The sequence below is a fragment of the Typopeltis vanoorti genome, chromosome 2 (genome assembly GCF_054136105.1).
Source record: "Typopeltis vanoorti isolate ZY-2024b chromosome 2, IOZ_Tvanoo_1.0, whole genome shotgun sequence".
Lineage (NCBI taxonomy): Eukaryota > Metazoa > Arthropoda > Arachnida > Uropygi > Thelyphonidae > Typopeltis > Typopeltis vanoorti.
In genome coordinates this window covers 137,202,537-138,355,969 of record NC_143550.1, presented here as the reverse complement: position 1 = coordinate 138,355,969, position 1,153,433 = coordinate 137,202,537, and the positions used below count along the sequence as shown (strand labels likewise).

At 35.5% G+C, this 1,153,433-nt stretch overlaps 6 protein-coding genes across 8 annotated transcripts; 3 read left to right on the top strand and 3 right to left on the bottom strand.

Annotated features, from left to right (window-relative positions):
• Positions 1-17,956: 17,956 nt before the first annotated feature.
• On the bottom strand, positions 17,957-357,790 carry Mp (collagen XV/XVIII-type protein multiplexin). The gene is made up of 27 exons (XM_090402408.1): positions 357,114-357,790; positions 278,764-278,814; positions 262,743-262,848; positions 255,642-255,698; positions 243,848-243,900; positions 222,957-223,076; positions 203,943-204,077; positions 190,395-190,457; positions 178,985-179,137; positions 178,544-178,744; positions 174,490-174,597; positions 170,728-170,883; positions 153,392-153,463; positions 134,930-135,058; positions 132,709-132,834; positions 117,249-117,359; positions 109,334-109,358; positions 92,224-92,339; positions 82,695-82,802; positions 71,612-71,747; positions 57,142-57,254; positions 50,061-50,189; positions 47,343-47,381; positions 30,946-31,014; positions 22,697-22,891; positions 22,458-22,573; positions 17,957-19,314 (listed from the first exon to the last, which is right to left on the bottom strand). Exons 1-27 carry the CDS (start codon positions 357,270-357,272, stop codon positions 18,987-18,989), a joined length of 3,174 nt encoding a protein of 1,057 aa, XP_090258534.1. The 5' UTR covers positions 357,273-357,790; the 3' UTR covers positions 17,957-18,986.
• A 39,516-nt stretch (positions 357,791-397,306) lies between these two features.
• LOC150109459 (collagen alpha-1(XV) chain-like) lies at positions 397,307-419,872 on the bottom strand. The gene is made up of 5 exons (XM_090402396.1): positions 419,836-419,872; positions 406,237-406,480; positions 405,854-406,039; positions 403,161-403,320; positions 397,307-397,333 (listed from the first exon to the last, which is right to left on the bottom strand). Exons 1-5 carry the CDS (start codon positions 419,870-419,872, stop codon positions 397,307-397,309), a joined length of 654 nt encoding a protein of 217 aa, XP_090258522.1.
• Positions 419,873-500,503: 80,631 nt separating this feature from the next.
• LOC150109456 (trafficking kinesin-binding protein 1-like) lies at positions 500,504-1,075,414 on the bottom strand. Of its 3 annotated transcripts, XM_090413241.1 has the most exons (18): positions 1,075,096-1,075,414; positions 936,974-937,068; positions 888,389-888,647; positions 878,324-878,428; positions 811,276-811,377; positions 720,311-720,387; positions 696,166-696,282; positions 688,349-688,443; positions 664,093-664,180; positions 657,990-658,068; positions 630,109-630,239; positions 608,860-609,146; positions 585,652-585,888; positions 570,318-570,562; positions 561,796-561,945; positions 549,884-549,986; positions 528,779-528,962; positions 500,504-507,206 (listed from the first exon to the last, which is right to left on the bottom strand). In XM_090413241.1, exons 1-18 carry the CDS (start codon positions 1,075,154-1,075,156, stop codon positions 506,466-506,468), a joined length of 3,156 nt encoding a protein of 1,051 aa, XP_090269367.1. In that variant the 5' UTR covers positions 1,075,157-1,075,414; the 3' UTR covers positions 500,504-506,465. The 3 variants fall into 3 exon arrangements, with proteins under 3 accessions (XP_090269367.1, XP_090269374.1, XP_090269380.1); XM_090413254.1 differs by lacking the exons at positions 500,504-507,206; positions 528,779-528,962 and adding an exon at positions 537,206-537,688; XM_090413248.1 differs by lacking the exons at positions 811,276-811,377; positions 878,324-878,428; positions 888,389-888,647; positions 936,974-937,068; positions 1,075,096-1,075,414 and adding an exon at positions 737,149-737,519.
• On the top strand, positions 978,738-999,823 carry LOC150109458 (uncharacterized). Its single transcript, XM_090414183.1, has 3 exons — positions 978,738-978,819; positions 985,718-986,114; positions 997,702-999,823. The coding sequence occupies exons 1-3, from the start codon at positions 978,738-978,740 to the stop codon at positions 999,242-999,244; spliced, it is 2,022 nt and encodes a 673-aa protein (XP_090270309.1). The 3' UTR covers positions 999,245-999,823.
• Positions 1,032,213-1,065,397, top strand: LOC150109457 (mitochondrial ribonuclease P protein 1 homolog). Its single transcript, XM_090408417.1, has 4 exons — positions 1,032,213-1,033,091; positions 1,042,600-1,042,699; positions 1,048,121-1,048,293; positions 1,065,195-1,065,397. Coding segments are annotated over exons 1-4 (1,107 nt in total). The 5' UTR covers positions 1,032,213-1,032,259; the 3' UTR covers positions 1,065,197-1,065,397.
• Positions 1,075,415-1,096,171: 20,757 nt separating the features above from the next.
• Positions 1,096,172-1,142,868, top strand: cold (coiled). Its single transcript, XM_090408404.1, has 4 exons — positions 1,096,172-1,096,410; positions 1,113,445-1,113,564; positions 1,123,477-1,123,655; positions 1,142,093-1,142,868. Exons 1-4 carry the CDS (start codon positions 1,096,362-1,096,364, stop codon positions 1,142,189-1,142,191), a joined length of 447 nt encoding a protein of 148 aa, XP_090264530.1. The 5' UTR covers positions 1,096,172-1,096,361; the 3' UTR covers positions 1,142,192-1,142,868.
• Positions 1,142,869-1,153,433: the final 10,565 nt, after the last annotated feature.

The following is a 1,153,433-nucleotide window of genomic DNA, read 5'->3' as shown; positions in this document are numbered from 1 at the left end:
TAAAGTATATATGCTGAATGCACTGTGTAGCTCAGTGGAAATGGTACTTGCATCCTCTGAGCTAGCTGCCCAAAGATAGACTTATAGTTCAAGTCTAGACGCCGACTGGAGGAACTTTTTTCTAAGCCTGTCTTCGACCGGTTCCCAAGTTAGTCGATCTCTGGCATGGGCAAGTGGGTTTTCTTCCAGAAACTCAGGAGAAAATCTACCCCTGAACCCACATTATTTCAGCTAGTAACATATCATGTTAGGGTTAGGTGCCAAGAAGTGGCAGCAGTTGTTTGCCTGACTCTTCATCAGTGGCTGCTATAATTAGTGATAGTCATAGACCAGCTATTTCTGATTGGCTACCAGTGGAGACTGAATAGCCCACTCACTCTCCGAAACTAGATAGGGTTAAAAGGCCTCACCTAATCCCTATAAGGGAATAAAAAGACGTTAGCTTATTTATTATTGTTTATTAATTATTATTATTATCAGACCTATCGAACATTATTATTATTATCAGACCTATCGAACATTATTATTTTTATTATATGCTGAACGCATACATATTTCTGTCTTCCTTTGTAGAAATAGCACTTCAAATGGGAGGGGGGTTAAATGGATTACTTGGGATTAGGTTAAGGAATTTAATTAATTTTTGACTGCAACATTCGAACCAGCCTTAAGGATGTTATATTTAAATTTGCATAACAGTAAACGGTCTTCAGATACGTGATTAAGTATGTACTTACTTAGATACAAGCTTAAGTCTTCGCTTATTAGTCTTCATAAAGCAATTTAAAAACATTAGCTAACATCGTTTATTTCTCTATAGGGAATAGGCGAGGCCGTTTTAACCCTATCTAACTTTTAGAGACTGAGTGGGCAGTTCGTTCTGCATGGTTGCCAGAGATAGTCGGCTGAAGATTATCATTTATTTTAATCGGCAACTGATGAAGAGTCTTGAAAACAAGTGCTGCCATCTCCTGGTCTCAAACCCTAACAGGATATGTTATTGTCTGAAATCGCGTTAGTTATACAGTTGATTTTCTTGAGTTTCCGGGAGAAAAACCCCAAATCCCGCTAAGTTATAATTTATGAATTTTATTTTATTTTGTTATTTATTTATTTATTTTGACTTTGGTTGAAACAAAACTGTATTATGGACTTTTTTTCCTTTCAAATCTCATGTGTACATAATATTGCAATTTCCGATAATATTTTCTGGTTCATTGTTAATAACGAAAATCCTTTTCTAAAGACAAACCACTTCAGACCTCCAGCAAACAGTGCGATTGGCTACACCGGACAATGAAATTTATCTTCTATGTAAAGGCTTTCCCAAAATGATGGAATTCAACCCCATCAGTCTTTTGGTTGGAGAGAAGGTACACTAACACTCTAGCTAAGCAATCTTGAATGTGGCTCAGTGACTGTGTTTGTTGTTTGACACTTTTGATTTCTTCAAACATCGGTAATTCGTTCATATCGTTGGCGTATTTCACAGCTAAAACTGCAGCTACATTTTGCAACTCAGGTGAATTCATATTAGTAACTACACAACCTGCTCAAATCTTGTTGCAATATCTTTTAGTTTTTCAGTAAATTAATTAAAACAATTTTTTTTTTTCAGGTTCACTTTTCCCAAGGTAAGTATCATTCTATTCTGCATTTATGTAGTTTTATCGTATAGTCTGCGAATTTCTATTGCAAGATTTTCTAATCTTGGAATTGCAAAAATCTCATGTTTTTAATAACCACAGTTAAAGAGAAAATGGAAGAATGTAGGATTCACAAATGAAACATTGTAGTCTCTTAACAACTTAAAATTATATCATTAATGCGTAGAAATATAAAACAGACCAAAATACTCAAGTTGTTGCTGGAAGGGGATAAACCTAGAAGAGTTTAGAACTTCGATAATAAACTAATCAAAACAAATGGGGAAACTCCTCAAACGATCGTGTTTCAGCTGACCTTTAAAGGGCAGGAAATCAAGCACGCCATTTTGGACACACACACACACACACACACATACTTACTTTTCGCTCCACCATTTTGGACACACACATACTTACTTGTCGCTCCAAAACCAACAAGCCATCAATCGTATTTGACAGACTCGCTTCCTGTAACGCTTGCAGTCATGCAGGAGGCCTGTGATATTACACAGTAGTGGATAATACTTTATTGTTAGCCTGCATATCTTCTCCCTGCTTTGTTAACAAGTGAAATTATTACAAACATATTTTTATTAGCGATCTCCTAAAATGGAAATTGCCCAATCGATTACTGTTTAATATGAGCATAATTGTCAAATAAATATCAGGAAGTTCCCTAATTTTTATTTATTTATTTGCATCAAGACACACAACAGTACTGATGTTGAAGTCGAGAAAGCAGGAACCTACTAATGTCTTCCTGGATGTTAAACAGCAAATGTTCATATTTTTACACGCTTATTGGAAAGTGTGCGTGCGTGTGTTTGTTGGGAGAGGATGATGGCGGCTAACTTGGCAGAACATTATCCATGAAAATATCATCAGATGCATAAGGCAGAAACAGAACGTCTAAGCACTAATAGTTGGTTAAAGAATCATTTATGTAAAGAAGGAGGTGGGTGAAGCACAAAGTACAGAGCCCTGAGGGGTAATTTTGAAATTCGTTGGATAATCTAAGGAGAGAAAACCATCCACTGTAACAAGCAGTAGGAAGTCAGAAATGGAAACTGGTGATCGTTTACAAAAGATAGATAGATCATAAGATAACAGTTTGGTAAGTAGCACCCCTTGGATGAAACCCTTTTTATTAACAAGTGGATGGTGATGGGGACATCAGTTTTTTATCGACAATGGTGGCAGAATTCATACTGTTGGTAACTTATTAGCTGGTGGACCTCGAAGTGATGAATGACCTTTAATGACTTTTTTTTTTTTTTACAAGGGAATCGCGATGATGAACACAGAACCATAATTTGATGGATGATTTTCACTCTCTTTATTTGGCAAATGGCTAATTATAGGCTTGCTTCTTGCTTTTAGGTCGTAATATAAATGCCACAAAACATTGCAAATGAGATGTAGAATGGATGTTAAATCTGGAGCATAAATTCTGAGCACATCTGAGGGGATATCCTCAGGACCAGATGACTTGTTGATATTCAAACTATTCAAGATGATTTATTTTTAGCAAAAGACTGGAGGAATGAAGTGAGCCGTTTTTCGCATGTTGGCAAATAATTTTCCATAGTATGTATAGAAAAGAGGAAATATAATACCTTGTATGAGATCACACGGTTCTGTTCGCTTGCTTGAGCTAAATAATAGCTTTAAAAAAAACCGAACTGTTTTGTAAAACAACGAAGCATGGTTAGTTTTTAGGAAAAATGTAATCTTTGCTCTCATGTGAGCATGTTAATAATACTGTAAATGTGTGAAGGGTGATATTAGTTTATTGCGAATAATTAAACTTTATGGATGTAATAAGTAGTGAAAATAAAGTGGTGTCTTTGTAGTGTATCTTGAATAGATTTGACTTATGGACATATCAGATGAATGGGAATACTGGATCAATGTTACCACAGATATGTTGCCTATTGGATTATAAAAAACGGATGGTGGAAAGAAATTTTATGGATAATAGTAGATAAAGATTTGAATTTTGTGGCCTGTGTAGCTCAGTGGATGTGGCGTTTGCCAACCACGGCGCTTGGCCGCACGAAGGAAGACTTGGTTTCGAGTCTAGTCGGCGACTAGAGGAAATTTTTCTAAGCCTTTTTTCGACCGGTTCCCGAGTTAGTCGATCTCTGGCACGGACAAGCAGGTTTTTCCTCCCGGAAACTCGGGTTTTTCGTCCTGTAAACTCAAGAAAATCGACCGTAGAACCCACATTATTTCAGACATTAAATATATTGTGTTAGGGTTAGGGACCACGAGATGGCGGCACATTTGAGCCGTCTCTCTTCACTGCGTACCGCTTAATTAGTGATAGCCTTGGGCCATCTATCTCTGCTTGGTACCAGTGGAGATTGAACTGCCCACTCAGTCTCCAAAAGTTAGATAGGGCTAAATGGCCTCGCCTACTCCCCGTATACGGGAATAAAAAGGCGTTAGCTGATTTTTTTTTTTTTTTTTTTTTTTAAGATTTGAATTTTCTTTTAAAGGATGCAGAGGACTGTAAGCATGATGTGAACTAATCAGAAAAAGGAAGTGGTTATTTCATTTTATATTGACAATGTCTTTTGGTTGAAAACACCTTTTCACGGGTATTTTCATCTTCAGTTAGCCAGTCTCGTGGCTAGGTTTTCTCTCCCGAAATTCGGGTTTTTCATCTCCAGAGGCAAACTGGCAGAACACACTAACATAATAAATATGCAGCTATGAGGCCAAACGACAACCTGCTTTGTATAATGCGTTGATCAGATCACATCTGGACTACCACGCAGACCTGTTACCTAGATTTCAAGAGCGATGAGCGAACTCTAGAAAATGTCCATGGTTTAACGTAAATAGATCTAAATTAATATCAGGACTGTAGAATATTAGCAGGAGGAATTACAGAAATGTGACGTACAAAGTTCGGTGGATGAGAGGAGAAATGATAAGATTGAGACATACAAGTTGTTGAGAAGAATTGCTTGCAAGGAAAGTATTTGCTAAATGGAACAGGGAAAGAAGCAAGTTCATGGGATCGCCACTGGAAACTGTTCAAAGGTGTGGCGGAAAAGATAATTAAGAGCAGAATTATTATTATTATTATTATTATTTGCTTGGAGGGATAGTCTGGAATATTTGGGCAAACGAAAATGGCTGTCAGTTTAATGTTAGTAAGTGTAAAGTTATGCACTTTGGCGTGATTAGAGCTCAAGTGCCATATTACATTAGCGGGGTTATACTACAAGAAACTGAGGAGGCAAGGGATCTCGGCAAATTGGTGGATAGGAATTTCAAGTTCGAAGGTCACATAACAAAAGCTGCAAATACAACTCAGAGAATAATTGCGATGTCGAAGCGAACCTTGACATGTAAGGATAAGGAAGTCATTTTGCCTCTTTATAAGGCTTTGATAAGATCACACCTGGATTATTGTGCGCAGGTTTGATCTCCCGGATTCCAAGGGAATAAAGAAAGATTACTGTATGTAGTATGGGGGATATAACTGAATAGCTAGTGGTAGTGACGGTATCCGAAGTGGGGAGTATTTTTCTCATCTAAATTTATTTTTTATTATTGGTACCAGAAATTTGTTAATACATTTCTCCTAATTCTGGCTGTCTACTGTTGATTTCTGTATACCCATATGTGTAGCTTTTTGAGAGATGTTTTATTTCAACATCGGATAAATTTATTCAGCTTAACTTACCCTTTCTTGCTGTTTGTTTACATTTTCTATAGTCTTATAAAATAAAACCGTGATCGAGAAAAAGAAAGCTAATAGCTGAGGCATGCGGAGAAGAAGAAAACATGACTTAAAAATCATGAAAATACACGGTTAGTTTTTTAATCCTCTGGTTTATTATGTAGTTTGACTACTGGATGGCTTACGAACAGTATATTTTTATTAGAGATCCAATGACCTTAGAAAAATGAGTTAAGACTCTGGTCAAAAGCTAATCGTTCTCCTTAGAAATAAATTGATTTTTATTTCCCACAGACAACCGAAAAATACCTTCCCACCCTCCACACAACTATGACTATTACAGCTTTTTTAAAATTTTGTAGATCTTCTCTCGGAGATTCTATTTCTGTTCGTCTTTATTTTGAACACGATCTCTAGTCGGGGGTGAAATTCTCCCAAAATTATATAACTCCCAGAAGTTGTAGAACGGTCGCGCATTTCAGTACAGACTATTTCTCCCCCAACGAGCCAATTCGATCAAGTCAAATCCCAAAGATCCACCAAAGCAATATCATCGCTTTATGCTTCAAATGAAAAGTAACGCGGAGAAGATTCCCAGCAAACTACAAAAGTACCCAAACGCTTCCAGCTCGGATCACAGAGACCTCTTGCAGTTCAATTTCATATTGTATAATGTGGAAATTGTAAAGAAAAACGTAAATGAAAGGTTAGAATCCTTTTTATGTTAGTCCATCAATTTTTGTATTTAGAACATTATGTAACCTTTAGGTACGAGATGAACTGTTCCAATTTATTATTAACTATTAGGACGTTCATGTCAGCCAAATAGTACTTTGGCCCACATTTTTTTATTTATTTATTATTATTTTAAATATGAGCTTACTTATTTTTTGGATGAAATAGCTAAAACAATCGACGAATGCCTGAACAAAATTGGTTGAATTATGTAACTTGTAGTTGTTTTACACCTTTTATTTTCTTCTCCTTAGGCCTTTTAAATCTTCACCCTCAACCACATTTTGGTCCGATTGTACGAAAATTCTGAGAGGACCTTAGCCCAAAGAAAACCACACTTTAGGATTTTATTTTTTCTCGCTATTTTCAAAGTGTTTTCTGTTCTTTCAACAACTGGATTTAATATTTCTATTTTCGAAGGCTTTGCACGATGAATATCATTGTCTAATAAAAGTGTTGAATCAATACTATTCAACTCCAAATCGGAGTGACAGCGGATCGACTTTTGACCCCAATAATTCTTGTAATAAGAGTAGTCAGTGACTCGCTACGAGCTCCTACCGGAACCCGATATTATGTTGCATGATAATATATTATATTATAATACTTGTGCACACGAGTACTTCACAGTTGTAGGTTATTAATGTTCTCTAAATACAAATCGTTAACTGATTCCTTAGATTTTCATTTATTTAATTTTTTAGGGGGAAAAGTGCTAATTTATTTACTTTTTTTCGCTCAAGGGCTGTGAGGATTTGTTCCAGCAATGAATCTGCTGATCCAGTGGTTGTTTTGTTAACGTGGCAGCTTTAAATTTAGTTGTGGAAGGCCTCGAAGAGTGTATGAGAAATAACTGAGGGCGTCACGTGCTTGTAATTGTCCCAAGAAAGTTATTTAACTCTATAGTAGAAAAAAAAAAAAAAAACTACGTATATCAATCACTATTCTTGATTATAATACATGAATATTATCAAAACCATGAAGTCAATATACAGGGTGGTTCAAAATTGCACGTACAAACTTTTAGGGGGAGGTAGAGAACATCAAAATCAACCATATTCACATAGGAAAGCATGACCGGAAACGTCACCCGAAAGTGATAGGTGGCGCTGTTCGTCAGCGCTCCAGGTGAGTAATTTAGGCTTTCTCATTCAAGTTTTCGACGTCGTACGAAGAACATGCGTTGTTTTACGAATGCTGAGATAGTAGACATGCACCTCGTTTACCATATGTATCCAACTGCTATTGAAGTGTTCAGTTACGCCTAATAAAGTTTTTTTTACACTACTTACTACCTTGTGTTATTTCTGCATCTTTGTGTTAGTACCTTCCGGTGGCGTATCCGGTCATGCTTTCCTATGCGAATATGGTTGATTTTGATGTTCTCTACCTCCCCCCAAAGTTTGTACGTGGAAGTTTGAACCACCCGGTATGCAACTATGCTGCATGCCAATATCGACTGCGTAAGAATTAGATTAGATTCATATTTTCTTGCTGTATTCGGTTCACCGTTAGTTTAAAACAATTTACTATCACAAGCCTCTGCATTCAATTGAAACCTAGAAGGTGAACTCAAGTACGGATGCTGAGACTTAATACAATGAATAAAACAATGTCTAGATTGAATTAATCGACAGTACATTGAAAGAACCGATTAAGATCCATCACGATGCTTTGTTATCCTATTTTTACTGATGGATCTATACTTTGAGAGAGCTTTGTGGCTGAGTCGGTTGGTTTGGATATAGTCCATGTTAGAAAGGGCCTGGGTTTTAGTAAGTGAAGAACCTTCATTCGAGTTTTCAAGTGACGGTTAGTTATCCAGTCTCGCGTGAAGGTGGAAAGGCTTTTCAACCCCCAATCAGACAAACCAGCCAGGAAAATACATGCAATTTATACAAAAATATTTATTTAGGCATGTCTGACGCCTATTCTAAAATCATGGTTACGAAAGCCAAGGTTACTTCACAGGTCATTATCTCCTCCAAGGAGTCCAAGACTCATCCTTGGAAGGTACTCCGACAAACAACCTTCTCCACTGCTTAATCCTCCGTCCACAAGGCCATAACCGCCATCAATTTATTTATAAAAATTGGGCTTGTTACTGAGATGCAATAGTCTCCTTTACCTTAAGGGAAAGTTGACGTGTTACTGCGTGAGAGTGATTTTTAACGGCACAGTATTATGAACTATAATACTCGAGTGAAAACTCCTCAGGTAGCCTACTAAGAAAATATCTTGGGTTTCGTATCCTCAAAACTCACAACTGTTTAGAATTATGCCAATTTTGAAGATTTTTTGGGTTACCAGAATACAGAATAAATTTCGAGAATTTAGTTTTCTGGAAATCCCACTTATGAGTTGACCTATCGCTCATTAGCATCAGCATGGGTGCTCAAGAGTTATACATGCTGGAAATTGCTCTAGAGATGTCTTTTCATTCTACCTCAGACTTTTGGTAAGCAACGTGGTTTCATCAACTATCTAAAGACATTCGCAAACATCCATGACAAAGAGGATAGAGTACATACTCGACCACTTGGCCAGGCATTCCCCACCCTACTGCGGTTAGAATTACTTCTCTGAACCACTAAGACTAGGAGGGCAGTGCATTATGTCTGAAAGGTTTTTCATTCCAGCTTTCTGTAAGGAAAAACCCTTTCCCTCCATATGAGTTAACTCACCTTTAATGATCAACGAATGAAGTAGGGGAAAAAAATAAATAAAACATTGAGTAACCACTCACCAAAAACAAGTAGAAGAAAAATGCTTAATTTACAATTTTTTTTTGTTTAAAATAGCAACAATAAAAACCCTACAACAACCGTTTGATTAGCAGAAAAGATCTGAAGCTCTTTTTCTGCAAATAAGCCTCTCATTTTTTTTTTTTTTTTTTCAAATAGCGTTCTTTTATGCGAAGCCTCCTTAGCTCAGTCAGTATAGACGAAGCCCTTTGGTCGGAAGGAAAAGGGAAGGCCTGGGTTCGATTCCCGTCAGTGACGTGAGGAACCTTTATCTGTTCGCTTTCGACGAAACGTGAGTTTGCCGCTCTCATACGGAGGTAGAGGGTTTATGGCCTGTGTAGCTCAGTGAAAGTGGTGCTTGTATCCTCTGCACTCGGCCGCACGAAGATAGATTCATAAGTTCCAGTTCTAGTCGCTGACTGGAGAAACATTATCTAAGCCTTTCTTCGACCGGTTCCCGAGTTAGTCGATCACTGTCACTTTCAAGCAGGTTTTTATTTCTCCCAGAAACTCGGGTTTTTCATCCCGTAAAATCAAGAAAATCGACCGTAGAACCCACATTATTTCAGACAGCAACATATTCTGTTAGGGTTAGGTACCAAGAGATGATAACACTTATTTGCCGGTTTCTTCATCGGTGACCGCCTATAATTAGTGATAGACATGGGCCAGCTATTTTTGATTGGCTACTGGTGGATATTGAACTGGCCACTCAGTCTCCAAAAGCTAGATAGAGTTTAAAGGCCTTGCCTACTCCCGATAAGGGAATAAAAGGTGTTAGATTATTTTATTTTTATATTATACATTAACTAAAGAAATATTATTTAGTTGATGCAGAAAAACAGCATACGGCGATTTCAAATTTAAAGAGGTAAACAAAAAAAGAAAAGGTCTGTGTAGCTCAGTGGAAGTGACGCTTGCATCTTCTGTGCTAGGACGCCCAAAGATAGAACTTCAGTTTCCAGTCTAGTCATCTTTTGAAAGAACTTTTTCTGACTTTCTTCGACCGGTTCCCTAGATTGATGATCTCTAGCACAGGCAAATGGGCTTTTTTATTCCTGGAAACTCCAGTTTTTCGTCCGTAAACTCAAGAAAATCGATAGTAGAACCCATATGATTTCAGACAGTAACGTATCCTGTTAGGGTTAGCTACTAAGGGATGGCAGCACTTGTCTGTCCGTCTCTTCATCGGTTGCCATAAAATTACTGATAGTCTTGGACCAGCTATCTGATCAGATACTGGTAAAGAGTGAACCGCCTAGTCAATCTCCAAAAGCTAGATAAGGTTAAAAGTCCTAGCCTACACCCTTTAAAGGAATAAAATGCGTTAGCTGATTATTATTATTATAAACTATCACTTTTGGAGTAATTTATTGAAGGAAAAATTATCAAAAGACTGAAATCAGAATTTCACATGATTGAACTCTGTGCTTTTTATTTACTTTTTTTAAAGCCTTATAAGTCTTCGTAGCTCAGTCGGTATAAACGAAGTCCTTTGGTCGGTAAACCGGGTTCGATTCCAGTCATTAAAAACCCCCATATGGAAGTAGGGGGGGGTTTCACCCGAAACTCGTGTTTTGTCCCTCAGAACAGGCTAAACGGCTCCGTAAACACACGAATCTCCAGCCATGATTACTTGCCATGGGGATGCAGCAAGGAGTGACGAACCGGCTGCATTAAAAATTCGTCGCGAACCCCCTCATTAGGGGACTCTACTTATCTTAAAGAGATGGATGAGATGAATCAATTAAAGCCTTATGAAAACGTTCAGTATAGATTTCAAGCGAATATTACATCGTGAAAAGCGGTTTTCTATTCTAGTTGTGAACCACCGTTGTTGATAAATTATGCTGAAACAACTAAGGCTATGAGATGAGTTTATTATTTGATGACTGTGAGTGTTCTCAGGCTGATTTTTTTTTTTTTTCTATGGAGAAAAAAAATCCTCTCGCATCTATATGAGACCAGTTAATTCACATTACAGGTGAAACCTAATTAGAAATAATGTTAAGTCGCGGAATGATACACTAACATTTTTAACCCTGTGTGAGAACCGAAGATGCGAATATTTCCACATAACAAATAGGTCATTTATTATTGGTTGAAATTTTAGCGAACTGCCTTAGCTCAGTCGGTATGGACGATGCCACTGATTTAGAAAGTTCTGAGTTCAAATACCGTCCAAGTTTTATTATTAATACTAGGGGCAGTGCCGGATTTACGTATAAGTTAAAAAAGCTACAACTTAGGGCCTCGCAATCTGTCGGGATCTCAAATAAAAAAAACAAAAAAAATATTAAAAATATAAAAAAAAAATATTCGTAGAAAAATCACTCAAATGAAGTCAGACATATCACGATGATAATTTCTAAATAATTTTAAATATACAAAATATAACAAAAGAAGTTTTCTCCCTCTCAAAAACGTATTAATTAAAATTTTTATCTTTAATACCTAAATAATTTTTAATTAATTTTTAAAATCATTATTTAGAAAATAAACGCATACTTTATTTTTTTAATAAAAATTAATAAAAGACAATATATTTTCATATATTAAAAAGGTGTATATATTTAAAATTTTTCTGAGACCAGCTGATGTAATTTAAAACAGTAGGGGGCCTCTGGGTTTTGTATAGCTAAGGGCCTCAGCAAGTCTAAATCCGGCCCTGACTAGGGGGATCCTCCCCCTGACGCCTACGGCGCCCAACCCTCCGTGTTCCGGACTGGTAGGCCGGTTCTCCTTGAATTCCGATGACTCGACACTCAGGGTAGCCCCTGAGTTTCAAAACGTTTCAAATAACTTGACAAAACCGTTACAAAAAACGTTACAGTCTACATCCGTTTCAAACCGACGTCACATCCGTTGCCAATTTCAGCTTATCATTTTATAGTATAGAGTAGATACAACTGAAGGTGAGTTAGTCGGTCTTATCTGGTGGTAGAGAACTTCAAGCCTGATAATTACATTTTGCAAAATAGGGCAAACTAACTAAAAAAAAACACGTGCAAGCAGTTAACAGATATAAGATAACAGTTATTTTTTATACTGACCTCTTAGCCAGGATCACTTCGGTTGCAAATCAAATTTAAAATTCTACAGAGAGTAATTTGCTGTGCATCATGGTTTGAGTTTTACTGGTGACTACGACGCAAGTGTATTATGTTTGACGTGTTTGTTTTTCAGGATGACCTCAATTTCTGGCAGAATAAAAATCTGTCCATAATCGCTGAAGGAAGCTAAATCAGCTTCGGTGGAAAGCTTCGAGTTCTTAACAGAATATGAACTTGTATACAAATATTTTAAGGACATTCTTCTTCAAGTGTGATCATTCTCTATTGCATATATCACGTCGTGAAATTTAGATACATCCATGGTTGTTTGTCATGAAGTCCATTATAGGATTTAATCTACCTTTGCAACGAAGGTCGCAAGAACACAAAAGAGATCTCCATGGCATCTATCCAACAAGACAAAAAGCATCTAAAATGGAAGAGATGCATTACATGAAATAGGATTTTATATGAAAATATTGTCTGTGTATATAAAAAAATTAAAAATATAATGGGTATAGCATAATGCTGGAAACTAATCTTGAGATGAATATAAACAAATCATTAATAAAGGTTCAAATTTAATTAAAGGAAATTAATCTTGTAACATTTTCATAATTCCTTTTTGAGAATTACAAACTCCAAATTAGGGTATCTGTATGGTAACTTCATGATGATAAAAAGGCAAGGACAACGGTTTTTCTTGCAATACAAAAGGCAATGTTTCATTTTGTTTGTATGTTCATATAATTTTAAAACGGGAGATTCAGAGACTTCATTTCTTCTGAAATGACTAATGGTTAATTTAATCTCAGTGTCAAATGAATCTTCGTAATATTTTTAATGGGTAGTTTGATATTCTGAAGATTTTAACAAAGGAGAAGATTCAGTTACGTAACACAGTTTATTGCTTGTAGATAAGCTCAGCATTCAGGGTTATATTACAGGTGGGAATCTACATTACAAGTATCTTAAGCCATCACAACTCTTAGCACCATTACTTATATATAAAAACAGAAAGAAAGAAAAAAGTTATCTCCAAAGAAACAGAACACACTGCAATACATCAAGTCTCACTAATCAATTTTTATTAAAATAAAATGAATGCAACATTTTAATCATGGCTAGCCAGGAACAGACAGATGAACTTATTATACCTTGCTGCGATCGGTGATTAAGATTCTTTAACAATTTACATTACGGTAGACAAGTAAGTATCACACAACACATAATTTAACGATTCACAACACGTTATTACAAGGTAACCAGAAGGAGAATTGAGTCCTTCTAGTAGCACACTTTACTGATTGTTTTAACACATACCATGATTTAGTACAAATTCTTACAAATCCTCATCAGGTAGAAACAGTGTATACTTTCCAAAACTTCGAAGAACAAATCTTAAACATTTCACATTGAATCTTGGCACAGTGCATAGCTGCCCACAAATCCACCGAACATTAAATACTGTAACAATGTTTTTATTATTTAATTCTAAGAGTGGAACGTGTATGCTAAAGCCCTACCAAATTTGTGTTCTGCTGTCGAAGTTCCTTCATCAATCAAGTATTGGTTTAGAATAATCAATTCATGCTTAACTTCCCTCCCGCACTCTAGACAATCAAGATTATAAGCTTTCAACAAAGTCTGTTAATGAGAATTTTTAGATGTAGGTTACAAGGCCAGATCCATTGATAATTCGGGGGATTTTAATTAAATCGAATCTCATGAAAATTCATTTCATAAATAAGGCGATAATAATAATAGGAATTTGAAGCATCACTGAGAATACTAGCTGGATGTATTCATGGCGCCATCTATTAGAAACGACAGAAAATACTTTTCAAATATTTTAGACGTTGATTATCTAAGTGACAGGATAACAGATTTAAACAGCCGCTTCGTGAAAATTATTTACAAACTGCATATTGCCGCGCTTGATATTTCTCAATTTATGACTTTTAAAGTCGATAACCTACTTAGAACTTAAGGCGTACATATTTCAATAGCGGTAAAAAATTAAAGCATAAATGGAGTAAAAAAAAAAATTTTTTTTTACATTTTCTTTTTCGATGTTAAGCCATGCTATATGTAACTTAGATAGTTACCTTTTCATGAAAATATACTTTTTAATCCTATCTTTAAAAACACTAATTCAGTACTGTAATTTATGTCTCAGAATTTGAGTGTATAAATTATATTTTAGCATTCTACAAATATCTGTGCATTCAAAAAATTGTTTTAAGATAATAATAATCTACGCAGCAATTTTCTATGGTATAGGTATGTATGCAAGAAAGAGATGCTATACAGGGATACTAACAGTCAGGGCCATACTTATGCATAGACACACGAGGCTCTAGCTGAGGCTCCAAAAAATTAGTGCCAATTTAAGAGGCCCAAACAATGAGGGAGGGCTTCGGAGCATTCTAGCGCCTCGTATACTCTGCCTACCTCAGGAAAGGTGCAAGTATGGCCTTGCCAACAGTCCCAGAATGCAACTCTGTTCTCCTTTGGTTGTCTTTTTCTCCTCTAAATAAATAAATGTTTTTTTTTTTGTTTATTTAATTGAAAATCTTAATATAAAATATACTTATGCTACTGAAATTAACAATGTTACCACAGATTTTGACATAATGTCAGATTAGGAGGAGCCTCTATAGTTCAATCAAATTCGAAAATGCTCTTCAGCTGGAAAAACTTGGTTTGAATCCCATTTAGGACACAAAAAACCTTTATGAGGGCTTTTCAACTGAAGGTGAGTTAGCTGGTCTCACAAAGAGGTGGCAAAATTTTTCCTACAGAAAACTTGGTTTAGCAAAACAGGCAAACAAACCAGAAGAATTGCAATTGAAAGCTATAAAACGCTATTGCTCTTATTATGATGAGAATGAAATCTAAGTCTTTTCTGATGGAGAATATATGCACTGTCATTTTAACAGCTATGCTATATATATATATATATTTCAGGCATTTTTTATACCCTTTTGTCATTTACTTATTAGATTATTGGAAGATCTCTGTTATCACGATTGGAGGACACCCCCCCCCCTCAAGAACACAGAACATTGTATTTGCTACCACAGTTTTTTGTCAAACCAGTTATCATGGGTTAAGTTTAATACAAGCATTTTGAATGAAATCACCAGAAATGTGAAACAGATTCATCTGTCTTTACTGCTTTTTAGATAGATTAATCAAGAACCACATGAAATGTTAAATTATCAGTCGTTCACAAATCTGCAGAAGGAAGATAAACTTGTGATGCTCCTATGGGAGGGTGACAAGTTTATCTTCTTATCACAGATCATACCTTTTTTTTTTTTTTTAGTGTGTACATATATACACTGATCCTATAACCTCACACCTAATAGGTCACAAGCCCTATTACACAACAATGCCATAATGGCCCCATTTGAGAGGCTTGAATTCAACGTACTTGAATTCTACTAACTTGTTTAATGGTTTGACAAGGATTATGGTTTAAAAACACAATGTTCTGTGTATTAAAAGAGAAAATGATCTTTGGTAATAATAATAATAAGAGAGGATTTGCTGAATAATCTAACAAATATTGAATATAATAAAATATTAATATAAATAAAATATATTTAAACAAGCTTTTTTATGTACTGTTTCTATCACTAACAGGATATTATTCCACTTCAGTCTGTATGACTTATGGTTATACTGTAAATGAAGTTGATCAAGACATTGATTCATTTTATTTAAAAGAGAAAGGGAAGAAGATTTTTCTTAAATGGTTTTTGATTAATACTGCAGATTTTGTGATTTGCATTCTGTATATGAACAGATAATAATTTTTAATATTTTTCTTTTTGTTTATTTTTATTCTTGCCTCTTTTTTCCCTATCATTTTATTGTGATGTATTTATTTATTTTTAATAATTGCAATGTTATTATTTTTGTGCCTTTTTTTTTCTCTGTTTCTCTTTGATCCCAACAAATTTATGAAACAGAAAAAAATATAAATTTTTTTTTTTTTTTTTTGAAAAATAGAGATATTGCTTTACGGTATATTTCTATGAGATACAAATCAAACATATATGTTGCACTTATTTGTAAAAACCAATAAACAGGAATAATATTTGTCCTATGCACATTTAATCTTGCACTCCTAGCTATTATGTTACCTGCTTACAATTATTACATGTATTAAATTATTAATTTGTTCAGTTATTTTAAAGTTATTCATTTATTATATATTAAATGTTCATCACCTGTATTATTTCTAAATTTCAAATTTTTGATATTCACTGTTTTCTTTTCATAGCTGTGTAAAATGAATAAATCATTCTGAAAATTCTTGGAGGAGTCATATCAATAAAACAAAATCCCCCTTTTTTAAAATTAAAACAAATCTCTTATGTAAGTTTGCTTGAAAACAAGCTGCTACATCACTCCTATAATCTGGTCAAAACAAATCAGATTCAAATGAATGCCAAGTCTAAGCGATATCAGTCCTGTCCCCTACATGACACTGAAGTGCTATAATTGTTATTCAGAATTCATGAGAAGTAAAAATGGCACCAACCTAAAATTCTAACAACATTGAAGGAATGAACTGCTCTTAGTTCTGCTAAATGTTCAGACCACAACATGCCACTGGAAGCATGACCCATAATAACGTGTCACTTCACATTAAAATTATACTTTTGTAAAGGCATTTTTATCATAGTCAAGTGTACAGAATGATAAGAAACTAAAAATACAACTTAATATTAAGTAGATATACTATTCAGGGACTTATGATTGTAAAATGCAATGTATAATGCTTATATCTGCATAACAGATGCAAGTATTATACTCATTTGGCAGTAAACTTTAAGTTTCCCAGTTATTAATAGATCCTCAAAGTCTAGGAGTGAATTAACAGAAGGAAAAATTATAATTTCCATTAAGAAGTGATGGGGGATCTAATGCCAAGAGGAATACAAACATAGTGTCTATTAAGGACAGGAGTAAAACCAATTTGTTACTTATTCTTGCTTTTCTCTATTATCACATTATTATGTAAATTTTTCTGTTTATTGCATCCATGTGTTGTCACTACTCTTCATTTTCCAATGACATCTTCAATATTTTGCATAGAAATTGTACAAAACAATAGAAATGCATAATCAACAGTTCTTAGTAGTTAAGGAAACAGGAGAATGCTTACGACTCAACAGGCCTGCAGTTCTCTGACGCCTCGATTCTTTGCATTTTTATGAAATAGAGAGAAATCAGATAGCTCATTTGATATGCTATTTCTCATCACATAAAATGAATATGCAAATCCTAGCATAATCTTTAAATTAAAAGACTATATCACAAGCCATTAGCTTGAATGTGTCAGTTTCTCATTTTGGTGATTTGTTTTATTTTATTATAAACAGCAGAACATGCACTCTAAACAACATGTAAACATGTGCTAATTCCAGAAGTTTAAACTGAATAGTTTTGATTATCCTGTATCAATTTTTTTTTTTTTAACTTAAGATTTTCTTTTCTAGTGGAGTATAACAGATTATTCTAAAGTTAATATTCTAAAAATTTAAAATTTTTGACATTCACTGTTTTCTTTTCATAGCCATGTAAAATGAATAAATCATTTTAATAAATAATAATAATAATAATAAAATAAAAATTCCTATTAGATTGTTTGTGTTATATAATACATTTTCATTTCACATTTAAAACTCATCATTTTTGAAAGTTTAAAATTTTAAGTAGATTTATTACATTATTATACAGGAGTACTATAAATTTTCATGAAAAGGACTGTTCAGTCTGCTTATTATCTAAAGAATTTTGCTAACTTGGATATTTATTATTAATTTATAAACATAAATTCTTTTGTCATTGAGAACATAAATTATTGTTAATATTTTTCATTAATGTAATATCTAAAAAGAAAGGTTCATGTTTCATCAAATTTAGAATCTTATGTAAGTAGGACTCAAAACAAACATGTTCCACTGAATTAAATATAAACTATTTTAACATCTCAATAGAGAAACAGTGTAGGAAGACAAGGACCCTAGCTTACACCCACCCACCCATCTACCACACACACACACACACACACACGTTCTAACAAACAAACAAAACGAGTGATAGTTAACAGCAGTTCTCACTTGCTATAAATGCCCTAGAACAGCTGTTTAATTCAGGAACTATGGAGATATGAAAGAAATTTTTATTGCTTTCAGAGAAAGCTCGTTGTCTGTGATTATTTTATTATTTTTTCCCGTCTCTGTGATGAAATGTTTAGAAAACATCAGGCAGACTAGAGACTTGGAAAAAAAAAATAGAAAATCAGGGGAGTAAAAAGAGATAGTAAGTTAAATAATTTATAATTATTGTTAATCTTATATGAGGGGAAAAAAGCTAAAAAAAAGAAGAAAAAAAAAAGAGATTCTCATGATTCTATTTGCAATTTTATTTCTTATATGGTATTTCCCATTTTCAAAAGAAGCATTTAAGAGGAATGAATGTAAGTTTAATTGAATATTCTGTTCAAATGGACTTATTTCAATTGATCCAGGCAGTATCACTCCTAATGTGTTTTGGAACCTGCCACATTACCAGTTTAACATGCCATGAATGATAGTTAGTCCTGTTTTGACAAAATTTCATGTGATGACTGTTGACGAATTTCACAGGAACTGTGATCGTTTATTTACCACCAGGCTAGGTGACTGGTACCACACACACACACACAAACTGCAAGAAGGAAAAGAGAAACTGAACTGTGGTTATGATGTACAGAACAGATAACATGCTCAGAAGTGGTCTTCCGTCCCTGACTAGATTATGACAAAGCAGATCCTAAGCGTTCATAAATGCAGTTAATATAACAGATCACAATCTAAGCTGTATAAAAAAAAAAAAAAAAAAAAAATGGAAGATTCAGGCAGTGTAAACCTCTCTTGGAGAGTGTAGTGGTGGACAAAAGACCACTTCTTTTTCCTTCAAACTATCTTCGTTGTCCATGTCACACTACAACACATTAAACTTTTTCATATCATCAGTTTGCTGGTAATTGCTTTTAATTCTGCTGAGTTCCTCACTTTGGTGTTCCTTGTCTAACATTGTAACATCCATTTCATAAGTTAATGTCCTCTGCAACATCATTCACATCGTCTAAACTTTTCAGCAGCTGCTCGTATTCTTTTTTAGTTAATTCTCGTTTATCATCCATCGAAAGAGCTCTTTTACGTCTTCTTCTGAAGTCATCTTGACTTGTAGCTTCAATGCACAACACAATGAAGGAATTGTTACAGGAATATTTTTCTTGATCCAGAAGTTTGCTGCGTAGCAGAGAGCTTGCCAATCCCACTTTACTCAAGCTGCCAGAATGCCAGGCATCACAATATGCATCCATATCTCGTACACCTAGCTTGTCAGAGCCATGCCACACCAGTTTCTGTGGCCTAAAAGCAAAAAAAAAAAAAAAAGATAAAACATGAGAAGTCAGTAACTGTTTGACAATATAAATGATAAAAAAAAAATTTCTACTCATAAATAGTTTTTAAGCATTTAAGTACAGTGAAGTATGATTACAAGTAATTTTTACTACCTAATAGAACTATTTCTGCCAAACAGCATAGTCTGGCTGAAAAAAATTATGCAATGGAATGTTTGTATTACATTAATAAAAGAAAGAAGCTACAGTTTTAAACACACATGCACACGTGCGCGCGCGCACACACAATGTGTGTGTGTGTGATATGTGCATGCCCTCCCTATGCATGTTGCTTTTGCAATATGCATAGGGAGGGTACACACATATCACTTTTGCAAGTAATGTGGGTCGCCACACAAATAATAAAATAAAGTTTCATACCAATCACTGTCAAATTTATTGTGCAAAAAAAAAACAATATGTATGGGGGGGGGTCACATATCACTTCTGCAAGTTATTGTGTGTCTCCACACACAATATTATCAAAACGTTGTCTGTATATATCCAACTTCATTATTAGAATCACTGGTACTAGTGGTTGCAAGATGTATAAGGAGTTGCCTGGGTCTGTAATCTAAGAGTTTGGAACCTTCCTCTTGAGGCACAGATGTTCATTTTGCAGAAACAAAACACAAATCTGTAGGTTGAGTATAATATACCATAATACCTTCCAACAGCATCTTCCAAATTTACACAGCTAGTGTTTACAGTGTACCAATAGAATACTGGATGTATGTTTTCATCTCAAACTAAAACTGGTTTAAGCAGTTTATTGGGGAGGGAAAAAAAAAAAAAAAAATATATATATATATATATATATATATATATATATATGGGGAAGTATCTATATGTCACATTATATATCACATCTGTAGCTTCCTCAACTCTACAAAGCTTTTGTGTCAATTAGTATTAATTTCTTTTGTGTCAATTAGTATTAGTATTAGTATTATTAGTCAATTAGTCAATTATTAGTCAATCTTATAGAATCCCTTTAGTAACTTATAAGTTTCTATCATATCCCCTCTCCTATGCCTGTTAGCTAAACTCTACAACCCACACACCCTCAATCTATTCTCACAGGGAAACATTCTACAGACCTGTCACCAACTTCGTTACTCATCTCTGAATTACATTACATCCACAGTAGTCAACATGTGGCCAAATCATAGCCTTGTAAAGAGGGATAATAACCCCCCTATCTTTACTTGTCAATGTGTTATTCAAGTAATCCTCTGAGCTATTTTGCCAACTCTTGCAATATGTTCTTTGAATTTTAAATCTCTATTCACAATCACCTCCAGATCTAGCCATGATATGCATTATGCAGTGTTAACATGGGCTGCCCATAATGAGTGTTTTAACTCCATAACGTGATGATAATAATAATGAGATATATTATGCCCTGTGGCATTTTTATGTTGGGCAGATGGGTTGCTCAAGAAACATTAGAAGAAATAATTTTTTATTAGAAAAATATTGAAAAATCTGATTAGAAAAAAACAACAAAAAGACCATAACTCAGAACTGACTTTTCAGTCCATAAGGGAAAAACATAATGCTATCTAGCAAGAGACTTACATATCTTACGATGGCTTTGTAAGGAACTTAAAAAAAAAAAAAACCCAGCTGAAATGATTCATATTCCCACTACAGCAGTGCTTCCCAAACTTCTGGATATCAGGGCCCCCCTTTGGAAAAATTAAAATATTTCACGGCCCCCCCTTGAAAAAAATCGTAATAGAGAGATATATTATTATAATATTTATTGTATTTATATTCAATACAAAACATACACAGCGAATATTGCAAAAATCAAATGCATATATTACATTTTTTTCCTCTTACCGTTTGGTTCTGAAGACGATGTGGGCTGTTCTGGTAAAATATGAAATACTGTCCTTTTTTTGAGTCTGTTTCTGCTTCTTCTGATTGTTTGCGGAATTTTTTTTTTAATTTTTTATCAGCCACTTATCCATCTCAGGGTTAAATTTTTTAACGTAGAATAGATCAAATAATATCACCACTTACCGATACTGGCACACCACAGACTGATAACATGAAATTAGTGAATATTACCTGAATAAGGGAATCCCCAGACCAGGAACATTTTTCTCTTTTGTGACTTTTCTCCCTTTACGGTAATTAAGCCTAACGCGAAACAGACAGCAAAGGCAGGTTATTAAAACGTCCATATGATTGGTGCGGTATTAACAAAAGATCGCGCAACTGAAAGATAAAAGCATAGCTGACAATTGAGTTGAAATGCTAACTCTCTTCAACCAAATTCCATATGTGAAACTGCCATAACATTCATTATATATATATATATATATATATATATATATATATATATATATATATATATATATATATATATATATATATATATAATGAATATATATAAAGTGTTAAAACTAAGTAATATATATATATATATATATATATATATATATATATATATATATATATATATATATATATATATATATATATTACTTAGTTTTAACACTTTTACGAATTTTAACACGTTCGGTTGAATTTTATTGCTGCCTTGGGAAATCGAACTCACACACATCTAATTAATAACAATAGTTTTTAGTTAGATACTGTGTTTGCCCATGCAACGTATGGTTTTGTTTCAGTCTATACAGCATAGTTTCTGTATGAGGGGACATGTGATTCATTAATTAGTGTGTTTTTATCCCAGTTGTCTCTAATTGCACTATTTGTTGAGAAATATATTACACAGACTTTTTGTTGAACTGCTGAAAGTAAAATACCATGCTTATAATAATAATGTGCATGTATTAAGCTGAAACAATTATTCTTTACTATGGAAGTAAGGAATAATGTTTTCTCATCTTTACTCTGCATCCTCAATAGTGAATTTCAGCCTTGGTAGTTCATTTTACAGAAGTAAGTTTCATTTTATATACACTACATTCTTTTATGACATACATACATCATCTATCCAAATATCAGAGATTAATATAAAAAATCAGAATAGAGGTATTGTCCAATGGCCGTTCTAATTGATAAGGGGAAAGGGTTAAAATTTCTTTCTAGATATATAGCTTAAGAAAGATAGAATAATTTGGATATTCTTACCAAGTGTTATCACTTAACACATTACGGCCATCAAAGGAATAAATGCGAGGTGGATATGGAAAGAGACCACCTGCACCATTGAAAACATCTTTCCAGGAGTTGAACAGCACTTCGCCCTATAAAGAATTGTGAAAAGTAGGGGAGTTATTTTTTTGCTGCATTCAGGTTATTAAAATAAACTTTCAGGTAAATTATTAAATCCTTAAAATGCATATGGAGTCATTTTTAAAGTTACCAACCTTAATGTTTACAACAGGCAGTCCTGCATCTTTATACCTCACTATACTGTCGAGGTTTTGTACCCTTGAAGCTAAAAATGCACGGAATGTACCCCTTAAATTTGCTCTTCGTGATTGTCTGTAGCACTCATAGTCTGCTCCACGGACACCATGCATATCTCCTGTCTTTGGTTGGTTCAGTGCAGCCATTCGGAGCTAATGTCAGTACAAATATGAAGACCAAATATTTAAATTTTCTGCTTTCATAGGACATAGATAGATATATGTATGTTTTAAATATTTAAATTTTCAGATGTATTTTGAAACATTTATAGGTACAAACCAGAAATCTCAATAGCATTAAAATTACCAGACTTATGTATATCGCATGAATAAAATGTTTAATATGTTAATGATGCAAGCATGCAAAGAAACAAAAAATAAATGAAAATGAACATTTCACTTGAGTTTTCAGTTAACTAAAATAAATCATAAATAGCTAAACTGGTTACATCCTTTTCACAAATGCATTATTACAAAACTTTAAATATGGTGGGGCTGATCAAAAAAATTTCTAGCAAGTTTTTCCTTTTATTTAGTGTGCTTTTTTTTTATTTTTCTCTTTTATCTCTGTATTTCATAAAAACGTTTTATGAAATACATTTTGCAGTGATATTCCAAAGCTCTACAAAATCCATTTCAGTTGGAAAAATAAATGCTGATAATAAATTTTTTTTGATCATCTATACAATTGGATATAATATTTATTAGTAGAGAATACTAACCTTTCTCCACATCTTTTTGGAAAGCATAATTAAAATAAAGAATAAAGAGAAAAAAACATTAATATCTTTTATTTCAAATTTCTATACATGATGTTTAGGATTTTTCAGTAAGTTGGGGAAAAAAATATGTGCGTGCACACACACACACACACACACACACACACACAGTTGCTATTGTTAAAAGCTAGATTTTAAGCTGTTAAAACATTAAACAGTAAGGTTTATTTTTTATATTTTATATGACTGATTGATCAACAATCTATGCTGTTGTCTTCAGTGACATAGTGAGGCTTTGTAGGCATGGACAGAGACCTAAAATTATGTCCAATCTTCTATACATGCATAACAAATTCATATATATATAGTATTTGGTCATATCGGGCAGATCCTTTTGCCCACCTCTGTGTTGGTCCACATGCAGTCTTGCTGTTTTTCAGCAAGACTGCATGTGGACCAACACAGGATCAACTATTACAGAGCTCTCTTTCAAAAAAGAGATCTCTGTTCACTACTCTTAACCCCACAGATAGGCAAATCTTGCTCTTTGGACTGACAGTTCCCTCTCTCTCTCTCTCTCTCTCTCCTGACATAAGCATATCACAGCTTCCTGGGCCTCACTGTGGAATACCCCAGGAGTAAGCAAAAGATCTTTTGGGGATATGAGACACTTTTTTTTCTTTTAAAAAAGTTTCGATTAATTTTTTTACTGCTATTTTCGTTACCAAATTGTTACAAATAAGTGTAGGTCCATTTTATAATTAATATTTCAATAACTAAAAAAATTTAAAGGAAGTTTAGAACAAAATGTGTCTCTTGGCATGTATCTACTGATTTCCATTTAGGTTGCATCCAGCTGATGGCATGATTGCATTCAAAACTGTAGTTTGGAAATTTAATTTCAAATGGTTCAAACCATGTGATGTTGGAACTCTGTTAAATTTCATTCTCTCATTAAACTTTTTTTTTATTATCAAAATTTAAAATTTGTAATTTTTGTTTCTACTGTATGTATATTGGATTTGTATCAGGTAACCAAAAAAGTTCATGCGGTTTTCGGTAGAGTTCGCTGCAATGACTTTGTATTTATTTTGTAGTAGTTTGCAAAGTGCAATTTTTATGTGCATCATAAGGCACAGATATGCAATCAGTCAACTGGTGTGCTCTAACTTGGTGTGTACTCTTTTTCTGTGACTTTGAACCCTTTTAAAGTGTCAGTTGAACTTGGTGTAATTCGGGCTTACTTTATGAATTTAAACCAAACTTGAAGGCTTTAGAAGCATCCCATAAGATATGTGTGGCATTTGGAAAAGATGTGGTAGTAGAACGTACTATGCAGAAATGGTTTAAAAAAATTTGTTTCTGGTGATGAATCACTTGAAGATGCACCACCTTCAGGAAGACCCTCCATTATTGATAATGAAGAATTACATGCCATGCCACTGTTGAAATAATTTAAGATTAACATGTCAAGAACTTTCACAAATGTTTAGCACAAGTAGTGAAACAATTTATTTACACTTGCATCAACTGGGAAAATCATGGAAGCTAAGCAAATGGCTCTTACGGGCATTATCAGATGACAATAAACTTCAAAGGCTCTCAATTTGTTCTCCACTTCTTTCACATCATAAAAACAAGCCGTTGTTGGATTACTTGTTCACTTCTGATGAAAAATGGATCTTGTACTCTTAACATGAAGCAAACTTTTCATTGATTGTCACCAAACGATCCAGTAACACACACTTCAAAGGCACCACTTCATCCCCAGAAGACTATGCTTTGTGTGTGGTGGACTGGAGTCAGTATTGTCCACTATGAGTTTCTCATTGCAGTCCAAACAATTCCGGCCAAGATCTACTCGATGTAACTCGAGCATGTGCAGGATGCGTTACTTCAGAAATAGCCAGGACTACTTAATCAGAAGAAAGTGCTATCAGGACAACGCAAAACTTCATATTGCAAAACTTACCCATGAGAAGATTTGACCTTTTTTTTTTTGGCACTAAACAATCACATGCAAAATAGACAGTTCCACAATAAAAAGAGATTGAAGCAGAGGTTGCAAGGTTTATTACTTCTAAAGACAAAGCGTTTTATAAAATTGGAATTTACAAACTTGTATCTTGTTAGGAAAGAGTTGTAGATTGTGAAGGTGCTTACTTTCATGAATAAAACATTTTATGAAATTTCTACAGTTGTTTAATTTTTATTATGAAAAACTGCATGAACATTTTTGATTACCTGATATAACTAAAATATATATTTAAAAATTAAAATTATTTCATATGCTTAATTTATTATAATGCAAACATTAAAAAAAAAATTTATAATTATTCATGTTTGGATGAAATATTATAAGTTCTCCCAAATTGGTTTTCCTGAGAGAGAGGGAGGGTGAGAGGGATACTCCTGTGTTACTAAAATTTTAAAAGGTGTACAGAAAGGTATATGTTAGTACTGAAAGTTTGGGAAACACTGCCCTAAAGTGATTCACTTCATGCTTGCTAATACTAGTGGGCACTCATTTTCTAAATCATTTTTTAATTTTTCAAGTATTATTATTATTATTATTATTACGGGTATCTCCATGGAGTCAGTAGACTCATCACGGGAGACCCAAACTAGCAAAACAATATCTGTCATATCTCTTCTTGAATTCATTTACAGACGAAGAGCTCACAACTAAGTCAGGCAATGAATTCCACTCATTCACCACCCTCCAGGCAAAAAACCTTGTTCTGACACCTTTGTTAACCACACTCTTCTTTAATTTCCAGAGATGATCTCTTGTTCTTCCATCACTATCACACAGCTGAAACATTTCCCCTGCATCAATCCTATAAAAACCTTTTAGTAATTTGAATGTTTCTATCATATCCCCTCTTCTTTGCCTATCAACCAATCTCTGCAATCCACAAGCTCTCAATCTATCAATGTAGGGAGCATTTTTTATATCACTCACCAACTTGGTCACTCTTCTCTGAACCCTCTCCACTATAATGCAAGATTTTGTGGTGTGCTTTGCCTGTTGCATGTATGCTTCCTGGCATTTAAAAATATGGCAGTTAAGATATGGATGGAGAGGAGTGTATATTTGCATGAAATGTTGACAATGGGCAGAGGTGGGTGAGCTGGATATCAGTATCTCAATTTTCAGTGGTGACAATAAGTGCTAAGGAAATTAGTATTTGTTGAGAGAGAGAGAGATAAGTAGCCAAGGTGAGGGAAAGAAAGGCAAGCATTGTGTAGTGAGTGACTTGATATTAGGTAGTATGATTGATTGCAAGTGGGATGCTTGGAGAGGGGGTTGAAAGTATTGAGAGAGAAAAGCAGAAGGTATGAAAAATGATTGTGTTAACAGAGATAGTAAAAGACTTGAAAGGCTGACTGATGTGAGAGAAACAAGAAGAATAAGGAAAAGTTATAGGAATGAGAGGAGAGAGAGAGAGAGAGAGAGAGAATGGGAAAAACCAGGGAAAGAGAGAAAAACTGAGAGAGAGAGAGAGAGAGAAAGAATGGGAACAAGGGAAAGAAAGAGAATGAGAAGAAAGCAGCAAGGAGGGAGAATGTGGGAGGAGAATGAATGATCTGTGAAAGGAGTGAAGTATGGAGATTCAATGATTCTCAGTGTGCAGAATACAATGTTAGAGGAGTAACTGCTTGAAGGAATGACAGAGAGAGTATCTACAGCCATAAAGCTAGGTGAGAATGTAGATGATATGATAGCAACAGTTTGTACAAATGATCAGAGAGAGAGAGGTAAAGCAAATTGGGTAGCAAGATGCTTGATGTTATTGTTAGGAACTGTGCAGCAAAAAAAAATGTGTGGGAGGGAAGATAGTGAGTGTTTTATCCAGATGCAAGAGCAGCAATAATGGATGGCATGATAACTAGAATGTGTTGAAAGAGAGGTTTGGAATATGTGGATGCTTGGAGTGCATAGCTCACTCATGTGGTAATACTTTACATATGACAGTTCATAACCTTTCATGAGTGGGAATGACACACACACACACACACACACATACAATGTGTAGTTCAGCTTATCTGCTATACAGTCCAACAGCCTGGGTAGCCAAGTCAACAGCATTTTGGCTTTTCTACTAACCTGCTGTGTTTGAATGTCAGTGTAGCATGAATGTTTTAAAAAAGTCTTCAGGTGGCAGATGACTTTTGTTGTGCAGTATAACATCATCATCATCTTGCTTACAAATACACAAAGCATTATACAGGTATCCCTCGATTAACGCAGTTAATTAATCCCTCGATGTTACCACGTATATCAAAATCGTGTTAATCAAATCTAATAATCAATGGTAAAAATTACAATTCGTCCATGATCACAAAATTACAAATAAACAAAACATTATACAGGTATCCCTCGATGTTACTGCGTATATCAAAACTGTATTAATCAAATCTAATAATCAATGGTAAAAATTACAATTTGTCCATGATCGATTACCGTATTAATAATTCGTTTTATAATGTACTCTTTTAAGAAAGATAAAAAATGAATGCAAAGTAAATTTGAACAGTTTTAGTTTTATTCTTATCAGCAGAAATTCTACAATAACAAGCAAAATGATTCTCCAGACCTCGGCAAACAAGCAATAAATCATAAAGAAAAAACACTGCAAATATAATACATGATGATACAAATTAAGTGGATATTGAATCCAACATTATTTCATAGCCGAATATAGAAACTACATGAGTTTCGTGCTGAATATATAGAAATTAAAAGTTTCGGCAGATGCAAGCATAAGCAAACTTTTATTATTATTATTATTATTACGGGTATCTCCATGGAGTCAGTAGACTCATCGCGGGAGACCCAAACTAGCAAAACAATATCTGTCATATCTCTTCTTGAATTCATTTACAGACGAAGAGCTCACAACTAAGTCAGGCAATGAATTCCACTCATTCACCACCCTCCAGGCAAAAAACCTTGTTCTGACACCTTTGTTAACCACACTCTTCTTTAATTTCCAGAGATGACCTCTTGTTCTTCCATCACTATCACACAGCTGAAACATTTCCCCTGCATCAATCCTATAAAAACCTTTTAGTAATTTGAATGTTTCTATCATATCCCCTCTTCTTCGCCTATCAACCAATCTCTGCAATCCACAAGCTCTCAATCTATCAATGTAGGGAGCATTTTTTATATCACTCACCAACTTGGTCACTCTTCTCTGAACCCTCTCCACAGCCTCCTCATCTCCAAGGAATCCAGGTGACCAAACCTGAGCACAGTAATCCAAATGTGGAAGTATCAATGCTTTATAAAGGGGAATAATAACCTCTTTATCTCTGGATGTCAGTGTGTTCCTCTACAACCAAGTAATCCTATGTGCAATCTTGGACACCTTAGCAATGTGTTGTCCTCTGAACTTCATCTCCCTATCTACCAATACCCCTAAGTCCCTAGCCTCATCAATCTCTTGGAGTACCTTTCCATCGATGTAGTACACAGCTGGTAATCTTTTAATCCCAAAATGCATGACTTTACACTTTTCCACATTGAACTGACATCCATTTTCTTTTGCCCATTTTACCAGCTTATTTAAATCCTCCTGCAAACTTTCAACAGCAGCTTGATTTTTTATTGCACTACACAACTTTGCATCATCAGCAAACAACTGAATATCTCCCTTTAAGCCGTTTCCTATATCATTTATATACAAATTAAACAACATTGGCCCAAGCACAGAGCCCTGAGGCACACCACTGGTCACCTGCCTCATTCTGAACTCGGCTCCTCCATACACCACCTTATGGTATCTCTCCCTGAGCCATTCTCCTATCCATATCACCAATTTAATATCCATTCCCATCTGCTCCAATTTGCATAACAGTGTTCTATGGGGTATCCTGTCAAAAGCATTAGCAAAATCCAGAAGTACCACTGTGTAGCCAGTTCCTTTGTCCAACTCAGATGTTATTCTATTATGAATAGTTAATAGATTGCTAAGGCAGGATCTACCTTTAACAAAACCATGTTGGCCTCTATAGAGTATCATATCCTGATCCACCCATTCTTGAATTTTGTCTTTAACCAACTTTTCCAATACTTTTACCACTACTCCTGAGATGGTGATTGGTCTGTAATTCAATACTGCAGTTTTAGAGCCACCCTTATGCAAAGGAACCACTTTGCCTAACTTCCACTCCCTAGGGACCATACCAGAGTTCAAACTTAAGTTAAATATCCAGGTGAGAGGGGTTGACAATTCATTTGCACATTCACGCAACACCCGAGCTGATATTCCATCTAAGCCTACCGCAGTGTATGGGCAACTCGTAGTAAAGGTGGAGTAAGCTCCAGATCACTTTGCTTAGTATTTTCCATAATGTAAAGCACATCTCCTAGATGAGATGTACAACAAATAAGCCTTTGGCTCTCTATTTCAGTAATACATGATGGTTTATTTATTTTCAGTTACAAACTAGAAATTATCGAACAAAGAATAAAAAAACAAACAACTAAACCATACTATACTGACATCAGAGGTCGCAGTATCTCTCAGATACAATTTACTGTCAAATATCACAAACCTTTACATAACATGTGTTAAACCAAACTGACAGTAAAAAACAGTGCGGAATATCACTCATAACATATGAATGCACAGCTACTCATGACCTCCCAGCTATACACTGAATTGTGTAAGAATATTTACATTAAACACTTTTCATGTATCTGTCAGATCAGCTGCAAGATCTGCAGGGTTAAAGGCGCATTAATCAAAACTCTTGCTGCATGTATCAAGGGATTGCAGCAATTAATTTTGCCGCATTAATCAAATCCCGCGTTAAGCAAGGGATACCTGTATTTAGTCAGGAGAACAGATGCTTTCACAGTGCAGTCCAGAAGAACAACCATGATTTTTAGTTGGAAAGACCTAGGATTCAGTTCAGTTAAGATGTGAAGATTTATAAAGGATTTTTCAAATGAAGGTGGTCAAAAGTTAGCTGGTCTTGTATATAGGTAGTTGGCTAGGATTTTTTTCCTCCCAGAAACTTGGGTTTTGCCTCACCCATCATTTTCAGTTTCAAATGTTCTATAACCAACTGTTAGGCAGTTCTACTTTCTCCTATTTTAACAAATACCAATAGCAGTATACGAAAATATGAAAGACAGTTACTGAAGTTGTAAGCAACTCTTCAATGTTAAGGTATTGTACACCGCTACCTATACAGTACTGCAACATATTTCCAATCTATGTCAAGAAGAAAAGGAAATTTAAGAGTCACACAGCGATTAATTGGCACTGGTTTGAATTACATCAAGGAAATTGAGAGTATCAAGTGAGTAAGTCTAGTCAGCTTTTTAGAGGGGCCTAAAAATGAGGTTGTGAATATTTTAGTGCAAACAATAATTTTTTATATTTGTTAAAAACTTATCTACTTAACTGACAATAAAGAAATATTTTATTGCTAGAAAATAAATGAAGATAATTCTGTTTAGGTACTTACTCTTGGTGCCTTATCTAGACGTAGACTTCCAACTGGGGGACCAAATGGTGCTTTTGTTGTACTAGTTGTCTATAATGAGATAGTTACAAAAATAAATAAATAAAAAATAAACCTTGCATGCTGAATTTTTGTGAATATATGACCTTCAACTTATACTAATTAATGCCTACTTTTTCATATTATGTTCATAATTTTCTGATGTTATATCTTCATGGAGTATACCATATATTATGACAGACTAACACAATATTTTATTAACTGGAGATTTTGATCAAATATCTGATCCCAACCTTTCTGTAGTGCACCCTATTACCAGGTATCCAAGAAGCTGGTGAATGAGGATGGGCTAGCAATTTAGGACTTTGCTGACCAACATGTGCCTCCGTAGCGCAATTGGAAATATGACAGTACATTGCGCCCTTTGATTGGTATAGGCCTAAGTTCGATTCTCATCATGACGGGAAGAATCTTTATATGAATTTTTTCAATCGAAGGTGAGTTAGTTGATCTCATACAGAGGTAGCAGGGTTTTTTCTCCCGGAAACTCAGGTTTTTCATCCTGCATACAGACAAATCGGCCCTTCAGAACACATGCAATTTACAGACAAAAAATACTAGTTGTTGTGGTGGTGGGTGGTAGATGGCGTTGATGGAGATGAGTGGTAGTAGAGGCTCGGTGTAGTGATGGAGACAACTGTAGAGTAGGTGTCCTCCTGCGATGAGTCTTCGGACTCCTTGGAGGCATTATGAATAATAATAATAAGTATATGTGCATGTATATATGTGCACACACACCTATACCAGACTGCTGCAGAGTCCAACATAATTGGATTTTTCACTTGGCATATATACTTCTTGTTTTACGAAATAAATATAAATAAAAATATGAACATAAGCAACACTATGCAGCAATCCCTCAATTAATGTGCCTAATGCATTCTTTAAAATGAGCGTATTAATCGAAATGCACTAATGAAATATAATAACCTATGGGAAAAAGTATAATTCGTTCCTCAGATTTCTTTTTTGACCCTTAATTTTTTTTATAAAAGAATTAGGGTATGTCTCGGGACCCAGTTAAAGGAAACCCAACTGGGGGATCAAAATGCTGGATGAATGAAGATGGGCTGACAATTTAGGACTTTGCTGATCAAAGTATATGTGCATGTATATATATATATACTAGGGGGACTCGCCCCCTGACGCCTACGGTTCCCCCCTGAGTTCCGGACTGGTAGGCCGGTTCAACTTGAATTCTGATGATTCGAAAGGGGGGTTCTATCTCCCTGCCCCCCCCCCCCCCCCCCCCCGAGTTCCAGACTGGTAGGTCGGCTCTCCTTGAATTGTGATGACTCGAATTTTGAAGACTCGAAAAGGGGTTTCTTCCCCCACCCCGGAGCCCAACCCCCTGAGTTCCAGACTCGTAGGCCGGTTCTCCTTGAATTCTGATGACCTGAATTTTGAAGACGCGAAAGGGGTTCTCCCCCCCCTGGCGCCTACTCCCCCCCTGAGTTCCGGACTGGTAAGTCGGCTCTCCTTGAATTGTGATGACTCGAAAGGGGGGTTCTGCCCTCCTGGCACCCAATCCCCCCGAGTTCCAGACTCGTAGGCCAGTTCTCCTTGAATTTTGATGACTCGAAAGGGGGTTTTCTCCCCCTCGAGTTCCGGACTGGTAAGTCAGCTCTCCTTGAATTGTGGTGACTGGAATTTTGAAGACTCGAAAGGGGATTCCGCCCCCTGGCACCCAACCCCCTGAGTTCCAGACTCGTAGGCCAGTTCTCCTTGAATTTTGATGACTCGAAAGGGGGTTTTCTCCCCCTCGAGTTCCGGACTGGTAAGTCAGCTCTCCTTGAATTGTGGTGACTGGAATTTTGAAGACTCGAAAGGGGATTCCGCCCCCTGGCGCCCAACCCCCTGAGTTCCAGACTCGTAGGCCGGTTCTCCTTGAATTTTGATGACTCGAAAGGGGGTTTTCTCCCCCTCGAGTTCCGGACTGGTAAGTCGGCTCTCCTTGAATTGTGGTGACTGGAATTTTGAAGACTCGAAAGGGGGTTCCGCTCCCTGGCGCCCAACCCCTTGAGTTCTGGACTCGTAGGTCAGTTCTTGAATTCTGATGACTCGAAAGAGGGTCCACCCCCCCTGGCGCCTACCCCCCCCCCCCCGAATTCCAGACTGGTAGGTCGGCTCTCCTTAAATTGTGATGACTCGAATTTTGAAGACGCAAAAGGGGGGTTCCACCTAACCCCCTGAGTTCGGACTCGTAGACTGGTTCTCCTTGAATTCTGATGACTCGAATTTTGAAGACTTGAAAGGGGGGATCATCCCCCCCAGGGCTCCCCTATCTCCCCGAGTTGCAGACTGGTAGATCTGTTCTTGAATTCTGATGACTCGAATTTTGAAGACTTGACACTCAGGGTAGCCCTGAGTTTCAAAAAACGTGACACAAAAATGTTACAAAAAAAGGCTTATCATTTTATATTATAGAGTAGATATATATACACACACACTTATACCAGACTGCTGCAGAGTCCAACATAATTGGATATTTCACTTTGCATATATATTTCTTGTTTTACGACATAAATATAAATAAAATATGAACATAAGCAACATTATGCAGCAATCCCTCAATTAATGTGCCTAATGCATTCTTTAAAATGAGTGTATTAATATCGAAATGCACTAATGAAATATAATAACCTATTTGATAAAATATAATTCGTTCCTCAAATTTCTTTTTTGACCTTTAATTTTTTTTATAAAATAATTAGGGTATGTCTCAGGGCCTAGTTAAAGGGAAACCATGAAGCTGAAATACAATAAAAAACATATTCATAATATAAATTTATTATTCTACTTCTTAACAAAGAATTGACCTAACATAGTTTGGCAGGCATTTTGTTTCTTTTTTTTCCCATACAACTGGTGGTATGGCCCTGTTGCCTTTTCTACTCTTCTGCAAATTTTATTGCATCTCTCTTCATCAGGGTCAGCCTCTAAGCATTGCTGCTTAAAAACTTCAATTGTATGAAAAATATTTTCAAATTGTTTCTATGAATACTCTTTTGGCTGACTGTCAGTAGTTAAATGTTTTTCATAACTTCAGGATCTTCCTGCCATGCATCTAATTTTAACAGGTTGAAATCACTTTGTTGGTCACAATAGTCCCTTTTTCCACAATTTTCTTCAAAATCTCTGGATAATTTGTGGCCACCTCCTTATCTGCACTTGCAGCTTTGCCTGTGATTCAAACATTATGTAGGCTATTTCTCTCTTTTTGAAATGCTCAAACCACCCAGCACTAGCATGGAATTCTTCTTTACCATTATTGATAGCCCTTTCTTTCAAGGTTGCAAAGAGACTTAATGCTTTTGATTTAATAAGGTCAGTGCTTAGCGGGATCTGTTTCTGGTTACAATCTCCAATCCATGTAGAAAGAAGTCTCTCTAATTCAATCATTATAATACTTTGATTTTGAGTGGTCTGCATGCATGATAAACTTGAAGCAGCCTTACCTTTCTCTTTGTATTCAGCAGTTTTACTTAAAATTGCTCTTATAGTTGATTTACTCATTTTGTGTTCTTGTCCTATCTTTTCTCTGGGCTCGCCTTGTTCATTTTTCTTTATTATTTCAAGATTTTCTTCCAATGAGATTACTTTTCAAATCTTTTTCACACTTCCACTTTTTGCTCACTAACTCTTTTACTCATGATTAAAGGTTGAGAAAATACTTTAAAATAAAAAAAAGTAAGGAAAATAATTGCAAAGGAGGAACGAGATATGATCAGCAAAATGCTATGTAATTAGCAGACAACATAAATTTTGGAACATAGTGTAGTACCGTATGCAATTAAAAAATAACTTTGTAAAATGTTTTAAATCGATAACTAAATTATTTTATCCTGGCGAGTGATTTTTTTAAAATCATTAGCCATAAAAAATGTAGATAGAAAATTTTTAAAATCTGTAACATTTATTTTTAAGATGTATACAGGTGCACTAATCGAATTTTAGAGGTGCATTAATTGCATTTGAGTATAGAAAAAAATGACAAACTAATTGAAAACACCCCATTCGAAAACACATTAATTGAGGGATTATTGTATATAATAATTAAAACATTTAGTTAGTATCAGGAATCACATCATGCCATTTTTCAGCAAAAATTTCTAGATTTATATTTCAGATTAGAGTTGGAGAAGGGAATAGCTAATGAAAGATATAGCAAGATATATATGAATGAACTCTATCTAAAAAAATTGGGTATTCCTATTTCCCAATAACTTTAAATGAGTTGAATGATTAGTTAGTTAGAATGAACCTCCCCATGACATACCTGTTGGCCACCATGGAGGTTTAGTAATAATGATAATTACAAAACAGAAAATGGAGATAAATTATCGGCTTAAACAGACAATTTACTCTCCAAAAGATATAATAATGCTGCTCCCCCCCCCATTCCCATAGCAATTAGCTGAATATGGAATATGGAGGAGCAGTGCACAATTACTATTTTAACTTATTTGAAAATAATATAAATGGTTTGAGGAATTTGCATATGAATAAAAATGATGATATGATTCCATTTTTCAAAGTGCAAAGTTTTATATTTTTGAACACAGATTATGCATGTGTTTGTTCTATCTTTGCGTAATGTAAAATAATTTTCTCCATGTAAATATGCTGCAAAACTTCATTTGCCTAACATCACATTTCTTTATGACATTAATAATTAAACAATAGTTTGCTGACAGCTGCTTTTATTGATATAAGCTTACTTCTAAAGACTAACTACACAACTGTGAAATGCTGACTTTAAATGACATCTCATTCTTTCGAAGAATTTTTCTGATTGAAACTGAATTACATAACTTTGGCCATTCTCTATAGAGAATTCCCAGAGTTGCTCAGCTCCTCAGGTTTCAGTTAATCCTACATATCATCCTTCTCCACTTTTTTAAAGCTGATGGTCATGATTGACGATGACACATCTTGTGTTGCTGACATCAAGCAACAGACTCCATCACTTCCATCAGATTCCATTCATTCACTCTTATGGGATTTCTTCCCAAGCCTTTCTAGTGATGTCAGCTGTCATTTCAACATCAAAGCTTATCAGGATGTTTTGATAACCAGCTTAACTTCTCTGTTTGTTTCTTTGATAAGTCCGAGAAAGGAAATAATGACTTTTAAACGTAGCAATTGTGTCTTGTTCCATATATAATAAAGTTACAAGAATAATAAAGTTACTTTTATAATAAAGTTACAAGAACATTAGATGAGGGAAAGGCATATACTGCAATTTTCTTAGACTTAGCAAAGGCATTTGATAGGGTGCCACATGATAAGCTGATATTTAAGTTGCAGCACATGGGTCTGGATGTCAGATTGGTCAACTGGATTCAGGATTGGCTGTCTGATAGGTATCAGAGAGTTGTGTATGGTGGAGCAGTTTCAAGGAGGCAGAGGGTTACGAGTGGAGTCCCACAGGGCTCAGTACTAGGACCTATATTATTTAACCTTTATATCAATGACATTGCCAGTGGATTGCAAGGGGATATTCAGTTGTTTGCGGGTGATGCAAAGCTAGGAAGGATTATTAGTAATAGTTCAGATGTGGTAGCCCTGTAAGAGGATTTGAATGAGCTAGATAGATGGGCAAATGAATGGGGATGCCAGTTTAATGCAGCAAAATGTAAGGTCTTGAGGTTTGGGAAACATCGATGGGATGCAGCAAACTCTATGGGAGGAGTTATGCTGGAGGAAGTAGAGGAGACAAGAGATCTGGGGTTAATGGTTGATAGAAACCTGAAGTTTAGGGGACATATTGCAAAGGTGGTGAAGGTAACACAGAGGATTGCTGCAATTATGAGAAGGACACTGACCTGCAGAGATAAGAGGGTTATCATTCCATTGTATAAGTCTCTGATCAGACCACACTTGGACTATTGTTCTCAGATTTGGTCTTCTTCTTGCAATATGTTCTCAATTCTGAGCAGAGATGTTTGGTGTTCAAGATTATATATTGCATTATTCATATATATTTTTAATAAGAAGATAAAACATACGAGTGTGGTTTGAAAAGTTTTCGGGAAGAGATAGAAGTCAGAAGGAGCCAAATCGGGGGAATAGGGTGGATGTTCCAACAATTCATAGTGCAGATCCCTTAATTTTTCCATTGCCAAAACACCTTTGTGGGCAGATGCATTGTCCTGATGAAAGACGAGTTTTTCTTCGGCAAACCGGGTCTTTTCTCACGAATTTTTTCTGGTTAAGTTTACCAGACGTCCAGTCTGGTTAAATTTACCCTTTTCAAGATAATTAATGAATAAAGTGTCTTTAGCATCCAAAAACACTGACGTCATGACCTTTCCTGCTGATGGAATTGACTTTGTCTTTTTTGGAGCTGAATGACCGGTTTCTGTCCACTGTTTTGACTGCTGTTTGGATTCTGGTGTGTAATGGTGAATCCAAGTCTCATCCATAGTAATAAATCGATGCATGAAATCAGTTTTATTCTTGTTAAAATGCCCAAGCACTGTTCAGAGATTTTCATGCGAGTGCGTTTTTTGATCTGCTGTGAGCAAGTGCAGCACACATTTTGCACAAAGCTTTTTCATTTGCAATTCTTCATGAGAAATATATCCTACACGTTCTTTTGAAATGCCTATAGTCTCAGTAATTTCATGCACTTTGACTTGGCAGTCATCCAATACCAATACTTAATCAATGATTTCTGGTGTTGTTACGCTTTTTGGATGTCCTTCACAGGGCTGCCGCCAGATCAGATTGCGCCCTGAGGCAAACAGTTAAATATCACCCCTGATGGATTATAAGACAAAAATATAAGAAAATCTCCAATTGCTATTTTGTTTTTATTACAAGAGAAACATTAATTCAAAACAATTACATAATAATATTAATTAAATGTTTGCTTTACGGGGATATTGCACAATAAAACTGTTTTTAAGCTCTTCTAAATTTAAATTATAAGCTATGTCCACCTGTATCGATATAGTTGCTAGACCAACCAATCTTTCTTGGGTCATTGCTGTTTGCAAATAAGTTTTAATCAGTTTAAGCTTGGAAAATTTTTTTTCCACACTTGCTATGCTAACAGGAATTGTTAACACTATCCTTAGGGTGGTGGTTACTTTGGGATAAATTTCTACAAGATTTTGGTTATATATATATATATATATATATATATATGATAAAATTTGGTGAGGACCACTTTTCTCTTGTATTATTTTTGAGAGAATTTTTAATTCTTCAAATAAATCTATTGCATCTACATCAGATGTAAAATATCTTGTTGCTGTAATACAGCGCCTACCGCAATATGGCTGAACAAGCGCCCTTATTAAGCAGTGCCGTGAGGCAGGCTGTCCTCTATGCTACACCCTGTCGATGGTTCTAGTCCTTCACGCAGATCATCTTCAAGGTTGGTATGGCCACGTTTAAACTTGGCAGCCCATTTCTTAATTGTCAAAAACAAAGGAGAAGAGTGCCCATAAACTTTTATGAACTTCAAATAAATTATTTTTTGGTGTTAAACCTTCTTTTTACAAAGAATTTTATAACCGCATGATACTCAATTTTATCCATTTCAAGGGGTACAGATAACAAACTAGAGCAGATGGGGTTGGATATTAGATTAGTGCATTGGATTGGAGACTGGCTATCTGATAGGTATCAACAAGTTGTGTATAGGGGTGCAATATCCAGGTAAAGGAAAGTCACTAGTGGAGTGCCTCAGGGATCTGTTTTAGGGCCATTACTATTTAACTTGTATATTAATGATATTGGCGAAGATTTGGATGGAGATATTCAGTTGTTTACAGATGATGCAAAGTTGGAACGAACCATAAAGAGTAGTGAAGATGTTGTGGCCTTGCAAGAAGACTTGAATAAATTGAGTGATTGGGCAAGCAAATGGGGATGTGAGTTCAACGTTGCAAAATGTAAGGTTTTAAAATTTGGAAAACAAAGATGAGATGCAGAATTTATGCTTGATGAGAATATATTGTTGGAAGTAGAGGAAATAAGAGATCTGGGAGTGATAGTGGATAAGGATCTAAAATTTAGGGGACACATCGCCAAAATTGTGAAGACAACACAAAGACTTCTGGGAATGATGAGGAGGACACTGACGTGTAGAAGTAGGGAGATTCTTGTTCCATTGTATAAGGCTTTGATTAGGCCACACATGGACTATTGTGCCCAGATTTGGTCACCTGGTTTTCAGAAGGATGAAGAGATGTTGGAAAGGGTCCAAAGGCGACTGACTAAGGTAGTTTCTGACCTCTGGAATGTCGAGTATGAGGAAAGATTGAAAAGATGTAATTTGCAGAGTCTAGTGGAGAGAAGGAAGAGGGGAGATATGATAGAGACTTACAAGTTGGTAAGGGGTTGTTATAGGATCAATGGTGGAGAAGTTCTACAGAGAATAGTGGGAGATCAGGGGAGAACCAGAGGTCATCCCTGGAAACTGTATAAAGAGGGTGTGAGTAGGGGAGTGAGAGGCAGGTTTTTTTCGTGCAGAGTTGTGAGTGATTGGAATGCCTTGCCTGAGAGTGTGGTGTCTGCAAGGAGTTTGAATGTGTTTAAGACCCGGTATGATGAGATGTGTGTGAGATAAAAGGACTTCCTAGATGAGTCTTTGACTCCATGAGGTCTTGTTTAATAATAATAATAATAATAACACTTTTGTTTGCTTCAGACAGCTGTATAAAACAAGCTACTTGATAGAATGACTTGCAATTTCACATGGATGCTTATGAGAGATGTACCAACTTAGAAAAAAAAATCTTGCCGATAGTGTTGCCATCTATGGTTGAGGCTGAGAACTTTTCAGACCACCCTCATATATGATACTCATCTACATAAAGTAAACAGCTGAGATTAATATATTTTGATATCAGGTCTAATGCTACTTCCCTTCATAATGCTATCCATACAGATGATGAAAAGGAGTAGAAATAGTATGCTCATCTGATTTTACATCCAACCATCTTTCTATTCCTTCAATTCTAACTGCTGACTTATAACTCAAATATAGACTAGGTATTGCTCAATATAATGTCCCATTTACACCATGTAATTGTGACATTTCTTTTCTTTCGGCACCTTGTCATATGTCTTTTCTGGACAGAAATTCTTGGATAGAGATCCTTGTTCTTATGATTTCTCAACTATTTGTCTTAAAAGTGACAATTTGGTCTAGACAACCAACCCCTATTTAGCTTGAATCCAGCTGTAGTATTTCAAGTTTCTCTTCCACAGTTTTTCCTAGCCTTTTTTCCAGTGTGAGAATACTCAGTAGGAAAAGTCCTCTGCAATGTTGACATTTGGTTCATTTTTCTTTTTATAGATATCAGGCCTCCTGGTTTATACGGTGTAGGCACAGTAAAACCTTATCTCCATATTTGAGCATTTCTATTTCAAGTATTGATATGTACTCCTGAGTGTATCCCTCTTGGATAGTGCACAAAATATGAATGACAGTTTGAAGGAAGTGGTTGAAAGTAATGTGGATGTTGAGATGCTAGCACAGAAAGAAATTGCACGCTTACATGGACTCCTTCACAGGAAAAAAAAAACATGAGCTAGAGCAACTGGAGAAATGATTGTCATGTGGAAAAGGACAGAGAATGAAAGAAAGAGTGAATGGAAAAAGCATAAAAGTGCAAGAGACTGGGAGAAAAGAGATAATATTGTATGGGGATTCGATGATAGGAGGTGTGGTTGATGAGAGTGACGGAAGCATGTTTTCCAGGTGTGAAGATAAAGAAGGTTAGTGATGCTGTAAGTATGAAGAAGAATGGAGTGAACAAGTTAATTGTATTAGCTGGTGCAAATGATTTGAAAGGGGGGAAAAATGAGAAAAGAAAAAAAAAATGAGAAAAGATATGAAAGAGTTGTTAGTGGAAGAAAAAAAGAAGAGCAAGAAAGTAAAGATTGTGAGTCTGCTGCCTTGGTATGATATGAGAAAACTGAGAAGGGTCATGATTGCCAATGAGTCAATGAGAAGGTTGTGCAGGTGGGAATGGTGTGCAGTTTATTGATGTATGGAGTGAATTTGATGGATGAAAGGATATATGTATGTCCAACGGACTACATTGAAATGGTTCTGGAGTAAGATGTTTGGAGAAAGTGTTGTTTAGTGAGAGTGTGGTACTAAAAAACCAGGGAAACTAGAAATATTAAGGAGTATGAAATCAAGCATGTGTCTGGCCATCCCTGTGATAAATTAGGATGAGTACAGTAATGATTATGCAATGCTGAACAGGATTTCACAAGCCTCCAATTTAAATGGGTTAGTAATGATATTACACAAGGATAACCATGGGTACAAAGGGATGTTGAAATGCATGTACATGAATGCAAGAAGTATCAGGAATAAGGGCAAGGAGTTTTTGGCATTGTAAGCTTGACTTGGCCAAAAATTATAGGCATCAGTGAGACCTGTTGACTGAAAATCATATAGTTGCAGGGATAGAATGTAAAGGGTATTGCTGATGGTAACTGCAGAATTACAGTCAACAAAATTAGGTTAAAGAGGATATTGGGTCTGAGGGAAATGGTTCATTTGAGACTATCTAGTGTGAATTAGAGTCAAATAGGACAACATACACTGTTGGGTAGTGCTATAGATGAGGGGGGGGGGTTCACAGGAAGATGTAGATGCCATCCATGTATTGGCAAATTAGTATTAATGAGTGCCAAAGAATTATTATGGGAGACTTAATAATCATCGGCTGGAGGGAGGAAAGGGGGGGCATGGTAAGATGGAAGTGGGATTTATACAGTTGCTAAAGGTTAATTTAATTACATGAAACAACATGCTATAGAGGGGACGAGGGGTTTGAGGATATTGGATCTGATAATAGCATCAGAAAATGTATCCAAAACCAAGGTAGACATTCTGCCTCCAATTGGGGAGAGTGACCATGTGGTCTTGTTCTGGGAAGTTACCAAACATGTGGCGTTCTCTGTCAAGAAGGGGTTTATGTTCAGCTTTAAGGCTGATGATTATGAGAGACTCAGGAGTCATCTTGGAAGAGTGCCATGGCTTGAGAAGCTGCAAGGAAAGAATGTCAGTAGTGCACTGCAAGTGGTCAGAGATTGCTCGGGAGCACCAGTATCAGACTTCGTACCCAAGATCAGGAGAATAAACGAAGTTAGAATTGAGTGGATGAGTAGGGATATAAAGCAAGAACTGCAAAAAAAAAAAAAAAAAAAAAAAAAACATTGTGGAGGAAATATAAAGAAAAAAGTGATCAGCATACACACAAGCAGTACAAAGTGCAAGCAAGTAGGGGGGGGGTGACTAGTATAGTAAGGGAGGCCAAATCAGACTATGAGAGAGAATTAGCCAAACAGGCCAAAGTAAACCAAAAAGAATTTTTTCATTATGTAGCAAGTAAGAAGAAAAACGACTATGGTAGAATGACTTTAAACAATGCTCATGGTAGGAAGGTGACTGAACCAAAAGAAATAGTTGAGTTGCTGAGAGATCATTTTGCAAAAGTGTATCATCCAAGTGGTGATTTTATAGTTGCTGATGTTACAGAAATGCATATCAACATTGAGGTAGGTCAACAGGAGATGTTCAGTATATTAAAAAATATGAATTTGAACACAGCAGTGGGACTGGATGGCACATCAACCCATGTACCACATGAATGTACAAAAGAATTGGCATTATCTCTGATGAAGTTTTTCAATCTAAGTCTCAGCTCTGGCAGAAATCCAAGGGAGTAGAAAGAGGGTAAGATACTACCACTGTATAAAGGTGACTCCAAGACAGAGGGAGAAAACTATAGAGTAATTAATATATCAGAGTGGTTGTTAAGGTATTGGAAAAATTGGTGAAAGGTAAAATACAACAGTGGGCAGATAGGGATGCGATACTCTGTAATGGGCATCATGGCTCTGTAAAGGGTAGGTCCTGTCTTAGTAACTTATTCACATTTTAAAATAAAGTGACAGCAGAATTAGATAAAGGTAATAGCTACGCCATGATACTGCTTGATTTTGCCAAGATATGTGACAGAATACCATATGGAAAACTATTACAAAACTGGAGAGGAGGATGGGAATGGATATGAGGCTAGTAACTTGGATGGAGGGAGGGGGGGGCTGACAGACAGACACCAGAACGTAGTATGTGGTGGAGTGGAGTCTAGGAGAATGATGGTGACTAATAGAGTATCTCAGGATTTGGTACTAGGGCCACTATTCTTTAATTTGTATAAAGATTTAAGAGGGATATTCAGTTGTTTGCTGATGATACAAAACTGGGGAGAGCAATAGTTGATAAAGGTGTGGAGATATCTTGCAGGATGATTTAAATAAATTGGCATTGTGAACAAAGGTAATGATTGTCAATTTAATGTTGCAAAATATAGGGTTATGCACTTTCGAGTTGAAAAGGTTACATATGGTGTATCATATTCATGGTATTGGTTTGCACGAAATTGATGACGCTATGAACTTAGGGATAATGGTGGACAAAGAGTTGAAGTTCAGAGGTCATATTGCAAAAGTTGGTAAAATAGCTCAATGAATAATTACTTGGATGTTGAAAAACACAATAACAAGTAAAGATAAGGAGTTATTATCCTTCTTTATAAGGCTATGATTCAGCCAAACCCAGGTGACCAAATCTGTGCACAGATTTGGTCACATGGGTTTCTTTGGGAACCAGAAAGTGGTCGAAAGGATTCAGAGACGAATGACCAATATGGTGACAGATCTGTGGAATACTCCCTATGAGATAGGTTGAAGGTTTGTGGGTTACAAAGTTTAGTTGATAGGTGGAAAAGAGGAGACATGATAGAAACTTTTAAGATATTAAAGGGATTTTATAAAATTGATGCAAGTGAAAATTTTCAATATATGACAAATAGTCAGAACTAAGGGCCATCCGTGGAAGTTGTGTAAGAGTGTGTTTAGTAGGGGTGTGCAGACCAGATTTTTTGCATGGAGAGTGGTGAGCGAGTGGAATGGATTGCCAGAATTCGTTGCGAGTTCCCTGATGGTGAATGGATTCAAGGAGAGGTATGATAGGATTTGTGTGTATGATGATTGATTTGGGTCTCCTGCAATGAGTCTTCGGACTCCATGGAAATGCTGTAAAATAATAATAATAATATTTTCTATCACTGTGCTCTGAGTGCTTGTTTCATTTAGCATTCTTTCAAAGTAATTACTCCAGACATCTAGAATATCTTTATCTTCAGTTTTCATGTCAACTTTATTATCTCTGAGTCCTTTTACAATACTCTTTCCTCCTCCAGAATATTTTGCCACCTTCATGATATTTATTTTCTATGTTCTTACCAAAATCTTTTGTTTAGCTATTTTTACATATTGCTTCACATTTTTCTCTGTATTCTTTCAGAGCATATGCCGATTTTGCCTGCCAAGAACTTTTGATTATGCTTTCTTCTTTTTCCATGGCCATCCCCTTCTTTAACTTCTTGAGTCCATAACAGAGTCCTGAGTATAATTGTAAACTTAATATTTTACTCAGCAGAGACCTACTTCTAGCATAATCAGCAGAGATCCAATTAAATAAATTACTGGACCACATTCTTGGGATACATCCACTACTATTAAATTTATAATTAATTTATACTTATAGTTATCTTGGTGTTTAGTAAATTTATAATTTACCAAATTTATAACATGTATAAAATCATCATCATAAATTTCCTGATGTATACCCTCAAGGGTATATATCAGGAAATTTATACCCTTGTATACCCTCAAGGGTATACAAGGGTATTGACAGAACTACATGATGAAGTTTACATTATTATTAATCTCCTGTCAACAATTTTCCTCCAAATAAATCTATTACTTGTGAGCACTCCAATATTGTCATATCTAACATTTCATGCTTCTAAGGCACTTCTGACTGAACCAATCCACCTAGACCTTGGTCTTCCTCTGGGTCTCTTTCCTGCCATCTTGACATCAAACACATATTTTCCTAACCTTTCTTCACCCATTCTATTTAAGGGGTCAATACCATCTTAGGTTAGCTCTGCTGGTACATTCTTGAATGCTAATAATGTCAAGTTCCTTTCTAATATCTTCATTTTTAATATGAGTGTGCCATTAATGCCATCGGTTCACTCCCCCTAATTTTTCTCAGAACCCTCGTATCTGTGGTCTCTAGTCTTTGATCAAGTGATTTATTTCTAACCCAACTCTCAGATCCATAACTTAAAACTAGTTTGAGCACTGCCTTGTATACTGCTGGTTTGGTGTTTTGGCTAATTTCTTTCTTATTCTATATAAATGTATTCAGCTGGCTACCCCCCCCCCCCATACTAGCTTTGCTTATTCTATTTGTGAAAATAACTATAAGTGAAAATCTGACCCTGACAACCTCTATATGACCTAAATCCAGTTTGTTCTTCACCAAGCTTTCCTTCCACAATTTTTCTTAGCCGTTTCTCAAGTATACTTGCATAAATCTTACCAGGAACACTTAGTAGGGAAATACTTTATAATTCTCACATTCAGTTTTATTCCCTTTTTTATAGTTGGTTACTGTGAGCTCTATTCCAATCATTGAGAATTCAACCTTCTGAACAGGCCCCTCTGAATTATGCAGTGTAGCCATTGTAAAACTTTTATGCCTCCATATTTTAGCATTTCTGGTCAAATATCATCTACTCCAGCTACCTTTCCACATTTGTGACAGCTTTTTCTACTTCAAGTACAGATATGTATTCCAGATAGCATTCCTGTTGAGTGTTTTTAACCACCATGCTGTCACTGCTTGTTTCATTTAGCAATCTTTCAAAGTAATTATTCCATATATCAAGAATATCTTTATCCTCAGTTTTCAAGTCCCCTTTATTATATTTAATTCCTTTTACAGAGTTTTTTCAATAGCCTCCAGAATATTTTGCCATTTTCCTGATAGTTATTTTCCATACTCTTACTGAAGTCTTCCCAAGACTTTTGTTTAACTACTTTTACACATAGCTGTCTTATATTTTTCTCTGTGTTCTTTTAGGGCATCTGCTGACGTATTTGTTAAGAACTTTTGGTATGCTTTCTTCTTTGCCAGGACTGTTTCTTTAACTTCTTGTGTCCATCATGAGGTTCTTATTTTTCTATCCTTGCAGACAACTTCACCACATACATCCCTACCTTAATCAATGAATGTTTTTTTCAGAGTTTGCCACTGAGATTCCAAGGTTTGGTTCTTGTTTTCAATATGTTTAATTTTTTCTTCAATAATGTTGTTGAGTCTATAATTTACTTGTAAAAGCTGCTCAACTTTAATTCTTTTTTAAAACTTTCTTACATACTGTTCTTTTCAATGTGATATCCATTTTTATCCTGCCTAGTACTAAGTATGGTCACTTCCAATTTGAAATCCTCTGTACAGTATTCTGAACCAGCATGATCACTATCAACAATGACTTAGTCAATGAGGCTTTTCCTATTTTTTGTCTTCTCTCCATATGAACTTGTGTGCATCTTTATGTTGAAACATGGTGTTAGTAATGACTAGTCTGTGTCCTGAGCAGAAGTCCAGTAAATACTTACCATTTATCCTTTCCTCCCAATTTTCCCAAAATGTTCCTATATGCCTGGTGGGATTCATTTCCTACTTTGCTATTCAGATCTCCAACAAGGACCACTTTTTCCATTTTCTTCATGTCAACTGCCTGTTCTAATGATGTAGAAAAAATTTATAATAATAATAAACAATAAATAAATAAATACCAAAAAATCCTTATTCCACTTATTGTACTAATGTAGTAAGTTGGTAACCTTTTGTTAGCAGAGTCACATAAAAAATAATGAAATAAAATAAATTAGTGAGCAATTAGAACATTATATATATAAATTTAGGCAAATTCATAAATTTTAATAATGTACAATTTAAATTATAATTTATACTTATAACTGTCCTGAAAATAAAAGAAAAATATCAATGTACACTAAGGTGTCATCATGTTCATACTATTGTTTGTTTTTTGAAATGCAAAATATAGTTTACTGTCACTATTATAAGGACCACTGGAATAGTCTATTATGTTGAATAGTTTACTACAGTGAATTTCCTTTAGAACAGCATCAAACCTATGAAATTTGACTTTGGTCAGAACACTCAGTGGTTTGTTATATTTAGTGAATATGTTATAGTGGTATTTACTACATGCTTCTTTAAAGGATCCTATCCTGGATATTTCCTGTCTCTAAATTAAATGATTTCACATTACTTGCACAGATGGTGAGCAAGAGAATGAAAAATCTTTTTTATCAAAGAAAAAGCTTGTTTAATAAAATATGCTAAAATGCTTAAGTTTTAGATATATTTAGAAAAGAAAATTTTTAAAATTATATGAAACTGAACTTACTGTTGTAGTAATTGTTGGTTGTGCTACAAGAGATCCAAGCTATAAAATAAGTAAACATATAGATAAGTATGTCATTTTACTGTATCACAAAATTCTATAATCATTATCTGGTTATGATAATGATTATATAATATTTCTTATTTCTCTTAACAAATTACATAATCAAGTTATGTAATTTGTTACAAGAAAACTAATTATGCTAATCAATAAAGCATTTAAATGGATATTTAAAAATGTTTCTCATGACAAAGATCTCACTTTACTTCCCCTTGCTGTTGGTAATACCCAAATCTCTAGGATTATGACCAGATTTCTCTTCTTAGGAACTCTTAGACTTTGACTCAAACATGACACCTGCTGCTTAATCTGCTAAAAAAGCTTGGTATCCTTTATTGCTGAATTCAGTATTTCTCCCTTGTACAACTGCTATTGCTATATAACTTCAATTACACTCAGTCGAATACTATTCTTAGATTTGGGATGTATATCAGAAGTTCTTGTTACACTACCAAATACTTAATATTAACCAGAAGAGGACAATCCCCTTTTATAGTACTCTTTATGGGCTAGTGTTCTGTTTCAGCCTTGCCTTTTCTATTATTTTCATAGACACTATCATTATTTCCTGTTTCCTGTAAGGATGTAAAACACATGACCAATTAACATCCATTCATCATTTAGCTTCAGACTTATCAAATCATTCAATTCTCTTTTTCATTCTGTCTAACCTTTGTTCTTTTGAAGAGAAAGCTCTTTAAGAAACACATAACCATGAACAGGTTGATTCTTTCTCAGTCACTTGCCCACATACGACAATATGTTGTATGTGGGCAAGTGCTATAGGTTTTATAATCTTTTATGTGTGGAGTTGATATTAAAAAAACATTATAATAAGACATACAGACAAATCGGCCCTTTAGAACGCACGCAATTTACAGACAAAAATACTAGCTGTGGTGGTGGTGGGTAGTAGATGGTGTTGATGTAGGTGATTAGTAGTAGGGGTTCGGTGTAGTGGTGGATACGGAGTGTTGTATAGTAGGTATCCTCCCGTGATGAGTCTTCGGACTCCTTGGAGGTGTCATGAATAATAATAATAATAATAATAATTTTGCAAACAACAAATTGTCCATGAGATTTTACATGGACAATTTCTGAGTCTTATGATAACTAGTTCCTAGATCTATCTACACTGCATTAATATAGACTTCAGTTTCATTCTTTGCTAACCAAGCTATATTTGAAGATGTAATAATCTTATTTTGTTTTCTCTGATATCAATTTATATCACTCATCACACACAAAAAACTTACTGGAATTTTTCATATTATTGGTTTCATTTAAAATTCTTGGGCCATTTATTATTTTTAAAATTAATTTAATGTATTTCATTATTTAGAAAATGGGTGACATTGTCAACATGCCACTTTATGCAACTAAATAATGCATAAGCTGAGTTTCACTCTCAGTCTCTAGTCACTAATCACCAGTGCTATTTCACATTACTGAAGGAGCACTTTGCACATACACAACTCTCCATAATTTCAAAAATATGTTAGTGTGTTATTTAAAATATATAAAAAATATGTTATTTAGGCTAATGCATTAGGACAAACTACTGTGATGTCAATTTTCACTAGATTCCAAAAGTTGCAATTTATATGAAATATTGCTACTATGCACTATTTCATGCCTGTGGAAGGAACCACTTCAACACTTAACACATGTGACAACAGTTCTGTAGCAGCTGTTGTCATATGTGTTGAGTATTGAAGTGGTTTCCTTTTATATAAAAGGAACTTTTATAAAAAAAAGAAAAAGAAAAAATATAAATGTTATCAGTATTTGTAGGAAAATATATACTGACATCCTTATAAATGCTTTGTTACTTACTTCCTGGCATATGCAAAGTAACAGAATTTTTTTATTCTGATTATGAATAATTCTGTTCTTCATTTTTTGTTCACAGCATTGGCCCTTGGTTTTCATAGTGATGAGGCTATATTCGAAAGGGTCCAGAGAAGACTGACTGGATATGAAGACAGATTGAAGGAATGTAGTTTGCAAAGCCTTGTGAACAAAAGGAAGAGGGGGGGGGGATATGATTAAGAATTTAAATTGGTAAAGGGTTGTCACCAGGTTAATGTGAAAGAAACAGAGAATGGTAGAAAGGCAGAACAAGGATACACCCCCTGGAAGCTGTATAAGGAGGGTGTGAGCAGGGGCATAAGGAGCAAGTTCTTTGCATGGAGAGTGGTTGGTGAGTGGCATGCATCGCCTGACATTTTGGTGAATGCAGATGAATGGTTTTGATGGCTTTGTGTGTAACAGTGTGTACCTCCCACGATGAGGTTTTTGATCCATGGAAGTCTGGTGTTAATAATAATAATTTTTGCTAGTTCTAGTTCCACCTTTTGATAGTTTTTTATCCCCTTTTTCTTTTACTTTTTTCCCCCATTCTAGCATTTGATTATTTCAATCTTTCAACCTAGATTAGTTTGGAAGTGGTCAGACGTCATATACTCAATGTAGTTGTAAAACACATCACCAATATTCCCATGCCTGTGGAAGTAAATGTTTTACTAACATGTGCAGATGTCATATAGCCCATGTAGCACCCTTTCACATAGACAGCTGTGAAAATTATAAAAAAATTAAGTAAAAAAATCTAAACATGATCAAGTACCAATAACTTATTATATAACAGATAATACTTACTGCTACATATTGCCAACCACCACTGACTCTCACTAGCAAGGCTTCTTCATCCATGACAAATGCTAGGGTTCCTAAGGGACTTATATCAGACATACGAAGAAGTGTATCCATATTTTTGAAGGTTACAGCCTAAAAATTAAAACAAACATGTACATAATGTTTATATAAATTTATGTACAGTGTACACAGATTTTTCAAACTTGTGAAATTACTATGTTAAAGAATACTTTTTCTTGTCAGTGTGATAAATTTTTGATATCCCAAAATCTGTTTCCCTTTATGATCTGCATTACAAAAAATACATTATCCCCCCCCCCCAACACCTATTCAGCATTAACTTTTAAATGAGAATAGACCAAGTTATGTGCTATTTAACTGTAATAGCTTGAATTTGAATACCATTACAGACATTATTATTAGTTTTACTAATATTAAATCTGCATGGAGTGAAAAGACTCGTTACAGAAAGACACTCACTGTTATGCAAAAAATCATTGAACCATGCCAAAAACTTTCACTGACTAAACTTTCAGGCAATGCATTTTGCCAGCCAACCATTCTTCCACTAAAAGAGCTTGTTTCTCACTCCCATGCATTTTTTATTATTTAGTATTCAAAATTTCTATTATTGTTCTTCAGATCATGTGATTTTGTTTTGTGATATGTAAAACGAAATATCTGTGATTAATGAATGTTAATTTTTTATTGTGGCATGCATGATTTTTGTTTTAAAAAATAGCAGCAGTACTTTCTACAACATTTGGCAGAGGTTTTTTAAGGAGAGAGTATGTTTTAACAATTTACTTAGATGTTACAACAGTGATAGATGTGTTGGATAAGGGAATGCATTTAGTGTTTAGTATGATTTCTGAGTATCTCCTTTTAGTTGGTAGATGTTGCTTTTGCAGGAGGCCAAGCCCTCTATAAACAATGATACTTATTTTGCCTTGAAAACATTCACCATTGCAGCATTTGCTATCAATGCTGGAATGCATTCTGCTAATTTTTCCACTACCTATTATGCAATATTTTCTTTATATCTATCTGAAAGGCTTCTCTCACCAATTTACATATCTCAATTACATCATCTTCTCTTATCTGTAAAGTTCTGTAGATCACTTTTCCAGTATTTGTTCTTGTACTAAACATTCCAGAGACAGGTCTTAGTCAGTCACCTCTGCACTCTCTCTGATGTTTCCTTATTATCCAGATATCCAACAGGTGACCAGATTTGTATACAGAAATCCAGATACAGATCTTGCTTGATCATTACTTTATACAGTAAATTTATCATCCACTTATCTATGCTTGTCAATGACTTTCACATTATAACAACAATTATCTGGATAACCTTTACAACTTTTGACATGTGTCCTCTGAACTCCAGCTTCCTATCCACTAACACTTCAAGATTTCTTGCCTACTCTTCTTTTTGGAGTAAAGCCATACACTGTGCAACAATGATTGTTATTATATGGATGTTTCCATGGAGTCAAAAGACTCACTGAAAGAGAGTCTTCTGATCCTATACTAATCCTTAAACTCATTCGCTGTCAGGGCATTCAACTAATTCTGGCAATCCATTCCACTTATTCACCACTCATCAAGCAAAAATCTAGTCTGCATGTCCTTACTTACCACATTCTACAAAACTTCCAGGGATGACTCCCAGTTCTCTCTCTCTCTCTCTCTATTTGTCATGTATTCAAAAATTCCTTTATGTCAAGCTTATAGAACCTCTTTAATAACTTATAAGTTTCTATCATATCCCGTCTCCTATGCCTGTTAGCTAATCTGCAACTCACACACACCCTCAATCTATCCTCACAGGGAACATTCTACAGACCTGTCACCAACTTGGTATTCATTTCCGAATCATCTCCACCACCTCCTCCTGATCCCAAAGAAAGCCAGATGATCAAATCTGTGCACAGCATTCAAGATATGGCCAAATCATAGCCTTATAAAAAGAGGTAATAACCTCTCTATTTTTACTTGTTGGTGTGTTTTTCAACATCCAAGTAATCCTTTGAGTTATTTTATCAACTTCTGCAATATATCCTCTGGAGTTCAACTTTCTGTCCACCATTATACCCCCCCCCCCAAAAAAAAAGAAGTTTCTAGTCTCATCAATCAGTGTGATATACAGTAAGTAACCTTCTCATGGTGCATAACCTTACATTTTGCGACAGTAAATTGATAACCATTATACTTTGTTCACAATGCTATAGGGCTGATAAGTGAATGAGTAGGAAATATATGAGAAATTAAGTAAACGATGTTAATCAGGCAGTAGGATTTGACAGTATATCACCACGTGTCTTGAGGGAATGCCCTATAGAATTAATGGTACCTTTAGCGCAGCTATTTAACATGAGTCTTGCAATAGGGCAAGTCCCAAAGCAATGGAAATGGGAAAAATTATTTCACATCACAAAGGGATCGTTATGACTAAGGCTAAGGATTATAGACCAATCTGTGTGTCTGAGGTTGTTAAGGTATTATAAAAGTTGGTGAGGACTAGGATTCAGAAGTGAGTTGATAATAGCAGTATTCTTTATGATGGTCACTATGGGTTTGTTAGAGGGAGGTCATGTTTCAGCAATCTGCTTATGTATTACAACAAGGTGACAAACTCACTTGATAAAGGAGATGCATATGTGGTGGTGTAATTGGATTTTTCAAAACTTTTGATAAACAGCTACATTTACAAGCTGTTTAGTTGAACTGAAACAGATGAGATTAGATAACAGACTAGTAAGTTGGATAACTGATTGGTTATCCAACTTAGATAAGATTGGTTATCCAACTTAAATTAGATAACAGGTATCAGCAAGTTGCATATGGAGAAGTGGTAACCCAGGAAGGCCATTAGTGGGGTGCCCCAGAGATCTGTTTTGGAATCATTATTGTTTAACTTGTATGTTAATGACATTGGGATTGGCTTAACTAGGGATGTGCAGCTGTTTGCTGATGATGCAAAGTTGGGAAGGGCTATGAGAAGTAGAGTAGAACTTTGTGGCCTTGTAGGAGGATCTGAATAGACTATGTGATTGGGCAAATGATTTGAGATATCAGTTTAATATTGCAAAGTGCAAGGTCTTGAAATTTGATAGGCAAGGTTGCAATTAATGGAAAATTTTGAAGAATGTAGAGGAGATGAGAGATCTGGGAGTGATGGTGAACAGAGACTTGAAATTTAGGGGTCACGTTGTTAAATTGTAAGAACATTCCAACAAATTATGGCAATAATAAGGACATTGACATGTAGAGAGAAAAAGGTTATGGTTCCCCTATATAAGGTTTTGATCAGACTGTACACATACAGACTACTTTGCAGAGATTTGGTTGCCAGGTTTTCAGAGAAGATGAGGATGTATTGGAGAAGATCCAGAGAAGATATACTAAGATAGTGTCAAGTCTATGGAATGTCAAATATGAGGAGAGAATGCAACTTACAGAGCCTTGTGAATAGAAGAAGAGGAAGTATGATTGAGACATAAGTTGGTGAGGGGTTGTTACCAGATTAATGTGGAGAAGATATTTCATAATGTGGAGAAGATATTTCATAGAGTAGACAGTAGCAAGGGTAGAACTAGAGACCATCCATGGAAACTGTATAGCTGTATAGGGAGTGTGTGAGCAGGGGGGGGAAGAGGTGAGAAGCAGGTTTTTGTGTGGAGAAGGAATGATAAGTGGAATGTATTGCCTGAAAGCATGGCGAGTATGGAAACTGTAAATGTGTTCAAGGCACAGTTCGATGATCTTTTGGCATGAGAGAGAGAGAGAGAGAGAGAGTATAGACTTCCCATGATGAATCCTTTGACTCCATGGAGGTGAGATAATAATGATAAGTAATTATGCATTTATTTTTGAATTAAGTGAAAGATATTGGCTTTTAGAACTGAACTTAACTAACAGATATAAAGGGTAATTCCAACTCCCTGTCCTAAACTTTAATGCCATCTTCTATACCTCAAAACTAATGAACAGGTCACAATAAACATGGGTCTTGCATTTCTGAGACACAGTCCTCCTTTGTAGTTAAAATACAAACATTATAACCTAGTAGAGTACACCAATGGCTTCAAATGGGTAACCTGATGTAAATTCTATGGATTTTTATTTGTGGATCATCAAAAATTCTCCACTGCAGATGTGTAAACAACTCAAATCACACGTACATGAACCAATTACATTGGTCCACCTTACCAATCCAGAAACTTTTGATCACATTACCCTTGGGCCTCATAACTGAACTGTGACAGAACTCCATCATGCATGAACCATGTTTCTCTTCTAGGCCAAGAAGACATCAATAAGCACATCATGGAAGATGTTTTCTTCCAAGTTTTGCAAGTTATGGTATAAAAGTCCAGTATGCCTGTTTGGAAAAATATATGGCCCTATTAATCTGTTTCCAAAAAAATACCTGCCCATGAATGTTCCCTCTAAGCTGGCACATATGTGCATACATACTAATAAAAAATAAATAAAAAAAAAAAAAAGGGAACACACAGTAACTGCAAACACAAAATTTTTGTTTTCAGAATTTCTAATTTCTAACTTTAACTTGTGCAAATGATGGATTTTTGTTGCTATTCAGATTTGAGCAAATTAGTTTATTGCTTACAGTTTTACAGGTTATAGATAGAAAAAAAAGAAGGTAACATTAGTGTGAAAAATATTACATTAGCAGTTTTAGTGTGTTAAACTCTCAAAATGTCACTATCAAAATTAAATTGGAAAAGAACTGCAAATGCATTTAAATTTGAGTGACTTGATAAATGTGACATAATTTATTTATAAATTGCATTAAGCAGCTGAAGGAGTGAGTATTTAGTGTTTTTTTATGTTGAGCCCATACACGAGAGGTTGGTTGATCAACCTATAGTATGTATGTTAGTACTGTATATGGGTAGTGGGTTGAGAAAGGAGAAACTTGTTTACATTTGTTTTAAAAGCCCGTATATTGTATTGCTTGGGAAATATATCAGAAGGAAGACTGTTCCACAGTCCAGCAGTACCAAGGATGAAAAAGGAGAAAAAGAAACTTGTTCTGTGGATTTCAAGGTGTACTGTGAAAGGGTGTTGGGCAGCAGCTGTACATGTTCCAATGGGCTTAGTACTGAGTGGGGGAATTATTGATGCTATTTCAGATGAACATTTGCCATGGCAATATTTATAGAATACACAAGTTGCAGAGACCAAACATCTGTGTGAAAGTTGGGGGGAATGAGTTGGTAAGAGATGGGTCATTTATCAATCTAAGCAAATAATGGGAGTTTGCTTAGCAAGCCTTTGTGCCTGAACTGGTCAAAAGCTTTGGAGCCATCAAGTGCAACTACTTGAGATTCACTATATTTCTCCATGGCATTTGTTCAGAGATGGGTGATATATGACAGTAGATTTCCTATTGACCAGCAGCAACAGAATCCATACTGGTGGTTGCTTAACAGCTGGGTGCCTTCAAGATAGTGTAGGAGTTGTTGGTGATAGATAAGCACTGAGGTCAGTGAGATAGGGCAGTAGCTAGATGGCAGTGATTTGTCACCCTTCTTGGGAATGGGTTGAATATAGGCCAATTTACAGGCTGTGCGATAGATACTAGTGGAGTATGAGAGTGTTTGTACATGCAGCATAGGGTAGGAGCCAGTTATGGTGCACAAACCTTCAGGACAATTGGGGGAATGCCAATGAGTCCAGGAAACTTTTTTTGTGTGTCTAATTTAGACAATAGGTTTCTGATCTCTTTCTGGCAAAAGGATATAGGGGGCATTGTATGTTGGGCAGCTGGAATGGTTGGAGGGACACTTACCATTGTCAGTTATGTGTGTATTGGAGGCAAAGTGTGAAGCCAGAAGATTGGCTTTTTCTGTGGGTGATGATGCAATAGAGCCATCTGGGTATGATGAGGGTAGGAATAGTGTTGGGCAAAAGTTAAGACCAACTGCTTTGGCAAGAGACTAAAAGGCAAGACTGCAAGTTTCCTACTTTTTGACCATTCAAATTCTGTTTTGGAAGCATGGACAATCTTCTTACATCTATTTTGGGCTTGGGTATAAGCACTGAAGGAGGATGGCAACATAAGAGATCTTTTGAAAAAGATGCTATCAATAATTTTAGGCACATTAGATTAAGAGCTTGTGGTGATTTTCACTATTATAAGCACACAGGCTACTGCACACATTCAGTCTGAGAACTGGGAACTTGTGTGCAAAATGTTTTTCATACACACATGCAGCAGTAAAAATTAGAAGGAATATTGCTGCCTATAGCACACAAAGAGAGAGAGAGAGAGAGAGAGAGAAATCATTGATCCCCTCATACACTGTTGTAGAAACCGCTGACAAAAATGACAAGTACTTGTATGGAGAGTCCTACTTAGTTTTACTTTTGCATACATCTGCTAGAGAGACATCCTCTTTTATTGAAACTCTTGTGTGCTAGTGCATGGATTTCATTCCACCAGATATAGTGTTTTCCACAGTTTCTGCTATTTAACCTATCCTCATAATTCTTCATTTTCTCCTTCATTTGATTGTGCAGAAACTATGCATGCTGACAAAGGCTACGATGAAGATGAGTGGACATTCAAGAGCATGACATTCATCAACCAGAGAAAACCTCTTGATACAACTAATCTGCTTCAAGTGCATTTCTGTTGGTGCATCATCCACAATAAAAAGTGCATATCGGCTAATTCAGCAAACACGGACCATATTCCATTGCAAAACATCAATAAATGCCACTCACTTAGAGAAAACTGACCTCATTTCTAGGCAAGTCCTGCATGTGATTTTGGCTGTTTACCACCACAGTTTACTAATTTGTGCCTATCTGTTTTGCACATTACAGGCATTTGTGTTGCAACAACAAAGGGCTGTATCTTGGAAGTGTGAGATTTCCAGACTGATGTTTATAGGCACCTGTTTTGTTGGTTTTGAAGAATAGAATATACCTTTGAAGTTTATGACGGGGGTATGGAACACCCTGAATAACAAATAAATTTATAAGAAACAATGAATGAATAGTATTTAAAAGTAGGTATAAAAAATGCTAATTCTGATCTGTCACTTACACCAGGTACAACAGTTGGTCTTCTTATTTCTTCAGAAGTAGTTGCAGATCCAGGAGGTCCGGGTAGGCCAGGTGGGCCAGGCAGGCCTGGAGGCCCTGGAGTTAGTTGTAGACCTATATGAATATAGATAATATGTATATATAAAGAACTACAAACATATTTTAATTAAACTATATGTAGCCTGTCATTTTATGTGAATATACATTTATATACCACTCACATCACACGCACACAGATATGTGTATAGAACAAGGGATCAAATCATAATGTACTATAACCCTAGTGATGCTTTCAAGAGAATGAAAACTGTACATTGAGCACAAATAAATAACAAAAGTTACCTGTGGCCAGCATATTAATGATAATGATATGAAAATAGGATAAACCATCCAGCTGTGAGTACAATATTTCTTTTCCATGAGATCATGGCTTATTTATAAACCATTTTCATTCTGTTCTCCACACATTATTGTTTTAAGACATTTTCTTTTGACTTGAAAACTACATACTATAAAGTTAGTTTGATGCCCATTTTAAGTGACTTCTGTATATGCGGCTCGGGAACATTCTCTTTTGCAACTCATTTCTCCAAAGTGAACTGCTGCATATTAGTAATGCTGGGATCCAAGATAGTCATTATAATAGATTACCTATTATAGCAAATTCTAAGAGCCCCACTTTCTGAAGAATATATATATATGGTTCAAGATTATTCTCATGTAGTGTGGGACATACCATGCTTGCAACATGATTAGATAACTGCCTGATCAATACACCTTTCTTAAAATAGTATATGTCAGTTAAATAATCAGTTGAAATTGCTATCTATATCATAATATATAAAGTTAGTCAATCCTCAATGTAATGAGTGTTATTTATGCACCAAAAATCACTTACTATGACTAAATAATTTAGTTTTCCGAAACCTAATTTTTCTAGATGAGTGGTTAATCCTATCTCCAATCTGCATTTTTCTGTCAATTACATGTATTTTCTGGTTGATTTATCTGCTTTTGCATGGGAAGGGATGAAAGGGAATTAATTCCCAAGAGAAATAATTCTGCCAACTACACATATAAAACCCACTTTCAATTGAAAAGTCCTTAAAAAAAAATAATTCCTCATGTCTCAGACAGAATTCAAACTTGGCCCTTCCAATCAAAGGAAGGACCAAGTCTACTTGTTTGACAGAGATATTGTGTGCTCATCAAGGGAAAACAAAAAATGTTAAAATGTTTGGCATAATTCCTAAGCAGAGTAATGCAGTCAGAGGGTCATGTAAAGAATCTCAGGTGTAACAAGTAACTAATAACATTAATAACTTCAATCCAAAAATCCCTTTTTATTCATCCTTTCTTTATACTGGTGAGTAATGCCTAATTCTACAAATTTTCCATGTTGATTCTGCAGTAATCTTGATCAGGATGCTTTAGAAACTCATATAATCCAGATGTAACAATGGATAAAGAATACTTTATATCAGCATGCTCAACTGAAAAAGTTCCCCACCCCTTTGGAGCTGGCTCATTAAAACCTCTGCAAAGTTTTTTTTTTTTTCATAAATTTCTAAAAAAAAAAAAAAAATAATAATAATAAAAAGCTGGAATCTTCTTTCTTCTGAGAAATAAAAAAAAAAACAACAACATTAAAGAATGTGCAGGTTTATTGCAAAAGAATCCTTCTATTTGCTCTGTAGATGATGAATCCAAAATCACACTGTTGAGGTTTCAATAAGTAAATAATCACTCTCAATTGTTAATGGTAAGATTTTCTCTGATCTTCTCAAAACAGTACAAAACATACTGTCTTTTAAAATGTATTATTGCATATTATGTGAAGAGTTAATAAGTAAAATGGTTCTACTTGGATTTCAGTTACTTTGTGTCCACTGAATCTATACATCAGTTACTTTTCATATTCTTTAATCACTGGAATTATCCCCCCCCCCCAAATATCACTGGGGTAATCTTTTAATTACATAAAATATATTTTGCATATTTTTTCATTTCTCCTTTTTCTGTGCCTCTCTTATTATTTCAGCAATTTTTTTCCCCTAGATTTATTCTTATTCCATTATATTCATGAAATAAGAATAAATCTAGGGGAATACTTATTTAATGTTATTACTGTACTGGTTAAGTAAGTGAGCAATTCCAAAACTTACTTTGGTCAGCACTCACTGTACTAATTATTATTATTGCACCCTCCATGGAGTCAGCAGACTCATGGTGGGAGGTTCATTCAACTGACAACATATTTATTATTATTATTACATGACACCTTCAGGGAGTCGAAAGACTCATAGAGAGAGGGCACCTGCTCTACATCTCCGTCTCCACCACTCAATCTACCAACTACAACGAACCGCAACTACATCAATGGCATCTAAAGCCCACCAGTATTTATTATTATTATTATTATTATTATGTGACACCTCCAGAGGGTCCAAAGATTCATCGAGGGAGAGTCTGCCAACAGTATCGAACAATTTAACCCCTTCCAACTACTAACCACACTCAAACTTGCTTAACTTTTTGCATCAGCCATTAGTAGCAGAGGCTCTACCAATTGACCAACCTTTGCTGGCATCATACCAAATCTTAGAATCCTCAACACTCCTTGCATTAACAATGTATTCTGGTAATGCATTCCATTCACTGACAATTTTCTATGTAAAAAATCTACTCCTCACACCCCTCTTCACTACATTCTTATAACTTCCAGGGATAGTCTCTGGATTTTCCCCTTTCTCCTTCTACTCTTTTTATAATTTGACCTGGATTAATCTGATAAAATCCTCTCACTAACTTAATGTCTCTATCATATCACCTCTTTTCCTCCTATCCACCAAACTGCAATCCACAAATACCTCCCCCCCCCCCTCCCTCTCTCTCCATAGCTAGCATTCCAAAGTCCTGATATTGTCTTAATCACTCATCTCTGGACCCTCTCCAATGTTTCCAAATCACACTGAAAACCAGGTGACCAAGTGTGAGCACAACAGTCCAAGTGTGGTCTAACCAGTGCTTTATACAGTGGCACAACCACTTCCTTACCCCTACATGTTAGAGTACTTCTTATCATAGCAGCACTACAATGTGCAGTCTTTGCAACACTTGCAATATGTCCTATAAACACCAACTACACACTGTATTTAAACTGTATGTGAAATTGGCAACTCTCATCCATTCACCCAAGGACAGAATCTTTCCTTTATCACTCCCAGTAGTCTATGAAGTGTCCTGTTCGTGTCATTCAGCCTACTATGGACAGACAAGAAGGACTGTGAACATCTGCCTCAGTGAACATAAAAAATATATCCAGCAATATTGCTATGACAAGTCAGGTCTAGAGGACCATACTTTAGATATCCTTGCACACAGGATCAATTGAAAAAAAACAAAAGTGCTGCACAGAAGCATTTACAAGTCAGAGAGGTTGTTCCTGGAATCAACAGAAGCCTTGAAAACATACTCCAAACCTCAACAAGTGGCTGTATAAATTTGCCAAAGATTTGGGAAATGATCATCTTAAGAACAAATTAATACCTGCTTTCTCTCTCTGTTTTTTTTTTTCAACATAGATGGCACATAATTAGGACTTTAGTCTTTGTGTTGCACCTGACAATTGTTCAAACTAGGCCCATTGTTATACCGGATTGTGGTTGTCTCGCGTACTGTGACAAACTCTTTTTGTGCTCTGAAGATGCTGGAGAGAATATCAGCGAAATATCAGCAATAAGTTAATAAATAGTTATTTTCTTATCAGTTTGTGTTCTCATCTATACTGTTGAAATTAATCAACTTAACATTAGTAATGCTACTTATAATTCTCCCCAACTTTGAATCATCATCATCAGCAAACAACTGAAGATCCCCAGTCAGTCTACATGATATATTGTTTACAAACAAGTTAAACATCAGGGGCCCACCCTGGGGCATGCAACTAGTTACCATTCTTTTTTTGAGATACTGCTCCATCATACACAACTTTCTGATATCATTCAGAGAGCCAATCTCTAACCCATCTAACTAATATACTATCTATTCCCATCCTCTGCAGCTTGTACACCAACTTATCATGTTGTGATCTATCAAACATTTTTGCAAAGTCCAAGAATATCATTATATATGATTTTCCCTTATCAGACACACCTGTTACCTTATTATAACTGCAAGTAAACTGCTAAAACAAGGCCTATTCTTTACAAATCCATGCTAACCATCATAAAGGATGCTATGTCCATCAATCAACCCAATCCTGTATTCTATTCCTAACCAATCTTTCCAACACCTTAACTACAACTGCAGTTATACAGACTGGTCTATAATTGGAAACTTCTATCTTAGAACTATGTTTGTGGTTCGGTACTATTTTTGCCTTCTGTCCACTCCTTTGAAACTCTACCCACTGCAAGACTCATTAAATAACCAAGTCAAGGGCATAGCTAACTGTAGTGCACAATCCTTAAGAATACGTGGTGATATATTTTTTTCCTTTCCATGGTGATATATTATGATTTCCTTTCCCACAGCCTTATTAACATCTAACTCACCCAACACCTGATACACTTCTGATTCTTTCACTTCCAATTTTCCTAACACTTGCCCCCCTTCTATATATTGCACTGCATCATTTACACCAGTATGATATACATTGATAAAGTGCTTGTTCAATAATTCCACTATATCCAACTTGCAACTGTTATTCTGCTGCCATGACTATCCACCAGTATCAAGCTGCCATAATTATTCTTTCTCTTGCTTGCCATATAGCATAAAAATAACCTTGGCCTGACGAGCCAATCTCCTCTCATAATGCATCTTTTCTTTCTTTACCATGCTCATTACTTTCCTAGCCTGCCCTTTATACTCTTCATGGATCTGATCACCACCAACTGTCTTATACAAAGATTTCCTCCATAGAATTTTCTTTTCCAACACAGCTTTCATGATTTCACTCTTACTCTATTTACTCTCTTAATCCTTTTGTATGCAATTATACATTGCTTATGTCAGAAACTGTCTTGTAAATTTCCATACACTGTCAGTATCTTTTCTAATCAGCCTCATCTACCCAACATACTGCTGCTAACTGACTACAGAGCTTCCTATAATCACCTGCTTTATACTTCCACATACATTCATTTTTGGCAGTAACCTTTTCTTGTTTCACCACTTCCTAAACAAGTACCTCATGATCACTGTCACCAAATGGAAGCAGTGTCATTAACAACTACATCTTGTGACGTTATCACCAAATCCAAAATATTAAAGCCTTTAGTTGCTTCAGTAACATGCTGCCAAAGATATATCTCAGAAACTCAACAAACTCACTCTCCTTGTTTGCATACACTATCTCCTGCTTCCATTCTATATTCCTGTAATTAAAGTCTTTTGTCAGGATCATTTTATTTACATGTGAATGAAATTTGCTTAAACATTTCACAATCAATATTCTCTACATTCCCTGGCCTATATTAACATCTTATCAGATATACCAGCCTGTTAATTTCAACTTCACACCACATAGATTCAAAATCTGTGCATGCACTATTAACTTCCACACTTTGTGGACACAATTCCTCTGCAATCATTAACGGCACTCCTCCTCCTCCTCCACTTTTCACATTCCTATCCTTCCATTTCTATTCCTGACATCACATCCTCCTCACACAACCAAGTTTCACTTATTCTAATTATCTTATTCCAATTAGTTATGATAATGAACAAAACTGACTGACCGCTGACCAATATAAATTTCCTTATTTCCTTTGATGCCAACCAATCCCCCATTCTAATCCATGTTTTCATTACTGCTTGTTCCACTCTACACAGTCCTAATTTTTCTCTAGTAAGAGGAATATATAATTCATTCAATACGGTAATAGCATTAGTTATACATAGTCGAAACTGAGGAATATTAGAATGATACTAGAATGTTAATAAGTTTATTAGACACACATATTCACAAGAATGAATGATATATATATATATATATATATATATATATTTTATTTATTTATTTATTTATTTTAATAATAAAAATACATAATTAGCTAATGCCTTTTATTCCTTTATAGGGAGTAGGTGAAGCCTTTTTAACCCTATCTAGCTTTTGGAGACTGAATGAGCAGGTCAATCTCCACCAGTAACCAATCAGAGATAGCTGGCTCATGGCTATCACTAATTATAAAGACAGGCAAACAAGTGCTGCCATCTCTTGGTACATAACCCTAACAGGATATGTTACTATATGAAATAATGTGGATTCTATGGTCGAGTTTATGGGATAAAAACCAACTTGTCCATGCCAGAGATCGACTAACTCGGGAACTGGTCGAAGAAAGGCTTAGAAAAAGTTCCTCCAGCCAGTGGCTAGACTTGAACTTAAGTCTATCTTTGGGCAACCTACAACAGAGGATGCAAGTGCCACTTCCACTGAGATACACAGGAATTTTATTTATTTTATTGTTGTTAATAAGTTATGTTGTTGTCTCTCCTTTTTGTGGATGACCAAATAATAATTACAAATTCTGAAGATAACTTACAGAAAGTATTTTAAATTTCTTTATGATTATGGAATGATAATATCAACAAAAAATAAAAAATGATGGCTTTTAAAGGAAAAGATCCAGTAAGAACTAAAATAGTAATAGATAACAAGATTTTAGAACAGGTGAATTCATTTAACTACCTAGGATGTATGATTACACATGAAAATGAAAAAGATATAAACCTAAGAATTGCAAAATATTTAAAAATAACAGGTGCAATTAACTCTATATTTAAACCAAACCTAGTTCAACAACAAACTAGACTAAAAGTAGACAAACGACCTCCCAGATGAGTCTTTGACTCCATGGGGTCTTGGGTAATAATAATAATAATAATAATAATAATAATAATAATAATAATAATAATAATCACAAAAGTACAATACATTAGCCTTACCAGTCCTATTGTATGGGAATGAAATCTGGACAATAAAACAAAAAGACAAATTAAAAATAATGCAAAAAAGATTAATAATAGCTAAAATGAAGTTTATGAGAAAAACTGCAAAGTATACTCTATTCGATCACAAAAGAAACGAAGCAATTATGAAGAATTAAACCAGGATAGAAAAAATTAAAAAATATATAAACATAAATGGATGGAACACATTGAAAGAATGAAAACAGAAAGATTACCAAAACAAGCCTTAAATTACAAACCACTAGGAAAAAGAAAAGCAGGACATCCTCTTAAGAGATTCAACGATGACTTCTAAGGCCGGAACAAGCCACTCTAGGCCTAAATCCTTAACAAGCATGATAATGATGATTTTGTTGTTGTCTATGTGGATATCAGAGTGGTTTATTCACTTTTCAGTTAATATCACAGATTTGGATCTGGGATACTATTATAAAAAATAAATCAACTTAAGAGATTGTTAATAACTTCATTGAATGTGCAGGGCTAGAAAACCTGATAATCCATTTCAGTTCGATAACTTAAACTAAACAACTAACAGTATTATGTATTCTTATATATATTTCTGAGCAAACTATGCTAAGTGTACACATGTAATAATTTGCATCTTCAAAAACTGAATACTTACCTTTGGCTCTCAATAATGCTCGTATTCCTTTTATTCCACGGAAAGCTTGTAAAAGAATTTAAAACTAATGTTTTATGTAGCAATAATTATGCCAGTAGATGGAATAAGGCTCACAGAATGAAGCAATTTTCAAACCAAAGAACCACTAGTAAATAAAATTTCTAATTTACAAAATTTTAAATTATATTGATTATTGACTTATTTGTGCAAAAATTAGTAGCACAACTGAATACTCAATCATCCATGGAAAGGAGGACAAACACTGGTGACAAAAAATAGATAATACAAAAAATAAGGTACATGTAAAAATGACAACAAAAATGGATTAAGAAATGGATTTCTACTTATGCAGTACATTGGACTTCATTAAAAATAATTTAAATATCTTGATTTTTTTTGTTTGGTATGTTTTTTAAAGTGCATATTAAAGTAGTTTATAACCGGCAGTGTTTTAATCTGTATTAAACTGAATAATTCAACCATACTATCAGAGGTAACATACAAAAGAAATCACAGTACTACCTGGTATAAAAAAAAATCTAATTTCCTTTTCATTTTATATCAAAACATTACTTATTAGTATCATATGTTTTACTCGACAAATATGAGGGTAGTCTGAAAAGTTCTCGGCCTTGACAATAGATGGCAACACTACAGGCAAGATTTTTTTTTTTTTCTAGGTTGGTACATCTGTCATAAGCATCCATGTGAAATTGCAAGTCATTCTATCAAGTAGTTTGTTTTATACAGCTGTCTGAAGCAAAAGTGTTTCTGTATCCCTTGAAATGGATAAAATTGAGTATCGTGTGGCTATAAAATTCTTTGTAAAAGAAGGTTTAACACCAAAAGAAATTCATTCAAAGTTCATAAAAGTTTATGGGCACTTTTCTCCTTTGTTCTCAATAATTAAGAAATGGGCTGCTGAGTTTAAACGTGGCCATACCAGCCTTGAAGATAATCTGCGAAGGACGTCCAAAAAGTGTAACAACACCAGAAATCATTGATCAAGTGCAAGATATGGTATTGGATGACCAGTGAGTAAAAGTGCATGAAAATGCTAAGACTACAGGCATTTCAAAAGAACGTGTAGGATATATTTTACATGAAGAATTGCAAATGAAAAAGCTTTGCGCAAGATGGGTGCTGTGCTTGCTCACAGCAGATCAAAAATGCACCTGCATGAAAATCTCTGAACAGTGCTTGGAGCGTTTTAACAAGAATAAAACTGAATTGTGCATCGATTTATTACTATGAATGAGTCTTGGATTCACCATTACACACCAGAATCCAAACAGCAGTCAAAACAGTGGACAGAAGCCGACTGTTCAGCACTAGAGAAGACAAAGTTGGTTCCATCAGTAGGAAAGGTCATGGCATTGGTGTTTTGGGATGCTAAAGGCATTTTTTTATTAATTATCTTGAAAAAGGTAAAACAATAACCAGGGAATATTATTCGAATCTTTTAACCAGACTAGATGAAAAAATTCGTTAGAAAAGACCCAGTTTGCATAAGAAAAAAATCACCTTTCATCAGAACAATGCACCTGCCCACAAAGGTGTTTTGGCAATGGGAAAATTAAGGGATCTGCACTATGAATTGTTGAAACATCCACCCTATTCCCCAGATTTGGCTCCCTCTGACTTCTATCTCTTCTCAAAACTAAAACTCTTCCTCGCTGGTCAGCATTTTTCTTCGAATCAAGAGGTGATTGCAGATGTAGACAGCTATTTTGCAGATCTTACTGAGAACCACTACAGGGATGGGATAATGGTGCAGGAGCATTGCTGGAATAAATGTATTAGTGTTAAGGAAAATTATGTTGAAAAATAAAAATGATTTTGAAATTATAAATTCGTCTTTTCATTGTTAGGCGAGAACCTTTCAGACTAAATGTAATTTTATAAAATTTTATAAAAAAATAAAATGTGTTTGGTGAAACTGCTTTTCGAGCTATTAGTTATTGTAGACAATAGTTATGAGTAAAATTTGACTGCAAATTTTAGAATAATGAATTATAGACAGATAATTTGGTTTATGTCGCATAATCACCAATCTAAATAAATAATTATAATTTATTTATCTATAAAAAGATGTCTCTGAGAGCACTAGTCTAAGAGCTCTCAACAGTTCTTTAAACACACTGATTTAAAATAAACATTCATTTTAATCATTCTTACACATAATATATTGTTTTATGAAATTCAGATGCAACATCTGAATTTCTGGATCTGAATCTGTTTTAGGGCCATTACTATTTAACTTGTATGTTAATGATATAGGTGAAGATTTGGATGGAGATATTCGGTTGTTTGCAGATGATGCAAAGTTGGGACGAATCATGAAGAGTAGTGAGGATGTTGTGACCTTACAGGAAGACTTGAATAAATTGAGTGATTGGGCATGGAAATGGGGATGTGAGTTCAATGTTGCAAAATGTAAGATTTTAAAATTTGGAAAACAAAGATGGGATGCAGAATTTATGCTTGGTGAGGATACATTGTTGGAGGTGGAAGAAATAAGAGATCTGAGGGTGATAGTGGATAAGGATCTGAAATTTAGGGGACACATAGCCAAAATTGTGAAGACAACACAAAGGTTTCTGGGAATTGTTGTGTCGGAAAAAAAAATGATGAGTCACTTTTTTTCCCACCCAACATTAAGTTATCTCAGAAGGAGTGGATAAGGACATGCTTATGCCTCCGGATGGGAAATGTACCGACTAATGTCCCAAGAACATGTAAATATCCAAGTGTGTAAGCTCTGAACAATGTTAAAATAGCCCATGAGTTTAATAGAGAATAGTTGTAAATAAATTAGAATATAAAATCATGTGTAAATTACCAAGTAAATATGTATAAGCTAGAGCATGTTTTAAGCCATGTAAAAACAGTCCGTGACCACGGCGTCCAATCGGCAGTCGCTGTATGCGTGACGACACTGCCGAGCGAGGGAGCTGTTTTGAGGTATAAAGGTTTCGGCGGGGATTCGAATCGCTCTCTTGTTTCTTGTCTCCGGGTTTCGTCGGCACCTAGTTTCCTGTCGGAGAGCTGTGTAGAGCTTGACACCACGTGTAGCAAGAATCCTCCCTTGCTATGTATGCTACGTGGGCCAAGGCTGCAACTACAATGTATTCAGATCCATAAGAAGAAAGAGCCACTGATGAGATCAATGTCAGTGTTCAAATCTGTGTATGAGTGTTTTCGGTTCGTATGGAAACAAAGGAATAGCAAGGCTGCCATCAGTGAAGATACTGTAAGCAGACCAGAATATCCAGTTCAAGGCAAGAACGGTAAGCGTAAGATTTTCTTATGTTAAATGTTGGATTAAAGTAACCGTGGAGTAAGGAAGCAGAAGTTAAGGAAACATGCTATTTCCATGTAGTGCTATAAGAACAGGCTGCGATTTGGACACTTTTGTCTGCGGTTGAGAGGAAAGCATATTAGGCTCCAGGCGAAACAGGAGGTCGAGGTCCGAACTGTTTGTGTAGTTTAGGAACAGTAATGTTATATGGTCAGAACGTAATTAAATATTAGCTAAAATTTTGGAGGGAGGATTAAGTAAGAATAAGAAGTATTACCCTAGAGAAGTTCATGTCAGAATTCTTGAGTTGTCTTGTGTATCTATGCAATATTACATGTGTGATAATATTAGGTAACTTAGTTATAAGAGTCTGAGAATAGATGTATGTATAGAAGTGAGAAATTTATGTCAAGTAAGGGACTATAATATAGAAGTTTTGGATGTGATTAATTAAGTAAAGGGAACCCAGACTCTTTTAAGATTAAGGATTTAATCAACATGTGTACTTGTCTGTACCATAATAAATGTGTTTCTTTATATACAATCAAATGAGTTTGTCATGCTTTCTGCGGATTGAGCTACCGTTTGAAAACTTACATACCGAGCATTAAGGGGGAAACCAATAGTGATATAAGAATCGGGACCACGACTGCATGCCTCATGATCCCTACATTTTCTTTAAGTACTCTTGGATATTGTATCAGAGTTTAGTTGCCGGCTGGCGCAGTCTTTAATCAATACAAATTTGTCGGCAAACGAATATCTGATGTTAAGTGATAAAAAAAAATGAATGTTAACTGTAAAGTTAAAGTAAAGACAGTTAGAGATATAACAATAAGGCAGTCATATAGTCACACAGACCACAGACCACATAAAAGCCAAGACATAACAGAATGATGCGAAGGACACTACGTGTAGAACTAGGGAGATTCTTGTTCCGTTGTATAAGGCTTTGATTAGGCCACACATTGAGTATTGTGCCCAGATTTGGTCACCTGGTTTTCAGAAGGATTGAAGAGATGTTGAAAAGGTTCCAAAGGCGACTGACTAAGGTAGTTTCTGACCTCCGGAATGTTGAGTATGAGGAAAGATTGAGGGGATACAATTTGCAGAGTCTGGTGGACAGGAGGAAGAGGGAAGATATGATAGAGACCTACAAGTTGGTAAGGGGTTGTTATAGGATCAATGCTGGAGAAGTTCTACAGAAAATAGTGGGAGATCGGGGGAGAACCAGAGGTCATCCCTGGAAACTGTATAAAGAAGGTGTGAGTAAGGGAGTGAGAGGCAGGTTTTTTTCGTGCAGAGTTGTAAATGATTGGAATGCTTTGCCTGAGAGGGTGGTGTCTGCAGGGAGTTTGAATGTGTTCAAAGCACGGTATGATGAGCTGTGTGTGTGATAAAAGGATCTCCCAAATGAGTCTTTGACTCCATGAGAGCTTGGATAATAATAATAATAATAATAATAACATTCTCTTTTCCCCGTTGTTACAAAGAATATTATACTTGACAGGAAATGATATTCTTGTTTTAATCCTTGACTAAAGTGTATGCAAACAGTTTGTGCATGAAGTATCTTCAACATTAGTTTACTTGCAACAGTCTCTGACTGATGCTTATAGAGATTGTAGTCATTATGGTATTATGTGGAAGAAAATCCAGTAGCTGTTCATTAATATAAAAACAGCAGAGCAATGGAGGCCGAGAACCTTTCAGATTACTCCATATTTCCGACCAGAGGCTAAGTTAAAAGACTAATATAACATTTTCATTAATACCTAAGAGGAATTTAAAAAACATACCTGGTTGTATATTTTTGGAAGGCAAGAATCACAAAAATATTTGGAGCAAAACTTGATTGTGCTAAGAACATGCAGTAAAAGAATGGTGTTGATAATGATGCATAAAATAAGACCAGCAAACAAGAAAAGGATGAATAGCCCATTTTATTTATCATAAATAGACTGATAATTTTTAACCTGGTGATCTTACAACTACACATGAAAAGATATCATTCTCCAAGAGCTAAGATTATTATTTTTGAATTTTCTGTATTCATGCATTCACAGTGATGATTTATGAGACATAAACCAAATTATTTGTATATAATTCATACTTTTAATTAGACTTCTTTACTATGAATATGGATTTTTCATAGTTATCACTCAATTAAATAACTCGTAGTGCTTGTGTGCATTCCGAGTGAATGCCTTAAACTCCCATTCTCCTTCCTCCAGTATAACTCCACCAAGTGAATATGAATCATCCCATTTGTGGATCACAAATTTTAAAATCTTACCTTTATGAACTACATTAAACTGACATCACTTTTCCAGCTCATTCAAATCTTCTTAAAGAGACAGAACATCAGCCCTATTACTAATAATCCTCCCAAGCTTCACATCATCTGAAAACAACTGAATATCTCCACATAGTTCTGTGACAATATTATTGACAATAAAGATTGAACTGTAATGGTCCTGGTACCGAAATCCTATGGAACCACTTGGAACCTTCCTACCCCCCCCCCCCCTTGATATTGCTCTCTCATATACAACGCTTTGATATCTATAATTCCAACCCATTCTTAACCTTATATCCAAACCCATATGTTGCAACCTAAAAACCAACCTGACATGTGGCACCATGACATATCATAATGTCAGATCATATCTTTGAAAAATCCAAAAAAAATGACAGATGATAGTGTATGCCTTACCCTCACTACTGCTCTTGTTGCTCTATTGTGAAAGGTAACCAGATAACTAAAGCAAGATTACCCTTTAAGAGATTCATGCTGGCCTGCATAAATAATATTGCTTCATCTGTCCAATTCTGTATATGAATTCTTTCTCAAAAATCTTAACAACTACAGAAGAAATACAGACAGGCATACATTTACTTAGAAGACGTGGAGATTTCCACTTTTTTTTATGTGCATAAATAAACCTCATCATTTTCATCTTTTGCTGATGCATTGTGGGATGAAAAGCAAATGCTGTATGTTGGATTTTCATGGAGAAAAATACCTGTCATAACTATCTTATACCCGCTTGAAAAAGGTCATAATAAGACTTGGAGATTTCCACTTTTTTTTATATGCATAAATAAACCTCATCATTTTCATCTTCTACTGAAGCATTGTGGGATGAAAAGCACATGTGCATGTTGGCTTTTCATGGAGAAAATACCTGTCATTTCTCTCTAAAACTGACTAACTTATCCCCACCTGAAAAACGTCCTAATACAGTTCATTTCAATTATAAATAAAACATGAACCTGGTCTTTTTCCAAGTTTGTAAAAAACTTAAGATTTTTTTAAAAGAGTATATTCTTTTATGCCACATACCTAGTTTTTAAAAATAATTATGTATTTAAGTCTATCTTATGTCCTATGCCTTATGTCTTATATCTTATGTCCTCGAAGCACTATTAACTGTTCTTCATAAACCCTATATAAGAATTATTACTTTTTTTTGTAGCTAGAAAAAGTACTTACTGTGATTTTTGTTTTGTCTTATGGAAGCAAATCACACAAATATTTTATTGTTTCTAAACACAAACTCATACCTCTATTACCTCCAACAGAATTGCTTTCTAGCCAAGAGGGTCCAGGTGGTCCGGGTGGCCCAGGGGGACCAGGTAATCCAACTCCTGGTGGACCGGGATGTCCGGGTAGCCCCTCTACCACTTCTCCTGGTGGACCCTACAATTTAGAATAGTAACATTTTTGACAATGTTAAATAACATAAAAAATGAAATGACTAATTAACAAAAATTTTTTTTTTCCAAGTATGTAAAGTAAAGACAAAATATGTAACTCAACCCTTTTTTTCTGTTTACCATTCAATAAAAATTTAATATACATTTCAATTAATAACTTGTTTCTAAATGCTTTGCTAACATCATGAAAAACATATTCTTTTTTATACTTAGATTAAAAAAAAAAAAGAAGTCATGAGGGAGAGAGAGAGAGAGGGGACAAATTTGAAACATGGGTCATACAGGCTACAAGAGGAGAGTATACAAAAAAGCATGGAGACAACTTATTGTGTTTATACACAATAAGTTGTCTCCAATACATAAATACCACAAGTATAAGAAACAAAGGGGTTGAGTTTGTTGTCTTAGCAAGATCTGGCTCTCAGAGATAGATACACTAACTGGTATAAGAGGATGACCTGATTGACGATATCAAGAAATGGTGTAGGGGAATATGAGTCTGCAAGATTTAAGTACACCACTAGTCACCTTAAATCTTGCAGACTCATATTTCCCATATACCATTTTATATATATATATATATATATATATATATATATACATACAGGTAACCCTCATATAACGTGGTACTTATACAATGCGGTTTCAATATAACACAGAATACAAATTGTAGTAACTCTTGTTCAACGCTGTACTTATACAACGTGGTTTCGATAAAAACACAGTCTACAAATTATAGTAATCCTTTATATATTTTTCATATATTTCATATATTCATATACTTTTCATATATTTTTCACCACGACTTAAAAATCAAATTTTATCTTCGTTAAATTTGGTCCGCCCATATCATGCATATCATGCATGTAGTTATAAGTACTGAATTCATATTAGGGGAAATATCTTTTAGCACGCATGTTCATCAATTGTTTACAGAATAAAGGGTTACTGCAATTTTTATAGTAATGACCACATAGGGGACTTTTGTGACATCGTTGAAAACGAAATTAGTGAATTAAATGATGGGGAAATAGATTTAAATTAGGAGGAAGTAGTACAGTTAATAGATGACGTCGAATCAAATGGCGGGGAAAGTTCTGCCGAAGATTCTGATTGTGATGAATCCATTAAAGAATTTACTTGAAAGAAATTAGCAGAAGGATTGAACTTGGCAAGAAAGTTAGGAAGTTATTTTACAGATAATGATCCCTCAATGGAGTGCTCTGGGAAATTGACGAGGCAATTGGATATTTGTTTAGCTCCATATTATGAACTTAATAAAAAATTGCAGCATGTGGTAAGCAAGGTCTTATTACTGACTTCTTGATAACTAAACCAGCCAAAGTATGCAATGAGAATTATACAAATGACGTCCAAGAGATTTCAAGTGATGACAACGCCCGGCCACTCATAAATAAAGACCATCTAAGAAATATTTGTTTTGAAGACAGTGATTATGATTAAATGATGCACTTTATTTTATTTTGCCTAAAACATTTATGCATTATATGGGCAATAAAGTTTACATACAATTTGTATTTTTATAAATTTATACTATGTATTTTGTTTCATAGTTTATGTTTTCTTAACTTACATGAATTACCTGAATTAAATAAAAATATTTTTGTTTGGATATGTCATTGTTGTTTATATAATTAAAAAAAAAAACGATTTCGGAACATAACCCTACTTTTCTATGTGATCTGAGTCTCACATAATGTGATTTATATAACGTGGCATTTCTGTGGAACCTAACATCCACATTATATGAGGGCTATCTGCATATATATATATATATATATACATACAAACACAGATACAGGTCGTTCCTGATCTGCAAAAGAGATAGTTGATGGAAGTTTTTTCACTTAGCTATATTACCAATTATATATTTGGTTTAATCCTTTATCAAGTGTAAGCAGTTTGCTTACTTCCATCAACTATCTCTAATCCAGAGAATTTTAATAATAAGGTGTTGACAACTGGTATATGGTGATATGACTGCTGCATTACTTCCACCTTAGTATCAGCACCTCTGGATCTGGTTCCCACTGACGAGACCCCCAATAAAGGTGGAAACTGGTGTGGGTAGTGACCCTTTCCATAATGCATAGCATTATACATACCCATAAGGATATGTGCCTTGCATTATGGGATACTAAGGCAAGTGATCAGAACTTATACCACCTTTACCACGAGTTGCTCCAGTCCTGAAAATACTTCAGGCACAAACTCTGTTTGCTTACACTTGAATAAAGGATTACACCAAATATATAATTGGTAATATAATACAGAATAAATAACATAAAAAATAGAAAAAAATGTTTAATTTGACTATTCAATCTTCCTTACGAAATTATCAAGAGATGACTAAAAACAGCTTTTTCTGTTCATTAAAGCTCTTGAAAACAAGCTAAGGATGTTATAAAGTGTCTGTCAGGACTTTTTAAGAACTGTGAGGATTAGGATCCATGCAAATACTCAAAATATATACCATGCAAACACTAAAAAAATAATGCAGCACTAAAACACTAAAAATAAAGCACTTTCAGGTTGAAATCAAGAGTGAAGAAAGCACATACATGTGCCACATGGACTGTCTGTCTTATTCTGTTAGATGGTGTGTAAATAATGTAAGGGGGAAGTAAATTTTTTATAACTGAATATTTTCTAGAACTTTCATGATAATTTACACAAGTCTGGAACTGCCTGTATTTATTTATGATGCAATGATAGGCAGGGAATTAGGAATGTAACTGACGTGCAGTACTTGCAGAATGTTGAATAAGCTGGAATCGTGTGCATGTGAAAATGCCTCTCAGTTCAATGTTAATAAATGGAAAGTTATGTACATTGTCGTAATGAGATATCCAATGGTGTATCATATTGGTGGTAGGATTATGCTAAAAGAAACTGATCAGGCTAGGAATTTTGGAATTTTTGGAAATTGAAGTTCAGCAAAGATTCTGAATAAGATTCAGAGGATAACTGGAATGATGAAACAAAAAATGATATGTAAGAGTAAGAAAGTCATTTTGCCTCTTTACAAGGCAAAATTTTATATGACCTCTTTATATGACCTCATCTAGACCACTGTGCACAGATCTTGTCTCCTGGTTTCTGAGATAATGCAGATATATAGTAAAAAGGGTGCAAAGGAGAGTGTGTTAACAATAATATCGGGACTGTGGAATGTAGATTATAAGGAAACACAAATTGAGAATTTGTGGACAGTAGATACTAGCAGACAGGAAAAAGAGGAATGACCTCAGGGTTCTGTTCTTGGGTCCCTGCTGTTTAACTTGTTTGTTACTGATATAGTTTGTGGATTGACTGGGGGATCTTCAAATGTTTGCTGATGATGCAAAGTTAGTAGAATTATCAGGAGTAGTGTTGATGCTAATTCTCTACAGGAATATTTGAATTAGCTTTTACCTTGGACAAATGAGTGGGGTGACAGTTTGTTAATAAATGCAAGGTGTTACACTTTGGGATACAGAGATATAAAGATACGTGCTGTATTGGTGGAGCTGTACTTTAGGAAGTAGATGAGATTTGGGATCTTGGAGTGATGGTGGAGTGAAGTTCCGAGGGCATGTTGCATGTGTTGCAAAGAATGCACATCATATTGCTGCTATGATAAAAAGTACACTGACATGTAGGGATAAGGAGGTGGTGGTGGTGCATCTATATAAGGCATTGGTCAGACCACATATGGACTATTGTGCTCAGATTTGGTCACCTAGTTTTCATTGTGATGTAAATACACTAGAGGGTCCAAAGACAAATAACCAAAGTGATATCAGGACGCTGGAGTGTTGGTTATGAGGCGTGTTTGAGAGAATGTTGGATTACAGAGGTTGGTGGATAGGAGGAAAAGAGGAGATATGATAGAGACCTTCAAGTTAGTTAAGGGACTTTATCAGATTAATACAGAAGAAATTATAAAAAGAATGGATGTTAAGATGGGAAGAATGAGGGGCCATCCCTGGAAGTTGTGTAGGGATGTGGTGAAGAAGGGAGTGAGGAGTAGATTTTTTACGTGGAGAGTTGTTAGTGAGTGGAATGCATTGCCTAGTGCGTTGTGAATGCAGGAATACAATGAGTCTGTTGACTCCATGGAGGTTACCAAATAATAATAATAATAATAATAATAATATGATAGACTTACAAACTTTTGAAAGGGGTTGTGCAGGATACCAATAGATGGAATTTTTCATTTTATGAAAGAGAGAGAGAGAGAGAGGATGAGATGATGCTAATCCTCTACAGGAAGATTTGAATTGTCTTTTACCTTGGACAAATGAGTGGGGTGACTGTTTGTTAATCAATGCAAAGCATTACACTTTGGGATACAGAGACATTCATGGAGGGTGAGAATAAATGCAGTCAGGAGAGAGAATGGGATTTTTCACTCATGGAGCAGTGTGTAACTGGAATGGTTTGCTTTTGGAAGTTGTGATTGCAGACAGTGTAAATGAATTCAAGAGAAGGTATGATATGAGTGATATGTGGCCCCTTGATGAGTCCCTGGATATCTCTTGTAATAATAATAATAATAAAAGATCTGTATCAAATATCACAGATGCAAGGTCATGTAGAGGAGCATGTTGTGATTCAGATCATTATCAGATCAAAATTAACTACTGGTGTAGAATCTCAGTGAAAAAACAAGAACGAAATGAAGGAGCACTAAAGTTTAACTCGCGGTATAGAACAAGACAGAAAGAAGCTGGACATACATTAAAAAATGGATTCTACATAATATAGAAGAAACTCTAGGATATGAAAATAAGCAAATTTAAGAGATTGTTCTGATTGAGAATGTGCTCAAGCAATAATAAAAATAAATAAAGCACTATACAAAGAATTTACTGCAAGATCAACTAAGATTAAAGAAGGAAAATATAAAAAATGAAGAGAAGAGGCAAATAAAATTTGTCAAGCAAAGAAAAGACTACCCCTTAATGAAATGATATGCACAAGAGAACAAGATATGAAAGGCAAAGGTAATCTCAGACAAGCATATAACATAATTAAGTAAATTAAGGATACAAACCTGTGCTAGATATATGCAGATATATACAAGGAAACATATTAACAAACAAAGGGAAATAAAAAAAAAGATGGAGAGAATATTTCCATGAATTACTGAATAGGAACAATACTTCTGTAATTCAAAATTACATACCAACTACTTGTACTACTGTAGAAGAATCTGTAGAGCAAATATCAAGGCAAGAGTATAGTGATATTGTATACTGATTAAGGTATCGATCTCTCCAGGAATAGATAAAATTCCTGTGGAGTTATTGAAAACAGGAGGAAAGAAACTAAAAGACAAAATATACACATTTATTTTAACTATATTATTATTATTATTCAGGCCTCCATGGAGTCAAAAGACTCATCGTGGGAGGTCCTTTCTAAGAAACACAAGTCTATCAAGACTCATCGAGGGAGGTGCCTCCTAGGAAACACAAAGTCTATCATACCACTCCTTAAATGCATTGACCATTCTTGCTCTCACCACTCCATCAGGCAATGCATTCCATGGTTCAACCATCCTCCATGCAAAAAAACCACTCCCTCACCCTCTTTCTCACAGTTTCCTTTCATAACTTTCAGGGATGGCCCCTTGTCATGACTCCTTCCTGCTGTTCAAACAGGCGAAAGAACCACCTCTCAATAGTTTACAAGTCTCAATCATATCATCCACTCCGCAGTCCACAGTCCCTCAGCCGATCCTCATAACTAACATTGTACAGTCCCGACACCATCTTTGTTATAGTCAGGGGCATGCCAGTAGTGTCCGGCGCCTGTGTGCAAAACTTTAGTTGGCACCCCTATACCCAGTAGCATGCCTGTAGTGTCTGGCGCCTGTGTGCAAAACTTTAGTTGGCACCCCTATACCCAGTAGCATGCCTGTAGTGTCTGGCGCCTGTGTGCAAAACTTTAGTTGGCGCCCCCCCTCCAATAAAAATATCACTTTAAAAAAACGTTTTTTTTTTAAGTATTTCCTCCTCTTTGGCGCCTTTACTATCCTGGCGCCTGTGTGCGGCACACACATTGCACATATGGCCGGCGTGCCCCTGGTTATAGTCCCACCTTTGTACCCTTTCCACAGTTAATTTATCCCCTTCAAATCCTGGGGACCAGATCTGAGAACAATAGTCTAAGTGTGGTCTGATCAGAGTCTTGCACAGAGGATTGCTGCAATAATGAGAAGGACACTGACCTGCAGAGATAAAATGGTTATCATTTCATTGTATATGTCCCCTAATTTCAGGTTTCCATCAATCATCAAACCCAGATCTCTTGTCTCTCCTACTTACTCCAGTTTAACTCCTCCCATAGAGTATGCAGCATCCTATCGATGTGTCCAACCTCAAGACCTTACATTTTGCTGCATTAAACTGATACCCGCATTCATTTGCCCATCTATCTAGCTTATTCAAATCCTCTTGCAGGGCTACCACATCTGCACTATTACTAATAACCCTTCCCAGCTTTGCATCACCTGTTGCAATCCACGGACAATGTCATTGATATAAAGGTTAAACAATATAGGTCCCAGTACTGAGCAATGTAGAACCCCACTTGTAACCTTCTGCTTCTTTGATATTGCTCCACCATACACAACTCTCTGATACCTATCAGACAGTCAATTCTGAATCCAGTTAATCAATCTGACATCCAGACCCATGTGCTGCAACTTAATATCAGCTTATCATGTGGCACCCTGTCAAATGCCTTTGCTAAGTCTAGGAAAATGGCAGTATATGCCTTTCCCTCATCTAATGCTCTTGTAACTTTATCATAAAAGGTTATCATTTGTTAAAACACGAGCGCTCCTTCACAAATCCATGTTGACTCTCACAGATAACATTACCCTCATCTGCGCAATGCTGTATATGGTCCCTCACTACTTTCTCCAAGATCCTACTAACTACTGATGACACACAAACTGGCCTATAATTAGACACTTCCAGTCTGCTACCGCCCTTATGCAATGGCACTATCTTACCTTCCTTCCATTCCATGGGCACCTTTCCTGCAGCCAGACTTTCATTGAAAAGTGAGGTCAAAGGCACTGTCAGTTCCTTAGCACATTCTCTCAAAACTCGTGGTGAAATACCATCCAGTCCCACAGTTTTACTAACATTCAGAGTACTCAGTATGTGGAACACACTCTCTCTCCTCCTGCACCTCTAAACCTCGAACCTGCTCTATCCCTCTAGTATTCAAATTGAAAGAGCAAATGCTAGAAGAATGGAGAAAGGGTCCAATCTGTCCAGAATGACAAAATGGTTTGTGAAAATTATAGAGGTATTTCTCTGTTAAGTACAACATACAAAGTATTTACTTCAATTTTGAAGAACAAATTAAAGTTATTGGTGTCTACCAAACAGGTTTCAGGAAAGGGAAATCTACAACTGATCAGATACATATTATTAAATGAGTACTGTAGAACGTTTGAGAATTGGATATAAATATTAATCAGATTTTTGTCGATTTTTAACAAGCATATGACAGCATTAAAAGAGAAAAATTATATGAGATCCATCCACCCATTTCTCATCTGTCTGAGACTCATAATTAGGGGGTTTAACCAATTTAATGCAGCTGGCTTGCCATTTCTCTACTGCATCCCTCAAAGAGTAAGTATTTATGTCTGTAGATATGTATGTTCATGGGGAAAGTTTACCTGATGCAAAAACTGAGTTTCTGGGAGGAAAACCCTGCCACCTCCATATGAAACTGGCTAAATCACTTCATCTTAAAAGTCCTGATAACAATTCTTCACATCCTAGATTGGAATCGAATTCAGGTCTTTCCAATCAAAAGGCTTCATCTATATATACCGACTGAGTTATGGAGGCACTGAGATTATGATACACTTTTGAATACCAGATTAAGACAGATAAGAAAATTCAGAAACAAGGTTAAAATATAAAATGATTTAAGATTCTTTTTCAATAACTGATGGATTAAAACAAGGAGATAGTCTAGCTGAAGTACTTTCAACTTAACTATGAAATACATTATCTGATCACTGCCATACTGAAAGCACTTCAATAAATAAATCAGTAAAGACTGTATTATATGCAGATGACATTAACATCATGTGAAGAACCAAACAGAAAGCAGAAGAAATATATTTGGAAACAGATAAATTAGCACATGAGATTGGGGCTAAAATTAATCAACAAAAAACCTAAATAATTACCAGGCTTTTAACTGATACAAGTGCGAAAATTGGGAACCTTGAAATAGAAAGAGTGGAACAATTTAAATATTTAAGAGTAATTATTACAAGCAACCTAATGTACAGGTAGAGCACAGAATCAAATAAGGATGGGTAATCAGGCTTTTTATTCTCTTTTATATGTATTCAGGTCAAAAGATATTCATTGGGAGATTAAAGTACAAATATATATATCAGTCATTTTTTCAATTGTTATCTATGTATGCAAAACCTGGATATTTGTGGTGAGAATAGAGGATTTGATTTCATCTTCTGAAAAGAAAATCCTTAGAAAAATATTTGGTTCAGTGAATGCTAATAGACTCTGGAGGATCATATACAACCATGAGTTATACCAACTGTATAAAGAACTTACAGTATTTAGTTTAATTAAATTAAAGTTAAATAAGGATCCAGAGTTGGGTTGACAACAATGGTATAATCTTTGATGGACAGCATAGATTTGCTAAAGGAGGTCATGTTTTAGTAATCTACTTACTTATTACAATAAAGTGACTGCTTCCTTGGACAGAGGAGAAGGACACATAATAATATACTTGGATTTCGCAAAAGCTTTTGATAGAGTACCTCATGATAAGTTGACAGTCAAACTAGAGCAGTTGGAGTTGGATATTAGATTAATGCATTGGATTGGAGACTGGCTATCTGATAGGTATCAACAAGTTGTGTATGGGGGGTGCAATATCCAGGAAAAGGAAAGTCACTAGTGGAGTGCCTCAGGGGTCTGTTTTAGGGCCATTACTATTTAACTTGTATATTAATGCTATTGGTGAAGATTTGGATGGAGATATTCAGTTGTTTGCAGATGATGCAAAGTTGGGACGAACCATAAAGAGTAGTGAAGATGTTGTGGCCTTGCAAGAAGACTTGAATAAATTGAGTGATTGGGCAAGCAAATGGGGATGTGAGTTCAACGTTGCAAAATGTAAGGTTTTAAAATTTGGAAAACAAAGATGGGATGCAGAATTTATGCTTGGTGAGAATATATTGTTGAAGTAGAGGAAATAAGAGATCTGGGGGTGATAGTGGATAAGGATCTAAAATTTAGGGGACACATCGCCAAAATTGTGAAGACAACACAAAGACTTCTGGGAATGATGTGGAGGACACTGACGTGTAGAAGTAGGGAGATTCTTGTTCCATTGTATAAGGCTTTGATTAGGCCACACATGGACTATTGTGCCCAGATTTGGTCACCTGGTTTTCAGAAGGATGAAGAGATGTTGGAAAGGGTCCAAAGGCGACTGACTAAGGTAGTTTCTGACCTCTGGAATGTCGAGTATGAGGAAAGATTGAAAAGATGTAATTTGCAGAGTCTAGTGGAGAGAGGAAGAGGGGAGATATGATAGAGACCTACAAGTTGGTAAGGGGTTATTATAGGATCAATGGTGGAGAAGTTCTACAGAGAATAGTGGGAGATCAGGGGAGAACCAGAGGTCATCCCTGGAAACTGTATAAAGAGGGTGTGAGTAGGGGAGTGAAAGGCAGGTTTTTTTCAAGCAGAGTTGTGAGTGATTGGAATGCCTTGCCTGAGAGTGTGGTGTCTGCAAAGAGTTTGAATGTGTTTAAGACATGGTATGATGAGATGTGTGTGAGATAAAAGGACCTCCTAGATGAGTCTTTGACTCCATGAGGTCTTGTTTAATAATAATAATAATAATAATAATAAAACATGCAAACCATGCAGTAGACAAGACATATTATGTCATGTCATACTGCATTTTTGAATTGAAAATGACTGTATTCTCCTAAGAAAACTATAAATAGTAAATTTTTTTGGTAAAAGATCAGAAAGAAAACCAGGCACAACTGGAGAGAATATCATTAATCAAGATAGCTGCATCATAGTGCAGTGTCCAAACTGGAAAGGTCAGGATTGGAGGTGACAAAGACCAAGAGCCATAGGAAGAAGAAGAAAAAATAGGCCTACCCTTTAAAAAAAAAAAAAAAAAAAAATTAAAAGCGGAGGAGGGTGAAAGGAAGGATCTGGAAAATTTAAAAAGAATAGAATTAGGCTTTTGGACTGCAGTGTTTGGGTTCGCTCCTAATAATTTATTCCCCCCCCCTCCACATACCCATCCACCCACCCAGCTGCCCAGTTTTCTCAATAATTGTTCAGAATTCAGAGTTCTCCATAAGCCAGTATTGTTTTCCAAATCTTTTTTTATCTTTCTTTTTTTCCTTTTCTTATAACTGGCTTTTCCTCTTACATTTAAATGATTAATATCTGTGAACATATTTTAATCTTTCATTCTATATTTTAATAAATTAATTTCAATTTTATTTGGTTTCGGTTCTCTTATGTCTTTATCTCTTCAGCCACAAGACTTGAGGATTGATTCATAAAAACTGGATATCAAATGTGTAATTGTGTGCTTGTAATAATTCTCTGCATCAGACTATGAATTTAACAGTAGGCTCATATCCTGAAAAACAATTTATGCTTACATCTCATTCCAGTTAAATGTCATCTCACTCTTTCCTCCAACTACTATTTATATTATTGTTAGTTTTTTAGTCTGTTAAATATTTTAAAACAGAAGAGGGTTTTCACTATAGAGGACTGTTTGGGGGCTACATTATTGAATATCTAAACACAAATCTATAGAGTAAACTGCCATTAGAAAAATTATTTTATTCATTTAAATAAATAATTATTACCCTTGGTCCTGGAGGTCCTGGTGGACCTGGTACTGGGAGAAAGCCTCCATCTTCACGATAATGAAATTCAGGAAAAGAGCCGGGAGGACCTGGTGGTCCTCTTTCACCCTGAAAATTTAATTTGAGAGAGAGTAATTAAATGGAATTATAAATATATATATATACTTATGAACACTTATCTAAACATTATGCCCGCTTACCTAGTAGTAAGTGTTTAGCCTCCTTTGACTGAGATAACTGCTTGCACTTATCTTGACATTGACTTCACTAGATCAGAGGTATCCTCAGGTATTCTTAACTAACTAGATAGAATATATAATACTGCACTAAACAGGCTACACACCATTTAGGCATACTGAAGGTGCCAATAGGCAACAAGGAAACCAGACGATGGAAGGAAAAGAATGCAAAAGACAAGCTTCACAATAAGATCGCATTGCATATTAGGCAGCAAAGAAGGATGCAAGAAGTACTATAGCACAAGCAAAAGCTAGTAGTGCAAATAATTTTTATGCATGACTTGAAATGCCCAAAAATGATCTTGTGATCTTGAAGATAAGGAAAGCTTCAAAATCGCAAAAGAAGACATTGTAGTTCAAAAGACATCAACGTAGTCAAATACATAAAGAATGAAAGGGGGGGGTTTAAAAGAATGAGGACATAAAACAGAGAGAGGGGGAAGGGGTATTACCATCACTCAAGAAGGGTTGACAACTTCAAGTACTAAGGCTCAATCCTCACAAAGGATGGCACTATTGATACAGACATGGAACACTGCATGAACACCAGCTGGATGAAATGGAGAGCGCTGCCTGGAATATTATGTAACAGAAGGATGCCAGTACAAGTAAAGGGGAAGATATAGAAAACAGCAGTATGACTGATCATTATATATGGTGTGGAATATTGGCCTCTTAAGAAATGACAAGAACAAAAGCTACTTGCCACTGAGATGAAGCTGAAGTAGCCAGAAGTGTTGCCATGCTGGATAAAGTGTATAATGAACACATCTGTAAGAGCTTCAAAGTTAGATTTTTGTTGATAAAATAACTGAGCACTGGCTTATATGGTTTGGACACATCATGAAATGTCCTGTAGATCACATGATGTAGAAGCAGGGTTGGCTCGTGCATAGGCACTGTGGAACTGCAGCATCCCCAATTTTTCTCAATAGATAAATATATTTATTAATTTCTATATATTTGTTGTTGCCGATATTTAATTTTATCATCAACAATCCTATACAATTCTCTTATTTTGTATAAAAAATAATAAAAATCTATCTTGTAGCACTTTGGAGAGTGAAGGACACTAGCAGCACTGCATTTACCACAGTGTGATATTGCTATGTGCGCAAGCATATGCACGTCATAGTGAGATGTGCACTATTAGCATGATGCAGCACTGTCCGTCGCACAGTTCCACTGTTGTTTATATGCAGTTTGCGCCAGTAGTAGAGTGTTCATAGTGCTTATCGTGTTTACTCCATCTCTTTAAATATTTGGATATTACAATTAAAGGATTTAATTGTAATGTCAGGGTGCTTAAGGATCAAAACTATATAACTGAGAGGAGACCTCCACATAGCCTTCAAAGGAATGCAGAGAACCGACCAGAGCTTCTGACCTAATGTCCAATCCTCACCTTCTTGTGGTCACCCTGTCAGGTATCTACCTGGATACTGAATGGACGAGGATGGGCTAGTAATTTGGGATTTTGCCGAACAAATTGTATTCTTATTGGCTTAAACCAAAATTTCAAATGATTGTACAACATGACAAAATTTCATGCCGGCTGGGGTGCACCTGGTTAAACAAAGCCCCCGTTGTTTTCACCAGGGGAACCACAGCAAACAGAGAAAAGTCAGCTACTGGAACAAATCATAAAACTTACCCCAACTCAACATTACCAGAGTTCAAGATCAGTATTATCAACATAAGAAGCCGAATGGCAAAGAAGTGTAGCTAGCTGAGGAATTGGATAAGTACCAGATCGACATGATACAGATGACTGAAACAAAAACTGGTGAGATTTATCTGAGTAATAAATACAAAATGTTATATCAGGCAATGACAATCAAGGAAAAGAAGGAGTAGCCACAGTATTCAACAATAAATATGAGGCTAATCTTCTTGAATGGCAGGCAGTCTCAAGTAGAGTGATGTCAGCAAATACGAGAATGGGAAACTAGACAATGAGACTTATTTGTGCCTATGGCCACACAGAAGGTTCTACGAAGGTAGTAGATGAATTTTTTGAGGTTTTAGAGAAAGCAACTGACACAAAAGAAAGGAAAAGTAAGTCCTGGTCGGGGATATAAATTGCAGAGTAGGAAATGATTGTCAGATATACAAAAATATTTTGGGAAAATTTGGAGAAAAGAGCAAAGCTAATAATAATGCCATATACCTGTTGGATTTCTGATCAGGACATGGACTGGTTATTACTAACACCATGTTCCAACATAAAAATGTGCATAAATTCACATGAAGAGAAGAGGCAACGAATAAGAAAAGTCTCAAAAAACGAAAGAGTAGAGAGCAGGAACCAAACCTTGGAGATTCAGTGGCAAGACCTGAAGAAAACACTGATTGATTCAGCCAGAGAAGCATGTGGTGAGGTTGTGTTCAAGGATAGAATAATCAGAACTCCATCATGGACACAGGAAGTTAAAGAGACAGTGAAGGAAAAGAAGAAAGCATATCAAAAGTTCCTGGCAAATAAGTCACCTTGTGCTCTTAGAGAATACAGAGACAAATGTAAGAAAGCTAAACACTGTGTAAAACTGGCTAAACAAAAGTCACAGGAGTACTTTGGCAAGAACATAGAAAATAAATATCAAGAAGATGGCAAGATATTCTGGAGGTTGTTAAAGAATCTCAGAAATAGAGGAAAGAGTGCTGTAAAAGGAATTAGAGATGATAAAGGTGACATGAAAACAGGAGAAAAAGATATCCTTGAGGTATGGAGTAATTAGTTCAAAAAATTGCTAAATGAAACAAGCAGTGATGACAGCACAGTGCTAAAAACATTCAGCAGGCATGCAGTCAGGAATACATATACATACTTGAAGTAGAAAAAGCCATCAATAGCCTGAAATGTGGAAAGGCAGCAGGAGTAGATGATATTTGGCCAGAAATGCACAGGTATGGAGGTATAAAAATAAAAGTCTTACAGTGGCTGAATTGCATACTTCAGAATGCCTGGACAGAGGGACGAATTCCAGATGATTGGATAGAGCTCTCATAGTAACAATATATAAAAAGGGAAAAAAACTGAATGTGAGAATTACACAGGCATTTCATTTCTGAGTGTTACTGGTAAGATATATGCAAGAATACTTGAGAAATGGTTGAGAAGGATTGTGGAAGAGAAGCTTGGTGATGAACAAGCTGGATTCAGGCCAAACAGAGCTGTCAGGATCAGATTTTCACTTTATGACAGATAGTGGAGAAATCATGGGAATATAACAAAGATCTCATATTTATGAATTTAGGTACACAAAACACACACGTGTTGAAAAGATTATTTTACTGATTAATAATAAAATAATAACTTGACGTTTCGATCTCTGTATTGAGGTCATCATTGGAAGGATACATGTGTATAAGAACCAAACTACATGCTGTTGCACTCTATACAGGTAAATTACATCTACGTTGTTAACTAATCTTTTTTCTTAGCCTGCCCTCTAGTGATTTAAAAAAAATTACCAATAAAAACTACAACAAACTCTGCTAAAGTCCTCAAGTACTAGGATTCTTCTGGAATTATAGTTTATATTGTTATATTACGATTATCTTCTGGATTTGTACAGTACAGGTTGCTATTGATTGTACAGGAAAAAAAATAAAAAAAACTTTGCCAAGTCTTCTTGTATTGAAATTTTTCTTTGTGGTTGCTATGAAGGTTGCAGATGGGTCCTTCACATTCTTGGAATGGTTAGACCATCATTTTTATTCAGATTCGGATCATGTTTGAGCATTTCACATGCTTCCTTGAATTTCCTCTCGAAACAAGGTTTTGGTGCGGTGTAGGGACTTGGTACCTTTCCAATCAATTCTGTGGTATGTTTGGAGTGCATGGTCAGAAAGGCCGGTTTTTTCAAAATGGAGGTATTTTATGTGTCGTTTGTGTTCATCCTTTCTGATTGGGATGGTTCGCCCTGTTTCCCCTATGCATGGTATGTTACATGTGCAAACTATTTTGTAAACTCCTGGGTGGGCTAGGTGTGGTAGGGGATCCTTGGAAGAACTGGAATTATAAAAGGATTTGTATTGTAAAAGGAATTAGAGATGATAAAGGTGAATGAAAACAGGAGAAAAAGATATCCTTGAGGCATGGAGTAATTAGTTCAAAAAATTGCTAAATGAAACAAGCAGTGATGACAGCGCAGTGGTAAAAACATTCAACAGGCATGCAGTCAGGAATACATATCCATACTTGAAGTAGAAAAAGCCATCAAAAGCCTAAAATGTGGAAAGGCAACAGGAGTAGATGATATGCGATCAGAAATGCAGAAGTATGGAGGTATAAAAATAAAAGTCTTACAGTGGCTGCACTGCACAGTTAAGAAGGCCTGGACAGAGGGACGAATTCCCGATGACTGGAGTAGAGCTCTCATAGTACTCATATATAAAAAGGGAAATAAAACTGAATGTGAGAATTACAGATGCATTTCATTACTGAGTGTTCCTGGTAAGATATATGCAAGTATACTTGAGAAATGGTTGAGAAGGATTGTGGAAGAGAAGCTTGGTGAAGAACAAGCTGGATTCAGGCCAAATAGAGGCTGTCAGGATCAGATTTTCACTTTATGCCAGATAGTTGAGAAATGATGGGGAATATAACAAAGATCTATATTTAAGTTTCTTATATCTGGAAAAGGTATATGACAAGATGCCAAGAAAGTAGTTATTCAAAACGCTACAGTTATATGGTGTCAGTGGGGCATTATATCAAGCAATACTTAGTCTTTATTAGTCTTTATTTGAGTTGTATTACAATTTAAACAAAGACTAAGTATTTTTTGATATAATTCCCCACTGACACCATATAACTGTAGCATTTTGAATAGCTACATAATGCCCCACTGACACCATATAACTGTAGCATTTTGAATAAGTCAGCAGTTAGAATTGAAGGAAGTACAGGAAGATGGTTTAATGTTAAATCTGGTGTCAGACAAGGATGCACATTATCCGCTCTGTTATTCATTATCTATATGGATCATATTATGAAGGAAAGTGGTATTGAACCTAATATCAAAATTGGAGGTGTTAATCTCAGCTCTTTGCTTTATGCAGGCGATGTTATTATTATTATTATTATTATTCAGGCCTCCATGGAGTCAAAAGACTCATCGTGGGAGGTCTTTCCTAAGAACATAAAGTCTGTCAAGACTCATCAAGGTGAGGTCCCTTCTAAGAAACACAAAGTCTATCATACCACTCCTTAAACTCATTGACTATTCTCGCTCTCAGCACTCCATCAGGCAATGCATTCCACGGTTCAACCACCCTCCATGCAAAGAAACCACTCCTCACCCTCTTTCTCACAGTTTCCTTTCGTAACTTCCAGGGATGGCCTCTTATCATCACTCCTTCCCGCTGTTCAACCAAGCGAAAGAACCCCCAGTGTCAACCCTGTAACCACCTCTCAACAGTTTAAAAGTCTCAATCATATCACCTCTCCTTCTTCTATCCATAAACTCTGCAGTCCACATTCCCTCAGCCGATCCTCATAACCAAAATTGTACAGTCCTGAAACCATCTTTGTCATCCATCTTTGTACCCTTTACACAGTTAATTTATCCTCTTCAAATCCTGGGGACCAGATCTGAGAACAATAGTCTAAGTGTGGTCTGATCAGAGACTTATACAATGGAATGATAACCCTTTTATCTCTGCAGGTCAGTGTCCTTCTCAAAATTGCAGCAATCCTCTGTGTTACCTTCACCACCTTTGCAATATGTCCCCTAAATTTCAGGTTTCTATCAATCATCAACCCCAGATCTCTTGTCTCCCCTACTTCCTCCATTATAACTCCTCCCATAGAGTATGCAGCATCCCATCGATGTTTCTCAAACCTCAAGACCTTACATTTTGCTGCATTAAACTGACCCCGCCCCCATTCATTTGCCAATCTATCTAGCTTATTCAAATTGTCTGCTAGAAGTCTGCAAGATCCCCTAACTAAATTGAATAACTGTTGTAATAGATATGATATGAAGGTCAGCATTAAAAAGACAAAGACAATGAAAATGAAGTTGTTTATAAAAATAAGATAACATTGATTTTTTTTAGGATTGTGGTCGTTTTTTTTTTTGCCAAGATTTTTCCTCTTCAGTGAAATTTTTTGGATCTTGCACAAATTTTCCTTGTCTTAATCGCATGGTCTCTCAGTTGATATTTAATTCCTCACTGTCATTTTTCAGAATTAAATATTTATTGTTTCATAGCAAACAACTCATGTTTTCAACATTTCTTCACAGTGTGATGTTGAATATTAAGATATCACTTGACATCATAAACATAACATAGCTATGATATGGTAAAAGCATCATTTATTCAAAAACATGAGAAAGTGCTTCTTTTGGCCACAGATGGAATGATATATTTTTTTTTCTAGACAGGGTTTTTCCCTCTAATTGGGAAAAACCCTGTCTAGAATGCAAAAACCATGTATAAGGACTTTTCAACTGGAAATCAGTCAGCAAATATCATACCTTAGAACACACTAGTGGCAGGCATAGCAAATTAAGAAAACAGGATCCATCCTATGATATCTATTATTATTATTATTATTAAGAGACTTCCAGGAAGCCAGGAATTCAGTGAGAGAGAGGCCACATATACCTTCACCAGCTGTCTGTTATACATGTTCTTGAATTCATTCACACTACCTGAACTCACCCTCCAAAGACAGTCCATTCCAATCACGCACCGTTCTACGAGAGAAAAATCTAATACTCACCATCACATTTCTCATGTTATCCATTTATGTATTAAGCTGAAGAGCCTGTGACAGCCCAAGTGGTTTCATTAGATTTACTAGAATAGGATGATTCTGCTTCTATGTAAAAAATCTACTCTTCACACTCCTACACAACTTCCAGGGATGGCCTTGTACTCTTTTTATAATCCCCTCTGGATTAATCTGCTAAAATCCCTTCATATCACATCTTTTCCTCCTATCCACCAAACTCTGCCATCCACTTTTCTTCAACCTCTCTCTCCATATCCAGCATTCCAGAGTAGTCTTAATTGCTCATCTCTGCTTCCACATCATATTGCAAACCAGGTGAACAAATCTGAGCACAATAGTCCATGACCAGTGCTTTATATAGTGGCACAATCAAATCCTTATCCCTACATGTTAGAGTACTTCTTATCATAGCAGCACTGCAATGTGCTGTCTTCACAACACTTGCAATATGCCCTCTAAACTTCAGCCTATTGTTAACCATCACTCCCAAATCTTGAATCTCATCCCCTTCCTGCAATATAGTATACAGCCTTATATTTCTGCACTCCAAAATGCAACACCTTGTACTTATTAATATTAAAACTACAACTCCACTCCTTTGTCCAAGTCAAATAGACTTTTGACTTGGACAAAGGAGTGGAGTTGTAGTTCTATTCCATTTAAGTCTTCCTGAACGGAATTAACATCAGCAGTGCTACTTATAATCCTCCCCAACTTTGCATTATCATCAGCAAACAACTGAAAATCCCCAGTCAGTCCACATGAAAAAAAAAATCTAGTCCTAACACTCTTGCTAACTACACTTTTACACAGTTTCCATGGGTAACCTTGTTCTCTTCCTTCCTACCATGTACTGAAAAAATTCATCAGTCTCAATCAAACAAAACCCCTTTAATAACATATGCTTCTATCATGTCTCTTCTGTTACTGCATGTCAGTTAAGTTTTGAAGCCCACAGACCTTCGATCTATTCTTAAAAGGAGCATTCTACTGACCTGTCACAATCTTTGTCACTCACCTCTGAATGCTCTCCATAACTTCTTCATTTCTCACAGAATCCAAGGAATCAGATCCATGCACTAGTAGTCCAAATGTGGCCTTATTAAAGGGAAAGATAACCTTCCTATCCTGCTCAGTATGTTGTTCAAAGTCCCTGGCCTCTTCAGGAAACTGAGGAGATCAGGAATTTTGATCTGATATGCTGTTTTGGTTAATTTTGAAATAGGCCTTCTAAACTTCAACCCCCTGTCCATAATCACTCTAAAGCTCCTGGCCTCCTCAGTTTCCTGAGGTTCAGTTCCATTAATATGATACACAGCTTATAATGTCCTCTTCTCAAAGTGCCACCTTACATTTGGCTACATTAAACTGGCAGTCATTTACTTTTGCCCATACTACCAATCTATTTAAGTCATCCTGCAAGATTGCTATATTACCTTCATTTACTATTGCTCTTTCCAGTTTTGCATCTATGGGCAACAACTGAATGTTTCTCCTCAATTCATTTCCTACAACAGTGATATACAAATTAAACAGAAAAGGACCAAGTACTGAGTCCTGTGGTACACCATTAGTCACTTGCCTTCTCCTAAGCTCAACTCCTCCATAAATCAGACTTTGATATCTGTCCAAATAACCAAATTCATATCCATTCCCATTTGCTGCAATTTACGCAACAAAGTTTTGTTAAATCTCTTTGCAAAGTCCAGCAGTATCACTGAGTAGCCATTTTCTTTATCCAACTCCATAGTTATGTTATTATGAACAGTAAGAAAATTACTAAGGCAAGACCTTAGTAATTTTCCTCTTATAAGGTATCATATTTTTATCCACCCAGTCTTGAATTCTGTCCTTTATCTATTTCTCCAATACTTTAACCACCACTCCTGAGATAGTGATTGGCCTATAATTTACTACTTCTGTCTTGGAGCCTCCTTTATGGAGGAGGACTATTATTCCCTCTTTCCATTACACTGACACCTTCCAAGTACTGAGGCTTATATTAAACAACTTGGTCGGAGGAGATGATAATTCCCTTGCATATTTTCTTAATACACAGGCCAATATGCCATCAATATGCATCCCTTGGCTGTGTTCTGCAATATCCTAAGCACCTCCAAATTGCCAAAGAAGTCCTAGTCATAGTCCATAGGTACAATTGCCACTATAAAGAAAATTCACTATAGCAATTTATTATTTTTGTCCATATTTATTTTTTTAAAATACATTTATTGAAGGGCACAACTGGGTTAATCTACTAGCAAAGTTCTTGCATAATTAGTTTAATGGTCTAATGTGTAGACCAGTAAACAATTGTTTAATGGTCTACACAATAGATTCAATTGTTTCAAGCAATAATATACTATAGTGATAATGTACCATATTATCACTACAGCATGTTAGGCCTTATGGGCTAATAATTCAAGGTATTCATATTCTTAATATATAATGCAACCTTTTTAATACAACATTGCCGTTATTTTATACTACAAACATAGTAAGGCAGTTATATTTTTTAATATGTTTGGAATGTGAGTTTCACCTTTTCTCCTGGTGATCCTGGATAACCAGCATGTCCTCTCTCTCCAAGAATACCAGGAATTCCTGGAATGCCTTGTGGACCAATCTGTCCAGATTCTCCTTTTTCTCCTTTGGGACCTAAATGAAAATCAAAGAAAAGATTTTCAACTAATTTATCTTTGTGATTCTCTGCAAGGCACTGAAGTTTAAATTGTGAAATTTTATAGCAAAAAATTTTATCATATAAGAATTAACTAAAAAAGAGTGATCATTATGGGTGATTTTAATTATGGCAATATAGACTGGAATGATGAGATAGCAACTGGAAGTAAAGAAAATGAGTTTCTTGAGTTTTTGAGGGTTACATACTGTTACATACTACCTCAGGCAGTATGTAACAGAAGGCACACGAGGATTGAGGGTCTTGGATTTGGTCATCGCATCGGAGTATGTAATTATAAATGAGGTGTCAAATCATCCACCAATTGGTCAGAGTGACCATCAGGTCATTACCTGGGTGATTGCCAGCAGTGTGAGGACCTCTGTGAGAAAAGGGTATATATGGAACTACAAGGGGGGGGGGTGATTATGAAGAGCTCAGGAGACAGCTTGCAGGTGTAGTATGGAATAAGGAGTTAGCTGGAAAAGAGATCAATGCAGTTTGGGGGATTTTCAAAAATTGTTTAGTAGATGCAATGTCTAAATGTATTCCAAGGGTGAGAAGGTTAAATAAGATGGGTGTGAGATGGATGAATAAAGAGATTAAGCATGCGATACAGAGAAAAAGGGCATTGTGGAGGCAGCATAAGAGAAGTGGAAATAACCAATTCCATGACGTCTACAAAGACCAGGCAAGGAGAGTGACTTGGTTGGTTAGAGTAGCTAAAGAGAGGTATGAACAGCAGTTAGCTAATGAAGCCAAAAAGAATCCTAGGGAGTTCTTTCGATATGTAGCCAGCAAAAGAAAGAATGATTATGGAAGGATGACATTGATTGGAGAAAATGGTATAAAGACAGCTGTTGCAGAATGTGTCGTGAAGATACTTAATGAGCAGTTCATAACGGTCTTTGAATCTTGTGAATGTGATTCATGGAGAGATTGAGAGCAGTTGATGATGGGGAGGAGAGACTGACTGTAAGTGAGCAAGAGGTGTATGGAGAGAGTTGAGTAAACTAGATGTTAATAAGGCTGTGGGACTAGATAATATATCACCATGTATTCTGAAGGAATGTGTCAGGGAGTCGACACCTGCCTTGACATTTTTTTTAATACGAGTCTTTCACTCGGTCAAGTTCCTAAGGAGTGGAAAGAGGGCAAGATTGTGCCATTTCATAAAGGAGGTCATCGAACTCAAGCATCAAACTATAGGCCTATCTGTTTGTCAGGTTTTTTGGTTAAGTTGTTGGAGAAGCTTGTGAGAACTATGATCCAGAGTTGGGTTGACAACAATGGTATTATCTTTGATTGACAGCATGGATTTGCTAAAGGGAGGTCATGTTTTAGTAATCTACTTACTTATTACAATAAAGTGACTGCTTCCTTGGACAGAGAAGAAGGATACACAGTAATATACTAGGATGTCACAAAGGCTTTTGATAGAGTACCTCATGATAAGTTGACAGTCAGACTAGAGCAGATGGGGTTGGATATTAGATTAGTGCATTGGATTGGAGGCTGGCTATCTGATATGTATCAACAAGTTGTGTATGGGGTGCGATATCCAGGAAAAGGAAAGTCACTAGTAGAGTGCCTCAGGGATATATTTTAGGGCCATTACTGTTTAACTTGTATATTAATGATATTGGCGAAGATGTGGATGGAGATATTCAGTTGTTTGTGGATGATGCAAAGTTGGGATAAACCATGAAGAGCAGTAAAGATGTCGTGGCTTTACAAGAAGACTTGAATAATTTGAGTGATTGGGCATGGAAATGGGGATGTGAGTACAATGTTGCAAAATGTAAGGTTTTAAAATTTGGAAAACAAAGATGGCATGCAGAATTTATGCTTGGTGAGGATATATTGTTGGAGGTCTGGGGGGTGACAGTGAATAAGGATCTAAAATTCAGGGGACACATAGCCAAACTTGCAAAGACAACACAAAGGCTTCTGGGAACGATGTGGAGGACACTGATGTGTAGAAGTAGGGATATTCTTGTTCCATTCTATAAGGCTTTGATTATACCACACATGGACTACTGTGCCCAGATTTGGTCACTGGGTTTTCAGAAGGATGAAGAGATGTTGGAAAGGGTCCAAAGGCGACTGAGGTAGTTTCTGATCTCTGGAATGTCGAGTATGAGGAAAGATTGAGAAGATGTAATTTGCAAAGTCTGGTGGATAGGAGGAAGAGGGGAGATATGACAGAGACCTACAAGTTGGTAAGGGGTTGTTACAGGATCAATGCTGGAGAAGTTCTACAGAAAATAGTGAGATATCAGGGGAGAACCAGACATAATCCCTAGAAACTGTATAAAGAGTGTGTGAGTAGGGGGAGTGAAGGCAGGTTTTTTTTTGTGCAGAGTTGTGAATGATTGGAATGTCTTGCCTGAGAGTGTGGTGTCTGCAAGGAGTTTGAGTGTGTTTAAGACAGAGTATGATGAGCTGTGTATGTGTGTGATAAAAGGACCTCCCAGATGAGTCTTTGACTCCATGAGGTCTTGAGGTAGTAATAATAATAATAATAAAAAAATCTGTCTCAACTCCATGAGGAATTCTAAGGTAGACAAGTAAATTATATTCCTGTTTAATCCTTTAACAAAGTGAAAGCAAACAAAGTTTGCATGTGAAGTAACTTCACGACTGGGCTACTTGTATATAGAGACTGGTGATATTACACCAACTGCCTTCGTATCCCATAATCCAAAGCACACTTTCTTTTGGACATGCATAATCCTATTCATTATGGAAAGGTTAAGACCCAGATTGGTTTAAACTTTTATTGAGGTCTCATCAGTGATAACCAGACCCAGGAAGATAGAAAGATTGAATTAATGCAGGAGTCACATAATTTCCATATACAAGTAGATAATTCTGATCTCATCATCATCAAATTCCTGCCATGGACTCTCAATGGGTATACAGGATATGATAGTACTACATGAAAAATTTACATCATTACTAACTTCCGATCTACAATTTATCTCCAAATCAGTCTGTTACCTGTCAAAACTCCAACATTATCAGATCTATCTTCTAAGGCACTTTTTTACCATATCAATCCACCTATATCTTGGTCTTCCTCTGGGTCTTTTTCCTGCCAACCTGAAAGAGAACATATCTTTTGCTAAGTCTATTCTCTCCCATTCTGCTTAAGTGACCATACCACCTGAGATTAGCTCTGCTAATGCATTCCTAACATCATGTTCCAACATAAAAATGCACACAAATTCACATGGAGAGAAGAGGCTAGGAATAAGAAAAGTCTCATTGACTATGTTATTGTTGATAGTGATGTTTTCTCCCTGATGCAGGACACCAGAGTGCACAGAGGATTTGAAATTGGAAGTGATCACTATTTAGTCTTGAGCAGGATGAAATTGAATTTCATATTGAAAAGAATAACATGTAAGAAAGTTTTAAAGCGAATAAAAGTTGAGTAGCTCTCAAATGTGAACTGTAGACTAAAATACAAAAAGATTATTGAAGAAAAAATGAAAGAATTTGAGAACAGGAATCAAACCTTGGAGATTCAGTGGCAAACTCTGAAGAAAACATTGATTGATTCTGCCAGAGAGGCATGTGGTGAGGTTGTCTGCAAGGATAAAAAAATCAGAACTCCCTGGTGGACACAGGAAGTTAAAGAGGCAGTGATGGAAAAGAAGAAAGCATATCAAAAGTTCCTGTCAAATAAGCTGACTTATTTGACAGGAACTTTTGATATTTTTTGCATTTGTCTCTATATTCTCTAAGAGCACAAGCTGACTTGTGCTCTTAGAGAATATAGAGATAAATGCAAGAATGCTAAACACTGTGTAAAACTAGCTAAACAAAAGTCATGGGAGGACTTTGACAAGAATATAGAAAATAAATATCAAGAAGGTGGCAAAATATTCTGGAGGTTGTTAAAGAAGCTTCGGAATGGAGGAAAGAGTGCTGTAAAAGGAGTTAGAGATGATAAAGGTGACATGAAAACAGGAGAAAAAGATATCCTTGAGGTATGGAGTAATTACTTTGAAAAACTGCTAAATGAAACAAGCAGTGATGACAGCACAGTGGTAAAAAACACTGACCAGGCATGCAGTCAGGAATACATATCCATACTTGAAGTAGAAAAAGCCATCAAAGGCTTGAAATGTGGAAAGGCAGCAGGAGTAGATGATATTCGACCAGAAATGCTGAGTGTATGGTGGTATAAGAGTCTTACAGTGGCTGCACTGCATAGTTCAGAAAGCCAGGACAGAGGGACGAATTCCTGATGATTGGAGTAGAGCTCTAATAGTACCCATATATAAAAAGGGAAATAAAACTGAATGTGAGAATTACAGAGGTATTTCCCTACTGAGTGTTCCTGGCAAGATCTATGCAAGTATACTTGAGAAACGGTTGAGAAGAATTTTGGAAGGAAAGCTTGGTGAAGAACAAGCTGGATTCAGGCCAAATAGAGGCTGTCAGGATCAGATCTTCACTTTTAGACAAATAGTCGAGAAAGCATGGGAATATAACAAAGATCTGTATTTAAGTTTTGTCGATTTGGAAAAGGCATATGACAAGGTGCCAAGAGAGAAACTATTCAATACGCTGCAGTTATATGGTGTCAATGGGTCATTATATCAAGCAATACTTAGTCTTTATTTCAGGTGTAAGTCAGCAGTTATTGAAGGAAGTACAGGAAGATGGTTTAATGTTAAATCTGGTGTGAGACAAGGATGTACATTATCTCCTCTGTTATTCATTATCTATATGGATCACATTATGAAGGAAAGTGGTATTAAACATGCTATCAAAATTGGAGATGTTAATGTCAGCTCTTTGCTTTATGTGGATGATGTTATACTTCTAAATAAATCCGCTACAAGTCTGCAAGATTCTCTGACTAAATCAAATAGCTGTTGTAATAGATATGGTATGAAGGTCAGCAATAAAAAGACAAAGACAATGAAAATAGGCAGAATCATTGAAAATGTCAACTGTGTTGTGAATGGAGAACCTGTGGAACAAGTAAAACATTTCAGCTACTTAGGCACGATTTCTAGTGAAGATGGTAAATTAAATATAGAAATAGACAACAGAATCAGTAAAGCTGGTATGGTGGGAAGACAATTGAATAAATTCATATGGAATAAGAGAGAAATTAGTATGAACACTAAATTAGCTGTATACAAGACAGTGTTCAAACCAGTTTTAACTTATGGATCTGAGAGCTCTGTCAGTAATAAAACACTTGACCAAAGACTAGAGACTGCAGATATGAGAGTCCTGAGAAAGATTATAGGCATGAACAGATGGCATCAATGGCAATATCATATTATAAACGAGGATATTAGGAAAGAACTTGACATTGTCAGCATCCAAGAATGCGTTAGCAGAGCTAATCTCAGGTGGTATGGTCACCTAAACAGAATGAGTGAAGAAAGATTAGCAAAACAAGTGTTCTCTGTCAGGTTGGCAGCAAAACGACCCAGAGGTAGACCAAGATATAAGTGGATTGATACGGTACAAAGTGCCTTAGATGATAGAAATATAAGATCTGATAATGTTGAAGTCTTGACAAGTAACAGACTGATTTGGAGGAAAATTGTAGATAGGAAGTTAGTAATGATGTAATTTTTTTCATGTAGTACTATCATATCCTGTACACCCCCTTGAGGGTACATGGCAGGAATTTGATGATGATGATGATAATGCATTCCTGAATGCTGACAATGTCAAGTTCTTTCCTAATACCCTCGTTTTTAATATGATATTGCCATTGATGCCATCTGCTCATGCCCCTAATCTTTCTCAGGACTCTCATATCTGCAGTCTCTAGTCTTTGGTTAAGTGGTTTACTTCTGACCCAGCTCTCAGATCCATAAGTTAAAATTGGTTTGAACACTGTCTTGTATACAGCTAATTTAGTGTTTTGGCTAATTTCTCTCTTATTCCATATAAATTTATTCAGTTGACTTCCTACCATACCAGCTTTGTTGATTCTGTTGTCTATTTCCAAATTTCATTTTCCATCTTCACTAAAAATCGTGCCTAAGTAGCTGAAATGTTTTACTTTTTCTATATATTCAACTGCATTGTGAATGGAGTTGAAACTATGCTTATACCTATTTTCATTGTCTTTGTCTTGTTATTGCTGCCCTTCATGCCATATCGATTACAACAGTTATTCAATTTAGTCAGGGAATCTTGCAGACTTGCAGCGGATTTATTTAGACGTATAACACCGGTCTGCATAAAGCAAAGAGCTGACATTAACATCTCCAATTTTGATATCAGATTTAATACCACTTTCCTTCATAATGTGATCCATATAGATAATAAATAACAGAGGGAATAATGTGCATCCTTGTCTGACGCCAGATTTAACATTAAACTATCTTCCTGTACTTCCTTCAATTCTAACTGCTGACTTACAATTCAAATTAAGACTAAGCATTGCTTGATATAATGCCACACTGACACCATATACCTGTAGCGTTTTGAATAGCGTCTCTCTTGGCACCTTGTCATATGCCTTTTCCAGATCTACAAAACTTAAATACAGATCTTTGTTATCTCTTTCATTTAAGGTTACATGGTGATCAGCACTCATATTTATGAATTTAGGGACACAAAACACACATGTTGAAAAGATTATTTTACTGATTAATAATAAAATAGTAACTTGACATTTCGACCCCTGTATTGAGGTCATCATCAGAAGGATACATGTGTATAAGAACAAAGCTACATGCTGTTGCACTCTATACAGATAAATTACATCTACGTTGTTAACTAATCTTTTTTCCTAGCCTGCCCTCTAGTGATATAAAAAAAAAAATTACCAATAAAAACTACAATAAACTCTGCTAAAGTCCTCATATTAGGATTCTTCTGGAATTATACAGTTTATATTGTTATATTTATATTGTGAATGGTTTTTATACTGTATCCATTTTTTATAAAGGTATGTTTGATGGGCTCATATTCATGGTTAAGAGCTTGTTCATTTGAACAAATGGTTTGAGCTCTGTGTTTAAGGGTGCATATGACTCCTAGTTTTTGTGTTGGGTAGTGATAAGAAGTTTTGTGTATGTACTGGCCTGTGTGTGTAGGTTTGCAGTAAACTGAGAAGGAGAGACAGCCTGAAGGAAGACGTGTGACGAGTGTGTCTAGGAACGGAAGAGAGTTATAATTAAAAGAAACACATGTATTAACCACATTGAAAATTATTTAATTGTAAATATTTCATCCTAAGTATCTTAGGACATCATCAGTACAGTAGTTTTAAACAATAATAGGAATAACAAACAGTTAGGGTACATGATTACAATAGAATCTCATTAAACGTGCATAACGTGCTGAAGTAGTACAAAAAAATAAAAAATAAAATAAATAAATAAAAAATAATAATAATAATAATTATTTAATACAATTTTGTATGACAATTTCTCATACTTTAGGAATAGTAAGAATGTCGTTGCGGTTTAAGTGTGGTCTGTGTAGTAGGGGTTCAGAACTTTCTTTGTATAAACATTCATGTTTATATAAAGATCTATGTAAAAGTTTAGACTTTTCCCAATGGATCCTATGGTTTGGATTTTCAATTCTGTGTTGAGAGAGGCCAGATTTCTGCGGTTTAAAAAGATGAATGTGATCTTGATGTTCCGAGATGCGTTTCTGAACAGACCTACCTGTCTGTCCAAAGTAAGATAATTTGCATGAGCATGGAATCTCATAAACGCCAGGTAACATCAAAGGTGAGAGTTTGTCCTTAGGAGAAGGTAACAAGTTGTAAATTTGGTTGATAGGTTTGTAAGTAGTGGCAAAATTGTATTTCTTCATAATTTTAGAAATACGTTCTGAGATGCCTTTAACGTAAGGTATGGGAATCCTATGGACTTCTTCCTGTCTGGTTTGATGTGTGGAGAAGTGACTACTGATGATTTTTTGAGTTGTTTTAGGATTATATCCATTTAGGATGGCTGTATTATTGATTACTTTTAATTCCTGAGAATGTAGGCTTGCGAAAGACAGACGTGGCAATGGAACCGTCTTCGTTTCTTTGGATGTGTAAATCCAAAAAGGAGATACCCTGTGGAGATTCTTTTTCTAACGTAAAGTTGATGCAATGATGAAGAAGGTTAATTTTATCTAGAAACAGTTGTAATTCATGTTCGGGATGATCCCAGACTGCAAATACGTCGTCAACATATCTTAACCAAATTTTTGGTTTGGGTTCAAAAGTGAATATTTTTTCCTCAAGGTGTTCTAGAAACAAGTTTGCTAGGTTTGGTGATAAAGGAGATCCCATTGCTGTTCCTTCTTCTTGCTTGTAAATTTGACCTTTGTAAATTTGACCTTTCCAGATGAAGTAACCTGATGCAATAACAAACTTGAACAATTGAACTATATCAGATGGAAATTTGTGAGTTAGTAATTCTATTGTTTCTTTATGGGGAATGTTTGTGAAGAGGGAGACAATGTCGAAGCTGATTAACAAGTTAGTTTTTGATAGTTGAATGTCTTTAATTTTTGTGTGAAACTCAGTAGAATTTTTGATTGAAGAAACTGAGTGGCGGAGAAGGTTAGATAAGAATCTTGATAACTTGCATGTTGGACAGCTGATACAGTCTACGACGGGTCTAAGTGGAACAATAGTTTTGTGTAGCTTAGGTAAGCCATAAATTCTAGGAGGTCTTAAGTTTTTTGATTGTTTCTTCATCTAAGAAGGAAGTTTCATTAAGTAGCTTATTTAATTTTCTGAGTTGACGTTTCGTGGATCATAATCCAATTTGGCGTAAGTATTACGATCTCGAAGAAGTAAATTCATTTTTCGGTCATATGAATTGGTATCAAGAACCACAATGGTATTTCCTTTATCAGCTCTAGTAATGATTATATTTTTGTTATGTTTTAAGGAAATAATAGCTTTCAATTCTGATGGTGGGATATTTAATTCTGAAGGTTTGGCATTGTAGATCACTTTAGCTACTTCGAATCGAAGTCTGTTGGCTTCAATACTGGAGAGATGTTTGATGTTTCTTTCTATATTATGTATGAAGTCTAAATATGGGAAACACTTTAGTGAAATCGCAAATTTATGGCCTCTTGCTAGAACATTTAATTCATCTTTTGTTAGTGGACGGTTATATAAATTGACTACCCATTTTTCCGTTGGTAATTTGTTAGTGATCTTTTTTGATCGATTTAATAGATTAAGGTATTTAATATGCAGAGCACTATTGCTTTTATCAAAAGCTTTTTTTCCCGAATTCTTTGAGACAATTATAATTAATTGTAGCAATTCTTGATTTAACGTATTTGACAAGTCTGTTTCTAGTTCTGTAATATTTAAATTGTTTGTTGCTAGTTCATACTTAGGCACTTGTAACTGATTGAGTAGTAAGGAATGACTTGCTTTTTGATAGATTTTATGGGCACCTGGAGATTTGATGGCTTCCATCAGTTTTGCAAAGGCTGGAATAAGATTATCGCGTCTGCACTTTTTATAAAAAAGATATTCTAGCTCGTAGCTTACCCTGTTTTAATTGCAGTTTTCCTAGTAAGTTTGTCTTCTGCGCTGTCATTTCCCCGTGAAGGAATAAAATTATTTTAAATAACGAAACCTGTGGTGCGATCATCATTAAAAGAAACACACGTATTAACCACAGTGATTTCTTTTAATTATGATCACACCACAGGTTTCATTATTACAAAGGTGAGAGTTTGTCCTTAGGACAAACTCTCACCTTTGATGTTACCTGGCGTTTATGAGATTCCATGCTCATGCAAATTATCTTACTTTGGACAGACAGGTAGGTCTGTTCAGAAACGTATCTCGGAACATCAAGATCACATTCGTCTTTTTAAACCGCAGAAATCTGGCCTCTCTCAACACAGAATTGAAAATCCAAACTATAGGATCCATTGGGAAAAGTCTATACTTTTACATAGATCTTTATATAAACATGAACGTTTATACAAAGAAAGTTCTTTGTATAAACTACACAGACCAAACTACACAGACCAAACTTAAACCACAACGACATTCTTACTATTCCTAAAGTATGAGAAATTGTCATACAAAATTGTGTTAAATAATTATTATTTTTATTTATTTATTTATTTTTTTTTTTTGTACTACTTTAGCACGTTATGCACGTTTAATGAGATTCTATTGTAATCATGCGCCCTAACTGTATGTTATTCCTATTATTGTTTAAAACTACTGTACTGATGATGTCCTAAGATACATGAAATATTTACAATTAAATAATTTTCACTGTGGTTAATACATGTGTTTCTTTTAATTATGATCGCACCACAGGTTTCGTTATTTTAAAAAGGAAGAGAGTTGTTTTTTTGTATTTCAATGGTGAATTGGATGCGTTTGAGTTGTTTGTTCAGGTAGCTAAGGAATGTATCTAGTGTTTCGCCGCCGTGGGGCCAAATGGCGAAAATAATGTCGACGTATCTGGACCAAGTTTTGGGCTTTAGGCATGCCGATTCTAGAGCTTGTTGCTCAAAGTCTTCCCAGAATTTATGGCCTGCCAAAAGTACACAAAACAGACATGCCATTAGGTTCAATTGTGGAAGGAATCGACAGTCCGAATTACTACTTAGTCAAAAAATTAGCGGCCACAATCAAGGAATTGGTTGGTCATTCCCCTTCCTACATAAAAAATACACAACAATTCATAAACAAAATTAAAAATATTACACTCAATGACCAAGATCTATTAGTCAGCTTTGACATAACTTCCCTTTTCACCAATGTCCCAATCACTGATACTATCTTACTCTTACAGAACATATTTCCACATGACATCACGGCCCTCTTTGTCCACATACTTCACTCCGGATATTTTGTGTGGCAAAATAATTTTTACCTTCAAAAAGAGGGTATACAGCCATGGGCTCACCACTTTCCCCCCCAATAGCAAACTTTTATATGGAAGACTTTAAGCAACGAGCTCTAGAATCGGCGTGCCTAAAGCCCAAAATTTGACCAAGATACGTCAACGATATTTTCGCCATTTGGCCCCACGGCCGCGAGGCACTAGATATATTCCTTAGCCACCTGAACAAAACAACACAAACGCATCCAATTCAACATTGAAATAGAAAAAAACAACTCTCTTCCGTTCCCTTCAGGCTGTCTCTCCTTCTGAGTTTACTGCAAACACACACAGGCCAGTACATACACAAAATTTCTTATCACCACCCAACACAAAAACTAGGGTTCATAAGCACTCTTAAACACAGAGCTCAAACCATTTGTTCAAATGAACAAGCTCTTAACCATGAATATGAGACCATCAAACATACCTTTATAAAAAATGGACAGTATAAAAACCATTCACAAGATCCTCCACAAAGATACCACTAATAACAAAAAAGATTTCAAGAATGCTATTGGTATACCATATGTTAGAGGCATTTCAGCAAAAATAGACAGAACACTACACAAATACAACATCAAAACCACCTTTAAACCCCCGACAAAATTAAGACACCTTAGTTCTTCCAAGGATCCCTGCCACACCTAGCCCACCCAGGGGTTTACAAAATAGTTTGCACATGTAACATACCATACATAGGGGAAACAGGGTGAACCATCCCAATCAGAAAGGATGAACACAAACGACACATAAAATACCTCCATTTAGGAAAAACCGGCCTTTCTGACCATGCACTCCAAACATACCACAGAACTGATTGGAAAGGTACCAAGTCCCTACACAGCACCAAAACCTGGTTCGAGCGGAAATTCAAGGAAGCATGTGAAATGCTCAAACATGATCCGAATCTGAATAAAAATGATGGTCTAACCATTCCAAGAATGTGGAGGATCCATCTGCAACCTTCATAGCAACCACGAAGAAAAATCTCAATACAAGAAGATTTGGTAAAGTTTTTTTTTTTTTTTTTTTCTGAATAATCAATAGCAACCTGTACTGTACAAATCCAGAAGATAATCGTAATATAACAATATAAACTGTATAATTCTAGAAGAATCCTAGTATGTGAGGACTTTAGAAGAGTTTATTGTAGTTTTTATTGGTAATTTTTTTAATCACTAGAGGGCAGGCTAAGAAAAAAAGATTAGTTAACAATGTAGATGTAATTTACCTGTATAGAGTGCAACAGCATGTAGTTTGGTTCTTATACACAAGTATCCTTCTGATGATGACCTCAATACAGGGGTCGAAACGTCAAGTTATTATTTTATTATTAATCAGTAAAATAATCTTTTCAACACGTGTTTTGTGTCCCTAAATTCATAAATATGAGATCTTTGTTATGTTCCCATGATTTCTCAACTATCTGTCATAAAGTGAAAATCTGATCCTGTCAGCTCTATTTGGCCTGAATCCAGCTTGTTCATCACCAAGCTTCTCTTCCACAATCCTTCTCAAGTATACTTGCATATATCTTACCAGTAACACTCAGTAATGCCTCTGTAATTCTCACATTCAGTATTATTTCCCTTTTTTATATATTGTTACTATGAGAGAGCTCTATCCAATCATCTGGAATTCATCCCTCTGTCCAGGCCTTCTGAACTATGCAATGCAGCCACTTTAAGACTTTTATTTTTATACCTCCATACCTGTGCATTTCTGGTCGAATATCATCTACTCCTGCCTTTCCACACTTCAGGCTTTTGATGACTTTTTCTACTTCAAGTATGTATATGTATTCCTGACTGCATGCCTGCTGAATGTTTTTAGCACTGTGCTGTCATCACTGCTCGTTTCATTTAGCAATTTTTCGAACTAATTACTCCATACCTCAAGGATATCTTTTTTCTCCTGTTTTCATTTCACCTTTATCATCTCTAATTCCTTTTACAGCACTCTTTCCTCCATTTCTGACATTCTTTAACAACCTCCAGAATATCCAGCCATCTTCTTAATATTTATTTTCTATGTTCTTACTAAAGTCCTCCCATGACTTCTGTTTAGCTAGTTTTACACAGTGTTTAGCATTCTTACATTTGTCTCTGTATTCTCTAAAAGCACAAGCTGACTTATTTGCCAGGAACTTTTGATATGCTTTTGATATTCTTTTCCTTCACTGCCTCCTCTTCCTGTGTCCACCATGGAGTTCTGATTTTTCTATCCTTGCAGACATCCTCACCACATGCCTCTTTGGCTGAATCAATCAGTGTTTTCTTCAGGGCTTGCCACTGAATCTCCAAGGTTTGGTTTCTGTTCTCAAACTCTTTCATTTTTTCTTCAACAATATTTGTGTATTTTAGTCTACAGTTCACATCTGAGAGCTGCCCAACTTTTATTCACTTTAAAACTTTCTTACATGTTCTTCTCTTCAATATGAAATTCAATTTAATTCTGCTCAAGACTAAATGGTAATAACTTCCAATTTCAAATCCTCTGTACACTCTGGTGTCCTGCACCATAGAGAAAACATCACTATCAACAATAACATAGTCAACGAGACTTTTCTTATTCCTTGCCTCTTCTCTCCATGTGAATTTATGCACATTTTATGTTGGAACATGGTGTTAGTAATAACCAGTCCATGTCCTGATCAGAAATCCAAAAGGTATTTGCCATTATTATTAGCTTTGCTCTTTTCTCCAAATTTTCCCAAAATATTTCTGTATGTCTCACAATCATTTCCTACTCTGCTATTTAGATCCCCAACAAGGACTAACTTTTCCTTTCTTTTTCATTGTGTCAGTTGCTTTCTCTATAGCCTCAAAAAATTCCTCCACTTCTACCTTCGTAGAACCTTCTGTGTGACCATAGGCACAAATAAATCACATTGTCCAGTTTCCCATTCTCGTATTTGCCCACATCACTCTACTCGAGACTGCCTGCCATTCAAGAATATTAGCTTTGTATTTAGTGTTGAATACTATGGCTACTCCTTCTTTTCCTTGATTATCATTGCCTGATTATAACATTTTGTATTTATTACTCAGATAAATCTCACCAGTTTTTGTTTCAGTCATCCGTATCATGTCGATCTGGTACTTATCCAATTCCTCAGCTAGCTACATTTCTTTGCCATTCGGCTTCTTATGTTGATGATACTGATCTTGAACTCTGGTAATGTTGAGTTGGGGTAAGTTTTATGATTTGTTCCAGTGGCTGATTTTTCGCTGTTTGTTTGCCCTGGTTCCCTGGCAAAAACAATGGGGGTTTTGTTTAACCAGGCGACATCCCAGCCGGACTGAAATTCTGTCATGTTGTACAATCATTTGAAATTTTGGTTTAAGCCAATAAGAATACAATTTGGTGGGCTAAATCCCAAATTGCCAGCCCAACCTCGTTCGTTCAGTATCCAGGTAGATACCTAACAGAATGCACCACGAGAAGGTGAGGATTAAACATTAGATCAGAAGCCTTGATTGGTTCTTCACATTCCTTTAAAGGCCATGTGGAGATTTCCTCTCAGTTATACAGCTTTGATCCTTAAGCACCCCCTAATTCTGATCTAGAGTATTTTAAAATAAGATGATATACTTTTTTACTACTTGTATATGGGAATTATGACTTCTCTTTTAATCCAATCTTGGCATTTTCCTGCATCTAGTTTCCACTGATGACACCTCAATAAAAGATAATGTGCTTTTGCATTAACTGATGTGAAGTCATCAGCTTCTATATACAAGTAGCCTAATTGTGAAGATACTTTGCTTGCAAATTTTGTTTGCTTAAACAGAAACATAATTTATTGGCAAGTATAATTTACTGAGAAATTTTTAAATGTTTTATGTTAGAGAGAGTGAGAAAGAGAATCAATTTTCTATATTAAGAGCCAGAAATGTAAAAGTTGCTTAAAGCAAGCATCTGTTTCAAAAATTAAAAAAATAATAATAATAAAATAAAAAAAAAAGTTATGCTTTGCTTGTAAAATTGAAATACTAAGATCTGTTATCAAGAAACAAACTTGGCCATTTACTATATACTGATATCTAAATATCGGCAGGAATTTGATGATGATGATGATATCTAAATATAGCATACCAGTTCAAAACTAATGTCTTCTCTTTTATTATGTTTCTCAAAAAGAAAGATCAGATCAGGTCAAATTTAACAACTATGGTAAATCTGGCTTTTCTGATCATGCCCTAAATACTCTACATAGAACTGACTGGAAAGGCACCTGTTGTTTACATCGCACCAAAACATGGTTATGAGCATAATTTTAAGGAGGCTTGTGAAATTGTTATCAACCACCCTAATCTTAACAATAATGGTCATCTAAAAATCCCAAGAATGTGAATGACACATATTCATGTTCTCATGGCCAATCCTTCTCTCCTCATGAAGTTGAAGCCCCATTTTGCCTTTCCTGTGAAATCAACAATGTTCATTTCTCTTGCAAACCTTTCTGCCTAATACTGAATAAACTTGGTTGACACAGATATCTCACTCTGGTGCTGCTCCATAATCCAAGCCTCTGCTCCAAGTATGGCCATTTTGCTGGTTTTCCTCTTATGGCCCTCTTCCTTTTTGGCATCTTGAGTAGTTGTTCTTCCTATTTTCTCTATTGTGTAATCATACACTCAGTGGGAGGAGGTACAAACTGTCTCTCTGAAGCACTTTATTTCCATGTTCTTTTGCATAATTGATGACTTTTAACTTGAATTTTGAAGAATATGACAATTATTTTTTATTTTCAGACATTTTTATGCTAGTGCTCAAAATATTGTTAATGCATTAACTTACCCCGCCAACCAGTTGCAGACGTATGAATGCTTTCAGAGTTCTGATTGTTTTATTCAGAATCAGCCATTAATGACATCAATTGACAGCGTTAACAAAGGCTAGTGATTGGCAGAAGCCTATTCACGGAGACAAGGTACTGGCAGTTTCGCCACGGAAACCAGGGGTCTCTCAACCGTTTACCCCACCCCCCCCGTGTATAAACACGGGGGTAACCGTTTGAGAGACCCCCAATTTTTGGTCTAAAAATTTTAGAAAAAAGTATCATCTTATACACAGAAAAAAACGGTATATACATTACCAAACAGCACATTCTAATATAGTGGAGCCTATAGAATTAATTATTTGTTTTATTCAAACCACTTATGTAAATCAAACGAATTCCAGAATTGGATATCAGGACAGGGTCAGAGAGACAGAGAGGAATGATTAATGAAGAATCACTACTGTTATTCTGATCAAAAATAGGGCCATTTGATATTAATTTTCTTATTAAAAATCAATTTTTTCTATACTGTGTTCATATACTTCTAAGAATACAATGAACAAAAATTTCTTTAACACGTTCATTGCCAACTACGAGTATACCTGTAGTTGGTATATGAGCCTCCCAAGCCAACTATGAATATACTCGTATGTCGACAATTTGGTATATACTTGTGTGGTAACAAACTATGCCCGAGGAGCGTGGCAGCGAACTATGAGCCTTACAAGCCAACTATGAATATACTCGTGTGTTGACTCATACTGACCTCGAAGAAGTTAAATTGCTTGGTGTGCGGTACAAAACTATGCCCGAGGAGCGTGGCAGCGAACGTGTTAAAGAACAAGAAAAGTCTTATAAAGTGTAAACATCAAAATTTATAACACACATGAAGATTTCTTTTTTTGCTTCTTGAATAAGGAGAGACTCTCCCTCTCTCTCTCTCATATTGAAAAGGCAAAAGAAATCAAGATTTCTGACAGCATCAACAGATATGGTACAGTTAAACTAAACTGAATTTGGTATATACTCATATTCTAAAAATTTTAGAACCAAGATAATACACAACCCAAACATTTCAGCACAAACTTGTTCTGCTCCTATTTCACCAAATTCTGAATTACATATACTACTAAAATCAATTTATTTTCACAACTAATATTCTGGAAGCCAGATAAACCTTTGATTATTCTTCATATTTAAACCTTGATTGAATACGAATAATACAAGCCACAGAAGTCTTTGTTACATGTAATAAAATTATTTCTCCTACTATTAAAAAAATTAAAATATAATTTCAAAGCTATCTTACCTATATGGACAGTGTTTATTCCATCCTACAATAAAAAAAAAGTACTGTTATAGCTTTCTTTTAACTTTACATATACATAAAGATATGTGTGAAACAAATATTTAATACTTATTTTAATAATAATTTTTATGCTTAAATTCAGTTTTCTGAATTTATACTCTGTCATCATCATCATCAAATTTCTGATATGTACCCCAAGGAGATACTGTGATGGTACTATGTGATAAAATTACATTATTATTGCTAACTTCCTATCAACAATTTCCCTCTAAATTAGTCTATTATCTGTCAGAACTCTGGTATTATCAGATATTATATTTCAGTCTTTTAATGCTTGAACTGCATCAAATGGTCTACATCTCAGTCTTCCTCCTTTCTAACATATCCTTGTCACCATGAAAACCCAGTGACCAAATCTGCATACAATAATCCATATGAAGCCTGATCAAGGCTTTATACAATGGCATCATAATCTCTTTATTTCTGCATGTCAGGGTCCTTGGCATAATTGCTATTAATCAATGTGACATTTTCACAACTTGTGCAATGTGGCCTCTGAAGTTCAGGTCCTTATCCACCACTGCTTCCAGATCTCTCATCTCCTCTACCTCCTTTAAAGTGAGTGAGATTATTGCCAATCAATAATCATATATTTTATGTGTGGTTCCCATCTACAAAAGGTTATCATAAACCTATAGTACATTTTGTACGATGCCATTTTTTTTGCCCATTTTTATCAATTTCATATATTTTTTTGTAATTGTTTTATTTATTTTATACAGTCTGAAAACCATGCTCTAGAGGCCGAACATGGAACTTTTTCAAGCCAATTCAGGACCCCAATAAGTCAATATATAGGCAGTCAAAATAATAATAATAATAATAATATTATGACATGACACCTCCACAGAAACCTAGAACTCAATGAAGGAGCCACTCTATACTACACAATATGTCTGTATCACACAATCTACCACCAACTACACAGCATTTTTGCCTGTTAATTGCATGTCTTATGGGCAGGATGTCTGTTTTGCAAGAAGAAAACACAACTCATTAAAAATTATTATTAAGAAAGACAAAGGTTTATTTTTCATTTGTTTGCCGATTATTATTATTATTATTATTATTATTATTTGAGACCTTCAGAGAAAAAGGACTCATCGAGGGAGGTTATAAATCAATCAAACCAGCCGTCATACTTTCCCTTAAATTCATTCACACTAGATGCACTCACTACCCCCTAAAGGCAAATTATTCCACTCACTCACTGCTCTCTGGGAGAAAAACCAAGCTCTTACCACTTTCTTGACTGTGAACAAACTCAACTTCCATGGATCCTCTATGTTCTCTCCCCACCTTCTATATAATGAGAAATTTCATCAGTTGATATCCTATAACACCCATTCAAAAGTTTACAGACCTCTATCATTATCACTATCTTAACCAGAGTCTGCAGTCCACATACTCGCAATATGTCCTCATAATCTAAATCCCATAATCCAGATATTATCTTTGTAACTCATACAACGATTGAACTCAAGCATCAAACTATATGCCTATCTGTGTGTCAGGTGTTGTGGTTAAGTTGTTGGAGAAGCTTGTGAGAACTAGGATCCAGAGTTGGGTTGACAACAATGGTATTATCTTTGATGGACAGCATGGATTTGCTAAAGAGAGGTTATGTTTTAGTAACCTACTTACTTATTACAATAAAGTGACTGTTTCCTTGGACAGAGGAGACGGATACACAGTAATATACTTGGATTTTGCAAAGGCTTCTGATAGAGTACCTCATGATAAGTTGACAGTCAAACTAGAGCAGATGGGGTTGGATATTTTATTACTGCATTGGATATAGCACCCCCATACACAACTTCTTGATACGGGGGGGGGGGATATCCAGGAAAAGGAAAGTCACTAGTGGAGTGCTCAGAGGTCTGTTTTAGGGCCATTACTGTTTAACTTGTATATTAATGATATTGGCAAAGATTTGGATGGAGATATTCAGTTGTTTGCAGATGATGCAAAGTTGGGACGAACCATAAAGAGTAGTGAAGATGTTGTGGCCTTACAAGAAGACTTGAATAAATTGAGTGATTGGGCACGGAAATGGGGATGTGAGTCCAACGTTGCAAAATGTAAAGTTTTAAAATTTGGAAAACAAAAATGGGATGCATAATTTATGCTTGGTGAGAATATATTGTTGGAGGTAGAGGAAATAAGAGGTCTGGGGGTGATAGTGGATAAGGATCTAAAATTTAGGGGATACATCAATAAAATTGTGAAGACAACACAAAGTCTTCTGGGAATGATGTGGCGGATACTGACATGTAGAAGTAGGGAGATGCTTGTTCCATTGTATAAGGCTTTGATTAGGCCACACATGGATGATTGTGCCCAGATTTGGTCACCAGGTTTTCAGAAGGATGTTGGAAAGGGTCCAAAGGTGACTGACTAAGGTAGTTTCTGACCTCTGGAATGTCGAGTATGAGGAAAGATTGAGAAGATGTAATTTGCAGAGTCTGGTGGACTGGAGGAAGAGGGGGAGATATGACAGAGACCTCCAAGTTGGTAAGGGGTTGTTATAGGATCAATGGTGGAGACGTTCTACAGAGAATAGTAGGAGATCAGGGGAGAACCAGAGGTCATTCCTGGAAACTGTATAATGAGGGTGTGAGTAGGGGAGTGAGCGGCAGGTTTTTTTCGTGCAGAGTTGTGAATGATTGGAATGCCTTGCCTGAGAGGGTGTTGTCTGCAAGCAGTTTGAGTGTGTTTAAGACACGGTATGATGAGATGTGTGTGTGTGATAAAAGGACCTCCCAGATGAGTCTTTGACTCCATGAGGTCTTGGGGTAATAATAATAATAATAACTCTTCTTTGCATCTTTTCCACAGCTTCTTTATCCCCTTGAAACTCGGGAGACCAAATCTGTGCACAGTACTGGGGTCTGTATTGTTTAACTTTTATATCAATGATATTGTCAGTGGATTGCAGGGGGATATTCAGATGATGTGAAGCTGGGAAGGGTTATTAGTAATAGTGCAGATGTGGCAGCCCTGCAAGAAGATTTGAATAAACTAGACAGATGGGCAAATGAATTGGGGTCTCAGTTTAATGCAGCAAAATGTAAGGTCTTGAGGTTTGGGTCACAACGATGGGACACTACATACTCTATAGGAGGAGTTATACTGGAGGAAGCAGGGGAAACAACAGATCTGGGGTTAACGATTGATAGAAACCTGAAATTCCGGAGACATATTGCGAAGGTGGTAAAGGTAACACAGAGGACTGCTGCAATGAGAAGGATGCTGACCTGCGGAGCTAAAAGAGTTATTGTTCCATTGTATAAGACCCTGATTAGACTACTGCTCTCAAATTTGGTCCCCAGGATTTGATGAAGATAAATTAATTGTGGAAAGGGTACAGAGACAGATAACAAAGACAGTTTCAGGAATGTGCAATGTTAATAATGACGATCGGCTGAGGGAATGTGGACTGCAGAGTTTGGTGGATAGAAGAAGGAGAGGTGATATGATCAAGACTTTTAAACTGTTGAGAGGCAGTTACATGGTGGACATTGGGGAGTTCTTTCACTTGGTGGAACAACAGGTAGGAGCAATGAAAGGGGGGAGCATCCCTGGAAGTTACGAAAGGAAGCTGTGAGCAAGAGGTTGAGGAGTGGTTTCTTTGCGTGGAGGGTGGTTGAACCATGGAATGCATTGCCTGAGAGAGAGTGGTGAGAGCAAGAGTGGTCAATGAGTTGAAGGAGTGGTATGATAGACTTTGTGTTTTCTAGGATGTACCTCCCACGATGAATCTTTTGACTCCATGGAGGCCTGAATAATAATAATAATAATAAGTGATGACTTATGTCCTCTAAGAGTGGAGGCTTTAGAATGCAGTGACACTAATGATTTTGAAAGCATATGGTGTGAGGTAGAGGTGGGCAAGATAGGATATTTAGTGGGGGTGTTGCTACAAACCAAGGAGCACAGAGGGTGGTGACAGGAGATGTTTAGACAGTTGAGCTTGGCAAGTGCAAGAAGAATGATTATTATGGGAGATTTTAACTACAGCAGAATAAATTGGAGAGGAAGATGCATGTAGCAATAAAGGAATCGAATTTCTAGAATTCTTGAGGGACAAATGTCTTAAGCAACATGTAATAGAGGGAACAAGAGGTTCAAGAGTTTTGGATTTGGTCATAGCATCAAAAGTGTTGATAATAACTGAGATGACATCTCTCCCACCAGCTGGAGAGAGTGACCATGTGGTTTTGACTTGGAAGATGAACAGACATGCAGGAGTATCAAAGAGATGGAAACGTATGTGGAATTATAAGGCAGGTGATTATAATAGTCCTAGTATCAACTTGGGGAAGTTTCATGGAGGTAGGAATTGGAAGGCCAGGATATCATTAGTGCTTGCGAAATTGTGAAGGAATATTTGTTAGCAGCAATAGTAAGCTGTATTCCACAAGCGAAGAGGACACAAATTGGTGTCAAGTGGATGATAAACAATATTAAACAGTAAATGCATGTGAAAAAGAGGCTATGGAAGAGATATAAGAAGACAGATGAAGAGAAGATGCATGAAGAATATAAGACACAGGCCAGAAGAGTTGCTAGTATGGTAAGGAAGGCGAAACTGGAATATGAGAGGAGATTGGCCCTAAGATCTAAAGAAAATCCTAGGGAATTTTTTAGCTATGTGGCCAGTAGGAGGAGAAATGATTATGGAAGAAATGTGGGATAGAAATGGAAATAGAGTGAGTGATGCAGAGGACATAGTGGAATTGTGCAATGAACACTTTATTGGAGTATTTCATCCCGGAGAAGTAAATTTTAATACTAGAGGGATAGGGCAGGTTTGAGGTTTAGAGATGCAGGAGGAGAGTGTGTTTCAAATACTGAGTACTCTGGATGTTAGTAAAGCTATGCGACTGGATGGCATTTCACCATGAGTTTTGAGAGAATGTGCTAAAGAACTGACAGTTCCTTTGACCTGGCTTTTCAATGAAAGTCTGGCAAAGGGAAAGGTGCCCAGGGAATGGTAGGAAGGTAAGATACTGCCATTGCATAAGTGTGGTAGCAGACTGGAAGTGTCTAATTCTAGGCCAGTTTGTGTTTCATCGGTAGTTGTTAAGATCTTGGAGAAATTAGTGACAGGCCATATACAGCATTGGGCAGATGAGGGTAATGTTATCTGTGAGAGTCAACATGGATTTGTTAAGGGACATTCTTGTTTTAGCAATATGCTAGCCTTTTATGATAAAGTTACAAGAGCATTAGATGAGGGAAAGGCATATACTGCCATTTTTCTAGACTTAGCAAAGACATTTGACAGGGTGCCACATGATAAACTGATATTTAAGTTGCAGCACATGGGTCTGGATGTCAGATTGGTCAACTGGATTCAGGATTGGCTGTCCAATAGGTATCAGAGGGTTGTGTATAGTGGGGCTGTTTCAAGGAGGCAGAAGGTTACAAGTGGGGTCCCATAGGGCTCAGTACTGGGACCTATATTCTTTAACCTTTATATCAATGACATTGTCAGTGGATTGCAGCTGGATATTCAGTTGTTTGTGGATGATGTGAATCTGGGAAGGGTTATTAGTAATAGTGCAGATGTGGTAGCCCTGCAAGAGGATTTGAATAAACTAGACAGATGGGCAAATGAATGGGGATATCAGTTTAATGCAGAAAATGTAAGGTCTTGAGGTTTGGGAAACATTGATGGAATGCTGTATACTCTATTGGAGGAGATATATACTGGAGGAAGTAGGGGAGACAAGAGATCAGGGGTTGATAGAAACCTGAAATTCAGAGAACATATTGCGAAGGTGGTGAAGTTAACGCAGAGGTTTGTTGCAATACTGAGAAGGACACTGACCTGCAGAGATAAAAGAGTTATCATTCCGTTGTATAAGACCCTGATCAGACCACACTTAGACTCTTGGTCTGAGATTTGATACCCAGGATTTGAAGGGGATAAATTAATTGTGGAAAGGATACAGAGGTGGATAACAAAGATTGTTTCAGGATTGTACAATGTTAGTTATGAGGATCGGCTGAATGTGCACTGATATGATTGAGACTTTTAAACTGTTGAATGGTGGAGTTCTTTGGCTTGTTGAACAGCATGAAGGAGTGATGACAAGGGGCCATCCCTGAAAGTTATGAAAGGAAGCTGTGAGCAAGAGGATGAGGAGTGGTTTCTTTGCATGGAGGGTGGTTGAACCATGGAATTCATTGCCTGATAGAGAGGTGAGAGAGAGAGAGAACGGTCAGTGAGTTTAAGGAGTGGTATGATAGAGTTTGTGTTTCCTAGGAGGAACCTCCCGCAATGAGTCTTGATAGACTTTGTGTTTCCTAGGAAGGACCTCCCATGATGAGTCCTTTGACTCTATGGAGGCTTGAGTAATAATGATAATAATAATAATAATAACAATAATAATCCAGGTGTGGTCTTATCAAAGCCTTATAAAGAGGCAAAATGACTTCCTTATCCTTACGTGTCAAGATTCGCTTCAACATTGCAATTATCCTCTGATTTGTATTTGCAACTTTTGGTATGTGACCTTTGAACTTTAAATTCTTATCAACCAATACACCAAGATTCCTTGCCTCTTCAGTTTCTTGTAGCATAACCCCGCTAATATAATATGCCGCTGGAATTCTAATCATGCCAAAGTGCATAACTTTACACTTACTAACATTAAATTGACCGCCATTTTCGTTTGCCGAGATATCCAGTCTATTCAAATCATTTTGTAATTGCTGAATATCAGTAGCATTCTGGATTGTCCTGCCTATCTTCACATCATCAGCAAATAATTGCACATCTGATGATAGACCCTGCTTGATGTTATTAATGTATAGATTGAACAATAATGGCCCAAGGAATGGATCCTGAAGTACACCACTGGTCATCTTAAATTTGTCAGATTCACACCCACTGTATACCACTTTTTGATATCTGTCTGTCCACCATCCCCTGATTCAAGTCAAGAGTTTATATTCCAATCCCATATTCTCCAGTTTATGCAACAGCCTTTTGTGTTGGTATCCTATCAAATGCCTTAGAAAAATCCAATGTTATCATAGTGTATCTATTCCTTTTATCCAACTAGGCCATAACATTGTTATAAAATATGAGCAATTGCTAAAGCATGACCTTCCTTTAGTAAACCCCATGCTGTTCCTTGCAGAGTATAATATGATTGTCTACCCATTTCTGTATGTGAGTTCTTATCAACTTCTCTAAAATCTTCACTACCACACCAGAGATACTGATAGGTCAGTAGTTAGACACATCAGTTTTTTGCACCATCCTTGTACAACGAAACTATTATACATTCCTTCCATTCCTGTGGTATCATTCCTGAGCTCAGACTCATGTGAAAGGCGTAGCCAATGTGAAAAGGCGTAGCCAATTCGGCTGAACATTCCAATAGTAAATGGGCTGACATTCCATCTGTCCCTATAGACAAATTCTTATCCAGGTTATGCAATAGCTCTTCAACCTCATTCTCATTTTTGCTTTGTTTGCTTAAACATGGGTAAAGAATTAAAACAAATAATTTCTTGTCTAGTATAATTTATTTTGTAAACCAAGCAAAAACACTTTCTACAACCATATTTTTTCAAGTTTTTTTTTTGTTAAAAAAGTAACTTTTTTTTGTAATTAAGAAAAATTTATTATTTAAAATTAACATGATTGACATAGTATGTAAGTTATATATTGTGAACATTCTTGAGAATATCTTAATATAAGAAATCTGTTATCACAGATTTAGCCCACCCATGACATGAATATACTATAAGTTTACAAATAAACCTTTCATGGGTAGGAGCCAAATAACAAATAAATAAATAAAATAAGAAATAAAATAACTAGTCTTCTACTTACAGGTCCTACATAAGCACCAATTCCTGGGGATCCTGGCTCTCCTTTCTGTCCTTTAATGCCAATTCCTGGTTCTCCTTTTTGAGCTGCAGTTCCTGGAGTTCCAGGCCTTCCCTGAAAACAATACATAAGAAATAATCACATCTAACAGCAATGAGAACAATTGCAACAGAGTGCATATATATTTTCAAGGGTATGGTGCAATAAAAGGCTTTAAAAAAAGCCTTTACTAACTTGACTTTATATAGCTGTAATGAAAATATTTGTGAAATTAACTACTTATGAAATTAACATAAACATATCATGATTTTCCAATATGGACCATCAAGAAGTATACAGGATACTATGATAAAAATAACATTATCACCAACTTCCTGTTAACAATTTCCATCCAAATTAATCAGTATCAATAAATCAAATTTATTGATACTGATTAAGTGAGCTGTATGGGAGCAATGGACTGCATTTAAGTGGTTATGGTGTGAGTCGCTTGGAGAGACTGCTGCTAAAGGTAGAGAAGTGAATAGAGAGAATGAATCTGATCGAGAGGGAAGTGATGTGGAAGAGAAGGAGAGTAAGACAGGAGAGATTGAAGAAGTGGATATGAATGGGGAAGTGAATGGTATGAGTATAGAAAATGAGAGAATGAGTGTGCAAGAGGAGCAGGGAAACGGAGAGGTTCAGGGTGGACAGGGGTACACAGCATGAGAAAAGTGAATGCTCTAAGAGGAGGTGAGAGCATGTGTAGGCAGGAAAGAAATGGGATGACCAAGGATCAAGAGGAAACAGTTGGAATTGAAAAGGGTTCTAAAATGAAGAAGCAGAAAGGGAAATGGCCCCAGTCTAGCATGGAGAGATCACATCGAGTGAGTGGTATCAGTGGAACTAGCTGTAGATCCAGAAATGAGCTGTTGTGTTTGTATACAAATGCTAGAAGTATAAGAAACAAGGCAGATGAAATGGTTGCACTGATTGCATCTGTTCACCCAAAGATTGTTGTGATAAGTGAGACATGGTTGGAAGAGGATGACATCCTGACAGGAATAGAGATGGAAGGGTATGATGTGTTTTGTGAGGATAGAAGGGGTAAAAAGGAAGAGGGGAATGCTATTGATGATAGATGGACATACAAAGTAGAGATGCAAGATGGGAATAGTGCCAGTGGTTTTGAGGCAGTATGGTGTGAGATAGAGGTGAATGGAATCAAATAATTGGTGGGATGTTGTTATAGACAAGGTAATGTGGATGGTGGTGATAGTGAAATGTATAGTCAAATTAGCCAAGTAAATAAGAAAAGGGTGATCATCATTATGGGTTATTTTAATTTAAGTGGAAATAACCAATTTCATGAGGTCTACAAAGACCAGGCAAGGAGGGTGACTTGGTTGGTGAGAGTAGCTAAAGAGAGGTATGAACAGCAGTTAGCTAATGAAGCCAAAAAGAATCCTAGGGAGTTCTTTCGATATGTAGCCAGCAAAAGAAAGAATGATTATGGAAGGATGACATTGATTGGAGAAAATGGTATAAAGACAGCTGTTGCAGAATGTGTGGTGGAGATACATAATGAGCAGTTCATAAAGGTCTTTCGATCTTGTGAATGTGACTTCATGGGGAGATTGAGAGCAGTTGATGATGGGGAGGAGAGACTGACTGTAAGTGAGCAAGCGGTATTTGGGGAGTTGAGTAAACTAGATGTTAATAATGCTGTGGGACTTGATAATATATCACCGCGTATTCTGAAGGAATGTGCCAGAGAGTTGACACCTGCCTTGACATTTTTTTTAATACGAGTCTTACACTTTGTCAAGTTCCTAAGGAGTGGAAAGAGGGCAAGATTGTTCCATTTCACAAAGGAGGTGATCGAACTCAAGCATCAAACTATAGGCTTATCTGTGTGTCAGGTGTTGTGATTAAGTTGTTGGAGAAGCTTGTGAGAACTACGATCCAGAGTTGGGTTGACAACAATGGTATTATCTTTGATGTACAGCATGGATTTGCTAAAGGGAGGTCATGTTTTAGTAATCTACTTACTTATTAATTCTACTACTTACTTGTTGATACCTATCAGGCTATCTGATAGGTATCAAGAAGTTGTGTATCAGGGTGCGATATCGAGGAAAAGGAAAGTCACTAGTAGAGTGCCTCAGGGGTCTGTTTTAGGGCCATTGCTGTTTAACTTGTATATTAATGATATTGGCGAAGATTTGGATGGAGATATTCAGTTGTTTGCAGATGATGCAAAGTTGGGACGAACCATAAAGAGTAGTGAAGATATTGTGGCCTTGCAAGAAGACTTGAATAAATTGAGTGACTGGGCAAGCAAATGGGGATTGTGTTCAATGTTGCAAAATGTAAGGTTTTAAAATTTGGAAAACAAAGATGGGATGCAGAATTTATGCTTGGCGAGAATATATTGTTGGAGGTAGAGGAAATAAGAGATCTGTGGGTGATAGTGGATTAATTTAGGGGACATTTTGGGGACACATCGCCAAAATTGTGAAGACAACACAAAGGCTTCTGGGAATGATGCAGAGAACACTGACATGTAGAAGTAGGGAGATTCTTGTTCCGTTTTATGTCTTTGATTAAGCCATTTGCCCAGATTTGGTCACCGGGTTTTCAGAAGGATGAAGAGATGTTGGAAAGAGTCCAAAGGCAACTGACTAAGGTAGTTTCTGACCTCTGGAATGTCGAGTATGAGGAAAGATTGAGAAGATGTAATTTGCAGAGTCTGGTGGACAGGAGGAAGAGGGGAGATATGATAGAGACCTACAAGTTGGTAAGGGGTTGTTACAGGATCAATGCTGGAGAAGTTCTACAGAGAATAATGAGAGATCAGGGGAGAACCAGACATCATCCCTAGAAACTGTATAAAGAGCATGTGAGTAGGGGGAGTGAAGGCAGGTTTTTTTGTGCCGAGTTGTGAATGATTGGAATGCCTTGCCTGAGAGTGTGGTGTCTAACAAGGAGTTTGAGTGTGTTTAAGACACGGTATGATGAGATGTGTGTGTGATAAAAGGACCTCCCAGATGAGCCTGACTCCATGAGGTCTTCGGGTAATAATAATAATAATAATAATAATAATAATAATAATAATACCCTTTGGTTAGAAGATTTGAATTCTGTCTAGAATGTGAACAACCTTTATAAAGGTTTTTTTTTTTTTTTTGACTGAAACTGAGTTAGTACAAAAGATTTTCCTCCTGAAAACCTGGATCATCCATTTTGCAAAACAAACAAATTTACCAGAAGAATACAAGCACAAACATAGGTCACAGGTCTCATAGCCTTTTTAGATGCTTTAGAAATAATTCCAAAAGAATGAAAAAAATTTCCTAATTAACTGCTTATTTGTCAAGACTCAAAGACTGAAATGTAGGATTTGATAGTATTGGATCTATCTACATCTCAGGATACCTCTGAGCCTTTTTTCTATCAACCAGTTATCAAACATCTGTTTTTTAATCTTTTTTCTCCATACTGCTTAAGTGACCATACTATCTTAGATTAATCATGCTCACATCTACTTGCATACTAACAGTATCAATTCCTTTCTAATACCTTCATTTTTAATATGATTCTCCCTTGAATTCATCTAATTTTTCTCAGAACTCTCATATTTATGATCTTTGTTTATGATTCCCGTAACTGTTTTATTTCTAACCCAACTCTCAGGTCTATAAGATTGGTTTGAAATTGGTTTGAAGATCATCTTGTATACTGCTAGTTTAATGTTTTGGCTAATTTCTCTCTTATTCCATATAAATTTATTTCTGCTTGCTTCCCACAAATAACAGTGTTGCTTATTCTATTGTCCATTTCCATGTTAAATTTGCTGTCTTCACAAATAATTGTGCCCTAAACAGCTGAGATATTTTTCCATTTGAGAATGCAATTGATGTTTTACATGTGCCTCTATTTATTTTTATAATTTTTTTATAAATCCATTGAGAGACTTAATGGATTTATTTAGAAGCATAACATCCTCTTCATAAAGTAGAGAAAATATTTCCAATTTTTGATATCAGGTTTACTGCTACTTTCCTTCAACATCTATACAGATGCTGAATACGAGGGGAATAAGGAAGCAACTTTCTTTGTCTTACATCTGAGTTTACAAAAGATCTTCCTCTACTTCCATTAATTTCAAATATTCAATTATAACTGAAGTGCAGCTATATATTTCTCTGTATAATGTCCCATTTACAGAAATTTCTGATATGCATTTCAACATATGATGTACAGGATACTATGATAATACTACATGAAATGTTTACTTGAATTTACTTAAAAAATACTACATGAAATTCTTCTTCATTACCATGACTGCTACAATGAGTCCACAACTGTGGACTTCCTGAGTCCTCAAATGTGGAGAATCAGAAGAATCAGAACTTCATTGTCCACATTTGTGGACAATGGAGTTCTGATTCTTCTGTCCAAGTGAACAACTAAACTTAGTTCCTTGACAAGATTGTCTAATTTCAGTCTTAGCTCAGAAAAGATTATTATTATTATTACCCCAAGACCTCATGGAATCAAAGACTCATCTGGGAGTTCCCTTTATCACACACACACATCTTATCATACCGTGCCTTAAACGCACTCAAACTAATTGCAGACACCACTTTCTCAGGGAAGGCATTCCAATCATTCACAACTCGGCACAAAAAAAACCTGCCTTCACTCCCCCTACTCACCTGCTCTTTATACAGTTTCTAGGGATGATGTCTGGTTCTCCCCTGATCTCTCATTATTCTCTGTAGAACTTCTCCAGCATTGATCCTGTAACAACCCCTTACCAACTTGTAGGTCTCTATCATATCTCCCCTCTTCCTCCTGTCCACCAGACTCTGCAAATTACATCTTCTCAATCTCTCCTCATACTCAACATTCCAGAGGTCAGAAACTACCTTAGTCAGTCAAATTTGGACCCTTTCCAACATCTCTTCATCCTTCTGAAAACCTGGTGACCAAATCTGGGCACAATAGTCCATGTATGGCCTAATCAAAGCCTTATACAATGGAATAAGAATCTCCCTACTTCTACATGTCAGTGTCCTCTGCATCATTCCCAGAAGTCTTTGTGTTTTCTTCACAATTTTGGCAATGTGTCCCCTAAATTATAGATCCTTATCCACTATCACCCCCAGATCTCTTATTTCCTCCACTTCCAACAATATATTCTCACCAAGCATAAATTCTGCATCCATCTTTGTTTTCCAAATTTTAAAACCTTACATTCTGCAACATTGAACACAATCCCCATTTGCTTGCCCAATCACTCAATTTATTCAAGTCTTCTTGCAAGGCCACAACATCTTCATTACTCTTTATGGTTCGTCCCAACTTTGCATCATCTGCAAAAACTGAATATCTCCATCCAAATCTTTGCCAATATCATTAATATACAAGTTAAACAGTAATGGCCCTAAAACAGACCCCTGAGGCACTCTACTAGTGACTTTCCTTTTCCTCGATATCGCACCCTGATACACAACTTGTTGATACCTATCAGATAGCCTGTCTCCAATCCAATGCACTAATCTAATATCCAACCTCATCTGCTCTAGTCTGACTGTCAACTTATCATGAGGTACTCTATCAAAAGCCTTTGCGAAATCCAAGTATATTACTGTGTATCATTCTCCTCTGTCCAAGGAAGCAGTCACTTTATTGTAATAAGTAAGTAGATTACTAAAACATGACCTCCCTTTAGCAAATCCATGCTGTCCATCAAAGATAATACCATTGTTATCAACCCAACTCTAGATCCTAGTTCTCACAAGCTTCTCCAACAACTTAACCACAACACCTGACACACAGATAAGCCTATAGTTTGATGCTTGAGTTCGATAACCTCCTTTGTGAAGTGGAACAATCTTGCCCTCCTTCCACTCCTTAGGAACTTGACAAAGTGTAAGACTCGTATTAAAAAAATATGTCAAGGCAGGTGTTAACTCTCTGGCACATTCCTTCAGAATGCGCGGTGATATATTATCAAGTCCCACAGCCTTATTAACATCTAGTTTACTCAACTCCCCAAACACTGCTTGCTCACTTACAGTCAGTCTCTCCTCCCCATCATCAACTGCTCTCAATCTCTCCATGAAGTCACATTCACAAGATCGAAAGACCTTTATGAACTGCTCATTATGTATCTCCACCACACATTCTGCAACAGCTGTCTTTATACCATTTTCTCCAATCAGTGTCATCCTTCCATAATCATTCTTTCTTTTGCTGGCTACATATTGAAAGAACTCCCTAGGATTCTTTTTGGCTTCATTAGCTAACTGCTGTTCATACCTCTCTTTAGCTACTCTCACCAACCATGTCACCCTCCTTGCCTGGTCTTTGTAGACCTCATGAAATTGATTATTTCCACTTCTCTTATGCTGCCTCCACAATGCCCTTTTTCTCTGTATTGCATGCTTAATCTCTTTATTCATCCATCTCACACCTACCTTATTTTACCTTCTCACCCTTGGAATACATTTAGACATTGCATCTACTAGATAGTTTTTGAAAATTCCACAAGCTGCATTGATCTCTTTTCCAGCTAACTCCTCATTCCACACTACACCCGCAAGCTGTCTCTTGAGCTCTTCATAATCACCCCCCCGCCCCCCCCTTGTAGTTCCACATATAACCTTTTCTCATTGATTGTACATCAGAGGATTTTCTCATACATCCTCTGATGAGATGACCAAATCCAAGACCCTTAATTCTCGTGTGCCTTCTGTTACATACTGTCTGAGGTAGTTATCCCTCAAAAACTTGAGAAACTCATTTTCTTTACTTCCAGTTGCTATCTCATCATTCCAGTCTATATTGCCATAATTAAAATAACCCATAATGATCACCCTTTTCTTATTTGCTTGGCTAATTTGACTAAACATTTCACTATCACCACCATCCACATTGCCTGTCTATAATAATATAATATATTATTATATATAATATAGCGCCTCCGTAGCGCAATTGGAAGAACGACGGTACATTGCGCCCTTTGATTGGAATAGGCCTAAGTTCGATTCTCGTCGCGACGGGAAGAATCTATATCTGGTCGATTTCAATCGAAGGTGAGTTAGTCGATCTCATACGGAGGTAGCAGGGTTTTTTCTCCCGGAAAACTCGGGTTTTTCATCCCGCATACATACAAATCGGCCCTTCAGAACACACGCAATTTACAGACAAAAATTACTAGTTGTGGTGGTGTTGGAGGTGGGCGATAGATGGCGTTGATGGAGATGATTCGTAGTAGAGGTTAGGTGTAGAGACAGTTGTAGGTGTCCTCCCGCGATGAGTCTTCGGACTCCTTGGAGGTATCAGGAATAATAATAATAATAATAATAATAATAACATCCCACCAACTATTTGATTTCATTCACCTCTATCTCACACCATACTGCCTCAAAACCACTGGCACTATTCCCGTCTTGCATCTCTACTTTGTATGTCCATCTATCATCAATAGCACTCCCCTCTCCCTTTTTACCCATTCTATCCTCACAAAACACATCATACCCTTCCATCTCTATTCCCGTCAGGATGTCATCCTCTTCCAACCATGTCTCAGTTATTCCAACAATCTTTGGGTGAACAGATGCAATCAGTGCAACCATTTCATCTGCCTTGTTTCTTATACTTCTAGCATTTGTATACAAACACAACAGTTCATTTCTGGATCTACAGCTAGTTCCACTGATACCACTCACTCGATGTGATCTCTCCATGCTAGACTGGGGCCATTTCCCTTTCTGCTTCTTCATTTTAGAACCCTTTTCAATTCCAACTGTTTCCTCTTGATCCTGGTCATCCCATTCCTTTCCTGCCTACACATGCTCTCACCTCCTCTTGGAGCATCCCCCTTTCTCACGCTGTGAGAAATCTCAAGGTGGACAGGTGAGAAAGCTTTCTCACCTGTCCACCCTGAGCCTCCCTGTTTCCCTGCTCCTCTTGCACATCCATTCTCTCATTTTCTATACTCATACCACTCACTTCCCCATTCATATCTACTTCTTCAATCTCTCCTGTCTTACTCTCCTTCTATTCCACATCACTCCCCTCTCGATCTGATTCATTCTCTCTATTCACTTCTCTACCTTCCAGCAGCAGTCTCTCCAAGCGACTCACACCATTACCACTCAAATGCAGTCCATCGCTCCCATACAGCTCACTTTGTCCCTCAAACTTATTCCACACATTAACAAACTGTACTCCCATCTCCTCACACATTTCAGCCAGCATATCATTCATAATCCTTGCTCTCCGCCTCATTTCACCACAGTCATACCTAGGCGACACACTGACTATCCTTCCTGTCACACTATTCTCTTTTATCCTTCCAAGCAGCCTCCTGATATCCATTCTGACACGCTTTTTGCCCTCTCTCGAATCATTTGTACCAATTAATATCATTAACTCTTTTGCTCGTTCCCGCCTCATATCCAATGCATTAATCACTCTACTCATTTTACCACCTGGAAAACATACCTTGTGCATTCTATCCTCTAGCACACCTTTAATAATGGAGTCGCCATAGAACACCACTCGCTCATCTTTCATCAACTCTTTCATGCCATCATGATTTATTTTAATAGTTTTGACCTGAATTCTCTTAATTTCATTCCGCATCCATTTCATTTCTTGCTTCATCCAATCCAATTCAACTTCCGAATCTTGCGACACATTCTCTCTATCATTCAATCTTTCTAACTCTCGACCCCCCTCTTCTCACTTTCACTCTCATTCATCCTTCTTTGTTTCCATGCTTTCAGTCCAACATATCTTTATCCCACAAAAATGGAAAGAATGCATGATAATTCCACTGAAAAGAGTGGTGCAAAAACTGATGTGTGTAACTATCAACCTATTAGTATCTCTGGAGTGACTGTGAAAATTTTAAAGAAGTTAGCAAGAATTCACATGCAGAAATGGATGGACAAACAAGCTAAAGGGAGGTCATATTTTAGCAATTTGCTCATATTTTGTAATAATGGTATGGCTGAGTTAGACAAAGGGAACGAATATGCTATAATACTATTGGACTTTGCTAAGGCATCTGATAGGATACCACATGAAAGGCTGTTGCATTAACTGGAGAATATGGGATGGGAATATAAACTATTGGCTTGGATAAGTGGATGACTGATGAAAAGGTATCAGAAAGTGGTATATAGGGAGGGGTTAATCTGCCAGATTAAGGTGACCAGTGGTGTACCATAGGGATCATACCTTGGGCCATTATTCTTTAATTTAATAAAGGACAGTCAGAGATACTACTGATGTCAGCATTTACATGGTGATTTGAATTGGCTGGAAGTATGGACAAATGATAATGGCTAACAATTCAATGTTTGCAGGTGTCAAGTTATGCACTTTGGTATGATGAGATGTTTAATAGCATATTGATGGAATTATGCTTGGAGTAAATGATAGGGCTAAAGATTTTGGAGTTAAGGTGGATAGAAATTTGAAGTTCAAGGGTCACATAGCAAAAATTGTAAACACAACTCAGAGGATAATTGCATTATTGAAACAAACATTGACATTTAAGGATATGGAAGTTCATTTTGGCTCTTTACAAGGTCTTGATATGACTGTACCTGGACTACTGGATTTGGTCTTCTGGGTTCTAAAGGGATAAAGAAGCTGTGGAAAGGTTGCAAAAAAGAGTTACAAAGATAATATTGGGATTATGGAATATAGATCACAAGGATAGATTTAGAGGATGTGGACTGCAGATACTGCAGATATGATAGTGGTCTATGAACTTCTGAGAGGGAATTATAGGATATCAGTTGATAAAACTTTTCATTATATGAAAGACGGAGATGGGACAAGGGGCATCTCCAGAAATTAAGTTCACGTGCAGTTAAGAAAGGGGTAAGAGCTAGATTTTTCTCTCACAGAACTGTTAGTGAGTGAAATAGTTTATCAGTTGAAGCAGTGAGTACATCTAGTATGAATGAGTTTAACAGAAGGTATATGACAGTTGGTGTGGGTGATGTATAGCTGCCTTTGATAAGTCCTTGATTCCTTGGAGGTATAATAATAATAATAATAATAATATGTCTATCTGGCTGAATCAATTCAATCAGTTTTCTTCTTTATTAAGTAGTTTTCAAATTCTTGTCTTTTTTTTTTTTTTTCTTGAGTAATATTTATAAAATTTAGCTTACTGACTTTAATTCATTTTTTTAAACTTTTGTACATAATTTTCTTTTCAGATGGTGGGGTATGCAAAGAGTAATAACAGCAATATGAATGCTGGCAATGCACACTTTTTCTGTATACAAATGCCAGGAGCATTAAGAATAAAAAAGAATGAGATTGTGGAATTGATTGACTTAATCTCTTTAAAGATTACTGATATCAGTGAAACCTGGTTAACTGAGGAGGATGTTCCAACAGGGACAGAAGTTGAAAGGTATAGCATATTTCAGCAGGAGATAGGGAAGCTAAGGGTTGGTAGTGGAATGTTACTCATGATAAGAGATGAATTGTGCCCTCTCAGAGTAGAAAATCAGAGTAGAAATAACAATAATGGCTTTGAGAGCATATTGTATGAAGCAGAAGTTTATAAGACATAATATTTAGTGGGATGTTGCTATAGATCAGGAAATATAGACGATGAGCAGGAAATGTTTAGGCAAATTAGCTTGGTAAGTACAAAGTGAGTGATCGTTATGGGGGGACTACAACTATAGCAGTAGAAACTGGGAAGAAGAGACAGCATACTATACTAAGGGAACAGAATTTTTGGACTTCTTGAGGGACAACTGTCTTAAGCACCATGTGATGGAGGGAACATGGGGATCAAGAGTTTTGAAATTAGTCATCACATCAGAGGATCTGATTGTGACTGAGATGTCATACTTTCTCCTAGTTGATAAGCGTTACCATGTTATCCTGACTTAGAGGATGAATACACTTCCAGGAAGTATCAAGGTGGAAATTTATGTGGAATTATAAGGCAGACAACTATAACAGAATGATTTTTCATATGGTAGAATGAGGGGTAGGAACAAGGACAAGGGACCATCCCTGGAAGTGACAAAAGGTAGTAGTGAGTAAAAGGGGAGTAAAAAGGTAAGAAATCAATTTTTTGCATTGAGATTGGTAGCAGCATGGAATGCATTGCCTGACAGGGTGGTGAACGTGAAAATGATGGGTGAGTTTAAGGAGTGGTACAATAGATTCTGTGTTGATTAGCACTGACCTCCCACAATGAGTCTTGCGACTCTGTGGAGGTCAGGAAAATAATAATAATAATAAAATGGAATTCATTTTTTATCCTGCTCAAAAGTAAATGGTGATCACTTCCTATTTCAAATCTCCTGTGTATTTTTGTATCTTGAACCAATATGAATGGCAAGTTATATTGTTGTCAACAATAACAGTCAATGAAACTTTTCTTATTTCTTGTGTCTTCTCTCCATGTGAATTTGTACACATCTTTATAATAGAATATGGTACTAGTAATAGCTAGTCCATGTACCGAAGAGTAATCCAGTAGACACTATTATTATTTTTAACTTCACTGTTTTAACCAAATTTTCTCAAAATATTTCTATTTGTCTGGTATGCATTCTTTCTTTTTATTTATTTATTTTTTATTATCTTCAACAAGAAGAGTTCCTTGTCGAGTTTCAACTTTTCATTCTGATGTTTGCCCACAGCAGTCTACTGAAACTGCTTGCCATTCACTAAGATTACATTCATGTTTAGTGTTAAATATTACTTATTATTATTATTATGTAACACCTCCAGGGAGCCCAAAGACTCATCGAGGGAGGACATCTACTCTACAACTCTCCGTCTCCATCACTTGCAACTACTTTCATCATCTACACCAATGCCATCTACTGCTGACCACCACCACCACTAGTATTTTCACAGACAATCACAAACATCCATGCCCATGGAGGGATTTGAACCTGCAGCGTTTTGACTGGAGAGTGGATTGCTAACCATTCGACCAACCAGGGAATTATCTATTCCTTCCTTTTCCGAATCATTGTTGCTCGAATATAACATCTTTTAGTAGTTGTTGTTGTTTAGAAGAATATCACCTGTTTTTGTCCTTCTATGTACTTATCTAATTCTTTGTCAGTTACACTTCTTTTGCATGGATGCTTCTTAAGCTGATGGTGCCTATCCTGAATTTTGATGATGATGAGTTGAATTTCTTACAGCTGACTTTTCTTTGTTTTGTTTTTATTTGTTTTTAGCTGGGTGATTCCTATTGGCATGACATGTCATCTTGTTGTACCATAATTTTCTTTTGGTTTAAGTGAATACAGAATACAATTCTGTCAACTAAATCCCAAATTGCCAACATATCTTCATTTGTTCAGTATTCAGGTGGATACTTACTAATGGGGGGCGTGTTATGAGAAGGTGAGGATTGGACATTAGGTCAGAAGCCCTGGTCAGTTCTCTGCATTACTTAAAAGCAGTATGGTGAAGTACTATCCTAGTTACCTAGCTTTGACTATTTGTTTGTTAAAGATACCAAGTTATTTTAATTATGTTGGAGGTTTAATGGATTTTTTACAACACTCAAAAAGAATTAAAATAGAATTTAATACTTCCTATATTTCGCCCTAGTAGATGCCACCAATGCACCTTGTTACAGACTGTCTAAACAGCTGGCCAACTCTCTGTCCCCCCCTCACCGGAAATTCCGCTTCCTATATAAAAAACTCGACCCACTTTAAAGCCCTCACAGAAAATTTAACCTTGAATAATACAGACATATTAGTAAGCTTTGATATCTCCTCTTTGTTTACCAATATTCCCTTAACTGACACTTTATCTCTCTTAGAAAACGTTTTTCCCTCTGACATCTTAGATCTCTTTTCCTTTGCCATCAACTCTGGGTATTTCTCTTGGGAGAACAAAATCTACAAGCAGATAGAGGGAACCGCCATGGGTTCCCCCCTCTCACCCCCCCCCTTGCCAATTTCTATATGGAAGATTTCAAAAAACGAGCCATAGACTCAGCCCCACTCAAACCTTCTATCTGGCTAAGATATGTAGATGATGTGTTCTCTATTTGGCCTCATGGCCCAGACACGTTAGACTCCTTCCTCAGTCATCTCAATAGCCTACATCCAAGAATCCAGTTTACTATGGAAAAGGAAAAGAACAACTGTTTACCCTTCGTAGACACCTTAGTCACACGCCTGCCTAATGATACACTTGCCTTCACTGTATACAGAAAACCCACACACACACAGGCAGATACATTCACAAACTCTCCCACCACCACCACCCCTCACAACAATATGGCATCATTAAAACTCTTACAAAGAGAGCCCACAATCTTTGTTCCAGTGGAACTGCCCTCACTACTAAGCTTAACCACATACACAGAACTTTCCTCTCCAATGGCTACAGCGAACACAGTATCAAAAAAATAATCTATTCCTCCCCCATTCCCTGTCCCTCTCGTCAACAAGATTTTAAAAATGCCATCACCATACCCTACATCTGTGGCACTTCGGAAAAAATAGCCAAGATACTAAAAAAGTATAACCTACACACAGCATATAAGGCCTACCGCAAACTTGCTACCCATATCCGTTCTACGAAAGATCAGCTCCCTTCTCTCTCTCTCTGCCTGGAGTTTACAAAGTGCCCTGTTCCTGTAAGCTTGCGTACTTTGGACAGACAGGCAGATCAGCATCCATCCGCATGGAGGAACACAAGTCGTACATCGTTAAACACAACTATGGCCATTCAGGCTTGGCTGACCATGTTTTGGACACCACCCACAGAGTATCATGGAAGAAAACTACCATGCTCCACCACAGCAAATTCAAGAAAGAGACTTTTCTTAGAAGCAGCAGCAGCAGCTCTCAGAAACCAACCAAATCTTAATAAATACGGTTGAGTTAAGCTTCCGAAGATTTGGGAAACACTCATCAGAGGTCCCACCTTACATTCCAGGCCACCTACTACTGCCCTTAGAGGGCGCTCCACCTAGATAGGACTTTAGTGTCACCCATGTGGTTGGGCTTAGTATTGTAAGTTTTTGTGTGCATGTTACATTAATTGTTTTGTAATCCCCATAGATGTCCTAGTGACTAGGACGAAATATAGGAAGTATTAAATTCTATTTTAATTCTTTTTAGAGTGTTGTAAAAAATCCATTAATCCTCCAACATAAAGTCCTCACAGCACTTACGCCTCTACACAAGAACAAGTTATTTTAAACCTGGTTTTTACCCAATTTCCCAAGTAAGCAACCAGACAAATAAGTCAAGTTTGCACCTGCATGTAATGCAAGTCTAACTGACCCATAAAGTAGCACAAGTCCAGGCTTAAAAACAAGGTTTAAAATAACTTGGTATCTTTAGCATATATTATACCCAAAGTAAAAAACTTTCTTTGACTATTTGTCTTAATATAAAAATCTGATCCTGCCAATTTCTATTTGGCCTGAACCCAGTTTTATCTTTCCCAAATTTTTTTCCATGAAGTTATGGTAAGCATTCATATTTTTAACATTGTCACTGCTTAACTCATTGAACAATTTCCTAAAGGAATTATTTCAAACATCCAAATATATATTTACCCTCAGTTTTTGTAATGTTTGTTATCTCTTACAGTACTCTTTTACCTTTTACAGTACTCTTTTCTCCATTTGTAATCTTTCCTAAATAGCCATCAAAACATTTTTCAATTTTTCTCTCTCTCTTCTTTTCTCACTCTTTTTTTTTTTTTTTCAATGCAAATAAATAACAGAGATCACTATAGCTGTATTTCCATCTAGTAAAGGAACTATATGACATCATCAAAGGATTATCCTGCATATGCAATTCATATGTTTTTCTGTTATGGGTGATATGATTGAGACTTTTAAACTATTGAGAGGTGGTTACAGGGTTGACACTGGGGAGTTCTTTTGCTTGGTTGAACAGCAGGAAGGAGTCATGACAAGTGGCCATCCCTGGAAGTAATGAAAGGAAACTGTGAGAAAGAGGGTGAGGAGTGGTTTCTTTGCATGGAGGGTGGTTGAACCATGAAATGCATTGCCTGATGGAGTGGTGAGAGCGAGAACGGTCAATGCATTTAAGGAGTGGTATGATAGACTTTGTGTTTCCTAGGAGGGACCTCCCTTGATGAGTCTTGATAGACTTGTGTTTCTTAGAAAGGACCTCCCACAATGAATCTTTTGACTCCATGGAGGCCTGAATAATAATAATAATAATAATAATATATTTTAAAACTATTGAATAAAGCATTAATTAGAAACACCATTATTCTTTAACTTACAATGTGTGTGTGTGTGGGGGGGAGAGTTTATTCTAATTTAATATATCTTTTTTTGTTTTTTTTTGAACTGTTATGTGTTATCCACAATCAGTTTAAACTGTAAGTATTTCTGAGTCATTGTAACATAGTAATAAAAAAACAAATGAAATTAAGTATGAAATAAACTACGTACAGGAAATCCAGGAAATCCAATTTCTCCAATAGGTCCAGGTTTTCCAGGAGGACCGGGTGGACCAGGTGGCCCATTTCTTCCTCTTTTACCTCTTTTACCCCTGTCTCCTTTCTCTCCTTTGACAGACTATTGGAAAGAAATCATCAAATGGTTAATAATATGCATTCATGATGTACAGTATTACAAATTATAGGAAGATGATGTAGTGCCATTATAAATGTCAATAAATCTGGAAGTTACAGAATTAAGTAAAATCATCAGACCAACCACTGAGTGACTGGAGTAGGTATGTGGTCTGTATTTAATTGAATGGCATTTGGCTACTCCAGACATTTATTTGAAAAGAATGCTATGTTTGCAAACACTACTTAAGTTTGAGCCAAGAATCCAAGTACATAAATGAGGAAGTGAGGCTGGCTGCAATTTAGAAAAAAAAAGCTACTAATAATGTTAGCAATGATATTATTTTTAAAAAGTAGTGTTACTGTTTCTGCTATTATGATGATGCTTCCATTTCAGAAAGAATACCCTAGAGTATGGAATACTCTAAAAAAACCCTAAAGAGTTTTTTAGATATGTGGCAAGTAGAAGAAAGAATGAGTATGGTAAGATAACATTAATGGATGAAAATAGAATGGTAACTGCTGCAGAAGACATTGTTGAGGTATTCAGTGATCAGTTAACAAGGATGTTTCATCATCACAAGGGTGGAATCATGAAGAACTTAAATGTAGAGGACATAGGAGAGGATGGCTTAATTGTAAGCCGGAAGCAGAGGAAAGGTCAGAAAAATTTTATAGGATAGAGATTGATGAAATCTTTCAGTATATGGAAGAAAAGGAAAACAAGATGTCAATCTTGGCAAGAGCAGGAGTGGGAATTAGGAAGAATGTGAGGACTAGATTTTTCTCTTGAAGAGTGGTGGACAAGTAGAATGGCCTCCTGATGAAACTCATTAACTACCATATTGACCTTGACATGTATACACACATCCATAATTACATGGATGCAAAGTGTCCATTGAAGTCAATATAATCTTTGGATATTATAGAAATAATATGAATATGAAGTGTATATTTTTGATATATTTTATCCATGGGGCTGTTGGGTGGTTACCAAAGCTTCTCCATCATCTACAAACGAATTTAAGGAGGGTTATGATGGGAATATTAATGAGCTTCCTTAAACTCGCTTGAAGTTCTTATAGCCACAGCCCTATATATTTTTAAGAATGTTGAAAGTTTATTTTTCACTTGGTTAGAATATAATAAATTTAGTTTAATCCTTTATCCAAGTGGGAGCAAACAAAGTTTGCGCCTGAAAGTATCTTCAGGACTGGGGTAAGATAGTGCAACACCAGGGCAACTCCTTGCAAAGGTGGAGCAAGATACTATCACTCCTATCTCAGTATCTCCCATAATGCAAAACACATCTTCTTGCGGATATGTCTAATGTTATGCATTAAGGGAGGCCACTACCCAGACTAGTTTTGACCTTTATTGAGGTCTCTTCAGTGGGAGCCAGGCCCAAGTGGAGATACCAGCCAGAAGCATTAGCAAGGTCATCTCTACCTATAGGAGTTGCCAAATGGTGTGCCACCTTTTTAATAAATTACTCTGGATTTAGAGAAAGATGTTGAAAGTTTATTTTTCACTTGGTTAGAATATAATAAATTTAGTTTAATCCTTTATCCAAGTGTGAGCAAAACTTTGCTCACACTTAATTTAACAATTCACATTTGTCATGTGAATTTCATACTTTACTCACTTATTTACCACTTCTTGCAACTATATCACCATTCAAAGCTTCATTGTATCAATGGAATTTAAATGACAAATATATGTAATTAAAAATCAGTCCAAAAATTTTATACCAATGGTTTTATTTAGTATTATTGTCATTTGTGGGAATGATCATCATAACTTCCACATTCACTCTACTTAACAATGTTAGATTTACCTCAGACAAGTTAATTGGTTTTCAAAATCTAATTTTCACATGATAAAGTGTTATTATGATTACAATGTAATGAAGACAGAATGCCCTAATGTCAGATAATTAACAGTGCTTTAATATACTGTATTTTAAAAAAAATATATATTAACAATTATTAGATGCTGAGAGATCCAAAATATACTAGTAAGATACAGAAATGCATGCACTTTTATGTAAATGACTTACAAATTTAGAAATATTTACAAAATCTACAGAAATTATTTACCAAAGCTTCTCCATCTGGTGTTACAACTGTAGCAGGGCCAGGCGGTCCAGGTGGTCCTTCTGAACCAGCAGGCCCTTCGGGTCCAGGGGGACCAATTTCACCAGGTTCTCCTTTTTCACCAGGTTCTCCCTAAATATTAAACAATTCATTCATTTGACTATAAATGGAATAACAGGACAGACATATTAAAACTCAAGTATTCTGAGTTAAATAATTCAAAAATATTCATTTAATTTAGTCAAGTGAATTCATCATAAGGTAAAAGAAAAGGGGAAGACTAAGAAACAATTTCAGTATTATGGTGATGCAACTACAGCAACGAACCCTGTGTGTGTGTGTGTGTGTGTGTGTGTGTGTGTGTGTGTGTGTGTGTGTGTGTGTGTGTGTGTGCGTGTGTGTGTGTGTGTTCTTTTATTGCTTTTTTTCTCTTTTGTAGAGGAACAAACCAGGAGGAGAATGCTGTTACCTCACATGAAATTGTCTCATTCACCTCTACTCCCCCCCACCCCCAGCTTTCTAGCTTAATTTATTATTATTATTTTCCTGACCTCCATGGAGTCACAAAGACTCATAATGGAAGGTTAGCACTAATCAACACAAAGTTTATTGTACCACTCCTTAAAATCATCCACAGTTGCACATGCACCACCCTCTCAGGCAATGCATCCCATGCATTGCTTGAGACAGTGGTGAACTACTTCTTACCCCTTCACTCACCACCTTCTTTTGCAACTTCCATTGATTCCCCCCCTTGACCTTGCTCCTTTCCCCTTCAACAGCTTAAATATCTCTATCATACCCCCCCCCTTTGCCTACTACCCACCAAACTCTGCAGTCCGGATGCCCTCAGTCCATCTTTATAATCAATGTCATATACTCCACATTTTTGTTATCCATCTCTACACCCTCTCAAAGATTACTTCATCCCCTTCAAATCCCTGTGACCAGATCTGAGCACAGAAATCCAGATGTGGTCTGATCAAATCTTTATACAATGGGAGGAGCACACTTTTATCTCTCATGGTCAATGTTCTCCTCAACATTGCTTCAATTCTCTGAGATGTCTTTACAACCTTTGCAATATGTCCTTGGAACTTCAATTCTCTATCCACAATCACCCCAAGATCCCTTGCTTCCTCTACTTCTTCTAGTATAATGCAAATGAGTGAGTATGAAGCACCCCATCTGTGGATCCCAAATTTTAAAACCTTACATTTAGTTGCATTAAACTGAACATCCACATTCATTTGCCAACTTTTCCAGCTTATTCAAATCCTCTTGAAGAGCCAAACCATCAGCAATATTACTAATAACCCTACCAAGCTTCACATCATCTGCAAACAACTGAACATCTCTCTCTCTCTCTCTCTGTATCCTGTGACAATATCATTGACATAAAGATTGCTCCCAGGACTGAACCTAGTGGAACTCCAATTGTAACACCTTCCTACTCCCTGATACTGTCCCCGACATACAACTCTCTGATATCTATCAGAGAGCCAATCACAAATCCAATCCACTAACCTGATATCCAAACCCATATGATGCAACTCAACTTGTCATGTGACACCCTGTCAAATGCCTTGGAAAAATCCAAAAAAAAATGAAGCATATGCCTTACCCTCCTCCACTGCTCTTGTTACTCTATTGTAAAAGGTAACCAGATTCCACCTAGGTCCCCCTTCCCCCGCATCTTATTGAAATTTAGTGTACTCAGAACTGGAATAAATCTTCTTCATTCACTTCTAACACATCACCACTAATTATTCTTCTAGGAATAAAGCCTTTAGTACCAAGATGGAACACTAATAAACTGATCATTAAATAGCTCAACTATGATCACCCGATTCCTATCTCCACCCAGCAAGATACTCCATTCACTATCATTTTTTCTCCTATTCACCACATAGTGAAAAACTCCTTGGGATTTTCCTTGGATTGCAGTGCCAGTCTTTTCTCATATTCTAATTTTTCTCTCCTTACAATATTAGTCACTTTCCTAGCCTGAGCCTTATATTTCTCATGCAACTGCTCTCCACCTCTCTCTCTCTTTATATATGCCTTCCATAATCTCTTTTCTTCTGCAATTTCCCTTTTATTCCTTCTGTCATCCATTTGGCTCCAAACTGCTTTATCTTCTTCTTCTTCACTCGAGGTATACAATCTGTCATTGCTGTCAATAATTTTTTCTTAAGTATCTCCCATGCATTAATGACACCTCTTCTTTCAAATGCTTTCATCCATTGTACCGCTGCAAGCTTGTTTCTAAGTCTATGATAGTCGCCTGCCCTTATAATTCCACATAATTTTGTTCTTTTTTCATATCCCCAGATGCCTATTTATCCTCCAAGTCAGAACTACATAGTCACTCTCACCAACGGGGGAGGGGCAAGTATGTCATCTCAGTCACAATCAGATACTCTGGTGCTATGACCAAATTCAAAACCCTGATGCTTGTGTTCCCACCACCACATGCTGACTAAGACAGTTGTCCCTCAAGAAATCCAAAAATTCAGGTCTCTTATTACTGCATGCTGTCTCCTCTGCCCAGTTTATATCAATATAGTTGAAGTCCCCTATAATGATTGCTTGCTTTGCACTTGCCAAGCTAATTTGCCTAAATATTTCCTGCTTATTACCGTCTATATTCCCTGGTCTGTTGCAACATCCCACTAAATATCTTGTCTTTAAACATCTATCTTACACCATATACTCTCAAAGCCAATAGTGTTATTTCCACTGAGATTCCCTGACCTGAGAGCACAGGGCCAGCTCTACCGACGGTGCAAAATATGCATTTGCACGGGGCGGCAAGTTTTTTGGGGGTGGCAAAGTTGGCATAAACTATATGAAAAATAAGGCAGAAGGGGCAGCAAAATATGCTACTTCACGGGCTGGCAAAATTCCTAGGGGCAGCCCTGTGAGAGCATACAATTCATCTCTTATCATGAGTAACAATTTTCAACTACATTTATTTTCCTCACTCTGCAGAAATATGTTATACCTTTCAATTTCTATCACTGTTAGAATATTCTCCTTAGTTAACCAAGTTTCAGTGATACCAACATCCGCTGAAAAGACTGAGTCAATCAATGCCACAAACTCATTCCGTTTATTCCTAATGTTCCTAGCATTTGAATACAGAAAAACCAGTGTATTGCCGGTATTCTTACATCAATTATTACTCTCCTCATACTGCATCTGGCTCTGTAATGTAGTACACACACTCCCTCATTTCTCAAGCCATTATTCCCATGAGGCCATTCCTGCAACATTCCACCTGTGCAATTCTAGTTTCTTTGTCCTAACACACTCACTTGCCAAGAAAATAACAGTCTCTCCAACTATCTGCATTCAAATCCAATCCATCCCTTGTATACAGCTCTCTTCTCTCCTCAAACATACTCCATGCATCCACATATTCCAGACCTCTTTTCCTGGATATTCTTGCTATCATTTCATTCGTCATCACTACTCTTCTCCTCCACTCTGCATTATCATACCAGGGCAATATGCTCACTATTTTTTCTCAGATATATTTCTGCTTCCCTATGTCTAACATCAACCTGAAATCTCATGCATGATTCACACTTCCTCTCAGGGCATTTGTCCCAACCATTACTATCATCTACACACTTTCACTCCTTTTTTCCACCATTCCCACACTCTGCACACCCTGAATCATTGAATCTCCATACAGGACACTCCGATGAACAGATTCATTCATCCTTCTCTTGCTGGCATACCTCACTCTTACGGCTTCCAATCTCTCTCTCTCCCTCCTCCCTCTCACTCTTCTCTATCCTTTGTTTCTACATTCTCATGACTTTCTGCAATTTCCTCTCTTCTCCTGTCTCCTCCATTCTCTTGCCTTCCTCTCTCCCTTGCACTGTGATGCCATTCTCTTATACCTACTCTAATTCCTCTCACACTAGCCAACCTCTCTATCCTTTCAAGATCTTCATTCACCCTCCTCAACTCAGTCTTCATTCCTTACATCTCTTTTCTCAGGAGTTCCATTTCTTTCTCCATACATTCTGCTTTCAATTGACATTCATAAACACAATCATGGCTGTCAGACAAACTATTTTGTTGCCAGCCTGGTTCACCGAGTGGTTTACATATTAGCTCTCCAACCAAAAGGCTGCAGTTTGACCCCCCCCCCCATGGGCATGGATGTTTGTGATTGTCTGTGAAAATATTAGTGGTGGTAGTGGGCAGAAGATGGCATTGGTATAGATGATATGGTTCGCTGTAGTTGGTGGAGTGAGTAGTGGAGACGGAGAGTTGTAGAGTAGGTGCTCTCCCTCGATAAGTCTTTGGACTCCTTGGAGGTGTCATGTAATAATAATAATAATTTCTGTCCTAAACTGCCTCCATCCTCCAACACACTACTGGCATCTACAAACTGAAAAGCATCCCTTTCCGAAGCACTATTTCCGCTGCTACTAAATCCTGAGATCAAGATAATTGTGTCTCGGGATTTGCATTATATAGGGGTGGGACAAAGAGATGTAAAAGATGTGTTTCTCCACTTGGTTATTATTATTAATATTATTATTCAGGCCTCCAAGGAGTCAAAAGACTCATCAAGGGAGATCCTTCCTAAGACATAAAGTCTGTCAAGACTCATCGAGGGGAAGGCCCCCCCCCGACAAACACAAAGTCTATCATACCACTCTTTAAACTCACTGACCATTCTCGCTCCCACCACTCCATCAGGCAATGCATTCCACGGCTCAACCACCCTCCACACAAAGAAACCACTCCTTACCCTCTTGCTCACAGTTTCCTTTCATAACTTCCAGGTGGTATAACTTCTCATCACTTGCCTCAGTATCCCATAATGCAAAGCACATCTCATTACGGACATGTATAATGCTATGCATTAAGGAGAAGGGTCACTGCCCAGGCCGGTTTCGAACTTTATCGAGGTCTCATCAGTGGAAGCCAGACCCAAAAGTGATGATACTAAGGTGGAAGTAATGGAGAACTCATTCATTTTAGAAATTATAGACTTTACAACCGTGTGTTATAAATTATTATTATTATTATTATTATTCAGGCCTCCAAGGAGTCAAAAGACTCATCGAGGGAGGTCCTTCCTAAGACATAAAGTCTGTCAAGACTCATCGAGGGGAGGTTCCCCCCCCCCCCCGAGAAACACAAAGTCTATCATACCACTCTTTAAACTCACTGACCGTTCTCGCTCCCACCACTCCATCAGGCAATGCATTCCACACAAAGAACCCACTCCTTACCCTCTTGCTCACAGTTTCCTTTCATAACTGCCAGGGATGGCCTCTTGTCATCACTCCTTCCCGCTGTTCAACCAAGTGAAAGAACTCCCCAGTGTCAACCCTGTAACCACCTCTCAACAGTTTAAAAGTCTCAATCATATCACCTCTCCTTCTTCTATCCACCAAACTCTGCAGTCCACATTCTCTTAGCTGATCCTCATAACTATCCTTGTATAGTCCTGAAACCATCTTTGTCATCCATCTTTGTATCCTTTCCACAGTTAATTTATCCCCTTCAAATCCTGGGGACCAAATCTGAGAACAATAGTCCAAGTGTGGTCTGATCAGAGACTTATACAACGGAATGATAACCCTCTTATCTCTGCAGGTCAGTGTCCTTCTCATAATAGCAGCAATCCTCTGTGTTACCTTCACCACCTTTGCAATATGTCTCCTAAACTTCAGGTTTCTATCAATCATCAACCCCAGATCTCTTGTCTCCCCTACTTCCTCCAGTATGACTCCTCCCATAGAGTATGCAGCATCCCATCGATGTTTCCCAAACCTCAAGACCTTACATTTTGCTGCATTAAACTGACACCCCCATTAATTTGCCCATCTATCTAGCTTATTCAAATCCTCTTGCAGGGCTACCACACCTGCGCTATTACTAATAATCCTTCCCAGCTTCACATCATCTGTAAACAACTGAATATCCCCCTGCAATACACTGACAATGTCATTGATATAAAGGTTAAACAATATAGGTCCTAGTACTGAGCCCTGTGGGACCCCACTTGTAACCTTCTGTCTCCTTGAAACTGCTCCGCCATACACAACTCTCTGATACCTATCAGACAGCCAATCCTGAATCCAGGATTGACCAATCTGACATCCAGACCCATGTGCTGCAACTTAAATATCAGTTTATCATGTGGCACCCTGTCAAATGCCTTCGCCAAGCCTAAGAAAATTGCAGTATATGCCTTTTCCTCATCTAATGTTCTTGTAACTTTATTATAAAAGGCTAGCATATTGCTAAAACAAGAGCGTTTTCACAAATCCATGTTGATTCTCACAGATAACATTACCCTCATCTGCCCAATGCTGTATATGGTCCCTCACTACTTTCTCCAAGATCTTAACAACTACTGATGACACACAGACTGGCCTATAATTAGACACGTTCAGTCTGTTACCACCCTTATGCAATGGCACTATCTTACCTTCCTTCCATTCCCTGGGCACCTTTGCCAAAGCCAGACTTTCATTGAAAAGCCACGTTAACTTAATTAATCCTTTATCCAAGTGTAAGCAAACAAAGTTTGTTTGCTCGGATGTACCTGGCCTGAAGTATTACCAGGACAGGGGCAACTCATGGCAAAGGTGGTATAACTTCTCATCACTTGCCTTAGTATCCCATAATGCAAAACACATCTCCTTGCGGATATGTATAATGTTATGCATTATAGGAAGGGTCATTACCCAGACTGGTTTCAACTTTTATTGAGATCTCTTCAGTGGGAACTAGATCCAGAGGTGATACCAAGGTCGAAGTAATGCAGAAGTCATAATTTCTTATATGAGTTGCCAAAAGGTGTCCCACCTTATTATTAAAATCCTCCGGATTAGAGAAAGATGTTGGAAGTTTTTATGTTTTTTCCACTTGGTTATACAAGAAATTATATATGTAGTTAATCCTTTATCCAAGTGTAAGCAAACTTTGTTTGCTTACACTTGGATAAAGTGTACATGTCGGCAAGGATGAGCTTTGCATTATCCTTGCCGACATGCATAAGTGAATTATTTGGAATTATGAGGAATTATTTGTAGGAAATGAGATCGCTAGGTTGCGCGCAGTGATACAAAATGCGGAGTGGCAATTAGAGCACCTGCAAAACTCTTTCCAGAGTGATTCGGCTAACATAAATAAACAGTGTAAGAGTGGGAGAGTTTCTGAAATGAAGGAAAGAGTGTTGTATGGCGACTTGTTATTAAGAGGAGTGAAAGATGGGAATGTAACTAAATCGTACTTACTGGGTGCAAAATTTAAGGATGTAAGTGAGAGTATTAGAGTGCAAAAACAGAGGGTGAAAGAATTAATATTTGTTGCAGGTACAAATGAATTGAAAGGTGATAAATTTTTTATGAGAGAGCACTTGAAATTATTGTTAAAGGTAGCGAAAGAAAAGAGTGACAGAGTTAGAATGGTGAGTCTGTTGCCCCGGTAAGACAGGGAGGAGTTTAGAAGGAGGGCCATAATCGCAAATGACATGCGCAGGTTATGCAGACGGTGTGGTGTGGAATTCGTGGACATGTGGAATGAGTTTGATGGGCGAAAGGACTAATACAAAATGGATTGCCTGCATTTGAATGGACTTGGTGTGCTACTACCAAGGAGGGGGGGGGGAGTGGATATGCGGACATCAGTGAGACAGTTGAGTGTAAGAATGTATATAATGTACCCGAACCAGCACTAAGGACAAAAAATGGGAATGGGACATTTAGAATAACGCATTAAGATAGGGGTGGGACAAAGGGATCACTGCATTTCATGTATACTAATGCCAGGAGTATTAGGAACAAGAAGGAAGAATTTTTGGCCTTGATTGGCTCTTCCTGGACACAGGTTATTGGCATTAGTGAAACATTGCTGACGGAAGATGATATAGTTAGTGGGATAGAATGTGTAGGTTATAGTGTGTTTAAGAGGGACAGAGAGAATAAAATGGGGGGGGGTGTTATTGATGATAGCTGATGAACTGCAGCCAAGGAGAATTGAAGTTGTATCGCAGGATAGTGAAAAGAGCTCATTTGAGGCTATTTGGTGTGAGATTGAGACAGGCAGAACAAAATATACAGTTGGGTGCTGCTATAAACCAGGTGATGGAATAGATGGTGGAGATAGTATGCATAAACAAATTGATGAAATGAGTGGAAGGAGGGTAATTATTATGGGGGGGAGATATCAACTGGTAACATTGATTGGAAGGAGGAGAGGACACATGTGAGGAAGGAAATGGATTTTATTCAATTATTAAGGGATAACTATCTGAGACAGCATGTAATTGAAAATACTAGGGGTGTCAGAGTGCTTGACCTGGTAATAGCATCTCAGAATTTGTAATGAATATGACCATGTTGCCACCTATTGGTGAGAGTGATCATAAGGTCCTGACCTGGGAGGTGGCTAAAGGTGTGGAATTATCGATTAAGACAGGGTATATGTGGAATTACTGTGCTGGCAAGTATGACAAGCTTAGGAGATTGCTTGAATCAGTGCCATGGCATGTACAACTGCATGGGCTGGACGTCGATAGAGCATGGGAAGTGGTCAAGGAGCATTTACAGGAGGTTATGGCTGATTGTATACCTAGGGTCCGAATAGTAAAACAAGTAGGGGTTAAATGGATGAATAAACCATTAAGTTTGAGCTGCAAAAAAAGAAACAACTGTGGAGGGAATTTAAAGAAAGGGGTGACCTGCAGGCACACGAACGGTATAAAGTGCAGGCCAGAAGGATAACGAGTGTGGTAAAAAAAGCAAAAGCGGATTATGAAAGGAAACTAGCTATGCAAGCAAAAGAGAATCCCAAACAGTTCTTTCAATATGCTGCAAGCAAGAAAAAAACTGTACACGGCAAAATGATTTTAAGGAATGACGATGGTAAGGAGGTCACTGAATCAGTCAATATAGTGGAGTTACTGAGCGCGCACTTTGCAAAAGTATATCATCCTGGTGGTGACATTGAAGAAATGAAGGAACTATTAGTTTATACAAGAATTGTGATGAATGAAGTGGAGGTGAATAGTCTATTACAGAACCTTAATGTGAATACATCTGTGGGATTGGATGGTATACCGGCACTGGTCTTGCTTGAAGCGGCTAAGGAATTATCAGTGCCCTTGACCATGTTGTTTAATCTGAGTCTCGGGTCTGGTTTAGTCCCAAAGGTGTGCAAAGAGGGGAAAATAGTTTCACTGCATAAAGGAGGATCCAAGACTACGGTTGCAAATTGCCGACCGATCAGCATATCAGGAGTCGTTGTCAAGGTCTTGGAGAAAGTAGTCAAGGGAAAAATACAGGAATGTATTGATGAAAATGAGATACTGTACAGGGGACAGCATTGGCTTTGTGAAGGGTAGATCATGCCTTAGTAACTTGCTCAAGTTTTATAACAAGGTGACGGCTGAACTGGATAAGGGTAATGGGTTTACAGTGATACTGCTGGACCTGGCAAAGGCGTCTGACAGGATACCACACGGAATTCTAATCCGTAAACTACAACATATGGGAATGGATATAGGGTTGGTGAGATGGATAGGTGGGTGGTTGATGGAGATATCAAAGAGTAGTTTATTCAGGAGTAGAGTCCAAAAGACGGCATGTGACTAGTGGTGTGCCGCAGGGTTCTGTTCTTGGACCACTGCTGTTTAATCTGTTCATTAACGATATAGGGAAGGATCTAAGAGGAACAGTTCATTTGTTCGCTGATGATGCAAAGTTGGGTAGGGCGATAGTGAATGCAGAAGATGTCAAAATCTTGCAGGATGACTTGGATAGATTGGAGTTCCGGGCTAAGGAGAATGGATGTCAATTTAATGTGACAAAATGTAAGGTTATGCATTTTGGGGTGAAAAGATTAGCAGCAGTATACCACATTGGTGGAACTGTACTCCAGGAGATTGATGAGGCCAGGGACTTGGGAGTGTTGGTGGATAGGGAGATGAAGTTTAGGGGGCACATTGCAAAAGTAGATAAATCAGCTCATCCATAAATCAACATTGGTTGCTGAAAAATACCTTGACGAGCCGAGACAAGCAAGTTATTGTACCTCTGTACATAGCCTTGATAAGACCTCATCTCAACTGCTGTGCCCAGATTTGGTTACCTTGGTTCCTTCTTGATGGGGAGGAGGTGGAGAGGATCCAGAGGTGAGTGACTAAGATGATAGCAGGTCTATGGAATGAACCATATGAGAACAGGTTGAAGATTTGTGGGTTGCAGAAACTAGTTGATAGGCGGAAAAGGGGAGATATGATTGAGACATTCAAATTGCTAAAGGGATTCTATAGGATTAATTCAGAGGATATTTTTGAGATCAGGACTGGTGGTGGGAGAACTAGAGGACACCTATGGAAGCTGGGCAAGAGTGTGGTTAGCAAGGGTGTTAGAGCTGGGTTCTTTACTTTTAGAGTGGTAAATGAGTGGAATAAGCTGCCAGAGTCTGTTGTGGGTGCTATGACGGTGAGTGAGTTCAAGGCAAGGTTATGATAGATACTGTGAGAATGCCGTATGTTTGTGTGGACATGATGTTTAGGGCCTCCCCTCGATGAATCTAAGGACTCCCTGGAGTCGCCCGAAATAATAATAATAATAATAATTATAGGATACTATGGTAAGTGATGAAAAGTTATACCACCTTTGCCATAAGTTACCCTTGTCCTGATAATACTTCAGGTGCAAACTTTGTTTGCTTACACTTGGATAAAGGATTAACTAAGTATATAATTTCTTGTATAACCAAAGTATCACCTCTGGGTCTAGTTCCCACTGAAGAGATCCCAATAAGGGTTGAAAACGGGTAGTGACTTGATTCTGGGAAAGCAGAGTTCCTACTCAGGGTAATGGATGGCAATGCTGTAGCCAATGAAGTTTTAACTGAGGCTCGGCTGTTTCTGTTAACCTTGGGTTGAGGGGTAATGAATGGCAATGCTGTAGCCAATGAAGTTTTAAATGAGGCTCGGATGTTGCTGTTACCCCTCAGATGAGATATGAGCAGCTCTGCTCAGTGGTGGGGTAGGCCTGCTACTGGGTAGAGCAAACGCTGAGAGTTCTCAATGACAGGTGAGCCTGTTACTGAGTGGAACAACGCTGAGTTAAAAGATCCTTCGAGTCACTCATTGTTGGGTGATCTGGGGGGGAGGTTCACAAGTTTTTGGAGAGGTAACCCCACATATAATACAGGGAAACCGGTCTGGGTAGTGACCCTTCCCATAATGCATCCGCAAGAAGATGTGCTTTGCATTATGCAGTACCATCGATAGGATGTAGCATAGAGGCAGCTTGTCTCATGGCACGGCTTAATAAGGGTGCTCATTCAGCCATATTGTGCTAGGCGCCGTCGCTATGCTAACAATTCCTGTTAGCGTAGCAAGTGTGGAAAGAAGTTTTTCCAAGCTTAAACTGATTAAAAATTATTTGCGAACAGCAATGACCCAAGAAAGATTGGTTGGTCTAGCAACTATATTGATAGAGGCGGACATAGCTTATAATTTAAATTTAGAAGAGCTTATAAATGGTTTTATTGTGCAATATCCCCGTAGAGCACACATTTAATTAAAATAAAATGTAATCGTTTTGCATTAATGTTTCTCTTATAATAAAAACAAAATAGCGATGGGAGATGTTCTTATATTTTTGTCTTATAATCTATCGGGGGCGATATTTAATTGTTTGCCTCAGGGTGCGATCTAATCTGGCGATAGCCCTCTCCACGCTAACAACATTAGTTATTACTAATATGTGCTTCCTCAACTATCATTAAGGAAGCACATGTTCTATACTTGGACATTAAGCATCAATAGATCAAAACAGCTGATTGATTACATTCTGACATTGCACTGGTGGAAGATGAGCATCTTTGATGTGTGTGTGTGTGTGTACACTTATTCATGGGAAGACTGCGATACAGTAAGAGCTAGTAAGAAACTAGTAAGAGCCAAAAGCAAGAATAATGCTTAAAAACCTCCGAAGGTAGTCCCATCCTGCTAGACTAAATATCCTCTTTCATATTTCACCAGAGATGCTCTTTTGGAGACTGATGAGGAGAATACTCCTGAAATGCTCTATGAGGGAGCCATAAACATAATTTAATTTAATTTAAGCCATAGACATAAGCTTATAATTTAAATTTAGAATAGCTTATAAAAAGTTTTATTATGCGATATCCCCGTAGAGCACACATTTAATTAATATTATTATTATGTAATCGTTTTGCATTAATGTTTCTCTTGTAATAAAAAAATAGCAATCGGAGATGTTCTTATATTTTTGTCTTATAATCTATCAGGGCGATATTTAATTGTTTGCCTCAGGGCGTGATCTAATCTGGCAACAGCCTGGCATTATGGGATACTAAGGCAAGTGATGAGAAGTTATACTACCTTTGCCACGATTGCCCCTGTCTCGATAATACTTCAGGTGCAAACTTTGTTTGCTTACACTTGGATAAAGGATTAACTAAGTATATAATTTCTTACAATTGTGTCTCCTAGAGCCTCCCACCGCCACATTTCATGCACACACACACATACACATTCCCATCTCGCACCTGCCAAATTTTTAAACAATGGGATGTGTACATTCCATTGTTTAAAAATGGAATGTACACATGTGTACATTCCATTTTTAAATGTGTAGCAAGTGTAGCAAGCTACAAAATCATGAACTAGGTTATGAATAACATAGTCTTTAAATGGGGAGGGCTACGTGTAATAGTAAAACTGGCAGCCGCCATGTTGAATATAATCGATACATGTGGAAACAATACTGAGACAATAACATCCTAAGAAAATATCACATAATTATACAAATCATCAATTTGAATAGTGCAAACTTAAAAAGTAGTGTTGCCATGAAATAAATGAAATAATTTTTACCTTATTACTAATACTTAACTTTTTTAACAGCTCACGTCACGTACTGTTAAAAACAATACTGAGGATGATTCTGTGAAATTGTTAGTGAGGTTGATATCAAATCATTGAACCATCTGCCATCGAAGATCATATGATCCTCAATGGTAGATGGTCCAATAAGGTGATTGCCTAGAATGCACTAAATATTCATTAAAAAAACTAAGGATGAAAGTTCATTTCCATAGTATATGAAATTCAGATTGCTGGTTATTAATAGCAGCAATCTGAATTTCATTTGATTTTCACCCTAGTATTACTTTTTCATATTGATTATCCACACTTCATCTCAATTTCAGCATTTTTTTTTCCAAGTTCTTGTAATAATTGCGTACCTTGTTCCTGCTGCACATAGGTAGAAGGGTAGATCACGCCTCAGTAACTTGCTCATGTTTTATAACACAGTGATGGCTGAACTGGACCTTGCCAAGGCCTTTGATAGGATACCACATGGAACCCTAATCAGTAAACTGGAGCAGATGGGGATGGATATAGGTTTAGTGAGATGGATAGGAGGGTGGTTGAAGGAGAGATACCAGAGAGTGGTTTATTCAGGAGTGGAGTCAAAAAGACGTCTTGTGACTAGTGGAGTGCCGCAGGGCTCTGTTCTTGGACCACTGCTTTACAATTTGTTCATCAATGATATTGGAAAGGATTTGAGAGGAAGTGTTCACTTGTTTGCTGATGATGCAAAGTTGGGTAGAGCAATTGTGAGTGCACAGGATGTCCAAATTTTACAGGATGATTTGGATAGTTTGGAGGACTGGACTAGGAAAAATGGATGCCAGTTTAATGTGGCAAAATGTAAGGTTATGCACTTTGGAGTGAAAAGAATAGCAGCAGTATATTGCATTGGTGGAACCGTACTCCAGGAGATTGATGAGGCCAGGGATTTGGGAGTGTTGGTGGATAGGGAGTTGAAGTTTAGGGGGCACATTGCAAATGTGACTAAAACAGCTCACCAAATCACTTGGCTTCTGAAAAATACTTTAACATGAAGAGACAAACAAGTTGTTGTTCCTCTGTATCGAGCCTTGATAAGACCCCATCTGGACTTCTGTGCACAGTTATGGGCACCAGGGTTTCTTCGTGATGGGGAGGAAGTGGAGAGGGTCCAGAGACGAGTGACCAAGATGATAGCAGGTCTGTGGAATGAACCTTATGAGAATAGGTTGAAGATTTGTGGGTTGCAGAAATTGGACGATAGGCGAAGGAGGGGTGATATGATTGAGACATTCAAATTACTGAAGGGTTTTTATAAGATTGATCCAGAATATATTTTTGAAAATATGACTGGTGGTGGGAGGACTAGGGGCCATGCATGGTAGCTGGGCAAGAGTGTGGTTGACAAGGGTGTTAGAGCTAGGTTTTTTACTTGGAGAGTGGTGAATGAGTGGAATAAGCTTCCAGAGTCTGTTGTGGGTGCTACGACCGTGAATGAGTTCAAGGCAAGATATGATAGATACTGTGTGAATGTTGAATAGTTGTTCCAGACATGATGTTAGGGCCTCCCTCGATGAGTCTGTCGACTCCTTGGAGTTTCCCGGAACAATAATAATAATAATAATAATAGGTAACTGGGGTTGTATACACGACAGCAGGACAAAATGCCTTTGGACTCTTTATGAATGTGGATCTACTCGTTCGCATATTGTAGATCACGTTTACCAATTGTGAGAGGTTTGTTCAGACCCACTTTGCATTTTTGAAAATTATGGAGACAACTACCGTGTTTGAATAAAAACTTTAGTTTAATGTAACTAAAATCTACATTCGACATTTCAACCTTTATGTCAAGGTCATCTTCTGGAGATAACAAATATACACAGGAAACAAGCTATACTACAATCAAACTGGTTCGTTAAAGACACTGACCAACCGCTACCACAATTGTTGGCTTGACCTCTGATGAAAATAAAAAAATAAAAAAAATAAATTAAAAAAATATATAAATAAAATAAAAATAAAAAATAAAAATAAATAAAAAAAATAAAAAATAAAATAAAATAAAAATAAAAAATTATACATCAACGCTAGAGTCCTATTATTAGTGTTGCCTAATATATATATATATATATATATATATATATTAACAATATATATATATATATATATATATATATATATATATATATATATATATATATATATATATATATATATATATATATATATATTAACATCATTCCAGCCAGTTGGTATGGAATGGTTTCTAATACTAGTTACGGATTGGCTTGAGTTCTGACCTTATGCTGGATCTTTCATATTAGACAGGCTAAATGTGTGCCATCCAGATCCTTGGAATTTTCATGCCATCTTTGTTATTGATATTTGGGTGGTTTATCAGGATTTCAAAGGATTCCTTAAATTTCCTTTCATACCAGGTTTTTGTGCAGTGTAAGGAGCAGGTGCTTTTCCAGTTGATTTAGTGTAAGGTGTTGAGTGCATGGTCTGAGAGGCCTGCTTCACCATAATGGTTATATTTAATGTGTCTAATGTGTTCTTTCTTGCGTATAGGGATTGTCCATCCTGTTTCACCAATGTACGGTAAGTTACAGGTGCAGCAGATGCAATAGACTCCAGGATGTGCTAATGGGAGGAGAGGATCCTTAGAGGAGCTGAATATGGTTTTAAGTTTAGTGGATGGTTTAAAGGTGGCATTGAGGTTATAATGTTGTAGGATTCTGTTAATTTTTTCTGATAACCGTTTAATGTATGGGATGGCTATGGTTTTACTGTAATCTAGATTTGTTTTTGTTGTAGTTTTATAGAGTATTTTATTAACAGTATTTTTGTTATAGCCATTATTTATGAATGTGTCACTAATGATTTTTAGTTCTTGTTTCAGGGCTTGCTGGTTAGAGCAAATAGTTGTGGCTCTGTTTTTAAGGGTGTTAATGACTCCATATTTTTGTGATGGGTGGTGGTATGAATTCGCATGTATGTATTGGCCAGCATGTGTCGGTTTTCCTTTAGGCAGTCTATTCTTCACGGTCTACCGAAAACTGACACACTCCCATTAGCACATCCTGGAGTCTATTGCATCTGCTGCACCTGTAACTTACCGTACATTGATGAAACAGGACGGACAATCCCTATACGCAAGAAAGAACACATTACACACATTAAATATAACCATTATGGTGAAGCAGGCCTCTCAGACCACGCACTCAACACCTTACACCAAATCGACTGGAAAAGCACCTCCTCCTTACACCGCACAAAAACCTGATACGAAAGGAAATTTAAGGAATCCTTTGAAATCCTGATAAACCACCAAATATCAATAACAAAGATGGCATGAAAATTCCAAGGATCTGGATGGCACACATTCAGCCTACCTAATATGAAAGCTCCAGCATAAGGTCAGGACTCTAGACAATCCGTAACTAGTATTAGAAATCATTCCATACCAACTGGCTGGAATGATGTTAATATATATATATATATATATATATATATTAGACAACACTAATAATAGGACTCTAGCGTTGATGTATAATTTTTTATTTTTATTTTATTTTATTTTATTTTTTATTTTTTTTATTTATTTTTATTTTTTTATTTATTTTTATTTATATATTTTTATTTTTTTAAATTTTTATTTATTTATTATTTTTTTTCACCAGAGGTCAGGCCAACAATTGTGGTAGCGGTTGGTCAATGTCTTTAACGAACCAGTTTGATTGTAGTATAGCTTGTTTCCTGTGTATATTTGTACGCTCCAGAAGATGACCTTGACATAAAGGTCGAAACGTCGAATGTAGATTTTAGTTATATTAAACTAAAGTTTTTATTCAAACACAATAATTGTCTCCATAATTTTCAAAAATGCATTCGGATCACCGTGTAAGCCTAAAAGAAAGGATTCAGACCCACTTTGTTCAGAGGTTTGTTGACCCACCTTGTATTCATAGGTACAAAGCAGTGACACTTGACAATTTTCCTGAGGTAGAAAGCTACACTTATGGTGAGATGGTAGATGATGTTCTTCAGCATCATGTCTGTTGAGTGAATGCTTATGATGATGGCATTATTATTTTGTTGACACTGATGTCAGCAAGTTGGAGGCATATTTGTTTAGGGTGTGCAGACAGTACAGTCACTCGAATTCATGCAAATAGTGATGAATTTTTGTAGCTATGCAGATTTAAGTGAATTAATTTAAGGCATGCAATTCTACAGGTTACAGCTAGACAGAAAAAAAAAGAGCAATATTAAATTGAGAAACAGCTATTATATAGCTGTATATATAATATAGCTAATCTCAGGTAGTATGGTCACTTAAATAGAATAGGAGAGGAAAGATTAGCAAAACAAGTGTTCAAGTGAGCAAAACAAGAGGAAGAACAAGATATAGGTGGATTGATACGGTAAAAGGTGCCTTAAAAGTCAGAAATATAAGATCTGCTAATGTCAGAGTCTTAACAGATAACAGATTAATTTGGAAGAAAAATTGTTGATTGGAAAAGTTAGTAATGGTGTAAATTTTTCATGTAATACTATAATAATTATCCTGTACACCCCCTTTCAGGAGGTGTACAGGATAATTATGGAATATATGAGGAATTTGATGATGACAATGATAACTAGCACCTTAGGATTTATATGTCTTGGACTCCTACCATAAGATATGATGGAAAAAGGCTACTTCACTCCTCCACAGGAGTAAATTTAAATATGAAAGAATTTCCCTATAATCTACTTCAACCTTAATGAACTAACAAAAATCCTCAAAAGATACAACCTTGTAACCACTTATAGACCATATAAAAAATTAGTATCCCTTATCCACTCTCCCAAAGACTAGCCATGGTCCCTAGATCTGCCAGGTGTCTACTAGATACCATGCAGCCAAACAGCTAACATAAAGACTACACCTGATTCCACCACTACAGCAATCAGGCTAGCTGATCATGCCTTGAACATCCTCACAAGATATGATGGAAAGAGGCTACCTTACTCCAAGGAGTAAATTTAAATATGAAAGACTTTTCCTAGAATCTGCTTCAGCCTTGAGGAACTACCCAAACCTAAACAAATTTGGTTGCATGAAACCACCTCAAATCTGGGAAGCATTCAGCCTTAAATATTTAGCCTAAGAGGAAGAATTAATTCATTGAACATAGCAATGTTCAATGATTAATTCCCCCCCCCCCTACACACACACAGGTTTCAAAATGCACATTTTTAGTTATGTTATGAAATTGTAATAATGGAACACTGTTTAGGACTTGAGACTTGCCTTCGTCATTCTGCTTCAGTCATACTTACCTTATGTAGTGCCTCTGCACATATCAATTTGTTCATTATTCTCTGATGATGGCAGTTTGACTCTGAATAATGGAAATGTTAATTAAAAGTTATTCTAATAAACATATAGTGTACATTGTAACTTCCTTAAATAATATCATTATGAATAACCAATGTATAAGCCTTGTTACCAGAATCACATGCTTCAGAATGATAATAAAAACAATTTACTATAATACCTCACTCTTATAGGTAAGAAAATAATGCATTACATTTTGTCCATCTAGGCCAGGAGCTCCATCTAATGCAGGGACTCCAGGATCACCATTGTCTCCTTTATCTCCCTAAAATGCAGAGCCAAAAAAATGAAAATATTTTTCAGTGAATAATTTTTATCTATATAAATTATTTGTAAAACAAAATAGCAAGTATATTTTGTTTATTTAACAATTTACTTACACCATACTTTTTCCTGGCATCTTTTTTGGAGAGGCTAATAATTAAAAGTTAGATTCAACATTTAACCATTTAAATGGTTAAATGCTAAATTTTTATAGCAATGTTCAATGATTAATTTCCCCCCCCCCCAGGTTTCAAAATGCACATTTTTGGTTATGTTATGAAATTGTAATAATGGAACTATGTACCGTATTTGCCAGTGTATAAGACGCACCTTTTTTTTTTTTAAATAGGTCTATAAAACAGGGTGTGTCTTTACGCCAATGCTCAGTTTTTTATTACTTTCATTTCTGGAAATTTTCTCTGTTTCGAGTTAGGCAATTTCTTTCTTGCTTCTTTGCGGTGTGTGAGAGCATTCCAGTCATGTAGAGTTCAGTGGATGTGCATGCGCTGTCATTGACAATCACAACTGTGTTCCTATTTGTTTAAACTTTCCAATTGTTGTGAATGGTGATAAATTTCTGCCGTTAAATTTTCTCTAAATTTCTTGGCAAATTATGACTAAAAAATGTGAGCACTGCTACAATATTGCATACAAGCTACATGTGATTGCGTATGCTAAAGAACATGGAAACAGGGCTGCAGAGAGGCATTTTAGCCCATCCTAACTGAGAAAATGATAAGAACTTGGATAAAGTTTTTTTCCTAAAAAATGTGTACAAAAAAGGAGGGTGCATCTTATATGCCAGCAAATATGGTACTTAACTTTTTCCTGCAACAAGTTTCTGTGAGCTTATGAGCACTTTCACTGGTACCCATAACAAGATGCTATTACCCCTCTTTCCCCACTTTTTCAGCAGCTCTACTACTAGTGCAAAAACAGTGGTAGGTACAGTATTTGCAATCACTATATTTACACAGAAAAATCTGAAACAATTTCATTCTTTTTTCCATCTTATTTCTATTATTTCACTTGCAGAATCACCTCAACTTTCTGGGCTGACCACCACTTTTCTTAAAGAAATAATGAAAGAAGCAGGTTCCTGGTCTCTAGTCTTCTTTTTTTAAGATAATTTATTTTTTAGTTTTGCAAATTTACTGCCATCTAGCTAAAGAAAAAAACATTCTAGTAACATTTTAGTTACAAAGAATAACATTAATTACAGTTTCTACTTCTGGTGTTGTTTATACCATGAAGCACAATTATGAATAACCACCAACACCTAAGCCTTCATATATGTATATTATCCAGGAATTTATTAGTTCAATTCCAGATCAAACATTTCATACAAACTGAAACCAACAATGTGTGTGTGTGTGGGGGGGGGAATATTATAAGTGTTCAGCTTAACAGTATGATTAGATAGATTGTATTACATACAAATGAGCTAAATTTCATAAAATAGGACTCGCTATTGCAGTTTCCTATATTTGTTACTTAACTTGTTAAGTAGTTGAAAGTTTATTTTTCACTTGGTTAGACTATAATAAATTTAGTTTAATCCTTTATACAAGTGTGAGCAAACAAAGTTTGTGCCTGAAAATATCTTCAGGACTGGGGTAAGGCAGTACAACACCGGGCAACTCACAGCAAAGGTGGACCAAGCTAACATCACTCCTATCTCGGTATCTCCCATAATGCAAAACACATCTCCTTGCAGATATGTATAATGTTATGCATCAAGGGAAGGGCCACTATCCAGACTAGTTTCGACCTTTATTGAGGTCTCTTCAGTGGGAGCCAGACCCAGAAGTGGAGATACCAGGCAGAAGCAATGGCAAGGTCATCTTTACCTATAGGAGTTGCCAAAAAGTGTGCCACCTTTTTATTAAATTACTCTGGATTTAGAGAAAGATGTTGAAAGTTTATTTTTCACTTGGTTAGACTATAATAAATTTAGTTTAAGTATGAGCAAATAAAGTTTGCGCCTGAAAATATCTTCAGGACTGGGGTAAGGCAGTACAACACCGGGCAACTCGCAGCAAAGGTGGACCAAGCTAACATCACTCCTATCTCAGTATCTCCCATAATGCAAAACACATCTCCTTGTGGATATGTATAATGTTATGCATCAAGGGAAGGGACACTACCCAGACTGCCTGTTGTACAGCCTTACCTCAGTCCTGAAGATATTTTCAGGTGCAAACTTTGTTTGCTCACACTTGGATAAAGGATTAAACTAAATTTATTATAGTCTAACCAAGTAAAAAATAAACTTTTAACATCTTTCTCTAAATCCAGAGTAATTTAATAAAAAGGTGGCACACCTTTTGGCAACTCCTATAGGTAAAGATGACCTCGCCATTGCTTCTGCCTGGTATCTCCACTTCTGGGCCTGGCTTCCACTGAAGAGACCTCAATAAAGGTCGAAACTAGTCTGGGTAGTGGCCCTGCCCTTGATATATAACATTATACATATCTGCAAGGAGATGTGTTTTGCATTATGGGAGATACTGAGATAGGAGTGATGTTAGCTTGGTTCACCTTTGCTGCGAGTTGCCTGGAGTTGTACTGCCTTAACCCAGTCCTGAAGATATTTTCAGACACAAACTTTGTTTGCTCACACTTGGATAAAGGATTAAACTAAATTTATTATAATTTTTAAGTAATAAAATAGGAAACTGCAATATAGTTAACTTGTTACTTATTGGTATTTTTTTCTCTTAAGTATAGGGGGAAAAAAAAATTAGTAAAATATTTAAATTAAGGGGATATTAAATCCCACATTATTTCAAAGCCGAATAAGAAACTCAAAGATAGAAATCTAATCTAGGAGTTTCATGCTGAATATAGAAATATAAAGTTCGGCGAGTCCAAGAGCAACTGAACGAGTTCACTTTACTTAGATTATATTTCTATCTTTGAGTTTCTTATTCGGCTTTGAAATAATGTGGGATTTAATATCCCCTTAATTTAAATCATTTTTACATCGCTGAATTGAAGCCTCTTGGCTCTTTATTTTAAATAATTTATTAGTAAAATAGCTTACAAGAATCATGAAACTGGAGAAATGGATAATAGGCAGAAATCTGTTTTAAAATTTTGAACATCTTGTAATAGGAATATTAGTAAATACTTAGGTAACATCAGATCATATCCAATTTCATTATTTGTAGATGCAGATCTTAATTTGGCTATGTCTTATGTGAGATGAACCTCTAACACCTCTAACCTGATGGAAAGGAACTTTGATACGTGATAAATAGTGACACTGATGCAACAAATGTTCTAATTTATGTGTTTGGTAGCTGCCCATGAAAAGAACAAAGTACTTTCTGGTATCAAAAAGGGAGAGAAATTGGTGGCACTGATAGCATCAGCCTGGCCAAAGATTATTGGGATCACCAAGACGTAGTTGACAGAAGAGGATATTATTGCAGGAATAGAAGTTGTCGGGTACAGCATTTTTTGGCAGGATAGGAAGGGAAAGCGTGGTGGTGGAGTACTGCTTATGATAAGTGACAACATATGTCCTCTAAGAGTGGAGGCTTTGGAAGGCTGTGACACTAATGATTTTGAAAGCATATGGCATGAGGTGGAGGTGGGGAAGACAGGATATTTAGTGGGCTGTTGCTACAGACAAGGAGCGCAGAGGGTGGGGACCAGGAGATGTTGAGACAGTTGAAAGTGGCAAGTGCAAGAAGAATGATTATTATGGGAGATTTTAACTACAGCAGTATAAATTGGGGAGAGGAAGATGCACATAGCAATAAGGGAATGGAATTTCTAGAATTCTTGAAGGAAAAATGTCTTAGGCAACATGTAACAGAGGGAACAAGAGGTTCACAAGTTTTGGATTTGGTTATAGCATCAGAAGAGTTGATAATAACTGAGATGACATCTCTCCCACCAGTTGGAGAGAGTGACCATATGGTTTTGACTTGGAAAATGAATAGACATGCAGGAGTATCAAAGAGACGGGAATGTATGTGGAATTATAAAGCAGGTGATTATAATAGTCTTAGATGTCAACTCAGGGAAGTTTCGTGGAGGGAGAAATTGGAAGGACGGGATATCATTAGTGCTTGGGAAATTGTGAAGGAATATTTGTTAGCAGCAATGGTAAGCTGTATTCCACGAGTGAAGAAGAGGACACAATTTGGAGTAAAGTGGATGACAAACAATATTAAACAGGAACTGCATGCGAAAAAGAGGCTATGGAAGAGATATTAGGAGACAGGTGAAGAGAAGATGCATGAAGAATATAAGACACAGGCCAGGAGAGTGACTAGTATGGTAAGGAAGGCAAAACTGGAATATCAGAAAAATTTGGCCCTTAGATCCAAGGAAAATCCTAGAGAATTTTTTAGCTATGTGGCCAGTAGGAGGAGAAATGACTGTGGAAGAATGACATTGTGGGATAAAAATGGGAATAGAGTGACTGATGACAGGACATAGTGGAATTGTTCAATGAACACTTTATTTAAGTATTTCATCTGGAGGAGTCAATTTGAATACTAGAGGGATAGGGCAGGTTCGAGGCTTAGAGGTGCAGGAGGAGAATGTGTTCCACATACTGAGTACTCTGGATGTTAGTAAAGCTGTGGGACTGGATGGTATTTTGCCATGAGTTTTGAGATAATGTGCTAAGGAACTGACAGGGACTTTGATCTGACTTTTCAATGAAAGTCTGGCTGCGGGAAAGGTGCCCTTGGAATGGAAGGAAGGTAAGATAGTGCCATTGCATAAAGGCTGGAAGTGTCTAATTATAGGCCAGTTTATATGTCATGAGTAGTTAATAAGATCTTGGAGAAAGTAGTGAGGGACTGTATACAGCATTGGGCAGATGAGGGTAATGTTATCTGTGAGAGTCAACATGGATTTGGATAGGGGTGCTCTTGTTTTAGCAATATGCTAGCCTTTTATGATAAAGTTACAAGAGCATTAGATGAGGGAAAGGCATATACTGCCATTTTTCTAGACTTAGCAAAGACATTTGACAGGGTGCCACATGATAAACTGATATTTAAGTTGCAGCACATGGGTCTAGATGTCAGATTGGTCAACTGGATTCAGGATTGGCTGTCCAATAGGTATCAGAGAGTTGTGTATGGTGGAGCAATATCAAAGAGGCAGAAGGTTCAAGTGGGATTCCACAGGGCTCAGTACTGGGAACTATATTGTTTAACCTTTATATCAATGACATTGTCCGTGGGTTGCAAGGGTATATTCAGTTGTTTGCAGATGATGCGAAGCTGGGAAGGGTTATTAGTAATAGTGCAGATGTGGTAGCCCTACAAGAGGATTTGAATAATCTGGATAGATGATGGGCAAATGAATGGGGGATCGGTTTAATGCAGCTAAATGTAAGGTCTTCAGATTTGGGACACATCGATGGGACGCTGCATTCTCTATGGGAGGAGTTAAACTGGAGTAAGTAGGAGAGACAAGAGATTAGGGGTTGATGATTGATAGAAACCTGAAATTTAGGGGACATATTGCAAATTAGTGAAGGTAATGCGGAGGATTGCTGCAATAATGAGAAGGATACTGATCTGCAGAGATAAAATGGTTATCATTCCGTTGTACAAGACTCTGATCAGACCACACTTAGACTATTGTTCTCAGATCTATTCCCCATGATTTGAAGGGGATAAATTAATTGTGTAAAGGGTACAAAGGCGGATAACAAAGATTGTGTCAGGACTGTACAATGTTAGTTATGAGGATCGGCTGAATGAGTGTGGACTGCAGAGTTTGGTGGATAGAAGAAGAAGGAGAGGTGATATGATTGAGACTTTTAAAGTGTTGAGAGGTGGTTACAGGGTTGATACTGGGGAGTCCTTTCATTTAGTTGAACAGCGGGAAGGAGTCATGACAAGGGGCCATCCCTGAAAGTTACGAAAGGAAACTGTGAGAAATAGGGTGAGGAGTGGTTTCTTTGCATGGAGGGTAATTGAACCATGGAATGCATTGCCTGATGGAGTGGTGAGAGCAAGAACGGTCAATGCATTTAAGGAGTGGTATGATAGACATTGTGTTTCCTAGGAGGGACCTCCCTCGATGAGTCTTGATAGACTTGTGTTTCTTAGAAAGGACCTCCCACGATGAGTCTTTTGACTCCACCACCTGAATAATAATACTGATACTAATACTAAAAAAAATAAAAATAAAAATAAAAATAAATAAATTGGCTGATTGAGTGAATGTAAACTCTCTACAAACAATCTTTATGGCTAAAGAATTTGAATACATTATGCAGAACTTCGTTTAATGGTTACAATATGTCCATAATCAACAGGGTGTTAATTTTATATTCCCAGACAAACTGCATTAGAGAAGGTCTCATATTATCTCTCATTTGAAAGACGTCTCAGAAAATACTGGATATATTTTAAAAGAGTTTAATTATTCTACTTGCTTCTTTTTTTTCAAAAGTTAGCTTCTTTCTTTCCTTACAAAGGCCATGATTCACTCATGGTGTCTTCTAGAAATTTACAGAATTTCCTTTTCATACAATTTAAATTATTATTAACAGACGGCCATTCAATTTTGCTAATATGGAAAGAAGACTTGTGAGCCATGCCTGACTAATGACCACATGATAAAGTACACAACACAAGACCCTATTATGCCACAGCTCCTTCAAATGTTTATGTCACTTCAAAGAATCTTGTGAGGGATGCTTTCCTATATCATCATCCTAGCCTAAAAGTATGATTTAATATACATCTTAAGGATATGGGAAGTTGCCATCTGCAACAAACATATTTTTTTTCCACAGCATTTACTGTATTTTTTATATCTATAAGTCCTCACATTTTCCAGTTATAGCCATAAAATTGTTTTAAACATGCCTGAAGCAATTTTGTGCTGTTTTTTAGCTTGCATAAGTCAATATCAGTTCTGCTTTGATTAAAATTACTAACAAAACATGAGTAACATAATTAAACTCATATCTTCTGCAAAAGAATCAAATCACACCAAAGATATGAGACAGCCTTAAAACTACTTCATCTTGAGACATCCTATCATTAGCAACTGCAATACTTTTCATACCCCATCTTAAACACATTCACAATCAGTGAGGCAGAAACACAAGGATCGAGAGTTTTAGATCTGATCATTTCATCAGAGAATATGATTGTGAGTCGGGTTTCATACTTCCCTCCAGTTGGTGAGAGTATCATGAAGTGATCATCTGGATTATGATTAGTCATATGAAGACGTCTGTGAGGAAAGGATATATGTGGAATTACAAGGCTGTTGATTACGAAAATCTTAGGAAACAGCTTGGAGCTATAGCATGGGATGAGATATTAAGTGGGTAGAAGATAAATGCTGCATGTGAACTGACCAAAAGATGTTTAACAACATCGATGCACAAATTTGTTCCAAGGGTTAAAAGACTGAATAAAGTAGGTGTCAAATGAATGAATAAAGGGATTAAGCATGAAATTTGGAAGAAAAGGATAATGTAGAGTTATCCTCTACATTATCTAATTATTGCTACAGTATGAGCAGAAATTAGCAAATCAGGCCAATAAAAACATTGGAGAGTGTTTCAGATATGTGGCAAGTAGAAGGAAAAATGATTATGTTAAGATGATGTTAATAGATAAAAATGGTAGAATGGTAATTGCTGGAAATCATGAAAACTCAAGTGTAGAGGACAAAGGAGAGAATGGCTTAATTGTTGGTGAGCAGGAAGTATATGAAGAAATAAATAAGCTTGATGTCAATAAGGCAATAGGATTTGATGACACACCACCAAGAGTCTTAAGGGAATGTTCTACAGAATTATTGTCATTATTATTATTATTATGGGCAACTCCAAGGAGTCCTTATACTCATCGAGGGAGGCCCTAAACATCATGTCAAGAACTATTTCGCATTTGCACAGTATCTATCATACTTTGCTTTGAATTCGTTCACAGTAATGGCACCCACAACAGACTCTGGCAGCTTATTCCACTCATTCACCACTCTCTCCAAGTAAAAAAACCTAGTTCTAACACTCTTGCTAACTATACTCTTGCTCAGTTTCCATAGATGGCCCCTAGTTCTTCCACCACCACTTCCACCACACCTGTTCTGAAAAATTTCCTTTGAATTAATCTTGTAAAAACCCCTCAGTAATTTGAATGTCTCAATCATATCATCCCTATCAACCAGTTTCTGTAACACACAAATCTTTAACCTGCTCTTGTAAGGTTCATTCCATAGACTAGCTACCATCTTGGTCACTTGCTTCTGGATCCTCTCTGCCTCCTCCTCCCCATCACCAAGAAACCCTGGCACCAAGATCTGCGCACAGTAGTCAAGAAGGGGTCTTATCAAGACTCGATACAGAGGAACAGTAACCTGCTTGTCTCTGCTCGTTAAAGTATTCTTCAGTAATCAAGTGATCTGATGAGCTGATTTAGCCACTTTTGCTATGTGCCCTCCCTAAACTTCAACTCCCTATCCACCAACACTCCCAAATCTCTGGCTGCATCAATTTCCTGGAGTATACAGTTCCACCAATGTGGTATACTGCTGCTAATTTTTTCACCCCAAAATGCATTATCTTATACTTTGCTACATTAAACTGACATCCATTCTCCTTAGTCCAGTCTGCCAATCTATCCAAATCAACCTGCAAAATTTGACATCATGTGTATTAACTATTGCTCTACCCAAATTTGCATCATTGGCAAATAACTGAACAGTTCATCTCAGATCCTTTCCTATATCACTAATGAATGAACAAATTAAATAGCAGTGTTCCAAGAACACACCACTAGTCACAGGCCTTCTTTTGGACACTACTCCTGAATAAACTACTCTCTGATATCTCTCCATCAACCACTCTCCTATCCATATCACTAACCCTATATCCATCCCCATGTGCTGCAGTTTACTGATTAGAATTCCATGTGGTGTCCTGTCAAAGGCCTTTGCAAAGTCCAGCAGTATCACAGTAAACCCATTGCCCTTATCCAATTCAGCCATCACTGTATTATAAAACGCGAGCAAATTACCTAGGCATGATCTACCCCTTCACAAAACCATGCTACCCCCACACAGTATCCCATTTCCATCTATCCATTCCTGTATTTGGCTCTTGACCAACTTCTCCAATACTTTGACAGCAACTCCTGATATGCTGATCAGTTGGCAATTTGCAACAGCAGTCTTCAAGCCGCCTCCTTTATGCAATGGAACCATTTGTCCCTCTTTCAAACCCCCTTGGGACTAACTCAGAGCTGAGACTTAGATTAAATAATATGGTCAAGGGCACTGACAATTCCTTTGCAGCTTCACATAAGACTTGAGCTGGTATACCATCCAATCTCACAGATGTATTCACATTAAGGTTCTGTAATATGCTATTCACCTCCATTTCATTCACCTCAGTTCCTGTAAGCCATCGGTTCTCTCATTCCTGCAATATCCTGGATGATATACTCTTGCAAAGTGTTCACTTAGCAATTCTATAGCAATGCCATATACATTTTTTCTTTTACTTGCAGCATATCGAAAGAACTCTTTGAAATTCTCTTTAGCCTGCATTGCTAACTTCCTTTCATAATCTGATTTTGCTTTTCTTACTACACTAGTTACCCCTTCTGGTCCTTGCCTTGTACTGTTCGTGTGCTGCAGGTCACCTTTCTCCTTAAATTCCTTCCACAATTGTTTCTTTTTTTGCAGCTCCAGCTTAATGGTGTTATTCATCCATTTAACTCCAACCTGATTTACTCTCCTGACTCTAGGTATGCAGTCAGCTATTACTTCCCTCAAACACTCCTTTACCACTTCCCATGCATTATCAATATCCAGCCCTTGCAGTTTTACATGCCATGGCACTGATCCAAGCAATCTCCTAAGCTTGTCATACTTACCAGTCTGGTAATTCCACATATACCCTATCTTAACTGAAAATTCCACATTTCGCCACCTCCCAGGTCAAGACCATATGATCACTCTCACCAATTGGTGACAATGTGGTCTTATTCTTTATAGACAAATTCTCAGATGCAATTACTAGATTGAGCACTCTCGAACCCATAATACATTCCATTAGATGCTATCTCAGGTAATTATCCCTTAGTAACTTCATAAAATCTATTTCCTTCTTCCCATGTGTCCTTTCCTGCTTCCAATCAATGTTACCATAGTTGAAATCCTCCATAATAATTATCTGTCCTCTGCTCATTGAGTCTATAGCAGCACCCAACTATATATTTTGTTCTGCTGGCCTCAATCTCAGACCAGAGAGCCTCAAATGTGTTATTTTCACTGTCCTACAGTTGAACTTCTATTCTCTTTGGCTGCAGTTCATTGGCTATCATCAATAATACCCCCCCCCCATTATTTTATCTCTATCCTTCCTGAACACACTATACCCTTCACATTCTATCCCACTAATTATATCATCTTCTGTTAGCCATGTCTCTAATGCCAATAACTTTTGGCTGGGATGAGCCAACCAAGGCCAAAAATTTCTCCTGCTTGTCCCTTATGTTCCTGGCATTAGTGTACATAAAGTGCAAAAGCCCCCTAGTCCCACCCTTATCTTGACACCTTATACTAACTATCCCATTCTGGTTTGTTACAATTGGTACCAAGTCAGACATATTATACACATTCTTACACCCAACTGTCTCACTGATGTCTACATATCTACTCAACAGCCCCCCCCCCCCCCCACACACACAAAGCTCTAGTTTCCCTGATTCTGCACATCCACTTTCACTTCATTCAACAACAATTTTTCCAGTCTCCGAACACCAAATTCATTCAGATGCAAACCATTCTTCTTGTATAAGTCCTTCTTTCGCCCATCAAACTCACTCACTGCACACATCCACAAACTCCACACCACTCCTCCTCCTGCATAACCTACACATCGAGTCATTTGATATGATGGCCCTCCTTCTCAATTCTACTCTGTCATACCACAGTAACAGACTCACTATCTTAACTCTCTCATTATTTTCTTTTGCTGCTTCCAGTAATTTTTTCAAGTCCTCTCTCAATTCTTTATGCAGTGGAAAATTTTTCCACTGCATAAAGGTGTTAATAAGGCTGTGGCTACAAATTATAGGCCAATCTGTATCTCTGGAGTTGTGGTTAAGGCATGGAGAGACTAAGATACAGAAATGGAATGATAACAGCAGTATTCTTTGTGGTTGTCATGGGTTTGTTAAAGGAAGTCATGTTTTACTAATGTACTACTACTACAAAATGATAAATGTCTTGGACAAGGAAGATGCATATACAGTGGTATACTTAGATTTTGCAAAAGCTTTTGATAGACTGCCACATGACAAGCTGTTAAATAAACTGAAAGAAATGAGACTGAATTACAGACTAGTGAATTGGATAGGTGACTGGCTGTCAGATAGGTATCAGAAAATTGTATATGGGATGCAGTATCCTGAAAGAGGAGGGTCACTAGTGGTGTACCACAGGGGTCTGTATTGGGGCCATTGTTGTTCAATTTGTATATTATTATTGCGATGGGTTTAACTCGTGATATGTAGCTGTTTAAGATGATGCAAAATGGGGAAGAGCAATGCAAAGTCAAGCAGATGTTATGGCCTTACAGGAGGACTTGAATAGATTGCAGGAATGGGCAGATATGTGGAACTATCAGTTCAATGTTGCAAAGTATAAGGTTTTGAAATTTGGTATCAGTGGCAGCCAGTGAAAATTTAAGTGAGGGTGCTGCATATACAAAAAAAAAAAAAAAAAAAAAAAAAAAAAAAAAAAAAAAAAAAACCACTTTTTTTTCCTAATCAGTAACGAATTTATTAATAAATAAATTTACATATTAAAAATTGCTTTATTAAAAATATTTCATCCTCACCATGAACAAACACCAATAATAAAAGTTTCATATTGATAGCAATGACAAGTGCAAACGAATATCGTCATTAGATCACAGTGCATTTGTTTCATGTAACAATAATTGAAAAAATATAATTCTTTTCATATTTTCAACAGTGACACTCGTCATAATTGAACCTTTATCTATAATAAATAAATAATCATATGTTATTTTAACAAAATAAAATAAGATTTACAAAAAAATAATTCACCACGAAACACGTGCCAATAATAAATGTTTCATATCTCACAGAAATAAGGCGTGTAAGCATTCTAAAAAGACACTGCCGTTTGAGCAGTTACAGTTGGGAATGACATAACGTGCAATGACAAGAGCAAACAAATATCGGCGTTAGATCGCAGCACATTTGTTTCGTAATCTAAAGCATTAATCGAACAATTCCAATTATTAACTATTCAATCAATGTCAAAACATAAACTGTAACCTTTAACATGTTGTACTGCATTTATATCATGTTGAAAGCATTGTTATTATTTATAAACATAAACAAAATTTAATTTGTTCATTTTTTCATTAGGGGTGCTGCAGTGTCGCAGTGCTTATGTATGGGCCGCCACTGTTTGGTATGCGACAATGAGATGCAAAGTATACACTTGGTGGGGAGACTTTAAAGGAGGTAGAAAAGATAAGCGATCTGGGAGGTGGTGGTTGGCAAGGACCTGAAATTCAGGGCCACATTGCACAAGTTGTGAAATCATCACATTGGATAGTGACAATTATGCAAAAGATCCCGATATGCAGAAATAAAGAGGAGGTGCTTAAGGGTCAAAGCTGTATAACTGAGAGGAGACTTCCACATAGCCTTTAAAGGAATGCTGAGAACAGACCAGGGCTTCTGACCTAATGTACAATCCTCACCTTCTCGTGGTGCACCCTGTTGGGTATCTACTTGGATACTGAAGGAAGGAGAATGGGCTGTCAATTTGGGATTTAGCTGACCAAATCGTATTCTTATCGGTTAAACCAAAACAAAAAAATGATGGTACAACATGACAAAATTTCATGCCGGTTGGGAAGTCGCCCGGTTAAACAAGGCCCCCATTGTTTTCGCCAGGGAACCAGGGCAAACAGCAAAAAGTCAGCTACTGGAACAAATCTGAAAACACCCCCAAACTCAACATCACAGAGTTAAAGATTGGTACTATCAACATAAGAAGCCTGAATGGTAAAGAAATGGAGCTAGCTAGGAATTAGATAAGTACCAGATCGACATAATAGGGGTGACTGAAACAAAAAAAAAAGACAACAACTGGTGAGATCTTTCTGAGCAATAAATACAAAATGTTATATTCAGGCAATGACAATCAAGAAAAAGAAGGGGTAGCCATAGTATTCAACACAAAATACGAGGCTAATCTTCTTGAATGGCAGTCAGTCTCAAGTAGAGTAATATGGGCAAATATGAGAATGGGGAACTGGACAATGAGACTTATTTGTGCCTATGGTCCCACAGAAGGTTCTACTAAGGTAGAAGTGGAGGAATTTTTTGAAGCTTTAAAAAAAAGCAACTGACACAATGAAAAAGGAAAAGTTGGTCCTTGTTAGGGATCTAAATTGCAGAGTAGGAAATGATTGTGAGACATACAGAAATATTTTGGGAAAATTTGGAGAAAAGCGCAAAGCTAATAATAATGGCAAATATCTGTTGGATTTCTGCTCAGGACATGGACTGGTTATTACTAACACCATGTTCCAACATAAAAATGTGCACAAATTCACATGGAGAGAAGAGGAAAGGAATAAGAAAAGTCTCATTGACTATGTTATTGTTGATAGTGATGTTTTCTCTCTGGTGCAGGACACCAGAGTGTACAGAGGATTTGAAATTGGAAGTGATCACTATTTAGTTTGGAGCAGGATAAAATTGAATTTCATATTGAAAAGCATAAGATGTAAGAAAGTTTTACAGCGAATAAAAGTTCAGCAGCTCTCAGATGTGAACTGTTGACTAAAATATACAAAGATTATTGAAGAAAAAATGAAAGAGTTTGAGAACAGAAACCAAACCTTGGAGATTCAGTGGCAAGCCTTGAAGAAAGCCCTGATTGATTCAGCTAGAGAGGTATGTGGTGAAGTTGTCTGCAAGGATAGAAAAATTAGAACTGTGGTGGACACAGGAAGTTAAAGAGGCAGTGAAGGAAAAGAAGAAAGCATATCAAAAGTTCCTGGCAAATAAGTCAGCTTGTGCTCTTAGAGAATACAGAGACAAATAAGAAAGCTGAACACTGTGTAAAACTAGCTAAACAAAAGTCATGGGAGGACTTTGGCAAGAATATAGAAAATAAATATCAAGAAGGTGGCAAAATATTCTGGAGGTTGTTAAAGAAGCTTAAGAATGGAGGAAAGAGTGCTGTAAAAGGAGTTAGAGATGATAAAGGTGACATGAAAACTGGAGAAAAATATATCCTTGAAGTATGGAGTAATTACTTTCAAAAACTGCTAAATGAAACAAGCAGTGATGACAGCACAGTGGTAAAAAACACTGACCAGGCATGCAGTCAGGAATACATATCCATACTTGAAGTAGAAAAAGCCATCAAAGGCTTGAAATGTAGAAAGGCAGCAGGAGTAGATGATATTCGACCAGAAATGCTGAAGTATGGTGGTATAAGAGTCTTGCAGTGGCTGCACTACATAGTTCAGAAAGCCTGGACAGAGGGACGAATTCCCGATGATTGGATTAGAGCTCTCATAGTACCCATATATAAAAAAGGGAAATAAAAATGAATGTGAGAATTACAGAGGTATTTCCCTACTGAGTGTTCCTGGCAAGATCTATGCAAGTATACTTGAGAAACGGATGAGAAGAATTGTGGAAGAAAAGCTTGGTGAAGAACAAGCTGGATTCAGGCCAAATAGAGGCTGTCAGGATCAGATCTTCACTTTACGACAAATAGTCGAGAAAGCATGGGAATATAACAAAGATCTGTATTTAAGTTTTGTCGATTTGGAAAAGGCATATGACAAGGTGCCAAGAGAGAAGCTATTCAATACCTTACAGTTATATGGTGTCAATGGGGCATTATATCGAGCAATACTTAGTCGTTATTTGAGTTGTAAGTCAGCAGTTAGAATTGAAGGAAGTACAGGAAGATGGTTTAATGTTAAATCTGGTGTCAGACAAGAATGTACATTATCCTCTCTGTTATTCATTATCTATATGGATCACATTATGAAGGAAAGTGGTATTAAACATGATATCAAAATTGGAGATGTTAATGTCAGCTCTTTGCTTTATGCAGATGATGTTATACTTCTAAATAAATCTGCTTCAAGTCTGCAAGATTCTCTGATTAAATTGAATAACTGTTGTAATAGATATAGTATGAAGGTCAGCATTAAAAAGACAAAGACAATGAAAATAGGCAGAATCATTGAAAATGTCAACTGTGTTGTGAATGGAGAACCTGTGGAACAAGTAAAACATTTCAGCTACTTAGGCACGATTTTTAGTGAAGATGGTAAATTAAATATAGAAATAGACAACAGAATCAGCAAAGCTGGTATGGTGGGAAGTCAATTGAATAAATTCATATGGAATAAGAGAGAAATTAGTCAGAACACTAAAGTTAGTTGTATACAAGACAGTGTTCAAACCAGTTTTAACTTATGGATCTGAGAGTTGGGTCAGAAGTAAAACACTTGACCAAAGACTAGAGACCGCAGATATGAGAGTCCTGAGAAAGATTATAGGCGTGAACAGATGGCATCAATGGCAATATCATATTAAAAACGAGGATATTAGGAAAGAACTTGACATTGTCAGCATTCAGGAATGCATTAACAGAGCTAATCTCAGGTGGTATGGTCACTTAAACAGAATGGGCGAAGAAAGATTAGCAAAACAAGTGTTCTCTGCCAGGTTGGCAGCAAAACGACCCAGAGGAAGACCAAGATATAGGTGGATTGATACGGTACAATGTGCCTTAGACAATAGAAATATAAGGTCGTCTGATAATGTTGGAGTCTTGACAAGTAACAGACTGATTTGGAGGAAAATTGTAGATAGGAAGTTAGTAATGATGTAATTTTTTTCATGTAGTACCATCATATCCTGTACACCCCTTGAGGGTACATGGCAGGAATTTGATGATGATGATGATGATGAGAAATAAAGAGGTTGATTCCATAAGGCCTTGATCAGGCCTCTTATGGATTATTATGCACAGATTTGTTCACCAGGTTTTCACGATAACGAGGATATGTTAGAAAGGGTGTAGAGAAGATTCACAAAGGTAGTCAGTGTGTGGAATATGGAGTATGAAGACGTTGAAAAAATGTAAATTGAATCCTTGTGAATAAAAGAAGGGATATAAATCAGACATATTAGTTAGTCAGGGGTTATTATCAGGTTAACATGGAAGACATTTTTCATAGAATGGAAGAGGGAGTGGAATAAGAGGCCATCCATGGAAACTGTATTAGGAGGGTGTGAGCAGACGAGTGAGGAGAAGATTATGAGAAGATTCGTTGCCTGAGTGTGTGTGGTGAATGTAGACACATTGAATCAGTTTAAGAAATGGTTGGATGAGCTTTGTGTGTGATAGTGTGTACTTCCCACAATGAGTCTATGACTCCATGGAGGTTAGATGTCAATAATAATAAATCATCTCCCCAACCACCACCACTATACATATGAGAGGGAGCTGAAAAGTTCTGATAAACACCTAGAATATGGTTCTACCTCAATTCCCTCATGGTGATTATCACAACTTTTCAGCAAACCCTCATATATGAACCAGGCAGTGTGCATTCAACTCCCCACCATTTAATTTTTCCAACTGGAGACTGTACTGCAATAGTAAATAACACTTATTAGTGCTTTCTCTTATGGGTGAGCAAATTTTGATTATACGGTACTTGCAGTCATTAACTAAAGTTTATTTTATCAACATAATATGAGTTTGGATTGAACTGGACCAAATTTGTACAGATTAAATATTAAAACTCCATTATACAAAATTAAAAAATTAATAAATGCTATTAGAAACGCTTGAGATTGTGCATTTTTATAATAATTAGTTACTACTATGTACTAGTCTGAGTATAATGAGGGGGTATGAAATGTAGCAGTGTATGTAAAAAAAGATGGTAACAAATCAAATCCTCTGGCGTATTATACTCCTTTTTAGAAAACTGAATGCTGTATTAGGTTTACTAAGCAGATGCATAATATAAAAGCACAATCCTCTAAAAAAATGTTATACACTTGTGTGACAAGTATATAATACTTTAGATGGCTTCCACTATCCAAACAAAATTAAACATACAGCTACTACAATGAACCATAAGGTGGGGCTTCCTTTAATAGTGCCAGAAGCAATGATTCAAAACAGACTTATTCTTAAAAACAAATAATAGTTTAAAATTACTTTTGGTCCAGGAAATCCTACACCAGCTAGTCCACTGCCATATTCCAAGTCTGAAAATAAGTCACTATTTGATCCATATGGTTTGACTGAAAAGCCAGGAGGACCTGGTGGACCAGGGGGGCCTGGAATTCCAATACCTGAAGCTCCTGGTTCTCCCTAAAAATTATATATTATAAATATAAATAACAATAATTAAATTTAAGAATTTTAGAATTACTATTATTGGAACTTTATTACTTTTCATTTTTGAATTACCTCAAGTATGACTTGAGGTAATTCAAATAATTAATAATTACCTCATTCCACTTTTGAATTAAACCAAGTATATAATTTCTTGTTATCTCTAATTTATTGAATTACCTCACTTTCCAGAATGATAAAATATAATCCAAGAATTAATATATTTTTAATCTAAATAAGCACTACTGTTGAAACTCTCCTGACAAAGTCTAATTTGATTTGAATTTGCATTTAACACATAATAATTATCATCATGATTCTAAGGGACAGTCCATTGATAGTCCAATACTTTGACCATTACTCCAGAGATGCTAATTGGTCTGTAATTTGCTACTTCTGTCTTGGACCACTTTTATGTAATGGAACCATCTTACTTTCTTTCCAATCCCTTGGAGCCTTGTCAGGGCTGACACTTAGATTAAACAACTTCATCAGAAGCACTACCAGTTACTTGCACATTCTCATAGCATGAGCTGGCATACTGTCCAGACCCATTGCTGTATTCATTTTGATATTTTTCAATATACTAAGTACCTTCAATTCATCTACTTCAATTCTCACATCAGTCTCTGTCACATCAGTAACTGCAAAGTCATCACTTAGTAACCCAACTATTTCTTCTGCTTCTGTCACTTTCCTACCATCAGCACTATGCAGCAAAAAAACTCTCTTGGATTTAATTTTTTCCTGCTTAGTTAATTTTCTCTCAAAATATGATTTAGCCTTCCTTACCATACTTGTTACCCTTCTTGCTTGCGCTTTATATTGCTTATGAGCATGCTGATCACTCTTTATTTATATTCCTTCAACAATGCTTTCTTTTTTTGCAGCTCCTTCTTTATATTGCTACTCATTCACTTTTATGCCTATTTGGTTTATCCTTGATCCTGGGTATGCAGTCTGATACTGCCTCACTCCAACAATCCCTGACCGTTTCCCATGCACTAATGACATTCATTCCACGTAGCTTCTTATGCCATGACACTGCTCCAAGTTGCCTCCTAAATTTGTCATAATTGCCAATTTTGTAGTTGTTTTGAGTAGTTTTTTTTGACTAAAAATTCTATATGTTGAGCAACCTCCCAGGACCAAGACTGCATTGTAACTTTCCCTGATTGGAGGAAGCATTACTACTGTAGTTATAGATAGATCTTCTGATGCTATTACCAGATCTAACACTCTCAAACCCCTGGTCCCCTCAGTACATGCTGTTTCAGATAATTATCCTTAAGTGACTGTATAAATTCCATTTCCATTTTGCTATGTGCAATGTCATCCATATCTTCTTCTGAACCCACACACCACACAGCCTCAAATGAAATTTCCCTCTCAATACAATCTTCCTTAACTTCTATTTTTGCTGGTTGAAGTTCTTGAGTTATCATTAATAATACCCATCCTTTTTGTCCTATTTCCTTTATCTTCCATGAACTACATACAATATCCATTTACATTCTATCCCTGTAACATCATTTTCTGACAACCAGGTCTCACTGATGCCAATGCTTCCATATTGTAGGATAAATGCCTGTTGAATAGGAGATAGATTGAAGAGGCAATACAGGATGGGTGTTGGTTCTGGGACACAATTTTTTAACACAACAGGTGGGATACCATCAGGACCAGATGCCTTGTTTGTGTTCAAGTTATTATTATTATTATTATTTGACACCTCCAGGGAGTCCAAAGACTCATCGAGGGAGGGCACCTGCTCTACAAACTCTGTTTCAACCACTCAACCAATTGATCACAACTACACCAACGCAATCTATCGCCAACCACCACCACCACTGGTATTTCCACAGACAAGCACAAACATCCATGCTCACAGTGGGATTCGAACCCACAGCCTTTTGGCTGGAGAGCGGATACGCTAACCATCGGCCAACCAGGCTAGCAAACTTATTGAGGATTCTTCAGATTTTGTTTGTTTGTCAGAAGAACCATGGATGACATGAAGGGAGCCATTTTTGGTAGTGTGGAGGAAACGTTGTCCAGGTCGTCAATGCAGGAATTTGAAGAGAAAAGTGATGCCAGTAAGTTGGCTTTAGGTGAGGTAACTACAGTACCATCCGGATGTGAGAGTGGCGGAAATCTGGGTGGACAGAAGTGTGTCCAATGGACTTAGCAAGGGACCAGAAGGAGCATCTGCCATTTGGGCAGGAGGCAAGTTTGCAGCATTTGGCCCTTTCAAAGTCTGACTTGGGCTTGGTGATGATTCTTTTACAATGGTTGCGAGTTGCAGGATAGGCAGAGTGGGCAGCTGGAATTTTGATCTTGAGCCATTTGTGGTAAGCAGAGGTTTTTCTTTTACAGCATTGGCACACTTTTTTAAGAACCAAGGATTAGATGGTGGTTGAGAATTTTGAGTGGAATAAGGGATGAAAGCCTCCATTCCTGTGAGGATGATTTCTGTTATTCAGTCTGAGCAGGTGTTTGGATCAGAAGAACTGAAACAGTAGTTGGACCAAAGTATTTGATCCTGTTAGATTCCACCTGACATCAGATGTCTTCAAACTTACTGCCACATGAAAAACTGTTACTAGTATTACAATCATGGGTCACAACACTAACTGGATTCAAGTCATCTGATATCATTAGCAGTACTCCTCCTCCTCCTCTCCTATCCTGTATATCCTTCCTTAAAATACTGTACCCTTTACACTCAATACCAGTTAGTATGTCTGATTTTGATAATCAAGTCTCACTAATGCCTACAATCTGAGGTCCCAACATATTGACTAATGCAACGAACTCTACCCCTTTTTTCTGATGTGTACAGACATAATAAACTACTTGCATGTTCTTTTGTATATTTTTGTCTGTAGTCTTCATGATACAGTTGAACAACTTGCAGATCTCTGTTCTTCTCTAGTTCCTTATATATTCAGACATCTTTGCACACATTTGATAGGTACAAAACCTTGTAATCATTTCCATGATGAGGCTCATTCCTGTCATTAACACAGTTACATAAATTGTCGCTCTTACACACATATTCTCACCATTCCTCCCATTATAATTTAGTTTCGCTGACTCTCTATGTTAGGTCTCATACCAGTTATTACTTTTTCAAGACTCCTGATACCAAATCCATCCAAGTGTAGGCCATCTCTTTTATACAAGTCTAATATTCCTCAAACTCACTCCATACACCCAAAATATAATAGGCCATTTAGATTAATATTTTAATATAAGATGATATCATCAGTTTTAATTTTATAAGACAGTATAAACTATTTATTTATCCCTGGATCTACTTAGCTATCATATCACTACATCATGAATGTCATATTAGCAAACAGTATAAGAAAAGAAGAACACAGGTTAAAATTCAAACACTTTAAAAAATTTTTTTTTTCTCTGAAAGAAAGAATAGGAACTTATTGATTACATGTATTCACTGTTCATTGCAACTTACTCCCCAATCTAAAAAAAAAGTATTAATTCAAGTACTCCATGGAGATCTGGTGTTAATAATAATAATAATAATAATTAGTGGATGATGCAAAATTAACTTACCTGGTCACCTTTATCACCCTTTTCTCCATTCTCACCAGGAATACCTGGCATACCATCCATTCCTGGAATTCCTTGCTCACCTTTAAATCCTTGAAGTCCCTGGAGACCCTGCACAAGTTAATTACAAAGTTTTAGATTATGAAATGCATAATCATCTTTGGCTAATGAAATTACTACATGCTATAAAAAGAATGAAGCTTGTCTAAAGTACCCATTACAAGATCCTTCAAAAGTGCTATTCTTAAAAAGTAGATATCAAATACATTTTCTCATATTAATATTTCATGAAATACATAAACAAAATAGAATTCAATTCATAAAATCTATCATCATAGTTCAGCAAATAAAATACCTGAGCAATCAGATTTGATGTTATGTTTAGCTTATTTGAAGTATCCCATCGTATATATAGTGATAAAAATCTCTAAACTGGATTTGTTATTGTTGGCTACCCACTACAAGAATAGAAAAACTCAATATCTACTACAGCCTCACAGATTCCATAATTTCATACGATGTAATTATATGATGAAATACTGCCAAAATCAGTCCAGATAAAGTTCTCAGACCACAAAAAAATGATATATGAGATACCTTGGTGTGAAACTAAATGATGTTAGCAACAGATTTACAAATCTATCGATACTTTAATCCATGAAATCCATAAATACATTTCATGCCTAGCTTAACATTTAAAAAAAAAAACTTATATGCTGGCTGCTTGAATAAATTATCAACAGTTCAAAATTTTGTTTCAAACTATAATACTAGGAACAGTAACTTGTAAAAATAACAAAATGAAATATGATTCTTAACAATGGGACATTAACAACATTTAAAGTTACAAATAATTTCTGTACATTCACAAATTAAAAGTCATACTATCATTATGAGATAGTACTTTTTAGTAGAAAATAGAAGTAAAATGTTCATTAACAGAAAGAAGGACATTAACTAGATTCAAGTCTTGGTGAAAGCTTATACATTTATTATCACTCCTGCAGATATTTCTGGAAGCAGATGACAACATATTTGACATTATTATTATTCTCATTATTTGGCTTTGGCATTTGAATAACCATTATATGGAGCCCAAATTAACCAATATTCATACAATGCCTTTCATTGATAGCAGAAGAACTGCAACACGCACACGCATGCACACACACACACACACACACACACACACACACACACACACACACACACACACACACACACACACACACACACACACAGACGCATGCACACACACAAAGTAGGAGTTAACAAGGAGGTCAAAGAATTGGAGGGCACTGCATGTCAGGTCTGGTATGAAATACAGGCCAACAAGACAAAATATATTGTTGGTAGCTCAAATGATGATGTGGCTAGTATACACTGGCAAATAAGCTCAATAAGCAGAGGACATTATTATGGGGAACTTCAACTACAGGGTCATAGATCTGATTACCCCATTCTATTTCTTTTTCATCCATGTGCACAAAAGCAATAGAATTTATGCAGCTACTAAGAAATAATTACTGCAGGCAGCATGTGAGGGAAGGTATCAGGAGTTTGCAAGTGCTGGATTTAGTGACTGCATCAGTGAAATTGTCTATAACCAAGGTGACAACATTACTGCCAACTAGAAAGAGCAATTATGTCATCTTGACCTGAGAGGTGGTTAAAAGAATAGAATTTTCATTTAAGAAAGGGTACTTGTGAAATTACTGAGTTGGCAGTTATGAAAAACTCAGGGAAACTGCTTGGAGTAGTACCACAGAATAAGAAACTGTAATGAAAGGATCTTAGTTGTTCATGGGAAATGGTCAAGGATTGTTTGAAGGAAGCAGTAGAAGACTGCATATCTTAGAATTAGGAGGATAAGTCAGGTGGGGATTAAATGGTACGAAGCTGGTGGAATGGATACAGGGTGGCTGACACTGACAGATACCAGAGAGTGGTATATGGTGGAGTGGAATCTAGAAGAATGAGGGTGAATAAATAGTGGAGTACCTCAGGGTTCTGTACTAGAGCCACTACTCTATAATTTGTATATTAATAATATAGGAGATTTAAGGATCAATATTCGGCTGTTTGCTGAATGCACTATAACTGATAAAGATGGTGTAGATATCCTGCCAGATAATTTAAATTAATTGACATTGTGTGCAAAGTATAATGATTATCAATTTAATGTTGCAAAATGTAAGGTTCTGCACTTCAAGTTTAAAAGGTCATATACTGTGTATCACATTGCTGATACTGGATTGCAGGAGACTGATGAAGTTAGGGACCTGGAAGTATTGGTGGACAGTGAGTTGAAGTTCATAGGGCATACAGCAAAAGTTGGCAAAAAAAGTTCAAAGGATTACTTGTATTTTGAAATACACACTAAATAGTAAAGAAAAGGATTTTATTGTTCCTCTTTATAAGGCTATGATTCAGCTGCATCTTAACTACTATGCACAGATTTGGTCACCTGGGCTTCTTGGGGATCAGAAGGTAGTGGAGAGGATTCAGAGACAAGTGACTAGGGTGATAATAGATCTGTGGAATGCTCCCTATGAGGATAGTTGAATGTGTGTGGGGGGGGGGGGGTTGCAAAGTTTAGTTGATGTGGAAAAGAGAAGACTAGATAGAAACTTATAAGTTATTAAAGGAGTTCTATAAAACTGACACAAATTTTTCAATATATATATGGCGAATAGAGAGAGAGAGAAAGAGAACTCAAGGTCATCCCTGGAAGTTGTGTAAGTGCATGGTTAGTAAGAGTGTGTGTGTGTGTGTGTGTGTGTGTGTGGATTAGATTTTTTGGTTGGAGAGTGGTGAATGAGTGGAATAGATTGCCAGAATCAGATGTGAGTGCCCTGATAGGGAACGAGTTTAAGGAGAGGTATTGTGTGCATAAAGGATAGTGTGGGTCTCTCAAAATGAGTCTTCTGACTGAATGGAGACACTTGTATAATAATAATAACAATAAAGTATCTGATCTTGTTAGAGTCCATCTCACACAGATAGCTTCCAATTCATTGCTGTATAGAAAATTGTTATTAATATTACACTCATAGCTTTTTACTCTAATTGAGCTGAAATCATCTGATATCATTGGCAGTACACCCCTTTCTCTCCTATCTTATCTATCCTCCCTAAAAATGGCATATCCTTTACACTCTATTACAGTTAGCATATCTTTCTTCTTCTGAGTGTCAGTTCTCACTAATGCTTATAATCTGGAACCATGGCTAACTCTACCCATTTTTTCATGATATTTCTAACATTTGTGCAGTCTGCATGACTCAGTTGGACAACTTGTAGATCTCTACTCATATCTATTGCCTCAATCAGGCAGGCAAATATTTAATGACTCTGAGACAGATTTTCACACAATCATCCTCTTCATAATCATCTCCATGATTATGCACATTTGCATCATTAACACAAGTGTATAACTTAGTTACTCTTATGAACAGAGTCTCACCATGCTACCATAAGGAGAAAAAGGATAAAATACAGCATAGCCTTGCCATGAAACATTCCCAAGTCAGGTTTAGGGCAATGCAAATCTGAATGTCTTTGCAGAAGTTATTAAAGCTGTTGCCAACCAACAAATGCTTAATAAAAATTACTACCATAACTTTCAAAATTTTGGATGGACCTGCACTGAAACTGAAGGATCATATCATCAAGCACCATAATTAGACAAGCATGAAATTCAATACAAGTATAGTAGCAACCGGAACAATATGCAATTTTCTTTTTTTTTAATTCTGTACTGAAGGTGTCATTGTGACAAAGATGAAATGTAGAATAACTATAATTAAAAATGCTTATTTTAGTTATAACTTGAGTTATTTGGTTATTTATTTACATGATCAATGATACCCAAAGAATAAATTGTTATAATGGATTACAAATTTTGCTTTGAAAGCTTGGTACAAATTAATGCACCGTCACCTAATAAGAAAATAAAAAAAATTATTATTCCTATTTTATTACAATTTTATTTAATAATCAAGAAATTTTTATGTTTCTAAAAGCATATTATAAAGATAAGAAACAGAATACTAACCATATCTCCCCTTTCTCCTTTAGGTCCTGGTTCTCCCATTTCTCCTTTATCTCCCTGATAACCTCTTTCTCCTCGTGAACCTGGTGAACCAGCTATGCCATTAGGACCAGGAGCTCCAGGGGGCCCACGGCGGGTCAGATAAGAGCCAAATGGACCATCCCCTGACGTGCCATAAAGTCCAGAACCATAGCCACCATCTGGCTGAAATCATACAAAGAAACAGAATCACTAATAAGTTCATCACACTGCAAACACATCGTCTAAATTATTTATTCTTAATTTTCTTAAAATTCTTAATTTAAAGATGTTCTTGCAAAGTTCTTCTGCATAATTGCAGCAATCTGAATATAATCTTGTAAATTTATGGATATATTTTGATGCACTATATTAAAATTTATAAGAATTTCTATTGCTTTTTTTTGTTTCTTACAATATACTTACATCAAAGAAACTTCCTCTATGATTAGAAGGTGGACCAGGGGGCCCTGGTGGTCCAGGTAGCCCTCGAGGACCTGGTGGTCCACCTATTCCATCAGCTCCAGGTTCACCTTTTGGTCCAGGAGATCCTGAAGTACCTGGAAATCCAGTATCACCCTATTATAAAAAATAATAATCCATTAATAAATGGCTTTTTTTTTTCAATAAGGAAATACTCATTTCTTTAATGCCTATTAAATGGTTGTAAATTAGGTGTATACTGTTTATTTAGTTCAGGAGATACTCAGTATTCATAAAGACCAAAGCTTAGAAGGTGACCTTCAAATATCTTATAGGACATATGGAGAATTGACTGTGAATTTGGACTTGATGTGCACCCTTCACTCATTTAGTAAGGATTAACTTGAATATGAACAAATGAAAATTACCTGGCACTTGAGATTTTAATAAATTTAGTTAAATCCTTTACCCAAGTGTAGGCAAACAAAGTTTGCACCTGAAGTATCTTAAGGACTGAGGCAACTCGTAGTAAAGCTGGACCAAGCTCTCATCACTCCTTGTCTCAGTATCTCCCATAATGCAAAGTACATCTCCTTGCGGACATGTATAATGCTATGCATTAAGTGAAGGGCCACTACCCAGACCAGTTTCGACCTTTATTGAGGTCTTGTCAGTGGGAGGCAAACCCAGAAGTGGTGATACTAAGGCAGAAGCAATGGAGAGGTCATATTTGCTTATACGAGTTGCCAAAAGGTGTACCACTTTATTATTAATTTACTCTGGATTTAGAGAAAGATGTTGGAAGTTTATTTTCCACTTGGTTAGACTATAATAAATTTAGTTTAATCCTTTACCCAAGTGTAGGCAAACAAAGTTTGCACCTGAAGTATCTTCAGGACTGAAGCAACTCATAGTAAAGGTGGACCAAGCTCTCATCACTCCTTGTCTCAGTATCTCCCATAATGCAAAGCACATCTCCTTACGGACATGTATAATGCTATGCATTAAGGGAAGGGTCACTACCCAGACCGGTTTCAACCTTTATTGAGGTCTCGTCAGTGGGAGGCAGACCCAGACCCAGTCCTGAAGATACTTCAGGCGCAAACTTTGTTTGCCTACACTTGGGAAAAGGATTAAACTAAATTTATTATAGTCTAACCAAGTGGAAAATAAACTTCCAACATCTTGAGATTTTGTCAACTACACTGTATTCTACAGTGATTGAAACTGTACATGTAATATGATAGAAATATTACAATATTTCATAATCAAAAATCATACCTGTCTGGAGTATTAAATAAAGATTTCTTGGTGAGAAGTCAGTTTCTAGGTCAACCTCAACAGAACTAAAAGTTCTGTAGAGGTTGTCCTAGTTGGCATGCAGACAAATGATGAATTGGACAATGAAACATATTTGTGCCTATGGTAACACAGAAAATTCTACTAAGAAGAACTTTCTTAAATCATTAGCTAAAGCAGCTCACATAATGAAAATGGAAAAGCTGGTTTTTGTGAGAAATCTAAACAGCGGGATAGGAAATGAATCCCATGGATATAGCAATGTTCTGGGAAAATTTGGAGAAAAGGACAAAAGTAACAGTAAGTGACTGCTGGATTTCTCTTCAATACATGGACTAATCATCATTAACACCATGTTTCAACATAAAGATGTGCCCAAATTCAAATGGAGGGAAGACACAAGAAAAAGAAAAGTGTTATAGACAATGTTCTTGTCAATAGTGATATCTTCATGCTAGTTCATGATAGAAAAGTATCTAGAGGATTGGAAAGTAGAAGTGATCATCACTTACTTTTAAGCAGGATAAAAATAAATATCATACTGAAAAGAAAACTATGTAATAGAATTTTAAAAAGAATTAAGATTGTGCAGGTTTTAGAAGTGAACTGTAGACCGAACTATACAAATCTTATTCAAGCAAAAAATGAAAAAAGGGCTCAAAACCTAGAACTAGACCTTGGAGTCTCAGTGACAAACTCTGAAGAAAACATTGAATTCACCTGGAGGTATGTGGTAAGGATAGAAAAATCAGAACTCCATGGTAGGCACAAGAAGGTAAAGCATAAGTTGCAGAAAAGAAGAAAGCACATTAAAAGTTCTTAACAAGTGAGTTGGCTGATGCCATGAAAGAATACAGACAGACAGACAGAAAGAAAGAGAGAGAGAGAGAGAGAGAGAGAGAGAGAGTTAAGCTTTGTGTTAAAGCAGCTAAACAAAAGTCATAGGAAGACTTCAATAAGAATATGGAAGGTAACATCATAAAGGTGGAAAAATATTCTGGACACTATTTAAGAATGTTTGAAATAGAGGAAAGAGTATTAAAGCAGTGAAAAGAAATCAATAGATGATAAAGGTCATGTAACAACTGAAGATGAAGACATTCTGGATACCTGGAGTAATTACTTTGAAAGACTGCAGAATAATGGTAGAAGATATTCAAGTGGGATGCAATCAAAGGTATACATACAAATACTTTAGGTGGAAAAGGCCCTCGGAAAACCTGAAAAGGTAGAAATAATTGACCAGAAATGTTTAGGTGTGAAGATTTTACAGTGGCTATACTGCATAATTCAAAATGCCTGACCAAGAGGCCTAATTCCAGGTGATTAGAGTAGAGTTCTGATAATTCTCACATGTAAAAAGGGAATTAAAATGAATGGAGGGGAAAATGTGAAAATCACAGAGGAATTTCTCTACTGAGTGTTTCAGTTAAAATTTCTGCAAGCATACTTGAAAAGAAGCCAAGAAATATTCTGGAAGAGAAACTTGGTGAAGAACAAGCATTAATGTCAAATAGGGGTTGTCAAGATCAGATTTTCACTTTCTGACAAATAATTGAGAAATTATAGGAATATAACTAGGATCATAATACTAAGATCAGAAAACAGAATACAGAAAAATGCAATATAAATACAACTTGAAGAAAGTATGGGAAGATGATTTGATGTAATATGTGGTGTAAGAGAAGAGTGAACACTGTCTTCATTCATATTCATCATCTGAATGGATTGCATTATGAAAGATAGTAGTGTTAACCCTGATATCAGAATTGCTGATATCAAACTTAACTTTTTACTTTATGCAGATAATGTTGTACTCCAACACAAATCCATTGTAAGTCTACTGGATTCTTTAACTAAATTGATATCAGTTATAACCAGTGCTTTTTTTCTGGAAAAAAAGGTGCTGGTACTCACTATGAAGATGTTATTACAGCAACTTCCACACTTTTAACATATCCTCCAATATACTCTTGTCAACTCTAGATCGCTTCTTGCTTTTGGTATCAACTGCAGAATGATGACCTCAAAGCAGCCATCAGTCCATGTATTTGCTATGATTGAACTGAGTGAGAGGAGTTCATCAGTACAGCTTCTGTACTGATGAACATCAGTACAGAAGCTGTACAAGCAGAGATGACCTAGTTGAAGTTACTATAAGATTCATCTGAGAGAAACCCCTTTCACATTCACTGGAAGATATTGCAATTGTGCCCAAAGTGTGCTTTAGAGGAAGTACTATGTCTGGGACTTTATTTTCTTGAAGATATTCACAGAAGCCATGAACTGCTACTCTTTCGTTAAGCGAAATTTGCATGCTAACCTTTTAATTTCAGCTTCGCCAAATGTCAGATGCTTCCCATGATTTTCTGGCCAATACTTGGAATCTAAAATCTTAGCACATTCAGGCAAATCAGCAGCTTCTTTCTGATTTTTATAGAAAGCAGATGAACTTATTGCAGGACTGTGTCTTTCATTTTTGTGGAGCTCAATCCCTTTGAACTTCATGTTCTTCTGACTTTGAAGAGAAATACGTATGGACCAGGATTTTCAATTCTTTCTTCAAAGAATTGAACTGTATTCTTTATCTTCCTGTCTGCTTTGTACAAGTCAATATTTCTCTCTTGTAAATCTAGACTTCGTTAACTAAGTTCTTGGAGAGCATCACACATAAGGCCTAAATCAAGAACAAACTCATATGACTTTATTTTTCATAAAAGGCACTCATAAAGAAAGCAATTTGTTATGCCTCTTCTGCTGTCTTCTTTTGCCTCCAGAAAATGATGGACGAGGGCTTCAAAGTCTTGCCACACTGCAGAAACAGTGCAAAAGCTACATGCAACCCAGCGAGTGCTTAAAATTCTGCCAATTTTAAGAAGGTTGAAGTTCTTGAGTCACTGCACATTCCTGTAGTTCCCTAGCATTCTTAGGTGAAGCATGATAAGTCACATAAAGTTTGTCCATGAAACTCTTAAAGGATTTCACTCCTGGCACATTGTTCAACTGTGTCACTAACAGACAATTCAAAGAGATGGCTAGCACAATGCCAGAAAATAACACTAGGAAACTTCTCTTGCATTAGCCTCCTTACACCATTACGTACATCAAACAACATGGCTGCACCATCACAAGTTACAGACAATAAATACTCCTTTAAGTAATCTTCAGATAATCCTAAACACTCAAGATGACTAATTAAAGAGTTTAGAATTCCTCTAGCAGTTATTATATCCAATAATTTGATCAAATCTAGGAAAAGACTCACAGGAGCTGAAAGTTCAGGAAGAACTACATGAACAATAACAATCAATGTTGTTGTGTTAATCACAGTTGTCGATTCATCGATAAGTAATGATATTTTGTTCTTGGAGTTCACTATATTGTTTATTAATGTTTTTCTCATTTCATTTGCGATATGGCTCACAATGTTAAGGCAAGCATTTGCAGAATAAAGAATATATACCATGTCTAGGCCATTACGTTCCTGTAAATTTATTTTGTCTTCAAAGTTATTAAATGATTGATTTCTCTTTGCAACATTCTAAGTGGTTTGAAGCACTTTTCCTGTTACATCTCTATTATGAGACAAAGTATTTAGGAAAACTTTCTCTAATGTTTCGTTTTTTGCTTCAGATTTTATTTTTTTTGGCACGCTTTGTTCGCTGCACTCTCCTTATGATCGTAAATCATTTTTCTTAATGACTTAACTATTGTTTGCGAGATTCTCCAAAATGACTGATTTTACCATTTGTCCACTCCGCTAAAATTTTCGTTGCCATGTGTTTATCGACGGCAAAACTTCCGACATCACAACACACTTTACAGCCCAACATTTTATTATTGACATACAGCCACTTGTTTCTCTCGCAGAAGTCATTTTTCTTCAAAAGTGTCCGACATTCGGGCCAGTCATTATCGGAATCTGTTTTCTTTTGACCACGTGGATCATCAGTCTTGGTTTTATGATCCTCTTCACCAAGTGCATTTTCAATGCTAGTTTTCTGTTTTATAGGATCACAAATAGATTCAACAATTTCTGCTTCTTCAGCCTTCCTTTTTTTTTTTTACTCATTGGACAATTTTGAACAATGATTGCACTGATTTAACTTAGATTAATTCAAAACTGAAGTGAACCTGCCTGTTGCACAGTGAATATAGAACTGATAAACTGATATTGGAAGCAATCGGAAGTGAACACAACTTCCTGTTTCCAGTTATGTACCAACCTATGAAACAGGAAAGCAGAGTACTAACTTATGAGTAATCAAAACTGAAAATTCAATTCGTGAACACAGTACCATCTACCGGAATAGTTATAATACATTTTGCTGTCAATACATTGCAAATTTTTAAAAACTTGCAATGTATTGTTTCAAATTCAATGTCAAGGAACTTATAAAGCCCATATAAAAGGTGCCGGTGCTGCGTACCGCTAGAAAAAAAGCACTGGTTATAACAAATTTGGTATGAAAAAAAAAAGACCAAAACTATCAAAATTGCAGGAATATAGAAAACTTTGGTCATAAGAACACCCACAATTTACAGGCTGCATTCTCGTGTCTATAAAAAGCATATGTTGAACCCACAGAATGAATAAAAATTTCCAACTATTCAGACACAATTTTTTGGAAGATTATTATTATTATACTACCTCGACTCCTTGGAGGTGTCATGTAAAATTGTTTATGTGATGCTTCCAAGAGGTCCAAGGACTCATTGAGGGGAGGGCCCTCCACAACTCCCCATCTCCACCACTTAATCCCCCAACTACAAAGAATGCCACTACCATCATCTATACATGACAGCATCTATTGCCCACCACCACCACTAGTATTTTTTGTCTATAAATTGCATGTGTTCTCATGTACAGTTTGTCTGTACAAGTTGAAAAACCAGTTTCCAGGAAAAAAAAAAATCCCCCTACCCTATACGAACTGGCTAATTCATCTTCAACTTATAAAGCCCATATAAAGATTTTTCTTGTCATGATGAGAATTAATTTCAGGCCTTTTCCAATTGAAGGGTATGATGTACTGCTGTTCTTCCAATTGTGCTATAGAGGCACAATTTGATATTGTTAGCATTTAGCAATGTGTGAGGAGCTAACCTAAGTAAAGAGCCAGAGGAAGGCCAATATCTAGGTGGATTAATGCAGTCAAAATTGCCCTAGACAACAGAAATATATGACAATATTGGATTGCTGACATTTAGAGGAAAACTGTTGACAGGAGATTAACAATAACGTCAACTTAATCATGTAGTACTGTCATAGTATCCTGTACACTCCCTTAAGGATACATATCAAGTTCCTGATAAAGATGATAATGATGATCAAAAAATAAAAAAAGCATAAATTCTGATGCAGAAGTAAAGATTAAGTAACATAAGATGTATTACAAACAACTATGGCAAATAGTTTTGCGTTAAAATGCCATTGAAAAAATAAACAACATTATTTTAAGATGCATTTTCACACCAGATATTTTTATTTGTTTAAAAATTCTGATTGAACAGTAGTAACATAGATGCTACTTGCATATATCTATTACTGTTACTGAACACATGCATGTGGCTAATATTTTAGCTGGGAAGGGGGGGAGAACAGGTTGATGAAGATACAGGATTAGACAGATTAGATCATGATTTTATGTAAATATAATTTTGAAATTTGAGAAGTTTTGTTTTTATATATTTGATAATAAACATTTACAATATTATGTTAAAAAACAAATATTCTATGGAATATTCATTTTTTAACACATTGGTATACTCTAGCTTGATTACTGTGCACAGATTTAGTCACCTGGGCTTCATAGGGATCAGAAGGTGGTGATGGAGAAGATTCAGAGACCAGTGACTAAAGTGGTGACAGGTAAGGTTGAATGCGAGTGGAAAGTTTAGTTGATAGGTGGAAAAGAGGAGACTAGTTAGAAACATAAGTTATTAAAGGGGTTCTATAAGATTGACAATACACGACAAATAGAGAGAGAGAGAGAGAACTCAAGATCACTCCAAGAAGTTCTGTAAGAGAGTGGTTAGTAAGGGTATGCAGACTATATTGTTTGCTTGGAGAGTGGTCAGTAAGTGGAATGGATTGCCAGAATTATTTGTGAGTGTCTTGATAGTGAACTGAGAGGTATGAGGTGCTACCCAAAGTTTGGGGAATTTGAATAATGTGCACAAACCAGCCTTATACTGTTATAAGGCTGGTTTGTACACATAGCCTTCTATTGTTATAAAAGGTGAACAGTACCCTTTGTGAATCAATATGCCAACAGCTAGCAAGCTGAGTCACTGCATTCTTGGGTTATGTGCTTTTTTTGTAATGTCATGTTTTAATGGTTTTCTTCTCAAACTGAAATGGTGGATTTTAAGATGGAAAGAATCTGTGTCAAATTTTGCTTCAACCTCAAAACAACTTCAGAAGCCCACCGATTACTTAAGGAAACATTTGGCAATAATGTTATGATCCAAAGCAAAACTTTTTTGATGCACAAATGTTTCAAAGATGGATGAACATCTGTCGACAACAGTGGGCATTGCATTCTAGACAACCATCAACTAGCACAACATTGAAAAAAACATTGCAAAACTGCATGAGGAGGTTCCTTAGCACTGCAAAAGAGCAAAAACTCTCGTTCAGTGCTAAGGAACTTGAAATGTCAGAGAAATGAAGAAAACCAACTAGTTTGAAATAGCTGTCAGGTCAGTGAAACCTTATCAAAATGGACTAATAAAAGGCAAATATATAGATGCTTGGGTGGTGCCTATGTCTTTTAAGTTGTCTGCACTAAGGCAATTTGTGAATGCCGGGAAGTGTATTCCCGTAAGCTCTCTCTCTGGTCAACTTACCTTATGAAACTTTCATAGTTTCTACATTCGGCTTTGAAATAATGCTCGATCTAATATCCACTTTGCTTATATAATTTTGCATTGCTGAACCGAAGTCTTTGGCTCTTTATTTTAATAATTCAGGCACAAACTTTCTTTGCTTACACTTGGATACTGGATTAAACCAAGTATATAAATGTTGATAGCTGACATTTCTATTGTTTTCAAGAGTGTATTTTGACACTGTTATATAAAAACTGGCTATTGTTATATACAACTAAATATTGAAACAGTTATTTCAATATTGTAATAGAAATCCAATTCATGGATTTCATGTTTGTACCAGAATGCATCTAGTGTGTGTTGTACATCAACACACATGAGACCCAGCCTGGCATGAACATGTAAAATTCCATTCAGTTGGTGCAGAAATAGTAATATCAGCTCAAATCATTTTGTCAATAAAATTAATTTAAAATTCAATTATACGGACACTTCCTGGGCACATCTTGAATCCTGAAATTTAATGAAATTCCACCCAGAGAGGAGTTATTGCAATATATAATTTTTATGTATTCAGGCTGCAAATAATCCAATTTTGACAAAAACTAGGATAATGTCAAAATTTTTAGAAGGCATCCCCCAAATACCAAATTTTATTAAAATGCCCAGCCATAGTCATCACAGAATAACTTGTGTTGGATGGATAGACAAAATGAATCTACTGTAACAGGTGATTACACATTTGTCAAAATGTACCTAATAAGAATCACTTAAACAACATGCATATGCATAAGTATAAAGTAATAAATAAAGAAAAAATTTCAACTTATCCCCTAGAAATAAAACCTAGAAAAAATTTCATTGATATATTTTTTAAATTGATATAGATGATAAAGCTTCTTTTAAAATTATCTATACTATTTTTATGCTGTTTTTCCAATGAACAGAGAAATGTAATTTTCTGCAACTACTTGGAGCTACCAAGACTGAGACTAAGGCTTTTAGTAATATATTATTATTATTACCCCAAAACCTCATGGAGTCAAAGACTCATCTGGGAGGTCCCTTTATCACACACACACACATCTCATCATACCATGTCTTAAACACACTCAAACTCTTTATAGACACCACACTCTCAGGGAAGGCATTCCAATCATTCACAACTCTGCACGAAAAAAACCTGCCTCTCACTCCCCTACTCACACCCTCTTTATACAGTTTCTTGGGATGACCTCTGGTTCTCCCCTGATCTCCCACTATTCTCTGTAGAACTTCTCCACCATTGATCCTATAACAACCCCTTACCAATTTGTAGGTCTCTATCATATCTCCCCTCTACCTCCTGTCCACCAGACTCTGCAAATTACATCTTCTCAACCTTTCCTTATACTCGACATTCCAGAAGTCAGAAACTACCTTAGTCAGCCGCCTTTGGATCCTTTCCAACATCTCTTCATCCTTCTGAAAACCCGGTGACCAAATCTGGGCACAATAGTCTATGTGTGGCCTAATCAAAGCCTTATACAATGGAACAAGAATCTCCCTACTTCTACACATCAGTGTCCTTCGCATTATTCCCAGGAGCCTTTGTGTTGTCTCCACAATTTTGGCGATGTGTCCCCTAAATTTTAGATCCTTATCCACTATCACCCCCAAATCTATTATTTCCTCTACCTCCAACAATATATTCTCACCAAGCATAAATTCTGCATCCCATCTTTATTTTCCAAATTTTAAAACCTTACATTTTGCAACATTGAACACACACATCCCCATTTCCATGCCCAATCACTCAATTTATTCAAGGGCACAATATTCAAGGGCCACAACATCTTCACTACTCTTTATGGTTCGTCCCAACTTTGCATCATCTGCAAACAACTGAATATCTCCATCCACATCTTTGCCAATATCATTAATATACAAGTTAAACAGTAATGGCCCTAAAACAGACCCCTGAGGCACTCCACTAGTGACTTTCCTTTTCCTGGATATCGCGGCCCCATACACAACTTGTTGATACATATCAGATAGCCAGTTTCCAATCCAATGCACTAATCTAATATCCAACCCCATCTGCTCTAGTTTGACTGTCAACTTATCATGAGGTACTCTATCAAAAGCCTTTGCGAAATCCAAGTATATTACTGTGTATCCTTCTCCTCTGTCCAAGGAAGCAGTCACTTTATTGTAATAAGTAAGTAGATTACTAAAACATGACCTCCCTTTAGCAAATCCATGCTGTCAATCAAAGATAATACCATTGTTGTCAACCCAACTCTGGATCATAGTTCTCACAAGCTTCTCCAACAACTTAACCAAAAAACCTGACAAACAGATAGGCCTATAGTTTGATGCTTGAGTTCGATCACCTCCTTTATGAAGTGGCACAATCTTGCCCTCCCACTCCTTAGGAACTTGACCAAGTGCAAGACTCGTATTAAAAAAATATGTCAAAGCAGGTGTCAACTCCCTGGCACATTCCTTCAGAATACGCGGTGATATATTATCAAGTCCCACAGCCTTATTAACATCTAGTTTACTCAACTCCCCAAATACCGCTTGCTCACTTACAGTCAGTCTCTCCTCCCCATCATCAACTGCTCTCAATCTCTCCATGAAGTCACATTCACAAGATCGAAAGACCTTTATGAACTGCTCATTATGTATCTCCACCACACATTCTGCAACAGCTGTCTTTATACCATTTTCTCCAATCAATGTCATCCTTCCATAACCATTCTTTCTTTTGCTGGCTACATATTGAAAGAACTCCCTAGGATTCTTTTTGGCTTCATTAGCTAACTGCTGTTCATACTGCTCTTTAGCTACTCTCACCAACCAAGTCATCCTCCTTGCCTGGTCTTTGTAGAAATGAAATTGGTTATTTCCACTTCTCTTATGTTGCCTCCACAATGCCCTTTTTTAGTGCACACTGCACTAATATGGTAATCACCATATTAGTGCAATAATAATTTTAAATGGGAATTTTAACAGCATTTTAATAATGACTGTATAAGATAACAGGAATACAATTACTCTTATTAGAAATGCATGCATTCCTGTTGTAATTATGATGAATGTGACTGTTAAAATAATTTTTTATTCCAGATGAAAATGAGTGTATCCTTGTTACCTTACATGATGTTATTTCCTTTTAATCAAATTAAATTAATTTAAAATTAGTTTTAACCAAATTAAAACTTTAATTGAAAGAAAATCATATTTTTTTAATCAATGATTTAAGACTCCCTTTATTTTATAACAAATATCTCACTTTTTCTCCTTTTAAACCTGAAGGCCCATAATCTCCTCTTTCTCCAGGAGCACCTGGAATGCCCTAGAGAAACAAAATGAAATTTTACATTCAATTCATTTCAATCATTCATAAAAAAATTTTTTTTTTGACATAAAAAAAGGAGAAAAAACAAATATGTTATAATGCTTCAGATCTCTCTCAAATACTTTTTGTAATAAAGAATATTTAAATGGCATAATTTTTTATTTACATTGCAAATATAAAATATGACTACTTCTTTTATATTTATTCTGAATACATTTAGTCAGAACTCTGTGTTTAGGATGAAAAAAGGAAAAATATTTATTTTTATTATTCTAATATTAGGGCTCCATAAAGTTAAATGATTCATTGCAGGAGAACCCTAGTGTCATATAGATATACACAAAGCTAACTGAACCATGGCTTTAAGTGCTGAAATGGTGAATGAGTTAGCCATGGTTCAGTTAGCTTTGTGTATATCTATATGACACTAGGGTCCTCCTGCAATGAATAAGAGACCATCCTCACTCCCTTGCTCCAGTCATCTATATACAGTTCCAGGATGGCCTCTTATTCTTCTCCCATCTCTCATTATTCTATGAAAAATCTCTACCACATTTAACCATTAACAACTTTTTACTAACTTTCATGTCTCAATCAATCATATCACACGTCCTTCTCCTATTGACAAAGCTCTACAAATGGCAATTTTTCCATCTGTCTTTACCTAACGTTCCAGAAAAAGACTAAGATGGTATCTGGTCTTTCTCCACTATGTTCTCATCCCCTTGAAAACTGGGTGATCAAATCTATGTATAGTAATCTATATGTGGCCTGATAAAGACACAATGGATCAATAACATAATCTGTTGTGATGTCTTTAACATTTTACAAATGTCAGCCCTAAACTTCAGGTCCCTATCTGCCATCAGTCCCAAATCTCTCATCTTTCAAAATTTTCTCACCCTTGTATCTCATCCTTGGCTACCAAATTTCAAATCTCATGCCCTTGCAACACAGATCCACTCACTCTGTCTATTCAGATCCTTCTGTAAGATCATATCTGCTCTACTATTATAGTTCTTTCCAACTTAAAAAATATATTGATATTAATGATGCTGTAGATGTTCATTACAAATTTATTTATTTAGCATATTATTATTATTATTCAGACCTCCATGGAGTCAAAAGACTCATCGTGGGAGGTCCTTCCTAAGAAACAAAGTCTATCAAGACTCATCGAGGGGAGGTCCCCCTAAGAAACACAAAGTCTATCATACCACTCCTTAAACTCATTGACCGTTCTTGCTCTCACCATTCCATCAGGCAATGCATTCCATGGTTCAACCACCCTCCATGCAAAGAAATCACTCCTCACCCTTTTGCTCACAGTTTCCTTTCGTAACTTCCAGGGATGACCTCTTGTCATCACTCCTTCCCGCTGTTCAACCAAGTGAAAGAACTCCCCAGTGTCAACCCTGTAACCACCTCTCAACAGTTTAAAAGTCTCAATCATATCACCTTTCCTTCTTCTATCCACCAAACTCTGCAGTCCACATTCCCTCAGCCGATCCTCATAACTATCATTGTACAGTCCTGAAACCATCTTTGTTATCCACCTTTGTACCCTTTCCACAGTTAATTTATACCCTTCACATCCTAGGGACCAAATCTGAGAACAATAGTCCAAGTGTGGTCTGATCATGGTCTTATACAATGGAATGGCTCACATATGAAAAGTTACATTACAATAATCTTTAATACATATAATCATTTAGTGTAAAATAGACAAAATACTTAAACAAGATATAAAACAATCATAAAAGAGACACTCAACTGTATGTCTAGGTTGATTATCCAATCAACTGCACTTGGTGTAGCATGGATGAAGTCCGACAGGTTTCCATTGTATGCACATTAGGCACATTCTACTGTGATCTAATTGTCTGGTGGGATGATCCACAGTCACACCTGGGTGAGGAAATCATGCCCCATTTGAAAAGGTGGTTGCACATCTGCCATGATGGATATGGATTCTGTTAAGGGTAGACCAAGTTTTCCAAGGTAGTCAAAACCCAAAGGCATCTGTGTTGAGTCCACTAATTCATGGAAGTTCCCTGTTGGAGTATTATGCCAGGTCTCTTTCCACTTCTCCTTCGTGTTAAAACTTGTCTCCACAAGATTTTTTGCTGTTAGGATTGGAGGGTGCCTTGACTTTAGCCTATTTATTTCTAGGGGGCAGGATGTCTTCGTGGGTTGGGAAATCTTGGATTTCTGTGATTTTGTTGTATTTGTGTAGAAAAAAGTTGAATCTGCAGTGGTGTGGAGGTGGGATGTTACTTAGCACTGGGATCCAGTAGGATGGAGTTGATTTCACAGTTCCAGAAATGAGCGCTACACATGGGTGCTATTCAGCCATACAGGTGAGCAGTATTTGGCTGCAGAGTAAACCAGACCAAGAGCAGTGCAGTGAAGCATTGCTGCTGAGGCACCCCAAATTGTTCCACAAAGTTTTTGCAGTATATTGTTTCGTGTTTTTAGTTTGGATGCTGTGTTAATGAGATGCGGTTTAAAAGATAGAGTTCTATTCAAAGTGACGTCCAGATATTTTCGAAATCTGTTGTAGTGTAGCAGTTTGTGGTTGAAGTAGACAATCAGTTCTTTTTTAGCCTGGTTATTGTTCATGCGGGAGCATGAAACTTTTGTTTTGCTATGATTTGGACATAATCTCCATTTGCAGAAGTATGCATCTAGGACTGCAAGGTCATTTGTTAGTATATCTTCCATTTTGGTATAGATGGTGTGTCTGGTGGCTAGAGCAATGCCATCAGCATAACAAAACTTCTTGGAGGCTGTAGTAGGCAAATCTGCGATGTATAAGTTAAAAAGGAGAGGAGCCAGAACTGACTTTTGTGATAATCCATTATCCAGTGTTCTTTGTTTATTTTTGTTCTCGTTCATAAACACTTGGAACAGGCAGTTACTTAGCATGTTTTCAATTAGTTTAGCTATTGTTCTGCATGGGACTGCACAGAGTAGCTTACAGATTGCACCTTGCCTCCAGACTGTATTATAAGCTGCAGTAAGGTCTACAAAAGCTACAGCTGTTTTCAGACATTGTTGGTAGTCTGCCTCTATGTTTATGTGTGGTGAGTGACAGAACCTGATCACAGCCTGATAAATGATCAGAACCTGATCATTTATGTCTGAATCTGACCTGTTCCACTGGGACTTGTTCTATTATCTTAGGGGAAATTATACTGAGCATGAGCCTTTCTAGCTTATAACAGGCACTAAGTAGGGTGATTGGTTGGTAATTTTCTGGTTTGTTGTTGGTTTACCCTGGTTTTAAGATGGGGATAATTTCTGTCCTCTTAAACTCTTTCAGTCTACCAGTCTTCAAGATGTCACAGAAGAAGCAAGCCAACCACTGTCAAGCTTTCTTGTATGACTTCAACAGGAAATCAGGATGAATTAATCTTATAGAAACCCTTCAGTAATTTGAATGCGTCAATCATATCACCCCTTTTCTGTCTATCAACCAATTTCTGCAACCCACAAATCTTCAACCTGTTCTCATCTTCGTCACTCGTCTCTGGATCCTCTCCACCTCTTCCCCATCAAGAAGAAACTCAGATGCCCAAATCTGGGCATAGTAGTCTAGGTGAGGTCTTATCAAGGCTCAATACAGAGGAACCTGTTTGTCTCTGCTCGTCAAAGTATTTTTCAGCAACCAAGTGATTTGATGAGCTGATTTAGCCACTTTTGGGATGATGTGCCCCCTAAACTTCAACTCCCTATCCACCAACACTCCCAAATCCCTGGCCTCGTCAATCTCCTGATGTACAGTTCCACCAATGTGGTATACTGCTGCTAATCTTTTCACCCCAGAATGCATAACCTTACATTTTGCCACATTAAATTGACATCCATTCTCCTTAGCCCAGCCCTCCAACCTATCCAAATCATCCTGCAAAATTTCGACATCCTGTGCATTCACTATTGCTCTACCCAACTTTGTGTCATCAGCAAATAAATGAACAGTTCCTCTCAGATCCTTTCCTATATCGTTAATGAACAAATTAAACAGTAGTGGTCCAAGAACAGAACCCTGCAGCACACCACTAGTCATAGGCCGTCTTTTGGACTCTACTCCTGAATAAACCACTCTCTGATATCTCTCCATCAACCACCCTTCTATCCATCTCACCAATCCTATATCCATACCCATATGCTGCAGTTTACTGATTAGAATTCCATGTGGTATCCTGTCAAAGGCCTTAGCAAGGTCCAGTAGGATCACTGTAAACCCATTACCCTTATCCAGTTCAGCCATCAGTGTTATAAAACGCGAGCAAGTTACTGAGGCATGATCTACCTTTCACAAAACCATGCTGTCCCCCATACAATATCCCATTTTCATCTATCCATCTTCCCGTATTCTCCTTTTGACTATTTTCTCCAAGACCTTGACAACGATTCCTGATATGCTGATTGGTCGGTAATTTACAACAGCAGTCTTGGCACCTCCTTTATGCAGTGGAACTATTTTCCTCTCTTTCCACCCCCTCGAGACTAACCCAGATCCAAGACTCAAATTAAACAAAATGGTCAAGGGCACTGACAATTCTTTAGCCACTTCACGTGTGATACGAGCTGGTATACCATCCAATCCCACAGATATATTGACATTGAGGTTTTGTAATAGACTATTCACCTCCACTTCATTCACCACCATTCCCATATAAGCTGTTGGTTCCTTCATTCCTGCAATGTCACCATCTGGATGATATACTCTTGCAAAGTGCTCACTCAGTAATTCCACTATATCAACTGATTCGGTTACCTCCCTACTATCGGTATTCTTTAAAATCATTCTGCCGTATACATTTTTTCTTTTACTCGCAACATATCAAAAAAACTGTTTGGGATTCTCTTTAGCCTGCATAGCTAATTTTCTTTCATAATTCGCTTTTCTTACCACACTCGTTACCCTTCTGGCCTGCGCTTTATACCGTTCATGTGCCTGCAGGTCACCTTTCTCCTTAAATTCCCTCCACAGTTGTTTCATTTTTTGCAATTCAAGTTTAATGGTGTTATTCATCCATTTAACTCCTACTTGATTTACTATTCGGACTTTAGGTATACAGTCAGCCATTGCCTCCTGCAAACACTCCTTAACCACCTCCCATGCACTATCAACATCCAGCCCTTGCAGTTTTACATGCCATGGCACTGAACCAAGCAAACTCCTAAGCTTGTCATACTTACAAGCCCAGTAATTCCACATATACCCTGTCTTAATTGAAAATTCCACACATTTAGCCACCTCCCAAGTCAAGATCCTATGATCACCCTCCCAATTGGTGGTAACGTGGTGATATTCGTCACAGCCAAATTCTCAGATGCAATTACTAGGTCAAGCACTCTCTGACCCCTAGTATTTTCCATTACATGCTGTCGCAGATAGTTATCCCTTAATAATTGCATAAAATCTAATTCCTTCCTCCCATGTGTCCTCTCCTCCTTCCAATCAATGTTACCATAGTTGAAATCCCCCATAATAATTACCCTCCTTCCACTCATTGCTTCTATTTGCTTATGCATACTATCTCCACCATCTATTCCTGGTTTATAGCAGCACCCAATTGTATATTTTGTTCTGCTAGCCTCAATCTCACACCAAATAGCCTCAAATGTGCTCTTTTCTCTATCCAGCAGTTCAACTTATATTCTCCTTGGCTGCAGTTCATCAGTTATCATCAATAACACTCCTCTCCCCATTTTATTCTCCCTGTCCCTCCTGAACACACTATATTTCTCACATTCAATCCCACTAGCTATATCATCTTCTGTCAGCCATGTTTCACTAATGCCAATAACCTGTGGCCTGGAAGAGCCAACCAAGGCCAAAAATTCTTCCTTCTTGTTCCTAATACTCCTGGCATTAGTATACATGAAATGCAGAAACCCGTTAGTCCCACCCCTATTTTGATCTCTTATACTAATTATCCCATTCTGATTTGTTGTCCTTCGTACTTGCTCGGGCATATTATACACATTCATACACTCAACTGCCTCCCTAAAGTCTGCATATCTACCCCCCCCTTAATAACTCTAGTTTCCCTGATTCTGCACTTTCACTTCCACTTCATTCAAACAACACTTTTTCAAGTCTCCACACACCAACTCCATTCAAATGCAAACCATCCATCTTATATAAATCCTTTTGCCCATCAAACTCACTCCACATGTCCACAAACTCCACACCACTCCTCCTGCATAACCTGCGCATAGATTCATTTGCAATTTTGGCCCTCCTCATCTCTTCTCTGTCATATCGTGGTAACAGACTCACTATCCTAACTCTCTCACTCTTTTCTTTTGCTACCTCTAGTAATTCCTTCAAGTCCTCTCTCATAGCCATTTTATCTCCATTTAAGTCATTCATTCCTGCCACTACTATCATTTCTTTCACCCTCTGCCTTTGCGCTCTGATACTTACATCCTTAATTTTCACACCTGGTAAATATGATTTTAAAACACTCTCATCTATTACACCTCTTACTAAAGAATCTCCATACAACACTCGCTCCTTCATTTTTCTTACACTGATGATCATACTCTTATTTTTCTTATCATACTTTTGCCTTTTATTAGCTGATGCGCTTGGTAAACAATTTTGCAAACGCTCCACCTGCCGCTTCCCCTATGTATCACTCCACGCAACCGTGCAATCTCACTCATTGCAACTAACTCATCATTTTTTTTTTTCTCATCACCTACTAAGAGATAATTACTGGAAATAGTGTGTGATAGAGGGTACTTGGAGATTGAGAGTGCTGGATCTTGTAATAGGATCAGAAGAAATGTCCATAACCAAGGTAGTTACATTACTTCCAATGGGAGAAGTGGTCATGCAGTCTTGACTTGGGAGACTGTCAAAGGTAGAATTTCAGCTAAGAAAGAGAATGTGTGGAATTACATGGCATAAAAATTTGCCAGTAAAGGATGTTAGCAGTGGATGGGAGCTGGTCAGGGAGTGTCCAAAGAAAGCAATATAAGACTGTATAACCAAGGTCAAGAGGGTAAAGTGAGAATTACATGGATGAATTTTATTGAGTAGGAGCTGCAAAATAAAAAATAAAAAATAAATAAAATGTTGTGTAGGAGAAGGGTGATCAGCAAGCTCACAAGCAATACAAGCCAGAGGCAGAAATATAAAAGATGACTAGTACGGTAAGTAAGGAAAAATCAAACTATGAGAAGAAATTAGCTATGTAGCAAGTAAAAGGAAGAATGATTATGGAAGGATAATTTATAATTTATTTAATATGAATCATCAATGACACCCAAGCCTTTCTATACATATGGAAGGATAACTTTAATCTTTAATGAGTGCTAATGGCAGCAAGGCAATGGAAGCAGAACAAAACTGTTGAGTTAATAAGTGACTACTTTGCAAAGGTCTATCATCCAAGTGAAGACACTGCTCTGACAGGAACTGATGTAGGAATACAGGTTGATGAAATGGAAGCACTCAGGATACTGTAGAATCTCAATGCAATACAGCCATTGGATTAGAAGGCATCATCTCATGTATTATGAGAATGACAATCCTTTGCACACTGTAGGCTGTTTAATTTAACTGTCAGTTCTGGTAAAGTTCCAAGGGAGTGTAAGGAGGAAAAAATGGTTCCATTGCATAAATTAGCATTGTGTTGTTTAAGGAAATTAACAACGTAAACAAGATAATAACTAAAATATTTAATTATATTTAATTATAACTTCCTATATTTCACTGAAGTTAAATCAGCATCTCCAGGGATTAATGCATTTGGTTTAAACATGTGCATGTAGGCACACTTCAGTAACAAAGATGGAACAGGAGAGTTACAGAGACACTTTTGCAAAATCCAGCAGTATCCTTATAGCATTTCATTTATCCAATTCAATGGTTGGATAAATGAAATTCAATAGAGAGCAGCATGGTTCAGGTGAGTAAATTACTGAAGCATGGTCTACCCTTCAACCATGCTGCTCTCTATTGAATATCAGATTCTTATTCATCCATTTATGTACTATATCTTTGACCAATTTTTCTAATACTTTTACCACCACCACTCCTGAGATACTCATTGGGTATAATGTACTGCCATAGTACTATTCAATCCTTTCAGGCTTATATTCTCCAGCATCTTGTTTTTTAAGAAAATTAACAACATAGAATAGATAATAAACTAAAAGTATTTAATTATTAATTCCTATATTTTTCCAAAGTTAAATCGACATCTTCAGGGATTAATACACTGGTATTAAACATGTGCATGTAGACACACTTCAGTAACAAAAAATGGAACAGGAGAGATACAGGGAATACAGTCAGCCTGGTATTGGGCTTACTGTCTGCTGATAAGGGCTTCCCATTTGAGAGGCAATTTGATACAATCATATTTGTTTAGGTTGAGATAGTTGGTAAGCACTGCAGCAGATTTGAGGAAAAGCCTCTCGAATTTAAATTTGCTTCAGTGAAGTAAGTGGCTTTTTTTTCCAACTGATCCTGTGCCAAGTATGCAGGGCATGGTCTGCTAATCCTGAGCAGCTGTAGTGGTGGAAACAGATGTAATCCTGGTTTATCTGATATGCGGATGTTGGCTGTTCTACCTGTCTGTCCATAGTATGAATGGTTGTAGCTGCAGGGTACCTTATACACTCAGTAAATCCAGAGGTTGTAGCTGGTCTTTGGAGAAGCAAAGAGTTACTAGCTTTTTGAGCAGCTTATAAGTGGTCACAAGATTGTGCTTTTTAAGAGCTTCACCAACTTTTTCTGAGATGCCAGGAATATAGGGGATGGTGATGGATTTGCTGTAATTTATGTTTGAATGGGGGGGGGGATATGTGATGTTGGCAATTTAGCCATATGACCAGAACACCTTACACACTTTCCTATCCCATTTGAACAGTCAACATCCAAGAATCCAATTCATAACAGAAATAGAAAGTAACAACAGTCTCCACTTACTAGACACCCTAGTCACAAGATAACCAAATGGATCTGTGACCTTCACAGCATACAGAACCCCCCCCACACACACACAGGTAAATATGTCCATCAACAGTCACATCACTCCCCCCCCCCATCCACAGAGCAAAATTAATTTGCTCAGATGACATTGCATTGAACACACAATAGGATAGCACATGGAACTCTGTTGGACAAACTCGAACAAATGGGGATGGATATGATGATGGCTGATGGACAGATACCAAAGAGCAAAGGATACCAATATGGAGAAGTAGCAGGAGAAAGCAGGTGACTAGTAATGTATCTCAAGGCTCTGTGCTTGGACGATTGCTGTTTAATTTTGGCATAAATGATGTAGGAAATGATTTACAGGGAAATATTCACTTATTTTTGATGATGCAAAATTAGGTAGGGTATTAGTTAATTAAAGTGAAATGGAGACTCTTGGAGGATGATTTAAATAAGCTGACAGTATATGACAAGCATGAGGGTGTGCTGAAAAGTTGTGATAATTACCATGAAGGAATTATTATTGTTACAATTACAAATTACAAAGTATTACAACTTGATGAAACATGGAGGTTAAAGGTTTTTAAAATATGTTCTTTCTTGTTATTATATCAATTGCTTTAATATCATTTTTGTTCTAGGTGTTTATCAGAACTTTTCAGTCCTCCCTCATATGTGGTAAATTTGATGTGGAAAAGTGTAAAGTTATGCATTTATTATTATTATTATTATTATTATTATTCAGGCCTCCATGGAGTCAAAAGACTCATCGTGGGAGGTCCTTCCTAAGAACATAAAGTCTGTCAAGACTCATCGAGGGGAGGTTCCCCCCTAAGAAACACAAAGTCTATCATACCACTCCTTAAACTCACTGACAGTTCTCGCCCTCACCACTCTATCAGGTAATGCATTCCACGGCTCAATCACCCTCCATGCAAAGAAACCACTCCTCACCCTCTTGCTCACAGTTTCCTTTCGTAACTTCCAGGGATGGCCTCTTGTCATCACTCCTTCCCGCTGTTCAACCAAGTGAAAGAACTCCCCAGTGTCGACCCTGTAACCACCTCTCAACAGTTTAAAAGTCTCAATCATATCACCTCTCCTTCTTCTATCTGCCAAACTCTGCAGTCCACATTCCCTCAGCCGATTCTCATAACTATCCTTGTACAGTTCTGAGACCATCTTTGTCATCCGTCTTTGTATTTTTTCCACAGTTAATTTATACCCTTCAAATCCTGGGGACCAAATCTGAGAACAATAATCCAAGTGTGGTCTGATCAGAGACTTATACAATGGAATGATAACCCTCTTATCTCTGCAGGTCAGTGTTCTTCTCATAATTGCAGCAATCCTCTGTGTTACCTTCACCACCTTTGCAATATGTCCCCTAAACTTCAGGTTTCTATCAATCATCAACCCCAGATCTCTTGTCTCCCCAACTTCTTCCAGTATAACTCCTCCCATAGAGTATGCAGCATCCCATCGATGTTTCAAAAACCTCAAGACCTTACATTTTGCTGCATTAAACTGACACCCCCATTAATTTGCCCATCTATCTAGCTTATTCAAATCCTCTTACAGGGCTACCACATCTGCATTATTACTAATAATCCTTCCCAGCTTTGCATCATCTGTAAACAACTGAATATCCCCTTGCAATCCACTGGCAATGTCATTGATATAAAGGTTAAACAATATAGTTCCCAGTACTGAGCCCTGTGGAATCCCACTTGTAACCTTCTGCCTCTTTGATATTGCTCCACCATACACAACTCTCTGATACCTATTGGACAGCCAATCCTGAATCCAGTTGACCAATCTGACATCCAGACCCATGTGCTGCAACTTAAATATCAGTTTATCATGTGGCACCCTGTCAAATGTCTTTGCTAAGTCTAAGAAAATTGCAGTATATGCCTTTCCCCCATCTAATGTTCTTGTAACTTTATTATAATAGTAGCATATTGCTAAAACAAGAGCGCCCTTTCACAAATCCATGTTGACTCTCACAGATAACATTACCCTCATCTGCCGAAGGTTGTATACAGTCCCTCACTACTTTCTCCAAGATCTTAACAACTACTGATGACACACAGACTGGTCTATAATTAGACACTTCCAGTCTGTTACCACCCTTATGCAATGGCACTATCTTACCTTCCTTCCATTCCCTGGGCACTTGCCGAAGCCAGACTTTCATTGAAAAGCCAGGTTAAAGGCACTGTCAGTTCCCTAGCACATTCTCTCAAAACTCATGGTGAAATGCCATCCAGTCCAAAAGCTTTATTGACATCCAGAGTTCTCAGTATCTGAAACACACTCTCCTCCTGCACCTCTAAACCTCGAACCTGCCCTATCCCTCTAGTATTCAAATTGACTCCTCCAGATGAAATACTTAAATAAAGTGTTCATTGAACAATTCCACTATGTCCTGTCATCAGTCACTCTATTCCCATTTTTATCCCACAATGTCATTCTTCCACAGTCATTTCTCCTCCTACTGGCCACATAGCTAAAAAATTCCCTAGGATTTTCTTTGGATCTTAGGCCAATCTCCTCTCATATTCCAGTTTCGCTTTCCTTACCACACTAGTCACTCTTCTGGCCTGTGTCTTATATTCTTCACGCATCCTCTCTTCACCTGTCTCCTTATATCTCTTCGATAGCCTCTTTTTCACATGCAATTCCTATTTAATATTGTTTGTCATCCACTAATTTTGGGATGAAAAGATGATAAGTTGTGTACTGTACACATTGATGGACCTATACTCTAGGATCTAGGACAGTATTTCTCAAACTTTTCTGGCTTTAGCCTATTTGAACAAAATATATAACTCAGTAGCTCATTGGTCACCATATCCACTCACCCTTCAACAATAGGATCCGCACTATTGTTGAAGGGTTGATCACTGGAAATGAGATTTCAACCACCCTTAAGTACAAAATTGTGAGTTAGTTGGCACAACATACAGAACTTTAATATTTTTTACAGGTAAAATTAAGTTGGAGGAAAATTAGGATAGGATTTCTTGGCAGATTTCTCAGCCACTGTGTCTATCTTGGTGACACAGTGGCTGATTTTATGTATACTCACATGGTGAGTATATACAGTATGTGTCAAAATACATATTATGCATATTATTATATTGAGGTTAAATGAATTATGTAATAGAATTTTTAATATATCATATTCTAAGCTATCTGAAACTGTGCTAAGATAAAAAAAAATTATTTACTAATAAAATTCTCTTACACCCCACAAGAAAAATCACATCCCACTATTAAGATTAGAATTTCATAAGGCAAAAATTAAATAAAGTGTTTGTGGAGAGAAATATCAAAACATAGTTAAATTATACAAATTTCAGAGTAGTCCCAGAAGAAATTGCTATAGAGCATCTCTTACTGAAATTATACTGTAACACTAGCTACTTATTTGAAAATGGAACTATAAGGACAGCAGATTAAACAAACTATATTTATGGGCTCTTACTCATAGATTTATTATGGTAAGAAAGAAAACATTGATATGTTTTACTGTAATTAACTAACAGCTTCATAGGGAAGATAAACATAATAGAAAATATACAAAAAAAAAATAATAATAATAAAATATATATATATATATATAGTCGGCATTTTATTAATATGATACATTTCAATAACCACAATATTCTTTTGGGGATGTATCAAAATGCTAATCAGTCACACGGATCATTTAACAGATGATCCATTCATTGTTGTATAAAGTCTTTAGATGGTTATTGGCAGAACTGAGATCTGGGTTACAAAGACATATGATAGACTTCTAAATGTCAGAAGAACAAGGCCCTGGTTCCTCTTCAAGGTACAATGCAATCTTATAACAGATTCCTTAAAATATCCTTGAAAAAAGATTGTCATCTAGATAAGGTGGAAGACCAATGCATTTCACAATGCCATGAGATAACATGTGTAGTGAGGTTACTTTTGTATGTTTACTAATATGTTTATCTTCCAGATGAAGCTATTAGTTAATTACACCAAAACATGTAGAGGTTTTGTTTCTGACCATACCATAATAGATCCATGAATAAAATCCTGCAAAAACAGTTTATAGCTCATCTATTTATAATCAAACTTTTAATTTATAAACAAATTATTTTTAATCTAGAATTTTAAAAACTTTGGAAAGTAATGAAAACTCTAGAACACACAACAAGCTTTTTAACCAACTTACACAGTTAGTATTTAGAGAGCAATATTTCTCAAAACAGTTCAATAATATATTTTATTAAATAAGTTAAGCTTCTGAAAAATGAGTGGAATTCATTGCCTGACTTAGTTGTGAGCTCTTCGTCTGTAAATGAATTCAAGAAGAGATATGACAGATATTATTTTGCTAGTTTGGGTCTCCCGCGATGAGTCTACTGACTCCATGGAGATACCCATAATAATAATAATAAAACTTTATAATTTCCAAGAATTTATTAGTAGTTAATAAAAAAAAAAGAATAATGAGTAATACATACAGGCAAACCAGCTGTTCCTGGTTTACCATCTTTTCCGTTATGTCCGTTAAGACCTTGAACAGCTGACATATTACACAAGCAACTTCCAGGGGGTCCAGGAGGTCCTTGTGGCCCTGGTGGCCCAAAAAGAGTTGGCTGCAAAAGAAATAAGATTTCACATTGAAGATAATTATGTTAACAATAATGTATTATTTAACAATTTTAAACTGCTATTAAAATAATAACAGTATATAATGATCATGATAATAATGATAATATAATAATGATATATAAGGATACTAACAGTATATAAATATATAATTGTTTTAGTAATTTTAGACAGGATGCAACATGATAAGCTGATATTTAAGTTGCAGCACATGGGGTTTGGATATTAGGTTAATGAATTGGATTGGGGATTGGCTGTCTGATAGTTATCAGAGAGTTGAGTATGAGAGAGAGTGGTATCAAAGAAGCAAAAGGTTAGAAGTGGAGTCCCACAAGACTCAGTATTGGGATCCGTATTGCTTAACCAAGCCAAGACTGCATGATCACATTCCCCAATTGGAGGCAATGTAGTTGACTTGAATCCAGTTAGAGACTGCAATATTAGTAATAATTTTTTATGCAGTAGTGAGTTTGAAGCCATATGGTGTAAGGCGGAGTCCAACAAGATCAAATACATGGTGGGTATTGTTACAGACCTAGTGATTTGGTTGCAAGTGATGAAGAAATGCATTACCAAATAAAGATGATGAGTGAGAAATGAGTAATCATAATGAGGGACTTTAATTATCTGAACCGATTGGGTACAAAAGAAATAAGATTTCACATGGAAGATAATTATGTTAATTATTATTATTATTATTACATGACACCTGCAGGGAGTCCAAAGATTCATTGAGGGAGGGCACCCAGTCTACAACTCTCCATCTCCACCACTCAATCCAACTAAAACGAACTGCTCTACTTTCATCATCTACACCAAAGCCATTTACCGTTGACCACCACAACTTGTATTTTCACACACAACCACAAACATCTCAAGCCAAAAGGCTGCGGGTTCAAATCCTGCCCATGGCGGGATTTGAACCCGCAGCCATTTGGCTTGAGAGCAGATACGCCAACCGCTCGGCCAACCAGCCCGGAAAATGTTAACAATAATGTAGTTTAACAATTTTAAACTTCTATTAAAATAATAACAGTATATAATGATCATGATAATATAATAACAATACTGATATATATAAGGATAATAATAGTATATAAATATATAATGGTTTTAGTAATTTTAGACAGGATGCAACATGACAAGCTGCTATTTAAGTTGCAGCAAATGGAGTTTGGATATCAGGTTAGTGAATTGGATTGGCTATCTGATAGGCATCAGAGAGTTGTGTATGAAATCTCATGAGAAGAATGAAACTCAATTTACTGGGCTGTTGTGAGATAATTTCCGTAAATAATATGTAACAGAAGGAACTCGAAGCCAAAGAGTGTTAGATCTCATTATAGTGTCAGAGGGTATTTTAGTTAAAGATGTAAGTATTCTGCCTCCAGTTGGTGATGGTGATCATGTAGTACTCACTTGGGAAGTGGCTAAGTTTATGAATGTTCCATTCAGAAAAGGTTTCATGCTGAACTACAAAATAGGAAATTACGATCAACTGAGGAGTATGCTGGATTCTGCAGCATAGTATCAGTTGTTGGATTGGAAAGATATCGACAGTGCATGGGAAGTATTTCGAAATACTTAAATAATGTAATATCAGAATGTGTCCCTAGAGTTAAGTTTGAAGGATAAATGGGGTAGGAGTGAAATGGATATGTAATTTAATTAAGCAAGCTTTTCATAAGAAAAAGATGATGTGGAAGGAATACTGTGTACATAAGGATGATCAGTTATGAAAATTATAAGCAGCAAGCCAAGAAACTGTCTACAAGTTAAAGACAACACAAAAGAATTCTATCATTATGCTGCAAGTAAAAAAAAAAATGAACAGACAGAATAATTATACTGAATACAGATGGTGTGAGGGTGACAGATGTAGAAGAGAATATTCAACTAATGAATGCCCACTTTGCTAAAAACTATCTTCCTGGTGTAAGCAACATTGCACTCAGTTATCTCTTTGGTGGATGAAGCATATGAGAAGGATATACTAGAGCTGTTGCACAAATTGAATAAGAATTTGGCAATAGGGACTGATTGGATATTAACATGGATGCTAAAAGGGTGTTCAGCTGAACAGGGTATTCCTTTGACCAGGCTATATAATTTAAGTCAGACAACAGGGAAGATTATGCAGAAGTGGAAAGATTGTATAGTAATCCCATTGCACAAGGATGGTGTCAAGACTAAATGTATTCAATTATCGACTTATCAGTATCTCTGGAGTGGTGAGGAAGATTTTGGAAAAGCTGGTTATGGCTTGGATTCAGAAATGGCTTGACAGAGAATCTCTACCTTGCAGTGAGCAGCATAGGTTTACTAAGGGAAGGTCATGTTTGAGCAACTTTCTCATATTCTATAATAATACGCGTGGATAGGCTTATATGTTCGTCAGACATTTTTGTAATAGATTTCACGGTTTGATATGAACGCAGATGGATAAGAAAATAACTATTTATTAACTTAAAAGATAATATTTCGCTGGTATTATATCCAGCATCTTCAGAGCACACAACACAAAGTTTGTTACAAATGCAAAACAACCACAATCCGGTGTAACAGTGGGGGGTAGTAAAAGTAATTGCAGCATGCAACACAAGATATGGTGCCATCTAGGTTTTAAAAAAAAAAAAAAAATTCAAAGTTTTGAAATAGTAGTCCAAATGATAGTCTTAGGAAGCTTGAAAAAATGAAATAAAACAAACGTAATAAATATTAATTTGGTCTTAAGATGACTGTATAAATCTACCAAAGATTTTGTTAAGGTTTGGAGTATGTTTTAAGGCTTCTGTTGATTCCAGGAACAACCTCTCTGACTTGTAGAAGCTTCTGTGCATTACTTTTGTTTCTTTCCAATTGATCCTGTGTGCAGGGGTATCCAAAGCATGGTCTGCCAGACCCGACTTGCCATAGCGAAAGTGTCGGATATATTTTTTGTGTTCACTAAGACGGATATCCACAGTTCTTCCTGTCTGTCCATAGTAGGCTTGATGGCAAGAACAGGGCACTTCATAGACTCCTGGATGTGATAAAGGAGTGCATTTGTCCTTAGGTGAACGGATGAGAGTTGCTTATTTTACATAAGGTTTAAATACAGTGTGTAGTTGGTGTTTGTTAAGCACCCTAGATATCTTTTCAGATGTGCCTTGAATGTATGGAAATTGTGAATGAGATGGTGATAGTTTTGTTGTAGTCTTCTGTGGTAGATAGAGGGGATTTCTGGGTAGCATTTAGTATGTTATCTATTTTATGGGGATTATAACCGTTGGTTAAAAAGGTGTGTTGTAGGTGAGAAAGTTCAGCAGTGAGAGCAATGTCATTGGAACAGATTGCTCTAGCTCTATGGGTTAGTGTTTTTAAGATACCATATTGTTGAGAAGGGTGATTGTTTGTGTAAGTATCTCCCTGTATGTGTGGGTTTTCTATAAACCGAAAATGATAAGGAACCTTCTGGAAGATGTGTGATCAGTGTGTCCAGGAAGGGTAGGCAGTCATTGGCTTCTAGTTCCATTGTAAAGTGGATTTTAGGGTGCTGGCTATTTAGATGCACAAAAAATGTATTCAATGTGTCTGGGTCATGTGGCCAAATAGCAAACACATCATCAACATAGCATAGCCAGAGACTAGGTTTGAGAGTGGCTATGTTGATAGCTAATTTTTCCAGATGTTCTATGTAGAAATTGGCTAAGGGGGGGAGAAAGGGGCGAACTCATAGCTGTCCCATCTAATTGTTTGTATATTTCCCTTTCCAAGTAAAATAACCTGCCTGTACTGTGAATTTAAATAGCTGAAATATATCTGGGGAAATTGTGAATTTAGTAAGTTAAGTGTTTCAATCAGTGGTACATTAGTGAATAATGAGGTGATATCAAAACTCACCATTAGGTTTGAACTATTTAAGGTGTGGTTTTCTAAAATACTTTTTAGGTGGGTAGAATTTTTCACAAAAGAGGGAGAATTGTTTGTGCAAGTGGCTAGTAGTTTGGTTAAATGTTTAGCTAGTTTTTATGTAGGACTGTTTATACTATCTACAACAGGACATAAAGGTGTACCTTGTTTGTGAATTTTTGGAGCACCATATATTCTGGGTGTTTTAACGTGCAAGGGTTTGAGTTTTTTGACAATTTCTTTTGGCCAGGAAGTGACTTTGTTCAACAACTTGCACACCATATTCTTTTGTGAGTTGGTGGGATCTCAATTTATGATTTGATATGTAGACTGGTCTTGGAGCAGTGTATGCATTTTGCTTTCATATTCTGTTGTATCCATTACTATAGTGGCGTTACCTTTGTCTGATTTTTTTATTGTGATGTGGTTATTATTGCATAGTTGTTTTAGAGCTATTATTTCTTTATGTGGGATATTATTTTTGGGAGGCTTAGAATGGATAAGGATATTGGCCACATCTAACCTAATATTATTGGGTATAGCTGGAGGCAAGTGGTAAATCCTGCATTCAACGGAAGCCATTATTTTGGTTTTTAGGCACAATTTTAGGAGTAATGGCAAAATTCTGTCCAAGACTTAATCTTGTGGCCTCTTCAGATAAGGTTGTCGATGATAGGTTCACAACACCGCCATCTTGATGAAATCTTGAATATCTTGGATAGAATCTCCGACTCGACAGCCAATAAAGAATTCGCTGAAGTTAAAAACCGACACCAGAAAAAATTTGAAATCCTCCAAAATGTAGTGCTACGCAGCGGCCACAATTTCATCAAGATGGCGGTGTTGTGAACCTATCATCAACAACCTTATCCAAAGAGGCCACGAGTGCATTAAGTCTTGGACACAATTTTGCCGTTACTCTAAAAATTGTACCTAAAACCAAAAAAATAATGGCTTCCGTTGAATGCGGGATTTACCACTTGCCTCCAGCTATACCCAATAATATTAGGTTAGACGTGGCCAATATCCTTATCCATTCTAAGCCTCCCAAAAATAATATCCCACATAAAGAAATAATAGCTCTAAAAGAACTACGCAATTATAACCACATTACAATAAAATCAGACAAAGGTAATGCCACTGTAGTAATGGATACAACAGAATATGAAAGCAAAATGCATACACTGCTCCAAGACCGGTCTATATATCAAATCATAAATCGAGATCCCACCAACTCACAAAAGAATAAGGTGTACAAGTTATTGAACAAAGTTACTTCCTGGCCAAAAGAAATTGTCAAAAAACTAAAACCCTTGCACGTTAAAACACCCAGAATACATGGTAATCCTAAAATACACAAACAAGATACACTTTTGCATATTATTGTAGATAGTATAAATAGTCCTACATATAAACTAGCTAAACATTTAGCCAAATTACTAACCACTTACACAAACAATTCTTCCTCTTTTGTTAAAAATTCTACCTACCTAAAAAGTATTTTAGAAAACCACACCTTAAATAGTTCAGACCTAATGGTGAGTTTTGATATCACCTCATTATTCACTAATGTACCACTGATTGAAACACTTAACTTACTAAATTCACAATTTCCCACTGATATATTTCAGCTATTTAAATTCACAGTACAGGCAGGTAATTTTACATGGAAAGGGAAAATATACAAACAATTAGATGGGACAGCTATAGGTTCTCCCCTTTCTCCCCTCCTTAGCAAACTTCTACATAGAACATCTGGAAAAGCTAGCTATCAACACAGCCATCAAGCCTAGTATCTGTCTATGCTATGTTGATGATGTGTTTGCTATTTGGCCACATGACCCAGACACGTTGAATACATTTTTAGTGCAGCTAAATACCAGCATCCTAAAATCCACTTTACAATGGAACTAGAAGCCAATGACCACCTACCCTTCCTGGACACACTGATCACACGTCTTCCAGAAGGTTCCTTATCATTTTCGGTTTATAGAAAACCCACACATACAGGGAGATACTTACACAAACAATCACCCTTCTCAACAATATGGTATCTTAAAAACACTAACCCATAGAGCTAGAGCAATCTGTTCCAATGACATTGCTCTCACTGCTGAACTATCTCACCTACGACACACCTTCTTAACCAACGGTTATAATCCCCATAAAATAGATAACGTACTAAATGCTACCCAGAAATCCCCTCTATCTACCACAGAAGACTACAACAAAACTATCACCATCTCATTCACAATTTCCATACATTCAAGGCACATCTGAAAAGATATCTAGGGTGCTTAACAAACACCAACTACACACTGTATTTAAACCTTATGTAAAATAAGCAACTCTCATCCGTTCACCCAAGGACAAATGCACTCCTTTATCACATCCAGGAGTCTATGAAGTGCCCTGTTCTTGCCATCAAGCCTACTATGGACAGACAGGAAGAACTGTGGATATCCGTCTTAGTGAACACAAAAAATATATCCGACACTTTCGCTATGGCAAGTCGGGTCTGGCAGCCCATGCTTTGGATACCCCTGCACACAGGATCAATTGGAAAGAAACAAAAGTAATGCACAGAAGCTTCTACAAGTCAGAGAGGTTGTTCTGGAATCAACAGAAGCCTTAAAACATACTCCAAGCCTTAACAAGTATGGCTGTATAAATCTACCAAAGATTTGGGAGACAGTCATCTTAAGACCAAATTAATATTTATTACTTTTATTTTATTTCATTTTTCAAACTTTCTAAGACTATCATTTGGACTACTATTTCAAAATTTTGAATTTTTTTTTTTTTTTTTTTTTAAACCTAGATGGCACCCATATCTTGTGTTGCACGCTGCAGTTACTTTTACTAGCCCCACTGTTACACCGGATTGTGGTCGTTTTGCATTTGTAATAAACTTTGTGTTGTGTGCTCTGAAGATGCTGGATATAATACCAACGAAATATTAGCTTTTAAGTTAATAAATAGTTATTTTCTTATCCATCTGTGTTCATATCAAATCGTGAAATCTATTACAAAAATTCTATAATAATGTTATTATTGAGTTAGACAAGCGAAATGGATACACCATGATACTTCTGGATTTTCTGAGGCTTTTGACAGAATACAGCATGGAAATTTGCTGGATTAATTGGAGAATATGGACTGGATTATAAAATACTGGCTTGGATAAGAGGATGGCTGACTCACATATATCAAAAAGTGGTATATGAGGGATGTGAGCCTTCATGATTTAAGATTATCTGTGGTTTATAATAAATTTAGTTTAATCCTTTATCCAAGTGTAAGCAAACAAATAATAAATTTAGTTTAATACTTTCAATGTAAGCAAACCAAGTTTGCACCTGAAGTATCCTTGGGACTGAGGCAACTCGTGGTAATGGTGGACCAAGCTCTCATCACTCCTTGTTTCAGTATCTCCCATAATGCAAAGCACATCTCCTTGCAGACATGTATAATGCTATGAATTAAGGGAAGGGTCACTACCCAGACTGGTTTCAACCTTTATTGAGGTCTCGTCAGTGGGAGGCAGACCCAGAAGTGGTGATACTAAGGCAGAAGCAATGGAGAGGTCATATTTACTTATACGAGTTGCCAAAAGGTGTACCACCTTATTATTTATTTACTCTGGATTTAGAGAAAGATGTTTGTAACCAAATTTCCACTTGGTTAGACTATAATAAATTTAGTTTAATCCTTACCCAAGTGTAGGCAAACAAAGTTTGCACCTGAAGTATCTTCAGGACTGAAGCAACTCGTAGTAAAGGTGGACCAAGCTCTCATCACTCCTTGTCTCAGTATCTCCCATAATGCAAAGCACATCTCCTTGCAGACATGTATAATGCTATGAATTAAGGGAAGGGTCACTACCCAGACTGGTTTCAACCTTTATTGAGGTCTCGTCAGTGGGAGGTAGACCCAGAAGTGGTGATACTAAGAGAGAAGCAATGGAGAAGTCATATTTACCTATACGAGTTGCCAAAAGGTGTACCACCTTATTATTAAATTACTCTGGATTTAGAGAAAGATGTTAGGTTTTTTTTTTCCCCACTTGGTTAGTCTGTAATAAATTTAGTTTAATCCTTTATGAGATGCACTTTGCATTATGGGAGAAACTGAAACAAGGAGTGATGAGAGCTTGGTCCACCTTTATTACAAGTTGCCTCAGTCCTGAAGATACTTCAGGTGCAAACTTTGTTTGCCTACACTTGGATAAAGGATTAAACTAAATTTATTATAGTCTAACCAAGTGAAAAAAAAAAAAAAAAAAAAAAATTCCAACCTGTGGTTTACCACAGGGATCAGTCAATTGTTATTTAATCTGTACATTAATGACAATGAGAAGAATTTGACATGCAACATACAGTTATTTGCTGATGATTCAAAAATAAGCTGCTGATATGTAGTACTTGCAGAATGATTTGAACAGGATAGAATTGTGAGCATGTGAAAATGGCTATCAGCTCAATGTTAGTAAGTATAAAGTCATGCACTTTTGCACTTTGGTGTGATTAGATATCCAATGTTGTATTATATTGGTGGAATTATGCTAGAAGGATTTCAGTAGATGGAATTTTTCATTTTATGGAGGGTGGAGAAATAACCTGAGAGCATCCTTGGAAGTTGAGAATGAATGCTGTCAAGAAGAGGTGAGGGCTAGATTTTTCTCTCATAGAAGATGCGTGATTGGAATGGTGTCTACAAGGAGTGTAAATGAGTTCAAGAACAGGCATGATAACTGGTGTGGATAGTATGGCCTACTGCAATGAGTCCCTGAACACCCTGGAAGTCTACCTTACTACTACTAATAATAATAATATTGAGGATGAAATTGACCATAAGAGATAAAATGGTGGTGGTGATGGTGGTGGTCCCATTGTATAAAATTTTGATCGGATTACATTTGGGGGAATGAAGGGAATTAAGTCAGCCTGGAGAGGGTGTAGAGACAGATAATAAAACTGATATCATGACTGTGCAATGTTCATAATGAGAGAGACTGAGGATATACAGACTGGAGAGTTTGGTGTGACAAATGAGAGGAGGAGGAGGTAATATTAAGTCATTTAAGCTGTTGAAAGTTTATTATCAGATTAACACTGGCGAGATTTTTCATATGATAGAATGAATGAGGGGGGGGGGAGGAACAAGGATAAGCAGCCATCCCTGGAAGTTGCAAAACGTAGTAGTGAGTAAAAGAATAAGAGTGGTAGAAGTCTTTGACAGATTACCACATGAAAGCGATAACTAAAAACTGGAAGAAATGGGATTAGATGATGCATTAATACACTGCATTGAAGACTGGCTGTCTGATAGGTATCATCAAGTTGCATATAGAGAGCAGTATTCTGGAAAAGTAAAGTCACTTGTGATGTTTCTCAGGGATCTGTTTTGGGACTACTAGTGGTTGAATTGTATGTACAGTAAATGATAATGGGAGAAGTTTAAATTAGAATATATCATTATTTGTGGACTACAAAGGTTGTCTAACTTAGTTTATTTGCAATTTTTGTCTAATGTAATTTATTTGGCAATCAAGTGACAAAACCTTCTATGACTATCTCTGATTTAGAATATTTTAATAATATGGTGTTACACCATTTTACTATTTGTAAATGGAAAATATCATTTAAATTTTTATTACTATTATTATTATTATTATTATTCTTATTCAGGCCTCCATGGAGTCAAAAGACTCATCGTGGGAGGTCCTTCCTAAGAACATAAAGTCTGTCAAGACTCATCGAGGGGAGGTTCCCCCTAAGAAACACAAAGTCTATCATACCACTCCTTAAACTCATTGACCGTTCTCGCCCTCACCACTCTATCAGGCAATGCATTCCACGGCTCAACCACCCTCCATGCAAAGAAACCACTCCTCACCCTCTTGCTCACAGTTTCCTTTCGTAACTTCCAGGGATGGCCTCTTGTCATTTCACTCCTTCCCGCTGTTCAACCGAGTGAAAGAACTCCCCAGTATTGACCCTGTAACCACCTCTCAACAGTTTAAAAGTCTCAATCATATCACCTCTCCTTCTTCTATCCGCCAAACTCTGCAGTCCACATTCCCTCAGCCAATTCTCATAACTATCCTTGTACAGTCCTGAGACCATCTTTGTCATCTGTCTTTGTATCCTTTCCACAGTTAATTTATCCCCTTCAAATCCTGGGGACCAAATCTGAGAATAACAGTCCAAGTGTGGTCTGATCAGGGTCTTATACAATGGAATGATAACTGTTTTATCTCTGCAGGTCAGCGTCCTTCTCGTTATTGCAGCAATCCTCTGTGTCACCTTCGCCACCTTTGCAATATGTCCCCTAAATTTCAGGTTTCTATCAATCATCAACCCCAGATCTCGTCTCCCCAACTTCTTCCAGTATAACTCCTCCCACAGAGTATGCAGCATCCCATCGATGTTTTCCAAACCTCAAGACCTTACATTTTGCTGCATTAAACTGACATCCCATTAATTTGCCCATCTATCTAGCTTATTCAAATCCTCTTGCAGGGCTACCACACCTGTGCTATTACTAATAATCCTTCCCAGCTTCACATCATCTGTAAACAACTGAATATCCCCTTGCAATCCACTGACAATGTCATTGATATAAAGGTCAAAACAATATAGGTCCTAGTACTGAGCCCTGTGGGACCCCACTTGTAACCTTCTGTCTCCTTGAAACTGCTCTGCCATACACAACTCTCTGATACCTATCAGACAGCTAATCCTGAATCCAGTTGACCAATCTGACATCCAGACCCATGTGTTGCAACTTAAATATCAGCTTATCATGTTGCACCCTGTCAAATGCTTTTGCTAAGTCTAAGAAAATTGCAGTATATGCCTTTCTCTCATCTAATATATGTGAGCTTTTCCTCCCTTTGAGCTTCTGTATTATTATGGTTTATATCAATTAGCTTAAATCTAGTTTTCCTTTTAAGTCTCTTAGAATATCTCCCTTTGATTCAGTAAGGGATTTTTATTTGTTTGTTTGTGACTTGTGAAGTGTGTTGGATCACAAATTGAGTTCCTCTGGGTTTGACTAAAACACATCTTGCTCTCGAGGTTGTCTGATCCTTTCACATTGACTTATACTTGAATTATTATTATTATTATTCACTTCTCTTTACTTTCCATGCAGAGGGAAGGGTTGGGGGGAAACCATTTTCTCTTAGTGTAAAAAAAATCTGCTAACACCATTTATTCCCCAAAGGGATAGGCCATTTATCTCTGTCTAACTTTTGGTGACTGAGGGGCAGTCATTCTTTGCCTGTAGATAGATATAGCTGGTCCAAACTATCAATGATCTTAAATGACATCTGGTGATGAGAGTATGACAAACAGCTGCTGCCATCTCATAGTCTCTGGTGAAATATATTATTGTCTGAAACAGTTTGGGTTCTACAGTTGATTTTCTTGAGTGATAGGATTAAAAACCCATGTTTCCATGAGAAAAAAACTATTTTCCAGTGCTAGAGATCAACTAACTCGGAAACTGGTCAAAGACAGGATTAAAAAAACAGTTTCTCCACTCAGCAACTAGAATGAACTTAGAATGGTCTTTCTTTGGGCAGCCTAAAGCTATGGATGCAAATGACATTTCCACACGACTGCTATGTCTTTCTCTCAGTGTTACTTTTTTATTCTCTAACTTGTGGGGTCATTATTTGAGTGGAATTTTTCTCCTTCTGCAGCACTACTACTACAGTGCAGAATTTTCTCTCTTCTTTGTGGGCAAGCAGTGAGGGGAATTTTTCTTCTTTCCAAGTGCTTAGCACAAAACTTGAAAGGTTCTTCATGCTTTTAAATGCTAGAACATTTAAGAGAACATTTACCACAGGATTTCTTAACAACACCAGCAGGTCATTTTTTTAACAGAGAGCAAAATGAATACGTTCCCCCAATCCCTACCCTCAAATTAAAACCTTGGGTTCAATGTCAGCAAATTAAATGAAATTAGAGATGCCATTTGAATCTTAAAAGAAATAACTATGGCAGCAAATATATATGCCTCCACTCCTTTTCAGTGGTGGTCAATACCAAGTCATGAAAGACTTTGTTACATGAATAAACTATTATCTTATTTCCATGTGTGAGATCAACTAGTAATTCAAATAATGACAGGAAGTTGGGGAATGTGCAAAAAAAAAAAAGATTCCCAAAATATATATAGAAACAGGATATATACTGTATATAGAAACTTGTTATACTATAAGTCAAAGATGCCAAGAAATTATATTCTTGGTTTCATCCTTTATCCAAGTGTAAACAAAGTTTGTGTGTTCCTATCAAGAATTTTGCTCTAAATTAGCCTGTTATCTGTCAAAGCTCCAATATTATTAGATCTTATATTTTTGTCTTCTAAGGCATGTTTTACTGTATCCACATACATCTTGGTCTTCCTCTGCATCTCCTTCCTGCCATGCTGGCAAAGAAAACTTGTTTAACTAATCTTTCCTCTCCCTAGAAGTTCAAGTGGCCATATCACCTGAGACCACCTTCCTGTATGGCAACAATGTCAAACTCCTTCCTAAGAGCCTTGTTTTTAATATGATACTGCCATTAATGCTTTTTTTAATATATATTTCGTGACACCTTCAAGGAGTCCGAAGACTCATTAAGGGAGTACACCTACTCCACAGCTTTCTGTCTCTACCTCCATTCTATCAACTACATCGAACCTCTACTACCATCATCATCTACATCAACACCATCTACTGCCCACCACCACTAATATTTTTCATCTGTAAACTGCGTGTATTCTGAAAGGCCAATTTGTCTGTATGCAGGATGAAGGGATGAAAAACCAGAGTTTCCAGCAGAAAAAATTCCTGCTACCTCTGTATGAGATCGGTTAACTCATTTGTTCAGTCCCTTAATCTTTCTCAGGACTCTCATATCTGTGGTCTCCAGTCCTTGATCAAGAGTTTTATTTCTAACCCAGCTCTCAGATTCATAAGTTAAAATTAGTCTGAACACTGTCTTGTATAGCTGGTTTAGCATTTTGACTAATCTTTCTCGAATTCCATATACATTTATTCAGTTGACTTCCTACTATACCAGTTTTGCTAATTCTGCTGTCTATTTCCAAGATTAGTTTGCCATTCTCACTAAAAATTGTGCCTAAATAGCTGAAATATTTTACTTGTTCTAGAGGTTACATTGTTGATTTTTCTCTGCTTCTGCCTGTTTTCATTCATTGTTTTTGTCGTTTTATTGCTGATTTTCATAGCAAATTTAATACAACAGCTATTCAATTTGGTCTGGGAATCCTGCAAACTTGTCCTGCATTTATTTAGGAGTATAACATCATCTGCATAAAGTAAAAAGCTGAGACCAACATCTCCAATCCTGATATCACGTTTAATACTGCTTTCGTTCAAAATATGATCCATATAGATAATGAATGACAGTGGAGATAATGTATGCTCTTGTCACATACTTGACTTAACATTAAACTAACTTCCTGTACCTCCTTCAATTCTAACTGCTGATTTACAACTCAAATAGAGACCATGTATTGCTTGATCTAATGTCCCATTTACACCATAAAAAATGGATCATTTTGAACAGCTTTTCTCTTGGCACCTTGTCATATGCCTTTTCCAGATCTACAAAACTTAAATACATATCCTTTTTATATTCCCATGATTTCTCAACTATTTGTCTTAAAGTGAAAATCTGATCCTGACAACCTCTGTTTGATTTCATCCCAGCATGTTGTTCTCCTCCACAATTTTTCTTAGCCATTTCTCAAGAATACATGCATAAATCTTACCAGGAACACTCAACAGAGAAATTCCTCTATAATTCTCACATTCAGTTTTATTCCAGTTTTTATAGATGGGTACTATGAATGCTCTACTCCAATCATTTGGAATTCGATCCTCTAACCAGGCCTTCTGAATTATGTAGTGTAGCCACTGTAAAACTTTTATACCTCCATATTTTAGCTTTCCATGACTTTTGTTTAACTAATTTTAGAAATGCTTTGCTTTCTTATATTTGTCTCTGTATTTTCTAAGAGCATAAAGTGACTTACTTGCCAGGAACTTTCTACATGCTTTCTTCTTTTTCTTGACTGCCTCTTTGACTTCCTAAGTCCACCATGGAGTTCTGATTTTTCTATCCCTGCAGACTACCTTACCACATGCTTCTCTGGCTGAATCAATCAAAGTTTTCTTTAGGGCCTGCCACTGAATCTTCAAGGTTTTTTTGTTTTTTCTTTCAGGTTTTATTAAATCATGTTTGTGTATTTGAGTCTGCAGTTCACATCTGTAGACTCAAATACTTAATTTAAAAACTTTCTTACACATCTTTCTTTTCAATATGAAGTTAATTTTATCCTGCTCAACACTAAACGTTGATCATTTACTGCTTCAAATCCTCTGTATACTCTTGTGTCCTGAGCCAGTGAGAAAACATCACTGTCAACAGTAACATGAGAAAACATCACTGTCAACAATAACATAGTCAATGAGACTTTTCTTATTTCTAGCATCTTCTCTCCATGTGAATTTGTGAAAAGATTACAAGCTGTGTAATTGTTGTTTCAAGGATACTTGCGACATAAGACTGAATGATATAATCACTGACGATGGTCTGCTATTTCCAGACCGAAATATTTGGTTAAATAAATATCTTTCTTGTGATTACGTGATTATATCATTCAAGCTGTGTAATTGACAGCACTAGTTTGGAAGAGGTTAATGAGACTGGAGATTTTGGAAGTGATAACAGACAGGGAATTGAAGTTCATGGGACATATTGCAAAAACGAGCAATGTATTACAAAGAATTACTTGGATGTTTCTCAGATTTGGTTACTTGGGTTTAATGAAGGTAATGAAGTGATAGAGCATTCAGAGATAGGTGACCAAGATCATGAGAAGTCTGGGGAATCCTCCCTCTGATGCTTGTCATATGTTTGTTTAGAGACAGGGAATTCACATTCTGAAATCTACAACAATAATAATAATTATTATTATTATTATCATTATTATTATTATTATTATTATTATCCATGCCTCCATGAGTCAAAAGACTCATTGAGGGGAGGTTCCCCCCCCCAAGAAACACAAAGTCTATCATACCACTCCTTAAACTCATTGACCGTTCCCACTCTCAATACTCCATCAGGCAATGCATTCCATGGTTCAACTACCCTCCATGCAAAGAAACCACTCCTCACCCTCTTTCTCACAGTTTCCTTTCGTAACTTCCAGGGATGACCTCTAGTCATCACTTCTTCCTGCGTTCAACCAAGTGAAAGAACTCCCCCAGTGTCAACCCTGTAACCACCTCTCAACAGTTTAAAAGTCTCAATCATATCTCACCTCTCCTTCTTCTATCCACCAAACTCTGCAGCCCACACTCCCTCAGTCGATCCTCATAACTAACATTGTACAGTCCTGACATCATCTTTGTTATCTGCCTTTGTACCCTTTCCACAGTTAATTTATCCCCTTCAAATGCTGGAGACCAGATCAGACCACACTTAGACTATTGTCTAAGTGTGGTCTGATCTGGTCTGGTCTGATCCTTCATTACCTTAGCAATATGTCCCCTAAATTTCAGGTTTCTATCAATCATCAACCCCAGATCTCTTGTCTCCCCTACTTCCTCCTGTTTAAATCCTCCCATAGAGTATGCAGCATCCCATCGATGTTTCCCAAACCTCAAGACCTTACATTTGCTGCATTAAACTGACACCCCCATTCATTTTCCCATCTATCTCATCATCATCATCATCATCAAATTCCTGCCATGTACCCTCAAGGGGTGTACAGGATATGACAGTACTACATGAAAAAAATTACATCATTACTAACTTCCTATCTACAATTTTCCTCCAAATCAGTCTGTTACTTGTCAAGACTCCAACATTATCAGATCTTATATTTCTATCGTCTAAGGCACTTTGTACCGTATCAATCCACCTATATCTTAGTCTTCCTCTGGGTCGTTTTCCTGCCAACCTGGCAGAGAACACTTGTTTTGCTAATCTTTCCTCTCCCATTCTATTTAAGTGACCATACCATCTGAGATTAGCTCTGCTAACGCATTCCTGGATGCTGACAATGTCAAGTTCTTTCCTAATATCCTCATTTTTAATATGATATTGCCATTGATGCCATCTGTTCACGCCTCTAATCTTTCTCAGGACTCTCATATCTGCGGTCTCTAGTCTTTGGTCAAGTGTTTTACTTCTGACCCAGCTCTCAGATCCATAAGTTAAAATTGGTTTGAACACAGTCTTGTATACAACTAATTTAGTGTTCCGACTAATTTCTTTCTTATTCCATATGAATTTATTCAATTGACTTCCCACGATACCAGCTTTGCTGATTCTGTTGTCTATTTCTATATTTAGTTTACCATCTTCAGTAAAAATTGTGCCTAAGTAGCTGAAATGTTTTACTTGTTCAACAGGTTCTCCATTCACAACACAGTTGACATTTTCAATGATTCTGCCTATTTTCATTGTCTTTGTCTTTTTATTGCTGACCTTCATACCATATCTATTACAACAGCTATTCAATTTAGTCAGAGAATCTTGCAGACTTGTAGCGGATTTATTTAGAAGTATAACATCATCCGCATAAAGCAAAGAGCTGACATTAACATCTCCAATTTTGATATCAGGTTTAATACCACATTCCTTCATAATGTGATCCATATAGATAATGAATAACAGAGGGGATAATGTACATCCTTGTCTCACACCAGATTTAACATTAAACCATCTTCCTGTACTTCCTTCAATTCTAACTGCTGACTCACAACTCAAATAAAGACTAAGTATTGCTTGATATAATGCCCCATTGACACCATATAACTGCAGCGTATTGAATAGCTTCTCTCTTGGCACCTTGTCATATGCCTTTTCCAAATCGACAAAACTTAAATACAGATCTTTGTTATATTCCCATGCTTTCTCGACTATTTGTCTAAAAGTGAAGATCTGATCCTGACAGCCTCTATTTGGCCTGAATCCAGCTTGTTCTTCACCAAGCTTTTCTTCCACAATTCTTCCCATCTATCTAGCTTATTTTAATCCTCTTGCAGGGCTACCACATCTGCACCATTACTAATAATCCTTCCCAGCTTCGCATCATCTGCAAACAACTGAATATCCCCTTGCAATCCATTGACAATGTCACTGATATAAAGGTTAAATAATATAGGTCCCAGTACTGAGCCCTGTGGGACCCCACATAACCCTCTTCCTCCTGGAAACTGCCCCACCATACACAACTCTCTGATACCTATCGGACAGCCAATCCTGAATCCAGTTGACCAATCTGACATCCAGACCCATGTGATGGAACTTAAATATCAGTTTATCATGTGGCACCCTGTCAAATGCCTTCGCTAAGTCTAAGAAAATGGCAGTATATGCCTCTCCCTCATCTAATGCTCTTGTAACTTTATTATAAAAGGCTAGCATATTGCTAAAACAAGAGTGCCCCTTCACAAATCCATGTTGACTCTCACAAATAACATTACCCTCATCTGCCGAAGGTTGTATACATTCCCTCACTACTTTCTCCAAGATCTTAACAACTACTGATGACACACAAACTGGCCTATAATAGACACTTCCAGTCTGCTATCGCCCTTATGCAATGGCACTATCTTACCTTCCCCATTCCATGGGCACCTTTCCCGCAGCTAGACTTTCATTGAAAAGCCAGGTCAAAACACTGCCAGTTCCCTAGCACATTCTCTCAAAACTCGCAGTGAAATACCATCCAGTCCCACAGCTTTTCTGACATCCAGAGTACTCAGTATTTGAAACACACTCTCCTCCTGTACCTCTAAGCCTCGAACCTGCCCTGTCCATCTAGTATTAAAACTGACTCCTCCAGGATGAAATACTTCAATAAAATGTTCATTGAACAATTCCACTATGTCCTCTGCATCAGTCACACTATTCCCATTTTTATCCCACAATATCATTCTTTCACAGTCATTTCTCCTCCTACTGGCCACATAGCTAAAAAATTCCCTAGGATTTTCTTTGGATCTTAGGCCAATCTCCTCTCATATTCCAGTTTCGCCTTCCTTACCATACTAGTAACTCTCCTGGCCTGTGTCTTATATTCTTCATGCATCTTCTCTTCACCTGTCTCCTTATTTCTCTTCCATAGCCTCTTTTTCATATGCAATTCCTGTTTAATATTGTTGTCATCCACTTTACTCCAAATTGTGCCTTCTTCTTCACTCGTGGTATACAACTTATTATTGCTGCTAACAAATATTCTTTCAGAATTTCCCAAGGACTAATGATATCTCAACCTTCCAATTCCTCCCTCCATGAAACTTCCACAAGTTGACATCTTAGACTATTATAACCACCTGCCTTATAATTCCACATACATTCCCGTCTCTTTGATACTCCTGCATGTCTATTCATTTTCCAAGTCAAAACCATATGGTCACTCTCTCCAACTGGTGGGAGAGATGTCATCTCAGTTATTATCAACTCTTCTGATGCTATAACCAAATCCAAAAGTCTTGAACCTCTTGTTCCCTCTGTTACATGTTGCCTAAGACATTTGTCTCTCAAGAATTCTAGAAATTCCATTCCCTTATTGCTACATGCATTTTCCTCTCTGCAATTTATACTACTGTAGTTAAAATCTCCCATAATAATCATTCTTCTTGCACTTGCCAAGCTCAACTGTCTAAACATCTCCTGGTCCCCATCCTCTGTGCTCCTGGGTCTGTAGCAACACCACACTAAATATCCCGTCTTGCTCACCTCTACCTCACACCATATGCTTTCAAAATCATTAGTGTTACTGCTTTCTAAAGCCTCCACTCTTAGAGGACATAGCTCACCACTTATCATAAGCAGTACTACACCACCACGCTTTTGTTTTTATTGTAAAATTTATTGTAAAAAGAAAATTATAAATTAAATAACTGTGAAAATAACACCATTTATTTTTACCATTCCATCATGCTCTCCTGAACCAAAATCAAAAGGACTCCATCCTCCAGAACCTGCTCCTGATCCTCCAAATAGAGACTTGGAAGGTCCTGGTGGTCCAGATGTAACAATGCATTCTCCCTGTATAAAATAAATAAGTAAACAATAAGTAAACAAAAAATTCCTAAAATTCAACAAACTTTAATTAAATGGCAAAACATTCTCCAAAACTTTGAGAATTTACATTTTATATGCAATATAAGAGTGTAATTATTGAAGTTTCAATGAGAGCATAAAGATAAATTATAAAATACCGCAACAACTTAGAATGTATGCTTCTGTGGCCTGGAGTATCATGGAAGTAAATTTGCAAACTAAACTATCAAGTTTGTGGCAATGAACCAGATCAAATTTCATAAGTGAAATAAATTTAATATAGTACCTAAAGTTTTATTAGTTATCTATTACTAGCATTTTCAAAAGTTAGAGTAACATATTATGGATGAACATTTACACTTAAAGCATGTGCAGCAAGTATGTTCAGTGACTACTGCATGCAGAAAAATTGAAGCCATACTTTCAAATCATCTCCTAAAGTGCCAACTCCATATATCCACAGTCAACTTGTTCTTATCACTATCCCTATTGACTGATGAGATTTTAAGTTCAAAAGTGTGTATTTTTTCCTTGTGTCTTTCATTACTGTTATCTCAGACATTTGTCATGTACCTACAGTGATCTCTCAATTATCTGATCATCAAATAACCAAACCGTTAATTAAATGATCCTTGTAGTGGTTAGTGTATTAATGTATTTGACAAATTGAAATTATTAAAATTACATTATAAGGTCCTCAGGTTCAGTTTATACCCAAAAAATTTAAATGCTCAATAATAATCAACTAGTGCATATTGGTCTATTTTAATTCCTTTGTGTTGGCAGCAATAATAAAATCCACTAAATATCATATCAAACTCAATTATCACACACCAAAAACATTAAAAATTGATAGCAGGCATCTATTTATATCTGTTTAATTGGGACCAAAACAATATCACAATATGAGAATTCCATGAGTGGCAAGTAAAGAGGGCAAAGTTGTTGTTTTTAATAAAATTATCTAAATGTTGCTATTTTAATGATGAAGTATATAGATAGTACTCTAATAAAAAATATGTAAAAAAAATTTCATGATTTTTCCAAGAGAACTTCATGATTAGCAAGTAAAGGGGTCCAGTTTTTTGGGCTTTTTATTATTATTATTATTATTTGACACCTCGATGGAGTCCAAGGACTCATTGAGGGAGGGCACCTGCTCTACAACTCTGTCTCCACCATTCAATCACCAACTCACTGCAACTACACCAATGCCATCTACTGCCGACTGCCACTGGTATTTCCACAGACAATCACAAACATCCATGTCCACGGCGGGATTCGAACCCGCAGCCTTTTGGCTGGAGAGTGGATATGCTATCCACTTGCCAACCAGGCTGGCTTTTTTAAAAAAAAATTAATAACAAACATAAAAAGTTTTTATGACTTTCCTTTTTTTAAGACAATATGTATATTTAAAAAAAACTTTAAAACTGTAACAAAAAAATTTAAACGACAGATATCTTTTTTTGGAAACCTGTCCAAAATGAAATATAATTAATACATAAACACAATACATTAAAATTACATTATAAGGTCCTCTTATCTAGTTAACACCCATAAACTTTTCTGTACCGGTACCCCTGATGATGTAAGTCTTACAACTCATGAAACTTGTCAGGTTTTAATTGCTTATCTTTATTAAAACTCTTTATTTACATCATAATGTGGTCTCAATGTGGTGCTTAAGGGTCAAAGCTATATAACTGAGACGTCTACATAGCCTTTAAAGGAATGTGGAGAACAGACCAGGGCTTCTGACCTGATGTCCAATCCTCACCTTCTCGTGGTGCATCCTGTTAGGCATCATCATCGTCGTCATCATCAAATTCCTGATGATGATGATGATGATCCTTATCATTTTTGGTTTTCTATAAACCGAAAATAATAAGGAACCTTCTGGAAGATGTGTGATTGGTGTGTCCAGGAAGGGCAAGCAGTCATTGACTTCTAGTTTCATTGTAAAGTGAATTTTAGGGTGCTGGCTATTTAGATGCACTAAAAATGTATTCAATGTGTCTGGGCCATGTGGCCAAATAGCAAACACATCATCAACATAGCATAGCCAGAGACTAGGTTTGAGAGTGGCTGTGTTGATAACTAGCTTTTCCAGATGTTCTATGTATTTATTTTTGAAAGTTCTCGGTGAGTAGCATATACCTGTTCCCATAATAGTGCTAAACTCATCCGTTTATAAATACGGTGGGCTTTGGCCGAGTGAAACTTGTTCTTAATTTTTATAAAGTTTGCTATCAAATTGGTATTTCAACACCTTTTTAAGAAGGCTAACCTGTTCAAAAATAAATTCTTCCATCAGTGCACTACGTGATTTACTATCTGACATTTAGAACCTGGAGCTATGGGATATTCTGGATAGAATCTCCATCTCTACAGCCAACAAAGAATTTGCTAAAGTTAAAAACCGGCACCAGAAGAAATTTGAAATCCTCCAGTAAAGCAGTGCTACACAGCGGCCGCAATTACATCAAGATGGCATCGTTGTGAACTTATCATCGGTAACCTTAACCAAAGAAGCCATGAGTGAATTAAGTCATGGACACAATTTTGCCGTTACTCCTAAAGAAGTTCCAAAAACCAAAATAATGGCTTCCGTTGAACGGGGATATGCGACCTACCCCAGCAATAGCCAATAATATTAGGTTAGACATGGCCAATATCCTAATCCATTCTAAGCCTCCCAAAAATAATATCCCACATAAGGAAATAATGGCTCTAAAAGAGCTACACAGTAATAACCACATTACAAAAGAAATGCAACTGTAGTAATGGATACAACAGAACATGAAAGCAAAATGCACCTACTTCTCCAAGACCAGTCAACATATCAAATTAGATCGGGATCCCACCAACTCACAAAAGAATAAGGTGTGCAAGTTATTGAACAAAGTTACTTCCTGGCCAAAAGAAACAGTCAACAAACTCAAACCCTTGCACGTTAAAACACCCAGATTATATGGTGCTCCAAAAATTCATAAATAAGGTACACCTTTATGCTCTATTGTAGATAGTATAAACAGTCCTACATACAAACTAGTTAAACATTTAACCAAACTACTAGCCACTTGCACAAACAATTCTCCCTCTTTTGTGAAAAATTCTACCCACCTAAAAAGTATTTTAGAAAACCACACCTTAAATAGTTCAGACCTAATGGTGAGTTTTGATATCACCTCATTATTCACTAATGTACCATTGACTGAAACACTTAACTTACTAAATTCACAATTTCCCACTGATATATTTCAGCTATTTAAATTCACAGTACAGGCAGGTAATTTTACATGGAAAGGGAAAATATACAAACAATTAGATGGGACAGCTATAGGTTCTCCCCTTTCTCCCCTCCTTAGCAAACTTCTACATAGAACATCTGGAAAAGCTAGCTATCAACACAGCCATCAAGCCTAGTATCTGTCTATGCTATGTTGATGATGTGTTTGCTATTTGGCCACATGACCCAGACACGTTGAATACATTTTTAGTGCAGCTAAATACCAGCATCCTAAAATCCACTTTACAATGGAACTAGAAGCCAATGACTGCCTGCCCTTCCTGGACACACTGATCACACGTGTTCCAGAAGGTTCCTTATCATTTTTGGTTTATAGAAAACCAACACATACAGGGAGATATTTACACAAACAATCACACCACCACCACCACCCTTCTCAACAATATGGTATCTTAAAAACACTAACCCATAGAGCTAGAGCAATCTGTTCCAATGACATTGCTCTCACTACTGAACTTTCTCATCTGCGTCACACCTTCCCTAACCAATTGCTATAGTCCCCATAAGATAGATAAAATACTAAATGCTACAGAAATCCCCCCACTATCTACCACAGAAGACTACAACAAAACTATCACCATCCCATACATTAAAGGCACATCTGAAAAGATATCTAGGGTGCTTAACAAACACCAACTGCGCACTGCATTTAAACCTTATGTGAAATTGGCAACTCGCATCCATTCACCTAAGGACAGATTCACTCCTTTATCACATCCAGGAGTCTATGGAGTGCCCTGTTCATGTCATCGAGCCTACTACGGACAGACAGGAAGATCATCTGCCTCGGTGAACACAAAAAATATATCTGGCACTTTCGCTATAGCAAGTTGGGTCTAGCAGACCATGCTTTGGATACTCCGGCACACAGGATCAATTGAAAAAAAACAAACAAAAGTACTGTACAGAAGCTTCTGCAAGTCAGAGAGGTTGTTCCTGAAATCAACAGAAGCCTTAAAACATACTCCGAACCTTAACAAGTATGGCTGTATAAATCTACCAAAGATTTGGGAGACAGTCATCCAAAGACCAAATTAATATTTATTTATTTATATTTTTATTTTATTTATTTTATTTTTTTTCAAAACTTTGGACTACTATTTTTCAAAACTTTCAAAGACTACTATTTGGACTACTATTTTTTGAAAACTTTGGGCTACTGTTTTTTAAATTTTTTTTTAAACTAAGATGGCGCCTTATTAGGACTTTAGTCTTGTGTTGCATGCTGCAATTACTTATAGTAGCCCCCACTGTTATGCCGGATTGTGGTTGTCTTGCATTTGTAACAAACTTTGTTTGTGTGCTCTGAAGATGCTGGATATTGCCAGCATCTTCAGAATAATACCAGCGAAATATTAGCTTTTAAGTTAATAAATGGTTATTTTCTTATCAATCTGTGTTTGCATCAATACCGTTTAAATCCAATTCAACAAGATATTAGGCTTAATACCACTTTCTTTCATAATGTGATCCATGTAGATAATGAATAACAGAGGGGATAATGTACATCCTTGTCTGACACGAGATTTAACATTAAACCACTTTCCTGTACTTCCTTCAATTCTAACTACTGACTTACAACCCAAATAAAGACTACGTATTGCTTGATATAATGCCCCATTGACATCATATAACTGTAGTGTTTCAAATAGCTTCTCTCTCTTGCCACCTTGTCATATGCCTTCTACAGATATACAAATTTAAATACATATCTTTGTTATTATTATTATTATTATTACAGGCAACTCTAAGAAGTTGACACACTCATCGAGGGAGGCCCTAACATCATGTCAAGAACACTATTCGACATTCACACAGTATCTATCATACCTCGCCTTGAACTCATTCACAGTCATGGCACCCACAACAGACTCTGGCAGCTTATTCCACACATTCACCAGTCTCCAAGTAAAAACCTAGCTCTAACACAGTTGCTAACCACATTCTTGCCCAGCTTCCATGTATAGCCCCCTAGTCCTCCCACCACCAGTGCTATTCTCAAAAATATCTTCTGAATTAATCTTATAGAAACCCTTCAGTAATTTGAATGTCTCAATCATATCACCCCTTTTCCACCTATCAACCAATTTCTGCAACCCACAAATCTTCAACCTGTTCTCATAAGGTTCATTCCATAGACCTGCTATCATTCCCATCATTTCTCAACTATCTCTCGTAAAGTGAAAATATGATCCTGACAGCCTCTATTTGGCCTGAATCCAGCTTTTCTTCACCAAGCTTCTCTTCCACAATCGTTCTCAACCATTTCTCAAGTATACTTGCATATATCTTACCAGGAACACTCAGTAGAGAAATACTTCGGTAATTTTCACATTCAGTTTTATTTCCCGTTTTATATATGGGTACTATGAGAGCTCTACTCCAATCATCCGGAATTCGTCCCTTCTGGTTGAATATCATCTACATCTGATGCCTTTCCACATCTCAGGCTTTTGATGGCTTTTTCTACTTCAAGTATGGATATGTATTCGTGACTGCATGCCTGGTCAGTATTTTTTGCCACTGTACTGTCATCACTGCTTGTTTCAATTAGCAGTTTTTCAAAGTAATTACTCCCTACTTCAAGGATATCTTTTTCACTAGTTTCATTGTCACCGTTTATCATCTCTAATTCCTTTTACAGCACTCTTTCCTCCATTTCTGAGCTTCTTCAACAACTTCCAGAATATCTTGCCACCTTCTTGATATTTATTTTCTATGTTCTTACTAAAGTCCTCCCATGACTTCTGTTTAGCTAGTTTTACACAGTATTTAGCTTTCTTATATTTATTTAAGTTGCAGCACATGGGTCTGGATGTCAGATTGGTCAAATGGATTCAAGATTGGCTGTCTGATAGATATCAGAGAGTTGTGTATGGTGGAGCAGTTTAAAAAGCAGAGGGTTACAAGTGGGGTCCCACAGGGCTCAGTACTGGGACCAATATATTGTTTAACCTTTATATCAATGACATTGTCAGTGGATTGCAAGGGGATATTCAGTTGTTTGCAGATGATGCAAAGCTGGAAGGATTATTAGTAATAGTGCAGATGTGGCAGCCCTGCAAGAGGATTTGAATAAGCTAGATAGATGGGCAAATGCATGGGGGTCGGTTTAATGCAGCAAAATGTAAGGTCTTCAGATTTGGGACACATTGATGGGACGCTGCATACTCTATGGGAGGAGTTAAACTGGAGGAAGTAGGGGAGACAAGAGATCAGAGGTTGATGATTGATAGAAACCTGAAATTTAGGGGACATATTGCAAAGGTAGTGAAGGTAACGCAGAGGATTGCTGCAATAATGAGAAGGACACTGACCTGCAGAGATAAAACAGTTATCATTCTGTTGTATAAGACCCTGATCAGACCACACTTGGACTATTGTTCTCAGATTTCGTCCCCAGCATTTGAAGGGGATAAATTAACTGTGGAAAGGGGATAACAAAGATGGTTTCGGGACTGTACAATGATAGTTATGAGGATTGGCTGAGGAAATGTGGATTGCAGAGTTTGGTGGATAGAAGAAGGAGAGGTGATATGATTGAGACTTTTAAACTGTTGAGAGGTGGTTACAGGGTTGACACTGGGGAGTTCTTTCACTTGGTTGAACAGCGGGAAGGAGTGATGACAAGAGGTCATCCCTGGAAGTTACGAAAGGAAACTGTGAGCAAGAGGGTGAGGAGTGGTTTCTTTGCATGGTGGGTGGTTGAACCATGAAATGCAATGCTTGTTGGAGTGGTGAGAGCGAGAACGGTCAATGAGTTCAAGGAGTGGTATGATAGACTTTGTGTTTCTTAGGGGGGGGGACCTCCCCTCGATGAGTCTTGATAGACTTTGTGTTTTTCAGGAAGGACCTCCCACGAATAGTCTTTTGACTCCATTGAAACCTGAATAATAATAAAAAAAATAATAATTTGTCTCCGTATTCTCGAAGAGCACAAGCCGACTTATTTGCCAGGAACTTTTGATATGTTTTCTTCTTTTCTTTCACTGCCTCTTTAACTTCCTGTGTCCACCATGTAGTTCTGATTTTTCTATCCTTACAGACAACCTCACCACATGTTTCTCTAGCTGAATCACGCAGTGTTTTCTTCACAGCTTGCCATTGAAGCTCCAAGGTTTGATTCCCGTTCTCAAACTCTCATTTTTTCTTCAATCATGTTTGTATATTTTAGTCTACAGTTCACATCTGAGAACTGCTCCACTTTTATTCGCTTTAAAACTTTTATATATGTTCTTCTTTTAAAATGAAATTCAATTTTATCCTGGTCAAGACTAAATGGTGATCACTTCGAATTTCAAATTCTCTGTACACTCTGGTGTCCTGCACCAGGGAGAAAACATCACTATCAACAATAACATAGTCAATGAGACTTTTCTTGTTCCATGCCTCTTCTTTCCATGTGAATTTGTGCGCATTTTTATGCTGGAACATTCATGTCCTGAGCAGAAATCCAACAGGTATTTTCCATTATTATTAGCTTTGCTCTTTTCTCCAAATTTTCCCAATATATTTTTGTATGTCTGATCATTTCCTACTCTGCTATTTAGATCGCCAACAAGGACCAACTTTTCTTTTTCACTGTGTCAGTTGCTTTCTCTAAACCCTCAAAAAATTCCTTCACTTCTACTTTACTAGAGCCTTCTGTGGGACTATAGGCACAAATAAGTCTCATTGTCCAGTTCCCCTTTCTCATTTTTGCCCAAATCATCACTCTATTTGAGACCGCATGCCATTCAAGAAGAGTAGCCTCGTATTTAGTGTTGAATACTATGGCTATTCCTTCTTTTCCTTGATTGTCATTGCCTGAATATAACATTTTGTATTTATTGCTCAGAAAGATCTCACCAGTTTTTGCCTTTTTTGTTTCAGTCATCACTATTATGTCAATGTGGTACTTTTCCAGTTCTTCAGCTAGCTTCATTTCTTTACCATTCAGGCTTCTTACGTTGATGGTTCTGATCTTGAACTCTAGTGATGTTGAGTTGGGGTGGGTTTTAGGATTTGTTCCAGTAGCTGACTTTTCGCTGTTTGCCCTGGTTCCCTGGCGAAAACAATGGGGGCCTTGTTTAACTTGGTGACACCCCAACCGGCATGAATTTCTGTCATGTTGTACCATCATTTTTAATTTTGGTTTAATAGAATAAGAATACAATTTGGGCGGCTACATCCAAAATTTCCAGCCCATCCTCATTCGTTCAGTATCCAGGTAGATACCTAACAGGGTGCACCACGAGAAGGTGAGGATTGAGCATTAGGTCAGAAGCCCTGATCGGTTCTCTGCATTCCTTTAAAGGCTATGTGGAGTTCTCTTCTCAGATATATAGTGTTGACCCTTAAGCACCCCCCACCCTTTTAGATATCTACCTGGATACTGAACAAACAAGGAAGGCTGGCAATTTGGGATTTAGCCGACCAAATTGTATTCTTATTGGCTTAAACCAAAAATAAAAATGATGGTACAACATGACAGAAATTCATGCCGGTTGGTGTGTCACCCAGTTAAAAAGGCCCACTGTTTTTGCCAGGGAACCAGGGCAAACAGTGAAAAGTCAGCTACTGGAACAAATCCTAAAACTCACCCCAACTCAACATCACCAGAGTTCAAGATCGGAACCATCAAAGTAAAAAGCCTGAATGGTAAAGAAATGGAGCTAGCTGAGGAACTGGAAAAGTACCACATTGACATAATAGTGATGACTGAAACAAAAAAGGCAAAAACTGGTAAGATATTTCTGAGTAATAAATACAAAATGTTATATTCAGGCAATGAAAATCAAGGAAAAGAAGGAGTAGCCATAGTATTCAACACTAAATACGAGGCTAATCTTCTTGAATGGCATGCAGTCTCAAGTAGAGTGATGTGGGCAAAAATAAGAATGGAGAACTGGACAATGAGACTTATTTGTGCCTATGGTCCCACAGAAGGTTCTACTAAGGTAGAAATGAAGGAATTTTTTGAGGCTTTAGAGAAAGCAACTGACACAATGAAAAAGAAAAGTTGGTCCTTGTTGGGGATCTAAATAGCAGATTAGGAAATGATCAGACATACAAAAATATATTGGGAAAATTTGGAGAAAAGAGCAAAGCTAATAATAATGGAAAATACTTGTTGGATTTCTGCTCAGGACATGAATGTTCCAGCATAAAAATGTGCACAAATTCACATGGAGAGAAGAGGCATGGAACAAGAAAAGTCTCATTGATTATGTCATTGTTGATAGTGATGCTCTCTCCCTTGTGCAGGATACCAGAGTGTACAGAGAATTTGATATTCGAAGTGATCGCCATTTACTCTTGACCAGGATAAAATTGAATTTCATTTTAAAAGAAGATCAAATATACAAACATGAATGTTTGTATATAAAATATACAAACATGATTGAAGAAAAAATGAAAGAGTTTGAGAACAGGAATCAAACCTTGGAGCTTCAATGGCAAGCTGTGAAGAAAACACTGCGTGATTCAGCTAGAGAAACATGTGGTGAGGTTGTTTGTAAGGATAGAAAAACCAGAAATCCATGGTGGACACAGGAAGTTAAAGAGGCAGTGAAAGAAAAGAAGAAAGCATATCAAAAGTTCCTGGCAAATAAGTCAGCTTGTGCTCTTAGAGAATACAGAGACAAATATAAGAAAGCTAAACACTGTGTAAAACACTAGCTAAACAGAAGTCACGGGAGGACTTTAGTAAGAACATAGAAAATAAATATCAAGAAGGTGGCAAGATATTCTGGAGATTGTTGAAGAAGCTCATAAATGGAGGATAGAGTGCTGTAAAAGGAATTAGAGATGATAAAAGTGACAACGAAACTGGTGAAAAAGATATCCTTGAAGTAGGGAGTAATTACTTATTATAGATGTTAAAGATACCAAGCTATTTTAAACCTGGTTTTACTCCATTTCCCAAGTAAGCAAACAGACAAACATGTCAAGTTTGCACCTGCAAGTGTTGCAAGTCTAACTGACCCTGCACGTAGTGCAAGACCAAGGCACACCGTAAAAGTAGAATAAGCTCTGATCACTAATCTTAATATTTACCCTTAATGCAAAGCACATCTCCTGGAGGAGATGTATGATGCTTTGTATTAAAATCAAGGGGCCACTACCCAGACCAGTTTCGGTTATCTTTAACATTTATTATACCCAAGGTAAAATACTTTCTACATTTATATCTCCTCCTGAGATTTTTATTTAATAAGGTTAAAACACCTTATGGTAACTTGTTCTGGTAAAATACTCATGAGCTCAGTATTACTAAAATCTTGGTATTTCTAGCCTGGCTCCTACTGATGAGACCTCAATAAAGGTCGAAACCGGTCTGGGCAGTGGCCCCTTGCCTTTAATACAAAGCATCATACATCTCCTCTAGGAGATGTGCTTTGCATTAAGGGTAAATATTAAGATTAGTAATCAGAGCTTATTCTACTTTTACCATGAGTTGCCTTGATCTTGCACTACGTGCAGGGCCAGCTAGACTTGCAACACTTGCAGGCGCAAACTTGACTTGTTTGTCTGTTTGCTTACTTGGGAAATGGAGTAAAACCAGGTTTAAAATAGCTTGGTATCTTTAACATTTATTATACCCAAGGTAAAATACTTTCTATACTTATAGATTTGTGGAAAGGTACCAAGTCCCTACACCGCACCAAAACCTGGTTCGAGCGGAAATTCAAGGAAGCATGTGAAATGCTCAAACATGATCCAAATCTGAATAAAAATGATGGTCTAACCATTCCAAGAATGTGGAGGACCCATCTGCAATCTTCATAGAAAACCACGAAGATAAATCTCAATACAAGAAGACTTGGTGAAGTGTCCCCCCCCCCCCGAACATTCAATAGCAACCTGTACTGTATAAATCCAAAAGACAATCGTAATATAACAATATAAACCGTATAATTCCAGAAGAATCCTAGTACGTGAGGACTTTAGTATTGTTTATAGTAGTTTTTATTGGTATTTTTTTTTTTAATCACTAGAGGGCAGGATAAGAAAAAAAGATTAGTTAACAACATAGATGTAATTTACCTGTATAGAGTGCAACAGCATGTAGCTTGGTTCTTATACACATGTATCCTTTTGATGATGACCTCAATACAGGGGTTGAAACATCAAGTTATTATTTAATTATTAATCAGTAAAATAATCTTTTCAACACGTGTGTTTTGTGTCCCTAAATTCATAAATATGAATGCTGATCACCGTGTAACCTTAAAAGAAAGAATACTTAGTGTTTATTTGAGTTGTAAGTCAGCAGTTAGAATTAGAATTAGAAAGGAAGTACAGGAAGGTGTTTTATGTTAAATCTGGTGTCAGACAAGGATGTACATTATCTCATGTGTTATTCATTATCTACATGGATCACATTATGAAGGAAAGTGGTATTAAACCTAATATCAAAATTGAAGATGTTAATCTCAGCTCTTTGCTTTATGCAGATGATGTTATACTTCAAAATAAATCCGTTACAAGCTGCAAGATTCCTTGACTAAATTGAATAACTGTTGTAATAGAGATGGTATGAAGATCAGCAATAACAAGACAAAGACAATGAAAACAGGCAGAAACATTGTAAATGGAGAATCTATAGAACAAATAAAATATTTCAGCTACTTAGGCATGATTTTTAGTAAAGATAGTAAATTAAATATGGAAATAGACAACAGAATGAACAAAGCTGGTATGGTAGGAAGTCAAGTGAATAAATTTATATGGAATAAGAGAGAAATTAGTCAAAACACTAAATTAGCTGCATACAAGACAGTGTTCAAACCAATTTTAACTTATCGATCTGAGAGCTGGGTCAGAAGCAAAAAAACTGACCGAAGACCAGAGACTCATATCTGCAGTCCTGAAAAAGATTAGGGGCATGAACAGATGGCATCAATCGCAATATCATATTAAAAACGATGATATTAGGAAAGAACCTGACATTGCCAGCATCCAGGAATGTGTTAGCAGAGCTAATCTCAGGTCACTTAAACAGAATGGGAGAGGAAAGATTAGCAAAACAAATGTTCTTTGCCAGGTTGGCAGGAAAAAGACCCAGAGGAAGACTAAGATATAGATGGATTGATACAGTAAAAAGTGCCTTAGAAGACAGAAATATAAGATCTGATAATATTGGAGTCTTGACAGGTAACAGACTGATTTGGAGGAAAATTGTAGATAGAAAGTTAGTAATGATGTATATTTTTCATGTAGTACTATCATATCCTGTACACCCCTTGAGGGTATATACCAGGAATTTGATGATGATGATGATGTGGTCTCAATACTGAAAACTACCCAGAAAACTGCTAAACCACAGAAACTTACAATTGCAACACAATGTTTATTTATTTTAATAATAAACAAACTTGAAAATAATAAAAAAAATTAATGAAATAATGTCTCCTTGGGCAACCTATTCTAAAACACATCTATAGGATCATTGTTCATTAACTCAATAAACTGTGCTCGCCTTTGGTGAGACAGGTGGGAATGTTCTCTATTAGAGAAAGTCAATTTTTTTACTGAATAAAGTTCAGTTATTTTCATGATTGCTTGGGGATCAGAGTTGCTCTGCTTATTTTTGGAGGGAGAAAGTCAGGGAACTTTTCCACTCTACTTGATGTTGTTGCTGGTGTGTGACCAATAATAAAAAATTGTTGATTGCCTGATGTGGAGGAGTAAATTCTTAACATTCTTCCGAACATGGAGAGGCATGAAAGATATTCTTCTTTAAAGGATCAACCTTTACTAATTTCAATTTTGATATCTCATTCAGGATAAAACCATATGGCTCAATTCTCTAACACAATTTCTTCATTGATGTTGAGAATTGCTTCTTCAAAGAGGTATATGGAATGAAAGTGATCAAGCTACTTCACACTGTCCAATGTCACCCTAAGGCTGAGATTTGCTCCAAGCTGGGCCACATCTTCAGTTTATTTTTGTTGTGGTTCATGGATTTGAACCTTTCAAAGTTGGGTACAATTCAGTGCTACAATTTTTTCCATGCTGCCAGTAACAATTTCTGGTGCACACATATATTCTTGTGTGCCAAATCAAGTATCTGAGTCACCAATGATCTAGCGCAAATTGTTCACATGTCTCTACCAGAGTATCAGATAACTCTAACCACTCTCCAAAATTTGAGATATCTTTCTTACTAGTGATCCTTCTACACTGTGGATGTTAGTTGTCCTCAACGTACATGTATATTAAAATACCAAATAACCCTAACCACTCTCCAACAACTCGTATTATTCTCGCTAGTGAACCTTCTAAGTATACTGTGGATCTGTCTGTCTTCTAAGCAATTCAGATCGCAATTTAGTGCTAGTTTTTTTTCCTATGACGCAGCATTCACAAAGGACAGTCTTCATGATTTCTATGCCCCATTTTATTGGTTTCTGATTATTATTTTCAGTTTTTTTATCCAAACATTTGTACAATACTGAACATATCAATGAAATAGTTTTTAACAACTGTAAACTGTAGTTTTACAGTTTTAAGGAAATTACAACATAGACTAATATTAACTAAAATAAATTTAATTAATACTTCCAATATTTCAGCAAAGTCAAATTACCATCATCAGGGAACAAAATATAAGTTCTAATCACCATTTTCTGGTAGCTCACAAAGAACTCAAGAAGAAATTATGTTTTAATATGACTAGTTTTGTAAAAAAACTTTGTTTCACTTCGTCAGGAAATAGCACAAATCAATGAAAAAACTACAAGCAAAATAATAACAGTTAACATTTCTAGTGAAAAATTTGTCTAAAAATTGAGACATAAGCAGAAGAATTCATCATAAAATATTAATACCAGAATCACTTACATTTAATATTTTTCTTTGTAAAATTATTGGCTAAGTTAGCCATTGTCAATACAGTTATAGGAAAACTCTAAAAAGAACAACAATTTAATTGAAAGCACATGATATTACGTGAACAATAGCTGCAGGAGAATGGGGGGGGGTGGGGGGGGGGGGGGGTGGGGGGGGGGGGGGGTGGGGGGGGGGGGGGGTGGGGGGGGGGGGGGGTGGGGGGGGGGGGGGGTGGGGGGGGGGGGGGGTGGGGGGGGGGGGGGGTGGGGGGGGGGGGGGGTGGGGGGGGGGGGGGGTGGGGGGGGGGGGGGGTGGGGGGGGGGGGGGGTGGGGGGGGGGGGGGGTGGGGGGGGGGGGGGGTGGGGGGGGGGGGGGGTGGGGGGGGGGGGGGGTGGGGGGGGGGGGGGGTGGGGGGGGGGGGGGGTGGGGGGGGGGGGGGGTGGGGGGGGGGGGGGGTGGGGGGGGGGGGGGGTGGGGGGGGGGGGGGGTGGGGGGGGGGGGGGGTGGGGGGGGGGGGGGGTGGGGGGGGGGGGGGGTGGGGGGGGGGGGGGGTGGGGGGGGGGGGGGGTGGGGGGGGGGGGGGGTGGGGGGGGGGGGGGGTGGGGGGGGGGGGGGGTGGGGGGGGGGGGGGGTGGGGGGGGGATGTTTTGGCAATTGGAAAATTAAGGGATCTGCACTATGAATTGTTGGAACATCCACCCTATTCCCCAGATTTGGCTCCCTCTAACTTCTATCTCTTTCCAAAACTAAAACTCTTTCTTGCTGGTCAGCATTTTTCTTCGAATCAAGAGGTGATTGCAGCTGTAGAGGGGATATTTTGCATATCTTACTGAGAACCACTACAGGGATGGGATAATGGTGCTGTAGTATTGCTGGAATAAATGTATTAGTCTTAAGGGAGATTATGTTGAAAAATAAAAATAATTTTGAAATTATAAATTCGTTTTTTCATTGTTAGGCCGAGAACTTTTCAGACCACCCTCGTATATATATTATTATTATTAATATCTGACCTCCATGGAGTCAAAGGACTCATCAGGAGATCTATGCTCTCTCATACAAAAACAACAACAAATCATCAAATCGTTCCTTAAACTCATTCACAGTTTCTGCACTTTCAGGCAATGCATTCCACTCACCAATCCCTATTCCACTCACCAATCCCTCTATGCAAAGACCATACTTCTCATTCTCCCTACTCAAATCCTCTTTATACAGTTTCCAAGTGGCCCCTAGTTCTACCCTCTACACTATGAAAAATTTACTCTACGTTAATTTGGTAACAATCTTTCACCAACTTATGTCTCAATTATATCCCCTCTTCTTCTATTCACAAGACTGTAAGTTGCATCCCCTTAATCTCTTCTCGTATCTGACATTCTATACTCTTCCCGACATCAACTTAGTAAACCGCCTCTGGACCCTCTCCAATATATCCTCATCTCATCCTCCCCTCCCCCCCCCCCCCAAGAAACCAGGCAACCAAATCTGTGCACAGTAGTCCATATGTAGTCTGATCAAAGCCTTATATAAGGTAACCATAACCTCTTAGCTTTTGCTTTTCAATGTCCTCCACATTATTGCCATAATTTGTTGGGCTGTTCTTAGAAATGTGATCCCTAAACTTGAAGTCTCTGTCCACTATCACTCCCAGATCTCTCATCTCCACCACCTTCAAAATTTCTCCATTTATTGTATACTCTGAATCCCAATCTTGCCTGCGAAATTTCAAGACCTCGCAAAGAGCGACATTAAACTAATATCTCCATTCTTTTGCCCGCTCACATGGTCTATTCAGATCCTCCTGCAAGGTCGCAACATTGGCTCTACTTCTCATACCTCTCTACTTTGCATCAACAACAAACAGCTGCACATCTCCATTTAAACCAGGTCCCAATGTCAAATTTACTGATTTTATTTTTCAAATTTGATCAAATTTACTGTTTGTATTTCTGTATGTATATACATACAGAAATACAAACAGAAAGCAGAAGTATGCATAACAATAATATGCAGCAGCATAACAACATAAGTTGCAGCATGCTATAGCATTACTATTCTTGTCTGTTTGATCCTGGGGTGATCTGGGGTGAGAAGCAGAGGGAAAAAATAAAAATTTTAAAATTAAAAAAAAATTAAATAAAACTGAAATACATTTGTAAATAAATATAAACTATATATAGTATGCAGAGCTACATCAATAACTATTGTTTTTTGTCTCAAGAACAGACCAAACACAAAAAACAAAATATCCTTTCTCAGTGCTGTTTCACTCCATTAAAAAAAATCTCAAAGGACTCAACCCAATAGCTATTGTTATAGGTCTATGTATATATAACGCTATACATATCCTTGTGGATATGTATAGCGTTATGCGCCTTAATGCATAACATTATACATATCAGCAAGGAGATGTGTTTTGCATTATGGGAGAGACTGAGATAGGAGTGTTGCGAGCTTGCTCCACCTTTGCAACGAGTGCCTGGTGTTGTACACCTTACCTCAGTCCTGAAGATACTTTCAGGTGCAAACTTTGTTTGCTGACACTTGGTTAAAGGATTAAACTAAATTTATTATAGTCTAACCAAGTGAAAAATAAACTTTGAACATCAATCGTTATATAGTTCTATTGCATTTACGTTTTTATTGTCGCAGTCCTTCAAGAGAATCTGTAAATCGTCACAAATTTTTCGTAAATCTTCGTTATTAATTTGTAGTAATTTATACAAGAAATTGAAATTATCATATCTTTTAGTTGTTCAAAACGTTCTATTAACGAACACATTGCAACGTCTAGAAGTGTATAAAACACATTCACTCTAAATTTATCTTCTGGCGATTGTGACGTTTCGTCATGATGCTCGTAGTCAAATTGTCGTGTCTTCTTTCGTCGTCAAACTTCCGTACCAGTTTTAAATTCTTGTTCTCCATCCACCTCTTCACTCAGTTATTTTGCCGTTTTTAGAACTTCTTTAAAATTTGTATCTGATCGATACTCTTGTAAGAATATTTTTAAGTTTTCGATAGATTCTAAAGGAAGTGTAATGTTCATATTTTTGTCTTGAATCACTTTACTCACAGGGTTTATTCTGTTAAGTAAATCATACCAAGTTATAAGAGAGCAAATACATTTGTAGTCCTTTATTTTAGCACATAATGTTTGTGCTTCATGCTGAGTTTCTTTATTAAAATTTTCATTATTTAAAATTTCAAAAAGTGCATCATAAATTTCTCCTAACTGATATCGTAGAGGGCGGATTGCATTAATTTTACTATCCCATCGCGTTTCTGATGGCTGTTTCAATGTTAATTTTTTTTACGAACTTTAAAAGGATTGCCCAACGTCTGTAAGAGAATGAAAAGAATTGTATATTTCTTGAATAATTGCAAAGAAACTAATTGCATCTGCATTCACTTTGGCTGCATCGTTAATGATTAAATTTACAGTATGAGCAGCACATAACACGTAAAAAGTTAGAGGATTTTTGTTCAAAAGCAAATTTTAGAGCCCATATTTGCCCCATTGTCATACCCTTGACCTCGCATATCTTCAATGGGAATGTTCCATTTTTCCAGTTGTTCCATTATTGTTGCACATAAACCACGTCCTGTGGAATCTGATATATCTGCAAAACCTAAAACGTTTTCCCTGATCTTGACAATTCCATTGTCACAGGAAACAAAGCGAATAATAATGGTCATTTGTTCTGTTTTACTTGCATCAGGTGTGCAGTCTAAAAATATGGAATAATATTTAGATTTTAGAATTGATAATAAAATTGTATCCCTGATTGCGTTACTTAAAGTTTCCAATATTTCATTTTGACTCTCTTTACTCAAATAGTGTACTCTATTGTTTCGTGGTAGGGCCCTTTCGACATGATTTTCCATAACAGGATCAAATTTCCCAAACAGTTCGACTAATTTTAAAAAATTGCCGTTATTTCTTTCATATAATTTATCAGATGATCCGCGAAAAGCTAAATTTCGGCTACCAAGGAATTTTATAATTTCAATCAAGCGTTCTAAAACCTCATCCAATGTTTCTTTTCCATTTCATACATGCTTTGAGTCTGGAAATCAACAGTAATTTTGTTTTTTTTAATTTTTATCAAGTTCCTTCCATTTTAAGAAATTTTTCATGTGAGTTAAACTAGTCTCATGTCTATGTAAAGTTGTACTTACATTTCTCCAATCGTTATAACCATCTACAAGATTCAGTTGATTCAGTAGGTGTGAAGTTTGCAACAAAAGCAAAAAACAGAATTTAAAGTTTTGGAATAAATGAGCCATGTTCTTGGCACGAGCTCCAGTTTTCCATTTTTCTATTATAATACGTCGCCAAATTTACGACCATACGTATTTCTGGGATATATTATATTTTTATTTTGAACAGGACCCATTTCAATTAAAACAACTCGTAATTTTTCATCGTTCACCTGGATCTTCTAAATTCACAGAGACTAACAATGTGTTAGTTTCGTGGTCAACTACAACTAAATCTTGTTGTAGTTGACTAAATCCTAACTATTTTTCACTTAAATCATGTTCAATTATCTTGTTCAATAGTTGCAATAGTACTTCATGCAAACTGGATGATGTGTACGGTTCTTCGACTCTGATTTCTGATGTATCGAGTTGGTTACAATCTGCATCAGAATATTTTAACAAATTAATTAAAAGCCCCAGTTTGTTTGCTTCTTTCACAGCGTGATGCTTATGATTTTGTGCACTGGATAACTTTTTTTTAAATTTCTGATTCCATTTCTATTTTATACCCACAAGAAATTATTACACAACACGACACAGAGACGAAATAATAGTCTGCACTGCGCTACTGTCAGTAGCCTCTGAGATGCATATCATATGACTAATACGTTTCCTCACCATTTCACTTTAGATAGACTGCAGTAGACACAACATTCTGCAGGCAAGCATTTAGCCTACTCTAGCTGCAAAATTGTAAACAGCTGCTTGATCAAAGAGGCGGCAATATACATTGTTTTAAAAATTTTTATTCAGTGTATACGGCCTCATTTATTTTAATATTGATCATTCTAAGAATTTTTTTGTTTTTATGATAAAAATTCTGTTTCTTAAAAATTAAGTTATGAACCGTTCCCTGGCGCCGGTGCCCTCATCGTAACGGCGCCTGCATGCCCGCTTCTGCCGGCCCTGCTGATCACCATGTAACAATGAAAAAAGAAAGGATTCTCATGTGTTTGGACTGATACGAGTTTTTTTTTTTTTTTTTTTTTGGGGGGGGGGGGGCTGAAAAGTTCTGATAAATAACTAGAACAAAAATTAATTAATTTTATGTTTTCTTATATATCCTAAAAGAAAAGATATTTTTTTCTGAAAAAACCTTTTTTGTTCTAGGTGTTTATCAGACCCCCCCCCCCATATATATGATGATGATGAACAGCCTATTTTTCTATCCACAGGTGAAGGCCTCTCCCATTGTAGGAAGTTTTGGGTCTACTGCTCCCATGGTGACCCAATCCATATTGGGAGAGTGTATCTATACTTGGGTGAATGAATGTATGAAGGTAGAAGATAATCACAAACATCCATGCCTACGTCGGATTCGAACACACAGCCTCTTGGCTGGAGAGTGGATACGCTAACCACTTGGCCAAGCAGGCAGGCTTAAATAATCAGAGGTTGTACTTACCAGGGATTGAACCTGGGACCTACTGCGCATCAGGTGGATGTGATAACCACTACACCACGAGTGGAGTGGAGTGGACTAGAGTGGTGTGGTGTGGTGTGTGTGTGTGTGTGTTGCAAAGTGTTAAACACTATATTATTAGATGCTCATTTTCTGCTCTGCACCTCATCTATAGATTATTTTGTCATTGTTTCGCTGATATGACATCTGTAATTCTACCACCAAACCTATTTGAAATAAAAGCAGCAGCTGTTACCATCTTTCAAAGTTCAACTTTTAACTTTGATTCAAAAATTAGCTGTTCCAAAAATTATAATCATATATTATATTATCTCATTATAATTATATATTATAATGAGAAAGTTTTCTCTTTCAACTTAACCTTTAGTCTGCTTACATTAATTACATAAAATTATGCTGTTGTTAGTTTAAACCTATCTCCTCAAGTGGGAGGAAAAGGAATTTTATTGACTTTTAGGAGAAAGTAAGGAATTTTTTTTAATGTGTCCTTTTTTAGTGAATATTTACCAAAAATAAAACTGGAGAACACTTTTTCCCATATTATTATATAATGGCTAGAAAATGTTTTTGCAGATACTAAAACAGATGATACTAAAGATTCAAATGAATGTTTTAAAAGACTATATTCATCATAGTAGTAGTCAATAACACTAGTAATTTCCTTGGGGGGGGGGGGGGGGGGGGGAACAGGACATCATCATCACTTTTCTTTCAAAAGTGGCCATGTTCTGTTTCCCCCAACACACACACACACACCTTAATCATGATAATAATATATCATAAAAACCATCTAACAAACAACCACCGAATGAATAGTAAGTTTATGGATTCAGTTTTACTATTGTTAATAAAAACAGGGAAAAACTAAAAATTTCACAATAAATTTTACAAATTTTAAACAAAGTTTGGATTCAGAGACAATTTTTTTTTTACCTTCATTCCAGGCTCTCCCCTTTCACCTTTTGGTCCAGGAGGGCCAGTTGTTCCTATAAGATATGTATATGAATTTAGTGTGTCTGCAATATTTTAAGCAAATAATTTCGCAAAAAGCAATTTTACAGAAGAATAATTAAACAACAAATTTTTTTTTCCTTAACTAAATTTCATCGTACATTATCATACCTTTAAATTTCACTAAAGATTAAATATTTCATCTCAGTCAGATAAGAATGCAAACATAATTCATAAGTGACTACATATTACATTTCTGAAGGGACACTGGAAATTTGTCCCGTGTCCCTTCAATTTGTACAATATTCACTTTCTTATTTTTCTACTTCAATTTCAGGGAATTCAAAACTTTTCCCATGGACCTAATGAAAGTACTATATAATTGAAAAAGGAATTCTTACTGTGAGAGGAAGATGCACAATGATATAAGTATAGTTATATATAAATAGTATAGTTACCCCACCAAAGTTGAAATGCAAATATTATAGGGATTTCTGTGTTTATTTCTGGTGGTTTGTGGTCGAGAAGCATAGTATGGGTATATCTTGTTAAATATGGTTCTAATTTTTTTTTAATCCTTTCTCATTACAGTTTTTTAGTTTACTAACCATGAGGATAATATGCTTTTATTTTATGCCCATTGAAAATAGAATTAATTTCATGTTTTCTCATGTTTTCATATAATTTCGTATAATGGCAAAATGATTACAGACATTTTGCCATTTTCCTTTGAGCATGCAACTACCTAGTATTGTTGTACCTAGTAGTAAGTTGCTCCTGTGGCTAATGAATAAGGCGTTGGCCTCCAGAGCCAAAGACTGTAGGTTCAAGATCCACCAGGGGTGAAGCAAATTTTTGCCATCCTAGCTGGCCAAGTGGTTAGCGTATCCGCTCTCCAGCCAAAAGGCTGCGGGTTCGAATCCTGCCGTGGGCATGGATGTTTGTGAAAATACTAGTAGTGGTAGATGCCGTTGGTGTAGTTCTGGTTTGTTGTAGTTGGTGGATTGAATGTAGTGACAGAGAGTTGTGGAGTAAGTCCTCCCTCAATGAGTCTTTGGACTCCCTGGAGGTGTCACATAATACTATTTGCTGTTCTATTGGAAGGGCTTAGGTATGAATCCAGTTTACAAACAAGAAATGTTTATAAGAGCTTTTCAATTGAGAACGACTTAATCTAGCTGATACAGGGACAATAGAATGTTTGCTCTAGCAAAACAGTGTTGGAAATCATTTGGGATTAATAGACACATTCATTCAGATGAGGGAGAGTTTAAAGATGAAGCAACTATGGTTCAAAGGCAGTGTATTATGAATGTTGTGTTCTTTTGACTACTTCGCCTGTTTTTCAGGATGAAAAATCCTTCCACCTCCAGATTAAACACCTTCAGATGAAATATCCTTATAAAGGTGGCAGTGAAGGGAAAGGGGATTATACTGATTTTCAGTATAACTGAAAATGTACTGACAATTTTTTTAAAATTGTCAGTATAAGTCTTGGTATATGTGCTGAATTATGAAATTTTTTTTCAGAGAAGAACATAGCCCCCACATAAATAATATTTCTGTATAACAACATAGTTACATGAGAAGAGTTAGTTTTTGTTATACCATATATTCCTAATTGTATGGAGATGTTAAACCCAGGTAACAACTTCAGTCATACTATTACATAAAAGATGTTGAAAATTTATTTATCACTAGGTTAGACTATAATAGATTTAGTTTAATCCTTTATCCCAGTGAGAGCAAACAAAGTTTGCGCCTGAAAATATCTTCAGGACTAAATATAGTGTTGTACTATCTTATCCAGTAAGTAGTGCAACACCAAGGCAACTCATGGCAAAGGTGGAGCAAGCTACCAGGCACTTCTAACTTCTAACTACCAGGCACTTCTAGCTTGCTCCACCTTTGCCACGAGTTGCCTTGGTGTTGCACTACTTACTGGATAAGATAGTACAACACTATATTTAGTCCTGAAGATATTTTCAGGCGCAAACTTTGTTTGCTCTCACTGGGATAAAGGATTAAACTAAATCTATTATAGTCTAACCTAGTGATAAATAAATTTTCAACATCTTTCTCTAAATCCAGAGTAATTTTTAAAAAAAGGTGATAAACCTTTTGGCAACTCCCATAGGCACAGATGACTTGCTACTGCTTCTGCCTGGTATCTCCAGCTCTGGGCCTGGCTCCCACTGAAGAGACCTCAATAAAGGTCGAAACTAGTCTGGGTAGATGGCCAATCCCTTTAATGCATAACAGTATACATATCCACATAGGAAATGTGTTTTGCATTTTGGGAGATACTGGGTTAGAAGTGCCTGGTAGCTTGCTCCACCTTTGCCACGAGTTGCCTTGGTGTTGCACTACTTACTGGATAAGATAGTACAACACTATATTTAGTCCTGAAGATATTTTCAGGCGCAAACTTTGTTTGCTCTCACTGGGATAAAGGATTAAACTAAATCTATTATATTATATTACATAAAAGGTAAAAATTGCAAACTTCTTCTTTATGTTTCTATTACAAATATGTCTGACTAATTACATAAAGCTTATTGGCATACCCAAGATGAAACGAATTTCACATCTGATAACATTTGTAGCAGTTAAACAGTTTTTATTAAAAAACAAAACTTTTTTTTTTTATTATTTTACTTACACAAACATTACATTCAGTATAACATTCATGGCACATGTTTTCAGTGGAATACACAAGCTAGAGCTAAAATGCCAGCCTGGTTAGCGTATCCGCTCCCCAGACAAAAGGCTGCGGGTTTGGGTTCGAATCCCGCCATGGGCATGGATGTTTGTGATTGTTTGTGGAAATACTAGTACTGGCAGTCGGCGATAAATGGCGTTGGTGTAGTTGCGGTCAGTTGGTGGAGACAGAGTTGTAGAGTGGATGCCCTCCCTGATGAGTCTTTGGATTCAAAGATTCCCTGGAGGTGATAAATAATAATAATAAAACAAAAGATCTAGATACAACTTAGATTAGAACTCGCACCTAAGAATTCACTAGCGCTTTTGAAAAACAGCATACCAGCAGCAATATGCAAAACCATTATTTATTTTTTTTTTTTTCAAAGTACATAAAAGCGACTTTCAATAGTATAAATGTTCGTTATTATGAAATAGATGTTAGTTTAAACACTTATTTCCATGTAATTTCGCCACTTTGTAGGCAATGCATTAACGTTCATTTTACTAATTATTTTGATGGGTTGACTTATAATTACTGTAAAGCATTTGATTTTCTCTGTGTTGATTATTACATAAAACCAAAATATATGGAAAATTTATTTAAGCTCTAAATTTATTTTTATTAACACAGCATTATATAAACCAATTACAATATACATGTACAGTATATGGAAGTTATTAATACTGCCAACACGTGGTGCTGCTTTGACGCCATGGTAACCGTCGCTAGTGGTTCTGTAAGTTGTTCCAATAATCGTATATTTTACTGTGAAAAAAAAAAAAAAAATCAATGTGATTAAATATTACTGTCTTGTATCTGTAAATATAAACGATATGCACTGCTTGGAAAGAAGTCAACGGACACCCCCATAGGCAAGATACATTGTGCCATTGTAATGACTCACGTCTTTGTAGCCAGTATAAAAATTAGAATAAGAATATGATGCTCCCAAGTCAGTGCAACCGTACCTGGGTGAAATGGCTGCTAGAAGGGAACTGACGAAGTTGGAAAGAGGCGTTGTGATACGATGCCATGTTACAGGCGTATCTATTCGGCAAATTTTTGACGAATTGGGCCATCTCAGGTCAACAATCAGTGATACATACTGGGATGAAGGCACAGAGAATCGACTGCAAGAGCTACCCGCTGTGGACAACCCACCACTCTCACCGAACGTGACCGTAGGGGTACTACGAACAATGTCAGTAACAATGACACCAACCGTAATAAGATGTAGGACCTTCTTTCACTGTGATGACTACAGCATTCCTAAAGGACATACTTTCCACAAATGTACCGTAGCGATCAGTGGGAATTATGGACATTTCTTCCTATACGATGCAATTAGGTCCTAGACCTAATTGCATCCTATTAGAAGTCTCTTCAAATTCTTCTCGTAGCCATTTCACCCTGAACTTCTATATGTACTGCACTGACTTGGGAGCATCGTATTCCTCCAATTATACCAGTTACAAACACGTGACTCGTTACATAGGACGATGGTCCTTTTCTGTGGGGTATCCGTTAACTTTTTCAGCGCATGTGTGTGTGTGTGTGTGAGTTTGCGACCATGGATGCAGGAAGGGCACAGGCTCAGCCAATTCCATGAAAATGTTCGTGGAACATACTGCCCACTGAATTAGAAATTTTTATTTAATACTGTATTGGACTTCCTTTAACCCAAATTACAGCTTCACACAGAGGGTGGCAGTGTTTTTCTTCCCAGAAACTCGGGTTTTTCATCCCACAAAGCCGACCACCTGGCTATTAGAAGATAAGCACAACAGTGACTAATAGTAACTCAGACTATGAGACACTGCTTCAGACTATGAGACACTGCTTCAGACTATGAGACACTGCTTTGGCCATAAATCTTATAAACCTAACCTGTATTACAGTACCTATGCGGTTTGGCATACATTCCACAAGGTGCTGGATTGCATCTACATCTATAACAGGCATTCACAAGACAGTCTTTTAACTGGTTCATACTTGATGGAAGAGGACTTTGCTCCCAGATCTGTTTTTCTAATATGTCCCATATATTCTCACCGAGGTTCGGTGAGAATATATGGGACATATATTCTCACCAGCAGGTGACTTTGTGGTGACCAGGGAAGATGGTGGAAGTAGCTATGATGATCGCTGAACCACTGCTGCAGTTGTTGCCTAATGAACAGTAGCTGTGCTGTTCACGAAACAAAAGTCACCTGCTGGATAAGAACGAAAGTTACCTGCTGGATGGACTTGGTTGGCAACGATATTCAGATATTCCTTGGAGGACACCCGACTTTCCAGCAATATCAGGAGACCTGTTCTTGACCAACAGAATATGCTCCACACCATGACACTGTCTCCAGAACTTGAGTTATGTTTACAAGGCAAGCTGGGTTCATTGCTTCAAAGGGCTCCCACCAAACTCTCTGCCTACTGCGGTGCAGAACACGAAGTACCGTGGCTATTCCGGCCAAATGACTTCCCCCCCCCAATCTCCAGTGACAGTGTTCCTGATACCACAGTAGATGAACTTTTCAGTTCTTTGCATGAACAATGGTTTCTGTATAGGCATGCGACTGGCAATATCGATTCTCTTCAATTCTCTTCATCCTTTAGTTTTTCATACCCTGCACATAGTTCCATAAGATGTGAGTTGGAAACAGCCTTCATTAAATGCTTTAGTCAATTGCTGCACACAGGAAGTTCTGTTTGTCCATACAAGCTTTCTCACACGATGGCGATCTCTTTCCTGACAGACTGTCTTAGGAACACAGTTACGCCTCTTAGACTGGCAATGTAGGTTATTTTTCCACTCATTAAACTCAGGATATCTCCCCTCTTGAGAAACCAGTCTGCTCTGTTGTTTCCAAAATCGTGGCTCCAACCAGACGGGCACCCACAATAAGTCCTTTTTCGAACTCCAAAAGGTTCTTTGTTTTTTACATTTTCTCATTACTGACTAGCAGCATTCACGTATTGCCTAGAACACATGGTGATGCACATTACCAAGCATTTTGCATATACACTGCATAAGGGACGTTTACTTATATCTGCATAAAGCTTTCTAATTCATCCGCTGGTATGTGTATGCTGTAAAAGGATTTTATCAAAGGGTTTGCTAATAGCATTTTTTACGAGGATGGAGAATGGTAACTATGTTAATTTACATGGTAAGAAAACCAGATATAAGATACTGTTGTTGGGTTTGAAAAATCAACAGGCTATAAACTATATGCACCTATTTTTTATATGCTACTTGCTTCAGTGGCCGGGTAACTCTCCTGCCATTAATTAATCTAATAGAAATTTTGGACGATAGTGAAAAAGAGACTTGGAAAATTAAATTGTGATATACAATCCATTATAAAAGCATGATTTCGAGTTGCAGAAATAAGAAAAATAAGTTCTATGTTGGTTGAGTCCATGCCTAAGCGAATTAACGAACGTGTTAACAACAGAGGAGCATATATAAATTATTATGTTAAATTAAAGTTTAATTTTTGTACTTATTTTCTTGCGAAATTAAAATTTTTCTTTAAAATGTGAGTGTTCGGATCATTTTGTTTACTACTCTATAACTAATTTTAAACGGCATCCAGTAAAGCATACTCTTTTCAGACATGTACGCCGTTATGACTTTAACCAACATCCATTTGCCATCTAGTTTCGTCTTCTTAGAATACTTCATCGTATGTATAATATGAAAAGAAAAATTCAAAACATATACATTACAAGAGAATAATAGTAACAAGTTAAGTTGCAATGGATTGCTGACATTACTGACATTTGAAGGCTTTCTAGGTGCCATGGTATTGTTCAGCATGTTCACGCAGGCATGATCTTGATAAAACACCAAAGTTGGATAGCTGAGGGGTAACAGTCAAAGAGTTTATATCTTAGGTACGTATTAAGGTGGACAGGATTGAGGATATTTTCTGTCGTTTCAATAATTCTTCTCTCAAGCTCACCATAGAATCTGAAAATGTCTTCTGATTTTTCAGATCACTGGTTGAGTGATAAAATCTTTAACGTCAGGGTTAAGAATTAATCTCTTAAATGCTCCTCCATGTGCAGCTCAATGGATTTCTTCGTCTGATCAAAATAGGGTACATCGTGGTTACGCCAAAGACGGTTAAACTCCTGGAATATACTCGACAATATTATGGCATCCAGAACGTTTTCAAATGTCAGTGGTTCGTTTGCAACTTAATTTACAGCTGTTGTTCTTTTGGAATGCATATTTTTTTTTTTTTTTTTTTGTATTTCTCTTTTCATGTTATGCATCCGATGAAGTCTTCTAATAAGACGAAACCAAACGAAATCATATAATAAATAGTTTTATTGTTTTTTCTCGGCTTTTAGTGTAAGTTTTTTTTTTTCTATTTCGTCATGTAGTCTAGTAAATTCATTGCTTCAAATATATATATATAATCCTCTCAAAAGTCAGGAAACACTCTTCCGATTACAAAATGAAAATGGATGCACCTGTGCATAATTTGTGACCGATCCAAGAGTTCATCTGGTTGGTTGAGTGGATAGAGTATAATGTGGGCATGGATGTTTGTGATTGCCTGTGGAAATACCAGTGGTGATCGGCGGTAGATGGCAATGGTGTAGTTGCGGTCGGTTGGCGATTGAATGGTGGAGATGGAGTTGTAGAGCAGGTGCCCTTTCTCGATGAGTCCTTGGACTCCCTGGAGGTGTCAAATAATAATAATAATAATAATAATAATAATAATAATAATAATAATAATAATAATAATAATAATAAAAGTATTGTTACTGATCATTCAGTAACACAGCATCTTAGATTTTAAAAAATGTTCGATACCATTTCAGGTAGAAATGTGTTTTGACATTGCAAGGCACTAGAAGACCTTCTCATAATGTGTCTTTAAACTACTTGGATGTGTCCTGTAACAACAGTAGCAATAATAAGATAATAGTAATAACTTAATTCATACACAACCGGATGATTATAAAAAGGATGTGGAAAGTTTGAGGATCGAAGGGTTGTTCTAATTTGGTTTATATGTTTGAATAACACTTTCATTTGAATTTGAATAGCATTTTCATTGTGATGTGGAGTGCTTGCAGGACGATTTAAATAGGCTGTCAGTATGGGCAAAAGTTAATGGTATCAGTTTAATGTCGAGATATGCAAAGTTATAAATTTTGGGACAATTAGGTTACAAGCATGTATCACATTAATAGCACTGTACTCCAGGAAATAGATGAAGTTAGAGATTTAGGAGTGGTGGTAGACAGAAAGTTAAAGTTTAGAAGACATATTCCTAAGGTTTGTAAGGTAATCCATAAGATTACTTGGCTATTAAAAAACACATTCACAAGTAGAGATAAGGAAGTTGTCATTCCTCTTTATAAGGCTTTGATACTCCCACATCTGGATTACTCAAGTCTGGTCTCCTGGGTTTCTTGGGGATGAGGAAGTAGTGGAGAGGTGCATAGGCGAGTGACCAAGATGGATAGTGGTCTGTGGAATGTTCCCTATGAGGATAGATTGAGGGTATGCGGTTTGCAGAAGTTGGTTGATGGAGAAAAAGAGGGGATATGATTGAAACATTTAAGTTGCTTAAATCGTTTAGTAGAACAGATGCAGGGGAAATATTTCAGCAGTTGGCTAGAGGGACCAGAACAAGGCGTCATCCCTGGAAGTTGAATAAAGGTGTGGTCAATAGGGGTGTGAGAACTCGATTTTTTGCTTGGAGAGTTATGAATGAGTGGAATGAGTTGCCAGATTCAGTTATGAGTGCTTTGTCTGTTAATGGGTTCAAGGAGAGATATGATAGATTATGTAGATAGATTGGGTCTCCCGTGGTGAGTCTTTAGACTTCATGAGATGTCCGTATAATAATAATAATAATAATAATAATAATAATAATAATAATAATAATAATAATAATAATAATAATAATAATAATAATAATAATAATTATTATTATTATTATTATTATTATTATTATTATTATTATTATTATTATTATTATTATGTGACACCTCTAGGGAGTTCAATGACTCATTGAGGGAGAGTGTGCCAACAGCATCGAACGATTGATTTCCTTCTAGCTACTAACCGCGCTCAAACTTGCTTAACTTTTTGCTGAGCCATTAGTAGTAAAGGTTCTACCAATCGACCAACCTAAAAAAAAAAAAAAATCAGCTAACGCCTTTTTATTCTCGTATACGGGAGTAGGCGAGGCCATTTAGCCCTATCTAACTTTTGGAGACTGAGTGGGCAGTTCAATCTCCACTGGTACCAATCAGAGATAGATGGCCCAAGGCTATCACTAATTAAGCGGTGCACAGTGAAGAGAGACAGCTCAAATGTGCCGCCATCTCGACCAACCTTTGCTAGCTAAATAATAATAATATCATAACTCTTTATCTGTGTGTTGCACCAAAGTGTAAGTACAATCTTTAGTTCTGTTAAGCCTAGATATGGTCAATTAAAACACCCTAAAGTCTGTAGCCTATGGTATGACTGTAATACATCTTATACCTTGAATGGCCTGAAAAGTTTATTGAATGACGTTAGTATAAGAGACGTTCCAGAGACTCCAAGCTTAAGCTAACTCACTTGGATAATGACGTTTATATATAAAATTTCCGTCTATTTTGTTTCCATCTTTAGTACAAAAATTGAACAACAATTATATTAAACAATAACAGAATATTCTAAAAAGCTCTACCTTTGTAGCTAGTAAAAAACTAAAAACTAAAAATCCTCTATTGCATTTTATTTCCCCGTAGGTGCGGCAGTGTTTGCTCTATCTAAAACGTAGCTAATCAGAGATATCTGGCTAAAAATTACACTAATTATACACAGTATCTGGGGAAAAAAGCGGCTGACAAGTGTCATCATCTGTTGGTTCACTATCATCATGACTATGTCTACTGTCTGAAATAGCGTGGGTTCTATGGCCGAATTTCTTGAGTTTACAGAATGAAATACCCGAGTTTCAGGGAGAAAAAAACTGTTGCCCGTGCCAGAGATAGACTAACTTGAGGACAGGTCGAAAAAAAAAAAAAAACTTAGAAAAAGTTCCAGTCGGCGACCAGAATCGAACTTAGGATGCTCTTTCTTCGGATGGCCTAACCCGTTTCCACTGAACTACACAAGCTCTTGTATATAATTACAAGTCAGAAAAGAGTTTATTTGAAAGTAGCATCTCCCACAAAGGATATAAATGTAGCTAAACATAGGATCTGTTTAGGTTAGAATAATGCAGCAAAATTTCACAACTTTCTTTAAATAAGACGTTCTATGAGAGATCTACTTTTATGAAGGATTCTTCTCTTATTCCAGTGAACTTTATGCTTGGTGGAAATGGCCTGTTCAGCAAGTCTCGACTTGCTGAACAGACGAGACTGTTCAGCTTCATGATATTCGATATGACTCATGTTGTTCGAGAGGAATGAGAGTTTATCCATAATATGATAAGCCACAAGAACAAGGAAATTGGTAATCACCCGGGAAATCAGAGAAGGAAACTTGTTCTTAGGAGAAGATGTGAAAAAAGTTGAGATTTTTCTCACAGGACGAAAGGCAACAAAAATGTTCAATGGTTTTAAAATTTTCGCTATACGTTCGGAAATTTCTTGTACTTAAGGGAGAGGAATACAAGTTATTTTCTCTTGAGCAGAAGAGTCAGTGATTCTATAACTACTAAACACTTTTTCTACAGAAAGAATTACAATGCATTAAGTAAACTTTCTTATCAAATGGTTTTAGCGACGGTTTCATCAGAAAATGTTGCAAATAAACATGAAGTTTTTCCATGTGAGTTTTCCGTTTTTTGTATTTTATTCTTAGTATGCCTACACTCATGATATTTCAATCTTGAAACAAACTTAAGCAAGACTAAATGGTGGCCAAGTTGAAAGACATTATGAGACAGAAATAAAATTCTCATAATCTTTAAATATCTTGTAAAATCTTGAGCATTTAAACATAAATCCAACTGTTAATCTTTCGGATTAATAAGCAGCGAAAATTGAACTACTTTGTAAGCTGAGACACGAACCATTTTACAAAAATAGGAATGAGTAGTGCATGCATAGACCTATTGTAAACCTATTAGTTAACACCAGCGACATTTATCTACTGTCTCCTTATATACAGTATATATAACATCGATAAATACAAGGTATAGACTATCAGCGACCCTTTACTTAACAGTTCTAAATAACTGTAGTCTTTCCTCTGAAATTATTCCAAAACTCGTAAGCCTATACTGTGCCTTTCGTTTACTGAATATAAAGTTTCAATGAGAAATTTGAAATTTTATCCAAATATTAAAGAATATTTTAAATATTGAAAAAATAACGTCATGAACTTATTATACAGCAAGCACGAAAAGAGTCAGTTTTCCTTCAGTTTAATAACCAGAAGTGGTCAAATTACTTGTGGAACTAGACTACACAGATTAGTTGGTAACTAGAGCAAAGTGTAGCATAAACGTTCTTGATACAGAATTACCTCGTTTTCGTCAACACAGAAAAACCACTAGACCGTCGTTACTTTTCTGTACTAAACTATTGCGAAATTAAAATATCATTCGTTCTGATATATGTTGAAGGAAAATTATCCTTAATATCATCGTCTAAAGTAACACATTAAGACCAAAATATTAAAACGATTATCATAATCATGTCGGCCTCAGAGTTTTGATCGATTTAGGACCATTAAACAGACGATCTTTAGTCGACAGACGATATTTACTACGAAGAATTTAATCGCTTGGGTTTTTGCATGTTAATATCATAAAATCACAAAAAAATCTCAAGAGGAAAAAAAAAACAGATAGAAACGTAAATGTATATATATATATATATATATAGTGCAGTATTATAACTAAAATTTAATTTTATTAGCTGATAAGAAAATTAGAATTAGTGTGTGTGTGTGTGTGTGTGTGTGTGTGTGTGTGTGTGTGTGTGTGTGTGTGTGTGTGTGTGTGTGTGTGTGTGTGTGTGTGTGTGTGTGTGTGTGTGTGAAGAGAGAGATAGCGTCCCTCGAAGGTAAACACTAGCTGAAGCAAGACAAAACCTTACCTGCTGATCCTAATGACCCTGGCCCTGGAGGTGGTGGAGTGATCAGGGGCGGAGGACCTGAAATTAAATAACAATGTAATCAATCAACCATTGTTGTGGTAAAAGAACTGGCACGTTCCTAGGAAATCCCCCCACCTTTTCCCATCCAACCCTGGTTCTAGCTTCTATCTGATTAGACGGCTGACGAGATAATACACTTTCAGAGACGTGACCTTAACGTCGTAAAGCAAGCTGACGTATGTATGCACGATAAAAAACGAAACAAAGCAAAAAAAAAAAAAAAAAGGTTTAACGGTGTGTATGGCAGTTTAGAAATGAAGAAGATGCCATTACTTTCACAGTTGGAGGCCAAATTGTTAACAGGAAGGTTATAGACATTTACGAAACAATTACAAGGCTATGCTACACCCACCTTTCCCTTCCAAAAATAAAACTTTTATTTAATTTCAAAATAAAATAATATGGAATTTTAGCTTTAGGACTTCAACAATAAACTAGGTAGTGTTCTATTGTTTTCTGTAACGAATGAAATATTTATTCTAAATAGGCAATTTGGACTTGGTGTGCAGAACCAAATCCTAATTTTGAAGATACTGCATGAAAATTTTCTGGTGAGTATAGAAACTGTCCCATCACTTCTCCAGGAGGCATTCCTTTAATTTGAACAGTCACAAATCAATAAAAGAAAACATTGTAAGCTATGTACAACAAGCAAGCTTTCCACAAATGCTTCTGCTTATCTTATCTTTGATCTTGCTGTTTTTTTTTTTTTAATAATATTTTCTTTTGTATACTGGACCGCTGTTTAATTACCAAAACATCCATAGATGAAAATATCTCAATCTTCTTAAACTTCGTATCTATATTATTTCAACGGAATATCAATGGTTTTAATCGGCTCCTCGCATCTATGCCGACCTTCACGTGCATACACGTGGAGGCCGTTTGGATGGCACTGCAGGTCAAACACGGATGGGGGAAAATCATTCATAAATTTAATCATTTATATATTATAATCATATATAAACATTTTGAATCAAACAATTATTTTTCTGTGTTTTTTTTTTAAATAGAGAAAGATAGGAAATGTACGTACATTGTAAATATTACGATATGTTAATAAACAAAAAGGTTCGAATTCGACAATTGCCTTTATAATAGTTGCAGCAAATATTATAATCGCAACGTTTATAATATGTGTTGCATTATGATAGTTGTATAAAACGAATAAATGAATAAAATAAATGACTTAAATATCGACAAATGGAATGGTGGCATCAACAAACTGATGCATAATTCAGTAATGTAACAAGTTTTAATAGGCAACAAGAAGAACGGCCAATCAATACCGTCTAGGTATACCCCCCCCCCCTTTAGGAGTCAGTTCGAATAGTTTCCAGAGATAATTTCAATTAGCACTTTGCATATCTTCAAAGCTTTGCCAACAAAGAGCATCAAGATAGAACGAACATTAGAAAATGGTATGCTATAGCGTGTACTCGATTTAAAGGATATAGAAATTCCCGTACGGAAATTCTATAAATAAATAAATAAAAAAAAAAAAACATTTCATACTTCATGCGAAAAATTTTGGATCTTAATAGATATAAGAAACAGATGGAGAATATACTTTGCAGGGCTTTTGAATGAAGAAAATGCAAGGACTCACAGAAAAGATGGGGAGTCTAATGAGGGGATGGTGCAGAACATTAGTAGAGTGGAAGTGAAGGAAGCCATAAAGAGGACGAAGAATGGAAAATCGATAGGCCCTAATAGAATCCCAGTGGAGACATGGAAGACACTGGGGGAAGAAGGAATTGACCTGCTGTGGGACCTGTTAATAAAAGTTTGTCAACAAGAAAATATACCCGAGGAATGGAGGAAAAGTACTCTTGTCCCCATCTACAAGAGTAAAGGGGATGCCTAAGACTGTAAGAATTACAGAGGAATTAAGTTGATGTCCCACACAATGAAGATCCTAGAGAGGGTTCTTGATGGAAGACTGAGGAAGGAGGTGGAGGTTGCAAAGGAACAATTTAGCTTCACGCCTGGTCAATCGACGACAGATGCTATCTTTGGGTTACGACAGATGATGGAAAAGTTTCGAGAGAAGCAACAGGAGCTACACTTGGTTTTTATTGATCTGGAGAAAGCGCATGATAGAGTGCCAAGGCCAGAAGTCTGGATGTGTTTGAGGGAGAAGAAGGTACCGGAGAAATATGTCAGGTTGGTGCAGGGGATGTACAGAAATGTGAAGACAAGAGTTCGAACCTGCCTGGGAGAGACAGAAAGTTTTCCAGTGACAGTTGGCTTGCATCATGGGTCAGCATTAAGTCCGTTCCTGTTTAATATTGTGATGGAGGTGGTGACGGAGGAGGTGAGAGAAGACGCACCTTGGATTATGTTGTATGCAGATGACATCGTGCTCTGTGCAGAATCAAGAGAAGAAGTGGCAGCTAAACTGGAAAGTTGGAGGAAAGTACTGGAAGAGAGAAGAGGTATGAGACTGAGCAGAAGTAAGACAGAGTATATGTGTTGCAATGTGATGTAATGGCAACCAGGAGACAGATCTAGAGCTGGAAGGAGATGTCATCAGGAAGGTTAGTGACTTTAGATACTTAGGTTCAACAATCAAAGAGGATGGTGAGGCTGAGAAAGAAGTGGGATGCAGGATACAAGCAGGATGGAAGAACTGGAGAGAGATGGCTGGAGTGCTATGCGATAAGAGGGTGCCGATCAATCTAAAAGACATAATCTACAGGACACTAGTGAGACCAGCTATGACATATACTATGGATACTGTGGCCCTGAGGAAATATAACATCAGCAGGATCGAGGTAGCGGAGATGAGAATGCTTACGTGGATGTGCGGTGTGACCAGAAAGGATCATCTGAGAAATGACTATGTAAGGGGAACGGTGAAAGTTACGAACTTAGGAGCAAAGATACAGGAGGAGTGATTGAGATGGTTTGGTCATGTGATGAGGAGGGAGGAAAAGTATGTGAGAAGAAAGATCATGCAGATGAATGTGCAGGGGAGGAGGAAACGCGGACGGCCAAAGAAGAGATGGAGGGAGATGGTGGAGGAGGACTTGCGGATGAAGAACTTGGATGTGGCTACAGCCCAGCCCAAGACAGGAGGTTGTGGAGGAGACTCACCACAAACAGCGACCCTACTTAAGTGGGAAAAGCTGCAGAAGAAGAAGACTTCATGCGAAAAATATGGTGGCGATAGATGGCGTGTGTATAGTTGGTAGATGGTGCTGTTATTAATAATAATAATAACAATCATAATTTTCATAAATTGGCGCTATGTTATTAAATATATTATTTTGTTTTAGTAATAAAAGTATTAGTTAACAGTTATTAATATTATTAAATTATTATTGTAAGAAATTATACTTATTACAATCACTATTCCGGTATTAAACTACTCACAAAGAAGTCAAAAAGAAATTAAGTTTTAATTTGAATACTTTCGTGAAAAAAACTTTGTTTCACTTCATCAAGAAATAACACGAAAAGACTAAAAAAAAAAAAAACTACAGTTAACATTTCTAATAAAGAATATTTGAAAAAGTTTAAACGATGGAAGTCGTGCATTCGCTGTTACGCTGGCTGCTAGTTCATGGGTTGGTGTATACTGCTGGTAGATACATGAGTGTCCTGATGGGTTAAAGAAAACCAGATTGGATGTATTCTGATTCTTTGAATGCTCTTGAGTAAAAGCGGTAATCAACGTAGAGCATTTCAGTTTATTGCCATTCTACTAAATGTTTTGTATCTGTTGTATGTGCCGCCAGCTTTGTATTTTTTTTTTTCCCATTCTCGACGTCCTTGATGTGTTCTGATTGTCTTATCTCACCCGATCTGCCAGTTTGTTCTGTGTAGTAGCCTACAACTGCAACTGGTTTAAGTGGTTCAGGGGGTTTCAGATGTTCATAGATTTTGTTGGTTGGGGAAGAAAGCGCCTTTTCGATTTTTTGGGCGAAGCAATCTTGCTATTTTATCCGTGATTGGCTGTATATACGAGAGAATCACTGCTCCTTTGTATTCTTGATTTATTTGTCATTCTGTTTGGTCTGGAGGGTTAGGATAGAATTTTTTTTTGACTAAATATCAAACACACTTTCCGCTGCTTGCATCTTTTATAAATACTTCTACAGCCATTGTTCATCAGAAATGACACTAATAATACCCACTTTCGTCAAATCCATTTAAACGCATACAGCAGTTAATCAACACTTCCTCACATGCATCTTGACACTCACAGAACAAAGTTCTCCTCATCATTCATCCCTTCCACTACTGCACTCCAGAGCACTCTGTCATCTTATATGTTTCCCAAGGAATACAATTGATATTTCTTCAAGCTAAATGCGAACAAGTTACTTTTTGTAAATCACGGTACAAGTGTCCTATAGGATAACTAACCTTTCGTGGATGGGTTTCCCATAAAAAATGAATAAAATTCTATCGAACCTAACTATGACATAGATTATTATTATTATTTGAGACTTCCAGAGAGTCAAAGACTCATTGAGAAAGGCCATAGATCACCCACACTAGCTGCCATACTTCATCTTAAACTCGTTCACACCAGATGCACTCCCATCTTCAAAATTTCGAAATGTGGATATCGATATGTCTTTAGATGGAAAGGAAGAATTTCATCGCCTATTGTGAATCACTACTCGCTTACTGAAGACCTGAAGTTGCTTGAAAAACATATTCATTTTTTGGTTTCCAGAAAAGGATTCTGAATTATATACCGGTAATTTTTAGAGTGTATAGCGTTTCGTATGTAACAGGCTAAAAATAAATAAAATAAAATAAAAAATAGCGGTTCGTTATTACGGATGAAGAACGCTTTTTAATTAATTCATATTTTAAAATATAACTATAAGAATATAATGGTCAGAAAGACTTTTGTTTAATGATAATATTTCTTCCACATGAATTACCCGTTTAATTGCAGATATTTATAAATATCAGTGATCTGAATCTCCAAAACCTCTCTTTCTCTCATTCAATAACCACCAGGGGCGACTCGTGCATCGACACTGCGGAACTGCAGCATCCCCAATTTTTCTTGATATATAAATATGTTTATTAATTTATTTATATTTGCTTGCAATATTTAATTTTATCATCAACAATCCTATACAATTCTCTTATTTTGTATAAAAAATAATAAAAATCCATCTTGTAGCACTTAGGAGGGCGAAGGACGCTAACAGCACTGTGTTTACCACAGTGTCATATTGCTACGCGCGCAAGCATATGCACGTCATAGTGAGATGCGAGCTATTAGCGTAATGCGGCACTGTCCGTCGCGCAGTTCCACTGTTGTTTATAAGCAGTTTGCGCCAGTAGTAGAGTGTTCGTAGTGCTTATCGTGTTTACTCGGTCTCTTTAAATATTCGGACATTACAATTAAAGACATAACATTTGTTATAGTTTTTATTTTAGAACATTATTGGGGTTATGATAATGGATTTTATATTTAAGTAATTTTGAATTATACCAATAATTTTATAATCTTCAAACTATAATTTCATCGATAATAAACAATATTTGTTCATGTTTAATTTTTTTTTTTAATTTTTACCATAATTTTGATATTTTATCCAAACACGTATACACTGTACTTACAGTGTGTATGTATATTTCGAAAATTGCAGCACTCCCACGATTTCAATCCACGAGCCACCACTGATAACCACAGTAAAGAAAACATCTTGTTATACACCTGCACAAGAAGACTGGATAGCAATCGTATTCATTCAAATGAAGTATATCACAAGATTTTTTTTTGTTTGTTTGTTCTTGTGAAGTTGGAGGTTGATCTCAAGTACATCTTTTTTTGGTGATTGTACTCTCTAAGCTGGCACGCAGAGAGAGAGAGAGAGAGAGAGAGAGAGAGAGAGAGAGAGAGCTTGACTAAAGAAAAACGAAGAATAAGGAAAATGCCACAAAATACCAGTCAGAATAAAAAAAAAAATTATATAGCCATAAATCGCTGAATTTAATTACGCGCTTCCTTTGTGTGATATTCATGCGAACCATGTATGCAGTCGAAAGAGAACATATCGTAACTAGTTTATAACATCGTAAACACCACCCTATGTGTTGTCGCATCGAGGGTAGTCTTTGGCTTTATTCCCTACTATAAAATAGACCACCGCCTGTTTAAAACTGCACATGTGTATTCAAGGCCTGTAGTTTAAAATAATTTAAAGTTTCCTCTCGGAATACAATGGCCCTGTTTATATCTCAAGGTTAGAACTGTTCATTTGCTTTTTTTTTTTTTTTTTTTGGTTTAATTAGAAAAATTCTTTCGTTTCAGAAAAAGAACCCGCGGAATACTCGAAGAAAAGATGTCCTTAATAAAATCAATACAAAAAAAGAAGAAGAAAAAAAAGAAAGAAAGAAGGAAAAGAAAAAGAAAGAGAGAGAAGAAATAATAGAAAATGAATGTTCATAATTTAAAATTACTGAATACAAATCATAACCAATATTGATTATTAAAGAAATCCTGTAATATCATAGCAACCAATAATGTTTTTCTCCTGTTAAATTTTCTTTAACGGTGAGATTAGCATAGACGAGTAAAGGAAGAGATGACTAAGCACTTCACTAGAAGATGCGTTTTTTTCCCCTCCCCATCTACACATCAGTGTTTGTTCTTTGGTTGTTGATATTTGATCCCAGTGGACAGTCATCGTCATGATATTTTTAGCATTCTTTCACTGGCATTCATTTCAGCTAGATGACTCACCCACTCTGTTTATATTTACTTAGGCTACGAAAGTACACAACGGGACGTTCCCTGATGGATAGATATACATGGAGTTCCTCCAAAGTTGCAAGCTAGGTGAAGACTTATGAGGAAAGGGTGCGAGTGATAAGAATATACCACCCAGCTAGTCGCACCTTTCTGTGTATTTGTAGACACTTGGCTTAGTAATCCTGACGTAGTTGGAAATCGGATCTATAGAAGAAGAATTACTATCTTACAACGTTGACAAAAAAAAAAAAAAATAATAAAATAAAAAAAATAGCGATTTGCAATTAAGAAAAAAAGAAAAAGAAACTTACCTTGATGATCTGGTCTGTGTTGACCACTGCCATCTGGTCCACTTCCTTCTCCAGGCGCCCATCCAGGTGAAAGAGGAAAAAGATCTAAGTCATCATATTCTGACCCCTGGAGAAAAAAAAATACAATTATAAATATTTAACTTTTTTTTTTCATTTAAGAGGGAAACTTCCTTGAAATAATAAAAGAAGTGCAGTTATGACGCATATAAGTTTCATAACCTAGCCTAGTAGGAAGGAACGAGACACACTCCCTTTGGTTAGAAAAATCTAGACTCGAATCTCATCATGATGTGAAGAATATAAGGAGAACAAGAAATTAGCGAACAAAGCTACATTTGTTAGTGCAACTGAGAGGATTGTGAAGTGGACTCCGCGATGAGCCCTAGAATTAATTATTATTATTATATTCAGGTCAGCGCGGTTAACCTAGTGGCTATGCGCTTCGCAACCATACTCGTATGCCTGGGAAAGGAGTCTCCTGGGTTCAAATTCCGTAGCCGACGTGAGGAACTTAAGGATTTTTCTTAGCCACAGCCAAGTTAGCTGGTCTTGGGGGTAGACAGCAGGGTTTTCCTCCCCAGTTTATCTGGGGTTTTTCTGGGGCTGTAGCTGCTTGTGTTCACGCAGTATTTTTTATGACTGTAGCCTGTGTGTTCACGGGTCCGGTTTGCCTGCTTGCGAGATAAAAAAACCCAGATAAACTGGCGGAAAAAGCCCTGCTGTTCACGCCCAAGACCGGCTAACTTGGCTATGGCTGAGGAAGATCCTTAAGCTCCTCACGTTGTCGGGAATCGAACCCAGGACACTCCTTACAATCAAGTACAATCAAGTACAATATATATATACATATATATATATATATATAGTTTTATGAAGAATTAAACGACTAGAACCGAGATTTAAGTAAAAAGGTTTTAATATAAACACATTACTAGTTTCGGCCTGTAACAGCCTTCTTCAGGTGACATTATAAAAGAAAAAACACTAAACATTGAGGGTTAAAAGACTATGAACAACACAGACAGTCTTTATACATAATTAGCATGAAAACGTTGTAGTTGTATTTGAAGCTGTTCTTTCGTTTGTTGCATTGTTGGGAGAGTGCGTGTTTGCTGCATCACGTGAACGCCAGTACTTGATTACAGCTGAATGACTATCTGGGAGGTTGTAGCTTAAGTTGTTATTTAGATGAACAGGATTGAAGATGATTTCTCTAGATTCCACAATTTTTCTCTCTATTTCGTCACTGCAACGGAAGATGTTAGTAGATTTTTTCCAGCAGACTTTGTGAGTTTGGTTATCATCATTAGGATTAGCCGAGAAAAGGATATTACTTGATAATGCACTCTCTCGCTGTCTCTTGTAAGTAATGTCTCTCATGTGTTCTTCCATACGCATTTCGACAGATTTGTCTGTCTGCCCGAAATAAGGAATATCGCAGTCACATAATATTTTATATACACCAGGGTATTTGAGTTGATGATGACAAGGTTTTGGGTGGCTAATTAAGGAACGGATCTTTGGAAGTGGAGTGAACAAGGTTCTGATATTGTATTTTCTTAGAACTTTTGCTAATTTGTGTGAAACAGTACTTATGTAAGGAATAGATATATTGCCTTTGAATCTATTTGTTTCTTCTGAGTGATGTCTAGGAGGATTAAGAAGGAATTTGTTAATGGTTTTCTTGGAATATCCATTAACTTCGAAAGAAGTTTTCAGATGGTTTATTTCTGTAATTAGTTCATTTGGGTCATCAAGAAGAGAACGGGCTCTATGTCCCAAGGTGGAAATTATTCCAAACTTATGAGGAGGGAAATGATGAGACTGACTGTGCAGATATCTGTTGGTATGTGTGGGCTTTCTATATATCGATATTTTTAGTTTACCAGAAGAGCGAGTCAGTTTGACATCAAGAATTCCAATTTTCTTGGAATATCAAGGATATTCCAAGAAAATCAGTGACAAATTCCTTCTTAATCCTCCTAGACATCACTCAGAAGAAACAAATAGATTCAAAGGCAATATATCTATTCCTTACATAAGTACTGTTTCACACAAATTAGCAAAAGTTCTAAGAAAATACAATATCAGAACCTTGTTCACTCCACTTCCAAAGATCCGTTCCTTAATTAGCCACCCAAAACCTTGTCATCATCAACTCAAATACCCTGGTGTATATAAAATATTATGTGACTGCGATATTCCTTATTTCGGGCAGACAGACAAATCTGTCGAAATGCGTATGGAAGAACACATGAGAGACATTACTTATAAGAGACAGCGAGAGAGTGCATTATCAAGTAATATCCTTTTCTCGGCTAATCCTAATGATGATAACCAAAGTCACAAAGTCTGCTGGGAAAAATCTACTAACATCTTCCGTTGTAGTGATGAAATAGAGAGAAAAATTGTGGAATCTAGAGAAATCATCTTCAATCCTGTTCATCTAAATAACAACTTAAGCTACAACCTCCCAGATAGTCATTCAGCTGTAATCATGTACTGGCGTTCACGTGATGGAGCAAACACGCACTCTCCCAACAATGCAACAAACGAAAGAACAGCTTCAAATACAACTACAACGTTTTCATGCTAATTATGTATAAAGACTGTCTGTGTTGTTCATAGTCTTTTAACCCTCAATGTTTAGTGTTTTTTCTTTTATAATGTCACCTGAAGAAGGCTGTTACAGGCCGAAACTAGTAATGTGTTTATATTAAAACCTTTTTACTTAAATCTCGGTTCTAGTCATTTAATTCTTCATAAAACTATGTATGTTAACCGAGTGTATTGCATTTATAATGCCCAGATTATTTTCAGAAGTAAATATGATAGTGACACCTCCAAGAAGTCCAAGGACTCATCGAGGAAGGATATTCTCTACAACTGTCCGTCTTCACTACTTAATCTACCAACTACACGAAACACCATTGCCACCACCACCATCATCATCAACATACAACGCCATCTGCTGCCTACCATTAAAATTTTGAAACGCCTTTTCCAAACGAATGGTGCAATGTACCGTCATTCGTCCAGTTGCGCTAAGGGGGCGTTAATTTTCACAATTAATTACATAATCCATATATTAAGTTCAACATCTCTCCTTAATTAAAAAAAGAGATCAAAACATGTACATTTTAAGAAAAGTTTATTTCTCTTTAATGATGTTTGAATCAAGTACAATTGAGAGAATTGAATGTAATATAAATTATAATTTTAAATAAAATTATTTCACATTAAATAAAATAAAATACATAAATAAATCCGCTAATGCTTTTATTTATTTATAGAATTCATATTATTTAGTTATTATTACACAATATTGTAAAATCCATTGGATATTGTGCATTCCACTGTTATTAGGTATTTTCTCTTAGGCCGAGAGAGGGCGCAAGCTATAGCTTTAGTGTAGTTTGCTTGAAGTTCATTACACTTTCTGATTCGGGTGGTTGTAAGAAGTGTACAACGGGATGGTAGAACATGTGTAAAGTTGTCTGGTTTAGCGGCGAAGATTAATGACAAGATAGTTCGAGCATAACAAAAGAAATAATAATAGCAGTCTGTTATTTCAATGATAGTGATAAGATAATTAACAAAACAACAACAATAATATAAAACAGTGGTATGTAACGATGTTGCCGGCAGCAATTTTGAGTAGCAAAAATAGTAATTAAATAAAAGGAAGTTTATTAAATGTTAATATGGTTTGACGCGCAAAGGCTGTCGCCTTTTCCATATAAGAAACTCAGAAGTTGGTAACTATACTATAATATGCTAATATTATTATGGTAAAAAGAAAACAATGCAAAGAATAAATGCTTAGAAAAATCATTACATAAATACAGCAGCAGGTTGAAATATTTAATAAATTTCCCTAATGGTAGGGGCGAATAGTAAATTTCCTCCATACATTCGATTACTGATTGCTGTGTTTAACCGGAATAAGAAATACAGCACGTACTGTTTTTTTTATTATTATTTATTTTTAAAAAACGTGTTTTCACCATAGTAGCGTGTTAAAAATTACAAGGATAGTTACCTCACGCTATCAGGCCTGATTACGTAGTTAATGCAACTGCAGCTGTTAAGGAAGCACTCACTGTTGTCAACATTAATGATTTTTAAATGATCAGCAATTAGTCAAGAAGTATACAGTGAACGCACACACACATACTGGTCTGTATTTCAGAGAGTTAGCCTTCAACTGTATTTAGTAGCACACTCAAATAAACAACTAAAATTTAAAACACTCCTCAAAATAGTTCTGTAAACAGGGTTATGGTGGCTCATGTTTTCGGCTCGACTTGGCACATATCCAGCTAAGTGTCTGAAATGGACACTTTGGTGCCAGGCTATAGGCTTATTACAAATGACGATACCAGTGATTTGAGAATACTCAGATAACTTAATTTGGGTCAATGTTGGGTAGATAAGCTAGTAAAGGATAAAGAAATTGTATACTTTCTAAATCGGTATAATTTGAAGTTTGAAGTTACTTGGATTACTAAACGATAAATATAGATAAAAATGAAATAATAATAAAAAATTATGTAATTTTAAGTTATAGGTAATTAAAATCCCATTTTTAATTTGTAGGAGCATTTTTTTTTCACTTGCAAAAGTGCAAAAAAGACTCTTTTCCGGCTTTTTTTAGGCATTTATTTCCTTTTCGGTATTAAAAAAAAAGTCTAAAATCCTGTTTTCTAAATATTATTCTATCTTTTTAAGATAATTATTAAACCATCTAGCTTAAACAGTGATATTACGTGTTTTGGAAGTGACTATTAATTACCATTTATTTATTTAATCTCTAAAATATTTACCGATACCACTGCTTATAACTCTCGGGTGCCAAAGTAAAGAGCTGTGCCAAATAAACCTCTTCGACTGCCAAAATCAACCATTATATATATAATTAACCATGAGCCTCCATACAGTTAGTAACTACTTGGTTTCTCGCATCCCATTTAGGATGCGAAAACCGTTATAAGGGATTTTCACCTGAGGGCGACTAGACCAGTTTAATACCGAGACGAGCAATGTTTTCCTTCCAGGAAATGCTAGTTTGCATTCCCTCCCCCATGAAAAAAAAAAAAAAAAAGCAAGCACAAACAACACGGAAATGCATACACTTGCCCACACACGGGCTTTGATTTGCTACAGGCATTACAGCCTCTCGCGTGTGGGAGTAATTTATATAATTAACATAGCAGACTGGATAAACCTTCGCATGATAATATTAATTAGGCTTCTACGAAGCCAAATTATTTGGCCACAGTAAGATACATTTTTCATTGTCCCAGTGATGCACGCAAGTGCGGTTGTTCATGGGTGTTGGTGATTTTTAACGGTCCATATCTTTAATATCGTTAATGACTGTGTGATGTTAATCATACGTAAATTTCTTAACTTATTACCATATATAAAAACTACGAAACAAAATACAAGTTCAATTAAAATATCCGCATGTTTCAATCTGTAACTGAATGGTTTTGCAACCATTGACACCAAATGCAATCAAAGACCAAAGTTAGTTGGTCGATTATTGGTTGGTTGGTGTAGATTACTCCAAAGCAATCAAGGTTATGTATGAGGCAAGCGTAGTACGACTTTAAATTGAACATATTCTTTGGCAGGTTGCATATATTGCTGGATAAATAAAAAAATAAATAAAAACTCCAGAAATTTTAGAATAAAAATCTAGCTATCTCCATATGATACAATCAAAAACGTTTTGCTTATCAAGTAATATTTTTGGATTTTTATTTTTTTTTCTTAAATAGAAGAAGAAAACAAACCGGTCACAAATGAATTGTTCATAGCATACCATGCTGTTAGTACATCGCAAATCATTTAGTACGAACAAACTGTATCAACAGATATATCTAAATTTATTATTATTATTATTATTATTATTATAGGGACGCCTCCATAAAATCCGAAGACTCATTGCGGGAGATTCAAACTATCCACACAATCTATCATACCTCTCCTTAAACCCATTAACAGACAACGCACTCACAACTGACTCTGGCGCCCCATTCCACTCATTCACAACTCTCGAACAAAAAATCTAGTCCCCACACACCTACGAACACCTTTATTCAACTTCCAGGGATGATCCCTTGTTCTGGCTCCTCTAGCCCAGTACTAAAACATTTCCCCTGCATCAATCCTATAAAACCTTTTAAGCAACTTAAATGTTTCTATGATATCCCCTCTTTTTTTCCACCAACCAACTTCAGCAAACCACACACACACACCCTCAATATATCCTCATAGGGACCATTCCACTGACCATTCACCATCTTGGTCGCTCGCCTTTGAAGCTTTTCCACCGTTTCCTCATCTCCAAGAAACTTAAGAGACCAGGCCTGAGCACAGTAATCCAAAATGTTGACGTATCACGGCTTTATGAAAAGGAATGACAACTTCCTTATCTCTATTTGTTAGTGTGTTCTTCAACAGCCAAGTAATCTTATGAGCAACAGTGCCATCAATGTGATACACGGATTGTAATCTATTTATCCCAAAATACATAACTTTACATTTCTCCACATTAAACTGAAGCCTATCATCTTTTGCCCATGGTCCATTTAAATGATCCTGCAAGCTCTCCACATCGCCTTGATTAACTATTACTCTACTTATTTTCACATCATCAGTAAACAACTGAATATTTGCTTTCAGGTTATTTCCTATATCACTTATGTACAAATTAAACAGCAATAGCCCCAGCACTGAACCTTGCAGCACACCATTAGTTACCTGTTTTTGCCTCGATTTTGCCCCTCCATATACCACTTTTTCAGATTTATCCAGCAGCCACTCTCTTATTCACTTAACCGGTGTCATATCCATCCCCATTTTGTTCTAATTTGCGTAACAGAGTTCCATGTGGTATTCTCTCAAATGCTTTTACAAAATCCATCACCATATAGCCATTTCCTTTATTCAACTCCAGAGGCGACTCGTGCATTGACACTGCGGAACTGCAGCATCCCCAATTTTTCTCGATATATAAATATGTTTATTAATTTATTTATATTTGCTCGTAATATTTAATTTTATTATCAACAATCCTATACAATTCTCTTATTTTGTATAAAAAATAATAAAAATCCATCTTGTAGCACTTATTAGGGCGAAGGACGCTAGCAGCACTGTGTTTACCACAGTATCATATTGCTACGCGCGCAAGCATATGCACGTTTTAGTGAGATGCGAGCTATTAGCGTAATGCAGCACTGTCCATCGCGCAGTTCCACTGTTGTTTATATGCAGTTTGCGCCAGTAGTAGAGTGTTCGTAGTGCTTATCGTGTTTACTCGGTCTCTTTAAATATTCGGACATTACAATTAAAGACATAACATTTGTTATAGTTTTTATTTTAGAACATTATTGGGGTTATGATAATGGATTAAGTACTTTTTAATTATACCAAACTGTATAATTTTATCGATAATAAACAATATTTTTTCATGTTTAATTTTTACCATGATTTTGATATTTTATCCAAACACGTATCACTGTACTTACAGTGTGTATGTATATTTCGAAAGTTGCAGCACCCCCACGATTTCAAGCCAATTTTTCCAGTACTTTTACCATCATGACTGAGATTCTGATTGGTCTATAATTTGCTACTGCAGTCTTAGAACCTCCCTTATGCAAGGGAATTATTTTGCCCTCTTTCCAATCCCTTGGAACTCTACTAGAGCTGAGACTTAAAGAGTCTAGTCAGAGTATTTCCTTTGAGGTTGTGAATGTAAATTATTCAAAATTAACATAGAAATTGCATCAATCAGAAGGAGCACCACTATATTTAGGTAAAGTTCTTCACATCATCTAAAAAAAATTTCTTGCTATGCCAGTGAAAGTTACTTTTCCTGGTGATGATGTCATGTCTTGCGCCATATATGACGTCACGATTTCGAGATATCTAGTTTGTTCTACAGTATCTGGAAAAGGAACGAATGAGATTCTAATATAAAAATTTGGTATTATGAAGTGGTAAAGATCTCACTCGATGTATTCTACCTTATTTATAACTTATTAATACAACCTTTCGCACTAAGCGATTTTTTTTTTATCATTGAAACTATTAATAGCAGTTAAATAAAGAGTTTAGAGAAAGTTCCTTGTGTATTGTTGCGAGGAACAAAGATTGGTTGACACTTGAATTTACGGCCCAAGCAACTCAGTCTATGAGACCAGTATATTATGGCTCTTAACTGCGCGTTTCTTATGGTGTGTTTGCTTTGTTGTACGAGAGTTTCCAGAAGTGAAAAACCATCCACCTCAGTATGAGACCGGCTAACTCACTTGCAGTTGAAATGTCCTGATAAAAGCTCTTTGCATCCTAGACGAGATTCGAATCCACGTCTTTCCAATCAAAGGGCGTCATCGAAACAGATTGAATGAGGAACAAAGGTCTTTACAACTATGAAATATCCTTAGATCATGTTACAGAGATTTTAATAATACAATGTGCATTGAAGGTGGACTAGGACGAGTGAAAGTAATGCCATTTGATTCTGATTTTTGTAACTCCGATTTTTGAGATGATCCTGAGTATTATTGACAAAACTTGTCAATTCAAATCGATAACACAAATTCAAACAAAAGACTGCTGCCATGGTTTTACCTCAACAAAGTTTTGTTAGGTCCATCCAAAGCATTCGTTGGTGCTTTGAACTCGTGTGAACTACACATTACATTCCACAAGAATAATCATTGACATCCTAGCAGTTTCGGAGTAAAACACGATCATTATCCTCATTTTCACGAACAAGTCGATAACTAGAATCCACTATCATCAGGATAGGCAAATTAACAACTGCAACCCAAGAACAGCCTCTATAGGGAAACAAGAATGTCAAGAGGTAACAGTTTCAGATATGTAGTTTAAGTTATAGGCGAATATTATTTGCGAAGACAAGGGAGCCTTTGCAGACCCAGCATGGATGGCTCAGCAATATCTCTGTTCTCCAATGAATTCCGCTATGGAATGGGTGTTCGTAAATGCCTTTTGTCAGGTGATTTCATTGTCCCTTGTGAAGTCTATGCTTATCTTAGGTCTCAAGTGCTTTATAAACATATCGTGCATGAACAGGGCTCCGGAATTATCTATTCCTTACTCCATCCACAGTGCTAATGTGCTATGATTTACAACTTTTAGTGAATAGGTTTTTAAAAAAAAAAAAAAAAAAAAAAAATCCTTATCATGTAGCGAATTTTTATTATCCGCTGGAAGATTTAATGTTGGTATTTCTAATATGAGTGTGCATAATATCATGCTGTAAATATTATGCTTTAACATTCACTTAGAGCATCTGTGGCTCATTAAGTTTCGACGAAGTCTTATGAGTGAAAAGCCCTAGGTTCGAATCTCGTCTATGATACAAAGAATCTTTATATCATAGACGTCAGCCTCATACGGAGGTGGAAGGTTATCCCTCCCGGAAACTCGGGTTTACCCTTAGAGGGATGCAGAAGAGGAATGGCAAACCATTCCCCTTCTTTCTTTAAATCGCTTAAAAAAACCTAATTAGGAATTAAATCCTTTTAAGAATGAACGAGAACTGAATGGATTAATGGATGATATAAATCTTTCAATGAAATTTATCTACCATTAGGTGGTAGATAAATTTCATTGATTGCTAGTACCCTAGGTTATTTATCCGTAACGCCATCTATGGTGGTGCTGATGATGTAACAGTTTACAACTTAGGTTTGCAACTATTCATGGCTCGAACTGTTTTCACGACTGCACTTTTCATCAGCAGAGCATTAATTAGTAGTTTGGTTTCTTCTTCTTCTCGACAATGGCATATGAAAAAAAATATATATACAGTATAGTGGATATTTTTTCATTCGAGAACTCTATGATAAAATAGTAACGAAACTGACTTGGTCGAAGGCTGTGTGAATTAAGCACACGATTTATAACGAAGCAAGTTTTTCTGTTTGAAATAACTTTTTATAATTAAGAAATTATTATTCCGATATCACAAAGTAAACTATAATTGAATTCAGTTTTTAATGACTTCCTTTTTTTCTTAATTCTTTTTCTGTACGTTTTTTTTTTTTTCAGGTTTATTCAGGCAATTACTATTTAAGGTGTTATGTCGCATTTTTTAAAAATTATTTAGCTTAAAAAGCCTAAGACATAACATCCAATTTCAAGTCTACACACAATATTTTCCTGGTATAAACCTAGAAAATACAATGGTACAACATCACTTTAGTTTTCAGTCAACCATGTTAGAAGAATCAAGTTTTCTTTCAATGTTTTTTGTAATGATCTAAATATCTTTTTTTTTTTCGCGTTGCTTGTATCATTCAGAAATAGTTCAAAGAACGCAAGACATATTTTTTGCCCATCAGTTTAAATAAACTAGTAACAACGTAACGTGTCACTTGATCTCAATCTTAATGAGAATGCTTCCTGGAGCTAAGTCGCTCTGTATCCAACGCCAATTTTAAACATTGGTTTAAAGTTAGTTATAACTTGCCGGGAAAGTATTATTTGCAAAAGATACTAATGACGTAGAAGTTCTTTCGTTGTTTTGTTTTATCCTCTAATTATTCAGTGATAAATGTACTATTGTTAATGATGTAGTGATGAGATAATGTTACCTATCATACGTACGAGGAGGGATTACCAATAAATATTTATTTTAATCCTTATAATAGCTACAATCAACAAAACGCTAAAGATCATCATACGCAATTCATTAAGGATAACTTGGAAATAGCGAGCTTCCTAGGATAGCTTTAGGCATTTGATGAATTGGCGGACATTCACCTTGATGTCAATTAATGAAGAGCGACCAGACAAAAGACATTCCTGCTGTCACTTCATGGATTGCAAGACAGAGCAGGACATTGAATTCCCCCGTCTGACCGGTCTTAAGCGATGTGTTCTGCACATCAACAACTCGTCCTTACACTTTTGTCGAAGGATTACAGGTTTTTCAACTTCTATAACCATTCAATTTTTGAATGTACTTACCAAAAAAACTGCGATACCAAGCGACAACTAGTTGGTGTTATAGCGAATTTCCGTATGATGATATTAATATTAGAGTACTCTCCGAGCAGTCTACTGAGAAAGGTTTGGCAGTTGATTATGCCCATGGCCAATTTCGCGATAGTAAACTCAGATCGGACGGCTTCTTTCATGCAGTCATTCATATGCAAACCTTGTGTTCGGCATGTTGCTTTTCAAAACTATTCCACTGATAACAAACAGAAAACAAAAGTTAGACTGGTTTGCAGAAGAAGTACTCTAATTGAGATAATGATGAGCTCCCCAAACCATAATAAATACGTGAGCACTTGCCTCCTCCTCTTTAGTAGAAATGATGACAGTCACGATATACAAAAAACAAACCATTCTTACAGTAACAGTTAGTTCGTAACAATCCCATTTTCTATGGGTGTGAGAATCACAGAGGAAACGTATATTTATCTCAGATTAAACAGAAGGGACTTTATATATATATATATATATGTGTGTCAGATGTTCATTTTACCACTTTCCGTAACTTAATGCAAAAAAAATGTGTTTATTATGCTAAATGATTGCCTAAATTAACAAAGACAGTAAATTGTGGCTATATTATCATCCGACACTTTTAGCAAAGTTGATTGGGAGTGTTGCCTTTTCCGATACGTTTATTCTCGGCTACTCGAATTCAGATCGAACTCGAATTCATTAATGATATTCGGATACTCGAATATCATTAAATTTCAGTTTTCTCGCTATGCAAAAGCAATCGAGCCGATTTTCAGTTTTCAGAATGTTTTAAATATAGATACATTATTACCTCGAATGCCTTTGCACTAATCGGAAACAACTCAAGCGAAAATGACCTCACAGGAATTTTTCTGAAAAGCCAAAATGACTACAGAACAATTGTCAACACAGAGAAAACATATAGCAGAAAATAAAGGTTGATAAAAAAAGACAGTAGACAATTGGACTTTAGAAAGATTCTAAAGTCTAACCGTCAAATGGAAGCTATGCCATTTAGTTGATGGAGTGAAAACATTACGATAATCGAAAACCAATGTGGAATCAAGCCAATGACAATTCCTTTTGGCAGAATCCAAAGCAAAATTGAAAAACCATACAAAGCAACAGGCCATCATAGTTGGTATAAGCAACTGAAAATGGAAACGGATTCGGCATGTTTTTCTGACACCCACCCACTTTGTCCTTTTGAGCAAATTGAAAAGCAGCGATGTCCAAAATACGAAGTCATTTTTGGTTGAAGATGATCAGGACTTTAGACATCTGTCATAGTCTGTTCAACTGTCGATTACGTAGAATAAACTAGGAATATTCGTTAATAACTTTATCTACTAACATTTCTACTTGATTTTTGAACTTTGGTATTAATCACATATTTGCATAACTCCTTAACACCTTTTTTTTTTAGAAATCTTATAAACTGTACGTCGCTTCTTCTTTAGTCGCATAACAATAATTAGAACCAAAGACAGACAGACATTTTTATGGGAATGCCACCCACGAAAAGCTTTAGTAAACAGAACATTCGTATCAGTGCCATGGGAGAGGGAGAGACCAAACATGGAACTTTTCAAGGTACTTCGAGACTCCTGTAAGTAAGGTGGTGATCTCCCACCTTTGAACAGCATTCACCTGAAAACATGCTGCAGACAGTTTGTTGGAGAGAGAATCATGTAGTTCATGATCTTAATAAAATAGCATTGGTTTGGTTTGAATTACCGTAGAAGCAACTAGAGCTATGAGGCCAAAGTATTACGCCTATTAGTTGCGTGCAAATTGTTTGTCTTGAAAGATGAAAAATTCAGGAAAGAACTTATAAAGGTTCTTTATAATCTTTAATTAAATATGTAGATATCAATTTCTTTAATATTTAGGTCACGTCCTAGATAGGATTCGAACCCAGTCTTTCTAAGTCAAGGGCAAACGCCACGATATCTTCGCAGCTGCTCCAGTTAAAATGGCCATTCAACGTTTATACAAATATGTATAATAAGATACAATTTTTCACTTTCATGCACATTTGCTGTAAACATTACACAAAATGAAAAAACAACAACAACTTAATAAACACATAATTAAGATAAAATGTTTGGTTTATAAAATAAAAATAAACCTTATTTACAAAAATTAAAAATTTAGGTCGTGGTAAAAATGAAAAGCTATCCACTCGTCATTTCCCTGAAGAACAATTAACATATGAACTATTTGTCAAGATATGTTTTAAAATATTTCATGAAATAAAAGGTAGCTTTATAGAGAATGTCATTAAGGTTAGTGCTGTGTGTAGTATTAATTTAATTTATTAGGCTCAGAGGAGTTCTTGACCGAATTTTCACTTTAAAAGCTACATTTACAACACCGGATGTCGGCCAAGTGCCTTTTCTTCCAATTAAACGAGTTAATCAGTACATTTGTACGTTCCTCTTGCATTAGGTAGTTGGAATTAAGGTCATGTTCTTTCTGTGGCATGCGGGACATTGAAGCCCCTGTAATAGAGCCACGTCTGTCAATCTACCGTCTTGCTGATATGTCAGCAACTCTGCCATCTTCTTACAACGCCTGGTTTAGTTATAAGGGATTAATACCACAAGGCGACAAGGCAGACTATAAAATTGTCATTATGGTGACAGAGATAAAGCACCAGGATTTAGTCCCCTATTCCTGGTAAAGTTTACGGTTTATGCTGTCGCTCGTTTACTACCCTCGTAACAATTAAATTCGCATCTTAAGCGACAAATAAAAAAAATAAAATAAAATAAAAAACAGAATAAAGCAGAGCCAATGCATTTGCAGAATCCTGCGAGACTGCATACGTGCACTGACCCTAACCCATGGTGGCTGGATGAGTTATGGGTAGAGAGGAAGCTGTTGTTGAAATACCAGCCTTCTTATCTTATCGGTCGGTCTCGTGGCAATAACTCTCTAAACGAGTTTGATTCTTTGTTTAGTCCACTTGGAGATCAACACGGACTTACTTTCGGAACAACTGAGCGCCCGGGTATGCTTCAGCATTAGCGAGGAGCATTACGCAGCTGATGAAATCGGCTATAAGTTATAACCTCTAGCGAGCCGGATGCAGACAGGACCACATGCTCTCTACGCAAATGCGAATGTCTATTTTGTAAAACTGATTGCTATCATATTTTTCAAAGGCATTTTGTTGGTTTTATTTGCATGATTAGAGAATGCAAAACAGCAAAGAAAAGTCCTTTAATAATTTAATGTTTTGAATAAATTATTCACAAATATTTGTAAAATTTACTGAATTAATGTAAAATAGTTTTATATTAATTAATTTCTTGTTTGATTAATCGCTTTCAAAACTAATTTTGCTCAAGTTACCATGGCAACCACAAAACCCGGATGACGATTTCACATGCGTTGAATTTTCGTCTGCTTTAATTTTTTTTATATAAAATTTACGATACTCTTATTTTGCCAGCATTAGTAATTTGTTGTTGTGTTTTCCATGGGTTATGTCTGAAGTAAGTAACTTTTTTTTTCATAAAATACATTTTTAGTAAAGTCTTTATTTAAGATTAATTAAATATGGAAAAACATACAACTTGCTATAATATAAATTTTACGCAAATGATTTGACACAATACGAATAACAGCGTTATGGCAAGTCGTAAGGTCTTATTCAGGTTTTATCAAAGTTATTGCAATAATTTAACAGCCATTAAGTTAATATAATACGACAAATGAGAGGTTTAAAACGTTGAAAGTGAGGTAAGCATAATATATATATATATATATATATATATCTTTAACATTATATATATAATGTTAAAGATACCAAGCTATTTTAAACCTGGTTTTACTCCATTTCCCAAGTAAGCAAACGGACAAATAAGTCAAGTTTGCGCTTGTACGTATTGCAAGTCTAGGTTACCCGCAAAGTAGTGCAAGCAAGTCTAGGCAACTCCTGGTAAAGGTGGAATAAGCTCTGATCACTATTCTTAATATTTACCCTTAAGCCCATCTCCTTGAGGAGATATATGATGCTATGCATTAAAGGCAAGGGGCCACTACCCAGACCGGTTTCGACCTTTATTGAGGTCTCATCAGTGGGAGCCAGTCTTAGAAATACCAAGGTTAAGTAATACAGAGCTTATAAGTATTTTACCAAAACAAGTTACCAAAAGGTGCTTTGACCTTATTAAATAAAAATCTCAGGATGAGAGACAGATGTAGAAAGTTTTTTACCTTCGGTATAATATATGTTAAAGATGCCAAGCTATTTTAACATATATTATACCCAAGGTATAAATACTATTCTATACCCGTTTATTAATAAATAATGAAACAAAAATACTCTTGGTGGTATGTTATATTTAAATAAAAATTACAAAATAAAGATAAGATTTTTTAATGGGATTTTGTTTTCTTGAAATGTAAAGAAAATTTTCTTTACACGATATTATAAACAAATATCGTGTAAAGTTTGGAATTAATGAGTGAGCTTTTTTCCTTCTTCTTGTATAAAAAAATACTCGTATTTTGATCAAATGACTGCCTTATCTTGAGTTATACACTCCGATGAGTTATACACTCCGATTTGAACAGTATGAAGGCTTCCAGCTCTCTTATAAATAGCTGTTGTAGAAATGGTTCGAGTAATTTCTTCGCATTAGTAGGCAATACTGAATTCATATTCCTTGAAGGAAACAAGCCGAAGAATTCATGAGTTCACATAACCATGAAAGGAAAACTTAGAACAATTCTTAAGCCATTTTATTTTTTAGAGGAGGAAAAAACTACATCAGTATCAGTCGACTTATATATTTGCAAAAGTCTTTATAGTGTTTGCAAATATATTTATTTAAACTATTTTTTCCCAGTTCAAAGGAATTCGTAGACTTATTCCCATAAGTATTTATAAGTATTCATAAACCACTTATAGGTGATGGACTTGTGTATATAGGTAGGAGGGAGGGAGGGGAAATGTGTTTACATACTAGCAAAATATGCTTACCTCACTTTCATCTAGTCGCATATCACCTCTTCCATCTCCACTTCCAGGTGCCTACAAACAGAGAGGGAACAAAATGAAATTATATATATATATATATATATATATATATATATATATATATGATTTTTGTAGTCACTCTCATATAAAAATATTTTAACCCATATTCTGTTATATACTAAAAATAATTCGGTATATTACTTCTTTTTTATTTATTACTCTTTATAGCCTGTCAAAATGCGTGATATACATAAATATAATTTTTTTTTCTGTTTTGATTTCAAAGGCGTTTTGACCCTTTTTTTTTTTCTTGGAAATTAATAAGTAGCAAGTTTCCACTTCCTGTCGAAGTTGAGTATTTTCCCCATGGACCTAGATTAGAGGGAGATATCTTATAATGTACTGGTATTTATTTGTATGTACTCGTGTGTAACGTGCGGTCAATTTTGTTGAATTGCTGAATTCAGAACTCTTGTTTTTTCCCCCCTCTCTTTCCCTTGGAGGATGGAACCTTCTTTGTTTGCACCAAATATCTACTAACTCTAGAATCGGCTATAAAATCGTATCAAAAATTCCTCTAGATGATAAATAGAATCAAATCTTATAAGTGTGTTTTCTTCTTCAGACCTAATCTATCGTAGAACATGTTAGCATAGTGCGTCGCTATGAATTTTAGAGGCCCACGAGAAGAAAACTATTTTTCTATACCCGTTTATTAATAAATAATGAAACAAAAATACTCTTGGTGGTATGTTATATTTAAATAAAAATTACAAAATAAAGATAAAAATTTTTAATGGGATTTTGTTTTCTTGAAATGTAAAGAAAATGTTCTTCAGTGATTTATTTAAAAATTAGAAACTTCGGAATGATAAAGTTTGAGAAACGTCCCACTAATGTATCGGGTTGAAACTTAACAAATTCTTTTGGAAAGACAGGAAGAAAATAAATAGAACCAATTATGGCAGCCGGATGGTGTGAAATATCAATTAGGTTCTTCTGTCATCCAAATCGCAAACCATCATATATTCCACATTCGTGTGAAGAGGCCACATAGTAGATTTATTGACTTCTAATCTTAAGAAGAACCAATCGATCTCTTTCAAGACTTAAAGTCTTATCGTCATTGACTATGGGTACTATTAATACTAGTCCCGCCAGTGCAGTAAAGAAAATTTGATACTGCTGTTGACAGTTTTGTTTGCTGCATTATCAGTTAAGGCCAGAGTTATTAAAAGCCCGTCCTCCGAAACTGGCCATCAATAAGCTGAATATGATGAGAACAGATTGTGGCAATTAGACGAACGTTACCTCCACTGTAATTAACAGTCCTGTTCTATCTGAATTACTATCTAAGTTATTCGGCTGGGATTACCAGTTGGAATTCCGAACGATTGAACAACTGCAGTACACTCGTTTCTACCTTCACACTGATCGGTTATCTGCTTGTGCACCCATCCCTAGGCTCTTTATCTCTGTCTTGTCGTAGTTCATCAATCTCCGACTCCCGTCTCCCTACGCTATATTTCAAACCCCAGTTCACTCACAACTAACTATAAATCCATCCCTTCCAACACTAGGGAGTATTTTGTGTACGTTCAGGGTGGTCCACCAGGAGTGTATGAGGCACCAAATGACAACAAGAGGTGGGCGGTTCACACAGATACGCACACACAAATACACAGACAGACAGAGAATGGATGAGGAAGTTGGTTCATCTCAAATTATCAAGTAACCGGAGACCTATGACCTTGGGTGTTACCTTAGAGATGCGAAGCATTTCGTATACCTATGAAGAGCAAGGCATTCCACAGCGGGCAGCAAGCGTTGACGATTTTGTGAGATGAGACCCTACACATATTGAAGATGCAGCCTCCGCAGAAAAAAAAAAAAAAAAAAGGATAACAGGTTTATCTTGATAAAATCAACTTCAATGATGACAACCAGGAAGAAGTCTTCAGATTGTTTTTGATTTTTTTTTTTTTTTTTTAGTTCTATCGGCTTTGTGAGTCCTATTGTGGCTTAAGACATCCCAGTGATGGATCTGTTACTATCTTTTACTATGCCCTTTTAATTAACCAGAATGCTGTAGGTTTTACGACACGAGCAGGTTTTCTAATAGCTTTCCTTGTATAACTGTTGACTAACGACTTTCAAAAGGAATTTGTTATATAGTGAACTGAATAAAAAGTTTTAAGAAGATAAAAATTATATAACAAACTCACATTTATTAATAATTCATCGGACAGTTTTAAATGCATTTGGTAGTTGATTCTTTAACAGATATAATGTAGAATGCTCAAGATATAAGAGCTCTACAAAGTGTTTTTTTAAAACTTAATTATGAAGAAAGAAAGTTTAAGGAATGAACAAGCTTTAATTGAAATAATGGAAATACCTCCAAGAGGCAACAAAAAATGTTAGATGCGATGGAAATGAGGTAATTTCAAGTAAAAGTTTCTACTAATTTAAATGTTTTCTACTAATTAAATTAACGAATTTAAACAACACTTCAAGTTTCTGACAAAATGACTCTTATGAAGGATATTTATATATATATACAGATGAAAAAAGAAAGAAAGATACACGTACACATAACTCAATAATAAAATAGTTTAGTCTGATGTCCTGGTAATATCACATGAAAACTTAGTAAGAGTAAGGCCAATAAATTTGGAGTATCTTGGTATTGAAATCTACTTAGAAGCAAGCTTTACATTTTTCAAGGAAAAATTAAATATATGTGAAGTATATTTAATGTAAATGTCGCGCATTTTTACATACTGCGATAGTAGATAAAGTGGATTTCCCATTTAATAAACACGCCGAGAGTGAAATTAATTAACTACAGTAGAGCACAGAATTTTAATTGAATAATCTTCCGAAGAAAGAGCTGTTGACACATGAACCTCATTTGACCATTAGGAAAAAAAAAGATTCGACAAAATTAATGAGGAGGTTCCGTAGTGATTTAACATTCAAGCTACTTTCATGTTGACAAATTCAGTCCATAATAAGGAATGGAACGGAGGAATGAGAAATATTCACATCATTTGTTCTCTTTATATAATTTAAACATTACCGAATTCTGGGCGATGAAATTCATCTCCACCTAAAGGAAATCACAAACATCCATTCCATAACCACAGTGGGATTCAAATCTGAATCCTGTTAGTTGGAGAGCTGCGATTGCCTGTAATTGTTAACAGTGCTGTTTCACTCTTGGGCGATTTTCTTTCGATTTTTATGCTGATATTAAAAGTTAAAGGATGTTTTCGTTTTAAACCCTCGATGAGCCCAAATTCTTAGCTGTGAATCACATCCCACATCCCAAATAAACGTTGAGATGTGTTATTTTTAAACTTATTTTTTTATTTATTTTTATTTTTTTTAACAATAGACTCTACGATGTTCAAAGTTTGGACATTTTCTGAAGTGACACCAAAAACTTGATCATTTGCTATTCGGTTTCATTTTAATATCTTACGTTCGTTAAAGAAGAAATGTAAGACGTTCTCAATTTAGAGACAACATGAATACTGAGCACTTCTTGTGAAATCTGATAGTAAACAGATTTCTCACTTATAAATAAAATTTAGTATGAAAAAAGTCGAAAGAATTCGAGCTAGGAAGGAACTCTTATTTCCTAATTCTCGGAAATAAGGCATACCATACTTTTTATTTTTAAGACTTGATGAATAAAATTTAGTGTCAGACTTTGGTTGTTTATATTTAACACTATAAATTCAGCCAAAATACTCCGTCAAATGTTTAATTAAAAATTCGCTGAAATGCCATTTTTTTTTATTTCATTGGGATCGTTATCGTTTATATCTTAAGATTGTTATTATGTGTAAACAGTTATTTTAGGAAATATTATAAGCAAAAAAATGTTAAGAATTCAAAATTCACAGAGAACACTTTAAAACAAAGACAAAATGTTTTCAGTCAGTAGAATGATTTAAAGCGATAATTTCATAAAATCTGCAGTGGTAACTGTGCTGAGGTTATGAATTAAGTTAGGTTCATAACCTACCCAGCTCTCATTATAATTTCTTACTTTTTTTTTCTTTTCCCTTTTTTGCGCTTTATAGCTTTACAAAAATATCATCATTTAAAAGAAATATTTCTTAATTACATTTTTACTTAAGAGACTGTCCAGAACCCATCACGTATTCTGAAGCTAATAAAATTCTTAGTATAAATAAATTCTTGAAGTATTTCATCACATGATATTTCTTACTATCAGAATGCAGTAGAATAAGTTATGCTCCCATTACTGCTGTCTTAGGTTCTCTTTCAACATCACGATTTCAGTGATCTGTGCTATTTTACAGCCTCTCATGTAGTATAACGTCTGGTCTGCGACCTCTCACCTCCAGATGTTTAGTTTCTTCCATGACTGTATGTAGCTTTACTATGCAATCTCCAGAACTAACTACTCCCAGCAACCAAGTCCAATGTCACATTTAGCCTAATTTTGTTGTAATTATATCTTCCATTTGACTCTTCACCTCTGATCGTGACTGCCCTATTACGATACTATAGTTTCGAAAAGCTTACGAGAGAGACCCAGTAGGAAACTGTAATTGAAGGTTATTAACCGGATTCGACTGGGATGGAGATTACGTACAGGTATCCTTTCTCAAGGACATTTTCTTAAATATATCTACCTGGCTTGCATAGGATAATGTTGTTTTGGCTTCCGTGAAACGGCTATCGACAATAGCAACACGGAAAATACTCGCTGTTGTTGGGTTGTGGTTAAATGAGACAGTTGTTTTATATTAGGATATAAATACCAATTTATCAAGCGGCCTTGGTTCTATCATATAGTTGGTTTCCTGTATTTCTCAGCATCCTGCCTTTGAAGTATTTAAGATAACAATGAGTTCTCTACAGATGAATTATAGAGAAACCCTTTTGTCCTATGAAGATAAATCAATGATGCTTAGGTAAAAAAAAAAAAAACATTGGTAGAAATAGGTGGTAGACTCGTTGGTTATTGAAAATCACAAAGAATTCAAAGTACCTGATAGCTAAGTACTTAAGAATTCTCTCGCTTGTTAAAAGTCAAAGAAAATCTGGGAAGGATTTATTCTCTGAACTTCCTCTTTGAAATTGAGTTAAGTGTACACGTTCATAAATTTAATTTTATAGTAGGAGACTAAGCCTAAACCGAGGCTGTTGTTCAGCTCTTCCATTACACATCAAGGGATAGCAAGTTATTTCATTATTTAGCGCACTATTTAATCCGTTATTAATCAGTTTGTCATTAAATCTAAACTACCGTGGAACTTAAGTTTTTTTTTGGGGGGGGGGGGACCCTTTTTGAATATTTTTAACTTTTGAAGCAGAATTCGGTAATGTTTAAATTATATAAAGAGAATAAACGATGTGAATATTTCTCATTCCTCCGTTCCATTCCTTATTATGGACTGAATTTGTCAACATGAGAGTAGCTTGAATGTTAAATCACTAGGGAACCTCCTCATTAATTTTGTCGAATCTTTTTTTTTTCCTAATGGTCAAATGAGGTGCATGTGTCAACAGCTCTTTCTTCGGAAGATTATTCAATTAAAATTCTGTGCTCTACTGTAGTTAATTAATTTCACTCTAGGCGTGTTTATTAAATGGGAAATCCACTTTATCTACTATCGCAGTATGTAAAAATGCTCGACATTTACATACTGCGACATGAAACGGCTTGTAAAGTTCTCTAATCTCTAGAAAAGGGACTATGTAAAAATCATATATATATATATATATATATATATATATATATATATATATATATATATATATAATTAATGAAAATAAAAAAATGCAATCCTCAGCCCATCTATGGTATGAATGTACTATAAGTTGACAATGCCATTAGCTCTCACTTATAAGTCTATAGGTGAGAACCACAGGGGAAAAAATACAACTGGCTAAAAGATCTGACAGAGAAACAAAAGATTGCATTTCTGCTTTCTGTATTAGTACAAGTAATCTGCAAAATGGTAAAAAAATTAATTATCCAAGACAAAATCAACCTAACAGCATTTTAATTCAAATAGTTATTAAAAGTCACCAGTATCACATACTGGAGCAATAGGTATAAAAATAGCCAAAGAATGCTTGAAAAAATGACTCACACTTTGACTTTCTTTTTGATATAATGAACATGTCGGATGCTTTAGAAGTAGTAATGTAGCCTTCACAAAATTAGGAAATGAAGGCAGATGAGCTGATTCTTTATTGCATTGTATTCAGCTTTTTTTTCATACTTTTAGAAAGCGTGGCAGTGCAGTCGGATTCTTCTGATAAACGTTCTGCAATAATATGGAATTATAAACCATGTACTCAGAAAAGGCAACCATTAAGGCGTATATTAATAGATTCACATCAGTCGTCTTGGTAGGTTCGAGAGATAACTTGCAATATCGATTTTATTCTGAATTCCTGTTTCAAGAAAGCAGCTTTTGGGAATGGACACAAATGAGTTCTCGATGAACACTTGTGGAATATCATCTTGAACGTTCTTGAAGTGAACCTATCACGTTTTCTCTTGGAAAGACCCAAGTTTGAACTATGTCAAGGACACCAGAAACCTCTATGTATGTTTTTTTTTTTTTCAGCTGAAGATAATTTAGCTGACCCATATTGAAATTGAAAAGATTTTGTACTCAAAAGAGACTCGCCGCAGAACTCAATTTATTGGCAATGTATTTATCTATAACTTTAGTTGCTTGGTCGTATTATCAATCAACCAAACTCAGCATGTATCTTTAGGAGAGCTTCGACAATAAACTAGCCAAAGTAAAATCTGTCGTTCCTCCGAGTACCACGGGTTTTTTAATAATAATAATAATAATAATAATAATAATAATAATAATAATAATAATAATAATAATAATAATAATACTTAGAAGTGCATATCAAGTCTGTTATATTGAGAGATTGAAATTCGCTTTCCAGGCATCATCTGATTATTTAGGTTTCAAATATTTTTAGCCTCAACATCCAGGTTCAACTTCGGTTAGCTTTATAGATAAATTCCCAACCGCCTGTCCCTCACACCACAAACATAATTAGTTGCCGACATTCACTTGTACTTTTCGAAACTGTGAATGTTTATATTCTATGCTCTCAGAGCATTTATCTATTTTTGGGATTACATACCACGGTTTCTGGGAGGAAGAAAGTCCTTCCACCAGCATAATATGACTGGTTAATTCATTTTGAAAAGTAGAAGAGAAAAGTTTTATTTTATTTTATAGAACGGACAGATCGAACAGATCGAATATATTTTTTGTCAAAAATCTACAATTGGATTTAATTCAAAAGAAATTAATGAAAAATCTAGAAAATATATCAAGTGAATTTGGAACAATTCACTTTTTCCTTCTCTCCTCCCCCATTTTTTTGTGAATTTGATCATTGCCATCACTACTCCTGAGACTTGCTTCCTGCCTACTTTAGTAGTCAAATATGAATTTGTTCACAAAAATTTGAGGTAAATTTGGCAAATGATAGAATGAAGGAAAGAAAGGGCGTCAGATACAAATTTTACACGTAAGTGTGAACTTGATAATAGCATGCTTAGCGCGTGCAATCAACGAAATGCACGTGGGTATCGTCGCTGGAATGGCAGACGTGGGTAGTGAACGCCCACTTGGTTCATTGCTCTGTTTTCCCCTTAGTATGAACCCTGAAACAGGCAATTCAACTATTTCTTTCTTTCTTTCTTTCTTTTTTTTATATCTATTCTTTTTCGGTAGTTCAAGACATCCTGATACCTTTCAGGCATTGTATGTTGGAATTCGTCTGAAATCTATTCCCGTTTCTTTTATTTGGGGAGCAGTTTTGAAATATATTTCATGATAGCATTAAGAAAAATATTTATAAAACCTTAAGCAATGTCATTTGGAAACATAGAAATATGTTTAAACTCAACTGCCACTTAGTCTTTCCTGTCATCGTATTTCCTGAGCTCATTCATCATTTCCTTTTTTTTCTCCCTGCTTCGATGAAGACTACAAGTCTCCTAAGAGGAAAAGTAATATCAGACCACAAATAAACAGCAGATATGCAATAATCACGTGACCCGTCTTCATCTTCTAGGAAGATTGTCGCGTCTATAAAACGGTATAAAAACAAAACAGCCTATTAGCTTCTTAAAATCCCTTATCAAAGACGATGAAATAAAGGACACACGACATAAAAGAAGTTAATCAATTGGGTGGCACAAGGCAGCATTGATGAGGAGATTTTTCCAAGATACGGAGTGGGGAAACTTTTATCTACCATCTCCACATATATTCACAGATAGCTTGAAACCTTCGGGGCTTTTTAAATGGCATTTTCCTCATAGAATGATGGGTAACTTCGCTATCCCGATGTGCTTGGAAGAATTCTGACCCTAAATGCTTTCATTTAATGATTGATATGATATGGAATGGGGATTTAGAAGCTTAAAACAATACTGATAAATAAGTAGGTAAACAGTTGTTTCCGAGAACAACTGTGTACCCAAGAAATGTATAATTTAATGTCTCGGGAACGACCTTCAAAAGAAAGACATAATTAAGATTTAAGAGAAAGCATTTAACCGGTTTGTGGCATACGATAAGTCTAGCGAACTTACAATTCGGCCTCGTGAAATGTTTTCAACATGACACAGCAAGAATATTCTTATGGAAATGTTAGTGCTACCAAGAATTTCATCTCAAAATTTTCTATTTATAACCTTAAAATTAAAAATTTGCTAAGGGTAGTGGATTCAGTTTAGTTAAGGATATCCTTAAAATTTTGTTTGTTTATCATAACTGTTATTAACAGGTGAGCTACTTGTAAAATGATCTCACGGCATTCTCTTACAATGAACTTGTTGCACATGGCGATAGAACATTTAAAATGTTCTTACTTGAAATGCATACCATGGCACAGAATAATAAAATGAGATGAAATAAAGCGACTTGACAATTTAGTGACGTCACTTTTTTCTCAAGTGGATTATGAAATTCAGGAAGTGTTTTGCTTCCTGAATTTCATAATCCACTTGAAAGAGAGAGAGAAAGAGAGAGAGAGAATGTGGCAGACAACTGTCGCCATCTTGTGATCCTGAACCATAATTTGTACTGCAATAGTGTGTATACGGTCAATTTTTCGGAATATCTAGTTAAAAACTCGAATTTCCGGAAAATGCCTAGGAAAAGTTCATCAAGTGACGTCCATTTAGAAACTTTCTTTTTTAAAAAAAAAAACAAACAAGCAAATTTATGTATTAATATTTAAATACATATTTATCTAAATCTGTATGCATTCTAATATACTTCAAGAAACATGGGTTTTTCATTCTGCAAAACAGGCAAACTGGTCAGAACAACACACTTGTCTCAAAGGCTCAGATACTTCGATTGAAATTTCAAATAACCAAAGCTAACTTTTTAATATGTAATCGGTTATTTTATTTCAGCAAGTTCAGCGTGAAATAAACTGAGGATGATTTAAAGAATATCAATAAATTATATGCTTTTTTTTTTTTTTACTATCAATATAACGTCGCGTTGCAATGGGATTTCTTATTGTAAATTTGACACCTTTCGGATTTCTATTATCTATATCTACCATCTATCCCCCCCCACCCCCAGAGAATTTTTAAATACATTAATGTGTATCGAAAAATGATTTCTGAGTTCGATAACCTTAAAATCCCCACCTTAACAACTATGTAAAAACGTGACACTGATGAATATTCAGAAGAGAAAGGTCATGCTAGCGAACATATCATGGATGATTGATAACATCTCATTCTTTGTCTGTAATTAAATAATCTCCCATTAAAATAAAATAGCTTCTAATTACTGCTAAATATGTACTATGAAGGAACATTGAATAAATCGGATAGTATTTATTTTCTGCTATGTCAGTATTTGACGACATCCAGCACACATAAACGATCGCTGTTTTGTGTTAACACCTATCGGTGTAGGAAAGTGATTACCAACATAGGTTCAAGTAAGGGGGGTCAATACTTTAAGGGAAAAAAAAAACGAGTTTTTTCTCAACCAACGCAACAATCTTCAAAAGCTTAAAAGCATGTAACAGGTCAAGAATATACTTAAGATAAAAACTCATTAAGTTTATAAATTTCGTAGCCAAATTAATTTTGACACTCCTCTTCTGTTATTTATGACTACTAATTTCATGTCGGAGAAGTAATTTTAAATCAGTTTCAGATTAATGCTTCCCCATAAATATTCTTTCTCAGTCCGAGTCATTCATCACAAATTAAAGCAAGCAACTTCTGGGATCCGAACTACCTTTCAAAGAAAGAAAGAAAGAAAGAAGTACGGCGGTATTAGAAGGGAGGGGTGACGTTAGACATAGGGTACTAAATGCTGCTAATTATGATTTATGTAAAGATAATTATTGCTTTTGCAAGAAATGGAACTTCAACATGTCTGTTAGCAAAATTCCAGGTTCGTATTTAAGAAATACATCAAAAGTTGTTCTATTCTCAGTATATTTCAAGTTTGTTGTCTAATAAGATTGAATACAAAGGTTAAATATTCAGAATTCTATATATTTATACTGAAAGTAATTTTTAAGCTTCTCAGTTTTAACATTACACGCATTGATGTAGGCGTAAGGAGTCTCTCTTTCAATGAAAAAGGTTCGTATTTAGTCTCTTAAGTAGGGTTTTCGGATTACGTAAAAAATAAAATAAAATTCAAAAAATATATATACATTTAACGAAAATATAAAAAAATCTTTGATTACCCACACTGGTGCTATAGATTGAAACAACTGAAATTTTGTACAACTGTTCGTGGATAATATCACATAAAAAAAAGTCATGTCATGCAAATATTCAGTATTGATAAAGATAATAAAGAGACGTGGCACCTGTTATCAGTCTTTGTTGTATTTAAAATAAGTTCACAATACATGTTGCGTTACGATTGTTTGATTTGTTCAATACGGTTGTTTGAAATATATGCCAAGTATGTTTTACAAATAGTTCTTTTTAACGAGGACATTTGAAAGAGTAAGCTAGCAAGAGCACGTTTTGGAAATAAGATATTCTTTCTTGAAACGTAGTCTCCACCCCCCCCCTCCCTTTGAATAGGAGACATTTAATATGGTGAAATGAAATTAAAATATTTCTGTTTAATTTCAAAATCCACGCTGTCCTTCAGGATGTGTTTTGTAACCGCCCCGAATCAAGATTTTTCTGTTCAACGTATGGAGTTAGCAAAGCATCGGTACAAATTATGACCTCCAGGTTCTTGGGGGTTGGATACTAGTTCGCTATTCTCTTTGACCGTAATTTGTGCGGATGTACCCGTCGCCACTTTTCATCAGATAAGGTCAGTAGAGCTAGCTTCGCCAAGTGGTTCAAACGCTTCGTATATCATCCGTGCGTGTTAAAACTGCTAGCTTCTAGGGATGACTTGCCCCTTCACGTGGAGAGGTCAAAACCTCACCAGGACTTCGTCCTATCGCTGATGAAATGGCGGATAAAATAGAATTTTTTTTTTTCCTTTCGGGAAGGTTATGAGGCGTTTGAAGTCTGAAAAGGTGCGGGAGGAGATAAGAAACCTTCAATCACATCTTAAGAACTGCAGTTTTGGATGACACTTGATTTGGTATTGTCTGAAACGTGCATACTTGTTAAAAGCGAAACAGGTGGCGTGTTCCCACATTGGGCAGTTTACCATACATTCTGATGCCTTTGATAAGTTTACTACACATGTCTGTCCCGAAGATTAGAAGTGGAAAAAAGTTTTAGGCATGATGAATTCTGTATGTGAAGGCCAAATTATGTACTTGAATTCTTTAATAGTAGCAGGCAATGTTGAAATTAGAGTTGAAATTAGATTCTCCCTTCTCTGTATTATTCCTGTTTCAGAAACTTCCTCAGATTAGTGTCTGCCTATACATACCCCTATATTATCTTTTCGTGTGGCGTATAATACTAGGGTAGATTAGACAGAACGTTTCTCTACAGTATATAGTTTTCGGAGGTCTATTTTTTTCCATTCAAGCAGAAGGCACTGAGGTGCAATCAGGATTTCTTAAGAAACTGCATTTTGCAGATATAAAAAAAGACCAACATTCGAACTATAAAATATTCACAGCATGATGACAATGATGAAGGATATAAATAGATATTCCGTAGATCTCGCACAGAAAAAACTTTTACTCAGAGACGAGAATGCAACAATTGTTGGCTCAAGCTCGATTACAATGAAAGGGAAGAACGTAGTCTACATTTTCAGCCAAGGGGCGTATGACAAGCAGCGGATGGGACAACTGCATTTTCTTCTTTCATTTTTCGGGTGCATTTTTTCCTCGGCCGTTTGATTACACATAGAAATATATCTTTCCTGTTGGATGGATTTGAATGAAGTTTCGCCTTTCATTCAAATCTCTACTGATCGAGGCATTTCAGCGTTTTGGCTCGAACATCAAACCAATCCGTGTTAGAGCCAAAAATCGAAAACCAAACATGTCTTAGTATCTAAATTATTCTAATCGATATGAAAATTATACGCTAAAACAAAGTTTTAATCAATCAGTTCAATTAATCAGTATTAAGTTAATTAATCATATTAATTAATCATATGAATCAATTTAATCGGTAAAAATCGAAAATAGAAGTTTATTGCGTTTGCAGCCGATTATAAATATGTTAGCTCTATCTGTGTGTGTGTGTGTGTGTGTGTGTGTGTGTGTGTGTGTGTGTGTGTGTTTTGTGCGGGCGCAACAGTTGCTCACGATATATCTGTCATGCATATCTATATTTTAATGTTTTCAATGCTGAAGGATAGAAGTACTGATTGTAAATATCTTTTTAAACAAAATTACTGAAAGAATTTTGTGTGTATGCTCACCCCCTTTTAATCAGTAAGTGATCTTAACACTAATAAATGAAGAGCGACTATTCGACAAGAAGATCGGCGTATTATACTATACTCAAATTTGAGTAAGTGATTAGTGTTTAACAATAATTTCGCTTAATCTGTCAGACTAATCTGTTATTTGGAGTTACCATCCAAGCAACTAAGGTTATGAGGTCAGTTTGTTATCTGTTAATTATGCGTGTTGCATTATTCGGTTTTGCTTCATGAAAAATCTAAGTTTACTGGAGGGAAAACTCTGCTACCTTTGCAAGAGACCAGATAACTATCTTCATTTGAAAAGTCCGTAGTTTTTCATCTAAAGAGCATCGGTCATACTTCTTGAGATCCACGAGGTTCGTCAGGCTAGTGAATTTAAGCAATGGAATAAATGTATCGAGCTAGTATAATAAATTTGAATAAACACGGGTGAGTTTGAGAAATGTAGGTGTGGCAGAACACTTGAGAACTTGCCACGAAGTCATCAGTTGCATTCGAGACTCATTTTTCAGAAGACCAAAAAGGTTTGGAGTTGGGCATTCCTCAGCCACTGTTCTCAAGATGCTTCAAAAACATTGCTCAAAACAAAAACGTCCTAAAAAAACATAGCTCAGTCGGTATCGACGATGCTTTTTGTTAGAAAGATCCGGGTTCGACTCATGTCTAGGATGCTAAAGGCGTTTGAAATGAAAGTAAGTAAGCTGGTGTCATATGTTGTTCCCCTCCTGGAAACGTTGATAGTTTCATCTCGAAGAATATATACAATTAATAGACACGACCCACTGATCTTATAGCTTTAGTTAATTCATCCCTAATTGTAAACAATTCAACTCATATGACGAGGTAATATTCCTCATTCCATTAAATGTAAACAGGCACAACTGTTGAACATGTAGAAATACTGTATATTTGCTTAAACATTTACAAATTTAAGTGCTGGGTTCGTTTTTTTATTTGCATTTATAAACATTCTTTTTATCGATATGTCAGAAAATTGGTCTCTTGAACTTTGTTTTGAGGGTGTCCTAATGTTAATCCTAATGAAGGTCTCCTGGGCACCTCGTAGTGCCAACGTTATATCGTTTGATTTTTTTCTATGGATTATAAAAGCGTTTACGCACCAAAAGCGATTTCACTACAAGAGTTCTAAAAAGACAAAATTAGAGAGCTTAAGTTACAGTAACTCCTAATATACTGGAGCGTACATGACAGGAGCTCAGTTACAGATTGGATGTATGCCAAGCTACACATGGACTTCACATTGAACTTTCTCACCTTAAATAAAAAAAACTTTATGCTCCAAACTGCTGCTCACAATATTTGTTACTGCTGTATCTCAAGTGTTTTGTTTTTCAGTAAATATTTGCAGTTACATATACTGGCAATCTTTTTGGGGAAAATAATGTATATGTGAACGAAGGTTGTTTCAAATAATAACAATAGAAGGGATGAATGAAGAAGCAGAAAAGTTAACCCAGTAGGTGTGTGTGTGTGTGTGTGTGTGTGTGTGTGTGTGTGTGTGTGTGTGTGTGTGTGTGTGTGTGTGTGTGTGTGTGTGTGTGTGTGTGTGTGTGGAAGAAAGTGAAGGAACTATAGGTGCCATTCAGGATGAATACAAGCCATGGAAATAGCAGTAGAAAATGCGAGCATCAGAAAGAAAAAAGTCCCTATGATGAGTGAGTGGAATCTATTAGAGAAGGGTTATCTGTTGTTCTGAAGATTGTTTGTAGTTATTTTCAACTTAGTTAAGACAGTGGTATTATATATGTCAATAGTGTGCATTCTCTGGTTAGCTGTCAGTTTTAAGGGAAGTTAAACCACATTTGTTGAAAGTTTCCTCCCTAGCTTGCCTGAAAAAAAAAAAAGTCTAGAATATTAAAATCCTAACACCAAGGCTCTGTTCTGAATTTCAAGAATTTTATTTCGACGTCCCAATCTCTAGCTATGTTGAAATCTGTAATGTCGAATGATAAACCAGTTTGATTGTTTTAGTCAGACAGACAGCATGGGGTGTGGGGGGAGTGGAGTGAGGGGGAGATATTACGAAGATCTGTTGTTTGCGGATATTCAGCCCTTCCTATGAAATGCATCAGCAATACGGAAACTAGTTTCATCCATACTACATTTGTATTAAGAACACCTAAAACGATACATTACGATATTTCTCTTTACTGCGAAGACTACAGCAATCTTTCAAGGATGATATATATATATATTGTGCACTTGTTAATTATCCCGTTTTTTATATTAGTGGAAAAATTGTTAACTCATACGACAGCAAAATCAGATAGACTTCTTAAGATATCTGTGAAATACGTGTACTTTGTAACAGTAGTATTTCCTTAAGTGTTTTACTACTGGTAAAGTTAACGTTGAAATAAACAGGTCAAGTGACTCACGCCTCACAGAATGGCGAATTTCTAAGAAGCTGCTAAAAATGAAGGATTTTATGAGTGTTGATGACAGGCTGAGGTAGCTGTTTACTTCGAAGATGTCAGCAAGTCCTTGAACCGCACTTAACCATCAATGACCAAGGATGGGGAAGGGTTTGTCAGTATAGGTGACTGGGGACGTGTAAAAGGAGAGTGGACTGTGATAGCAATGTCAAAATATTCAAAGAATAAACGTAGATATGAAGTGCAGATCCTGTTTTGTATATTTTGTGGGCTTGGGTTCGCATCTCTTGACTTTTTTTTAATGTAAAGTGTATGCGAATCAAATTCCCTCATCGCTGTATTTCGCTTTAAAAGCGACAAGTTTCTTCTCTGCTTTCTATATCTTGAAATGTTGAGTAAATGAAGATCCAATAAAAGAAAGAATTTTAATATTTGCTAGTAGATGCGGTTTGCGTACACAAGGTATCCAAGAATTTCGGTTGCACAAACAGCCACACAGGAAAGGGTGGGTAAGTGCAAACATGCTTTCTTGTCTTTCTTGTTCGGTAATAGATTAAAAAAAAAAAGCATGAGAAAGACAACTACCAATTACAACAGCATCGTATTAGGAATTCGAGGAACTTAATTACTAATTCAAATATTTGCTTAATTTTGATTTTTTTTTTTATTTCGCAATCCTTTTGAAGACCGCGGTACTGTTTCTGTGTCTTTGCCGTTGTGTCAAATTAAATACATAATCTTCCCAAACTGGAATAACACATCTTTATTAGTACGTTTTTGTTTCACTACAGCGGTAACCAATCTTATCTCTATTTTACACTTTCTTATATAAACTAGAAATAATGCGATAAGTTTCAATTTTTCTTTATTCTGCCATTCATTTTAATGTTTTTACGAAAGAAGAAGCACCAAAACATATTTTGATGAAATACATAATTAACACACAACTAATCTTAATTATAAAATTAATTCTACTTGTATCCTACTTAATTAATCCTACTTAATTACAATACAATAATAATAATAATCCGTGTTACTTACACGGCCTCAAGGTCTACGATCTGTCCAGGTTGGCTTTTTAACCATAATTTTAGGATAAAAAGTGGTGGTAGTTACCCTTATGTCTAATATTCTTGTGTGTAAACTGCGCGTGTTCTTCTGGCCGATGTGCCGATTGCGAGATGAAAAACCCAAGATTTCGTGAAGAAAAACTGTCACTTCCATGTGAGACTAGCTAATACCCTCAGTTCCAAAAGCCCTGATAGATGACATTATAATACATTTTCGAAACAATTATATTATGAAGAATTCCGATATCACATGATTCATATAATTTAAAAAATAATAATAACGGGCCACTAGAACTACCCATACTGGATGGTTATAGATGCTAAGCTTTGCGAATATTTAGGCACCATTTAATCGTTCGGAAAGAGTTACTTTCCGAATACCGATTTCAAAAATCTAAATAATTTAAAAAAATTAAATGTTTTTTTAATTAAACACATAATGTGTTAAATTATGTGTTTTTAACCATAATTTTGTTTTGCAGCTTGAGGAAATGCTCACATACTGTTCTGAAGAATTCCACGATGCCCTGAAAGGTGAGTGTGGTTTGTTTATGTTATGAAATTAATTAGATTAGCTAATATTCTCAATTGAAAAAGAAAAACCTTTATCTTCTAATTAAGAAATTAATTAATTGAAAATGTTACAATCATTCTACGATTATATTTTTTCGTCTTTCTATTTTATTCTGAGCGTAGCGGAGAGTTGAGGAATAATATTTCAATTTTTCCAAATGTTCAGTTAGGTAGTACAGAATTAGTTGTATTCTAAACTGAGACCAATTATTATTCAGGGAATTGTTAGCAGTAACAGCTTTCATGATCTATCGTATTTTATTATAGGTCAGTAACTAGTTTATGTTCTTTAGAACGATGTCCCTTAACGTCTTCGTAAAATTTTGCATTTCTGTTTAAAAGTGCAGTCAGCTCAATTAATAACTTCTCTAAATTATTCGATTCACTCAATCTCAGCGCTTTCTGCAGAAACACGGAGATGAATTTCATCTCTCAAAGTGTGAGCCCATCGCCCTACTTAGTAGAGTGGCTTAAGATTCCATGTTTAGTCTCTCTCTCTCTCTCTCTCTCTAGAGCAGGTTTTTTGAATTATCTGTTATCCCTATTCACAGTACAATTTAAAAAAAAATTGTACATTGATAATCAGAATTGACATTTTTAGCTTCTGCGCTTTCAAAAACCTATGAAAACTCAAACCACACTTCTTTCCCCATTCCAACTTTTCATATTATTTTTTTCTTTATTCACTCCATTTACAGCCATTCTTTAAAGCAATCTATTCTTCATATGTATTTTTTGAAAATTACAGTCCACATATTCGAATTTAAGTTTATTTCCCCCCGGAATCGTCTCTTCGGGTGGCCCAGAAGAAGAAAAAGGACAGAGAATAATACGTAACTTTTGTGAAGACGATCATAGCGAAATACCTCTTGAGTCATCATGATTGCAGCTTTTTTATGGCATGAAGATTTCTAAATTAATTCATTATTAATTCGGAAATAAAATTAATTTCTTGCAATTTTAAGTAAAAGAATAGCTTCTGAAATGAAGAATATTTGCGAGGAGCTCCAATTATATGAATATTGATTGGATGTTCCAAGTAATTATTGAAACCGCAAAAATTCGTAAAAAATTAGACTAGCAGCAAACAATGAATCATAGCACATTCATATAATCAGTGACGAATATTTTTTTTTTTTTTAAATTCAGAGATCGAATGCTTCCTCGCTTTGTACAGGAGTCACATTCATGCACGATGCATGCATTCAAATAATTTGTAGTAATTTCCCATGTGTGATTCAACACAGCAGACATGATGAAGTCTTGTATGAAGTCTTGAGGTCTATATTATATTATAATCTATTATAATATATTGTAATTTTTGTATTATGTATTTTTGTTTATAAATTACATGTACGCCGGTCTGGTTTGCCGAGCGGATAGCGCATCCACTCTCCAACCAACAGGATGTGTTCGAATCCTATTATTGGCACGGATGTTAGTGATTGTCTTTCTAATTTTGTGGGTAAAGAAAAAGACAAAGAAAAGAAAAAGACAAAGAAAAGGTAGGATCTGCGATCCTACCTTTTCTTTGTCTTCTAGCAGATACACTTTTTTGCAGTTTCTTCTAGTAGAGACCGGATGCCGTATGACCATTCCTGTACCACATTAAGGTTTTTGAATTGAACCTCATAAGGTACCGGAGTAGCCATACGGCGTTAAGTAAGAGACGTCAAATGTGAAAAACTAACTGATTGCATGTAATTTCTAGATTTTTTTTTATACCTTTCATGGGATGAAAAACCTGTTTTAAACAGGAACATCACTTTTACCTCCGTATGAAACCAACTAACTCATTTACAGTTGAAAAGCTCTTATAAAGATTCTTCTCGTCCCAGGTCAGTCCAAAAGGACATCATTCATGCTGTGGAGGCACCGTATCTCTTCTCATATAGTGTTTACTTGAAGATCCTTTTATACCTCAACAGGTCCGTTAATGCATTTCCTACAAAAATAAAATCTACCGGAGTTCGAAAGAAATTGAGTCATCCGATATTCTTACAAGCTATTGTTATATTTTTCCAAAATGACTGGGCAGAGTGTTTTGTTCACACTTTCGCTAATGTGAAATATCACCGAAAGCTTTCATTCATTAAAACTGAATATTTATTTTCAATATTTATTAAAATCGACAATATGCATTATAATTACGGAATGATGAATTCTAGTAAAAAAATGTTTGGATATGTATGATTGAAACATTAAAATATAATGCGTTTTATTTATAGTATGCCAAGTGACATCGAAGAGAAAAACAAAATGCAACGTTAAAAGCAAAATGAAAGAAACTGGAAAAGTGAAGGAAAACTTTTCTTAGAAATCAAATGAAAATCTCAAATTCCGCGGCTCAACGACATCTTTTATTTCTTCGCTACTATAAAATTTTATGGACCTTACTGCCGTCTTTTGAGGAGAGAAAAGCAAAGCGAGAGAGAGAGAGAGAGAGAGAGGGAAACTTACAGTCGTTGCAAATAACCTCAAATTTGGTGTTCCTTTTGATTAGTAATTTTTTTGGTGGGGGTGTGGTGGGGCAGCATAGTTTCAACTAAGATAAAGGTACACGGATTATATTGGTCTGGTTATTTGTACTTCAAAATTGACTGCGGAACCTGTAGATTAGCAGGTTAATGTGACTGCAGTTGGCTTAAAATGCGAACTATGCCTGCAGTCCAACATTACACCCTTTATTATTGTTATTTGTACTTTTTTTTTGCAACGTTTAACTAGCAGAGGTGCCACTGAGTTCCTTCAGGAAAATATTTTAATGAGGGTCTTAACAAAATATATATATAAAAAAGGATCCCCGCCGTAATAAAAATGCTAATTCCATTTTACTTAGCGTTCGTTAACAGGGCGTCTATGCTAATGTGTGGAAGAAGCCGTGAGTTGAGGGTTTCTGGGAGTAACTCACTCACTTCGCACTATAATTATGCCCCACTTCATTAATCACGGGGTGTAAGGTGGGAATAGCCTTACCTGTTCGCTAAATCTTTTCTTAATGTCTGTCTGCCATAGTTTTTTGCCCGATAAAGAAGGAAAAAAACCACATAAGCTTATTCACTTCTATAGTCTACTGATGGGAATATGTAGTCAGAATTCAAAACAGGTGAATTTACCTGATCTTTTTTTTATTAAATTAAGATCAGTGTTAGCAAAATGTACATTAGTTCAATAATGTTGCATAACGTGGAAGTGGCAACCAACTTTTTTCTTTATTATTTTTTTTTTTAAGCTTGAAGTTGTGTGGAATGTTTCTTACGATAGCTCTAAATTCTTGAAGGGTCATAAGAACATCAAATGTCTTTCGGAATGCTTTTTGTAGCAGTTTTTTTTTTTTTTTTTTGAGCGTGTAGTTGGGTTTTAATGTGCACTCTCCTCCACACAGAGAGGGTGCCGACGTAAGCTGACAAAGCTACAATTACGGAAGACCACCCTCCAAGGAGATAACTTTATACCCGCAACCACTAGAAACAGGCCTGTCCGGTAATAACAAAAATAAATAAATAAAATAAAAAATAAAATAATGCTTCGCGCCATTAAGATTCGTACTAAGCATTTTTGTTACGTTAGCATTTACGAAAGGTCACTTAAATAGCTAACCCCATTAATAGTATCGTGCACAAATTTTGTTAATTTTTCAGGTCACATTCTTTGGAAAGTAACATAAATCTGAAAGAAAAAATCGTCTGCTTTTCTTTGATGTCATGTACATTTACGGATTATGTGACTGGTATGTACTAGTAAAGAGGCTGCTGTTAGTTTTGACCCCCCCCCATTCCTCTACACACCCACAGTAAAAATGGGTTATATCCTCCAATGGAAACGATGATATGCAATCCGAGCACATCAAAGGCGCGCTACTCAAAGTTATTCCAAGTCTTGTGCTGATAAGCCACCCAGATGCCTGTCACATGAGATGGATGGGTAACTTCCATCATTCTTCGTGACCGCGTTGTGGTGATGAGAACGTTGGGAAGGGATCAGGTTAATGACGTCATCATAAGATGCGACATCTGAGGTATGTCTGCCCGGTCAGTTACCTGGGTGGATAGGGATCTACACGTCAGTTTTATTTTACGGAGTCATAAAAATCCCGATACTGCTTGAACGAAAATGACATCATGATTTAGGTATTCAAAGTTCAAAGAAAAGTCAAGTTCTATCTTAGAGGCTTACGTTTATTGTGATTGTTGTTGTTGTTGTTTTGGAGTTATAACTGATGCAGCTAAGGCTATGAGGCTACTACATTTTGTCTGTGAATTGGTATATTGTTGTGGCTGGTTTACGGAGGTGGCAAAGAACTCAAGTTCTTTGCCACCTCCGCATGAGACGAGCTAGCTGTGATTTGAATGAAGATTTTCTTTTGTGTGTTCTTGTTTTATATATAGAGCCCAACTGATCTTAAGAGATTTAATCAGGAATACAGCTGGTGAGCTCACTGGTCAGTATGATTCAGGCGCCAAGCAAGAAGGGGAGAGGAGGAAGCATGTCTTAACCGGGGATACAATGATGATAAACAATGTCCGAATCACCTTCGGACATTGACACTCCCAATGACGAGGTTTCAACATCACCTTTCGGTGATGTTGAAACCTCGTCTAATATCAGATTCCCTCCTACAATGCTGAGAGGTAAAAAAAAAAAAAGAAGTTAAGAATGGAATATAAATCGAAGAGGATATCAGATATTAATTACGAACTGTACTGCATAACGGAATCTGCAGGAAAGAGCCAGGCCATTCAATTAATTCTTCTCAGAGTCCAAACTACACAGAAACAGCTGAAAGTTGGTAAGAAAATATATTATAATAATAATTTGTAAGAAAGAAGAAGAATTTATCACAAAAACAACAAAAAAGTAGATCTTTAGAAAAAATCTGGAGACTGAAGGTAATGCATAGTGTTCATGTTGTTGTTCTTGTTTTTCCCTTATAACAAATAATAAGAAATGTCTTGCAAGTAATTCGTTCCATTCATAAGAAATGGTAAAGCTTTATTGGAAATAAAATGCAGCGCTTCACAATCTTATCCACAACAATTAACTCTTCTCAACACGGAGCATCATACTCTGGAAAGGAAATATATCACAGCCATATTTATTTTCACATCCACATCTTCACATTTATAAAGTGCTCGTTTTACAGCAACAGACAAACAGCGATGATGAAGCACTTGTCTAGAAGAAGAAGAAATCAATGAGAATTACCAGCGGCAAAGACAGAAAAGATTTTTTTTTTTTTTTTGTAGAAAGACGGGTCGTTCATTCCTCATGTTCTTTGTCAAGTGTGTCGACGACCTAATAAGATACAATGGAGAACGTTTTTCAGCATCGTATCCTGTCTGGTATTTTTCATTCATCCTCGGGGCGGACTGTATTATCATGTAAAGCTAAACACAAGCGAGATCACTATCTTTACCTTAACCGGGAACCAAAGGGGTAAGTCTGACACAGTGCACGTAAATTACAGTGCGCTGATGGAAGGCAGTGCACTGTAGACTTAAATGTTCGGCTTCAACCTACTATTACGTTGTTGAGGGCCATCCGTCTAGGCTCTGTTCCTGTTGACGGGGTGAGAGCTTTTCATACATTCTGTCACCTCTGTGGGAGGGGCATAGAAACAATGAGACGGCTCTCGTCAATAGTCTCGTCGGAAGACGATTAACAACAATAAAAAAATGTAATGCAGACTAAAGAATCATCCTTAAAATGATGCTGATATGTTTTTTTTTTTTTTTTGGAGGAAGAGGGAATATTTATGATGTGCAACCAGAGAACTTAGTACTTCCCCTTGTCTCCCTCTTCCCATCTTACACACACAAAGAAAAAGAAAATTACGGAAATAAATAATATTGTCTCTAAAATTTCCTTTTTTTAACGCCAAGTTATATCCATAATCCAGGGATCCCCATTATAGCTCAACTGTAAGACACTCCTGCCGAAGCGTAATGAGATCATGTGTGCAGTGATGTCTAGAGCTAATTACAGATCTTAGTTTAATTTTTACGTCTAAAATATTATTCTTATATATATATATACTAAGGGGCTCCTCCCCCGTGACGCCTACAGCTCCCCCTCTCCGAGTTCCGGACTGGTAGGCCAGTTCTCCTTGAATTCTGATGACTCGAATTTTGAAGACTCGAACGGGGATTCCACCCCCCTGTTGCCTAAGGCGCCCAACCCCCCGAGTTCCGGACTGGTAGGCTGGTTCTCCTTGAATTCTGATGACTCGAATTTTGAAGACTCGACACTCAGGGTAGCCCCTGAGTTTCAAAACGTTTCAAATAACTTCACAAAAAACGTGACACAAAAATTTCATAAAAACGTTTCATAAAAAGGCTTATTATTTTATATCTATAGGGTAGATATATATAATATTCATCCAAGCTTGATTTGCTTCCTCAGCCTTAAGTAAAAGGCTCGTTATATTCCACTAATTCGAGCCCCTACCAAGGGCGTATGAGTTGTGGAAACACCTTCTAAATGTGAATGCTGTGACGAACAAAACGTTCTTTTGCAGCTGCCCGGGTTTTTAATCCTAACTCGAGTGCTTCTAGATGTTTTTTCAATGTTTTGGTGATGGCGCCTAAAGTACTTATTATTATGGGAACAACTTTCGTTTTCTTTTGCCAAATTCGTTCAACTTCGACTTACAACTCACGATACTTTGTAAATTTTTTCAGTTTCTTTTTCGTCAATTCTGCTATCTCCTGGTACTGATATTTCGATAAACTGAATACCCTCGTTTTCACTTTTTTCAACCACTGTTATATCGGTGTACTACATTCCAAGCTTTTGTCAGTCTGGATTTTGCAATCCCAGAGCATTTTAGCTTTTTTATTCTCAATCACTTTTGTCAACTTTATGATTTCAATAGTCTTTAGATACTTTAAACCTGTACTTTTTACATGAATGCCAGTGAATTATCTTAGCTACATTATCGTGCCTTTTACGGTACTCAATTTGTGTGATTTTGCTGCATCCACTTATAATGTGGCCTACCGTTTCTTCGTTCTCTTTGCACAATCTGCATTTACTGTCTTCTTGAATTTTTTTGTATTTTTGCCTTCATAACGTTGGTTTTAATAGCCTGTTCTTGCGCTGCAAAAACTACCGACTCTGTTTCTTTCTTTAGTGCTCCATTTCTCAACCATTGTCAGGTCAAGTTGCTGTTAGCGCTGTCCTCTATGCTGTGAAGGTATTTTCCATGCCTTATTTTTCCATCTTTCAGTTCTCACTTTTACTTGGTTGGTCTTGTACTCTAATTTTGTCTCCATGCGTTTAAATAAACCCTCTTTCCTTACCTCAATTAGAAATTTTTTTGTTGTTTGCTGCAGATAATCATTCAGATTTCGTTTTTCTATTTAAACAACTTGCTTTACTTCTAATAATCCTCTGCCTCCTTTTTTGAGTGATAGGTCGAGCGTATCAATGTCACTGCGACGATTGAGGGCATGGTGCATTATCATTGATTTTCGAGTTTTTCGGTCTAAATTCTCCACCCCCAGCTGGGTCCAATTTAACAATGCCTGCTGAATATCTCAGAACAGGGGTATGGCCCAGGTGTTAATTGCTTTTATCAAATTCCCAACGTTAAGCATTGACTTAAGGAGTTTTCTTAGTCGCCTTATGTATTCTGCTATAGTTTTTTCTAGAAATTTTGCACAATCTTATTGTGCATAATTTCTGATGCTTCTAAAATTCCCAAATATTTGTAGCTATCTTCGAATTTTATTGTCTTGATTTTTTCGCCACTGAGCAGCTCGATTTCGTTCAGGTCTTCAAACTTTCCTCTTGTTATTCCAGCAATTGCGCATTTGTCTAAGTCAAAATCCATTGATATCCTCTTGACTGAATATGTGCACAGTATTAAGCAATGATGCAAGTTCATTCTCTGATTTTGCGCACAGCTTCAGATCATCCATGTATAAAAGGTGATATGTCTTTGCACTTTTTTGCGCGGTTTGCTGCCCACGAGCAGTTTTATTTAAAATTCTAGTTAAGGGAATCAATGACAAGATAAACAATAAAGGAGATAATAAGTTTCCTTGAACGATACCCCTTTTTATGTTTACCTCCTCAATTTCTTCTCAACGTTGTTTTTCAATTTTTCATGCTGGTTTGCAAGAATTTTTGTACGTTTTCGCTAATACCGAATAGTTCTGTGCATTTTAAAATTCAAGTATGAGGCACTGAATCAAACGCTTTATTATAATCTATCCAAGCCATACGAAAGCTGGTTTTTCTACGTTTGCAATTTTTTAGAATCATTTTGTCAATCAGCAATTAGTCTTTTTGTGCCTCTTGAATTTTTGCTGCTACCTTTTTGTTCGATTGGAAAAATATAATTTGCTTTAAGATAGCTGTATATTTTGTCAGCTAGTATACCTGTGAGTAGCTTAAAAGTTGTCGGCAGGCAGGTTATTGGTCAGAAGTTTTCTGGCTTTGGACCTGTTCTTCTTTATCTTTTATGATCAAAAACGTTTTGTCTGCTGTGAGCCACTCTTTTTTGCTTTATCCCACTAAAACATTGTTAAATTGGTTAGCAAGTCTTTCGTGTAAGCCTGTCAGATATTTCAACCAATACCCATGTAATTCATCGTTCCGTATTGACCAATCAATTTTTATCCTTTTAGCTTGCTTTTGAACCATTTTGGTTGTTATTTTCAGTTTGTCCATTTTTCGTTGAGATTCGTTCAATTCACTTTGCCTTATTATTGTGCCTCTTAGGTTTGTCTCATAGGTTTTGCCAAAATTGAAGTGCGTTTTCTTTGTCTGTAGTATTTATATTTATATTTTCTTTAAGATTATCATTCCTGCAGCAATAAATTTTCTTGTAAAATTGGTGCTGATTCGCGCGAAACATCGAATTTTGCTTGTACTGTTCCATGAGTGCACTGCATCTCGGGTTTTCGGGTTTTAAAGCTTTTTTTCTTTAAAGTTTTTCAAATTGCTCACGTTTGCTCTAAGTATAAGAATTTTATTCTCCAGTATATATATATCAGTGGCGTCGTGTGATCATTTCGGTTGGATGTACTGTCATGTTTTCCAGGAGGGGGGGGGGGAAGCTTGGAGACAAATAATTACATCAATAAATTTTTATAATTATTGATTTAATTAAATAATTACATCAATAAACGTCTTTCAGCTTTTTTATGTAATTATATTTGTCGATGTAAACTATAAATACATTATTTTCATTTTGCATCGATTTTAATGATCTTTAATTCTTGGGGGAAAAAAAGGTATTCAGAATTAACAGTTTTGAGCACAATTTCATATATTGAAAAATTGACCGGCATATTTTGTTAAAAATCAACTAATTAATTAATCCTAAATTAAATTATTTCAGTTTAAAAGCAAAAAAATCATAAAACTAACAAGTAAAATAATATTAAATTACATACACTTACCTTTTAAAAATGTATTTTTTTTGTTTAAATTTGTTTCACTCTAAATTTACAATTCACACTTCACTCTATAACTTACTACACAGAGGGCAAACTAACTGGTCACTATTCACAAATCAGAAAAAGAGGAACCAAAAGCAGGAACATGTGTTTTATTACTCCAACAAAACACGAGTTCTATGGCTATCCCGCAATAGAACACGTGTTTATTGTAATCTTACACCTTCTGTAGGGTGTAAGATTACATATCTCAATCAATTTTACGATTATAATTTGTGATTTACATATCTCAATCAATTTTACGATTATAATTTGTGTAATTTTTTAATCGATCCCGGGGAAATGCCCCCCCCCCGCGGACGCCCATGACCGTGGGATTTTATCGATGTATGAAAGTTTCGAGAGGGCATAGCGTATCAGCACTCATCTTAATTGGTCCAATGGAATTAATTGCAGGATAACTTTGAATACTTGTGCGTAGAATGGGGGAACAATCTGTTTTATGATTGATTAGAAAACAAGAATGAAGGAGAATGCTATATTTGGTTGGTATATTTGAAATACTCAAAGATGAAAATATCAGAACCATCATTTATAAGACATGTGAGAATAGGAAGGAATAAGTGTGAGTAGAAACACTTTCATTAATGGTAAACAAATAATTAATAATTATTATTTGTGATATGTGTGTCCTATAAATTTCTAGGTAGAGCGAATAGCACGATCCTATAAATTCTAAACATGAATAAGTGAATTTATGATGGCATAATTTAAAAAAAAAAAACTTATGAGAGAGAGAGAAAGTATTGCAGGAATAAATATGGTTTGATGGAGCAGAAAATCACATCGTAAAATTTGTTGCGCATATTATGTGTATTTCTCTGGTTTGTGTATATTTCGCTCCATTTTTCAAGAATTTTATTTGTTTACTGAGACTCAGTATACATAACATCCGATTATTATCGGAATTATCCACACTTTTGGGCATCCTAAATTCATTCGTTTTTTTTTTTTGTTTTGTTTTGTTTTTTGTATCAGCGGTTTGTCTGTCTTATCAATCTCACATGCTGGTATTTTGTTGTAGTACAACAACGTTTATAATACACAGAATATTAATTTTTATTCAGGAAGAGATATTTTTTACTGTCTGTTGTTTACGAAGACTAGAATAAAAATGTCTCTATACCGTTTTGTAAAAACTTTGCGACCTCAACAGAACTGCACAAGCAAAAGAAAAAACAATTAGCATTTTCTCCTAACATCCACTTTCAAATTTTCAGTTCCAGAAAACATTTGTAACAGCTGTTTGTAATAAAGCTATCGGATATATTAATCTCTAAACTCATGAAAACATTCAATTGGATTGGTTGACACAATAACCAATCACAGCCGCTAGGTGCTGAGTGAGCTCAAAATTTAAGCTCACGCCTTCTCAAAAATAAATATAATACAACATTAGGAATTTGACACGCTGCGCCCTCTTTACATCTTTTCGAATGGCTCAAAGGTATATGCATTTTGAAAGCACACCCAAGCTATTAACGCGAATGTGACGCAATAGTTACGCGGCGAAAAGCGCATTCATGAAGTACTAATACTTTATTATCCTCGTGAAGAGGACAATGAAGCATTAGTACAGTATATTGTGTTCAATTTTAGGAATCGCGCGCGAAGTCTGCAAACAATTGAGTGAGTCTCTAACGGGAATAAATGCAAAAATATAATATCGGTGATACTGATATATATATATATATATATATATATATATATACGTAGGCTAAGCATTTTTTTTCATTTTTTTTAAATTCGGAAACCCTACTCTAGAAATTTTTTCAAGTCACTTCAAGCCTTCACTAACCGGAGGCGTTGGTTTCACACTGGGCAATAAAATTCATCTGCCACTTGAAGACAATCACACATCCATACTCACAGCGAGAGTCGAACCCGCAACTATTGGAGGAAACAGACACTCTAACCCGTCGATCAAACAGGCCAGCAATATTAATATTATATTAATATTATATAAATTATCATATTAATATTATATTATATAAAATTAATAATCAGAATATTTCTCGAAAAAATATTATGCGTATTAATTAAAAAGACGAACATGAATAATTTTTTAATTTTATAATTTTTATTATGCCTAAAGTTTTTTCAGTGTAAAATATAAAATGCAATTTAATATAGCTTTTTTATTTTGTAAATAAAAATAAATGAATATGGAAATTAAGTTCAGCTCAAGAGACCGACAAAATGTTTTGCGATCACATTTGTATCTTTGATCCAAATGTGATTAAAGATACAAATGTGCGCCAATGCTTCTTTATGCATAGAATTTCTAGAGAAAAAAGGTCACTGAAATCAAAGGATGATTCAGTTCTCGCGTAATCTATTTTGGGAAAATGTAAACGATTAATATGCTATAAAATATAGTCTATATTTACTCCTTATTGTCTGAATCAAATTTTTTTCTGTGACGTAGATGTTGAAACCGGACATTCCTATCATTTCGAATGATTTATATGGTTGTATTTCTCTTTCATATTAGTTATATATTTAATATTTAAAAAAAATAAGTAATAAAATTACAAGCAGTAAACAATTATTAAAAGGCAGCTACTTACAACTGAACGGTAAGCAATTCCGTTTTCTGTAACTGCCGTACATTATCATAGTGCTATCTATTCTGTTTAGATGCAGCCACATTATATATACTTTTGATGGTATTCTTTCAAACGAACGGAGTACTAACTTTAAGGATAAACAGAAACTGAGTATTCGTCTTATTATATATTACTCTAATATATTATTTCTTCTGTTTGGGTTATTTTAATTAGCGCCACCAACTTATTTACAGACTACAACCCGGCATCTAACCCCAGAAGAATTCATTGCCACTGAGCTTCCATTAACCTCGAATTGTTGCATTCCGATGTTTAAGTCGATAGCGTGGGTGCACTGCTATTCAGCCTGTGCTATGTGAATGCTTAACTTTAACGAAGCTTATACATCAAAACACAAACCACTGTGATAAAAGAGAACTCTCATGGGAGAATTCATGTCTCTCTCTCTCTCTCTCTCTTTTCTCCCCCACCTTTCAAGGGGAAGGCAACAACGTGACCTGCATATATGGGGGAATGACTCATGGAAGGATTTACGATAGAGAAGATGAGGCATCTTTTAATCTATAAACAGATGATGAATATGGCTTGGCACTCCTCAACTCTTTTCACCGATACTTTTAGTATGCAACGCTTGAGATTTCAGAGGAGATGCTATTTATCACTTTTTAATGGAAAACTGTAATCGAGAGAAGTTCAATAACCCGATAGGGTTGAAATGCTTTTAAGCATTCTTGATATCGACTCTAGTGATAATTGTTTTTTTTTTCTTATAAAAGTTTTTCTCTCTTTTTCTGTCATCATGTTACTGGTGTGTCATAGCATGTTTAAACACATTTAATTTTGCAAATTACTGTTTGTTAGAAAACATAAATACAGTAAAACTTGTCCAAGGCGGAACGTGAATAAGGCGAAAACTTTCTCAGTGTGAACAAATTATATAGTCCCGGCCAGAAGAATGGGTATTAGAGTGTTATTTATTTTGTATAATGCGGAATCTGCCCAAGGCAGAAACGGAAAACAATATTTGAAGCATTTATTAAAAATTACTTGTATAAAGCGGAAAGTGTTTTAAAAATACACGTATATTTATTAAATTTTGGCAATTGTGTTGCTTTTACTGTTTCGTTTGAGAATTAATGTTGGTCAGTTTCTGGTAAGTTCAAACATTTCAGTAACCCGAATTTCAACAAACCGATCGTTTTTTGTTTTTTTTTTTGCATCACGGCTAAATCGTACGTGGCGTTATCGCTAAACGAAAAAGTCAAAGTCATTGAAGCTAAAGAAAAGGATAAACTCTCGGTACGGGAAATAATGATGCGGTTTAAGTGGGGCAAAACGCAAGTATACAACACACTTAAACAAAAGGATAAAATAATGAACGAGTGGCTGCAAGGAAACGGTAGAATGAAGAAGGAGGCAAAGGTAACCGCCAACGATGAAATCAATGTGGTAGTGGTTCACGAATGCAAGATCAAAAAACATTCACATATCCGGTCTAATGTTCCAAAGTGAAGCTTTCGCAGTAGCCAAATCTCCCGGGAATGATCAGTTTAAGGCGTTTACAGGATGGTTGGATAGTTTTAAGAAGAGGCACAATATTGTGTGTGCAACGAAGTCTGTGGGGAATCTAAAGATGTGGATGAAAGTTTAGTTGTATAGTATAGCATCGTAGTGAGTGGAAACCAAAACTGCTAGAATTGATTTTACCACATGAACCTAAAAACATTTACAATGCAGATGAAACAGGATTACTTTTTTGGACATTACCAACAAAATCACTCGCGGTTAAGGGAGAAAAGTGTACCGGAGCAAAATGTCCAAAGAAAGACTTACAGTTATAACTAAGATGAAAAGCCAAACGGTTTTTTCTGGCGAAGTTGATAAATTAAGGGGATAAAAATCCCTTAAAAGGTTGAAACCGGTTTGGGTAGTGACCTCTCTCCTCATAATGTAAAGCAGTATTACATCTCTTAGGAGCTGTGTGTTTTTACATTATGAGAAAATATCAAGATTAGTGAGGGATCTTGCTCCACCTTTGCATCGAGTTGCCTTGGTGTGGCACTACCAAGTGGTCACTTACGCTTGGATTTGTCGATAGTTCGTCGGCATGAAACGCTTAGATCGTAGTTTTCGATCTTAGAGTTTCGCATACTGGCTGAAAAACAATAAGGGATTTTTATCCCCTTAATTTAAAGACTTACAGTGTTATTGTGTGGGAATATGGTGGGAGAAATGGAAAAGCAGCAACACCAAGATGTTTCAAGAACCTGAAAATTAATAATTTACCAGTGATTTGGAGAAACAATGAAAAGCTTTGATGACTGCAGCTACAATGGAAGAGTGGTTAAACATGTTTAATGCAAAAATGAAGAAGGAAAATAGAAATGTCATCCTTTTTCTTGACAATGCTACCTGCCACCCAAAGGTAACACTTTCAAATGTGAAAATCGCCTGGTTCCCAGAAAATGCAGCAAGTGTATTATATTACAGCCCATGGATATGGGTGTTATTTACACATTCAAATCGCACTACAGACGATTTTGCAATCTTTGATTTCGAATGTGGAAGAAGCATATAGCTCTTACGCATTAGTAAGATCTGTATCGGTTCTGGATGCTTGAATTGGATTGGGTTGGCAGTGAAGAAAATTAAAGCAGGGACAGTAAAAGAGTGTTTTCCTAAAGCTGGGTTTGGGGAAAGTGATGTGGCATATAATTTGGAGAAGGCGAGTGAAAACATTGCTGCAATATCCAATCTCTGCCGAGGAAAAGAACTTTCCTGTGATACAGAGAACTTTGTTCGGAGTGATGACCACCTAGCCACACATTACAGCTTTGAATCTGCTACAGCTCTACTAGCGGTAAGAAATACACAAAACGATGTGGAGGGTGAGGAGGAGGAAGAGGAAGAAGGAGGAGAAGAAACATCCGGAGAACAGGATATTTCAACGAAAATTCGTACACATGAACAGGCCCTTCATTGCATCAGTGAAGTAATGGGGTTTGCAATTGGTTCAAACTCTTCCAGCCTTCTTGAACTATATTGTATACAGTTAAGGACTGCATTCAAAAAGACATGATCACAAATAAGTGGAAACAAGTTTCTTTGTTGGATCTGTGGAAGAAATCTCAATGAGTTGTATATGGAAACGTGTAATGTGCAGTGTAATAGAGCATTAATACTTTAATAATGTGTTGTTATTATTATTATTACTATTATTTTAATAACATAGGTCTACAAGTATCACCTACTTACAAGAGCCAGCGCCGCCGATTTTCACTCATAAACAGGTATGTACCATATAATATGATTTTAATGGATTTTAAAATTTTTTACTATTTTGTATAATGCGGAAACTTGGCCAATGTGGAAAATATATTCGGTCCCTTGCGATTTCGCTTTGAACAAGCTTTTACTGTATTACTCCTGGAATATAAATATAGTCTATGATGTTCCTCGATTTACTCATTGTTTAATCACTGTAACAAAATATTAATAACTACCACACAAGGACAGTTTTATTTGCACAGATCGTTAGCTTATCTGGGAATTGTTTTCAGATCCTCAGTAAATCATGTCTAGAAATCTTTCTCTCTCCAAACAGTGTATTACAAAATTTGAATAATCTAGTATTTTAAGTGCAAACTCAAACAGCGAAGAAAAACATCCATAAGAAAGGAATCCGTTGTCTGTTTTCCTGAATAAATAAAAGCATTCGTTAGCTGAATTTATTTTTGTCATAAAATAGAAACATATCAAGTTCATGCATTAACAAATAAGGATAAAGTCGAGTCGTATTTAACAAATCTAATGGAGATATTCGTGTACTGCTCATAAACTCGCACACGACAAACAATGAGCTGTAAGGCTATTTTATATCGTGGATAAATTCATAACTATCTTAGTATTCAATAATAATCTGTGAAAGTGAATTAACATTCTCAGAGGAACAAAATATTGATAACTAACACACAAGGACAGTTTTATTTGCACAGATCGTGTTAGGATTATAAATAATCGCGTTTTTATAATAAGAGTATAACCATTAAAGACGTATTTTTTATTTTTTTTATGTGACTTCTGTAACAAAAAAGGTTGTCAACCTTTAATATATCATAATCAATGGATTAAGGGATATGTTTGTATTTTTTTCATCTATTTTTACATAATCCAGGCGTTTTTTCAATCCATTTCAGGACTCCAATAAGCAGGTCGGTGGTCTCACACAGGATGATGAAATTCATTCCCCCCACTTAAAGACATTCACAAATATCCATTGTGTATGGAAGGGATTAGAATCTGTAGCTTGGAGAGCGAGTAAGTTACTTAAGCGGATAACCAAACTGACAATTATTATTATAAATAATAATTATAAATAATTATTTATTATTATAAATTATTATTTATTATTATAAATAATAATTGACCCCTCCTCGCTTCTTATCAACGATTAGGCATTTGCCTGTTCTAGCTTCAGTGATCTTTCCATTTTGAAAGGTGTTCTTCTTCTCTCTCTCTCTCTCTCTCTCTCTCTCTCTCTCTCTCTCTCTCCCTCCCCCTTTAGCTTATATTTCTATATTTATCCAATTGTTTTCGTAGCCATATCTTTCCATCCAATATAAATGCTATCTCCATTTCTCTATATATTCCTTGAACGCTTCATTTAAACATGTGGTGATAGTTTTTCCCCTTCAGTCGTTTCCGACCCAGGTGACTTCGTAGGCATTGCCCACAAAGTGTTCCTGGTGAGATTTTTACAGGACAGTTCACCATTGCTCCCCCCCCCCATTTTATCCTGGCTCGGAACCGGCATATGACTGGGACGTATTCATGATTGCAACCCATGTGTGTTCACGGGGGACGAAAAGCCCGAGTTTCCAGGTGAAAAAAAAAAAACCTACCTCTGTATGAGAGACCAGATAAAGGTTCTTCGCATCATTGACTGGAATTAAACCCAGTCTTTCCAACCAAAGAGCTTTGTCTATACTGACTGAGCTACGGAGGCTCTCATTCAAACATACCTAACTCTTTTCTAATGTCTTCATCTTTGTATGATTTAATGTTGTGCATCCTTCAATTGATATTAAAAATATCTGATTTCTGCATCCTGTAATTCTATTTTGATATTTCTTTTTAACAGTCTATATTTCTGAACAAAATGTCTTTTCAGTTGTTTTAAGATTATATTACATAATCCGAGTACATGATACTATATATATTTCATGAAAAACTATATAAATTCATGAAAAGAAGGAACAAGTAAAATTGCGCAGGCAATACCAGTAATAAGTTTCACTGGTATATTAATTATATTATTATGTATTATAATAAGGGGAGCCCCCGTAGCTCAGTCACTAGACGAAGCCCTTTGGTCGGAAAGACCTGGGTTCGATTTCCGTCAGTGAGTTGAGGAACCTTTATTTGGTCTCTTTCGACTAAAGGTGATTTAACTGGTCTCATACGGAGGTGGAGGTTTTTTTCCTGGTAACTTGGGTTTTTGATCCCTCGAAACAGGAAAACTGGTCCCGTAAACACATAAAGCTACAGTCATAAAATATACTACGGCACGGAAGGCAACGGGAAACCACATTGCTCATAATCATCTCCGTAGTATGGTAGCATAGAGCTACTACTCCCACCAGCCGTGTGACTGAGGGAATAGGATGGGATAAACATATTATAATAAGTATTTATCTCTATTACAGTGCGTCTGCTCTAATGTTGGTTCGTAGGTTTTGCCATAGAAAAACTAGATTTTTCACGGCAAAAATTCTATCGCCTTGTCCGAAACTGGTTATCTCAAAGACAGCTGATAAAGTATCTCGCATCTTTTATGGGAGGTTGAACCGTGGTCTTTTCCACCCGTGAGCCTCTATCGTTTCTCGAACTTTATATTGTTGATGAACTCAATGCTGCATTATTACTTTATCATTTGAATAGAATTTCGAATTATTTTCTCCTTACTTATCGTTCTATCACTTTGCCCTTCGATCTTATTCGTCTCTTTCTACAACTATTTAATGATTTTTGTCACGTCTTAGAGCAGATGATTATCGTCTTTATCATTTCAAAAGTAGCACCTACTAGATGCATGCCTATTCGAAAATGTTTACTCTACGAGCTTTAAATGAACTGCCTGCAATGTTTAATAATCTTTTGATGATGATGCTATAAAACATGGCATAAGTAGGAACATTCATCTACCCAGATGTCTATATATGTGGGTGGAAGTGAGGGGGACATATGATACGAAGGTATTTCAAGAAATAAAATAAAGGATCATCACACACTTGGAAACTCAGTTTTGAATGGTTTTGAATATGGAAAGAGTATCTGTATAGTTTCTTTCCACATGCGATCACAAGATGGCGCAAGATGAATATCATAGGGCTACCATTATTGGCAAAATGGCAAGCCGATTGCAAATTTAGTCATACTCAAAGTGTAAAGTGATAATTTATGCATGTTAAGAGTACCGGACCAGCAAAACTCCATCGATATTAACGTTAATATCATTTTCCATATAAATAAAAAATATGAAAATAATCTGAGAAATCTCCCGCCATTTCTAAATTCAGGATAAGGTGTTGTTGTCAACATTAAACTTTCGTAAATATTCAATAATGGAGATCTTACACCAAATGGTACTTACAAGAGAGAGAAAGAGAGAGAGAAGAATGTCATTCCCCTTATGTCTCTCAAGATTCTTTAACCTCCTATTTTTTTTTTCCTAACCACATTTTTAGGTCAATAATAATCGTCAGTTAGTAGTTGGAGATGCTCTTAAATTATGAACCTAGCATCATAAACCTGGCACTCCAATTACTCAAAAGATTCCCTGGTCACTTGACCCTAAGATCCACACTACTCAACAGAATGGCATTTTGGCATTTCATATTTATATTTTGATTTAACTGAAAACAGAACTGTACTAATAATTTTTAGTAATAATCCGAAATACATAATTTTCATCAAAATTGTTGCAGAGAGAGAGCAGCTCTCTTATATGCATAAGTACTTCTTTTGTTGAAGAAAAAAATGAATTACTAGGTATTACACCAAGTAATTACATTTTTATTATTTTTTATTATATATATATATATATATATATATATATATAATATTATTATATTATATTATATTTTTATTATATATATATATATATATATATATATATATATATTTATTTATTTTTATTTTTTTGACAACACACTTACTTCTCTCATTCCAGCAAAAACTTTCAGTTGTAATGTTTGTGATAAAAGCGTACTCTACTTTAGATTGTTGCGTAAAAGTTTTTATAGTTCACAATTCCTCGTAGCTAGTTTGTCGTTTATCATTACGCAAGCGAATTAAGGCATAGAAGGAAACGGAAAAAGATCGAATTTTAGTTCTGAAAATGGTGCTACTTTTGCATCACGTTGCAATTTATATTTTTAAATGTCACCTCAAACTGCCAAAAAAAATATTGAATGTTTTATTATGTTATATCGCATGTCATAATTGGTAATAGTATCGAAAACGGAAATTTAAATTAATTTCTGTGTAAAATGATATGCTTTCAACATATCATAATTTGAAATTTGACAATTTGAAACAATTCGATTTGCACAGTCGTACGTAACGATTACTATAAGCGACGTATAGTGTTTAGATGAAGGAACTATTCACTGGTTTAAAATATGCCCATAAAACTAGAAGAGCACGCTATAATCAAGACAGGCTTATGCATACAATACATGGATATTTCCACATGGAACTTGATGCATTTTTTGCCTTTCGAAGCGATTGCGTCAGTTTGAGTGATGCCTCTCCGGTGTCGCTTCCTTCGTTATTAAGAAATATAAGGTACAGACAACATATAAAGACCGACAGACACAGGAAACGATAATAAGAGGGTAATGATTCATATCTCACCGATTCCTTCCACTCGCTATCCCTCATATGTTCAGTTTGTACTTTTAAGTATTTTCTGACGCTATTTCGTAGGCCATTGTTATGATAAGTGACATGTGTATTTCGCTTACATATCAGCAGGTGCAACAACAACAGCTACCACCATACATTCATGACGAATTCAAAATTTTATTTTGAAAATTATAAATAAAAAATAAAATAAATCCTACAAAGTTTTTTTTTCATTCCCCAAACAGAGTTAGCAGATTAGTTCTAACGGTAGGAAATTGGTAAGGAGGAGCTAGTCTACATTCTTTTCATCATCCAGGATCATTTTTATAGACGATTTATCGACTTATGGGTGATAGTACGGCGGACATGTGCAGCCATTTCATATTTCTAAATCTAATTACAATTAGTTTGTAAAATAGTGAACTATGCGTTCGATTTTTGTGAGATGCAGAGTTATCCGTGGTTTCTGTGTTTAAAATTATTCATCGTATTATTCATGGAAATATCAAAAAAAATAAATTATTAAAATACTAAAATATTTAATACCTTCTTACTTTGCACTGAAATATCTCCAGAATTCATATAGGTTAATTCGATTTAATTATAGAGTAATTAAATCTACAAAATACAATTCTTTGTTTGCGTTTGTCTAATTACTAGCTTCCATGTTTATATAACTAGCTTGGGGGAACACTTGCCATTATTTTATTTGTCTATCGCCCTGGGCAAATGGCCTATTTTCTATCTTTCCAGTATTGTCAGCAGTTCTTTCAAATGGATAAAATAAAGATTTTCGTTTCATTTCAGTTAGAATTTTTCGCATTTTATTTTATTTTTGATGGGAGATTCAGAGACCTGGATGAAAATGAAATATGTAACTATTTTTGTTATCTTTAGGACGGACAAAAGCTTACGTTGCTCCTAGGTATACGGTCCTTAATTCATCTAATTTCTTCTATTGAAATGCAAAAGAAATACTGAAGCTTTTAATATATCTTTCAGAAAAGACAGTACATGTTTTCCTTTTCAATGTAAAAATTTACTTATAAAACAGCGTTATTTGTAAAACACTATAACTAAAAATCGAAAAGAAAGGGATTGACATCAACAAATGATTGAATTTTAATTATCTTTATTTGTTTTGTTGTTGCTATTTGAATTCTTATTGCAGTTATATTACAGACTAAGCACCCAACAATTACAGTTAAACTGAAAAGATTGGTAGCGTGACTCTCTGCAATATAACGATCACTCTAAGGCCACCGTTTTCGAAATAGAAAGACAACGGAAGTAGCTTTGTCACTAACTTTATTTTTCTTTCTCTCCATCATCTCTCCTTCCTCCCCCTTCCCCTCTACTCTTCATTACTAGAGTTGAAGTTACAGTGGTACAGAGCGTAGATTTTTCGAATGAAGCAGCAGTGGCGACTTCTGGAAACGTGTCCTGCATCGAACATACACTACACGGTTGGTTAGGCTTAGAGTTTGGTCTTTCGGACGGTAAGTTCATTTTCTGCAGTCTAACTCTCCGCCCCTTAGATAAATACGTGTAAACAGGATTGACTCGCGTTGCGGAATACAGAATCGCTAATCAGTCCTCGCTCTTGGTTTTGTTCCCCACCTTCTCCCCCTTTTTTCTGTGGTATCTGCACGTGTCTCGCAAAGCGGCCTCCCATCAAAATTTGATGAATACTCTGAGATGACCTCTAAACAAGGTCTTGGGGAGATTTTCGAATTGGGGGGAGGGCAATTGGTGAAGACGATTAACCGTTTGTCAGGGTACATGTTTCACTTGCTTCATCAATCTCTCTCTCTCTGTGTGTGTGTGTGTGTGTGTGTGTGTGTGTGTGTGTGTGTGTGTGTGTGTGTGTGTGTGTGTGTGTGTGTGTGTGTGTGTGTGTGTGTGCGTGCGTGCGAGAGAGAGAGAGAGAGAGTTTAAAGGCTCAAAAGAGCGATTTTGCGATCGACGATTACTTAAAGCTGTGACAAGCTATAGTAGATCTCTTAAACTTGAATGATTTAGAGTGTTAAGACAAATACATGCAATGTGAAGAAAAGCGGCTATTTGTATCTTAGATAATTCGCACGGAAAAAGTAGTCATTTGTTTACATATTACTTTCGATATTAGCGCAGACTTATCTCTTGCCATATCAGTGATAACCATGCTTGCTCGACAAACCAAACTCATTACGTGAAAACGAGGACAGGCGACCAACTGACGCTATCTACTGTACACTCATATCCGGAAAAGATTCACTTTTTCTGCTCACTGAAAAAATTCTTAACTACCACAGAATAAAATGAACAAGTTACTGAATTTAAATCGTGGTATTGAATATTTAATCATACGTAGAAATCAAGTCAAAAATTTTAAAGAAAAAAAAATAATTTTTCTTAACATTTATGCTTGAAGTTTAATGTCATGAGCCAGAAAAAAAAAAAAAAGACATGAACTTGTTTGTTAGGCCTTTAATCGAAAAATAAATGTTACTTATTATAGACAATTAACTGGCTCATCGACCTGAAATTATTTCCTCAGATAATCTTATGTATTAAATGATTCAGGTAAATCACGTGCTAAGAGATTTTTTAATATTTTAAATTTTATTTATTGTTCGTTTTTTATTTATTTTTTACACAATCCGGATATCCTATCTAGAGACCAAACGTTCAACTTTTCATACCGTGCGATGACATTTATTTCCAAATGATATTCATCTCTTACTTTGGCCATGGTCAGCTGTTTTGCCTGACATAAAAGAAGGATGAAGTCTTACCATTAAGTTGAATTTTTTTTGTCAATCTACCCACGAAAGGTTCTAAACATACTGTTTGCTATATAATAAGGGTGAACTAAGAATTAGATAATTACAATACTTTTTTGTCAAGCCACTTTCAGGCCTCCAATAAGGAGGGTGGTGGTCTAACTCTAAATAATGATAGTCGTCTACTGCCTAAACATATTCACAAACAACCCACGCCGTGATGCGATCGAACCCACAGTCTATTTCGTTAGAAAGTGGGGATCTACCTCTTAGCCACTCAGTCTTTTGTTGTTGTTCACGAATTTGCTTGTAATCAAACCTATTCTTTCGCTTGTTCTCTTTTTTCTATGTATCATCATTTCAAATTGTTTTGCCAATATAAACGGAATTATAAAGGGGGGGAGGACCAACCAATTTTGAACCAGGACTGGTTCAAGACAAACTGCTAAAAGTTTGTTTTTTTTTCGAATATTACTATAACGTGGGCTATTGTTAGGTGGATGTAACATTTGAAGATACCAAGAAAGCCCAATTCCAAGTGTTATCTATTTATCTTGAGAAACTCTGAGTTATTGTTATTCAAAAAATTAATTATTTTTTAATTAATTAATTAATCACGTTATACATGAAATTCTATACTCGAACTATACTCATTTATCCTATTATAGACATTAGGCTAAAGGTTACTCTAATTTTAGATGTGGTATGGTCTCAAACTGCTCAGAATTGACTTTGCGATTACCCATATTTTAGTTTCAATTCATTTTTAGACATATAAGTTTGTTTTGCCTAATTTTGCCGCAACAAATGATTCTATTAAGACAAAAATCGAAATGTTTCGATACCTTTTCACGTGAAATCCTATCTACCCAGTGCGCAGTTATTAATGTTGCTTCGAATTATTTCGCTAAATATTGTCGAATTCTGCTAATACATATGTGGCAGCTTAAACTAATAATGGGCCACATTGGACATCTGTTGCATCCTTATTCCCGAATGTTATTAAATTCCATTTAGCATTTAGACAGAGCGAAGTTATTGTAATATAAAATTTCGATACGTTTTCCTCCTTATGTGTCAGTGCAAGTGGTAGGATAGACCAATTTTTCTTTAATGATTCCAAATACTAGCTTTCAAATTTTAATAAATCTATCCAGCAAGAATAATTACATATAGACAAAACGAATGAATAGGTTCTTATGTATTTTACAAAATGCCCCTAAATAATTCTTCTACGCTTGATTTTATTATATTTGATGCAATCTAGATTATCACTTAAAAGTCTTAATTTTTTGGAATAACAATAACTCAGAGTTTCTCAAGATAAACAGATAACACATAGAGCTTGGCTTTCTCATCATCTTCAAATGTTACTTCCACCTAACAACAGCCCACTCTCTACAAATCCCAGACCTGGCTAATACAGAATACTGCTCGCACATTTAAGATGGATACTCAACATCTTTTTAGAGAAGTCTAAATTAATTTGCTTATTATTAATTCGTTCTACTTCCTATTTCTGTTCTATGTCTCGTTTGGAAATGATTCCATGAGCAATGTTCAGCTGAGCTCTCATCTGCAATTCTGCCGCTTTCCAAGTAACTTGTTTAAACTCATAGAGCAGTTCATCTCCACTACACCTCTCCTATTGAATAAGCCTCGTCCATCCGTACTTTCCAAATATTAAATTCCACGGTTGTTCAAAAAGAATATAAAGAACTTTCTCCTTGTTTGTCAAGCCCTTCTCTCGCCCATGATTTTAATGTGATAGAATGACTTAGTTCAACCTATTATGGATGAGATTTCCTATATTATATAAAAAGATGTTGAATTTTATTTCATAATAAGTTATGTGAATTTATATTTGTGATGTCACTCTCAAGAATTTTCATATGATCACATTGGGCACTAATAAAAACAGTCTGCTAAAGGAACTATGGGACTTGACATGTTGTTAAACATTGTTAAAAACTCCTATAAATTCAGTCCAACATATAGGGCATTAGAAGAAGTAAGAAAGATGCTATCAGCTAGCAGGTGGGCAACGTCGGTCGCTTTTGGTGTGTCAGCGGCGAGTCACAGGTACAAGAAGAGAGAGGAGGAAAAAAAGACATTTTGAAACCTGAAAGTCATAAAATAGCTACGACAACTTGATGATCATTTGTTCAGAATGTCACCGTAAATCACATTAGGGTTGGCCAATGAATGTAGCAGTCCACAGCTAAATGTACGGTGAGAGAATGCAAGTAAAAAACAAAAGTGAGAGGCGTAGTCTTGCTTTACGATTCAAGGATAATTATCGTCATAGGTGGTGCTTTTTATCTGTTTTGTTATTAACCCTCTTTCTCTCTCTTGCTGTTTTTTTCTTTCTCCCTTTTTTAAACATGTATGCAGACATGATGGAAAAGAAACATTGAGAAAATGACACAGAAAACTGTTCTAGTGATTATTTAGAGTAGCAATTGCAGCGCCACCTGTGGTCACGCTACATTATCTCCAACAGATAGAAACACAAAAAATAAGGAAATGAAAGCACACATACAGACACCCTTGTGCTTCGTGGGAATATAAGAAAAACCATTACACCTACTGAGTACTTGTTATACTCCTATTCCCCGGTCGTTATTATATCATTATAATTTACTAAGGTCAATGTTTTTGTCATCAATACAGTACTGCTACAACTGCACGTCTAGTTCCGGTACTTCATGGTTCGCATGTTGAACCAGACGCCTACAAAGACTTCGGCGTGGCAATGAATGAATGAATAATTCTCAGTCTCTTCCGCTCCACCTCTGTACTTTACTATGTTCCTTCTACGTAGTTTACGTTCATGAGCTAACAGGGTGGTGATATCTGCAGCAAGTTAAGACTTTTCCCATTTCAGTACGTAGTATCATTATGCTAATCACCCTTCTTGCGAAAGTAGGTACTCAAAGTATGGTGGGTTTTAAAGCCACATCGCACACCCTTTTCTTCTTATTGACAAGTACCGTAAAACTTTACAATTCTTTTTGGAACGGAAAAGGAAATGCAGGATTGTATTTTTAGTGATGTCAGAAGAAATGAGCTCAGTTATTGTCATTTTCCAAGATGAAAAATAATCAAGTTTTTCAGAATAAAATCGAAGCGAGAAATAAATAACAATACGAGTAATCTAAGTTAAGAAACCGAATCAAAGATCATAGCATCTTAGTTTGCTAACGAATATGATTTTGTTTGTATGTGCGCACGCTAGAGAGAGATTATGGGGAAGGGTGGAAGATTGGAAATGTGGAAAAGAACTGGGCTGGAGTGATCATGAAATATGTAGTGTTCCAAATCAGGAAAATAAAACTGTTTTTCAGATAAATTACGATAATCGGATGAGAAGAAAAAAAAAAACCAAGAGACTTCTATAATTCTCGTAACGTTAATAAAGGCTTTACACTAAAATAAGTTTCACTAAGGTCAGGGTTAGCTGAATTTATAAATTTATCTTGGTAGAAAGATAGCATCTTGAATTTAAGACATGATGACAAATGAATAGGAAACGTCTAGAGTGTTCAACGCATCCATCAACGTCAGAACATATTAATGAAATTCACTTGCTTTGTTTTGAGATGGAATTGTGGGATAGGAGAATTTGGCAAGCCTAATTTCGAATCTTAATACTGAGAGAGGAAACAGGGGAAAAAAGAGAGAGAGAAAAAAAAGGTCGTAATCTTCACATTTCTTTCTCCCCCCCCTTTTTTTTTGTTCTAAATTGCTAATCTTTGTGGTCATCTGTTGTGTCATGGCCCAGTCGGCTTTTGAGTTGATTTAACAAAGAGACGACTGACAAGTTCATTCGCGGTGTTATTTTTGAAGTAGCAGCACTCAAACGGGAAAAAAGTATATTTTTGTGAAGAGGCAAGGAAAGCAGCCAAAATATTTGTTAACGGCTTTCCCTTCATGTGTACGTTGCGCACGGGTAACATTCAGGATTGCGAGCAGGACGAAAGCCTGAAAACAGCTTACAGCTTTTTTTTTCAGGCTTTTTACAGCTTAGGGAAAAAAAAAAAAAAGGCTACAAATATACCAGGAAATAGCTAAGAAGAAGAAGAGTAAAAGGGTGTATAAAGGAACTCGTGTGTTTCTGCCTGCTTTATACAGTTCTTTTTTTATTCCTTTATTACACGCACGTAGACATACTAGTTCCTCATCCTGTTATAAAGAGCAAAGAATTTTTTTTTTTCATTTCTTTTCTGTCTGGATCTTCTAACTGAGAAGATCATCTTGTCACCTTAGCAATCACTGTGACGTCCGTCTTGGGTTTGTTAGTGGGAGTGTGTCGCGAGGGAGAGGTGGTGGTAACGAACTTGAAAGTGTCAGGGGATGGGAAGTGATTCCCCCCCACAGTTCAATAGCATGAACTGATTTTCCCAGATAAGAAAGGAAGAAAGTACCTCTCTCTCTGTCTACTAATAGTTATCAGCTTATTTGAACAACTCCGTCTATTCTGGCTGTGACTCAACCTCTGGAAGGGTGAAGAGATGTCTACAACTTGCCGAAGGGGAGGGTAATGAAGAGCGGCTGGATGCTCCCTCACTAACTGATTACATACATATTTTACTTGATGTCCCTACTCTATTATTAAGACTTCAAGCGATCGAACGATTTTATCGGTTGATCATTTTAAAGACTTGTTTTTTTAGATACTTTAATTTGCTGAGGTGTGAAAAGATTTCAGAGCGCATCTAATCTCAAAACCCCCAATTTCTATGAGGACCACGTGTACGAACATTATCAATTCAAAACCTTCATTGCAAGCATGACAGATGAATTGGGTATATTCGTAATTGGCAGCGTGCTATAAATTGCTTAAAATCTATGGGAATTGACAATGAAAGAGCTTAATAGAGATTTATTACTCGTACGTGGAAGTCATGAGGACCCACTGCAAGACAGACCACCCATCTACACTTGGAAGGAAAGTTTTAGTTATTAGATAATCTGACATTAAATGTAAAACATTTATTTTAGATGAAACCAATAATTTTCAGAAATATGATTCCGAAAATCTTTAAGTGATATAACTAAATTTAATAATTTTAGTAATAAAATTAATTACAATAAAATAAACTTACAATTAATTGCATGCAATATAAAGCACTGTGCTAAGCTAAACGATGACTTATTAATAAACAATAATCATGATTCTGTGAGAGTTTAAAATGTACAAAAGAAATTCTCAGATGTAGACCAAGGCCAAATTTCCCTTAAGATTAGAATGCGTATCTAAGAATAGCAGTAAATTATGCATATTCATATAATTGTCGCATATTGCAGTTGCCAAATTAATTTATAACAAAAAAATAGATATACTTAGGACCATCAGTGCTAAAATATTACAATTCTGTTAGTGAAAAATAATAAAATATCGCTGTTAAAGCTTGTAGAAATTAGAGATGTAACATTAAAGAAATGGTAAGACATTTTTTTATAACAAAAATGTCTGTTTTCATAGTAATTACGAAAATTAGTGGACAAAGAAGAGATCTGTAGATCTTTAGAAGTAAAGTGTGTAAATCTGGCCATGATGTAAGACAAAAGAGGAATGCATACTACTTCTAAACCTCCGAATCATTTTAATTCTTTCTTGCTATGAAACAAAATGTTGTTCAAACAGAATTCCTAAGCAGGAATTCTGTTTTTCAGCTAATGATAAAAATTCGCACAGACTGTGTGTGTGTGTGTGGAAAAGCGATGATACAGAAAATTTGGTATCAGTTTTTATCGGGCTTACATGAAACCATCAAACATGACTGGCATGAGTGCTGGATATACATGAATTTAGATTTAGTTAGAATTTAGTTTGGAATCCCAAATACACGAGTCAAGGAAGCCAGAAACTTTTTTTTTTCAAGCCTAGTATTGGTTGAATTGCCGATTTCGAGGGAGGTTAGCAGAATTATTTCCTCCCTCAAACAGATAAAACTTGATGCATACGACTTTCTTAATACGCTGTGCAAACAAATCTAATTCTAGATACGGGATTTGAGATAATCGAAGGCTGCAGACTCCTTAAAATTTAATATAATAAAAGTTCATTTTTTTTAATTTTAAAAATTTTATTTATTTATTTATTTTTATCTCATGTTGGAACTCGAAATCCTTAAGAATCGCAGGTAAGAAAGAATATTGGAAATCTACGATTGAACGTCTGATGTTAAATATTCAGTTTTCGACTGAACTTTGCCACTGTGATTTTGCAATCCTCCAGCAAGCAAACTTCGGGTCACTGTTCATATAACAGAAAAATATCTTTACACACGATCATTGGAGAATATCGTTATAGCCATGACTTATTAAGCGTCAGTCTAATTCGCCGTACAGCGACATTGTCTGGAATTCGTTATGTCGAAAGAAATAATTATGTTTTCCAGTGAAGATAAATATTACACTAACAAAACAAAGGCATGCTGGTAGAACAGTCTATCAGCTCGAAAATACCTTTAGAGGCGAATGTTGTCTGGGTAAATGCTCAATCATGGTACTCTCGAACCAGCAACATCACACTCACACACGGCTACAGTGCAGTAGTTTCGCACGCCTGCATCATTTTTACAAAAATCTACTGGTCTAACCAGTCTTATAACATGACCTGCAATGTTAATTGTACACGCAACAAGCGGATTACATCAAGTTGTTTCTTTTTATAGAGCGAAAAAAAAAACTAACTCATAAATTGTGTAGTTTATTGGTCTGCTTTAGTGCTGACAACTGTAGCAAGTGTTATCTTCAATACGAGATGTTTTCTATGTAAACACACCACTTTTAATGGTTTTTAATCCTGTATGCAGTTATTAACGGACTCGTAAAAAAAAAGCCCCATCATTTTTGGTCCCTTCAGCCACGAATGTTTCTTAAACAAAGAAGAAAAAAAAATTCCCCAGCATGGAGCAAATACCAAACGACAAGTGTCGACCGAAGGCACCTGATAAAGACCAGCACACCTGTAATTATTTATACGTATTACATTCTTTCCCCCACTCTGTTCCCTGTAGCTGTTGAAAGTACTTCAAAACCAATTAAGATACAGCAACGCCTGTTATGTTTGATGTGTCCATTGCGTAGCCCTAGGGACGTCAATGGAGTTTTGTTGTTGCCTCTCAGAAAAGTGTCAGACCCCTTGGCTCCATACCAGCATTTACCATGGCATTTTCATGGCAGATTAATACCCAAAAGATATGAAAGCTCTGTCTATAAACGAAAAACAAACTTGGGGTTATTTTATTTATTTTTAGTTTCTGTGTGCTCCTTACTATATTTCTATCTTAAAAAATATTACTGTTGGATATCAGTTAATGAAAACTCAACGTTAATTTAATAGTTATGATTATTATGTAGTACTGTATTTATGTATATATATAATTAACGTACAAATATTATATATAATGATGTTTTATAAATATAAATTAATTACTTTTATGTAATTAATATACAGTAATATAATTAATTATATGAAATAACTAATATACTATCATAATATAATAACATAAATTTAATGTAAGTGATTATTAAATTTATTAAATGTGACATATTTAAATATTTTATCAGCTGTTAAGAAAGCAAAGATAAAATAGAAATCATGCAGTTATTAATAGTTTTTTTTTTTTTTAACCCACAAATCAAATAGTACGTTTTGTAAAATGGGAGAACGCGCCTATTAAGAGTTATTTTACACGTCCAAAACGCATGTTTATTCCGGAAATCTGGCTTGACGGATTTTACTCAAATATTGCAATTGGAATTGTTATAAAATGCTGTCCAGCTACTCCACTTTTTGTTCTGATCAAACTATTTGCACGGGCAAAAACATGACGAAATTATATAGTACAATTATACAGATGGATATTAATAAACTTCTGTGATTGATACATAAAGTTTTATAAAGATATATATATATAAAATTAATACATGTCATACAATTCTCTCCGGCCAAAGGCTAATTCAGCCTTTGGCTGGAGTGAATTTAATGAAATTCAATATTTAGAATCTCCATTCAAAATTGTGGAATCCTTTCAATTTTTTGGTTTCAACTGAACCATTTGTTGCGACAATATTAGACTGTGTACTCTACTGTGAACTAAAAACGCATTGGAAGCAGAACATGTTATAAACTTTTTAAGTTCTAGATTCAGTTATTTGGCTACGAAATAAATATGGATAATATAAATAGTGATTTCATATAACTTTGCAACGCGTTCAAACTTTTGAAGTAATATAGAAATATCTATAACCCCCTCCACTGTGTTCTTTGAGTAACTTGACTGTGACATGATTGTTCTCACGAAAACAACAGACATCTCAACAATCTCAAATTCAACTATGATCAACATCAAAATTATATATTTAAAAATTATAAAAGACGTTAATCCTCATGTCAATGCGATTGATTGTATTACGCCAGTCAGTTCGTGATATTTTTCATTGTTAAATCAGACATTAGGTTCAAAACTACTTTAGGATCCTTTTTTTATTCGATGTAATTTCTTTTTTAAAAATAAAATAATTTAAAATTATAATAATATATTTTTTAAATATTTTTCTTTGACTAGAATTGGACCATTTTAATCGCAAAATTAGGAAAAAACGAAATTATCTTCAGTACATTATGAATGTCATTACACATGAAAACGATTATGAAACATTTTTTATGATCGTTTCCGACTTCCTTACTCGTCATTATTATTTTAAAACGACAATTTTTCATTCAGTTAAAATTTTGCACCAGTTGTATGTCATATACTATACATACAGTTGCTGACTACTTAACCTATTAGATAGTTCTTTCAACAGATTATATGGATAGTCGTTTACAATGGCCACTTCCGAAACTGATGAACTGAAATTTTATTATTATTTATTTTGATTATCAAAAAAAAAAAAAATCAAATTAATATTAGACCAGTCTAGCCTTGCAAATTGTTTGCTATTACAGTACTTGCTATTTGATTTCTTTTGTTCTGTAGGTTAAAAACTGGAATGTTAACTAAAACAAACTTTCTATGGCGCTTAGTAATAAAAATTATTATTATTATTATTATTATTATTATTATTATTAATCTGAGACCTTCAGGGAGTAAAGGACTCATCGAGGGGAGGCTATAAATCACCCAAACCAGCTATCATACCTTCCCTTAAATTCATTTACACTAGATGCACTCACTGGGTTCAAATTATTCTACTCAGTCACTGCTCTCTTCTGGGAGAAATAGCTCTTACCCATTTCTTGACTCTGAACAACCTTTACTTCCATGGATGCCCCCGTGCTCTCTCCCCGCCTTCCATATAATGAAACCTTTCATCAGTTGAAATGCTATAACACCCATTCAAAAGTTTATAGACCTCTATTATATCACCCCCCATCTTTCTCCTGTTAACCAGAGTCTGCAATCCACATACTAGCAATCTGTTCTCATAATCTAAATTCCATAATCCAGATATAATCTTTGTAACCCTTCTTTGCGCCCTTTTCACAGCTTCTTTATCCCATTGGAATCCAGCAGACCAAATCTGCGGTGTTGTCTTATTAAAGCCTTATAAAAAGGCAAAATGGCTTCCTTATCCTTACATGTCAAGGTTCGCTTCAACATAGCAATTAGCCTCTGAGTTGTATTTGCAACTTTTGCTATGTGACCTTTGAACTTTAAATTCTTATCCACTAATACACCAAGATCCCTTGCCTCTTCAGTTTCTTGTAGTATAACCCCGCTAATATAATAAACCGCTGGAACACTTACTAACATTAAACTGATAGCCATTTTCGTTTGCCCAGATTTCCAGTCTATCCAAATCATTTTGTAATTGCTGAATATCAGTAGCAGCCCTGATTGCCCTGCCTATCTTCGTATCATCTGCAAATAATTGCACATCTGATGACAGACCCTACTTGATGTCGTTAATGTATAGATTGAACAATAATGGCCCAAGGACTGAACCCTGAGGTACACCACTGGTTACCTTAAATCTAGCAGATTCACACCCATTGTATACCACTTTTTGATATCTGTCTGTCAACCATCCCCTTATCCAAGTCAACAGATTATATTCCAATCCCATATTCTTCAGTTTACGCAACAGCCTTTCGTGTAGTATCCTATCAGACCACTTGAGTGACAGATCAATTTCTATTGGATAATGAATTTGTACGCCAGGAAGTCTATTATATCAATTATTCACATTCAGCTAAACTGTTAAAACTAAAATATTCACGAAATTTGTCGAAAAGTGCATTTGCCTGTAGAAGGAAGTTTCCAGTTATAATGGTCACGAGTGTTTCAAGAAAATGAGAAAGTGTTGTTGTTCCTAGTTTCAAGGATGACATGGATATCACAGTGTTCACGGTTGAGAAATGTGGAAAGTCTTTGAACCATGACGCCAAAATGACAAAGCAGTCATCTATAAAATAGTGCTGGATTTGATACTCTAGATTGATAGGGTTTAAGCATTCTGCTAGAAATCTGACACGAAATTTCTCTAGTTGCAATTGCAGCATCGCCATTATTCTCTAGATGAAAACATTTTGCGTTTGAAGTTGTCAGGTTGCATAACGTAGGTAAATAGAGCAACGATATATGACGGAAGAAGAATTTGTTATATAGATGAAGAAATGATGAACTGAAATTGGATGGCGATATTCGTGAATAGAGCAGTTATGTGAAAATTCATTAAAAGATATTCTGTAGAGGGGTGTGTCTAATTTTTTACGGAGACTTTATATTAAGATGAAGCATCATCTGTGAAGTCTTTTTTTTTCTAGCAGATAAGTGAGGCTAGCTCTTCCATGTTTGAATTGAATGGAATTGAAATCCGTCAATTTCAATAGGGCAATAGGACAAAAAATCGAGTTCAAATCATTTTTGGAACATGCTGACAATTTGAGGAGGATGTTGTAAAGGTGGAAGAAGAAAGAAAATGTTGCAAACGCGCTTATAGATAGCATTCTTCAAGAGATTTCTTACAGTTATTACCAGACTGTTTACCTCTTCACAAGCGATAACTCGTAAAAGACATGTCATATGTAAAAAACAAAACAAAACTGAGTCAGGTACTGAAAAAAACAAACAAACATGAAGTTAGCTGCAATTTAGAAGCAGCTACACAGCTGACATTAATTAATTGATGAATATTTAAATTCGTTGCTCTTTTCCATCTTTATTTGTAATTTCATATATTTAATGTGGAACTGATTAGACGCGAAGGAGAAGCTGATACACACTTTTTTTTTTTAATTAGATGTGTACTTCCGGTGTTATAGCAAATTCACATGACCGTTTTGGCTAGTAATAGGAAATACATATACGAGATCATCCACGAATGCCTGCATTACAAGAAGATGGCGGGGCGATGAATGCCGATAACAAAACAAAACAAAATAAAACAAAATCTCAGTGAAGAACAATGGCTATGCGTAGTGCATTCACTCTGAAGCATCTAACAAATTCCTGAATTTCATATGGGAACACAGTTATAGGTATAACGGTATCACCTTTATAGACATACGGCATCACCGTTACACCCCGGAGAGGAAGATGCAGAGTATAATGTGAAAGAATTCCTCCTCGGCGCGAATATGTCAACATGAAAAGTAATGTTGACTACTTTGGGGACAGCACAGAAATAATTTTGGTCGATTTTCTGCCTTCTTATTTTCTTATTCTTAATTTTTAATCACGGAAAAATCCCATAGCATTTTTTTACATTCAAACAGCCATAGTTCCTCGTTCAGACCCGTGTTCGTAATGAGTTTTTTTCTCACTTAAAATAACTTTGCAATAAGCGCACCAAGATATAGCTTTTTTCCTGCTACCCTGTATAGTGATATTTCTTAAGAATTTGAACGCCTAGACAAATACTTTTTTGTAAGATATTTATTACTGGATGCTACAGCTTTTCTCCAGAAGTTAGTATAACGCATGACATTTATGAATATCTCATATTGCTAACAATCAATGACTCATCACTGTTAATAAATTTATTAATTTATTAACAGTGATGATTTTGATATGCAAGCCGAGATGAACAAAATCACCTATTTGAAGTTACTACGAACGGAGCTAAATCTTCATGGTCGCATACACCTGCATAGCTTTCTAATGGAAGACTTGCCTTGAGCTAAGCAATTGTGACACACTTCCCCCTTGTTAAAGTAATAGCAGTTCCTTCTATGCTTGAAATAATATAGGAAACGGGAAGGCTGTTGAAGGGCACTGTTGCTCATTACAAGACATATAAGACATATTAATCGCCTGGGCGAGTTAAAATGCAGCGTATTTACGTTTAACGACCTCTTTGATATGAAAGTCCCCCCCCCCAACTGTATCCATCCCCCCCAGATGACTACTTGCACGTGCTACAAAGAAACACACATACACACGCACGCACGCGCCTGATTTTACGTGAGCATCAAGACACTTAAGAGTATCTGCGGAGAGATCAGATGTTATCTTGTTCATCGATCAGGGTCAGGAGCGCAAAGAAGTTCCGACCAAATACCATCATCTCTAATCTTCAACCACCCCTGCGTGCTTTGCATTTCCAAGTCGTTTTGGATCCAGTTCCTGCTCTATCGTGGTCAACAGAGGAATTAAAAAAAGAAAGAAGAGATCATTATGACTGAGTCCAGCGTATTTGATCAGCTCGTCTGTTTATCCTCAGAACAATGAGCAATGTGTAATTAGGTGACTTCGCTCCCGGAGACGTTTATTTATCCTCATAATAGCAGGGAGAGTGGCTATTAACTACCTTGCCGTTCTAATGTTCATAGATTAGAGGCAGCAGGTACCTCTCAAGTTATGGTACGTGTTGCAGCAGACTGTGGTCTGGACAAATGCTGTACAACCAAGTCAGCCGAGTGCACAAACCTTCATGCTAATTAAAAGGCTGAGCTCAACAGATTAGGACTTTGTTTTGGAATGCATCTACACAAGTAAAAGATAAAGAACAATATTTTATCTGTTGAATCTAAATACGAGATTCGAAGAAATTTTTGAACTTTTTTTTTTTTTTTTTTAAATATTAAGTTCATCAACGAATGGAAAATACTTCGTTGTCCGTGTATATATCAATGTGAGCGAGAGAGAGGGTCTGATTACTCTATTTTTCTATCTGTAGTTTTTCCATATTTTAATTCAAATTTAAGAGAGTAACAATTTATTGCATAGCAGGTCTATTCCGTTTTTTTTCTTTAGAACTTGTATTGCAACTAGTTTTAAAAATACACAACAAATCTAATTAGCAGCAGGCCCACAAAATTAAATTCAAAGAAACAATCTTCCAACTTGTCATGTCAGAAAAGTTTTAAGATTTCCGATCAAGACCATAATAAAGTATCCTAGTGTTTTAATAATTTCTAGAAATTGCCAAGACGATTTTGTGGGTTACAAAATATGAAAAAAAAAATCTTCTTGCTTCTGTATGATTTTGCACAGAAATAAGCAGAACTACAATGAAGCAACGTAACTATACATGAGAATGACTGAATTTCGAATAATAGACCTTGACCTACACTTGAAGGATTTTGGTCTGTCGACACGTCCGAAATTTTATGTTCAGTAAATTATATAAAAATGACAGGATAGATCAAGATAATCCCATTTGAGAAAATGTGGAACTTCAAAATACCAACCAACAGTACTGTTTTCACTATCTGAAACAACAATGTATGTCTTTAAGAAAAATTGAGGAATCTCTCGCTTATCAAATAGAGATAACTGGTTAAGAGTGTAATTCAGTAGAAAGATGCTTTTTTATTTTTTATGAAGATTTTTGAAATTTTTAATAAAAGAAATGAAATTCCTAATTTTTCTAGTAGTAAATAGTGCATTATATGATATTTAATGCAGTATTTACGGAAGTAACACATCTCTCTAGTGTTCGTTACATCGCTGAAACTGCAATTGCCTATAAACGTTGTTTATTAGTGACATTTTTATGGACGTTCTTAATTATCAGTGAAATCGCATATTTAATTATAGCCAAGAACGAGAATGATTATTTGTTGTTTTTCTGTCCACCATATTTCAGTATCCGGGAAGCTTTCTACGCTTGTTTTCCTTTCTCTTTCACGCCAAGTGGAAGAGACTGATGTGTGTGTGTGTGGGGGGGGGGGATAGTGCCCTGTGGGAGACATTTGGAACCTCTGCAGTATTGTAGGAGAAATAACCCAGTTAGTAAGATAATTAATGATGTGTGCTGGTAGATGGAAGGCTGTAGGAGTTAGAAAATTAGTAACGAGGTTCCACCAATTTCTGAAACTTCCCTCTAGGGCATCCATCCAAAAAAGATGACCAGTCTCTTGATTAGAGCTTCCCACTACGGACTTATCCAATCAAGGGTATAGTTGAGTGAATGTACTGTCGTCCACGAACTGGGCAGCGTGAAACAAAACAGAGTAACCAATCGCGTCCAACGGATTGGTTCCTCTGTTATAAACCTTGCCGTAGGAAGATAAACGTCCCACATAACACGATCACAGTTAATAGTGGTGTAAACGGTCAGGCGAGAAATATTTCACTCCGAGGCACCGAAAACTTCTTTTTTATGGTGGTGCAGACTATTGTATCCGAACCTGCTATAACAAGACATGGATTGCATTCTTCCATTATATGTTGTTCACAATACTACTCATGGATTCCCTCAAGTAGTACTGACTTTTTCCCCCTTTACGATATCATTTTTCAAATTTAAAAAGTTAAAAACTTGATTAATGGATTCAAAAGGTAAATTACTGGTGGCGATTTGCCAGAAGAAATGGGGTTATTATATAGAGTTAACGCCAGGGTAAGACCGTGATGTAAGTAATAATACATTAATAAAACATCAGTCAGCCAAATGCATGTGTTCTGGGACTGTTTTTTTTTTTTTTTTCTTTCGGAAGGGATCGTGAACTAATTTTCTGGAGTGAAAAATATCCACCAATGAGACCACCTAAAAATGCCAAAACTTTCTTATAACGTAATGTATTAGTTTATTGAACTTCAAGTTGATTAAATATTAATATGGCCAGTACAGCTAATTTTTACGAAAACTTTAAGCCAAAATTTCACAAGAATATAAATGCTTCAGTGAATTATGAAAAGGAATTTATTTAAAATTAGCAGTTAAGTTGAGTTAGGAATTTTTTCTTCTATAAATTGTTTTTGCGATGAATTGTCTACCAACGAATTGTTTTTCAAGTAATCGTTGTTCTACGAATTGTTATTCATGACTTGTTTTTCGATTAACTGTCATTCGAAGAAGTGCCATTCGGTAAACTGTCTTGCAATGAACCGTTTGCCATTAATTCCATGGAACTTTCCCAGATGGATTTCAAATTTAATCAACTGGAAGTTCAGTATTGGGCTCTGTCAAAAACATAATGACAGAGCACACTTCAAAATGGTCAAGGATAAAATAAACTTCGAGTCTTCTCCCCACCAAACTAATAGAGTTGGGTTCAGATATTATGGAAAACTAACCTACTCAAAAAAAAAAAAAAAGTTTCAACCTGTAAAATGAATTTGGTTTGCATTTACATTCCCTGAAACTCATATCAACATTTATCCACAGCTAACGGTATCCCAGTTTTTTCTCTTTGTTTTTTAATTTCTTTTTTGTTCGAACTTCCATGAACTAATGTTTTCGTTATGCGGTCGATAGCCATGTGGTTTCGAATTCTATTGTGATGTGGATATTTAAAAAAGTCTTTCCAGATTTCAGTTTTTTAAGATATGAAACGACAACAAAAACTACGAATTGCACGGATTTTGTCTCCTGGTGCGAAGAGATCACTACCTTCTAAACGAAAGCTTGAAGTATAAATCCCACCAACTAACATTTGTTCCAATCCACTTCAAGAAAGATAAAGCAGAGTACTCAAAAAAAAAAAAAAAAAACGAAATTTATCTTCCTCTTTGGCTCAGACTTACCTATTTCATTAGATTTATTGAGGAAGACCTTTGATAAGATAACCAGCGTGCTGAAGTTTATAAAAGTCGTTTAATATTGGTTGGTATAGTATCCTTGCTATTAATTTAAATTAATATCGGTTTAATTATTTAATATTAATTATATTGATGATAATTCTATCAACTATATTAATCGTAATGCGATATCACTACAATTAATACTACTATTAATGTTAATTAATAATAAAACATAAGATTTAATGTGCCTTTTAAGCAGTGCAGTACTATTACATTATTAAATTTCTCTTCTTCTTCTTATTATTATTTTAAAACAGATGAAAACCGTTATGTATTCCATTTCCTGAAACAGTGATTCAAACAATGCGTAGACACATCAGCAGTTTGTCGGGAAGGGGGCGCCTCCATACGCACGCAAAACTGCACTGTTCTTTTAACCTGACACTGATCCATATAGAGAGTGGCACACAAACGACAACAACACAAAAAAAAAAGGAAAGAAAGAAAAAAAGAAACAGAAAAGAGATAATATTACTTCGCAGAATGAGGAATGCATATACAACAAAACTGAGCGGCAGCGGTTGCCTAAAGGATAATTTATACGTAGGCAAAGCGTTTATCTGGGGCAGGGGGTGGAAGAAAGAAAGAAAACGAAACTCGGTAAGTTATCGAAAGCATGCTAGTGGGAAAAAAAAATCTGAAACAGAGGAGTACAGCTCTTTTGATTCTTCTCCACGAGTTAGCTTTTTTTTTAAATGGAGTGAAGCATAAAAAAGAATGGTTGTCTCCATTAGACAACAGATACTTTGTTTATCTAATGCAACCAAATATGTCCGTTAACAACGCAAAAAAAAAGAAAAGAAAAAACGTCACGTGGATGATTTGGCTTGTAATAAATCTCTCTCTCTCTCTCTCTCTCTCTGTCTCTCGACGTATATTAACGATTCAAAACCAATCAGTGAGTGCAATTTTATTTTTTTCCAAACTTAAGTTTGGAAAACAACCTAATTTAGCAAATTTGCACGCAGAAAATTAGCTTAAATTTTAAAACACTCAATGCATTAAAATATCATTTAAGGAACATGATGGGCGTGTGTGTTGTCCCTGTGGCGCCACATAGATTTAATAGTGTGTTAATCTCGGATTAACGGTTGTGGATAGCAGCCTTCTGAATGTCATGCGTTTTGGAGCTACCATTTGTGTTTAAATTAAAACTGAATTTGACCAATCAACTGATACCGTTCAAAAGACTGTCATAACAGTTATCCCGATGCATGTAGAATGATTTCCGATGTCTCTCAGTGAGTAATAGTCTTTAATTTTTGTGACATGTTCGCTCAATTTATGTTCGTCCATCTTTTTTTGCTCTTCATCACTCGAATGTTCTCTTCTTCAAATTCCAAAAGCACAACCTACCTGGGGTGTTTATAAATTCTACCATATATAGTAGAGTCCTGGTGCGTAAACCCGTTTATGAATACTCAGATTCTAACAGGTGATGCAACTTAAATAACCTGTAATAACCGTTTTTATGAAGCGACATTTTATTATTGTGTTTCTTATGGGCTCATAACTATGTACTTATATTCATGCGATACTGTAATAAGGGAATTAATGTCTTCTTGATTGAATTCATGATCAGTAGGATAAATATATAAAAATAAAATAAATAAATAAAATAAAAATAAATAAAAAGAAGGAAAAGAGGCAGACCCAAACTCAGATAGAGGTATAAGGTGGCAGAGGATCTTAGGGAGAAAGGATGGAGTCGGGAAGATACCCTGGACCGGAGAATCTGGAAGAAGAAGATTAAAGAGGGGAATGCCGACCTCGTTTAATACGGGATAAGGCATAGCGAAAGAAGAAGAAGAAGGATAAATAGATGTTTGTTTGTTCTACTTTTCAATCTTCTCTTGGTCTTTAGGAAAGAAATAATGATTAAAGCTCTTAGACTCGCGACCTGCCAAGTATCTTTTTTAGCTTTCATAACTATGATTATAGGATAGGGGGGGGGGAGGGTTAGCCCTATACCTAAATAAATATTTTTCAATATTTTTGAGTATATATATTACGTATGTTCTCATGATCGGTTTGCCTGAATGAAAAATCCTTGTTTTCGGAGGAAAAACTCTGATTTTTTTCTCCGTATGAGCTGTGGAACAACAAAATTGTTTATCATATCGCGATACTTCTTGCCACTAACTGAGCAGGTCACAGGACCCGACTGGCGAATGTTCCCAAAGAAGAAGACTGGTCCAAGGTACTTTACCTTCATTTGAAAAGCCTGGATAAAGGTTTCTTCACTTCCTAGATGGGATTCGAACCGGCCTTAATTCCAAACGACCCAACAGTTATGAGATTTTCTAAGAAAGTCGCTGAAGCTATCAAGTCCTCTTGTTTTTATTTAAACAAGAGTTGTAGACTGAAAATGCATGATATCTGGAAGTAATTATTAACTTTAATGTATCGAATCCTTGCAGTGTCAAACTATATGTGAGGTTTGTATACCAATCTACAGTCCAACGAGCATAACACTTACAAATCACATGGGTATTGTAAGCATATTACTGGAAAATTAACTTATTCCATAAAATCCTTAAATGAAAATTTTATATATAGTATTATTTAAAGATCTTCTATGACGCTAAGTTGCAGAAAAAAAAAAAAAAAAAAAACCAACCTAGGTTCGATTCTGATCACCGACTAGAATATTTTTTCTAGCCCCCCCCCCTCCGGCTTATTCTCGTGATGTCGCTCTTTGGCTCAGGCGAGTAGGTAATTAGTCATTGAGATCCAGGGGGAAAAAAAATCCGCATTTTAATCCCTTAACTCGGTAAAATGTTCCGTAATGCATTTGATTAATAGCCTCCATAGCTCAGTGTGTAGACGAAGCTCTTGTTGGAAAGATCTGAGTTCGAATCCCGTCTAGGACACAAAGAACCGTTATCAGGGCTTTTCAACTGAAGGTGAGTTAGCCAGATTCACACGGTGGCAAAGGGTGTTTTCTCTCGGAAACTCGGGATTTTCGTTCCTCAGAACAGGTAAACCGGTCATTAGAACACACGAAATGAAAACACTGTCTGTAGGTAACAACAGTTGACCCCCTGCCGAGTGGCCGTAAAACCAGGCATGAAACCAATGAACAAATAGTCCAGCTGTACCCACAGCAGTATACTGGTTAAGGGGCCAGCCACATCCAAGCACCAGCTAAGGGATAAAAAAATGCATTTGATTCGTAATACATTCCTAATTCAGACAGAATTTAGAGAAATGTTAGATTACTGAAATATAATTACGATTAAATATAAAAGAATTGCGGAAGGCACATATGACATTGACCAAATTCTTCTTCGAGAAGGCATCTCTTGGACTTTTTAAATCATAATTGTTGTAACAAATACCTTCCTTCCTTTCCTTTCCTTGACAGTGCCAGTACTAAGCAAATGATGTTTATTTATTTATTACATTTGGGAAGAGGATCGTCATCCTAAATTTCTCATGAATTAAGATTTCAAATGTATATACAGGGTGATCAAAATTAAAGTATCCCTGTTTAGGGCCTTGTGGACGCCTCCCGATGATCCAAATTCTGCAAAACTTCTTAGGAATACATCGTGTGTCATGCGGAAGTGATATCTGAGAAAAAATAAGGAGTTCCAAAATTTACCATCAGGAGAGCTGTATGATTACCGAATTTAGATGTAATTTTTCGGTGTGTGTAAGGAGAAGAGCGACACAAGCATAAATAACAGATTTTAATTCCCTTCTATTATGTATTCACGGTCTGTACTGTTCAGTGTACTGTCCTTCTCGGTAAGCTACAAACTTCATCCCTTGCAAAGTGCGTTCAACAGTAGAACTCAGCTAGTCAGGACTGCTGTTGCGCACATGCTGCGGTATGCTGTCTTTCAGCGCCGACAAGTTATCAGGATGATCCCAATAAACCCAGTCTTTGAGAAATCCCCAGAGCCAGAAGTCACAGGGATCAGATCAGGTGAACGAGGCGGCTATGAAGTTGAAAATTCACAGCTGATCACTCTGGCTTCCGTGAAATGTTCTCGAAGAACCTCCTGTACGGATCGACCGATGTGTGTGTGTGTGTGTGGGGTCCTATCCTGCATAAAAATAACTGAATCCATGCACAGGCGCTGCTGTAGCTGTGGAACAACAAAATTGTTTATCATATCGCGATACTTCTCGCCAGTAACTGAGCAGGTCACAGGACCCGACTGCCGAATGTCCCAAAAGAAGAAGAATGGCCCAATGATAAACGAAGTTGTAAACCAACACCAGACAGTAACTTTGGGTGAATGCAAAGGAATTTGTTGGATTGCATGCCAGTTCTGCGTAGACCACACCCGGCAGCTGTGGATATTCAGAGCTCCGTTCAGGTGAAAGTGAGTCTCATTTCCCCACAAAATCATCTACGGCCACTCAGCATCCATCTTCACTTCAGCAAGGATGTTAAAGCGAATGTCAGTCGATTTTCAAAGTTCTGCGGATGCATCTCCTGTGTCAGGGTTATCTTGAATGAGTAGAAATGCAGAATCTTCCTTAGAATTTTCCAGACGGTTGTGTAAGGCACATCTGTGCACTGCAGGACAAACCAATGCTGCTATTCATGGTCTGCTCCACAACGGCAGTAGCAACTTCATTCAGTAATTGGTTTGCGACCTCTGCCAAGTCTAACTACCAATGATCTCATTTCTTCAAAAAGGTCATATCATTCGCAGAGCAAATAAAGACAGTGGACTCGTCGACATTTGTTCAGGCAATGAAATTCGCGGAGTGCAGCAACAGCATTGCAATCCTTTAGGTAGTACAGCTTCACGAGTAAAGTACGTTGGGGCAAGGTACTCACTGTAGAAGGTATTAACAACCAGAATGAAGGGAAAAATCCCATGTGCATCTTTTTAAAACTTTCTGGCACCTGCCGAGTTGCATGATATGCAAATTCCATGTATTTTGGTGGTTACAACGCCCTTTGTGGTGAATGATGGAACTACTTTTTTTTTTTCTTTTTTCCTCGGGTATCGCTTCCGCATGCCGCACTTATTCCTGAAATTTTGCAGCATTTGGATCACTGGATACGCTCAACAATGCCTTAAACAGGGATACTTTAATTTTGATCACCCTGTACATTACTAAGAAGCGGAAACTTCTTAAACTGTTTAAAAAAAAAAAATTTTTTTTTAATTTTCCGATTGCTGAAAAAAATGTGACCTAAATAAAGTGAAGCGAGTGACTTTTTAAAAACTAAACTCAAGAACGGAAACACTTTCTATTTATATAAAAAAAAGAGAAAAAAAACTAAAGTGAATCAGAGTTCGACTCATCGTATCGCTCTCGACAGCCGATCATATCATTTTCATGTTAACGGCTGAAGTTTTTTATCCTTCGAGAGTTCTAACCAATTAATGAACTGTTGATTCTATTTTTGTTTTATGGACTCATTTGAAAAAACTTCATTAGCCACTATCTGGTAGGCTGCCAAACTTGGGTGACCCCCCCCCCCCCCCCCCAGCAAGCGAGCTGCTTAAATAATCACACAAAGTTGATGTTTGGGATCAAGAAGTATATACCGTAAGACTTAACACATTGCTCAAAAAATTCTCGTATGAGAATTTCTGGAGCACATTTGATGAATGACCTCCTTATAAAAGTATAGTTGAACAACCCTTAAACCGTGAGGAATCGAGCCAAATTCTCCAAGTTCTTTGCTATTTGGCTGCTGTGCGACATTTAGCTGACGTCTGAGTAACAAAGTATATAAATACACGTTCAAAGAGTATATTTATGTATGTATTTAAGTCAACGTGCACGTGTGTGAAAAAGATTTACGGATGAAAATCTGTTTAACTCCACCCAGTTCGTTTTTCTTCTAAAGCATTACTATCTATACAATGTATCCCACGGTAAAATACTTCATCTTTTAAAAACTAAGGTTAGCCACCTAAATATATCAATATATAATCATCTTTACCAGCAAAACGATAAAAAAATGCGTTATGGATATATCTCGTCTATTTCGTGTTTCTCCAACTCTTGAACCTTTTGTAGGAATTTGATTAAATTTACATGAGATGGTCATTAAAATTCATACATCGAACGAGTTTGGACTGTATGAATAAAATCAGAACTAAGGGCTGCACTACATCTTATATAATACATTGTGTAACGTATTTGCCTGCTCTATATCAGTTTGAGTTATCCCTGGGGGGATAATTCAAACTCCAGTTTTTATTGTGGTATTCGATATAATTGCGCTTTTTTTTTTTTTTTAAAACAGATATATGTATTCCTAAAGTATATATTTATTTATGGAATAGGTTTTATTGTCTGCGTCATTCTGCGTGGTGAGATAAACTTAAAAAATATTGCTATAAAGTTAAACATATTTCAAGTAACATGAATATTGTAAATCAGAAGTAATTTTTATGACGATTCTCCCTACAAAAGATTGTTGGAAACTTCTATAATATGCTTGGAGATTAAGGATGAGATAATGCAATTACCCTGTTCTAGAGACTAAATACAGTATTTTTTTCGTCTCTTCCCCTACCCCCCCACCCCAAGTCATTCAAGTTTCCAATCAACTTAATTTGAATGACCGAGTGGTGCTTTCACACCGGAAAAGACATTCACAAATATCATGCTATTGGAATGCATGTTTTGCTATTGCAAAACAGGAACAATGCCCACTAAACCATCCAGAATTATATTCCCAGCTTGTTTTATACTATCACATAATCCTAACTTTACAATTTTCAGCTGGTTGACCTTATTTGGTATCTGCTGACTAAGACACAGTTTGCTAGTTTTAGTAATTTGTTCATTATTTGTGTAGTGCTCCATAACTATCAAATATGTAATTTATTGACCCAAATGTCAATATATCTTTAATCTATTTTATGCTATTAAACTATGTAATATTCTTTATTAATCCTGCATTTCTTAAGTTCCACTTATGAAAGCCTAATTGTGTGCATTTACCATATCTAATCTTTCCCTTAATCTTTCCCCACGTCTTCAACTGTAAAGATCATTGGAAGGTTGTTCCTTGAATCCTAGACGGATTCGAACGTATTCGTATTTCCCACCAGAGGGTTGGAAATACACAGGTTCGAATATATTTGCTTTAACACTGATCTTTATTTCTATAGTGAATCTAAAATAAAAATCTGATGATTAATTTTTAAGGAAACTGATTTTCTTGTCATTTTAGTTGTCTGTAAAATTAGTATGATGCTTACCAAATAAAAATAAAAAAGACTTTGATTGCCGTTTTAAATATCCATGCATGGTTTACTGAATGTAATCGAAATATAATTTTGTTTAGTAGTATCATACTCATCAACAAATTAGTTCTTTCATGGCATGCTGAATCCCTTCTCCATTTCAATATATAAATACCTCTATGTATTTTAGTATGGAGTACATTTACCCTTGCTCGCGATATTGTAATATATAAAATTGAATAGGATTATTTACTATACATAAAATTGAATAGGATTATTTACTATACATAAAAACAAGTCCATTATATTCTAATGAGCACCTACCATTTGCAGCAAATGGTAGATGTTCGTTAAAAATAAAAATACATAAATAAATAAAAAACAGAGAAGCTAATACAGAACAAACTTCACAATCTATTTTATAACGTCTTTTCAACTGAAGGTGAGTTAGCGCTAGTTTCATAGGATGATGGCACAGATTTTCCTTGCGGAAACTTCAGTTTTTGATCCTACTAAAGAGGTAAATCGCCAGGAAAACAAGAACACACCTAATTAACTGACATAATACAGCAATAAAAACATATTATATGCAATTACAGGCATAACGAATGCCCCATTCGTTCTTCCGGCTGTAAACAATAGCACTATTATCTTTTTGCAATTTGATTAAAATTTTTATGGATTTTCTCCCTCAAACTGGTTGATGGATTTGAATAAACTTGGATAAATTTTATATAAACTCATGATTCAGTTTCTATCTGAACTAGTCAATTTGACCATACCATACCATACCATACCATACCATACCATACCATACCATACCATTTTTTCACATATTATTTACATATAATGGTTACTATTATATTTATTGGGTGATTATATTTACATTCATTAGAAAGCACACTCATTTCTGCGACGCAAATTCACATAAGCTATTGTCAAATCGATGTTACGTTTGGAGCGTTGAGGAGGTTACACGATTAGCTTCTTCTTCTTCATTTTCACCCCCGACAATTTCCATCCTCAAAAGTCACAAAAGTTCAAACCGCTCTTTTTCAAGAAACACATTTGAGAAATTGAAATGCCATATCGTGTATTACTGAATTCCACATATACGAGTAGGGTTTTTGTTAAATTCTGTTTCAAGAATTTAACAAAAATTTAAGAGTGAGCAAGAATCGGCATAAAAAACTATCCTAGAGTAAATTGAAGATCAAATTTCATTCTCTAAATTAGCCTTAAAATTGAATTTAAGTATAAGTTTAAAGGGAGATGGTAAATCCCGTTTTATTTTATAGCCGGGTACGAAACTCGGATCGAAATCCATCGAATCCATAAAGTTTCATGCCGAAAAAACTATCGGCGAGCCCAAGTGTAAGTGATCACTTGGGTAGTACAACACCAGGGCAACTCCAAGCAAAGGTGGATCAAGATCCGTCACTAACCTTAATATTTTCTCATAATGTAAAACACAGCTCCTAAGAGATGTATATATACTGTTTTACATTATGAGAAGAGGTCACTACCCAAACCGGTTTCAACCTTATGAATAAGTAAAGCCGTCTCTAAAAATTCGGACGATCCCTAGGCCACTCAATTGTGGGCGAAAGCCCGTCCATCTCAGCGGTGGCTCCACTCAGTGATGGCCTTCCACCCTCCACCACCACCGAGCAGAACCGCTCATATTCCGACAAAGCCCCTCACCGGGCCGTTCCGGAAAACACTTTCCCCGGAGACTCAAATTGCTCCCTTAAGGCAAAAACCTTATGAGAGCGAACTCATATTAGCAATCTCACCGGTTTCAACCTTATGTATAGGTGAAGCGGGCTCTAAAAATAAGACGATCCCGAAACATCGCCCAACTCAGCGTTGTTCCACTCGATGACAGGCTCACCCCGTCACCGAGAAGAACTTCTCAGCATTGGCTCTACCCAGTGGCAGGCTCACCCCACCACCAAGCAGAGCCATAATCTCAGCGGTGGCCCCACTCAGAGACAGGCAAAAACCTACCGCCAAGTGGAGCCTCTCAAAGCCAGATCCGCCCCGCACCGGTTTCCACCCTCATTGGGGTCTCATCAGTGAGTAGGTAGACCTGCAATATTAAGGTATTAAGTGAACCGAACTTACATATACCTCTACTACAGAATTGCTGAACTGGTGTACTCATATATTGTTATTACTACTATAATAAGCTAAAAGGCTATTTTACCGGCGACATAAGTTAAGTTTAAAGGGAGATGGTAAATCCCGTTTTATTTTATAGCCGGGTACGAAACTCGGATCGAAATCCATCGAATCCATAAAGTTTCATGCCGAAAAAACTATCGGCGAGCCAAAGTGTAAGTGATCACTTGGGTAGCCAAGTGATTTTTTCGGCATGAAACTCTATGGATTCGATGGATTTCGATCCGAGTTTCGTACCCGGCTATAAAATAAAACGGGATTTACCATCTCCCTTTAAACTTAACTTATGTTGCCGGTAAAATAGCCTTTTGGCTTATTATAGTAGTGAATTTAAGTATATTGAAGTAAGGAATAAATTCATTTTGGAAAACTTTCAACTGAAAAAAAAAGAAGAAGAAGCCAACCATTAAGAAGAATTTGGTAAATTGGGCCAAGAGAAAGACAAATTTTTGAAAGACTAATTTAAAAATGGCAGATCTGGAATTTTCATAAAGTACACTTAGTAGTAGCAAAGGCAATTGTTTTTTTGAAGCTGTGGTAAGCTGATAGATGCTCCTTATCGTTCCAACACTAAAGCTTCTTGTTGTCTTAGTGCTCTGAAAAAGATACATTTTTAGGTTTACTTTGAAATACTTAGATCGTGCAATCATCCGAGAGCACTTACATTAACAGGAGAGGAGAAGGAAGGCAAAAAGAGAATCTCTACCTGTGCGGCAATACAGGCATGGGTGGGGTTGCAAAATAAAAGTTTGTGTTGCATTATGTAAGACGGCTAAATAAAATAAATTCCTTCAACACGCACTTGTTCGACGCCAGTAAAACTGTTTCCAGTAGACTATCAACACCACTAAAGATAATTCACCACTAAATCATTGCTACTTCCATCTGTCTTGTTGGAAGAGTATGAATAATGAGTCATTGAAACTTAATAAACGATTCACTCCATGACAGTTTTTATTTTTATCCAAGTCCAGTTTTCACTTAAAGAGAAATAGAATAGCGCTGAAAGCTATTTTCCTTCGCATAACTCAAATATTCCCTCGATAGTGTTTGGAAAGACAGGTACCCTCAAGAAATCTGCTGTCCCAAAGTACTCTCTTCTTTCGTAAAAGTTGCAACTCTCATTTCACCATATTTTTGATATTCTTCCACCACTTGGTATTTTATATCTCAGAGCGAGGTATAATTCCGAGGGCAGAAATTCGTCATCATGTGATTCACCAAGAGAGTTTTGAAACACGTATATATTTATGTCCTTATCACCTCCAAGTGTCGAATTTTCTCACGTTGCTGAGAGCTTGTACACCCTGCGAGATGTTGTGTATTGCTAGTCTCAGATGATCTATACGTCTGGGTCAGCGTCTGGTTACTGACCGACCTCTGCAACTCACGTGCTTCGTTGACGTGTACCATAAATGTTGGAGTGCCATTCTTATTCAGATTCTATTCTGCTTGCCCTCCTGTAAATTAATATTCCTGCTGCATTAACTCCAGGCGCTCACGCGTGCAAGGTCTTTGGGGGGTAAAGCGGTTGAAGGACATCTTGTTTCCATGAATACAGCATACTTGAGAAGAGTTAGCTGTCACAGTATAACGAGATTTGAAAACCGAATGCAAATCACCAGAACAGCAATAAAAAATTTCCCCATCCATTATTACCAGTAATCCACGGCTTGGTTATATAAACGTGTTTTTTGTTTGTTTGTTTTCTTCTATGATCGGCTAGCTTAGCATAAAAACAGATTGAATTGAATATGAACCCAAATCTCTTTCAACCAATAATGAGTAGAGAAACCACCAAGCTAGGAAGGTGTCAGTTATCTTGCGTAATGCTTTCCAGCTCAGTATACTTATCAAAAACACATCTGTCATTGCAAGATCAGCTACGCAGTTGATTATTTTCGTTATAAACTGATGGTTTAAAGCAAATAAACAGTTTTCCATATCTTGTTTATCTTTATAGTTGCGAAGAAAGAAGCACTGAAATTAACCCCAAAATTACTGAACAGCTAGCAACAACATCGACTTATTTTTCTTTCTTACTTTTATGTTGGAGATGAGTTTCTAACTTGAAGAATAAGGAAGTCTTTTCATTATGATAGCACACTATGTTCTGTGAAAAATTCTGTGGTTAATTATGTCATTCAAAATTATACAGGAACTAAATTTCTCCAACCCAAAGCGGCTCGTTTATCAGAAACAGCTACATTTTGTATATGCATATTTCTTTCCTATACCTAATGGCCTTGATCCACTGAGAAAAGCTCTTTGACGTCATCGAAAATAACAACTGTATGACATATTTTATTTCTGTTTCCTTTTCATGGAAGGAATGCACGTCATCCGACTGCATAACTTTTCTTGTAATTATTTTGTTTAACATATATTCTGCCATGGTCAAGAGCTACGAAAATGAGTAAATTTAGAAGATAAAACAGACTTCGCCACTGGTGCCCGGAATTAATTAAATCATAAATCAATTCGGGTTTCTAAATTCCATAAGAAACAAAATTCAACTCGCTCATCAGATTTTTGTTATAAATACTGGAAGCTTTCTAGTCCCGTTCATTTCTCCAACTATTTCCAGATAACAGTTGCTTTCTCAACCAAGGACTTGTCGCTAGACGAAAGATCTCAATTTGTTTCACACTTATCCCTCATAAACATTGCTGTTGTTCTATATGTATGTTTGGGGCTGAGTTTCTAGCCTCCCTCCTTCAAACACACCAACCTCCTTTCATCTGCCATATGATGTGACAGATGACCATCAGTAGCCTAAGCAAGTGATAGATGCTTTCGGGTGGTGAGGGGTATGTTGAACTTGACAAATCACTGGTGGAGTTTGGGAATTCCATTCTGTAAACCGCTGTGTCTAAACGAACGCATCCTGCATTAAGACACCGAAAAAAAAAAAAAAAAAAAAAAACCTAAGAAAAGGTCGCCTTCCAACAGTTTTATTTGTTTTTCTGACTTCAAGGGCACATTTGTCTCTGGAAAATAGTGAAGAAATTTTCAGCAATATTTCTATCATTGAATATTAGATAATAACGCAAGGACAAAGAGACTGTCAGATAAAGGATGTCTGCATTTGTCACTAAGAAAGCATACAATTAATTATCCATTCGAACTGTGTACGAATTTAAGATTCATTCTATATATATATATATATATATATATATATATAGAGAGAGAGAGAGAGAGAGAGATGGTGTTATATGATGGTGTGATATATATATATATATATATATATATATATATAAACCGAATGCCAATTACATATTAAAATAATATAATTATGCAAATAATTTTTGCCTATTGCTACTATTCTCTTGTGTGTGTGTGTGTGAGCGCTCGTAATGAAATATTAAGGAAGTTTAACATCCGGTCTTCATAAAAAATTAACTGGATACTTTTTCTCTGAACAAAAAAGCTACAGTGAACTAGCAGGGAATTCAGTGCATGTGCCAGAAGGCATTCAAGTAGCCGAGACATTTCTACCTACAACTAAAAAGTGGAAAACGATTTGTAAACAGATTACGTTTCATAATGTCATTTGCGGTGAACCTCCTACACATGACAGAGAGAGAGAGAGTATGAAACAGTCATAACTTCCTGTCAATGTGTCTTCCGTTTAAAAGTACCAAGATGCTGTCAAGGCATTTTTAATGGTCTGTCCTACATTAAGAACGAAACTAGTCTAGAAGCAAGTCTTGTTCGTTTCAGGCGAAAAGGCGGTGCGTTCAAAGTCAAGGCATAACTTAAAGTGTGTTAGGGGTACATTCATTTCAGATTTCTGAAAATTAATCATGTCTGATTTTCTCAGCAAAAAAAAAAAAAAAAGCGACCCTCTTTTGATTAGAAAATAACTGCTTATCAGGGTCACTGGGTTACACTCTCAACTGGCGACTGTCTCAACTTTGGCACGAGATTCGGTACCGTGAAAGAATCTTGAAGATACGCCAGAGAAGAAGAGGTCGCGTTTCGATTTTTTTATATTATTATTACTGACTTTAAGAAGCGGCATATTCCTTGTTTATTATATGACATATAGATATAAAATATTTTTCTTTTAAATTACCGGATAATGCTGCTTCCTAACTTATGCATAATATAGCTTCTTAAGGATACGAAAGAAATTCACGAAAACTGAAGAGACTTTTAAAATGATTCTATGAAAAACTAACAAATATTAAATAGCTATAAATATAAAAGTTTTATGGAAAAAGGGAGGGAAGTCAGGTTAAGCAAATTATCTATGAAGCTTGAGGCCAATGCGATGATATTCTTATAGTTTAAAGTTAGCTTTCTATTTCTAATGTTTTGCGGTTGTCAAAAGGTAAAAGTATATATTTTCCAAAATAATTTGCAAAATCAACAGTTTAAATATGTAAAGGATATTATATATCATTTCAATTTCATTGAGTCTTCATTTGATATAATATGCACTACTTCGTTTGCACTGCGGCTGTCAGGCCAGTGAAATCTAAACGCACTAATAAGAGATGGATATGTGGACTCGTGGGATGAGTTCAGGTCTTTTAAGTAGTGCACGACAAGGCAACGCTTGTGCCGAAGGTTATATTCTCCTAAGCTCTCACGAAAGTTTTAATCTCGCTATCAAATCTAAACGGATATATGATATCCTTTACACATTTACTTAGTTTTGCCGGAATGAAACCTTTGGCTCTTTATTTAAGTAATTAACATATTTATATACCAGATAATGGTACAACTATGACTAAAACTATTGCATTTAGATGATTAATTATTATTATTATTATCGTGTTAAACGGTTGTGAAGTCATATTTATCTCATTTATATTATTATTATTATTATTATTATTATTATTATTATTATTATTATTATTATTATTATTATTATTACTCCCTCTTTTAATTTCAATCTGAAAATATCGCCAGTTTGACAAGGATTAGCAAAAGTACACTTTCACTTATTTTCGTGTAACTTCTTACAACCGAACATTATTTAAATGACTTTCCGAAAGCCAGTCCAGCATTCACCACTCCTCCCGGATAATCCAGCCTACTAACAATAGATTCCTCTTAGTGAGCGCTCATGGAATATCCTTGTTATTAATGCCGTCAAAAACACTAATGATGGTATTCAGGGAACGAATCTCCGTACTGAAACCCCACTGAGGGGTTAAAGGTCACCAACGGTTTGTTTACTTTACGGTACGCACACATGCGATGATACTGCCCTCAGCTATAGTCTGCCACTATTTGTCAGTTACATCAGACTGGGTCTTTGTTAACTCTATTGAACAAAACTGTAGACCGAATAGCCATTAAGTCTCCTCATGTGATATGTTGTATATATTGTATGGAAGAAAATTCTTGGATTTTAGAAACAGTGCGAATAAACAATTCCTAGTTAATTAGCAAAGGCATAGCAAGCTGTTTCTTTCTGAAAAAGAGAAATATGGATTTCCCCAATTTTCTCTAATTCATCTTCTGTATTTAACAGAAAGTCATGTTTTCATTGTCGTGGATAATAATATGATCTACAATTACCAATTAATGCAAGCCCATTTTCAATGTACTAATCTTAAAATATTTAATAACATACCCCGACAAGTTTATCGTCTGCCAAAGCTGTTTTTTCACCTTAGGCAATGAACTAGAATCTGGTAGATGGTTAATCAATCTTGTGAGTTTCGTATGTTCCCAAGCTTGATCTCCTTCTTCCCCATAGGTTAAGCAGCCAATAATTAGTACGTCATTTATCACGTTAGATTAGCTCAATCCTAATCAGGGGAAGACAGATCTATGTGTTGAAGAAACTCGCTAAAGAGAGAGAGAGAGAGAGAGAGAGAGAGAGAGTTTGTCACACAATAAATGTTGAGGGGGGGTGTGATATGTATTAGGATAACTGATAATCTAGGGTGATATTTATTTCAAAGGGATTTTTATTAGCGTAGTTACAGTAACAGGACAGTAGCGTTCAGTAAGACTAATTTGTATTCTATGAAGAGAACAGTGAACACACAGTTTGGGAATCATAAAGCTTGTTTATTGACTCGCGCTAACTTCCTCGTGCCATCAAAGTTCCTTTGTCCCTCCAACCATTAGAACAGGATGGTATCCATTTTCCACTTTTTTATCACACGTTAATGGTATATCGAGTTACTTTAATTGGAACACGTTAACGAACATTCTTGTTCGGATTAAGCTAATTTTGTGGTCCTAAAAACTTTGCGAAGGTCAACTTTTTTTTCCGACTCGTACACTGGATGGGGACTGTAGACTAGCCTTCTTTAAATAATAATTATAAAAAAAAACAAAAAACTTGCACACTGTTCTTCTTGTTAAAGCCTTAGCTTCTAGATCCTTGTGCTTCTATTATTTCAATTTATAATTCTAGGTGATGTTTTCTTCATTCATCTTAATTTCATCTACTTTTGTCAATAGGGTTAGTGTGTGTTCCCGCATGATATTCTATATGTTTCCACTATCGCCTGTGACATAATCACTTCGCTTACATTTCAGGAATCAAACTAGCAATAATGTAGTCTGACCTTGACGTGCATACAAATGAACCTGAACAGATAGATATAAAAATAGCGCTCCTGGAGTGTTCTATTTGCAAAGAACAACCAGAGAACACCCAAAAGGTCCATAACATGAACACTTAGTTGAATAGTTGTCTTCTAACTTCCGTATGCTTATCATAAGGTCGGTGCCGTTAGGTTTCTGCCTACGTTAACGTGTATATCAACATGACAATTTGCAGCGCTGGAAAGAGGCCCACCCACGTTCTAAATACGTGTCGATAATACCGGGCGGCTCTTCATATATCATTTCACTAATTGTGTGATAAGATGTGTGCTATAGGTTTCCTGCGTAATTCGCCTCTACATCAATGTGCTTGACCTTGGGATGATCACAAATAACTTTTTTTTCCACCATATGGGTTTTTTTAAGGCAGTTTTGGTCTCATTGTTGACATAGTAACCGAGCTCTTTCCGATGCAATTGACTTGCGGCTAATGACTCTCGCTTCAAACTAGGTCAGTCACATTATCCACTAAATATGCTTCCCACAGCAATGCAGAAAATTCAGCAGTTTCCCCTTCTTTTAATAGAAAAAATGCACTTCAACGCTTCTGAGCAATAACTAATTACATTGTCTTATTTTATGCTCACGGTGAATCAACCATTATTCATAGTAGCAAATAAACTGCTGTTAAGAAGAGCTGTAACTGATCTTCTGGAAGGATGACATTAGACAGATTCGGAAACGTAGGAATTCTCCACATTCAGGGGTCTGATATAGACAGGCAAAGATGCGATGTTTTTCTTTTTTTTTCCCTCTTTCTTTTGAAGATTTCTACCGTAACTAGCCTGCAGTATAAAGGCAAGAAGGCGTGTCGGTAGTGCTCGCATGATTATACTTCAGTCTTATTTCGCTGCCATGCCTGACAACGTACTCTGTGACTTCTAGGGTGGTCTTCCTCTTTGGTGCTTGCAGGATGATTGAAACGGGGCAGAAATGGGTAAAAAAAAGTGGACTACACAAGATTTTTTTTCGGACACAGTCGATCATTCTAAATACACCGAGACAAAAAAAAAAAAAAAAAAAAAAAACCTGCCATGTATTTCATAGAAAGTATATCCTAACAGAATGGATTATTTCAATATCCATAGAATGGCTTACTTAGTCATTCTATGGAGATGCTATTCTAACCAGCAATGCGTTTTTAAATCCTCAGTATTGGAAAAAAGAAACAGTAATTATTAACTAGATGGATTCGTGTCCATATGATCTTTTATTCTCTGTATCCAGATTTTTCTGATTTACCGACAGAGAGAGATATTTGCAGATATACAGTATTTTAGTCAACATATAAAAAAACTTAAAAAACAAGCATCGGTCACTTTTTTTTCAGTAATGTCAGCCACCAATGAAAAGCAGTTAACTTAAGTTGCATCTAATACCATTGGTGTGCTAAAGATTAGACAAACTGAAACCCCACTCCAGAGATCAAAGATGATATTTTTTATGCCACTTTAGGTCTTCAGTAAGCAGGATAGTGGTTTCAAACTAGACAAAGAAACTCATGCATTACCAAAAGACTTTCATAGATATTGCTACATGCAGTGAGATTCGAACCCGTAAAGATCGGAGACGGTATTCATTCGGCCAACCAGGATGACTGAAGTTTGATTAGAAGGAGAAGGAAAACCGAAAAGTAGAATTTTTTCCACGTTTGGCTTGAACAACGTAGATTATAATTTCTGGGAGAGACACACATGGAGGAAGACGTTCTAAAGGAAGACGAGTTTATATTGACTTCTCAGGTTATGCACCCTTCTCAAGTTTTCAGACGGGTTCATAACCACAGATGCTAATAATTGGCATAACCTTATAGAGCCGGAACAGATTAAAATATGAATGCCTTGCGACAAGACCATAGGTAGGTCAGTAAAATAGCATTGCGATGATTTCTCTCTAAAGATTTAGGAGTTATGATCTTCAAATGCAATGTTAACAATGTTGTTCAAGCAATGTTGTTCAAGCCAAGTTTATTTCTTCTTTCTCCTCAGCTTTCTGTCATGTACGTACTAATGCACTATACATTGAACCTGTCTATGGAATTACTATAAAAATTTAAGATACTGATTTCTTTTTCGAAAGAAATAATTTGAAATGAGTTTTAGGGAGATTAAACTCGACTAGGTTATCTTTCTCTATTAGGGAACGATATGGGCATTTGCTTTAATTAGCTGGTTAATTATTTTTGAGGCTTTGTTTATCTGTACATTGTAAGATTTCAGAGACAATAAAATGGACTGCAGAGTGTTGTAATCTCAAAAGAATGGGATTTACAATTACTTATGAAGAGCATCGCTGATGTTTAGGCGAAAGAGAACCCTGTTTGTGTTTCAATTACGAACAGAGCTTTCAGTTACTTCATCATTTTTATACTTTGCTACTTTTTTCGCAATTGGATTTTCACCTGATAATGATGAGTGTTTTCTCGAAAGGTCTTTGTTCTATTTCCGATCAAAAGCCTTGGAAATCATGAGCGTGGCAGCATGAGCTTTCCCTGCTTCTGCCAGGCAAGTCTGTTAGATTTACTGAATCTAACAGACTTGCCTGGGATAGTAGGATAGCTGAAGAAGAATCCATACCAGTGATTTGCTGATAAAGTTTCCAGGTAGTGCAAAAGTTAGTTGTTAATGAATTTATTATTATCATTATGATTATTTGAAAAAAAATTTCGAATCATATTCCTTTAAACTTGTTTCAAATGCCTATTTTCATATTAAGATTCTTTCGAAGTAAAAAAAAAAAAAAAGACATTTATCTTATAAACAACTCCGAAAGTTATATATCAAACAAGAAAATATAAATAACCATCTGAAAAATTAAAGGTTCTTACATAAAACAAGGATAATCCAATTGTTCCAATCGCCTTTACCTTTTAGTGCAGCAAAAATGCATTTTGAATACTCACCAACACCTTTTTATATCAGTGAAAATATTTGGACTACTTTTCAATTACTCACATTAACAATGATTGTTCACAGGACTGTTTAGATGACTCCAAATTACGCAGGCTATAGTAACGTAGCTCATATAATGCGTAATGGACTAATTGTGTCTGTAAATTGTACGTGTGTGTGTGTGTGTGTGTGTGTGTGTGTGTGTGTGTGTGTGTGTGTGTGTGTGTGTGTGTGTGTGTGTGTGTGTGTGTGTGTGTGTGTGTGCGTGTGCGTGTGTGCGTGCGTGCGCGCGCGCGATCGACTTGCACGTTATGAGAAATGTAAAACCTCTCCACTTCTGTATGAGTCCAGCTAACGTACCATGAAAAAACATGTAATGAAAACCGAAATAAAGTTTTTTCAACGAAAGGATTAGGTCGTTATCATATGTACTAAGGAGCTACTATTCAGCAGTAAAGAAACCTTGATTATACACTTACCTTGGAAGCTCAAAATTTATATTATTATTATTCTCTAAATAATAAGAGGAAGCATTCAAAACAAAATAACTTCAGAAAAATTCCTTATATGTTGTGTTAATTTCTTTCTCTCTCTCTCTCTCCACGTTATTAACAGAAGGATGGTTTTGTTTCACCAAATCGCAATAACTCTCATAATATGGTTACTTATATTTTCATAATTTCTACTGTTTTTATTCTAAATTTCTTTTTATAATAATCCAAACACAAAGTTGTGTCTATGAAGATGCTAGAGCCATCTATTTGTCAAATGTCTAGATGTAATTTATTTTCCTACTTATATATATAAATACGGAAATATATTAATAAAATGAGAATAAAGCCATCATGTATCAGGTAAGCGGAAAAAAACAAAAACACATAAAATGACTGGGGATAGGCAAAAGTGGGAGTACTCCTCGGTGGCTGAACAAAGTTCCTTCAAGCAACATTTGGAAACTAGCACACATACGAAACCTAAGAAACATCGGCATCATATTTGGAGATATTATTAAGTAATTACGAATTTACGTTTTTAATTTAACTTATTTCTTACAAGGTATTACAATTTTAAACAATTCTCAGACCAAGAAACTTTTGCTTTCTTTCGAGTTTATCCAATCAAATATTGCCATTCATAAGGACCACACTACTTCAACACACGGGGTTTAGTGCGGTTGTTCTGACGATAATAAGGGCACCACAGGATGTGTGAGGGGGTTGATTTCGCTCGTGATTCACTGTTCCCACGGATGGAGAAGTCGGTCGATAGATATGTTCAATTTTCGGGTGACACCACACAACGTGTAGTCGAGCGACAATACTCGGGGGGCCAGATATGGGCTTGAGCATGTTGCGTCTCACTCGCACGTGGGCAATCGCAACAGTTATCGGTGAATAAAGAAAAGAAAATAATAAAGGAGGAAAAAAGTGAAAGGTCTTTAAACGTAAACATTAGAAATTTTCGCGTTAGTATCAATACATGAATATGATATCTCTCGCCATCTCTGAAGATTATTCTGAATTACCATCTTAAAGATATTGCGGTGCCTCATACACTTATTTCAGTATTTTTTTCTTCTTTTTCTACTCCCTCTTCGGTTAAAGGGTCGGCTACATATTATAATCAGTGTCGTATTTAAACAACTGTTACAGCGAAATGAATGAAATATTATTAATAGTATATTTTAAATGTTTAATACATGGTCTAGTCTAGTCTAATGAATTTTGATAACTATTATGTCCAAATAACATTTAATTAATTGAGTAAGAGTATCCTGAAAAGACTTCTTATTGATGCCACAATTTTAAACCCGACCCTGTCTGCAATTGTTATTAGGTTATATCAGTGTTACAATTTAATTTTTGATAGTCACAATTACTATTTCCAATCACTACGTAAAGTTATTCCAAATGAAATTTAATTTATTAATGAAATCGGATATCTGCATTAAGCAGTCCTACGCAAGAGTCAGTAGCCAAGTTTTAATCCAAAAACAGCCATCCACAGTCCCAAATAAAAGTGGGCGTGAACTTGTAAAGATACAACAGAACAGACTTTTTTTTTCTGTAATTTATCTGTCTTTGTTAGGACGTCTTGCATACTTCTTAATGAATGTTTATATTGATTGCACCAAATAGCTTTAGTTGTTTAAAATAGTTCCCAAAGTTAAAGAATTCGATATTTACAAACCTTAACACCGGAATCCAACACTTCATCAGATTAAAGTCAGCTCAGTAACATAAATGCATCCATTTTCCCATTATTAAACTACAAAAACGATTATATGCACACACTATTTCTCTCTCTATCATTAAATCGACTTTAATGATATACAGCATGCGACTATTAGCTTCTAATATTAGTCACATGCTCAGCTTCTTTTCTTGAAAGAAAGTCACCTGTTTTGTCAAACCAGTTTCTTACCTCCTTTTTCTAATCATCCACAACTAACTGATTCATTTTTAGCAATAAATTCTATATGACACCGTCAAAGGCTTTAGTGAAATAAGAAATTAGAATAAGCATCACCAGAACCATTCAACTGCTTCATTTTATGAAGTCGTTACATTGGTAATGCGACTTAATATTTGTACTGGTATCACAATCCGATGTTCAAGTATGTGAGAGAAAATGATCTACGTACACTACGCTAAGCCTTTACTATAAATTAAAACTTATGTAGAAAACAACAAAAATATACATCCACATTTGTTTTCATATATTATCCCACTAAAACTTATGTTCCAGACTCGGCATGCCATCAGATATTTAAATACTAAATGGCTGACTCAGTGTTATTTTATATATCCATCCTTGTACTTTCCTAATTATTTTACGCTATTTGACCCTTTCTCGGAGAAATTATTAGCAATTTTACTATTTTTAAATAACTGACAAACTATTATTGACGTAACAGTTAAAAAAACAAACAAACTAGAAACTAATTTTGCGAGGAAACATCAAATCATCACGTTCATAACGACAAGAATTAAGGTTTGTACCTATAGCGTGATAACATCTGTAAACAAAGAAGTAAAAGGTGCTATTTCTTGTGGAGTGATCAAAATGATTTCACAATATTATAGGTTAATATTTAGAAACGTAAGGCTTGTTACAGAACTAGTTAAATAAACTTGATTTAAGTCATCCACAATGGCGAAGATCCAGAGAGAGACAGCGAAAGAGAAATTTAATGGCACAGTTAAAAACACTTTAGGTGCTATGTTGACTACCCTGGCGCCTTCCGTATGCTTTAAGACACAAAAAGAGTTAAAGACGATACCATGCCGCCTATGTTTGGAACCTGTGTGTTCAGTCTTTGCAAAAATACATCAGCTGACTACAATGATTTTTTTTTTCCCGGTTGTAGGTGAAGGATAAATGAAGGTTTGAAAATTGTCGCATGTGATAGGCGCATTCAAGAGAGAAAAAAAGTGAGAACTTGTTTACGATTTTATTCAGAATAAAATTTCTGGGTGCTTCAGTAATGATTTACATTTTGGTCTTAAAATCTTAGAATACAAAATATAATAATACAATTATTATTCTTTCATTTTATGGTTGGAAACTATTGTCTGGGCCCTACATTGCTGTTTTGTATGTTTGTTTGTTTAGCGTAGAGGTAATATATTCTTTCTTTCTTTCTCTCACCCCCCCTCCACTATATATACGTCTACTTCCTTCAAAGTCTTTGAATAATCCACAGAAATTATAGTTTATCATTTAAAAAAAATAACAAAGAACAAAATTTTATTTCATTGAATGATAGGTTAATTCGAAATATAGATAATAAAGAAATTTCCACATCTTTTATATTTCATTTCTTATATTTATTTATATTAATTATTCAATATTTCTTATATAATAATTATCCAAATTAAACTTACTTGATAATTGTCCTCGCAGTAGACTTGTGCCAGACTGGGATTCCTTAAAATCTTCAGATCTTGGAGAGCACCCTTGAAAATGAACAGAAATAAAAGTGAGTACAAGAATCGAACAAGCATTCCATTGCACATGGTGCCAGGTGTGTGTGAGCACTGCATTGAACTAGCGTCAAGTGTCACTGCACTTCCTTACGGGATGTATTTGCCCACATGTTGTGATGTATGTATCTGAGCACGAGTAAGAGAAAACTGGGTTATCCGAGTTGTTTCTGGCTACTATTATGCACACCAAGAAAACAGAATGTGACTTCTTCAGTAGCGTTTCGTTTTTTTTTTTTTTTTTGTTTTGTTTTGCAACTAGCTAAGCACCCTTTCCTCCGGTTTCAAACTTCCCGAAATATCCCAAATGCAAAGGACAGCGTTCTCTCGCGAGATGTTGTCACCAAACGTCTTTCATTCAACACGAGAAGGAAGCCTTCAGATGGCCAGACATTGGCGGGTGATGAAAAACTTCACGAGGGCACAAACTAGGCGTGAAAAACAGTCAGTCGACTGCTTACTATCACCGCCAAATCTGAACGGAGAACGGTGCTCGCAAGCGGTTGGCCCGTCACTAGTGTAGCGGGCTAAAGAGTTGGTATATCTGCGCTGGCACGTGGGGATACACCCCCATTAGCTAACCAATACCAGGATCCGATGTTTAGACAGTAGCAAGACGAACTGCTATTTCCCCCTTCTATCTGTGTAGCAGAAGGCCACAAGGGGGCGCTGTCCTTCAGGACTATGAGCACGCGATAGGATATATTTATTCAGCAACAGATGGTCCCGTAGGCAATACTAATAGGCCACTTTTCAGAAATCATCCCGCTTCCTGATCAGATTACTCGAGTGGCCGATGTCAGAGATGGAGCAGGTAAGCCGTTGTCCCGAGTCTAGGCACTTAAGACTTCTGTGCAGTCTCTGATCACAATGGAAACTATGGGTCCTTTACACTGTCTAGGAAGCAGTAAACAGAATTTCGTGCTTGTACTTCAGAATGCAAAGGATTGTAAGAACAATTGTCAATAACCTGTCTTACTATGCAACTAGTTTGGCATCTTCGCATGATACAGCACCTTTTTTAAACAAATAAGGCCACGTTGCCAGGCAACTACTGACTTACCGAAACATATCCTTCATCCCTTTTTCCCTCCCCCAGTCCTCGCTGTCAGGGGTCTTGTAATGATGTGAGCCAGAATATACTCTACTAACGACACATGGAGGGATGGGAGGAAAACCGGCACACTTGACAAGATGTTTCGCTAGAAATTCGTAGAGTTCAACAGTAGACGGGAAGGCAGAGGGTTTTCTCCCCCTTGGATGCATACAATCGAAGCCAGTGACGAACAGCTGCTCGATTTCAACTTCGGGGAGTCAGTATAGGTGCACCAGTGCCGCACAACACAATCAGTCCCGTAGCTGGTGAAGGGGAAAATTCAAGTACGAGCAGGTTCGCCAATAGGCGATAGATGTGTAGTCAACTTACGGCGGCGGGCTAAGTAAATGGACTCTTAACTCCGCTCTTGCGTTAGTCTGGTTTTAAAGGATGACGGGAAGAGCCACTTGAGAATGGACCAGACCCCTGACACTCGAGATGTAAGGAGCTACTATGAGCTAAAGTAAGCAAACGTCCCGCGCTAGTAAGATGCGTTGTTTGTGTAAATGGGGGCTTTAGGCTTAAAGCGTCTCTGTCGATGGTCGGGTCTTATGTTGGTTTATATATGTAGTGTTTGAAATTTGGTATATGGAGAGAGAGAGAGAGAGAGAAGTGTGAAATACAGAGTAGGATAGTGTAAATAAAGAAAGAAAAGGATGAGGAGACAGACAGACAAAGTGTTTGGACTAGAAAATAAAAGGGGATAGAGAAAGAAAGTGGATTCGTATGTAAAAGATAGAATGGTCCGTAATAAATGCTCTTTTCTATAAGTGGTGAAGTTCACTATTTTTAATTTGCCGAAATTGGGTAGTTCACAGATTTAATACCTAATACCGTCTCTTGAACTTTATATAGTAGCTATACAGTTTATTTTTGCTGTTAGTCTTAGCACTCTGGATTTCATCGCGTTTATAAGAGCGATAGCACCTAGCTGGTGTCATTGTAACCAATTGCAAGTACCAAAACCGGTCTGACCACTCTCACTGGCGGACTAATGCGACATTCGCTGGATTTAGTACTATTGGGTGCAGTGGATAGATCATTATAATACATCGATGCCATGGGCATCTTCTTATTTAATCTCAATATGGACATTTAACCACAAAAAAAATAAATAAAAAATAGAACATATAGGCGACTATTCAATCTAGGAAGAGCTTGAAATACACTGTCAACAGAATTTCTAATGTTGATCAATTTTCTTTGCAAGAAAGAAAATTCAGTAGTGAAAGAGCAGCATAAAGGATGTGATTTCTTGCTTTCATTCTCCCTTTTGTGACAATCGATGCACTTACGTTAAATCGAGTTAATAAACCACGGATATTGTAATGAAACAGAAGAGACATGCACATTAAAAATGTTTTCCAAAATTCACAGCCTGAAGAGCTGTGTGTTAATCCTCTTGGTATAAATGGCTCATATCACTCCTCATCTATTGCAGGCTTCTAACGCTAAAGGAAACCCACAAACTTTCTCTATCCCCTCCACCCCACCCCAAGCCAAATCTAATTGCTTCTCGAGTGTACAGAGAGAAAACTGACGCACTCAGATAAGGACAGAATTCTACGGGATGCACGAAATCTTCGTGGCAAAGTCGTAGGTTTTCCTGGGTGTGGCGTCGCCCAGATAAGAATATCTCGAGACAGCTGTCAGATATAGCAATCTTAGTGTAAGGTCAGGGAGGGATCCCCAAAAGGTCACCCACTTAACGAGTAGAAGGAAGCACACATTTTAATGACAATCGTAGTAGATAGTTGATATATGAAACACTTTTTGTAACTACTATCGTTTGTAATTTTTTTTCTAAGAGTGTTCACCCATTCCTTTTTTAAGAAAAACAAAAAGAGAGAAAGCAATTAGGTTATTAAAAATTCTGATTGGGCTTCAAGCACAACTTTTAAAAAATTATCGTATTTTAATCTTTCTGTTATTTACTATTTTTTTTTGTTCCCAACATCTTTCTTCTTATTATTTTTATTTTTTTTTATTTTTTTTTAAATTTAATTTAATTTTTGTTTTGTTCTCTGCATTGACTATGTGTCCAGAAAAATAGAAAATTAAAAGATCGCCCGGAATGGTTGTGTTACTCTTCAAGTCTTAAATAAAATCTGTTTAGGAAGGAGTTTCATCCTCTATACTTATTATACGAAACCGAGATCAAATCTTTAGCAATTTTCTTAAGCAAAAACCGATACTGTACTTCAATGTTGGCAAAGTTTTCAAAGTCTAAACTGTTGGTGCATGACACGCATGCGTGTGAATGGGACTGTGACATCACTACAGAAATCATCAGATTATCAAAACTTACCTTCAGAGAAACGTTTAAAAAAGTATTACAAAATGCGACCTACTATCTATACAAGTGATTATTGAATAAGATGAAAAGAGAGTAATAAAACAGTAGGAAATACGAAAATAGTATTTCCTACTATTTTATTAGGAAATAGGAAATACTAAAATACTTCCGGCATTCTTTTCCCTATAATTAACAGTCGTTTTCAGACAGACATTGGAAACAATGAATTTAGCAACGCCGACATGGCTAAACTACTGAAGCCTGAAAAAAATAAAATAAAAAGAAAAAGAAAAGAAAAGAAAAGAATCCAAATTCGTAGGTTTTCGAAATTTCTATCCTTTTCTCCTTGGGGAGATGTTCGGATATTTCGATAATCATATGAGGTGGATCTTTCGTATTATTAGTTATAGGCGAAACTGGCAGCTCTGAAGGGATAAAATTTTATCATGCATGTTTACCTTGTATTTCGTATCACGTACATGTTATGACCTTTTTAGCTGCAGAATTAATAACTGTTTTCAAGATGACAATGAACCTATCCATCATGCCACAGTTTCTATTGATATGAGGAATGTGATGGCTAAAAGCAATACTTTTTCAGGGAGTCATCCATCTGATTTCATCTCAAGTAAGAATTTGTGGGTGTATAGGCTATCTATGAAAGAATTTCTGATTTCCAGTCAAGATTTATTGTGTTGACTTGCGTTTTTCTTTTTTAAATTCACCAGGGAATTTCTCTAAGTATTAATGCTATTAAAGGGAATCACATTCAATAAGATATAAAAAGAGGGAAATCTTCAAAAAGCTGGGATAGAGCTCTAGTGATCCAAATTTCCACAAAAGGACAAAAAACAGATTGCAATAACTATCGTGGCATCAGCCTCCTCAATACAGGATACAAAATCTATGCAAAAATGCTGACAAACAAATTAATATTCTATATAGAATCATAGTTAGGAGAAGAACAGAACGGATTCCGTAAGGGAATATCATGTATAGACTCAGCTTTTATTTTAAAAATAATTATAGAAAAAACATAGAGAATACAATATTGAAACACACATAGCTTTCATTGATTATATAAACGCGTTTGACAAAATTCTAAGAATAAACTATGGGAAACTCTAATGGAATATCACATTCCAAACCAACTATACAATGCTCTATTGAACATATACCATAATAATGAAATCGCAATAAAGCAAAATGATACCAAATCTACTTGGAAACCAATAAATAGAGGAGTCCGTCAAGGCTATCCTTTATTACCCATATTATTTAACATATATATCGACAATATTATCAAAAAATGGAGAGAAGTAAATACATGTGGCTTCCAAATTGATCGACATACAAAAATAGACACGCTACTCTTTGCTGATGATCAGATCATCTTTGGAAAGACTGAAGACGAACTTCAGAAATCGATCTATGATTTGAATTATATAGAATAATATGGCCTGGAAATATCAACGGAGAAAACTAAAGTCATGCTTTTCACGGAGATAACCCTGTCAGAAGTAAAATAGTAATAAATAATAAAATAATTGAGCAAGTTAATAATTTCAAATACCTAGGCTGTAAACTATCTTACATAAATGAAATAGATATTGATTTTAAGATGACAAACTTTATAAAAACTACTGAAGTAATTAACAGAACCTTTAAACCCAACTACGTACAGAAACACACAAGACTCAGTCTATAGCCAAACCTACACTATTATATGGAAGTGAGATCTGGATCTTTGGATAAAGAGATACACAGAGAATTCAGACAGCAGAAATGAAATTCCTCAGGAAAACAGAAAAACTCACCCTATTAGATGAAAAAAGAAAAACAGCGAAATAATTAAAAACCTTAAAATCAATTCCATAACAGACTCAATGATTAAATATATGAAAAAGTGGCTAGAACATATAGCAAGAATGCAGAGAGAAAGATTACCAAAAAAGATTTCAACATATAAGTCTAGAAGAACAAGGAATAGGGGACGACCAAGAAGAAGATGGACTGAGTCCGGAACGAGCCACTTGGCCTAGAACCTGGATAGGAGGACGACATTCAATAACAGTTTTGCATATATCAAAACGACATTCCAGTTCAACCCATACCCGGAAGAGTATATCTAGAGATATCAAAATATTCATGTAATCCTTTCACTATAACAGTATACACATTTTTATCTTCAAAAGAAAAAAATCCATTGGCATTAAGTTAGGAGTTTTCTCAGGTGATGCAGTCAGCACTGCCCTTACAATCCACAGGGCACCATCCTCTTGGAAAACGAGGTCACCAGATTGGTTCATTTAATAGGATAAAGAGCTCTCTAGAATTTTCCGGAAAATTGCGTTGGTTATGATGATCGTAGCTTGCATGAAAAAAAAAAAACGGACCGATAGACAAGATAGCATATCCAACATTTGCCATGGGAATGCCTCAAAAATTATGATCATCGCAACGGAATTTTTACTGCCCCACATTCTACACTTGTTGTGTTCATTACCTCACTTTAATGAAAATAGCAGCATGGTCTTTCAGTGAATATCGTAATTTCTATATACTATATATTTGTTTACTTTTTATTTACAATGCTGACTTATTTATACCTCTTCATCGCTCTCTCTTTCAAACAAACAAAAGGATTTATGTTCTCACTTCCTCCATTTTCTGCAGTACAGTTCTTCGTATTTTTCTTGTGAGTAACGAGGATAAACATCTTAGTTATTCCTATAAAATCCGGGGCGTCCATGAATTGTGTTGTCTGAGAAATGGGAGTCTTTTCATGCTCATTTTCGGTGCATTCACCAGCTTCTAAGGAAATAGCATCTCGTCCCCCCTTCTCCTCCCCACCCTCAAACAACAACTTCTCCATTTCATTCATCTGGGAGGTCAGCGACACATTGCAAACCGCAGACTGGGTGCCAACGTCAAAATATAGGAATGCTCCACCTAACTTGTCTGCTAGCATCTAAACGCATGTGCTTACCGTAACTCTTGTAGTTTGACAGAAGAGAAAGTAGGTTCAAAGGTCATAAGAAGCATGAACTAATGCAAAAGTATCGTTAGCAAAGGTATAGTTAGCGTTCTGGTGGGGGGGGGGGGAGAAGAACGAGAGCGCAAAGGATTTTTTTTTCCTTTTTTTTTCTTCTTCGTATAATGCGGTCGTTTAAAATTAGCACTGTGTTCTAAAACTGCACGAAAAAAAAGGGAGCTAAGTGATACGCTTTGGCGTAGTGTTCATCAACATCTGCCCTACTGGCCTAACTCTTTTTCAGACTATTTTTTGACAGCCTTTGAATTTAAGGATATAACTTTACTGTTTTACTTTTATTTTTTAAGCAAAAAATAATAAAACTGTAAAGTTATATCCGTCAATTTAAAGGCTGTCAAAAATAGTCTGAAAAAGAGTTAGGCCAGTAGGGCAGATGTTGACGAACACTACGTCAATGCGTATCACTTAGCTCCCTTTTTTTTCGTGCAGTTTTAGAACATAGTGCTAATTTTAACCATTAGCAATTAGCAGTGTTCAGTGGCGCACCCAGAAGGGGGGGGAAGGGCCCTGTCCCACCCAAAGAAAAAGGGAAAAAAGCACTAGAAAATTTTCCAAAAAAACTTTTCCTAATTAAAATTCTTTTTTTTTTAAATTTATGTTGTGTTGTGTCTTCTATTTCTATACTACTTGTGAATTAGCGATCATTGCAGATGCTCGGTCATAGGTCGTATGCGATGCGTAGTGTGTATTCTCAAATCGTCTACTCAACTAGCTCCCCCCCCCCCCACCAAGATTAAATCCTGAGTGCGCTAATGGCAGCGTTAGTCTAATTGTATTAATTAAACGGTGTCATTCAGTTTGAGTCCTCTTTAGTTACAATAAAATTGTTGTCTCCAAGGCAAGAAAGAAACTTGATACTGTAGCTTAAAACTTGCAGTAAGTCTTAAGGAATAAATAGTAATAAGCAACCGATGCATCATAGTGCCATCTAGGAGAAAACAAGTAAATTAAAAGAAAGAATTAGGCTTTACTATCCGTTATCCTACTTCAACTCCTCTACGATCTAAATTCCCTCCCCAGCCAACAGGGATAGCATGCTCACAGGAGGAGAAAATCGTTTTCAATCATTCCTCCTTGAGGTTTATAATCGTCGGGCGGAAGGTCTGGGTTGAACACTGCTCGCCATTGCGTAGGTATAATTTAGTGCTTTTGCCAACAGGATAAGAAACCTTGAACGACTTCTGGGTACACCTAGTTTACATCATTGCTCACAACGAATCTCATAACTCATTCGGATAGAACACGGAAATGGAAAAATCCGCTGTATGTGCCATAAACTAGCGGCATTTGATTCCGATAATTTCAATTCCAATAAAACACTTTTGTAACATTACAAGGAGGGAAAAATACAATTAAAGGCCCAGTAAAGAGACAAATGAAAATTGTGTTGTGTTGTGGTCTATCGTTGATGGATCAATGTGTACAAGATTCGTGGCTTTTGTAACAGAGGGTACTTCATTTTTACTTATTCGATTTCCATCTTGAAAGGTTTTTTTCCCTTTAACATTTTGTCTCGTCAGTAAATTTAATTATTAGAAATTAAAGCACAGTCAAAAAGAAAAAGCTGTTAAATGTTTTAAAAAGAGCTGAGACCAATTATGATTTTTAAACAATAAATTGTCGTCAATATTTTGAAATTCTTTAAATCTTTTGAACAGCAAACTGCAGTTCTAAAATGAAGAAAGGTATGAATATTTATAAAAAATGTATAATTATTTATTAATTTTTTTTTAAATTATCGATCAAAAAATTTGCTCTTCGGTTTATCGTTAAAATGTAAAAATACCAGTGATTGCCAATTTAAGAAATTAATTATAGTAAATTAAATAATTAATTAATTACAATTAATCAATTATTAATTTATGGTATATGATTAATTATTAAATGAATTAAGAGTTAGTTACTATTTAATTAATAAGAAATTATATGATATCTATTTTTATTAATTCATCTCTGGCTGTATAGCAGATATGAATTATTATGTATTAATATGTATTAATGAATTAGTATAGCAGAAATTTAAATTACTCAATACAAGATTTAAATTTTTGGCGCCTTTTCTCATACAGTAATTCTGTTACTTAGACATTATATCCAATAAAATTTATTCATTATCATCATCATCATTTATTAAATGATTTACGACGGCTTTATTCAATGATTTTCCTAATCACTCGAATGCTATTTGAATAGTTGAGATATATTCCTTTTCTATTAGCTCGAAAGAAATATGAAATAATACGTTTTGTTGGTAAAATGTTAAATAAAATAAAAACTTATTTTTAAATGTAAATATTTAAATAATTAAAATGTCTGCACTCGCTAACCGAATTATAGCGTCATTTCTTTATTTTTTAAAAAATCAACATTTAAATCCGAAGTGCACAGACTGAAGCAACAAGCTAAAAGCTGTTTGTGCCAATGTTTAGCTTAGCATTGTTACTGAAACCGTATCGACATGGTTTCTTAGCAATCAAAATAAAATAAAATAAAATAAAATAAAGCGGCGTTGTATGGAATGTGAAATCAATTTGTTTCTGTAGATTTTATTCGGCATCACTACCACATCAAACAATAAAAAAAAAAGAAGACTTTTCACAGTCCAAAAAATGGTTCTAATACATTACATGCATTATCAGTTGTTGTTGTTGTTCTAATTAATACTGCTGATCAATAAAAAAAAAGTGTACATCTCATAAAATGTACATTTTTTATTAAGACAATTCGTGGTACATCCATAACATGACATATTTTGAAGGCACACTCAAACAATGTAAAACGAGGACATATCTCATGTTTCTATATAACTTCATTTCAGAATATTGTAATTTAGAACAACGTAAATCATGGAATTCCTACTTTTTTTCACTTTTTTTTATCACAATATACTACGTTTTATTTTCTTAAGCGTAACATCCCACTCAAAACGAATTAGGACTCTGGAATTCTAATCTTACTCGTCGATACCCAGTTAAAAACAACAACAGCAAAAGATCTTGGGAGCTTTTCATATTCTGGTCTTTAGTATTTACCTATGCGCAAAGTTGGCATTGGGGAATTATTCGGAGCGCATTCAGAAGCTGGATGCGACATTTTCCCTTCGGTTGGAAAGATCAAGGTTTTTGAATCCTTTCTAGGAAGCAAAGAACCATTATAAGAGCTTTTCAACTAAATGAACTGGTCTTTTTACAGAGGTGAAAGATTTTCCTTTTCCACTGGAAACACCTGTCTTTAACTCTCATAAAACAGACGTAATATACTGTCTTCATGCCCTGTTTTTCTCTTTTGTAATGATAACCGATGTCAACCCCAACTAGGTAATTCTATATATCTTCTAATGCAATGAGTATATTGACCACCGAAACATTGTTGATAGAGAAGATTTCCCAACCTACAACTCGTGCTATAGATTGCAATTAATTTAATTGTTCGGCGTAATGGAACAGTATTTTTGCACCAGTTGGAGTTCCTGTGTAGGTGCCATTAGAGGAACATTTATTTAGGAAAATAAATAAATACTTAAATGGATCATCCATACTACATGACCTTATTTATATATTTAAGTATTTATTTATTTTCATTTGATACTGTATCATAACATAATAACTAAAATATTTCGACTACATCATATTGTGATGCTTTCTCCTCGTCCATCCTCCCACTCTCTGAGTGGAGAGAGAGAGAGAGAGAAACAGAGAGAGAGAGCCAGACAGAGTCATTCAGACAGGCACGCACAGTTATAACATTAATAAAGACTGCTATAAACTGAATACTGTAAAATATACTCATAGGAATCAAAGAAGTTTCTGCGAAGTTCTTTACGCCACAATAAAGATATCATATTCACTGGCTCGCCCTTGGCTCTAATTGGAAGTTGCAACTTGCCGCTTTCCCATCTTGTGAAGAGGGAGGACTGATCGTCGTTCCTCCCGTGATGAGTCACCGTGTTGTTTAAGGTACCATCTGGGGTTAAGTCACCAGTCTGGGGTGACTGGCGAAAGTTAGTAGTCCAGCTAGAACATTACGTTAAGCAATATTCTTGCTAGTTTCTTTTAGTTTCTGAAATACATTAAGGCGCGTGCCGAAGCAGTGGCGCACCCAGAGGGGGGGGGGACAAGGGGCCTTCCCCCCAAAGAAAAAGGGAAAAAAGAAAACACTAGAAAATTTTCAAAATATCTTTTCCTAATTAAAATTATATATTTTTTAAATTTATGTTGTGTCGTGTCTTCTATTTCTATACTACTTATGAATTAGCGATCATTGCAGATGCTCGGTCATAGGTCGTATGCGTTGCACAGTGTGTATTCTCAAATCGTCTACTCAACTCAGCCTCCCCTCCAAGATTTAATCCTGAGTGCACTACTGTGCGTGCGTATGTATGTACGTACCTATGAGTACGATTGCGGCGTCACTTTAAGATAGAAATTTGTTAGTAAGTGTTATGTAATATGATTCGACACCTTCCCATTCAGTTTTATATGTCAGAATGCGATGGTGCAATCCTTACTCCGTTAACAGAGCAATTGCAATGCAGTTATGTAAATCATTCGGATATTGCATTTAATGAAAAAATTTGCCAATGGTTTATAGCACACAGCTATAAACCATTGGCAAATCAAATGAGACTACGACTATCATAGTTTTCATATGAAAAAAAAAAAAAGAAAACACTAGCTTTTGCAAAACAACGACTGTACTCGCCAGCATATCGAAGTACAAATAATTACGATCACTTGTAATATTGCTATAGAAAAATTGATTAAAAAAGTAATGGACTCTCTCTCTCTCTCTCTCTCTCTCTCTCTCTCTCTATTCATTTTAACGTGTTTTATTTCATTACAAGTAGATTGCATATTTTCACTATATTCGCCGGCCATCTGGATAACTTTACCCACCCACTCCTTACCAAGAAATTCTATCTGCAGACAGGAGGTGGTTCTGAATATCTGCAAAAAGTTCAGTTTACTTTACGAGCCCATAAGAATCTTCTTTGTACTGAAAATGCCTTCTCCAGAATGGTTCTTCATTGTTTTGAAAACTAACGAAAATCAGAGGGTATCATTTTATGTGATAAAATATTGACACTTTAGGATATAAATAAAGTGGATGATCAGGTGTACTACTGGTTCTCCTGGGTCATAAGTTAGTAATCTTCCATTATTCATAAGTCACTTTACGTGGTCCTCTACAATCATCATGAAGCAGGGCTGAATGCTATAGCTCAGCAAGTAAGGCTATAAGACCAGAGTAATTGTATCTGTTGCCCGTGTTCTTCTGCAAGTTTGCCTATTTTGAGGGATGAAAAACGAGAGTTTCTGTGTGTGTGTGGGGGGGGGGGCCTTGCACTTCAGTATGAGACCGCCTAACTTGCCTTTGGCTGAAATGTTGTCTTTAGAAAGAGACTGTTCGCACCTTTCCAGATCTTTCCAACCAAAGGGCATCGTCAATGCCAGTTGAGGTACGGAGGCTCGAATGTTAAGCAAATGGCTCCCTTTACTGCAAGGTTTGGGTTGTCTATGGCAGCGCTTCCCAAACTGTGAGCTGCGGCCCCCTTGGGGGTCGTTAGTTTTGTTGAGGAGGGACGTGAAATAATGAAAACAAATTTAAAATGTTTTAAGACTACGTGTGCCATGTCAAATGTGCTTGTGTAAGATGCTAAAAATGTAATATTTACATTCTATTTTTGCAATATTCGCTGTGTATGTTTTGTATTGAATATAAATACAACAAATATTATAATAATATATGTCTGGATTACGATTTTTTTTTTTTTTTTTTTTTTGGATGGGGGCAGTGAAATATTTTAATTTTTTCAAGGGAGCCTTTACGTCCAAAAGTTTGGGAAGCACTGGTCTATGGTATCGTGGAATACCTAAAAAAAAACTTCTTACGGTCATGGAAAAAGCTGCGGTATCCGTTTTGGTTTTTTATTTATTCGTGTGGGGTTCCCCCGTTCCTCCACCGTCCCTTAGGACTGGTTGAACCCTCCTAGTAAGGGATTGTATTTTATGATTGTATATCGGTGTGTGTTCACGGGACCGGTTTTCCTGTTCTGAGGGACGAAAAAACCCTCTACCTCCATATGAGACAGGCTAACTCACCTTTAATCGAAAGAGACCAGATGAAGGTTCCTCACGTCATGGACGGGAATCGAACCCAGGTCTTTCCGACCGAAGAGCTTCGTCTGTACCGACTGAGTTACGGAGGTTCTATCCGTTTTGATCTTATAGTTTTCTGAACATGATTCTCATTATGTTAGTAGTAGTAGCTACTTTCTGACTTAAACTAAATGCTACGCCTGTCATACTCACAAATGTCGAGATGTGCACTTCGTTGCTGCCACCTTGCTTTTTCACCTATCAAGCATGATTAAAACTCCAAAGCATCTCTTTGTTCTAGATATTACTATGATTATTGTTATGTGACACCTCCAAAAAGTCCAAGAACTCATGGAGGGCACGCTACACTACTAAACACCGGCCGGATTGGGCGAGTGAGGCTAGGGGTTCTAATTCCGTTTGCGATTGTTTTTAGATGAAAGTTCAATTTTATTGCCCAGTTTAAGACCACTGCCCCACTTATTGGCTGCTCGAAGTAGCATCCAATAGCCCACCCGCGGTAAAAATGTAAGTACTATAAGTTTATAAAAATCTTTCGTGGGTGGGAGCCACATTATTAAGTATAAAAAAAACAAAAAAACTCATCTCCACTACTTAATTCTCCAATTACACTGAACGCGTCGTTCAGTGTCAACGCAAACGCCATCTGCCGCCCACCACCACAGACGATAGTAGTATTTTTTTGTTTGTAAATTGTGTGTGTTTTCTTGACCTATTTGATGTTTGATTTTTGCTCTTTACCAAAAGTATTGAAAAAGGTTGAGAATAATTTTAAAGAATATCTGTAGATTGTATATTTTGAATTTATAGCATATTTCAAAGAACTTCTTCCTATCAAGGTGATTTTTTAAGCATGGAACACACTTGACTGATGATCAATAAAAGGTATATACGCAATGTACAGCATGTACACCTTTTTATATCAATATTTTACTAATCAAAACAGGATTACGATACATTTGAAGTAATTGCAGTAGAAATACCAAGGTAAGGCTAAAGGACTTCGTAAACTTAAACGTGGATTAAAAAAAAAAAAACTCCCTTGCTTTTTCACTTGCTCGCATGGGAAACTAATGTTTCTTCTAATGAGAGAATTGTAATTTTAAAATCTGTATATAACGGATAACAAATAAAGCTGCTTTCCATTTGCAAGGAAAACAAAGGATGCAAATTATTCCTAAGGAAATTTTAATGTGATAGAAATAAAAGCAAACAAAAATGGAGTTTAAAGTTAGCTTGGATGGAATATAGAATTTCCACTTCATTTTCAAATACAAAATGCATTTCGAGGCTTGCTTAATATTTAAAAGTTTTAATTTTTTTTTTTTATCTGTCTCCTCTACTCTACTCTGTTAAATATGCAAAGCCTGACCAAAAATTCTCGAGCTTGTTAGTTTGATATGCTGGAGTGTTATCTATTCACTGAATATTCACTTTGTACAGTTTCTGACGAACTATATCTCGAAGGCATTTCCAAACTCAAGGATGGTAAAATTCCTATTATTTCTCATTAAACAAGTATTTCACCACAAAATTATAGCCGCTGAAGAAAATTTAAAACATTCCTTACTTTTTGAGGGATCCTGAAACGAATAAAGAAACCTGATGGAAGAGGGGACACAGTAGTTTATCCTGTTTTATTGTTAAGCTTGACTGTTGCTCTCTGTTCCTGTTGGGTTGAACACTGGGGCAACTAAGTCCATGAGATGAGAGTATTGTCTGTCAATTGCACATGTTCACCACTCTCCACCCCCCCCCCCCCCCCACACACACTATTTGGGACTGACTAAGTCAGCTTTGGTTGAAAAAGACTAGAAAGTATTTACTGACAGGATTTGAACCTAAGTCGTTTTGTTTCAGACTGTATGTTGCAATGCTGCAAAAGTTCCAATAAAACAGCAGGCAGTTATGTAACCATCTGTAACTGGAGGAAATGAAATTCATCTTTACAGTGGATCAAATTCTTGAAAATCATTAAGCCAGCCCTGTTGTCCACTGTAAAGTCTAGATGCTCCTCTGGCTATCTTCACACCTGAGTTCTTTCTATTCTTGATAGAGTCATCACTCCATAGAATAACTTCCAACATTACATTTCAAGATTTTCAGTTTATTAGATCCTTATGGCACGTATCGATGTTAGTTCCGATATCCTGTATCCCATTGATATTCTCTTTTTAAGGTAGTATTAAAGTCTTGAGATTTACTTCCCATGGTTATGTTAAAGACGACAATCAATCATTTTGATATTCCACATTTCTTTTACTGTCATTTCGAATGAAGGCAACACCGAATTAAATTCTACAAAGATAAAGCACGTAAAGAGAAGAAAACAAGAAATGTTACATAAGAAAAAATAACGACTAGACGATAAGAAAGAAATTAAGAACTAAAATATAAAAAATGAATTGAAGAAATATGAACAAACTTCTTGGAAATTTTGCTTAGAGAAAAATCAGCAAATAGATCTAAAAAAAATAGTTGAAAATGGTAAATAATACTTCCGATCGTAACATGATGTATACAGAAATCAATAGTGACAATAGTTTTACGATATGATGAATCAGAGATATTAAATAGAGCCTGTACAATGAGAGATCGCATTATATGGGCTACTTAGTGAAACCATGGCATGTATGATATGAACGGAACGAAAATATGTAGATGAGAGAAGAAGCAGAAGGAAATAAGATTGAATCTTCATAGTAGAATTTTAATTAATTTTAATATCGCTTCTGTTTTTTTTTTTCACCTAAATTATTTTTTTTTCTACAGTAAGAGAACAACAAAGCCACTAATTGAAAATAAACGTATGTTTATTTTCAATTAGTGGCAATAACTAATGTCATTAGTATTACTCTCAACAGAACGATAAAGAGTAATACTAATGACATTAGTTATTGAAACAAAAACAACAAAAGATTTTGCTTGATATCAAAATTTCACCAAATATGACTGAAGAGTATTTTGCTTTTGCCCTTAATTCTTTGGCATTTAGTTCCTTTCTCAAGAGTCTCGTTCTTTCACTTGCAGATAAAAATAATTTTTCCTAAGACGAGAGGTTACTCCATAACTTACTCACCATGTGATGAGCATCTTTGCACTTAGTGTGTGTGTGTGTGTTGACTCAGACACGCATGGTACACAGATGTGCATTTTCACGCTTAGGCCATAAAAGGTAAGTTCCGAAAACTAACAGTTGACTTGAGAAAATGTGGGTCCAACCTCCCATATCAGATAAAATGAAGTTTTACTCTCAGAAAATGGTGAATGCCACAGAAGGTGGTCACTGTTTTACATACTTCAATCACGTTTATTTTAAATCCTTACATAGAACCGATCTAATTACTTGGCAAAACTAACCGATCAGTTCCGCTGTGATATCATACGAGGACCTTGGCGTATTTTAGGGCCTGGGAACAAGTTAATGAAACCGCCTCGAACATTTGAAATAATGTAGCCGTAAAGTGCTCTTGTGGAAAGCTTAGACCTTGATGGGTTTTCGTGTGGTCAGTTGATGCATGGTGTGCGTGTCAAGTAACTATCCAGTGTCTATTAAGCCTTTTCTGGGACACACCCAGTCACTTGTAGCCCGCCGAGAAAGTTTGTGTCTTCGTTTTTTGACTGACGACCGTAAAAAAGTACTCGAGAATAAAGAGTAACCAGAAACCTAAGTTTACTACCTATTTAATCGTGACTGGGAAACAAAGGGTTGCTAGGGGAGATCCTGGCAGTGTGTAAATGAGGGAAAAGCGTGTGGAGGGAAGGAGAAAAATAAGATTGATGCGTGATAGTTAATAGAAGTTTTTATATCGGCTTCTTTCATAGTGTAAATCTGAGAAGTTGTTCGCAAGATTGCGTTCAGATTAGATTCTTATCTCTCTCTGTTTTGTTCGAGGAGTATAAAAACTTTCGTAGAAAGGAAAATAAAAGGCCTGTTATTGGATAAGTTTACGAACAATTTGTCCCAATGATATCAAATGTTTGTTTTGCATTTTAAAGCATTTATTTATTTTTTTTTTCTGAATTAGTTCTTTTTTTAAAGAAGTACTAGAAAGGAAAAGGCATACTCAAGAAACACAGTTATAGATTTGTATCATTGAAAAGTTGCGTTACGGGTCCCAGAACTATTTAAATGTATTTTATTTATTGCACAGTCCTATATACAGTCCTTAAGAACTTGTCGAATTGCCTTTGCATTCCAATCATATGATATACCTAACTTTGTCATGATGATTTGAAAAATGATCCATTATTATTTGGGGGGGGGGGCATAACAGTTTTTTTCTAGAAAATATACGTACTCTTCATGACTGAAATTTAAAGTTATGGCATAATTGAAAATTAAACAATAAATAAAACAAAAGTCTAACATTCCAATACAAAAACGGTAATCAGACCCATATCCCAGCAATACTCTGCTATCATATGCTCACCATTTATCATATATCTCAGTTCTAGAAGGTTCTTCTATCGCGAAATATGTTATGGAAGTATTGAATGCCTCCATAACATATTTTAAGATATCTGCATATATATGTATCTTATTTCATAATATATATTTTAGTATATATTATGGGCAACTAACCCTTTTTAGATTACAACTATATAGGTCTACGTTACTAGAATATCAAAAGTTTTACCGCTGTAGCCATTTTTCAGACCAAACCACACTGGTGTACTACAAACATTGTTCTTAATGACCTCCGAGCACAAGTGACATTTATGTGCTTTCATATACGCCAGCAGAAATCGTTCTAGGGCAACTTATTTAGAAGATGAGCCAAACCTGTAATCTGTCCTTTACAAATGTAAATATATAGGAGTGCCCACCTGGTCTGAGATATTGCCCTCTCCTAATTGTAGGTTTCTCGATGTTTCTTGTAAATAAAACCAGAGAATAATGTCAGAAACATTTAATCATGGGTTGAGGTGGACAAAGGATTTTTTAAATCGTCACGAGAACAACAGCTGACTTCAAGGTGAAACACAACGATGTTTAAGTGCAGCCAATCACGCCATGTACAATGGGTTGATGGCATATTCATCTGCTCTTTTGCTTCTAGCTTTGTGAATTCACCGAAGTAAACTAGAAAACACGAAAATTGCATTAATCACCTAACAGCAATGGAAGAATGAATGAATGAACTAAGATATAATCAAAAATAAAATCTTAAAATGCACGTTAATATAATGTGATAACTATGACCCCCAAACGATGTTTTTTATCGTTTGGGAGTCTGAAACGTGGTCCCGGACTCCTCCTCACAGCCCGTTCATCGGGAATTGCTAGTGCTTTGAGAAGATTTCAAGATTTTAAGTTTCTTCAACTGATTTTTATTTAATTAATACACGGTTTTTACACTTAATTAAATAAAATACAGTTTCAAAAAAAAAAAAAAGAAAGAAAGAAAAAAATCCGCTTACGCCTTTTATTACTCAATGAGAAATAAAAAGAAATAAAAGGGAGTCTTTAATAGCTTGTGCTTAAAAGGAAGACTGCACAAATTTAAATTACACGTCGCCACCTAGCGTTGCATTTGGTTACTAAATGCTCACCAAATGCTCTTGCATCATCTAAATGCCACTGCACTCATTCAATCGTTATGGTTAGTACCTTACATTTTTACAAAGTGGATGTGCACAAGTGTTCCTGATTCTCAGACACCAGCAAGTGACACGGTACCACCACTCTGACTTTTAATGTTGAACACAAATGACGGAATGAATACAAAGAGATGTGACCTTGTTTGCAAAAGCAGTAATTTGTCCAAGCATGTCGCACGCACGATGCCGCCGGGCAGAGAGATTTATAGGAAAAAATGAAGTAACGCTCTGGTCATATGTATGAGACCTCGTAAAATATCAGCAGTTATACAAAACACAGATTAGTCTGAAGGATTTTATAATCGGAGATATACAATGGTGTACCTAATGGATGCACTTAGATTTTGGATATCTACAGATAATTCTGCTGCCGCAATGACCGGACACTAAACTATGCTCACAGCTCCATTAAATCTCAACATAAAATGGCAAAACTGTATGACTCATAAACAGGCTTTGTTTACAAAAACAGACGAATCCTCGATTACACGAAACATTGAATGCAGTAAATGTTAACAGTCATGTGCATTGATCTAATACTCAGGAAATTAGTTTTATCTCATACAGAATTACAATTAGATTATGGCTATCAGTGAGGGGATCGTAATTCAAAGACGTATTCAGGAAAGAAGTTAATAACCAAAGCTGCATGTTACATGTTTGCGTATTAAAATATTTGTGATGTATTTATTAATACTTCATTAATTATTTATTAATACTTTATAATAAAGTCCTTATGTTAAAATATAACAACAGCAAAAAAGAAAATTCCTATTTGAGTGAACGTGCAACGATAAAGACGATATTCCAATCTTCCACATAGTGCTGATGTTATTACATATTTAAAACAAGTGATAAAAGCCATTTTGATCATTCTCACGTCGTTTTTTTTATTTTTTATTTTGTTGGACTAATCAGAGGCGTAGTGAGGCTATGGCCAATGTGGCCCCGGCCATAGGCGCTAATTTTACATAGGCGCAAAAATTTAGATTTTTAAAGTTTTTTTTTTAGAACGGCGCAATTTTCTTTCCAGCCCATAGGTGCCAAAATTCCTCACGACGTCTCTGCTGGACTTTTTTTACAAATGAAAGAGTGCACATCGTGATAGGTTCGATAAGAAATACTCTGACGTATACTAACGATATCTGAAATGTATCTTCATATTTAAATGAAATATTTCAAACTAGGGCTTAAAGCTAGAGTGCTTGAATGTTCTAACGACTGGGGCAGAAATAATGGAGATTAATCAGTCCCTCAAATCGGAATGGCCTTTCCAATATAAATATTGGAAGAAAAGAGAAGGGGGGGGGTTGGAATATGGCTTGTGTAAAGTTATAATCAGATAAGTTATTTACTGTAAAAACAAAATTCGCCTGTGGTGTATCGCTAAGACAGGGTGTTTAAAAACAATAGCATTAATATTCTAGCAATTATTTCACTAGTATTTATTTCAGCGATTTGACCATTCTTTCACAGGGAAAATAAATCAAACAGTGCTAAAGTAATAACTCAATTTCCATTAATAGTCTTGAAAATGTACTTGTATCAGATGAGGAAAGGAATAACCAAGCTTTCAAAAAATTATCAGAGGGATTCTATACGATAGACAGACCGCTTAGATTTTTTACAAGCTTTAAGACTTAGTAGACATCTGTCAGAAGTGCCACTTGGTGGTATATATACGCAAACATAAGTTATATAATGTACTAACTAAGGGGAAAAGGTCATGCTTGTAATAATGCATCTCTGGCCTTCTATTGCAGGTCTACTTTGTCTGTCTGGAGTTTACCCCCTGCCTTTCCCTAATTCTGACAGGTTTAAAAATGGTTTGCTCCTTTTAGCATTTCAGAACGCTAACTGTGACAGAATCCAGTCTGTCATTTCGGTCCCCGAAGGAGAGTACAAACACATACCTTCACCTGTAATGGCATATACGCCCTGCACCGGCCTCTCACAACATTGTTTCCCCCCCCCCTCCCCGGTTCTCTTCTCTCATATACTCGCACTACTGAACCTGCTGAGGTAGGTGGCGAGGGTGGCTCTTATGGGCGTGACTGCACATTACAATTGTAGGCTGTTACTTGCCAATCTACCCACTCGATGCCCTTGTCTGCGCTTAGACATATTGTTACCGGGTCAACCCACTGTGGTCTTCAGACATTCGCAGCACGTGCTGAGAAAAGCAATTTCCATATAAGTTATTATTACAATTCTGCTTAAAATTATCAAAAAGCGACTTCAGAAAACGAAGTCTACGCATAAATAATCCTGCATTGTTTAGGAATGTTCGTTGAATATTTATACATAGATTTATATGAATAAGTTGCTAATGATTATTTGAAATTTTGAATATAACAGCGCTTTTTTTCACACAAAGAATTTTGTATTCCTTTCACATAAATATGTAACGGTCAAACAGCGTATACCTTGCCAAGTATTCTACATCAGCAGATAGAGTTGATTCGATTCAATCAAGTGATTGGATTCCACACAGCACTATGATATCAATGGCTGCACGAATGACCATAATAATCATGCAATCAAGTTAGGAAAGATTACACATCTCCAGTTTGCACCGACAATCATATTTTAAATCGCCACACAGCTCTTAAGTGGATGCATTTAATATAATCTCTACTAATATAATCTCATCTAATAATAATAATAATAATAATAATAATAATAATAATAATAATAATAATAATAATAAACACTCTTTGGACAAAATCTAGCGCCATCTCCGGGTCCAGTAGTGAATTACCATATTCATATATAAAAAACTGTAAATCGTTCCAACAAAAGTATCATTAAAAATACCACCTTCAAGATAATGAGTATCGATATGAATTTAAAAAGTAAGTACAAAAAATATAAATTGCGACAAATACTTGTTTCATATTTTAAACATATTGTTAATTCATAAAACAATCATTAAAATATATTAGTTGTTGCAACAAGTAGAGGAGTACGCTAGTTCCGTACTTGTGTATATGACAATCAAAACAAAACGGATGCAAAACATATTTGAATAAGAAATGAATTTCTTTATGGTGCATTGCCCTAAAGGACATGTTGATCTGAATGATCAGAAGACCACATTAGGCTGGATGTTGAAGCCTTTGTTAGAGAGGATCATCATCCTATAATTCGACATTTACGGACTGAACATTTCGACAAGTCATGAGGTCATCAATATCAAACGTTTTACCGCTGTAGCCATTTTTCAGACCAAACCACACTGGTGTACTACAAGATATAATATGTCAACACATGGGTTCCAAATCCCAATGTGACACCTTACAGACTGTGTTTAGACCACCTGATTTAAACAAGACAATCAGTAGAGCGTTTCTGGTTACATTACCCAGAATAAGGTCTTGCTTCAAATCCAAAGTTTTTTAAAACAGTTTGAAAAATTATGCCAGCGGTCTTCTTCTAGGATGTACAAGATATTCTGTTCATGGGAATTTCTTCCAACAAGAGTATTCAATGCTGAATATATATTGGATAAACTGAGTATCAAAAGGGACTGGGAATAAGAGTGTGGAAGCGTTTATAATATCACCGCTCCACAACAATGCAACACGAACATACCTCAGGAAACTCAGCAGCAGTTCTAGCAATATGGAAAATGAAATGAATTAGAAGAGGGAATGAGAGTTTCCCTCCTAAAAACTCGAGATTCATACCCCTCCCCTCAAAAAAAAAGAAGATATAATAATAAATGATAGAGAGAGAGAGATAGGACGCAAGAATTACATGCACTTGACATAACACGTAACACAGGATGAAGTTTGCTGAGAGCATTATTGCTGTCGACTAGAACAGGTTAACTCCAGATGTTCGAAATGATGATCAGTGGCTAATGTATCTTGTAGTAATCAAGTTTTCCTTGATCGTTCTCTGTCCCCCCCCCCCTCCCATTCATCGGATGTACTAGACGTTTCCCCATTTTGAAGTGATTGTCTCAACATCGGAAACGACTCTTTGAGCACAAGATGCGCACATATGCCCGGATAAAGAAAACACACTCATAATTTGTTGCGATATTTGTCTCATAAACACAAACAATAGCATTATTGTTATTGTATTGCTGAAACATTACTGTTCTGAAATATCTTTGAGAGAAGTACATAATCCACATATTCCACTGATCCTCAATTTATAAATTTTAGTTAAGGTGCGCCATATCGAATGTAAGCAAATTCTGTTCATTCAAAGAGGCACTGAGATATGTGTGCGAACAGACACAGAAAAGAGCTTGCTGTGAATGCTTCTTACGAACCACGAACACCAACATTTCTCTTGTTATCAAAGGGAAGTTAAATATCGTGGGCAAGTCGCAATAATAATGAATAGTAAAGTTGTGATAATATAATATGTTTTCATTATGAATAAGTCTGTAAGCTACTGTTGCTATGATCAGTTTGGCCAAGTAGTATGTAAATACAATTTTTCCGAAATCATTAATGCTAATCTATGAAATACAGCATTTGACAAACATCTTAAAAACGCCCTTCTATTTCCAGATTCTTTCGAGCATGTAATGTTTACATTTCGAAGAAGATGGTGTTATTTCGGGGTACATCAAATGACACAAATAGCAGGTCTGCAAGAGTTCCACCCGAAATGAAGGCGCACGTGTGGGACTGTTATTGGGAATTTCGCTGCTTTCGGAACAGGTACAGAGGAGGAGAGTCTCCTAGTCTGCATCAGATTCTCTATCTCTCTCTCTTTTTTCGAGGAACTCCAATGAATTTGGAAGAAAAAGAAAGGGTGTCTACAATGCGCGAAAACGTAGACAACGCCTATAACTTTTCATAAACGTGTACAGTGGGAACAATAGCGGGACAAACGCAATATAGAGAATCTAACAGTATCGCAAAAACAGAAACCTCTAACGCTCACTCCTGGAGAGAGCGATGCAGTTTAAATATATGAAAAGTCCCCTTCATTGACTAAAATAAAAAATGCGATTTTTTCCTCTTTGATATTATTCATTTCATTGACAAATATCAGATCATAGCTGTTGTAAGCCAGTAGTGCGTTCTAAAATCATGAATTCCTAATAAAATAAAAATAAATAAAATTCGGATGTCAACTAGCAAATTTCCGTTGATATAATTATGTAGGATGATGTTTGTAAAAATATATTTCTTGCTAGGTGTCACTAGTATATAATTTCACTGGTAAATTGTGTTTCATAATTAAGTAGATAGTGAATATCTAAACGTGCAAAGTGTATATAATTTAAACACAAAACAATACAAACTTTAATCCTATTTTGCTGGCTTTGTTCCATTTTCTTTTTTATCTCATTTTTTATCTATGCATTCTTTGTTTCATTTTCTCATTATCCCCCCCCCGCCTCCATTTCCTCTGGTGTTTCTCTCCCTCTGACCATTTTTTTCCTAACTCTCTCACCCTCATCAACATTCGTATCACGGGTGAGGAACGGGTGCAGACAAGGAAGAGACGATACCCTTCTATGGTCATCTTAATTACCCTTCTAGCGACCTCCAACGCGGCTGGTGGCAACTGATTATCTTGCTGATCCCACATAATAACAGTTGACTCCCCTCGGAGTTTGAAGGGACCCCAATAGAGAAAAGCAACTCTTGTGCTGTACCGAATGAGTGGAGAGACACAAATAAAAGATCTTTGTTCTTCACAATCAATTCGGCCATCTTCTACAAATTAGAGAAGAATAGAAGATGAAAAGGAAGGAATGTCCGTTACTAAAACTTTACATATTTTCAGTATTGCGCAAAGATTGCTGTAAAAAAAGGTATGAAATTATATAAGGATTCATTTTTAATATAATTCAGTAACCTAAATAACCGCAGCTACATTTCTTCTTTTTCCAGCTATTACTAAATGTCCAAATAAATAACTAAGGATGCTGTAATCCTAACCTGTTGTCAAGGTTACACATTTCTTCCCGTCTCTCTCTCTTTCTCTCTCTCAGAATACCTTATAAAGTGTGCAAAAAGCGAGCTGACATTTGTTTTGAAAGTAGATGTTATGTAGCCGAAGTTTATGAGGTCAGGGTCGTAAATCAAGGGCATCTACGTGAGAAAATGACTGCGACTCAATAATGATCTCCACTGTGTTATGATGCTGTGGTCATTTAAGAAACAGCAATAAATTCAAACAAGTTAAATCCGCAATTGCTCAATGAACTCTGACCTCCAAAATTTCCATTGTCCTTCGTAATCCTGACAGTATCATTACGCCATCCTTCCAACATCCTCTGACACTAGAAGCGATAATAAATGACATCATGTTTTAAACTATTAAGCCACACACAAAGAATTTTATGGTGATGAATTAGTTATTAAGATTTCTGGAACTTTTCACGTAATTATAATTACACTGCAACTACTCAAAAGTAAGCACAAATAATCATCTCAACCCCCATCCCCACCCCCATCCATCTCTTACGAGTTATAATATAATTTGGGTCTCTGAGTGTTTTTCCCAAAGCATAAGGAACTTCGCACGAAAAACAACAGACCTCTTAATTATTCGCTGGATGTTTACAGGTGGTCTGAAGAAACAAATTCAACAACTGCTAATTATCCTAATCACTTTCATATCTGCAATTCTCTATGGAATGTAACAAAGAACAAAATTACCACCACCGCTCACACTACGTTCTGATTACAAATGGCACATCATAAACGTTCCCTTCATTTGATTTCCGACTATCACGCATGTCCTGTTTAAAATGATTTGTGGTACCTACTGTTGGCAACTATGCATCATCGTATAATTGAGGATAAAGCAGAGTAATGAATGGTTCTTAGGACTACTTAACAAGAAGATTAGAGAGACGTTAAGACTTTAGTAAGATTCATTGGAATTTTGCTATTAGCGACATCTGGTGAACTGAGCACGAAATATAGCTGAAGAGGTAGGGTATGACCTTAATGCAGGCAAAAGTGCGCACGATATGTTATGATAAAGACAAGTACGTATAGATAGGAGAGCTTTAAATAGAAGTACAAGATGAGAAAGTACAGGAAAGGTCTTGCTATCGGACCTCAGAGAAGGGTTAGGTATAATCCTGGGTTGCAAGTTCCATTTTTTTTTATCTTACAAAGTCGCAGACAGGAGGTTAAGAGGATAATCCTATTAATTATAGTTATTGACAATCACCAAGAAAAGACCTTATCAGACAGATAAAAAGGCACGTTTTTTTGTAAACCATTAGCATGATGACCAGCTGTGGTTATTCAGAGTGAGTCATTTATAAATATTTACCGAAAAGGTTGAAATGTGTGAAGTTCTTTCACTGCTGTATTACAGTTATTAAACCAGCCATCATCTCTAAAACACCTGCTTTTTTCTTTGAAACTGGCAGACGATTTAATTTTGAGTGTCTTAGATGAACAACTTCTTTCCCTCTCTCATCCCCCCTCCCTTTGTTCTTTCGTTCTTCCTGAACTTCAGATTTGATGAATCGAGGTGAAGCCGCGATCTGTGGCTACAGTTATTAAAATATTAACTCCAACAGTAATATTTAACTTTGAGGTAATTGTTCAAATATCGACCACACAACTGTGTTTCAATAACTACTTAGCAGAGTTATTTTCAGCGTTTATTCGCTGTAGATCAAATCGTAGGATGTTTCGTGCACTTTTTAAGGTTCGATGATTAATTTTCTGCTCGTAAAAATATCATCAATCATGTGCATGCAACTAAAACAGTTTATTGTTACTCCACGCACAATCTGACGTGCTTTGCCTGAGATACGTTCATGCAAAGAAAAAAAAAAGTTGCAGCGCCACCTGCTATTTAAAAATTGGTTACGGACATTTTAAATTTCAGGATTAAAACAATGATAGATTTTGATTTGTTTTTAATTTTGTGCGTTTGTTTTTTCTATCTGACAGGATGAAATTTCTTCAGATATCACTTTTCCCTCACAAATTATACCGATTCTCATAGTTATAATTTGTGACCAAGATGCTGGCTAGTCTGGAAGAGCAGATAAGAACCACTTAGCTTGGTGCACGCTCTCTTCACCCGATTGTCCCTGATACATTGACCTTAATTACACTCTATTTACTCGTCTTCGTCATATCCAGAATCAGAGGCCTTACTTGTAGTGTTAAAGGCTTATTTATGTTGTCTACGATGACATGAAAAATACCGTGTGTCCAAGAAGGATGGTGTTGAAGGTCACTCTAATATTTAATAATACAATTTGGAAGTAGCATTATATCGTCAAGAGTGGGGATGTTTTATCCTATATCCTTTAACTTTCACCTTGCTATCAGTAGAGTATGACCTACTGATTGCAAGGTTAAATTTGACTATTTAACTATGAACATTTAACTATTATTCTAGGGGAGCCACCGATATCAGTGATTAAAAATAGAAGACTTTCTTTTTTTATTCTACGGTGTTCTTTTCAGTGACTTTTTAAAGAGCGTGTGATTTAATGTCAAGATTACACCATTCGAGTACGTTCAAAACTTACATGAGAATGGGATGTTTTGAATTATGGCATAAGAAACTCGGGCTGGTGTATGCTTGTTAAATACGTATAGCCTAAAGGCTGGTTTTCCTGTTTTGCAGGGGAAAAAAACTCGATTTTCCTTCAGAAAAAAATCCTGGTAACTTCAGCTTCAAGTAAAAAACTTTTGTGAAGGTTCCTTTCATTGACTCTTAGACCCGACTCGAACCCATTTGTTGTTGAGCTATAGTTTCTTTATACGAAGTCTGTTTAGAAGTATCGATGGAAACCGTGACGCTCATGATTACGAAAATGCTCAACACGTCAAACTAGGATTCGAATACCTTATTTCATAGATTTTGGATGCTGGGCGATGTATAGCATTGTCCGGTATGGTGAGTCAATAAAATTAAACGTGTTTTTCATGTTGTTTCTCTGAAAGCATCTTGTTTCCATTGGCAAAAGAGAAATGGATCAGTTATCAGAGGACGTTATTAAAATACTTTTCATATTTTGCTTAAATTCCTAAACCGTGATGTTGAGGAGTAGCAGTGGAATGAAAATTAAAGGAAGAAGCATATAGAGATGCTAGTTTTGAATATACATAAGTCGTTTTGAACATATCACAAATATATAGTATACTAAACGAAGATCGAAGACTGATTTCTAGATGATCACAAGTATCACAACATTAACTTCATCACCAACTACTATATTAGAGCATGCATACTAATTTCTGAGATATATTTGTATAATTTTGTTTTGTCTTCATGTTTCGCTACCCTTTAGGAATCCACGGGTTACAGAACTAAATATTAATAGTAATATTACTTATCAAAAATATTAATTAAAATGGCCTTTTTTTATATAAAAATCGTCTATTTCAGATAAGCAACTAATTTTTTATTATTGTTTATTTTATATTTTTATTATTGTTATTATTTATTAAATCAGAATACCAGGATTCGAAATCCTGGTATTCTTAAACTTTAACTCCCTTTAAGACTGAATTCAAAGTTTATTAAACTTCCTATCCCTGTCTGGCCATGCATTAACTGAACCATTTTATTTATGAAGTTCTTAATAAATAAAACTGTCAGGAACACAAGCTTTGAGTTCTTCTACTGATGGGGCGTCAACACTAAACGCAAGGTACGGGTAGATCAGTTATCAAGGGAGATGATTAAAACATCTTTCGTATTCTGATTAAAATTCTAAACCTTGACGTTAGGGAGCAACAGTGGAATGAAAAGCAACCGAAGACATTTTTACCTCCTCGGGCTCGACTCCTCCAGGATTTCCTGACTTTATGAATATTAATCGAGTCGACTAAAAAACTTGTTACCAAGACAACGTACACGTTGACACACCCAGTTTCACCCCGAGGGACATGACGTTTCTGTCATTGTCAACCGGGATAAAACATCACACAGGATGACTAACAAACCACGTTCCAATAGCTGACAGCGAAGGACAACTAGATATTTTTTTGGCAACGTCCTTGCCAGGATTTATAAGGATCTATGTGAGCGTGTGTGTGGACGAAAAAATACAGAAAATAATTGAATTCATTGTTCGCGTGTTTCTGGGACGCGTTCCACAAGAGGAGCTTCTCTGATTGAAAGTCCTTCATCGTAATCAGACGGCTTCATCACTCTGCTGTTCCTTCCACTTGTCGACCTCCTTTGTAATGAAGCACAAGGACAGGGTGTGAAAGGACAAAACAGTCAACAGCCGCCTAAGTGTTCACCCTACTGTTTGAGGCTCGTTTCAAAAGCCCACTCTGTTGAAGACAAGTAGTGCATATGCTGTTTTATTTAATCTAAAATGTTATGTTGATTTGTTCCTGCTTCAGATTGTTGCGAATTCAATCAGTGAGCTTCCGGAAACATCTTCGTTCTTCTTGTCTAGACTTCTGGCGTGATCACGTAGCCATTCCACAATGGGTTGATATGAGAACTGCCTTTCATTGATATGGTAAACGATGGGATCAGTACCTGGGAAATATTCTCCTCCCCAGTCGGTAGAATACTACGCACTACCTTGAATAGAGTGTAAATTAGGATGGTTTTTCCACTATAAGCAAAGCCATCCTATTTGTAAATCATTATAAATTGACACTTCTTAATTTCAAATCAAGTGCTTTTCTCTCATGGAAAGTTGAGAATTCAAACTTTCCATGAGAGAAAACGCGTATCAAACACGTACACATCGATAGTGCAATGTATCCCCCCCTTATTTAAAAACCTGTAGGTACATTCTTGCAGTGCATTCATTTCTAATATAGTGATCTGACACGCATTTCCATCTCTCTTTTCCTTTGACTCCTTGATTCCTCTAATCACACGAAAACATCGATTGTTTGCATGGGATATCAGATGGACAGTTTTTATGACTTTATGGAGATTAGTATTAAAAACTGTCCATCTGATATCCCATGCAAACAATCAATGTTTTCGTGTGATTAGAGGAATCAAGGAGTCAAAGGAAAAGAGAGATGGAAATGCGTGTCAGATCACTATATTAGAAATGAATGCACTGCAAGAATCTACCTACAGGATTTTAAATAAGGGAGGGGGATACATTGCACTATCGATGTGTACGTGTAAACTGGAAACAGGTTTAGATAATTGCTAAACAACCCAAAATATTTTCTGGTATGAATGGTATTTACGTACTTTGTGGATTAAAAGAAGTCCAATACTGCATTGGGAATGCTGGGGAATGTGAAAGACGCCACTTGTATGACAGGACGAATAATGATTTAAAGATTGTTAATTCTTTCCTAGGTTTCTCTATCTTTCTTTTAAATTTTCGTTATTCGATACAAAAATCAGAAGTATTTATACTGTATGCAGATCTTTGTCAGCGTACTCTGTCTGGTATCATCTCTTTTCATTAATTTTGTCTTTATAGGTTAGTTTTGCTGAAATTATTACCCATTTGATATAAATGGGTAATAGTGCTCTCTCATCTTTTGTCTCTAATTAGAAATATACTGGTTCCATTGATATGATATTTATTGCAGAACATTAAAAATGCATTGTGTACACGGCCATTCATCTAAGAAATCGCATGGTTTACAGTTTTTATTTTTCTTTCTTTCTTTTTTTTTTTTTTTTTGATAGCTCATGTTTCTCTTTCATAAAGTAGAATTCGTTATTATTATTATTACTCAACACCTCCACGGAGTCCAAAGACTCATCCGTTTGGATATGTGTGTTTCTTAAATGTATTTATTTATTCGTATGGAGTTTCCTCCCTATTTTTCCCCCGTCCCTACTGGGGAGAGTTGAACCCCCTCATGGGGGTTAAGTATTTATGACTGTAGAAGAGTGTGTGTTCACGGGGCCGGTTTGCCTGCTTGCGGGATGAAAAACCCAGATAAACTGGTCTACGCCCAAGACCGGCTAATTTGGCTATGGTTGAGGGAGATCCTTTAGCTCCTCACGTCGTCGACGAGAATCGAACCTAGGACACTCCTTCCCAGCCATATGGTTGCGAAGCGCATAGCCACTAGGCTAATCGCGGACGTTTCTTAAATAAGAAAATATAATTGTTTTTAAGACATGATCTTCTTCACAAGCACAAATCGCAATTGTCAGATTGATTTTAGTCTCGAAGATGTGGATTCGATTTCCATCTAGGACTTGAGGAACTTTTACAATAAGATTTTCAACTGAAGATAAATTAGCCGGTCTTATGCGAATATTAAAGTTTTTCCTCCCGATAAACCTGCCAGAGAATATACACCATGATAGTGGACCATGAAAAAATACTTACCAAGTCTACAATCAATCATGGCATTAATTACATTTATATCAAGCCATCCTAATTACTTTGCAGGGACAATGGTAGTCCATTGAGCCTAACATAAGGTGAAAATATTCAAGTGTCTAAGGAAATTTCGGAACGGATGGCTGTGTTTACATATTTATTAGACATACTGTACTATCTGTTTATATTATCAGAGAGAGAGAGAGAGATGTCGTTATGAATATTTACATTTCATTAGATAAAGCTGGTGAATGAGTATTTTAATTTGTATTTTAAACAAGATACGCACGCTATTTTATATTTTATTTATTTATTTATGTTTTGTTGCTAAAGATGGCCGCCCGTCACACGCTAAAGATGTTTTGATGTACTTTGAAATTCGTTTCTAAGACATCATAAAGGAACGAAGGAAGAAAGTTGGGTTCTGAATTTATAGATCGCATCCGCTCTATCTTTGTTTTCCCCCCCTCGCTGTCTTTAGAAAACATTTAATCCTATCTGCCTTTCGACGAGGTATAATTAGAAGACATTTATCCAGAGATGTTCATCTCTTGTTACTTCACAGCCATCATTCAAGTTTTTATCGCCAGTAAAACATGTCACTGTTGACCTAATAATTTCTCTATCGGTAAATTTGGCCAGTGGGGATTTTCCACGATATGCCATCACTGCTAATTGTGAAGGGCCTCATGTCTTCCCTTCCTCCTTGACTTTTATAATCAGCAATGATGGAAGCAATTTCTTCGGAAATGCGACTTCTCCATTTTGCTATTTTGCTTCCGTAAACCTGTCTGTCATCGGCTGTTCACAGACAACCCTTCAGAAACCTGTTCGCGACACTTAATTTTAGAGGAAGAAGCTAGCATTTATTCCCTGTGCAATTTCCCACCAGCTGTCAAGTATGTTTATCGTAGCAAGGCATTCGATTTGTCTATCACGTCTAATATAGGTGTGATGGGATTTTAAGAACACCCTGTCTTGCGCAGTCTGATGGGTAAGATTATATGAGAATTAAAAGGATTAGGTGCTTGTGTTTGAAACTCCTTTTTAAATATTAGCTGAAGTGTTCAGTATTTTGTATTTATTTTCGCTTAGCTTCCCTAGGAAAACTTGCATTACATGTCGAGCAATTACTGGTCCCTTGAATTGGGCCAGACAAAACTTTGCTTATCATTAAGTAAAGAAAATATAACACTAAATAGCAATATTCTTAATATAGATATAGCTATTTAGTATTATATTTTATAATTTTCATTTTTGGAGATAAATTATGGAAATTTTGGATATATAGTAATCTCCAAAATTACCAAAATATGGATAATGGTATTTAATGCTAAGTAAAACTGGTAATCGAAATCAATCTAGTGACATGAATCAAACATATATAAACCGACGTTCGCTATCTTCAATGCGCATTGTTTAAATACATACTTAAAAACAAAGGGCCTCCATACCGATGGCTCCCTTTGTTGAAAGACCTCAGTCGAATCCTGTCTAGGATGCAAAGAACCATTATAAGGTTATTATTATTATTATTATTATTATTATTATTATTATTATTATTATTATATTGTATAACCGAAGGCCATTTAGCCTATCTCATACGGAGGTGGTAGGGTTGCCCATTTCCGAAAACTCGGGTTTTTCATACCGCAAAACACCGGTTAGAACAACATACTCAATTAACAAACATGGCCTGCTTCGGACATAATTCCAAAAATAAAACGTGGTACCGTGCCTAGATACATAGATATAATTTTCTTATGGCGATATCCTACAGTTAGTCTCGTGGAGCCGAAGGAAAAGTTAAGACATTGCACCAAAATGTGTTTACTTTCGCGATTTGAAGGGGTTTGTTGAACATGTTTGAATCACTTCCATAAACGGTATTTGAAATCTTCACTTTGATTATTAAAGTAACTGATGTTTTTTTTTATTGTTTGGCATGATCATATTCTGAATCGTATACACGCTTTTGAATAGTTCACGTTTTTTATACTTCTGGTTTTTGTTTCTTCCAAGCAAGGTAGTCTGATCTAATAATTTGACCCTGTCCGCAATTTTAGGCTAGACAGGAAATGTTACAAAGATTCAAGAAGGAGGGGAGGGGGAAGTGTCTTTAATAGTTCAACATAAAGAGGCAGAACGTCATATACACTGCTTGGATAGAAGTCAACGGATACCATAGTGTGAGGAATAAACAATGATGGTTCCCAACTTAATAAGATGTAGGACCTCCTTTCAATGCGATAACTGCAGCAATTCTACGGGCATATTTTCCACAAGCGTACGATAGCGATCAATGATCATTTTGGACCATTCTTCCAGTAAGCATGTAATGAGGGTCTGAACTATTGAAGGGGACGACTCCCCTTGATCTCACCCGACATTCCAGCTCATCCAACAGATGTTCAATAGAGTTGAGACCAGGGCTTTGTGGAGGACAGTCAAGTGTGATGAGGTTCATGTCCACAAATCACGCAGTTACAGCAGCAGCTTTATGATAACGGTGAATTGTCTTGATGAAAGAGACAATTGTCAGTTCTGCAAAAAAACCACAAAGTACGAAGCCCGTTGCATTGTCTGGAATGTTTAGATATCTCTTGGAGTTCAATGCTTGTGGCACCACAAACAGAGGTCCGAGATCAAATCAGGAAAAATAGGACCATGTTATCACACTGCCACCTCCGAATCTATAGTTGGGGTTATATACTCTGGTAAGAAATATACACCGAGCATCCGACACACCCACATCCTTCAATCTGCTCGGTAGAGGGTGTAGCGTGATTCCGTGACAGGAAAATTCACCATAAACAATTTCACCGTAAACATTTACGCCGTAAAATATTTTGCATTTTTTTTTGTAAATAATCAATGGATGATAAAGATATTATAAATTCATTAAAAAGGCAAATTTTTATTAAGGTGAATGTCAGTGATACATAACATAATGAAATCATTTAAAAATTGTGTGCAAATTAAAAGAGATGCTGCGTAAATAATTAACTTTTTCCTGCTATTCGTCAATTCAACAAATCCATCAGTAACATCGCTCATTGGAAAAAAAAATCTAATGCTGTGAAGCATTTAATTTTCGTGTTGAATTCAGGCATCTGTTTGATAGCTTCAAATCAATGGCAATAATTTTGCGATATAGATTTTGTACCACATGAAATAAACAACCTGTTATAGAATATGTTAGAAAAAACGATGACAGTTGCTTTCTCGAAGTCAACCATTAATGTTTCGAGATCTAATGATGAACGTAAAGCACTTGAAGGCACTGAATAATCTGCTGTAAGTTATTCTGATTTTCCAGGAAGCAAAGCAAAAAGCCGCCATTTTGGGGTCTCATGCCAATCCCAGCCTGGATAAAAGAGGAAGGTCGGTCAGATGAGTGTCGATGCTCTGACCGTAAAGAAAAAATACGATTGTTATCTGATGCATATAAGATCAACAGCTAAAACATGCCAGTTCAGACGTCGTCCGGATCAACAAAGTCCGCGATACCAATCGAGCAATTCCATATCATACTCATTACTTGGTGGTGATATCTGCTTCAATTCTTCAGTCAGTTTCCCAAAGCTATCTAAATCTAGCTTTTTTCATATAACTCACTACAGTATCTTGTCCATCGCTGTACAATTTTATCTTTATTCATCAATATTTTGCCTTTTTCGTCTTTAACAGTATTCTGTTTTGGTTGCCACCTTCTATTAATGGTTCTAATCATTTTGTACACCTCCCTAGTGTTATGCTCTCCATAGTACTGTTCTATATCGTTTCATTGGACTTCTAGCCATTTCATCTTATCTGGCTGACTGCTTTTTTTCACCTCATTACACTTTCTTCTATATTGCTCCTCATTTGTTCTGATGTACTCCTTTCTTATCTTCAATATTCTTTTCTCCTGTACTAACTTCAGTGTTTCTTGTCTAATCCATTTCTTTTTGATCTTCTCTTCTCTTCTTCTGGTACTGTTTCTTTTTCTTCACCTGCATCTTCTATCGCCTTCATCATTCCTTTCACTTAGATTCGAATTTATTTTTTTTCTTTGTCCACACTTTTAAGTTTCTCCTCTAACACTGTTCTGCACCTTCTTCCTATTTCTGCTTCACTTGTTCTTGCTCTGTTCGTTTCTGATGATGGGGTTTATATTTTCTTTTTTAATTTCAACTTGATGTTTGCAATCACTAAACTACGATCCGAGTCTATATCCGCTCCTTGAAAAGTTCGACACTGCTGTACTGATGTTATCCATCTTCTTTTAATCATAATCATATCAATCATGTTCTTGACTTTCCTATAATTTGATCGCCAGGTCCATTTTCCACACTCCTTTTGCTGGAATCTTGTGTTGCACAGCAAATTCTGACATTTTTTCAGCTCGTTCATTTCCTTCTCCGAAATCATATTTTCCCGACTCTTTCCCAACCATCATTATATATTCCGACTTTAGCATCCCAATCTCCTTCAATAACGAGTACATCTTGTTTTGGTATTGTTTCTATTGTCTCTGTCAGACCTTTGTAAAATAAGTCAATATCCTCATTTGTGCTGTCAGATGTGGGTGCATACAAATCTGGACTATTGATATATTAAATGGCTTTGCTTGGAATCTTGCTGCTATGATTCGTTCATTGACTAGTTTTTAGCCTGAGAGTGCCTTTCTAGCTTTTTTCATAAGAAGGAAACCAACTCCTGCTTCATGCTTGGTGTCATTCCATGACCATATGATTGCGCATCTATTTATCTATACTGCTGATGTCCATCGCAACTCCGCCAGTCCTAGTATATCACACCGATATCTCTTCATTTCCTCGCTCTTTTACTGCCATCCAAAGTGTCCGTCCATTCCGCCTCTTTCAAACTCTGTCAGTTCCCTTTTCGCAGCCATTTCACCCGCACACAGTTGCACTGACTTGGGAACATCATACTCCTCCAATGCCTATGCACCTTGCCCTTGGGGATGTCTGTTGACTTTTTTTTCCAACCAGTGTGTCTTATCAGTCGTACTCTTTGTAAAGGATAGAAGAGTGTTTGTTCTCGTTTTTAAATGAAAATAAAATAAAAATAAATAAATAAATACCCTATCCTTTACTAAGTTTTTTGGTATCTTTTTTTTCCCGACCATTTTTTGTTTATTCACAGTAAATTGCGTTCGTCTCTTTTATAATACACCACAAAGTTAAATGAAATTAACCAAGTGATTCATAGGTGAATTTAATGTGATACCACTAGAGGCTACGAAGTAACACCACTCCACTACTAACATCACGAGCTAGTCAGGTATTTGTTTTATGATAAAATTAAAGAGTGCACCTCATAGCAACAGCATCAAGGAAAATGAGCCATCCTTTTGTATTTCAGAGATAAAACTGCTCGTAGCGAAGTCGCTAGAATGACATGATTTACCTTTGCGCTGGAACTTGTCAAGGACGATGAAATCCTTAGCCAGCGTGTACGGAGGTGCCGGGGTTTTTTCCTTCTCGGGACTCTCCAATTTTTCATCCTGGACGGTTTACGTTACCTGCACATAAAGTGTACGATAAGTTAACTGACATACTACATTTAGGATTGATATTGCTTTGATTTTAGGGTAGATTTTGTATTAAAGGAAACTTCTTCGAGAACAATATCGCCATATAGCAAAGATATTATTTATATACTTTAAAGATGTCTTGGATTTGAGGGGGTGGGGGACTTGTTTCGAGCAAATGTCTCAACAATTAAAAGAAAATAATAATGGAGATCGCCATCCAAGTATTAACTGCATAATGTCATTTCACCTCTGGCGAAAACTATCCGCTTGTATATATTACGTTTACGTTATTAAATCAACCACTATTTATCCAGATTATCTAGTTTTTTTTTTGTTTTTGTTTTTTTAAATGGCATTTTTTGGATCTGATTTAATTTGGAGGTCCAACAATATGCAATGTTTAACTGTAGTGACAACTAATCCTCATGTTTGAAATTAGGTAGAACAAATTTACACAGAATAAACTATCTAAATTCCTTAAACCAGAGAAAAGACTAAATATGATCTTTGAGGTTTCTCGACAAGTTCTGTGAGTTCTTGAGATCGTAACGTAATCGGGATCTTGAGAGAATTCGCCTGAACTCTTTTATCTCTAATTACCCTGCATTGAGGAGACTCTCCATATGGTGGTTTCGAACAGCAGTTGGTCATATCGGAAACGGCAGTTGGCTGTTCCTGTAAAGAAGCTGGCTCATTATGACGTCAGATTCCCATGGTATTTTGATATTTGCTGATCCGCAAAATATTCAAATTTGCTTACAGGAAAAGTTTTAAAACTTTCTCTCCGCCTTAATAGTATTTCACTCAAAATAATGACATCATGCTATGGCAGTTATTGTCCAATCGATAGCTTATCGAAGTCGGAAGCGGATGAAGTGCGAGGGTAGTCGAATGCGATTACGACCCACAGTTTGTCTTCGAGTTCATCCCACCTTCTTCACGTGCCGCTAAAGCCCACTTTAATTACCTACCTCGGTTCTTAAATGCTCTCCGAAAGATCATTATTCATTTCCCACCGTTACTGAATATCAAAAGGTTTCTTTCGATGCCCGCCACGTTCCTTCGATATTTCATAGTGCTTCGGCTTGGTACCTAATCACACCACGCACTCAAAATATTCACTGAAATTCCAAGGTGTCACGGAGATGAATTCAGTGCGTTAAATAGGTTAGACACAGTTGACCTTTGTCAGTTAGAACAGTTAGCTTTTGATAAACTAGTTATTGTATTTTCTTGATATACAGAACACGTCTCTATTACAGGGAGACATCTAGTGGCGAGAATTAAAACCGAAATTTTAAACTATTCTGGATTTTTATTATTATTATTTTTTTTATTAAATGGATTTATCATATGTATAGAAGCTAGTTGGACTCAGAAATCATACTAAAGCAACTAAGCCAGTAGTCAAGAGAAATAAACTATCACCTGTTTGGTAAAAGAAAATACTATAATGGAGTTCTGACCATTTATGCTATTGCAATTATTTTTGTTTCTTTTTTGCCCTCTCCTTGTTAACAAGTGATGCTGATCTAATAGGAATTTTAATGGGAACATAACGTCTCGCCAGTCCTCGTTGGTGTTAAATTATATCAATGAGAGGACAGGGCTAAATGTCTCCATTTCAAAGTATCATTGTCCCTCTATCATCAAGGGCTCCGCTGGGCCACAATTGTTAATTAGCGTAGCCATTAGCGGAAAAAAGAAGAGTGTAATTATTGGCTATTCAGCCGCGTTTAGGAACACCCACTCATCAACCCACAAAAGACACCACACAGACATTCAGGGTTGCTTCTAATAAGCGTTGTCTCCTGTAGCGAAGTAGGTTAAGTTCGCTGGAACACAGGAAGCATCGAATATTAAGATTGTTGAAGCCTTGGTAGTATTTACGGTTTCCGTTACATGCCGGGACGTATGGACCCATGTGCTGGAGACCAAATGTGTCTGTAAACAAATATCGATTGGCGTCTCATATACTAGACATGTTCGTTTGTGCGATTGTATTTGATCTAGTTTTCCTGAAGCAGATGAAAGCATAAAATAAACTTTCTATTGATCAATGCTGGAAAACGATTCTGAAAGACAGAAAAATGGAAGTCTTGCACGTGTCTCTTTAGGTTTAAGATTAGCACACCTCATCCAGAGAAAAATTTTTTCACCCCCCCCCCCCCTTTATGGGTCACTAGATCATGTGGCCGTCTGTGAATCTAATCAATGTATACCAGAATCAACTAACTGTTTATCAGTCATATTGGCAAATACCATCTTACTTTGAAGCATTATATAAATGCCTTGAATGGTGTCTGATTCGAATTATGCGACCGCAACATAGATCTGAAAAGAGTATTTCAAAATGGATCTTTCTCTGGTAGAGGAATCCATCAGTAAATATGTCTTTTTTCAGTTTATCTTTCAAATGTTCAGTTCGATTGAGATAAGTCAATCGGTCGCATCAGAGCCGAAACCGAAATTCCAGTGGTTCCCTTTTAGGATACTAATGAAACTGACTGGTTTATCTGATCAGCTCATTGCGCAGATAAAGAAGTGTTTTTGTCTCTTTCTTCAAGTCAGAAAATATGTTCAAAAACATGTCTCAAATTATCATTTTCCTCCAGAGTCTTGTGTTTGTATGACACAGGTGAGTTTTGTACTTTGATCCTTAAGTATCTCACCTGTGGCTGAAAATTTAATCCATTACATCATATGATTCATTCGATAACTTTTTTTTTGAGATACTGTGTAATTATCAAGATGCTCGATTCCCGATGAATTCAATAACCAGCAAAAATAGGATTTCATTGTAAGTTGGTAAAAAAAAAAAAAAGTCAGTGACCTGACAGCTGCACATCAAGTTTATCAGTACAATGGATGTCCATCCATGATAGAAAGAAATTTGAAAGAGAAGAAAGAGGGAGGTGAACAATGGCATTTTTAGATGGCGCTGCTGACAGTGCGTATACATTTGTTTCCAAAGAAGGTCACGTGTTATTACAGGAAGCTATATATATCCGTCTTTCATCGTAATTTTCCACACTTCTCTTGAGACTGCACCCTTCACTTGTTGGTCGTTGTCTCCCAGCGTGACAAATGATGGAGTTTAAATGAAGCTCCGCCACATTCCACGCTGAATTAATTAGCTCCCGCCTCCTCCTCCTGTGGCATTCTAAAAAAATGACTCAACAGACGCACGAAGTCATTTGCGTTGTGCTGCACTCATTACGCATGTCTGCACGTCACAGTTGGTGCTCGCACACCCCACGAGGCTGCTATATATGTGTCAATAAACTGCGTGTCAATGTCATGGATGGCGGATATTGATCATTAGGTGCGGCATCCTCGTCGGCATAGTAGGAAGAAACAAGAGGGAGAAAACAGGAGTCATCGTTGGGTTGTGAGGCGGTGGGGAGGGGGAGAGCATCTTTACTATTTGTTCTTTGTGCTGATTTTGGAACTGTGGGGAAGAAGTCGACAGGTGTCGCCCCTTTTCAAACAATCGGTTTGGTCTGGGTGTACAATGGAGAGCAGGGACTGGGAGGGAGTGCCGTTAGTGTGAAACTAAGGAGATGGAAGGAAATGTTGAGACGGTGCAATCAGGAAGAGATGATGTGGTCCCCTATTAGTATTCCGTACATGAGTGCAGACTCCTGGTACGGTCTTTTCTTCTTTCACTACTTGCAGGAACTTTAATCACTAAATGCTTTCACTAGCTGGTCCAGTCCAGTGGGTAATTCAATAGAGAAAGAAAGAGAGAGAGAGAGAGAGAGAGAGAGAGAGAGAGAGAGATTTTCGCCCTTTAATGACGATACTTGATATTTGATTGAAAGCAAAATCCTTCTAGATAGTCTTAGTGGCAGGCTTCTTATAACAAGACTTCTGCATCCATTTTGATACAGCGATGTTAAAATTAACGACAAGTTCCTTTTGCATTTTAATCAACGTGTTTTAATACACTACACGAAATATTATCTAACGCGCAGAAAGCAAAGAAAGGAGAAAATATTAGCAACTCTTTCTTTGATAGGTGATCTGACCATCACTAACTATAATATTATTCAGCAGATGGCATAAATGCTATCCGAATCAAGAGATTAATGAGAATGGTGCGATGAATTCTTCACATTCCTTCTCCGATTACAATCTATCAGCCAGGAACAGGAGGAGACATACACTGTATAATCAGAAAAATACATAAAAATATCAAATTATTTCCAAAAAAAATCTGAAAATAGTGAATCATATGTGGTCACATATTTCTTGCTCTTCAAATCCTAAATATCATGCCATCCCATCAGCAGAAAAGGTTTTCCTCATTTTTAAAGTAAATACATACAACTGCTTCCAATAAAGATTTAATCAAGTATATACTGCGGTTTCCTTAGTTCTTGGTAACATTCCAATGAAAATTTCCGACCATATGTATACCATTGCTTTACTTTGAATCAGAGAATATGAATTGTTCATTTACGACTGTTTCAAAACTTCCTTGATGGAAAACCATCAAGATGCCTTGCATTGAAATAAGAATTGTGAAAACATTATACTGTATTTCAGAGGAACCACAAATGCGCACATCTGCAAAGGTGTGAGCCACTCTTTTAGCTGTGATTACACGTACCCCCTACCAATTTTTGATAATATCTTAGATATTTCATACTATTTTCCCCTTCATTTTAATGGTTAGTTAGTTTTTGGGCGCATTGATCTCTGGTCTATTCCTTATCCCGTTCCATTTCGTTTCAATGGTGTTATACTGGATTCAGTTTTTCTATATCAATTTCGTCAAACGATATCGCAATAGCAAAATGATATATTGAAAATGCTGTTATCTTGAAAGAGGAATCAATCTGTTGTATAAAACAACAATATTGAAAGCATTGCATTATCCAGAGTTATTGAATATCAGTTGATGTTATTTCCTTAACTAGTCGGGAGATTCTTACCAGGAGAAACATCTCTAGACCGTTGCACTTCAGCCACACTTCACAGTTGGGAATGATACACTTTTTTCATGAAGTGTTCCGCTAGCAACTGCAGCATTCACACTCTTCTGTCCAATTGCAGCAGAAGTAGCGTGATTTGTCCTTCCATATCATAAACATCCAACGTTCTATCAGGCAGCTGTGATATTCCTTACATCAGTGTAGTGTGCATTGTTCGTTGCCGTTGCCTGTTTGACTTCTGTGCAGCTGTCTTTCTGCAAAAACCGAAACCATGCAGATACTTAAATAATGTTCGACCACCAATGGGAATTTCGAACTCCTATTAGATAGTTTCCACATCCGATTTCAGATTTATTTGCCATCCTTCCAAGCACTTTTTTTTTGTTTCCTAGGTATTAGCTTTCTGGATCTTCCTGTAGGTTTATTGGAAGTGATTTGGTTTAATTACAACCGAAGTCAATGGATTATAGTTGATAATCGCTGCTGTTCTTCAGATCAGTTTACCTGTTTTGTGGAATGAAAAATACTAGTTTCAGGGGGAAAAAAACCCTGTACTCCTTCATCTGAGACTTTCTAATCCACCTTCATCAGAAAGAATGATAAACATCACAGCAGTTCCTTGTATCCTAGAAGTGACTCTTGAAAGTCTTTTCAACTGATATGTTTTTTTCATTCGAAGTGCCAATCTCACAGTATCCTTGCTAGTTGGCAGAGGTGGAAGAGTCACATTGCCATCGGCCGATAAAGTTTCCCATTGATACAGATTATGCCGCTAATTTTGCAATCTATGATAACACCTCTTTTTGATGTCCGTAATTTATTCTCCAAAGATATTGCATTATCTATAGAGAGTATGGTGATCTATACGATCGCATCTAGAGTCATACACTGCTCGACAAAATTAACAAGACACTTAGAAAATATAGTGTAAATCGTGCAGTTTGCGCTGAAGGAAGAACGGAATTTGGTGTGATGGTGTCCAATGGAATAACAATGAAGTGAGAACACAACAAGAAACACCGGGCACGTATAAGGGATGTTAAATAGGGGTGTATAAGAATTACGAAGCATCTCACATTATAAAAGTCAACACAATATGTATGCTCGAAAATATGATCATATAACATCAATACAGCGTATGATCCCCTCTAACCGCTAAACAGGCCTGGTAGCGGTGGACTACGAGCGATATAAGAAGCTGACATTCTTAAAATCCAACACTTCCCCTAAAGCAGACTTTAGCTAACCAGATGACCAAAGTGGTGGATATCGCCGTACAATACGATATCCGAGAACATCCCACGTAGTCGTTGGGTATCTTCAATTTCAAGATACTTCTTCACCACTTGAACTCCATTAGCAGTGCACCGTCATCTATGAACAGAAAATCTGGGCTAACCGAACTCCTACAGAATCGCCCTTATCATAAAACATACAATAATGTTTTGCAGCCGCACTCCCCTTCGTGTTTTTGATAGGAATACAGTAACTGTGCAAAAGTCGGAGTAATGAGCCACTGCATTCTTCGTACTTTGTAGATTAAACAATCCTTAGAATCGTTTGAAGGTTAAAACGGAACTCATCACAGAAATTCCAATTTGAACTGCGCCTTCTTAACACAGTCCGGTTGGAAATGTTTTCACCTGAAGAAACAGTTGGTGATGGGATATCGTAGAGTTCCGGGTTGTTGTTAGAGCCAGACAATGGTCTGTTCTGGTTGACAGGCCTCAAGCGACCAGCGCAAGCTCTTCTTGTAATGGTTCCTGTCTCCCGAAACCATGTCCATAACGACGCTTCGTGACACATTAAGCCACGATATATTAGTACCGTGAGTGTGTTATGGAGTAGATAATATGGAAATAATATTTATATGGTAGTAAAAACTAGGAACATACACACCAATATGTTTCTCATAAAACTTTGGATATCTTCATACTTATTTCATATGCTGTAAAGTTCATAATAGCGTGGTATTCTGAAAAAAAACGAACTACTAATAACTTATTCAAACCTACTAGCCCATGTTACGTGTATAAATACAATAATAAACAACGCCTAAGTTTGTCCATGATGTAGAACGACATTATCTTACACAATGACCTAATATAATCTGATTAAACAAAAACCAACACATCTTTCTTTAGACAAGCAAACGTAATGCACCGACTTCCAGGGAAGTCTTGCTGTCGCCAGAATAGCGAACAGCTATGGAAATTGATACATTGTCAAAATCTATTACAGGAATGTCTTCGACATTGGGTTTTGTTGTTGTTGTTTTTTTATTTTATTTTATTTTATTTATTTATTTTTTTTTTTTTAAGACGGGAACAGAAACAAAAATGATCTAGCTTTTCATTAGCGGTAACATGATTAAACTGCTGAATCATGGAAAAAAATTCTCTGAGCAAATTCATTCTTCGTATCTTGTTGCAAACGCTTGGTTGTCAGAGTGGTTAAACATATCTGTACTCTCCAATCAACAGGATACGGATTCGAATCCCGCCGTGGATATGGATGTCTGTGGATTGTCTTCAGGTGAGAAATGAATTTAATCTCACGGCGTGAGATCGCTGTCGCGCTTATTGGAGACCCAAAGTGGTTTAAAAATATTCCACGATCGTTCTGTTAGAGAAGGGCTCAGAATATGTAAAAAAAAAAAATAAATAAATAAATCCGTAAATTGCACTGGTTCTAATGTACTAGAGGTTTGCAGCCTTTCTTGGGTGGAATACCATATGCACTCCCAGTAGATATATAATTAATGTACAACAGATTTGCAGTCATTCGTGGTTTGGGATTCACATTAAAAATATTAGCAAGAGGTGTCGGCTCGTTGTTCTCAGTTTGCAAACAAACCATGGAAGAAAAAAATCAGAACTGATCCATAATGAGATAAACTATAGTTGCAAATATATTATACTTGCTAAGCTATCAAACAATGGTTTTCCCCATGTTGGAATATATATCTTATAAGTATGTTATCATGGAAGGAAAATTTTAAAAGATAAATAAATTTTATAATAGAAAGCTGTATTAATTTTTTTGTTCCATTACTCTTGTTATTTTCCGATCATTCACTATATATTTAGATAAATTTTGGATAAAATAACTTGAAACTTATATCGTTATAAAAAAGTCTGAGGTTATTGTTTTCTTCTGAATCTCATTAACTATATTTAAGTTAAGGGATATTACATCCCATATTATTTCATAGCCGAATAAGAAACTTAAAGAGTTTTCATGCCGAATATACAAACTATATAAAGTTCGGCGAGTCCAAGCGTAAGCAAATACCTGGATAGTGCAACACATAACCCATTTGGTAGTGCAACACTGGGTTATGTGTTGCACTATCCAGGTATTTGCTTACGCTTGGACTCGCCGAACTTTATATAGTTTCTATATTCAGCATGAAACTCTTAGAGTTTCCTATTCGGCTATGAAACAATATGGGATGTAATATCCCTTAACTTAAATAAGTTCACGTCGCCGAATTGAAGCCTTTGGTTCTTCATATAATTAGTCATTAACTATATTTTAATATTTTTTTCTGTTACTGCTGCCATCTAGCGATGATCGTGAACATTTCACTATTGCAAAATTTTTGTAAAGGAATGTGAATAGATATGAATTATTAATATAAATCGATATTTCCACTTATTAAAAGTGAGTGGAGAATAAAGAGCTTCGGACTATAAGATATAAGATAGATAAAATATTTTAAATACTGTATATGTTTTTACATTTCGATAATATAGTATTATTTTAATATCTTTCATCATCATCATAACGCTAATTACGGATATAGACCATATTAGTCTGTTCCAGTCTCATTATCCATCTAATATTTTTTTTTGAGGTCTATCCGGCCTTCTCTTTCCCATTGGTTTATAGTTTATTATTTATTTAGGATATCGGGTGTTAGCCATTCGGTTTAATAGATTTCAAAATACAGTAACAAATGATATCATAAATTAACAGCGAGAAAAGTAACAATCTGTACGTGTGAAATGTAAGTATGTACTTTCCCTTAAATAAAATTATATTTCAATTTTTTGTAAGCCTAGGGGAGGGGGTGAATATATGTGAACTAATATACATTTGAGCTCCTATGATTTTTAAAATGTCAATCCCACTCACAAACGGTTGTACACCTACAGTGGGAAGGCTATTGAGATTTTTGGAGTTACGACCAAAGCAACCAAGGCACTCGAGGCTAATGTATTATTCTGTTAACTGTGGTGCGTGCGTGTTCTTCTGACTGATATGTGTCTATTTTGCGGGCACCCTTCCAGATAGAAGGGTGTCCGCATACGGTGGTGGAAGAAAAACCTTTCCATCACCATATGAGACTGGACCAGTTGAAAATCCCTGATAAAGATTCCACACGTCCATGATGGGATTCGAACCCAGTTCTTTCCAAAAGGCACCGTCAATACGAATTGAGCTACGGAGACTCGGCAGTGGTGGGATAACACCAAAAACCCTAATTTTGGAACCAATTATTAAAATCTTTTCAAGTCGCTTTCTACCTCCAATAAGCAGTAATGGTCTGACAATGGGCAATGAAATTCACCTCCCACTTAAAGACATTTACAAACATCAATATCCACAATAGGATTGGAAGCCACAGTCAGCTTATTGTTGTTGGGTAGAGAGAGAGGGGGGGTGGGTACACTATTCAATCGGCCAACGAATCCAGTAATTATTAAATAGCAGTGGGTGATATTTAAAGAAATCTGACCTTTCAGCGGACAACAGAGTCTCCTGGTCCCGATATTCCTAATAAATCATGAACGTTTTCACTCAGAGACCATTATAACGATGAAATTACCAACTTATTGCTCTATCGTTATTTAAAAAAAAGAAAATCTGAAAATACTGATAATACACTGTCAGTTTTGAATCCTGAACTCTTCAGCAAGAGGAAGTTAATAACTTTCCAGATGATATCTAGAACGTTTTAAAGCTAGAAAGTTACAATGCATAATATTTTTGCCTTATTTAAACTGATTTTATTTAGGAAAAAAAGAAAAGAAAAGAAATGCTGCTTACCACAAAATGACGTTTCAAGAGTAGACCACCTTGTCCAATATAAAGAGTTGACGCACTGTCGAACAGGAGCTCCTTTGGTATCCGATTAGCCCTAACGTTGGCGAATTCCTCACAGTTGTAATACAGAGTAATATTGTCGCCGAAGACTTGGAAGGCAAGCCTGAAATTAATAACAGAAGGAATGTTTATACATAAGCTGGGAAACAAGAATTTTCATGTCGTATTGAATGGTGATCAGTACGGTAAGAGTTTTAAGCAATCTTAATTATCGTTAGATGAGGTGTTCTTTCATCGCGTAACCATCATCAAACGCGACGTAGAAATTTTGTAATGATTTCGGACAGAGAATACGGTTGGCTACCGTTCCGCATGCTGAGATTATAGCGATGGTTTGTGGCCGAGCTTTGTATTTCATTAACCGTGTTCATTACCAGTAAGTTTGACCTGTAGCGTTTTTAACGTTTCTTGTGAGGTTACCCTTACGGTTGTTTGTCTGTTCTAATGGCGAACACTCCTCTTGCCTAGGAAAAAATAGTATTCTTGTATTTCTCACATCATTCCATTTTCTTGTTATGTTAGGCTCAATAGCATAACACAACAGCCAAGTAACTTAGCTACTTGGAAACCTAATTAATGTTCTGATAAGGCAGTTAATCATCTCTGCGGAGCTTGCTTGATTACTGATTGCATTCTTCTGAACGGTTTGCTTGTATTGTGTGATGAAAAACCTGCCACTCGTATAAAAACCGGCTGTCACTTCATAAAGGTTCTTCCGATCCTAGATGGGATTCGAACCCAGATGTCCACAGGGCATCATCGCAACCGACCGAGTTTCGAAGGCTCGTTATTTCTTACATGGAACAGTATCTACTATTTCATGTGTGAAAAACGGTAACTTTTCACAAAAGCAAATTACGAAAAATAATAGTATTGCTTATCGAAGCAGGCACCTGGCTTCCCGTATTTGAACAAGAGAATTAGGAGAAAGCGCAGTCTGTCTCCGAAATAAATTAAAAGCACATAGCTAGCTAACTAAGACATCTCTCGCTTGTAAACTAACTTGATAATAATAATAATAATAATAAATATTTAGTTTTTGAATAACTTGCTTTCAGCCCATTTAGATCTATTACAAGAGGGAAGAGGGGAAAAAAAGTTTTTTTAATCAGCGAGGTAGATCCTGCCACCATGATGACAATACCATACAAACCAGGTCTCTCTCTCTCTCTCTCTCTCTCTCTCTCTCACACACACACACACACACACACACACACACACACACACACACACACACACACACACACACACACACACACACACACACACACACACACACACACACAAAGCATCTAACCGATGATCTTTATAATCAAATATCTCCATTCAGAGCTGTCAGAAGGCTTTTGGTCATCCGAGCGAAGCGAAATCTGATAAACCAGAACATGCCAATAACAAAAATTATTATTATTATTATTATTGTTAGTGTCTTTCGCCATGAGACTCATCTCCATCTAGAATGGCAACGGTATCTACTCCACGAAACAGATAAATTGATATATTTACTAGGCATTGTCATAATGAGGGAAGCACAAAAGACACATTTTGTCATTTTTGTTATTATATTAAACATAATGAAATGAAGGGGTAATTTTCTATTCTTGCCTGGGAGGGGGGGGTCAAAAAGGCAAGTTACGATTTTGGCATCCAGATATTCACATAACTAAAACGAAAATGTGGTCAAGGTTGATTTTATGTTTATGAGGAGAAAACTAACCCCCACATTCACAATCTGAGACCAATGAAATCAATAGCGGAAAGAAAAAAATGAATAGTAGGTGAACAGTGTACTGACTGACTTATTACTACTGTGGTCTAACTCAGCGTTTCCCAAATTTTTCTTACGACGGAACAATTCACAAATCCTGAAATTTTAACCGAACACCTTGGTTAGAGTCGAGTATCATCGGTCTCGTATTCAATGTAAAGCTAAGCGCACACTATCGTCGAAGCGGGCTGTATCGCATCGCAAAAATGCGACAGCGCACACTATAGGTGTGCCGGGCCGCATCGCATCGCATTGACCTTGCTTATGACTACACGTTACCTAGATACCTCCGCACTTGACTCGCGCTCGGAGGTGTCGACAACCGAAGGCGGCTGTCGGCCATCGGATGAGTCAAGGCCAGCTCACGTTGGCCTTAATAGCACACTCCACACGCAAAACGAGGAGCGTGTGATTTTGAAACATGTTTGAACTTGTCGCAGCATTTAAAACCATTCCAGGCTCATATTAATTTTGATAAATTTTCACGGAACACTTATTCACTTTCCGCGGAACACAGTTTGAGAAACCCTGGAGTTAGACTCTAACTGATATGCGTACCACAAATTCACATTTCCACCATCAGGAAAAAACGAAGGTGTCACCGATGTGCTTTACATATTAGAGTCATGCTGGTGTATATAAAGGATATGGGAAGTAAAGCTACAAGCGTAGCCGCAAGTCTTGAAATTGGTTATAAGGAATGGAAGTCAATTATCACCTGTATTTTGATCCCAACCGGAATTGTTTAAAACAGCTTCGCCTATTAGTAGTTCTAGTTCTTCTAATAATAATTACAATTTAAGAGATCTCCATTTCTTACTTGAAAAAGATATTCTTTCATAGATCGATATCATAACCACTTACTTACCTTGTCCAGTATCCTACAAAATTTGGCACAATGAAATTGACCAAAACCTGGGACGATATGTGCATATTCACATCTGTATAGAAGATGCTGATATTCTGGAAGCTCTCTCGATATCCAGATATCATTACACCAAGCTGCACCACAGTCTCCGATGGATTCACAACTGCACAAAAAAGAAACATTAACCTTTATTCATAAACAAAACATGTATAGGATATGAATTCAATAAATATATTTAATCATGGTTTACAGAAAAACCATACAGCATATTCGTTGTCATTATTCATGCAAATAGATCGCAATTTTAATACTAAGAATAATGGTGCATTCTCCACTATATGGTTGTGTCACTCGCAACAACAACAACAAACAAACAAACAAACACTTTAATTCTGTACTTACTCGCAAAGAGATAACCTCCATCTCTTCGAGCAGGCTTCACTGTGATTACAATAGAAAAATCCCTGAATAAAGTGGGTGGTATATGCAGTCTGTAAGGGGCTTTGATATCCGACTCCTCTGTCAGCTCAAAGGCGGGGAAGCCATCATAGCCACTACCAAAATCGAGACCAGGAGAATTGAACGGAATTTTAATGGCTTGAAGAAGGTTGAGTTCATTATGTGGATCTAAATGGGAATAAAATTAGAAAAAAATAATGCATTAAATGTGAGTGGTTTTTTTATATGATTATTGACTTTCATTAAAAGTTTTATTAACAAGAAATCGAACAAAGTATAATTTACGGAAGAGAAAGAGAGAGAGAGAGAGAGAGAGAGAGCATGCGAAATGCTATTTAATGATTGGTAAAGGAAGAAAATAACGCTTCACAATTTTGTAATTGGAATTTTAGATTTCTATGATTTGTTAAGTACCATGCATTCCACAGGAAACAACAACAACAACAACAAAAAAAAAATACAGTGAATGTGGTCAATTATTTTTTCTTAGGTGAATCTCTTCCACGAGATTGAAAAGATTTGGGCTCAAATTATATGGACTTTTCAGCGAAAGAGCTTTTATACACAGGAGGAAGGATGAGAAGAACACGTGCAGTTGGCAGACATAATACAATGCCTATGGTCTTGGTTGCTTCGGAGTAATACAAAACAACCACAACTCAAAGTCCCCCAGTTCCACGAAGGACTGTACAATTTATGCCAACTCTAACTCCTAGGCCAATATAAGGCCTAGGAGTTAGATAATCTAGAATTCTAACTCCAACGTGGAACTGTTTTTCAGCCTGCATTAAGCAGCGTAGTAGTCTCATATATGATGATGAACATCATCTGTAAACTTAAGCGCGTCCATATCACAGTGAGATTTGAAATCACAATTTGTTTGTTGAAAAAACAGAAGCACTTCTGTAGCTTAGTCTGATGAACAGCGCCACACGTTCCTTTTGGTTGTGAAGACCTGGGTTCGAATCCTATCTGCTATGAGAATCTGCTATAAGAACCCCTGAAAACTTTTTTTTTTTTTTTTTTTTCCATCCAGCAAACAGAACAACCAACCGGAGAATGTGTTCCATATATACTGGCATCATGTCCTAGTTGCCTCGGTTGTAATTCCACTGATCAACGCCAAATGTAAGTGGCAACGTTATCCACACAATTTCTTTACTTTTCTGTGGTTATTTCAATGACGGATGCAAATTTCACCGACTGGATTCTCGAAAAAAAATGATGCGAAAAAGTATATAAAGACATCAGGGACCGTGAACCTGTTTCCTAATAGTTTAATCGTTTTGGTCAGCGAAAAGGGGTCGAAGAGGTTAACGAAAGGTTGCCAAAAAAAAAAAAAAAAGTGAATGCCGACAGGATTATTTTGACTGTGATTATCACTATGGGCGAAGACTTTATGGAAAAATAAAATCAATCACAAAAATCTTCTACTACTTTTGTTATATTAACACGAATGTGACACGTATACATTATCTGTTATGGACGGCATTGGGTTCTTTCTCGCCGAAACACACATTACATGTCAAAATCACGATAATCAGGTTCCTTCGACCAGACCGCACGAATTGGTCTTGATTTCTGTTGAGAGTAAGTAACCTCGTTATTCGTATCTCGATATGCTGCAGGCACTATTTTCATTATGGTTGACTATATTAATGGACATGACACAAAGTTGATTTCATTTCATGCGATGCACACCCAAAGGCAAATCACGACCTTCCCCAAATACCCTCACTTTAATTCGATAACTTTACTGTTTGATTTAGTAACAGTCTTTCATTTTATCTTATGATCACCGGCAGCGTTTTGGTGCCAAGAAAATAAAAGCCTTCAAAAGAGACTAAAGATTAGAGACATAAATTAAAATCCCCCTTCTGTCTCCTTTGCCCTCTCGGGAAAATAGCATGCGAATGATAAATGAAGCGGTGGTGATCCTACCTACCCACTTTCTGTCATGCAACGAACCATGTGATTATACTTTCCGCGTAAATAAAATAGTGACAGCAATGCGTACAGATGCATAAATATTTCAGATAAAGTTAAATCCGGTAATTTAATCCTATTATATAACGATGATTAAGTCAAGTTGCAAAAGTATACGGAGCAACATTACAGCGATTTTATCGAACAAGTTATTCCATACATAATCCATGTTTTAGAGAGTTGTTTAATTAACCGGTAGATGGCACCACAATAACCAACAGTTGTTTTGCTTTACATGTTATGTGCAAACAATTATGGCGATGAAATTAAAAATAAAATAATTTATTGTACACAAGAAATAGGTGTGATCAGAGGTATTATAAGTTAAAGTTAAACATGACATCATGCTTAACACTGCATGAACGATGAATGACATTCTAATATTGATTAACCATTTAAAAATGACATCCAGTTACGAAGAGATCACTTAAATGCACGAGTCGTGATAACTTTGTCTTCCTCGTCAAACATCCTACTTACAAATAACATAAATTTACCATCTTACCTTGACAGATAAATTTTAAAACAAATCAGTGAATCCAAAATAAGACAAGGTTTGAAAAATATTTATCTAGTCTTCAAATCCCCCTTTCCTCCCTCTTCTTCAGTTTTATTTCTAACTCTCTCCCCACCAAGCAGAAACGTGACTTGGAGTGGCATTTGATTAACAAAACACAGCACGACAGTGCAACTAAAATAATTCCCATTATTTTTTCTTCGCTCCTCCACCATACCTGCTCATTAAAGCGTGACTCATTCTGACGAAGTCAGCTTCAATAATAACGTAGCAACAAGTGTTTCAGGGTTTCGTGGCCAACTTTCTCGACACTCGCGGCAATATCCGAAGCTGTTTAATAGCCGGGCCAGGTGTTTTTGGTCACAGTAATGCCTGTTATTTATACCGCTAACTAGAGGTGGTAACAGACCATTGACAACTCGAGGACTCCGTACCCACCCATAGATATGTACTTACAATAGATCTGAGCGAGATGAACACATTTTATGTTATGTAGTCTCAATATATATATATATATTGAGATCTCCAAACTGTTTTGGAGACTTTTTTGTGACCTTTCACATGAAATCCATTTCTGCACCTTCATGACTTCTATCACTGATGGAAATTGCTGATCATATGTGTCCATTTTTATTGCTTGTTCTATGGTTTTAGATCCAAAGATACGAGAATTTCATATCACTTAGCCCGTTCGCATGATCAGGCCTGATAATTGCTATACGAAGTATTCAACGATGATGGTAGTCATGGATGCTCTGTCATCTATTGTGAAGCACCACCTCCCTTAGTTTTGTCATGTTCACTTTGTGTCGAGAGTGTTCAGCTAACCAGAGAAAAAAAATTAAGGTCCTCTGAAAGAAAAAAAAAATACCTTACGAATTTTTTTGATGGACTTATGTATATACCAGTTGTAGTACATAACTCATGTTTGATCCTTTGCAGGAATTGTATTGATTTTTGTGTATTTTATCATGCTGATTACGAATATTATTTTAATCAATCATTCATCAGTTTGTTACAAAAAAAACTACATTAAGAATTTTAGCGCAAACAGTGACACTAAAATTACTTGTTATATGTCCAATTTTACTACAAAGACAGTGGTTATGTTTGTCAAGATTAGTCTGCTAGGAGAGATGGATATTTCAAATGAGTCTTCAGTAAATCTGACAAACGCTTTTGCCACTGCTTCACAGTAAAACTGACTTCATTAAAATTGTTATATCTGTAAAATAAGAAAAAGGATGAAGCAATCATTTATTGGAGGAATAAATTCCCGAGAATAAACTGAAGTTTGGAATAAAATAATTTTGGTTAGCTCCCAAATAGGGACAGTTATGAGGTTCAGCAGTTTTGGCAATAAACTAAATGAAGTAGAAAAATTCAGAATCTTTCCCCCCCTTCCTTTAATTCAGTTTATTCTAACACTTTTGGCAACCTTAAATCTAATGAAAGTGCAAGAAATCCAAGGATGTATTATCATTAAAGATACGCTGGTTCGGTTCACATTTGGGTTCCTTCCCAATTAACTTGGGCACAACAAGCAATGACCACACGAGACAAAATTCCATCAGAATATTGCCTCTATCGAAAAACAATTCCAGGGAGAATGGAATTCCAGTATGCTGACTTTTTATCAGCGAAACACCAGAAAGTGCGTTTATTTTGTAATAATTGTTGTTTTCGTTTTTACTAAAATGTTATTTAAGTGCTTTTTTTTATTCTACTTCCCTTAAATATAGTGGTTAATACAGAAATTCGGAAATCAGATTGGAATGCGAATCACCTAATTTTTTTTAATTATTTTTTTATTACCGTAGTTCTTCCAATTGCATGGCGCATTTCGTAGCGTAACTGGAAGAACTACGGTACAATTGGAAGAACTACGGTACGCCTTTCGGTTGGAAAAGGCCTAAGTTGTTCGATTCTTTATAAAGATATAAACGTATAAAAGATTCTTAAGAATCTTTTATGTTTTTTTTTCTTCTCCTTCTTCTCTTCAATTGAAGGTGAATTAGCCGATCTCATACGGAGGTTGCAGGATTTTTTCTCCCGTAAACTCGGGTTTTTAATCCCGCATACAAGCAAATCGGCCTTGACAACACACGCAATTTACAGACGAAAAATGTTCGTTGTGGTGGGCAATAGATGGCGTGGTGTGTAGGTGATGATGGTAGTTGGTGGATTAAATGGTGGAAAAAGTTGTACAGTAGAGTGTCCTCCCTAGATGAGTCCTTGAACTCCTTGGAGGTGTCACGTACTAAATTTTGATAGTTTTAATATTTTTTTTAATATTCAATATTCAATTTTAATAGTAAAAATTTCTTTTTTTTTTTTGGACAAAATTTATAACACAACTTCTCATCATTAAGGTATGTTTGGAAGGGTTTCCAAATCTGTTCCCATAGTTAGTGAATATGTATATACAGCACATTGATTTCCTTTGTTTGTTTTTTCCCCTCGTAGAGTCTTGTAGTAGAATATTGGAAATATTAGAGTAAAACTGGAGCTATAAATGATAATTATTGATCTTCCAGAATGAACAATTCCAGTAATGCATTAATCTGCTAAACAAATAATATTTATTCACATGTCATAAAGATAATGCGGATCCCTCCAAAATTATCCAGTGCCTGGCCCTGCTATCTTCCCTCGAATCTGATCATTCTAAGACTATCCTAAACAGCATTCAAATTATTTAACCTGTCTTTTTATCTCGTCTGGTTCATTCTCGGTGAAGCCAAAGACTATCGTGATTTACACTCTATGACATTTGTTTATGATATTTGTTTTATTAGAAGCCGAGTTAAAGTGCCGAGAGCGACAGTGTGTTTTGACGAACTGTCGGTCGATACGATATTCATGCCGTACGCGACGAATTCTCGCTATCAACCGCTTCAAAACTTCGAGATAAAACTCACCATTGACCGTTTGGCCAGGCGGAACGAATTCTTTGTGGATAATGCCCTTGGAATCGTAGAAATAAATCAGCATTGTCTTCTTTTGACTTCTCCAAGCTACGTTTCTTCGGATGCCCCTCTTCTGGTGGTCTCCACTCAGCACTCTGGCGGTTTGTTTCGGGCTCATACTCAAAACACCACGTTTCGTCACCAGTAACGATCGTTTCAAGGAATTTGAGTCCTTAAGAGCGGTTTTAATGAGGTCCTTGTAGTGTTCAATTCGATACATTTTTTTGTCGTCGGTCAAACTTGTTGGGAACAAATCGCGAATTCAATTTACGAAGGCCCAAACTCCCGATCAAAATGAAGTGCACAGTTGATTTTGGAATCCCGAATTCACCTTCAATCAATCTCGCGGACGATTTCGGGTTTTCTTTGATGAAATCACGCACTTTTTGGATGTTAACTTTGCTCAGTCCAGTTTTTGGACAGCCCGGCTTTTCGTCGTCCTCAGGCGTTTCACGACCACTTTGAAATCGCTTAAACCACTCGTAAACTTGAGTACGGGATAAGCATTCATCACCATATGTTTTTTGAAGCATTTGATGCGTTTCGGTAAAACTTTTACCAAGTTTAACACAAAAGTCAATCGCAGCTCTCTGTTTGAAACTCATTTTCCGACCGTTCGTCAAAACACACTTTCACTCTTGGCACTATAATTCGGCTTCTAATGAAACAAATGTCATAAGCAGTTGAGACAACCCTAATGAAGGCTGCCGCTTTTGACAACAAAAAAGGATACAACAGGTGGCACCACTAGTTTCTTCTATTTTCGAAAAGTTTGGTTTCTTTTTGGACAGAGGGTGTATATTGGAATTTTCTAATATGTAACAGATGAAACTGATATAACGGATGATTATACAGATTTCCTAGGCATTTAATTTTGACGAAAATGACTTGGAATGCACCTCAGTGGTGTATTTCTATTAAAGATCATGTGCTAACTGTTTATGCTGATGTATCTAACTTTACTGTTATATTAAGCAGTGGCGTGAATAAGAAATAACATGGGGGGAGGGGAGAAATAATTGGGCTCTTATAACCAGAGTACGAAACCTGCAAGCTTTCCTGATTGTAACTTACTGTTCAGATGCTTGTAAGTCTGTTTTCTGCAAGTTATGTTTCATATTCAAAGACACAAGCGCAGCAGTGCAATTATTCTGTCATAAACTTAAAAATCAATATCTTGTTTTTTATACATTTTCGCCATTCCTCGGATTCAATGCATTATAATAATTTTGACCAAATGATTGATGCAACGCTAATTGCTTTGTCTGCTTAAAATAAATAATAAAATATTGTTATTTATTTGATAATAAATATTACAGATTAATATTTGAGCATATCTGATCCATGGGAGCTACATATCGTGCAAAATAAATGTCATTTATCAGGCAAATACACAAATAAATAACCTATAAGGTAGTCTGTGCAGAAAATTAGAGGAGTAAACTCACTAATTTTTATAACATGGAGTTGTGTAAGATCATTTCAAGGTATTAAAACTCCGCAGCAGTTCTACTCAGTAATGAACTCACTCAATAACACCACAGTGAGGTTAATTCGAATTTTCTACGAAATAAAAAAAGCAATTCACTTAAAAAAATGCTATCACAAGCGAGCGAGCGAGCGAGCAGCGCCATCTATGGAGACAGTTTTTGAGAATCCCGAGTCAGGTAATTGAAATTTGTAATTTATCCAATGGCAGACGTTTCTCCCCGACTATACGAGTCTGTGCAGGTATCATTAGTATTGAACTCGGGGTTACAGGTGCTTCGTCAGGCCGATCACGGTAGAAGAGATGAGATAAACCTATCATAGTGGTGATCTAGACTTCTGTTGCTTTTCCCTTGCCTGATTGAAACCGAAGACCGGGACAGGTGGTTCTTATCTCTCTACAAGATAAGCGGAGTCTGTTTAAGATCACGAGCAAGTGTCGGATGTCGCTGGAGGAAAGGGGCCCAAGATTAATGAGATAAAGGACCTTGTGACCTTACCGAAATTGTAAGGCACGCTATCATGGCTACCTCACGAAAGGCTAAAAAGGGTGCATGACGTTTCCTTAAAGAAATGGTTAAAGGGGAGACCATTTAACCTAGTTAGAGTGAAAAGGTACGAGAGTAAAGCACCTCTGGAGGACTAAGGGTACGAAACTGATTTAATTAGACTCGTTGGAATCTCCGTATAAGAAAAGAAAAGGAACTCAAAGTGAATCTAATGGGAGACATCAACCCCCCCCCATTACAGTGGGTACATTCCGCATCGAACAAACCTAAATGTATTATGAAAAACATGAGACTTCAAGGGTGCAGTGTCCAATTGGCATGTATTTGTGCCATCATGGAGGGCATCCACATTCATTACGAAGTATTCAAGATGTGTGCAATGGCGTACTGAGCTGTTCCAATGAATATTTGTAAATGAAGGAAAAATTCCTATTAATCGCCATTATTAACTGCTTTCAAATTAGTTCAGTTTCATAGTTATGCACGAGTTACTGAACTTTAAAAAAAACATGATAATCACTGCCAAGCTGTTTTAAAAAGAATATTATGTTTTTCTACTATGTTGAAAAACTATCCTACATGGGCTTTACACTAAACGTCGTTTGATAGACGGTCACGGCTAATTCGACTCATTCCTCCACCAAACCGTCAATTGGTTCCGACAGTGACGTTGCGCGTGTTAGTTTCATCCTCAAGCGGACATTCTAATTCTTCCCATAACTATCCCTTTTTCAAGCTCCACTTCTGTCTTCCAGTATTTAAACGGAAATTGTGCACGAACGAGGCGAACCTTCTCTCTCATTTCCTCAAACCATATTACTATAGCCTTTACTCCATGACATAATGCATTATTATGTTGATACTCCAGTTGACCTTTTCCATAGAACTAAATAATCTCAGAATATCCTTATGGATATTCTGAGATTATTTAGAATGTTGATTAGGGATCCGAATCCAAACCAGGAAAATAATCTCCATGCCATGACTTCTCAACACGGGAAGTAATGCTATTGTGGCATCCACCATACTCAAGCAGTGACTCATCTGATTTGAAAATTGTGTATTGACATTAATATATCATCACCCCTCTGTGTGTGTGTATATATATATATATATATATATATATATATATATATATATACAGAGAGAAAAAGAGAGAGAGAGAGAGAAAATCCAATAACTGACGTTAGCCAGATACTCAAAATGTGTTACAGCCGCATGAAGGATTGTTCACTAATATGGCCTCCTCTGTTAATATTTCTCTGGGAGCCGAAGATTCTAAACAATATCCGTTATTGTGCACAGTTTCATTCAGCATACATTCCTTTACCGCTGTAAATGCTATGGGATTTGGTTTGTCAGTAATGCGTTGTATTCCATAGAAATGGCTCTGTCTGTATAAGGCTTTCTAAATCTTCTCCCTTGTGAGAATTTTCTTTTTTTCACCGGAAAGAAGTTAGTTGAGTGTGATCCGAAAAATATGACGATCTAATTCTAAGATTTTTTTTCCTGCTGAGAAACATCTTCCTGGAATTATTGTGAACGATCACCGGAATGTTATTTCCTTAGAAATATTTGCTGTTAATTTTTCGGTCAAAATTAATTAGTTCCTATATTATTATTTGAATAGTTAAACTCTTATAGTGTGTTATTTAACTTGTCCTTTTTTTTTCTTCTTGTTTTATTATAAGAAGATTGCATCGGACGTTAGCATCACTTCGTTATCTTATGCATTTCCTTGTCATTAAGAAAGCGTTCAATTCAAATTCTAAATGGCATCGTTTTTGTAAACATTGTTTAGTGTTTCGGTAATTTCGAAACTATCCCCCCCACACACACAGAGTTTTCACTAACAAGTTAAAAATTGATATCCTATTACAACTATCTGTCATTCGTTGCTACCACATTACTTGAATACTTGAATAAAACTACCTGAATAAAAGCAATGCTGCAACTGACGCCATAAATAATAATAAAAAAAAAATAATAATAAAAAACTTACTGTTGAAAGAATTCAATGTAGGAACATATCGAAAAACGATTCTAGTTTTAGCTGTCGATAATCCGTCACATCAGTTTCGTTTCTGTATTTTCCAACCTCATATATGCACGGATGCCAGCTGCTAAGATGGCACTTATCATCTTAGTAAGTGGATCCCAAAGATAACAGTTTAGTGTACACTTCTCCTTCCCAGCCTTTTAATATTTTTTGAAGAATTAAAAAATAAGTTAGTTGGGAAAAAGTAGACTCACGTCTTAAACTAATTCCTAAATGACCTAAATTCTGAACTGTATCATAAAACTTAGAGATCACGTCCTAAATCTCTATGGAATTTTTAAAATTTAGAATGACCAAATATTTAAAAAGGGGAGATCGCTCAGCCAACCATGAATTTTTTTTTATAAATCAATGCCCTTTCCCTACACTTTTGCATATTGCCGAGTGTAGCCTCGAACCATAAGTTAGACGTTTCACTTGAAGTTGGGAAAATATATTCGAAAAGTATTTGATCGCCTGCTTAAAAGGCACCTTTTAAGTAGGTAGGCAATCAGTTTTAGAAACAAATCATGAGAAAAATAAATAAATAGATAAAAATAACAAAGTGTATTGTGAAAATGAAAATGCTAACAGAAAACTTGAAGTACTGTTTTGTAAAACGCATTTTCGTGGATAGAATATTTCAAACTGCTAATGAGCAACTATAACTTCATTTCAATTGACTTTTGTAAGAGAAATATATGCTAAAATAAAAGAAATTTTTATTGTATCAATTAATAAGAAGTTGATTTCTTAAATTAATATTTATTTACTTTATTTTATCATAACATTATTGCATTTCATATTTATTCTCGTGGTCAACGTTTGGCCATTCGTTGCTTTTTTTCTGTGTTATTTCATTAAGATTAATTTCAAAGCCTGCTTTTTACGGCTTCATTTATTCTTTATCTTTTAACTCCATCTAGGAAAAAAAATAAAATAAACAGAAGCAGAATAGAAAGCTTATTTCGGATCGTGCAATAATCAACAATAGCAAATGGAAACTTCATTTAGTTAGTTGAAGCGCCGGTCTAGAACATGGACGACAGCGACGTCCCCCCCCCCCCTCCCCCAAGTGATGACATAAGATAGTTCATTACTCGTAAAGATGAGGGTGCATCGCGTAGCCATAGAAACTGAACATCAAACGACTTAAAAAAATATACATATAACAAAATGACCTTTCAAGAACCGATGTAAGATGAAACAATTCATGATCATCTAAGCCTAATGATTGAACGAAGGAAAAAAGTAAGGATGTCCTTGAAAATTCGATATTCAGGCCCGCTGAAGTGCTCTCGAGAGGTTTACATTGCCTGCGCTTTGGGTATCAAATTGCAGTTATCTTAAATGAAGTGATCACTTCACATCCTTTCACTTAACTTTTTATTCTTTTTTTTTTCTTGTGACATGTCCTATCTTTAATTTCTCTTCACATCTCGCACGCTTCGATTTTTTTTTTTTGTACTTCCCCAACGTGATACAATGTGATACTTACGTAATGTTGTTCATCTTTTCCCTTCTTTCATTTATCTGTTCTTTTCTCTCCGTTAAAGTATTAGTGACATAGCCGGAATAATATTTGATAGTTGAACAGTTGATAGGCATATAGCAGTTGCTTCGTCGTTTTAGTTGTCTCTAAGTTAACTGGATATAGGCTAACCCAATGCATCTCTCTCTCTCTCTCTCTCACACACACACACACCCACCCACCCACACACACACACACACTCTGTAGGTCAGCTTTTAATGCAACTCTCTTTCTGTTCGTTTGTTTTATTTTTTCCCTTTTATTCTGTCTCATCTATCGTAGTCAGAAGGAACATTGTTATTCGACACGAAAATCCTACGTTCTTATCCCGTCTAGAAGAGAAGCCATTATCAAGTTTTTCAATTAAAAGTGAAATAATTGATCTTCTGCTGAGGTAACAGAGATTTTCCTCCTGAAAACCTCTATTTTTATTACCTCAAAATAATGTACCTGGCCGCATGGCTTTGGTTGCTTCAGCAGTGATTTCAACCGCTCCCGGTCACGTTATTCTTTCTCTCTCCCTCGGTCCATCTATCTCTATTTCTATCTCTTTACGTCAGTTCTCTCCACGAAGAATTAGTAACGTACAGCATATTAGTACTGTGAGTAGGCTAAATGATGGATAACCTGGTTCCCCTACTCTAAATATCAAACATCGAACTTCTCCAAGCCACGTCATGCTTCCAGTAAGCAGGGGAGGGGGGAGGAGTAGTCTTGCATTGGGCGAAGAAAATCGTATACCACCTATGATCCTCTCTCTCTCCTCTCTTCCTTTCTCTCTCTCCCCTTCTGATTCATCGCTTATCTCACTCGCTCTACTCTCTTACTTTCTTTCGCTCTTACTTTTTTTTTCTCCGAGTCTTCTTTTAGCCTTCCCACTCGCTCCTTGAGCAGAATGTATCTACATGCTAAGCTTGATCATATTCCAGAACACGAAATTCTTTGAGTTTACTTTAAAAATTTAAGAGGTTTGATATTTTCAGACATCTACGACACATCTCTCGTAGAAGTTCCACTTCGATAACTACATCACCCTTTTCTACCGTAAGGAGATCACAAAGTCAACCCATTCCTTTTTTTCTTTCCTTCCTTTCTGCGTGGCCAAGTAGTCATGTATTTTCATCAGGCATTCAGTTTGTTCTGCAGATGAAGTCGTTCCAGAATCTGTGTTATTAAATCTCCACAAAAGTTGTCGTGATAACAGGCAGAATAAACTCACAAAGAAACATAAAATCACCGAAATGATTTTCAGAAATTCACAGTCATGGGATCCAGCTTTGGTCAAATGTTAATCTTTCCACAGACGGAATAGAAATGTTCATTTGCATCTTTTAGTTCGCTCCAGTGATCGTATGCGTTAACTTTTGGGTTCAATCCAGGGCAGGAGAAGAAGGTATGACGAGTTTGTTAAACAAACAAATAATTTAGTACCGGTTGAGACAAAAATTGAATTGACGTCGAAGAGAAGATAAAATATCGGAAGTAGGACAACTTACCGGGAGTTTGTGAGAAATGGAAAGGATGAGAGAGAGAGAGTACTAATTCAAGAAGGTAGAGGAAAGGAAGAAAGTTATAGTCCTATAAGAACAGTTATTGGGTTAAGAATACGAAAAGCAATGTTAAGTCTTATTAATTTATTTAATAGCTGGATCCAGTGTGGTCCGGAAAACTATAAAAAAAGCAATCAGTTCATTGTAATCTATTCTTAAATTTGAAATCAAGATATAATAATAATAACAATCATCCGCTTAGGGCATTTAAGGCACGACATGCCCAGATTGGTTTTTAGTCATCATTTTAGGGTAAGGCAGTTAGACTTATGCCAAAATATATATTTCTGTGTGTGTGTGTGTGTGTGTGTGTGTGTGTGTGTGTGTGTGTGTGTGTGTGTGTGTGTGTGTGTGTGTGTGTGTGTGTATTGCGAATTTCCGTGGTGAAATCTTCCTTTACCTCCGTATGAGACCAACTAACTCACCTTCACATGAAAAAAAAAAAAAATGAAGGTTTTTTTCGCATTCTAGGCGGGATTCGAAAGGAACCGACTGAACTATGGAGACTGATGAAAAAATAGTGACAGAGTTGACTAGACTGTTTTATGTGAATCCTACTCATGAACAGTTGTAAACTATTGTATATTTATCCGTGGATAGATTAAGATTTACAATAATCTTGAAACCCTGCTATACAGGCTAAACATGGAATTTATTTAGTTCCATATTTAGTCTCTACTTCAGTAGCCGGTAAGGTGATGGTCTCACCATGAGACGAAAATCACTTATAGACTTGAGGAAACCTGGAGCTAATTGGACTAGAATCACTGAACCAACAGCTGGTTCCGCTGTACGCATCATTGAATCAACAGAGAAACCAGACTATCTAAATTATGTTTTCAGTGTAAACATAACTGATTCTTTCCATAATCGAAGACGTGCGAAATTTGATGATGGTGGATCCAAAGCGTAAATTTGTATATCGGATAACCCACTTTCATCAAATTCAACTAATGATGTTTCTGTGGCCATAGACACACTTTTATTCCATTCATCTTGATACAATAGACCACTTACCTAATACTTTCAAGGATAAGGATGAAAAATGACGAAGTGGATGATAAATTAATAAAATTCGCAAAATTATATTCACACTTAATATTTACACTGATATAGCAACAACAGCAACAACAAAAACGACCTCCACTTGCATAACGTTGCAGTTTTTTGTTTTTTATTTTATAGCAATAGCGCACAAATTTTGGGAATTATATAAGTACATAAATCTCAAAGCTAACACCTAAAGATAATCTTAGTAGCGCCCTCTGTACGAAAAATAAAAACAATTAAGCGCCAATGGATGCATGGAAGTAAAGAAGATATAATAATAAAAGACAGGCAAACGATATGAAAACTAAACCACTTCGACCAAAGTATACCGTTACGTGATATTAGCATCCAAAATATGAACATCGCATTCTTGAACTCAGAGAAAGTCCCGGGAAGTTCAAAATTCTTAAGTAGAGACATCTGCTTACGATCCACATATCTAAGCGATAACGCGACCTGCGGAGGTCAAAGCGGCAGAGGTGTTTTTAATCTGGTTACCCTCCCGACTTCCCCACTCACTCTGGCGTCACAAATATACACATCTTAAGCAATTAATTCGTATTTACTTCTTCTCATATTCAAGTCTCTGTTGTGTTCACCCAATTTTCATGTCCCCCTTACATAAAATAGGAAGTGTTTAATTATTGGAGGCACGAATTTGCCAATTTATGACGTCCAATAAATTCTCGTAACTATAGCAACCATGACTCGTGAGTCATGACAGTTTGTAGCAGAGCTGCGTTTTGTTATCTCCCAACACATTTATCTGCTGACAACCTCGAGGAGAATGATTTTTTTTTTTCATACATAAGGTGGAGAAGGGGAGGTTAAAATATGGCATGTATATCGTGGAAAATACGCGACCTCAATTAACCTTTTTCAGAAAGTGTTCGGTGAGGTCAAAAGTGAAAATAGAGAGTGGTTCTCTTTAGCCTCACCCAGAAGGGGGATAGAGACGTTTTTTTTTGTCTTTTTTTTTTACAACAGTTCGAAATAAATAAAGCGTGGATAAAATATCTTAATTAATGAACAAATGTCGATTTTAATAGAATCAAGATGTCTGTGTGCTCTGTCCATTACATTTATCTCATAACCGTGTTGAGAAAGCGCTATCAAAACAAGCCATCGACTTTCTTTTCTTGTCTTTTTTTTTTTAATTGCCAATTAGAGTTCTAACGTGCTCAGGTTTAACACACTGAACATGCGATACACAGCTGTAAGCATTCACATCTGTGCGGCTTTTATTTGTAGTCTCAATCTAATCATCAAACACACCGCTAGCGTTCATATTTCATTTCCTAAACCGCTCGATTGATGTTGATGAAATAGACAACAAGAAATCATTCATCATCATCATCATCATCATCAGTGCTTCTAACAGGCGCTTAAGCACCCAAGACCTTCCAAGCATCCTTGGATTTCGTAACCGTAATTCGAGGATAAGTTCGTTAGCCTTATGCCTATAAATATTCTTTTGTCTGTAAATTGTGTGTTCTACTAGCCTGCTTGTGGGACGAAACACCCGAGTTTCCAGGAGTAAAAACCCTTCCACCTCCATATGAGATCAGCTAACTCACCTCCAATTGAAAAGCCTTGACAGGATTTAATTTATTTGATTGATTTAGTAATTTTTAATTTATTTAAAATTAAAAATTACTAAAATATAATTTAGTTTGCATTCAGCTAAGACGGTTCGATTTAATATTTTATCCTAGATAAATGTTGTTTATATATTTATCTATTGTTTTATATATATATATATATATATATATATATATATATATATATATATATATATATATATATATATATATATATATATATATATATATATATATATATATATAATATTTCAGAAATTTTCTTTTCCAGTTGACATGCAGATATTTGAAAAACAATATTTCGCTGAAAAAAAAAAAACTCCTAACACGATCGATCTGTATTATAATAATAGCGTTTTATAAAACAGTTTTATAATCTGTTTTATAATAAATGGCGTCAATTATCATAAAATCACCTATTTATAATTGCGCTATTTTTTTTATTTAATTCACTAGCCTTGGATTTTAAAATGTATTGAATTATCGTTAAGAAATCATGAAGCAAGCTTGCGTTTTTGCTCTCGTGAGCTGAAGTGAACGTAGTAAAAGCAGACGAATCAGTTAAAAATTCGATTGTTTGAAATTCAGAGTTTGTAGACTTCTGGTTACCAATTCGTTGAGCTAAACGTAGCTGGTACTATTTTTTAGTGAATACTGACTTCAGACCGCCTTTCAGAAATGACACATGAAGTACAAGCTCGGCTTTATGTGGAAAATGCTTTTGCAGCGCTGACAGCCTCCAAACGGCGCCCCAGCGTGGAAGTTATTCAAGAATATATTTCATCCACTAATGATGTTCGCGGACCATTGATAAACGACGCCATAGTTAGCCATATGAAATCATCTATACGAAAAGCAAACGTTTCAAGCTTTAAGGATGGCGTGAATTTTTTACAGAGTGTTTATGGAACTGATGCAAGTAAAAAAAATGTGAAGCAAATAACCAAGACAAAAGCCGTAGAGCCAAAGGCCGGAAAAAAAGCGGTAAAGCCAAAGGCCGGAAAAAAAGCGGTAAAGCCAAAGGCTGGAACAAAAGCATCGAAGTCAAAGGCCACAACAAAAGCATCGAAGTCAAAGGCCACAACAAAAGCATCGAAGCCAAAAGGCGGGACTAAAGTAGTGAAGCCAAATAAAGCTAAGAAGGTGGTAAAAGTCGTCAAAAAAATTCAAGCGAAGGAAAAGAAGCCAGCCAAGAAAGGTGCAAAATAACAGTATGACTTTTTTTAAACCTATCTCTAAATTTTTTTTTTATTATTGTCTGCAGACTGGACTATTATTCCATAAATTTTTTTCAACATGTACAAAAAATTGTAATTATGAACTAGAGTCATAATCACGTCTATTTTACAGTGTACATTGATGTAAAATGATACGAAAATCTATAATAAATGTTTGCCAATAATTTTATTGTTCATGCTGAAATATTTATTAAAATTAATTTGGAATTTTAAAGCAAGTGCTATTACGTAATTGGATTCCACTGAATTTCCGTTAACAATATTTGATAGGCAGTAAATTATGTAATATATGGGCGGGATTTGAACGCAATTTCTTGTTAAACAGCCGACTTATTAGTATTATTCATTATATTCTGTGTTTATCATAAAAAATAAACATGCATCTTTATTTTTTATTTCTTAATAAAATATTTAATGCTTTATATACTGTATTAAACGTGTGTGTGTGTGTGTGTGTGTGTGTGTGTGTGTGTGTGTGTGTGTGTGTGTGTGTGTGTGTGTGTGTGTGTGTGTGTGTGTGTGTGTGTGTGAATATAATAAAGGAATATAGATGTATTTAAGGCGTTATTTCAAGTAAGGCTTTCACCTGTTTAGTGAATTAGAAAATGAACACTAATATCAGCTTATTCCTGGTGCATCGGGCTCTTTTAAGCGAACATTTTTCTTAATTTTTAATTTCTTTTTTTAGAGATTCTTCCACAGAAACAATGGTGTAATCAGCATCAATCAACTAAAATAAATAACCAATTTTTTTCCTCTTTCGACTGTCTTTTTTGCTTAAATTATAGCGAACTTTCTTTTGTTGATGGCGAGCAAGAAACTTCAGTTAGTCGTTTGGCATACTGTTTCTTAGATTCATTTACATTATTGAAAGGAAAAAACTGGCTTTTGAGTTTTAAAATATAATTACCGTTTCTTTTTTCTGATGATAGTTAATGAAGTAATATTTTTTAAGATGACCCCACACATGAAAGGTCACAGGACCCATAACAGTACACTACCATTTGTGGGCACGTGATTAAAGAGAATGGAGTAGCCTGTTGATATGTTGCCTAAAGAGTTTGAGGTTGTAGTCTATCCAGACAGAGTTCCTTGAAAAACTTGAACGGACAGATAGATGACCAAAATGAATCTAATAAGTGCGTATGAATTTTGTAAAACATACCTAAAATGGAAATAATGATTTTTAAAACTTACTACTGAAAAAAAAAAAAACATTGAAGACTGTTGTTCGTGTAATAAATATCTTTCGAGTTTCGAAAGGTTGCCATCATTACAAACCGCAGATCCACATAAAATAGAGGGATAGGGAGGATACCAAATCGAAGTAAAAGATCCACCATTATTTTCATCTCTCCCTTAAGAAAGCTTTAGATGAAAAAGAATTACAACCAAAAAAGCGCATCAATGTGTTGGAAAAGTAAAAAGAAGTTATGTATTTAAAGGATAATGCGAAATCCATTTTAAAGACAAATATTTGAAATTTAAATGTTTCAAATATTCGGAACTCAATAATACAACTTAATGAAACAATAAAACTTAATAAACACCTTATTGAGTATTATTATGCTCACCATAGGCCATAACTCCATCTTCCACTTTGAGGAAGATCGATTCAGTAGAGAATCAGTTGTGCTATGGGATAATGGTAATAACTAACACTTTAATTTGCCTTCATGAAATAAACATCTTTGCCACAAAGTTTTATTATCAAATCAGTTTTTTTTGTTTGTTTGTTTGTTACCCGTCACGTTAACAAATGAAATCAGGTTATTGTGTATATTATTGCCGACCTGGTTGGCCGAGTGGTTAGCGTATCCGCTTTTAGCCAAAAGGCTGCGGGTTCGAATCCCGCCGTGGGAATGAATGTTAGTGAAAATACTGGTGGTGGTGGTCGGCGGTAGATGGCGTTGATGTAGATGATGAGGGTAGTTGCGGTTGTTGGAGTGGTAGAGACGGAGAATTGTAGAGTAGGTACCCTCCCTCGATGAGTCTTTGGACTCCCTGGAGGTGTTAAGTAATAATAATAATAATTTTTAATAATAACAAAATTTGCATTCTAAAAATTGTCCTCTACATTCAGTTTCCATTTTACTTGTATGTAGCCAATCTGAGTGAAGACACGGACGGAGTTCGGCAGAAGTCATAACAGAACTCTTTAAAAAAGCAGAACAAGATGAAAAAGGCTGATTGGTTATGGTTTCATGAAAGGAAATATTAAAATAATAGCTATTTGGTCATCTGTTAAAATGATTTTGAAGATCCATGGGCAAATATAAAATGATAAAGGTGGATTTCGTACATAATTCCAATTTTCGTACTTCAACTGAGTTCATTTTTGATAACGGAACACATGCTAAGAGAATGCCTCTTCGAAGTCTCTACCAGACTTCGTCAAGAGAATATATACATATATGGTCATATGTTCCAAATATTAACGAAAAGAATTTGCCTGTTTTGTTTTTAGAATGATGATTAGATTAACTGGTGAAAAAATCACCACACTTTGCTTATTGTTTATTCAAACGAATTATTGCTATCATTATAGTACAAAGAACATCCCGTGTGCGGTGTTAGTGTTGAGCCTACCGTTGTCATCTGTAGGTGTAAGGTGGGGCAGTAAGTGTAAGTCATGATGACGACGATCCAAGTAGAAACAATGAGCACTGGAAAATGAGAGTGAACTTCATCTCTCATTAAAATGGGAGGGAAAAGGAATTTTTGGCATGATAACTTAAGGACACAAAACATACTCATTGGCATTCTCAGATAAGTTAAGCTGTTTATGAGAAAAAATATGTTCTTTTTTTGGGATACTGGCTCTTTAAACCTTTAAAAATTATATCGCCCTTAACCGGATCGAGTTTTTTTTAATGACAGAAACCGTTTATTGGAAATGACATGTAAGATTTACAGTCAAATGAACACCAATATTTAAATGGATAGAATAAAATAAATATGTTTTAGAAAACATGCTTCAAGTGCGTTTCAATAATTTTAAATTCCATTGAGGGTCTCTTGAGTGATAAAAAGTATACCACATATACCAATAATGAAAAGTAATTTTTCACTCAGTGGTTCATTTTTCCGAAATCTTAACATCTCTTCAGATGTCATTCATTCTTCAGATGTCAAAGCATTCTCGTCACGCACGCACGCACGCACACGCACACACACAGAGAGAGAGAGAGGGGGGGGGGGAGAGAGAGAGAATCTGATGATATTATTATAAAAACGATCTGATAATAGGATTTAATTCTGATAGACCTGCATAGTCTATGAAGCCACCGTATTCTGTCTGTTAATTGCGTGTGTTTTTCTGGCAGGTTTGCTTGTTTTGAAGAATGATAAACCAGAATTTCTGGCAAGAAAATTGTGCTTCTTCTATGAGACTGAATCACTCACCCGATTCTACAACAGTAAAGCCTTTTCATTACATATTTCAAAGATGTTGTCGTGTAGCTCTTGCCAAAGAAACCACAGGGCGAACAGACCTCATGAACAGTATACTGGGAAAACGTATTAGGTCCAACCTTCATGCCAATATACTTTATATGGTTGAAGTCGACTAGTAGTGGACATTGTTTGGATCGATGATCATTTCTCATCCAGAAACAGGTATGTATTCACCGGAATATTGCTAATATCCGCATCAGTAACTTAATAATTTCTTTATCTCTTTGTAACTATCTTTTCCGTTCCTCAATCGAACCGTGGGGCTCAAAACTAAATGATTCCGACAGTTCATTTTATTGCATGACTGAATAGTATTACGCATAAATTTAAAATATATTTCCATGGCCTGAAATCTCACTGAGATATAACAAAAAACATTCATGCAGATTAACTTCAAAGTGTCACATAACTTTTTGGGTTACTGTATATAACATTGTAAGAAGGCACCGAGATGGTTCATCCAATATCAAAATAAATGCATTCAAATAGAATAAAAAACAAACAGGCTTCAAACAAATGTAGCTTTTGCCACGAGGTTAATGACAGCTTTAGAAACAGTAATGTTTTTTAAACGTAACTACTCCATCGAAAATGTCCTAATCAAACGCTTGTTCTGGCTCAGACAGAACGTGCGCAAAAAATAGCGAACAGTGATTAATGGTTTGACTGAAGTAACCACTGATTCTTCGTTAGGACTGCATTGCTTTTTCTTTTTTTTCCTTATCGCATCTTTTAGTTAATGTTAGGCTACTATGCAGACTGCTGCTACTGATAGTAGATAGGGCGTTCAGTGTCCAAGCGACAAAGTAATTGTCACGATGGCGCCAACTGATCATCAATAGCTCCAGGGCTGGAAGTGGCTTCAGTGTCGGGTTTTGTTGTGTAAGGGAAGGTAAATAGCCCTTTGCGGGCAAGGTTGAGGTTATTAAAGAAGACGTCTACATATAACTACCAGTTCGAAACCAATCAACTGCTCAAGCACTTTGCACCTCGTAGACTGAAAAAAAAAATCGCCTCAATAACTTTCTTTCTTTTTCTAACATGAAAAATAAGAGAGAGCTAGTTACTCTACACAAAGAGTCGCATGCGAAGTTATTATGGTTAAGGATTTTTTGTGTCAAAATAATATTTAAATACAAGAGAAATTAAAATGAATAGTAAAAAGGCTAAAAATAAATAATCCTAGTTCAGCGTTACAACTCAGTAACATTATATCAAGTAATAATAATAATACCATAAGATGTAATGTTATGTCTTATGGACAGTTGTTTTATAGGTAAGGGAAGAATTTTTTATGAAGTTCTCTTAAATGGCTTCGACTTGACGAAAGTCGACATTTCAAAGAAATGAAAACGCGTCATTTAAATTATTTTACCTTAAGGATATAACACTTTAAAAAGTATAGAAACTTATTTCAATGATATAAAATTTGATTAGCTAAGCCATCTTCTAATTGTTACATAATCCAATTTCTGAAATTAAGTAGAGTGTCGAACATTAAAAGGTTTTGGATTTTCCTACTGCAGTAGTCATTAAAATTACAACTAAATGGTAACAGGTACCACGTGCAGTGTAGCCTAACCGAAAACTGAAGCTAGTAAACAAAAGTTCTTTTACTTCTTCTCTCACTGTTCTTAAAATCCTTACAAACAAATTGAGCTCTCTCAAGATTTTAACAGTATCTTGAAAAATTCAAAACTGCTAACTCATATATTTAGCGAATTTAGAAAACGTACTCCAGTCATTTGCTAATCAGCTTATATTAGCTAAGATCTGTTTTTATAATGCTTCACAATGTCATTTCAAAATGTTTTCTCTATGAAAAACATATTCGATCCCGATCTTGGTGAAAATATGATTAATGGAGAGACACTTTCAACAAAAGAATGTACAAAACGTTTTCTGAGTATTTTTTCTACTTTCATTTGATGCTTGGTCGTTTCATAATGGTGACTTTTTTCATTGAACCTCTCAGTTTTTAATATTTCCCTGTGCAATAAGAAGAAGACAACTTTCTTGGTATTACCCAAGAATACATACTGTAAGTTATTGTTATACTGTGTGGAAATTGCTTGAAAGATTTTCTGAAATGTGGCTAATAGCGATGAAATGTTAGACAAAGAAGTAATACGTCGAATATTAAAGATGATAATGTCTTAAAACATTATTTTTGGAAATAATCTCTTCCTGAAATTGGATGGTTTATTCTCTATAAACGCACCAAAACAAAAGTAAAGATTATTTTAGTTATTTTTAGCAACAAATGTACTTTACTTAACACTTCTACAGAAGAAACGGGTGACAACTGAAGCTGCAGACTATTTGATTAGATTTTTTTTTTTACTTCTGTAGGTTCTCTAGAGTCTAGACTCTCCCATTAATTCCATATTTTAGGTATTTTTTTCTTAAAATGGACACATTTTTATGAAGAACACTTTATCGTGAATTGTCTAACATCCTTGTCTCACTTATTTCTTAATTAAAATAATCGCCATTTTAATCGCTTGAATTCTCTAGATTGTTTTCCTTACGAACAAACATTTGACGAATGCAGCTAAGTGAAAGCGCTTGACATTGAAGTGAGCACCAATAGTTAAATCTAAGTAGAATATTTAATTTGAAATCATTGTGCGCGGTGTTTCTTAAATGTTCTTTTTTTCCCAAAAAATTTATCAGTAAAATTATTTTAAAAGATGTCTATTTGTAAAATAATAAGAAACAAAATTGCCTTGTTTTAGTTGCTTTTATAGTTCAATTAGTCTAATAGAAGTGTCCTAGTGAACCTCACATACCCCTGTAAATGTCTCTTCTCCTTCACTCAGATGTCCATTTAAGAGATGTGACACTCGACTAGAGTAATAAATGAAGTCCACAATATACATGACATTGTCTATTTACAGAGTAAACTCCCAAGGAAATATTTTACTGGAAATATTTTATCTGGTTTCTAAAAAAAAGCACATGTACTATCTTATGTTTAAAAAAATGATGTTTTATTGCTTTAGAATTTTTAGGCAGATCCAAATGTTCTTAAAGCAAAGTCTTAAGTGTTGTGTTCCATTTAGAGAGGGGGAGGGGGGGATGTTCCTTGAATGATATACCGAACAACTGCGGAAATGGCTCTCTTTCTTTCTCTCTCGAAAAGACATGACTGTGATAATATGCCAACAAAATCTGTGAAAGCATCTTACCAAACATACATGTTATGGAACGACGCGGGGATTCCAAACGCATCCATGCGTCAAACGTAGATGGAACCACATCAGTTGACGGATTTTTTTTCCAAAAGAAAGAAGTAAACCTTGCTACGTGTTAGTTATTTTTATGTGTTCAAACAAAACGTATGCTCAGAATGCTTTACATTTATCCCATCCAATACTCCTCCATCCAAGACGGGTTGAGTCCCCTGATTAGGGTTATAGGCAATTAATGCAGCCGACTTTATGAAATTGGATAAGGGATATTTTAGTTGAAAAGTCGTCATTACAGGTTTCTCACGTCATGTCAGGAATTCGAACCTAGATCTTTCCTTCCAAAAGGATTCGTCAAAACCAATTGAGTAACGGAGGCTCTACTTTGTGTTTATACGATGTTTTAGATGCTTTTCTCAAAAGGCATAAATGCCTATCTACATTGCTTGGAAAGAAGTTAACGGACACCCCATGGACAAGGTGCCATGTAACGAGTCACGTGTTTGTAGCCAGTACAAATTGGAGGAATATGATGTTCTCAAGTCAGTACAACTGTGTCCCAGAGAATTGGTTGCGAGAAGGGGTCTGACGGAGTTTGAAAGAGGCTTTGTGATAAGATGTCGTTGCAGACCTAATCTGATCGGCAAATTTTTGACAAATTGGGAAATCCTAGGTCAACAGTCAGTGATAATACACTGAGATGAAATTGCATGAGATCAACTGCAAGTGTTACCGGCAGTCACGACCTACCACGCTCACACTAATCGTGACCATAGGCTGCTACGAAGGATAGTATGTAAAAACCGAGATTCGTTGGCCCACACGTTGGAGGCGCAGGTCCAGGCACCGACTAGAACACGAATCTGCACAAAAACATTCAGAACCGAGGCGCAAACCATGAGTTTCTATGGTAGGACCGCAAGAAGTAAGCTCCACATTACCCCAATCATCATGAAGCGTCATCTTTAGTGGTGCAAAGTGCCTGTACAGTGGGACGTGGAAGCTTGGAAAACTGTGTTATGGAATGACGAATCACGCTACACCCTCTAATGAGTAGATGGACAGGTGTGCGTGTAACGGATGCCTGGTGAAAGTCACTTATACAAGGGCATAACCCCAACTATGAAATTCGGCGGTAGCGGTGTGATGGTATAGTCTGGTTTTTCCTGGTTTGGCCTCGGACCTCTGTTTATCGCGCCCCGAACATTGAACTCTGAGAGGTATCTGAACATTCTGGACAATACAATGCTTCCTACATTGTGACATTTCTACGGAATTGACCATGTCTCTTTCAGCAAGACAATGCACCATGTTATAAAGCTGCTGCTGTAACTGCGTGGTTTGTGGACATGAACGTCACCACACTTGACTTGCCTCCACAGAGCCCTGATTTCAACCCTATTGAACATCTGTGAGATGATGTGGAGCATCGGGTAAGGTCAAGGGACATCCGCTCCACAATAGTCCAGAACCTCATTACATGCTTACAGGAAGAATGGTCCAAAATTCCCATTGATCGCTCTCGTACTCTTGTGGAAAGTATGACCCCCGTAAGATTGATGCAGTGATCTATATCCTATTAAGGTGGGTGCCATGGCCGTTTTTTCCTCACACTATGGTGTCCGTTGGCTTCTTTCCTGACCTGGTTTCCCTTTCCATCGTTTCCGACTAGGTGACTTTGTAGGCATTGTCCATTTCTGGTGATATTTTTTACAGGGCAGTTCACCATTACTTCCCTCTCCCCAATTGTATCTGGGTTCGGGACGGCATAATATGGCTGGGACGTATTCATGACTGTAATCCATGTGTGTTCACGAGGCCGGTTTGCCTGTTATGGGGGGAACCCGAGTTTCAGGATGAACTCCCCCATCTCCGTATGAGACCGGCTAACTCATCTTTGGTCGAAAGAGGCCAGATAAACGTTCCTCACGTCACTGATGGGAATCGAACCCAGGTCTTTCGTCTATACCGACTGAGCTAAGGAAGCTCGGCTTCTTTCCTAACAGTGTATAATTAGATTTGTTTTATCTGGCACTCTCTCTCTCTCTCTCTCTCTCTCTCTCTCTCTCTCTCATTGTTCCTTCCTTATTCATATAACATTCTGCTCTAACTCGAGAGATTTTAATAAAATTCGATATTTTAGATCAGTGTTTCTCAAAGTTATGGATGTCATAACTTTGGAAAAATTAAAATATTTCACGGCCCCTCATCGAAAAAAAGATCGTAATACAGACATTGAATACAAAACATACAGAGCGAATATTGCAAAAATCAAATCCAAATATTACATTTAACATGGCACACTTAGTCTTAAAACATTTTAAATTTGTTTTCATTATTTCACGGTCCCCTCAACAAAAATAACGTCCCCCGAAGGGGTAGCGGCCCACAGTTTGGGAAGCGTTGTTTTAGATTACTAAAATGTCTATTAATTTTGGTTTCGATTAAGTCATTTTAATGCCAAATTTGGAGTAACGATACAAATTTATACTGCCTGCATTAAGCTATAAACCACTCAAGGTTTAATGGATACAATAATAAAATTATACCTGCATGAATACTCTTGAGAAGTGCACCTTTTTACGCTAGAACATAAATTGGATACTTATTTATTCTTCCTGTTGCTTGTTATTCGCATGAAGGTAGAATGTTTTGATGAAATTTGTATCTGGGATCTTGAATACATCCGTTCAGCCTCTTCTATTTTGGTGTAGATTAGCCAGCTTATAGCAACTGAATTATTAAATTGCTGCTAAGCTATACGGTACGGTACTGTGTACTTCTTAAGCCGTTTAAATGATAAAGCAAACAATTACTGTGTAACGAATAAAACCACTCTGCAAGATGCTGTTGAATTATGTCTGCCAGTTCTCTGTTTTTATTCAGGCTGATAAAGGTCATAACGAACGCAAAACCTTCGAAACAAAAGAGAAAAGACAAGAATACATCGACGGTACGCATCTGAACTCATTTGATCTTGAAAACAGAATTTTAAAGGAATCGAGCAAGTGTAAAACACCTGTCGATATTTGATAAATTATAATGCAATTATAATTTTTACTTTAACATAAGTTAATATCTTTCAGGGAGATAAATTTCTTAAAGTAGAATATATCAAATGAATTTATCGCCTACAATAATTATTGTATGAATGTTGATATTACTCGATTTAATGGTCTCAGCAACAGGTACAAATTGTACTTGCTTAGATGAGAGAGAGAGAGAGAGAGAGAGAGAGAGAGAGAGAGACTGTTTTGGATGGCATTCTTGTGAATTACGTCCGAATCAACTAAGGCTAAGAGGCTAGAATATTTGTGTTAAGTGGATATGTTAAAAACCCTATTTTCTGGAAGATAAAAAAAAACTCTACCACTTCTTAATGAGACCGAATAACTTGCCTTTAATTGAAACGACCCTTATAAAGGTTTTTCTTGTCCCAGACGGGATTCGAACCCAGGTTGATCTTTCCAAACAAAGGGCATCGTAAATATCAACCTCCGGAAGCTCCATATTTAATATTTAAATAAGAAAAAAAATCCGTAGACATATCCAGTTGCGTGTTATGTTATTCTATACATGCTATCAGCTAAAATGAGTTCAAATTAACTTTCGCAGTCGTTTCGAATCAGTGGTGCTGAGACTTACAATTCGCGAACATGCATCATTCCTAACTTTGAAGCCACTTAAAACCGATCTTTTCTTTAGTTTCCTTAACGACAATCGATGTCATTTACATCATCCAAAGGTTCCTTATTCTCTGTTCTGGAAAAATTTCTACATAAGCATTACGTGTCGTTAATTCTTTATCACCTTTTACAGTAATAAAATAAGACATTAACAGCCTCCAGAAAAATGAGAAATGAATGCTGACGCGAGCGATATAAGGCTCCATTGACAAAATAATCATCCCCAAAACGAACGTTACAATTAAGATAAGAACATACATTATTAACCACGCTATAAGACTGAGTTCGTTCTTGAAAACTTTATTACAGACGGTCTGAGCTCCAAAACAGAACGAATAAAGAATGGCTCTCGTGAGGAAAGAAAACGGTAATTAATTATATCTTTATAAATAGATGAAATGGGGAGAAAGAGAGAGAGAAGGTGAATGAAAGACAGCAAGGAAATAATAAATCAAGGAGAGAAATAAAGGACGAACTGGGAGAAATGGAGAAAATTGAAAGAATGAAAGAAAGAGAGAAAGGCAAAGAAAAAAAAAGAAAGGCAGAAGTTCTAAATGGAAAGAGAAAGAAGAAAGCAATAATAAATAGAAAGGGAAAGAAATAATAAAATAAATAGGAAGGGAAAGAAATAATGAAATAAAAATAAAGAAGAAAAGTTTATAGACAGAAAGGGGGGGAGGAAATAAATAAAGAATCAGATACAAAGAAAGAAAGAAGGAAAAAAGAAAGAAAGAAATGGAACTGGAAAATTGAACGAATGGATAAAAAAAAGTTTTCAGTATTTCTGCCTACTTCTCAATAGGAAGGCTGAAAAGCAGGTAGATAAAACAAAGGAAAGATAAAGAAGAGAGAAGGAGAAAGTGAATTAGAGAGGAAAGAGAGAAAGAAGAAGATGAAAAAAACAGAAATAGACCAAAAAAGAATGAAAGAGATGAAAAGGGAGAGACAGAGAATGTAAACGAGTAAAAAAAAAAAGAAGTAAAAGTAAAAGAAAGAAAAATGCTAAGAAATGAGAGTGAAAGAATGACAAAAGAGAAAGAAAGAATGAATGAGGAGGCAAAAAAGGACAGTGAAAGGAGTTGTACATGCCCGTTCTTTTCTTCTGGAAAAGAGAATGTAAGCTTTGCTGAAACTATGACGCATCTTTCCCGCATAACACGATCGGTATTCCGACGGAATAACGTGTAAGCGATCTCTGTTCGGTGGCATCTGATTGTATTGCTGCAAGCTGCACTGTGTTTAAGATGCGGGAAAGAGATGACACGGCCATCCTTACAAAGAGTGCACTGCTTCCGACGTGACTCGCCGCCCTGATGCCTTCCCACTTGTAATCTGATGTCCGCATCAGGGAAGTCCCCATAAAGTGCGAAGAAAGTTAGCTACATTGCCGCAGATCCCCCGTATTTCTCACTCCCACATGAACTGTAAACGTGACGTGCCATTATCTCCTTCGCAGATATGGCTAACTTACGCCACTCCAGAGACAAGCGACGGAAAAACCTCGCTCTGAGGCACTAAATTTACAGCATCCCGGAGGGACTATTCCAGAAATCGCTGCCGAACATTTTCCGTAGAACTCGGAGGTAAACACCGAAGGAAACACAGGGCTGTCAGAGAATCGAGTGTAAGTACAGAAGACCCGACTATCAGCAAAGTGGGCCTTTGCCTACTTAGTTCTGAACACGCTTAACAAGAAAAGGACAGTAAATGTGTACACAAAGGTCTTATTTCTTCGTCCCCACCGAGCTCTTATATAATCAACAGACGTTTATCGGCGCATAGTCAAAGAGTGGAAATTAATCCGATGAGGAACATGCAACAAAACGAAAGCGCCAGGTTATAATATCTCTGCTGGGAAATTGCGATGCGCACACGCGCAATATTGTACCCAATTAACACGTTCAAGACTCTTTGACACTCCGGAGGCTGTCTGCTTGACATGTAAGGTGCAGCAGTCACTTCTTTGCCATAAGCTGGAACAGGAGAAGCCAATTCAAATCAGTTAAAGAATGTTGCATTACTTTTTCACTGAAATATTACCCATAGAATTCCTCATTTCAATATCATCCAAACACGTCGAATGTATTCAGCAGTTAGATAGGATGATTTCTAATAGCTTAGCTCAAATATTTCCAATACGAAACCTCAGCATGCAAATCCTCTTTGAGTTACTTTGAAATTTAAAAGCAAAAAAAGTCTAACGAGAAATCAACCAGTTTACATTAAGCTCAACTTACGTCCCATTTATTTAATTTTAAATATATTTTATTTGACTGTGATGAAATACACTTGGTGGAGTTGTTAGCACGAGAGTCTCGTTTCTTTTAGCGTGTTAATTACTGTTCTTTTGGTAAGACAATTGTTACGTAGTCGGTTCAACTATTGTCGATTAAAGTTGCCTAAGCATCAATCCAACGTCCTGCGCAACTTCCGGAACAGTCAGATATCTCGCGTACTGTTTTGGCACTCGTCCCAGTAGGCCGAGATTCAATATCTGTACGAAGTTGTTTAAAGATTTTTCTTTTTCTTGTAATATGCGAACATTTTGTAGGCCAAACAAGAATTTACTCACCAACTCTTCCTTAGCGGGCTATCAATAAACGAGTGTTTCAACTGTCGTAATCACAAACGGCTGTTTTATAAAAATTCCTATTAGAATTTATTGAAGAACTAATTGTGGAATTTAGAGTTCGAATAACTCAAATCATTTGATGTTCCTTTTTTCTGATTTCCTTTTCTTCTTTTATGCAGTCCAACATGCAGTAAAATCAATACTATCGGAAATCGAAGTTACGAGTAGAGAAAGGTCATTGTCAGCATGTTAACCTTTAGCTTTTCGTCAAGCGCAAAATGGAAAGAACGTACGAGGAGACGTCGCTCCTCTGGGAATCTGTCACTCAACACGACGCGAAGTCTGCTGATCAAGAAAGAGGAAAACGTAAACTGCGGTCAATGGACAGCAAACGAGATGACTCATCAGACGTCTACAATGCAGTCGATGGCGCTGCTCTCGTCGATAAGCAAGCAGAGAACATTTCGATAGAGAAAAACAGGTGGATTTTCATTCTTCAGGAATTCTCCACGATGAGGGAAGGCTAGACTCTTTGAAATCAGTTTCAAAAGTTCTTTTTATTGTCTATTGCAGTTCACTCGCATAGAAGACCCAACAAAAAAAGTAAACTTAATATAAGAAATTCAAATTTCACATGTTCCCAACTATTATCGACAAGTAAAATTATTTTTCTATTTGAAATCATCCATGACAAGTTTTCTTTTATTTTACACATGATTTTTCGCAATGCTTTGCATTCGATTTTTCTGCACATACCGACCACTGACTTAGAAACCTTTATGACGATATACGTAAACGTTACTTACGCAGGGTATATGCAAAATATTTGGTCACGTGCGTGATCATATGTTCTAGGCAACTATTTAAGAATGCTACTGGTCAGTAATTGTCAACAGTGTTGATCACAATGGAAGAAACAAAGGATCTTTTGGGGTTTGAAAAAGAGCTCATTGTGGGTGCTCGTTTGGCTAGAGCCACGATTTTGAAATACAGTAAAGTTGACTGGTTTCTCGAAAAGTGAGTTATCCCAAGTATTTAATCAGTGGAAAAGTAACCCACACTGCTTGTCTAAAGGGCGTAGCAGTGGTCCTAAGACAATATTTCATTTCATTTCACGATCGCCTAATGAAACGGCGATCTCGTTTCATTAGGAACGAGATCGCCGTCGTCTGAGAAGACTTGTACGGACAAAAAGAACTTCCTGTGTGCACCAATTGAAAGAGGCATTCAATGAAGGCTGTTCCTGATCATATCTCACCCAACTGTATTGGCAGTCGCATGCCTATATGGAAACTATTGATGTCTGAGAAAAACTGGAAAATTCGTCATGACTAGACGCTGGAAGACAGGAAAAACAGTCATATGGTCCGATGATTCACGGTACACCTTGTTCTGTACCAACGGTAGGCAAAGAGTTTGGCGTGAGCACCATGAAGGAATGAACCAGACTTGCCTTGTAAATACAACTCAAGGTTCTCTAGGTGGTGTCATGGCGTGGGGCATGTTCTTTTGGTACGGAACGGTTCTCTGGTATTTCTGGAAGATTAGGTATCCTCCTCTAAGGAACATCCGGATATTGTTGTCGACAAATCTATCCCCAATGTTGACATTTTATCCAACATGTGACGATTGTTTCATGGATGACATTGCTACTGTTTCATCGCACAACAATTGCTCAGTAGTAGTTCAGCGAGCATGATAATCTCGCTGAACCACTATCACCACCAATAAAGATAGTGGAAGTCGCATGATAGCGACTTCCACTATCTTTCCATGGCCACCACAAAGCCTGGATCTGAACCCCATTGAGAATGTATGGGACATGTTAGCAAAAGATATCCGGTGCAAAGTCCTCTTCAGTTAAATCTGAGCCGGTTAAATGATTGTCTGGTGAACACCTGGTATGTTGTAGACATAGATGCAGTCCAGCACCTTGTGGAATCCATGCTAAACCTTTGTAATTCTGGCTAAAGGAGGTCCAAGACAGTATTAAATAGAAGTTTCTAATTCAGTGGCCAGAATGTGTATTACCGGCAGCATAATATTTTCGAAATCATTATAATTTAAACTTTGCTGTGCAGCCACATGATCTCTGCGTATTTTTATACCATAGTTTTATTTATTTTTAAACTCAAGGGCCTTATTTGGAAGGGCTATAAAAAAGCGACATTTTATGTTCGTTGAAAATTACATCATAACTTTTGACTAACTACCATAGAATTCTTACCGCAAAGACTATTGAAAAATGTAAGTTTTAAAAAAAAAAAAAAAAAAACCACAATGTAATCATCTTACAAATTGACAATTAGTTCTTTAGTGCATTTTCTTCTTCTCCTCAAATAGAGTTTTATATATTTCATAACATCAACAGGGACAGCGTACCTTTCATCAGGACGAGAGTGAAAAAAGATTTTTGAGATGTGCTGTGTAGAACAGGAGCACCTCGAATCTTCCTGTCACACCGCTATGAATGGACAAATTTCGGCGAACTTTGTTACATGAGATATTTACTAAATCTGGCTAACACATTTCAATTTTCGTTGAAATCTGAGAAATTTGAATATATAAAGCGTGAAAACTGATAACGAGTGGCAGGAATTATTCTCTAAGGTTTCCAATCTTTGTGTGTGTGTGTGTGTGTGTGTGTGTGTGTGTGTGTGTGTGTGTGTGTGTGTGTGTGTGTGTGTGTGTGTGTGTGTGTGTGTGTGTGTGTGTGTGTGTGTGTGTGTGTGTGTGTGTGTGTGTGTGTTTACGTTTCCTTTTTTTCTGTTTATATTTAACCGGTAGAGATATTCTGATGCATTTTCAATTCAGAAATAACATTCAGCTTAGAACTTAAAACATTTCTAAACGTTCAGTTTAAAATTTTTAGTATTTATTTTACAAAAGGACATTTAATTACAGGATACAAGGGCATTTAATTCAAGAAATTTTAATATGGAAATGAAAATAGTAGAAATAAAGCGGCATATTCCAACGTAGACTTGATTCTTGTTAAGGCGCTGAGTAGATTTCAAAATGGCAAAGTATATATTATCCTAGTTTATTTATTTAATTTCTAGCAAGCATCAGCGCCGACAAATATAAAGAAATACAGCTAAAAGAAGTAATTAAACATTTAAGAGCAATTGCAGTCTCTGTTTTACGTAGAAGCCACGCAAAAAGCACACCATAAATACAATAGTTTTTACTCGAAATTAATATCATTGTATGTTGAATATATAATATCATTTTATCTATCCCAAGAAGAATCAGAATATTCTAAAATTAGTCTAGAATGATACAACGCACCGAGTCCCCATATGGGAAGGTACAGCACATCTTATGAAACCAATATAGGGAGGGGCTATAATGTATTTTTGTTTGTAAACTGCGTGTGTTCTTGCTGGTCGGTTTGTGCTTGATGGAAACTTGCCGATACCTTTGATGATGATGATGACATTAAATGAGGACTATCCAAATTCCGAGTAACCATTCTTTTCAACACTGTGCTTCAACAGACAATTTTTTTATGCTGCGTTACAAAATTAGATAATTTAATGACTGTTGCATTATTCGGTTTAAGATTATTCGGTTCAGAGAATCAAGTTGTGTAGGAAAGCAGAAACTAGTGTTATAGCACTGCAGAAAAAGTCTAAGACGTGTCATGTAATGATAGCTGAGGTTCTAAGAAATCAACAAAAAAGGACGGAAGCGTTAATTTTATACAACAGGACTACGGACTGTGGATGAAGAAAAGAAGGAAATAGACTAGAAGATTTTTTCCAAAAAGCAATTTTTTCTCCCTGAGTGCCCAGTATACGAGTATTGTGTGTTAACTGCATAGGTAAGAGAACCTACTATTCTATTTTGAGGGAGAGAAAACTCCAAGATTGCGATTAAAAAAAACAAACAAACTTCTCCAGCTCCGTATAATGCCCGCTAACGCATCTTAAATTGAAAAACACATTTCTCGTGTCCCAGACAAGTGCTTTTCTAGATGAGGTAAGTTCGTAGGCATTATGTGGAGCTGGAACCGTTTTTTTGTTTTTAATGGGGAATTTTGGAGTTTTTACTTTCTCAAAAAAAGTCTAACAGGCCAGAGAACACATACATCTAACAGACAATACACTGAGCACTGAAGGATTTTTTTTTTCTTTTTTTGGAAAACGAATTCGGACCCACATCAAACATGGTCGTTCTTTCCACTGTGCTTCAGAGGCAGCAGAGTGAAGTACTTTTGACATAATGCAGTTCTGAAAGTGCTGCCAATTTTTTCTTTTCTTGAGAACACATTCGGATCTAGCTTCATAGCTGTCATCGAATGACCAGCTGTCAGATACTATATGCTAAAAAAAGTAAGACAGGCTATACGTCTGTAAATTAATTATGTAGAACTATGCATATTTATTATTCAATTTTATCAAATGTTCAAGTTGGAAATAATGACTAATTTATAATATTATTTTGTGCTTAAAATGGATGTAACAATTAAACGATAAAAATAGCAAAACGAGAGAATTAAGACAGTAAAACTGTTAAAAAAAACCTCGAGATATTAACCCTTTTCCTTCACAACTGTTATTTTTGTGGACCACATAAAATAGACTACATATATATGCAGTTAAAACTTAACATATATAACCTGTTAAGTTTTAACTCATTTATTTTTCAAGTAGCCTTGATTGTTTCTTAAATATTTATTAAGATTTCTCATCTCTCAGCTTTCCGTTATTAGTATAATTAGATTATTTTCTTTGAGAATTTTTACATGAAAACAAAAACAAACAAGCAAACAAATAAAACAGCTTACATAGCCAAACCATTTATTTGCATTGCATGAGCATATCATCTTCCACAAATATGAAAATATTCAGCCATTTTGATAAGCAATAGTATTGTTACTATGCTCGGAAATTTTTTGAAATATATTATATATATTATTATATATTATGTATATATTATATATGGCATTGTTTATATATATATATACGTGTGTATATATATATATATATATATATATATGAGAGAGAGAGGGGGGGGGGTATTGTATTCCATAGTGTTTTAGCAAGGCGCATAGAGTAATACCAATTAGCTCCAGACATTGCATTATAAGAAGCTGAATGTGATGACTTGGACTTCCTATCCAATGATGTATTCCGTTATTTCTGATTACATTTAGAACACTGGCTTTGGTCCAGTACGTAGAAATTTAATTCATTCGAAATTAACTGAATTGCAGTACTCAACGGTTAGAACACTTCTACCTAGAAAAATAAATGGCGATTTCGTAATTAAGATTTTCTTCTTGTTCAAATAGCTTCAACCTTTCATGGCTTCTTTTCACATCTTTGTTTTATTTTCCTTTGGCATTGTTTAACTTCAACTCTTTTTTTTTTTTTTTTTTTTTTTCTGGAAGGGATCCGTTTTCGCTAAATGACCAACTTGGCGAGTCTCCAAAATATCTCAGACCAAGTAAATAGTTTGAGCTATGTCCTCATTCGGACACAAATGTCTGGAAATCTAGACAGCTTTTATCATGGCTGAAATTCCTAACATAAGTATAGCGTATTTTATGCCAATTTTTTATCCTTTTTTGGTTGCAGATTTATCATTTCTAATGGGTCTTTCTCGATTTTTTTTTCGAAAATGGACACAAAAAAAAAAAAAAAAAAAAACGAAAGACAGAAAGAAGAAAGGAAAGAAAAACATCTTTACTACTAATATTCATCATTGTCGAATATGGTTAGAAATTTTGCATGTAAATTGCATCACTTCTCAAATACAACGATGTCTACCAGATTTTGCAATTAAATAATTTTAATAGTTTTAAAATACTACACAATGTAAAAATATTTAAACCATCCTATATTAATATATGAATCAAAAGATCGACAAGACGAGCTGAGGTGCTCCATAAAATCGAACAAGCAGAGTGGCTAGACAGAAAACTGGGTCCTGTTGTATTCCGAAAGTCGTTGATCACATTATTAAGAGCAAAGTGACGGTAACTATAGGAAAAATCAAGATACTGTCTATCTCCTGTGGACAACAAAAGATGGTTTTTTATAACGTGAATGCAGATTTAAAAATTTGTCTTTCATAAAACTGGTTTATCATATGTTTTAGATGAGTTTCGTAAAATTGCTGTAAGGATTATGTCTGTCATATTATTATTCCTTGGTGCTGATGGACTTTATTGAAATTTGCTATTTTTAATCCTTAACAACAATTTATCGCTTTATCTCAAGTTTCGTTTTAATTGGACCAACATTTGGAGAAGTAAATGACAAAACGTTTCGATATTATACAAAGAAATAACTATGCTCTGAATATATGGAATTTCATGAAATTTGGAATGTGTCAGCTTTAAAAATATAGTAAAATAAATGGATACCGAAATGTGTCTGCTCGTCTTTCTTTTGATTACAATTCGAGCTTTCAGCTGGCAACACGATTTTGTAATAAATTCACTCTGATTGCATGGATTTTTTTAATTTGCCTAAAATTTATCCATTAGTACCATTTTAGTAACAAAATTATATCCAATCTGGTTGACCGAGGGGACAGTGCTTTCACTCTCATTCTAACACGCTGTAGGTTAAAATCTCATTGCAGGCTTGGGTCGCGATTGTCTTCAAGCGGTAGACGAATTTTATTGCACGGTGTGACTCCAGCATCCTCTTAGTGGGTCAAGATTTCTGGATTATGTAACACTAATCCTGTTGATAGTGCTATTGTACGATAGGTCTACAGCCTTTCCTTGGTAGGAATCGCATAAAAATATTAGGACAGCACTGTAGAGAAACGTAAATTACACATAATAGTGTGTGTGTGTGGGGGGGGGGTCCTCCTTCGTCCCTCATAACTTTTTTATCCTCCTAGACATTCTCTCCACTAGTTTCTGATAACATGAATGAGGAATTTTTGAACCAATCTTCCTTCACCCTGACTACCAAATCATGTACAGTTGTTGTACGCGCTGTTGTGGTCCCACCAAATGTGTTCTAGATCATGCCAAAAGGTGTCCTTTTGGGTTAAGAACGGGACTCTGTGTGGGCTAATTAAGCTTTTTTCCACATCATTTTCCTCAAACATGTCGCAATAGCAAGTTGATATGTCGATGTATTACACTGTCGTATTGAAAGAAACATAAAGGTGTTCCTTAAACCTGCGCAGTGCAGGATTGCATTACCAAGTGTTGTGCGTATATCCCTCGGTGTTGTTTATCCTTCCAGGCACTACAACCAAAGATCTAAGTCCACATCAGAAGAAACAACTCCAGATCATTTCTATTTCCAGATCATTACATTCCACAAGCGAAAAAACTTCACTTTTTGGATGAGACGCTCTTGTATAAGGTGTTACTAAGGCATTCCCCACACCTACACTAGCCCATCCAATAAATAAAACCCTACCACCTTTACATGAGATCAGCTAACTTATCTTCAACAAGTCTTATAAAGATTTCTTGGAGTCCCAGATGAGATTAAAACTCAGACCGTCCCAAAGAAATGCTATGGTTGTTACTGACTGAACCGTGGGAGGCCCTCATTTTGTGCGATGTTCTTTCGCAGATATGATGAACAGATAGGTCACTTCTTTGATTAAATTTCTTTCAAAGAGTGTAAGTTCTTCACAATGCGCTATTGCCAACATATAGATGTACAATGATTCTATAGATATAACTGTTTATTTTTTCTAATACACACTTGTAAAGTCACATGCGACGTCACGAATATAAATAACAGTATTTTTCATTGTAAAATAAGAGATCTTCCAATATAGATATCACAAACTCTGCGAGCAAATATTACACAAATTTACGCACACTCTTTTAAATTTGTTTATCTACAAATGAAATGACAAAAACATATGTAACAGTGTCAATTCGATTATATTATATCCGAAAAAATATTTACTTAGATAAATATCAAACAGAAGTAGAACATGATAGCAAAAGAAAAAAAATGAAGAAGGAAACTTGAAGAAAACAAAAGCATAACGGAGTATTTGATGTAAAAACGATTGATTTGAATTACTCTCTTAGAAATATAACAGTTATTGATTTTGCATAAGAAGGCAGTTTAAAAAATAGTAACAATAGCTATATTAGGCCTAAGATCGATTCATACTCTCTCTCTCTCTCTCTCTCTCTATGATAATACGAAAGAGAGAGTAATTAATGAACCATCAATAAAAATGAAATCTAGGAAGTGATTTTCATTATAAAATAGTACTTACATGGATGGATGAATTCGCTTACTCTCTGACGTCCTCCCCTGCCACGACCTTTTTTAGATGTTTCCTTTGCTGCATTGCAAACTATTAGTACAGCTAAAGGGAAGCAAAACAGGCTCCACCTGAAAGATAGATACGTGAAGCAATGTTAATTCACATATGTTCGATATTATTCAAAAGATGTATTTTTTTTGGTAAAGTTTTATTTATTATTAATAAAACGTTACCAAACCTTACTTTTGCACATAAGTAAGATTTTGCATTATAAGGCGACTAGCTACCATGAGGACAATTGCAAGAGAAATATTAGTTTAAAAAAAATGTTGGAGATAAGTGTGTGGGAAGTATTTTTATAACAAAACCTTCAGAACTTTTTTATTTCACATTTATTTACTTTGTTCAACTTCAAAAGAGGTAAAACATACAATTAGCATGAGTAAGTATACAGATGTCTCACGTATAGTTACCAAACAGTAGGATTAAAAAGTTGTCATCCCACACACACACACGCAGGCACACAAGAGGAAGAGTAGATCTCTCAGACTACCAATTTAGCACTCGACAAGCACTACTCAAATCAACTGATCCACGCTAGTCTTTCGCAATCCGATAAGGGAAGTTGTTTGCGGAGTAGTTCGCAATAAATGTTGACCTCTTTATAAACAGCACACTAGAGGGAAAGTCTACAGTTTATCTTCATGTCTCTTTCCACCTCTGACCGCACAAGAGAAAGTCTGTCAATTTTGTACACTTGAGACTGTGGCGTCCTTTTGTTTCTTGAGTCGTTGTAAGCTGTTGACGAATAGTGCTGTTCCCCTCCCCTCCCTGGGGAATCTATCGCCCACGTGAGGCTACGTAAACATGGTAAGTTAAGGTACAGTAGAGAAAGTCAACAACTTCTGTTCAAGTACTAATTCGTACAGCGGAAGAGACACTGCTTTATTCGGAGGGCATGTGTGTGTGTGTGTGTGTGTGTGTGTGTGTGTCTTTTTCAGTTAGTCATCTGTGCGAGAACATGGGACGAATACAGAAAGAGAAACGCGTGCAAATACAGAAACAGAAATCTAGCAGACTTTCACTCTCTTTTGATTGATAACCAATGAAAACTCGTAGATGCTAGGCATCTTGGGGAAAGTGGCGACTGCATACCGAGAGGTGCATGTTTTAACACTTCTTTCCGTTCTGATAACATTCGATGATTTGGTCTGGGCTCTTTCTCTCTCCAGCATTTTGTTTGTTATGCATATAGGGAAGCCAGTTCTTTGCTAACCAAAAGGCAAGAAGGAAGAGCAGATTCTAGATGGAGAAAGTACATCCTCCGAACTATAATCAACAACTGCTCTTGAACACGTAAGTCCAAACACCATCATGATAAAACTGCGAGACGTGACCAATTTGGAGCAGAGAAAGTCAAGCCTCGTATGTTGTAAAAGAAGCCACAAGACTAGCTTACTTTCATTTGCCTACCTAGAATTTCTCTCTCTCTCTCTCTCTCTCTCTCATTTTATCAAAGAAATCCTGCTTTGCTATTTCGTGGTGACTCCGTTTGTTCGTTTATTTTCAGAGTAGTAAAAGATCTGGAACAACCACAACTATGGGATTAGAAATAGAGTTAAAAGCAGCTAATAGGAAATCGCAGGAGGGATACTTTCATCAGAGCTTTTCTCGTTTTAAAGACATCCATTCAATCAAACGCAAGTGCTGATTTTTATCTTTCAGAAGAAATATGGGCTTCTAAGTTTCAAAGATTTCTCATTTTTGTAAGACAAATATGTTTCGTTGCTATTTTTGTCTATTGTTAACAATTCTTAATAGATATCAGATTGGTTACCAGTTGACACTTGCCAGATGTTCTTTTCTTTTTCTTTTATTTCTTTTTTTGAATATATTTCTTCTACTTGCAGTATATAAAAATTGTGCTCACTCCATGCTAAAATGCCTTTCCCCATGGTATTTGTAAGAGGAGAGCATGATTCATTTTCTTGAAAAAGATTAATTGTGAAGAAATAAATTTATTACGAAATACTGATAGAAATCTTTTTTTTTTATTACCCAAAGCGAGCAGGCAGCATTCTCCAGTCCTTTTTTGGAAATCGGTTGGTACCTGGTCTCTGCTATCTTCATTATCGTCGAAATATTAGTGCGAAATTTAGCAGTATGCTTAGATAAAAGCGCACGAGGATGTAGCAGACACCTTCTTCTTCTTCTTCTTTTTTTTTTTTTTTTTTTTGCTATCGCATGTTCCTAAACCTAAGTGGTATTCATTACGTAAATCATGTAACCTCTAATCGATTTTTCTGAGTTAAAACTCAAGTTTTGTAGAGACAGGGTCTTAATCTTCTGCACCCAAGACTAAGTAACTAACTCCGAAATAGGATAAAAAAAAAAAAAAAAAAAAAGGCCTAGGAAAAGTTTTTCTAGTTGGTAACGAGAATTGAAGCTAACGTTTATAGAATGAAAGTTTTACAACGACACTACTCAAGCAATATTCAAAGAAATTAAAAAAAAAAACAAGTGTTGGAAATTTGTTATGAAAAAAGATAGCACATGCAAAAAAGGGACTTAACAATGAAAAATTAGTGGATATTAAATCAAGGCATAGAATTTGTTAAGTACATTGGCAGTACTTGTTGGCGGATTAAATAACATATCCGCTCTTCAGCCATTTATGGATTCGAATCCAACTCTGGGTATGGATGTTTATGAACGTCTTTAGACGGGAGATGAATTACATTGTCTTATGCGAAACCAACAACCTACTTACTGGAGGCCTGAGGTGGCTTTTAAAAAAGTTCCATGTTTATTATCTACAGCAGACTTTCCAGATTATCTATCAGTTTGCCCTCACGTACTAATATAAATTTACAACATTTTGTGATGGATTCACATTTTTAAGAAAAAACATTAAGATCGCGTTTTTTCGGTCTTTCGTAGCTTGTAATCGTATGAGAGCACGTTCCTCAGTATACGGCTGGGTAATATATTTGTAATCTTTTCTAAATTTCATCACATTATTTTAATTTTGAGTATTTTTAGTATCCAGAGTACGAATAACGGTATGCCAAAAGGTTGCATCACACCTCGGCCTTAATTAGGACACAATTGATGTAATAACAAATGCAGATGTCAGTTGGAAGAGTGACGTCATTCATTCATTCACCTCTGCAATAGTGATATCGTTGTAAAAGTCCGTATGTCAGGTTTATAACCTCTCCAAGCCAATGAATTTGGTCTAAAGCCTTAGAAAAGTCATCCCTGTGCACAAAAGTACTTTTTTTTAATGTTCTTAGATCACTTTCGTATTGTTTATATACGAAGAATGATCGGAAAGCAAGAATACAAGGTGAAGACAGAACAGAATAAAAGAAAACTTTATTTGAAACAAAACATGGTTACGCTGCGATTGAGACATTGACCGCCTAATGTTGGTGAGACGAACTTGTGCCGGTAGCGTAGAATTTCAGGCCGTGCGCTTTGAGGTCGTTCATTAAACTACAGAATCCGTTTTAAATTTGCGACTACAAAGATTAAGAAAGCCAAACAAGTAGTGAATGCAAAACAGCAAGTCCGAAAATGAAAGGGAAGAGATTCTTACTGCTTCTGTCCAAAATTCTCCAAGAATTCTTGCTAGTCTACAGATGCAAGACAGTAGAATAGGGGAAAAGAAATTCAAATACTGTTGAGAGGTATTGGGGTTGATGATACTCATAGGAGAGACATGTTAGTGTAATTCTCAATATTACGTGCATAAAAGAAACAAAACAAAACTATTTCTGCTCAAGGAAGAGGAGTTGATAAACATACGTGGAAAGGACATTGAAGAAAGGAATGAGGTGAGCATGACAATTGTAAAACATGAAAAGAACGATGCGAGACAGGAAACTACAAAGAAACTAGTCTTCTTGAGTAAGACCTAAAATTTCTCTCGTGCGAAACAAGGTTTGAACTGAGATCTCTTCAGAACCTCTGAGCTATGGAAGCTTTCTCTTCAGGAAAGATTTGTTCACTACGTTGTAAGTCCTTCGTCTGTTGGTAAATGAATCCTGTAGTTGCTTAGCTCATAATGTGCTCGACCATCCATTTGTTTCGAACATATCCTTGACGAGTTAACATCTCTGTAAAGGCGGAGATCCTTTCTGTAGTTCCCCAAGTAAGATACATTTTCTTTATTAGTCTTGCATGCAGTTCTTAGTATCAACTATTAGCAGCTACCATATAGAAATTTATTGTGGTAAATGCATTTTTTCAGGCTTTTTTTTTTTTTAATAATGAAGGAAATGTGGGGAATATTTAAGTACAAAACGAATAATAAGTTTGCTAATATCAAAGGCGGGTTTACTCATATGAACTGATCGTTACAATATGACTAGAGACAATTCGCAAGAGGCCTATAAAAAGCAGATGCTGAGCTCAAGAAGATTTTCATTTTATTTCAGCAGTATAAAACGAAGACTATGTTTCATTTCTTGTCAGCATTCTCTCGCATATCACGAGTTTATACAAAGATACCTACAAAAATTAACCCCACAGTATACAAATCAGTAAAAATACACCGAGAATTCTGAACGGAGGAGTTAAGATTACACTTTGTACAAGTAGACAATACAAATGTAAAAATCCTAATTTGAATGCACAAACAGTTAGATACTCCAAGTTTTTCGAGGATGGAGATCTTAAATTAATAATGAAATAACAATTCGAAAGAATATTTGGAGATCTTTCGATGTTACAAGATCTTAGAGATTTGTGACATTCGCATTCAGCGAACCACCTCTTCCCATAAGTTATGCACTGTTCCGTAAATAAACTCAGTAAGAGGATTTGATTGTTTTGGATTTAAGACCGAAGCAACTAAGGCACTGAAATATGGGCACAGGACTGTTTTAGGATATATTGTACCCTACAAAAGAGAGTGGTTTGATCCCTTATGCTAAATTGCAATTAGGCCACGTCATAATCTGACATAACAGACACTATATTTGCTATTGCACAGCAATATAGTGTCTATTATAGCAGCAATTAATGGACAGCAATAAATTTAGTTATATTAGTTAATATAAACTCTTCAACGTCTGTGGCTCCAGTGCACATCCTTACCTCTAAAATAATGTCGAGTTTGTGAACACAATGCAACATTTGGTAAACTTCAGAATCCCACAGACGTTGAAGAGTTTATATTAACTAATATAACTAAATTTATTGCTGTCCATTAATTGCTGCTATAATAGACACTATATTGCTGTGCAATAGCAAATACGCAGTTATTCCATTGTGTTCGATTCTACTAGAATTTCGCATCCAATTTATTACGAAATTAATGCTGAGAAAAATAAGCATTATCTGCCTGTTTATTCTCTCAATGTCCCGCGGAAAAAGCTGTGAAGAGGATATACAAAATACAATGAAGGCTCCTCAAATCTTAGATGCTTCTAACTTTAGAGGAGTGGCTGAGTGATCGAATTTTATCCCCCCCCCCCCCATCTCACTTTGAAAAGTGTCCATTATATCACACAGCTATTGCTAGGCAGGTCACGTTACTTTTGTGAGTTCCTTCCTATGGAGTCGCGTGTCGTTGGGATCCCACTGCCCGTTCCCCACCAACATATTCTCCAAAGACTCACTATGGACTAAGGAAGTAAAGAAATAAAGCCGAAAGAGGGAGAGAAAATTAAAGGAAATGAGAAGCAAGAGAAAGAGAGAGTCTTAGACCAGTCATAGAAAGTATCAGGTTCCTCACAAAGACGGAAAGTGAGTTTTCTTTGGGTAACGACCATGAAATCTCAGTGATTGACCATCCATTTATCCCTCGCTGTCTCGTATCGAGGTCAGTATTAGTATTCAATGCAATCATAGCACGCGTCCGTTTCGGTCGATGGGAATACTTTCTTATATTAATCTCGCACACACACAACTAATAAGGTAATCGCTGTTGCAACAAAAAATTATATTAAAAATAATCGATTATTTTTACAATGGGAAATTCAAACAAACTACCTGAAAATATCAAATAATGAAATATATGTTTTAAAAAATGTAAAACATTAATTTAAAAAATAAAATTCCAATTCAAAATTAATTCTGATGCAATTTCAAGGCCTCAAGTAAACGATGCCTTTAGGAATTAAAAGACAAAAGAATTAATCGAATAACATAGATAAGTTCTGGGAATAGGGAAAACTGAATACAGAACTAAATATAGAATCAGAGAACATTGAAAAGATATGCAGTTACAGGACGAAAAAAAGAAAAAGAAAATTTTAAAAAATCTAAAATATTTGCAACTAGAAATAATTTTTAAAATGTGTAAAATATTATTATTTCTTAAAGTGATAAAATTGCTCGGAATGTCGTGCTATAGCTACCCCCCCCCCCCTTAAAAACTTATAAACGACAGACCCTTGGTAATACCAACAAAGAAGGAAGAGGATTAAAACTGGAATAAATACTTGTGTTATGGCGTAATATTTTTCAGGTCAATAAAAGACAATATTGGCAACGTGCCAAACAGAATTTGAACCATCCAATAAAAGAAGGAACAAAAAACCTTCTGAAAGATTGCACGGAAGCAAAATACGTGTGATGAAATCCTTGGACAGCTGTTTATTCGCTTGTCCTCTGACAAGCGTCGTAAATTCTCGGGCTTATGTTTCCTTAAGATTTTTAACTAATGCTTATGCAGGTCGGAAGACATCCTCCCTCAGAACCCAAGAGTAGTCCTTCTCACAACACGCCTTAAGCACTTCTTATCAGCCTGTAAGGAGTGTCAAAATTCCCTAGAAATGTTCGGAAACTACCGTTTTCAAACTCCCCCCCTCCCTCGCCTCTCTTCAACAGCATAACCTCCCCTCCCTCCCCTCATCGTTTCTTGTCATTGCTTTGTGAGCGTCTCTCCTTTCAAGGGGTCGTTCGTCTTTTACGTTGTCGCGCGAGTCCGACTGTCGAAACCGACAACTAATAACAAACGTTCGCATCATTTCCATTAGTCCCCGTCGGACAGTGGCTGATACTGTGACCTTCGGTTGTGGGGGGAAGGGAGGCTGGGATTAAGGGGACATGGACTTGGGTTTCCGTCGGTGTCTTTGTAGATGTTTGACCGCTTTCCTTTACATTTCCAAAGTTACTTGGGGGGGGGGGGGAGAGGCCAGAGAGAGAGAATAACGACTACACATCCGGCCACAAAGTCTTTACGGGACGGGGGTCATCTCAGACAATTTCCTGTATGTCGACATTCATGTACTTCCAAGTAAAAACTGGTTTCTGAATTATTTTTTACACCTGCAGAAGACTTCTTTTTTTTTTTCCCTTGAGTGGCCAATGTGCTGTTGGGTAAGAGCTAATAAATCAAACTTATATTACACTTCATGACGTTCCAGTCTCTTAGCGGTCACGATGAATGCTTAGTGGTCTCACGTGCTAAGAAATCCCCCCTCCCCCTCCGTAATTCCAGGTCTATTTAACTTCGGTTTGAGGTGCACCGTATGAGAGAATTGTTACTTAGATTTCACATTCTTCTTTTGAGAAGGAAGACAATCCCCAAAATTAATTATTTATTTAGAAATTTAATTCTAGTGTTGTAATAATAATAAGGATAATAAGACCTCCGTTGATGTTGGAAATGTTAGACAATAATGCTCTAAGATTGCGAAATTATTGTAAAAAAGTAGTTGCGAATTTCTGTAAGAAGTTTCTGAAGTTATTATTGGTTGTTCAGATTGGTAAAGTATGTGTTATGTATCTTCCTGGAGAGTCACAAAGCCATCAACAGATGTACAAATTTCGGCACTTATTTTATTCGCAAATTATATCTTAATTTTAAATGGTAGCCTAGTTTGGTTTACAATTATTGACAGTGAACAACAAAACGAGAAAGTTCTCATCAACCCTGAGATATTTTTTCTTAAGTTATAGATTCGTTTCTTTAAGGTACGAAGTGATCATGAATACAACTTTGTAAACGTATGCATTGTAATGTTATCTCAAATGATGTAAACAAAAGAAAATACGTATTCTGAGTCAAGTGGTTGACATTCCTTGTTTCTGTATCCGCGTATGTTTGTAAACAAAGAGATTAAAGTACGTTTCTAGAAGAACAACAACAGCAAAGCCTCCATTCAGATTACAGACAATATTTAACACCCATCTTCCATTGCACAACTAAATATTATCTTGATAACACCACGAAGACGCTTAGTGGCAATCAAATGCTTTTCCAAGAAGTTATGAACCTACATGGAAATATTCAATGACCTAACGATGGATTTTGAAAAGCAATCTCAAGATTAATCAATCGCATTTGACAGGTCAGGGAAAAGATGATAAACAGCTGTTTGGATATGATGTGAAAGGGTATATGCGAATCTGTAATCTATTCAAGACTTAAATACCACACTGTGTTAAATGAATTCTCTTCCCCCCCCTACCCTCTCTAATGGCTTTTCGAATAGAACTAATGCACACAATGGTAAACAGCTGAACTTATAATTCTTTCGCCTTATAGGAAACTGAATTCTCCTAAGAGCCATCTAATCAATGGTGATACAATCCTTAGAGAATTAACCTATTTTAATTATTCTGTTTCAAAGCGAACGGCGTGAATCTATCTAGAGGATTGAGAGATGCAATGCTACATGAATAGAATAAAAGTCTTCAGGCTGGACAATCACCTCCCAGGAGTAGAACAGAAGATCAATGCGTTGTGCGAAATGGAAATAGATTCGGCTAACTTTCCAACGAAAACATTCTCGGTGTTTGATAAGTTTGAAACATATTTACAACACTTTTATCCGATGTCTTTCATTTATTCTAGAAAAGATGAGTTTTCAATAGGATCTATATTCAGTTTAAGCTTTCACAGATACCGCGTAAGCAAGTGTTAGTTGTAATAATAGTAATACGTATGCGACATGCTTGTGTATATTTTAAATCAATTCTGTGGATGTCATTTGAATTGCTTTTCTTTAATTTTTGTTTCATTTTTTCTATGATTCCAGAATTGATCGATTGCAGGTTCTTGATATGATGTACTTGAAAAACGCATAAACAAATATGACGTGGTCTGTATTATGAATAATGCAATGCACACACACTAAATAAAAATAAAAGAGAAGTTGGTGATTCATGTATTGATTTATGAAATGAGAATGGAATGATTAAGATCCGATACAAGTTTTAATATACAGAAATACAAAAATACATGGAAATACGGCTTTGAAACGTTACTTTTATAGTAATGTAAAGAAGGAATAAAAAAAACACTTGAGAATTACGGGAGTAAAATGAAAAGAAAAACATTAATTCACAAACACAAGAAAGTTGATGTATTAGAATATTGGATTCGCGTGCATTATTTAGGCAGCAGCCCAACTAAGTTAGACTGCTGGCTAAGTGTCAGTCAGAAAAGCGAAAAATTGGTTATTTTCAGTCAGTCTAGATTATAATTATAATTACTGATTGTTTCCCTGCTAGAGACGCTCACCAGCACATTTTTCAAACTGGTGCGTTAGCGACACAACAAGAAAACAGAGCTAACAAGTCTGATGGACTGTAATGAAATGCAATTCCGAGTTTTTGTTTACTATTTAGTGATCCTTTGCACAATTTGCAAACACGTCTGGGAGTTTTCAGCCATCGGATCTTGTAGTAGAAAATATCCCACGATCGGAGCGTTGCACTCTTAGTCTGGCATTTACCGATGAGCTCCGTATACACCGAAACGCACGTGGTTTTAAAAGAACTCCACCGTACGGCAAACTTTTACAACTCATCGACACAAACTTACCTGTACTTCATCTGGCTAGGCTGCACACGTTTCCGACAAGTGGTAACGGAGGTTGGAGAAAAAGGCAGACAGAGAGAAGGGAAGTTCACGCGGCACGCGGGTCACGCTTCTATCCGTCCATTTAGAAGGGGGGTGCGATAAGGAGTCGACGGAGGACCTTCGACACTGTCTCTCTCTACTCTACGCAGTGGACGCTGTGTCCAGAATTCATTTATCCGCAGAGTACGGCGCGCGCACTTGTACGGCACTGCATTTCCCGCCAGTGTGACAGTTGTAGCAGACACCCTGGCATCAGGTCGTCACGGACGGCGCAAGCGCTGGCCGTTTTCCAGAGACGCTCAGACGACCCTCCAATGGCTGTAACGGGTCTCTCTTCCAGGACGCCGAACGGTCCTTCAGCATTCACCAAACAAGGTATTTCCGTGGTCCGACAACCCCCCTCTCCCCTCTAGAAATCTATCGGACACTTGTTCTCGGGCCCTTTTTTTTTTTTCCTCTTTCGGTACGACCTTTGTGCCCCCCTCCCCAACTAACAGCACCACGGTCAAGTTCCCTTCATCCTTCAGATATTTTCTCACGTTGCCAGCAACTTGGGTAAGCAGTCCTGCTTATCTTGTCACACCGCTAGTGTCAAGAAAACTGACAGCTTAGGATAGAGACATGGAAAAGGACTTGAGCCTGCCTTTGACAGTCTGCTAATGACAACTACGCGTTGCGCACAGAGTTGCTTTATCTACCTAGCAATCAGTCTATCAATCAATCTCTCTATCTGTCTATGTATCTATTAGGAACTTACTGTGGGATACCCTTATAGAACTTGCATACCTAACATTATCTGTACACTCTAAGAAATACCGTGTCTCTGATTATATCTTTGTATCTGTTAAAGAAATCTTCTTCTCCCACACCCCACTTATATCTTCATCTATAAAAGCAGCACCAAAATACTGAACAATATCTTTCAGGACTCCTAACAACACCAGAGCGAGAGCGTGAAATGGAAGCTGTCGTATCAGAATATTTCTGTGGTATTTAAGAGTTGAGTTACGCTCGTGCTATGACTGATCTACTTATGTAGTTCGGCCTTTTTTCCGATGTTTGGTCCACTTTTCGTGATTGATGATTTTCATGTTAAACTAACGTCACTTTATTTTGCATTAAATCGTACTTTTATCTAGTGTTTCTGCGAACGAAGCAAGTTTCTTCAGTTCCACACCTAGAACTTATCTCTCGGGCGAATGATACAACAGAAATATTTAGAAATGCTTTAGGCGAGAGAGAGACTGTCTCATATGGAGCCGGAGAATTTTGTTCTTCAAGAATCTTACTTTTTTTTTTTTTTTTTCATTCTGAACAGTTTGCGCGTTATAAAAACGGTCGAGTCGGTTTGGAATTAACAAACGCTATTCTCTAATAAAGTGGTTGTTGTGTGCGATTCTTCCTTTTTCCTCATCCGTCCTTATGACCAGTTGAGCCCTCCAATGAAGGATTTGAAGAGTATGTATTCCTGACTGTAATCAGTGCGTGTGTTCACGGGGCCGGTTTGCCTGTTCTAAGGGATGAAAAATCCTGCTTTCTCCGTATGAGATCGGCTAATTCATCTTTCGTCGAAAGAGACCAGATAAAGGTTCCTCAAGTCACTGACGGGAATCGAACCCAGGTTTTTCCGACAAGAGGGCCTCATCTATATCGACTGAGCTACGGAGGCTCTTAATAAATTAGTCTTTACGATTATTGGCTGTTTTCATGAAGGATTTTTATTTGATTCTAGCAATCATATACATTCGTTCTTCCAGTCTAAGTGTACTATTTTTTCCATCAATTTTCTAATTGTTTCTTCTGTTTGTTTTGTTTTCAATGTTTTTTTTTTTTCAGCCATGAGTTCAGTGGATTCATAGCTAAAGGCTTTTGTATTTGTTGGCGTTAATTGGACAACAGACTATCGGAAGGCGTTGTGGCATTGAGTGATGAATCATTACATCTAATGGTTTGTTGGTAAAATGGCTGGCAGCAGAACGTACTGTCTATTAATTTCTAGGACTGTGATACTGTGTACGCTTGTTACAATTTGGATCTGAATTTTCGAGTATCCAGAAAAACTAACCCAAGCATCATATTAACAATCGAGGCAATTCTATGTTAATTAAGCTGTGATGACGGATCTATGGAAATGACACAATTAAATATGATCGTAACTTACTTGTCATACTAGAAGTGCTCCTCAGCACTTCGGATCGGTTACAACAGGACACTGATTCATCCTCAGAGATCACTTTTGGGAAGATTTGTAACGTCGGTTAATTTGCCAGGAAATGATATTTTCGTGGGAACAAATCGAAAATATGCTTGTAGGTTTTCAACATTTCGCGGAAATTTCCAGTAGAATATTCCATATTTAATCGCGACCAAAGATATTTAAATTTGAATGTATTTGATTCAAAAATAAAAGAACTATGAAAACAGTTGACGATATAATTATTGCAACATGTGTGTGCATGTGTGTGTGTGTGTGTGTGTGTGTGTGTTTGTGTGTACAGCAATCGAACAGACTCGAGAAAATGGAACAAGAAAGAGAACATTCTACAAAAACACATAAATAAGCACGCGCGCACGCACACACACACACACACACACACACACACACACACACACACACACACACACACACACACACACACACACACACACACATTACAGCATTAAAAAAAACATGCAAGTTAAAATCGTTCAACTTTGCTGAAAGTATAGCATAAAAATTATTAATCAGAATTCGGGTTGAAAGGACAGACCGCGTGTTAAAATTGTGTCGACCATGTGAAAGAAACGGTTTATTTTTAAGCACTGCATGGAAGTAGCTGAGTTAAAGAAAATTCTGCAGACGGTAATAAAGCAGTCTCGAATAGTGAAGCTTCGAAAACGGGGGAGCCACTGAAGAGAGAAAGAAAGAGAGAATTTTTGAGGAATTGGAGACAGCGATCGAAATATCTAGGATCTGCATTTATGCTACTAAACATAAATGATTTAAAATTGAGTTATTTAAAAGACTAGAGTTAAAATTAAGAGTTAAAAAAATTAATTTCATTAACATAAATAGGAAGGGTGTTTTTTTTTTGCCCCAAAATTTCTTCATTTGACGTTTGCTTGTTTTCCTGTTTAGTTATTTCTTTTATTTCTTCAGCTTCTTTTATATAATCTTTTCATCACTCAGCTAAGTAACTGTCTCAGAAGTCGTGTTGCAGATTATTCATTGCACTGTTATGTTGTATTACTATTGATAAGTAGCGATGATTTTTGGCAAGACATACCGAAACCATTGGTTTTAAAAAGTTTGGAATGCAGCCAGGAGCTTTTTTGATTGGTGAAAAACATTAGAAGGTTGTTAGCGTTTAACTTGGAAGAACTCTTAGCTGGGACTGAATTTCTTATAATCATCAGTTATACTAATAAATCCAAAGGAAATGGTTTCACATAAATTCTTCCAATTTTGCTGCAAATATTTGTATTGCGATCGTATTACAGTAAAACCGACATCGCATTTTACATTCTGTCATCATTAAAAACTTGTTCATCCGCTACGAGAATTGATCGGTGACCCGAAATAGTTGCAAACTGAAAAAGTGTTCATATTTAAAAGTTTCTATTCCTTTGAACGTCAAAGACTTGTTTTTTAGAAAAACGAATGGGACATTGTGTAGTGAAATCGTTTTGAAGCATTGCCGAGTACCTTGACGAATAAAATCTTACTAAATCTGACACGTGGCCCAAATTTAATTATCGGTCTGATTTGTCGTGACTCTTACACTCTCTCTCTCTCTCTCTATCATAAATCCTCAGACTGGAGCTAATTTCAGTATATTGATTCTTAAAGAATCGTATTCTTTAGGGGCCGTTGGATTTATAAGCCTGCCACGCTACTCCTTGCCTTTTTTTTTTTTTTTTTTTACCATGGTTTGAATCTTTGGATGTTAATAAAACAGTTATGACTCTGACTGTTTGGGTTTTCAAACAATAAAAAAGCATTCCTTTATGAATAGTACAATAATGTAATAAGCGCAAAATACTGAGACTAGATTGCGTTAGTTTCATTTTATCGTTTTTCTCCTTTGTGGACACGCGAAATATAATATACCTCAATAAAGAATCATCCTCTTAGGAAATAAAATGTTGTCCTCATAACCGAGTGAATCTTATCGAATATGGATGAAAAATATTTATTACTCTTGAAGCATGTTTGTATGTTTGTTATGTATAAATGCATGTGTAAATATATATAAAATATAAAAACATACAAATCAATAAAAAAATAAATTTGGAAATAATAAAGGATGTGAACGAAAGAAGAGGAAAATTCAAGCTATGAGATTGAATACACACATCAATAGGTAGGGTAGACAATCTCTTGTCACGCGTATTGGATTTGCCAAAAGTGATTATCACTGAACTCATTATAATGTGCATTCTTGTAATAAAATAATACGCTCTACTCTGTTTTGAAATTTTTAATTTTTTTAAATTACTTAAAATACAATAGTATTACAAGAGATTAATATATAGTACAAAATAGATCAAAGATTCAGCAAAACAGCTTTGATTGCTTTCATGAGGAACTTAACAATGCGTTTGTAGGTTCAACTGCGAACATTTTGATGAACTCGAGACAGTGCTTGCCTGGTGGATGCATTCACATCTGAGAAGGCTCACGGTTTACATGCAGCCAAATTTTTTGCTTTAGTGGAAATTAAAAAAAAAAAAAAATGGTGTGGCGCTGCTTTACAAGTTAGCTGTATATTCTTTGCTTTTTGTTTACAATTTCGTCTGCCTGTTGTGACGAGAATTATTGAGTTTTACTAGCTGCCATTACAAAAAATCCTTTCACTATGCGTCACAATAACTAAAAATCAGTAGGTAAGTCTATTGCTGGATAGATTAAGAAAAGCCAAACCTATTAACATGATTTATTTACGTTCTATAAGAAAATGACAAAAAAAAAAAAAAAAAATCCAAGTAAATCGATGGTATTAACTTTGTAAATTTGTTTAGTTCATCTCAGAAACCAGATGGCGTTGCAAATGCGAACGTCATAACTGAGATATCATTAAAACTTCAATAATGACTGGTGCAAATATTATTTAATATCTGCATAAATATAAAGCGAAAAAAAAAACGTCAATATCTTTCTCGTTTACATTTTTAATGCACATCGTGTAACCTCAACAGCCGAAATAATTTATTATAAATAACATCTCGCAAATCACTGGAGAGAAGATTTTGCTCTATAAGCATTTGAAAAGCGAATAATGCAACTTAAAAAATGAACACAGTCACGGAAAATCATGCTAATCAGATCTTGCTGATATCAAAAAACCTGGTGGATGGTTAGTGGGAATAATTATGGAGAAGGAGAAAAGAGTTGCAAAAAAACAAAGAGTATCTCGCCCATCTGGAATTTCTGTGATAAATATCAAAATCAGTTCCGGTTCATGCCGAGGGCAAGCAGACAGCTGTCGGCAAAACTGGTTGAGTTTATCTTCCCAAGACGAGCGAATAAAGTAATTAGGTTACACATTAGAGAGTACATCCCGTCAAATCAGGCTTGCTATCTTTTAAAAAGATGCTGTGAAATCGGTTGGAGATTATACGGCGCCATCTATAGCTGATCATACACATCGTGATTACATAGTTTCCACTACGAGAATTAAATTCAGGTCACATGTCAGGTAATGCGAAGTTTTATAGCAAGTTAATCAACGTGATTGGGAAAGATTTCACTAGATGGCGCTTCATTTGTAAAACTAACTAAATAGATATTTTTGATATTTAAAATATATATTTATCGTATTTTATTTTTTCATAGAGATCCCCCACTATGGTATTTTGTATTGCTATCCAGTAACGAATTTTCAGACTCCCTTAACAACATCGCTTTTCTGATTAATCCAATTATAATCAGAGTTCCAGAGTTACCACTAAAATCCAGTTTAGAAGTCCGAGAAAGTTTGGCAATCAGTAATTACAAGCGGAAAAGAAATTCCATTGCAGACGATTAATCCTTTGCAGTTTGTTTCCATGGAAACTAACTGTCACGTGTTTACTCTGAAATTTGTCTGCTTACAAATCTATTCTGTACATTATTTTCTGTACATGTAGCATGTCTTTGAAAAAACTCTCCCAGTTGCTGCCTGCTACCCACCAAGGTAATAATAATAATAATAATAATAATAATAATAATAATAATAAAATTTATTATTATTATTTGAAGAGTCTTTTAAAGCAATATAAATATAAAGAACATGAAGGCCTTAAATAATACATGTTTTCAGTACCTTCAGCGGACTTCTGAATTACATTTAAAACAAGGAAAATAATTATTATTAACATGCAGGTAGTTCTTCGTATTTATTGGGTATTCGTTTTTTCACTGCTAATGCAGTTCGTATAGGCAATCTAACGATTTGTTTTTACTAATATTTATATGCAACATTGTTATTCTCGTGAGTCTTTCCATAGGTTATTTATCTGTATTTCAAGTAAACATTTTTGAAGTGAATTAGTTTATGTAAATGTCACTTGGCATTTGTAGCTGGTAAATATGTTTAATTGCAACGAAAACATTTCGGATATAATTGTGTGTGTTTATATTATATATTTAATATATTTGATATATTTATTATAGTTTTATTAAATATATTTTTATTTAATATAGTTATTATATTTACGCATTGATGCCGCCTACTAACATGCTGATTACGAATCGACTTCTTCTTTTTTTTTTTTTTTTTTTTTTTGAATGTTCGCACCTTGATGTTCTTAAATAATTTTTGGAAATGAATTAAGCTAAATGGTGATAACCAACTATTAATTCAAATCACACTTAAAGTAAGCAGGAAAATCACACTTTGCTTCTAAGTTTTATGAGTTATATGAGGCGGCCTTCACAAAAGGAAATATGAAGCGTACTAAGTCAAGCCGACCAAGATCAAAGAAATAGACGATGTCTTGAATGTGTAAATATGATTAATAAGTCACTTATGTCCTTAATATTTTGTAGCGCAGCTTGTTATTTTTTGATAGTTATTAATTGCCCTACTGCATAAAATCAACCATCTGTTTATTATTATACTCATTTTTTGTTCGTAAAATTTATTTTATTGCCGTCCAGAGTTTTTACTTCTTTGGAGGTCCCGTCTAAAATATTTAGGTTCTCTTAAGAGTATACATCAAATCCTCATCGTCCTCATGACGAGAATCGAACCAGATTTGATGTTCCATCGTTCTTTCAGTTTTCTACAGAAATATTCCATCCCATCTTCCTTTTCTTGTTAGGCTCAATGGGCTGTTCGTAGTCAAGTAATTTGACTTCTTAGAAACCTGATTATGATTACTGCTTATGAGAGACCAGTTAATCCTATCTTCACAGCGGATTATGGCTGTCCGTTGTGTGTGTGTGTGTGTGTGTGTGTGTGTGTGTGTGTGTGTGTGTGTGTGTGTGTGTGTGTGTGTGTGTGTGTGTGTGTGTGTGTGTGTGCGCGCGCGTGTGCGTGTGTGTGTGTGTGTGTGTGTGTGTGTGTGTGTGTGTGTGTGTGTGTGTGTGTGTGTGTGTGTGTGTGTGTGTGTGTACATTCAACTGGCCGGTTTGCCTGTTCAGCGGGATGAAAAATCTGAGTTTCCGAAAAATTTGAGCTCACCTTCAGCTGAAAAGTCTTGATAAAAAGTTCTTCGCATCCTAGACGAATCCAGGTCTTTCCAAACAGAATGCATCATCGATTTTTCCGATTGAGATTATTCCGATAATGTTCAATGACTAACTGACTTGAACAAAAGGTCCACTTACCACACGACTGTGAAAGTGTCAATCCATTGAGCAGCCGAGTGTCAAAGTCATATTCACTAATCCTTCCTCCTTTACTAATCACAAAATGGCTAATGAAAATGTCTTCATGCTCGGAAGCATAGTGTGTGTGTGTGTGTGTGTGTGTGTGTGTGTGTGTGTGTGTGTGTGTGTGTGTGTGTGTGTGTGTGTGTGTGTGTGTGTGTGTGTGTATTGTAGCCAACAGAGAAAATAATTACTGTGTCACTAGAAGAATACTATCATGAACCAATTTCTTATTCTGTATATTAGCATTTTGAGGAGAGTAGGTTTTATTATTATTGTTGTTGCCGTTCTAAATAGTTATGTAGAAATATCAAGAAAATAGACTTATAATCTAAGATTTATAATACCCCCCCCCCCCCCACACACACACAGAGAAAGAGAGAGAGAGAGAGAGAGAAATTCCAATAATCAAATTATTTATTTTTTAGGAAAACAACAAGTCACTGACTCCTAAGAAAATCTTTGCAAATTGTAAAGCAGTAGTCCAAGAATAGAAAAGGTAAGACAAATAGTATTGGTTTCTACCGTTTTGATGAAGAGCATATTATACTTGTTACATGCCTGTAGTCATGAGGAATTTCATTAGAATCCGTCCGTCAAATACCTTATTTTTTTTTTACTATAAACCTAACTGACAGACAAAATGGACGACGTGTGTGTATAAGGTGTTTTGTTTCTCTTTAATAAAGCCGATGGTTTTGCTTGACTTGTCGTGCACAGCAGAAAGAAACAAACAAAATAGGATTCTGGCAAGCACCTCCAGAAGTTTGGTTCAAAACTCCAAATCGGAGAATTCGCAATTAAAAATGAGAATAAACAAACAATCAGTAAGTGAATGACACGTGCAAGAAAATGAAGTGTTTGTTGCTGTAAGAAGGAAAAAATACTAGACAGTTACTCTTTCACAGTTTTCTAAACCTGTCAGCTGCGCATTAAACGGTCACGATTTGCGGTTAAAAATGATCGGTGCTCAGGTCCGTCGTTATGACATTGCGTCAGGGTGGGAGAACGAAGCGGAGGGAAATGAGTGAGAGAGAGAGAGAGAGAGAGAGAGAGAGAGCAAATGTGAATGAAGAAGAGGAGAAAGACCTACTACTCGCCTTTTATGATTTGGAGACCTCCCACGAAGAGGCCAGCAGAAGGAAGATCTTAAGGAATTTTTTTATGAAACAAAATTCGGTTGAGTAAAATGTCTTGCGGTTCTTGTCGACGTAGGTCAATGGGTCAAAATGATGAGATAAAAAACGCTGTGTTTGGGTTTTGTGTTATCGTCCTCTCTGACATGCGACACAGATTTCGAGGAATGCTATCGAGAGAGGCAAAGACTCACGTGACATTGCATAAGATAAAGACGATGATGTAACAGCGATAAGGAAGTGTCGATGATTGATTATTCACTCTGAAGCTTCATAATTTCAACAGAGATTCCAAACCTTATTCACTTTCGGTAGAATACTACAGAATACAAGCAACAAGAAGGGGAAAAATGGTGAATAGCAGGCGGTAAATTGACTCATCGCAGTCGAGACGATGCACATAGAAAAATGGTCTCTAAATTGTTTCAAGGTCTTCCACCTGCGTTGGAGGAAATATGTGAACGCCAAAGGAAACTATTTCAAAGTTGACACCTGTGAAACTATTTTTTGAGGCTACGTGCTAGAAAACCACAGTTACGATTCAAACTTTCTTCTAATTATACCTTCTCAATACCATCCGTGGATCCTTGAACTTTTAATTAAAAAAAAAAAAAATTGCAATCCGTTCTTCTGAATCTGCAGATTTTAAAATAAAAAAAGTTAAAGTTTGGCATAACTTAAAAGTTAAGTCATGCTGAAAAATGGAATACATAAATAGTGAGATTTTAAACACAACGGCAGTCACGTAGGAAGGTTTTTAAATGACAAAAAAAAGATCCAGATGTGACTTTTACACAGGAAATGAATGATGGATTCTCTTTGTTTCGACTGTAGTTAACGGGTGGGACACTGACGTAAACAAAAATGCTTCGACCCTGTCGTTCCTACCATTAGAAAAACCATCCATCGACAAGTGACCTCAGCCTTTCTGGGTTTAGTGTGCGAGTTAGACATAAAACTTCCCTCAAATGGCCATAAAGGTAACAGTCAAGAACCTCTTTTTGCCACATCTCACAGACGTATGTTTCTTAGCTGGCATAAAAACCATTCGCGCAACTTCCCGGAAGCGGCAAGCGGGCGAAGGTCAAGAGTAAGTCAGTTTTATATACACAGAGAGAGATAGAAAGATGCAAAACTGTCAAGAAAGAAAGGGAAGATGAATGAAGGGTGAAAGAAAATGAGGGCCTTGGAGAAAATAAACTTCAAACCAAAACACTCTCTCTTTCTTTCTCTCTCTCTCTCTAGTGAAAAGCTTTCTTTAACACTCCCATTAAAGTTACATAATTTTTTTTTTCAAAAAATAGAAGTCGGGATAATTTATGGACCGGAGACGGATTTAACATCACCACCTAACAGAGAGGAATTAACTCTCTGAGTAGAGGGAAGCAAAGAGTGACGTGGCGAGACACTTTCGATAATCATCTGTTTCAGTAGATAGAAAGATAAACATATCTTCACATTAAGCCGCGACTTTGCGGTGTTTCATTCAGTATCACTAGCTCCAGGTGAATATGCAGCTAGTTTCAATCATTCTAAATTCAAATAACCATACAAGTAATAATTAATATTTTTACGCTTATTGTATATATGCCAATTTTTTGATATAATTTTCACTTTTCTTTGCTCTTAGGAGTGCAGATTTTATGATTAATAAATAAACATTGAAAAAAGTAACAAAAAATACATAATTGAGATGTGAAATTGAGTCGGGCTAGTTACAAGACGACCGAAGCATAGGCCAGTGTATTACATTTGTTAATTGGGTCTTCTTACAGACCTGTTTTGGGGAAAGGGAAACTTTCCATGCCTTAATGTCACGTCGGTCTCGCGGCTACGCTACGGAATTGCTATGAAACTGGCATTCGCAACCTATTTTATTTCCAGAAATTTTTGACTATGAAGAAGAAGTTAAATTTTCTGATCCGGACTAGGGACAGATAGATCTGGAAAATTTTTATTAAAGAAAATAATTTTTCGAAAATGAATACAAAAAAAAAATATTATTACTTAACACCTCCAGAGAATCCAAAGGCTCATCGAGGGAGAGCACCTACTCTACAAGACCACAACTACTTCCATCATCTACACCCACGCCGTCTACCGCCAACCACTAGTAGTATTTTCACAGGACACTTACAAACATCCATGCCCACGGTGGGATTAGATCCCACAGCCTTTTGGCTGGAGAGCGGATACGCTAACCACTCGGCCAACCAGGCCGGCGTATTCTTACTTATAAAACTCCATGTTATATCAAATAATACCAGCGAATCACTAATAGCACTTACTGATAAACATTAATGTATTCGACATTTCAAGAACCTTCAGTTTGTACCTGTGGTCATCGCGGATTTTTTTTATTTTTTTATTTTATTAGGAATTGATATATTAACAAACTGGAAAGCAAGAATAAAGATTCAGTTAACCAAATCACGCAATTGGCAATCCTAAAAAAAAATAAAATAAAATAAAATAAGACAGAGGAGTTATCATGCGATTAATATTGCACTTAGAGTGACTAGACACTACTTCCGATCTCTTACATAGAGAGAGGAACTTTCATCCATTTTACGATTTCCACCACTTCGACTCAACATATCTAAGCAAAGCGTAAAGCTGTCCAGATGAGGAATGAAGCGAACCTATTAATTCTAAAGACACTTTGCACGCTTTAGTTGCACGATCTGGAATCAATCATCTCTTCCTCTGGAGAACGAATAATGTAAACGATTATCTCTTTCTCTCTCTCTCTCTCTCTCTCTGACCGATTCGGAGTCTCTCAACTCTCTGGAGAAGAGGTGCACACTTATCTCGTGGTCAATTTAATGATGAGCATTTATTTGCAGATGGAGATCCCATTCAGAATAAATGCTTATATTTGAACCACTTCTCGCATCATTCCAAATCGCTCTTTGTATTCTTACCAATACATGGTTAGTTTGTCCGCTAGATCCCAGTTCATGCTCAAAAATGAGTTGTTGTTCTCTCCCTCCCCCAATATCTCATTTTTAACAGGATATTGTGGCATAAGTTGGACTTGAACGCAGAAATAGAAATAATGGCGAGACATCGCTAAGCTTAGGACGGCTCATTCACGTCTGCTGTAAGTAGAATATTAATTGCGCGAAAACAAGAAAGCATCATTCCACATTGATGTGTTTATTATATAGATAAACAATTCGTCTATGACGACATGTTTGCTTTAAAATATTTCCTTTCGATCCCCACACATTTTTTTTTCAACACAGGTAGAGTATTTCAAAACGTCTTCTACTTTTCCTAAAAGCGATCCGTTCTTAAAGTGGACGGGTCGTTTTTAGGAAAAAGTAAAAGTCGCATAGAGATAGACTTAATGAGTACGGAGTTATTTCTAACAGGTAACACCATTTTTTACCGAGGCATAGTACGTGTGCTTGAAACATTGGCATTTGGAATCAGTGATTTGAACCTCAGGATGCTAACCTTTTTCGGTGAATAGAATTTTTTAGATGCCCCGCATGCTTTTGTGCCACGTCATATTCATTGTAGCTTACTGAGGAAATTGATGACGGATAATGATTCAAATTTAATTTGAAATTTTATAAAAGCTTGGGTTACAAAAACCTCTGCCATTTATATTTTGACCTTTTTTTTGTGTGTGTGTAGCATTTCGATGGCGATTTTCCGAGTTTAAAACAAAACTTTTCATATTTTCACGTAGTTTGATATTTGCCATTGCGGAGGAAAGATGTAAGAAATGCACAAAATGGCATCTGTTTATCAAGCAAAGAAGGATGAGAAGGAAAAACAGGATGAGGAAGACTGTCCACGCACAGAGGAATGTAGAGATGGTGGAGTTGGATTCATGAAAATAGCTATAGAAAGAGCATAAGGCAAAAACAAACGTCTATGAGAAAGCGATTACAAGAAATGAGAGAGAGAGAGAAAGAGAGAGAGAGAGAGAGAGAGAGGATAATCTATGAAGCAAACTGCCCTAGTTGAGCGAATTAGAGAAAAATAATTCAACTTATTTACGTTTACTGGAAGAAAACAAAATCAGTCAACGACCCTTGTTGATAAGCATTTGAAAGTACCACCAACAAAGGGCTGTCGGAAAATCAAGCAAAAGGACATCACCTCAAATAACGACTTAAAAAAAAAAAAAGTCGACATAAGTAAATGAAAATGGTGAGTGAAGTTTAAGTAGGGATCCATTAGCCACCAGACAGACGGCTTGCCAGTCAGACAACAATGGGGTATCTTCCCTCATCTATCATATTTGGTTATGCTCTGTCATTTGGTCACGAACTTTAGTCACGTGACTCGTGATGAACAAAATCGAAGTAAACTATCACATGAGATCGAGTTAATTTTTGCCCTACTTTTATTCATTCCCTTCCATTATTTTTTATTTTTATTATTTATTTATTTTTTGTTTCCGTCGTTCATTCACTTGATATTTTCGGCTTTTACATTAATATCACGTGTATCCCAAGATCTTCCTACCTCTTTTGCAAGTACTTGTTACGAATACGAGGGCACGGCCATAAGGAGTGTCACTATGTAAGAAAAAAAGTTGTCTGATACGATGTAAGTATTAAGGCTACTATTAAAAAAAATAATAACAGGCAAAAAAATAAGAAATATAGCTCGAGGAGTAAGAGGTCATATGATGCTTAGGAAACAGGTTATTAAGTTTTTTTTTTACCCGAACATTACTATCAATACATCGAGGGGAGGGGAAGGTTATCGAAATAGGTTTATTTCGGTTTTCCCCAACTTACATCCGGGATCACATACGAACAATAGAGGTTAAGATTTACGATTAGGACTTCAAATAAAATCATGTTTTGTTAAAAACTTGTCGAATTTGTTGATATTGGACAGTATTTTTCCGAATCGAAATTATGCCCCTAGAACGAGATGTGGGGTTGATATTATAATACAATAAAATAACAAAAAAATAAAACTAATAAAACACCCGAGAATTTCTATTTACCAAATAAGAAACAAACAAAGAAAAAATAAAACGGAAAAATTGTAAAATTTAAATTCTCTAGCTCCCTCTTTCGCGCACGTGCGTGAGTGAAATAAGTGTATTTTCTTATAAGCTTGTGGCACACTCACAAGTCTCTCTCTGTAGAGTTAAGAAAATGCCGATGGTGTGGAGAAGAGGGCATCGCTAGTGTAAATAGCCATAACGTGACGGACAGCACTCTAAGGGGGTCTAACAGAGACACCGACATGCTTGAGACGCCTGGGAAATCAGGCTGGACAACTGAAAATTGGTCGAATACTCACAAACAACTTACAGGAGCACTTTCTGTCACTACAACGAAAGACTTCCGATTTCTCCGAAGAGCATTTCAGTGAACAACTTCGTTTTGTGACTTGGGATTGGAGACTAGGCGGCGCTGCTTTTTTTTTCTTCCCCTTCTTCTTTCTTTTTGTCTTTTTCCCCCTTTCAAGTTAAAGCTGATGAAAAAAAAAGATAAAGGGAATAAAGAAATAAATAGCATCATTGAGCTGAAGAAGAGATGGCAACACATTTTAATACTTCGAGTTAAAGTATTTTAATCTGTAGGATTCTGTGAAAAAGGATTCGAAAATGATTTACTTATTTGGGGTTTAATGTTTTTCTATTAAATAGCGACACACGCAGAGAGAGAGAGAGAGAGAGAGAGAGAGAGAGAGAGAGAGATAACTTGCGACTAGTTATGGTAAATAGATATGAGTGTACAAAGTACTATTGTCGAATGAGAGGCTTGCAATGGCCAAAACGGACGATTCATAGCAGAGTGAATACGGGTGCCCCCGAGGCGAAACCGGTTATGAACACGCTTTTATTTATCACAAAGAAATCGGAACGAGGACTTGTGATAGTTCACTAGTCTTTATAACAACGTGAATATCGTGACCAGACTTAAACCCTGCAGAGCAGAAGTTCTCAACCTTTTTCAGGTTCATGTACCACCTTGAGATTACAATTTTAATACCTTCAAGGCATAAGCATACAATTTTATTAGGTGCGCACACACATACACACCTCGGAGATTATCAGTGCATCTTCCTTCGCCAAACATACATATACAAGAATCTTTCTTTCTCTTTGGTTATATGAGCAGGTCTTCCAGGGTAAACAGTAGACCCACCTTCTCACAGTTTGAGGGAAAGGAGAAAGAACTCGTCTTGCAGTTAATATTTTGTTGGATTCCACTTTATTTTTTACACTAAGGATCTCATTCTGAATTAAAAGAAGTTATGTCCCTTCTCTCTCTCTCTTCTTTAATTGCGAATGCTGATATTCTCTTTCCAATAAAACCAAACAGGTACATTGCGACAATCATTCAGCATATTGCTGAATGATTGTTGTTCCAAGAACTTGTCCAGAAGCTCAGTTCTAGCCATTTGTTACTAGCAAATTTTAGAAATCGAGCAAAAAACTGAAGCACCGTTTTTGAATCGAGTCATTACTAGAAATGAGAGCTTCATCACAATGTGAAAATATTATCGGCAGAAAGTTAATAGCAGAGAATTGCTTCATCTTACAAAGATTTTTCTCTGCGTTGGGTGGTATTTCGAGAGGTGGACTGAAGGTTGTGTTGCCTTTCATCACATTAACTCAAGCTTTCATATTTTCGGAATCATGAGTGCCAAAATACGAATGTGGGATAAAATTCCACATCCGTATTCATCAGACATCGCACCATCAAATTTTATCATCTATTCAAAAGTCTAAGATGAAAACAAATGGAAAGTTTCGAAGTAGTTGAACATGTTTGAATTCTTGTTTCGATGTCAAAAGGATTTTATACATAAGGCATTCAAATTCTTGTTGCTTTTAAAAATTAAAGGGTAGAAATTAAGTTATTCATGACTTGATGAATTATTTTGTTTTCAAATTATGGTTTTTATATTTTGTTAATAATAATTACTTACTATAAATTTCAAAGTTTTACTTAATCAAACTAGCATTTGTTTTTTACTGTAACAGTTTCGGTAACTGTTCCTCTTCCATCTTAGGAACGTTTTCATTACACATCCTTTCTTTAAAAAATCCTGCAACGCCTTTTATCCCTCTCTTTTAGCTCCAACTAATATTTTTGGAAATCGGGGGAAGGCACAGAAGCACTCGACTATTAGCTATCATCCATGGCTATCAATTATTGGGGAGAGTGTACGGCAGTCATCTGTCGCCATCTCGTGATCTCAAACAATGAAGCTCGTATTACTGTATGAAATAGTGTGATTTTTACAGTCAATTTTTCTGGGATTAAAAATCCGAGTTTCTTTTCGAATAGAAAAACCTTAGTTGCCTGCACCAAAGACTGACCAACTAATTTCTTTCTACGCCTGAAAAAGGCGTAGAAAAAAAATTCCTGTATTCGGTTCCATTATCTTAAATCAGGAAGTACAGATAAATAAAGCCAACTTCTATTGCATTGTTCGCACTTCAAATCACGAAATTTTGTAGTTCATTTCAAACATGTTATCTCAATCATTATATATCTTACTCAAAGCTTTTCTTTGTCTTACAAACTGTCGTACGACATAATTACTAGTCTTCTACAAATAAAAACTGATTATTCCCTTGTAGTCAATAATACTTTCTTTCCACTCTAGTTTAACCAACTGCTGCTTTAAAATAACACATTTACTTGGAAAAGGTTGTTTTATTACTCTAAACATGAAAATATTTTCGAAATTTATATGAAACATTATTTTGTGTATCAAACCAATTGTTATGCCACACATAACCTTGATCATCACATACGCATACTAAACATTGCATGATAAACTCGTTAGTGCTGTAGTCTATTTGTCTGTCTGTCTGGAGTTGGATGAAACAATCTGCAGGTTAGGATATTTTATGAATTCAGAATAACCGGCAGGGAGAGGCGGAATTCTATTAAGGCTTTGTAAATTGTACCCTTTTTTTCTTCTCCCACTTATCCAATTATTACTGGGGTAAAAAAAAAAAAAAAAAAAATCTAAATTTAGGAATAAAATTTGTCAAGAAAAATTTAATTACTGAATAAAAGTTAAAAATATGATGAATGATGCATTCCTTAGAATTATTTCCTCATTCATAATTTAGAAGTAATCAAGCGGTTACGTAAACCTATAAGTAGAAAACAAATAAATAAACTAACATTTACAATTAGTATAGATTTATGATTCGGATTTTGAATTCGATTCATTAAACTTTAAATCTTTCCATCGTTGTCGCTGAAGTGGTTTCGACCACTTTTACGTGTTATTAAGAAGAGTGCGATAACCACGGGGGGGGGGGGGCCCACAAAGTGAACTTTGACCTGCTAGAGGCCTGTAAGAGAGAAAATCAGTTAAATTACGCACTAGCATATTTGTTGCGTGTGTTCATTGTACTTTTAAAACGGCAAAAATACAAGTGTAATAGATCAATATTCAGTTGTTGTTGTTTATTGCTCAAAAATTCTAATTAGCAGTCATCCCAATCTCAACTCCTTGCAGTATCGCCACGAGAAACACAACTTTACATTTATGTGCAACTTTTTTATTAATCTACATTAAAACCCTCATTCTTCTGATTATACAATCAGTCTATTCAAATCTCCCTTAAGAGTTATAGTACCAACATCATTCCTAATAATTTTCAACAATTTCGCATCATCGGTAAATATTTGAATCTCTCTCTCTCTCTCTCTCTCTCTCTCAGTGTGCAATATCATTGATTGAACCATGTTCAGTTTACTTTTCTTTTTATATTTTATTATCATGGAAATCACCGATTCATCCTGGGAGATACAGCCTCATTCGGCATGTGTCTACCAGCCCTGCCTAAAAAGAATTCAACCTTTTAGCCTCCACCATCCACTCCAGAATGTAAATCCACTTTCCCACAACCTACTAAGGTCAGAAAACTACTTCGCATACCGTTCCTGTCTTAATATCGATGCAACTTCCATGAATGTTCTCTTGTCTTGCTGAGATATTTCGTAGCAAAAAATACGACAGCATTATCAGTTGGTCTGTATTACAACTTGTTTTTGGCGTGGGGGAAGGTGATTTATTACAATGATAAAGCAACAGTCATATAGGAATCAGTTCTAGAATACAAGTTTTTTCGTTAAACAGCGGTATTGTTAACCAACAGTAACAAGAAAGAAAAAAAAAAGAACTTTAATACGCTATTTTCAAAACATAGTATATTGTTTTGTAAAAAATCATAGTACACACTACAGTTTTTGATATTAGAAATAATGATAATATAAAATAGTAATTCTCGTTTAAAATTACACCGCAAACACCATTACCAGTGTTTAATTCAGGCTGTCTCAATGACAGCGATTTACAGACCTTAGTGGGGAAAGGGATTTCCTAAATCTCTAGGGCGGAAAGAAAAAAAAAACAATTTCTGTCTAATATGTAAATTGTAGGGTGAGTGTCCTAATCAACCCGGAGGAAGATAATACTACGGAGGGAGGTAAATCCCTTCCCCAGGATTCCACCGACCACTACTATCGCTCGGGCACTTTTTAAAATGGGACTGAACCCCCCCCCCGACTGTAGTGTAGATTGCACCCATGGCTTTAGCTGCAGTGTTAAAGTTATCTGGCTACCATCCAGCCTGATTTATTTTCCTGCATCTGCTACACTTATTTATGATCTACAAAAGCATCGATGGCGCCTTGTTATTCTTTTTTTTTTTTTAATTTGACCTCAATTGAGTGTCTTCCATCTTTTTACAACTGTTCGCTTTTTAAAAATATTGCAGTATGATGACAAAATATTATTTCCATAATTTAGTTAATAATATTTACTGATTTACAGACTTCGATTCTATCTCCATATTTGGTACTTTTGTTGGAATTAAAAGTTAAATTTTTATATACCAAAAAAGAAACGGATATACCCGAAAATATAAAACAGAAATGTGACCTTGAAACTACGTTTTTGAATATTGGTATGCTAGGTGGATCTACGGTTCATCTATCATTAACGTAGGCACCAGTCAGTGACGGTAGGCACCATGTGTACAAGAATAAATCAGAGGTTTAGTGACTTGCAGAATTTATGTGAGTTCTACCTAACCTAGTTGCCCCTTAGGGATGGTTGCTGTACCATTTAGAAAGTCCGAGCGTAAGGGAAACAAATGAGAGCGAGTAATTCGTATGAACAGTCAGGTTTAGCTATTCGGTCATCAATCAACTCCAACATTCTGTGATGTCTTTTTTTGTGTTGTCCTGCCATTTTGGTTCCTTTTTTCCCCTCCTCCTTTTTATTATTTTTTCCATACAAAAACAACTAATATAGGGGGGGGGGGATTGATGCAGCCTAAACTCAGTGTATAGACGAAAGCACATTATTCAAAAACAGCCTAGTTTATCTCTGGGTAAATAATTAAAAAAAAGTGAGGTGCAATTGAGATAGAACTAAGGATTTATTGGATGTTCATATGCGATAGATTCAAAATTCTTGAGAAGATAAATAAATAATCAATAATAGGAATATAAAACTTCTTAGACTTCGCTTTTCTTGTATTACAAAAGCATTAAAAAACTACGAACATTGTACATAAAATTTGACTTCTTTGAAAACTTGAGTTTGAATTCAAAGTTAATCCGAAGTAATACAAGCTCCAATTAATTATTATAATTGAAAGTGCACGGTACTTAGAATTCTGAAATATATTTTTGGGCCAAGAAATAATGATTCAGGATAAGGGAGAACTAATTTTCATTATGTTTAACTATTATATATGTTTCATTGTACATTAAGAACTCTCATTAATACCTTCGCTAATCCTGCTTCAAAGTGGATACTTGCTATACCCCAGGTACTTACAAAGTGGGTACCTGAGGTAGATTAGGAGAAAGGGTTGTGTCCACACCTGGGCGTTTAATTTTTGATTGTTTTCGAGTAAAAGACAAGACGTATTTTTGAGATGCAAAAGAGGAAGGCTATTTAATCCCTCCCGGAAAAAAAAAAATCTATTTTCGGATACTTTCCCTAAGTTACACACTTGAGGCTTCCCCATAGATAATTGCAACTTTCTAGCTCTGTAGGCACCGGGTAAATATTTTTGTTCAATAAATATATTGACGAACTGACTTTTCTACCTATTAATAAAGTGTCCAAGAGTTAGGTAAATTATCAAAAGGTCAGATGAGTTTAGCTTCCTCATATATCGAAAAAAAGAATGAATTTTGTGCCCGCTGTAAGGGATATCCTGCTTATCTAAGGTGAGAACCCCCTCTATTCAGAAAAGTCACGTCACTTCATAAATACTGCATAAATTCGCTCACTTCATAAAAAGCTATTATTTATTCCAACATACAGTAATTCGAGATTTTTATCTGCAGGCCTATATCTAATGGAAAAATTTGAAGATAGGTCCCTAACCCCCTCCCCCACTTCAAGCAAGACTCTGGAAAAGGTAGAGTGACTTAATATGGAGTTATGGTCAAAACATTCTCAAGTATTTTTAAGATCATCTGAATAACAAATATGTCAAAATCAAATTTAAATGCACAACCAGAAATCAATGGTTTGCTCGCTTCCGTTTTCTGAACGTGAGAAATTTCTATTTTGGTCTTTGGACAGCATAAAAATCATAATATACAGGGAATCCATTCGCGCAAACAGATGACTGTGCACTCATTCCTATCATTTCAGACCTCCCTCAAAAACTATAAGCACCTACCATCCCATTAATCAAAAGATAGAATTAGAATTCCGATTCCTTTTTTCCACACTCCAGAAGAATGCTTTTGTGAAAAGATTTCTATTTCATTAAAGCCTTTATCTTATTTTATTCCATAATGATAGAATAAAAACAGTGGTGCGCTGGAGCCGGCTCGCGCGAGCTAGTTGTTAAAAACGGCAATGGCTGTAAACTGTAGAGCACCACCATTTCCTAATCCACAATGGCTAGCGGCATCTGAGCTTGTACATGTTGACACAAAAAAATCCAGCCCTGAGCGCGCTCATTTCGGCACCCTTTTCCTCGCCTGCTTCCCTGTGTGGCAATGTGTGGGATTATCTCCGCTAACAATTTTACAGGAATATTATTTTTCAACGATCATCCAGAAATATATAGATATATAAACACACACACACACACACACACACACACACACACACACACACACACACACACACACACACACACACACACACACACACACACACACACACACACTACCGCCCCGTACGACACCTCCCACCTTATTGATTGGAGGCTGAAGTGGCCTGAACGAAGATCAAAATATTTGTTCCTTACAGGAGGATTTTCGGATCATTCAAACTTGATCCCACACTCGGTACTTAAAATATCCGACAGGTGTAAAGATTTTCTTGAATGGAATTATAAAACTTTTCGAGTCCAAATGCATAAATAGGAACCATAATTTACAAATTGTGAAAATGTTTACTGGCTGAATTGTGAATAAATACAATGGAGAACGAGGTGTCTACATTCCTCTTTTGAAAGAGTCATTCGTCATCCATCTATCCTCAGTCTATCGGCATTCGGTAAAGCAAGCATTCTTCTTCTTCTTCTTTATGGGAGAGGGGTAGTAATCTTTTACTATCCCAAGATCCATTAGAAGTAATAGTGGTAGGGACAATATTTGAAGTATGATAATCATACTGGTTTCTGTATTTTCAGAAATCGATAAAATTCATTAGATTTCAAAACTTGATATGATATATATTTTTCATCTCTTTATTAAATTTAATTTCTTCTTTAAGAGAGAGAAATGAATTTCATCGCTTGATATGAGACCACTGCTCTGCTTCCTGGCAATTCTTATCATCCTTCTCCCCGGTCATTCTCGGTTTCACATCGTATAGCAACACACTGCTGCTAATTGAGATGACTTGGAATTCTTGTACCTCTTGCCTCAGTTCATTGATCGAATAATTTAAATTCATTGATCGAAGCAAATGCTTAGTACTTATTTCGATCAATGAACTTATAAGGTTTCTCCTGTGGAAACTGCGTTTGCTAACACAGTGATAAGCTGTTCTAAGAAAGACCGTTATTGGTTTGATTCTAGTTGCAAACTAGAAGAACTTCTATGTCTCCTTCCGCTGGTTCCAGAGTTCGTCTGTCAAACAGACAGAGTAACGTATTTCAACTAGAATAATTTCAAATTCATTAATCAATGAACTGAAATTGAAATATTTATTTGAAATGAATGCCTTTATTCCCCAATCCATGGAAAACACATCGCTATCCTAGCCTTGTTCTTCAACAAATGTGCAGAACAAAAATTCAGCATACATTGAATGGCTCAATTCAAAATCGCTAGCTTCTCACTCAGCTCTACAGCCTATTAAAGAAATCAATAATTCCAGAGCAAACTTCATAAGAACGGAATGCAATAAGCTTGCCTCCTGCTCAAATGACAGCGAAGAACTTTTTGATCCATCACCAAAGTTGTTAGGGAAAACTTCTGTTCAGCACACTTCCACCCTCACTCCTCTTTGGAATAAGAGTAACATATCCTAAAGATAAGGCAGACTGCTTGATATCAATTTTTTCCCCAAATCTTGTTCAGCCAACTAACTCAAATCTCCTCCCACTGTTCCAAGAACAACTCACATCAAATCTCCTCTATATCTATCGAAGGGCTTCAGAAAAACACTCAATAGCCTTGATTTTAATGTCTCCTTGTCCAGACGGCATTCTTCCACTTGCTGAAAATGTACTCCAGAGTTAACATTCATCCTGCAAATGAGTACGGCGGCTTATAATCTTTATAAGCTGCCCTACTCATTTGAATCTGCCCAAATAGCATGGAAGCAAGCCTTTCCTAAAAAGGGAGATGTCAGTCATATGAGTAAAACTAAACTTTGAAAAGATATACTGTTTTTAAAGATCAACAGTTTCATTGATAGCAAAATAATTCCAAACCAAATCTTTTGCTTTGTCTCTTTCATGCTAAAAATTTATTTCAAAAGATTTCAGTATTATTATCAGTAAACCAGATAAAGGAGACATTACTGTCATTATTGACAAAACTGATCATAAAATGTTAATGATCCCAATAAAATATATCCTCTAAAGCTTTTCATTTCCCGAAGGAAGTAAGCGAGGCCGTTTAGCCCTACGTTTTGGAGACTAATGGGCAGCCAGATCTCCACCTTTAACCAATCACAGATAGCTAACCTAAGACTATCAGTTATTTCCATTGGGATCTGGAGAGAAGAGTTTGACAGACCACTGCCGCTACCTCGTGGTCCCTAACAGTATACGTTATTATCTGACATAAGTTATACAATTGATTTTCTTGATTGATCGAGTTTATGGGACGAAAAACCCCAGTTTACAGGAGGAAAAAATGCTACTTGCCCCTCGAGGAAAGGCTTAAAAAAAGTTCCTCTAGACGCCGACTAGAATCGAATTTAGATCTTTTTTTAGGCGTCCTTAGCGCTATGGATGCAAACGCCATATCCACAGTCTGTATGATTCCAATATACATACACACAATAGATCCTAATTAGCATTATTTAAACAAATTGAAAATCTATATTAGCTCAAAGGAGGACAAAATAGATAACCATTTTAAAAAATCGCCTCCCGTATTGACCATCTCCCCATTATTTTGGGGCAAGTAAAAATATATAAACTTGGTTATCCCATGCATACCGTAATTTGATATAAACCTTTATCAAAATTTATCTTGAAACTAATAAAACCACTATTAAAATTGACATTACGATTAAAAATACAAACGCGCTTAAAAGAAATTACCAAAGTCCCTGACAACATTCTCTCTTCTTTTAATGCTTCTCTATGCAGCCCAATGCCGAGGTTTTCCAAATCTGTCTGCACACTCCTTATTAATGATTACAATCGAGCTGAACGAATGAAATTATCCACCTCAGAATCTTCTCTATCTCTCTCTTTAATTAAGATTGTTATATCAGCAAATTTATTTAAATATAAAGCATTTACGAACATTTTTCCGGTCTTCCCTTGGGCCAAAATTAGCGTTCAACACACCTAAAATTTTCTCGCTCACACTTAGTCAATTTCACATAACATAGAAGACAATATCCCCCATTGTCTTCTATGTTATGTCTTGTCACGTATTGGTAAAGACAATGTCATACAAAACAATTCCATTCTTTAAACATCTTTTAGCCACAGATCGCAATATGCTATCGAATACGAAGAAAATAAATCCTCCTTAAATTTGAACCTACCCAGATCAGACTATCATATCGATACCGAAGTATATTACAAGCATAGGAAATTGTATGTCTGTTCTTTATTCATTCTTATTATATAAAAAATTGCGATATTGACACTGTTCATTAATACTTACAAATGATCATCTTAACCGCTGCGTTAAACCAAAAAAATCACCGGCCTGAAAGACACTTTCCATTTCGACAATATCCCCAAGAACTTATAGGCGATGCTATTCATGTGGCCCCAAACTGTGTATCATCTCCCCCTCCCCTCCCCAAAAAAATCATACATATTCAAATATTCTAATTACAAAATTACCTTTACCACTAATCAAACTACAAATCTGACTAAAAACACAAACCAAAATAATGCAAAGTCATATAATATTACTATGACATAACGCTGTTACAAATTTGTCAGTCCCGACGCAATGACATTGTAATAACAATGGATCCCCCTTTCGTTCATTAGAATCACGTTTAATCGAACATTGCCAAGATCTCAATATACATGGTGGCAGAATATATACTGCTCAAAACAATTAGGGTATATTTTGGTTTTCTTGTAAATTATAAAGTTATAAAAATAATTTACAAATGTAACACATTTATTTTAAAATATTCTTAATATACAACAGTGTAGAACACGCAACTGCATACAAAATCATCATAAGACTTGTCGAAACGTATTAGCATGTGAGGGAGTATAAAAGCATGGCTTATTGCGCTCACTTCCACAGTGCATAATTATCACTTCAATTTTAAACTTGTGTCACCTTCCACCCATTATTTTGTTAAAAATGGCAGAGCAACATGATATCCCGGAATCCATGAATCCATGACTCAGCAAGCTGTCGTGTATCTGAAAGCGTAATTTCGCGACTTTGGAATCGCTTTCTGGAGACGGGAAATGTTCGAAATCGTCTTCATGCCATAGGGTTATATGCTCGAAGACCAATGCTTTGCGTTCCACTTATGCAAATCACAAAACAGTCCGAAGAATTTGGACACGGGAACATCATAATTGGACAAATGAGGATTGGGCTCGTGTACTTTTTTTAGTCCAGGTTCAGTCTGCAACGTATCTTGATATGGCGTGAAAATGGAACAAGAAATAACGCACAGTTTGTTCGTGAAAGACCCCAACATCAAGGTGAGAGTGTGATAGTATGGGCGGTATAGATGGTATAAGTATAGATGGCCATACTGATCTCTATTTTATTAGAAATGGTTCCTTAACAGCCCAAAGGTATCGCAATGAGATTTCGGAACCTACAGTTCGTCCATATGCTGCTGCAATTGACCAAGAATTCATTTTATGGATGACAATGCTCGTCCACACCGTACAAATTTGATGCAAGAGTGGTTTGAGGAAGAAGATATTGAACGAATGGACTGGCTTGCTTGTTCACCGAATTGTAATCCAATCGATCATACCTGGGATGCTTCAGGTAGGCGCGTTTCTGCTCGACTGATGCCACCACGATCGCTTCAAGAGCTCAAAATTGCTCTCACAGAAGAGTGGGGAAATATCCCACAAGAACTGTTGGATCATCTTTTCGGTCCATGCAATCAAGATACCGTTGTTTTGGCTGCTAATGGAGACCATACGTCGTATTAAAAATTACCAAAAGCGTTTTTGGCTATTATTGTTAAAATTATTTCACACTAAAATGTATAATTTGTAAAAATATCGATTATTTAAACAATATCTCATCAATTACACCCTATCCATAAGTAAGAAATATTTATTCATGTATAAAGTACCCAATAGTTATAATTATTTGCAGAAATTTATAATTATCCGACAGAAACTAAAATAGCCCCTAATTGTTTTGAGCAATGTACATCCCATCACACACACACACACACACACACACACAAAGGTTAGCAATATCAGCAAAACTTCCACCACTGAAATATAACCTTCCATACAATTAAAACACACCTCTGAAATTGGGAAAGTCCTCATTGATTTTTACCCTAACCACTCGCGCTGTACTGAACCTCTAATAATAAGAACCAACCATTATGCAATAAACATGCAAAAACCTTATCTAATCTTTCTCTCATGGACAGTCGAATAAGATAAATTACTTCCTCATACTCTCGAACCAACTAAACTTCAAGAACGTTTCATCTAATGAACCATGCGACAAGCTCATAACTGGTTTTCTATCTGATGACGAATCTACATAAAGAGCGCCAGTAGACCATCATTTATACAGTTTGGTTGACCTTTCATTACAGATTTTCAGTTTTTTTAGCTCGTAATCTTTTTTACAAATGTTCATAATCGTTACATTCATTTTTTAGTTTGTGGTTTTATTTCTACTTTTTTGATATCCTTGCTCATGTATTTGGTTTTCATCTTCCACATTGTTTTCGCCTTAATTTTAAATTCTGCACTAACACCATCATGATCTTCAAATTCCCTAGGTATACTGATTAACTACTCTAATTAAAAATAATAAATAAATCATTAATCATAAGCCAACAGGTTGGTAAATGGGGAATCTCAATAACATATATTTTTTTTTTTACTCAATGTAAAAAATATTCCATATAAGGAAATATTTAAGTGAAGTCAAAATGGATTGATAATATCTCCCTATACCCTCCCCACGGTCAGGCAACCATACTAGACTTATCAAACACTAAAGAAAAAAATTTAGTCAAACATAATAAATGCTGATGATACAGATAATTGTACGTGAATACATATGGGACGAATTTTAAGTTATATCAACACAAGTTTGTTCCGAATGCTGATCTATCAGGATTTAAGATGTTCTACTGAAGATGCTTTTTGCGCTGAAAATACTAGCAAACACTAGCAGTTATCACAATTTTTTATTCCTTTGCTATGTACAGCGTTTCCAAATGTAAAAAAGAAGGACAGGAAAATGTTTACTATAAAACATTTAGGAAAATTATTGTACCGTGTGTACAGATATTCCTCCTCCATGCTAGAAGCAAGAGCAGACGTCAAAAGCAATTATACAGACGGTTATTCACCTTTCTCCCAAATTCACCCTCTTTCAAGTGGGTTATAAAGACTGCAATATGTCACCTTTCAATTCATGAAAACAGCGAAAGGGTCAAAGGTCTGTTCTGTCAATGACCGAACATCGCTCGACTCTCCTCCTCCCAGTATTGTTTACAGGTGCACCCAGTGGTCGGGCTACCGGTGTCTTTTGTGAGACGTTAAGGGTCTTAATCAGTGTGTCCGATTCCAGTCATGTGGTCCCAATCTCAACCGCAGGCTATTCGGTTTGGTAGAGATAATCCGCTGCTTGAACACAAAATAATTCCAAGAAAGGCGAAAAAGCACCGCCAATAACTGTGAATAGGTTCATTGGACTGCATTGAACGACTATAAAAAATTAAGATCGTTGGCTATTGTGTAAAGGAGTGGGGAGATGCTGACAATCCTGCTCACATACAACAATGGTTATGCTCTTTCAGCGAAACAACTCACTTTGAGAAAGAAATATGGCCGGTTGAGAAGTAAGTTATCTGTTTGGGATTCCATCAAATACAAGAATGACGAATGTTTGTATTTTTCTTGGGTGAATGGAAGTGTATGCTTTTCCTGGTTTCTTTCCACCCCTTAACACTGAGCATGAATAAAGTTACATAATGCTTCTGAAGCTCACCAATCGTGCGTCTCAGTACAAATGTGGCTTAGCATCACTTCCATAGAAGTGCTATCACAAACATTTAGAGAAAATAAGTATTATACAAAAATAGTTTCAAAATATTGAAGGCATAAAACTAGAAAAAAATATAACAAATTATCAATAACTTATTTTAATAACTGCCTAGTTCAAGAATAAAGGGAACAGAAAAGAGCCGGGCACGTAATTTGAGCACTAGACATTGTGTTTGATTTCAAGTAATGTCTGTGAATAAATGTTTTGCTGTCTGTGTTTATATTTGGTGCTGCTTCGTTGGCCGAATGGGGAGCGTTTTTGCTCAACACTAATAGACCGAGTTGGAATTCTACCGTCGCATACGTATTTGCTTTTAGTCGCCAGATGTGAGACTACTGGAGACTTGAAGTGGCTAGAAAAAGTTACGTCTGTAGAACGAAATTCATGATTATTACATCCTTAGCCTACTCGTGGTACTTAACGAGATTGACAAAAAAAAAAAAAAAAAAAGGCAAAGCTTATTCGATAATGGAACCACTCCGTCTCTCTAACATGATCAATGACTAATATAAAATTAATTTACATTAAAAGAACAGTTAAAAAGACATGTCTTGGTGTATATCTTTGGAAGAGAGGGGGTGGATAAAATATTCGTAGCTAACCTTGATTGAGCTGAGAACATACGTAAGAGAAAGGTTTCGAAAATGAAGCATAAATAAAACCAGTAAATAAGGGGAAAAAACAAACAAAACATTGTTCATCATGAATCAAATGGACTCTAGATTTCGAAAAACTATGAAAACTAAAAATTTTAAGACCAACAAGTAGCAAAAACGAGTCAAGTATATACAGGACCAGCAACATGGTGGCTGTGTTGGCCATGTGATGAGAATCGTCATCAGATGATATACAGTGTAAAACCGGCTATGAGCCGCCGCGTAGTTTAAGATTTTGTTTTCTAAACTATTTTATATTAGTCACTTGACTTGGCCCCTACTGGAGAGAGAGACAGGATGACTGTTATCAAATAGGTTTTGCTATGTTTTGTTATTATTTGAAATCAGGAGCAAAACGAAATCTAGTTTCAGAAAATCTTTATTCTAAAACCTTAAATTACTAAAACACTTATTTACTTATTAAGTTAATTTAAACAGGAAAAATGCGTGTTCATTTTATGTAGTATAATGAAAACAAAACCATTCTCAACAAAATATTCAGCGAAGATCATCATCATCATCATACGTATCAAGGATTTAGGCCTAGTATGGCCTGTTCCGGCCTTAGAAGTCATCGTTGAATCGTTTAAGAGGACGTCCTGGTTTTCTTTTTCCTAATGGCTTGTACTTTAAGGCTTGTTTTGGTACTCCTTCTGTTTTCATTCTTTGAACGTGTTCCATCCATTTATGTTTATATTTTTTAATTTTTTCTATTACTGGTTCTTGGTTTAATTCTTTCATAATATCTTCGTTTCTTTTGTGATCAAATAGGGTATACTTTGCAGTTTTTCTCATAAACTTCATTTCTGCTGTTGTTAATCTTTGTTTGTCTTTTTGTTTTATTGTCCAGATTTCGCCTCCATACATTAAGACCGGTAGGGCTAATGTATTGTATACTTTTAGTCTGGTTTGTTTTTGAACTAGGTTTGGTTTAAATATAGAGTTAATTACACCTGTTATTTTTAAATATTTTGCAATTTTTATGTTTATATTTTTTTTCATTTTCATAAGTGATCATACATCCTAGGTAGTTAAATGAATTCACCTGTTCTAAGATCTTTTTATCTAATACTATTTTAGTTCTTGCTGGATCTTGTCCTTTAAAGGCCATAGTTTTTTATTTTTCCGTTGATATTATCATACCATAATCTTTGGATATCTCATTTAGATTTAAAATAGCTTTCTGTAAGTTATCTTCAGAATTTGTAATTATTATTTGGTCGTCTGCAAAGAGGAGAGTGTTTAAGTTAACTGTAGGTAAAAGTTTAATTCCTTGATGTAAATTTTTACTCCATTTTATTATTATATCATTTAAGTAGATATTAAAAAGCGTTGCTGAGAGGGGACATCCCTGTCGGGACCCCTTGGTTTATCTCTCTTGTATATGATAGCTCATGATTTAATCTTATTTGTATTTGATTATTTTCATATATACTTGTGACAGCTTTTAGGATATTATTTGGTATTTGTCTTTCTTTTAATATGTTAAATAATATGTTTCTTTTAACTTTGTAAAATACTTTTTCAAAGTCAATAAATGCAATATGTGTTTCTAAATTATATTCTCTTCTTTTCTCTATTATTAATTTTAGGCAGAAGGCTGGGTCTATACATGATCGTTCTTTTCTAAATCCATTTTGTACCTCTAGAATAAAGTTTTCGGAATATTTCATTAGTTTGTTATTTAAGATTCTGCTGTATATTTTGTAAAACGAATTTAGTATACTGATACCTCTATAGTTTTTAGGGTCATCTCTATTACCTTTCTTAAAGATAGGAATCACAATTGCTTTTTTCCATTCTATTGGGGGGATACCAGTTAAGTAAATTTTAACAAGTTTCAAACTTCCTTTGAATCTTGTTCCTGCGTATTTATATAGTTCTGAACCTAGCTTATCTTCTCCAGGTGATTTTCCGTTTCTTGTTTCTTTCAGGCTGATTTCTAATTCTTCTTCAGTTATTTCCTTTTCATTTTCGTTAATTGTTTGCCAGTTGTCTTTTTTAAAATATTTGTCTGTCCACAGTTCTGTGTAGTAATTTAGAAATTCTTCTAATTTCAATTCAGTGTTTAATTTTATGTTTTCTTTGGTATCTGCATTTAGGTGTTCCAAATCTTATATACATTGGGTCTTATTTTATATAAATCATGTTCTAAATTAGAAACAAATTTATTCCATGATTCTCTATGTCCTTTTCTGACTTCTCTTTTAGCTATGGCTCTTATTCTTTTATATTCTATTTCATCTTCTAATATTTTACTGCTTAACCATTTGTGATAGGCTTCTTTTTTCTTTTTGATTATTTCTTTGATTGTATCATCCCAGATCTTCCGTTTTTTTCTTTTATTGAATTTTTTGGTCTTTCCTAAGCTTTCATTTGCTGCTGCATTTAGAATCGTTTTTATATTAAGCCATTCTATTTCTATTTCTTCATTTTGTTTTATTTTATCTAGATACTGGTTAATTCTTTGTTCATATAGCCATTGTACATTTGTGTCATTCAATAGTCTAGTTTTATAAACAAATGTTTCAATTTTTTTTTTTTTTCTGTTACTTGTAGCCATTTAGGTGGTAATCTTAATTTTATTTTAACAAGGAAGTGGTCACTGCTTATTTCATATCCTCTGTGAACTCTAACATCTAGTGAAAATTTTGATGTCTTTTCATTTAATATGAAGTAATCTAATATCGATTTCCATCCTCTTGCTGCCCAAGTATATTTATGTATGTCTTTATGTTTATAGAAGGAATTCATTATTTTTAGGTTATTATAAACTACAAAGTCAATCAATTTTTTACCATTTCTGTTTAGAGTGCGTTCTCCATGTATTCCTATATTATTATTAATTTTCGTGTTTCCAATTCTTGCATTTAAGTCTCCTGGTAAAATTATGTAATCATTTTTATTTATTTTATTATATATGTTTTGTAGCTGATTATAAAAATCAATATTATCCTGTTCTCTTCCTTCTTCTGGGGCATATAAACCAATTATTGTTAAATAGCCTCTATCTATTTTTATTCTAGCTTCTATTATTCTTTCATTCCATAATTTATAATGTTTTAACTGTTTTGAAAGGGAGTTATGAATCCAAATCATGACTCCTGCTTGTGCTCTTTGGTCTCTGTCGACTCCACTGTATATCACATTAAAATTTTCAGTTCTCATAGTTCCTTTTAATTTCTTTTTTGTTTCAGTGATTACTGCTATTTTAAAATTTCTTTCATTTAATAACTGGTCTAATTCTATTTCTTTATATGCTATTCCTCTTATATTCCAGTTTGCTATGTGTATTATATTTTGTCGTTTCCATTTTCGCTTTCCCTTTTCCATTCCAGGGTCGTTTCCCATAGATTCAATCCGATTATCTTTTTCTGTCAGCTTACAAGTAGGATTATGTTCTCCATGTCAGGGGACTAGCCTGACGATGGAATAGTTCAGTGGTAGGGCTGCTACCTTAAGGCTTCTGAACTCGCCTTCTTCCGAATTTAAACCCATAGGAGGAATAGGGTATATTGAAGGGGAAAGGGTAGATTATAGAAGAAATATAGTAAGGTTTATAGAGAGGACATAGTTGTAAGGCCAGAAATGAAAAGACCCCATGGCCCTCGAGTACTCTAATAGCACAAGGGTCATAAAGTAAGAAGAGTTGACTGATAAGGCCTTATAGGAAAGATTAAAGTGGGTCTTCCTCAAAGTAGAAGAAGGAGAGGATAGATCCAGCTAGGGGTCCATGAGAGTGCCGCTTCCCTTACAATCAAGATGATTGCCCCTTATGGCCCTGTTGGTCCACGAGTCCTTATTCAGTATATTCGGACCACCCCACCATATATATATACACACACACACGCGGGCATGTACACACACACACATGGTGAGCTCCCCTATCCGCCACCCAGGGGACGCGCTCTCTAGGGGTTACAGGGTCCCCTCAGCGAAGATTGGATCTGAAATGTCTAGAAATATAGGCTAGCATTGATAATCGTTAAATAACATGCTTTGAAAGGTACATTTTTAAGGCATTTCATAACGATAATTAGTCTGCTTATAGCATATTTCAGATCTTATCTCCGTTGAATATTTCGTTGGTTACAAATTCAATCAATAGACACTCTTTTCCACTATAAATGGAAGGTTGGTCGATTGGTAGAGCCTCTGCTACTAATGGCTCAGTTAAGTAAGTTTGAGCGCAGTTGGAAGGTGACCAATCGTTCGATGCTGTTGGCACACTCTCCCTCAATGAGTCTTTGGACTCCCTGGAGGTATCAAATAATAAAATAATAATATTATTAAGACGTGGAAAAGTAAGCGCCATCTATTGGTATAGCGGAGAACTGATTTTTACATATACGTAAACAAAAATGTAAATTTTTTGTGTACAAAGAATACAAATACAAACACACTTTCCTATTCAGGTAAGCATATATATATATTTGAGTAGTGGTTTTGACCAATTATATATATAATCATCTATATAAACTGCGAATCAATAATAATGCTAACATACAGACAGGGGCTAACATATCTTTTATAGGGATTAAATTATTCAGATTTGTGTCAGAAGGCTAAAGAAAGAATATCTGATCTATGTATAGGTGTAATTTTTATGCTTTTAGATGCTTTACATCTAAAATTAATAACGTGCTTTCCAGGGCACAAAAAAATAAAATAAAAACCGAAGACAGTTTATCTCTCTCTTTTTTTTATTATTTTTTTATTAAGTTAGCCTATCACCCTTGCCATTAAATTAAACCCATGGGGGAAATGAACTTTCCATTCATATATCAGTATTTCCTGACAGGTGTCCCACAAGAGGATATGGTGGATAATACCATCATAGTCCATAACACAAATCTGCGTTACTACAAGCTTTCTATAAACCAGACTGGTTAGCGTACCTGCTCTCCAGCCAGTAGGTTGTGGGTTGGAATCTCACTGTGGGCATAGATGTTCGTGATTGTCTTCAAGAGGAGATGAATTTCATCGACTGGTGAAGTAGCTTGAAAAATTCCATGTTTGGTGTCTAGAGCAGCAGAACCGGCGCTAGGGTCTTTGCCGCCGCATGCAATTTCTATCTAAGCTCCCCTGTAACGATCCGGGCGTGTGTGGTTCTTTTATTATAATAGATATTTAAATTATTTGAAATTTCTGAAATAAATTTTGACAGAACAGCCACACGTTAGTTCGCTAAATGTAACGAACCCGGGGTGTTGACTAGGCAGGATAATCGTTAAAAACCCGTATATTCAAAAAAATTTCAAAAGTTCAAGCAAATTTTGATAAAGCCACTTCACTTTAATCGTTGAATATAATGATACGGGGATTATTGCCTTCTCACCGACCCGAATCTCTAACAAAATTAAAATGAATTTTAATTAAAGTTAAAATTTATTTGAACTAAAGTTTAAAAAATTCTTGCATTTTACAAGTTACTAAATTCTTAGTAACTTGTAAAAATTGTTTAATATTTTTTATAAGTGGAACTATCTTTTAGGAAAATAAAAGAAACTCAAGATAGATGAGAAAATAAGAAAAGAATTCAGAACTAATAATTAGAACATTTAATATAAGTATTCAAAAAATGACATCTTTACAGAATAACAGAAAATAAATTAAATTACGTAAATATACTTGAATTTTTTTAAATTAAAATTTTAGGGTTTTTGATTTCATATTCACAAAATTAGAAATATGCTCTTAACGTCTAATTCCGCACATATATCATTTTCAACTATTAACGCCAAACTAACAAGCCTTTTTTGTGACATATTTGTTCTTAAGTAGGTTTTAATCAATTTCAACTTGGAAAAGGAACGTTCACCGCTCGCTACACTAATAAATTTAAGAATGCTATTTAAGAATAATTTAAGAATAATTAAAGAATACTATTAACCTTAACTAACAGTTAAGGTTAATAGTATTCTTAAAGTAATTGAAAAGTTAGGGAAAGATAAATTATTGGACACAGTAAAATTAAGAATATCGAAAGGGTTTTGAATATTTAAATTATTATTGAAATTATTTAAATTAATTTATTATTTAAATTTATTATATAAAATATTTAAATGTGTTAGTTTCATGGTCAACTACAACTAAATCTCCTAACTGTTTTTCACTTAACTCATGCGTCTTGTTATCTTGTTCAATAGTTGCAATAGTACTTTCAAGCATACTGGATGATGTGCGTCAGAAATCAGAGTTCTTCAACTCTGATTTCTGACGTATCGAGTTGGTTACAATCTGCATCAGAATATTTTAATATTTTAACAAATTTATTAAGATCCCCAGTTTGTTTCTTAATATCTGCTTCTTTCCCAGCATGACGTGCACCGTATAACTTTTTATTAATTTTTGATTTCATTTCTATTTTATACCCACAAGAAATTATTACACAACACGACACAGAGACGAAATAATAGTCCACACTGTCAGTAGCCTACTGAGATGCGTACCATATTACTCAACACGACACAGAGACGAAATAATAGTCTGCACTGCAGTACTGTCAGTAGCCTATTGAGATGCGTACCATATCACTGGTTGACTAGCAACAAATATTTTGTACGAAAATTCGTTTCTGTGCATAAAACCGTTCACCGTTTCACTTTAGATAGACTACAATAGACACAACATTCTGCAGGCAAGCATGTAGCCCTCTCGCTGCAAAATTGTAAACAGCCGGCTGATCAAAGAGGCGGCAATATACAATTTTTTTTTAATTTTTATTTGGTGTATCCGGCCTTATGTATTTTAATATTGATCATTCTAAGAATTTTTTGTTTTTATGATAAAAATTTTGTTTCTTAAAAATGAACTGAGGGAGACCCTCTTAGGGGAGACCACACTCCTACCAGGCGCGTCCCCCGGGTGGCGGATGGGGGAAACCCAAATGGGTTGCTCTGAATAAAGAATAAAGAGCCGTGGACCAAAGGATGTAGCAGAGGTATGGCAAGCTGGCTACATTATTATGCCAGTAACTTTCATGAGCAGGAGAAAGTCTACAAACCGAGATAGTGCTACTGCGTACGGGACAACCGACGCGCCTACTCAAAGACCACATAGAGTAGGTGAGAAATCAGCAATGTGGTCAGCCAAGGATGTGAAACATGTAGCCACTCTCAACATAAGATCACTATACCGACCTGGAAAATTGCAATTAGTCCAGGAAAATTTAAAAAGACTGAAATGAAGTATTTTAGGTTTATCAGAGACACATTTGGTGCGGAGATGGATTCATGGATTTACCAGAAGGAAGACTGTACTTCTCAGGAAGAAAAGATAACATACACAGAGGAGTTGCATTATTAATTGAAAAGAAACTTACACACTCAGTAATTGAAATAAACCCAGTGTCTCCTAGAATCATAACAGCCAAACTTCAAGCAAAAGAAAAAGGTCAAACAATTAAAATAATCCAAATATATGCACCAGACAGTAACTATTCAGAGGAAGAAATAGAAAATTTCTATGAAGAACTACAACAGGAAATAGATAATCCCAAAAATAGAGAACTCATGATAGTGATGGGAGATTTTAATACTAAAATAGGACAGTTCACAGCAGACAAAAAAGATGTGATGGGGAAATTTGGATACGGAGAGCTTAACGACAGAGGAGAACAATTACTCCACTTCTGTAAAGCAAACGATCTAATGATTACAAACACATTGTTCTATCAACGCCCTAATAATAAATATACATGGACATCCCCAGATGGTAATATAAAGAACTGCATAGACTATATCAGCATAAACAAACAATGGAAAAGATCAGTAAATAATGTACGAACATTAAGAAGTTTTGATTTTGACACTGACCACGAAATATTAACTGCCAAAGTGAAGATAAAATTCAACAGGAAAAATAATATCAGAAAAGAAGAAAACATCAACCTATCAAAACTAAAAGATAGCTCAAGCAGAAATCGTTTTTTAGAACAGATGTGCTTGAAATTAAAACCCTCCATCTTACAGAACAGCGGAAAATACTGGGAAGATGGGAAAGAAACAGTGTTATCAATTGCAAAAGACACTCTAGGTTCCAAACCCAAAATAAACAAACAGTGGATAACCCAAGTAATCATAGCTACCATAGAAAAGAAAAGAGAGGCCAAGATACATGTAAATCAACAAAACAATGAAGAGAACAGAGAAAAATAAAGTTGATAACCTATGCAAAAAAGCCAAAGAAAAATGGTTAGAAGGAAAACTAAGAAATGCCAAGAAGCATACCAACAAAACAACCTAAAAGTCTTCCATGATACTGTAAGAGAAATTACAAAGGAATTCTCAGCAAAAGCAGTAACAATGATAAACAACAAGATGACTGAAACTGGGAATATTGAATATATAAGAAAAATCTGGTCAAACCATTTTAAGACTATCTTCCACCAAGGGGGAAAAAAACTACAATGCCAACAATAGAAGAAAATAATGATCACCAAAAATTTTACAAAGAAGAAGTTAGATACGCAATAAAACAGATGAAAAACAATAAAGCACCAGGCATTGATACTATCCCTACTGAACTGTGGTCATATGGAGGCAGCATATCAATAGAATATTTAACAACCCTATTCAATAAAATACTACAAACAGGAGAGATCCCAGATGACTGAAAAGATCATCCCAATATACAAGAAAGGAGACAAAAGAGACTGCAGAAATTACAGACCAATCAATTTACTCCCTCACACCTATAAAATATTCATAAGAATTATACAAAATAGATTGAAAAACACCTACGAAGAAATGATAGGCATAGAACAAGCTGGTTTCCGAGGAAACTAATCAACAATAGACCAAATTTTCACATTGCACCAACTAGCAGAGCTCAGCTGGGAAGACCATAAAGAACTATTGTTGTTTTGTGGACTTTAAACAAGCTTTCGATAACATCAACAGAGAAATCCTTCTTAAAATTCTACTAGAAAAAGCAATAGACAAATATATAATACAGTTTCTGATAAAATGTTACTCTAAGACAAATGCAATAATTAAAAAGGACACACAGAACCCAAAGGATGCCCATTATCCCCATGCCTATTCAACATATATCTAGAAGTTGTAAAGAAGGCAATAGACAATGAGCCTGGAATCAATGTCAATGGTTTAAACATAAATAATATCAAATATGCAGATGATCTCGTCCTTCTTGCAAGAACCCCAAATGAACTACAAAAGTTGATCAACAAGCTAAACGAAACTTGTAAAACATATGACATGACAATAAATATACAAAAGACAAAAGTGATGAAAATAGGGAGGAACAGAACTACCATCTCAGCCACCCTAAACGGAGAACAAATAGAATATGTAGACAACTTCATATACCTTGGATCAAAACTAACAGAAACAATAGATGAACTCAAAACAATCAAACACAGAATAGCGATAGGATGGACCACCATGGGAAAATTACAGAAAATCTGGAAAACAAACATGATATCTAAGCAAGCCAAAATCAAATTATATGAAGCAATAATTATACCAACAGTCATCTATGGAGCAGAAGCGTGGACAGTTAAAAAAAGAGAGGAGAAAAAACTGCTGGCATTTGAAATGAAATGCTTAAGAAAAATAAATAGAACAAGTTGGATAGAAAAGAAAACACACATCACAGTCAGACAAGAACTATTGTATAAAAAGACAATAATAGAAAAAATTTGAAAACAACAACTGAGATGGTTTGGACACACTGTGCGCATGGACGCAGAGAGACTTCCTAACGTCCTAATCAATACTTTTCCAACTGCAAAAAAGAAGACCCGGAAGACCAAGAATTACCTGGCTGAAATTAATAAAGAACATTTCGGGATGCAGAACATATAAGGAACTTTTTCGATCAGTAAGGAATAGACAAGACTGGAAGATCCTGCTCAAGAGAAGACTCAACCCGTCTTAGAAGGAAGAGAAGAAGAAGAAAAATGAACTTATGAACCGTGCCCCTGCGGCGGCGTCCCCTTCGTAGCGGCGCCCGCATGCATCGAATGCTCTGCATGCCCGCTTCCACCGGCCCTGTAGAGCAGGACTATGTACAACTGTACAAAATGTATTATAGGTTTGCAAATAACATTTTGTGGGTGGAAGCAACATAAAAACAATCTTCCAAATTATTTTATTTGTCGGGATGTGAAAGCCTACATTTCATTCTTCTGAAGTCACGCTGCATCGATGCACCTTATTTTATTTATTTTATTTTTTGTGATCACCAAGCATCTTTCTCCCATTATTTTTAAGTAATCACCTTAGATTAGCTCTACACACACCATTAAATGTAAATGATTCCTTCCTATCCGCCTTATATGATTCTGCCTCTGATACCATCTATTCATTGTCCTTTTTCTTTAAGTCATATAAAGCTTCTGTTTCATTTCCAATACGAATTTTAGATCCATAAGTTAAAATTGATCATTGTCTTACATGCTAGTCTACTGTTTCGATTTATTTCTCTTATTCCACATAAGTTTACTGTATTGGCGTCTCACTACCGGAAATTGCCAGTGTGTAAGACTTGTGGTAGCATACCTCAAACAGGCCAAGTAGATAGCTCATTAGAAGAAAATATCATCCATGTCATTTGGTCCTTTCACAAGATCATCTACTGTTGAATTTGAAAGCAGAACATTGAAAGTGATGTTCTTATTGTCTGGAGGTGACTAGGGAATGCAAACAATTATCTTCCTTTGATACATCGCTTTTTTTCGGAGAAATATCAGCCTGTAACAAATAACGGTTTCAGTAGTTGAACTATTTTTAACTTTCTTAATTATCCAGTTAAGGAAGAGGGCGCTAGCACCCTCCTTAGTAGTGGCTGCTGTAACGCCATCTACTGCCCACCACCACAACTAGTATTTCTTGTCTGTAAATTGCTTGTGTTCTGAAGGACTGATTTGTCTATATATGCGGAATGAAAAACCAGAATTTCCGGGAGAAAACCCTGCTACCTCCGTATGAGATCGGCTAACTCACCTTCGATCGAAAAGTCCATATAACGATTCCTCCCGTCACGACGAGAATCGAACTTAGGTGTTTTCCAGTCGAAGGGCACAACGTACCGTCGTTCTTCCAATTGCGCTACGGAGGCTAATAGATATTAGCGATATTGTATATATAATTGGTGGTATTTTGTTCATTTTTGACTGTAGTGTTATGTAGTCAACTATTATCACGCAGTAAACTTTCAGAAATGTTTTTCGTTATGGCACCGATGCGTACGAGAAAAATGGCGAACAAGACATCAATGTTTACTGATATCAACGTGAGGATTAAGTGCTAGTGTATGTTTAATGTATTATTCATTGCCGAGAATGAATGATTTGTGTGAGAACAAGAATGGAGAAAATCTTTGTCAAAAATGCGAGTCGTGTTGGGAGCGAAAGAATGAAGTGACTGATATTATAGATATAGGCAGAATTGTCAAAGTGTTGTGGAGAATGTAGCAGAAGCAGTGAATGATAGTTTGAAGGAAGTGGTTGAAATGATAATGTGGATGATGAGACCAGCGCGGAAAGAAGTTGACGCTTACGCGAACTTCTTCACAGGACAAAACGAGCAACCGGAGAAAAGCACACACAAAAGGGCAGAGAATGAACAAGTGAATGGGAAAGTATAAAAATGCGAGAAACTGGGAGAAAATTGGATGGGGATTTGATGATAAGAGATATACTTAATGAGAAGTGACGAAAGCAGCTTTCCAGGTGCGAAGATAAAGGATCTTAGTGAAGCTCTAAGTTTGCAGAAGAATGAAGCGAACGTGTTAATTGTTTTGGCAGGTAGAAATAATTTAAAAGGTGAGAAATGTGCCATGAAAGAAGATATAAAAGAGTTGTTGGAAGAAGCAAAGTGAAGAATAAGAAAGTAAAGACTGTGAATCTGCTGCCTCAGCATGATAGGATAGAATTCAGTAAAAGGGCCATGCTTGCCAATGAGAAGATTGTGCAGGAGGAATAGCATGCAGTTTATAGATATGTGGAGTGAATTTGATGGCCGCAAGGACCTGTATATGTCTAGTGGACTGCACTTAAATGGTTTTGGAGTTAGGTGCTTGGAGAAAGTGTTGTTCAGTAGAGAGTTTGCAGAACCAGTGGAACTATGGGAGATAGCAATAAAGCATGTCTAGCCATTCCAGAGATAGATGAGTGTAGCAATGATTATGAAGAGCTGAGTGCAGCTCTTCATAGGTTTCGAATCTGAATGGGCAGGTAATGATATTATGTAAGGGTAACTGTGGATCCAAGGAGATGTTGAAATGTATGCACATGAATGCTCAACGTATCAGAAATAAAGGAGGGAAATTTTTGGCATTGGTAAGCTCAACTTGGCTCCAAATTATTGGCATCAGCGAGACCTAGTTGTCAATGATGTGATTACTGGGATAGAATGTAATGGATATTGTATTTTCAGAGAAGATAGAAGAAATGGGACAGGAGGAGGGGTATTATTAATGATAACTGAAGGTGAGTTATACTTAGGACCATGCAATTTTCAGTTATCATTAATAATAACAACAGAAGTGAAGAAAGATTGTAGATTCTGATGGAAATGGTTCATTTGAGGCTGTCTGGTGTAAGATAGAGGCCAACAGGACAGGGGATTTAGAAGAAAGTGTGGAAGACATGCATCAGCAGATTAGCACAAGTGCAGGCCAAGCAATTATCGTGAGAGACTTCAACTGTGGTAATATAGATTGGAAGGAGGAAAGGGCACATGGCAAAATGGAAATGGAATTTATACAATTACCAAGTGATAATTACCTGAAAAACAGCATGTAATGGAAGGGACCAGGTATTTGAGTGTGTTGGATCTTATAATAGCATCAGATCTATATCTATAACTGCAGTAGTAACTCTACCTCCAACCATGGAAAGTGATCATGCAATCTTGTTCTGGGAGATTGCTCAACATATGGAATTTTCAGTTAAAAAAGGGTTTATGTGGAACTACAAACCTGGTGATTATGACAAACATAGAAAACAACTTAAAGCAGTCATGGCATAAGAAGCTACATGGAATGAATCCATTAGTGCATGGGAAGTGGTTAGGGATTGTTTGAATGAGATGGTATCAGACTGCATATCCAGAATCAGGAGGATAACCAAGTAGGTATAAAGTGGATGAGTAGCAATATAAAGAGGAACTGCAAAAAAAAAAAAAAAAGCATTGTGAAAGGAATATGAACAAGGTGATCAACATGCCCACAAGCAAGAAGGGTAACTAGTATGGTAAGGAAGTCTAAATCAGATTACGAGAGAAAATTAGCTAAGTAGGCCAGAGTAAATCCAAGTCTCTTTGCTATGTAGCAAGTAAGAGAAGGAATGATAACTTTACTCAGTGAAAGTGACAGAAGTGGTAGGAAAGTGACAGAAGCAGAAGAAATAGATCAGTTACTAAGCAATCACTTTGCAGTTACTGAGGTAACAGAGACTGATGTGAGCATTGAGGTAGATGAACTGGAGGTACTGAGTATATTGAAATTGAAAAATATCAATTTGAATACAGTAGTGGGCCTGGAGATTATGTAAGCTCATGTGCTATGAGAATGTGCAAGTGAACTGGTAGCACCTTTGACAAAGTTGTTTAAGTCTCAGTTCTGGCAAGGTTCCAAGGGAGTGGAAAGAGGGTAAGATAGTTCTATTGCATAAAGGTGGCTCCAAGACAGGAGTAGCAAATTACAGACAAATTAGTATCTCTGGAGTGGTGGTTAAAATATTGGAAAAGTTGGTTAAAAGTAAAATTCAAGAATGGGTGGATAGGAATATGATACTTTACAGGGGCAGTATGGTTTGGTAAAAGGTAGGTTCCTGTCTCATTTATTCACATAAGGTGACAGCAGAATTGGATAAAGGAAATGGCTATACGATGATACTGCTGGACTTTGCCGCATGGAAAACTATTACATAAGTTGGAGTAAATGGGATTGGATATGATGCTGATAACATGGATAGGGGAGTGGCTGATAGACATCAGAGGGTGGTGTGGAATCAAGGCAAATGAGGATGACTAGTAGAGTGTCCCCCAAGACTACTCTTTAATTGATATAGAAGATTTGAAGGGGAATATTCAGTTGTTTGCCAATGATGCAAAATTAGGGAGGGCAATAGTTGATAAAAGTGATGTAGATATCTTAAATGATTTAAATAAATTGGGAGTGTGGGCAAAGGACAATGGTTGTCAATCAATGTTGTAAAATGTAAGGTAATGCACTTTGGATTAAAAGATTGCACACTTCGTATCATATTGATGGTACTAGTTTATAGGAAATTGATGAAGCTAGGGATCTGGGGTGATGATGGATAGAGATTTGAAATTCAGAGGACATATTGCAAGACAGCTGAGGATTACTTGGACATTGAAGAACACATTGACAAGTAAAGATAGGGAGGTTATTATTTCTCTTTATAAGGCTATGATTCTGCCACATGTTGACTACTATGCACAGATTTGGTCACCTGCATTTTTTGGGGATTGGGAGGTTATGGAGAGGATTCAGAGATGAGTGACAGGTCTGTGGAATGTTCCCTTATCAGAATAGATTGAGAGTGTGTGGGTTTCAGAGTTTAGCTGACAGGCAGAGGAGTGTGTGTGGGGGGAGGGGGATATGATAGAAATTTATAAGTTACTGAAGGGACACTATAAGATTGACAGAGAAGAAATTTTTCAATAGATGGGGGAGTAGGGAGAAAACAAGAGGTCACACTTCAAAGTTGTCTAAGAATGTGGTTAGTGAGGGTGTGCAGACTAGATTCTTTTCTTGGAGAGTGGTGAATAAGCGGAACGGGTTGCAGTGGTGATTGCAAGCATCCCACATCCCATAGTGAATAGGTTCAGGGAGATGTATATGTGTTAATGAATAAAGTGGGTCTCCTGTGATGAGTCTCTCTCTCTCTCTCTCTCTCTATGGAGTGTCCATATTAATAATAACTATATATAGTTATGCAGTTAAATAATATTGCCAGGTCTTCATGCACAAAACTGCATCAGTAAGTTAAGAATGTTAGAAGTGAGTGCCTTGGTTTTAATAATTCAATCTTTTTCTTATAGTTCAGAAAGACCATTTTTTTTTTTTTTTTTTTTTTTTTTTTTAACTAACAGATCTCATAACCATCAATTTACTGATAAATATCCACAAGGGGTGTTCAGGCTACTATGACAGAACTACATGAAGTTTACATTATTATTATTAATCTCCTATCAACAATTTTCCTCCAAATTAATCCATCACCTATGAGCGATCGAATACTGTCAAATCAAACTTATCATGCTTCTAAGGCACTTCTGACTGAACCAATCCACCTAGACCTTGGTCTTCCTCTGGCTCTGTTTCCGTTCATCTTGGCATCAAACACCGGTTTTGCTGTTTCCTCACCAATTTTATTTAAGTGGCCATACCATATCAGATAAGCTCTGTTTACAAATCTTGAATGCTAACAATGTCAAGTTCTTTCCACGTATCTTCATTTTTAATATGATTCACTCCTCATATCTGTGGTCAGTAGTCTTTGATCGAGTGCTTTATTTCTAATCCAACTCTCAGATTCACAACTTAAAACTGCTGGTTTGGTGTTTTGGCTGATTTCTCTCTTACTCTATATGTAACTAACAGATCTATGTTAAATAATTTTATGATCTATATCAGTTTCAGAAAGCATATAAATGCAGCATTCTCAGAAACAAAATTCATGCTCTAATGCAACAACATACATATGGTGCCAACTTAAACATTATAGAAAAGGAAAAATTGATATTACCATATAGGTCTAGTAAAATTCATTTGTTGAGCTGGTTTAAGAATCTCAACTTTCCATAATCCAGCATTTATTAAAAAATTACTTTTCATCTTTCTAGCTAATCAGTAGTAAAAGTACTATGTTTATTAATATCCTGTTTAGCAAAAACCCTCTCACTAGCTTAGCCTATCATAAAAAAACAACTGGCATTTTAAGTTGGCTGGTTATGACATGAGCAAATGGGCCCATAATGCTTTGGTCTTCTGCACATATAAGTTAAAAAGGATTTTTTTTTTCAGCTACCAAAGAAACATGGAAGCTTTGGACTTCCAGTGGCTAAAATTCTGCTATTTTTTTATATCCCTTAGTTGGTGCCTGAATGGAGATAGCCCTTTAACCAGTACACTGCTGTGGGTGTCGTTGGACTATTTGTCCATTGGTTTCGTCTGGTTTTATGGTCCCTCAGCAGGGGATAACTGTTGTTTTTCTACAGACAGTGTATTATGTATGATAATTGCATGTGTTCTAATGGCTGGTTTGCCTGTTCCCTCTACATTTGCACGAGACTGGCTTTTCAGTTGAAAAACCCTGATAAAGGTTCTTCACATCCTAGACAGGATTCAAACCCTTTTGGTTAGAAAGACTTTGTCTATACCAACTTAGCTATGGAGACTCTTATTTAAGCAATACAGCTTCAGTAAAACTTGGTATAAGGAAATCTTCAACCCCTTCTGCCACAAACTTCCACGTTGGGTACTGACAATAACAGTTTTAATAACTTACTGAAGTTCTAAGGATACCATAACAGAAGAATCTTGCTTAGAGAATTGCATATGGTTGCCTTCCAGTAAATGCCATAAAATGGAGGTACTTCAGAGATCCAGTGTGCAATATCCATTACAGATTGGAAACAGCAGCATTCATTCATTCATTCATTCATTGCATTCTACAGCTGCCCTCTTGCTCTGCATATTTGGAACAGATTATGAAATGTACTGGACATTCCATTACTCACAACAGAACAGTTTTTTTTTTTTTTTTTGGCAATACTTGCTCCCCCCCCACACACACACTTATCAGCAGCAGGAAAAGAATTTTGGTTTTTTGATCGGTTAAAATATCATTTATGGAAAGTTAGGAAAAAAACAGATTTAAAAACCAGCAATATGATATATGAATGCTTCACAATTTTTTCTCTTTGCAGAGAAATTTTATTGTTCAGTGGTGTAGACCACCCACATTATGCAATATTCACCAGGGTGAGATAAAATTGTGTCTGTTTTTATTATGACAGATTTCGTCCGTGTAGTTAGCCTAGTGGCTTTGTGCTTCGCAATCATATGCCTGGTGAAGGAGTGTCCTAGGTTCGATTCCCGTCGATGACGTGAGGAGTTTAAGGATCTTCCTCAGCCATAGCCAAGTTAGCTGATCTTGGGCGTGGACAACAGGGTTTTTTCATCTCACAAGCAGGCAAACTGGTCTCGTGAACACGCACGGATTACAGTCAGGAATACTGACCTAGCCATAGGTCTGATTCGTCAGCTATGTTGGTTCTGAGCCTGGAGTAAATATGGAGGGACTGAGATGGTGCCGTACCTCTCCATAAAAGGGGACTCACAGCTGTGTATCATCATATGATAATTAATTAATGAGAGATTTTTAAAGTGGTTCAATCCTCTTAGTTCACTGTGGTCTTATGGTCAACTGCAGAGATAACTAGAGAGTAATCCCAGGTAGAGAAGGCCAACTGAAGGTGGTTTGTTTAGATAAGATTAAGCACCTGGGTACCTGTCATCTCCAGAGTTTAGTTTCAATTGGTCTTTTAGTTATTCAGCTACATGAGACTAGCAAAAATGATAGCTTTTGGCTATATGATGATAAAAGAGCTTGGCCCTTTTTTAAAAAAAAAAAAAAGAAATTCCATAATTTCTCTCTCATACTATTATATCTCTCTCATATATCTTATACTATCAGGCTCTCTTGCACCCCTTTACTTTTTCACTTCAATAATGATCAAAACCGGCCTAGGTAGTGACCTTTCCTACAATGCACAGCATATACATGTCTGAAAGGAAGCACACTTTGCTTATGGGATACTAAGACAACTGATGTGAAGTCAACAGCCTCTACATACAAGTAACCTAGTCACGAAGATACTTCATGCATAAACTTTGTTTTTACACTTGGATAAATTTACTTTGTAACCAAGTGAAAAAAAAACTTTCTACAATTATTTTGGAGCATATTTCAGAATTATCCTTTTTCAATACATACAACAAAAATATAATGAAAAGAATTGGCATTTTGAACATCCTATATGCTCAAGCAAACATGATTAACATCTGAACAAAAGTACATTTCTGTAATGTCCGTTGTTTCCAGCAATAAATATTATGAATTTTCAAAATATTTTATTCTTTTGTTTTTTTTTTAAGAATCATGATGTATTAGCATTTCTATATATTGTCTATTTAGACAATAAGTAGCATCAGTTTATGGAACTTTATTTTATTGTCATTAAAAAAAATAAAACACCTATTAACGCTCACTGATTTCCTTTTATTCAGACTTGATTCTGTGTACAAAAAATCCAATCTCTTAAGCTTACAGTTCACCTTGAATACTCAACAGTAAAACTTAAATAAATTAATTCTATATACATACTTCCTATATATATAAAATTGTATCACCTCATTTTATTTTCACTCAGACATCTATTTTATGAGAAAGATCTGGGGCTTAAAGGAATATTTTACTATATCATTAATCAGTTGGTACAGATGTTACTGCAAAGAACAAAATGATTCAGATTAAAATTTCTTGCTAAAACTATGAAAGGAAGATATTAAAGTTTTGTTTTGCTTCATAAAACGATACACTCAGCACAAAACAATGCCATTTCTTCGATTAACTTTTTTTTTAATGCAAAGAAGATACTACCACTTTCATACCCCCATCAAATAGTGTGGAGCAAAGTTATCACAGTTTTAAGTGATATGAGAAACAGATGGGTATCTAATATATTACTTCAGATGGTAATCAACATTATAATCAAGAAAGCACCATGAAAATTAAAGTAGAGCACATAGTTAAATGCAACAGGACAAACCAAACTATTTTCTTTTCCCAATAATGTAAGTAAATCACAGAAAGCAATGAAAAGAGAAATAAAGGATAAAAAAAAAATAAACTTACAATGGTGATCAACACAAGAGTTTGCTTTGGTGTGAAATACTTAGTAAAAACATAGGCAGTACCATCAATAGGGTATAGCATAGAGGCAGCCTGCCTCACAGCGCAGCTTAATAATGGCTCGTTCAGTCATATTCCAGTAGGCGCTGTCTATACGTTAACAATTCCTGTTAGCATAGCAAGTGCGGAAAGAAGTTTTTCCAAGCTTAAACTGATTAAAAATTATTCGTGAACAGCAATGACCCAAGAAAGATTGGTTGGTCTAGCAAACTATATTGATAGAGGCAGATATAGCTTATAATTTAAATTTACAAGAGCTTATAAGCAGTTTTATTGTGCAATATCCCCATAGAGCAAAGATTTAATTAATATTATTATGTAATCGTTTTGCATTAATGTTTCTCTTGTAATAAAAACAAAATAACAATTGGAGGTTATTTTATTTTTTTGTCTTATAATCCATCAGGGGCAATATTTAATTGTTTGCCTCAGGGCACGATCTAATCTGGCGACAGCCCTGCATAGAGTACAGACTTATTCTCTAAAAATTTAGAAGTAGCTTGAAGTATGTTTCCACGAAAGGTTTGTAATGCTGAATGAAAATTCTTAATATCAAATGTGGTTATTTACATGGAGATGTGTTATTGCTTACATTATGGAGGTGGTTAATAGTAGGATAAACACACAGAAGTCAATCTAATCAAATATATTCTTTGAACTGCATAAGTAAGCATTTGGATTGTCTTCAGTAACAAGATCTATTAAAATGATTCAATCTATGAGCAACCAAAAAAAAAAAAAATCATGAGGAGTGAAGAATGATATATATAAAGGTAATTATTTGTAGTTTACTAGCAAACCATATTTGCCGTACAATTCTGAATCATTTAATATTGCTCCATTCAGCAGAAATATATCAGAAGCTGTATTAAAATAACTTGAAAAGTTATTTTGATTATGATACTGTATATCAGAAGAGTTGGAAAGTATGCTGTACTTGAGGTTTGTGATTAGTCATTCAACATGTCTGTTTAGTGTTTATCCAATTATCTACCTCCAAAATACTATGATTGCCCTGTTTTTAGCAGTATATATCACTTTTGCCATACATTTATATAATATACTGTAACAGAAGTAAACAAAGTATCACTCAATTAAAAGTATGAAATAAAAACAAAGTTTAATAAGAAATTTACTTTGCAAGATACTACAAATAATGCAACACTTTCGATACGAGAAAATAAAATAATAATAAAAAAAAACTGATCAAAAACTGCTGAAAATTGAAAAGAAAATGTACTACTACTAGCCTTCAAACACCAAATTCTGCATTGTATGTCAAAATACTTGCTAAAAGCCAGAACATATGTAGCATAAAACATGCAACTACCAAATTTTAAAGAAAAATAGTACAAAATTTCCATTCTCTATATTAAAACTGAGAATATCTGACTTAGCAAAAGAACATGAAATGGTCCTGTTATAAAAGTATTTATCAGATTTTTGAATTCTTATGAGACTGTAGAGAAGTCATGCAAATTTGATTCAATATGCATTTAGAACAAGGAATCAAAGTATGTTTAAAAAATGGATCTATTTACCAGCAAACCCACTGATAGCCAATCATCAAGTTATTCTCTCTCTCACACACACACATAATTATCCTGCATAGGAAATATCGTTATTACCACAAACTTTGTAATTACATTTCAATTCTGGTCTACAGATTTCAAATATATATACATATATATAAATTTCCAGATTACATAATTTTTGTTTGTATAACACAGACTAAACAGATCTGTATTCTGATTTGGTCCAACAAACATGCTTCTAATGATCTTGGTTAAGGACAATTTTCTTTTTTAAATCACAGTATTTTACTTTATTATAGTACTTATGTTAGCTACTGCTAATGTTAATTATTTATAATATACATTTCAAGGCAATTCTATATTAAAGCATATTACAAACAATAGCAATAAAGCTGACAATTTCATTACACAAAAGAAAATACTATAATCAACTAAAATAAATAAAAAAAATTACATCTGGTGTGACTTTTTTTTCAATAGGCTAAAAAATAGAATATAATAAATAAAATTGGTCCTACATAACCTATTCTTCAAAAAGATATAACAGAAACAAGAATAAATTACAGTCATTATCACAACACAGAATAAATGTGAAATGCATTTCAGTGACAAGCATTACTTGATTTAGCAAATATACTAAAATCCACTCATTTATTACACTGAGAGGACATAGTTTTAGGAAAAAATTTCTAGAAAAGAACCTAATCATTCAAACTTAAAATTATATACGTATTGGAGAAAAAAATTTTACTATCTGTTGTCAGACATCATTAAAATTCAAACATACATTGAAACTATGAGTGCAGCTTATGAGACCTTAGCAAATGGAAAGAAAGGCACTACTGATTTCATAATTTGTGTATGTCTTTTTCTTTAAGTTTATATCAACTCTCGCTATATCAAAACTGTACTGTATACATTTCAAGTAAACTTTGGTAAAATCATATCTCTGTATAAACAAATGTCATTTGTGCTTTTATATAAAATTTCGATGTATATTTAAAAATCATTAACTTACAAATGAAGTAAAAACTAATTCTTATAAAATGTCTCAGTTGGCAGCATTTTTTTTAGAAATCATTCCTGTAAATGAACTGAACTCATTTCTTGTATATTTCTTTAATTCAATTTTGAAAACTAATTCTTAGCAATATATAATCATTAGTGTATATTTTGGTAAGAATAACACAACACAGTGCATTTATAGATATTTTGTTTTGTTGAAATATAACTTATACAGGGATATATGTCATAAAATAACTCACAGCAAAATAAAATTTCTAAGTTTGCAGGCTATTTTTGAGTATATATTAAGTTGAAATTGAGTTAACATAAAAAAGTAATGACAGTAACAGATGAATGTGTTTTCCAAGTTTTTTTCTTCTGTTTCCTCAACCAATTATTGAATCCAGATAAGTAGAGAAGGCTCATGGTTTAGAACAACTTATACATGCTAAAGAGCATTTAAACTTATGTAATTAAAAGAACTAAAAAGTTTCTAAAAACTGAAATGCAGTAACCAGTACTGTGTGGTTCAATATTCCTTTTTCAGTAAATATTTCTAATTCAAAATTTAATTCAATTCAGGATTCAATATTGAGAGAACTTTTGAAACAGTATAATATCCCTTTTGTATAACTGCATTTATTTTGGTTATCTGAAGCTTTCATTTGTATATTTTAATGACAAATATACTCATAGCAATAATAATGCATATTATCGATTAAGGACTTATTCAAAACTGAAGAGTAACTCCAATTTTTGTGATAAAAGATGCTGCAGAACCCCCCCCCCCAACTCCAAGATTATTTTTTATAGTGTTTAATTTAAGCTCATAGTTATTCCATAATAATTATCTAACAGATGTTTTTCAAAATTTCTAGATTACTGTACTGATCTAAACTAGATATAATCTTCATTAATTCTGAATAAAATTTTAATGGATAATTAAGTCATTCTGTCAAGCTTCATCTGTGGTTTATGTTAATTAATGATTGCATTATATGAAATGTACTCAAAATTATGACTAATAAATCCAAATAAGGATGCAAATATAATGTAATTTTATATATAACAAATAAAATATGTACTCCCATCTTTTTATGATACTAATCCTTAAGAATTTTCTGTGCAAGAAAAGATCCCTTTTATGAATAATCTTTTATATATCTGATCTAGAGATATATAGAATATTAACATAGCAAGTATCCATCTCCATTTCACACATTACAAAAATTATCATTTTGCATGGATTCACTAGTGTATAAAATTAATGCATCAGAAGTTGTATTCCAATTGCAGGTAAAATACAATAATTATATTTTATCTGTATAACCAAATTCAAAAGATATTTACCTTATATACAGAAATCCTATATAACTTAAGTTTTAAGGTCTATGTAACATACAAAGAGCAAATTTAAGATCTCAAATTTCAGGCATTTTTTTATTGATTAAATAGGCATTTAAAATTAATGTTAGGATAATTCTTATGTGCTGGTAATATTATGCATGTGAATATACCACAAATGATTCAATGTAATGGCATTCAAATAAAGTTTCAGACTAGGGGCTAAGCTACTGTTTTTAAAGATTTTAATGGATATATTGTATCAGAATATTCAGATATGAGGTATAAGTAGATCTGATGTTTAAAAAAAAATAAAAAATAAAAAAAAAAATCAGGACAAAAAGCCATAAAGTAGGAATTTACCTAGCAATATTACAATTTATTCTAATTTTATTTTAATATTTCCCTATGCTTATCTAAAATGGTTTTCTATTGGTTTTCGAAATCTAAAAACAAGTACATGGGACTTTTAATAATTTCAAATTAATTTTAGCTCCAGTGGATCTAAAATTCATCTTAATGTATAATTTTCTCTTTTTTTTTCCTGATTATATAATAATGCTTTTAATATAAATTTTAAGGAAGTATATTTTTTTTACTAAGAGATTTAACAGTAATGTTTATATCTAGTTATCTATCCTTTCATGTTGTGTCATCTTAACATGCTCCTTTATATAATTACTACTACTTTTTAGTGACTCATAATTATTGTTAGTATAGTATAGTTTTGCTTTAGTAATTTACATATAATTGAGAACATGGTGTAAATTCAATTAAGTACTCAACTGATTAATAACATGATACATGGACTTTTTTTTCATTGTTAGGACTTAGAAGAAAAAAACATTAATAGAAAAAAAAGGGGGGAGGGATATAAATTAACAAATGTATAAAATGAAAGCATTGATATGTATCCAAATATATTCCAAGTGCAATTACAGCGAAATCTTAATCAATCTACCTTAATTTAGATTTGATTTTTTCTCAATGCTGTAAGCCTTTATACTATACAAGGCAAGTCTGAGATACGGCTATAACATTTTATAAACAGACTGCTCAAGAACATTTTTTAACAAGTCTTTCATTTTTCTTTTTTTTAATAAGGAAAAAAAAAACTACAGTGTATTTCTGGAATGCATTATGTACAATACTGGAAGCATTTCTAGTGTACTAACCATTATAAAATCTATACAGTTTTTCCAGTCCTATGCTTTCATGTATGCTTATATAGCACCCACTTCAAAATTCAGCAACTACATACGTACATACTAACTCACAATACAGTGAGCAAACAAAGTCAGAGCAAGGAGACAACAAATAATACTTTGTAGCAAAAATGGCTAAAATTTATTAACAATAAACTATCATATATAGCCACCTTTCCTCAAAGTGCGTAGTGCACCAACTGTTCCAACATCAGGACTGCTAGGTGTCATATTACGGAGGCTATTCAACTGAAGCACTGGATTTGGCATTCGAGATAAAGGAGGTGCAACAGCTGGAATCAGTCCCATTGCAACTGGACTCTTAACCATTCCTAAAGGTGGTACATAACCCCATGGTTTTGAAAGGACAGCAGAAGAGGTGATCGGAGGCATTTGGGTACTGGATGCTTTTTGTTTTATTTCTTTCAATTCCATGCGTGGCCTCATTGTTAAATATGTTTGGGATGCTTTGACATTTGACTTGACCTCAGTACTGGGCACCTTTCTTGTAGTTGTTAATGATTCACTATCTTCTAATGTTCTTAAATGAACTGGACTGGGGTTTGATTTCATATTAGATGAATTAGATGAAACTGCAACAGAAGTTGGCAGCAGAGAAGCTGTAGTTGACATAATATTTTCCAAACCAATGCGATTTAGTTTTTCAAGAAGGCCAATTTTAGAAATGATAGGCTCTTTAACATCTTCTGAAGCAACATTTTCAGATTGAATTACTGCGACTGATTTACATTTACGAGATTTTTTAAGCAAGTGCAAACCTCTGGCAATGGAAGAACTACCAACTAAGTCTGGAACTTTGACTGCAAAAAATGGTGGTGGAGGAGTAGGAGGAGGAGAACCTTCAGGAGATGGTGCTGGAGTAGGCGTAGGAGACACAATCTATTAAAAAAATAATGAATTATGTTAAGCTGATGTTTTTGTATCCTTATCGAGATTATCTAACAATTATATTGAATTTTTCCTAAATCCTTAAGGTGTGAATAAAGCGAGGAAACTAATACTAAGAAGCCTTTCTTGAGTAAAATATATTATATATATGAGCTTATTAAAACTGGGTGAGCACTCAGTTTTTTTTTAAAAAACTATTAAAAATTCAATATAATTCTAGCTAAAAGGCTAACAAGGATATGAAATTTACATGGAAAATGCCAAGAATTTCAACAGACAAGTGTTGAAGAAGCTATTCACTATTTGGAAGCTAAGCTCCTCATCTTTCAAAGTAACAAGAAATGCCATTAACAGTATGTTAAAAGCATCAAAATTTTGGATAAATGCTGGTTTCGCAAATCAATATTTTTGCTAGGCATAATGACCAGGGTTTGACAAATTATGCAAAATTCTACTCGTCATGAGTAATTGCCCAAGATCCCTCTCCCACTTCACAATATTCGGGAGAGGTTCTTGAATGAGTTCATTTATCTTTGGAAAAATCAACTTCCAGTGGAGGAATTTTTTGAGGCTTTAGAGAAAGCAACTGACACAACGAAAAAGGAAAAATCGGTCCTTGTTGGGGATCTAAATAGCAGAGTAGGAATGATTGTCAGACATACAAAAATATTTTGGGAAAATTTGGAGAAAAGAGCAAAGCTAATAATAATGGCAAATACCTGTTGGGTTTCTGCACAGGACATGGACTGGTTATTACTAACACCATGTTCCAACATAAAAAATGTGCACAAATTCACATGGAGAGAAGAGGCTAGGAATAAGAAAAGTCTCATTGACTATGTTATTGTTGATAGTGATGTTTTCTCCCTGGTGCAGGACACCAGAGTGTACAGAGGATTTGAAATTGAAAGTTATCACCATTTAGTCTTGAGCAGGATAAAATTGAATTTCATATTGAAAAGAAAAACATGTAAGAAAGTTTTAAAGTGAATAAAAGTTGAGCAGCTCTCAGATGTGAACTGTAGACTAAAGTACACAAATATTATTCAAGAAAAAATGAAAGAGTTTCAGAACAGGAACCAAACCTTGGAGATTCAGTGGCAAGCCTTGAAGAAAATCCTGATTGATTCAGCCAGAGAGGCATGTGGTAAGGTTGTCTGCAAGGATAGAAAAATCAGGACTCCATGGTGGACGCAGGAAGTTAAAGAGGCAGTGAAGGAAAAGAAAAAAGCATATCAAAAGGTTCCTGGCAAATAAGTCAGCTTGTGCTCTTAAAGAATACAGAGACAAATGCAAGAAAGCTAAACACTGTGTAAAACTGACTAAACAAAAGTCAGAGGACTTCGACAAGAACATAGAAAATAAATATCAAGAAGGTGGCAAGATATTCTGGAGGTTGTTGAAGAAGCTCAGAAATGAAGGAAAGAGTGCTGTAAAAGGAATTAGAGATAATAAAGGTTACATGAAAAGAGGAGAAAAAGATATCCTTGAAGTATGGAGTAATTACTTCGAAAAAATGCTAAATGAAACAAGCAGGTTTGACAGCATAGTGGTAAAAAAAAACTGACAGTCATGCAGTCATTTTTCTACTTGAAGTAGAAAAAGCCATCAAAAGCCTGAAATGTGGAAAAGCAGCAGGAGTATATGATATTCGACCAGAAATGCTGAAGTATGGTGGTATAAAAGTCTTACAGGTGCTGCACTGCATAATTCAAAAGACCTGGACAGAGGGATGAATTCCCGATGATTGGAGTAGAGCTCTCATAGTAACCATATATAAAAAAGGAAATAAAACTGAATGTGAGAATTACAGAGGCATTTCCCTACTGAGTGTTCCTGACAAGATTTATGTAAGTATACTTGAGAAATGGTTGAGAAGGACTGTGGAAGAGAAGCTTGATGAAGAACAAGCTGGATTCAGGCCAAATAGAGGCTGTCAGGATCAGATTTTCACTTTACGACAGATAGTTGAGAAATCATGGGAATATAACAAAGATCTGTATTTAAGTTTTGTAGATCTAGAGAAGGCATATGACAAGGTGCCAAGAGAGAAGCTATTCAATACGCTGCAGTTATATGGTGTCAATGGGGCATTATATCAAGCAATACTTAGTCTTTATTTGAGTTGTAAGTCAGTCAGCAGTTAGAATTGAAGGTAGTAAAGGAAGGTGGTTTAATGTTAAATTTGGTCTCAGACAAGGATGTACATTATTCCCTCTGTTATTTGTTATCTACATGGATCACATTATGAAGGAAAGTGGTATCGAACCTGATATCAAAATTGGAGGTGTTAATCTCAGCTCTTTGCTTTATGCAGATGATGTTATACTTCTAAATAAATCTGCTACAAGTCTGCAAGATTCCCTGAGTAAATTGAATAACTGTTGTAATAGATATGGTATGAAGGTCAGCATTAAAAAGACAAAGACAATTAAAATAGGCAGAAACATTGAAAATATCAACTGCATTGTGAATGGAGAACCTATAGAACAAGTAAAACATTTCAGCTACTTAGGCACGATTTTTAGTGAAGATGGAAAATTAAATATGGAAATAGACAACAGAATCAACAAAGCTGGTATGGTAGGAAGTCAACTAAATAAATTCATATGGAAAAAGAGAGAAATTAGTCAGAACACTAAATTAGCTGTATGCAAGTCAGTGTTCAAACCAGTTTTAATTTATGGATCTGAGAGCTGGGTTAGAAGTAAAACACTTGACCAAAGACTAGAGGCATGAACAGATGGTATCAATGGCAATATCATATTAAAAACGAGGATATTAGGAAAGAACTTGATATTGTCAGCATCCAGCAATCTCAGGTGGTATGGTCACTTAAACAGAATGGGAGAGGAAATATTAGCAAAACAAGTGTTTTCTGCCAGGATGGCAGGAAAGAGTCCTAGATGAAGACCAAGATATAGGTGGACTGACAGTAAAAAGTGCCTTAGAAGACAGAAATATAAGACCTGATAATATTGGAGTCTTTACAGGTAACAGACTGATTTGGAGGAAAATTGTAGGTAGGAAGTCAGTAATGGTGTACATTTTTCATGTAGTACTATCATATCCTGTACACCACTTGAGGGTATATCAGGAATTTGATGATGATGATGATGAAAATCTACTTCCTATGCCACTATTTTCTTGGTGGTGGTGGTGTATCATTGTTTGGAGAAAATTTCCTTATCTGTTAGAACCATTCTAAGAAGGAAAATATCAATAAATCATAACAGTAGGAAGAATAATAAAAACAACATCATTTTTATATGGAAAATATAATTTGTTATATTAAATTTTGTTACCAGAAACCTGGCTGTTTATATTTTATTCTTCAGTGTTTTGTTATAAAGTTTAAAAAAATTTTGTTCAGAAAGATATTTTTTTTTGTCGAGCCCTGATAATGATTGTAGAGCCAAGACTGATAAAAGGACATATGGCAACAGTGAAAAGTAGAATATTTAATTAATTAACTTACTTAAATGCAGCAATATATTTTGAAAATAATTGTTACAGCAAGCAGCTATAATCAGTTGCATGTGAATTTCCTCCTATTCTCTTAGCTTTAATGTACTTGATAATGATGCTTTGTAATCTTCAAAAAAAAATTAATTTCAGATATTACAAAATAAAAAAATAAAAAATTTTTTTTTTAAATGTGTCATATAGAACACATGACATCTATAGGTTGGTACTCTACATGACAGACTGTAGGGACAAAGTTCAAAGACAACCACAGAGATTTGATCCAGTACAGCACAAGTAGAAGCTTACTGTGGGGAGAACAATGTGTTGTAGTCTCTCCTGATGTGCATCTAATTTTGCATGGCCTTAACCATGCATAGCTATTTCTATTCTAACATAGTCACAGTTCTCAAGTTTTTTGAGTACTTCAGACAATACACTGTTGACAAAAGTTTTTGTTGACACCTTGTTATGTCAAAAAAGTGTTTTAATTACATAGTACTGAGTGGGACCAATTTTGTCCTGAATGACAGCAACTACTTTTCGGGACATGCTTTCAACCAATTTTTGATACGTTGCAACAGGAATGTTCTTCCAGTCTTGCACAAAGCTACCTCCATTGCTGATGTTGGCCACTGTAGTCTGGAGCCAATTTAGCATTCTAATTCATCCCAAAGATGCTCGATGAGGTTAAGGTTCTGAACCAGCCAGTCCAACACTTCAATGTTGTTTTGTGGAAACTTGGATGTGAAGTGCAGTATGGCATGGAGCACTGTCATGCTGAAACATGCAAGGGTCACTGCCCAAGTACTTTCACAGCATCAGAAGCATGAAGTTGTCCAGAGAGTCATTAGATAGCATGGTTTTGGGCATGTTCACCAATGGACCAAGCCCATCCAACTGAAGCACCCCCATACCATTATCGAGCCTCCACCAAACTTGACAGTTGGAATGATGCAGTCCTGCCAGAAACATTAATCTCCAGATCCAAACACAACCATCTCAGTGAAATATTTGAAAGCATGATTCATTGCTCCACAGAACCTTTTTCAATCATCTACAGTCCAGGAATGGTGTGAAAGATATCAGTCTAAATGTCATTTGGCATTAAGGGGGAGGGCAGCTTATTTGCAGAAGCTCTGCTGTAGTAATCTAAGGCATGCAACTCTCTGCAGACATTTCTAGTGTGCTGAAGATGTCAGATAACAGATGTCCCTGCAGCATTTTCTAGGTTGACTGTGAGGTCCACCTAGGACTGTGTGGGATGCTTGAACATTCCAAGACAGAGCTCGTCAATCTCAATTAGTGAGTTTTGGTGGCTTCCCAGGACACTTTACAGCTGTGGTATCACCATCAACTTTCCATCTACAAATGACATAGGCAACAGTGGATTTTGGAATACTGAGACAGATAGCAATGCTACAGACAGAAAGACCAATGATGTGACACCCAACTACCATCCTGCATTGGAAGGCTGTCAGCTGAATGTGGCATCTTGACATTGAGTGCTGCATTTTTTTTGCACTGTACTCAATGTCAAGATGCCATATTCAGCTGATAGCCCACCTTATTACAAAGCTTACAGAGACACTCCCTGAATATCTGCATATGGTAGGATCTGAAATTTGCATGGTGGCCAGTAAGATGTCCAAATACCTCAGATGAGAGATTGCAAGCCAGAGATTTTCTTTTTTATTTCTTATTACCCCCCCCCCCCCAAAAAAAAAAGATTGTTTTGTCTCTAATGAGTAGGATTCAGGTTAGGGGATGGACATCTTGGACTTATTTTCATGCCATCCAAATTTTGAACTTTTTATTTTTCAGTTCAACAGACAGTAAGTAATGTTGAAATCCAATAATTCATTCAATGATGCTGAGTTTGAATGATTCATTTCCTTTCTGGATGTCAGGACTACCCCAGTCTTTGGACAAGGGTAAAAATTACAATATACAGGAGCAGGAAATCAAATCCACAAAAACAGATAGTTACACATTCCATCACAATATAGATCTCAAAAGCTATGGATTATATCAATATCCAAGCTCAAGTCTGCACTGTTATTAACAATAAGCAGAATTAACTAAGAACTCAGATTCCATACTATCACATTACAGAGGTATTCTGTATGATAAAAAAACTATTACTAAACTATTTCATCCACAAACATGAGCACACTTCAAAACTGTTAATAATGAAATAAACCATTATATTTCTCTCCCATAGATATATTAGCTCTCTAAGCAAAAATGCTTAGGAATCAGGTATTCCCCCATCCCCAAGTAGCTTGTTTCAAAAGATGTGCCAAAGCTGTACAGATGAAGAACCAAGCATCAACTGGCCATCATCATCAAGAACTCACTGCATACAGAAAAGCCCCAAACAGCTGCAAGAAAATCATCAATGTATAAAAACTGATTTCCAAAGAGCCAAAATTAAGAAACTTGCATTGTGCTTTTTGGTCTCTTGCCAAAATAATTGGCCACAATTTTTGCCCAACACTGCTACTGCACCCAGATGGCTCTATTGCAAGACATTTTCCAAAATCATTGCATACTTTTCTCATAGGCATGCATAGATGATTTTGGAAAACGTCTGCCAACTATTTCAAACACCAAACACTCAATGCCACCTATGACCATTCATCAGAAAGTGATCAGAAAAATTCTGTCCAAATTACATACCAAAAAGTTCTCTAGTCCTGATGGCATTTCTTCAATTGTCTTGAAGAATTGTGTTCCAGAGCTAACTCCAGTTCTGTGGTGCATTTTTATGTCTCTTATTCCACTGGTATATACTCTACACCCTGGAAACTAGCCCACATACAATCCATTCCTAAAAAGGGATGATAATCTTTACCACCAAACTATTGCCTAATCTCTCTTACACTTCATTCCTCTCCAAAGTAATGAAAAGAATCACAACACCCAAATCCTAGGCTACTTCAAATATACTCAACTAATAAATGACCACCATTATGGATTCTACCAGTGCCAATCAACAGGAGTTCTGCTCACTATGTCAACTATCTCTTGATAAGTACTATAGAAAAGTTAAGTGTAACCCAAGTGGTTACACTTGATATCTCCAAAGCTTTTTATCGGATCTGGTACAAAGGTCTATTAAGCAAGTTTCTGTCATTTGGTCTGTCCCATTCTTCTCCAATTGTGTTGTGCATGACTTTGGATGGTTCCTTGTTCTAATTATACAATTAACATTGGAGTCCCACAAGATTCTGTCCTCTCACCCATCTACTTCCTTCTATACATCAATGACCTGCTCCAGTTGACCACCAATACAATACACGATTTTGCTGATGATAGCACACTACATTCCTCCTCCTCACTTGATAAACCATGCACCACAACCTACAGAGCAAGAACCTCTGCAACCCTAAATTCTGATCTCCAAACCATTCTTCAGTGAAGCTCAAATAATAATAATTATTATTATTCGTGACACCTCCAAGGAGTCCGAAGACTCATTGCGGGAGGACACCTATTGTACAACCCTCCGTCTCCACCACTACACTGAACCTCTACCACCAATCAACAACACCAGCACCATCTACTGCCCACCACCACAGCTAGTATTTTTTGTCTGTAAATTGTGTGTGTTCTGAAGGGCCGATTCGTCTGTATGCGGGATGAAAAACCCGAGTTTCCAGGAGAAAAAACCCTGCTACCTCCGTTTGAGATTGGCTAACTTACCTTTAATTAAAAAGTCCATATAAAGATTCCTCCTGTTATGACGAGAATGGAACTTAGGCCGTTTCCAATTGAAGAACGCAACGTACTGTCGTTCTTCCAATTGCACTACAGAGGTGCTTGTCTTGTCAATGAATGCAAAACATGGTTCTGCCTTACTTCTCCACAAAAAAATATATTCTTCCAACTTCACCTTTGACAAAATGCAGATCACTAAGCAAGATGAGATCTTTCTCTCTCTTTGGTATCACTCTGACATCATCTCTCTTGGGATAACACATTACAGCCATTGCCTCTTCAAATCTAAAAAAAATTGGGATTCTTCTTTTGCTCAAGGCATTGCTTAACCTGTACAAGTCACATCTCTGTCCATCTATCAAGTACCACTCATGCATTTGGAGTGGTATCTCTAAGAGTTCCCTAAAATATTCAGCACAATACAGAAGAGAGCAATCAGACTGATTAATGACTCATCTCTGACCAATTCACTACAACTTTTCTAAATTACATTTAGTATCTGGTTCATGCACCTTCTATAAATATTTCCATTGGAAATGTTCACAAGAACCAGAATCAATGATTCCCTTCTCTCTTAAAATCCAATGAAATGCATGTAGCTGCCGCCCAGCATCCCTTCACAGTCCAACTCTTAACACACACACACACACACACACACACACACACACACACACACACAGCAATTTCTCCTCTTTCATTCCTGCTGCTGCTGCACTTTGGAACAGTCTCCCCTCCTATGTGTTTCTCAAGAAATACAATAAACAGGCTTCAAATCTGATATAAATAAGCAAGTTCCTCATTACTCAAACATCTTCCCATAAGCAGTACTCCCGTATACTGCTTATGAGAATGAAAGAGGAGAAAATTGTTCTGTGTGTGTGTGTGTTAGGAGTATTTAACATAATATAGGTGACCAACCAACCGCTCATGTATGCATCAAACATAAAAAAAACTGAATAATGTTAGTTAATTATTAGCTTTAGATGTCTGTTTTTCCACTAAACATCAACACCAAAACATCCATGCCAGATTAGAAATAGCAATGTTGGTTCACTGTTTGCCTTGTTTAATGAATTTGAAGAGAACTATGCATTTATGAGAATAATTAAACAAGCATTGTCTTGATTTGCAATTGTGACATATGCACTTTTTTTTTGTCTTAGTGAAGGTGCGTGAAAGTGATGATGTCTCCTAATGCACACATTGGCAATTTGTTTTGGGATTTTACTCAAAAAAAGAAAGAAAAATTGCTATTAATAGTTATGAAAAACTTCAAACTATGAAGAAAGATTAGAACAAACATCAAGCCATCACTGCTTTTGATCTTCTCTCAAATTTCGCAGAAAATTTTCTCATTCCCAAATCATTCACAAAATCACAGAAAATCATTACATTTAACTGTCAGACTGGGCTAATTGCTGCACTCTCTGCACTTTTTTTTTGCATGTTCAGTGAGTTTCTCCCAGTTCTTTCCTCTTCTCTGACAACTTGCCATCCCTTTTATGCCACTTAAATATAATAAGCTTTTCCCTGGCATCATCATCACCATAAAGCACTCCTAACATGTCTAGAGTTTCAGTTGCACTTTTGCCTAACTTTGGCCAAAACTCAATATTAATATGATGGTCTAAATTCCATTCATTTTTCTGCCAAAAGCAACAAATATGTACATGCAAACTATCACAGCTTGTTACCTACTGGCTTGATTGAAAGCAATAGCAGTTTAATTTCAAGATAATAGCACAGACATTTCAAAACATGCAGTCACATGGTTTTCTGTTCAACTTGCCATGTGCAAGTTGAGCAGAAAACTGGGAGGAACTCTTGTTGAAGCTTAATTGGATGAAATAGCACAGAGAAAGTATTCACTTTCTCTGTGCTATTTCATAATGAATAAATGAATACTATTTCATTCTTCCAATATTTTGTCTCAGTTACAGAAACATCTTCAGTGAGTATAGGGAGCACACAAAGGCAACACAAAACTATGTGACATTTGCACATGAAAGAATATAGTCCTCCAGGTTGGGTGCCCTCTGTAGGCACCTGCTTGCAGCCTAGGATGTAAACTGGGATGTTGAAGTATTAGCATTCCCCATATTTTGAGAAGTTTCATGCAACCATATTTATTCAAGGTCAGGTTGATTTTTGAAAGTAGCTCTGGATTCTAAAAACAGTCTCTCTTCTAAATTTGCTGCAATGGAGCATGATCTGCGAGGTCCAATTGACCATAATCATAACTGCAGATGTATTTCTTATGTTCTTCCATGTGGATGGTAGCTGATCTTCCAGTCTGTCCACAGCAGGTCAACTTGCAGAAACAAGGAACTCTATATACACAGGAACTGAGAGAGTTTGTCCTTAATGGAGCAGATAAGGGTAGCTAGCTTCAAATAGGGGCTTGAAAGTGTGCAGAGGTTGTATTTCTTTAGGATTCCTTTTTTTTTTTTTTTTTTTTGATGTGCCACAGATGTAGGGGATGGTGATGGTGTTAATAAAATCCTTCTGAAGAGAAGGCCATAGGTTGGGGGTAGGATTTATTTATTTTATTTTTTGATTCTGTGGGAACTGTAGCCATTAGATCATGATGATGGAGGCTTAATGGATTTTTTATGGATAATAAATTCTATTTTAATTCTTTTTGAGTGTTGTAAAAAATCCATTAAGCCTCCAACATGATGTCCTCACAGCACTTAAGCCTCTACACATGTAGCCATTAGAAAGGAAGGTATGATGTATACGATTGAGTTCTGCTGCAAGACAGGCGTCAGTGGAACAAAGGTTACAGGCTCTATTGGTCAGTGTTTTAATGATACCATATTGTTAAAAGGGAAAGTTTGTGAATGTATCTGTCTGTGTGAGTGGATTTCATGTATCCTGAAAAGGACAAGTTACCATTAGATAGGTGTGCTACCAAGGTGTCTAAAGGAAGGCTAGACTAATGTTTCCTTTCCCATTGTAAATTGGATTCCATGGTTAATGCTATTGAGGTAACAGAGGAAAGAACAATGTGTCTGGGCCATGAGGCCAAATAGAGAACACATCATGAACACATCTTAGACAGATAGAAGGTTTAAGAGGGTTGAGTCAAGAGCTTCTTTTTCAAAATCTTCTATGAAAAAATTATTGGGAGAGTGTTGAGAACCAACAGAGGTGTTCTCTATCTGTATACATCTTGAGTGTCCTCAAGAAACTATGTGATGTTAACAGTACAGTCATCACCAGAGTAGATGATGGCAGTGCCACTGCTATCCATAATGCCAAATACCAGTGAATACAAAATGGATAACAGACAAATAGAAAAATGGATATAATTCTCAGATCAAAAAATTAAAAGTCTACTCAAAGGTTTCTTCCTAGCCTCCTGAAATCTAAAACTTCAGTTCTTATTTGGATATATGACTTACGGTATATGTTGGCGTATAGGATGACTGCTGTATAAGACGAGGCCTAAATTTTAGGCTATTTTTAGGTTTCAAGCTTATGTTAGTTGTATAAGATAACCCCCCAATTTCTTCTTTCTTGCGTTAATGCAACATTAGGTATTGTTGTTATATCCATTATTTTTATATCTATGCATATCCGTTATTTTTTTGCATAGCATAGATTTAATATTTACACGAATTACCCTAATTAATAGGGGTGCTTAAGGGTCAAAGCTGTATAACTGAGAGGAGACCTCCACATAGCCTTTAAAGGAATGCGGAGAACCGACCAGGGCTTCTGACCTAATGTCCAATCCTCACCTTCTCATGGTGCATCCTGTTGGGTATCTACCTGGATACTGAACAAACAAGGATGCGCTGGCAATCTGGGATTTAGCCGACCAAATTGTATTCTTATTGGCTTAAACCAAAATACAAAATGATGGTACAACATGACAAAATTTCATGTCGGCTGGGGAGTCGCCCGATTAAACAAAGCCCCCGTTGTTTTCGACTAAAACAGACAGCATCTTGCCTGTTTTAGTCTTCACAGTTTCAGTAACAGCAATCATATCATCATTCAATGATACTTCTTTAATTCTGTGAATGCCATCTCTTTTCCAGTGCTTATCCTCAGGGTCTGTTGATAGCTTGTTTCAGTAGCTGCATTTTCCTTTTTTATCCTTGTCATCTGACAAAAAACAGTGGAAAGGATTTATTGAACTAGACAACACAATATTCACTGTAGCATTTTCCCACTTGCTATCTTGTTTGTAAAACATGAGGAAATGTATTACAATTTGGTTTGTCCCAGATTGCCAATTCATCCTTATTCATTATTCAGGTGATTACCTAATAATGGTGTTGTGCCATGAAAAAGTGAGGACTGGACATTGGATTAGATGTTCTGGTTAGTTCGCCACATTCCAATTGTTTCTCCTACCAGATGTGACCCTTAAAAGGAAAATATCTAAGGACATCCCTATGGAATTATGGTTCTGCTAAATAACTAAACTAAATAAGATATTATATTCTGGAAATAATGATCAGGGAAAGGAAGGAATAGCTGTATTGTAGTTAACACTAAACACAAAGATAAACTTCTTGAATGGAAAACAATTTCAGGCAGTGATGTAAAACAAATTTCAAAATAGGAAATTGGAACTTATTTGTGTTATTTGTCAGCTGACAAAGAAAAGGGGGAAAGAGGTCTTGGTGATCTAAAGAGCAGAGCAGAAAAGGAATACCAGACATATAGAAATGTTTAGGGAAATTGCCAAAACTAATAGTAACAGGAAGTACCTAACAGAATTCTGTTCAGGACATGAACTGATTATTACAAGCAGAGTCCAAGATGTGCAAAAATTCACATATAAAGAACAGAGTCAATAAGAATTTTCTTATTTCTTGTATGTCACTGTTGACAATGATATCTTCATACATTCAAGACACATGGATATACAGAAGATTTGAAATACAAAGTGATGACCATTTTAATTTTAAGCAGGATATAAACATCACAATGAAAAGAAAAATATATATGCAAGTATTAAAAAGAATCACAGTCAAGCAGCTTTCAGAAACAAACTGTAGACTCAAATATACAAATATATTTGGAGAAAAAAAATGACAGTTTGAAAACAATAACCAAACACTGGTACACTCAAATATACAAATATTTTTGGAGAAAAAAAAATGATAGTTTGAAAACAAGAAACAAACCTTGGTTCTTGTTTTGAGTAACTGATTCAGCCAGGAAGGCATGTGATGAAGTTGTCTACAAAGATAGACAAATCAGAACATGGTGAGCCCAAGAAGTTAGAGATAGGCCTGGAAAAGAAACTATCAGAAGTTCTTGTCAAATAAGTCAGCAGGTGATCTGAGAGAATGCAGAGAAAAATGTAAATACACCCTCTGTCCAAAAAGAAACTGAACTTTTCGAAAATAGAAGAAATAGTGGCACCACCTGTTGTATCTTTTTGTTGTCGAAAGTGGCAATCTTCATTAGCGTTGTGTCAACTGTTTATGACATTCGTTTCATTTCATTAGAAGCCGAGTTATAGTGCCAAGAGTGAAAGTGTGTTTTCATGAACGGTCGGAAAATGAGCTTCAAACAGAGAGCTGCGAGTGACTTTTGTATTAAACTTGGTAAAAGTTTTACCGAAACACTCGAGTTTCGTTAAAAGTAAGTTTTACGTGAGACACTTGAGGACGACAAAAAGCTAGGCTGTCCAAACACTGGACTGAGCGAAGTTAACATCCAAAAAGTGCATGATTTCATCAAAGAAAACTCGAAATCGTCCGTGAGATTGAAATGAAGATAAATCAGGGATTCCAAAATCAACTGTGCACAACATTTTGACTGAGAGTTTGGGCCTTCGTAAATTGAATTAGTGATTTGTCCCCCACAAGTTGACCAACAACCAAAAAGTATCGAATTGAACACTCAAAGACCTCATTAAAACCACTCGCAAGGACTCAAACTTCCTTGAAACAATCGCTACTGGCGACGAAACATGGTATTTTGAGTATGAGTCCGAAACAAAGCACTAGAGTGCTGAGTGGAGACCACCAGAAGAGGGGCATCTGGAAAAAAAGTCGCTTGGAGAAGTCAAAAGTAAAGACAATGCTCATCTGTTTCTACGATTCCAAGGGCATTATCCACAAAGAATTTGTTCCGCCTGGCCAAACGGTCAATGGTGAGTTTTATCTCGAAGTTTTGAAGCAATTGATAGCAAGAATTCATTGAATATGGCATGAATATTGTGATGCAGGCAGCTGGTCACTTTTGCACGATAATGCACCATCTCATCATTCAAACATTTTGAGACCGTTTTTGAGCAAAATCCACGTTTGTGTGTTGGATCACTCACCGTATTCACTTGATTTAGCATCCTGTGACTTCTTTCTCTTCCCCCGACTTCATTTGCCAATGAAAGGAAAGCGATACGACACCACTGAAAACATTCAAGTGGCAGTAACCACGACCCTCAACAGTATCCCAAAAACCGATATAAAAAACTCATTTAACGAATTAACTGACCATGCCAGACGCTGTATCGAAGCTGAGGGAGAGTATATTGATTGAAATAAATGATTTGAATAATTATAATTGGCCTGCGTTTCATTTTCTATCAAAAGTTCGGTTTCTTTTTGGACAGAGGGTGTATGTATATATAGGTTACAAAGGGTAACCTATGTGGTTTACACTTATAATTAAATTTAATAAAATGAACATGGAGAAATAATTATTTCTTCATGTTCATTCCAAAAAAAGAATGAAAAATGTAAGACAGCCAGCTAGATTATGTGTAAAACTAACTAAACAAAAGTCACGGGAAGATTTGTAAATATAGAAGAAAATATTAGGAAGGTGACAAAATGTTCTCAAAGCTACTGAACAAGTTTAGAAATGGAGGAAAAAGGAATCAGAAATGACAAAGGTGATGACATGAAAACAGAAGATCAAGATATTTGAGATTGTCTATAATAATTATATGGAGGCTAAAAGTGACTTGTAAAAGTAGAATATCTGGACTCTAAAGCAGTTCCCAGCTTACTTAACCTATAACCTGCTGATGGTGCACATACCAGCACCTTTTATTAACAGTGACACAAGGATGAGTATATTTAGAATGCAGTATTCAGTAATTTTTTTTACATTTAACTAGTATGCAAATAAGCTTAATTATTTAATGAAATTTACATTTTCACTGTCTATTGTTAAGATATTTTGCTACATAATTTTTTTTTTTATATCTGCAATTCTTTCTGCTAGCAAAGAATGAATACTGGCACCTACCGTTTATACCTCAGTCAACGTTACCTCTGGTAACGAAGTCTGCAATTTCAAGCCCCATTTTACATAAAAATATTAAAATTTTAAGGTCAATGCCCTGCATCGGACTGGCAAACAGCACCAACTCACCATGTACTCCTAAGCTGTGGGTGTGTCTGTTTTTAACAGTTTTGCACATCATCCGTGTTAATTTAGTAGTTGCTTACACTTCGTAGGGTGTGTTTCAGTGTGGTGCATTGCAATAAATGATGTATGTTCTCTGATAGCATTATTGTAGATTTTGTAAATATTAATTGATATTTTGTTTTTCTACCCATTTAGTTAAAATGGCAGAATGAAGGAAAAGAAAAGAAATTTCTTTAGAAACTAAATTAAATATCATACAACGAGTTGAAAAGGGTGAAAGAAAATCTGATGTGGCACATTCTTTAGGATTAGCGCAGTCAACTTTAACAACCATATTTAGTCAATCAGAAAAACTAAAACAGTCTGCTCAGAATTGTAGAGATGTTACAGCAGCAAAATTAACTCGCTTAAGGAGTCCAATTTTAGAAAAAATGGAGAAAACGTTGTTTGTGGATAGATGACATGTCACAACATCATATGCCTTTAACTCAAATGGCGATTCAAGAAAAAGCATTATTTTTGTTTAATTGCCTGAAATCTAAACAAACTATAGAAATTGTGGAAAATTTTGCGGCTTCTCGTGGTTGGTTTGAGAAATTTAAAAAATAGGCCAGAATTCATAGTGTAAAATTATCAGGAGAAGCTGCAAGTACAGATGTTGAAGCTGCGAATAAGTTTCCAGAAAAACTAAAGGAAATAATCGAATATGAAAAATTTTCATCAAATTTGGTGTTCAATGTTGACGAAAGCAGATTGTTCTGAAAACAGCTACCCACAAAAAGCTTCATTTCTATTAAAGAAAAATCAGCAGCTGGGTTCAAAGCAGCCAAAAACCATTTAACGCTACTCTGTGGATCAAATGCCTGTGGCGATTTTAAATTAAAATTGTTATCAGTTTGCCATTCACAAAATCCAAGGGCATTAAAAGGTAACATAAAAACGAATTTACCTGTAATATGGAAAGCTAATAGAAAAGCATGGATTACCAAGGAGTTATTTACTGATCGGTTTGTTAACCATTTTTGTCCAGAAGTGAAACGGTATTGCCAAAGAAATAATTTTGAAGAAAAAGCTCTTTTGTTGTTGGACAATGCTCCAGGACATCCTACTGATCTTAATACGTTAGACACATGCATTCCTGTCAAAGTTGCTTTCTTCCAGCAAACACAACTTCCCTGATTCAACGAATGGATCAGGGAGTAATAGCAACATTTAAAATTTATTATCTGCGTGGTACATTAAGTAATTTAATTGAACTAGAAGATAAAGAGCAAATGCCAATTAAAACTTTTTGGAAAAACTACACCATTAAAGATGCAACTGAAAACATTAATAGCTCTTGGAAAGAAGTCACTCAGAAATGCTTAAATGGAGTTTGGTGCAAATTACGGTCAGAAGTTGTACTAGCAGAAGAAAATAACATTCAAGAGATTAGAAATGAAGTTATCCATATGGCTCAATCAATAGATTTTGAAAATGTCAATGAAGAGGATGTAAGAAATTTATTAAATGCAGAAGATGATGGTTTTCAGTGGAAGATTTAGAAAAATTTGGTAGCAACGAAGCCAAAGAAAATGAAGATGCAATTAAAGAAGTTGCAACCGAAAAAGCATTAGCAACCAAAGATTTAAAAAGGTGCTTGAATGACACTGAAAACGTCTTAAATTTTTTCAGTGAAGATGATCCTGATTTAGAAAGAAGTGTTATCGTTAAGAAATCAGTGTTAAATGCAATTAATCTGTATAGGCAATTGTTAAATGAAAGAGAAAAAAGCATAAACAATCAACTCTGGATTTGTATTTTAAAATGTTGTGATTTTATCTTTGTTCGGTATGTAATATTGACTTTTTATTTAATAAAGCTTTCCTTTTTTCAAAAAAAAGTATTTTTTCTTTACATTCGAACATATCCCTATTATGGCTATAGTATTTTTACCTCTGAGAATGAAGTTTTGTTTAACAAAGTAAATCTTTACTTTGTTAAGTATAATGCAGAATTCTCGTCACTCAAAATAGTTGTGCATGCACTTATAGTTATAAATAGCTGCCTGTTGATAACAGTAGGTGGATCACAGCATAGTAAGTAGATCACAGCTTGTAAGCAATCAGGTATATTAATAGTAGGATTTATATTCAAGTGCAGACCTAGCATGATCTCCATAGATTCCCAAGTGTTTCTTTCTGTCTTGCAGTAGAAGTGTAACATACCAATTACATTTCAAAGAATTTGGTGTCTTCTGCTAGGTTATCATGGGGATTAAATAGCTGAGGGTAGTATGATGCCATGGCACTTTCAACATACATATCTCTGACATGCTCTTTGATGCACTGTTTGATATTTTCCCATTTCTTTGCAGTAAGGAACAGTGCAGTCACAATGCCATAAGGCAATAAACTTCAGGGTATTTCACTTTCTTTTAACTCTTTCTTTTAAGGTTACACGGTGATCAGCATTCATATTTCTGAATTTAGGGACACAAAACACATGTGTTGAAAAGATTATTTTACTGATTAATAATAAAATAATAACTTTACGTTTCGACCCCTGTATTGAGGTCATCTTCAGAAGGATACATGTGTATAAGAAACAAGCTACATGCTGTTGCACTCTATACAGGTAAGGTATATCTACGTTGTTAACTAATCTTTTTTCTTAGCCTGCCCTCTAGTGATTAAAAAAAAATAAAAAATAAAAAACAAATTAAAAAATAAAAACAAACAAATAAAATAAAATAAACTACAATAAACTCTGCTAAAGTCCTCATGTGCTAGGATTTTTCTGCAATTATACAGTTTATATTGTTATATTATGATTATCTTCTGCATTTGTACAGTACAGGTTGCTATTGAATGTTCAGAAAAAAAAAAAAAAAAAAAAAACACTACATCAAGTTTTCTTGTATTGAGAATTTTTTTCCTCATGGTTGCTATGAAGGTTGTAGATGGGTCCTCAACATTCCTGGAATGGTTAGACCATCATTTTTATTCAGATTCGGATCATGTTTGAGCATTTCGCATACTTCCTTGAATTTCCGCTCAAACCAGGTTTTGGTGCAGTGTAGGGACTTGGTACCTTTCCAATCAATTCTGTGGTATGTTTGAAGTGTGTGGTCAGAAAGGCCGGTTTTCCAAAATGAAGGTATTTTATGTGACGTTTGTGTTCATCCTTTCTGATTGGGATGGTTCGCCCTGTTTCCCCAATGTATGGTATGTTACATGTGCAGTCTATTTTGTAAACCCCTGGGTGGACTAGGTGTGGCAGGGGGGTTCTTGGAACAACTGAGTAGGTGTCTTAATTTTGTCGGGGGTTTAAAGGTGGTTTTGATGTTGTATGTGTAGTGTTCTATTTTTTCTGAAATGCCTCTAACATATGGTATTGCAATAGCATTCTTGAAATCTTTTTTGTTGTTAGTGGTATCTTTGTGGAGGATTTTGTGAATGGTTTTTATACTGTATCCATTTTTTATAAATTTTAATGGTCTCATATTCATGGTTAAGAGCTTGTTCATGGCAATTTGGGATTTAGCCGACCAAATTGTATTCTTATTGGTTAAACCAAAATATAGAATGATGGTACAACATGACAAAATTTCATGCCGGCTGGGGCATCGCCCAGTTAAACAAGGCCCCCGTTGTTTTTGCCAGGGAACCAGGGTAAACACCGAAAAGTCAGCTACTGGAACAAATCTGAAAATAAGCCCCAACTTAACATCACCAGAATTAAAGATCGGAACTATCGACGTAAGAAGCCTGAATGGCAAAGAAATGGAGCTAGCTGAGGAATTAGATAAGTACCAGATCGACATAATAGGGGTGACTGAAACAAAAAAGACCAAAACTGGTGAGATCGTTCTGAGCAATAAATACAAAATGTTATATTCAGGCAATGACAATCAAGGAAAAGAAGGAGTAGCCATAGTATTCAACACAAAATACGAGGTTAATCTTCTTGAATGGCAGTCAGTCTCAAGTAGAGTAATGTGGGCAAATATGAGAATGGGGAACTGGACATTGAGACTTATTTGTGCCTATGGTCACACAGAAGGTTCTACTAAGGTAGAAGTGGAGGAATTTTTTGAGGCTTTAGAAAAAGTAACTGACAAAAAAAAAATCAAAAGCTGGACCTTGTTGGGGATCTAAATAGCAGAGTAGGAAATGATTGTGAGACATACAAAAATATTTTGGGAAAATTTGGAGAAAAGAGCAAAGCTAATAATAATGGCAAATATCTGTTGGATTTCTGCTCAGGACATGGACTGGTTATTACTAACACCATGTTCCAACATAAAAATGTGCACAAATTCACATGGAGAGAAGAGGCTAGGAATAAGAAAAGTCTCATTGACTATGTTATTGTTGATAGTGATGTTTTCTCACTGGTGCAGGACACCAGAGTGTACAGAGGATTTGAAATTGAAAGTTATCACCATTTAGTCTTGAGCAGGATAAAATTGAATTTCATATTGAAAAGAATAACATGTAAGAAAGTTTTAAAGCGAATAAAAGTTGAGCAGCTCTCAGATGTGAACTATAGACTAAAATACACAAAGATTATTGAAGAAAAAATGAAAGAGTTTCAGAACAGGAATCAAACCTTGGCGATTCAGTGGCAAACTCTGAAGAAAACATTGATTGATTCTGCCAGAGAGGCATGTGGTGAGGTTGTCTGTAAGGATAAAAAAATCAGAACTCCCTGGTGGACACAGGAAGTTAAAGAGGCAGCGAAGGAAAAGAAGAAAGCATACCAAAAGTTCCTGTCAAATAAGTCAGCTTGTGCTCTTAGAGAATATAGAGACAAATGCAAGAATGCTAAACACTGTGTAAAACTAGCTAAACAAAAGTCATGGGAGGACTTTGGCAAGAATGTAGAAAATAAATATCAAGAAGGTGGCAAGATATTCTGGAGGTTGTTGAAGAAACTCAGAAATGGAGGAAAGAGTGCTGTAAAAGGAATTAGAGATAATAAAGGTTACATGAAAAGAGGAGAAAAAGATATCATTGAAGTATGGAGTAATTACTTTGAAAAACTGCTAAATGAAACAAGCAGTGATGACAGCACAGTGGTAAAAAACACTGACCAGGCATGCAATCAGGAATACATATCCATACTTGAAGTAGAAAAAGCCATCAAAGGCTTGAAATGTGGAAAGGCAGCAGGAGTAGATGATATTCGACCGGAAATGCTGAAGTATGGTGGTATAAGAGTCTTACAGTGGCTGCACTGCATAGTTCAGAAAGCCTGGACAGAGGGACGAATTCCTGATGATTGGAGTAGAGCTCTCATAGTACCCATATATAAAAAGGGAAATAAATCTGCATGTGAGAATTACAGAGGTATTTCCCTACTGAGTGTTCCTGGCAAGATCTATGCAAGTATACTTGAGAAACGGTTGAGAAGAATTGTGGAAGAAAAGCTTGGTGAAGAACAAGCTGGATTCAGGCCAAATAGAGGCTGTCAGGATCAGATCTTCACTTTATGACAAATAGTCAAGAAAGCATGGGAATACAACAAAGATCTGTATTTAAGTTTTGTCGATCTGGAAAAGGCATATGACAAGGTGCCAAGAGAGAAGCTATTCAATACGCTGCAGTTATATGGTGTCAATGGGACATTATATCAAGCAATACTTAGTCTTTATTTGAGTTGTAAGTCAGCAGTTAGAATTGAAGGAAGTACAGGAAGATGGTTTAATGTTAAATCTGGTGTGAGACAAGGATGTACATTATCCCTTCTGTTATTCATTATCTATATGGATCACATTATGAAGGAAAGTGGTATTAAACATGATATCAAAATTGGAGATGTTAATGTCAGCTCTTTGCTTTATGCGGATGATGTTATACTTCTAAATAAATCTGCAAGTCTGCAAGACTCTTTGACTAAATTGAATAGCTGTTTTAATAGATATGGTATGAAGGTTAGCAATAAAAAGATAAAGACAATGAAAATAGGCAGAATCATTGAAAATGTCAACTGTGTTGTGAATGGAGAACCTGTGGAACAAGTAAAACATTTCAGCTATTTAGGTCAAAGTTATGTCAAAGCCGACTAATAGATCTTGGTCGTTGAGTGTAATGTTTTTAATTTTGTTTATGTATTTTTTATGTAGGAAGGGGACTGACCAACCAATTCCTTGAGTGTAGCTACTAATTTTTTGGCTAAGTAGTAATTCGGACTGTCAATTCCTTCCACAATTCAATGTAATGGAGTGTCCGTTTTGTGTACTTTTGGCAGGCCATAAATTCTGGGCACGTGGTCATACTTCGGTATTCATTTTTTAATTGTTTCTTCCGGCCACATGTTAACTGATTTAAGTAGTTCGGTAGTTTTCTTTTTATTGTTATGCATGGGGTGGGTTATTTTCATGAGTTATTTTCTTCTCGAAAGATTATAATAAAGTTTTGAAGTTCACGCTCATAGTCCAAACAAAATGGTTGTTTGGACTATGAGTGTGTAAATCCTAACAAAAATGGTTGCCTTAAACTTTCACAATTTTAAGAAGTCATTCTAAGTACCACTCCTCATTCTTGTGTTTCTTAATATTGTGATTATTTAAATTTATTTTTCTGAATTATAGAATTCAGGGTATTTCAGAAAACAACGTTTAGGCTTAACAGATTGAAGTGAAGATGGTATTTTGATGAAGTAAACAATGTTCTGTTTTCTTACTCCTCTAAGAATTCTGACAAAAATGGAACCAAGGAAGAGAAACAGAACCTTGAACTTCCTTACAGGAATGTACTGAGTTTGTTGGTTGGAAAGAAGCCCTGAAATGGTCTATTCATCTTCACTGTTTTGTAGGAAGGTTTTATTTCAGAAATTCTAGTTGATCTTCCTGTCATAGATGAGTATGACAGAAAGATCCAAGAACTTTTCATAAATGGACATACTCTCTACTGAATCATGGTCCTACAGAATTATGAAATCATACCAATAATGTCTCTAGAATATAAAAGATTTACAAAGGATAACTAACATTATGCACGTTAGTTCTGAACAGTATTTTCAAACATTAAGACACTCACTTTATGACGGTCTGCAACTGCAGTAGGCACCATGGCATGAATTCCTCTTTCATTTAAAAGTTTTGCTAAGCCTAGTGTAGTACTAAAAGTGCTTGTAGCTCTCTCTCTTTGCTGTTGCTGTGGACTATTTAGAGAGGAAGGGGGCTCGGACATTATTCGTGTAGCCAGCTGAAGTGTAGGATAGCTGGAAAAAAACATTATATATAACGAAATGTAAGCAAATGACATAATGATAAAATTATTATACAGTAATGGAATAACACTTACATTAGGAATATATTTATTATTTGTCAAATTTCCAGCTAGGTTTCCTAGTTATTGTCAATACACAGCTGAAAAGACATAAGCAAAATAAGAACACCCCTTAAAATTGCAAGATATGACAATATATGCTATCAACTACAGTAAAATAACTCCATCTACAAGCTATTATAATTCAGAGAAATAAATTTAAATAATTACAATATTAAGAAACACAAGCATGAGGAGTGGTATTTAGGATGACTTTCCAAAATTGTAGAACGTTAAGGCAATCATTTTTTGTTGAGGTTTGGACTGTGAATGTTAGCTCTATGACTTTCTTTGTATTATCTTTCAAGAAGAAAACATACTCTTTTGATGTTCTTCTAGATGAATCTGAGCAGAACAACCCATCTGTCCATAATAACAAAAGTCATATCTGGTAGACTCCAGGATAAAAGAGAGGAGTGTATTTGTCATTTGGAAAGGCTAAGAAGGAACTTAGTTTATTATAGAAACAAATATCACTCTTTCTCTTATCCTGGAGTTTATAAGATCCATTGTTCATGCAGCCTTTATTATTATAATAAGATAAGCTGTTCTGCTCAAATTCCTAGAAGAATATTTAAGAGTATATTTTGCTTTAAGAGTCTGGTAAATCTAGTTTAGCTAGCCATGCCTTATCCACTAGGCATAATTCACTGGAACAAAACTAAAGTCCTACATGAGTTATTTTCTTCTTGAAAGATTATAATAAAGTTTTGAAGTTCACACTCATAGTCCAAATCCTAACAAAAATGGTTGCCTTAAACTTTCACAATTTTAAGAAGTCATTGTAAGTACCACTCCTCATTCTTATGTTTCTTAATATTGTGATTATTTAAGTTTATTTGTCTGAATTATAACAGTTTTTTTTTTTTAGATGGAGTTATTCTCCTATAGCTGATAGCATATATTGTCACACACTGTCATTTTAAGTGTTGTTCTTATTGTATCTCTGTTCAACTGTACTGACAATGGCTAAGAAACCTAGCCTAAACTTCTATAAATAATAAATATTTTCATCACATAAGTGTTATTCCATTACTGAATAATAATTTTATCATTATATACACATACACTGAAAACAATTTGAAAATTTATATATAACAATTTCAAAATTGAATCTGAAGAACTTCAATATGGTGAGTATTGATAAATGAACTAATCATTCAGAGATAACTGCTGAAAGTTTTTTTTTTTGAGCAACAATAAATTTAAAAATTAGAACTAGCTGATGAACTTATAACCAAGTAAGGAAGCCTTTTTATTCATTTCAGTGTGAATATTCCAAAACAGTTGGCTAAACTTTCTGAATGATTTTTTTTTAACGTGAATTTCACCAACAAAAATTTGTAAACCTATTGCACGTTTATCACTATGGGTGGGCTAAGGATTATTAGATAATGATGCATCATGTCAAGAGAATATGACTTTTCCGAAAATAAAGATGTTAGACCATTACAAGAGAGAACAAACAGAATCCTTTTATTGACCCCCACCCCAAGAAAATATTTCTGGCACCAAGTGCACATTAAAATTGGAAATGGAGAAATTCCAGGCATAACAACAAAATTTCCAAACACTTCGGAACTCAGGAGGGTGTATTTGTTGGATCTCAAATTAGGGAATCACTGAAAGATGAAGAATTTAAAAAAATAATAATAAATAAATAAACAGCATTAAAATAGAGCTGGATGCTTAGAAATCGTTCAGAGATAACTGCTAAAAGTTTTTTTTTTTTGAGCAACAATAAATTTAAAAATTAGAACTAGCTGATGAACTCATAACCAAGTACCAAAAGATAAAAGCCAGGATGACAATGAAGAAGATTCACTCTTTTGATTTTCACATGAATTATTTTCCTCAAATCCTTGATATACTGTATTTTCCACCATATAAGACGCACTTCTTTTCTTTGAAAATAGGTCTGAAAAACAGGGTGCGTCTTATACGCCGATACTCAGTTTTTTATTACTTTCATTTCTGGAAATTTTCTCTGTTCTGAGTTACGCGATTTCTTTCTTGCTTCCTTGAGGTGTGTGAGAGCATTCCAGTTACGTAGAGTTCAGTGGATGCACATGCACTGTCATCGATGATCACAGCTATGTTCCTGTTCGTTTAAACTTTTCTAATTGTTGTCGCGGTTGTTGTGAACGGTTAAATTTCTGCCGTTAAATTTTCTCTAAATTTCTTGGCAAATTATGGCTGAAAAATGTCGGCATTGCTACAATATTGCATACAAGCTATGTGTGATTGCGTATGCTAAAGAACATGGAAACAGGGCTGCAGAGAGGCATTTCGAGCACCCCCAACTGAAAATGATAAGAACTTGGCGGAATCAGGAAGCGGATCTGAAAAATCTTTTTTTCCTAAAAAATGTGTACAAAAAAGGGGTGCGTCTTATATGCCGGCAAATACGGCACTTAGTTGAGACAGGGTAAAATTTCCACCAGGATATCACATGATGGAGAAAATGAGTAACTATTGTTAGTTTCAGAGATAACAAAAACATTTACAGGAATACATGGAGTATTTATAAGTACTTTTAAATTTATGTGTATGTAACTTATACAAATATTTGAATTTTTGCTATTAGTGAATTCATTTTATAAAAGATATTTTTTGAAATTAGATGATATTGTTATTATTTTTATCACTGAATAGGAATGCTTAAACCAAGTTTATGTTTTGATATACTAACAAGAAATGGTAAAAGATCCTAATGTTCTGGGGAAAAAAAACCTAAATAAATAATTATGTGCTTTGACACACCAAGAAACCATCTAATTGACTATTTAGGGCTAGGTGCAATATTTCTAAATTCCTGTCTCATCTCTCTTTTTCTCAAATTTGAAGATTTTTAGAATGTTCAAATCATGCATACCTCATGGAATTATTCTTTTATATTCTGAGGCTATATATCATACCATTTCTAAGTTGGTTTACCAAAAGAAACTTTTTCACAAATGATGTGATCATCAAAACTTATTTTCAGGGTGACAGATGGAACTCTTCAGCTTAAACCATAAGCTATTAACATGGAGAAAGGAAGCTAGAATTTTCACTTTTGTTTTGGCATTGAATTCTTCTGAACAACTTAAGCCAGCAAAGATTGGTTGATTGGTAGAGCCTCTGCTACTAATGGCTCGCAAAAAGTTAAGCAAGTTTGAGCGTGGTTAGTAGTTGGAAGGGATCAATCGTTTGATGCTGTTGGTACACTTTCCCTTGATGAGTCTTTGGACTCCTTGCAGGTGTCACATAATAATAACTTTAATACTGTAAAACCGAAATCTCTTCTAAGAAAGAATATAATTTCACTAAATTTAAAACAGCAGAAATGAATAGAAACCATCTGTTTTGATCCTGGTTACAAAATTCTTATCAGCAACTGTAATTATTGTTATTATTCTTAGCATTTTCAATTTTTCAAAAGCAATCTTGTTTGTTCTAACACTCTCAGATCCAGAAATAGCATAAATCATATTTTCTAAATTTACAATTCTGAGCTTAGTAAACAAGTTGCATTAGAATTATGTTTTTTTTTTTTTTTTAAATACAGGATATCAAATAATTTTTTAAATGTTTTATACATATAATATCAATGTAAGATCATTTAATTGGTGATATATAAAAATAAATCGTTTGACTATTACAAGTGCTTGAAATATGAAGTGAATTTATTACTAATGAAATGTCTGCGTGGACTTAGTGGATTTGTGCTTTGCAACCATATGACTGAGGAAGGAGTGTCCTAGGTTCGATTCCCATCGAAAACACAAGGAACTTAAGGATCTTCCTCAGCCATAGCCAAGTTAGCCGGTCTTGGGCAGGACAACAGGATTTTTTCCCGCCAGTTTATCTGGGGTTTTTCATCCTGCAAGTAGGCAAACCAGTCCCATGAACACACACGGATTATGGTCAGGAATACTGACCCAGCCATAAGCCTGATTCGTCAGCTATGTCGGTTCCCGAGCCTAGATAAAATTTGGGGAAACTGAGATTTTGCCATACATCCCCATAAAGGGGACTCATGGCCGTTGTATCATCATATGATAATTAATTAATTACTAATGAAATGAAATAATTATATTGAAGAGATTTAAAGGATTCATGTGTAACTGAAAATAATGCTCAATGACTTCATTTTAAGATTAAGGATTCTCAGATTCTTTCTGAAAAATTCTTTAACAAAAGTGACATGGACAGTTAAAAACAGTAGGAAAGAAGACGCTAGGGGATCTGAGTTGTAAAAAATGAATCTCTCATTGAAAATGACCTATTGCTGAATGACAGCAATAGGTCATTTTCAGAGTCTGAAAATGTCTGAATGGCACTTTGGTCGATCCAATGTTCTGTCCTGGTCAGCCTCTTCCTCTCCGTAGTTTGGTGATCATATTGTTCAGTCCTTCTCTCAGAGTATGCCTAAGAATTTCATTTTCTTCCTCTTGATTTCATTCATTCATCTTTTTTGATTTATTCTTTCCAGTACTTGTTTGTAACCTTTTCTATCCAGCTAATCCACATCATTCTTCTTAATAAACACATCTCATCTCCAGAGTTAGTTTTTTTTTTCATTTCTTTTCTAATAGTCCATGTTCCCGAGGTGTACATTACATTTACGTTCTACTGTATAAAAATTTATACCATCTATATATAGTAAGCTGCTGCTACATCATATAGACTTTGTTAATGCATGAACCCACCATGCTGAGACTTTTCATGATACAGTAATTATCTGGGACATTAATTTCAACCTGAATGTGCTTTTGATTTTTTTTATGGCTAGGCGCAATATATCAAATTCTAGTGTAATCCCTCTTTCTCAATTTTGAATATTTCTAGCTCAAGTCATGTATACCTCGTGGACTTATTCTTTTGTATTCTGAAGCTATACATATCATTTCCAAGTTGGTGTATATAAGTATCAAAAGAAATGCAATCAAAGCTTATTTTCAAGGTGACAGATAAAACTCTCCAGCTTGAACCTTTCATGCCATAAGCATAAGACATTTAACATAAGGAAAGGAGGTATAATTTTCATTTTGCTCTGACATTAGTTTCTTCTGGAAAAACTTTAATACTGTAAAATCCCACAACTCTTCTAAGAAAGAAAGAATATAATTTCACCACATTTAAAACAGCAGAAATACATACAATGCCATGTCTACCCAACCAACTACTTATAATTTGTAAGTACACAAATCCCAAGGTGTAGTAAATGGAAATGCAAAGAGGAAATTCACACAAAGGGTTTAATACAGCAGAGGATTAAAAAATGTAATATTCCATCATGAGGCGATCCACATTATGCCTTCCTTTCTGAGCATCATTCTTCCCAAACATACTTGCTATTTGTTCACATTACATTTCTTGGTTATATGTATAAATGTGTAGACTTTGCTATTTTAATAGCATCCAGGTTTGTGAACATAAAATGTTTTGCCTTATAACATTTTATGTTATAAGGCAAAAATCTTATAACAGTTAGAAATAAATGTTATTATAAGATAACCACAGAACACTCAAATTACAGTGTGTCATAAATACATTATGACAAATTTGAAATTACACAAGTATAACACAATTCAGATTTGTTATTTCTAAACAATTTTCTGAAACAATTTCATAAACATTATGTGGCACATAAGAAATGTGCTTTGTAATGTTATTTAACATAAAAATGGCCTCAAATGCATTTGGTAATACTGTTATGTGTACTATAAGATAAGTATAAAGTAGGAATTTGGGTAATCTAATGAAGTTTAGAATTAGAAATAAATGTCATAAGATAACCACAGAACACTGACTGCCATTCTAGATGTGCTTCAAGTTCCTGGTAGAAGACCGATATTGTTACACCCTGATATCTTAAGAATATAGAATTCTCAGCTATCATGGTGTAACATGAAGAATAAATAAAATAAATTAAAAACCCTGCATAAAAGATAATAGTTGAATTAATTAAAAGAAAAGGAAATATTCTTGCATCCAATAAAATATAAAGGTGTTTGGTTGAACTAACTAACAAAAAGAAAGAATATATTAATGTTGTAATATGGTATAAAAGAGAAAATTTAACTAAATAAGACAGAAAAGGATTATTCATAAAAGATGGTATGTGAGAGGCTAGAGATTAAAATATTAAGTAATTCGTAGAGAAAATTTGAAAGGGGATTAAGTTAGAGGCTAGCACAAGAAAAACAACAGAAAATCGCTTAGGGCCGATTCCCGGATTGAGACATCGTTTGGCTGGCCGACCAAAGGACGTTTGGCAGAAAAATGCCACCCTAATTGGTCGGTGAAGTAAAATCAAGAAGGGGGCGGAGAAAAGAAGTTAAAAAAGGTGCCGTTAGGAAAGCAGGTATAAAAGGGTTGAAACCCCCCCCCCCCCCCCCTATAGGGCTTTTTGGTTTTTGTTTTGGTCCGGTTCCCGAGGAGTTCTCTACGAGCTCCGTGGCATAGGTTTCACACGGTTTTCCTGAGTGGAGATTGGGGTTATATCTCCGTCGTCACAACATGGAAACAAAAGTGAGCAGGATTTCGATTCCGGATTTCCTAAGTAAGAAGCGAAGAATGCCATAGAGACAAAGAAAAGGAAACATATTTTTTATGTTTCAACTTCAGTGACAACCACGAGAAAGGGAAAGCTATAAAGATATCGATATCCACGTCGCGAGTCGCACAGCCGTCATATAGATGATTCAAAGTGTGTCCTGAATTACGAAAGTTTAAGACCGTGTAAGCATAGTTCAACTCCAAAAGGAACGTAGGAGTAGCAGATTATTGGAGAGGTTATACCAAGCTAGTTCAATCAGAAAAAGGTAAAGGCCCATATGAAAAACTCAAGAAAGAAAGGTACTGTAAAATATATCTAAATGTTAACTAAAATTTGTCTGTAATAAGTATCATTATTCTAATACGGAACTGTTGAAGTGACCAAGGAAAATTTATACTAGGACTTTAGTATCTGACAGAATATATTAAAAGTAAGCTGGCTAGTGTTAATGTTATGTGAATAATTAAGTGTCCTGAGAATTTTGCATGTCTATTGTAATGTATAGGAAAGTTAAAATATCATAGTTGTGTGTTAGTGCAGAAAAAGGTTTAGTTAATCTACTTAAGTTTGAATAGTTAAATAGTGTGAATTAATCTTATTTGTCCATGTCAAATGAATTTACGAGTTGAATGTGTATGGCGGCATGATCGTAATACTAGTTCTGTGTTAGTGCAGTAAATGGTTTAGTTAATCTACTTAAGTTTGAATAGTTAAATTGTGTGAATTAATCTTATTTGTCCATGTCAAGTGAATTTATGTGTTGAATTGTTATGGCGGCATGATCATAATACCCATTATAGGATCACAGCCTAATTACTTGTAATAAGCTAATGTTAGTTTGTAAGTATTTAGTTTAGCATTAAATTGAGTAATCACAAAAATTGAATTGTACCATGTTAAGGAATTTAATAAACCTTTTGTCCAATGATAAAACAGTTGTCTGAAATTGCTGTTCAATGCACCACTTGAAAAATTACGAACCTTATCATGCGGGAAATTAATGTGTTAAGAAACGAGATAAAGTGTCACGACTGCAACATTGTTTCACTTTCAGACATATTTTAGTTCTTTCTCCTTGTTTTTGTATATAATATCTCAAACTAAATATCCCAAAAGGGGCAGTATAAATACAAATATTAGGAGTACTAAGGGGAGAAATAACTTAAGTATTAGTAAATTTTTTGGTGTGATATCTCGTGCGTAGATAATGGTTGAACATAGATAAAGGGGAAATAACTAGATAGAATAAAAATCATAAAATGGGAAACAATATAATACCTAAAATATGATTACATAAATCACAAGGATGAGGGATTATAACCGAATTGGTAAGTCACATTTGGGAATACCATAAAAAGTTAACAATCTGAAAAACTTTCACATAAGGTAGGAGACAGCTTATATTCAACCATTTGTTATAGCCAACCAATTTGCTAAATTTCTTTATGTAGTACATATATTAGATGGTAGTTTCATAATCTTTAAAACTGACTATATTTTGTAATTCATCCTGTATTTATCAAGCAGCACATACTTCTATAAGAATTTTATATGCTATTATATAAAATTTTACTGTTACTAACATACCTTTCTGATTTCTTGCTTCTGACTTGGTCTGATAGCAAAAATTAGAATGTTAGCTTACACACCATTATTTATACTACAACTACCAACACCACTAGTACTGCAGTAAACACTTTAGAATGGTTCATAAAATGCTTTAAAGTTAGTTACATATTGTTTGATTCAGTGTTGATATATATGGCCAAGAACCACAAAATACATGGTTTTAGATAAAGTAGTGGATAAATTAAGACAAATTGTTTGAAATAGTTATAACTATTAAATATTGTAAGTTTGTGTTATTTCAAAAGCAATTTATATAAAACAACTGATTTGCACAAAACACTGTATGCATGCAGCCACAGACCACTGCATTTGGGAACACTAGTAATAAAACAATTTACTTGTTGGGATTAGTCTGTGAAGACAAATCTAATTACATGCACAAACCAGATTATCTACATTAGTTAACTTTTTGCCTCTACAGAGATACAGCACGAAGGAGAATGCTGTGATGGGGGAAAAAAGTTCAATAAACAATTTAGAACATTAAAAGACAAATGCATATAAAGAATTAAAATTTTTACTGTAGTAAAAAATTGTGTCCTTATAAAAAATTAGTTAAAAAAGGAAAAAAGTACAAAATTTAGCATACTTTTAATTCCAGAATTAAATAATAATTAATAAGTCCATTATAAATTTTTTTAATTCATAGAAACCTGATTTCATCTAAATGTAAAACAATGTAAAATGTAAAAAAAATTTACAATGTAAAACTTTTATACCTCCATATTCAACATATCTGGTAAAATATTATATATTCCTGCTAATTTTACATATTTCAAGTTTTTAGTAGCTTTTTCTATCTAACCTAATTCAAAGAATTCCTTCCTCAGTAACATTTACACCAAATTTGATAATTTCTGCAAACACCCCATGAAGATAACATTAGCAGTTTAATAATGATGATTATCATCTTATCTTCTGATAAGATGATTATTATCAGCAACTGGAAGAAACACATCGTTAGACAAACTGAAGATTGGTGCAATCAACAAAGTATGGAAAAGAAGTCCAACTAACAGATGACCTAGAGAAGTACCATGTGGACGTAACTGGTGTTAATGAGATGAAAAAGACTAAAACAGATGAGATTCTGCTAAATAATAAATATAGGATATTCGAGAAATAGTAATCATGGAAAGGAAGGGATGACAGAATCATATGAAAAATGAAGATATTAAGAAGGAACTTGACATTGTTAGCATTCAGGATGTGCTAATCTAAGATGGAATATTCACTTAAGCCAAATAGCAAAATAAGTGCTCAATGGAAGAAATAGATCAAGAGGAAGACCAAGATCTAAGACTGATGCTTTGAGAAAAGCCCTAAAAGACAGATACATAAGATATATAATCATATTGGAGTGCTAACAAGTGATGAACTAATTTAGAAGAACTGCTGACAAGAGACTACTAGTAGTGTAAACTTAATTATGTAGTATTGTCATAATATTCTATATACCCTTTGAGGATACATATCAGGAAACTGATAATGATAAAAATCACTGAAAGATGATTTTTATATTATCATTTTTTTTATATAATATTAAAAAAATTAATCAATGTTGATTGGGACAAAGAGTAAATAGGATAACTTAGACATTATGAATTTAATTTAAATTATGGTAAGAAGTAGTGTATTATATCTAGTAGTTCAGGCACTTACTGATCAGATCTCCACGCTGCTGAACCTATGAAAGATTGGAGTGCAAACCAATCAAACTCTTAGGAATGCTTAATGTTAGAGAATGGGATATAGAAGCACTGAAATCACTTGCAGCTTCAAGCATGTTAAAGAAGGTTCTTTTTAATAAAAAAAAAAAAAAAAAAAAAAAAAAATCAAATATTTGCTCTAAAATCATTCATCACATTACACAAAGTTAAATCTCCCTTTATTTTTTTTTAACAATGCTACATGTTTTGCCAAAGAAAAGTATTATGCAAAAGGTTGAATCTTGTTGATTGACTGCTGATACATAAACCATCTATGTTTTACAGAAAAATGGACCCATCAACTTCTGCATGCTGTGAGTACAATGCATCAGCATTTTACACACACACACACACACACCATTATGCACCAGTGAGTAGAAAATTAATAATTTTGTGACAGATGATTTCCTATTACTATTTTTTTTGTACATAAACATTTACACATTATCTATGATGACTTCAAGAAAGAGAGAACTTAATCAAAACTAACTCAAATGCAAAAATCACTGATGAAAGACAATTTTTATATTATCATTTTTTAGCGATAGTCTATTTATTATATTACATACATTAACCCTAATGCAACATGTGAAAGTAGCTAAATAAAACTCATTGGAAGATTTTGGTAAGAATGGAGAAGATAAATATCAGCATGGTGGCAAAATATTCTGGAGGCTGTTGAAATGCTTCAAAATGGAGGAAAGAGGACCATAAAAGGAATCAGAGATAATAATGATAACATGAAAACTAAAATTAAAGATAATCTGGATATCTGGAGTGATTACTTTCAAAGACTGTTAAATGAAACAAGCACAGAGAAAGAGAAAGAGAGAGAGAGAACAGTGGTAGAAATTATTCAAGAGGGGATGCAATCAGGAATACATATCAAGACTCGAGGTAGAAAAAGATGTCAAAAGGCTGAAACATGAAACGGTACCTGGAATAGATGATAACTGACAAGAAATGCTCAAATATGGAGGTATAAAAGTTTTGCAGTGACTATACTGCATAATTCAGAGAGCCCGATCATAAAGTCGAATGCCAGATAATCTGAGTAGAGAGCTCATAGTTTTAAAAACAAGCCAGGTGTGGTCCAAATAGGCACTGTCAAAAATAGATTTTCACTCTACAACAAATAGTCGAGAAATCATAGGAATACAACAAGGATCTGTCTTTCAAGGAAAATGCATACAACAATGCGCCTAGAGAAAAGCTTTTCAAAATGCTACAATTCATCATCATCAAATTCCTGACATGTACCCTCAATGGATGTACAGGATATGATAGTAATACATGAAAAACTCACATCATTACTAACTTCCTATCTACAATTTTCCTCCAAATCAAAATTGGAGTAAATTGGAGTTCAAATTAATATGGCACTTTTTACTGTATCATTCCACCTATATCTTGATCTTGCTCCAGGTCTGTTTCCTGCCAACCTGACAGAGAACACTTGTTTTGCTAATCTTTCCTCTCCCATTCTGTTTAAGTGACCATACCACCTGAGATTAGCTCTGTTAACACATTCCTGGATGCTAACAATATCAAGTTCTTTCCAAATATCCTCATTTTTAATATATATTTCCAATGATGCCATCTGTTCATGCCCCTAATCATTTTCAGGACTCTCATAACTGCAGTCAAGTGTTTTTGAACACTGTCTTGTATACAGCTAATTTAGCATTTAGACTAATTTCTCTCTTATTCCATATAAATTTATTCAGTTGACTTCCTACCATACAAGCTTTCGTATGGTAGGAAATTATTTTTAAATTATAAAGTATGATTAATTAATAGGAGTTGCTTGAGATAGAATTAAATTATGAGTTATTTTTGTGCTTAGCTGAATATTTCTCTTGTATGTAAGGGAAGGAGCAGCAATTCTTTTACGCAATCCTTAATGGTGTGCAGTCGAAAAAAAAAATTTTTTTTTAAGGATCAATACAAGTGAAATATGGCAAAGTAGATTAAGGACTTGGCTCCAGCCAGAGGCTTTTCCTAAGTCTACAATTCAAGCATGTGCAAGAGCATATTTACGCCCCTTGAGAGGGGAGTAAAACTAAGTTAAGGACTAAAGAATTAAGATTAATTGCGAGTTTTATGAGTGAATTAGAAATTGAAGTCTATAGACTGTTTGAACTAGCTCAAGCAACTACGATATAAATTAAGCGTAAAAAATTATTACAATGGCACAGTAGACATCCATTCATTAAATCTTTAAATAATTAATAAAAAGTAAAAAAATAAATATAAATAATTTTACAATGAGTACTGCTAAACAAATTCAGTGTTCAAGATTCTGTAACTAAATTGAAAAATACCGGTCACAAATTCGTAATGAAAATCAGAAATAAAAAGACCAAAACTGTGAAAATAGACAAAAACATGGAAACCTTCAAGTGCAGTCTATATGAAGAATCTATAGATTAAGTAAAATAACTCAGCTGTTTAGGCACAATTTTTAATGAAGATGGCAAAGTAAATATGGAAATTATTATTATTACGTGACACCTCCAGGGAGTCCAAAGACTCATCGAGGGAGGGCACCTACTCTACAGCTCTCTGTTTCCATCACTCAATCCAATTACACCAACGCCATCTACTGCCCACTACTAATACTAGTATTTCCACAGACAACCACAAACATCCATGCTCACGAAGGGATTCAAACCCATAGAATTTTGGCTGGAGAAGAGCAGACACGCTAACCACTCGGCCAACCAGGCCGGCAATATAGACAACGGAATAAATAAAATTGGTATAGTAGAAAGTCAGTTGAATAAATTTTTATGAAATAAAAATATCTGAGTGAGATGATATCAATGGCAGAATCAGATTAAAAATTAAGATATTAGGAAGGAACTTGACATTGTTAGCACTCAAGAATGCATGAGCAGAGGCAATCTAAGATGGTATGGTCACTTAAACTGAATGGGAAAGGAAAGATTAGCAAAATAGGTATTTGATGCTAAGATGCCAGGAAAAAAGACCCAGAAGAAGACCAAGGTCTAGGTGAACTGTTTCAGTCAGATGTACCCTAGAAGACAGAAATATAAGAACTGACAATATGGAGTTTTGAGGAGTGACAGTCAAATTTCAAGGAAAATTATACAGGAGATTTATAATAATGCACACTTAATCATGTATTACCCTCATAGTTGACTATACTATGATAGCATGTGTGTGCTGGTAAATTTTTAACCACTGGCAAAAAAAAAAAAAAAAAAAAAGTGACAGGCTCTTCCTTTGCAAGAATCACAATTTCCATGAAAGTGTATCCAAATCAGCAAACATCCACTTAATTTTTTCTGGGATGCTGCTTCTTTTCAGGACATCACATTCATGACAATTTTAGTAACACGAAATATTTGCCTTTAAAAAATAATATTCCTGCTGCTGCATAGACGAGGAGGAAAAGCATAAAAGACTCCAAAATAAGCACATCTCAATTGAATTTTTCACGTCACTATATAAGCTTATTGCCCAAATGCTGCTAGGCATTATTGGTTTAACAACCGGATCATAAAATTTTCAAAAATTTAACAGTTGGCTTGTGTGACCCAGCTCCAGCAAACCACTGCTTGCAAATGATAATTATATCAACCCAAGTCACAAAGCATAATTATTATTATTATGTGACACCTCTGTGGAGTCCAAGGACTCATTATGGGAAGGCACACTACTCCATTACACTTAACTCACCATCTCCCCTACTTAATCCTCCAACTACTACCAGCACAGATGGTACATTTTGTCTGTAAAATGGTGTGTGTGCGCACAATTGTTTAGGGAGAAAGAAGGAATCTTTCTTGAAAAGCTGAGGATGGGAAAAAACAGCATGGTGAAGGCTGTTCCAAAGAGCACAGATAGATGGAATGAAGGAAGATGAGAAATTGGTTTGCTAAGTTTGGGGTTGAATTGTACATGCATGTTGACTAGTCGCAGCTCATGTTCTTACATGATTAGAAGAAAGCAGAAGGATGGTGATGGTGGCCAGTACCCATGAAAGAGACATAAGTGTCAGAAAAATTAGTGGAAGATATTTGTGTGTGTGTGTGGGTGGGTGGGTGGGTGGGTGGGTGGGCGGGTTGGACATTTATTAAGCAGATTGTCCTTTTCTGTTTACAATCAAGAACTCTTAGGGAGGTCTTGGATATACCACTCCAAATGTAAGAACAATATTCTGAAGTTGTGTGATTCTGAGGCATTGAATATATGCTGAATTATTTTGCCTTGGAATGCTTTGGCACACTTATTAGAGAGCTATGGCCTGGACAGAGGTTGAGGATTTGTAATGAAGTAGGGAACGAAGGCCCTCATTTCAGTAATGATTATTTCAATTGTTTGCTTGCAGGTGTTTGGCTAAGGAGAGAGGAAATTGTAATCAGATCATTTTTCAGAGGTGTAGTAATCCAGGAGGTTATTTCAACTGACACTGTTGTGGTTCCATAGAAGATCAATTTATAGAAAAGAAACTCAGGATAAGATTATGGTTGGTGTTGCCAAGAGGACAGCAAGCACCTGCAGTCCATTTGGAGGGATGGCTGATTAAGGAAAGGTCCAGAATGTTGGAAGAATGAGAATTATCTAGTATTCTGGTTGGCATTTGAGCAATTTTTTAGATAATGATTAGTAGCAAATAATTTTACTTCTCTTCAAGCATAATCTATAAAGTTGGAGAATGGAAGCTGGTCTGAGTCACGAACACTGAACTCTCCAAGGAAGGTATTTCACAGTTTGGGTAATTACAGTGTCTGAAATCCACTTTCAGAGATAAATAATCAAAGAAATCAGTGTGATCATCTAAATTAGAAGAGCAGGAAAAGCAGAAAATGAAGGCAAGCATATCTTGAGCTATAGCAGATTATAGAGGGGGGGGGGCTTGACGTTTAAGAACTTGAACACAGAATGTAAGAGCTGACAAAGCACATGTTTCACTGTTCTTTATAAGAGTCATCAGGCATGTAGTTGGGATAGTGAGATGAATTGTTGTAGTGGATGCCAGTTAGAGTTCAGTAAGGAATAACAGATTGGGTTTTTTTGATGTCCCTAAGTGGTGGTGCACATCATTAATGTTTATAGTGATGTCCAATCTTGGTGAATGGATATGAAAGTGCTTTTGAATGCATAAAATTTTGATGTTATTTTGATTTTGGGGAGGTGGAGTTATAGTTTTTTTTTTTCCCTTGCTGCAATTTTTGTACTTTTTTTAGTACTTGAATATTCCTTGATGGATGGATTATGTCAAATATCCTCATTATATTTCATTAAGCCTCCCACAGAGCCTAAAAGGCTTCAATATGGGAGGTTTAATAATACATAATGAGGATATTTGACATTCATCATCCCTATATAACCAATTGGGAAGAAGAAAAAAAAAACCAGAAGTTTTAACAGAACTTTGGCATAGGAGTTGCCTTGGCTTATACTACTTAAAAGATACAAACTTTGCCTGGTGCCCATTAGTTGTCTTTTATTAGTACACTGATTAGATTTCATTGGCCTGACAAATGTTTCAAACTGTTGGTTTAACATCAGAGACCATACAGAAACTGAAGAGGGCAAAACCCCTCATATTAATACCAGAGCAGTCCTGCACCAAAGAGTTATACTCTTTATAAATTAGATTTCTGCCTGGTTGCTTTCAGTTTTCAAGTGACTATGTGGAATCACAAAGCAGGTGATTATGACAGACTGAGAAGCAAGCTTGGAGCAGTACCATGCCATAAAAATTTAAAGGGAAAAGACAAGCATTATATAGGGGATATGAAGGGGTATATGAAAAAAAAAAAAAAAAAGAAGTATCAAATTTATATATCTAGATTGAAAAAGGATAAATCAAAGAGAAGTTAGATGATGAGTATCATCATTAAGTAGGAGAAAAGGTTGTAGAACGCCCATAAGTAGTATAACATACAGGCAAGAAAGATGACCAAAATGGAAAGGAAGGCAAAGGCAGAATTATGAGAGGAAGCGAACCAACCAGGCCAAAGAAAATCCCAAAGACTTATTTTGATATGTGACAAGTACAAGAAAGAATGACAATGGAAGGATAACTTTAATTGGTGCTGATCATATGGAGGTAAGAGAAGTAGACAAAATAGTTGATTTACTGAGTGATCGTTTTGCAATAGTGTACTATCCAGGTGATGATACTTCAGTCTCAGATGTAACTGACTGACATAAGAATGGAGGTAAATAAATGAGAAGTGATTAAGGATACCAAAGAACCTTATTGTAATTATGTGGAAATCAGATGGGATATCAGCTCTTATATTATGAGAATGCACATAGGAATTTACTGCTGCTCTGACTAAACTGGCAGAGCAGCAGTAAATTAGCTCTAAGAAGGTGCCAAGAGAGCATAAGTGGAAAAATACCTCTGTTGATAAGACAACATATCAGCGCTTCTGATATGTTGTTTTATCAGAGGAGAATAACTTCCCTGTAAGACATATAAAAAGCTCTGCTAAGACAACATACTGACTATTATGGCTCAGACATGGTAGCCTGGGTTCGGAGATGACGAGATAACTGAAAAGATTCAGTAGAGAGTAATTAATACATCTTGCCTGTGGAAACATGAATATGAAGACAAACCGAAGGAAACTCTGGGTCTTTAAAGTTTTGAGTGCAGGAGATATGGGTGAAACAAATAAGTTGGTAAGGAGATCATATAGAATAGACATAAGTGAGATTTTACAGGTCATTGCAGGTGGGAGAGAACTTTGGGTCAGCCATGAAAACTAAGTAACGCAAGGAAGCATGTGGGCCCAAGTTTTTCTCATGGTATGTGAAAAGGGCTACAAGTGGTTGTGAGTGCTTTTTTAGCATATGCTTTTTCAAGAAAAATGATAGGTATTTAAGGCAATGAGTGAGCTTGAAGAGGCCCATTTCTGATGACTCGACTCCCTGGAAAAGTCTGCATCATAATTCTTTGCATGATTTGTTTAATCATTTTACACAACTTTCTTCCATTTTTCTCTGTATTCTTTGAGGACACTGACTTATTATTTACAAGGAATTTTAAAATATGATTTCTTTTAGAGAATTGCATAAAGTTCTTCTGAACACTATGAAATTTGTATTTTTCTATCCTTGCAACCAACTTCACTACGTGCCTTTCAGTCTGAATCAACACTCCCCCACCTGCTTCAGAGTATGCCACCTAATATCCAAGGTTTGGTTCTTGTTTTTAAACTCTTTCTTTGAATCTACTGATATTTGTACATTTAAATCTTGCTCCACTTTGATTCTTTTTAAAATTTTTGTACATATTTTTCTTTTGAAAGGCAATACTCATTCTCTCAAATTAAATAAAATTAAATCTCATCCTCTCTACTTACAGTAGATAGAATGAGAGTTTCCCAAATATCTCGGACAGTTTCTGTTGAGGTTAGGGTAGTTTTTAAGTTTTTAAAACAATAACATAGTCAAATAAGACTTTTTTTGAACATGATGTTAGTAATGTCTACTATATGTTTAGTATCGCTTCCTATTTCAGTTCCCCTGAATATTCTTATAGCATGAACCAGTGTGAAGGTATCACCATAAACAATAACATAGTCTGGTGGTGAGGTTTATATGTTTGGCTATTCATAACTGTATTTTTTAAAGAAATTACAATGTACACTAATATATTAACTAAAATAAATTTAATTAATACTTCCAATATTTGAGAAAGTCAAATTGCCATCATCAGGGAACAAAATTTAATATGATATGCACATACACACTAAGTAATAATGCTGAAGCATGCGAACTGAGAGCAAGTCTAAAGCACCCCTAAATAGCACCCCTAGTTTGTTAAATTGGGTATCCTTGGCTGTTGGGCTGAAGTATAGAGGATGAGAGCTTCCCGAATTTGGGATAGCTTCTGTTGAGGTTGTTTCTCAAGTTTTTAAAACAATAACATAGTCAAATAAGACTTTTTTTTTTTTTTTGTATATTTCTCTTCATGTGAATTTATGCAAATCTTTATATTGGAATATGATGTTGGTAATCTCTACTATATAGGTGGTATTTATTTCCTACTCTGCTGTTTAGATATCCAATTAGGATCAGCTTTTCCTTTTCTTGGTGAAATGTCTTCTCTGATGAGTTGAAAAGTTCCCACCTTGGGACCATAGGCACAAATACAGGGTGTTCGGGATAAATTTGACAGTTTCATAAGGAAAAAGAAAATCTTCTTTGTATCTATTAAATTTAATGAATTGACAAAAAAACATTACAGGCAGAGTTAATTACAATACTATCAACAAGATTTACTCAAAATAACCACCATTAGCATCGATCACAGCTTCAATTCTGCTTCGGAACCTCGAACAAGCTGATGCTACAGTCTCCCTGGGAAGGGCCGCAAAAACTGTTTTAATTTTATCCATTAACTGGGCTTTTGTATTACTGGAAGTGCGATTGGTGTCTTTCTCAACTGCGCCCCATACAAAATAATCCATGGGGTTAAGGTCTGGGGAGTTTGGAGGCCAAACATTTGGACTGGTGAAGTCGTAGAAATTTTCAGACAACCATTTTTGACTTTTCCCAGAGGTGTGGCAAGGGGCCGAATCCTGCTGCCATACATACGGCCTACCATTGGCTACCCTTGTTATCCAGGACTTGACTACAGTTAGCAACTCCACGAACAAAGCCCGAATTCCAATGCCAGGGTTCTTCAACACCTGTTCCTGCAGATTTGCGAGGAATTCTGCTGTACGAACGCAATCAGATCGTCTGCTAGGGATCTTTCTTCTTGCTACATCCTCGTAGTCACCATTGCAAGTCTCTAGTTCATGCCTGATTGTTTTTACTGTATTCAGGGAGCATTGGGCAGCAGTCGTAATATCCTTATTTTGATGGCGGGCACGAATCATCATGATACAAGTTATTCTCTTCCATGATTCAGGTGGGTTCCAGCTATCCATCCTTTCTGACGTCTTGTATATGAATGAAGAAGGGTCCAAACTTTTAAATGAAGAGAAGTGTGTGTTAATACATGTAACTTACGGAAAAATATAATTAATTATAAATATGTCAAATTTATCCCGAACACCCTGTAAGTCCCATTATTAATTTGTCATTTTTAAAAAAAAAATTGCCACCACACTATTTCAAATAGTGTATCATTCAAGAAATTTATCTTCATATTTAGTATTGAATATTGTATTTACTCCTTTTCTTTCACAGATCACTATTACACTATGCCAACATGGCACTTTCTATTTTTTCTGCAATTTTAGTTCTTTTCTGTTGACAGTTCTTACAACAATGCACCTATTTTTAATTTAATTCCAATATAGTTCAATATCCAATTAGTTTTAATATCATTACCCATAACAATGTAATCCACAAAGATAATAAATAAGACAAGATAACAATCTTGCTCACATGATTTATTGTTAAGTATTTTCCTTGTCATTCTTCAACATTAATTATTTTAATATAAGCTATATGTTGCTCTAAATTTCCATCAACTATATATGATTTCAGGATCTACAATCCGTTTCCCTTGTCACCTTATTATATGCCATTACAAAATATACACATTTAGCATAAATAGAGATCCTTGCTTCCACGGTTTTGCAATGGTTTGTCTTAGGACAAAAATCTGGTCCTGAAAATCTCAGTCCATATTCCCAGAAAAGGATCCCACCTGTTTTTGACTCATCCATCTTGGTAATAACTGAGGTGGAAGTGATGTTAGCACGTAATCATGTCAGCTCCACCTCTAGTTCACTGAATATTACATCGATGATGCTCTCTATTTTTTTCTTCAAGTTGACTTTTTATGGTTCACCTCAGTTCTCTAACAAAACCAGCAAGATCCTACTTCACTGGGGAATACCTCAACCAAACATTACAGTGCATTTTCTGGTTTCAGCCAACAGAGAATACACATAGTTTGTTCAGCTAAATTCTAAAATTTTCAGCTCACTATTGTTTCATTCAGTATTTGAATGAATATCTATTAACAGAACACATTTTGGAAAGGTAATGGACATTGCCCATAGTCAGTTCTTCACTCCTTACATGCTAAGTGAAAAATTCCAACTAATTATCTAGATTTGAATCTGTAAGTGACCCAATTCAAATTGTGCAAGCTTGAATTTTTGTTTTTTCCCCCATTAAATATTATAGTATCAATGAAAAATGAATTATTTCCAGATTGAAAGTGACAATTAAATCCCAGTTATCATAAGTACCTCATATCACTTATCCAATGAGAATGACATGCAATGTTTCACAATATTACCATAACAGTAAATATGACACATTTAAGACTTGTCTCCCAATAAATCAGTATGAAAAGCAATGCATGCAATTATTTTTGCATTAAGGATAATATAATAAATAGTATATGATTAGAATAATAATTTTTTAAAAAAAATCAATCCATTCCACCTTCAACTTTACACACATGTGCGCACACACACAAACTGCAACGATAGTTAAGAATGCAAAATGATAGTAAGAACTTTCTTTTAAATGCACTTCCTGCAGCTTCTACATCAATTTCTTTACTCAAAAAAAGAATACTTTTTATTCCTACTCCACTTTATAACACCATTGTAAGATTTCTGTGCTGTCACTTAGAAGCTCATCAAACAATGACAGGCTTTTTAAAATAATGACAAATACATTTTCAGTGCTGGACAATGAATGAATGAAGTCCAATTTACAATGTGGCTTGCAATTCCATATTTACATTTCACTATTTATTAAAAAATAGATTATGAATAACACATACGTTTTAGTTTCAAAGATCCTAGAAAGAGGTATTTTATAACAATGAATTCAGGCTATTGCACTCAATTATTACTTGTGATTTGAGCTTGATAAATCAAACTCAAATCACTCACTCACTCACACACACACACAAAAGCATAATAAAAACTAATAAACACCAACTTTTATGACAAGCATACAAACCTAGGCGTAACATGCGTCTGATCAGTTGGATGTAATATTGTAGAAATAGTATATGTATATACAGAAGATGTATTCATAAAACTTTTCCCAGGGTGAGTATAATCTGTAAAACATAAGATATTTATTGAATATTACCAGCCACACTAAATGAAAATTTTTATTCAACTGCACTAAAAACATGATAAAAAAGTAATAATCAAAACTTAAGATACTAAATTACTGGCATTTTCTGGTATAAACCTCAAAGGGTGTACCATATTATATGAGGCTAACAACATTTTATGACTAGTTTTTGATCATCAATTTTTATTTTATTTTATTTTTTATCAAACTGGTCTCTTATGTGTGAAGTCTCCAATGAAATCACTTCGTGCATTCATCCTATTTTTCTAAGGTACTCCCCAACTGCAATGACCCATCCATATCTCAGTCTTCCTCTGAGTGGTCTTTTCTGTGTCATTTTTTACTTCAAACACTTTTGCTAAGAATCTCCCATTTTGTATAGATAAATACCATCTTAGATAAACTTTGTCTTCACATTTTCGAAAACTAACTAACATGAAGTTTCCAGTCCTAAACTCGCATATTTTTTGTCTACTATTTCATTTCTTTTAAAATTGGTTTGCACACTTGTATACTGACTGCTTGATCTTATGGGTGGTTTCTCTCATTTTTGTATAAATTTATTCTATTAACCATTTCCAAATTATTATTTGGCATGTGTGCAAAAATTGTGCCTAAATGGCTAAATTATGTAATATGTCTTAGAGATTCATAACTGAGAATCCAGTTCACCTTTTCTATTCCTGACACTTTCATGGTTTCATTTTTTGGGCTAATTTTCACAGCAATTATAAATTTAAATATTTATTTAATTTGGAATGATAAACAAGCAGTGAAAGAGAATTCAGGAAAATCACCAGCCAGAAATGTGTAAGGAAAAGCATTGGAAGAAATTATATATGAGAGAAATGCTCAAATATGGAGGTATAAGCGTTTTATAGTGGCTACAGTGCTTAATTCCAAAGGCCTGGTCAGAAGGTCAAATTCTGGATGACTGGAGTAGAGCTCTCATAGTACCCCTCTATAAGAAGTGAAATAAAACTGAATGTGAGAATTACAGAGGAATTTCCCTGCTAAGAATTCCAGATAACATTTAAGAACGTGTACTTTCTTAAATGCTTAAAGGCTAAGAAAAATTATTCAAGAGAAACTTGGGGAACAACGAGCTGCATTAGGATAAGATTTTCACTTGATGAGTAAAAGGTGAGAAACTACAGACATATAACAAGGATCTTTAAGTTTCATCAATTAGCCAAAGGAATATGACAAAGTGTCAAAATGCTACAACAAATATATGGGATAAATGTAACATACAGAACAATCGATATATGTCTAAATTTAAGTCATAAATCAGCAGTTAGAACTGAAAGAGGTACAGGAAGATGAGTTGATATGAAATCAGGTGTGAGAAAAGCTATCAAACTACCACCACTCTTATTCATCATGCATATGCATCACATTAGGAAATCCATAACAAAATTGGAGGTATTAATCTTATTCAGATGTTATACTTCTAAATAAATCCAGTGCAATTCTTCAGGATTCTTTAATAAAATTGATAAGTTCCTGTTTCCCACGTTCCTAACTATAAAAATAGTTAGAAACATGGAAAATGTCAACTGCATTTTCAATGTCTGTAGAATAAGCAGAACAGATATTCAGGCATAATTTTGCAGAGATGGCAAGTTAAATATAAAAACGAACAGCAGTATATGCAAACTAGCATAGTGCAGAACTATTTTTGGCTATTTGGATATCCGGAGTCATGGCTGAAGCAACTAAGACTATGAGGCAAATGTATTATGTCTGTTAATATGTGATCTTTTGGCCAAGTTATCTGTTTTATTATCTGATTATCTCCCATAAGAGACCAGCAAACTCACTTTCAGTCAAAAAGCCCTTATCAAAATTCTTTGCGTCCCAGGCATAATTCACACCCAGATCTTTCCAACCAAAGGGCATTGTTGATACTGTTGAGCTATGGAAGCTCTGAATGACAATAGAATATATACATTATACGTATATATACATATAGGAATAACTAAGAAATTAGCCAAAACAAATTAGCAATATACATGGCATTCACACCTAACTGTAATTTATGGATCTGAGAGTTGGGTTAGAAATAAAGTAGTTGATCACAGACCAGAGCACAGATATGAGATTTACTTTGAAGAAAAATTTGGGGAGTAAATGGATTCTATCAATGGCAGAATCCATTTCGAAAACGTATTCTGCCACTGATATCAATTGACATCAATAGCATTCAGTGAGTGAGCAGAGATATTATGGTGGTATCATTACTTAAACAGAATGGAGAAAGGAAAAGGTAGCTCTTCTCAAAACAGTGCCTCATGCAAAAAAGGAAGGAAAAAGACCTAGAGGATTGTTGTTATTTCAGATTATGGAAAAAGGAACTAAGAACATTAGACCAGTGTGTAACATCTATTAATTTCATGTGTTCTTCTAGCCAGTTTGCCTGTTTTGCAGGATGAGAACCCAGAGTTTCCAGGATGGAAAACATTGCAACTCTGTATGAGACCAGCTAGCACACCTTCAGATGAAAAATTTCTTATAAAGGTTATTCACATCCTGAACAGGATTTTAACTCTGATCTTTCCAGCTAAAGGGCATTGTCACTATTGACTGAGCTACAGAGACTTGGTCTAGATGAAGGCCAACATCTAGGTGGGCTATTTGCAGTTGGAAGTATCATAGAAGACTATAATATAAGTTTGAAATTTGGAATTCTGACAAATAAGATTCACTATTTATTGTTGATAAAAAGTTAATAATAATGTAAACTTAATCATGTGGTACTATCATATCCTATATGCTTCTTAAGGGTACATATCAGGAATCTTGATAATTTAGCTAAAGATTCTTGAACTGTAGCATATTTAAGAGCATGTCATCTATACAGAGTAAAGATGCAAGCTTAATCTCCTATTTAAATATCAGATTTAATATAATTTTCCTTAATACTGCTCATATAATTCATAGTAGAAATAATGTACACATTGGTCCCATAAAGGTCAAAACTAGATAACGTCAACACCACTAGTCTGGAAGAAATGCAAATCAGGGCTTCTTCCACAATGTCTAATCACCAATCTTCCAATGGTGTACCCCATTATTAAGTAACCATGTGATGGAGTAGCAATTACTTACTTTGTGTGTGTGTGTTAAAATCCAAGGTAAATAATGAAACATCAGTATAAGAAGTATCAATGGAAAGAGATGGAGTTCGAAAAATTAAAAATACCATGTTGACAAAATTATAAACTTAAATAGGTGGATACTTCTAAATGACAACTATTAAGAAGTTACCTTAAGGCATTAATGATCAGTAGAAGGAAAGGGTAGCTGTAATCTATTATCCTACTGAAAGTTCTAGAAGGAGAAAGCAGAGGAATTTTTCAAGTCATTACAAAAGGTAGTTGACATAAAGGTAAAGAAAAAGTTGGTTTTAATTGGAGATCTACAGAGAAGAGAAGGATATGAATTGCAAACATATGGAAATGTTTGGGAAAAATTAAGTGAAAAGAGCAAAGTAATAATAATGGAAATACCTGCTGGATTTCTGTTCAGAAAACGGCTAGTCATTATTAATGCCATTTTTCAAAAATAAAGGTGTGCATAAATTTACATGGGAAGCTATGTCTCATTTATTACATTAATGTTTATTATATGGACATATAACAAGTGATTACATGTAAAAATATAAAGTGATTACCATCTCCTTTTGAGCAAGAAAAAATGAGTATCAGTGATTTTTGTAAATTAGCATACATATTATTCTTTTCAAAGAGGTCAAGAACATTCAGAAGTGAACTGTAGACTAAAATATACAAATATCGCCACCACCAATTCCTGATATGTACTTTTAAGAGATATACAAGATATCAATAGCACATAATTACTACAGATGTATCATTAAAACCAGCACCACTATGACAAAACTAATAGTTTGTGATAGCAGTGATTGTTTTATAGGTACAATGTTATGCTGAAAGAAATTCACTACAACAAAGAGAAATATTTAAACAACAGGTTTCATAGATTTCAATATTTCAGTCAAAGAGACATTATCAGGAATACAATGTTAAAATTGTAATAATACACAAGAAACAATAAATAAAAGAAATTAGATGAATAAATAAAGACTAAAGTCCTATGAGGGGTGCCCTCTATGGATGCTGTTGATTAGTCTTAAATGTTGGGTGGTGGGCCTAAGAATTGGAGTTGGAAATTTTGGGAAGTTTAATACAACTATATTTATTAAGACTTTAGAATCTGCATCAGACAAACAACAACCTAATCTCTAAATATTCATTTGCTAATTCTGCACAGAGATGACATAGCACACAAAGCTAAACAGTACAGTAAGTGAAAGCTTGGCTTATCCTGAGAACTTAATTGGCCTGGTCTTCCTTAAAAGATGCAGGGACAATGGAATTATACCGACCTGCATTAAGTTAAAAAGCAAAGTTTCACTCTTCTAAGGCTCTCTGCATCTACAGATGCACAAGCTTTGCTTCATAAACAAATCACCACTACTTGTGCTAAATTATTTACTGTTAATACAGCTATTAGCTCTCTTCAAATTGAGCTCTCCTCCATTCTCAAACCCTCTATGTGTGGCACATAGAGCATGCCACGTGTAACTTACCTCCTAATGTTGCCAACATCAGGTTCAACGAGATTATATCTTATCACAAATGTCGTTGTCAAAAAGAAATCTCTCCAACAGCCAGCTCCAAGCTTTACAGAAACTCCGCAAAGACTACAACATAATTATTACTAGAGCTGACAAAGGTGATACTACCACTGTCTTTAATTCCAGCGATTATAATAGAAAAATGAATGTTCTACTAGAGACAGCACCATTTATAAACTACTGGATTATGATCCTACCAAGTCTCAGGGGGAAAAAAATGCTAAAAAGGCTTCTAAAAATGTCACATCTCGGCCTTCATTAAGTTGTTAAAAAACTTAAACCTTTTAGTTCTCCCCTCCCCCAATATACTGATTGCCAAAAATTCATAAACCCAACTATCCTCTCTGTCCCATAGTAGACACCACTGACTCTCCCTCCTTTAAATTAGCAAAATCTCTAATTCCACTTACTGGCCACACTTTTTATATAAAATATTCCACTCATTTCAAATCTTTAATCATATAATTTAGTTTTAAACAATAATGATGTCATGGCAAATTTTGATGTTACCTTCTTATTCACAAATATCCCCCTTACTGACACTAAATTAACTGAAAAATGTCCCCTACCTCCGACATTATTAATCTTTTTAATTTTGCTATCCATACTGGTTACTTCTCCTGGAAGGGCACATTATATAAAGAAGAAGGGAGATAGAAGGTACTTCCATAGGCTCTCTCTCCCTTTCCACCACTCTCAACCAATTACTATATGGAGAATTTTGAAAAAAGTGCTTTTGATACACCAGTCTGATAAACATTTTGCTAAACATTTATAGCCTAATGTTCAGCAAAATGTTTATGAAAAATCAAGTGTAAGAGAGTAATATACTATATCTTCATTGTTATTCATCATCTGTAATTATCACAAAGAAATATGGCATTAAACTGATATCAAAATTAGAGATATTCACCTCTGCTTTTTATGTCAGTAATGTTATGCTAATAAATAAATGTAGTGCAAGTGTCTTCAGAATTCCTTCTCCTTTTCTGTAGCCTCTTTCCATCCACTGCTGGATACAGCCCCCCCCCCCCCCCAACTTTTTATTTCTGTCTTTAGCCAGAGTCCACTTTTTCATCTTTAAACCTTTAAAGATCATCTCTTCATCCTGTTCTGTGATGACCTTTCCTTCTCTTGTATCCACACTACTGCTTAATTCTGTTCACCTTTCACCTGGAAATCTATGGTAGCCCATCTCCATTTACATGCTTTACGATACTTCACAATATCTTCTTTTCCAGTCATCTCTCTAATTCTAGTATTTCTTATTTTATCCCTTTGTTATGTGGAGTATGCTCAATGAAACATGTAGAATGTGTAAAACATTTCGGAGATTTAGTGACAATATGTGGTGAAGATAGTAAATTAAATATGGAGAAAGATAATATAATAAGCACAACTACTAGTTCATTTATAGGCAAATTTTATAGATTTACATATTATGTATGGTGGGGAGCCAGCTGAATAAATTTATATGGAATAAGAGAGAAATTAGCCAAAATTCTAAAACTAGCAATATACAAGACAGTATTCCAACCAGTTTAAAGTTATGGATTTAGGTTAGAAATAAAGTAGTTGATCAAAGATTAGAGACAACAGATGAGATTTCTGAGAAAAATTAGGGGGGAATGAACAGATGGCATCAATGGCATTATCATATTAAAAATGAAGATATTAGGAAGGAACTGTACATATTTACATTCAAGCGCATGTGAGGACTAATCTAAGGCTAGCAAAATGTATTTGATGGCAAGGAAAATCAAGATCTAGACAAAATGGGGAGGTTATGGGGCCTTAGAAGACTAAAATGTAAGATCTGATATCATATAGCCAATTAATTAGGAATTTAATTATTGATAGAAGGTTAGCACAGTCCCTATGAGTATGCTATAGTGATTCTTACTAAAGCAAACTCATATTTCTTATAGAGGATATGAGTATTTAGGCTTAGGTGTTGGTTTACATTCATGTTCCACTTTTATTAAAGTAGAACATGAATTTATTAATGAATAATTTACAGCACAAAAGAGAAATAATTAAACAACAGGTTTAACAGATTTCAATATTTTATTTCAGTCATAGAGACATCGTCAGGAATACAATATTAAAATTGTAATAGCACATATAAAAACACACAAGAAACAATATCTGGAAGAAATTAGATGAATAAACAAAGACTGAAGTCCTATTGAGAATTTTGAACAACTATTCTCTTGGCACCTTACTTTATGCCTTTTCCATATTTACAAAACTAAAGCAAATCTTATATATCAATGATTTCTCACCTATTTTTCTTAAAGTGAAAATCTGATCTTGACAATCCCTATTTGGTTTGAAGCTAGCTTACTGTTCCTCAAATTCCTACAATTTTTTTACCCTCTTCTCAAATATGCTTCACCAGAACAAAAAAATTCCTCTCATATTCTCACATTCAATTTTATTTCCTTTTTTATAAATAAGAGCTCTACTCAAGCCAGGCCTTTTGAATTACACAGTATATCCCTGTAAAAACCATTCAAATTAAGTGGATATTGAATCCAACATTATTTCAAAACTGAATAGAGAAACTACAAGAGTTTCATGCCGAATATATAGAAATTATATCAAAGTTTCGGCAGATGCAAGCGTACACTAACCCTTCCATGACAGGGCAACTCATAGTAAAGGTGGAGTAAGCTCTGATCACTGTCCTTAGTATTTTTCCATAATGTAAAACACATCTCCTAAGAGATGTATGATGTTATACATTATGGGGGAGGTCACTATCCAGACCGGTTTCGACCTTTATTGAGGTCTCATCAGTGAAAGCCAGACCATAACACTAAGGTTGAAGTGATGCAGAACTTATACTTTACCATACGAGCTGCCAAAAAAAGGTGTCACATTACAAAAGGCACCAATAATTCTCAAAAAGAGAGCCAAAAGGCTTCACTTCGGTGATGAAAAATCATTCAAATTAAATGGATATTGAATCCAACATTATTTCAAAGCTGAATAGAGAAACTACAAGAATTTCATGCTGTATTTTCCCATAAATGGGAAAATTGCTTAGTATTTTCCCATAATATAAAACATATCTAAGGACAGTGATCGGAGCTTACTCCACCTTTACTATGAGTCGCCCTGTCATGGAAGGGTAAGCGTATGCTTGTATCTGCCGAAGCTTTCATATAGTTTCTACATATTCAGCATGAAAGTCTTGTAGTGTCTCTATTCGGCTTTGAAATAATGTTGAATTCAATATCCACTTAATTTGAATGATTTTACATCGCTGAAGTGAAGCCTTTTGGCTCTGTTTTTAAGTAATCCTTGTAAAACTTTTTTATATATATTTTATATTTACATTAATGGTTGAGTATCATCTTGCATCTTTTCTACCACGTACTCTCACTGCTTTTCTCATTTAACAAGATTTCCAAGTACCTTTTTTTTTTTTTTTTTAAACCTGGGATCATCCCGAACATGAATTACAACTGTTTCTAGATAAAATTAACCTTCTTCATCATCGCATCAACTTCACATTAGAAAAAGAATCTCCACAGGGTATTTACACATCCAAAGAAAAGAAGACGGTTCCATCGGCATGTCTGTCTTTCACAAACCTACATTCTCAGGTCGCTACATTCATAATTCTTCCACTCATCATCTATCTCAGAAATCTGGCATTATTAAATCACTAGTTTCCAGAGCACACAAATTCTGCTCCTCTGAAGAATCTTTATACCAAGAATTAAAAGTAATCAAAAATACAGCCATCCTAAATGGATATAGTCCTAAAACAACTCAAAAAATCATCAGTCACTTCTCCACACATCAAACCAGACAGGAAGAAGTCCATAGGATTCCCATACCTTACGTCAAAGGCATCTCCAAACGTCTTTCTAAAATTATGAAGAAATACAATTTTGCCACTACTTACAAACCTATCAACCAAATTTACAATTTGTTACCTTCTCCTAAGGACAAACTCTCACCGTTGATGTTGCCTGGCGTTTATGAGATTCCATGCTCATGCAAATTGTCTTACTTTGGACAGACAAGGAGGTCTGTTCAGAAACGCATCTCGGAACATCAAGACCACATTTGTCTTTTTAAACCGCAGAAATATGGCCTCTCTCAACACAGACTTGAAAATCGTCGTTGTGGTGGAAAAGTCTAAACTTTTACATAGATCTTTATAATAACATGAACGTTTATACAAAGAAAGTTCTGAAGCCCTACTACACAGACCAAATTTAAACCACAACGACGTTCTTACTATTCCTAAAGTATGGGAAATTGTCATACAAAATTGTGTTAAATAATTATTAATTTTTTTTTTTTTTTACTTCTGTAACACGTTACGCACGTTTAATGAGATTCTATTGTAATCATGCATCCTAACTGTATGTTATTCCTATTATTGTTTTAAACTACTGTACTGATGATGTCCTAAGATACTTAGGATGAAATATTTACAATTAAATAATTTTCACTGTGGTTAATACGTTTGTTTCTTTTAATCAAGTAACTATGGCACACCTCTAGAATATCATTGCCTTCAGTCTTTATGTTGCATCTGTATACCATTTGATTCCTTTTGTAGTAATAGTTCCTACATTTCTAAGCTTTTCAAGATTCTATAACCTTCATGATATTTATGTTTTATTTTGTAACACAGTCTTCCTGTGACTTTTTCTAGTCATTTATATCATGCAGCTCTCTCACATTTTTCTCTGCATTCTCTCAATACTTGCTGACGCACTTGCCAGAACTTTTGATACAATTTCTTCTTTTTCTGGACTGTGTCTAACTTTTTGATCTCATCATGAAGTTCAGATCTTTATAACTTGCAGACAACATCAGCATGTGCTTGACAGGCTTAATCAATCAATATTTTCTTAAGATTTTACCTTTTGTCTCTAAGATTTGGTTCTTGGTTTCGAACTCTCACTTTTCTCCAATAATATCTATATCTATATATTTGAGTCTACAGTTCACCTCTAATAGATGCTTGACTGATTCTTTTTAAAACTTTCATATATATTTTTCTTTTCAATGTGACAATCATGTCACATTGAAAAGAATGTAGCCTGTGTAGCTCAGTGGATGTGGCGTTTGCACACCATCGCGCTAGGCCGCACGAAGGAAGTCTTGGTTTCGAGTCTAGTCGGCGACTAGAGGAAATTTTTCTAAGCCTTTTTTCGACCGGTTCCCGAGTTAGTCGATCTCTGGCACGGGCAAGCAGGTTTTTCCTCCCGGAAACTCGGGTTTTTCGTCCTGTAAACTCAAGAAAATCGACCGTAGAACCCACATTATTTCAGACATTAAATATATTGTGTTAGGGTTAGAGACCACGAGATGGCGGCACATTTGAGCCGTCTCTCTTCACTGCGTACCGCTTAATTAGTGATAGCCTTGGGCCATCTGTCTCTGATTGGGTACCAGTGGAGATTGAACTGCCCACTCAGTCTCCAAAAGTTAGATAGGGCTAAATGGCCTCGCCTACTCCCGTATATACGGGAATAAAAAGGCGTTAGCTGATTTTTTTTTTTTTTTTTTTTTTTTTTAATGTGACAATCATTTCTATTTTGCTCAAAATTATATTTTTGTAATTTTCAACACTAGCCAGCAGTTATTTATTTAAAATCTCCAATGCATTCTTATATCTTGGAGCAATTTGAAGATACTACATTTGAAGATATCAACAATAATATAATCAATAATTTACATGAATGACCAAGTTTAGATACCTGATCAATATTAGAAAATTTTGATTTCATTAAAAAATTTATTTTATTGATTAAATGCCTTACTGAATTACTGGAGGGATGATGTCAGGTTACATTTTTTATTGTAAATACTTTAATATTTCAATCCTGTATCTGGAACTATCTTCAGGGAGTGTTGTAAACTAAGTAAGAATAGTATATAATTTAACCCAAATGTATTTTCAATGCATTTAGGGTTTTTTAAATAGTTCAAATAAGTTAGCAAGGCATGAAGAAAGGAAAGAACATTTAGAAGAATCAATTTTTTATGATTCATGTGTACATAGTCGATGATGGATATGGAAGAAAAGAATTTTCATTATGAAAGCAATAACACTTTTACACTTAATTCTAATAAGCAGAGAACAATCTCTATTCGTCAGTCATGTACTTTACTACAAGAAGATATTAGATTAACACCATAATTGCAAAGTACCAAATCAGCCATAGGACAGTGTGAGGAGACAGGAAGAAAAAGTTAAATCTTTCTGATGACTTTGGAGGGTGGGGGGGGGGGGGTGATACCTTTTTTCCTAATGGTTAGAGAACACATAATTAAATCCTCATAATATCTAATCACTGTATTGAAAAATTCATTAACATGGAACCTAATCTAAACAGAATAAGATGGTTAATATTTTTGGACCAGTTTTGCCTATTTTGCCAAAGGTAAAATCTAAGATACCAGAAGGAGAGAAAACTATCATTCCTGTATCTAAAAATAACAAAGTTAAGCTTGAAAATCATTAGTGATCAAAGTTTTTTTTCACTTGGTTATAAATTAAATTAAAAGTGCAAAGAAATTACATTATTGTTTAATCCTTTATTCAAGTGGAAGCAAACAAAGTTTTATATAGAAACTTTGTTTGCTTACACTTGGATAAAAGATTAAACAAGAATATAATTTCTTGGCATCTTTAAAGGAACAGTGATCCTTCCATAAAAGATGGGACTAAAACTTGAGTCTCTTTTACCAGCAGAGAGAAAGCATTCCAAGGAGATCTTACTGCACACTCACATTAAGTGATGTCATGAAATTAGTTATTGATTTTTTTGGAAATAATGGATAAATACTGGACTGGTGAGATTATTAAACATCCTATTAGTTCAGAACAGAAAGTATGCCTAAGTATGTCTTAAATGTGGAAGGTTGGCAAAACTGTAGAATGAAGCTATTGCTCTGTACAATTGTAAAATTACAGAGCATCAAATTCAAATTTTCTCAAAAATGGCAATTTCATTAAAAATGTTCCTCAAAAGACCACCAAAAGTTAAAAGATCATATCCATCAGTGAATACTGATTACAATGTCACAAAAATTCTATTTTTGATTATCAACTTTCTATCCAACATGCAAAACCACTATAAGTTCAGCATACCTTCATCTTCTTCATAATCACTAAGTGTGTAGTTCTCTTCTAATTCTTCAAGCTTACGTTCACCCTTTATTTGCACACCGGGACGAGACTCAAATATTCCTCCCAGATGAGGTGTTGCCAATCTTTGCCACTGATGAAGTGTCTGAGATCCTAAGGTAATAATAATAATATAATAATAAGGATATTTTCGCAAAATATTAATTTTTTTTTTAATCTCAAAAAACAGTACTATGACACAATAAATTGTATAATTTTTCATATATAGAACTACTATTTAAAAATTATCATGACATGCACCATGAGTCTTATTGATGGATAAGCTCTAATCTAGAGACAAATAATCATTTGGTTCATTCTAATGTGAACATGCTAGTATATTTTTTACATTCTAATGTGAACATGCTATTATACTTTTTACATTCTAATGTGAACATGTTAGTATACAAAGCAAAAAATTACTTACTCGAGATTATTTTTCATGGTCAGTCCACATACAAAAAATTGGAAACCTAGATTATCAACATACATAGAATAAGAGTTAAATAAAACCCTGCTCATGGATTTTTTTTTTTTTAATGCTCTATCAAGCTTCTAATAAAAAAGATGATGGTAGGTAATGAAACCATCTATCTTCCATAATGATATATGAAACCATATATCATTTATCACCCATCAATTTGGGTGATAAATTATGGTGGCATGAGTTAGCCAAGTAATTTCATATTTAACATTAAACATGAAGATAAACTTTTTCAATAGGAGACAATATTGATTTTATAGTGATAAATATAAAAAAGTTCAAAATAGAAAACTGGAAAATGAACTAGTTCCACTGAAGATGCTAGTAATGAGCAAGTGAAGAAATTCTTTAAGTCATTCAAAAAGGGCAACTTGCATCTGAACATTATGGGAGGAAATGAAACATTCATATATAAACACTGAGAAAATCTGGAGTAAAGGATAAAGCTAATAATAATTTGCTTAATTTCTGTTCTGGACATGGCTCAGTCATTACTAACACTGTTTTATCATTCAGAAACATCACAGTAGATGCTCACTATAGTAAACCCACAGGGACCAGAGAAAGTTTGTTATAGTGCAAGATTTGCTATAGTGAATTTAGGAAATAAAATTCCATATCCATTCCCAGAAAATAAATATCCAAAAAGGTATTGGCATTCAGTACTGTAGTTTTTTTGAGCTTCTCTCAAAACAAGCTTTAGCAGGATTTTAATGGCACTTATGACATAGTACAGATTACTAGATACATATTTATAAGAATAAAGAATAGCAGGTCTGTCTGTTGGGTTCATCATTGAGGTTGCACCATGACTAATTTTTTGCTGCATGTCCTGGTTACATGAAGAAAACAGCAATGGCCTTGTATAACTAAGTAATGCCTGCAGCCAGCATGAATATCCAATTATGTTGTACCATCATAATATATAGTGAGCCACCACTTTATTAAGAACACCTTCCCATTTAGGAAAACAGACTGAATCATGTGGCTGCAGTTTGCTATATAAATCAGGCAGACAGGGCAATCAACGGTTCTGTTTTTTTTTGTGTGTGTGTGTTTGGTTGCATCAGAATGGGTAAAAGGCATGACTGAGTGTGGTATGATTGTTGGTACCAGTATTTCACAAACATCATGTCTGGGGCTTTTCATGTACAACAGTGTTTAGGGGTGTATACCAGGAGGGGCGTAATAACCAGACAATTTCAACCCAATGGTGGGTCTGTGAACAGAAATAGCTCAATGATGCACAAGTTTAGAGAATAATGGCAATGATTGTACAATGTGATAGGAGGGCCAAGACCAGCTCAGTACAACAGTGGTGGTCAGAAATCATCTTGAAGCTCATAATTCATTGCATGCTGTCATGGATGGGGTACAGGAGCAGACAACTGCTCTAGCTCCCAATGTTATCAGTTAAGAACAGGAAGATGCAGCTTCAGTGGGCATGTGATCATCAACAGTGGACAGATGACTGGAAAAATGCTGCATGGTCTGAAGAGTCCCAGTTTGTACTATATTATGCTGTGGCAGAACCAGAATATGGCAGCAACAACATGAGGTCATGAGCCCTTCTTGCCAAGTAGCAACAGCTCAGGCTGGTGTGTGTGTGTGGGGGGGGGGGGAATTAATGGTGTGCAGAATGTTTTCTTGATACATGTTAAGTCCCCAGATACCAGTTGAAGTACCCATTGTCAAATGGGTACTTCCACCACAACAATGCAGCATGCCACAAAGTGTATAACATGTCAAAGTAGTTCAAGGAACATGACAGTTTCCATTACTTCAGTGGCCAGCTCAGTTCGCAGCAGCAGCATCCATCCAATCAACAATAACTGGGTGATGCCATTGTGAAAGCATGGACAAACATCCCAGAAGAATGTTTTACACACTTAGTTGAATCAATACCATACAGATAATACAGGCTGTTCTTAAGGCAAAAGAGGGTTATACTCATTAAATGCTGTTCCTAATAAAATGGCCAGCTGGCATACATATGAGAGTCATTTCAAGTTCTACACACCATGCAAGTGTGTCCAGTAAGATGATGTAACAGTTTCCATCTTCATGTCCACTGTAAGCCAGACTGATTGTCCCCCCCCCCCCCCAGTGTCTTTGTTTCATGAAACAGACTTCAAAATGGAGGAATCTTATTCGTGTCAGACATAAGCTCTCTAGACCTAATTCATTATGCTCATTATCATCATTCAGCATAATGAAAACATTCATTATGTTGAAACGACCTGATTTATCAAACTATTCAATAAAAAAGTTTCTGACAGGAATACATGACTTATACAAACACTGGGGCAATAGTGATAAGGCAGAATGGAGATTTTATTCAAACTCTATAAATGTGTTTTGTTAAATAAGTGTACAATTAGTTGGAAGAAAAATGGACTGAATTGAAAATGACCTGATGAAATTCTTGTTGTAACAAGAAGAATCTTTATTTAGAGTTTTTCAACTGAAGGTGAGTTAGCTGATCTCATATGGAGGTAGAAGAGTTTTCCTCCTGAAACTTGCATTTTTCTTCCAAAACACAGGCAATTAACAAACAAGAAATATTAGTTGATGGTGGATTAAGCAGCTTAGATGGATTGTATGCTGCTTTGTGATGAGTCCTTGGACTCCTGAAAGTGTCATATAATAATATTTTGTTTATTTACAGCGTACAAGTGCAGTTTTGAATGGTCCTCATGATTTCAACCATGAATAAATTATGAATAAATGAATTATGGAATAAATTTGGTCCCATCCTCATACATTAAGAATCCAAATAGATCCACAATGGAAAGGTAAGGGTTTAATAGTGGGTTAGAAGCACAGGCCAGTTCACTATACTGCATTCCTTAAAGGCTATGCGGAGGGCTCCTCCTGCTCATCTAGCCCTAACCCTTAAGTGACCGATTAAGGAAGGAAGAAGCCTCATATAATTACTGTCATCCTAATATCAATAACAATGGTGGATTTTGGGCTTTATTTAGACTTAAGTGTTGGTTGCATATGTTAATAAAGAACTTTAATGGTTTTTTAACACAGAAGTTACAAAAATTGAACATTTTAATCCAATCTTTCATATAATAGTAAATGAGGCATTTTCAATGACAAAGGGAAACATCACTTAAGGATTAAGTGCTTACGGGTCAAAGCTGTATAACTGAGAGGACACCTCCACATAACCTTTAAAGGAATGCGGAGAACCGACCAGGGCTTCTGACCTAATGTCCAATCCTCACCTTCTCGTGGTGCACCCTGTTGGGTATCTACCTGGATATTGAACGAACGAGGATGGGTTGGCAATTTGGGATTTAGTCGACCAAATTGTATTCTTATTGGCTCAAAACCAATATACAAAATGATAGCACAACATGACAAAATTTCATGTCGGCTGGGGGGGGGGGTCGCCCAGTTAAACAAGGACTCCGTTGTTTTCGCCAGGGAACCAGGGCGAACAGCAAAAAGTCAGCTACTGGAACAAATCTGAAAGCACACCCCAACTCAACATCACCAGAGTTAAAGATTGGTACTATCAACATAAGAAGCCTGAATGGAAAAGAAATGGAGCAAGCTGAGGAATTAGATAAGTACCAGATCAACATAATAGGAGTTACTGAAACAAAAAAGACAAAAACTGGTGAGATCTTTCTGAGCAATAAATACAAAATGTTATATTCAGGCAATGACAATCAAGGAAAAGAAGGGGTAGCTGTAGTATGCAACACAAAATATGAGGCTAATCTTCTTGAATGACAGGCAGTCTCAAATAGAGTGATGTGGGCAAATATCAGAATGGGGAACTGGACAATGAGACTTATTTGTCCAAATGGTCCCACAGAAGGTTCTACTAAGATAGAAGTGGAGGAATTGTTTGAGGCTCTAGAGAAAGCTACTGACACAATGAAAAAGGAAAAGTTGATCCTTGTTGGGGATCTAAATAGCAGAGTAGGAAATGATTGTGAGACATACAAAAATGTTTTGGGAAAATTTGGAGAAAAGAGCAAAGCTAATAATAATGGCAAATACCTGTTGTATTTCTGCTCAGGACATGGACTGGTTATTACCAACATCATGTTCCAACATAAAGATGTGCACAAATTCACATGGAGAGAAGAGACAAGGAATAAGAAAAGTCTCATTGACTATGTTATTGTTGATAGTGATGTTTTCTCCCTGGTGCAGAACACCAAAGTGTACAGAGGATTTGAAATTGGAAGCGATCACTATTTAGTCTTGAGCAGGATAAAATTGAATTTCATGTTGAAAAGAATGACATGTAAGAAAGTTTTAAAGCGAATAAAAGTTGAGCAGACTAAATTGAATAACTGTTGTAATAGATATGGTATGAAGGTCAGCAATAAAAAGACAAAAACAATGAAAATAGGTAGAATCGTTGAAAATGTCAACTGCATCGTGAATGGAGAACCTGTGGAACAAGTAAAACATTTCAGCTACTTAGGCACAATTTTTACTGAAGATGGTAAATTAAATATGGAAATAGACAACAGAATCAGCAAAGCTAGTATGGTGGGAAGTCAATTGAATAAATTCATATGGAATAAGAGAGAAATTAGTCGGAACACTAAATTAGCTGTATACATGACAGTGTTCAAACCAGTTTTAACTTATGGATCTGAGAGCTGGGTCAGAAGTAAAACACTTGACCAAAGACTACAGACCGCACATATGAGAGTCCTGAGAAAGATTATAGGCATGAACAGATGGCATCAATGGCAATATCATATTAAAAATGAGGATATTAGGAAAGAACTTGACATTGTCAGTATCCAGGAATGCATTAGCAGAGCTAATCTCAGGTGGTATGGTCACTTAAACAGAATGGGCAAAGAAAGATTAGCAAAACAAGTGTTCTCTGCCAAGTTGGCAGCAAAACGACCCAGAGGAAGACCAAGATATAGGTGGATTGATACGGTACAAAGTGCCTTAGACGATAGAAATATAAGATCTGATAATGTTGGAGTCTTGACAAGTAACAGACTGATTTGGAGGAAAATTGTAGATAGGAAGTTAGTAATGATGGGGAGGGCAGAGAGACTATAACTTTTTAACCATTATTATCCTGTAACACCTCCAAAAGACTCATTGAGAGAGGGCACCTACTCTACCACTCTCCATCTCCACCACTCAATCCACCAACTATAGCGAACCACATCGTCTACACCATCTACTAATTATCACTAATATTTTCACAAACAATCACAAACATCCATGACCATGGTGGGATTTGAACCAGCAGCCTTTTAGCTGGAGAGCAGATATGCTAACCACTCGGCCAACCAGGCTGGCAACCACGTATCTAGTCTTTACCAATCAGCCCCAAGACCTGTTGCAACTCAAGGAAAGTCGTGGAAATGTTCAATGTTATTAATGACCTGGCAAGAGAGCTATTAGTAATCAAGTGCATTATTTGTAAGAATTGCAGGAAGTCATAGGTGAACATATTGAGCACGTTTTTCAAACCTAATGGATACAGATGCTAGAAAATACTACTACTTGGCTTCCCAGTTATGTGTTAGGCTTAACAGGCTATCACAAGATTACTCAATAACCATGTGTCATCATTTTAATACCTACCCCCAAACATGGATGTATATGATATAAAATTTATAATTAGAGCCATATTTACTCATAAACACAAATGAAAGAAAAAGAATGATGGGAAGAGGAAAGAAACTTCTACAAGAAGCCATGATCAACTAAAAAGTAAGGAAAGCAAGCAGTAACAAGCAAATCACTAAGATCACCCGATTAAGTATGTTGTTTCTTCTTATGCTAGGTTAAATGTATATAAAAAATACTTTTAACTTAGCATAAGCGGAAACAGCACATTGGATTTGGTGATATTAGTTCTTACAGTTTAGATGAAATCTAAAAGTTATTTTAAGGCCCTGATTATTCATCTGTATAATCTTTTTTTTTTTTTTTTTTTTTAATAGAAGAATAGGTAAGAAAAATGAACAGCCTATTAGAAAATTCCAACACACCTATTTATCCTTAGACTGGGATCCCACATGGCACATGATAAAATAATAACATTAATGACTCGATCAAAAGGAAGAATTTAAAAAAATCGTTATCATCGAAACACTCATTAGTTCCAAGAATTTATGGCACACCAAAACTACTCCTTAAAAAAGATATTTCGTTATAGCCAATTGTAGATGGGATTCCCTGACCTCAAACTTAGCAAAATATCTGTTGAACTTGATATCACCACATATAGGAAAAACACAACCATAAGTAAAAAAAAAATAGCTTACATTTTATTGAAAAGGTAAAAGATATAAATATAGAGCCTTCAGACATCTTAGCAAGTTTAGATGTAGTCAGTCTTTTCACCAATGTAACCAGGGATGACACAGTGGATCTACTTGTAAACCTTTTCCCACCAGACACAGTAAGACTATTCACACACTGTATGGAAAGCACTTTTTTCATATTTCAGGACAAATATTGGGAACAAAAAGAAGGACTTGCCATGTGTTCCCCTCCCCTTTCTCCAGCCTTAGCCAACCTGTTTATGAAAAATTTCGAAACAAATGCAATAAAAAAACTATCACAAGACACCAAAAATTTGGTACATTACATTGATGATATTTTGTTATTTGGTCAAGAACAATGGATGAGTTAATCAATTTCAAAGATTATCTGAACAGTCTACATCCCAATATAAAATTCACTTGAACTAGAAGATCACAAAAAATTACCGTTCCTTGATATCCTTGTCAAAATAAATGAAGAAGAAAAGAGATTATCCTTTTCGGTATACAGAAAACCTACCACAATGAAGATTTCAAGGATGGTGTACAGTGTCATTTAAAAATCTTTGTGCTATATTAAAAATTTTCCCTTATATTGTAATTATTAAGAATTACAAAAGATTGGCATGATTAAAACATTAGGAGATAGAGCATACAATATATCCAGCATGTTAATTAAAAGGAATGAAGAACTGCACTACCTCAGACAGAACTTAGCCTGAAATATCTCATGAAAGCAAGTCCAATACAATTTTAGCAGTACTTCATTTCTTCAGATACCATAGTGCATTCAAGATTTCTTTAAGGAACATGGAACCAATCAGCATTGGGGGGAAAAGAGAGACTATAACTTTTTAACCATTATTATCATGTGACACCTCCAAAAGACTCATTGAGGGAGGGCACCTACTCTACCACTCTCTGTCTCCACCACTCAATCCACCAACTATAGCAAACCACATCATCTACACCAACGCCATCTACTAGCTACCACCATCTACTAGTTATCACTAGTATTTTCACAAATAATCACAGCTTGGGTTATGAACCCAAGACAATCAACAAAATTATTAATAAACCTCCTGCAGCTCCATGAGTACAACATCAAAGTGGCTTGCATCGTCATGGGTACTAGCAAAAAAAAAAAGTTATACATAGCAAAAGACAAGAAATAATTAATTACACATATCAGATGTTATTAGAACTTTTTTTTTGCTAGTACCTATGACGACTTATGAAACTTGTAGGGTTATAATTGCTCATTTTTATGAAACTCATTATTTACCTTAAAATTTAGTCTCAATACCAGAAGCTTCCCATAGAACTGCTAAGCCACACAGAAATTTACGTTTTCATCAAATAAACTTTTTTTTTTACAGCAAATGACTGGGGAGAAATAATTCTGAATATGACAAAACTGTCTTGAAAAAATGATGCAGGAACTGTCGTTGTTAAACAGTGTTTAACATCACTAAGAAATCTTGTACATTCCAATATTAGAATATTGAATACTGGATATCTTGTGGTATAACTAACAATTATACCACAAAAATAGTTTTAAAAAATCTCTCCATTTAGTTAAACAGTGGCATATTACTAATACTATTACGTGTCTGTTACCATTTAAAAGTACATATATAATATCACTAGTCAAAGCAATAGCAATGTTATGCTAGGAACAATAAAATACATAAATTTATATATAACTGGGGAAAAAAAATTACCTTCCAGTGGCTTAATGATTTGTAATTTCTCAGGAATATGGTAATGTTTAACAGTCGTAACACTAAATGTAGTATTTCTCCCAGTAGCTGAATCAGGAGTCCAGCACCTATCTACATTACCTTCCCCTTCCATATCACTACTTAACTCTGTACCTGTTCCAATTCCACTACTCAAATGACGAAATGCCCCATCCAAACCACTACCAAAATAGCCAGAGCCATATTTTCCAAAACTACTCACTGACCTATAAAAAAAATAAATAAATTAAAAAAAAAATTAAAAAATTAAAAAAAAAAAAAATTGAAGGCATTATTAGTGGTTATTAATTTACATATATAATTATGATAATCCTACACAGAAACTATAGAACATGAATGGATTAAATCGAATTTTATCTTCCATCAGTGTATTAGACTTAGTATAAATGGAATTTATATTAAGATGGAGAATAATTAATCCTATACCTATAAATTGTGTTCTTTGAGGAGAGAATAAACAGCTGCCTTGGGAAAAGAGGCATTGTCACTTCTGTAAAATGCTGGCTCTAACTCATTTTCTTTTCCAGAAAAACAAAAGTACATACATGTGTGTGTGTGTGTGTGTGTGTGTACAGATCCTAGAAGGGAATTTTAGCCCAGACTTTTAACCAAAAGGCATGACTTTTTATTATGTGTATGTTTTGAAGACTACATTTTAGCAGATGAAATGTTATTTAGCTGAAAACTGATTAATTATAACAACAGTACCATTATCAATGGCAGTCGCTAATAACTGCCCTATTTTCATTAGTATAACTGCTTTCTAACATAGATTATTGCAAGCTTATTAAATGAAAGAAATTATAAGAAAAGTTATAACAAAATATTATAGATTGCTCTCACTGTAGCAGCAGACAGTACAGTAGATAAAGTTGATGCATATATGAGAAGTTATTGTTTGAAATTAATTAGGATCAGACCTTCCCAAATTTTTGATAAGGAAACAGTAATTTTGGTTCAAGTTCAGATGATGTAATAGTATTCTGGCACTTTCTTTGAATGTAAAAGACAAGTCTTCAATCGGAAGATTCTGAAGTCATTGTGAACTTTATGCTAGCTAGGATTTTTTAAAAAATAAAATAAAATAAAATACAGAGAATGTAGGATTATTGTTTAGAGCCTCCATAGCTCAGTTGGTATAGACTAAGCCCTTTGGTCAGTGACAAGTCAGTTGGGATCATGTGCGTAAAGTCGCATCATGTAAAAAGGCCGATCCCAAATAGATGGGATAAGACACAAGAAGAAGGAGAATATAGAATTTTGTTTATTTGTTCAAAGAATGAGAGCAGACAATCAGAAGTCATATGTGAGGCAAAGTGGAGAGTGTTTATTTTTACAAGGCAATGAGCAGGAACGTTTTGTTAAGATTTTTTGTGAAATAAATAAGATATTTACTTTGTTGCTGATATTTCACTGGTTTTATACCCAGCACCTCTGGAGCACAGTTTGTCACAGTACACAAATAGCAACAATTAGTTAATAGTAGTGATTATAAACTGTTACCACTATTAACAGTTTAAAATCATAATGGACAACACAAAAAAAAAAACTAAAATCCTACTTGGTGCCTTCTATTGTTGAATAAAGACAGAAGACTCATCGTGGGAGACCCTATATTGACACACTGGCCATTATTCACAAAATACCTATCAATATCTTTCAAACTCATTCACAAATCACTTGGGATCATGTGCGTAAAGTCGCATCATGTAAAAAGGCCGATCCCAAATAGATGGGATAAGACACAAGAGGCAATGAGCAGGAACTAGCTAGGATTTTTTAAAAAATAAAATAAAATAAAATACAGAGAATGTAGGATTATTGTTTAGAGCCTCCATAGCTCAGTTGGTATAGACTAAGCCCTTTGGTCAGTGACAAGTCAGTTGGGATCATGTGCGTAAAGTCGCATCATGTAAAAAGGCCGATCCCAAATAGATGGGATAAGACACAAGAAGAAGGAGAATATAGAATTTTGTTTATTTGTTCAAAGAATGAGAGCAGACAATCAGAAGTCATATGTGAGGCAAAGTGGAGAGTGTTTATTTTTACAAGGCAATGAGCAGGAACGTTTTGTTAAGATTTTTTGTGAAATAAATAAGATATTTACTTTGTTGCTGATATTTCACTGGTTTTATACCCAGCACCTCTGGAGCACAGTTTGTCACAGTACACAAATAGCAACAATTAGTTAATAGTAGTGATTATAAACTGTTACCACTATTAACAGTTTAAAATCATAATGGACAACACAAAAAAAAAAACTAAAATCCTACTTGGTGCCTTCTATTGTTGAATAAAGACAGAAGACTCATCGTGGGAGACCCTATATTGACACACTGGCCATTATTCACAAAATACCTATCAATATCTTTCAAACTCATTCACAAATCACTTGCAACTACCTCTGGCAATGCATGCCACCCATTACATGTATGAAGTTAACAAGTATTAATTTGATATTAAAATGACTGTTTCTGAGATTTTTGGTATATTGATACACCATACTTGAGGTTTAGGGAATGTTTTAAAGCAGATTCCAAAAACAGTCTATCACTTGTAATCACTTCTGTGTATAGCATTTTAACACAGGATCCACCAAGGATATTGTGTTAAAATACTACTTGGTCCTTTAACTCGGTCCACCAAGCTGTGGTCTTGTGTGTTAGAGAAGGGTTCAGTGAGGATTTGAGGACTTTAGTACTTTTTCTATTTTCTGGGGATTATAGCCATTGGCTAAAAAAATTGGCTAAATATCAGATTGATAAGATTTTTTCTAAGCAACAAATACAAGATGTTATATTCAGGCAATAATGATTAGGGGAAAATAGGAGGAGGAGGAGGAGCAGGCAATATCAGGTAGACTGATGTGGGCAAAAATCAGAATGGTGAATGCACAATGAGACTTATTAGTACCTGTGATCCTACAGAAGGTTCTACTAAGGAAGAAGTCAAGAAAATTTTGAAGGCATTAGAGAAAGTATCTGACAAAGAAAAAGTTAGTCACTGTTGGAGATCTAAAAAAAACAGAGTAGGAAATAATTACCAGACATAAAAATGTCATGGTAAAATTTGGATGAAAGAGCAAAGCTAATAATAACAGTAAATACTTGCTGGATTTCTGTTCAGGACCTGGATTAATTATTACTAACATCACATTCCAACATAAAAATGTGCATTAATTCACAGAGAGAGGATGCAAGAAATAAGATGGGCTCACAGGCTATGTCATTGTTGACAGTGATATCTGATTCAGGACACTAGAGCATACAAATGATTTAAAATCAGAAATGATTGCATTCAGCTGTGAACAGAATAAAATTAAATATCACATTGAAAAGTGTGTAAGAAAGTTTAAAAATGAATCAAAGTTGAGCAGCTTTCAGAAGTCCACATAAATATACAAATATCATTCAAAAAAAAATGAAAGAGTATGAAAATAAAAATTTACCAAGACATAAAAATGTCATGGTAAAATTTGGATGAAAGAGCAAAGCTAATAATAACAGTAAATACTTGCTGGATTTCTGTTCAGGACCTGGATTAATTATTACTAACATCACATTCCAACATAAAAATGTGCACTAATTCACAGAGAGAGGATGCAAGAAATAAGATGGGCTCACAGGCTATGTCATTGTTGACAGTGATATCTGATTCAGGACACTAGAGCATACAAATGATTTAAAATCAGAAATGATTGCATTCAGCTGTGAACAGAATAAAATTAAATATCACATTGAAAAGTGTGTAAGAAAGTTTAAAAATGAATCAAAGTTGAGCAGCTTTCAGAAGTCCACATAAATATACAAATATCATTCAAAAAAAAATGAAAGAGTATGAAAATAAAAATTTACCAAGACATAAAAATGTCATGGTAAAATTTGGATGAAAGAGCAAAGCTAATAATAACAGTAAATACTTGCTGGATTTCTGTTCAGGACCTGGATTAATTATTACTAACATCACATTCCAACATAAAAATGTGCACTAATTCACAGAGAGAGGATGCAAGAAATAAGATGGGCTCACAGGCTATGTCATTGTTGACAGTGATATTTGATTCAGGACACTAGAGCATACAAATGATTTAAAATCAGAAATGATTGCATTCAGCTGTGAACAGAATAAAATTAAATATCACATTGAAAAGTGTGTAAGAAAGTTTAAAAATGAATCAAAGTTGAGCAGCTTTCAGAAGTCCACATAAATATACAAATATCATTCAAAAAAAAATGAAAGAGTATGAAAATAAGAATCAACCATTGAATCATAATCAAAGGAAACAACTATAGTCTTAGATTGAATCGTATGATTGAAAAATGAAATTTCTTCGAGATCAGAATACCTACTCCCAGCTTAATATAGATCCTACCAAAAGTTAACTCAGTATACTGAACAAGTTATTGGATAAAGCAACATCCACAGACCAAGAAACCATCAAAAGCTCAACCCCCCCCCTCCAGCACACACGACTCACTGAAATTGCATAAAAGTAACTATCCACTTAGACCTATGTGGATTATGTTCTGGACAAAGGCCTGACTTAATGTTGGTATACATCTTAAATTTGAGTGCTTATTCAGAGAGAGAGAGTGCCAAAGCACACCACCCAAGCTAGAATTGGAATGACTGTTCTTTCTTACCAAACATTTTTGAAAGTGTAATCTTTATTAATTGCAAGTAATTTTTTATTTTGTATACTTTTGTTAACCTTGTATCTACTGTTATATCATTCTAGCATGTAGTTTGTTTCTCTTTTGAAATCCATTCTTGTTATTCCGCCTTTCTAAATTATCAGTTATACTGAAGATAATCTGTAAATTCCAGATCAAAATATTTGTTTTTATACCTTGTTAAGTTAATCAACTATCTTGTGCATACATGTTCATATAATGTTTTTTTCCATGTTGCAAAAAAAAAAAAAAAAAAAAAAAGTGCCTCTAAAAACTCATCTATATGTACAATGCTATGATAATAGAAATTTATAGCAAACTATTCTTGTGACCTCTATGAGTTTGTTATAGTTAGAGTTCACTGTATTAATTTATTAGTACTAGTAGTTTTTTTCCCCTTTTGTATACTTTTCATGAGGTAAAAAAATAGTTTTAATTATTTGGTAATAACCTCCTTTAAAGTTTACAATATCACCAGTTAATTAAAAGTACTAGTGAACAAGAAAAAAATTGCACCACATTACTTATTATTATTGTTAATATAAATTGACTTTCCTAAGAATTAATGAAATCTGATTACTGATAAAGAAAAAATGTGCCATATATATAGCTGATTCTTATCATACCAAGCAGCTTATAAGGACTACAGGAATAGTTTGCTACAGTGAGCAAATTTGTTATGATGGAGGAGTGGTATAGTGAGAGTCTCATTTTTATGTTTTTATTCTATTTCTATTCTATTCCCTCAGCCATATGGCTGGTGGGGGTAACTATATGCTACCATACTAGGGGAAATGATTATGAGCAAGGTGGTTTCCCATTGCCTTCCTTGCTGTACTATATCCTATGACTGTAGCCTGTGTGTTCTCGGGGCCAGTTTGCCTGCTTGCAGGATGAAAAACCCCAGATAAACTGGTGGGAAAAACCCTGCTGTCCACACCCAAGACTGGTTAATTTGGCTATGGCTGAGGAAGATCCTTAAGCTCCTCATGTTGACGACAGGAATTAAACCTATGACATTCCTTCCCCAAGCATATGGTTGTGAAGCGCATAGCCACTAGGCTAACTGCACAGACCATTTTTATGTATAGTTACATAAATACACTTGACAGAACATCTACTATTATTGTATTTATACACAAACATTTCAAACATTAAATCACATAATTATCCAACAGTTTAGCCTTTAGCAATATGTTAGTGTACTATACAGCTTTACAAACCCACATGGATGGGATTTACATTAACCTATACTGAGAAACTGAAGTGATTCAGTATTACACAATTAAGCAAAGTGGATAGCTTATTTAAAACATCAGACTAAAGCTGAAAATGCTGACATGTACATCATGCTGTTTATATTGAAGCTGACTCACCACAGCAAACTCCTAGGGTCACAAAGGAATTTCCTGTTACAGTAAAGAGTCTGCTATAGGGAATTCAGTTTAGCACAGTATTATTCTTACAGGCTTCAGATGTTGATTTTTCAGTAACTTGCTATAGTGAAAGTTAACTGTGAGGTGAAGCTATTTTCATAATTTCTTTTAACAGTCCCAAGGTCAATCAGATCAAGTTTAAAGTCCTTATATGTAAGCAAACTGAAATTTACAGAATTTCACATCGAGAAGGGTCAAAGCTGTATAACTGAAAGGAGACCTCCACATAGCCTTTAAAGGAATGTGGAGACCCGACCAGGGCTTCTGACCTAATGTCCAATCCTCACCTTCTCGTGGTGCACCCTGTTGGGTATCTACCTGGATATTGAACGAACGAGGATGGACTGGCAATTTGGGATTTAGCCGACCAAATTGTATTGTTATTAGTTAAACCAAAATAAAAAATAAAAAATGATGGTACAACTTCATAAAATTTCATGCCAGCTGAGGCATGAAATTTTGTGAAGTTGTACCATCATTTAAACAGTTAAACAAGGCCCCTGTTGTTTTCACCAGGGAACCAGGGCGAACAGCGAAAAGTCAGCTACTGGAACAAATCTGAAAACACACCTCAACTCAACATCACCAGAGTTAAAGATCAGTACTATCAACCCTGAATGGCAATGAAATGGAGCTAGCTGAGAATTAGATAAGTACCAGATCGACATAATAGGGGTGACTGAAACAAAAAAGATAAAAACTGGTGAGATCTTTCTGAGCAATATATACAAAATGTTATATTCAGGCAATGACAATCAAGGAAAAGAAGGAGTAGCCATAGTATTCAACAAAAAATACGATGCTAAACTTCTTGAATGGCAGGCAGTCTCAAACAGAGTGATGTGGGCAAATATCAGAATGGGGAACTGGACAATGAGACTTATTTGTCCTTATGGTCCCACAGAAGGTTCTACTAAGATAGAAGTGGAGGAATTGTTTGATTCTTTAGAAAAAGCAACTGACACAATGAAAAAGGAAAAGTTGGTCCTTGTTAGGGATCTGAATAGCAGAGTAGGAAATGATTGTCAGACATACAAAAATATTTTAGGGAAATTTGTAGAAAAGAGCAAAGCTAATAATAATGGCAAATACCTGTTGGATTTCTGCATAGGACATGGACTGGTTATTACTAACACCATGTTCCAACATAAAATGTGCACATCATATTAAAAACGAGGATATTAGGAAAGAACTTGACATTGTCGGCATCCAGGAATGCGTTAGCAGAGCTAATCTCAGGTGGTATGGTCACTTAAACAGAATGGGCGAGGAAAGATTAGCAAAATAAGTGTTCTCTGCCAGGTTGGCAGGAAAACGACCCAGAGTAAGACCAAGATATAGGTGGATTGATACGGTATGATGTGTCTTAGACGATAAGATCTGATAATGATAATATTGGAGTCTTGACAAGTAATAGACTGATTTGGAGGAAAATTGTAGATAGGAAGTTAGTAATGGTGTAAATTTTTCATGTAGTACCATCATATCCTGTACACCTCTTGAGGGTACATGTCAGGAATTTGATGATGATGATGATGAGAAATCAATGGCACCAGATTTCTTTCATGTGCAATTGGTGATGTCATTACAGTTCCTATTCATATATTTCATAGGACAAGGTGATCTAGCCATTATATCTGCATCTAATGTCAAACACACCAGGATATTTGTACTGCAGATGAGGTTTTGCTTAATGTAGGAATAGTGTGATCAACATTTCCTGATGTGAACCTTGGAGGTGTGTACAGGGTACTATTACAGTATACAACGTAATTCAGATTACATCATTATAAGTTTCCCATAAACAATTTCTTCCAAACTGATATGGTTTTTGTTAAGTCTCTTATATTGTCAGATTATACATTTTGATCTTTTGGACGGTATTGAACATTTTTGGGAAGGTTAATGGTGTCTAATCACTATATACTTACATTTATACCTAAGTAACAGAAAAATAAGTCCAGTGAATTTAAAAGTTTGGAGAGCCTGCTGTCAACTACTGTCTTATCATGCCACATAAAGAGTTATAAAACACTACTCATAGTATGGCTTCATTCACGCCTCAACTTACGACTGAGTGTAAAGTGTTCATCTTTTCCTAAAACTTCATTCAAAAATTACTCAACTTTTACGTTATATTATCACTGCCATTAATGGTAGTCTTTCATCTCTTTATATTGAAGCCACAGATTAATTATAAAATTAATCATTCTCATATTTTACAGTTGCAAGGAAACTTGCAGCACCAAAAATACCTGCACGAATTATGAGTGGCCAAACGAGGCGGGCATTCATTTGATGACTCTTATAATGTATATCATATGACAGAACTCATGTTTTTCTTAATGCTCCCAACTAGTCTTATTTCTCCATACAAATTATAAACTACGAATTTGTAGTTTATAATTAAATGCATGTACAATAAAAGGCAAGTCTGGAAATTATGTGAGATAATGATAGAAAGATGCATTTCATAAAAGCATTCTTATATAGTGATATTATTCATTATCACAGAAATTGCTTGTATCTCAATGTTGATTTTTGTATGCACTGCATATTGATTGTTGTCTGTAACAAATTCATTTTGAATTATTTTGCCTAATTTTTCTGATTTAAACCAAAACTGTCCTGATAAAGATTCCAAATATCGAATTTGAAGAAAACCTGTGTAACTTGGGCACTATTCGTGGCCATGCTTGGAATGCAGCTTGAGCATTCCCTGTGTGTAAGTGGTGACCATAAGTCCTTCACTCCAGCTGCACACCCTCTACTCTATAAATTTTCCTAGTATTTAAGACAACATAAAATATTTATACAGTTACTGCAGCTAAAAAAAAAATCTCCCATAAAAATGACCAAAAAAAAAAAAATCTCAAAAATGCATAAAAAATTGCAAAAAAACAACAAAACATCAAATTCCCATGGGGAAATCACTTTCAGATAGACTGAGATCAATTCTAATATCAATAACATGCACTACAACTTACAGACATCCAAACCCAACATGTTATTCATCACAATCTCAACTAGCATCCTCTGAGACTACATCTCATCTCAACTTTCCTCCTTACATCACGCACAATGCTTTTCTTAAGAAGGGTGGGACTTGCACATTTGTCAGGTCTAACAAGGTCATCAGGCCTCGAAATGCCACCATACAATTTGATTTCGCTCAAGATTGTTATCTATTTGATTACATCTGAAAGCTGATCACCAACAATCTAATTATTCCAACAGTAATTTCAATGTTCACAATTCAGAGGGCTTCTCTTCTTCAACTTCACAGATCAAGCTGGAAGAAAAGTCTAATTGCTGTCTGTAATGATTTAACACAAACTGTTCACTAACCCACCAGAATTCCAGACAATCATCATTCTTCCAACACCCTGGAGCATTTCTTAACCAGTACATCCTCTACATACACCACTGGTGTTAGATCTCCTCTTGGCAAGTCTGAATGTAACTCGGGTCTGTTTTTCCTTTTGTCAATCTCAGTCTCGTATCTTATGGGCACTAAAACAGTGTCAACTGTGATTCTTTGGGATTTCTGTGCTTTTCCACAGCTTATTACTGCTTCTGCGCTTCTGATCCTAGCATCTGCTCCAATCTAATAAATTATTCTCAATGGGATGAGTGCTTTTATACTTCACTTCTCTCAAAATCCTCAACTCCTATCCCAAACCCTGAATTTCTGGCTTGGACTGCCAAAGCAGACCAAGTCAAAAATTCAACACATGTCCAATGGCCTCCATTCTCAAAACTTCAGCCTCTCACTCAGTTTGCAAAACAGCTCATGACAACTATAAAAAAAATGCAGGTAAGTCTCCTCGTTCTGATGGTATTCCTCCAGTTGCAATAAAAGCTTGTGCATCTGAGCTAATACCCATCTTGTATCATCTCTTCATGTTGCCATACTCATCTGGCATCTATTCAACAGCTTGGAAGCAAGCTTTTATTCAACCCTTTCCCAAAAACAGAGATAATTCAACCATCAAATTATTATCCTATTGCTCTGCATTCAATACTCTTGAAAATAATTGAAAAGGTCATCAATAGTCACATGATTCACTATTAGTAGACTCACCAATTACTTAGTGATTACCAATATGGATTCCACCATTCTTGTTTTACAGATTTCCTAACTTCATCCACTTCTGGACACAGGTCATGGAAAAGTTTGGAAAAACTTAAGTGGTTTTTCTTGGTATTTCCAAGGCATTTGATCACATCTCTGGCCTTCTTACCAGCTACCATCTTATGGCATTCCTCCTACCCTTTTAGAATGGATCGCAAGCTTCCCCTCCAGTCATGCACTGCAGGTCATGGCAGATGGTTTCAACAGAATTTTCAGTTCCTGCTGTAGTACCCGAGAGCTCCATGCTTTCACCTACAATATTCCTCCTATACATTAATGATCATCTCTCTTTCTCTCTCTCTGACATCCAATCCTATTCATAGCTTTTTTGATGACAATATTCTCCATTCCTCTTTTTCAATCTCAAACCTTGTAATACTCAGGTGATTCAGGCTTCAAGATCCTCTTTAACCAATATCTTAAACACTGATTTTCAAGTGTTTAAGGTATGTTTTTTTCACTTGCCATTTTCAAGTGTGGATAAGGAATAACCTGGTAAGTTTTAATCTAAATGCAATACATCTCATTTTCTAGAAGAAAAACAACTTTCACTCTCCCTCACTTTTGACAATATTCTGCTTACAAATGAGGATCAGTTCTCTCTTTTTGTTGACATTTACATTTAGCCTACCTGGCAAAAGCGCATCATGTGCATAGCCTGTTTGACTTCTTAAAAAGCTTGGTGTTCTTTTTGTTCTGAACAATAAATTTTCCGCTCAACTCCTGACATTTTATAAATTTCAAATTGACCCAACCTTACATACTGTTCTTACATTTGGGGTGGAGCACCTAGGAACTCCCTTAAAATGCTTTATTGCATTCAGAAGAAAGCTGTTCCCTTAACTGATGACCCCCCCCAACCCACTCTCTGACTTCCTCCAGTTGTTTTCTTATGAAATGCTCATTGCTGCATTATATATATTTTTTATAAGCATTAAAAGATGAGAGGGGTACAGGAGAGCTAATCTCAGGTGATATGGTCACTTAAACAGAAAGGGAAAGAAAAGGTTAGCAAAACAAGTGTTTTTTTTTAATGTTTTTTATTGTTTTTATTTTTATTTTATTTTTGACAGGATAAAAATCCAGAGGAAGACCAAGATTTAGGAAGAAAACCTAAGTGTGTCAGAATCAAATTTTCAATTTAAGACAAATAAATGAAAAATCAAGGGAATGAGAAAGGATTGATATTTTAAGTTTTGTAGATCAGGTGATAACTTGGCAAGAGTGTTTTGCTCAAAACACTATAGTTATATAGTGCAATTAAACATTACACAGAGCAATTTATAGTCTATAATTAAGCTGTAAGTCAGTTACAATTGAAGGAGGTGCAGAAAGATGGTACAACAGATGTATAACAAGAATGAATATCTGCACTGTTATTCATAATCTATATGAATCATAATATGAATGAAAGTGGCATTAAATGCGAAATCAAAATCAATAACAATCAAGTCAGTTCTCTTAATTTATGCAAATGTTATGATCCTGAATAAATTCAGTACAAATTGGGTATGAATATCTGCAATAAAAAAGCAGAACTATGAAAATAGGCAGAAAAATGGAAAACAAAAACTTCATTTTCAATGGTGAACCTGTAGACAATTAAAATGTTTCTGTTATTTAGGCACTATTTTAAATGAAAATGATAAATTAAATATGGAAATAGATAACAAAATAAGCAAAGCTGGTATGGTAGGAAGCCAGTTACAGTTAATTTATATGGAATAAAAGGCATTAGCCAAAATGCTAACTTAGGAACAGAACAGTTGATCAAAGAATAGAACAGAAAAGTTGATCAAAGTTCTGAGAAAAATTAAGAGAATAAAGAGACAGCATCAATGACAGAACCAAATAAGAAGTTATTACACATATCAGTCACTGAATTACAAAACTTTATGCAGATGTACGTAAATGTCACTTACACAGCATATATATAAAATACTTAGTCACGTGTGTGACCACATGTTCCACACAACTATTTAAGAATGCTGCTAGTCAGTAATCATCAATAGTGTTGATCACAATAGGAGAAAAAAAGGATATTTTGGAGTTAAATAAAAGGCTTATTATGGGTGTCCATCTGGCTAGTGCCACAATTTTGAAAACAGCAGGGTTGAGTAGTTTCTCAAAAGGTAAGATATCCTAGGTGTTAAATCTGTGGAAAAATAACCTACATTGTTTGTCTAAGATGTGTAACTGCAGTCCTAAGACAGTCTGTCAGGAACAAGATTGCCATTGTCTGAGAAGGCTATTTCACTGAACTATGCACAGGGAATTGAAGAGGATTGGTATTGCCAGTCACACGTCTATTCAGAAATCACTGATTTCTGCAAAGAACTGAATACTTCATTTACAGTGATATCAGGAACACCGTAACTGGACAATGGAAAAAAAGTCACAGTATACATTGTTTTGTACTGATAATAGGCAAAGAGTTTGGGTGCGATGAACCCAGCTTGCTTTGCTGGGTTGACTTTTCATCCAGCAAGTGATGGTTGTTTCATGTATAACAATGCTACCATCCATCGGGCAAGAATTGTTCAAGTGGTTCAGCGAGCATGACAGGGATTTTCACCATCTTCCCATAAAGCCTGGATCTGAACCCCATATGTGGTTCTAACATGTCCCTGTATGGGAGATGTTAGAAAAACAGATCCAGGAGCAAAACTCAGATTTCTGTCAAATCTGAGCTAGTTAAAGGACTGTCTGGTGATACCTGGTATGTTGTAAATGCAATCCAACATCTTGTGGAATCTATGTTAAACTGCATGTGCTGTAATTCAGGCTAAAGGAGATCCGAAAAGTATTGAATAAAAGTTTCTAATTCAGTGGCCGGTATATGCAGAAAGGAACTTGACATCATTAGCATTCAAGAATAACTATACATTAGATCTGTTCAGACAGTCACTGCAAACAGAATGGGAGAGGAGTGTTTTTTCTTGGCATCAGAGCAGACGTCTGATGCCAAGAAAAACATGCAGAGGAAGACCAGTGTATAAGTGGAGTGCAGCAATTAACAACATTCCTTGAAGACAAATGTAAGATCTGACGATATTAGTCTTGACAAATAACAGATTGATTTGGTGGAAAACTGTTCACAGCAAGCTAGTAATGCAAACATAATCATGTAGAACTATCATCACAAGTACCCTATACATACCATGAGGGTGCATAGCAGGAATTTCATGATGATGATGTATCTACCACATGAGAACTTCAGTATTTCATGTTTTTGTTATCTCTTTTCCTATTCAACCCCATAGTAAGTGACTGCACTTAAAAATTGACAATGCTGTGGAGAATATTTCTAGTTAATACTTAAATATTTAATTATATTCATAAGTAGGCTTGGCTAGAGTGGAGTCTTTACTCGCTAACCAACAGACTATGGATTTGAAGCCTCCTATAGCAGGAACACATTTGTGCACTTCATTAGGTGACGCAGCATTTTTGTAAATGGGTGTAAGCACCCCTTACCAACTAGGTATGAAGCAGCTGTACCTAGGGTTCTAAATGTGCTATATGTAACCAATGGGATTCCTCCCCGTGAAAGGTAGTAAACCTGTAACATATTAGTAATGAGCATGTGAATTTGATAATAATTGGATATTAGAACAAACATGATACATTTCATTCCAATAAGTAGAGTGACAGATGATTTTTCACTGTCTGACATAAGATTCTGTACAACCTACAAATTGTATTCAAATGTCACTGGATAACATGGATATCTGTTAATATCTTCAGGTGATAAATCATTTTTATCATCTGGCATGTATTCAGCTAACCTGGCCAGTTACTCTATCTAGTGAATTAATGTAATGTAACTATTTCTGTAACATTAGATCAATATGATGCTAGTGATCCAGATCAGTATCATTAATATTGATACTCAACACTTCAATATACAATCTCACTTCAGTAAACCTCTAGAGACTATTTATTAAAAAAAACTATGAATTTACAACACAAATATAAAAATAACCAGGTTATCCCTATCTTAATGTCTACTATCTTCTTTGCATTATATAAATTGATATCAGAACTCTGAAGAAGCTATCAGTTATTAAAACTAACAAAACTTATCAGTTATTTTAATATTTGTATTTTATGAAAGAAATTAAAAAAACAATTTTTCTATTAATAATTACTGTTAACATTTTATGAAAATTGTAGGGACCAAGTTTGTTACCTGCTACAAACATGTCTGCTATAGAAAGAGTTGAATAACTGTTTTATATCATAAAACTCATGTGTGTTAACTAACATAAAATAGACACCATTGCTTCAACCTGAAAGAGTCAACATTCACAACAGTAAACTTCTAAGGACCACAAGAATAAATTAAAGATGCCAAGAAATTATATTCTTGGTTTAATCCTTTATCCAAGTGTAAGCAAACAAGCTTTGCATTATGGGATACTAAGGCAAGTAATGTGAAGTCATTAGCTTCTATATATGAGTTGCCCAATGCTGAAATTACTTCAGGTGCAAACTTTCTTTGCTTACACTTAGATAAAGGATTAAACCAAGAATATAACTTCTTGGCATCTTTAATTTATAGTATAACCAAGTGGGAAAACTTCCAACGACACAAGAATAATTTGTTGTAATGATAGTTTGCTATATCGAATTTCTAAGCATAACATTGTACTATGGAACTTTAGTCAGCTTATTGTGTGTGATATAGTAAATTGACTGCAATAGAAACAATCTTTTGCTAAAGAATGTTTGATATAACAGTTTATCTATATATTAACACATTTTAATAATAAAATTTAAAAATGATAAAAACTGGATATGATTATGAATATCTTTATGCTTGTCACAATAAAAATCTTTCTTAACTTAAAATATATTTATATGATAATCTAAAACAAGTTCAACATATGAACTGCCACTATTTTAAATGGACAAAGAAGGAATCTGTTTCTGTATACTACGATGTTTCCTTTACAGTAGTCACATCAGGAAAAGAATTCCACCTGTACAACAAGTGACACTGTAAGATTGTTATAAATATAAAGATATATGAATACAAAATTACTCACGAATACTGTCCATCATCATCTGTATGATAACTTTCTGCATATGCTGACTCATTATCTGAAGTTTGACTATCATTTTGGAAAGACATGGAAGACAACTGACCCAATGAAAAGTGAGAAGATAAACTCTGTTGGCTCATACCAGGAGTTAGATAAGAATTATGACGTGTGTGAACAGAGCGACGATGATGAAATCCATTAGCACACTTGACTGTATCAAATATTTTTCTACTCAGTCCCCTAAAACAAGTAATAAATTGACAAGCATTTTGATGAAAATCATGTGTAAGCCATGCAGTTAAAATTTATTAAGTGAAATAATATCAACTATTTCACTTCATCATAAAATCCTGTCATCTATAAGTTGTGTGTATCTTCACATGTATGCATGCTATATGTATACTGAATGAGTGTATATAATTATTATTGCACATACATACTGTATTTATTTCAATACAAGTGACTGCTTCTCCAACCTACTGAAACATAAATTTCAAAAAGTCTCAGAAATCAACAATTAATTGAAAAAATAATCCTAAGTATTCAATGAAATAAATGATGGAAGTCAAAATTCCAATTAACACACAGGCTCTGATTTATAATGTCTACGTTAACAGGCAAAAATTTATTGTAATGGTGAAAGGATAGATCGAAGTACTTCTTTTTGTCATAAACAATGACCATACTATGAGGTTTTTAATTTTTTTCCCATATGTAACGTTCATCTCTATTAAAGCTGAAGTGTGTGTACCGTAGCAAAAGCTTCATAAATTACATACACTTATTAACTTATTAAGGCAAAAAAAAAAAAAAAGGAGATGTAATGATTCATGCCATGCAGACATTTGTAACTAATAATCACATTAATATTTAACTTATGAAAGAGGGTGTGTGTATGTTATGCTAGCTTTGTAACTAGAAATTATTTCAAGACTGAAAATAATTTCTAGTTTGTAATTTGTGACTGATAACCATTTTATTATTTAATACATAAATTTCGAATATGATTATATATATATTTTTTATACAAAACATTTAAACCGTGAATAAATTTAAAAGAACAGGATCTATGCATGAAAAAGAGATCCAGATGCCCAAGGAAAGCACAATAAAACATCAAATCTGTTCAAGTCTTTGAAAAGGAAAAAAATTATCAGTTAGGAATGCATCCTGTGGATTGAACATACCTAAAACAATTCACAGACTCTTGGATTCAACTCTGAAGAAAATCCTGAAGAAAAATAAGATTAAAAATTTCATATGAACTGCCTCAACAGATAGCTGATATCCAAAATACGAGAGAAAATTGGAGTAATAAAAGTATGATAATTAACTGAGCAAGTGCAGTTACCCCACATAAATTAGTGTAGTAAGCTGACATCATTAAAAAAAAAGCAAAAAACTTCTCTATCAATAGAGAAGTTTAGAAAAGAAAACAATAGAAAACAAATGTTGAATAACTATAGTATTAATAATAACACACTTACATGGAAGTTTTGCCAGAAAATTCCTATGGAATTGGAGTTGACAAGTGCAAAGTTAAATTTATTATTATTATAACTCCAAGGAGTCCTTAGACTCATTGAGGGAGACCCTAACATCATGTCAAGAACAACTATTCAATATTCACACAGTATCTATCATACTTCGCCTTGAAGTCATTCACAGTCACAGCACCCACAGCAGACTCTGGCAGCTTATTCCACTCGTTCATCACTCTCCAAGTAAAAAACCTAGCTCTAACACCCTTGCCCAGTTTCCATGGATGGCCCCTAGTCCTCCCACCACCAGTCACGTTCCCAAAAATATCCTCTGAGTTAATCTTATAGAAACCCTTCAGTAATTTGAATGTCTCAATCATATCACCCCTTTTCCGCCTATCAACCAATTTCTGCAACCCACAAATCTTCAACCTGTTCTCATAAGATTCATTCCATAGACCTGTTATCATCTTGGTCACTCGCCTCTGGATCCTCTCCACCTCCTCCCCACCAAGAAGAAACCCTGGCGCCAAAATCTGGGCACAGTAGTCAAGATGGGGTCTTATCAAGGCTCAATACAGAGGAACAATAACTTGCTTGTCTCTCAATTTATCACAAGAGAGAAAATTAAAAAAAAAAACTGAAAAGTACTGGAAAAGATTTAGAATACTACTGATCCTTTATTCTGATAAAATTGTGTTATCAGCATTTAGTTAGCTGATTCAGGCATATTAGCATATACTAATATAGAGGCATATTAGTACAGTCAGTCCTCAATTAACAATGTATGCAGCTTACTATCACTCATACTTATGACAGCCATCCCCTTAACAAACTTACCAAACACCACCTCACCCCTGCAACCCATAGACCAGGGTGTTATTGCTATCTTCAAAACTATCATTTAAGAAATGCTTTTCCTCAGGCTACTGCTGCTACTAAGGGTAGAAAAACCTCAGTGATGTTTGGAAGAATATAATATGTTGCACTGCACAAAGAATGCACATGTAGCATGGAGTGAGGTGGCAGCAGAATGTATGGATGGTGTTTGGAATAAGCTGCTGAAAATATAAGTTCATGCACTCACAGGATTGACAATCATAAAGTCTTACAAGAGATTGGTGATAAGGTGGGAGCTGCTAGCTAAAGAGTTGAAGATTGACAGTGATGATACTGAGCAGTTGGCAGAAACTGTGGAAAATCTCACAAATGGAGCCCTTATAGAGCTGAAAGCACAGAAAGTTGCAGAACAAGAAAAGTGAGAAAAAAAGAACAAAGCATCTGAGCTCTCAAAAAAAAAAAAACTTTACAGCAAGACATTTGCCTTCGTTAATAAGGCAATTTTTTTTTTCAGAATGTGGACCCTAACATGGAGAGATTTAACAAAGTAGACAGAATGATGTGAAGCTGTAACTGCTTGCTACAGAGAAATTTATGCAGAAAAGAAAAGGCAAAGTGTGCCTGTTCTATAATGTGTAAATTTTTAAAAAAGTCCACACACCTGCTGTCACCCTACCCTTTAAGATGAGCCCAACCTTTAAACAAGTTATGCATCAAGTTAACCATCCTGACACTGCTTTGTTACAATTCCTGAATGTGATGATAACCTAACCTTTCCTTCCTCCTCCTCTTCCGATGAATCATTCAATTAATAGAGCATCAGCTTTGAAGAATTACTCTTGCTTCATGTGTTTCCAATTAATTATTTTACTGTAAACTGCACAGAAGCACCACTGTACACTCATTTCATTACAGTAATGTGTACAGTAATTATTGTTATAATTTATACACTATTATTTCACTATAAACAAAGAGTAGAATCAGTTAAAATATCCTTTAAAGTTCATATACTGGTTTCCAACTTATGATAGAATAGTCAGAACAGAACCTTGTTGCAAGTCGAGAACTGACTGTATATACTAATAATAGAGACATATTAGTATATGTGTCTCAAGGGGAGAAAACTACAAATTTCCAGGAATGAAAACCCTAACAACATATGAGACAAGTTAACTCCCACCTTTAGATGAAAAGCATTCATAAATGCTTTCTTGTATCCTAGATTTCCAAAATATTGAACCACAAATGGAAAGTCAGACAATTTAAATTATACTTGACAAGAAATTATATTCTTGTTTAAGCAAACAATGTTTACATGTGAACCTCCTTAGAACCTCCCTGCTGTCCCATCCATTTTTATCTGCATTTTTTAAATTTCATTGATGATACTTTTTTGCTCAGTCCATTTACATAATTTATCATTTGTTATATGCTGGCTGCAAAATATTTTAATATTTCACGCAAAAATATTTTGTTTCAAAGCTTTTTGATTTAACTTTTTGTTTTTTGGTCAATTTTCATGTCTCTGATCCATAAAATAATACAGCCTTAACATTGCTATTAGGATCTTTATTTTGGTTTTATTAGAATGTTTGCATGATTTCTATATATTAATCAATTTTATGAAAGTAGGTATTTGTTTTTGTCAATCTTTGCATTACATCCTGGTCAGTTTCACCTTCGGTATCAACATTAGCTCCCAAGTATATTCTTAACTTTCTTCTACTGCATGTTGATGAAATTAGTCCATCTCGGCACTGAAATACAATATAGCACACGTTAAAATAGCATACTTGGTTACAATATGTGAATATATTTCAGTGGAAATATTTCATTCTCCATTTCATTTTCAGATATGCAAATGAGATATTCCATTCAGACCAGTATACTGGCAGAATTTCCTCTATATGTTTACTAGAGCTGAAACATGCATATTAAGTGCTTATGCTCATATATCTCAATACTTCTGGAAGATGTAGTATGACTAAAACAGAAGTAAAGAATACACAATGAGTGCAAGATGATTGAAAATTTTGTGCTGTGTTGTATAAAGACAAAAAGAAAAATTTCAGCCCTTAAGTAGCAAGAACCTATACCAGGAAATGCAATATTCAGGTTTATCAACTCATATTTGAATAAATACAGTATGTTATGTGTCTGTGCACAAGCATGCAAAAATATTAGGAAACACAACTAAAATTAATTGATTTTGTATACTATAAGTAATAAGAGATAATCATAAACAAAGCATAATCAAATATCATAAAAAATCAAAATATACTGCTAAACAACTTCATAAATGAATTAATTCTTCACAAATAACATAAAAAATCATAATAAAAAATAAAGGAAATTAAATATTACAATAAGTGATAAAATAAAGGAAATAAGAAACAATCAGTTTCTACAAAAACTGAAATATAAGTGCAATATTTATAGAAAGGGATTGAAAAATTTTGTGCTGGCCAAATATATTGCTTGTCAGACGTTAGCCTGGGTGTACTCTACCATGGTCACCTAATGTATTATAGTTGCATGTTTAATCCCAGATGTGTTCAATTTATAAGCTTTTGTTAATGCTAATTTTTACCTTGTATAACTAGCAGTGTCACTTACAAATGCATGAAGTACTTATGTACTTCATGTATTTGTAAGTGACAGAAGACCATTTACCTTTTTTTTATTATTATTAATAATACTATTTTTCATACAACACATCTTGAGTCATTTTGATGAAAAAAAAAATTTCTTCTTCCTTGTCAGTATCATAAAAACTCTCAATACAGTAAATCCCTTAGGTTTACATATAACTACATTAATATGTTTCTGAATTCTGATTGACTCCAAAACATCGGACAGAACAAAGGTCAGTAATGTTATATGACACAGTAGCAATAGTAAAACCAATAAAAATTCGAAAAACATTTGTAAGGAATCATTGTAAAGAAATATTCTGGGAAAATAAATAGTTCTTTCTCAAGTTTTAACATTTACTATCAACTGAACATATTGTGCCTAATTTCCATCACAACAAAATCACTGACAATCAATTCAACAGGCATTTGTAACAACCAGCATTCCCAATAAATGTGTCAAAGTAAACAAACATACAAAAAACCATTTCTGGAAAAAAAAAAAAAAAAGTGAACCAGAATTGGCATTATGCAAATAAAATGATTAAACTGTTTATTATTATTATTTTTTTTAACTCGTCAATTAAAAATTGTTCGAAATAAAGTTCAATTCTATTGTGAAAATATGAAATTCCACATTTGGTGCATGCATATATACATATTTTGTATCAGAGAATATACGCAAAAGTATCGCTTACTTTAAAATTGGAAAAAAAAATATAAACCAGTGGAAAATATATACATATCAATTTAAATAATAACCATTTATTTCATTTTGTAAAGACTACCGATTATACAGGGAAACCAACAAGGTAAAAGTGCAAAGAACAGTAGATTACGATATTTTGAAAAAACTTAGTGATATGACATGACAAAATTAGCACAAAAACATTAAACATTGGTTCTCCAAGGTAAAGCAATATTTAAGTGAAGAAAGTATGCAAGGATTTATATTTTGTCCTGGAATTATAAACTATACAATAAAAAGAGAAAATAAAAATAATTTCTATATTTTTAGCCTCTCTAATATAACTAACAGTCAAATTTCCCAGCATAAAACAAGGAACCAACAAAGAATGTTGGCTCTCTTGGTAAGAGTTTTAATAATGCCATATTGTTGAGAGGGGTGGTGTTGGGAGAGTTTGTGAATGTATCTGCCTGTGTCTGTGGGTTTTCTGTATACGACGAAGGTAAGTGTATCATTAGGCAGGCATGTGACTAAGGTGTCTAGGAAGGCAGACACGTTAGACTCCGTCCTCAATCATCTCAATAGTCTACATCCAAGAATTCAGTTCACTATGGAAAAGGAAAAGAACAATTGTTTACCCTTCCTAGACACCTTAGTCACATGCCTGCCTAATGATACACTCACCTTCACCGTATACAGAAAACCCACACACACAGGCAGATACATTCACAAACTCTCCCACCACCACCCCTCTCAACAATATGGCATTATTAAAACTCTTACCAAGAGAGCCAACAATCTTTGTTCCAGTGGAACCACCCTCACTACTGAGCTTAACCACATACACAGCACTTTCCTCTCCAATGGCTACAGCGATCACAGTATCAAAAAAATAATCAACTCCTCCCCCATTCCCCGTCCTTCTCGTCAACAAGAATTTAAAAATGCCATCACCATACCCTACATCTGTGGCACATCCAAAAAAATAGCCAAGATACTAAAACAGTACAACCTACACACAGCATATAAGCCCCACCGCAAACTTGCTACCCTTATCCGTTCTACAAAAGATCAGCTCCCTCCTCTCTCTCTCTCTGCCTGGAGTTTACAAAGTACCCTGTTCCTGTAAGCTGGCGTACTTTGGACAGACAGGCAGATCAGCATCCTTCCGTCTAGAGGAACACAAGACTTACATCTTCAAACACAACTATGGCCATTCAGGCTTGGCTGACCATGTTTTGGACACCATCCACAGAGTATCATGGAAGAAAACCACCATGCTCCACCACAGCAAATTCAAGAAAGAGAGACTTTTCTTAGAAGCAGCAGCAGCAGCTCTCAAAAACCAACCAAATCTCAATAAATACGGTTGCATTAAGCTTCCGAAGATTTGGGAAACACTCATCACCAGAGTTCCCACCTTACATTCCAGGCCACCTACTACTGCCCTTAGAGGGCGCTCTACCTAGATAGGATTTAGTGTCACCCACGTGGTTGGGATTAGTATTGTTTGTTTTTTGTGTATATGTTACATTAATTGTTTTTGTAATCCCTGTAGATGTCCTAGTGACTAGGACGAAATATAGGAAGTATTAAATTCTATTTTAATTCTTTTTGAGTGTTGTAAAAAATCCATTAAGCCTCCAACATGTTGTTATAGAGAACTGAGACTCAGCTTCGCGAGATAATCTGGTTAAGTGTTCTCTACAGCGTGAAGGATTATCGCACCTTCTAAAGGACAGAACAGTCAAATTGCACTTCTTATCCATGTTCTTTCAACAGGTGTATTGAATCGTATCCAGATTTAGCTGGACGTATATATACGTCCTGGCCGGTTGGAGGGTTAAAGCAAAACAGAGGAACTGCCTGCATCTCCGTTTAGCTATCACTTTAATTCATTCCAGAATTAATAAGATAAAGGACAGAAAACAGCAACAAAAGTCTTACTAGCCTAACTAAAATCTTCAAAAACTGAGTTGTGATAAAATAAACTACTCCAGCTCAGTTGACTTCTATGGTGAGTTACAATGCATAAATATTTTTTCACTACTGTTTTTTTTTCAAACCAACATCGTTAAAATCAATTTAAGAATACAATAATCAATTTTACACTGAATAATATTATAACTTTTTGGTGATTAGAATGAGATATTTCATTCTAAAAGAATGGGATATTTCAATGAAAATCAGCATAAATTAATTTAACGATGTTGGCCTGAGGAAACTACATGCTACAAGATTTCATTAGTCCAGTGATTGATAACTAACTTAAATATAATTTTATATTTGTCAACATGCAACACCATATACATAAGTGTACTAATACTCTATGATTATGCCATAATTAATTATTAATACTTATGTTAGTTTAATGTATGAACTTTAAAAAAAAATTGGAAAGGTATTTATGAGTAAATTTGTTAGAACAGGGTCTTCGTCTTATAAAAAAAAGAATTTATTGGGCCACGGTCTCACTAAGGTTGAGAACCACTGCCTTAAGTAACTAAAATGTTTTTATCATATCCCTCTCCTTTTTTTTCACTTTTTGACCAATGTTTGTGATCCACAAACCCTCAATCTATCTTCATAGGGAACATTCCACAGACTCCTCGCCATTTTGGTTACTTATCTCCAGATCCTCTCCACCACTTCCTAGACTTCTTAACCACCTGCCCCCAAAAAACTCACAGACCTCAGCACAGTAATCCGGATGTAGTCATATCAAGGCTTTATAAAAAGAAAAGAGAACTTCCTTATCTCTGCTTGTTAGTGTTCTTTAATAACCAAGTAATCATGTGAGCTACCCTGGCTACTTTAGCAATATGCCTTCTAAACTTTAATTTCTATCTATTCAGCCTATTTAAATCATTCTGCAAACTCTCTACATCATCATCATGATTAACTATTACTCTACCCAACTTTGAATCATCATCAGAAAACAAGTGAATAGCTCCCTTCCTATATCATTTATGTACAAAATAAATAACAGGATTCTGCTCCTCCATAATACTACTTTTTGGTATCTATCTGTCCATCACCAACCCTTTTATCCATATCACCACTTTCGTATCCATCCCCATTTGTTGCAATTTGCATAACCGAGTTCCATGCAGTATCCTGTCAAATGTGCAAAATCCAGCTACATCATCATGTAACAATTTCCTTTATTCAACTCAGCAGTCACCCTATTACAAAAAGTTAATAGATTACTAAGGATTGGTTTGATTTGGTTTATTCAGATTTATGGACAAAGTAACTCAGGCTATGAGGCCCATGTATTATGTATATTAAGTGCACGTTCTAATGGATGGTTTGCCTGTTCTGAGCGGTGAAAAATTCTAATTTCTGGGAGAAAAAAAATCCTCTACCTCCATATGAGTCCAGCTAATTCACCTTCAGTTAAAAAGCCCTGATAAAGGTTCTTTGCATCCTAGATTGGATTCAAACCCAGTTTTTCCAACCAAAAGGCAGCACTGAAACCAACTGACCCATGGAAGCTTGTTATTATTAAGGCATAACCTATCCTTCATAAAGACATGCTGTCCCTCGGAGTATCATATTCTTATCCACCCATTCCTGAATTCTTTTTCTGATCACCCTTTCCTGGTACTTTTACCACCACTCCTGAGCTTAATCATTCATAAGGAGCCTAAAGGTGGTTTTGATGCTATATTTCCCATAAGTTTCTACTTATTTTTTCAGATAGACCTCTAATTTGGAAGATTTCTTTACTGAAATCATTGTTCTGATATGGCACTGTTTTTTTAACAGTGCCACACCAGAACAACAACAACAAAAAAAAAGTGGATCTAATCTATTTTGATTCTCTGAGTGCCTTTTCAATGAATCAAAGAGTTGCCACTCTCTTTCTGGGGATGTTTATTATTCTTAGTTTCTGTGTTTGGATAGTGATAAGAGTTTTAGAGCAAAATTAGACTAGACTTGAGCATATTAAAATCACTGGAGCATCTCTCAGAAACCTGACAAAAAAAAAAAAAAAAAAAAAAAAAAAAAAAAAAAAAAAAAAATTAGCCATAAAGGCGTTCATTATGATGGCCAAAAAAAGTAATGCTATGACACTGCTAAACAGAAAAGGATTACTTGGAGAAAACAAACTTGTTGGTTTCCAATAGCAATCTACTAAAATTCCACAAAAAAAATTAAAAACCTAACTTGAGGGCTAGTTAAAGATACTACTTCATGGGCTTCTGAGGTAGTGAAAAAATATCACATTATTAAAGATCCCTGAGAATCTGAGTTCTCCAAAATCCACAAAAATAACATATCACTGAGACTAATTAGAAGAGTACTGATAGTAATGTATTACCTAGCAACAAATATAATTGAGAAGAAAACTGACAAAATACTTAATAAAATCGATACCCCCAGCAGAACAATTTCAGCAAAGCCATATCTATCCCCTTATATTAAAAAGCTATATGAAATGAGAGATTAGAAATTATGGAAGTGTAACCCTTATAAAATTAAAACATTCATTCAGCAACCCCCCCCCCCTCCACAGCCACACATCATCCAGGAGTATACTAAATTAAAGATACTTGCAATCTTTCATACGCAGGTTAAACTAGATGCACAATAGAAAAATAGGCCTCTCCAATCATGGACTTCCAGTCCATGATTGGAGAGGCCTATTTTAGAATTGGAGAGGCCTATATTTCTAAAATTTGGTCAACATATATCTGGCACTGGCAACGAATGACCTCAGATTGCTTATATAGAGTGTTCGTCAAATCACACAACCCAGAAATAACACATCTGTTTCGAGGTTAATTAGAAGTATATAAAACAGCTACAAATACAGGTTATAACCAGACCTTTATAACAAAAGAAGAATAGGAACCTCATTATAACATATGTTGAAAGTGGCCATGAATCTTCCTTAATGAATACAAAATCAAGCTCTTTTTTTTACCAGGTTTGATGCCACCTTATGAAGCACTTGCTATTGAGATGTTCATTTTTAGTTCATCCAGTGTGTGAGGATTATTCCGATAAACAACACCTTTGAGATACTCCCAAAGGAAAAAATCTGGTGGTGATAAATCTAGTGATCTTGGAGGCCATGATTCTTTCAAGATGAGATGGTCACCGAAAAATTCTTGCGAAAAATGTACGGTATTATTCAATGTGTGGCATGTGGCACTGTCTTGCTAGAACCAACAATGGCATTCACTGACATCAAGGAGTGTCACGAACTGTGTGATCATGTCTTCTTACACAGAACTATTCACCATTGTTTCAAAGGAAATGGGTTCCACTATACGACGGCATGATATCACACAACAAACTCCAATTTTTTGAGAATGTAAAACTTTTTTATGAAAAGCACCTGGATTTTCACATGACCAAATCATACTGTTTGGACTATTCGCATACCCACTGAGATGAAGCCAGGCCTCGTCACTGAAGAAAACTGTATCAAGCTCTCTATACCACATTATTCAACAAATGAGCATAACCATCTGCAGAAGATTATTTGTTTGCCTTTATCTGATTCCTTCAGTTCATGGACTGAGTGCACACAATATGGATGAAGATGTAATGATCTCGCAGCTTTCTGAGCATTACTGCTGCAGTGCTCTCTTTTCCTCATCCATTTTATAATCAGCTAAAATGGAGGGTCTTCCAGAGCAATTTCTATCTGCAACAGATCCAGTTTCTTTCCTGAAAATGTTCAATAATCTCATTATCATCGACTTCTCAGGGACTGCTGAACCTGGATATTTCTTGCAAAATTCCTTGGCAACACATGCATAAGAACGATTAGTGAAATAACTTTCCAAAATGAAAATTAGTTGCAGCTGGGAAAAAGGAATTTCACTTCTACAATGAAAAAAAGCTACAGTGAGAACAGCCTGTACACATCACAGTGAACTCAGTGTCTCCAACAGTTTGTAATAATATGATGGTGACATATAGTGGCGTAAGGAATGATTATAACGATTCAGAAACAACTGATACAAGTTGAAACTTTCAGGTGCGCAACTTCTACAATCGATCTGTAGAACCAAAGTGCAGTAATGCCAATCTCAGGTTCATCCAACTCTACAAACTAAGGCCACTTGGATTTTGACAGGTTTGAATGTCAAACAAGAGAACCCAGTTCCCCCCCCCAGTAAGTTGGTACAAATTATCATTTCCACTGCAACAGGAGTCTAGGCAAGTCCAATTAACAAGACTTTCAAGCAACGGATAAACAGGACTCTAAGCTATGAATTATTTTAATAATATAAATTGGTAGGAACTAATGACATGGATTAACAGCAGAATGTCAGAGATGTCTCTAAATTGGATGAATGTAATTGATCCAATTTTCTAATTTTTTTTTTTTTTTTTGCTGCAAGAGGTCAGAATAGGTTAATTCATAGTCGACGTACTGTAGCTTACAGTAGTATGCTATTATATTTGCTTTTATGTAGTGTGTGTGTATAAGAAAATACATAAAAGAAAATATATTTCTGAAAATATTACCTGGCTATACAAACCCCTACTGTTTTTGTCACTGAACCATAATGAAAATTGAAAAAAGACACCTAATGAGATAACTTCAATACAATGCAGACAGGCATTATCAATGTAGGATGCAACAGTGGAAAAGTGAAGCAATGTGAAAATGAAGTTTGAAATGCAGAAGATAACTTTAATCAAATGAAACTTATTTCAAAACAATAGTTGATTTCATAAATCTAACATAATAACAGCCAATGGGATAACCATTAACAAACAATGGATAATGGCAATTTGGGACTCAGCCAACTGAACAGTATTTTATATTGCATATGGAGATAAAACTCGATACACAAGACAGCAACACAATCAGATATCATGCAGACTGGGATATTACTTGGCTATACAAGACCTCTGCTGTTTCTGTCACTAAATCATAATGAAAAATGATAAGACAGCTAATAAGATAACTTCAATACAATTAAGACAGGCATTATCAATGTAGGATGCAACAGTAGAAAAGTGAAGCAATGTGAAAATGTCAACATAACTAGCATAGCTGAGATTAATAAGTACATAAATTCCTCCTTGACACCGGAAGGTAAAAGAGGGAAAAAGGAAAATGAAAATGAGATGAGATATTTAAAGTATGGGATTATTTTTTCAAGCACAATGGAGTAATTAGCTGAGGAGTACCAAGGAGGAGGTAACTACAGTATTCAACAATAAATAAGTAAAAATTTTTAAATGACAGTCAGTTTCAAATACTTAATTTCTATCTATAAATACCTAATTATATACAAAAGGTACAGATTTAATTAGGCATAGATGGTTCTGTTGCAGTCAACAGCAATGAAACCACCTATACCTAATTAAATACTAATTCTCAAAACTTAATACTTAAGTTTTAAGAATTAATATTCTTAAAATTAAAATTAATCTGCTCAGTAGTTTAAGATGGTAGACAAAATGTCCTACAGAATATAGTTCTTGCATGAATTCATTGAGATAATCCAAAACTAAACATATATATACCAACTCATAAAAATTTTGTAAAATTAAATACATTTTTGTGAATAATTCTGTATTGTAAAATCTCATGTGGTGAAAAATAGAAATATTTTTCACCTATCTCGATTTTACATAGGCCATTAAAATACATATAATTAGAAATGCATGTAACATGTTTAATGTATAATAATTTTGTAATATAATGTTAGAATAACTGAATGTAGAACCACAAGCAACTATAACTAAAAAGCTCAGACAGGATTAGGAGTAAACTGAAGGTCAACAACAGTCTCAAAGGTCACCGGACTATGAGTTTTGCTGCCAAAACCTACTGTAAGTGTGGGTGATAAGGGCGTTACCAGTAAATCCAGGAATTTTTTTTGGATATGATATAAAAAGAGGAGATTGAGACTCGAAGGCACTCTCTTATTTTTTGTTCCTGTGGCAAGCTGTTTGAGGATGGGAGGAGTTGAGATCCAGCGAGCATTAGTTTCTGGAAATGATGGGGAGATCGCTGGCAATATTGCAAGATATCCTTACATGAAATTCTTCGAAGAATGTATCAATCCACAAGTGGGCTGATTTGTAGCAGCCGATGAAGTTCTTAACATTGATGAAAAAATGCATTAAATTTACAAGGAAGGAATTTGAAAGAAGACACCCAACGGATAGTGCCCGATCACAGCTGCTGCACAAGAAAAAAGAAAGGATCCAGTGGAATTCACCCTTAACCCTTTTGGATTTGGGACTGTACATGATGTAGTGAGCGTGTAAGTAGCTTGCTTTATGTTAATAGCCTACACTGTGTGTATGGACAATAGATGTTAATTGGGGTGCTCCAGGGTCAAAGATGTAAAACTGAGAGGAGACCTCCACATAGCCTTTAAATTGGATAATAGGCCAGGGCTTCTGACCTAATATCCAATCCTCACTTTCTCGTGGTGCACCCTGTTAAGTATCTACCTGGATACTGAACGAACGAGGATGGGCTGGCAATTTGGGATTTAGCCGAACAAATTGTATTCTTATTGGCTTAAACCAATATACAAAATGATGGTACAACATGACAAAATTTCATGCCAGCTGGAGCATCGCCCGGGTAAACAAGGCCCCATTGTTTTCGCCAGGGAACAAGGGCGAACAGCGAAAAGTCAGTTACTGGAACAAATCTGAAAGCACACCCCAACTCAACATCACCAGAGTTAAAGATCAGTACTATCAACATAAGAAGCCTGAATGGAAAAGAAATGGAGCAAGCTGAGGAATTAGATAAGTACCAGATCAATATAATAGGGGTGACTGAAACAAAAAAGACAAAAACTGGTGAGATCTTTCTGAGCAATAAATACAAAATGTTATATTCAGGCAATGACAATCAAGGAAAAGAAGGGGTAGCTGTAGTATGCAACACAAAATATGAGGCTAATCTTCTTGAATGGCAGGCAGTCTCAAATAGAGTGATGTGGGCAAATATCAGAATGGGGAACTGGACAATGAGACTTATTTGTGCCTATGGTCCCACAGAAGGTTCTACTAAGGTAGAAGTGGAGGAATTTTTTGAGGCTTTAGAAAAAGCAACTGACACAATGAAAAAGGAAAAGTTGGTCCTTGTTGGGGATCTAAATAGCAGAGTAGGAAATGATTGTGAGACATACAAAAATATTTTGGGAAAATTTGGAGAAAAGAGCAAAGCTAATAATAACAAATACTTGTTGGATTTCTGCTCAGGACATGGACTGGTTATTACTAACACCATGTTCCAACATAAAAATGTGCACAAATTCACATGGAGAGAAGAGGCAAGGAATAAGAAAAGTCTCACTGAATATTTTATTGTTGATAGTGATGTTTTCTCCCTGGTGCAGGAGACCAGAGTGTACAGAGGATTTGAAATTGGAAGTGATCACTATTAAGTCATGAGCAGGATAAAATTGAATTTCATATTGTAAAGAATAACACGTAAGAATGTTCTAAAGCAAATAAAAGTTGAGCAGCTCTCAGATGTGAACTGTAGACTAAAATATGCAAACATTATTCAAGAAAAAATGAAAGAGTTTGAAAACAGCAACCAAGCCTTGGAGGTTCAATGGCAACCCTTGAAGAAAACACTGATTAATTCAGCAAGAGAGGCATGTGAGGAGGTTGTCTGCAAGGATAGAAAAATCAGAACTCCATGGTGGACACAGGCAGTTAAAAAAAAGAAAAAAGCATAATCAAAAGTTCCTGGCAAATAAGTCAGCTTGTGCTCTTAAAGAATACAGAGACAAATGTAAGAAAGCTAAACACTGTATAAAACTAGCTAAACAAAAGTCATGGGAGGACTTTGGCAAGAACATAGAAAATAAATATCAAGAAGGTGGTAAGATATTCTGGAGGTTGTTGAAGAAGCTTAGAAATGGAGGAAAGAGGGCTATAAAAGGAGTTAGAGATGATAAAGGTGACATGAAAACTGGAGAAAAAGATATCCGTGAAGTATGGAGTAATTACTTTGAAAAACTGCTAAATGAAACAAGCAGTGATGACAGCACAGTGGTAAAAACACTGAACAGGCATACAGTCAGGAATACATATCCATACTTGAAGTAGAAAAAACCATCAGAGCCTTGAAATGTGGAAAGGCAGCAGGAGTAGATGATATTCGACCAGAAATGCTGAAGTATGGTGGTATAAAAGTCTTACAGGGGCTGCACTACATAATTCAAAAGGCCTAGACAAAGGGATGAATTCCCGATGATTGGAGTAGAGCTCTCATAGTAACCATATATAAAAAGGGAAATAAAACTGAATGCGAGAATTACAGAGGTATTTCCCTACTGAGTGTTCCTGGCAAGATTTATGCAAGTATACTTGAGAAACGGTTGAGAAGAATTGTGGAAGAAAAGCTAGGTGAAGAACAAGCTGGATTCAGGGCAAATAGTGGCTGTCAGGATCAGATCTTCACTTTATGACAAATACTTGAGAAGGCATGGGAATATAACAAAGTTTTGTCGATCTGGAAAAGACATATGACAAGGTACCAACAGAGAAGCTATTTAATAGGCTACAGTTATATGGTGTCAATGGGACATTATATCAAGCAATACTTAGTCTTTATTTGAGTTGTAAGTCAGCAGTTAGAATTGAAGGAAGTAAAAGAAGATGGTTTAATGTTAAATCTGGTATGAGACAAAAATGTACATTATCCTCCTCTGTTATTCATTATCTATATGGCTCACATTATGAAAGAAAGTGGTATTAAACATGATATCAGAATTGGAGATGTTAATATCAGCTCTTTGCTTTATGCGGACGATGTTATACTCCTAAATAAATCCGCTACAAGTTTGCAAGATTCCCTGACTAAATTGATAACTCCGATAGTTCTTCAGCATGAAACTCTTAGATTTCGATCTCCGCGTTTAGTATGCAGCTTTAAAATAATGAGGGATTTATTATCCCCTTAACTTAATTTACGCCGTAGGAAAAAAAAAAAAACCTCTTGGCTCTTTATCATAGTAATAATAACATATGGGTACACCGGTCTGGCAATTCGTTAATGTTATACTTCTAAATAAATCCACTACAAGTTTGCAAGATTCCCTGACTAAATTGATAACTCCGATAGTTCTTCGGCATGAAACTCTTAGATTTCGATCTCCGGGTTTAGTATGCGGCTTTAAAATAATGAGGGATTTATTATCCCCTTAACTTAATTTACGCCGTCGGAAAAAAAAAAAAAACCTCTTGTTTCTTTATCATAGTAATAATAATATATGGGTACACCGGTCTGGCAATTCGTTAATGTTATACTTCTAAATAAATCCACTACAAGTTTGCAAGATTCGCTGACTAAATTGATAACTCCGATAGTTCTTCGGCATGAAACTCTTAGATTTCGATCTCCGGGTTTAGTATGCGGCTTTAAAATAATGAGGGATTTATTATCCCCTTAACTTAATTTACGCTGCCGGAAAAAAAAAAAAAAATTTTGGCTCTTTATCACAGTAATAATAATATATGGGTACACCGGTCTGGCAATTTGTTAATGGGGATATATGCAGGTTCGGTTCACTTAAACCTTGGTATTATCCAGGTCTACCTACTCACTGATGAGACCTCAATAAAGGTCGATACCGGTCTGTGTAGTGACCTCTCCTCATAATGTAAAACAGTAATACATCTCCAAGGAACTGCATTTTATATTATGGGAAAATATTAAGGATAGTGATGGAGCTTGCTCCACCTTTGCTCTGAGTTTCCCTAGTGTTGTACCACACAGGTGTTAACTTACGCTTGGACTCGCCGATAGTTCTTCGGCATGAAACTCTTAGATTTTGATCTCCGAGTTTTGTATCCGGCTTTAAAATAATGAGGGATTTATTATTCCCTTGACTTAAATTGAATAACTGTTGTAATAGATATGGTATGAAGGTCAGCGATAAAAAGACAAAGACAATGAAAATAGGTAGAATCGTTGAAAATGTCAACTGCATTGTGAATGGAGAACATGTTGAACAATTAAAACAATGTCAGCATCCAGGAATGCATTAGCAGAGCTAATCTCAGGTGGTATGGTCACTTATACAGAATGGGCAAGGAAAGATTAGCAAAACAAGTGTCCTCTGCCAGGTTGGCAAGAAAACGACCCAGAGGAAGACCAAGACATAGGTGGATTGATACGATACAAACTGCCTTAGACGATAGAAATATAAGATCTGATAACGTTGGAGTCTTGAACAAGTAACAGACTGATTTGGAGGAAAATTGTAGATAGGAAATTAGTAATGATGTAAATTTTTCATGTAGTACTATCATATCCTGTACACCCCTTGAGGGTACATGTCAGGAATTTGATGATGATAATGCTATAATGTATTTGAAGAGGTCAGAAAGCCAAACGTCTGTTTGAATGTGTATAACAGAATGCTGTAGACTTGAATAATGCTTGTGTGACTTAATGTTTAGAACTGTATAGTATAATTTTGTCTTATGTTAATTGTAATGCGAGTAAGGTTATGTGTCTAAAATCCATCCACCTGTTTAATAAGTTGAGTGCGAATAATTTCTTTGCCTAATGCTTTAAGTGAATTTTAATGAATGTGTAGGGAATCAGACACGTGATATGTACTATTTGCCTTGTATATTAATTGTCTTAGTCAGAATAAACATGTTTGGTTTTGTTAATAGCTTGCCTGATGTTTGTTAGCCAATGCACTGTCTCATAAAAACAAATCCAACCTGTGTGACCCAAGTAAAGTAACAGCCACGACTGAGTAATTCGGAGTTGCTTGAGATAAAATTGATTTAGGGAATATTATACATGTTTAGCTAAATTATTCTCTGGTATGTAAAGGAAAGACAGAAAATTCTTTTACACGATCCTTAATGGTGCAATCATTAACAAAAATAAATTTTTAAGGATTAATATATATGAATTATAGCAACGTAGATTAAGGATTTGGTCCCAGCCAGAGGCTTTTCCTAAGTCTAAGAGACTAGTACGCGTGAGACTACACTTTACGACCTTGAAGGGGAGGGGGGGAGAAAGTTAAGTAGATTACGAAAGGACTAAAGTTAAATAATAGTATTATATGATTAGAACATTTAAGCATTTTGTTCAAGCAACCATGAAAAATTTATGAAGTAAGAGGGGAAACACTTTGAGAACAAAGGTAACTTAATAAAAAGCTAAATATTACAACTGCCGCTGTTCAACATTAAAATATAAATTAATAAAAAAAAAAACGTTACAATATAATGCTCTCCCTTCCGCAATTTCACAATCCTCTGTTTATATATATATATATATACATATACATATATATATATATATATATATATTATTATTATTATAATAATAATGATGCTTAAGGGGTGCTTAAGGGTCAAAGCTGTATAACTGAGAGGAGACCTCCACATAGCCTTTAAAGGAATGCGGAGAACCGACCAGGGCTTCTGACCTAATGTCCAATCCTCACCTTCTCGTGGTGCACCCTGTTCGGTATCTACTTTGATACTGAACGAACGAGGATGGGCTGGCAATTTGGGATTTAGCCGAACAAATTGTATTCTTATTGGTTAAACCAAAATAAAAAATGATGGTACAACATGACACAATTTCATGCCGGCTGGGGCGTCGCCCGGTTAAACAAGGCCCCCGTTGTTTTCGCCAGGGAACCAGGGCAAACAGCGAAAAGTCAGCTACTGGAACAAATCTGAAAACAAACCCCAACTCAACATCACCAGAGTTAAAGATCGGTACTATCAACGTAAGAAGCCTGAATGGCAAAGAAATGGAGCTAGCTGAGGAATTAGATAAGTACCAGATCGACATAATAGGGGTGACTGAAACAAAAAAGACCAAAACTGGTGAGATCTTTCTGAGCAATAAATACAAAATGTTATATTCAGGCAATAACAATCAAGGAAAAGAAGGAGTAGCCATAGTATTCAACACAAAATACGAGGCTAATCTTCTTGAATGGCAGTCAGTCTCAAGTAGAGTAATGTGGGCAAATATGAGAATGGGGAACTGGACAATGAGACTTATTTGTGCCTATGGTCCCACAGAAGGCTCTACTAAGGTAGAAGTGGAGGAATTTTTTGAGGCTTTAGAAAAAGCAACTGACACAATGGAAAAGGAAAAGTTGGTCCTTGTTGGGGATCTAAATAGTAGAGTAGGAAATGATTGTGAGACATACAAAAATATTTTGGGAAAATTTGGAGAAAAGAGCAAAGCTAATAATAACGGCAAATATCTGTTGGATTTCTGCTCAGGACATGGACTGGTTATTACTAACACCATGTTCCAACATAAAAATGTGCACAAATTCACATGGAGAGAAGAGGCTAGGAATAAGAAAAGTCTCATTGACTATGTTATTGTTGATAGTGATGTTTTCTCCCTGGTGCAGGACACCAGAGTGTACAGAGGATTTGAAATTGGAAGTGATCACTATTTAGTCTTGAGCAGGATAAAATTGAATTTCATATTGAAAAGAATAACATGTAAGAAAGTTTTAAAGCGAATAAAAGTTGAGCAGCTCTCAGATGTAAACTGTAGACTAAAATACAGAAATATTATTGAAAAGAAAATGAAAGAGTTTGAGAACAGGAATCAAACCTTGGAGATTCAGTGGCAAACTCTGAAGGAAACATTGATTGATTCTGCCAGAGAGGCATGTGGTGAGGTTGTGTGCAAAGATAAAAAAATCAGAACTCCCTGGTGGACACAGGAAGTTAAAGAGGCAGTGAAGGAAAAGAAGAAAGAATATCAAAAGTTCCTGGCAAATAAGTCAGCTTTTACTCTTACAGAATACAGAGACAAATGTAAGAAAGCTAAACAGTGTGTAAAACTAGCTAAACAAAAGTTATGGGAGGACTTTGGCAAGAATATAGAAAATAAATATCAAGAAGGTGGCAAAATATTCTGGAGGTTGTTGAAGAAGCTTAGGAATGGAGGAAAGAGTGCTGTAAAAGGAATTAGAGATGATAAAGGTGAAATAAAAACAGGAGAAAAAGATATCCTTGAAGTATGGAGTAATTACTTTGAAAAACTGCTAAATGAAACAAGCAGTGATGACAGCACAGTGATAAAAAACACTGACCAGGCATGCAGTCAGGAATACATATCCATACTTGAAGTAGAAAAAGCCATCAAAGGCTTGAAATGTGGAAAGGCAGCAGGAGTAGATGATATTCGACCAGAAATGCTGAAGTATGGTGGTATAAAAGTCTTACAGTGGCTGCACTGCATATTTCAGAAAGCCTGGACAGAGGGACGAATTCCCGATGATTGGAGTAGAGCTCTCATAGTACCCATATATAAAAAGGGAAATAAAACTGAATGTGAGAATTACAGAGGTATTTCCCTACTGAGTGTTCCTGGCAAGATCTATGCAAGTATACTTGAGAAACGGTTGAGAAGAATTGTGGAAGAAAAGCTTGGTGAAGAACAAGCTGGATTCAGGCCAAATAGAGGCTGTCAGGATCAGATCTTCACTTTACGACAAATAGTCGAGAAAGCATGGGAATATAACAAAGATCTGTATTTAAGTTTTGTCGATTTGGAAAAGGCATATGACAAGGTGCCAAGAGAGAAGCTATTCAATACGCTGCAGTTATATGGTGTCAATGGGGCATTATATCAAGCAATACTTAGTCTTTATTTGAGTTGTGAGTCAGCAGTTAGAATTGAAGGAAGTACAGGAAGATGGTTTAATGTTAAATCTGGTGTGAGACAAGGATGTACATTATCCCCTCTGTTATTCATTATCTATATGGATCACATTATGAAGGAATGTGGTATTAAACCTGATATCAAAATTGGAGATGTTAATGTCAGCTCTTTGCTTTATGCGGATGATGTTATACTTCTAAATAAATCCGCTACAAGTCTGCAAGATTCTATGACTAAATTGAATAGCTGTTGTAATAGATATGGTATGAAGGTCAGCAATAAAAAGACAAAGACAATGAAAATAGGCAGAATCATTGAAAATGTCAACTGTGTTGTAAATGGAGAACCTGTGGAACAAGTAAAACATTTCAGCTACTTAGGCACAATTTTTACTGAAGATGGTAAACTAAATATAGAAATAGACAACAGAATCAGCAAAGCTGGTATGGTGGGAAGTCAATTGAATAAATTCATATGGAATAAGAAAGAAATTAGTCGGAACACTAAATTAGCTGTATACAAGACTGTGTTCAAACCAATTTTAACTTATGGATCTGAGAGCTGGGTCAGAAGTAAAACACTTGACCAAAGACTAGAGACCGCAGATATGAGAGTCCTGAGAAAGATTAGAGGCGTGAACAGATGGCATCAATGACAATATCATATTAAAAATGAGGATATTAGGAAAGAACTTGACATTGTCAGCATCCAGGAATGCGTTAGCAGAGCTAATCTCAGATGGTATGGTCACTTAAATAGAATGGGTGAGGAAAGATTAGCAAAACAAGTGTTCTCTGCCAGGTTAGCAGGAAAACGACCCAGAGGAAGACCAAGATATAGGTGGATTGATACGGTACAAAGTGCCTTAGACGATAGAAATATAAGATCTGATAATGTTGGAGTCTTGACAAGTAACAGACTGATTTGGAGGAAAATTGTAGATAGGAAGTTAGTAATGATGTAATTTTTTCATGTAGTACTGTCATATCCTGTACACCCCTTGAGGGTACATGTTAGGAATTTGATGATGATGATGATGTGACACCTCCATGGAGTCCAAAGACTCATCGAGGGAGGACACATACTCTACATCTTTCTGTCTCCACTCAATACACCAACTACATCAACGCCATCTACTGCCCTCCACCACCACTAGTATTTCCACAGACAATTACAAACATCCATGCCCACAGCAGGATTCGAACCCACAGCCTTTTGGCAGCAGACGGATACACTAACTGCTCAGCCAACCAGGCCAGATATATATATATATATGCAATAAAATGTCAGAACAAGCATTTAAATATTGCTATATAATCAATTGATTTAAATGTTGAAGTCTGATATTATTTACAAGTTGATAATATTAAGTTTTTATGGTGGAAGTGAAAAAAATTCTGTTAGCAAAATTTTCTGTAAAATTCTTAATATAATTTAAAATTTAAATTCTAATTACATTCCAAACTTAATCTCGATTAACCATCCAAATGGCCACAGAGATAAAATACATCAAAAATATAAGCTTCACATCCATCTTCTTTCAATAGTATTCAAAGGTATATTAACTTCATAGATACTTCATATGAAGTCACATATAATTACTGATGTGTAAACTTGTCAAAGCTGATTCACTGGTTAATACTCATGAGAATAATTATGAGTTAATGTAAATACCATTTAGTATTTAACATTTACTAGCAAGAAAAATATAGAGAGATTTTTCACACACACACACACACACACACACATTAATCTTCTCTGCTTGTATTTAAGCAAGAAAAATTATCCTGATGTAATATTTTGAAGAAGGGGGAAGTATCTTTGTCTATTTTAGCAACCACATAAGGATTCTAGACCAAAAAACATTATTAATAATTATTCTATGCAAATGTTCAAATTTAGATGAATTATGAACAAGTTTAAGCAGCTTACATTTTCTCATCTGAAGAATAACCATCACTGTCCCGTCCCACAGTGCTTTCAAGTTCTGAAGCTAAGGAATCAGGATGAAAATAAGGAGCATATGATCCACATTGCCACTTAACAGCACTGCGCAAACCGCTTCTTCTGTTCTTTTTCATTTCATTCTGAAGTTCTTGAAAAGCAGTCATTAGTTCACTATATTTTTCTTTGAATTCAATTAGCTCAACAGACAATTCATGCTGGCACTCCTCTGCTACAATTAGTTTTTGCTGAAGAACTTCATTATCAGCTGTTAACTGAAAAAAATAATAAAATTGTAACACTTAAACAAAAAATTATAACTTTAATATGCATTTATTGTAATATTTTTACAACTAATTGCTTAACTTTTTCTTTATTCTACTTTTATTCTAATTCTTTCATGTATTAAGATGTTTACATGTTTAGATGTTTGACATGTTTACACATCATGTATACCTACCAACACTTTGTTCCAGAAAAAGTGTTAACTTAGTTTCAGTTGTTGCTTCCATCAAAATATGACGACCAGCAGCATTTCTAATGCTGAAAATGTTGCGGGTAATCTTCAGGACTGCTATTAACCCACATGGTGCATTTGTGCAAATTAGAAAAAGACATCCTTCAAGTAAAATTTTTAATATGTTTTTAAATTTTTGAAATAAAAATTAACAACTATAAAGTCATTCTGTATATGTTATACAAATGAAATTAAGCATACAAAAAATTAAAAAATTTGAATTTTTAATCACAATTAGGAATTCCAAGTCACTAGGACAATCTGTTACAAAATATGTTGCATGTCTTGCTGAATTGAAAACTGAATTCTTAATGGTAGTTACTACATTTGATAGTCTTTCTTTCTTGTGACATTGTACAGTTTAAGTAGTTTTAAACAATTCTACTTAAGCTTTAAGCTGTCAACTAATACTGGAGAAGGGCCATACCACAGGTTCCAGCACGGTGTTTTAATACACTTTGGTGGAGGTTTTGACCACTTTCTCGCAGAAACTTGGATACCCCCCCCCCCCCAAACATATATTGAGAGCTACAAAAGTATTATGTTCATCAATCGATTTCAATTATAAATTTTTACATAGGTTGCTCTCATCATAATTCCTCAAATGATATACATCTAGAACATAGGTGGCCAACAACAGGCCCACGGGCCACATGTGGCCCGTAACGTGATTTTGTGCGGCCTGCAGCAGGATAAAAACTATATCAAATTATATGTATTATCAATTTAGCTATTAGTTTCGACAGCAGATTTTCTGATTGATATACTAGTTATATTCATTATTTCTGATGATGGAAACAATTTATATTCTCAACACGGAATCTAATTTGCTTTAAAAAGATTACTCAATTTATATTTAATTTAATAACTTATATTTAAATCAATCAAGTATTTCATATTGTTCTCCCAGTAGTAAAATGATTTAACAAATATAGTAATTCAATACATATAACCATTGACTTGAAAAAATGCAGAGTTTATTTTTATTTAAGTTCTGTCTAAAAGTGTGCGGCTCGTGACGCTACCGCTCATCATATATTGGCCCTCGTATAGAATGAAGTTGCAATGCCTGATCTAGAACACTGAAAAAGCCATGATATTTTTGCAGTATCATACCCCCTTTCTTTCAAGGATAATGCTGTATCTGACATAGAAAAAAACAAACTAATTTTGAAATTTAGTTTTGATCATAGATCAAGATGGGCTAATCATGGAACTTGCAGTTGAAATGAATCTTCTCCCTCCTTTTTCTAGTATGGAGGAAGTTAGTGTCAATGTCAAGAGACTCTGCAATTTGATTAGCATCAATAATATAGTTTTCTTAAAGATTATTGTTTTGTTTTTCTATGAAGAATTTCTTAATCCCTTTTATCTTTCATGGGCATTACGTACATTGAATTTTGGTTGCAGCATCATTTTGCTTATCATATTTATTTTACGTAAAATGGTATACCAAATTAGTACAGAGCAAATAGACTTAAAAAGTGAACAATTTTGAAAGTATACCTTTGGCTTGTATTCTAGAATCCATATTATTATCATCAACAATTTCTAAAATAGTACCTGCCTCTGAGTTTTAGTGGCATGATGTTGAATACATAAGTAAAAAGTAGAATTGATGGTTCGAATTTAAGTTTAGTAAATGTGTTTTCAACACACACCAATGTTTCATTGAAGCCAAAAAGCAGTTGTACGGTTTTTGGATGATATTAAGAAATTTCAGTGCTATCAAAAGATTTTTTTTGCTGCATTGCTTACTATATCTAAAGAACTTTAAAGAATGTGCAGAACAAGGCATGCCTGAGTTTCTCCCCCCCATTATGCTCTGTTGAATACCTTTAGGTTTTCCATGCATAGTTGCTGCATTAACACTGCTTAACATAGCATATTAGTAATTACTGCCACAAGTACAACAGACAGTTTCAGTAGGGGGTATTAAAAAAAAAAAAAAAAAAAAAAAAAAAAAAAAGCTGTAAACTATAACACACTAACTAAAAATGAACAGTATATCTGAGATAGTGGAAAGTTTCTTTGTTGAGTTAGTGATTCTTATTTATTTATTTTATTTTTTTTTTGATTGTCTCATCCTGCCTTCCAATTTTCTAAGCTCCCAAGGCCTCTCCCCAGCATAAGTTATAAAAAGTATTGGGATTAACTTTTCATGCTAATAAATTTTGTAAACAGGTCTCCATTCTCCAACCAGTAGGCAATAGATTCTAATCCTACCACAGAATGAATGCTTGAGTCTTCAGGCAATGACAACTTTCATCTTCTAGTGTGAAAGCTAAAGTAGCTTGAAAAAGTATATCATCTTTGGTACAAAGGAGAATTCCCTGATTACCTCACTCTTGGACCAACCACAATACAAAATAAACGGATGGCAAGAATTACATCTTTCCACAGATGGGATTCATATAATATAAAATAAATATTTTTTTTTTATAAATATATAAATACATATAACCAGTAAAAGCAAAAAATTAATGATGTTTTAAAATATCACAAAGAGATTTCAGACTGAATATTAGTCCACACCATTAATTTCTTAATATGTACCTTCAAGGAGTATACAGGATACTATGACAGTACCACATGATTAAGTTTATGTTATTAATAATGTTGGACTGCTTAATGGTCAAAGCTGGATAACTGGGGGGAGAGACCTTGACACAGCTTTTAAAGAATGCAGAGAAATGACCAGGGCCTCTGATCTAATGTCCAATCTTTACCTTCTCATAGTGCATCTCATGAACAAACATGGATGAGCTGGCAATTTGGAATTTAATCAACCAAATTATATTTTTATTGGCGTACACCAAAATAAAATTATGATACAGCATGAAGAAATTTCATGCTAGCTGGAGCATTGCCTGGTTTGAACAAAGCTCCCACTGTTACTGTCAGGGAACTGGGGTGAACAGTGAAAAGTCAGCTACTGGAACAAACTGAGATCAACAGAGTTCAAGATTGGCACCATCAACATAAGAATCAATAGCAAAGAAATGGAACAACTGATATAATAAGAGTTATCAAAACAAAGAAGACAAAAACTGGTCAGATTCTTCCAACAAATACAAGATGTTAAATTCACACAATAATGATCAGGGAAAAGAAACAGTAGCTATGGTATTCAAAACTAAATCTGAAGATAATCTTTTAGAATGGAAGGCAAAATCAAGTAAAGTGATGCAGGCACATATCAGAATAGGATATTGGACAACGAGACTCATCTGTATCTATTGTCTCAATAGAAGGTTCGACTAAGGAGGAAGTGGAGGAATTTTTCAATGCATTACGGAAGGCAGTGGACAAGAAAAATGAACCATGGGTTCTTGTTGGAGATCAGAACAGCAGAGTATGAAATTATTAACATACCTATAGAAATGCCTTGGGAAAATTTGAAGGACAAAGCTATTCAAGGACACAGAGTATTAACAACGCTATGTTGCAACATAAAGATGTGCAAATTTACACAGAGAGAAGATGCAAGTAATAAGAAAGTATTGCTATGTCACTGTTGATGGTAATATCTTCACACTGGATCAACAAGTGCACAGAGGATATGAAATAGAAAATGATCACCATTCAATTTTTGAGCAAAATAAAATTGAATATCAAATTAAAGTGAAAAGAGTTGAATTATAGATTCAAATACACAAGTATTATTAAAGAAAAATGAAACAGTTTGAAAACAGCAATGAAAACTTGGAGAAGCACTGGCAGAACCTGAAGAAAACACTGATTGATGCAACTAGAGGCATGCATAGTGAAGTTACCCTGAAAGTTCCTGGAAAGTAAATTAGCATGTACTCCAAGAGAGTACAGAGAAAAATGCAAGATGACAAAGCAATGTGTAAAACTAGGTAAACAAAAGTCCTACGAAGACTTTGGTAAGAACATAGAAAATAAATATCATGAAAGTGACAAGATATTCTGGAGGTCATTGAAAAAGCTAAAAAAATGAAGAAAAAAGTACAGTAAAAGGAATCAGAGAAGATAAAGAAGATGACATAAAAACTGAGGATAAAGATATTCTAGATGTCAGGAGAAATTACTTTTGAAAGACTGTGAAAGAAGAACAATAGTGGAAAAAATTCAAGAAGAATGCAATCAGAATACATATCCATACTTGAAGTAGAAAAAGTCATCAAGAACCTGAAATGTGGAAAGGCAGCTAGAGTCGATATTTGACCAGAAATCCGTAAATAAAGAGATATAAAAGTATTAAAGTGACTACACTGCATAATTCAAAAAGGTCTGGTCAGAATGTCGAATTGCAAATTATTAGGGCTGAGTGCTCATCTACAAAAAGGGAAATAAAACTGAATGTAAGAATCACAGAGGATTTCCTATTGAGTGTTCCAATAAGATTTATGCAAGCGTACTTGGGAAAAGGCTAAAAAAATTGTGAAGAGGAAACTTAAGCAGGGTTCAGGCCAAACAGAAGTTATCAGGATCAGATTTTCACTTTAGGACAAAAATAGCTGAGAAATGATGAGCATATAATTAAGATGTGTATTTAAGTTAGATCTTGAAAAGGCATATGAAAAGGTGTCGAGAGAAAAGTTGCTCAAAACATTACAATTATATAGTGTAAATAGGACATTATATCAAGAAACACAGTCTATATTTGAGTTAGAATTCAGCAGTTAGAACTGAAGGAGGTATAGGAAAACAATTTGATGTTAAATCAGGTGTGAGACAAGGATGCACATTATACCAATTGTTATTTATCACACACACACACACATATATATATATATATATATATACACAGGGTGTTTGGGATAAATTTGACAGTTTCGTAAGGAAAAAGAAAATCTTCTTTGTATCTATTAAATTTAATGAATTGACAAAAAAACATTACAGGCAGAGTTAATTACAATACTATCAACAAGATTTACTCAAAATAACCACCATTAGCATCGATCACAGCTTCAATTCTGCTTCGGAACCTCGAACAAGCTGATGCTACAGTCTCCCTGGGAAGGGCCGCAAAAACTGTTTTAATTTTATCCATTAACTGGGCTTTTGTATTACTGGAAGTGCGATTGGTGTCTTTTTCAACTGCGCCCCATACAAAATAATCCATGGGGTTAAGGTCTGGGGAGTTTGGAGGCCAAACATTTGGACTGGTGAAGTCGTAGAAATTTTCAGACAACCATTTTTGACTTTTCCCAGAGGTGTGGCAAGGGGCCGAATCCTGCTGCCATACATACGGCCTACCATTGGCTACCCTTGTTATCCAGGACTTGACTACAGTTAGCAACTCCACGAACAAAGCCCGAATTCCAATGCCAGGGTTCTTCAACACCTGTTCCTGCAGATTTGCGAGGAATTCTGCTGTACGAACGCAATCAGATCGTCTGCTAGGGATCTTTCTTCTTGCTACATCCTCGTAGTCACCATTGCAAGTCTCTAGTTCATGCCTGATTGTTTTTACTGTATTCAAGGAGCATTGGGCAGCAGTCGTAATATCCTTATTTTGATGGCGGGCACGAATCATCATGATACAAGTTATTCTCTTCCATGATTCAGGTGGGTTCCAGCTATCCATCCTTTCTGACATCTTGTATATGAATGAAGAAGGGTCCAAACTTTTAAATGAAGAGAAGTGTGTGTTAATACATGTAACTTACGGAAAAATATAATTAATTATAAATATGTCAAATTTATCCCGAACACCCTGTATATATATATATATGATTAAGAAGTCATATTAAATGTATATGGGGGTGCAGGTATCTCGAAAGAGAAAGGTCACCAGTGGTGTGCCACAGGGGTCAGTTTTGGGGCCATTGTTGTTCAATTTGTATGTTAATGATATTGGGTTGGATTTAACTAGTGATATCCAGCTGTTTGCAGATTATGCAAAACTGGGGAGAGCAATGCGCAGCCAGGCTGATGTTAATGCCTTACAAGAGGACTTGAATAGATTGCATGAATGGGCAGGTAAGTGGAACTATCAGTTCAATGTTGCCAACTGTAAGTTTTTGAGATTTGGTAAGCAATGATGGGATGCCAAGTATACACTTGGTGTGTAAACTTTCACAGAAGTAGAGGAGATGAGAGATCTAGGTATGATGGTGGACAAGGTCCTGGGGCCACATTGGGGCCAAATTGCACAAGTTGTAAAGACATCACATCGAATAATGGCAATGATGTGGAGAACACTGACATGCAGAAATAGAGAGATTATGATTCCATTGTATAAGCACAATAATCCATATGAGGCCTTGATCAGGCCTCATATGGATTATTTTGCACAGATTTGGTCATCGGGTTTTTCATGGTGACGAGGATATGTTGGAAAGGGTACAGAGAAGATTCACAAAGGTAGTCAGTGGTCTTTGGAATGTGGAGTAAGAGGACAGACTGAGGGAATGTAAGTTGCAGAGCCTCGTGAATAGGAGGAAGAGGGAGGGATATGAATGAGACATATAAACTGGTCAGGGGTTGTTATCAGGTAGATATGGAAGAGATTTTTCATAGAATTGGAGAGGGAAGTAGAACAAGAGGCCATTGCTTTAAACTGTATAGGGAGGGTGTGTGAGCAGGAGTGAGAAGCAGGTTCTTTGCATGGAAAGTGGTTGGTGAGTGGAATGCATTGCTTGATTGTGTTGCAGATGTGGACATATTGAATCAGTTTAAGATGAGGTTGGATGAGCATTGTATGCAATAGTGAGTACTTCCCATGATGAGTCTCTAACTCCATGGAGGTTGGGTGTTGATAATAATAATATTAAACCTGAAATCAAAATTGGAGTTGTTAATCTCAACTCTTTACTTTATGCAGATGATGTTATACTCCAAAATAAACTCACTAGACATCTATAGGATTCCTTAAGTAAATTAAATAGCTACTGTAACAAATTTAGTATGAAAATCAGCAATTAAAAAAAAACTATGAAAGTAGGCAAGAACACTGAAAATCAGCTGCATCCTTAATGAAAAACCTTTAGAACAAGTAAAGCATTTCAGTTGAGAACAGTGTTTAGTGAGGATGCAAAATTAAATACGGAAATAGATAAATACTGCTTTAGTGTTTTGGCTAATTTCTCTAACATTCCAAATAAATTTATTCAACTGGCTCTTCACCATACCAGCTTTAATTTGTCCATTTCCATATTTCATTTGGCGTATTCACTAAAAATTGTGCCTAAATGGGTGAAACATTTTACTTGTTTATATAGTTTCATCATTTATAATTCAGTTAATGTTCCTGCCTAATTTCACATTTCTGGTCTATTTTTTTTAACACTGATTGTCATTCCATATTTGTTACTGCTGTTATTCAGTTTAGTTAAAGAATCTACGGACTTGTAATGGATATGTTTAGAAGTACGATGTCATCTTAGCTTTGGTGTAAAATCAAACAATTCAAACAGGAAAAATTGTTCAATCATTGGCTGTTTTAGACAGCTGCCATGAAAGAAATTAAAATGATGATACATCATGTTGACTAGAATGCTCCCAGTTAAGCATGCCTGTGCATTCTTAATCAGGACACCAGAACAAACATTCACAAGAAAGCTACTGGAACAAACTCAAAATCAGCAAACTTGAAGATAATTATCATCAAAGAAAAAGTGGAACTTGAAGAATTAGTGAAATATCATGTTGACATAATCATTATAACCGAAACAAATAACTATAAGATGTTGCATTCAGGCAATAGTGATCAGCAAAAGGAAGGTGCAATTCAAGTATTTAACATTAAACACAGAAATTTCTTAAATTGTAGGAATGTCAAGTGATTTTTATTATTATTATATTTTTTTATGTTAGGCCCATACAGGAGAGATTGGAGAGAGTATGTATTTGCAGTAGTTCAGATGAGGGGTACTTGGAGAAGCTGAAATTTGGGTTTCTGTCAGAAAAAGAAGGTGATGTTTTGTAAACTGGAGGTGGGAGTGGACACTACTGAGGTTGGAGCTGAAAACGTATATTTGTAAAGTGGATCTGGAAATCTCTGTGAGGTTTATTGTTGACCGAATGGGTCATACAGTTCTCTATGCAGCACTTGTAATTTGATTTTAATTTGATTTAAAAAATGATTTAATTTGATTTCCACACTAAAATTCCTCTTTTGTACAAATTAAAGATGCCAAGAAATTATATTCTTGGTTTAATCCTTTATCCAAGTGTAAGCAAACAAAGTTGGCGTGTGAAGTAACTTCATGACTGGGCAACTCGTATATAGAGGATAATGAATTCGCATCACTTGCCTGAGTATCCCATAACGCAAAACATATATCCTTTCAGACATGCATAATGCTATGCATATACATGTCCATAAAGGGTCACTACCCAGACTGGTTTCGACCTTTATTGAGGTCTCATTAGTGGCAGCCAGATCCAGAAGTTATACCAAGACTGAAGTAATGCAAAAGTGAAATCATTAGCCTCTCTATATATGAGTTGCCTAGCTGTGAAGTTACTTCACATGCAAACTTTGTTTGCTTACACTTGAATAAAGGATTAAAGATGCCAAGAATATAATTTCTTGGCATCTTTAATTTATAGTATAACTAAGTGGAATAACTTCCAACATCCTCTTTGTAGTCAATGTGCCATGTTTCATTGCTGATTTGTACTTTTTCTTCCAGTTGTTGGTTAAGTAGTTGTCCATGCTGGCTGAAGTTAAGGCCAGGCTGAGCTTGTATATTTAGAAAAATTGATGGAAACTTAAGCTTACATGAAATAAATTTATTAGCTGTAAAATTTTTGCCTAAGTATCATAGCCATCCTCAGTACAATAATAACAATGAAACACAAAATACAATAAAATAAAATTACAATAAAAATCGATTTCAAAAACATCACTACAGCATTAATAGGAAAACAGATGGGCAATAAATTCCCAATTATTTAAAAAAAAAAAAAAATAAATACAATAATGTAATAATATTTTCCATAAAGGGGATAAATGAAGGGATAAATTGTTTAAGTTTGGTCAGTGTAAAAAGGCCTCACAGCTCTCATTTATATAACCACTGTATAAGGAATTTACTTTTATGTCCAAATTTAGCTTTCTTCCAAAAGACTATGTTTAGTTGAGATGGCATGTTCTGCTAAGCCAGAATTCAAGATACTGGATATAAGATTTATGTTCATTATGACAGATGGCTGCAGATCTGCCAGACTTATCATTCTTATCCATCCACAGATGGGTTGAGTCCCCTAATTAGAGGTTTTAGGCAATTTAATATAGCCAGCTTGTTGTCCCTCTGAGGGTATGTATGTTTTATGCCTGTAGATTACATGTTCATGAGTCTCGTTTGGACAGGATTTGAATTCAGGTCTTTTCAACTAAACAGCTTCATCAAAACCGACTGAACCACAGAGGCTCTTATGAGATAAACAGTGAAAGAAAATATTCAAGGGGAATGCAATCTAGAGTAAAATATCAATATTGGTAGTAAAAATTAGTTAATTTCCACAACTGGAATTGAAAAAAAACTCAAGGATCACATTAACTTAGATTTTATTTTTTCCCCGAGTTAAGTTTGATTTATCTTTTATAATATATAAAGTGTAATATAAAATTTATATTCATTGAAGAATGTCAAATTAAAAACAGTTTTACATATGTTCCTTTTTTATTTGAAGTACCTATTTATATTATACTCTTTCAGAACTTGGTTGACTATTATGCTAGAGGTGGGGAATCAAAAGCTTTGAGGCACTGAGGGAGGGCATGATCCAAAAAAAGGTTGGGAACTAGTGTATTAAAGAAAAAATTTGTACCCAGATCTTCTTCTTCTAATGAGCAGGATTTTCTAAACTGAACATTAACTGGTCAGGTGATTATCCAGTTTGAAGCCATTAAGTATATATAGAAGTAAGTGTCTTGAAGTGTAACTATTATAAACTGAATCATTATTCTTTTAGAATTTAAGTGTTCAAATAAAGATGCTATTTATATAATTATAACTATAATACCTATATGATCAGCACGTTCACGTTGTTTTATTCATTTTTTAAAGGAGCACCACATTATTATTACTATTACAAAAAAACCTCCTGGGAGTCAGAGACACATCGAGGAGGCCATATATCACTCACACTACATGTACACACCACCTCCATAAGCAAGCTGTTCCAGTCCCAACACCACTCTATGGTAGAAAAATCTAACTCCTTTCTTGACTGCATTCATTCTCAAATTCTATGGATGCAATCTCGTCCATTCACCATCCTCCATGAAATGAAAAATTCCATCTACTGGTATCATGTATGACACTTCAAAAGTTTGTAATCTTTAGCATATCACCTCTCTATCTCCCACCTGCTAGTATCTGCAGTCCAGAAATTCTCAATCTTACTTTCTAATCTACATTCCACAGTCCTGATATCATCTTTTCTCCTTTGTATCCGTATCACCTCAGAAACTAGATCTGTAGACAATAGTCTAGATGAGGTCATACCAAAATCTTGTAAAGAAACAAAATGACTTCCTTAATCTTACATGTCAGTGTTCATTTCAGCACTGCAATTATCCTCTGAGTTGTATTTGCAATTTTTGCTATATGTCCCCTGAACTTCAACTTCACATCTACTAAAATTTCAAGATTTCTGTCTATCCCACCAATTTAATATGCTATTGGATATCTCATAACACCAAAGTGCATAATTTTACAGCTACTAACACTGAAATGACAGCCATTTTCACAATTCCAGTTTATTCAAATCATTCTACAAGTACTGCATGTCACATGTATTCCATCTTTGCATCATCAGCAAATAGCTGCATGTCATCTGTCAAATCCTTCCCAATATCATTAATGTAAAGAATAAATAACAATGGACCAAGGACTGATCCATGGGATACACCACTAGTCAATTTAAATTTTGCAGATTCACATCCCCCATACTCCACTTTTTGATGATCTGTCACTAAGCCATCCTCTTATCCAAACTACTAATTTATAATCCATATCCTCCAACTTATGTAATGGCCTTCCATGCTGTATCTTGCAAAAGCTTTGGCAAAGTCCAAAAGTTTCATGGTGTATCCATTCCCCTTGTCTAACCATACATTATTAAAAAATGTGAGCAAGTTACTTAAACATGTCCTTCCTTTAGGAAACCTATGCTGTTCATTTCAAAGTATAGATTCTCTGTACTTATTTTTGTATACAATCTCTTACCAACTTTTCCAAAATCTTCATCACCACTCCAGAGACATCAATAGGTTGATGGATACATGAGTCTTTGCATCATCCTTGTGCAATGGGATTATCATACATTCTTTCTGCTCCTGTGGAATCTTCCCTATTGTTTAGAGATGAGATTATTATATTTTTTTTTCCAATCTATCCTCATTTTTATGAGATTTTCTCTATAACGATTATTTCTATTTCCGAGTGAATTTATATGTGCACAAGGGTTCACTCCGATTGGTGCAATGACCTTTTTACTGTTTCTTTCACAATCCAAAAAAAATTCACTGACTCAAGACCAAATACAAAAATTAGACATTTAATAAATCAAAAACAATATATATATATACACTTCAAACAAAATTACATAACTAACTACAAAATTAATTGGATCCAAGGCCTTTTAAAATAATCTTACACTTAAGAGATCACCCATTTTCTAACTCATTCTATCACTGATTTATTTAACATATACTTCATCACATCCACTAGACTAAACACTTTGTTTACACAATAACAAAATGTTCATAGCCAGTTTCTCTGTTAAGGCCCTTTTCCGAAGATATAAGATTCTCTTCTTCTCTTCATAGGATCCTTTCTCATCACCCTCATGTAGTACACATTATTCCTCCTGACTCTGAAGTAAGATATTTTGAATTTACCAAAGTATAAGTACTCTTACCTCATGCAGTTAAATTTTTGTTAATTTTTTTGTACCAGCAAAAAAGTTTCTTGTACTGCTTTAGCTAAGTTGCTAAATTCCGTCTCCTATTCCAGTGGAAATAACAAATAGATTCGGCGTCCTTAAGACAGATGAAATTTTCCAATCAGCGTTTCCTCAAACATTCCTTTAGAACATCAATAGCAATATCTTCTTTTATTTACCAATACTTATTGACAGTCTCCCACTTTAAAAACTCACAGTTCTACAATTCCTTTTTTGGAATATATATTACATGAATAGTATATAATATACTATTCATTTTCCTCTGACTGTCACATAAAAAAAACTTAATTTCATCAGAACCCAAATATCTGCTGGCCTGCGTTCTCTTTTCTTCCTGAATGCTCTCTTATTGTTTCCGTTACCTGGATACTGAACGCCCTCTCTGTCAGCTGTCAATCACCCATCAAACTTCTCGGCGAGCATGTGCACTCCATGAAAGTGGCAAGCAAGAAGCTAAGTATAATGGCTGACACGTTGTCTCCTTTAGCGAAAGAGAATGTCTTCATAAAACACAACACTCAATATTTTAAACTACAATAAAATTTCTGAAAGTAACACAACTATCCAAATCCAGTAAGTACATGAATTTTTTTTAAATGTTTCACATTTCATTTTGACAAAATAACATCAATAACAGGCACATCGCAAGTGCCGACGCGTTATGAAACAAAACTAATAAAAGTACTAACAAACAATTTGTAAAAATATTCAGAATTTTTAATTATGATTATTTTTTACACTATGCTGAGACAAATTAGACAGCCAAGTCAAAGGAACAGCCAGTTCAACTGAACTGTCTTTTAGCATCTGAGCTAATATTCCATCACTCCCTATTGCAGAATTCATATTCAGTTTATGAAACAGTTCTAGTATCTCTCTCCTCACATACCTGACTTTTTCCCTCATTGTACTGGAAGAATTGAGCTCACAAAAGTTATTCTTTTGCATTAATTCTTTCTTTTTACTTGCAATATATCAGAGAATTCTTTTGGACTGTCTTTCACTTGAAACACCAGTTTCTTTTCGTGTTCACACTTAGCTTTCCATACAATAGATGCAGCTCTTCTGACCTTAGCCTTATAATTTTTCTGACACCATCCTTATTATATGGTATTCTTTCCACATCTTTTTCTTAAGAATATCTTGCTTAATAAGACTGCACATTCATTTCACTCCCACTCAGTTTATTCTTTGAACTCTAGGGATATATTCTGATATAGCATCATTGATGTAATTTTTTAAATACTTCCCATGAACTGCCAATATCCTTCCTGTCTAGCAGCCTTATCAAGGGATGGAACCTAGAAATCTCCTTAGTTGATCATAATTCCCTACTTTTAAGTCATCACATAACCTTTTCAAAATGGAATATCCATACACTTAGCCACTTCCCATGTCAGTACAGCAAATCACTATCACCAACTGGAGGTAAATCACTCATGTCTTTTACAGAAACCTGACAATATAATCAGATCTTTAATATTCTTTAACCACAAATTCATTCAACACATGCTGTTTAAGGAAGTTGTCATGCAACAGCATAATAAATTTAGCTTATTCTTTTTATGAGATTTCATGGCCACCTAATCAATGTTTGGATAATTAAAGTCACATATGATGATTAATCATTGCTAGCAGCTGATCCACTAGGACTGTAGCAAACCCCCATCACGTATTTGATCTTGTTGGACTCCACCTCACACCAAATTGCCCTCAAATTTATACTAGAAGATATCCAGCGTAAACTGGGCTGGTTAATAACTAGATTATTAATAAAATAGACATGATATATAAGAATATTAGAATTTTTTCGGCAGCATAAATTAAATTAAGGGAATAATAAATCCCTCATTATTTTAAAACTAGATACGAAACTCGGAGATCGAAATCTAAGAGTTTCATGCTGAAGAACTATCGGTGAGTCCAAGCATAAGTCAACACCTGGGTAGTACAACACTAGGACAACTCGTGTCAAAGGTGGAGCAAGCTCCGTCCAACAGTAAACACCACCTAGGAGCTGCATTTTACATTAAGAGAAAATATTAAGGATAGTGACGAAGCTTGCTCCACCTTTGACACGAGTTGTCCTAGTGTTGTACTATCCAGGTGTTGACTTTTGACGCTTGGACTCGCCGATAGTTCTTCAGCATGAAACTCTTAGATTTCGATCTCCAAGTTTCGTATCCGGTTTTAAAATAATGAGGGATTTATTATTCCCTTAACTTAATATTAGAATTTCTTGACACCTCAATTGAGAAGTCAAGAAATTTTCACATAACTGCCAAGATTCAAAACTAAGTCTTTCTAAATAAGAAGTATCTCACTGAGGCACTAGAGTAAAATAGTGCAAGTCAAAATTGAATCTTGCTTGATACTTCAGAAGCAATTTCTTTCTTTCTGAATGGCAAAAACTGTCCTGGAGTACAAGAGTCAGATTTTTCTTTTGGGTTCTCTAGGTCTCACAACTACCCCCCCCCCCCCACCACAACAAATCATTTTAAAACATATACGATAGTCTAAGTTTTTGAATGGTATATGGCAGGGGTGTTCAACCTGTCGATCGCGGAGCGATTTTTGGTCGATCTTTTGTATTCCTCCTTAATTACAAATTTAATTAAAACTGAAAACATAATATTTTATTTATCATTATTTTGTATTATTTATTTGCATTATTTTGTATAACTGAGAGGAGACCTCCACATAGCCTTTAAAGGAATGTGGAGAATCGACCAGGGCTTCTGACCTAACGTCCAATCCTCACCTGCTCATGGTGCACCCTGTTGGGTATCTACGTGGATACTGAACGAATGAGGATGGGCTGGCAATTTGGGATTTAGCCGAACAAATTGTATTCTTATTGGTTAAACCAAAATAAAAAATGATGGTACAACATGACAAAATTTCATGCCGGCTGGGGCATCGCCCGGTTAAACAAGGCCCCCGTTGTTTTCGCCAGGAAACCACGGCGAACAGCAAAAAGTCAGCTACTGGAACAAATCTGAAAACAAACCCCAACTCAACATCACCAGAGTTAAAGATCGGTACTATCAACGTAAGAAGCCTGAATGGCAAAGAAATGGAGCTAGCTGAGCAATTAGATAAGTACCAGATCGACATAATAGGGGTGACTGAAACAAAAAAGACCAAAACTGGTGAGATCTCTCTGAGCAATAAATACAAAATGTTATATTCAGGCAATGACAATCAAGGAAAAGAAGGGGCAGCCATAGTATTCAACACAAAATACGAGGCTAATCTTCTTGAATGGCAGTCAGTCTCAAGTAGAGTAATTTGGGCAAATATGAGAATGGGGAACTGGACAATGAGACTTATTTGTGCCTATGGTCACACAGAAGGTTCTACTAAGGTAGAAGTGGAGGAATTTTTTGAGGATTTAGAAAAAGCAACTGACACAATGAAAAACGAAAAGTTGGTCCTTGTTGGGGATCTAAATAGCAGAGTAGGAAATGATTGTGAGACATACAAAAATATTTTGGGAAAATTTGGAGAAAAGAGCAAAGCTAATAATAATGGCAAATATCTGTTGGATTTCTGCTCAGGACATGGACTGGTTATTACTAACATCATGTTCAAACATAAAAATGTGCACAAATTCACATGGAGAGAAGAGGCTAGGAATAAGAAAAGTCTCATTGACTATGTTATTGTTGATAGTGATATTTTCTCCCTGGTGCAGGACACCAGAGTGTACAGAGGATTTGAAATTGGAAGTGATCACTATTTGGTCTTGAGCAGGATAAAATTGAATTTCATATTGAAAAGAATAACATGTAAGAATGTTCTAAAGCAAATAAAAGTTGAGCAGCTCTCAGATGTGAACTGTAGACTAAAATACATAAAGATTATTGAAGAAAAAATGAAAGAGTTTGAGAACAGGAATCAAACCTTGGAGATTCAGTGGCAAACTCTGAAGAAAACATTGATTGATTCTGCACAGAGAGGCATGTGGTGAGGTTGTCTGCAAGGATAAAAAAAATTAGAACTCCCTGGTGGACACAGGAAGTTAAAGAGGCAGCGAAGGAAAAGAAGAAGGCATATCAAAAGTTCCTGGCAAATAAGTCAGCTTGTGCACTTAGAGAATATAGAGACAAATGCAATAATGCTAAACACTGTGTAAAACTAGCTAAACAAAAGTTATGGGAGGACTTTGGCAAGAATATAGAAAATAAATATCAAGAAGGTGGCAAAATATTCTGGAAGTTGTTGAAGAAGCTGAGGAATAGAGGAAAGAGTGCTGTAAAAGGAGTTAGAGATGATAAAGGTGACATGAAAACTGGAGAAAAAGATATCCTTGAAGTATGGAGTAATTACTTTGAAAAACTGCTAAATGAAACAAGCAGTGATGATAGCACAGTGGTAAAAAACACTGACCAGGCATGCAGGCAGGAATACATATCCATACTTGAAGTAGAAAAAGCCATCAAAGGCTTGAAATGTGGAAAGGCAGCTGGAGTAGATGATATTCGACCAGAAATGCTGAAGTATGGTGGCATAAGAGTCTTACAGTGGCTGCACTGCATAGTTCAAAAGGCTGGACAAAGGGACGAATTCCCGATGATTGGCGTAGAGCTCTCATAGTATCCATATATAAAAAGGGAAATAAAACTGAATGTGAGAATTACAGAGGTATTTCCCTACTGAGTGTTACTGGCAAAATCTATGCAAGTATACTTGAGAAACGGTTGAGAAAAATTGTGGAAGAAAAGCTTGGTGAAGAACAAGCTGGATTCAGGCCAAATCGAGGCTGGCAGGATGAGATCTTCACTTTACGACAAATAGTCGAGAAAGCATAGGAATATAACAAAGATCTGTATTTAAGTTTTGTCGATTTGGAAAAGGCACATGATAAGGTGCCAAGAGAGAAGCTATTCAATACGCTGCAGTTATATGGTGTCAATGGGGCATTATATCAAGCAATACGTAGTCTTTATTTGAGTTGTAAGTCAGCAGTTAGAATTGAAGGAAGTACAGGAAGATGGTTTAATGTTAAATCTGGCATGAGACAAGGATATACATTATCCCCTCTGTTATTCATTATCTATATGGATCACATTATGAAGGAAAGTGGTATTAAACATGATATCAAAATTGGAGATGTTAATGTCAGCTCTTTGCTTTATGCGGATGATGTTCTAAATAAATCCACTACAAGCCTGCAAGATTCTCTGACTAAATTGAATAGCTGTTGTAATAGATATGGTATGAAGGTGAGCAATAAAAAGACAAAGACAATGAAAATAGGCAGAATCATTGAAAATGTCAACTGTGTTGTGAATGGAGAACCTGTGGAACAAGTAAAACATTTCAGCTACTTAGGCACAATTTTTACTGAAGATGGTAAACTAAATATAGAAATAGACAACAGAATCAGCAAAGCTGGTGGGGAGTCAATTGAATAAATTCATATGGAATAAGAGAGAAATTAGTCGGAACACTAAATTAGCTGTATACAAGACAGTGTTCAAACTAGTTTTAACTTATGGATCTGAGAGCTGGGTCAGAAGTAAAACACTTGACCAAAGACTAGAGACCGCAGATATGAGAGTCCTGAGAAAGATTATAGGCATGAACAGATGGCATCAATGGCAATATCATATTAAAAACGAGGATATTAGGAAAGAACTTGACATTGTCTGTATCCAGGAATGCATTAGCAGAGCTAATCTCAGGTGGTATGGTCACCTAAACAGAATGGACAAGGAAAGATTAGCAAAACAAGTGTTCTCTGCCAGGTTGGCAGCAAAATGACCCAGAGGAAGACCAAGATATAGGTGAATTGATACGGTACAAAGTTCCTTAGACGATAGAAATATAAGATCTGATAATGTTGGAGTCTTGACAAGTAACAGACTGATTTGGAGGAAAATTGTATATAGGAAGTTAGTAATGACATAATTTTTTCATGTAGTACTATCATATCCTGTACACCCCTTGTGGGTACATGGCAGGAATTTGATGATGATGATGATGATTTGTATTATTTTTAATTCGCTTTAAGTGTATTGCTATCGTTTATTTATTTTGCGTTAAAACTGTCAAATCAGTAATTTTCTCATAAGTCTGGGTAAATGAATTAATTTGGATCAGTGGAAGTCAAACAGCGAGCCGAGTGAATACGATTATAAGCAAAGTGTAAAAACTCGATTGTAGCTTAAATATTAAATATTTCAAAGCACATTACATCGATTTTTTACTTAGGTTAAGTCCCATGTGAATACTGAAAAAAATAAACTTTGTTTGTCTCGGTATAGTTTGTATTAGATGTTTTTGTAAATAACTCTTTTGAAGCTAACTGTATATACTGCTTTAATAAGAATATGTTAGAGTGTTAAAAACAAAGGCAATGTTTTGGTCGCCGAAGCTGTACATGGCGGCTTTAGAAAGATTGTTATTGAAACTTGTATGTATGAGAAAGGCTTTCAGGCTCTAAGTGTAAACATCTCCGAAGTCAGTCAGAAAGAGTTCAAACAACTTTCCGATGACCGGCAACTTACAATCAAAAGAAATCTCAGGAGAACAAAAGGCGTGCCGAAGTTGAAACTTAAGATGAAAGACTCATACCGATTCTTTGGGGGTTGCCAAACTTCATGTGAGGTCTCAGAGGAGGCCTAATAAAAAGGGACTGAAGCAAGCAGAAGGGGTCCTAGTTCCAGAATTGCTATCAGAGAGGAGGCCGCCTGGTCCAGAGTCGCCGTCAGAGAGACTGCCGGGATCCATGTTGCTTGAGAGAAGAGTTTCCTGCTTCCAGAAAGGAGCTTCTCAGTTCGAGAAGTCGCTAGAGAGAGACTACTTCTAGGCCACAAACAAGGTTTCAAATTGCCAAAAGGAAGAGTTCCAATTGCCGGAGAAAAGTTTCCAGGCCAGGTTAATGTCCTACATTCACCAGTATGTTGCGTTTTTATTACAATTTGATGAATCAAACGACTTCACTGATATTGCTCAGTTAATGGTATTTATTTGCACAGTATTTCAAGATTATTCAAGTAAAGAAGAACTTTTGAAAATTATACCATTATTGGGAAGGACTAGGGAAGAAGACATTTTTTCGGCATTTGATGAATTTGTTAAACAACACAAACTTCTTCTTTTTAAACTTGTGTCTATTACTACTGATGGTGCTCCTGCAATGATAGGTAATAAATCAGGCTTCATTTCTTTATGTAAAAACGATGACAAATATCCAGATTTTTTAACGTACCACTGTATTATTCACCAACACGTACTGTGTAGTAAAAGATTAAACACAAAAGATGTTTTGGATATTACATTTAAAATTGTAAATTCTGTTTGAGGAAAAGCCCTGCAAACGGCAGTTATTTAAATTACAGGCAGATGATGATAGGGAACTTCTGTTGTACAATAATGTTCGTTGGCTCAGCAGAAGTCAATTTTTAGAAAGATTTCTTGTATTAATTAATGATATAAAAAATTTTCTTGATGAAAAAGGAGATATTTATCCACAATTGAGTGATAAAAGATAGTTGTTATACTTATTATTTTTAGTAGATTTCTGTATGAAATTAAGCAATTTCAATTTTAGAGTTACAAGGTAGAGATAAAAATTTAATTGACATGTCAAGTTCAATAAAAATTTTCCAACAATACTTACTTTTATTAAAGAAAAATATAAATGACTGTGAATTTAGACATCTCCCATATTTATTAAAATTTTTTGAACAAAATCAAGAAATGCTTCGCTATGATTTAAAAGAATTTATTCGTGAAATAGAATTAGTTGAGGAAGAAATAAATTCAAGATTTAAAGATTTTAATAAAACTGAAATGATTGTATCTTTTATCAATAATCCATTTCAAGAAAATTTGAACATCACAGAAATTTCAAATAAAATTAGTGGGCTGTTTGATATAAACCAAGCTGAAGTAGAACTTGAGATAATAAACATTCAGAATAGTTTACATTTAAAATCAATAAACAATGAAGTCAATTGGAAGTGTGCACATGAAAAATTCCCAATATTAACTGATATTGCGCGAAAAATTCTGTCGTGTTTCGGATCAACATACTTGTCAGAATCCCCTTTTTCAAATATTACCCTCATAAAAAATCAATTAAGAAACCAAATTATAAATGATCATTTGGATAATTGTCTGCGATTGGCCACTTCTTCATATCAACTTGACTATGAAAATATTGCGAGGTCCAAACAATGCCAAATTTCACATTAACTTTTTTTTTTCTTTTTAAATTAACCAGCATTTCCTGTAACTTGTATGTAATCAATCTGTTGGTTTTTCTAACTTTGGTTTTCTAAAATAGAGAAATAAATATTTTATTCCAATATATTTGTTTTTTTTTGTTGTATTAAAATAATTAAAAGTGATAAATAAATTTTTAAATACACAAATAAAGTTCATTGTTGTTTAGTTGTTTATTTGTGCATAATCAGATATCAGGTTGGGGGAACGTGATCTATATAAGAGAGTAGATCGTCGAATAACTTATAAGAGAGTAGATCACCGAATAACTTTTTATAGAAAAGTAGTTCGTGTAGTGAAAAAGGTTGAACACCACTGGTATATGGTATAGAGAAAGAGATCATTGAATTAAAATTAAAGGTCTTGCTTGCAATTTCGATTTTTTCTAACTCCATAAAATGCAAGTTAATAAAAATTTACAATTAACAGACAAAAGAAGAGCCTCTTAACAAAGATTATTTTTCTCCTCATCCCTTTTCATGGAATTCATTATTACTATTTCTTGATCAACAGCAAATTCAATAGCCAAAGAAGTCATTAATAAGAATTTCTGTAGACCTCGAGAGGAAAAAAAAACAAAAAAAACTTACATCCCTCACTTTACGCTGAAGATCAACAACTTGAGAAAGAAGTTGGGTAATCTCCTCTTGTTGGCGAATATTATCTTCTGACTTCCTAGCAATTTCTTCTTGCAGATTTGTAATATGAACATTAGCCTCACCTATTTAAACATTTATCCAGTTTAATTCTCAAGAATAAAATATAAAATTTAGTTATAAAACATATGCATTTAAAATTTAATAAAAGTGGTGTGTAATCATGTATAGTAAATTTATCATCATCATCAAATTCCTGCCATGTACCCTCAAGGGGTGTACAGGATATGACAGTACTACATGAAAAAATTACATCATTACTAACTTCCTATATACAATTTTCCTCCCAATCAGTCTGTTACTTGTCAAGACTCCAACATTATCAGATCTTATATTTCTATCGTCTAAGACATTTTGTACCATATCAATCCACCTATATCTTGGTCTTCCTCTGGGTCATTTTCCTGCCAACCTGGCAGAGAACACTTGTTTTGCTAATCTTTCCTCTCCCATTCTATTTAAGTGACAATACCACCTGAGATTAGCTCTGCTAATGCATTCCTGGATGCTGACAATGTCAAGTTCTTTCCTAATATCCTCATTTTTAATATGATATTGCCATTGATGCCATCTGTTCATGCCTCTAATCTTTCTCAGGAATCTCATATCTGCGGTCTCTAGTCTTTGGTCAAGTGTTTTACTTCTGACCCAGCTCTCAGAACCATAAGTTAAAACTGGTTTGAACACTGTCTTGTATACAGCTAATTTAGTGTTCTGACTAATTTCTCTCTTATTCCATATGAATTTATTCAATTGACTTCCCACCATACCAACTTTGCTGATTCTGTTGTCTATTTCTGAATATGATTAAAAATACTTCTGGCCTTTTCCATGATTATTGCCTGACTTAATAGCATGTTGCGTTCGGTTTCATCATCAATCCAAATGGAAAGATGTTTATCCATTCCTTCGAAAATGCTGCTTCTGGATTGGGTTGCCTTTGTTCCAGAAGACATTGTGGTTGGTTGCTGAACATTTAAATTTTGTCCTTGTTTTTTAAAATCATTCATATAGTAGAAATAGACAAATTTACAGTGGCTCCAATGTCAACTTTACTTTCACCATTTTCTACTCGTCTCAGCACCTGCATTTTAATATCAAGCGAAATGCTTTTTCGTATAAATTTTGTTTGGTTTTAACCTTTCGCTGATTGGGTCGGGAATAATTGTATTATATACGAATCAAGGGAAATACAGCATTAGCACTCTTTTAGGCTTCAAGTAGAACCAAGTTATATTGAATCATGGAATATTTAGTGTTTTATTAAGGCTCAGAAAAAACCGCATCATAGCGAATCAGTGTTAATCGGGGGGGTCTTACTGTGTGTGTATTACACAGACATTTTTATTATTACTAATATAAAGAACATTTTACTTTGAGACTGTGCTGCAGAAGAATGTTTTCAAAAATTTCTGTTATGTATATTGGGTTGCAGCTCTATGGTAATAAAAGATACTAATGGTAAGTTATTAAGAAGCTTTAAGACTTTCCTATAGCTACATCATTGAAAAATATTGGTTACTGGGATCAGATCTTTAGGTTATAGTTGAAGGTACATATATGAAGTTGAGACATGCCTAGAAAGAATGATTAAATGAAGGTAACAAGAATTTTTAAAAATTTTTTTAAATCTATGTATTGAATTATAGATTAAAAAAAAAATTGAACAGAAAAATTTACTGATCAAGTTTCTGTGAGTTCTGCTATCCAATGTAATTATTTCAGTACAATTACTAAGTATGAAAGCAAAAGCTTATTTATTTATTCATTCATTCACTCAGTTTAATATGCAATGGCATACTTCATGGAATAAAATTAAAATAAATTTGAAAGCATATAGTAGCAGAATAATTTCACACATAAAATAACATTATTACTTGTTTTTGCAAGGGAACTAGGTCAAACAGCGAAAAGTCAGCTACTGGAACAAATCTAAAAACACACCCCAACTGAACATCACCACAGTTAAAGATCAGTACTATCAACATAAGAAGCCTGAATGGCAAAAAAAATGGAGCTAGCTGTGGAATTAGATAAGTACCTCACCATAATAAGAATGACTGAAACAAAAAAAGACAAAAACTGGTGAGATCTTTCTGAGCAATAAATACAAAATGTTATATTCAGGCAATGACAATCAAGGAAAAGGAGTAGCCATAGTATTCAACACTAAATATGAGACTAATCTTCTTGAATGGCAGTCAGTCTCAAGTAGAGTGATGTGGACAAATATGAGAATGGGGAACTGCACAATGAGACTTATTTGTACCTATGGTCCCACAGAAGGTTCTACTAAGGTAAAAGTGGAGGAATTTTTTGATGCTTTAGAGAAAGCCACTGACACAATGAAAAAGGAAAAGTTGGTCCTTGTTGGGGATTCCTACTCTGCTGTTTAGCAGAATAGGAAATGATTGTCAGACATACAAAAATATTTTGGGAAAATTTTGAGAAAAGAGCAAAGCTAATAATAATGGCAAATACTTAAGTAAAAGGGAGATGGTAAATCCCATTTTATTTTATAGCCAGGTACGAAACTCGGATCGAAATCGATATAGAGTTTCATGTCGAAAAAACTAATGGCGAGTCCAAGTGTAAATGATCACTTGGGTAGTACAACACCAGGGCAACTCCATGGAAAGGTGGTGCAAGCTCCGTCAGTAACCTTAGTATTCTCTTATAATGTAAAACACAGCTCCTAAGAGATGTATATATACTGTTTAACATTATGAGAAGAGGTCACTACCCAGACCGGTTTCAACCTTTTTTGAGATCTCATCAGTGAGTAGGTAGACCTGGAATATCAAGGTTTTAAGTGAACAGAACTTACATATACCTCTACTATCGAATTGCCGAAGTGGTGTACTATATATTGTTAATTACTATAATATAATGAGTCAAAAGGCTATTTTACCGGTGACATATGTCACCGATAAATTAGCCTTTTCACTCATTATAATGGCAAATACTTGTTGGATTTCTGCTCAGGACATCGACTGGTTATTACTAACACCATGTTCCAACATAAAAATGTGCACAATTTCACGTGGAGAGAAGAGGCAAGGAAAAAGAAAAGTCTCATTGACTATATTATTGTTGATAGTGATGTTTTCTCAGAGGATTTGAAATTGATCACTATTTAGTCTTGAGCTGAATAAAATTGAATTTCATATTGAAAAGAATAACATGTAAGAAAGTTTTAAAGCGAATAAAAGTTGAGCATCTCTCAGATGTGAACTGTAGACTAAACTATGCAAACATTATTCAAGAAAAAATGAAAGAGTTTGAGAACAGCAACCAAGCCTTGGAGGTTCAGTGGCAACCCTTGAACAAAACACTGATTAATTCAGCCGGAGAGGTATATGAGGAGGTTGTCTGCAAGGATAGAAAAATCAGAACTCCATGGTGGACACAGGCAGTTAAAGAAAAGAAAAAAGCATATCAAAAGTTCCTGGCAAATAAGTCAGCTTGTGCTCTTAAAGAATACAGAGACAAATGCAAGAAAGCTAAACACTGTGTAAAACTAGCTAAACAAAAGTCATGGGAGGACTTCGACAAGAACATAGAAAATAAATATCAAGAAGGTGGCAAGATATTCTGGAGATTGTTGAAGAAGCTCAGAAATGGAGGAAAGAGTGCTGTAAAAGGAATTAGAGATAATAAAGGTTACATGAAAAGAGGAGAAAAAGATATCCTTGAAGTATGGAGTAATTACTTTGAAAAATTGCTAAATGAAACAAGCAGGTTTGACAGCATAGTAGTAAAAAAAACTGACAGTCATGCAGTCAGGAATACATATCCATACTTGAAGTAGAAAAAGCCATCAAAAGCCTGAAATGTGGAAAGGCAGCAGGAGTAGATGATATTCGACCAGAAATGCTGAAGTATGGTGGTATAAAAGTCTTGCAGTTAGCTGCGCTGCATAGTACAGAAAGTCTGACAGAAGGACGAATTCCCAATGATTGGAGTAGAGCTCTCATAGTAGCCATATATAAAAAGGGAAATAAAACAATGTGAGAATTACAGAGGTATTTCCCTACTGAGTGTTCCTGGAAAGATCTATGTAAGTATACTTGAGAAACAGTTGAGAAGAATTGTGGAAGAAAAGCTTAGTGAAGAACAAGCTGGATTCAGGCCAAATAGAGGCTGTCACAATCAGATCTTTACGACACTTTACGACAAATAGTTGAGAAAGCATGGGAATATAACAAAGATCTGTATTTAAGTTTTGTCGATCTGAAAAGGCATATGACAAGGTGCCAAGAGAGAAGCTATTCAATACACTACAGTTATATGGTGTCAATGGGGCATTATATCAAGCAATACTTAGTCTTTATTTGAGTTGTAAGTCAGTCAGCAGTTAGAATTGAAGGTAGTACAGGAAGATGGTTTAATGTTAAATCTAGTGTGAGACAAGGATGTACATTATCTCCTCTGTTATTCATTATCTATATGGATCACATTATGAAGGAAAGTGGCATTAAACATGATATCAAAACTGGAGAAGTTAATGTCAGCTCTTTGCTTTATGCGGACGATGTTATACTTCTAAATAAATCCGCTACAAGTCTGCAAGATTCCCTGACTAAATTGAATAACTGTTGTAATAGATATGGTATGAAGGTCAGCAATAAAAAGACAAAGACAAGGAAAATAGGCAGAATCGTTGAAAATGTCAAATGCATTGTGAACGGAGAACCTGTGGAACAAGTAAAACATTTCACCTACTTAGGCACGATTTTTAGTGAAGATGGTAAATTAAATATGGAAATAGACAACAGAATCAACAAAGCTGGTATGGTAGGAAGTCAATTGAATAAATTCATATGAAATAAGAGAGAAATTAGTCGGAATACTAAATTAGCTGTATACAAGACAGTGTTCAAGCCAGTTTTGACTTATGGATCTGAGAGCTGGGTCAGAAGTAAAACACTTGACCAAAGACTAGAGACCGCAGATATGAGAGTCCTTAGAAAGATTAGAGGCGTGAACAGATGGCATCAATGGCAATATCATATTAAAAACGAGGATATTAGGAAAGAACTTGACATTGTCTGCATCCAGGAATGCATTAGCAGAGCTAATCTCAGGTGGTATGGTCATCTAAACAGAATGGACAGGGAAAGATTAGCAAAACAAGTGTTCTCTGAAGTTTGGCAGTAAAATAAAACGACCCAGAGGAAGACCAAGATATAGGTGGATTGATACTGTACAAAGTGCATTAGATGATAGAAATATAAGATCTGATAATGTTGGAGTCTTGACAAGTAACAGACTAATTGGGAGGAAAATTGTAGATAGTAAGTTAGTAATGATGTAAATTTTTCATGTAGTACTATCGTATCCTGTACACCCCTTGAGGGTACATGGCAAGAATTTGATGATGATGAATACCATTACTGGAATCATTGTTAAACTGACACTGCATATCATGATGCAATATCGTACACATGCTTCACTGTTAATCTGTGCTGTGTAACATCATAACTTAGTTCTACATATGGTAGGTCTTTTATGTAGGATGAATACGGTAGTTGATTTAGAATAAGACCTTGATTTTTATTATGCTGTGTTAGACATGTCATTTCAGAGGCTTCTTTTAACTTGCAAATACAGCTATTTGCAAATTCAATGTATATTTTATTTTTGTTAGGTCAAAAATTATTTAATATTTAATATTTTTCCGTAGTGTTATGATGATCTAGACCTGATAATATTAAGGTTACATGCAGACACAGTTGAAAAATTATTTAATTAAGAATGGTTAAACTACAGATATTTTAATTCATATAATGAACCATCATCAGTATGTTAGATTTGAAAATTAAAAATTAAATAAAATGAACATATAAGAATGGAAGCTTTCCTTGTATGCAGTTGCAAGACGTCCAAGTAAAAACCAGTACTACTACTTCCTCTCCTGGATTTTAGGCCAAGTGGCCTGTTTTGGTCTCATGCCGTCACTTTCTTGGTCTTCCAATTCTTTTTCCATTTTATATCCATATAGTATTTTTGACAATGTGCTATTGTCCATTTGATTTCGATATTCTAACCATTTTTATTTATATTTACTTATATAGTAGTTAATTGGTTTTATATTCAGGAATTCAATATAAAATTTCTCCATTTGTTTTATGGTCCCACTTGGTATATCCAGTTGTTTTTCTGAGAAATTTCATTTCTACTGTTTGGACCTATTTTTCATTCTTTCTTATGGTCCATGTTTCACTTCCATACAATAAAGATGGTTCAGACAGGACATTACATAGTCTGATTCTGGTGTGTTTTTGTACCAGGGACAGCTTAAATATGTTATTATGCTGAGTATATTGGGGTTTTTTTTGACCAAAAAGAATGTAACAAAAATAACTAACACTGGTTTTATAGGTTGTAATAGTTATTTAATTATACCTACTAGTTTTGCCACATTAATAAGGCAAAAGAAGCATATTGGAGACATCAATAACAACAGAGAAGACAGCTCAGGCTTGGTATTCCATTTTTCCCACACTCACACAATACTGAATAAGACAAGAGCTCCCCTGCCTTACATAGAAGACAACTTCAGCGCCCACAACATCAAAGAGGCAATGATAGTAATCCACTCACAAGGCACTCTCAACAGAAACCAAGGAATGATTTTATGTGACATTTGGAAGCCACTTATTAGATCTTTCAACACATCGGACTTTAATTTTCTGCAAACTACTGTGCACACCTGCTGAACAATGACTGACCAGTACCAGATTCCAATCCACGTGTCTCTGTTTTTACTTTTATTTTTGTGCAATGGTTCCTACATATTCAGTTTTTAGTTATGTAATGATTCATATTTACCACTTATCATATATTTGTTTGTTCTTCCAAACCCAGACGAAGCCACTAGCATATATGGCAAAACTAGTAGGTTATTTTTGTTATATTATTATGCCATTTACTTTAACAAAATTTGATATTTTATTGATTATATGTTTTTCATCTTCATATAAGTCACGTCCAAATATTTGAAAGTATTTACTCGCTCTAATATTTTATTATCTATCACTATTTTGCTTCTTATTGGATTTTCCCCTTTGAAAACCATTATTTTTGTCATTACTTCTATTACATTTTTCTGAAATTTCATTTAATGATTTCACTGATCTCAGTAGATTGTTTTCTGATGTATTTAATGCAATTTGATGATCTGCAAATAATAGTGAATCTATCTTTATTTGTGAATTTATTTATACATCAAATGAGTTAATGCTGTTTCCAGATTGTTATAATTATATTCCTTCTTATTATTCCTTCCCTCCTCTTTTCCCTTGTGGTGTCGAGGATTTTTCTACATTTAACTGCTACTGTATTGAAGATAAGGTGGTTAACCCTATGCCTCCCTATGTGTCCTATGCCTGTAAATGCATGTGTTCACGGGCCGGTTTGCCTATTCTGGGAGATGTAAAAACTCCCTACCTCTGTATGAGACCAGCTAACTCACCTTCAGTCGAAAGCGACCAGATAAAGGTTCATTACGTCACTGATGGGAATCGAACCCAGGACTTTCCGACTAAAGGCTTCATCTCTACTGACTGAGTTATGGAGGCTCTATAATTTACATATATATGTAGAGGTGATAGGGTACATCCTTGCTATATTTGTTCTAATCTGACTGCCATTTTATTCCCTGTATATATTTCTTGAATAGATTGTATGAGCGGGTTTGGTATATTTAGATCAGTTAACATTTTAAATAATTTTTGTTTTTAATTTTATTAAAGACTTTTTCATAATCAATGAATGCCACATGTATTTCTTTTTAAAATTCTCTTCTCTTTTCAATTAATAATTTTAGAGTAAAAATTGAGTCTATGCAAGATTGGCCTTTTTTGGAATTCATTCTGCTGTTCTAGTAGTTTGTTCTCTATAATAGTGTTTCGTTTCTCCTTTAATATTCCTGCATACATTTTGTACCCTGCATTTAGCAGACCTTTTTCCCTATAGTTATTTCAGTCATCTGATTTCGTTTTTTTATAAATTAGAATAATCAGTGCTTTTTTTCTAAGAGTTCATTAAATTTTTCACCTGAATTTTTGTACAGTTCCATGTTTATATTGTCTTCTTTTTCTGGTGTTTTCCTATTTTTCATCTTACTTACTGTATTTTTTAGTTCTGACATCATAATATTTTCTGTTAGATCATTCTTTGCTGTATAAAATTTTACTTTTTTATTATAATCAGTCCAGAGATTCTGAAAATAAGTTATCCGTTTTTCTACATCTGTTGTTCATATTTTTACCTTTTCTTTTTATTTCTATGTGCATGCAAATTATTATTTTATAGGTTTTTCATTGTGGCGTAGATATATCCTTTTCTAGTTCTGTTACAAAATTGTTCCTCTCTCTCTCTCTCTCACTGTGTGTGTGTGTTTTCCTTATTTTTTGTTTTGCAATTGCACTATTTCTTTTAGGATCAAATGAAGTGTGGTGTGCATGTAATTAAAAAAAATAATAATATTAAACTGTACAGTTTTTAATAATATCCCAGATTTTTATCATGGAAAATTCATCATTAAAGTTGAGATTTGAGTGATGTAGAAGGACTTCAGAACTTTCTTTAAAGAAGCACTCTTATTTTTCATATCTTAAACAAATTTAATATGTTCACCAACATACAAGCCTATTAATTCAATCAGCTCTATGATATCATCTTCAAATGATAAAATTCAACCTCTACTGCTACCTAGAGTGTACTCAGTCCATGCAACTGCCAGTTATTCTTATATGCATTTCAGACCACATTATCTTCAAACTACATTATCTCCAAGAAACAAAAAACTGGGTTTATCAGAACATGGGATTACTAACTAGAAATGTTATGTATGGTGACAGCCCCTTCATAAGCCATATTTTCTAGCATTTGGAAAAAAAACTGGTTTTTTAGAATGTATTATTAATAGTTTTTAAAAAAAGCCTCTAGAGTGACCAACAATAAAAAGAAACAAGAAATGCATTATCTAAGAGAATGCTTACAATCTAAAAGTATTATTCTTAATATTCTTAAAAAACACACCAAACTTCTCTGCAAGCACACAAGAAAACATGGTCGATATAGGTGCTATCACTTCACCATACATTACAAACATCACAGCTAAAATAGTATAACTTCAAAGCTGCCTCCTCACCTTAATTCAAAAAAAAAAAAAAATTAAATTAAAAAAAAAAAACCTCCATGATGCCTAAGTTACTCAAACAACATCATTCACCTCTCAAGAGGCCAGAAGTTTGTAAATATTCTGTACATATGCTGTGTTATGTTGCACAAAGAGGATGGGAAAAATTAACAAGAAAGAACATATGAAGGACAATGATGGAGAGAAAAACAAGCACACAAATCAGACAGGCTTATCATACTACTAAAGGGAGGAGGGGGTCAGATAATTTGGCAACTAACAGAAATGTTACACATTAAATTTAATAGCTATATTTGCAAGTTTAAAGAAGTCTATGAAATGAACAATATATATCCAACAAAGTGTAATAAAAATCAATGCTTTATTCAAAACCATCTGTATTCAGCATACCTAAAATGTGAGGAACTAGGTTATGAGAGATGATACATAGCACAGATTAATAATAGAGCATGTGTGACATTGCAACATGATATGCACTATCAGATTAACTAATGATTCAATTAACATCAGTTTATCTATTAAAAAATCATTCTGCTACTATGTTTTAAAATTAACTATTCCTTATATATCATGGTGTGTAAGAATTTAGTTGTATGAAATAAATAGGTTTTTACTTTAATGTTTAAAATGTGGTTATACTGTATTGGTTCCAGTATAACCATATTCCAGTCATTGTTTTCATTAAATATCAAGATAGGATTGGATGGGTGAGGTGAAACTCATGACACTTGAACAATATCATTCTTCTCTCCATTCATTTCCTTTTTGATGGTCTCACTTTAGAGTGTAGTGTTAAGATTTATTTAGTAACTACTTGTCTGTATATGGTAATAATGTTTGTGTGAATTTTTAGCTATAGAAGTTGAAATATTTATAAGTAGCAGTAGTTATTGGACATTCAACATTCGAATAACCCATTGTTAAATAGCAATGCCAGCCCAGTTGGACAAGTTGACAGCATGTCTGCATCCAGTCCAACAGGCATGGATTTGTGAGCATCTGTATGGCAGATGATTTATGTGTCTGCTTAATGGAGGTCTTCAGTTGTTTCAAGCAATACCATACTTGGTTTCTCTCTCTCTCTCTCAAGTATGATTTCTTGATAATCTAACCCTTAGCCCTGCCCACAGCACTAATGTATGAAAATTTTTACAATCTTATGAATGTAACTGACATAATACAACTAATAATTTTTTGTTGGAAGTTTTTCCCCACTTGGTTAGACTATAATAAATTTAGCTTAATCCTTTATCCAAGTGTAAGCAAACAAAGTTTGCACCTGAAGTATCTTCAGGACTGAGGCAACTCGTGGTAAAGGTGGACCAAGCTCTCATCACTACTTGTCTTAGTATCTCCCATAATGCAAAGCACATCTCCTTGCGGACATGTATATCTGGCTCCCACTGACAAGACCTCAATAAAGGTCAAAACTGGTCTGGGTAAGTAATGGCCCTTCCCTTAATGCATAGCATTATACATGTCCACAAGGAGATATGTGCATTATGGGAACTAAGACAAGTAATGATGAGAGATTGGTCCACCTAATCATTGTTGCTACAAAATTAAGGGCAATAATTACAAAGAAAGTTCTGCAAAATTACAAAGATGCACCTGATTAACATAACAGTTTAGAACACTGAGAGACTTATGTGTCTTTGTACTAATCATTACACTGATGTAGAAATCACAGGCTTTAATTACATTCCAAATGGTATTAGTTTTGAAATTCTAAAGGGCAAGTATTTGACTCTTTATTTTTTTATGTATCCCATCCACAAAACATAGACCTATCATATGTGAATAAGGTGTGGGTTAGACAATTTTGAAACCTCTGATCTAACTCAACATAATACTTTTTCAAGCCAATAAAGTAGGATGGTGGTCTCATACTGGCAGTTAAAATCATCTGTTAGCTAAAGATAACACAAACAACTGTCAACAGTGGAATTCAAAAAAGCAGCTTCTTGGTTAGAGAATAGAAATTATCAATGTGGCCAACCATTTCAGAAAATTGCTATTTAGTTCTTTCTACCTTGTATTATAATGTAAATAATTTCTCTTTACACTGATGTTCAGTTTTATGAATACTGGCATTCTAGTTTGTGATTTTTTATATTTTTAATTTGTGTGAATGTCTTGAGTCATATAAGATAGTCAGAATGCTTCTATGCACTTCAAGTACTTGTATATCACTGTTATATCACTGCGGACATGGGCTTTGCATTAGGAAAAATACGAAGGAAAGTGATCAGAACTTACTCCACCTTTACCACGAGTTACCCTGTTCTGAAAGGTTACTTACGCTTGGATCTGCCGATACTTTTATAGTTTCTATATTCAGCACGAAACTCCTGTAGTTTCTATATATGCGGCTTTGAAATAATATTGGATTCAATATCCACTTAATTTGTATAATTTTGCATTGCCGAAATGAAGCCTTTTGGCTCTTTATTTCAGTAATTCTTGGTACCTTTTAAGATGTGACACCTTTTGGCAATTCATACGGGAAAGAATGACTTCTGCATCACTCCAACCTGAGTATTTTACAACTGGGTCTGGCTCCCACAGACGAGATCTCAATAAACGAAACCAGTTGGAAGCTAGGGTGATGAATGGCAATGCTGTAGCCCATTAAGTTAACCGAGGCATGGCTGTTGCTGTTACCCCTCAGATGACACCCCCACCACCGAGCAGAGCAAATGAGCGGCTCTGCTCAGTGGTGGGGGGGTGAGCCTGCCACGGGATAGAGCCAACCGGTTCTGAGAGTTCTTCTCAGTGGCAGGGTGAGCCTGTTACTGAGGGGAACAATGCCGAGTTTTTGGAGTTTGACCTGTACTTGAACATTTGATAAAGGTCGAAACCGGTTGGAAGCTTGGGTGATCAATGGTAATGCTGTAGCCCATGAAGTTAACTGAGGGATGGCTGTTGCTGTTATCCCTCAGATGACATAAGCAAATTAGCGGCTCTGCTTGGTGGTGGGGTGAGCCTGTTACTGAGGGAAAACAACGCTCAGTTTTTGGAGGTTGACCTGTACTTGAACATTCAACAAAGGTCGAAACCAGTCTGGGTAGTGACCCCTTTTTCATAATGAATAGCATTATACATGCCCTCGAGTAGATGTGCTTTGCATTAGGGAAAATACGAAGGAAAGTAATCAGAACTTACTCCACCTTTACCATGAGTTACCCCTATTCTAAAAGGTTGCTTACACTTGGATCTGCCGATACTTTTATAGTTCCTATATTCAGCACGAAACTCTTGTAGTTTCTATATATGTGGCTTTGAAATAATGTTGGATTCAATATCCACTTAATTTGTATAATTTTGCATCACCGAAGTGAAGCCTTTGGCTCTTAATTTCAGTAATTCTTGGTACCTTTTAAGATGTGACACCTTTTGGCAATTCATATGGGAAAGAATGATTCTGCATCACTTCAACCTGAGTATTTTACATCTGGGTCTGGCTCCCACTGACGAGACCTCAATAAAGGACGAAACCAGTTGGAAGCTAGGGTGATGAATGGCAATGCTGTAGCCCATGAAGTTTTAACTGAGGCTCGGCTGTTGCTGTCACCCAGGTCCTGAGTGGAAGGGGGGGGGGGGGTAATGAATGGCAATGCTGTAGTCCATGAAGTTAATTGAGGCACCACTGTTGCTGTTACCCCTCAGATGACACCCCCACCACCGAGCAGAGCAAATGAGTGGCTCTGCTCGGTGGTGGGGGTGAGCCTGCCACAGAATAGAGCCAACCAGTTCTAAGAGTTCTTCTCAGTGGCAGGGTGAGCCTGTTACTGAGGAGAAACAATGCTGAGTTTTTGGAGTTTGACCTATACTTGAACATTCAATAAAGGTTGAAACCGGTCGGAAGCTTGGGTGATGAATGGCAATGCTGTAGCCCATGAAGTTAACTGAGGCACGGCTATTACCCCTCAGATGACATATGAGCAAATGAGCGGCTCTGCTTGGTGGTGGGGTGAGCCTGCCATGGAGTAGAGCCAACACCGAGTTCTTCTCAGTGGTAGGGTGAGCCTGTCACTGAGGGGGAACAACGCTGAGTTTTTGGAGTTTGACCTGTACTTGAACATTCAATAAAGGTCGAAACCAGTCTGGGTAGTGACCCCCTTCCCATAATGCATAGCATCATACATGTCCACAAGAAGATGTGCTTTGTATTACGGAAAATACCAAGGAAAGTGATCAGAACTTACTCCACCTTTACCACGAGTTGTCCCTGTCCTGAAAGGTTGCTTAGGCTTGAATCCACCAATACTTTTATAGTTTCTATATTCGGCTTTCAAATAATGTTGGATTCAATATCCACTTAATTTGTATAATTTTTATTACTGAAAATATTTCAATGAGAAATTAACTGACCATCATCAGTGCATCAGCATAATCACAAGGTGAAGCTAAGATCAAAAAATGTTAAACCTATTTACACAGCTGAGTCACATGCTGGAATGTCACCTAGCAGGTGGTTACAAAATAAAATAAGATTACAATTAAAGCCAAAAAAAAAAAAAAATTGAAACAAAAATTAAATTTAGATAATTGAATGATACAGCATATTAAAAGAAAAAAGGATGTGGGGTGGAGCCCATTTTTGCTTGTCCTTTATGAGGATGAGCATCCCAAATCTTGGCAATAAAGAGGCAATCATTCCAATTTAAATTTGGACAGTGTAGAGATGATTCAGCACTCTCTTTAAATAATTGCTTAAACCTAAACTTGCATGATGTAAAAAGCGAGTATTGGATCAGAGGATATTGTAGGTCAGTGTCCACTTCATTCTGAGCAATGCCAGATTTTTCAGGTTTATTGTTGTTGATATAAGATTGGTGTTCTTGGAGTTGTTTTTTGACAGAATGTCCTGTTTGTCCAAAGTACAAGTGGAGGCAATCACAATGAACCTAGTAAACACCACGGAGAGAGAGAGAGAGGTGGCTGTTTATCTTTCATGGATGGTAAACAAGAAGATATTTTGTTGGTAGGGAAGAATTAACAATTGCATCTTTTCAAGATCTTAGCAATTGTCTCAGAGATGCCAGCATTGTATGGAATAGAGACTTACCATACAGGTTCAGAGTTCTTTGCAATAGGCTTGTAAGTGTACAGGATGTGTTTAAACTTCCTTAAGCTAATGTGTAGTACGATGCATTGGATGCTACTCAATCCTTCTTGGAAAGCTTGGGAGGAGCAGCAAAGATGTGAAAGTGCCTATTGATTTATTATTATTATTTTTTTTGATGAATGATGTGCTGAATCTTGTATGTAGCAGCCTGTGAAGATAGGTTTATGGTGAACAGATGTAGCATAAACCTATCTTCATAAATCATAAACCTGTCACCCATGCATCAACTTCGTTGATGCATGGGTGACAGCTGTTGATTTTGGTTTAAAAAAGGTTAGAGATACTTCTGAGTATGGTCAGGTGGAACACATCATCCACATATCATGCCCAAAAGGAAGATTGGGGTTGTATTGAAGATAATAGGGATTCCTCAAGACTCTATATAAAAAGTGGAAAGTGCAGGTGACAAGGGACTTCCCATAGCAGTTGTGCTAATAAACTGTGCTGGCTAGGTTCTGTTCTTTCACTTGTTTTCTATTTTAAAAAATATTTTGTTTCTGTATGTCAACATGTTTCACTAACTCACCATACATCTCATTTATCGTTTTGAATGATAATGCTTTGTACTATGCAAATAAATGAAACTGTGATCATCACTAAAATATCTTTCAGTAGAGAATTAATACCTTTGTTAATTAAGTGTAAACAGAGCTCAATCTATTTCCTTCAAAAAAGAATTCTTCTCTTACTTTTGCTTTTGACAATACCAAATCAACAGACAAAATATTTATTTTCTTGGAATAAATTTAATCTTCAATATCTTTTGGTATAAACATTGCAAGCATTGCCTCCTCAGCATCCTAAGAAACTTAAGTTTTATCTTTTACTCCATGCATTAGTTTACCTCTGAACAATTATTAACATGTTGTGACATGTTAATAACATGTCACAACATGAATTAACAATTATTAACAAATTGTGACATCTAACCATGGAGTACTGTTCTCATAATTTGGCCAAAGAACTGCATAAAAATTCTTGTCAATACAGAAGAGACCAATTAGATGGATTTGTAACTCATCTCTCACCAATTCATTCCATACATTTTGTCAATTTCTGCTACATTCTTCTTCTATAGACATTTCAGTGGTCATTGTTCATTAAAATTGGCATCACTAATTCCCCTACTTTCCTCTGAATCTAATGAGACATGTACAACAATCAGTCATCCCATCATAATTCAACTCCAAACTCAGCGTTTTGTCACTGTCTTGAATTTCAAAAATGTTTCATCTTATGTTTAAGAAATTCTTAAAGTATAATCTATTTTCAAATCTATTATTAACAAGATTCATCTTTATTCTGGCCTTTATAACCATTTGTGATAATATTGGGATTTCCATAAAAAAATAGTGGCACGATCATTTTGTATCAGAAGAAGGTGGTCACAACGAACACCAATCTATCTGGTTAATGCATTCTTTCTAAGAAAAAGACTTGTAAGGTACTGCCATCGATAATACCAGCTGTTTACTGCTCTAATTTTTTAAGTGACTCTGATATCTGTGGTCTCCAGTTTTTGATTGATTCTTATTTACAATCCAGCTCTTACATCCAGAATTTAAAACTGGTTTGAACACTGTCCTGTATACACCTAATTTAGTGTTCTCATTTCTCTTATTCCATATAAATTTATTCAATCGATTCTTTACTATATGAGTTTTGCTAATTCTGGAGTTGTCTTTTTCTATATTCAATTTGCCGTGCTGACTAAAAATTATGCCCATATATGAATGTTTTACTTGATAGTATCCAAAAAATTTGACTCTTGCTGACCCAACTCAAAATCAGAGAGTTGGGTTTGAAGCAAAACAATTCAAAGATTAAGACCACAGTGTTCTGAGAAAAATTAAGATAGTGAGAAAAATTAAGATAGCATCAATGTTAGAATCATATTAACAATGTAGATATTAGGAACTCAACATGGTTGGCATGAGTAAAGTTAATGTACAGTGGTATGGTCACTTAAACAGTATGGGGAAAGGAAAATTAACAAAGTAGGTATTTGATAACAGGGTGGTAAAAGACTCAGAGAAAGATCAAGATGGAATGACTGAAACATAAGATATGACAATGTTAACGTCCTCAAGACTGATTTTGGAGGAAATTGTGACAGGAAGATAGTAATAATGTAAACTTTTCATGTTATATTACACCCCTACCCTTACCTTTGAAGGCACATAATTAGGAATTTGATGACTAAAACTAAATGTGAAATAAAATATCAAATGCAGTTTTGAAAAAATTAAAGCTCAAAATAAATGCAATGAGAGGCTTCTGAACACTCTCTATCTTAATACACAACAGCAAAACACTGAGAAAACGAAAAAGAATATCTGCTTTTAAGCAAGCAAGGTAAAAGGTATGCTTCATTAACTGAGTAAATTAGGCCATACTTCACTCGTGCAGTTAATAAAGAATGAATTTTAACTTGCATACTTGAAAAACCTCAAGGGCTCACTTTAGTAAGTACGGGAGTGGCAAACCCGAGGTACCTGATGCTGGACCATACCTTATTTCATGTAATATACATCTATTATATTATCTATAGGATGGTTCCTACTCTTATTTCTTTCTATCCTTTTCTTCTTTCTTGTTTCTTCCCCCCCCCCCAATGCTATTAGAGTAATCGAGGGCTAGGGGGTGATTTTTTCAATGTTTCTACTTTTTTCATCTCTTCATGCATAGAAGGCAACGGGAAACCACTATGCTCCTACTTTTTCCCTAGTTTGGATGAGCAGTAAAGATCAAAATGACAAGCGATGCACAGCTCAGGATGGGTCCCCTGGGTCCGGAACTGCGCAATTGGCTACCGGGGAGGTCACTTGTTCCCATATGGATAAGTTGAGGGGAAGAGAAGACGTGGAAGACCAACTAGAGAGTGGTTTAATGACATCGTGGAATGGACTGGTTTAAGAATGATGGAAGCGACAGACAGAGAGAAATGGAGAAGAGTGCTCATCTGCTGCAATCCTCTTGCTAGAGGATGCTACCAGACGATGACGACTTGAAAATAACCATGCATTTTACTCCAATAAGATCCCACTCCATATCAAGGCTGGATAATTATAAGAGTAAAAAAGTACTTGTTGTACAATGAAATCCTTAAGGCAATTCAAGAGAAGTCAAACTATAATTTCAATAAAATGATAATTAAAATGATACACTAAACTGCCTGTGTACACTTTCAGAAGCACAGGAATCATTTGTTACTAACTACTTTTATATGATTCCTCTCACTCAGGATGATTTATTCAACAAATGTTCAAATCATGTTAGGTGCAAGAAAATGCAGAAAAGAAGAGAGAAAATGGAAAGGAGGAATGCATTACAAGTATTACAACACCAAGCATATCTAATCCTTGGTTATTTAGTCATATCCAGAAAGGCTGTTAGTTCCAAACTGAATTAGTCATCAATTGTAAAGTAAAATGCCTATTTTAAAATAGCATACTATCAAAGTTTGCTCTAAAAATCAAATGGAAAAACTGTAGCATAGCAAAAAATTGTCCAAAGAATGAATTTTTTAGTTTCTTAAAATTAATTTACAAGATTTATGCACCGTTCATGAAATTGAAAAACAAGCAGCTGGGAGAGAATAAAAATATTGAAAACATCCCAGAATGATAAGAAAATAATTAATATCAATTAACTTATTAGCTGATATTTCATTATATCCAGCATCTTCAGAGCACAAGAACAGTTTGTCACAGTACATGAAACAATAACAATTTGGTGTAACAGTGAGACCAGTTTAAAAAATTGTAACAGACAACGCAAGGAACTAAAGTCCTAATTAGGTACCATCTATGTTGGAAAAAGAAAACAAGTTTTAATTAGATCTTAAAATGACTGTTTTCCAGATTTTTGGTAAATTTATACAGCCATATTTGTTGAGGTTTGGAGTATGTTTTAAAGCTACTATTGACTCCAAAACCAATCTCTTTGACTTACAATGATTTTTGTGTAGCACTTTTGTTTTCTTCCATATGATCCTTGTCAGGGAGGGGTATCCAAGACATGGTCTGCTAGACCTGAATTGCCATAACAATAGCACCAGATATATTTTTTATGTTCACCAAGGTAGATGCCAACAGTTCTTCCTGTCTGTTAATAGTAAGCCAGGTCACAAGAACAGGCAGTTCATAAACTCCCAGATGTGATAAAAAAGAAGAAAGTTTGTCCCTAGGTCAACAGATGAGAGTTGCCAATTTGACATATGGTTTAAAAATGGTGCATAGGAGATATTTATTAATCACTCTAGATATCTTTTCAGATGTGCCTTGAATGTATAGGATGGTAAGAGTTTTGTGTGGAGGGGATTTCTGGGGAGCATTTAGTATTTTTGCTATCCCATGAGGATTACAGCCATTGGCTAAGCAAGTGTGATGCAAGCAGGTTCAGCTGCAGGAGCATTGTCATTGGAACAGATAACTCTAGCTCTGTGAATTAGTGTTTTTAGGATACCATACTGTTGAGATGGATGATGTGTGACTGTTTGTGTAAATATAAAAAAAAATACATCTGTCACTATTGTTATGGCAAGTTGGGTCTATAAAATGGAAGAAAACAAAAGTGCTACACAGAAGTCATTATAAGACAGAGGAATTAGTTTCAGAGTCAACAACAGCTTTAAAACATACTCCAAACCTCAACAAATATGGCTGTATAAATTTACCAAAAATCTGGAAGACACTTGTTTTAAGATCTAATTAATACTTTTATTTCTCTCTTTTTCCAACATAGATGGCACATAATTAGGACTTTAGTTCCTTGTGCTGTTCGTTACAATTTTTTAAAACTAGTCCAACTGTTATACCAAATCGTTTCGTGTACTCTGAGAAACTGTTCTTGTGCTCTGAAGATGTTGGATAAAATACCAGCAAAATATCAGCTAATAAGTTAATAAATATTAATTAATTATCATTCTGTGTTGTAATCAATACTGTGAAAATAAATTAACATTTACTACCAACACATAAGCCTTTCCATGAGATTAAAAACATCAAGGATAGCATAAAAATAGCAGTAGAAAACACAATTGAAATTCAAAGTAAAATACGGCATAAAAAATGGTTTAATAAGAATGCGAACTGGCAGTAAAGAAAAAAAGATAGAAGCGCTTGGCTTAATGGTCCAAATGATACTGAGTCTAGCAGACCATGCTGCTCAGAGATACAAAAAGAGCAGCAAGGAAGCCCATTAAATAATCAGACAAAAAAAAAAAAAAATTTCCATGAAAAAAAAAGGCCCACATATGAAAACAACAATAATCAACAACAGCAATGAACAAATACCAGCCACTAGAGATGAAATAGCAAAGGGATGGAGAAAGTACTTAAACTCCTAAATTGTAATGAACCTGCTGAGTCTTTAAAACAGAATAATTATCATACGGGGTGCTTAAGGGTCAAAGCTGTATAAATGAGAGGAGACCTCCACATAGCCTTTAAAGGAATGTGGAGAACCGACCAGGGCTTCTGACCTAATGTCCAATCCTCACCTTCGCGTGGTACACCCTGTTGGATATCTACTTGGATACTGAACGAATGAGGATGGGCTGGCAATCTGGGATTTAGCCGACCAAATTGTATTCTTATTGGTTAAACCAAAGTATAGAATGATGGTACAACATGACAAAATTTCATGCCGGCTGGGGCGTCGCCCGGTTAAAGAAGGCCCCCGTTGTTTTCGCCAGGGAACCAGGGCGAACAGCGAAAAGTCAGCTACTGGAACAAATTTGAAAACAAACCCCAACTCAACATCACCAGAGTTAAAGATCGGTACTATCGACGTAAGAAGCCTGAATGGCAAAGAAATGGAGCTAGCTGAGGAATTAGATAAGTACCAGATCGACATAATAGGGGTGACTGAAACAAAAAAGACCAAAACTGGTGAGATCTTTCTGAGCAATAAATACAAAATGTTATATTCAGGCAATGACAATCAAGGAAAAGAAGGAGTAGCCACAGTATTCAACACAAAATACGAGGTTAATCTTCTTGAATGGCAGGCAATCTCAAGTAGAGTAATGTGGGCAAATATGAGAATGGGGAACTGGACAATGAGACTTATTTGTGCCTATGGTCCCACAGAAGGTTCTACTAAGGTAGAAGTGGAGGAATTTTTTGAGGATTTAGAAAAAGCAACTGACACAATGAAAAATGAAAAGTTGGTCCTTGTTGGGGATCTAAATAGCAGAGTAGGAAATGATTGTGAGATATACAAAAATATTTTGGGAAAATTTGGAGAAAAGAGCAAAGCTAATAATAATGGCAAATATCTGTTGGATTTCTGCTCAGGACATGGACTGGTTATTACTAACACCATGTTCCAACATAAAAATGTGCACAAATTCACATGGAGAGAAGAGGCTAGGAATAAGAAAAGTCTCATTGACTATGTTATTGTTGATAGTGATGTTTTCTCCCTGGTGCAGGACACCAGAGTGTACAGAGGATTTGAAATTGGAAGTGATCACTATTTAGTCTTGAGCAGGATAAAATTGAATTTCATATTGAAAAGAATAACATGTAAGAAAGTTTTAAAGCGAATAAAAGTTGGGCAGTTCTCAAATATGAACTGTAGACTAAAATACACAAAGATTATTGAAGAAAAAATGAAAGAGTTTGAGAACAGGAATCAAACCTTGGAGATTCAGTGGCAAACTCTGAAGAAAACATTGATTGATTCTGCCAGAGAGGCATGTGGTGAGGTTGTCTGTAAGGATAAAAATATCAGAACTCCCTGGTGGACACAGGAAGTTAAAGAGGCAGTGAAGGAAAAGAAGAAAGCATACCAAAAGTTCCTGTCAAATAACTCAGCTTGTGCTCTTAGAGAATATAGAGACAAATGCAATAATGCTAAACACTGTGTAAAACTAGCTAAACAAAAGTCATGGGAGAACTTTGGCAAGAATATAGAAAATAAATATCAAGAAGGTGGCAAAATATTCTGGAGGTTGTTGAAGAAGCTTAAGAATGGAGGAAAGAGTGCTGTAAAAGGAATTAGAGATGATAAAGGTGACATGAAAATGGGAGAAAAAGATATCCTTGAAGTATGGAGTAATTACTTTGAAAAACTGCTAAATGAAACGAGCAGTGATGACAGCACAGTGGTAAAAAACACTGACCAGGCATGCAGGTAGGAATACATATCCATACTTGAAGTAGAAAAAGCCATCAAAGGATTGAAATGTGGAAAGGCAGCAAGAGTAGATGATATTCGACCAGAAATGCTGAAGTATGGTGGTATAAGAGTCTTACAGTGGCTGCACTGCATAGTTCAGAAAGCCTGGACAGAGGGACGAATTCCCGATGATTGGAGTAGAGCTCTCATAGTATCCATATATAAAAAGGGAAATAAAACTGAATGTGAGAATTACAGAGGTATTTCCCTACTGAGTGTTCCTGGCAAGATCTATGCAAGTATACTTGAGAAACGGTTGAGAAGAATTGTGGAAGAAAAGCTTGGTGAAGAACAAGCTGGATTCAGGCCAAATCGAGGCTGGCAGGATCAGATCTTCACTTTACGACAAATAGTCGAGAAAGCATGGGAATATAACAAAGATCTGTATTTAGGTTTTGTTGGTCTGGAAAAGGCATATGACAAGGTGCCAAGAGAGAAGCTATTCAATACGCTGCAGTTATATGGTGTGAATGGGGCATTATATCAAGCAATACTTAGTCTTTATTTGAGTTGTAAGTCAGCAGTTAGAATTGAAGGAAGTACAGGAAGATGGTTTAATGTTAAATCTGGTGTGAGATAAGGATGTACATTATCCCCTCAGTTATTCATTCTCTATATGGATCACATTATGAAGGAAAGTGGTATTAAACATGATATCAAAATTGGAGATGTTAATGTCAGCTCTTTGCTTTATGCGGATGATGTTATACTTCTGAATAAATCTGCTACAAGTCTGCAAGATTCTCTGACTAAATTGAATAGCTGTTGTAATAGATATGGTATGAAGGTCAGCAATAAAAAGACAAAGACAATGAAAATAGGCAGAATCATTGAAAATGTCAAATGCATTGTGAATGGAGAACCTGTGGAACAAGTAAAACATTTCAGCTATTTAGGCACGATTTTTACTGAAGATGGTAAATTAAATATAGAAATAGACAACAGAATCAGCAAAGCTGGTACGGTGGGAAGTCAATTGAATAAATTCATATGGAATAAGAGAGAAATTAGTCGGAACACTAAATTAGCTGTATACAAGACAGTGTTCAAACCAGTTTTAACTTATGGATCTGAGAGCTGGGTCAGAAGTAAAACACTTGACCAAAGACTAGAGACCACAGATATGAGAGTCCTGAGAAAGATTATAGGCGTGAACAGATGGCATCAATGGCAATATCATATTAAAAACGAGGATATCAGGAAAGAACTTGACATTGTCAGCATCCAGGAATGCATTAGCAGAGCTAATCTCAGGTGGTATGGTCACTTAAACAGAATGGGTGAGGAAAGATTAGCAAAACAAGTGTTCTCTGCCAGGTTGGCAGCAAAACGACCCAGAGGAAGACCAAGATATAGGTGGATTGATACAGTACAAAGTGCTTTAGACGATAGAAATATAAGATCTGATAATGTTGGAGTCTTGACAAGTAACAAACTGATTTGGAGGAAAATTGTAGATAGGAAATTAATAATGATGTAATTTTTTTCATGTAGTACTATCATATCCTGTACACCCCTTGAGGGTACATGGCAGGATACTGATGATGATGATGATGATAATCATCATACTTGTTATACTTTTTCAATAGCTGCAATAGAAGGTATAAAGCAGCTCAAAGACAACAAATCATCAGGTACCGATGAAATAGTAGCCTAAAATGTGTAGAAAGGTTTATGTGTTTGTCGTTCATGTTGTTTAATTTTGACGGTATATATCAGAACACAGAATTCATCATCATCATCAAATTCCTGCTATGTACCCTCAATGAGTGTACAGGATATGATAGTACTGCATGAAAAATTTACATCATTACTAACTTCCTATCTATAATTTTCCTAGTACCGATCTTTAACTCTGGTGATGTTGAGTTGGGGTGTGTTTTCAGATTTGTTCCAGTAGCTGACTTTTCACTCTGGTTCCCTGGCGAAAACAACGGGGGCCTTGTTTAAATGGGCGACGTCCCAGTTGGCATAAAATTTTGTCATGTTGTACCATCGTTTAGTTTAAGCCAATAAGAATACAATTTGGTCGGCTAAATTCCAAATTGTCAGCCCATCCTCATTCGTTCAGTATCCAAGTAGATACCCAACAGGGTGCACCACAAGAAGGTGAGGATTGGACATTAGGTCAGAAGCTTTGGTCAGTTCTCCGCATTCCTTTAAAGACTATGTGGCGATTTCCTCTCAGTTATACAGCTTTGACCCTTAAGCACCTCAAACACAGAATTATAAGTAAATAATTATTTATTGACTTATTGCTGATATTTCGCTGGTGTTATAACCAGCATCTTCAGAGCACAAAAACACAGTTTGTCACAGTATGCGAAACTACAACAACAACATGGCGCAACCAAGGGACTAGTTTAACAAAATTGTAGCAACAATTACAAAGACTAAAGTCCAGATTAGGTGTCCTCTATCTAAAAAAAATATTATACATACATACATACATATATATATATATATATATATATATGTCACACTATATATATATATATAGTGTGACTTTAGCAGACTTAATCTGCTAAAGTCATACTTTTCCCCTGATATATTTGAACTATTTAAATTCACAATACATGCAGGATATTTCACATGGAAAGGGAAAATATACAAACAATTAGATGGGACAACTATGGGCTCCCCCCTTAGCCAATTTCTACATAGAACACCGAAAAACTAGCTATCAATACTGCCACTCTCAAACCAACACTTTGGCTACGCTATGATGATGATGTGTTTGCTATTTGGTGACATGGCCCAGGCACATTGGATACATTCTTAGCGCATTTAAATAGCCAACATCCAAAAATCCACTTTACAATGGAAGTGGAAGCTAATAACTGCCTGCCCTTCCTGGATACACTAATCACATGTCTTCCAGATGGTTCCTTATCATTCGCAGTTTTTAGAAAACCCACACATACAGGGAGATATTTACACAAACAATCACACCATCACCCTTCCCAACAGTATGGTATCTTAAAAACGCTAACCCACAGAGCAAGAGCAATCTGTTCCAATGACAATGTTCTTGCTGCTGAACTGGCTCACTTATGCCACACCTTCTTGGCCAATGGCTATAATCCCCATAAGATAAACAAAATACTAAATGCTCCTAAGAAACCCCTCCCACTATCTACCATGGAGGACTACGACAAAACAGTCACCATCCCATACGTTAAAGGCACATCGGAAAAGATATCTAGAATTCTCAATAAACATCAACTATCACTGTATTCAGACTGCGTGTCAAATTAGCAACTCTCATCCGTTCACCCAAGGATAGCATCTCTCCTTTATCGCATCCAGGAGTCTACGAAGTACCCTGCTTGTGTGATCAAGCCTACTACAGTCAAATAGGAAGAATTGTGGACATCTGCATCAGTGAACATAAAAGATATATTTGGCACTATCACTATGGCAAGTCGGCCTAGTAGACCATGCTTTGGATACCCTGCACACAAGATTGACTGGAAGAAAAGAAAAGTACTGCACAAAAGCTCCAAATCTCAACAAATATGGCTGTATAAATTTGCCTAAGATTTGGAAGACAGTCATCTTAAGACCTAACTAGTACCTGCTTTCACGCTCTTTTTTTTTTTTTAGGACTTCAGCCTTTGTGTTATTGCTACAATTTTGTCAAACTAGTCCCTTTGTTACACCATGTTGTTGTAGTCTGTAGTCTCACGTACTGTCACAAACTATGTTTTTGTGCTCTGAAGATGCTCATTATAACACCAGTGAAATATCAGCAATAAGTCAATAAATAATTATTTACTTATAATTCTGTGTTCTGATATATACCCTCAAAATTAAACAACAACAAATATGGGAGAAGTGAATTAACCACTCATATATATAAGCTGGTCAATTTAATATGGGAAACAGAAAAGATACCGTCAAAATAGAAAGAATCGCTTAATCATTCCAATATACAAAAAGGGAAACAAATATGAATGTGAAAATTACAGAGAAATATCGCTACTGTTAGTGGGCTACAAAATTGTATCTAATTTATACTAAAAAAAAATCTTACCTTATGCTGAAGAAAATATCGGTGAATAACAAGCAGGATTCCAAAGAAACAGATCAACAGTTGACCATATTTTTACACTTAGACACTATAAAAAAATGGGAATATAATCTACAGGTCCATGTTTTATTTATAGATTTTAGAAAAGCATATGATAACATTCACAGAGAAGGCCTTTGGGAAGTATTAAATGAAATAGGAATACCTCATAAGATAATACATTTAATCAAAATTTGCACCACTGACAGCCAAAGCATCTGAACCTTTTCATTGAGAGAGGATTGATACAAGGAGATACCCTTTGGCCATCCTTTTTAATTTAGCATTAAAAATATATTCAAGAAACTGTAGAAGATAATACAAAAGAACAGTAGTATTATTAGGATTATGAGTAGTAATATTAAGATATGCAGATGATATATGCCTTGTTGGAGAAAATGGTGAAGACAGAATAATATTTATGAAACTCAAAACTACTGCTGAAAAACTAGGATTACAAATCAACCAGGATGAAACTGAATATTTAAAAGTATGCAAAAATCACAATCAAGGAGAAAATTACCAGTTTACTATTGATAATCTGAAATTTCAAAGTGTTGCTTCCTTCAAATATTTTGAAATGCTGATTATGTGAGATAATAAACTTAATAAAGAAATAAAAGCTAGAACATGTGCCTCCAACAGATCTCATTTACTACATCATTTACTTTCTTTCTTTCTTTCACTGTGCATTATTCCCGCTTCCTATGCAGGGTCCGCATGTTACTTAGATGCGACTACTTGTTAGTACCACTCCCAACTGACCTGTCGCCTGGTCTGCCACTGGGGGGATATATTCTTGACCGTAGAGGTGTATCTTCACGGGGCTGGTTTGCCTGTTTGCGGGATGAAAAACGCCAGATAAACTGGCAGAAAAAACCCTACTGCTCGTGCCCAAGACCGGCCTAACCTGGCTATGCCTGAGGAAGATCCTCAAGTTCCTCGCGTCTTTGACGGGAATCAAGCCTGGGACACTCCTTCCCCAGGCATATGGATGCGAAGCGCAAAGCCACTACGCTAACCGCACAGACATTTACTACATCATATACTATCTTCCAAAGTTCTATTAAGCGCAGTTAAAACTGAAATATACATGACAATCATTAGAACCTATTGTTTTATATGGAGAAGAAACCTGGAGCATAACAGATCAAGATTCAAAAGCAAAGCAAATCACTGAAAATAAAATCCTCAGAAAAATCGATGGATCTGTTGTGTTATCTCTTACAGGTCCATCGACTTTTCTGAAGATTTTATTAGTTGATGAAATCAGAGCTTGCAGATTGAGACAGCTTGGCCATGTGAAAAGAATGGCTAAACAAGAATTCAAGATGAAGACTGAGGAGAAACTTAACCATGGCTGCAGTGGAAGGATAAGAATCCAGGACTGGAATGAAAAAGCTCAAGACAGAAAGAAATGGAAGAAGTTGGTACTTGCAGCAAAGAACCTTAGAGGTTCAGTAAGCTAAGGAAGAAGATGGATGCACTCTTTATACAGTCCATAATGTTATGGACTAAATGATTAATATCTAAATGCCCAGCCATTATGAATAATGAAAAACAAAATCAGGCACAGTAATAAATTTCACGTTGTTTATCATAATTTATCACATAGGTCAACAAGAATACTGTTGACCTATGTGTTGACCTATGTCGGGCAAAGTGATAATAATGATACCTTTTTGGCAGTATTAGAAGAGGTTGGGGGAGGAGAGACTCTCCGGATTTCTTATTGTTGGGGGACGTGAAGAGAACTTTGTCCAGATCAATCAAATTTTTACAAAATTAGCGTATTTGACAATGATAGAAAAAGTGAACGAATCAAAAACCGAAGTGACTTGGCCCATAACATAACATTATATATGGGTATTGTAACATGCATGGCAATTTCATTAAATATCACATTCACACTGAAGAAATATTTCAGATATTGCATGATGCCCATATGGGCATCATGCACCGTGTTATATTTTAAGTATGAAATATAAAAATATTACTAGGGAGATGATCGTAATTTAGGTTAGGAGTTTTTTTTTTTTTTTTTGAAAATCAAATTGCCCAAAGGGAATGCAACTTTATTCATAAGGTCTGGTCAATTTAATAAATGAATCAATATTTATCAGGCTGCGCAGCTGTTTTAGTCATTATTTATAATGGCCGGGCATTATGAATAATGACCTATTAGTCGCTTGGCCCATAACACACACACACACACATATATATAATTTGAAATACTAAAAAATTATTGTTCTTACTTAGTTGTTTCACACAGTCGTTAATAAGTTGCATTTCTTTCTTTTCTTCTTTCTCAATATCTGCCGTACGCAATACAGCCTGTTAAAAAAAAAAAAAAAAAAAAAAAGGAACTCGATGGAAAAATCATCTTTCGTATAAAATCCTAAAGGCTATTTTGTTTATTTTATTTTTATTTTAAAATTTGATATTCATTCTCACAAATTAGGATTCACAATCAACTTAATATTCATGTTTTCCTTGTTTCAATAATTTATAAACTTTTTAATAAGTTACTTAAACTTCTGTTTAAGTGTAACTTGCTGACACCATGGTATTTTACTTTTCCAGTTATTCTGCAAGTTCAATTTCCTTTCCATTGATACTCCTTATGCTGATGGTTCCTAATCATCAAACTCCAACTCGATATCTTCTAGATATCGAGTTGGAGTTTGCTCCAGAAACTGACTTTTCACTGCTCAACCTAGTTTCTTGACAAAAACAGCAGCAGGGAACCTTGTTTAACTAAGAAACATCCTTGCTGGCATGACATTTCATCATGCTGTACCATGTTTATTTCTGGTTTAAGCCAATAAGGGTACAATTTGGTCAGCTAAGTCCCAAATTAGCTGCCTATCTTCATTCATTCAGTTATCCAGCAGATAATTACTAACAGGGCACACCACATAAAGGTGAGGATTGGTCCTCACCTTCATGTGGTGAGGAACTAGTCAGTTTTTCTTCATTCTTTAAAGGTGATATGGAAGTCTCCTCCCAATTATCTCATTTTGACCATTAAACAACTCCTTAAGGGATTAAGAAATACTTATGCCAAATCAACAATGCTTCATGACAATATACAAATTTTACCAGTCACATATTAGTGCTTGACATAATGTGCCTGCCGATATCACTGACAAACACATCTTTGCCAGAGGTAAAATTTTTTTATAAGTTTACTAAGACATAATTCCATATTTTTCTTTCACACAAATAAAAATAAATTAATTTAAAAGAAATCTCTTTCAGTTTTGGAATCGATCAGTAAGTAAATATGTATTTACTTACCTTTATAGCATAGCATAACATCAGTCTCTCTCTCTCACACACACACACACACACACACACACACACACACACACACACACACAACATTCTAAATAATTCAATTCAATTCTTGACTTCTTTCATGTTAGCAATTACAATATTTAATAATAAAATATATATTCCAATACAATCTACTAAAAACATCATTACAATAAAACTATTCCATTAAGTGTAACTTTTTTTTTTTTACTATAATTCTAACATGGACAATTGTTTAGCAAAATTATATGTCATTTTAAAAATTGAAATATAAAAATAAGGTTCTACGAAATAATTAAGGCAAGATGTATTATTATTATATAATGTATCTCCATAGAGTAAAAGCACTCAATGCGAGAAACCCACACTAACAATTATTCACACAACACCTATTAAAGCTCTCCGTAAACTACGAGGGTTGTTCAATAAGTCCATGCAAAAATGAAGAAAACATAATTTTTTGGGGACAAACATTTTTTATTTTTCAACGTAGTCTCCTTTGAGGTCTATATACTTAGTCCAACGATGCTTGAGTTTTTTGATTCCCTCCATATAGTACGATTTGTTCAACTCTTCAAAACAGGCAGCTGTTTCAGCAATCACCTCATTGTTTGATGAAAATCTCTTTCCTGCCAGCCATTTTTTCATGTTTGGAAACAGATAGTAGTCCAAGGGAGCCAAATCTGGAGAGTAGGGGGGGGGGGGGGTTGCAAAAGGACTTCGTATCGTAAATTGAACAATTATGTGATCACAATTGCAGAAGAGTAAGTGGATGTGTTGTCGTGGTGAAAAAATTTCACCAAACGTGGTCGTTTTTTCTTTATTTCATTATTTAAACGATCCAGCAAAGATGCACTCTTGTAATTGTGTTGCCCTTTTCCAAGAGTCTATGAAGATTGTGCCAAGAGCAACCCAGAAGACCGAGACCATAACCTTTCCTGCTAAAGGAACGGTTTTTGCTTTCTTTGGTGCAGATTCCCCGCTTGCAACCCATTGTTTTGACTGTTCCTTGGTCTCAGGCTGGTAGTGATGAATCTAGGTTTCGCCCACTGTTACAAAACGACACAAAAATTCCTCTGGATGCTGTTGAAACAAAACAGCTTGAAGCTGTCCTTGCAACAGTTCACACGTTGATGCATTTAATCCAGTGTGAGCAAACATGGCACCCATCTTGCGGATAGTTTTCTCATATGTAAATGTTCATGTAAAATATTATGTACACGGTCATTTGAGATGCCCACAGCCTTAGCAATTTCACGCACCTTCACTCTTCTATCATCCATCACCATATCATGGATTTTTTCAATAATTTCTGGAGTAGTGACCTCAACAGGGAGTCTAGAACATTTAGCATGACTTGTAAAGTTACTAAACCACTTATAAACCATTCTAATCGAAGGTGCAGACTCACCATAATGTTTATAAAGGTTAGCTTTGGTTTCCTGAGCCATTTTGCTTTTCAAAATTTGTGAAAAATGGATTAGAAAGAATCACTACATGAAATTCTTTCTAATCCGTTTTTCACAAATCACAGTACTGGATCGATTCAAATTAACACCAAACACAGAGTAATAGATCTATCTGACTGAAACTTAGTGTGTGATCCTCCAACAGTTGCCAGCAACTAAAATTAACCTTGATACATACTGGTAGTGCCATCTCTTCGACTTTGCACTGACTTATTGAACAGCCCTCATATATTCCCTCTAGCATTCCATTCCACTCATTCATCACTTTCCAAGTAAAAAATCTAATAAGAGATGACCCCATATTCTTCCCCCCCCCATTGTGTATTGAAAAATTTCTTTTGTGTCAACCTTATAGAATCCCATTAGTAACTTAAGTTTCTATCATGTCACATCTCTTCTACCTGTCAAACTGAACTCTGCAACTTGCAAACCTTCAGTCTGTCCTCATCATAAGGAGCATTCCACAGACGAATCACCAGTTTGGTCACTCATCTCTGAATCCACTCAACCACCTCCTGATCCAAGAAGAATGCAACTAAATCTATGCACAAGTCAAGATGCTGCTGAATAAAGCAATATAAAGAGGAATAATAACCTCCCTATCGTTACTTGTCAATGTGTTCTTCAACATCCCAGTAATTTTAAGGCTATTTTGCCAACTTTTGCAATTGTCCCCTGAACTTCAAATTGCTGTTCATCATCATCCCCAGATCTGTGGCTTCATCAGTTTCCTGTGTACCATCAATATGATATAGTATGTAATCTTTTCATCCTGAAAAGATTACTTACTTTTCAGATTAACTTACATTTCGCAACATTAAATTGGCAACCACTGCCCTTTGTCACACTGCCAATTTATTTAAATCATCTTGCAGGATATCTATCACGTTTATCAACTATTGCCCCCCCCCTATTTTTTCATCATCAACATACACAGAATATCCACCACCACCCCTTATCTTTCCCTGAATCATTAATATACAAATTAAAGAGTAGTGGATTTAGTGACAATCTACTAGTTGCCCTTATTCACCTTGATTCTACTCCACCATACAGTGCTCTCTGATGTATGTCTGTCAAGACACCATCCTATCAATTCCCATTTGCTCCATCTGTAATAGTTTACCATGCAGTATTCTGCAAAGTGCTTTTGTAAAGTCTAGCAGCATCATGCTGTAACTATTTCCTTTCCAATTCCACTGTTATTCATTATAAAATGTGAATAAATTACCACCACAGAGTATCATATTCCTATTCACTTATTCCAGAATTGAACTGATCTGTAATTTGCTACTATATTTGAAAGCATATTAATTAAAACACACACACACACACACACGCGCAGGACAGACAGAGTCTTAATTGCAATCTTATTAAGCAAGAAGACCTATAAGAAGATAATGTGGAAGGAATAGGGAATATAAGATGGAGAGGAGTAATGAAATATATAAAACACACGCCAGAAAAGTTATGAGTATTATACAGGACGTTAAATCAGAGTATGAAAAGAAATAAGCTCTGTATACTAAAGGCAATGGCATAATGATTGTGGTGAATTTTTTTTTTAATGTTCTCTGAGGCAGTTGTTAACATATTTCCTGTCTGTCCACAGTAAGCCAGGTCAGAAGTAGGGCACTTCATATACTCCTGAATGTGATAAAGGAGAGAGCTTGTCCTTGTGTGAACAGATGAGGGTTGATAACTTGATATACGGCTTAAATGTGATAAGGAGCTGATATTTATTAAGCACTTTGGATATCTTTGTAGATATGCCTGCCCTGAATGTACGGGTTAGTAACAGTTTTGGTGTTATTAAACACCAAAAAAATGTACTCACTACTTCAACTACTTGAAGTAGTGAATACATCTAATGTAAATGAGTTTAGGAGAAAGTATGACAGCTGGTGTGGGTGATCTATGGCCTCCCTCAATGAGTTCTCGACTCCCTGAATGTCTTAGATCAGTGGTCGCCAAAGTGGTCGATATAAAAATATAAGACATCATTGTACGGGTAATATTTAATTCGGTTAACTTGGATTACCTCCATCCTGAATGACAATGCAATTAAGAGTGAATCGTGGGAACAGTGAAATGAATAGGACCTGTAAGATGGAGCAAGGTCATAAAAATAGTTACGGAGGCCAATCAAGTAAGCCAAAATGACGTATTTACCAATATATGGATGTTGGTGGTTCCTGCCCGGCCGGTGCGGCAGGAGCAAGATTGCAACACATGCATGGTTGCTTATTTACTTACACGTATTCGATCCCAGTCTCATTTTTGTGCAACGACATACAAGTGAGCATTAATGTTCTAAAATTCATCAACATACATATTATAATTCAATCGTTATTCATTCACGAACTAAACTTCTCTGTGTTGAAGAGTTGAGCAGGGTTAGTAGTTTTGTACATCCTATAGAAATAGGTGAGTAGGTATATTATTTAGACTTATTACTTTTGCTTACCGACTTCAATTTTAATTATTTTGTTACAACCCCAGTAACCACAATGGCAGCTTCAGATTCTAAAAAGAAATACAGACAATATTCGTTAGCATATTTGAAACTTGGGTTTATTGCTTCAATAAGAAACGAAATGAGGCCTATGTGTCTTCTTTGTGAAAAAACTTTTAGTAACGATGCAATGAAACCAGCAAAAATAAAAGATCAGCTTCAAAGACTCCATCCCAATAAGAAAGATAAAGATCTTGACTTTTTTAAAGAACTGAAAGAGAAATACACACATCGACCAACTATAAAATCATTTATGAAATTCATCTGCCGAAGCTGACAATAAACAAGGATAAACAGCCTCCTCCTACAATATTTCGTATTTTCTTATTAGAAGTCTTATTTTCATATATATATATATATAAGGAAGATTGTGTTATTATTTTGTTAACTAAATTAAATTTTATATTATTTATCCCTCCTATCAAATATGTAATGTTAAGAAGGACGTCAAAAACAAAAACGTATCTCTTTCACATTAGGCCAATATAATAATATATACTATATTATACATACAATAAACACTGTAACTATAAAATAAACAATCTAAAAACTCACACAAGCGTCTTTTTTGCTTGTCCTATTATAATTATGTAATAGTAAAATAGAAGGGGTCGATAAAAAGTCAAGAAATTCTTGAAGGGGGTCAACGGTCAAAGAAGTTTGGCGACCCCCTGTCTTAGATAATAACAGTAATATTTGAGAAATATACAAGTGAAGTGGTTATGATTATTCTTTTCCATTTTTGTAACTGTACTGAATTAAAGATGGCCAAGAAACATGGCTGAAATTTTGCTGAAAAATAAAGTAATTACAGTCAAATTAACTGAATCTTATTATAATCAATATTTCAGAGCAATAAGAGGGCCGTGTTTTACCTCACTCAGGACTGCTAGTTTTCAACTGTGGTCAATTCCATCAAGATAGCATTTCAAGCAAATTATTTAAATATCATCAGACTTTTTGTTATCAATTGTTTTCTGTTTAAAATAAGTCCTAATTTAAAAGCTTCAAAATATCAAGAATTAATATTAAGTCTTCCCCCTACTCACAATATACCTCTGTTCTAAGCTGCAAATTCTCTTCTTGCAATGAGCTGATTTTCTTATTAAGCACATCCCAGTTGACAACAAATCCTTTCTCTCTGCTACAGTTTGGAAAAGAAAAGAAAAATTATAAAAACTTAGTTTCATATTTGAAAAGTTAATTGCAACATATCTCCTTCCAGAAATAATATAAATTCATATCAATCAAGGAAATGTATGTATGTATATAGTTTGATACACTGCACAGTTCATTTCTTTTTTCAATATATGAAGTAATATTTAAATTCAGACAAAATTACCTTTTTAAAAAATCATATAAGCTATATGTTCATACATATACAAACTATGTCTGTCTGAAATAGAGTTCAACGTCAATAGACAGAATACTGTCAAAGTGAGATTTCAAAAAATAGTTTGGTAAAAACAAAAGATATCAGAATATGAAAAGTTCACCTGTTATATTGATATCAGAATGAATTCTACTGAAAGAAAGACATTTACTTTATAACTTACTGTTCTGGGTATTCCTCTTGATCGGTGTCCCTCTGGTTTATATTTCCAAGCAATATTTGGCATCTGTCCTCGTTCATTCTTTCTATATGTTTTTTCCAGTTCTTTCTATAGTTTGTGATGTCTTCTGTTATGTTAATTATGGATAACCTGTTTTCTTATTTCTTCATTTCTTATCTTGTCTATTCTTTTATAGCCTGCGAGCGGTCTTAGGAACTTCATTTCTGCAGCTTCCACTTGTCTTTTATCTCATTCTCCCTAAGTCCATGTTCCATTGCCATATTTCAGAATTGGTTTGGCTATTATTTTATATAGTTTTATTTGAGTTGTTCTAGACATCTGTTTACTGAAGTGTCTATTCAAAGTTCCGATGACTGCTAGGAATTTTAGCTTTTTATATGTAATGCCAATTTCTCCATTGGGGCTTATGTAATTTCCTAGATATTTAAATTTGTTCACTTGTTCTATTATTTTGTTGTGGATGATTAGTTTGCATCTTTTAATTTCTTTACCTTGAAATGCTACTGATTTCATTTTATTTATTGAGATCTTCATATCATACTGTTCTATTGTTTTGTTCTATACATGTAGATTTTTCTGTAATTGGTCTTCATTTTCAGCAAAAATAACTTGATCTTCAGCATACAAAAGGCTGGTTAATTCTTTTTTCCTATGATTTTGTTTTTCCTCCATTCTCTTGAAATTTTTTCCATATATATATATATATATAGAAGAGTATTGGTGATAATCCACTTCCCTGAATGAGACCTCTGTTGGTTTTAATTTTTTCGGTTCTTTCATTATTAATTTTAATATAACTTTCTTCCATTATATTTGCTATTGCTTTGGTGGTTTGATGGAGCTTTCAGTTCATACAGTATATCGATTTATTTTGTCCTGTTGATTTGATCATATGCTTTCTCATAATCTAGGAACGCAATATATCTTGGCAGGTTAAATTCTATTCTTTTTTCTACAATTTGTTTGAGTGTAAATATGGGATCTGTGTAGGATCTTCCTTTCCTAAAGCCGTATTGTTCCTCTCCAATAATTTCCTCGGCACATGGTGTTAATTTACTTTTAATCATATTTAGATAATATTTTATAGCATGTATTTAATAAGGATATTTCTTTGTAGTTTTTGCAATCCTTTCTGTTTCCTTTTTTGAATATGTTTATGACTATTGCTGTCTTCCATTCTTGTGGGATATTTGCTTTTTCCCATATTCTGTTTAGAAATCTAATTAATCGTAATTGAAATGGTTCAGAGCTGTATTTGTATAGTTCTGAATTTATTCCATCTTCTCTCTTGTAGCTTTTCATTTTTTTAGTTTTTCCAATATTTTCTTTAGATCATTTAAATGTATCGGTTCTTCATTTGTTTCTCGACTTACTTGTTTTGTTTCAATTTGATTATTATTGTTTAGAAGTTGGTGTAGTGATTGGTCCATTCTTTTGTGGATGGGCCTTCTAATTGTAGGTTATCCTTTGTGTCTTGAGTCATTTTTTTTTAATGATTTTAGCTCTTTAGTTGAGGTCCATTTATGTCATGCTCTAATCTTGATACAAATTTTCCCAGTCTTGACTTCTGATTTTCCTACTTTCTCTTCGTTATTGCTCTGATTCTTTTATATTCTATTTCATTTCTTATGGTTCTGTCATTTAACCATTTAAGGTAGATTTCTTTTTTCTTTCTTATTAAAGATTCTTAGTCCTTTCCTTTTTCTTCGCAGTTTTGTTCTTATGGCTTCATATGCTGCTTGTTTTACTATTTGTTTAATGTTTTGCCATTCATTTTCTATATCTGTATCTTCATTTATTTTCTTTATATGATTTGTAAGTCTTCTTTGAAATATAATAGTTCTCTGATACTGTCTTGCTGTAACAGTTCTATCTTAAATTGCTCCTGCTTTTGTTTTTGTGTTTCTTGTATTGTTTCTATTTCTCTGGTTTAGGATCTTAATAGTACTGATTAATAAATGGTGGTCTGAGTCAATATTGTATCCTCTGTATATTCTGCAATTTCTTTAGTTTTTCACCCATTATTATATAGTCAATGATGCTTTTATACCCTTTGGCTTCCCATGTATATTTATGTATATCTTTATGTTTAAGAAGCTGTTGGTGATTTTCAAACTATTATAGGCCACAAATTCCCTTTCTCTTCCATTGTTATTTATGATGTTTTCTCCTTGATTACCTATTAAATCTTTTTGGAGGTTTTTATAGAATTCTACTGTTTCAGATTTCTTTCCTTCTTCGGGTGAATACATTCCTATGATATCTTCCTAAGACCTTAAGATGGCAGCTCCATCACCAGACTAGGCTGCAGATGGTTGGTAACCAGCCAAGCTGACAAATCCTTTTACTCATAAATTTCAAGGGAATAAAAACCGGACAGTCCAAACGGATTTATAACTTACAAATGTTCAAATATAATTTTCAAAAGAATGAAAATATATTACTACGGTTCTTTCTTTTAAGGTTACATGGTGATCAGCATTCATATTTCTGAATTAAGGACACAAAACACAGGTGTTGAAATGATTATTTTACTTATTATTAATAAAATAACAATTTGATGTTTCGACCCCTCTATTGAGGTCATCATCATCAGGATACATGTGTATAGGGAACCAAGCTCCATGCTCTTGCACTCTGCACTGGTAAATTAAATCTACGCTGTTAATTAATCTTTTTCTTAGCCTGACCTCTAGTGATAATAAAATAAAATAAAACGAAAGTTGAGAAAACAAATATAATAAATAAATAAAACATATATATTAAAAAAATTCTAATAAATAAATAAAATAAATAAAACACTACAATAAACTCTGCTAAAGTCCTCATGTACTAAGATTCTTCTGGATTTGTACAGTTCCGATTGTTATACTATGATTTTCTTCAGGCCTTCTACAGTTCAAAGTTGTTATGGAATGTTAAGGGAAAAAAAAAAAAAAAAAAAAAAACCTTCAAGTCTTCTTGGTATTGGGATTTTTCTTTGGCTTATTCTGGTTGCTATAAAGATTGCAGATGGGTCCTCAACATTCTTGGAAGGGTTAGGCCATCTTTTTGTTCAGATTTGGGTTATGCTTGAGCATTTCACATGCTTGTTTGAATTTCCTCTCGAACCAGGTTTTGGTGTGGTGTAGGGACTTGGTATTTTTCCAATCAATTCTGTGGTATGTTTGGAGTGCGTGGCCAGAAAGGCGGTTTTGGAAAAACCATTAAATACCTCCATTTCGGAAAAACTGGCCTTTCTGACCACTCACTCCAAACATACCACAGAACTGATTGAAAATATACCGAGTTCCTACACTGCAACAAAACCTGGTTCGAGAGGAAATTCAAAGAAGTATGTGAAATGCAGAAGCATAACCCAAATCTGAACAAAACTGATGGCCTAACCATTCCAAGAATGTGGAGGACCCATCTGCAACCTTTATTTTTTTTTCTCCCTTAACATTCCATAGCAACTTGAATTGTATAAGGCCTGAAGAAAACCATAGTATAACAATCGGAACTGTACAAATCCAGAAGAATCTTAGTATATGAGGACTTTAGCAGAGTTTATTGTAGTTTTTTTATTTATTTTATTTATTGATTAGAATTTTATATATATATATATTTCATTTATTTATTTATTATTTTTTTTGGGGGGATGCTTAAGGGTCAAAGCTGTATAACTGACAGGAGACCTCCGCATAGCCTTTAAAGGAATGCGGAGAACCGACCAGGGCTTCTGACCTAATGTCCAAGCCTCACCTTCTCGTGGTGCACCCTGTTGGGTATCTACTTGGATGCTGAACAAACGAGGATGGGCTGGCAATTTGGGATTTAGCCGACCTAATTGTATTCTTATTGGTTAAACCAAAATAAAAAATGATGGTACAACATGACGAAATTTCATGCCGGCTGAGGCATCGCCCGGTTAAACAAGCCCCCGGTGTTTTCGCCAGGGAACCAGGGCAAACAGCAAAAAGTCAGCTACTGGAACAAATCTGAAAACACACCCCAACTCAACATCACCAGAGTTAAAGATCAGTACTATCAACATAAGAAGCCTGAATGGCAAAGAAATGGAGCTAGCTAAGGAATTGGATAAGTACCAGATCGACATAATACGGGAGACTTAAACAAAAAAGACAAAAACTGATGAGATCTTTCTGAGCAATAAATATAAAATGTTATATTCAGGCAATGACAATCAAGGAAAAGGAGTAGCAGCCATAGTATTCAACACAAAATACGAGGCTAATCTTCTTGAATGGTAGGCAGTTCTCAAGTAGAGTAATGTGGGCAAATATGAGAATGGGCAACTGGACAATGAGACTTATTTGTGCCTATGGTCCCACAGAAGGTTCTACTAAGGTAGAAGTGGAGGAATTTTTTTGATGCTTTAGAAAAAGCAACTGACACAATGAAAAAGGAAAAGTTGGTCCTTGTTGGGGATCTAAATAGCAGAGTAGGAAATGATTGTCAGACATACAAGAATATTTTGGGAAAATTTGGAGAAAAGAGCAAAGCTAACAATAATGGCAAATACTTGTTGGATTTCTGCTCAGGACATGGTCTGGTTATTACTAACACCATGTTCCAACATAAAAATGGGCACAAATTCACATGGAGAGAAGAGGCAAGGAATAAGAAAAGTCTCATTGACTATGTTATTGTTGATAGTGAAGTTTTCTCCCTGGTACAGGACACCAGAGTGCACAGAAGATTGGAAATTGGAAGTGATCACTATTTAGTCTTGAGCAGGATAAAATTGAATTTCATATTGAAAAGAATAACATGTAAGAAAGTTTTAAAGCGAATAAAAGTTAAGCAGCTCTCAGATGTGAACTGTAAACTAAAATACACAAAGATTATTGAAGAAAAAATGAAAGAGTTTGAGAACAGGAATGAAGCCTTGAAGAAAGCCCTGATTGATTCAGCTAGAGAGACATGTGGTGAAGTTGTCTGCAAGGATAGAAAAATTAAAACTCCATGGTGGACACAGGAAGTTAAAGAGGCAGTGAAAGAAAAGAAGCATATCAAAAGTTCCTGGCAAATAAGTCAGCTTGTGCTCTTAGAGAATACAGAGACAAATGTAAGAAAGCTATACACTGTGTAAAACAGTGTAAAAAAAAGTCATGGGAGGACTTTGGCAAGAATATAGAAAATCAATATCAAGAAGGTGGCAAAATATTCTGGAGTTTGTTGAAGAAGCTTAGGAATGGAGGAAAGAGTGCTGTAAAAGGAGTTAGAGATGATATAGGTGACAGGAAAATAGGAGAAAAAGATATCCTTGAAGTATGGAGTAATTATTTCGAAAAATTGCTAAATGAAACAAGCAGTGATGGCACAGTGGTAAACAGCACTCGACTGGCATACAGTCAGGAATACATATCCATACTTGAAGTAGAAAAAGCCATCAAAGGCTTGAAATGCGGAAAGGCAGCAGGAGTAATGATATTTGACCAGAAATGCTGAAATATATGCTGGTATAAAAGTCTTATAGTGGCTGCACTGCATAGTTCAGAAAGCCTGGACAGAGGAACGAATTCCCAATGATTGGAGTTGAGCTCTCATAATACCCATATATAAAAAGAGAAATAAAACTGAATGAGAGAATTACAAAGGTATTTCCCTACTAAGTGTTCCTGGCAAGATCTATGCAAGTATACTTGAGAAACGATGGAGAAGAATTGTGGAAGAAAAGCTTGGTGAAGAACAAGCTGGATTCAGGCTAAATCGAGGCTGGCAGGATCAGATCTTCACTTTACGACAAATAGTCGAGAAAGCATGGGAATATAACAAAGATCTGTATTTAAGTTTTGTCGATCTGGAAAAGGCATATGACAAGGTGCCAAGAGAGAAGCTATTCAATATGCTACAGTTATATGGTATCAATGGGGCACTATATCAAGCAATACTTAGTCTTTATTTGAGTTGTAAGTCAGCAGTTAGAATTGAAGGAAGTACAGGAAGATGGTTTAATGTTAAATCTGGTGTGAGACAAGGATGTACATTATCTCCTCTGCTATTCATTATCTATATGGATCACATTAAGAAGGAAAGTGGTATTAAACATGATATCAAAATTGGAGATGTTAATGTCAGCTCTTTGCTTTATGCGGACGATGTTATACTTCTAAATAAATCCGCTACAAGTCTGCAAGATGCTCTGACTAAATTGAATAACTGTTGTAATAGATGTGGTATGAAGGTCAGCAATAAAAAGACAAAGACAATGAAAATAGGCAGAATCGTTGAAAATGTCACCTGTGTTGTGAATGGAGAACCTGTGGAACAAGTAAAACATTTCAGCTACTTAGGCACGATTTTTACTGAAGATGGTAAATTAAATATAGAAATAGACAACAGAATCAGCAAAGCTGGTATGGTGGGAAGTCAATTGAATAAATTCATATGGAGTAAGAGAGAAATTAGTCGGAACACTAAATTAGCTGTATTATACAAGACAGTGTTCAAACCAGTTTTAACTTATGGATCTGAGAGCTGGGTCAGAAGTAAAACACTTGACCAAAGACTAGAGACCGCAGATATGAGAGTCCTGAGAAAAATTAGAGGCATGAACAGATGGCATCGATGGCAATATCATATTGAAAACGAGGATATTAGGAAATAACTTGACATTGTCAGCATCCAGGAATGCGTTAGGAGAGCTAATCTCAGGTGGTATGGTCACTTAAATAGAATGGGAGAGGAAAGATTAGCAAAACAAGTGTTCTCTGCTAGGTTGGCAGGAAAGTGACCCAGAGGAAGACCAAGATATAGGTGGATTGGTACGGTACAAAGTGCCTTAGACGATAGAAATATAAGATCTGATAATGTTGGAGTCTTGACAAGTAACAGACTGATTTGGAGGAAAATTGTAGATAAGAAGTTAGTATTGATGTAATTTTTTCATGTAGTACTATCATATCCTGTACACCCCTTGAGGGTACATGGCAGGAATTTGATGATGATGATTTATTTATTTTCTCAACTTTTATTTTATTTTCGCTAGAGGACAGGCTAAGAAAAAGATCAATTAACAGTGTAGATTTAATTTACCAGTACAGAGTGCAAGAGCATGTAGCTTGGTTCTGTGTACACATGTATCCTTCTGATGATGACCTCAATACAGGGGTCAAAACGTCAAATTGTTATTTTATTAGTAATAAGTAAAATAATCATTTCGACACGTGTGTTTTGTTAACAACATGCATGAATATTACTAAGGTGATATTCTTTTAAGATGTGGTAAACTAATAGAAAATATAAGCTACGTGCGATTATTAGTTCTGTAAAATTTTATTTGAAAAACTGCATCGAATTTTGAAATATTTTACCAAATTTGATATACTGATGTCTTATATGATTATACCGTTGGCATACTTGCACAGATTTAGGAACGTGCATAGATTAGGAGCTTGCGACTACTGACTCAAATGTATAAATATTGTTGGAAGTAGGAAGGAAATGAATAAACAAGAACCAAACTATACAAACTGAATGGCAAACTTGGAAGGGGGAAAGAAACTAACAGACTGTAAAAGAAGCATGTGAAATTGTCTACAAAGGTTCAAAAAAGATCCCCTGCAGAGTCATGAATTTAAAGAAGACACATGAAAAGAACTCATACAGAAAATGAAAGTAAATCAGCATGCATATGATCTTAAATAATACAAACAAATAAAGGAATGGTAAGGTCTATGTAAAGGTGACTAGGCAAATCGTAGGAAGATTTTGAAAAGAACATAAAAGATGAAGGCATATGTGAACATAAAACATGAAGGAAGAAACAAAATCTTCTAAAAGCTAATGAAGAAACAAATTGAAAACTGAAGAAAGAAAAGAAAAATCAATAAAACTTGAGCTTTTTCTTGGTTTTATTCGTTGACCAGATATTTGTAAATGATATGCATGAATTATCTACAAGTTTCACCAGCTATTTTGTCTGGCTTCTTCAGGACAAATATAACAGTAGAAACTAACGTTTTTGCTAGTAACAAAAGAAGAATGGAGTAACACAGTCAAATAAATTAAAACTCACACGTAACATCATAAGCATGGAACGTGGTGTATCAGTCATTGTTTATTGAGCGCGTTATATAGTTTTTAGCGAAATGAAATTCTGGTAAGCTGAGTGAACTTATTAAGCTTTTCCAAATGTCTTTCAGAATCATTCCTTGATTTCTGTTTAGATTTTCTCCAGAATGGAGTACAACCACAGCTTCTTTGAAGTTTTTACATCGAAAATCTTCTATATAAGGCATGGAGCTGTTATTCCAATCGATGGTGTGGTTAGAGATCAAGAAGTGATGGGCTAATCTTGAAGTATCTGTTCTGTTGTTGTTCACATCCCCTATATGTTCATTTTTTCGAACTTCCAGGCTTCTTGATGTTTGTCCTATGTAATCTAATCCACAGGAACATGGGATGTTGTATACATCGGCGTATTTCAAGAGGAGGATTAATGTCCTTTGGGGATTCTTAAAATGTGGAGTATTGTCTTGACAGGTTTGAGAGTTTCTGAAATTCAAAAATTTAAGGAGTTTGGCTATTTTTGTTGACACCGAGCCTGCATAAGGGATGATGATGGACGATGTATATTGCACAACAGGAGGTTGCTGCTGTGGAGGGTTTCTATGAAGAATCTTTTTGATTATATTTCTTGGGTAACCGTTGTTTACTGGGGATTGAGATATGAGAGCATGTTCATCAAGAAGATCTTTTTCTTCTGAGATAATATTGGTCGCTCTATTTTTAAGCATATGTATTATGCTGAGTTTTTGTGCAATATGGTGAGACGATTTAAAGTGCAGGTAATGTCCAGAGTCTGTTGGTTTTCAATAGATTATGAGCTGGATTTGTCCATTCTCTTGTTTCTTTATTAGTGTATCTAGAAAAGGCAATTGGCTATTATTTTCAAGCTCTAACGCAAACTGTATTTTTTGGTGGAAGGAATTTATTTTTGTAAGGAAATAAAATAAGATAGTTTCTGCGCCTCTCCAAATTATGAAATCATCATCTACATATCTCCACCAAACCAACGGCTTTGGATTTAATTTGGAAAGGATGTCAGCTTCTAGTTTTTCCATGACCAGATCAGCGCAGGGAGGTGATAAGGACCTGCCCATGGCTAAGCCAACAAGTTGTTCATAAATTGTCATTCACTTTGAAATAATTCAATTTGAGGCAATGGTGAAAAAGCTGAGCTGTGTCATTTGGATAGAGATTGTCTAGGATCTTGATAACTTCTTCAACAAGTACGTTGGTAAATAACGAAACCACGCCTAAGTTTGCGGGGATGTCTGTTTTTAAGATGGAGATGCCTTTTCATTTTTCAGTGAAATGCTTAGAATTCTTTACGAAGGAATCTGATTTTTTTATATTATCTTTCAAAAGGCAGGCTAGATATTTAGCTAATAGGTATGTAGGAAAATTTCTTCTGTCAACGATCGGGCAGAGTAGAACTCCAATTTTGTGCAAGCAGAACTCCAATTTTGTGCACTTTTGGTGCACCATATAAACGTGGTGTCAGTGGGTGTAGAGATTTCAGACTTCATTGTAAGTCTGAAGATCACCTAATCATGTTCTGTAATAGGTTATTAGTCTCTTTTTGATTTTTTAAAGTTGGATCGAAATCTAACATGCGATAGGTTGATGTGTCTGAAAGTAACTCGGTAATCTTTGGTATTCAAAATGACCATCGAGTTGCTTTGTCTGCCTTTAGGATGATTATATCTTTGTTCTTCTTTAGGTTTGAGAGGGCTCACTTTTCAAGAGGAGTTATATTAAGTTTTGGTGGTTTTGAAGTTGAAAGGATAATAGTGCTTTTTAATCGGATATCATTTGCTACTGTTTCCAGAAATGAAGAGAGTGCCTTTTTTATGTTGCTAATAATATCAATCTTTGGAATGTGATCTGGAGTGATAGCAAAGTTGAAACCTTTCTTTAGTATGTCGGCTTCTGGTTTTGATAATGTATAGTCTGAAAGATTGAAAATGACTTTTTCATCCAGGAGACTCAGTCTTGAGTTGTATTTTCTTTCATAATGTCTATCGAATTTTTTAATTTCAGATTTTTTACTGGTTAGAAAAAATCTTGTCAAAACTGTTTTGAACCATGCGATCAAGAATATTCCATAGGTTGCTATCTATGCTGTTGGAGATGTCTTCAAAAAGTTTCATGCATCTGAGGTCTATTTTACTACGTACAAATCTAACGTGTTGAATTCTTTCATGGAGTAAAGACAAAGATGCCTTAAAGTAAATATGTTTTGCTCTTTTTTGATTGTAATTGCTCTTTAATAGTTAAAAACTTGGGAATGATGTTGAAGTCTACATCTTTTCAAGAAGGTTAGATGGTTTAAAATTCTAGCTTTTTTACATTTGAGTTTTTCAAAGGAACGTACCTTATGATACACCACATTCCATGCTTACGATGTTATGCGTCAGTTTTAATTTATTTGACTGTGTTACTCCATTCTTCTTTTTTACTAGCAAACGTTAGTTTGTACTGTTATACTTGTCCTGAAGAAGCCAGACAGAATAGCTGGTGAAACTTAATATGCACGAATATGACAATTCGTACATATTATTTACAAATATCTAGTCAATGAATAAAACCAAGAAAAAGCTCAAGTTTTAATGTTTAAGTGACCAAATACAAAACAAAAATGAAAGAAAAATCATAATTACTAGCATGAACCCTCAAGGAATATACAGTTTCTTCTGAAACAGCATCATTTGTTAAACCTGTAATTTGATCAGCAGTTTATTTTTTCATTTATGACAATGTCACAACAAAATGTTATAAATCCATAGTGCATTATATAAGTTAAATAATCAGAAAATCCTGCTCTAGAAATAAAACAGTACGTATTCAAGTCACTTCAGGCTGCTAATAGTCATAGTGGTAGCCTAACACCAAGCAATGAAAATCGTCTAAAGTATTAACGTTAGGTGATTAAATGGATTCATTTACAATGATTATGCAAGTCATAATTTAATGAAAAATACATTAAATTGTTGGGAAAAATGCAGTTATGAATACATTTCAATAATGGAAGTAAAAAAAAAAAATAAAATAAAATAAAAATAGAAATCTGAAAAGGCAGTAGGAGTAAATGACCTGATTAAAAGCTTTAGTATCTTGAAATCCCATTTCCAAAGCTGAAATTATTATTATTACGGGTGACTCCAGGGAGTCCTTAAACTCATCGAGGGAGGCCCTAAACATCATGTCCACACAACTATTTGACATTCTCATAGTATCTATCATACCTTGCGTTGAACTCACTCACTGTCATAGCACCCACAACAGACTCTGGCAGCTTATTCCACACATTTACCACTCTAAAGGTAAAGAACCCAGCTCTAACACCCTTGCTAACCACACACTTGCCCAGCTTCCATAGATGTCCAATAGTTCTCTCACCACCAGTTCTGATCTCAAAAATATCCTCTGAATTAATCCTATAGAAACCTTCAGCAATTTGAATGTCTCAATCATATCTCTCCTTTTCTGCCTATCAACCAATTTCTGCAACCCACAAATCTTCAACCTGTTCTCATAAGGTTCATTCCATAGACCTGCTATCATCTTGGTCACTTGCCTCTGGATCCTCTCCACCTCCTCCCCATCAAGAAGAAACCTAGGTGACCAAATCTGGGCACAGTAGCCAAGATGAGGTCTTATCAAGGCTCGGTACAGAGAAACAATAACTTGCTTGGCTCTGCTCGTCAAAGTATTTTTCAACAACCAAGTGAGTTGATGAGCTGATTTAGCCACTTTTGCAATGTGCCCCCTAAACTTCATCTCCCTATCCACCAACACTTCCAAGGCCCTGGCCTCATCAATCTCCTGGAGTACAGTTCCACCAATGTGGTATACCGCTGCTAATTTTTTCACCCCATAACCTTACATTTTGTCACATTAAACTGACATCCATTCCCCTTAGCTCAGAACTCCAATCTATCCAAATCATCCTGCAAGATTTTGACATCTTCTGCATTCACTATTGCCCTACCCAACTTTGCATCATCAGCGAACAAATGAACTGCTCCTCTTAGATCCTTCCCTATATCGTTAATGAACAAATTAAACAGCAGTGGTCCAGGAACAGAATCTTCTGGCACACCACTAGTCACAGACTGTCTTTTGGACTCTACTCCTGAATAAACTACTCTCTGATATCTCTCCATCAACCACCCACCTATCCATCTCACCAACCCTATATCCATTCCCATTTGTTGCAGTTTATGGATTAGAATTCCATGTAGTATCCTGTCAAAGGCCTTAGCTAGTTCCAACAGTATCACTGTAAACCCATTACCCTTATCCAGTTCATCTGTCACTGTGTTATAAAACTTGAGCAAGTTACTGAGGCATAATCTACCCTTCACAAAGTCATGCTCCCGTACACCATCTCATTTTCATCAATCCATTCCTGTATTTTCCCCTTTACTTCTTTCTCCAAGATCTTGACAATGACTCCTGATATGCTGATCGGTCGGTAATTTGCAACAGTAGTCTTGGATCCTCCTTTATGTAGTGGAACTATTTTCCCCTCTTCCCACACCTTCGGGACTAAACCAGATCCGAGACTCAGATTAAACAACATGGTCAAGGGCACTGATAATTCTTTAGCCGTTTCATGTAAAACCCGTGCCTGTATACCATCCAATCCCACAGATGTATTCACATTAAGGTTCTGTAATAGACTATTCACCTCCACTTCATTCATCACAATTCACGTATAAACTAATGGTTCCTTCATTCTTTCAATGTCACCACCTGGATGATATACTCTTGCAAAGGGCTCGCTCAGTAATTCTACTATATCAACTGATTCAGTGACCTCCTTACCATCGGCATTCCTTAAAATCATTCTGCCGTGTACAGTTTTTTTTTTGCTTGTAGCATATTGAAAGAACTGTTTGGGATTCTCTTTAGCTTGCATTGCTAGTTTCCTTTCATAATCCGCTTTTGCTTTTTTTTTACCACACTCGTTACCCTTCTGGACTGCACTTTATACCGTTTGTGTGCCTGCAAGTCACCTTTCTATTTAAATTCCCTCCACAGTTGTTTCTTTCCTTGCAGCTCAAGCTTAATGGTGCTATTCATCCATTTAACCCCTACTTGTTTTACTATTCGGACCCTAGGTATACAATCAGCCATAACGTCCTGTAAATGCTCCTTGACCACTTCCCATGCTCTATCGACATCCAGCCCTTGCAGTTTTACATGCCATGGCACTGAACCAAGCAATTTCCTAAGCTTGTCATACTTGCCAGCACGGTAATTCCACATATACCCTGTCTTAATCGAAAATTCCACACCTTCAGCCACCTCCAAGGTACCTTATGATCACTCTCTCACCAATAGGCAGCAACATGGTTATATTCATTACAGTCAAATTCTCAGATGCTTTTACTAGGTCAAGCACTCTCAAACCCCTAGTATTTTCTATTACATGCTGTCTCAGATAGTTATCCCTTAATAATTTAATAAAATCCAGTTCCTTCCTCACATGTGTCCTCTCCTCCTTCCAATCAATTGAAATCCCCCATAATAATTACTCTCTTTCCACTCATTTCATCAATTTGTTTATGCATACTATCTCCACCATCTATTCCATCACCTGGTCTATAAGCACCCAACTGTATATTTTGTTCTGCCAGTCTCAATCTCACACCAAATAGCTTCAAATGAGCTCTTTTCACTATCCTGCAATACAACTTCAATTCTCCTTGGCTGCAGTTCATCAGCTATCATCAATAACACTCCTCCCCCCATTTTATTCTCTCTGTCCCTCCTAAACACACTATAACCTACACCTTCTATCCCACTAAATATATCATCTTCCGTCAGCCATGTTTCACTAATGCCAATAACCTGTGGCCAAGGCCAAAAACTCTTCCTTCTTGTTCCTCATACTCCTGGCATTAGTATACATGAAATGCAGAGGTCCCTTTGTCCCACCCCTATCTTGATGCGTTATTCTAACTATCCCATTCCGATTACTTGTCCTCAGTACTGGTTCGGGTACATTATATGCATTCTTACACTCAACTGTCTCACTGATGTTCGCATATCCACTTCCCGCCCTCCTTGGTAGTTCTAGTTTCCCTGGTTCTGCACATCCATTTTCACTTCATTCAGCAACACTTTTTCCAGTCTCCGCACACCAAATCCATTCAAATGCAGGCCATCCATCTTGTATAAATCCTTTCGCCCATCAAACTCATTCCACAAGTCCACGAATTCCACACCACACTGTCTGCATAACCTGCGCATAAAGTCATTTGAGATTATGGCCCTCCTTCTAAACTTCTCTCTGTCGTACTGCGGCAACAGACTCACCATCCTAACTCTGTCACTCTTTTCTTTCGCTACCTTTAACAATACTTTCAAGTCCTCTCTCATAAAAAATTTATCTCCTTTCAATTCATCCAATCCAAAAGGTGTTCATTTACTACTTTCAGTAAATATTCATTTACTTTCAGTTCATTTTACTACTTTCAGTAACTCCAGTTTTTTTTTTTTCTCCAGCAACTCCAGGAGCTTTTTTTTCAATGAAAAGCTAACATGTCAGAATTCTGCATAACACGTAGATGTTTGCATCCCCTTTGGACAAGTTAAAAGCTCTTTGAATTTAGAAAATGCATATTTCTTTCTTGTTACATTTGGGTGTATAGAACTGATGCCAAGGCAGTTAATTAACAAACAGGTGCATTAAATGTTATAGCAAAATATTGCTCACATTCTTATTGGAATCCAATAAAACAGAGAAAGAGCAAAACGAATGGAAATCATAAAATGTTTCAATCATTAAAATCCCAATATGAATAGCAGCTATGCTTCTTAGTAGATTGCACAAACTGTATTTTTGGAAAATATGAAGTAGTTTGGGTCATTAATGGACTAGCAATGCACAATATATATCCTCACATAGCCAAGTTAATCCTACCTTCCTGTGGTATGCCCTGTTTCCACATATGGAATTCTAGTGAGGAGAATACTGCTTCCTTAAAAACATGCCTGCCATAATTGGAGGAAATGCCAGCTAGACCTCTAGATGGTAGAGGACTTGCATTTTCCAGTGAAATATCAGTACCCTGCTTATTGATTGAAGTGATTACTGTCACATTTTATTTCTAGTGGTGTCTCTGGTTTGATTCCTCTATTTCTTCTTACATGCAGTGATAGTAGTGGCTTTTCTGGGCATGTTCTCTAAACCATAATTATTGAACAAAGATGACAATACTTTCTCCATTTAAGAGTAGGGCAGAAAAGCAGTTTCCACAAATCAACTGTTGGATTCTGATTATGTAGAGATTAAAGTAATTATTATTTACTTCAGAATCCAACATGATCTTCCATCACAAAGGCTAGACTTGTAAATATTATTTAATGTAAACAACTTATTTTACAATTTAATATTCATATAACTACCTTTAATTTTATCTAATATTTAATTATTTAATCAAGAATATATGTTTTAATAGTAGAAAAACTCTGTGTTAAAATATTATCAAGCTATTTAGCTTATTTCTATGTTAATATAGAATTTATATTTAATAATTTAATTGCGCATTAATTGAAATGTAAATATTCTTATTTTGTTCCTGTTTGTAGAAGTTTAGCATTATGCAATACCTCAATTTTATTATATTTTGTTTGGTTGTCATGGAAACGTATATAAGTGAGTGAGCACGTTTTTGGAACACCACGTGAGAAGGTTTATTGAAAAGAGTTTTAGAAAGAAATCACATGAACAATTTAGGCGAGAAGAACAGAGATAAAAAGCGAGGAACGCTGGAAAAGGGAGAGCATTAGAGATTTATAAGAGAGAGATTGGCATTAGGTTGGAATCGGAGCATTCGGGAATCACAGTGCGATAATAGCGAGTCGGCAAGTCACTCAAGCAGCTAAATAGTCTACTAGTCGAGAGGCGGTTAGCTAATGAGTTGTAGAATAACAATTATAGTTACAGAAAACAGCTGAGTGACTACTAAATAGACTAGCAATACTTGAGTTGAGATTTAATTTCAGGGCCGACCTTTCAAGGACACACGGAAACTTGAAGCATAGCACGAAGTAACTAGAGAATAAACAGAGGCAACAAAGTTGAGTTTAATGATAGCGGTGTTAAGAATTATGGTACCTAAAGGATTAAATTGATGTCGAAGGAGTAGGCAATTGTGCATATTAAACTTCAAGTTAAGGAATTATTGTGTGTTACCTTAGTACAAGAGTTGTTAGTAGAACACTGAATTAGTTAAGTGATGTCAAATGTAGTGCAAGCGGTTTGATCTATGCAAGAACATTTGATTGTGTGTATTGTGACCATTAATTAATCCAGTTATTTCTAAGAAGATTTTATTTTAAATGAGTGTCATTAATTGATTAAAGTGTATACAGTTACAAAAAGTGTTCGCACATAAGTATATGAAGAAGGAAAATTGTCGGTAAGAATATTCCAACCATCAATATTCCTATGCAGAGATATGAGTGTGTTTCTTCCTAGAATATCCCAATACTAACAGTAACTGTTGTGGAGGTTAGCTGAAGCGTAGATTTAAAAGTGTAAGCTTGTGAAAAAGTATTGCCACCAATAAATTGTATTTGAAACTAAAAAAAAACTATGAGATGTTAATGTGAATGAACACTAAGGAATTTTATGACATTAAGCTTTATCAAGTGTTAAGTGAACTGTGTGAAGACTGTATTAGAGATAACAGATTTACCATTGTCTGAATTTGTATGACAGTATTATCAGAAAGGCTGAAGTATTTATAATAACTTATTTAGTATTTTGATCTTAAGTGTATAATTTGTGATTATAAAATTAAATGTTTGTTTTGTTAATCTAATGTTGTATTTTGCCTGAATCTCTTTTACTGCACCATTCATAAAATATTCGAACCAAAGCGGGAGTGATAAAAAGGTTAAATATACTCGGCCAGTATATATAATAACAACATATAAAGGAAGGATAGTTGGTTTATCTTCAATTCTTGAACTAATTCAGATATAAAGTGGCGCAATCTTTAAATATAAATTTTCTTTATATTTGAATTAGAAATCAACTTACAACTTATCAGTTGTTTAAGAACATCATAGTGATTAGCATGTCGGATCCAAGGTAAAGATTTAGAAGAAGAAGTAGGATCCAACACAACACCAGACAATATATGGGAACCTGTAATACTTGAAGAGGCTTCCCAACCAGCTGACAAATATCCTGCTATTGCTTACTATGTCAAGTTTTGCCTAGAGGGAGTCGAGTACAGCTTGCTTGGGACAAATGTTAAGACCACAACCAGACTGGAATTGAGCCTTCCCTGTGTGGAAGGGCTCAATTCCATGACTTCAGTAGGAGCATGCAATGTGGTTTAAGGACTTGTGGAATACTTGGTTAAAAAAAATCTCCCATTAAAAACAAACAATTTTCAAAAAATATTCCAAATTATTCAAACTTAGAAGATATTTCAAATTATTTAGCCTATCCTTGAATTATCCAAAGTTTGGTTTCGAGAAAATGTGCTAAAGCACATCTACTGGAAACCAAGGCTTGGATAATACAGCATATACTCAATGGCTGAAACAAAAAACTCTAGTCTCTAACACTGCAGCTTGAAAAAAAATTGCAAAAAAGTCATCAACAAATCTAAAGTGGGCTGTATAAGAATCAAATGCAAAAAGCTTGTCTCCTGTTTAAATGACAGTTGAATCGTCTAGTACTATTTCAAGGTTGTTGAGCAAAAAACTTCTGCCCTACTATGTTTCAACCTCCCTCTTGCCATTAAACAATGGCAAATCTCCTAAAGATAAGACAGACTTCTCAGCATCAATCTCACAAACTGCCCTCAGTATGCCCTTCTATCCTTCAATAGAAGGGTAGAAAAATACTCAGTAGCCTTGATACTAATAAGTCCTCTGGCCTAGATGGTATCCCACCATCTGGGATACCATTTTATCCAGCCTGTTCCTAAAAAGGAGTTAAAAGTAATCAAACTGTTGTCTCATTGCTCTTACTTTAGCAGTCTCAAAAGTAATGGAAAAAGTAATCGTCAACAAAAAGCTTCTTTACTACAGAGAGACTCATTGGTTATTTAGTGAATGCCAATATGGATTTCACCATTCTTGTTCTACAACAAACCTCCTTGCTAACCTTACCCACCTCTGGACACAAGACATGAAAAGATTTGAAGGTCATAAGAATTTTTGCAAGTAAAGGCTCGTTGTTAAATAATTGAAACAAGGGATTATAAGTTTATGTTAATTCTTAGAAAATTTTGATAAGCTGATAAAGTTTAATAAATGTGACTCATAGAGTTAACAAGAAAAAAGGTGAGGTCCAAGGTCAAAGTTCCCGATTTTGGACATCGCCACGAGTTAGTCGCGTGCACACAGCCCGTGGGAATTTCAGCAGAAAAATTCCACCCTAACTGGTCACAGAAAGCGTATCCAGACATTGGGGGGAGGGGGGGGAGATTAATTGCAGAAGGTGCCGGTAGGGTAATGGTATAAAAAGGTTAGGACACCCCCCCCCCCCACAGGGATCTCTCTTGGTTCTCCAGTCTTCGTATGGGTTATGTGGTTTCCTGAGTGACGGGCAGGAGTTCTCTCCTTCTGCCACGACAAGGAACAAAGTAAGCGGGATTTCGATCCCAATTCCCTATTATAGAAAGGAGGGACCTGTACAGCTAAGAAGAAAGGTAACTACTGCATGTTATATCAACCGTGTTCTTGACAAAAAAAATCTGTGGAGAAGTAGGTACCCGCATAGTGAATCTCACAACTACAGAAGCGCAGATCCATTGTGTTTCCTTGGAAGAAGCTTAATGTGCTGAAGACTTGAAGGTCCACCTTGATCCGAGAAATCTTAGATATGGTCCACTACAGAAGAATTCGTCCTCAGAAATTACAGACGAGTAAGAGCAGAAACTAGCATAGAAAATCCTTATCAAACGGTATCGATTAAAATCTTATATTATTTCAAATCTTAATGCAGCTGTGATTGTAGTTCAGTTACCGATCAATTGAAAGACTTGAACGAGAGTTCAACTAGGACTTTAGTGCATTGAAGAATAAAAAGAGAATAAGCTTGTCAGAGTTAATAGATAAACAATCATGTGTCTAGAAACTTATGCATGTCATCTACATTTTGTATAAAAGCTGTTTGAAGAATTTAATATGTGTTCCTATTGTAGCGATAGGACTGTTTAATCGATATTACTTGTGAGTTAACGTAAACTCACAAGTAATATCGAGTAAACTAATTGTGTTTAATTAAGGTATTGTATCATAATATTGTGCTCAGGCAGATGAGAAGTTTTAGTCAATTGTTAACATTTATGAGGATATCTTTTTATCGTATGTGTGGAGTGTTCTGTGGCGGCATAATTGCCCTTCCTGCATAGAATTTTATAACATATCATTCGTGTTTTGCTAGTATTGCTTTATATTGTTTCAGCTTAGTATTGAATTAAAGTTTAACAATTTTAATGTATTATATTGTGCTTATGTGTATAATAAACCGTTGCTCATTGAAAACCCAGTTGTCTGAAACTGCCATTCAATGCACCGCTTGTAATAACGCATGAATCTAGCGGGGGGGGGGGGGGATTAAGTTGCGAGTTCAAGGTCACGACTGCATAATTGTTTCACACCTAAATATATTTAAGAATTTGCTTCTTGTTTTGATTTTCTTTCATAAACTAAATGTCCTAAATGGTGCAGCTAAAAAATATAAATGTTTTAGGACACTAAGGGAAGCAAGAGTTAGATACCTTGTATTTGGGTGATATTACGTATAATAAAAAATTTGTTACAAACAAGATAAAAAATAAGCTTGTAAGAGTAATTAACAATTATAGGACAGTAAAAGGGGGACACAACAGTGGCCTCCTTCTTTCCAAGCTGCTTTCTTATGGTCTCATTCTTACTCTTTGTAAGTAAACTACCAATGTCCTCTCCTGTTCACTGGAGAGGACGTCGTTAATGATAAGTTCTCACTAATGTCAAATTGTATTTATAGCTTTTGCTGATGACAGTATGCTCCATTCCCCTTTGTCATTCATAAAACCTTGTAGCACTCAGATGACTGACAGTTCAAGATCTTCTATAGACAATTGCCTTAAATGCTGATCTTCTAACCATTCTCAAGTGGTTGAAAGTTTATTTTTTCACTTGGTTAGAGTATAATAAAATTAGTTTAAAAGGATTAAACTAATTTTATTATTCTCAAGTGGAGTGAAGATAACTGAATGAATTTTGATGCTACCAAAACAACATCCTGCCTTATTTCCTGGAAGAAAGACCATGCCTCACTCTCACATACTTTCGATAACATTACAATCACCAATCAAGATCAGTTTTCTCTTCTTGGGCTGACTCATATCTAACCTATCTTGGCATAATCACATCCACAGCTTCAACCTCCTAGATGATGTTTTTTTTTTTTTTTTTTGTTTTTTTATTCTTGTTCTAAACTACTTCCTTTCTGCTCAACTCCTAATACTTTATAAATCTCAAAACTGCCCAACCTTAGAATTGCTCTCACATTTGGCTGGTGCATCAACAACCGCCTCCAGAATGCTTGACTGTATCCAGAAGTGACTCTCTCTCGCTCATATCCATGGAAATACAATAAAAAATAAAATAAAAAAGGAAGGAAGAAATAATGCAGAAACAGGGCATCTATAGGAAAGTGATGGGAGCGAGAGAGTTACAGGAAACACGAAAATAACCTCTTCTTTCATGCAGTAATCATTGGAAACTATCAGTATAAAACAAAACAATGCTTATTTTTTTTTTTTGGCTTAATGGCATAGTGAAGAGTCCTCCTAAATACAGTTTTCATATACACCAAACTTTGCAAGTTTTCAACGACACTTATGACATAGTGACAATTATTACAACCACATATTCACAAAAAAAGATTAATAATATATGCTATAGTCAGAATTTTTTGGGGGGGATGATTGTATTTCAAGCTGTATCTGCTAACAGGTTTGCTTGTACCAACATTCTGCTAATGAAGCCTTACAATTTTGCAGTGATTATCACATCGAGTAGCAATTTTATTTCTCCATAGACAGCTTCTTCATTCCAATTTACACCACCCATCATGTTTCTATCTGAAGAGCCACTACTATCGAAAGATGTCAATCTTCAATTTTTTGCTAATATCTCACAGTAAACATCCCTAATTGTGAAAAGCAAGCAAAACACCTTTCATGGTATTAATGACCATTGTACTCACAAAAAGTCTACAACAGCATGAGAAGCTGCAACTTTTATAGTATTAAATGTTGTAATTAATACTACAGATGATGCCACACAATTACATTGCATTATCTTTGTTTGTGACATGTCATTTGTTTGAAAGAAAAATTTACAATTTTTTTTTATTTTTTTGAGTACCACGTTTATTAAGGAGTTATATATTTATTATATAATGAACGGTAAATAATAATAAGAATAACATTATTATTACAGATAGTGAGTAAGGCTTGAAAAATGCACTTCTGCTCATACATGAGAATTTTTAGGTAACAAATAAAAAAATCCAGAAAGGTTTCAGTTTAATCATCAGTTTTGTTTATGTAAATATAGATAAAATATCATGTAAATAGAGTTTTGCATATACCCATCATTACAAATGCATGTTGTATTGATTATTACTGATTTTGTCATAATGGAATATGGCCAATGAAAGGACAGGATATGCATGTATGATTTTATTTTCAGAGCAGTGTTTCTTAAACAGTGTCCTTGCAACCCTAGGTTTCTGAAAAAAAAATAGTTAGTGAATGGAGAAAATACTAATTTTTTTATTATTATTAAATTTACTTATTTCTAGAACAGTTATGTTACATTATTATTTGTAATATTATTTATTGCGATTTCTTGATTAAAATATTTTGCAGGTTCATTGTCATAAATCATAATTCCTTTCTGTTTGTCCATGAGAAATTTTAGTTTAAAAAAAAAAAAAAAATCAGAATAGTTTCAGTTTAATCATCAGTTTTATGTTAATTATAGATAATGTTTCTAATAATAATGGAAATGGTGACAGGAGTTTTGTAAAAAAAGTAGGATTTCAAAAAGTTTAAGAAACAGTGCTTTAGAGAGCATTCAGTTGTACTGTGAGGTAACTGATTAATTGCAACATGGAAACCTTAAAGTAGATATGTAGCAGGCAGCAATATTAGCTTATTTCTTACTCAATTTTTACCCAGTGATGGAATATATAGAATTTGACTGTTAATCCCATTCATGTGCTGTCTCCTATCCAGGAGGTTGACTACCATGATGTGACAGATGGTTAACTATGGACGTAACAACATGTGATGATGATCCTATCTCTTCCACATATTGTCGTAAGTATTCATGGCTGTAAATCTGTGTGTGTTCATGAGGTCAGTTTGCCTGCTAATAGTGGTTATTAAAACCTAGAAGTTGAGAGAGAAGTATTTATTTGCCCAAAATATTATTTTTTTATATTATAATCCTAATCTAAATTTTACTGAGAGTTTTTATGATATTCAACATATTCAATGTTTACGATGGCAGTGAAGAAACTGTTTGATTTTTACCATAAAAAAATGACTGAGAACCTAAGTGTTAATGTAGTGAAAAATATCATTGATGATAATAATAATAAAATGATAATAAAGTCTTATATCACTTATAAAAATGCATGAAATTTTTTTCACTTCACAACACACTAATACATAAGTAGTTAATATATTTACTTCTCCAGTCATAGTTACATAAATAAAAAGCAGCCATAGCATTAAAGAAAGTATTAAAGTGATCAGATCTGGGATTAAACATCTGGCTATGATACATTAAGAGACTTCAGTAGAGTACACCCAAGCTAAGCTGAGATCTGATGAGATATTTGCCTGACTGGTGAGCCAACACAAAATTTTTCAAGCCCTGACAATGAGCTATACATGTATATGAATTTTGTATCATTTTACATGCAAATCAAAACTGATAGGGTGCCATTAATCATTTTTCACATTATTACTTTTATGTGACTTGTGAACACTATTTCAACTGCACAAGGGAATAAAAAATAAATCCTGTAATGTCTTTTTTTTATTTCTCAAATGAAGTAGATCACTCTTTCACCCTGCTTTTAGTAATCAGTGGATGGCCAGTGTTCTTATACCCTTTGTTACCATAGTAATTGAGTGCATTTTTACTAGTACTAATTGAAGATACAAAATTACAACAGACTATAGCTACATCACATGTTTTTAATTCTTACTAGTATTATTCATGAATTTACTGTACAGTTGAGGAAGAAGTATGCTTAAGATGCAGGGTTAATTGCTGTTGTTTTTTAAGAAAGAAAACCTTAGTCACCTTGCACCAAAGATTCCAGTAACTCAAGGACCAGAAGAAAGACTTTGTGCAGCGGGAGGGGGGAGGGGGTCCCTTTAGTCAGTAACTAAAGGATCCTGCCCCTTTAGTTCACAATCAAATTGTGAATCTTTCTTCTGCCAATCTAACATTATGAAAATCAGCACAAGGTGAGAAGTATTGCTGCTCGAAATTCCCCTCCAGAAAACAAACAAGGCCTTATCCTTGCTCTGAAGGAGGAGTGGTGAGCTAGCATAAAAGCAATGCTCAGCTTTGTCCAGCACAGTTAAACCCTCCTCCATCATATTTACTTTAATTATATATATATATATATCCCTTTTCACATGCAGTCCAACAAGAGTCCAACCACTTACAGAGGTGATCCAGCTTCTGAATCTGTGTCCAAGTCTTGACTATAAATTTGTAAGAGTCCATTTTTCATGGATAAATCATGCCTTAATTGGGTAACCTGAAAGAAATAAAAAGAAACTGCAAATATTCACATACTTATTTTGAATACAATTTCACAACAGAAATATTATCAAAACTCAATTTATTCAGCAATAGTACAACTTTAAATTATGCAGAGGTGAGGAAAGTAAACCAAAGTTTCAGATGGTCCATACAGCAAATAACCAGAGACCTATTTGCTCAACAAATAGGTTGGTGTCCAAAAACTAAGGACTAATTACATTTTTACCTGTATATGAAAAAATTTTTCATGACTACAGCGAAATGTGGACATAAATTTATTGCCAGCATACTAATTAATTATATTACACATAACATGTCATAAATTTCAAATTAAATTGCAATATACTTAGGCAAAAGTTACAAATTTCCTAAGGATGTAATTAAGGAATTAATGCATAATGCTTACAGAAAACTATGCACAGAGACATTTCAGTATGGAATATGTCCACACCGAACTGCGATTTAGCTCTCATAACATCATACCATGCCTAGTATATCAAGTGATTCAGGAGTTCTTGAGGCAAAGTAGTCCACTCCTCCTTCAGAGCAAGGATAAGACCTTGTTTGTTTTCTGAAGGGGAATTTCGAGCAGCAATGCCTCTCTCTATTGCATCCCAAATGTGTTCTATTGGGCTGAGATCTGGGGAGCATGCTGGCCAATCAATTTCATAGATATCCTAGGTCTCCAGAAGTATCTCCACTTCACGTGTACAACGTGGCATGACAATGTCATCCATAAAAAAGGAATTCTTAATCTACAGCACCATGGAACAATTGAACATGATGTTGATGAACTTCATTGTAATATCGTTCACCAGTCACAGTCCCTTTTACAAGCACTTGTAGTTCGGTGCATCCATTAAGCATAATGCCTCCTCACACCACAGCACTGCTGTATCTATCTCTTTCAAGAACATTCTTGCGATGCTAAGCAGTGTCATTTTCATACCAGATCAAGTGCTGTCTAGAATCGGAGGAAAGACTAAAACAACTTGCATCTGTAAAGCATGAGTTAGTATACATTAGCCCAATGCTGTCTTGTCCAATCGTTATGGATACAACACCATTGAAAACATGTTCTATGATTAGCTGTGGATAACGGAATGCAGGCTGCAGGCCATCGGGCATATTGGCCTACTTGTCGCAGACGTCTTGCCACGGTTATTATTATTATTATTACCACGGGCTACTCCAGGAGTCCTTAGACTCATCGAGGGAGGCCCTAAACATCATGTTCACACAGCTGTTCAACATTCTCACAGTATCTATCATACCTTGCCTTGAACTCGCTCACTGTCATAGCACCCACAACAGACTCTGGCAGCTTATTCCACTCATTTACCACTCTAAAAGTAAAGAACCCAGCTCTAACACCCCTGCTAACCACGCTCTTGCCCAGCTTCCATGGGTGTCCCCTAGTTCTCCCACCACCAGTCCTGATCTCAAAAATATCATCTGAATTAATCCTATAGAATCCTTTTAGCAATTTGAATGTCTCAATCATATCTCCCCTTTTTCCCCTATCAACTAGTTTCTGCAACCCACAAATCTTCAACCTGTTCTCATATGGTTCATTCCATAGACCTGCTATCATCTTAGTCACTCGCCTCTGGATCCTCTCAACCTCCTCCCCATCAAGAAGGAACCGAGGTGACCAAATCTGGGCACAGTAGTCGAGATGAGGTCTTATCAGGGCTCGGTACAGAGGTACAATAACTTGTTTTTCTCTGCTCGTCAAGGTATTTTTCAACAACCAAGTGAGTTGATGAGCTGATTTAGCTACTTTCGCAATGTGCCCCCTAAACTTCATCTCCCTATCCACCAACACTCCCAAGTCCCTGGCCTCATCAATCTCTTGGAGTACAGTTCCACCAATGTGGTATACTGCTGCTAATCTTTTCACTCCGAAATGCATAACCTTACATTTTGTCACATTAAATTGACATCCATTCTCCTTAGTCCAGAACTCCAATCTATCTAAGTCATCTTGCAAGACTTTGACATCTTCTGCATTCACTATCGCCCTACCCAACTTTGCATCATCAGCGAACAAATGAACTGTCCCACTTAAACCATTCCCTATATCGTTAATGAACAGATTAAACAGCAGTGGTCCAAGAACAGAACCCTGTGGCACACCACTAGTCACAGGCCGTTTTTTGGACTCTACTCCTGAATAAACTACTCTTTGATATCTCTCCATCAACCACCCAGCTATCCATCTCACCAACCCCATATCCATTCCCATATGTTGTAGTTTACGGATTAGAATTCCATGTGGTATCCTGTCAAACGGTTTGTTGAGATATCTGCATATTGTTTGAATGGAGCTGACCTTCCATGGTGCATCGATTACATTTTGCTTTTGATACATCAAAATCTGCCTTCATGCTACATGGTAGAGTGAAGGTGACTTCTTAGCAAATATCTGGAACACATTCCATTGGTATGAAACACTGCCCAGAGCCTGGATACAGCACTGTGTGAGATTCCAAACTCTCTGGCAATATCAGTAATTCTTTCCCACATGAAATCACCTAGATGATGTCTTTGAGACATTACAAGACATCCAAGTTTGCAACTTTACTCCTTCACAAAAAGAGCTTTCTTCAAATACAATTTGCTTAGTGCAGTTCTCCTGTTGAGTGCTGTTGTGTCCCAATTTATGATTATTATTCTATCTAGTGAAATTCTGCTTATCTATATTCAACTTTTATCTATGTACGAGATATCACCCCAAAATACAAATATTTAAGCTATTTCTCCCCTTAGTGTCCCTAATATTTATATTATACTGCGCCTTTTGGGATATTTAGTTTGAGATATTAAATACAAAAACAAGGAGCAATTACTAAAATATGTCTGAATGTGAAGCAAGGAGATGTGCTCTGCATTATGGGAGATACTAAGGAAAGTGATCAGAGCTTATTCCACCTTTACCACGAGTTGCCTCAGACCTGAAAATACTTCAGGTGCAAACTTGACTTACTTGCTTGTTTGCTTACTTGGGAAAAAAGGATTAAAACCAAGTTTATAAAATTGCTTGTATCTTATATAAGGTTTTGGATTCCAAATGGATCAAAGTGTTGAGGTCGACCATTGATAACCTTCTCCATTACTTTAGACAAAACTGATGTAAGAGCAATAGGTCGATAGCTTGATGATAAACATTTATCTCCTTTTTTTGGGGGAACTGGTACTATATAATCTTTCTTCCATTCTGAAGAAAAGTTTAGTGAATAGATGATAGAGAAAAGGTGTTAGTTCAGGAACACATCTCTTGAGCACAGTGGGCAGGATTCCATCAAGTCTGGCTGCCTTTGTGGTATCCAAGTTATTCAACATTCTACTGATTTTTTTTTTGGTATAAGGTCACAGGAAGCATGAAGTGCAGTGTTCTAAACAAAGAAAGAGGTAATTCATTTGCCATAGTGATCTAGGTAGGGGTTTTTAAGAGGAGAATGAAGCCAAGACATCAATAAGTTTTCTACATTTATCCTTGCTGAATTTAGCCTTGCTCTTTTTAATGGTGGTTTTATAAATGTTGCAGCCAACTGCTGTAGGTTGTGAATGAAGCTGGTGTTTTGGTCTCAAGCCACTTGTGAAAGACTGTTTGCTTTTCTTGGAGAACCGTGCTTTAGATATGGGTTGGGAAATTTGAACGAGGTGAAGAATCTGAAAGGTTGAATTCCAATAGGGATTATTTCCTGCAGAAATAATCCACACAACATTGGATCTGAAAAATGAAAAGAAAATGGTAGTCTGACCTAGAAAGGAAGAGTAAAAGTCACGCATCCTCTCACTTGGCATTGTTATAATGCCATAGCATTCAAAGTTGTAAATGGCTGAGGGAAGGACATTCCACCAGAGACAAAACTTGGATGAGATTGTGGTCTGAATTACCAAGAGGAGTAGTCACAGAAACAGAGTATCTGTTCCGGTAACTGCTACTAAATCTAGCACACATATAATCCAACACACTAGATTTAATACACACCACATTTAAACAACTCTTCAAACTATCAACCCTCATCCATTCACCAAAAGACACGCTCCATTGTCTGTCATGTTCTGGAGTCTGTGAAGTACACTGTGACTGAAAGTTCATCTATTACAGACCAATAGGAAGTTGTATTAACATCTTTCCTCAGAACACAAGTATTATATCTACTATGATCATTATTGCAAGTTAGGGATGGCAGACCACACTTGTGCACTGCTTCAAACAGGATTATATGGAAGAGAAGTCATGTGTTATATAGAAGACATTACAAGTTGGAGAGACTATTTTTAGAGGGTCAATGACAGTAAAACTCTTGTGTAACCTTAAAAAGTATGTCTTTATTAATTTACCTAAAATTTGGAGACCGTCATGGAAACAGTAAGAACATGTTTTTACAGTTGTGGTTGGAGTTGATCTACCAAATGTTAGAAGACACCAAGTTAGGACATCGTCTTTCCATTACAATTTGAATTGTTTTGTACACTTTTAGTGATGCTTGTGTGTTGTGATGGTAGTTTGTACTCCGATGATGCTGGTGTTTAAAATCCAGCAAAATAATGTCTTATTTATTATTTATACTGTCTCAGTGTTGTTTAATACCAATAAAACATAGATGAATAACTTCCGACACCTAAGCTTGGCTGCAGAGATGCTTTTCCTCTAACAAGCAGAATGTTAGTCTTATAGCAAGTGATAAATCATTAGTCACCTAAAGGCTTTAACAAACATTCATGCCACAGTGAAAAGGTAGAAATATAGTAGTACATAATAGATATGAAATTTCCATTGGAAACAAGCATTTCCAATTTTAAAAGAAATATAGAGTAGAAAACAACAATCTGAAGTTGCAAGGCATCTGAAATATCAGTCCACAAGATTTTAATTGTTCATTTGGACTTTATTGGAAGCACATGTGTAGTTGTATGATTTTTATGTGAGAAAGTGCAAAGGAGATTATAATTTTGTTGAAGATTTCTCATTATTTTGAGCAAAAACATAGTTCAAAATCTAGGAATATCTTCATATGTTAACAGGCTAGCTTTCTCTTAACCTCTGTCTCTCACTAAGATATTTCTAAGAATTTTGCTAATATAGGGTGTCCCAAAATTCACACAAGAAGTAATTTTGATAGAAAACACAGGTTTTTAATTAAAAATTGTAATTTCTTATTGATTCATAAAGTATACAGTATAGGGTTATGCATGGAATAGCATATCGGGTAAATGGCCTCCACGGCTTTGCTGGCACATATGCACTCTTTTGTCGAAATTTTCCATGACTGTTTTGCATAAATGTGGCTGAATTTCGTTGATACAGCGCTCAATTTCCTCCTTCAAGGCATGGGTGGTCGTGGACTTGTTGGCATAAACCTTAGACTTCAAAAAATCCCAAAGAAAAAAGCCCAATGGCGTTAAGTCACATGATCTGGGCGGCCAATTCTGATCACCAAAATGGGAAATTACACGACCAGGAAATGACTCATGCAGTAATTGAATCGTTTCTTGGGCTGTATTGCATGTGGAACCGTCTTGTTGAAACCACATGTCGTCCACATCCATATCTTGCAATTTAGGCACAAAAAACTGGATTATCATGTCACAATAGCGACATGATACTCTGATCACTTTCTTTAGTATCTTCCATAATGCAAAGCACATCTCCTTGCAGACATGTATGATGCTATGCATGGAAGGGCCACTACCCAGACCAGTTTCGACCTTAATGCATAGCATCATACATGTCTGCAAGGAGATGTGCTTTGCATTATGGAAGATACTAAGGAAAGTGATCAGAGCTTATTCCACCTTTACCACAGGTTGCCTCAGACCTGAAAATACTTCAGGTGCAAACTTGACTTACTTGCTTGTTTGCTTATTTGGGAAAAAAGGATTAAAACCAAGTTTACAAAATTGTTTGATATATTATATCTACTCTCTATATATAAAAAGATAAGCCAAAATTTGAAACATTTTTATATCATGTTTTTTGTCTTACCAGCCTGGAACTGGGGGGTAGGCACCATGGGGAAAAGCCCCCCAGTGTGTGTGTGTGTGTATATACACACACACACACACACACACACACAAAAACAAGGTTGCAACTATAAAAGTTCATTCCTGTTTTGTGCAAGTCATTATCATTATGATTCTCTGAGATAGTGGTTGTTGGACATACTGAAGGCATATTACACTACACTTTCCAAGTGTTTTGTTAATTTTGTTGAGCAGTGTATTTTATAGGAACTGTATCCATTGGCTAAAACAGTGTGGCAAAGGTAGCTACACTTTTGAAGCAAATAAGTTAGTGTTTTTGATTCTCTGAGATAGTGGTTGTTGGACATACTGAAGGCATATTACACTACACTTTCCAAGTGTTTTGTTAATTTTGTTGAGCAGTGTATTTTATAGGAACTGTATCCATTGGCTAAAACAGTGTGGCAAAGGTAGCTACACTTTTGAAGCAAATAAGTTAGTGTTTTGAGGATCCAATATTATTAGAATAAATGACAGTATAATTGATGGAAGTATTTTCTAGTATGTGAATTGGCTTTCTCTAAACAGAAAGACAATGTAAATGTGTCAAAAAAGGGCACACAGTTATTTCTTTTTCTAATGTGCAGTGTATTTTAGGGTTCTAGCTGTTTAGATAAATTAAAAAAGAAATCTAATGTATTTGGAAAACACATCATCTAACAAAGCACAGCAAGATAAAGGTTTGAGAGTCTTGTTGAGTGCTTTATTTTCTGATATTGCAAATAGAATTTAGCCAGAGGAATTGCTATTTTGGCACTTTCTAACCTCAACAAGTATGTCTGCATTAATTTAGCTAACATTTGGGTGACAGTCAGTCTAAGATCAATTTATCCAATGTCAGAGAGTGTGAAGTTAGGAATTTAAGTATTTTCCCCATTACAATTTAAATTGTTTCCTACACTGTATCATGACATAATTTGTGTTTTGATGATGGTGGTTTAAAATCCATTGCAACATTAGTCAGTTATGAAACAGCTTATTATTAATACTGTCTTGATAGTATTTAATAACATTAAAACTTAGATGAAAAGGAACTAATATACATTTAAGCAAATCATCACCTTAAAAAGAAGTTGTTTCAAAAATTAGACTTTTTGGAAAATTACATATGGCAATTTTCCAGAACCTAACCTTTTCCACCATAACCTTTAAAAAGTATTTGGCTGTAAAAATCTATAGATTTGGAGAACCACCCTAACCTTTAACAAGTGTTTAGTTGTAAAAAATCGATAGAATCGGAGAACTGTGCATCTTTTAATATTAGTATGATATGCTTGCCAGATTAACTGCAAGTAATTACACTGATTTTTTTTTTTAATCCTGAAGAAGTTAGCAAATGAAATACTCATGATGCAAGTCAATTTAGTTATCAATGTTTGCATTGCAATAACTAGTAGGCAGTTAAGTAAATCCAACTAATAGAGTTAACTCTTCAACTGAAGACGAGTTAGCATCATACAAAAATAGAAAGGTCCCTCTCTATCTCTGGAAACATGAGTTTTACTGCACACTGACTGCTATGATTATCAGAATTATGTTTGAGAAGTCAGATTACTTAGGTGTGTTCTGCTTTCTAAAAACCATTTAAAACATTTATTCGCTGGTACAGTGAATGAATGAATATAGTATATAAAGAGTAAAAACTCGTTTATGAAAATAATGATAATCCATCACTACCTACCGTGTCATTGGCTATGACAAGTTCTTGTTCTAATTGTTCATTTCTTTGACGGAGGATTTTATTTTGCTCTAGAAGTGATTGACCAATACGTGCAGCAAGTTCAAGATCTCTTTCTTTCTGCAAAAGTTGAAAAAATTGATAAAGCTTCATTGTTTTAAAATAGCTCCTTATTGCAAAATAAGTAGGCTATATGATTTCTTGTAAGTTTCACTTTGTTTGTTGTTTTTGAGAGAATACTTCTTAGATTGTAATTATGTGTAAATCAAAGATTAGATAAAGTGAAAATTACTGACATTGTTTTTTAAAATGGCTACTGCTCCTGTTCAAAATGCTGAATTTGCTTTCATGAATAACTCAGTCACGAAGTATAACCAACACCAACAAATCGAAATGAAAGTTGAAAACATCCTCCTTTATCCTCTAATGCCTTTTCATTCCTTAAAGGGAATAGGCAGAACTCTTTTAGTTCTAACTTCTGGTAGTTTGTAGGTCTACACAATTTGCCTACCAACTTTCAGAAGTTAGAATTGAGTTATCATCACTGATTTGTAGACATATGGTAATGAGATTACAGCAAACAACTACCTGGTATTACTTTTTATGAAATGGTGCGAGTTCTATAGTCAATATTCCTGAGTTGTGCAGTTAAACACTCAAGAGAATTGGGGGGGGAGGCAACTTGCCTGGGTGAGGTGAGGGACTGAATGATTGTGAATTAGCAGAAAAAAAAAGTCTAGAAAGAGTTACTTTAATCATGACTAGAACTGAATCTATAACAGTTATTATTTTGATGATCTAACATCACAAAAGTTATCATGAGACTAAATAAGCACCTTTGTTGTTGAAAATAAAAGAAGAAAAATACCAGAAAAGAAGTAATATGGTACAGTGACTCAATAATTAAATTTGCACTTGGAGTCACAATATTAAACTTCCCAGGAGCTAAAATAAAGAATGTGACAAAGGTAATGATTTAAATGGTGATAAATAGAGTACGAGTGGATATGAAAGGATTATTATTATGCCTTTCATATCCACATTATCCCTGGTATTATTACACCAGATCATAGAAGTCAAATTCATGTATTTTATACAGCACCTTTTCTGGGTTGTTATAAAGTTCACATTTAGAAATATTCATACAAGTTAGTAAATGCAATGGTGTTGCTTCCCCAATGTTACAGATTTTGCAGATGGAGAAGACTCTTATGCTGTTGCTAAACTTGATTGGTCTTGCATGACCGGTCTTGAGGCAAGAGACCATGGTAGTGGCACGACGGTAGCTCTTAGTTTTTCTGCTGAATACCAGTGGTAAGTCATGTGCTGGAGAATCATCCTTTTTATGCTTTCTTTTTAAGTAGTTTTAAAAAAGATCATGTGGTATCATGATGTTGCAGCCATTTTTGCTACTTCATCTGCAGTTTCATTTCCCTTTAATTCCACATGTTTTTTGCTATGTCTCTAAGTATTTCTTGATGGCTAGCAGTTTTAATAGCTTCAAGGGCTGCTAAGGAACCTGTGAAAAATAGAAATTCCTTTGGGTTTTGTTTATCCAAATGCTACAGTGCTATGTTAATGGCTATTAATTCTGCATGGTATGAGTTGAATCCTATACTGTTGGTTGTTTTTAGCTCTTTATTTTGAGAACCATAAATGAGTATGCCACCCCAGAATTGCCATGTGAATTTTTGGAACCATCCATGTAGATCTTTATTGAGTCAGGTCCATATTTCATTATTTTTGAAAGAGCTAATAATCTCAAGACTTCAGGGTTTTCTAGGCTTTTTTTTTCTCATGTTTCCCTATTTCAAAATTAATAACTATATTTTTCCTGTCTCGATTTGGAGGAAATGCTGGGTAGTTGGCTATTTTATTTTCCATGATTTTATGCATTGTCGATTTTTTCTTTATTCTGTTTGTTGGTTGCCACTTTTTAAAAAGTTCACTTGTCCCATGATGTGCAAGGTTGGCTCTTTTTTTCTACAAATTTAGTAAGATTTTCTTGCCATCTAATTTTTTAAAGGAACAAGGTTGGATTCGAATTGTGCTATTTTTCCAGGAGTTGTATTCCTTAGTCCACTTATGATTCTAGCTGCATTTTTCTGAATTTTTATACGCTTGTCTAAACTGGTTTGTGATGTTTGCATTCAGATGGACGAAGCATATTCCATTATGCATTGGATAATAGTGGTACATGTGGCTTTTAAGGTTTTAGCATCGGCTCCCCACTCTCTATCAGAGATACTTTTCATAATATTATTCAATACTTTTCAAACATGATATTTAGTCTTGTTTCTGTTCTGACCAACAGTGTTACTATGTTTATTCAAGCTTAGTGATTGATCCAGAGTAACCCCAAGGTATTTGGGGTTTGCATTAAATGTAATTAGTTGATTGTTTACTTAATCTTTCTCCACTTTCTGAGGTGGTTATTAATGATAAAATACACAAATTTCTGATTTAGTAGTGTTAATTTTGATTTTTGATTTTTCACAGTATGTAAATAAACTTTCAATAGCTTTGTTTAAGTGATCTTCTGCTGTTTCTAAGTTGTTGTGAGCTGAGAATGGGACCAAATCATCAACAAACATAGCTATCTTTGTTTCTTTATTTATATATTTGTCTAAATTGTTTAAGTAGGTGGAAAAAATGAGTGGGCTTAAAAACTTCAAAATTGGTATGATTGTGGCTGTCTTCCAGTCTTTTGGAGCTTTTCCTTGTTTTAGACTATTGTTGTATAGGCAAAGTACCAATCTAGGGCTAGGGGAGGAGGATGTTTGATTATAATTCCTTGTATGTTATCTAGTCCATTTGATTTATTTATATCTAGTCTCTCCAAAGCATTTCTCAATTCAGAGATTGTTAATGGATCCCAGAATAATTTGTTTTTATATTTTGGAGAATTTGCAGAGTTTTTCTGCTGTCAAGCCTGTTTTGATATTTGATGGTCTTTGCTAGTATTCATCTTTAATTTGCTTATATTTTGAAAATGAAAGGCCAAGGTATTTGCGATATCCCCGTCTCCAATTTCGATATTTCCATCCAGGGCTTTTAGCATGTCAGTCTCACTTGCCTTTGGTATGTCTCTTTGTAAATTAGCAGTCAGTTTCCAAAGTTTGGTATCTGAAGTGTTTGGATTTAAGTTGTGGCAAAATTCTTGCCACCTAGTTCTTTGTAATGTGTTATATTTTTGTTTAATTTCAGCATTTGTCTTGTTGTACTCAATCTTGGTTTCTGGTGAGCTTAATATTTTTAAGATGTTAAACAATTCATTTCTTTTAGTTATTTTACTGGCAAGTTCCTGGTGAACCTTTGTGTAGTTAGTTTGAAATAACTTTTCTCCTATAGCCCTTTGGGATAATTTTCTATGCTGCCATTAGGATAGCATTCTTCCAAGTTATGTAGTCTTTGTCTAGGTCATCATGGTATGCGTGATCTTTCGGCATTTTGTTTACTTCATACTTGTATTTCTCCCAATTTGCCTTTTGGAAGTTCCAATGATATTTTCTTTTTTGGGTGGGTTTGGTCATTTTTGAATTAGTTAATATTGGGGTATGATCGCTTCCTACTGGTTCCAAAACAGACCAAATAGCTTTGTCATGAAGATCTGGAGACACTGCAGTAATAGCTAGGGCATTTTTTGTACATAAGAAGAGATAACTGGATTCGTCACTGTTGAGAGTTATTAGTCCTGTGTCATCTAAGAAATTACTCAGATTTTCTCCTCTTGAGTTTATTTCCTCAGAACCCCCATAACAAGTGTTTGCTATTCATGCCTCCTAAGATAATGAAGTTTTCTTCAATGAGATGGGATAGGCTGGAAAGATTTGGTCCAGGTTTGTTAGGAGGATGATAACAATTGAGTATGTTTAATGGCCTTTTACTTGGTTCCAGTATTTGGATTCCTTGTATTTTAGTTCCTTCTGCTACTATGTCTCGTTCAACAACTTTATATGACAAATTTCGGATTAGTGTCAGAAGCCCTCCTCCATTTTGGTCAGTATGCCTATCTTGTCGTATGATATCATAGTTTTTAATGTTTAGTCTGGTTTGTTGAAGTTTGGTTTACTGGATGCAGATAATATCAGCATCATGTTTGTCAGCTATAATAGTTCATTTGGTTTTTCTTTGCTTGCTGGAGTAATGATACCATTTAAATTACATTGGATGATATTAATATATAATGATGTAATGGGTGGAATGATTTGCTCATTTCTCAACTCTGACATCATTTCCAAATCAAGAGTCATGTCGGCTTCCCCGTACGTGATAGCATAGTTATAATCATTGAAATTTGTCTCCATGATGGGAAAAGCGAGGCTATGGCATAAGGTACCTAGAGAAATTTAATGGAATGGGACCTAATGCAGTCAGAGAAACTAGATCATCTTGAGAGGAATGCAAATACTGTGTGTGTACGTGCACACGCATAAACTCAGAAGAATACAATAAGCATGGTCACGAATCTGCTGAAGGGATAGACTACACTTTGGATCCCAACATTTTGAATGTGTCTGGGAATGAAAAACAGACAGTCCCTCAATCGAGTCAAGCAGATTGCAGATCTAATTATCATCATCAGCAGCAGCCATTTTCTGTCCAATGCTGGATGAAGCCCCACTCCACAAACTCCTCCATTCATTCTTATCTTGAACCTTTCTATGCCACTGAGTTCCTGCCATCTCTTTAATCCCATCCTCTCATCATCTCTTTGGTCTTCCTATAGCTCTCTTTCTATCTCTAGGATACCATTCTGAAATTGCCATTTGGATCTCTTAATGGCTGTTATAATGTCACTCACCCTAGTCTGGGCTCTGACCCAACTATTGAGCTTTCTATCTAGAATGCCAATACCATGTAATGATCCTTCCATTTTCTTCTAGGTAAATCCTCAACTTGTTGGGCAATTTTTTAGTCAAAGTCCATGCTTCACTTCTATATGTCATGACTGGAAGTATACAACTGTTGAATATTTTTCTTTTAAGGCAGACTGGGATGTTTCCTTTGAGTGTTTCATAGTGTTTTCCAAAGGCTAGCCAACCAAGCTGAATTCTATGTATAATTTTTTTCTTTACAGTCACCGTGATCTTTTGTCCAAGATAAATATAGTAGGTTACTATAGCAATTTCCTGGTGTTCCATTTGTATTGGCTTTTTTGGTAATGTATTTATTATACATTCTTTTTGTTTTGTCCTTTTTTACTTTCTGCATTCAATTCAGTGATCATTTTTTGAAGTTATGTGGAGTTTCCAAAAAGAACAATATCATCATTTAGTTTTTTCCCATTTACCATAATTCCTCTATTTTTCCAATCCAATTTTAAAAATTTCTTCTAGTGCTGCTGTAAATAATTTAGGTGAAATGGCATCTTCCTGTCCAACTTACTTTTTTTTTTTTTATATAGGAAATTTCATATGTGCTCCTGATTTTAAAGGTGCATTTGAATTTATATATATATGACATTATAAGTATATTGACAAAGAATAATACACATAGCAAACTGGAATGTAACAGGAATAGCATATAAAGAAATAGAATTAGACCAGTTATTAAATGAAAGAAATTTTAAAATAGCAGTAATCACTGAAACAAAAAAGAAATTAAAAGGAACTATGAGAACCGAAAATATTAATGTGATATACAGTGTAGTCGACAGAGACCAAAGAGCACAAGCAGGAGTCATGATTTGGATTCATAACTCCCTTTCAAAACAGTTTAAAACATTATAAATTATGGAATGAAAGAATAATAGAAGCTAGAATAAAAATAGATAGAGGCTATTTAACAATAATTGGTTTATATGCCCCAGAAGAAGGAAGAGAACAGAATAATATTGATTTTTATAATCAGCTACAAAACATATATAATAAAATAAATAAAAATGATTACATAATTTATCAGGAGACTTAAATGCAAGAATTGGAAACACGAAAATTAATAATAATATAGGAATACATGGAAAACATACTCTAAACAGGTAGGGTAAAAAATTGATTGACTTTGTAGTTTATAATAAGCTAAAAATAATGAATTCCTTCTATAAACATAAAGACATAAATAAATATACTTGGGCAGCAAGATAATGGAAATCAATTATAGATTCTTTTATATTAAATGAAAAGACATCAAAATTTTCACTAGATGTTATTGTTCACAGAGGATATGAAATAAGCAGTGACCACTTCCTTGTTAAAATAAAATTACCACCTAAATGGCTACAAGGAACAAGAATAGAAAGAAAATTTGAAACATTTGTTTATAAAACTAGACTATTGAATGACACAAATGTACAATGGCTATATGAACAAAGAATTAACCAATATCTAGATAAAATAAAACAAAATGAAGAAATAGAATGGCTTAATATAAAAATGATACTAAATGCAGCATCAAATGAAAGCTTAGGAAAGATCAAAAAATTCAATAGAAGGAAAAAAACTGAAGATCTGGGATGATACAATCAAAGAAATAATCAAAAAGAAAAAAGAAGCCTATCACAAATGGTTAAGCAGTAAAAAGATTAGAAGATGAAATAGAATATAAAAGAATAAGAGCCATAGCTAAAAGAGAAGTCAGAAAAGGACATAGAGAATCATGGAATAAATTTGTTTCTAATTTAGAACATGATTTATATAAAATAAGACCCAATGTATATAAGATTTTAAAACACTTAAATGCAGATACCAAAGAAAACATAAAATTAAACACCAAATTGAAATCAGAAGAATTTCTAAATTAATACACAGAATTGTGGACAGACAAATATTTTAAAAAAGACAACTGGCAAACAATTAATGAAAATGAAAAGGAAATAACTAAAGAAGAATTAGAAATCAGCCTGAAAGAAACAAGAAATGGAAAATCACCTGGAGAAGATAAGCTAGGTTCAGAACTATATAAATACGCAGGAACAAGATTCAAAGGAAGACTCTTATTATTTTTAAATAAAATTTACTCAACTGGTATCCCCCCAAAAGAATGGAAAAAAGCAATTGTGATTCCTATCTTTAAGAAAGGTAATAGAGATGACCCTAAAAACTATAGAGGTATCAGTATACTAAATTCCTGTTACAAAATATATAGCAGAATCCTAAATAGCAAACTAATGAAATATTCTGAAAACTTTATTTTAGAAGTACAGAATGGATTTAGAAAAGGACGATCATGTATAGACCCGACCTTTTGCCTAAAATTAATAATAGAGAAAAGAAGAGAATACAATTTAGAAACACACACATTGCATTTATGGACTTTGAAAAAGTATTTGACAAAGTTAAAAGAAAGATATTATTTAACATATTAAAAGAAAGAAATACCAAATAATATCCTAAAAGCTATCACAAGTATATATGAAAATAATCAAATACAAATAAGATTAAATCACGAGCTATCATATACGAGAGAGATAAACCAAGGGGTCAGGCAGGGATGTCCCCTCTCAGCAACTCTTTTTAATATCTACTTAAATGAAATAATAATAAAATGGAATAAAAAATTTACATCAAGGAATTAAACTTTCTCCTACATTGAACTTAAACATCTCCTTTTTGCCGACGACCAAATAATAATTACAAATTCTGAACATAACTTACAGAAAGCTATTTTAGATCTAAATGAGATAGCCAAAGATTATGGTATGATAATATCAACAGAAAAATCAAAAACTATGGCCTTTAAAGGACAAGATCTAGCAAGAACTAAAATAGTAATAGATAACAAGATCTTAGAACAGGTGAATCCATTTAACTACCTAGGATGTATGATCACATATGAAAATGAAAAAGATATAAATGTAAAAATTGCAAAATATTTAAAAATAACAGGTATAATTAACTCTATATTTAAACCAAACCTAGTTCAAAAACAAACCAGACTAAAAGTACACAATACATTAGCCCTATCAGTCTTAATGTATGGAAGTGAAATCTGGACAATAAAACAAAAAGACAAACAAAGATTAATAACAGCAGAAATGAAGTTTATGAGAAAAACGACAAAGTATACCCTATTTGATCACAAAAGAAACGCAGAAATTATGAAAGAATTAAACCAAGAACCAGTAATAGAAAAAATTAAAAAATATAAACATAAATGGATGGAACACATTCAAAGAATGAAAACCAAAAGATTACCGAGACAAGCCTTAAAGTACAAGCCATTAGGAAAAAGAAAACCAGGGTGCCCTCTTAAACTATGACATCTAAGGCTGGAACAGGCCATGCTAGGCCTAAATCCTTGATAGGCATGATGATGATGATGACTAAGTATATCAATGTAAGTTTTTTCAATTTCTTGATTTTTAAGGACTTCTAAAATAGCTAATGCTGAGATTAAATCAAATGTCTTTTGCAAAATCAATGAATGCCAGACCTAAGGATTTTTGATATTCATTTGTCTTATTGGGGGTGGGGGAGCGAGAAAGTAACTTGTTATGCCTATACACATATGCCAGGATCATTAAAAACAAACTGGGCAAGTTTATTGCTTTGCTAAATATACTGTAGCCTAAAACCATTGCCATTAGTGAAACCTGGCTCTCTCAGAGTTGGATGTGGCAACTGGAATAGAGTGTAAAAGGTATAGTACTTTTAGGAATGACAGAAGGTGGAGTACTATTAATGATATCAGATAACTTGAATCCAGTTAGGACAGAAACTTCTGAAAGCAATAATGGTAAAAATGTCCCATGAAGCACTGAGTTTATGGTTATCTAATGAAGTGGAGACTAACAGATGAAATATATGGAAGGATGTTGCTACACACCTGGAAGTTCAGTGAGGAAGATGAAGAAATGAATTGTCAAATTACCTTGATGAATACTAGCAATAAGAATGAAGAATAATTTATATTTAGCCATTGTAAGACAACTTTTTCAAGCAGCATCTGAAAGAACCAACTCAAGGAATAAGAGTGCTAGATTTGATTACGGTATCAGAAGGGATCTCAATAAGAATGCAACTGTTTTTTTACCAGTTGGTGACAGTGATCATTCAGTACTGACCTGGGAAGTAGACAAGCTGACTATATCGATGTTCCAATCAGAACAGGTTAAATGCTGAACTTATGACAAACTCAGAAGAATACTATCTTTCATTCTCTGGTATTTACTGGATGAGAAGGATATCAGCAGTGAATGGGAAGCTTTGAAATTATGCTTAAATAATCCAGTTACTGAATGTGTCTATAAATTCAAAGAACAAATAATGAACAAAGAACAAAAAAGAACAGAAAAATGCGCACAAATTCACATAGATAGAAAATGCAAGAAATAAGAAACATCTCACTGTTTTCCCACTGGTTTCAGGAACAGAAGTATACAGAGGATTGGAAATTGGAAGTGATGAGCAGAATAAAATTAGATTTCTTACTGAAAAAAAAAGTGTGTAAGGAAGTTTTAAAACAAATCAAAGTTGAAAAGCTTTCAAAGGTAACCTGCAGACTCAAATATACAACTAATCTTCAAGAAAAAAAATAAAGAATTTGAAAACAAAAACCACATCTTGGAGATTCAGTGGCAGATCCTGAAGAAAACATTGACTGATTCAGCCAGAGAGGAATGATAATTACAGAGCTTTTTCTCTATTAAGTTCCTGGTAAGATTTATACAAGGAAACTTGAGAAACTAGCTAAACTAGAAAACTAGCTAAACAAAAGTCATGGGAGGACTTTGGCAAGAACATAGAAAACAAATATCGAGAAGGTGGCAAAATATTCGGGAGGTTGTTGAAGAAGCTTAGAAATGAAGAAAAGAGTGCTGTAAAAGGAGTTATAGAGATGATAAAGGCGACATGAAAACGGGGGAAAAGGATATCCTTCAAGTATGGAGTAATTACTTCGAAAAATTGCTAAATGAAACAAGCAGTGATGACAGCACACAGTGGTAAAAAACACTCAACAGGCATACAGTCAAGAATACATATCCATACTTGAAATAGAAAAAGCCATCAAAGGCTTGAAATGTGGAAAGGCAGCAGGAGTAGATGATATTCGACCAGAAATGCTGAACTATGGTGGTATAAAAGTCTTACAGTGGCTGCACTGCATAGTTCAGAAAGCCTGTACAGAGGGACGAATTTCCGATGATTGGAGTAGAGCTCTCATAGTACCCATATATAAAAAAGGGAAATAAAACTGAATGTGAGAATTACAAAGGTATTTCCCTACTGAGTGTTCCAGGTAAGATTTATGCCAGTATACTTGAGAAATGGTTGAGAAGAATTGTGGAAGAAAAGCTCGGTAAAGAACAAGCTGGATTCAGGCCAAATAGAGGCTGTCAGGATCAGATTTTCACTTTACGACAAATAGTGGAGAAATCATGGGAATATAACAAAGATCTGTATTTAAAGTTTTGTCGATCTGGAAAAGGCATATGACAAGGTGCCAAGACAGAAGCTATTCAATATGCTACAGTTATATGATGTCAATGGGGCACTATATCAAGCAATACTTAGTCTGTATTTGAGTTGTAAGTCAGCAGTTAGAATTGAAAGAAGTACAGGAAGATGGTTTAATATTAAATCTGGAGTGAGACAAGGATGTACATTATCCCCCCTGTTATTCATTATCTATATGGATCTCATTATGAAGGAAAGTGCTATTAAACATGATATCAAAATTGGAGATGTTAATGTCAGCTCTTTTCTTTATGCGGACGATGTTATACTTCTAAATAAATCCGCTACAGGTCTGCAAGATTCCCTGACTAAATTGAATAACTGATGTAATAGATATGGTATGAAGGTCAGCAATAAAAAGACAAAGACAATGAAAATAGACAGAATCGTTGAAGATGTCAACTGCATTGTGAACGGAGAACCCGTGGAACAAGTAAAACATTTCAGCTACTTAGGCACGATTTTTAGTGAAGATGGTAAATTAAATATGGAAATAAACAACAGAATCAAAAAAGCTGGTATGGAGGAAGTCAACTGAATAAATTCATATGGAATAAGAGAGAAATTAGTCGGAACACTAAATTAGCTGTATACAAGACAGTGTTCAAACCAGTTTTAACTTATGGATCTGAGAGCTGGGTCAGAAGTAAAAAACTTGATCGAAGACTAGAGACCGCAGATATGAGAAAGATTAGAGGCATGAACAGATGGCATCAATGGCAATATCATGTTAAAAACGAGGATATTTGGAAGGAACTTGATATTGTCAGCATTCAGGAATGCATTAGCAGAGTAATCTCAGATGGTATGGTCTGCAAGATTTGTAAGTCAGCAGTTACAAATGCTGACATACAAATGTCAGCATTTGTAATGGTGGGTAATCTTTCCCCGCCCATTCAGGCAGAATGGGCAAGGAAAGATTAGCAAAACAAGTGTTCTCTGCCAGGTTGGCAGGAAAGTGACCCAGAGGAAGACCAAGATATAGGTGGATTGATAATAGGTGGATAAATTTTTCATGTAGTACTATCATATCCTGTACACCCCTTGAGGGTACATGGCAGGAATTTGATGATAATGACTTGAGAAACAGCTAAGAAAAATTGTGGAAGGGAAGCTTGGTGAAGGACATGGCCAAATAGAGATGGTCAGGATCAGATTTTCACTTTAAGACAAATAGTTACAAAAGTTATATAGCAATATATAGTCTCTACTTAAGCTGTAAATCAACAGTTAGATTTGAAGGAAGTACAGGAAGATGGTTTGACATTAAAGCAGGTGTGTGACAAGGGTACACATTATCTCCACTGTTATTCATTATCTATATGGATCACTTTATGAAGTAAAGTGGTATTAAATCAGATATAAAAATTAGCGATGTTAATCTTGGTTCTTTACTTTATGCAAATGTTATACCTCTAAATAAATCTAGTACAAGTCTGCAAGATTCCCTGACTATATAAATAACTGTTGTAATAAATTTGGTATGAAAATCAGCAATAAAAAAAAAAAAAAAAAACAATTAAAATATGCAGAAACATTGAAAACATCAAGAACATCCTGAATGGAGAACCTACAGGTCAAGTGAAACATTTAAGTTGTTGAGGCACTATTTTCAGTGAAGAAGGCAAATTAAATATGGAAATAGACAACAGAATTAGTAAAGATGTATTGTGTAGGAAGTCAGCTAAATAAATTTATATGCAGTCAAAAACTAGTCAAAACACTAAATTAGCTACATAAAAGATAGTGTGCAAACGAATTTTAACTTATGGATCTTCTTAGAGCTGGTTTAGAAATAAAACACTTGATCAAAGACTGGAGACAGCAGATATGAGAGTTCTGAAAAAGATGAATGGAATGAACAGATGGTATCAATGTCAGTATCACATAAAAAATGAGGATATTAGGAAAGAATTTTCCCATTGTTAGCATTCAGGAATGTATTAGTAGAGCTAATCTCAGGTGGTATGGTCACTTAAACAAAATGGGAGAGGAAAGATTAGTAAAACATGTAGTCATTGCCAGGTTGGCAGGAAAAAGACCCAGAAGATGTAGATGGATTGATACAGTAAAAACTGCCTTAAAAAACAGAAACATAAGATCTGATAATGTTGGCTTCTTGTCAGATAACATATTAATTTGGAGGAAATTGTTGATCGGATGTTAGGAAGGTGTAACTTTTTCATATAGTTCCATCACAATTATCCTGTACACTCCCTGAGGGTACATATCAGGAATTTGAGGAGGATGATAATTATGACGATAGATTGAAAGTATGTGGACTGCAGGCACTGGTAGACAAGAGGGTAATATAACAGAAGTCTATAAACTTCTAAGAGGGCATTATAAGATATCTGTTCAGAAAATTTTTCATTATATGGAAGGTGGGGGAAAAAACAAGGGAGCATCAATGGAAGTTAAATTTGTATTAGGTAAGAGTGTAATGAGTGCTAGATTTTTCTCTCACTGAATCATGAGTGAGTGGAAATGCTTGCCTGTTGAAGTAGTGAGTGAATTTAAGAGAAGGTATGACAGAAAGTGTGGGTGATGATTAGCCTCCCTCAATGAGGCTAACTCCCTACAGATCTAATAATAATAGTATTCTGCACTTTAAAAAAGAGCACGTAGCTTACTTTATTGAAAACACAGTGCGGAATACAAAGAGACTACGAGAATTTTAATTGTTCCATCTCTGTGAAGGATTAGAATCCTATCATAGAGAAAATTGTATGATATCTATAATTTGAAGAACAGAGAGGCATAGTAAAAATACATTTAACTAATTAAATCTTAACAGATATTTTGTTTTATGTCTCACAAAAGTATATGAAAAAGAACAATAAAAAATTTGAATCTAACATATTACAACTATATGCTGTAACAATGATCATATACTAAGTTTAAAACTTTTGCTAGTATGCATAACTATGAAATCACCAGGAGCACCTAACATTTATACCAAGCCATTCTCTTGTATTTAATCGGTTATATTCATAAAACTTACTTCATAATATTCTTACAATTACAGAAAGAGAAGATTATCTCTCCAACGTTCTGAAGACTGAATTCTTTGTTTTCTAACATCATTGTATATTTAAATTTGTTATACGTTCAGAATATTTCATTGGAAAGAAAGTATAAACAAATAGACGGAAACTGTCATAGTTTCTCCTTTATCTTCAATTCGTGCTATTATCTAGAAAATTCTGAAGAAAAATTTTCGACCTCAATCAACCTTAATCAAACCACTTTTAATTACAAATACAATTTACTTTTGAAAAAGAATCACAGGGAATAATCTTTTCTTCATCAGGTCTCTCTACTTTTGAAAACCAACTTTCTCTGGATGTTACATACACCATTCTTCTCTTATCATTCTTTCCTAAAAGACAGAATAATTAAATCCCTGATGTTAAGAACTCAACATTCTCTTCAGAAGAAATGACTATAAAAGTAAATCTCCATAATCAATGGTTACATTCTACATCATACTGTTTGAAAAGAAGTCAACAGACACTCCCATGGGCAAGGTGCATCATCCCATATAACAAGTCGCATGTTTGTGGTATAAATTGCAGGAATATGATGCTCCCAAGCAAGTGCAATTGTTTCTGGGTGAAATGATAGTGAGAAGGGAACTGACGAAGTTTGAAAGAGCTGTTGTGATAGGATGCCATATTGCAGCCATCCCAAGTAAAAAATCAGTGATACCATACTGAGATGGAAGTGCAGGGAGTCAGCTGCAAATGCTACCCACAGTGGATGACCCACCACACTCACTGAACATGTCCATAGAGTGCTACAAAGGATAATATATAAAAAACACCATTTGTCAGCCAACACAACGAATCTTCTTCAGTGGTGCAAAAAGTGTCTATAGTGTGTGATGTAGAAACTTGGAAAGCTGTGTTATGGAGTATTGAATCACACTACAGGTATCTGCCACACCCATCCATCTGCTCATTAGAGGGATGGGTGTGGCAGATACCTGATGAACGTCTCTTACCAGAGTGCATAGCCCCAACAATGAAATTTAGGTGGTGGTGGTGGTATTATGGAAAGGTCCTGTTTTGCTGGTTTGGTCTGAGACCAAACCAGGCAAATATGCTGGATAATGCAATGCTTCCTACTTTGTGGCATTTCTATGGAACTGACCATTGTCTCTTTCAGCAAGACAGTGCACCGTGTCATAAGGCTACTGCAGTAAATGTGGTTTGTGGACATGAACGTCACGACATTTGACCGACCTCCACAAAGCCCTGATCTCTGTTGGATGAATTGGAGCATCGGGCGGGGTCAAGGGACATCTACCCACAAGTCCAGGACCTCATTACATGCCTACAGGAAGAATAGTCCAAAATTCCCATTGATCGCTATTGTACACTTATGGAAAGTATGTCCTGTAGTTTAAGTTTAAAAGATTAAGTCATTAGATGAAAATATTTACAAAGATGTCAAAAAATCTCATCTGACCAAGCAGAGAGAGATTGAGAATTAAATGATTCTGTTAGAGATTTGAATTCGTCTAAACAATCTGAACTGCTTGTATTTCATTTTCAACAACAGAACTAATTACCTCAAATCCTAGACAGGATCATCATTAGAAGTGGTAAATGGGAGGATGGCAAACCAGTGAAACTGTATATCAACTATAATAGTTTTTGCTGTTTTTAATTTTACATATTTTCTTGAAGTCAGGAGTGGCAAAATAGTGCTTGGCTGGGGATGACATATACCCTAACAATGATTCTGATCCTAGCTTTAATATTATGAAACAAAGAATGGAATATGTTATCATATTCACATGTATCAATGATATATGAGACCTTTTTATAGAAACAAATGAAGTTAATGAGAGAAAATATTGGCACTTATTTGTACACGCTTCCAAAACTTTAAGAGCAGTTTAGTTGTACATCAAACAAACAATTCAAACATGGTGAAATACAACAATCGGTTAACAGATAAAAGCAAGTACTGGGTGTATTATAAAGGCAATATCATATAAGTAAATAATTAAACAAGGGACATGAAGGTGGGGAGGCGTATTGCATCTACTAAAGATGAGAATTAAACAAACATTAGAAATGAATAAGCCATAATTTTGATTTAAATTAGAATGATGTAAGCAAGCTTCAGAACTCTTTGAACAAACATTTATGCTTAAAACTACTTTATGAGCTAGGTGTGAGTATCCATCCAAATGATTCTTTGGCATTGATACCATTTTGTGCAAGACCTAACTTGTGAAGTTTACAGTAATTGATATATCATTAATGTTCTTCACTCAATCTTTTCTCCAAGGAGTGGCCAAAATAAGACAGATGACACATAGAATTTGATAAATGCCATGTAAGGGGGGGGGGAGAAAGGTGAGAGTATATCCTTAGTGGTTAGAAGGAATTCAGAAATTTTGTTTATTACAGATAAGGTAATACTTCCTTAAAATTATTATGACAAGTTCAGATATACCTGAAATATACAGGATGAGAACTTTGCATTCTATTATGATAGCATGGGATATAGGACTGTAAGAGTCAAAGATATGCCGGATTTGCAAAAGGCTATAACCATCTGATTACATTACAGATTCAACAGAGTTCTTGTTGTAAAGTTGTAGAAGAGGAACTTAAAAGGTTTGATACAATTCTGTCAACTGCACTAATGTATGTTCTCTTAGTATAATAGCCGCTGTAGTGCAATAGGAAGAACAGCAGGAACATTGCACCATTCGATTGAAAAAGACCTGGATTCAATTCTCGTTGTGATGAGGAGAATCCTTATATGGGCTTTTTTAGTTGAAGGTGAGTTAGCCGATCTCATATGATGGTAACAGAGTTTTGTTCTCCCAGAAACTCTGGTTTTTCATCTCATATACAGACAAATCAGTCTTCAGAACACACGTAATTTACAGATAAAACATACTGTTTTTGTTGATGATGGGGGAATAGATGCCGTTGATGGTGGTAGTGTTGTAGTTGGAGAATTAAGTAGTAGTGGAGAGGATGAGATGTATTTAGCAAAATAGAGTAGTGTAGTGTGCCCTCCCACGATGAGTTCTTGGACTCCCTGTAGGTGTCACATAATAATATTGATAATGAATGAAAAATATAATGAAAGAATAGAATATTTTCCCCATAATCAGTTTTATATCTAGTATAAAGTTTCTGTATATACATATATATTTATTCTATCAGTCTCTTTCTCACTTTAAGTATATAATTTTAAAAAAATATATATATAAAGATACTCCAAAAAATTATGCATACAGTAGGTTAGATTTAGCCATAACGAAAAAAGACTATAATCTTAATCAGAAAATTTAATATCCCAATAACATACATTCTGATATGACCAAGATGTATTACAATATTTGACATGACATAAAATTAGCCATAGCAAAATATGACTATAATCTTAATATGGAAAATTAACAGTCCAGTGACATATCCTCCAACATGACTAGAATATCTAATATCTCTTCTAGCAATAAACTGTTTTCTTGGCTAATGGCTCCAACTTAGCATTTATTCTTCCCTGTCATTGTGATTATTATTATTACGTGACACCTCCAAGGAGTCCAAAAACTCAAGGGAGGGCACTTACTCTACAACTTTCTCTCCACCACTCAATCTATCAACAACAGCAAACTGCAACTACCATCATCATCATCTATACCAATGCCATTTACTGCCCACCATCACTAGTGTTTTCACAGCCAATCACAAACATCCATGCCCACGGCAAGATTCTGATCCAGTCTTTTGGCTGGAGAGCAGATATGCTAACCACTTGGCCAACCAGGTCGGCATTACAGAATAAATTATCACTTCAATCAAGAACGATACTTTTACACAGTTACTGACCAGAGAAAATGGTTCCTACCCACAAATAAAGATTAACAGAAAATAAAACACTTCTTTTTTCCTGGCACCAGTAAAACTCCTTTCATATAATTAAAAAATAGCTCCCAAAAAGAACACTTGACAATATACATTAGAATGGTTTAGAATAATTTTTAAAGATTTAGCTTCCTAAACTTTCATTAGACTACCGACTTTATGTATTACAACAACATGTCAATGACATCAGCACATACAAAGAACGTGACATTTTTTCCTCCAAAAATAACTCCAGTTTGTCTAATTTCATGAAATAAGGTGTTTCCTAATATATTATTCCTTATTCACTAAGCCTCAGCATTGAATGATTATCTCACCCTCAAATACCTGCAGATAAGGCATATGGGAAGACAGAATTGAATGCTTAATCTTTACAAATAGATCAGCAAATTTCTTATTACAAGTTTATCCCTAGAAAAGAAAAAAATTGTGCCTTGCATTCTCTACTTCAAACAGCTCTCTCTCTCTCTCTATGCTTCAGTTATCAAGTGTACAACAGTAATGAGCCATCAGCATGACATTATGTAATACCAACAAATCGCATGGTTGGTTATGTAAACAACATTATAACACTGACAACATCAATACTTATTGCATAATATATGAAATTTTCACTAAAAAAATCACATTTCTTTAATAAAAAGAAGTGATTCAATGAAACACCAAAATACATAAAATAATTTTATAGTTCCTTGTTTTTCATATTCTATGTACTGCTGTTGCCAGTCATCTGCTCCCAGTAGCCCACTCAGGATTTAATCTTGGGGGGGGGTTGAGTAGACGATTTGAGAATACACACTACGCATCGCATACAACCTATGACTAAGCATCTGCAATGATCGCTAATTCATAAGTAGTATAGAACTAGAAGACACAACACAAAAAAATTTTTTTAAAAAATGAATTTTAATTAGGAAAAGATTTTTGGAAAATTTTCTAGTGTTTTTTTCTTTGGGTGCACCACTGTCTGCTCTCCTAAACTACTTTTAAACAGTCATGTGCTAATATATCAAGAATTTTTTATAACATTTGCAAGCTTTACAATAAAAATGAATAAAAAAAGAATTTAATATAATTTTTCTTAACAATGGGCTATTTCAATTGATTTTAGTGAAAATATGTAACATAAAACAAAAAAACTGCAAATATATCTGAATGACTCAGATAATTTACAGAACAAATGGCATGGACATTTTAATGATTCTGATCATCTGGAAAGAATGATCAGCCCAACATGGTACAGGTAACCCTCATAATAACGCAGATGTTAGGTTCCACAGAAATGCCGTGTTATGAGAGACTCAGATCACATAGAAAAAGTAGGGTTATGTACCGAAATCGTTTTTTTTTAATTATATAAATAACAATGATGACATATCCAACAAAAAATATTTTTATTTAATTCAGATAATTCATGTAAGTTAAGAAAACATATAAACATGTAACAAAATACATAGTATAAACTTATAAAAATACAAATTGCATGTAAACTTTATTGCCCATAATGCATAAATGTTTTAGGCAAAATAAAATAAAGTGCATAATTTAATTGTAATCACTTCTTCAAAATGAACATTTCATAGATGTTCTTTATTTACGAGTGGCCGGACGTCGTCATCACTTGAAATCTCTTGGACGCCATTTGCATAATTCTCATTCCATACTTCGGCTGGTTTAGTTATCAAGAAGTATGACCTTACTTACCAATATGCTGCAATTTTTTTTTATTAAGTTCATAATATAGAGCTAAACAAATATCCAATTGTCTTGTGAATTTTCCGGAGCGCTCCACTGACAGATCATTATCTGTATAATAACTTCCTAACTTTCTTGCTAAGTCCAATCCTTCTGCTAATTTCTTTAAACTGAATTCTTTAACGGATTCATCACAATCAGAATCTTCGGCAGAACTTTCCCTGCCATTTATGAATTGTACTGGTTCCTCCTAATTTAAATCTATTTCCCCATTTTGTTTTCAACAATATCACAAAAACCCTCTATGTGGCCATTACTATAAAAATTGTAGTAACCCTTTATACGGTAAACAATTGACGAACGTGTATGCTAAAGGATATTTCCCCTAATATGAATTCACTACTTATAACTACATGCACGATACGGGCAGACGCAAATTTAACGAAGATAAAATTTGATTTTTAAGTCACGCGGTGAAAAATATATGAAAAGATAAAGGGTTAATACAATTTGTAGACTGTGTTATATCGAAACCACGTTGTATAAGTACTGCGTTACCTGTACATGCTTGCTACTGAAAATGGGTTAGAGTAAACACTGCTGGACAAGTGCTAGAGGAGATATGGGTAAGCAGGATAATGAGAAAGAAAAAACTATCACTACTTTTCCATAGTGAATCTAATCTGTGGATAACGACTACAATTTTGTTGTAATAAGGTGATCAATTTACTTTCAGAATGTGGCCAGAAAGGCAAAAAATGCAGCAAACCCAGAAGGAAGACTGAGGATGAATACTGGAAAACAAGTACATTTAATTATTTATTTATTATTAATAAAAATGTTTTGTGATAACATGAATACCCAAGCAATTTCTTATTTTCTAGTTGAATATTATCAGATTACTTAGCTCAAATGGAAACCTGAAAAAATGTTTGTCCAAGTGTCCAAAGTTGACTCTCACTACTCCTAATTCTATAAAATTCTGTTCTGGCTGATAATCTTCTGAAGATGACCAGAACCTGGGAATGGCAACTATATGAAATTAAAAATAGACAGAGGATATCTGATGATTATTTTCACTGTTCACAGAAAATAGGCGAATCATTTGTGATCCTCTCAACTGCTGCTAGTTTTCTTCTGAAATATTCCTTACTCTCCTCCCAGTTTTGGATATGGATGACACTGCCCCTAGTCACTTTTCACTTGAAATTTAGGTTCCATGTTCACAAAGAAGTTGGGTAACACTATACTAAGTAATCCCCACCAAATCATTTAGATCATTTTTAATGAATTTATTGCAGACAGCCCAAGTTGCTGAGTGGATAAGCACCTTTGCATTACAAATAACAGGCTGTGGATTTAAACTTGTGTAACATGGATGTTTATTAAAATTGTTAATGATTTTCATTGTCTAGCATGAGATCAACATCCTGATTATTGGAGACTTGTTTGATATATTATTCAATGATTGAAAAACTGCCAATTAAAAAATAAGTCTTTTTTTAAATAATATAAACAGACAAAAGATGAATACAGCATCTTTTACAATACTTACAAAAAAAATTTATAACATTCCAACTTTAAAAGTGCTTATAAGTTTTTATATCATCTTGTAAGTACCTCCCAGTTGTAGGGAAAAAAAAAAAAAACTAACAGTAGTCTTCAATCATGCTAGCATTCCATTTTTCCTGGAATTATGCTGTTATTATGATATCCTAGCAGAATGATTCTCACACTCAATCAATGCAGCATAGTTTTCAAGGAAAGAAATCCAAATGAGAATAAAGAAGGAAGACTGAGTGTTTACTGGTGACATTCAAGATATCTTATAGGACTTTGAAGAGAGAAGGAAGAAGGAGTGTCTACCAGTGATATTCTTGATATCTTGTAGGACTTTGCAAGTTGTTCAACTAGTTCTTAATCATTTTTGGATTTACTGTTTTCCAAAAACCTTTCAACAATACTTGTGAACAATTTACAGAAATCTATTTTAATGCAAACCTTTATGAATTTTTTCATCTTTTCATACTTTTTAATTTGAGGTCCAATAAGTATTATTACATTCTTCCCTTCAGTCTGTTTCCTTTTCAAAATTTTTGGAAATCTTTTAGTAATGTAATGTAATGAATGCAGGTGTCGATTTCTATCTAATGCTTTGTTCAAGCATTAAATGCATTAGTCCTTGCACTATATCAGTTCCAACAGCCTGGACAAAATGTCAGTCTCCTTCAAAGTTGCTGTGCATATGAGCGATATGAATGGCTTCCCATTAATATTACACAATAAAAAACTGTTCTTAAGCTTATGATAAAGAGCCAAAAGGCTATTTTTCCAGCGACATAAATTAAGTTAATGGGATAATAAATCCCGTATTATTTTATTTTACAGCTGGGTATAAAACTCGGAGATCGAAATCCATCGAAATCTAAGAGTTTCGTGCCGAAGAACTATCTGCAAGTCCAAGCGCAAGTCATCATTTGGGTGGTACAACACTAGGCAACTCGTGTCAAAGTGGAGCAAGCTCCATCACTATCCTTAATATTTTCTCATAATGTAAAACGCAGCTGCTTGGAGATGTATTACTGTTTTACATTATGAGGAGAGGTCACTACCCAGACCAGTTTCGACCTTTATTGAGGTCTCATCAGTGAGTAGGTAGACGCTGGAATATAAAGGTTTAAGTGAATGGAACTTACATATACCCCTACTAACGAATTGCCAGACCGGCGTACCCATATATTATTATTACTATGATAAAGAGCCAAAAGGCTATTTTTCCGGCGACATAAATTAAGTTAAGGGGATAATAAATCCCGTATTATTTTATTTTACAGCCGGGTACGAAACTGGGAGATCGAAATCCATCGAAATCTAAGACTTTCATGCTGAAGAACTATTGGCGAGTCCAAGCATAAGTCATCACTTAGGTGGTGCAAGTAGTAGTAAGGGTATATGTAGGAGTATTACTTAAGTAGGGGTAGGGGTATATGTAAGTTCGGTTCACTTAAACTTTGATATTCCAGGGTCTACCTACTCACTAAAGACCTCAATAAAGGTTGAAACCGGTCTGGGTAGTGACCTCTCCTCATAATGTAATAGTAATACATCTCCTAGGAGCTGCATTTTACATTTACCAGCAAAGGTTGGTCGATTAGTAGAGCCTCTGCTACTAATGGCTCAGTTAAGTAAGTTTGAGCGAGGTTAGTAGTTGGAAGGGGACCAATCGTTCGATGCTGTTGGCACACTCTCCCTCGATGAGTCTTTGGACTCCCTGGAGATGTCTAATAATAATAATAACGTAAAACAGTAACATATCTCCTAGGAGCTGCATTTTACATTATGAGAAAACATTAAGGATAGTGATGGAGCTTGTTCCACCTTTGACACGAGTTGCCTAGTGTTGTACCACCCAAGTGATGACTTACACTTGGACTAGCCGATAGTTCTTCGGCATGAAACTCTTAGATTTCGATGGATTTCGATCTCCGAATTTCGTACCCGGCTGTAAAATAAAATAATACGGGATTTATTATCCCCTTAACTTAATGTTCTAAAGCTTGTTTCAGAAGGGTCCACAACAAGCACAAATCTTTTTTTGGCTACAAATTTCATATTTCTCTGAAATCATTTATGTCACAGAAGTAAAATTCCATTATTTGTCTCAAAATACGAAGCTGACTGTTTTTATTTGTAAAAAACAAATATTTTCATTTCTGTGGTTTCATTTAAGTTGTTGAAGATGAGAAAGCAGTACAAACTGCTGTTTAGATAAATTCAAATCTAACAAACTGTAATTCCCTCTGTTCAAAGATGAAATTTCATAAATGCTTTCTTCTGATTGTTTCCTATCCATCCATCCATCATGCAATATCTGCAATGTTTAACCATTGCAAACGTTTGCAATGTTTACTGCATGAATGATGTTACTGTTTAACTCTTATAAACAAATGCACAAAAACAATGGCTGTGCCTTGTTTTACAGCACCTAAGTTTTAAAGGCAACAATAATAAATTTAAAAAAATTAAATATTCAAATGTGTGAATGTAAGCACTTCCAAAGCACTTGTACTGCCAAAGACTGTATTAGAGGATTTCCTGATATAAGACTTAACAGCTACAAAAGTGCAAGTGACAAATTAAAGTTTCAGTATTATTTTTGGTTAATTAATGAAAAAGCATCCAAAAATCTACAAAGGAAGTGTACACACCTATATAAAAAAAATCTGTATGATGGAATTTTTTCCCTGGTGTTATCAAATTACAGACTGGGAGAGATTTTATATCATATTTGTATACCTTTAAAAACCATTATCCTAAAATGTGTTAAAGTTAGATATACAAAATATTTATTCTTGCAATTATTTGTGAAACTTATTTAACAAAAAAATGGGAGAGAAATAATAAACCACCACACAGTTTGGAAACCACAAAAGATTATATTTTTACTATATTATGAATTTGAGATGATGATGCATTGTTGTTACTTGTGATCTCTGCTATTAAATTAGCTCTAATAGCTCCAGGTTTCAATTTCCATTTATAAGACCAAATAAATGGTTGAAACCAGCCTGGAGACTCACTCCAGTTATTTTCTCTATCTCTTCCAATAGTGCTAACCTAGCTACCACAATTCCTCCACTTTCCTTTCTCCTCACACCTATAAACAAATATCAACATATGTTCACTATCTAGCTTCAAATGTTCAAACCAGCCTCTTATACTCTTTTATCCCTACACCATGTTCTCCAAAGACTATAACCCCTCAGTTCAAAAAACATAACAGGTTCCTTTTTTTTCTTTATAACTACTTCCCATGCATGGCACTGATAAGTTTTGCAGCTTATGGATGAGGATTAATATAAATAAAAAATAAATAAATAAAAACTTATAGTGAAAGCAAGTTTATTATACACTGCTGTTTGTGATGTGTGGCACACAAACTTTTTTTTTTTTTTGCTTATGCTATTGAAATATATGGACTAAAACAATATAATTTTGTTCCAAGCAATAAATCATATAAATTGCTAGACAAACAATTCGTGTTTTTTTTTTACATACTAAGCAAATCCAAAACAGAACTTATCAGAAACCTCACTCAGCCTTTGAGGATTAAAAATGCCAGTTATTTTAGTATTTTTTAAAATTTATTCTTACCTCCTCTAATAATCGTGTCACAGCATCAATATCATTGTATGTTTTGGTCATCTGGCTAAGGCGATCAGCACATAAAACTGCAACAAATAAAATTCTATTAATGATATAAATTAATTACAAAGGACTGAGAAAATTTGTATAAGAATATAAAGTTCATAAAAATATTATATTCTAAAATTATTTATTGTTTTATAACTTTAAACATTCATAAAATGATAATAAAATCAATTATTTTCTATCTGATCTACAAGATGCTGAAAAGGGGCATCTTGTAGTTCAGACATAGCTCCTTGGTTTAGCTGCTTCCATTACAAAAAATAAATAAATAACATAAAATAAAAAAGCATCCCTGCTCAAGATACATATTTCTGATATGTATCCTGAGGGGTGGGGGAGTACAGGATATTATGATAGTACTATATGAAAAGGTTACATCATTACTTCCTATCGACAATTTTCTTGTTATCTGTCAGGACTCCAATACTGTCAGATCTTATATTTCAGTCTCTTAAGGTGCTTCTTACTGCATTAATCCACCTAGACCTTGAGGTTTCTCTGGGTAACCTGTTTTGCTAACCTTTCCTCTCCCATTCTGTTTTAGTGACCATTACCACCTTAGATTAGCTCTGCTCACACATTCCTGAATACTAACATCATATTACTTCTTAATATCCTAGTTTTTAACATGATTTTGCCATTCTTACCACTTAGTCATTCCCCTAATCTTTCTCAGAACTCAGGTCTACAGTCTTTGATCAAGTGTTAATTTCTCTCATATTCTATATAAATTTATTCAGATGACTTTCTACCATGTCAGCTCTGCTAATTCTGTTTAGCTATTTCAATATTTAATTTATGATCTTCACTAAAAATTGTGCTTAAACAGCTGCAGTTTTACTTGTTCTATCCATTTAGGATGGTTGATGTTATTAATCTTCCTACCTATTTTCATACCAAATTTATTACAGCAGTTATTGAGTTTAGTTCAAAAATCCTATAAACTTGTAAGAGATTTATTTAGGAATCTAACATCATTTGCATAAAGTAAACAGATGAGATTAACATCTTTAATTTTGATATTGGGTTTAATGCTGCTTTCCTTCATGATGTGATCCAGACAGGTGAATAACAGTGGAGATAATGTGCACGCTTATCCCACACTTGATTTAGCATTAAATCATCTTCCTATACCTCCTTTAATTCTTCTAACTGCTGACCTACAACTCAAATACACTATGTATAGCTCAATATAATGTCCCATTTATAAGATGCAATTGTAGCATTCTGAACAGCTTTTCTGTTGGAACCTTGTTATATATAAGTATATAAATAAATAATATAATAATATATATAATAATAATTATAAAAAGAGATTCTACAATGACTTCTAATGCCAGAACAGGCCATTCTAGACCTAAATCCTTGGCAAAGCATCATGATGATGATGATAATAATAAAAAAATATAAATTTAAAAAATTACAAAAAATATATAAAACTGATAAAAATGGAAAAAAAAATCATTAGCTCACTCACATAACAAAATGTACTATAGGTTTATTAATAACTTTTCATGGGTGGGAACCATATAAAAAAAGTCTTTGAAGGATCAACAAAACTTAAATACAGATCCTTGTTATTTCCTCATGATTTCTTATCTATCAATTCTAAAGTGAAAATATGATCCGACAACCTTTATTTGGTCTGAACTCAGCCTATCCTATGTTTTCTCAAAGATTACCTTTTAAAATTTTTCTAGGCCTGTTCTCAAGTGTGATTGCATAAATCTTACCAGGAACAACACTCAGTAGGGAAATGCCTCTGTAATTCTTACATACAGTCTTATTTTTTTTTTTTTTTTTTTTTAAGATATACAGTACATAGATGAGTACCATGAGCTCTACTCCAATCATCCGGAATTCAATCCTCTGAACAGACCTTCTAAAATATGCAGCACAGTCACTACAACTTCTATAACTCAATATTTAGGCATTTCTGGTTGAATATAATCTATTCCAGCTATCTTTCCACATTTCAGGTTTATGATAGCTTTTTCTACCTCAAGTATTAATATGTAGTCCTGATTGCATTCCTATTGAATGCTTTCTACAACTATGCTGTCACTGCTTGTTTCATTTATCAATCTTTCAAAATAATTACTCCACATATTCAGAATATCTTTATCTTCAGTTATGTTATCTTCATCATCTGTTCCTTTTATAGGAGTTTTATCTCCATTTCTAAGCTTTTTCAATAGCATCCAGAATATTTTCCCACCTGCCTGATATTTATTTAGTCTCTATGTTCTTACCAGTCTTTCCATAAGTTTTGCTAAGCTAGTTTTATATAATGCTTCACTTTCTTACATTCTTCTCTGTATTCTCTCTCAGAGTAAAAGCAGGCTTACTTATCAAGGAACTTCTGATACACTTTCTTCTTTTCCTTGACTCCCCCCCCCCCATCTTTAACTTGATGAGTCCACCATGAAGCAGATTTTTCTATCTTTGCAGACAATCTCAATACATGCCTCTCTGGCTATACACACATGCAAAATTATATGTATATAAGCCACTGGATGTTGTGAGTGCAAGCAGTGTGAATGAATTCAAGAATAAGTATGATAGCTGGTGTGTGTGGTATGTGGCCTCCCTCGACGAGTCCCTGACCCCCTAGAGGTCTCTCTTAATAATAATAAACTATGGGATCCACCACTGCATGTTGTATGCATACCCAGATATGTGGGCGTGTGTGTGTGCATGCACATCTTAACAACAGGAAAACACAACAGTTTAACAAACTACGTAATAGAAAGGGGTATGAAAGGACTGCAGGAAGAAGCAAGAAAAAGAGTGAGAAAGTGACACTTTTTGGTTTATTACCAAGATACGACAGTAGCAAATTATTCAATATGTAGGCTGGGTAGAAGAAATGGATATGATTTTTTGCATGTGTGGAATGATGTCTAATGGTAGGAAAAAATCTACAAACAGATTAATGTTGGTACTGCTATGGGGGTTCCCCCCCCACACACACACCTAGCAAACTTTTACATGGAACACTTTGAAAACAAATACCTACCACAGCTACATACAAGCCTCCATGGACAAAGACACCTGGGATGTTCTTGTTACCTACCTATCTAAACAGTCAACACACCAAAATCCACTTCACAGTAGGGGGGAAAAGGGGGGAAAGGGGGGGGGGTTGAGACAGCCTTCCCGTGATCCTCTGATCCACTCGCCCCTAACTTCACCCTCTAGCACACCCTGGAGTGTATGAAGCTTCTTGTGACTGTGACTTGGCCAACTATGGGCAGACAAGAAAATCAGTTAATATCTGCCTAGAAGAACATAAAATACATTCACTGCAATTATTATGGCAAGTCAAGACTGGCAGACCACTTTGGACACCCCTTCACACAGGATTAGATGGAAGAAAAGTAATGTGCTATATAGAAGTCATTACTAATCTGAAAGATTATTTTTTGAGTCAGCCATGGCTATGAAAAATTCTAACCTGACCAAATATGTTTGCATTAGTTTGCCAAAAATTTGGAGACATCTTAAGAGCAACTCCCACATAACTGTAATTATTATTATTTTTTTTACAACATTAGAGGGCACCAATTAGGACTTTAGATATTTTGTCCATTACAATCGTATTGTTTCCGTTACTCATTGTTGTGTATATAAGCTGTGGTGTGCTCTGATTTGAAATTCAGCAAAATATAAGCAAGTTAATAAAACATGTTTTTTTTTAATAAAATAATTCATTTGATATTGTTAATACTGTTAAAAAAAAAGTCATGAATAACCTCCAACACCTAAGCTTATCTGTTAGATGGATATTAACAGTGTATGGGGAAGCTTTAAAAAGATGCTTAAAGAATGCAGTACCTGAAGTTCAAAGGACAAACAGGATTGGAATGTATAAGAAATCTTATTAAGCAAGAGATCCATATGAAGATGATAAAGAAAGAAACCTCGATTGAATGCAGATGGTACACTACTGTCAGGAGCTCATGAAATTGTTGAAATAACGAGTGCTCAACTTCGCTAAGATCTATCAATCAGGTGTATGTAACATGCCACATAGTGCTAACACTACTGGATGAAGAGATACAGATACATGAAAATGAAGTTCAAGAGCTGTTGCTTAAACTGAATAAGAATTTGGCAATAGGACAGATGGGATATTGGCATACCATGTTCAGTAAGTAATGTTTCGTTGACCTCCGACATATTTGTATAACTTGAAGCTCAGCAAAAGATACTGTAGGAATGAAAAGAATGTATGACAGTTCTCTTGTAAAAGGAAGGCACAAAAAAATAATTAGTTTTATCTAACTAGCAACGAATCACTATCTCTGGAGTGGTGGTGGTGCTGATGATTTTTGAGAAGTTAGTAAAAATTTGTGTACTGAAATGGGCTGACAAACAAGCTATTTTTTGCAAGAAACGGCATGTGTTTACTAAAGGGAGGTCATGTCTGCGCAACCTACTCATTTTATAATAATGTTATGACTAAGTAGGATAAAGGGAATGGATACACTGTGATACTCTTGGACTTTGCTAAGGTATCTGAAAGGATACCACATGAAAGGCTGCTGCATAAACTGAAAAATATGGGATTGGAATATAAACTTCTGCCTTGAATAAGTAGGTGGTTGACAGACAAATATCAGAAAGTGGTATATGCTAGATGCAAATCTTCCAGATTTAAGGTGACCAGTGGTATACCCCCAGGGATCAGTCCTATGATCACTGTTCTTCAATCTGTACATTAATTATATTGGAAAGGGCCTGACAGAATTATTTGAATAGTTGGAAGTGTGGGAAATGATAATTGCAGTCAATTCTATGTTAGTAAGTAAAGTGATGCACATCGGCATGATGACATATCGAACAGCATATTATATTGGTGAGATTATGCTTCGAGAAACTAAGGATGGGATTATGAGGCTAGAGATCTTGAAGTTATGGTGGATAGGAAGTTGAAGTTCAAAGTTCATATAGCAAAAATTGCAGGTACGATCAGAGAAGAATTCCAGTTTTGAAATGAATGTTGGCAAGTAAGGATATAGGTGCTGACATGACTGCACCTGGACTACTCCGTGCAGATTTCCTGGGTTTGGAGGAGATAATGAAATGTTGAAAGGGTGTAAAGAAGAATTACAAAGATGACATCAGGATCATGGAATGTGGATTATGAGGACAGACTGAGAATGTGTAGGCTGCAGACACTGGTAAGCAGGATAGATAAGTAATATAACAGAGGTCTATAAACTTTTGAGTGGACATTATAGGATTTGGTAGATAAAATTTTTCATTATATGGAGGGTGGGGAGAGGACAAAGAGCACCCATGGAATTTAAGCTGGTGTGCAATTAAGAAAGGGGTGATTGCTATATTTTTTTCTCACAGAACTGGGAGTGAGTGAAACAGGTTGCCTGTTGAAGTAGTGGGTGTATCTAGTGCAAATGAATTTAAGAGACTATACGAGTATAGCCTCCTTCATTGAGTCTGTGACTCCCTGGAGGTCTGATAATAATTATATTAAACAGGCTTCAGTACTGATAGCATCCTCTCCCAATTAAGAGATATACTCTTGAACTAATGTCTGTTCTTTATCATTTCTGCACCCTGTTATACTCACCTGGCATCTGCCCACAGCACGGAAGAAAGCCCAACATCGAGCCTATTTCAATAAATAATCATTTATTGAAATAGGCTAAAATAGAAATAGAAAAAAAATAGAAAAGCTGTGTAAAAGCACAGTTTTTTCTTGCCACTGTATACACGTACGTTATGCAACTATCTATACATTGGCATGCACTTGAATACTGACATAAATAGATAGTGGCATGCTCAAATTTCGATGTATAGACCAGGGATGACCACAACATGGCTCTCAAGCTGCATGCAGCTTGTGTCCACGCGTCACTTCATGCTCTAAAAAAAAAAAATAAACAAAACAAGAAGAGGTATCAAAAAAAAGAGAAACACAAGGAAAAAAAGACAGAAGATGGAGAGAAAAACAGGATTAATAAAAATTTCTGAAATATAAAAGTTTAATTCAAAACACATTAAATGAAGTTTACTTTGAACAATTAGAAAAATTTAAAGTCAAAACAATAATTTTAGTTACTTATTTACTAGTAGAGGCCTTCCTTGTATCCATTTTCCTAGAAAGTTCCTTAAAATTAGGTGTGTAATTAGTCAAAGCAGTTGTTGATGAGTGCCGGAAGTGTAATGTATTTTGGCGGAAAGGCATAGCTTCTGCATACCCATCTCCCACCTCACCATGCGCACTTACTTACTCCTATACTATCGCATCGGTCAAAGATTGTGGCTCTTCTAATTCTTACTGGAATTATTTTGGCTCGAAAAGCACTCGTAGTTGGCCACCCCTGGTATAAAATTCATTGCTGATTAGAAAGCAAACTTAAAAACAGAGATACAGAAATCGGTTTAATATGCACTCTTATTAAAGATGTCAATAATGTCTGCAAAGGAAAGTCACAACAGTGAAGACATGCAAGAACATAACAAGCAGCATGCTGTTATCAATTTGGATACAAAGTTAAAAATCATACAAAACCTTGTGGCTGGTTTTAAGATTGTTGATACTGCACATGAATTTAAATTAAGCAAGTCAACAATAATAACCATCTTTAAAGCAAAGGATAAAATTAAAGAAACAAGTGAAAATGTTACTTTCTTCTCTGCAAAGAAATCACCCATTCTCAGAGAGAAACCATCTGAGAATTGGAAAAACTGTTAAATGAATGAATCAAAGATTTAATCAAAAATCGATCTCTCATCATGCAAATAATAACTAATAAGGCTCTTAGTCTGTAAAAAATACAAAATAAATAAATAAATAAATAAAAACAGTCAAAAGATATGAAAAAAAAGTATCCTCTCCATCCAATGAAGAAATTCGCTTTGCACAGATTCCAAGTGAAATGGGGGGTGCGCTGTTAGATCTGAAATGGGTGACCTCACTCTAAATGAGGTCACCTTTCCAGAGTCTAACAGAAAATATCCATTAAATGAGCATACTTATCATTTGGCACAATTTAACTATGTTTTAAAAGAAAAAACAACTGGCAAATTAGAATAAGAACTGTTTGTATTGTAGTTAGTGTGTTTATACTTTAATGTAACTGTAAGTCAACAAAAAGGGCTCACACAAGTAATTATCAGTGAATTTCCACACGTGAAAGAATGCCAACAATTCAATAAGAAGGGGCAAAGGTCGCCCAATACTACAATAGCAGTGTAAGCGTCCGTGGGTGCTACCTCTAAGAAAACATCAAGACGCATACATTCCCGGAACTGCAAAGCCCCCATATGAAGAACGGTGAAGTCACCCAGTCGGGGACGAATCAGAAGCGCAAAAGGAGAGGTCAAACTCGGAAAGGTGGCGTTCTTGGGGAGTATATAAAACCTGCAACACAGAACTGAAACCCCCCCATTTTGTTTGTTCTTGTGTTCTCACCATGTACTTAAAGATAAGAACTGAATCACGATGACCACTCGTGATTCAGTTCTTATCTTTAAGAGCTGATCTCCGAGAAAACCTAGTATGGCACCGCCGCAGAACACGGAAAATCTTAAACGCAGGCTGTCGGTAAGGAATAGCATCGACATAAATCCTTAATAAAGAAACCGAGCACCCTATCCAGGGAGAGCACGCGATTCCCACGTGGCAACAGAACCAAGGCAGCCAGAACTTCGTAAGAAGGAAGGACGGAGAAAATCTCAAAAGAACCTGAGATAGTGTAGATAAGTACTTTTACATATTCTAGCCCTTTAGAGAATTTGACTAACAGAAACAAAAGAAAGTGTATCTCGAATTTATGATAAGGATAAGCATGAAGAACTAATATATGTGTGAATGCCTCTATACCATTAGACTGAATTCTGAGAACTATTAACTTACTGGAGATTCTATCGTGACCTACTCGAGGGAGATTAATAATGTGCCAAATACCTAGCTGGTTCCTATTAAGCTGTAAACTAAATATTTGATAAGTTGAAGGAATAGTGTTGTAAAGATTAAGAAATCCATGTCTATCTAAGAATGAGAGAGTGAGAGAAACGTAAGAATTTTAATCTAGCATTAATATCAATTTTGTCTTTGTATTGTAATTAATTATGAATTCATTAAATTTGTATGTTACCTTTCATGCTTGTTTTTCTGACCATGTTGACTGACCTAGACCCTTCATAAAAATACAAACCTGGTGATCATATATGCGCGCAGGGATATCCTAAGTAAGAAAGGAAAGGGGGCACGACTGCAAACAGACAAAAAGGAAAACCAATGGCTTCTGATTTCAAGCGAATTATTTTAGTAGCATCTGATACTCTATAACCATCACTTAGGCTGAGTTTGACTCAGTCCTTAAAGCCTAGGAAATAAATTTGTCTGAGCGAATGTGGATGACTTATAGAGATGAGGAAATAGGTATTTTCTGGGGACCCAAAATTTAGAGATTGTCAGATTAGCAGTAAGATCATATACTCAAATGTTAGGCAGATGATTTAGGGATATATATAAGAGTCAAAGATAGCAGACAGAGGCCAACTTATATATTAAGGTAAAGGAAAGAGTAGTGACCACTAAATCAAATAGCATTATACAAAGGGGAGCTAAAAACGAACCATAACAGTGCTCTCTCTCTCTCTCTGTGTATGCTCTCGCACGCATATACACACACGAACCCTGACTTATGAACATAATTCATTCTTTGAAATATGTTCATAGTTGAATGTTTGAGCTGAATTTATTTTTTCATAAGATATATTGTTAAACTTATTAATGCATCAATGAACTTCAGACATAAAACATTCATAGGAATGGGGTTTCTATGTTTGTTATATGAATTCGGTTCTCAATTTATTAGCGTATGCAGTGTTTGTAAGTGTGAACTGTTTGTATCTTAAAAGTTCATAAGTTTGCCTGTATATATATATATATATATATATATATATATATTTAAAAAAGATATTTAATGACTAACAAACCGAGAATAAGTTAGAAAACGTTAATGATACAACTAGTTTCGGCTTATTATGGCCTTCATCAGGCATCTTTGTAGGTAGAAGAAACAATAATAAAAGACTGAAGATATTAAGAAAACTGAGAAGCACAGGTTAATTGTATTAGATAATTAAAAATAAAAAACGTCGTATTAAAATTCCAGTTGTTCTATTTACGTGCCATTGTTTATTGTATGCGTGGTAGTAGCCTCTCGAGAACGCCAGTATTGAATAACAGCAGTATGGCTCTCAGGGATGTTATAGCGCAAATTACTGTTCAAATGTTCAGGATTAAGGACGATCTCCCTGGATTCCACTATCTTTCTTTCAAATTCATCCTTGCAACGGAAAATGTTTTCAGATCTATCGCAGGAAACTGAGTGACTTTGAAAATTATCATGAGGATTGTTAGAGAAGAGAACATGGCTGGATAAGGCACTAGCATTTGATCTTTTATAGGAGATGTCTCTTTTATGCTCCTCCATGCAAAGTTCAACAGATTTATTAGTTTGACTGTAATAAGGAACATTACAGTCACACCATAGTTTATACACACCAGGATATTTTAGATTATGATGCTTAGGTTTAGAATGGCTTATAAGAGATCTGATTTTTGGAAGAGTGGTGAATAACGTCCTGATGTTGTACTTTTGCCAATTTTTGGGAGACCGAACTGGATATTTAATACTAGATACAAAAACTAAGGTGTTGTTGATGAACGATGAAGACTTATTAGAAAAAGACTTGAGATATTTTGCAAGATATTTTGATAGTTTGTAGGTTGGAGAGTCAATACCCTCCACAATAAGGAGTGTTTTCCTTATGTATTTTTGGAACTCCATAGATAGGTGGTATAAGTGGATGAAGGAAGCATAGAGAGAGAGAGATGTACATCATGAGGAGGTTCACTAGTATTTTGTAGTAAGTTGTTAGTACGGTTTTGTAGTTCCCGAGTTGGATCATCCTGTAATATGTGTCACTTTCAAGTAGTAGAAGAATCTTATTATTATGATACTCTTCAATATCAAGGATAACTGTGGCATTACCTTTATCTACCGATAAAATTGTTATATTTCTGTTCTTTTTTAGATTTCTAATAGCTTGTCGTTCAGCTGAAAAAATGTTATCTTGTGGAGGTTTTGCATTGTTAATGATAAAAAATGGTTTCCATACAGAGAAGTTTAGCTAAATGAGTAGGCAGAAGTGAAGTAGCTTTTTCCATTTTAGTAAGAAGAGATTCTTTTGGAATAAACCTTGGTGAAGGAATGAAATTAAGGCCTCTGCTAAGAATATCTTTTTCGGCATCTGTGAGAATATGGGAGGATTTGTTTATTACTACCTTGCGTGGATTAATGTGGTCTTTTGTAATATCAAATGCATTCTGTACTCTCTTAATATTTTCAAATTTCCTGATAAGAGTAATTTTATTATTGTTCTGTATCTAAGTTGCTATTGTTTCACTATTAGAAATAAACTCATTAAAACTATCATTATTTAAATATATAATTTTTTAAATGTATCACAGTAACCGAGTCGATGCTCATGAATATATACATATATATAAATGTTTGCCATCAAACTGCTAACCTAACAGTGCAGCTTTTTTTACCTACATCACTTACCTCTGGCAATGTGTGAATGGAATGGTTTGGTGAAACCTGTGCTGCTGTATTTGACATTTCAAAGGCATCTGATAGGATCTAGCATGGAGCACTTCTCAGTAAATTGCTATCTTATAGCCTGCCTTCTACCTTTTGTATTTCTCTCAAGTAGTTTGCTGAATGAAATTATCAGATAGATACCTGAATCTTCAGATTTCTTAACTAATACAGGTATTCCTCAGGACTGCTATATTGTAAAATTTTATATATTTATGATGTATAACGAGTATGAATTTATTTGTTGATTGTGTTTACTCCTCCGTGATTTTATATCCTTTCCTTGAATCTTGGCTTATGTTGTATTATTTTTATTTTTTACTTGCTATTTCTTCAACTCTAAAATTATGTCCTATACAATTCTTACAGACTCTACCCTTATTGTTACCTCTATCCCTTGGCCGCTATTAGTGTATTGCCCACGTGTGCAAAACTCAATCGACAAAGGAAATGCCTCTGGCTAGAGCCAATTTCTTTGTTAGAATACTAGTGTTGACACTGTTTCAAATTTCAGAAAATTTATTTGTTTATGCTGCACCACCAAAATTCTATAGATAAGAAAAATTTCTTTATCTAAGAGCAAACTCTTAGTATGGCACACGATCCTGTATCCTTTTCTTCTCTATTTCCAAACACAACAATCCAATATATTCTTATTTCGCACTGTAGTCATGACTATCCCCAAAAATTTTACGCATAGGTTCTCTTTATGAGTGGTGCATTGAGATTAGTGATCACGCAAGTTATTTGGTTGACAAGAAAAAATTTATTCATTATTAATAAAGCAAGTTACAATTATCTTCATAGACACTAACTTAACTAATGTTGGTATGAATGGTAAAATAAGATAACTCGACATAACATGGACATTCTAGTTCCCTTACAACATGAAATGTTATCTAATACTATTAAAATGGGATGTCCTTCTAATTACTTAACACCCCTAGATTATTTTCACACAATTAATGGTTCAAGAACTACCCGATAATGACAAACTAAAGTATTTTTCACACTGCACTTTTAAAAGTTTTCTGACTCAGATCAATCATTCCCTATTCATGGTTCAACTCCTAAAGTCCTACAACACTTCATAAATCACAATTCTAATTAGTCCCTTTTACCGTCACAATCTAGCTTTCTTAGTATACAAAATTTTGAAAAAAAGTTCTTACTTTACCGAGGTGTTGGGATCTCACTGGCTTATACTTGCGAACATCAATTGGAATTATAAGGCTCGCGTTTTCTTCATCTGGTCCCTTTTCAACGAGGGTTAACTGGCTGATACGTTCCTTAAGTTCTTGCTTCTGGAAGGTAGATATGTGAATACGATCACGATTTGTTGACCACGATGTTGGTCCACGAGGTTCCGCATTTCCTTCTCGGCCTACGCTGACCTTCTGTATGTTGAGACCTATACGCATGTCGGCATTCCACTTGGCCACATAGCCGCTCTCATTCATCTCACCCCGACCTCACTGGAACTTCCTCTCTTTGGGAACAGCTGGAACAGATCTGAAGCAAACCCAAAAGCCTCTTTTTTTTTTTTTTCTGCCAAAAATTATATTCTTCCTCGATGACCTTCACACGACACCTCAATTCCTCTGCACTCTGTTCCGACGCTTCTTGTTCTCGTCCACAGGAGATACCCCCCCCCCCCCGCAACATACACCCTTGCTTGCATGATGGCCTCAGGTCATGATTTAATCTTCTTATCTTGTCTGGGATTTTAGCCTAATGTTTGCATACTAACACGTACTTCACCCATTTCTAAATTGCTTCCCCCCCCCTTTTTTTTTGGCGGCCATGGGACCAGATCGTAATCTGGTCCCATGGCCACCAGACATTAGACACATTCCTTAGACACCTAAACAAACAACACAAACGCATACAATTCGCAATTGAAATTGAAAAACACAACACACTTCCGTTTCTGGATACACTTGTCACACGTCTTCCCTCTGGCAATCTTTCCTTCACTGTTTACCAGAAACCGACACATACGGGACAATATATATACACATAAACTCTTACCACCACCACCGAACACAAAAACTAGGTGTCATCAACACGCTAAAAAACAGGGTGCAGATGATCTGTTCCAACGAACAGGCACTAAAAGATGAATTTAAAATTATCTTTAATACTTTTAAAAAAAAACGGATACAGCCAAAAACACTATTAACAAAATTCTCTACAAAACCTCAACAAGAAACAAAGACAAACCAGACTACAGTAAAACTAAAAGCATTCCCTACATTAAAGGAACATCAGATAAAATAAACAGAGTACTATGAAAATACAACCTCAAAGCCACCTTTAAACCTCCTGCAAATTAAAAAGCTTACTCAACTCATCCAAAGATACACTCCCCCCACTAGCCCACCCTGGAGTATACCGGATTTATTGTACTTGCAACATACTATATATAGAGAAACAGGATGCACAATTCCTATCAGACAAAAAGAACATAAACAACACATTAAATATAATAATTATGGTGAAGCTGGCCTTTCTGATCATGCCCTGAATTCCTTACACAGAATTGACTGGAAAAGCACTAGCTGTCTACATCGCACTAAAACATGGTATAAATGAAAAGTCAAGGAAGCATGTGAGATTATTATCAACCACCCCAACCTGAACAATAATGATGGTCTAAAATATCAAACATATAGAAGGTATATATTCGACCCATGGAACGTTCCTCACTAAGGAACAACTATAAACAGGACTATAGAAAATAAAATCCAGTATCTTAAAAGTAAAAATAAGAATTGTAACACTAAAAATAGGACATCACTGTTTCTGAAAGAATGTTTATTCCTGTCATCGTAAATAGAATTTAGCTTGATGTAATTTTTTATTTTATTTTATTTATTTATTTTTTTCACTAGAGGTCATGCCAGTAGAATAACATGTGATCAAATCATTGTTTCTTTAGCTTACAGTTAATAATGTAACTAAGCTTGTCTTGTACATATTGATGTATGCTCCAGATGATGATCTTGATGTGAAGATCGAAACGTCGGGATAATAAAAAAGTTTTTTTAACACGGTTGTAAATTCCATAAATTTTAAAATGAATCTTATACAACCAGTTCCCTAAACAGTATCCATATCATCTTTTAATGGTGTGATGCAATCCTGGTTACCTTCACTGCTTCCAAAACACAGTTCTGTCCTTTTTCTTACAAAGTTCTTCCCTTGCTTTTGATAATAGTCAACTCAAGAGTCAAGACCAGCTCACGTTTAATGAACCAACACCTCCACTTTCCTGGCACAAACACATCACATCACAAAAACAGAAGATAATAATAATGTTTGTAGTGACAAATTGACTGCATAATTACTAAAGTTTAATATGCACATTAATTTTCACTCTATCTTTCAGAGTGACAGAAACTGGAGCAACTCGGAGAATGGATTAGCTGAATGATCTTTGAACAGAAACATTTGTAGAAGTTTTAGGAAACATTATTAACAAACAGTAACAAATGCACAGAAAAAATTAGAAATAAATCTTTTTAAAAGACAAGACTTACAAACTCAAGGGCTATACAAGCTTGTCCAGAGAAGCTTTTTTCAGACATCCAATGCCCACAATAGGATTTGATTCACCAACCCCTAGGTTGTGGGTTGGTGAATGAAACCAGGCCAGCATGGTTGGTCAAGTGGACTGGCATATTCAAAGAAATATGCGATTGTCTGGATATCAGCATAGGTAAAGAACAATCTATTATGCAAGAAATGAATAGGCTTTTGTATATCAGTTGCACTGAAACTGACATCTAACTCATGAATATTACAAATGAAAATCAGTGTTTAAAGCAATGACAGCAGATATTTTTCAAAGTTTTGTTTGTCTGTGCAATCCATGATTTTTCAAATCAAAAAGTAATGAAATATATTGTTCCATCAACAGAACTACAAGAAGACAGGTTTTGTCATTTCAATAATGCCATCACTGATCAAGGAAACAGAACACTGTTGCACTAGTAAGAAAGATCAGATTAAAATCTGTTCCACTGTTACATACAGTAAACAATCAAAAAGGAAATATGCACCCAAATGTAAAATGAGTAAGAAAAACCACAGAATGAGAACAGGCTTTAAAGCCAAATCTTATCAAATGCACTGGCAATATTACAAGCTTCCTTGATCCTTTCCATGGTAGCCATAAAATAATCAACAGTAATTGAATCCATACCAGTGATTAGATGGAAGAAAAAGTTAACTATATAGATTTCACTATGATTTTAGAAATGATCAAAGGAAAAATGCTAAAACAGCTGTTCAATGGTAGAGTTCCTCTTTTCAGTGTGACCAGTTTCCAACATGGGCAATGTTAACAGAAAAGAAGACTGAAAAAGTTATACAAAATAGAGCACAGATTTTTCAAGACCAACTGGCGGGATATTCCTATGACCGTTAGTATCTATTCCATTTTTCTAATTTTTTTTAAATGAAACATCACAGGAAACATAATGTAACATTTCACATTTCATAGAAGATGATTTAATGTATTTAGATCATTAATGCAAAAACTGGAAGAGAAGAATGATGCAAGAGTCAGCTTTTTTAAAAAAAATAGCAAATTGACAAGAGCCTAAATTTAGAGCTCAATTGGCCAGATAAAACTACTTAAATTTAGTATATAGATATATATATATATATATATATTCTTTTTACAGCTAAATATATTAAAATTAAAGTTCTGGAAGTGGAATTGCCTGGTTATTGTTACCTGGCCACTCTATGGGGGGGAAAAATCTATGATAATATAGTAAAAAATTAATTCCAAAACACAAAATCTTCAGATGACTGCATCTAAGTCCTCAGAACAATAACATGTTACAGCACAAAGAAGTAGTTCCAAAATATAATTTAAAATTTTAGTGAATTATCCTTTAGAAGCAAGGAAAACTTTTCACTATCTTTGCTCCATTTTTCATATATCTGTTAAAAAATAACAGAGATATTTTCTTAGGGGACACCTCCTTTTCTGAGGTTAGTTAATCTTGATTTCTGATATTTTGTAACTTAGCACATTACTGCCCGTGACAAGATCAAATCAAGTTCTTGGCAATGACTGGTGCTATTTTTTTTTTCAGTGCATCCTTTCTCTCATTTACAAATATAACTGCACTTTATTTAAATATACTATTAAATAAAAAAAATATTTTCAGCACTATTATATATTATCTTGACTAAAACCATAAATTTAAAATTTTTGAATAAATTGAAAAACTTTAAAATTATATTTCATACATCATTATTTAAAATTTAGAATAAAATTTAAATGATATATTACTTAAGATAGACCTGGCACTTTTATAAATTCCCACGACAGCAGTGCTGCAAGCCCTTCAATTTTATAGATATGTGTGTATATAGGTATAGGTGATACAAAGGTTACATATTTGAGACTTTTAAATTGCTGATAGGTAGACACTGGGAAGTTCTTTCACTTGATGGAACCGGAGGAAGAAACGAGGACAAGGAGCCATCTCTGAAAGTTATGAAAGAAAGCTGGGAGCAAGAGGGTGAGGAGTGATTTCTTTGAATGGAGGGTGGTTGAACCATGGAATGCATTGCCTGATAGTGGTGAGAGTACAAACGGTCAATGAGCTGTAATGATGACTGTATTTTCTAGAAATGGGCCTCCCATGACGAGTCTTTTGACTCCATGAAGGCCTGAATCATAATAATATATTATAAAAACTGTGTATGTATATATACAGTATATATTGCAGTTTAATATCCTTCCCTGTTTCATTCAAAGCATACACCATACATAAACCTGGTGAAGTTAGGGCTGATATACGAACAAAAAATATAACAATAATGAATAAATAAAATCCATTGAAGGATGTAATTCAAACTGAACCCAGCAGATCACTAAATGTTATAGAAACTCTTGGTATATTATACTAATAAAATATACACAGATACTTGTACAAGGTATAAATATACTTTGTTCAATTAATTATAAGAAAATTCCTACGATGCAATATCAAAGTAAACCAAATATTCTTTTTCCGGGACAGAATGGGATGCTCGTCAATATTTTAAGGTCTGGTGGTTTATATTTCAACACAAACCAACACTCTCATTCATATAAATAAAACATACCTTCGGGATGCCTATTAAGGCGTATAAACGCATGCTCTTCCAACATTTCAATGTCGCAGAAATCTTGCATCCTTTAAGCTGCAACATCTTCGTAATAAACGTTTTTGTGAGCAGAGAATACTGCATCCTTTGCGTTAGAATATTCCATAGGTACAAAAATATCTATTCATGGAAAACATTTCAAAGTAATCAAAACACTGATTCATCTACCCCGCGAAATGTTTCGTAAGTACGACGAGCAAGTCCGGAAACCCACGTGCTGTTTGCTACTACGGCAAATAATCCAATCCGCAACGGTAAGGGTATAGTGCTGCTCAACGCTGAAAGGTGAAACACACCGAAGCGTCCAACTTCATGTACAGAGAAGGCTACATGCCGTAACAGCCACCCGCCAGACGGCAAGATGCGAAAGTGCTGCCAGCACATAATTGAACGATTGCCTGTACAAAGATGACCCACTCTTTAAATAGAACCACTGCTCACAATATCTCGGCACTTCTTTGGATGTGATGAAAAGGCCAGCTTTCAGGTAAACACGCAAATGGCAGGCATGCTCTTCCAGGATTCGAGAAGCCTGGTAGTTATTATACATTAGCGAAGTACATTTTGTTCTTCCTTGTTCGCTAGACATGGGCTGTGCACAGGATATACAATAATTCATTAATAAAGGTTCTGGTAGAGTGATGAGCAACGTCACGTGGCATTCGATTGGTGTCACGGATAACAATTGTTCATGATAACGCGCAGACGATACTAACATGGAATAAAAATAAAATAAAACACACGCACTTTCCTTTTTACAGGATAATTTAATATTTGCTATCTTTATGTTAGTAATTTCCTTAGTTATCGGTCAAAAAGTTTTATCTGCTGTTTGATAGGCTATTTCGTGATGAATTGATAGTATCGATTGTTTCTAGAGATGCAGTCCACTCCCTTAAAGGATTAGCACGTTTGATACATGACATACTTCAGCCTTTTGTTATGAGGAATACTACCTTTGTCTTTAGGAAACAAAGAAAGCAGAAGAAACTTTTAACACATCAGCTATGACTAAACATATAAGACTGCTAACCGCGATAATTCCACAGGGTATGGTAGTCTTATTCTAATTGGCGTTCATTTTCCAAGATGAACCTTATGTTACTTGATAAGCTGGAAAAGCAATCCGTAATATCGTAGAAAAATGAGCCAAATAACATACCAGTAATTATATTTCTTAACTATTATTTCGTAAAAAAAAAAATAATTTATCCCTCGATGAGTCGACTCCAAAAGGTGTTGTATAATAAATAATATTCGATGGGAAAACACAAGTTCACAAAGATCGCCTTCTTTAAGAAGACAGGACGTAGTTAGAAGTATGAATAACTGATTTCATAATTTTTAATAAACGCTCTGCTTTTCGAAATTATTTATAATAAATTAATTCGTTAGATTTTACGATAACAAAATTTAGGAAATAAATGTGTTTGGCCTTCTAAAAGAAGTACATAATTATATTGATCGAAATTATTAATATGTAACTGCGTACAATTATACGCTAAAACATGTTAATATTATTTTAAGTGACACCATTTGTCTCCAAGTTATTTCCGAATCTTTACTGATTCGGAAATTTTACATCATTACTGATCAAGTTCATATGGCGTCAACCATGTCTACAGTTTTCGCAACAAAATAAGCCAATATAAACCACATATGCTAGGAGATGACAGTTGATTACTGAATACAAAGATTATAAATAAAAACATGTGCTGGAATTTCTCCTTATTTAAGTATGTACTATTATGAAAGCCATTTCTATTAAAAAAATAAAATAACTTTCAATACTACTTAAGCGAACAACAATTTGCTCTCTGCCAGAAAACAAAATTAAATGCTCAACTCGACATTCCCTCCAGGTGGAAAAAGTTTCAATAAAATTCAAGAACAGTCTGAAATCACAAGGCATGTAATCCCCCCGTCACACATACCACAAATAAAATTAATCGCTGATTACGAACTCGTTAAGAGAATATAAAAACAGGCGAGGTACTTATTTCTATTTACACACTGTTATATAAAGGTTATTCAGATAATATGTTACAATAATAACTTAGAATATTTTGGCTTTGGGATACCTAGGGCTGGAGTACGCGGAAAGCGAGACTTGGTTTAACCATTTCTATAAATTTCGCATTTACACACACATTTAAACAATCGATATTCAAAGTTACAATTGTGTGTGTGTAGAGAGTTTGGAGAACAAAGTTCATTATTTGGGGCATAATAAATATCCACAAAACAACGATAAATACATATTCATATAAATTCAAATACCTGTTGCAAATGTTGCATATTATCAAAGGTACTTAAGATTATATATATATGACACTAAACTTGAAAAAGTTGACTACGAGGTTAGCAATGCAATATTGCAAAGAGCGCCAGTTAGGGATGAAAGAAATGCACAACCTACCTGGTTTTGACTATGATATTACGCTAGCAGTTCCGGGAGAAAGGGGGAGGGGTGAATTTCTAAGGTGGGAGGAGGATTACTAAAGAACAACAAGAGAAAGTATAGGGGAATAAGAGGAACGGTATTTAGGAAAGCGTCAATATGAAAATGAAAGGCTCACTGCTTACATCCTTCCCATTGCTTCATTAGATCATAAGAAGCTCAGTCGATTCCCGTCTATAACGTGAGGAACTTTTATCTGGTCTCTTTCGACTAAAAGTGAGTTAGCCTGTTTCATACGGTGGTAGAGGGTTTTTCGTTCTTCAGAACGGGCAAATCGGCCCCGTGAAAGCCGAAATTTGAAACGTTTTTATGTCACGTTTTGTCCTACCGGCTTACCAGCCCGGAACTTGGGGAGGTTGGGCGCCGGGGAAGCGGAGCCCCCTAATATATATATATATATATATATAGGAGGGCTCAACCCTCCTCCCAAAAGGGACGGGGAAGAACCTCATACATTCGTATGATCGCAAATGCTACATGAGTCGGGATGAGTCACATCATCTCGAGCACCGGGGATTATATTGTCATGAGAAATTAAACTTGAAAAAAAGTTTAGTCTTTCGTTCTAGATAGTGGGGGACGTTTTATTACATTTTATCTATAGTGTTTCGCAAAGGGGATTCGATACCTCTGTCAGCAATGCATCGCTAACCTTAGAATCATCTATTCTGAGGAAAGGAGAAAAAAGTACCCTAGCACAAAATTTATATAAAATAGTAATAAATGCATCTTTCACTCCCAAACCTTTTATCAGTCCATAACACTGGTGTGAGGGTGGGGGTTTAATTCCTCTACAGTAAATTACAGAGTATATTCATCTTTATAATTTATACAAAAAACAGCAAAAAAAATCACAAACTCATTTACTCTTATTTGCTTTCATATTTAACTAAATTATTTTTAATGAGTTTTAAATATATATATAAAAAAAAAAAAAAAAACTCAGAGGCATCCCTAAATTTGGAGGTGGAGTGAATATTATTTTTCCTCCAAGGAAAATACTTATGCTCACCTTCCACTGAGGAGAGGGAGAAGGACTGAACATACTAACATTTTTTACGGGACAGAAAAATACCTAGTTACATTGCTGTTCCCTCGTGGTGGATACCTAAAGTATGCATTCCGAGTTAAGACTTCGCACAGTTGTGGTGTAACGAACTCCGTTTGCAATGGATTTCTGTGTGATTGACCATTACCTCCGTCGTAAGAGTACGGAGATTTACTAGAATTCCTGTCCATAGTAACTCTGTCATTGCCGGTTCCCAAGCTCGGATGAGAAAGGAGGAGAGAGTTGCACTTGTGGCTAGCAACCACAATACATCAAAAATCTCGCGCAACAGAAACCTCAAGTATTGAGGGCCCTATGCTCCGCAGCGAGTGAAGAGGATAAGTAAGTACTGTCCATGGTATGAGTAAGTACTGTACTGTTCAATCTCCTCAAAGTTTTCCTTGCAACAGAAATAAACATTCGATAGCTTACATAAATTGTTTTCTTTACATTGTGGCCATTTAAACAGCTTCAGTCATAAATAATCAAATTTTCATTATTTTATTTTTCCAATCATGAACGATATCCATTTCTAAAGGCAATTTAAAGTTTTGAATTAGGGTATTGGGTAGGATGTTTTGACAATGTCTACATGATCAAGACGTGATCTTCTGTTATCATGAACTTATCTTTAGGTAGTATCCGCATCCTTTGTGTGGAATTATAAAACACTATTTTGCAGCCTCTTTCTTATCGAATGTCAGATTATATCAGGAACAGCATTCACAGTGCGTGTAGATCAGTGCACACGATTCTCTGTAATCAAGAATTTACACACGAGCCCACGAAGCGCACTTACACGGATAGCTCAAAATTTGAAACGAAATCGCAAATATTAAATAAATTTTAATTTAACTATGTTACTTATAAATAATTATCTGGGAAGCAGGTGTAATCACAAATAATCAAAACTACAACCCATTACTTCATTAAACTATTAGATCGCTTTAAACAAAACGTTACAAGCATTCATGCCTTTCACAGCATCTCGAACCCGCTGCTTTTGGGCGAAAAGGTGGTTTTTACCAACTGAGATAGTGAGGATAAGTAAAATTGTTGAAATATTCCCGTATTTATTTTGACAACAAATTAGAATTGTGAAAATAATTCAAGCGCATATACTAAGAAATCTGTGATTTCGATCTCTAAAGCAGTAGAGGATAAACGTTGATTCTCTTCAGTCATTAAATATTTTCTTAAAATGCAGCACGGCTATTCGGAAGAATATGCCTTTGGCGTAATCTTTTATCATTTGGTGACGAATAATAAACGATCCACATTTCTTCAAGATTACAAACGTAACTTAACACATTTACACTGATAAATTGAAAGTAAGTTCTTTTTCACGGGAGGAAAACGCTGCCTTTTTATTTATTTATTTATTTTTATATAGGACTATGGGGACCAGTTTAGATTCCTCATGTCCTAGAAATTCGAACCCATATCTTTCTAATCAGAAAGCGACGACCTTTCGACATACAGAGACGTACTGCCTGTTGGAAGTAATCAGATGATGATCAGGAACAATGGTCATGGACTTGTTTAAATTCTGGATGGGGAGTATCACTAGAGGAACAAATTTTTTAAAGATTCTGGATGAACTCCCATGTAAGACCGCAAACATACAGTACATTATTAAGATATATATTGTCGGCCGAGTGGTTAGCATATCCGCTCTCCTGCCAAAAGGCTGTGGGTTCGAATCCCACCATGGGCATGGATGTTTGTGATTGTCTGTGAAAATACTAGTGGTGGTGGTAGGCAGTAGCTGATGACGGAGAGATGTAGAGTAGGTGCCCTCCCTCGATGAGTCTTAGGACCCCCTGGAGGTGTTGTATAATAATAATATTTTCGTATTTTTTACGTAATTCGAAAATCCTGCTCTAGAAACCAAACATGAAACGTTTTCAGGCCGCTTCAGGCGTCCAATGAGCGAAGCGGTGATCTAACACCGGCGATGAAATTTATCCCCCACCTAAACACAGTCACAAGCATCCATGCCCATAGCTAAATTCAAATCCGCAGCCTGTTGACTGGAGAGTGGATACGCTAACCACTCAGGCAACAGGAAAACAAATGAATGGATCATAGAAAGGAATTATAGGACTTTAATACTTCTTAAGGGAAGTGAAGGAAGAAAGCACAAAGAATGGAAGGACTTTTCAAAACAGTAACACAGGATGAGAAACGGTAAAGTGGTAGATCCCTAATGAAACAGATGACGTATCAGAAGTGACTGATATTAAGAGTTAAAGGTTCAAGAAAAGCCCACTGAGGAACGGAATGACCATAAAAACGCTAAATGGCGAAAATAGGACTCCGTTTAGTCTTATAAATTCACTTTCAGAAACTTCTGTTTCTTAATGCAAACGTAATTTGTTTTAATGGGTTGAAAAACGGATATTTCATCCTTTGCTAAACTGCAGGTACAGCAACCTTATAAGTCAATGTGCTATAATAGGACGATATATATGCAGGGCCAGACTTATGCACAGACGAACCAGACTCTAGCTGGGGCCCCGGAAGCGCCCTCGAGAAAAATGTAAGTACGGCCGTGTATGTGTGTGTATATATATATATATATATATATAGAAAGTTTTTTACCTTGGGTATAATATATGTTAAAGATACCAAGCTATTTTAAAACTAGTTTTTACTCCATTTCCCATACACACACACACTACCCTGCCAAAAGTATCCGGACACACCCCTAGATATAATGTACTGGTCTCCTATAAATCACTGCATGGGATCTGCTATAAAAAAAATAAAAAAAAGGGTAACAGACATGCAAGCTAGCGGTTTTGCAGAACACAGCTGGCCAGCATACCCAAGACACGTCAGTTAAGTGATTTTGAATGAGGCATGATCATTGGGTGCCGTATAAGTGGCAAGTCCATCTGTGAGATCAGTGTTCTGACCGGGCATCCACGATCCACCGTACATGAAATTGTACAGAAATACGAGAGGCAAGGTGCTACAACGGTCGTACCATGATCAGGAAGACTCTCATATCCTTTTGTACCGGTCCCACGAAGACTCGTAGGACCACTCTTCAGGCCATCACAGCTGTTGTATCAGTGGACCTGACTCGTTCTCCGTCCACCTGCCAGTGTGGCCCATCAACAGGAACAGCACAAATAGTGCTCTTCATGAGGTGGGGGTTTTCGGGAGGGGGGGGGGGTAATAAGAGGAAGGAGATATTCTGAAACGCTGTATACGCCCGTGCAAGCCACCACACCAACCACCATCAATTGTTGGAGCGTTTGAAGACCAAATTGCAACGTATCCCACCAGAACAGTGTTAGCAATTTGTAGACGGCCTTCTACGACGTGTTGCAGTGGTTAATGCTGCAAAGGGTAACCCAACATGTTATTGAATGCATCCAATCATGTATGGCCTGCCAGAAAAGTGATATCCGGATACTTCTGACAGGGCAGTGTGTGTATGTTACTCCACTCAATGATGCTGGATCCTGATCGAGATTTTGTTTACAATATAACATTTATTATCACTCATTTTAATGCCACTTGACACGTATTCGAGGATAGCATACATATTTAAGGACTCGAACATAATGTATGAGAAACATCAGAACTACTGATGGTAATAAAATAAAAATAAATAATGCTATTATCACACAAAAATAATAATAATCTCACCAGCAATTATTATGCTGGATGATAGAACATTCAAATCTGCCTCCTAAGCTGGTTAACAATTCATAAACGCTGTTTCCGTGTTTCTCATATTTCTTTTCATCGTCCGAAGTATAAATTGACATAGTGAAAATCCTGAGTTTCAAACTTTGAAGTGCGAGGTACAGGATTAAGAATAGCATCTTCTCAGAGAGCCAGTTAGAGAACGCCCAAAGGCATATGCATTTTTAATGGCCGGGCGTTAGCATCGGAGAACGACACATGTCATGTGTGAGCAATAGACAGCATGTACGATATATTTAAACTGTTAGACATGACAGCATTAACTAGAAGAGAAACTGAGACCACACAAGGGAGATTTCATTCATAAATACATAATGAGAAAATATGCAGGTTTTTCTTATCGTTCGACACATACCTAAAACTCGAACATCGACAAAGGCACACCGCAGGGCTATTAATTCTTCTAAGAGTGATGGCTTTGAAGCCCAAGGTAAAAAAAAAAAAAAATTACTGTCATTTTCCTCAGAGAGAGAACGAATGGCTGCGTCTTTTCAAAAAGTATGGCGACTATAAGAGCAGAAGTCATGAACTGGGAAGTACAATTCTCAATGCACAACTACTGTGTCTTCTTATTTCTCTAGAAAGATATGCTAGACAAGCAGCACTACATCATTTGTATCATCTCGTGCAATACCAATCTAAATACTATAAAGTCTGATGGTACTACCGCAAAATGACACACGCAGGAAAGCCATTATTGAACAACTGATATTACTCAACAAATGCAATATTATCGTAGAATGGAATCTCTTGGCTAGGTAATTATGTATACATAAATGCATGTACATAACAGGAAGACCGGGAGAGAAACAATTTTATTAGTTATTTTAACCTGAATTTAATTATAATTAAATGATTCATTACGGCAATCGATATTAAAGAACATAATTAGTTTGTTTCATGTCGTTCTTTATCAAGCTCTGATAGACCAAAAGAAATATACGTACTTCATTTGTAGAGAAAGATAATTAGACATTCATTATAAAGAATGTAATTTATTACGTATAATAATATTTGTTGGTTAAATTGAAGATCAGTGGAACAGTTCCTCAGAGAACAGCGAAATGCAGCGTATACTGCTGAATGATAGCAGTGAGACTAACATTATTATTATTTTTATGTGAATCCTACCCAAGAGAGGCAATTAAACATTTAGCACTTTAATACCATGGGTGGGTTAAAGGTCAGAAAAAATTATAATCCTGTTCTAGAGACCAAACACAGTACTTTGCCACTTCAAGCCTCCAAATAAGCAGAGTGGTGATGGTTTCGTGTGGGGTAATGAAAATTTATCTACCACCTAAAAGGCATTCGCAAAACATCAATGCTCTATTTCTAGATTTTAACTTTTTCACGGGATACTGTCAAAGCACTGCCCCACCGAACTATCATGCCTCTATTTTGCTCCAAAAAAATACGAGTGGCTGCTGGTCAACATCTATACAAATTTCGGCTGCAACCAACAATTTCCTTCCATCAACCTTCCTTAAATGGTTGTTCCTGCCAGGAAAGAAGGAACGTGGATATGTTTCCTGAACAGCAGGTGGTAAACTAGCTATCCTTTCTCCTTATCCACACCTTCACCCAAGGAGCACCGTTATAGATTTTGCGACTTCTCTTGTATACTCGTATAACCAGGGCGATAGCAAACGAACTTGGATTCTCCTACAATCTTATTGTAAACTCAACGTTGCGAGTTTCTGGTAACACTGAGGGTTGTCATTGTTAAATCCTCGATGCTTTATTCGATTACGATTATCAGTCGGGATAAAAATAATTTGTGGAATTTCATAAAATAGTTTTAATTAATCTATATCACAAGTGATAAAAAAGTAAAGATGTTTTGTTGATTTTTATTTATTTATTGTTTACTACTGTTTTATGTAAAACTTGAAAAACCTTGTTTAGGTTATTTGTGTGGGCTTTTAAATGTCGAAATAATGTGACACGAGATTATTCGACACGGAAGAGTGTCAAAACGTGATATATATATATTTTTTTTGGGGACGATTTTATCTAGTGTTGAAATGAAATAGCACTTCTAGAGGTAAATAACGTCATCAATTATGAAATGAGTGTTTTTGAATAGAAAACAAAATGTATATATTATTAGACAAAAAAAAAAAAAAAGAAGGAATAACAATATTTTAAAAGAACTAAAAATCAGTAGAAGAACAACTAAATAAAAATAAACAAAACTAGATACAACGTATAAACCAAATGGCCGACACTCTATATCATAAACAATCAATAAAATATAAACCAACTAGGAAGAGAAGGACGGGTAGACTCAAAAGAGGTTACTAGATTAAAAATTAGACCGGCACAGATCACAAGGTCTATTTCCGTATTTAGTGTCATGATGATGGCAAAATTCACACTAAATATGATTTAGTACTAATTAAAAAAAAATTCTCAGATGGTCTAAAATAATTAAATAAAATTTGCTTAATATAAAAAAAAAAAAAATTGCTTCGCCTCCTTTCTTTAATGTAGTTTAACGAATGGTTACATTCAAAATAATTCTCAACTAGTAACAGTTCTTCCGCTAAGTACAACATAAACATACAAAAAGACAATCGGTACATCTGCGGATTTGTTCTAGGCCACACAGACAGCAGTACTCTCGAACACAACCGCCAGTGTTTGAATGCAATTACGAAACGAAAGTGAACTCGCAAGATAAAAATCCTGTAATACCGGTGTATGTGTTCCAGGTCCTCTGGTAGCATTTTAATGATATGCCAGTCGGCAGAAAGTGAAGCGCTGAGTGATTCTCGATGTGTATAGAAGCTGCACACATCACTGCCGTAATCACCAAACCATGAACAAACGCATTATTCTAAGCGATGCATTAAATCAACAAAATAGAAACGATGCTATGAAAACGAGACGGTCAACTGATAATTTTAAAGGCAAGAGTTGATCCCTAACCTCGTTATCGAAACCAAAGAGGCAAACAGAATTTCTGTACTATTAATTCCGCCATTGCAAGTTGAAGCGATTTGGATTCAGCGTATAAATACTCTTCTCGCACTTCCGCCTTCTTTGAGAAGCGACGATGACATGCTAATTATATACTACAAAAAAGAATAATAGGTATCAAATTCTGAACACTAAGTTCGAGGTTCTTATATCATCTGACTTGTACTTTTGTCAACTGCGAACTCAACCGTTCGAGCTCCAACAGCGCTTCAAGGTTGATAGTTAATTTCCTGAGAAGTCTTTGCATTTTAACAAAAATGAGATCGTATAGAATGTTTCAATTTATTTCACAAGTTCAACTCTTAGAACTAGTATTCCTTCCCCGCCCTCCACTGAAGCTGCAGCCATATCAACTGAGTTTAACAAACGAAATAAAGGAGACTCAGTACACGACGTATTATATATTGTCTAATCATTGCAAATAACCCACAGACACCGTAAGCAGTGGATCTAACGTACGACGTTTGCGGACTGAGTTGTGGAGTTAAAAGAATTTATGCACAAAATGAACTTTGACTTAATGTTGTGACTGACGTATGAGCTACGTGATCGCAATAAAGATCAAGTGATGATAAACAATATTCAAAAATAAAACTGTATGACATATAAAAGTGCTTCTGCTTGTTCAAACAAACAGTACACCATCAATAAACTCACTCGCGTGATCCAAATGCAACAAAACTACTTTACATAAATGTAGCTTTAAACGAATACCAAATTTTGGGTTGTGGGCACAGCTACCACCTCAAAATCTGCAGTAACCCAGAGTCTCTAACTTGATTCTTTTTTTTTTTTTTTTTTTTTTTTTTTTATGCGAAATTCTGTTAATATATTTATTCGTTGTTTCAGTATCTTTTGTCCTCCAATTTTTGAACAAATATGGTGACATTTTAGATAATCAGCTGTAATCACAGCAGTTCAGTTCCATAAAGGTGAGTTATGGTCGAGTATTACCGAAAGAAACTGCAGCAAAGTCAGAGTATGTCGGTCATCAGACCGAATTCCTTGAATGGAATTTTTAAAAAAATCGAAATAGATTACCATATCTGACTGCGGCTTTTTCCAGATGGCCTGGTATCTTTGTCCATTTTCAACTGGTAAGAATATTACATGACATACATCGAGAGAATAAATGGAAAGAAAGGCCTGGCAGTCTCTTCTAAAATTTAAGTATGCCTTTTAGTTAGACAACATAAATTAGATAAATTCTATTCTAACACAAAATGAAATACAAGAACAACCAATAAAAGAGAGCAGAATATATGATTCTGAAAACTGAAAAACATAAGCAAAAAGAAATAAGATTAAAAATATACAAAGTTGTTAGACCGCACTAAATACGCAGAAGAAAGAAAAAAAAAACGCGTGTGGAAATAAACAGAAATTAGAAAAATGAATGAAACTATTGAGATGAAAACATTAAGAAAATCTGAAGGCATAGCAATTATTCACAAAATTATGAACATACAAATCAGATAGTTGTAAAATAGATCCAATAAATGATTAGATCCGACAACGAAAAGTATATTGGAAAAATTATAAAAATATGTAGGACAACAGGTGGAGCTGAAACAGAAATGATTTTGAAAATAACACCACCACCAATAACTGGGTTTAATAGTGGGGAAAAAAAGTATAAAAAGAGCATAACGAACTCCCCCCCCTCCCTTTTAATAGGAATACGTTGCGATTCTTTATATAATGCGGATGTGTGCGCATGCTACCAGATTGGATACAATACTTCCGATTTTTCACCTAGAACAATATAAGTCTATTCTTTCTTTTAGGGTTACACGGTGATCAGCATTCATATTTATAAATTTAGGGACACAAAAACACACGTGTTGAAAAGATTATTTTAATAATTACTAATAAAAGAATTTATTTATTTTATTTATCCTATTTTATTTTAATTTATTTAATTGTTTATTTTATTTTATTTTTTTATGCTATTTCATTTAATTATCGCTAGAGGTCAGGCTAGAAAAAAGATTAATTAACAAGGTAGATTTAATTTACCGGTTTACAGGACTAGAGCATGTAGCTGAGTTCCCTATAGGCATGTATCCTTCTGATGACGACCTCCACAGGGATCGAAACGTCAAGAGTTATTATATTAGTAATTAGGAAAATAATCTTTTCAACACCTGTTTTTGTGTCCCTAAATTTATAAATATGAATATAAGTCTATGTAGATATATTACATATATTTCCAAATCTAAGAATTAAATGCCAGCAGTTTTATTTCAATAAAAATTCGGTAATTGATGCAGTGCTTTTATACTAAAAAAAAATACACTGACAGTATATTAGCACTATGGGTGGGCTAAATTTAAGAAATTACTTTTTTCTTTTTTTTTTTTAAATTCCCAAATGAAGACTGGTGGGTCAGTGGAATGCATTGTCTGAGTGGCTTGTGAGAGTGTAAATGGTAAAATGATTTAAGGCTTAAATTTTAAGCAATGGTACTTAAGTGTGTGGCCTGGAACTTGCCTCTTGAGATGAGTCCTCTAACTATGAAGGTTTTATGATAATTTCTTCATATGCAGTTGTCAAACATATTACTATTTTGCTTTAATTTGCAATTAAAATATGAATAGTCCACATTTTTCTTAATTTTGTTTAGTATTTATTTTCGAATAGCTATCTGGGGAAATTTGTGCCAAACATTCTGGGGGGAGGGAATCACTGATTTTATGTAAGTCTTCGCTTCTTGGTGCAAAAAACAACACCTTAGAGGCTCTCTCTGTAAAAATGGTAATATGATCTTCATCTAGCTCTCCTGTACTGGTTCAGCATCCACCATCAAATTTTCATCAGTCCAAGACGGGTTGAGTTCATTGATTAGGGGTTATAGCAATTAATACAACTGACTCGCCATTCATGCGTTGCATCCCTACATGCCCATATTATGTCTGTAGATGTTACGGAGCCTGCTGGCCTGTTTTAAGAGAAGAAAAACTCGAGTTTCCGGAAGAAAAAAATACTCCACTTCCGTATGAAGTCACTAACCCACCTTACCTGAAAAGTGCTTATAAATGTTCTTCGTGTCAAAGACAGGACTCGAACCAAAGTCTTTCCAACCAAAGAGCTCCGTTAAAATCAACTGAGCTACGGAGGATCTGGTTCAGCATTAGTACTATGATTAAATCAGGTAAGTACGGTTTCCAGCTTCGTGCTTAGTTTTAATGTACCCACGACACCCATTACAGTTAAGAACAAGCGGTTCCTACAATAGCAGGTAATTCGTAACTACTGCAACAAAAATTTAAGCATTTAGCAAAGCAAAAAAACGGGACACTTCCGCAAGTAGCATATTGGAACTGAACTTCGCAAAATATAGACTGGTTAAGGAAGCCAGACGATTTTTTAATGCGCTTGATAATTCAGTATAGCATTTTTTCCATTTATATTTCGATAAGTTATAAACGTAGCCCTTCCGCTACGCCACCATGTTTAGGTAGTAATGGCCACTGTCAGTGCCAGGTTATTTTGCGCCCTAGGCAAAGTTTACAAGTGCGCACCTTATTTCACATACTAAAATATTTCTAATTGACATTAAACAAAATAAAATTGTCTTTCAGGTTAAATTAATATGGCTTTTTTATTTTCTTTTTTTAATTAATTTCAAAATTCTCTGTTATAATTCATTTACAAAAAAAAAAAAAAAAAAAAAAGTTATAAAATACCGAAATTTAATATTTTAAAATGTTAACGTTTTAAAATATTTATCTTAACTGAATTTTAAATAGCGGAAAGTTCAAATCAATTAGGTAAGGAACAAAAAAGAACCAAGAGTTAAATAATAAAATAGTGTGATGTGTGAGGGATGAGGGAAAAGAATCGATACCTAAATCATATATCACTATTTAATTTTGATATTTTAGTAAAGTATGAATAAAACCGCGCGGTTAGCCTAGTGGCTTTGCGCTTCGCAACCATATGCCTGGGGAAGGAGTGTCCCAGGTTCGATTCCCGTTGTAGACGTGAGGAATTTGAGGATCTTCCTCAGGCATAGCCAAGTTAGCCGATCTTGGGCGCGGTCAGTAGGGTTTTTTCCGCCAGTTTATCTGGCGTTTTTCATCCCGCAAACCGGCCCCGTGAACATACGCCTCTACAGTCAATAAAATATCCCCCCCCCAGCGGCAGACCAGGAGACGGGTCGGTTAGGAGTAGTACTAACAAGAAGTCGCATCTAAAGTAACACGCGGACCCTGCATAGGAAGCGGGAATAATGCGTAGAAGAAGAAGTAGTAGTAAAGTATGAATAAAGCATAGTTGGAATTTTGCAACCTGGCGGTTGCCTTGTTTGCCTAAATGGTAGCGCCGGCCCTGTAATGGCAACCTGAGCGATTGTTCTGGTGAATCGGAAGCTAATGGAACACAAGTCCCTTAAAAGCTAATCTAAATGGCAGTGCAATTATGGCATAGCAACAGTAATTATAACGCGAGGGAATGCTATCTTGCTAGATTTACCTATAAAATACCCGCAGAATGCCAGAAAAACTACATACAAATTTCAGTGAGACCTTACTGAGATCTATTACTAAAGTTCTGTGACAAAGTACTGCCGAACAAACTGAGCTGACTGGAAAACTTGCTTGTTGCAATGATTCTGAAGATCCTAAATGACACTCTTTTCCCAGCTATTAGTATATAGCACAGTCATTATTACTACATAACGCAAAACGACTTTTCTAACAAATACTTAATAATAACAAATTCCATAAAAATCACACATTAATTACAGCTATTAATAATTCATGCCGTAAAGCAAGTAATCAGTTCTAAGTCCCAAAACATAATAAAAATAAATAAATAAACCGCTCATCATTCTAGTTGTGAGGAAATTGAGCTGGTCCTAAAAAGGGCTTGGTTAGCTTCTGTATTCAACAGCCGGTGGTAATGTCTCATACTACTGAAAAAAGTAGTTGTAACTTGCTACAAGGAATATTTAAGCCAACTGACAAAATTATACTTAATACTTAAAACCACTTAATTAAAATATATACAGTTTCATTTCATTTACTAAAATGTTGTTCATTAATCATAATAGTAAGTTCATTTGTTTACTAAATAAATTTGAATTTCTTTAAACAGACATTATTTCAGCATATTATTAAAAACCGCGTTAATTCGTAAATCATTATTTCATTAATGAAAAATGCTATGTTCGTCGTAGGGCTAATTCTACACTGACGAAATAGATTACGATCATTCCTGCAATCTTTAATCAGTTCTTTTAACACACCACCCAACAAAAATGCGGTAGAGATTCCTGTGGATTAGGGTTGACATCGGCAACCATTACTTGTTAAGAATGAAATGTAATGAAGACATAACGGTAAAACTATACAAAACATGTGATATACAAGAATACGTTTGCCATAGTAAAGCGTTATGAAAATACAACGCGTATTGCAACTTCCTCTAATATACTTCTCTTATTTATTCACCAACTCTCCAGTATTCAAAGATCTGCAAAAAACTTATGAGTATTGTCTTTTTTTTTTTTTTTTTCTGCATCATATAGTACATTCTTGCTATAAAACTAAATAAAGATAACATACTTATGCAAAAATAAATAAAGTAAACTTACTTGTTTGAGAGATGTTTAACACTGGAAATGATAACAGAATAAGAATGCCTATTTCCCATAGCTCGGAATTATTTTATCCATTAAAGGATTAAGAACGAAAATTCTTAGAACTAGAGCCAAGGCATATGTGTGTGTAGTCTTAACCAATACTAAGTTTCTAGTAATGACTAATCCAGTAATTAGATATAAGCTGCATTGTCCACACACACACTTAAGATTTTTCAAAGAAGCATATCACAGTAAGGCGTAATCTGGAAATTGTATAGCATTAGACATAAGTAGTTAATACGTCGTTATACCTTTCAGCTGACGGGAAATTCTTAAAATGATTTAATTTTGCCGTATGTGCACGCATGTTTCCCAAGGAACGTCTACTGGCCAAAATAGAACGAACTGCCATCTTTCTCCCTGTTGAGGAAGAAAACTTTTCAAGGTTTAAATCTGTGACCTTGTAATAAACACTGCGATAGTATCAAAAAACAGACATCATTATTCTTTCTGAAGACAAACGCGCCTCCGTAGCGCAACTGGAAGAACGACGGTACTTTGCGCCCTTCGATTGGAAAAGGCCCGAGTTCGATTCCCGTCATGACGGGAGGAATCTTTATATAATAATGGGGTTGGCTCTGTTATTTTCGACACCGAGAACTATGGTATACAACATTAATTAAAGCAACAAAAAAAAAAAGGTACTAAATCAGAAAAGTTCCCTGGGATGTTTCTGCCCTCTGCCTTTTCAGACATTCCAAGATTCATAAAGAAAATCACCATCAGAGACCTATCGTAAAAGACAAAGCTTTTCCAACTTAAGACTATTTCTCAATTCGCATCAAATGGTCAGAGAGCAATCCGCTTCAAGACATTTTAATTTTCTCAGATGTTGTTGCCTTCTTTTTAGTAATAACAAGAAACATGATAAGAAGAATACGCTTGTCACTTTCTTAATATGCCGACAATTTCGTAAAACTTATAAGAGAACTGTTACTCACAACAAAATTATACCCTTTCCCAAGCAGTGGTAGAATCTGGATACTTCATACAGAAGAAGAACATTAAATAAAGAGAACTCAAGCTTGGCATGAAATGCTTTAAACATCTCCGCGAAAGCATCAAGCACATTTCTCCACTGCAGCAGAGAATCTGAAAGAGAAACATTAAAGGTGTTTCCTGATCGGAAGCCATGGACAATCCGCTCTCAAATATATACTCCCCGTTTAACCCATTTTATCCCAGCGTACTCATTTGAGTACAATTTTGATACCTGATCTGCCCATTGTACTCATACGAGTACACATTTTTTTTAAATGATGCTTCTTTTTTTTTAACTGCCAGTATAGTGTAGCATTTCGACACATTTTCAACTAAATAATATGAAAAAAATTGTCTTTTTTTTTTTAAAAAAAAAAAAAGAATTCTTCGGATCAAACGGGTTAAAATAACTAACAGTCTAACATAAAATTCACGCCCGAATTTTATTGTAGGATGATGAAAGGCTCGTTTTCCTTTCTAATCTCAGCAGATTGTCTAATCTGCTGACTCAGATTAGACAATCTCAGTCAGTATAATATAGATATCCACAGATTATGTCCAGTTTCACTACTGCAGACAGCAAAAACTAGAAACAAATCGACACTAGAAGCTCGAGCCCACTATTTTGTCAATGATTGAGAGGAATCGAAAGAACTCCAGTTCTTCCTTCATTTCCCCCATTCCGTTCATATGAACGGATATGACAAACAAACAATAATCACTATCTCTCCTCTCCCAGGAGAGGAATAATAATAATTAGGAAACGAGAGACCACATCTCTACACTGGCACCACTAAGTTAACTAGAATCCTGCGTGAGAGCACATAATTAAATTTCCTTTTTTACGTCCAATATTATTATAAAATGCTTTCACGATTCGATTTGAATTTTTAACAGAACTACAAACGTCTAATCGCATAAATGTTATTATTTCCTAAAAAAAAAAAAAAAAGAGTAGAATGTGCAGGTCTTCATATGCAACATTAAAATGTTGAGAAACTTGTCAAGTTCCTGCAATTCGTAGTACTAACGTACTAGAGGGTGAATAACCTCTAAGTATATCAGGCAAGACAATACACACTATGTTCAGTTTCTCAAACTTCAGATATCCGCGTACCTCTTCTTAAATTTTCATTATACCAAGTATCCCCCTTATCAAATAATAATTAAATAAATAAATAAAGTATATTTCATTGTAAATGTGGAATAGGTTCCTCTTCATTTCCCGTCCATAACTTACAGTTCATAAGATCAAAGTTCTGAGTCCCAACAGACCGCCTTACTGCTTGGAACTTTGATCTTATTTGAATGTTTGTATAACATCATGATAATAGTTTCTTTCTTAATATGATGTGCCACAGAAGATGACAAACAGTCAAGATACTATCAAAAACAACAAAGCTTGTGGATTTATCAAACGATAATAATGCGATTAAAGTTGAAGTTCTGTTAAAAAAAGTTTCATTAAATACTTTTGCACCTTTTATCAAACTACGATTTTTCTTTCAATATGTGAATCTGAAGTCTGAATAATAACTCGAACGAATTTCTTTTGGCGTTAAACTTTCTTTTACAAAGAATTTTATAAACGCACGATACTCAATTTTATCCATTTCAAGGGATACAGGCAATACTTTTGCTTCAGACAGCTGTATAAAACAAACTACTTGATAGAATGACTTGCAACTTCACATGGTATATAATGGGGTGCTGCAACTGCAATACTGTACCTTGGGGAGGTTTTTTTTTTTAAAAAAAAAAAAAAAACGAATTAGGACGCGCAAGAAACATCGGCTACATGCAAGGAAGGCTCAACATCATTGCTTTACCTTGTCATGCACTAGCCTCAACCAAAACCGAACATGTCCTTAAAGCTGAATGACAGAGTAATAATGTAGAGAGCTTTTTAAGAGCGCATCGTGTGTTCATACATCCTTCCGATCTATGAAGATCCTATCTAATTCTAAACACCTGAACTTATCGAAGTCCCAATCCATCGGAGACTGCCAGACAGTCATGATTCAACTACTGTGCATAGGGGAGTATGCAACATCCATCTGGTCACTTGAAATCAACAGATGCCGTATGATAACTCAGACGCTCGATGATGTGCTACACCAGCCCTCGCCATGGTCCTGTTGTATGATTTTCTGGAGGCTACAACTCTCTGAAGATCAGTTACACCATCCATTCACTTAATTGACAGTTTAACCCTGCCTCTTTTTCCAGGAATTTTACTTTCTATTACTGTTCTGAGAAGCCTCTCTTTGGAAAAAAGATCCAAAGTATTTCAACTTTCTTCTGTCAATATTCTTAAGGAGCCTTAGAGTTCTACCGATTCTTTCTAGCACCCATCCATTTGTCTACCTTTCATTATACGATATCCTCAACAGCAGCTATCCTTTTCCTATCAAACTTAGGTTCCAAGTGTCACATTCACAACTCACTGCAGGAAAAACAGTTGCAGCTCAACTTTGTTCCTGTGGAGATAGATCCATCCTTCTAGATATTATACATGTCTCTGACTGTTTTAGCATTCCTAATCTTCTTCTGACGTCTTCTGAACAGCAATTATTCATTAATAATGGATCCCAGGTACTTGAACTTGCTGACTTCAATTCTTTCTCTATCAAGGTACACTTGTTTCTTAGGAGCTTCCCTGTCAGTATTTCCTTTGAAAACCATAATCTTTGTCTTGCTAGGATTGAGCTTAAGTCCTCTGTTCTTAGAGATCTCGTTAACTTTGCCAAGACTTTGTCCTAGTTCTTCCTTGTCATTAGAGGAGTACTGTATCATCAGCATACCTCGGATTACTGATCAACCTACCACCTAGCCTAATTCCTGTTTTGAGCTTATCCAATGCTACACGCATGATGTCCGCAGCATAGATACTAAACAAGTGAAGAGAAAAATAGAAAATAGAGTTCTTAAAAATGATTCCCATCCATGGAACCACTACAGGGGAAGACATTTTTGATGCCGTGTGGGGCATTTTGGAAAACCAACTTCCTCTGAACAGGCTCGTAGCAGTGACAACCGATGGTGCTCCAGCAATGACAGGCAAAAATAAAGGTTTTGTGTCAAGACTTGCAGCAAAGTTAAATGAAATGTATCCAGACATTCCATAACTGCAATCTTTCCACTGCATTATTCATCAGCAAGTCCTGTGCTGCAAAGTATTGGAAATGAGCAGCGTACTCAAGCCCGTGACAAATACTGTGAACTTCATCCGATCCAGAGGCCTCAATCACCGCCAGTTTGCAAAATTTCTAAAATACTTGGAGAGTGAATTTGAAAGGCTACCTTATTACACACAGATTCGTTGGTTATCTTGTCATAAGGTTCTAAACCAGGGGTCGGCAACCGGCGACCCAAACGTGCATTTTTGGCGACCGATAAAAGGTTGACCATACTTACATGGCATGTGGCCCGCATGTTGAATTATTTAAATAATACATAATATGCATAATAAATTAAAAATAATTGTATACCTATATCGCCGTGCAACTTGGCACGAGTAAACATGATTGGGGATAACAAAGGCGACTTCATCCGACGACAACCGAGATTTTGGCGCACATTAAAGAACGCATTTTCGTTAGAAAATATCCAAAAATTTTATCGATGTTTGCCAAAAAAGCAGGGAGACACACATATTGTGATACTTTGTTTTTACGTGACAATAATTTTTCTTTGAGTTTCATTTTCATGCTTGTTTCATATCTCGTACTTTAAATATTTCTGTTTTTTAAGACTGATATAATGGAAATTGATAACTGAAATATTTTTTTCACTTACTATTTTCGCTTAATTAAACGCTTGTGGCCCGATCATTAAAAATAAAAGTTGAATGTGGCCCGCGAGTCTGAAAGGTTGCCGACCGCTGTAATCTAAAGCTTTTTTTTTTTTACTTTTAGAGGAGATCAAATTGTTCCTAGAAATGAAAAATAAAATGTTGCATTTCTTAATGATCAGACATGGGTACAAGATCTGGCATTCTTAGTTGATATTACAGGACATTTGAATGATTTAAATGTCAAACTTCTGGGGAAAGATCAGTTAATAACACACATGTATGATGCACTGGCAAGTTTTAGATGTTTTTTTTTTTTCAAAATCATTTAAAAGAGAATATTCTAAATTACTTTCCTATGTGTGAACAGTTGAACAATAAGAATCAAAGTCTTACCTTTTCTCAATATTGTCCCAAACTAAAAAAGATAAAAGAAGAATTTGATAGGCTATTTAAAGATTTTAAGGAGCAAGAAGAAGTTTTTTCGCTTTTTACAGATCCTTTTTCCTTTAATTTCGAAAAAGTTCCTATTTGTATTCAAATGGAACTTATTGATTTCCAAAATGACTCCATTCTAAAAGCGAAATACCAAGAAGTTGGTGTACTAAAAATATACAGTTATTTAAGTCAAAAATATCCGGAAATAAAAAAAGTTTGCAGCAAATATTCTATTTTATTTTGGAAGCACCTATTTATGTGAACAATTATTCTCATGTATGAAAGGCAACAAAACAGCCCACAGATCAAGATTAACCGACGTCAACCTTTCTGCCATAATGAAGGTCGTATGCTCACAATCTTTGAGTCCAAATTTTGGCAGGCTGGTTAATAATAAAACGTTCTCAAGTGTTGGTAAAAAAACAAAATACTGAAATTAAATTACTATAATTATATTATGCAAGTGTATATATATTTTAACCCGAAAATATAATTTTTCCCAAAAATATTTTCAGTAACATTTAAAAAATTCTCCAAAATATAGACCTCCCCATAAAAAAAATAGAAGTATTTTATTTCAACACAAACATAAAAAAACTCAAACTAACAGGAGGCTCTGTAAATTTTTGTGATGGTTATTAATGAGAGTTTATATATTTTTTTTAGAATGTATAAATATATAAATATTTGATTTATTCAAATAAAATTTAATTTCGGTTTAATTTGAATTAAATGCTATCTATTTTAATATTAATATAATAAAATATTATTTATATTATTATTATTTTTTGAGTTGTCATAATCATTATACTATTATTTTATGTCTTGTAATGACTTAGAATAAATAAAATTTTTATTATTAATTTTTCAATTTATTTATACTCATTTTTTCACTTCCCTTCGATTCTAATTATTGCAGGTTTTTTAGTCGTATCTCAAGTGGGCCACAAAATTTTTTGTGGCCCACTTGAGATACAGTTTTATAGTAAATGGCCCGAGGTCCAATTGTATTTGACACTCCTGCCTTAGGGTAATCTAAGTTCTTTATACTTTATACTTTTCCATGATTTAAGACAAAGGATCTGATCTCTGGGTACCATTAACTTTCCTAAAACCTGCTTATTTCACAGGCATCTCTGCTTCAATCCTATTTAGAATTATCTTTAATAAATTCGTGCTTGCATGAGTACGCACCCAAACTCAATAATCACAATTATCTTTTGTAGCAGTGACAGCCTGGTCTTAGTGGTAATTAAATATCTATTTCAGTGAATTTCTTATTTTATTTGTATATGAAATGTCCTCGAAAGATAGGACAAAAGTTATGTCACCAAAAGTTCTATTATAGTAAAATAAGTTTCATTTCTCATTCTAAATAATACCTAAACGGACGAACATGATTAATAAGGTTTCTCATCCTTTCTGTTCACCTACTCCAGATGAAGTATAACGATGTATTTATAAGACCTCACAAGATCACGTTAGGTTCAGAATTCCCACCTCTACACATATCAATACATGTGTAAGTTATAAAATGCTCTCCTTCCTGCATAAAAGCCGACCTGGTTGGCCGAGTGGTTAGCGTAACCGCTCTCTCGCCAGGGACATGAATGTTTGTGATCGTCTTACTAACTGTTTACCATATGTACTACTGTAACCATAAAAATAACTAACCTGCATAAAACAAACAACTTTCATACGTGGAAAATTTTAAACAGTACCATTGTTGCTGTGGATTACTGGTTGTAAAAACAAGTTGGCATTTGCGATTTCTGATGAAATACACGAGAATTACAATACTGTCAAAAAGAGACCGATAGGAAAAAGAAAATGAGCATACTGCTTACTCATGAAGATCTAAACTATGAAACCCAAGCTTCCTCGATTTTATTATAAATTGGATGGATGCTGAAGCATTACGTTAGATAAATGTGTGCGGGAGGGAGGAAAATTATAATCGGCAGTGACGTTATTGCAGTAGAGAATCTAGTAATGGTCATGGGCCAGTTATTTTAAGTGAGTTAAGATTTTAATTAAACAGTTTTAATATCGATATGGACAGATTAATCAAAATGTTTATCTACATGCCACGAGGCTAGGAAGCTGAACCTTTGCATTTCAGCTTCCTTGCCTCATGAGTACGTATTGAGTATATAACTAACAGTAAATTTTCGAGACTTCTTAGTGTAAGCAGCCCCAAATATGAAAATACACTCTTTGCCGCAGTCATTAAAAAATAGATAAAGTACATGCGTGTATTTTCAAACACGCAGGCGTTTTGGAGAAACAACAAGAATGTACAGAGATGAGAGGAACAGTTGTTTCTGAAGTTAGGGTGAAAGGGACTAAAATAATATGACAAGATACATACGCCAAAGAACTATTAAATACAGATAATATTGTAAGTTATTTAAGTAGGGATGCTAATAAGTGCATACTACAAGATAGTATACATAAACATGAAAATGCTAAGAGTGACCTGACTGATCAAAAGGTTCATCCGGGTCCAGAGTGGAGGAAGCTAAAATTTACATGGAGGCAATTTCGATGTGCGACCAACGGGGAAAAACCAAAAATGCGAAATTTTTGAATTAAAGTAAGCCCAAAACATGTATTAAAAATCAGTCGGATCGTTCTGAAACACTATATTATACGAGTCTAGTTTCATAAACATTAATGTTGTTGATTCGTTCCAAGACACTTTCTAGAATCAAAACAAGCGATAACAAACTCATTCTAAAATTAACTTCTAGCCAGTTCAATGCTACGAAATCGCATAATTTTTCAATTTTTTTTTATTGGCAGATCAATCAACATAGAATATCATGCTATTAACGGTAGTTGTGATGGCTTCTAATTTGGTGATATCACTGACTTAGCTAGTTCTTTTCACATTCATTGATGTACTCTTGTTTTCGCTTCAAGATTGCAGCTCTTTTCGTTATAGAATAAGAACCCCCATTACTCAGTCGGTAACGACAATACTGTTTTGTTGGAAAAAAACCAGGTTCGAATCCCATTTGGACCCAAACTCCCATCCCCCATAAAAGCGAGTTTGCCAGTTTCATACGCTGGTGGTAGGGTTTTCATCCTATAAAATAGGCAAATCGTAAAATAATACACGCAACTGATAGAACACATAGCAGGTTATGCAGACAGGATTAACAGCCTTATAATAATAATATGTAATTAGAGATATCATTTCTAGAAAATTTCCATGTTACACCTCTAAATAAATATTAATTTTTATGGCTATGTTTGTTTCATCAATCTTTCCTTCTCTTTTCCCCAAAAAATTTCTCTTTAACCTTCTTCCCAACGAATTCACAGCCCACCCTTAAAACCCGGGTTTTAAATTTCACATACCTTCTTTCTTACCCGCAATTCTTCCACACCTCTCTATCTCCATTTCCAACCCCTCACCCACCTCCTTTCAGTCATACTTCAGTATTGTCGTCTTATTGAGCGGCTTCCGGTGTATGGCGATATTACTGAAAGGAACATCCTACAAAGGTATGTCCAGAATTATTCCTTCCTTATATTCTTCATATATCTATACCTTTAAAACATCAGTAATGCCCTGAAAATTGAGTAAAAAGCCAATGACATCATAAAAGGGATACTCCTAAAAAAATAGGCAAAATAGCCATAAAAATTCATCATGTAATTAGGTTTCTATAAAGTCAAGTTATTTGCCGTAACATTCATATATAAACTTGATATCATTTTCTTGACTATACTTTATTTTTTAACACATATTTATACTAGATCGGTTAGTTAATCACAGACAACACGTCATAAGTGCAATCTACTGGACCAGGTAGAGATAAAACTGCTTGCTAGATGGATTTATAAACTTCTGAGAGAGAGAAAAGATAACGAAGTGATACGAGAAGTTATTAGGACATTTCGTTGTCTGCCGCATTCTTCAGACTACCACACAAACGTAGCTTGTGATAATAGGGGGAGATTCGTGGTTGGCGTTAGTGGTTGGTATGCGTTTATCAGAGAGCAGCGAACACTTGCTATTATTTCCGATCGGTAACTTCAACCGGTAATGTAATTATTACCTGTTTATTAAAAGAGATATGCCAGAGTATAGTATTCGTAAAAATAGCAGACGACAAAAACACATTTAATAGCAATACAAAAGTCTTTAACCCTATTATCCAATCTTCATTCCACAAACAGTTCTGGTTTCGTAGAATACGTTTGCTCTGGGGAAACGTCGTGTATCGACCACAACCCATTTACACTACTACCCAAAATAACGTCCAATCCACTGAAAAATAATTAGTGCAGTCCGTGAAATATTTCAGTTACCATGTTTGTGTTTGGGCTGCTTATCGCACGTATTTTAGTATCTAAAAACTAACTATTCAAACTACTCAGAAATAAATCAACAATCGCTATAACTGGAATAATCGCTTTTTTTCCTCCTATTTTTGATATTTCCCGAAAACGAAAATAAATTTAAGTAATCTATTCAAAAGACAATGCACAACACACTTTTTTTTTTATCTCTAAACTTTAGTCCACACAATCTAAGTTGATTATTAATCTGATAATGCGAGACAGCATGCATGTTCCCTACAATAAAGAAGTGAAAAGTCAATGTTCAGCCTTGAACGGTCTGTTGCAGTCGACAAAATACATTAATTAGCTAATTAAGCTGCAATACACAAAGCGTTTCTCCGACAACAGTCTTGACCTATAAAACCTTTGCAGCTGAAACGTAGGGCACTGAAAATGCATAAGTTCTGGCGAAAACAAATTTAGTTTTTATGGAAAATGATGTTTCATGCTAAAGATATAAAATGATCAACCAAACCGGCACTTGAACAAGGTGCATTCATGCATTGAAAGTACATGTATTGCAAAAAATAACACACTAAATGGTCTTTAAATTATCCAAAGCCAGAGCCAAATTATTTACTTGCTTGCTATTTTTCAAAATACTTTAATATTTAAACTATTTATTATACAGTATTAATAAATACAATTCGAAACAGACTATTATTACAGTATTATACAGGGATTCCACAAAAGAAGCAAGATAACTTAAATGTATAGTATTTCAAACCAACAATTGACAGAACGAATGTACTGAGTTGAACGAAAGGCTGTGTTTTATGGTATGTAAAATTTAAATGAATATTTGTGTACGAGTATTAAGGTTGGGGGTAAAAAGTAGGAGGCAGCAGCATAACAGTATTGGAGATATTTTCCTGAGAAAATGCTACAAAGTATTTATCCATTGTGGCTGATCCGACAGGGCCCCTTCGTAGCGATTGCCACGGACGCCAAATTCGCTGTATTTGAATATCTCTGGGATCCATAGATAGATCTGATCTAAATTCACCTGGAACACTCGCAATGAGCAATCCTAGCGTACTAATTTTCTGTAATGTTCAAAGGTCATGATGGATTCCACGCCGCGCAGTATATAGAAAGTACTAGTAAGAAATGGGGAAGGGGGTGTACCTGGACGTGGTCATAATATTCTGATTGAACTGTATATATCTATTCTACACAAGTAGTAGGGTAGGCGCTTTTGACAAGATCAAGATAAGATAAGGAATCGTAACGTGATTGGTTGTTCAGATGACGTCATTTTGTGTGACCTCATGAGTTTGGAATTTTTCTGGGGGACCATCTGTGTGACGTCACGTTGTTGATTTTGTTCGCGTATGGAATTGTGGGTGATGGTTGGAGATAAGGATTCGTGTCGTGATTGGTGGGGAACTTTGAACAAGATCAAGATAAGATAAGGAATCGTGTCGTGGATGTATGTTGTTATCAGATGAAGATAAGTGACGTAATTTGTTAGTTGTAAATAAGTGACGTTATTTTTTTGAATGGAAAAGGGAGATATATTAGTGGATAAGGATTCGTGGCGTGATTGGTGGTACACTATGAACAAAATATGGGTAGGGTGAATGGGGGAAGCGATGTCCGTGTCGTGAATGTGTGTTGTTATGAGTTGTAGATAAGTAAATGGTTTGCGTATGGCATTATGGGTGATGGATAGCGATAAGATAAAGTTTGGAATTTCGCTGGGGTCCCCATTTCTGTCAGGGACATCACGTGGTGTTTGGTTCGTGTATAGCATTGTAGGTGATTTTAGAGATAAGGAATCGTGGCGTTATGTGTTTGGAAATTTCGGGGGAACACATGGTGTTTTGGTTTGCCTATGGAATTGTGGGAGATGTTTCTGAGATAAGATATCTTGGAATTTTCCCAAGGTGACAAACATCCGTCATTGTCGTCAAGTTTTGTCTTTGGATGTCTATAGATGGCAGTATTAATTTTCCAATATAGTTTGGGGTATTTCTTTCCTGTTAAAGGCTATGGGAATTCTTAGAGTAGAGTCGAACTTGCGGCATCGTTTAGAGTTTTTCAGAATAATTTAATTATATGCTGGCGCCCTCAAACACACACTTTTTTTTTTCATATACATAACTCAGCCGAATATTTTGATTTTCTAACATTTAAGATCTTAAATTTCATTACTTTTCTAATTAACGTTATCTTTTTTACAAAATGTTTGGCTATTGGTATTTTTTACATTAGTCAAGAGAAAAACTAAATGGCATTTAAAAAATAAATGAAAATAAACGGACAGTTAAATGGATTACAACACCTTTTGTATGTAGTCTAGAAATTCTAATGATAATTTCAATTACTTACAGTCTTTCCAGAATGGCTCTTCTAAATGCGAATATTCCAAAATAGTTCAATTTTATATCCACAACACACACGATTTAAAAGAACAATATTTCTGTAAATAACCAGAAAATCTAGTTAACTACATCCGTTTGGTTCTGTTCCTTAATTCCTTCACAAGGTTCTCATGCTATGTTTTTCCCAAGGTATCTGTCCCCAATGACATCATAAGTGTTGAGCCTACTAGCGACTTCCGGTTTTTGGAATAATGGTAGATTTGTTATTAAGACTCGTTTTTTTTTCTTTATTTTACTTTAAAAATCAGTTAACTACATATTTCTAGCCAGAATAACTGAGCAATAAATAAATAACTGTGTGTGAATTTTTCCCCCCCACACAGTGCTTATATTTTCATTAGTCTTTCTTGAAGATTAGTCATTAATTTCTGGTCTTAGTTTTCAGTCCTCTTTCAGTTCCCATGGTGACTAAGTGATTTTAGCATTCACGTGAGTTGAACTATGGTTTTTAACGTCTTTTCCTGACTAAGATCCGACAAATTCGCACGTGTGTGACATCCTCTGATTAGGTTTGGAATTCTCCGTTAGCTTTTTCTTATTGCCACCACAAATACATAAATAGTTATATATTATTTCAAATGAATATTAGCTCTGTAATATAAGTTTGTTAATTTCTATTACACTACAACACACAAACTTTTTTCTTTTAAACCCATACATATAATTCTAACCAATAAATAAATTGTGTGAATTTCTTCACTGTAGATTTTTCAAATGCGTTATCTTAAACTGTGTCCTTTTGCTTCCAAGAGTTGACATAGTTTCTTGAAATATTTGAGGGCTTGCATGAACAAATAAGACTTAATTCACTGAGTGGATTTTCAAAAAAAAAAAAAGAAAAGAAAGAAAGAAAGAAAAGTCTCTGGTTAGTTTGTGGCAAGAAATTTCACAAGAAAGAAAAAAAATTTAAGATATATATATATATATATATATATATATATATATAGTCTTACTTAAAATTGCATAACACATCAATGAAACCCTTTTGTTCATTTTAATTTACACATTTTATTTGAGTGAAATATTATTTACAATTGTATTTACTGAATCTAACATACAGAAAATAAATAAAGTGAAAAATACAATTTTATTTTTTGGTCCTTAATCTGCTTATTGTTAATTTTATATTGTTGTTCAAAGGTTCTTCCCCATGGTTGAGGAACTTCCATCAAATAAATAACTGTGTGTGGATTTTTTTTCTTTTTTCCCCACAGTGCTTATATTTTCATTAGTCTTTCTTGAAGATTAGTCATTAGTTATCAGTCCTCTTTCAGTTCCCATGATGACTAAGTGATTTTAGCATCCACGTGAGTTGAACTATGGTTTTTAATGTCTTTTCCTGACTAAGATCAGACAGTGACCGACAAATTCGCACGCACGTGACATCCTCTGATTAGGTTTGGAATTCTTCGTTAGCGTTTCTTATTGCCACCACAAATAAATAAATAGTTATTTATTATTTCAAATGAATATTAGCTCTGTAATATAGTTTGTTAATTTATATTACACTACAACACTTTTCTTTTTTTTTTTTTTAACCAATACATATAAATTCTAATCAATAAATAAATTGCCCCCCAGCGAAATTCCAAACATTATCTTATCACTATCCATCACCCATAATGCCATACGCAAACCATTTACTTATCTACAACTCATAATAACACACATCCACGACACGATGTGCCCCGCCAATCATGACACGAATCCTTATCTCCAACCATCACCCACAATTCCATACGCGAACAAACAAACAACGTGACATCACACACACAGGTGGTCCCCCAGAAAAATTCCAAACTCATGACATCACACAAAATGACGTCATCATCTGAACAACCAATCACATCACGATTCCTTATCTTATCTTGTCAAAAGTGACCTACCCTACTACTTACACATTCCTTTAATTTCTACTATGTCACAATCCCTCCACGCGTTTGTTGAGTATTGTTGAGTTTAAGAACATTGCAAAATAACAGAACAAGTTATTTTGTTGCTTTACATATTCTTAGACCAGTTGCAATAAATATTTCTCGTATTTGTTTTTCCTAATAAATGTATGAATACATAAATCTGCACTTATGTATCTTTTGTTTTCCATTTTTTTTTTAAATTAAAGAAATGGCTTTTATCAAAACAGCGAGCGGTGACAATGGTAGTCCTAGGTACCATATACAAGTAATAAAACTGTATTATTTTTATTAAGGAAATTGATGTTTTTTAGGCAACATTTTAATTTTTTTTATATATATTACAAACAGGCATTTCCAACACTAGAAGAACCAATCCGGCATACAGCCAAAACAAGTTCTGGCTATATGCGGAATTAAAAACCTGCTACTTTAGTATGAGATTGGCCAACTCGCCTTCAAATTTATTTATTCGTGTTGGGTTCCTTAGGGGGAACCCAACACGAATAAATAAATAAATTGCGCCCTCCTAATGTCCTCATTAGGGATTAAGTATGTATTTTTGAATGTAACAGCGTGTGTTCACGGGGTCGGTTTGCTTGTTCTAAGGGACGAAAAACCCGAGTTTCCCGGAGGGGAAAAAACCTTCTACCACCGTATGAGACCAGCTAACTCGCCTTTAATTGAAAGAGACCAAATAAAGGTTCCTCAGGTCATTGACGAGAATCGAACCGAGGTCTTTCCGACTAAACGGCTTTGTCTATACCGACTGAGCTATGGAGGCTCTCACCTTCAAATGAAAAAGCCCATATAAAAATTCTCATCACGACAAAAATCGAACTCAGGACTGTTTTCAATCGAAGAGCGCATTATCCCGTCGTACTTTCAACTGTGTTACTTACAATTCTTGTAATAATTAGTTAATACAATATACCAGAAATTTCGCCCACAATTATTTTCTTTTAGCATATATTTATTCTTTAAAGAAATGTACATTATATATAGTTTACATTTTATTGATAAATAATACCATTTGCAATTATAGTCCTGCAACATTCAATGAAGAACAAACGAGGGCAATATAAATAAGACCGTGTGATCGTGACTCACTTGTACTTTCCGTTGCTTAACCTCATAAATAAAATTTTATTCACAGCTTTATTACATGTTCTAGTTTAAAAAATTCATTTAAAAAAATTCAATGCCTTGTTCATGAAATCCGGGACATATTTCATGAACCTAAGATTGGCCACTTTAGTCTATATCCGTTAGGCACATTTTAATCAGCAAGAAAAGTGTGGAACGTAAAATAAAATAATAAAAAAATAACATTACAGCCATAACCATGATCCATTTCTCTAATGACAGCTTCAAAAAAAAAAAAAATAAATAAATAAATAAATAATAATAATAAGCCAGTTTGTCATAATCGATCTCCACGTAAAAAAAATCAGTGCTACGGATGGTTCCATAAGTGATCCCTATCAAGGATACCCTCTAAATCCCTATCCCTCAATTCGAAGTTTCATCATTGATTATTTTACTGCTGTCCTTTTTTTCCCTAGCCTAAATGTCTCCTCTCCCAATTCTTGGCGATGATCTATTTGCTTCTCTGAACCATTGACATAGACGGCATTCAAGAAGATAGGCTGTATTACTGACCAACAATGTTAAAATAAATGTTTATATTTTTACAGCCAACTAATTTAGGAAATAATATAACACATATAACAAATGTTAACACGCTTTTGAAATAATTAATGATATACATTGAACAACCTCACTGCTGGCAGAATTCGTTCTTTAATAGGACCTAAAATGTTACAATATCTATAAAAATATTTCAGAAAAAATGTTAAAAAAAAAAAAAACAAGCAAAATTGCTTGTTTTTTTTCCATTTTGATATGAAATATGATAAGACTCCCTGGTTTGACTAAGTACAGCCCATCATAAAACTTTTTCATCGGAAGTATTTTAATATGTTCATACACCATTTTCCTACTTTTATATGAAAATGTGACTTATAGTATTATACCATTCCTTTAGCTCTCAAGTATCTCCATTTTCTAGCTTACCACTGATTAAGACCTCAATAAATTTCGAAACCGGTCTGGAAGTAACTCTTCCCATAACATATGGCAATATACAGGTCCAAAGGAACGCACGCTGTGCATTATAGGACAATGGGGCAAGTGAATGTGAGGTCAAGCCTCTTATATACAAGCAGTCTGGTCATGAGGTTACTTCGTGTACCAATATTGCTTGTTCACGCTTCTGTGAATAATAAAAACTGCAATTTCTTGTCGAGAATAGTTTACTTTTAACCAAAAAAAAAAAAAAAAAAACATGCTACATTCAATCACCGAAATAAGCTTCCGTAAAGTATAATAAAGTAGAAAGGACAAAAGGCCAAGTGAGATGGAGAGCCTTTGTTCACAAGAACACCAAGAGTCGAAAGCGACTGCATGGAACATCACAACAAAGTACCGGTATAATACCGTAGACAAGCATATTCAATGTACCTCCAAAACAAATAGTTGGGTGGAGTTAATTTAGTATAACTGGCCGTGTGGTTTGTACTTAACGTACAATATTTTCATTACCATTAAGGACGAGCTGTGTTCTGAAGTCATTGATATGCAGGCCCTGATTCCTTGCAAAGAATTTGTTACATTTTTTTAAATATGCGTCTTTTTTTTTTTTGGAGGGGGGCATTTTCTGACATTAAATAAGTTTCAACTGAACGTCTTTCTTGCAATTAACTTATATTTTGAAAGAACCATTTTCAAATAAAATGCGCCGCTACGCGAAATTCATTTTTGTTAAAGGGGACTATCTGGGATGGAGAAAGAAAGGATGACTACATATTTTTTAAATGTGTATGTGTAAATATAAAATATATATAAATATAGATGCGTATGTCTACTCTACTTGACACAGACACACATGTACATCAATTGAGGACAGTAATTCCTTGCTGGGCACGACGGAAGCTGTTTTGCCATTCAAGATGAGGAAATCGTTAAAATAAAACATATGCATTTCTTGTTTGCTTCCTTACATCCGACGTCACATGACATTAAGTAATCATGCGGTCTGTACCGCAGCAAACGCAATTAGGTTTCATTAAGCTATGAGGAAAAAATCCGCCAGTTTGCCTTATGGAATATGTCGCAACGCATGGCGACATATTCCGAAAATGCACCGACATGCGTGGGTGCATTTTCGTTATGTTATAAACAAAGCTCTTCTGCATCAAGGTCATTAAGGAATGAGTTGAGATGAGGCACATCTGTATGTCCATAACCAAAATTTGAAATCTATGGTCAATCCAATAATTAACCAGCACGGAAATCTTATGAGTCATGCTAAAAGTAAATGCAAGGCTAGAAGATAAAAAAATTTCCTCAAGAGAACTTCATTATATTCAAATTCAACCTGAGCCATATACTTGAATTCGAATAAATTCGTAATATATAATCAACGTGATCAGCGATGTATACTGAAGGGAACCACTTGCATTCCAGTTGCTGGATTCCACTTATTTAAAGCAGATAATATTGAGACAAGGAAGAGACGTGAGAGTTTTTTTAAAAAAATACAAAACACTTTTTATATACATTAAAAAATATTGTTCAGATTTTCATCCTAGAACATAAGAAATATACACATCATGGAAACTAACTAGGCCAACCAAGTGGCCATCTTGGCCTAATATAATGCCATAATTATCCTAAAAACTGTAAGCTACACACTCAAAGCTCCCAATGAACATTTTATAACCAAGAAAACCTCTGGCATGAAATGTAATGCTTCCGAACTTATTTCTCTCAGTTCCAGTTTTGATCATATGTTCATAACTTCGTCGAACACTAATTGCTGTAATAGTAATAAACACACTTGAATTAATTCACATGTTTTACCATATCCGTATGATTTTGAATGGGAATAATCTGAGAAAAAATATAAATTTATTTTCTATAATCCGTGCTATTCGGAGCGTGAGCAACCCCCCCCCCCCTATTTCCCTCACGAATAATCAGTCAATTATGTCAAGTTCTCATGATGCAATACATTTCCGAATTTTTCGGACCACTCAAATTTTCGATATTTTGTTTTCTGTATGTATACGCCTACTTAGTCCATTTGTTGTAAAGCTCTTTACTGGATCTCCAATTACACATCATCACCAGGTCAGTGAGAATATCATCACCAACAAGTGACCAAAATGGTAGCAGGTCTGTGGAATGAACCTTACGAGAAGAAGTTGAAGATTTGTGGGTTACATAAACTGAATGACAGGCGGAAAAGGATATAACCGAGATATACAAATTACTTAAAGATTTTTACAAGATTAATACAGAGGAACTTTTTCAGAACAGATCTGGTGGTGGAAGAACTAGATATCATCCTTGGAAACTGAGCAAGAGTGTAGTTCGCAAGGGTGTTAGAACCAGATTTTTTTCACATAGAGTGGTGAATAATTGGAATAGGTTTCCAGGATCTGTTGTGGGTGCCATGACCAGGGCCGTCACCAGATCAGATTGCGCCCTGAGGCAAACAATTAAATATCGCCCCTGATCGATTATAAGACAAAAATAAAAGAAAATCTCTACTTGCTATTTTGTTTTTATTACAAGAGAAACATGAATGCAAAACGATTATATAATAATATTAATTAAACGTTTGCTGTACGGGGATATCGCACAATGAAACTGTTTATAAGCTCTTCTAAATTTAAATTATAAGCTATGTCCGCCTCTAACGATATAGTTGCTAGATCAACCTCTCTTGGTCATTGCTGTTCGCAAATAATTTTTAATCAGTTTAAGCTTCGAAAAACTTCTTTCCACGCTTGCTACGCTAACAGGAATTGTTAGGGTAGCGACGGCGCCTACCGCAATATGGCTGAACGAGCGCCCTTGTTAAGCAGCGCCGTGAGGCAGGCTGCCTCTATGCTTCAGCCTGTCGACGACTGCGAATAAGTTCGAAGCAAATTATGATAGATACTGCGTAAATGTTTGATAATGCCTGACATGACTTCTCTTGATGAGTCTAAGGACTCCATGGTGTAGCCCATGGTAATAATACTGTAATAATTTATGTTCTTAATCACGGGCTCCTCCACGGAATCGAAATCATCCTGCAGAATTCTTGGGAAGATCACGTGACCCCTCTTGTACTCATCCTCAATTTCTGTAAAAGCTGATCATCTCACATTCTTCTTCTTCTTTCGCTATGCCTTATTCCGTGTTAAACGGGATCGGCGTTTCCATCTTTAATCTTCTTCCAGATTCTCTGGTCCAGGGCATCTTCCCGACTCCATCCTTTCTCCCTAAGATCCTCTGCCACCTTATCCCTCCATCTGAGTTTAGGCCTGCCTCTTTTCCTCCTTCCCTCCACCTCCATACGCTCCACTCATTTATCAACATACTCCTCACTCCTTCTCTCTACATGACCGAACCACCTCAGCCTGCTTTCTTGTACCTTCTTACCGATCGGTCCCACCTTAGTCGTCCCTCTGATGTAGTCATTCCTTATCCTGTCCTTCTTTGACACACCACTCATTCATCTCAACATCCGCATCTCTGCCACCTCCATCTTCCTCTCCTGTGCCTTTGTTATAGGCCACGTCTCCGCGCCATGGAGCATCGCCGGCCTCACCACCATCTTATACAACTTTCCTTTCATCTTACAACTCACTCTCTTGTCGCACAGGACCCCACTCATCTTCCTCCAGCCGCATGTTATTCGGTGCTGTATTTCCTCATCCAGGTCACCATTCCTCTCGATGATCGACCCGAGGTACTTGAATTTCTTCCCTGAAATTAATCTTTCACCCTAGAGTCGTATGATCATATCCTCGTCACTCCCCGTTGATATATATTCGGTCTTAACCCGGTTAATTTTCATGCCTCTCTCCTCCAATACCTTTCTCCACTCTTCCAGGGTCTTTTCAAGCTTCTCTCGGGATGATTCGCAGAGAACAATATCATCGGCAAACATCATGCTCCATGGCGCCTCCTTATTGACGTCTTCCACTAATACATCCATGACTAGATCAAAGAGGTAGGGGCTCAGAGCTGATCCCTGATGGAGCCCTACGATGGGGAACCCCTCTGTCATGCCGACACTAGACCTGACCTGAGTTTTCGCTCATACATCTCCTTCACCAACCTACCTCACGCACTTTTCCGATACCCCCCCCCCTCTTCCTCATACGCCTCCATACCTCCTGTCTGGCCACTCTGTCATATGCCTTTTCAAGGTCTCTAAACACCATATGTAGCTCCGCCTGTATCTGCCTATATATCTCCATCATCGCCTTAGCGCAAATATTGCATCCGTTGTCTCTCTTCCTGGCATAAATCCAAACTGCTCCTCACCAATTTTTGTTTCCCGCCGTATCCTTCCTTCAATTACTCTTTCCCATATCTTCAACGTGTGTGACATCAGCTTGATCCCTCTATAGCTGATCATCTCAAATTACAGAATATCAAATCGATAAGCGCCATGAAGAATACGACGTTTCCTACGTATGCAGAGTCCTGTATGTATAATACCCTTCATGTTTCAATCTGCACATGAATCAAACTGGTACGTGTGTAAGTTATATACATATACTGTATGTGGTTTCTGATTAGTGAGACACGTGATTAACATAATAATCATTTATTTCCCAAACATTTTAAATGGCTATCATCACATCACGCACAAAAGTTACGTCCCGAGTTGCTAAATTCATAAAGCTTAGGAAATGTCCTAAGCTTTATGAATTTAGCATTTTTTAAGAAGCTGTAAACTGTCAATTGTTAATACGACAATTCCAAGAAATCCGGAAATGTTTTGGGGCCTTGTGGAAGAGGCTCTTGTGGTGGTGGCGGGCGGTAGATGGCGTTGATGTAGTTACGGTTAGTTGCAATTGGTGAATTGAGTAGTGGAGAAGAGATGTAGAGTAGGTGCCCTCCCACGATGAGTCTTTGGACTCCCTGGAGGTGTCAAAAAATAAATAAATAAATAAAAAATCAAAGGAAATACGCACAATCCTGAAGAAACGTTTATCGTAAAGTCAAAAAAATAAATAAAACTCCATCCCTCAAAATGAATTTAGCCGCAACAATAAACAGGAATGCAATCTTTGCATTCCTGTTTTAGTGCTGAAAAAAAAGGAGTAAATAAAAAAAATAAAAAAAACAGTGACAGTGATTCCTCCAAAAATTTAAGTAAAGTTTAGGAGTTGAGGAGGGTATATAATAACATACGACTAAATTAACAGGCTTATACGGTTATTTTCGACGACAGTGAAACAGAAAAGTCGGTTCATAACCTCAAATGACCTCCATCTATTACTGAGTTATCTTCTTCTTAAGTAGCTTCTCCAATGTTGAAGTTAACAATCATGGTATGCGAGAGCGTCCGTTCCTCTACCATCCTTTTGATCTCGTAATGGCTCTTGTTACCCTTCCATTTCTTTACATCAACCCAAGAAGTTCTTGGTCTATCAGATCTTTTCCCTCTAATTTTCTCAGAGACGTTTATCCTGCTGATCCTCTTAATATGTGTCCTGCCATCTTACACTTTCTCTTTATAAGGTCTTCTATGAGTGCTCTTTTGGTTACCATTAACGTCAATACCTCTTCGTTAGTTTTATCCTCCTTCAGTGCTCTCTCCTATAGCACCAGATCTCAAAGGCATGCAATTTCCTGATTGTGGATATATACTCACGTTTCACATTCATAATTCAATATGAACCATACATAGGATTTTATTATAGCCCACACTGAATTATGAATGAGATATATGTAAAAATAACGATTGGCAATATGCCTAAGAAATACCCGAAAAAAAAAAAAAAAAAAAAAAAAAAAGCAATAGTTGTCGGTTATACATACATTTTAAGCATAAGTCCCAAAACGATATTCGAGTAAACACTGCAACCACAGCTATACACGCAAATGAAAAAGAATGGTAATGGATGTGTAATAGCGTGCGTGGCATCAGAAGAATTTTTTTTTTTTGACTTCGAAGGCAAGGAAAAGCCATTTACTTACACACACAAATACTACAAAGAATATTCTGCTCTTCAAAAATGCACGATGTTGCCAAAACGAAACAAACACAATACAAAGGGATAATAATGTTCTATCATATATTACGCCAGATTTGTTCGTGGTCATGAATGAATTAGCACATGAACTACAAGTGCTTTAGTTCCAAGGGCTAGAAAAACGAGGTCAATGATCATCATTTCGGGAGCTGCTGCTTTTCTTCGTTATACGCTTACTATATTTATATTTCCATGTAGACGGTATACTCTCCCCCCATTTTTTTTTTTTTTTTTTTTTTTTTTTGTGAGTCTGCCAACCGATCTTTTTTGTATTCGGTTTCCAATTTCTCACTAATTTAACTATTCTTTTTGAAACCATTCTGATTTTTATCTATTCGTTAACAGATTGCAATTGGCACTCTTCATAAATCTTCCAAATGTTTTTATCATTTATATGCATATTCAAGAGTCAACAACCGTGCTGAAGAAATAATTAAAATTTGTTTTCGTAAGTGAGTTTTATCTTTCTTCAGTTCAAAGGTAATGTGAAAAAGTACGTGAGAAATAAAATTTTCCAATACAGATATTAGTCTCGTTATATAAGAGATCGGCGGATCCATTTCTTACAAAACAAATATTTTGCATATCAGATGAGCACAATAAGATTCTCTGTTCGATGGTTGAATAACTGTGTTGCATTTTTTATGATTTTAACTTAGTGAAACGTATACGAGTATTGTTAAAAATAAGGGACGAGTGATCTTTATTTTCATGTAATATAAAAAATGTTCGAGAGCATATGCTTGAAATGTTCCATATTTCACTTAACCGACAAAATAGAAGCAAATATTTTAGCGCATTCAAAGTAGTACCCTTGTTCATGACCTTAATTACCTGAAAGTAATTCACAAAAAAGTTACTTAACTCATCAATCAAAGCAATAAGTCAAATGAACGACACCTAAAATAAATGCTTCATCGTATTTATATTAGCTACTTTTGCAGCTTCACAGATATTTCATCCACTAAAAATTGGATACACTTGAGCAGATGACAAGGGAAAAGTGAAGGCATCAGTCAAGAAATGGAACAAATTTTGGTCCTCTGATAAGAAAGTGTTAAATAAAGTCACTCCTTATCCGCCGTTAGGACAGTAAAATCAGCGATGACCTATACGAGTTAAGAATAGCAAGCACATTTACTGCCAGAAAATGCAATCCACAAGTGTCCTTCAGAATTTGAGCAAGCAATAATTTTTGGCTGCTACACTTGAGTCTACTTCGGATGACAACGTCATCTCTTACAATGCCCGAATGAAAAGCGCACTCACTAGACAGTCAAAAGGAGAATTCTTCTGATACTTACACTGTAAACTGGTATAATGAGATAAAAGCCGTTATAAATTTAACGAAGGTATATTGGTCAACAGATTTTTTTTTTTAAAAAACAGAAATTAATTTAGATAATTTTACTGCATTTTCGAGGTTAAATCCAATCCGTAATCCAAGAAATTACAGACTGGGTTTGTTTTACATAGATGTTTGGAATATTTTTAAAAATTATTTAACTGCAATTTTGTAGCTGTTATCACTCTAAATGAATGGATTGTTTCTACACATTTGTCCACGTCTTTTTTTTTTTTTTCCCTATGTGGCTCTCACCAACGAAAGGTTTATCTCTGTAAACCTATAACACATCCCTTTGTACGGTAGTCAGACTAATGATTTTTTACACATTTTTACTGATTATATATATATATATTTTTTTTTTACTTATTTTTTTATAGCCGGAAATCCTGCTCGGGACCAAACATGGAACTTTTTCAAGCCACTTCAGACCTCCAATAAGCGGAGTAGTGGTCTCACACTGGGCGATGAAATTCATCTCCCACCTAAAGACAACCACAAACATCCACGCCTACAGCGCAATTCTAACCACTCGGTTAACAAAGTCTTATATCAAGGAATACTGCAATACCAATCAGTCTTAGAAAGTTTTTTCGCTTGGTTACAGAGTCAATTATATTTGACAAGAAATCATATTCTTTATTTGGTTATACTTGGATAAAGATATTAAACAAGAACATACTTTGTCTTTTAATACTAAGGTCGCATGAAGACAGTCGAAAAATTAATTATGGTTGAAACTACATATATTTTAATTCACGTATCGTGAACTATCATCAGTGTATTACAGCTGGAGATTAAAAAAAAAATTAAACAATGGAAGTACAGTATAAGAATGGAATCTGCAGTCGCAAAACAGCCGTGAGAAAACCGATAGTATCAGAATCAAATAAAGTGCGCGCGTGTGATTAAACTTATATAATATTAAACCGTACAGCTCTATAATTTCCTAGATTTTTGGCATGGAAAATCCATCATTAAAGTTGAGAGATTTGAGCGGCTTCAGAAGTTTCTTTAAAGAGGACGTTCATATTTATGGGAACAATCTGTATAATAATTTGATATTATTCAAAAGATCCTGAGTCCTACGCATATAATTTCGAAGTTTCTTTCAAATCTCTTCACCCCCCCCTTAACCGGCCTTTCATTTACATATATATTAAAAATACAGCGACTTTATATCAAAAATTAAAGATCTGAGGCTTCAGATTTACTAAGCTTTGACATAGCTTCACTTTTTACAAAATGTTCCTCTAGCTGACATCCTGAAAATTTTCAAATCTAAGTTTCGATCGGATATTTTACACACTTGAAATCCGTCATGAATTTTGGAATATTTCAGCTGGAATGAAAAACCTTATCCAAAAATTGAAGGTACCGCGATGGTTCTCCAACTTTTTTCATCCTTGCTAACTGCCATTTACATCTGGAAGAAAAGAATGTCAATGTTTCATCCAAAACCTTCCCTATGACTTTGCTATAATGTTTTTGCAGTGTGAATAAATCGCGTGAACTAGAATCTTTCTTACGAAAAATCAATAATCTTCAACACAGAATTCTCTTTGGAACTTGAATTAAATAGGACCGACTAAATCTTTCCCAGATGCCCTTATTAAAAACGAATCGGATGGTTTCTTGTCAAAATCTGTCTTTCGCTGATCGAATTAACAGAAGTTTAATATCTCCACCACTTGCAAGATACGAGAAATGTGTTCTCAGGTGCCTTTTCTTTTGGGTATATTCACCACACGTCTACTCACCATCACCTCACAGAAATATGGTATTATTAAATGTCTTCTTTCAAGAGCTCATATCTGTTCCTCATCTGAACTGCCTCTAAAAGAAAATTTTATAATCAAAGAAACAGGCCATTCTCAACGGTTACAACCTCGAAACAAGAGAGAGATTGTCCACCGTTTTTCTCCATCCTATACAAAAGGTCATCCCAGTACATTAAAGGCACCTGAGAACTCATTTCTACGTGTGACCTTAGTATCAAACGAATAACGCTCAGTTATCCTCCTTAATCAACGTTTATTTTCTTCTCGAATACAATTTACCAGCCAGTCAACAAGTGAAACCTCGCATTCAGAAGTCTGTTATCTATTGTTTCTTTAATTCGTTATTGTATAAAATTTAAAACTTAAGATTGGGAAACACGAACTAAATGTAAAATTAGTCCGTGTCATTGTTTAATGCTTGTAAAGCTTGCAAGAGGGACACATCACTCACACGGTAAGAAATGCAAACTTTCATTGCTATGAGTGTGAAGGGACGAGGATTTATACACACACACTCATGGGTCAAAACCTAGCAGGAGGTTTATCTCCTTTGGCAGAGATAATTGCTTGCATCCGTCTCAATGAGCCGGTCGAGGGACCATCGTCGACTTGCGGATGCTGCGTTCCATATGAGATGCCACAAATGTTCGAATAAGATTCAAATCAAAAGAAAACAGAATACCAGAGAGAAAACAAAATGATTGGATATGCTCTTCGAACCATGAAACAAGTGGCGTTGTCTTGCTGAAAGAGCCCAGATCTATCGATCTACATTACCAACCATGTAGGTAATACCTACATGGTTGGTAATCGTTTCATGGTCCGAAACGATTCCCAGGTAAAAATTGGGGAGGTCAACGTGTGTTCAATGTGGATGACACTGAACGTTGGTCAATGTTATCCACATTGAACACGCGTGGTAAAACATGGTAGTAAATTGTTCATGAACAATTTACTATCATGCTGGAACCTTTTTAAGGATGATTTCTCAAAAGTACTTTTAGTGATACATTAAAGTCGTATTTGGAACCAGAATTATTAGACTAATTCATTTCACTCTTAACAGGTTTATAAATTGAAATATATGAATTAGTGTCTTTTTTAGGTTGACTCCTTAAAAATGGAATTGCTCAAACATAGCGCTGGATGCATAAACATGTATGTATGCATGCACACACAAAGCCTTTAATGATTATCATTAAGCACTTACATCCAATTTTTATCAACACAGATACCTAAATTAGTATGCCTTCTATTTATCTCATCATATTCTGTAAGTCGCATTTATCTGTAGTGCTATTTCTATTTTCTATCTCCCACCTCAAGAAACAAGTTCGTTTCAGCTATATTTGTTCAACGCATTATATATCAATGGCTGTACCTACTGAAAAAAAATATAAGATTTAGTATATACCAAAAATAGTTGCAAATAAGCGAAAAGCAGTTTTAGCTTCAAGTGGAATCACGTTTCGCAATACCTGCAGATCGACAACCCGCCGAAGTTTGAATGCAAGTGCAGCAATTGTTTAAAGAAAAATTTCGAGAAAACTACATGCTTGCGGCTCTAGCATAGAACTTCAAGGAATATACGAATGGGATATCTGTTGTTTTTGCATTTCATGGTTCACAGAAGGGAAGCTACTTTTTAGAGAGGGACAATAAGTAGTCAAAATACCTTTGAATTGCTAAGAGGAAGCAAGCGCTATTTCTACACGCTACTATTCACATGTAAATTAAACAGCAGTACCATTCCACTGAAGCTCAATTCTGTGATATCGCTTTTCAAAATTATCGGTTAGTTCTGAATAGATACAAAGAGTAACACTTCAACACGCAACAAGGAGAGAGCACTACAGGGGTCAACACCGCAGGATATGAAGGTTAAAGTACAAGCATGAATAAGCCAGCAATGGCGCGCAGAACGTGCTATACATCCCAATGCCATATAACAACTGAATTTCCACATAAGGACTCCTGCGAGGTTAAATATCAGATTCTCCGAAAGTGTTAATTCAAAGCGTCGCTAATACCTTATCTGCGATTGTAGATGGTAAACGGCCTATTATCTATTACACTAACATTAACAGTTTTTTTTTTTTTTTTTTTTTTTTTTTTAATATCTAAGTTTAACTTAACCTAAACCCGGGGCCGCCCCGTCGGTAAGAGGCGCCTTTGTTCAAAGTTATATTTCAGCGCCCCCACAAAATACTTATTTTCTATATATTTTATTTATTTTATATATTCCCCCTAAAATACTTATGAACATATGGAAGGTCCATGCATTCTAAAATCAGAGGTAGAATGTGCATTGAACTCAGCTAAAAATGGTAAAGCCCTAGGACCAGATAGAATACCGGCAGAAATAGTAAAGTTATTAGAAGGTGACAACATTAACATATTAGTAAAGCTATTTAATAAGATCTACGATACAGGAATAATCCCTCAAGACTGGTTACAGTCGACCTTCATCATGCTACCTAAAAAAGTAAATGCGAAAACTTGTAATGACTATAGAATGATCAGCCTAATGAGTCACGTTCTCACAATGTTTCTGAAAATAATTCAAAAAAGAATATACAGAAAATGTGAAGACACCATCAGTGATACCCAATTCGGCTTTAGAAACGGCTTGGGAACAAGAGAGGCGCTTTTCTGTTCTCAGATCTTATTTCAAAAATGTATTGACCAAAACAAGGTAATATTCATTTGCTTCATCGACTTCGAGAAAGCATTTGACAAAGTCCAACATGCTAAAATGATTGTACTATTAAAAAGAATTGGATTAGATGGTAAAGACATCAGGATCATTGAAAACTTATATTGGAACCAAAAGGCATCTGTTCAAGTTGATGACAGTATTACAGACTCCATTAACATCAAACGAGGAGTAAGGCAAGGATGTGTGCTGTCACCTCTTCTTTTTAATATCTACTCAGAAGCCATATTTCAAAAAGTCTTGGAAGGAAGAAAGGAAGGGATTAGTGTAAATGGTGAAATCATCAGTAACATCCGATATGCCGATGATACAGCTCTTCTGGATGACAATATTCAGGATCTTCAAAATCTTTTGGAGCTAATAAATGCAGAGAGTGAAAAAATGGGATTAAAAATAAATATCACCAAAACTAAATTCATGGTCATAAGTATGAAACCAATTCTTAATTTAGCACTTTCTTTAAATAGGAAACAAATAGAAAGAGTGGCAAAGTTTAAATATCTCGGATGCTGGTTAAATGAAGATTGCAATCCAGAAATGGAAATAAAAGTTAGAATCGAAATGGCAAGAAAAAATTTTCTCTTGATGAAATCAACACTGTGTAACCGCAGTTTAAACTTAGAGCACGCATGGTTAAATGCTATGTATGGTCTGTACTGCTGTACGGTGCAGAAACTTGGACCTTGAAGACAACATCAATAAAAAGACTTGAAGCCTTTGAGATGTGGTTATATAGACGAATGTTAAAAATCCCATGGACAGCAAAAACGTCCAATCAGGAAGTACTGAAACAAATGGGGAAATCACGTGAACTTTTAGATACCCTAAAAAGAAGGAAAACTGCATATCTTGGTCACCTACTTCGTAATGAAAAATATAAGATACTTCAATTGATTATAAAAGGGAAGATAAATGGAAGAAGAGGACAAGGAAGACGAAGAAAATCTTGGCTGGCAGATATCAGACAGTGGACTGGTATGAACTCTGAGAGACTGCTCAGAATAGCTGAGAATCGCTCAAAATTTGCCAAGGTGTTCGCCGACCTCTGATAGGAGATGGCACTCAAAGAAGCCCCCACAAAATATAATTTGCAAATTAAAATGAAATGGCGCTCCTCCTGATTAGGCGCCTTTGTGCGGAGCGGTTCTGCCTAAGCCTGTTTGTTTTCAAGATCTATGATCAAAACCTAAAAGTCCAAAGGAAGCAAATAAGTTAATTTTATTAATAAAGAAAGTCTTATAAGCTTCGCTGGATACAAACAATTGTAAGAAAGTATATAATTATCCATGTTATAATTAAATAAGCAAGTTCAATTGTTTGTTATTCATTTGCCTTTCACTGTTTTAGTTTTGCACATGGGTGGCAGTTAATTCGTAACTGATTTTAAACTTAACACTTGCAAGGTGTATCTCTAAAAATAATCATGGAAAAATTATAACTACCATCAGTTAGGGTGCGCCTAACTGATTTTTGTAACTTAAGGGAGGGGTGAAGCTGCTTATCTTTAATATGGATTAATCTGTTTGCAGTTTCCTTCGATTACAGGAAGACGCAACGCTTCCTTGATCGGATACGTAGTTTGTAAAAAATGTCATTTTTAAAAATGACACTAAAAAAAAAAAGGCAGCACACCACATGGTACTGATACTAATGCACTGGGTTAACAGTATTTCGTAAGATAAATTAAAAAAAAAAGCCTCCTATACTCTTTTCCCAATACTTCCTTAGTTGAATTAATTTTTAATCACTTTTCTGAAAAGAGCATTTTTCTTATTCATCTTCAGGTCTTACCGCTGAAGTTTGAATGCAAGCACAGCAGTTATTTAAAGGAAAGTTTCGAGAAAACTAATGCTTGCGGCTCTAGTGTTATTTTTTGTATACGTGGTTTGGTTTAGTCAAGGCAGGCTAAAGACATTATTAAGTAAATATCTTGCCTAGGGTCGGTCAAGTATGTTTTGTGGAGAGTGAATAACGGCAACGCTACCGCTATTGCAGGACATCGAGCAGCTAACTTGTCACGGACAAGATTCAAACCAGGTCTTTCCAACCAAAGAGCACGGCTGTTCTTCTAAACCCAGAACAGCGAGTTCTTCGAGTTTATAGGAAAACAGTTCGAACTGTTTTCCTATAAACTCACACAGATTTAACGTGTACGAAATTTTACTTAACATATTTTTGTATCGCACTACACTTGTAATAAGCATTTTGTTTTATATAATACAAGAGATTTCCTTATCCCGAGCCTCCCCTTGCATGAGAAACTACTAAACTTTTAAAGTTTAGTAGCTGTGCATTTAAATAAGTTTGTAAGAAAGTATGATTATCTGATATGTCTTCACGTCAAATGCGGTTATGCAAATTGATATTCTTAGTCCAGGGAGCGAATGTTTCGAAGGCAGCTTCGAAGACGCGAATATTCTACGTTCGTCCGAATTACATATCTCTAATCGGTTAGCTCAAATCCCATAACGCAATATAACGTTATGAAATATTTAACTTTGTTTTCATAAAGCGACTGTCCCATATAACCCGAAACGCATAACATTAATAATCGATTTTCAGTGTCTAACTATATGCGGGTGGAAGAGTTCACAAAATATTGCAATTTGTCACCACATCTTTATAAAAACTTCTTCCCGAAAATGTCTGCTCACAGCAGATATGCCATAATTCTGCATATCTGGACTTCGTCCGGAGTATTCTTCATCTTCAGCGGAGATTTTACACAACAGTACAACCACCTCGTATTTACTTTGTCAACGTCATTCTAATCATATCATCTCACATTTTCTAAGGTGCAATCGCGCAACATGACCCCACTTGTAATGTAACTACGACAAACTTCAGTGGATCCTTGACGGTTTTCACTCCTCCAGACGTTGCACAGAACTTCAGCTGCCACTACTTTCCGAACTCTTCTTATCTATGATTGATCAGTACAGTAACGAGGGTATGAAACGCCTGCGGCAAGTGTCTAACTTACGCCCCCCCAAAATGACAAAAATTTTGAAAAATTTAGGTGTAAATTTAGTTATTTACTAAATGCAATATGTTAAATACTTACTATTAACCCCATCAAAATGAGTTGCAGAATTTGCGTGTCTAAAGCGCGTATTGCCGAAATTTAAAAAGACAATATAAAATTGCGGACTTTTATACCTATTTATTTATTTTTATTTTTTAAATTTTGCGCCCCAAACCTAGTTGCGCCCGTCTCTTTCGCCACACTCGCGTTACGGCACTGTCTATGATTGAGACTACAGGTCTATAAATTTTTGAAATGACAAATAAATTAATAGTTAAGCGACACAATATTTTTAAAATACTACGTTCGGGAGATTTATAATCAAAGCCATTAAAAAAAAAAAAAAATCAAGGATACAAATCGCTATTCAGAAAGAACGTTGAAAGTCTTTAAAGTCATTCTTAATAAATAAATCTATATTTATATATAAATGCACATATGAAAGAAAGAAAAAAACAAATATTAAACTTGAAATCACCGCAGGGGCCATGAAGATAGTGCATCATACCTCTGTTCGTAGTTGTCTTTGAGCGGACCGAAAAATAGCGTTCATATATTTTCAATTGAAATAAAAGTATTCGTTGGCTTAGAAGCTGTTGATTGGTTGCATACACACAAACCAAATTCTGATTAAAACATAAGTGTTAAATGAATTTGTGGAACATTTAAAACGAAACATTATACCTGCAATTTATTATGTAGCGAGAAAGCAAAACCCTTCAAAGCAAATAGTAATATAATAATCATAATAATAAACTCATCTGCCGACTCTCCGAACAAACATCCCATCCTCTTCCTTCATTCCAAGAAACACAATATTATTATTTTTTTCTCTCTGATCACTGGCCACATACGACTCTGTCGTGTTATAGGTGTCTTGAGACGTCGTGTGTACGGTTGATATAAAAATAAATAAAATTACTGGACCCCCTTTTTTATGGAATGCATATTAAGATTTTTTTTTTTTTTTGAAAATTTGAAAGAAAATGGTTTGGCATGATGTTTATAAATGCGGCCAAGAAAGGGCAACGTCCTATTTTGTAATCTTCAAAATAATCATCCTCCCAAATTCACAACTTTAGTAAAATAGAAGGGAATAAAAATAAATAGATAAATAAAATAATAATAATTAAAAGTCGGTGACGCTATTTTAAGTAAATAATTCATTAGATATCCACATGATAATTTGACCATTATCAAAATGAAACAGGCGGTAATGTGTCCTTTATGTATCATTCTATACAGTATGAAAATTCCGCATAAAACCAGTTTTTTTTTTTTTTTTTTTTTTTTTCGGTAGTGGGCAGAGTTTTTCAGTTTACTTGCAGATCACATGTTTGTTTATTGACCTGCTTAGCCTCATGGCATAAAAGAAGATGCTTGAATATCCGCAGTATGCATTATATATATATATATACACACACACACACACACACACACACACACACACACACACACACACACACACACACTAGGGGTCTCCTCCACCTGACACTTACGGCGGCCCCCCCCTAGTTCCGGACTGGTAGGCCGGTTCTCCTTGAATTCTGACGACCTGAATTTTGAAAACTCGAAAGGGGGAGGTTCCACCTGCCCCGACGCCCAATCCCCCGAGTTTACTCGAATTTTGAAGACTCAACACTCAGAGTAGCCCCTGAGTTTCAAATAAATTGACAAAAAACGTGACATAAAAAGGCTTATCATTTTATATTATAGAGTAGATATATATATATTCACACAGTAGAAAATAACTTTCCCCCTGTACTGGAGACCCAAAAAGGGAAGTGAATTAAAATAAATGTACGATGTCATTTACTTACCATGTAATAGTATTTTCAAAATAAAATTCATAATGATATCTTGTATTTACGTGAGGATACAGCTGCTAGCTTTAAATAAAATTGTTTAGGCCTCCTTGCTGATTTACAACAACTAAATTATAAGCGATGTCTTTACAAACCCTCCCGACCACAATGATAAAGGAAGATTTTTGAGGGGGAAAAAAAAATTTAAAAAAAATTAACTATGTATGAACCAGCAAAACAGATGGTATGTATTAAGTTATAAATTTCTCAGTGTCTATCACAATCTTAAACTGATATCGTCCTGAATATATCATTAAAAATTGATTTCATAAAAAAAAACTGTCGTGATGCAAGATTCTTGGATGGCGATAAAAAACTAATCCGGTGCGAGTTAACTTGCGATGTGCTTTGTTCACATAGCTCCACCCATCATTACCAATGATTCATGATTTTTTCTCCCATCTCTGTGACAAGCCAAAAATGAATTAGTTTAATAGAACAGACAGGATAATTAAGAATCTTAAATTGAGGATTGCACGCGCACACACAAGATGGAAAGAGGAACCATGAAGCGTTGATTTAACTTTTTTTTTTGGGGGGGGGGGCACTTTATTTCCCGATTTCTCTGTGGCTAGTAATTACTGAAAACAAAGTTGAATGACCAAATGGCTTTCTCAAAGTTGAACCTAAGAATAAGTCATAAAATCAATATATATATATATATATATATATATATATAAAGCTAAGGAAAGCCTTCAAAACTGTTGTTCATTAAGAATGTGGAGGACTACACACACTTATACATATCTGACTCGCAAAAGAAAGGTCACAAGACCTATAACAGATTAGTGTAGAGTGTGGGGATTTGGTTATCATAGTCATTATTCAATTTCTACCAGGCACCTGAATCCAGATGGAAATAAATCGATGCTTCTGGCTTTCATAATATCAAAAGCTTCACAAAACGAAAGACAACAACATAATTTATTTGGAAGTGTTTTGGAACATTGGAAATTTTTCCCATTTAAAAAAAACTTGGGAATAAAGAAACATAACATCTATTTGCAACACACTATTACACAATAATTGCACTTGCACAGAATCTTTAATCCAAAAAAACAACTGTGACAAAATATTACATCATAGTAATAAACGAAAGTCAACAACCGGTAAATATTTTCTTTTCCGCCTAAATAAAACAATTAAAATTCAAAAAGTTTGTTTTTTAGATATGGCTAAGCAATGCAATTCATAACTAAATATAATTGTAAGAAACAGGAATCAGGTCAGTGTCTTCTCAATTTGCGATGGAACAAATTGGGAAGACACTTCACATAATACCTGTAGTTTAAAAAACCTGCATCACTAGTTTTATAAAATTATCGGGTTAGACGTTATGTAGCATGAAGAATAAGTATTATTAGATTGCAGTAATGAACATGTGCAGCTAGTTCAAAGCAAGTTATACGTAGTACATCGTGTGAGAAATGTCAGTTTAAAGAAATACGATGATGAGCAATTAAAAATAAACGTTTTGGGCAAATTTATTCAGTTTCCTTAAAAAATAATCATGCCTATGCTTAATTATTGCTAACGAAAACGCAAACTTTTTTTTTTTTCGTTTGATAATCCAATGAGAGGCTATTGAATACTGCGCACCCGTATGGCTGAACAGCACCCACGTGTATCTGGTTGATGCTCAGCTTAACACCACTATGCGCCTTCTTTCTGGAACAGTGAAATTAATTCCAACCTGCTGGCTCACAGTGCTAAGCAATGTCCCACCTCCACAGATCGAATTTTCTTCTACATGAATACAGCAAAATCATGGAAATCCAAAATCTTCCAATCCACCCCTAGAAATAAACAGGATAAAGTCAAGGCACCCTCCAATCTTAACAGCGAAAAATCTTGCAGAGACATGTTTCAACATGAAGTAGAAGTGGAAAGCGTCCTGGTGTAACACTTCAACAGGGGACTTCCATGAATTAGTGGACCCAACACAGATGCCTTCGGGTTTTGACCTACCTCGAAAAACTTGGTCTATTCCAGGGGCGAATTTTCCATGCTTGCTGCGCAAGCTCATCAATTGAGAAAGAAGTAATATTTATTTGTTAATAAATGCATGCATTTATAAGCATTCCATTTAGGCTTTTATTTTTATAAACAGAAGACGTCTTAAGCTTGAGCGGCAATAATTGAGCTTTACGTTGTGTATCGAAGGCCGATGCTTGCTCGGTTGTAGGAGCTTCCAGGTCTTCGCTGCAACACTTTGATTTCATGCACGCGCATAGCCATTTCCGCTCCCTTCACGTCGTCTTAAACACAGGCCATACACAGTCAAAGTAGCTCTAGCCAGTGAGCTTCAGCCAGCCTTTACAAGTGTGCGTGTTGCTTGGGAAAATTAAGTTACAACCAACTTTTTATGACGATGTTATTGACCAGTTCATAAAGAAGAACCGTAGGATAGAATTTGTATTCAAGTAGCTAAATTAAAAAAGATAGAATATCATTTGTATGATTAAATGTACATACATTTCTTAATATATATATATATATATATAGTTTTAAATGATCAGTAATTCATTATTCCGCTAATCAGACTTCAATCACACCTCCCACTCTCTGAATGATAATAAGAGCAAGCGTGAATTTCAAGACCAGCATTCGCCCCTGGTCTACCCTTAACCGAATCCGCACCAATCGTGGCAGATGTGCAGACCACCTTTACAAATGGGGGCATGATTGCCTCACCCAAGTGCGACTGTGGATCGCTCGCCAAACAATTAATCATATCACAGAAGAATGTACCCAACGTGCATACAATGGAAACCTTTCGGACTTCATCCATGCTACACTAAGCGCAGTTGACTGAATAATCAACCTAGACATACAGTTGTAGCCTATTCTTGAGTGTCTCTTTTTCTGACTGTATTATGCCTTATTATTGTACATATGTCTATTATTATGTTCATATATATTAAGGATTAATGTGATGTAACTTTTCATGTGAGCCATAGCTAAATAAATAACATCTGATTACAATCGGTACTTTTGCCAGCAAAATTGAGGGAAATGGAAACCTTAAAGCGTCACTTCTTAAAATAAAAAGGGGGAGGAAATGAAGCAGTATTCTGATAGGTCTTAAAAGAGCACCCATTACACAACAGGTCACTTCCCCCCAACGGGAAAAGACCGAGCCTGATTCTCGTAATGATGAGAAGAATCTTTATATGGACTGTAAATGAAGGTGAGTTAGTCGATCTCATACGGCTGTAGTAGGTTTTTATCCCGTGTACAGGCAAATAGACCAAGAACATGCAATTTACAGACTAAAAAAAAAAAAGAACTATTCGTGGACAGTAGTGGCGTATTGTGCAGATAGTGGTAGTAAAGGTGTGTGTGTAGATTTATGTATGTATATACGAAACAGCTGATGTCTTAAAAGATGCATGGTTGGTCGAGTGGTCAGCGTATCCGCTCTCCAGCCAAAAGGATGCGGTTTCGAATCCCGCCGCGTGGCATGAATGTTTGTGATTGTCTGTGAAAATACTAGTGGGTGGTATGCAGTAGATGGCGTTGATGTAGATGATGAGGTTCGCTGTAGTTGGTGGACTTGAGTGGTGGAGACAGAGCTGTAGAGGTGGTGCCCTCCCCCAATGAGCCCCTGGACTCCGTGGAGGTGGCACGTAATAATAAATAATAATTACACAACTAGCAGAACAAGTCACCCCCCCCTCCAAATGGAAAAGACCGAACTCGATTCTCGTAAGGATGAGAGGAATCTTTATATGAAAGTGAGTTAGCCGATCTCATACGGCGGTAGTAGGGCGTTTATCCCGTGTACAGGCAAATCTGGCCAAGAACACCCAATTTACAGACCAAACAGTACCGTTCGTGGACAGTAGTGGCAGTAAAGGGTAGATTATTTTTATATATTACTCCCACACACGAAAGGCAGAAGAACCAATAGCAGACAAGTGCCATGTGTGGGGAGACTAGTCTATTGACATTGCTCTTGAACTGTTGGCGATTGGAGTCCTTTGGAAATACCCCACGGGGGAGGCTGTTCCACAGAATTGAGGTGGATGGAATGAAAGATGACTAGAAGTAGCAGGTTCGGTGAATATGCATTTCGATTGTGAAGGGATGTTTGAACAGCTGTTGCTCGAGTTCCTGAAGATCTATCAGAAATGGGAGGCATAATGGCCATTGAAATCTGTAGAAGAGACAATGCAGAAACTGAACCTCTAAGGGAAAGTGCCTGAAGAGTCTGAGAGATGTGGCATTAATCAATCGAACTGCCCTTTTCTGAACAGCATCAAGAATTTTTAGGGCGGTCTTAGGCACAACACCCAAAACATGAGAGGTATTCTAAAGTTGGTTGGATTAGGGATATATAAAGAGTAATTGTTCGCAGAGAAGTACCATCTTAAACAGAAAAAGATGCCAAGATTTTAGGGGGTTAATGTTGTTATAAAAGTGGCATGATTATGCTAGGAAACGTTTGAAGTAAGAGTCAGTCTAAGAAGAGATTTGGTCCTAAATGTTCAGCTGAGCAGATCATTATCAAAAGTAAGTGGATACTGTGAAGTATCCACTTACTTTTGTGAAATATTCAAGGATACTGTGAAGATAGAGGGTTCACAGCACTTATAAATGATCTTGAAGCTTCAGCATTGCAAGGCTTTCCATATAAGTAGAACGAGTGGAGTGTACTATCATCAGCAAAACTATGAATAGGGCTTGCAGTCAATGAGAGCAAACGACTTGCTCTCATTGCAGTCAATGAGAGCAAGTCGTTTATATAAATCAGGAAGAGGGTGGGAGTGAAATGACAGAGCCCTGAGGAACACTGGCAGTTACAGGAAAGCCTGAAGAGAGAACATCATCCAACTATTACACGTAAGGATCGATCTGAGAGAAAACTAGCAATCCAATTACACAAGTACAAAGACAGTCCAAATGACGGTAACGTATTGAAATGAAGTCTTGACAATGTTGTGAGTAGAGTGCTCACAACTACTGTCACTCCAATATGTATTTCAAGTGACATAAGTCACTTGAAATACCATGCCTCGTCTCAGGGACAAAATCTCGAACTTCGGTCCCAGATATTTCAGTGAATTATTTTTAATTTCCCCAGTTGCTCATATATATATATATATATATATATATATATATATATATATATAGAAAGTATTTTACCTTGGGTATAATAAATATTAAAGATACCAAGCTATTTTAAACCTGGTTTTACTCCATTTCCCAAGTAAGCAAAGACAAACAAGTCAAGTTTGCGCCTGCAAGTATTGCAAGTCTAGCTGATCCTGCACGTAGTGCAAGACCAGGGCAACTCATGGTAAAAGTAAAATAAGCTCTAATCACTAATCTTAATATTTACCTTTAATGCAAAGCGCATCTCCTGGAGGAGATGTATGATGCTTTGTATTAAAGGCAAGGGGCCACTACCCAGACCGGTTTCAACCTTTATTGAGGTGTATTTAAGTAAAGACCTCTCTAAAAATTAGCACGATCCCTAGACCACTCCATAGTGGCCGAAAGACCATCCAACTCAGCGTTGTTCTACTCAGTGACAGGCTCACCCCACTACCAGCCAGAGCCATAATTTCAGCAGTGGCCCCAATCAGAGACAGGCAAAAACCTATCGCCAAGCAGAGCCTCTCAAAGCCGGCCCCTACCAGTTCAGACCCCTATCGAGGTCTCATCAGTTGGAGCCAAGCTAGAAATACCAAGATTTTAGTAATACAGCGCTTATAAGTATTTTACCAAAACAAGTTACCATAAGGTGTTTTAACCTTATTAAATAAAAATCTCAGGAGGAGATATAAATGTAGAAAGTATTTTACCTTGGGTATAATAAATGTTAAAGATACCAAGCTATTTTAAACCTGGTTTTACTCCATTTCTAAAATTATTACTAAAATCTTGGTATTTCTAGCATGGCTCCCACTCATGAGACCTCAATAAAGGTCGAAAGTCTGGGTAGTGGCCCCTTGCCTTGAATACAAAGCATCATATATCTTCTCCAGGAGATGTGCTTTGCATTAAAGGTATATATTAAGATTAGTGATCAGAGCTGATTCTACTTTTAACCATGAGTTGTCTTGGTCTTGCACTACGTGCAGGATCAGCTAGACTTGCAACACTTGCAGGCGCAAACTTGACTTGTTTGTCTGTTTGCTTACTTGAGAAATGGAGTAAAACCAGGTTTAAAATAGCTTGGTATCTTTAACATATATATACACAAACATTTTACAGAACTCTGGACTAAAGCATAATATATATTTTTGTGCTCTTGACTTTCTTCAGAACTAAGCACTCACTCTTCCTTTCTGTATACCCCCCCCCCCCCATTTGCCACTTCATATAATACAGAAGTTCTGTACAAGAATTCCCTTAGCACCATTATCAGTCACCCAGAAGAGAAAACTGTTTGGCACTAGTTAGGCTATCACTTATGAAAAATTAAGCTGACAATTTAATATATTTGGATTCTTGTACATTTTGAGAGGAAGTGGGTAACAATAACATTTTTTTAATATATATATAATACAGGGTGATTATTCACATTCCCAAAGGCTGTAACTGGGTAACTACTCAGCGGAGTTACGATTCATTATTTAAAATGATGTGGTGTGCAGCAATGGAATTTTATTTTGCGCAAAAACCAACGTTAGTTCTAAAAGTTGCCAGAGCTTGCGCTCCAGAACTAACACCTATCCCTTATCACCTCTTCAATCTATCAATTCAATTGGTAACTACCCTACAACATGGAATCAGGCCCATCACAAAGAAAGGATCTTCCAAAACTACCGTACAATTGGTCACTTCTCTAAAATTATGGAGGAGTTTATCAAAAAACAACCCTTGAACTACCAAGGCATACCAACTAATCAGTGACTAGCAGTAGATTCATCACTTGCGAGATGCAGTTGATCTTGCTTTCACAATTCATTTCAGAAATCTGAAAAAAAGGACGATACGTGGCCCTGCGATTCATGTAAATTATGTATGATACTCCTGGTATGCAGAGAAAAGCTGCGACCGTACCATTTATGCAAACGACAATGTCCCCCAATGACGAATGCTTCGAAAAAGCTTCTATAAAAGTAGGTAGCTGCAGACTAAGTCAGTTCACTGGCTGTGAAGAGATGTGTTAAATCACCTTAACATTACTGAAGGATCGCGCACTTTTCATGTAGTTGTTTTACGAAAATAACAGCATTCAGAAAGTTCAGAACATTAAAAGGTACAGCAATCCCTCGATTAATGCATCATTTTTTTTCGATACCCAAATTCGATTAGTGCGCCTATATATATCTTAAAAATAAATGTTACAGATTTTAAAAATTTTCGATCTATACATTTTTTATGGCTAACTATTTAAAAATTCACTCACCAGGATGAAATAATTTAGTTACCGATTTGAAACATTTTACAAAGTTATTTTTTAATGGCATACTACACTATTTCCATGTACACTATGTTCCAAATTTACCGCCAAAATTTATGTCATCTGCTTTACATAGCATTTTGCTGATCATATCACGTGCAATTGTTTTCCTTACTTTTTTATTTTAAATTATTTTCCTAACCTTTAATCATGAGTAAAAGAATTAGTGAGCAAAAAATAGAAGTGTGAAAATGATTCGAAAAGTAATCTCATTGGAAGAAAAACTTCAAATAATAAAGAAAAATGAACAAGGCGAGTCCAGAGCAGAGATAGGACAAGAACACAAAAATGGGTGAATCAAATGCTGAATACAAAGAGAAAAGTAAGGCTGCTTCAAGTTCATCATGCATGCACTCGAAATCAAAGTATTATGACTGAATTAGAGAGACTTCTTTTTACATGGATCGAAGATTGTAACCAAAAACGGATCCCGCTAAACACTGGCCTTATTAAATCAAATGCATTCTCTCTTTGTAATCTGGAAAGAAAGGGCTATCAATGATGGAAAAGAAGAATTCCACGTTAGTGCTTGGTGATTTGAGCGTTTCAAAAGAGAAATAGCCTATATAATGTTCTAATCACGGAGAAGCTACAAGTGCAGATAAAGATATATCCAGAGATTTTGAAGAAAATTGTGTAAGGAGGAGACTATCGTGATCAACATTATTTAATGTCGATGAAACCGACCCTTTTTTTGGAAGCCTTCCAAGACTTTTCTAGCCAAATCAGAGAAATCTCAGCATGGTTATAAAGTCAAATGAAATTACTGCTAGCAATATGCGAGCCGTTTGAAAGCACATTCTTCCATATTGTGTAAATGATTTTAGAGGCTTTTCAAATGAATCTAAGTAAATTAAATCTCATTCTGAGAAGTTGAGTGATTCTGACCTGCTAAATTTAGATACACAGCGGGAAGATCCTGAAGAATATGAAGAAAATTTAATCACTGACTAGCCCAAAGAGGTTTCACAGAAACAATGTGAAAATAGTTTTCGTACAATCGAAGTTTTTAAGCATTGCTGCTTGGAAACTGACCGTAGTGAAGAGAGAACCAGTAAAATTTGCAGAAGAGGCAATAGGGCCATACCGTCAGTTGCATGAAAAAACAGAAACAGAATGCCCGTCAAACTACACTAGCTCAATTCTTTGTTAAGAAGCAGAATAATAAATTTATATTCTGAATATGTTTTATTGTCTTTCAGCTTCATGATTTCCTTTAACTTGGCCCTGAGACATACCCTAATTCTTTTATAAAAAAAATTAAGGGTCAAAACAGAATCTGAGGAACGAATTACGCATTTTCCCATAGGTTATTAAATTCGATTAGTGCGTTTTAGATTAATGTACCTGTTTTAAAGAATTTAGATTGCTGTATTAAAAACGGGTCCTATGACTGCAAATGGTTTACGCAAAATGATCCATAAAATCCGAAGAGAAAGTTTCCTTAGATGTTCAACCTGACAGAGGACAGAAGTCTATCGAACAGCATACAGTGGAGGAAGTAGCCACAGCATTAGAGAAAGAAAGGATGGCAAATGTCGTAAGAAGCAGCAATGCACGACGTATTGCACGGTCTTTAGACAAATCCATAAGCACTATTCACAAAGTCGTAATGCAAATTCTGTGAAGTTATATTTACAAGATTTTCCACGTTCAGCAATTGCTTAATCTTGACTGGGATGCACGAGAAACATTTGTCCTGCAAATGTTTCTTGTGCATCCAAACTTCATTTGGATGCAGTCCAAGCACGAAACTGCATTTGGATGCAGTTTCTTGCTCAGACTGAACTGGAACGACTGGCCATAGAACATTTTCTGGACTGACAAAGCTCACTTCATCTGGATGATGCTATGAATACACACAACTGTAGAATTTGGGTAATCACAAACCCGACGTTGTGCGATAGATTCCGTTTCATTCCTCGAAGGTCACCAGTGCGTTTTACAGCGAAATTCATTATCAGATCTTTCTTTTTAGAGGAGCTTGGCCCTGCATCTCTCTCTTAGCCAATCAGGTGCTTCTAACACTTCAACAGTGTCAGTGCACAGATTTATTTATTTTTTATGCAGGATGTTGCTCCTTCTCACATTGCCATCCCTGTGAAGTGGTTGCTTCAGGCACAATGTGAATAATTCACTATCAATAGGTGATAAATGGCTGACTATTTGTGTGATCCAAATATAAGGAACAATAACTAACAATTGTTTTAGGTCAAAATGTGTTACTGCACCATAATATTTAGACCAATGATGAATATCAATGGTACACATTCAGTGAACATAAATATTATTAAACCGACCATATCTGGAAATCTCAAAATCAGAAGGGAAAAAAAAAAAAAAAAAAAAAAAAAAGGTAATATGAGTGTGTGTGCACTGCATGACATAATTTTGTAACCTAATGAATGGCATGTTCACAATATGCATGAAAAATACTGCTATTCCTTAAATTTGTGAAAACTTATATGAAAGATTGTGCAACAAAATCTAATTGAGGACAAAACTCAGCATACCACAGTACACTAAAATTTCACTCGAGAGCTCCATGCTCTACAGCAGGGGTTTGGTAATTACACAACAACTGCAATGCCAGTTGGTTATAATAAAGAAAACTATATTTTTTTTTTCTTTTAAATCAGTTACACTCCTGAGGAGCTGTAAAACCTATAAGCACATCAGTGCGAGGAATGGTCAAATCTGTTGATATGTTTTTTGAACTGTTTTCTTTTTTTTTTTATACCTTCTACCCCTCGGCTGTTCCAAATCAGCCTGAGGGTAGAGAGTATGAAAGAAGAATGAGAAGTTAGTTCAGTACATATTAAGATGAACAGTGAATAGATGTTTACTGGTAGATGATCATGTATTTATGAACTTAGGGAAAGTGGAGGAATTGTCAGCCAATTCAGGGGAACAGTGCTCATGAAATTCTGTACTTGTAGAAGAAGCATGAGTAAGAAAAATGTATGTCTATGAGATAGTGAGTGTAGTAAGTAAGAGTGTGTTTATAATCCAATCCCATATTCTCCAATTTATGCAACAGTCTTCTGTGCTGTATTCTGTCAAAAGCCTTAGCAAAATCTTAGAGTATCATAGTGTAGCCTCAGTGGTAAACTCATATTATTAAAGATGTGAACAAGTTGCTAAAATATGACCTTCCTTTAGTAAACCGATGTGGTCTGTCGCAATTAGAGATTCTATGTCAACCCATTTATGAATGCGAGCCCTAACCAACTTTTCCAAAATCTTTACCACCATTCCTGAGATACTGATTGGTCGATAGTTGAATATGTTAGTCTTTGCACCACCCTTGTGCAATGGGATTACCATACATTCTATCCACTATTGTGGAATTGTCCCAGTTCTGAGACTCAAATTATATAGCCTGGTCAAAGGAATAGCCAGTTCGGCTGAACACTCTTTTAGCATTCATGCTGATATCCCATCAGTTCTTATTCAGTTTTTGCATCAGCTCTAGTACTTCCTCTTCATTCACAAGTTTCCTTGTACGGTGAAGAGGTAGCAGTTAGTTCAATGTTTCAATTCTAGGATGAAAAATTTATTTTTGAGACAAATAGTTTCAAATCTGATGGAGAACCATTCCATATTGCTAAAATATCATCCACATGCCTATACAACACTGCAGGTTTAGGAGAAATGTCTTTAAAGAGATGATTCTTCAAAATGTTCTATGCAGTAGCTTGGAAAGAGAACTTGTACACTGAAATAACCAGAGTGGATTACAAAGTTAAAAAGTTTGATAATATTATTATTATTAGATACCTCCAGGGAGTTCAAGACTCATCGAAGGAGGGCACCTACTCTACAACTCCACTACATCTACTGTCCACCACCACTGCTACTATTTTCACAGACAATCACAAACATCTATGCCCACGACAGGATTCGAGCCCGCAGCCTTTTGGATGGAGAGCAGAGGAAAATCTTGTTTAAGCAAATTAATAGTATCTATCAAAGAAATGTTTGTGAAAAGATACTACATAAAGACTAATCATAATATTTGAAGGTTCTAAATGAAGATTACTAATTTCTGTTTTAAAATCTAAGGACTTCTTGATGTGAAAAGCAGATTTTCCAGCAAATGAAGATAACACAGACAAGTATTTAGAAACTTTATATGTGGGGCAGCCAATGCAATCTACTATTGATCTTAATGGAACACTTGGCTTATAGATCTTGGGAAGACCATATAATCTGGGTGGATGAGCATAAAAGAGTTTATAATGTTTCTTTAATTCTTCATCCCAACTGGAGATGTGATTGATCAATTTATTAACTTTATTAATTTGGCTAGAAGTTAGATCAGATGAGAGGGGATATATATATATATATATATATATATATATATATATATATATATATATATACTGTATATTTTTCAAGTAATAGGCAATATACAGTAGTCCAGAGCTTTTAATGAATTTTTAGAGATACTTGACATGACTGTAGGACAAAATAACAGAAGAATAGAAAGATAAGGATGGTGTATTAAACTTGAATAAGCTGTAATTAAACTTTAAGATAACCTGTCATTTTTGGATTGAAATATCTGCTATTAAAGTTCAATACTTTATTCATCCTTATGTTATTTTGGAGCTTTTGGTTTTTACTTTACCATACACAATACAAAGCTAGTATACAACAAAATTATATAAGAAAAAATTCTTTTTTTTTTCAAAGACAATGTGCAAAACTTTACCTCTGACAGTCTGATTCAGTTGAAACATCCATATCTAACCTATTTACTTAAAATTTCCTCAACTTCAGGGATGTTTACCCATTATATCAAAAATCTCACAAACCCACAGTAAAAATCGGCAGAAAACTTGTGAACACAGCCTATTTATGTGACAAACTGATACACTATACTGTAATTGGAACACCAAAAGTGGTCATAAATAACATTGCCTAACAATGTCGGAAGGTAATAAGGAAGGAAGAGAGCATAAAAAAACATGTTCTAAGAACAAGTCTACAAAACAAACTAGTCTCACTAATAGTCTACAGTTAAGGGGTGAAATCTACATGTGGATTTTATCAAATGGAGTTTCTATGCAGAAAACAGATGAAATCCATGGTTACTGCATAGTCATTTGCATTTCCTATCAAACTGGTCTGGGGCCTACAGACCAATTTTGACTGATGAGTCTCTTATAAAACATAACTTACATTTATTTGAGTTAACTGCATTTGGATTTTTTTATGGTTTGTTTACTCTTTTTTTTAAAGCTTCTCAGAATACTTGTCAAAATGAAAGGTTTACAAAGTAGCATAACAAGGCAGCTATACCAGGTGCTATAATCCAGACAGAAGAGATATACCATTTCAAAAATAAATAAAATTAAAATTGCGATTTTTTTTTTCTTTCAAGTTTGTAACCCTGAGGATAGCAAACTTGAAAATGTTTGTCATGTTTCTATTAGAATGATATCATCAGCAAATCGTAGATTTCTTAAGTATTCTCCATCAACATTCGGTCCTCTTTTCTCCCAATTCTAATATTCTCATAGCATATTCATTCTTCTTCTTCTGCAGCTTTTCCCACTTAGGTAGGGTCACTGTTTGTAGTGAGTCTCCTCCACAACCACCTGTCTTGGGATGTAGCCACATCCAAGTTCTTCATCCTCAAGTCCTCCTCCACCTCTTCTTTGGCCACCCGTGCTTCCTCCTCCTCCTCCTCCCCTGCACACAGGGCCAGCCATCTCGGGGGTGCGGTGGGTGCAATGCACCCGGGCCCCACGATCAAGTGGGCATAGTTGGTACACATTTGCAGAAACGTATGATATTTCAAATGTGTTTTTTTTGTTTTCCTGTGCCAAAATCATTTGCAGGTAAGAGGTTTTACGATACGTTTATTTCGAATCCTTTAATTTTTACCTTTGAAAAATATTTTAGGGCCCCAAAAGGTTTCTTGCACCCAGGCCCCTTTATAGAGAAGGCTGGCCCTGCCTGCACATCCATCTGCATGACCTTTCTTCCCACATACTCTTCCTCCCTCCTCATCACATGACCTAACCATCTCAACCTTGCATCCTGTATCTTTGCTCCTAAGTTCATAATTTTCACCGTTCCCCTTACATAGTCATTTCTCAGATGATCCTTTCTGGTCACACCGCACATCCACCTAAGCATTCTCATCTCCGCTACCTCCATCCTGCTGATGTTATTTTTCCTCAGGGCCACAGTATCCATAGCTGGTCTCACTACTGTCCTGTAGATTTTGCCTTTTAGATTGATAGGCACCCTCTTATCGCATAGCACTCCATCTGTCTCTCTCCAGTTCCTCCAACTTGCTTGTATCCCGCATCCCACTTCCTTCTCAACCTCACCATCCTCTTTCACTGTTGAACCTAAGTATCTAAAGTCACTGACCTTACTGATGACATTTCCTTCCAGCTGCAGATCTGTCTCCTGGCTACCATCCACTTTACAACACATATACTCTGTCTTACTTCTCCTCAGTCTCATACCTCTCTCTCTTCCAGTACTTTCTCTAATTTTCCAGTTTAGCTGCCACTTCTTCTCTTGATTCTACACACAGCACGATGTCATCCGCATACAACATTGTCCAAGGCGCATCTTCTCTCACCTCTTCGGTGACAATATTAAAAAGGAGCGGACTTAATGCTAACCCTTGGTGCACGTCAACTGTCACTGGAAAACTTTTTGTCTCTCCCAGGCAGGTCTGAACTCTTGTCTTCACATTTCTGTACATCTCCTGCACCAGCCTGACATATTTCTCCAGTACCATCTTCTCCCTCAGACTTCTTGCCTTGGCACTCTATCATATATCATAGAATATTCAATAACTGCAACAAATAATTTTGGTGATATAGAATCTTCCTGTCTGACTCTTCTTTTCTATTTCCATTTCTCTTCCTTTTCTATTCAAAATTTATTACTAATGAACCTCCCTTATATATATATATATATATATATATATATATATGAGTTAATATAAACTTCATCTATTCCTATACGTTTTAAAGTTTCAAGCATTTTACACAGGTCTATTGAGTCAAAGGTTTTTTCATAATCTATGAAAGCCAAAGAAATTGGTATATTCTTTTTTTCTCCATTACTTGATTTAAGGCTTGTAAATGATCTAAAGATGAGAAGGATTCTGAAACCTGCCTGTTCTTTTCATTGATGAAAAATTTAATATATTGTTTACACTGTCACTATAATTTTTGCTACTTTTATGTGCAAGAGATCTCCATTTCTATTAGTATTAAATCCAGGTGCCTTTCCATTTTTGTAAGTGCATGTTTTACTTCATTATCTTTGACTGCATATTCATTATAGTTTTCAGTATCCTTTTCTCTATTACTTTCCCTTTATTTGTATATAATTCTTGATAAAATTTAGCTACAATCTCCAACATGTTTGTTCTGTTTGTAATCAGTACAGTAAAACCCCAAAGTTACACGGTAGGTGGGACCAACAAAAAGCGCGTAAGTCGAATTCGCATAACTCGGGGTATAATTTTGCATGTAATTTATATATACAAACATACAATTGGGACCAAAGGTTTACAAACACACCTAAATTTTTTCAGAAATATAATCATAATTGTAGTTTTTCGTACATAAAAAAAAAAGAAAGTTATTTTGATGTCGATGGTTTCATAAAATCTAATAGATTCGTCTGACGGCATAATGTCTTTTTCTTGTCATGCAAAATTTCTTCATAGCAAGCTAATGATTATTTTTATTCCTTGCCTTGTGGCTACAATTCGTTCCTCGTTAGAATTATGTCCTCCAAAATCTGTAAATCTTTCTTTTATGATTGTTCTTACTGTGGATTCCTGTAGATTGAACTTCTTTGCTAGCGCACAAATTTTCATTCCACCTTCAAAATCCTTAATAACGTTGAGTTTTGTTTCCAAAGGCAATGTTTTTCTTTTCTTGCTAGCTGTAGAAGAATCGGACTTGCTTCTTTTGGATGACATTATTATTTTTTATGTGATAAAATTTTTATCAAGAACATAACATTAAACAATCGCAAGGTTTGTAGACTATAAAAATCGTGTATGAATGGAGACCACGCGAAACACGTCAGTGCTTGTTCACAGCATGTGAGACACTGGTGAATGCGAATATGTACATATAAGAAACTATGTAACTCTGGATTCGTGTAAGTCGGGGTATGACTGTATTCCCTTTTCACCTTTTACTCCTGTTATATAAAGATTACCTGCATTATCAAGAAGTTTTCTTTATACTGTTGTTATTTTCTATTGCTGTCCTCATCATTTTTGTACTGGAATGTCTTATATCTACTCTTATCTTCTTCCTTATTGTTTTCCAAAGTTCAGTATATTTATGTTTCTTACATAATGTGCATCTTGTTTCATTTTTCTTCTTTTTTCTATTAGATCTTTAGTTTCCTTTTTTAATTTGTGTATTTTTGCTCTTTTTGAATCCCCAGATAAATTTTCAACATTCTTTATTATGCTTTTCTTTAGGATAATATTGAAATTTTCAATATTCAAAATTATTATTAACATTCCATTAATGAGCCACAATCTTTGTCACTTGCCTCTGGATCCTATCCATCACTTCATCCCCAAGGAATCCAGATGACCAGATCTGCATTCAGTAGTCCAGATATGGCCTTATAAAAAGGAATAATAACCTCCTTATCCCTGCTTGTCAGTGTTCTTCAACAACCATGTAATTGGATGTGTTGTTTTGGCCATTTCTGTAATACGTCTTCTAAACTTCAACTCCCTGTTCACCATCACCTCAAAATGCCTGCCTTCATCAATTTCCTGTAGTTCAGTTTCATCAATATAGTACACAGCTTGTGATCTCTTCAGTTAAATCAGCAGCCATTTACCTTTGCCCATACTGCCAGCATATTTAAGTTTTGTTTTAAGATATATGTGGAGTGCAGGAGCATTTCATATTTATCTTCAAAGTTGGGCTTTTTTTTTTTTTTTTTAATGAACCAAACTTAGTTGTTTAACCAAAAAATTATAAACTTTTTGCTCATAATGGGGTGTATATTTCACAGGCAGTACATCAGAAGAGAACCCATTTGAAATGATAAATGTGTGTGTATTTCCCTCCCCTTCTGTATTGTATCACTTACAAATTCACTAATGTTTTGAAATGCCAGTTTCAATTTTTTTTTTAGAATTTTTCACTACAGTGTTCTGGAATTGGTTCTCTGAGCTATGTACTTTCATAAATAACTAGTATAAAGGCAATGTTATATCATTTTGAGCAATTAAAAAACATATTTCATTTTTAATATACCTATACTGGCTACTGAATTAGAAAATTATTTTATGCATAAGCATGCGACTACGAATGCTGATCCTCTTCAATTCCCTGCACACAGTTTGGTGAGATATGGGTTGGGAACAGTCTTCATTAAGTGCTTCAGTCAATTAATGCACACAGGAAATTTTGTTTGTTCTTATAAGCCTTCTCAGACAAAGGCAGCAGCATTCTTAAATAGTTGCCTAGAACACATGGTGATGCACATGACCAAGTATTTTGCATGTACACTGCATAAGCAACTTTACATACATCTGCATAAAAATGTTTCTAATTCAGTGGCTGGTATGTGCATTATGTGTTCCTGAAATCTATTAGATTTTGCAACACAGGAAAATGAAAATATGTATGTATGGATAGCAAGTCTACAATTTTATAATTCTTGTATACTGTAATCTTCAAATATGTACATAGAGAAAACAAAGGCAATCACTGCAACAATCAATTTTTTTTATTTTTAAAGAAGTTATTGAATGTTGATGTTACATAGAGAACTATAGTTACTATTCTTAGTCATCCTCAATACAGTCAGTGAAAATAAAATGTACAAAAACAACACAACTGATGTTGGTGTGTTCCTTACTTTATTACCTTTAAAGGGATAAGTTACTGTTGTTATTTTCTTAATTACCAAAGAAAATTCAATGATAAATTTCTGATATCTCACATCAAATAAGCGACAGACATACATTAAAAAAAAAAAACTATTTTAAAATGCAGATTCTACATAAAGCCACATGATTTCTTATTCCCAGTATTTATTTCTAGTGTATATATGGCAATACACACTTTCTAAAAAATGTTTTGCATTAAATATAGTACTACAGTCAACTACTCTAAATATCAAAAAAAGTTTCAAAATACTGCACAAACTTTTGTTTGTTTACATTATCATTACTATTTCCTGATATGCTCAAGGGATGTACAGATTACTGTATACCATAACAGTACAATAATTAAGTTGACATTATTATTAGCTTCCTATCAACAATTTCCTTTCCAATTACTGTAAAGTCTCGAATACTATCAAATCTTATATTCAGTTTTCTAAGATACTACTGCAATCAATCTTCCTAGGTTTTGGTCTTTTAAATGCCTGTTTACTAATCTCTATTTTCCCATTCTGTTTAAGTAACCAGACTATCTTAGATTAGTTGTGTTCTCACATTCCTGAACAATGGCAATTTCCTAAATATCTTCATTTTTAAATATGATTCTGCCAATGAATCCATTTGTTCACTCTCCTAATTTTTCTCAAAACTTATATTAGCGGAATCTAGTCTTTGATCAACTATTTCTACACACAGCAGTTAAAACTAGTTTGACTATGCAATTTAGTGGTTTGGCTAATTTCTCTCTTATTCCATTAAATGTTATTCAACTAGTTTCTTACCTACCTGCATTTTCTATTATCTACTTCCATATTTATTTTGTCATCTTTAATACAAAAAGTGGCCTAAATAGCTGAAATATTTGACTTGTTCTTGAGGTTCATTCAGAATGCAACTGATGGTTTCCATATTTGAAAGTTTAACTTGGTTATACTATAAATTAACAATGCAAAGAAATCATATTCTTGATTTAATTCTTTATCCAACTGTAAGCAAACAAAATTTGTGCATGAAGTATTATAGCCAAGATCTACTAGATGCAACTCTAGCATGTGCAGGATGCATTACTTCAGAAACAGCCAGGGCTAATTAATCAGAAGAATGTGCTACTCTTACAGGACAATGCAAAACCTTATACTGTAAAAAACTTACTTATTTTAATGAATAAAATATTTTATGAAAATTTCTGCAGTTGTTCAATTTTTGTTATGAAAAACCGCACAAACATTTTTGGTTATCTGATAACTCACAACTAGGATACTTGTATGCAGAGGCTAATGATTTCACATCAATTGGCTTAGTATCCCATAATGCAATACACACACATCCTTACAGACATGTATAATGCTATGCATTAGGGGAAGTGCCACTACCCAGATTGGTTTTGACCTTTATTGAGGTTTCAGCACAGGGAGCCAGACCCAGAAGTGATACCAAGGTTGAAGTAATGTAGAAGTCATATGACTTCTGCATAAATGCCATATGCATTCCTAATATTGTATTCCTGTAATTAATCAATGTGTTTGCTGCGTCCATCCATCTAAATGAGATTTATTATTATTATTTATTAAACAAAGAAAATTATTCATGTTATCATAATATTAATCTGTTACTAAGATACTCTGGATTAGAGACAGATGTTTGAAAGTTTTAACTTGGTTATACTATAAATTAAAGATGCCACGAAATTATATGTTTAAATTAAAAAATGCTTAATATAAATATTCTCACACAATTCAGTGTATAGCTTGGAGGTCATGAATAGCTGCATATTTATATGTCACAAGTGATATTTCACACTGTTTATTTTTTTGCTGTCAGTTTGGTTTAACACATGTTATGTAAAGGTTTTTGGGGTGCTTAAGGATCAAAGCTGTATAACTGAGAGGAGACCTCCACATAGCCTTGAAAGGAATGCAGAGAACCGACCAGTGCTTCTGACCTAATGTCCAATCCTCACCTTCTCGTGGTGCACCCTGTTGGGTATCTACTTGGATACTGAACGAACGAGGATGGGCTGGCAATTTGGGATTTAGCCGACCAAATTGTATTCTTATTGGTTAAACCAAAATAAAAAATGATGGTACAACATGACAAAATTTCATGCCTGCTGGGTCGTCGCCCGGTTAAACAAGGCCCCCATTGTTTTCGCCAGGGAACCTTAGTTTTTATTAGATTTCTTAGTTAGATTTCTATCATCTAAGTGCCTTAGATGATAGAAATATAAGATCTGATAATGTTGGAGTCTTGACAAGTAACTGACTGATTTGGAACAAAATTGTAGATAGGAAGTTAGTAATGATGTAATTTTTTTCATGTAGTACTATCATATCCTGTATACCCCCTGAGGATACATGGGAGGAATTTGATGATGATGATGATGTAAAGGTTTATGATATTTGACAGTAAAATGTATCTGAGAGATACCACGACCTCCAATGTCAGTATAGTATGTTTTTTTTTTTTTTTTTTTTTTTTTTTTTTCAATAATTTTTAGATTGTAGCTGAAAATAAATAAACCATCATGTATTACAATAGAGAGCCAAAGACTTATTTATCATACATATCCTCTAGGAGATGTATTTTACATTTATGGAAAATACTAAGCAAAAGTGATCTGGAGCTTACTCCACCTTTATTACGATTGCCCATAAGGTAGGTTATGCTTATATCTGCTGAAACTTTTAGTTTCTATATATTCGGCACGAAACTCTTGTAGTTTCTATATTCGACTATGAAATAATGTTGAATTCAATATCTACTTAATTTTACCATCATGTATTATATTTGCAGTGTTTTTTCGTTATGTTTTATTACTTTTTTTTTGCCGAAGTCTGGAGAGTCATTTTGCTTGTTATCATAGAATTTATGCCGATAAGAAAAAAACTAAAACTGTTTAAACGACTCTTGATAACTTCTTTTGATAAAAACTTGCAGTAAATAATGTAGGTACAAGTATTTATTAAACATTTACTTTGCATTCATTTTTTATCTTTATTAAACGAATACCACATAAAATGAATTATTAACACAGTAATCAATAATCGAAAAGGGGTGCTTAAGGGTCAAAGCTGTATAACTGAGAGGACACCTCCACATAGCCTTTAAAGGAATGCGGAGAACCAACCAGGGCTTCTGACCTAATGTCCAATCCTCACCTTCTCGTGGTGCACCCTGTTAGTTATCAACTTGAACACTGAATTGACGAGGATGGGGTAGAAATTTGGGATTGAACCGACCAAATTGTATTCTTATTGGTTAAACCAAAATAAAAAAATGATGGTACAATGACAAAATTTCATGCCGGCTGGGGTGTCACCCGGTTAAACATGGCCCCGGTTGTTTTCGCCAGGGAACCAGGGCAAACAGCGAAAAGTCAGCTACTGGAACAAATCTGAAAACACACCCCAACTCAACATCACCAGAGTTAAAGATCGGTACTATCAACATAAGAAGCCTGAATGGCAAAGAAATGGAGCTAGTGAGGAATTAGATAAGTACCAGATCGACATAATAAGAATGAATGAAACAAAAAAGACAAAAACTGGTGAGATCTTCCTGAGCAATAAATACAAAATGTTATATTCAGGCAGGGACAATCAAGGAAAAGAAGGAGTTGCCATAGTGTTCAACACAAAATACGAGGCTAATCTTCTTGAATGGCAGTCAGTCTCAAGCAGAGTAATGTGGGCAAATATGAGAATGGAGAACTGGACAATGAGACTTATTTGTGCCTATGGTCTCCCACCGAAGGTTCTACCAAGGTAGAAGTGGAGGAATTTTTTTTGATGCTTTAGAAAAAGCAACTGACACAATGAAAAAGGAAAAGTTGGTCCTTGTTGGGGATCTAAATAGCAGAGTAGGAAATGATTGTCAGACATACAAGAATATTTTGGGAAAATTTGGAGAAAAGAGCAAAGCTAATAATAATGGCAAATATCTGTTGGATTTCTGCTCAGGACATGGACTGGTTATTAGTAAACCATGTTCCAACATAAAAATGTGCACAAATTCACATGGAGAGAAGAGGCAAGGAATAAGAAAAGTCTCATTGACTATGTTATTGTTGATAGTGATGTTTACTCCCTTGTGCAAAACACCAGAGTGTACAGAGGATTTGAAATTGGAAATGATCACTATTTAGTGTTGAGCAGGATAAAATTGAATTTGATATTGAAAAGAATAACATGTAAGGAAGTTTTAAAGCGAATAAAAGTTGAGCAGCTCTCAGATGTGAATTATGACTAAAATACACAAAGATTATTGAAGAAAAAAATGAAAGAGTTTGAGAACAGGTATCAAACCTTGGAGATTCAGTGGCAAACCTTGAAGAAAGCCCTGATTAATTCAGCTAGAGAGTCATGTGGTGAAGTTGTCTGCAAGGATAGAAAAATTAGAACTAACTCCATGGTGGACACAGGAAATTAAAGAGGCAGTGAAGGAAAAAGAAGAAAGCATATCAAAAGTTCCTGGCAAATAAGTCAGCTTGTCTCTTAGAGAATACAGAGACAAATGTAAGAAAGCTAAACACAGTGTAAAACTAGCTAAACAAAAGTCATGGGAGGACTTTGGCAAGAATATAGAAAATAAATATCAAGAAGGTGGCAAAATATTCTGGAGGTTGTTGAAGAAGCTTAAGAATGGAGGAAAGAGCGCTGTAAAAGGAGTTAGAGATGATAAACATGAAAACGGGAGAAAAAGATATCCATGAAGTATGGAGTAATTACTTTGAAAAACTGCTAAATGAAACAAGCAGTGATGACAGCACAGTGGTAAAAAAACACTGACCAGGCATGCAGTCAGGAATACATATCCATACTTGAAGTAGAAAAAGCCATCAAAGGCTTGAAATGTGGAAAGGCAGCAGGAGCAGATGATATTCGACTAGAAATGCTGAAGTATGGTGGTATAAGAGTCCTACAGTGGCTGCACTGTGTAGTTCAGAAAACCTGGACAGAGCGACGAATTCCCGATGATTGGAGTAGAGCTCTCATAGTACCCATATATAAAAAGGGAAATAAAACTGAATGTGAGAATTACAGAGGTATTTCCCTACTGAGTGTTCCTGGCAAGATCTATGCAGGTAGACTTGAGAAACGGTTGAGAAGAATTGTAGAAGAAAAGCTTGGTGACAAACAAGCTGAATTCAGGCCAAATAGAGGCTGTCAGGATCAGATCTTCACTTTACGACAAATAGTCGAGAAAGCATGGGAATATAACAGGATCTATATTTGAGTTTTGTAGATCTGGAAAAGGCATATGACAAGATGCCAAGAGAGAAGCTATTCGGAAGACTACAGTTATATGGTGTCAATGGGGCATTATATCAAGCAATACTTAGTCTTTATTTGAGTTGTGAGTCAGCAGTTAGAACTGAAGGAAGTACAGGAAGATGGTTTGATGTTAAATCTGGTGTCAGACAAGGATGTACATTATCCGCTCTGTTATTCATTATCTATATGGATCAGATTATGAAGGAAAGTGGTATTAAACATGATATCAAAATTGGAGATGTTAATGTCAGCTCTTTGCTTTATGCAGATGAATGTATATATCAGCTACAAGTTTGCAAGATTCCCTGACTAAATTGAATAACTGGTGTAATAGATATGGTATGAAGGTCAGCAATAAAAAGACAAAGACAAGGAAAATAGGCAGAATCGTTGAAAATGTCAACTGCATTGTGAACGGAGAACCTGTGGAACAAGTAAAACATTTCAGCTACTTAAGCACGATTTTTAGTGAAGATGGTAAATTAAATATAGAAATAGACAACAGAATCAGCAAAGCTGGTATGGTGGGAAGTCAATTGAATAAATTCATATGAATAAGAGAAAAATTAGTCAGAACACTAAATTAGCTGTATACAAGACAGTGTTCAAACCAGTTTTAACTTATGGATCTGAGAGCTGGGTGAGAAGTAAAACACTTGACCAAAGACTAGAGACTGCAGATATGAGAGTCCTGAGAAAGATTAGAGGCGTGAACAGATGGCATCAATGGCAATATCATATTAAAAACGAGGATATTAGGAAAGAATCTGACATTGTTAACATCCAGGAATGCGTTAGCAGAGCTAATCTCAGGTGGTATGGTCACTTAAACAGAATGGGCGAAGAAAGATTAACAAAACAAGTGTTCTCTGCCAGGTTGGCAGCAAAACGACCCGGAGGAAGACCAAGGTATAGGTGGATTGATACAGTACAAAGTGCCTTAGACAATAGAAATATAAGATCTGATAATGTTGGAGTCTTGACAAGTAACTGACTGATTTGGAGGAAAATTGTAGATAGGAAGTTAGTAACGGTGTAATTTTTTTCGTGTAGTACTATCATATCCTGTACACCCCTTGAGGGTACATGGCAGGAATTTGATGATGATGATGAGTAATCGATAATTTTTTAGTTGTAATCATTCCATTATCGATTAACACAGCAATCGATAATTCACTGTGTTCCATTAAGAATGGAACACGGTGAATTTTAATTAAACATAAAAAATAAACAATGATTATTAACAATTCAGGTTTCTAAATATGTACCTCACATAAACATAAGTGGAGAATTTTGAGAAAAACTGCAATATAAAATACTTTTAGTATAAAAGCATTTTATATTGCAAAATATTTAAATTATAATGTTTCCCATTAGTATTGTACATACACACAATTACTATGTCAATGTTTTATCCATGATTGTAGAACTTTAAAAACAGAAAAACCAAATATGTTGTTTGATATCATCTTACTCTTTGATGTTATTCAACATGACAGTCAGATTGACAAACCACCTACCACATTAATTGCAGCCATGCTTGGTGAACATGAAACAAAAATGTTTGGAATGTAAAAGTGTAGTTTATATTACAGCAAAGATAATTAAAATTATTAACTTGTTTAATTGGTTTGTTATTCAGAATTATTTTGCTTCTTAGTGGTTCCCATCCTTTAAATGCCATAACTTTTGTTTTTTCAGAGGATATTTTTATTCCATATTTGGCAACAATCTTGTGAAGGTTGTATGGAACTAACTGTGGTTTATCTTCTGTATTACCAATTAAGATTTGATCATCCACATGTAATAATGTATTTAGTCTATGAATTTGGTTCTAATTGTATTCTGCTTTATTTAAACTCATTAATATACATATATGTCTGCGCGGTTAGCCTAGTGGCTCTGCAACCATATGCCTGGGGAAAAGTCTCCTAGGTTCAATTTCAGTCGATGATGTGAGGAGCTTAAGAATCTTCCTCAGCCATAGCCAAGTTAGTCGGTCTTCGGCATGGACAGCAGGGTTTTCATTCTGCAAGCAGGCAAACCGTCTCAGTGAACACACAGGCTACAGTCATAAATACTTACATCAAGGAAGGCAACGGGAAGCCACCTTGCATCATTATCTCCCTAGTAATCAGTTGCAACCCTCTCAAAGAGAGGAAGCTACAGAATCATCAATATATATATATATATATATATTAGAAAGGACTAGAGACATGAAAAAAAAAATAGATTTTTTTTTTCATTTTCTTTAGGATTTCAGTTAATTCATCTAACGTTGTTCTAGTTTCTGATTTTTTACTATTATTTATTATGTTAGTACTAAAATCATTATTTTTTATTTTTCCATTCCTTTTTACTTATATCTAGATTACTTTGCTCTTTGATTTTTTTTTTTTTTGGCAGTGGGGGTGGGGGGGCACCTGAAAATTTTATGTCGATTAATGTGTTCTAATGAACCGTTTCTAGTTATTTTACAGTTATTGCAAGCTCTTTTTGCATATTATTAATCACAAGGATATGAAAAATTAAAATTTAAAAAAATTCATTTTTTTCTTAACAGTTTTGTTCCATGTACATCATGTTAGTATTTTAGGATTAAATTATCAAAATTGATCCTAATTTTACATAACAATTCTCAAACTCCAAGGCTAAACTTTTCTTTTAATGGCATATTCCACACCAAATATAAAAATCTGTACAGTTGAATTCTAAAGACTGCTCATACATATATGTCTCTTAAACTTGTCATTTAAAAGGAAAAAAATCAATTTAAAGTCAGTGACCAAAAGGCCATGAACACAACAAATATAGGTCACCACCAGTTTTCTTACTACTACTACTACAAAAGAAGAAAGAACAAGCTCAGACATTTAATTCATACATAAAGATCAGAAGAATACTTACTGAAATATTTTAACGTTTCTTCTATCACTTCAGGGCTAAGGTCAATATCAGCATCTGTTGGGAGTGTAGGAGTTTGAATAAACCAATCTTCGTTTTCGTATCCTAAAAGTAATAAGTACATACATCAAACTTATATATATATATATATATATATATATATATAACTTTACTTTTTTTTTTTTTTTTTTTTTTTTGCATCGTTGGGAAACAAACAGTTCATTTTCATTAACTGAAAACATTACCCCAAGAATTCCTTCCTGAGTTAATACAAAATCAAAAATTACACGAAACGGCAAAACACTCAACTTTGCATCAATATATACTTACATAAGGTTGTAAGTGATTACAAATATAAATCTAATATCAATTGTATCTCTTAGTCATATTCCGGCAACTAGATCGGGATGGTGCTAGAGGTGGGATAAATGTCGTTCACCCCGACACTAACCATACTCATCGGAAAGGAAGCGCGGACAACGTTCGTAATCGCCTCAACCAAGAGAGTGAATAAGGAATTAGTGATGAACTTGCACCGGTTAGTCAAGGTAAGTAGGTCCTTACAGTACGGAAACTCCAAGCATAAATAAAAATCTTGTAGACTATGACGCCATCTCGCTGTCTTTCTTGTCTAAATTGCAGTCTGGTGGGATACCAAAAAATCGATAAGACGCTAGATCCTGGCTTGTCTCATTGAATCGAGGTATGTAAGCGCTTCCAAATACTGACAACCAAATACACGAGACTTACAGTAAAACGCTTAATTATTCCAGACAATACAAAAGGAAATGTGTTTTACCGTGGCAAGAAAACAAAAATCTCAGAAGATGCAATGGGATATTTCGTACTGGATTTTCTCATGCGTTGATTACATATATTTCCGTCTTCTGGAAAACAATCAACATCTTAACTGTTATAATACTTAATTGTTAATCTTTAGGAATAAACAGCAAAGCACTGCGTAAATATTTTATACTTCATTTGCCGACAGCAAACCAGCGTTCAGTATCCGAACTAATGCTGCGCCACTAATGGTGAGTGGGTTCGCGCAACGACAAAATACAAATAAATAAACAATAGTTCTATGCTTACTGCCACTGTAGAGCATACATACACACATTTGATTTGACTCACATAGATACACGTTTTGAAATCAATATCATCAAATGGCACTGATACCAAACAGATATATAACCAACGATAAGACGGTTCATAATATATGATATTCCGAGGCTTGATTCATCTCTATAATGCGTCACCACAGAAAAGGGATATGCGCAACGTAGTTGTGGTGCTGAACACATTACTTCTTTTATATTATTATTAAATTATGTTTTATATTAAATTATTTCATTTATCAGAACCGTATCCAATAAACCTTCTCCTTAACAAAGTCACTCCACTTCTTTATTATAGTGCGTATATTTCGACGAAAATGAAAATATTCGTCAGTATATCTCAAGGCTTTAGCAACATTTCAAACAGGTGATCTAAATTAATATTCCGACTAACGAAACAAATGGATGAGCTTTCCTTAAATTACAATGAAATACATAACTCTGGATAATCTGATAATATTCTATATAATCCTCATTCACATAAGAGGATTACACAAAATAGCATTTTTTTTTATTTAAAACACACTGACAACTATCAACTTTCTTCACTTATATGTGTTGATCTATATATATATGTATTGATCTCACCGGACACCGCACGTTCATTTCTCACTTCAATAATTCTCTAACAGCTGACACGTGTTGCATGTCAGCTGCTATAAAGAATTACTTTGTATTTTTGTGCTTCAAAAACAGTCAAGTTGTAGACAATTACTTGTATTTGGAGCAGTAATACATATATATACTAGTATCAGGAACTTGCATTACATTGTGATATCCTTGAGCTAGGCTATCTTATAACCAGGTGAACTATGGAAATTTTAACAAAGGGCTCGCATCGTCGAGGGAAAAAAAAAAAAAAAAAGCCATATTTCACACAAAAACTTTTATTAATTGATTGGCTACCGGAAGGGTGAAGGGTAAAGATAACGCATGCGCTTATTTTATTTTCAAACTTGGGCGCATTCGTTATAGAGGAGTTGAAACAAAATTCCAAATAATCTACACACTGCCGAATAGACTAATTTTTGTTAGGTTACCGTATGAGTTTGTCGTTTAACATTTTTTTGTGAAAAAATAAAAAAGTAAAGAAGAAGAACAAGGGACTTTCCCAAATTTGAGAAAAATTTAACAAAGGGCGCGCGAGCCCCTTATAGCTCACCACTGCTTATAACCTTGACAACCTCTAATAATAACCACGTTTTTTCTCGTTCAGGCTATGCAAAGGCTGAAACTACTCAGAAGACGAAAGGCACCGAGATTTCCTCAACGTCCTTCTAGCAAGAATGATTATGTAGTAAATTAATACTAATGCTATATACCGCCTCTTACTTTAGAGTGCCAATATATGCACATGTTTTGTTAGCTAATTACGAAAAACGACCGACGCCTTTGCTTTTCAATTCATTCATATCCACAGGTGTCACTTTGGGCAATTTAAACAAACTAATGTACTACTTTTAAGAGAAATGGTATAAATTTGCGTTCTCTCAACTCAGAATATGTCACTACTACACAAGCATCCACCAGATTTTTTTTAGAAGTATCCTGAATTCTTTACTGTATAAAAAACAGCCAATCAGAATACAAGAGGGGGGGGGGAACTTATATTAAAGTGCTGAATAATCAATAAACAAGGGCAATCTACTGGTTAATTCTTTAATTGCAGTTTGCTCTTGCTTCTATTTCCAACTCAGTTTTTTTATGGTTTTCTTAAGTTGTCTAAATCCAACAATTACCCAGATATAATGGATGAAAAAAAAAAAAAAGCTACGCAAGTTACTGTTGCCAACTGTTTATTTATGGAGTTTTTTTTTTTTTTTTTTTTGACAATTTGAAAGCTAGATTGTCTTTTTTTTTTTTTTTTTGCCCTGCTTATTGGAGGTCTGAAGTGGCTTGAAAAAGTTCCATGTTTGGTTTCTAGAGCAGAGTGTCCACCAGACTATTTAAAAATATAAATATAAAATTGATAAAAATAGAAAAAAAAATCCATAGCCCACCCACAGTAAAAAATGTTGCTCCCACCCACCTTTCATTGTGGGAGTAACATTAAAAAAAAAAAAAGAGCCTGCAATGCATAAAGATAACACATTTACCCTTTTCTCGCAAGAATTATCTCCTCTTGTCATCTCTCTCTATAGTATCAGGAATTCAGACAACTAGTATCATCCTAAGACTTTTGTACCGAAAAGGTTTAAGTGAGATGGCATATGTTAAAATAAATATTTTTTTTGTCTCATTTAACAACATGGTCTTGATATCCTTCAAAAAACTGGAAACTGTTATCTGTTAGCATCAACTCTAGCATCATAACTTTATTGTCATAACATAACAATTGATAGCTTTTAAATGTTTTTCATTCTACATTGCGATCTATAAGTCATGAAGTGGGTTTAAACATTTAACACCTTTCTTATTTACTTCAGCTGTTGGATTGCCTGGGGCTTGTTTACATACACCTTTTCCTTCAGGTAATCCCATAGGACAGTGTTTCTCAAAGTGTGGTACACATACCCTTGGGGGTACGCAAAAGGTCTACAGGGTGTGGCAATTTTCGGCTATGTATCATTAACGCATGGAATCATTATTAAGAAAAAAATAATTATTTTAAACGTATATATTTCTCAATAAATTATATATTATGTATGAATTCTCCTACTCAAATTGTGAGTTACTCCCTCCCTGCAGTAAATACCACACCCTCCCCAACAGTGTCACTATATTGAAGACACAAGAAAAACAAGTAGTTTATTGCAGTCTGTGTAATATATTTCTCAACAAATAGTGCAATTAGAGACAATTGGGATAAAAACGGCACTAACTAATGAATCACATCTCCCCCTCCAACAGAAAGTGCTGTATATACTCAAGTAAAACTATATGTTGCCGGTGCAACATATGATTTTGCTTGACACCACCCCCAAAGTGAACATGTTAAAACTTAGAAATATATAGTGATTGTGTTTCAGATATTATGGAATTCGGTTGAAGAGAATTAGCATTTCAACTCAATTGCTGGCTTGCCTTTGTCTTTGGTTCGAGTGATCTTTTGTTAATACCGCACCAATCATATGCACTTCTTCATAGCTGCTCTATGAAGAAGTGCTTATGGTTTTCAAATTCTTTTAGCTTTCAAATTCTTAAGTATGGATCATGGGTTAAAGACTGGATTTATAAAATGCACAAAAGAGAGAAATATAGCAAATACAAGTAGCTGTAAGCAACAAGAAAACATTGATATTGCATCTGGATCAAATGAAATTGATAACGGTGTGTCATCTGACATCTCTAGCAAACCAATTAGGAAGAAGATGAAAAACTTCGTAAGTATGATATGAATTACTTGAAATGTGGATTTTCATGGACGGGAAATGAAAAGGAACCTATTCCAAATTTTGTTCTATTAAAAATAAATTATTTTTTGTTTACATGAACATGTAAATTCAAATAAAATAGACATTTACAATGAAATATACTTTATTTATTATTATTTTGATAAGGAGGTACTTGGTAATAATGAAAATTTAAGGAGTATGCAGATATCTGAAGTTTGAGAAACAAATATCTGTGCAGAAATTAGGGCACTTCAGCCAAAAACATTAACAGCTGTCATTGAACATGCCATAAAAAGGGCTCATCTTTGTGAAGTCAAAAATAGAAGGAATTGACTTTATATGATTTTTCATAACTAATAAAAAATATTTCCAGGTCCTGTATTTTATTATAACAAAAAAATCATAATAAACAAAAAAGTCATTAAACATTTAAATCCCTTTTTGACTTATGCACCACCCTGTATATGAAAGACATCATAAAAATCTGCTATTGAGTTTCAAACATCCCCTTCATTTCTCTCTCTTGGCAGTATTATAATGTTCTTTTTACTCCACATATGCCCCACTATGCATCACACTTTCATTTTTCATTTCAATTATGAAGCAAGAAAAAAATTTACTATTACATGTTATAGTTGCTTTTTCATGTTTTTCATTAATTTAAATTAAATTACAGTTATCATTTACAAAATAAATTTCATAATCAAATCAGTGCATTCATTTAGCTCAATATTAACCTTACATGTATATACAGTAAGCATGACATATGTAAGAGAATATTAAAAACAAAAAAAAATCTCACAATATGATTTCATTAACAAAATAAACCAGTAATTATAAACAAAGATTAAAACTGGCACAATGTAATTAAATAGATACACCTATACATCTTATTCATTCAACACCTTTATTTTATTTTAATTAGACAGGAATGCCAGAACTACCTTGGATGCCATACTGGTGTCTCAGCCTTAGGTCCTGTCACTGGACCATGGTTAAGGAGACTTATTGCAACACTGTTGGACTTTGTAGGCTAGCACATTAGTCAACTGATCCTGCTTTGGCAAGACAAGCAGTTTTCCTGAGCCACTTTTCTTGCCAAAGCAAAGTAAGACTATTCTAACTGGATGTCCATGGGTCAAACTGCATGGCAAATATGGCACTTGATCTCAGTGGTGATGATGGTCTGGAAAACAGGAGAGCAAAAAACTGAGAAGAAATAGAACAATGAATATGGAGAGTAGAGAAAAAGAGCAAGAATGAAAAGGACCAACTGCATCAGTGGGGGAATCCTTTCCCCCACAAACAGGTATACCACATGGATGGGGGGGGGCAGAAAAAGCAAAATAGACATAAAAGGACATACTGATATATACAGTGATTCCACAATTAGGAATGTGTCAAATGGGCACAACAAAAGCATCTTTTTCAAAAGGATACAAAGATTTGTGATGGGATCAAGGCTATGTGCAAGCATGTAGCAGTAGAAGAAATTACTATGTTGGATGGAATAAATGACCTGAAAGAATAGAAAATATCATGTGGTTCAGAACAAAAGCTGTGTATTGCACATGATCTACAGATAAGTCTTATTTTTGTGGATATTAGTAATATTTTTGGTTGTGTCTTCCTTATTTTAGACTATAAAGTTGTGTATGTTTGTTTGTGAAATTTAATATGGGATATTGTTTCAGAAAGCATTTTAATACATGGCACCAATGCATACAAGGAAAATGGCTGTCGAGTTTAGCATGGGAATCTTGTACAATGTAATGTATGTTGTTTTATACATGCATTTCCAAGAGTGAACAGGTTGTGGCACGAAAGGGTGAACACAGACAGTATTTGTTGTAAATGTTTTCTGTACCAGTGCAAGAAATGCAAGTCGTGTAGAAAGCAGGAAAATGAATTGATGAAAGCTAATGATGTAAGGAAGTATAGTGAAAGTGGTCTAGTGAATGATAGTGCTCGGAATGAGAGTGTGAAAGAAGAGGCTGATGAGGTGACATTAAGGAGTGAAATCGCACATTTACATTGCATCCTCCACAGGACAAAACAGGAACTAGAGCAACTGGAGAAATGATTGTCACGTGGTACTGAAGGTTGAAGAATGAAAGGAAATGTGAATTTGGAAAGTATGAAAGTGCAAGAAACTGCAAATAAGAATATGATATTGTATGGAGATTTGATGATAAGAGATATACTCAATGGGCAAATGACAAATGCATGTTTCCCAGGTACAAAAAATAAAGGATGTTAGTGACACTATTAGTTTGTAGAAGGTAGAAGCGAATGAGATGATTGTTTAAGTGGGAACAAATGATTTGAAAGATGAGAAATATGAAATGAGAGAAGATATGAGAGTTGTCGCAAGAAGCAAAACTGAAGAGTAAGAAAGTAAAAAGTGTGAGTCTGCTGCCTCAGTATGACAGGACCGAGTTGAGAAGGGTCATGATTGCTAATGAGTCCATGAGAAGATTGTGCAGGAGGAATATGTGCAGTTTATTGATATATAGTGAATCTGATGGACAAAAGCACTTATATATGCCTGACATACTACATTTAAATGATTTCGGAGTTAGAAGTTTGAAAATAGTTCCAAACTTAGTGAGAGTTTGGAAATGCAGAACTAGGGGAAACTAGAGATATTAGGGAGGATGCAATCAAGCATATGTTTGGCCACCCCTATGATGAATGAGTGCATGTAAAGAAATCATTATGCAATGCTGAATATGATTTCACAGGTTTCCAATTCAAATGAGTTGGTAATGACATTAAACAAGGGTAACTGTGGGTACAAGGGGATGTTGAAATTCATGTACAATAATACAATATCAGGAATAAGGGAGAGGAGTTTGGGGCATTGGGCAGCTCGACTTGGCCAAAAATTATAGGCATCAGTGAGACCTGGGTGATAGAAAATGATATAATTACAGAATGTAAAGGGGCATTGTATTTTCAGGGAAAATAGAGGGAATAGGACAGCAGGTGGGGTATTGGTGATGATAGTTAAAGAATCACAACAAAACCAGAACAAAACAGAACAGAACAAAATCAGAAGTTAAAGAGGATTTTAGGTCTGGGGGAGATTGTTCACATTTGATGCTGTCTGGTGTGAGATAGAGGACAAAAGAAGTTGTAGATACCACGCATCAGCAGATTAGCACAATAAGTGCAGGCCGAACATATTATTATTATGTGACACCTCCAGGGAGTCCAAAGACTCATCGAGGGAGAGTGTGCCAACAGCATCGAATGATTGATCCCTTCCAACTACTAATCACGCTCAAACTTGCTTAACTTTTTGTGCGCCATTAGTAGCAGAGGCTCTACCACCTAACTATGGGGACATTGATTGGAGGGAGGAAAGGGGGGGATGGGAAGATGGAAGTGGAATTCATACAGTTGCTAAGAGATAATTACATAAAACAACATGTTATAGATGGGACAAGGGGTCTGAGACTGTTGGATCTGATAACAGCATCAAAAGATATATCCATAACTAAGGTAGACACTCTGCCTCCAATAGGACTCATCATATTGCTGTTTGAAAACATAGGTTCTGTAAGTGATTATGCAGTCTTGTTCTGGGAAGTTGTCAAACATGTAGAATTCTCCATGAAGAAAGGATTTATGTTGAACTATACAGCTGATAATTATGACAGACTTAAGAGTCATCTTGAACAGTGCCAAGACTTGAGAAACCACAAAGAAAAAAATGTCAGGCAGCACATGGAAAGTAGTCAGAAATTGTTTGAGAGAAGCAGTATCAGACAGCATACCCAAAATCAAGAGGATAAACCAAGTGGGAATTAAGTGGATGAATAAAAATATAAAGCATGAACTGCCAAAAAAGAAACTGTGAAGGGAATATAAAGAAAAGGTTATCAGTATACTCATGAGCAGCTCAAGGTGCAAGCAAGAAGGACAACTTGTTTGGTAAGAAAGGTCTAAGTAAATCAAAAAAAGTTTTTTCATTATGCAGCAGGTAAGAGGGAAAATGATTAGGGTAAAATGACTTTAAACAATACTCATGGTAGTAAGGTGACAGAGACAAAAGAAATAGTTGAGTTGCTGAATCATCATTTTGCAATGGTGTATCATCCAGGTGGAGATTTTGCAGTTGATGTGATAGAGATGAATATCAAAATTGAGGCAAATGAAGATGAGATGTTCAGCATATTAAAAAATATGAATGTGAAAGCAGCAGTAGGACTGTACAGTATGCCAGCTCGTGACTATGTGTGCGTGTAAAAAACTGGCATTGGCTCTGATGAGTTTTCAAAAGGCAAAGAACAAAGAGCAAAGTGTTTTCTTCAACCATATGTGTTCTTTCAGGTGGATGTTAACAGATCTTCCTATCTGTTCTTGGTAGGCACAGTTGAAGTCACAGCTCACTTTATACACTCCAGAATGTGACAGAGAATGAAATTTGAGCAGATTGGTATTGCTAGCTTGAAGCATTAATGTGATGTGAAGGTTATATTTATTTAATGCTTTAGCCATCTTTTCAGATCAATTCCAGATATCTGGGATAGAAGTAGTGCATTTTTTGGGGGGAGCTGCATTTTATTTATTTTATAGGAATTATAGCCATTGGCTAAAAAAAAGTGTGACAAAATAAGTTGAGTTCTGTGGCAAGAGTTGCATCATTAGACCAAACAACCTTGGCACTATGAATTAGCATTTTGAGAATCCCACATTGTTGGAATGGATGGAAGCATAACTGTTTATGCATGTATCTTCTGGTGTGTGTGTGTTGTTGGCTTTCTACACATACTGGCCACTGAATTTAAAACCTTTATGTAGATGTATGTAAACATCACTAATGCAACATATGTGCAAAATACTTGGTCAGTAGTCATCAGAAGTGTTAATCACAATGGGAAAAACAAAGCATCTTTCAGAGCTGAATTGTGGATGCCTGTCTGGTTGGAGCCATGATTTTGAAAACAGCAGAGCTGATTGGTTTCTCAAAAGGTGAGATATCCTGGGTGTTTAATCAGTGGAAAAATAAACAACTTTTCTTCTGTACTAACTTCATCGTTTCTTGTCTAATCCATTTCTTTATCTTCTTTTTCTGGTATAGTTTCTTCAACTGCATCTTCTATCGCCTTCATTACTCCTTTCACTCTTAGATTCAAATTTTTTTCTTTGTCCACACTTTTAAGTTTATCCTCTAACACTGTTCTGTAATTTCTTCCTATTTCTGCTTCACTTATTCTTGCTCTCTTCATTTCTGATGATGGGGTTTACATTTTCTTTTGTAATTTCAACTTGATGTTTGCAATCACTAAACTATGATCTGAGTCTATATCCGCTCCTTGAAAGGTTCGACACTGCTGTACTGATATTATCCATCTTCTTTTAATCATATCAATCTTGTTCTTGGTTTTCCCATCATTTGATCGCTACATCCATTTTCTACACTCCTTTTGCTGGAATCTTGTGTTAAAGATCATCATATCGTTGTCCACAGCAAATTCTAACATTTTTTCATCTTGTTCATTTCTTTCTCCGAAATCATATTTTCCCATGACTCTTTCCCAACCATCATTATATATTCTGACTTTGGCATTCCAATCTCCTTCAATAATTAGTACATCTTGCTTTGGTATTGTATCTATTGTCTCTGTCAGATCTTTCTAAATTAAGTCAATATCCTCATCTGTGCTGTCAGATGTGGGTGCATATATCTGGACTCTTGATATATTAAATGGTTTTGAATTCTTGTGTAGAGGCTTAAGTGCTGTGAGGACATTATGTTGGAGGTTTAATGGATTTTTTTACAACACTCAAAAAGAATTAAAATAGAATTTAATACTTCCTATATTTCGTCCTAGTCACTAGGACATCTACGGGGATTACAAAAACAATTAATGTAACATGCACACAAAAACTTACAATACTAAGCCCAACCATGTGGGTGACACTAAAGTCCTATCTAGGTGGAGCGTCCTCTAAGGGCGGTCATAGGTGGCCTGGAATGTAAGGTGGGACCTTGGGTGATGAGTGTTTCCCAAATCTTCGGAAGCTTAATGCAACCATATTTATTTAGATTTGGTTGATTTCTGAGAGCTGCTGCTGCTTGTAAGAAAAGTCTCTCTTTCTTGAATTTGCTGTGGTGGAGCATGGTGGTTTTCTTCCATGATACTCTGTGGGTGGTGTCCAACACATGGTCAGCCAAGCCTGAATGGCCATAGTTGTGTTTAACGATGTACGACTTGAGTTCCTCCAGGCGGATGGATGCTGATCTGCCTGTCTGTCCAAAGTACACAAGCTTACAGGAACAGGGTACTTTGTAAACTCCAGGCAGAGAGAGAGGAGGGAGCTGATCTTTCGTAGACTGGATAAGAGTAGCAAGTTTGCAGTAGGGCTTATATGCTGTGTGTAGGTTATACCTTTTTAGTATCTTGGCTATTTTTTCCGAAAAAGTATAACCTACACACAGCATATAAGCCCTACTGCAAACTTGCTACCCTTATCCAGTCTACGAAAGATCAGCTCCCTCCTCTCTCTCTGCCTGGAGTTTACAAAGTACCCTGTTCCTGTAAGCTTGTGTACTTTGGACAGACAGGCAGATCAGCATCCATCCGCCTGGAGGAACACAAGTCGTACATCGTTAAACACAACTATGGCCATTCAGGCTTGGCTGACCATGTGTTGAACACCACCCACAGAGTATCATGGAAGAAAACCACCATGCTCCACCACAACAAATTCAAGAAAGAGAGACTTTTCTTAGAAGCAGCAGCCAGTCTCAGAAACCAACCAAATCTAAATAAATATGGTTGCATTAAGCTTCCGAAGATTTGGGAACCACTCATCACCCAAGGTCCCACCTTACATTCCAGGCCACCTACGACCCCCTTTAGAGGGCGCTCCACCTAGATAGGACTTTAGTGTCACCCACGTGGTTGGGCTTAGTATTGTAAGTTTTTGTGTGCATGTTACATTAATTGTTTTTGTAATCCCCGTAGATGTCCTAGTGACTAGGACGAAATATAGGAAGTATTAAATTCTATTTTAATTCTTTTTGAGTGTTGTAAAAAATCCATTAAACCTCCAACATAATAAATGGTTTTGCTTGAAATCTTGCTGCTATGATTCGTTCATTGACTGGTTTGTAGCCTGAGAGTGCCTTTCTAGCTTTTTTTCATAAGAAGGAAACCAACTCCTGCTTCATGTTTGGTGTCATGCCATGACCATGACTTCACATCTATTTATCTTTTCTGCTAATGTCCATTGTAACTCAGCCAGTCCTAGTATATCACATCGATAACTCTTCATTTCCTCGCGAAGTAATTCTAGTTTTCCTGCCATCCAAAGTGTCCATATATTCCATGTTCCTACTGATAATAGTTCTGTTAGTTTCAGTTTCCTTTCAGTATCCCACTTTTCGATCCAACCCCTGATCGCTCAATTGGTATCACGGACCTTGTTGATCCCGGCGATCAGCGATGCCTATATGATCAAAGCATGTTGTAGCTTTGATTGTATAGGCATCAGATAACAATCAGGTGTTTTTTCTTTGTGGTCAGAGCATCAACACTCATCTGACCGACCCTCCTCCTTTATTCAGACTTGGGACTGGCATGAGACCCCTAAGGATTCCATGGCAGCTTTTTGCTTTGCTTCCTGGCAAATCAGAATTAGCTTACAGCAGATTATTCAGTGCCTTAAAGGGCTTATGTTCATCATTAGATCCCAAAACATTAATGGTTGACTTCGAGAAAGCAACTATGAATGCTTTTTCTAACATATTTACATCAACAACTATAACAGGTTGTTTACTTCATATGGCACAAAATCTTTATCGCAAAATTGTTACCATTGGTTTGAAGTTATGCTATCAAACAGATGCTGAATTCAATATGAAAATTAAATGCTTCACAATATTAGCATTTTTACCAATGAGCGATGTTGAATCGACAATTTGCAGCAAAAAGTCAATTATTTACGCAGCAACTCTTTTAATTTGCACAATTTTTAACTGATTTCATTATGTTATGTATCACTGACATTCACCTTAATAAAGATTTGCCTTTTTAATGAATTTATAATTCCCTTTATCACCCACTGATTATTTACAAAAATTAATGCAAAATGTCTTACGGCGAACTTTCCTAGCGAAAATGTTTACGTCGAATTTTCCAGTCACGTATGCAATTATAATAAACTCAGAATGCAGGAAGCAGTGCCAATCGTGTCATCAAGTTTACATAATTAGCATCCTATCAACAATTTTCTTCCAAATAAACCTGTAAGATCTTATATTTTGGTATTCTAAGGCACTTCCAACTGCAATTAAACTGAAATCTCTTTGAGCCCAAATCCTTGATCCTCTAATTTTTCAGGAGTCCTCACAAAGTTCGAACCAAGTAGATATCATAGATATACCATGCAATAACAGAAATAAAAAAAATACAAGACATCTGACATGCATGCACACGTGAAAAGCCAAGTGAGAAAATATCACTTTTCTTTATTTCAAAGGTTTAGAAGAATTGGCAGGATTTCCCAAAGCAGTAGTTAAAAATCTACATTCCAGTGATATTGAAATGTGAAAAACTCAAAAAAAAATTACTGCAAGAAACATGGGAGGGGAGAGAAATACCAATTACAATAATCTAACCAATAAGCTTAGGCGTTGATGGTTATTCATGACTTATTTTTCACGGTATTAACAACACCACAAACACTTTTATCAACAAAGATGTTTTATTAACGCTAATATTTCGCTGATTTTCAACTCAGCATCATCAGAGCACAACACACATGTAAACGTTACAGTGAGTGAGTGAAACAATATAATTGCACAAGACAAAAGATCTAAAGTCCTATTTTTGGCGCCCTCTAATGGGAAAAAAAAAAAAAAAACAGCAGTTATCCAGGAGTTTTTCTTAGGATAACCATCTCCCAAATTTTTGGCAAATTAATGCAACCATATTTGTTAAGGTTGGGAGAATTCTTCAAAGCCATTGCTGACTCAAAAAATAATCTTTCAGATCTATAACGACTCCTAAATAGCACATTCGTTTTCCTCCATCTAATCCTGTGTGAAGGAGTGTCCAAAGCGTGGTCTGCCAGTCCCGACTTGCCATAGTAATAGTAGCGAATGTATCTTTCATGTTCTTCCAGGCGGATGTTCACTGATCTTCACTGACTTGTTATACTGTAAAGAAGAGTATAATAGAAAAATGCAAGATCTCATATGTGACAGTTCCACATATCAAATTATACATCAAGACCCTACGATGTCGCAAAAGAAAAAAGTCCGAAAATTACTGAAAAAAGTGACATCATGGCCCAAAGAAATCATCAGGAAAATAAAACCAATTCATGTTAAAACATCCCGTATTTATGGATTACCAAAAATCCACAAAACTAATATTCCCCTACGCCCCATAGTTGATAGCATAGATAGTCCCACATTTAAACTGGCCCAGCATTTAGCTAAGTCGCTTGCCCCTCTTACTGGCAACTCCTCTACTTTTGTAAAAAATTCAATCCATTTCAAAACACTGGTTAAAAATCTAATCCTAAAAAATTCAGACATAATGGTTAGTTTCGATGTCACCTCCCTATTTACCAATGTACCACTTATAGACACTCTTGATTTAATCAAGTCTAAATTTCCCCCAGATATTTTTGAATTATTTCAATTTACCATGAATGCAGGTTACTTTACATGGGGGGGGGGAGTCTACAAACAGATTAATGGTACTGCTATGGGTTCCCCCCTCTCTCCCCTGTTAGCAAATTTTTACATGGAACACTTTGAAAACAAAGTACTTACCACAGCTATATACAAGCCACAAGTGTGGTTGCGCTATGTAGATGATGTGTTTGCCATCTGGCCCCATGGACAAGACACTTTGGATGCTTTTGTCACCTACCTAAACAGCCAACACCCCAAAATTCACTTCACAGTAGAAAAAGAATCAAATAACTGTTTACCATTTCTTGACACATTAGTCACCCGCCTTTCAGGTGGATCACTATCTTTTTCTATTTACAGAAAGCCTACACACACACACAGGAAGATACCTACATAAACAATCACATCATCATCCAGTCCAACAGTACGGCATTTTAAAAACACTTACACACAGAGCCAGAGCCATTTGTTCTAAGGATACAGCTCTGACCACTGAACTCCAGTACCTGCGCCATACGTTCTTAGCCAACGGCTACAATCCCTACAAAATAGATAAAATACTACATAGGCCGATTACTCTGCCCTCCCCTAATACACAAGAATACAACATGACCATTTCTATTCCCTATATCAGAGGTACATCGGAAAAGATAGCCAAAGTATTGTTGAAACATGGCCTTCGCACCACCTTCAAACCTCATGTCAAGCTGGCAACTCTGATCCGCTCACCAAAGGATAAACTTCACCCTTTAGCACACCCAGGAGTGTATGAAGTTCCATGTGACTGTGACTTGGCCTATTATGGGCAAACAGGAAGATCAGTGAACATCCGCCTGGAAGAACATGAAAGATACATTCGCTACTATTACTATGGCAAGTCGGGACTGGCAGACCACGCTTTGGACACTCCTTCACACAGGATTAGATGGAGGAAAACGAATGTGCTATTTAGGAGTCGTTATAGATCTGAAAGATTATTTTTTGAGTCAGCAATGGCTTTGAAGAATTCTCCCAACCTTAACAAATATGGTTGCATTAATTTGCCAAAAATTTGGGAGACGGTTAACTCCTGGATAACTGCTGGTTTTTTTTTTTTTTTTTTTTCCCATTAGAGGGCGCCAAAAATAGGACTTTAGATCTTTTGTCTTGTGCAATTATATTGTTTCACTCACTCACTGTCGCGTTTACATGTGTGTTGTGCTCTGATGATGCTGAGTTGAAAATCAGCAAAATATTAGCGTTAATAAAACATCTTTGTTGATAAAAGTGTTTGTGGTGTTGTTAATACCATGAAAAATAAGTCATGAATAACCAATTACAATAATACTTCGTACTATGGTGCGATATCAGAATGAGATCTCCTTCATATTCCAGGAGATATGTTCAAAGCATAATGAACAAGAAGTGACAGGCATGAAATGCATTCTGATATGTAGGGAATGGTCAAGTGGTTTGGCCTAGGAATGTCATCCTTATTTTATGACAAACCAAAACTTCTCACATTGGTAACAGAAGAATAATTCAACTGTCTTGTTAGATTTTATATCCATTAAGATATAATAAATGTTAAAAAATGGGAAAGTGATGGCTTTTACCATCTCTGCCTGATATGTTAGTAAAAAGCATGATAATAAATCTTGCTCTGCAAAGATAAATGCTAGGGAGACTATCCAGCCCACTCTTGTGATGCCAAAGGTGGAAGGAAGAAAGAGATACAACTCATATCAGGATGCAAAGAGGAAGTTAGCCACCACAACTGCCTTGATATCCTCTTAAGCTGAGAATAGTGAAGAAAATATCAAAATCAACACAAATCTGTATGTCTAACCCACCATCAAATAATTTCAGCTTACCTGACCTTAATGATTGTGAGTGCTTTTCTTTAGAATGCATTAATCACCGGACCTATTATGGCCTCATTCCTGAAACAACTCCCAAAATGATCTCGAAGAATCCACATGCCAAGAAAACTATGGCAAGGGCTTAACTGAAAGGAAAACCACCAAACACGTCTATAGAGAAAATGTATATTTCTGTATCTACTAAATGTAAATTAAATACCAGAACCGATCCTGATGTAACACATGATGTATTCAACATTTTTCCAGAGAAGAGATGGACACTGGTCATCTGCACCTTACAAAATCAAGTGGCAAACACAAGCCACAAAAAGGTAAGCCCTCAATCTCTCAAAAATCAGATGTCTACAACAAAGCCAAAGAATTTTTACAGTGAATTGTCATGGATTCTGCCAAAATATCAATGATATCTAGGTTCATCTGCAGAAACAAAAACTTATATTTTTCTGCCTGCAGGAACATATTAAAAAAATAAAAAAAAATAAATTTAAAAAATATAAAAAAAACCAGCAAAAACTCCACTTTAAGGTATGTTACTATTATTTGTAAGGACAGAATTGGAGAGACTTGCTCACGGGCAGACGTACCTCTCTTTAGTGTGTACAGCTTAACACTGCTCTAGAAGTGGCAGCCATCTGCCCTCTCAGTGGAATTTCGTAATGTTCCATTTATTTAGATCAGTTTCTGAGTTAACACAGATTGACACTGATAATCTCATATTGCAACTGCTTCATCCTGTATTTCTTCTGGGTGACTTTATTAGACACAATACTCAGTGGAGTAGTGCCAACACAAATGGGTGAGGATGGATTGTTGAACATATGCTTGACAATAATGACATCTCTTTTCTTAATAATGGATGCAATACCATCATTCATATATTATTATTATTATTATTATTATTCAGGCCTCCAAGGAGTCAAAAGACTCATCGAGGGAGGTCCTTCCTAAGACATAAAGTCTGTCAAGACTCACTGAGGGGAGGTCCCCCCCCTGAGAAACACAAAGTCTATCATACCACTCTTTAAACTCACTGACCGTTCTCGCTCCCACCACTCCATTAGGCAATGCATTCCACGGCTCAACCACCCTCCACACAAAGAAACCACTCCTTACCCTCTTGCTCACAGTTTCCTTTCGTAACTTCCAGGGATGGCCTCTTGTCATCACTCCTTCCCGCTGATCAACCAAGCGAAAGAACTCCCCAGTGTCAACCCTGTAACCACCTCTCAACAGTTTAAAAGTCTCAATCATATCACCTCTCCTTCTATCCACCAAACTCTGCAGTCCACATTCTCTCAGCTGATCCTCATAACTATCCTTGTACAGTCCTGAAACCATCTTTGTCATCCGTCTTTGTATCCTTTCCACAGTTAATTTATCCCCTTCAAATCCTGGGGACCAAATCTGAGAACAATAGTCCAAGTGTGGTCTGATCAGAGACTTATACAACGGAATGATAACCCTCTTATCTCTGCAGGTCAGTGTCCTTCTCATAATAGCAGCAATCCTCTGTGTTACCTTCACCACCTTTGCAATATGTCCCCTAAACTTCAGGTTTCTATCAATCATCAACCCCAGATCTCTTGTCTCCCCTACTTCCTCCAGTATAACTCCTCTCATAGAGTATGCAGCATCCCATCGATGTTTCCCAAACCTCAAGACCTTACATTTTGCTGCATTAAACATACCACCCATGTATTCTGCAATATATCTCACAATCTGTTTCTATGCCATTCTTCAACTGTTTATGCAGGATAGATACAGAAGAGAATATAAATAGAAGTAATCATTTCCCTGTGATATGTACTATATCTTCACAGGAAATCTGTTCTCCCTACACATATGCCCACATGGAAAATTGATGTCAGTATTCTGTCATTCAGTTAATAAGTATCCCTCCCCCGCCCAATCTGTCCTTAGTAACAAATCCACACCAATTTGAACTTTCTCTCCTCCACTATAAATGATTCTGTAGCTTCACTCCATTAATTGCCACTACCCTTCCATCTTGTTTCACCAACTCCTACATCTTTTTTTCTTTTTTTTTCTTTGCCTGTTCTTTCAGTTCTTTTAATTTTCCTACTTTCAACATTGTTCTCACATTCCAACTTTCAATCTGCATTGGTTTTCTTTACATTCCTGATATACTCTCTCTCTCTCTCTAGGTAATTTAATGTATTTCTTCATTGGGTAGATTTACTGTACTTTGCTTGGGGATTCTTAGGCACCAACCCATTAAAGCGATGCCATAAACTCAGGGACATGGTTTGAACTTCCCTCTCCTTTTCACTCATACCCAGTGTTAAAGATGGGACAAACCAGTAGCAACAGAAGCTAAGTTCTTAGCACAAATTTTTGACAGAAAGCTTATATTCCTTACACACATTTTTAGAGAAAGGTGTAAAGGATATTTAGAGAAATAAATACCCTCTGCACTCTATCCTCTACAAAATGAGGGTGTAGATCAATTTTCCTTGCTTCATCTTTATTGTGCATGCTCACTCAAAGACTGTTTATGAGTCCCAAGTCTTCAGTGAGAGATAAAGATAAAGATAGAGATAAAGTCTTCTCTTCAGTGAGAGATAAAGTGATAGTTGGAGCATATCCATCATCAGGATATATAAATAGCTACTGGCACATTACATACACTGTCCATTCCAATTCTTTATGTTGAAGCAAATTAATTTGCTCTAGCGATTAAAAGGAAACAGCTGTTACTTAACTATTTCCTAAAAATAGTCTTTTCCCTAAGCATCCTATGTGTACTTATATTTTTCCCTATATCAGGAAGTTCAATATTACATGTATGTTAGACTACCATTTGTCCATTTCATATGCATGTGAAGGAGATTATGCAGGTGTTGGTATAAATGATGACAACATAGCCTGCACTGTAAATGAGAATATTCTCTCATGGGAATTTGCACTCCATCAAGCATTTTCTTGCTGTCCCACCTAAGGAAGTGGCATACTACATCAGTCTATTTAAAACTGTTTCTCACACACACACACACACTGAGCACAGCACTCTGATTTCTTATATACCTATAACAACAGTTTGAGATCTGAGCCCTCTGTTGGCTGTGCTGCTGCTTTTCCTGACCACTTTGTCTCTAGTAAGATTCCACATGAATGCAGCAAGTATCAGGGGCAAATGCTGGTCTTGAAATTCACACTTGCTGTTCATTCAGGGAGTGAGAGGTGTGATTGAAGTCTGATTAGTGGAATAATGAATTACTGATCATTTAAAACTATATATTTAGAAATTTATGTACATTTAATCATACAAATACAACATTTATTTTACAAATGATATTCTATCTTTTTCAATTTAGTTACTTGCATACAAATTCTACCCTACGGTTCTTCTTTATGAACTGGTCAATAACATCGTCATAAAAAGTTGGTTGTAACTTAATTTTCCCAAGCAACATGCACACTTGTAAAGGCTGGCTGAAGCTCACTGGTTAGAGCTTCAGCCAGCCTATGTATGGCCTGTGTTTAAGCAACAGAGTGAGACGATGTGAAATAGCTATGCGCACGCATTAAATCGCAGTGCTGCTGCGAGGACCTGGAAGCTCTTACAACTAAGCAAGCCAAGGTAGATTTGACTAGATGAGCAAGCATTGGTCTTCGATACACAACGCAAAGCTCAATTATTGCCGCGCAAGTCTGTCTACAGAAATAAAAGCCTAAATGGAATGCTTATAAATGCATGCATTTATTAACAAATAAATATTACTTCTTTCTCAATTAATGAGTTTGTGCAGCAAGCACGGAGAATTCGCCCCTGGTAAGTATATTTCTGAGCTGCATGTCACCCAAGTTGCTTTTGTACACATAAAAGAAACTGCTACCAAAAATGTATGATTTTTACAGACTTGAGTCCTTTACAGGTTATCTCCTCTCCTGTATATGATCCACATCCAGTGCTTTATATTAATTTTATTATTGTACCAAATGAAGATCTTTAATTTTGATGTTTGATTGTATTGGATACCAAGTCACATTGGAATTAGAGGAAATGAGACTGCAAATGCAGCTGCTAAGTCAGTTCATACTTTCTCCACATACTGCTGGTCGGTGTTTCATGCAAACTACAGACAGTTAATCTGCACAAAATTAATTAATAAATAGAAGTCATTCTGGCTGAGAGCAATAGCAAATAAACTGCATGAGATTAAGCCTAAAATTAAGTACTGTAGTCTAGTGAAGTCTACATAGAAAAAGTTGTACTTACTAGGCTCTGCATAGCTTATAGTAATCTTACACATTCTTAACTACTGAAGGCTAATAACTTGCCTACATGTAAACTAACACAGTCTTACCTTATGCCGTATTCTGGTGAAGTGCACTTCACTCAAGAGAGGAATGCAGTTTTACTAATTTGGCTGAACCAAATACATACTCAGTCAGATCTTGTCCGATTCTGATAAACTATAAATTAATATTATTGAATGAGCACCTCCCTGGAGTCTACAGACCAAAACTATCCACATAATCCATTATATATCTCCTTGAACCCATTAACAGACAAAGCACTCACAACTGACTCTGGCAACCTATTCCATTCACTAACAACTCTCCAAGAGAGAAAAAAATGTAATCCTCACATCTCTACTAACTAGAAATCATAATCAACTTCCAGGGATGATCTTTTGTTTTCTGCCCTCCCTTTAGCCAAGCATTGAAACATTCCCGCTACACAAATCCTATAAAACCTTTAAAGCAAATTATATCTCTCTCTCTCTCTCTTTTTTTTTTTTTTTTTTTACCTATCACCCAACTTCTGCAAACCACAATCTATTCTCACAGAGCACATTGCACAGACCACTCACTATTTTGATCACTCACATCTAAATCCTCTCCATCACTTACTTCCTCATCTCCCAAGAAACCCAGGAGGCCAGATCTGAGCACAGTATTCCAGGTATGGATGTATCAAGGCCTTGTAAAGAGGAATAATAATGTCTTTATCTCTGCTTTGTGTGTTCTTCAATAGCCAAGTAATCTTATGAACTACCTTAGCAACATATCTTATGTCTACTCACCCCCCCCCCCCAAAAAAAAAAACCCAACCTCATTTATTTCCTAGAGTACAGTTGTGGTACACAGCTGATAATTGATTTATCCCAAATTGATTTATCAACTTGATTAACTATTACTCTATATAATTCTGCATCATCAGCAAACAACTGAATATCTTCCTTCAAATTATTTCCTATATCATTTATGTATAAATTAAACAGTAGTGGCCCTAACAAGGAACCTTGTGGCACCAGTCATCTGCTTTCTCTTGGATTCTGCTCTTAGGTATAGCACTTTTTGATATCTGTCTGGCAGCCATCCTCTTATCCACATAATCAATATCATATCCATCGCAATTTGTTTTAATTTGCATAACCGAGTTCCATGTGTATTCTTATTCTGTCAAATGCCTTTACAAAATCCAGCAGAATCATCATGTAGCCACTTCCTTTATCCAACTTAGCTATCACTCTATTATAAAAAGTTAGTAAATTACTAAGGAAAGACTGATCCATCACAAAGCCATGTTGCCTCTCATAAAATATCATATTCTTATCCAACCATTCTCCAATTCTTTATTTGACCAATTTTTCCAGTACTTTTACCACCACTCGTAAGATACTGATTGGTCTTTAATTTGCTACTGCAATCTTAGAACTTCTTTATACAAAGGAATTATTTTGTCCTCTTTCCACTCACTTAGAACTTTACCAGAGCTGAGGACTTAAATTAAACAGCCAAGTCAGAGGCATTGCCATTTCCCCTGCACATTCTCGTAAAATGCAAGCTGATATCCCATCTAATCCCACAGCTGTATTTACAGTGAGATTCTGCAATATTCTAAGAACCTCCAATCGATTCACCTCTGTTCCCAAATAAGTCTCTGTCACATATGTCACAGCAGTAACTTCACTTGGATGATATACCCTCGCAAAGTGGTCACTCAGTAACTCAACTATTTTATCTGCTTCTGTCATCTCTTCACCATCAGCACTCATTAAGATTATTCTTCCATAGTCCTTCTTCCTCTTACTTGCCACATGATGAAAGAACTCTTTGAGATTTCCTGCTTGGCTAGTTTCTTCTCATAATCAGATTTTGCCTTACCATGCTGGTCACTTTTTTCTTGCCTGACCATATACTGTTTATGAGCTCACTGGTCACCTTTCTATGACCTGGTCCAATACTCTTGCACCCATCACATGCTGCCTCAAGTAATTATCTCTTGGTAGGTGTATAAATTTCATTTCCTTCTCCATGTGATCTTTCTTACTTCCATTCTATACCTCCATAGTTGAAGTAACTCATAATTACTAAACCTGTACTCTTTGTACTGATTTGGTAATGTTTACCACATAATTCCTGGATCCCCCCCCCCCAGGCCTATAGTAACAACCAACTATATATTTTGTCTTATTGACCGTGATCTCACACCAGATTGCTTCAAATGAACAGCCACGTTCCTGCCTGTCTCCTATTCTTTTTGGCTGCAATTCATCAACAGTACTCTTCCCCCATACTATCTTCTCTATCTTCCCTGAAAATAGTAAACTCTTCACATTCTATCCCTGTAGTTCATCTACTGCTAGCCAAGTCTCACTAATGCTTATAACTTTTGGTGAGGTTGCACTAACCAATACTGAAAACTTCTCCCTTTTGTTCCTAATACTTCTCTGCCATTAGTATATAGAAATTGTAGCATCCCTTTAGGCTCACAACCATCTTTACTTCCTGAACTGACTACACTATTTGATATTTCATTATTAATAAAAAATGAAGTTTTTCTGAATTTGCACTTCAGCATGCTCAGTGAACAAAGATCTCGCTCTCTATAGACACCTAACACCAAAACCATTTAGGTGCAGTCCATCAGTATTATACAAATCACTCTTTCCATCAAACTCAGACTACAGGTACACACAATCCTATATTATTCCTTCTACACAACCTGCATATTTTTTTCATTTGCTATCAAAATTCCCTCCTCCTCAATTCGTTAGCATGGGAGGAGACTTATCAACTTTTTTTTTCACCTTCTTGCTCTTCATTTTTGCTTTAACAACTTCTTCACATCCTCTGTCACAGAATACTTCTCACCTCTCAAATCATTAGTGCCAAACAAGACAATTAGTTCTTTCACCTTACCTTACCTTTCTATATCCAGATGGCATGACTATATCGTTACTTTTTGTGAGAGGAAACATGATTGTTATATGTTCGTTAAGCTCTTCTGATCATAGTCTCTGTACATAGTTTTCTCCTTACCTTGTTTTTCTCGATTGTTCACATGTTCTTGATTCCTACCTCGGACCACTGACTTCTTGCACTTCTCATTCATGCTCTTTCAACAGATAATAGGCATGTATCCCAGTTTTGGTGGATTTATATATACATCCTGGTCAGTAGGGAGGTTAATGTAGTCATACTTGTTAAGGTAAGGAGAATGCTTCATTCATAGCCATTGATTCTAAGTTGCTCTGATCTATAACAACTTCTATATAGCACACCACTGATTTTCTTTCAAGGGTGTGTGTGTGTGTGTGTGTGTGTGTTCAAAGTATGGTTTGCCAGTTCTGACTTGTCAATAATAATTGTAGTAAATGTATTTCTTAAGTTCTCCATGGCAGATGTTAATGGATCTTCCTGTGTGTCCATAGTAGGCTAAATCACAGAGAACATCATATGCTCCAAAATGTGATAGAGGAAGGCGTTCATCCTTAGAAGAGGTCAAAGTTGCTAATTTGACATGTGCTGTGGAGGTTGTATTTTATGAGTACTTTGGCTATATTTTCAGATGTACTTCTTATATGTGAAATAGGAATAATAGTGTTTTGTTCTTGAGGGCTCTAGTATTTTAGCTATTTTGTAGGAGCTGTAGACATTGGTCAAGAAAGTATGTCAAAGTTAGTTGAGTTTTCTGAAAAGAGATGCATCATTAGAACAAACGGCTCTGATTCTATATGTTCTAAGAATTGCATACTATTGGGCTGGACGATGATGCTATTGTTTATGTTGTTGTGTCGGAAATAACTGGCCCACTATAAGTCAGCCATTTGTTTCAGACACAACATGAGAAAATAGTATCTTAACATAAAGACATGCTTAAACTCTCAAGAGCAGGGGCAGAGAGGTAATAAATAACTTGTAATTGAAAGGTATATTAATTTAATTGATAATTTTCTTGTAGTGTAATCCAAATACTGTTTTAGAATCATACAGGGAAAATTATGTTAACCAATCAGCAGAAAGTCTGATCACTATGCAATAGTCCATGATACAGCAGAAAACCCGAAAAGTCATCCGGTAACCCCTGCAGTAACAGTTCCGTTGAGAAAATCGCCGAGAAAAGGATATGACCTCATCGTTATCTGACAAATCAAAGACGGCTGAGTGAGTGACGTAGACAGAGAGTGAGGGCGCTCGCCACTGAGATATAAGGAGCGGCGTGCACTTCTAACATTCTCTTGTTTCTGCATTTTCCTGTGTGCCAGTTCAAAGGCTGTGAGGGCTGAGGAAGCTTGTCGCTGGTGTCCAGCAATTTTCCACATTGCTGTGGGACTTGATGTGTACAGGATGTCCAACTGAACAACAGGGAACCAGCAGACAGAGCCATTAGTGAGTTTGACGCCAATGTGACGATAGCGAAGGAGCCACACTTTGAAAAGAATAAAAAGAGATAGACAGCGGAGTGACAAGGAAATCTTGCCATGTCCAAGGAAGGACCAGATCTAAAATAAAGGAACCATTTCGCTAAGGAAAATAGCCGGTAAGGTGCATATCTTTTACCCTGTATATATATCAAGTGTTTTAAAACCAGAGAGAACAAAAAGGAGGAGAACTTTAAGCATAGTCCTGCTCGACCCAACTAGAAGATCCGATTTTTGGACTGAACGTCTTGATAGGACCTTCCTGTTGTAATTTGTAATTTTGTGTTCGAGAAAAACTATACTGGGCCAGTTAAGAGATGATTCATTATATGAGATACAGTGAGTGAAGGCACTGCTCTGTACATTAAGCCTGTGACTTGTATAAGATTTATAGCAAGGAGTTTATTTTAACAAAAATAGTAGTGGATAAAATTGAGTGAACATATCAAGTGTAATCTAGTTAACTTTGTATTGCCAAAGCTTGCATAACCACTGGAGTATCATTTAATCTTAATGCAAACCACGGAAATAAGATTGATTAACTGATGCTCCTGGAATATAATTGTATGAGCCTGTATATTAAGAAGTAAGTGAGAGGGATTAAGTGAGCTTATTGTAGTTGCGTGAGCATTTGTGCATGAACTTATTTCTTTTATATTATTATTACATGATTTCCTGTACATGAATTTTAGTTATGCATTATTTTAAATCAAAGTTTGTATGTTCTGTTGTTTGAGACTGACTTACCACTTATAAAAGTCCGAACCTGTGTAAGTGTGTGTGGGGGGAGACATTTGATGTAAGATAAAGAGGGGAGCCGCGACTGAACACCACGTGTTCCCAATGCTAAATAATATTGTTGAGATAGTTAGTAGAATAAGCTTAAATATCAGGAACTAGTTACCGGCTGGCGCAGTCGATCTAAAATAAATAAATTTGCCGGAAGCTAATTTCTGGTACAAGTAACCATAAGGTATAAAACTAAAGATAGAAATAAAGAAAACAAAAGAAACAATAAAAGATAGTAAAACAAAACAAGAGAAGGCAAAGACGTAACAATGTAGATATCTTTCTGTGCATGTTGGCCTTCTATAAATTATGATTATTATTACATAACACCTCCAGGGAGTCCAAAGACTCATCGAGGGAGGGTACCTACTCTACAACTCTATATCTCCACCAACTGCAACTACCTTCATCATCTGCACCAACGCCATCTACTGCCGACCACCACTAGTATTATCACAGACAAATATCCATGCCCACAACGGGATTCGAACTTGCAGCCTTTTGGCTGGAGAGAGTGGATATGCACTTGGGCAACCAGGCCATGGAGCTCTATGTGAGTAACAGCAAATTGCTCGTGACATTCCTGAGCACTAAACTTGTCTATCTGTAAATATGAATGCGCCTTAGCCAAATGGAACTTTTCCTTTAATTTGAGAAAAGCAGGAAATGTATTGGTGTCCTGAAATCATTTGAGGAAAGCTAACCTGTTTAGTTGTCTGGCCAATTTTAACTTATCAAAACTGTCACACTTTGTGTGCAATATCATTACTGTAGAGGATCATCAATCTAGTTGATAGGCTTAGGTGTTGGATGTTATTCATAACTTAATTTTAACAGTATTACAACACTAAGCAAAAACTAAATTAGAAAAGGATGATATTTCATTGGTTTTCAAAGCATCCTCAGAGCAAAACAACGAGTTACAGTTGACACGTGACAATAAGCGAGTGAAACAATTCAAACTGTAATGGACAAAAGATCTAAAGCTATAATTTGGTGGCCTCTAATGTTGCATAAAAGAAATATTACGGCTGTGTAGGAGTTGATCTTAGGATGACTATCTCCTAAATTTTTGTGAGATTAATGCAGCCATATCTATTAAAGTTCAGAGAATGCTTCATAGTCATTGCTGACTCTAAAAATAGTCTCTTGGAGCTGTAATGACTTCTATATAGCACATCAAATTAGGGAGAAAATAGAGAGACAGTCATCTTAAGATCAACTGCTACACAATTGTAATACTGCTTTTATACAACATTAGAAGGCACTAAATTACAACTTTAGATCTTTTGTCTGTTACAATTTGAATTGTTTCACTCATTCAATGTCACATGTAAACTTTAATATGTTGTTTTGTTCTAAGGATGCAGGCTTGAAATATATTGTAAGTCAGTTAATAAACATCCATATAATTTAGTTTTTGATGTTGTAATACTGTTAAAATTAAGTTATAAATATGATGTACATGTTTCAAATGAGAATAAAATTCTTAATTACTGTACTGAATTTCAATAAAGTCTTAGACCACCACTGTCAAGTGTGTGAAGATGGCTTAATTCTCATCCCTTTCTTGACTGCATTCATTCTCAACTTCTAAGGATGCCTTCTCCACCCAGTTATTCATCGCATATATGAATCATGTTATGAAGGAAAGTGCATTTGGCCTGATACCAAAACTGGAGATGTTTTGATATCAGACTTCTGCTTCACAAAGTCCAATTCATATCAGAGGCGAAAGGACATAAATGAGGCAGTAGCAGAATTAGTAGGGAACAGTTGATGGATGAACACTCAGGAATTCTGAATGCTCTGGCTAATGGGGCTCTGCTGAAGATGCAACAGTACCAGCAAGCCAACAGTGGATTTATTTAAGCTGGAAAAAAAAAAAATGTCCGATAGATATAAATGGTAAATGACCTGTAATGGAAAGGAAACTGCAAACAGGACACTGAACATATTGACATAAGTAAAAATGATGAGTTAGTGGCTATTATGATGGAGATGAAATTAGATATTTTGGGTTTGAGCAAAGAAAAATTGAAAAAAAAAACAAGGAAAGAGGAATTTAAGAAGTTAATGTTTTGGAAAGGGGAGATGAGTCAAAAATGGTATTGGTTTTATTTTCAGTAAGGATGTAAATGACAGACATAGAATACTGATAATTGTATTTGAATATAATGTAAACAAATATTACTTAAGTATAAAGAGCTAATAAGCTTCATTTCGGCAATGAAAACATTACTTAAATTAAGGGGATATTAAATCCCACATAGTTTTAAAACCGAATAAGAAACTCAAAGATTGGAATCAGAGAGTTTCTTGCCGAATATAGTAAACTATAAAGTATCGGCGATCACTTAGGAAATGTGTTTTTACATTATGGAAAATACCTAAGAATAGCGATCTGAACTTTCCCCACCTTTGCAACGAGTCGTCCGGTATTGTACTACGTACTAGGGTCACTTGCATTAGCTCACGCTAAGTGATCGCCGATACTTTATAGTTTACTATGTTCGGCAAGAAACTCTCCGATTCCAATCTTTGAGTTTCTTATTCGGTTTTAAAACTATGTGGAATTTAATATCCCCTTAATTTAAGTATGTTTTCATTGCCGAAATGAAGTTTATTAGTTCTTTATACTTAAGTAACTTTATGGTTGCACCTGTTTGGAAACTCGTATCGCAGAGTATATAAGTTCTTTTCGCTATACACTTTGGTATTAGGTCTAGCTACTCACTGATGAAGCCTCAAAAAAGGCTGAAACCGGTCTGGGTAGTGACCTCCCTCCATAATGTAATAACAGCATACATTTCCTAGGAAATGTGTTTTTACATTATGGAAATTACCTAAGAATACCAATCTGAACTTTCCCCACCTTTGCAACGAGTCGTCCGGTATTGTACTACGTACTAGGGTCACTTGCTCACGCTAAGTGATCGCTGATACTTTATAGTTTACTATATTCGGCAAGAAACTCTCTGATTCCAATCTTTGAGTTTCTTTTTCGGTTTTAAGCTGTATAACTGAGAGGAGACCTCCACATGGCTTTTAAAGGAGTGCAGAGAACCAACCAGGGCTTCTGACCTAATGTCCAATCCTCACCTTCTCGTGGGTCACCCTGTTGGGTATCTACTTGGATACTGAACGAACGAGGATGGGCTGGCAATTTGGGATTTAGCCGACCAAATTGTATTCTTATTGGTTAAACCAAAATATAGAATGATGGCACAACATAACAAAATTTCATGCCGGCTGGGGCGTCGCCCGGTTAAACAAGGCCCCCCGTTGTTTTTGCCAGGGAACCAGGGCAAACAGCGAAAAGTCAGCTACTGGAACATATCTGAAAATAAACCTCAACTCAACATCACCAGAGTTAAAGATCGGTAATATCAACGTAAGAAGTATGAATGGCAAAGAAATGGAGCTAGCTGAGGAATGAGATAAGTACCAGATCGACATAATAGGGGTGACTGACACGAAAAAGACAAAAACTGGTGAGATCGTTCTGAGCAATAAATACAAAATGTTATATTCATGCAATGACAATCAAGGAAAAGAAGGAGTAGCCATAGTATTCAACACAAAATACGAGGCTAATCTTCTTGAATGGCAGTCAGTCTCAAGTAGAGTAATGTGGGCAAATATGAGAATGGGGAACTGGACAATGAGACATATTTGTGCCTATGGTCCCACAGAAGGTTCTACTAGGGTAGAAGTGGAGGAATTTTTTGACTCTTTAGAAAAAGCAACTGACACAATGAAAAAGGAAAAGTTGGTCCTTTTTGGGGATCTAAATAGCAGAGTAGGAAATGACTGTCAAACATACAAAAATATTTTTGGAAAATTTGGAGAAAAGAGCAAAGCTAATGATAATGGCAAATATCTGTTGGATTTCTGCTCAGGACATGGACTGGTTATTACTAACACCATGTTCCAACATAAAAATGTGCAAAAATTCACATGGAGAGAAGAGGCTAGGAATAAGAAAAGTCTCACTGACTATGTTATTGTTGATAGTGATGTTTTCTCCCTGGTGCAGGACACCAGAGTGTAACAAGCTCTAACAATATAGTAACTGGAAATGAAGATATGAAGCTATCTTTCTCCTAGAAGTCCTGATGGTGCCCTCTGGTGGGCTAAGTAGGCATTCTTGGCCGTTGGGCTGAAGGTCTGCTGATGTATGCCTCCCAAATCTGGGGCAGTCGCATACAACCAAATTTGTTGAGGTTTGGAGAGTTTCTTAGGGCAGAGGCTGATTCCACAAATAGTCTTTCGAATTTATATTTGCTCCGGTGTATTATTTTTGCTTTCTTCCACCGTATTCTGTGGCGAGTATCCAGAGCATGGTCTGCAAGACCAGAATGGCTATATTTGTAAAACCGGATGTAGTCCTTGTGTTCAGAAATTCTGATATTCGCTGTCCTGCCTGTTTGGCCAAAGTACGACAGTTTACAACTGCAAGGGACCTGGTATACACCAGGTAGGTCTAGGGGAAGTGGTTGGTCTTTGGTAGAGCGGATAAGGGATGCCAATTTTCTGTAAGGCCTGTAACAGGAGGTGAGGTCATGTTTTTTTAGAATTTTGGTAATTTTTTCCGAGGTGCCTCGGATGTAGGGAATGATGATGGATTTAGAGTAATCTTTTTTGTGGAGGGGGGGGAGGGGGGCTGTGGTTTGTAGGTTTTAATATTTTTTGGATTTTTGGGGGGCGGTAGCCATTGGCTGAGAAAGTGTTTAAGATGTGATTTAGTTCAGTGTTAAGGGCTATGTCGTTAGAACAGATTAGTTTAGCCCTGTTGTATAGTGTTTTTACCACTCCATATTGTTGTGAGGGGGGGTGGTGTGATTGTTGGTGGATGTATCTGCCTGTATGGGTGGGTTTTCTGTAAACTGAGAAAACCAAAGTTCCATCAGGCTGGCGGGTGACTAGTGTGTCTAGGAAGGGGAGGCAGTTGTTTTCCTCTTTTTCCAGGGTGAACTTGATTCTGGCGTGTTGGTTGTTTAAGTGTGTGAGGAAGGAGAGGAGTGTTTCAGAGCCATGTGGCCAAATAGCGAACACATCATCAACGTAGCGAAGCCATATGGTTGGTTTTTGTGGGGCAGAGGCTAAGGCTTTTTCCTCAAAGGTCTCCATAAAGAAATTGGTTAAGGGTGGGGAGAGTGGTGAGCCCATGGCTGTCCCCTCTATTTGTTTGTAGAATTTTCCCTGCCAAACGAAATAGCCTGAGTTCATTGTGAACTGAAATAGGGCTGAGATATCGGGAGAAAATTTAGCTTGGATTAGCTCTAAAGTTTCCTTGAGTGGGACATTGGTGAATAAGGAGGAGACGTCGAAGCTGACCATTATGTCATTATGTTGGAGTGTAAGGTTTTCTATGCTGGCTTTGAAGTGGGCTGAGTTTTTTTTATGTGATGGTGTGTTGCCAGTATAGTGTGTGAGCTCTTTGGCTAAATATTTAGCTAGTTTGTATGTGGGGGAATCAATGCCATCCACTATGGGACGTAATGGCACATTTTCTTTATGTATTTTTGGGAGTCCGTAAATACGGGGGGGGGGGGGTATAGAGTTAAACGGTTTTAATCTGTTGGTAACTTCTACAGGCCAAGAAGTGACTTTCTTAAGGAGGCTGTGAAGTTTTCTAATTTGTGAGTTGGTGGGATTGTAATTGATAGGGAGGTAAGTAGCCCGATCTAATAGGAGAGCATTCAGCTTACCTTTGTAGTCATTTTGGTTAAGTACTACAGTTGCATTTCCTTTATCCGCTTTGGTGATAACTATTTCTTTATTATTTCTCAATTCCTGTAGGGCTTCAAATTCCTTGTTGGATATATTGGTTTTGGGTGGTTTTGCTATGGAAAGGACACAAGCTACATCCAGTCTTACACTGTTGGCGATTTGATGTGGAAGGTGGCGGATTCCTCTTTCAATCTGGATCATTATATCCTCACTTGGTATTTTTTTGGGAGCAATGGCGAAGTTGTGGCCACGTGAAAGCACGTTGAGAGCCTGAAGTTAATCAACCTTTCTTCAGGGTGACTGAAGAAAGGTTGATTACGGTGTTGGTAGCAAGTTCTGGATTGACGGTGGAATTCTTTTTTATTATTAATTTATCGAATTTCTTCATCTGTCGGCTTCGTATTTTTTCAAACTCTTTGTCTGCGGAGGTACACGAGACGTCATGTAAAATTGTCCACAATTCTTGATTCAAAGTGCACGACAGTTCCTCTTCGAGGGTACGAATAGCTTCGTTAATTTTGGCTAAGCCTAACCGCGTGGCGGTGATTTGTTCGCGTAGTAACGCGTAGCTAGTGCGGTTGTATATACGGAGCGCTTTTTGCGAAATAAAACGGTGCTTCAATTTCACACAGTTCGGGATTACCTTGTTATCCCGGCAGCGTTTCAGGAAAGTCACGATTTAATTGTCTTGACAGCTTCATCTTCATTTTACCATATTGGCGAGCCTTCTGTGCGATAGTATCTCCGTGGATGATGATGTTGATTCTCGTAGATAGGCTTATACGTTGGTTAAGCATTTCTAAATAACTTAGGGAATTGAAACAACGTAGATCCGAATATAAATTAAATAATACTTTAATAGATATCTCCGATATTTTGGCAATGTCTCATTGCCATTTTCTATAGGAAATGTTGTGCTCCTGCCTTTTGTAAGTTCCTATAGAAAATGGCAATGAGACATTGCCGAAATATCGGAGATATCTATTAAAGTATTATTTAATTTATATTCGGATCTACGTTGTTTCAATTCCCTAAGTTATTTAGAAATGCTTAATCAACGTATAAGCCTATCTACGAGAACCAGAGTGTACCGAGGATTTGAAATTGGAAGTGATCACTATTTAGTCTTGAGCAGGATAAAATTGAATTTCACATTGAAAAGAATAACATATAAGAAAGTTTTAAAGTGGATAAAAGTTGAGCAGCTCTCGGATGTGAACTGTAGACTAAGATACACAAAGATTATTGAAGAAAAAATGAAAGAGTTTGAGAACAGGAATCAAACCTTGGAGATTCAGTGGCAAACTCTGAAGAAAACATTGATTGATTCTGCCAGAGAGGCATGTGGTGAGGTTGTCTGTAAGGATAAAAAAATCAGAACTCCCTGGTGGACACAGGAAGTTAAAGAGGCAGTGAAGGAAAAGAAGAAAGCATACCAAAAGTTCCTGTCAAATAAGTCAGCTTGTGCTCTTAGAGAATACAGAGACAAATGCAAGAATGCTAAACACTGTGTAAAACTAGCTAAACAAAAGTCATGGGAGGACTTTGGCAAGAATATAGAAAATAAATATCAAGAAGGTGGCAAAATATTCTGGAGGTTGTTGAAGAAGCTTAAGAATGGAGGAAAGAGTGCTGTAAAAGGAATTAGAGATGATAAAGGTGACATGAAAACGGAAGAAAAAGATATCCTTGAAGTATGGAGTAATTACTTTGAAAAACTGCTAAATGAAATAAGCAGTGATGACAGCACAGTAAAAAACACTGACCAGGCATGCAGTCAGGAATACATATCCATACTTGAAGTAGAAAAAGCCATCAAAGGCTTGAAATGTGGAAAGGCAGCAGGAGTAGATGATATTCGACCAGAAATGCTAAAGTATGGTGATGTAAAAGTCTTACAGTGGCTGCACTGCATGGTTCAGAAAGCCTGGACAGAGGGACGAATTCCCGATGATTGGAGTAGAGCTCTCATAGTACCCATACATAAAAAGGGAAATAAAACTGAATGTGAGAATTACAGAGGTATTTCCCTACTGAGTGTTCCTGGCAAGATCTATGCAAGTATACTTGAGAAATGGTTGAGAAGAATTGTGGAAGAACAAGCTGGATATTCAGGCCAAATAGAGGCTGTCAGGTTCAGATCTTCACTTTATGACAAATAGTCGAGAAAGCATGGGAATATAACAAAGATCTGTATTTAAGTTTTGTCGATCTGGAAAAAGCATATGACAAGGTGCCAAGAGAGAAACTATTCAATATGCTGCAGTTATATGGTGTCAATGGGGCATTATATCAAGCAATACTTAGTCTTTATTTCAGTTGTAAGTCAGCAGTTAGAATTGAAGGAAGTACAGGAAGATGGTTTAATGTTAAATCTGGTGTGAGACAAGGATCTACATTATCCCCTCTGTTATTCATTATCTATATGGATCACATTATGAAGGAAAGTGGTATTAAACATGATATCAAAATTGGAGATGTTAATGTCAGCTCTTTGCTTTATGCGGATGATGTTATACTTCTAAATAAATGTGCTACAAGTCTGAAAGATTCTCTGACTAAATTGAATAGCTGCTGTAATAGATATGGTATAAAGGTCAGCAATAAAAAGACAAAGAAAATGAAAATAGGCAGAATCATTGAAAATGTCAACTGTGTTGTGAATGGAAAACCTGGAACAAGTAAAACATTTCAGCTATTTAGGCACAATTTTTATTGAAGATGGTAAATTAAATATAGAAATAGACAATAGAATCAGCAAAGCTGGTATGGTGGGAAGTCAATTGAATAAATTCATATGGAATAAGAGAGAAATTAGTCGGAACACTAAATTAGCTGTATACAAGACAGTGTTCAAACCAGTTTTAACTTATGGATCTGAGAGCTGGGTCAGAAGTAAAACACTTGACCAAAGACTAGAGACCAGAGATATGAGAGTCCTGAGAAAGATTATAGGCGTGAACAGATGGCATCAATGGCAATATCATATTAAAAACAAGGATATTAGGAAAGAACTTGACATTGTCAGCATCCAGGAATGCATTAGCAGAGCTAATCTCAAGTGGTATGGTCACTTAAACAGAATGGGTGAGGAAAGATTAGCAAAACAAGTGTTCTCTGCCAGGTTGGCAGCAAAACGACCCAGAGGAAGACCAAGATATAGGTGGATTGATACGGCAAAGTGCCTTAGATGATAGAAATATAAGATCTGATAAGGTTGGAGTCTTGACAAGTAACAGACTGATTTGGAGGAAAATTGTAGATAGTTAATTAATAATGATGTAATTTTTTTCATGTAGTACTATCATATCCTGTACACCCCTTGAGGGTACATGGTAGGAATTTGATGATGATGATGATAATTTAAGCAAATATTACTCATTATGGTATACCACCACAAGGTTTATATATATATATATTTTTTTTTTTCGACCTTCACATTAAGGTCATATTGCTTAGAGTCCAAAAAAAAAAAAAAATATATATATATATATATATATATGCACGCACACACACATAAAACCTTGTAATGGTATACCATGATAAGTTACTTGTTTTCATTACATTCAAATACAATCCACAGTATTCTATGACTATTCATTATGCAAATTATGGAAACAACTGCCATGTTAAACTAAAACTTCAGTTTAATTAAAGCCAGACTTTCAATGAAAGACTGGCTTTGGCAAAGGTGCCCAGGGAATGGAAGGAAGGTAAGATAGTGCCATTGCATAAGGGTGGTAACAGACTGGAAGTGTCTAATTATAGGCCAGTCTGTGTGTCATCAGTAGTTGTTAAGATCTTGGAGAAAGTAGTGAGGGACCGTATACAGCATTGGGCAGATGAGGGTAATGTTATCTGTGAGAATCAACATGGATTTGTGAAAGGACGCACTTGTTTTAGCAATATGCTAGCCTTTTATAATAAAGTTACAAGAACATTATATGAGGGAAAGGCATATACTGCAATTTTCTTAGACTTGGCAAAGGCATTTGACAGGGTGCCACATGATAAGCTGATATTTAAGTTGCAGCACATGGGTCTGGATGTCAGATTGGTCAACCTGGATTCAGGATTGGCTGTCTGATAGGTATCAGAGAGTTGTGTATGGGGGAGCAGTTTCCAGGAGGCAGAGGGTTACAAGTGGGGTCCCACAGGGCTCAGTACTAGGACCCATATTGTTTAACCTTTATATCAATGACATAGCCAGTGGATTGCAGGGGGATATTCAGTTGTTTGTGGATGATGCGAAGCTGGGAAGGATTATTAGTGATAGTGCAGATATGGTAGCCCTGCAAGAGGATTTATATAAGCTAGATAGATGGGCAAATGAATGGGGGTGTCAGTTTAATGCACCAAAATGTAAGGTCTTGAGGTTTGGGAAACATCGATGGGATGCTGCATACTCTATGGGAGGAGTTATACTGGAGGAAGTAGGGGAGACAAGAGATCTGGGGTTGATGATTGATAGAAACCTGAAGTTTAGGGGACATATTGCAAAGGTGGTGAAGGTAACACAGAGGATTGCTGCTATTATGAGAAGGACACTGACCTGCAGAGATAAGAGGGTTATCATTCCGTTGTATAAGTCTCTGATCAGACCACACTTAGACTATTGTTCTCAGATTTGGTCCCCAGGATTTGAAGGGGATAAATTAACTGTGGAAAGGATACAAAGACAGATGACAAAGATGGTTTCAGGACTGTACAAGGATAGTTATGAGGATCGGCTGAGAGAATGTGAACTGCAGAGTTTGGTGGATAGAAGAAGGAGAGGTGATATGATTGAGACTTTTAAACTGTTGAGAGGTGGTTACAGGGTTGACACTGGGGAGTTCTTTCGGTTGGTTGATCAGCAGGAAGGAGTGATGACAAAAGGCCATCCCTGGAAGTTGCGAAAGGAAACTGTGAGCAAGAGGGTAAGGAGTGGTTTCTTTGTGTGGAGGGTGGTTGAGCCGTGGAATGCATTGCCTGATGGAGTGGTGGGAGCGAGAACGGTCAGTGAGTTTAAAGAGCGGTATGATAGACTTTGTGTTTCTCAGGGGGGACCTCCCCTCGATGAGTCTTGACAGACTTTATGTCTTAGGAAAGACCTCCCTCGATGAGTCTTTTGACTCCTTGGAGGCCTGAATAATAATAATAATAATAAAATAATCACTCGACATTTCAACCTTCACATTAAGGTCATATTGCTTAGAGTCCTAAAGTCAGAGTTTGTGGGAAAACTTGAAGAACTTTAGTGGGTTGGATGTGTGCCATCCAAATTTCACAGGCTTCTTTAAATTTACATTCATACCAGGTTTTTATATGATGTAAAGAACAGGTACTTTTCCAATGGATTTGGTGTAGGGTGTTAAGGGCATGATCTGAGAGGCTTGCTTCACCAAAATTGTTAAATTTAATGTGTCATTTGTGTTCTTTATTTATGCACAGGAATTATGTCTAGTTTTATTAGTTGAATTGTATGTCTAGTTTTTTTCACCAATATAAGGTAAGTTACAGGTGCAGTGGATGCAATATACTCCAGGGTGAGAGGATCCTTAGAGGAGTTAAATATGTTTTTTAATTTTAAGGTGGTTTAAAAGCAATATTGATATTATAATGGTGTGGAATTCTATTTATTTTTCTGATGATCCTTTAATGTATGGGACAGTTATATAATTTGGGTGGCACACATTCAGCCCACTTAAGTTCAAAGTTTTCCAGCAGACTAAGCAATAATTTCAGCTCTTTACTGGCTACCATCCATACTGTACTGTTCTAATTCTGTTTTATGTGTACTTATATGAGTAATTATGTGAGATTATCTATTTTGTAACCAAATAATTATCTATTTGGTTACAAAAAATTTAGGCCATCAGAAGGACGTAACTATCATATGGTATGCAGTAAGATTCAAATAAACTGCCAAAAAAGAAAGAAGAAAAATGAAGATCAAAGCAAAAATAGATGTACACAAATTCAACATTACAAAAGATATATTCCAACAAGAACTAAAAAATAAATTAAAAAATCTTTAGATATATATGAAGAGCCAAAGGCTTCAATTCGGCGACATATGACTTGTTTAAGTTAAGGGATATTACATCCCATATCGTTTCTTAGCCGAATAAGAAACTCAAAAAGTTTCATGCCGAATATAGTAGAAATGATATAAAGTTTGGCGATTCCAAGCATAAGCAAATACCTGGATACTGCAGCAACTGACCCTTAAGGTAGTGCAAGCTGAGGCAACTCATGTCAAAGGCGGAGCAAGCTCCGATCACTATTCTTGATATTTACCCATAATTTGAACTTAGCTACTAGGAGCTGTATTACTGTTCTACATTATGAGAGAAGGTCACTACCCAGACCGGTTTCAACCTTTATTGAGGTCTCATCAGTGAGTAGGTAGACCTAGTTAATATCAAGTTTGTAGCCAACAGAACTTACAACCCTTCTATGAGTATTGCCAAGAGGTGTCCTAATAAATTATTAGATATATGAAGAGCCAAAGGCTTCAATTCAGCGACATATGACTTGTTTAAGTTAAGGGATATTACATCCCATATCGTTTCTTAGCCGAATAAGAAACTCAAAGAGTTTCATGCCGAATATAGTAGAAACTACAGGGTGTTCGGGATAAATTTGACATTTTTATAATTAATTATATTTTTCCATAAGTTACATGTATTAACACACACTTCTCTTCATTTAAAAGTTTGGACCCTTCTTCATTCATATACAAGATGTCAGAAAGGATGGATAGCTGGAACCCACCTGAATCATGGAAGAGAATAACTTGTATCATGATGATTCGTGCCCGCCATCAAAATAAGGATATTACGACTGCTGCCCAATGCTCCCTGAATACAGTAAAAACAATCAGGCATGAACTAGAGACTTGCAATGGTGACTACGAGGATGTAGCAAGAAGAAAGATCCCTAGCAGACGATCTGATTGCGTTCGTACAGCAGAATTCCTCGCAAATCTGCAGGAACAGGTGTTGAAGAACCCTGGCATTGGAATTCGGGCTTTGTTCGTGGAGTTGCTAACTGTAGTCAAGCCCTGGATAACAAGGGTAGCCAATGGTAGGCCGTATGTATGGCAGCAGGATTCGGCCCCTTGCCACACCTCTGGGAAAAGTCAAAAATGGTTGTCTGAAAATTTCTACGACTTCACCAGTCCAAATGTTTGGCCTCCAAACTCCCCAGACCTTAACCCCATGGATTATTTTGTATGGGGCGCAGTTGAAAAAGACACCAATCGCACTTCCAGTAATACAAAAGCCCAGTTAATGGATAAAATTAAAACAGTTTTTGCGGCCCTTCCCAGGGAGACTGTAGCATCAGCTTGTTCGAGGTTCCGAAGCAGAATTGCTTCGGAATGTGATCGATTTGTGAACCATTAGCATGTGATCGATGCTAATGGTGGTTATTTTGAGTAAATCTTGTTGATAGTATTGTAATTAACTCTGCCTGTAATGTTTTTTTGTCAATTCATTAAATTTAATAGATACAAAGAAGATTTTCTTTTTCCTTACGAAACTGTCAAATTTATCCCGAACACCCTGTATATAAAGTTCGGCGATTCCAAGCGTAAGCAAATACTCACTGATGAGACCTCAATAAAGGTTGAAACCGGTCTGGGTAGTGACCTTCTCTCATAATGTAGAACAGTAATACAGCCGCCTAGGAGCTAAGTTCACATTATGGGTAATTATCAAGAATAGTTATCGGAGCTTGCTCCACCTTTGACATGAGTTTCCTCAGCTTGCACTACCTTAAGGATCGGTTGCTGCAGTATCCAGGTATTTAAGATTATTTAAGAATTCAGGTCTATATGTCTAACAGGATTAGACATATAGACCTGAGGCTAGAGAAAATTGCAAAGTTCAAAGGGCTATGGGTTTTCCCGCCAGAACTCAGCGACAGTGGGGTGGCGGAGAAAATCCCTCCAAGAATATCTGGGCGGTTTAATCTGAGGCTGTTCCAAGGTCAGGAGATTAGGATAAAAGGGAGAAATTGAAGGGCCAAAGGCTCTATTCCTGGCTCTCACTTCTGGTCTTATCTCGAAGAGGTTCTTGTGTCCAGCTGTTCCAAGGACAGGGGAGTCACGTCCCGCCAGCAGAAGCCCGACGATGATAGGAGGTTCGTATCAGCAGTGACAGTCTATTCCAGAAGTCCCACTGTAAAGTTTCTAGACGATCTCCGAGTATGCTATATCATCGTTGCTGAGAACTAGTGCCCAAATGTGGTGTTCATTGAAAGGAAGAGGAATGTGGTCGTGATCTCATGGATCTAGTGTACTGAACTAGCTGACAAGGTTGCAAGTAAGAATTTTCCAGAACTTTCCTAGATTGTGAATATTAAGGCTAAGAATGCCGATCTCATAGTTAGTTAGTGTAAAGAACATTCATGAAGTCAGAAAGCCATATTTCTAATTAACGACTAATTGTTTACAGAGTTCAGAGAAAATTGCTAATGTTATGTGATGAAGGGGAAATTGATTGTAAAGTTTAGTTATGCCTAATTCTGTTTTAGCCTGAGCGAGTTAAGTTAGAGTGTATATATATGTCTATCCACGTGTCTGATTGTTATGAGCATGTATATTGGTTTGTATCAAAAGGCTTAAGTGAGAATGCTAATCTAATCGAGCGGAGAACCAGCCAGACACGTGTTTTACTTTGTTTCCGTTGTTATTTAGCTGAGTTAATCAGAGATAAATAATTTGATATGTGTAGATTTAATCCTTGTGGTTACCTTGATTTAGAATAAATAAACAGTTTTATTTGTTAATAGCTTGCTTGATTCTGACTTGCCAATGCACTGTCTCATAAAACATAGAACCTGTGTGTCCTGAAGATAGAATAGCCACGACTGACTGATTTTTAGTTTTAAACGTTGCTTGAATTAGAATTAATCTTCAGAGAGATTTTCGTGTTGATCTGGATGTTTCTCTTGCATGTATGGGAAAGACATACAATTCCTCTACGTGATCTTTAATGGTGCAGTCGTAAAAACAAATAAATTTTTAAAGATCAGTGCAAGAGAAAGTCAGCAAGATAGACAAGGGAATTGGTTCCAGCCTGAAGAACTTCCTGAATCTAGACTAAGCACACATGAAAATTAGCATACTGGCGACCTTGAGAAGGGGTGGGGGTAAATTATAGCTAGAGAGGATTAAGAATGATTGAACTAACTCAAGCAATGACTACAAACTCAGTAGTACGACTGATAGAGAAAAGAATATAATGGCGTGATTTGAAGGTTTGATGATAAGTAAATTAAATAAATAAATAATTACAAATACAGTTAAATATTACAATGGTGCAGCTGACAGGATTTAATCCATACTAATTAAATTGTGAAATTGTGGATTTTGTGAGACAGTTTTGGTAACAAATCAGGAAGTTACAATTTTTTTTAACTTTGAGAAATAAATTTTATGACATGGATTGTGAAATTACCAAAGTATTGACCAAACTAATAGTGCAACAATGGACAACATAGAATTTTTTCGAACTATTAATGCTCAACTTGTCATCCTGCAATTTTCTGGTGATGACAATGAAGATGTATTGGCTTTCTTTAGCTTCGTCGAAGAGCTAAGAAAGGTTGAAAGGTGGTCAGACTTCCAACTATTAATTCTGCTTAGGAGCAAACTGGTTGGAAAGGCCAAAAACTTCCTGTATTCATCCCTAATACTTAAGGATACTTGGGAATACACAAAGTTCAAGGAAACCTTGATTTCCCAGTTCTCCAGAGTAAGAAGCTTGAGCCCTTACCTTTGAAAATTGCAGAGGTGCTCAGTATAAGAAAGAAAGTGTGACAGATTTTTACAATAGACTACTGACAATTGCAAGAAATCTAAGCATCTCCAAGGAAGACCTTGATTGTTGGTATTCCAGCAGTTCAAGTCAGGATTGCGAAATGAATTGAAGGGATAGCATACAAAAAGCAGGCCAAAAGTCTGGATGAGTGCTATAAATTGGTCAAAGAAAAGGAGGGGAGGTTAGAGGAAATTTATCATTTTTCTTCCCTGAGACAGGTGTGCCTAATGGAACGAATCAGTTCCCCTAAGGATGACTTAAGGCAAGGAAGAAAGTAATTAACCCTGTGTCCCAGCTTGCTGAGTATAACGGGAATTCCGATCGTGTTGGACCAGAGGTTAAATTGAGGACCCTAAACAGAAATCCGAAGGATCTTTAAGTCCTGAGCAGTTAAGGAGGCTAATACAATTAGAGGTAGACATTTATCAGGAGGGTATGCTCAAAAAACTGGGTCATATAGCTGACTTGTCAAAGAAGCTTAGAGTAAAAAAGAATCCCTGGTAGCCATCCTGGCAAGACAGTAAGGGAAAGGAACTGGAAAAATTATAGAAACCTTAAAGGGGAGGAGGGGAAGGGCTAGGAATAGCTCAGAAATGAAGCAAATGCCTATTAACCTTGGTGAACACCCCCAAGACTCCGCGAGATCAGGCCAGTTTAGAAGTACCCGAAACATAAAATGCAAAGTATGGCGACGACACGTAAATGGGGGGAAAATTCCCCTAACAATTGTGCTAGGCTTAGTTGAAGATATCCCCTGTGAGGTTCTGTTTGATACAGGAGCCCACATTTCTGTCATTTCTAGGGCTCTGTTTTTTAAATTAGTCTAAACTCGGATGATATCGTAAAATTGGCAGATCCAATCAGAATAACAGGGATTGCAAAAACCAAGCTCTACACTTCAACAAAGGTGAATGTAACACTCATCAAGCTGTGTTTTCCTGTGAGCCTATCGCATGAACTGATAGTCCTTCCTGAGACTTTGGATGCTAGCGATCAGGTGATCCTAGGCCTCAATTTCTTGGAAAGGTGCCAGTTTGTGTGCAATTTTGCTGAGGTAATAATATTATTGTAACCTCTCCACTGTATCTGCCTGACCTCAGAAAGGAAACGATATGGGCACAGTAGGCCAGTTGATGTACCAAGGCAATATAAGCAGGGACAAAATGTCTAAGCAAAGATTCCCCTCATCTAACTCAACCAAATAACATTATTATTATTTCTTTTAAAAAACAAGCCTTATAAACTCAAGTAACTATACAAGTTCATCCTGAACAGAGACTTTTATAAACATCTGTGCCCCCACAGTGGTATTCCAACCATGATCTATTAATTAGAGCTACCACTCAGCCAACCAAGCCAGCTATTATAAAATATGATTATTTTACTCAAACATCCTTCTTTTAGTAAACCCAATCTTCACTGCAAGGTATAGATTCCCTGTCAACCCATTTCTATATGTGAACTCTTATCAACATTTCCAAAATCACCATTGCTCCATAGATAATAAGTCAATAGACACATCAGTTCAAGCAACCCTCCCCCCATCTTGGGGAACAGAATTATCATTACACTCCTGTGGAAGCTTCCACTTGCTGAGAATCAAAATTTACAGCCAGGTCACACAGCAAGTGAACTTAGCATTCATGCTGATATCCCATCACACTCTACTGTGGAATTCTTATTCAGTTTAAGCAATAGCTATAGTATATCCTCCTCGCACATCTGAGTTTCTTCATGAAGTATAGAGGTAGCATTAAGCTCTATGTTGCACACACACCTGTTTTTGTTGAATACAGTCTTTTTTGAAATCCCCTCTGACAGTATAATCAGGTCTAACCCTCTTTGACGCTGAGTCTTTCATCACATGATGCATAAAGAAGACATCTCTCTACAGTTCAATAAATCTGGTTTCATTCTTTTCATACGGGTTCACTACTATTACCCAATCAATTTTTGGATAATTAAAATTACCCATAATGATTACTCGTTTAGCACCCATTAAATTGATTTGTCATTTCATTGTCACTAGCAACTAATCTACTGGGTCTGTAACAGCATCCCGCCATGTATTTGATCTTGTTAGACCACCTCACACCATATAGTGCAAACTCTCTGCTACATAATAAATTGTTATTGCTATCACAATCATAATTTTCTACCCTAATTGGATAAGATAATCATATCTTATCTATCCTTCCTAAAAATGCTGTACCTTTTACACTTGATACTAGTTAGTAAATCTGCCTCTGAGAGCTGGATTTAACTAATGCCAACAATTTCAATATACCATAAGGTATTTACTAAGGCAAAACTCCAATCCTTTGTTCCTGATACTCCTGGCATTTGTGTACAAACATAAGTTACCTCCTTGCTTTTCATTTCTGTAGTCTTCATGACTCAGTTGGACAACTTTCAGATCTCTAGTCACATCTAATGCTTCCCTTACATGGATATCCTTGCACATACTTAAGTGTGAACCATATGAACATCCAATCATCCTTTCATGATTAAGTATATTTGTAACATTAACGCAGTTGCATAACTCATTCTCTTACATAGACTCTCACCATTCCTTCTATCATGAGCTATTTCTTATTAACACATGGATTAATGAAGAAGAAAAGGAAGCAATGAGGAATCAGGATTTTTAATAAATGGAAATCTTATAAATGGAAATAAATGGAAAAATTACTAGAAAAGAGATTAAGATGGTGTGGCAACATTATTTTAGAGATCTGTTAAACAAAGATGAAAGCCATAGTGAAATAAACTGAATAATACAAGAAAGATAATGCAGAAATAGATCTCTCAGATGCTGAAGACACATTAATAAAGATGAAGAATGGAAAATCCACCTGGGAATAGATGGCTTGTCTGTTCAAATGATCACAGCTTCTGGCAATCTGGAATTGCATTGGTTGTGTGACATCATGGACTGATGAGGAAAACGGAGGTAATACCTAATGACTGAACCAGAAGGATTAATGTCCCAATATATAAAAGGAGTAACAATGTGTCACCATGCAAATATTTATGAAAGGATAATAGCAACAGAAATAATGGATAAAATAGAGGAGGATATAAGAGAAAAGTAGTTTGGCTTTAGAAAAGGAAAATCAACTGTTAATTTGATTTTTACTGTAAAAAAAAAAAAAATGGATAGACAATGTCCATTTTTTTACTGATGACTAGAAAAAATTTTCCTGAGACTTGGAAAAAGCCTCTGATTGAGTTCAACAGGAAAAGTCTGAAAAAAGTTATAAAAAGATGGGTGTAGAAAGAGAAGAAATAGTTATGATCAAGAATGGTATGTTAAATGTAAGAGCTATGCGATAGGTAGTTCAGATTGGTTATACTTAATGGACTGAAATGAGGAAGTATCTCATATCCACTGCCATTCACTGAGGTGATGAATAGTTTAAGATACAGTTAGTGACCAGAAAGAGAAATAGCTGTGTTGAAGATGCATTAATGAAGATGAAGAATGGAAAATCCCTTGTTGATAGATGACAGTTGGTGATTTTGGTGCATTCAGAGAAAGAACAGTAAAAGAAACAGGAAAAATGGAACAGTGTGATACAGAACCAAGGTTACAGATTAATGTGAAGCAAGAAGAGTGAGAGCATGTATTTAAATTGTACAGAAAATGTACAAGTTAACTGTGTTATATTTAATGAGCAAATCTTGAAGAGTAGCAAAAACTTCAAATATTTTGGAAGTGTACTTTCTAGTGAATTTAGTTCAGTTCAAGAGATATCAAGCCAAATTTCACTGGGCCAAAGCTTTTTAATGGTGTAAGTAGACTACTTTGGGGCAGTAAAGTTATACTGAAGTTATATTAAAAGAAAGGAAATATATACTGAAAGCTTCTGTTAATCAAATGTTTACATTATTTGATTTTAAATTTGACAAATTTGCCTATTTTTCTTATGAAGTAGAGACATGAACCCAACAAAAAGAGACATAATTAGAACACTAGCAATGGAAATAAGTTGGCAAAAACAAGGAAAGAAAGAATATGAAATGCGGACATTAGGAATGTTTTCAGAATAGAAAGTGTTGAAGAAACACTTGGTAACTCTTCCTTGAAAACTGGTTTAGATATATACAAGTGAATTTAGCTATGGAAAGATCAGATCCAACAGTCCCTATTGGCAATTTTTGATAAAGAAGAACGATCTTGGCTTTATAATTTATACATATGATGTTATGCTCTTTAAAAAATCCAGCATAAATCTGCAGGATTCTTCCTTATCTAATTTAACTACTATAACAAATTTAGTATGAAAATTGGCAAAAACACAATGGAGACAGGCAGGAACACTGAAAAGATCAGCTGCTATAGAACAAGTAAAATATTTCAGCTATTTAGGCACAATTATTAGTGAAGAGAACAAATTAAATATGGAAATGTACACCTCCAAATCATAGAATATTAGAATAATCAAAGAAAATGTATTGAATGATTTGCAATTCTAATTTATTGCATAGAAAATAATTATTACCAAATATGAATTTAGCATCATCTAAATCTATGCTTTGTAGATATAACCATGTAAACACATAAAAATGTAATATAAATTATAAGAAAACTTATTTGAAAACATTCCTAAAATTAGAATAATTTTTAACATGGTTCAAAATATTAGAATTTTCCAAAATTTTCCCAATTGCTTTTGAGGAGAACATAGAAATAGCATATATTTCAGTAGCTGTGGGACTGACTTGTGTGAGGAATCGTTTGCACATGGATTTCAGTAAATCATTTGTTAAACATGGGTTGAACGAGTGACATATCAGAAGCTAAGAAGTTTTGTATGGTTCTCTACACGCAGAAGGTTTTTGTATAGAGACACAAAACCTTCTTTGTGTAGAAAATTCCTTGGCTTTCAACTCAACAGTTGAAAGCTAAGGAATTTTCTCAAGCAAGCATGAGTAGAGTATTGAGACATTATTCTAATAACCCGAGTTTTCAAAATAATTGCTGCAATAATGGTTGAAAGGTAATAACTACATCAAGAGATGAGAGGAGATTGAAGAATATCGTGAAGAAAAACCATAGCACTTCTGAAGCATAAGGTATTTTCACAGGAGATGGAAAGAAGTAGGCGTGAACATGTCTAAATCTATGATGTTGAAACAACTTTACAAATAAGGTGTTAAATCACGTGTACCTAAGACAAAGCCACTTACGACTTCCAAGCAAAAGGCAGCTAGAGTGCGATGGTGTAAGCAAAGACTGTTGTGGGGTCCAGAGGACTAGAACAAGGTACATTTTTGTGACAAAAGTATGTTTTGTGTGTCCAATGGTCATCAAGGGATACATGTTTGGCATCTTAAGCAAGAAGCATTTGATAAAGAATGCATGAAATGTTCCGTGAAATTTGCAACTTCTGTCATGGTATGGGCTTGTATGACTGTGTATTGTGTATGAAAGAGTGCACTGAGTGTACACTTCCAAGTGTACCGAGAAATTCTTGAGCACTTTATGTTACCGGTATTGGAAGCTTTATGTGGTGGTGATTTCCTTTTTCAGTAAGATTCAGCTTCTTGTCACACTTCCAAGACCACTACTAGATGGCTCAAAGAAAGGCAAATCTATGCAATTCTTTGGTCAGCAAACTCACCAGATTTAAATCCTATTGAGAATTTGTGGGGAATTATGAAGAAATGTCTTCAAGAAGTTGCCCCAAGAGTATAGTCTGCAGACCATATGGGCATGTTTTGCTAAAAAAAGACCATGAACCGTTAGTAAATAATATGCTCAACCGTTTAACAAGCAGTCGTTAAAGCTAAGGGGGATGCAACAAAGTACTAATTATCATGCTGTTTCCCTTTGACTGTAATTTTTGGGCATTTATTTTTGCATTATTCTAATATTTTGAACCACGTTAAAAATTATTCTAATTTTGTGAACGTTTCCAAATAACATTTTCTTATAATTTATATTATATTTTTATGTGTTTACATAGTTATATGTTTACATATAACTATGTTTACAAACTAATTATATGTAAATATAACTAGTTTGTAAAATACATAATACTTTACAAACTACAAAGTACATAGATTTAGATTAAGCTAATTCATATTTGGTATTAATTATTTTCTATGCAATAAATTAGAATTGCAAATCATTCAACACATTTTCTTTGATTATTCTAATTTTTTGATTTGGAGGTGTACAACAGAATAAGCAAAGCTGGTTTGCTAGGGAGTCAGCTAAATAAATTTATATGGAATAAGAGAGAAATTAACCTAAACAGTGAAAGCAGTAGCTGTATACAAGATAGTGTTGTTCAAATCAGTTTTAACTTATAGATCAGAGTGCTAGGTTCGAAAAAAGTAGTTGATCAAAGATTGGAGACCACAGATATGAGAAAAATTAGTTGCCTACCTCTATTCCCAACTTTCTTTCTCTCTCGCTCACACACTAACACACACACACATGGATGGACTACAGAAACACCTAAAGACATTGCTGACTTTAGGTGTTTCTTGGCATCATTCTTCTCCTCTTATGCTTGTAAGAATTATTCAAAATGATATATTATTAAGGAACTTGACATTGTCAGCATTCAGTAAAGTGTGAGCAGAGTTAATCCGTAAACAGAATGGGAAAGGTTAACAGATATTTGATGCCAAGATTAGAATGAACAAGACAGAGGAGAACAAGATCTAGATTGACTGATGCAGTTAGAAGTGCCTTAGAAGTAAATTAAGATGTAACAGTACTGAGATCTTGACAGATAAAGTAATTTTAAGGAAAATGCAGGAAGTTAGTAATATGTAGATTTTTCATGTAGTACTAACACAGCCCACTCCTGGAGGATATCAGATGATGATAAATTCATTCACGGCCAACTAGAATAACATAGGCAGGCAGATAAAACAAATCTAATATGTGGTACACAGGATGCAAAATGACCTGAAAGGAACTCCTTATATATATATTTTAAACTGTTTACCAACTTTTTAGTTTTATCTCATATATTTCGAGAACAAATTCAAACCTTAATTGACAATTCACATTCGAATTGTCAATTAAGTAGTATTTTTATGCACTTAGCAAATCTATGAATATCAAAGGAGTGCACCATCCAAAAATGGCATGACCAGATACTCTAGGCATGCCATTACTTCTCTTCCAAGTAAAAGTTTTTTTTCTTTTTTTAATTGACATATAATCTTGTGCATTATTAATTCTTGTAGACAGGCTTATACGTTGGTAACACATGTCTATTAAATTATTTAAGGAATTTACAATGTATACTGGAATATTAATTAAAAGAAGCCAAACAGTGGGTTTTTGTGGAGCAGAGTTTAAGGCTTTCTCTTCAAACGTCTCCATAAAGAAGTTGGCCAAGGTTGGGAAGAGTGGTGAACCCATGGCTGTCCCCTCTTTTTGTTTGTAGAATTTTCTCTGCCAAATGAAATAGCTTGAGTTCATTGTGAACTGAAATAGGGCTGAGATATCGGGAGGAAATTTAGCTTGGATTAGCTCTAAGGTTTCCTTGAGTGGGACATTTGTGAATAGGGAGGAGACGTCAAAACTAATCGTTATGTCAGTATGTTGGAGTGAGAGGTTTTTCTATACCGGCTTTGAAGTGGGCTGAGTTTTTTTTTATGTGTGATGGTGTATTTCCAGTATACTGTGTGAGCAGTTTGGCTAATTTGTATGTGGGGGAATCAGTGCATTCCTTCCACTATGAGAAGTAATGGCACATTTTGTTTATGTATTTTTTGGAAGTCCATATATTTGCCCCTCCCCGCTCTGAATTTATTATTTGGGGGGGACAAATCTAGAATTAAAATGTTTTCGTTTGTTGGCAACTTCCACATGCTAAGAAGTGACCTTCTTAAGGAACCTTTGGAGTGTTCTAATTTGGAAGCTGGTGAGATTATATCCTATCTAACAATAAAGCATTAAGTTTACCTGTGTAGTCGGTTTGGCTGAGAACTACAGTGGCATTTCCCTTATCCGCTTTGGTGACTACTATTTCTTTGTTTTTCTTCATTTCTTATAGAGCTTTATATTCTCCTTTGGATAGAATGGTTGGTTTTTGGTGGTCTTGCTTTGGTAAGAACACTGGCTACATCCAGTCTGATATTGTTGGCGATATGTTTGGAAGGTTGCGGATACCACGTTCTATCCGAATCATTTCTTTGGCCGGTGTTTTCTTAGGAGATATAGCGAAATTGTGGCCACGTGCCAGTATGTTGAGTGCCTCAGGCTTCAAAGTAACGGAAGAAGGGTTGATTACAGTGTTGAGTGGTTGTTGAGGTTCGGAGGTAGAGTCCTTTTTGCAAGTTTCCCAATTTTTGATGTGCAGACTTCGTATCTTTTCAAATTCTTTTGCTGCCGAAGTGCAAGAGATGTAGAGAATCATCCGAAGATTGTGGTTTAGCATGTTGGAAAGCTCCTCTAGTGCTCGAATAGCTTTCTTTATGTCGGCTAGGAGAACGTGCATAGCAGTAATTTGTTCTCGTAGTATGGCAAATTTAGCAGGGTTATAAATGCAGAAGGCCTGCTGTGAAGGGAAACGGTACTTTAATTTACACAATTTGGGATTACCTCAATATCCAGGCAGCGTTTTAAGAAGGTCAAATGATTTAGTTGTCTCGATATCTTCAGCTTTAGTTTGCCATATTGACAGACCTTGCGTGCGATAGAATCTCCATGGATGATCCTAATTCTTATAGATAGACGTGTTACCAACGTATAAACCTATTAAATTATTTAAGGAATTTACAACATATACTGGAATATTAATTAAAAGAAACTTTAATAGGTTTGCAGCTGTAAACTGTCCTACTTTGGCCAAACAGGAAGGACAGCAAATGTCAGGATTTCAGAACACAAAGACTACATCCAGTTTCACCACAGTTTCATTCTGGGGTGACCATGCACTGGATACATTGGAAACACAGAATACGTTGGAAGAAAGCCATGCTAATACACAGCAGCAAATTTAAATATGAAAGATTGTTCATGGAATCACCCTCAGCTCTAAAAAACTTTCCAAACCTCAACAAATTTGGATGCATGAGACTGCCCCAAATTTGGGAAGCTTGCATCTTGAGAAATTCAGCCCCAACATTATACGGCCTGCTAGGGGCATCTTTAGAACTCTAGGAACAACGGTAGTTTTCTCTCTTCTGCTTCATTTGCTTTTTGTAGTGCCTGCATGCACGTGTCATTGTTGTATGTTCTCATGAAAATGACAATGTGACATTGCCGAAATATAGGAGGTATTTATTAAAGTTTCTTTTAATTAATATTCCAGTATAAGTTGTAAATTCCTTAAATAACTTAAATATAAAGAGCCAATAGGCTTCACTTCAGATACCCTTTGGTATCTATTTGGTCTAGCTACTCACTGATGAAGCCTCAAAAAAGGCTGAAACCGGTCTGAGTAGTGACCTCACACCATAATGTAATAACAGCATACATTTCCTAGGAAATGTGTTTTTACATTATGGAAAATACCAAGAATAGCGATCAGAACTTTACAACCTTTGCTGCGAGTTTCCTGAAATTGTACTATGTACTAGGACTACTTGCATTAGCTCACGCTAGTAATCGCCGATTCTTTTATAGTTTACTATATATTCAGCATGAAACTCTCTGATTCCAATCTTTGAGTTTTTTTATTCGGTTTTAAAACAATGTGGGATTTAATAGCCCCTTAATTTTAATAATCCTTAAATAATTTAACAGACTTGTGCATTATTAGTTGTTATACCAGTATGACCCTGAACTTAATTCTTTTCAAAGCCTGTTCATTTATATATATCTTGTTGGTGACCTACTTGGCCAAGTGGATAGCATGCCTGCCAACCAACAAGCTGTGGGGTTCAATCCTACTGCATGCATAAACATTTATAGATGTTTTGTAGTAGTAAATGAATTTTCTCACCAATTGCTAGACCACGTATGTCTTAATGGAGACTTGAAGATGTTTGAATATTTTTGAAATTTTATGTCTGCTGTTTAGCACTGGTCAGACCACAAGTAAACTATTGTAGACCACAAGTAAACTATTGTCCTCAGTTTTCATTAAAATGTGGAAACACTGGAAAAGAATTACAGATGGGTGATCAAAGCAATATCTGAACTCTGGATTGGTGGTTACAGGGAAGACATGGCCTACATTAATTACAAAGAAATTGTAATTAATGTAGGCCATTTCTGTACACTGTCATAAAACTTTGTGATTTGTCTATCTATATATGTGCTGCTGGTCCAGATTTATGTGTTTGTTTTTTTTCCTTTTTTCCCCCCCCCCCCCTCCATATCCTTAATGTGACATGCATATTTTTCCTGACTGGCTTGTTTGTTCTGCACAGCAAATTCCATGTGAACAACTGATTTTGTATACTCCCAGTTTTTTGAGTGATGAATTAGGGAAGTTTTGGAGAGCAAATAATTTTTTTTTTTTTTTAACTTAGGAGAAAACTATTTTATACCTTGGGACGATATTTTGAGATCTTTTGTGACAGATCACATGTAAGGAAGCAAACTGCTCCTTTATTATATTCCTGTTCTTTCTGTCCATCTATTTAAGGGAGTTATTTTAGAATGTTCTCTTCAGGATTTTAGGAAGGATAAGAATCAGGTGTTCTTAGCTTCCTTTCTCTGTAAATTGGCTTTTTAAAATACCAAATTTTATTGTGACTGCTCATGATGGGAGACTGCATTGAAGCATCTTCATATATGTGTATGTTGATTTCAGGATGACAGCTCAATGAAGATAAAGAACTATACAATATAGATACGCAGTATTGCTACCTAATATATGATCTGTTGCAGATAGTATCTCAGAGATGATATTGCTTCAACAAGGAATGAAAGTGCTTTCTCCTTGGTAAAAAAAATCTCATCTGCTTTGCCTTCCAAAACCTTCCCATTCACCACTCAAAAAGCATCAGTTGTTCAAGTGGGATTTATTATGTGGGAGAGAGAAGCCAGTCAAGAGAAATATGCATGTCAGTACACATCAAGGACATGAAAAAAAATAATAATAATAGAGAGAAATCATTAAGTAATATGGAAGAGTATAGAAATGGCCTACGTTGATTACAATTTCTTTGTCATGGCATTCCAAAAATCATCAGTAATGTTAAAAAACCCTAATCAAAGTAACAAGAAACAAGATTTAATCCTACATCAGGTTTGGTCATCTTTCATCAAAAAACCTAGCATACATATGAATGCACGCATGCACACACAAAGATTTCTGAACATTCTATGCATCACATTACTAGTTATCATATGTAAATTGCATTCATAACACTGTTTCTCTATTTCAAATATTCTGTATTGCTGATATAATATTGTTAATGATATCAGCAATATTCTGTATTGCTGATATCATTAGCTTGCTTGTTGCAAAATCTTCATTGTAACATCAGTTTAGTGTTTTTATTTCACTTGCCAGAAGAAGTATAATATAATGCTCAGAAAATTAAAACTCAGTAATCCTTGAAGTATGGAGTAATTACTTCGAAAAATTGCTAAATGAAACAAGTGATAGTACAGTGGTATAAAAACACTCAACAGGCATACAGTCAGGAATACATATCCACACTTGAAGTAGAAAAAGCCATCAAAGCCTTGAAATTTGGAAAGGCAGCAGGAGTAGATGATATTCGACCAGAAATACTAAAGTATGGTGGTATAAAAAGTCTTACAGCAGCTGCACTGCATAGTTCAGAAGGCCTGGACAGAGGGGAAAATTCCTGATGATTGGAGTATAGCTCTCATAGTACCCATATATAAAAAAGGAACTAAAACTGAATGTGAGAATTACAGAGGTATTTCCCTACTGAGTGTTCCTGGTAAGATTTATGCCAGTATACTTGAGAAACGGTTGAGAAGAATTCTGGAACAAAAGCTTGGTGAAGAACAAGCTGGATTCAGTCCAAATAGAGGCTGTCAGGATCAGATCTTCACTTTACGACAAATAGTCGAGAAAGCATGGGAATATAACAAAGATCTGTATTTAAGTTTTGTCGATTTGGAAAAGGCATATGACAAGGTGCCAAGAGAAAAGCTATTCAATACGCTACAGTTATATGGTGTCAATGGGGAATTATATCAAGCAATACTTAGTCTTCATTTGAGTTGTAAGTCAGCAGTTAGAGTTGAAGGAAGTATAGGAAGATAGTTTAATGTTAAATCTGGAGTGAGAGAAGGATGTGCATTATCCCCTCTGTTATTCATTATCTATATGGATCACATTACGAAGGAAAGTGGTATTAAAAATTATATCAAAATTGGAGATGTTAATGTCAGCTCTTTGCTTTATGCGGATGATGTTATACTTCTAAATAAATCCGCTACAAGTCTGCAAGATTCCCTGACTAAATTGAATAATTGTTGTAATAGATATGGTATGAAGGTCAGCAATAAAAAGACATTGAAAATGGGCAGAATCGTTGAAAATGTCCACTGCATTTGAACGGAGAACCTGTGGAACAAGTAAAACATTTCAGCTACTTAGGCACAATTTTTAATGAAGATGGTAAATTAAATATGGAAATAGACAACAGAATCAACAAAGCTGGTATGGTAGGAAGTCAACTGAGTAAATTCATATGGAATAAGAGAGAAATTAGTCGGAACACTAAATTAGCTGTATACAAGACAGCATTCAAGCCAATTTTAACTTATGGATCTGAGAGCTGGGTCAGAAGTAAAACACTGACCAAAGACTAGAGACCGCAGATATGAGAGTCCTGAGAAAGATTAGAAGTGTGAAGATGGCATCAATGGCAATATCATATTAAAAACTAGGATATTAGAAAAGAACTTGATATTATCAGCATCCAGGAATGCATTAGCAGAGCTAATCTCAGGTGGTATGGTCACTTAAACAGAATAGGCAAGGAAAGATTAGCAAAACAAGTGTTCTCTGGCAGGTTGGCAGGAAAACGACCCAGAGGAAAACCAAGATATAGGTGGATTGATATGGTACAATGTGCTTTAGACGACAGAAATATAAGATCTGATAATGTTGGAGTCTTGACAAGTAATAGACTGATTTGGAGGAAAACTGTAGTTAGGAAGTTAGTAATGATGTAAATTTTTCATGTAGTACTATCATATCCTGTACACCCCTTGAGGGTACATGGCAGGAATTTGATGATGATGATGATGAACTGGTCCAACAAATAGTCTCCATGTGGCATATATGCCAGACAAATTTTCTACATGTTCCCCATCCACAGGTTGTCTCTGAAGTAAAATGACTGTGTCTGGTCTCTAGAGGCACCTGGATTACCTAGTCCTTAGCTTTCATGTGTTAATACAAAAGGTTTACAAATTTCATGGGTGAAATTCATATTGAGAAAGGGAAATCTGTCTGCACTAAATTTTTAACCCTTTCCTTGTTCTGTCTCTCTCTCTCTTCAAATCTTTTTAAGATCATACTATAATGAAAACTGTATGTATTAAAAATCAAAGGCCCTAAAACTGAATTCTGAAGTTCTACACTTCTAAACAGCTTGCTCTTAAATCACTCTCCTTGAAACACTGCATCTTGCCAGTTGTTATTGTTTGGAATTATAGTCAAGTAACTGAGACCAGTGTAGTATGTCTTTTAAACTGCATGTGTTTTTCTGGCTGGCTTGCCTGTTTTGCAGAACAAAAAACAAGTTCTCAGTCATCTACCTACAGGGCCGTGCGTTCAGTTGTGCAGATTGAGTGCCGCACTAGGGCGCTTGAAAATAGGGGCGCCATTTCACCACGGGAAATAATAAAAAATATATATATATATAAAAAAAAAAAAAAAAGCTAACACCTTTTTGTTCCCGTATATATAGGGAGTAGGCGAGGCCATTTAGCCCTATCTAACTTTTGGAGACTGACTGGGCAGTTCAATCTCCACTGGTAGCCAATCAGAGATAGCTGGCCCAAGGCTATTACTAATTAATCGGTATGCAGTGAAGAAGGTGGCTAGCAAGTGCCGCCATCTCGTGGTGCCTAACCCTATCACAATATTTTTTAATGTCTGAAAATAGTGTGGGTTCGATGGCCGATTTTCTTGAGTTTGTGGGACGAAAACCCTGAGTTTCTGGGAGAAAAAACCCGCTAGTCCGTGCCAGAGATCGACTAACTCGGGAACCAGTCAAGAAAAGGCTTAGTTCCTCTAGTCGGTGACTAGATTTGAACGGCTTTTGTCGTGCGGTCAAGCGCCGTAGAGTGCAAACGCCACTTCTACTGAGCTACACAAAAAAAAATATAAATTTTCTTATTCTTGAATTATATCGTACTATATAAATTACACAATTACAAATTATATTTAATGCAATAAAAATGAAATTTTAAATCAGTCAAATTATTATGAATTCTTAATAATCTAACAACATTTTAAACTTAATACATCACCAGTTTTATTATAATTTGTTTGAAGTGAAACGTTATCAATATTACCACAGATTTTATTTCACAAAATAAGCATTGACTCAGCGAAAATTGTATAAATATTCTCGATTGTTTATTATATTTTTAGTGGAAATTGTTAGTTTAAGACAGACCGTGAATTCATTCTTATGCTGTGCTTTGCCCGGTACCGTCGACAGGATGTAGCATAGAGGCAGCATGTCTCACAGTGCTGCTTAATAAGGGTGCTCATTCAGCCGTATTACGGCAACAAGATATTTTACAAAAATGCAGCGTTTAGTTTACCAAATAAAAAAGGCGCCATTTCCCACTGACAGTTAAATGTGTGCTTATATTTTATTAATAAAAAATTATAGTCATATATACTAAAACTAAACATTGTAGAACCCACTTATTAGATACTTAAGGAATGAACCCATAAAGTTGCTTGCCTGCAATAAACAATACGCCCTCCACAACAGCAACTATACTGCAGAAACACGAAAACCAATTAGTTTTATCATGTCACTGAATAAGATTCACAGACATTTGCAGACTGTGTAATATATTTCTCAACAAATAAAGTAATTACAGACAACTGGGAATATAAACACTAACTAATGAATCACATCTTCCCTCCAACAGAAGCTGCTATATACACTCAAGCAAACCCCATGTTGCAGGTGCAACATATGGTTTTGCTTGACACTACCCCCATCATGAACGTGTTAAAACTAAGAAATATATAGTGAATGCATTTCAGATATTATGGAAATCGGTTTAAGGGAATTAGCATTTCAATTCAAATGTCAGCTTGTTTTGTTTGGGTTACACGATCTTTTGTTAATACCCACCAATCATATGCACTTCTTAATAGTTGCTTTTTCTCTACTGGCCTACAATCGCGCACATCTTTTACTTCTCATTAGTAATTTGCAAGGATTGTTCATTATGTATCTCAAGTCTTAAATTATTGATAATTTTTGCTTGATATAATGGGGACTATTTGGGTAGATAATTTTGATTTCACACAAGGAAACCACTCTCGAGGACAGAAGAAGTGATGGAGAATAGAAGCTTCTTCTATTCTCCATCACTGGGATATGGGTATGACTTGCCCATCTTATGGGTAAGTCATACTCATTTTCAATTTTTTTTCTGAAAACTTTTTCCGAAAATCCCCGTATATATCTCGCACCATGATTTTTTTAGTTTTAATTTTGGGAAAAAAGTGCGAGTTATAGTCGAGTAAATACAGTAATTTTTTATCTTTCAAATTGTTAAGTATGGTCATCGGTTAAAGACTGGATTTATAAAACGCACAAAAGAGAGCAATATAGCGATATAGAAATAAGCAATTTCACTCCTCTCATTGATGATAAATTATTTATATCAAGTAAAAATGTATAGTATCTTTATAAATTTTGTTCTATTAAAAATAAGTCATTTTTTTTGTTTAAATGTACATCTAAATTCGAATAAAACAGACATTTACAATGAAATATATTTTTATTTATTTATTATTATTATTATTTTGATAAGGGTATTTTGAAAAGGTACTTGGTAATAATGAAAATTAAAGAAGGGGTACACTGATATCTGAAGTTTCAGAAACAGTGCTCTATCCAAAAATATTTAATCTGAAACATAGGTGTATATTACGATGTTCGTTTTCTTAAATTCCACTTCGAATTTGGATAGAAGAAATAGCGTCTATCCAAATATGCCCTTCTTACATTTTTTTCAGCATCATTTTCAATTTTGAGTGTGAAACATATTGAGTGTATTGTGTATTCTTTGTTTAAGTGACTTTGGACAATTTTTGACTGATTTTAATTGTGTACTTATTTTTGGATTTTTGACAGACAAATAAAATTTTAAAGGTAATAGTTTATAAACATTAATCAGTTGAGGGACCATAGCTAAAAATCCCGTATATATATATGCGGGATAGACTATTGGCGTGTCAGGCTGATTAGTCTACGTTTATTAATTTAATTCGAGCGCGGCTCAAATTAAATTAATAAACATAGGTATTTATGAGCTATAAAACTCTTCAGATGATCTAGGTTTGCTTACGCATACTGCAATTAGCCCTTTCTTGATACTTTTCTGATGCCTTTTGCATCATTTCATTTTGTGCATTACAGTGTTACTGTGCAGTTGCCTTTCGTTTTATAAAATATATTTTTTGTTGTTTAGTAAATTTTTTTATGATTTTGGTTTATAATTCACATAAAGTAAGTATGTCTATTATATTTTTGCAAAGTTTTAAAATCAGTTAAATTGTTTTATTTTAGTTAATTATCTTATTTTGAAAACAACAGATTTTTATGTTATATTTTTGATTAGAAAATAAATAATTTTCAATAAGTGATTTATTTATATATTTCTTCTTGTTCTAGTTGGAAGATATTACTAATTGCTTTAATAAATAATTTCAATATTTTAGAAATTTCTTAATTATTAAACAATTATGAGAATGTAAAAAGTATTAAATAAATATCACTGAGAAATCAATCACTGGAAAATATATCTACATGTTAATTTTCAAAAAATACCTAAATGCAAGCATATTTATTATTCAAAACATCTGAAAAATCAAGTTCTGTAATAATAAAAAAAAATAGTCAGTCTTGGCCCATTCACCCTAAAAATAATAGTCGGTGAAGGGGTTTAAGGGAAAATTTCAGAAATTATTTATTTTGGTGGACAACTTTTAACGCTCTTCTTATTTTAAAGTCTAACCAAGTTGTTAACCCCTAGATGTCGGAAAAAAAGCCAAAGAAGTTATCTGGTGCACAAAACAGGAAAAGACAATTGCAATGAGTTCAACTGGAACATAAATTGGCTGGATCGCTGAATAAATTTTTAACTTCAGGACCACATAAAAAATGAAGAACAGAAAGTTCTGACGAAGCAAGTACTCCGTGTAGCTCTACTACAGAAAAAGAGAGGACACAAGATAACTATGAAGAAACAAATGTTACATGCGAAAATGAAACTGGCCTGACTAGACTGTCTAGAGAAGTTGCAGCAGAAGAAATATTGGATTCCGACTGAGCAAAATCCGAAACTTCAAATTTTAATGTTAATGATCCAGGTACTTGGCCAAAACATATAACTACCAAAGTTAGAGATTGTTTAGTAGAGCATTGCCAGCATCAAGTAGTTAAAGAATTTCTCAAAGATGAATCTGGCCACAAGTTTTCCGATTCATACTATTATCGAACTTTAGCAAATGGAAAAAATCTTTTACGAAGTTATTTAGTTTATCCAGAATCGCAAAATTCTGTTTCTGTTATTATTGCAAAATATTTGGTAGTCAAAATTCTCAACTTACTATTGAATACGGTTGTAACGATTGGCAACATTTGGGTCGTATACTAAAAATACACGACAAGTTCCGCACACATTAAAAACTGTTCAAAATACAGCGAACTTAAAATGTCATTGATTAAGAAATGCACTACTGATTGCATACAACAAAGATTATATGAAACTGAGAAAAAATATTGGCAATCTGTTATAGAATAGTATATCTACATAATACAATACAAAGAACCTCTAGCTTTTAGCGGTTCTTCACAAAAACTTTTGAAAATGATAACAATTTTGTAAAGTTAGTAGAAACTGTCACTAAATTTGATTCGATAATGGCAGAACACTTGCATCGCATCCAAACATCACAAAAAAGAACACTGCCCATTATTTAGGTGATAAAATACAAAATGAAATCATCCGTATAATTTCTGAAGCCATAAAACAAAAAATTTTAGAAATGGGTAAAGAGGCGAAATATTATTCATTAATTCTTGACACTATTCTGGATATAAGTCACACAGAACAATTATCTGTTGTTATTAGATTCGTTAATCAAAATAAAGATACAAATATAGCAGAAATTCATGAACATTTTTTGGGTTTGCACTCTGTAGAAGATACCACTGGGCAAGGACTATTTCAATTTGTAAAAAATTATTTAAAATTAATGAATATTAACATTTGGGATTTACGCGGCCAAGCTTATGATAACGGTTCAAATATGCGAGGAAAACATAATGGACTGCAGAAAAAACCTTGAAATAAATTCAAGGGCTTTTTTTATTCTCTGTGCTGCTCATTCATTAAATTTGTTAGTTAATGATGTAGCTAAGATATCCTGTGAAACTAAATTTTTTTGGGGTAATACAGGAATTATATAATTATTTTTCAATATCTGTGAAGCTTTGGGCTATATTAAAAAAAACATATTCGTGTTTTAAATTTGAAACCACTTTCTGCTACTAGGTGGGAAAGCAGAGTAGAAGCAATAAAGCCACTTAAAAATAATATCAAGGAAATTTACCAGGCTCTTTTTGATATTACAGAAGATGAAACTAAAGATATCGATTCTCGAGTTCAGGCAGACAACTTAATTTCAAAGATTTATTCATTTAAATTTATTTGTTCTGTTCATGTTTGGTATGAAACCTTATGTCTTGTAAATGTTGCAAGCAAAATAATGCAAAATCCTACATTTGATATAGGAAAAATTACAGAAAATCTTGATTATGTTATACAAGAATTAAATACTCGCCAAACAGACAAATATTTTGAAAATATTATTAGAAATGCAAAAGAAGTAGCAAACGATCTTAATATTGATTCTATTTTTCCAGACATTCGCAAAAGAATAAAAACAAAAATGTTTGGTTATGAAGCATCAGATGAGACAACGCATGATCCTAAACAAAATTTTAAAATAAATTTTTTCTTTGCGATTTTAGACACGACAATAACTTCAGTCAGGGAAAGATTCATACTCTTAAAACAACATAGCGAGGACTTTAAAGTTATAAGAGACATTAGCAAATTAAAAGATTGGAGCGATAAAGATTTAATGAAACATTGTAAAGATTTGCACTTAAAACTGAGCGACAATCAAGATTTCAACAATTGCGATATTGATGGTTATGACTTTATTTGAGGAATAAAAAAACTTTGCAATGTTTTATTTAAACTTTGCAATGTATATCCGTAGCATTAGGAGAAAGAGGTTTTTCAAAACTGAAACTAATACAAAATTATTTGCGGTCAACAATGTCTGGAGAGTGTCTAATGGATTTATCAATTATATTAATTGAAAAAAATATTATGGATTCATTAGACATTAAATACATTAAAAATTTTGTGGCAGCTAAAACAAGACGGATAAATATGTAAAATAAACCTACATTTATACTAATTGTTATATACTTAAAAGCATATCTCCAAATTATCTTTGTTATGTAATATTTCTTTTTATATTAAAATAAAAGTAATTTTTGTTTATATAATAATATATATATAATTATATATATACACACACACATGTGTGTGTGTGTGTGTGTGTGTGAGTGTTAAAGATACCAAGCTATTTTAAACCTAGTTTTACTCCATTTCCCAAGTAAGCAAACAGACAAGTAAGTCAAGTTTGCACCTGCAAGTATTGCAAGTCTGGGTGACCCCACACGTAGTGCAAGTCAAGGCAACTTGTGGTAAAGGTGGATAAGCTCTGATCACTCTTCTTAACATTTACCCTTAATGCAAAGCACATCTCCTGGAGGAGATGTATGATGCTATGCATTAAAGGCAAGGGGCCACAACCCAGATCGGTTTCAACCTTTATTGAGGTCTCATCAATGGGAGCCAGGCTAGAAATACCAAGATTTTAGTAAGAGCGTATAAGTATTTTACCAGAACAAGTTACCATAAGGTGTTTTAACCTTATTAAATAAATAAAAATCTCAGGATGAGAGATAGATGTAGAAAGTATTTTATCTTGGGTATAATAAATGTTAAAGATACGAAGCTATTTTAAACCTGATTTTACTCCATTTTCCAAGTAAGCAAACAGACAAGTAAGTCAAGTTTGCGGCTGCAAGTATTTCAAGTATTTAAAATAGCTTGGTATCTTTAACATTTATTATACCCAAGGTAAAATACTTTCTACACCTATCTCTCATCCTGAGAATTTTATTTATTTAATAAGGTTAAAACACCTTATGGTAATTTGTTCAGGTATCTAGTAATAACAGAGATTATAAACTAATTATAAGCTCTGTATTACTAAAATTTGGTATTTCTAGCCAGGTTCCCACTAATGAGACCTCAATAAAGGTCGAAACCGGTCTAGGTAGTGGCCCCATGCCTTTAATTCATACATCTCCTCCAGGAGATGTGCTTTGCATTAAGGGTAAATATTAAGAATAGTGATCAGAGCTTATCCACCTTTACCACGAGATGCCTTGATTTCCACTATGTGTGGGAATCACCCAGACTTGCAATACTTGCAAATACAAACTTGACTTACTTGTCTGTTTGCTTACTTGGGAAATGGAGTAAAACCAGGTTTAAAATAGCTTGGTATCTTTAACATTTATTATACCCAAGGTAAAATACTTTCTACATATATATATATATATATATATATATATTCTGTTGTATTTATATATTAAGGAATAAACATTTTTGAAAAATTTCATTATTAAAAATTCCTTATTAATGAATTTCAATGATTACAATGTTCTACTACTGTTAAATAAAATTTATTTTTATGTATGCGTATAAACTGTTTTGTACTCTTAACAAAGTAAAATTTTTTGCAAAAATTTTTCATGGAAACTTATTTTATGGGAGCGCTGAAAAAAGTTTGGCACAAGGGCGCCTCCTACCCATGGCGAAGCACTGTCTACCTACAAACAATTTTCTGTCTATATTAATAATCATTAGTAGACATTTTTAATCAGTTGGTTTACCTAAAAAAAAAATAAAAAATGATGGTACAACATGACAAAATTTCATGCCAGCTGGGGTGTCGCCCGGTTAAACAAGGCCCCCGTTGTTTTTGCCAGGGAACCAGGGTGAACAGCGAAAAGTCAGCTACTGGAACAAATCTGAAATCAAACCCCAACTCACCATCACAAGAGTTAAAGATCGGTACTATCAATGTAAGAATCCTGAATGGCAAAGAAATGGAGCTAGCTGAGGAATTAGATAAGTACCAGATCGACATAATAGGGGTGACTGAAACAAAAAAGACCAAAACTGGGTGAGATCTTTCTGAGCAATAAATACAAAATGTTATATTCAGGCAATGACAATCAAGGAAAAGAAGGAGTAGCCATAGTATTCAACACAAAATACGAGGCTAATCTTCTTGAATGGCAGTCAGTCTCAAGCAGAGTAATGTGGGCAAATATGAGAATGGAGAACTGGACAATGAGACTTATTTGTGCCTATGGTCTCCCACAGAAGGTTCTACTAAGGTAGAAGTGGAGGAATTTTTTGATGCTTTAGAAAAAGCAACTGACACAATGAAAAAGGAAAAGTTGGTCCTTGTTGGGGATCTAAATAGCAGAGTAGGAAATGATTGTCAAACATACAAGAATATTTTGGGAAAATTTGGAGAAAAGAGCAAAGCTAATAATAATGGCAAATATCTGTTGGATTTCTGCTCAGGACATGGACTGGTTATTAGTAAACCATGTTCCAACATAAAAATGTGCACAAATTCACATGGAGAGAAGAGGCAAGGAATAAGAAAAGTCTCATTGACTATGTTATTGTTGATAGTGATGTTTACTCCCTTGTGCAAAACACCAGAGTGTACAGAGGATTTGAAATTGGAAATGATCACTATTTAGTGTTGAGCAGGATAAAATTGAATTTGATATTGAAAAGAATAACATGTAAGGAAGTTTTAAAGCGAATAAAAGTTGAGCAGCTCTCAGATGTGAATTATGACTAAAATACACAAAGATTATTGAAGAAAAAAATGAAAGAGTTTGAGAACAGGTATCAAACCTTGGAGATTCAGTGGCAAACCTTGAAGAAAGCCCTGATTAATTCAGCTAGAGAGTCATGTGGTGAAGTTGTCTGCAAGGATAGAAAAATTAGAACTCCCTGGTGGACACAGGAAGTTAAAGAGGCAGTGAAGGAAAAGAAGAAAGCATATCAAAAGTTCCTGTCAAATAAGTCAGCTTTTACTCTTACAGAATACAGAGACAAATGTAAGAAAGCTAAACACTGTGTAAAACTAGCTAAACAAAAGTCATGGGAGGACTTTGGCAAGAATATAGAAAATAAATATCAAGAAGGTGGCAAAATATTCTGGAGGTTGTTGAAGAAGCTTAAGAATGGAGGAAAGAGTGCTGTAAAAGGAATTAGAGATGATAAAGGTGACATGAAAACAGGAGAAAAAGATATCCTTGAAGTATGGAGTAATTACTTTGAAAAACTGCTAAATGAAACAAGCTGTGATGACATCACAGTGATAAAAAACACTGACCAGGCATGCAGTCAGGAATACATATCCATACTTGAAGTAGAAAAAGCCATCAAAGGCTTGAAATGTGAAAAGGCAGCAGGAGTAGATGATATTCGACCAGAAATGCTGAAGTATGGTGGTATAAAAGTCTTACAGTGGCTGCACTGCATAGTTCAGAAAGCCTGGACAGAGGGACGAATTCCCGATGATTGGAGTAGAGCTCTCATAGTACATTTATATAATAAGGGAAATAAAACTGCATGTGAGAATTACAGAGGTATTTCCCTACTGAGTGTTCCTGGCAAGATATATGCAAGTATACTTGAGAAACGGTTGAGAAGAATTGTGGAAGAAAAGCTTGGTTAAGAACAAGCTGGATTCAGGCCAAATAGAGGCTGTCAGGATCAGATCTTCACTTTACGACAAATAGTCGAGAAAGCATGGGAATATAACAAAGATCTGTATTTAAGTTTTGTCGATTTGGAAAATGCATATGACAAGGCGCCAAGAGAGAAGCTATTCAATACGCTGCAGCTAAATGGTGTCAATGGGACATTATATCAAGCAATACTTAGTCTTTATTTGAGTTGTAAGTCAGCAGTTAGAATTGAAGGAAGTACAGGAAGATGGTTTAATGTTAAATCTGGTGTGAGACAAGGATGTACATTATCCCCTCTGTTATTCATCATCTATATGGATCACATTATGAAGGAAAGTGGTATTAAATCTGATATCAAAATTGGAGATGTTAATGTCAGCTCTTTGCTTTATGCGGATGATGTTATACTTCTAAATAAATGTGCTACAAGTCTGCAAGATTCTCTGACTAAATTGAATAGCTGTTGTAATAGATATGGTGAAGGTCAGCAATAAAAAGAAAAAGACAATGAAAATAGGCAGAATCATTGAAAATGTCAACTATGTTGTGAATGGAGAACCTGTGGAACAAGTAAAACATTTCAGCTATTTAGGCACGATTTTTACTGAAGACAGTAAATTAAATATAGAAATAGACAACAGAATCAGCAAAGCTGGTATGGTGGGAAGTCAATTGAATAAATTCATATGGAGTAAGAGAGAAATTAGTCGGAACACTAAATTAGCTGTATACAAGACAGTGTTCAAACCAGTTTTAACTTATGGATCTGAGAGCTGGGTCAGAAGTAAAACACTTGACCAAAGACTAGAGACCGCAGATATGAGAGTCCTGAGAAAGATTCGAGGCGTGAACAGATGGCATCAATGGCAATATCATATTAAAAATGAGGATATTAGGAAAGAACTTGACATTGTCAGCATCCAGGAATGCATTAGCAGAGCTAATCTCAGGTGGTATGGTCATTTAAATAGAATGGGAGAGGAAAGATTAGCAAAACAAGTTTTCTTTGCAAGGTTGGCAGGAAAACGACCCAGAGGAAGACCAAGATATAGGTGGATTGATACGGTATAAAGTGTCTTAGACGATAGAAATATAAGATCTGATAATGTTGGAGTCGTGACTAGTAACAGACTGATTTGGAGGAAAATTGTAGATGGGAAGTTAGTAATGATGTAATTTTTTCATGTAGTACTGTCATATCCTGTAACACCCCTTGAGGGTACATGGCAGGATTTAGATGATGATGATGATGGTTTACCTATGGACCACTGTAAAAAGCTTTGCTGAATTCTAATTAAATCTTATTGTAGTCATTAGTATGATCTATTTTTCTTGAGGCCTGTTCATAAAATGTAAGCAAGTGTGTGTCATAATGTGTCTCTCTTCATTCCTTCCCTTATATGATTCCTAATTACACTGCTCAAAACAATTTTAGTTTCTGTTGGATAATTATTAATTTCTGCAAATAATTATAACTATTAGGTACTTTATACACGAATAAATATTTCTTACTTATGAATAGGGTGTAATTGATGAGATATTGTTTAAATAATCGATATTTATTACAAATTTAATAAATTATACTTTTTAGCATGAAATAATTTTAACAAGAATAACAACAAGAATAGCCAAAAACACTTTTGTTAATTTTAGTAGGGCATATGGTCTCCATTAATAGCCCAAACAATGGTACATCTTGATTGCATGGACTGGATAAGATGTTCAAACAGTTACAGTTCTTGTGGGATATTTCCCCACTCTCCTGTGAGAGCAATTTCGAGCTCTTGAAGCAATCGTGGTGGCACCAGTTGAGCAGAAACGCACTTAGCTAAAGCATCCTAGGAATGTTCGATTACAATGTGGTGAACAGGCAGGCCAGTCCATTCATTTAATACCATCTTCCTCAAACCACTCTTGTACCAAATTTGCATGGTGTGGACAAGCATTATCATCCATAAAAATGAATTCTAGGTCAATTGCAGCAGCATATGGACGAAACTATAGGTTCCAAAATCTCATTGCGATACCTTTGGGCTGTTAAGAATCCGTTTCTGATAAAACAGAGATCAGTATGGCCATCTATACTTATTCCAGTCCATACATCAAACTCCCACCTTGATGTTATTGTCTTTCACAAACAAACTGTGGATTATTTCTTGTTCCACTTTAACGTCATATCAAGATACATCAGTTATCTGGTTGCTGAATATGGACAGAATATGGACTCATCACTAAAAAGTACATGAGCCCAATTCTCATTTGTCCAATTGCGGTGTTCCTGTGCCCAAATTCTGCAGGCTCTTTCATGATTTGCAGTAAGTGGAATGCAAACTATTGGTCTTCAAGAGTATAAACCTATGGCATGAAGACAATTTTGTACTGTCTGTGTCGATACCAGCCTCCCTGTTGCTGAGGAAAGTTCGCTTCGAAGTTGTGTTGCGTTAGATGTTCGATTTCTTCTTGCAAGTAATGACAAATACCGATCATCTCTTGGAAATGTTGATGATGGCCAACTTTGACATTGTCTTTGGCAAACATTTCCCGTCTCCAAAAAGCGATTCCAAAGTTGCAAAATTATACTTTGAGATGCACAACACGCTGGAGCGACAACTTGCCGTGTTTGTCCAGCTTCTAATCGACAATGGCTCTCCAAGCCATGGATTCTGGGATATCACATTGCTCTGCCATTTTTAACAAAATAATGGGTGGTAGGTGACACAAGTTTACAATTGAAGTGATAATTATGCACTGTGGAACTGAGCGCAACAAGCCATACTTTTATACCCCCCACATGCTAATATGGCTAAGACACGTTTCGACAAGTCTTAACATGATTTTGTATGCAGTTGCGTGTTTTGCACTGTTGTATATTAAGAATATTTTAAAATAAAATTTGTAAATTATTTTTATAACTTTATAATTTACAAGAAAACCAAAATATTCCGTAAGTGTTTTGAACAGTATAGTTTTTCAAGAAAATCAGCAATTAATAGCAAAAAAATTCTCACCTGAGAACTCTGTAAGGGTGTCAGCTCTAAGGCGATAGCGTGGAATCTGTTCTTCTAATAAGCTAACTAATTCTACTTCCGCTATATCTGAGCTATTACAAAGATCTGTAAATCAGAAATTAATACATTATATAAATTTAAATGCTATGAATTTGTGATCACAAATTCTGCAGGATACAATGAAAAAAACTATTGCTAAAAATAGTATCTTGTACAAATATAAGATACTATTTTGATAGCCCTTTCTTAACAAAAGGATTTTAGAAACTTATATATCTTACAAATAATAAAAAAAAGCAATAATTCATTTTTTTTTATTATTATTGTTGAAGATACAATTTTCTAGATCTACTATTCAAAAAATTCAAAATTCAAAATATTCACCATCATCAAATTCCTAACATGTACCCTCAAGGGGTGTACAGGATGTGATAGTACTACATGAAAAATTTACATCATTACTAACTTCTACCTACAATTTTCCTCCAAATCAATCTGTTACCTGTCAAGACTCCAACATTATCAGATCTTATATTTCTCTCTTCTAAGGCACTTTTTACTGTATGAATCCACCTAAATCTTGGTCTTCCTCTGGGTCTTTTTCCTGCCAACCTGGCAGAGGACACTTGTTTTGCTAATCTTTTCTCTCCCATTCTGTTTAAGTGACCATACTGAAATTAGCTCTGCTAACACATTCCTGGATGCTGACAATGTCAAGTTCTTTCCTAATATCCTCATTTTTAATATGATATTGCCATTCAAAATATTCATAGATACTTATAATACAATAGACAACTGGGTATACTTAAACAGCAGATGCAGTTTACTAATTGATACATTACTATCAATTAGTTATCAGTTCAACAACATACAGTCTAGTGGTTTTTGTCAGTAGTCTATACAGAATGAATTTCATTAAATAATAATTTTTTTGTTCATAATGCCTTTATATTTGATTTTGTTTTTCGCTGCATATTTGACTGATTAGTGGAATGCATATTCTGCTAATATCAATTATTAAGCACTGTTATATAACAGTCAATATAGATATGCACTGTTTTTCTTTGGTTTCAGCTAACTAAAATTGTTGGTATGTTCCTGTAAGTAATCAGTTGTATAGACAGAATGAGTTATTTCATTAGTTTCTTTTTGTTAAGGCAAGATGCTAATCTCAATGTTGCATAAAAGACATTTTGTGAGAATATTTTCAGTTAGAGTTACATTTTTGATAGAATGTTGTACCACACTCCTTCCTTTGGTTTTTCAAATTGTCAAACATGAGGCTAAGTGTCATAAAGTGGAGTATTATAGTTCGCCCACTATTTCTAGATCCCTTCTTGGCTTGGTGCCAAGAATAGTCGATTCATGCTGAAGGGGAGAAAGAAATGAAGGATGTACGAATTGGTCGCCAACATACGAAATCACGTGCTTTCTTGTCCTTTCGCTGTACTAGTACTAACTTGATTTTTGTTGTTCTCTTTTTGCATTATTTTTTTTATTATTAATTTGTATGATGGATCCAATACAGTCAACAAATTCTATTGTTACACGTTTCAGTAGCTCTTGCAAAAGAATATTGAATAATGTGCTGACATTCTGCGAAAAAGAATCGTCAGAAGGCCGTCTTCTTGTTCCCCTTTCTCGAGTCATAAAACGTGCAAGTGCAATTGCGGGCGTATCGGGGTCGACTGTTAAAAGAATTCGTAGGGAATCAAAAGGTGAAGGTAAGCCAAAATTTAAATCTCCTAAAAAAAAGCTCCAGAGAAAGAAAACCATCGAAACCATAGCTTTGAATGATTTTGATGTAGACGTTATAAGAAGAGCTATTCACGAATTTTACGTGGTCGAGAAAAGAGTGCCAACTGTTCCGAAATTGATTCCTGTACTTAAAGAAAAAATTAATTTTCCTTGGAAAAGAGAAACTTTAAGGAAAATACTTCATGAAATCGGATTTTGTTTTAAAAAGTCCCAGAATAAAAGGAAACTTATCATGGAGCGAAGTGACATTGTTTTATGTAGAACGCAGTATTTGTATTAACACTCTACGTACATTTTTCCAACTGTTATACAATCAAAATAGTTACACTTTAAAAACAGCAATGTTCGTAAAAGAAAAGCTAAATTTTCCGACCTGTAATAATAAACAAACTCAGTTTGTTTATTATTACATCCCAGAAGCCAGACTAATTACCCTATTATCGGAATGGATTCTCCTTTTTCTGACATGCGCAGAAGTGTCGAGGGACCTCAAATCGGTGGGCGAACTATACTGTATGTATGTATGTATGTATAATATATATAATTTTTTATAACAAAATTACAATTACAAGATCCCCATACTAAGTAACAATATCAGAAATGCACCGAAAAAGGAACAACAGAAAGCTTAGGAATAAAACGGCAAATGGAATACAAAAAAAAAAAAAAAGCAAAGTGGATACTAGATCCAACACTATTTCAAAGCAGATCTATTTCGAATGTGTGTAGAAACTATGAAAATTTCGTAAGTTGACCTGAGAGCTTACAAAAATACAATCTTCAGCATCTCCGAGTTGCCTTAGCTTGCACTACTTAAAAGACATGGATGCTACCCAAGTGTCCATATATTTGCCTTTTATTAATATTATTAAATACAAAAATATTAAATATTATTATTATCATTATAATATTATTAATTATTTATTAAATGATTCACCTTTTATTAGGAAAAAAAGGAAACTTGGACAAAGAAAAAGAAAAAATAATAAAAACAAGAAAGTTACCAGAAATAGGTAAATTCTGAGACAGCAGAAGCAAAAACAGAGATCAAAAGAAACAGTGCAAGTGCAAAACAAGAAATAAATAAATAAATAAAAAAAAACAGAGATAGAACAATTGTAACAGAACTTGAAAAAGATATATCTAAGCCGCAACCAAAAACCTATAAAATAAAATACATGAATGAAGAAATAAAAGAAAGCCTGTGTAGCTCAGTGGATATGGCTTTTGCACACCATGGCGCTTGGCCGCACGAAGGAAGACTTGGTTTCGAGTCTAGTCGGTGACTAGAGGAAATTTTTCTAAGCCTTTTTTCTACCGGTTCATGAGTTAGTCAATCTCTGATATGGGAAAGTGGGTTTTTTCTCCCAGAAACGCAGGTTTTTTGTCCCGTAAACTCAAGAAAATCAACCATAGAACCCACGTTATTTCAGACATTAAATACGAGTTGTTAGTGTTAAGGATCACGAGATGGCAGCACCTGTAGAGCCGTCTCTCTCTTCACTGCATGCCGCTTAATTAGTGATAGCCTTGGGCCAGCTATCTCTGATTGGGTACCAGTGGAGATTGAACTGCCCACTCAGTCTCCAAAAAGTTAGATAGGGCTAAAAACGGCCTCGTCTACTCCCTGTATATACGGGAATAAAAAGGCATTAGCTGATTTTTTTTTTTTTTAGAAATAAAAGAAAAGGTAAAATTACAAACAATAGATTCAGAAAAATATGTAACTTATTTTCAAAATCTCTGGACTGAATACTAAAACGTTTTAGTATTCAAACTCATATTATCTTGATGGTTATCAATAGATAATACCAGCAATACTTTGTCCAGTAATTATCTTTCCTGATATTACCCTTCTGGCTTGTATCATTTCCTTTTACTGGTTAACAGATTACTGTATAATTTGCCTTGTATTCTGTTTCATTTAAACTGCATTATTCTATTCTACATTTTGTTTCTATGATGTGTAGAAACAAAATGAGTGTACATTATAAGTGATGTACACTCGTTTTGTTTCATCTCATAATATTTGCTACTTTTTCAACAGTTAAAACAAGAACTACATTCTTTGATAAACTGAATCATCAGTTAATTTCAAATCTGATGGGATAATTGAAGTCTGTGTTTGTCATCTTTTAATGGTGTTCATATGTTACTGAAAAGCATACAGTTCACAGATATAGTACAACTGAGAACATAAAAAAAAAACAACTAACAAACAGAATCGTTAACCTAAAGAAATGACAGCATGATTTTAAACAATATTAGGGTTGTCATTAAAAAGAGACTGCAATCATACACTTTAGGTTATCAAATTTGCACAAATTAACTAAATCCTTCAATTGCAAAATCACATACAAAGCTGAAAGGAAATGTGTTTTGCATTATGGGTAATTGAGGAAACAGATATGAAATCAATAACGTCTATGTAAAATAGTATAATATGAAGATACTTCATTAGCAAACTGTTTACTTACACTTGAGTAAAGGATTAAAACAAGAATATAATTTCCTCTCAAGCATGCTATGCTAACACTATGCACAAATATGTGACTAAATCTAAAGTACAGGATGTTCGGGATAAATTTGACATATTTATAATTAATTATATTTTTCCGTAAGTTACATGTATTAACACACACTTCTCTTCATTTAAAAGTTTGGACCCTTCTTCATTCATATACAAGATGTCAGAAAGGATGGATAGCTGGAACCCACCTGAATCATGGAAGAGAATAACTTGTATCATGATGATTCGTGCCCGCCATCAAAATAAGGATATTACGACTGCTGCCCAATGCTCCCTGAATACAGTAAAAACAATCAGGCATGAACTAGAGACTTGCAATGGTGACTACGAGGATGTAGCAAGAAGAAAGATCCCTAGCAGACGATATGATTGCATCGTTCGTACAGCAGAATTCCTCGCAAATCTGCAGGAACAGGTGTTGAAGAAACCTGGCATTGGAATTCGGGCTTTGTTCGTGGAGTTGCTAACTGTAGTCAAGCCCTGGATAACAAGGGTAGCCAATGGTAGGCCGTATGTATGGCAGCAGGATTCGGCCCCTTGCCACACCTCTGGGAAAAATCAAAAATGGTTGTCTGAAAATTTCTACGACTTCACCAGTCCAAATGTTTGGCCTCCAAACTCCCCAGACCTTAACCCCATGGATTATTTTGTATGGGGCGCAGTTGAAAAAGACACCAATCGCACTTCCAGTAATACAAAAGCCCAGTTAATGGATAAAATTAAAACAGTTTTTGCGGCCCTTCCCAGGGAGACTGTAGCATCAGCTTGTTCGAGGTTCCGAAGCAGAATTGAAGCTGTGATCGATGCTAATGGTGGTTATTTTGAGTAAATCTTGTTGATAGTATTGTAATTAACTCTGCCTGTAATGTTTTTTTGTCAATTCATTAAATTTAATAGATACAAAGAAGATTTTCTTTTTCCTTACGAAACTGTCAAATTTATCCCGAACACCCTGTATATTATTAACATCTGACCTCCATGGAGTCAGACTCATTGTCAGAGGTACACCAATCATACACAAAGCTCATCCAACTGTGCCTTAAACTGCTCATTCAATCTTTCTACATTCATAACACACTCATATGACACATTCCACTCACCAACCACTCTTCATGCAAAGGACCTTCTCCTCACTGCTATGCTCACACACTATACAGTTTCCAGGGATGGCCTCTTGTTGTACCTTTCTCCCATTCAGTGCCGGATTTACGTATAAGCTAAAAAAGCTACAGCTTAGGGTCTTGCAATCTGCCAGGGCCTCAAATAAAAAAAATGAAAAGACCAGCTGATGTAATTTAAAACAGTAGGGAGCCTCTGGGTTTTTATAGCTTAGGGCTTCAGCAAGTCTAAATCCGGCCCTGCTCCCATTCTATGAAAAAATTCTTCCATGTCAAGCTGATAACTCCTGACTAACTTATATATCTCAATCATATTCATCCTCATCCTAGTCACAAGGTTTTGCAATTTACATTCTTTCAATCTGTCTTCATACTGCACATTCCAAAGACCAACGACCACCATTGTGAAATTTTCTCTGGACCTTTTCGAATATATATCCTAATCATCATGAAAACCCAGTGACCAAATTTGTGCACAATAATCCATACAATGGCATCATAACCTCTTTATTTTCACACATCTGGGTCATCCACATCATTGCCATTATCCGATGCAACAACTTCACAACTTGTGCAATGTGGCCCCTGAATTTCAGGTCCTTGTCCACCATCACTCCCAAATCTCTCATCATCTCTATCTCCTTTAAAATTTCCCCACCAAGTGTATGCTTTGCATCCCATTGTTGCTTACAAATTTCAAAACCTTACACTTTGTAATAATGACTTACAGTTCCATTTACCTGCCCATTCATACAATCTATTTAAGCTCTCCTGTAAGGCCATGACATCTGCTTGACTCTGTTGCTCTCCCCAATTTTGCATCATCTGCAAACAACTGCATATCACCAATTAAACCATCCCAATATCATTAATATACAAACTGAACAACAATGGCCCCAATACAGACCCCTGAGGCACACAACTAGTGCCCCTCCTCCTCCTTCGGGACCCTGTGTCCCATATACAACTTACTGATACCTATCTAATAAGCTAGTCACTTATCCAACTCGCTAGTCTGTTATCCAATCCTTTTTTTTCCCCCCAGTTCCTTTAACAGCTTGTCGTGTCGCAGTCTATCAAAAGACTTTGCAAAATCTAAGTATACCGCTGTATATGCATCTCACTTGTCCAAGACATTTGTCACCTTGTTGTAGTATATAAGTAAGTTAGTAAAACATGATCTCCCTTTAACAACCACAGAAACACCGCTGTTATCAACCCATTTCTCTATTCTAGTTCTCACCAATCTCTCTCTAGTACCTTAGCCACAACTCCAGAGATACAGATTAGCCTATAATTTGAAGCCACAGCCTCATCACCACCTTTATGCAGTGGAACAATTTTACTTTCTTTGCCTCTCTTGGAACCTGCACTGTTGTAAGACTTATTAAACAGGCATGCTAACGATACTGCCAATTCCCTGGAACATTTCCTTAAGTGGTAATGTCATGAAATCCTATTGTCTTATTGACATCAAGCTTATTTAATTTCCTTATATATCTCCTGCTTGCTCACAATTAAGCCATCCTCTCTTATGTCCTCTACACTTGAGTTTTTCATGATTTCACCCTGATGAGGATGAAACTCATATAAATTGTTCACTGAATACTTCAACTGTGTCTTCTGCATTATTCATCTTATACTGCCATTTTCATCCATTAACATTATCGTACCATAATCATTTTTCCTTCTACTTGCCACATATCTGAAAAACTTTCTTGGCCTTATTTGCTAATTTCTGCTAACTGTAGTTTTGCTGTTCTTACCAACTGAGTCATCTTTCTTGCTTGCTCTTTATACTTCTCACACCTAACCATAGCACAAAATCTTGTGCTGTATCCTTCTCTTCTAAATTTCATGCTTAATCCCTTTATTCATCCATATGACACCTACTTTATTCAGTTTTTTCACCTTTGAAATGCATTCTAAAATCAATGTTTTTAAATATCTTTTGATCAGTTTCCACACAGCATTTATCTCTCTCCTGCTTAACACCTCATTCCATGCTATAGCTCCAAGCTGTCTCCTAAGCTTTTCATAATCACCAGCCTTGTAATTTCACATATATCCTTTCCTCACAGAAGTCTTCATATGGCTAATCACAATCCAAGTGATCACTTCATGATCACTCGCAATCACATCGTCTGATGAAATGATCAGATATAAACTCTCAATTCTTGTGTGCCCTCCTTCACACACTGCCTGAGATAGTTGTCTTTCAAGAACACAAGAAATTCATTTTCCTTATTCCCAAATGCTATCTCTTCATTTCAGTCTATACTGCCATAAGTATAATCACCCTTCCCTTGTTCACTAACCCAAGTTGCTTATACGTTCCTTCATCATCACCCTCCACATTCCCTGGCCTATCCTATAGTAGCATCCAACTAAATCTCTCTTACTGTCAACCTCCACATCACACCAGACTGACTCAAAACCACTGCCACTGTTTACATCTCGCATCTCCAATTTGCAGACATAATTTGCTTTCTATCATCAACGGCACCCCCCCCCCTTCTTTCCTGATGGAAATCATAATCTTCCATTCTTATTCCTGTCAGGATATTATCTTTATCCAACCGTGTTTCACTTATTCCAACACTTTTTGGACAAGTAAACTCAAATCAATAAAACCATTCCATCTCCCTTATTTCTGATGCTCTTGGCATTTGTAAATAAACACAGCAATTCACTTTTAGGTATATAACCAGTTCAGCCTGTGCCACTTATAGGTTGTGATTTCTCCACACCTAACCATACCCAACTACCTTTATCATGACATAACCTATCTGTCTCTTCAGACTCAACTACATCCCATACCTACCATTCCTATACTGACAATCCCCCATATACACATTCACCGCTACTTTCAACATTCACTCTCTTTATGCTGTGTCTCCCTGTCCACACTGACTCCCCTTTGCTTCCCTGTCCATCTTGCATTCTCGTTCTATCATCATTATTATTATCAGGTAACACCTCCAGGGAGTCCAAAGATTCATCGAGGGTGGGCACCTACTCTACCACTCTCTGTATCCACCAACTGCAACTACCTTCATCATCTACACCAATGTCATCTACTGCCAATCACCACCACTAGTATTTTCACAGACAATCACAAACATCCATGCCCACAGCAGGATTTGAACCAGCAGCCTTTTGGCTGAGCGGATACGCTAACCACTCGGCCAACCATGCCAGCATTCACATTACTACTATTCTCAGTTACAATAACTTCAGTCTCACCAGTTCTGCTCTCCTGATCTCTTGCTTCACTTCTTACCTCTTCTACTCTCTTGATTACATTACTTGTTCCTCCTTGCAGCAATGATCTCTTTCCTTCAAATGCATTCACAAACTCCACTCCCTTTTCCACAACAGCTCTGCCAACATACCATTCACGACCCCTGTTCTTCATCTCAACTCACCATTATCGTAGCTAGGCAACACCAACCACCCTTCCAACTACACTGTTATCTTTCACTCTCCTCAACAACCTACTGATATCCATTCTTACATGCTCTTTATGTCCTTACAAGTCATTTGTTCCAAAAACTATCACCAGCTCACTTTTGCATCTGCTTCTCTTATCTAATGCATCAATTAGCCAGCTTCTCCCTCCTGGAAAACACACCTTATGGAATCTCTAATTTATCACATCTAATAATGGAATCTCCATATATTGCCATTCTTGGATCATTCGTCATCCCTTTTTCTCTGCTTTTCTTCATTCTAACTTTTGCACTCATTCATTCTTATCCATCAAACTTCTCATCTCACTATGCATATTTTTCATTTCACTTCTCATTCTAATCAACTAATTTTCCAAGTCTTGCATCCTGGCAATTACACCATCCGTCAATCTATCATTAATTTTCTTTCATCCCAATCAATTAATGCAATAAATAGTTATGACAGTTATGTCTAATTTATAAATCAAGAATATCCTGTAAGTAAAGAACTTTCTGTTCTATATTCTTATGAGTATTTACCTTCTCTACTCATCTAATACTATGTGGAAGAGGTATCCACTCCTTCTAGCAGGTCTTCACTTCCAAAATTCTACAAGGTACAGGAGTGACTATACAGCATCCAGTGACACCAATTGTGATTAACTAACTCATCCAATATATGCATAATATGAGAGAATGCACATACCACAAATTAAGATATGTAGACATGAAGCTGATATACAGCTTCCCCCAAAATACCCCACTATAAACATGTGCATATACCCTACTATAAATTTTAACCCTTTAACATACAAAGACGTCTGTGACACATCTTTTGTTTATTGCACCAAAATTGATTTTGACGTATCACAGACGTTATGAAGTTCACGTAAATTTCAAACGAATTTCATACAAAGATGTCTGTGACACGTCTTGTTTATTGCACCAAAATTGATTTTGACGTATCGCAGACGTTACGAAGTTTGCATAAGTTTTATCTGTTCCAACTTTAAAAATAATTTGTATGTCAAAGAGTTAAACATAGTTGTTCAAAATTTATAGCATAAATTTTTTAAAAAAAGTTTAAAATTACACATCACTAACAAAAAAAAAAAAAAAAACTTTTCATAATAAAGCAATATGAACTGCAGTCACTAAAACAAATTTTTTTTTTGTTTTGAAGATGGATCGTTTCTCAGTATTTTACCTGTTAATGTTGAAGCAGTACAAAAGCGAAATTCATCTTCTTGGTTCACCTCATCCTGACTTTCTCTACTTTCTAATGCCTCATGAGAAAGAACTGTATTAACAGACGACCCAGGAGTAGAACAAGAACATCCTTCTTCACAGAGGTCCAGCTTGCCTGTCTGTGTGGGGTTCCCCCCACTAACAGTCCTCTCTACCTCAGCCCCAAACAATAAGGAAGATGGACTTGAAGGGCCCGGTACATGCTCTGCACAGGGTCCCTAAACAGAAAGAATATTATAAATGTTTATATGGGATATAAATAAAATATATTAAATTAAAAACATAAAAAGAAAAACCTTTTTATTAAAAAAATTAAAACTAAAAAAAAGTACAATCAATCTAAAAAAAAGCTGATTGTCAACAATACAGTACATAGGGATAGACTCTAAATCCATCATTATCACCATTTATTAACAAATCACCACAGAGCTAAACACACTTATTAATAGAAGGTCTCACTCAAGCAGTATATATATTGAATATTAAATTCATTCATGATACTTATTAGCAACATACTTATTTGCCACATAAAACATCTACTCACTGCACTTTTATGCTTATATTTATTGTTATATTCATATAAATCTTATGACAATAACTTATGGTTATTCCCAATTTTGTGCATTACCTTAGAGCCTCCATAGCTCAGGCAGTATAGATGAAGCCCTTTGGTCGGAAAGACCTGGGTTTGATTCCTGTCAGTGACGTGTGAAACCTTTATCTGGTCTCGACAAAAGGTGAGTTAGCTGATTGCACACGAAGGTTTTTTTTAACCCAGAAATCCAGGTTTTTTGTCCCCCAGAATAGGCAAACCAGGCCCTGTGAATACACACTTCTACAGATATAGGACACCTCCAGGAATAAGAAGTAACCAATCTATTCTGTAGGATTTCGGTTCCAAATGCCTACAAAGTGTAGGTTTATGCATGAGTGTAAATTAGGATAGAATAGGTGTATTACCTTAACAGCTTAAGATTCCTGATATTAATCCCACTTACATCTGTTCCAGTCTTATTCTTCAATCTGCCCAGGCTTGCCTTACCTTTTTGTTTATAATTTAATATTTGCTTTTAAGATATTGAACATCGGTCAGTTTACATGTTTCACATCCAGTTCTAGTGATTGTACTTATTTTTAGTTCTTATAATATACAGTAATATATCGCCTTACAATGCTTTTCAGTTATAATCACTGCCCATTTATATGATGCTGCAGTTGTTCATACGATGGTTTTAGCAACATGAGGCTCTGTGATCAATCACGTGCAATTTGTATGAAACATCTGTTTACGATGTTGCTGCTCGCTACCTCTGTGCTCTGTTTATAACTGTTATTTTATTTTATTGTTGTTGTTAATAACAGCAGATAATATTCAAAGTAAGGTTGTTGTGTCCAGTGGAAAGAAGATGCATACATCATGCATTAGATACACTAAGATTAAAATTATTAAATTTAGTGACGATGGTGTATCGAACACTGAGATAGACTGCCAAACTTACTTCACACTACTGTTGTTAGAGTTGTTAAAACACAAAAATAAAGTTCTAATTTAAGTAAAAAGTGATATGCTAGTTAATACTAAAGTTATCCATAAACATAATCTTATTCTGAAATTTTAAAACCGGTGTAGATTGATGACCAAAATTGGTATGTTCCCTTAAGCCAAGCTATTCAGAGTAACTTCTAAAACATTTGTGAAAATTATTCTAAATTTTTCATTTCTGACAAGCTGATGGTTGTTTATGTCATTTACACACATATGACTGTTTAAAAACATTATTGAACCATTAAGTGCCTCCGCAGTGCAATTGAAAGAATGGTGATATGTTGCACCGTTCAATTGGAAAAGGCCTAAGTTCGATTCTCGTTGTGATGAGAGGAATCTTTATATGGGTATTTTCATTTGAAGGTGAGCTAACCAATCTCATATGGTGGTAACAGGGTTTTTTTCTCCAGAGGCTCAGGTTTTTCATCCCACCTGCAGACAAATCAGCCTTGAGAACAACATGCAGTTTACAGACAAAAAACACTAGTCTTGGTGGTGGGCAGTAGATGGTGTTGGTGTAGGTGATGATGGTAATAGTGGTTCACTGCAGTTGGTGGATTAAGTAGTGGGAGACAGAAAGCTGTAAATTAGGTGCCTTCCCCTCAATGAGTCTTTGGAATCCTTGGAGGTGTCATGTAATAATAATAATTATGTGCATATACAATTAAAAAAACAAAAGGGCACTGATTCACTATATGATGGCAATCTGGAACCCAATGTGTCATACGACTAGGCTGTGCCTGTATTCTCATTTAGGATTGAATAATGTATATTTTGCAGTTTTTACAAATTTTATTCATTTCCATTTTGTTATGTTAATATGTTTAATGGCAATGATGCGGAGGACCTTTACGTGCAGAAATAAAGAGGTTCTGGTTCCAATGTATAAGGCCTTAATTCAGGCCTCGTATGGATTATTGTGCACAGATTTGGTCCCCTGATTTCCATGGTGGTGATGAGGATATAATGGAGAGGGTCCAGAAAAGACTGACTAAGGTCGAAACTAGTCTTTGGGATGTGGGATATGAGGACAGATTGAAGGAATGAAGTTTTCAAAGCCCCTTGCAAATAGGATAAAGAGAGGGCATATGACTGAGACAATTAAGTTGGTAAAGAGTTGTTAGCATGTTAATGTGGAAGAAATTTTTCATAGAAGGGGACATACTTGGAAGCTATATAAGGAGGGTGTGAGCAGGGAAGCATAAGGAGCAGGTTCTCTCCATGCTTGGCAGAATGCATTACCTGAAAGGCAGATACACTGAATGAGTTTAAAGCAAAGTTTGACGGGCATTGTGTGTGTGTGTAACAGTGTTTGCCTCCCACAATGAGTCTTGACTCCATAGAGGTTCTAGTGTTAATAATAATAATGAATCAACAATGGCTCAATATTTAAAATTTCTCGTTAAAAAAAAATTCATAGCACTATTTCCAGTGCCATAACGGAAATTAGGAAATAAAAATTGTTTCATTTTACTAATCTCTTATGCACTTCAGTTTTAAATTTATAACTCTTATTTCTTCTTCCTCTCCTATCACAAATCTACACCAAGTGGCTTGTTTCAGTCTTGGCCCATCAGTCTGCCTCTGTTTCTATGACCTTTGGTTTGCAGTTCATCTTCCTGAGTATTCTATCATATGCCATTTGTTTCTAGATGCTATTTCCATTTGGTCCTGTATTTTTCTATGCTTTTCATTGGTGTGGGGTTGAGCTCGTTTAACATGTCTCCATCTCTCTTTTTATCTAGTCTTGTATAACCTCCTATTCTTCTCATATACGAGGGTGGGGTACCCAAAAATAACCAGAATCGGAACTTGGCGCACGCGCGCGCACACACACACACGCACACACACACACACACACACACACACACACACACACACACACACATGCATGGTCTAGTTCTGGATGATGTAACTAGGCATCATGAGCGTGCAGTTTTCTGCACTAGTCTGGCAAGTAGTGGCAACTTGTTCGTTGTTCTGGTTGTTGTTGTTTTTTTTGCAATTTTGTGATGGCTGACCTTAAGGAACAGAGAGTGTGCATGAAAGTTTTTCTTTTAGGTAAAACTGAAGCTAAAACTATTGTTATGCTTCAGCAAACCTTTAAGGACGACACCTTAGGTAAAACACAGGTCTATTAGTGTTTTTCCCGTTTCAAAAATGGGGACACGTCGGCTGAAGACCAACCATGATGTGGCCAACCTTCGACAAGCAGAAATTATGAAAACATTGAAAAGATTTGCAAGTGAAATGGGTGCTCTAAATTTGTACCTCGTTTGCTCACAGAAAAAAAAAAAAAATGAATGTTTGCTGCAATTTGAGAGAGCAAGTTCTTAATGACCAGAACTTTCTTTCAAAAGTTGTGACAAGGGATGAGTCTTGGTGCTACGGTTATGATCTAGAAACAAAACGAGCATCAAGCCAATGGAAACATGCAAATTCACCAAGACCAAGAAGACACGTCAAGTTCAATCAAATGTCAAGATAATGCTGATTTTTTTTTTTTTTTTTTTTTTTTAAATGTGAATGGAATTGTACACAAAGAACTTGATCCTCCTGGACAGACAGTGAACCAACATTTTTATCTCAACATTTTGAGACAACTACATGACAAAAATGACCAGAAATGTGGAGTAGCAGAGATTGAGTGCTACACCATGATAGTACCCCAAGCCCACATGAACTTGTCTGTCCAACAGTTCTTGATGAAAAACAACAGTAGCTGTTCCCTACCCTCCCTGTTTATACCCACGGATAAAGAAAACCATGAAAGGGCAGCAATTTGTTGATGTTCGTTGTGGACCCATGAAAGGGCAGTGATTCATTGTGGATGAAGTGAAAGAAAAGTTGCTAGAGACCATAAACAGTATTCCAGCTGAACAGTTTTAGACCTGTTTTCCAGCAGTGAAAAAAACGTTGAGACAAGTACACTGACTCACATGGAGAGTACTCTGGAAGAGAATAGAATATGGTATTATAAACTTTAATAATTTTTTTAAAAAAATAATTCTGGTTATTTTTTATAACTATATTTTTATAACCCTTGTATTTCATTCCTTATGCAATGATTCTTTTCTTATCTTTTTCTCTTATTGTCCATACTTCACTGCCATATAATAATGTTGGTCTGGATAAAATAATATACATACTTAGTCCTCTTTTTTTTGGGGGGGGGGTACTATTGCTGGCCTTAATGCTTTGTTTATTATTCCATTTTATTATTATTATGTAACACCTCCAGGGAGTTCAAAGACTCATCAAGGGAGGGCACCTACTCTACAACTCTTCACTAACCACAACTACACAAACACTATCTACCGCCTACTACCACCACTATTATTTCTCCAAACACATTCTTCAAAGTAAATAAATTTACTTTGGAGAATGTGTTAATTTTATTAGAAGTGTCCAAATCTTCATTATAACTTAATTTATAACCCAAATAATTAAAATATTGACTTGGATGTGCGTACATTCTATGCACTGTACATGCAAAATGCTTGGTCATGTGTGTCACCACATATTCTAGTCAAGTAATTTAAGAATGCTACTGGTTAATAGTCATCAAGAGTGTTGATCACCATGGGAAGAACAAAGGATCTTTCAGAGTTTGATAAAAGGCTTACTGTGGGTGCTTGTCTGGCTGGAGCCACGATTTTGAAAGCAGCAGAGATGACCAGGTTCTCAAAAGGCGAGATATCTTGGGTGTTTAATCAGTGGAAAAATAACTCACATTGCTTGTCTAAGAGGCATAACTGTGGTCCTAAGACAGTCTGTCAGGAACGAGATTGTCATTGTCTAAGAAGGCTTGCATGGAAAAACAGAACTTCCTATTGCAGTAATTGACCCATATCTCACCAAACAATATGCAGGGAATTGAAAATGATTGGCAGTCACTAAAGGAGGTCAAACACGGTATTAAATAAAATTTTCAAATTCAGTGACTGGTATGAGTGATGTGGAGTGGTTTTAATAAATTTATAGGCAAGTAGTTTTTTAGTATAATCAAAGAGTTTATCAATTATTACACATTTGTTATAATCTATGAACGATGGATGTATTTCTAAGTTGAATTCTCTTCTTTTCTCAATTAGTAGTTTGAGGCTGAATATAGGATCTACACAAGATCTTCCAATTTTACAAACATTCTGTTCTTCAGTATTTTGGCATATATCTTACAAGCTGTGTATTAATAAGCTTATTCCTCTGTAGTTGTCAAAGATGGGAATCACAGTTGCATGGTTTCAGTCAGTGGGTATTCTTCATGTGTTATATATTATTATCATTAACATCAGATTCTAGTAGTAAGACTTATACATTGGTTAGACATAACTGGTAATTAATTTACGGAATTGACAACGCATATAAAGTAAATTAATTAAAGATAACTTTAATGAATCACTTCTATATTTCGGCAATGTCACATTGCCATCTTCGGGAACATAAAGATATGGTATGTGCACTAAGGAACTAACAAAGCAAATGAGGAAGAAAATAAGAACTAATTTTGTTCCTAAAGTCCTAATGGTGCCCTCTTGCGGGCTAATTTGGTAGTCTTGGCAGTTGGGCTGAAGTTCTCAAAATGAAAGTCTCCCAAATTTGGGGCAGTTTCATGCACCCAAATTTGTTGAGGTTAGGAACGTTTTTTAGAGCTGCTGAAGATTCTTTGAATAGTCTTTCGTATTTAAACTTGCTGCGATGGATTATTTTTGTCTTCTTCCAACGAATTTTATGGTGGGTATCTAGGGCATGGTCTGCCAGCCCAGAGCGGCTGTACTGGTGAAACCGGATGTAGTCTTGGTGTTCTGAAATCCTGATATTTGTTGTTCTGCCTGTTTGGCCAAAGTAGGACAATTTGCAGCTGCAAGGGACCTGGTATACACCAGGTAGGTCTAGGGGAAGTGGTTGGTCTTTGGTAGAGCGGATAAGGGATGCCAACTTTTTATATGGTCTGTAACAGGAAGTAAGGTCATATTTTTTGAGGATATTAGTTATTTTTTCAGAGGTGCCCTGGATGTAGGGGATAGTGATAGACTTGGTGTAGTCTTTATTGTGGAGGGGGGTTGTGGTTTACAGGTTTTAGTATTTTTTGGATTTTTTGGGGTTATAGCCATTGGCTAAGAAAGTGTTGAGGATGTGGTTTAGTTCAATAGTCGGGGCCTTGTCATCTGAACAGATTAATTTTGCCCTGTTATATAGTGTTTTTATCACCCCATATTGTTGTGAGGGGGGGGGATTGCTGGTGAATGTATCTGCCAGTGTGGGTAGGTTTTCTGTAAACAGAGAAAACCAAAGATCCATCAAGCTGGCGGGTGATTAAAGTGTCTAGGAAGGGGAGGGTGTTGTTTTCCTCTTTTTCTTTATGGAGACATTTGAAGAGAAAGCCTTAAACTCCGCCCCACAAAAACTCACTATTTGGCTTCGTTATGTGGATGATGTGTTTGCTATTTGGCCACATGGCTCAGACACACTCCACTCCTTCCTAGCACACTTAAACAACCAACACCCCAGAGTCCAGTTCACCTTAGAAAAAGAGGAAAACAACACCCTCCCCTTACATTAAACTGAAAATTCCATACTGTTGTCCACTCATACAATCTATTCAAGTCCTCCTGTAAAGCCACATCTGCTTGCTTCCTCATCACCTTCCATAGTTTTGAATCATCTGCAAACACTTGTAGATCACCAGCTAAACCTATCTCAATATCATTAATATACAAATTAAATAACAATGGTCTCAAAATAAATCCCTGTGGCACACCACTAGTGACTTTCCTCTTCAGGTTTACTGCACCCCTATACACAACTTGCTAATACCTATCTGAGATCCAGTTGCCTATCCAACTCACTAATCTATTATCCAAACCCATCTGCTTCAGTTTAGTTATGAAATTGTGGTATAGTAATCTATCAAAAGGCTTTGCAAAATCTAAGTGTACCACTCCTGGTGTTTGGTTTATACGAGGGTGGTCTGAAAAGTTCTTGGCCTCGACCATAGATGGCAACACTATCAGCATGTTTTTTTTTTCTAAGTTGGTATATCTGTCATAAGCATCCATGTGAAATTGCAAATCATTCCATCAACTTGTTTGTTTTATACAGCTGTCTGAAGCAAAAGTGTTGTTTGTATTCCTTGAAATGGATAAAATTTCGTGCAGTTATAAAATTCTTTGTAAAAGAAGGTTTAACGCCAAAGTTCCTTTATCCAAGTGTGAGCAAACTTGGATAAAGGATTAAACTAAATTTATTACAATGCATAAGTATATAAATGTGCATGCATCTCCCTTGTCCAATACATGTGTCACCTTGTTATAGTACATAAGCAAGTTGGTAAAACACAAACTACCTTTAACAAACCCATGTTGACAAGGACAAAGAATACCACTGTTTTCATCCCATTGCCAACCTCCTCAATACCTTAAGTATAACCCCAGATATACAAATTGGCCTATAATTTATAGCCTTAGCTTTATCACCACTTTTGCGAAGTGGAACAATTTTACCTTCCTTTCATTTCTATGGGACTTGTGCTGAAAATCTTGGCTCACCTGTTAAACAGGTAGGCCAAGGCTGATATCATCTCCTTGGAACATTCCCTTAAGACACGTGGTAATGTCATCAAGTTCTATTGCCTTATTGACATCTAGCTTACTTAACTTCTCATATACCTCTTGCTCACAATTAAGTCTTCTCTAATTTCATTCTCTACACTGGGGGGGGGGGGGGTTCTGATTTCATACTGAGGATAAAACATCCTGATGAACTGCTCACTGAATACCTCAACTATGTCTTCTGCAGCAGTTACCAATCTCTCCCACTTTCATCCAATAATATCATCTTACTATAATCATTCTTCTTTCTACTTGCCACATCAAAACTCCTAAGGATTTTTCTTAGCCTGATTTGCTAATTTCTGTTTACTGCACTTTTGCTGTCCTTACTAACCAAGTTACTCTCCTGGCATGCTCTTTATACTCTTCATGCAACTGATTATTATTATTATTCATCTTGCGCTGCCTCCAAAGTGCCCTCTTCTTCCAGACTTCATGCTTAATACCCTTGTTCATCCATTTTACATCTACCCTATCCAGCCTTTTGACCTTCGGAGTACATTCAAACATTGATGCTGCTAAGCAATTCTTTATCAGTTCCCAAGCAGCATTTATTTCCTTTCTGCTCAACCTCTCATTCCATGCTATAGCTCCAAGCTGTCTCCTAAATTTATTGCAATCACGAGCTTTGTACTTCCACATATACCCTTTCCTCATAGAAGTATTCATATGGCTAGCCATAGCCCAGGTGATCACTTTATGATCACTCTCACCAACTGGAGGGAAGTGTGCAATCTCACTCACAATTACCTCTGATGAAATGATCAGATCTAAAACTCTACTACTTTGCATACTGCCTAGTTAATTATCTCTCAAGAACAAGAAATTCATTTTCTTTATTTCCAAATACAATCTCTCAATTCCAAACTATTACTTCCATAATTAAAATCACCCATAATAATCATCCTTCCCTTGTTCACTAACCCAAGATGCTTATACATTTCTTCATTACCTCCCTCCACCCCACACTGCCTCAAAACCATTGCCACTGTTTCTCTCTTTCATATCCACCTTATATGAACATAATTCCCCTACTATCATCAGCAACACATCTCCTCCCCTCCCTTCCTGTCCCCCTCTATCCTTACAAAAAAAACTGTATCCTTCCATTTCTATTCCTGTCAGGATATCCACTTTATTCAAACACGTTTCACTTATTCCAATAATTTTTTGATGAATAAACTCAATCAACAAAACAATTTCATCTCCCTTATTTCCAATACTCCTAACATTTGTAAATGAACTTAGCAGTTTTTTTTAGGTTTATAACAGTCTTACTCAAGCCACTTGGTTGCAATTCCTCCCCAATCATCTCTATCACTGCTTATCCCATATATCTGCTCAGTCTCAACTATCCCACTCACACTTCAATCCTTTCCATTCGTATGCTGATCATTCCCATACATACATACATACATACATTTACTACCACTTCCAACATCCACTCTCCCTATGTCATGTCTTATCTGTCCAAATGCACCCCCCATTTCTCTGCTCCTCTTGCATTCTCATTCTTTCTTCATTTCTCACGCTACTACTATTTCCATTACTGAGCACTTCAGCCTCTTCCACTCCACTCTCCCGATCTTTCACTTCACTTCTTAATTCTGATCTCTTGATTTCATTACAAGTTAAACTTCCATCTGGCAACAGTTTCTCCAATTCACTCACTCCAAAGCCATTTAAATGCAATCTGTCACTTCTGTATAATTCCATTCTTCCCTCAAATACATGCCACACATCCACAAACTGCACCCCTTCTTCTAACACAGCTCTGCCAGCATACCATTCATGATTCTTGCTCTCCATCTGAACTCATCATTGTCATAGCTTGGCAGCACACTTCCACTATATTGTTATCTTTTAATTTCCTCAATAACCTCCTGATAACTGCCTTACATTATTCTTATGTCCACCTAAACCACCAACAATTATCCACAACCACCACTAACTCTCTTGCTCATTTCCTACTCATATCCAAAGCATGAATTATCTTGCTCATTCTCCCTCCTGGATAGCAGACCTTATGGATTCTCTCATTAACCAATCCTCTAACAATGGAATACACTGCTATTCTAAAGTCATTCATCATCTCTTTTTTTTTCTTTCATTCTATTGTTTTGCACTCTTTCTTTGTTTCTACTAAAGATCTAATACCACTCCACATATTCCTCATTTCATTTTTCATTTTGAACAACTCTTTCTTCAAATTGCATTATGGCAATTTCATTCTCTGTCACTCTCATAGCCTTACTATCTCTCTTTCTGCTGCATATATCTTCTGTTTCCTCAATCCTACTTCCTTTTGCTTCCATATCACTTACTTCTGTTTCTTCATTCTGTTTCTTGCATTCTTTTACTCCCTCGATCTCACTAGATTTCATTCCATTCCTTTCATTTAAGCTAACTTTCATTCCTTCAGTCTGTTTTGCATTCACTGATAACTTGTAGTCTAACAAAATATCGCACTTGCTACAAATCCACACTTTCTCTCATCTCCTGTTCCTCCACAAACACATCTTTCACATTTTGCTACATAGACCTATTGCACTCACAACACTGAACCATTTTCGAAAAGTCTGAATTAACAGTATTTAATCTTCATACCACACAGTGAGCAAACTTCATGCATACTGCCATTGTGTTCTATTCAAAACAAGATTCAAAATTTAATAATAAAAAGTCAAATTACGAACACCAACAAATAACAAAGCCATCAAAATCACACAGGTAAACTAAGCTATCAAAAATTATATTTTTATTATATTATATTATATTATCCATCCATTCATGTGCTGTCTCCTTTCTAGGAGGTTGACTACCATGATGTTACTCATGGTTAACTATGGGCATAACGACATGTGGTGAGGACCCTATCTCTTCCACATATTGCCGTAAGTATTCATGACTGTAGCCGTGTGTGTTCACGGGGCCTGCTTGCCTGTTCTGAGGGACAAAAAAACCTGGGTTTCCGGGTGAAAAAATCCTTTACCTCTGTATGAGACTGGCTAACTTACCTTTAGTCGAAAGAGACCAGATAAAAGTCACATCATCGACAGGAATCGAACCCAAGTCTTTCCTACCAAAGGGCTTCGTCTATACTGACTGAGTTACGGAGGCTCATATTAAATTATATATTTTGTTTATTAAAGTAAGAAATCATTAGTGAAATTTATTTCCTGCATATTGTATAAGTTCTATTGGGATTTTATCTTCTCCATTTTTTTTTTAATGCATTTAATTCTTCTGATGTAATGTTATTTGGGAGACTATTATCAGTTAAATTTTCTAAAAATCTTTTAAATAGTAATTTTGACTGTTGAGTTCCTTTCGGGGTTTATAATAATAAATGTATTCATTGTTTGTCATCTATCTTTCCAATATCTACTGTTTTTCTGTAAGAACTCTATTATTGTTTTATAGATTTTGAATTATGGTTTATATATTTCTTTTTCTAATTTACTAAAATAATTATGCCAACTTTTTCTGAAGTTTTCTTCTCTCTCTTTGTGCTACTGATCCTTCCCTCTTATAATCTATTTAGTCCTCCAGTTTTCTTGAGGTAAACCATTGAGCATATGCAGTTTTATCTTCAATTACATTCTTGATTTTATCATTTCCATGTTCAGAGTCCTTGTTTTCTTTTTTCCTGAACTTTTTTTCCTGCTGTTTTATGTATAATAATTCAATGTAATTTTTCGATACTACTACTTCTCTTTTTTCCATCCTGTTTCTTTTAAGTATTTATTTACGTTTTCTTGGTATGCATTTTTTTTTCCTGTTTATAGTAAGAGATTTATATTTTATATATGTTCATTTGTCATTTAATTTTCTTTTCTTTACCTAGTTTGATGATATTGTTATATTTCCAATTATCAAATGACGATTCGAATAAATATTACTCTTACATAATTTATTAATTTTGCTAGTTTATTATTTACTATCAAGTAATCAATTATCGATTTTTGATCTCTAGCTAATCAGGTCAATTTATGAGCATCATTATGTCTATAAAAAATATTCATTATTCTTAAGTTATTGTAAGATACAAATTTTATTAATCTTTTTTGCATTTCCGTTAAGACAATTTTCACCACAATTAATCATCACAAATGGCATTGATTTATTACCTGTTCTTCCATTTATGTCACCTGCTATTGATATAAAATCATGTAGGTTTATTTTATCTAATATATCCTGTAATGACTTATAAAATTCTTCACTTTCTTCATCTTCTACTGGGACATATGCTCCTATAATTGTTAAATGCCTCTTTTATTCTGGTTTCTAATAATTTTTATATTATAATAATCTTTCACTCCAATAACTGTAAATTTGTTAATTTACAGTTATTGGAGTGAAAAGTTATTATAATATAAAATTAAATGTTATTATAAAATAAAGATTGTCTTTCCAATCTTTATTTTATCTATATCATAATCCTGATCTAACTCTCTCTTCTCTTCCAACTCCGCAATATATCTGTATATAAATGTTTTGGATTCTTTTGTTCCTCTTTATTTCTTTTTTTGTTTCAGTGATTACTGTTAAATCAATTTTTGCCTTCTTTAGTTCTGCATCTAGTTCTTCTTCTTTATATGTTATATTCTTAACATTCCAGGCAGCAACTCTGATTTTTCCATTTCTCAATTTTTGGAAACCATTATCCAGTTATTATCCAAAAAAGGCTGTCTGATGAAATTTTCTCAGACTTTAGTCAGAGAAAAATTCATTTTTCTCTGACTACTCTATAGTGCTATATGCAAGAAATATTAGCTTTTAAGGTTTTTTTTTTTTTTAGTTTTTTTTAATAAACTTCAATTTTTCTTTTATACATTAAACTGATCCCTATACAACCCTTTCCCTTTAGTTACACAGTGATCAGCATTCATTAATAAAAAATTATGGAAAACTCCAGTGTTATAATAAAATTTCAGTTTAATATAAACCAAATAATCACTCTTTAGCATGCCATGTAGATTGTAACGTAGCTGGTTTCTTTGTACCTATATGTGTGTGTGTGTGTACTTTAAAGTACAGGTATGTATACTTTAAGTACCTCCATAGCACAATTGGAAGGACAGCAGTACATTGCACCCTTTCATTGGAAAAGGTCTAAGTTCGATTCTCATTGTGACAAGAGAAATATATGGGTTTTTGAAGGTGAGTCAGCTGGTCTCTTACAGAAGTAGCAAGGGTTTTTTCTCCCAGAAACTAGGAAAACCTTGAGAAAACATGCAATTCACAGACAAAAAAATACTAGTGGTGGTGGTGGTAGCAGTGGGAAGTAGATGGCATTGGTGGATTAAGTGGTGGAGACAGAGAGCTGTAGAGTAGGTGCTCTCCCTCAATGAGTCTTTGGACTCCTTGGAGGTGTCACATAATAAAATAATACTCTAGATGATGACCTTGATATGAAGGTCAAAATATCAAGTGATTTTAGTTTATATTAACCTGAAGTTTTACTATAACAGTAGCTGTTTCCACACACACACACACACACACACACACACATATATATATTTAACAATGATCCCCATACAGGAATTGATAGAAGTTAATAAAATGAAATATTCTTTACTACACCAATTTCCTCTGCAAATAATAGATCATTTGCTGAATGTCCAAAAATAGAAAAAAATCACTGGTGTTCAAAAAAAGTAAAAAAAAAAAAAAAACAGCAAGAAGGCACTAATTCATTATCCCAAGCATATGTACAGTGTGCGCCCAAAGAAAACTAGTCACACAATTATAAGAACAAAAGAAAAACCATATGAAGTTGGCTTACCAAGTCAACTCCTAATGTGAAATGACAAAAGAGGTTTTGTGAAACTAGCTGCCATCAGATGGTATGCTTCCAGGTAATGGAGATGTTGGCTGTTGATAATTTTTTTCTGTTCTCAGGACAACTACTAGAAACCAAGTGAGAGCAATGATTATAATAGCTCATTGATATCTATTGTAGAAAGCAAAACTATCAATGCAAGTTGTCCTTTATGATGTATGAAAAGTATTAAAACATAACAAATAAGACTCAATGCATATTTGATGCATAACCTGCTCAGACAAGACTGGATAAAGAGTTAATGGCCAGATTTTTCTGACCAGTGACAAGGAGAAGTAAGCAAGCACACATGTATTGTGTGTAAATGAATGAATTTAGGTAGAAACATGACAGTAGACAGCATTTTTTAATTTGTTTAAAATCAAGTACTCAAAAATAATGATTCAAAAATAAGTCAGATTTCAATGTTAGAAGTATATATTTTTTTTCAACTGATAGAACAATAAGATAAGGTAATGAATATGAAAAAATTTAATGAAATAAATTATTTCATTAACAAACTAATTAGAAAAGTTTTAGATTTTTTTTTTATGGATAAAAATTTATTTTATCCATAAAAAAATTTTTTTATGGATTAAAAAAATTAATGACTTCACTTACAAAAAAAAAAAAAAAAAAATGTAAGCTACCATTATTATTATCAGGAAGTGGCTTTTATGTATTTCATAAAACCCACTTCCTGTTCCTTGACAAGTAGCATATTGTGCTCTTTTAGGAAGGAGCTGCCAAAACTGTGGGTGAGAAGGAGAGACAAAGAGGTACTGTACTAATTATGGCACTTTTATGTTGTAGTTGTTTTGTTTCTTCTCTCTCTCTCTCTCTCTCTCTTCATCCCCCCCCCCATTCCCTGTAGCTGTGTAAGCCATTGGCCTTAGAAGTAAATACAGTACATATAATACATGCACACAGTTCTTTATTATTCAGTTTTACCATAATTACAGGATATTTTAATTTATATTTATATATTTAAATTTTAATTTATTTATTAATACATATCACAATGTGAAATTAAACAAAAGCCAAATTACAAGCTTTTCAGCAAATTTATGAAGGTAGAAAAAAAAAAAAAAAGTATTCAGAAGTAACAAAAATATGCAATAAAATACAAAAGTCAACATTTGATATTATAAATACAAAAAAAAAAAAGGTTGTCATTAATGTTTTTTTTTTCAGCTCTAAATGAATCACTATTTAAAATAAATAAATAAATAAATAAATAAAATAAAGTTACTGTAAAGTTAATGACCTTGAAGAATTTCACATAATCTGAATGCTGAATATACATCAAATGACTATAGATCATATATACCAGAATAAAAGGACTACGATGAGAGTTAGGCTGAAAAGTTAGAAAATAACAAAACAATAGATTCAATATCATTACAAGAGACAAAACCCTCTGCAACAAATATTAGAAACTCTGACACTATTAACTTGCTATAAGAGTATTCTATGGCTTTGTTTACATCTCATCGATTTCAGCTTAAAGACTAAAATACACAGATTCTATGTAATGAATAAATATTTACTAGCTTATGGCATCCCTGTGACTAACCTAATCACCAACAGCTGAAGATATGAGTAACTAATGTGATGGCTGTGGGGGACTAAGATAAATATTAAGTAGCACAGTATATCCTTCATATAGCAATTTCAAGAGCTATTTACCAAGTGGTGCCAAGAAAAAGAAGAGGAGCAAAATTGCAGAATCAGCTTCAGTAGATGCTGTTCATCACTGCTGTATTACATGAATAGAGAAGTGAGCATAACCTTATATATATCGTATGATCTTATCAATTTTACTCACCAGGTCTAAAATCAAAAATGGACATTTAAATTTAATTATATAAAGAATTCTCTTAAATATCGTTCATTAATTTCATATTACTACACTGCATTGCATTAACAAACATTGCAAAGGATTCTCCCTTAAAGAGGAGGAAGAGTATAACTTGTTTCATAGCATTCTATTCTATATGTATAAGCAGAAATTTGTACAAATCACTCTTTGTGCATCATTTGATTTATCACATCTCAGTGGAAAGTCAAAAGCACTCTGCATTGTATTGTAAACTGCTAATTAGTGAGTACTAGATGGAATTTCACCAGGTTTTTAGCAACATGTGAACTAGGGAATTAACAACTTGACTTAGTTATGTAATGCAAGTCTTGCTAATGGAAGAGTTCTAGTGGAGTTAAAGGAAGAAAAAATAAAACAGCACTACCACCACACAAAGATTGTATCAAAGCACAAACACACATCAAATTACAGACCACTTTGCATTTCTAGAGTGGTAATTAAGGTTTTGGAGAAGTGTACCAGGACTAGGTAGATGAGGGCATGATCATTTATAAAGGATAGCATGTCTTGTTAGATTCATGTTTTGGTAATATAGTTATTTTATAATAAATTAACAACAAAAATTAATGAGAGAATGAATATATCTCATTTTTCTCATTTTGCAAAATGACCAACTTTTAAGATTAGGGCTTTTATAAAATTAATGCAAGTGAAAATTTTCAATATATGACAAATAGTCAGAGAACTAACGGCCATCCACGGAAGTTGGTTAAAAGTGTGGTTAGTAGGGTTGTGTGGACCAGCGTGGAATGGATTGCCAGAATTGGTTGTAAGTTCCCTGACAGTGAATGGATTAAAGGAGAGTATGATAGGATTTGTGTGTATATGATGGTTTATTTGGGTCTCCCGCAATGAATCTCCGGACTCCATGGAGATGCCTTAAATAATAATAAGAAGAAGAATACTGCAAAAGGAGGTGATGACAAATCAGAGAACCTCTGCTATGGTGAGGAAGGTAATGACAATTTGAATTTCCATGTTTACATTTCTGTAGCTGTTGCAATGATTCATGTCAAAGTTTCTGGGGAAAAAACCACAGAAACAGGAATGAAAAAGATTAATTATTTACAAGTTAATGTTCTGTCAGCTTTGAGTTATAGTCATGAGTCATAAGTCACCATAAGTCATGTAGTACTATCATAAGATCCTGTACATCCCCCCCCCTTTGAGGGTATACATCAGGAATTTGATGATGATGTACTGTCAGCTCAAACCAGCATTACTGAAAGCACTTTTAATAATGTGGCACTTTTAGTAATATGGTCATGAGTCATGACCATATGCATCCTCCCTTGAGGGTATACGTCAGGAATTTGATGATGATGTACTGCCAGCTCAAACCAGCATTACTGAACACACTTTTAATAATGTGGTGTATGTATAGTAATACACTGATGCCCAAAACCTAAGGACGAACTACATTTCATCATTAGGATAAATTTATTGGCATAATAATAAATTATATTACACAAAAATGTTATAAATTTTGCACAAATTAATTGCAATGTGTTTTTGGCCAAAGTCAAATTTCCTAAGGAATTAATGTACAGTGCTTACAGAAAACAATGCAGAGCGACATTTCAGTATGGAATATGTCCACCTTGAACTGCGATGCAGCTCTCGCAACATCATGCTATGCTTAGCACCAAGTGATTCAGTGCTTGAGGCAAACTGGCCCACTCCTCCTTCAGAGCAAGGATAAGGCCTTGTTTGTTTTCTGAAGGAGAATTTTGAGCAGCAATGTGTCTCTCTACTGTGTCCCAAATGTGTTCTATGGGACTAAGATCTTTAGAGTGCGCTGGCCATGTCAGATAACTGAAAAGTGGATTAGCACATGCCTTGGACGAAGATCAGTTTTTCAGGTGGAAGGATGATCTTCATCCTTCAAGAATCCTGTTATTCCAGATGGTGTCATACTGCATAAATTTTGGTGCACTGCCTATCTTCATGTTAGCATTAATCACAGAAGATTAATGTGATTAATGCCACCATCATCCTCCATGTACATGATTATCCTTGTTGTAGAGGTCATTTCATTCTCAGTTTTTGCTGCGTGTGTATTGTTCAAGTGCCTTTCATAATGCTAACTTGAGGTGGTGAAATGTCAGTTTATAAAGAATTTAGTTAATAAATTATTTATTTCCATTCCAGTTTCACTTAGGTTTTGTTTCAGAAACTTCAACATGAATCATGTTGAAACAAGGAAGCGGTTTCCCAAGGCTATAACCAGACTGCATCTGGACTAACTAATGGCCATCTAGCTTTTTATGGCGATGAAGAAATCGTAAAAAGAGTAGATAACTATACTTATGGAACGTAGGTTATAATGCTGTAACGAAATGTAATTGTTGAGATATTGAGAAGAGCTTATCAGCTTACCTTGGGGTGGGGGGGTAGTATAAGGCTTACCACTCAACAGTTAGCGAGCCACATTCTGACTACTACCACTATGATTGGACAAAAGTGATAATATAGCTCAATATTCTTTCCCCCCAATTTCATATGGAAACAGTTTGTGCTTATTCAATTTTAAACTATCCTCTTAAAAAACTGCCCAAAAAATGTATTTTGAGAAAGGGTGTGAGGATTTTTTTTTTTTTTTGTGTGTGTGTTGTGTGTGCATAGAGAATGACAAGTGATTGTAATAAGCAGTGAATATTTCTGCTGCCATAGAGCACCGTGAATTTAAGTTATGTTGTGAGAGGCATTACAGAATTTAGGCTGAACCTCTCATAACGAGTCCCTTAACTGCATGGATATTGTTTTCATAAATAATTAAACTTTTGTTTGAAGATCATGGCGCAAAATTCTTCAACTTTCATAAAATATTTATCTTTTCACACTGATAATCAGTAATTGTTTTTGTTTGTAGTGATATAATGAAAATTAATATTGAGCTGCTGCTCTATATAACAAGAGTGAATTTTTTATATCAACTTTCATAAACAGAATACCTTTATAATGTATAGTATCATTCTGGGCAAAATTAAATAGCAACACAGTGTTAACTGTGTTGCTATTTACCTTTATCAGAATGGCATAAAATAAAATTTAACTTTATCAGAATGGAACAACTGCTACAGAATATTTCTTGAAAGGGAATTAGTTTACAATATCACAGTGCCCACTGTTCTGAATTAAAGTAACAGGTTTATACTTTATTTATAAATGTTTTCTTAAAAATTATTGTACAACACTGAGTTCCACATCATATAAATTGTATCTTTAGATCAGATGAAACATGGAGTTTTATGCAAAAACACGATCGTTTCTAACAACGAACTGCATATGCAATATATTCCAGGTCTGATTTATTCCATATGATCTAAAATTTATTTCATGCCATGTCAGCATTTTAGGAAAGACAGACCCTGAATCCTGAAAATGCATCTATGTGACTTCGAGAGGAGGATGTGTTGTAAATATACACTGGCACTCACCCAATAAGGACAGTGTCACCAGTTAAATGTCACAAAGGTTTAATGCCAGATGAGGTTCTTCAGAATGATGGTCTCAAAATGCTATACTACAAAATACTGGTAAAAAAATTAACTGTAACTGTACAATAATAGACTATTATTAAATCAAACTACAGCATAAAACTGACTAAACTGCTTTCACAATTTAGACACCTATATAAACATGTCAGTTATTTTTTACCTTCAACTTCCTGAGGAGAAAAAAAGTTAATTCCAATAACAAAGATGATACATATAGTTTATTAAACTATTTTTATGCTTCTTTCACCCACCTTCCACTAAGAGATATTAGTTCATCTAGAATAATAATAGTTTCCCTACAAATAAACTAATTCCCCACTATGCACTGAATAAACCCAGTGCACAAAGTCAGCTTTATGCTTTCGAGGAAAAAAATCCAGAATGCTTGGAAAAACAGCAATTCAAGAAACAATAACAATGTTGAAGATCAGAAAAACCATAAGTTCATATACATCTCACTGATCAGCAGCAGGTGAGTTATACACTATCACCACCACTATGGTTGAACAAGAAATTATTCATAACAGTGCTTCACGATATAAACAACATCAAGAGAAAAATGTAAGTAATTTATCAAATGTATTATTATTTCACTGGTTTTCTAGCCAGTATTGGTAGAGCACAAATTACAATTATGGATCTCATGCAGAGGTAGCAGGGTTTTTTTCTCCTGGAAACTAGAATGTTTTGTCCCACTTACATCCCAAATTGGCAATGAGAACACACACAATTTAGACACAAAAAATACTGTTAGCAGTTGTGATGGGCAATAGATGCCGTTGATAGTAGTAGTGTCGTCTGTATTTGGAAAATTAAGTAGTAGGGGAGATGGTGAGATGTGTATCCCACAATTAGTCCTTGGACTTCTTGGAGGTGTCATGTAATAATAAGCACATAGTGCTATGTGTTTATTATTACATGTCTCTAAGATCTTTGGCAAATTAATGAAGTTATATTTGTTGAAGTATGGGAAGTGCTTCATAGCTGCTACTGATTCTAAAAATAGTCTCTCTCTCTCTCTCTCTCTCTCTGACCTATAGATAGATATAGCAACTTCTATATAGTACAGATTTCTTCTTCCATTTAATCAGGTGTGAAGAAATATCCAGAGCATGGTCTTCCAGTTCCAACTTAACATACAGATGATTACAGATGTCATTTTTGTGTCCTTCAAGGCAGATGTTAACATCCTACCGGCCTGTCCAAAGAAGGTTAAACTGCAGGCATAAGGAATTTCATACACATGAGGAACATGAAAATTATATCTGCAGTCATCTGTCTTGTAAGTTGAGATTAGCAAATTATGCTCTGAACATTCTCTCACATAGGATTAAATGAAAGAAGACATCTGTGCTGTAGAGAAATCACTATATATCTGAAGACTATATTTTAGAATCAGCATCAGCTAAAAAAGAACTCCCTCTCCACAACCTCAATAACTATGGCTGCATTAACTTGCTAGAAGTTCTAGGAGAGAGTCATTCTAAAGCCAAAATATAGCCAAGTTAGTTCATTAGGACATTAGTTATTTTTAGTTACAAATGGAATTGTTTCTACAGTTATCTAGTCGAATACTGTGTGTGCTTGCCACAATTGTAATTTATGCTCTGACAATGTTAATGCTGGTAAAAAAACTAGCCGCATATTAATATATTTGGCTTTTTTCATGAATAACCACCAACACCTAAGTCTATCTATATGTAACATATATAGAAATTTATACTAAAGAGAGGGGATAAAAATCGGCATAGGACTACGGTAGTTAGTGACTTATATATCAGTTCTAAAGCCGGTACAAGATCTAGAGGGAATCTGCAATTTTTGTATACCAATGCTAGAAGCATTCGAAATAAGAGAGAAGAATTTTTGGCATTAGTCAGTGAAATCTCACCAAAAGTTGTAGGCATTAGTGAAACTTGGCTGTCAGCAGAAGATGTGGTCACTGGAATTGAATGTGAAGGGTACAGTATTTTCAGGGAGGATAGAGAAGATAGAACAGGAGGAGGAGTACTGTTGATGATAGCTGATGTGTTGCAGCCAAAGAAAGTAGTATATCATGATGATAGACATGTGAATGAGAGTTCATTTGAGGCAGTCTGGTGCGAAATAGTGACCAACGCAACCAAATATACAGTTGGATGCTGCTATAGGCCAGGGAGTACGGGGGGAGATATTGAATTCATGCATCAGCAACTTAGTGCAATGAGTGAAGGCTTAGTGATTATTATGGGGGATTTTAATTATGGTGATATCAATTGGAAGGAGGAAATATCACGTAGCAAAAAGGAAATGGAGTTCATACATCTTCTACGAGATAATTACTTGAAACAGCACGTAACTGAAGGGACACGTGGTGTGAGAGTGTTGGACCTGGTTATTGGTTCAGAGGTTATATGCATAAGTAAGGTGTCCTCGTTACCTCCAGTTGGTGAAAGCGATCATGTGGTATTGACTTGGGAGGTTGCAAAATCTGTGGATTTTTCTATTAAGAAGGGGTATGTACGGAACTACAGGTTAGGCAATTATAACAAGCTTCGGAGTGAGCTTGCAGCCATCCCATGGCAAAACATATTGCAAGGGAAAGATGTTAGCAGTGCTTGGGATAAAATCAGCGGGTATCTGAGGAAAGCAATATCAGATTGTGTCCCTATGGTCAGGAGGTCAAACAAGGCAGGCATTAGATGGATGAGCAGTAGTATCAAGCTTGAACTGCAAAAAAAGAAAATGTTATGGAGAATTTACAAGGAGAAGGGCGATCAGGACACCCATGAGCAGTACAAGGCTCAAGCTAGGAAGGTTACCAGCATAGTAAGAAAAGCTAAATCAGATTATGAGAAGACCTTAGCCAAAGAGATCAAGGGTAATCCCAAAGAGTTCTTCCGCTATGTGGCAAGTAAGAGGAAGAATGACTTCGGAAGGATAATCTTAGTGGGTGCTGATGGTATTGAGGTGACAAAATCAGATGTAATAGTCGAGTTACTGTGTGATCACTTCTCAAAAGTCTATCACCCAAGTGAGGATATCTCTATACCTATAGCAATACCTAATGTGAGAATTGAAGCTAAAGAATCAGAGGTATTAAATATATTGCAAAACTTAAATGCAAACACTGCGGTAGGCTTAGATGGAATATCAGCTCGGGTGTTGCGTGAATGTGCAAATGAATTGTCAACCCCTCTTACCTGGATATTTAATTTAAGTTTGAACTCTGGTATGGTCCCTAGGGAGTGGAAGTTAGGCAAAGTGGTTCCTTTGCATAAGGGTGGCTCTAAAACTGCGGTATTGAATTACAGACCAATCACCATCTCAGGAGTAGTGGTAAAAGTATTGGAAAAATTGGTTAAAGACAAAATTCAAGAATGGGTGGATCAGGATATGATACTCTATAGAGGCCAACATGGTTTTGTTAAAGGTAGATCCTGCCTTAGCAATCTATTAACTATTCATAATAGAATAACATCCGAGTTGGACAAAGGAACTGGCTACACAGTGGTACTTCTGGATTTTGCTAAGGCTTTTGACAGGATACCCCATAGAACACTGTTACGCAAATTGGAGCAGATGGGAATGGATATTAAATTGGTGATATGGATAGGAGAATGGCTCAGGGAGAGATACCATAAGGTGGTGTATGGAGGAGCCGAGTCCAGAATGAGGCAGGTGACCAGTGGTGTACCTCAGGGCTCTGTGCTTGGGCCAATGTTGTTTAATTTGTATATAAATGATATAGGAAACGGCTTAAAGGGAGATATTCAGTTGTTTGCTGATGATGCAAAGTTGTGTAGTGCAATAAAAAATCAAGCTGATGTTGAAAGTTTGCAGGAGGATTTAAATAAGCTGGTAAAATGGGCAAAAGAAAATGGATGTCAGTTCAATGTGGAAAAGTGTAAAGTCATGCATTTTGGGATTAAAAGATTACCAGCTGTGTACTACATCGATGGAAAGGTACTCCAAGAGATTGATGAGGCTAGGGACTTAGGGGTATTGGTAGATAGGGAGATGAAGTTCAGAGGACACATTGCTAAGGTGTCCAAGATTGCACATAGGATTACTTGGTTGTTGAGGAACACACTGACATCCAGAGATAAAGAGGTTATTATTCCCCTTTATAAAGCATTGATACTTCCACATTTGGATTACTGTGCTCAGGTCTGGTCACCTGGATTCCTTGGAGATCAGGAGGCTGTGGAGAGGGTTCAGAGAAGAGTGACCAAGTTGGTGAGTGATATAAAAAATACTCCCTACATTGATAGATTGAGAGCTTGTGGATTGCAGAGATTGGTTGATAGGCGAAGAAGAGGGGATATGATAGAAACATTCAAATTACTAAAAGGTTTTTATAGGATTGATGCAGGGGAAATGTTTCAGCTGTGTGATAGTGATGGAAGAACAAGAGGTCATCTCTGGAAATTAAAGAAGAGTGTGGTTAACAAAGGTGTCAGAACAAGGTTTTTTGCCTGGAGGGTGGTGAATGAGTGGAATTCATTGCCTGACTTAGTTGTGAGCTCTTCGTCTGTAAATGAATTCAAGAAGAGATATGACAGATATTGTTTTGCTAGTTTGGGTCTCCCGCGATGAGTCTACTGACTCCATGGAGATACCCGTAATAATAATAATAATAATAATAATAAATAATACTCCTGTTCGACCAATTTCTTCTGAATAGCTTTGTTACTGTGGCTTGACAACTGATATATAATTCAAGGTTCTCTCTTACCACCTCATAAAGGATGGCTTGAGCTTATTCACTTGCAAACTAGTCCCCTTCCTTTCCACTCATTTTTATTTATATATTAATTTTTCTATTTATTAATATTTTTAGGTATGCACAAAATCAATACCAAAATGTTCAATGGCAATAAATACTTTTCCATCAAATAGCTATTCTTTTTCCCACCACTACATTGATATTAAATATCAATAATAATATATAATTAACAATACCAGAGTTTCTATAGCTCAGGTGGTATAGATGAGCCTTTGGTTGGAAAGGCCTGGGTTTAAATCCCATCTACAATGTGAGGAACATTTATAACATGGCTTTTCAATGAAATGGTGAGTTAGCTAGCTCATATGGAGATAGAGGGCTTACCTCTCAGAAACTCTAATTTTTTTGTCCCTCAGAACAAGCAAACCAGTCTCATGAACACACAGATCTACAGGCATAAGTACTTGCCTTTAGGAGATGCAGCAGAGGAATGATGTCCCAGCTGCATTAATTTTTCACGACCCCTAATCAGGGGTCTTCCATTCTAGGGGATGGTTGAGTTGAAAAAAAAAAAAAGAATATTAATACCACTATGTTAAACACTAGTTGCATACTCATCAACTTATCACTCCATAATAATTATCATTAAACCTAATAATGATAACATATTCAGTGATAAATGTTTATTAAAACTCAATCTCACAGGCCCCCAGTGAATCAGCCAGTGTATTATTCATATTAATTGTGCATGGGATAAAAAAAAAAAAAAACTTCCACTCTGTATGAGACTGGCTAACTCACTGTCAGTTGAAAAGCCCTCACAAAATATTCTTCACATCCTAGACAGGATTTAAACCCCTTCTTTTCATCCAAACAGCATCATATATCAAATGAGCTATGGACGCTCCATGCTGCAGTCAGACTATGGTTAGAATCACAGCTGAAGCAAATAATGCTATAAGTCACTTTATGTTTATTGCGTATGTTTTCTGATTGTTTTCCTTTTTTTTCTTTCCTTTTTTTTTTTGTGGAATGAAATTCCCAACCACCTCCATATGAGACCAACTTACATTCAGATGAAAAGTCCTTATGAAGGTTTTCCGCATTCTCAGAAAGGAATTGAACCCAGGTCTTTCAAACATAAGGGCAAATGCTACAATGACCTAGCAACTATGTTGAGCAGCTACTGTTCATGCTGTTATAGGTTAGAGCAAAGTGAAGGAACTTGGCTCAGTGCAGCATCCACAGCAGGACCCAACTGCTCATGCATGGCTCTGTGTTATAGGCATTGCAATCGCCTGTGTTGGAAACACACATTACCTTCACTTCTGTTTTTTCAGGAATACCTGAATCACCAACATCCCAACATAAAGTTTCACCTATGAATTAGAATCTAATGGCTCACTCCCATTTCTGGACCTTTGACAAACTAAAGAATCGGAAAAATTAAAAGTCTATATTTCAAAAGTCTACACATACTGACAGATATCTACATCGTTCTTCTCATTATTATAGACCTCAAAAATGGGTATTATTTCCACATTAGGAGCAATAGCCCACTGACTTATCACTGACAACTGCAATATTAAAAAACACTTTCCTTCAAAATGGCTATAATGACATCATCCCCAGACCACTCAACTGAAATGAGACAAAGAAATTTCTAATGAAGAAGAAAAAACAGAGGATTCATTATGCTTCCATATATCAGCTCTATTTCCATAAAACTAGCAAAAATACTTAGAGAATATAAAATCAAAGTAGTATTTATCCATTTTATCAAGATGAGATCACTACTCCAATCCACAAAATCTCAACATAGCCCACTTCAATATTTGGGTGTTTATCGACTATAGTGTGATTACCAGTCATCTTACTATGAACAGACTGAAAAATTGATTAAACAACATATTGAAGAACACATCCACAATATTGAATACCACAGGAGTGAAGCCTCAGCTTTATCTTCACATGTACTCTCTTTAGGTGACCCACAAGATGCTTTGCAAATGAAGCATCAAGTGTTATGGAAGTGATATTAGTGTTATATAAGTGCTTTGGAAATGACATTAAATCCTAAACCAAAGTATCAACTTGTCTGAATACATCCTACCTAGTCTTCATTAACCAAACAGGTGAACACGAATGTGTAAACACGAACAATGCAACATACAATTAGAAATATTTTAAAATAACATCAGTTTCTTCTACCACTACATAATAGTTGTCATTTTTGTTAGTCTTTACTGTTTTTTGTACTAGTTTGCATGTTTATACCTGAAGAAATCTTATGCAATTAGGATGAAACGTTATGTTGTCAATTAAAATATAGTTATCTTATCACAGTGCTCTGCCTTATAAACTCTTAGTCACATACTCATGAACTGGCAAAGTCTACACACACACACACCTATATACATATATAAGTTGGCTTATATATAGCATATATATGTATAGGCCATAAGGCAGAAATAGAACCTGAAATAGTGAGAAGCCTGAGGAAAGGGGGGGGGAATTGATTAGCAAAACTGCCTCCTTCTGGGTAGCTCAAGAATTTTAGTGAGAATGTCGGTGCACCTCCACACAAAAACAGTATTCTAAGGTTAGGTAGGTTTGGAAATGGTACAGAGTTAGTAACTAGACAGGCAAAAAGCAACGTCTTAATTAGTGGAAAAGCATATCAAGTCTCTGGCAGCTAAGGAAGCTATGGATAAACACATCGTGTTTGTGCCAGTAACAGCTAGGGATAAATATTAGCTAAAGAGGGAAGATCTGATTTTGTCTAGCAAACTGAGTATTATTAAAGGAGCAGTTTGTCCCCCCCCAAAGAAAGAAAACAGGAATGCACTTCATTAACTAGCTAAATTCAATGGGCTAGTACTTAGCCCATTGAAAAATGATATGGAGATTAATATTAAGCCATTTGTTGAAGTTCTAGAAGCTTGGAATGTTTGAGCACTGTCAAAATGCTAAACAAGTAAAAGAAATGGAACATACAATCAGCAAAACTATGGATGGTGTGAGTTCAGTAAGATAAGTGAAATAAAGAGGATAGATGACATAAATGAATCCTGAGGCACTCCTGCACTGGTAAAAGGTCTCTTCAGTTTTTTTTTTTTTTTTTTTTTTTTTAAGTTTTTTGGGTGTTCACTACATGCAGTGAACACCCAGAAAGAAACTGCTATCCACTTACAAAGGGTGAAAAGGCAGACCATACAATGAGTAGTCCTCCAGCCAGATCTGATGAAATGTCAAAGAAATGTCAAGAGTGATGGTTTCTACAAACCTTTCCATGATATATGTAACCAGAGGCTAGGAATGATGTAGGCTGGGAGATCTAATCTGCTCTGACTCTAGTGGCAGAATCAGTACTAGTTAAGTCACTGATTAACTATCAACTGTTTGGTGAAGCTTTAGGTGATGTCGAATTTTTTTTTTTTTAATGTAAATCCTACCCACAAAATTTGAATTATAATCCTGACACACATTTTCAGTAAAGGTAGCTTAAGCATAGATAATCCAGGAACCCTACTCTAGAGACTAAACATGGTATATTTTTCAAGCCACCTTAAGCCTCCAGTAACCAAAGTAGTGGTCTCATACCAGGTAACAAAAACCATCTGCCACCTGGAATAATGACCTGCTCTATTATTTTAGAGTGTGCTGAGATGAAGGCAATGAGTCAATATTCTGGTGCAAACTTTTACCTTTTTTTTAAATTATTGAATGAGTATAAAAGTGTGTAGAGGTTGATATAAGATAGGTATTAGTTCCAAAGAAAATAACAAAAATAAAAGATAGCTTAAGTACAACCGAGAGAGAGAGAGTATATGGGGGGGAGGGCGGATTAAAGGAAGAGAGTGATCATTAAAACCAAAAGAATTTTTTGGTATCTACATTATTCAAGATTCTCTTCTGGTGAAAAATGATAGGCAGTTGTATGTCTTCTGTTTCTGGTACAGTATACGACCTGCTATAGTTATTTATAACATAAATGAAGAATTATGCCAGGAAATCAACTTTATCTATAGATATTGTTACTAGGTATGCTCAAATATTTGGTTTTGCTTCAATATTTGGCCAATTCAGCATGTTTTTTCAGATATTTGGCTTTGGCCGAATCAGTAGAAAGATTCGTTATTCAGCCAGCAGAAGCAGAAACTTTCGAAACTTAAATTTCTTTCCTTATTTGGCTGTGAAATATGGATGAATCCTTAATATTCACCATTTCAGTATCTTATTTATTTCAAATTGAAGCATTTCAGCTCTGTGCTTAAAACCTTGACGGTTATTATATTTAAGGAAAGCAAAATTTTATTTTCTCTTTTTATCAAAGAAGATCAATAAAGTCTTGATTTTGGCAATGGAAAATAAACATAAGTAGGAAATATTAAAGATAATGTGCTTATTTTAAAGCCAAATATAGAAGTAATGGACAAAAAAATGGAAACGGTCATATGTTTCGATTAATAAGGTGTTGGTCTGCCTTGAGAATCTAGTACAGCCTGTATTCTTCAAGAAAGAGACTGTGCATGGAACTCAACAGGAGGAATTTTCCGCCATTCGTCTGACAGAAAATGGATCAATTCACCTTTGTTCTTTGGAGGTGGGAAACATTGAGAGCTTGAACAAAGCTGAGAGCTTGTTCCAAAATGTCCAATAAATGTTCTGTAGGATTTAAGTCTGGCGATTGGGATGGCCATGAGATACAGGACACCTCACCATCATGTTCCACAAACCACTAGGTGACATATTTGCTGAATGAATGGGAGCATTATCCTGTTGCAACGTGGCTGGCTGTGTATGAAAAAAAGTGTGTCAACATGGATGAAGACGATCATTTATGACTGAAAGATAATGTGCAGCATCCACTTTTCCTTCCAAACCATGACACTACAGACCATTACAGAACCACCAAAACCTTTCAAATGGATGAAGACGATCATTTATGACTGAAAGATAATGTGCAGCATCCACTTTTCCTTCCAAACCATGACACTACAGACCATTACAGAACCACCAAAACCTTTCACAGTTGGAAACAAGCATTCTGGCTGGTAAGCTTCCTTCAGCTGACACCACATGAATTAGTCCATTTACAAGAAAAAAGTGTGAACATGGATTCAGACCATATCACATCCCTCCACTGTTGTGGAAGGGTGTGAAAGACCATGGCCTGTGATCTTTGCACCATTACCTGACCGTGATATCCAATTATGTGTAGTTCACAGCGCAGTTTTTGTTGAAATGGGATTCTCACGACCAGTGTTGAATTTTTCAAACAACTGTTCAGCAGTAGCCTGCCTATTTTTTTGTGGTGCAGCACACTAATGCTCGAACATCCCTCTCCTTGGAATAAGCACTTTCATCCATTATTGCATTTCACTGGGTGCTTAAGGGTCAAAGCTGTATAACTGAGAGGAGACCTCCACATAGCCTTTAAAGGAATGCGGAGAACCGACCAGGGCTTCTGACCTAATGTCCAATCCTCACCTTCTCGTGGTGCACCCTGTTGGGTATCTACTTGGATACTGAACGGACGAGGATGGGCTGGCAATTTGGGATTTAGCCGGCCAAATTGTATTCTTATTGGTTAAACCAAAATATAGAATGATGGGACCCATTCGAAAAATATGTTACAGTCTCCCTTAGACACCACTCCTCAGCACTCTGCTAGAGGAAACTCCATCAATGGGCCCGCTACCATTTGGGGAGGTATTTAGAGGCAGCGCAAAGAAATGGTTCTGCAAAAGGACGGAAATGGCAACGACAACGGCACCAGACTATGGCTTTAGGCAACTGGAACATCTTCTCTCTGACAGGGAAGGAGTTGGAACTGGTTGAGGAAGCCAAGCGCTACCAGCTAGACTTAGTCGGGCTTTCTTAGACCAAGAGGAGAGGCTCCGGAACTGTCGACCTGGATAAGGGGTGGAAGTTCTACTACTCTGGTGTAAGCCTAACAATGTCTACTCAGGCGGGTGTGGGGATACTCACAAGCCCCCAGATGACAGACTGTGTTGCTGAGTGGATCCCATTGAGAGAACGGGTATGTGTGTTAAGGCTTCATATGAAAAACCATGATTTGGCTGTGGTGCAAGCCTATGCACCTAATCTGGAGTCAGAATACTCTGCCTTCCTAGAGGAAGTGGAATGCTGCTTTTGACAGGATGGCAGACATGGAGTCCTGCTAATGGGTGACTTCAATGCATATATTGGAACAGATGACCAGACATGGAGGGATGTGATTGGGAGGAACGGTGCCCCTGACCTTAACGAATGGGTTGAAATTATTGGACTTCTGCTGTACTAACAGATTGTCCATAATGAATACCTTCTTCCAGCACCGAGAAGTCCATAAGTATACCTGGTACCGGGATACACTAGAACAAACGTCTCTGATTGACTTCTTTATAGTCTCAGCAGACCTATTTTCCTCAGTGTCGGATGTTCGTGTGAGAAGAGGGGCAGAACTGTCAACTGACCACCACCTTGTTGTGTGCACTCTATCGCTTCAGAAACCAGATGCTACCATCAACGCTGGTAGGCCTAAGCAGCTATACTGCGTGAAATGGGAGGCATTGGAAAATGAGGCTGTGAGGAAGAATTTTACAGATGACATTTCCTCCAGGTTTAAAGAGATTCCCAAGCATACTGCAGATGTTGAGGAGGAGTGGAAGCTGTTCAGAACAGCAGTCACTGCCTCTCTACTCTCATGCTGTGGCAGAAAGTGGCTCGGCATGGCAACAGGCAATGAGATAAGGACACCTTAGTGGAACCAAGAAGTCCAAAAAACTGTCCGGGCAAAAAAGGAGTCCTACCTAATATGGCTTAGGGGCGGGTCACCTGAGATGCGTTTGCGGTATGCTGAGGCACGAAAAGATGCTGCTGAGGCTGTAAAGACAGCAAAGCAGAAGGCCTGGGAATCCTTTGGAGAAAGATTAGACTCATCCTATGCAAATGCAAACAAAGTATTCTGGCAGACCATCTGCCACCTTCGAGGGAGGAAATCGTGCACAGCAAGGGCAATTAAGGCCTCTGATGGTGCACTTTTAACAACTGAGAAGGATATCCTCCACAGATGGAGGGAATACTTTGAGAGCCTTCTTAACGCGGGTGGCCCAGCAGTTGTGGACATCCAAGAGGCGCAGATCGGGGCAATGACTAGTCTCACAGCAGAAGAGGTCTATTTAGCAATAAAATCGCTAAAATCGAGCAAGGCTGCTGGCGATGATGAAATTTGGCCCAAAATGCTAAAAGCCTTAAATCGAGGCAGTGTTCTCTGGCTGACTCGAGTGTGTCAGGCTGCTTGGATATCTGGGCGAGCACCAAAGCAATGGCAGACAGGCATAATAATACCAGTCTTCAAGAAGAGAGACCAGAAGGATTGCAGTAACTATCGTGGCATCTCTCTGCTCAGCCTGCCTGGGAACGTGTATGCTAAGTGCTTGGAAAGATTGTGCAGAAGCATAGTTGAGTCAAAGTTCCAGGAAGAACAATGTGGCTTTCGTCCTGGTAGAAGCACAACTGACCAAATCTTCACTTTAAGGCAAGTCTTTGAGAAATCTTGGGAATATGCCAAGAATGTCTACACATGTTTTGTCGACTTGGAGAAGGTATATGACTGGGTTCCTTGGGATAAGCTTTGGCAAGTAGTACAGGAGTATGAAGTGGATAGCCAACTATTAGCTGCCATCAAGTCCCTGTATGAATGCTCAGAGTTTTGTGTCAGAGTAAAGAGCAAAGTCTGAACCTTTCACAGTCTCCATTGGCCTCCGTCAAGGGTGTGTTCTGTCACCCCTCCTTTTCATAATATTTATGGACTGGATTGATAGGCACAGCCGAGGCAGTGAGTGTGTCAGAAATGGAAGATGCAGCATTGGACGTCTGCTTTTTGCAGATGACCTAGTTCTGCTTAGGTCTTCCACAGATGACCTCCAGCAGACCCTGGATAGGTTTGCAGCTGTTTGTGCAGATGCCAGAAGGAAGATCAGTGTGGCCAAAACTGAAACATTTGTGGTCTCAAGACAACCATCCCAGTGCACTCTACATGTAAGTGGAGTCCCAATGAGGCAGGTGGAGAAGTTTAAATACCTTGGGTCCATATTCACAAATGATGGAAAATGGGACGTAGAGTTAGCAAGCTCAATATTGCGAGAGCTTGGTCGTTCGGTAGTATTGAAGCGGGAGTTAAGCCAGAAGGCAAAGCTGGCTGTCTTCAATACAGTCTATGTCCCCATCCTCACCTATGGTCATGAGATTTGGGTAATGACCAAAAGAATGCGGACACGAATCCAAGCAGCTGAAATGAGGTTCCTTCGAGGAGTTGTGGGGCTGACAAGACTCGACAGAGTCAGAAGCTCTGCAATTCGGGGAACCCTCAATACTCAACCGCTGCTTCTCCGTGGAGATCACAGTTACGTTGGTACGGGCACCTGGTCAGAATGCCACAAGAGAGGCTTCCTCAGCAGGCCCTCTTTGCCAAGCCAGAGGGTGGGAGGCCATGTGGAAGGCCAAGGACTCGCTGGATAGATTATATCCAAAACCTTGGGTGGACACGTTTGGGAATCCCACCAGAACACCTGAGCTTGGTGGCAGAGGATCGTGACCATTGTAAGTTCCTCTTGCAGCTGTTGTCCCCACAACCCAATTAGGAAAGGTGGGCCTTGAAGATGTATATATGTATTATTATGAAGTATTATTACATGTTTTTTAATCTTTCTTCATTCTGCAATTTGGCTGAAGTGTTGAACATGAAGCTGAATATGAAGCATAAACATCGTGAATTAAGTTTTCTAAACACATGTTCTGGACAAAAAAATACATCATTAAAAATTGCTAATTATTATTATTTTTTTTCAAAACATTTGTACTGCTTTGAAATGCTTGATGGAAAAACTAAAGCTTGGAGATAATGGGCAGGAGTTTTGAATAGAGAAAATGAAAGCCATTCAAACATGGATATTTCTGTAACTTCATCAGAACCGATGTTTAGATTAGGAGAATGATAACAGTAATCAGGCCATGAAAAGAAGAGGAGAACTCTCCCAGAGGTACTTCACAATGACAGAAGTCCCACTTGCTGCCATAAGGCAAAGGACGTGAGGCTGAGAGTAGCTAAGGAAAGGCCATTCCATAAAAGATGAAACTTGCATGCTTCATCTTATGTTTAATAGTATTAAAGAATGCTACAAGTATGAAATAATTTTATTAAATGTATGGTATTTCACTGAATTCAAACTGGCATATTCAGAGCACAAACGAGTTGTCAAAAATATATGGACACTAACAATCAGAAGGCTCAATATGCAATTTCAGTGACTCATTAAAATCATCATAAATGGTTTCATTCACCTCCATTATCCATTTATGCAATATTTATGAGTGACATCTCTATTTCAAGCTACCGTAGCTGCTAGACATTCTAAAATACCAGTAAGTTTCTTCTCCTCCACATCGATGTATTATTCTCCTTCATAATATTCCCCTTCAATCTTAGTTTGTCTTAGTTCATTTATGTTCTTAGATAGTACCTGATAGTAATGTATCTGAAGGCTTTCCAGTCAGCTAGAAAATAATCCTGTTGCTGTTTACTCTACCAGGTCATGGTTAGTGAGTCAAAAGCAATACTTGGACCACAGTTTGGGTACTCCCTGCATGAGAGTTATGTGCATGCATGTCCTTCTGCTTTATGCCCCTGCCCTGAAGTTTCCAGTATTATTTTGAAACACCATGAGAGATAACCAAATAAATACAAGTTTCACTGCAGTTATAAAAAAAAACTTCTTCCATTAAACAACCAAAAAGTCACAAAATATGTCTAGAAAATACCAAAAAAAAAAAAAACATTTCAGACAATGAAGAACTTCCACATCTTTGACCAGCATTTTATACAACAATACAGACATTAATGATGGGCCCTTGCCTACAGACATGAAAAACCTGATCTGCTGTTCCAAACTGAACTTTCCACTGGCATCCTCTATGACTTACAGTTCATTTTAGCTATCCAAATTACATCATGCATGATACCATGTCTAAAAAGGCATTAGGATGATGGCAGAATATGTGCTTTTATTGGAGCTAACATTCCTTGTCAAAGCATTATACTTGTAATTGCTTCTACACAAACTGCTCTAGTTCAGGATTCCTTGCTTCACTGTGTGGTTTTCATTCAATGATTTTTACTGGTCTAACTCAGATGACAAGGTGATCTCTGATTATTTATCTTTGAAAGTTGATTTCATACAGTCTAATTACCTAAACTTTCATGTGGGATAAACTTCCTTGGTTAGACTTTAATATTCATAACTTAAACTAGCTTCCTTTCTCTAACTTTACAGATCAAGCAAAGGCCTGCCAAAGAGAATACAAGATAATCTACATCACTCTTTCAACACCATGGACATGTTCTTAACCAGCTCTACTCCAAAGTCACTACGAATGTTTGATCTCTTCTTGGAAATTGACTATAACCTTATCCACACTTTCTTTTCTAAAGAACAATCTTCTCTCGACCAATCTTAGTCATGTAGTTTATGATAGTACTACAATTGTTCCAAATGTGATGACCTTCAGAATTTCTATACCTTTTTTCCATAGTCTGATTACTGTTTCTGCACTGATCCAAACATCTGCTCCAATAAATTAACTGAAATAATCCTTACTGGAATGAGTACCTTCATTCCCCACTTCATTGCAAACTCCTGACCTCTAACACGCTTGCCAAAGTAGATCAAGATAAGTTCAGCATGTATAGTCAAGATCTTGAGTCAAAAATTTTAGCTTCTTACTCGGCCAACACTACAGCCTGAAACAAGAACAAGAAAATAATCAGCAAATGTAAAACAGGCCAAATGCAAAAAGGCTTGCCTCTTACTTCAATAATAGTCGAGGCTTCTTCAGGATGAGGAAGTGGTGAGAAGGATTCAGAGACAAGTGACCAAGATAGTTGAGTGGTCTGTGGAATGCTCCCTGTGAGGATAGCTTGAGGATTTGCAAATTGCAAAAGTTGGTTGATAGGGAAAAAAGTGGGAATATAGAAACATTTAAGTTATTTAAAGGGTTTCTGTAGGATTAATGCAGGGGAAATGTTTCAGCACTTGGTTAGAGTGGACAGAACAAGAGGTCTAGTCTCCTGCTAAGGCTGTTCAGTATAACTTCCACTCTTACTTGATTCCACCTCTAACAATTTTTTAATGCTATAGTTACTATTATTGCAAGGGCACTTCCATGGAGTTTTAGGACTCATCATGGCATCATGGGAGACTCAAACTATCAACACCAGTGGCGCACCCAGAGAGGGGGCCAATGCCCCCCTCCCAAAAAAAGAAAAAGTTAAAAACCACTAGAAAATTTTCCAAAATACTTTTACTAATTAAAATTCATTTTTTATTTATGTTGTGTCATGTCTTCTATTTCTATACTACTTATGAATTAGGGGTCACATAAAGTGAGAGAACCCTACAGCAGTGTTTCTCAACCTATGGTCCCCGACGATGAGACAGGTGGTCCACAGGCTTAAATTAACCAAATAAATCTATATATTTTAATTATCCAAATAAAACAAATTAAAATTGAATAAGTAAAAATTATTAAAATAAAATGATACTTAAAAAAAAAAAAAAATAGCAGTAGAATGTTCATTCCATGAACATTCTGCCACTATTTTAATTTGTAGCGGCAGAATGACAAGTAATAAAAGAGGGGCGAAGCGAAAAACTATGGTTTTATTGCTTCTACCTTCCCTTGCTGTTTTGTCAGATTTGAAGTGAACATGTGTTATCCACATGACCACATTTCAACCAATTGCTTGTTGTTTATTGATTTTTATTGTTGAAGGTTTTCCTCCTTCAACCAATATATCTTCAGAAGTGCTAAGTAATACTTAGACAAAATGTGTTGTGAGTTAACCACAGTATAGTTCACCCACTGTTTGTAGATCTCTCCTTGGCATTTTGCCAAGAATAGTCGATTCATGCTGAAGGAGAAAAAGAAACGAAGGATGTACGAATTGGGCACCAACATGCGAAATCACATGCTTTCTTGTCTGTCACTGTACTAGTACTAGATTGATTTTTGTTGTCGCTTTTTTGCATTTTTTTTTATTATTAATTTGTACGATGGATCCAGTACAGTCAACAAGTTCTGTTCTGTGTCTTAAACGTTTCAGTAGCCCTTGCAAAAGAATATTGAATAATGTGCTGACATTCTGCAAAAAAGAATCGTCTCTTTGTTCCCCTTTCTCAAGTCATAAAACGTGCAAGTGCAATTGCGGGCGTATTGGGGTCGACTGTTAAAAGAATTCGTAGGGAATCAAAAGGCGAAGGTAAGCCAAAATTTAAATCTCCTAAAAAAAATTGCCAGAGTGAAGAAAACCATCAAAACCATAGTTTTGAATGATTTTGATGTGGTCGAGAAAAGAGTGCCAACTGTTCTGAAATTGATTCCTGTGCTTAAAGAAAAAAATTAATTTTCCTTGGAAAAGAGAAACTTTATGGGGAAAAAAAAAACTTCATGAAATCGGATTTTGTTTTAAAAAGTCCCAGAATAAAAGGAAACTTATCATGGAGCGAAGTGACATTGTTTTATCTAGAACACAGTATTTGAGAGCAATAAGACGTTTCAGGGAGGAGAAAAGACCGATTGTGTATCTAGATGAAACTTGGATTGACAGTAATTTAACTTATGGAAAATGTTGGCAGTCTAAAGAAGAATGTGGAGTGCTACAAACCAGAAATGCCTCGCGGCGCATAATAATTTTGTGTGCGGGTGGAGAAATAGGTTTTTTACCAAATTCAAACTTACTATACAAAGCCAATTACCATAGGCAAATGAATTCTACGATCTTCGAAAAGTGGGCAGAAGAAAAACTGATTCCAAACCTTCCTAAAAATGCTGTTGTTATAATTGATAATGCTTCATATCACTGTATTCGATTAAACAAAGTTCCAAATTGGTCTAATAAGAAGCAAGTTCTTATGGATTGGCTCTCTGCAAATAACATTTCTCATTTCCCAGATATGCGAAAAATTTAATTGCTTAATTTGGTCAAAAGAAACTCAACTCACCCACAACTAAACTATTTTAATTCAACATGATGCTCAAAGAGCATGGATTTCTAGCTTTGAGGCTACCACCTATAGCATTAATATAGCATTGCAATATTAATGCTATTGAGTATGTTTGGGCAGAAGTAAAAAGTTTCATTCGCCATCGCAATATAACTGGAGATATTGACATGTCGAAACTTTTTAAGCTTTCAGAACAGGCGAAAGAAAGTATTACAGTTCAAAACTGGGGAAAATATTGCTTTCATGTCACCTCATTGGAAAATATGTATTGGGACAGAGATGGAATTATTGAAGAAACATGAGAACCTTTGATGATCAGTTTAAGTGAAAGTGATGGCGATTCGGACACCGATTCAGATGACTATGAAGATTAAAAGGATTTGATAATGGTATTTTTTTCCAACCTTTTTTTGCATGGGTTTGTTAAAAGAGTCACAACAAGTCATAAATAATTAATCGGTTTAGGACATTAAAGTGTCTCAGTTCTCTCAACTAGTTTAGAATATCTAAAAAATTTAGAAAATCTAAGTTCATTTGAAAAAATTTCTGTTTTTCTATATAATTATTTTATAGACAACTTTCTTAAAAATAAACTGAGTTAAATTTTTGTTTTATGCTATACCGTTTTTAATTTTGTTAATATTCTGCATACATTTTTCCAACTGTTACACAAGCAAAATAGTTACACTTTAAAAACTACAATGTTTGTAAAAGAAAAGCGAAATTTTCCGACCTGTAATAATAAACAAACACATCCCAGAAGACAGATTGATTACCCTATTATCGGAATGGATTCTCCATTTTCTGACATGCACAGAGTCTCGAGAGACCTTTAATCAGTGGGCGAACTATGTTTAGATATTTTTAGGAAATCGTGCAAAAAGCAAGCTGACAGTTGAGTTTAAATGCTAACTCTCTTCAACCGAATTCCAATAATACGTGAAACTGCCATAACAGCATTCACTATATATCTTAGTTCTAACACGTTTACGAATTTTAACACTTTCAGATGAATTTTATTGCTGCCGAGCGAACTCACACAATCTAATTAATAACAATAGTTTTTAGTTAGATACTGTGTTTGCCGGTACAACATATGGTTTTGCTTGAGTCTATATATACAGCATAGTTTCTGTATGAGGGGACATCTGATTTATTAATTAGTGTCGTTTTTTATTCCAGTTGGTTCTAATTACACTATTTGTTGAGAAATATATTACACAGACTGCTCATACTTAATTCACTGACATAATAAAAGTACTTGTTTTTCTTGCCTCTGCAATATAGTGGCTATGGGGGGGTGGGCGTTGTTTACCGAGGGAGCAAGTTACTATCGCCCTACTCTGAACGTGTTTCAGTTTTTTTTTCATTTGCGAGGTATATGCAAAACTTTTTAATTTATTTTTTCGAAAAGTAAAATCAGGGGCGAGAGTTATATGCGAGTAAGTATGGTATTTCAATTATGGATAAGTACATTGGTATCTTCTTTGAATGGAAAAATATCTCGGATGACAGTGATATTACAAAACGAGTTTGTAATGACTGTTTATGTGTAGTTACTGAAGAGAAAGAGATCTGTAACGAATTCACAGAAACACAGACTTCCCATCAGTTGCAATGCGATAATATTAATACGCTTAACAAAAGGAAAGATTTGCTGACTTGCTGGACACTCGATCAGTGGATTGCATTCAAAAGTAAATGCAATTGGTTATTTTGTAGGAACATTTTTCTGTTTTGTGACTTTTCTCCCTTTATGGTAATTATGCCTACATTATTCAACAATTGTTTACAGTTTTGAATGTGTATATAAAGTCAATATCAACAGTAGCCTGATTACGAACGCGTGATAAAAGGGATGGGGAGGTTTGGAGCTTCCCCGGATAGTATTCAAAAGGTAAATACAATTGGTTATTTTGTATAGGGCCCCAAAACTTATTAGTTTAGAATTTAACTGCTGGGAAAGGGTTTGTCCACCTCAAAATCTGAAACAGAATTTGGAAACATTTTCGGAATAACTTTTTATAAGAAATTTCTGTGATTTCACGATCCATTTCAGGCTTGCAGTCATGAGAACGACCTTTCGTTATCGAAAAAAGAGCAGCTAGTTGAGCTTTTAAGTGACAGTGGGCTTAAAATGCAATTCCGTTATCGTGGTTTGGCTCGATTCTAGATCTCGCCTTCAGTGAGAAGTGAATTTCCCCGAATTATTTGAAGAAGTCGAAAATCGTCATGCAGTTTTCTACAACCTATCTTTGGAGGAAATGATTTTCATCACTCCTTCAAATAAAACAAAATACAGAATTCGTCTTAGTGTGTGTGCCGATCTTCGACTGAAGTTGACCAATATTGAGCCAGATATCCAGCAAACTTTAAGGTCGAGAAGTTCATCCATCTCATTAAAAGTAAATAGTAACATAATTATATCATTTTATTTATTTGTTTAATAAAAATTAAAACTTTGTTTTAATTTTTATCCACAAAATTTAATTTTTTATCTATATATCCGGCCTGGTTGGCTGACTCTCCAGCCAAAAGGCTTCAAGTTCGAATCCTTCCGTGGGCATGGATATTTGCGATTGTCTGTAAAAATACTAGTGGCAGTGGTTGGCGGTAGACAGCGTTGGTGTAGATGATGACGATTGTAGTTGTGGTTGGTGAAGACGGAGAGTTGTAGAGTATGTGCCTTTCCTCGATATGTCACATAGTTTGAATTTGGTACTTGGAAATGCTATATCTGTGACAAATAAGAAATTGCATTGGCATAATTGAAAAGGAACACAATTTCTTCAATATCCCTAAAAGATAGGACGTCCTTGTTGTTTATATTATAATATTAATATCTTTTGAGATTTATAATATCTTTATTTAGCTTGCAAAAAATATTTGCATGCACCTTACCATTGTCTAAAATAATGCAAAAATCTGACAGTGACCTCTTAATTGCCCTAAATTTTGTTGATGATGTAGTGGCTCAATTAAATACTATTCGTGAAACACCAGATTCTTCATTTAAAGATATTTATGATGAAGCATGTATAAAAGCCAATAATTTTAATATTGACATTAAAAAGCCAAGGACTTCATCAAAACAAACATTAAGGTCCAATGTTCCAGCCGATTAGAAGTGTATTTCAGGAGAACTATTTCATTCCATTTATTGACCAAATATTGACACAACTTCATGAATGTTTCACTCGGGACCACAGCATTTTGAAATATATTTTTTTCTCTTCTACCAAATGGAAAAGATGCTCCAACAGCAAGCAATGAAAGATTTTTGTCAATTGTGTGAATTTTGTGCCTGTGATTTGCCTTATACAAATCCTGCAATTTTGAACGGCGAATTCAAGTTGCCGTATAAGAAATTTGAAAAACCGTTTGCAATAGCTTCATGCAAAATGAAACTGCTTCATGCATGAAGCAGTTTCATTTTTGCATTTTGCAGTTTCAAAGTGTGACAAAATGATATATCCTAACATCTATAACTTATTAAAAATATTTGCAACGCTTCCTGTAACAACATGCGTCCGTGAAAGGTCATTTTCTAACTTACGCCTTTTAAAAACCTATTTAAGATCTACCATGACACAATCACGATTGAACGGACTGGCTTTGCTATATATATATACACGCACAGAGAGAGATTAATGTAACCACGACTGAAATAATTCAAGAGCTTAGTAAAAAGAAAAACTGGAGTTTATTCTTTAAATAAATTTTTATAATCACCTAATGAATTTTAATGAATTTTAGTTGAACGGATAAAAATATTTTTAATGCAAATTCATTGTATTAAAAATATTTTTATTCATTCAACTTGCCCCCCCCAAGATTAAATCCTGGGTGCGCCACTGATCAACACAATATCTATTATAATTCTCCTTTAAACCATTAACAGACAAAGCACTCACAACTGACTCAGGCAACCCATTCCATTTATTCGCCACTCTCCAACTGAAAAATGTAATCCACATGCCCTTGCTAACCACAATTCTTACCCAATTTCTAGGGATGACCACTTGTTCTGCCCACTCTAATCAAGTGCTGAAACATTTCCCCTACATCAATCCTACAAAATCCTTTAAATAACTTAAATATTTAAATAAAGAACTTTTATTATTAAAAGACCAGAAGGTAAATGATAAAATATACAAAGAGCTAACAAGTTTCACTAGCCACTGTCTAGCATTTTCAAGGCTGAACTGGTGTGAAAACAATCAAACACGAATGATCAAATGTAACGGCTTAGGCCGTTACATTTGACTAAAGTTACTAAAGTGTATGTTTTTAAATGTAACTTAATGCATTTGTTTTCACACCAGTTCAGCCTTGAAAATGCTAGACAGTGGCTAGTGAAACTTGTTGGCTCTTTGTATATTTTATCATTTACCTTCTGGTCTTTTAATAATAAAAGTTCTTTATTTTAATACATCAGACCAAATATGTACAATTCAAACTTAAATATTTCTATATCTCCCCCCCCCTTTTTTTTTGCCTATCAACCAACTTTTGCAATCTGCAAACCCTCAAGCTATCCTCACAGGGAGAATTCCACAGACCACTATCTTGGTCACTTGTTTCTAGATACTTCCCACCACTTCCTCATCCCCAAGACACCTAGGTGCAGACCTGATCACAGTAATGATAGCTGTCTTATCTCTGCTTGTTAGTGTATTCTTCAATAACTAAGCTACCCTGGCAACTTTAGCACTATGTCTTCTAAACTTCAATTCTCTATCTACTACTATCCCCAAATCCCTGGCTTTATGAATTTCCAGGAGTATAGTTTCCTCAATGTGGTACACAGCTTGTAATTTTAGTATCCCAAAATGCATAACTATACCTTTCCACATTAAATTGGCCTCCATTATGTTTTACCCATACCGTTGGCCTATTCAAATCATCCTGCAAGCTCTGCACATCCCCTTGATTAACTATTTCCCTATCCAACTTTGCATCATCAGCAAACAACTGAATATCTCCCTTCAAATTATTTCCTATATCATTTATGTACAAATTAAACAGCAGTGGTCTCAAAGCATAGAGCCCTGTGGCAAACCACTAGTAGTTGCCTGCCTTCTCCTGGATTCTGCTCCTCAATATACTACTTTTTTGGTAGGTGTCCACCGGCCACCCTTTTTTATCCATACCACCAGTTTCCTATCTATCCCCATTTGTTGTAGTTTGCATAACAGAGTTCCATGTAGTACCTGTCAAACACCTTTGCAAAATCCAGCTACACTATCATCGTGTAGCCATTCCCTTTATCCAATTCAGTTGTCACTATTATAAAAAAAAGTAAGCAGGTTAACTAAAGCATGACTGACCCTTCACAAAGCCATGCTGCCCTCTCATAGTGTATCATATTCTTATCTGCCCATTCGTGAATTCTCTTTTTGACCAACTTTTGCAGTACTTTTACCGTCACTCCTGAGGTACTAATTGGTCTATAATTTGTTATCACAGACTTAGATCCTCCTTTGCAAAGCTATGCTGCCCATCACAGAGTATTATTATTTAGAGTATAGAGTATCATTATTTCTTACAGATGTTCTGTTTCTGCATTATGTCTTTTTTATAAGCTTTCATGGGCACTGCTGCACCAAACTAGATGTCTCCATTTCTCTAATCATCATTATCGTTTTACAGCATCTCCATGGAGTCCAGAGACTCATTATGGGAGATGCAAATTAGTCATTATACACACAAATCCTATCATACCTCACCTTGAATCCATTCACCATCTGGGCACTCACAACTAATTTTGTCAATCCATTCCACTCATTCACCACTCTCCATGCAAAAAATCTGGTTCTCACACCCCTACTAGTGTGCATGGGCTGACATGCCATCCAGTTCCACTGCTGTGTTCATATTTTATAATATGATTATAAAATATTCATATTTCTTAATATGCTGAACACCTCCTGTTCATCTACTTCAATGTTGATATGCATCTCTCTAACATCAGCAACTGTAAAATCACCACTTGGATGATACAATTTTGCAAAATGATCACTTAGCAACTCAACTATTTCTTTTGGTTCAGTCACCTTCTTACCATGAGCATTATTTAAAGTCATCCTACCATAGTCATTTTTCTTTTTACTTGCTACGTAACGAAAAAACCCTTTTGAGTTTACTTTGGCCTGTTTGGCTAATTCACTCTCATTATTTGGCCTTCCATACTAGTCACCCTTCCTGCTTGCACTTTGTACCGCTCATGAGTATGCTGATCGCTTTTTTCTCTATATTTCCTCCACAATTTTTTTCTTTTTTTTGCAGTTCTTGCTTTATATCCCTATTCATCCACTCAATTCCAACTTGGTTTATCCTCCTGACCTTGGGTATGCAGTCTGATACTGCTACTCTCAAGCTATCTCTGACCACCTGTCATGCACCACTGACATTCTTTCCTTGTAGATTCTCGATCCATAGCACTGTTTCAAGATGACTCCTGAGTTTCTCATAATCACCTGCCTTATAATTAAACAAAGCCCTTCCACATGTATGACAACTTCCCAGATGCCATTATCAGATTCAACACCTTCAAACCACTTGTCCCCTCTATAACGTTGCTTCATGCAGTTATCTCTTAGCAACTGTATAAATCCCCTTGCCATGCCTTTCCTCCCTCTGATCGTGTTCCCATAGTTAAAGTCTCCCATAATAATTGTTCAGCCTATACTCATTGTGTTAATCTGCCGATACATGGTATCTACATCTTCCTGTGGAAACCCCCCCCCGGTCTATAGCAGTACCCAGCAATGTATTTTGTCCTCAATCTCACACCAGACAGCCTCAAATGAACCATCTCCCCCAAACCTAAAATCCTCTTTAATTTCTAATTTTGTTGGTTGTAATTCTTCAGCTATCAGTAATACCCCATCTCCTGTCCTGTTCCTTCTATCCTTCCTGAAAATACAATACCCTTTACATTCTATCCCTGTAACTATATCATTTTCAGTCAACCAGGTCTCACTGATGCCTATAATTTTTGTCCAAGTCGAGCTGACCAATGCCAAAATCTCCCTATCCTTATTCCTAATACTTCTTGCATTCATGTACATGCATTTCAACATCTCTTTGTACCCACAGTTACCCTTGTGTAATGTCATTACCAACCCATTCAAATGGGAAGCCTGTGAAATCCCATTCGGCATTTCATAACCATTAGTCTGCACAATCTTCTCATTGACAATCATGACCCTTCTCAACTCTATCCTATCATGCCAAAGCAGCAGACTCACAATCTTTACTTTCTTACTCTTCATTTTTGCTTCCACTAACAACTCTTACGTCTAGTAGCAAGGCTTATACGTTGGTCATACATAACTGGTAATTAGCTTACAGAATTAACAACGCATATAAAGGATATTAATTAAAGGCAACTTTAATGAATAACTTCAATATTTTGGCAACGTCACATTGCCATCTTCAGGAACATAAAAATATAGTATGTGCATGCAGGCACTAACAAAAGCAAATGAGGAAGAAGGCAAGAAACTAATATTGTTCCTAAAGTCCTAATGGTACCCTCTGGCAAGCTAATTTGGTTGTCTTGGCCATTGGGCTGAAGTTCTCATAATGTAAGTCTCCCAAATTTGGGGTAGTTTCATGCACCCAAATTTGTTGAGGTTTGGAACGCTTTTTAGAGCTGCTGATGATTCCTTGAATAATCTTTCGTACTTAAACTTGCTGCGGTGTATTATTTTAGTTTTCTTCCAACGAATTCTATGGTGGGTATCTAAGGCATGGTCTGCCAGCCCAGAGTGGCTGTACTGGTGAAACCGGATGTAGTCTTTGTGTTCTGAAATTCTGATATTTGCTGTCCTGCCTGTTTGGCCAAAGTAGGACAATTTGCAGCTGCAAGGAACCTGGTATACACCAAATAGGTCTAGGGGAAGCGGTTGGTCTTTGGTAGAGCAGATAAGGGATGCCAACTTTTTATATGGTCTATAACAAGAAGTCAGGTCATATTTTTTGAGGATATTGGTTATTTTCTCAGAGGTCCCCTGGATGTAAGGGATGGTGAGAGATTTGGTGGAATCTTTATTGTGGAGGGGGGGGGGGGTTGGTTTACTGGTTTTCGTATTTTTTGGGGTTATAGCCATTGGCTAAGAAAGTGTTGAGGATGTGGTTTAGTTCAGTGGTTAGGGCATCATCATCTGAGCAGATTAATTTTGCCCTGTTATATAGTGTTTTTATAACCCCATATTGTTGTGAGTGGGGGGGGGGGATTGCTGTTGAATGTATCTGCCTGTATGGGTGGGTTTTCTGTAAACAGAGAAAACCAAAGATCCATCAAGCTGGTGAGTGATTAAAGTGTCTAGGAAGGGGGAGGGTGTTGTTTTCCTCTTTTTCTAAGGTGAACTGGACTCTGGGGTGTTGGTTGTTTAAGTGTGTTAGGAAGGAGTGGAGTGCATCTGAGCCATGTGGCCAAATAGCGAATAAGTAGCCAAATAGTAATTACCAGCTAACAACTCTTACATATCTCTTCTCAATGTATATTTCTCACATTTATCATAAGAACACAAGCAGCTACTAGTTAATATCCATACACGGCTCAACTCCAAACTTGTTGCATCAACTTCTCATCCTCTTTTTTTTTTCATTCCAACTACTACTGTTCTTTGGAACAGCCTTCCCCCCTTACTATTTTCTCCAATGAATACAATCTCTCAGCATTTCAAGAAACATGTTAACAGATTCCTTCATTCTCTCTCTAACCACCTGCTCATGCACTGTCGCATTTCAGTTTTGGTCTTTTTAGCATCCCAACAGAAATGTTTAAAATGAATCTTGGATTTCTTAATTAACTATAGATCAAATTTAGCCTTGTAATCTTCAACAACTTCATTAATATTACTATCTGTTTGTGTTTATTCTATGCACCAGATGCATTCTGAGATCTTCAATCTGAGGTTTTGTTTGTTTGTTTTTTTCCCACATATTTCAAATTACTTCTCAGAATAAATTTTACTTTTTAAGTAAAAGTTATTATGAAACAAAATACATTTTGAATATTATGCAAAATATTTGGGAGATATTCAGTTGTTTGCAGATGATGTGAAGCTAGGGAGGGTTATTAGTAATAGTGTAGATATGTGAGAGCCTTACAAGAGGATTTGAATAAACTGGACAGATGGGTAAATGAAAGGAGGTGTCAGCTTAATGCAGCAAAATGTAAAGTCTTGAAGTTTGGAATACATCAATGGGAGGCAGCATACTCTGTTGGAGGAGCTGTACTGGAGGAAATAGGGAAGACAAGAGAAATGTGGGTGATGATTGATAGAAACCTAAAATTCAGGGAATATACAGGGTGATTCAAAAAGATAGACTCAATTTCGTATGGCTATATTTCCTGAACTGTACATCGTATGTGAATGATCTACATAACAACTGAAAGAGGAGGTCCTAAAGTTTGAAATACTACTGCTAGAGCACTTGCCAAGCACACAGCCATGCAACAGCATCAGTTGTGAGCCAATTGGCTACTATGCAGCGCAAAATTTTTCGAGTTCGTGAGCTCATTAAAACAGAGTCGCCGACTACGATGCAGCATGCATTTCATCGTTGTTTCAACATTAAACTTCCAATGAGGAAGAGCATTTGTCATCGGAATTATCAATTTGAGCAAACAGGCTGTCTGTGTAAGGGAAAAAGCTCAGGCAGACCGCGTGTAGCGGAGGAGAACGTGAGACAAATTTGTTAACTGTGTGGCCAGAGGGGGAACACATTGAACAGCTATAAACTTTATTGTGAGTATAAACAAATATACTTTACATCATATTTGTCACTAGTTCTATGTTTGATATACAGACTTACAAAATTGACTCCATCTCTTTGAATCATCCTGTACTGCAAAGGTGGTGAAGGTAACCCAGAGGACTGCTGCAATACTGAGAAGGACGCTGACCTGCAGAGATAAAAGAGTTGCATTCCACTGTATAAAGCCCTGATTAGACCACACCTGGACTATTGTTCTCAAATTTGGTCCCCAGGATTTGAAGGGCATAAATTAATTGTGGAAAGGGTACAAAGGCAGATAAAAAAGATGGTTTCAGGACTATACAATGTTGGTTATGAGGATTGGCTGTGGGAATATGGACTGCAGAGCTTGGTAAATAGGAGAGGTGATATGATTGAAACTTTTAAACTGTTGGGAGGTAGTTACAGGGTTGACACTGGGGAGTTCTTTCACTTGGTGGAACAGGAGATAGGAGCAAGGACAAGGGGTCATCCCTGGAAGTTATGAAAGGAAGCTGTGAGCAAGAGAGTGAGGAGTTGTTTCTTTGCATGAAGGGTAGTTGAACCGTGGAATGCATTGCCTGATAGAGTGGTGAGAGCACGAATGATCACCGAGTTCAAGGAGTGGTATGACAGACTGTGTTTTCTATGAAGGACTCCCATGATGAGTCTTTTGACTCCATGGAGGCCTGAATCTTAATAATAATAATCTTTAAACGTCATCCCAATTTTACTATCAATTCAATTTTGTCAATGAAATCCCAATCCATGATTTATGCTTTCTATTTCTTCTGCCATATTCTCAAAAGCAGCCAATCATCTCTTTCCTTAATTTCAATTTTCCTATCAAGGTTAAGTGATCACTGTAAACAATGAAAAATGTGACATGACTTACTTTAATTCTTCTGATACTATTAAAAAATCCAAGATTGTATTATGCTTGTTAGTTCATGTACATATGGCTCTGAAAAGCTACCACAAATTAACTCTTAAGAAACTGCTACCTATTCCATTTACAGCCATTTTATTCTCCCAGTCAATATCACTAATATCACCTCATTCATTATCAAGATACCTTTCACAAGATATGCAAGCACTTATTCAGATTAATTTTATCAATTTATCTATAGATGATTCTTTCTTGGACTGAGTGCATTTCACTGAATGCAGTATTTAGAATCCTTACAAAATCAGATGATGGTATTATTTCAGAATATTTCAAAAAAAAATTAGGGGAGTGAACAGATTGCATCAATGGCAGAACCATATTAACCATGCTACCAGCCAAGACGTCTATAGACGTCAAAGTTATTATGGATGCGAAGTGCATATTAAAATTGTAATACCATTGATATTACATTCAAGTATATATATGATGGGTACGAAGCATATGAGGATGCGTATTTAATCCATAACGGCCGGTGAGGTGGTTAAAACTGAAGATATTAGGAAGGAACTTGACATTGTTAGCATTCAGGAATGTGTAATCATAAGAGAAAAAGTGTCTGGAAAAAAAAAAAAATGTGTTTTCCTTCCTGCCATCTAATCTTTTGAAGTAATACTATTATGGTGTCCTGTATGCCCCTTGAGGGCATCAGGCATTTGATTAGGATGATGTTTTTTAATAAATAAATACATTCAAATACTTACAGTTGGGGACAAAGCCTGGGACTTTATTTTGGCTAACTTATCAAGATTCTTGGCACAAAAATAACTGTTGACATTGAGACAAAAGTGTTCACTATCTGTTCAAAAAAAAAAAAAAAAAAAAACTTTATATGAATAATCAGAGCAAAGCAAATAAATTACTAAAACATGTTAATAAATTACTAAAACGTATATATATATATAGTATAGGTTTGTAGCCAACACATTTCTCCAATTGTAGATAAGATTCAAGTCAAGTATATTTCCAAAAAGATTCACAAATAAAACTTTCTGTTGTCTCTGATCATTGGGGTAGCTGGAATTAGGCTGAGGCAACTGAGATTAGAGGTAGCATATTACATCTATTAATTGCACATGCTGTTCTCTAGCCATTTTGTTTCCAGGAAAGAAAGCTTTTCCACCTCTCTATATAAGTCTGGCTGACTCACTGTTAGATGAAAAGCATCTTCTATACACAATGAAAACTAAACATTAATTCTCCTAAGTTTATGTGTAAAATTTAATATTCCTCTTTCCTTGCCCTTCCAACCTGATCACTTAATATGCAAGGTCTCTTAAATCTGCCAAAATTCTCTGTCATTGTGAAATATCCTTGATATTTTTGTGCTGAGAGATACTTCTATTTCTAGTACATAAAGAAAGTTTGTTTCTTTATTAGAATCCCACAGGAGCTGTTAGTATAATGATGTGAACGAACAATTATGCCTTTCATGTCTGATCACAGTAAACTTAAACTGTGACCAGAAATTGGTTTACACAGTACAGACTCTTTGTTGAATGTTTTGCAGCACAACTGCAAAATACAATACACAACATAAAATTTTGTGTCCTGTGAGTTACTACAAAATACCAGATTTTTCATTTCTCTTTCCAAGAACTTTCTTTCAGTTAAGTCCTAAAATTCACTGATTATTCAATGAAAGCTGTCAGGAATCAACACAGATGAATAACATGGAAGTTATACACTACATTGGAACTGAAAATTACTTTATGACTTTATAATTTAGTTTTTTTTTTTCATCACAATTTCAACTAGTCATGAGGAGGGATGTGTGATCATACTCCCCTTTATTAAAAATCTAGTATATGTTTTACTAACTGTGGGTATAAGAGGTGTGCTTATTTATTTCATTGGCAAAACAAAGATAATTTCATGCTTTCTCATTATGCTTTTGTATAATTTTATCATGGATATTTTGTGCCATTGTTTATCACTGACACTCTTTAGAAAAATTTATAATATAAATATATGAGTATTACTTTCTGTGATATGTAATCATGTGGATGCTCTTACAATAAGTCCATCACAGGGAAGGAAAGAAGCACACCTCCATTGAATTTTTAAAATGTGATTAATATAAATATAATACACTTAACCTCCTTCATTAAGTTAAAGGTGAAATTAAAGAAGTTAAAGATGCCAAGAGTGAAGTATGGATCCAAAATTTTTACCTTTACTATAATTCATCCAGCCAGTAATAAAACTTTTCATAATTTATTTGTAGTTGAATGCCAGAAATATATTCTTTTTATTGCAAAGATTGCTGCTAAATATTAGTTTAATGATACCTTTAACTTAATGAATTCAGGTAAGAGACAAGGACAAAATCATTAGTTTTATTTCTGTATTTATAAATAGAGCCTCCATAGCTCAGTCAGTATAGATGAAGCCCTTTGGTCGGAAAGACCTGGGTTCGATTCCCGTCAGTGACATGAGGAACCTTTATGTGGTCTCTTTTGATGAAAGGTGAGTTAGCCCTACCTCTGTAGGGTGAAAGGTGAGTTAGCCCTACCTCTGTAGGGCTAACTCACCTTTCACCCAGTTTCAACGAGTTTCACCGAGAACAGGCAAACCGTCCCCGTGAACACATGCTTTCTACAGATATAAAATGCCTCAGGAATAAGGGATAACCAACCTATTGAGTAGGATTTCAGTTCCGAATGCCTACATGATAAAAAGTGTAGATTGATGCATAAGCATAAATTAGGATAGGATTCATAAATGTGTTATGAATTCTGAGCAGTATTATTTTTTGCAAACTCCAAGATCAATAATATACAAGCCATAAGACTACCATTGTCCAATGCAATATAGACGGGATACTGGAAAACTAAATTTCTGACAATGTTGTCACATTCTGATTGCAATATATGACAAGAGGTATACTTTTTTTTTTTAATTTAAGAATTTATCAATGAATACTACTGTGACCCTGGATGTATCACTATTCCAAAAATTTGTGAATTGATCATCACAACTCAATTAGGATTGCAAAAAACACAGTTGTGTCATTTTGTAATACATCTATGGCTGAGATCATCCTTTAAATGTAATCAGTACTTATTAAATACAGTTAATTATTCTGAAATGTCCATTTCTTACATTAACCCACAACATAAAAATGACTATAGCTGAAAAAACATGTAGTCTACACTGTAGTTATCAGCAATGGCTCTAAGAAAGGGCAAAGAAGATACCCACTACGTTCCCTGAAGTGTTTAATTTTCTAAGGGTAGCATATATTCCCTTTAATAACAAACAGAATAGTTTCCTTCCCCAACTCTAAAAAAAGAAAAGTAAAAATGTTTGATAATTGTGTTAAACCTTAAATGCATTATCAAAAATGCACAACATCAAGTTTTCTACTAGAATTACTTTCCACAGAAGTTATCAAAATACACAAGAAAATGTTGTCTGTTTCAAAATATCACCTCAAGTTTTAAGAAGTTTTTTCATTTAGTTATAAAGTAAGAAATATTATTCTTGTTTTAATCCTTATCCAAGTGTAAGCCAAGTACATCTGCTTATACTTGGATACATATATAGAGGGTGCTGACTTCACATCAATAATTGCCTTAGTATCCCATAATGCAAAGTATATACTTCTTTTCAGATATATATATATATATATATATATATATTGCTGTGCATAGACCAGTTCTGACTATTATTGAGGTCCCATAATGGGAGCCAGATCCAGGAAGAGATACCAAAGTTAAATCAATGTAGAATTAAAATATATTACAGCTGACAATAAATTATATTCTTGTTTCAATCCTTATCTAGTCAAGAGCCTCTGTATACAAGAAGACCAGTCGTGAAAGCACTTCACATGCAAACCTTGATTGCTTACACTTGAATAAGGATTAAAACAAGAATATAATTTATTTTCAAGTATAATATACTTTATAACCAAGTGAAAAAACCCTTCCTACAATTCCCTCCGATTCAGAGTATTTTAATAAATATTAATCAATTAAATAAACAGAGCCTCTGTAGCTCAGTCAGTATAGAAGAAGCCCTTTGGTCAGAAAGACCTGGGTTCAATTCCCATCCATGACATGAGGAACCTTTATCTGGTCTCTTTTGACTAAAGGTGAGTTAGTTGGTCTCATACAGAGGTAGATGATTTTTTCTGCCTGGAAACTTGGGTTTTTTGTCCCTCAGAACAAGCAAACCAGCCCATGAACACACACACAGATTTACAATCAGAAATGCATACTTAATACATACATACTCCCTCATTAGGAGGGCTCAACCAGTCCTGAGGAATGGGGGGAACCCCATATAAATAAATAAATAAAATTAAATAAACTGATTTATTTAACAGAAATGAAATTATAATCTACTAGACAGGTTCAAAAATGTTCAAATAAACTAATATATAGAATATAACTTTATTTGAACTTTCTAATTTGATACACACACACATGCACATCCATGCAATTAATACAAAAAAGTTGCCTATATAAGGAGCTTACTTTACTGTTTAAATAAAAAATGTATGATGCTCTTCTGCATAAATTCACATCACTTTCTACAATATATGAAAAGTATATGTTTACATCTCTTTATTACATTTATCTATTAATATATTTATTTAAAATAAAAAAAAAGACAAATCTTTAGTAGTAGTCTGACAAAATTTCAAGAAGTATCCTGGCTTGCACAATTTTTTTAAAGGATTAATTGTGCAATACAGATCAAAATATCTGTTAACTTGCATCATTATCAAAATCATGCAAGTTAAAACAGGAAGGATAATGCTCTACTACATATATATTGTTAAGAAACATAAACCAATGACATAAAAGTTTAAAAAAGAAAAGTGGAAATAGGCAACTGTGAAACAGGTTGTCTGTTAATTTCACAATAATGTAATATATATGAGCAGAAGATTGGGCAATGCTAGATTTAAAAATCAGGCCACTAATAAATGTAAGGAAATACATATGGGAAATAAATACAATGCTACTCATCAGTTTATATTACTATTATTACATGACACTTCCATGGAGTCCAAGGACTCATTGCACGAGACCAGTACACTTACAGTCACTTTGAGAAATCTAGTTTACACTGCACTCCACTAAGCCACCTTGAATATGCAGCCAGTTCAAGTGACTAAACTGGCTGCATATTTAAATGATGAAAATTTTTAAATGTCATTTTAAAGTTTAGCTGTACTCGAGTTATTTTTAACATATGCTAAATTAAATTTTTGCTTACTAGTGCATATGAATGTATCATTTTCTTTGAACATGGAGTTGAACATTATTTTGAGATCCTTGGTATATTAAGAAGCAACATATATATATATATATATATATATATATATAAATTAAATAACTTTAATGAATATTCTCCATTCAGAGAGCTTTTACATTTGGATGCTTGGGCCCAGTATATTCATGTGAAAATAATGCTCTAAGTAACTGTTTATTACATTATACTTTATGTAAACACTTAAACATTTAATCACACTTAAAGGCTCCAATGTTGATAGAGTTGACCCTATTCACCCCCCCCCCTCCTCTGTCAGCTAAACAACACAAAATTCCAATATCTTAAAATGAATTTAAGACCAAAAGAAAAGTATTAATCATGACATGAAGGTAACATTCAGCTCAGTGGCATAGCTAGAGGGAGGGATCGTCCCCGGGCGACACCTTGAACCTTACCCTATATGTCGTTTTCTTTTTGTAGTATTTTCGGTGTATATTGAAAGGGGCGGCAAACTCGGGGATCACCCCGGGCGGTAAAAGCTCTAGCAACGCCACTGTTCAGCTTACAGGGAAATTAGATCAGATAAACGAAAAATGCAATTTATTTTTCCTGGTGCAAAACTAGTGAAAATCTTATTGTTTTTGTGGAAGGTTTTTTTTTTGCTTGCTTATACTATAATACTACACCATTTCTGAATACTCTGATTTTATACCATCCAACAATCATATGCCAATTTGTACTATTATAGACATAAACATAAAAAATAAATAGACATTAACGGTTATCACATAAATGAAATCATGACAAGTCCAGGAAAGGGCTGTTTCCGATATTAAAAACATTTCCAGGAACAAATGAAATACCGATATCTTAGAAATCAGTTATCTAAATACAGCTGAAGAATATATACTTTGTTTTGTGTGCTATTAAATTTGCGCTGGGAAATTAATACTATAATCATTTCTGATCACTGTTTTAAATGCATCATGTAGTACGATAAACAGTATTTATATAACTGAGAAAGATATATAAACATAGCTTTATCGAACTTATGATATACAAATATATGTCAAAATGTGTTATAAAGGAAAGCAAGTATGAAAAAAAAAACTTACCTCCTAAAGGTTATAACAAATAACAGAGCCTTTGAAGACAAACTACACGAAACCTTTAAATTCATATGTACACAAATAAGTTATTTAAACCGGCTAAGGTTAAAGCATTATTGTACGCTGTACCACCATTACCGCATATACAGAGATGCTGCTGCCATCTGGAGGAAAATACTCTAATTTTTATTACACACTATGGAAACTCCACCTAAGTTGTGCATCCTCGCAGATCAGTTTGGTTAGTTGGTGGCTTTTACAGCAGAAGCAACTAAAGCTATGAGGACAGTGTATTATGTTTCTTAATTAGGTATATTCTTCGAGTTTGTTTAACTGTTTTGCGGGATTAAAAACACGAGTTTCAGGGAAGTAAAAACCCTGCCATCCCGTATGAGAATGGCTTCAGTTGAAAATCCCTATAAATATTCTTCGGTCTCCATCCTTCATCATCGTTATTAGTTGAGATTATTTTTGCGAACGTTTTGTAGACGAAAGGGCAATAACAAAAGTTATCTCTTGTTCATCATCATCATCATCATCATCATCATTATTATTATTATTATTATTATTATCCTAAGACCCCATGGAGTCAAAAACACATCTCGGAGGTACTTGTTCAATCGGTGTTTCAGATTTGTGAGATTAAAAACTCGAGTTTAATTCTGGAAGGATATACTGCTTATTTGTTCCGGAGATCGATTAAACTCGGACGCTGTAGAAAAAAGCGATTCTCAAGAATATTAGAAAATGTTTCTGAGATTGTTGATTATAATCCAACTGATAATAATATTTATTCTTCTAGCACAGAGATGTCAAACTTGTTTGGCTTTGTGGGCCGGATAAGGATAATTATTCCTAAAGACCCTATTTATAGTATTGGTCCATAATAATTAAAAAAAAAAAAAAAAAAAAAAAAAACGTTTTTAGCTATTTTTATGTAAAAAAAATAAATGAAATAAAAGTTTTTTAAAAACTTTAATTTTTGCTGCAGCCTCCTGAAACTTGGCTTCTCTACTTTTCTATCAGAATATCGAAGTTTGGAGAGAAGGACGTGGTGGTTGAGACCAGTGCCGTAACGAGGGCGTGACAAAAGAGGCGCCTGCCACGAGCGCAACTAGGTTTGGGGCGCAAAACCTAAAAATATATTAAAAAATAAAAATAAATAAATAGATATAAAAGTCCGCTATTTTATGTTGTATTTTTAAATTTCGGCAATACGCCGCTTTAGACACACAAATTCTGCAACACACTGCAACTCATTTTGATGGTGTTAATAGTAAAGATTTAACATATTGCATTTAGTAAAATTTAACTTGTTACATTTAAATTTTTCAAATTTTTTTCATATTTGGGTTAGGGGAGCGCAAGTTGGGCACTTGCCACAGGATTGTATTGGAGAAAATGATTGCTCGCAAACATGAACCTCCGAACACAGATATTATTCTTGCAGAAAATGTCTACTTTTGAAAACTTATTCTTAAGAGCTAAATCACACTTCATATCTATCACTTCAAGTTGGAGTTATTCGGGCACAATGTCTATGTCAGCAGAAAATGGATCCAGGAAAATGGAGAATTTTTGCTTCATTTCATGTAAATCTAAAAACATTTTTTCTTGAAAGTCTCTTCTTAGATTAGAAATTACATAACTATACTTTTCGAAGGATATTTCTTCATAATTGGGAGAATATTCGAGCGATTTCAATGTAGCAAAGTGAAATAAATTCCCTTTCAACATTTGATCGACCGATAGTTCAAGTTTTATGTCATTGCACATTGACATTAGCAACAGAAATTTGTTTATTGCAAATCAAGCAGATTTTATTTTATTTATTTATCATTATTATTATTTGTTTATTTTATTTTATTTTATTTATTTATTATTATTATTATTTTATTTTTATTTTTTTTAACTATTCTATATTCAGTATCAACTTTTCTTTGCTTTAGCATAATGGGATTCAGTGCCATAACGAGTGCGTGGCGAAAGAGGCACCCGCCACGGGAGCAACTAGGTTTGGGGCACAAAACGTAAAAAATAAAAATAAATAAATAGATATAAAAGTCCGCTATTTTATATTGCATTTTTAAATTTCGGCAATACGCCGCTTTTGACACACAAATTCTGCAACACTCTACAACTCATTTTGATGGGTTAATAGTAAGTATTTAATATATTGCATTTAGTAAATTTTAACTTGTTACATTTAAATTCTCCCTCCCTTCACATTTTTGTTATTTTGGGGTTGGAGGGCGCAAGTTAGACACTTGCCACAGGTGCTTCATACCCTCGTTACTGTACTGATGGGGTTACGTAGATGTAAAATTTTTGCATAAAATAATTTGTAAAATTAATAATTATCTTTAGCGAAAGCAGTACACTATCACTGACGAGTATGTATATTTATTTACTTATATACATTGTTTAACTCAGCTTTGTTAGCGCGTTCGTTACCTGGCGTAAACACGACTCTACAGCGAAAGGTTAATCCTTAAACAGTTTATCTTTAGCCAGATTGCTCCCTCGAAGCTATGATCATCAAGCAAAAATAGTCATACTTCGGACATATTATGCGAGCAAATGACAGTCTGGAGAAGATGATGATGCTTGCTAAAGTTGATGGAAGCAGGAAGACCAAGAATTAGATGGGTGGATGGAGTTAAAGAAGCAACTGAAATGCGCTTAGAAATTCTGAAAGATATGGCCAGGGACAGATCTGAATGGAGAATGTATATTCATAGAATCACCAGGAGTCGAAAATGACTCGATGGAACAATACAACAACAAAAATAGCATTAATAAATAGATGTATTTATTAATAATAAATTAGTATATATTAACAGAATAATTTTAATATATATATATATATATATATATATATATATATATATATATATATATATATATATATATATATATATATATATATATATATATATATATATATATATATATATATATATATATAGGCTACATAAGGGCAATTTTTCAACAATATAGGAATAACGATATATCGGAGTTTAGGAATACTGTACAGTATAGGCAGTTGTCTTCCGTGCTTTCCTCCCACTATTCAAATTTTCGATAGCTACGAACTGTACTGCTAATGACGACTAAGGATGGAAATCAGCTGTTTACATATTTCAAATTATTAAAGAGTTCAGCTTACTTTCTTTGGGAACGAAAGGCATTCGAGCAGTTATTATTTATTCATGGATGTACAATCGAACAAGCATCCCGCAGTGATCCAAATAATGCTTGAGTACCGCTATAGATAACAACAAAACATGTCAGTTTTGTTTTGTTTTTTAACAATAATAATCTAGCTATGTTACGTTTAGTGGGTTATATTGGTTAATGAGACGTTGTTACTGCCTACTGTTCTAAGTGAACCTTGGGACACTATCTGGATCGCCAACGATTGATGTTTAGTTTCTTTTCTGAAAAAAACTGCACAGTACTGTACAAGAAAAACGAATCTAAATGTTTATCTACTTGCATAAGGTCATACCATGTAAGAGGCTTAATGAAGTGAAACAGTACTGAGGAAGAATTAAAAATATTATTTAATTCTTCCAATATTTCCTAAATTAAATCTTTCCTAAATCTGAAAGAAATATTTTCAGAAATCTATCTCCTTGCCAACTCAGTGCCCTCAAGAAACTATACAAAGATAGCAGCATAGTCATCAGAAGAGTTGATGAGGGGAGTGCTATTGTTATTCTTAATACCAATGAATGCTATAGACAAATGGACATCATTCTCAGAGACCACTCCATCTACAGACCTTTAGATTATGATTTCACCAAATCTGAGATAAAAAAAAAAAATGAAAAGGCTGCTCAAAAAGTTACTTACTAGTCTTCTGAAATCACAAAATAACTCAAATCCTTCAATTCTCGCCCCCCCTTCCCCCACGATATAAGGATTGCCAAAGATACACAAACCGATTTCCCCAGACCTACAGTAGATGCTACAGATTCCCAATGCTATAAATTAGCAAACCAGTTAGCAAATTCTCTTACCCCCTCACCGATCATTCCACTTTCTCTATAAATAGGCTGACCATACGTACCGTTTTGAACGGGACAGTACCGTTTAGAACAGTATGTTTCCCGGCCGTCCCGTCGTTTTAATAAAAATGTCAATTTTGTCCCGTTTTTAATAAAGCCTATAAATATACTTTAATATTGGTCAATCATAAATTATTATTCATAACCTATAATCGTATATCAATATCATGGATACCAGTAATTTGTATAACCGTAGTCGCATTGTACGATACTAAATATCGATATCTCCAGTGATTTATTCAGAGAAAATAAAAAATACATGTTGGCAACGCTTGCGCTTCTATTCTGTTGTAGCGTTTGTTTTTCTTTTGCCTGTATGCTAACCGGTGCCTTTGAATAACCATACGCATTGTTATTCAATGCAGGTGGTTTAAATTTCACATTTTTTTAAGTTATAAGTTTATCCTCGCAATGCCAAAGAGACAAAACTACAGTTTTAATGACGATCTCCAGAAAGAATTCAAATTTATTAAACTGGACAAGTTGTGTAATGATGGAACAAAAGTGGTATGCCAACACTGTAATGTCCATTTTTTCCGTTGCTAATGGAAGTAGAAGCGACATCAACCAACAGCTACATACCCAGAAACATAAAGATGCTGAAATGACTCTTGCTTCAGTTTTAAAACATTACCTCGTTTATGGAGAGACGTGATGGTGATAGTGAAAGCGATAAAATTGCAGCAAGTGAAGCTCTTGTTGCTTATCATACTGTGCGTCACGGTCAAAGTTTTCGCGCAAGTGACTACTTGTCGACATTGATAAATAAAATTTATGAACCAAAATTTATTTCAGCACGTACCAAATCAGAAGTAATAATTACCAACGTTTAATCACCATACATATTGGGCAAAGTAAAACTTTTTTTTATCGTCTTACTTTTTCATTACAGAATATTTCATAACCCCCGTCCCATTTTTGTCATCCCAATGTCCCGTTTTTGTCTCAAGGAAATATGGTTAACCTATCTATAAAGAACTCTATCCATTTCAGAACTTCTATTGAGAATTTAACGTTAAATAATGCAGATATCTTTGCATTGATATCACCTCACTGTTTATCAATATTTCCTTAAATGGCACGTTATCACAAAAAAAAAAAAAAAATTATTCCTCCCGATATTACTGATTTGTTTTCCATTGCTATCCATTCTGGATATTTCTCTTGGAAACAAAAAATTTATGAACAGATAAGGGTACATCTATGGGTTCTACCTTCTCATTCCCCTTGTCAGTTTTTTATGGAATATTTTGAAAAACAAGCTCTAGATTCAGCATCCCTCAAACTGTCTATCTGGTTAAGATATGTGGATGATGTGTTCACCATTGTTTTATATCGATCCCATACATAAGGGGTCGAGGGACCTATAGGCACATCAGAGCCGTGATGCTTGGACAGATGTAGGAGGAATAAAAGAAGAGAGGAGAAGCAGGTTGGCATGTTTGCAGTTGCACAGTAAAAAGGTGCTGGGCAACTGCAGCTCTTGTATTAAGAGAAAGTGGAGGAATGATGGTTGCAAGTTCACCAGAGAAGTGACCATGGAAGTACCTGTAAAATAGACACAGTGCTGAAACACTGCAGCTGTGGAATAGAGGTTGAAATGAGTCTGCAAGAGAAGGATGATATATCAGCCTAGCTGCATGCCTCTGGATGGCGTCAAGGATTTTAAGGGAAGTTTTAGGTGCACCACCCAAACATATGTGCAGTATTCTAAACATGGGAGGATTTGGGATTTGTATATAGTGAAAAGTTGTTTGGGTGTAAAATAGACTCTTGAATGAAACTTGGCACTATTTGCCAAGTTTCTTGCTATGGAGGTTATTAATATGTTTACATCAGGAAAGATTGGAGGTAAAGGTTAATCCAAGCAAAGAGATTTGACTTTGTCTGGTGATTTGTGTATTACTGAGGTAAAGGGTAGGTGAGCTGGGATCTCATTTGCGAGAGAAAAGGCAAAACTGTGTTTTGGTGGCATTGAACATAACAAGATTGTCTTTTTCCCATTGGAGGATAGTATGTATATCAATGTTAAAGGCACTAGTTGTAGATGATAATGTAGCCTGGGATGTCAGATTACTTCATGGTTTGTCAATTTGTCCTCATTGCCCAGACACATTGATTCTTTCTTCTATCTACTGAATAGTGTTCACCACAGAATCCAGTTTACTATGGAGTAAGTAACTAATAATAGCTTAACCTTTTTAGACACCTCGGCAACACGCCTATCCAATGATAACCTTTTCTTTTCGGTACACAGAAAGTCCATTCAGGCAGATATATTCACAAACTTTCCCATCCTCCCACCTTCAACAATACGATATCGTTAAAACACTAACCAATACAGCCTACAACTTTTGTTCGAATGAGTCCTCTCTTACAACAGAACTTAATCATATACACCACACCTTATCTAATAGCTACAGTTTCCAAAGTATCATAATAATAATAATAATAATAATAATAATAATAATAATAATAATAATAATAATAATAATCAGCTCTCTCCCCAATTATATTACTAAAATCTTCAGAAAGATTTTAGTAATATAATCATCATCTTCATCATCCCCTATGGCCGAGACACTTCTGAAAAATTAGCCAGTTTCAAATAAATACAATCTCTGCATGGCTTTCAGTCCTCACCAGTGTATATAAAGTGCTCTGTTCCTGCAAGTAGGCCTTTTATGGGCAAACAGGAAGATCAGCTACCATTCGCATGGAAGAACACAAAAATACATCTGCAGGCACCTATGGTCGGTCGGGCCTTGCAGACCATACTTCAGATACGGCTCATAGAATTAATTGCAAAAATACCATCAATTTAGAGAAAGACTATTTTTGGAATCCACAGCTTATCTCAGAAATCAATTTAATTAAAATAAATATGGTAGCATTAAACTTCCCAAATGGGAAATACTAATATTTCAAGATCCCAGTTTACATTCAACACTTTCGTCCAGGTTTCGTTTAATTGAATTAATATTTATGATATTTTTAGTCCTTCCTCAGAACTGCTTCACTACATTAAGCCTCTAACATGAGTTTTGCCTAACTTAAGCCTCAACACAGGGACATACCATGTAGAAACGGAAAAGAAGGTTGGAGGAAGTGACAATCTGTTTGCAAGGGAATCCCAATGTTTTACCCTTTTGCAGCTTCTAAACATATATTCGTGAACGGTATAAATAACAATATTACATGGCATCTCCATGAAATCCCAGAACTTATTACAGTAAGATATTCTACAGCAAAAAATTCACATCCCAAACGTATTTTTGTCTGTTAGTTGTTGCATGGATTCTCTGGCTGGGTTGCCTATTTTGTTCTATTTCTTTCATCAACTAATTTCTTTATGAATTGAAACACTTACTGATTGACAATTCAAGTTAACATAAAATAGAGTATTATCACTCCAGATTCCTTGGCTGCATGAAAAATAAATTAGCATATTCTAAATGGATGGAAATAAAATCAAATAAAGTTTTGTTAGATCAGTTTAAAACGCAAAAGATAGTGATCATAAATATGCGAACAGAAATTTTGTAAAATAAAAATATACAAATAAATAAATCCTTTAACACTTTCTAATCCAAAAATTAAATGGGTTTAGTTCTTTTAACCCTAACTTTTGGAAATCGGGAAATGGGGTGGGTAGTTAACCTTAGTTGACATCGCAAGTTGAGTCGATGGCTATCGGTAATGTTGGAGTCAGAAGGGCAAGAATATGATAGAAACCTGCCGGCACCTCGTGGTCTTAAATACTAACACTCGCATTGCTGTCTGGGCAGTTGGAGTTTCATGGATGATTTTGGAAACGCGTGATGAAAATCCCGACAGGAAGCTCTACCCTACTTACGTGCGCCAAATATCGATTAAAGCAAAAATCGGCTGAAAAAAGGCAAGAAAAGTTGCTCTAGTCGCGGACAATCGAACTTAGAAATTTTGTGTGGAAATTAAAAAGCACATACAAGTCACTTTGAGTTATGCTATTCACAGTGCGATCCTCTTCATTTCATACAGCAGTTCCAGCGATCCTTTCATTGTTTAATGTATCTCTATGGGCCCCATTCAAAATGGTAGGCAGCTTCATCCTCGGTTTAAGTTATAATCCGTGATGTGAAGCGGCATCTTCATTGTAACGATATCAGCTCTGTTTCACCAAAGTTAGCTAAAATTCTCAAGAAATTTAAAATCCGCACTTCTTTTACTCCTCTTTCCAAACTCTTTCCCTTACTCGGTATGTCTAAACCGGAACATTACAGTATCCAGGAATTTATCGTCTTTAGTGTAACTGCAATGCGCCCTATTTTGTTCAGACAGAGAAATCCATTGAGTTTGGTATGGATGAACATGTGAGAGACATTACATATGGCAAAACTAGAGCCAGCGCACTGTCTAATCACGTTCTTAATTCTGCTCTCCCTAACGAAGACGATTACATCATTCATTCAGTAATTTGGAACAAATCAGAAGAACATTATTAGAAAACGATGAACTGGAGAGAAGAATCAACAGAGATTATTCTCAATTCAGTCTATCTTAATTCACGACAGAGTTGTTCACGAAATCATGCCTGCGTGAACGTGTGCCGCATCATACTATGGCATCCAGAACTCCTTGAAATGTCAGCAATATGTTTGCGAGTCAATTTATAGCTGCCTCTTGTAATGTATAATTTTTTGTATATTTCTTTTCATGGTATGCACCCGATGATGATTAAGAAAACGAAACTAGTTGTGCGCTCAAATAATAAATTGTATTTTTTTCTATTTTGATATCTCTCGGTTTCTAGTCATTAAATTTATTTAATCATAAAATATCAGAAAAAAATATCCTTACCCCACCTAGAGTACAAAATATAGGTTTCCCACATTTCGTGGGGGGACAACATGAAAAATTTTAGATTATCAATATTTCGCTGGTTTTCAGAGCATCTAGCATCTTCAGATCACAAACAGTTTTGTCAGATACGCAAACACTAGCAATCAGTTATTAGTGGGAACAAAGAAGTCAGGCCTTCTAATTTAGCATGATTATGATAAAGAGAGGTTTACAAGTATTAAGTTCATCTTAAATGACTATCTCCCAAATTTTTGGTAAATTAATACAACCCTTTCTTTTGATGTTTCGTGGGAATATTTCAAAGTCTGCTGATTTCAAAAACAGTCCCTCTATTTCTCTATAAATCAATGTCGCACTTTGGTTTACTTCGGTCTAATATTGTGTTTAGGAGCGACTGAAGCATGGTGTTATCATGCTTTAGTCACTTACCATGACATTAGTGGCGAACATATTTCATGAAATGTCAGGAGTGTCAAGAAATTTTATTCAAGTTCACAGGTACAGGACATTTCATAATATTCCTGGATGTGATAAGGGATGGGGTTTGCCCTTACGTAAACGGAAGATAGGGTTACTAATTTGATATAAGTTTAGTGTAGCGCTTATACTTAAATCTTTTAAATACCCTGTATATGAAAGATGATAATAGTTTTGCTGTGGTTTTGTGTGCTAGGAGAGGAAGGATTGAGAAAATATTTATTTATTTATGGCTATAGCCATTGGATAAAAATGTGTGGCCAAGGTCAGTGACAATAGCAACATAATTGGAACAAATAGACCTACTCTACGTTTTTGTCATTTTTAAAAATATTGTAGTATTGTTGGGCTGGATGCAGACATGATTCTTTCTGTTAATGTCGTTTTCTGTTTATAGAAGGCCAATACCCAGTGTTAGGGGAGTTTGCTTTCTATAAATAGAAATAATAATAATAACAAACCATTTGAAAGAATTTTGGCTAATGTATCTTGAAAGAGCAGACAGTTATTTTTTATTTATTTATTTATTTATTTTGCTATGTTGAAGTGGATTTTTCGATTTCGGTTATTTGAATGCCCTAAAAATGTACCTAATGTGTCCGGACCATGGGGGATCGAACAGTGCATTTTTGCATTTCGCAGCCAGATATCTGGTTTCAGCGTTATTACTGTATTGAGTGTTTGGTATTTCTAGATGACGAGATTGGCTAAAGAATTGCCTCCATTTCTAAAGTGTTTTATTTTCATCCCACTTAGAAAATAACTGAATTTAAATATCTTTAATGGAGAGAAAGGGTTTCGTTTTTATCCATGCTAACCTAGTCTGTGTTAGAATTGGATGGGGTTTTGATTTCTGATAGTTACAGTTTTTCTAGCATAACCAAAAAAAAATAAATAAATAAATAATAATAATAATAATAATCTAACCTGAGAACGTATAGCTGTCATAGGTAATATACTAACACCATAGAATTCTAAACAATCAACAGCTATTTTCGTGACTCATACCTGTTGGTAGCAATAATGGACCTACGAACCTAAAAATTCGTAGGTCCTTCTGGATCCATGAGAAATACTACCACCATTCCATTATAATGAAGATGTGTCTCTCAAAATCTACTGACAACAAATTGTTTTAGAGAAAAATCTGATTTTACCTGTTTGAATATCGAAAGTTGTAGGTTTGAATACTATTGTGCACGTTTATTGTACATGATTTTCATCTCACATTTCAATACTACCACTTGGTTTATTGAAGACCTGAAATGCATGGACTGTATTTGAATTTCAGAACATGGCACCTATCATATATTATCTATGATGGATCTAAGTACTAATGCTGAAAGTTCCCAACTTTTCGCAGGTGGACCATGACAATAATAAATGAAAATACTACAATATAAATGCTTCGTCTCTGTTGTCAAGATGAGGTCAAATCATAAATAAAAAGCTCATAAATATATAAAAAGAGTCGTGTCTTTCATTATGGAAAGTAGTGAATAGCTAAATACTGGCTCATGACAACAAGAAAGTGAGGAATAAATATTATTTATGCATCTCATTACAATTATGTAATATCATTACGTAACACCTCTATGGAGTCTAATTTGTATTTTCACAGACAATCACAAACATCTGTTCCCAAGGCAGGATTCGAACCCTCAGCCCTTTGGCGGGATAGCGGATACGCTAACCACTCCGCCAACCAGTCCAACAGAAACCTTCTCTTCCACAAACCCATAAGCAAAATTTCGCAGTCCTTTTCCGTCAATATTTCAAAAATGACTTTGTAATCAAAACACAGTTTTCGTGTGAAGTTTTAGTATATTTTAAATTTTGTTTTTTGTTCATTTGATGTTCTTTTCCGCTTAATTTATTTCATATCTCACTTTATAAGTTTTTTTTTAAATTCTTAGTTGTATTATTTAGATTTTTATGATCAGATTGTCATCCTAAATATTTTATTATTTATATTATCACTTCTTTCATATCGCCATTGTTCGTATTCATATTAAATATACAACCATAATTATCTCTAGTAATTAAAACGAAATATTCGCTGTGGGACTAATACGAATATACTCAGCTTTCAAATTACTTTGCAAGTTTCATGTTCCTCTTTATATATATATATATATATATATATATATATATATATATATATATATATATATATATATATATATATATTTCAAGCACACATTTAGTGGAAATTTTATATAGAAAAATAAGGGTGTAAAAACAATTAAGAAGACGCTCCTTGTATTAGAGAATTTGCTATTTTTTATATAAGAAAGCAATGTTTTCAAAAATAAACAGAACTATTCGAAGAACAGGTCAAGAAGTTTCAGCAATGTAAATGTAGTACATTTAAAGTAGAATATGAATCTTTGATGAAAGCAAACTTGAACAAGTTCTAGAACCAGAATCAGTAGAGTACAACAGGGGCTGGAAGCAAAACACGTTTCAGAGCCATAAAACCTGTTCATCGCATGACTCATGCCTGGCGTCATATACGAGGATGGTCTAAAAGGTTCTCAGGCCTAACAATGAAAAAACGGATTTATAATTTCATTTTTTTTTTAATTTTTCAACATAATCTCCGTTAAAACTAATACATTTATTCCAGCGATGCTCCAGCGCCAATATCCCATCCCTGTAGTGATTCTCACTAAGATCTGCAAAATACCCTTCTACAGCTGGAATCACCTCTTGATTCGAAAAAAAAAAAAAAACGCTGGCTAGCGAGGAAGAGTTTAATTTTGGGAAGAGATAGAAGTCAGAGGGTGCCGAATCTGAGGAATAGGGTGGATGTTCCAACAATTCATGTACAGATCCCTTAATTTTACCACTGCCAAAACACCTTTGTGGGCAGGTGCATTGTCCTGATGAAAGATTATTTTTTTTCTTCTGAAAAACGGGTTCTTTTCTCACGAAGGTTCTCATCTCTAGTCTGGTTAAAAGATCGGAATAATATTCCCACGGTTATTGTTTTACCCTTTTCAAGATAATTAATATACAAAATGTCTTTAGCATCCCAAAACACCGATGCCATGACCTTTCCTGCTGATGGAACCGACTTTGTCTTCTTTGGCGCTGAACAACCGGCTTCTATTCAATTTTGACTGCTGTTTGAATTCTGGTGTGTAATGATGAATCCAAGTCTCATCCATAGTAAGAAATTGACGTACAAAATCAGTTTTATTCTTGTTAAAACGCTCTAAGCACTGTTCAGAGATTTTCGTGCGAGTGCGTTTTTGATCTGCTGTGAGCAAGCGCAGCACCCATCTTGTGCAAAGCTTTTTCATTTGTAATTCTTCATGCAAAATATATCCTACACATTCTTTTGAAATGCCCATAGTCTCAGAAATTTCACACACTTTGACTCGCCGGTCATCCAATTCCATATTGTGTACTTGATCAAAGATTTCTGGTGTTGTTTCAATTTTTGGACATCCTTCACATTGATCATCTTCAAGGCTGGTACGGACACGTTTAAACTTGGTAGCCCATTTCTTAATTGTCGATAATGAAGGAGAAGAGTGCCCATGAACTTTTATGAACTTCGAATGAATTTCTTTTGGCGTTAAACCTTCTTTTAAAAAGAATTTTATTACCGCACGCTACTCAATTTCATCTATTTCAAGGGATACAGACAACGCTTTTGATTCAGACAGCTGTATAAAACAAAGTACTTGATAGAATGACTTGCAATTTCACATCGATGCTTATGACAGATGTACCAACTTAGAAAAAAAAAATGTTGCCGATAGTGTTGCCATCTATGGTCGAGGCCGGGAACGTTTTAGACCAACCTCATATAATCATGATTTCATTAATAGATACAGAAGGAAAATGCAATACATCTGTCACTCGTGGTGGAGGATAACTCTAATATATCTGATAGTTTCAGAAGTTTGGCATATTTAAAGAAGTGGCGTGAAACACTAGCTGCAATCAGTTCGTATATCATGCAAGAGTTGTCTCGTTAAGGAAGAACCTTTGTAATATGAGCTAAACCATTTGTTGCAGAAAGTTTGTTTTGGACTCTGATATAACATTTTATATCAGAAATTGCCTTTTATTCAGAGAAATTGTTAATAGAAACCGTTGAAATGTTAAAGAGTTTAAATGCCAAACTCATTGTCATCGTTATTATCCTTCTTGACCAAAAGAAACGATATCTGAATTTTCTTTTAACAATTTTTATAAAGTATATGGTACTAAAAACGTTGTTATCAAATATTTTTGTTCTTTGGTACTTCGGGTAATTGATGTGTTTGCAAGTGTGAGTAGAAAATCCCAAGTTTCTATTCGAAAAAAAACTTGCAACTGGAAGCGGATAAATATTTTATTATTCAACCGAGTCATCCTCTCACTCTTGAAGGAATTAGAAAACAGATCTTTCAAGCAAAGGACACATAACATGTCGTTCTTCGAAATGAGCTATGTAAGCAAGCTATTTTATAAGTATAATCCTACAAGATAACGAAAAGGATTTTTAAAAAAAAAAAAAAATAACAGAATTATATTTTATTCTCAATACCTATGCTTTATTTTGTACTAGTCCATTCACACGTAGTCTAAAACAATATACTTCATTGAGAAAAAAATTATATTCACTGAAATATAATATACATCAACTGGAACATTCCGACATTCGAAATATTTGTTGGCACAAGTTGCTTCACTTATTCACTAATAACATTTATTTGAAAGGTTTATTTTTTTCCTGAATGATACCGATTTATCTCATATTCCTTTCAAAATCAGCAAAGTGCCACACATTTTTGTGAGTTTGGGATCATCTGCGATTTTGGGGCCCATCGCAATGTCCCAAACTCAGATGAGCGTTCCTAGAGCCATGTCTGGGGGACTGCACATTTTCATGCTGAAACAGGCCATTAGCTGTAGGTTGCACAAAGGCCATGAAAGTGTGTAGGTGATCAGCAAGCGCATTGTAGCTCGCAGTGTTTAAGGACCTCCCCAGACACATTAAGGGACTTAATGTGTCACATGAGAAGGCTTCCCAAACCATCACAGAGCCATCAACTCCTTGAACAGAGCGAGACTTGGCACGACGAAGCCATAACTTCATGCTGTCGACTCCACACCAGCACCCTCCCGCCAACTCAGTATAAGTGATTACGGGATTCATCAGACCACATGATTCTGGTCCACTCTTCAGAGGACCGATTTTAATGATCCCGACACCAGGTGAGGCGCAATACCCGATGACGAGTTGTCAACAGCGGTACATGATTAGGACGTCGGCTCCCGTAGCCCATGGTATGCAGGGTATGCCTTACCGTTTTCTTGCTGACACTGCTTGGACCTCCGACATTGAAAGTGGATGTGATTTGTGAAGTTGGTTTGTACGAGCCTGGACAATATACGTCGACCCCAGTCATCAATGGATTGTAGTCGATCACCTGATCGCTGGGCGCTGGTACATCGGTTGATGGTATACTCGCGGTAGACCCTTGATATGGTTGCCGTCGAGAACCCTAGGGCATTCTTACCACTTGGGCATAGTATGTTCCATGCATCTTGCACCGATAAATACCCCAACGATCAAAGTTGCAAGATCGCCACATTTACCCATGTTCGTCGATTGCGATACACTGTTGGAAGCCCCAATATCTGTATATTTACTGTCTGTGTTCGGTTTGGTTACTTTTCACTCTGTGCCAGGATGCCACTGTCAACTTCCCATCATTCCTATCTCTAATGTTTTGTCCAGTAAGTGTAGATAGCATTATATAGTTTCCTTCGTAAAAAATAGATTTTAATACGTTTAACAACTGCAGTAATAACAAGAATATTTATTAGTCGTTAAAATTTGAAAATTACATGTACTAGTTTCGCGCACCTAAAAAGAACGGATGGCTTCATCAGGACTATAGATGTCAAAAATATATCAATAGATAATAAAATTGTCTAAACGCTGAAAAACCTTTACAAAATAAATAAATAAATAAAATAAAATTAAAAAAGATAAATAAATTCATGCTGACAAATAAACGTGAAGTCGGCATGCATTAGCTGTTTGCAGTTACTGACAGAAGGCGATCTTTAGCGAAGTTGAAGTCTAGGATGTTAAAGGATTTAATAAGCAATTGCTATAGGTTAATTAATATCAGTCCTAGGTTTTTATTGAATGTTCGCGTGAATGGATGACCGTCACTGATTCCTTCAGAAGTCTGGAATGCAATTTTTCTTATAAATAAGGAATGGGTGAGACGTTCAAATCAACTGCGTGGTTGGTATTGTAAGTATGGCTGACCAGCCATACCTTTCTTTTCTTTTATGCTCGACATCCGCAACATATTCCTTTTTACTCGCCTTAAATCTATGTCTTGTCTGTCCTATATAGGATAAACCAATAATAAATGTTCTTGTTATTACTTCACATTCATTAGTCGCACACCATTTTCTCTTTAAAAACGTTAAACTTATTCGAGATTTTTTAAAAACGTTCTAAAGATATTTTTTTTTTCTTGAGATTTATTTTCATTCACAAAACATACATACTATAACTCAATCCGATTATTTTTAATAATTTCACTAGTTTTGGACCAGCATTTTGAAATTTTGAGATTTCTCCCGTGGATTTCAGTATCGCATATAAGCATGCCAAAGTTAAAATTTTTTCAATGTTGACAAATAGCTCAGGAATTTTTAAAACGTAGAGAAATTCATTAATTTTATATTACCATATTGAAATTTTGAATTTGTTCGATATCTCCTCTATAGCATGCTAAATTAGTATCAATCCATAATTCAGATTTTCATCCTGCATACAGAGGAATCGGTCAGAAAACACTGGGAAGAAATAAATACTATTAATGGAAGGTGTGGCAGCGTGAGTAGCTGAAGAATAGTGGCGTTTTGTGTAGATGGAGGACTGAGTAGTGTAGATGGTGGGTTGTTTGCTCTCCTGCGATGCGTCCTTTTACTGCTTGGATCTTGAGTTTAATAGCATGTAAATTTACTGAAAAAGTCAATAAATAATTTGACAGATTATTTATTTATTTTTATCTCCTCAAAAATCGATTCGCTGTCGTTTCACCCTCACTTTCCCAATTAATTGACCTTAATAAAACACTAGCGCCATTATTAGTCATAAGTAACACAACAATTGATAATGTTTTCCCATTTATTTCCCATTATATATATATATATATATATAATGTACAATGGCTATATGAACAAAGAATTAACCAGTATCTAGATAAAATAAAACAAAATGAAGAAATAGAAATAGAATGGCTTAATATAAAAACGATACTAAATGCAGCAGCAAATGAAAGCTTAGGAAAGACCAAAAAATTCAATAAAAGAAAAAAACTGAAGATCTGGGATGATACAATCAAAGAAATAATCAAAAAGAAAAAAGAAGCCTATCACAAATGGTTAAGCAGTAAAAGATTAGAAGATGAAATAGAATATAAAAGAATAAGAGCCATAGCTAAAAGAGAAGTCAGAAAAAGACATAGAGAATCATGGAATACATTTGTTTCTAATTTAGAACATGATTTATATAAAATAAGACCCAATGTATATAAGATTTTGAAACACCTAAATGCAGATACCAAAGAAAACATAAAATTAAACACTGAATTGAAATTAGAAGAATTTCTAAATTACTACACAGAACTGTGGACAGACAAATATTTTAAAAAAGACAACTGGCAAACAATTAACGAAAATGAAAAGGAAATAACTGAAGAAGAATTAGAAATCAGCCTGAAAGAAACAAGAAACGGAAAATCACCTGGAGAAGATAAGCTAGGTTCAGAACTATATAAATATGCAGGAACAAGATTCAAAGGAAGACTCTTATTATTTTTAAATAAAATTTACTCAATTGGTATCCCCCAATAGAATGGAAAAAAGCAATTGTGATTCCTATCTTTAAGAAAGGTAATAGAGATGACCCTAAAAACTATAGAGGTATCAGTATACTAAATTCATGTTACAAAATATACAGCAGAATCTTAAATAACAAACTAATGAAATATTCCGAAATATTTCATTAGTTCCGAAATATTTCAAAGAACTCTCCTCTTTGCAGACGACCAAATAATAATTACAAATTCTGAAGATAACCTACAGAAAACTATTTTAAATCTAAATGAGATATCCAAAGATTATGGTATGATAATATCAACGGAAAAATCAAAAACTATGGCCTTTAAAGGACAAGATCCAGCAAGAACTAAAATAGTATTAGATAACAAGATCTTAGAACAGGTGAATTCATTTAACTACCTAGGATGTATGATCACTTATGAAAATGAAAAAGATATAAACATAAAAATTGAAAAATATTTAAAAATAACAGGAGTAATTAACTCTATATTTAAACCAAACCTAGTTCAAAAACAAACCAGGCTAAAAGTATACAATACATTAGCCCTACCGGTCTTAATGTATGGAAGCGAAATCTGGACAATAAAACAAAAAGACAAACAAAGATTAACAACAGCAGAAATGTAGTTTATGAGAAAAACTGCAAAGTATACCCTATTTGATCACAAAAGAAACGAAGATATTATGAAAGAATTAAACCAAGAACCAGTAATTGAAAAAATTAAAAAATATAAACATAGATGGATGGAACACGTTCAAAGAATGAAAACAGAAAGATTACCAAAACAAGCCTTAAAGTACAAGCCATTAGGAAAAAGAAAACCAGTACGTCCTCTTAAACGATTCAACGATGACTTCTAAGGCCGGAACAGGCCATACTAGGCCTAAATCCTTGATACGTATGATGATGATGATGATGATATATATATATATATATATATATATTTTTTTTTTTTTCCGAATTCATTTAATGAACTTATATATATATATATATATATATATATATATAAGTTCATTAAAAATACAGTTTTTCAAATATTCAATTGACAAATATTTTTAAAATTTATTTATCTTCTTATTTACAGTAAGTTTTTGCATGTTAAGAGCGACCCCAATGCTAAATTTTGTTGTTTACAGCGATCGTTGACAATTTTTGAACAGATGGAGTATGGAATTCATTTGTTGTATGTATTACAGACCTGTTAAATAAGTCTTTTTGAAGCAGTCGTTGAATTTATTTTAAGTGAATGTAATGTATGCCGTTTATTTCTTATTCATCTATTAAACCATTCAGAAGCATATAATAATACAAGCAAAACCTATTCATTATGCTACGTACATGAATGTTGTAAATCGATAAAAACTGGCAGACTTTTCAAAGTGAGTAATCTTCACAGCAGATTAATGAATAATTCACATTTATATGTTTATATATATGTATGTATATTATATACATACCCCTCTCCCCCCCACACACACCAAATCGCCATTTATATTAGTTACGCTTTCATCATCTATACCGGATTTTTTTTTTTTTTTCCAGCAGAGTATATTATTTATTTACATACTCATAAATAAAGAAAATAATAATTCTAAATGTTTTAACACTATCCTAGATGGCAGCGCAAATTTTGGCAAATAGAAATGTAGTCGCACTGACACCTCCAGGGAGTCCAAAGACTCATCGAGGGAGTGTGTGCCAACAGCATCGAACGATTGGGCTCCCTTCCAACTACTAACCGGGCTCAAACTTACTTAACTGAGCCATTAGTAGCAGAGGCTCTACCAATCGACCAACCTTTGCCGGCTCATGGAAACATTGGTCACCATAGAATCGTATGAGGAGAAAACAGATTGGGATAATTTGACATTTTTAAGAAAGACACAATTTTAGCTATGACTAATTATTTATCAAGAATAAAAATCGATGCACGCGTCGATTTTGACATTATTACAGATCCAGTGGCGCAGAGGGGGGAGCCAATGGGCCTTAGCTCCCCCCCCCCAAAGAAAAAGGGAAATCTTTTTCTAATTAAAATTCATTTTTTAAATTTCTGTTGTGTCATGTCTTCTATTTCTACACTACTTATGAATTAGCGATCATTGCCGATGTTCAGTCATAGGTCGTATGCGATGCGTAGTGTGTATTCTCAAATTGTCTACTCAACTCTGGCCATCTCCCCCCCCCCCCCCAAGATTAAATCTTGAGTGCGTACTGTACAGATCCAAGCAGTACAAGGACTCATCGCAGGAGAGCAAACAATCCACCATCTACACTACTTAATCCTCCATCTACACACAACCATTATTCTTCAGCTACTCACAATGCCATCTACCTTCCATTAATAGTATGTATTTCTTCCGAACGTGTTTTCTTATCGATTCGTCTGTATGCACGATGAAAATCTGAGTTATGGATTGATTGGAACGTTGGAGGTTGTTTGTTACCTATATAAGCACTAAGCCGAATAAACCTAGAGCATTCGTTGGATTTTGAGTTATGAATTGAGCATTACATGGGGAGCTTCATTCCCCCCCTCCCCAAAAAAAATGCACTCATGTAAGTTAAGGACACAAAGATGTCATAAAACTGATGAGCAAGTACTTAAGGTGCTCAATTTTAAGGTTTTATTTAAGGTATTTTAAGGTTTTTAGGTGCCTGTAACCTCTCTTACTGTAGACCGGCAGTAGAAAGACCGTTACAGGTTCGGTTTTCTCGTCACCAACTAGAATATCTTTTATGTTGGACCACCTTTTGCCTTCAGTACAGTCTGATTTCTTTTTGAAACGTACTCAAATATGTTTTGAGTGGTTTCTGATGGAATTTTGTACCATTCTTCTTGAACATCTTCGTGTTTTTTTAAATACGTTGGATGTAGGCATCTGTTTCTTATTATAATCTTCAAAACTGACCAGAGTAATTCAATAATGTTCAAATATGATTATTGTGCTGACCAGGGAAGATGTTGAAATTCACTTTCATGATCTTCAAATCACGACTGTACAGGCCAAGCTGTGTGAATGGGGGACATTGTCGTTTTGGAATATTGCATTGTTGTTTGGAAATATCATGGGATGCACTTAATTACCCAACATGTCCAAATAATCACTTGCAGTAATTCTGCCATGAAGAATAATAAAGGAATCAAGAGAATACCATGGCACTGCTACCCAGCCCAGCACAGAACCGCCCCCGTGCTTTACTGTTAAAACCACGCGTTCCAGATTGTAGGTGGGCTTCTTTAGGTGGTCTCCAAACGTAAACTCGTTCTGATGTAGAACAGCCAACTCATCTGACCATATCACACGTTTCCGGTTTTCTGTGAAGTCCAGGATTGATGGTCGTGACACCATCAGTTACGCATCTGAGCATTCTTTTCACTAATCAAAGGTTTAGCAATGCAGCTCTGCAAGATTATTATTCAATTCTGCCGTTACCTGTGCTGTAGTAGTTGTGTGATTTTTCGATACAATCCTTCTCAATGTACAACGATCTCTTTTTGTCATTTTTGATTTTCACCCATTGTTTCTCTTCGATAATGTTGTCTTGCCATGATCTGTGTATGTCGACAAAACCTCAGAAACTGTCGATCTCGAGTCACCTAATAATGTGGCAGCTAATAATCTTCTTCTTCTGCAGCTTGTCCCACTTAAGTGGGGTTGCTGTGTTTGGTGAGTCTCCTCCGCATCCTCCTGTTTTGGGCTGTAACCACATCCAAGTTCTTCGTGCTCAAGTCCTCCACCAGCTCCCTCCATCTCTTCTTTGACCGCCCGCGCTTTCTTCCCACATACTCTTCCTCCCTCCTCATCACATGACTAAACCATCTCAATCTTGCCTCCTGTATCTTCGCTCCTAAGTTCGTATCCTTTCTGGTCACACTGCACATCCACCTAAGCATTCTCATCTCCGCTACCTCCATCCTGCTGATGTTATTTTTCCTCAGGGTCACAGTTTCCATAGCAGTTTCCAATGTGGCAAATAATAATAATAATAATAATAATATATATATATATATATATATATATATATATATATATATATATACATACATTATTATATATATATTATATATATATATATATATATATATACGTTAAAGATACCAAGCAAATTTAAACCTGGTTTTACTCCATTTGCTTGGTATCTTTAACATATATTTATACCCAAGGTAAAAATACTTTCTACATATATATATACATATATATATATATATATATATATATATATATATATATATATATATATATATATATATATATATATATATATATATATATATATATATATATATATTATATATATATATATATATATATATATATATATATTATATATATACATATATATATATATATATATATATTATATATATATTATATAGTGTCTTTTTAAATATATTTGTCATCTTTTTATCTCTCGGTAACAGTCATTAAAACTTTTTAATATATATATTAAAAAGGGAGGCTATATATATATATATATATATATATATAGCCTCCCGTGCACTGTCGAATTTTGTGCAGTTTGCATAGTCCGTTGCTGCACAAAGCATCTGTAGCAAACAAGTTCTGAAATCCCTTGTGTGGGAGAATCATGTGCAAAATAAATAAAGAAAGAAAGAATATTTTTCATATTTCTCGGGAGGGATGTATTGCAAACTTTACAAAAGGTATTTGCTTTCCTGTGCTGTGTGGCAATTATCGAAATGTGAATATTATCAAAATTCTTAATTAATAAATAACATTCTCCGATTTTCCCCCGTATTTTTTCACATTTCCCCACATTTTTGGTATGGCATTTTTAATAAAATAAAAATTAAAATAAAAAAAAGCTGCTAAGCTGATTCTTTATTATTGAAAATGAAGAAAAACACAGATAACAAATAGTATTTTAATACGAAGTTCAGAGCTCTTCGAAGAGACTTTGACACTAGGCGCTTTATTTTCAAAATATCGCATGCTATTTTAGTAGTCCGAGGCTTATTATCTAGTTCCTTAGAAGATGGGTTAACAAAAATTCACCTTTTTTATTTTTATTTTTATTCGGAGTTCTTGAGGAGGGGAGGGGGAGAGATTTCCTTTCTCCGTATCTGCCAGTGGCGTGCCGACACTTCTTTTTTTAGCAATGCACCACTGGTTGTGGGTGAAGTACAATTTTTGCTTCTGAAGTCTCGGTATTCTAAAATTACATCTCCTACTTTCAAGTGTTTAGCTAACTAACTTTTTTTTCGTTCTGTTTCTTCCCTTTAATCAGAGTTTTAATGTTTGCCACCTTGAGCACATTAAATGTCCAGTTATGTCCCTCTATTACCAAACTTTCGAAGCAAAAATGTCATTTTTTACTGATTCTGGTAGTTTACAACAACCAGAATCAGTAAAACTGGGGAGTTGTAGACAATAGTCTACAACTCTCCAATAGTATTTTTGTTTGTTAATTGCTCCAATAATTAATTTTGTCTGTTGATGTTTTCTGGACAATTTATGTAGATGAAATACCGACGTTTTGGAGAGAAAAACCTCTGCCATCTCCTTATGAATCGGTTAAATCATTCTGTTGAAAGCTCATATAAGATTCATTTTTTCAGATATGAAAGATATCTGACAAAAAAATGAAAGAAAAGGTATGAGTCAAACTCATACCTTTTCCAATTGCGCTATGAAGGTTCCAAATAATAAAGAATAATTATAATAAAGAAACAGTTTGAAATAAATTTATGTAAAATGTAAGTTAAAGATATATATATTCGTGTTTTCCAGTCACACTCTTGCTTTCTTTCCACGTTCTGTCACGCATGTGCATTTTGTATTTATTTAGAACTACTGGAGATCACGTGTTGTTGATTTAGTTTTATTCAAGTAAACTTATTGCCTGTTGTTATTATTATTGATGTTACAGTTTTTCGAATACTAAATGTCTAAAAATATGGTCTGTTGTGATCTGTTTCTTCGTAAGTCACATCGAACCGAAAACGGTGAGTTACAATTTCGTTTATGCACTAGATTTCTTTAATAAGAATCTAATCTAAATTATTCATTCATATCAGTAACTAAAGTAAGTGTCATAAACCGACAGTTATTGCAGTTTACATAATCTGAGAAAGACTGATGATATTGTGAGAAATTATGTACACATAATAACAGTCAATGAAAAGTTTCGTAAATCTTGATTTACTAAGAAGTGTTCCAAGAACATAACTCTTAGCAAATCAAGATCTGCTTACAGATGCGAAATATACTGTTTCTACATAGAATGAAGGTTAAAAGTGTTATGAAAGCTGGAAAGTAGTTCATTGCTAAGTATATGAGGAAGCATTTAGTTACTCTAATTCACGGTTCGATGGTTCAGAAGAAAGAAATGTTTCATGTGACCTCAAACGAGATTTGGTAGTTCTTACCCAAAGTAACTCGTAAGCATATTAGAAAGTGCATTCACATACTGTATGGGAATGCACAGCATGCGTGAACGCGCACAAACACATAACTTGATAATTTATTTTATATTTATATTTTCTTTTTTTTTCTTTCGACCGGTAACAGAGTTAGTCTTTAGCTCAAGCAAATAGGGCGTCTTATTTTGGAAGAAATTCGGGTTTTAATCCCACAGTTCAGCAAAATCGGCTATAACACACACACACACACACACACACACACACACACACACACACACACACACACACACACACACACACACACACACACACACACACACACACACACATTAGGCTTGCTGACTGTCTCCAACCAGTAGGTCGTGGGTTCAAATCCTAGAGATATTTGTTACCATGTTTAGGTCGTAGATAAATCTCATCGTTCTATGAGGCCGCCATCGTACTTTTTTGAAGCCTCCAATAAGTAAGATCTCGCAAAGCGTGGGAATGAGCTCAACCTCGAGGATGTTGAGAAGCAGAGACTGCTTGTCTACTGACTGAAATCTTTCGATTTAATCAAAATTTATTTAGATCAGTGTCGTTGAATAATTACACGATTGCTGCATAATAAAAGCAAACCTGAACTCAGAACTCTTTATATGCTAAAAAAAAAATGTAGACAATGACTCAATGGTAACTTTCGTTGTTTAAATGGTTTTGTCGTTTCAAAGAAGGACGATGATTGATTCAAGATCGTGCACGGACCAGAAGGCCATCGACCACTTGAGACGGTGCTCATTGCCTTATTCGATAAAATTCGAGCGATCGAAGATTAACAAGAAACTTTTCGTTTCATGCATGCCAGTTTATTCCAAAAAAGAAACAAAAAAGATTTAAGATTCTGCCCTGTTTCTGCGAAAAACTTCTTTGGCGATCTACGTTCAGAGATAATTATAAAGTGGTATCACGCCATCAAGGTCACAATTTAGAAGTACATTCTCAATCTTCCCAGTGGAGACACCAAAATACAAACCTTAAATAAATAAAGCGTTTATTACACAAACTGAAAAAAAAGATGAAAGCATTCGTTTGTTTATTTATATACATAAATAAATAAGTATTAGCGGAAATTTTAAATATTTTGAATATAGCATTTCTCGTTTTTTAAACTACAAATACAAAACGTTATGCGTATTGTTGTTCGAGTTTCTGCTCGAAAAACATCTGCAATTGTTTTACATTTGTACATGCATTTAACCTTCAGTTCTCTCTTACCCCCCCCCCCCGCCCAATGTTTATTTTTATTTATTTATTTATTTTTATGGAAATCGCTAAGCAGCTGATCACTGACCAAGTTTATGTTCTCACTTCATGTTAAGCAGACGGTGCTCCTAAGCGTAACTGGTATTTGGTTTTAAGCAGTCGTGTAAAGTCCATTAACGAAACCATAGAAAAAATGGTTATTACAATTTCCTGGAATGGAATTTGCGAATTTTAACGGATGTTTAAGGACTTATGACTGTAATAATTTAATTTAAGTATCTAAGTTTATTGCTGAAGAAAGTATCTGTGAAACTAGCAGAACGATTATAACTAAATTCATGTAGGTACATACTGTGTCATTTATTTTATAAACTAGATATTTCAATATTTCCTTCGCTTCCAAAATATGTCTACACGTGTATTTAGGCTCAGTGGTGATTTACACTCATAATTAGGTTAAATGAAACGAATGCAACACAGAGAGATAATTAAACACAAATTTAATTGTTACTGTATTTCGTCTGTCATCACAGAAACATCTTCAGGGATACATTATTTAAACTGTAATAATGCGCACGCGCGCGCACCCACGCATGCACGCACACACACACAAAAAGTAGAACTTAGAGACAATTTGACTAGACTAGAAGCCTAAAGTCCAGTGAGTGGTTCCTCCATGGATGCAATGCCAAAAAATGATTAAGATTGTAGTAATGATATTACTTTTCCTTATATGCTGGGCACCTCAGAAAAAAATAGCCAAAACTTTTAAAGAAATATAATCTCTGTACAGCTTTCAAATTTCATTTGAAGCCGACTTCCCTTCTCCGCTTTCCTAATGATTCACTTCCTCCCCTCTCAATTCCAGGTATTTAGAAAGTTCCTTGTTCTTGCAGCTTATCATGTTATGGTAATTCCGATTTAACTTCTTTCACTTATTGTTTTGTGTGTTATTACGATTTTAATATTATATCCATGAAGATGTCTCTGTGACATACGAAATATTTGAACGATTAAATTTATGTGTTTAATTATTTCTGTGTGCTGTATTCATTCCATTAAACCTAATTATGTGAGAAACCAGAATATATTTGGTTAGCCTTTTAAAGTCTAATTGTTAAAATATGTTAGGAGCAATGTAGATGAAGGACCTACACGATCAGAGCTCTGGAAGAACTCAAAATTCGAAAGACTTTTGAGAAAATATGGAATAAATTTGTCTTTTGTATCCATCAGTGGCTTTAACAGGCACTTAGGCGCCCATAGCTTTCCAAGTACCCTTGGTACACTTGCGGGCAAGGATACCAAGTAACCTTACCCTTAACCGTAATACGAGGATAAGGCAGTTACCCCTATGCCTCCAAATATTCTTGTCTGTAAATTGCGTGTGTTCAACTGGCTGTTCTGAGGGACGAAAAACCTCGGTTTTCGGGAGAAAAAAGCCCTCTGTCTCCGTATGAGACCGGCTACCGCACCTTTCATCGAAAGAGACCAGATAAAGGCTTCTCACGTCACTGACGGGAATCGAACCCAGGTCTTCCCGACCAAAGGGCTTCGTCTATACCGACTGAGTTATGAGGCTCTTAAATTTGTTTGAGCTTCTTAAATTTTTTACTGTAAATTTTACATCACCCACGAACAAAACAATAAATAAATAAAGAACGAACGATGGAGTTTGACTTCCGCTAAGACTCCGAAAATTAGGGCTAACGACCTCGCCTACTCCCTATGAGAATGAAAGGTGTTGGCTGATTCATTTATTTATTTTATTTATCTCGGCTACAAAGGAATAATGGTAAGTAGTCTTAATTGTTCTTTGTACATCAGAGAGCTGTTCAATTTTTTTTTTTAGTTTATATTTTCACAATTAAAAAGTGAACTAAACGAATCCACCTTAAAATAAATTCAGTTGAAGAAGAGTTAGACGATCTCATATGGAGGTTCTCCCCTCCGGGAAATTCGGGTTTTTATCCCACAGTCAGGTAAACTGGCCAGGAGAATACAAGCAGTTTATGCACAAAAATAAGTATTTAGGCATAAGACTATCCTCCTTATTTGATTATTGAGGTCAGGAAAAGTAAAGATGCTTGGCAGGTCCTAGACCTGAAGGGCTCGTAGAGTACTATGGATTATTTATTTACTTATCTATTTATTATTTTGAAATAAGACTGTTTTGTGATTAAATATTTTTGCATTAAATGATACATCTACTTAATTGTACAACTGCAAGGAAAGTAGTAGTCCGGTCACTCTGAACAAGATCAAGATAAGATAAGGATTCGTGACGTCATTGGCCGAATACGATCAGTGACGTCATTCTGTGTGATTCGATCAGTGACGTCATGAGTATGGAATGTTTTGAATTTTGCTGCGGGCCACATCTTTCATTGACGTCACGTTGTGTCTTTTTGTTCGCGTATGGAATTGATGATTAGAGATTAGATCGAGTATGGAATCCTTGGAATTTCTCTGGGGGACATATCTGTCTGTGACAACACGTTGTGTGTTTTGCTTCGCGTATGGAATTCTGGGTAATTGTCCACCTATAGGATTGTGGATGATGGTTAGAGATAAGGATTCGTGACGTCATGAGTATGAAATGTTTGGAATTTCCCTGGGGTTCACATCTGTCTCTGACGTTACATGTATGGAATTCTGGGTAATTGTTCACATACGGAATTGTGGGTGATGGTTAGAGATAAGATAGAGTATGGAATGCTTGGAATTTCTCTGGGGGACATCCACCAATGACGTCATGTTGTGTCTTTGGTTCTTGCATGGAATTATGGGTAACGGACCGAGCATGTAATTCTGGGATGTGGCCATTTTTTCAGTGACGTGAGATGAGTTTTTTGTTCGCGTGTGGCATAAGGGTAATGATTAGAGCTTGAAATTCTGGGAGGATATTTGGTCAAGTGATGGGGTGTTTGGTTCGATTGTGGAAGCGTGGGAAAATATTTGTCTGAACACGAATTTTCAAGTATAAGTATGTGGGATTTCATTCCTCATTTTGACTGGGAATTTTTAGTTTAGAGCCAAGAGATGGCATCAGCATTTAGACATTTTCTAAATAATTAATTACAGGCTATCAATGGTGTCCCCATCCTGGTGTCCCCCCCTCTCAAAAATACACTTTTTTTTCTTTCATGTTCACATTTTCTAAAATAATTAATTACTGGAATCTCAGTTTTACCGTTTCTACGTCATGTTTAAGATCTTAAAAACGTCATTACTTTTCTAATTAAATGTTGTTAACTTTATTACAAATTCTAATCAGAATAAACATTCTTAAATATAGAGAACACATCAAAGACATCTTAACTGTTCATTTAAGTTTACAAAAACACATTTATTTGACTGAAATGTTATTTACAAGTATATTCACAATGAAAAATTAAAACATGTAATTACCTAGAAATATTTCACACGATTTGTCTCTCTTGCTATTTTCCTGGAGAAAGAAAAATCTAATTTTTTTCGCTCATTTTTTTTTTTTTTTTACTTTACGGGATACACAAAACAGTACAGTACAGCAGAACACACACACACACACACACACACACACACACACACACACACACACACACACACACACACACACACACACACACACACACACACACACACACACACACACACACACACACACACACACACACACACACACACACACACACAAAATGATCTGCAGCCTGAAAGAACGAATTGCAGTAAATAACCTGAAAATACAGTTGATTCTTGTTCCTTATAGGTTTCTGTTCGTTGCCTTAATATCATTCGCACTGTGGCGGCTATGTTTTTTTTTCTTACGGTTGTGGATGTTCTCTACTTAGTGACATGGGAAGTAAAGTCGCCGCTATTCTCTTCTGTTAATTTTCACACTGTAGTGTGACAGGTTGCACTAAGACTTGGTAATTTGTTTTCAAATTTGATATGCTTCTATATTTTTTTCAATCTGATTGATTGTTTTCTCTATTTTACTTTAAATCTTGTAGTAGTATTTTTATAACTCAAACCTCAGCAAAGAGCTTGTGTATTTCAACAACTGAGTTTTCGGAAGTGGAGATATGGAATTAACAAATTCTGAGGATGCATCAAAAGGCCACTGAAGCTCAAAATCCCGACTTCATTGTATTCATGAAAACTGCTCTGTTGCATTGAGCCTGATTTCCCACATTTGTTCATAAGAGATACATTTCTCATAAAAATTCAAAATCTGCATTTTAAAATCTACTTTTTATGTCTCCTTCATTGACATACAGAAACTGCCGCATTTTTCTTTAGCATTAGTAAGTTTAACTAAAGAATATGCGACAAACAAGGTTTGGACTCTGCGTTAGCGTTTTCTTATTAGAAACTTCTTTTGCCAGCACAAATAAATAGTTATTTCTTATTATTTCAAATGAATATTAGCTCTGTAGTATACTTTGTTAATTTCTATGTTACAAAGTTCCAAACATTTAAAACTTTAGACTGTAGTGATATGTTTATGTGAGCTCGGAAATTCTATGAGTTTCCGAGCATTGACTTCTAAAGTTTTTAGCATGGCTAATTTTTATGACCTACAATAATGTGATTGAACATTTAAGTAGCGATTATGACGAGCGAGTTCTGATGAATGGTAGTTTTTTTTTTTTTTTGTATATTCCTATGGTAGATATGAAATAGAATTGAAAAGAACGTCGTTTTAATCTCTCTCTCTCTCTCTCTCGGAGTGTTTGTTTACATCTCGTGCCAATTTTTCTGTATATTAGCACATAAACCTGTTGCCGCTAGGTCTTATGAATCTAATTTTTGGGAATGCTAGATCGATTTTTCGAGTATATGGACGAAATGTTTACAGATAACTCAATGTCAATAGGTAGCAATAGACATGTTTCTAAAATAATTAATTACAAGATATCAGTTTTCCCCACTTTTTTTTCCGTTCCCGGCATTAATTTCACAGTAGTGATATATATATATATATTTACATTTACGTTTTCTTTATTATGATCTGTGTTAATGATTCTGCTTAAAGATTTCTTTGTCAACGATTATTACACATATGGTCTAGTATAGGTGTAATTTTCTAGATCTTAAAAGAAATTCCAAGGATTCCATACTCGTTCTTATCTCTAATTCCCACAATTCCATACGCGAACAAAAAAACACAACGTGACGTCAATGACAGAGGTGTCCCCCAGCGAAATTTCAAACATTCCATACTCATGACGTCACTGATCTTATCAGCCAATGGCGTCACTAATCCTTATCTTGATCTTGTCAGAGTGACAGGACTACTACTAAGGAACATTATCTGTATTTCATGGAAATGTGCTTAACTACACCATTGATATATGTTCTCGTCATGCCTGTGCCAATGCCAGTCTGATCATCCCTAATAATAATAATAATAATAATAATAATAACAATCCTAGCCTAGTTTGGAGAGTGTAGGCCTGAAGTAGCATTAAAAAAATCCGTTTTGTCTCTATAGTGAAATTTCCGAATTTTGTAAAAAAATTAATTAATAAATAGCAATTTAAAAAAATTAAACAAAATATTTAAAAAAATCCTTAGCCCACTCGCAATACTAATGTACTATAGGTTTATAACTGTTTCCGGGGGGAAGTCACATTAAAAAAAAGCAAAACAAAAACGCTGTACTCTTACACTAAGATCCGTGACATGCCAGTATTGGCTTTCATAACTATAATTTTAGGACACAGTTATTAGTCTTATGCCTGCATGTGTATATGTGTGCGTTCTCCTGGCTGGCTTGTCTGGTTCCAGAAGGAAAAACCCGAGAGTTTCCAGAAGGGAAAATAATGAAACCAGCTAACTTACCTCCAATTGAAAAATTTAGTGTTGTACTATGTTTGATAGAAGTGTGAGTCCTTTAATTTTTTTGTTGTTGTTGTTCTAGCATTTGTTTCTATTTTTCACGTAGAGTTTTAATTGTAATTCTTTATTTAGCTTTTCTTCCTATTCTATGAGTTTCTGAGCATTGACTTCTAAAGTTTTTATCATAGCTAATTTTTATTACCTACAGTAATGTGACTGAACACTTAAGTAGCGATTATGACGAGCGAGTTTTCATGAATGGTAGTTTTTTTATTTTTGTTGTATATTCTTATGATAGAAATGAAATAGAATTGATAGGAACGTCGTTTCTCTCTCTCTCTCTCTCTCTCTCTCTCTCTCTCTCTCTCTCTCTGTGTGTTTGTTTTCATCTCCTGCCAATTTTTCTGTATATTAGCACATAAACCTGTTGCGGCTAGGTCTTATGAATCTAATTTTTAGCAATGCTAGATCGATTAATGCTATCTATTATTATTATTATATAGGCAACTCCATGGAGTCCTTTGACTCATGGAAGGGAGGAGTCAAAGTCCTACACATCATGCCAAGCACTATTCAACATTCGCGCAATATCTATCATCATGTCAGGTAAAATAGACCTGAGATCATGTAAGGATAGAAAATAACAAATAGCTGCTTTGATTGGTCATCAAGAAAATTGAAGAGACAGAGAAAGAAAAACCAACAAAAAATGGGGCGATGAACAGTAAAAAAAAAAAAAAAAAAAAAAAAAAAAAAAAAAATATATATATATATATATATATATATGGAGAAATGCTGGAAGACAGTTGTGCAGTTGATAAAAAAAAAAAGGTGGATAATGATGTTCAATAGTAATCTCCCCACTCTCCTAAAATAGTGGGCTGTATGTGTTAATGTTTGTGCTGGAGGTTCGTCTGTTTGGAAACAAACTACTGTAATCTGATTCACAGTCAGGTTCAAATTCAAGTATGCTGTGTATCTTTGCTGTACTTTAAATGAGAGGTTTGAGTACTTTGGAAGATTGCCGATCAAATCAGCAGATCGTTCAGCAATTGATCTCTTAGAGAATGTCTAGTGCAAAGTCCAGTGAACGTGTAGTGCAAAGGTCCAAGACTTGTATGTATGTGTCATAGTAAGCGTCTTAACAAAATAGTTTTCTATTCTGAAAATAAATATTTCTCCATTATTAGGATAGAAGAAGGAAATATTAATTCTCTGAAATCCCAGGTTCTTTCCTTTCTAAATCATAGACTTTCTTTTTATCTATGATAAGAAGTCTATGTTTTAGAAACTCATTGAAAATATGCCCAACTTTAAGTGTTTGTGTTATTTTATTACTAATAGCTAAGTTATCTAAATAAATAAATAAATAAATAAATAAATAACAAGTTCGTTCCTTACACTTTCATTGAGGGCAATCTGAAAAAAAAAAAAAACTTTTAGAAACTCATTGAAAATATGTCCAACTTTAAGTGTTTGTGTTATTTTCTTGCAAAAGTTGAATATTTCCACATGGTGAACGGCTCTGGGACATATGCCTACGAAATCTGCTCGAATACTAGTAGGGCGAAACCAGTAAAGAGGGGATTCTATACGAAAGTAATAAAAGCTTCTCATCACTACTATTTCGGGTGCTCAACTTCATGATCAATTAACTTTACAGGGACAATAACAACAATAAACAAACAAACAAAAACTTCCGAGAAATGACAGATAATTTCCCAGATAAATAATAATATTTTTATGCATATATGGCGTTGTGATTTTTTGTCGCCCGCGCTGTATGGAGATATTTTAATCCCATTATTTTTGCGATCCTTTGTGAGTTTCGTCCATGCATGGTGAACATAAAATGTCTTTCTTTCCCAGTTTATCTTTGAAATAAAAGATAATAAAAATTACCCCATCACTGCTGCCTAACGTTTGGGTAAGTCTTATATTCCTGTCAGCAAACGTTTTTAATGTGTTTGAAAAGGCGGATCACTTCACCTGAAACCTCGTCAATGGTCGGGAAGCGTTTCTCAGGGGTAGTTCTTTTAATTAGGGAATAGATCGAAATTTGTAGGCTCATGTCAGGACTGAACTAAGTCAGGAGGACGTTGCTATTCATTTTTTTTCCCATAAGATTTAAATTTTTAAATTTTTTAGACAAAGAGCCTAAAAGATAAATCAACTAGTGTTCACTTGTGAAAAATAACTTTGGAATGGGTGATATCAAAAGTTTTAGTCATCTTTGGGTGTTTGTTTGTTTTTTTTCACCTCCGTATGAAACCAGCTAACTATTCACCGTCGTTGAAAATTCCTTACATGGGTTGTCGCTTACTATATGGGATTCGAACCTCGAAAAATTCGAATAAGGAAACTATTGATTGGCATTTTTGTTATCTGATATTTTCGAAACATTTTCAATGCAGCCATTGTTTGCTTACTTTCCTATAATGTAACAATGCATACTTATTTATCCTTTTGTCTGATAGTTTCCGATGCCAAGTTGAAGAGCCTTTGCGGCTTTTTTTTTTCAGTTTAATTTTTAAATAATTTTAATACATTTTTAGAAAAGTGAACAAAAAGTTGCCGTTTCTTCTGCCTGAGTTTCGCTTACCTGATTCAAAAATAAATAACATGTGAAATTAAGGAAATTAAGGGTTGGGAGAAGACTTTTCATGCACGTTTTGCTTCCGCATGACATGTGATTTGCAAGACTATATAGAACTTTGACGACAGTGCAAGGATAAATTATACTCTTGTTACTGAGTACAATTGGCAGAAATTTGAAACTGCACTTCACCGTAAAACAATACTGCTCTGAATAGGAGCAGTAGAATATTTAAAATGGACATGAGAAATTGCAGAGCTAAAATAATTAGCAGTCGTTTAAAAAACAGTGGAAGAACAGTATAGTTAAGACTTCATCAGTTCAGAAGAGCTTTAGACACCTGACCCCTTCGTATACTGGAGTACATGTGAATGCAAACCCAATAGTCATTTCCATAATATTGAAAACTTGAGTGGTAAGTACAGATTTTTGGGGTTAGTACAGTAAAATGTATAAGTATATCTTTAGGTATACTTATACATTTTACTCTACTAGGTATACCTTTAAGTATACTATTAAAACCGTTTATTTACTAGAAAATCATCAGTTACATTTACAAGTAGGTTAAACTATTCAAAAGTTAGTTATTTAATAATATGGAAAACAGTAAATACTTTAGTTAGGTAAAACCCTTAAATGATACCGCACTCTTAACTGCAGTGTGGTTCGACAAAATGTGTGAAAATGTAATAAAAAGAATGCTGTCATATTTCAAAGTCGAATTATTTTCAGTAAATGTTGAACTTTTCAGCTTAGACATGGTCACGTGACATATTTTTTTAAAATATTTAAAAATTAAAAAAGTAAATAAAACAATCCCCGTCTTTACTCATGTAGCAAACAATTTTATTAAATAAAAGTTTCAGCAATGACATCCTTTGTTTCAAATATGTATGAAAACGTTTTTTTTTTTTTTTTTGTCTTTCTTTTTTCGTAGGTAATCATTTAAAGGGCCAATGTATTTCATTCACCTCGCTGTTGAAGAACAACGGTTATTCTTAAAATTTTGAAGAAACTATGCTTCCATGTTAGGTAAATATGAAATGTTTAAATATATATATATATATATATATATATATATATATATATATATATATATATATATATATATATATATATATATATATATATATATATATATATATATAAAACTGTTTACACACGCACACGCACGCACACACTTAGTAATCTTAATACAGTGTACTTTTTCGATTATCCGACTGATAGAGGGGAAGCAATGCATGGATAAGTGAAAAACACAGATTGTTGTATTTTACAAATTTTAACAGATTCTAACTTATAGTGGTTCTTGCTGTATATTCACGTATTATTTACTTTGGTAATCTGTGATTTTTGCTTGTTTTCGAGAAATTTAATTGGATATAACTATGAAAAATTACGTAAAATAAGAAATGACGTCACTAAATTACCTCACTAAGAAGTAAGCACTCTAAAAAAAAAAAAAAAGAATCTCTCCTTTAAAAAAGCCAGACAGACTAAGAAATGTGTTCTCTCACACTTCCCACTCCCTGTGTGTGCTCGCGCGCGCCAGGAGGTGAGTCACACAACGACGTTTCCGCTTTTATGAACTAAAGTCTGTTTATATATTTAATGCGCGTTTTATTAATCAAATACTGTACTCGACAAATTAAAGAAAGAATCATGCAGGGATAATCTGCACTTGGATTATCAAGAGTACATCGTAATAGCGAAGTTGAATTTGAAGTTTATTACTTGGGAATTTCTATATCAATAACGACAGTTTATTAAAATTGAATCTCATATTAATTTTAGAAGTGAAATTGTACAGTGAAGTCGAAATACAAAATCGATCTCGTGATAGTGTTTAAACACAAATTTAATTTTGTTATAAAATTAAATGTATTGAGATTATTAATTAAAATAAAGATTATATATTTTTTATTATATTTATTATATATATCATATTTATTAACGCATTAAATAATATATATTAATGTTTATTTTTATTTTATGATTATTATTTTACCGAAATGAAATTGTTGTTCAGTCGTTATCACGGAGAAATGACTGCTTCGAGTGTCTTTTGCTCAATTATATGACTGCTATTTACACATTTCAATTATTATAATTTCATATTTTATGGAAAATTTTGAGAGAACTCACGAAATCGCTGACATAAGACAAACGCTTTCAATGTTAGCCAGTCAGTGACTATAAATCACATGGGCAAGACTAACACGCCAACTCCCAAAATAGACCGAATAAGGCAGGGAAGATTAACAACTGAGCTTCCAGGCATTTTATTGAACTGAATGATCATGAATTATTACCTTTGGTAGAACAAACTAAAATTGTTCGTGAATTATCCAGTGAAAACTGCTTTGGCTACCAATCACATCGTTTGGATTCCTGAATGTCATGTGACCATAATATTAAAATATTTTTTTGAAAGTCCGTTTCAGTATGACGTTATTTATATTTGAAGCTGTCGTCTGAGCATTTTAAATGTTGTGTTGTAGGAAGCTACAACACATATACTGATTTACATTATATCCGTCTATTCAAAGGAAGCTTAAAAAATAACTTGGCTTTTGTTTTTTTAGTTTGGTTTATGCCAATCAATTATGCGAAAGTTTCCTTATCACAAACATCCGTTTCCTTAATACTTCGGCCATTTCCGTTTGTTTAGTATAAGCATGGTATGAAGATAAAGTATTTCTAACATATAAATGCAACAGCTTTTAGGGTTGTGTACATTAGATTAGTGTTCGCTTATATTCTCATGTTTGTTCATATTTTTTTTCCCACGGTGCTATAATTTATCTCTGATGTATATAACAAATATTTGCCGTAATTCTTTACTTTGGAAATTGCTTTTGAGAAAGGAAAAGAATAAATCTGGACAGATAGGTAAGACCAACAGCGGAAGAAGCTCTTACAACTGGAAGAAGCTCACTCTTCAAGAGAATTTAAAGCCTCAAAAGTTCCATTTTTTAAATTTAGTTGTCTGTGTTGCTGTTGATCAACATATATAAATTGATTGTTTGATGTGATATGATTAAAATGGTTGCTTTTGTAAAATACCGCTGGCCCACTTATAGCCTAAAACAATCCATATTAATATTAATATTAATAATTCTTTGACTTTGCCTTTGATGCTTCAAATCATTTACTGTGAATATTCAAAACTTGGTATTCAAAAATTCAATCTCTAGATCATTTGAGTAGGTGGAAGGGGTTGTAGTTTAGCTTTTTATTTATTTATTTGATGGATTTTCAAATAGATGTGAAAAAGCTTTTCGATAGCAATACTTGACAAGAAATTATAGTTTTCAGCTTTGAAAGGATGTTGGATCTTTAATATCCACTATTTCTATATAGTTTTCTGTTCATTCATATTTTTCCGCAGCATAAGTTAAATAAACGTTTGGGCTTGAAGTATCGTCACAACTAAGCTATTTGTAAAATATATATAAAACAAGTAGTTTTTGTGTATATTTTGTATAATTTTTATACAATTATTATTTTAATTCTAATAAGGCTTGATTAACATTTATTTCATTTTAAAATCTAATTCCCGTTATCAGTAAAAGATTTGATTAATATAAGAATTATTAATTACATTAATCAATATAGTCGCCTTTTCAGTTAATCAATTTTTGACTATTTTTATTTAGTGTAGAAACAGTTTTACACTTTGACTATAAAGTTCTTGTCTAGTTTTAATTTATTCATCTCATTCAAGATCCTATAATACCTGATAGGTGCTGATAAATTTACTGTATGTGATCACTTCATATCTATGCCTATAATTAGTGCAAAATGTCCTTTAAAAATCCAGTTCGGTGGCCTGTTTGCAAAATATCGAGTTGTTAGGAAACAGACGAGAAGAAACTTGCTCTCTCCTCGTCTAAAAATTCTCTAACTTAGGCTTTCCTGAAACAAGAAGTAATATAATTCTCCCATTCTAGACTGAATCCATTCTTTCCTAGCCACATAGATCCCTTGACATGGGTAAGGAAAGCAACGGGAAACCAACTTATTCTATTATTATTATTAGTCCTAGTAAAACAAGCAGCATCGCTACCCCCACCAACCATTATCTTGAGGAGAGAAGCAATCAACTAGTGGGTGCAGCTACCATGAGAAAGTGTAACGAAGTTGTTTCGCACACAAAGTCGCGAATTGTATTCGTTTATACTTATGAGAAACAGTTCAAGTATGAGAAGTACAAAAACTTATCATAAAAGTCAACCTTCTTTATCATTATAATCTAATTCCTGGTCATGTATTCTCAAGAAGTGAGGGGATTGCACAATACTAAACGATCTCCTCACTTCTTGAGAGAACATCATTACTCGCTTCCCATTGATAGTTCTCCTCCAAGTTAATCTTTCAGGACCCCAGTATTGGTAGATTTTATATTTCAGCCTTCTAAAGCACTTCTTACTTTATCAATCCATCTAGATCTTGTCTTCTTCTGAGTCTTTTTCCTGCCATCCTAGCAGGAACTATCTTTCCACTTCATTTTGTTTAAATGATCATGCCACCTGAGATTAGCTCTGCTAACACATTCCTGAATGCTAATAATGTCAAGTTCCTTCCCAATACTTCGTTTTTAATATGGTTCTGTCACTAACGTCATCTGTCCCCCCCCCCGAATCTCTCTCAAAACTCTCATATCTATGATCTTCAGTCTTTGATCAAATGTCTTATTTCTAATAAAGCTTTCAAATCCATAGGTTAAAAATGCTAGTATTGTATACAGATGGTTTGGTGTTTTCACTAATTTCTCTCTTTATTCCATATAAATTTATTCAGTTGCTTTCCTACAATACCAGCTTTGGTAATTCTGTTTTCTATTTCAATATTTAATTTACCGTCTTCACTAAAAATTGCCTAAATTGCTGAAATGTTTTACTTGTTCTGAGGTTCTCTACAGGATCTAGCTGATGTTCTCCTTTCTTATTTTCATAGTATCTCTCTTTTAATTTCTGCTTTCTCATGCCAAATTTTTCACAGCAGCTATTCAATATACGAGTAGTTAAGGAATCCTGCAGGCTTGTACTGCATTAATTTGAGTTTAACATAATCTGCATAAAGTAAAGAGCTCAGTTGAATGTTTCCAATTTTGATATCAGGCCTAATGCCATTTTTTTTTCATAATGTGATCCATATAGGTGATGAATTACATTGGAGATGGTATGCACTCTTTTCTCTACAGCAAGCCATTTTCCTGTATCTCTTTCAGTTCGAACTGCGTACGTTTTCGTACTTCTACGTCAAACCATAAATTTGGATTTCGTGTTCTCATCCATAAATCATGTAGTTTTTTGGTGGATGGGAAGAAGAATCAGATGTGTGTGTGTGTGCGCGTGCGTGAGGGGGTCTTGCTGTAATTACAGTTAACAGAACTCTATACATTGCAATTCTCTCACCGTTATAATTCCGACCTATTTCAGATATATTATTGATTGAAGTTTGGCAGATTTAAAGTCCTTTGCTTGTTAGAGATTTTTTTTTTTTTTTTGGTTCATGTGCTTCACTGAGTACCAAGTGGAATGGCTTGGAATCTCCTTAATTTTTGCCTTTTAGATAAATAATTAAATAAAAAATGCCTGACTGAGAGATGTAGCACTTGATTTTCTTATACGTCGGTTACAGCCTTCACTTTTATTATTATGGAAGGCATTTTAAAACTAAGTAGTAGAAAGACGTGTTTCACTGGAATGTGGAGATAATAGAATAGAAGTAAACTCCAGTTAGTAGCGCACTCAGGATTTAATCTTGGGGGGGGGGGGGAGACGAGTTGAGTAGACGATTTGAGAATACACACTACGCATCACATACGTCCTAACTGAGCATCTGCAATGATCGCTAATTCATAAGTAGTATAGAAATAGAAGATACGACACAACATAAATTTAAAAAAAATGAATTTTAATTAGGAAAAGATTTTTGGAAAATTTTCTAGTTTTTTTTTTTTTTCCTTTTTCTTAGGGGGACAGGCCCCTTATCCCCCTCTGGGTGCGCCACTGACTCCAGTTATGCTTAAGACTAATATTAAGGTATAAGATAAATTTTAGAAACAGCATTATGAAAATTTAGATTACCCAATAAACACTGATATCCCTTCTTCAATGTATCTCCTTGGAAAACTACGATAACGTAAAAAGAGTTCATGTTAAAAAAATACTTTAAAATGTCATTACGCATTTAAGGCTACTTCACTACTTAAATTATGGCTTAAAGAGGAAAATCAAAATATATGCACACTCTCGAAGTTTGTTTGTTTTTTCAACTGCTTACCGGCGATTAAGTTCACGTTAGTAATTTTTATGGTGCTTTTAAATTATATTCGTATTCTGATATTCACATTAGGGGGTAAAAAAAGATATTATCTTATCTAATGTAAACATCCGAACAACACCATCTAATGTTAATTTTTTGTTGTTTTTATTCACTTATTTTTATATTTTCCTTCCTCAAAGTATACATTTATTAATTATCTTTTCTCTGATTTTTTCATCTATTTAAAATAGGTTAAGCTAGTAGAGTTAGCAATTTCGAGATAGCGATTGGTCTTCTGGATATGAACTGAATTTCCTTGATCGCGTACACCACGTCTTAATATTTATATAATTAAACAGCTGAAAAGGTTGGTTTTAAAAATGTGATTAACACAACACTTCTTAAATGGAACATCAAATTCGACAAAAAAAAAATTGAAATTGATCAACATGCAGTAGAAGTGACATATTTAGGAGACAATGTATGAAAAATCATTCAAATATTGTAATAAAACCAGAATAAACAGTTTCCATAGCAATGTTAATTTCGTATTCCGTATTATATGGATCACAGATGTGGATATTGACCAAAAATAGGAAATTAGATTAAATAGCTTTCAAACAAAAGTTTGAAAGCTATTTAATAAAGCCAAAATATTTTTAAAATATTAAAAATATTTTGGCCCCAATGTATAACAAACGATCATTTACATTAAACGGACTAAGCAAAAAAAAAAAAAAGTATCACTAGTGAAATAAAAAAAAAAAAAAAATGCAGATGGAAATGGATTGGACATGTACTGAGAATGGACAGTGAAGAGATTCCAAGAATAGCTTTGACACGGATCCCAGAAGAAAAAAGAAAAAAGGGGAAGGCCTAAACTTGAACTAACTTGGCAGAAAATGAGGGGGGGGGGAGAACGATTGGTTGATAGAGATGGAGAGAAGCATAATTAGTGGCACAAAACAGGTATTTAAAAGAAACGGATCTCGGCCTTATGTGCTACGGGATACGAGAGGGTAAGTAAGAAAACAACACGAAGAGGGTGTTGTTATTGTTGTTGTGGTGATGGTGGTGGTGGTGGTGTGTGTGTGTGTGTGTGTGTGTGTGTGCATTCCGGGATGCTTATGTAACTCTTTGGAAATGGAAATTGGTTTCATAGTGTATTGACCATCTCGGCCAGTTCCCGAGATAGTCGATCTTCGCACGTGCAGTTTTTCTTTTCAGAAAATAAAAAAAAAAACCTTCTGGGAGGATTTTTCAAAGGGTTGAAGAATGGAGATATGCTGCCCGCATGTCTTCAAAAGTTAAAGCTAAAGGAACTCCGCCTACTCAATTTCTGGAATAAAATTTTAAATTGGTTTCTTTGCAACCCAATTAAAGCTCTGACAGTGGAGAATTAATTCTGCTTGCATAATGTATTATGACTGAGTGGTATGTGTTCTTCTAGCCAGCTTGCCTATTCTGGGTGATGAAAAACCTCAATTTCCTCCTGGAAACCGAGGGAATTTTTCAGGAAAATGTGTTTAAAATATTTTTTAATAGATATTTTAATTAAACATGTCAACAGGCAATTAACCCCCTTTATATTTTGAGTTTATCTACTGTAGGAATAATGCAGACGTGACAGTCATGCAAAAATGAAATAAGAAATAGATATCCTATTCTGTAGAGATAATATTTACTGTAGTTGTGCATTTAAGTATCAGATAATTTTAATTGAAGTGCTTGAAATAAAAAAATATTTTATCCTAAAATAGTGTTATTTCAAAATGTCTTTTTTTTTTCCCTAATATTCTTAACCATTAAATGAAGGGGGGGAGGTAAAATCCCTTATTATTTTACAGCCAGTATGCGAAACTCTAAGATCGAAAACTACGATCTAAGAGTTTCATGCCAAAGAACTATCGACGATTCCAAGCGTAAGTGACCGCCTGGTAGTACAACACCAAGGCAACTCGAAGCAAAGGTGGAGCAAGCTCCCTCACTATCCTCGATATTTTATCATAATGTAAAAACAAACAGCTCCTAGGAGATGTAATACTGCTTTACATTATAAGGAGAGGTCACTACCCAGACCGGTTTGAACCTTTTTTCAGGTCTCATCAGTGAGTAGGTAGACCTGGATGATTTCAAAGTTGAAGTAAAAAGAACTTTCATACCTTCACTATACGAATGCCAGAAAGGTGTGCCCATATATTATATTATAACTAAGATGAAAAGCCAAACGGCTATTTTTTCTGGCGAAGTATATACTTCGCCAGAAAAAATAGCCGTTTGGCTTTTCATCTTAGTTATTCTTAACCATTATTCTCAAAAAGTCTTAGATTAATCTTCAGAGTTCGGTAAATTCAAAATGAATTAAAATTTAAAGAAACATTTGTTTTTTGATGAAGCATGAAGCATAATGCTGGTTAAATGAAGACCATTTCCCATTGTGTTTTTATTTTATTTTTATGTAAATCCTGTCCCTAAACGCCTTTACAAATATGCATGCCGATGGGGAGGCTGGATTGTGGAATTAGATGTGAAATCTACAAATATCGTAATAAAGCAAATTTATTACAGTCACAATTTGGTCAAAGATACCAAGCAATTTTATAAGTTAGGTTTTTGTCTATACTTTTTGGTCATTTGCTTCTAAATTTGAAACCTACTCCACTGTATGTATATACAATACTACATTCTTGCACGTTTATGAAAATCGGTCCGTTTCGTAAGCTAAAAATAGAAAAATCAAATGATATTTTGTTTGCTTGCGGATTCTAAAAATAAATGTATTTAACTTTCGGTTTCTGTTCTAAATGTAGAAAGAAGTGGGAGACTGTATTGAACCATTAACGTTAACTCCAACAAAGTTAGCCATTTTCTTTGTCTTTGAAATTAAGTCAAATTTTATAAGCATCAATAACTGTTGTCATTCTCGTGACAAACTTCTCTAGTTATCAGAATATATCTCTCAATTATATAAGGTGTTTCAGACGAAGAAACGAAGTAGGTATCAGATTCCTTCTCAGTAACAGCATCACCAATTGCAGTCTCCTAGTGTGTTGGAAGAGTATGCTAATTCTAACGTTATCATTACTGTATTTATTCAAGTAGATTTATTATCATGTTAAAGGCATATAGTATGTCTTTCTGATAATTGTAATAAATAAATTACTTTCTTATTCACGGTATGTTTAAAAGTGAACTGTCCCTGACTACTTGTGCTGGTGGATTATCTGTGGATGAATAGAATTGGGGACAACAAACGTCACATTTTGAGTGCTGAAGAAGAGAGTCAACATTTTCGTGTCGCAAAACCTTTACACTTCATCACCTGCCAGTGAGATTTTTCTTTCATTAAGTGCCAGTAGATGACTGCATGTTAATTTATCAAAATGTGTTCAATCACAGTGATCCTTATGATAATATTGTACGCCTTCCATAGATATTTTCACTTCATTTCACTTCTGTTACATTATATTGTATTATTATCTACCGATATTATCTTATTTTATTTTATTTTTGACAGGGATTGCCTCCTGCCGCTACGCCTTATCTTTTGGCTTAGTCGTCGTTGCGACCATTCTGTTTATTATATACTCCAACTCCGGCCTCTACTTCCGTGCTTCACGATTTCCTAGGAATATTTCTACGCTACAAGTTGTTCCTCCCTTTGGATTTCTGGTATATTCCGACAAATGTCAAATTCCTGATGTTGATCCGTTCCATCCCACCGTAAAGCATTTTATAAAACAATCTGCACCAATTGACTGCAGCAAAGGATATCCAACTCTGGCTGAAGTGGAAGGGAATGTATTGAAGATACTTGAAGACCAGTTTCCGAAACCCAAATCTGCCTTTGATATTAAATGTTGTTATCGGACTATCTATCGTCTCCAAAAAGAAAAAAGTGATAATACTTATAGGTAAGAAAATCTAATGAATCAAAGTTATAAAATTACTTGGTATCTTGGTAAAAGATACCAAGTAATTATATATATATATATATATATGCAAGTTGCTTTGGTCTTGCACTACATGTAGGATCAGCTAGACTTGCAACACTTACAGGCGCAAACTTGACTTGTTTGTCTGTTTGCTTACTTGGGAAATGGATACCAAGCTATTTTAAACCAGGTTTAAAATAGCTTGGTATCTTTAACATTTATTATACCCAAGGTAAAATACTTTCTACATATATATAAAGTATATATATACTAGGGGGACTCTGTCGCCTGGCGCCCAACCCCCCCGAGTTCCGGGCCGGTAAGCTGGTAAGACAAAAAACATGACATAAAAACGTTTCAAATTTCGGCTTATATATATATATATATATATATATAGATATATATATATATACTGTATACACGTACATACACACACACAGTTGACCCTTGAATTTAGGGACGCCGACCCCCCGCGTCGTTCGAAAATCAGCGTATAACTTTTGACTCCCTCAAAACTTAACTACTATTAGGCTACTATTGAGCGGAAGCCTTACGGTAACATAAACAGTCGATTAAAACAAGGTCTAGCGATGGGCAATCCTTTATCCCCTATTCTTGCAAACATTTATTTAGAGGATTTTGAAACAAAAGCTATATCATCCTTCTCGTTTAAACCTAAACTTTGGAAACGTTATGTGGATAACATTTTTATTATTGGGAGCCACAGCCACAATTCTCTCATCGATTTTCTTGATCATCTCAATAATCAACATCCTAATATAAAATTCACAGCTGAACTTGAATATGACAATTCCCTACCCTTCCTGGATATAAAACTGTCCCGCTGATCTGGAAAATTTAGAATCTCAATGTATAGAAAACCTACACACACTAATAGATATCTTCATAGTCAGTCCCATCATTTTCCTCCACAAAAACTTGGAACTATTTCTACTTAGGACATAGAGCACGCTCTTCTCTAAATGACCCAGATGAACTTCAAAAATAAATTAATTATCTCTCTCATGTCTTTAGACAAAATGGATATTCTGATAAAACCATTAAAAAATTTCTTCTAAATCCTCCTGGCCACCGCGCTGAAGAAATAACCAATATTAAAGGTAATATCTCTATCCCATACATCAGTTGCATGTTGGCTTTTAAACAATGAAAATATCAGTACGTGTCAGTATTCATTACTGAAATTAGCATAACCGGCTTACCAGCCAGGAACTCGAGGGGTTCCGTGCCGTAGGCGCAAGGGGGGGGGACCACTTTCGAGTCTTCAAAATTCGAGTCATCAGAATTCAAGGAGAACCGGCCTACCAGTCCGGAACTCGGGGGGTTGGGCGCCGTAGATGTCAAGGGGCGGAGCCCCCTAGTATATATATATTAAATCATCATCATATCTTATATGATATAAAAACACTGTACATGTTATACGTATTACTAAGACTAGAAAAAATGAAAAGATAATGTGAAAAAGAAATTATTTATATTTATTTAAAGGTATAACGATTCATGAATTGATAACAAAGCAGAAACAGTATGATTGCTTTATGGTAACCTTGTGCAATCGATACAATTGCTTGTGGTAGCTCAGCCTATACACTAGGTTTGCCAGATGTAAAATGCAGGACTGTCCTGTATTTTACATCGAATTTTGCTGTCCCGTATTGTACTTGATATATTGGATTTGCTAATTTTCAAACAGTTCTTATTTGGACATTGTGCAGTGCAATATAGGTACAGTACATGGATGTTATATTTCGATAATTATTAAAAAATAATATCTCGCCTTTTTCGAGTGTGCGATATTTGGTTAATACATAAAATATATAATTAAGGTAAATTAAATTTTGTTTCTTTCCTTAAGCCCTTAACAATGCCAAAACGAAAGTGCGTTTTTAACGATGATTAATCAAAAGAATGGGATTTTATTGCAAAAGGAAAACATAACGACGAAGGTGAATGCAAAATCTGTAGACGAACGTTTAGTACTGCACATGGGGTACGATTGGATATTACACAACACATTAACACTTAGAAACACAAATTGAGCATTTCGAGTTCCAGTTCCAAAAGTATTGCTACTTATTTTGTAAAACCAAATATCAGATTTAGTTTTTATTTTGTGAAATCAACTCACCAAAATAACTGTTCATTTTATGCAGTTATGATTTAACATTGCATCTTGACGTACCTAACCTTTTTCTTAATTTTTTCGATATTCGATATTTCCTAATTCGTCTGCGAATTTTTCAAATTGTCACAAATCTCCAAAAATTTTTCTAATATATTTATTCATAAAAAAATCGCCTATAAGTGGATCCGCGCAGTTCAAACCCGCGTTCTTCAAGGGTCAACTATATATATATATATATTTTTTTTTATCTTTGAAATTAAGTCAGTTTTTATAAGCATCAATAACTATTGTCATGTTCGTGACGAACTTCTGTAGCTATCAGAATTAAGACACGGCAGTGATAAATATTGCAAATGGCAGTTTGGGTGCAAAGTGTTTTATTTGGTGTGAACAAGGTCATTAGCAGCTCTATGTGTAACTTAAGGGAAACATCCAGTTGGACGTTTGCCTATGTAAAGGATAAAGAATATAAATTAAACATAACTTCTTTACACGAATTCAAAGACAATATTAGGAACGCTGTAGCTACCGTTAGTTGTTGTTGTTGAAGCGAAAGTTGAAGGGTAAGACTAAACATGGAACTGTTTCTATGTCACCCTTCAACTTTCCAGAGTAACAGTAGCTACAACATCCCTAATATTGTCTTTGAATTCGTGTAGTAAAGTCACGTTTAATTTATACTCTTTATCCTTTATATGGTACTGTAGAAAATAATTCTAATTAACATAATCCTAATTAACGTAAGCCTCATAAGCTTACGTTTCTCAACTTTGCCAGCTGTTTAAATCGACAATACTATCAACTGCTTTAGCCTGATATATCGCATAAATTCTCTTTGGAAACAAATCGCTGACTCAGTTTTGTGTATCATAAAAGACATTGAGTCCTCCTCCCACTTTCTCCCTCATTAAACTGTCTCTGTCGTGATATCTGCTAATTAGAATGGAAAGGAGGAGCATGCGCACAAAACTTTTTTTTTTGTGTTTATCTGCAGACGAACATTAGATGAATAGCAAGAATGCATCTAGTTTAGCTCTTTGGTAATATTACGAAGAAGGAAGCGTTATCTGATTCCCATGTCTAGACTACATATTTTTTTCTCTGTATTCAAGCGAGAGGGGGAGTTCAGTTGTACTACCCAATATTTGACCGTCCTTTTCGAATGTTCGTGGATAGGTTTTTCGGTTTAGGGGAGGATGAATAGCTGGAGTTTCATGGAGAAAAATCCTTGCTCATCCGCTTATGAGACCAGCTAGCGTAATTTCTTATTAAATAATAATAAAAAAACATTTGTTTTTTAAATGCTCCTCAAATCATTGTCGAAAATCGAACTTAGGTCTTTGTCAAAAGGGAGCACATCGCGTAGTTTTTTTGACTGTACTACGAAGGCACTGTATCGGCTTTAATGATCACTATCTTGATCAGTACTGTTACCCGTGTTTAATTCCATCACTATAAAATATTGACCTGGTTGCATTATTGTCAATATTCTACTTAGCGCATCGTAAACTGAGATAATGTACTGAATCATCATCAAGTAATAACAGAGTCATAATGGTGGCATTAAAACTTGTGGGAAAAGCGTAGGAGTGTTCTGTTTGTTGTTAAAGAACACCCGATAAGAAACTGAAACAGCTCTTCGAATCAGGGCTAGATCTCTTACCTTTCATTTTATGGTTCCATTTTATCCATTACAAAATGTAAACAGATTTTAGAGATTAAAGTTTGCATAGAACGACATGTTTAGATGGGAAGAATGACAAACGCGATGTTATTTCCTCTTTATAAAATAATACGAGAAAATAATTTTATAAGGCTTATTTCAGAAACTAATATGCCACATAAAGTTTTTTTTTTTTAAATCCTGTTAACTTATTTATTCCACAGACGAATATAACTTCCTAAAAAGTCTCGCTAAAGGTTTGTAGAATATCCTTACCATGTTATCATAGTAATCATAATGCATTTAATTCGCAGAAGATATAGGGAACATAACGACATAACTCAGTACAATATGAGGATTGTTTGAAAAGTTTGGTAAATAAATAAATGAAACACTTTTTTTTTGTGGAAAAAATCACCTTTATTTCTCAACATAGTCTCCATCGAGGTTTACACATTTGGTCCAGCGAGTTTCCAATTTTTTCATCCCATCTAAAAAGTAGGATTTGTCAAATTGTGCAAAATAATCATTGATAGCCTTGATGACATCCTCGTTCGAAGAAACTTTTTTTACTCACTGAGCCAAATTTTTAAGTTTGGGAACAAGAAGAAGTCACACGAGGCTAAGTCCGGAGAATACGGTGGATGTGGAACCAATTCGAACCTCAATTCGTGCAATTTTGCTATTATGACGGCGGATGTGTTGGACGGTGCATTGTCTTGATGAAAGAGCACTTTTTTTTTTCATGCGCCAATCTTGGCCTTTTTTTCTTCAGTTCTTGTTTTAAACGGTCCAACAATGACGCATAATAGACTCCTGTTATTGTCTTACCCTTTTGCAAATAGTCTATCATGATAATTCCTCGGGAATCCCAAAAAACAGTGGTCGTCACCTTCCCAGGTGACAAAACGGTCTTCCTTTTTTCGGTACTCTTTAATCGGGTATTGTCCACTGTTTTGGCTGCTTGGACTCAGATGTGTATTGGTGGTGGATCCAAGTTTCGTCTACAGTCACAAATCGACGCAAAAAAAATCCTGAGGATTGCGATTAAACATCTCCAAACACTGCGTTGAAATGTCTTTTCACATGCATTTTTGATCGACAGTCAACAATCGCGACACCCATCGCGCATACAGCTTTTTCATGTGCAATTTTTCGTGCAGGATATTATACACCCATTCAGCTGAGTTGCCTACAATCTCAGCAATCTCACTCGGCGGTCTTCCATAACGATACCATGGATTTTGTCAATCATTTCCTTCGTAGTGACCTCAGTCAGGCGTCGGGAGCGCGCTTCATCTTCGATGGACTTACGACCATGTTTAAACTCATTTATTCAAAAATAAATAATCTTTAATGCTGGTGCAGAGTCCCCATGAACTGCATCTAACTCGGCTTTGATCTGTGCGGCTGTGCACTTCTTCAAATAAAAGTGTTTTATCACTGCACGAAACTCGTTTTTCTCTATTTTTATGGAAAATGCGAACACGGTCATTCTAAATGTTTGCCAAACGAGAACTACGCGTCTTACGTGCCTAAACTTTTGCCAAGGGATCATGAAAAAGATGATACGTGACGACACTGGTATGAATGAACGAATTGTGTCGCCGTCTAATGGAAATTTACCAAACTTTTCAAACAACTCTCGTAAGCTCCAACAAAATCTTTAATTTAATTATTAATTAAATCCTTTGAAGCAAAGTTGAAAATGGAACATCCGATATTCTCAAAAGTATCAAAGGCTCTTCGTTTATTTATTTATTTAATTTTTTTTTTTTAGATCACATCTACACACGAGAGGCTGCAAGGCCATTAGCAAATAAATGTTTTGTGTGGACTGGAGGTAAGAGTAAAGTAGTCGGTTCATATTCCTCTTGAAGAGCTGAAGTTGTTGTCCTTGAAGAGTACTTCATTTGGGGGGGGGGGGGCTGTTTCAGAGAACGGAGATAAACGGAATGAAAGATGATTGGGAGGGGCTGGTTGTGTTGCTATAAGTTGAGCAGAAATGGACATAATGAATGCCAGTTCTGTTGAACAACGCCCATGGAAATATGTGTTGAAGAGACAATGTGGAAACTGCCTTTCTGTACGACAATGGCTGAACAGAGTTTGTTGCGAGATCGGATGGATGTCAGTCAACCGAACTGTTTTTCTTGTGAACAGTATGAAGAATTTTAGAGAAGTTTTAGGCATACCACTCCAAATGTACAACGGTATTCTAAGGGTTGAGCGGATTTGAAATTTGTACAACGTAAGTAGCTGGACTGATGAAAAATAATATCTTGAGCAAAAGAGAATGCTAATTTTTTTTTGGAATGTAATGATGGCCCTAAAGTGATATGATTGGGCCAGGAAAATCTAGAAGTAAGAGTCAGTCGAACAAGACAAATTTGATTTTGACTGTTAAACTCCGTATTGTGAGAAGTTAGGCGAGAAGAACTCAAATTATTATTATTATTATTATTATTATTATTATTATTATTATTATTATAGGTGACTAAATAATAATTTAATCACCTATAATAATGGCAAATAGCACTATATTAGTCATTGGCAAATAACACTGGCTAATGGGATGTACAATCAAAATTGTACATCCCATTAACCAGTTTGAATCAAAATTCAGTTGCATTTTCGGAAATTTTAATTAGGATCCTTATAACATAGTTTTTTATCAAGTTTCTAACTGCATTAAGAAGTTTAAAAGTGAAACCCAACGGATCTACACAGTCTTGTCGGTGTGTTTTTCATTTTTTTTGCCAATCCTGTAAACAAAAAGTTGTAAACTTACAATAAACCACATATTAATATCATGCATCTAGAAACCAAACATGGCTTTTCTAGTCACTTTAGAAAATCATCTCTCTCTTTCTATATATATATATATATATATATATATATATATATATATATATATATATATATATATATATATATATATACATATATATATATATATATATATATATATATATATATACTTTTTTATTTTTATTTTTTTTTATTTTAAGAATTGAATGACTAGAACCGAGATTTATGGAAAAAGGTGTTAATATTAAAACACGACTAGTTTCGGCTTGTAACAGCCTTCATCAGGTGACATTATAAAATAAAGAAGAAAGAAAAAACACTAAAACACTGAAGATTAAATAAACTATGAACAACTTAGAGAGTCTCTGTACATAATTGACATTAAAACTTATGTAGTTTTATAGGTTGTGTTTAAAGCTGTTCTTTCGTTTGTTGTATTGTTGGGAAAGTACGTGCTAGTAGCATCTCATGAACGCCAGTACATGATTACAGCTGAATGACTATGTGGGAGGTTGTAGCTCAAGTTATTATTTAGATGAACAGGATTGAAGATGATTTCCCTAGATTCCACGATTTTTCTCTCTAGTTCATCATTGCAACGGAAGATGTTCGTAGATTTTTCCCAGCAGACTTAGTGACTTTGGCTTTCATCATTAGGATTAGCCCAGAAAAGGATAGGACTTGATAATGCATTGGCTCGCTGTCTCTTGTAAGTAATGTCCCTCATGTGTTCTTCCATACGCAATTCGACAGATTTGTTTGTCTGCCCAAAATAAGGAATATCACAATCACACAATATTTTATATACACCAGGGTATTTAAGATGATGATGACAAGGTTTTTAGTGGCTTATTAAGAAACGGATTTTTGGAAGTGGAGTGAACAAAGTTCTGATATTGTATTTTCTTAGAACGTTTGCTAATTTATGTGAAACTGTACTTATGTAAGGAATAGATATATTGTCTTTGAATCTATTTGTTTCTTCTGAGCGATGTCTAGAAGGATTAAGAAGGAATCTTTCAATGATTCTCTTGGAATATCCATTAACTTTGAAAGAGGTTTTGAGATGGTTTATTTCTGTAAGAAGTTCATTTGGGTCATCCAGAAGAGAATGGGCTCTATGTCCAAAGGTGGAAATCATTCCAAGCTTATGAGGAGGGAAGTGATGGGACTGACTATGCAGATATCTGTTGGTATGTATGGGCTTTCTATATATATCGATATTTTGAGTTTACCAGAAGAGCGGGTCAGTTTGACATCAAGAAAAGGTAGGGAATTATCCGTTTCAACCTCGGCACTAAACTTAATACTTTGATGTCGGCTATTGAGATGTACGAGGAAAACCATAAGGGAATCATGTCCATGGCTCCAAATAATGAAGACATCATCTACATAGCGTTTCCAAACTTTAGGTGTTAAAATAAAGGAAGAGATAGCCTTGGTTTCAAAATCCTCTAAGTAAATATTTGCGAGTACAGGGGATAAAGGATTACCCATAGCCAGCCCATGATTTTGCTTGTATATAGTATCTTGAAATCTGAAGTAACCGGACTTGATGCAATGTGTAAGCAAGGCTAACATTTTTTTGGATAACTTGTCCTTGAATCTATCATAAAGCTAAACTAGACCTACTGTCTGAAAGAATCTCGAATACTAAACAAACTCTCGCTTTTCTTTTCAATAAAAAAAGAACTATAGCGGAGAAAGTGGAAGAATCTCTAGATAATGATAGTTGGCATGCCTTTAATACACACTGTGAATCTCAAGCAGCCAGAATACAATATAATAACAAAGTAAATCTTGTAAGAAAATTTGAAATATTAAAAAGAATACAAAATCATAGGAACTTCTCAAAACCACACATCAATATTGACAAAGTCGTTATCAACAAATCTTCTTATATACTTTCAGATGAAGAAAAAGGCATCCTTAGTAAAGGTCTAAACTTTATTCCTTCCCCAAAATTTATACCAAAGGAGACACTACTTACTAAAATAGAAAAAGCTACTTCATTTCTCCCTCCACAAGATGCAAAACTTCGACGTATTGAATCAATCTTTATTATCAATAACGCAAAACCACCTGCAGATAACATTACTTTAACAGAACGCAAAGCTATTAGAAGTTTAAAAAACTACAGAGATATAATTATCCTTCATACGGATCAAGGCAATGCAGCAGTCATCCTCAACTCTGAAGATTACCAGAATAAAATGCTTGAATTACTACAAAATGATACCTACTCAATACTTGAGAGAGATCCAACTCGTGAACTTCAAAATCGTACAAACAGCTTATTAAAAACACCCACTGAATTATCCCGAAACGTTCGCTTATCTCTACGCTCTCTCCATCCGTTAATTCCTTGCATATATGGTGTTCCTAAAATCCATAAAGAGAACACCCCACTAGGCCCCATTGTAGAAGGTATCAATTCTACGACGTACAACCTTTCAAAATATCTTGCCAAATACCTCAAATGTTTTTTTCAGGCAGGTCACCATCCTTTATCAAGAACACTACAGAATTTGTTACATACATCAAGGATATAACAGTTAATGAAGATGAAATCATGGCTAGCTTGGACATAACAGATGTAACATCCTTCATCAGGTGACATTATAAAATAAAGAAGAAAGAAAAAACACTGAAACACTGAAGCTTAAATAAACTATGAACAACGTAGAGAGTCTCTGTACATAATTGACATTAACACTTATGTAGTTTTATAGGTTGTATTTAAAGCTGTTCTTTCGTTTGTTGTATTGTTGGGAAAGTACGTGCTAGTAGCATCTCATGAACGCCAGTACATGATTACAGCTGAATGACTATCTGGGAGGTTGTAGCTCAAGTTATTATTTAGATGAACAGGATTGAAGATGATTTCCCTAGATTCCACGATTTTTCTCTCTTAACCCAACAGATTAAGTCCTAACATTACTCAAGGACAAGTTATCCAAAAAAATGTTAGCTTTGCTTACACATTGCATCAAGTCCGGTTACTTCAGATTTCAAGATACTATAAACAAGCAAAATCATGGGCTAGCTATGGGTAATCCTTTATCCCCTGTACTCGCAAATATTTACTAAGAGGATTTTGAAACCAAGGCTATCTCTTCCTTTTTTTTAACACCTAAAGTTTGGAAACGCTATGTAAATGATGTCTTCATTATTTGGAGCCATGGACATGATTCCCTTATGGTTTTTCTCGAACATCTCAATAGCCGACATCAAAGTAATAAGTTTACTGCCGAGCTTGAAACGGATAATTCCCTACCTTTTCTTGATGTCAAACTGACCTGCTCTTCTGGTAAACTCAAAATATCGATATATAGAAAGCCCACACATACCAACAGATATCTGCATAGTCAGTCCCATCACTTCCCTCCTCATAAGCTTGGAATGATTTCCACCTTTGGACATAGAGCCCATTCTCTTCTGGATGACCCAAATGAACTTCTTACAGAAATAAACCATCTCAAAACCTCTTTCAAAGTTAATGGATATTCCAAGAGAATCATTGAAAGATTCCTTCTTAATCCTTCTAGACATCGCTCAGAAGAAACAAATAGATTCAAAGACAATATATCTATTCCTTACATAAGTACTGTTTCACATAAATTAGCAAAAGTTCTAAGAAAATACAATATCAGAACCTTGTTCACTTCCAAAGATCCGTTTCTTAATTAGCCACCCAAAACCTTGTCATCATCAACATCAACTCAAATACCCTGGTGTACATAAAATATTGTGTGATTGTGATATTCCTTATTTTGGGCAGAACAAACCTGTCGAATTGCGTATGGAAGAACACATGAGGGACATTACTTACAAGAGACAGAGAGCCAATGCATTATCAAGTCATATCCTTTTCTCGGCTAATCCTAATGATGAAAGCCAAAGTCACTAAGTCTGCTGGGAAATATCTACGAACATTTTCCGTTGCAATGATGAACTAGAGTGAACGTGGAATCTAGGGAGATCATCTTCAATCCTATTCATCTAAATAATAACTTGAGCTACAACCTCCCAGATAGTCATTCAGCTGTAATCATGTACTGGCGTTCATGAGATGCTACTAGCACGTACTTTCCCAACAATACAACAAACCAGCTTTAAATACAACCTATAAAACTACATAAGTTTTAATGTCAATTATGTACAGAGACTCTCTACGTTGTTCATAGTTTATTTAAGCTTCAGTGTTTTAGTGTTTTTTCTTTTTTCTTTATTTTATAATGTCACCTGATGAAGGCTGTTACAAGCCGAAATTAGTCGTGTTTTAATATTAAAACCTTTTTACTTAAATCTTGGTTCTAGTCATTCAATTCTTTTAATAAAAATATGTATGTTAACCGAGTTAATGATCTTTCTTTCATATATATATATATATATATATATATATATGTATAAAGTGAAATTCATCAGAAACATGCGAATATAGCTGTGAACATTTCCACGATATTTGATCGGGATGGCCTGAATTTACTAATTTCGTGTGGAAATTTGGAAGAGGAAGTCATCCATTAACATTGGATATGTTTCTCTTTTCCACCACTGGTATTAGATTTCCCCACCGAGCCTTTAAACTTTTGCCCATCTTTTTCTCCTGTACGTTAATGATCTTTTCTTACTAATCTCAAGTCCTATCCATAGGGGGGAGGAATTGAGCGTTCAAAGAAAAAAAAAAAACATTTTGTATAGCCAAGACGGACAATTGATACTATTTATTTACAGACGAAGAAGTGGATTCCATGGTTGATTGAGTTTAGATAATAAACTGGTCACTCAGTATAAGCTGGCATACCTTTAAATTAATATTTAAAATCTCGGCTCAATTCTGTAATCGTTTTTGTTTGGTTTGAAATAAAAATCACTTTCATGTGATATAACTGCAAGGTATTTAATAGTCTTTAAATTTTGACTTTTTTTTTTTTTTTTAACAGGCTCTCGAAGGATTGCACTAATATCAAAAAACAAGCTTCCATCACTCACGAATTTATCAAGGTTGAATGTTCTGCTGATGGTACTGTTTTCTATGAAGACTTTTATAGTTTTATTCAGACAAAACCTGATGTAGAGAAAAGATGTCAAAAAAAGACCCGATCCGAAAAACAACAAAAGTATAGTATTCTGGTCATCGGTGTGGATGCAATGTCTCGACTAAACATGCATCGCCAACTTCAGAAAACCGTTGCTTATTTAAAGAAACGAATGAATGCCGTGGAGATGTACGGATTCAACAAAGTAGGAGACAATACATTTCCTAACCTTACTCCGATGTTAATGGGATTCCTCGAAACTGAACTACCGTCAGTCTGCTATAAGAAAGAAAAACTATCACTTGATGATTGTCCTTTCTTATGGAAGACATTTGCAAAGCTAGGATATCGTACATTATATGCAGAAGACAGTCCATTGATATCATCGTTTAATTACTTGAAAAGTGGTTTTTTTCGACAGCCAACAGATTATTATTTTAGGCCTTTTATATTAGCGTATGAAAGATCATTAGGAAGAAATAAATCTCTAAATTGCAATCTTTGTGTTGGTTCGATATCGCAGACCGAAGCTGTTTTAAAATGGGTTCATAAGTTTGTTACTACCTTCAGCACTAAACCGTTCTTTGCATTTGCATGGATCAATAGCCTAACTCATGATTATCTCAATCTCGGATCAGCAGGGGATTATATATATGAATCTTTTTTTCGCACTCTGCATAGAAGTGGTTATTTGCAAAAAACCGTGGTGATAATAATGGGTGATCATGGTATGCGATGGGGAGAGATCCGATCAACTTTTATTGGACGAATGGAAGAACGCTTGCCCATGTTACTCGTAGCTTTTCCACCTTCTTTTCGAAAAAAGTATTCATCAGCTTATTCCGTATTCCAAAACAATGCGTACCGACTTATAACCCCTTTTGATCTTCATGCTACCTTGTACAACTTACTGAATTTCAAAGGCCAAGCCCGGAAGTTAAACACTACCCTAGTACCCAAAGAACTTCGTAGTAATTATAGTAAACGAGCCTTATCACTCTTTCGCCCCATTCCTTCCAATCGTTCTTGTGAAGACGCTAGCATCTTAGAACATTGGTGTACTTGTCAACAATGGAAGTCTGTGAGTGTGAAAGATAGCCGAGTCGTTCAGGTTGCAAGATTCATTGTGTATACTTTAAACAGACTGGTTCGAGAGTATTCCGAATGTGCCAATTTGAAATTGGTCAAAGTGAACAGCGCTAGACTGCGCTCTCCAACGGTCCATCTTCAAGAAAATACAGAGTCTAATATTTATGATTATTCTTTGACTGTTACAACTGTTCCAGGCAACGCCAAATTTGAGGCAACTGTAAGATATGAACCACACAAGGTTTCCTATGAACTTTTGGGATCCATATCTAGACTAAATTTGTACGGGAACCAGTCATTTTGTGTAAATGATGCGACCATCAAAATGTACTGTTATTGTAAACGTGGAACAAGCTGATGCATAAGAAATTAGAAATTATTACTTGGAGGTATTAGAGGTTGCAAGTTAAATTATAGTAAACAAGCTATAATCACTCTTTGGACCATTTCCATCTAGTTGTTCTTATGAAGATACCAGCATCTTAGAACACTGGTATACATTTCAACAAAATGGGAGTTTGTGAGTGTGAAGATAGCCTAATACTTCGAGTTGCAAGAGTCTTTGTATATACTTTAAACAGGCTGCTCCTAGAGTACTCCAAAAGATCTCATTTCTAGAGATAAATGTGTGTATCTTATGGTTGAAAAAACAAAAGGGAAGAAGCTTCGTGGAGTTCTAAAATTTATTGTTAAGTAGCGACGAACACTAAACATGGTTAGTAACCAGCAATATATTTATATAAGTTTGATTTTTCATCTCCTGAATCATTAAACACCGAGGTTTGCTAATCAGCTACAGGAATCTGGTGAAAGCGATATACCATACTATACCATGAGCTTGCAGTTTCTTCATGGTAGAACAGTGAACATTTATACCTTTTCAAATTTGCGCAAAGACTCGATGAAGAAAAGATTTCTTCCACGGTTTCCTCCCCCTCCCCCTTTTTTTTGTTTGATGTTTGTTGTATATTGATTACGTTTATGTATACAATAAAGTCTGATTATTTTTCAGATTCGAGTTTTTTTTTTTAAATTAAGCATTTAAAAATCATCTAAAACGTACTCCTAATGATGTTAGATTGTTCATTAAGTTTGCTTCATGAAATATGTCGATTGAAAATGCTTATACTTCCAAACATTAACCAATATTGCAGCAATAACCCACATGTTAATACATAGATATATCGAAGTGAGAATGAGATAATAAACATAACTTCTTTTGGAACTCTTACGTCATATGTGGGATATTATATATATATATATATATATATATATATATATATATATATATATATATGGGAATAAATTTTTAACTTGGGTATATTGTATATTAGGATAACCAAGCAATTTTATATGCTTGGTTATTTTAGCACCTAATCCCAAGTATGCAAACAATTAAGTTTGCGCCTGAAACAAAGTTCAAGTCTAAAGATGGTACAACACCAGGGCAACTCATTGTAAAGGTGGGTAAAGCTTTGATCACTATTCTTAGTATTTTCCCATAATGTAAAGCACATCTCACTAGAAGATGTATACTGCAATGCATTATGGGTGGGGTCACTACCCAGACCGGTTTCAACCTTTTTTGAGGTCTCCTCAGTGAGTAGCTAGACCCTAAATACCAAGGTTTTAGTAATACAAAGCCTTATCAACTTTACCTATATAAGTTGCAACAAGGTGTATTAAGTTTTAATAAAAATCTCTGGAGGAGATATTGATGGGAATAAATTTTTAACTTGGGTATATTGTATATTAGGATAACCAAGCAATTTTATATGCTTGGTTATTTTAGCACCTAAAATAACCAAGCATATAAAATTGCTTGGTTATCCTAATATACAATATACCCAAGTTAAAAATTTATTCCCATCAATATCTCCTCCAGAGATTTTTATTAAAACTTAATACACCTTGTTGCAACTTATATAGGTAAAGTTGATAAGGCTTTGTATTACTAAAACCTTGGTATTTAGGGTCTAGCTACTCACTGAGGAGACCTCAAAAAAGGTTGAAACCGGTCTGGGTAGTGACCCCACCCATAATGCATTGCAGTATACATCTTCTAGTGAGATGTGCTTTACATTATGGGAAAATACTAAGAATAGTGATCAAAGCTTTACCCACCTTTACAATGAGTTGCCCTGGTGTTGTACCATCTTTAGACTTGAACTTTGTTTCAGGCGCAAACTTAATTGTTTGCATACTTGGGATTAGGTGCTAAAATAACCAAGCATATAAAATTGCTTGGTTATCCTAATATATATATATATATATATATATATATATACTGTAATGTTCACGTCTCATATCGATAATTCAATGTGGACGACACATAGGATTTTATTAATCTTATTTTATTCTGTTTATTTATTCCAGAGGTCATTAGTAATTTATTATTCCAAAAAAAAAAAACGTCTTTTGCCTTAGCTAGTCTTTATTTTATTTCCATAATTATTGTTCCATCTTCTGTAATCATTACACCTAAGTAGTTATAAGCTTTTACATTTTGAATGAACCCTGTTGATACTCTTAAATGTGTGTTTTGTTGCTGTTCGTTGCTTATTACCATATACTTGGTTTTAGCTGTATTTAATACTAAGTCATAATTCTGACTGGTATTTCAACCATATTCAAATATTCACTTTTGTAACTCTATTTTTGATTTCGCTACGAACACTAAATCATCAGTCTAATATTGTTAATTCTATTGCCATCTATTTTTATTCTCATTTCAATTTCTTCATATTCTTTCATTATCATTTCGCTGCATATATTGAAAATACATACATGTATGTTATACACCATTGTCTCATTCCTCTTTTGATATCTATTATTTCATTATTAATTTCGTTGTAAAACCCTTAAAATACTGTTATTGTAGTTGCTTTCAAAAACAATGTGGAAAAAAAAAAAAAAAGAAAGAAAGATTATCGGATGCGCACTTTAGTCTAAATTGGCAGGTTTCTCTCTGTTGGCCATTTGATGTTGAAAGTAGTCGATGGGGGAGGTTTTTTATTTTTATTATTTTTTTAAATTTTATTTAAGTGACATTAAATGTAAATTTTATGGTGGGACCAATCAGAAGATATTTTCTCCTACCAGAAGAAAAAAAAAAAAAAATGGAAAAGAAAATTGAAAAATTTTAAGAGAAAATGAAGTACTTCGAGAGCCTAACTCTTGAATTATGAGGAAACCAGTTAAAAATATTTTTTACCTCAACATCAGGATCTCATACGGAGTTTAGCTGAGTTTTTTCATCCCCTGAAAACAAGCAAACCTGCTGTAATCTGCAGACAATACACTGCCACATAGTCGTGGTTACTTCAACCCTAACAATACCAACTAAACGCAACACCAGGTGGCACAATTCTTAAAATTAAACTTTGGAAGTTTTATAATATTATCATTTATGAGAAAAATTTTGACTAAAGTAATTTCTATACTTAAAAGCCACAAAACATTTTTCACGTTATTAAAAAAATTATCCGTACATTATTTATTTAAAAATTATTTATCAAAAACGATAGAATTCAGTTCGAAAATTCACACACTTTGCTCAGCTGCGGTGTTCCGTACGTTGGGCCATATAATTAGGAAATGAAAGACAATTTAGTCACTGTCTGAAATACTGCTTTGTATATTTCTTCAATTTTCACTGAAGATTACGTTAACTGGAATTTAGAATCACTAACTGGCAAGTATATTGAGGAAGACTAAATCGAAATTGATCCGCAAGAAAATATCTGTAATTCTGTATCATTACAGGTAACTCATTTTTATAGGCAAACAGTGATTTGTGGGAACAATAAAAAAAATTAAAAAAATTAAAAAAAAATCAGCAAAAAAAGAAAACGTATTCCTTCGTGTATATAACATTTGTACGGTTTTAAATTCATTAATATGGGAAAATAATATTTCCGAATAACTACTCACGAGTGGCGGATTCAAAGCGTAGTTCTGTGTTTGCAGGCGCGCACACACACACACCCTATTTGTAACAGTTACACCTTTAAAGAGGTTTTTAATATCCTGAATTATATGCGCGGATTTTCTATTCTATTTAATTGGTTGGTTGTCCAAAATTATTGGTGAGGCATCTGAGAGCGTTTGACGGCAATATATTGTCAGTTAATTGGATATGTTCATGAGGCCTTTCATGTTTGTTTTGCAAGAGAACAAACTCAAGTTACTCGAGTTTTTCTCTCTGACTTTTCGGCCTGAAATCACACGTAAATAGCCAACATAACAGAATAGCTTTAATTGTTTCGCGGTCATAATCTAACCAAAGTACACCCCGAGAGAAGGAACAAAAATCCCTTGTTGCTTTTCGACTCATGTTACGTTTTTGGTAATAAACTTAGACGTCAAAGTCCTGTTATTAACTGTTTGGATATTATGAATTAAATCTCATTATCACATTATACTCACTCTAAAAAAAAAAAAAAAAGAGAGAGAAATAAAAGAAAGCTCTTCTTGTAGATCGTAACTCTATAACAGCGGTTTACGACCTTGTTTTTTTCCGCAACTTACATGATAGTTGATATTCACATACGTGACACACTTCCGTAGCAGTACCAAATTTAGACGAAATCCTCTCTCCCCTCAAAAACTTGCAGCTGTTTACAAACCCACCCCGTCATCTTTTACTCAATCTTCCTCTGCTTCTTTTCCGCTTTGATATCCTGTTTTTATTTTACTTTCTTAGCTGTTATTTGGTATTTTCATACGGCTATATTTTACCATGTTTTCTGATTTTAAAAGTCCTGATTTTGTTTAATATTATTAAACCTTCGATTTTTGTTAATGCTTTCATCTCAGTGATTTCATTAATTAGGCTAATTTTTGTAGTTGCTGCATATGTTACTACTTGGCTGGCAACTCTTTTGTAGATTCTTATTTTTTTGTTTCTTTGCTCATGTTTTTAGGCTGCCAGATAAGTCTATTTGGATATATATATATAAAATATTATAAAATATTTTATAATATATATTTTTTTATTTTTGCGGTTATTATATCTTTAACTGCATTTTATCAAATGCTTTAGTAAAATCAATCAAGTATATATAAAGAGGTTTATTGTATTTTAATGAATAATTGAAATAGATGTATTGTTGATCTAATTTACCTAAATCCTTCTTGCTCATTAGATAATTCAATTAAATTATTTATTATATTTCCAGTTATTTTTGTGCAGAACAGATGTGGTTAATCGAATATACTAGTGAAGAATAAACACAAATAAACTTTATGTAACTGCTAAAACTTATAATACGTGTACATTAACTTAGTATTACATCACACCTTCATGGAGTCCCTGAAGTCCCTGGATTCATTATGGGAAGTCACTTTATGCCATCCACAGTCTGTAGTACACTAATGTGCCCAGTACACAGTAAATCGGATTGGTTCTTGATCCGGATTACTTGTTCTATGGAAGAAAAATTCTGTTAATGTCTTAAAAGTCTATATGAAGATTCCTTTCGTCATGATGAAAATACAGCCCAGGTCTATTTTTTTTTTTTTTTTTTCTAGTAGGAGGGTGTATATACTGTCGTTCTTGCGACTACCTTGTGGAGTAAGGTATGAATATGAATTGCAAACTTCAGTTTCCTCTTTAGCGGATCTACGGCTGATATAATTCACACAGGTTCTCGACACGAGGGCGAATGATGGACAAACTCGAGTATCTCATCATCATCATCATCATCAAAGAGTTTCAACCTATTCTTTGGCTAGATAATTTTCAAAATGGAAAAGTTGCCTCACCTCAGTATGTTTTAAAAAACAGAAGTGAAATATTCAAATTCTATTTAATGATTTCTGGTTAGTTTTTGATATAAATCCAAAACGAATCAATCAAGAAAATTATCCTTAAATTTGGATTTTTAGAGATGGATCTGGAAAAATAAATTCGATTAATTCTTCTTATTCTATGATGTCTGACGCCATGTTTATATCTGTTCTTATCAGAGGCTTCCAACTGCGAAATAATCCATTCTGTTCTTCTGTTAGTTGAAATAGATGGAAAGTATTTTTAAAGTCTTCCCGAAGAGGCTTTGACTTTATTTTTCGTTGAGTGAAATTTTTGTTTCATTTTTAGATTAGCATCTACATTCATTGCGGTTCGAAATTTTTTAGAAATTTTTTTATTGTTTCATGATATTCTCTTTTCCGCCTGCATCCTACAGCTCGTGAAATTGAGCTTATTAAAAATGTTAATGAAGTAAGCCGAAAATTAAATTCTCCACATTAAATCGTATCTTTATTTATTTTTTTCTTTCTGAATATTAAGATATTTCTGTTTCAGAAAAATAAGAGTTCATTTTGAATTTCGAAAGCTCTTTATTGTCCATTTTTTGCCTTACTTTTACAAACAATCTGAATTTATTGGACGAGATTTTATATAGTTGGTCATATTTATTACTGTTTTAGAGGTGTAATTTATTACGGTCTCGTATTACAAAAAAGCAACAAGTAATAATAACTAAACAGGTGTGTGTGTGTGTGTGTGTGTGTGTGTGTGTGTGTGTGTGTGTGTGTGTGTGTGTGTGTGTGTGTGTGTGTGTGTGTGTGTGTGTGTGTGTGTGTGTTTTAGATAGGTAGCAAATTGCGACACTTATACATGAGATGAAAGAAAGATGAAATCCAAAGAAATCATACTCCCCCCCCACCATATGAATACAAAATTTAGCTGCAACGTATTAGATCGCTATTTAAATATAATACAATACATATTCTAACTTTATACAAATCAAAATCCGTCCGACAATTGAATATTGCTCTCATATCTGGGCTCCCTAAAGATACTGGACTCTGTACAGAATGGGAGGTCAGATTGATTATTGACTCATCTTGCACTAATATACTTCACTCACGTTCATAAAGGCGCTCAGTTTCCGATGCTTGCATCTTCTACAACTTTTTCTACGCCAACAGTTCATCAGAATTAGCAACAAACGCATGCAGAAGTTAATCAACACGCTCTGTCAGTGCGCCTCCAAACTTACAGAACAAATTTCTCCTCCTTTTCCGCCTCTTCATTCACCTCACACTGCTGCCTTCTTGGACAGTCTGCTATCTTATGTGTTTCCAAGGAATACAATTCACAGCTCTTCTAGGTAAATGTGAATAAGTTCCTTCTTGCTCATCCACGGTATTAGTGCACTATAGGCTGACTAACATCTCGCGGATGGGTTTCCCCATTTTAAAAACATCAGCTCGGACAAAAATAAGGCTAAACACAGACCCTCAACAATGTGAAGTGCAGAATAATTTAAAACAATATTAATCCCTTTTTAGAGCAATGATGGTTACTGTATTATTCTAATATTTTGTGATATTTCTGTGAATGTTTCTGTTTCTGGGAATCCTGCTATAGAGACCATTTTTTATACACTTCAAGCCTCCAATAAACAAGGTGGTGATTTCACATCGGAGTTCAAATGGGAAACATAAACAGTGAAAACAGGGAAAAAAATACAAAATTATAAAATAAAACAGTGAAAAAAAACTTTCCAAAAATAAATTAAAAGTAAGAAACAGTGTCATCCTTGTACAGGTTTAATTTTTAGCATACTATCAAGGACAAGTAGTGAAAGAATAACCGTTAGTCACTTCCACACTTAACAAGTGTGGGCTTTCGTTGATAAGAGCATCCTCTGGAGCCAGGCCAAAATCATGTCACCAAAACGCTCATAAAAATAAACCAGATAAGCCTAAGAATAGATGTCCTTTTTCGATGTGTTCAGAAAACAAATTAATACATGGGGAAAAAATTAAGCAGAAAACATAATCGGTTATAGTTTACATGTTAGTAGTTATAGTAATCGCATTTCATGTTTCTTTCTTTTATTTTAAATGAAGTTGGTCATTTATATGTTAATGTTCAAATAAGCTTTCTGTAGGATTACTTACAGGAAATGAAAATGACCTCCAAAGGCAATCATTTGAACTACACAAAATATGCATTAATTTTAATATGGAAATATCAATAGGAAAAACATGAGCAATAATTGAAAAAAAAACCATATGATGTAAGTGGAAACTGCACGAAAAAAAATATTAGAATAGGTCATGGAATTTTAAACACTTAATAATAATAATTAATGTGTTACATTTTGTTATAATAACAGAACATAACACAGAAATAAAATAGTCTCTGAAAGCTAATAAAACGTCAGGATGTTTAAATATGGGGGGGGGGAAGAAGAGAAGGATCTGGAGAAAGAAGTAAGAATCTTAAAATCATTAGTTCAACAGTATAAATATGCACACGCGAAACAAGAATATAAACGTCAAAAAAAAAATAATAAATAAATAAATACAATGGTTGTAATAAACATATTATGAATAATTGCTAATAAATTTAAAAGAAAACTGAAAAAAAAAGTGTGAAGATCGGCAATTACAATCAATAAATGAATGAATGAATGAATGTAAGTGAGAGAGAGAAAGAGAGAGAGAGAGAGAGATCAGAACTAAATGAGCACAAAATGGAATGGGTTCAAAAAAGATATCGAAATTAATGAAAAGAAAAATGAAAACCAAGTAGTCTACAAAAAAAAAAAAAAGATCAAGTCCCAGTTTATGGTGACTTGGGGGGTGGGAGGAAATAGTATTCACCAAGCTGAAGCTTAATATGAAAGTAAGAAGAAATGAACATCGAAGGAAAAACAAATTCCTTTTTTTCATGCAAATAAAGCGTTTGCTTTATTTGTTTATTTAGAAACAAATACTCTTATTAATACACATAACATTCAACTTTCGGTGTTACTGACTACTCCTAAACTAACGTTTAGGAGTAGTCAATAGCGGATTTATTTTTGTGGATTTATTTATTTAGCGGATTTATTTTTGCTATATAAAAACGATTATTTGTTTTTGAACACAGATCCAAATATTTAATTTTATAAAATTGAATACATTCATCTATATTTAATTTTTAATTAAAAAATTTAATTTTGTAAAAAAAATAATTCTATAATTTTTTATTACTTTTCTGACATTAGAGAGGGATTTTTTTCTCTGAGACACGCTTGTACTTTTACTGGTTATCACCCGCGAGTTAGTGATTCAGAAGATTTTCTGAAATACCAAACTTGTTAATAGAATGATATTCTATCAAAAATATAGTGTGTGTTGTTGCTGACCACAGTGGCGTACAGGGGTGGCTCGTGCATAGGCACTGCGAAACTGCAGCACCCCAATTTTTCTCGACATACAAATATATTAATTAATTTATTTATATTTGCTTTTAATATTTAATTTTATCATTAACAATCCTATACAATTCTCTTATTTTGTATAAAAAATAATAAAAATCCATCTTGTAGTACTTAGGAGGGCGAAGGATGCTAGCTGCACTGTGTTTACCACAGTGTCATATTGCTACGCGCGTGCATATCTCGTATCTCACTATGACGTGCATAGTGAGATACGAGCTATTAGCGTAATGGGGCTCTATCCGTCGCGCAGTTCCACTGTTGTTTATATGCAGTTTGCGCCAGTAGTAGAGTGTTCGTAGTGCTTATCGTGTTTACTTCGTCTCTTTAAATATTTGGACATTACAATTAAAGGATTTAATTGTAATGTCCAAAAATTGTAAATCCATTCCTTTAATTACGATTAAAGGAATGGGTTTTATTTTTAAGTAATTTTGAATTATACTAAACTATATAATTTTATCGATAATAAAGAATATTTTTTCATGAAACAAAACAAGAAGAATATATTTTATTTTTAAATAATTTTGAATTATACCAAACTGTATAATTTTATCGATAATAAACAATATTTTTTTCATGTTTAATTTTTTTTACCGTAATTTTGATATTTTATCCAAACATGTATACGCTGTACTTTCAGTGTGCATGTATATTTGGAAAGTTGCAGCACCCCCCCCCCTCCTCCTAAGGAGAACTTAGGTGGTCAACGAAGGCTCTTTGAAGACCTATTAAAACATCTAGGATTCAAAAATTGGGAAGGACGCAAAAATTCTTTTTATCACTGAAAAGTAATGCATTGTTTGCAAAGAAGTCAACGGACATCATATTGTGAGGAACAAACAACCACGGCGCCAACCTTAATAAGATGTAAGACCTCCTTTCGCTGCGATGACTGCAGCAATCCTATGGGACATACTTTCCACAAGTGTAAGATAGCGATCAATGGGAATTTTGGATCATTCTTCCTGTAGGCATGTAGTGAGGACCCTGAATGTTCCACTTCGTCCAACAGATGTTCATTAGAATTGAAATCAGGACTCTCTGGAAGCGAGTCAAGTGTGGTGACATTCATGTCCACAGCAGCAGCAGCCTTATGATACCCGCATTGTTTTGCTGACAGAGGCAATGGTCAGTTCCGTGTAGAAACGCTACAAAGTTGGAAGCAGTGCATTGTCCAGGATGTTCAGATACCTCTCTGAGTTCAGTGTTCATGGTAGTACAAACAGAGGCTGGAGGCCAAACCAGAAAAAAAAAAAAAACACGACCATCAAACCACCACCTCCAAAATTCATAGCTAGGGTTATACAGTCTGGTAAGAGACGTTCACCGGACATCCGCCACATCCACATCAGTCCATCTGCTCGGTAGATGGTGTTAAGTGATTCGTGGGTCCACAACACAGCTTTCCAAGCTTAGACGTCCTACTATACGTGCTCTTTACACCACTGAAGACGACACTTCATGTTGATTCAGGTAACGTGGGGGCTTGCATATTGCAGTCCTATCATGGAGAGACATGTTGTGAGCCTCGGCTCTGAATGTTTTTGTGCACATTCGTGTTCCAGTCGTTGTCCGGAACTCCGCATTCAAGGTGTCGGTCGATGAATAGCGGTTTATACATATTATCCTTCTTAGCATCCTACGGTCGCGTTCGTGAGTGTGGTGGGTCGTCCACTAGCGGTAGCACTTGCAGTTGACTCCCTGCGTTTCCATCTCAATATGGTAACACTGACTGTTGGCCTGGGATGGCCCAATTTTTCAACAATTTGCTGAACAGATAGGCCTGCAATATGGCATCCTATCACAACGCTTCTTTCAAACTCCGTCAGTTCCCTTCTCTCAGCGGTTTCACTTGAACACAGTTGCATTGACTTGGGAGCATCATATTCCTTCAATTTATGCCGACTACAAACACGTGACTCGTTACATGGTACGATCACCTTGCCCATGGAGGTATCCTTTAATTCTTTCCAAGCAGGGTCTCCATAAAATAGAATTTGAAAATTATAAAAATTTAATATTATTTATCGTCTTGAAATGGCGCCCCTCCTGATCAGGCGCCTTTGTGCGGGGCACAAACTGCACACCCATACGGGACGGCCCTGATCCCAAGGAACCTGACGTTGATAAAATAATTTATTATTTTAGCATTGCTGTTGATATATGTTATTAATAATTATAAAAGTTAATTATAAACTAAAAAAAAATGATTTATTTATTTATTCATGATTAGATAATTTATTCACGATCGGATTTAATATAAAAATGGAATTTCTGACAAATTTTGCTAGTCTATAACTAGAATCTTTCTGAAGATAACAGAAAAAAAAACAAATGCTATGAAAAAATTAATAGAGATGCACTAAATGAGATATTGATACCGAACAATGAAAGAATAAATGGCTTCTTTTGTGTGTTACATATTCGTACGTGACATCATCTATCAGCTGCTTCTTGTCATTCTACTTCTTGCATTACTTCCCAGTGATTGGTGCTATAGTTAAGACCTTTAGTAAAAGTATTGTAGGATCTCGACTAGAGATTGCCACATGTCATGCAGGATTAAGTCTTGCTTCATATTTAGGGTTCTCTGTGAGCAAACTCACTGGATTTTTTTTTTTTTTTTTTTGTACTTTTGTACAATCCATTGTAGCCGCTATTCATGGAATGATTGGCTGGTATGACATACGTAGTTAGACCAGATTTCATTTCTCTGTTAAGATTTAGGGGTCTCTCTCTCTCTCTCTCTCTCTCTGTGTGTGTGGGTGTGTGGGTGGGTGTCTATATATATATATATAATAGAGAGAAAATCGCGATAAAGTACTATGCTTATTTACATGATAAATTGTCTGAAATGTAATAAAGAGCGCATATCGATATTTTCACTTTTTATCCTTCTGAAATTGGTTACAATTGCCTCAAAAGTGGTATCAAAATAGACCAATTTATTATGATATTTCTTATATTACCCACCATCTATCTTTAAAAATCTCCTTCTAGAAATCATTCTTCAATGTTGACCTGGGTCGAAAATGAACATTTGCGAAAGGCTTAGATTTTTCATTGCCTGGTGAGAGATCACCTTCATGCCTATTGGAGGCTCAAAGTGGCTTGAAAATGTTCCATGTTTAGTTTTGGAATAGATTTTCCGAATATCTAACATTCCTATCCTCAGAATATGGTATGTTTAAAACCTTTCGTAGGAGCAAAAAAAAAAAAAAAAAAGAAAGAAAGAAACTTATCCACACTCCTTTCTACAGTCGAAATTTCTGTCTTCTTTCTGACATTCTCTTCTCTTGTACGTATACAATACTTGGAACACGAATGAGTAATCCCTGGAGTAAAAGTGAATGCATATGCTAAAAATATTTATAGCTCAACAGTTGTTGCAGTTGTCGAACCTACTAAGTAGAAGATACATAGCAATGACATCAAACCGTTCGTGTAGAATACTCGTTGATTTGAGAGAGTTTTCATTGGAATAATAATAATAATAATAATAATAATAATAATAATAATAATAATATGAAATATGAAATTCGACTTAAACAACAACAACAAATATCTCTACATACTTTGTAATGTGATTTAAAAATTATTGATATGTTTTCCAGAAAGAGAATGTTTGAAGTTTTTGAGGAAATGAATCCATGCTGTTATGCTAATTGGAATAGCTTCCTGCTCTCACTAGCAATGATACAGAAAAAGATTAAAAGATAAAATTTGGACAGAAATAGATGTTCTCGTTTCACTTTGTTGCACATGCATGGAATTTGTCTGTGACAGATGCTTTAGGACAGGAGTAGGCACTCTTTTTTCACCCAATATGGCTGCCTTTCCTATATATAAATATCGGGATGGGGAGCCTATTTGTGCACGCGAAACACACTTCTACTGTGGTTCTATTCTATTCCTCTACATAAACGGGTGCCGAACAACAAAAACCAATTAGATGTTAGGAAGTAAAAACAGAGAATAGGTACATTTGTAAATTTATTGTCCATGAGTTACATATTTTTACGTATTTAATTTTCTAAAATCTTAAAAGTGGAAATACTAGTCTAAAACACACACACACACACACACACACACACACACACACACACACACACACACACACACACACACACACACACACACACACACACACACACACACACACACACAATTAAATTTAAAAAAAATTGTAAAACAGACATTATTTTTACTTTTAAGATTTAAGAAATTAAACAGAAAATAGTAAATGTCGCTTTTGCAATTTTATCTTTATTTAGGTTATTTTTATTTTACAATTTTATTTTTTACAATAATAAATAAAATTATTTATTTATTATTTTTGTTTAATTTTCTTAAATCTTAAAAGTGGAATTAACGTCTATTTAACAATATTAATTTTGTGCTTATACTATTAGGTGTAACATATTAGAAATAAGACTGATCGATGTAGGATTAACATTATTAAGAAAACCTCATCTGTAGGTCGAATTTAAGCGCAACTATCGTCCACTGCCAACAGCTGACGTCTGCAAAAAACTACTCGTATGAAGCATAATTTCACATGCCAGTGAAACACGGAAAAACAGACGATAGTATACACATAACAGTGACGCCTTCTGGAGCAAAGTAAAAAAAAAAAAAAAAAGACAAGAAAAAAAAAAAGAATAATGCAGCACGCCAGATTACAATCCTTTTTTTTCCCTTTTCGCTTAGTAATGCATAATCTGTAGCGCCACATCGTTATGATTATGCATCACTAAGGAAATTGCTCATTCGTACTTAAAAATACTATTTACTTAGGAAGTTTCGAAAATCTGACCAGAGAGTTACAGCCCTCAGCAACAAAGTTGCCTTAGCTTGCGCTAATTAAAAGAAATCGAGGCTGCCCAAGCGTTCGTATATCTTCGCCTTTTATGTGCATTTGATAAAAGTTTCACTAGTCTGACAGCTGTGTGAACTGGTTGGTTCTCTCCAGAGACCAGTTTGTTCAAATTGGCCAATTCCAAACACTTGTGAGCGTCCTAAGAAGGTCACTCTTCCTCAAATACCTCAAAGCTCTGAATCTCTTATAATCTCTGCGCTCTGCCCGATTACCGAGCCAAACCTTAGCCCAGCACAAGTAGATGCAACCTCTTCTCTATACCTTTTCTCCTAAAACTTTTACTCTCCTAAAACTAGATGATCTGGAGATCACCTAGTTTTAGAGGAAGACTCAATGAGTGACCTCAATGAGTGACCCGAAGGATCATTTTAACTCATTAACTCTCGATTATTCAAAGATGTTCAGCGATGGTTCTACTCCATAACATGCGCACCCTATCACCGAGTAAGAGCATTCATCTCCCAGGGAAAAGCATCCACCGAATGGTCACGTCAATAGACGCTATATCATAGGCAAGCATGGAATGGAATGGAATGGAATGAAATGCAGTGATCGATATCATTTCAGCAGGCTCCATCCATGGAAACCAAGTTTAAGAGAGCAAGTACTCTCATTCAATATCAAAGCAATCCAATATCAGATAGTTGTATTTTTCATAAGTGAACTCTCGGTCGGTGCGTAATAGTACTTATCAAACTACTATTACTCACTTCTTCCACCTTTCTTTGTCCAGTGCACAGTGTCAAAGTCTCTGTAAATCCATTCCACACCAATCCTTTATGTTGTCTATCCATTCTCTGCATGCTCTACCTCTTCTATTTACACCATCCTTAATACCAAACATGGATGGCTTTATCTTCCACTCCTGGCTCATTCTGCAGATGTGTCCCAATAATTGCAACTTCCGTTTTATATCTTCTGCATTAGCTTCTCCTTTGGTTGTATCTTCCAATAGAGCTCTTTGTTTGTGTACCCATTTTCCTGTTCTTAGAATCTTCCTGTAACAAGTTCTTTCAAATGCCAAAATTATTTTTCTTGATTCCTTATTTATTACCCACGTTTTAGGTCCATACAGCGGTACACCATTGAAGATGCATGTTTCTAGTACTCTTAGTTTCTTTTGCAGGCCGATCGCTTTACTTTGCTAGATGTTATCCATGGTCTTCAGATTTGTTTTTTCCTTTGCAATCCTGATCTTTATTTCTTTTTACAGTCCAAATCATATGTCATTTTACTTCCCAAATGTGAATTGTTCTACATTTTCTATATCAATTCCATCCACTTGTATCATTTTTTTCATGTTCTTCTCACTAAATACCATTGTTTTTGTTTTTTCCAATTTCATAACAAGTCCAAATCGCTTCCCTGCCTCATTTAACATCGATGTTTTTTTGTAGTTCTCTTCCATTTTCTTTAATAATAACAGTGGCATCTGTAAATCTCAGATTGTTAATTCTCATACCATGTTCTGATATTCCTTTTGCTTCTTCCTTCATTTTATCCGTTGCTCTTTCTAAATGTGCGATGAAAATGCTTGGTGATATAGAAGCTCGCATGTTCACCTCTTATTAGTGCTTAAATTAGGTTTCACTTTCCGGATAGCTATTTCAAACTGTTGGTTCTCATCAAATGTTGGTTCTGCCTGCCTAGTATCTAATACGTATTCGGTTCAAATTATTATTTTATTTTTTTGCTCGTGAAAATCAAACTCCAAATCGCACCAAGGGCCGTGTTTTGGACAGCTCTGGAATAATATAGCATGGAAGACTGTTGCATAAATTGGAGAATATGGGTTTGTATTATTGGGAAGGAATTGACGTGTGAGATACGGCTATTTGCTGATGATGCAAAGATAGGTAGGGTAATCATGCATACAGCTGATATGCAATACTTGCAGAATGATTTGAATAGGCTGAAATTGTAGGCATGGTAAAATGGATGTTAGCTAAATGTTAGTAAATGTAAAGCCATGGACTTCGGTGAGATTAGATATCCAATGTCATATTACTCGTATATTAGGGGTGGATTATGTTAGAAGAAACTGATCAGATTAAGTATCTTGGAGTTTTAGTAGATAGGACGTTGAAGTTCAACGGCCATATAGCAAAGATAGCTTTACAAAACCTTGATATGACCTCACTTGGACTGTTGTGTGCAGGTCTGTTCTCCTGGTTTCCATTGTGATTCTCATATAGAGAGTGCAAAGGAGAGAGAGAGAGAGAGAAAGTGTGTGCGAAGAAGAGTGTTAAAAATTATATCACGATTGTGGAATATTGATTATGAAGACAGATTGAGAAATTCTAGACTGCAGGTACTAGCATACAGAAGAAAGAGGGATAATATGATTGATTCTTATTAACTTCTAAAAAATTTCAGTTAATGTAATTTTTCATTAACTGAAAAATTACATTAACGTTAGATACATTAATATTAACATTAACGTAACGCAAATTAAATTGGCGTTAGATGGTGTGTATGAAAATAATGTGAATGGATCCAAGAATAAGTATGACAGTTGGTGTGTGTGGCCTCCTTCGATGAGTCCCTGACTACCTGGTGATTTCTCTTCAATAATAATAATAATAATAATAATAATAATAATAATAAGATTTCTGAATGCACTTGCATATATGGAAGTGATTCAATGCCAATTGCAACACAGGCAACCTTCAAAGTCGGACGAAAGATTTCCGAAAGAATAACAAAAGAGCTAAGGCAATGAAGAAGAATGTGTCCAACTTTTTTAAAGAAAATATTTAGAGATTGTACTTAAAGACTTGGATATGTCCTTTCGAATGATGGGAATTCCAGCCGTGGAAGTTGGGTTGGAAGTGATACATTCTTTACTCTTCTCCAAGGACCAGGTGATAATAGCCGATGACAGAGATTATGCAGAATAAATAGGTAAAAAGTTTATATAGACATATTAGCTAGGAGGACTTAAAATGAATCTTCAAAAAAAAGGAGATAGGTATGACTTGGATATACTAGAAGTAAGAAAAATAAAATTGGTCACGTGCTTTATATCGTATATCTAAGGACACTACTGAATAAATCTGGCACTTATGAAAAAAAAAAATGTGTATCATCTCATAAGTCAAGCAACAGGAGCATTGCGTATGATAAATGAGGTTCTATGGAGTGGAAAAGTACATAAAAAGAACCAAGAAGGTTATTGTGATGGCCATCATTGAAATCATTTTGATATGTAGAGGTGAAGGATGTCATTAACAGCATTAGAAACAAATGCTATGTTCGATAGAAATAGATGGCATAAGAATGAGCTGTTGTATCTCTAGGATCCAGAGCATTCGGAATGAAATCATCAGAGAACGAATGCATCATCTATCTGCAACTGGAAGATTAACAGGAAACACTTTATAGTAGTACGATCACATCAGTAGGATTTCAGATACAAGATGGTTAAATTTCTTCCACTTGGAGGAATCTAATTTCATTAGATTCCTCCAAGTGGAAGAAAAAGTGAGAAATCTCGGCCGACCAGGAGAGAAGAAACAGTACAAATTATAAGAGAAAGGAATTTGGATGGCGATCTGTAAGTGAATAGGAAAACTTAGCACTACGTAATAGAAGGCAGCTGCTTACAATGGAGAAGCTTGTAAAAGTAAAAAGAAAACTAAATAATACACATCCAAATACGTTTAGGTAGTTTCATTGAGAGTGCATTTGTGATCGACGATAGAGACTTGGAATCTTCTGGTGAAACAGTATTTCTTCACATCACTCATAATATGAAGTGATGGCATCTCAATGCTCCTTCACTTTTTAGAAAAGTTTTGGAAATAAAGTGGAACGGAATATGAGCTGGATGGTAAGCATACTGTAAGCATCAAAGAACCGTGCACTCGGTTCGTATGCTTGTGTGAAGCTACTCACTGTCATGCTGCAAAAGAAACCTTGAAGCCAGGATCTTCCATTAAGCTAATCGTGCTTCGACGTAACTCTCACAGTAAATGGAATAAACAAGCATGCCTTTTGAATGCATCGAATCGTAGGTTACGTAAAGCAATGAACAAGCACTGACCAAATGGCAAACAAAGTTGGCCCAGGAAATTACTTGTGAATGGTTCATGTACCCATTATTTTTATTTTATAATTTTTGACATGGCAGATATTTAGGTCAATTCGCATGTGAGCCCACCAGGAAATTCTCGGTATCCCGACGAGCCAGTCTGCATCCGACAAGAAGGTAAGTTTGTCCATCATTAATAATAATGAACTTTTATGGCTGCATTCTGCAGTTAGTCCTCATTGAAATTATACACTAACCTTCACTCGCTAGTGATAATATCATATAAGACTTCATTGTGATTCATAGTGCAATAAGAATTATCTGCACGTGCCCATTTTGTTTAATATTTTTAATATTTTTGTTCCATGAGCGCATGAGAACCCTCGTCGAGAGAACAATATTCTCTATTCAAGGTCAGAAAATATTAAATTAACCCAGTCCTGTAAAAGACACATTTCATTTATAGTTGTCAGCTAAGAGGCTGATATTTTTATTTCATCAATGCTGTTGTAGCAACCACCCATGACAGTTGTTTGTGGAATGTTACTACCTGGGACACCTTCCGAGATGCCATCGTGTCGTTCATAGTCACGAAAGCATGGACAATGTTCTACAGCACGGAAACAAACAGTCCAATGTCAAGTAATAGTAATGTCTATTTATTTATTTCCATAATAATTAAATAAATAATAAAGAACAACTTAATTTAAGAAAAAAGACTGAGGGGAAGTTCAATCTCTACCTGTAGCCAATCAGAGATAGCTGGCCCCTAATTAATTTAAACGGCATCCAGTGAAGAGAGATGCTGACAGATGCCGCCATCTTGTGATACCTAACCCTTAGTTCGGCGACTGGAATCGAACATAGGTTATTTTTCTGATGACCTAGCCTTGTGGAGCCCAAAACTTCAGTTTCCCTGAGCTACGCACGTCGCCAATGTCAATTTCAAATGTTCCTTTACTTACTCCAGTTTACATACTCTAGAAATATATCTTCCTTGTAGTTCTTCATCTGTATTCTTTCTAGTTAAGATTTAAATCTTTGATGTTATAATTAGCTGCTTTGTAGTTCCACATATGGTCTCTCTCTTTCTCTTTCTCTATCTCTCTCACCCCCGCAGAGATCTCTACATGCATGGTTGTTTCCTATTACAGAAGGGTACAATCTGTCTCTCCCACTAGAAACTAAATCCTCTCCACTGGAGGCCAATTCATATTTTACCATATCCTGTAATTCATAACACCTCCAACAATTTTCTTTCTTTGTACTCATATGCTATTTTCTACCTCCGATCTACTATTTGTTAAATCTTTAAAATGATCACTTACTTGGTCTTCACTGAGATAATTTTTCTTATATTTTTAATTTGTGACACAATATAGACCATATGTAGCTCAGGATGTGGCATTTGCACACCACGGCGCTTTGCCGTACGAAGGGAGACTTGATTTAGAGTCTAGCAGGCGACTAGACAATTTTTCTAAGCCTTTTATCGACCTGTTCCCCAGTTAGTTGATCTCTGACTAGTAAGTGGGTTTCTCTCTCAGAAACTCGGGTTTTTCGTCCCGTAAACTGAAGAAAAATCGACCGTAGAACTCACACTATTTCAGACATTAAATATATTGTGTTAAGGTCAGGGACACGGGATGGCGGAACTTTTCGATCCATTCTCTTCATTGCGTGCCGCTTTATTAGTGATAGCCTTGGGCCAGCTATCTCTGATTGGGTACCAGTGGAGATTGAACTTCCCGCTCAGTCTCAAAAAAAAACGGCCTCGCCTACTCCCTATACGACAATAAAAAGCCATCAGCTGATTTTTTTTTATTTCTGTGCTTATAATATTCCTCTTTTTTTTCAAGTACTGTTTCCTTTAAATCAAAGGTAAATTAATTGGTCTCATGAAGAGCTGGAAATATCGTTAACAGCGAATATTCTTTTCTCATCTTGCAAGACAATCCTTCTTTGGTGAAATAACAATGTATTTCACCAAAGAAATAACAATGTGAGAAAAGAGGCAAAATACAGTTTTACTTCTTTTCTCACAAAAAAAATTCTTTTCGACCTATCTTTAATAATGCTTATCTTGACAGTGACGACTAGATCTCTCTCTGACTGACTCTTGGTCCTTGCTCTTCCTGCTATCACATCATATCATTTCTATAGCATCTTCAGCTTCCAAAGAGATTAGCATATTTTTTTTTGTTCAAAATGTTATTCTTTCCATTTTGTCCAGTTATTTGCTCTGTATACAAATGTAAAAAAAAAAAAAAACCGCCACATGGCATATATTGGATGGATCACCTGATCGTGTACTCACAGATAAGTTATTGTTTTAATATTAAATTAATGGTATTTGATACTTACTAATTGTAGTATCCTTGTATTGCTTATCTGTGCTCACAGATAAGTAACTGTTTTATGTTGAATTATTATCATTAGTAGTAGTAGTAGTCACCTCCAGGGGGTCCAAAGACTCATCGAGGGAGGGCATCTGCTCTACAACTCTGTCTCCACCATTCACAATCCACCAACTGACCGCAACTACACCAACGCCATCTGTCGCCAACCACCACCACCACCACCAGTATGTCCTCATGGTTAGCCTAGTGGCTTTGCACTTTGCAACCATATGCCTGGGGAAGGAGTGTCCTAGGTTTGATTCCCGTCGACGACGCGAGGAGCTTAAGGATCTTCCTCAGCGCTACACCAACGCCATCTGTCGCCAACCACCACCACCACCAGTATGTCCTCACGGTTAGCCTAGTGGCTTTGCACTTTGCAACCATATGCCTGGAGAAGGAGTGTCCTAGGTTTGATTCCCGTCGACGACGCGAGGAGCTTAAGGATCTTCCTCAGTCATAGCCAAGTTAGCCAGTCTTGGGCGTGGACAGTAGGGTTTTTTCCGCCAGTTAATGTGGTTTTTCATCCCGCAAGCAGGCAAACCGGCCTCGTGAACACACACGGAATACAGCCAGGAATACTGACCCAGCCATAGGCCTGATTCGTCAGTCTGTACCGGTTCCGGAGCTGGGATAAAATTTGGGGGAATAGGTGGTGTGTAATCCCCCGTAAAAAGGGGACTCACGGCTACTATACCATCACACGGTAAGGAAAGGAAGAACCACCAGTATTTCCACAGACAATCGCAAACATCCATGTCCACGACGGGATTCAAACCCACAGCCTTTTCGCTGGGGAGCAGATACGCTAACCACTCTTCAAGCCAGGCTGGCCAAAATAATTTACTGGTTCCACCGAGATTTGAACTCGAATTGCTGGATTCAAAGTCTAGAGTGCTAACAATTACACCACACAAAAATAAATTGAATTGAAAATATACACTGGCTCGTCTGGGATTTGAACCCGGGACCTCTCGCACCCTAAGCGAGAATCATATCCTAGACCAACGAGCCACACAACATCTTCGCAATGTTGGCGAAAATGAGGAAAACGCAGAGTGAAATGAAAAGTTTAACAAGTATGTGTGGAAGGTAACGAAAAGTTGGAATAAAAGATGATGGTATAAGAACGGTGTCCGATGATTTGACGGCCATGTATGGCGATTCGTTTATTAGAGGCGTAGTAAATGAGAATGTGTTTAAGATTTGCTTTACAGGGGATAGACTGTGCAGAGTGATTGAAGCACTTGATATAAGGGAGAAGCGATGAGCAGTTAGTAGTGGTAGTAGGCACACATGATCTGGATGTCAACAAGGAGGATGTAAGATTAGACATCAGGAAGTTGCTGAGGAGAGTAAAAGATAACTTTGTGGTAGGAAAAGTAGTCTGTTGTCCAGGTATAATAGTGAGAAGATGAGATGGCAAGCGAGGATTATGAATGGGGTGCTAGCTGAATATGTGAAGCTAAATGAATTCATTTTGTGAATGTATGGGATGAATTTGAGGGACAGATTGAGCTCTATAAAGATGGCTCTAGAGATGGCTACATTTGAGCGGATTTAGCCAGTTAGCTGGAAAAACTGTTGCTGCAGGAGAGAGAGGGAAACACTGCTGGTAATCAAGAAGTGGTCGAGGTAAGTTGAGAAGAGTGGATGATCGATACAGGAGTGGAGGTATATGCGTGTACAACACAGTATTGGGATAACCATGGATTGGGGGAAACAAGCAGCTCTCAGGAGAGGTGTAAGATCAGTGATGATAGAGACGAGCGATCAAGGGGGGAGGGGCTGCAGGAGTCATATCTGAGGAGGGGGAGAGGCTTATTATAGAACCAGAAACAAGCTAAACAAGCTACTATATATATGTATGTTTACAAATCCCAGAAATATTTGAAATAAAGAAAACGAAATTGTAGTAATAATATATTATCTTTGCCGAAAAACTGTTGGAATAAGTGAGACATGGTTAAAGGAGGTTGGACATTCTGACAGGAATAGCAATAGATGAATATAATGAATGTCGTGAGGATAGGCAAGACAGAAGGAGGAGTGCTGTTGATAGTAGCAGATGAGTTATCTCTAAAAAAAGTGGAGGCGGAGTCGAAAGGAGCAGATAGTGGCAGTGCTTTTGAAGCAGGATGATATGAAGTGGAGGTGTACAGAATGACGTATTCGGTTTGGTGCTACTATAGAATACAGAATGCTGTAGATCCAGTAATGTGGAAGACAGTGAGAAGGAAATGTATAGGCCTACCATTCTAGCTATTAAGAGAATGGCGATCGTTATTGGGGATTTTAATTATGGTAATATAGTCTGGAATGAAGAAACAGCATCTGTGAGTAAAGAGAATGGATATATTGAGTTTTTGAGGGACAACTACCTTAGGTAGTACTTAACAGAGGATACACGTGAATCATGGATCTTGAATTTGATTATTTCACCAGAGGATGTTGTTGTAAACAAGGTATTGAATCTAGCTCCAGTTGTTGAGAGTGACAATGAAGTGATTACTTGGGTGGCGGCTAATCATATGAGGACTTCTGTGAGAAAGGATGTATGTGGAACGGCAAGAGTGGTGAGTATGACCAGTTCATGAGACAACTTGCAGCCATATCATGGAATGAGCAATTGGAAGAAAAGGAGATCTATAAGGGAGACTTGTTTAGGAACTGCTGGCAGAGGCAATGTCTGAATACATTCCAAACTTTGTTTGCACACACTTGGATAAAGGATTAAACTAAATTTATTATAGTCTGACCAAGTGAAAAATAAACTTTCAACATCTTTCTCTAAATCCAGAGTAATTTAATAAAAAGGTGGCACACCGTTAGGCAACACCTATAGGTAGAGATGACCTTGCTAATGCTTCTGCCTGGTATCTCCACTTGGGCCTGGCTCCCACTGAAGAGACCTCAATAAAGGTCGAAACTAGTCTGGGTAGTGGCCCTTCCCTTAATGCATAACATTAGACATATCCGCAAGGAGATGTGTTTTGCATTATAGGAGATACTGATATAGGCGTGTCGGTAGCTTGCTCCACCTTTGCAAGGAGTTTGGTGTTGTACCACTTTACCCCAGTCCTGAAGATACTTTCAGGTGCAAACTTTGTTTGCACACACTTTGATAAAGGATTAAACTAAATTTATTACATTATGGGAATTATGTGGAAAACACTGACATATAGAAGTAAGGATGACACGATTCCTTTGTATAAGGCTTTGATCAGAGCACATATGGATTGTTGTGCACAGCTTTTTTTTGGTCACCAGATTTTCAAAAAGATGAAGAAGTGTTGGAACGGGTTCAGATATGATTGACTAAGATGTTTTCTGATCTCTGGAATGTAGAGTATGAAGGCAGATTGAGTTAATGAAAATTGCAGAAGCCAGTGGATAGAAGGACGAGGGGGGGGAGTAATAATAAGGTTTCAGGGCATTTCTTACAATTATTTTCATCCAATTGAAATCTTGTCCAATCCCAAGATTTCGTCTATTACTTTTCTCGTCCAGTAGGACATTTCGCCCAATCTTATTCGTACAGTCCTATTTGTCCAATTCTTCATATTAGTCCAAGGAGTTATAAGTAACTTGTGTTCATTAATAATAGTCAGTTGACACAAAAGAGAAGGGCACAAGACAATATGCATGGTACACCCTCACACGTTTGGTTACGTTAGGTTAGTTGACTCATTGGTCAGTCAGGTTATTCAGTTGACACAGCTGGCATAATAGTAAGTTAACATAAAAGAGAAGGGAGCAAAACAGTTTGGATGGTCCACCCTCACACGTTTGGTTAGGTTAGTCAGTTGGCATAGTAGTAGGTTAGTTAGTTGACCAGGTGACAATAATAGTCAGTTGACAACGATGGGACAAATTGAGATTGGACGAATGTTCCCTTCGACAAATTTATAAAAAGACAAAAAAATCTAGGACCATCTGCCTTCAAATCAGTAATAATAATAATAATAATAATAATAATAATAATAATAATAATAATAATAATAATTATTATTATTATTATTATTATTATTATTATTATTATTATTATTATTATTATTATTATTATTATTATTATTATTATTATTATTACTGATTTGAAAAAATGATTTGATTTGAAATGGGAGAGCCAAAAAATCGGCTCTCCCATTGAATCAAGAGACATCCAGTCAGTGCATCGGTCACCACAAAAAAGGAAAAGAGAAAATAATACCCGTCCTTCTCCCGTCGTAGTGCGACTCACCAACAGCCTAACAAAAACTACACTTATAAAAGCTAGCAGGATTAAAAATCTAGTATTAAAGGCTCTGAAAGGAGACCACGACAATATCCCAATATACTTGTCTGAATACCTTACGCCATATTATCAGAAAATATTCTACCAAGCAAGGAAAGTAAAAACAGAAAACAATTACCAGTTTATATGGATAAGAGACAGCAAAATATTCCTTAGAAAGACACAAGACGCAAAACCAATCGAAATAAAATCCGTAGATGACCTCAACAGGCTGTCACATTGAAAGGAATATTGACAACTCGTAAAGAAGGAACAGCACACCAACCAACATGAATGCAGACCATCAAGCAGACGTAATCACCCCGGAACATGATAATTGCCACATTCTGAAATCAATAACAGAATGGACACAACTGACAATCCCCAAAAAAGGACTCTCTATTCTCCACATCAACATCAGAAGCATTCAAAAATACTGGCTGACCCTGCAAGCTTACCTGAAGGAAGATATAGACGAAATAGACATTTTAATACTGACTGAAGTATCTACTACAAACGAAGAGGCATCCTCCTACCTAATGCCACACTTCCAACAACACAAACACTGCAGACAAACAAAAGGAGGCGGTGGTATAATAATATTTACCAAACATAAACTAGAAGTAACAGAAATAAACTATAAAATAGAATACGCAGAAAACATATGCATCGAAATTAAAAACATCAAACAAGAAAACTCCCTGATATTAAACGCAATATACAGACTACCCAACTTAAGCACCACAAAATTCCTAGAAGAACTAAACAGATGGCTTTCAGCCACGAAAGTAGGCACCTCAAAATACTTGATAATAATAGGAGACATTAATATAAACATTAGGAACATAAATAACAACACAGAACAATACCTAGACCTATTATCGGCATATAACATAACCCCATCCATACAGTCGTATACACGAGAAGAGATAGTCGGAAACACAACAACCTCAACCTGCATTGATCATATAAATATAAGGGCCCCTCCAAACAGCCACACAGCAGCCGTCATAACATGCAAACTAGCAGACCATTATTTCACAGCATTGCAGTTACACACTGAACCAGAACCCGTAAAAATCACTGAGACTACAAAACAGTATCATAGCATTGTAAACGAAGCAATAGTGAACGATGAAATCAGAAAAGCAGACTTGGATGCAGATAGCATCTTTAGACTCTGCTGAAGCTGTATATAATAATCTTGAACTTGCATTTAACAAAATATATAACAAAGCATTAACGAAAATAAAAATACGCCCCCAAACGAAACAAAATCAATGGATAACAGACAACATACTAACAGACATACAAAGAAAAGATGCCCTCTGGAAACAACTTAAGAAGTCGCCGAACAATATCGCTCTAAAAGCTGAATACAAAAGAAAACGGAATCTCCTAACAACCCAGATTAGAACGGCAAAAAGAAACTATTACAGCAACGAATTAACAACAGCGCAGAATGACATAAAGGAAACCTGGCACCTGATTAATGAAATGCTGGACAATATACACAGAACCACTGCCTCAGAAACAATAAAACACAGCTTTACCTGCGATCCCAAATCCCTCAAACAGTTGGCAAACAACTTTAATCAGCACTTCGTGAACTCTGTCCAAAAGCTACAAGAAACAACCTTTCCTCACACAAACGAACATTCTCCACTAGGTCCACGAGCAACCCAGTCGATGTGGTTCCCCACAGTAACAAAAGAAGAACTATCACTGGCAATTCATCAAATTAATCCAAACAAAGGACCGGGGATAGACGGAATCAGACCAAAAGACATCAAGAAACACTCAACCGACCTACTTCCAGTTATACAAAAACTGTTAAATAAAATCTTCGAAACGGGACACATACCTGAAACACTGAAGACTGCATTAATCACACCCATACACAAACAAGGAAAAAGAAACATAATAAGTAATTACAGACCTATCGCCACGCTGCCTGTAATCAACCAAATCATGGAGAGCATTGTACATCAGAAACACTCCACATACCTAGACCTATTATCTGCATAATAGGTCTAGGTATGTGGAGTTGAAAAATTTCAAATCATACCCAAAACACAATATGGCTTTCAAAAAAATAAAGGAACAGCAACACTCCTGGAAGATATCACAGATCTAATAAACGTCGCATTGGATAAAAACAGAATAACATTAGTGGTATTCATTGACCTAACAAAAGCATTTGACACACTAACACATAAAACCTTGTTAACGAAACTTACCCATATCGGAATTGGACACATATAGGATCAGCATACAGCAAAGAGGTACATGTAACTGTAACCTGTGAAGTACCACAAGGAGCTGTTCTATCTCCCATTATATTTAACATATACACACACGACATAAGCCAACTACCCCCTAAAAAGTAAAATCTTCCAATATGCAGACGACACGGCCATAGTATCCATTCACAACAATGTAAATATCGCTTACTAAAATATGCAACACGACATCAATCAAATCATTAACTGGTTAACCAAAAACGGCATATATATAAACCCTGGAAAAACAAAGCTAATGATATTCAAAAACCACCAAACCCTGCCCAGAGAAACTAAATATCTCACTATCAAACATTCATCCTCCTATTCACAAAGTGCAGAACCTAAAATCACAACCATCACACAGGTGAAAACAACACGCTATCTTGGACTTCACTTCGATGCTTATCAAAGTTGGAATAGCCATACAAACTACCTACATACCAAGCTTAGGATAATAGCAAGCAAACTATACAGATTAAAAGACATTGCCCCAACCCACATAAAAATACTAATCTATAAAGCATTATGTGAAAACATTTTAAGATATGCAATCATATCATACGCATTCTGTGCAGACTACAGACTTAACAGGCTACAATGGTTGCAAGATAAAATGATAAAACTGATATTCTGGGAACAAACCACTCTTATGCAGGAAGCACGGACAAAACACAAAATATTTAAGGTGAAACACTTATGCCACTACACAGTCATGTTAAAACACTACTACAGCCCAACATATAGAGTGACCAGAACAAAATATCAAATAACAAGACCCCAATCAACAAACTACATAACATATAAGTACAACAATCACTACAGCAAAGCCACCTGAAACTTCCACGTACCTGACATGATAAACAAGATGCCGTTTGACAACAGAAACCTAGGAACATACAGAGAGTTGAAACAGGCACTATATAAATATTATAGCGAGAATGAAAATTAGAGCAATTTCTGTTTCTCTCTCCCCCACCACACATGCACACACACACACAAACCTATGACAACCCCCCCTCTCAAAAACTATCACTACAAGAACACAAAGAAACAAACACATCATGTCTAAATCCAACCCTATTTGCACAAAAAAAAGAAGAAAAAAGTTAAACTATAATAGCAGTCAAAGTCTTCCAAGCACGTACCAACAAACAGTAAAATCAACACCTGGCTTGTGGCCGGTATAGGAACACAACTATGAAACCACCACCCTCTGTCATCTATTATCTTCCTCAGATAAGCTCAGCTAAGCTTCGAGGAAGAAAATTACTAACTTGCAAATATCTGTTATACACACTTGTAATGCGTTATAAATATAATATATATATAATTACTACAGCAACTATGTATGCAATTCATCTGAGACATAAAAAAATAATAATAAATAAATTATTATTATTATTATTATTATTATTATTATTATTATTATTATGTATATTCTAAATTCAAAAATTCTGTATAATTCTTATTGTAAATATTGTAAATATTATTATAGTATGTAATTTATACTGAGATATAATAAAATGTTTCTTTAAAAAAATTATTATTATTATTATTATTATTATTATTATTATTATTATTATTATTATTATTATTATTATTACGGGAAACCCTAAGGAGTCCTTAAACTCATCGAGGGAGGCCCTGACATCATGTCAAGGACAACTATTCGACATTCACAAAGTATCTATCATACCTCGTCTTGAACTCATTCACAGTCATGGCACCCACAACAGACTCTGGCAGCTTATTCGACTCATTTACCACTCTCCAAATAAAAACCCTAGCTCTAACACCCTTGCTAACCACACTCTGGCCTAGCTTTCATGTATGGCCCCTTGTCCTCCCACCACCAGCCCTATTCTCAAAAATATCTCTGAATTAGTCTTATAGAAATCCTTCAGTAATTTGAATGTCTCAATCATATCACCCCTTTTCCACCTATCAACCAATTTCTGCAGCCCACAGATTTTCAACCTGTTCTCATAAGGTTCATTCCATAGTCCTGCTCTTATCTTGGTCACTGGTCTCTGGATTCTCTCCACCTCCTCCCCATCAAGAAGAAACCTTGGTGCCCAAATCTGGGTACAGTAGTCTAGATGTGGTCTTATCAAGGCTGGATACAGAAGAATAATAACCTTTTGTCTCTGCTCGTTAAAGTGTTTTTCAGCAACCAAGTGATTTGATGAGCTGATTTTGCCACTTTTGCGATGTGCCCCCTAAACTTCAACTCTCTATCTACCAACACTCCCAAATCCCTGGCCTCGTCATTCTCCTGGAGTACAGTTCCACCAATGTGATATACTGCTGCTACTATTTTCACTCCATAACTTTACACTTTGCCACATTAAATTGACATTTATTCTCCTTAGCCCGGTCCTACAAACTATCCAAATCATCTTGCAAAATTTTGACATCCTGTGCACTCATTATTGCTCTACCCAACTTTGCATCATCAGCAAACAAATGAACACTTCCTCTCAGATCCTTTCCTGTATCGTTAATGAACAAATTACTATTATTATTACTGTTGTGATACCTCGTATGAGTCCTTGGACTCATCCGAGGTATCACAATGTGTATCGCGTGAGGACACTTTACTCTCCTCTACTACGATATTCACATTACTCATCCCTACTACTTAATTATCATCTAAAAGACGACATTATTACCATCAACATATTGAGTGTGTTCTCATAGCTGATTTGCCTTTACGCAGGAAGAAAAATTGGAGTTTCCAGGAGAAAAAACCCTTTTACCTCCGTATGATGTCGGCTGACTCACCTTCAATTGAAAAAGCCGATATAAAGTTCCTCTCCACAGAACTTCGAACCCAGGTCATATCCGATCGAAGGATATGACCCGGTTAGGAGTTATTATTCCTAGATTAATGTGGATCAGATTTTTCAGAGTTGGTAGAGACTAGGGAAGAACAAGGAGCATCTTTGGAAGCTATATAAGAATGGTGTAAGCAAGGGAGTGAGAAAAAGTTTATTGCATGGAGAGTGGTTGGAAAGCATCACCTGGAAATGTGGTGAGTGTGGAGACAGTGAATTGAAGTCACAGTACGATGGGCTGTGGAGGACCTTCTGTGATGAATCATTGACTCCATGGGGAATGATGATGTCACATTTGGAGTTGTGCACCTAAGACCTCTCTAAAAAGTCTTGAGACTGTATAGAAGAGAGTAGTTCGGTTGAATGCTGTTCCTCTCTCTCTCTCTCTCTCTCTCTCTCTCTCTCTCAGATTCTCACTGGTACAGCCTTACCTTACTCTCTTTTCTCTAAGCATTTGAATCTTCAACTTCCAAGAAATATGTCTACAGGCCGTTCTTAGATCTTAGATGAATTTAGAAATCATTTTCGAAGTTATCGCTGTGATTATTATTATCATTATTATTGCAGGGAACATTCATGGACTTCCAATACTCATGTTAGCAGATCAACTGCAATCCGCCATATCTAAAGATGTTTTTGTCTGTTGATTGTGTTATCAGGTCATTTACATGTTTTGAAAGAGGGTGAAAAAACTTGCTACCACTTCAGATGACCAGCTCACTCAACTTCTGTTGTAAAATGTTCTTATGAAATTATTATTTTTGTGGCTATTTAGCCTATGACACCAAAGACAAAAACACCTAGCTCGCATGACATAGTTTACGCTTCCCCCACGAGCTACGAAGACGACGCACTGTCAAAATGGCTGACACCCTGTTACTCCCATCCCTGATCTTATCCCATCATATCCTTCTCCTTTTCCAAAAATTTCTATCTTTTCACTTCCCTTCCAAAAAATTCTATGGCCACCCTTAGAAAACCCTTTCTTTTCTTTTAAATTCACATATCTCTTGCCTCACTGATAATTCTCCAACATCTCTCTCTATCTCCATATTTCCAACCCCCACTTCCTTTCAGTCATACTTCAATAGCAGGTATATATATCACCATATGCTTGATGCTGCTGAATAAGAAGACAACAAGCAACACCCTACAAAGGTATGTTCGAATTATTCTTCCTAAAACATCAATAATGCCCTAAAAATTCAGTAAAAAGTCAATGATATTATAAAAAGGGGTACTCCTAAACAAAAATAGGCTAAATAACCACAAAAACTTAAACGAGTAACGTGGGAATCTTTCCAGAAATAATACCTGTTCTTATGAAAATTTCCAACGTCATGAAGAAAAGTAAACTATAGTTTTTACAATCTAAGGGCGTATACCGTTGTGCTTATGATGTACTTAATATATGAACTGAAAAGTTAAGTTAAGGGGATAAAAATCCCTTATTGTTTTTTCAGCCAGTAAGCGAAACTAAGATCGAACAATAAGGGATTTTTATCCCCTTAACTTATCAACCTCGCCAGAAAAAAATAGCCGTTTGGCTTTTCATGAAAAGTTTGTTGTTGTTGTTGTTATTATTATTATTATTATTATTATTATTATTATTATTATTTTAACGGTGCCTCCATGGAGTCAAAAGACTCATCGTGGGAGACCCGATATTGACACACTAACCATTATTTACACAATACCTGTCATACCTCTCCTTAAATTCATTCACAGTTGAAGCATTCACAACTACCTCTGGCAAAGCATTCCACCCATTCACAACCCTCCAAGTAAAAAATCTAGTCCTAACACCCTTGTTAACCACACTTACACAATCTCCAGGGATGGCCCCTCGTTCTCTCACATCCTGCACTGGTCTTAAAAATATGATCAGTATCAATCCTGTAAAATCCCTTTAACAATTTAAATACCTCTATCATATCTCCTCTCCTACGTCTATCAGCTAGTATTTGCAGCCCACAGATCATCAATCTATCCTCATAGGGAACATCCCACAGACCTACAACAATCTTTGTAACCCAGCTCTGAATCCTGTCCACTACTTCCGCATCACCAAGAAATCCTGGCGTCCAGATCTGTGCACAATAGTCCAAATGCGGCCTTATTAATGACTTATAGAGTGGAACAATAACTTCCCTATCCCTGCTTGTTAGTGTGTTCCTCAACAACCATGTAATTTGATGTGATGTTTTGGCAATCTTTGCAATATGCCCTTTAAACTTAAGTTTTCTGTCCACAATAACTCCCAAGTCTCTTGTCTCATCAACTTCCTGCAGTTCAGTTGCATTAATATAGTAAACAGCATGCGATGTCATCCTCCCGAAGTGCATCACCTTACACTTAGCCAAGTTGAACTGACAGCCATTTACCTCAGTCCATACCGTCAGCCTATTTAAGTCATCCTGTAAAATATCCACATCATTTGAATTGATTATCGCTCTTCCCAAATTTGCATCATCAGCAAACAAGTGGATATTTCCATTCACGGTATTTCCAATATCATTGATGTGCAAATTAAACAATAGAGGACCAAGAACTGAGTCCTGAGGTACACCACTAGTCACTTGCCTTTTCCTGGACTCAGTTCCTCCATAAACCACTCTTTGATGTCTGTCCACCAGCCATCCTTTAATCCAAATCACCATCTTCGGATCCATACCCATTTGCTCTAATTTATGTAACAGAGTTCCATGTGGAATCCTGTCAAAAGCCTTTGCAAAATCAAGCAGTATCACTGAGTAAGGATTTCCTTTATCCAACTCCACTGTTACTTTATTATAGAAAGTAAGCAAATTACTTAGGCAAGACCTACCCTTCACAAAACCATGTTGCCCCTTATAAAGTATCATATTGCTGTCCACCCAGTTCTGAATTCTAATTTTAACCAATTTCTCCAAAATCTTAACCACCACTCCAGATATATTGATTGGTCTATAATTTGCAACCTCAGTCTTAGAGCCTAAATCTTTTTTTTAAAAGAAATTATAATTGTGTATTGTTATTTTAAGTTTACTTAGCTATGTATCAGACTTATAGCGCGCGCGGCACTTGCTAAACGGTTTTGAATCTGCTTAACGTGTTATCACTGATCATGGATGGTTATCCTCTGTTTGAAATATCAGTAAACCTTTTTTGTTTCTTGTGTTTTATGTGGTGCCCTAAAAATTTAAAAAAAAAATTGTTGTTCTCGTATTTGGACAAATATATTAATGAATTAGTAAATTATTAATGAATTAGTAAATTATTACTAAATAATAATAATAATAATAATAATAATAATAATTACTAAATATTTAATTGGATGATCCTAAAAAAATTACAGGGAATTTTTGATACACGTAGGGAAATTTTATATTAAATAAAGCCGTGGGTGAAGTTGCAGCGTGGAAGTTGTAACTTTTGTGATGATTGTGTAGAAGATTTTGAAGATGTTGCAAATATCAAAGGATTGCATTTTATTTTTATTTATGAATAGCACCCGTAACAAATTTTTAAACACAAAATGTTCAATATACTTTCACCGATTTATTTTTACCACTAAGTTTTTGTCTAACAAGAAGTACGTTGCACGTGCTTCCCAGTTTCAGGAGCTGTTTGTTGATAATGTTGATGACAAGAACAAAGTGAAACGCATATGCAATGAGTACAAAAAAAATAATAGAAGTGGCCGATATGTACCATCGAAACTAACAGTAGATGATATGGTAGAATTATTGGCATTGAATACAAAGACAGCTAGAACAAACTACTTCAATTTTTTATGGAAGAGAGAATGTGAGCGGAAACGTGAAAAACAACTATTCGTTCAATCTGTTCAAGAAAGAAGTTTTCCTAACATCGTTTATCATGGATTATGGAACAATTCTTTGTTCTTAAGAATAAAGCCATCATCAAAGGTTAATTTCTATAATTATAGGCTATCGCATGCAAAACTGTTTGGCCAGCAATTTGTTGTTGATATGGATTATGATCAGCATATGTCTTGGAAAGAATGCAAAGAATGTGCCTGGCAATTTAGAAAACTCTGTTCCCGTAATAGATCAAATCCTGTTCCGTTTGATTTGCATATATGCAATTTAAAACCTGATACGTTACTTTCACTTTATATGGAGGAGTGCATACCAGATTTTAATAATTGGTTCATTACAGCTAGCGAAAATAGCTACTTAGATATATTTCCTCAGTCTAGTATTGTGTATCTTTCGCCTAATGCAAGTGACGTGTTAACACATTATGATCCTCAGGCAGTGTATGTAATAGGTATGGAATCCAAACTGAATTTGTCTGATTTTTTTTTCATTTAAACTTGAAGAATGGAAACGGAGTAATTGAATCCATTTTCGCATTTATGGTTCTAACAGCAATAAATTATTATATTTACCTTTTTTTTTTCTTTTTCTTTAATCTTAATAGCTAAAGCATTTCTGAAATATTTCTATTTAGGCAAAAGGGCAAACTTTTTTCTTTTTTTTTTTAGGAATGGAAGTTTCTTTAGAAAGGATTCTTTTTTCAACATAATTAAGTGAGGTGGTAGTGTCATTCATGGCTCTGAAAATGATCCATCACCCAAAGATTTACAAGCAAGGACTCACTTGCTCACCAACAGAGGCTAGCAATTTTTTAATAATGTGGCACTATTTGATGTAAAAAAAAAAAAAAGAAGAAGAAGAAAAAGTATATTTTAGTGATAAAATGGAGTTCACAAAGTGCAGTATTCAATTAAATCCAATTCATGTTGCAGTGTACTTGATATTATTGTTATTACTTTTGCATTTCCATGGAGTATGCAGAATCACTGAGTGAAAATGTTTAGTGCCCTAAACATTTTCACAATATCTACGATATTTCGCTTTGAACTCATCCACTGACAAGGCACCCACAACAGAGTGTGGCAAGCCATTCCATTGATTTGCCACTCTCTAAGAAAAAATCTAGTTCTCATACTTTTTAAAACTACATTCTTGGTTAATTTCCAGTGATAACCTTCAGTGAACTAATATGTCTTGTGTCTGCTCCATGCACAATAGTAAGCCTATATTCAGCCCTTACCAGCAAAGAGAGATATGAAAGTTGGCCATCAAATCACTGATCCATTGCTCATTACCCTTATCTACCTTAGTTTTAAACACCTGCATTTGAATGCAGGTTTTTTCAAACAGCTTCATGCACTGAAAAGTTCTTGGTTGGTGTCTATCACGGTGCTGGTATGTTCAACATTCCTGCAGTTCATCAGCATTCCTCACCAGGATTGAGTACACCAGTAATTTTAAATAGATAAATTTCAAACCCCACAAATAACAATCCACAGGTTTTGGGTTTGGTGACTGAGGAGGCTTTGCAGTTGGTTCACCCAAGCAAATTATCTTTCAGGAAACTTTTGATCAAGATATCCTCATGCCTCTTGATGAACTTCATCACATGTAAACAACAAGTTTCCCTAGCACATGAAAGGTATATCATGGTGCATACACATTGGGCATGTCATTGAACATTCACATATGACTTAGAAACATACTCAAACAAATAGCAGCTGTCACTTTCTCAGTGTAAACCTTTTACTTTGAATGCAACTCCAGTCATGTCTTGCATGTAAGACTGGTTGTTTACAATCACATGATTCATCAAGTTGTGTATCTGCTTTGCTTGTTGGCATATTGCTGCAGCTACAGAAGCTGTATCTTGGAAATACAGCATTTCTTATAAGCATTAAAATAAAAATGTTAGCTTGAAAATCCTTTGAGTTACTTTTGTTTGATATGCTCTGCAAAATGATAAGGAGATAGACTACACAAAAAGCCTGATAAAGGGGAAAAAAAAACGATAATAACTTTGAATTTTTGAGATTTAAGGGGATGCAACAGCATCCCCTTATGCAGTTTTGTTTGGTTAAATTTATCATAACCAGTATAGGACCAAATTAAAAGGTTTCAACTTATTTTTTATTCCCCAATACATAGTACTTGCAAAAAAGCATGCACCAAAATCTGCAGCATTCTTGTCAAACTGATTGTCTTATGATATTGTAGCATATGTTTAGGCTTGGTTGTGGAACAGTTCAGTTAGTGTTAAAGATATCAAGTAATTTTAAACCTAGTTTTACTCCATTTTTTCCAAGTAAGCAAACAGACAAAATGTCAAGTTTGCGCCTGCAATATATGCAAGACTAGCTGATCCCACAGGTAGTGCAAGACCAAGGCAACTCGTGGTAGAGGTGGAGCAAGCTCTGATCACTAATCTTAATATTTACCCTTAATACCAAAACACATCTCCAAGAAGGGGATGTATGATGTTTTGTATTAAAGGCAAAAGGCCACTACCCAGACCGGTTTCGACCTTTATTGAGGTCTCATCAGTGGGAGCCAGGCTAGAAATACCAAGATTTTGTAATGCAGAGCTTGTAAGTATTTTACCAAAACGAGTTGCCATAAGGTGTTATAACCTTATTAAATAAAAATCTCAGGAGGAGATATAGATGTAGAAAGTATTTTTAACTTGGGTATAGTTATGTTAAAGATATCAAGTAATTTTAAACCTGGTTTTACTCCATTTTTTCCAAGTAAGCAAACAGACAAAATGTCAAGTTTGCACCTGCAATATATGCAAGACTAGCTGATCCCACAGGTAGTGCAAGACCAAGGCAACTCGTGGTAGAGGTGGAGCAAGTTCTGATCACTAATCTTAATATTTACCCTTAATGCCAAAACACATCTCCAAGAAGGGGATGTATGATGTTTTGTATTAAAGGCAAAAGGCCACTACCCAGACCGGTTTCGACCTTTATTGAGGTCTCATCAGTGGGAGCCAGGCTAGAAATATCAAGATTTAGTAATGCAGAGCTTGTAAGTATTTTACCAAAATGAGTTGCCATAAGGTGTTATAACCTTATTAAATAAAAATCTCAGGAGGAGATAGAGATGTAGAAAGTATTTTTAACTTGGGTATAGTTATGTTAAAGATATCAAGTAAACTTGACATTTTGTCTGTTTGCTTACTTGGAAAAAATGGAGTAAAACCAGGTTTAAAATTACTTGGTATCTTTAACATAACTATACCCAAGTTAAAAATACTTTCTACAGTTCAGTTAGTATTATCTTCAAGCATTTTCATAAAAGTTTTTATTGTTGAGCATTATTTTTCACTCCATGAAAAGTTATTCTTATTTGGGATTACAGCTGAAACAATTAAGATAATGAGGCCAGTGTATTATGTCTGTTAATTGTATGTGAAAAACCTGATTTTCCAGGAGTAAAAATGCCACCACCTTCATGTGAGACCAGGTAAATCATCTCAGATGAAGAGTCCTTATAAAGATTCTTTGCTGACAGGATTTGAACCAAGTGTGTACGAATAAAAGTTTCAGAGGTCCGTAAAGATGAACCCACAAATCAAACAATGCTGTTGCCAGTGAAAACATTCAGAGAGAGAAAGAGAGAGTCTTTATTAGTGTTGTTGTAACAGACATTTAAAAAAGGAAAGAAACCTAAATGGTTGACTGAATTTTGTTATTGCCTTGGAAAAGTTTTCAGTGCATAGTAAAATTTTCATCCTTGTCAGCCATGTGGATTGCATTTCTGCTCTACAAACAATGGGCTGTAAGTTTGAATCTCACTATTTTATGAATGTACTTAGGATAGATAATTTTCATTCGTATGAGGCAAAAATAACATCTGGTCAAACAACAATTCATGGAAGTTTTACTGCTGGGTCAAGTAGTATATTATTTGTTGAGAAATATAATCTACTTCACATGCAGACTTTGTTTACACTTGTGTAAAACAAGAATATAATTTCTTGTTAAGTCTGATATACCTTGTAACCTAGAAGTAAGACATTCTAAAAATTTTTCTGATACCAAGTATTTAATTATATGGTAATACACCATTTTTCTACTAATATATGGAAAATGTATGATTTTATATATGAACTGCATTGATTTTAGCTTCAGTGTCTTCCTGGATCTAGCTCCCACTGATGAGTGTCCTGTCCTGGAGTAATTCAGGTCAGGAGCAATGAGTTTAGTAGTGATCCTTTAAGGTCACTCAGTTAGTTTAGAGTGATCTTGTAGATCACTCAGAGATTTTGGAGAGGTATAGCTACACTTTAACACCTCAATAATGGTTGAAACTAGTCCAGGTAGACCAGTTTCGATTATTGAGATTGAAATTGTGAGATCATGATACAATTGATGTGAAGTCAAGTAGACTAGCGAAGATACATCACATGCAAACTTTGTTTGTTTAGCTTGGGTAAAGCAATAAAACAAGAATATAATTTTTAGAGAATCACTCAAAAATGAACTAAAAGAGCTAAACACAGCTATTACCATCTATGATGCTAATGAAATATTAACAAAATCTATCTTGAATTGTGCACTAGAAATAGGAGGTGTAAAAAGGCACCAAAGAGAGGAAAAACTAAGAGAAACCTTAGATCTGATGAAGAAAAGAAGAGATAAGAAAAGAGATTTGAATGACACCAATAAAAAAGAATATGCGGAAATTTGTAAAACTATACGTAAAAGGATGAAACATGAACTTAGATCATATAGTACTGGGAAAATTAAAGAAACAGTAGAAAACAATAGTAATATGAAGGTCCTAAGACAAACATTGTCAGTTGGAACAAAGGAAATAGCTGCTGTAAGAGGAAAAAATGGTGAACTTATTATTATGATTATTATTAAGGGTAGCTCCAAGGAGTCCTTAGACTCATCGAAGGAGGCCCAACATCATGTCAAGAACGACTATTCAACATTCATACAGTATCTATCATACTTCACCTTGAACTCATTTACAGTCATGGCATCCAAAACAGACTCTGGTAGCTTATTCCACTCATTTACCACTCTCCAATTAAAAAATCTAGCTCGAACACCGTTGCTAATCACGCTCTTACCAAGCTTCCATGGATGGCCCCTAGTCCTCCCACTACCAGTCCTATTGTCAAAAATATCTTCTGAATTAATCTTATAGAAACCCTTCAGTAATTTGAATGTCTCAATCATATCACCCCTTTTCCTCCTATCAACCAATTTCTGCAGCCCACAAATTTTCAACCTGTTCTCATAAGGTTCATTCCATAGTCCTGCTATTATCTTAGTCACTCGTCTCTGGATCCTCTCCACCTCCTCCCCATCGAGAAGAAACCCTAGTGCTCATATCTGGGCACAGTAGTCTAGATGGGATCTTATTAAGGCTCGATACAGAGGAACAATAACCTGTTTGTCTCTGCTCGTTAAAGTGTTTTTCAGCAACCAAGTGATTTGATGAGCTGATTTTGCCACTTTTGCGATGTGTCCCCTAAACTTCAACTCCCTATCCACCAACACTCCCAAACCCCTGGCCTCATCAATCTCCTGGAGTACAGTTCCACCAATCTGATATACTGCTGCTAATCTTTTCACCCCAAAACGCAAAACCTTACATTTTTCCACATTAAATTGACATCCATTCTCCTTACCCCAGTCCTCCAAACTATCCAAATCATCCTGCAAAATTTTGACATCCTGAGCATTCACTATTGCTCTACCTAACTTTGCATCATCCACAACAGATGCACAGTTCCGCTCAGATCATTTCCTATATCATTAATGAACAAATTAAACAGTAGCGGTCCAAGAACAGAAACCTGTGGCACACCACTAGTCACAGGCTGTCTTTTGAACTCTACTCCTGAATAAACCACTCTCTGATATCTCTCCATCAACCACCCTCCTATCCATCACACCAACCCTATATCCATTCTCATATGCTGCAGTTTACTAATTAGAATTCCATGTGGTATCCTATCAAAGGCTTTAGCAAGGTCAAGTAGAATCACTGTAAACCCATTACCCTTATCCAGTTCAGCTGTCACTGTGTTATAAAATGTGAGCAAGTTACTGAGGCATAATCTACCCTTCACAAAACCATGTTGTCCCCCATACAGCATCCCATTTTCATCTATCCAATCCTGTATTTTTCTCCTAACTAATTTCTCGAAGACCTTGACAACAATTCCTTATATGCTAATCGGTTGGTAATTTTCAACAGCAGTCTTGGAACCTCCTTTATGCAGTGGAACTATTTTCCCCTCTTTCCACCCACTTGGGACTAACCCAGACCCGAGACTCAAATTAAACAAAATGGTCAAAGGCACCGACAATTCTTTAGCTGCTTCTCGTATGACACAAGCTGGTATACCATCCAATACCGCAGATGAATTGACATTGAGGTTTGGTGATAGATTATTCACCTCCACTTCATTCACCGCAATTCCCATATAAGCTGTTGGTTCTTCCATTTCTGCAATGTCACCACCTGGATGATATACTCTTGCAAAGTGCTCACTCAGTTATTCTACTATATCAACTGATTCGGTTACCTCCCTACCATTGGCATTCTTTAAAATCAATCTGCCGTATACATTTTTTCTTTTACTTGCAACATATCGAAAAAACTGTTTGGGATTCTCTTTAGCCTGCATGGCTAATGTTCTTTCATAATCTGCTTTTGCTTTTCTTACCACACTTGTTACCCTTCTGAAACTTATAAATAATAGAGATGCAATAATCAAAAGAATTCAGGAATTTTATACTGAACTCTATGAAGACAAAGACCATGATATCTAAAAATCATCTATGGATAATTCGAGTGAGGAAGAACATGATGCCCCTGAGGTCTTACAAGGCGAAGTGGAAATGGCACTGCGAAAAAATGAAGAATGGAAAGGCCTCAGGAGAAGATGGAATTATGGTAGACTTCTTAAAACTGGGAGGAAGCCCTTGCATCAAACATCTGACTAGACTAGACTCTTTAATAAATGCCTAATACAGAGAAAAATTCCAAAAAATTGGAACAATTCACTTCTAATATTAATTTTTAAAAAGGGCAATAAGGAAGAAATTAAAAACTACAGATCAATAAGCCTACTCCCCACCATTATAAAGTTTTCACAAAAATTATAAATAATGGAATAAAATCTAAACTAGAGGGAATGCAATCCCGTGAACAAGCTGGATTTAGAAAGAATTACAATACTTTGGACCATATTCACACATTAAGACAGCTCATTGAAAAATCAATTGAATACAATAAACCCTTATGTCTGGCCTATATAGATTACAAAAAAGCATTTGATTCAGTTAAAACATCTGCAACACTAAAAGCACTTGAAACCCAGGGAACTGAGACTTTAGTGTTTCAGTATATTCCATATATTGAAACACTAAAACATATTTACAATAATGCAACTTCTGTAATTACATTATATAAAAACAATGAAAATTTCCCAATACAAAAAGGCATCCGGCAAGGCAACACCACATCTCCCAAATTATTTACAGCTGCACTAGAGGAAGTCTTTAGAAGCCTTGATTGGGAAACAAAAGGAATAAACATAACTGGAGAAAGGTTGCATCATCTGAAATTTGCAGATGATATTGTCCTAATTGCAGATAATCTTGAAGGTCTGGAAGAAATGCTAAATGAAGCCTCCTTTAATCCAGAGTAATTGGATTAAAAATAAATAGAGAAAAAACAAAAATAATGATGAATAAATATATTAACCATAGAACTGTCAAAGTTGAAAACCATGAAATAGAACAAGTTACGTCATGTGTATATTTGGGCCAATTGTTATCCTTTTAGGAGTTCCAAAGAAAAGAGATTGAACAAAGAATTCACCTTGGATGGATGGCTTATTAAGGGAAAATGAGAGACATTCAGAAGTGACATCCCTATGAGTCTAAAAAGGAAAGCTTTCGACCAGTGCATACTTCCTGTCCTAACATACGGAGGAGAAACATGGACTTTAACAGAAACCCTAAACAAAAAGCTGAGAACAACACAACATCGCATGGAAAGAAGTATGCTAAAAATAACATTAAGAGATAGGAAAACAAATACCTGGATAAAATCTCAAACAGGATATTGTAAAATACATTAAACAGACTAAGTGGAGATGGGCTGGCCATATTGCCAGATGCAGTGATAGGAGATGGACTGGAAAAACAACAGAGTGGAGACCAATAGATGGAGCACGACAAAGAGGAAGACCGAGAAGAAAGTGGAAGGATGAACTGGAACAAATTTCAGGAGTGAGATGGATGGGAGAGGCAGAAAACCGAGTGATCTGGAAAATCATGGGGGAGACCTTCGTCCAGCAGTGGACAGAACAAAAAGGTTGAAGAAGAAGATAATTTTTTGTCAATAAATTAACAAATTTATTGACAAAAAGACAAGAAATTATATTCTTGGTTTCAATCCTTTATCCAAGTGTAAGCAAACAAAGTTTGTGCGTGAAGTAATTTCACGTCTCGGCTATTTGTATATTGAGGCTAATGACTTCATGTCAATTGCCTAACCAGGAGTATAATTTCTTGGCATCTTTAATTTATAGTATAACCAAGTGAAAAAAAAAAAAAAACGTTCAACATCTATCTCTAATCCAGAGTATTTTGATAATAAGATGTCACTCCTTTCAACTACTTGTATATGGCAATATGATTTCTGCATTCAACCTTGGTATCACTTTTGGATCTGGTTCTTACTAATGAGACCTCAATAATAGTTGAAACTGGTCTGGGTAGTGGCCATCCTTCCCATAATGCATAGCATTATACATGTTCGTAAGGGTATGTGCATTGCATTATCGGATACTAAGGCAATTGATGTGAAGTCATTAAAGGCTAATTACTTCACATGCAAAACTTTGTTTGCTTACACTTGGATAAAGGATGAAACCAAGAATATAATTTATTGCCATCTTTAATTTATAGTATAACCAAGCGAAAAAACTTTGAACATTCAAACATAATTTGAATATACAGCACACAGATTCACACATATATATATATATATATATATATATATATATATATATATATATATATAATATAAACCAGCTGGAAAAAGAAGGCTGGGTAGACTTCAAAAAAGGATATTAGATGGATAATGAGACCAGAACTGACCAATATAGTCATATATCTGTAATTAGCTTTATGATGATATTAATATATATATATATATATATATATGTGTGTGTGTGTAAAGCAGTGCTTCCTGTGAATCATCATCATCAAATTCCTGACATATAACCTCAGGGGGGGATGTAAGAGATCTTATGATTGTACTACATGGAAAGTTACACTAATACTAACTTCCAATCAACAATTTTCCTAAATTAATTTGTTATTCATCAAGACTCCAATATTATCAGATCTTAAATTTCTGTCCTTTAAGGTGCTTTTTACTGTATCAACCCATCTATATCTTGGTCTTCCTCTGGGTGTTTTTCCTGCATCCTTTAGCTAATCATTCCATTCTGTTTAAGTGGCCATATCAGTTGAGATTAGTTCTGCTAACACATTCCTCAATACTTACAGTATCACATTCTTTCCTAATATCTTCATCCTTAATATGATACTGCCATTGTTGCCATCTGTTCAGTTTACCAATCTTTCTCAGAACTGTCATATCTCTGGTCTCCAGTCTTTGGTACTTAAGGGTCAAGGCTGGGAAACTTCCACATGGCCTCTTCGGGAATGCAGAGAACCAACCAGAGCTTCTGACCTGATGTACAATCCTCACTTCCTTGTGGTACACCCTGTTGGGTATCTATCTGGCAATTTGGGATTTAGTCAACCAAATCTTAAATGGAAGATGATTGGTATATTTATGGTCTCTCACATATATTCTTAATTTCTGGGTGTGTTTTGTGAATTTTACTAGTGTTATATTTTGTTAGGGTTTTTATCAATATTTTTAATTTGTTCTTTTATATTGGTCAGGTGCATTTGTAGACAAATCAGATTCTCAGCCACGTTCACTGTTAAAGAGTAAAAAAGAAAATATACGTACTGCAAGACTCCCTTTGGAAAAGTATCTCAAGTAAGTGCTATCTTGAGTACAATTGAATAAAAATAGCTTATATAATATGCCTTATTCATTGCTGGTCAACTGTCATCACTTAGTCAAAAAAAATGTCCACAAATAATTTTGGAAGACAATGATTAGAGTGACTTCCAACATTATTTGTGGACATTTTTTTTTTTTTTTCATTTGGATACAAATTAAATTAAACTTGCTAAGAAATTATATTTTTTAATACTTTATTATTATTATCTGAGAACTGCAGGGAGCATCAAGGAAGGCTATTCATCACCATACCAGCTGTCGTAACTTCTCTTAAACTCATGCATACTAGATGCGTTCACCACATCAACACACAAACTGTTGCACTCACCCACTGCTCTGTGAGAGAAAAATCTATCTCTTACTCCTTTCTTTACAGCAAACTAATTCAACTTCCATGGATATCTCCATATTCTCTACCCACCTTCCATAAAACAAAAAATTTCAAGATGATTATTATTATTATTATTATCTGAGATCTCCAGGGAGTCAAGGACTCATCGAGGGAGGCTGTAAATTACCCAACCCAGCTATTATACCTTCCCTTAAATTCATTTACATTAGATGCACTCACTACCCCTAAGGGAAAATTATTACACTCACTCACTGCTCTCTCACCACTCTTTCTCCTGTTAACCAGAGTCTGCAATTCACATACTCGCAATCTGTCCTCATAATCTAAATCCCATAATCCGGATATAATCTTTGTAACTCTTCTTTGCACCCTTTCCACTTCTTTATCCCTTTGGAACCCGGGAGACCAAATCTGCACATAGTAATCCAGGTGTGGTCTTATGAAAACCTTATAAAGAAGCAAAATTACTACTTCCTTATCCTTACATGTCAAGGTTCGCTTCAACATAGCAATTATCCTTTGAGTTGTATTTGCAACTTTTGCTATGTGACCTTTGAACTTTAAATTCTTATCCACCAATACACCAAGATCCCTTGCCTCTTCACTTTCTTGTAGCATAACCCCGCTAGTGGTTAGTAAAGGTGTTAGAGCTGGGTTCTTTACTTTTAGAGTAGTGAATGAGTGGAATGCGCTCCCTGAGTCTGTGGTGGATGCTGTGACAGTGAATGAGTTTAAGGCGAGGTATGATAGATACTGTATGAATGTCAAATAGTTGTGATGAATATGATTTGGGGCCTCCCTCGATGAGTCCAATGACTCCCTGGAGTTGCCCGTAATAATAGTAATAATAGTAATAGTAATATAATATGCTGCTGGAACTCTAATCACGCCAAAGTTCATAAACTTTACACTTACTAACATCAAATTGACAGCCATTTTTGTTTGCTCAGATTTCCAGTCTATTCAAATCATTTTGTAATTGCCGAATGTCTGTAACATCCTTGATTGCCCTGCCTATCTTCACATCATCATTAGCAAATAATTTCAAATCTGATGATAGACCCTGCTTGATGTCATTAATGTATAGGTTGAACAATAATAGCCCAAGGACTGAACCCTGAGGTACGCCACTGGTTACCTTAAATCTGGCAGATTCACCCACTGTATACCACTTTTTGATATCTTTCTGTCAACCATCTCCTGATCTAAGTCAATAGATTATATTCCAATTCCATATTCTCCAATTTACTTAACAGCCTGTCGTGTGGTATCCTATCAAATGCCTTAGAAAAATCCAACATTATCATAGTGTATCCATTCCCTTTATCCAACTCGGCCATAACGTTGTTAAAAAATGTGAGAAAATTACTAAAACATGACCTTCCTTTAGTAAACTCATGCTGTTCCCTGCAGAGTATAAAATGCCTGTCTACCCATTTCTGTATGCGAGTTCTTACCAACTTCTCTAAAATCTTCACTACCACATCAGTGATACTAATAGGTTGGTAGTTAGACACATCAGTTTTTTCATCACCCTTGTGCAATGGAACTATCATATTATTATTCCATTCCTGTGGTATCATTCCTGAGCTGAGACTCAAGTTATACAAATGTGTGAAAGGCCTAGCCAAGTCAGCTGAACATTCCTTTAGCAGACAGGCTGATATTCCATCTGCCCCTATTGACAAATTCTTATCCAGGTTATGCAAGAGCTCTTCAACCTCATTTTCATGAACCTCTAACTCTTCATCCAACATAGCAGTAGCACTGTGCACCATGCTACATACACCTGGTTGATATAGCTTAGCAAAGTGAGCACTCATTAACTGAGCAATCTCCTTAGCTTCCGACACTTGTGTACCATCTGCATTCAATAAAGTTATTCTTCCACATTCATTCTTTCTTTTGCTTATGGCACAACGATAAAATTCGTTTGGATTGCCTTTAGCTTGCATGGCCAATTTTTTTTCATACTCCGTTTTAGTTTTTTTCACAATACTCGTTACTTTTCTGGCCTGAGCTTTATATATTTCATAACTCCTCTCACTCTTATTCTCATGATATTCTTTCCACATCATCTTCTTCTTGTGGATCGCTTGCTTAATAAGGCTGCACATCCATTTCACTCCCAACCTATTTATTCTTCAAACACTAGGGATACATTGAGATGCTGCCTCATTCAAGCACTTTTTCAAAGATTCCCATGCATTGCTGACATTTTTTCCATTCAGTAACTGATGCTATGGGACCAAAGATAGTATTCTTCTAAGTTGATTATAATTTCCTGATTTGTAGTTCAGCATGTAACCTGTTTTAATCAGAGTTTCAATACAAGCAAATACTTTCACCAATTAGTGGTAAAATAGCCATATTCTTGACAGAGATCCCTTCTGACTCCATGAGCAAATCCAACACTCTTTCACCTCGAGTTCCTTCTTTCACATGCTTCTTGAGAAAGTTGTCTCACAACAATTCAATAAATTCCTGTTCTTTCTTATCATGAGATTTGTCTTCTACCCAGTCAATGTTTGGAAAATTGGCGATGCATTTCTTCATCCCCTACACCTGACCTACCAGATCTGTAGCAACACCCACCGTATATTTCATTCTGTTAACCTCCACTTCACACCAGATAGACTCAAACTTATCACTACATGGGACATTTTACCATCATTGTTTTCTTGTATTTCTACCTAAAAGCACTTAAGTCATCGGATATCATTAGTAACACTCCTCCTAGTCTCCTATCTTTTCTGTCATTCCTAAAAATAGTATATCCATTACACTCGATCCCACTTACCATATCTGATTCTGATAGCCAGGTTTCACTAATGCCAACAATCTTAGGCCACATCGTACTCAATAAAGCAACAAACTCAACCCCTTTGTTTCTAATGCCCCTGGCATTTGTGTATAAACATAATAAATTACGACTGAGCCTATTCTTATAATTAAATGTGCAATCTATTTGGTCTTGTTCTAGAATTTTCTCTTTTCCCTCTCCAGACATACTTAAAACGTCCAAACCCAAATCATATTTTTCCACTCCTTTGCCACATACATAACCATGTTCAAAGGCATTCATATCTTTATCATGTTTGTATACCATAGTCGAACTTTCACACACATTTTTCCTATTCCTCCCTTGATGATCTAGTTTCCCTGACTCTCTGCATTGGGTTTCCTACCAAGAAGTAATTTCTCCAGGTTTCTGATGCCATATGAATTCAAGTGTAGGCCATCATTCTTATACAAATCTTTTCTGCCATCAAACACACCCCACCCATCTAAAAACTCACATCCATATCTTCTACATATCCTATAACACCTGTTCAGAAGTGTGCACACCAAGTTTGCCAATGAAGTATCTTCACAACTGGTATATAAAGGCTGATGACTTCACATCATTTGCCAACACTGCCAAAGAGTTTTTGGAGAGAGATACTTCTTGCAGTTTAACAGTATCTCAATAAAAGTCAGAACCAGTCTAGGTGGTGACCCTCCCCATAATGCATAGTATTATGCATGACCAAAAGGAAGTGTGCTTTGCATTATGGGATACTAAAACAAATGATATGTCATCTGCCTCTATATATAGCCTCTTATGTATAGGATCAATATAAAAAACGGTAGCCTAGTTGTGAAGATACTTCATGTGCAAACTTTGCATGCATTTGGATGGGTTAAGCAAGGATATAATTTCTCAGTAAGTTTAATCTAAAAATATGTTTAAAATTTTTAAAAGATTCCTTTTGGGTCTATTCAGCAAATCTGCTCTCATAATCTAATTTTGTGTTTCTTGTGATGTCTGTCAGAATTGTAACCAGTATTTTGTAATTCTCATAAGCTTGTCATTATGCTTTTCCTTATTCGTTCTGTAATGTTTTCTTTATATGTAGCTTCTACTGAATGTTTTAACATATTCATTTAACTCCTGCATGTTTTTTCCCCCCTTTCTAACTCCAGGAATTAGTCCAACACTGCCTTCCTCACTTATCCCTTTCATCATTTCCTGTGGACTGCTGGCTTCTTCCTCTTGATATTTTGATGCCATAATTGCCCGAAGGTGTTCTAATTTTGTCATAATTATCTGCTTCATTTTTTCACATATTTCCTTTCTTAACTAAAAACTCCATATAAAGCCATACCTAAGGCAAAATGACATGGTCACATTCTCTTGTTACTTTAACTAGATTTAATGCTCTTAAACCTGAAATCCTCTCTGTCATGTATTATTTGAGGTAATTATTGCTGAGTAATACTATAAATTTTGTTTTCTTCTTAGTGCCTTATTCTAATCCATCTTTGTAGTTAAATTTATCCATAATGATTCTTTGCACATGCATTGAAGTAATTTGCCTATACATCTCACTCAATCTGCTTGGTGATTTTCCATCACCTTCCTTGGTACCCAACACAAGTAAATTTTATGTTACTCCAGCACATTGTGAACAATATTATGCTTTATATCTGGTATTTAACTCAATGGGTGTTTGCCACTTCTGTAAAGTGTAAAGTCACTTCTAGATTTTGGGGAATGATTTCTTTTTTTTCAAATCATGTCAGCTAATGTTGTATTGAATTCTATTAGATGCTCAGCCATCTACTCCAGAAGTCATTGGGCATATTGATATTCTGTAATCACAAAGCTGTCTGCATCCTTTTCAAATGTTTTGGCAGTTCATTATATTTTTACTGGATATTTAAAAAAAAAAAAAAAATACATCAACATTTTCCCCCCATGTTCCCAAACAAGTTATCCTTTTCAACTACAGCTGGGGACTATTTATATGCATATGCAGATTTGAAGTCTTATGCTACGTTTCAATTTTTCTACACTATGAAGTATTATCTAAAGATACTTTTGAAAAATATTAAAATTATATTTAAAAAAATCAATCTTTTTTCTTATTTTCCTGTTGTGCCTCATAGTAATTTTTCTTAGTCATGCAGATGCCATTTTTTTAGTTTTTTTTTTTTTTTTTTTCAAAACTGTTATTATTTATCTTATTTTATCTCATTGTATAAACTTAATATTCCAGTAGTTGGGGTGGAAGAAGCCGTTTATCCTTCATTGAGGTGCTTCAAGTGATCTTAGAGTTGAAGAATACTGGTGACTGGAACAAGGCACTCGCATTTGTTGTGGATGGTGAACTTAAAAATGATATCCAAAACAGAGATGGTATTTGGTACAAGTCTACCCATGAGCAAAAGTGTAAGTACCTTTTGTATTTAAAAAAAAAATTTCCCAATCATTAATGGATTGGAAAACACACACACACACACACACACTATTAATTACTTGTGCAGAATATCCGATGAAAACCCTGAATGGAAAATTAATTTAAATATAATTTGAAACAAATGAAATGCACTTTTCATCTGTGCATGCATGTGGTTGCAACTATGGATCTCAGCCACAATAAGAAAATAGGAATTACATCATCATCATCAAATTCCTGACATGTACCCTCAAGGGGTGTACAAGATATGATAGTACTACATGAAAAATTTACATCATTACTAACTTCCTATCTACAATTTTCCTCCAAATCAGTCTGTTACTTGTCAAGACTCCAACATTATCAGATCTTATATTTCTATCGTCTAAGGCACTGTACTGTATCAATCCACCTATATCTTGTCTTCCTCTGGGATATTTTCCTGCCAACCTGACAGAGAACACTTGTTTTGCTAATCTTTCCTCGTCCATTCTGATTAAGTGACCATACCACCTGAGATTAGCTCTGCTAATGCATTCCTGGATGCTGACAGTGTCAAGTTCTTTTCTAATATCCTTGTTTTTAATATGATGTTGCCATTGATGCCATCTGTTCATGCCTCTAATCTTTCTCAGGACTCTCATATCTGTGGTCTGTAGTCATTGGTCAAGTGTTTTACTTCTGACCCAGCTCTCATATCCATAAGTTAAAACTGGCTTGAACACTGTCTTGTATACAGCTAATTTAGTGTTCTGACTAATTTCTCTCTTATTCCATATGAATTTATTAAAGTGACTGCCTACCATACCAGCTTTGTTGATTCTGTTGTCTATTTACATATTTAATTTACCATCTTCAGTAAAAATCATGCCTAAGTAGCTGAAATTTTTTACTTGTTCTACAGGTTCCGCGTTCACCACACAGTTGACATTTTCAACAATTCTACCTATTTTCATTGTCTTTGTCTTTTTAATGCTGACCTTCATACCATATCTATTACAACAGTTATTCAATTTAGTTAGGGGATCTTGCAAATTTGTAGTGGATTTATTTAGAAGTATAACATCATCTGCATAAAGCAAAGAGCTGATATTAACATCTCCAATTATGATATCATTTTTAATACCACTTTCCTTCATAATGTGATCCATATAGATAATGAATAGCAGAGGGGATAATGTACATCCTTGTCTCATCCCAGTTTTAACATTAAACCATATTCCTGTACTTCCTTCCATTCTAACAGCTGACTTACAACTCAAATAAAGACTAAGTATTGCTTGATATAATACCCCATTGACACCATATAACTGTAGCGTATCGAATAGCTTCTCTCTTGGCACCTTGTCATATGCCTTTTCCAGATCGACAAAACGTAGATACAGATCTTTGTTATATTCCCATGCTTTCTCATCTATTTGTCATAAAGTGAAGATCTGATCCTGACAGCCTCTGTTTGGTCTGAATCCAGCTTGTTCTTCACCAAGCTTTTCTTCCACAATTCTTCTTAACCGTTTCTCAAGTATACTTGCATAGATCTTGCCAGGAACACTGAGTAGGGCGATACCTCTGTAATTCTCACATTCAGTTTTATTTCCCTTTTTATTATGGATACTATGAGAGCTCTACTCCAATCAATGGGAATTCGTCCCTCTGTCCAGGCTTTCTGAACTATGCAGTGCAGCCACTGTAAGACTTTTATACCACCATATTTATGCATTTCTGGTCGAATATCATCTACTCCTGTTGCCTCTCCACATTTCAAGTCTTTGATGGCGTTTTCTACTTCAAGTATGGATATGTATTCTTGACTGTATGCCTGTGGAGTGTTTTTTACCACAGTGCTATCACTGCTTGTTTAATTTAGCAATTTTTCGAGGTAATTACTCCATACTTCAAGGATATCTTTTTCTCCTGTTTTCATGTCACCTTTATCATCTCTAACTCCTTTTACAACAGTCTTTCCTCCATTTCTAAGCTTCTTCAACAACCTCCAGAATATCTTACCACCTTCTTGATATTTATTTTCTATGTTCTTGCCAAAGTCCTCCCATGACTTTTAGTTTTAGACAGTGTTTAGCTTTCTTACATTTGTCTCTGTATTCTCTAAGAGCACAAGCTGACTTAATTGCTAGGAACTTTTGATATGCTTTCTTCTTTTCCTTCACTGCCTCTTTAGCTTCCTGTGTCCACCATGGAGTTCTAATTTTTCTATCCTTGCAGACAACCTCACCACAAGCCTCTCTGGCTGAATCAATCAAGGTTTTCTTCAAGGCTTGCCACTGAATCTGCAATGGTTGGTTCCTGTTCTCAAACTCTTTCATTTTTTCTTCAATAATCTTTGTGTATTTTAGTCAACAGTTCACATCTGAGAGCTGCTCAACTTTTATTCGCTTTGAAACTTTCTTACATGTTATTCTTTTCAATATGAAATTCAATTTTATCCTGCTCAAGACTAAATAGTGATCACTACCAATTTCAAATCCTCTCTACACTATGGTGTCCTGCACCATGGAGAAAACATCACTATCAACAATAACATAGTCAATGAGACTTTTCTTATTCCTTGCCTCTTCTCTCCACGTGAATTTGTGCACATTTTTATGTTGGAACATGATGTTAGTAATAACCAGGCCATGTCCTGAGCAGAAATCCAACAGGTATTTTCCATTATTATTAGCCTTGCTCTTTTCTCCAAATTTTCCCAAAATATTTTTGTATGTTTGACAATCATTTCCTACTCTGCTATTTAGATCCCCAACAAGGACCAACTTTTCCTTTTTCATTGTGTCAGTTGCTTTTTCTAAAGCATCAAAAAATTCCTCCATTTCTACCTTAGTAGAACCTTCTGTGGGACCATAGGTACAAATAAGTCTCATTGTCCAATTCTACATTCTGATATTTGCCCACATCACTCTACTTGAGACTGCCTGCCATTCAAGAAGATTAGCCTCGTATTTTGTGTTGAATACTATGGCTACTCCTTCTTTTCCTTGATTGTCATTTCCTGAATATAACATTTTGTATTTATTGCTCAGAAAGATCTCACCAGTTTTTGTCTTTTTTGTTTCAGTCACCCCTATTATGCCGATCTGGTGCTTATCTAATTCTTCAGCAGCTCCATTTCTTTGCCATTCAGGCTTCTTATGTTGATAGTACTGATCTTTAACTCTGGTGATGATACTGAAACAGATTTGTTTCAGTAGCTGACTTTTCGCTGTTCGCCCTGGTTCCCTGGCAAAAACAATGGGGGCCTTGTTTAACCTGGCAACGCCCCAGCCAGCATGAAATTTTGTGATGTTGTACCATCATTTTCTATATTGGTTTAAGCCAATAGGAATACAATTTGGTCGGCTAAATCCCAAATTGCCAGCCCATCCTCATTCGTTCAGTATCCAGGTAGATACCCATAACATTTTAGCCATTTGCAATACAGTATTTCAACATACAGTTTTTTTTTTTTTTACCAGTTGATCCTTTATTGCAGCGTTTCCCAAATTTTTCGTATGACGGAACACCTTGGTTAGAGTCGCAGCATTTAATACCATTCCAGGCTCATGTTAATATTCATTTTGATAATTTTTCTTGGAACACTTATTTGGAAACCCTGCTTTATTGTATGTGCAATTTTCTAATTTCTTATTAATTTGACCATTATTTGGAGTCCATTAAATTTTTTATCTGTTTATTTGTTGTAATTAACATCAGCATTTTTCTTTTTTTTTTTTCCCCCAGTTTAATTTTATTACTTTTTCTTTTCTTGATATTTTCATTTCACACATATTATTGTATTTTTGATGTTTTTATACTTGCTTCACATCTCTATTAATACTAGTCTTCAGAAAACAACTTTGCTTCAGAAAGTGGAGCAGGCAAGTCAGCTTAGTGGATAGGTGGATAGGGAACTGAAATTCAGGAGATTTTACAAAAGTTATCTGGGTTACCCAACAAAGCTGCTATAATGCAAAATACTTTTATCCATACACTGATATGTATGGATAAAAGGAGGTGATAACTCCCCTGTATAAAGCCCTGATTAGGCCTCATTTGGATTTCTGCCCCCCCACCCCCCCACTGTCACCTCTTTTGCACATACCTGTAATATATATGGTGATATCTCATCCAGTCCCATTGCCTTATTCTCTCCTTAAGACTGTCTTAGGACTTTGGAATTTTGAGTATGAGGACAGATTGAGGGATTGTCATCTTCGGAGCTTAACAGATAGGAGGAGAAGGGATGATTGAGACATATAAGTTGGTAAGAGGAGCTTATCAACTCAGTAAAAGGAAATTATTGCATAGGGTAATGGGTGATGTGAGAACAAGAGGTCATCTCTCAACTGTAGAAATGTGAGTAATAAAGTAAAAAGGAGATGGTGAATGGGTGGAATGCATTGCCAGCATGGGTAATGAATGCTTAACATTCAATTTATTCAAGGCAAGGTATGATAGTCATAGATGGTCTGTAAGTGTCCAACCTCCTGAATCAGTCTTCAGACTAGATGGAGGCTTAGAAGTAATACTAATACTAACTTAGTTAATGACAAGAAAAATATTTAACGAGATTGTGCTGGTTCTTCAGCCTTTTTTTTTTTTTTTTTTTTTTCAAAATGTGGAATGTTTTAATGGTATATTTTTCGTATAATAATAATAATAATGAGCTTACACCTTTTTATTCCCTAATAGGGAGTAGGCAAGGCCTTTAAACCCTATCTAGCATTTGGAGACTGAGTGGGCAGTTCAATCTCCACCAGTAGGGAGTAGGCAAGGCCTTTAAACCCTATCTAGCATTTGGAGAATGAGTGGGCAGTTCAATCTCCACCAGTAGCAATTAGAGATAGCTGGCCTATGTCTATCACTAATTATAGGTAGCCGTCGATGAAGAGATCGACAAACAGGTGTTGTCATCTCTTGATACCTAACCCTAATGGGATATGTTACTGTCTGAAGTAATGTGGGTTCTATGGTCGATTTTTCTTGAGTTTATGGGATGGAAACCTGAGTTTCTGGGAGAAAAAACCTACCTGCCCGTGCTAGAGAGTGACTAACTTGGGAACCAGTCAAAGAAAGGCCTAGAGAAAGTTTCTCCAGTTGGCGACTAGACTCAAACTATAAGTCTATCTTCGTGAGGCCTACTGCAGAGGATGCAAGCACCATTTCTACTGAACTACACAGGCCTAATTGTGCATACATTTTTTGTATTTTTATTTATTGTTAACGTTGTCTTTTATAGGCGTACTGAAAACTCTGCTCTAGAGATCAAACATGGAAATTTTTTGAACTCACTTCAGGCATGCAATAAGTGGTGTCACACCAGGCAATGAAATTCATTTCCCACATAAAGACATTCACAAACACCCATGCCTATGGCTGGATTCAAACCCGCAACCTATTGGTTGGAAAGTGGATATGCTAACCACTTGGCCAACCAGGCTAGTGCATTGTACTATTAATATTATCATTAGATAATATTAGTAGTACAATAAAAAGAAATGGTAATCGAAAAATTATTCCATACATACCAAAAATCAAGAAAATAATGTAATATATTATATATTATTTTACATTATTATCATATCATACTTTTTTGTAGGTTTGGAATTGCATTAACCTCCTCACTGGCCGTTATGGATCAAATACGCATCCTCATATGCTTCATATCCATCATATATTTTACTGTAATATCAATGGTATTATAATTTTAATATGCACTTCGCATCCATGATAACTTTGACGTCTATAGATGTCTAGCCGGTAGTATGGTTAACATATTTGTTAATGCAATTTCAAATGTATCTGTTGTTATGTTATACTCTGTCTCTTTTTTTCTTAATAGTGTTCAAATTTTCAAGGTATTTTTCATAATTAGTATTTTAATTATGTTATTTTTTTCAGTTAACAAAATATTAATTATGATAAATTTGTGCCAGCTATTTTAAAATAGATATTTTAACAGCTAATATGTGTGCTAATAAAAGGTTTGTCATGATCAAAAATCATATTTTTTGATATTCTTTGACTGATATATTGCAAGACATCTTTAATTTCCTTGATTAGTAATTAAATAAAATAAAAATCACAGCTCAGATTCATATAAAGAGTAAATTTTAGAAAATATTTAATCATTGTAGAAAATGGATGTATGCTGAATTTTTTTGAAAGGACATGTTGGAATGTTATTCAAGATTATTGTACATATGTAAATATTTCAAATATCAAAAAAATTATCATCAAATTACAAACAATTCTGATGAGATCAAGCTGAATAATTGTGTAGCCTACATGTATCCCTTATGTAGACTCAAAAATGTTTCACAGGATATGGCATGAAACATTGTTGCATAAATTGGAGCAAAGCTGGTGATGTCAATAGGAGGATGGGTAATGGATGACATCAGAGAGTAGTTTATGAAGAAGCAGAATCCACGAGAAGTCCTGTGATCATCTGTGTGCCACAAGGCTCTGTATACTTGGGACACTGCTTATAACTTATACATTAATAATATAGGAAGTACTCTGAGGCAAAATATTAAATTATTTGCTGATGATGTAAAACTGGGTAGAACAATAGATAATAAGAATGACAGAGATTTTGTAGGTTGATTTAAATAGACTGACACTGTTGTGGGTAAAGCAAAATAGCTAGCAGTTCATTATGGCAAAGTGTAGGGTTAGAAACTTTGGAATGAAGAAATTATCAGCTATGTGCTAAATTGAAGGAACTGTACTCTGAGATTTGGGGGGTGTTGGAGTATGGAGTTGAAGTTCAGAGGGCATATTGAAAAGTGGTTAAAACAGCTCATAGGATTACCTGGTTGAAGGATGCCCTGAGAAGTAATGATAAGGAGGTTATTATATCTCTTTCTAAGGCTTTGATATCGCCACATTTGGACTGTATTGATGCTCCATATGAGGATTGTTTAAAGATTTGTAGCTTTTGCTTTCAAAATTGGTTGATAGGTAGAGGTAGATTACTTAAAGGTTTTTGTAGGATTGATACAGAAGAAATTTTTCATTGTTTAACTAGCATGCAGAAAACAAGGGAGCATTCCTAGAAATGTGGACTAGATTTTTTCTTAGAATGGGGAATGAGTTACTGAAGTTAGTTGTTAGTGTTTTGACTGTGAATATCAGTTGAATGATCATTAGTGCTTGTGAAATGTAAGTGAGCCTCCCGTAAAGAGTCCTGTGGACTTTGTGGAGATACTCATATCATAATAATTTTTTTATTTAAAATACAATAGGTTTATTATCATCATCTATATGTACAGAGTATTTACAAGTATACAATTAAGCGCAAAATGTTAGGTAACTATTTTTATATAAACATACATATATGATAATAACAAAACTGCATTTTGTGATTTTTACAAACATATTTAGAATGCTATATTTACTGTAGGCAAAAACTTTTTTTTCACAATTATTTAAATTATTTGGTCCACGTGGTTAGCCTAGTAGTTGTGCACTTCGCAACCATATGCCTGAGAAAGGAGTGTCCTAGGTTCGATTCACGTCACCGACGGGAATCGAACTGGTTTGCCTGCTTTGCGAGATGAAAAACCAGCCTTGAGAACTCAACACTACAGACATAGGATACGCCGGGGTGTAGAGCTGACCACCTTATCCTGTGAATGGTTTGAGGTTCGATGATTAATAAACCCTCGATACCGCAAGGTAAAAGAGGATAAAAGGAAGATGAGATGATGATGATTATATTATTAAAAAGAATATCATTATGAATGATATTCTTTTTAATAATATTGGTTCTAGTTGCACTGGACTGTGTAAACACTGTATAAAACTAGCTAAACAAAAGTCATTGAAAGACTTTGGTAAGAACATAGAAAATAAATATCAGGAATAATAAATTTAGTTTAATCCTTTATCCAAGTGTGAGCAAACAAAGTTTGCGCCTGAAAGTATCTTTAGGACTGGGGTAAGGTGGTACAACACTAGGGCAACTCGTTGCCCTGGTGTTGTACCACCAATTAAACACAAATTAAACTAAATTTATTATACTCTAACCAAGTGAAAAATAAACTTTCAACATCTTTCTCTAAATCCAGAGTAATTTATTAAAAAAAGGGTGGCACACCATTTGGCAACTCCTATAGGTAGAGATGACCTGCGAATGCTTCTGCCTGGTATCTCAGCTTGGGCCTGGCTCCCACTGAAGAGACCTCAATAAAGGTCGAAACTAGTCTGGGTAGTGGCCCTTCCCTTAATGCATAACATTAGACATATCCGCAAGGAGATGTGTTTTGCATTATAGGAGATACTGAAACAGGAGTGTTGGTATCTTGCTCCACCTTTGCAACGAGTTGCCCTGGTGTTGTACCACCTTACCCCAGTCCTGAAGATACTTTCAGGTGCAAACTTTGTTTGTTCACACTTGGATAAAGGATTAAACTAAATTTATTATACTCTAACCAAGTGAAAAATAAACTTTAAATATCAGGAAGGGGCAAAAATATTCTGGAGGCTATTGAAAAAGTTTATAAATGGAGGAAAAATACTGTAAAAGGAATCAAAGATGATCAAGTTGACATGAAAACTGAAGATAAACATATTCTAGATGTCTGGAGTAATTACTTTGAACGGCTGCTAAATGAAACAAGCAGTGTCAGCACGGTAGTAGAAAACTCTCACCAGGAATGCAGTCACGAATACATATCCATACTTGAATAGAAAAAGTCATCAAAAACCTGAAATGTGGAAAGGCATCTAGAGTAGATGAAATTTGACTGGAAATGCTCAAAGATGGAAGTATAAACATTTTGTAGTGGTTGTATTGCATAATTCAGAAGGCCTGGTTAGAGCTTCACATTTCGGTTGATTGTAGCAGTGCTGTCATAGTATCCATCTATAAAAAAGGTAAATAAAGCTGAATGTGAGAATTACAGGGTTATTTCCATGCTGAGTGTTCCTGGTAAGATTTATGCAGGTATACTTAGAAATGGCTAAGAAAGTTGTGGAAGGGACATTTGGAACAGCTTGATTCGGGCCAAATAGAGGTTTGCCAGGATCAGATTTTGGAGAAAATAGTTGAGAAATCTTGGGAATATAACAGGAATTTGTATCTAAGTCTTCTTGATCTGGAAAAGGCATATGACAGAAAAGTTGTTCAATTATAGAGTTGTAAATCCGCAGTTAGAATTGAAGGAAGTTCAGGAAGATGGTTTGATGTTAAGTCACGTGTGTAACAAGGGTATTCATTATCTCCACTGTTATTCATCTTTTATATGGATCAGATGATGAAGGAAAGCAGTATTAAACCTGATATCAAAATGGGAGGTATTAATCTCATTTCTTTACTTTATGCAGATGTTGTTATATTTTAAATAAATCCAGTGCAGTTGGCAAGATTCCTTGACTAAAATGAATAACTGTTGTAATAAATTTGGTATGAAAATCAGCAATAGCAAGACAAAGACAATAAAAATAGGCAGGAACATTGAAAACATCAACTGCATCCTGAATAGAGAACCTATAGAACAAGTAAAACCTTTCAGCCAATTAGGCACACTTTTTCGTGACGATGGCAAATTAAATTTGGAAATAGACAGCAGAATTAGCAAAGCTGGTATGGCAGTAAATCAACTGAATAAATTTATATGGAATAAGAGAGAGAGAGAGAGAGAGATTGGTTAAAACACTAAACTAGCTGTATAGTGTGCAAACCAATTTTAAAGAGGATATTATGAAAGAACTTGACATATTGTTAGCATTCAGGAATGTGTTAGCAGAGCTAATCTCAGGTGATATGGCCACTTAAACAGAATGGAAGAGGAAAGATTAACTTGTTCTTTGCTAGGATGGCAGTAAAAAGATCCAGAGAAAAGACAGAAAAATAAGATCTGATAATGTTGGAGTTTTGACAGGTAACATATTAATTTGGAGGAAAATTGTTGATCAGAAGTTAGTAATGGTGTGACTTTTTCATGTAGTATTATCATAATTATCCTGTACATCCCCTGAGGATATATATCAGGAATTTGATGATGGTTCTGGTTCAGGTACAATGCAACTGTGTTTGGATCCTTGAAGCTTGTGCTAAACTTAACTAAAGTGACATTTGTCAATTATTGCATAATAATTTGTGGCTTTATTGGCAATAGTTCATATATATACCACACACATATGCACGATACCCAGGAATTTGATGATACATCACTGAACTCAGCCAGTTAGCTTGCATTAGGTCTGTAGGTTGTGGATGCATATTTATTTTTCATTGTGTAACCTTAGATCTCATTTTAGAGTATTGTAGTTTGGAAGGTTTCTCATTTCAAATAATAATCATTTTATATGGTCCAGAAACCCTGCTCTCCAAAGATTGGAACTTTTTCAGCCACTTCAGGCATCCAATAAGTGGGGTGGTGGTTTCATACCAGGCAATGAAATTCATCTTCCACCTAAAGACAATCATAAACATCCATGCCCACAGCAGGATTCAAACCCTCGATCTGTTAGTTGGAAAGCGGGTACGCTAACCACTCAGGCAACCAGGCTGGCATATATTATTTGTAAAAATAATGCCCTTATTTGTGAATTTCTAAAATTGACCACTGTAGATTGCTTTCAGATCTGTGTATTTTATATCTTCAGGATCCCAATAGGATGTTTACAAGGACTTTTAAGAAATAATCTATAAAAGAGAAGACTTTAGGGATAGCATCACTTTGTGAACCTTTAGGATTTCATATGCTAATACAACATCTACAAGATTCTCACCAGAAAACAGCTGATTGAAAACAGTTAACATATTCAAGTGACCATTCCATTTTAAAAAGTTTTTCTGGGATCCCATTCTTTATGTTTTACATTCAGCTATTAACTCCATATATATAATATTATACACTTATAATAACTAAACTTATATTAATCTACACTGATTAATATAGATCATACATATTCTGCCAGAAATTAAGATTACAGGGGTGATATATTCAGAGTGCTTAAAACCAAGAAGGAAGCACAGAATTTTATTCAAATTACCCACAGTTCATCCAAAATACTTGTAATTATTTAACACTTATTAGATATTTATAAATCAACACTAAAATACTACTAAAAGAATCACAGAAATAGAAGATGAGAAAAACAACTGTCAAGATACAACTTGTATCACCTATCCATTGTTATGCTTTCTATCAGTTGTATGAATTTCTTCATGGAACAGTAGAGAGGAGGTTATGTTGGCAAAGGATAACAAGATGATAAAAGTTTTTATGTTGTACTTAAAATATTCTGTGTACAGTAAAAGAAGTGTTACGTATTTGAATTACTAGCATCCTCTTCATTCCCTGGATAGTTTCAAAGCTCTCATTTGAAATGTTTAAGTTAGTTATCTATCAAAGTTATGTATCTCGATATGAAATTAGATTGATTGAAATTGTGTTCATATCAAAGAAGTAATATCCTGTTTTTGAACTAAACTTCAAATGCTGAGTGATGAAATTTATCTACCTCCTAAAGACATCTACATTCTGTTAATATGATATTCACTCAGGAACTTAAATTGCTGCACCGTATAGATTTTAGAAAAACGAATAGCTGTACCTCAAAAAAATGGGGGGGGGGACAGTATTCCAGACTTTGTACTTTCTAAAAGAATGTCTTAAATATAGCTGCTATGAACCTAGGGTGGGGTTGGATGTGTTGGAAAGGAAAAAGGGTTGGCACTTGTCTAGGTGGATTATATATTTTTCAAGCATTACATAGATTTTAAGGTTATATAGATTTTAAAAATCTGTATAAGATTTCAATGTTATATCATCATCATCTTAGGTGGCATCTTCATAATGAAGATTTGCAATTATGAATCTATCCATAATTCAACACTGGTGCTAATACTGCACAGGGGACCCAAGAACCAAGTGCAGGGGAAAAGTTCCCTATATATTTTTCACTGTAGATTCGTATGTGTTCACAGGGCCAGTTTGCCTGTTCTGAGGAACAAAAAAATCTGAGTTTTGGGGTGAAAAAACCCTCTACCTCCATATGAGACTGGCTAACTCACCTTTAGTCAAAAGAGATCAAATAAAGGTTTCTCGAGTCATGGATGGGAATTGAATCCAGGTCTTTCTGACCAAAGGGCTTAGTCTATACCGACTGAGCTAGTCTCTTCAATGTTATATAGATTTTAAAAATCTGTATAACCTTGAAACTTTCCACATGTTATTACAGATCCAAAACCAGAAAAAAACCAGTTTGCAGAACTTTTTTTTTCTCTCTAGACAACATCTGTAGTAGAAGATGGGAAGATGACTAAGTTAAGTGTGCATTATTCAAACATTTGCAAGCAATTTAGAGATAGGAAAATTAGAGAAAAATTAAGTGAATAAATTTACTATTTACTAACACCTACATACTTACTAACACCTACATTACTATTGTAGCGGTTGTTATCAGATTAATTCAATTTCACAACACATAAATATATTTAATACTTTCACGAATCTCTAATATATATAGGATTTGAAATATTTGTACCTCAGGAGATAGCATAGAAATTCCTATTTATGTTCAGCAGAAATATAAATATTTATACTGATATACAAACAACATATTCACTTCTCTCTCTGGATGGATTGCTGAGGAGTAATGACTTCAATGGCCTTCAGGTTCATGCCCTTTATCAAGCATTAGGAACAGAGTAAGTGATAGAAAACATATGCCTATATTAGCATGTGTTAAGTTATTAAACCATTGAGAATGGCAACACCATTATCATGAAAATAAAAATCCACATGATGCAGATAAATCACTTCACAACCACTTATCTGTAGGTTGCTGAATTCAAAGCTACAGCATAGTTTTCATGAAATGGCAACAACAACAACAACATTAAAATATGAATCTGTAAATCCTCATGCCTATGGAGCAAAACCTGAAGCAGGAGAAAACAGTCCGTAAAGTAAAAACATTTAAAGCAACATTTATTTTTGAAAAGCAAAAGTCACAGAAATTTGTGTTAGTACATACAAACAGGTGTGACACTCGGCCAGTATTAGACTGTAATATCAGTAAGTTACTGTACTTTACTCTTTCATCAAGCTTACTGTACTGTCAAAAAGTTTTAAAGAAGTAAAAACAGTGTAAAGGAGATTTGAGAGTCTGAACGATACATCACTAATTATGAATAAATAATACAAACAAATTAAGTTAATATCAGATCCAAACACAGAATTAATGTGACATTGAAGCAGAGATGAATAATGTACATATTCATGTCATAACAGCTTACGAATTTTGCAAAATTCATAAACGTTATGCCAAGAGGAGTAAAATCATATTGTTTCGTTATCATAAGAAATTTGCTTGTGCAATAGTCATGTCGTGTCATGTTTTAGTGTAGGAAAGTGTTCAACATGGCTGAAAATCAAATATTTGCACATCACTAAAGGAAAAAAAAAAACAGCTTTTAAAATCTCCATCTCAAAACAATGAAAATAGGCAGAAGCATTGAAAATATCAACTGCATTGTGAATGGAGAACCTATGGAACAAGTAAACCATGGATGTTTATGATTGTCTGTGGAAATACTAGTGTTGGTGGAGACCAGTGATGGCAAACCTATGACATGCATGTCAGCACTGACATACTTGAGGGTTTCAGGTGACACACACCTTGGATGTTGAAAAATATTGGTATTCTGATGAAAAAACTGCAATAAATCGTGTAAGATCACTCTCAGTTAAGGCGAAGGTAGGTTTGTTCATTGAAAGTACTTTCTACCAGTAGTCAGCAACAGAAAAGTCATTAAATGTAATGTAAGTTTGTAATTTCAGTTTATTAAATTAATTGTATAATATGAATTCATAGATTTTATATCAATGTCCTATTAAATAAATAGCCTAATATGATATGTATAAGTCAGCATCTATGATTATGTAGTTACATTTATAATGCATGTATGCAAGTGGCACATCAACAACATCAATATTTAAAAAAAAAAAAGTTTGACACACCTGGGTAAAAAGGTTTGCCATCACTGGTGTAAATGATGAAAGTAGTTGTAGATTGTGGAGTGATGGAGACAGAGGTGTAGAGTAGGTGCCCTCCCTCGATGAGTCTTTCGATTCCCTGGAGGTGTTACGTAATAATAATAATATCCTGATGATTTATGAAGTTTTAATTTACTTGTGACCAATCTCACCTCAGATGGTGTAATAAGACTTATATCAAACTAGAAAGTGGAATTAGTTTATTTTACAAGGATAAGTGGCAAGACTGAATATTGTTGTAAAATTTATCAAATTCTCTTCCCACCTCCTGTTTGCTTAGGCTGTCTGACTCAGGTAGACTAATACACAAGATTCCTTAACACACACACACACTACTGTGTGTATATATATATATATATACACATACACACACAGTTGTGTGTATATATATATATATACACATACACACACAGTTTGTGTGTGTGTGTGTGTGTGTGTGTGTGTGTGTGTGTGTGTGTGTGTGTGTGTGTGTGTGTGTGTGTGTGTGTGTGTGTGTGTGTACACACATTTGTGTATATATATATATATATATACATATATATATATATATACACACACATTGAAGCATCTTATACACACATATATATGTGTGTATAAGATGCTTCAATTGCTTGAAAATAATACCTATTCAATTCTTCAGGAAGATCCAACTCTAGAACTACAAAATCACACCAACAATTTATTATAAACAACAACTGAACTATCTCGCAACATTTGCCTTTCTCTACGCTCTCTTCATCCACTTATCCCACGTATTTATGGAGTTCCAAAAATCTACAAGGAAAACATCCCTCTTCGTCCAATTGTGGAAGGTATTGATTCTCCGACTTACAAACTTTCTAAACATCTTGAATAAATACCTCAAATGTTTTTCTAACAAGTCTTCGTCTTTCATCAACAACACCGTGCACTTCGTATCACACATTAAGGATATAACTATCAATGAGAATGACATCATACTAGTTTTGACATAGTTTCCTTATTTGCAAATGTCCCTACAGAAGTACTGATATTACTAAAAGACAAATTATTCAAAAAAATGTTTGCTTTACTAACCCATTGCATTAAGTCTGGTTACTTTCGATATCAAGACACCATCTACAAACAAAATCAAGGTCTAGCAATGGACAATCCTTTATCCCCTATTCTTGCAAACATTTAATTAGAGGATTTTGAAACAAAAGCTATATCATCCTTCTCATTTAAACCTAAACTTTGGAAATGTTATGTGGATGACATTTTTATTATTTGGAGCCACACGGATTTGTGTGGCTCCAAATAGGATGTTGATCATTGAGATGATCAAGAAAATCTCTCATGAATTTTCTTGATCATCTCAGTAATCAACATCCTAATATAAAATTCACAGCTGAACTTGAATATGACAATTCCCTACCTTTTCTGGATATAAAACTGTCCCGCTGCTCTGGAAAATTTAGAATTTCAATGTATAGAAACCTACACACACTAATAGATAGTCAGTCCCATCATTTTCCTCCACAAAAACTTGGAACTATTTCTACCTTAGGACATAGAGCATGCTCTTCTCTAAATGACCCAGATGAACTACAAAAAGAAATTAATTACCTCTCAGATGTCTTTAGACAAAATGAACATTCTGATAGAACCATTAAAAAATTCCTTTGAGATCCTCTTAGCCACTGCACTGAAGAAATAACCAATATTAAGGGTAATATCTCTATCCCATACATCAGTTCATTTCCCAAAAATTAGCTAGAGTTCTTAAGAAATACAACATCAGAACTTTATTTACTACACTTCCAAAAATGTGCTCTCTAGTAAGCCATCCGAAGCCTCGTAATCTGAAATATCCTTGCTTGTACAAGATATGGTGTGACTGTAATATCCCTTATTTTGGTCAAACAGATAAGTCTATTGAATTACGTATAGAGGATCATAAGAGAGACGTCTCTTACAAAAGCACATGTGCCAGTGCCTTGTCTCGTCATGTTCTTTTCTCGAACAATCCTGGTGATGAACACCAGGATCATTCAGTCTGCTGGGATAGATCCAAAAACAATCTTTTGTTGCCATGATGAGTTTGAAAGAAAAATTTGGAGTCCAGAGAAATCATCCTTAATCATGAACATTTAAATAACAATTTGAGCTACAACCTCCTAGATATCCATTCTGCTGCTGTTTAGTACTGCCATTCACGAGAAACTGAAAGCAAGCACCCGCCAAAAGATGTCATGATTGAAAGAACAACTTCAATGTAACTACAATGTTTTTTCATGTTACTTATGTACTGCAATTTTTTCCTGTGTTTCTCAATTTTTTTAAACTTCAGTGTTTTTATTGCTGTTTCCTATTTTTAAGACACCTAAAGAAGGTTGTCAAAAGCTGAAACTAGTTGTGTGTTATACCATTAAAGCCTTACAATTATTCTCGGTTTCAGTCATTAAATTCTCTTTATACAAATATATATATATATATACTGGGGGGGGCCTCTGTCTCCCTTCCCCCGAGTTCTGGACTGGTAGGCCAGTTCTTGAATTCTGATAACTCGTATTTTGGTGACTTGAAAGGGGTCCTCCGGCACCCAACCCCCTGAGTTCTGGACTGGTAGGCCGGTTCTCTTTGAATTCAGATGACTCGAATTTTGAAGGCTTGACACTCAGGGTATCCTTGAATTTCAAAACGTTTCAAATAACTTGACAAAAAACGTACAAAAAAAAAAAGGCTTATCATTTTATATTATAGAGTAGATATGTATGTGCGTATGTGTGTTTTGAAAATTAAAAATATTAATCTGATAGGTAAACTGTCATTGTGAAAATTGTTCTGATAATATCTTCTATACTGTGGCTTCTGTATGTTATCATTTTTCAATTTTTATGTTTTCATTTTGTACTTTAAAGGACGTGTTACTTGAACGTGATAATCACCAACAGAAATCAAGAAGACATGGCAGCAAAAATTTTCCGCTTTTATACATACGTACAGTGGCAACACGGAATTGAAATATTCACAGATGTGTAGGAAACATCTTATTGTAATTTTGAATTCACACAAAAGTGTAGTCTTGTACAGAATAAAATCTCATTCTATTGACTGGTTAAAATTTCTATTTTTATATTATATATACATTGTATTTCTATGCAAATATTTGCATAGAAATATAATGTCATGCAAATATTTGCAAGTACATTGGAACCTCGGTTGTCGAACATAATTCGTTCCTAAAGGCTGTTCGGAAACTGATTTGTTTGAAAACTGAAACCATTTTCCCCATAAGAATTAATGAAAATGGAATAATCCGTTCCTGAACCCTAGATGATTGCTTATTTAAACCCTTACAGCGGTATTTCATGCATAAAATCATATACAAAAACGATGAAAATGCATAAAATCTTGCATAAAAAAATAAACGCAATAAATAGATAAAATATAGACGAAAAAAGGTGGTCTCTTTCCACAAAACTTTGCATCTCACCCCATTTCACACACATTTCTTTGCTCAAACAACTAGAAATCCTCCCTCTGTCTCTGAAAACATTTCTTCAACCACCGTCTTTTGCTGTGATGAGCTCATTCCTGTGGTCCTCCATCAGTATTGCCAACTTCCAAACCAATGCTTTTGCCCAGAGACACAACTCCATCCACAACAGCAACATACTCATCCTCAAAGCCCTCAATGGCCACATGGAGTGGCCAAAATTAAACTTCCCCTATTCGGAGCCTTGTGTAGCTCGATCTAACAATCAGAATACCACCAAATTTAGTAGGTAGATTAATCAAGTCATGGAAAGGATTACGTGAAAAAAAATAATTCGAATGTCGTTGACAGGGGACTGTACAATGTGAAAAATAAAATGCATTAAAATGAACAGACCAATGAATAAAGACTAAACTGAAACGAAAGATTAACTTTATTTGTTTAATACCAATATTAATATCCTCGAAATTACATCTTGTACACCAACAGCGAACATAACATGTATGAAGGAATATTCGTCAGAATCTGTGATACATTGTCCTTTAAGGCTGTGTTATAAACGTTGCTTCCTTAATTTATTATTTATTTTAGATGGCATTATTTAGGTAGGGAACATTACTCTCTGATTCTCCTTTATATATGCCCTATCGATACTCAAACTACCTATCAGTTTTATGGCCGTCACTTAGATTGCTCACGTGTGCGAATTTGCTAAAGAAACTGCCCCTGGATAGAGCCAATTCCTTTATTGAAAATCTGGAGCTGTCTCCTCGGGTTCTGGAAAATTTGTTTGTTAATGCTGCGCCATCCAGAACCCTTAGATCAGGAAAAGCTTCTTAATCAAAGAGTGAACTCACCACATGGTTATACAATTTATATAATAGCTGTTTCCAAGTTAGCTAAATCCTTTATTTTAAACTCTCATTGCAGTCGTGGTCTTCCCCAATTAATTAGTTCTGCTCAGGTTCTACTTAATGAGTGGTGCATTGGATTCATACATCAGGCAATTTGTTAGGTAAAAGAAAAAGGATTTATTCATCAAACTATCAATACAAATTTATAAGATTTGTCCTATGACTAATGTAAATTTTTCTCGGGGACTCACATTGGTGATCCCTGACTAAAGTAAATCCCTCTCAGGGGCTGACATTGGTGAGTACGAGCATGGCAAACCTGAGATACCCAAGCTAGACCTGATCTTACTTCATACAATGTACACTTGGTATATCATATCTGGAGACTGGTCTTCTACTCTTCTTTCCCTCTACTCTCTCTTACTTCTTACTCCCCCCCCCAGTGCTATTAGAGCAACTCGTGGGCAAGGGGGTGACTTTCCTCTCAAGCTGTGAAAGCAGCTGAATTCAGGTCAAGGAATGGGGGTTGACACTTGATGAAAACTTAACCATTGAAACTGAATGAACTCTAACCAACCTAAAGATACAAGCTGGCTCGACCGTCGCCCGGTCAAACAAGGGTTGTGCCCACTACCAGGGAACCAAGATAGTGAAGGCGAAAAAATATGCTAATGGAACAAAACATCACCTAATAGACAGGAAAAACATAAACATAGGAACATGGAATGTAAGAACTCTTCACCAGGAAGGAGCATTGGAAATATTACTGCATGAATTAGACAACTACTGATGGGAAGTGATTGGACTCTGTGAAACCAGATTAAATGGAAAAGGAGAACTCCACCATGGACAGTACAAAATCTTAACTTCAAGCAGGGAGGACAGCAAACACCAAGGGAGTAGCACTTATATTAAAACCAAAGGCTCAAAACTCTACTGTCATACAATCCTATCTCACCTAGGATAATTAAAGCAAGACTCAAAACATCAATCGGATCACTAACTATTATTCAGGTATACTCACCAACTTCGACATCATCAGAAGAAGACATTGAGGAGTTCTATGTAGATTTGCAAAAAATAGTACAGCAGACATCAAGTCAAGATCTAATTGTAATGGGGGACTTAAATGCAAAAGTAGGCAAAGACTGGGACCTGGCCAAGAGTAATCGGAAAGTTCTGGTATGGAGAAAGCAATGAATGTGGTGAAAGACTGCTAAACTTCTGCTCAAATAATAGACTAACAATAACCAACACTCTCTTTAAACATCCAAAACCCCAAAGAAAACGGACATGGATATCACCAGACAGACAAACAAACCAAGAATATGATAGACTATAGTATTGTAAACCAAAGATGGAAATCAAGTATCCTAAATTGCAGATCCTTCTCTGCAGATTGTGTATCAGACCATAAGCTAGTATTAGCAAACCTAAGAATAAAGTTAAAATCTGGAAGTACTTTTAGAGTCAAAAGGAGACTGAATGTAAAAAAAAAAACTACAAGACAACAATATTCTACGAAAATATCAACTAGAACTAGATAAAAACCTGAAGGAACTACCAAAACAGAATATAAACATCAAAGAACGTTGGTGCAAATTAAAGGAAATAATATAATATTAAATTCGGCAGAAACAACAATAGGTTACACAGAAAGAGAAAGTAAAAAGGATTGGATTTCGAATGAAGTAAAAAGGTTAAGCGATCAAAGGAAAAGCATGAAACTAAAACAGAACTATAACAGAAATGAATATAATAGATTAACCAGAGAAATTAGAAAACTAGTTAAAAGAGACAGAATAACTGGCAAATTAGTAAGACACGGACAACAAAAATTATGATCAAAAACAAAGAGGGACAACTAATTGAAAGTAAAATAAAAAGAATGGCCAATGGGAAGAATACTTCAAAGATTTATATAATAAAAACGATTCCAGCCACTGAAATGGAAGAGAAAACAAATATCTTTACCAAAGAAATAATAGCACACAGCATAGAAAAGATCAAAACCAGGAAAGCACCTGGCATTGATCAAATACATGCAGAATGCTTAAAAGCAGGAAAGGAACAACTTTTGGAACCACTAAAACATTATTTGAAAGGATCTACAAAAACGAAGCAGTGCCTACTGATTGGACCAAATCAGTCATAGCTCCAATATACAAAAAGGAGATAAAACAGGATGCAATAATTACAGAGGCATTAGTCTCCTCAGTATTCCAAGTAAAGTGTTTACGAAAGTACTCCAAAAAACAAATTAAGCCATATATAAAACTGGCACTAGGAGAAGAACAAGCAGGTTTCAGACCAGGGCGAAGCACAATTGATCAACTATTCACCTTAAGACAGCTAATAGAAAAGACACTGGAGTACAAGCAAGGTTGCTACATAAATTTCATACTTTCGTCAGGCATTTGTTTCAATCCGTAGAAGAGAACTATGGAAAACTATGGAAGAATTTGGAATTCCCAACAAAACCATAAAAATAATAAAGAATCTGTATGAGAAATCTGAAAGTGCAGTAAAAATGGAGGACACCTTAACCAACTGGTTCCACACAGAGAGCGGGGAGTAAGACAGGGATGTAATCTGTCACCAGACCTGTTCAATCTTTCACTGGAAGAAGCAACCAATAAGGCCTTAAACAATAAAGACTCCAGAATCAAAATATATGGAGAAAATGTGACAAATTTAAAACTTGCATTACTTGCAAGCACAGAAGAAAATCTACAGCGAATTTCTGATAAAATAAAGGAGGAGTGTATAAAATCTGGATTAAACATAAATATAGACAAAACAAAAATTATGCAAATATGAAAAAGAAGCACCAATCTGAAAATTTAAATTGATAGTAAGTATCTCGAGCCAGTAGAAAACTTCACCTACCTTGGAGGAGTTATTGGGAACAATGTGAAATTATAAAAGATATAAACAGACGAATCAGTCAAGCATCTCAAACTTTTGGACGACTTAATAAAATATGGACGGCAAGAGACATCAAACAAGTAACAAAAGTAAGAATCAATGAAACAATGGTCCTCCCAATACTCCTCTGTGGAAGTGAATGCTGGAATCTCAAAATGGCTAAAGAGAAAAAATTATTAATTACTGAAATGGGTTGACTAAGAAGATTACTTGGAGTATCTCTGTTGGGTAGACTAAGAAACGAAGACATAAGGAAACGACTAAAAGAAGAAATAACAATAATAGACAAAATCCAAGAAAGAAGACTGCGATGGTTTGGCCATGTCATCAGAATGGCCGAAAGACTACCATCTAAAGCCCTGAATACAACGATGGAAGGTAAAAGATCCAAAGGACGGCCCAGAATTAGATGGATAGACAAAATAAAAGTGGACCTGTAAACCAAATCACAATAAGCGACACCAAACTGGACAGAATTGATCGGATTCTCCCGGGAAAGATGGAAGTGGAAAGAGTTCATTCGGCCTCATCATCATCCACATAGATGATGGAAGAGAGAAAAAAGAAGAAATCTTTCTCCTAAGTTAACAGACCTAACTACACAATACTTCAATATTGTTAGTTGAATTCTACCATGAGACAATATTAATTCCGAATCAATTCACTAATATTAACAATTTCTCTCAATGTTTAACTTATCAAACTTCAAGCATTACTAAATTATAACATACTATATACAAATTATCACCACACTATATCAGAATTCACTCTCAGAGATAAAACATTCTAGTATCAGACTAAGCCCTAAAATCCTGTTTCATATCTTATATAGGTCCCACTAATGAATAATTTTGAACATTATTACACACAAGGGAAACTAAAAGATTCGTACTTTACAGAGACTTTCGGACTTCGTCGGGTCTATCTCTCGATCTTTACAATTCTTTCCACAGGTCATTCCTTCTTCTTCCTCACAGTTGCTTTTCGATGGGCCAGCCTGGAACTCGCAATAATGAATTATCCTCTCCGATGTAGACGAGAACAGCTCTGCTTAAGTTGGTCCACATGGTCTAGCATGACGGTTAGCTTGCGTTGATTTTTTTGCCTTTACTTACGAAATGCCCGCACTTGGCTCGCTACTCAGCTGCGAGCTGGGCCCCTCGAGTCACCTGCGCCAAAGTTCAGAGAGAAGCAACCAAATGAGCGCTGGGAGCCTAAGAGAGAGAGAGAGAGCGCAAACTAGTGGTGTCAAGCTTTTTATATCGTACCTTGAGCAGCACTCCTACAGCGTTATACCTTTTCTCTCGGCACTACTCCTTCGCACGCGGTTCCGGTTCTGGCGTCTCCCGGGAAACTCCTGCATGCAACTTACTCCGTATGTGACTGCCGTGGGGAAGGTTACTAATCCGAATGTCTCGTTTGCGAACTTTGAATTCACTTTTTCATACTAACATAATTTTCATCAATTTTTCTTCCATTGTTAAATTTACAAGAATCTTCTGTGCTTGGTCGCTTGAAGTCAAACTTATGTTTAAGTCTAGTCGCCCACTCGAGGAACTTTATCTAAGCCTTTCTTCGACCGATTCCCAAGTTAGTCGATTTCTGCACGGGAAAGCGGGTTTTTCCTCCCGGAAAGTCGGTTTTTTTTATCCCGTGACCTCAAGAAAATTGACCATAGTACCTACATTATTTCAGACAGTAAAATATCTTATTAGGGTTAGATACCAAGAGATAGTAGCACTTGTTTGCCAGCCTCTTCATCGGCGGCTGCTATAATTAGTGATAGACATGGGCCAGCTATCTCTGATTGGCTACTGATGGATGTTGAACTGCCCACTCAGTCTCCGAAAGCTAGAGGGTATAAAGGCCTCGCCTACTCCCTATAAAGGGAATAAAAGGCATTAGCTAATTTTGTGATTTGATCAGGTAATATTATCTTACATGGAACAGTCCAATATTAAAAGCGTTTATTTAAAAATTTTTCAAACAATTAACATCTCTACTTATATACAAGTATTTCTCTCAGTGATTTGATGCTTTTTAAATCCTGAATGAGATATTTCACAACAAAGTCTCTTCATTCAAGATTCAACAACGGTTTCCCCTTTAATTTTTTTCTTTGTTAATCCTCACAATTTCTGGAGGGGAGTTATTCATGTGTCTGATCTTCAAGCTATCTCTAGATCGGAATACATTCTCTGACTCTTCCCTTTCTATTCCACCTCTTACATTATGTTGGATGCTTCTTTAGTTATTGATGAATTTTACTTCATCAGGGCTGCTTTGCTCCTCACGTGATGTGAGTATATCATACCTTAGTTTTCCACAGACTCTTCTAGGCCTTTTAATGATACGAATATAATTAATCCCAATCACCTTCGGCTGAACTTCATCCAGACTTTCGTTCGTATTGTCGTGTACAATGGGTAGTTTGACCTCTAATGTGCAATTAGCTTCAGAATGATTTCTCTCTCTCGATGAGGAGGCTTCTTCTGAACTAGATTGATTGCATATTATGATGTCTCCAATTCTCTGAGTCTGTTCTACATCGTCTCACAACTTGATTCGATGCCGAGTGAGCTCTTATATTTATTCAAGTGAGGTGGTCTTTGATTCTCTTTAGTTATCCTTTTTCTTCCAAGAAGGGATATCTCTTTTTGTGCGTAATCACACGCCAATTTATGCCTTACAAGGAAATCATTTCTAAATATCAATTTTATGTGTGGGAGAGAATTCCTGGGAAGGACTAAGAACTCATGCCAAACACACAAATTGAATTCTGGCAAATACTTTCAAATTTACTGACTTGGTTGCATAAATTGTGGAGGTTGCTCTTCCTGACAGTCTTACTGATCTTCAAAAGTGCGAGACTCCTTTTCTTACATAGGGTTCCAACGCCTTGAAATAATGTTTCTCTGTGTCTAACAAAGCTTTACAATATTTTCCACAAATCCTTCCCTCTACAATCATTCCAGAAGATGTCCTTTGTATTTTCGACCCTTCTTCCAGGTTCGGTTGGCACGTACATGGGACTTTGACTCCTCATTATAACTCTTGTTGGAACGTTTCCTGCTGCTATAACAATTGCGGGAAAGATGCCCAATCTTATCTCAATTGAAGCACCTAGGTGGTTCTCTTCTATCATTTCGTTCATTGACTCTCTTTGATGTTAGTGGAGACACTGCAGCATCTTGAGTTGTTACCATTGCCAATTTCTGCACCACAGCATCCAACCGATCAAGCACAGGTTGTTGCAACTTTTCAACCTCTATACGTATCATCTCAGCAGTTCTTTTGGTCTGAGAACAAGATAGTTCAGGGTTTCTCATAGATGCCGCTGCCAGTTGGCTTAGCACCGCATCAAGGCATTCCATGACAGGTTGTTTTAGTCGCTCAACTTCCTGCTTAATTATGGATCGAATTTCACTCATGATGAGTGAAATTCGATCAGTAATATCCTCTGTTAATCGATTGGTGTTGACTGACTCAACTCTGTCGCCTTCATTTCTTTTCGGGTTCTTGGGTTTTTCCTTCTTCTCATAACACTCTTTCTCAGCTTTAGGGTGATTTACGGAATCATTCCCTTCCTTAATAAAATTAACAAAGCCAGTAGCAGATGCTGGATGAATGTCTCTGAGCATATGCTCCTTGTCTTTTACGGCATTGTAGCATTCTTCTAAGTTTGTTATTTTCTTCTTGAAAGCTGTCTCCCTCAACTCTTGTTTCACCCACAGTCTGAAATGATGGAAGACTGCCCAATCTAGATGGTGTTGTCCTCAATCGAGACGTTTAGGGTGCTCACAATGGTCATAAATCTGTTGTAGAAATCTGTTACATTTTCTCGGTCCTTCTGTGCTCCTCTGCAGCTTCCATAAGTTTGGTCCTAAACTTCTTAGTTTTGAGAACTGAGAAATGAGGACTTCCTTGAATTTGGAATAATCCAGGTTTCCTTTAGGATAGGTGAAGAATAGAGAAAATTCTTCACCTTCCCTACAAGCTTATTGCGCAGTAGTATGAGGAGCTGAAATTCCGTCCACCTACCAGCTTTTCTTAATTCTTCGACGTAGCTGAAAAATGCTGAGACGTCAGTCTGCTTCCGAGAAAATTGTGGGAATACCTGCTGCTGATTAATGCTCCTAAAAATTCTGAATCATCCATCCCAGAACTTGTTGACTGAGTCATACTTGTATCTAAGTTTACAATATATTTAATTCCTCTTAAACACTAAATTTACTATTAAATTTCTCTGTAAATTAACTGCCTCATTTGAATCCAAAACCTACTCACATTGATTTATCAATCTTTTTGGATTAATTGAGTAAATCAAATCCTGTCGGCTGTGCCATTATTATAAATGTTGGTTCCTTAACACTTTCATTGCCAAGCTGAAGCTGAAAATTGGAATTTCGTGTGATGGGCAATTTTTTTTTATCTTTTTATTTAGTTAGCGACGTCCACGTGATCGGCCGTTTGGTGAGAATTCGCATCGCGTGATCGAGCGATATCGTTCATTTCCAAGCTGAAAATTGCAATTTCGTGTGGTGGCCAAATTTTTTTTATTTTTTTATTTAGTTAGCGACGTCCACGCCATAACGCGTGATCGGCCGGTTGGTGAGATATCGCGCGATATCACGTGATTGGCAATGAACGTGTTAATTTATTAGTTATTATTTACTTTAGATCGCATTATTTAGGCAGGGGACATTACTCTCTGGTTCCCCTTTGTATGCCCTATCGATACTCAAACTACGTATCAATTCTGTGGCCCGTCACTTAGATTGCTCACTTGTGCGAATTCGATAAATAAAATGCCCCTGGATAGAGCCAATTTCTTTATTCAAAATCTGGAGCAGTCTCCTCGTTGGGTTCTGAAAAATTTGTTTGTTAATGCTGCGCCATCCAGAACCCTTAGATCAGAAAAAGCTTTTTAATCAAGGAGTGAATTCACCACATGATTATACAATTTATAAAATAACTGTTTCCAAGTTAGCTAAATCCCTTATTTTAAACTCTTATTGCAGTCATGGTCTTCCCCAATTAATTAGTTCTGCTCAGGTTCTACTTAATGAGTGGTGCATTGGATTCATACATCAGGAAATTTGCTAGGTAAAAGAAAAGGGTTTATTAATCGAACTACCACAATACAAATTTACAAGATTTGTCATATGACTAAAGTAAATCTTTCTGCTGAATTAACAGACTTAACTATACAATACTTCACTATCGTTAGTTGAATTCTACCACGAGACAATATTAATTCGGAATCAATTCACTGATTTTTATCAATCGGATCTACAATTTCTCTCAATGTTTAACTTATCAAACTTCAAGCATTACTAAACTATAACATACTATATACAGATTATCACCACATCAATTATATCAGAATTCACTCTGAGACAAAACATTCTAGTATCAGACTATGCCCTAAAGTCCTGTTTCACATATCTTATATAGTTCCCACTAATGAATAATTTTGCACATTATTACACAAAAACTTCTTTTATACACGTAAGGGAAACTAAAAGATTCGTATGTTACCGGGACCTTCGGACTTCGTCGGGTCTATCTCTCGATCCTTACAATTCTTTCCACAGCTCATTCCTTCTACTTCCTCACAGTTGCCTTTCCGATGAGCCAGCCTGGAACTCACAATAATGAATTATCCTCTCCGATGTAGACGAGAAGAACAGCTCTGCTTAAGTTGATCCACATGGTCTAGCATGACGGTCAGCTTGCGTTGATCTTTCCCGCTTTACTGACCTAATGCCCGCACTTGGCTCGCTACTCGGCTGCCTAACTGCGTCTAGACATCATTCTGTTGACCGCTCTCACGTATTCATCTCAGGGAATAACTCGAGTTGGGCCCCCTCCAGTGACCTGCGCCAAAGTTGAGAGAGAAGCAACCAAATTAAGAGCACTGAGAGTGAGAGCCTAGGAGAGAGAGAGAGAGAGAGAGAGCGCAAGCTAGCAGTGTCAAGTTTTTTATATCCTACCTTGAACAGCGCTCCTACAGTGTCATACCTTTCCGCTTGGCACTACTCCTTTGCACGCGGTTCCGGTCCTTCTCCTTGCGTCTCCCGGGAAACTCATGCACGCCACTTACTCCGTGTGTACATGACTGCCGTGGGGCAAGTTACTAATCCGAATGTCTTTTGAGAATTTTGAACTCACTTTTTCATACTAACATAAATTTCATCAATTTTTCTTCCATTGTTAAATTTACAAGAACAGGTAATATTATCTTACATAGAACAGTCCACTATTTAAAGCGTTTATTTAAAAAATTTTCAAGCAATTTACATCTCTACTTATATACAAGTATTTCTCTCAGTGATTTGATGTTTGTTAAATCGTGAATGAGATATTTCACAACAAAGTCTCTTCATTTAAATTTAACACTATCAAGTTTTCAAGACGCTGCAACGATAGACGTTAGCATTCAGGTACCCACACAACCAAAAATTGCATTTAGTAATATTAAGGGATCGAGGTGGCCATGTAATTAGAAAGAAGCGACTAATCACTCTTTCTTCTGTGAACTGATGCTGTAGAGGCTGCTATACCGGTCGTGCAATGTGGGGAGGCATTCCATCTTGTATAAAAATAGGCTCATCCAGGTGTCGTTGCTGAAGTTGCGGAATAGCGAAACTGTTCCGCATATCGCGATATTTCCGTGCGTTAATTACTAGTCCTCTCGGAGTGATATCTTCAGAAAAGAATGGTCATATTATAAAATCTGCTGTGAACCACACTAGACTGTTATTATCGGTGACTGTAATGGGTGTTTCCGATTGTCGCACTGCTACTACCAGCAACATTTTCGTGTGATCTGTCGACAATCGCGGTGAGAACTTTTTCAATTACCTGTGGTGGCACTGGTTTCTGTCCTTTGTCAGGTCAAACTTCCAAAGATTCTGTCTCTTCAAAGTTCTGAATAATCTATCTAACTTCGTTAGCTGACAGAGGACCTGTAAGCAAGGTCTGGCTTGTTCTAAACTCACGAAGAGCGGCTGATGTATTGCACTCACCAAGGTAAAATAACTTTGCAAATGAGTCGCATGTTGAACAAGACATCAATAGAAATGCGTTTGTGAAGTTGAGTTTTCCCTTTTCTTTATAGCTCTTATGACGCCAGCGAAACATGTGCTCAACTTCGTTTTATACAAATGTTCGGTGTGTGTGTGTGTGTGTGTGTGTGTGTGTGTGTGTGTGTGTGTGTGTGTGTGTGTGTGTGTGTGTGTGTGTGTGTGTGTGTGTGTGTGTGTGTGTGTGTGTGTGTGTGTGTGTGTGTGTGTGTGTGTGTGTGTGTGCGCGCGCATATATATAGTATTGAGAATATTCTCCATTTAGTAGAATTGTTCTGAGCTTATCAGGTACCACAGCACCTCTAAAGAGAGAATATTTTCTCAATTGAAAATATTTTAGTTTACCGAGAAAAGGCAAGAAAGGATCAACAATTTCAAATTTATTTGCAACTTTGAAGAAGACTGCAGGAAATTTTATGAAAAAATTTTAAATATTAAGATGATACGGGAAAAAAATGAGTCTCCGTGGCTCAGTCTGTATAGACGAACCCCTTTGGTCGGAAAGACCTGGGTTCAATTCCCGTCCATGAGCGAGGAGCCTTTATCATAAGGCCTTTTCGACTAAAGGTGAGTTAGTCGGTCTCATATGGCGATAGAGGGGTTTTTCTCTAGGAAACTCGGGTTTTTCATTCACAAAAAAGGCAAACAGGTTATGTGAACACACACACACACGCACATTTACAAACATAAAAATACTGTAGGGTAAGAAAAGCAATGGGAAACCACCTTGCACCATAATTAGGCTTGCCAGACGTCCCGTATATACGGAACTGTCTCGTATTATACTTATAGGGACAACCTACTATCTCGTATTTTAATGAAAAAATAATATTATAAATATTATGTTAAGCAATTATAATTTTCAAAATTCTTTTCGAATATTCCAACTTAAATTGATTTGTAAGCCATAATAACTGACAATTTGAGGATATTAATTTTGTTAACAGTTTACGGCGACATGGCGGCGACGGTCCCTTTCATTGGTCGCTTTTTATTTAGTATAAGCATTTTATTTATAATTTTGTACAGATATATTGCATTTGTTTAATTTCAAACAGTTCTTATTTGAAAATTGTGCGGTGCGGTATCGGTACAGTACGGGGGATGTTATATTTAAATAATTATTAAAAAATAATATCTCGCCTTTTTCGAATGTGCGATATTTGGTTAATACATAAAATATATAATTAAAGGTAAATTAATTTTCTTTATTAATTATACAAAGGTAAATTAAATTTTGTTTCTTTCCTTAATCCCTTAACAATGCCAAAACGAAAGTGCGTTTTTAACGGTGATTATTCAAAAGAATGGAATTTTATTGCAAAAGGAAAACATAACAACGAAGTTGAATGCACAATCTGTGGACGAACGTTTAGTACTGTACTGCACATGGGGAAAGATTGGATATTACACAACACATTAGCACTTAGAAACACAAATTGAGCATTTCGAGTTCCAGTTCCAAAAGTATTGCTACTCATTTTGTAAAATCAAATACCAGATTTATTTTTTATTTTGTAAAACCAACTCACCAAAATTGTCCCATATTCGGTAAACAAATTATGGGGGGAATGGGTGACCGTTTGGGACGTTTTTAGAGATAGGTATACTCAGTTAAACTACTTGAATGTCTACCAAGAACAGTTATTCTGCTTATGTTATTTTTAATATTTAGGATAATAGAAAAAATATAAATAGTAATAGAATAAAATAAAAAATATAAACATAAATGGATGGAACATGTTCAAAAATGAAAATAGAAAGATTACCAAAACAAGCCTTAAAGTACAAGCCATTAGGAAAAAGAAAACCAGGACGTCCTCTTAAACGATTCAACGATGACTTCTAAGGCCGGAACAGGCCATGCTAGGCCTAAATCCTTGATACGTATGATGATGATGATGATGATGATTTAATGTTTTTTTTTTTTTTTTAATCTACACAGACATGCGTTGTTTTTATTTTCTTTAGAAATAATTTTATTTTTGATAATAGTTTTATAGAACTATTTTATAGATTCACCAGTATGTTAAAATCAGCATGTTGGAAAAATTAATATTTCAAAATATATAATTTCAATTGTTATTTTTTATTCCCCCTCACTCTGATAAATGTCCCAGTGTGGATGATTTACTATATGACCACCCTATGTGTAATTCGACAATATAAACATACCGGCAAGACCAAATAGCTACACATCAGCAACCATGAAATGCAAAGCTGTAAGTCATTATTTGACGGATCAAAAATAACTAGTAGTAGAACGCAATCCTTGCACTGTTTTGAACCTTAAATGAAGTACGAAAAAAATAAACAAGGAAGTGGTTAACCAATAAATAAGAAAAACTGACTGGAAACAAATGGCATTACCGGACTCTGATATGTTTTATAATCAAAGTCACACTGGAGGAACTATCACAAGTAAGTCAGATGTTTGGCTTCCAACCATAAGAGAATCAGACCTACTTTCTGCAATCAAACAAATCATTCCAAACAAAGGGCCAGAAATCGATGGTAATAAGGCCCAAAAATATTAATCAACACACAGTTAGCCGAAGTCTGATCATACTAAAATTAATAAATAAAATTTTTGAAACTGGACATATACTTAACACATTAATGACCTCACCTAATCATACCCATATACAAACACGAGAAAAGAAATTCAATCAACAACTACATTACCAGTAATCAACCAAATTACGGAGAGGATTCTTCTTAACAAACTTGCTACATGAACAGGAAAATGTGATATCATTCCTAAAACAGTACTGTTTCCAGAAAGGTAAAGGAACAACAACAACAACTCTGTTGGAGGCTTTCATGAATCTAATCAAGACTGCCTTAGATAAAAACAAAATTATTATGGCGATCTTTATTGACCTGGCTAAAGCATTTGATACGCTAAAACATGCGGTACTTCTAACAAAACTAAGACATATTAGAATAGGTGGGTTTCTGTTCATGTCGTTTAAAAATTATCTCCAAAACAGGAAACAAATAACACAGAGATCATCATTACCAGTAGCCTTTGGAGTTTCACAGGAAGTGGTTCATTCTCCTTTCCTTTTTAAGATCTATATGCACAATATCAATTAGCTATTTCTCAAAGGCAAGATTTTCCTGTATGCAGATGATACGGAAGTGGTGTCCATTCATACTGACATAAGCACCACACAAGCTAACATGCAACATAACCACTCTGGTCACCAGATGGTTTACCATAAGCTCAATTTACCTAAATTCTGACAAGACAAGACAAAATCTATGATTTTCAGAAACCCATTCAGCCAGCCAGTTTGACAATAAGTACATAATAATGCAACACCCCGTTCCTAAACACAAGGCAAATACATAAGTAAAACAACCGCCATTTGACAGGTTAAAAATATACGATACCTTGGGATTTAACTTGATGCAGAGTTAAACGAGAATAACAACATAAAACACCTACAAGGTAAATTCCGTAAAAAAATAGCAAGTATGCTCTATAGACTGAAAAATTTACTCCTGTATACAAGGCATTGTGTGAAAATGCACTTATACACTCTGGGAAAACTATAAATTAAACAGAGTAATATATCTGCATCATAAAAATGATAAAGCTGATTTAGTAGCAAATATTTGATTCAAACTTTATCTGCGCTACAATGATAGGGCATAAAATATTAACAGCTAAACACCTATGATGCCACCACGCAGTTATGGTAAGTATAGAATATCCTTAACCATGTCCCGTATAACAAGACCTCAAACAACTAACTGCATTACATATAGATACAGCAATTATAACGGAAAAGCCACTCGGAATTTTTATATTCCATATATGCTAAACAAACTTCTATTTGAAAACAAAAACTTTCCGATCTACAGTACTACAAAACTACAAATCGAACCCTAACGTTCGAACCTGTAAAGTCTTCCTTCTGGCAGTCTACCATTATGGGACCAGAAACGTTTCAACAAGGCCGCTCATGCATCTCACAGTTACAAGCATATTTAAACCACTTGTTGCATTCAACTAGCTTATAATATCATGAGAGCGTCTCGACATTCTAGAGAAAACACGAATCTTACTTTGTTTTAAAAACAGTGGAGATAAGTTCTGTAGAAATTCTCTTGAATTGAAGATCATGTTATGTTTGTAAAACTGTGGTTTGCAATGCTGTTTAACGCATCACCTTTATGCCTAAGAGAAAATTTAAAAGATGGTGCACAAGTAAGAAAATGCTACTTGGACAATACCACTTTCGTGTGACTTAAACAGTTGACATTAATGGTAATAACGACTATACTGCACTTTGTGTGTGTGGGGGGGGCGTGCGTGCGTGCGTGCGTGTGTAATAACTTCTGAATGAAAACTGAAAAGAGCCTATGTATAATACATGATTATATGTAGAAAGAAAAGGGTTCTAAGTTCGATTCTAGTTGACGACTGTAGGAACATATCCTAACCCTTTTTTCGACCGGTTAACGAATTAATCGATTTCTGACATGGGCAAACGATTTGCGTATCTCAGTGGAAGCAGCGGTTGTGCTACACAGCGCAAGGCCGCCTGAAGAATGATCTAGGTTCGATTCTATTCGCCGACTGGAGGACCTTTTTCTAAGCTTTTCTTCTACCGAATCCCGATTTACTCGATGTCTGCAAAGGGTAAGCGACTTCTTTTTTCCAGAACTACGCGGTTGTTTTGTGTGTCCTGTAAACTGAAGAAAATCGACAAAAGAACCCACACTTTTTCAGACTATAAATATAGTGTTAGGATTAGAGCCTATGACATGGCGGCACTTGCCAATTATCCCTTCAGTGGATGGCATTCATAATAGAAATAGTCTTGATCCAACTATTTTTGATTGGCTACAAGCAGAGAATGAACTGCTCCCTCAGTCTTCAAAAATTAGGGCTAAAACGGCCTCTGCATCGCTATAATAAATAAAAGGCGTTGAGGGAGCCCATGTAGCTCAGTGGATGTGGCGTTTGCACACCACAGCTTGCTTGAAGCAGATGGAAGACTTATTTTCGAATCTAGTCGGCGACTAGAAGCAATTTTTCTAAGCCTTTCTTCGACCGGTCTCTGAGTGAGTCGATCTCTGGCATGGGCAAGTGGGTTTTTTGCTCCCTCCCGAAAACTCGGGTTTTTCGTCCTCCCGTAAACGCAAGAAAATTGACTGTAGAACCTACATTATTTCAGACATTAAATTTATTGTGTTAGGGTAAGGGATCACAAGATGGCGGCACTTGTTGAGCCGTCTCTCTTCACTTAATTAGTGATAATGCATGCCACTTAATTAGTGATAGCCTTGGGGAAGCTATCTCTGATTGGGTACCAGTGGAGATTAAACTGCCCACTCAGTCTTCAAAAAGTTAGATAGTGCTACAATGGTCTCGCCTACTCCCTATATGGGAATAAAAAGGTGTTAGCTGATTATTATTATTATTATTATAAAATAAAAACAAATAAATTCTCAATAAAGCGAGACACAGTGCATATCTTTCCCCAACTTTTTGATCATTAGTGCGCAACCAGTCTCAATCCCTCAAAAGTATTTACTGATATTCGGCTCAAACTATCAGTGAATGAAATTTAAAAAAGCATCGAATGCCTTTTTATTCCCGTACAGGGAGTAGGCGAGGCCATTTTAGACTTTTATCTAACTTTTGGAGACTGAGTGGGCAGTTCATCCCCACTGGTACCCAATCAGAGATAGCTGGCCCAAGGCTATCACTAATTGGCACGCAGTGAAAATAATGGCTTAACAAGTGCCGCCATCTCGTGGTTCCTAACCCTAACACAATGTATTTAATGTGTGAAATAGTGTGGGCTCTACAGTCGATTTTTCTTGAGTTTGCGGAATGAAAAGCCCCAGTTTCCGGAAGAAAAAAATCCGCTTGCCCATGTCAGAGATCGACTAACTCAGGAACTGGTCGAAAAAAGACTTGGAAAAATTTCCTCTAGTCGCCGACTAGATTCGAAAACAAGTCTTCATTCATGCATCAAGCGTTGTGATGTGCAAATGCCACATCCACTGAGCTACACAGGATCAGTGGCTGAAATGATGATAATAATAATAAGTTAATGCTTTTTATTTCTGTATAGGGAGTAGGCTAGGCCTTTTAATCCTATCTAGCTTTTGGAGACTGAGTGAACAGTTCAATCTCCACCTGTAGCCAATCAGAGATAGCTGGCCATAACTATCACTAATTATAAGCGGCAACCGATGAAGAGACGGGAAAACAAGTATTGCCATCTCTTAGTACCTAATCCTAACAGCATATATTACTGTCTGAGATAATATGGGTCCTACGGTCGTTTTTTTGAGCTTATGGGACGAAAAACTGGACTTTCCTTCAAATGGACATGACGGTCAAACTACACTTCTTATCCATGTTCTTTCAGCAGGTGGACATGTATACAATAAATATTAATATTGAAAAAAATCTTCGTAATATTAAACTAGCAACCTTGTAAATCATTTTATATAAATAAATGACTAACTTATATCGATGGATTATAAATAATTATGCAACTTCTACGATACTTTATATTTGGCTACTACTTGTAAAGCAGTTTACTGTATACAAGTGAATATACCTAATTATATGGTTAAAGTAGTTGTCGCAGTCGGTAAGAATATATTATTCAATTAATTTTTATTCTTATTTTACTGTTACTCGTTTATTTTAACAAAACCAAGATACTACTGTTTCTATTTTCGTATTTTTTAAGGCATTTAACGTAATTGTTTATTTTATTTATATGTTTATTTTGGATTTAATAAATATGTATTTCGCTTTTGATAGATTAATACACATAATTATGCCAAGGAAATTTGAATCCGGAGCTAGTAAAAGAAACGACTTAGAGAAAATGAAAAACAGCTAAATAGTCAAAAGTTCTGAAAATGAAGAATTTCGTAGAAATGAAGTTGTACTTCAAAGTTCTCGGAATTTTATTATTATTATGTGACACCTCCAGGGCAAAGACTCTTCGAGGAAGAGTGTGCCACCAGCATCGAACGATTGAATTCCCTTCTAACTACTAACCGCGCTCAAACTTGCTTAACGTTTTGTGAGTCATTAGTAGCAGAGGCTCCACCAATCGACCAACCTTTCATTATCAGGAGGAGATAAAAGTGAAAATGAAGAACATCAAAATGATGTGGAAAACAAAACATAGACGGAGAGAAAGAAGTAAATGAAACAAATCAAGAGGATTCTGAAGAAAATTTTCAATCGGAGTCTGTACTTACCAGCAAGCAAACTATCTCTTATCCTACCGATATAGCAGTGTGGCTACTTAGTATTAACGAACAGTTTATCGAGCATATTTTAATAAATATGCCCCAGAATGTTGGTAAAATCGAAAATTAAAAAAAAAAAAAGAATACACAGAACGCAACAGAATATATGTCAGAAATGTAAATATATCACATTTTTACTGTGAAAAGGCGAATGGAACAAAGGAGAAACGCGAGTGGCTAATTTTTTCAGAAACCAGCAAAGCAATTTACTGCTTTGTTTGTAAATTGTTTTCTAAGTCAAATAATAACTTAATGAACGGTTTTAATGAACGGGGAAATATAACACGAACCTTATGTGATCACGAGCATTCCACTGAGCATATACGCATATCGCAAAAGAAAATCAAGTCCTGTAAATAGTCGAATTGATTCTGAATTGATCAAACAAATACAATCTGAAGAAAATTATTAGAGAGAGGTTTTAAAAAGAATAATAGCTACCATTAAGTTACTGTGTAAACGAGGGCTAGCATTTAGAGGAAATACAAATAATATTTTTTCTGATTTTTGCGGAAATTATTTATTGTGTTTACATTATTTAAGTGAATTTAATGATTTTTTAAGACATCACATGAAAATGTACACTAACTGTGGTTCTTTCTTAAATTATCTTTCTTACCATACTTGTGATGAATTCATAGCGTTAATAGCTAAAAAAAAATAATAGAAATATTAATATCAGAAATTAAGGAAGCTGCTTATTTTGCAATAATACTCGATTCAACGCCAGACATTGCCCATAATGACCACCTAGCTATGATATTTAGGTATGTTGCCGCAAATTCTACATTACAGAAACAATTATCGGGTTCATCAGAATTACACAACATAATTCCTTATATTTGGAAGAGGTAGTATTAAAAAAATTAGAAGAATTATCTCTGGATATAAACATGTGCAGAGGGCAAAGCGATAACGCTGCCAATATGAAAGGTATCGTTTCATCTTCAACAAGAAGATGGGTATACTCCTTAAACATTAAAAAAAAAATCTTTAAAAGAGTTAAAAGACTAAGTGAAACGAGGTGGTCCGCAAGAGATGACGCTATATTGGCTTTGAAACGTGGATATAAACAAATTAAAGACGCATTCAGTGGATGGCATTCATAATAGAAATAGTCTTGATCCGACTATTTTTGATTGGTTATCCATTTCTCCTCATGAAAAACCGATTTCTAAATTCGAGAGCTCATGATTGGCTGAACATTTTGACAAACCAGAAAGAGCAATTTTAACAGTTATGTGGGACAAAATTTTACAATGAATAAATGCTACTAGTAAATCTCTACAAGATCCCGATATGGATTTGTTTTTAGCTAATAATTTGTTACACTCTTTAGTTGGTTTTATTTTAGATATAAGAAATAGTTTTGCTGCTGTAAATAAAGAAGCGAATATATTAACAGATGAGACAAAATTTAAAGATGAAATGGAAAGAATTAAAAAACGAAAAAAAATGAGTGACGAAGTTTCACAATCTAACAATGAGATTATATTAAATGGGAAAGAAAATTTCGCTGTGAACACTTTTAATGTCATTTGCGATAAGCTAAATTTGGAAATTAATGAAAGAACAAAAAGCTATTTCGACATATTAGATATATCTGACATTTTTTGAAAGAAGATATAGATTAAGACAAGTACAAGACTAGTATTGCTAAAATTTTACAAACTTATTGGACTGATATTGATCCAGAAAAATTTACTGACGAAGTTAATCAATTTTTAATAATGATCAAGGAAGAAAATTCTTCAATTAAAAATATGTACAAATTTAAAAACGATGGGTTAAGGTCTACTTTTCCGAAAGTAGAAATATTTTAAAAATATTTTTGACGATGCCTATTTCAAATGCAAGTGCTGAACGCTCATTTTCAGTGTTGAAACAAATAAAAAATTATTTAAGAAGCAACTTGCACCAAAATAAAACAAGTGACCTGTTGTTATTATGTATTGAATCAGATGTAATGGACTCGATCAATTATGATGATTTTATAGATATGTTTGCTAAAACCAAAGCCAGAAAAAAAACTTTTCGTTATTAATTTTTTTATTTAAATTTGAACTGATTTATTTTTATACTTTTTTAAAATACAAATATATGTATACCATATTGTGTTATTAAAATGAGTTATTATTAAAATCTTGACTTTTATTTTCAATAAACTAAAAAAATGCTTATTTTTTGAGGGCCTCATAATGATGTTGCGCCTTGGTCCTCCAAAAGTATAAATGCGGCCCTGATGATGAGGAAAATGAAGAATCTCCTCAAATGTAGGATAAACTCAATCTAGTTGTCTCTGCCTCTAATCCTTCTGATCAAGGAGAGATCCACGCTCGTAAGAAGTGAAAAACTATCGCCGCTGAGCCAACAAATGATGTTGGAATGGACGAGGATGTTCCATTTCAGATCCCTCTGCATCCCCCCAATGAAAAGGTGCCACCGATTATCCTAGGGGAAAAGCAGAGATGGACAACACTAAGAACCATCATGGCTAACTTATAAATAAGTTATAAATCTGCTAAAAATGTAGACGAAGGCATAAAAATTCAGCCCACCACGGTGGCTGATTATTGAAATCATACAAAGGAACTGGACGCAAGAGGAACTCAATATCACTTGCCTCCGAAAAAAATCTGAAAGTGGTCCTACGAGGAGTCTCCGAGGATATTGACAGGGATGAAATAGTCACTGACTTCAACTTACAGGATCTTCCTCCCATAAAGGTCAGTAAATGTTCAGATCAAATAAGACACCAATGCCTCTAATCGTAGTAGAGATTCATAATATTTACAAAGACATATACAATCTAAAATTAATGTGTGGTCTTATAATCACCCCAGTACCACTGAGAAGAGAGCATCTTCTGGGCAGTGCCACAGATGCCAAAAATTTGGCCATTCCCAGAAGCTCTGCAAAGCCCAGTACAGATGCTTAAAATGTCTCGAGAATCACCCCACAAATACCTGCACAAAGCCAAAATCCACCCCAGCTAAGTGCGCTAATTGTGGCGGTCCTCACCCCGCTAATTATAGAGAGTGTATACATCACCCCAAAAACAGATGGAACGATCCAAATAATCAACCTACCTCGTCATCTAGTATGAGAGTTCCTGAAATTCAAGCTCCTCAATCCTCTAAGAGTGAGAACATGACAACAGGTGCTCGCCCACCATTAACTGAGCCTCTTAAGAAAATGAATCTTCAACATCAAGCGAGAACATATGCTGATGTGACCCTCTCCAAACAGATAGTACAAACCCAGAACATGGCTAATCCACATTTAAATCTATCAGCTATTATCACCTCTGCTCTTGCAAATATGCTGCAGGATTTCAGTAACTCAAATACATCACTAAGTGTTACAAAAACATTCTTACAGCAAATCCAATCCATATTATCTGCACTCTCTGGTGCATAGGAAAAAAATCACCCCAGATTCGCTTAGGATTATTGCTTGGAACGCCAACGGTATCGAAAACAAAGTGTTGGAAATCCAGGAATTCAATAATAGATATAACCCAGATATATTTCTAATCAATGAAACTCACCTGAGGCCTGCTGACAACCTAAATATCAGAGGGTATCAGATTTACCGAAATGACGGACTTGGGTATAGAGGTGGAGGTACAGCCGCCCTTATCAAAAACTATATCGACCATCATTCAATAACCAACCATGCAACCACCAACCTCGAAATCACAGGCATTAATGTCCTCACAAACTCAATTGGAAAGCTAAAAACGTTTGCTGCTTACAACCCTCCATCAAAAACATTGTCGACCTCAGATCTGGATGCCATCCTTGGAGTAAATGGACCGGTCATCATCGCTGGAGACTTCGTTGCAAAACTTCCTGTCTGGAACAGCAAATCTACCAACAAAAATGGCCGCATACTGTTTAACTACTCAAGTTCCAATTGCATAGTTGTGGCTGGTCCTTCAATACCAACTCATCTCAGTCCAATTGGCTCCTCCGACGTCCTAGATATAGTTGTCCTCCAAAATGTCAAATTGCAGTACAACTTGGATTCACTTGACGAATTAACCGCTGACCACAACCCTATTCTGCTCCAATTAGGCAATCAGAAGGGACTGTTCCCCTGCCTCACACCTTCATACCTTGGGAAAAATAATCCAATGTGCTCCCAAACTACTTTGGTCCTGTTCCTCATATTAACTCTAAAGAAGAAATTGATTCTGCATTCAATAAATTTACTCAACAAATCAATGCAGCCTTATCACCTATTACCTCAAATATGCTTACTTCTAAGCCAAAAAGACTTCCAGAGGATATTATGAACTTAACCAGGAAAAAAAATAAGGCAAGAAAAAGATACTTTAATACCAGGGCTCCCCAGGACAAAAAGTTACTCAATCGGTTGAATAGTGAAATTAGAAATACACTGAAGGCCCACAGAAACAAACTATGGGAAGATAAATTACCTTCCATTTCACCCGGTGGTCAAACCGTTTGGAAACTGTTAAGAAATATCAAAAATAAAAATAAAACTCTTCCTCCTCTCAAATCGGATTCAGGCATAGTTCACTCAGATGCTGAAAAAGCCGAAACTATAGTCATCAAAAACTTAGAAATGCAGCGCAGCCCATCTTATGATAACCTGAACTTCAATCATATTTATAAAATCCACCGCCAAGTCAGATACGTCATAAAACAGTGTGATACTTGTACCAGCCAACTCACACCTACTTCTCCAGACGAAATCTACGACACCATAAAAAATTTAAAAAACAAAACAAAAAGCTCCTGAACCTGACGGCATCCCTAATAAAGTTATTAAACTGCTACCCCGAAAGGCCACTGTATATCTTACAACAATAATAAATGCCAGGCTAAGATTAAAATACTTTCCCTATGCTTGGAAGTTGGCAGATGTGGTCCCTATTTATAAGCCTAGTAAGGACCCACAGCTGCCACAAAGTTATTGCCCCATCAGTCTCATTTCCAATTTGGGCAAAATCGCTGAAAAAGTCATCCTCTCCAAAATTCAAGTTTCTGTTAACAAGCTAAATATCCTACCTATAGAGCAGTTTGGTTTTCGCAAACTCCACAGCACTACTCAGCAGATCCATCGACTAGTTGAATACATTACCACCAGCTTCAACTGGCATCAATACACCGGAGCAGTCCTTCTTGACTTAGAGAAGGCCTTCGATAAATTATGGCACGTTGGACTCCTATACATGCTGATTTTAGCCGGCATTCTACTGGATCTGATCCACCTCATTAAGTCTTTTCTTTCTGGAAGCCGCATGCAAGTCAAACCAAATGGGGCGGTATCTACCCAGCGGCGGATCTTGGCTGGAGGATCCCTTTTGTCGCCGATACGTTTCTCGATTTACATGGCGGACATCCCGTATAACCCGATGTCATTTATCATTGCTTTCTATGCCGACGATACAGTAATACTGGCCAGATTTCTTAAACCGTATCTTGTTACAAAGAAACTACAAGATAATATGAGTATTATCTCATATACTGTATATATTATCACAGATATTATCTCAGATAATGTGAGTGAAAATAGTGGCTTGATAGGGAATTGCGATGTACAAGATGGCAATGAGAGAGGTGATCAAAGAAAGAGTGAAAGCAACTATACAGACAGAGAAAATGGTTTAAATGATAAAAAAAAAATATGAGGAATTATTTGTAGGAAGTGCGATCGCTAGGTTGCGCGCAGTGATACAAAATGTGCAGCGTCAATTAGAGCACCTTCAAAACTCTTTCCAGAGTGATTCGGCTAACGTAAATAAACAGTGTAAGAGTGGGAGAGTTTCTGAAATGGAGGAAAGAGTGTTGTATGGTGTTATTAAGAGGAGTGATAGATGGGAGTTTAACTAAATCGTACTTACCGGGTGCGAAATTTAAGGATGTAAGTGAGAGTATTAGAGTGCAAAAACAAAGGGTGAAAGAATTGATAGTTGTGGCGGATACGAATGAATTGAAAGGAGATAAATTTTTTTATGAGAGAGGACTTGAAAGTATTGTTAAAGATAGCGAAAGAAAAGAGTGACATACTTAGAATGGTGAGTCTGTTTCCACGGTATGACAGAGAGGAGTTTAGAAGGAGGGCCATAATCGCAAATGACATTATGCGCAGGTTATGCAAACGGTGTGGTGTGGAATTCGTGGACGTGTGGAATGAGTTTGATGGGCGAAAGGATTTATACAAGATGGATGACCTGCATTTGAATGGACTTGGAGTGCGGAGACTGGAAAAAGTGTTGCTGAATGAAATGAAAATGGATGTGCAGAACCAAGGAAACTAGAACTACCAAGGAGGGGGGGGGTGGATATGTGGACATCAGTGAGATAGTTGAGCGTAAGAATGCATATAATGTAACCGAGCCAGCACTATGGACAAAAATGGGTATGGGACATTTAGAATAACGCATCAAGATAGGAATGGGACAAAGGAATCACTGCATTTCATGTATACTAATGCCAGGAGTATTAGGAACAAGAAGGAAGAATTTTTGGCCTTGATTGGCTCTTCCTGGCCAGAGGTTATTGGCATTAGTGAAATATGGCTGATGGAAGATGATATAGTTAGTTGGATAGAATGTGTAGGTTATAGTGTGTTTAGGAGGGACAGAGAGAATAAAATGGGGGGAGGGGTGTTATTGATGATAGCTGATGAACTGCAGCCAAGGTGAATTGAGGTTGTATCGCAGGATAGTGAAAGGCGCTCATTTGAGGCTATTTGGTGTGAGATTGAGACTGGCAGAATAAAATATACAGTTGGGTGCTGCCATAGACCAAGTAATAGAATAGATGGTGGAGATAGTATGCATAAACAAATTGATGAAATGAGTGGTAGGGTAATTATTATGGGGGATTTCAACTATGGTAACATTGATTGGAAGGAGGAGAGGACACATATGAGGAAGGAAATGGATTTTATTCAATTATTAAGGGATAACTATCTGAGACAGCATGTAATTGAAAATACTAGGGGTGTGAGAGTGCTTGACCTAGTAATATCATCTCAGAATTTGACTGTAATGAATATGACCATATTGCCACCTATTGGTGAGAGTGATCTAGGTCTTAACCCCTACTTGTTTTACTATTCGGACCCTAGGTATACAATCAGCCATAACCTCCTGTAAATGCTCCTTCACCACCTCCCATGCTCTATCGACGTCCAGCCCTTGCAGTTGTACACGAAAATTCCACACCTTTAGCCACCTCCAAGGTGGCTAAAGGTGTGGAATTTTCGATTAAGACAGGGTACATGTGGAATTACCATGCAGGCAAGTATGACAAGCTTAGGAGATTGCTTGGATCAGTGCCATGGCATGTACAACTGCAAGGGCTGGACGTCGATAGAGCATGGGAGGTGGTGAAGGAGCATTTACAGGAGGTTATGGCTGATTGTATACCTAGGGTCCGAATAGTAAAACAAGCAGGTGTTAAATGGATGAATAACACCATTAAGCTTGAGCTGCAAAAAAAGAAACAACTGTGGAGAGAATTTAGAGAAAGGGGTGACCTACAGGCACACGAACGGTATAAAGTGCAGGCCAGAAGGGTAACGAGTGTGGTAAGAAAAGCAAAAGCGGATTATGAAAGGAAACTAGCTATGCAAGCTAATGAGAATCCCAAACAGTTCTTTCAGTATGCTGCAAGCAAGAAAAAAAACTGTACACGGCAAAATGATTTTAAGGAATGACGATGGTAAGGAAGTCACTGAATCAGTCAATATAGTGTAGTTACTGAGCGAGCACTTTGCAAAAGTATATCATCCAGGTGGTGACATTGAAAAAATGAAGGAACCATTGGTTTATATGGGAATTGTGACGAATGAAGTGGAGGTGAATAGTCTATTACAGAACCTTAATGTGAATACATCTGTGGGATTGGATGGTATACTGGCACGTGTCTTGCGTGAAGCGGCTAAGGAATTATCAGTGCCCTTGACCATGTTGTTTAATCTGAGTCTCGGGTCTGGTTTAGTCCCGAAGGCGTGGAAAGAGGGGAAAATAGTTTCACTGCATAAAGGAGGATCCAAGACTATGGTGGCAAATTATCGACCGATCAGCATATCAGGAGTCGTTGTCAAGGTCTTGGAGAAAATAGTCAAGGGAAAAATACAGGAATGGATTGATGAAAATGAGATACTGTACAGGGGACAGCATGGCTTTGTGAAGGGTAGATCATGCCTCAGTAACTTGCTCAAGTTTTATAACAAGGTGACGGCTGAACTGGATAAGGGTAATGGGTTTACAGTGATACTGCTGGACCTGGCAAAGGCTTTTGACAGGATACCATGGAATTCTAATCCGTAAACTACAACATATGGGAATGGATATAGGGTTGGTGAAATGGATAGGTGTGTGGTTGATGGAGAGATATCAAAGAGTAGTTTATTCAGGAGTAGAGTCCAAACGACGCCCTGTGACTAGTGGTGTGCTGCAGGGTTCTGTTCTTGGACCACTGCTGTTTAATCTGTTCATTAACGATATAGAGAAGGATCGAAGAGGAACAGTTCATTTGTTAGCTGATGATGCAAAGTTGGGTAGGTCGATAGTGAATGCAGAAGGTGTCAAAATCTTGCAGGATGGCTTCGATAGATTGGAGTTCTGAGCTAAGGAGAATGGATGCCAGTTTAATGTGACAAAATGTAAGGTTATGCATTTTGGGGTGAAAAGATTAGCAGCAGTATATCACATTGGTGGAGCTGTACTCCAGGAGATTGATGAGGCCAGGGACGTGGGAATGTTGGTAGATAGAGAGATGAAGTTTAGGGGCACATTGCAAAAGTAGATAAATCAGCTTATCCGTAAATCAACATTGTTTGTAGAAAAATACCTTGACGAGCAGAGCCAAGCAAGTTATTGTACCTCTGTACTGAGCCTTGATAAGACCCCATCTAGACTACTGTGCCCAGATTTGGTCACCTAGGCTCCTTCTTGATGGGGAGGAGGTGGAGAGGATCCAGAGACGAGTGAATAAGATGATAGCAGGTCTATGGAATGAACCATATTATAACAGGTTGAAGATTTGTGGGTTGCAGAAACTAGTTGATAGACGGAAAAGTGGAGATATGAATGAGACATTCAAATTGCTGAAGGGTTTCTATAGGATTAATTCAGAGGATATTTTTGATATCAGGACTGGTGGTGGGAGAACTAGGGACACCTATGGAAGCTGCGCAAGAGTGTGCTTAGCATGGGGTGTTAGAGCTGGGTTCTTTACTTTTAGAATGGTAAATGAGTGGAATAAGCTGCCAGAGTCTGTTGTGTGTGCTGCGACGGTCGGTGAGTTCAAGGCAAAGTATGATAGATACTGCGAGAATGTCGTATAGTTGTGTGGACTTGATGTTTAGGTCCTCCCTCGATGAGTCTAAGGACTCCCTGGAGTCACCCGAAATAATAATAATAATAATAATAATAATAATAATAATAATAATAATAATAATAATAATAATAATAATAATAACCTGCTGAAACTGGAACACTGTTTCTCCATTTGTAGACTGCAAGTAAACCCTCAAAAAAAAAAGCAGTGCTCTTCTGTTCACAAAAAATTCAACATTTCCCAAAGAAACATCTTTCTATTTAACATTAGGATTCGCTGGGAAACAGAAGCCAAATATCTAGGTGTACTGCTAGATAGAAAACTAACCTTCAGCTTGCATACAAATTCTTATGTGCAAAGGCATCAAAAGTTATCACTCAGCTCTATCCTCTTATCAATAGGAACAGCAAACTAGATATTAAAATCAAATTGCTCCTCTACCAGTTGATGATTCGTCCCATTATCACTTATGCATCCCCCACCTGGAGTCATGCTTCAAGCTCAAATATCCTTAAACTGCAAAGACTGCAAAACAAATACTTACGTATGATCTTAAATGCACCATGGTACATTAGAAATGTTCAACTTCATCGAGACACAAATATCCCTTATATCTTCTCTTTCCTTCAATCTCTCGCAGTAAAGTACTTCTCAAAATCGTCCTCACATCCAAATGAATTAGGCAAACAATCAGCAAATTATGATGAATCGGAATTATGCAAATATAGATCACCTAAGGCCATCCTAATTCCCTTTCAAGATCTATAACTTGCCCAACTCGAGCTGAGCACGTAGCTCATAAATGTTTCCCTACACAGTAGCCTATCAGATAGCAGGGATTAAATACATTATGCTTCACCCTTATAGACAGTAACGTTCTGCGTATTCGCATTTTCGTGCTCAGATCGCTATGGCTGGTTAAGTGCAGTTAACCCCTCGCAGAAAGAGTGCGATTCAAGTTTTGAATAGAGAAGACTGTTCCTCTCGTGAAATAGCTAAAAGGATGCCCTGTAGTAAATCTACTGTGATACACTTGCTGTTGAACGTGAATGAAACCGGATCTGCTGAAAGGAAGAAGGACACAGGAAGAAAGCCACTGTCTACACCATGCCAAGATAAAGTTCTAAAGTGCCTCTGGCTCAAAAATAGCAGTGGGTTGTCCGGAGAACTTAAACTGGACTGGGAAGAACAAACGGGAGTTGTGGCAATCTCTGTAGCTATCAAGAGAAGACTCATTCTTTAGGAACTGATAGTCAGGCGCTCTAAAAATATGTTCTTGTGAACCGAGAGAGAGAGAGAGAGATCAGATTGGTTAAATTGGTGCAAAGAGCCCCCAAATCAGTGGGAAAGAGTACTTTTTTCTGACAGTTGAACCTACAGGACGCCAAAGACAGACAGACAGTTCGAAGATGAATAAAGGAAAAATTCAGCCTTCACTGTCTGGTGTCAACGAATTCTCAGCCAGTCAGATGATCTGGGGCTGCATGTTATATCCCGATGTTGGTCGCTTCCATTTCATAGAAGGTTCAGTGAATGCACAAGTGTACCAGAAAATTTTAGAAATGCTCTGCCTACTATCAGAGGCCATTTTAACGTAACGACGAACTACATCTTTCAGGGTGATTCACCCTTTTGTCATAGAGCAAAAAGTGTAAGTAATGCTATTATAACCCTAAAATATACCATACGAATTGAATTTAGTGCTTTAAAAAGCTTTAGTTTTGTTGCAGGTTAATAAATGGCTCAATGAACACTCGGTTCAGCGACTATAGTGGCTAGGAAACAGCCCAGATCACAACCCCATTGAGAATTTGTGGTACCAAATGGAGACTGAAATACACAAGAAGAAGCTGAAAGCACTTTGGTTGCTCCAGGAAGCCATTACAATGATATGGAACCATGAATTGACAGTGACATCCTTCAGATAATTGATTTTTGTCAATGCCCTGCTGATGAAAAAGCTGTAATTATTATTATTATGTAACACCTCGAAGGAGTCCAAAGACTCATCGAGGGAGAGTGTGTCAACAGCATCGAACGATTTATCCCTTCCAACTACTAACCGCGCTCAAATTTGCTTACCTTTTTTCGTGAGCCATTAGTAGTAGATGCTCTATCAATCGACCAACTTTAATAAAGGCAAGAGAAGGACCCACGAAGTATTAAACGCAAAAAGTGAATTTTTAGCTTTGAATGTTAGTAAAATTGTGTAGTTAAATTAAATTTTGATACCAGTATTTGTTTTTCCAGTGAACATATCACTGTCCATTCCATCTTGAAATATTTGCAAGCTTGTCAGGTTTGTTGTCATTTCCTAATTATGTCATCTTAATAAAAAATAAAAAGGTTTATTACCTTCTTCATTATTTTTGACAATTACTGTGTTATTATCCCTTTTCAAACAAGCATTGAAATTTAATTACCAAAAAAAAAAAAATACTGTCATACCAAATGATGCGGTTTCTGTGAACATGAGTGTAGTTTTAATTATAATATAGGATTTGAAAGATTTCAAATGAATATTATTAGCGAAAAGGTGGTGAGAATTATATTTATCGTAAAATTCCTAAAACTAATATCTCCACCACTGCTGTCCATTATTTCTCAGATTTGAACTTAACTATCACTGTAGAAAGTATGATTGTCCTATAATTTGCTGCATCTGTTTTGGCATCAACCTGTGCAAAAGAACTGTCTTGTTCTCTTTCTATTCCTTCATGGTCCTGCATTTACAAAGTCTCAAGTTTCATTCGGAGAGAGAGGCAGTAAGAAAGCTTCTTAAAATCAGGCTTATTCCAGAAAACATCATATGAACACCCTACTTAGAAAGATAGTCATGCTCAGCTCTGACAACTGTACTTCCTCTGGTTGTTGCTATATTGAACAATTTATATAAAGACTTCCGTTGTTTGTGTTGCAGGTGGCACCTGCGTGTTTGTCTACAGTATGTTTTGGGTGTGTGGAGTTTGAAAATCGTGAATATGATTGATTCATGTTTGTATGATATATTTTGATTTTAATAAGAATTTGAAAAAAGGCCATTGCAGTAATCACTAGTTTGTTTTATGTGAATGAAATATTACACAAAACTATGACTTTTGTTTTACTGTTATGTTGCGCGATTATATATATTACTCCAGGTAAGATTCCCAAGCTACTTTGCATTTATTGAATTATTTACGTATTGTAAAATTATGAAATATTAAATTAAATATGAAAAAGCATCTTAACAGTTAACTTGCAATATTAAATTCTCAGCCTGTTGACTTAATATGTGAAGCATCAGTTACTCGTAACGCATTTTTCTCTAAACGTTAAAACTAGGTTAGGCAGTTTTGCCATGACATTCATTGCAAACATGCAATATTAATAACTCAATTATTTCAAATAATTAAAAGTAATCGATCGTAATAAAAATGTATGTATTTAGAAGGGACATTCTAATACTAAATATGTAACTAGTTGAAATAATAAAAAAACGTGATAATAAAATTACGTAACGGTGGCTTGCGTGGAGTGATCTTCCACGATTAATCTCCGAACTATTTGGAGGTGACATCGCGAATATCTTTTCTTGAGTTAAGAACAATGTCAATTCCAGATAAGTTTGGAAACTAATGAATATTATCAAATGGTTGTCATTGTTTGTTAATGGTAATAAAATTTAGTGATATAATTCAAAAGTGTTTGTTAAAAGCATATATTTCTCGTTTTAACTTGTGCTATAATTTAAAAATATATGGTTTAGCTAATAAAACCTACACATTTAGCCAATAGCAAAATGTGTCTTCATATTGGAAATTATGGAAATATAATACCTAGCTACGTAATTTGGGTATGGTTACTTGGAATCATTCCTCCTCTCCCCCTCCCTTCACCAGTCACTGTAAGAATAATTTTGGAATAGAGGATAACCTTATACAGCAAGAATTCAAGGGAAAACAAAAGAAAAAAAAAATCCACCCATCTCTCTCTCTCTCTCTTATATTTAATTTATATAATTGTTGATTGTTTGAAGGTGATGTACAGTTATTTTATGATGATGTAATGTTGGGAAGAGTGATAAAAAATGATTGACAAAGAATCCTTCAGGAAGATGACTTGAGTAGATGTCTAGGCAGAGAAGATTGCAGAATACTAGATATTTAGGTTTGATAATAAATTAAAGTTAAAATTTAGTGACCATAATCCAAAGGTGGTATAGATGAGTAACTGCTTGTTGAGTAGAACACTTATAAGCAGGGATAAGGAAGTTTTATTAGTCCTCTTCACTAGGCTTTGATTTGACTATATCTGAACTACCATATACAAATCAGTGTTTCAGGGAGATGTGAAAACAAAGTCCATTGTTGGTTAACTAAGATGATATCAGAACTGTGGAATGTAGGAGGATAAATTAAGGGATTACAGATTGCAATATTTGGAAGATAAAAAAAGAGTGGGTATGATAGATATGTTAATTGAAGAAATCTTATAGAATCAATGCTATGGACATTTTTTAACACATTGGGGGAGTGGAACAATGAGGAATCATCCTTGGAAGTTGAGTAAATATGTGGGGACAGATTTTCCATATTGCAAATGTTGCATCAGTGGAATATGTTACCAGAAGTGGTGAGTGTATTGATAGTGAATAAGAGTTTAATGGGCATTGTATGGAATAGCAACCTTCTGTGATGAGTAGTTGTAGCTTGAAGGAGGTACCTGATTAGTAGTAAATATGCTCTATGCTATTTATGCAACAGACTGCTTTGTTATAAAAAGATAAATTCATCTATCAGTGTGTGCATGTATTGGTGCAATCGTCCATTAGTACAGTCTTCATTGTACTGAGTAAGAAGAGCTAATATTACAATTGTTAATAAAATTAAAAATTTTAATAACATTGCTAACATATTAACCATATTAAATTTTCTTCTGTTATTAATAAAGAAATGTTTAACTGCTGACCTTCTCAGCAGAAGTAATATAATTCCCACTCCTTTAAATAGAAAGTCATCTACCAGAAGTTTCGATCTATGGTACATTAGTATTGTGGTTGAGCAGGAAAGGTACAGGTCTTCTTTTTCTGTAGGAGGATATATAGGAATAACATTGAATTTGAAGATTGCAGATCATACTCTTTAGGAAATATGTTGGAAAGGAAGGCAGTTCCAAAACAGCAACAGAAGGAATGAATGATGAGAGGGCAGGGGAATGTCCTGCGAGTTTAGAACTGAACTCTGAAGAAGAGTTGAATAGCTGTTGCATGTATTTCATCAGGTTTAATCAGGATTAAACACCATGTCCTTGGAAACTGTAGTAAGTCCAAGCAGAAAAGCGAACACCTGTATGAAAGAAAGAGGAAATGAATTTATGAGTGATGGATCATTAATTAATCTAATTGCTCTCTTTTGTACCAAGTTAGGTGTTTTAGGGAGCTATTTAGGAACACCACTCCAGATGGTGGTCTAGACAGATTTGTAATTTGTATAGAGTTAATAGCTGTTCAGGTGTAAAGTAATATGTAGTCTAGAGATTTGGATGTTTCTAAAAGTAAGCCTAGAAGAAAAGTCTTTTGTGAGAAATAAAAACTGTATTGAGTCTTACTTGCATTGAAGTTAAGGTTATTAGCACTCCACTGGAGGCCAGAATTTAGAGTTACAGAAGTTATTCTGGAAATTTTGATGATTTTGTATAGTACAAGGTTTGTTAAATGAGAAAGAAATGTAGCATAGCAACAAGACTATTGGATTTGCAGCCAGCAGGAGTTGTTTATATATAAACGGAATCAAGTAGGTGAAAGAGCCTTGTAGAACACCAGTATTAGTTGTATAGTTTGATGATAAAGATCCATCCATCATCCCATGTCATGTGTATCCACACAGAAAGCTTGTAATCAAATTGCTGAGAATAAATATTATATAATGAGAGCTTCCTTAATAGGACTTTGTGAAAATCCAGTGGATTTACCTTAAAAATATCAGGAGCAATAAATTCTATAAAGTTTTAGGAATAAAATTGATTCCTAAAACTTTATAGAATTTGCACTAAGGTGGAAACCATAAACAAGATCCTCTTTCCCTCAACGGTGGTAGAATCTATACTCTTGCGCATCTATTAGGGACTCAAAGTAGCATAGAAGTTGAGTATTAGTTGCTTTCTCATTTACTTGAGAAAGAACCGAATGAGTGAAATTGGATAATTAATGCCAAAACATTGTTTAAAGGTGCCCTTTAAACAGTGGGTTACTATGGGACTAATTTCCAGCCCGCTGCATAGATACTAGGAAAATGGGAGAGAATAAAAAGGCAACAGGAGTGAACTCAAGCACAAATCAGAACAATCAGAGAAATTTCAGCATGAACAGGAGACTATTTTGATATTTAAAGCAAATTTGGTATCTTCAATGTTGATCCATATTAAGTTGGTCATACTTAATTCATTTCTATTATCCTTATGCCATCTAAGATATTTATAAAATATTGATTTTATGATTAAGCATTTCTGGTCATTTCTAGTCATAATGCAAATTTTGCATTGTAATCTTGAATTAGCATTTAATGCTACTTGTTGCTTATATCTCGCATACTTAATTGATTATGGGAGAACTAGGGGCCATCCATTGGAGAGTGGTGAATGAGTGGAATAAGCTGCCAGAGTTTGTTGTGGGTGCTGACTGTAAATGAGTTCAAAGTATGATAAATACTGTGCAAATGCCTAATTTCTTGATATGATGTTTAGCGCCTCCTCGATGAGTCTAAGGAGTGTTATTATTACGGGCAACTCCTTGGAATTGCCCGTAATAATAACAATAAATAATTATATACTATCTATCAGTTGATAGATAGACGATACTCTTCCCATAGCTTGATTCTTATATTTCTTTAATAACTTGATTCTTCATCCATCCAGATCCATACTTATTATAAAATTATCTCTTAGAGATAAATTTAAACATTAAATTATGTAATATATCCCTTAATTCATTTTTGCATTAGTTTCTCTTTATTAATAATGTCTCCCAGTTAATACTTCATAATAATTCTTTTAACATACTGTCAGAGTGAGCTTTTTTCTTTTTTTTTTCTTTTCTTTTTCTTTTTCTTTTTTTTTTTTTTTTTTTGAAATTCCACTCTGGATGCTTTCTAATTATCATTTTCTCCTTGATCTTTTGGATCAAATGATTATTATCATAAAGGAATTCCAAGTAATTAATAATAGTCTTCAGCCCATACATCCTGAGGGATGAGACCCGAGTTTCAAAGAGGAAAAAACTCTTCACCACTTCATGAGACTAACTCATCATTTGATTGAAAAGACATAAAGGATTCTTCACATCATAGATAGGACTTAGACCCAGATCTTTTCAACCAAAGGGGTTCATCTATACCAGGATTCTCAAACTCAATTGGACCGTGGGCCATTTGCTATAAAAGTGTATCTCAAGTGGGCCGCAAAAGTTTTTCGACTAAAAAAACCTGCACTAATTAGAATCAAAGTGAAAAAATGAATATAAATAAATTGGAAAATTAATAACAAAAATTTTATTTATTCTAAATCATTACAAAACATATAAAATAATAGTATAATGATTATGACAACTCAAAAAAAAATAATAATATAAAGAATCTTTTTATTATATTAATATTTACAATAGATAGCATTTAATCCAAATTAAACCGAAATTAAATTTTATTTGAATAAATCAAATATTTATATATTTATACATTCTAAAAAAAGTATAAACTCTCATTAATAACCATCACAAAAATTTACAGAGCCTCCTATCAGTTTGAAATTTTTTGTGTTTGTGTTGAAATAAAATACTTCTATATTTTTTTCGGGAGGGGGGGGTCTATATTTTGGGGAATTTTTTAAATGTTACTGAAAATATTTTTGGGAAAAATAATATTTTTGGGTTAATATATATATATATGTATGTAGAAAGTATTTTACCTTGGGTATAATAAATGTTAAAGATACCAAGCTATTTTAAACCTGGTTTTACTCCATTTCCCAAGTAAGCAAACAGACAAGTAAGTCAAGTTTGCACCTACAAGTATTGTAAGTCTGGGTGACCCCACACGTAGTGCAACTCATGGTAAAGGTGGTTAAGTTCTGATCACTATTCTTAATATTTACCCTTAATGCAAAGCACATCTCCTGGAGGAGATGTATGATGCTATGTATTAAAGGCAAGGGGCCACTACCTAGACCGGTTTCGACCTTTATTCAGATCAGAGTTTAACCACCTTTACCACGAGTTGCCTTGACTTGCATTACGTTTGGGGGTCACCCAGACTTGCAATAATTGCAGGCACAAACTTGTCTTACTTGTGTGTTTGCTTACTTCGGAAATGGAGTAAAACCAGGTTTAAAATAGCTTGGTATCTTTAACATTTATTATACCCAAGGTAAAATACTTTCTACATCTATCTCTCATCCTGAGATTTTTATTTAATAAGGTTAAAACACCTTATGGTAACTAGTTCTGGTTCAGGGTTAACACTGGGGAGTTCTTTTGCTTGGTTGAACAGCGGGAAGGAGTGATGACAAGAGGCCATCCCTGGAAGTTACAAAAGGAAACTGTGAGCAAGAGGGTGAGGAGTGGTTTCTTTGCGTGGAGGGTGGTTGAACCGTGGAATGCATTGCCTGATGGAGTGGTGAGAGCGAGTACAGTCAATGAGTTTAAGGAGTGGTATGATAGACTTTGTGTTTCTTAGGGAGTGGGGATCTCCCCTCGATGAGTCTTTCGACTCCATGGAGGTCTGAATAATAATAATAATAATAAAATACTTATACGCTCTGTATTACTAAAATCTTGGTATTTCTAAGCCTGGCTCCCACTGATGAGACCTTAATAAAGGTCGAAACCGGTCTGGATAGTGGCCCCTTGCCTTTAATACATAGCATCATACATCTCCTCCAGGAGATGGGCTTTGCATTAAGGGTAAATATTAAGAATAGTGATCAGAGCTTAACCACCTTTACCACGAGTTACCTTGACTTGCACTACGTGTAGGGTCATTGAGACTTGCAATATTTGCAGGCACAAACTTGACTTACTTGTCTGTTTGCTTACTTGGGAAATGGAGTAAAATCAGGTTTAAAATAGCTTGGTATCTTTAACATATATATTATATATATATATACAGGGTGTTCGGGATAAATTTGACATATTTATAATTAATTATATTTTTCCGTAAGTTACATGTATTAACACACACTTCTCTTCATTTAAAAGTTTGGACCCTTCTTCATTCATATACAAGATGTCAGAAAGGATGGATAGCTGGAACCCACCTGAATCATGGAAGAGAATAACTTGTATCATGATGATTCGTGCCCGCCATCAAAATAAGGATATTACGACTGCTGCCCAATGCTCCCTGAATACAGTAAAAACAATCAGGCATGAACTAGAGACTTGCAATGGTGACTACGAGGATGTAGCAAGAAGAAAGATCCCTAGCAGACGATCTGATTACGTTCGTACAGCAGAATTCCTCGCAAATCTGCAGGAACAGGTGTTGAAGAACCCTGGCATTGGAATTCGGGCTTTGTTCGTGGAGTTGCTAACTGTAGTCAAGCCCTGGATAACAAGGGTAGCTAATGGTAGGCCGTATGTATGGCAGCAGGATTCGGCCCCTTGCCACACCTCTGGGAAAAGTCAAAAATGGTTGTCTGAAAATTTCTACGACTTCACCAGTCCAAATGTTTGGCCTCCAAACTCCCCAGACCTTAACCCCATGGATTATTTTGTATGGGGCGCAGTTGAAAAAGACACCAATCGCACTTCCAGTAATACAAAAGCCCAGTTAATGGATAAAATTAAAACAGTTTTTGCGGCCCTTCCCAGGGAGACTGTAGCATCAGCTTGTTCGAGGTTCCGAAGCAGAATTGAAGCTGTGATCGATGCTAATGGTGGTTATTTTGAGTAAATCTTGTTGATAGTATTGTAATTAACTCTGCCTGTAATGTTTTTTTGTCAATTCATTAAATTTAATAGATACAAAGAAGATTTTCTTTTTCCTTACGAAACTGTCAAATTTATCCCAAACACCCTGTATATATATATATATACTTGCATAATATAATTATAGTAATTTAATTTCAGTATTTCATTTTTTTCCGACACTTGACAACGTTTATTATTAACCAGCCTGCCAAAATTTGGACTTAAAGGTTGTGAGCATACGACCTTCATTATGGCAGAATGGTTGATGTCGGTTAATCATGATCTGTGGGCTGTTTTGTTACCTTTCATACATGAGAATAATTGTTCATATAAATTGGTGCTTCCAAAATAACATAGAATATTTGCTGCATACTTTTCTATTTCCGGATATTTTTGACCTAAATAACTATATTTTTGGTACACCAACTTCTTGGTATTTCGCTTTTAGAATGGAATCATTTTGGAAATCAATAAGTTCCATTTAAATGCAAATAGGAGCTTTTTCGAAATTAAAGCAAAAAAGTATCTGTAAAAAGCCAAAAAACTTCTTCTTGCTTCTTTAAATCGCCTATCAAATTCTTCTTTTATCTTTTCTAGTTTGGGACAATATTGAGTAAAGGTAGAACTTTGATTCTTATTGTTTAACTATTCACACATAGGAAAGTATTTTAGAATATTCTCTTTTAAATGATTTTGAAACAAAACTAACTTGCATCTAAAATTTGCCAGTGCATCATACATGTGTTATTAACTGATCTTTCCCCTGAAGTCTGACATTTAAATCATTCAAATATCCTAAAATATTCAAATAAAAGTAAATATCTGTATGCTAGATCTTGCACCCATGTCTGATCATTAAGAAATGCAACATCATGATTTTTCATTTCTAGGAATAATTTGATCTCCTCTAAAAGTAAAAAAAAGCTTTTTACAACCTTATGACAAGATAGCCAACGAATCTCTGTGTAATAAGCTAACCCTTCAAATTCACTCTCCAAGTCTTTTAGAAATTGTGCAAACTGGCGGTGATTGAGGCTTCTGGATCGGATGAAGTTCACAGTATTTGTCACAGGCTTGAGTATGCTGCTCATTTCCAACACTTTGGAGCACAGGACCTGCTGATGAATGATGAAGTGGAAAGATTGCAGTTTTGGAATGTGTGGATACATTTCCTTTAACTTTGCTGCAAGTCTTGACACAAAACCTTTATTTTTGCTTGTCATTGCTGGAGCACCATCGGTTGTCACTGCTACGAGCCTGTTCAGAGCAAGTTGGTATTTTTCTGAAATGCCCCATATGCATCAAAAATGTCTTCCCCTGTAGTGGTTCCATGGATGGGAATCATTTTCAAGAACTCTTCAGTAATATTCATATTGTTGTCGCAAGTGAAGAAACAAAGCAACTTGAGCCAAGTCATGAAAATCGAAACTTTCGTCAAGTGCAATTGAAAAGCACTGGTCATGCAGATTATCTACCATTTCGGTTATTCTTTCGATCACAGTACTTCTGGACAAAGAAATATCACGAAATACTTGAACATTTTTGGGACATACGTTTTCGACTGCTTTTATCATACACTCCTTAACCAAGGAACCGTCACTAAAAGGTTTGGAATGTTTCACCAATAAATAGCAGATTTCATAACTGACTCTTGCTGCTGATTCGTTATCTTTCATAATTTTTGAAAATACTTGTTGACTTTGAAGTGAATTCTTCATACTTCTTAATTTTTCTTCTCTCAGTTTACCCTCAAAGCGTGAATATTGTTCTTTGTGAATTTTATCGTAGTGCCTTTTTATATTATATTCTTTGGTGACACTAATTGTTTCGTTACAAATAATGCACACAATTTTGTCCTTTGTTTCAGTACAGAAGTAATTTAATTCCCATTTTCTTGAAATTTTCTCCTCTCATCTGCAATTTTTATTTTTCTTGTTTGCTTTGGAAAGCGACATTGCCTTGGTGAATAAATATATATTAATATTATTAAAAATTCTTATAAAAATGTTTGAATAAAAATGCACAAAACTTTAGACCAGTGCACAATACTATTGAAAATAAAAAATAATAATAAAAGGGATTCTCTTACTGCTAGTTTGTCGTTGAATTGTGTGCACTGAACTTCAAATATCACTGATTGACTGTAGCAGGCAATTATAAACTCATAGCTGGATTTCCATGAGTGCATATGCTGTGCATCACATGAACAGCTGGTAGCGAATGGAATTCAACTTTTTCAGTACACTACCAGCAGCGTGCTATAAATTAACAATGAAAGAATAATTATAGTTTATGATTGATTAGGATCGGATCTAACATTGAAATTGTGATATACATTTTTATTACTGCAATTACATTATAGCAGGTCGTTGCATCCATATTGTAACTATAAATGTCGTATGAAAACGAATAAATCGATACCGTATTTACTCGAACATAACTTGCACTTTCCCCCCCAAAATTAAAACTAAAAAATCATGGTGCGAGATGTATGTAGGGATTTTTAGAAACTAAAGTTTTCAGAAAAAAACTGAAGATGTGGATGACTTACCAAGAATCTTCTCTTCGTTATAGCTACTTCTGGCCTCGAGTGCGGTTTCCTTGTGTGTATTGTCATCTTCTTTCCCATTATTCCAAGTAAAAATTACAAGTAATTTACAAGATTTCAGATACGTAATGAACACCCTTATATCTGAGAAGTGAAAGCAGAATGTAAAATAGACAGCAATGGTAGGCCAATAGAGATAGAACAGCTATGAAGATGTGGATATGTTTGGTGCGGTATTAACAGAAGATTGCATTACCAAAACACAAAGTCAAGCCGACATTTTTGAGCTGAAATGCTAATTCTCTTCAACCAAATTCCATAATATCTGAAACTGTCATAACAATATTCACTGTATATGTCTTAGTTTTAACACGTTTACGAATTTTATTGCAGCTTTGTGTTTGAGTTAGTGGGGCACTCACACATCTAACTAAAAACAATAGATTTTAGTTAGATATTCTGTTTGCCAGTGAAACATATGGTTTTGCTTAAGTCTAAACAGCATGGTTTCGACTCTTTAGTTAGTGCCGTTTTTATACCAGTTGTCTCTAATCGCAATAAAGAAATATATTACACAGATAGCAAATGTCTGTGTACTTTTCAGTGGTACAATAAAACTACTCGTTTTTCTTGCATCTGCAGCGTAATGGCAGTTGGGGAAGGCATGTTCTTTATTACTGCGGGGAGCGAGTTATCGTCCCGAAGTGAAAGTGGTTAAACTTTATTTTCGTGTGCGATGTACAGTACATGCAAAACTTTTTAATTTCTTTTTTCATAAAGTAAAATCCGGGTACAGGGGTGTGAGTCATATGTGAGAGCAAGTTGTATTCGAGTAAATACGGTATTTCTGTTTTATTATAAAAAGCAACCATCCTTTTTAAAAAAAAAAATCTTTCCTTGAGGTGTTGGGGACCGCAAGAAATGGCTTTGGGGGCTGCACTTGGGCCGCCAGTTTGACACCGCTGATCTATACCAACTGAGTTATATAAATTTTTAGAACCTCTCTTGCTTAGATTGCATTATCAGCATTTTAATTTCCCCAATCAACATCTCCCATATTAAAAGCCTCCATTAAGAATTCTTTTCTTTTCTTTATTTCTTTAAGTAACTGGTACATATAGCTACTTTCTGTATTATAGTAATACACACCTACCTAGGAGGAAATTCTAAGTTGGACACTCTCTCTCAAATATGGTGTTCATAGTGAACATATGTACAAATGCCATCTTTGAGATGAAAACAGTTGAAGTGAGTGTAATTGGGAAAGTTAAGGTGAATAGTACTGGATCATGAAGCTAATATTTGAGTTTCTGTTTGCAAAAAACACCTACTTGACTGTAGATGGAAATTAACATTGTTGAAGTTGGAAGTGTGACCACAGATATTTGTGGAGTGAATCCAGATGACATAGAAAGATTTTCCTTTAACTCTGCATGACTTTTTATGTTATTTTTTTGTGTGAAATTGAATGGAACATGGAATATATAGTATTGTCTGAACACACATGTGAGAACCTTGGCTGGCAGAGTGCCAAGAAGAGTTAATTCATGTTGAAGAGTATAAAGGAATAAGGCAATATATGAATTCGTCACCAACACACAAAAGCATGTACTTTATGCGTAAAATTTTCCAACTGTTGTACAAGCAAAATAGTTACCACTTTTAAAAACTAGAATTTTTATAAAAGAAAAGCTATTTAAACTAAACATATTAGGTCGTTTATATAATTCAAATACAACTTATTTATTAATTACTGATCATTTACGAAAAACAAAACTACATTAGTTCCTACCAGTTTCGCCAGCAAATGTCTGGCTTTTTCAAGGCGTATATGGAGACATGAAAACTAGTAAATGCAAATTAAAAGGAACATAAAAAACGTAAACCAACTAGTAGCTAAGGTTACACGTTCGCATGACAGAGAGGACTTCTTATTCATTATCACGCATGCGTGTTTGTTGTAAACGTGTAATGTGATTACTGGCTAGCTGTAGTTCAGATTGATTTAGAGAGAGGATCAGGTTTTTTCACGAACTGCTTAGGATTGCACCCTGATTTCTGTTGAGGTTTCCACCAGTTATTAACACTATTGTGGCTTCCTTGAATAAACGATGTCTGTAGTTGTCGTCCAGATATGGCATGGAGCTGTTTTGCCACTCTATCATGTGGTTAGATGTACAGAAATGATGTGCTAAGCCAGAAGAGATACTTCTGTTGTGGTTTACATCACCAACATGTTCTTTTTGTCTGATTTCTAAACTCCATGAAGTTTGTCCAATGTAGGCAAGACCACAGAGCAAGGAATGTAATATACTCCTGGATATTTGTAGAAAGGCACCTTATCTTTTGGGAATGCTAAAACTTGTCTGGTGCTGGTGGTTGGTTTGAAGACCACTCCGATGTTGTAGGCTCTTAGTATTCTGGCTATTTGATAAGAAATTGACTTGATGAAAGGGATCACTACAGTAGAAATGTGCTGGGAGCGTGATTCTTCTTGTCTGGGGTTGTCACTGTATAGATATTTTTTAATGATGTTTTGAGGATATCCAATTTGTGATAATATATTGGGCATTAGTGAGAGTTCAGTTTGTGTATCCTCCTCTTCTGATATAAACTTTCTGGCCCTATATTTCAACATGTGGATAATGCTCAGTGTGTGTGTGTCTTGTGATGGTTTGAAGTATAATGAAGATATCTTCCAGTATCTGTGGGCTTTCTGTAAATAGATAATTTGACACTATTTCATTGTTTCTTTATCAAGATGTCTAAAAAATGCAGTTGGTTGTTGTTTTCCACTTTCAGAGTGAATTTTATCTTGTTGTGTATTGAGTTGATTTTATCCACAAACGATTTTAGGTTTTCTAAGCTGTCTTGCCATATAATGAAGATATCGTCAACATATCTCCACTATGTAGATGGTCTTGGGGAGATTGTGGAGAGAATTTCTTTTTCAAGTTTTTCCATGAAAAGGTCTGCACAAGATGGTGATAGTGGGCTTCCAATTGCTAGGCCTTCTAATTGTTGGTATATGGTGTTGTTAACCTTGAAGAAATTAGATTGAAGGCAGTGTCTAAACATCTGTGTGATGTCTAGAGGAAAGAGATCTTGGATGATGTTTATTACCTCTTCTACTGGTACATTGGTGAAAAGGGATACAACATCTAGACTGGCTAGCATGTCTGTTGGTGCAATCTTAATGGCTTGGAGTTTATTTACAAAATGTTGACTATTCTTGATATAGGATTCTGTTGGTCTTATTTTATTATTTAATAAGTTTGCAAGATGCTTTTCCAAAAAGTAGGTAGGTGATGATCTTCCATCAACGATTGGACGGAGAGGTATATCCTGTTTATGTATTTTAGGTGTCCCATATAGTCTTGGAGTGATAGTGTAATTAGGATTTTAGTGTTCTTCACTTCTGACCAAATGTTACAATTTCTGATTAGTTGGTTTGCTTCATTATGATTTTTTATTGTGGGAGTCTCTGTCTAGGATCTTATAGGTGGAGTTGTCTGGTAGTAATACGTTTAACTTATCATAATAATCTTTAGAGTTAAGGATAACTGTAGAATTTCCCTTATCAGCCTTTGTAATAATGATATCTTTGTTTTTCTTTTTTCAAGTTGAGAATTGCCTTTCTATCATAAGGAGACGTATTAAGAATAGGTTGTTTGGCTTTGGCTAGGATTATCGTACTTTTGAATCTAATAGTGTTGGCTACGTTTTGCGGAAGTGGATATAGGCCTTTTTCAATTCCACACATGAAATCCATTTTAGGAATGTGTTTGGGCGTAATTGCAGAGTTAAAACCTTTTTCGAGAATCTCAGATTCATTTTTTGTGAAACTATGATTTGACAAATTAAAAATCACTTTGTTGTCCGGGAGGTTGTTTTGTGTCCGATATTTTTTCTTGTAAAGTTCATTGAATTTCCTAATTTGTTTGAAAGTTTTTTCATAACTGCGTTGTATCATTTGATCTAATTGATTCAAAAGTACGATAATCCTAGCAAAAGCCAAACAACCTATACTCAATACGTCTCCTTATGATAGAAAGGCAATTCTCAAATTGAAAAAAAAAACAAAGATATCATTATTACAAAGGCTGATAAGGGAAATTCTACAGTTATCCTTAACTCTAAAGATTATTATGATAGTTTAACTTATTACTATCAGACAACTCCACCTATAAGATCCTAGACAGAGACCCCCACAATAAAAAATCATAATGAAGCAAACCAACTAATCAGAAATTGTAACATTTGGCCAGAAGTGAAGAACACTAAAATCCTCACATCCTATCACTCCAAGACTATATGGGACACCTAAAATACATAAACAGGATATACTTCTCTGTCCAGTCATTGATGGAAGATCATCACCTACCTACTTTTTGGCAAAGCATCTTGCAAACTTATTAAATAATAAAATAAGATCAACAGAATCCTATATCAAGAATAGTCAACATTTTGTAAATAAACTCCAAGCCATTAAGATTGCACCAACAGACATGCTAGCCAGTCTAGATGTTGTATCCCTTTTCACTAATGTACCAGTAGAAGAGGTAATAAACATCATCCAAGATCTCTTTCCTCTAGACATCACACAGATGTTTAGACACTGCCTTCAATCTAATTTCTTCACAGTTAACAACACCATATACCAACAATTAGAAGGCCTAGCAATGGGAAGCCCACTATCACCATCTTGTGCAGACCTTTTTGGAAAAACTTGAAAAGGAAATTCTCTCCACAATCTCCCCTAGACCATCTACATGGTGGAGATATGTTGACGATATCTTCATTATATGGCAAGATAGCTTAGAAAACCTAAAATCGTTTGTGGATAAAATCCACAGAATCATGCTCCCAGCACATTTCTACTGTAGTGATCCCTTTCATCAAGTCAATTTCTTATCAAATAGCCAGAATACTAAGAGCCTCCAACATCAGAGTGGTCTTCAAACCAACCACCAGCACCAGACAAGTTTTAGGATCCCCAAAAGAGATAAGGTGCCTTTCTACAAATATCCAGGAGTATATTACATTCCTTGCTCCTGTGGTCTTGCCTACATTGGACAAACTTCATGGAGTTTAGAAATCAGACAAAAAGAACATGTTGGTGATGTAAACCACAACAGAAGTATCTCTTCTGGCTTAGCACATCATTTCTGTACATCTAACCACATGATAGAGTGGCAAAACAGCTCCATGCCATATCTGGACGACAACTACAGACATCGTTTATTCAAGGAAGCCACAATAGTGTTAATAACTGGTGGAAACCTCAACAGAAATCAGGGTGCAATCCTAAACAGTTAGTGGAAAAACCTGATTCTCTCTAAATCAATCTGAACTACAGCTAGCCAGTAATCACATTACACGTTTACAACAAACACGCATGCGTGATAATGAATAAGAAGTGCTCTCTGTCACGCGAACGTGTAACCTTAGCTACTAGTTGGTTTACAACATTTTTTATGTTCCTTTCAATTTGCATTTACTAGTTTTCATGTCTCCATATACACCTTGAAAAAGCCAGACAGTTTGCTGGCGAAACTGGTAGGCTCTAATGTAGTGTTGTTTTTCGTAAATGATCAGTAATTGATAAATAAGTTGTATTTGAAAAGAAAAGCTAATTTTCCATCATATACTAATAAACACTCATCATTGATTACCCTATTTTTGGAATTGATTCACCTTCATGCTCAAAAGTGTCAATGGGTCTCGCATCTGCGGTTGGACAGTAATAGATTCCTTACTAACTGAACACGTGGAGAATTTCATCCAGTTCTGCAAATTGTGAATATGGCAGTGCAACTCTGGCATCTCTACTTAGACTCCCTTCAGATCAGTGGCAGCTGGTGTATAGACACTGTGAAACTGCAGCACCCCCAATTTTTCTCGATATATAAATATATTAATTAATTTATATTTGCTTGTAATATTTAATTTTATTATCAGCAATCCTATACAATTCTCTTATTTTGTATAAAAAAAAATAAAAATCCATCTTGTAGCACTTAGGAGGGCGAAGGATGCTAGCAACACTGTGTTTACCACAGTGTCATATTGCTACATGCACAAGCATATGCACATCATAGTAAAATGCAAGCTATTAGTGTAATGCATCACTGTCCGTCTCATAGTTCCACTCTTCTTTATATGCAGTTTGTGCCAGTAGTAGAGTGTTCGTAGTGCTTATTGTGTTTATTCCGTCTTTTTAAATATTTGGACGTTACAATTAAAGGATTTAATTGTAATGTCTAAAAATTGTAAATGCATTCCTTTAATTACAATTAAAGGAATGGATTTTATCTTTAAGTAATTTTGAATTATACTAAACTATAATTTTATCAATTATAAACAATATTTTTTCATATTTTTTTTTAAAAATGTTTACCATAATTTTGATATTTTATTCAAACTCGTATACACTGCACTTACAGTGTGTATGTATATTTTGAAAGTTGCAGCACCTCCACGATTTCTAGCCATGAGCCGCCACTGCTTCAGACACACCTGCAGAATAGTAGCACCAAGATTATTTGCTAATCAATCTAGAAATCTAAAATGTTATCATCAGGTTTGGTTCAGGATACTATTCTCTGGCTGGTCTGTAGAATAATTTTTAAAGCTATACCCTTGGGAGGTGGAGGAAGTCATGTCTCTCCATGATGTATGTGACATAATTCTGAAAACATCAGAATTATGTCACATACATCACATCACAGACATTCAGCAAAGAAAATGGCAGTATTTCATGGCAATGAAATTTATGCATTACATTACTTAGTGGTACTTCAAACCAAGTACCACTGAGGTTTGACCTTTCCCTTTCAAACCCCCATCTGCTCAACACCTTCACTGATGTGAAGTTGTTGAGCAGAGGATTTGGTTTGCTAGAGACCAGTCAGACCATCTGAAGTTCTTTGTACTCTACATTGTGATCTAGAATATCATTTCCATCAGCATTTCAGACTTCTGAGGTTTAACCAAAAGTGCTGTAATTCAGCAGTCTATCTTGGCTTCCTGGGAAAAATGTCTTCTATCCCCTTTTAGGCCCTGAATAAAACTGACCATTATTTAAATTAGCTGAATATAAGGTTTCTATAATAATTGCACATAAATGTGTAGTCTTTTACAGTTTTATGTAATAATTGATTTATTGAGCAACAGCGACATAACTATTGTATCACAAACTTTCACAGTATGTGGGAGGACGGAACTGAGTGGATCCAATAAAAGCTCTCTGGAGACATCATCAAAAATTTGTTGCTTAAGCAGGAGTTTAAAAATCAGTTTTGCCCCTGTTGAGGAATTAATGATTTTCCTCCACAAAGCACTAATAATAAACAACACACACACACACATACATTTTATATAAAAGTGAGGTGTTTTATATATGAGGTGTCTGGAAAGTTCTGATAAACATGTAGAACAAAAATGATATTAAAGCAAATGATATAACCACAAGAAAGACATACTAGTAGCAGAGTTATGAATGTAACTTATGTTCTTATATTCTCGAATGTTTTTTCTTTTGTTTTCATTTTCATTTTTGTTCTAAGTGTTTATCAGAACTTTCCAGATCCCCTTGTATATATGTATTCATTAATAGCATATTGTTTACTGATATTATGACAAACAAAAAAATTAAATAAATTTGTTGCATTTATCATTTATTAGCCTGGTCATTAGAGTGCTATGTTTGTATAAATCAAGATGGAAATAATGACAAGTGTGTTAAAACCATCAAGACTTGTGATAGTGAAGAAGATAGATGCCTCTCTGAAATTAGATGGGGAAGTGAGTATAAGAAATTTTTTTTAGTCAGTATAAGAAGTTATAACAACAGTAAATAAACTTTCTGATGTTTGTCTATAATTTTAATTCAAAAATATTTCATTGTGATGATACAAAAGCAATCTGCATGGTGAAATTATGCTTTCTCTTCAGTAGTAACTATTTTATTTCTTCTGAAAAGTGAGGTGTTTTAGCTAATTAATTGAATATTATTGTGCATAATTAGTATTAAAATCAAATATTATAGAATTAAAGCAATGAAATTTTCTCTAAAAGTTAATGTTGCTGTAGAATGAAAAGTTTTGTGCTTAAGTCCCACAGCTATGACACCTGTAACATTGATTACAGTGTTGAAAAACTGTAATCACTGTGAAAAAACTGGGTGTTACTAGTGAATGTGATGGTCATGTTTATTATTATTATTTCGGGCAACTCCAAGGAGTCGACAGACTCGTCAAGGGAGGCGCTAATATCATGTCAAGAACAACTACTCGACATTCACACAGTATCTATCATACCTCGCCTTGAACTCATTCACAGCCATAGCACCCACAACAGCCTATTCCACTCATTCACCACTCTCCAAGTAAAAAACCTAGCTCTAACACCCTTGCTAACCACATTTTTGCCCAGCTTCCATGTATGGCCCCTAGTCCTCCCACCACTAGTCCTATTCTCAAAAATATCTTCTGGATTAATCTTTTAGAAACCCTTCAGTAATTTGAATGTCTCCATCATATCACCCCTTTTCACCTATCAACCAATTTTTGCAACCCATAAATCTTCAACCTGTTCTCATAAGGTTCATTCCATAGACCTGCTATCATCTTGGTCACTTGTCTCTGGATCCTCTCCACCTCCTCCCCATCAAGAAGAAACCCTGGCGTCCATATCTGGGCACAGTAGTCTAAAGGGGTCTTATCAAGGCTCGATACAGAGGAACAATAACTTGTTTGTCTCTGCTTGTTAAAGTATTTTTCAGCAACCAAGTGATTTGATGAGCTGATTTAGCCACTTTTGTGATGTTCCCCCTAAACTTCAACTCCTTATCCACCAACACTCCCAAATCCCTGGCCTCATCAATCTCTTGGAGTATGGTTCCACCACTGTGATATACTGCTGCTAATCTTTTCACCCCAAAATGTATAACCTTACACTTTGCCACATTAAATTGACATCCATTTTTCTTAGCCCAGTCTTCCAAACTATCCAAATCATCTTGCAAAATTTTGACATCCTGTGCGCTCACTATTGCTCTACCCAACTTTGCATCATCAGCAAGCAAGTGAACACTTCCTCTCAGATCCTTTCCTATATCGTTAATGAACAAATTGAAAAGAAGTGGTCCAGTGAACCCTGCGGCACACCACTAGTCACAAGCCGTCTTTTGGACTCTACTCCTGAATAAACCACTCTTTGATATCTCTTCATCAGCCACCTCATCCTATCCATCTCACTAACCCTTTATCCATCCCCATATGCTGCAGTTTACTGATTAGAGTTTCATGTGGTATCCTGTCCAGTAGAATTACTATAAACCCATTACCCTTATCCAGTTCAGCCGTCACCGTGTTATAAAATGTGAGCAAGTTACTGAGGCATGATCTACCCTTCACAAAACCAGGTTATCCCCCATACAGTATCCCATTTTCATCTATCCAATCCTGTATTCTTCTCTTGACTAATTTCTCCAAGACCTTGACATCGATTCCTGATATGCTAATCGGTTGGTAATTTATAACAGCAGTCTTGGAACCTCCTTTATGAAGTGGAACTATTTTCCCCTCTTTCCACCCCCTCGGGACTAACCCAGACCCGAGACTCAAATTAAACAAAATAGTCAAGGGTACTGACAATTCTTTAGCTGCTTCTCGTATGACACAAGCTGGTATACCATCCAATACCGCAGATGAATTGACATTGAGGTTTTGTAATAGACTACTCGCCTCCACTTCATTCACCACAATTCCCGTATAATCTATTGGTTCATTTATTTCTGCTGTGTCACCACCTGGATGATGTATTCTTGCAAAGTGCTTACTCAATAATTGAACTATATCAACTGATTCAGTTACCTCCCTACCATTGTTGTGCAAAAAAACGTGTTTTTAAAGTACAGTATAGTGTGGTTTTTTTGTCTCAAATTTTGCTGTAGTTGTGCTTTGGTTGGATAAAAGTGTCCTTCAGCGGTGTTATTGTTTTGACACTGTGGTATATATTGTGTTTTCGCTGCTGTTTGTTTTACTACTTCAGCGTCTAAAGATGGCGTCCAACAAGAGACGTACGTCAACGTCTCCTAGGAGGGCTCCTATACGAAAGTCTGACTCTGTGTTGGATTTTTCGCAATGGATGCATTGCGTTGCAGAAACTGCTTTATGTATGCGCCGAAGAATGTGAAGGATCTGTGGAACGTTTGGCTAAACGAGATTCATGAAAAACATTGACGTATGTGAGAAGTGTCGGGATAGGCTGGAGCAATTAGGAATGGAAACAGACATCGTGACCATAGCGGACGAACTTCGGCAGGAGTTCCTGAAAATGAAAAATGACCTTCATCTTCTGCAAGAGGAATTGGAAGTGCTCAGTAAAGAGGTTCTGGAAATTAAAACTGAGTTAAATGTGTTGAATAGAGAAATTAGGACTATGGAGATTACTTTAGCTGAAGTGACTAGAACAGGATTAAATATGTGAGAGTCTTTGGTGATTGATGAAGTAATAAATAGTATGGAGTGATTGGGAGTCAACAAAATAAAAGCACAAGAGGTCTAGAAGAATCGAGATGTCGTGAGAGTGAGGGAGTAAGTAAGAGAGCGTTGAGTAATGAAACTGGGAGAGTCATGCTGAATAGCGTAGAAAATGAGGTTGTGAGTGACGCTGGTTTGGACTTGAATGAAGTTATGAGTGGTAAAATATATGGTGATTCTATGATTAAGTGTATGGAGAATGGTATACCTGAGGAGTTCTTGGCTGGTGGAACAATAGAGAGAGTGGCTTTAGCAATAAAGAGAGGGCATGATGCAGAAAAGATGATAGTTATGGTGGGTACAAATGACCTGAGTGGTACTATAAATTGGGTAGCAAAAGATTTAAGACCATTGCTAGATATTGTGAAGAAAGTGTTAATGGGAGGATAGTGAGTGTGTGTGTGTGTGTGTGTGTGTGTGTGTGTGTGTGTGTGTGTGTGTGTGTGTGTGTGTGTGTGTGTGTGTGTGTGTGTGTGTGTGTGTGCTGCCTCGTTTTGACAGTTATGAGTTAAGTAGACAAGTGATGATAATGAATGATATAATTGCAAGAATGTGCAAAAAAAGAGGTCTGGAATTTGTTGACATCTGGAGGGTGTTTGAAGGCAAAAGACAGCTGTATGCAAGAGATGGGTTGCATCTGAACATGGAAGGTCATAAATGATTGAAGAAGTTACTGTTTTCTGAACAAGTTGAAGTAATTGGGCAGGGAAACTAAAATTGAAAAGGTTGAGTGTAAGAGAAAAAAAAAATTAAGCAGTGATTGTATATTTGTTGATTCTTATTCGCAGAATAAATTGCAAAATAGAGTGGATAAAAATCGGCATGGGACTATTGAAATTAGTGACATGTACATCATTTCTAAAGCTGGTACAAGAACTAAAGGGAATCTGCAATTTTTGTATACTAATGCAAGAAGCATTCAAAATAAGAGGAAAGAATTTTTGTCATTAGTCAGTGCAATCTCACCAAAAGTTGTATGCATTAGTGAAACTTTGCTGTCAGCAGAAGATGTGGTCACTGGAATTGAATGTGATGGGTACAGTATTTTCAGGGAAGATAGAGAAGATAGGACTGGGGGAGGTGTACTGTTGATGATAGCTGATGAGTTGCAACCAAAGAAAGTAGTATATCAAGATGATAGACATGTGATTGATAGTTCATTTGAGGTGGTCTGGTGTGAAATAGTGACCAACGCAACCAAATATACAGTTGGTTGCTGCTATAGGCCAGGGGTTACAGGAGTGATATTGAATTCATGCATCAGCAAATTAGTGCAATGCGGTGCAGGGTTAGTGATTATTATGGGGGATTTTAATTATGGTGACATAAATTGGAAGGAGGAAATATCACGTGGCAAAAAGGAAATGGAATTCATACATCTTCTACGAGATAATTACTTGAAACAGCACATAACTGAAGGGACACGTTGTGTTGAGTGTGTTGAACCTGGTCATTGGTTCAGAGGATATATGCATAGGTAATGAGGACAGCTTACTTATTGGTGAGAGCGATCATGTGGTCAGTTGGTCATATTGGTCAGTTGGTGAGAGCGATCATGTGGTATTGACTTGGGAGGTTGCAAAATTTGTGGATTTCTCTCTTAAGAAGGAGTATATATGTAACTACAGGTTAGGCAATTATAACAAGCTTTGGAGTGAGCTTGCAGCCGTCCCATGGCAGAACATATTGCAGGGGAAAGATGTTAGCAGTGCATGAGATAAAATCAGTGGGTATCTGAAGAAGGCAATATCAGATTGTGTCCCCATGGTCAAGAAGACAAATAAGGTAGGCATTAGATGGATGAGTAGTAGTATCAAGCTTGATCTGCAAAAAAAGAAAATGTTATGGAGAATTTACAAGGAGAGAGAGAGAGATTATCAGTACACCCATGAGCAGTACAAGGCTCAAGCCAGGAAGGTTACCAGCATAGTAAGAAAAGCTAAATCAGATTATGAGAAGACCTTAGCCTAGGAGATCAAGAACTCCCAAAGAGTTCTTCTACTATGTGGCAAGTAAAAGGAAGAATGACTTTGGAAGGATAACTTTAGTGGGTGCTGATGGTATTGAGGTGACAAATTCAGATGTAATAGTAGAGTTACTGAGTGATCACTTTTCAAAAGGCTATCACCCAAGTGAGGATATCTCTGTACCTGACAACAACTAATGTGAGAATTGAAGTTAAGAAATCAGAAGTACTTAGTATATTGCAAAATTTAAATGCAAACACTGCTGTTGGTTTAGATGGAATATCAGCTTGGGTGTTGCGTGAATGTGCAAAGGAATTGTACTTGGTTACAGTCATACCTTGACTTACGCGAATCGGGAGTTACACGGTTTCTTATATGTACGTATTCCCGTCCCGCTTCATGCCTCACCATTAGTTGTATCGTTCAGGTGCCGGCCGCATTCACCAGTGTCGCACATGCTGTGAACAAGCACTGACGTGCGAAAGTCTACAAACCTTGCGATTGTTTAATGTTATATTCTTGATAAAAATTTTATCACATAAAAAATAATAATGTCATCCAAGAGAAGCAAGTCTGATTCTTCTACAGCTAGCAAGAAAATCAAAACATTGACTTTGGAAAGAAAACTTAACATTATTAAGGATTTTGAAGGCAGAATGAAAATTTTTGAGCTAGCAAAGCGGTTCCTTCTACAAGAATCCACAGTAAGAATAGTCATAAAAGAAAGGTTTACAGATTTTGGAGGACATAGATTCTAACAAGGAGCGAACTGTAGCCACAAGGCAAAAGGCAAGGAATAAAAAATCATTAGCTTGCTATGAAGAAATTTTGCGTGACAAGAAAAAGACATTATGCCGTCAGACGAATCTATTAGATTTTATGAAACCATCAACATCGAAATAACTTTCTTTTTTTAAGTATGAAAAACTATAATTATGATTATATTTCTTAAAAAATATAGGTTTTTGTAAACCTTTGGTCCCAATTGTATATTTGTATATATAAATTACATGCAAAATTATACCCAGAGTTACGCGAATTCGACTTACGCACTTTTTGTTGGTCCCACCTACCACGTAACTTAGGGGTTTTACTGTATTTAACTTAAGTTTGAACTCTGGTATAGTCCCTAGGGAGTGGAAGGAAGGCAAAGTAGTTCCTCTGCATAAAGGCGGCTCCAAAACTGCGGTAGTTAATTACAGATCAATCACCAACTCGGGAGTGGTGCTAAAACTATTGGAAAAGTTGGTTAAAGATAAAATTCAAGACTGGGTGGATCAGGATATGATCCTTTATAGGGGCCAACATGGTTTATTAACTTTTTATTAATAACAATTTATTAACTTTTTATAATAGAATTACGTCTGAGTTGGACAAAGGAAATGGCTACACAGTGGTACTTCTGGATTTTGCTAAGGCGTTTGACAGGATACCCCATGGAATACTGTTCCGCAAATTGGAGCGAATGGGGATGGATACTAAACTGGTGATATGGATAGGAGAATGGCTCAGGAGAGAGAGATACCAGAAGGTGGTGTATGGAGGAGCAGAGTCCAGGATGAGGCAGGTGACCAGTGGTGTGCCTCAGGGCTCTGTGCTTGGCCCATTGTTGTTTAATTTGTACATAATGATATAGGAAATGGCTTCATTCAGTTATTTGCTGATGATGGAATGTTGGGTAGCACAATAAAAAATCAAGCTGATGTTGAGAGTTTGCAGGATGATTTAAATAAGCTGGCAAAATGGGCAAATGGTTATGGATGTCAGTTCAATGTGGAAAAGTGTAAAGTCATGCATTTTGGGATTAAAAGATTACCAGCTGTGTACTACATCGATGGAACGGTACTCCAAGAGATGAGACTAGAGACTTAGATGTTGGTGAATAGGGAGATGAAGTTCAGGGGGGGCACATTGCTAAGGTGTCCAAGATTGCACATAGGATGACTTGGTTATTGAGGAACACACTAACATCCAGAGATAAAGAGGTTATTATTCCCCTTTATAAAGCGTTGATACTTCCACATTTGGATTACTGTGCTCAGGTCTGGTCACCTGGAGTCCTTGGGGATGAGGAAGTTGTGGAGAGGGTTCAGAGGAGAGTGACTAAGTTGGTGAGTGATGTAAAAAATGCTCTCTACATTGATAGATTGAGGAGCTTGTGGATTGCAGAGATTGATTGATAGACAGAGAAGATGGGATATGATAGAAACATTTAAATTACTGAACGGTTTCTATGAGATCAATGCAGGGGAAATGTTTCAGCTGTGTTGATAGTGATGGAAGAACAAGAGGTCATCCCTGGAAATTAAGGAAAAGTGTGGTTAACAATGGTGTGAGGACAAGGTTTTTTGCCTGGAGGGTGGTGAATGAGTGGAATGCATTGCCTGTCTCAGTTATGAATTCTTCATCTGTAAATGAATTCAAGAAGAAATATGATAGATATTGTTTTGATAGTTTGGGTCTCCTGCGATGAGTCTACTGACTCCATGGAGATACCCATAATAATAATAATAACTATTCCCAAAACCTTAGATAGCCAGTAACTTTATTTTAATACTCATTTAAATAAAGTTAAAAAAAAAAAAAACTGTGCTTGTCTTTCTATGCCTTGTCCTTGTTTGCATGTTCTTCAGTCATAATTTGCATTCATATATATTTTGTAAACAGATGGAAAAATATGACCCAGTTCTTTCTCAAATCAACACTTTTTCATCTTGCTACTGACATCATTACTAGTATCACTGTTAGTGGTAATGATATTGATATTAGTGGTAATAAAAAACCATCAGGTCAATGGCTGATATCATAAAAAGAAGCAAAACATATCAGCCATTGACACCTGATGGTTTTTTTATTTAAAAATTTCTTATTATTAGCACTGGCATCATCATTGGCTAACAGTTGATTTATGATTAAACTGCTTATTGCAAATACTGAGCAAGAGTGATGGATTGATCCCATAAACTTGACCTGGCAATTGCAAACATCCCACAACCTAAGCCAAGACATCACAAGTAACCACATTATCTGAAGGCTGACTTTTTCCAACATTAGTTTGAGGTGGTTGAGATTAGGTTTTTTTTTTTTTATTTATTTATTTATTTATTTTTTTTTTTTAGTATAGACCTTATTTTTAGTTCATGCATTGTGTGAGAAGCAAACATTAATTATTCTTAATAAACTTAATATATAAAATGGAAGGAGAAAGTTTTTATAAGGGACAAAAAACATAGCTAATGTTTCAGAAACAGCTATGTTTTTTGTCTTTTTACATAAAACAAATGAATTCATTAGGCCATTTATCAATTATATAAAAATTAGCAGTATCCCACCTTTTTTGAGCAATTTGGGCTGTATTACAAGTGAAAAATGGCTCTATTTAATTAAAATTCAAATCCAGTCTCCCCAGTATCCAAAATGATGGTCAGGAGATATAGCTACCATGATTCAGTAAAATGCATACAAATATTGAAAATAAAATAGTAAAAAATAAAACATATTCTTGGATTTGTTAAAAAGTTTGCCTTTTGTCAGTTTCAGCTATAGGAACTACTTGCTGCTATACCATTACTAAAAGGTACACATCATTTTGTAGATTATGGGTTGTAAGGGACTGACAATTCTTAAAAAAAGATAGCAATTTGAGAGGATATCTTGCCTTCGAGTGAGTTGCATTCCTTGTGCTGCCTGACAGAAGTGAGATAGGATACCATAATGGGATTTACTATTGAAAAATAGTTGTAGCAAGTTTTTTTTTTAACCAACATAAAGTAAATTACACTTGACAAGACATTATATTGTTTTAATCTTTTACTTGAGCATGAGCAGATAAAAGTTTGCATTATGAAGTATCTTCACAAGTAGCCTATATGCAAAGATACGTCATCACATTAAGACAGCATTGGTTACTCATGCTTTGGTAAAGGATTAAAACAAATTTCTTGTCAATTTTTTTTGCTTTCTATTGGGAAAAAATGAAGAAAGTGAATGAATAGTGAAGTTGGAGGAGATTAGGAGAGAGAAAAAATTAGGTAAAGAAAGTTCAGGTTAGATGTGGGTAATGGGGGAAAAAGAAAGCTCATTTTCACTGTGTGGGTCTTCAGGCTAAATGAAAAATATACATGCTTGACCTAAACAGAAAAAGCAGGGAATACCATTACCTACACATAATTGCGGCATTATTTTTCTGGAAAAGATACAGAGCATTACAACTTAGTACAGGAGGGGGTGAAAAAAAAGCAAATTTGTACATTCTTTGAATGGGGAAAAAAAAATTTTTTTTTTTTTAAGAATCTTTGAAGAGATGGGATTTTGGTATCACTTCAATATGTTTTGGTATCAGAAGTCTGGAGAAATTATTTATTGGTGTGAAATGTAATGGAGTCAGGGAGATAATAAGAGGAGTAATGGTGAGAATCTATGTGTAAGAGCTATGTGTATTTTCATCCTTTCAGCATAACTGTGGAGGTAATTATGGTGAAATGATTGGTGGGTGAGGTGGGGGAAACAGAAACTGGAACCCCTTCTCAAGTGACCAAATATGGCATTCACCACTTCAGGCCTTCAATAAACCAAGTGGTGGTATTTCACTGGGCAACGAAAGTTATTTACCACCTAGTGGTCTAGTTGGCAACTCGGAAGGTGTCCTTTTGCAGCAGGAATTCTTGCTCAGTTAACCAGAACCCATTTTGTTGAAATAGTCTTCTACAGAAGTCAGGGTTGACTCGACAGGGAGGGGGGGGGTGATGATTGTGCACTGCCTACTCATCTGAGGCTCATTCTTATGATGAGCAGTCTATCAAAGATCTATCAGAATCAAAAAATACCACTGTAAAATACAATATCCTTGGCAGTTCAATTTGGATGTTGAAGATGCACTCTTATTAATTTTTTAATCCAATTAATTTTGTTAACAGTCTTCATATTTGATTCAACTTGAAGAGTTTATCATATACCTATGCTCACATGAAATTCAAGCAACCTTTATATTGAAGAGCAGTGCCTTTATTCTCCCATATTGTTTCATTTATTTTAACTTATGTCATTAGGAAATCCATATAAATTACACCAGTTAACATAATATATTAGTTCGTGTGCTTGTAATATTTGTGTTTTTATTATTATTTTTTTTATTAACAAGCTAATTTTGGAAAATTATGTTCACTTATAGAAAGCTAAAGTATACATTTGTTTTAATAATTTAGGTACTCCTTATTGGGCACCGTCTGGAGAAAAACAGTTTTATATCTCTAAATCATGTTCAACAACAGAAAATTGTGATCATGCTATTAAGAATGTCAGTAAAAGATGTGATCGAATTTGGTATAATGATTGGGAGTGTGCAGAATGCTGTCTTGGTGACAGATGTAATTATTATGTCACTGTAAGTATATATTGATTTTTCAAGTAAATATGCTGTTTTTATATATGTGGTACCTCTCATTCACTTTAAATAATTAATTTTTAGCTGATAATATTTCTTTTCAAGCATTGGATGTTTTAAGCATGGTATTAATATTAATAGTGGTGTTCTACTAATGTGTTTAAAACATTTCATCTTCAGGTGAAATGCTTTCTAGAAGATCTTTATTATATTATGTATAATTAATTTTTATACAGCCTAGAAATTTTATTGTTAAACATTCAGATGGCTAACAGGTAAAAAAATATGAAATTTATTAAGAACTCTGATATATTTCATCCACTATAACATGAATATTAAGAGGGAGAGAATAGAAGTTCAGTTAACTATATTCCAAATATGAATTACAAGATTGAGTCGCATAGTATGTGCTTACTAGCTTGTGTCTCAGTCACATCTGACTTGATAGGAGAATGCACTATCAAAGGAAGAAGTTCATATAAGTTCAAAGGAAGCAGTTAGATAGTTGCTGTAACTAAAAATTAAATAACCCAATCAGTATTTAAAAAAAAAAAAATTAATAATGAAAAACTGTAAACAGTTAATGGCAGCCACTTCCCAGAACTTTGAAATTGATTTAGTCAGAGCAGTTAAAGTTTGGAATTCAAGGAACAGACAATCAAATATGAATCTCTGGAATAAAGAATCTTTGTCTGGTTCCAAAGAACTTTGTTTAGTATCACTAGCATGTGGAAACAAGACCATACTTGTCAGATTCTAAAATTAAATGTCCTGATGCGCTGGGATTCTAATCTTAGCAGAATAGCCAGTCTGTCCAAAGTAACGAAGTCAACATGAAGGACACTTGATGAACACTTGACAAAGAGAGATAGTTATATTTATATACCAAAAATTTCCAAGGCTTTTTCTTGCCCATCTTATCATCAGATGGGCCTGTTTTATTTTGTTGCATCCTGTTTAAGCCAATACTACCCTATTATCTCTAGTCACACATTCTTGAATGCTGATAATGTTAAATTTCTCTCTGTATTTTCAGTTTTAATCTGTTCACTCAAAGATTTTTCTCAAACTCTGTGACCTCTGGTCTTTAATCAACTATTTTAATTTCTAATCAGTCATAAGTTAAAACAAGGATATGGTCTATACTGCTAGTTTGATGTTTTGATTAATTTCCCTTTTATTCCAAATAAATTGACATAGCTCATCATGCCAGTTTTGCTTATTCTGCTATCAGTTTCCATATTTATTCTTTGTTTTTTTAATGTTACATGATGGTCAGCATTTATTGTGTAGAATTATGGAGACAAGCTCCTATGTTAAAGCAGTTACTTTACTTAAAACTAAAATAAAATAACAATCAGTGTTTTGATTTTCAAGTCATCATCAGGAATATGTATACAACCAGTCCTCATCTTATGATGTATGCGACTTATGATGGCCATCCCATTAATACGTTCACTGAATGTTACCTCATTCTTCTGCCCATGAACCAGGATGTTATTGTTGCCTTCAAGGTATATTTGTTTCAATAATGAAATACCATGAGTTGGCATAATGAAAATAATTATAAAAACAGAGGTAATTTCATGTAAAAAACTTTATAAAGTTTTTCTTACATGAGTTTATTTCCATTTTTATAATTCTTTTTGAGGTATATTATTGTTCAAGCTGTTGCTGCTACTCAGGATGAGAAAACTCTCAGTCTCTTGGAAGGAGTATATTGCTTGCTGACTGTAATAGTGGCACAACTCAAAATTCTTAATTTTTGAGTTAATACATTTGAGGTTGGAATAGTGGACTCTACATTTATGCAACAATGGCACAAAAGGAGTTCAACATTTCCTTGCTAGGTAGCACAAGCATTGTGCCATCTTAGTTTTTGCTGCATCTGGAAGCATCAACATTGGCCCTTGTTTAGTGTGCCTCCTACTTTGGGACCGATTGGAGCACATTCTACGTGCAGCACTGATTCTTTTTGAGATGTATCAGTATTGCATTGTGATACAACCTTCTTGCTTATCACATCTGGTGGCATTATTTTAGTTGAGCTGCTATTGTACTTAAAATAGTTTAGTTTTGTTTAGTGCCACTTACTGTTTTTGAGAAAATATGAGAAACACAGGCAAGTTCCTGACGCTATTAAGAATGGCATGCCTGCACATATTTCATCAATTCCTGTATTTGAAAGCCATTATACTCATGCTAGAAGTGCTAAAAATGACATTGAGGGGCAACATAATTGCCCAGTTTATAGAGACTGTGTGATTATTGCCAAAATGAAGGAAAATCAATGTGATTTTAAATTATACTGTAAAGCATTTAACTATGAAATACAGTCTAGCTTGTTTTACTTCAAAAAAAAAAAAAAAAAACAGTGCAAAGAATATGCATCCTGCCTAAATTTAAATGATGATGAAAAGAAAGAAGAAATCCATCTTTCTTACCTCAAAGAGAAAAACTTGTGCATAAAGGAAAAATATCATGATAAGGAAATGCTTAATGTTTTTTACCACATAACTTGTTTTGATCTGCAACCACCTTGATGATGATGAACAGTCTATTTTTCTACCCACCGCAGGGTAAAGGCCTCTCCCATTGAGGGAGGTTTTGGTCTACTACTCCCATGGCGACCCAGTCCATATTGGGAGAGTGTATCTATACCTGGGTGAATGAATGTAGAAGACAATCACAAACATCCATGCCTATGCAGGATTTGAACCTACAGCCTCTTGGCTGGAGAGTGGATACAGCGACTTGCCATTGTTCGGCTGGTTTGTTAGTTTATTTTGTTTTGATATCTCAACTAGTGTATTCAGCAGTGGTAAAGACCTATTTTTTTCTAATTCAACTGTGAATTTAATCCGAGGATGAATGTTGTTCAGGAAGGTGACTAAATCTTCCAAGTGCATAATAGTACCTGGCCAGATGATAAAAATATCGTCAACATATCTTCACCAAATTTTTGGTTCTTTTCCTTGATATTGGAGGGCTAATCTTTCAGACCAATCTTTGAATAGTAGTTAAGCTAACATAAGAGAAAGGGGAGAGCCCAATGCTAGTTCTTTCTTGAAAAAAAAAAAAATCCTCTTCAAATTTGAAAAAAGTACTGTTGATACAGTGTGTAAAGAGGTCCACTATGTCTGGTTGGAAGATCTCGAAGTAATTGTATGGTTTCTATTCTTTGAACATAAGTGAAAAGATTTACTACATCCAGGCTAGTGGTTATATCAGTAGGAGCCAGTGTGATGTTTTTATGTTTTCTATGAAGTGTATGGTGTTTTTTATATAAGAGCATGTTTGCCTGATATAAGGTTTTGGTAAGTTTGCATCTAGCAAACCTACCGAATGGTTTTAATTGGCCTTAATGGCAAGTCTTTTTTATATAGTTTAGGGCTCCATATATTCTTGAAACAAGAGGCTATATAGAGGATGTTCAAGGCATTTTTTTTCCCCAGACCAGTTCAGTTTTTTTTATTATTTTTTTAATTAAGTTATTGGTTTTATTATGGAAATATTCTGTGGGATCGTGTTCCAACTTTTCATAAATGTTTTCATTTTTTCTATGTAGACTTACAGTTATCTTTATTGGCTTTCAATAATACAATGGTTTTGTCCTTTTAAATGTATTTTAAAGCCTTTAATTCTATATTTTTGGGGGGATATTATTTGTAAAAGTACAGAGACTGTTTGAATTCAAAGAAAATCTGCAGCATCTCTTGGAATTCTTTAGAGGCCTTTTTTCCACATTTGCCATAATATTTAATTTTTGAATCTTACTGGCCGAGATCTCAAAATTGAAACCACAGGAAACTATGTTCATTTCAGGATCAGATAACTTTTTTGGAGAACTGTTAAAAACTATTTTATTGAGTAGCAATCTGTTATTGTGATTGTTTCTTTCTTTAATAAGGTTTTAAAGCTTCTTCATTCTTTCTTTGCTTTTTGTACTAATGCATTCTGATTTCTCTTAGAAAAGTTTTTTCAAACAATTTCAGATGTTTGCAGGGAAAGAAAGAAGATATTTCTGTGGAAAGCATATATGACTGGTTGTCAATTTTTGAAAACTCAAACGTTGTGTGTGCTATATGGTCTTTAATTGATAAATTCTTAATGCAAGTTTAGTAGCAAACTGCCAGCACAGTCTTAAAAAATGAAAAATGATGCCATTGTCTTTACAAAATGTTAACCTATTGCAGAATAGTTTTTGTTTGATTCTTAGTTTTTCAAATTATTCACTTTTGTAAGTAAAAATCATAAGTAACAATAAGAAGAACAAAAAAAAAAAAAAAAAAAAAAAACAGAAATACAAAGGAGCAGTGATTCTTCTGTACATACAATCAAGCACAGATAAAGTATCAGGATTGTTTTGCCAAAAAACTTAAACGTCACTTTCTACCCATCAACAAAATCTCAGAACATCTGAAACCTCCTAAACCTCCACATCTGCCACTCAAGAAACAGGTGTCTACAAGATCATTTGCAATTGTGGTCTACGCTACATAGGACAGACTGGCAGCACATACAACAAAAACAAAATACCAAGCAGAATGGCAACAAACTGAAATGCCCCACACTGATTACCATTTTTACACAAGAGCGTTCAAAGAATCAGCTGAAATGAAGCATCCCCTACAGTGTAACAAAAAACAAGGGATGATTTTACATCAAATCTGGTATTCCTTAATCCATCATGATATACTTATATTTACCAATAATATAGTACAGCAACTCACAAACCAGCAGCCAGCATAATAGTGGATACACACTTTCCATTGTTTAAACATTTTCAAATATTTTTTGCTAAAAATGTTAATTGTTATAACTTGCTTTCTAGTTTTTAGTTTATTCATGTTATTTCCTGATGAAGTGAAAGTATTTCACAAAACTAGTCGAAATAAAATCATAGTTTTTATTTGACTTCTTTCTTTATGGTTTTATACTGGAAAAAATAGTTCTAAAATTGTCCTGTCCCCACAGAAGCATATGCAATGAGACTCTTTCAGAAGTTTATAGACTTGTGTCCTATCATTCATCTTCCTCCTATTTATTAGTGTCTGTAGTTCACACACTCTCAATCTATCCTTGTAATCTTATGATGAATGGTTTCTATTTGACTTCTTTATTTGTGGTTATATACCAGAAAAAATAGTTCTGAAAGAGTGTCATAGGTTATCTTAAGGGGTGCTTAAGGGTCAAAGCTGTATAACTGAGAGGAGACCTCCACATAGCCTTTAAAGGAATGCGGATAACCGACCAGAGCTTCTAATCTAATGTCGAATCCTCACCTTCTCATGGTGCACCCTGTTGGGTATCTACCTGGATACTGAACGAATGAGGATGGGCTGGCAATTTGGGATTTAGCTGACCAAATCGTATTCTTCTTGGCTTAAACCAAAATACAAAATGATGATACAACATGACAAAATTTCGTTCCGGTGTTCGGTTAAACAAGCCCCCCCCCCCCTCTCGTTTTTTCGGGAACCAGGGTGAACAGCAAAAAGTCAGCTACTGGAGCAAATCTGAAAACACGCCCCCCAACTCAACATCACCCGAGTTGAAGATCAGTACTATCAATATAAGAAGACTGAATGGCAAGGAAATGGAGCTAGCTGAGGAATTCGATAAGTACCAGATTGACATAATAGGGGTGACTGAAACAAAAAAAAACAAAAACTGGTGAGATCTTTGTGAGCAATAAATACAAAATGTTATATTTAGGCTACTCCTTCTTTTCCTTGATTGTCATTGCCTAAATATAACATTTTGTAATATTTAGGCTACTCCTTCTTTTCATTGATTGTCATTGCCTAAATATTACAAAATGTTATATTTAGGCAATGACAATCAAGGAAAAGAAGGAGTAGCCATAGTATCATCATCATCATCAAATTCCTGCGATGTACCCTCAAGGGGTGTACAGGATATGATAGTACTACATGAAAAATTTACATCATTACTAACTTTCTATCTACAATTTTCCTCCAGATGAGTCTGTTACTTGTCAAGACTCCAGTATTATCTGATCTTACATTTCTGTCGTCTAAGGCACTTTGTACCATATCATTCCACCTATATCTTGGTCTTCTTCTGGGTCGTTTTCCTGCCAACCTGACAGAGAACACTTGTTTTGCCAATCTTTCCTTGCCCATTCTGTTTAAATGACCATACCACCTGAGATTAGCTCTGCTAATGCATTCCTGGATGCTGACAATGTCAAGTTCTTTTTTAATATCCTCGTTTTTAATATGATATTGCCATTGATGCCATCTGTTCACGCCTCTAATCTTTCTCAGGATTCTCACATCTGTGGTCTCTAGTCTTTGGTCAAGTGTTTTACTAATGACCCAGCTCTCAGATCCATAAGTTAAAACTGGTTTGAACACTGTCTTGTATACAGCTAATTTAGTGTTCTGACTAATTTCTCTCTTATTCCATATGAATTTATTGTTGATTTCCTACTATACCAGCTTTATTGATTCTGTGTCTATTTCCATATTTAATTTACCATCTTCACTAAAAATTGTGCCTAAGTAGGTGAAATGTTTTACTTGTTCCACAGGTTCTCCGTTTACAATGCAGTTGACATTTTCAACGATTCTGCCTATTTTCATTGTCGTTGTCTTTTTATTGCTGACCTTCATACCATATCTATTACAACAGTTATTCAATTTAGTCGAGGAATCTTGCAGACTCGTAGCAGATTTATTGATAAGTATAACATCGTCCGCATAAAGCAAATAGCTGACATTAACATTTACAATTTTGATATCATGTTTAATACCACTTTCCTTCATAATGTGATCCATATAGATAATGAATAACAGAAGGGATAATGTACATCCTTGTCTCATACCAGATTTAACATTAAACCATCTTCCTATACTTCCATCAATTCTAACTGCTAACTTACAACTCAAATAAAGACTAAGTATTGCTTGATATAATGCCCCATTGACACATATAACTGTAGCATATTGAATAGCTTCTCTCTTGGCGCCTTATCATATGACTTTTCCAGATCTACAAAACTCAAATAGAGATCTTTGTTATATTCCTATGATTTCTCCACTATTTGTTGTAAAGTGAAGCTCTGATCCTGACAGCCTCTATTTGACCTGAATCCAGCGTGTTCTTCACCAAGCTTTTCTTCTCAACTGTTTCTCAAGTGTATACTTGCATATATCTTACCAGGAACACTCAGTAGGGAAATACCTCTGTAATTCTCACATCAATCCATCAAAGGCTTGAAATGTGGAAAGGCAGCAGGAGTAGATGATATTCAACCAGAAATGCTGAAGTATGGTGGTATAAAAGTCTTACAGTGGCTGCACTACATAGTATAGAAAGCCTGGATAGAGGGACGAATTCGATATGATTGAAGTAGAGTTCTCATAGTACCCATATAAAAAGGGGAAATAAAACTGAATGTGAGAATTACAGAATTATTCTCCTTGGTAAGATTTATGCAAGTATTCTTGAGAAACGGTTGGGCAGAATTGTTGAAGAAAAGCTTGGTGAAGAACAAGCTGGATTCAGGCCAAATAGAGGCTGTCAGGATCAGATCTTCACTTTATGACAAATAGTTGAGAAATCATGGGAATATAACTAAGATCTGTATTCAAGTTTTTGTCGATCTGGAAAAGGCATATGACAAGGTGCCAAGAGAGAAAATATTCAAAATGCTACAGTTATATGGTGTTAATGGGGCATTATATTAGCAATATTTGAGTTGTCTTTATTTGAGTTTTAAGTCAGCAGCTAGAATTGAAGGAATTACAGGAAGATGGTTTAATGTTAAATCTGGTGTGAGACAAGGATGTACATTAACCCCTCTGTTATTCGTTATCTATATGGATCACATTATGAAGGAAAATGGTATTAAACATGATATCAAAATTGGAGATGTAAATGTCACCTTTTTGTTTTATTCGGACAATGTTATACTTCTAAATAAATCTGCTTCAAGTCTGTAAGATTCCCTGACTAAATTGAATGACTGTAGTAATTGATATGGTAGGAAGGTTCAATATCTATGCAACAAAAAGACAAAGGCAATGAAAATAGGCAGAATCGTTGAAAATGTCAGCTGCGTTGTGAACAGAGAACTTGTGGAACAAGTAAAACATTTGAGCTACTTAGGCATGATTTTTAGTGCAGATGGTAAATTAAATATGGAAATAGACAACAGAATCAACAAAGCTGGTATAGTAGGAAGTCAATTGAATAAATTCTTATGGAATAAGAGAGAAATTAGTCGGAACACTAAATTAGCTGAATACTGGTTTGAACAAGACACTGTTCAAACCAGTTTTAACTTATGGATCTGAGAGCTGGGTCAGAAGTAAAACACTTGACCAAAGACTAGAGACCGCAGATATGAGAGTCCTGAGAAAGATTAGAGGCGTGAACAGATGGCATCAATGGCAATATTATATTAAAAACGAGGCAGTTAGGAAAGATCTCTACATTGTCAGCATCCAGAATGCGTTAGCAGAGCTAATCTCAAGTGGTGTGGTCACTTAAACAGAATGGGTGAGGAAAGATTAGCAAAACAAGTGTTTTGTGCCAGGTTGGCAGGAAAACAATCCAGAGGAAGACCAAGATATAGGTGGATTGATATGGTACAAAGTGCCTTAGACGATAGAAATATAAGATCTGATAATGTTGGTGTCTTGAGAGATAACAGATTGATTTGGAGGGAAATTGTAGATGGATAGATAGTAGTGATGTAAGTTTTTCATGTGGTACTATCATATCCTGTACACTCCTTGAGGGTACATGGCAGGAATTTGATGATGATGATGAGGTTATCAACTGGTGAAATTTTTCATTATATGGAAGGTGGAAGTTAATTTTGTGTGTGGTTAAGAAAGGGATGAGAGCTAATTTTTTTTTTCTCTCAGATCAACGAGTGATTGAAACAATTTGCCTTTTGAAGTAGCGAGTGCATCCAGTGTGAATGAGTTTAAGAGACGGTATGGTATATGCTGTGATATTTTGAGGCTCATAATTTGGACTCTTTTTTTTTTTTTTTTGCTATTAAAATGGCCAAATTTAATTGTCTCTGCAGTGATCTCTTTGTTTTGTGGGAAACTTTGAAGGCTGACTATTCTGTAATATCACAACCTCCCTTTGTCCTTCCACTTGGTGTTACTATGTTGATGTAATTTGTGATTTGCTATGGTAAAGAGGGTAGTGGGCAAGATCTAAAGTTTTGATGTCGGATAAATTCCAGAGGTCCTGAAAATAAGGTTAACTCCTAAGGTTATCTTATTCATCTTTTAAGAAGCATGTGGTTGATTTCTAACATTTTTTTAAAGAAATGTTTAGTAATTTCTTTGTAAGTAAACATTTGTTAAGTTATAGAATAAATCTACGTAAAGGTCTTTTAGAGCAACATTAAGAAAAAAGTGAAGTTTATTAATGTTATGTAGAATGTGCAGCCATCTTTTTTTCCCATCATTTTATATAATGTGTTTTCATCCATCAATAAATATTTTTGAATTTTAAATAAATGTTTATTGTGTAAAATAAGCATTTATTTAAAGAAGACAAAATTTTAAACTCTTGCCATTTTTAAAGATGTTGAAAGAGCAAAGAACTGTAATCTTTCTTTTAAGAAACATTTCTGATATTTCTTAAGCACTGTTAATAACACAAATCAAAAACAAATACACCTTTCAGTGTTTTGTTGGTGGGAAGGGAAAATTGAAATTAGTATGGGTTTCCATGGTCTTGTCATGTGCACTTTTTCTGATTGCTTGCCATTGAAGAAAATTTGTGAGGAAAACAAATCTGAATTCCACTAGGCTGTATTTTTTTTCATAGAAGCATGTTTGAACAATGTTTGCAGTACTTCATAATCAGTATTGTATGTTTTGATAAGTGGAAAATGAAGGTTTACTTGATTCTCATTGACTCTGGTTTTTTTAACAATGAAAGTAAACATTTGTTTAGTTATAGAATAAATCTACATAAAGGTCTTTTAGAGCAACATTAAGAAAAAAGTGATGTTTATTAATGTTATGTAGAATGTGTAGCCATCTTTTTTCCCCATCATTTTATATTTTAGTTTAAGCCAGTAAGAATACAATTTGGTTGGTAGACACAGAAAGTTAGAGGCAGTGAAGGAAAAGAAGAAAGCATATCAAAAGTTCCTGGCAAATAAGTCAGCTAGTGTTCTTAGAAAATACAGAGACAAATGTAAGAAAGCTAAATATTGTGAAAAACTAGCTAAACAAAAGTCATGGGAAAATGTTCTGGAGGCTGTTGAAAAAGATCAGAAATGGAGGAAAGAGTGCTGTAAAAGGATTTAGAGATGATAAAAGTGACAACCGGTAAAAATGATATCCTTGATGTATGGAGTAATTACTTTGAAAAAATTGCTAAACGAAACAATCAGTGATAGCACAGTAGTAAAAAACACTCAACAGGCATGCAATCAAGATTAAGTACAAGGGTGGTCTGAAAAGTTCCTTGCCTCAACCCATAGATGGCAACACTATAGGCAAGATTTTTTTTTCTAAGTTGGTACATCTGTCATATGCATCCATGTGAAATTGCAAGTCATTCTATCAAGTACAGGCAACCCTCATATAACGTGGATGTTAGGTTCCATAGAAATGCCGCATTATATAAATTGCATTGTGCAAGACCCAGTTCTGAAATTGTTTTTTTTTTTTTTTTTTTTTTTTAATTATATAGGGTGTCCCAAAATTCATGCAAGATTTAAATTTAGCGCCATTTGTGCGGTAAAGTGTTGCCAACGAGAAAAAAAAGACAGCATGACAGCTGTCTTTTTTTTCAGACAGTTAAAAATGGCGCGCTACACGAAAGAACAACGCATTTTCATTGTTGAGCAATATTTTAAAAATAATGAAGGTTTGGCAGCTACAGTTTGCAATTTTTGTACAAAATATGGTCAGAATAGTGATTTAACTTCATCAACTGTGAAAAGATCAATTAAAAAATTCAAGGAAACTGGATCAATTAGTGATCTTATACACTCTGGCCTTCAACAAGTCGTTCAACAGAAAACATCGAAGCAGTTCGTGAGAGTGTTGCTGAGAGTCAAGGAACATCACCGTGGTCTTGAATTGGGCATTTCGAGAAGCTCTCTACAGCATATTCTCACAAATGATTTGCATCTTTATGCTTACAAAGTTCAATTGACTCAAGAACTGAACCCTACTGACCACACACAGCGAAGAGAGTTCATTGAATGGATTATGGAACAACAACAAGTGGATGCTTATTTTTCAAACAAAATCATCTTCAGCGATGAGGCTCATTTTTATCTTGATGGCTTCGTTAATCGACAAAATTGTCGCATTTGGGGTTCAAAAAATCCACGAGTGATTGTTGAGAAACAAATGCATCCACAACGTGTCACTGTTTGGTGCGGATTTTGGGCTGGAGGCATCATCGGTCCATTCTTCTTCGAAAATGCGGCTGGTAAGGCAATAACAGTTAATGGTGCTCATTATCGCGACATGATAATCCAGTTTTTTTTTGTGCCTAAATTGCAAGATATGGATGTGGACGACATGTGGTTTCAACAAGACTGTGCCACATGCCATGCAGCCCGAGAAACAATTCAATTACTGCATTGAGTCATTTCCTGGTCGTGTAATTTCCTGTTTTGGTGATCAGAATTGGCCGCCCAGATCATGTGACTTAACACCATTGGACTTTTTTCTTTGGGGTTTTTTGAAGTCTAAGGTTTATGCCAACAAGCCCACAACCACTCACGCCTTGAAGGAGGAAATTGAGCGCTGTATCAACGAAATTCAGCCACATTTATGCAAAACGGTCATGGAAAATTTCGACAAAAGAGTGCATATGTGCCAGCAAAGCTATGGAGGCCATTTACCTGATATGCTATTCCATGCATAACCCTATACTGTATACTTTATGAATCAATAAGAAATTACAATTTTTAATTTAAAACTTGTGTTTTCTATCAAAATTACTTCTTGCGTGAATTTTGGGACACCCTGTTTAAATAAAAATGACATATCCAGCAAAAAAAAAAACTATTTTTATTTAATTCAGGTAATTCATGTAAGTTAAGAAAACATAATATAAACTATTAAACAAATACATAGTATAAACTTATAAAAATTACAAATTGTATGTAAACTTCATTGTACATAATGCATAAATGTTTCATAAAAAGAATTATAAAAAAAAATGGTCGTTTTTTTTTATAATTCTCATTGCTTACTTCAGCTGGTTTAGTTATCAAGAAGTCATAAGTCCTTGACTTCAGTAATAAGACCTTGCTTACCACTATGCTGCAATTTTTCGATGTTCAATGTTTTTTCAATGTGACCAGGTGTTCAATGTGGATTCATCCTCATTGAACACCTGGTCTGCACTATAACCACCTTCTTCAATGATTGTTAAAAGTTCTCCTGGGTATTTCCAGGAAGCTTCTACATCTACTGATGCTGATTCTCCCTGGATTTTAAGATTATGCAAAGAAAATCGCTTTTTAAAGTTTTCGAACCAACCCTTACTGGCACAAAATCCATGCTGAGAGCTTTCTTCTGAAGAATCTTGATCAGGTTCTTTTAAATGTTTATAAACTTTGAGAGCTTTTTGTTTAATAAGATTTTCATCCAAAGGAATGTTCTTTTGAGTGCAATCTTCTATCCAAATTATTAGCGATTTCTCCATTTTTTTCATTAGAATATCATGTATACGAGCAACGTGCTTTGCACTTAACATTGATTAGCCCAACAGTAATACTTTCTTGGATTTTATGTTCATTTTGTTTGATTGCTCGAATTGTTGATTCATTTAAATTCAAAGTCCTTGCAACAACTCCTGGTTTTTCTCCATTTTTCAATCGACCCAAGATTTGAATTTTTTTTTTCAATGTTGTTTTTTTTCCCTTTTGTTGCAGTTTTAGTGGCTATTACTATAAAAATAAATTATTTACATAAAAAGCATTACATATTGTATGTAACTCACCAGAAAATAAAGTGCTGAGCTTGAAATTAACACACTTATTATTTTTAATGTGCTTTCCTGACTGAAAACGAAGACAATTATCAACAATAGATACTTTATGCTGTAGAAAATTGACATACATGCATTCTAAAAGGTATTTCCCCTAATATAAATTTGCTATTTATAACTACATGCACAACAATAAACACTTTATACAGTAAACAATTGATGACACACACACACACACACACAAATGTAAACGTGTGTGCTAAAGGGTATTTCTCCTAATATAAATTCGCTACTTATAACTACATGCAGGATATGGGCAGACACAAATTTAACAAAGATAAAATTGGATTTTTAAGTCGCACAGTGAAAAATATATAAAAAGATAAAGGATTACTACAATTTGTAAACTGTATTGTATCGAAACAAACCGCGTTGTATAAGTACTGCGTTGAACAGGGGGTTACTACAATTTGTAGACCACGTTATATCGAAACCGCATTGTATAAGTACCGTGTTATATGAGGGTTACCTGTAGTTTGTTTTATACAGCTTTCTGAACCAAAAGTGTTGTCTGTATCCCTTGAAATGGATAAAATTGAGTATCTTGAGGTTATAAAATTCTTTGTAAAAGAAGATTTAATGCCAAAAGAAATTCATTCGAAGTTCATAAAAGTTTATGGCTACTCTTCTGTTTTCGATAATTAAGAAATGGACTGCCGAGTTTAAACATGGTTGTACCAGCCTTGAAGATGATCCACATGAAGGACATCCAAAAAGTGTAACAACCAGAAATCATTGATCAAATACATGATATGATATTGAATGACCGACAAGTCAAAGCGCGTGAAATTGCTGAGACTATGGGCATTTCAAAAGAACATGTAGGATATATTTTTCAGGAAGAATTTCATATGAAAAAGTTTGTGCAAGATGGGTGCCGTGCTTGCTCACAACAGATCAAAAACGCACTCACATGAAAATCTCTGAACAGTGCTTGGAGCATTTTAACAAGAATAAAACTGATTTTGTGTGTCGATTTATTACTATGGATGAGACTTAGATTCACCATTACCCAACAGAATCCAAACAGCAGTCAAAACAGTGAACAGAAGCTGGTTGTTCAGTGCTAAAGAAGACAGTCGGTTCCATCAGCAAGAAAGGTCATGGCATCAGTGTTTTGGGATGCTAAAGGCATTTTGTTTATTAATTATCTTGAAATGGGTAAAACAATAACCTGGGAATATTATTCCGATCTTTTAACCAGACTAGATGAAAAAATTTGTGAGAAAAGACCCAGTTTGCAGAAGAAAAACATCATCTTTCATCAGGACAATGCATCTATCCATAAAAGTGTTTTGGCAATGGGAAAATTAAGGGATCTGCACTATGAATTGTTCGACATCCACCTTATTCCCTAGAAGTAGAAAACGCCATCAAAATGGCATTAAATAGCATCAAAACGCCATGAGATGTGGAAAGGCAGCTGGAGTAGATGATATTCAACCAAAAATGCTCAAGTATGGAGGTGTGAAAGTCTTACAGTGGCTGCATAGTTCAGAAGGCCTGGACAGAAGAACAAATTCCAGATGATTGGAGTAGAGCTCTCCTAGTACCCATATATAAAAAGGGAAATAAAACTGAATGTGAGAATTACAGAGGTATTTCTCTACTGAGTGTTCCTGGTAAGATGTATGCAAGTATACTTGAGAAATAGTTGAGAAGGATTGTGGAAGGGAAGCTTGGCGAAGAACAAGCTAGATTCAGGTAAAATAGAGACTGTCAGGGTCAGATTTTCACTTTATGACAAATAGTTGAGAAATCATGGGAATATAACAAAGATCTGTATTTAAGTTTTGTAGATCTGGAAAAGGCATATGACAAGCTGCCAAGAGAAAAGCTATTCAAAATGCTACAGTTATATGGTGTCAATGGAGCATTATATCAAGCCATACTTAGTCTTCATTTGAGTTGTAAGTCAGCAGTTAGAATTGAAGGAATTACAGGAAGATGGTTTTATGCTAAATCTGGTGTCAGACAAGGATGTAAATTATCCCCTCTGTTATTCATTATCTATATGCATCACATAATGAAGAAAAGTGATATTAAACCTGATATCAGAATTGGAGATGTTAATCTCAGCTCTTTACTTTATGCAGGTGATGTTATACTTCTAAATAAATTCATTTCAAGTCTGCAAGATTCCCTGTCTAAATTGAATAACCTTTGTAATAGATATGGTATGAAATCAGCAATAACAAGACAAAGACAATGAAAATAGGTAGAAGCATTGAAAATATCAAGTGCATTGTAAATGGAGAACCTATAGAACAAGTAAAACATTTCAGCTATTTAAGGCATGATTTTTAGTGAAAATTATTATTATTATATTACACCTCCAGGGAGTCCAAAGACTCATCGAGGGAGAGTGTGCCAACAACATTGAACGATTAAACTCCTTCCAACTACTAATCATGGTCAAACTTGCTTAACTTTTTGCTGGGCAATTAGTAGCAGGACTCTACCAATCGACCAACCTTTGCTGGCACTGGTAAATTAAATATGGAAATAGACAACAGAATCAAAAAAGCTGGTATGCTAGGAAGTCAACTAAATAAATACATATGGAATAAGAGAGAAATTAGTGAAAACACTAAATTAGCTGTATACAGGACAATGTTCAAGCCAATTTTAACTTATGGATCTAAGAGCTGGGTTAGAAATAAAACACTTGCCCAAAGACTATAGACCACAGATACGAGTGTCCTGAGAAAGTTTATGCCTCTAATCCTTCTCAGGATTAGAGATGAATCAGTGGCAGTATCATATTAAAAATGAGGATATTAGGAAAGAACTTGATATTGTCAGCATCCAGGAATGCATTAACAGAGCTAATCTCAGGTGGTATGGTCACTTAAATAGAAAGCGAAAGGAAAGAATTGCAAAACAAGTGTTCTCTGCCAGGTTTGCAGGGAAAAAACCCAGAGGAAGACCAAGATATAAGATATATAGGTTGATACAGCAAAAAAGTGCCTTATAAGAAAGAAATATAAGATCTGATAATGTTGGATTATTGACAGGTTGAAGATTGATTTGAGGAAAATTGTAGATAGGAAGTTACTAATGATGTAAGTTTTTCATGTAGTACTATCATATCCTGTACACCCTTTGAGGATACATATCCGGAATTTGATGATGATGAGAATGTGCAGCTGTGAGAAATATCAAGCATATGTACTTCTTTTGACAGTACCTTCATTTTCTAATGAAAGTTAACCTTTACCTTTTATATATTGATGTCTCTGTGACCAAAGTGGTGTTTGTCACCAAACGAATAGATTGTTGGATTATGGTTCAACTATGCAAGTAGAAAAATAATTCAAGGAGTGAGATAAACTGATAATTTTCGGAAATAAGGCTTTTTTATCAGTAATAATTGTCACTTTACTTTTTTGGGGAATTAAAATTGACATTTAAATAAAAAACCTTAATAATAGACTAATGGATTCATATATGAATGATATATGCACGTAACCACAAGAAAGATATTTATTTAACCAAATATTTCAGTTTGGAAATAGCAAACCATCCTCAGTGGTATTACAAGAACAGTTTAGAACAAGAACTAAGTATGAAACGGAATATTTTGAAGTAGAGACATGATTGAAAAAAAAAAAATTAATGAGTAATCTTGATTAGACTTTCCCAGATTTTTGATATAGATTACAGTCATTACGATTCAGGTTGGGATGACGGAATGGAGCAAGGCCTCCATGCTTTCCTTGAACAAACATTCGAACCTATAACGGGATCTATGTAAGAGGCGAGTCCTGGACCAAAAGATGCTGTGGTCAGTTTCAATCCCGTGTTGAGCCAATTCAGACTTTTCAGGTTTGTTGTGAAGAATGGAGGATTGATGTTCTTGGATTCTTTTTTCGAGAGAACGTCCAGTCTGTCCAAAATAGGAGAGATCACAGTTGCACGGAATTTGATAAACTCCAGGAAGAGATAAAGTTGAGCGTTTGTCTTTAGGAGAAGGAAAATGAGAAGACAATTTGTTAATAGGTGAATACGTAGTTGTTAAATCATATTTCTTTAAAATTCTTGCGATAGGTTCTGAAATACCAGAGATATAAGGAATAGGCACTCGACGTATTGAAACTTTGTTGTTTTGTGGATGATTATAAGACGACGGATTGAAACTTTGTTGTTTTGTGGAGGATTATAAGAATTGAGAAGATGTTGAATATTTTTTTCAGAAAAGCCATTGAGTTTCATGTGTTGTTGGATAGTAGAAAGTTCTTTCTGTAGATAATCAAAAGTAGAACAATTAGTTTTGGCTCTTCTGATGAGGCAGTTTATAATTCTTGTTTTTTGACATGGATGATGGCTGATTCTTTACGAATATAACGACCTGTGAATGTTGGTTTCCTGTATACTGTAGTTGTAAGAATATTTGAAGGTGACCGGATGAGGAGAACATCTAAAAAAGATAACTGGTTGTTTTCTTCTAATTCCATAGTAAACTTTATGTGATGATGCAAGGAATTAATACTGTTTAAAAAAGAAGGTAAAGCGTTTTTGCTGTGAGGCCAAATAGTAAAGATGTCATCTATATATCTTACCCAAAAAGATGGTTGAGGGAAAATAGATGAGATTATTATTAATAATAATAATTAATAGATTATTTCAGAACCTATCGCAAGAATTTTAAAGAAATATGATTTAACAACTACGTATTCACCTATTAACAAATTGTCTTTTCATTTTCCTTCTCCTAAAGGCAAACGCTCAACTTTATCTCTTCCTGGAGTTTATCAAATTCCGTGCAACTGTGATCTCTCCTATTTTGGACAGACTGGATGTTCTCTCGAAAAAAGAATCCAAGAACATCAATCCTCCATTCTTCACAACAAACTTGAAAAGTCTGAATTGGCTCAACACAGGATTGAAACTGACCACAGCATCTTTTGGTCCAGGACTCGCCTCTTACATAGATCCCGTTATAGGTTCGAACGTTTGTTCAAGGAAAGCGTGGAGGCCTTGCTCCATTCCATCGTCCCAACCTGAATCGTAATAACTGTATATCTATATCAAAAATCTGGGAAAGTCTAATCAAGATTACTCATTAATTTTTTTCATACTTTTTCATACTATTTCATACTTAGTGATATAACATCAAGCGGCGTGTTCTATTTTTAACAATCTGTTGTTAGCATTCTAGCTTGTATTTTTTTAAACTGTTCTTGTAATACCACTGAGGATGGTCTGCTATTTCCAGACCGAAATATTTGGTTAAATAAATACCTTTCTTGTGGTTACATGCATATATCATTCAGTCTTATGTCACAAGTATCCTTAAAACACCGGATTCATATATTTTCATTTGAATAAATGTAGAATTGCTGTTTATGAATTAAAAGAATATATTGAAATAGTGTGTAAATAATGTTTATTATTTTTATCTTTTCTAGCTTACCGGATTGAATCTCAAGCCAAGCAGAGCTGTTGTGGCTGTTTTCATGTGCACCTTGATGTTAATAAGACTGTTTTGGCAGCAGTTATTCCAATGAGACTTCGGACTTTGTTCTGTTTTATAATATATATATATAAAGGAAAGTTTCTGTAAATGTTATGTGATCAGAAATACTTAATTGTGCCTTTTAATGATATTTTTACAGAGGTTTTTAAGTGCCAGTTAAGTAGTTAGTTTTTTTGTGGGGGGAGGGGTTCAAAATAAACAGCATTCTGTTATCTGATAGTTGAAGGAAGGAACATTTTCTGGATCTTTAAAACTAAAGCAACAGTTAGTTTGTCTGAGATAGCAGTATTTTTTTCCCCTCTTACAGAATAGGCAAACTGAACTGTGTAAAAGATATAACATTCGCCTCATGGTCTTATTTGATTCAGCATAAATTCTAAATAGTCCATTCCAATCTCTAATATATATATATTAGTCATAATTGCAAAAGAACTATAGTTTGCAATGCAAAATTTTTATTTTTTGCAAAGCATAAATATTGCCTCTGTTTTCAGTAATCACCAAATCTTTTTTTGATACACTGTAAATAAATGTGATTGAACAATAGTTTTATTGTATATTAATTTAAAAGAAATAATAATAAATATTTAGTCAAAAGTACCAGTAAAAATCTGATGTATAGACTCCCTAGACAGACTGTGTTTAGTGGCCCATAGTTTTAATTTATACAAAACTAAAGCATCTCATTTTGGGGGTTTCTTATAATTTCTCAGTTATTTTTAAAACTTTGAAAGTTTTAAACGACAAACTTCATTTACCTATTTAGTTATAAAAATTTATAATTCTTTCTTTTAATAATATTTTAATGTTAAGTGGAAACTCTTTTGAACTCTTCAGTTTTTATTGTATAGGTTCAAAACTTCATTATTTTATTTTATTTTATTTTTTTTGAAAAATTTTCAAATTCATTGATGTGTTGTGTAATAATATGTGATGTATATTTAGGGGACTGTCTATTCAAGAACACATTCCAAGTTTAGAAAATGAATTATGAATATTTTAGTTAATATATTTTAGTATGGTATATTTTTAATCTGTACAGTTCTAATTGCATCAGACTTTATAATTAATATGGAATCATGACATATTTAGCTGGTTGTGTAGCTTTGGCTGCGAAAGATGTTCTGTTGTATGCTCTCATTATCATTTGTATTAAACTATAATTTCATTGTCCATTTTATGTTTTAGATCAAGCATTGGTTAAATTTGATTTTGCATTGGAAATTGATTGTGATTTCTTCATAAATCAAAAAACACATCAATCATTTTCAGCCAGTTTAGTAGTAATATCTTTAATGAGGAATATTTCTGTACGATTAAGCAGCTATTTCTCATATCTTTACAGTCATGTATTGCAAATACATTGCCAAAAATATGTAAACTGATCTCAATCCCTGGTTCCATTATAAATTTCTTTATAGTCCAGATATATTTCTAAGCTAGGTAAGCAGTTTCACAAAGGAATATAACAAGTTGTTTTGTGATACCTCTTCTAGAAAGATATTTTTATTGTTGCAGCACACCTATTACAACAGTAAAGGAGTAATTGCATAATATTTAATTACTCCTTGATTTTATTACCTGGTGTGAAACTACTGATCCACTTACTGGAGGTCTGCAGTGGCTTGAAAAAATTTCATGTTTGGTCTCTAGAGTAGGTTTCTAGATCATACAAAAAAAAAAAGATGCAAAAATTTAAAAATTATGAAAAAGAAATCTTGATTCACCAACAGTAATGTACTATAAATTTACAAGCTTTTTTGTGGGTAGGAGTCCTTAAAATATGTGTTACTCCTTTACATTTCTCTCTCCGCTGCACCCTTTCTTTCCTTCCGTTTAAAACATTTTTGAAACTTGGGTTATACAATGTTTAATCATAATATATAAACATAAAATCCCTATTTCTGTATAATATGGTTTAAAATTTATGTGTAAGAAATTTTAAACCATATTGGTGTTTCTTTATGATAATTCTTATGCAAAATATTTTCATTTATTTTCTACAACTTTTTTTCTTAATACTAGTAAATAACCTAATTATTTTTTGTCATTTTATAGTTTTACAGAAGTTGTAAATGCATTTAAATTCTTTTCACAGCTTAATTCTTATAGATATCTATGTTAAAGATATATATTTTTATATATACACACACACACACCGTATATGTCAGCGTATAAGACGACTCTCAAATACCAGAAAACTCTTTGAAATCATGGGTTGTCTTATGCAGCGAGTATAAAAAGGGAAGCTTAATTTCTTGGATGAACATTTAGGTTGTTACAATACATCAATATATAAGAAAATAGGCAGTGTTCATAAACAAATCAGATTAATTTTTTGTTACATAAATTTATTTAAAATATTACAATAGATGTAAGTATTAAAAAACAAATAATAATTATTAACCTCAATTTTCATGTTAATTTTCTTCATCATCTGTTGAAAATAGTTCTTCAGATTCATCGTATAAATGATCGTCACATGGATCCCAGTTCGAATCTGGTGAATTGATTTCGTTTTCATCGTCATCAGTGCCCCACAACAGATCATCTTTTGTACCATCCAGAAGATTAGAGATACCACACTTTTTAAATGATTTTATTACAGTCTCTACTTTGTTCCATGCTTTGATCACAAAATTGTGCAACATATCAAGTGATGCAGCGTGCATAGATCCACCGTTTGTAAATGATTTTTCACCAGTCAACATCCAATTATTCCACTCTTCTCGCATGTGATCTTTAAATGGTTTGTTCAAGCAGACATCTAGTGGTTGCAATATAGAAGTTAAAACACCTGGTATAACAGCAATTTTTGTGTTATTTTTTTCCAGAAGACTTTTAGTATTCTCAGTTAAATGATTACGAAACATATCCCATACTAATAAACTGCGTTTCTTCATTATACCGCCTGGTCGCGTGTTCTACACATTATTTATCCATAATTTCACACCATTTTCGTCCATCCATCCTTTTTCGTGAAAATGTACAAAAACACCTGAAGGAAATTTTATCTTAGGTTTAGTTTTATGTTTGAAGATGATCATTGGTTTTAACTTGGTTCCATCAGCCAAACATGACAACACAACCGTAAGCCTTGTTTTTTCATGACCTGTACCAACACACTCTTACTAACTTTAGACTGTATTGTTTATTGCTTATTGTATCAAAGCTCATAGGAGTTTCATTCATATTTCCAATATTTGACAAGAGAAATTTATGTTCTTGTCTCAACTGAATAATAAATTTATGGAAACTGGTAAGTTTGTGGTCAAGATCTGCTGGTAGTTTTTGAGCAATTTTTGTTTTTTGTCATATTACCAGATTTTGTCTATTCATAAAACAATTACACCATCCTGAAGTAGCTTGAAATTCTATGCTTTCATCCAGATTCAATCTTGACCATTTTAGTGCATATGCTCTAATCATATTTCTTCTAACAAAATAACCATTCTGCCTTTGTTCGACAATGTGATTTTCCAGTTGCGGCCATCAGGTGATTCCCATTCTCATCGTACATTTTTTCTTCGGCAATTTTTTTTTAAATATCTTCTTTCTTCCTCCATTCTCTTACCATCTTCTCGGTTATGTCAAACTTTCTTGCTGCAGCACAGTTATTAGTTTGCTTTGCCATTTCAATTACCTTTAAATCGAGCTTCATACTTTCTTTGTTTTGTTGCTGGTTTTGTTCCATGATTTTAAATAACAATTTTAATAATCCTAAAATTTAAAGAAAATGCAAAATTGATAATTAATTAAAATTGGGGCTAATCACTTTTAATTAGGGTAATTCACTTAAATACTAAATCTATGCTATGCAAAACAATAACAGATATGCACAGATATAAAAATAACGGATATAACAACAATACCTAACGTTGCATTAATACAAGAAAGAAGAAATTAGGGGGAGGGGTTGTCTTATAAACTAACATATGCTTAAAACCTAAAAATAGCCAAATTTAGGCCTTGTCTTCTACGCCGACATATACGGTATATATAGCAACTGACACAATATTCTGCCACTCAGTAGCAGTTTATTATATTGCTCATGCCAAAATACTTTAATTTTCTGTTGTCTGGTTGATCGTACCAGCCTGTGTAGTTGAACAGCTTGGGGTGCATGCTAGATATTGAGTTATCGAGTGGTTGGATATCATGACAATCACAAAATAAATTTCATTATTAGTGTTTAAGTTAGCTTTCTTAATTTTTGTGAACATTCCTTTTATTATATTTGAATGTTTGTACTGTCACGTGATATTTACGTACATTTATATATAATACTGGTTCAATGCGTTCTTGAAATTTTATATTTATTCTTGTTGGATTGTCAAAAAGTAACATGTATACCATTTCTTAGTAGTGATAAAGGATAGATATTAATAGATCTGAGAGCGTTTAACACATCCCTGAATATTTAACATTATAAATTATATGAAATTGTACATTTATAAATTATTATACTCATTACATAAAAGAACTTCACTGCAGTTGTTTAATGCTCATCCATTATTAACTCGCTGATACTAACATTCTTGTTGTATTTTTAATACTGCAATATATATATATACAGTAAAACCCCATTTTTACACTTTCCAGGGAACTGATGGAAAAAAGTGTAAATAGGAGGAAATGTAAAAAAACATTTTAAAAAAGGCTAAAAGATGACTTACTGCTAGGATGTGACTCTACATACTAGATTACAAAATTTAATAACTGAAAATAAATGAATTTACAATTATTTACATTTATCTATTTAAAAAAATCTTTAATTGTTGATATAATTAATGGCTATTGTAGCCTGTTTTTGTTTAAGAGTGTCCCTTATATTAATACATTGGCTAACATAATTCAAAAAAGGGGTATATATATTTTTTTAGGGCATAATGGGTGAGTATAGAAGGCAATTATGGCGGAATAAAAAATGTGGAAAAATTTTGTACATACCTTGTTTATGGTTTAATGATGCCTTCTAAATCCAGGTTCCTGCTGAAGGTTGTTTATAAACGGGGAGGGGGGGGGGGTGCTTTACATGCGGGAAATAAGTTAGGAAACCCAGGTTACTATTAATAATATATATATATAAATAATATATATATATATATATATATATATATATTATTTTGTTGTGGGGGCAGGGAGAGGGGGGAAAACGAAGGGGAAGGGTAACCTTATGTGGAAACTGGGACAAGGGTTAACGGGGTGTGGACCGTTTCAGTCATCATCTGACCATCATCGGAACTTTGTGGGAATGACTCCTTAATTTACTTAATAGTAAACAACGCCATAATATACTTTATTTACTTACTTTAATTATTGATTATTTTTGCTTTTTCTGCACTCTTATAAGTTCCACCTGCCTCTCCACAGTGTATAAGGCATTAAATGCTCCATCATCTCCTGATGCACTTGCAATATACTGCCTCAAAACAGAGATATCTTCCATTGCTTCTTTACTAGTAGGGATGGTAGGTTCTTGATGACAGTCTTCTTCAGCCACTTCTTCCTCTTCTTCACCGAGGTGGTTGGAAAGGATGTCTTCTACACTCAGTACCATTGATGTGATCACATCAACATAGTCTTTAAATGAGGAAGACTCATCCATCACATACCAGTTGTTGGGCTCTGACATATCTTCTTCTTCCTCCTGTAGTTATTGATTGTAACTCCTCCCTTCCGGAAACAGTTGGATATGGTTTCAGGAGTAACATGCAGCCATGCTTTGACCACATAATGCATGGCATCAAGGATTGATATGGTCATTTGTTTTTGGTACATGCCATTATCGTGCATAAACACAGAAATATAGAAAAATGCTTTCAACAAGCATTTTTCTATATTTCCATTTAAATGCATGGATGATGCCCAGATCTAATGGCTGAAGCTCACTTGTACAATTAGGGGGAAAGAACACTAATCTAACATTTCTCAGCTGCAGATCTTCAGGGTGTGCAGAACATTTGTCTAGCAGTGGTTGTATTTTGTGATGATTTGACCCCATTTTAGCATCCAGAGCATTCATGGTGGATATGAAGATGCTGCTGGTCATCTATTCTGTGCTGTTGGCATCATACTTAGTAGGCAGAATTTTCAAGTTCTTAAAACAACTTGGCTTTTTAAATTTACCAATTACCAGTGGAGGTAATTTTTCTGATCCATCAGCATTGACCACGAGCAAAACAGTTATCCTCTACTTGCTGAGTTTTCTACCGTGACACTTCTCTCCTTTAAAACACACTGTTTTACTTGGCAGAATGTTATAAAAGAGCTCAGTTTCATCAACGTTGAAAATATTTTTTGGTTCATAGTCTTGAATAATAGTCTTTAGTTCATGTTTCCATTGATTTACAGTTTCCCCTGCAACACTATTACTACACACTTGATTATACACAGTATTGTGACGAGTCTTGAAACAATCAGTCTATCCATTTGACGCAGTAAAACCATTAATCCCCAACCTCGCAGCAAATTCAAGGGCTTTCACTCGGAGTATAGTACTATCGACTGGAATACCCGACACTCTCGTAGAAACAAACCACTCCAGCCCAAGTTTATCTAATTCATCGTATGTCGATGTCCGAATATATTTTAATTTTTTTTACATAGCACCAGATTACTTTGCATTGAGTTCAATGCTTGACCTGTATTTTACTATCGTGTTCAAAGTGGACACGGAGAGTCCAAGATCTTTTGCTAATTGCACACGTGTTCCGGCATGCCAATGTACACGTTGCAGAATTGCCATCTTCTACTGAAATACATTTTCTGTCTTTTTTCTCCATGTTAGTAACATGGATCATCTGCCACCGCAACTTGAAAGCAACTATCATAACGCTAAATTACGTAGCAGAAATTCTGCAGTATACCACGTACTTCTGAATTGCGACTACGAACACTAACACTGCAAGCTAGTGAAGTGATATTTCACGAACTGTGGTTTATTCACTGATATCTAATATTCACGAGTAACAACTGTTACTTGATAGAAGTGTGAATGTGATTTCACAATTTGTGTATGATCCTTGTTCACGATTTCAATACAGCACTGAATGTGAATTCACATCACAACATGTCATGGGTGCCACAAGCTACTGACAGTTTAAAATTACTGAGATATGAAAATTTCACGGTATCAATTCATACTGTGATTGAAAAATCACGGTATCAATTCATACTGTGATTGAAAAATCACGGTATCACTCATCACTGCTGAAAGTGTGCAAATGATACTACAGCCAAAAGCAACGCCATCTGGGAACAGAAATGCGCAGATTTCTGCAGAAATCGATTCGAAAATCAGTGTTCCAACCAGAGAAAAAACCACAAATCACGGAAATAATGTCCACATCAAGTTGTTAATGGTGGGGGTAAACAATATATCGTAAGAATAGGCCTTAAGACCGGACCAACGGAAAATAACGTAAATGGCAGGAAAATGTAAAATGCGGGAACGTAAAAATGGGGTTTTACTGTATATCATCATCACCAAATTCCTGACATTTACCTTCAAGGGGTGTACAGGATATGATAGTACTACATGAAAAACTAACATCATTACTAACTTCCTACCCATAATTTTTTGCCAAATCAATCTGTTACCTGTCAAAGCTACAACATTGTCAGATCTTATATTTGTATATCTATCTTCTAAGGCACTTTTTACCATTTTATATATATATATATATATATATCTGCATTTTTAAAGATAAGTGGTGGCACATAATTGGAATTTTTTAGATGCAGCCAAATTTGCAGATGCAGGAGCATTATATGAGTATAGCAAGTTAACTTATCTTAGTAAAGGCGAGAGATTATCTTTTGAAGCTAATCTCAGCAATTTTCTTAGGATTTTGGGAGATCTTTAGTTACTTTATATTCCATTAGAGAATCAAGAGTTAACTAAATGAGTGTAACTAAAACTACTGTAAGCATATTCATTTTATTTATTTCTTTTAAAACTAAGGTCACTGCATAATGTACATAGTTAAAACAAAAATATGACTGGTCAATTTGCATTCTTTATCTGTAATACTGTATAATTTTGTATCGCTGCATTTTCATACATGGAAATATTAAGATTTTATGAAAGTTTCAAGGATGAAAATTGCAATCTGAAGTAGTGATATAATATGGAATTTTTATCTTCAAACAAGGAAGATTAATTACATTTACTTTCATTTGTGCATTTATTTTATTTTTTAAGTTAAATGTCAAGAGTTTTTTATGTTTATTTAATTTCAATTTATTCAACTAAACATATGCTGTTTTAGTAAATTATTTGATGAGATGCAACGTGGTTGCTTGCATACAAATCATAGTAGTAAAGATAAAGCACTGTAATGGATTGAATGTTAAAGGAAACAAAGCAAAAAAATCATGTTGGATGCTTTGTCTTCTGTTGCAACTATTAGAATTCTCCAGGAGTAATTGTTGAGTTTATTGCTCATCTTGGTATTTAATAATGATATTGATCAAGGAATTGTAAGTTTGTCAGAATTTGCAAATGTCACGATAAAGTGGGAAGGGCATTTAACAGCAATAAGCAAGGATTATTTCTTCAAGTAGAACAAAATAAAAATACAGTATGGACAAAGATAACAGAATAAACAAACCCAGTATGGTGAGAGCAAGTTGATGAATTTATTTATACGAAATAAGATAAAAATTAGACAGAACATTAAATGTGTATGACAGTGTTTGAGCTAATTTTGAATTATGGACTTGAGAATTAGATTAGAAATAATGGATCAAACTTTTTTATTTTTTTATCATATTGTTCTCCCTTGAATGCTGTATATGGTCATGCATTTACCTTCTAGGGTTTTGGGAGTGAAGTCTGCTATAAGAAATGATAAGATTTCCTGTGGGTTGGAGAGTGGTTATTATTATTATTTGACATCTCTAGGGAGTCCATAGACTCATTGAGGGAGTGCATCTACTCTACAGCTCTCCATCTACATCACTCAATCTACCAACTGACCAGAACTACACCAATGCCATCTACTGCTGACCACCACTACCATCACTAGTTTTTCCACAGACAATCACAAACATCCATGCCCACAGAAGGATTTGAACTTGCAGCCTTTTGGCCGAGAGAGGATAGGCTAACTACTTGGCCAGCCAGGCTGGCTACGTTAATCACTCAACCAAACAGGCCAACGATCAAAGACTAGTCTACACGTCTTTGAGAAATCTAAGAATAATTAGGAGAGTGAACAAATTTTGCATTTTTGTCATTTGCTGCAAGTTTCAACACTGTTCTTTAGTTGCACCCAGAACAATGTTTAATAAATTACAGCATATACTTTATATATGTAATGAAGGATTTTTATTAAATATATAAATGGTGATAAATGATAATGCTTTTTTGAAACTTCATATTGAGGTTTATGTTGGTTATCCTCAGTGTTTTGAAGGTCATGATGTCAATTTTTACTGGCAATTTTCTTGGAAAATTTTCAGCTGGGAAAAGAATGGGTTTTGAAAAAAGGATTGTCCAATAACAAAAGGGAAGACCTATTGGGGGAAAGGTAAAGCCCAGTGCTGTCTCTTTATAAAAAAAATCTGAATTTTTCTTTTATAGCAGTTGCATCCAGCACTGGATCAAACAAGAGACCATAAAAGAAGGGTGGAATGAAGAGCTACAACAACATTAATTTGAGAACAGAAGTATTGTAAAAAAAAAAAAAAAAAAGTCATATTATTTTATGTCAAATTCATACAGAATAACTAATTTTTTAAGTGTTTCACTTTAGTAAGTTATTAGTTCTGGTGTGGTCATCAGACTATTAGAACGGTGCCAGTTAGGAATCACATCCAGAAGTGGATAGACAGCACTAGAATCATCTGTGGAGGACTGTGCTGTGATAAAAGATTATTCGTTTTAGATATACTAGTTCATGCATATAGATAGTATATAGTGTCAGAGGATATCATTGAAGTATAAGATCATTTATAGGTGTTACCTATCTTGATCATAATGATTATAACTGTAAGCATGATTGTCCAAAATATTAAGATGTGTATCTGAAAATAGCTTCACATGTGAGCATTGTTATTTTCATATATTACAAAGTAGTGAACAAAATTATTGAAACTGAATCATGTTGATATTTAATTTTTAATTTCGTTATATCTTTGAGGTCTATCTTTTGGCTAACACAGTATGTAGTGATTAACATGGTTGTTCTACACTTTAAAGTAGACAAGAGGACCACATATGACACTCAATGGACTAGTATTGGTATGTACTCTGTTAGCTTTAGTAACTCTGTATATAGTATAAGATGTTCATTTTCTAAGTATTAGTATCAGTTGGTTATAGGACAAAATTTTTGTATGTTGGGAGGTGACTTTACTATACTGAGGTTATACTGTATATACACTTTCTAACAACCATTCTAATCTTATAAAAATTGGAAAGAAGGCTTAACCTGTGCATGGAATCAGCTAACTCCCTTTCAAATGAGGATGGCCATATAAACATTCCTAATGTAATAAATAACTAACACTGGGTTTATGGGTCATAATGATTTAATAAACCTACTAGTTTTTCCACTTAAGCTAGTGGCTTCATCTGGATTGGGATGAACATACAAATATACAACAAGCATTAAATATGAATCATTACATCACTAAAATACACTAAATGGGGAGGAACCGTTACACAAGAATACAAATACAACAGAAACATGTGGAGCGTGGATGCTGGCACATAGTCAGTCGTTGTTCAGCAGGTGCATCTGATAGTTAGCAGAAAAATTAAAGTCTGATGTGTTTAAAGATCTAATCAGTGACTTTCAAACATCATCACACAAAAATCATCCCTTGGTTTCTGTTTAGAGTGCCTTGTGATGGATTACCATTGTAGCCTCTTTGATGTTGCAGGAGCTGAAGTCTTATTCTATGTACACCATTGTGCTCTTATCCCATTCAATGTTGTGGTGAGTGTGGGAGAAATGGAATGCCAGGCCTCAGCTGTTTTCTGTTGTTATTGACGTCTCCAGTATGCTCCTTTTGTCATATTTCTAAACTTCTCATTGTTTGTGTTATATAATTGAGGCCACAAGAACATGGAATATTGTAAACTCCAGGATGTTTGTTGAAAGGGTTGTGATCCTTGACGAGCATAAAAAATTTCGTACTGTCATGATGGGTTTGGAGGCCACTCTAATATTATGTGATTTAAGGAGATTTGCAGTTTTTAGCGAAAGTGCAGCAATAAAAGGAATGCAAATTGGGGCTCTGTAATGAATGTCATGGATCTG

What these genes read in the sequence shown, in the direction of transcription:
- LOC150109457 (XM_090408417.1), top strand. Translation starts at nt 1,032,260, where the DNA reads ATGTTGCAAATATCAAAGGATTGCATTTTATTTTTATTTATGAATAGC. An exon ending in TCAGGCAGTGTATGTAATAG is followed by an intron (nt 1,033,092 to 1,042,599) that starts GTATGGAATCCA and finishes TATATTGGTCAG; the next exon opens with GTGCATTTGTAGACAAATCA. An exon ending in CCTTTGGAAAAGTATCTCAA is followed by an intron (nt 1,042,700 to 1,048,120) that starts GTAAGTGCTATC and finishes TTAATATTCCAG; the next exon opens with TAGTTGGGGTGGAAGAAGCC.
- LOC150109458 (XM_090414183.1), top strand. Translation starts at nt 978,738, where the DNA reads ATGTATATAACAAATATTTGCCGTAATTCTTTACTTTGGAAATTGCTT. An exon ending in GAATAAATCTGGACAGATAG is followed by an intron (nt 978,820 to 985,717) that starts GTAAGACCAACA and finishes TATTTTTGACAG; the next exon opens with GGATTGCCTCCTGCCGCTAC. An exon ending in AAAAGTGATAATACTTATAG is followed by an intron (nt 986,115 to 997,701) that starts GTAAGAAAATCT and finishes TTTTTTTAACAG; the next exon opens with GCTCTCGAAGGATTGCACTA.
- cold (XM_090408404.1), top strand. Translation starts at nt 1,096,362, where the DNA reads ATGACTTTTGTTTTACTGTTATGTTGCGCGATTATATATATTACTCCA. An exon ending in GATTATATATATTACTCCAG is followed by an intron (nt 1,096,411 to 1,113,444) that starts GTAAGATTCCCA and finishes ATCATTTATTAG; the next exon opens with CCTGGTCATTAGAGTGCTAT. An exon ending in GATGTAATTATTATGTCACT is followed by an intron (nt 1,123,656 to 1,142,092) that starts GTAAGTATATAT and finishes TATCTTTTCTAG; the next exon opens with CTTACCGGATTGAATCTCAA.
- LOC150109456 (XM_090413241.1), bottom strand. Translation starts at nt 1,075,156, where the DNA reads ATGAGCTGTGGAAAGAATTGTAAGGATCGAGAGATAGACCCGACGAAG. An exon ending in CACCCTTACAGAGTTCTCAG is followed by an intron (nt 811,378 to 878,323) that starts GTGAGAATTTTT and finishes TATTACTTTTAG; the next exon opens with GATACGAAAACGAAGATTGG. An exon ending in AGAAACGTTAAAATATTTCA is followed by an intron (nt 720,388 to 811,275) that starts GTAAGTATTCTT and finishes TATTTGTTGCAG; the next exon opens with TTTTATGTGCTGATCGCCTT.
- LOC150109459 (XM_090402396.1), bottom strand. Translation starts at nt 419,872, where the DNA reads ATGGCCACAGAAACATCATTAGTTGAATTTGATGAAA. An exon ending in TTTGTAGGATACTGGACAAG is followed by an intron (nt 403,321 to 405,853) that starts GTAAGTAAGTGG and finishes TATTAATTTCAG; the next exon opens with GCTTGCCTTCCAAGTCTTCG. An exon ending in TCTTGAAACGTCATTTTGTG is followed by an intron (nt 397,334 to 403,160) that starts GTAAGCAGCATT and finishes CTGATTATACAG; the next exon opens with TGTATGTCTCCTCCTGTTCC.
- Mp (XM_090402408.1), bottom strand. Translation starts at nt 357,272, where the DNA reads ATGCAGTGCTCACACACACCTGGCACCATGTGCAATGGAATGCTTGTT. An exon ending in TGCGACTAGATGAAAGTGAG is followed by an intron (nt 262,849 to 278,763) that starts GTAAGCATATTT and finishes TTTTTTCTCCAG; the next exon opens with GGGTCAGAATATGATGACTT. An exon ending in ATAGAGGAAGTTTCTTTGAT is followed by an intron (nt 178,745 to 178,984) that starts GTAAGTATATTG and finishes GTATGATTTCAG; the next exon opens with CCAGATGGTGGCTATGGTTC.